Source organism: Schistocerca nitens, chromosome 2, assembly GCF_023898315.1.
Source record: "Schistocerca nitens isolate TAMUIC-IGC-003100 chromosome 2, iqSchNite1.1, whole genome shotgun sequence".
In the NCBI taxonomy this organism is placed as follows: domain Eukaryota; kingdom Metazoa; phylum Arthropoda; class Insecta; order Orthoptera; family Acrididae; genus Schistocerca; species Schistocerca nitens.
Genome location: NC_064615.1, coordinates 683,751,530 through 684,904,962, shown reverse-complemented (window position 1 = coordinate 684,904,962; position 1,153,433 = coordinate 683,751,530). Strand labels below are relative to the sequence as shown.

The window sequence follows — 1,153,433 nt, the reverse complement described above, 5'->3', positions numbered from 1 at the left end:
GAACGCCAGGTCTGATATCCATTTTATATCTTTCAGACAACACATTTCTTCCCCTTTCGTTTCGAGAAAAAGGGATATTTCCTCATGAACGGCAAAGAAAACATCAAGAACTTTTCCCCGACTCAGCCAACGAACTGTACTGTGGTAAGGTATATCCCCATACTCCGCTTCCGTATCTTTCAGGAATCCTTTGAATTGCCGATGATTCATACCGTGACGCTGCACAAAATTCACACACTTCACGACATCTTTCATTACGCCACCTAGCTCTACTGTTTCAGCACACAGTGCCTCTTGGTGAATAAAACTATGAAGAGTCAAAATGTCTTTCCCGAATTCGTCCCTGAGTTTATTTTTCAAACGAGAAGCAAAACCTTGGTGACGCCCGATCATTTGTGGTGCGCCGTCTGTCGCTACAGAATGGAGCTTATCCCACGGCAAATTCATATTGTCCACTGATTCACAAACAGCTTCAAAAATGTCATGTCCTGTTGCGGAGTAATCGAGTGGTACCACATCCAAGAGTTCTTCAGTTACTTGCAGCTCCATGCCGACACCACGCACAAAGACTGCAATTTGAACACAGTCCGATATGTCGGTACTTTCGTCAAGCGCTAGTGAAAATGCAGCGAAGCTCTCCGCCTTTTTCCCGAGCTGTGTCTCTAAATCCGCTGCCACGTCCATGATTCAACGAGACATTGTTTGCTTCGACAGGCAAACCCCTTCAATTGCCTGCACCTCCAATGGAAACAAACATTCTGCAACTGCTACCATGCACGATTTTACGAGTGGTCCTACCGAAAATGGCTTGCCACTTGTCGCAATGATGTGAGCGACCCTGTAGCTTGCTCGAATTGCAGATTCAGTAGTGTGTTCTCCGCTCTCATTCATCAGAAAATTATAAACGCATTACAGAACACGAACTATGTTGCACGTTTTGATATCCTCCGTATTACGAAACTGTTTTTGAACTTACGTCTCCTGCTATGTCGTTCTTAAGCCTGGCTACCAGTTCTCTGCGTGCAACGCCTTCTACCTGATCGTAGTGCGCTGCGTGAAGACGTGTATAATGTCGTTGTATATTGTACCTCTTCGCAGAATTGAATGCTTTATGACATACAAGACATTGCGGACGACCATCCCTCTCAATGAATAGAAAGGTATCCTCCAATAGAGGTACAGGGCTCCCGCGGCTAGTCGTAGCTGTCATATAACACGGATTATTGCGTCAGTTGCGGCTGCATGCGGCCAGGGGGCAGTGAGTTCGCGCTTTCCCCCTCCACGCTGGCTCCGAGCTGCCGCAGTGAGCGCTCCGGCTCCCTGGAACTCGGTTGGAACAGCTTGGCCCTAATCTATCTTTCCTGAACACCGCCTGAGACTTCATAAAAATTTCTGCAGAACTAATTTCAGGCTTTAGCCAGCTTTCTGTACCTATTTCAGCTTATGAGCTTTCTATTAGTGCTTGAAGCTCAGGGACTTTCCCAGCACAACTACAACAATTTACAACTACAATTCCGACTGTTCCTTGATCCAAGCACGTCCTGTATTTGCCATGCACCCTTTGAGATTGCAGCCCACCCCGTACTTTCCCGAGGCCTTCTAACCTAAAAAACCGCCCAGTCCTCGCATTCGGAGGAAAAAGTTGGTGACTGGAATTTCGTGAGAAGATTCCGTCACAACGAAAAACGCCTTTCTTTTAACGATTTCCAGCCCAAATCCTGTATCATTTCTGTGGTGTCACCGCCAGACACCACACTTGCTAGGTGGTAGCCTTTAAATCGGCCGCGGTCCGTTAGTATATGTCGGACCCACGTGTCGCCACTATCAGTGATTGCAGACCGAGAGCCGCCACACAGCAGGTCTAGAGAGTCTTCCTAGCACTCGCCCCAATTGTACAGCCGACTTTGCTAGCGATGGTTCACTGACAAATTACGCTCTCATTTGCCGAGATGATAGTTAGCATCGCCTTCAGCTACGTCATTTGCTACGACCTAGCAAGGCGCCATTACCAGTTACTATTAGTGCTGTAAACATTGTACCGTCAAGAGCAATGTTCACCAATTATGGATTAAAGTTAAGTATTCTACCAATTACCTCCTTTTTCTGAAGTCTCATTGCCTTGTCCTGTTCCAGACCTCACGCCAGCCTGCGTGAGCTTAAACGCGTGCCTATCGGCTTCCTCATAGTGGCTTGGCTGTCTTGCCAAGCCACAACAAGTGGCGACGAGGCCACTTCGCGTTCGTAACTATACTGCCCTGATTTACTCGTGTAATGGCTTCGCCACAATCTCCAGATGTACTGTCCGAATTTTATCGCTTACAGAATCAGCAGACGCAGGCCTTACTGGATGCCCTTGGACAGCTCGTCCAGGGTCAACATGCAATGCAAAACGATGCGGCAGCCGCCGCTCCACCGCTCACGCAGCCACAACACGCAGTTGCACCACCTTTTCGTCCTTTTGATGCGGCACTGGAAAGCTGGACGGAGTGGTCACGCCAATTTGGATTACATCTCGCCGCCTACAGAATTCAAGGTAATGAGCGGCAGCCTTATCTCCTTTCGTCCGTCGGCGTCCACACGTACCGTGTGATGGTCAAATTATTTCCCCGACGCGACGTAGCAACTCTGTCCTACAAAGAAATTTTGTCTGCATTAGATGCATATTTCAAAGAATCCGTCAATGTAGTTGCCAAACGGTATACCTTCTTTCGTACAAAACGTACGGCTGGTCAGACTAATAGAGAGTGGGTTGCAACCTTGCAAGGCCTTACTAGGGATTGTGCTTTTGAGTGTCAATGTGGACTCCCTTATTCAGACACTATGGTGCGTGATGCAATTGCACAGAACGTTTCTGATGTTCGTATAAGGGAACAGATTTTGAAAGTAGTCAATCCCTCCCTTCAACAAGTGATGGACATATTGGATCGGCAGGACACACTTGACTTTGCTCAGGAATCATTTGAAAATTCGCCACCCGTGTGTCAGGTTAACCGGCCCGCCGGGCGAGCTGCACGGAACAGTAAACAGTCCTCGCGCCTGGCCACACCAACGCCGCCTGGTTCTCAGCCACGTGTACCACGCCAGCAAGCAAATGCAGTGAAATCATGCCCGCGGTGTGCTACTAGACATTCGCGTGAGAATTGCCCGTCACGCCAGGCTATTTGCTTTTTCTGTAATAAAAATGGACATGTTCAAATTGTTTGCCAGAAAAAGCTCCGATCGGAAGCTCAAAACCATTCCAGGCCCTTTGCTTCGCGCCGGAACCGGAATCGACCCAAGGATATTCAGGCTCGCGACACTTCGCCCATGGAAATTCATGCAGTTCATTCCACTCCGCCCAGTGCTACTCTCTCTAACAGTGACTGTGTTCGTCCCACAAATAGTGTGCGCCGACATCGCAGGAACTCCCGTCAAGTCGCAAGTGATTCTGTTCCACTGTCAGTTCACGTTGCACGAGACAGTCGCTCTTGTCGTCAGCAGGACAATAAACTTTTTGTAGACTTGGACATTAACGGCCAAGTGATACCATTCCAGCTCGATACTGGAGCTGCAGTTTCACTGATCAATCACGACACGTACAAACAGCTGGGCAAACCTCCGTTGCGTGCCGCAAATGTTAAGTTACGTAGTTATTCATGACAAGCGATCCCTGTGTTAGGACAGTGCAGCCTTCTTGCAACATACAAAGGACAAACAAAACTTGTGTCATTTTACGTCCTGCGTTCTTCTTCTGCAGTGAACTTGTTTGGTTTCGATTTATTTCAGTTGTTTAACTTGTCTATAGTAAATCAGGTCCTATCAGTGAACCAGACTGTGCCTTCAGACAGTGTTTCTCGTCTATGTGGAGAATTTGCAGACATTTTTGCACCGGGCCTCGGTTGCGCTAAGAACTATAAAGCACATTTGGAACTGAAAGTAAACGCGCAACCGAAATTTTTCAGAGCGCGCAATGTTCCCCACGCTTTGCGTGATGAGGTCGCAAAAACATTACACGATTTGGAATCATAAGGTGTAATTGAACGTGTGCAGGCTTCTCTCTGGGCATCACCCTTAGTAATTTTGCAAAAACCTTCCGGAAAATTGAGACTTTGTGTGGACTTCAAGGCAACAGTGAATCCACAACTAGTGACTGCAACTTTTCCTTTACCTCGCCCGGAAGATCTTTTTGACAAACTGTGCCCGGGTAAATATTTTTCGAAGTTGGACCTAGCGGATGCGTACTTGCAAATACCGGTGGACGAAGAATCCCAGCGCGTTTTGGTGGTTAACACGCATCTTGGTTTGTACCGATTCAAACGACTGCCATTCGGGTGTGCATCCTCCCCTGCATTGTTTCAGCAATATCTACAAACTGTTTGTGCGTCGGTCCCTACTGCAGCAAACTATCTGGACGATATTGTGATCTCCGGAAAGACGGAAGAAGAACATTTAGCCAATCTCCGAACTTTATTTCAGGTCTTGCGACAAAATGGTCTTCGCTTGCGGAAGGACAATTGTGTGTTTTCTGCTCGTGATTTGCCATATCTGGGACATGTACTCAATGCCCAAGGCATATATCCCAGTCCAGAGCACCTCCGTGCCATACAAGACTTGCCTTCGCCGCAGAATTTGAAGCAGCTACATGTGTGCTGGGAAAAATCAACTATTACCATAAATATGTGCGCCACGCCTCTTCCATTTCAGCTCCGCTTCATCGCTTACGCCGTAAACGTGTTCCGTTCGTCTGGACGACGGAATGCGAACGCGCCTTTCGCCAGTTGAAATCGGCGTTGCTTCCCAATACTTGCCTTACCCCTTTCGATCCCCGGAAGCCCCTTTTGTTGATGGTGGATGCATCGGATTTCGGGATCGGTGCTGTGCTTGCGCACAAAGATGGATCGCCCGATCGCCCTATTGCCTTTGCGTCCAAATTGCTCTCGTCTGCGCAAAGACGTTATTCACAAATCGAGAAAGAAGCTTTGGCTCTCGTATTTGGTGTTACAAAGTTTCATGATTTCTTGTATGGTCGTCACTTTACCATCATCACAGACCGCAAACCTTTGACATCGCTTTTTCATCCGACCAAGCCTGTACCTCCACGTACAGCGCAGAAATTCATTCGCTGGTCTATTTTCCTCTCGCAGTACCGCTACGATATCTTGTATCGGTCCACTGCTAACCACGGAAACGCCGATGCGTTGTCCCGTTTGCCTGTTGCTGAGGATAGAGCATTCGATTCCTCCGAACTTGCTTGCATGTTCATTGATTCGGAAACCGATGACGTGGTCGAATCGTTTCCGATTGATTTTCGTCGTGTAGCTACAGCCACAGCTGCCGACCCTGTCCTTGCTACCGTTCTGCGTTTCGTTGCTACTCAATGGCCCTTGTCAAAGTCACGGATAGGGGATCCGTTGGTTCGCCGATTTTTTGCTCACAAGGAGAGACTTTTTGTACAACGTGGTGTTTTGCTGTTGCGTTCTGATAATGATCGTCCAGGGTCGTGGTCCCACGTTCGTTACAGTCCTCTGTCTTACGGCTTCTCCACCAAGGACATTGGGGTGTAGTGCGAACGAAAGAACTTGTTCGTCAGCACTGTACTTGGTTCGGAACCGATGCCGCGATTACGAATATGTGCTCTTCTTGCATGGTGTGTCCCGAACAACAATCGGCACCACCGCGGAAATTCTTTGCATGGGCAAACGCCACTTCCCCTTGGCAACGCTTACACATCGATTTTGCTGGTCCATTCTGGAATGCTCGATGGTTGGTTCTGGTCGATTCATTCAGTAATTTTCCTTTTGTTGTCCGCATGTCTTCCACGACGTCATCTGCCACCATCCAAGCGTTATCCGCTATCTTTTGCATTGAAGGTCTTCCACAGACTATTGTTTCCGACAATGGCCCACAATTCATGTCCGCAGAATTTCAGTCATTCTGCAAGGCCAATGGTATTCAACATCTGACGTCCGCGCCGTTTCCGCCACAGTGAAACGGTGCCGCTGAACGTTTGGTCAGGACTTTCAAGTCACAGATGTTGAAGTTGAAAGAGTCGCATTCTCGGGAGGACGCGTTATTGCTCTTTTTGTCCTCGTATCGCTCTCAGCCCCGAGATGGTCGCTCGCCGGCTGAGTTGCTTCACGGTCGCCCTCATCGCACCTTGATGTCTTTGCTACATCCGCCGCATCAGGTTCCTGTGCAGCGGCAGACACCTGCTTTTGCCCCAGGCGACGTTGTCTACCACCGCAACTATCGAGGTTCACGGCGTTGGCTCGAAGGGCGCATTCTTCGCTGCCTCGGCCGCGCTATGTACCTGGTTTTGGGGACCTCTGGTGAGGTGCGTCGGCATCTCAATCAGCTGCGCCTCTGTCGTCGCACGGGATCTGCCGCTCCCCGTCTGCTTTCAGCGACGGTGCCGTCCGGTCAGCGCCCTGGGGACCCAACTACTGGCTCGCCTCAGCCCCAGGTGTTACCGGCGCTGCCTTCCATTTTGCCCCATGGCGACGCGCCGCCGCCGCCGCCGCCTGTTCTCCCGCCGGCGACGCCCGCAGTGGACGCGTCGCTGCAACCGCCGGGCGCCTCACTGGGTCACGCGCCGCCGATCGCTTCCGTGACAAGTTGTCCTCCGCCATGGAACTCTTGCCCGTCGGGTGCCCCGGCCCGATGGAGGTCGACCCTTCGGCCCCTCCTGTCTCTCTACGGGCGCATACACCGCATGTTGGCGTGCACCCTGAAGCAGGTTTTCAGGCGTTTCCTAGCTCCCCTCGGTCCGAATGGCAGGGTGCGGGTGGCACAGCCTCGCCTGTTGTTAGGCTCCCCACCTCGTCGCATACGCCAACATGGGGTCCTCTCCACGGCGGGCGGAAGCCTTATGCCACAACCGGCCGCCGATTTGCGGGGGAGGAATGTGGTGTCACCGCTAGACACCACACTTGCTAGGTGGGAGCCTTTAAATCGGCCGCGGTCCGTTAGTATACGTCGGACCCGCGTGTCGCCAGTATCAGTGATTGCAGACCGAGCGCCGCCACATGGCTGGTCTAGAGAGTCTTCCTAGCACTCGCCCCAGTTGTACAGCCGACTTTGCTAGCGATGGTTCACTGACAAATTACGCTCTCATTTGCTGAGACGATAGTTAGCATAGCCTTCAGCTACGTCATTTGCTACGACCTAGCAAGACGCCATTACCATTTACTATTAGTGCTGTAAACATTGTACCGTCAAGAGCGATGTGCACCAATTATGGATTAAAGTTAAATATTCTACCAGTTACCTCCTTTTTCTGAAGTCGCATTGCCTTGTTCTGTTCCAGACCTCACGCCAGCCTGCGTGAGCTTAAACGCGTGCCTATCGGCTTCCTCATAGTGGCTTGGCTGTCTTGCCAAGCCACAACAATTTCTGTGACACTCTCTCCCATATTTCGTGATAATACAAAACGTGCTGCCTTTCTTTGAACTTTTATGATATACTCCGTCAGTCTATCTGGTAAGGATTCCACAACGCGCAGCAGTATTCTAAAAGAGGACGGACAAGCATAGTGTAGGCAGTCTCCTTAGTAGGTCTGTTACATTTTCTTAGTGTCCTGCCAATAAAACGCAGTCTTTGGTTAGCCTTCCCCACAACATTTTCTATGTGTTCCTTCCAATTTAAGTTGATCGTAATTGTAATACCTAGCTATTTACTTGAATTTACGGCTTTTAGATTAGACTGATTTATCGTGTAACCGAAGTTTAATGAGTTCCTTTTAGCACTCATGTGGATGACCTTACACTTTTCGTTATTCAGGGTCTGCTGCCATTTTTTGCACCATTCAGATATTTTTTCAAAATGGTTTTGCAGTTTGTTTTGATCTTCTGATGACTTTATTAGTCGATAAACAACAGCGTCATCTGCAAACAACCGAAGACGGCTGCTCAGATTGTCTCCCAAATCGTTTATATAGATAAGGAACAGCAAAGGGCCTATAAAACTGCCTTGGGGAACGCCAGAAATCACTTCTGTTTTACGCGATGACTTTTCGTCAACTACTACGAACTGTGACCTCTCTGACAGGAAATCACAAATCCAGTCACATAACTGAGACGATATTCCATAAGCACGGAATTTCAATACGAGCCACTTGTGTGGTACAGTGTCAAAAGCCTTCTGGAAATCCAGAAATACGGAATCGATCTGAAATGCCTTGTCAATAGCACTCAACAATTCATGTGAATAAAGTGCTAGTTGTGTTTCACAGGAACGATGTTTTCTAAACCCACGTTGACTGTGTGTCAACACACAATTTTCTTCGTGGTAATTCATAATGTTCGAACATAACATATGTTCCAAAATCCTGCTACATATCGACGTTAACGATATGGGCCTGTAATTTAGTGGATTACTCATACCACCTTTCTTGAATATTGGTGTGACCTGTGCAACTTTCCAGTCTTTGGGTACAGATTCATTTGGGTTTAGTTGAATTTACAGCCTTTAGATTTGTGTGCATATTATGTAACCGAAATTTAGCGATTACTTTTTATACTCATGTGGAAGACTTCATATTTTTCATTATTTATAGTCAATCGCCAATATTTGCACCATACAGATATGTTGTTTGTCATTTTGCAATTCGTTTTGATCGTGTGATTATAAACGACAGCATCATTTGCAAACAGCCTAGGAGATTTCCTATCAAATCGTTTACGTAGATCAGGAACAGAAGAGGGCTTATAAGACTTCCTTTGGGAACACCAGATATTACTTCTACTTTATGCGATGACTTTCTGTCATTTACTACGGACTGTGATCGTGCTGACAGGAAATTACGAATCCAGTCACACGAATGAGACGATACCCCACAGGCATGCAATTTCATTAGAAGTCACTTGTGAGGAACAGTGCCAAAAGCCTTCTGAAAATCTAAAAATGTGGAATCAACGTGACGTCCTGTGGCGATAGCATTCGTTATTTTGTGAGAATAAAGAGCTAGCTGTACTTCACAATAACGATATTTTCTGTAACTCTTGTTGGCTAATTGTAAATAAATCGTTTTCTTTCAGGTAAGTCAGAATGTTCAAGCTCTGTATATACTCCAATAACCTGCTGCAAATAAATTTTATTGATACGGGTCTGAAATTCAGTAGATTACTCCTATTTCCTTTCTTGGGTATTAGTGCGACTTGGGCATCTTCCCAGTATTTGCGTATGGATCTTTCTACAAGTAAGCAATCGTTGTTGTTGTTGTTGTGGTCTTCAGTCCTGAGACTGGTTTGATGCAGCTCTCAATGCTACTCTATCCTGTGCAAGCTTCCTCATCTCCCAGTAACTACTGCAACCTACATCCTTCTGAATCTGCTTCGTGTGTTCATCTCTCGGCCTCCCTCTACGATTTTTACCCTCCACGCTGCCCTCCAATAGTAAATTGGTGATCCCTTGATGCCTCAGAACATGTCCTACCATCCGATCCCTTCTTCTGGTCAAGTTGTGCCACAAATTTCTCTTCTCCCCAATCCTATTCAATACCTCCTCCTTAGTTATTTGATCTACCCATCTAATCTTTAGCATTCTTCTCTAGCACCACATTTCATTTATTTGATCTACCCATCTAATCTTCAGCATTCTTGTCTAGCACCACATTTCAAAAGCTTCTGTTCTCTTCTTATCCAAACTATTTATCGTCCATGTTTCACTTCCGTACATGGCTACACTCCATACAAATTTCTCTTCTTCAGAAACGCGTTCCTTGCCATTGCCAGTCTACGTTTTATATCCTCTCTACTCCGACCATCATCAGCTATTTTGCTCCCCAAATAGCAAAACTCCTTTACTACTTTAAGTGTCTTATTTCCTAATCTAATTCCCTCAGCATCACCCAACTTAATTCGACTACATTCCACTATCCTCGTTTTGCTTTTGTTGATGTTCATCTTATACCCTCCTTTCAAGACACTGTCCATTCCATTCAACTGCTCTTCCAAGTCCTTTCTGGCTCTGACAGAATCACAATGTCATCGGCGAACGCCGGCCGCGGTGGTCTAGCGGTTCTAGGCGCGCAGTCCGGAACCGCGCGACTGCTACGGTCGCAGGTTCGAATCCTGCCTCGGGCATGGATGTGTGTGATGTCCTTAGGTTAGTTAGGTTTAAGTAGTTCTAAGTTCTAGGGTACTAATGACCACTGATGTTAAGTCCCATAGTACTCAGAGCCATTTGAACCATTTTTTTTTTTTCATCGGCGAACCTCAAAGTTTTTATTTCTTCTCCATGAATTTTAGTACATACTCCGAACTTTTCTTTTGTTTCCTTCACTGCTTGCTTAATATACAGATTGAATAACATCGAGGAGAGGCTACAACCCTGTCTCACTCCCTTCCCAACCACTGCTTCCCTTTCATACCCCTCGACTCTTATAACTGCCATCTGCTTTCTGTACAAATTGTAAATAGCCTTTCGTTTCGTGTATTTTACACCTGCCACCTTCAGAATTTGAAAGAGAGTATTCCAGTCAACATTGTCAAAAGCTTTCTCTAAGTCTACAAATGCTAGAAATGTGGGTTTGCCTTTCCTTAATCTAGCTTCTAAGATAAGTCGTAGGGTCAGTATTGCCTCACGTGTTCCAATATTTCTACAGAATCCAAACTGATCTTCCCCGAGGTCGGCTTCTACTAGGTTTTCCATTCGTCTGTAAAGAATTCGCGTTAGTATTTTGCAGCTGTGACTTATTAAACTGTTCGGTAATTTTCACATCTGTCAACACCTGCTTTCTTTGGGATTGGAATTATTATATTCTTCTTGAAGTCTGAGGGTATTTCGCCTGTCTCATACATCTTGCTCACCAGATGGTAGAGTTTTGTCAGGGCTGGCTCTCCCCCAAGGCTGTCAGTAGTTCTAATGGAATGTTGTCTACTCCCGGGGCCTTGTTTCGACTCAGGTCTTTCAGTGCTCTGTAAAACTCTTCACGCAGTATCATATCTCCCATTTCATCTTCACCTATATCCTCTTCCATTGCCATAATATTGTCCTCAAGTACATCGCCCTTGTATAGGCCCTCTATATGCTCCTTCCACCTTTCTGATTTCCCTTCTTTGCTTAGAACTGGGTTTCCATCTGAGCTATTGATATTCATATTAATGGTTCTCTTTTCTCCAAAGGTCTCTTTAATTTTCCTGTAGGCAGTATCTATCTTACCCCTCGTGAGATAAGCCTCTACATCCTTACATTTGTCCTCTACTAGCCCTCGTCTTTTTACCTACTTGATCCTCTGCTGCCTTCACTACTTCAACCCTCAAAGCTACCCATTCTTCTTCCACTGTATTTCTTTCCCTCAGTCCTGTCAATTGTTCCCTTATGCTCTCCTTGAAACTCTGTACAACCTCTGGTTCTTTCAGTTTATCCAGGTCCCATCTCCTTATATTCCCACCTTTTTGCAGTTTCTTCAGTTTTAATCTACAGTTCATAACCAATAGATTGTGGTCAGAGTCCACATCTGCCCCTGGAAATGTCTTACAATTTAAAACTTGGTTCCTAAATTTCTGTCTTACCATTATATAATCTATCTGATACCTTTTAGTATCTTTGGGGTTCTTCCATGTATACAACCTTCTTTTATGATTCTTGAACCAAGTGTTAGCCATGATTAAGTTATGCTCTGTGCAAAATTCTACCAGACGGCTTCCTCTTTCATTTCTTACCCCCAATCCATATTCACCTACTATGTTTCCTTCTCTCCCTTTTCCTACTCTCGAATTCCAATCACCCTTGACTATTGAATTTTCGTTCCCCTTCACTACCTGAATAATTTCATTTATCTCATCATACATTTCATCAATTTCTTCATCATCTGCTGAGCTAGTTGCATATAAACTTGCACTACTATAGTAGGCATGGGCTTCGTGTCTATCTTGGCCACAATAATGCGTTCACTATGCTGTTTGTAGTAGCTTACCTGCACTCCTATTTTTTTATTCATTATTAAACCTAGTCCTGCATTACCCCTATTTGATTTCGTATTTATAATCAGGAGAAAGAAAACTGGCATTCTACGGATCGGAGCGTGGAATGTCAGATCCCTTAATCGGGCAGGTAGGTTAGAAAATTTAAAAAGGGAAATGGATAGGTTAAAGTTAGATATAGTGGGAATTAGTGAAGTTCGGTGGCAGGAGGAACAAGACTTATGGTCAGGTGATTACAGGGTTATAAATACAAAATCAAATAGGGGTAATGCAGGAGTAGGCTTAATAATGAATAAAAAAATAGGAATGCGGGTTAGCTACTACAAACAGCACAGTGAACGCATTATTGTGGCCAAGATAGACACAAAGCCCATGCCTACTACAGTAGTACAAGTTTATATGCCAACTAGCTCTGCAGATGATGAAGAAATTGATGAAATGTATGACGAGATAAAAGAAATTATTCAGGTAGTGAAGGGAGACGAAAATTTAATAGTCATGGGTTACTGGAATTCGTCAGTAGGAAAAGGGAGAGAAGGAAACATAGTAGGTGAATATGGATTGGGGGGAAGAAATGAAAGAGGAAGCCGCCTTGTAGAATTTTGCACAGAGCATAACTTAATCATAGCTAACACTTGGTTCAAGAATCATAAAAGAAGGTTGTATACCTGGAAGAATTCTGGAGATACTAATAGGTATCAGATAGATTATATAATGGTAAGACAGAGATTTAGGAACCAGGTTTTAAATTGTAAGACATTTCCAGGGGCAGATGTGGATTCTGACCACAATCTATTGGTTATGAACTGCAGATTGAAACTGAAGAAACTGCAAAAAGGTGGAAATTTAAGGAGATGGGACCTGGATAAACTGAAAGAACCAGAGGTTGTAGAGAGTTTCAGGGAGAGCATAAGGGAACAATTGACAGGAATGGGGGAAAGAAATACAGTAGAAGAAGAATGGGTAGCTCTGAGGGATGAAGTAGTGAAGGCAGCAGAGGATCAAGTAGGTAAAAAGACGAGGGCTAATAGAAATCCTTGGGTAACAGAAGAAATATTGAATTTAATTGATGAAAGGAGAAAATATAAAAATGCAGTAAATGAAGCAGGCAAAAGGGAATACAAACGTCTCAAAAATGAGATCGACAGGAAGTGCAAAATGGCTAAGCAGGGATGGCTAGAGGACAAATGTAAGGATGTAGAGGCTTGTCTCACTAGGGGTAAGATAGATACTGCCTACAGGAAAATTAAAGAGACCTTTGGAGAGAAGAGAACCATTTGTATGAATATCAAGAGCTCAGATGGCAACCCAGTTCTAAGCAAAGAAGGGAAGGCAGAAAGGTGGAAGGAGTATATAGAGGGTTTATACAAGGGCGATGTACTTGAGTACAATATTATGGAAATGCAAGAGGATGTAGATGAAGATGAAATGGGAGATAAGATACTGCGTGAAGAGTTTGACAGAGCACTGAAAGACCTGAGTCGAAACAAGGCCCCGGGAGTAGACGACATTCCATTAGAACTACTGATGGCCTTGGGAGAGCCAGTCATGACAAAACTCTACCATCTGGTGAGCAAGATGTATGAGACAGGCGAAATACCCAAAGACTTCAAGAAGAATATAATAATTCCAATACCAAAGAAAGCAGGTGTTGACAGATGTGAAAATTACCGAACTATCAGTTTAATAAGTCACAGCTGCAAAATACTAACGCGAATTCTCTACAGACGAATGGAAAAACTGGTAGAAGCGGATCTCGGGGAAGATCAGTTTGGATTCCGCAGAAATGTTGGAACACGTGAGGCAATACTAACCTTACGACTTATCTTAGAAGAAAGATTAAGAAAAGGCAAACCTACGTTTCTAGCATTTGTAGACTTAGAGAAAGCTTTTGACAACGTTAACTGGAATACTCTCTTTCAAATTCTGAAGGTGGCAGGGGTAAAATACAGGGAGCGAAAGGCTATTTACAATTTGTACAGAAACCAGATGGCAGTTATAAGAGTCGAGGGGCATGAAAGGGAAGCAGTGGTTGGGAAAGGAGTGAGACAGGGTTGTAGCCTCTCCCCGATGTTATTCAATCTGTATATTGAGCAAGCAGTAAAGGAAACAAAAGAAAAATTCGGAGTAGGTATTAAAATTCATGGAGAAGAAGTAAAAACTTTGAGGTTCGCCGATGACATTGTAATTCTGTCAGAGACAGCAAAGGACTTGGAAGAGCAGTTGAACGGAATGGACAGTGTCTTGAAAGGAGGATATAAGATGAACATCAACAAAAGCAAAACGAGGATAATGGAATGTAGTCAAATTAAATCGGGTGATGCTGAGGGGATTAGATTAGGAAATGAGACACTTAAAGTAGTAAAGGAGTTTTGCTATTTGGGGAGCAAAGTAACTGATGATGGTCGAAGTAGAGAGGATATAAAATGTAGACTGGCAATGGCAAGGAAATCGTTTCTGAAGAAGAGAAATTTGTTAACATCGAGTATAGATTTAAGTGTCAGGAAGTCGTTTCTGAAAGTATTTGTATGGAGTGTAGCCATGTATGGAAGTGAAACATGGACGATAACCAGTTTGGACAAGAAGAGAACAGAAGCTTTCGAAATGTGGTGCTACAGAAGAATGCTGAAGATAAGGTGGGTAGATCACGTAACTAATGAGGAAGTATTGAATAGGATTGGGGAGAAGAGAAGTTTGTGGCACAACTTGACTAGAAGAAGGGATCGGTTGGTAGGACATGTTTTGAGGCATCAAGGGATCACAAATTTAGCATTGGAGGGCAGCGTGGAAGGTAAAAATCGTAGAGGGAGACCAAGAGATCAATACACTAAGCAGATTCAGAAGGATGTAGGTTGCAGTAGGTACTGGGAGATGAAGAAGCTTGCACAGGATAGAGTAGCATGGAGAGCTGCATCAAACCAGTCTCAGGACTGAAGACCACAACAACAACAACAACCCTGTATTCACCTGACCAAAAGTCTTGTTCCTCCTGCCACCGAACTTCACTAATTCCTACTATATCTAACTTTAACCTATCCATTTCCCTTTTTAAATTTTCTAACCTACCTGCCCGATTAAGGGATCTGACATTCCACGCTCCGATCCGTAGAACGCCAGTTTTCTTTCTCCTGAAAACGACGTCCTCTTGAGTAGTCCCCGCCCGGAGATCCGAATGGGGGACTATTTTACCTCCGGAATATTTTACCCAAGAGGACGCCATCATCATTTAACCATACAGTAAAGCTACATGCCCTCGGGAAAAATTACGGCCGTAGTTTCCCCTTGCTTTCAGCCGTTCGCAGTACCAGCACAGCAGGGCTGTTTTGGTTAGTGTTACAAGGCCAGATCAGTCAATCATCCAGACTGTTGCCCCTGCAACTACAGAAAAGGATGCTGCCCCTCTTCTGGAACCACACGCATGTCTGGCGTCTCAACAGATACCCCTCCATTGTGGTTGCACCTACGGTACGGCTATCTGTATCGCTGAGGCACGCAAGCCTCCCCACCGACGGCAAGGTCCATGGTTCATTGTGATTGGTAAGTATGGAGCTATTGTATAAGCATACTCTGGAAAGAACCTGCCTGGTATACAATTTGGACAAGATCCTTTGCGTTTATTAAGTGTTTTAAACTGCTGCACTACACTGAGAATATTTACTTCTTACTTACCGATGTTGGTATTTTTTCTTGATTCGAATTCTAGAATATTTACTTCCTCTTTTGTGAAGGAATTTCGGTAAACTGTGTTCAGTAACTCTGCTTTAGTGGCACTATCATTAATAACATCATCATCATTGTTAGCGTGCAGTGAAGGTATTGACTGCATCTTGTCACTGGTGTACTTTACATATGACCACAATCTCTTTGGGTTTTCTGCCAGGTATCAAGAGAGAATTTCGTTGTGTAAACTATTGAAAGCATCTTGCATTGAAGTTCGTACTGAATTTCGACCACTGTAAAACTTTTCCAGTCCTGTGGACCTGTATTCTTTTAAATTTGGCATGCTTTTTTCGTTGCTTCTCCCACAGTATTCTGGCATGTTTTGTGTACCATGGGTTATCAGTACCAGCCATTCCTTATTAATGTATTTGGTGTACAGGGTGTTTACATTAAAGTGTGCAAAAATTTAACAGGATATAGAGGATGCTCCACTGAACAATTTGAGGTAGGGAACCTGGGGTCAGAAAAGCCAGCTTAAGGAGATAATGGGCATAAAATTTATTTTATTTACATTAGCTAACTGCAAATACCACCGTTGACACAATGAACTTACCGTTTGTACAGTATCTTACAAAATGTACTGACACTGACGGCCATCAACCTCAATGTAAGCATGACATTGAGTATCAGGATTGTGATGCACCCTGACAAATATCCCTGGTGTGTTTCGAATCACATCATAGGTAGCTACAATTCTGGAAACAAAGTCCATCTCCATATCCACTGGGGTTTCGTACGCAAGTGACTTTACATCCACCTATAGGAAATAATCAAGGGTATTCATGTCAGGTGACATTACAAGCCATGGAACAAGACATCCCCTTTCAATCCAGAGACCAGCAAATACTGTACTGGTACTGCTCCATCTTATTCTGCTGTACATCTCTGAATATCACGGAGTAATGAATGGATCTGTCGTTAATTCCTAGAACGTTCTGTCATGGGCCAATGTAAATATGATACAACAGAGTCATCTTATGGACGAGTTAAGAAAACAAAACCTGCATCATGACTTCCTGGTAATCAGGATCGTCCTCCTTATTTTCTTCCAGCAAATAAAGAATGTACATGTAAATAAACACCATAGTATGCTTAAACTTGCACACATGTTAGTTGTAAATAAGGCACTTCAGTCTGGATCCGCGTGACCGCTACGGTCGCAGGTTCGAATCCTGCCTCGGGCATGGATGTGTGTGATGTCCTTAGGTTAGTTAGCTTTAAGTAGTTCTAAGTTCTAGGGGACTGATGACCACAGACGTTAAGTCCCATAGTGCTCAGGGCCATTTGAACCATTTCTTTTGTAAATAAGCTGGAAAACATTAGTACTAGACAAAGCGGTAAACAAGTTTACTTCCATATCTCATTAAGCTGGCTTCTTCGACCCCAGGATCCCTATCTCACATTGTTTAGTGAAGCTTTATCTATGACCTGTTACATTTTTGCACGCTCTTACGGAAATACCCTGTATATATCTCTCAATTACCATCAATACTGTTTCTTTGAATTTAAACCACATCTAATTTTCAGCTGTTATACCAATTGCTACTGGCCTCTCACTATGTACCTCAATATTATTGTTGAAGATGATTTTTAAACTTTTACTTGCTGTAGCTCCCATGGAAACAAATTTTTCTTCAAACCAGGTACAGTATGGGGTTTCCATAAACTGTCTACTGTTGCAATTAACTTGACACATCCAATACTTTCAACGTAGATGACTGAGTTACCTCGTATCTGGGTAGGAACTTCTCTACTAGTTTAAATGATTTGCACGATTCAGTGAGTTATGTCATATATTTTGACGCAGCACAATCAGCAAGCCAAACATTATCGGGATTAGTGGACAAAATGTTTCCAGCTCTTGCACTCAGAGCTTGATATTTAGCTTATAGACTATTTTAACAGTCTTTCTTTGCACTCAGCCTAGTAATTACGTTCCTTGTGACAATAATAGCGCTCAATATTCTTCTTGTCCACGGAATTTTTGCTTAAATACCTTTCTGGACGATGACTTATATCATTTTGTGATAAACCTTAAGAGTGGCGAATGCAGTTGCTTTTCTTCAGTCTGTGGCTATCATTGCTCTTCTTTCAGTAACCTTAAAGTTAAATCATCGAAAGTCTGCCTGCTTTCAGCACAGGAGTCCCAAGCGGAACGACGAACCATATTTCACCTGCAACCCACCTAAAATTTTAGCAACCTTGTCTACGTCTCCCACTGGTCCACCAACATCTACAAAAGACTCTCCTGATGTTTCAACTTTACTAATCGTTGCGCAATATCACGGTGCGATATTTTGTAATTGAAGAATTGATGTTTCAGTGTACCTTTTTTATTGCAGATCGCTGTTCAGCAATGATCTTAACATGATTCCATACACCACATGACTTAATACTTCGTAGCTGGTCAAATTACATACTCGATGAAAAATAGAACAGTTCTCACCACAAAAGATAATTTCAATTGATATTTCCCCTGCTGAAAATCACCTCCGTCAAATTTCTGGACATGCGACTGAAATACTTTTTCGATGCGTCTTTTACCTTTTCACTTTCCAAGTGGAAATACCTTTGATGTAACTGAACCTTCCTGAGAGACTTGACTAACATGAAGAACAAAAACAAGACACTACCCCATATAATGAATAATTATCACCGGGCTCATAACCTGTTGGAAAGACGTTAAATCAAGTTATTACAGTTTGTGATGAATAAGTCTTATTAGTTGCATAAAAAGCAAAGATAGCACTTCAAACATAAGACACAGAACAGCTTCCATTAACATTGATATAAAATCATCTTGTCTACCTGCTTACAGATTTCACAAGATAAGAAGCACAACAAACCATTATACGTAAACAGATTCACTAAAGGTGCGAGATTAAACTGGAAATTTGTTGTTGCTGAAAACACATTAGTAAAACTGATGTAACATCATTAAACACTACCGAGCGAGGTGGCGCAGTGCTCATCATACTGGACGCACATTTTGGAGAATGACGGTTCAAACCTGCGTCCGGCCATCCTGATCTGGGTTTTCCCTGATTTCCCTAAACCGCTTCAGGCAAATGCCGAGGTGGTTCCTTTGAAAGGGCACAGCCGATGTCCTTCTACGTCCTTCCCTAATCCAATCTTATGTCGTCTCCCCCAAATCAACCAACCATTAAAAATGTTGTTAACCACTGAAAAGATTAAAATTAACAAAAAATTGTACATACTCCTACAAGCAACACTTCTCATTAACTGAACTAACAAGGGAACCTCCCCATCGCACCCCCCTCAGATTGAGTTATAATTTGGCACAGTGGATAGGCCTTGAAAAACTGAACACAGATCAATTGAGAAAACAGGAAGAAGTTGTGTGGAACTATGAAAAAAATAAGCAAAATATACAAACTGAGTAGTCCATGCACAAGATAGGCCACATCAAGGAGAGCTTAAGCTAAGGAGTGCCGCGGTCTCGTGGTTAGCGTGAGCAGCTGCGAACTGAGAGGTCCTTGGTTCTAGTCTTCCCTCGAGTGAAAAATTTATTGTCTATATTTTCGCAAAGTTATGATCTGTCCGTTCGTTCATTGACGTCTCTGTTCACTGTAATAAGTTTAGTGTCTGTGTTTTGCAACCGCACAGCAAAACCGTGCGATTAGTAGACGAAAGGACGTGCCTCTCCAATGGGAACCGAAAACATTTGGTCGCATGGTCGTAGGTCAACAGATTCGTCCACAGGAAAACATGTCTGATATATTCTATACGACACTGGTGGCGGCATGTGCGTCACATGATAGGAATATGTTATCGACCCACCTATCTTGTACACTTGGCGAATGGGTAAAATGATTCTTCTACCTCGCCCGATTTAGGTTTTCTTGTGGATGTGATAATCACTCCCAAAAAAGTGATGAAAGCATAAGAGTTTGTCACATAAACTGCAACAAATGAATGCAATAGTTTCACAGTCGCACAGTTTTCCCTGTGCTCTGTCAAAACATATGTTTTTATCGTCTTCAAATTTTTCTGTGTGAAGACCGTGAAATCCTGCATATGTCCAAGCAAATCTGAACATGTCCTGGAATTTTGGAGAGCGAAGTTGATTACGTGCGAGTGCCTGAACTTTGATAATTGTCTGAAAATAAAAAATAAAAGATTACACTCGAAGGAAGACCTGAACCAAGGACCTCTCGTTCCACAGCTGCTCACGCTAACCACGGGACCACGGCACTGCTGTGCTCAAGTAGTCCTTGATGTTGTATATCTTCCACATGGACTACTCAGTTTGTATATTTTGCTTTTTTTTTCATAATTCCACACAACTTCTTCCTGTTTTCTCGATTGGTCTGTGTTCAGTTTTTCAAGGCCTATCCACTGTGCCAACTTATAATTAAATGTGAGGGGGGTGTGATGGGGAGGTTCCCTTGTAAGTAATTAGGACTGAGGTCTAAAAGCAAGCGAATGTCACGCCATATGTTGCATCTAAACTTGTCGATGGCATGGGTACATTGTGACTAAATTCGTCTTTACAACTATTAAAATGTTAATTTATTTTACCTTAGGTATTTCGTTTCAGTCATGTAAAATGTCGTTAGCAGTAGAATTTTCTCTTAATTTATGCTTACACCTATAAGTGTCTCAGCATGGACATTTTTCTGGTATAACTACGTTTGGCACTGGTGTTTTCGGCCTGGTTTTATTTTGATTTGCAATACTTCACCTGGCGTGAAGCATATTGCACCACTAATATTTATGTTCCTCTCACTAAATGTGTGTCAGTTGTTCAGGTTTCCAATTTTCATCTCTCATAAGAAGAATATTACATTAAAAAGTTTATGAGATCAGATATAATGGTAAGGAGAAGACTGGCCTTTTGTGCAAAGAAACGTTTTACTGACTGGTCTGCTTCGTACATCCATTCCTTCTTGTTGTAGATGTTGACGTCGCGTTAAAGCTATGAAATAACTTTATCAACAAGCAGATTTCACAGAACCTGCTGTAGCACTATGCAGAACATTTTATTTATAATTTCAAGAATTATGAACTCTCACAAGTCCGTGTGAAGCATTCTCAGGCATCAGCAATTTGCATTTAAGTTTCTTGACTTGAAGCGCTAGAAAGTAATACTCATATTGATGACAGTTTGCTATGTTTGCCTCTGTAAGATAGTTAATTCTTACAGAATTTAATTTCGGTGACAAATGTAATAGTTTATTCTTAGTTGGTACAGTGCAAAATGTAACAGCCAACAAGAAAACTAATTTTCGTTCTATCGAATTCATCTATCGACACATACAAATATCGCTGCAACAAATGCTGATCGAGAGTGTACTACTGTGAGCTTGGAACAACGCTAGAAAAAGTGAAGAGTAGTAATGTCATAACATGTGTTTTAGAAGAGTCTGTGCGTGGCTGTACGCATCAGGGATTTAAAATAGCTCTCCATTTGTTGCTTCAATTAAGCCGATGGTTTCATTTTGGCAAAGATGTTCAAACGCGAACATACGGTGGTCACGAAAACAGTTTGAACGAGGTTATGGCGGGGTTTTTCACCTAGCGCTATTAATGCAAAAGAATGGTGCCTATGCGCGGCTCGAAGTTCAAATTTGAGGAGGGAGAAAAAGTGTTGTGCTATGAACCAGATCCAACAAAGGCGAGGGTGTTGTACGATTCCAAGGTAATTCCTACATTAAACACTAGCAGTCAACAGCAAGTTGTTGTTGACATAAAAAATGGCATTGCATTAGTTCACCAGTAAAAAGTTATGTAGATTTTCGTTAAGTGATGTCACTTTAGCTGGAATTAAAACTATTTAGCAGTTAACGCTTCGCAATGCAGAGCTTGGTTGACCTTCAGAAGACCATATTTGACAGTCCTGCGAAAAGGCAAACTGTGCGGAAGAAATATGTTTTTATGTGGCTTATTGAGGATATTTGTGAAGTTTTCTTACTGAAACTTGTACTTAATTTTAACCGTTTTGACAACTACGTACATGGTTTTAAAATAAGTTGTGTTGAATCAGTTAACTGAAAGTAATTTTATGGTTTACCCGGAAAAGGGCTTCCGTGCTTTTTATGCATCCTTCAATTTTTTTGTTAACAGCTATGAAGTTTAGTTTGTGTGACACACAGTATTTCTGAATTTATATACATTTATGATACGCACATCAGCGAAGATGACACGTCAATTTTGAACTACACTGGCGTACTCGGCGTCATTCCGTCGATCTAGAGTAATGTATAAATTAATGTTTAATAAGCTGTAATGTAGTCGTAATGTTCATGATCAGACGGAGACAGCCGTGTGAGCGCCACTGTCGACAAGCGGACATAGCTAGGTACCTCGGAATGCGGTGGAGGTAAAGCCCCCACGGACTTCAATGTTACGAGGATAGGCGGAAGGAATATATTTCGTCGATGCAGTTTGGTCAGTGTTCACATTTCTCCGTGTTGTGTTTTCTTGGCATATATATATTTATTTTTTTCTCAAGTGTGTATCGGACAATGTTGACGTAAGCGAATTATTCTTTGAAATTCTATGTGAAGTTAAATACTGGTGGTATACTAAGGCGAACTGAAGTGAATTGGGAGTGATTACCTTCGTTTTACAATAATACTTGCAGTTCTTATTAATAAGTTATGTGCGGGGGGCTGCAAAGCGGAAATGGCAGCAGCTTCAGAATTGGTGGATTCTCGTATGACACTTCTGTCGCGAGTGATTGTAGAGTGGAAGACTCATATAGAGTTTGGCGTTAATGATTAAGCATTAAGGATACAATTTTCACGGGAAGCATATTTCATTGTTCTTCACAATCCTTTAGGTGGCAGATGGAACTCTAGTTCGAAAAAAATGTTGATGCATTTGTTTCCTGGTATCGCACCGATTTCGAGATAGAAAATAACGGGAAGTGTATCCGTGATCAGTGTTACCATGCATTCGTAAAATCGAAACTCAAAAGTTGAGAGTAATTCTCACAATCACAGTAAAGGCACAAAAATTGTAATTTCATCGAAGTACCATGTGATGGACACGATTTTTATAATTAACACGATATTGCTGCGTTGGCTAAGCACAGTATCAGATTAATACGACTCTTAATTTATAGTGTTGTTTCCTTCACGGTTCTGTGTGGAAGCATATGCTGACAACTCGTTATTTCCGAAAGACTTTGGTTTTTGAAGTTGAATAATACAGTAGGTGCATTGCGATGTTTCATATATGAAATTTAGATGTCATTAAAAATAGAATTGGGGCTATTGGAAATCCCGAATACGCAAAAATTTTACGTATCATTTAACTGTGACTTGATAAGTAACAAACAAAGAATATGAAGAGAAGCAAATGTGCGACTGTAACTTGGAGCTATAGTTAGAGTAAATAAATTGATAGTGCTTCATTAATATCAGATTTGCTCATGTGTGAACCCTTACATTGTGTGGGCGCTTCAAAATATAGATTCAGAAATTATTTTCTGCGTGTAGGAGATGGTATTAATTTTTATCTTTTAATTTTCAGGCAATATCATTAATTGGCCAGTAGAATTTTTTAATGTGTTTGATAAGGGTATATCTGAAGTCAATATAGATAAAAGATGGGAATTCATTTTGTAAAAGCGTTCTTAGTCATTACTAACAGATTTTTTATTCCCTCCTGGAATGTAGTTAATCATTACACCAGTGTAACTCAATGTAGTTTCAAAACATGGTTAGTTGAGAGCCACTGTTTCACCATAAGCATTGATTCAGCTGCATAAATAATTGCATCAACATGTTTGTTGTTGTGGTCTTCAGTCCTGAGACTGGTTTGATGCAGCTCTCCATGCTACACTATCCTGTGTAAGCTTCTTCATCTCCCAGTACCTACTGCAACCTACATCCTTCTGAACCTGCTTAGTGTATTCATCTCTTGGTCTCCCTCTACGATTTTTACCCTCCACACTGCCCTCCAATACTAAATTGGTAATTCCACGATGCCTCAGAACATGTCCTACCAACCGATCCCTTCTTCTGGTCAAGTTGTGCCACAAACTTCTCTTCTCCCCAATCCTATTCAATACTTCCTCATTAGTTATGTGATCTACCCATCTAATCTTCAGCATTCTTCTGTAGCACCACATTTCAAAAGCTTCTATTCTCTTCTTGTCCAAACTATTTATCGTCCATGTTTCACTTCCATACATGGCTACACTCCATACAAACACTTTCAGAAATGACTTCCTGACATTTAAATCTATACTTGATGTTAGCAAATTTCTCTTCTTCAGAAACGCTTTCCTTGCCATTGCCAGTCTACATTTTATATCCTCTCTACTTCGACCATCATCAGTTATTTTGCTCCCCAAATAGCAAAACTCCTTTACTACATTAAGTGTCTCATTTCCTAATCTAATTCCCTCAGCATCGCCTGACGTACATTCCATTATCCTCGTTTTGCTTTTGTTGATCTTCATCTTGTATCCTCCTTTCAAGACACTATCCATTCCGTTCAACTGCTCTTCCAAGTCCTTTGCTGTCTCTGACAGAATTACAATGTCATCGGCGAGCCTCAAAGTTTTTATTTGTTCTCCATGGATTTTAATACCTACTCTGAATTTTTCTTTTGCTTCCTTCACTGCTTGCTCAATCTACAGATTGAATAACATCGGGGAGAGGCTACAACCCTGTCTCACTCCTTTCCCAACCACTGCTTCCCTTTCATACCCCTCGACTCTTATAACTGCCATCTGCTTTCTGTACAAATTGTAAATAGCCTTTCGCTTCCTGTATTTTACCCCTGCCACCTTCAGAATTTGAAAGAGAGTATTCCAGTCAACATTGTCAAAAGCTTTATCTAAGTTTACAAATGCTAGAAATGTAGGTTTGCACTTCCTTAATCTAGCTTCTAAGATAAGTCGTAGGGTCAGTATTGCCTCACGTGTTCCAACATTTCGACAGAATCCAAACTGATCTTCCCCAAGACGGCTTCTACTAGGTTTTCCATTCATCTGTAAAGAATTCGCGTTAGTATTTTGCAGCTGTGACTTATTACACTGATAGTTCGGTAATTTTCACATCTGTCAACACCTGCTTTCTTTGGGATTGGAATTATTATAGTCTTCTTGAAGTCTGAGGGTATTTCGCCTGTTTCATACATATAAACACAGTTTCAGTAAGAGGAATATAAAATACTGCAGTAACAGTTTACAGGATGATGTCCTTGCTCCCTTCGGCAATTTCTTGGTTGGTCATGACATCCTGAACCTAGAAAGCACTGGTACAGAGGAAACTCTATTTTATTGGGATAACATTATTTAACATTCTGTTGTTAACACAAACACAAAATTTACTTTGTTAAATCATTAAAGTAAGACATTGATGTTCCTGTATTTCTTGCTTTCAGGTGCTTGAAGTTAATGTGAACAGAGATAAAAAAGGACGTAGAGCTGTGGAATATCTTATTCATTTTCAGGTTAGTTCGCAATAATGTCAGCTCACTCTAGTATAGAGCAAATAGAAGGTTCTTAAAGGTTAATCACTTGAGAATCAAACAGACTTTTTTTCCACTTGTACCTTGGTTTCTTATATTGTGAAATGTTCAAATATCGAATGTTTCTTTCAACTACTGAAAATGCACATGCAATTTTTTTTGTGTAAAGTAATGTATAGCTGTTATCTCAGTAGTTGTTAACTTGTAAAGAGTAGCAATAAAATCATATTTGTGATTCGATCTTTGAAGTCCTGTCAGATGTTAATACATATCTGGGAGTGTGATATATGCATATAAATTGGGTTCATATTAAGTTTTGATACGTGATGACCATGAAAAGTCACATGATGGAACGAGATCGAAGTGTAGTAAATCCAGAAAATAATGTTTGAAGGGGGCAGAGTTGTGAAGTTAGTTTTGTGGCTGTTACAGTAATATACCAACAGTAGAGTTATTTCATCTCCTATCAAATGAAACCAGCCTTTCCCAACCTATCCCTTATTCCTGGCTCAAGATGGCATAGTTATTAGTTGGCCACTGAAAGATTAGGTTGCATTTTTTTCTACATAATTTGTACATATTAACAGAGCTAAGATATTGGCCACTTGAAGGAAAGTGCTGGATAGGCATTGTCTGCTTCCAATTTTAATTTTTTTCCATTAAAACTTCCATTCATTTAAAAGTTGTGTTAATTACATTACTCAGGTACTATATGTTTTTCCTATTAGTTTTGGAATATGACTGTTCCATGAATGATTGTTTCAAAGTAATTTAATTGCTTCAGTGTAATTGTGATAATATCTGTAACCTCATAACTCAAGGCCACACCTCTGCTCCTTACCCTACCCTCCTCCTCTCCCCACTTTTCCCTTTCCTCTCCCATCCCTTCCCTGTCTTCAGTAATGTTTTTTTAAAAGTAGAAATGGTTGTGATTTCAATTTAGTTTGCTTGTATCAGAACAAGTAAAATTTTATTTTACCTCAATTGTTGAAGTACAACCCTATGTTGTTTCTGAAGAGGCACAGAGTTGTATTAGATATGAACTAAGTTGAAAAAATAAACTGCACCAAAATTAATTTTTAATTCTTCAATATTTGGAGGGGACCACAACTTTTTGGTTTATTTTGAAGCTATAAGGCAAATCGAAGGGAAAAAAAGCTTTGCCATTTAGCCCTTAAGTTTTACCATTTGTATCATAAGCAGTCAGTTTCCAAATTACAGCCCAATATGGACAACAAGTGTTACACACTTAATATTAAAAGTAGGGATATGTTTTTTCGTTCAGTAGTTTTGGCTGTCCACAGTATTTGGCTTCTTCACAAATTTACTATGTTTATTGAGAAGAAAGTCACTTTGAAGATGCTGGAGGAAATTTGAGAAGAAAAATTATTTATCCAGTTCGAACACCTCCAGGTGTGTATATTAGAGAAAATGAACCAAAATCTCAACTGTTGCCATTTAGAATATAAAGGGAAGATTGCAAAATTATACTACATATTAGAGCATATTGGAATCCTGACACACTTGATCTGAAATATCATTCAGGTTGGCATATAGGAAAACAGTCTGATAATACAGGTTGTATCAAAAAGAATCATCAGATTTTAAAAATCATATCTATTATGTTATTTTAGATGTGTGTGAACAACATATTGTTGGAAAGAGCAAACTAGAGTTTTACATTGTTCCTGCTAGGTAGCAGCAGTGTGCACCCACTGGTGTCAGGACAACAGAAAGCATTTTGTGTTCTACGTTTCACACAGTTCTGGTCAGTAATAACTGTTAGTATGACATTTGTACTAAGGATGGTGTGTATCCTCCTGCAGCACAGAGCATTAGGCATTGGCACGAACAATTCCGAGAAACAGGTTGTTTGTGTAAATACAAATCACCAGGCCGTCCCCAAATGTCCAACACAGACTTCAGAATGCCTGCACCATAGTTTCACAAGAAGTACACAGAAATCAGTTCGCCGTGCAGCTTGACAGCTCAAGATGCTCCTCCCCCCCACACCATGTCTGTGTGATGTGTGTGTCGACGTTTACAAAAGAAACCATACAAAAGTCAGCCACTACATGCTCTTCGTGAAAGTGCAACCAGCAACGTGTGGGGTTCCGTAATTTCTTTCTTTCTTGGGAAGATGAAGGATGAAAGTTTTCTTCTACGCTTAGTGTTTAGGGACGAGGCAACATTCCATTTAAATGGAAAGGTGAGCTGTCATGTGAGGCTATGGGGTACAGAACAATGACATAAAGTTGTACATCATAAAAACAAAATTCATTGTATATGTTTGTTAGTTTCAGAAATACAGATGTGCCAAATTGAAGGATTCTTTGTGATACACCCAGTATATTGTTTATCTGTAAGTGATAATCTTATTCAATTTCTGGAAAGGGTAGGGACATTTAAAAATGTGTGTAGAATCTGTGCATTTGTGTGTTTTGTTCTTAATTTTACTGAAAATCCAAAGCTAAATAAGAACCATTACTGTTATACAATGTACAGGCCTAATGATGTATCTTTTTCAAGGGCTGGAATTCCTCTTGGGATCGCTATGTTAGTGAGGATCATATTTTGAAGCACACAGAAGAGAACTGGAAGCTTCAGAAAGAACTTGCAGAGAAAGCGCAGCTAAGGCCGTAAGAATTTTCTAATAATGTAATATAGTGCTAAAGTAACTAGTCTGCAGCAAATTTCTGAATTTATGTGGAACAATTTTTGTAATTCACCCGATATTGCACAGCCATCTAGATTTAATGAAAGTGCTGACATAATATAATACAAATTTTATTGTGCAGAAGTAAACTTGTTGTAAATTAGTGTCATAAAAATGTGCTGACAAAATGTACAGAAAGTTTTGCCTATGGGATCTATCACAATACCTTTTATTATGATATTCAAGATAATGCGGTGAAATGGGCCATTTATTTATGACACTGCTTTATGAACTATTGTGCTTTAATTCATAGAAAAATTTTGGCATGATGATCTGTTCAAAATCTTCATTCCAGTATAATAGATCCTAGTGACAGTTTGTTGACTCACACTATCCAGTATATTTTGAAACATACTCTTAGAAAATTCAGCCTTTCCCAATAAGTAGTAATGTCTTTCGAAAACAAATGTATGAGGGTGGTTTGACAAGACTGGTAAATTTCCATGAAAGAATGGAACATTTTTGTTGCAACTTCATGGTTGGTAAGCTTGGTTATTCCAAGGATCATATAAAAAATTTCAACAATGTACAGTTAATTGTTGACAGTAGCCGGAGTTAGTGTGTCAGTGGCGATGGTGTGTGTTGTTAATAAACATTTTCATTTGAAGGGTTTGGCTGCTGCACAAATCAAAACTGAGTTGTATGAAGTTTTTGTCTGTTCATCCTTTTGACTGGAGGTTCACTTTTCTAAGAAAATGAAAGTCTACAGCTGTCCTTTTGGTCTTATTGTGTAGCTACCAGTTTAGTTACTTCAATGCACCATTTTCAGGCCGTAGTTGATCAACGAAGGCTTGATGATGTCATGTGGACTCGCACCATCATTGAAAACAGTTTACCTTTGGTTAAATAATTAAAACATGATTGGACAAGCATTGAAGATGAAGTGTACTATGGCCATCCAGTTGAGGCCACCTAGAAGGAAACCATTGACAAAATCTCTCAACTGAGAGTTAGTGCATAATATCCTGCACCAAAAATTGCTCATGAAGTTGCTGTGTGTGATATGGGTGCTTAGGTTGCTCAGTCAACCTAAAGCGTATTGGGCACAACATTTCAACACCATGGATGGCAGTGTTTAAGTGCGATCTTCAAGACTTTTGTGCCAATTTGTGACTGTTGATGAACCTGGGTTTGGTTTTACCTAAACACCAGTTAAAACGGCAGTCGGAACAAGTGCACCGAAGAAGGCAGAGACCATTTTTATCAGCTGGTAAGTTGATGGCCAATGTTTCTTGATTCCCAAGGAATAATCCTCATAGATTCCTTTGGAAAAGGAAGAGCCCTAACTGAACTGTATTATGCTTCATTGGTGGATTGTTTGAAAATGAGAAAAGACTAAGGTTGGCATGGAAAAAAGTGCTCTTTCACCTCCGACACATCAGTGATAGCAATGCCAAAAGCGTATGAAAGGGATGTTTACTTGCTTCCTCATCTACCCATCCACCCAAGTGACATCTTTCTGTTCCATAACTTGAAACTTTGGCTTGCTGGGAAGAAGTTTTTGTCGGATCAGACATGATAGTTGTGGTCACAGAGTATTTCATAGGTTGACAGAACCTATTTTTCTGATAGGAGATTCTAGAGATATAAGGTAAATTGTTATGGAACAAACATTTTTTTTCTTTGCTTTTTTACCAGACTTACCGAACCACCCTCATAGTAATGTATTGTAACTGAAGTGATGCAGTGGTAGTTAGTTGGGAGCTCCAACGTTAGGTGCGTAATGAGGCCCCTTAGGAACATGGCTACCAAGGAAGGGAAGAAGCCACACTCCATGTGGATACCGGGGAGAATCATTCCAGATGTGGAAAGGGTGCTTCCGGATGACGTGAAGGGTACAGGGTGCAGCCAAGTGCAGGTGGTGACTCATGTCGGTACCAGTGACGTATGTCGCTTTGGATTGGAGGAGATCATCTCTGGTTTCGGATGGCAAATGGAAATGGTAAAGACTGCCAGACTTGCTTCAGAGATTAAGGCAGAGCTCACCATCTGCAACATCGACAGAACATCGGTGCAGAGCAGAGTGGAGGTTTCTGAATCAGAGGTTCAGGTAATCCTCTGACCGTGTAGAGTGTAGATTCCTTGACTTGCGCCATTGGGTCGTAGGTTTCCATGTTCTGCTTAATAGGTCAGGAGTCCACGGTGCACAGGAAGTGGTAACATGGGTTGCGGGGACTGTATGGAAGGGACTGGACGGGTTTTTAGGTTAGAGGGTCTCAGGGAACCACAGAAAGAGCATCTGTCTAAAGGGGGGGGGGGCATGTAAAAACACAGTAAGGTAGTTGTAGAAGCGATCAGTATTGTAGTTGTAAATTGTTGTAGCTGTGTTGGTTAGAACCAGAGCTCCAACTGTGCTCTAATAGAAAGCACTGAAGCTCAAATAGTTACAGGTACAGAAAGCTGTCTAAAGCTGGAAATAAGTTCAGCCGAAGTTTTTTCAAACGATCTAACAGTGTTCAGAAAGCATAGATTAAATAGTATTTATTACTGTCAGAAGTAGTTTGCCTTGTAGTGAAATTGAAGTAGATAGTTCCTGTGAGATATTATGGACAGAGTTTGTACCTGACAATTGGACTAAACTAGTAATTGGATCATTTTACCGCCCCCCTTAGGTCTAATTTCAAATAGGTACCCCACTCATCTAATTATAGTCAGTGTCGACTTCAGTCTACCCTTGATATGCTGGAAAAATTAAATGTTTAAAGCAGGTGTAAAAGTCATACAAAATTGTACGGAATGCTTCTGCAGAAAATTATTTTGAACAATTACAGGGTGTATACGATCCGGGAAAAACCCGGGAATTTGTTCGTCCGGGAGAAAACGGGGAAAAACCTGGGAATATTTTAGAATTCCGGGAATTTTTCATTGTTTTAGTTGCCAGTTAAATTTGTGTGATATTGACTGGTAAGAACCAATACTCTAACGAAGGATATTACTGTATTCCGCTTTTACAGAATAATACTGCAGCAACAAAACGTGAACGAGAGAAAAAAAAATGAAAATAAAACTTAAGTCGCAAAGGAAATCCGCCATATACAACAACAAAACACTGTGCTCATACAAGCGTCTGCCAACCAACGTGTGTCAAAGGTTTTAGGAAGAATATGCAGTGATTCATAAAAATAAATTGCCTCCGATGAGCGTGACGTGACAGCTATTTACATTAGATTCATTTGAGCAGTTGCGGGCGGGCTCTTGCGCGTGCGCAGTTGTCGCGTGTGAGTAGTACCTTCGCCCGCTTCTAGCTAAATTGCTCCGGTTCGTTGGATTGTTTGGGGAAGAGACCAAACAGTGAGGTCATCAGTCTCATCGGATTAGGGAAGGCCGGGGAAGGAAGTCGGCCATGCCCTTTCAAAGGAAGCCATTTAGGGAAATCACGGAAAACCTAAATCAGGATGGCCGGACGTGGGATTGATCCGTCGTCCTCCCGAATGAGAGTCCAGTGTGCTAACCACTGGCTCCAGTTCGGAAATGTCGTAAATCCGGGGCTGATGCTCAGAGCAGTCTGAGTTGCAGTGGGCAGGTGGGTAGTCTCCGCGTGACCTGGGTTTACGTTTAGTGGTTTTGCTGTTTCCTCTTCGGTTATTGCTCTCACATTAAATGAAAACAAAACGGATTTCTGTGGCCAGAGCTACCAAATGAATTAAAACCTAAACTATCTTGTTAGTTTCAGGTTTTATTTCCCCCTTTCTGACAGTCAAGCACTAATCATTGTGCAGAACAATGAAGTTACTTTTGTCTGTCTGCTAAAGAGATTTGGCTTTTATTTATCTTTTGCGCTGAAGCAGTCAATTTATTTGAAACGAAGTGTTGAATTTCACACTGTTGGCTAGTTTCAACTGTTTGCTGCATTTCAAGTGCACGTTTTCCATCTTCTTGCTCGTATTGCATAATGCCATAATAAAGAACCAAACAAGAGAGAATTCAGTACTGGTACTCAAGAAAATTTACATCCGAATCTGGACATACGATTGTGCACTTCAAGCCGAATTATGCATTTTAGTATGGTTCACGAAATTGCTCTTGAAGTATCAAAAAAATGTTCAAATGTGTGTGAAATCTTATGGGACATAACTGCTAAGATCATCAGTCCCAAAGCTTACACACTACTTAACTTAAAGTATCCTGAGGACAAACACGCACACACCCATGCCCGAGGGAGGACTCGAACCTCCGCCAGGACCAGCCGCACAGTCCACGACTGCAGCGCCTTACTCGGCTAATCCCGTGTGTTTTGATGTATCCTTTGTTGTAAGGTTTCTTTTATGACATAATGCAAGATCTTTTAATGTTTTACACGTACGAACATGCGGGTTTCGTGCGTCATCGTAGCTGTGCTGGCGCTCTCTGGCAACTGCTGAAACGAACAAATTTCTAGCATCTCGCAGGAAAATATTGCGAATGGTGGTTTGAAAAGTGTTACTTTCAAAGTAAATGTCCTTTTACGCAAAAGAACTATGTGCGAGAATGTAAGGTGAATTTCTTAAATCACAGAGCGTTTGACTCTCATTTTAAAATCAACTCTTTGAGGACGACCATCTAGAAGAATTTCGAGCCCAGAAGATCAGACATTTACGTCGTTATTAAAAATTTTACTGTCACTTTCTTGTGATGTATTAAAGTGTAACACGTGCAAAAAGATCAGTATTATATGTGGAAGCTTAGCTTCTCTTGCAGCGTATTTATCTCGGAGACCAATATTATTTGTGAAAGCTTTGTTTTTCTTGTAGCAACACTATTATATTAATTTCAACCATTAACTTTTCCTTTTTGTGTGTTTGCACTACTTAAGAGTGATGTTTTAATTGGTTGACTACATCACGTGTCCTATGCTGTCATCAGCTGGCAAGATCACGTGACATGAGCTATGGCTGGCTTACAAAAGCGCGTCGCAATCTCGATTTCATTGCTTCGGAAAGTAACATGCAGTGTTTGGTGGAATTCGAATTAATACCTCCGTAACACGAAAAAATGCAGCGTACGTGTTGCTGCACATCAAAGGTCTTTCCAAAACGTGTTCTCCCCCCCCCCCCCCCCCCCCCCCACCTTGGGTTTCGTTTTCTAAAGTGCCGGCAAATTCTACGTCTGTGTAGAAAACCATAAACTTTCCAAGGATTGATAAGTTTTACAGTGCCGAGGAAAAGTATACTGTCACTTAACACGGAAAAAGTGTATTCTCACCCGGGAGAAAGTGTATTTTCAACCGGGAAATCCGGGAAAAATCCGGGAATCTTTTTTTCCTTGTCCATGTATACACCCTGAATTAGTTCAAGCCTACTCGAAACGTAAATGGTTGCGAAAACATACTTGACCTCTTAGCACCAAACAATCTTGGAGAAATAATGCAGTGAAAGTGTATTAAAGTCATGGTATGAGCCTAGACAAAGATGATCACCCCTAGTTGATTTCAACACCCTCTTATTCAGACTTCATTGTCACTACTATCTACTCTACATCTACTTCTATACTCTGTAAACCACCGTGAGGTGCATGACAAAGGGTACGTCTCATTGTACCAGTATTTGTTTCTTCCCGCTCCATTCCCCACGGACTGTGGGAAGAATGATTATTTGAATGCCCTCGAGCATGCAGTCATTATTCTAATCTTGTCCTAAAGATACCTATGTGAGCAATATGTAGGGGTTTGTAGTATATCCTTAGATTAAAGACTCTTACAGTTCTTTTCCTTGAGTACCTCTGTGACACTTTCACCACAGATTAAACAAACCAGTGACCATTCATACTACCATTCTCTGTATGTGTTCAATATTTGCTGTTAGTCCTATCTGGTATGGGACCCACACACTCCAATAATATTCTAGAAACGGTCGCACAAGTGATTTGTAGGCAGTCTCCTTTGCAGATTGACTGCACTTCCCCAGTATTCTACCAATAAACCGGAGTCTACCACCTGCTTTACCCATGACTAAATCTTTGTGATCATTCCATTTCATATCCCTACAAAGTGTTACACCCAGGTATTTGTATGGGTTGGCGGATTCCAACAGTGACTCATAGATAGTATGGTCATAAGATACATTTTTTCATTTTATGAAGTGCAAAGTTTTACATTTCTGAACATTTAGAGCAGAGTTGCCAGTCTCTGCCCCCATGTTGAAATCGTATCTATATCTGAATGTATATTTATGCAGCTTCTTTCAGATAGTACTTTATTGTAGGTAACTGCATCATGTGCAAAAAGCCAGATTTCACTGTTAATACTGTCTGCAAGTTCATTAATATAAAACATGAACAGCCAGGGTCCCAACACACTTCCTGGGGCACACCCTAAGTTACTTCTACATCTGATGATTACTTTCATCCAAGACAACATGCTGTGTCATCCCTGTTTGAGAGTCCTCAATCGAGTCACAAATTTCACTTCATACCCCCATATGATCATACTTTTGACAAAAAGCGTAGGTCCGGTACTGAGTCAAATGCTGTTTGGAAATCAAGAAATATTGCGTCTACCTGGTTGCATTGATCCAATCGTGTGAGAAAAGAGTTTGGTTTAACATGTTAAATGTTTCTGAAATCCATGCTGGTTGGCATTGAGGAAGTCGTTCTGTTAAAGAGACATCATTATGTTTGAGCTCAGAATATGTTGTAAGATTCAACAAAAAATTGACGTCAAGGATATTGAACAGTAGTTTTATGGGTTGCTTCTACTACCCTTCTTGTAGATGGATGCCACCTGTGCCTTTTTCAAAGAATTGGGCACGGTTTTTTGTTGAAGACATCTACGATAGATTATAGTTAGAAGAGGGGTTAATTTGGCCACAAAGTCAGTATAGAATCTGACAGGGGTTCCATCGGGGTGTGGAGCTTTGTTTGATTTTAACGGTTTCAACTGTTTCTGAACACCACTGACAACATTACTTATTTCGTCCATCTTTTCAGTGGTGCAGTGATTAAATTGAGGCAATTTTTGTGCGTTCTCCTTTGTAAAGTAATATTTGAAAACGGAGTTAAGCATTTCAACTTTTGCTTTTTTACCATCAGTTTCATTTCCTGTCATTTGCTAAGGACTGGACAGTAACTTTGGTACCACTAACAGCCTTTACATATAACCAGAATGTCTTTGGGTTTTGTGAAAGATCATTTGACAATATTCTGCTGCATTAGTGATTCAAGGCATCACGCTGCACTCTCTTGACAGCCAGAAAATTTTCGTTTCAGCATGTCTCTATGTATAGCACTACCCTTTGTTTTACCCCTGCTATACAGTAATTTCTGTTTCTTTAGAAGTTTCTTTACAGTGACTGTATACCGTGGAGGTTCCCTCCCATTATGAACTCTGCTGGTTACACATCTAGCCATTGCATGGTCAACTATTCTTTTAAACTTGAGCCAAAGTTCCTCTGCATGCTCCTGCCCTATGCTGAAAGTTTGAAGTCCCTCACTGAGATATCATAGTACTGATTTTTTTATCTAGTTTTAGGAACATACATGTCTTTCTGCTTGTTTTAGTTGTCCTTTGTACATTGGTAATTGTTGCTACAACTGTGTCATGGTCACTGATACCAGTTTCAATGTGGACATCTCCAGAGAGGTCAGGTTTATTTGTTGCCATTAAATCCAGTGTATTTCGATCAAGCATGGGGTTTCTATCTATCTGTGCTAGGTAGTTTCCAGAGAAGGCATTTTGTAATGTTTCACAATATGTCTTATCACACCAACTGCTAACAAAATTGCAATTTTCCCAATTAATTGTCAGATGATTGAAGTCTCCATTGATGATTACATTATGAAACTTATGTAAAAGTGAATGGTGGTTTACTCTAAAGCTTTTGGTTATATCAGGAGATAAGTTTAGTGGGTGATAGAAGAATGCAATTATCATTTTATGCCCTCGCCTGATACTGAGCCTTGCCCAAACAGTCTCACATGCAGCTTCAGTTTCAATCTTGGTTGATTGGAGGTTCTTGTCTACTGTGACAAAGATGCCAATCCATTTCCCATTTGCCTATCCTTTTGATGTACACTTAAATTTTCCCCAAAAATCTCACTGGTACCAATTTCAGGTTTCAACCACCCTTCACTGCCTAGTATTATGTGAGCATCACTTCTTTTCATGAGCACTTCAAACTTTGTAGTGAATCCTTCGGCAGTTTACCATTAGGATTTTAATAATCTCATCTGTTGGTGATTTTTGTTTTCCCTTTTTTTTTCCTCTCAAATGTTACACAGATACTTAGGAGTTTCTTACAGCATCATTATATGGATTGGATGGAGAGTCGCCTAATCTAGAAAACCCTGTATGCACTCTCACATGGTCATCTACCTGAGTAGCAGCCTCTGCTGATGCTTAGTGCACATCTGACATATTTAGGGGAACCCTATAGTTCTGAGCCCTATGGTACAAGTCCAGGAAGTTGCACCCTAGCTTGTCACAGAATCTTTGAAGTCTCTGGTTCGGTCCTTCCACTTGACTTATAACTGAAGGGCCACACACAGTTCTGGAGACAATGCTGCAAATTGTGAACTGTGTTGAAACCCCGTGCTGGTCTTCTCAACCTTCTTTGCCAGTCACTAGAATGACCTCGAGGCCAGAGGAAGGGAATCATGTGTTCCAAAATGCACCACAATCTGCAGTTGGTTGCACCATGTTCCCTCAATGACTGCCGGACTAGTCTCTTCTAAATGCTGAATGAGGCCTCCAGGCAGACACACTGAATGCATCTTGTGTCCTTTCCTGTCCTTTGCTGCCATTTCCTGAAGGTGTACCATCATTCACCATACATTTGAGTTGCTGACTATTAATAGACCCCCTAACATTTTGTGTGTGCTGCCTCCTGGCACTGGAGAAAATGGGTTTCCACAAGTGAGTCCCACTAGCTCTGTTTTTCAGTGAAAGACAGCACCTCAAACTTTTTTTTTAAAAAAAGGGGGGACTGGTATAACACAGAGTCCTTGGTCCCAGTCCATCCTGTATAGGACACCTAGATCTACCATTAACATGCCACTCACAATGAAGTGGATGAGTAAAGACACATCCTGTACTTTCTGCAAAGGAGACAGGATCCAAAGGAGAGGATAGTTCTTTACTCTGGTATAGGTATCAAGGGTACATGACTCTTGGGAGCTCTTCAAACACACTGATTCACAGGAGCTGCCAAGCATTTGATAGTAGTCAGGGCAATTTACAAATGTCAACCAGCTCATCCCATAAATACTGTTCGTTGGACATTCTTTTCAGGTTCACATTACCGAGCGAGGTGGCGCAGTGGTTAGACACTGGACTCGCATTCGGGAGGACGACGGTTCAATCCCGCGTCTGGCCATCCTGATTTAGGTTTTCCGTGATTTCCCTAAATCGCTCCAGGCAAATGCCGGGATGGTTCCTTTCAAAGGGCACGGCCGACTTCCTTCCCCCTCCTTCCCTAATCCGATGAGACCGATGACCTCGATGTCTGGTCTCCTTCCCCAAAACAACCAACCATCAGGTTCACATTATGCACCACAAATTGCAACTTCATAAAACCTCTTTCCACTTCTCCAAAGTGCAATGGAAATTTTATTTGTGGCTGTCTAAGTTTTGTCTCAATCTTTCCTGATGTTGTTGGCTTCTGGGCAGCAGTGTGATCATGACAAATGAATAACTGAGCCCTCTGTCCTATCAGTGTGTTACTTTGACGAGTCTTGTACTTTGGCTACTGTAGTGGTTGATAAGGGTATGTCTATTTCAAACATTTTGAAGTTTGGTGGCCCTTACCTATTACTACCTGTGCATACCAGGCTGATAATTCAGCATAATGTGTGTCTGCCTTTTCCACTTAACAATAACATTGATAGGAACTGTGAAATTTGTGATGAGATGCGAGCTTTTGGGCCTGGACAGTTGTGACTCATTGAAATTTAGTCAATTCCTCCATTGACTTATTCATACAGAAAGCACATCCACAAACAGGCACATTATGCTTGATCTTATTATCCACTCAGATGTACATTATATCATGATATCATATGTAGAGCTCGTATAGGGTATCCGGAGTTTCCATAGACCCAGTTGCTACAGTAGAGCGACATAGTTTGTCTTACACATATTTTATGAACTCACATTCCATCTGGTGCCCGTGAACTAAATTCGAGAATAAATTTGATTTAAGTAACTGAGAAAGTAAAGGGAGATAAAAATTGAACATTGTTATAGTTTTTTTTTGGTAGTAAGTGTTTCTGGTTCTTATTCTGGTGTGAACGTGACACTTCCACTTTAACTTAGTTTTTCTTTGTGATAGTGTTTGGTTATTTTAACAATTCATTTTGTTGTGCAGTGGTGCAAATGTGAAAGTGATTCAGATAGGAAGTGAAAAGCAATTCATTTGTATTTAGATTACTATTTCTTCCGTAATTAAAATAAAAAATTTCTGTTTCATGAAGAACTGCATACCTGTATCGGCGAGATCACAAGGGGCCGAAAGGTAACGAGGTATCCTTCAAGAGAAATAACAAATCGGAACGTAGCACTGGTAATCGCACAGCATCTGCTACAACCTCCCGGGAAGGTAGCCCTGATTCTTGCAGTACTTACGACACTTCTTTGGACAAAGATGAAAGTAATAGGAGGAAACGTGTTACTGATCACAGAAAAAAGAGAGAAAAGAGTGTGATGGAAGATGAACACTTAAGCAATGCTTATGAAGATGACGATAGTGATGACTATGGTGTAAAACATGAAAGTGATAGTGATGATAGCAGAGAAGCACACAGTGATGATGAAGTGGATGATCATAATCAGTGTGGTGACGGTGATCTCGCTTGTGATCAAGACTCAGAAGATTTTGTTGATCATAACAACTCTGATAACAGTGAGTGTACCACTGAAGATGAAGCCAGTGGAGAAGATGCAGAGGATATTAGCCAGTCAGAGGAAGGGGCTCAAGACACTGCAGAAGAAAACTTCCCATTGGAATTTACTGCTGTTATGAGAGACATACTGGATTTGGATAATGAACTTATTAAAAATACAAATAAGGTAAGATAGCTACATTCTACATGAACTTTACTTTTTTAAACATAAATTGTTGCTTTTCTGATTCAGATAGGAAAACATTTGATATAGTTACATTTGCACACATGTGTTGATATAAATTTGTGTGGTGTTAACTTCTTTCTTGTCTGCTAGTTGATTTATAAGTGTTAATTACATTTTTCACATGGCAGTGTTTGCTGCTGCACCAGCTTTTGTCATTCGTAATGAATTTCGGTATCGTTATGTTCTTATTCAAAGACGGAGTACACACACAATTCTAGTCTTGACAGTGAGGGACTAAGTGAGGTCATCAGGTTCACACATAAGGTCCATTCTAATGCTATATTAATGTTGCGAAATGCTGCAAATTAAGGTTTAATGCTGGTATTTTGTTATGATTACGGAAAGTCATTTGTATACTTCCATGTAATAAATCACTACAAACATTCTAATGTTTCATCCAAGTTTCTCTGAGGTTTCCTCTGCTGGCACAGGCATGATGAAGTTCAAAACAAAGTTGATGGTGTAAAAAGCATTGACATGTAAAAATTGCTTACTACATTCCATACAAACTGATACTCAAATTTGTGAAATAGCAATAAGAAAAGTCACATGTTGTAGTAATTACAGAATTAGAAACACATCTTGACAGCAATCTTCCCACGTTCACCAAATTTCAACTCTTGGCCTAAATATGGCAGACGTTCTGAAAGGGTCCTGACAGTATCCACTCACAACATGGGTCTGTTGCAGTGTAATTTGAATGTTTATTAGCCTACTGAGGGTGTATACACCTCAGGACAACTGGAAAATCTGGAGAAAATCCTGTAATTTTTTTCTCTGAGAAAAACCGTGGAATTTTAGAATAACCTAAATTTTTCATGGTTCCAGTTTTCAGTTAAATTTTTGTGATTTTGACTGGTGAGAACCAATATTCTAACAAAGAATTTTACTTTAGCCCACTACTGCAGAAATGACTCATAAATAAGAGACTAACATGAAAATAAAATTCTTGTTTCAAAGAAAATGTGCCCTTTACAGCAACAAAACACGGTGCACACACAAGTGTCTGCCAACAACAAAATGTGTCGAAGGCTGTGCAATGTTTTGTAACTACAAACTTCTTTAGATGCACCTTTCTCATGCACCTCATTTTGATCAGCGTGAAGTCTCAACTGTTGACATTTCTAATAGGTCGCAGGGCAAATGTTGCAAATGGTGGTTTGGGAAGCGTTTCTTTTGAAGTAAATTTTCTTTTACGCAAGTTGAATTATCTTATGTGTGATAATGTGCAGTGAATTTCTTAAATTACGATGTGTTTGACTTTCATTCAAAACTTAACACTTCGAGGATCAGCCACTTCGAAGAACTTTGGGCCCAGAAGACCATCCATTTATGCCATTATTTAAAATTTTACTGGCACATTTGTGTTCGGTAAATCTTGAGTAACACACATTAAAGGAAGACAGTTTCAGGGCAATTTTTATTTTAGTTTTTCCATAGATTACAAATTAGGCAATAACAACGGCATAAAGTATGAGTATCCTTCAAAAAAAATTTGCAAAGTGAGGTCTTGAGCAATTGGCTTTCCTATGGAAAAGTCGAAGTTCTTGATGGAATGCTTGATGCACAGCAGTGACATTTAGAATTGCTTTTGTTAGAAATATTCAGCTGCCACTGCAATTTAAGCTGCGCTCTTAGGACTCTGCTTAACTACACCCTAAGTAAAGCACAGCAAAAAATTTTTTGATGACTAATATTATACGTGAAAGCATAGCTTTTCTTGCAGCTGTACTGTATGTATATTAATTTAAACTATTAACTTCACCGATTTGTCTGTTCACACTACTGAACAACGGTGTTGCTATTGGTCGACTAAATCATGGGTCTTGTGCTCTGAATATCTGCTGTCATTGGCTGGCAAGATCACCTGACGTGAGCTGTGACTGGGTGACAAAAGTGCATAACCAAACAATGGAAAATCCAGGATGAAATGTAACTACGAGAGCAGGAAAGTTGCTACTCACCATATAGCAGAGATGATGAGTCACGATAGGCTTTATCTTTCCAGTCTCCCACCACCTCCGAAAGTCCCATAGTCTGGCCCCTCATAACTCAGTACCATCTGGGACTGGAGCAACTGAATTACATTCTCCGCCAGGGTTTCGATTACCTCTCGTCGTGCCCTGAAATGAGAAATGCCCTACCCACTATCCTTCCCACCCCTCCTGCTGTGGTATTCCACCCTCCACCAAACCTACACAATATACTCGTCCGTCCTTCACAACCCGTGCTCCCAATCCCTTACCTCATGGCTCATACCCCTGTAATAGACCTAGATGCCTCACCTGTCCCATACATCCTCCTAAGACCACCTACTCCAGTCAGGTCACTGACATCACCTATCCCGTCAAAGGCAGGGCTACCTTTGAAACCAGTCATGTGATTTACAAGCTAAGCTGCAACCACTGTGCTGCATTCTATGTAGGCTTGACAACCAACAAGCTGTCTGTCCGCATGAACGGCCACCGACAAACTGTGGCCAAAAAAAAAGTGCACCACCCTGTAGCTGAACACGCTGCCAAACATGATACTCCCTCATCTCAATGACTGCTTCACAGCACGTACCATATGGATCCTTCCCACCAACACCAGCTTTTCTGAATTGCACAGGTGAGAACTTTCCCTGCAAAACATCCTACGATCTCGTAAGCCCCCTGGCCTCAACCTCCGTTGTCACTGTCCTCACCCATCCAGCCCCCCTCCCAGTTCCCATTCCAGCACTGCACAGCCGTCATTTCACCGCCACACCCAGTCTTTTAATTTATTTTTATTTCTCTCCTTTCTGCTACTTACCCCTCCCCCCTCAGCACCTTCTCTCCTACCCTCTGTCTAAACTGCAACACTTCACTGTCCGCCACTCCCACCATACCATCCCTCCCTGCTCCAGCCTCCTCCTTACCCCACCCAGTCGCCACTCCCATCATGTGCTGCTTGCAGTGTAGTTTCAGCTCTCTGAGACTGCAGACATGTGTGAAAGTTGTGCGTGCGTGCGTGCGTGCTGACAAAGGCTTTAATGGCTGAAAGCTATGATTTGTGTGAATCCTTTTATTGTGCCTATTGCGACTCAGCATCTCCGCTATATGGTGAGTAGCAGCTTTCCTTCTCTCGTATTGTTAAAGTGCATAACTGTCTAGATTTCAGTGCTTCGGAAACTACCATGGTGTATTTGGTGGAATTCCTGTTTATGCTTTCATAATATGGAAATGTGCTGATTACAAAAAAGTTCATAAAATGGGCATCTGCAGCTGAGTCAAACCTCTCTTGTGATTGCTTCACATCTTCATCTACACACATATTCAACAAATGCATGTTAAAGTACATGGCAGAGGGTACTTAGAATTTCCTACATTCCAATCACATATTACGTGTGGGAAGAATGATCACCTAAATGCCGCTGTGCACACTACATTTATTGTAGTCTTGTGTTAGTGATTCCTACAGGAGCCATATGGAAGGGGCTCAAGAATGTCCCTAGATATACTTGGGTCAATCTATATTGGATGAACCAAAGGTATGGACTTCAATGCATCAAATACTCGTTAGTTTTTGATTGCATGTATCCACAGGATAAACAAAGTACACACATGTATACTATTTCGAAAGCAAAAGGCATGTGATCATCAAATTTCAAGAAAAAATTCATTTTTCTGAGAGTGCTATGAAGCAACAATGTTAAACTTCGGTAGGAAGCTGTAACTGATCTTATAGAAAAGATTTTGGCCTAGGCTTTAATCCATAGCCTATATAGAGGGAAACATTCCACGTAGGAAAAATATATCTAAAAACAAAGATGTGACTTACCAAATGAAAGTGCTGGCAGGTCGACAGACACACAAACATACACACAAAATTCAAGCTTTCGCAACAAACTGTTGCCTCATCAGGAAAGAGGGAAGGAGAGGGAAAGACGAAAGGATGTGGGTTTTAAGGGAGAAGGTAAGGAGTCATTCCAATCCCGGGAGCGGAAAGACTTACCTTAGGGGGAAAAAAGGACGGGTATACACTCGCTCGCGCGCGCGCGCACACACACACACATATCCATCCACACATATACAGACACAAGCATACATCTCACAAGCAGACATACTTAAAGACAAAGAGTTTGGGCAGAGATGTCAGTCGAGGCAGAAGTGCAGAGGCAAAGATGTTGTTGAATGACAGGTGAGGTATGAGTGGCGGCAACTTGAAATTAGCGGAGATTGAGGCCTGGTGGATAACGGGAAGAGAGGATATATTGAAGAGCAAGTTCCCATCTCCGAAGTTCGGATAGGTTGGTGTTAGTGGGAAGTATCCAGATAACCCGGACGGTGTAACACTGTGCTAAGATGTGCTGGCCGTGCACCAAGGCATGTTTAGCCACAGGGTGATCCTCATTACCAACAAACACTGTCTGCCTGTGTCCATTCATGCAAATGGACAGTTTGTTGCTGGTCATTCCCACATAGAATGCGTCACAGTGTAGGCAGGTCAGTTGGTAGATCACGTGGGTGCTTTCACACGTGGCTCTGCCTTTGATCGTGTACACCTTCCGGGTTACAGGACTGGAGTAGGTGGTGGTGGGAGGGTGCATGAGACAGGTTTTACACCGGGGGCGGTTACAAGGGTAGGAGCCATAGGGTATGGAAGGTGGTTTGGGGATTTCATAGGGATGAACTAAGAGGTTACGAAGGTTAGGTGGACGGCGGAAAGACACTCTTGGTGGAGTGGGGAGGATTTCATGAAGGATGGATCTCATTTCAGGGCAGGATTTGAGGTAGTCGTATCCCTGCTGGAGAGCCACATTCAGAATCTGATCCAGTCCCGGAAAGTATCCTGTCACAAGTGGGGCACTTTTGTGGTTCTTCTGTGGGAGGTTCTGGGTTTGAGAGGAAGTGGCTCTGGTTATTTGCTTCTGTACCAGGTCGGGAGGGTAGTTGCGGGATGCGAAAGCTGTTGTCAGGTTGTTGGTGTAATGCTTCAGGGATTCCGGACTGGAGCAGATTCGTTTGCCACGAAGACCTAGGCTGTAGGGAAGGGACCGTTTGATGTGGAATGGATGGCAGCTGTCGTAATGGAGGTACTGTTGCTTGTTGGTGGGTTTGATGTGGACGGACGTGTGAAGCTGGCCATTGGACAGGTGGAGGTCAACATCAAGGAAAGTGGCATGGGATTTGGAGTAGGACCAGGTGAATCTGATGGAACCAAAGGAGTTGAGGTTGGAGAGGAAATTCTGGAGTTCTTCTTCACTGTGAGTCCCGATCATGAAGATGTCATCAATAAATCTGTACCAAACTTTGGGTTGGCAGGCCTGGGTAACCAAGAAGGCTTCCTCTAAGCGACCCATGGATAGGTTGGCGTACGAAGGGGCCATCCTGGTACCCATGGCTGTTCCCTTTAATTGTTGGTATGTCTGGTCTTCAAAAGTGAAGAAGTTGTGGGTCAGGATGAAGCTGGCTAAGGTAATGAGGAAAGAGGTTTTAGGTAGGGTGGCAGGTGATCGGCGTGAAAGGAAGTGCTCCATCGCAGCGAGGCCCTGGACGTGCGGGATATTTGTGTATAAGGAAGTGGCATCAATGGTTACGAGGATGGTTTCTGGGGGTAACGGATTGGTTAAGGGTTCCAGGCGCTCGAGAAAGTGGTTGGTGTCTTTGATGAAGGATGGGAGACTGCATGTAATGGGTTGAAGGTGTTGATCTACGTAGGCAGAGATGCGTTCTGTGGGGGCTTGGTAACCAGCTACAATGGGGCGGCCGGGATGATTGGGTTTGTGAATTTTAGGAAGAAGGTAGAAGGTAGGGGTGCGGGGTGTCGGTGGGGTCAGGAGGTTGATGGAGTCAGGTGAAAGGTTTTGTAGGGGGCCTAAGGTTCTGAGGATTCCTTGAAGCTCCGCCTGGACATCAGGAATGGGATTACCTTGGCAAACTTTGTATGTGGTGTTGTCTGAAAGCTGACGGAGTCCCTCAGCCGCGTACTCCCGACGATCAAGTACCACGGTCGTGGAACCCTTGTCGTCCGGAAGAATGACGATGGACCGGTCAGCCTTCAGATCATGGATAGCCTGGGCTTCAGCAGTGATGATGTTGGGAGTAGGATTAAGGTTTTTTAAGAAGGATTGAGAGGCAAGGCTGGAAGTCAGAAATTCATGGAAGGTTTGGAGAGGGTGATTTTGAGGAAGAGGAGGTGGGTCCCGCTGTGACGGAGGACGGAACTGTTCCAGGCAGGGTTCAATTTGGATAGTGTCTTGGGGAGTTGGATCATTAGGGGTAGGATTAGGATCATTTTTCTTCGTGGCAAAGTGATACTTTCAGCAGAGAGTAAGAGTGTAGGACAGTAAATCTTTGACTAGGGCTGTTCGGTTGAATCTGGGAGGGGGGCTGAAGGTGAGGCCTTTGGATAGGACAGAGGTTTCGGATTGGGAGAGAGGTTTGGAGGAAAGGTTAACTACTGAATTAGGGTGTTGTGGTACCAGATTGTGTTGATTGGAATTTTGAGGTTTTGGAGGGAGTGGAGCTGGAAGTGGGAGATTGAGTAGATGGGAGAGACTGGGTTTGTGTGCAATGAGAGGTGGTTGAGGTTTGCTAGAAAGGTTGTGAAGGGTGAGTGAGTTGCCTTTCCGGAGGTGGGAAACCAGGAGATTAGATAGTTTTTTGAGGTGAAGGGTGGCATGCTATTCTAATTTGCGGTTGGCCTGTAGGAGGATGCTCTGAATAGCTGGTGTGGATGTGGGAGAGGAAAGATTGAGGACTTTTATTAAGGATAGGAGTTGACGAGTGTGTTCATTGGCTGAGTTGATGTGTAGGTGAAGGATTAGGTGGGTGAGGGCAATGGATTGTTCAGTTTGGAACTGGTATAGGGACTGATGGAAAGAAGGGTTGCAGCCAGAGATGGGAACTTTAAGTGTGAGGCCTTCGGGGGTTATGCCAAATGTCAGACAAGCCTGAGAAAATAAAATATGCGAGCGTAATCTGGCTACGGTGAAGGCATGTTTGCGGAGGGAATGTAAATAAAACTTAATGGGGTCGTTGTGGGGGTGTTGTGAGGGAGACATGGTATTAGAAGGTGCAAAGTGTAACATGAGGTTGAAATGAAAATGAAAGATAAAAATATATGGGGAGAGATAAAGGTGAACTAGAAAGCAACTGGAGATCTGGTATGGAAAAAGGCGAAAAAGTGTTGGTTAAGTTGATCCTGTGGTGAACTAGGGTTGGTAGACAGCGATGTGCATAAAGGTTAGGTGGTTGTGTTGCCGCTAAAACACGTTAAAGGACGTAGAAATTTGGGAAAATTTCGAAAAAACGTGTAAATGTATTAAAAGGAGTGGTGTTGTGGTGAAAGATTACGAAAATGGGGCTAACAATTGTAAATAATGACGTTAAAACCTGTGGGGAGCGGCTAAAAATGATCAGTGATGTGCGAAAAACGGAAGTAGAAATATAGTGAAAGTTATTAGAACTAGCCGAAATGGTTGTTTTATACGCAGCTGTTATTGAACTAGAAACGGTGGATTTTATAGCAGCGGTGGTGTTGAAAGTGGAAAATAAAATTTTTTTGGTTATGGTTTGGAAGTGGGTTACGTATTATTGAGTATATATAGGCGGGATAAAATTGTATAGTAGATTACGGTAAAAAGGGGAAGGTGAGTACAAAGTGAGACTTCTGGTAAAAAACAGAAAGAGAAAATAAAGAGAAAATAAGACGACAGGAAAGGTTTCGAAATGCAACAGCAACAATAACAAACGTAATTGTTGGGTTCAAATTAATGATATGGTTATAATAGAGGGAAACATTCCACGTAGGAAAAATATATCTAAAAACAAAGATGATGTGACTTACCAAATGAAAGTGCTGGCAGGTCGACAGACACACAAACAAACACAAACATACACACAAAATTCAAGCTTTCGCAACATACAACGTTTGCCAAGGTAATCCCATTCCTGATGTCCAGGCGGAGCTTCAAGGAATCCTCAGAACCTTAGGCCCCCTACAAAACCTTTCACCTGACTCCATCAACCTCCTGACCCCACCGACACCCCGCACCCCTACCTTCTACCTTCTTTCTAAAATTCACAAACCCAATCATCCCGGCCGCCCCATTGTAGCTGGTTACCAAGCCCCCACAGAACGCATCTCTGCCTACGTAGATCAACACCTTCAACCCATTACATGCAGTCTCCCATCCTTCGTCAAAGACACCAACCACTTTCTCGAGCACCTGGAATCCTTACCCAATCCGTTACCCCAGAAACCATCCTTGTAACCATTGATGCCACTTCCTTATACACAAATATCCCGCACGTCCAGGGCCTCGCTGCGATGGAGCACTTCCTTTCACGCCGATCACCTGCCACCCTACCTAAAACCTCTTTCCTCATTACCTTAGCCAGCTTCATCCTGACCCACAACTTCTTCACTTTTGAAGACCAGACATACCAACAATTAAAGGGAACAGCCATGGGTACCAGGATGGCCCCTTCGTACGCCAACCTATCCATGGGTCGCTTAGAGGAAGCCTTCTTGGTTACCCAGGCCTGCCAACCCAAAGTTTGGTACAGATTTATTGATGACATCTTCATGATCGGGACTCACAGTGAAGAAGAACTCCAGAATTTCCTCTCCAACCTCAACTCCTTTGGTTCCATCAGATTCACCTGGTCCTACTCCAAATCCCATGCCACTTTCCTTGATGTTGACCTCCACCTGTCCAATGGCCAGCTTCACACGTCCGTCCACATCAAACCCACCAACAAGCAACAGTACCTCCATTACGACAGCTGCCACCCATTCCACATCAAACGGTCCCTTCCCTACAGCCTAGGTCTTCGTGGCAAACGAATCTGCTCCAGTCCGGAATCCCTGAAGCATTACACCAACAACCTGACAACAGCTTTCGCATCCCGCAACTACCCTCCCGACCTGGTACAGAAGCAAATAACCAGAGCCACTTCCTCTCAAACCCAGAACCTCCCACAGAAGAACCACAAAAGTGCCCCACTTGTGACAGGATTCTTTCCGGGACTGGATCAGATTCTGAATGTGGCTCTCCAGCAGGGATACGACTTCCTCAAATCCTGCCCTGAAATGAGATCCATCCTTCATGAAATCCTCCCCACTCCACCAAGAGCGTCTTTCCGCCGTCCACCTAACCTCCGTAACCTCTTAGTTCATCCCTATGAAATCCCCAAACCACCTTCCCTACCCTCTGGCTCTTAACCCTTGTAACCGCCCCCGGTGTAAAACCTGTCCCATGCACCCTCCCACCATCACCTACTCCAGTCCTGTAACCCGGAAGGTGTACACGATCAAAGGCAGAGCCACGTGTGTAAGCACCCACGTGATCTACCAACTGACCTGCCTACACTGTGACGCATTCTATGTGGGAATGACCAGCAACAAACTGTCCATTTGCATGAATGGACACAGGCAGACAGTGTTTGTTGGTAATGAGGATCACCCTGTGGCTAAACATGCCTTGGTGCAAGGCCAGCACATCTTGGCACAGTGTTACACCGTCCGGGTTATCTGGATACTTCCCACTAACACCAACCTATCCGAACTCCGGAGATGGGAACTTGCTCTTCAATATATCCTATCTTCCCGTTATCCACCAGGCCTCAATTTCCGCTAATTTCAAGTTGCCGCCACTCATACCTCACCTGTCATTCAACAACATCTTTGCCTCTGCACTTCTGCCTCGACTGACATCTCTGCCCAAACTCCTTGTCTTTAAATATGTCTGCTTGTGTCTCTATATGTGTGGATGGATATATGTGTGTGTGTGTGTGTGTGTGTGTGTGTGTGTGCGCGCGAGTGTATACCCGTCCTTTTTTCCCCTTAAGGTAAGTCTTTCCACTCCCGGGATTGGAATGACTCCTTACCCTCTCCCTTAAAACCCACATCCTTTCGTCTTTCCCTCTCCTTCCCTCTTTCCTGATGAGGCAACAGTTTGTTGCGAAAGCTTGAATTTTGTGTGTATGTTTGTGTGTCTGTCGACGTGCCAGCACTTTCATTTGGTAAGTCACATCATCTTTGTTTTTAGATATATTTTTCCTACGTGGAATGTTTCCCTCTATTATAACCATATCATTAATTTGAACCCATGTTTTGTAATGTTGTTGCAAAAAACTAGAAATTTTATTGACTGATTTACGTCCAGTTTTTACACAATACTGGAAGAAACAGACATAGCTATACATTTTTCAAACAACAGTATAAGTTTTCTGTTAAGGAGACTGTGAGAAAGAAAATGCTATCTTGTGAAAATCTGTGGTTTAGTTTCTTTCTTGCAGTTCTTTATTTTTAAATATGATAGGATGTTTCAGCCATCAGACAAATTGTGCCTTCCATACAAATTCATTCTCCTTACCTATAATTAACAGAAATTATATACCCAACAGTGTGCTATTTCCTCAGTAAGCCTGGCAGGAAACAGGAAAGTTGTTTTTATGGTATATCGGTTTGAAATACCTTTAAATCTGGATCATCCAAAACCTTGTAAACCTACCTGTTCGCAGAATAAAACTGTGAAATACTGTCATTGAAGCTACTATTCTCACATATCCAACAGGCAGTCCATTTCAATACAGGCAGGCTAGATAAAGATCTTACCTTTATAGTCTCGGATGTTATTGAATTTAGCGCATGTTAAAATGAAAGACTAAGTAAGGAAAACATATTTTTTTTAGTTTTCTCCAAAAAATTTCTGCTCAGAGATACAGCCCTTCAAAGATGACACTCAGGGCGTATACGACCTGGGACAACAAGGGAGATCCGGGAAAAACCCGGGAATTTTTTAGAATTCCGGGAATTTTTCTTTGTTTTAGTTTCCAGTTAAATTTTTGTAATTTTGACTGGTAAGAACAGATACTCTAACAAAGAATATTACTGTATCCTGCTACTGCAGAATAATACTGCAGCATTAAACCATGAACGAGATAGAAAAAAAAAAAAATAAATAAAACTTAAATTGCAAAGGAAATGCGCCGTATAAAATAACACAGTGCTCATACAAGCGCCTGCGAACAGCAGAGTGTGTCAAAGGCTTTAGGAAGACTATGCAATGCTTCAAAACAACAAATTGCCTCCGATGAGCGTGACGTCACAACTGTTTACATTAGACTCATTTAATCAGTTAAGAGTGGATGCACACGCGCAGTTGAGTCGCGTATCAATAGTGTCTTCTCCCGCTTCTGGCTACAGAAATGTGGCTGTTGGCAGTGTAAGCAGCAGTTGCAGCAACCAGCCACATGGTACTGGGAAAAATTTAACTGGTGCGCCCAAGCCACCAGATTCACGCGTGCGCAGCAGGCCCGGATCTAGTGGGGGCTGAACGCAAACCGGGGTAACTGAACCGGACGGCAATTTTGGTGGCAGGGGGCAAATTCATATTCTTGAGGAAAAAACCTTGTTTCACTAAGCACCTAGCATCCAGTGCATGTCGGTCTATCGATTATTCATACGATTTTGAAACGCACCCCTGCTGATTTTCGGACACATTCTAACTTGACTTCTGATTGAATTATAAGTCGATTTGTGAATGCATGCATAGTGCACGTGATGTCTCTGCCAGGGGAATCCCCGTCAAACTTTTCTGCAGACGACATGGGATGGGGCTATGTGAGCTGAGCGGAATAAAGCCGAACCGGTGAATGCCAACTGCTTCTTGTTTATGTGGCTGATTCGGTTTGCGAATGCTAAGCGTTGTTATAATTACTAGCGAAATCTGTAGATTCAGAGTACCAGAGTGGAAATAAACAACTAGTAGGAATAACAGGTAAGAAAGATTACATATTACCTTCTTGGTGTATCCAAGAAAGTGGAATTTTGACAGAAAATATTTGGCCAGATCGCTACACTAGACAGGGCCAGTTCTAGTCCCCGGCTAGCAGCCGCTTAAGTTCCATTCTGAGAGTAGTGTGGAAAACGCATTGTAAGAACACAAAGTTAACCGGAGAATGAGTTTTGATTGTGGTAGAAATAGTTACAAAATTAGTAATGACAAGACTTTGTTAGAACGAAGAAGACGAAACAGGGATATTACACACATTATGGAAGAATATGACGATTCCAAATTTATACAAAAATTCCGTCCTACTTTTCGGCCTCGTGCATGAGAAACTGGAGTGTATGAATGAAATGTGAAACTGTTTCCTAATGTAAAGCCTTTTGCTTGTAGTAGGCCAAACAGGTATTTCGTACTGGTACCAAGTGAATTATATTCTGTCGTATTATAAAAATTATCATTATTGCCAAAACAGTCCCACTTATTTGGTGTGTGTTGCAATTGGTGCAATATTAGAAAGGCTTATTTTGTTTTATCCAGCACACAGTGACAAAATAGATGTAACAGACCGAGAAACCACATCAGTCTTGGGTACTATTTGTATTAACAGCTTTTTCAGTATTAGACAACGACATAAAATCGCTAGAACCAAAGGATTGAAGAAATGTGTACTTTCTGGCCTTTCTCTTGTCTTTTAGGTATCCTATATTTAATTTTGTCACGCAGAAGAGAAAGTTATTAGTTAATAAGCAATAAAGACTCTAGTTTTTCTGAAGAGTTCTTGTTCTCCTGGTTACAAATAATCCTATCCAGCATTAATTGCAGGTTTTTTTATTATTAAAAAAAAAAGAGGGCAGGGTGTCAAACCGGCAGACTCGGAGCAGGAGAGGCACTACAGGAAATTTTAATTTCCATTGTCCTGAAATAGTTTGATGACATCCATTACAAAATATACACTTGTGAGTTCCACAGAGCGAAACACAGTGGCATACGGTATAAGAATGTTGTTTGAAGAGGTGTGGCACTGCACTGCACACTTAAGACAAAATAACGTGTCTTACATTTACTCGAAGATATGTTTTATGTATCAGACTCTTCATAAAGATGTGCGCTACAGAATGAACTTATTTTTTTTGAAAAGTTTTTTTTTTTTTTTTACATTCTGATGCGCAGAGCAGTCTGAGTTATAGTGGTGGGGTGGGGGTGGTCTCCACGTGACCCGTGTTTACGTTTAGTGATTTTTCTGTTTCCTCTTCCTGTACTGCTCTCACGTCAAATGAAAACAAGACGGATTTCTGAGGCTGGGATCTATCAAGTGAATTAAAATACATCCACTTAATTGCGGAATGCTAAAATAGATTACTAGTTTTAATTTTATTTCCACCTTTCTGACAGTCAAGCCTTGCAGAACACTGAGGTTATTTTTGTTGGTTTACTAAAGAAATTTGGCTTTCTGTAAGCTTTCCTGCTGAGGCACTCAATTTATTTGGAACAAAGTGTTTAATTCCACACTATTGGTTAGTTTCAACTGTTCGCTGTATTTCAAGTGCACGTTTTTATCTTCTAGCACGTATGGCATTATGCCATAATAAAGAACCAAACATGAGATAATACAGTACTGGCACTCCAAGAAAATTTACGTCCCGAAAACCGCACTGAAAGGCTTCATATCGGGTCGAGGCCTAAGTCATTGGGAATCTGGACATACAAATGTGCACTGTAATGTGAACTATGCATTTTAGTATGGTTCACGAAATTCTGACGCCCTTGTAGTATCCTCTGATGTCTAGTTTCTTTTATGACATAATGTAAGGTCTTTTAAGGTTTTACGCGTACGAACATACGGGCTTCCTACGTCACCGTAGTTGTGCAAGCGCGGTGACACCTCTTATCTGGCGCTCTCTGGCAACTGCTGAAATGAATCTATTTCTAACAGGTCGTGGGAAAATATTGCGAATTGTTGTTCGAAAAGCGTTATTTTAAAAGTAAATTTGGCTTTTACGCAAGATGAACTATGCGCGAGAATGTACGATGAATTTCTTAAACCACAGAGTGTTTTCTCTCTTTTACAAATAAATTCTTTTATGACGCATTTCGAGCCCAGAAGATCAGAGATTTCTGTCGGTATTAAAAATTTTACTGTCGTATTTGTGTGATGTATCTTAAAGTGTAACATGAGCTAAGCAGATCAACATCATATTGAAAGCTTAGCTTCTCTTGTAGCTTATTAATCTTAAAGACAAAAATTATATGCGAAAGCTTTTTTCTTGTAGCAACAGTATGCATATTAATTTAAACCATTAACTTTTCCTGTTGGTGGAATTCGAATTTATACTTTCGTAATACGAAAGTATGCAGCGTACATGTTACTGCACATCAAAGATCTTTCCAAAATGTGTTTCCCCCCCCCCCCCCCCCCCCCCCCTTGAGTTTCATTTTCTAAAGTGCTGGGAAATTGTACGCTGCTGTATAAAAGCATGACCATTCATAGGATAAGTTTTACAGTTCTGAGAGAAAGTATACTGTCACTTAACACGGAAAATGTATTTTTAACCGGTAGATCCGGGGAAAATCCGGGAATTTTTTTCCTTGTCTACATATACACCCTGACACTGTGCATACCATTTTGAATTGAAAATTTTGGAAATTTTACAATGCTGTATCTCTGGAACAGTTTTAGATATTTTGTTGGGGATTTTTAAATTTGAAAGATAATTGCTAAGATTACAACAAAATCCTCCATTTGGCCTTACCTGTCAAAAGTTCTTTTATTATAGCATTCTAAACTTTCGTATAATTTGTGGAATTTTTTTTTTTTTTCAAAAATACCAATCCATAAAGTTTTCTGTTGATTAGTACCATAAAGTTCTACATTCCCTGAAAAGGAGAACTTCCACTTTTAGGTAGAACAGGTTTTATAAACAATTGAAATATTTGCCATACATAAAACCTGTTTTATTACCACGTTATTGCATACCAGACTCACAAAAATCAAACTCTAGCCTTATTTAACATAATTTTATTTCTGAATGATGAGTAAGAGACTCATTTTGTTAAGCATTTTAAATGGTTTCAAAATGTGTGTGAAAGGTCCAAAGACTTAAAAGGTTTAAATTTATACAACTTCTGTGCACTCTGTTTTGTACTGAAAGTAGCCAGTCAGTGAATTGAAATGTTTCACTGCTTCAGTATCTTCTTTTGATGTAGAGTAATGCCTTCCCGTTGAACCAATAGGAACTGGAGCTGTTATAATCTGCGAAATGTTGTAAACAGGAAGTGATCACTGATGGTGGTGTTGCTGTCCTTCAGCTGGAGACCTATATCCAGCTGCTAGTCCATGTGGTAGCATAAAGTTCACTACAGTTTCGTTTAACTCATAACTGGTGTCTATAATCTCTGCAGTCCACCAGTCACAGTCACACACATGCCACAAACATCCCCCTTCTCAGGCTGTGAATCTGAATATTATGCTGCTGTTTCTGAGGTGTTGGCCGAACAAATGAAATTTCTTCTTTCTTGCTGCTCTTTAAAGTGTTTGCAATGCGAGTTCGCTCATCACTTAGTCCGAAAATGTCTTTTGAATTCCTTTCACAGTAGTAGTTTGTTTGGACCATTCTTTCTTTTGTGGTCATGGAATTCTTTGATTTCCTCTTTGGACAAAAGACTGAGGGCTGTGGATGTGTAAGATTTCAGGACTCTTGTAAAATACTCAGCATTCTGAATCTCAGCTGTATTTGGCCTGGGAAGATTGTTTTGTAGCATCGTGCTTCAGCAGGCTGCCTACACCATCACAAGGCTCCTTCCTGTGACCAGTAGCACTGTATACCCAGTCAGCTGGCACAAGCGACTTATTCCAAACAGCTAGTAATGATTTTTAAAATGGCTAGGAACACCATCAGAAATAAAGATCTTTTCTGCCCCCGTTCACAGTTGCAGAATTTTGCACATTGCTTATAACTAGAGGCACCAGTTTTTCGCAAAGCACAAAATTGCGAAATTTTCACGAAATTTTACACATTTTGCTGGAAACGCGAAACTATTTACTTTTAAACCAAATCATGAAATAATTGACGAAACTTTGCAAAATCTCGTCATTTGAACTTAACTGCGGAAATTTGATTGGGGTTATGGTAATACAATGTCGATATCGATTGTACACCAATTAGATATATATAATATATCGAGTATTCCCAAGACATTCTGCAATGTTCTCGCAGTGTATTCAGTATTGCGTGTTGGAAATCGTTGTGGATCGCCAGTGCATTGAGTGTGGTATTTTGTGTTTTGTTTTCGTGCTACAGATAATTAATATGGTAGTGACAGTTTTCAACCGAGAAAAGGTATTTTCGTCAGAAGGATTTCATGTTTTCGACAAAAGTAGGAAGATACTTATGTGCAAATACTGCAATGCGCGTATTGAGTGGCAGAGGAAAGACACGTGCCTGAAACACATTAATAACAGTTCTTCCCATAAGAAGAACAAGGAGAAGGCGCTAACAACTACTGGTATAAAAAGACAAGCTATGCTCACGGAAGTCACTGCAGCGACAAAACGAGCGAAAAATGATAAAGAAGAATTAATTTTATCGACTACTCGAGCTTTCATTGAGGCCAACATTCCGATGGAAAAAGTTGATCATCCGAAGCTGAGAGAATGGATGAACAAATACATACCAGGTTTGTGTAATAATTAATTTACCGTCTGCTAATCGCGGCAAAGATTAGGTAATCTCGATAGCCAGTAATTTTTGTTGGTCAGAATAGGCCTATATTAAAAAGAATTTTTCCTCGAGCACTCTCTTAAAGTCTCATAATTGGGTACTGTGGTAATTTAATTCGATACATAGTAATCTAATAGCAGTTCTGTTGACATTTTTAAGGTGCTGGAGACTTACCCTCAGCTGGAAGACTACGGGAAGGTTACATGCCTCGAATCATGAAAGAAGAAGAGGAAAGATTAAAAGGAGCAGTGAAAGGCGAAAGAATTTCAATTGTTTGTGATGAAATGACAGACAGAAAAGGGCAGTGCGTGTTCGTGGTTCTGATAAAAGTACTTAGTTGTGGCGATGGTGTAGTTCAGAAATTGTCGGGGGAGTGAAAGTTATTGAAAATGCAAATGCTACAGAATGTGTACAAGCAATTATGAGTGTAATACAGAAACTTGAAATTCAGTACAGAAATGTAGTTTCTGTAACTTCAGATTCAGCCCGTTATATGGGCAAGTGTATAAAAGCAGTTAGGGTTTTAGTTTCAGAAGGGCTCTTAAATTAAATTTGGTTGGCAATGTGTGGGTTGTGGAACTTTGTGATTTGAACCATTGTGTTTTGCAGACAAAACACATCTTCCTTAATACCCGAAAGAGAAAGCATGCATACATTCAGTTCTTTGCTCAGAAATATGTAGGTGTACACACAAAAGCTAAACTTTTCCCTATTCCTGTCATCACCAGGTGGAACTCGTGGTTTCAAAGTGTCGAGTACCTTGGAGAATATCTCTGTGATATAGTAGAATTTGTTGAAACTGTTGAAGATGAGTGTAGCTGTCAATTATTTTAAAGCTTTGACTTCTGCTGAAGCAAAAAAATTAAATGCCTAGCTATTTTTCTTCTTGAGCACTGCTCAAAATGTTGCTATTTGCTGCTGACATTAGAGGGCTCCAAGATCGCGTTAATTCATCTTCTGCAGTCTAAGCTTGATGACCTTGAAAAGAGCTTTAAGTTACTAGAGGATGGATTTTTTCAAGACAACCTCAGAAAAACTTCTTAACCTGCCAGAGCATATGCAATTACAGTTAACAATCACTCTTCCAGTCTGTAGGTAGAGCAAGTCTTACAAGACTTGAACCACTTGATGAAGTGTGATACAGGAAAAATTATCATTTATTCTATAGGTAAATTGTTTGATCCGAGAAACATAATAAAAGGCAATTTAGACAGTGCTGAAATATCTCAGCTGATAAAGAAAATTCCCATTCTACAAGAACTACCAACATCAGAATTTCTTGTACCATACACATTGTTTAGGTATTTAGTAGCCAGTTCTTGTAGAGAAGGTAAAAATGTTGATGTGATTGGTATTCTTCTTTCCCTGAAAGCAGAGCATGGACTTCTGTGTAAGCTGCAGTGAAGGCTTTGTGGATCCCAGTCAGTAATGTTGATAGTGAGAGATCATTTTCTAGATATTGCAATATAATGCCTGGCAGGAGAACAGCTCTGACTCCCAGTAATATGGAAGTCATGGTATCCTTGTCTTTCTCAGACTGACTTGTGTGTTGTGTACATAGACTAGGACAGGATAAATGTTTTCCAAACTTTCACGATTTGGTATTTGTGTTTTAATAAGATTTATAATTTTTATGCTTTTTCAATTTATGTAAAATAAGATTTTTCACTGCAAATGTGCCATAAATGTATTTCCTGTACCTTTTACTGCTGAAAAGTGGAAATAAAATTTGCGAAATTATTGACGAAATGGAAAAAAAAACTAGTGAAAAATATACCGAAATAACTTTTTAAAAATGACGAAATCGGGCAAAAGTTTTCACCACAACACTTGTGGTCGTGTTTTGAAAATATGTCACGCCTGTAAAATTTTAAACCTGGCCATTACTCCAGTGATACTCTTGTACTTCTCGTCGGAGAATTACAGATGAGTTCTGAGCAAAATCACAGTGAAGCACTATAGTTTTTCAGCCTGTACACACAGTTTTTCTCCAATGTGGTGTTATTGCAATTTCTTCAGATGCTGGTGTATTACTGCTTTCACTGAGCATTTACCAAGTTCACCCATGAAACTGTCAAAGGCAACAGTTTTCTTAATTAGTTTATTTTCCTCCCCTGTCGCATATGTAATTTCTGCAGAGTTATCTGCTACGTCTTCCAGGCAAAGTGTCTGTAAAGACAGTCCTACAGAATAAAAAATACAGTTTTGCTTTTTTGATGTATTCATGTTTGTGTTTACAAAATAGTGGTTTACATTTATTTGAGGAAAAAATGTTATAATTAAACTTTTTACAAAAAAAGCTACACAATTTTAGTAACAAACTGTGAAGTCTGCAGTTTTCTTCAGAAAGCACACTGTGGTATTAGGATTCTTAAAAACTGAATTACAGATCCATTAATTCTGTAGTGCAAAACAGAGGACATTTTTAAAAAGTAAAACTTAACTAAAAAAGCCTGTAATTAATGGATAAATCTTTGGAGAGTATGCATACTTCATGTACCATTCAGTACACACACTCAAATGAGAGTGCAGAAGGGGTGCTTAACATTTCCGGAATTACTAGATGTGGACAGTAACTGTATTTCATTTTGCTAGCATTTCTTGCTTTACACAGACGTCGTCGTTAAATGAGAGGAAATATAATAAAATATTTCTTTTTATTTTGTTGTCCTAATGTTGTGGGCTCTTCTCAAAATAATTGATAATTTTGGTTTTGATTTCTGAATGTAAATCAAATTGCTTTTTGTGAAATTGGTTGTTTAATAAAAGTTAGTTCTGAGCAAAATTATTAATCATACTAATAACTGTAACACACTGAATATTGAAACACGTTAAATTTAAGTTGAAAAATGAAATAAACTTTTCTATATTTTTGCCTGGGCTAAACTTTTCTGCTCAAGCATTATTTCTTACCACTTTTTTGTAATGCATTGTAGTAGAGTCATGGCTCTGGATCTCGGACGTTGAACTGAAAATGATAATCTTACAGCTGTCTTCTGTTGCCGTGTTTGTCGGCTGTGGAAAAAAATGCTTATTATAATTTATGCGGGCGAATTCTTCGCTTCCGCTAATTTTACAAATTAAGGTTGCCACAAAATGGCGTCTATGGCCGCAGCGGCAGCTGCAATTGTGGCGCTGAATATTACTTGAAATACAGGTATTTAAAGAAAGTGGACATGAGATAGGGCGCACCTCTTACAAATAAAAATGAATAGGCTATTAACATGAAACTATTATATTATGAAATTAAGATTAGAATTGATCTTACATTCAACAGCACTTGCCAATATGTCAGACTTCTCGCAGCGAAGATGAGAGAGAGAGAGAGAGAGAGAGAGAGAGAGAGAGAGAGAGATAAAAGAAAATTGAACAATCCTTTTTCATCTACATTGTCCATTATTGTCAGAGTGCATCTTTTTTTATTCTTTGCACTCAAAAGTCTCTAACAGAATTTTAAATGATGATGATTGAGAAAAATTATCTACCACCTGAGGGGTCAGTATTCACGCACAATACAATATTTAATATCGAGATAAAATCTCTCGTCCATTTTATTTGTTTTTTAAATATTTAATTAGTTTTTTGCAATATTCCCACTGGAGACGGCACACGTTATGTTGTTGTACATAATTAAAAATGGATTCCAGGAGTGGTTTCTTGAGTAAGATCGGACTGCCCCTGAGATGTCACATTTTCAATTTCATATGGCTTTTGTAAACTTGCTGTTATGGGAGGACATTCGCAAAATGGAAATACTTTAAAGAAGAAAAAAACAGTATAAAGTTTAAAGATTTCAGGACAATGTAGACTAACTTTGGCACAGTTGTTAAGAAGTTTTATGTCTACACAAAGGTTTACATGCTTATTGATTATATACATTTTTAATTATAAACAATAGAACTTTTTCAACAAGGTGAGTGCATATATTCATTTTTGAAAAATCTAAGAGAACAAAATAAATACATTAATGCATTTTTTATATGTTGCTATTGCAAATATCTGTTGAACAGAATTTTGATCTTTTGCTCAATTTTTGCAACTCTCCAAATATTTGTGAAAAAATGTACTAAATTTTTAGGGTTTTCTGTTACGTAAATGCCTTAGTACTGCATTAAATGAAAACTCCTTCCACGAAATATTTCACTATACTTCTGACTAGTTGCATGCCAAATTTGAGTACAGCCAGTAGTTCGTGAGGAAGAGGTAAATACAGTTTCCAGAAGGTAAGCTACGGGAAACCTGAATCAAAGATTTGATAGTGTTTGTACAAGGCCTTACCTTCTGTCAGTGAACTACTGCAAATGATACACATCCTCTTCATCCTCGAGCAGTGTTTGCTTAGCTTGACCTCTGTAGTTAACCTGATTTACAAACTGAGTAGCGATAATGCCAAGTGCAGCAATTCTCCTGTGATAGATTTCCTCCAATAATGACAGTATGGAAGGGGGATCAAATCCTAACCTTGGCAGAGTTTGTAGACTGCCTAAATTATTAGAGGGTAGTAATTACACTTCAGTGGAAAGAGGCATGCTGCAGATTGTAATAATAGGTCTGCATACAACTTAACTTCACTCCCTTGCAACCACTTGCAAACAAACATAATAAACGAAAGTGTTATCATTTTTATCACACTTTGAAGTGGAACTGAATGTAATGTTTCAGGAATTGAAATTTTAGTACCATGTAGTGAATGAAGAGCCAAAAAAAATTTTTTCGCAATTTTGGTCGCTCTCACGTGTCCCCCTGCCCGTCCTCCCTCCCGTCCTCCCTCCCTCCCGTCCTCCCTCCCTCCCTCCCTCCTCTTAAAGCATGTCTGACAGTGCTCCCAAGTACATTGCAAGTATTTTTACCATGTGCTGTTGCAAAATGTCATTCTGTATCAATATTGTAATCGCTCCCATGATGCCATGTGCCAAAATACTTGTGTAGCAGTTCCATATAAAATAGAACTTTTCTCTTATACTAGACAACTTTTTCCTTTGGTATTCTTATCAGCTTTGATTGAAAAGCATTAAATGCCACAGAATTGTACTGAGCAGCTGGAAATAGACAATTCAGGTGTTTTTCATTGTTACACTCTTAGTAACACAGCAAAGGGATACAGTGTGGCTTGGTCGGTGATGCAACTCTAGTTCATCCAGAAGCATGATAGAGCAGTTTCAGCAAAATCATGGTTTGTGGGTACAAGCCCCTCTTGTTAGTTACTTGATGTAATAAAAAGACAGACGCATTTCACTTTGTACACCAAATATGAACTATAAGCAGAAGCTGGGAATGTAAACAGGTGTCTGTATAGTTGTAGCCCTCTATTGAGGCATGGCACACACTGTTGGTGCCAGAGCTTAAAAGTTCATTTACCTGCTGGAGTCAGGGGCATGGAATTCCAAGCAGTGCCAGGAAGCTGCTGTTGGGGTTGTGCCAATGGGGATAGCTCTGTGGTGAATGATCCACAATGAAGAGAATCAGGCTTTTGTCATTGGCCCTAAAATCATTTTATCCAATAATAAGTATTGCCCTTCAGAAAGCTCTTCTCCTTTTGTCCATGCTTTTACCCTCCGTAATTACTTTTCTTATTTCAGAACCAGATTTATCTTGAAAGACCATCAGGTGGTGTCTGTAGATTGGTTCTTGTGGACATTTTTTGTGATAAAGTACACTCATTGCACCATTAGCACCTGTAGTAGTTCATACACGGACAACTATAGATTTTACCCTCTGTAACGTCTAGGGGTAGCATCTTTGATTAGTAATCAAAACATCCTTGGTCCTGGCTTCAAATCCCACCACTGCTTAAATTTTGATTAATAATCAGCGTTGGTGGCCAAGGACATTCATTCTGCCAATGGCCTGGTCAAGAGGACGGAGGAGTGGACAGAGGTTCAGGGCACTCTCTTGTCCTACGGGTGGGGAAACTGCCCCTAAAGGTGGAAGAATCAGCAATGATCAGTGGCATGAGAATGCAGAAGGCAATGGAAACTACTGCATTAAAGACACACAACGTGTATCCACAGGACATGTGGCCTGTAATTGAAAAACTGTCATGATGATCTCCCTATTGGCAAAAGATTCTGGAATAGTCTCATATTTGGATCTATGAGGGCACTGCCAAGAGGGGGGGGGGGTGTCCATGAGTAAAAGATTGCATAATCAACGAAAGGATAATGTTCTCCGAATTGGGCTGTGGAATTTCAGAAACTTGAACATGGTAGAGATGCTAGAAAATTTGAAAAGGGAAATACAAAGGCTGTATCTAGATACAGTATGGGTAAGTGAAGTGAAATGGGAAGAAGACAAGGACTTCTTGTCATATGAGTATAGGTAATATCAACAACAGAAAATAGTGTAATGGGAGTAGGATTTGTTATTGATAGGAAGGTAGGATAGAGTGTGTGTTACTACGAACAGTTCAGTGATAGTTATTCTTATCAGAATCAACAGTAAACCAACACTGAGAATGGTAGCTCAGGTATAGTGCCAACATCGCAAGCTGAAGAAGAAAAGATAAAGTATGAGGATATTGAAAAGGTAATACAGTATGTAAAGGGAAATGAAAATCATCATGGGAGACAGGAATGCAGTTGTAGGGGAAGGAGTAGAAGAAAAGTTCACAGGAGAATATGGGCTTGGGACAAGGAATGAGAGAGGACGACTGAGTTCTGTAACAAATTTCAGCGAGTAATAATGAGTCCTCTACTCAAGAATCACAAGACGGAATGGTATACTTGGAAAAGGCGAGGTGGAACAGGAAGATTTCACTTAGATTACACCATGATCAGACAGAAATTCTGAAATCAGATCCTGGATTGTAAGGTGTACTCAGGAGCAGATACAGTATCATGTCACAACATGTAATGTGTAATGTTATGTTTTATTCATCTCATAACGTACACAATTTAGGAACATATGCCTGATATACAAAAGACATGGCAAGGTTACAATTTGCTTATTTAAAATATTGTCACACTTACAATAATACTTTGCGGAGCATTTACTTACATGCAATTTGTCAGACTTACAGTATTTGCATTTATTATAACAATAATAAATTTTTATTCAATTTTAGGGATCCAGCTCAAAGTATCACTTCGTCCTTCATGAAATCTACCACAGAATAGTAGTAGCATCATTCAATTAGAAAATCATGTAACTTGCTTTTTAAAATATTTATCTTCATATTCATCATGTCGCACCCTTTTATTATGTTGTGAGTTTTCGTGGCGATATACTGAGGAGCCTGAGCACACAGTTTTAAGTGATGAGAGGTGAGCATAAAGTTCTGTGTGTCTTGTCATATGAGTGTTCAAAATTATTTCTTTTTGAATAGATCAGCTCTGCTGCATAGGTAAAGAACCACCTCAATGATGTATAAAGAGGGGACAGTTAATATATTTAGGTCTTTAAATAATGGTCGACATGATGCCCTCTGCTGTGCAGACCACAAATTGCGAATGATTCTTTTTTTGCAACTTTAAAATTGTGTAACATTTCCAGAGTTTCCCCAAAAAATTATTCCATAGCGAATAACCGATTCAAAGTAGCTATAATATGCTATTTCCCTGGTGGCCTTATCAGTGGCAAAGGCTAAAATTTCCATTGCAAATGCAAGACTGTTTAATTTATTTGCTAGATATTCTATATGAGAATTCCAACTCAGTTCTAAGTTTATTCCCAGGAACCTGACTGAGTAAAGTTCTTCCATTTTATGATTGTTGTGAGTGACAGATTTCTTCAGTTTTTGAATGTTTGGTTTTAAAACTCATCATGTGCGTTTTTGAAATGTTTAGCCTTAAGCCATTTTGACTGAACCATGTTTCCAGGTTACTTAATGTATTCATGACACTCTGTGGTATATTGTCAGAATCTTCATTTTCAATTATGGCATAAGTATCATCTGCAAACAAAGTTAAACGAGTATTTATATTGAGAGGCAAGTCATTTACATAGAACAGGAATAAAATGGGTCCAAGGATTGAGCTTTGAGGAACACCTTGGGACTTTTTTCCACTCAGAAGTGATCTGCTCCATTTGATGTGATTACTACCCTTTGTTTCCTCTCCAAGAGGTAAGATTCAAACCATTTCAAAGCACCATCCCTTTTTCCACACCTGTTGAGTTTGAAAAGCATCAGGGCATGGTTTACAGAGTCTAATGCTTTGTAAGATCACAGAATATTCCTGCGACCTTAGCTTTCCTATATAGTGATGAAGTAATTTTTTCGATAAACTCATTTATCGCATCTACTGTTTTTTTGCCTTGTTGGAAGCCAAATTGATTATGTGAAATGATACCATTCTGTGTGATGAAGCTTTGTTTCTGTAAAGCAGCAATTTTTTCAAATATTTTTGATATGACAGGGAGCATATGACAGGGAGCATATGACAGGGAGCATATGACAGGGAGATAATTCCCCATAGCATCTTTTGAACCTTTCTTAAACAATGGTTTTACTTCCGCGTATTTCAAGAGATCAGAGAAGTAACCTTCTTCAATGGATTTGTTTATTATGAGAGAGAGAGAGAGAGAGAGAGAGAGAGAGAGAGAGAGAGAGAGAGAGAGAGAGAGAGAGAGAGAGAATTTCGCTGACTGAGACCGTGTTGAATTTTTTGAGACGTCAACTGGTATTGCCTTTTAACCCAAAACTACTTACTTTCTGCTCATAATTTGCTATATCTAAATCAGATTTTACCACATTTATGAAGTACTCAGTGACGCACATAGTAGTGATGAAGAGCAGGCTGAAGTGTAAATGATTAGTCAGAAAGAATCAGTAGGCAAAGAAGTGGGATGCAGAAGTACTAAGGAATGGAGAGATGTGCTTGAAGTTCTCTAAGGCTATAGATACAGCAATAACTAATAGCTCAGTAGGCAGTACAGTTGAAGAAGAGTGAACATATCTTAAAATGATGTCACAGAAGTTGAAGAGAGAAACTAGGTACAAAGAAGGTAATTGCAAGGAAACCATGAGTAACAGAAGAAATACTTCAGTTGATCATGTGGAACTTAGGAATACAGAAATAAAAGTCGCTGAGAAGTGAAATAAACAGGAAGTGCAGGGAAGCTAAGATGAAATGGCTGCTTGAAAAATGTGAAGAAATCGAAAAAGAAATGATGGTCAGAAGGACATTCTCAACACACGGCAAAGTCAGAACAACCTTCTGTGACATTAAAAGCAAGGGTGGAAATATTAAGAGTGCAATGGGAGTTCAACTGCTAAATGCAAAGGAGAGAGCAGATAGGTGGAAAGAATACATCGAAAGCCTCTACGAAGGGGAAGATTTGTCTGATGTGATAGAAGAAGAAACAGGAGTCAATTTAGAAGAGATGGGGATCCAGTATTAGAATCAGTACTTAAAAGAACTTCGGAGGATTTAAAATCGAATAAGGCAGAAGGGACACACAACATTCCATTAGAATTTCTAAAATCATTGCACGAAGTGGCAACAAAATGACTATTGATGTTTGTGTGTAGAATGTACGAGTGTGCCGGCATGCCATCTGACGTTCGGAAAATGTCATCCACACAATTCTGAAGACTGCACGAGCTGAAAAGCGTGAGAATTAGCACACAATCAGCTTATCAGCTCATGCATCCAAGTTGCTGACAAGAATGATATACAGAAGAACGGGAAAGAAAACTCAGAATTTGTTGTATGATGATTGGTTTGGCTTCAGGAGAGGTAAAGCCACCAGAGAGGCAATTGTGACGTTGGGGTTGATAATAGAAGCAAAACTAAAGAAAAATAAAAACTTGTTCATAGGATTTGTCAACCTGGAAAAACCATTCGACAATGTAAAATGGTGCAAGATGTTCGAAATTCTGAGGAAAAATAGAGGTAAGCTATAGGGAGAGAGACGAGTAATGTGCACTATGTCCAAGAACTGAGAGGGAATAACAAGAATGGACAAACAGGAACAAAGTGCTTGGATTAAAAGGGGTGTAAGACGGGAATGCAGTCTTTTGCCCCTACCGTTCAATCTGTACATTGAAGAAACAATGATTGAAATAAAAGGAAGTTTCAGTGGGCCATGAGCATTGTCAGTCACAGCCAACTGAGGCACTGTAGAGCAACTATTGCTGATTTTGATCTGTGTTTCATTGAACCGTGACATTTCATTTCATTTTAGTGTGTCACATGGAACCAGTTCGGTCATTGATTTTTCAGTCTGTAGCTCCTGTGTCCTTCCTTCAAGCCAGTGGAGGTGATTTGCCCTCTTTGAGTGTGATCATTCCCTGACTAATTGTTGCAGTCCTCCTACACAATTACTTGACAGCTCGCAAGGCAATAGGCCCCTGTGATAGCCGATTGGTGTGCTTTCCACATGATCCTATTGATTGATAATATAATACTCCACAAATGAATATTCATACCTTAGTGAAAGATACATGGGGATGCAGGAAATGGCCAAGGCAATCAAAAGATTAAAAGTGGTCATGTCAGTGACATAAGATCATATGACAGTCCATATGGCAGGTTGTAGCAAAGGTAGTAGTTGCTTCAGTTGGTTGTTATTAGTTGGTACTGATTTATCTATATTGAAAGAGGAAATATCAAAAAGGGCTCCAGTTTCAAAGGGTACAGGGCAAAGAAACGAGAATCAACCAAGCAACAGTCGGTATTGTAGTTGTAAATTGTAGTAGCTGTGTTGGAAAAGTACCAGAGCTTCAAGCACCGATAGAAAGCACTGATAGAAAGCACTTGTAATGGTACTTGAATTACATAACCATTACGGCACCTCACCTCAATTTCTGTGGCAACATTCAGATTTGATTTCATTAATGTAGAGGTACTTTGATACATTGATATGTATATATTGCAATGATATTATTCTTATGTGTATTCTTTCTTTTGTCACTATGATCTTTGACATACTTGTAACTCTGATTTTTGGGCGCGTAAGCGGTTATTAGAGAGTCAAGCTTTGGTCGTCATGTTAAAACAATGCAAATTGTAGTCAGTTTATGAAATGTGAACTTTAACAGTGAGGAAGATATTTTCAAGTATATTGTGAAGTGATGTTTTGGTATGAGTTAAATGATATTGCAACAAAAGTAATAAAAAAGAAGTGTAACTTAAATTCGGAGTGCTGATTACTTTTTTACATCACCATTGTCCTAACCTGCAAAAGTTTAATCTTCAAGAATGGTTTATGAAACACGTGTATAAAACTTTTGAATATCGCAGAATAACACCTTGGCCTCTTTGCATCTGAGCTTGGAATCCTCACTACCTAGATTCTCGACGATTGAGCCATGAGTTCACAACGAGACCAGTGTGGGAAACACGAAAAGATGAGTGACTAGTTTATCCATTATTTCAAGAAATTACTTGATTAACTGTGCTCTAATGACACCTAACACATAATATAACTTTGTTGTTGCCCAAAAATGCAATATTTAGCAGTGTGAGCAACACTAAAATCATAATTAATTTTTGACCTTTGTTGTGGTAGGATTGTTTGACACTGAAGCTGTAATAGTTACAGGAACAGAAAGCTCGCTAAAGCTGGAGATAAATTCTGCCGAACTTCTTACACAGGTGCAAACAGTGTTCAGAAAGGACAGATTAAAAAATGTAGGGACAGATTAAAAAAATGTAGGTGGTGGTGTGTTTGTGTCTTTTGGTAGTAGTTTATCTTGTAGTGAAGTTGAAATAGATAGTTCCTCCGAATTACTATCAACAGCCGTACCAAAATAATAATTGGTCCCTTCTACCGATCCCCCGACTTAGATGATATAATAGCTGAACAGTTCAAAGAAAACTTTAATCTCGTTACAAATAAGTACCCCACTCATAGAGTTAAAATTGGTGGAGACTATCTACACGCGATTTGTTGGCGAAAATGTTCAAAGCTGGTGGAAGAGAGAAAACATCTTCCTAAATTGTGCTAAATGCTTTCTCTGAGAATTACTTTGAACAATTAGTTCATGGACCCACATGAATTGTAAATGGTTGTAAAAATGTTGTTGTCCTCTTGGCCACAAATAATCCTGATCTAATAGAGCGTCATGACGGATACAGGGATTAGTGAAACAAGGTCATTGTAGTGTGGCTCAAAACCATATCTACCAAAACCACTAACAATAAACGCAAAATACATCTATTTAAAACTACAGATAATTTGCTTGATGCCTTAAGTGTGTCTCCAGTCCTTCCTAGCTAATTATGTAAGTGTAGACCAGATATGGCTCAAATTCAAAGATAACAGTATCGACAGCAATAGATAGATTCATACCGCGTAAGTTAATAGGAGACAGGACTGATCCACCAAGGTACACAAAACTCATCAGAACACTGTTGCAGAAGCAACGAAAAAAGCATGCCGAATTCAGAAGAATGCAAAATCCCCAAGACTGTCTCAAGTTTCATGGAAGCTCGAAATTCAGCGCGGACGTGAATGCGAGATGCTTTAATAGTTTCCACAATGAAACGGTGTCTCAAAATATGGTAGAAAATGCAAGTAGATTCTGATAGTATGTAAAGTACACCAGTGGCAAAAAAACAGTCAATACCGTCACTGTGCGATAGCGGTGGAAATATTACAGATGACGGTGCCACTAGAGCGAAGTTACTACACTCAGTTGCCCACAATTCCTTCACGAAAGAAGACAAAGTAAGTATTTCAGAATTTGAAACTAGAACAGCTGTTAGCATGAGTGACATAAAAGTAGATATCTTAGGTGATGCAAAACAATTCAAGTCACTTACGAAAGGCAAGTTTTCCAGTCCAGATGGTATACTTATCGGGTTCCTTTCAGAGTATGCACACACAATAGTGCCTTTCTTAGCAATCATATACAACCACTCACTTGATGAAAGGTCTGTTCCTAAAGACTGGAAAGTAGCACAGGTCACACCAATAATTAAGAACGGAAATAGGAGTAACACATTGAATTACAGACCCATACCACTGACCTCAATTTGCAGTAGGATTTTGGAGCATATACTTTACTCAAACATTATGAATCACCTTGAAGAAAATGACTTGCTGATACATAACTAACACTGATTCAGAAAATATCGTTCTTGTGCAACACTGCTAGCTCTTTATTTCCATGAAGTAATGAGTGCTGACGACAAGGGATTTCAGACCGATTCCATATTCGTAGATTTCCAGAAGGCTTTTGACACTGTTCCTCACAAGCGACTATTAATCATATTGTGTGCATATGGAGTATCGTCTCAGTTGTGTGACTGGATTCGCAATTTCCTCTCGGAGAGGTCACAGTTCGTAGTGATAGACGGTAAAGCATCGAGTAGAACAGAAGTGCTATCTGGATTCTGCAAGGTAGTGTCATGGGCCCTCTGCTGTTCCTGCTTTACATAAATGATCTAGGTGATAATCTGAGCAGCCCCCTTAGATTGTTTGCAGATGACACTGTAATTTACTGTCTAGTACAATCATCAGACCATAAAGTCCAGTTACAAAATGATCTAGAGAAAATTTCTGTATGGTGCGAAGTGTCAATTGGCACTAAACAAAGAAAAGTGCAATGTCATCCAGATGAGCACTAAAAGAAATCTGATAAGTTTTGGGTATGTGATTAATCACACAAATCTAAGGGCTGTCAATTCGACTAAATACCTAGGAATTAAAATTATGAGCAACTTAAATTGGAAAGACCACATGGATAATATTGTGGGGAAGGCGAAACAAAGACTGCACTTTGTTGGCAGAACGCCTAGAAGATGCGACAAACCCACTAAAGAGACAGCCTACAATACACTTGTTCGTCCTCTGCTGGAATATTGCTGCATGCTAAGGGATCCTTACCAAGTAGGATTGTCGGAGGACATAGAAAAAATGCAAAGAAGGGCAGCCCGTTTCATGTTATTGCGCAATAGGGGTGAGAGTGTCACTGATATGATATGCGAATTGAGGTGGCAGTCACTGAAACAAATGCAGTTTTCTTTGCGGCGAGATCTAGTTATGAAATTTCAGTCACAAACTTTCTCTTCCGAATATGAAAATATTTTGTTGACACCCACCTACGTAGGGAGAAATGATCATAATAATAAAATAAGAGAAATCGGAGCTCGAACGGAAAGATTTAGGTGTTCCTTTTTCCCACGCACCATTAGTGTGTGGAATGGTAGAGTAGTATGAAAATGGTTCGATGAACCTTCTGCCAGGCACTTAAGTGTGAATTGCGTAGTAACCATGTAGATGTAATTATAGAGGAAAACCTGATAATATAAATTTCTCGCACAGTAACAGTGAAACTTGGTGCACCAGCTCCTAAGTGATAATGTTCTTTCACAAGCAATTTACACATCTCATTTGCATGTGCGTCATGTTTGGAATTCAAGGCATCGTCAGAACAAACAGTCCTGGGAAGTCACATTTTCAGAAGTCAGTGATAATACTTAATTCTTCTGGAACAATACCGTTTTCAGCAGGAACTGATACACCTTTTGTGAAACAATCTAACAGTCTGTTGTTTTACAGAATTCCAGACACTAACAAACATACGCAGAGTGTGTGGAATGCAGTCTCATGTCCTCCTCCTCAAGGAATGAGATTCATTTCTGCTCAACTATTACTTCATATTTGACTTCAACAGAGAGCATTATGTCCATGTTCAAATGCTGCAGAAAGATACACAATGTTTACATTTCTCTGACAAACAGGCTTCAGGCACCATCTGTCCCTGACAGCAATCCTGAAACAGATGTTGTCACTTGTCCTGTTTGAAAGGAAGAGGGTGGAATTACACTGGAGTTCCAATCTACTCCAGTGTTAGCACACCTAATTAGGTCCATTAAGGATATCTCAGCCACAGAGGGGAAGAAACCCAGTATCCACTTGGTGTGCCTACTGGGAGTCATTCCAGAAGTGGAAAGGGTGCTTCAGGACACCATGAAGGGCACAGGGTGCAGCCAACTGCAGGTTGTGGCTAATGTCCATACCAATGATGAGTGTTCTTCTAGAACAGAAGAGATTCTCTGCATTTGGTCAGCTATTTGAAGTGGCAAAGACTGCCAGACATGCACAGGAGCTGAAGGCAAAGCTCACCATCTGTAGCATCACCAAGGGGATGATTGATGGTCCTCAGTTACAGAACCGAGTGGAGGATCTTAAGTCAGAGGCTGACGGTTCTGCAACCATGTGGGGTGCAAATTCCTTTACTTGCACAATAGGGTGATGGGATATTGGGTTCCATTGAATTGGTCAGGTATTTTAATTCAACAGCAGATAGTTATACAGGTAATGGGGAATTGTGGTGTTGACTGGGCAGTTTGTTAGAGGGTCCTGGAAAAGTACAAAAATGGCTTCTGTCTCGAATGGTGTAGAGAAAACGCAGGACAAGGGTAGACACAGCAACAATTGGTATTTTAGTTGTAAATTGTTGTAGCTGTTTTGGGAAAGAACCAAGACTCGAAGTGATAAGAGATAGCACTAAAGTTGAAATTGTTGTTGGTACTAAAAACTGTCTGTCAGAGATAAGTTCAGCCAAAAAACTTCATAAAGGACATAAATGTTCGGAAAAAATAGATTAAATACGTTTTGTAGTAGCACGTTTGTTGCTGTTTGCAGTAGTTTGTCTTGTAGTGAAACTGAAGTGGGTAGTGTGAATTAGTTTGGATAGAGGTTATACTTGACAGTTGGATTAAGTTAATGACTCAGATGATAAACTTGCTGAGCAGTTCAAAGCAAACATGAACCTTATTTCAAGTAGATACTTAATTTATGCAATTAGAGGTGGTGTTGACTTAAACTACCCTCAATATGTGGGTGAAAATACATGTTTGAAGTTGATAGTAGGCACAAAACGCCATCCGAAATTGTACTGAATGCTGTCTCAGAAAATTATTTTCAACAGTTGCTTCAGGAACCCACTCTAAGCATAATCAGTTGGGCGGAAACATATTTGATCTCTTAGCAACAAATAATCCAAAGCAAATAGAGCATCACAGCAGATATTACACACAGCAGATATTACAATTTGTGACTGCAAGGTTGTTGATGAGAGACTGAAAGCGTAACATCCAAATCCATCGCTGGTAAACAAAAAAATATCGCTGTTTACAAAAAGCAGATAAAAATGCATTTGAAGTCTTCCTGAGAGGCAGTCTTCACTCCTTCCAATCTGAGTGTTGAAGTGTAATCAGAGGTGGTTTAAATTCAAAGAAGTTCTATTATCAATGGCAGTTCAGATATTCACATCTAATAAATTAATGAATTGGAGCTGATCCTCCTCCCCCTATTACACAGAATAGGTTAGAAAACTGTTGCAGAAACAACAAAAAGCATGCCAATTTTAAATGAGCCCAAAATCCCAGAGATAGGCAATGTTTTACTGGCACTTGAAAGTTGGTGTTGACTTCAATGAGAGATGCTTCCAAAAGGAGATGTCCCACTGGAAAGAGGCCCCACAAACATATATTTGCTAAAATTATGCTTAAATGCTTTGCATAAAAATCAGGAAAGGAAATGAAATGATCATGTCATACCTTGTCCATGGGGAAATAAAGGTGAATCATGAAATGTGCTCGAACTGACTGCCCTCGCCTTGTAAACACAATTGAACACGATGCTGCAGATTCTCAAATGGTGCTCCCAGAACCTCTGGTGTATTGCCTGAATTTTGTGGGTAATGTTGTCTCGTAAATCTTCCAAGTTGTGTGGTTTGTTGCTGTAGACCTTGCCTTTTAGGCCTCCTTGGAGGAAAAAGTCAGCTGGTGTTAAATTGAGTGACCTTGGGGGCCACTGTCCTTTCGAAACCACTCTGCCAGAGAAAAATGATTAGACCTCATCCATGGTCACTCGAGACGTGTGGCGCCATCCTGTTGGTCCCAGCTGAGGGTAAGTTTGTCCATCAGATTTACAAATTCCCGAAACATTTAAACGTAAACGGCACTTGTCACAGTAAATTCGAAAAAATTGGTCCGATGATGCGATGTGATGCAGTGCTATGTTATTGCACAGAACATGCCAATCTTTTGTGAAGGCAGGGGTTGCTTGACCAGTGCATGTGGAATTTCATTACACGACAGACAAGTATTCTGAGAGTCTATATAGCCAGGGTGGTGGAACCATGCCTCATCACTGAACCACATATTGCAATATTTCTGGCCTCTGAGTAATAAACTGCTGAAACCAGTTGCAAGATGTAATGCGCTTGTCTTTGTAATTGACATTCAGTTCTTGAACAACTGTCAACATGTATCAATACATGTTGGCTTTCTTCGCTGCTCTGTGACGTGCTCCATTACATTCCACATTTCTGAGACAAAAATCACTGACTTATCAGGCTGAAGGTGAAATAGATGTGTGAATGGCATATAGCACACCAGTCAGTCCCCTTCTCATTTATTAGTTGCCATAAAAGGGCACATAATGTGCCGTGCTACTGTATGTAATATTTCAAACAATGGAAACTCCAGGTAGGAATATCAGTAATGTAGGAAAAGACAGATGTTTACTGACCATACAGAAGATATGTCAAGCTGCAGACAGGCACAGTTAAGACTTTATAACCACAGCCTTCATCCGTAAATGTTTATCAACCAACTAATGAAACCCTGCATAGAGCAGATCCCTCTTACCACAACTCCTTCAGCCCTTCTTGTTACTGTAAAATTGTAATTCAAATAGTGTGCGATTGAATCTATGGTCATGAGCAACAGAAGTTGAAACATTGAAACAGCATCATCAAGCTAATGCAGAAAAACAGAGTATTTCGTTAGCTGTCGTTCTTTGCTATGTCTTCGTCTTGCCTGATCTTGGCCTGTTCTAAAAAGAAACAATTCTTGTTCGACCCTATAACTGCTGACGATTTGTAAGTAGGAATTTCAAATATTATATATGCTGACAAAAAGAAATTTATTTTGCCAGTTAGTGAACTTAAAATACTGTGACAGAAAACATTCGTATCTGTAACATAAGAGTTATTGAAAGTGGTTAGAGGTCACACAACCACATAGTGTCACAACTGCTTCAAGGAAAGAGCCTCCAGTGTGATAATCTTGTGATAATGTGTTAAAGAACTACATCTGGAGGCAGCACACATTTGATCTGTTGTTATGCAGAGCAGTCAGTGTTAGTTTGCAGTTACCTAAAATTTGCAATTGTTAGGTCTTTTACTTTGACAGTGGCATAATTCTTAGTAGCTTGATGTTTTTGCATCATTATTCAGCATATAAAATTGTTACTATAGTTTTTTAATTTGAGATACTCAAATGCATATTCTGTAATTGACAAAGAAAGGGTTTGACGCTTTCCTTTTCCACCAACAGCTCCTTGGTCAATAATAAGCATAAATTTTCACAAAATCCATTTCAGCTGCATATTTTTAAATAGTTGTAGTAGGGATATGGTCAAAGATGTGATCAGTCAAATATGAGAACTTCATGAGCACAAATTACTTTGAACTGTTTGTACAGGCATTGATCTTTGACTTCCTGTGTTACTAAATGACATCAGCTCTATTTTGTGGAAATTCAAGCCTTCACATTATGCAAAACTACTACTATTTTTAGTATCTAGAGATATTTTGTCATCTTTGTGCTGTCAGCAGTGGATGCTTTCATTCGGGTTATATGCCCTAGATCGTTAGGTTCTGTAGGGCCTTCTTTACCTTATTGAGCTTGCCATAGTTAGTAACCCCAACTCCTACAGACTTCGCTGAAATGGAGTGGTTTGCACACCTTGGTGCTGCAGGTAGCTATACCAAAGGTGCAACCACTGTGAAGCAAAATCTGTGGAGGAAACAGACAAACTTGTGATTCTTGAAGAGGGACAGCAGACTCTTCAGTAGTTGATGGGGCAACTATCTAGATAACTGACATGGCGTTGTAACATTTAGATAACATGGCCTTGGTTTGGTGGTACTGTTAACAGCTGAGAGCCAGGAGAAACTAAAGTGGGATTCCAGGGGCCGGAGTAGAATGTTAGGTCTCTTTAAGTGGTAGGCAGGGTAGAGTATTTAAGAATGGAAATTGGTAGATTGAAGTTGCATGTAGTTGGAGCTAATGAAGTGTGATGGCAGGAAGAACAGGACTTCTGTTCAGGTGAGTACAGGCTTGTAAATACAAAATCAAATAGAGGTAATGCAGGAGTAGGTCGAATAATAGGGAGGAAATTTGAATGAGAGTAAACTGCTGTAAATAACACAGTGAAGACATTATAGTAGTCAAGGTAAACATGACGCCCATGTCCATTGTAGTAATTACGACTACATGCCTGCTAGCTGTGCAATTGATAAGATTGAAACAATCTCTCAAGAAACAGAAGACGTAACTGAGGTAGCTACGGGAGACAAAAAAATATATGATTGTCCACTGTAATTGGATAGTAAAAAAGGAAGAAAGGGAAGATGATTTTGAGAACACGCGGTGGGGGAGGGAATGAAAGGAGAAGCAGCCTGCTAGAATTTTGTGCAGAGCATAATTTAATCATTGCAAACACTATAATAATCAGACTTCAGAAGCAGGTTTTAAACAGCAAAATATTTCCTAGAGCAGATACAGATTCTGTCCATAATTTGTTTATAAAATGTTGATCAAAACTTGATGAATTGCAGAGAGTAGGATATTAAGTGTGAATAAATTGAAAGAACCAAAAGATGTCTAGTTTCAGAGGGAGACTCGGGCAATGATTGACTGAAAAAAGGAAAAAGAACAAGATAACAAAGGAGTAGCCTAGAGAGATGAAACAGTGCAGGTGCTGGAGGCTCAAATAAAGAAAGACAAGTCTCAGCAGAAATCCTTGGATAACAAGGGAGATGTTGAATTTAATTGGTGAAAAGATAAAATATAAAAATGCAGCAAAAAAATGGTTCAAATGGCTCTGAGCACTATGGGACTTAACATCTGAGGTCATCAGTCCCCTAGAACTTAGAACTACTTAAACCTAACTAACCTAAGGACATCACACACATCCATGCCCGAGGCAGGATTCGAACCTGCGACCGCAGCGGTCGCGCGGTTCCAGACTGAAGCGCCTAGAACCGCTCGGCCACACTGGCCGGCCAAAAATATAGCAAATGAGGCAGACAAAGGGAATAGACATCAAAAAACATGAGATTGACAAAATGGGAAATAACTGAGCTGATATGGCTGTGGGAGAAATGAAATGCAGGAGAAGCATTCATGACGAGGGGAAAGGATTAATGCCAACTGTAGTAAAATTAGAGAGCTTTGGAGCAGAGAAAAGCAGCTCCATGAATATGAGAAGTCAGATGGCAGACCAGTATTGAGAATGGAAAGTTGAAAGCTGGACGCAACACTGGTCTATAGTCGGGCCATACAAGGGAAACAAACAAACTTGAAGACAATATCAGAGAATCAGAAGAGGTAAATGAAGAGGATATTGGAGAAAAGATATTGTGGAAAGAATTTGAGAGAACTGAAAGGTCAAAGCTGAAAAATGGCCCTGAAGTAGGAAACATTCCCTGAGAACTGCTGCTGTTTTTGGAAGGGCCAACAATGTAAAAACTATTTCACCTGGTATGCAAGATATTATACTTGTTACATACCCATGAACTTAAAGAAGAATTTAATGATTCCATAAAAGGCTGGTGCTGACAGGTCTTGATATTACCAGAGTATCAGTTCAGCAAGTCATGCACGGAAAAACTGACATGAATTATTTACAGAATAAAAGAAAAACTGATAGATGCTGCTCTTGGGAAGTTCAGTTTGGGTTCTGGAAAAATGTTGGAACATGCAAACCAGTACTGATATTTAAGGCTTATCTTTGAAGGTTGACTGTGGATTTAGGGAGAGCTTTTGACAATGTTGACTGGAATACTCTTTGAAATTCTGAAGGTAGCAGAAATAAAATACAGAGAATAAAAGGTAATCCACAGCTAGTGTAGAAACCAAACAGGTTGTAAGAGTTGAAGGACATGGAAGGGAAGCAATAGTTTGAAAGACAGTGAGAGTTGTAGTGAACCATCTATATTATTCATTTTGTACCTTGAGCAAGCAGTAGATGAAACCAAGGAGAAGTTTAAAATAGGATGTTCAAAAGAAGAAATAAAAATTTTTTGAGCTTTCTCATCTCTGACAACTAAAACGTCATCAACAAGATATTTAGCAGGGCAATTAAGTAGAACGGATAATGTCTTGGAAAGAGGTTATAAGATGAAGGAAAAAAGGTAGAGCAATGGTAATAGAATGTAGTTGAATTAAATTGGGCGATGCTGAGGATATTAGGTAAGGAAATGGAACTTGAAAGAAGTAGACGAATTTCACTATTTTAGGCAGCAACATAAATGATGTCTGAAATAGAGGACATAAAATGCAAACTGGCAATTGCAAGGAATGCAGTTCTGAAGAAGAGAAATTTAATATCCACTAAAATTGTTAATAAGTATTTCCTCTACATTTTTATGGAGTGTAGCCTCGTACAAAAATGAAAGGTGGATGATAAGCAGCTTGAACTAAAAGTTTTGAAATGTGGTACTACAGACAAATGCTGACGGTGAAATAACTGAAGAGGAAGTATCTAATTGAATTTGGGAAAAATTAATTGTAAACATGACTAAAGGAGACATCCTGAGTCACAAAGGAATAGTCAGTTTAGTAAATGGAGGTGGGGGGGATGAAAGTTGAACAGGAAGACTAAGACTGGGAACACAGTAACCAATACAGCGTGGCCAGCTGTGGCAGACGCGTTTGCAGTGATGACTCCCTTGCCCAGAATTCTGAAGGCCTCACAAAGGCCTTTGCAGACAGGTGATACCCCCACCCCCCACCCCCCGCCCTCCAACCTGGAATGACTGAACTACGTCCTTCGTCAGGGCTTTATCTATCATCATGCCCTGAAATGAGGGACATCCTACCCAAGATACTTCCATTCCTTCCCAGAGTGGTGTTACGCCACTCACCCAACCTCCATAACATCCTAGTCCATCCCTATGCCACTCACACCCCCAGTCCCCTACCACATGGATGATACTTTGTGGAAGACCCAGTGCACGACCTGCCCTATCCATCCACCCAGCACCTCCTATTCCAATCCCGTCACTGGCTTATCCTACCTGATCAGAGGCCAGACCACCTGTGAAAGCAGCCATGTTTATATACCAGCTCTACTGCAACCACTTCACAGCATTTTACATTGCTATGATAACCAGCCAGCTGTCATCCAGAATGAATGGCAACGTCAAACTGTGCCAAAAACTAGGTGGCACAACATACAGCAAAGCACAAGGAGATTTCAATGGCTGCTTAACTGATGCCATCTGGATCCTTACCCTTACACCCCCCCCCCCCCCCCCCCCGCGCACACACACACACACACACACACACACACACACACACACACACACACACACACACACACACACACTCTGCCACTGTGCTCCAGACAGAGAGTGAATGTGTACACTTTTCCATTACCCCACCCAATATGTGTCAGCTAGTTGTGTGCTGCCATTTCACGCCCTAATCTGTAAAATCGTGTGCTCAACCGTCTGCAACCTGCCCGCTCTACCTGCACCCCCAGCTTGCCCACGGTCGGCTCCCCACTCTCCCACGAGCCGCTAGATGCTTCCTCCCAGTCCCTTCCCTGCCTCCTGCCTCTCTCCATCTCTCATCCCACCTCAACTCACCCCATCCCACGTATGTTTCTCCTGCTGCTTGATAAAGGAATTCCATTCTGAAAGCTAGCAAAGCAAAGCTCTGTATTTCTTGTTTTTGTATCTGTCGACAACATAGCGTTTCTACTGCAAAATAATGCTGCAGCAATAAAACATAAATGAGGGACAGAAAACCAAAATAAACTTTGGTTGCAAAGGAAATGCGCCATTTCCAACAACAAAACGGATTGCACACACAAGCATCTGCCAACTTACAACAAGCAGCCAGACGCTAGCCAGAAAAATTCTTCCGGTGAGCCCAAGCTGACAGATTCGTGCATGCTCAAAGTAGTGTAAGTTGCAGTGGCGAGGGCAGTAGTTTCAACATGACCCGTGTTTTGCTGTTTCTTCTTCGTTTACAACTCGTGTCAGATGAAAACAAAACCGATTTCTGTGGCTGAGAGCTAGCAAGTGAATAAAAATACATTCACATACTTGTGGAAGGCAAAAATTTACGCTGCGGCAGTCAATTTATTTGAAACGAAGTGTTTCATTTCACAGAATTGGCTAGTGTCAAGTGTTTGCTGAATTAAAAGTGGCCATTTTTACCTTGTGGCACTTAACGGCGTTATGCCATAATAAAGAACCAAACATGAGATAATACAGTACTGGTACTACAAGAAAATTTGCAGTCCGAAAACCACAATGAAAAGCTTGATGTCAGGTTTGGTCTTACTTGTTTGTGAATCTGCACATACGGATGTGCGCTTTCATCTGAATTATGCATTTTAGTCTGGTTTATGAAATTCCAGTGCTCTTGGAGTACCCTCTGACGTTCTGTTTCGTTTAAGACATAATGTAACATCTCTTAATGCTAACAGGTGGTCTTCCTACGTCGTCATAGCTGCGCACGCACAGTAACCGTTTTCTGAGGCTGTCTGACAACTGCTGAAACAAATTCTAACAGGTCGCAGGAAAATATTGCGAATGGTGGTTGAAAAGGGGGGGAGGGGAAGGCGGGGCATTCATTTTCTAAAGTGCTGGGAAGTTCTATGCTGGTGTATAAAACCTTACTCATTCAAAGGATTGACAAGGTTTATGGTTCCAAGAGAAAGTTTTCACTTAACACGGAAAAAGTGTATTTTTACCTGGGAAAAAGTGTATTTTTAACCGGGACATCCGGGAATTTTTCTTCCTTGTCCACATATAAACCCTGAAGACACAAACATGGTTCATGTTTTTGATGAACCACTCTCACAAGTTACAGCAGCTCTGTGTTGTATTTGTAGGTCATTAATCAATAACTTATCAGAAAAGCTGTTATTTGAGAAGAGTCATTTACCTACGACCTGTATATTACTGCTATGTATATATGCTGAGATTTACTGATTGAGAATATTTATATAGGGCTCTCATTACTTGTGATGTGTTTCACTGTGCTGTAGGTTATCTGAGGCTGTTGGTTCTGGAAGAAACACTGATATACTTGAAATCTGCATCACGTCTTGTCTACATGTTTCTGTATAGTTGTAAAATATTTTTCAGTTGCAAATCAAGTGCAAATTTTATTTCAGCTTGTGATATTGCCAGCAAAGCCAAATGTTGTGACAATTCTGGAATCTTACGTCAGAGAATATGCCATTAATCAGATCTGTGGTACTCCAGATAACTTACGCCGAAAGTACAGGCGGCGTCACAATCACCAGAATGGACCACTTGATATAGAACGAATAAACAGAAGGTATGATTTTGTCCATATTATACACTCCTGTTATATTCTATTTTATGTAAATGAAATGCGCAGTTCTAAGTGTCTTCCCAGTGAGGCCAGTGGAATGTAATTATTACAGTATAATGTTAAACACGGGAAATAAATGTGTAAAAGTGTGCCCACAAGAATTGGAAAATTTTAATGAACAGAACAGCAGTTGTAGAGAGAGCCCTTGATTAACTCATGTGGAACAGATTTCCTTTAGTAAGATTTATATGTAGAGAGATCGTAGAAATGGCCATCTTTTTGCCAGGTAGTCATTGTTGCTAGACAGCTTCTTTGAATTTTGAAATAGAAAAGTGTTGCAGTTTGTGAGCAGTTTTTGTCACTTCAGGTGGTGTCTCAATGAAAACTTTTCAGTGTACGCACCTCCACTATGTTGCCTTTTGTAATCAACAGTGGACAGTGATAACTTTCCTCTACAACACTGGACTGTGATAATAGTTCTATTCAGGGATAAATTTTATTCATTCTGCACAACACTTTGTAGCATGGCAACATGGAACAACCCTCTCTACCCCACCCATGAAAGCAGTTTCCACTCCCACTATGCTTAAAGTAGACTAAAACAATCTTCCTCTTTGCTAATGTTGCTTTATTTTTCTGGGCATGTGTGCTATCTGCAGATGTCAGTATCTCTTATATGAAATATTGTTTACCAATTGAAGAAATTTTCAGTAGGGCGATTTCATCTCAATTCATACAGGTAAAGAGTGAATGTGTCTCATCACTATTTCAAACTTTGCTGAAAAAAAAATTATGTTTAAATTCCACATGACACCTCTCTAAAACTACCAATATTGGGATTTTGTGGTTTGCTAAAACTCTAAAGACCTCTCCAAATGAGAGCATTTGTGAAAATGTTGTAATGAAAAGGAAAATTGAAAATTTGTAATAAAGAAACCAAAATGATAAAGATCAGAATTTATTTCCAATAAATACTTTGTTCCCAATACTAAGATACATGATTAATATACGGGGTGAGGCAGCTAAGTCATAACACCCATTGTATCTCCCCACCTGTAATAGATACAAAGATGCTGTTTGGACAGTGAATTGCAGGGACAGGGGCTACTTGAATAAATCACATTTCGTGTTTGTGCTATTTTTTGTTAAGACATATGAGGCCATCTTTGGTTTTTTCAATAGAACCGTATGTAAAATTTTAGCGTAACATGATGGGCTTAAAAAGATGGTTTCAAATATGTGTGTATTACAATATTTAGGCGAATAGTTTTTGAGACACAGATACGGTCTTGTATTGTGTTCATCCTTTGAAGTGGTATTGTCCAATGCGACCTTTCCTGTCTACCACTGAGGAACTTATAAGGGAAGGCATTGTTTTCCTGCTTCTTGATAACGCCGCCAGGTGACGCACGAGGTAGCTGGAGAGAAGGATATAAATTTGCTGCTGGGGTAATGATATATCGCATCTCCTTCACAATTTCTTGGAGCAGACATGTACACCAATGAAGAAAAGTTAGATATACTTCTAGTGTATGGTGAAAGCAGGAGAAATGCTGTTAGAGCAGGTCTTCCCAACCTTTTCAGCTTGTGGACCCCTTTCTCAGTCGAAAATCCATGGTGGATCCCTAGTCAGTCAAGCGCACAGTAACTTTAAATTTCAGAGCGAAACCCATGGGAACTGAAAGTTTCTTAATGGAAGTGCCATGTTCCCAATGCCCCTCCCCCCCCCCCCCCCAAAAAAAAAAGTACCAATAGTCTTTGGTTTAGAGATGAATGAAAAATGAAAACAACTTGAAATTAACGACCCAATTTGAATTCCCACTGTACCTAGACACTTACTAGTGGATTTACTCCCTTTGTTCAACACACTATAGCCTGATTAAAATTACTTGGTAGTTGAAATTTCATACGATGGAGCTGTCTTCCTCCAAGAGCAATCAACGTCACGTCCAAACTGTTCGTTGTTGACAAGCTGCCACTTACGGTCTGTTCACTTCCACTGTTTGGCTACTGTTGTGTAAGGTGCATGCATATTTCATAACAGGCGCGCGCGCGCGCCCGTGTGTGTGTGTGTGTGTGTGTGTGTGTGTGTGTGTGTGTGTGTCCGGGGGGGGGGGGGTTTCGTGAAATCCGAAGAAAAATGTTCAAATGTATGTAAAGTCTTCCTTTGGTTGTCCTCCCTCCTCATTCATTTCAAGTGGAAACTTCCCTTGTTGTGAGGGCGATGGAGAAACTGCACCCTTCTTCGATGATCCTGACTTCAGCCACCGATCCATGTTAGAAGTAATAAACTGGTCAAAAATCGACTTATGAAATAGGTATTGCACTGACATAGCAAGTTCAACATTTAATGATGCCTGGGGCCGCATACGTGCCAGCGAGCGCTGTGATTGGTCGACAAAGCTGGCTCCGTGCATGCGTAAAAGGTTTCAACGCATCTAGCGCCGTGAGCGGGGGCACAAACGATCCCCGTATTGTTGCTAAACAGTTGATCAGAGAAGCCGCATTCTCCGGCGCTAAACTGCGTATAGGTTCTCACTTAGGAACCGCAAAGGCTGCTTGGGGATACGACTTGAAGTAAAAGTACACATGTTTCTCACACGAAAAAAAATAGTCACGAATTTGATTTTCACATTTGTATTCAATAATCTTACTCATTATTTTACATGATTTGGTGCAAGGTGGGCGCGGACCCCCTAGAAAGAGCCGGCAGACCCCTAAGGGGTCCGCGGACCACAGGTTGGGAAGCCCTGTGTTAGAGCATTAAAGTGATATAGAGAGCTGTATCCTGATCATGAGCATCGTATGTGCCAGCTTCTTGCACGTATTTGCAAGAAACTACTTGAATAGGGATCATGGAACGCCATACAGATAACAGGACAGAAAATTGCAACTGGAGAGATACATGAAGAGGGCGTTCTAGCGTTGGCGCATAATGACACTACTGTTTAATCGTGACCTATTGGCTCGGAATGTGGTATAAGTCAGGGAAGTGTTCTACGCATTTTGCACCGGCATAGATTTCACCCGTTTCACCTCTCATTAATTACATCAAGCCTTCTCTGGTGTTGATTTCGAACGGCGCCAAGAATTTTGCCGGTTTGCTCTGCAGTGCCTAAAAGATGATCCAATATTTTTTTCATCGGATGATTTTTACTGATGAAGCAACTTTCACTAACCACGGTAATGCATAATATGCATTACTGGCCAATAGAGAATCCTCATTGGCTTCGACAGGTATAGCATCAGCAACAGTGGAGTGTTAACACGTGGTGCGGCATCGTCAGAAATGTCATTGTGGGACCATACGTCAGTCTGGGAATACTAAATGGCAATAATTATGCACAGTTCCTGCGAAACATTCTGCCCATTTTGCTGGAAGAGGTACCGCTTACTACAAATCGGTGCATGTGGTTCCAACATGACGGCTGTCCTGCTCACTCTTCCGATGTGGCTACAGAGCTGTTACATGAAAAGTTCCGAGATTGTCGGATAGGACGACATGCTGAAGTGAAGTGGCCAGCCGGTCTCCTGATTTGACCCCTCCTCATTATTTTATATATACACTCTCGCAGCCATTCACAAATAATTCGAACGGCGACTACAAATGTGCATTGCAGCAGAGGGGAAGCATGTTTAGCCCATGCTACACTAAAGTTTTGTATCATGTACAGTATGTATTTCACGTCTTTGTGTGTATTTGCTTCATATTGTGATCAATAGTAAATATTTTCAAATAAAAAAAATACATACGAAATAATTGTGACCAATAAGGGCCTCTCTATTTACATTTGTTTTTCTGTTACTTAAAATGTATTAACATCTTGTAGTATTTTAATACTGTATGTTGTATACTATTTTGGTGTCACAGTTGTCAAATGACTGAATAATATTTGCGTGACATCATCAGTTAAGTATTGTACAAAATATTGCAGTATGTATTACTGTTGTCGGGTAAATGGACATGTTTGTGTAAGGACGGACTCGTGACGTTTACCTTGTACTCTACACAGCAGGAAAGGTCGCATTGGATGCTGCCGCTTCTAAGGATGAACACAATACGAGAACATATGTCTCTCAAAAACTATTCGCCTAAATATTATGGTGAACACACATTTGAAACAGCATTTTTTTTTAAGCCCATCATGTTGTGCTAAAATTTAACATAGGGTTCCATAAAAAAAAAGGCCTCATATCTCTGTCTCTTTAATAAAAAATAGTACAAACATGAAATGTGATTTATTCAAGTAGCCCCTGTCCCTGCAATTCACTGTCCAAAGGGCATCCTTGTATCTATTACGGTTGGGGAGATACAAGGGGTGCTGTCTCACCCTGTATACACACTTCTGAGTTTTTTTTTTTTTAATAAACTATGAAAATTTGTAACTATTTTAAATTTCAAATTTAAGTTTTAAAAATATGAATAGAATGTTAACTGTTTTACGAAATGATAAAGTTGAAGGACTGCTAACTGTTGGCTATGATACAAATGCATGAAATTCTTGAACTGTCAAAATATTGGTACATAAAGATAAAAGAATTTGAAACTTTTTGGTTCCTTACAAATTATTTTTTCCAAAACCCTCATCCTAAATTTTCTAGACATTTAATAGTATGTTAATTGGTCATAGTACTTGGGGACTGTACAAACCTACGTTTCTAGCATTTGTAGACTTAGAGAAAGCTTTTGACAATGTTGACTGGAATACTCTCTTTCAGATTCTGAAGGTGGCAGGGGTAAAATACAGGGAGCGACAGGCTATTTACAATTTGTACAGAAACCAGATGGCAGTTATAAGAGTCGAGGGGCATGAAAGGGAAGCAGTTGTTGGGAAGGGAGTAAGACAGGGTTGTAGCCTCTCCCCGATGTTATTCAATCTGTATATTGAGCAAGCAGTAAAGGAAACAAAAGAAAAATTCGGAGTAGGTATTAAAATCCATGGAGAAGAAATAAAAACTTTGAGGTTCGCCGATGACATTGTAATTCTGTCAGAGACAGCAAAGGACTTGGAAGAGCAGTTGAATGGAATGGACAGTGTCTTGAAAGGAGGATATAAGATGAAGATCAACAAAAGCAAAACGAGGATAATGGAATGTAGTCGAATTAAGTCGGGTGATGCTGAGGGAATTAGATTAGGAAATGAGACACTTAAAGTAGTAAAGGAGTTTTGCTATTTGGGGAGCAAAATAACTGATGATGGTCGAAGTAGAGAGGATATAAAATGTAGACTGACAATGGCAAGGAAAGCGTTTCTGAAGAAGAGAAATTTGTTAACATCGAGCATAGATTTAAGTGTCAGGAAGTCTTTTCTGAAAGTATTTGTATGGAGTGTAGCCATGTATGGAAGTGAAACATGGACGATAAATAGTTTGGACAAGAAGAGAATAGAAGCTTTCGAAATGTGGTGCTACAGAAGAATGCTGAAGATTAGATGGGTAGATCACATAACTAATGAGGAAGTATTGAATAGGATTGGGAAGAAGAGAAGTTTGTGGCACAACTTGACCAGAAGAAGGGATTGGTTGGTAGGACATGTTCTGAGGCATCAAGGGATCACCAATTTAGTATTGGAGGGCAGCATGGAGGGTAAAAATCGTAGAGGGAGACCAAGAGATGAATACACTAAGCAGATTCAGAAGGATGTAGGTTGCAGTAGGTACTGGGAGATGAAGAAGCTTACACAGGATAGAGTAGCATGGAGAGCTGCATCAAACCAGTCTCAGGACTGAAGACAACAACAACAACAACAACAACAACAACAACAATCAGAGTGGGCAATACTTGTCTGTACAAAATGTGAGAAATTTTTTACGTAGACGTAGCTCTACTCTCGAGGTCAGAAAATCGTGGACACTTAAATGTTTTAAATTAAGCTCCGATTTTAAGTAAATGTCATGCCTAACTGGTATTTTTGAATCAAAATAATTATTTAGAGCATTATAAGGGAGTGGGGAAACAATTTATAATGTTGTTTGAAAGCATTTTACAACAAAAATGAGATATATAATATTTATTTTTTATGATATTATTCACATACTATTACGGTCTTCTGTCACGATTTTACTACTTCGTGACTTTCCATGAATTAGTTGCCTACAATGTAACGATCAACACCGCACATTTGAAAGGAGGTTTTTTTCCATCTACTTCTCATTGAACTTGTATAGCCAAGATGAATTTGCACACGGACAAGGATGATCCAAGAAGAGCAGTTCTTGGGAAATGGGAACTGCAGACTGATCTTCTGATGATGGCCATTTGAAAGCATTAGCAGGAACTTGGGGTGTCATAAAGGAGACAGTTATATCTTGCAGCTCATGAGACACATTATCTGTCCCATCCACCACCGTTTGTCATACACACAAAAATGAAGTGGCTCAGTACAAAGTCGTTCAAAGTGTACTGTGGTCTCTGCATTTCATACACAGTAACAGGCTGCATTTCGTAGAAAACACATTCTTGCAATGTGTATGCCACTCCAGGATGCAACCCAGTAGTGACTTGATTCCTACCATGGGCTTCATAGCAGAACACTCTCCTCTCGTTTTTTAAATGGAATTCCCTTAAGGTACTTTAATTCAGAATTAAAGTGTTTAATGTCCATTACTAATGTTGATATGGTGTGCACAAATCCAGTAGCATCTCTTGTAACATCAACAACCTCATGCTGGAGGTTAAATCTTGTTGCAAAATGTTTACGGATACGTCCTACCCCATCACATGCGCCTTTTCCAGGACCTGTTGCTGAAAATACCTTCTTTGTGTCATAATTCCTGTACTACAGTGTTGACCACGCAAAGCTGAAAGCAGTTTCTAAAATGAGATGCTGCACCATCTGTCACATACATACGTTTAGGAAATGCATGGCCTCTAGATGCTATGTCATCAATCATCATGTTGACTGCATAGCACGCATGTGCACTGTCATGAATGAGATCATCACTGACATCAGCAAAACAGTGTGATGTTCCAAGGAAGTGAGCAACACATGTAAATGTTGATACTTGCGATGTGTGCCAGTGGTAACTTTGAATTTGATTGTAGAAAGCAACAGACCAGTTCTCAGCAAATTCGAAATGGAACTAATGTGTCAGTATTATGTGATGTGACCGATTTTACTTCTGCTGTGGCCTGTCTTTGAATCCCCGGGATATGATGGTGAGCTATTGCTTTCATGACACAATGCCGAACTTCTATTGCTCTACTGTCTTCTTCGCCAACTCTCCTCCCTCCCACAATGTGTAAGTTACGTCACTGTCAGTATCCTGAAGATGTTAGGCTTAAACAGTCATCCCTTCAGCACCTGGACACACAGCACACGCCTGCAACCAACATTTATCGTGCAGCTCTTGACATATATACACAAAAGCACCAGGTCCATCTCTGTGTACTTCTTTTCTGTGACGCTGCCGAAACAAACAAGTTTTAAATTAGTCCAGTAAATACATGTGCTTACTTCCTCCACTGGTTGGCATTTTACCCATTTTGGTCATAAGGAGTAGAATTTTGGTACCAATTTTTAAACTCGGGTTCTCCTTTTTCATTAGGAGATATGCTTTTCTTATTGATCTTGTCATATATCTTTTACCTTTTTCATCATTTTCACTAACAGAGATTACATCAGCCTAGTTAGGACTTTGCCTGCTGCAATGTTTGCCATCACATAGGTAATATTCCATAGCAACAGTAAACGTATCATCTTGCAATAGATGCCCACAGTAAGAATCTGGGCACGTCCAAATACTTTACTCATTCTTTATTTTACGAGATTTTGAAATCAAACAATTTGAGGAAGTAGGTTTGTATTTCTGTATCTGCTGCTTAGAGTAGCTACCTGGTATCAGTGTCAGTAACTGTACCTTCTCAGTATAAGTGGGTGTGCTGAGATAGTCGTATTTAGATTTTGAAACGACACGTAACATTTTGTGGATGTGTTGCTACCATCAGGTTCTGCACAAAGTGCATCTACATTATTCACTTCACAAAGTTTTGAAGATGTTGCTTGTGCAAAACTTGTTTCAATTTCTTCCACTTTCCTTTTTGCATACTGTTTTCTTCTTGTGCTTTTTACCTTTCCTGGATGTTTAAAAGGGGGATATAGTAGGGGTTACAGCAGAAATGCTAACATTCAACGCATTAACAAATTTACACCCAGGAATATAAACACCTCACTGTCTTCTGTGTTTTCACATTCCGGTGATGGTGATTGTTCAGGTGGTTTGTCACTAAATTTCTCCTTGCAGTGAGTGTAGCAATTTGTGTGCAATGGGTGTGATGTTAATGCTGTTACTTGGGGACCAGGATATTTCTCTGAGATACCTCTGACAGATTTCAAACAACTGTGGAATGTTTTTCACTTTTCTTCAAAGTCACCATATTTTGTCTCTCTCTTTCATGGTCCACACACCTCACTCTTCCACAGCTGTATTTCCTCACTGACATTGTATCTAACAAACAGTTCAAACTGAACACACAACTCGATGTAGAATGGCTTATGTGCAAATTCTCACTTATTTGTTATAAACTGAAGAGTGCTGGAAACAGTGTTGCCAACATGCATATTTTACGCGAGAAATTCAGTGATGTGAAAAAACTTCAAATTTTCATCTTAAATTTTATAAGTTAAAGGAAGCACCTAAGTGTGTGGTTGTAAATTAAATTTCAACACGCTAAGATGGAGCGTTCATGCAAAACATCTGCCAGGTCTCCAGTACTTTTGGTTTAGTAGTTATGCTTGTTTGTTCTCTGCTGTTTTAAGAGTTACTTACAAAATATATATTTTTCAAAGGACTGTACCATTTACAAAAATTAAGATGAAACGAAAATGCTTTATGGTGTACAGGTGTAATGCAAATTTTTTTTCTAGATGATTTCGTGACCCCAAGTTGATATGACCTGTATGCTTTGAGATGAAATCGTCCAGTAATTAAATGTGTTTTGCCCTCTTTCTTGCAGTATAAATATATGCAAAGAAGTTGCAGATGGTGTAAGAATTTATTTTGACTTCACTCTGAGTGGCCTGTTATTGTACAATGAAGAAAAAGACCAATATGAACAAACTCGGAATATGAATATTAAAAGGGAGACCGATCATTTGGGGTAAGTTGTGTTTGGTGTTCAAAGCATAGTAAAGTATTAAACACCTGCTTCAGTGATCTGATAATGTCCTTAAATGTTAAAAACTGGAATTTGCTAACAATGGTTTTTGCATGCTGTAAAAAGTAACTATTACTAACTTTGATAACGGCTGTTCGTTTAGTTTTGTGCATTTTCTTGAGGGTGTGGGGAAAATTGTGAAGGCAGAAAGATCACTGCTAATAGTAGTGACTCTGTGATACATGTTACTCTGTGATTGTGGGCTCCAACATGCTGACTACATTTGCCTGCAAATCAATTGCTAGAATGCAATGGATGCTCATAGTTTACTTTTCATGCTGAAACGGTTGCACTGAAACAATTCAAATCTTCCAGAATGTAAAAAAGGAAAACAAAGCAGGTACATTACAGCATTAAATGAAGTTTCTCTCTGTTCCAATTCACGGGATAATTGTCTACTTAATTGCTGTGTAGTTGGTTCCTCAGACCATCTGTATAGACTATCGAAGAGAGATTTATTGTTGAGGTAACATTTTTCTCTTTCTTTTTGTGTGTCAACTATTTCTGTCATCACAATTCTACAAAACAAGGGAAGTTAAATTGTGATCACCATGTGAAGAGATTTGTAGGCGATGGAAACAATCCATCCTTGAAGGGGGGGGGGGGGGGGGGGATTTCGTCTTAATTCTCAGGAGTGTCTGACTTCTAAAGTACCAGAGGTTTACAAAAATATTCCATGGAGATATGTTATTTATTCATTGATGTTGATCAGTCGAGCTGTTGGTAACTATGTGTAATGGTTCCTTCAGTAGGTGACATCAGTTGCAAAATATCCCTCCTCAGGCCTGTGACAGTTGTGGATTTAATTAAGAATGTGATGGTATGCACTGATACAGAGTCCTGAAACAGTCATTCTTGATTCTGTCTGCATGTGTTCAGGTTTCTGTTCACACTTAATCAAATAATCACTTGAAAAAGGAATTTCATACAGACTTCATAATTTGTTGTCTACATCAAAACGTGCATTATGCTTGCGTAGTTGTGGCGTGAGTATTGTTAATGCACTGTGTGTCAAACACAGCAAGGGTGCAGTTTTAATAAGCAGCAATGTAAAGGCTCAGTGTGTTTCCAGCATGAGATTTCACTCTGCAGTGGAGTGTGCACTTACGTGAAACTTCCTGGCAGATTAAAACTGTGTGCTGGACCAAGACTCTAACTCGGGACCTATGCCTTTCTGTGAGGACAAGTTGTGAGTCATGCTTAAGTAGCTCAGTCAGTGAGCACATGCCTGCGATAGGCAAAGGTCCCGACCTGAAGTCTCGGTCTGGCATACAGTTTTATTCTGGGAGGAAGTTTCAGATCAATGTGTTGTCCTGTTTTTTGTTTTAGCGCTTAGGATATAAAATTGTTGGTTTAAGCTTTCTGTTCTGCTCTCACAGCAAGCATTTATTTTAATTTGAAATGGCTTTTTGAATTTAATCCAAAGAAAATAGGTGGATGCAGAACACCTTCCATTTAGTCTTTTAGCATTTTGTTATATGGAACACTAACTTAATGTACTCTGGGTGGGTTAACATTTTTTGTGTTGGATAAATGTTAAGTGATCACAGATAACATTTGAATGTTGGTAGGAGTGCTACAGGTCATAGTGTTTCTTGCAAATCAACCTTCTGCATTTTCATATTGTCTGCGTAGCAGTAGTTAATTTATTGTCAGTTAATGTGTAGTTGTCAGTTCTGTTTGTCTTTGTGTGCAGCATCATCCCGGATGATAGTAAAATTGTGTGTGTGCATGTAGTTTTTTCCAATACTTACAGTTGTGTGCATACTTACAAGGGGAGGCCGCCAATTGTGAATTTCAGATTCGATTCATACTGCGCATAATAAAAGCTCATGGCCAGAGGTGTGATGTGGCAAAGCACCAAGATGCACTTCTCAGCCGTTGTCGAGAAAATCGACAGTTAAAAGAAACCGTTGCAGTGAAATACTCTCTACGATTAATAATATTCCATAGTGTCGTGGCGCAGCGGTAAGCGCTCGGGTTTGTAATCCGAAGGTCGCCGGATCGAATCTCGCACCATGCAACTTTTTTTTTTAGTATTTGTTTTTTGTAATATATATATATATCCCGGCAATCAGTTGCAACAATTATGCATATAATAAGTTGTTGAAAGTCGTTTGTCGTGGAAAAACTGGTGACTTCGAACATCATTATGTTTTCCGAAAACAAATTCCTATTTCACAAATGTTATTAATTGTCTTCATAATGTTAACCATGTATAGTTAACGGAAGACGTAGAAACGATATTCCGAAACGAATATGTATAACGTAAGTCAAACGTTCGAATTAGAATAGAGACCCTACGAACACAAATTCGCTGTGGCAGGTATGAAATATAAACTCCGTTACTCGCTCGTTACACTTGAAGGACAGATGTTGAATGGGCCGAAACGAGCCGCCGCATAACAGCGTAGTTGCCTGCTAACTTCGAAAGAAGGTAGATGCGGTCCCTAGCGCAACTTATAACATCGAACATCGTCGAAAATCAGTGCGGATGAGAGAGCTTTGGTACACCCTGTTAAAAAAACGGAAAAATGGAGGTGGTACAATTGGAGAGCGATCCGCCTTCACCAACATGCATAAGCAATTCATTAATAGTTTTTATATATTTGAAATACAAAAAACTAATAATAAAAAAATTTGCACGGCGCGAGATTCGATCCGGCGACCTTCGGATTACGAACCCGAGCGCTTACCGCTGCGCCACGACGCTATAGAAAACTATTAATCGTAGAGAGTACTTCACCGCAACGGTTTCTTTTAACTGTCGATTTTCTCGACAACGGCTGAGAAGTGCATCTTGGTACTTTGCCACATTACACCTCTGGCCATGAGCTTTTATTATGCGCAGTATGAATCGAATCTGAATTTCACAATTGGCGGCCTCCCCTTGTTAGTAATTACCATGGTCAGAACTGTAAGTACAGTGGATGTACCTTTGGTGAGACTTTGCATGGTTTTACTTTGGAATGAAAATATACTAGTAACTATTGCCAAAATTGTCACCACTCAGTGGATTTTGAATTCTGTCTACCGATAGGTATGAAAATAATATTATTGAGTTTCTGTATTATTCAAGCTGAAGCTTGCCAGATATTGCCATTTGTCGACAACTGTCAAAGAAATTTAGCCATGAAGGTGAAGACTTCAGCAACACACTATACTCGACCAGCTGAATATTTCATTACTGTTGCTGAGGCAAGAATAGATCATTTAAATGCACCAACAAGAGATTATTGACTTCCAGTAACATGAATGGGCCGCTTATCAGAACAAGCAGCCAGTTTATTTGCGAAATAAGTTCTTCCAAGTTCTATTAGATATTCTGACCCCCATTAGTTGCACACTTGGAAAAAACCACAGTTCTCAGAAATTTGTTACATAAAAATCTTGTTTGCCATTTCCTATGAAATGTTATACAGCATGTGCAATTTCCTTATACAATATGTATGCTTCTTCATCCTGAAATTTTAAATTTTGAAATTCAGATTCAGACAGCTGAAATGGTCTTTGTTTGATTAAAAAAAAAAGGAAGCTTTGCACTACTGTCATTAAAAACTCTGTTTTCACCTTGACATGTACCATCAGAATGGTGATAATCAGACATTTCGTTTAGGTGCCAATTTGTGGGTAGGAGGGGGCTATGTAGCCAAAAATATTCGAATGTTAAACCAAAAAGTGAAGTTTATTTTCCTAAAACGAACAATGTTGGAGAGATTGGCTTTCGAACTGTTACATTGAATGATTGTTGTGATAGAGCTGATACTTAGTGTAGATTGGAAACAATGAAGTGTGTCTGAATAATTATGTTTCCATGTTATTGAACTGGCACTTCAATGTTATATGTATGAATCTGCTATGAACTGGCACTTCAATGTTATATGTATGAATCTGCTAGTTCCATGGCAACAAGAGATGACTTTGCATGTGCACAAAATCTGTCCTCCTAAGTGGCATGTGTAATTTTCTGATGCAGTATATGGCTCTTAACTTTGTAATTGTTTCTCATCTGTAGAATTTGAATTCTTGAATTCCATCACTATTGCGTAATCAAAACAGCTTCAATGAAATTTGTAGCTTTCGCACCATCAGCATACATTTAAGTCATACCTGGTACAATATGTGGTTTGTAGATGGAGTTTTCTGTTAATTGTATAGCCCAGTTTTCCATTTAAAGAAACATTTGAAGTTTGTAGCTCTGCCTCCTTTTCCTCTCTCTGGCAGAAGTTATTTATTGTACTTTCGCAAAAGATAAAAGCTTTGCTCCTAAATGCTAATAACCATAACTTAACATAATTATTTTGCAGAGCTAAGTGAATAAAGAAACAGATGATAGATTTAAAGTTAGTTGAGAAACTGAATAATAAAAATAACATTCTTCCAGCATGGGATTGTTATGGACCAGGCAGGGTATGCCTGTTCATAGCCCAAGTTCTGTGTGCATGATGTGTTTGATCTTAACTCTTGGAAGGGGGCATCAGTCACTTACGGGTGAATTCTTCTGCAATGGAGAGAAAAACGATAGCAGTGATGCATAATTTATTAGAAAACCTTAGCCCTTCTGCATAAAAATTCTTGTATCAAAATTTGAACAAATTGTAATATCTTACACAGTTGTGTATTTATTAGGATATATGCTGCAGTTGATAAAGACGGAGAGAATGCCAAGTTCCGTCAGAGTAATGTCAGTCATTTGAGTGAACCAAGCACCAGCCATTTGGATGAAGTTTCATATGATAACAAATGTGGTTAGTATATACTTCAGAATAATCACTTTCCCATCATGTGTATGATCAGGATGTGTATACTAGTGTCATCGGAAATAAATAATTATGTTATAAGAAGTTAATAGCTCCAGATTTCATTGGAATGGTATTTCATCAGTACAGAAAAATAAGTTCTGCTGCTTATAGTTCAGTACTAATGTAACCATGAAAACATTCCATCTGCTGTTGGGTTGAACTTCAGCTCCTCATGTTTTCAATGATGGAAAGAATTAATGTGCGCACAAAAATCTATTTCATAAGTGCAGACTTCTGATTATCAAGGTGATGCCATTTCAGCTTTAAACTTATTATTGTCAGGTGTTTTTCTCACGTTTCAGCAGAATCACTTGATTTTGCGATTACCAGAATTTTGTATCAATGACGTGGAGCAACCGTTGAAGCAAGATATTTTTTCAGTAAAATTAAAACAATAGGCTATTTTTCTGTGTTAAACATATGGTTTATTCTGGTTGATTGTAACATCTAAATAGTATTTATTGTCAATATTCTCACAAAATGTTATTTTTATGTAATTGAAGCTGAAAAATCTTTAAATATCAAGATCTGGTCACATTATCGAAAACCCTCTGTTACTGGCTGATGCTCTGGTGATGTCACAGGCTATGAATAAGACGAAGCTATACTTGGGTTATAGTAGCGTTAGCTGAAGTTAGGGGGTTTTAACATACTTTTACTGCAAGCAGTTTATCTGTTAAGTGGTGGAAAATGCCGTTATAACTTTAAAGTAACAATAGAAATGAATTTTGTGAGCACTGATTGTGGAAACCTTGCCAAAGTTGATGTGTTTATGCTTCACCCATTTAGAGCGGTGATATGTGCAACAATGGACCTTCACCTGCTTCCTGCAACATTATTAAACTTGCTCAAAACTAAGGAATTGTAGAAGTTCCGCAAAAAGATCCATATATTATAACTAGATTGTTAAGTATAAGTCATGAGTTATGACCCAAAGCACAGCAGAATTATTCTTGGCAATATTTAGTGCTGATTTCCTGTATAGAAGATACTCAGATGAGTACTGCACATGTCACAAATTGCATAGCGCAACACATAGCATGTTTGACTCCAGTGTAAGAGGTCATATGTTCGAAACCTGGGAGGATCATATATTTCTAAAAGTTTATACACAAAACAAAAATAACATTAGCAAGAACTGGTTGTAGCAGCTGTTTAGGTCGTAGGCCGTATTATATATGGCTTTGCATTAGTCTGTCTGAGAAATGGGCAATAGAGGATAAATGCATTTACTTTATAAGAAAACAGTTCACTTCTTTGGAAAGCATTGCTGGTGGAGTGACGATATCACTATATGTCCACAGTACAACAAGGTAGACTACGAGGTCGAGGTGACACAGACGTAACGGCTGTGATGTTTGTGAGTGTAAACTAATGTTAGCATCTGAAGCAGACTTACTTCATCTTTATGTAAGATAATGAAACTGCCGAAGTTTAAACAGTAAGGATCATAGCTAGACAGTATGAAGATGCAAACGTTGTTTCTAATAAAGTAAAAAGTGTGTGGTCACTTTGACTAAAAAATATCTTTTTGAACTTGACTTGAGTGAACAGCTGTTGCAAATGTGAGCACATGTAAATAGCAAGGAAAACACAGTAATATTCTGTTTCTGTTGTGTGTGGTGAAGTTTAATTGTGATTTGGTTTTCATATGAAGGGACATTTTACAAATAAGTTAAAATGTTCTTTCATGTTACATTCAAACCAGTGATCTATGGACATTGTCTTATAAAATTCGATGGTTTACCTCTCTTAACAACTGAGCTACCGAATGACTGCAGTGTCATTAGCTAAAACGTCAATTTTCACTAAGTTTAATTTCCTTGAATGATGCTATTCTTTTTTTGTAACAGTGGGAGAGCATATCTTGGAGATAAGTTAACATTAACTTCACAGTGCAAGACATTTTTAATTAAGTTAGTGAACTTCTGCGTCAACATGGTGGCAATTTGCCAGTACAGTGCAACCACATTTTATGCATCTTCTCGTTCTATGGAACAATCGAAAACAACTTTTCAGGGATTCTTGTAGATGTATTTTTACAGTATGGTACTGAACACCATTTGTAACGTAAATTCCAAAACAAGACATCACTGTTAATTACCATTATGACATTAGGAGCAGTGATCTAGCCAGTGATGTCCCAGGCATCACATGATTCGAATGGAGTGTTTTAGTGATGTGTTAATTATTTTAATTTCATTTCCGTTTTTATAAAAGATAGTGAAATGCAAGAGGAAAAAACAGCATGTTGGGAGCATAAAATGGCATAATCAATCATGTAAGACAATTTTCAGAAAATTCAAATTCTGTATTACACCATAAAGAAATTCTTTATCTGTAAGTTAAGGAATTGGGGATAAAATTATAACATACATGTTTCAAACAGCTGTTCATTTCATCATACAGCTGACATGCAGTAAAAATTACTATACAAAATCCCAATGTAAGAAAGTTTTGGGGGTACAAGACCAAATGGATGCAGACTGGAATTGAGCTGTAAACTGTAGAAGAATGGTAACAGGACAGAGATACGTGTAACAGTTAAGTGTACTGTGTAGGGTAGTGAATTCACTGTCTCAAACAATGGAAACTCCAGTATGGAATATCAGCAATATTAGGTATAGGATAGATTGCTACTCATCATAAAGATGACCCCTTAAGCTGCAGATGGACATAATAAAAAATCTTAACACATGCAGCTATCAGCCGAAGCCTTCCTCATCAACGAAAACATACACACATTCACACAAGCAAACACACCTCGGACACACTTGGCCACCACGAGAGAGAGAGAGAGAGAGAGAGAGAGAGAGAGAGAGAGAGAGAGAGAGAGAGGGGGGGGGGGGGCTATAGATGTGCTTGCTTATGGGAATGCGCGTATGTTTTCTATGCTGAGGAAGGCTGTGTCCAATACCTACACCATGTGTAACAGTCTTATCATAGTGCTTGTCTGCAACTCAGTAGGTCATCTTTATGGTGAGTAGCGATTTATACTATTCCTGATATTGTTGAATTTGTTATGTTACCCACCTCAGAGTAGTGGCTTACATAGACTGCAGCACTTAGCAGCATTATGCTTGGTTATCGTGAGTACAAGTGCAGGTTGTTAGCAGTATAAAAGTTTTCAAACTGTGTTGCTCTGTTCACCAGTTGAAATTTATTTCACAGACAGCAACCATAGTACACAGAGACAGTGCACCCTCGAAAGATTGATTTTTCCCCCATTTTTGAAAGGAAATTTCCAAGGAAATCAGTGGTGAGCTAGGTGGCTTGTTTGGATAGAATGGTCACTCAAATACTATTTGAACTGGTGATTATTTAGTGGATGGACGTCACGAAATTGATGATAGTGATAACCATATCCATGACATTTTTATTTTAATTTACTTAGCACATAAACTGTGTTGCTGGATAATGCAGTGAATAATTGTTAAATTGGCTTTCTCAGTATTCAATAAAATCTTTTCATGAAATGACCATTGCAGGTGCTCCATCAGAACAAACTCCAGCAAGTTGACTCCATTGCCAATCAAACATTTCGATGATTTCTTTCACTTCTTTGAAAATATCTTCACCAATAGTAGTTCCTTTTAGTTGTAAGGCTAATAATTCTTCCATTATGTTAGCTTCACATCTGCACTCTGAACAAAAATGCTAATTGAGTTGTCTCACAAATGTCACATAGTGCAAAGTCATCACAAACTTTTTGCAATGTCATTTGCCATCATAACAATTCTGTGAAGGAATTTTTGTCTCAATAAACTTACTTGCTGGATTTTCTTTTTATTTATTTATTGGGACATTGTGTGTCTAGAATGTCAAAGGGGCCCTCAGTATAAAACGAGCTTTAACTAAACTGTCCTGCTGTGTCCAAATCTGGGAAACATTTGTTGTTGCTTTCCAAATTGGAAATTAATATTTTGATATTGTCTTTCTGCAATTGTACTGTAAGCTGTTGTTGAACAGTGTGTTTCATAGAAAAATGCCTCTTCACATTATATTGTTTCAAAACGGTTAGTGATTCACGAGACACAACAAGCAAACTGATTTATGTTTGTACATGTAAAGAAATAATGCTCTCTACATTTCCCTTGAAAGTGACAAGACTCAGCATTTACTTTTCTCTTGTTAATACTAGACATTTTGCGAATAAACTCAGCAAAAGTGCACAAAAGCACTTGTACAAAATTAACAAACTAGCACTCGCTTTAATGCATGAACTGACAGCAGATAACTAGTTTGGTCACCAAGTTATGGGCCCTGCTACCATTGTTCCAGTTGGCACATTTCATGAGTAGTCAGTAATTTTCTGTGCTTTGTTGCCTACTACCAACATTTAGTGATGTATCAATGTGTAGCACAGATGCAGGCAACAAGCTGTATGTTGTTAGCACTCATCCAGAGGTTAAAATGTCTCCAAGTACCCACTTCAATGTAGTGAGCTATCTCCCCCCCCCCCCCCCCCCCCCCCCTCAACCTCCGCATGTACGTGTCAACCCATCGACCATAACTTTGCACACAGACTGGAAATTGTTTCTCCTTGTTATAATCCCACATAGGTGAAATGGCATTGCGCATGCTTGGAGTAAGTAAAACTTTCATTGTTTTGTGTCAGGATCTGCAAAACTGAGGCTACTTGAGCATTAGCAGAAATAATACAAAAATGGGGTACAATGCAAGTGTCCTCCCATCTCCCGGACTGAAACCAATCACAGCCCAAGTCTGGCCCCGTACTTGGTTGTTATGTGAGAAAGGAATCTTCTGTTGTCTCAAAGAATGACACAAATTGAAGTACTGAAGCCATTTCTGTCTTTGTGTAACCTGTTAAGAATCAGAACTGTTGTCTGAATCTCACTGTAGGATGGTGTAAGTGGTATAAGGGGCAGTCAAATGAAAATCAGACAAATGGAAAAAAGTGAACGGTTCAGTATTTCAAAATAATCACCATGACTGTTAATACATTTAACCCACTATGAAACAAGATGAGCAATGTCTTCATGGAACTGTGATTGTACCCAGACAATCACCTCTTTGTTCGAAGCAAATTGATGGCTACGAATGTCTTTCTTCAGGGCATCAAAAATATGGAAATCGCAAGGAGAGAAATTGGGCCACTGGAGGATTTGCAAGGGCTTACCAGCAAAATATGAGCAGCTTATTGTGGACGGACACTACCCTGAAACAGAATGATACTGTCCATCAACATTCTTGGGCATTTGGACTTGATTGTTTTCTTTTGATTTTTGCAAAGTGTCCACATGAAGCACATCATCCTCTTCAGAGTCCCAATCTCTCCCCATGTGACTTCCACGTTTTTGAAGCCATGAGGAAAGACATATATGGCTGTTGATTCGCTTTGGACAAAGAGGTGCACACCTAGCTACAATCATGGTCCTATAGGCAGCAACAAATATTCTTGTATGAAGGCATAGATGGTTTTGTCTTACAGTTGGATAAATGTGTGAACAGTTACGGTGATTACTTTTGAAATAATAAAAAGTTTACTTATTTTTCCTTCTATTTAATTTTCATTTCACTGCCGCTTACACTCCTATCACTCTTTGTGTACAGTACTTCAGAGGATGAAAAATGATGGTGGATCACGGTTCCAGTATATAAACAGTTTGAAAGAGGTTGTAGCATTTTTCAATTGCTACAAGGGTGAGCCGGCCATTGTGAGGATGAGGAGGATGAAGAAAATTATAAATTTGCCAGTATGGGACAGTGGCCAGATGTTAGTTTAGTTATGCCTATGTGATGTTTATATTTCTAGTTTATTATATTACAAATCTCAGTGAATGAAGTAATCTTAATTGCAGTAATCACATTTAAGCACTTGATCAAAACAGTAGCTGTTGTGATGCACATTTCAGTCAGATCTTACATCACGATTGTCAGAAGATGAGATTACACCTTGTCCTCATCACAGAAAACCCACATTCATCAGCAGAAATATTTTAACTGAGGAATATCACATGTTAATATAATACAACTAGTTCTAATATTCTTCTAATATGAAAACACACACACACACACACACACACACACACACACACACACACACACACACACACACACACACACTTTATCTTTAAATTTTCATTTTCAGAATTTATTCTCAGCACTAGTAATTGTGTACTTTTCCATAATTTCAGTAGGTGCCAACAGTTTGAAAAGACATTCACGGAGCCATTGTCATACAGACATAGAGGCAAAAGATTTCATAACCACAGGTAGCACATCTAAGGTGGACGACAAAGAGTCAGAGAAACCTCTTATGAGAAACCCTGACTGTAGTGCCAATAATGGCAGTTTTTTTGTTCTGGTTGTACCAAAGAAAGAACCATTGTCGGAAGAACATGATAAATTGCCCAGGTAACTTTCTCAGTTTATGCTAATCTGATGTAAAAAGTTTTTGTCTTCCAGTTGTAATTTCATTGGAATCTTGATGCATGATATTTATTGTTCTTTCATGCCTGAATTTGCGGTGAATTTATCAGATTACTTCAAGTTTTAGTAGTACTCAGTAGAAAACACCACTTGTAAAGATGTTATATCCTAACATTTAGAACAACTTGGACTCGAGACCTTATGTTCAAATCTTTCACTCCTTAGCCTCATAACTTCACTATCTCACCAACCACTTAACTAAAGCAAAATTCACTTTTAGTGTTTACACTGTTACATTGAGATGTCGAAAAGTGTGGCATCTGTGTGTGACCAAATTGGTTTTATTAACTACGAGGGCTATCCACAAAGTACAGTACGTTTTGGAATTAAAAATAAATAAAGTATTGGAAATTTTTTTTATTATATACAGATGAAAGCCACACTTAAATACTACTTTTCTACATAGTTGCTATCTAAATTAAGGCACTTATCGTAGCGATGGATGAGCTTGGAAATTCCTTCGTCGTAAAATTTGGCCGCCTGCGCCTTCAACCATGTGGTTACCCCTTCTTGAAGCTGTGCGTCGTCATCAAAACGCTGCATAGCCAACCACTTCTTCATTGCTGGGAATAAGTGGAAGTCACTCGGTGCCAGGTCGGGACTGTACGGCGGATGAGGAAACAACTCCCACTTAAAAGATTCGAGAACTTCACGAGTGGCATTTGCCGTGTGGGCCTGGGCGTTGCCGTGACTCAGCAAGATCTTTGAGCCCAACTTTCCCTGCGCTTGTTTTGTATTGCTCTTCTGAGGTTGTGCAGAGTTTGGCAATACCTTTGAGAGTTTATTGTAGTGCCTCTTTCCAGGAAATCCACAAAAATCACACATTTTCTGTCCCAAAAGACAGTCATTACGTGGTTGAAGGCGCAGGCGGCTGAATTTTACGACGAAGGAATTTCCAAGCTCGTCCATCGCTATGATAAGTGCCTTAATTTAAATGGCAACTATGTAGAAAAGTAGTATTTAAGTGTGGCTTTCATCTGTATATAATAAAAAAAATTCCAATACTTTATTTATTTTTAATTCCAAAACGTAATGTACTTTGTAGATAGCCCTTGTACTACCGTATCGTCAGTCTTTCTGATGGAAGAAATAAAACTGAGATATTAGGTGTAAATATTTTAAATATGCATTTTTATTGCCCAAAAGGAAGTATTGCACATTTCAGCAAAAAATTCTGTATGGTTACACATATTATGTGTAACAGTGAATGATTTTGAATAACGTGCTTTACTAGATTTGGTCCTGTTGGAGGCAATGTGCTGTTGCCTGCCTCAGACTTTTGAACTATCTTGTGCTGTCTGACATAGAGGTTTAAAACTGGTTAATGTGATGAACTGTGATGATTCCACCATTGTGTGACATTTGCAAGCAATGCAGAAGGCTCACAAATAGTGTAAGGTACAGCATGCTCAAAGCCAAAGTAACAAAAATCAGCAAGTGGCCATACGTGCATCTCTCCTTGCTCATCAGCTGGCATGTGAACACCGACCATTCCTATTGTATACCGTTATTGGTGCCGAGAAATAATTTTTTTATGCTAACATAAGAAAAAGAAAGGAATGGTCGAGCCCAAACATAGCAGCAACTCCCCGTACGGAGACGTGCGTACATCAACAAATGATCATGTTACTTGTCTGGTGAAATGGCAACAGAGTGGTGTATTATGAACTGCTTTCCTGAGATGTAACCATCACTGCTGACTTACACTCAGGGACTGAGGACTCTTGCAGACGCAGTCCAAGAACAATGATCAAACACCTGCCTGCTTGCATTGTGCTGAGCTGACAAAAGATTTTATACATGAGTTGGAAAGTCACTCTGCACCCACGTTATTCACCTTATCTTGCACTCTCAGATCCAAACACAGCTTGACGAGTTCATTGCCCCAAAACCATATGATTTCTACAGTCACGGAATTGGAAAAATTACCCCAGCATTGGCAGACTGTTGTAAGTAGTGAATGAGAATATATCATTGATAACTAAAGTATCTTATGTGTCTGTGTTTGTTAAACTTTTGGAAAATGCTACAAACTTAGGCACCAACCCAGTATTTAAGAAATTCTGGAGGGAACTGATTAACTGATAAGTAGAGCAAGGAGATTCTAAATTCTGTAAACACAGTTACTTCCATATTAAACTTCCTGGCAGTTAAAATAGTGTGCCAGATTGGGACTTAAACCCAGGACTTGAGCATTTCGCTGACAAGTGCGCTAATGACTGAGATGTCAAAGCATGACTTAAAGCAGAGTGGAAGGAGGGGGGAATAATTGCATGTCTCTTCAAGAAGGGAAGCTGAAGGGACTTAAAAACTATTGCAAACATTTTTGAGAAGGTTCTGGAGAACAGTGGAAGCATGTGAGAGAACAGAATGGCTTTCGGCCAGGACAACTCACAATAGATCATCTATTTGCTGTGAGGCAGCTACAGGAATTCAACTACAAAGTGAAAATAGCGTAAGAGTTGGAAGTAGGAGAATGGGTAGGCAGAAAGCAGAGAAATTGTCAGTAACAAGGAAGTTGACCCTCTGTTATTTTTCATGGTGTTGAGGGATGACAAGTGAAGAGAGAGATGATTTGATTGGGTATAGGAATGAGAAGGAAGTACAGAAACAATTAAATGTTTGGAAAGAAAACATGACACTGTTGAGGAGCAGTTGGAAACTGTGAAAAGTTTCACGTATGTGAGAAGTCGTATGAGAGCAGTAATAAGGAACAAAGTTACTGAGAAAAATAAGAATGTGACACACTAGTCACATTACATAGCAATTATGTTGAATGTTGCAGAAATCTGGATCATGAATAAAAGGAAAAATAAGGTGCAAGCATGTTTTTGAGAAGTTAGATAGGTATAAAAAACAGAGAAAGGATGAGGGAGGTAACACATGAGGTACCCACGCTAGATAAAAGAATAAAGATCAAAATGTTAGAGCCATTTCAAAAGTGGATGAAAAGAGGAAGCCAAAGGAGGTAAACGAGATGAAGATTGAAAGCAGGAGATCTAAGGAACCCCAAGGGAAAGTAATTAAAAGGAGTAGAAGAAAGCATGTGCGAAAGAGGAGGCTAAGTTAGAGTACTGAGAGAGGTGATGGGAGGACTGGACAAAAGACTTGGATTCCAATCACTCTGCCAGTCTTGGGAAACTGTAAAAGATTGTGATGGTGAAAGGCAGTGTAACAGCTTGAGACATTTATAAATTGACAAGCTTGTCTTAAAAATGTCTTATTCTTGTCAACAAAAAAGGGCATTCTAGACATGTGCCTATCACTGACATTCCTCTTGTGGAATTTAAGAGTGACTACTTAAAGCAGCAAATAGAAATTGAATGTGCAGTTCTATTCACTACTTAAAGATTGTGCAGATAAAAAGATATTATTGTTGAGTACACAACACTTACTGTACACAAGAGTTAAGCACCACACCTGAGGGGAGTTTCCCTTGTTTCTAACATACAGCCTATTATTCAGTCTGGCAAATATTTTTCACTTAGAGCCCTCACACAAAGTAGAACTTTGAGGATTTTAGCAATCCACACATGGAACATTATTTCTCAGCTTTTTGAATGGAATGTTTGTTTTTAAAACTTCAACAGTTCTTTCCTTGAAATGGTGGTATCTTGTTTGCTTCTTTCAGCACTGGTTAAGCTTTCAACAACTTAAGATTGTGTGTTGAGAAGCAGCAGCTGTTTCTTGTAAGTGAAGATAATGCATATCAGATTTGAGGTGGTTTTTTACATTATCTTTTTCTGGCTTAGACTATTAAAGAAGGGTACTGAAAACAATTTTAAACTGTGGCATATAGTTTCTGAATAGTCCTCTCATATACATAAATTCATAATGTTACGACCCATGCCAACCAACACAACAGATGAAACTGAAGGTTGCACATTTGTTGTTCTGTACCAGTTCCTACAGCAGAATTCTATTATGTCATACGTGGTGTATATACTGTAGAGATCTCTCACCTGAAAGATATAGTTAGTAGCATCAGAGCGAAACTTAAAAGCACACTAATGTGTCATTTACTTCGTGCAGAGGTGCATCCCTTTTTTATGAAGTTTTCTTACATAACAAGTAACCCCATGGTTTAGGGGTGCCTCTTTGTTTAGTAATCAGAATTTTATTGGTCCAGGGTTCAAAATGTGCCACCGCTTAAATTTTGATCAATAATCAGTATTGATGGCTGATAACTTCAGGCATAAGAAGTCTCACTCAGTCTGCCAACAGCCTTGTCAGAGGGCAGAGGAGTGGATGGAAGTTCAGGGCTCTCTCTTGTCCTTGGGGGTGGGATGATGGTGATGGTGATGAAGTCCCATACTCCGTGACGAGCGTAGTGTAACGATGCAGGAGACTCGCACTTCCATGCTAGGCAAGGTCCTAGTGGAGGTGGTTTGCCATTCATTGCCTTCCTCCGACGGTAAAGGGGATGGATGGGTGGTGGTGGTGGTGGTGGTGGTGGTGGTGGTGGTGGTGGTGGTAGTGGTGGTGGTGGTGGTGAAGACAACACAATAATACCCAATCATCTCAAGGCAGGGAAAATCCCTGACCCCACTGGAAATTGAACCCGGGACCCTGTGCTCGGGAAGCGAGAACATGACCATGAGTAACGGACTTGGGGTGGGAAACTGCCCCTAAAGGTGGAAGAATCAGCAATGATTAGTGGCATGAGTGTGCAGAAGGCAGTGGAAACCACTGCATTAAAGACAGATAACATGTGTATCTACAAGACATGTTGCCTGTAAGTGAAAGTGTCATGATGATCTCCCCATTGGTAAAAGATTTCTGAATAGTCCCCCTTTTTAATCTCTGGAGGATACTGTCAAGGGGGAGATGACCATGAGATAAAGATACAATAACCAACAAAAAGATAATGTTCTAAGAATCAGGATGTAAAATGTCAGAAGCCGGAACGTGGTAGGTATGCTAGAAAATTTGAAAAGGGGAATGAAAGGCTCAAGCTAGATATAGTAGGGCCAGTGAAGTGAAATGGAAAGACATGGGTTTCTGGTCAGATGAATATAGTGTAATATCAACAGCAGCAGAAACTGGTATAACAGGAGTAGGATTTGTTATGAATAGGAAGCCAGGGCAGTGTGTGTGTTAACTGTGAACAGTTCAGTGATAGGGTTCTTCTTATCACAATCAACAGCAAACCAACACTGGCAATGATAGTTCAGGTATATATGCCGACAGACATCACAAGCTGAAGATTAGGAGGTAGAGAAAGTATATGAGGGTATTGAAAGGGTAACGCAGTATGCAAAGGAAGATGGAAATCTAATAGTCATGAGGGATTGATACAGTTGAAGGGGAAGGAGTAGAAGAAATGGTTACAGTAGAATATGGGCTTGGGACAAGGAATGAGAGAGGAGAAAGCCTAATTGAGTTCTGTAATAAATTTCAGCTAATAATAGTGAATACTCTGTTCAAGAATCAAAAGAGGAAGAGGTATACTTGGAAAAGGCTGCATGATACTGGAAGATTTCGGTTAGATTACGTCATGGTCAGACAGAGATTCCGAAATCAGATACTGGATTGTAAGGAGCAGATAGACTTAGATCTTACTGTAGTAGTGATGAAGAGTAGGCAGACGTTTAAGACATTAGTCATGAAGAATCAATGTGCAAAGAAGTGGGGCGCAGAAGTACTAAGGAATGATGAGATATGCTTGAAGTTCTCCTACAGCTATAGATACAGCAATAAGGAATAGTTCAGCACCCAGTACAGTTGAAGAGGAACGTACATCTCTAGAAAGAGCAATCACAGAGGTTCAAAAGAAAAACATAGATACAAAGAAGGTAACTGCAAGGAAACCATGGATAACAGAAGAAATACTTCAGCTGACCATATGAAACTTGGGAATACAGAAATAAAAATCGCTGAGGAATGAAATAAATAGGAAGTACAGGGAAGCTAAGACAAAATGGCTGCTTGAGAAATGTGAAGAAATCGAAAAAGAAATGATTTTCGGAAGGACTAACTCGGCATATAGGAAAGTCAAAACGACCTTCATTGAAATTAAAAGCAAGGGTAGTAACATTAAGAGAGCAACAGGAATTCCACTGTTAAATGCAGAGGAGAGAGCAGATGGGTGGAAAGAATACATTGAAAGCCTGATGTGATAGAAGAAGAAACAAGAGTCAATTTAAAAAAAAAGATGGGGATCCAGTATTAGAATCGGAATTTAAGAGAGCTTTGGAGGGCTTAAATCGAATAAGGCAGAAGCGATAGATAATATTGCATCAGAATTTGTAACATCATTCGGGGAAGTGGCAACAAACTGATGGTTAACATTGGTATGTAGAGTGTATGAGTCTGGTGACATACCATCAGATTTTCGAAAAAACAACACCACAATTCTGAAGACTGCAAGAGCTGACAAGTGCGAGAATTATTGCACAATCAGCTTAACAGCTCATGCATCCAAGTTCCTGACAAAAGTAATATACAGAAGAATGGAAAAGAAAATTGAGGATGTGTTACATGACAGTCAGTTTGGCTTCAGGAAAGGTAAAGGACCAGAGACACAATTATGACATTGCAGTTGATAATGGAAGCAAGACTAAAGAAAAATCAAGGCACGTTGATAGGATTTGTCGACCTGGAAAAAGTAAATGGTGCAGGATGTTCGAAATTCTGAGAAAAATAGGGGTAAACTATAGTGAGATACAGGTCATATACAATATGTACAACAGTCAAGAGGGAGTAATAAGACTGGACAACAAGAATGAAGTGCTTGGATTAAAAATGTTGTAAGACAGGGATGCAGTCTTTTGCCCCTACTGTTCAATCTGTACATTGAAGAAACAGTGATAGAAATAGAAGGTTCAGGAGTGGAATTAAAAGTCAAGGTGAAGGGATGTTAATGACAAGATTCACTGATGCCATTGCTGTCCTTAGTGAAAGTGAAGAAGAATTAAAAGATATGCTGAATGGAATGAACAGTCTAATGAGTACAGAATATGGGTTGAGAACAAATTGAGAAACACGAAAGTAATAAGTAGCACAAATGAGAACAGCGAGAAAGTTAACATCAGGTTTGAGGGTCACGAGGTAGATGAAATAAGGGAATTCTGCTATCTGGCCAGCAAGATAACCAATGATGGACAGAGCAAGGACAACATCAAAAACAGACTAGCACTGGCAAAAAGGACATTTCTGGCGAAGGGAAGTCTGCTAGTATTAGACACAGGCCTTAATTTGAGGAAGAAGTTTGAGAATATACATCTGGAGTACAGCATTGTATGGCAGTGAAACATGACTGTGGGAAAACCAGAATATAAGAGAACTGAAGCATTTGAGATGTGGGACAGACTAATGTTGAAAATTAGGTGGACTGGTAAGGTAAGGAATGAGAAGGTTGTGCGCAGAATCGAAGAGGAAAGGATTATGTGGAAAACACTGACAAGAAGAAGGGATAGGATGATAGGACATCTGTTAAGACAGGGGTCTCCAAACGTTTTAGTCTGCGGGCCACATTGACTCCTCCACGAAGTCATAAGGGCCAAGATCTACCTAGTGGGATTAAAGCCCCGTAGCACTCCATGATCACCGTAATGTAAGGCTAAAGGAAAGATGAAATCACAAAAATTTAAGGTTGTGGGAATAGCTAGCACTGAAACGAAGTATGATTTTTTTTTTTAATTACATAATTTCGATTGGTGGACGTACCTGACTGAAATTCTGGAGTATTTTATTCTGGCGAATTTCACCGACAAAAAAGTATGTCACTGCACATTCTTCATGAAAGTGTCCTGCAAAGTTAACAAAATCTCAGAATCATTGTTAGCAACACTATTACTGCAAGACGTAACAGAGGTAGAGTATGTCAACGCATTGTTATTTCAAGCGGCGCAACAATAAGTTGTCTTGTAGTCTTGTGGCGAGTAGTAGAGTTAGAGCATATATTTGATAGTTCTGTTGCGTGATTGTGTCTATTTTGCAAGTGTGTCCTGAGTTTTTTTAGTGTTTTATCATCTGTACTAGTAGGCGAGACGACGAAGTGTGTGACAATTCAAAGTTTGAATTTGACGAGACAAGGAAAATCTGAAAATCGAAATACGTATAGCACGACTTGAGTATTTTTTCACTGTATTTTTTAGTGGAACTAGCAGTGAAATTGTGAGTATTTAATTTAGTAATTAAAGTACCTTAAAAATAAAGTCATTGCATTTTGTTTAGGCAGACTACTCCCTAGTTTTATTAGTATTAAGTAGCACAATTTTATTTTCAGGTTACAATCTTTCGTGAAGTTCTGTACAAATATGGAAAAGAAACGAAAGGTTGACAGTGAATGTAGAATTTTTAAAGAGCAATGGGGATGTCAATATTTCGTGTTGGAGTCAAGCAACAAACAAATGTGTATTATTTGCAGTGAAGCAATATTAGTCTCCAAAGAATATAATATAAAACGTCATTATGAGACTAAGCACTCTCATAATTACTCCAAGTTTACAGGATGCGAACAATTAGAAATGTATGAGTCTCTGAAACGCCAGCTAAAAACCCAGCAGCCGCTGTTTTAAGAAAGTAAATGCTGAACAACATGCAGCAACTCGTGCTAGTTTTCATGTGGCTCATTTAGTAGCGAAACAGTGTAAGCCATTTACCGAAGGTGAATTAATTAAGAACTGCATTATTGCAACAGCAGAAGAAATGTGTCCAGAAAAAGTTAATTTATTTAAAAACATAAGTTTTTCGGCAAACACTGTGGCTCGAAGAATAGATGACATTGCACAAAATATATCAGCAGAACTGCGTGACAAAAATCAAGACTTAGACTGGTTATCTTCAGCTGTGGATGAGTCAACAGATGTATCAGATACTGCTCAAGTACTACTTTTTATTCGAGAGATTGACAAAAATTATGAAGTGTATGAAGAGCTCCTTGAAGTTGACAGTATTCACGGGATGACCACTGGCGAAGATATTTTTAAAGGAGTTGAAAGGGCAGTTCAGAAAAACAATCTTCAGTGGAAGAAATTAAAATGTATTACAACTGATGGTGGCAAAAACGTGTGGGGAAAAATAAAGGTGTTGTTGCTCTCCTTTCTGAGGCCATAGAAAATGACAGTGGCTCAAAACCATTAGTAGTGCATTGTATTATTCACCAACAGTCTTTGTGTGGAAAACATTTAGATATGTCAGAAGTTTTAAAGCCAGTTATTTCAGTTGTTAATTATATCAGATACCATGCACTCAGTGATCGCCAGTTCCGCGAGTTTCTTGAACATATTGAGGAAAGCAACTTGCCATATTATACTGCAGTCCACTGGCTTAGCTGCGGTAAAGTTCTGACCCATTTTTTTGAACTCCGAACAGTAATTGAATTTTTTTGAACGAAAGGAATCGCCCTCTGGCTGAGTTACGGAACAGTGAGTGGTTGTGGAAGCTAGCATTTTATACAGACTTAACTAAACACATGGATGACCTTAATTTAAAATTGCAAGGTGAAAACCAGCTTCTGCCTGATTTATACACGCATGTAAAGTCCTTTCGTTAAGATTGTTTTGTTTCAATCTCAGTTGAACAAAGTATGCTTCACACATTTTAATACATGCCAAACATTCAGTCAGCAAACTGAGATTCCGTTTCCTGTAACTTTCGCATTTGAAGCTTTGGGCACTTCAAAAATTAATTTTGTATCACGTTTTTCAGATATCGATGCAAATTCAAACGATATCAAGATATTTCAAAATCTCTTTGATGTCGATATAGAAGCGTTACCCACAGGACTTCAGTTTGAAATTAATGATTTAGCAATGTAGCAACTTTTTTAAAGAAAAACATTCAAAGTCAACATTACTGAAATTTTATAAGTGTCTTCCATCGACACAGTTTCCAAATTTACATAAATTTACCCGTGACTTTTTTCCGCTTTTGGCACTGCTTATTTGTGTGAAAAAACTTTCTCCAAAATGAAACATGCAAAAAGTATTTACAGATCAAAATTAAGTGATGAGCATTTAAAGTCGCTGATGATTATCTCTACCAGTAAACTTGATCCGCAACTGGAGGTAATTACGAAAGGAAAGTTACATCTACATAAAAGTCACTAATTATCACTAAGATGTTAAATTTCTTTACGTGAATACTCTTTAACACTGTAAGTTTTCAAGATATAAATTAATTAGTTATTTTTATACATCAGTTAAAACTAAAATATCCAATATCATTATGCACACCAGGTATTGTATTTTATTTAAATTGTCTTTAAATAAAAATATTTTATATGATTTACGTGCTATTTGTATTTTACAACTTAATCAAAAGAAAGTGAAACCTCGCTTAAAGAAGCATCTTCCATAATTATTGATTACTAACGCTAGTCGCCGAAGTGGCGTCCATTTGAAAGACTTGCACCAGACTCGTGAGTAGAATAAAATGCAAAGAATTTTTTTACTTAAAATGTTTTCGCCAAACTAGTCTGTTAACCATTCCTTTTTTTCACTATCACACGGAGAATGGTCTGTCTGTTTATCGTGGATAGCCACGAGTTTAACCATGACCTTCCGCTTTGTAAAGATAGAGCTCTGACAATGTTGCAGTGTATTGGTCGCGATAGGCCTCGAAGCTCAATTGTTGGTAGTATAGGTACCACCTCAAATATTTGGTGGGCCGGATACCGAGGATGTCCGGCCAGCTAATGCGGGCCGGTTTGCCGACGTAAAGTACCTTGGAGACCCCCTATGTTAAGACATCACGGAATGACTTCCATGGTACTAGAGAGAGCTATCGATGGCAAAAATTGGAGTGGAAGACAGAAACTGGAAGACATCCAGCAAATAATTTAGGACGTAGGTTGCAAGTGCTAGTCAGAGTTGAAGAGGTTGACACAGGAGAGGAATTTGTGATGGGCCACATCAAACCAGTCAGAAGACAGATGGGTCAAAAAGAAAAATGAGTAAATGTGTTGTCGATACATTATTTATGTTCAGCAAATAAAACTGTTTGAAACTAGTAATGGTTCATCTGGAGACAATTCAATACAAAGTAAGTTACTAGGCAATTGGTTTTTTACTTTTATGTGTGAAAATTGTAACTCTATTAACGTTTGTAGCAAAGGCAAATTTTTAATACAGAAAACCAATCGGAGACTTCAGTTTTAACCTCACAAGATACTTGCTCTTTGTTTTTGATAGTTCAGAAGAGGGCTGCTGCATTCAAGTATGGCCATGCAGTCATTAAATATGAACACACTGTACATCAAAGATTATATACAAATGATGAGTCATGATAAAAATTTAGAATTCTGTGCTCACTGATACCTGTAAGCATATGAGCTCATTGCTATTTCAAGATCCTTATGCTCATATGAATTGTTGCATAAGAATGTTTAGATTTGTTTGAAATATGCAGTTTTACTGACTTTATCAGCTGTTTTATAACAATAGCAGAAATGTGGACTCTAAATTGCATCCAAGAGACAGCAATTAAAACATGGGATTTGACACTTTGTCATTTGTCAAATTGAAAGAAACATTTTAGGCCAGCACTTCAGTACGGTGCAAGTTGGCAGGAACACAATAATTATGGTGGGGTGTCCCACACTACCTTTCTGTTTTCTACGTTTTGGTGAATTGTTTTGGTGAATATATATTTTCAGGGTTTCCTGTTGCTCAGTACTTTTCTTGGAAGTACACTTCATGGAAATATGATTGTTAAACAGTGCATGATTTAAAACATTAGGACAAGTAAAACAACAAATTTGCTTTAGATTTTTAATTTATGGATTACTAAAATAACAGGAGGTAATTACTTCTCTGTATTTTATCAGTAATAGCTGCAGTTGAACTCTGTTACTGTTCCTTTGAGGTGTAGAATAACAACCACTACCAGTGACAACAGAAGGTGCTGTTTAACACAAGTTAAGTTTCAGGCTTCTGCCCATATTCAGGTGGTTTACATTCATGTACATGTTAGCGTACTCAGTGTTTGGTGTAGCCTTATCGTTTCCATATTACATTTCCTTTTACAAGATTTTTTTTTTTTTACTTGTTAACTATTTATTAGTCACCATGCTAATTATTGGTGCTTCCATGTTATGTTTTTGATAAAGTAGTGGCACTTCAGATGTTCGTAACTTCAGAGGCACATCCACTCACAAAATCCAGTGTTTCATCTCTATTCATTCACGGATCATCATGATGAAGATAATGTAGATTTTCAACTGAATTACATATGAAAATATGTTTCAGTTATAAGAAATTGTGTATGAAATAAACTTTGAGTTCACTACTCATAGTTTCAATGTAGAGCAACTACTTCTCCCCATAATTCTATGGAGGGAGAAACTTTGCCGTATTTTAATTTTAAAAGATGTATTAGAAAGTAATGGTGTTCTTATGAAGTCCTGAATCAAATTTTAACCACATTCAGCCTGCTTGCATCTCAAGCAGACCTTGTTAGAGCACTCCAAACTAACTGGAACTGTTGACATGGATATCTCATTTTTCTCTTCAGACAAAGAGGACAAAAGGCACATGTATTTAGTTCTTCAAACAGTTCTTTCCATGTTTGGCACGTGTTCTTCTGATGCTGTCACTCAGCTCCTATTACAGACTCTCGCTAGAGTCTTCATGAAGATACGTCTCACCAATACTTTCGCCACTGGGTAAGCTTGATGCCACACGAAAGAATTCACAGCACAAACAACGTCCACTGACTTATGAATAAGTTGCATGCATTTGGTTGAGACATACCATACCATCTTTTGTTGTATTATATAACATGATGATCTCTGGTTTACGTGAGTCATGCTCATTGTTTACAGAGTGGCACACAGGAGAGACCAGTATTGCAGCTATAGACTTCTTGGGTGCAAAGAAAACCAGTGTCATGTCTGCAGTAAAATCATGAAGAGGTGTCTTCATGACTTGATTCTTATTGGGTAGAAATCACTGTGGAATCTCTCTTTTCAGCATACTGGCCTACGAGAGATGGTGTCTTAGGTTCATTGACTACTTTTAATGACTAGTACCAGTTTCACTGTGTATTTTTCTGTGTGTATTCACTATCTTATGTCAACTGTAAAACAGCATGTGTAGTAACACTGACTTTTCTTATGGTTTGAGAGGGTGTGACCATTGCTGCGTTTCGTGGAATAAATGTATGCATTATACAAGTAATCTGTACATTCATCAGCCAAGCACTGAATTTTCAAGACTTTTTTTGCCAGTTTGTCATATACATTCTAAACCCACACACTCTGTGGAAAGGTATAAGCATTTTATTGACACATGTTGCACCTACAGGGTAGCAAAGTTGATTCATTTCAGTGTGATTCAGAAATATCTGTGAAGTTGCTGGTGATTTGTATACTGTCTTCCCTCACAATTATCTAGATTGTAAAATAATAATCCAAATCATAGAAATAAAACTTACTGTCTTGCCCAACATACTAAGCATTTCACAGGTAAAATCAGCGTGTCCACTTTACACTGATGGCTGGTGGGTTGCCTATTTAGGATACTGACTAATGTGAAAAAGCGTAAACGTTGTGCTACATCATGTAGATGCCTCACAATGTGGAAACATTGCATTTCCAGGTGGGGGATTACTCTCAAAAATGACTTGTTTGCCATCAAGCACATCATAGTAAGAGTTTTCGATGTTCTAGTGATGCAGGTTGTGCTTAGTGTTCTGGTCTACTGAGCTATCAAAGTGCGAGTCATGCCGTACCCTAACTGCTCCACTTCTGTTAGCACATTGCCTCCTACTTTTCAAATGTAACAGAACCTTTTGTATGCCTTTCTTGACTAATGCTCGGTGATGAAAGGATATTGCGACAAAATGGCTTGGCAACACCTGCTAGGAAGAAATGTTGTGAAGGCAGCTTGGGACTTGAGTCTGTATAGCTCAGCTGGTAATGGGTATTCACTTTTGCCAACATTCATTGCAAGAGATGCCACAACTGAGTTGACATTTAAAATTTATTGTTTACATAGATCTGAAGATGATAGACGTTGGTTGTAACCATGATCTGCCAGAAATTCCACTGTTAGTAAAATTTCTTGCTTAGTTCTTAAGTATGTAATTTTTCTTCAAAACAATATAGTTATGCTTAGTGTGTCTGTTGATTCCAATACTGACGACAGGTACCAGGCATGTTGTTGTTGTTGTTGTTGTTGTTGTTGTTGTGGTCTTCAGTCCTGAGACTGGTTTGATGCAGCTCTCCATGCTACCCTATCCTCTGCAAGCTTCATCATCTCCCAGTACCTACTGCAGCCTACATCCTTCTGAATCTGCGTAGTGTATTCATCTCTTGGTCCCCCTCTATGATTTTTACCCTCCACACTGCCCTCCAGCACTAAATTGGTGATCCCTTGATGCCTCAGAACATGTCCTACCAACCGATCCCTTCTTCTAGTCAAGTTGTGCCACAAACTCCTCTTCTCCCCAATTCTATTCAATACCTCCTCATTAGTTACGTGATCTACCCACCTTATCTTCAGCATTCTTCTGTAGCACCACATTTTGAAAGCTTCTATTCTCTTCTTGTCCAAACTGGTTATCGTCCATGTTTCACTTCCATACATGGCTACACTTCATACAAATACTTTCAGAAACGACTTCCTGATACTTAAAAATCTATACTCGATGTTAACAAATTTCTCTTCTTCAGAAACGCTTTCCTTGCCATTGCCAGTCTACATTTTATATCTTCTCTACTTCGACCATCATCAGTTATTTTGCTCCCCAAATAGCAAAACTCCTTTACTACGTTAAGTGTCTCATTTCCTAATCTAATTCCCTCAGCATAACCCGACTTAATTCGACTACATTCCATTATCCTCGTTTTGCTTTTGTTGATGTTCATCTAATACCCTCCATTCAAGACACTGTCCATTCCGTTCAACTGATCTTCCAAGTCCTTTGCTGTCTCTGACAGAATTACAATGTCACCGGCGAACTTCAAAGTTTTTATTTCTTCTCCATAAATTTTAATTCCTACTCTGCATATGAACCTGTTAAAACTCTGAAAACTACAAAATTCTTGTATGTAAAATAACAAGTGCAGCTCTTTAGCTTGTGCTCAGACACCATCCGGTTCCTATCACAAGTGATCAGACACAGATAAAATTAAAACTGCTGTGGAATATAAATTTTATTCAGTTGGTACAGACAGTGTAAGGATTAGGATTTCAAGGCTTCTGTTTGCAGATTTTAAAAGTGAAAGTAAACTTCCATGGAACTGTGAAGATGAATAATGTGCAAGTCAGAAACCTTTGTTTCTATCTGTAATGTGTAAAAAATACTGATGTCTGTTGTAGATTATCAATCTAAACTTAGTTACTGTTTCAGAAGCGCTGTCTCGAGTGGTATTAAAGAACAAATATTGTTTTAAGAAAACAAACTGCACTGTCCAAAGTGTTGTTAGTAACAAACAGCAAATGACAAAATAGTCTACAGGGCTATCCAGAAAAGTCATGGTGTTTGTCAGGTGTTGATAGCTGCATACTAAGATGTATTATGAAGGAATTTTCTTGAGGAGGGAGGATCGGATTATCAGTGGATGAGTGCAGTGGGTCAGATTTGGAGTTACCATAGGTCATTAATCTGTGGTGATTTGCAAACACAGAAGTATCTCTTAGTTTGTCATGCAGTTTCGCTGGACTAAAACCGATAAACATTGCTAACCCACTGAGTTTACCATTGATACACTAATAATTATCAACTCGTGATCCAGAGAATACTGCACTGCCTGTTAGCATCTGCATGCTAAAATTTCAGAACTTTGAATCGATTGTAGAATTCTAATTGCAGTTGGTGCTATCAAATTTCTGATATTGTCCAGAAAGTTGTATAGTTAAACTGATTATAGATGCATCTACAGAACATCATTTATTTATGTTTTGTTACTGTTATATGTTAAATTTGAATCTAGCAGAAAGACATGAGGTTTTTATGTACTGAAGATACTCTTGAATATATTATTTGCCTTAACTTAAAATAGTTTTAACAAGTAATGCATGTGTGCATATGTGAGCATGAGCATGTGCTAAAGTTAAAACATTCTGTTCTTTATTGTATACTAAACCCTTGTGGTAATAAAAGTAGTTGCTAATTACAGTGTGAAGAACCATATCAGTGCCATAGCATATGTAGATTTAAGTGCATGTATTTAGGATAAATGGTTTTTAAATCACAATTAAGTATACAAGAGTTCTTTCTTGTAGAAGGCTATTTTCAGTTTCTTTCTTATCCCTTCATCAACCTCAGTCACTGCTCAGTCTGTAATGTCGTTTTTGTCAGTACTTTGGGTAGAAAATAAATCCTGTGATAGATGCTTTGATGTTACATTTGGTGGATTTAGGAAATCTACTTCCCTTTTGGAGTAGTGTATACATTCTTTTAGTTGTGGCAGATTGGCTTCTCCCTCAATTTTCTTCAGGTATTGGAGGTAATCATTAAATCTATATCAGACTCGATATCAATGAGGATTTTGCATAATAACTGTATTAACTGCAGATTAAGTGAAAATGCACTTGTGTACAAAAATATTTCTATTTCCATGAAACATTGACACACCTTTGCAGCATAGACAACGCACGCACACACACACACACACACACACACACACACACACACACACACACACACACACACGCGTGCGCGCCCACACACACACACACACACACACAAGGAGGGAGATAGGGTTGAGAGAGACTGGCTGACACACACACACACACACACACACACACACACACACACACACACACGTGCCCACACACACACACACACACACACACACAAGGAGGGAGATAGGGTTGAGAGAGACTGGCTGACTGTTATCTCTGGGCACCGTGGCCCAATTGGAGGGAGAGGTGATTTCAGTTGGGGGCAGAGGGTTCCAGAAGATGTGGGGAGTGGGAAGGAGGAGGGATAGCAGGATAGGTATGGGGGGAAGATGCTGTGGTGGTGTCTGGGAGCATGTGGGACCATGACAGGGACAGGACGATGGGCTGTTCATTGCAGCATCGGGAGGCTCTGCTGTTGTTGGAGTGGGAGAAGGGGATGAGGGTAGGGGGGGAAGCACTATGGAGGTGCACTGGAGGGATAAAATGTATGTGTGAGGGTGAAGTGGGAGCACAGAAAGGGATATGGGCATGTAGAAGACATGTGCTAGCAAGTGAAGCTGCACAGTTGGTATTCTACATCCATACTTTGCAACCCACCTGACAGTGTGTGGTAGACTGTACTTCTAGTGCCACTCTAATGCCCCCATCTTCCCTATTCAATTTGTGAATGGCACTTGAGAAGAATTATTGGCACTAAATCTCCGTATTAACTCTGTTTCTCGGACTTCCTTGTTATGGTCATTTCGTGAGATGTGTCGGAAGGAAATAATACGTTATCCAACTCTTCGTGGAATGTATTCTCTTGAAATTTCAGTATTAAACCTCTGTGATGCACAACACCAATCTTTTTGCCTCTGCCAGTAGTTTGCTTAGCATCTCCATAATGCTCCCTTGTAAACTAAGTCATCTAGTGACGTAATGCATTGCTGTTCATTGCACCTTGTCTATCTGTTCTGTTAATCCAAACTGGTAATGATCTTGGGTTAATGAGCATTGTTCAAGAACTAGCCAAACAAGTGTTCTGTAAGCCAGATCTTACTTGGAGGAACTAAATTTTTGTTCTGTAGTAGTGGAATGTAGGCCCATTTAAGGACCTCCACCATGTGTTGTCTTTTTGAGCCTTTATGCTTGCATTGCAAAACCCAACCTAGTTTTTAGGGGTTTAGAACATGGTCTTTCTAACAGAAATAGTTAAAATAGTTTGCAGAGGACTTGTTTGTGGAAGTTGGTTAAATATATCAATTTTTGACAAAGGTACAAAAAATGTCAACTTTGCCCTCAGTATGTAAACTATTGGAAAGCAGGAGGAGAATGGAACTTTATATTGTAAGCCTTCGTATTGGTAAACTTCGTATTGGTAAACTATCTGCAAAGTTTCAGGCTTATCCCACAATTACTTCTGGAGATATAGAAAAGCTAAACTTCACATTTTTTCCTAGTGTCTATTTTTTGACAGGATTTGCTTCAGATTATCCATATGAAAATTGCCAGGAAATTTTTTTTTTTTCAAAAAAATGGTTCAAATGGCTCTGACCACTATGGGACTTAACATCTGAGGTCATCAGTCCCCTAGACTTAGAACTACTTAAACCTAACTAACCTAAGGACATCACACACATCCATGCCCGAGGCAGGATTCGAACCTGCGACCGTAGTGAATCTTTTTTCATTATTTCACTAAAGTGAGCACAAAATGTTGTACAAGGTACCATAATTTTGTTTCTTTCAAGAAAATATTGCCGGAGATGATATGCTTCAAATTTGTAGAAAACTCATGGATGCACTGTTCATAGCTGCACTACGGGGTCAAACAAATGATTATATCTGCGGAAGTATTGAATTAGTGATTATGAAACTTTATCAATGTTTATTGGGAACATGTGCAAATGTTCATGCAAAATTTCATTGAAATCTTTGATAGTCATGTGGGAATTTCCCCTGAAATTAAATTATTGGCATGGAATGGCGTGTGTACAGTATGTGCAATATTTTACGTATATTTGCTTTCAGAGTCAACTGCCAGTGCCTCCACAATTTGTTAGTCCTGTGTAGGTTGTCTTGCAGTTTGCTACAATCTTCTAACATTGCTACCATCTTAAAGACAACTGCTTCATCTGCAGACAGCCTCATGGAACTTCTAATGTCGTCCACTAGATTTTATAGTAAGCCTATCATACTTCCTTGAGGTACTTCCAAAATTACCTTAACATTTGTCAGTTTTGTTCTGTTAAGAGTGGTGTGTTGAATTCTGTCTGCAAGGATGTCTTGAATCCAGTCAGAAATGTGGTCCAATGCCCGGTAAGTTCCTAGTTTCCTCACAGACATTGTGGAATTGTATGAAACGCGTTTATGAAATCTTGAAACGTGGCATCAACCTGAGGACAGATATCTATGGCACTCCGGATCTCAGGGATGAACAGAGCAAGCTGTGTTTTGCTCCAAGAATGACTTACGTGAGCATAAACATTTTCAAAAATTCTAAAACAGATTGACATCAATGATAACGACATATTATTATGTGCAGCTGTTGTACACCGCTTCTTGAGAATGGGTAAATCTTGTATTTTCTTTATTCCCAGTTAACTAGATCGGTAACCTTCCTTGCCCCAGTGACATACGATGCAGTAGAGTCTCTATTATCCGACCTAAAACTGCTGCGGCAAGGTCCGATAAGCGGGAAGTTTGGATAACACAGGAAATAATACAAAAAAAACACATAAGAAGAAAAACCTTGGTAGACGATGTTTCCTCCAGTTGCTCTACATATTTTAAAGCAGTTTCTAAGACCTTGTGTCCTTCGTTGTGAGAAATCTTGGGCGCAATTTCCTCATCTACATCTGCTTCTTCGTCTTCTTCTTTTTCGTTTACCGTGTTGACTTTCATCTGTCACTTCAAATTCTTCATCTTGGGCAATCCATTCATTTATGTCATCTTCTGTGGCGTCAGCACAACCTGGAACTTTTCGTAACAACGAAAGCAGGGTAGTATTTTCTGGTTTGGTCTGCTGCTGTAGATTTTCATCATCTGGAGAATTTTCTTGATTTTCCTGTAGCAAAATTTTCCAGGATTTTGATTTTGCAGTTATATTTGCTCCAACACTCTCCCAAGATTGGACCAAGTCATAAGTTACATCTTTCAGATTAATATGGCGCAACTGCTCTAGCATGTCTTCTCCCCTGTCCATAGCCTTAATTAAAGAGGAAAGCAAGTTTCTGCGGTAGTTTCTCTTCAGTGTCTCAAAGGTCCCTTGATCCATAGGCTGACATAAGGATGTGACATTTGGAGGCAAAAACATGGCCTTTATATCTTGATCTTGAAGTTTATCTTCATTAGGATGACAAGTGGCATTGTCTAGAAGCAACAGTGCTTTGTGGGGCAAGTTGTTGGCTTTCAAAAACTTTTCAGTTTGTAGCATAAACTCATTAAAAACCGTTCTTTAAAAATGTCTGAGCTCATCCAAGCATTTTTTTGGTTGTAATATTTCACTGGTAAAGCATTTTAAGATACATTTTTAAATGCTCTCGTTTTTTTGGCTTATCATAGACAGTTTCATTTTCAAATTTGCTGTGGCGTTACTGCATGCAAGAACTGTGACTCTTTCTTTGCTACGTTTGTAGCCTGGAGCTGCCTTTTCGGCTGTTGATGCTAATGTTTTTTTCCGGTAACATTTTGTAATTGAGACCAGTCTCGTCACAGTTAAAAATTTGATTGCTTGTTAAGTTTTCCTTGTCCAGTAACTTGTGAAGTTTATGCTAAACAATTGAACAGCTTCAGAATATGCTGAAAGGTTTTAACCATAGACAATAAGTTGCAAAATTCCATATCTTTTCTTCCACCTATCGAGCCAGCCTACACTAGCTGTGAAAAAAGGTTCACCTTCATTTAGTTCATTACGAAACTTTAAGGCTCTTTCCTGCAAAATAGGTCCCGACATGGGTACACCTTTATCTCTATGTTAAGTAAACCATAGGAACAAAGCTTCACTTAGTTTTTCATAATCACATTTTTTCATGGTTTTCTGATCTTCCAAAACAGCCGAGGTTGCTCGCTGAGAACACTACTTCCTAATTTCAATGCGGTTCCTTTTCCAGTCTCCAACTGTTGTTTTCGCGACGTTATAATCTTGCGCCTCTTTTAATAAAGTTCCACCATTTTTAAAGCTTTAAGTTTTTGTTCCTTTGAAACGACCACCTTTTTCCGTTTTGAAGCCATCACCACAAATTTTTACAATAAACAAAGTGCAACACGTCCAGTCGACTACAGATCGAAAGGGTCGGTTAACATAGGTCAGACACCGAAGATCGGATAATCGAGAGTAAATGGCCGCTACAAGGATAGCAGTTTCTTTCACATAATCTCTGTTATCTTACATTTTACAAATCTACTCCAGATGGCTTTCCACTGCTAAGCAATCACACTGAAGTTTCTGTTCCATGATCACTCATCTCAATATCTGTCATTCCAGCATTGGTGCAGTAATTGAAATGAGAGACCATACTGCAATCTTCCAAGGTGAAACCGTTCAGAAGACTGAATTCAGTATTTTGGCCTTCTTCCATCTTCTTCCATTCCAGTGACTAAATGGTCTCTGAGTACTGAATAGATAATGTTCATCTCCTTACTGACTTTACATAAGAGCAAAAGTACTTAGTTTTTGGTCAGATTGATTGGCAAGATTTACTTTGTGTCATTAAGTGCTGCTGTCATTGTTCTCCTTAAGCTGATTCTCACTTTGTTTATCTTTTGTCACTAAGGTTTCGACTTCTCTTAGGAAGAATTGAGATATATCTCACTCAGTTACACACTCTCTCTCTCTCTCTCTCTCTCTCTCTCTCTCTCTCTCTCGTGTGTGTGTGTGTGTGTGTGTGTGTGTGTGTGTGTGTGGGCACGCGCGCGCGCGTGTGCGTGTCCGTTGTCAGATGGCTAAATAGCACAGTCTTTCAAAAATGTCTTCCCTTTGCTTAACATCTAATCTATGTGGTCAGTAGCAATCTGTCATTATACGTATTAACAAAGAAATGATTTCAGCAAAAGAGTCATCATTCATACATGGTGTAAAACTGCTTCTGCCCCCCCCCCCCCCCCCCACGTTTGAGGCTTTAATGAAACAAATCTGTTACACATGTATCAAAGTATTTTCCATCACTGGCCAGTACTTTCGCCCAGCTTTCGTGCAGTGTACGAATGCCGCCTCACAAAGTTGTTCATCTTTCGAAGCGATCCACGAATCGATCCAATTTGTGACTTCTAATGAGATTGGAAGTGTTGGTCAGCCAGGCCGTGCACCATTGATCTAAACAGGTGATAGTCAGAGGGAGCAATGTCTGGAGAATACGGTGGATGGGGTAGGACTTTCCATTTTAACGTTTCCAAATACATTTTGACCTCTTTTTGCAACGTGGGGTCGAGTGTTGTCATGCTGCAAAATCACTTTATCATGCCTCTCGCTGTATTGCGGCCGTTTGTCTTTTAATGCTCTGCTCACACACATTAATTGCATTTGTTAACGTGGTTTTAACACTTCATAGTACACGACGCTGAGCTGGTCCCACCAAATGCAGAGCATGATCTTGGAGCCGTGAATGTTCGGTTTGGCCATAGGCGTGGGAGCATGGCCGGGATATCCCCATGATTTTTTGCATTTATGGTTATCGTAATGAACCTATTTTTCGTCCCCGGTCACAGTGCAATGCAGAAATCCCTTCCGTTTTTGCCTCTGAAGCAACTGTTCACAAACACGCAAACACCGTTCAACGTCTCTTGGTTTCAGCTCACACAGGACCCAAGTTCCTTCTTTCAGAATCCTACCCATAGCCTTGAGACGTTTTGAAATGGCTTACTGTGTCACTCCCACTAGTCGTGTCAATTCTTCTAGAGTTCGACGTGAGTCTTCACTCAGCAATGTCTTCAATTCTGCATCTACGAAAACATTCTCTCTTCCACCGCTATGCTGGTCTAAGATGTTAAAATCACCATTCTTGAAGCGTTGGAACCACTTCAGTCATGTTCTTTCACTAACAGTGTCCTTACCATATGGACTTGATAGCATTCAATGAGACTCGGCCACTGTTTTCTTCATATTGAAACAAAACAGTAACACCTTCCGCAAATGATGAGAATTAGGCTCGTAAACAGACATTTTCAATCAAGAACAACTTTATGATGAAGACGCAAATCGACTAGTGTTTGAATGATGTTATGTTGACCGAGGTCCGAGCCAACTGCCTGACGTCTGATATCTGTGTCTTTTGACTGCTGCTTACAGTTGTCGCCACCTAGCGGCAAACGGCAGAAGCAAAGTTTACACCTTGTAGTTTAAGTACATTAGCCATTTATCTGAGGGCCATTCAAATGCCATGCAATCCCTGGCAGACAAAGACTACCACTTGTGTGAAAATTTAAGGCATCCACTGCCGCCTCCACTCACACATATTGTACCATTGAAGAACCTGAAAAAAGTAATTACCACATATTAGTAAACCAACTGCTCCTATACTGTTGAACTCTGTGAAGACTTGATTTTATACGATTGAGGCCTCCTATATTAGCATTTGTTGTTTGTGCCATGTGGGCTTTCCTACACATTTCACTGTTTGCAAATTTATCCCTTCACTTTCTCAGTTCTTCAATAGGCTTCTTTCATTCTTTGTTTCTTCCTCTTCATCTTCCTTTTTTTTCCTTGGCTTCGCAGATATTTATATGAACGGTTTTTATATTCTGAAGATCTAATGTTCTCTGATTTCTTGCTTTCAGCACCATAAACAGCTCCTTGAAATGTAAAACTTCTGGTTCGGTGCCAAGTGTATCATCTGTAGAAGATATGTTACGCTCCAGGGGTTGTCCACCTGCAGCTCTGAAGTTTCTTTCATCTCAAGTTTTGGAGTGGCATTTAGTTCCCGAGTCAATGTATACAGAGAAACCATCACCACCTTCTCTTGTTTATGGAGCAGTGCATTTGGCAAGACTATTTGGTAAGTTATAATGGGCAAACGTTCAGAATGAAGGTATGTCATTATATTTATATCAGTCGTTCGACAGATTATATGAAGTGAATTATTTTCCAGTTAAATTACCAGGCCTCCTCCATAACACAGACATGCAGGCAAGAAAACTTAAGCTTGTGTTGAGACACTTGCAGCTAATTCTAAAGTAAGTACTTAATTCTTTTTTCTTTATTAATCACATCTTGAGACATTACAGCATCAGACCCCCAAGTGGTAATGAAAAAGCTTCAGTTATGGGTCTGTAAAGAAATAATGAAATGCAATATTTAAGCCTGTTAGTATAATTTTCACTGTAAATTTTTAAACCGCAGCTGTTGATTTCCTTTAGTTTAACTATAGCCTGATTAAAATTACTTGTGGATTGACACTTGAAACACTGGAGGAGGTTTCCTCCAATCAGAACACTTAACATGATGATCGAACTGTTTGCTGTTGTCAAACTGCCACAACAATTGGCCAGTTCATGTAAGCTTCCTTGACTGGATTTCTTTCTTGATGTGCTTGGAATTTTGGACCCCAATTCCAGGGCCTGCCCCTTTTACTTGGGATTTCATCAGATGTGGTAACACCCAAAAAATGCTAATGAAAAGTGCACCTTAGTGGATCCTTTCACACAAGACGCGATTCAGTGTCACATATATTACTCAGTTGACAAAGTCTTCAACTCAAAGGAATTATCCAACTGGGACAGAAATTGGTAGATGTGGTGTACATGTACAGAGAACCAGATGATGGCAATGTCAGGAAAAAATGGATGATTTATTGAAGAGAAAGAGCTTCACAAACTGATCAAGCCGGTAATGCGTTGAGTCACCTCTTGCCCTTTTGCAAGCAGTCACTTGGTATGGCATTGATTGAAACAGTTGTTGGATATCCAAATTCTATCCAATTGGCACATTTGATCATCCAAATCTTGATCTGGTTGGAGGGCGCATCCCATAATGTCCCTAATGTTCTCAGCTGGGGATAGATCTGGTGATCTTGCTGGCCGAAGTAGGGTTGAAGCTCTTAAGATCCGCTGTAGAAACTCCCACCATGTACGGGTGGGCATTATCTTGCTGAAATATAAGCCCAGGTGACTTGCCATGGAGGGCAACAAAACACAGCATAGATTTTCATTGACATATCACTGAACTCTAAGGGGTCCTGCTATGAAAAGAAATGGCATCCCAGGGCCATCACTCCTGCCTGTTGGGCCATATGGTGGGCAACAGTCAGTTGGTATCCCACCACTGTCAGGGGCATCTCCAGATGGAGTAAAATTGTCTTCGGTGATGAGCCCCACTTCAAATTTAACCCCAATGACCAATGAAGACGTGTCTAGACTATCCCCAGACATTGGTGGAATACCAGGTGACTGAGCAACCTACCTGTCACCTGACATATGGCCCGAAGTTAACACTTTGATAGACAAAGCATTTCTGGAAAGCTAGCGCTCCCTCCCTCCCTCCCTCCCTCCCTCCACCAGTGCTACCACACAATCAAAGATGACAGACCTCAGAAGTTATTGATAGTGAATACTTTATATAACCAATGGGTGATGTAGGATTAACTCTGTCCCTCTGGTGGTTTTTTTTTTTTTTTCACACACACACACACACACACACACACACACACACAGGGAGAGAGCAGGATTCAGTGTAGAATTTAAGCAAGAACCTCCTATGACTATTTATAAGGTCACTTCCTAATTTAATTTTGACTGCTTCCTTAGTAACATTATTCTACAGTATCACCTATGCCGAGCCAATATTCTGAAATAGTATATTTTCTTGGCTGCTACAGGAGTGTGTGATGCTGATGTGCAGTATATAAGTCCTAATGGTCTGATCAATATATGAGATGCCACAACTGTGAGGAGTAAGATATACATCCGCCATAGACAAACAAATACCATCCTTTATGGATCCTTAAAGGATCCTAATCTTAGGTGGTGGACGAAAAACACATTTTGCATCATATTTATGCAAAATATGACCTGTCCTGTTGGAAATGCTTCCTGTTTAATGTGAAAAGGCTTTTAGTGTTACCTTGGTGTTGTCATCACTCACCCAGCACATGGTTGGTCCGCAGACCAAAATCCTGCATGGCGGCCCGCTGTGCAGTACTGTTGCCATATGGGGTTGTCAGGGCCACTCTGTGGCTTAATTGTCTCATCTGACGTGCCAGCACTGCCAGCTTCTAACAACAGGCAGCTCAGTATGCTGCAGCTCACTGCTACAGACAGGCTGGGCTGCCTATCAAATATACATCTTGCACTGTGAACCAAGCTCTACCACTGTAGACATGCCGTTACCTCACTGTTGATATTTCCCAAAATACCATGAAAAGCATTTAACATAAAACTGATGGGGCAGAAATATTTTTCTTTGCTAAAAGAAATGTCATTTTACACAATGCATGCAAAGCAAGTGCTCTGAATATATTTGATATAATTTTCTAATATGCCTTTTTTTGGTAAAATGTGCACAGGTAGTTTACTAATATAGTAGAAGTCCCGTATACTGAAGAGCCAAAGAAACTGGTACACCTTTGTAACATCGTGTAGGGCCCCCGGGAGCACGCAGAAGTGCCGCAACAAGATGTGGCATGGGCTTGACTAATGTCTGAAATAGTGCTGGAGGGAATTGACACTTTGAATCCTGCAGATGTGTCCATAAATTCGTATGAGGGGGTGGAAATCTCTTTTGACCAGCACATTGCAAGGCATCCAAGATATGTTCAGTAATGTTCATGTCTGGGGAGTCTGGTGGTCAGCAGAAGTGTTTAAACTCAGAACATAGTGAGTAAAAGAAAAAGTGTGCCATCACCGCTAGTTCACAGATTCCACCGCGAGATGTCAGTTGTTCCACTTGTGACCCACGGAAATACAAGTTATTACGCCAAACGTTGCATGCGAACTTATTCATTCATAAAATTTATGTAATCATATGAAAAGTAGATGGATTTAATTAACTTACATCAGTAGACATTATTTGTCAGCTAGTTTGGATAGTTTCGAAGCAGTCTTGGAAGTTTTTGAAGACTTCCAACTCCTCCTGAATTTGTTTAATGCCAGTGAAAAACTGGCATTTTGTATAATGAAGAATCAGCTTGGGAACGATGTCCATCACATGATCTTCGCAGCATCCAGTGTTAGATATTTCAACAGTTATGTAATTCAAACTATTGAGGCAATCGTAAAAACAAAATGTCACCCCATAAACTGTCCTCACAGAGTTTTACCACGACTATATTTTCCACCTGCACAAGAACATAGAAGACGCCTTTCGATGGATATGTGAGCAGTGTCTTTTCTGTAGAAGATCTGTTATCTCTGATAGATGTAAGTAAAGAGAATGGGATGTCAGACGAATATCCACTTAGAAGCACAAACACTTGTGGCATTTTACGGCTCTTGCTTGATGCACCACGTAACATACCAGACGATAAACTAAACATTCCTTTCCTGTGGTGCTTTTAAGACTCTCAGGAATATGTTGTGGATTGGGATGAGCCTCTGTGAAGTTGTGTGGAACACAGTGTTTTTTTAATTACGTCTTCCATTTCCAGAACTCCGTCTCTGTTCTTTTGCTGCAAATGTCTGGCTAACGTCCACATTTGGCATACATATGACGTCAATGAAAATTCACATTTATGTTCGCAGTTTCTGCCAGAAGATAGGGCTAGTTTTATAGGAATGTAAACACACTGTAACATGTGCAAGCTCAAGAAGTCTATTAATGATGGGTGATCATTGCAACTCTGAGACCTTACGATACTGAAATGATGATGAAGTGGGTCCTGATTAAATTTCGCAGTCAAGACATAGTTGAAATCTTTGTCCCACAAATATTCAGATATCTCCAATGTACTTTCAGTGGTTACTCTTAGAGACTGGAGAGTTCTTTTGGAAGCAAAGCTGTTTTTTATGTTCATTAATGTTTTGTGAGCCTCTGAGTTGTTGTACAATGCATCCTTAGGAAACGAAGAATTAAGTGCGTCCACTACATTGTTCATACATCTTGTGAATGATTCCATTGATTCACTGCCTTCAGATCCTGTTGCTTTAATTTTCCTGAAGAATTTTATGCTGTTGGCTACTGAGTTACTGAATAACTGCAGGGCTGATCTTAACATTCATTCGTTCAAATGACATCGGGTTCAAGTGGGTGGAAGTTAACTTGTGGCAAACTTGCGAGGTGCCGGGGCTAGCAGTGTACTTAACACTAAATTCTTCTAGAATCTACATATGTAAATGATGCTCTAAGCCCCCCCCTATTCTAACTCCGACTTTTGCTGTTGCACATGGATTAAAAAGATACGCGAACTGACTGTAATCAACCCTGCAAGTGGAGTAGAAAAGAGTTTGGCACCTGCAATAATTTAATTTGATAAATAAGTTAAATAAAGGAAGGTTTCATTAACGTAGTGGGAAATGATAGGGTTGCTCTACCGATTAACAGAATGAAAGTTCTGTCCAAAATAACAATATGATTTATTAAGACTAAACACAAAATAATAAACAAAAACACATGAAACATTTACAATACATCAAATTGGCACAAACTGGATACTCAAACAAATGCTGTGAAGGTGAAGTTGTCCCTAAACTAGATTGTGACGTTTATGACGAAGTGGTATGTGGAGCCAATTCCTTGCAACTCAAATCTTAAGAGAGACACACAGCTAACCCAACATTAATTGCTGCTACATTAGAACTCAGGCAATGAACGCCCAAGATAGAACAAAGTTAGAAAAGACGAACAGGCGCGCTCTGCTGAACTCTGATTATCACCTAGCAAAAATGCCTGCTTTCCCTGTGCTGCGGACGTACATTACCAAGCTCTGTCTTCTTAGCTGCAAGGACACGATCTGGCGTACTGGAAGCGATGGCTGGTTGCTTCGACGTCCCATCGTGGTGATGATAATGTCGCGAGTATAGCCCGAAACAAATTGTCCTGGTCTGGTTGTTCCAGACTAAAGACTTCCTATCAATACAAATGCGCCTCTGAGGGAGACGAAGAAGGCTCGCCACACAACCACTGACGGTACAGTGATTGATTTTCACAAGCGAAGTCACACAGTAACTCCGATACAGTCAACTTTAGCCAAAACTGCACAAGACATACAACATAGGCCGCTTGTACGCAGAACGCTCAATTGCCAACTGTACTCGGAAAGTTACGTTGAAGTCGAAACTTCAACAACTTCGTTAAACAGTTACAATCAAATAAAAGTATATTAGACATCCAACGGAAGGCAGGCTGTCCAGAGCAGCGAGTGCTCAGTGTTGTAACCTACTCCGACTGAAAGGCGAGAGCCGACTCCCCACAAGAGCACCCGTACAAACCGAACACAGTACATTCCCGCCCCCACGACAGTGGCCGTGGTTAACCGTTCCAATCAGCAACTCGAAAACCGGCGGAAAATTCCACTCTATTGCCGGAGCACTACCATTCCACCAGTGGAGATTCTTGGCGCCAATTTCTGCGCCGATTTTGCTACGTCACAGAGCTATGCCCTGAGCAAGCCAATCACAGTTACTATACTGCAGAAAACGCGGGAAGTTGCGCGCCAAGGCTGCTTGGGAACACAAGTCATTCCCACGCCTCGGTGGTAGCCCGCCAGAAAGTGTTTTCGCTAAGTTTCTGCGAAGTAACGGAACCTCTAGCCCAGCCGCTACTTCAGGCCCCTCCGGGCGTGTCTTTGGACAATGTCGGCGTCTGGAAAGCATTCACTTGACTCCCTCACATCCGTCGGCTTACCCTTTCAAGATCAGCAGAGCCCGCCTGTCACCGGACCACCTGGGTGACGAGAGACGCTGTGTGGGAAGTCCGCTTGTGAAGGAATAGCAACTTTTCACCGCATGCAATTAGAGAGGAAAATCGTAAGATAGAAATATATATGAGAGGGGGCTCATGCCACCTCTCAAACTTTTAATCTGGAAAATCCTGGGAAATTATCTTCTTGATAGACTCTGCAATAAAAATTATAGTTGACAATCTCATTGTTAAAAAGTACTTCAGTTTTATCACAGAAAGTATTTTTTTTATACACACTTTGTGTGATCAGCATCTGAAAATGATCACTCTTCTGGTTTTGTCAACAGGATTTGATATAGAGCAAGTTACTTTTTTTCCCCCACTAATTCCAAGACCTTTTTATTCGATTGACTGACATCACAAGTGAAGGCAATAATTCTTGTTCTGGCTTGTTCCAGCTGGATAATCACTTGAATTAATATCTGCAAGATGATGTCGCCTGGAGTTGCGTTGCGACTTGCATACGCAGCAACAGGTTGGATCCAGTTATGCAACAGAGGAGCAAACATGAACAGGAGAGCATGATTGGCAAGTTTATTCTTACAGTTGTCTGGAGTATACTCTTCTAAATCGACGAAACCATCAGCTTTCAGGGAATTGTTATTAAATTGCAATTCTTTTTGGAGCTTAATTTCATCAAAAATCAGCACACCTAAGTGTTTGGTTTTCATCTTGTTCTTCCCGAAAATAATTCTTAATGGCCTCCACAGCACGTGTATTGATTCCATATGAGCATTTGAGACCCTTTACTAAATTTTGAAGATGTGTTTCTGAAGGAAGTGACAACAAACCATGCTTCATGTCTGTATCCATTGGGCGACTTAATTTTTAAGAGCACACTGTCCAGAAGAAACTCTTCTTCATACCGCATTCCCTTAGTGCTTTTTAATCGGCATTTCTTTATCATAGTGTCTACTATCATTTTCTGTTTCTTACTCAGTTCGGAATGATCTAGGAAATATGATTGAGCTGTCTTATGATTTTCGTCTGAGAGCTGCTTTCGCAGTAGATGGATTTCTGCATTCCCTGTTCTTAGTTTATTACGTAATCGCACAACTTCCAGCTTCTTACACTTTAATGTTCTGTTTAGTGAAATGAGCGCTGCTTCTGGTACCTTCTGTACATTTTCCTCGACAGATGAAACACTGGGAAACATCGGAACTTCTTGTTGAACGTTTTCTTTACAGCAGCTACTCTTTTGCGAGTGTTTTACTGGCAGTGGTTTTCTTTTGTGTAATATTGTTGATAGATATTTCGGTACATTTTGAAATAAATGAGGAACTGCCCCTGATTTTAGAGACCACCTTTGTCTTGGAATTTTAACTTGTTTACCCTCGATGATAAACACTTCGAAGTTCCCCACAGAAATGTGAATCACACATGAAACAATTGTGAGTTAGAATTCTGTCTCTCCGAGGAATTGCTCTGACCCATTTTGCAAATTCTACTTCATCTTTTGGAGGCTTAAAAAAATGTTTACCTTTACTTTCTCGGTAGCCAGATCTGCACGCTGGAACGAAACAAGTCGGCATTTTTTATCCTTCTTCAAATGTGAGTAACTATATCCCTAAACACCACTTATTCACCACAGACTTCAACTCTTCAACGTTCACTCACAACACCATAAATATACTCCCAAAATAAGCACAGGCAGTAGGGAAAAACACCTTCGGATAAAGCAAAACCATGCGAACTTGAGTCTCAAGCGACAGTGCTGCTCGTAGTTCACCGGCACGCCACCCGTCCTATGCTGCCTGTGTTAACAGGTGGGGAGTCAGTACACTTTCTCTTCTACTCACTATGCTCAGAAGAGTGTTCCAGAAGCCATACTGTAGCAATTGTGGATGTGTGGGTGTCACATTGTCCTGCTGCCATTGTCAAAGTCTGTCAGAATGCACAATGGACATGAATGGATGCAGGTGATCAGACAGGATACTTATGCACTTGTCTCTGGTCAGAGTCGTATGTAGTCATATAAGAGGGTGGGGGGGGGGGGGGGGGCGGCGGCGGCATATCACTCGAACTGCACATGCCACACCATTACAGGGCCTCCATCCACCAGCTTGAACAGTCACCAGCTTACATGCAGGGTCCATGGATTCATGAAAGTGTTTCCATACACGTACATGTCCATTTGCTCAATACAATTTGAAACGAGACTCGTCCAGCCAGGCAACAGGTTTTCAGTCATCAACAGTCCAGTGTTGGTGTTGGTGGGTCCAGGCGAGGCATTATATCCAAATCCGCAGTATATCGGGCTTCTATGCACATCTGATTAGATGCTTTCATTTACACTTTGAATATCTTCATTTTAAGTGAAATAAAGGGTTGTTTTTGTAGAGATTTCTCTGCCATTATGCTTGTAAGTTAGGTTTTGACACACAATCAAATTTGATAAAAATTAGAACCAACTTTTCAGTGTTGCTGCAGCTGCATATGGTAGGTGCTGCATATCTGATTTGCCAATTAAGTGGGTTATTGTCATGTCAAACCATTTTTGTTACATTCCAAAGAACAGTTAAGTATGGTATTACTCTGGGCTGACAGTACTATTTTGTGCTGGTGAATTATTAACGAACTGTTTTTGTGTTAAAATGATTTTCACTGTACCTTGGGCGAGATAAAACTGCCAGCATGTCTACTGTGGCATTCGCTGTGTTATTCAGCGGTTTGGTATTTAACAAATTTGTAAATGGAAATGATAATCTTATTTTATTACATTGAGTAGTTACTAAATAATTCTTCTCCCGGCTAAAGATTTGATCAAGTTGCTAAAGACCTCCAAGTTAACGTCGTGTTAAAGTGTTGTCTGTAAGTTGTGTAAGTGTCACTAAATCGCAGTTCATACAACAGATTCTATACAACTATTGATTAAGATGGAAGCAGTTATTTTCAGCAAAATGATAATTAAAACCACCGAATATCAGCCGCGCACAACACCGACGTATGTTACCTGAAACAATATTCTTCGCAACTCGTGCGTAATTAATTTCGGCTCCATACATCAGCTAGAAAAGTTTGTTATAACGATCATGCTATGAGCACTGATTTTAAAGAACCAGTCTGATTAGAATTATTTTCATTGAAATGAGTTCGGAACCACCGGTGCACATTTATTTTTACACATTTGTATTACGTTCAGTACTTACGTCTGCAGAGTTGCGTACTTTAAATTTGAATTTGCCACTGAGGTAATAGTTAAGATGGCGGCAGACAATTGATAGAGACTTTCTATTGTTAGAGCAAATAAGTAAATATTTAAAATGGTTATTAAACGCTATAAAATCTACTTTCGTATTGTGCACTATTTAGACTTCATCAAGCAAACATTTGATTTGTTTCTAAGGAAAACACAGACCTACACGCGATACAAATCGCTATCATCAATGGCTGCGCTTGTTGCAGCGGAAAGAAATAATTGACACAGATAATGCTTACTGAGAGAGGAATTAGAGTTACAAATAATTAATCACTCATATTTATAATAATAATGAACTCTATTTTCAAGTAATAATTAACAAATAATTACAATTTCTTAACAGACCTCAGTTTGATATGCGTCCGCAATCTACAAAAGCCAACCAACAAAAGGTAAAAACAAAGGAATACAAACGCGGATCATAAAAGGAAATTACAATTATCATTGTCTTTGTATGATACACATCGATATGTCCAATTATATCATAAAATATTATATAAATAATTAATATTTATAAGTTTTCACTGTTTTGCATACGTCGAATACATAATGTTTATAACTGTTAGAGGCATAATTTCCTCTCATCGCACTGTAGCCAAAAATTTATCACGTGGATGTTACACTACACAGGGTGTATACGACCTGGGACAACTGGAAAAAGCCCAGGAATTTTTTCATCCGGGAGAAAACTGGGAAAAACTCGGAAATTTTGTAGAATTACAGGAATTTTCATTGTTTTTGTTTTCTGTTAAATTTTCGTGATTTTTGACTTAAAAACCAGTACTGTAACTAAAGGTATTATTGTATCCCACTAAGCAGAATAATACTACTGCAACAAAACATGAAAGAGAAAAAAAACGAAAATAAAACTTAAATTAAGGAAATATGCCATATACACTCCTGGAAATTGAAATAAGAACACCATGAATTCATTGTCCCAGGAAGGGGAAACTTTATTGACACATTCCTGGGCTCAGATACATCACATGATCACACTGACAGAACCACAGGCACATAGACACAGGCAACAGGGCATGCACAATGTCGGCACTAGTACAGTGTATATCCACCTTTCGCAGCAATGCAGGCTGCTATTCTCCCATGGAGACGATCGTAGAGATGCTGGATGTAGTCCTGTGGAACGGCTTGCCATGCCATTTCCACCTGGCGCTTCAGTTGGACCAGCGTTCGTGCTGGACGTGCAGACCGCGTGAGACGACGCTTCATCCAGTCCCAAACATGCTCAATGGGGGACAGATCCGGAGATCTTGCTGGCCAGGGTAGTTGACTTACACCTTCTAGAGCACGTTGGGTGGCACGGGATACATGCGGACGTGCATTGTCCTGTTGGAACAGCAAGTTCCCTTGCTGGTCTAGGAATGGTAGAACGATGGGTTCGATGACGGTTTGGATGTACCGTGCACTATTCAGTGTCCCCTCGACGATCACCAGTGGTGTACGGCCAGTGTAGGAGATCGCTCCCCACACCATGATGCCGGGTGTTGGCCCTGTGTGCCTCGGTCGTATGCAGTCCTGATTGTGGCGCTCACCTGCACGGCGCCAAACACGCATACGACCATCATTGGCACCAAGGCAGAAGCGACTCTCATCGCTGAAGACGACACGTCTCCATTCGTCCCTCCATTCACGCCTGTCGCGACACCACTGGAGGCGGGCTGCACGATGTTGGGGTGTGAGCGGAAGACGGCCTAACGGTGTGCGGGACCGTAGCCCAGCTTCATGGAGACGGTTGCGAATGGTCCTCGCCGATACCCCAGGAGCAACAGTGTCCCTAATTTGCTGGGAAGTGACAGTGCGGTCCCCTACGGCACTGCGTAGGATCCTACGGTCTTGGCGTGCATCCGTGCGTCGCTGCGGTCCGGTCCCAGGTCGACGGGCACGTGCGACAACATCGATGTACTGGGGAGACCTCACGCCCCATGTGTTGAGCAATTCGGCGGTACGTCCACCCGGCCTCCCGCATGCCCACTATACGCCCTCGCTCAAAGTCCGTCAACTGCACATACGGTTCACGTCCACGCTGTCGCGGCATGCTACCAGTGTTAAAGACTGCGATGGAGCTCCGTATGCCACGGCAAACTGGCTGACACTGACGGCGGCGGTGCACAAATGCTGCGCAGCTAGCGCCATTCGACGGCCAACACCGCGGTTCCTGGTGTGTCCGCTGCGCCGTGCGTGTGATCATTGCTTGTACAGCCCTCTCGCAGTGTCCGGAGCAAGTATGGTGGGTCTGACACACCGGTGTCACACACAGCTAGAATTACATTTGCTTGTATTTTTCTTAATTGAGTTGTATATGTGCTAATAATTCATTAAATTTTGCCCTGCAGCTCAGATATTGTCAAACTATCTGTTCTGATGGCACATGACAGTCTCGGGAGCAACAATATATTACTTATTGTTGTAGGCAGCATCACTGAAATCCGACAAACACCTACACAAAGCATAGATACCCAGAAAGTCAACATTATTCTCCGTTTGTCACTGCATATTTCAGTTTGTCTACACTCTACGAACACACACAACCTCAAAACTCTTGCAACTAGTGTTGCCAAAGTGTTTAGTTTCACTGACGATTTGCGCAAACGCACGGCGCACATGCGCAGTGGTCGGTAGTGCAGTTGCCTGCAACCTAGTGTTGTCGTATAAACTAGGCTAAATTCATTTGAGTAGTTGCGGGTGGGCTCTTGCGCATTCGCAGTTGAGTCGCGTATGAGTAGTACATTCTCCTGCGTCTGGCTACAGATGTGTGGCTTGGCGCCACTGTCTAGTATTGTCCCAGTTCGGAAATATCGTAGATCCGGGGCTGATGTACAGAGCTGCCTGAGTTGTAGTGGGGAGGTGGGTAGTCTCCACGTGACCTGTGTTTAGTGATTTTGCTGTTCCCTCATTCATCGCTCTCACACCAAATGAAAACAAAACGGATTTCTGTGGTCGGGAGCTATCAAATGAATTCAGATACGTTCGCATAATTATGGAAGGCTACAATATGTTATTAGTTTCAGATTTTATTTCCACTTTTCTGACAGTTAAGCATTAATCACCTTGCAGAACAATGAAGTTATTTTTGTTGGTTTGCTAAAGAGATTTGGCTTTTATCAATCTTTTCTGCTGAGGCAGTCAATTTACTTGAAACGAAGTGTTTAATTTCACACTATTGGCCAGTTTAAACTGTTCTCTGCATTTAAAGTGCACGTTTTCCATCTTCTAGCATGTATGGTATTATGTTATAATAAAGAACCAAACATGAGATATTACAGTACTGGTACTCCAAGAAAATTTACATCCGAATCTGGACATACGAATCTGCGCTTCAAGCCGAATTATGAATTTTATTATGGTTCACGAAATTCCAATGTTTTTAAAGTATCCTCTGAGGTCTTGTTCAAAGGACGTAATGTAAGGTCTTTTAATGTTTTACACGTACGAACATACGGGCTTCCTGCGTCATCGTAGCTGCGCAAGCGCGGTGACTCCTGTTATCTGGCACACTCTGGCAACTGCTGGAAGAAACCTGTTTCTGACAGGTTGTGGGAAAATATTGCGAATGGTGGTTTGTAGAGAGTTACTTTCAAAGTAAATATCCTTTTCCGCAAGATGAACTATGTGCGAGAATTTACGATGAATTTCTTAAATTACAGAGCGTTAAACTCGCATTTAAAAGTCAACTCTTTCAGGATGACCATTTAGAAGAATTTCGAGCGCAGATGATCAGACATTTGTGTTGTTATTAAGAATTTTACTGGCACATTTGTGTGATGTATCTTAAAGTGTAACATGCGCAAGAAAGATCAACATTATGTGTGGAAGCTTAGCTTCTCTTGCAGCAACACTATGTATATTAATTTAAACCATTAACTTCTTTTATTTGTGTGTTCGTGTTACTCAAGAGTGATTTTGCTATTGGTTGACTTCATCACGTATCCTATGCTGTCATCAGCTGGCGAGATCACGTGACATGAGCTATGACTGGCATACAAAAGCACATCACAATCTTGATTTCAATGCTTCGGAAAGTAGCAAGTGGTGTTTGGTGGAATTCGAATTTATTCCTTTGTAGCATGAAAATATGCCAGTGTACGTGTTGCTACACATCAAAGATCTTTCCAAAACAGGTTATTTCCCCTGAGTTTCACTTACTAAAGTGCCAGGAAATTCTATGTTGGTGTTTAAAACCGTAAACATTTAAAGGATTGACGAGCTTTACAGTGCCAAGGGAAAGTATACTGTCTCTTAACAAGGAAAAAGTGTATTTTCACCCAGGAGAAAGTGTGTTTTTATCCGGGAAAAAGCCGAGAATATTTTTTCCTTGTCCATGTATACACCCTGCTACAGTTCACTAATAACCCGCAAAGAAATGTGTTTGTTTATTTGGCTGCAATGAATCGACACTAATTTAAGGATATTTGCATAAATAGAAGCTATGAGGTACAGATACAATAATCAAAAACCAATTTAGAGAGAATATAAAATGTGGTGTGAAAAAATATCAAAAATGTATTCCTGCACTCATTGTCTTTGATATTGGAGTTCCTGTGAAGAAAGAGAAGCATGTCAACATTGTGCAGGTGACACAGAAAGTCATGCAGTTAGAATGAGACCTGCAGTGCTAAAATTTCTCTCTGTTGCAGAGCTTAATGTGACTGTATGTACAAAATTTTTCTGGGGATATTCTGAAGCTGGGAAAATTTTTCCCATTTTCTTCCCAATAAGAAGCCATATTTTGGACCGGTGTATAATTCTGGTTTAAGTACCTATTTAACTCATCTGTGGGTGTCAGATTGTCAACTTCATCTACCCACAAAGCAAGCTTTAGTACTTCTGTTGGTGATGATACTTGATGATGATCTGTTGAGTAAATAGTTTCTTCCGTTTTGCACTTACCTCTTCCACTGTAAGGTTTTTTGCCTGTTGGTCTGAGAGGAGGAGGAGAAGGAGGGGGGGAAGACTTTTAATATACCAAATGTAAAAGTACCACTAAAAACAAAAACAAATGTTCCATTCTTAAAAATATTTAAATTATTTACCAGCATTTAGGACATAGCCAGCGTCACTCTCATATTCTACCTGGACAATCTGACACACAGTTCACTTGTATTTCGCTATTATTTAGGCGAGACTATACCTGAGGTGACCATCATTCCTGCAACCGAATTTAGTTTTCTGTGGTAGACTGCAGTTGTAGACTGCAGTTGAGGAGGCCGTGTCCTTTTGTGACTGGTCACTCGAAATTATCTGTGTAGTAGGTAGTGGATTGTGCGTGTTTACCTCTCCCATGACTTCATGCCTCTGAGATAGACACCATTGTAAGGTAGTGAAATGATGCCCACACGAAAGTAGCTAGCCCCTGAATAACTAACTTCCGTCCATACACTTTTTCAGGTGGATTTGCAAAAGGTTTATATCGGAGACTTTTCTGTCTTGAGGTTCTTCACTTGAGTGTTTAAATGAGCATCGTCTTCCGTTGTAACACGGGCTGCAGTATAGGTGACTTCTTTGTTTCTAGTTTTTTAGATCTTGAAGGGCTGTAAGAAAAAACCCTGCTTTAAAATTCCTGAACTAAATTACTTGCTTACATATAACAATAGCATACTTACTGTCAGAAGAGAAATCAGTCCGTCAAAGTGATGTCAGTACCTTCTATTCTGTCCTCTACCTTTCTCAGAAAGCTTTTCACATAATGCCTAATACTGCCTTTTGATTCGTTCAAGTGTGGTCAATTGTTTGTTCCAGTGAGTTTCATTGGACGACTCCAGTGTTCTATCAAGACTATGAGCAAGACAACTTTGTTTTAAACGTCACAAGCTCCTTCACCACAGTCAGAACAGAATGAGGCTGGAGACAAAATGAGGACATGTACTGTAGATTAAATGCATTTTTTAGTGCTGTGTTCAGTCTATGACAGGAAGTGGCAGTGATAATTTTGGCACCTTGATCAGTCATAAAAGGCTCAGCTTTGAGACTATTCTTGCGAATACCAAGAAAATTAAATCTTCTCAACAATTCCTTTCTAATTTTTTGCTTTTATGGAAATCAGGCCACCAACAAGACTAATGATCTGAGATTCGAATTAACAAAATAAGAAACAGTTCATCAGGTAATGATTTCTCCTTGTCCTACATGTTCACATATGCCCCGGTAGCTGAGTGGTCAGCGTGACAGACTGTCAGTCCTAAGGGCCCGGGTTCGATTCCCGGCTGGGTCAGAGATTTTCTCCACTCAGGGACTGGGTGTTGTGTTGTCCTAATCATCATCATTTCATCCCCATCGACGCGCAGGTCGCTGAAGTGGCGTCAAATCGAAAGACCTGCACCAGGCAAACGGTCTCCCCGACGGGAGGCCCTAGCCACTTAAAAAAAAAACCTCTGTTCACATAGTAAATTACCCTGGCCATAATTTTATTGCTAAGGTTTTGAAGGAAAGACAGATGCCAGCCGCAATCTGTCATCGGAATAATTTGATAATGAATCTTGAAAATTGGTGCCAGACAGGGACTGTAAACCCAGATCTCCCAAGTAATGCAAGGAGCTGCCTTAACCACCTTGGCCATCCAGACAACTTCCTGTCCTACCCAAATTCTCAACTTGTCACATGCATCCATTGTCCAGTCATGTCCAACACATGCATTTCTAACGCTTTTTACTTTTTCTGGGCAGTGTTGTGAGACAGTTGCTGGTGAGGTATAATAGCTTTTTCAGATACTTCTCCATAAGTAGCTGCAATGTCAACTAAAGTCTGAGCCAGATCCAAAAGTCCTTCATCTCCAAGAGCTTCATAAGGTGCAAAGTCTCGTGCACACATGGCCACACATTTGACACTAACCTTGTAGTGAGTAGATTTGGGAAATTAATGCACTCATCTCCTCTAGTAACAAAAATGCGTGTCTGTTACGTAAGATCAGTATTTCCTCATCACTTATTTTGACAGATAATAGGACATAGTACCCTTGCAAAACATTAAATACTGAAGGTGCCACAGTGTTGTACAATTACAGCCATACTGATTATAAAAATTAAAAAAAGTGTAAACAGTGTGTATGGAAATGGCTGAGGTGACCAGTGTCGGTAGAAAGGCAATAAAGTAGCCAGTGTGAGGAAAAACAGCAGTGAACTAAGTAGCAGTATGCTACAAAATGCCTTTTTTTTATAAGCACTTCTGCAAAGACTAGTAAAAAATCTGTGTAGTCTCATAGATTAAACTCTAAAGTGAAAATCGAAGATTTCTGATAAGAGGTCCAGTGTGTGCTGTAATTATTTCCACTAGAAGAAAATTAGTTCCAATTATGACCACCAAGTGTATATCTGGTGCTGTACAGAATCTTGAAGTCATCTCATGTGCCCATATTGAAAAAATTCTGTAAGTGTGGTTAATAATAAAATAAATATTATGCCTTTCTTGCTTGTCTGACCTTTTCTGTCTACATCCTGTTCTAACCCTTTACAAATGGAAACATTTCTGTGTTTTTTGCATTCACAGCAGTAGACTTGAACCTGGTGGCCAAAATTTGAAATATTTTTTAGCAGCATACATCAGTTCTACCTTACTCATAAGAATATCTACCTAGTTCATATGATAATTACAGCCCACTCTGGATCTGGTTCAGTAGCTGCACTTTAATTATAACCATCCGTTATGTTTGTGGGTAACAACAGAGATTGTGATATATTGAGAATGAAGTCTCTGTGTGATTGTGATGTAGGCTGCACACGAAATAGTAAGGGTATATAGGGATATAGGGTGTTTCAAAAAGGACTGCATAATTTTTAATATTGATAGAAACTTATTCATTCGACGTAATTAATCGTGGTGTCTTCTCCCCACCCTTACCAGCTTACGTTCCAGAACTCGGGGCTAGAATGAACTTTGCAATTGAATGAGTCACGCCTGACTTGGTGCAGCAAGTTTGGCAAGAGATAGTGTTCAGATGGAATTTTCGTAACAAAACCAATGAAAGCCATTTTTAACTGTTTGGGTGTTTAGGTACATGGTAAAAGACAAACCCTTGATGTATTTTGCTATAAATTGATCCAAAACTGTCTCTGTAGAACAAGTGAGTGAATCAGTTATCAAAGTTTTAAAGTCCTTTTCGATAAACCCAAAGGAAAATAGCCTTTGAAAAAGATAACGAAGTAGAGAAAAGAGAGTGAACGTGTTATTGTATGATTGGGGTACATGGAAGTAATAAAAGCATTTTGTTATTGAATGAGGGCTGCAGATGCATCTAGTGAAATTTAAAATAATTCTGTGCTGTGGTAGGAACATACGTGAACAAACAACCAAGTATGTTTGTCGATATTTTGACACAGTCGTTAATAAATACAATGTCCTCTGATGAATACAGACACACATATTATGCAGACTCCCTCAGTTAGCAAATGAAACCAAAATAAAATCTTTGACACTGTCACCAGTAGCGAATTACTCTATATATTTCACTGATGTAACATATTTACCTTTTCTTTATTTTTAAACAAACAATTTTTTCAATGTATACAAATTCGACTTCATTTAAAAATAATCTGGGCCAACAGATGTGGCCAGATTACCTTTGTTTCACATTCCATGCAGTACTTCACACGCTGCATATTTTATTACATATTAACACTCCTTACATAGTGAGGTAAACCATTTTTTGTTTTGCCATAATGCATACAGCATTGGAGAAAGAATTGTTATTTAAAGTTGTTTGCACACATCTGGCAAGATCTCAAACTTTTGTCAGCAGAAGCAAATATTTGGCGAGTCCATGACAACACACACCAGCAATGAGAAAGTGAAATATTTCTCACATTAGGATTGTTTGCAATAGACTTACTCATATTGCAACTTTTCACACTAAAAAAATGATACTTAATTTCAGAAACATTGGCATGCTAAAATTAACTTAATAATCTAGTAGATAATTATAATAAAAATTAAATTAAGCCTTACAAAATGGCAGTGCCATGTAGATGCTCCAGTTACAACCCTGAGCTACATGTGTTGACTGAAACATTCTTCCCGATGTAGCTCTGATTATACTATGTGTGGCTATGCCCACAGCATGTAGTTCTGATGACGTCATTAGAGTACAACTACATATATGAAATAGAGGTACATGAATTAATGAGAAAATGAAGTATGTTTTCCAGTTCTGGGAATAAAAACAAAAGTTATTGCAAACAGTATTAAAATGGTTGTACCGAGTGTATATGCCTCAGGACAACTAGGAAATACAGTAGAAAAACAGAAATTTTTGCATCTGTGAAAAATCCAGGAAAAACCTGGGAAGTTTTTAAAATTCTGTGAATTTTTCATCGTTTTAGTTATTCAGTTAAAATTTTTGTAAGGACTGATACTCTAACATAGCATTTTTTTGCTGTAGCCCACTATTGCAGAATATTACTGCAGCAATAAAATATGAAACAGAGAATAACACCAAAATAAAACTTTAGTTGTGAAGAAAATGCACTATTTACTATGGGGAAAAGTAGTGCACACAAAAGCGCCTGCTGACAGCAAAATGTCCAGGATTACGCAATACTTCATAACAATAGACTGCTTTTGACGTGTCTTTCTCGTGGGCCTCATTTTGATTAGCATTGCTATTGGCTTTTGCACTACTTAATTATGATGATGCTATTGGCTGACGTCACCACATGTCATATGCGCTGAATATTTGCTGTCTATAGTGGCGAGGTCACATGGCAAGAGTTAAGATTGGCTGACAAAAGCACATTGCAATCTTGATGTCAGTGCTTCGGAAGCTGCCGTGCCGTAGCATATTTGCTGGAATTTGTGTTTATAGTTTTTTATTATGAAAGTATTCATTGTTAAATTGGTATGCATTGAGGATCTTTCCAGAAACTTCTTTTTTTTTCTCCAGGGGTCAGTTTCCTAAAGTGCCAGGAAGTTCTGTGCTGGTATAAAACATTCATTATTCAATGAATTAATGTACTGCTCTAAGGGAAAGTATGTCATTCAACAGGGGAAAAAACGTGCTTTCCCCAGGGGTACAGTTTTTTTTTACTATGAAAAAAGTATTTCTTACCTAGGAAAAGATTTTTCACCCAGGGAAAAAAGTGTATTTTTAACCTGAAATAGGAGATAAGTCTGCGATTATTCCCCCCCCCCCCCCCCTTTCATATACACCTTGTTGTAGAGATGTGCGGCGCATGCCCTCTTCTGTAGTGTGTGGAGCAGTCCATCCTGCATGGTGACATCGTGGATTTGTTTAGCTAGAGATTACTGAAACTTGGTGCAGAGCAGTGCAGTGCCCGCCTATCAGATGGTCTGCTTTGCAGTTATCTGCGTAGATACAGCTCTTCAGTTACAGCATGTAACTTCATCAGAAGCCCTTGAGCTCTGTTAATACTCCTGTGATCAAAAGTTTGTGATTATTGACAGACTTCCCTGTGGATGTAGGCTGGATGATCTACCATTGTTCCAGAACAAGCCTCTCAGAAAGAATGCAGTATGTTGCATAATTATTAAAAAGTTAAATGAAAGAATATGCAATGGGTTTGTAGGAATCAGCTTCTGTCACTATGTGTAATGATGGAAATTATTTTGAGTGTGAAAAACTTAGCTTGTGCTAAAGCCCATTGTTGAAATAGATACATAACATGGATAGAGAAAGTCGTACCATCCACAAGCAAACAAGAAACTTCCAGTTAAATTTTTGTTTTTGTGAAAGTGAACAGCAATCATTGTAGTGAGTGGCAGTAGGTGGTGGACTATCAATCTAGCCCAGTTAGTATACAGGAATAAATAACGGATAAGTGATGCACCTAAAAAAATTACAATTACTGCTATCATTTTTATGACAATAATAACTTGAAAATTTTAATTTTACAGGTACCTTGAACAAAATAAAAGCTGGTTCGGTGAAGAGTTCTACGAAAGTAGTTTGGTACAGAAAATGGAATGACACACATGAGTGTTTCACATAAAGTTGGTACTTTGTTACACTAGTACAAAAATTATTCTGTAATTTTTAAAGGACAAAAACGTTTACATTTTTATCAAACTAACATTGTTCAGCAAACGAGACAGCATGTGTAAGGTTCTTTGTATTATACTGCTAAGAAGTTTTCATTTACTCAAAATTTTGATAAGAGCATGATACTTTTTGCCGTTACAGAGAACATTGCAACGAAGGTTTTGTGTCTGAAACTTGCTAAGTTTTTCTACATGGGCATTGTTAGTGGTGTTTCAGTGCAGTGCTTCATATCTCAAGCCTGTACAGTGCATGCTTTGTAAAACATAATTGTATTTATTTTATGTTTGATATTTTTTTTCTTGTTCCTTGAGTGCAGAAAAGGAATGAAAAACACGGAATACCCTGGTGGTATGTACACTTGTGTTTTTATTCAGATTTATTTCAAAATTAGCCTCTTTTGAACCTGAGGTGGTTGTTTTTTGTATGTTTTCTATCTGTTACAAACATTAACTGAAATAAATTATGAAAACTGAGATGTACTACCCTTCATTACAGTGTGACAAATTACTGCTTAGTGTGTAGCTTTGTGGCAAATTCAACACAAAGGTAAGATTTTGATAGGTGTTCCTTTGACCGTAGAATCAGTTACTGGAGATTGCACAAAAAAGTGAAACTGCCAATTATACTGAGTGCGGTATATTATGCAGAATGCCTTTGGGGTTCCCTCAGTGCGCTTTGGCATTAAAATCCAGCTTAGAATATGGGCTGTGCTGACACTGATAAGCAGGATGAGCTACGGTTATTTTGCTTAATTATCACTATTGTGCAAACCTGCAAGGGCAGTTAACCAAAAAACAAGGAACTTAAAAAAAAAACTAATTATGCTAAGAGACAAAGATGATGCTGTTGGTTGTATTGTTCATTGCTATAGACCTATTTCAGCATGATCACCATCTTCAGGTTATATTGGGTGGTCTTGATATCCACATGACATTGACATCTCAGTATGCTATCACATTACAGTAGAAGTTAGTACCTTTGATGTTGTTGGAGCTGTAATATGTGTTTAACCACCACTGACTCAACTGTTAGTACAGCTGGCGTGTAACATCATTATGAAATAAACTTTCGTAATTCGTCAACTTCGCAATGAACTGCTCCAGTGAAAGTTGAACACCTACTATAGCTTTGCCAACATAAAAGGAGCAAACTTATACAGTAGGGTGACAGCAGTGAGACATCAATGTCATATGGATATCAGTACCAGCAGATATAACCTGAAGATGGCAGTCATGCCCAAATAGGCATTGTTTAATTAACAATGCAGTTGAACACAGTAGCGCCATGGTCTCGCAGCATAATGTGTAATGTTCTTATGATGTATACAGTACAATGGCAGGAGAGCACAAGTAAAATATTTGCTTTTAAACTGCTCTCAATTATACCTTTGTCCAATCAGTGAGTCCATTGTCGGAAATACTTTTAATCAATGTCATTTCATGATGTCTGTCTTCATGGGTGGAAAAATGTCCGAAGGGGCCAGGTCTGGAGAGCAGGGAGGATGAGGCAGCACAGTGGTTTTGTTGTTCGCGCAATAGTTAAGCAACAACAGAGATGAATACGCGGTTGCATTATTGTGATGCAAGAGCTATAGATTGTATCACCATATTTCAGGCCACTTTCTTCTCACATTTTCTCGCAGATGTTGCAACACATCCCAGTAGTATCATTGGTTAATAGTTTGTTCCTTTGGCATGAATTCATGAACTAATTCTTCAAAGTCAAAGAGAGGAGTCGTGAATGAGGGTCATCTTTAACTTCTGTCTGGCCATTTTTAAACCATGTGAATCATCTGTAACAGAGTACGGTTTACGCACACATCACCAAAGGCTTCTTACATCATTTGGTGTGTGCATACGTGCAAAGGTTTTATTTAGTTTCGTGCAAAATGTAATGTAGAGGCGTTGCTCCTCTAACTGTGCCACAGTGACAGACAACAATGAAGCCTGCAGCAGCTACACATTAAAAAGAGGTATGTACAGGGATTCCAATCACATTTCGCTCCAACACACCATTGGCCTGAAATTACGAATGTTCCAGAATTTTTTGAGCATACCTCATATGTGAGAAAAAGTTTAGAAAAGGTTAGAAATTATGCTTAAAATTTGTTGGAAATCGCATGTGCTCTGTTTCAGATAGTAAATGAAATATAGTTCAGCTATTTGTGCACCCTGTGTTACACTCTTGAGTCGTGTACAGTTTCTGTTATACAGAGTCTACCAGAAAAATGTGTACACACTTTAAGGAATAAAAAGTATTACTTGTTTGTTTATTCTACATTTAATGATTGATCATACATGTTGTACAACCTTCAGTTTAGCACATGGTTATTTTAAATGTTCAGAATTTTCACCATTGGCAGCTATACACATAACAGGACAACAAGCTGTCGCAGTAACTATGTCAGTCAATGTTGCAGTGGAGATCGCTGCACATGTTGCTGTAATCTCCTGGCGAAGTTCCACCATTGTGCAGATGCATGGCTTACTTCGATAGACATTATCTTTCACAATTCCCCACTAGTAAAAGTCCATAGTGTTAGATCTGGCGACGATGGAGGGAACTCAATGGGCCCTCTTCGTCCAATCCAATGCCCCGGCAAATTGTCATCCTGGAAAGCTCATATGACTAGGTAGGTGATAGTGTGGTGGCGTCACATCCTGTTGGTAGAAGACCTCTGCATCAACTCCATAAAGCGCACGTATACCTGGCAAAATTGATGTGTGTAACATTTACAGGTACACTTCTCCAGTGACAGTAGCATTAAAGAAATTGTGTCCTACTAAACCCCTAGATGATTGCCCACACCACACATGGCCCCCTGGTAGATCGACTGCTTTATCCACAAACATGCAGATTTTACGGTGCCCAGTACACACTGTTACACTGATTTATGGTTCCATTAATTTTAAATTGTATCTCGTCACTTCACACTACCTTCATCACAAATTGTTCATTACCATTTGCTGATACCATATGCAAAATTGTATTCTGCGATCAGTATCGTCATTATTAATCGTGTGCAGTAATCGTGGTATGTAAACTTCCACTTTTCACTTTGCAGCTTTCAGAATTCTTCGTACACTTGTACTGCTAATCCCCATTTCATGTGCACATTGCATAGCAGGCTTCTGTGGAGAATTAACAAACGTTTCCAACACGAGAGCTGATGAAGCAGGACTTGTAGCTGTACACTGTCTTCCTGATCTTCCTTTGTGAATATCACAAACCATTCCATGCCATTCAAACTTGTCAATGATGTGTTTAATTGTTAGGCGGGTTGGTGGTTCTGTCTCAAACTTCTGCCTCCAGTGACGTTGCACTTCAATGGCATTATCAAACTTGAAAAACCACTCCACAATACATTTCGTTGCTCGAATGTCAAGCTTGCTCCAGCCATCTTGTTTTCTCAATACCTAGATGAAAGTACTAACATCTGTTGAGCCAAAGACCATAGAACAACATACTCGTAACTCAAATTGAATGACATCTTGATAGAGCCTGACAAAGAGTGTGTATATTTTCTGACGGACTCTGTACTTGTCTACTTACTGAACTTTTAATGTAAGATTATAACTCTTAATGAGTCAATTATACAGCATTTTAAATTTGTAAATTGTCAATAATTGTGGAAGATATTGGAAATCAAACTTTTGTTGCCTCTGGAATCAGTTAGATGGGCAGCCTACAACTATAATCTGCTTCAAGGACAGCAGTTAAGTAATACAGATAGTGGGATAAGGGAAATGGCCACTTTTGGCTAAAAATTGGCACGCTGAGCTGGCTATGTAAGCAGCAGCAGCAGCAGCAGCAGCAATACTGTCGTGTGTCGGGGACTCTGTATGTGATACAGCAGCTGCAGTTCAAAAATATTTGTCAGACCCATTTTGGACATGTAGTCGATTACCAGTGGCATCTGATGCAGAGGCTAAGTAAACAAATATATGCTCATTCATATTGGTAACACAAAACTTTTTCTATATACACTATAGTCCGATCCATGAATGATGTGGATGTTTGTGCAGTTCGAGAAACAGGCGGGGACTGCATTGTTGCCAGTTCAAAGTATGGCAGTTGCAGTAAGTGCATAAAAGTGCTTTGCACCTGATGGCAGTGTGCATTCTGCAAATCGTCTCTCACATCCTTGTGTAGAAATTGTCACTTACCACCATCATCAGCCGTGACAACTCACAACAGATGGAATAAAAATTCACTAAACTTGCTACGGTCGTGCATAATGCTCGCCTTGCGTACAATATTCACAACAGAGCCCTCAGAGCACTACTGAATGGTCCTTGGCTGTCGAAGAATGAGTTACATAGGTGCGCAAAAAGAGCCTAAACTCGCTGTCATTCGTGACTTCAGCTATAGTAGAAACATAATATTACTTACGTATTGTGCACATCTGCTCTACATCCGTTGATGGGCTACTCAGGTACAAAATCTTTTTGCTGGTTAAAAATGATTTGTATCAAGAAACAAGAATCCTGGTAATGTTTAAAATGTAATTATAACCCTGAACATAACCACATCTACATGACCATTGTAGGGTTAATTATTTCTGTGGACACAATTGTCATGTGTACACGTCACTGTGAAATGCTAAATGGCCAAACTTCCTAATCATATCAGACAATATTGTTGTTGTAAGAATACGTGAAACAAGTTGCCAGGGAAAACTGTCCCTCATTACAGGACACATTTTACCTCTGATGACTAGAGAGATGTCGCCTATATGCACTATGTACGGTGTGACAATTATTGAACTATATGAAAAAAAATACATAAATTAATTACAAACTATGGTGTGAACACACTATTCATCATGTAAACATCACTATAGGTATTCGGATTTAGGTTGACATGTTTGATACGCCTGCCACCATTGGCGATGATGGGGTGCAGACGAATAGCAAAATTCTGCATGACATCTGAATGGCTGTTTCCAGTTCGGCAATGGTTTTTTGGGTTATTGCTGTACATCTTGTCTTTAATACACAAAAAGGAGTCACGTGTTCTGGTCCAGAGAATATGGAAGCTAGTCGAGGTCCCTGGCCAGTGGCCTGTGGCTACCTCAGATTGCAGTCCCCAAATTGCACCTCCAGGACGTGAAACATTCTCCTCCTTTGATGGGGTCGAGTTCCGTCATACATGAACCACATCTTGCTGAAATCAGGGTCACTTTGGATAATGGGGCTGAAATCATTTTTCCAAGACATTCATGTACCACTCTTGTAGTCACCGTGCTATCCCTATTATTCCACGACTGGACATTGCACATCACACAATCACCCGTTGAGGGTGAAGAGACTTCTCAATCGCGAAATGCGTTTTCTCAGTCCCCCAAATGCACCAATTTAGCTTATTGATGAACCCATACAAATGAAAGTGGCCTTCATCGCTAAACCAAATCATATTCACATCAAAGTTCTGTTTGTCAATTCTGTGGGCAGTAGCATTGGTGGTCCCAGTTGATTCCCACCTGTTTTGCTGCTCGTTTGATTCCTGGGGTTGGTTTGAAACACAGTGTGTGTCTTCTCGATGTTACAGGCATCTTCACACTTTTTGGATGACCGACATTGCCAGTGCTGTCATTACAAACACTACCCATTCTCTCAAACTTGCAAATCAAATTCTCGATTGTTAGCACACTTGGACTGATTATCTTCGGCATGGACTCAGACACAAACTTCCCTTGAGCTGCAGTTGGGCTGTTATTGCTTGCATAGTGTGCCTTCACAAGTGCTGTATGCTCAGGCATTGTGATGTTTTCATGTGCAACTGGCTTACAACAACAACAACAACAACAACAATAATGTGCATGCACATGCACGTACTAATTCTCCTCATGCCCCATGGCCAACTGTGCAGTTTGAATGTCCTAACGCAAATCGTTCAGAAGTTATGACACTTGTATTTCATATAGTTCAATAATTGTCACCCTGTATATTGATTACTCTGAATGCAGATCAACAAACAGTGGTCTTGCTCTCTTCCAAGCATCACAGCACGACAATTCATTATGACCAAATATTTAATCACTTTTCCACAATGCCAATCGATAAACACTTGCTGAAGCCAAGGGCTGGCAGCTGCTTCGCATTTGATTGTTTGCATGATATCAATAAATATTTGGACTGAAGTTGAACAGTGAAATTTGTGTCCTTATTGAATGGATACAGAAGGCCTCCTATACAAAATCCTGCACATTTTCAGTAACATGACTTTTCAACAAAATGCTGGTTTCTATGACACACTTTACTTTTCAGTTCACTTCTTCTTAAAGTGAAAGCTGCAAATCGAAGATGTACACCTACTCAGTCACTTTTGTAAGCTATGACTGGTAAGATTAATATTAATAGTATACTATCCCAATGACTCAATAAAGTAAATCACTTAAGTAATCTTGAACCCCCCCCCCACTTCAGTGGCCGAGGATGAGCAAAAAGCATCTTACCACAGACATTTTTGAAGTCCAGTGAAAAGTGCTATGTGAAAGTTGGGATGGTGAATAAGTGCAGTCTCAAGACACTCGAGGCATTTCTCTCTTGAATGCACACTCACTTTTCATGTCACAATTCCACATTCTGATGCACCCGTCAGGCTCAGGGTTGCTGAACAGGCAGTCATAAACAGTCCAGAAGATCTGGGTGAAGGAAAAAGGACCCTACCCTTCTGCTCGCAAGATGTTGGCTAGTCGAAAGCCCTATGTTTTACCATCAACCACTTATAGTACCATTCTTGGTTGTGGTATGTCTCGCTCCATGAAGGACATGACCATGCAGACTTGAGACCTCAATTGCCCAATATCATGGTAGCATCCCTGTCTTCTTTTCCTACAGCTGTGCAACAAGCCACCAAATCCCCTCCCCCCTCCCGCAAAATCACAGGAATACTCCTGCGAAGACTTTTTACATCTCTCCAGGCAAGAAACATCTGAGTCAGTCTTCATCTGCCAATCGCAAAGGCTGTAAGAAATCGAACAAAGGCAAAGGGTAATCTTCATCTTTTTCAATGGTGTCGCTGCATGCTATTTCCAACTGGCTGACCTATATTTCGCTGGTGCACATTGCGTACCATTTTTTTGTCCTGGAATCCCCATGCTGACCCAGGGAGAATGCAGACACCTCCACAGATTTCATGGAACAGGATCCTCTACCCTCTGTACCCTGTAGCAGTGAGGCTCCTGAGGATGGCACTCCAGTTGCCTAGGTGTCTTCCATTCATTTATTCCGTCCTCCGGTTGTTTTCTGCCTGCAAGAAACAAAATTGGGCTCGTGACCATTTGGACCTTCAGCGTTTCCTTCCTGTCCACTTTGCCCCCCCCCCCCCCCTCCCCACCCTCTGCCAAGGATTGTATTCCATCTCATGGGGGAGTCATTCTGCTCCTCTGGGATGACACCCAGATAAAACCATCCCATTGAACATACACCTGCAAACTGTTGCATTCGCATGTTTCTTCCTCATTTCACCTTTTCTCTTTGTAACATCTACATTCCTCCATCATTCTGTCACCAGGGCTGATCACTCGAGCTTACTGGGCAGCTCACTCCATGCATACCTGTTCCTATTTGGACCTCTCATTCTGCACTTCCAAGCTTGCCTTTCTTCTTGAGTGGTCTGTTCTCTCTGATATGTATTCAAGTGACCATTTCGATTGTGCTGTCCATTTGCTGACTTCTACCTCACTTGCATGTAAAGCCAGCTGACAGCTTTCTAAGGCCAACTGGAGGCATTACTCATCACTGTCAACCTTCGACGAACAACATTTCCCGTCTGTAATGACCAGGTGGAGTATATAGCCATCTTTATTCACATAGTGAACAGTACAGAAAAGTAGGTTAAGTACAGTTTGGGTTTACAAATTCACATATAATATAAATAAGACAAGGACAAGAAAGAAATACCCTATGAACGACGGAATTATGCCTGAAAAGAGTGCCAGGCGGGAGCGCAACACAAAGATGGGAGAATCCACCCAGTGGCAGTCCAGGGCTTTGTGCTACAAGCAGTCATTGTCTCAAATTGCCTCGCTGCCATCAGGGTGCCCAGGAGGATATGTGTCGCCATCATTGCCAATTGGGCCTTGCTGAAGCCCAATACCCGAAGAGCCGTAGCAGGTTCTGGTGGCTGAAGTTGTGATGATATGCTGAATGGTGGTGATGGATGTTTGCAGCTCCATATGGGCAGCCTCCCTGTCATAGAGTGCGACTTTCTTCCAGTAACACTGGTCGAGACTTCTTGGTCGCCGACAACTGGGTCACTGACGAAACCTGCAGTGCAGCTGTGGACCACAATGATAACCGGCTTCCGGAGTCCTTCGGTTGTTCAGAGGTGTGGCTCTCTATAGACTTCAAACCCTCTTCACTTCAGGCCCTGTGCCACATACTCAGCCAAGGCTGATGTGGACCTCATGACTCCGAGAGCATACCTGTACCACATGATTGGTGCAGCATTGCAAATTGCCTGTCACCTTATGTCACCATTGCGCGCGTGCTGAGTCCTCGTCCCAGTAGGGAGGGCATTGATGCGGACACACAGGAAGTTGATGTAGCCACGGCCACTAACAAATGATTGGTTGTTAGACACCCAGTCATGCTGCCCTGGTGTAAGGGCCAATGCCTTCAAGGCAGCACCGTCCACAGATACATGGAGCTGCTCTGTCCAGCAGTGCCTCTGCTGGTGATTGTTCTTGATAATCCTGTCACCATCCCACTGCAACTGTCCGCTGAAGACTGTTGTGTGCGAACTCATCACCTGTCACACCAAGTGCCTGAAGGCCCGCCAGGTGCCTTTTACACAGAAGAGGACCCAGCCAGCGGGTTGGCACCATGTTATCCTTACTGCTCCAGAACATTCCGTATCTCACAGTATTTTGCAGTGCTGTGTCCTTGTTCCCTGGTGGACTGAGGCATGCCGCAACAAGATTCGCGCATGGAGAGGTGCTCTCCTTCTTTTTAACTGTCATCCTAAGATTGCGAACTGTGTTTGTTATAAACAGATGCATGCACAACATCTTTGCTTTCTTTAAGATAGCAAAAAAGCTAGCTGAAATTCATTTACTAGTTCTTTTAACAGTTTCACACCCGCTTCCGTTGTGTGGGACAACCTCAGTCATCTCTCTGGGACCAAAGTCTAATTGCCAATTTATGGCCTGACCGTAGCAGTTGATGTCATTGTTGACACTGTTGCTGCATTAACCACCTCGGTCCACTATTTTATGGAAATTTCGAGCTCCCCCACTATCACCCTGCCTTCCTCCCCCAGAAACAAGTGCAGACGGTTCGGGTGATTTCGTTTTCCTCTCAGAATCATGAATATTACAATGCCGCCTTTATTATGAGGGAGCTTGACCATGCTCTTACCTCATCCCAATCTTCTACCCCAGGGCCAGACGATGTTAACATTCAGATGTTGCAGCACCTTTCCTTGCGGGCGAGCACTTTCTCCTTCACATGTAAAATCGCATTTGGGCAGATGGCACACTTCCCATGTGCCGGCGTGAAGCCACTGTCATACACATACCTAAGCTTGGTGAGGACAAATATGTTCCATGTAGCTACCATCTCATTTCTCTCACCAACTATTTTTGCAAAGTGACGGAACGTATGATTCCTAGCCGGCTAGTATGGTGGCTAGAGTCTTGCAAACTACTAACCACTGCACAATGTGAATTTCGAGCATGCCTTTCTGCAGTTGACCATCTTGTCACTTTTCCAGCTCGAGCCATGAATGGTTTTCTGTGGAGATACCAGACTGTGGCCGTGTTTTTTAATATGGAGAAAGGCTACAACACGTGTTTGTGGGCTAGTATCCTCAGAACTGTATACATGTGGTGCTTCTGGGGCGGCCTCCCAATTTCCTTTAGGGATTTTTTAAAGAGAGAGTTTTCGAGGTACATGTTTGTTCAGCCTTGTCGGATACCTTTATCCAGGAGAACAGGCTGCCTCAAGTCTCCATCCTTAGCATTGTCCTCTTTGCTATTACCGTTAATCTATTATGGACTGTCTCCGGCCCCATTTCCATCGACGACTTTGTAATTAATTGCAGTTCTCTATGGACTTGTCTCCATTAGCATCATCTTCTGCAATGTCTCGATCATCTTTACTCATGGAACATCAACAGTGGCTATTGCTTTTCCACTGTCAAAACTGTTCGTATGAATTTCTGGTAGCACAATGGGTTTCTTCCATTGTCTTTATATCTGGGGTCTGTTGCTGTTCCATTCGCCGAAACTACGAAATTCTTGGGGTTCATGCTTGATAGAGAACTTTCTTGGTCCTACCACATGTATTACTTGCCCCCTCAGTGTTGTACATGTCCTAAGCAATAATTCCTGGGAAGTGAATCGGACCACCATCCTCCATCTTATGCCATTTAAATACAATCCACCATCGTGGAATACGTTTATCCACTGGCGTCTTTTATACTAGCCTGATTGAGTCTCTCTATGTAGAAGCTGCCGAACTACCACTGTCATACTGGCATGATGTCCTCCTCAGTAGACACACATGCTGTTGGTTTGCCATGCCTGGCCACCCAAACTATGATCTTTTTTGGTGACTCCCTTGACTGCCAGTGTGCTATGTGCCCATCTTCTGTTACCTTCCGGAGTTCTCTTTCGGCTACTGCTCTGGCAGCTTATCTTCATGCTACTTGCCACTTTCCCAGTGAGTGTGAACCCTTCACCACCTTGGCTTTGTGTGACAGTCTGTGTTCATCTTGGACTTCAATCGCTTCCTGAAGACAGTACTCCAGATTCGATCTATTGCTGCAAGTTTCTCGATCTACCCACCCATCTTAGCACCTCCATGTATACTGATGGCTCTAAGACAAACTATGGTGTTGGGTGTGCCTTCGTCATTGGCACTGACCATTTACAGTGTTAGCTTCCACAACTCTGCTCGACTTTTATAACAGAGCTCTTCAGCCTTTATCAGACTATCCAATACATCTGGCGACATAGGCTTTTTGATTGTGTCACATGCTCCGATCCTCTCAGTGCTCTTCAGAGCCTCTGTGGCTCTAGGCAGTTCACCCGTTAGTGCAATGGGTCCAAGAAAGCTTCCAGTAGATCTCTGTTGAGGGAGCGACCGTGATGGTTCAAATGGCTCTGAGCACTATGGGACTTAACATCTATGGTCATCAGTCCCATAGAACTTAGAACTACTTAAACCTAACTAACCTAAGGACATCACACAACACCCAGTCATCACAAGGCAGAGAAAATCCCTGACTCTGCCGGGAATCGAACCTGGGAACCCGGGTGCGGAACCGTGATGTTCGTGTGGGTTCCTGGTCTCTTGCTCTTCCATTCCTTCGGATGATCTCCATGTTACCTCTGTTGGCAGGTGGGTCCCTTTGGCTTATTCACTGGTCTTATCTTCATGGGAACACGCTCTGGGGAATTAAACCACTTCCAATGGCTTAGCCGACCTCCTCTCTGCCCTCTCGTCACGAGATCATTTTAGCCATTTTGTGCTCATTGTCATCAATCTTCGACAGTTCGCCATTTGCTGGTCCAACGCCTTTCTTTTAACCAGTTACATTCCATTGTAGCTTGCTGTCTTGAGTTATGTGACATTTTAGCAAATGACGCACAGGCTATCGACTGCATTTTACTTTTTCCTTCCATCAATTGGGCTTAACAAATAGTCGCTTTTAACTTCTTTCACTTCTTGATGTTCTAAGACCATGGCATGGGCACTTATGACTTCAGCTGTTTTTGCGTCCTAAAACAAAACAAAAAAGCAGTTTACAATTAGTGCTATTACGCCAATTAGTTTCGAGTAGACAATATAAAGTTCACTAGACCATACTCTATTAGGTCTGCAGGGGGTACAAACATGAAGTTTTTTGAAGTATATTTCGTTCTAAATCTACGTACTTGGTACACAAGAGATAGTTGTTTTTACAGTGTTGTCAGGATGACTGCTAGGGCTGAGTAGAGGACAAGTAGCCAGAAGATAACAAGCAAGGTGGATCTGCAGCAGCAGGAATTTTGCACGTTGGACGAAGTGCCACACCCAAAGTTTTGTTCCAAACCTGTTGGGTTGATCCTTGTCCTGTCTTTCACCTTGGCGGTTTATTTTTGGGTGTATATTTATATAGTATAAATCGTGACTCGATAGGCCATAGTCACTTGTAGAGGTAAAAAGTAGTATATATATATATATATATATATATATATATATATATATATATATATATATATATATATATTGTGGTGTCACCGCCAGACACCACACTTGCTAGGTGGTAGCTTAAATCGGCCGCGGTCCATTAGTACATGTCGGACCCGCGTGTCGCCACTGTCAGGATCGCAGACAGAGCGCCACCACAAGGCAGGTCTCGAGAGACTGACTAGCACTCGCCCAGTTGTACGACGACGTTGCTAGCGACTACACTGACGAAGCCTTTCTCTCATTTGCCGAGAGACAGTTAGAATAGCCTTCAGCTAAGTCCATGGCTACGACCTAGCAAGGCGCCATTAGTTACTTCATGAATCTAAAGAGTCTCACTTGTATCATCAAGAATGCTGTACACCAAAGGACGATATAAAAGTTAAGTGTTCTAGTAGCTACGTTCTTTTCTTTATCACATTCATCACGTATCCTGTTCCAGACTTAACGCCAGACGGCGTGAGTTGACGCGTGCCCTTTCGGCTACTTCACTGTGGACTGGCTGCCTTAACAGTCCACTACATATATCCATTTTAGGCAGTTTAAATAAGCAACAGTTACAGAGTGTGGTTAGATTGAACCTAATGGGGATACTAGGGCGCATGCACATACCATATGCCAAGATTAAGAGGGGCTAAGTCTTTTAAAGGACTTCCGGGGGGGGGGGGGGGGCGGAGGAGGGACTGATAGGCATCAGAGAAAGAACACAGCAAGCTACTATTACGAACAACTAATAGGGTATTTTAAAGACTTGGGGAGTCGGTTGAGAATTTTGTGGATCACATCCGCAAGATTAGTATTGCTACTTACAAACCCATGGAAAATAAGGGCAATTTGGCTACCTTACAGGAAGCCGAGCAAAGTGCTCATGATGTATTCTTATGGGGCTTACAGCCTGAAATGAAATGTCAAGGAAGGTGCGAATGGAGTTTCTGCGGGTGTTCTGCTAAGCGATGGAAATCGCTTGGGGAAAAAGGAGTTAAAAGCACCAACTGATTTTGGTGAGGGTAGTGTGAGGTCACTCGGATTAGGGATGTTGAATTTCTGAGTGGGAGAAGTTAACTTCCAGGTTAATCCAGAAATTCTTTCAATAGTTGACAGTAGCTACAATGTCATTCTCGAATTAGATTTCCAGGTTGCAAATCACGCCAAAGTTGACTTGGAACGGCGAACGATGGAACTAGATGGAACATAGTTTCATCTATGGTCTATGGCTGGAATACCATTGCTGTTGCAGGATTCATCCGTAAACCTGGGAAAAATGGCTAAACAGCATACAATGTCCCTTAAAGTCAACTCGCGGGATTTTGTACTGAAAGGTGCGCGGAAAATAATCTGGGCTGATGTGGGCACTGATCTACCAGTAAATTCTGTATGTGTCGCCAAACCATTGTCTGAGAACGAAAAACTGGATGCAGTCAAATGTTTTGTGTGGTGTGATGTGTTCTGTGTTCATGACAGTTTGGCTCCAAAGAGTACAAGTTATCACTGGGTAGCCTGAGAGCAAGTTTATAAGTTCAGAGAAGGAGGAGATGGACAGCCATTTTACACTTAGTTACACAACGCTTGGAGTCTTAACTGGATTGCACTAAAAGATAAGGTAGCGTATCTGGAGGGTCAAAACAGGGAGGCAATGGAGAAGCTTTTGGAAGAGTACTTTTGAGTTTTTTAATCCTTCACGTCTGTTGCCTGCTGTGCCACTAGTACATCACCATATTCCCAATGGGAATGAAGCTCCATTTATAAGAAGCCGTATGGAGACACAATATTTACAGCTGGTTATGTAGGATTTTTATCAATCAGCAGTTTTGGGACGGAATAATAGTAACAAGTAACAGTCTGTGGCCTGCCCCGGTAGTTGTTGTGGAGGAAAAGTGTATTGGTTTTGTTGTGACTACGGCTTCTTGAACCAGCAGCCGGTGTTGGATGCATACCCAATGCCAAACCGTACAGAAACGTTAGATAATCTTGGTCAATGGCATTTTAAGACTGTAGATTTGTGAAGTGGTTACCATCAGTTATAAGTGATATCTGAAATCCATCCAAAAACTGTTTTCGATGTCAACCAGGCATTTCCAATATTATTATATGTCCTTTTTGGCTTAAGAACGCCCACTGCAAATTTTTAGCATTTGTTGCATGGTGTATTGCGAGGGTTAAAGCTGAAGCACTGCATGGAATATCTGGATGATATAATCATGTATTGCAGGGATGTCCTGGAGCATATTGTACAGTTATATGAGGTTTTAGATCGTGTAAGTGCTGCACAGTTAACGCTGAGCTAGGAGAAGTGCCATTTTGTGGTAAAAGAGGTCCAATACATGGGTCATGTTATAAGCTGAAAAGGTGTTTGCACTGACCTGCGGCTGGTAGATGATGTAAAAATATTCCGACGCCCACTACAGTGAAGTAGTTGCAATAGTATTTGGGCCTCGAGAAGTTCTAGCGGCAGTACTTGCCTAAGTTCGCATAGATTTCAAGGCCTTGGGGTGAAGTTCCATTGGACGCCGGAATGCGAAGCAGTATTTGAAAAACTAAAAAGTATGTTAACATCTAATCCGAGTCGGGCTTTTCCAGAAACAGATCGCGTGACTCAAGCAACTTCGCATTAGGTGTATTGAGTCAAGAAGTAGGTGGTCAGGAGCACACCACAGTTTATGCTTCATGGTAACTGAATGGGGCAGAAAGAAATTGCTCAACGACAGAGAAGGAAACCTATGCATTAATTTTCTTAATTTATTTCTGGTGTTACTTGTACGGTTGACGTTGTAAGATGATAACCGACCACGCAGCACTGAAATGGCAATTTGGACTCAAAGACCGACAAATAGGATAACAAGGTGGGAGTGAATGCGAATCTGAAATAATATATCGGCTAGGAAGATCACATGCAAACGGTGATGGGCTCAGATGCAAGGCACGTGCTGTGGAATGTGCTGGTGTAGACAAGCATGATTGGAGGCAGCACAAATCACTGATTCGGATTGTCAATAGTTTTTACCAAGCAGCTGCAGTTGTGCACAATTTATGGAGCGTTTTATAGGACAACAAGGAATGGTCCACTCTCGGTAGTGCTGGAGAGGTTATGAAACAAGGTGTTGAGGCTGGCCCACGACTGTTTTGGCAGGATATTCAGGGTGAATGAGTGGAGAGTAGCACAAAATTACTGATGGATGACGCACAGACAGGATGTTGACCATTACGTGAGGGACTGCATTTCATGCGCGCAGAGAGTAGAACTCTGCATCCAGAAAGTGATTGGATATTTTGATGCCCCTAGCACAAACGCCGGCAGGAACTGTTACGTGTTGACAATAATAGGTCATCTTTCGCCCTTCATTTCTATGACAGGCCACAACAGTGGCTCAGGCAATGGTGAATTAATGGATACTCAGGTTTGGGACACAGGAGATCATAATAACAGAGCAAGTATCGAATTTTATGTCAGAGTTGATGCAGCAGTTGTGTAAGTTGTTGCATATTAAGAACTGCGAAAGAGTGCTATGCATCTGCAGGTCAATGGTCAAACTGAATGGGTTCACAGAATGATTGAGAAAATGTTAAGTTGTTATATTAATTCCCAGCACAAAAATTTGGAGAAACTACTGGCTTGCATCACAGCCACTTATAATTAAAAAGTCCTTAAAAACACAAGTTTGTACCCATACTATGTGATTTTTGATTGCAAAATGCCGTCACTGTTTGAATTTTGTAAACTACTGCCTGAGGGTAACATTTCGTCAGTAAAGGACTTTGCCAGAATGCTGAAAACTACTTCTAGGCAAGTGGCGAGGATTGATACTAAAGCTTTGGGGTGGCAAGATAGGACTCAAATAATAAAGCAGTATTGCCTAAATATCATGTGGGTCAGTGGTGGTGATGACCGATCCTTACATACCGAAGTGCAAAAAAGTTTCGCGATGTCATGGACCTTCCAGGTGATGAAGATGTCACTTGTTAATGTCAAGTTGCAGCACCCGAATCACCCAACAGTAATTCATGAGAGTCGAATTCAGCCATTTGAGGGTAATATTAGGGAGATGCCTCCTGTTTCGGCAGAATCTTCGAAATGGGGGAGGGAAGAGTCGGAGAAAGAAAGAAAAAAGAAAAACTTAAGGCAGAGGAAACAAGATAATTCTGTAGCTAGCATGAATAATTGTTATGCACTTAGACCTTCAGCAGGAATTAAAAACAGCAGGTTTTCCTTCTCCTGGGCACGATATTCTACCCACTTTCTTAAGTATTGCCATGGACTCGACCCTAATCGCCTCGCAGCGTATCTGAATCACCAGGAACATCTTTTGACACACACACACACACACACACACACACAGAAGGAATTACCAGCACGAACAGAAGTAGCGAGAGATCCCCATTGGATGTTCTAGTCAAGAGAAAAGTTGCCTAAATCTCGCACCTGCCGCCCTTCAACCTACTGATTCGGACCAGTAGAAACGGCACCAACCAAAAAGGCAATGAAAACAATGAGTAGAGCTCATAAGGAAGAGCCGAATGTTAGACTTAATACAGCCACATTGTACCCCGATGCATGATGTACAAAGTGTACACTCCCTGTGGATTCGTGAAAAAATGTAGTGAAGAACATAGTACCATAATACAAGGATCAAAATGGTTCAAATGGCTCTGAGCACTATGGGACTCAACTGCTGAGGTCATTAGTCCCCTAGAACTTAGAACTAGTTAAACCTAACTAACCTAAGGACATCACAAACATCCATGCCCGAGGCAGGATTCGAACCTGCGACCTCAGCGGTCTTGCGGTTCCAGACTGCAGCGCCTTTAACCGCACGGCCACTTCGGCCGGCTAATATAAGGATCATAAAAGTGAATAGCCTAGCAATTTTAGATAAAGGTAGTGGATCTTGTGCTTCCGGTAATAGTAGAATTCAGGAGCGAATTCTTGTATGAAGAGGAATGGTCATTAAATTGCTTAAAAACACTGAAAAGGTCTGAAGAAGTACTGTGACTTCTGTTAGCGGCTCAGGAGAACAAGGATGTGTCGTAAGTAAGCTGAGTAAGACAACAGGATAGTGAAATGAGGGCAACAATAAATGGGTTACAGGATGGTGAAACCAAGATGACAAGTGGGTTATATAACGGTCGTCGGCGTGCTTCACACCGAAGTGACGGCATGGGTTCCATTAATTGTGCATCAATTACATCAGCCAGGCATTGGCCCATGCTAAAGCGTTCCATCGTTCTACTGACCAGAGGAAAACAGCAGACATCAGTGATGGAGCAGCATATTTAGCGATTGCTGGCCAGCCCATGAACGAATGCAGCTGGGCAGTCGAGTGACTCACCATCTGTGTCATCCAGCGCAACCGCCAGACTCTGGCCTGTCCACCTACCAGACAATTATCATCGAGGGGATGGTCTGGGGGGAGGGGGGGAGCACAGACCTGCTCATAGCCATCGACGTTATGCCTCGCTGGTGCTGGGTACGATACCCGCGCCATGCCTCCAACACAGCCAGTGTCCACAAAAAGCCAATTCCCACTGCATCGCTGCCAGTGGCGCATACCACTGCTGCCATATAAGCAACACACCGCTGTTCTATGCTCCTCAGTGCCTATCGTTAGCTGCTGTTTCCACAGGTGTATTACGAGGAGATAAAAATTCATCCTGAGGGCCATACAGCAATTGCAATAACTTGTTACTAAAATAAAGGCTTTGTATTTGCTGTCAGGAGTTGCCTGCAGTCCACGCCCTCCCACCTCTTGTCAGAGAGCCTGTGATCCCAACATTCACAATACACGCTGCCACCTTTTACAGGAAATCTTTGACAGATTGTTTCTGAATATCATTTCATTGTTCAGTGGAGCTCCTATAGACATTTCTGATGGACTGATTTCCCTATGCAATTCCTGTTAAGTCTGCTGGGAAAAGGAATTGGTTAACGCTAGATTTAAAGAGGGCAGCGTGACGGGTGTATTCTCTTCCAGTGATATTTTGTGAGTCACAGAAAACAGAAACAAAAAAATTAAGTTTCTGCTGCTGCTTTGTCGCTGGCCGACACTGACAACCGAAAATTCGCAGATAGCACTGATTAGTTTTGAGTAGACAATATGTTCATCAGACCATAAGCTATTAAGTCTGTAGCAGGTACAAACATGAGGAAGTGTTTATGAATATTATTTCCTTCTAAATTACATACAGAACACACACAAGATATTCAGTTCCTTTTCTGTCGTTTTGTCAGGAAGCAAGCAAACCAGGAGTATCTGAGAAGCCATTGTTTGCAAACGAAAATCTCTTTGAAAGAACTGGGAGCATGTAATCTTCTGTTGGTGCCCACATGGATTGCTACAATCGTTCTGTACAGAAGCTATCAATATGAGCTCGCATATCGTCAGACATCGCATCTAGTACTGCAAGTTGCTGTATTCACTATAAAGTCACTAGAGTCTGAAGTAATATGGGATGGACTAGTATCGACAGAAGATATTTGCAAATGGTTCAGGACACTTCCTGGATAAGAAATTCAATAAAGAGAACTGTTTTATACCCCCCCCACCCCAATCTGGTTTATTTTTATTGCGATTGCAACACAGAACTTATTGCATTAAACACTTCTCTCCCAAAAGCTGAAGTTCAGTCACTTGGGGGTAATATCACCCCCCCCTCTCTCTCTCTCTCTCTCTCTCTCTGTGTGTGTGTACGTATGTTTTTGGATAGGGTCCACCTTTAGCAAAACAAAAGTTTGTTTATTAATCCAAAAATGTTTCACTGCAGTTGCAGCATCTTCAGTGGGCTTTTATTTTTCATCTGTTAAAGATAAAGAATGTTTTTTTACTGTTTCTTGTATCCCACTTGGAAGGCAGCCCATGGATCTGCTCCTGCAAACTGATGGGTAGGCCGAATGAAGAAAGCGAGTAGGAGCAGGAGGGGACAAGCACTTTGGTACTGCGATTAAAATGTTACATGTTTATTATAGGTAAAAACAAGTTGTGAAATGGTTACATAACTTTGTGTACATCCTGTCGTGAAAAGTACAATGTCTCAATAGCAAGTCAACTCACACTAGTTTAAGCGATGTTCCAGGCTGTCTGCGCTCGATGAAATGGGGCTGAATCTGGAGCAGAACTCGTAGATCTGGACAGCACCGACTAGAGGGCGCTGTCGTCTGTGTCTGTTGTAGTGCCAACCTAACAACTTTAATATGCCGTGGCATCATTGCTATCGATACCACATCCCTCCCCCCTGAAACGATGCACCGTCGTTGAGTACGGCTTCCGACAGCGGGTGGAGGGACCCAGGGGCGGTGCAACTGAGGGGGCAGACAGTGGAACTGCCGGGGCACGCTGCCCACCCGCTACCCCGAATTGCTCGTGAGGGGGCGAGGAAAACGCCCTGTGGAAAACCTGGCCAGGCCGCGCACCGCCACTGGGTATGCTCGGATGAGGAGGCGGAGCAACGGCCTCCATGGGCGGCGGCGGTGTAAAAGCAGCCTCAGCGTCCATCGGTTCCGGCATCACGGAGGAACATGGCGGCGGCGGCGGCGGCGGCGGCGGCGGCCGGAGGTGGGGCCGTGGCGGCGACGAGAGGCGCCCGTCCGGTGCAGGTGACAGCACCGGCAGCGGCGGCGATGGCAGGCGCGCCCGCGGCGGAGGTGGAGGCGTGAGCGGCGGAGGCGCTATTGGTGTAGTCGTGATCTGAGGCGGCGGAAGCCGCGAAGCCTCCAATTCTGCCGGAAAACAACCAGCGGCAGAAAACCGAGGACAGCGCAAATGGATCTGGTTCCAATGTTGCTTGACAGTGCCGGAGAGACCAGAAATGACAAATAAGGCGCGGCCAAGCTGGCGAGGAATGCGCCCCTGCTCCCAGTGCTGCCTGCCAGAGAAAACGCGGTGCAACACCAAAGCAGAACGAGGCGAAGCAGCGGGAGCACGCGGCGGCAGGTGCAATAGGTGCAGGAGCGACCGATGGGTGCAGCCATGTTGCAATTCCGCTGGGGAACGGGTGCCGCGCGGCTGAGAGCGATAGGAAGCAAGGAAAGTCCAGAGCACACACTCGCTAGAGTGCGTGGCACGCAACTTGCTCATGTGCGACTTAAATGTACGCACAAAGCATTCAGCCTCACCGTTCGACTGGGGGTGGAACGGGGCTGAGGTCAGATGGCGAATGCCATTAGCAACACAGAATGCTACAACCTCTGAGGACACAAATTGGGGGCCATTGTCGGAGGCCCTCAGTGCAAAAAATAGACGTCAAAGCCTGAATAGTATTCGCAGATGTAGTAGAGGACATACGTACAACAAAAGGGGAGTTGCTGTACGTATCAATAGCTATCAACCATCGGGTATCCCAAAAAGTACCCGCAAAATCAATATGAACGCGCTGTCAAGGTGCAGTAGGAGTCGGCCACGCAAGGAAGCGCTGTCGGGGAGCAGATTGACGCTCCACGCAAGAGCGACAGTTAGCAAGCAAAGTCTCAATTTGTTTATCAATGCCAACCCAAGTGCAGTGACGACGCGCTAATTGCTTCATCCGCACTATACCCCAATGACCAGCGTGGAGCAAGCGGAGAATTTCCGACTGCAACGAACGAGGTACTACAACCACACAAGACTGATCATTGTCAGTTCGTAACAAGATAACACTGGTGTACAGACAAGTTGTGATGTTGCGCGAAGTAACGTTAAACGAGTGGATCACGAATCTGCGTAGCAGATGGAGGCCATTGAGTACAAATATACTGCAAAAGAATCTGCAAAGAAGCATTGGCGGTTGTCGCGGAAGCAACGCGACGAAAATCCACTGGAAAACCATCAGCTAATTCCTTATCTTGCGAATCAATAAACATGCAGGACTGTTCGCAAGAGTCAAACACTTCGTCAGGACCGACAGGCAGACGAGACAAAGCGTCAGCATTGACGTGCTGAGCCATAGGCCGAAACAAGATTTCGTTATTGTGTTTAGAGAAAAACAAAGACCAATGTTGCAACTTTTGTGCAGTATGGGCCGGAATGGGCTTTGACGGGTGGAACAAAGATGTCAAAGGCTTATGGTCGGTGACCAAATAGAAATTGCGACCGTACAAAAAAAATTATGAAACTTAGTCAATAGCTAAAGCTTCTTTCTCGATTTGAGAATAGTTTTGCTGGACAGAACTGAGCAACTTAGAAGCAAAGGCGATCGGGCGATCTACAGAATTAATGCGGTGCGAGAGAACCGCTCCGATGCCGCGAGAAGATGCATTGACAGCCAAAACAACTGATTTGGAGGGATCGAAAGGAATCAAACAGCGATCACTCAACAAAGCAGATTTGAGCTTGTGGAAAGCAGCGTCACATTCAGAAGACCAAACAAAAGAAACATTCTTACGCCGAAGGTTATGCAAAGACGCTGCAATCTGCGCTGCATTTGGTATAAACCGAATATAAGTGATTTTGGCCAACACAGACTGAAGTTCTTTCAAGTTCCTGGGCGCTGGCAAGTCTCTAGTTGCACTGAGATGTGATGGCGAGGGGTGAATACCCTGTCCGTAAATCATATGTCCTAAATACTGAATCTCAGTTTGAAAAAAATTTCACTTGTCTGTTACACTTTAGTCCTGCACGCAAAAGTACGGTAAATAAGGCACGCAAATTCTGCAAATGTTCGTCAGTGGTACGGCCGGATACAACTATATCGTCCAGATAATTGGAACAACCAGGGACAGTGGCACACAACTCCTGCAAGACTGAAAAATAGCAGGAGCTGAAGCGCAACCGAACGGAAGGCGGCGAAATTTGAACAATCCAAGGTGGGTGTTGATCACAAAATAGCGCTGCGACTGTTCATCGGGCGGAATCTGAAAGTATGCGTCCCGAAATTCAATCGTGGAAAAGAATTTTCCCGCGCCAAGCTTATCAAAAATGTCTTAAGGACGCGGTAAGGGAAACCCAACTACCACTGTCCGGGGATTTACTGTAGACTTAGTCAGCACAAATACGGAGACGACCGTTTGGTTTTTTCACACACACTATAGGCGAAGCCCATGGCGAAGAAGAAACAGGTTCAATGACACCAATGTCTTGCAAATGCTAACGTTCAGAAGCTACGGCGTCGCGCAGTGCATGCGGTACTGGCCGTGCACGCCGAAAAACAGGTATCCCAGAAAGGACCCGCAAAATCAATTCGAACGCGCTGTCAAGGTGCAGTAGGAGTCTTTAACTACAACATGCGCTACAAAGTCTGTGGCACAACCAAGGCCATCAGAAAAGAGTTCAGCAAAATCATCGCATCGTGCGGCAACACTGTCTGCATGGCAACTATCATTGATACCAAGTACTTTGTCCTGAATTGAGAGGCCAAAAAGTTCAAATGCGTCCATGCCAAAAATGTTTGTAGCATCACTAGAGCGGAGGACATGGAAAGACACTGTACGGGACGTTGCATCATACGTGGCTTGCAAACTACACACGCCGAGCACTGAGATTTCCTGTCCAGTAAATGCAGTCAGCGTGGCATGCAAACGACGAAGCGGGGGCGAACCAAGCAAGTCATACGTTGATTTGTTCAGTAAAGAAACAGACGCACCACGCACCAGTGTCCAGCTGCATGCGAACAGAACGTCCACAAATGTTCAAAGTAACAAAAAGTTTCCTCGTATCGCGCTGAATGTGAGAGGAAGCGTCTGGCAAAACTTGATTCACACGACGAGCTGTAGAAGCACGTGAAGCTGAAGGCTGTGAATAAATGGCATTAGCATCCATAGGCTGATGTGAATCGTGATCATGGCGGTTGCCGTTGCGGTGACGTCCACGCGAGTCACGCGAACGGGAGACAAGTTCGGATTTAGAGTTTCTCTTACTGCACACAGCTTGCACATGCCCTTTCTTATTACAAAAATAACACTGTGCTTGACGGGATGGGCAACTGTCCCGTGGGTGGGCACGAAAGCGGTTCGGACATGATTTCAGTTTCTTAGAGGGTGGCTGGTTTGAACCATGTTTACATGCGCGCGAGCGGCGCGGCGCGGCGTGGCTGTGCTGGCAGGCGGGAGGGAGGGCACGTGTTGCGCCGCGCTAACAGTACATACACCCGGAGTCACGTAGAACGCAGAAGTAGCCATGTCTAATGTATCTTGTCTGTCTAGCAAGTCCACTACTTCCTGCAAAGACGGCTTTTTAAATCTGAGGATTTGTTCGTGGATGCGGTGATCCGCCACATTCTGCGCAATAGCGTCTCTAATCTTTATATCCGCATATGAGCGTCCACATGAGCAATTAAAGTCACAATCAGGTGTCAGTCCCTGAATGTCCGCTAACCAAGATTTATTTGACTGATTAGGGCCATGCCGGAGACGAAAGAATTTGTAGCGTGCAGATACCACATTTACACTGTCACAGAAGTGGGAGTTCAAAGCATCAATCACTTCGACGTACGTTTTAGTTTCTGGGTGGGTGGTGGGAAACAACTTGACGATCACACGGTATAACACAACACCTGTGTTGGCAATGAAAAAGGCAAGCCGCTCTGTACCTGGTATGTTGTAAGCTGTGAAATGTGCCTCGAGCTGGGCGATGTATTCTGGCCAGCGTTCAACGTCAGGGTTGAAGGCACGAAATGACAGGCGGTGGCGTCGGAGGCGTCAAAGTAGCTGCAGTTTGTAGGGTGACCAGTCCATTTATGGCAGCAAGCAGCGGCGTCATTTGCTGAGTCTGAAAACGTACGAGATCGGACAGCGAAGCCTGTTCCCGTGGCGAAGCCATGGTTTACACAATTGAAACTCTTAAACTGAGGCTAGCACGAAAAGAAAGCAGTACCGAGCAAAAAAGGAAATGATAGGAGAGGAAAAAAATTAGCCTCGTCGCCAAAACTTCTTGTATCCTGCCTGGAAAGCGGCGCGTGGATCTGCTCCTGCAAACTGATGGGTAGGCCGAATGAAGAAAGTGAGTAGGAGCTGGGGGGGACAAGCACTTTGGTACTGCGATTAAAATATTAGATGTTTACTATAGGCGAAGTTGAGAAATGGCTACATAACTTTGCGTGCATCCCGTCATGAGTAGTACAACGTCTCAATAGCAAGTCAACACACACACTAGTTTAAGCGATGTTCCAGGCCGTCTGTTCTCGATGAAATGGGGCTGAAGCTGGAGCGGAGCACGTAGATCTGGACAGCACCGATTAGAGGGCGCTGTCGTCGGTGTCTGTCGTAGTGCCAACCTAATAACTTTAATACGCCGTGGCATCGTTGCTATCGATACCACACTGTTTGTATACATGTAACTATTAGTTTTTAAATCGTAATTACAGATATTTGAAAAACACAAATTATGAATTCATACCTTTTTACCACATGGTGTGGTTTTTCTGATGTGTTGTGTTTCTACAGTGACTGCTTTGTTCCACAGTTTGTCATGTGCAACCACTTACACCTTAAAGTAGATAAATTGTTTAAGCCAAAATTACGATTTGAAAATTATTTCTATGCCTGAAGTTAATTAATTCTGAAATATTCAAAGCAACCGCCACGAACACCTTCAACTGTTCCACTGTCAGTCATGTTTGTTTTTATAGCTGGTGAACAGTGAAACATAGTGACAGTCGCAACTCAATATATAGTGTTTGACAGTGATGAAGATGAGGAAAAAGAAAGTGTAGTGAAACCTAATGTAAATACACACACACACACACACACACACACACACACACACACACACACACACACAGAATTAATTAATTTCAGGCATAGAAATAACAATTTCCAAATCGTAATTTTGGCTTAAACAATTTATCTACTTTAAGGTGTAAGTGTTTGCAGATGACAACCTGTGGAACAAAACTGTCACCTACTGTGGGCCAGACAGCACAAAAACTGGAGTGTAGATAACTCACAACATGTAATGGCGCCTGACGAGTCATGCATGTGCCTTCTTGAAAATTCTTGTATATTCTAGATCAAAGGAAAAGAGTACTCTGTTAGCCCTCCTCTCCCTCCAATATTTAATAACATTTGCCCTTTGGGATGTTAATTAAGGTTAACTGTAATGCTCGCATTAAATATTTTTTAATGTTCTGAGTGTTCAAGTAGTAAGGCACTGAGAGTTCTGGTAGAAAATGCTGACTCATTATCCGTCAGTAATTGCATGTCCTATTTCGCTAACATCAGCATCAGAACTTCCTTATCTCCGAAGTCATTCCAGGAACTGACATCCTGCCAGCCGGAGTGGCCATGCGGTTCTAGGCGCTACAGTCTGGAGCCGAGCGACCGCTCCGGTCGCAGGTTCGAATCCTGCCTCAGGCATGGATGTGTGTGATGTCCTTAGGTTAGTTAGGTTTAATTAGTTCTAAGTTCTAGGCGACTGATGACCTTAGAAGTTAAGTTGCATAGTGCTCAGAGCCATTTGAACCATTTGAACTGACATCCTGTGCCACATGCCAACGTTAAGGAGGAAAGGGCCTCCCCATCTCCTTGCGCTTCTACAAATTTTTACATGAAATAACCTCCCACCCCTAGCGTCCTCCCGCATTCATGGGAGTGAGACTCGACTGCAGTTCAGATCAATGCCATATTTCGCTGATGTCAACATCCGCACACTCTGTGCTTCTGGAGATTTAGATGAAGCACCCCATGCCCCACATGCCTCCACGCCTGTGTGTGAAGTGTAAACATGTACAGGGTTATTACAAATGACTGAAGCGATTTCACAGCTCTACAATAACTTTATTATTTGAGATATTTTCACAATGCTTTGCACACACATACAAAAACTCAAAAAGTTTTTTTAGGCATTCACAAATGTTCGATATGTGCCCCTTTAGTGATTCGGCAGACATCAAGCCGATAATCAAGTTCCTTCCACACTCGGCGCAGCATGTCCCCATCAATGAGTTCGAAAGCATCGTTGATGCGAGCTCGCAGTTCTGGCAAGTTTCTTGGTAGAGGAGGTTTAAACACTGAATCTTTCACATAACCCCACAGAAAGAAATCGCATGGGGTTAAGTCGGGAGAGCGTGGAGGCCATGACATGAATTGCTGACCATGATCTCCACCGCGACCGATCCATCGGTTTTCCAATCTCCTGTTTAAGAAATGCCGAACATCATGATGGAAGTGCGGTGGAGCGCCATCCTGTTGAAAGATGAAGTCGGCGCTGTCGGTCTCCAGTTGTGGCATGAGCCAATTTTCCAGCATGTCCAGATCAGATACACGTGTCCTGTACGTTTTTTTTTCGCAGAAGAAAAAGAGGCTGTAAACTTTAAACTGTGAGATTGCACAAAACACGTTAACTTTTGGTGAATTGCGAATTTGCTGCACGAACGCGTGAGGATTCTCTACCGCCCAGATTTGCACATTGTGTCTGTTCACTTCACCATTAAGAAAAAATGTTGCTTCATCACTGAAAACAAGTTTCGCACTGAAAGCATCCTCTTCCATGAGCTGTTGCAACCGCGCCGAAAATTCAAAGCGTTTGACTTTGTCATCGGGTGTCAGGGCTTGTAGCAATTGTAAACGGTAAGGCTTCTGCTTTAGCCTTTTCCGTAAGATTTTCCAAACCGTCGGCTGTGGTACGTTTAGCTCCCTGCTTGCTTTATTCGTCGACTTCCGCGGGCTACGTGTGAAACTTTCCCGCACGCGTTCAACCGTTTCTTCGCTCACTGCAGGCCGACCCGTTGATTTCCCCTTACAGAGGCATCCAGAAGCTTTAAACTGCGCATACCATCGCCGAATGGAGTTAGCAGTTCGTGGATCTTTGTTGAACTTCGTCCTGAAGTGTCGTTGCACTGTTATGACTGACTGATGTGAGTGCATTTCAAGCACGACATACGCTTTCTCGGCTCCTGTCGCCATTTTGTCTCACTGCGCTCTCGAGAGCTCTGGTGGCAGAAACCTGAAGTGCGGCTTCAGCCGAACAAAACTTTATGAGTTTTTCTACGTATCTGTAGTGTATCGTGACCATATGTCAATGAATGGAGCTACAGTGAATTTATGAAATCACTTCAATCATTTGTAATAGCTCTGTAAGTATTGATCTATCTAATATTGTAATTATGTTTTGTTACTCATCAGGCTTTAGGCTTTTTTAAAAAATCGATTCATAACACACACTTGTTGCCTTTGTGTCTTGACAATGAGTGATGAAGATTTGTGTGATGGTGATGGTTATGGCGGTGATGATCATCATCATAATAGAGATTGCAAAAAATGTATTTACAGTGATTGGTAAATCGTTCCCCCACTTACGAGAGATATGTCGAGGATAAGGATGTGGAGACGTACTATATCTGCACTTCCTGCTGTGAGGCAGTGTAATTATTAACGCGAATGCCGATGAAAAGAAAAAGCAAATAAGCTTAATTAACTGCGTGTTTTCCTTCCAGGCGGCGTGTATTCGTTGCAGCAGCAGGTACGTGATGTGAACATAATCAGTTTAGTTAAACCTACCATTTGAACACCAGTGGGTGTAATCATGTCAGTGTTCGTATGATGGCGCACAGGGAGTTCTACCTAGTGATAGTATTTGAAAACCCTCGATTTAGTGACGTCAAATTAATATTATCCATGGATGGATGATTTCGACTACGAAATGTGTCAATGCAGATTTCGGCTGTGTTCCATGGAAATGCTTCCTCTCCCTTGGTGATACTGGCTGAACATACAATCTCTGTATGCAACTTCCCTGATACAGTTAAAATATTTAACAGCAGAGAGTGCATACATGTGCAGGAGCCGACTTTTAAGAGTTAAATGAATTCTAGTTATGCCATACAAGATCAGCTAGTGCATCACCCCCTATTGCTAGGGGGGGGGGTGCTGGTTAGTGTCAACAAAGTTGCGGTCATATGTCTACCAATTCTATGAGACATTGTGGAGTACTCCACTGGAGGTAGCTCGCCAAACACTCTGCCCATCGTAAGAAACCGGAGCTCAACTCTACGGTGCACGCTGCGCATTAGTGGAGGTGGATGTGTATGATTCAACATTACCATATGTGGGCACTGGACTACGATCTATTTTAAGTTCGTTTTAATACCCAGCTATATGTAAGAGTTTATAAAAGCCACTGTGTTACTATGTAAACAGACAGGTACGATCACACATGGCTACTAATGAAAGGCTCTGAGGCGGAGACACTCCAAAATATTCATTAAAATAAATTTCTGAACGTGTTACAGATTTACATCATCAGGACGCATTTCGTATATTTCCCACAGGGATTCCAATAATGCCGGTCAACGTTTTTGAAATTGTTAATATGTGATATCAAGCGATGTTTTTCAAACAGGCAGTAGCTAGTCTGAAGGCTGCGCCTTGAAATACGGCTTAGCTGTATGTAGTAGATGCTTTGGGGCGGCGGCCGTAGTGGCCGAGCGGTTCTAGGCGCTACAGTCTGGAACCGCGCGACCGCTGCGGTCGCAAGTTCGAATCCTGCCTCGGGCATGGATGTTTGTGATGTCCTTAGGTTAGTTAGGTTTAAGTAGTTCTTAGTTCTAGGGGACTGATGACCTCACAAGTTAAGTCCCATAGTGCTCAGAGCCATTTGAACCATTTTGCTTTGGGACGTGGCTTCGATTGAGTACAGCTCTTATAGCCGGCCTGTAGTTGCTGGTCGTGCAGTATTAGCGTGTCCTATCAACGTCCACACAATTTTCACGATCCTCTGCTTGTACCAAAAGAGAATTAACAGATCTGCTGAAACTTCGCTGTCGAACCGCTGTGTCTGTATATCACTGTTATGCTTTGATGCGACATTCATCGACGTTCAGTATTATTGTTTTGAAAGCGCTTTGGATAGTTGTATTTGTTTTTCCATAGGCTATTCTTTCCACTGTTAAAATGAATTTGAAAATCTCTCACCAGAGTGCACCAGGATATGGTAAGACAGGTATCAACATATAGCGAGAGTTTCGCGAACAATTAGTAGAACAAAGCGCGCGGAATGTGGTCCGTTACTTTATTTGCCTTCTGACCGTGTTCGCGGGTGATGTGCGTTATATTTGTGATTTTTTTCGTTGTGAGGGTATTGTGTCTGACTGAAGTGAGCTATACTATCTACCGAGTAACTGCAGCGTACCATGAGTTCAAAAACAGCACAATATGAATTCAGTATGTAATTTATCAGGTAAAAATTTTGACCATACCGATAGGATAAAAGTGAAGGAACATGGGGCGCCCAGACCAGACGTGAAAATCAGTCAAGAACAAAGATAGTGTAAATGCAGGCAAGGATATACACGAAGTTTTAACAGAACAATGTACAACGAACCTGACTTGTTTTGTGGTTGTCTAGTGAAAAATGCATTTTTCTGTTTGACCTGTCTTGTGACAAACATTAGTGATACAGCCTGGACTGAGGATGGTATAGCAGGCTTAAAAAGTTTCCACGCAAAGGTGAAAAAACACAGTTCGAGTGAAAAACATTTATGTGGTTTTATTGAATTTTCAATGTGGACACTACGTGCCAACTAGACAGTACTTAACCCCTTAACATAAAGACATAAAATGAAAATGTCTCAAAAACCGGTAAATCTTGAGTAAACAGATTATGTTTTGCGGCAAATTCGAGCTGGACATAAGGGGCCATGACGAAACGGAAAATTCCAAAAACCTAGGAATTTTTCGAGGATTAGTTGACGTGATGGCAGAACTTGATGTCTTGAAGCAGCACATCGAAAAATAGGAAAACCGGATTTTCTTAGGCCTTTCGAAAACAGTTCAAAATGAACTGTTAGAATCAATTTACGAGGTATGCCTTAATCTGATCAGGAATGAACTGTCAAAGACAAATTTGCTTGCTGTCGAAGTTGACGAAGCCACTGAATGTGCAAATTTGTCACTACTGGTCTTAGTAATTCACTATGAGCTGCTGGGGATACTTATCGAAAGATTTAGTTCCTTTGTACGACCAAAAAGTCACACTGCAGATGATGTAACGGCAGCTGTTCTCAGCGGGGTAGAGAAAATGAACATAAATGAAACACCTGTGAAACTGATAGCTTAGTCTTGCCACGGTGCTCCCGTTGTGAGTGGAGTTCAAATCAGAATTAAAGAGGTGAATAAAAATGCTCACTTCATCCACTGTTATGCACATCAGTTAAATTTAATTGTTGAACGTCGTATGACAGGCAATAAGCAAGTGCGGATCTTTTTTAGCAACTTGGAAGGAATTTGTACGTTTTTTCCCTAGTCGCCTAAACGCACAGCCATTCTTGATGAGATAGTGAAGAAACGCATTCCTACTTGTCCTCAGTCCATCAGATGGAATTTCAATTCACAGAGCGTAACAACTATGCACAAATACCAGAAGGAAATTGCTGAGAGCGTGGAGAAAATTCAAATAACTTACGGGTTTGCTAGCCGGCCGAAGTGGCCGTGCGGTTCTAGGCGCTGCAGTCTGGAACCGCGAGACCGCTACGGTCGCAGGTTCGAATCCTGCCTCGGGCATGGATGTGTGTGATGTCCTTAGGTTAGTTAGGTTTAAGTAGTTCTAAGTTCTAGGGGACTGATGACCTCAGAAGTTGAGTCTCATAGTACTCAGAGCCATTTGAACGGGTTTGCTGCCGCGTGACGTCGTCGACCACCGCCGATATTTCGACAGGAGCACACCCTGCCATTGTCAAGGCATAGAAATATCGGCGGTGGTCGACGTCGTCACCCGGCAGCAAACCCCTAAGTTACTTGAACATTAAATCCGCTGGGAAAAGTTAAGGTCTCACATGGAGAAAATCATTGATGATGATGATGATGATGATGGTAATGATTACAAGACAATAAACAAGGCTATGGGACTCAAGGGTTTCCTGCATCTACCTTTACATCTACATACATACTCCGCAATCCACCATACGGTGCGTGGCGGAGGGTACCTCGTACCACAACTAGCATCTTCTCTCCCTGTTCCACTCCCAAACAGAACGAGGGAAAAATGACTGCCTATATGCCTCTGTACGAGCCCTAATCTCTCTTAACTTATCTTTGTGGTCTTTCCGCCAAATATAAGTTAGCGGCAGTAAAATTGTACTGCAGTCAGCCTCAAATGGTGGTTCTCTAAATTTCCTCGGTAGCGATTCACGAAAAGATCGCCTCCTTTCCTCCAGAGACTCCCACTCGAGTTCCTGAAACATTTCCGCAATACTCGTGTGATGATCAAACCTACCAGTAACAAATCTAGCAGCCCGCCTCTGAATTGCTTCTATGTCCTCCCTCAATTCGACCTGATAGGGATCCCAAACGCTCGAGCAGTACTCAAGAATAGGTCGTATTGGTGTTTTATAAGCGGTCTCCTTTACAGATGAATCACATCTTCCCAAAATTCTACCAATGAACCGAAGACGACTATCCACCTTCCCCACAACTGCCATTACATGCTTGTCCCACTTCATATCGCTCTGCAATGTTACGCCCAAATATTTAATCGACGTGACTGCGTCAAGCGCTACACTACCAATGGAGTATTCAAATATTATGGGATTCTTTTTCCTATTCATCCGCATTAATTTACATTTATCTATATTTAGAGTTAGCTGCAGTTCTTTACACCAATCACAAATCCTGTCGAAAGTCATCTTATATCCTCCTACAGTCACTCAACGTCGACACCTTCCTGTACACCACAGCATCATCAGCAAACAGCCGCACATTGCTATCCACCCTATCCAAAAGATCATTTATGTAGATAGAAAACAACAGCGGACCTACCACACTTCCCTGGGGCACTCCAGATGATACCCTCACCTCTGATGAATACTCACCATCGAGGCCAACGTATTGGGTTTTATTACTTAACCCTAGGACTCACTCTGGGGTCATAGGTGACCCCAATCATCTTTACTATGGATAAAATAATATTTCTATTTCTTGTAAAAATCCAGAATTTTATGAATTTTACCACACAGTATTGTAGTTCTCTCACAAAAATTTTTAGAGCGCTTGACACAACATTTAAGTCAATAATTAACAAAAAAACTACTGTTGGGGTCAATTATGACCCCAGATAGATTATATGTAACATTCATAGAATGTATAGATTATCAACTAACAATCTCTTTCTTAGGTATTTTGAGTTGGTAACACTGAATTCAGGTGTTATTCAGGTGTTACTCAGAACTAACCTCAAACGGGACGTTCGTTTGTACGTTTGTTGTTGCAGTGTAATTTCAGCATGGATGGAATACGTTTTGCTCCTGGCTATAGTGTAGAACAAGCTACGGAAGACTTATTTCGTAGCAGTAGTGATTCAGGAGGTAGTGACGCCGAAGACACAGGTAGACCAAAGTGATGAAATTTGTTTACATGAATTAGAAGAAAATGATATTCTTGCTGAAAATGATGACAGTGGAGAAGATGAAAGTGCAGTACCGGTAAGCAGGGATCGGGTTAGAATTATGTTTCCTGTTGAGTTGTTCATCACATTTTCTGTAAATTTCAAGCCATTGTGAAACATTTATGAGTGAAACAAATTATGACTTAGAGTAATATTGTAACTTCTGATATGTAATTACTCTGTCATATGTAATTTAATTCTACTACGTACATACCTGTTAAAAAAGCTGTGAAATGTGTCTAAATAATAAATAAAATGTAAACAAACAGTATTAAACGACAGTACGTTGTTCTCTGAATGATTAGTACACACAGTCAATTATATATTGATTGGGGTCATGTATGACCCCAGATGGAGTACTAAGGAAATTTTAGCAGAGTGAGTCCTAGGGTTAAGAAGTCTTCGAGCTACTCTCATATTTGGGAACCAATCCCATATGCTCGTACCTTAGTTAGGAGTCTCCAATGGGGCACCAAGTCAAACCCTTTCCGGAAGTCAAGGAATATGGCATCCGTCTGACACCCTTCATCCATGGTTCGCAAGATATCATGTGAAAAAAGGGTGAGTTTCGTTTCGCAGGAGCGATGCTTTCTAAAGCCGTGCTGATGCATGGACAGCAACTTCTCTGTCTCAAGGAAATTCATTATATTTGAACTAAGAATATGTTCGAGAATCCTGCAACAAACCGATGTTAAGGATATTGGTCTTTAATTTTGAGGATCCGTCCTTCTACCCTTCTTATATACAGGTGTCACCTGCGCTTTTTTCCAGTCGCTCGGGACTTTACGTTGGGCAAGAGATTCGCGATAAATGCAAGCTAAGTAAGGAGCCAATGCAGTAGAGTACTCTCTGTAAAACCGAATTGGAATCCCATCAGGACCTGGCTATTTATTTACTTTCAACCCATTCAGCTGCTTCACAACCCCCAGGGATGTCTACCACTATGTCCTCCATACGGGAATCTGTACGAGACTCAAACGGCGGTATGTTTGTACGATCCTTCTGCTTAAAAGATTTAACAAATGCTGAATTTAAAATTTCAGCTTTCGTTTTGCTGTCTTCCGTTGCCAGGCCAGATTGATTAGTGAGTGTCTGGATGGAAGCCTTCGACCCACTTACCGATTTCACGTAAGACTGGAGTTTCCTTGGGTTTTCAGCAAGATCTTTTGCTAAGGTATGACGGTGGTAGTGGTTGAATGCTTCGCGCATCGCTCTTTTTACAGCAGCACGAATCTCTACTAACTTTTGCCTGTCCTCATTCTCCCGATCTTTCTTGTACCGCGAGTGCAACTGTCTTTGCTTCCTGAGCATTCTCCGAATTGCGCTGTTAAACCCTGCTTCGCATGTCGCTTCTGGCTTGCAATGGAAATTACCCAGAAGATGCATCTCAAACACATGAAACTACATCCATATATACATAAAACATGCATACGAAATACCTAATGTCTGTAAGGATTATAACTTTGAAGGCATCTCATTCCCTATAACAGCCCCACATTGAACAAAATTCGAGATGCAGAATCCTGTTTACTCGGTTCAAGTTTACAGTTTACTTGTAAATGAGCGGAAAAGAAAGCCAGAAAATGTAAAGTGTAAGGTAGTTGAACGCCTCTACTTTTCCAGAGATAAATAGGTCGAAGTATTGCTATTCTCCAAAGGCGAGAAGCAACACTACCTTTTCATCAAAAACATGTCCTACCTACTTTTCGTCCAAATGAGTAAAAATAAGGGACAAGACATTTTTGCTACAGATGCCTTCAACCCTTTTGCTAAATGTGAGGATTTAGAAAGGTATCTGATTGATTGCTCGAGCCAGGAACCGGTTATGCCCACCACCAGGACTGATGCCCCATTGTCGTATACACTGACTCTGTGTGTTTACTAGCTTCAGTGGCATGTTGTGAAGATGATCCCAACAACTCTCACTACTTTCACGCTCGCCGTGGTGGCCGAGCGGTTATAGGCGCTACAGTCTGGAACCGCGAGACCGCTACGGTCCTCCCTCGGGCATGGATGTGTGTAATGTCCTTAGGTTAGTTAGGTTTAAGTAGTTCTAAGTTCTAGGGGACTGATGACCTCAGAAGTTAAGTCCCATAGTGCTCAGAGCCATTTGAGCCACTACTTTCCCGAAATGACATGTACAGTATGCGCCAGCGAATCAGGTCATATGGTCGTATGACTCCAGTCGCAACAAATTTGACTCATATGTCAGGAATAATGCTGCAGAGTTCGAAAAACTTGAAAGGAATGTTGATGGCCTTAATAGCAGAAACATTCTAATGACCAACTCACAGGAGAATGGTGCCTTATACAAGCAGTCAGTTAAATGTCATACACTCCTGGAAATGGAAAAAAGAACACATTGACACCGGTGTGTCAGACCCACCATACTTGCTCCGGACACTGCGAGAGGGCTGTACAAGCAATGTTCACACGCACGGCACAGCGGACACGCCAGGAACCGCGGTGTTGGCCGTCGAATGGCGCTAGCTGCGCAGCATTTGTGCACCGCCGCCGTCAGTGTCAGCCAGTTTGCCGTGGCATACGGAGCTCCATCGCAGGCTTTAACACTGGTAGCATGCCGCGACAGCGTGGACGTGAACCGTATGTGCAGTTGACGGACTTTGAGCGAGGGCGTATAGTGGGCATGCGGGAGGCCGGGTAGACGTACCGCCGAATTGCTCAACACGTGGGGCGTGAGGCCTCCACAGTACATCGATGTTGTCGCCAGTGGTCGGCGGAAGGTGCACGTGCCCGTCGACCTGGGACCGGACCGCAGCGACGCACGGATGCACGCCAAGACCGTAGGATCCTACGCAGTGCCGTAGGGGACCGCACCGCCACTTCCCAGCAAATTAGGGACGCTGTTGCTCCTGGGGTATCGGCGAGGACCATTCGCAACCGTCTCCATGAAGCTGGGCTACGGTCCCGCACACCGTTAGGCCGTCTTCCGCTCACGCCCCAACATCGTGCAGCCCGCCTCCAGTGGTGTCGCGACAGGCGTGAGTGGAGGGACGAATGGAGACGTGTCGTCTTCAGCGATGAGAGTCGCTTCTGCCTTGGTGCCAATGATGGTCGTATGCGTGTTTGGCGCCGTGCAGGTGAGCGCCACAATCAGGACTGCATACGACCGAGGCACACAGGGCCAACACCCGGCATCATGGTGTGGGGAGCGATCTCCTACACTGGCCGTACACCACTGGTGATCGTCGAGGGGACACTGAATAGTGCACGGTACATCCAAACCGTCATCGAACCCATCGTTCTATCATTCCTAGACCGGCAAGGGAACCTGCTGTTCCAACAGGACAATGCACGTCCGCATGTATCCCGTGCCACCCAACGTGCTCTATAAGGTGTAAGTCAACTACCCTGGCCAGCAAGATCTCCGGATCTGTTCCCCATTGAGCATGTTTGGGACTGGATGAAGCGTCGTCTCACGCGGTCTGCACGTCCAGCACGAACGCTGGTCCAACTGAGGCGCCAGGTGGAAATGGCATGGCAAGCCGTTCCACAGGACTACATCCAGCATCTCTACGATCGTCTCCATGGGAGAATAGCAGCCTGCATTGCTGCGAAAGGTGGATATACACTGTACTAGTGCCGTCATTGTGCATGCTCTGTTGCCTGTGTCTATGTGCCTGTGGTTCTGTCAGTGTGATCATGTGATGTATCTGACCCCAGGAATGTGTCAATAAAGTTTCCCCTTCCTGGGACAATGAATTCACAGTGTTCTTATTTCAATTTCCAGGAGTGTATTTGCGACCTGCATTTGGATAGAAAGGCAGAAACTCCATGTAGAGACCCCTGTCATCTAAAGGGGAAGTTCTATGGTGCAGCTTACAACAGACTGAAGTACAAACGCCACAACAAATACCTGTCTTCTTATCTAATTTGAGCAGGTATAATTCCGACTTCCTTGTTGAGCACTTCGGTGCTTTAGGGTTAGAGAATGGTGAGTATCATACTATCACTATGATTTATGCAGACACTTCTTCAGAAACTTACTGGGACTAGGGATTGAGAGGACATCCTTATCACTTGATCTGAATTTCCCAGTGATTTGAAGTTTTAGCTTGTAACGAAGAAGGAGGTCTTTCTACACAAACAACTGCATACAATGGAGAGACTCCACAGAACCATTTGCCCAAAATAACTGCACTGCCGTAACGGATGCAGAGTATAGGCACACAGTGAGTGCTTGGCGGGAGTTCAACACACTTGATTTAGAGAGTTATGCTGAATTGTACATGGAGACAAATGTGTTGCTGCTTGTAGATGTTTTTGAGAAATTCAGGGTAGATGTATTTGGATCCTGCATTCTGTTACACCATGCTGGGGCTTTCACGGGATGTAATTTAAAAAAATACATGAATGAACCGCAGACTGTTGACTGATGTGGATATGTTGCTGTTTTTGAAGGTGGGAGTCGCAGGGGACTTTGCCAGTGCATTCACAGGTATGCCAAAGTGAATACCTCATGACTGAGTAGGGGGATTACAGACCATCTGACGATCTGAGTTACATACTTAACATGGATGTGAACGATCTCTACAGACAGGTCATGCAAAAGGTTCTGATAGCTGTCCAAAGGAAAAAGCGTCAGTGTGAAGGATAGGATTCTGTTAGGGGATATGTCCTGGAGGCAGACCTGGAATATCTCACTGATTTGCATGATACACACAGTGACCTGCTATTGTGTCCTGAGTGCCCAATCTCACAAAATGGTTCCATCCCCAAGCTGATGACTATCATGGGGAGTAAGCAGAGATGCATTCTACACTATGGAAACCTCCAGCCATGTCTGAGACTGGGGATGCGACTTCTTAGAATTACCTATGGCATCTACAAGCAGTGTCCCTTGTTGAAGGAGTATATTGATTTGAACATTAAACAGAGAGTGCTCGTGACATATATTTTGAAAATAATTTTTGTAAACTGATGTGTAATTCAGTTTTTGGCAAAACCATGGAGAATGTTAGAAACTGTCATAATATTCATTTAGTCCACTGTTGGGATGGGCCTTATGGTGCAAAAGATTACGTTACTAGGCCAAATTTTAAGCAGGTCACAATCTTCAATGAAGGACTATCCGCTGTGGAGATGGTGAAGGTTTTGGTATAGATGATGAAGCCTGTCTATATTGATACGTGTGTTCTTGATATCACCAAACTTCACATGTACCAATTCGATTTTAATTTTGTGAAACCGAACTTCACTGACGTCAAGTTACATTATATGGATCCACTGGGTCATAGGTTGCGATCCATATGAAGTAATTAGGTGCAGTCCAGAGTAATTCGGCATGTACAGATTTATGGCCGGTAATCCTTATGGCATAACACCTCAGAACAAGAAGGTTATCAGCCTGATGAAGGATGAATCGAGTGACTTGCAAATTGTGGAGCCTGTGGGTCTCAGGTCGAAGACGTATGCATACTATGTACATGCAGCCTCACAGGGGGTCACGATTGAAGACTACGAGGAGTGTCTGTTTTCTGATGATGAATCTCCTTACGTGATGCAGCACATGGTCTTTTGCCCACGGGCCACATGGTACTTACTGCACTGCAACTGAAAGTCAGTCTGCCATGTCATAATGACAAATGACTCATGTGTGTGGATGGGATCAGTTCACTCCCATTCTCACACTACTCGCTCAAGCGATTTTTGTATGTGTGAGATGGGGGGAGGTTCTTCACCTGCCGCTGCTAATCTTTATTCACTGTAAATACTGAACTGCTAGTTCATTCGTTGCTGTTACATAAATAAAATCATTCTGCATCTAGGCAATATCTTTTTTTGAAAAACTTTTATCATTGCTATAATGTAACTCTGCTGTTGTAAAAATTAATGTATAGTTGATCAGTAGCTGTTGTGTAAAGAAAATTTTTCTGCATTTATGCATTTCCTTTTTGAAAAAATATATTGTTTCTAATAATAAACAATGAGTTAATTCGCCATATATGTGTTTTTATTATTTGTGCCTTTCTCAATTAGCAGTTATTGTAGGATGGAAGTAAATAAGAACACTTTTATAGAATATTTCTTTTATTTTACATACCATCATTCATATTTACAGAAAGAGCCAAATAACTGTTTTTATACCCTTTGAATTCAGACTGAATCGTATTCAGGCCTAAATGTGCAATGTCATATATGGCCATTCAGCTTCCACAGATTTTACAGTTGCACACTTTGGTGCAGGAGGAATACAGGTATTGATGATGCACTGCTCCACTTATCAATATATAAAACTGCTGTTGCACCAATACTCAACAAATTCATGGTATGTTCCTCTCACCAATGACACAGACTCTCAGTGGCAATTGATAATGCATAATACAGTCTTTCAGTTTGATAACACTTGGACGTTTTAGTCATATTTTCGTGTCCCATGAGGTTAACTCTGGCATTCCCGAAACGTACTTGGTTAGCAATCTTTTTGCTGTCGCCTATCTGCGACTCAACATCTCAACTATATGGTGAGTATCAAGCTATCCTTTTCATAATATTGTTAATAATAATAGTAATTAGAGAAGAATTGATACAGGACATACCATTATTCTCCTTCTTCATCTCAGCTGATCGCTGCTGATGGCAGTATTTCATTCTGGACAGCTAATGATGATGCACAACCAATTGTCTTACTATAAAAATGCTCAGGGGGTAGGGAGATGAATATGCATGGCATTGGCTGCAGATCGAGGGGCAGGGGGTGCTCAGCGTCGAGGGGGGGGGGGGGTTCTTCATGCGAAATTTGCAGAAGTGCAGGGGGTGTGGAGACCCTCCCCTCCTTGATCTTGGCACGTGGTGTAAGATGCCATGATTCCTGGAACGACCTTGGAGTTAAGGAAGTGCTCATGCTGATGTCCCCTAAAATGACATGCACAATTGTCTCAGCTGTAATATGACACTGAATAAAAGAAGTGCTGATACATAATGAGTTAGCATTTTCAGCAAGAACCCGCTGTGACCTACGAATCGCCTAAAACTTGCGCCACAAATATTGCGGTAATGGAAAGTGCTATCGACGTACAGTTTTCACAGAATGGATTGATAATCAGGGACATGTATTGCTAGCCAATCAACAGATCACAATAGTAGCTAAAAAGTGTATTTTCTGTTCAAACAAATGTAACAATGCCAACTGAATTAACAGACTAAAAGTACAGTAAATTAGAACATCGACAGTGTTTGCTGCAGGCGTTTAGTGCGAGTCATTTACAAGATATCCTATTTTGAAAATTTCCCACTCCGGAACTTGTACGCTACCTGTGGTAGCACACACTAAAGAACAAGTGCATACGTTAGTTGTGAAGATTCTGACCTATAACGAGATAGTTGACAATCAGGTTGTATTCAAAATTACGACCAACAGCGGCAACGCACACTTCCAGTCTGATATGGAACGACATTAGCACGCGTCCTATCATTTCAGCAGAGATGTCTGAGCAGGCTGCAGTTTATGTCATATCATCGGTGTAGTTGGTATGTCCTTGTAGTCAGTCTTTCAGCATTTCCCACACAGAAAAATCTACAGGCTTCAAATCTGGGGAACAGGGCAGCCAAGGTCCAGGTTCTCTGCATCAAATGCAACAATTTGGAAACAATATTTGAAGACATACTGAAGTACATCATGTCTTCTATCATCCGTGGAAGATGGCCTGTTAGGAGGCAGTGATACTTGTGCACCTTCATTGTCCCATCTATGAAAAATGGGACTATGAGCTGATGGTTCATTATCTCATATCACATGTTTACATTCCATGGTTGCTGACATTCCACCTGACGAAGCCAACAGGGTTTGTCAACAGACAAATAGTGCATGTTTCGGTGGCTTACCTGGTCATGATTGGTAAATGTGGCTTCATCACTGAATGAGCAAAATCTACAACTACATCTATACTCTACAAACCACTGTGAAATACATGGCACAATGTACATCCCACTATACCAGTTATTAGAGTTTCTTCTTGTTCTATTCACGTGTGGAGCGGGGGAAGAATGATTATCTGAATGCTTCTGTGTGTGCGGTAGTTATTCTGATCTTATCCTCACAATCTGTATGTGAGTAATACATTGGGGATTATAGTATATTTCTAGAGAACTCATTTATAGCCGGTTCTTGAAACTTTATTAATAAACTTTCTCGGGATAGTTTATGTCTATCTTCAATAATCTTCCAGTTCAGTTCCTTAAGTATCTCTGTGACACTCTCCCACGGATTAAACAAACCTGTGACCATTCGTGCTGCCCTTCTCTATATTCGTTCAATATCTGCTGCTAGTCCTACCTAGTATGGGCCCCATGCACTTGAGAAATATTCTAGAACAGGTCGCACGAGTGATTTGTAAAAATCTCCTTTTTAGACTGATTGCACTTCCCAAGTATTCTACCAATAAACCAAAGTCTACCACCTGCTTTGCCCACGACTGAGCCTATGTGATCATTCCACTTCATATCCCTCCAAAGTGTTACACCCAGGTATTTGTATGAGCTGGCCAATTACAGCAGTGACTTACTGGTGTTACAGTCATAGGATACTATTTTTTTCGTTTTGTGAAGTGCACAGTTTTACATTTCTGAACATTTAAAGGAAGTTGCCAATTTTTGCACCACGTTGAAATCTAATTAAGAGCTGACTGAATATTTATGCAGCTTCATTCAGACAGTACTTCACTGTAGATAATTGCAGCATCTGCAAAAATGTCCGAAGTTACTACTAATATTGTCTACAACGTCATTAATATACAACACGAACAGCAACCATCCTATCACTCTTCCCTGGGGCACATCGGCAGTTTTTTCTACATCAAATGACTCTACATCCAAGATAACATGCTGCGTCCTTCCTACCAAAAGGTGCTCAGTCCACTCTCAAATTTCACCTGACTCATGCCACATCCACATGTTCGTACTTTTGACGATACTCGCCCCAGTTGTACAGCCGACTTTGCTAGCGATGGTTCACTGACAAATTACGCTCTCATTTGCTGAGACGATAGTTAGCGTAGCCTTCAGCTACGTTATTTGCTACGACCTAGCAAGGTGCCATTAACATTTGCTATTTATCTTGTGATGCATGTACCGTCAGACCGATGTTTACCAATTATGGATTAAAGTTAAGTATTCCAGAAGCTACGTACTTTTTTTACTAGAGTCAACTCCTTTAACTGTTCCAGACCTCACGCCAGCCTGCGTGAGCTTAAACGCGTGCCTTTCGGCTATCTCATAGTGGCTTGGATGTCTTGCCAAGTCACAACATATCATTTCATTAGTCATCTGAATATTAACCAGTGATGAAATGTCCACTCTATTTGAATCCAACGAAAATAGGAACCTTCTCACAAAGGAATGTGAGGTGGTATCAAAATTTATCCAACATACAAAAATTAACTGCAGGGCATTCATGTATGCAGTAGTAGCACACAAGGAAATATTATGTCTTGCAAGCGTATATTTCATTTCCTCTTCTCATATTAACGCCCTTGTTTTAGTATGAAGTGAGAAAATAAACGCGAAAAAACTAAAGTTCCTGAGAAGCATATAAGCCATTACCTCTTCTCAATCATAACTTTTGTTTTAGTATGAAGTAAAAAAATAAATAGTTTAGGGTTCTGAAGCATAATATGACGCCAGATTCTTATCGTAGGCGCTATCGGAAACGCAAAAACAGGGAGCTGTCCATTGTTTTGTCCAACAGTCTGTTCCCTTTCATGCATTACCCTGGCTAGGAGACTCTTATTTAAGGACTTGTGGGCATCAAGTTCTTCAGCAGAATAAGCCTTATGTTATTGTGCTAATTACGGTATGGAAAAAATGCAACAAAGACGAGTTCCCCTAAAGCAGTGAGGATATTTGCACATGTCTGTATTCAGCAATGACTGCCAGCTGCCACAATACTTCACAGAATCCATGCGGCAGGCAACACAACTGTGCGTGCGCTTCAGACTTCATACAGTAAGACGTCAAGAGATGGATGGAAATGTCAAATTAACATCGCTTTCCGAGTCGTATTCAATCCAGGGAATGAGGTGTTATTAAGGTAGTTGAGCGTTCTAGCAATTACACTTTTATAGTTCCAATATGAGTATTCCAATAGCCAAAAGAACCCATTAGTGTGAAACCATCTGGAATTGCATTAATATCAAACTGCAAAAACTTGAGACAATACATGGGCTCTTCTCCTAGCGGGGTGACCTATTACTGTTATTTAGGATTCTCTCCGTCCTAGTAGTAATACAAATGGAACTTCAGAGGCGCTTTCCGCTTTTCTTGACAAACATCAGCAACTTGTAATCACTGCGAGTTACAACTGCGTGATGATAATAGTTCAGGTTGTCAGTAGGTTTGATTCCCTTTCATGCCCCTCAACTCTTATAACTGCGATTTGGTTTCTATACAAATTGTAAATAGCCTTTCGCTCCCTATATTTTACCCCTGCCACCTTCAGAATTTGAAAGAGAGTATTCCAGTCAACATTGTCAAAAGCTTTCTCTAAGTCTACAAATGCCAGAAACGTAGGTTTGCCTTTTCTTAATATAGCTTCTAAGAGAAGTCGTATGGTCAGAATTGCCTCACGTATTCCAATATTTCTACTGAATCCAAACTGATCTTCCCCTAGGCCGGCTTCTACTAGTTTTTCCATTCGTCTGTAAAGAATTCTCGTTAGTATTTTGCAGCTGTGACTTATTAAACTGACAGTTCGGTAAGTTTCACATCTGTCAACACCTGCTTTTTTTTGGGATTGGAATTATTATAGTTTTCTTGAAGTCTGAGGGAATTTCGCCTGTCTCATATATCTTGCTCATCAGATGGCAGAGTTTTGTCAGGACTGACTCTCCCAAGGCCATCAGTAGTTCTAATGGAATGTTGTCTACTGCCGGGGCCTTTTTTCGACTCAGGTTTTTCAGTGCTCTGTCAAACTCTTCACGCAGTATCATATCTCCCATTTCATCTTCATCTACATCCTCTTCCATTTCCATAATATTGTCCTCAAGTACATCGCCCTTGTATAGACCCTCCATATACTCCTTCCACCTTTCTGCTTTCCCTTCTTTGCTTAGAACTGGGTTGCCATCTGAGCTCTTAATATTCATACAAGTGGTTCTCTTTTCTCCAAATGTCTCTTTAATTTTCCTGTAGGCAGCATCTATCTTACCCCTAGTGAGATAAGCCTCTACATCCTTACATTTGTCCTCTAGCCATCCCTGCTTAGCCATTTTGTACTTCCTGTCGTTCTCATTTTTGAGATGTTTGTGTTTCTTTTTGCCTGCTTCATTTACTGCATTTTTATATTTTCTCCTTTCATCAATTAAATTTTATATTTCTTCTGTTACCCAAGGATTTCTACTAGCCCTCGTCTTTTTACCTACTTGATCCTCTGCTGCCTTCACTACTTCATCCCTCAAAGCTCCCCATTCTTCTTCTACTGTATTTCTTTCCCCCATTCCTGCCATTTGTTCCCTTACGCTCTCCTTGAAACTATGTACAACCTCTGGTTTAGTCATTTTATCCAGGTCCCATCTCCTTAAAATCCCACCTTTTTGCAGTTTCTTCGGTTTTAATCTACAGCTCATAACCAATAGATTGTGGTCAGAGTCCACATCTGCCCCTGGAAATGTCTTACAATTTAAAACCTGGTTCCTAAATCTCTGTCTTACCATTATATAATCTATCTGAATCCTGTCAGTATCTCCAGACTTCTTCCATGTATGCAACCTTCTTTTATGATTCTTGAACCAAGTGTTAGCTATGATTAAGTTGTGCTCTGTCCAAAATTCTACCAGGCGGCTTCCTCTTTCATTTCTTAGCCCCAATCCATATTCACCTACTACGTTTCCTTCTCTCCCTTTTCCTACTACCAAATTCCAGTCACCCATGACTATTAAATTTTCGTCTCCCTTCACTATCTGAATTATTTCTTTTATTTCGTCATATATTTCTTCAATTTATTCGTCATCTGCAGAGCTAGTTGGCATATAAACTTGTACTACTGTAGTAGGCGTGGGCTTCGTGTCTATCTTGGCCACAATAATGCGTTCACTATGCTGTTTGTTGTAGCTTACCCGCATTCCCATTTTTTTATTCATTATTAAACCTACTCCTGCATTACCCCTATTTGACTTTGTATTTATAACCCTGTATTCGCCTGACCAAAAGTCTTGTTCCTCCTGCCACTGAACTTCACTAATTCCCACTATATCTAACTTTAACCTATCCATTTCACTTTTTAAATTTTCTAACCTACCTGCCCGATTAAGGGATCTGACATTCCACACTCCGATCCGTAGAACGCCAGTTTTCTTTCACCTGATAATGACGTCCTCTTGAGTAGTCCCCGCCCGGAGATCCGAATGGGGGACTATTTTACCTCCGGAATATTTTACCCAAGAGGACGTCATCATCATTAACCATACAGTAAAGCTGCATGTCCTCGGGTAAAATTACGGCTGTAGTTTCCCCTTGCTTTCAACCGTTCGCAGTACCAGCACAGCAAGGCTGTTTTGGTTAGTGTTACAAGGCCAGATCAGTCAATCATCCAGACTGTTGCCCCTGCAACTACTGAAAAGGCTGCTGCCCCTCTTCAGGAACCACGTGTTTATCTGGCCTCTCAACAGATACCCCTCCGTTGTGGTTGCACCTACGGTAGGGCTATCTGTATCGCTGAGGCACGCAAGCCTCCCCATCAACGGCAAGGTCCATGGTTCATGTGGGGGGTCCAAAGAGATAAGGTCCGGGAACCTTGAAGGCCAAGAAAAGTGAACATATCTAGTGGTCCATCTTCCGGGAAATGTTAGGTTTGGATACTGTGTCACATGACGGCTAGAATGTGCAGGAGCCCCGTCATGCTGGAGGAACATACGCATCCTTGTAGCCAAATGAACCTCTTCCAATAATGCTGGAAGCTCATTTTCAAGGAAGTGTAGACAACTGGGTGCCGTAAGGAGCAACATACGAAACGAAAATGCGTTGAACCCAGCTATATGTACGCAATAAAAATCGGAAAAATGTTATATGGCATTTTTTCTGCAATTTGTTTATACTACCACCTCCTACAATATTTAGTATTCCTCCTGAAACATCCTGCATGATTATTTAGGTCTCGACGGATAATCGAAAGTTATCAGTGCTAGACGCACGACATCGTCCGAACCCTCGCGGGAATACAGTGTGGCCGCGAGCGAGTGGAGTAATTGCCGGGGGGGGGGGGGGGGGGCGGGGCCGGCCGAAGTGGCCAAGCGGTTCTAGGCGCTACAGTCTGGAACCGCGCGACCGCTACGGTCGCAGGTTCGAATCCTGCCTCAGGCATGGTTGTGTGTGATGTCCTTAGGTTAGTTAGGTTTAAGTAGTTCTAAGTTCTAGGGGACTGATGACCTCAGAAGTTAAGTCCCATAGTGCTCAGAGCCATTTTTTGGGGGGGGAGGGGGATGCGAGGGGTACCGCGCATGTGGTACGCGGTAAAGATGGGAATTCGCGTCCGACGAGAAGCGTGTGTGTGTATGTGTATGTGTATGTGTGTGTGTGTGTGTGTGTGTGTGTGTGTGTGTGTGTGTTGTCCATAGCGTAAGTTAGTTTAAGTTGGATTAAGTAGTGTGTAAGCTCAGGGACAGATGACCTAAGCAGCTTGGTCTCATGAGTTCTTACCACAAATTTACAAAATGTTAAATCCAAAATACTGCATCTCGGTACTTACAATAGTGGAATAGGTATGCACTGGTTAGATGTAACTGAAGAGAAACTCCCACTCGGACTGTGGTTAAGGGCGAATCCCAAGCGCATTGCCACGAACAATTGGGAGTGGAAACTTAATGTCATCGGAACCTTGTTGAAATACCATGACTTGCGATCGTTAGACCGGCTGCAGAAAGTTCAGTCTATAAATACATACATACTTAGCAATATATATCATGTCGCAGCAGTCTTACCGATACCGCAGGTCACTGCACATAAAATATTAACTGTACGCTCTTGGTATGTGTGGAAGCAAAATATCTTCAAAGTATCCTTCCACACTGCAACATGGCAGAGACAAACCGGAGGACTTGGAATTAAAGACGTGCTTTTAAACAAATACATGCCACTAAGACAGACATCACGAAACTTCTGTTCCTCTCGTTAGATCCTGGGGATAGGAACGCTCCTGTTACTGTAGAATGCAAGAATAGATATCGTCCGAAAGTACTATGGCGATTGGAGCTGTATAAGACTTTCACCAGAACAAACCAACACTAGTACCGTCTGTGATTATTATATTACCAGACATCGTCTTCACAAACCAATTCCGGTAAATTAACCTACAAAAAACTGGAGGAACGTCAGGAAAAATATCAACAATAAAATTCTACCAACTAGAGTCAGTGCCGTATGGTGCGACGTTGTAAACGAAACTATACGATCAGCGGAACGATTATGGAAAATCAGATTGAGACCATCTCCATACTGCGACAATCGTCGCCTTGTAGATACTGTAGCGCACATCTTCTTATGTGAAAATAGAATCAGAATTTGGAACTGGACTAGGAAGAAATTAGCACTATCAACAGAGCCGCAGAAAGTCATATACCGATTACTGAAGCTTTACAACCCGACTGGAAATGTTACCCGCCCACAAAGAAAAATAGTTATTCGTGGCTTCTGCGACCGTTTGTGTTTTACGTCGTAACAAGCAAAACTTAGAAGAGTACAGGGTTATTACAAATGATTGAAGCGATTTCACAGCTCTACAATAACTTTATTATTTGAGATATTTTCACAATGTTTTGCACACACATACAAAAACTCAAAAAGTTTTTTTAGGCATTTACAAATGTTCGATATGTGCCCCTTTAGTGATTCGGCAGACATCAAGCCGAAAATCAAGTTCCTCCCACACTCGGCGCAGCATGTCCCCATCAATGAGTTCAAAAGCATCGTTGATGCGAGCTCGCAGTTCTGGCACGTTTCTTGGTAGAGGAGGTTTAAACACTGAATCTAGCACATAACCCCACAGAAAGAAATTGTATGGGGTTAAGTCGGGAGAGTGTGGAGGCCATGACATGAATTGCTGATCATGATCTCCACCACGACCGATCCATCGGTTTTCCAATCTCCTGTTTAAGAAATGCCGAACATCATGATGGAAGTGCGGTGGAGCACCATCCTGTTGAAAGATGAAGTCGGCGCTGTCGGTCTCCAGTTGTGGCATGAGCCAATTTTCCAGCATGTCCAGATACACGTGTCCTGTAACGTTTTTTTTTCGCAGAAGAAAAAGGGGCCGTAAACTTTAAACCGTGAGATTGCACAAAACACGTTAACTTTTGGTGAATTGCGAATTTGCTGCACGAATGCGTGAGGATTCTCTACCGCCCAGATTCGCTCATTGTGTCTGTTCACTTCACCATTAAGAAAAAATGTTGCTTCATCACTGAAAACAAGTTTCGCACTGAACGCATCCTCTTCCATGAGCTGTTGCAACCGCGCCGAAAATTCAAAGCGTTTGACTTTGTCATCGGGTGTCAGGGCTTGTAGCAATTGTAAACGGTAAGGCTTCTGCTTTAGCCTTTTCGGAAAGATTTTCCAAACCGTCGGCTGTGGTACGTTTAGCTCCCTGCTTGCTTTATTCGTCGACTTCCGTGGGCTACGCGTGAAACTTGCCCGCACGCGTTCAACCGTTTCTTCGCTCACTGCAGGCCGACCCGTTGATTTCCCCTTACAGAGGCATCCAGAAGCTTTAAACTGCGCATACCATCGTCGAATGGAGTTAGCAGTTGGTGGATCTTTGTTGAACTTCGTACTGAAGTGTCGTGGCACTGTTATGACTGACTGATGTGAGTGCATTTCAAGCACGACATACGCTTTCTCGGCTCCTGTCGCCATTTTGTCTCACTGCGCTCTCGAGCGCTCTGCCGGCAGAAACCTGAAGTGCGGCTTCAGCCGAACAAAACTTTATGAGTTTTTCTACGTATCTGTAGTGTATCGTGACCATATGTCAATGAATGGAGCTACAGTGAATTTATGAAATCGCTTCAATCATTTGTAATAGCCCTGTACATGTTTTACATTGTAGAACATTTTAAGCTGAAGAAGAATAAGAAATATAAGGAATGGTTTCAAATTTTTTTGCCTATTGCTTTATGTGGGCTACAAAGAGGTGGACAGTTTCTTTTATTAGAAGCAGAATACTATTCTTTCACTTTTTTATTCCTGGCATATTTTTCTACGTTGGTTCTAAAATCAGAACTGTTCTAATTTGGCAAAACCCCTCAGCCTCCGTAATTTTTTTTCATTTGTTGAAAAATATATGGCTTCGTTACAGACCTAATATGCATCTAGTGCATAATAACCTAAATTGTGAATATATTTCTGAATGACATGTTTGTTATGTTTTTTGCTGTCACCCTTTTCACTGTTATAAGTTATGTTCTACAAGGAACGCACGCCATTGGAGGCGGCAACTGTGATTTATTTTACATTAATTACTACTTAAAATTAAAGGAATATAATGGTGCAAACATGGAATACATGGGAATAATGCAGCTGCTCAGAGACAGGTATGGAGGAAGCATTGTGGCGAGGCCTCGGATCTTCGACCCCTCCCATCTTTTCCTTTGCCTTCCTGGTGCTGAAACTCTTCTCAAACTTAAAAAAAAAGTAATAATAGTGCAGTGATCAGCACGTCTGCCTAGTAACCACTAGGTCGAGGTTTGAAGCCCAGTTGTTACAAATTTTCATCTGCCGTCGTTGCTCTAATTCAACGCGTTGTGACAGTGTTGACGTCGATCCTTCGATATTTAAGATGCAATTGTTTTTTTAAGGAAACAGAGTAGATTTGCGAACATTTGTCTTGCCATCAATGTAACGGAACTTCAACGGCATCAAACCCTTAGTCATTGCTTTGTGCCGGGGCTAACCCATGTCATATATATGCGAATCAGATTGTAGTTCATATTTAGTCAAATAACGAATGGTCAGTATACAAGTAACCGCCAAGGTGGCCGAGCGGTTCTAGGCTCTACAGTCTGGAACCGCGTGACCGCTACGGTCGCAGGTTCGAATCCTGTCTCGGGCATGGATGTGTCTGATGTCCTTAGGTTAGTTAGGTTTAAGTATTTCTAAGTTCTAGCGGACTGATGACCTCAGAAGTTAAGTCCCATAGTGCTCAGAGCCATTTGAACCATTTTTGAAGTATACAAGTATTTACGAACAGTAGAAGCAGGATTGCAGCGAAATAATCACTTAACCAAATGCAACATAGAGTACCTGTTCAATGAGTAATTCCAGCTGCATAGAGGAGGGTAATATCTGTTAAGCAATTTGAAACGTCCCCTTAGAAAAATTGTACAGGACTGTGCTTAAACTGACACACAATATTTTTAGCGCAACGCAATCTGACTTTCAAAAATCACTACAAAAGAATGGCCCTGACTAACATTAACCTATACCTTTCACAAATCACTTACCTCACCAAAAATCTTCATTACTCGAACTACTGCAATACAGCGAGCGCCACTACTGCCAGCTAAATAAAAGATTCAAACTACGGAAGGCACTAACTACTGATAGGCATAGTTAGCAAATGAAATATTTTAATAGAGAACAAACAATGTATTTACCTTAATAGTCATAAAATATATAGCAGTTCATGACATCCAGTCTTACAAATTTCAAAACTCTGCCATCTCTCTCCCCACATCCACCACTGCTGGCGGCTCACCTCCAACTGCGCAACGCTATGCGCTGTTAACATCCAGCTGCCGCTGCCCAACACTACAATGGCAGACAACAATGCAAACTAGCCACAGACTGCGCACAGCACAGCCAATGATTTTCATACAGAGCGCTACGTAACGTTGCCAATAAGAAAATATAAACAGCCTACTTACATAGCCCCCATGCTCCCCACAAAAAATTTTACAAATTGTTTTGGGCACTGGCCAATACAGATTTGAAATTTTTTTTTATAATTACAGTAAGAAAGATATCAAATGCACACACTTATTAATAAAATGTTGGTCAAAAGCTAAAATTTTCTCACAGTCCATAAAGACAGTCCTGATCATTTATCACAGTAAAATTGCAGTGTTTTTCTCAAAGGCTGAGCAGTAAAAGAAAATGCACACCGAAGTAGTGGATTTCCATGCAATCTTGAAGAAGTAGTGTTGTCCTTCCAACGGAAAGACAGTGCTGACTCTTGACATGCAGACATGTATTGGTCGACAACAGAGCAAACCCACAGCAGAGTCAGTCGAAATTTTGAAGAGTATTGGTAGGTAGGTCATCACAGAGCAGACCCACAGTAGTCCTGTTAGAGATTATGGTATTGGTGGGCTACCAGAGGAGCAGACCCACTGCAGTCCTTGTAGAAATAATGGTATTGGTGGATCATCAAAGATGCAGACCCACTGTAGTCCTTGTAGAGACAGCCAGCAACCATCTGTTGCGACTGTGCAGGTGCACAATCATCGTCGAAGAGTCCTGCGGACAATATAGCAAGTCCATAAACCACCACTTGTGCACTCACAAAAAAATTTTTTTTTCCTTAGAACCAGCAATGCTGTTATCCAGTCCCTTGCTGAATTATTAACACACGTGCAAACACTAACAGTCCCTACTTCTCACATATTGTCCATATACTATGACCAACAGAAACGTGTGCAGTGAAATGGAACTTACAAGTTACTTAATTTGATGACCTGGTGTCAATTACAATTTTATAACATAAGAATACAATTACAAAGGTACAAAATACATCATTAAAGAACATAACAATACAGAGAACATTTGTAGTACAGGCTTTACAAAAGAATCGAAATAACATATACGTCAGTGTTACAGGAATTATGACATGAGTACATACATAAAAGATCAGAATAACTTTCGGAAAATCAACTTCACACATGAGCATTAAAACAAAACAGAATAAATAATGTCTAAACAACTTTACAAAGAAAATAACATAGTATTTGAAAAATTCTACAACATATCTCTTATCAGATAAACACATAAAGACAGGATAAACACAAATACACAAGAGTGCACAAACACATACCAGAATAACACAGGAGGAAAGGACAGGGTTTGTTTTCAGTGTAACATTTGGTACTGCAGTCCAACCCAAAACTTCATTCCATAGATCTTTCGTCTTATTTCAACATTTGTTTCCACCAAAAAAATCCTGTCCAAGCATGTTTTCAGTATTTATATGTTCACATATTTCTTACCTCATTATTTATTTCCAAGAAAATCCTACCTAAACCTGTTGTTGTGTTGTTGTTGTGGTCTTCAGTCCTGAGACTGGTTTGATGCAGCTCTCCATGCTACTCTATCCTGTGCAAGCTTCTTCATCTCCCAGTACCTACTGCAACCTACATCCTTCTGAATCTGCTTAGTGTATTGATCTCTTGGTCTCCCTCTACGATTTTTACCCTCCACGCTGCCCTCCAATGCTAAATTTGTGATCCCTTGATCCCTCAAAACATGTCCTACCAACCGATCCCTTCTTCTAGTCAAGTTGTGCCACAAACTTCTCTTCTCCCCAATTCTATTCAATACCTCCTCATTAGTTACGTGATCTACCCACCTTATCTTCAGCATTCTTCTGTAGCACCACATTTCGAAAGCTTCTATTCTCTTCTTGTCCAAACTAGTTATCGTCCATGTCTCACTTCCATACATGGCTACACTCCATACAAATACTTTCAGAAACGACTTCCTGACACCTAAATCTATACTCGATGTTAACAAATTTCTCTTCTTCAGAAACGCTTTCCTTGCCATTGCCAGTCTACATTTTATGTCCTCTCTACTTCGACCATCATCGGTTATTTTACTCCCTAAATAGCAAAACTCCTTTACTACTTTAAGTATCTCATTTCCTAATCTAATTCCCTCAGCATCACCCGCCTTAATTTGACTACATTCCATTATCCTCGTTTTGCTTTTGTTGATGTTCATCTTATATCCTCCTTTCAAGACACTGTCCATTCCGTTCAACTGCTCTTCCAAGTCCTTTGCTGTCTCTGAAAGAATTACAATGTCATCGGCGAACCTCAAAGTTTTTACTTCTTCTCCATGAATTTTAATACCTACTCCGAATTTTTCTTTTGTTTCCTTTACTGCTTGCTCAATATACAGATTGAATAACATCGGGGAGAGGCTACAACCCTGTCTCACTCCTTTCCCAACCACTGCTTCCCTTTCATGTCCCTCGACTCTTATAACTGCCATCTGGTTTCTGTACAAATTGTAAATAGCCTTTCGCTCCCTGTATTTTACCCCTGCCACCTTCAGAATTTGAAAGAGAGTATTCCAGTCAACATTGTCAAAAGCTTTCTCTAAGTCTACAAATGCCAGAAACGTAGGTTTGCCTTTTCTTAATCTTTCTTCCAAGATAAGTCGTAAGGTCAGTATTGCCTCACGTGTTCCAACATTTCTACGGAATCCAAACTGATCTTCTCCGAGGTCGGCTTCTACCAGTTTTTCCATTCGTCTGTAAAGAATTCGCGTTAGTATTTTGCAGCTGTGACTTATTAAACTGACTGTTCGGTAATTTTCACATCTGTCAACACCTGCTTTCTTTGGGATTGGAATTATTATATTCTTCTTGAAGTCTGAGGGTATTTCGCCTGTCTCATACATCTTGGTCACCAGATGGTAGAGTTTTGTCATGACTGGCTCTCCCGAGGCCATCAGTAGTTCTAGTGGAATGTTGTCTACTCCCGGGGCCTTGTTTCGACTCAGGTCTTTCAGTGCTCTGTCAAACTCTTCACGCAGTATCTTATCTCCCATTTCGTCTTCATCTACATCCTCTTCCATTTCCATAATATTGTCCTCAAGTACATCTCCCTTGTATAAACCCTCTATATACTCCTTCCACCTTTCTGCCTTCCCTTCTTTGCTTAGAACTGGGTTTCCATCTGAGCTCTTGATATTCATACATGTGGTTCTCTTCTCTCCAAAGGTCTCTTTAATTTTCCTGTAGGCAGTATCTATCTTACCCCTAGTGAGACAAGCCTCTACATCCTTACATTTGTCCTCTAGCCATCCCTGCTTAGCCATTTTGCACTTCCTGTCGATTTCATTTTTGAGACGTTTGTATTCCTTTTTGCCTGCTTCATTTACTGCATTTTTATATTTTCTTCTTTCATCAATTAAATTCAATATTTCTTCTGTTACCCAAGGATTTCTATTAGCCCTCGTCTTTTTACCTACTTGATCATCTGCTGCCTTCACCACTTCATCCCTCAGAGCTACCCATTCTTCTTCTACTGTATTTATTTCACCCATTCCTGTCAATTGTTCCCTTATGCTCTCCCTGAAACTCTCTACAACCTCTGGTTCTTTCAGTTTATCCAGGTCCCATCTCCTTAAATTCCCACCTTTTTGCAGTTTCTTCAGTTTCAATCTGCAGTTCATAACCAATAGATTGTGGTCAGAATCCACATCTGCCCCTGGAAATGTCTTACAATTTAAAACCTGGTTCCTAAATCTCTGTCTTACCATTATATAATCTATCTGAAACCTGTCAGTATCTCCAGGCTTCTTCCATGTATACAGCCTCCTTTCATGATTCTTGAACCAAGTGTTAGCTATGATTAAGTTATGCTCTGTGCAAAATTCTACAAGGCGGCTTCCTCTTTCATTCCTTCCCCCCAATCCATATTCACCTACTATGTTTCCTTCTCTCCCTTTTCCTACTGACGAATTCCAGTCACCCATGACTATTAAATTTTCGTCTCCCTTCACTACCTGAATAATTTCTTTTATCTCGTCATACATTTCATCTATTTCTTCATCATCTGCAGAGCTAGTTGGCATATAAACTTGTACTACTGTAGTAGGCATGGGCTTTGTGTCTATCTTGGCCACAATAATGCGTTCACTATGCTGTTTGTAGTAGCTAACCCGCACTCCTATTTTTTTACTCATTATTAAACCTACTCCTGCATTACCCCTATTTGATTTTGTATTTATAACCCTGTAATCTCCTGACCAAAAGTCTTGTTCCTCCTGCCACCGAACTTCACTAATTCCCACTATATCTAACTTTAACCTATCCATTTCCCTTTTCAAATTTTCTAACCTACCTGCCCGATTAAGTGATCTGACATTCCACGCTCCGATCCGTAGAACGCCAGTTTTCTTTCTCCTGATAACGACGTCCTCTTGAGTAGTCCCCGCCCGGAGATCCGAATGGGGGACTATTTTACCTCCGGAATATTTTACCCAAGAGGACGCCATCATCATTTAATCATACAGTAGAGCTGCATGTCCTCGGGAAAAATTACGGCTGTAGTTTCCCCTTGCTTTCAGCCGTTCGCAGTACCAGCACAGCAAGGCCGTTTTGGTTAATGTTACAAGGCCAGATCAGTCAATCATCCAGACTGTTGCCCCTGCAACTACTGAAAAGGCTGCTGCCCCTCTTCAGGAACCACATGTTTGTCTGGCCTCTCAACAGATACCCCTCCGTTGTGGTTGCACCTACGGTACGGCCATCTGTATCGCTGAGGCACGCAAGCCTCCCCACCAACGGCAAGGTCCATGGTTCATGGGGGGACCTATTGTCCCTAAACCCTACTTTTGTGGTTCATATTCTCTTTCAAAATACTTTTTTTGGCCAAACCATTTTCTTACAGCTTCTCAATGCATTTCTTCCAATTCATCACAACTCGTTCTCTCATATAGCCTACCCCATCTTAAGCTAACTTAAATCTACTGAGCTCAGATGCTACACTAAGGGACGAGGCAATGCAGCAGTACAAAACAATTAACACAAACAGCAATGACAAAATATTCAAATTGGGCAAGCAAGCGCAATATTACAACAAATATTACGCAATGAGCAGCAAACAAGAAAAATAAATCAGTAGTAAAACTGGCTTAACAGAGTAATGTAAAGTGAAATTTAGTAGTACTATGCCTGGCAAACAGCAGAAGCAAATGCAATAAATTATATCTAAACATGACAGAGCTCAAGCAGAAAAATATTACAGTAAAGACAACAATGCAGATAAGGGAAATGTCTATTCACAGCTTAATATCTATGTCATTAAAGTGGTGCACCACAACTTATTCTACAAAATAAATTACCAAGTACTTGATAAGAAAATTATGAATGCAGTTCCTGTGAAGGTAAATGTCTTTTTGTGCTCCCTCATTTTCTTGAAAAAATTATTATTTACTCGATCTGTAAACAGAAAATATTTATATTAGTACATCTATAAAATTTTATTTTAACCAATGCTGCAGTGCAGCTAGAAACTAGATATTAAACAAAATGAGTAAATAAATACATAAAGCAAGCCATATGGCATTTCTCTCAATTAGCAAGACAATAGCCGTGAAATGTTTCTCGTCATTTCATTAGGCATTTTAGTAAATATCATAAATTAAGAGCTCCACAGTATAATCATATGTTTTCAAGTTCGACCGTGTCGTTTTTTGCGATGCTTTCTACAAAGGAATGTCAATAGCGAGGATAATGACCTATTTTTTTTTTCACCTGTGCCTCTGAAAGGCACTCACTAATGAGGCGACTGTCGCCCATCTGGGTGCCCACGACGCATTATGTGCAGGTGGTCACTTAACTTTCTTACGGAAATATTTATGACAGCAGTTTCCGCTACAGTGACAGTCTCATATAAAAATATTTAACAGGTCAAGAATTTGCGTTACAAGTGTGTAGAAACAAAATCCTATTGATATAACAGAGTCCAAAAAATTTTCGTCGGCATTGTAATACATTCACGCATTTACATACATTTCATAACTCTTAAAGTACGATTCTTGGTTTCCAACAACCTGTTTCACAAACCAGAGTCCCTAACCACTACTCATTATTCCTTACCTTATTCATCGACACTTCTTCAATATTTCATCATAACAGATACGTAGCATACTCAAATAACTCATATAGCATCAGCTTATTGATCATAAACATACCGCAACAGCATAATACACATAGTCATCGTAATAATAACATCATAACACCTCAGTCAACTCTCAAAATCGTCGTAGCTTCCTCCAATAATTTCAAAACCTAAAAAAAATTCTCTGCTCATGTCAAAAGTGTCATCTGCCTCAAACGTACTTTAAAAATCGTGATCCCATACCAAATATATCATTCAAAGCTCTCATAATATCACAATGGGTCCGAAAAAATATGAACAGTTCACAAAGTACAGACAAAATACAATTTCGTAAGTATGAAGTTACCCAACTGTGTAATTGCGTAAACATGTGTCACTGATGTAGTAAAAAAAAAGTTTATCTCTCAGTTAAATGATCAGATAGCTGTGTAATTTGTGTGTTAGAGAAATATGGTACCGATGTGTAAAGTTGTATAAGCAAATACCATATTAGCTAGGGCTCCTTGTGCTTGCCAAACACATGGTACACAAAGTAAGCGTGTACCCCCCTGAGGATTAATGTAATTATACCCTCAGGTGTTACAGATTACAGCAATGGAATGAAATGTATCACGGAAAGCCTTTGTAATTCAAAAATCTTGAAAAATAAATGGTTCAAGTACAAAATTAATCACTCAAATGTGTGACCTGTAGCGCTAAATGTGCGTCTTGTTGTAAGATTATTCTGTGGAAGTGTCGTAGTTATCGTCCTCCGAAAGCTAAGTTCTGCAGAAGTCAATGTACTTACCTCATCATAAACAAAAGTGAAATGCTTTGCGTATAGATATCTTAGTTATTACGCTTATTGCCGTGATGAAGAAAGTACTGTGCTGTAACGTATTGTTGTGCTACGGAAAAGGCTGTCTCATTGTAGCTATACCACAAAAGTTACTACTAAAACATGTTTTACTTTCCAGAATAATTCAGAAAAAACTGTGCAGATATAAAACAGATACACCGCAAAAGCAACATTGTAAATTGTCACTCATTAGTAGCGTCGTGATAAAATCGTGTAGCTGTCACAGAAACCAAATACTAAGTCATCTTTAATCTCACACAAACTACTTCAAATAAGGAATGTCTTTTCAAGTAAACCAAAATGTTGCATTAAAATCTCATTAGCAGTATATGTTCTAAGTATGTAAGCCTTAAAGTCGTTACGTAATTGAGCAACTAACAAGCAAGAATGTACACACACAATAACACTGTGTCGTCTGTTCACAATAACAATGTATTCGTAATTTCTGTTTAAAAATGTTCCCTAGGTTCTAGACTGGATATTTAACTTCAAACATTGTTGCATGTTAACAGTTTCTTAAGTCTGACAAAGCATACTAGAAATGTGAAGTGAAAAGTTTTATGGCAAAGACAAAGTTAAAAAGCAGATTATCTTTCAATAAACGGATTTACATGTGAAATGTGGTGTAAACCTTTACTCTTCCTAGTATGCAGAGTTTCAACTTCAACGCAATTATCATGTGGTATACGTCAGTAAAGAATACTGGAATTTTTCTCAAGGTTAGCGTGTATGCTATTTTTCCCTGAGCCAGCCGGCGCAGGTGGATGCCTGCGATGCGAGTCATTGTCTGTTTCTTTGTTGGCGTGCGTCGTTATTGGGCTTTGGAGACCTAACTTCTACAAATTCACCTTGTCGAGAGGACCCTGCTCTGTTTGAATCCCACCAGTTCTGATGCACTTCAGGTCTGTCGTTACGATCATATCGTCTGTCGTCATGTCGGTAGATTCCATAGTTTCTTTCTTGTCGGTTACGTGGTGGAGAATTTCTCCCTGAATCGTAACTGCGCGCTGGACCGTTGCATCTAAAGTTATTCTGTCTCCCTTGATAATAATTATTTTGGTTCCCAAATTGTCTGTTTCTCTGATTGTCTCTGTGATATTCATTACTGCGGAAATGCGATCTTTCTCTGTAACTATTACTCTGCCAGTGGTTGTCATACGGGTGGTGTCTGTTTTGGTCACGATATGTGTTGTGGGAATAGCCTTGTTGTGTCCAGTTATTATTTCTTTCATCGTGGAATTGTGACAGATGTGACCTGTAATTGTTGTGCTCCTGTTTTCGCGTTCTGCGATTGTCAGTGTCAATTTCCAGTTCTTGTAACAGTCCCTGAAAAGCTTCAATGTCGTCTTTGCAACGTCCTGCTAAAATAATATGTCATAAATGTTCAGGCAATTTGATTAAGCAAATGCGGATGAGTTCTGAGGGGCTGTATGGGTTTGAAAGATACTGATTCTTATGCAACATGTCTTCAAAATATTTGACAAGACTGGAAAATTCAGATTGTTCAAAGTGTTTCATCATCATGATGCTATGTTTTACTCGGTCTTGTGTAGCTTGAGACCAACATGCTGAGAGGAAGGCATGGTAAAATTCTCCTTCACTGTGACAATCGTGAATGACCGATCGCATTCTTACAGCTGGTTCATTCTCTAAATAGCCACACATAAATTCTAATCTGTGTTCTAACGACCAGTTGGGAGGAAAACAATGAGAGAATTCATGGAGCCATGCTTGTGGATGAATGTCGTTGCCAGAATTCTTAAATGTTTTGAATTTACATGTAGTAATGAACAGCTTATAGTCAAAGTCATCATGTCGGCGAGTCGCATATCGGTCATTGTTACGTCGTTTCGGCGGTTCCATTTCAAAATTCGGTGCACCTTGCCAATTTCTTTCATAATTTCCGAAATGCGCTGTGTTATTATTTTGTGGCTGTTCCGTATTTCTATGTCCCTCTTCCCATATTGGGGCGCGAGTGTCCTCTGAAATACGTAATTCTTGTATTACTTGTGCCAACTGATCTTGCACTTCCCGGATTTCTCTTTTGTACTGTGTATTGATTTGATTTTGATTTTGTTTGAATTTTCTAATTTCTTCATACTCTTCAGTGTCAGTGAAGGCTACAGGTGTTGTGTCATTCAGATCATCATCTACCTTTGTAGATAAGTTAGTGAACTGATCTGAAAGTTCGGCTACTTTATCCGATAGTGAAATTATTTCCTCTGTATGTTTTTCTGAACCAAGTTTCAGAGTGTCCATTTGTGTTGAAATCGTATCTACTGTGTCATTTAAGTTTTCCTGAGTTTTTGCAAGTTGCGTAACCGTATCGGTAGATGCAAGTGAGTCAATTTTAGCTTGCAAGATCTCATGATTTTCATGAACAATAATTTGCAGTTCTTTTATGGCTGCTTCGTGATTCTGTAATGCATTTTCATGCCACGAAAAAATAGGTTGAAAATGCTTACAAATTTGTGTTTTTACGTCATTACAGGCTTTTTGACATTTCGATTCAATGTTATGTAACTCAGTAGTTAAATCTTCACGTGTTTGTTCAAGAGTTTGTTCCAATGAGTGTAACTTTTGAAGCTGTTGCTGTGTTTGTCTCTGGTGTTGTTCCATTGTGTCTAACTTTTGAAGATTTTGTTCCATTGTGTCTAACTGTTGCTGTGTTTGTCTCTGGTGTTGTTCCATTGTGTCTAACTGTTGCTGTGTTTGTCTCTGATTTTGTTTCATTTGCTGCATTAATTGCAATAATAATGTATTAGTGTTTGGAATCTGTTCCTCTATGCTTTTCGGCAGTGCATTTGCACCGGCAACATTTACATTTTGACGAGCAGAAAATGTGTCTTGACTTATTTGAGAAAACGGTGGGGACCCAAAACCTGAGTCTACAGTATTTGCAATATTGTGTTCTGTCATTTCGGATTCCTGAGGCGAGCTGTTGCCGACCGATCGATCGATAATGCTTCCCTGTTCACTAATTGTTCCACTGTCTACGCCATTATTTGCCGCCCGCTCCATTTCCCTATGCACAATTACCAAATTACCACTTTGAATGTCTGTTAATTCATTACACAGTGGTGCTGATAAACTACACTCGTCGTCACTATTATTTCTCAGTTTACTTTGTAGCCTAGTGTTACGCTTTTCACACGCCATTATTGTCACAATATTTCACACGATAACACAGAAAAGCACAATTTGAAGAGCAAAAATAAGAGAACACATTAACATAGCACTGAAAATAATATCTAGTTAATTGCAGCTGCGAAATACTTGGTGCAAATCTACATGCATGCCACACCTGTTTTACTGTACAACAATGGAAGACTGCAACTACAAAGGAGATTCTCTCTACAATTACGCGCTAGCAATAAACAAAATCTACACTAATTACACAAATTACAAGAAAAAATCAGAAGATTCCAGTGAGGTATCCTCGGCTAAGGGTCGACATATGAAACGTCCCCTTTGAACAGTTGTACAGGACTGTGCTTAAACTGACACACAATATTTTTAGCGCAACGCAATCTGACTTTCAAAAATCACTACAAAAGAATGGCCCTGACTAACATTAACCTATACCTATCACAAATCACTTACATCACCAAAAATCTTCGTTAGTCGAACTACTGCAATACAGCGAGCGCCACTACTGCCAGCTAAATAAAAGATTCAAACTACGGAAGGCAGTAACTACTAATAGGCATAGTTAGCAAATGAAAGATTTTAATAGAGAACAAACAATGTATTTACCTTAATAGTCATAATATATATAGCAGTTCATGACATCCAGTCTTACAAATTTCAAAACTCCGCCATCTCTCTCCCCACATCCACCACTACTGGCGGCTCACCTCCAACTGCGCAACGCTACGCGCTGTTAACATCCAGCTGCCGCTGCCCAACACTACAATGGCAGACAACAATGCAAACTAGCCACAGACTGCACACAGCACAGCCAGTGATTTTCATACAGAGCGCTACATAACGTTGCCAATAACAAAACATAAACAGCCTACTTACAAATTCATTGCAGAATTAATGTAATACCCGCACGTTGATCTCTGTAGTCATACTGTATTATTAGCAGCTCGCGAATGGTGTACTTTGTTCGTAAAATTGTATTACTCAAGCTGAGGCCAAATAAAGAGAAGCGACGACGCCACAACACTATCTTTACTTAAGTAGGTAGTCAGTGATAAATTATGTGCGCCACAATTAACGTTACTGTAAGCAGTTTGACAGCATAACACCGCCAAAACTACTGACAACCTGAACTATTATCATCACGCAGTTGTAACTCGCAGTGATTACAAGTTGCTGATGTTTGTCAAGAATAGCGGAAAGCGCCTCTGAAGTTCCATTTGTATTACTACTAGGACGGAGAGAATCCTAAATAACAGTAATAGGTCACCCCGCTAAGAGAAGAGTCCATGTATTGTCTCAAGTTTTTGCAGTTTGATATTAATGCAATTCCAGATGGTTTCACACTAACGGGTTCTTTTGGCATATGGAATACTCACGTTGGAACTATAAAAGTGTAATTGCTAGAACGCTCAACTACCTTAATAACACCTCATTCCCTGGATTGAATACGACTCGGAAAGCGATGTTAATTTGACATTCCATCCATCTCTTGACGTCTTACTGTATGAAGTCTGAAGCGCACGCACAGTTGTGTTGCCTGCCGCATGGATTCTGTGAAGTATTGTGGCAGCTGGCAGTCATTGCTGAATACAGACATGTGCAAATATCCTCACTGCTTTAGGGGAACTCGTCTTTGTTGCATTTTTTCCATACCGTAATTAGCACAATAACATAAGGCTTATTCTGCTGAAGAACTTGATGCCCACAAGTCCTTAAATAAGAGTCTCCTAGCCAGGGTAATGCATGAAAGGGAACAGACTGTTGGACAAAACAATGGACAGCTCCCTGTTTTTGCGTTTGCGATAGCGCCTACGATAAGAATCTGGTGTCATATTATGCTTCAGAACCCTAAACTATTTATTTTTTTACTTCATACTAAAACAAAAGTTATGATTGAGAAGAGGTAATGGCTTATATACGTCTCAGGAACTTTAGTTTTTCGCGTTTATTTTCTCACTTCATACTAAAACAAGGGCGTTAATATGAGAAGAGGAAATGAAATATACGCTTGCAAGACATAATATTTCCTTGTGTGCTACAACTGCATACATGAAAGCCCTGCAGTTAATTTTTGTATGTTGGATAAATTTTGATACCACCTCACATTCCTTTGTGAGAAGGTTCCTATTTTCGTGGGATTCAAATAGAGTGGACATTTCATCACTGGTTAATATTCAGATGACTAATGAAATGATACCCTTTGCAATTGCTCAATGGCACCTGTGAGTAGAGTCTCACGTTGGTTACTATAAGAACACGCAGGCAGTGATATTCGCTCACTGCAGTCAGAGCCAACGTGATTTCTTTCTGTCTATGGCGAAGCGTCTGCTGCAGTGTCCACGCTCAGCCAACATAAACAAAGCGCGGCGGCATTGGGAACTGCTAATCGCTGTACTTGTCGTGAGCCTCGACAACTAGAGCGCACTGTCTCTGCTAACGATGCTATGCAGTTAATACATCTTACTTAACGTAATACGCATGACGTGGGTTGGGTAAATATTCAGTTTGTAACTTCCCATCGCATTAAAATACTTTACTGTAATATTTGATGCAATATTTATTGTTGGTTGTCTCTCTAATGTTAGCAGTGTTGATTCAGATTGTGCGTGAACACGAAAACACACACACACACACACACACACACACATACATCACACACACACACACACACACACACACACACACACACACACGCACACAACACACAACACACACACACACACACACACACACACGGACGCACAAACAGCCATTGATTCCAGTGAGGGTGACAACTACTGTGTGTTGAACAACACATGCACCAGTCAATTCCTCAGTTGGCGTCGAGTGTATGAGATTTTTCAATTACCTTGCATTGCAAGAATTGTAAGGAGGAGACTGAAAGTAAATGGACTTTTATGCTAAAGAGCTGCGACAAAGCGAAGCTTGGCCGATTATCAGATAATTGTCCACATGGGTTTTGTGGACGAGTATACTCTTAGTAACCAACCCACCAACGATCATTACGTAAGATTTCTCGCAGGCGTAGGGGCATTGATTTCATTAAGTTGTCGACAGTGTAGTGTGATGGTTTACTTCCAACCATACGTTTTCTAGATTCGTCCAAAGGTCGCTTGCATTTGTAGGTTCACATGGCAATGAGCTTGTTGCTTCTGCCCACATATTCTCTATGTGGCTGATCTTCGGTGATCGTGGAACAAACGGCAACAGCTTTATCCTCTCTTGGCCCTGAAACCAATCTCGCACTGCTCTGCTATGATGGATGGGGCTTTGCTCCTGTAAATAAACTGTTATCTTGTTAGTTCATGTATTTATATTTAAATAACGTGTTTGTAATAAGCACATTGGATTATTATTTTCAACAATGTTTAAGAATATAGTCCCTGTCATAGATAAGTGATCTAGATTGATCAGTCCGGTTAAGAATGTGGTTTACCCAGCCTATCATATGATGAGAGTCGTAGTCGGATATCCACATTAAGACTGACTGGCTGAATCCGATTAGAACGATCAGGTATCGAAATGGAATTACAAAAGTCGTATAATTTGAACGACTGTATTGCAACAATGCTGCGCACATAAATTCCTATGATGGAGTAACAGGTAGCAACTGTCTAAGATAAAGTGAGAAATATGTCTAATAGCAGCAATGTAATGTAATTATAGCGCATAGTTATGTGATGGACATACTGAATCGAACAATACACATCTATTTCAGTGGTTCGAAGATACACCATATCGAATTTGCTAATAACATAATGACAATAATAGTCCCGTGTGGCGAATAGGGGAAACCCTCCCCCATATGTGGGGGGGGGGGGGGGGGTGTTACCGAGGAAACCAAATACTTGGGGTGAACCAAATACTAACACAATCCTGAACGGCTACTCAATCCGTTGAACCCAAAATCCAGACACGTCTGAGAGAAAATCACCGGTACTCTGGTCACCGTCTGTTAGCTCAGTGAGCTCGGCTGAAAATATTTGGTTGCAAAGGCTTCAACGCCCTGTCCGATCCTGGAATCACCCAGGCCAAACCAATGAGACACAAGCAAACATGAACTATGCAGGAAAAGTCAACTTTACCCCTGGTGGTACACAACCCGCCTGTCGACATGCGGCAGTTGGATTTTCGGATTCTGGGGAGTCCAGGTTAGCATGGCAGAGAATATCGAAGATCTGTGGTAAATTTCCCTACAAGCAGAAACCTTGCATTACGGAACCCATTGAATCTTCAAGAGCAAAATACAACAAAAGGTAGCGAAAGGCGTACCTATCTTCGGCATTGCATTTCTCGAACACAGATCTATCATCAACTCTGTCAAAGAAATCACACCCATCAACAATCAAATGGTTCAAACAGTTCTGAGCACTATGGGACTTAACAGTGGAGGTCATCAGTCCCCTAGACTTAGAACTATTTAAACCTAACTAACCTAAGGACGCCACACACATCCATGCCCGAGGCAGGATTCGAACCTGCGACCGTAGCAGTCGCGCGGTTCCGGACTGAAGCGCCTAGAACCGCTCGGCCACCGCGGCCGACCCATCAACAACTGACTTACGACTATGCTCATTCAGAGCCCCAGTAACAAATATACACTCATCAATGCACATGCCCCCACCAACACCGAAAATAAGAAAAACACCGAAAATGTCGAAAAATTCTGGAACACACTCGAAAATACTATGAGCAAAATTCACCAAGATGACGTGAAAATACTAATGGGAGACTTCAACTCTGTATTTGGGACAGAAAAAACCTGTAGAAAAATCATTGGTACAAATTCAACCCACCGAAACGCTTAGACCAATGGCACACGTCTGACTGACATTTGCCAACAATTCAACCTCAAAAGGAAGTCTCCCCACTTTAAAAAAAAACTAGTTCCCAGGTAAAAAGCTTGGCTACCAGGTTCAAGCTGCTTTCGTTTGCCTTTCGAGACTCGCTGAAAGCCAGATTTTTAAATCTTTTGTAGTAGAGCTACAAGCAGGCAGATACAAACTCAATAAGGGAAGCGTAAGACAGCACTCCAGCAAAATTCGTCTTGCTACTTTCAGTAACCCTTAGTGTCGGAACGAAAACCTTACGGTACTGTCAAATTCATAATGCCACTTTTGTTTTCTGCCGACATATTTTTTGTTGTTGTAAATACATAATTTTATCTATGAAATGACACGTTTTCATAATAATTGCGAATGATACACGAAATGAAGTAAATACAGACCTTTTCAAAGTCAAATGTCGGTAATATCCTACTAGTTCGTGTTAAAATAGGCTCAGTCGTCTTATAGACACTTAATGTTTTATTAAGATAGACTGCCGTCGTGATGTTACTGTAGTAAGCTGAATTTAATTTGTATTAGTACAGTGAATATTTTAATTGCATTTTCCATTAGTTTACTAAACGCATCAGTAATCGTCAAAGAAAAATTAATCAGGAGCAGAATTTTCTTTCACGACATCTAAAACAGTCTGACAGTGCTAATGTTGTTTAAAAATTCTACGCCCGTAGAAACCCACTGGTTCTAACAATGTCATTAAACCAGTGTAGTTTTAAGAGTATTTTCGTCTAGAAATGAATTGCCTTGACGGTTGATCGATCAAGAGCGGGAAAGGTAAATTTTTACGAATATATGACGAGAGGGACAAGTGCTTGAGAGAACACTTCCCTATGAATACAAATGCCTGAGAGACGACTTTCCTACCAATCTCCTGGATAGTTTTGTTTCTCAAATCAACAGAGTGCGTTATCATGCAGTAACATAGGTGATGTAGTTTTGTTGCTCGATTTTCTTACAGTGCGACCGAAAGGTCTCTCAGTTGTTGGCAACAAATTCCAGCTGTGTGGCACACACCCCTTGGGGCAGAATTCGTAGCCCAAAACACACTTTTGGAGCTATCAGATGTAAAATATTATGTCCACACTACTCTTTGATCGAGTTTACGTCTTTTGGTGGGGCCCAGCCTTTAATTTCTTGTGAGGAAAGGCATCATAACACGTCACCAATAACAGTACTGCCTACGCATGCTCAATGAGCGACCTGATGACGTTCAATAATAGTCACTCCATGATTTTTGTTGTTTCGAATTAGACCATGCAGTACTCCTACGCCAGACTTCTGAACTTTGCCTGTTGAATGAAAATGTCGCATGATGGTGAAATGGTAATCTATCACATATATCAGTAGTCGAGACTTGCTTAATGTGGAAAATCATTCATGCCAGAACGATCTTTGTTGAAACAAGAATATCTTTATTCTTGCGTATTTTTCCCAAAAGCACTCGCTCCACACACAGTTGCATAACTGCAAAATGATAACTAGAACTTAAAATTCGAAAATGACAGTTAATACATACACTGACAAGCGCCGCGTTCACGTGGGCGGCGCCGGATTTCAGGCGGCAGGTGGCGTCTGGCCGTGGCCGGTAGCCGCTGCAGTGCGAGGAAACGCTAGAGCGTAAGCTGTTATGATCGCGACGCAGCCACGAACTGTCCTGCGGAATTGTTTCTGGAATACTTGTTATTGCTGGGGGGTAGAATGTCGAGCGAATTATGTTTGATGTTCAATCAGACTCATAACTTTAGACGAAATGTAATAAAAAAAAAAAAAAGAAATGCAGGTGGACGCGAACAGGCGACTATAAGTTTAGAATGCACGACGATTACCACTAGACCACGGACTCAGACAACCCGAGTACACCTCGGAAGTAGTTAACACTTCCTCCTAACACTTCCGCATCTTACAGTGTTGCCAGATTGTGCAGATGACCGGAGTTGTCAGGGGCGGCCAGTTTTATTGGCCACCTTAAGTGAATGACTCGGACTTAGTCCCTGTGGCGGCCGGCTGGCGGTCAGTTTTTATGTCTAAGACTGTACAATCTGCCATGCAACGGTCACACAGCGATCATGAGGATAAGGTTTGAACAGTTACAGCACAATCATTTGTTCCATGTTCCAAGTATTGGGGCAAGGGCAGTACAAGCACACTCTGTATTGTTGCCAGATGTATCCAAGATGGCGGCGATGACGTCATCCAAGATGGCGTCATGTAGACTTGGCAACAGTGCAAAATGTCATCCAAGATGGCGGCGATGACGTCATTCAAGATGGTCGGTTTTGGTGGGAAATTAGAATTTTGGCAGGAAAGTGCTATGCCCCCTCCCACAGAAAAAAATGGCAGGAAGTTCAAATTCCAGCAGGCTAAAGCACCACACCACTGTTGTCTCTACTAAGCAAAGAAAATCGTGGGAATATAGCTCACTTGGTCTACCTCCACTAACCTAAGTCACCCGTCTGCCACCTCCTCCTATGAACTGGTGCCAAGTTAAAATGAATCACACCAAGGCTATCTCTACAAAGCAAGGAAAATCGCGGGAAGATAGCTCACTTGGCCTACCTCCACTGACATAAGTCACTCGACCACCACTTCCTCCTATGAACTGGCACCAAGTTTGAATTGTGGCAGTAAACAAAGGTCACTTGGGGTTTCGTTGCTAAGCCAATATAATGGCGTGAAAGAAAGGACACTTGTACTAACCTCAGTCGCCTGAACACCACCTCCTCCTAAGTATTCTTGTTATTCAGTGATCAAATGAGAAGTTTGAGGTTTTCCTACTAGGAGCGCAGTGTTCATTCATTCATGACATAGCACCCCCCCCCCCCCCCACTCCTAGAATGCTGCACTCCTATTGGCTACTGCAGTAGTGACGTGATTCGACGTCATAGAACCTATATAAACCAAACCACAACCCACCTCGCCCTCACTCTGCTTCTGTACTTGCTTCAGTGCATTTAACGTTACCATATTTTCTGTTTCACCATGAAGCGATGAGGACCCACCAGCAGCAGCGACAGTGGCAGCAGCAGCAAACTCTGCCGAGTAGATGAAGTTAAATTCAAATATCTGTTTTGGCCACAGTCCACTGACTGATGCGTCCTTTAACTGATTGTATGCTTGTTATATCTGTTTTTGGACCGCACTCTATACAGATTGCTGAGCCTTTTAACCGATTTTAGGTTTGTGTTATGTGTTATATCTGTTTTGGACCGCATTCTACCCAGAATGCTGCGTCCTTTAACGGATTTTGTGTTTGTGTTATATCTGTTTTGGACTGCATTCTACCCAGAATGCTGAGCCCTTTAACGGATTTTATGTCTGTGTGTGTTCAGTATCTCTGTGTTCGATGTCTCTATGTTATATCTGTTTTTGGACCGTATTCTACCCAGAATGCTGCGTCCTTTAACGGATTTTGTGTTTGTAAAATATCTGTTCTGGACCACGCTCTGTACAGAATGCTGCGTTCTTTAACGGAATTTATGTCTGTGTTATGTGTTATATCTGTTTTTGGACCGCACTCTATACAGATTGCTGAGCTCTTTAACGGATTTTATGTCTATGTTATGTGTTATATCTGTTTTTGGACCGCATTCTACCCAGATTTCTGAGCCCTTTAACGGATTCAATGTCTCTATGTTATATCTGTTTTTGACCGCATTCTGTACAGATTGCTGAGCCCTTTAACGGATTTTATGTCTGTGTGCGTTCAATGTCTCTATGTTATATCTGTTTTTGGACCACAGGCTGCTGCACCTTTTAACTCTGTGAGTTTTGCTACAGAGATTTTTATCCATACTCGATATTATACTCGGTCTTCTCCATCTTTCTAGAATACATCCCGCAAATGCTGACTGAGTTAGACCAGCAGCTAGAGGTCGAGAGGGCTCAAGCATAGCGCGAATGTAAGTACATTAGTAAAAAATATAGTTATTAGATGAAATAATTTCCTGTAATATATATAATGGTTTTCCAAGTGTCTAGATTGAGCTTTCTTAGACATATTCTTTTCTTTTCTTTCTAGATGATTCCACACGCAGGGAGGGGGGGGCACCGAGGACGGCGTGCAAGGCTGGGGTGAAATCCCTAACTGGGTACATGAGATGGTGGCCACTGCAGAACAACAACAACAACAAGAAGAATCTCAAAGGCGTCATATTATGGCCCTTTTAGAGGAAGAGGTCAATATTCCCGAGTGGGTGGGAGACCTCAGTGAATGTGCCGCCGGCCGTTGTGGCCGAGCGGTTCTAGGCGCTGCAGTCTGGAACCGCGAGACCGCTACGGTCGCAGGTTTGAATCCTGCATCGGGCATGGATGTGTGTGTTGTCCTTAGGCTAGTTAGGTTTAAGTAGTTCTAAGTTCTAGGGGACTGATGACTTCAGAAGTTAAGTCCCATAGTGCTCAGAGCCATTTGAATGTGCCGATGAGTTGCACAAGCCATGGAGCCAGAAAGGAGAAGGTTAATATTTTTGAACTTTATCATTATAGATGATAATTACCATTATTTAGTCTCCTTATTTATTGCTCTTTTAAATCTAGATCATTAAACTTATCTTTTTTCTCTAATTTATGTTACACGTAAATAACACGGCGTGTTCCATATACCTGGAGCGGTGGTTGCAGGGGCGGGAATTGGGGGCCCACAACCACAGAGGCATACTGCGCCGTATGTAGCCCCCATCAGAGCTGCGCGAGATACGGCCGCAGTGCCTCCCCCCATGCCACCGCAAATCCTCTGGCGCCCATGGGCAACTCAGTCTTTGGAAGAACAAGAACAATAGTTTCATCAGTCTCCCACGCCACAGGTCAGTAATGGGAACATCCCACCCCGAGGGCCATCGCCGCAGCCCAGTTGCTCCAGCTGTCAATCACCGCCTCCTCAACCAGCTCACCCCTGCCGCCAATACAAGGTGTGTGTACCCATCCATACAGATGATGTGCCATCACCAGCCCTATCTTCGACGGGCTGCACACCTAGCTGTAGTACTAATAGTAATAGTGATTATCCTCTGGCTAGCGGTAGTGCTCTCCCGCGTCCTATTGATAGTGAAGTGGATCAGAATAATGGTGTAATGATCTCCCCCCCTCCCCCTCCCCCCCTCCCCCTCCCCCCCTAGAATACTGAGCTGTTGCTAGGGCTTTTGAGGGGCGCATCTCTTTCACAAGGATTGAGAATCCGGGATGGTGGTACCGCGACCCTATCGGGTTTTAAGAGGCGTGCCTCCCTGTCGTGGAGACTGAGCTCCTCAAAGTCCTAGACCAGGGACGGGCAGGAATCCTGGACGTGCGGTGCACTTGCTCGTGTGCAGTTAAACAGGTGTTCTGCGTAGAGATGGGGGATCCGCTCCTGAACTGTTTTATAGAGTTGAATCTTTCAAAGGAGTGAACAATCAGTGATTCAGAAAAAAAGAACGGTAGCTCCAAACGTTTCCCACAGCAGAGAGAGAGAGAGAGAGAGAGAGAGAGAGAGAGAGAGAGACGGAGCATATCAGCGGGGCCTCTGCTGGTCAGAGCACACTGCCAGCGCACACACCGTCTGCGACAGCAGTACGTAATCGCCGACCAGTCATAAGCCGACTAATCAGAGGCCGTCCACAGGCTATAAAAGAGCTACCACAGCAGCAGTGAAGACAATCAGTTGCTTCTGACGATGACGATGGAGGTAATCGTCGAATGCTTGAGATTTTATACAGAACTGACGCGGCAAGAAAACCGAGAATGTTTCACATTCAAGTGACGTCGCGAAAAACTTTCCTAACTGTGATATAGTTACATTAGTAAGACCGAATGCCTTAGCTCGATATGGGCGGATCGGAATAAGTGTGGAAGATGGACGAAGCGCGGCCTTGTATGCTCCACCGCGGAGGTACGCACTAGCGAGTTACAGACACTAGTCATCAGCAAAGAGATACAGTTACACACGCGCCGCCTTTGGCGAAGGCGTACAGTCGTTCGATTCACTTATCGATGTACGTTCGGCGGCGATGACACCATGGCGATTCCTCTGCAATTTCATGATCCAAAGAGCCGGATCCCATTCTTTGTCCAAATTAAATCGATTATCTCTATTTATTAAAATGATACAGGACATTCCATGAACTACAGTGATGTGAAGATTCTAACATCCACCTTTTAGGATTCTGTCTTTAAGGAGGTATAGAGATTAGATCAGTTAATAATTTAATAACACACGGACATCTAAATGCACACTCCCGTGGGCACAGTAAGACTGGTTGTTGAAAGAGGAACGGTATTAAGAAAAGGATAGATTGCTACTCATCATAAAGATGACACATTCATATTCAGGCAGGCACAACAAAAAGACTGTTACACATGTACTTTTCGGCCGCAGCATTCTTCAGATAACCGCACATGCACCCCCACACACAGCCACCCACCCATACACACACACACACACACACACACACACACACACACACACACAAGCAAGTACTCCTCAGACACACTTGACTGCCATCTCCGGTATTCTGGCCCGAGATACTTGAAATGGTAGTCATATGTGCTTAAGGTGTGCTTGCTTTCGTGAATGTGTGTGTGTGTGTGCATGTGTGTGTGTGTGTGTGTGTGTGTGTGTGTGTGTGTGCGTTCTCGCGTTTCTCTAAAGAAGGCTCTGGCTGAAAGCAAATAGGTAACAGGCTTTTTGTTGTGCCTGTCTGAAACTCAGCATGTCATCTTTACAGTCAGTGACAGTCCATTCTTTACCTGACATTGTTGATATTCCAACATGGAGTTTCCATTCTTCGATTATTGAAAGAAATTCCCTGGGATGCAGTAGATAGGGAGGGGTAGACTGAGGCAGATCCTTAGACAGATGACTCAGTGGCTGCACAAGATGACGACAGTAGATGTTAGAGCATATAAGAAATACAGATAGAGGAAGAAGGGTGGAGGAGTGAGTATAGGAAGGTCAAGATGAAGAGGGGACATAGAGGTGAAGAGAAAGGAAGAAGGGGGGGGGGGGAAGGAAGGAAGGAGAGGATATCCACTTGGTGATTTGGGAGGGGGGGAGGAGGAGGGAAGCGTGTTGGTAGAAGACAGTACACAATTTGGTTGGGTAAGGGATGGTTTGGACAGAAGAAGGGAAAAGGTAAGATGAGGCAGTGGGAAACAGGTTATTGGAGGTTTTGGCCAGGGCGACTGCAAGAGTGTGAGATGTACTGAAGAGACTATTCCCACCTGGATAGTTCAGAGAAATTTGTGCTACAGTGGAGTATGTTGTGTGAATACTGTTTCATGTTACCTGTTTCTTTTGCTCCACACATCAGTCCACTACAGGTGAGCGGTTGCCTTTCCCTTATTTTATGATATTATCAACAGATGATAAAAGACAAATGGGTTATCATTGAAGTTTTAAGAAGGCTCAGGAAACACAGTTTTTCTTCTCCAGAAGCGATAAAAATAGAATTCCAAAACAACTGAAGATAAGAAGTAGAAAGTGTTGCATTTTTGGGGGATTACAACCTTAATTAAAAAACCACCTTCCTAGAATTAATGAAGCACCTTCGTTGAGCTGGCTTTGAAATACGGGTGAGTACTGCTACAGTTGATTTAAAAATGAGGGGACTAGTTTATTCTGTGGATTTTCATCAATAATATAGGTAAGATAGTCCCCCATTCGGATCTCCGGGCGGGGACTGCTCAGGAGGACTTTGTTATCAGGAGAAAGAAAACTGGCGTTCTACGGATCAGAGAGTGGAATGTCAGATCCCTTAATCGAGCAGGTAGGTTAGAAAATTTAAAAATGGAAATGGATAGGTTAAAGGTAGATATAGTGGGAATTAGTGAAGTTCGGTGGCAGGAGGAACAAGACTTTTGGCCAGGTGAATACAGGGTTATAAATACAAAATCAAATTGGGGTAATGCAGGAGTAGGTTTAATAATGAATAAAAAATAGGAGTGCGGGTAAGCTACTACAAACAGCATAGTGAAAGCATTATTGTGGCCAAGATAGACACGAAGCCCACGCCTACTTCAGTAGTACAAGTTTATATGCCAACTAGCTCTGCAGATGATGAAGAAATTGATGAAATGCATGATGAGATAAAAGAAATTATTCAGGTAGTGAAGGTAGATGAAAATTTAATAGTCATTGGTGACTGGAATTCGACAGTAGGAAAAGGAAGAGAAGGAAACGTAGTAGTGAATATGGATTGGGGCTAAGAAATGAAAGAGGAAGCTGCCTGGTAGAATTTTGCACAGAGCATAACTTAATCATAGCCAACACTTGGTTCAAGAATAATGAAAGAAGGTTGTATACATGGAAGAACCCTGGAGATACTAAAAGGTTTCTGATAGATTATATAATGGTAAGACATAGATTTAGGAACCAGGTTTCAGATTGTAAGACATTTCCAGTGGCAGATGTGGACTCTGACCACAATCTATTGGTTATGAACTGTAGATTAAAACTGAAGAAACTGCAAAAAGGTGGGAATTTAAGGAGATGGGACCTCGATAAACTGACTAAACCAGAGGTTGTACAGAGTTTCAGGGAGAGCATAAGGGAACAATTGAAAAGAATGGGGGAAAGAAATACAGTAGAAGAAGAATGGGTAGCTTTGAGGGAAGAAGTAGTGAAGGCAGCAGAGCATCAAGTAGGTAAAAAGAAGAGGGCTAGTAGAAAACCTTGGTAACACAAGAGATACTAAATGTAATTGATGAAAGGAGAAAATACAAAAATGCAGTAACTGAATCAGGCAAAAAGGAATACAAACGTCTCAAAAATGAGAACGACAGGAAGTGCAAAATGGCTAAGCAGGGATGGCTAGAGGAAAATGTAAGGATGTAGAGGCTTATCTCACCAGGGGTAAGATAGATACTGCCTACAGGAAAATTAAAGAGACCTTTGGAGAAAAGAGAACCACTTGCATGAATATCAAGAGCTCAGATGTGTAAGTAGGCTGTTTAGGTTTTTTTGGTAACGCCACCTCTGTATGAAAATCACTGGCTGTGCTGTGTGCAGTCTGTGGCTGCTTTGCATTGTTGTAATACTCGCCATTGTAGTGTTAGGCAGCTGGCTGGGAACAGCGCGTAGCGTTGCGCAGTTGGAGGTGAGCCGCCAGCAGTGGTGGATGTGGGGAGAGAGATGGCGGAGTTTTGAAATTTGTCATGAACTGCTATATTTATATATGATGATATCAAGGTAAATACATTGTTTGTTCTCTATTAATATCTTTCATTTGCTAACTATCGCTATCAGTAGTTAGTGCCTTCCATAGTTTGAATCTTTTATTTAGCTGGCAGTAGTGGCGTTCGCTGTATTGCAGTAGCTTGAGTAGCGAAAATTTTTGTGAGGTAAGTGATTTGTGAAAGGTATAGTTTAATGTTATTCAGGGCCATTCTTTTGTAGGGAATTTTGAAAGTCAGATTGCGTTGCGCTGAAAATATTGTGTGTCAGTTTAAGGACAGTCGTGTATAATTGTTGAAAGGGGACGTTTCATATGTCGACCCTTAGCCGAGGATACCTCACTGGAATCTTCTGATTTTTTCTTGTAGTTTGTGTAATTAGCGTAGAGATTGTTTATTGCTAGCGCGTAATTGTAGAGAGAATCTCCTTTGTAGTTGCAGTCTTTCATTGTTGTACAGTAAAACAGTTGTAGCATGCATGTAGATTTGCACCAAGTATTTCGCAGCTGCAATTAACTAGATATTACTTTCAGTGCTATGTTAATATGTTATTTTATTTTTGCTCTTCAAATTGTGCTTTTCTGTGTTGTCCTGTGAAGTATTGTGACAATAATGGCGTGTGAAAAACGTAATACTAGGCTCCAAAGTAAACTGAGAAATGACAGTGAAGACGAAAGCAGTGTGTTAGCGCCGCAGAGTAATGAATTAACTAATGTTCAAAGTAGTAATTTGGTAATTGTGCATAGGGAAATGGAGCGGGCGGCAAACAATGGCGTAGACAGTGAAACAATTAGTGAAGAGGGAAGCATTATCGATCGATCGGTCGGCAACAGCTCGCCTCAGGAATCCGAAATGACAGAACACGATATTGCAAATACTGTAGACTCAGGTTTTGGGTTCTCACCGTTTTCTCAAATGAGTCAAGACACATTTTCTGCTTGTCAAAATGTGAATGTTGCCAGTGCAACTTCACTGCCTAAAAGTACTGAGGAACATGTTTCAGACACCAGTGCATTGTTATTACAATTAATGCAACAAATGGGACAAAGGCTACAAAAGTTAGACACAATGGAACAAAATCTTCAAAAGTTAGACACAATGGAACAAAATCTTCAAAAGTTGGACACAATGGAACAACACCAGAGACAAACACAGCAACAGTTAGACACAATGGAACAAAATCTTCACACCACGCTTGAACAAACACGTGAAGATTTAACTACTGAGTTACATAACATCGAATCGAAATGTCAAAAAGTCTGTAATGACGTAAAAACACAAATTTGTGAGCCTTTTCAACATATTTTTTCGCGGCATGAAAATGCATTACAGAATCACGAAGCAGCCATAAAAGAACTGCAAACCATTGTTCATGAAAATCATGAGACCTTGTCGGCTAAAATTGACTCAGTTGCATCTACCGATTCGGTTACGCAACTTGCAAAAACTCAAGAAAACTTAAAGGACACAGTAGATTCGATTTCAACACAAATGGACACTCTGAAACTTGGTTCAGAAAAACACACTGAGGAAATGTGTTCACTATCGGAGAAAGTAGCCGAACTTTCGGATCAGTTCACTAATTTATCTACGAAGGTAGATGATAATCTGAATGACACAAAACCGGTAGTCTTTAATGACACAGAAGAGAGCGAACAAATTAGGAAACTGAAACAAAATCTGAATCAAATTAATACGCAACACCAAAGAGAAATCCGCGAAGTACAAGATCAGCTGTCATAGGTAATACAAGAATTACGTATTTCAGAGGACACTCGCGCCCCAGTACGTGAAGAGGGACTTAGAAATACCGAAAAGCCGCAAAATAATAACACAGGGCATTTCGGAAGTTATGAAAGAAACTGGCAATGTACACCGAATTTTGAGATGGAACGGCCGACACGACCTAACAATGTCCGATATGCGACTCGCCGACATGATGATTTTGACTATAAGCTGTTCATTACTACACGTAAATTCAAAACATTTAAGAATTCTGGCAACGACATTCATCCACAAGCATGGCTCCATCAATTCTCTCATTGTTTTCCTCCCAACTGGCCATTGCAGCACAGATTAGAATTTATGTGTGGCTACTTGGAGAATGAACCAGCTGTAAGAATGCGATCGGTCATTCACGATTGCCACAGTGAAGGAGAATTTTACCATGCCTTCCTCTCAGCATATTGGTGTCAAGCCACACAAGACCGAGTAAAACATGGCATCATAATGATGAAACATTTCGAACAATCTGAATTCTCCAGTCTTGTGAAATATTTTGAAGACATGTTGCACAAGAATCAGTATCTTTCAAACCCATACAGCCCCTCAGAACTCATCCGCATTTGCTTACTCAAATTGCCTGAACATTTACGACATATTATTTTAGCAGGACGTTGCAAAGACGACATTGAAGCTTTCCAGGGACTCCTACAAGAATTAGAAATTGACACGGACAGTCGCCGGTTGCGAAAACAGGAAAACAAACACTACAGGTCACATACGTCACAATTCCGTGACGACAGAAACAATAACTGGACACGACAAGGCTATTCTTACAACGCAAATCGTGACCAAAACAGACATCACCCGTATGCCAACCGTTGGCAGAATAATAGTTACAGAGAAAGATCGCATTTCCGTAGTAATGAATATGACAGAGATAACCACATAAACAGACAATATGGGAACCAAAACAATTATTATCAAGGGAGACAGAATAACTTCAGACGCAACAGTTCGGCGCACAGTTACGATTCAGGGAGAAATCCTCCACAACGTGACGGACAAGAAAGAAATTATGAAATCTATCGACATGAAGACAGACGAGATAATCATAACGACAGACCTGAATTTCATCAGAACTGGCGGGATTCAAACAGAGCAGGGCACTTTCGACAACGTGAATTTGTAGAAGCTAGGTCTCCTAATCCCAATAACGGCGCGCGCCAACAAAGAGACAGACAATGACTCGCACAGCAGGCAGCCGCGTGCGCCCGCTGGCTCAGGGAAAAATAACATAGACGCTAACCTTGAGAAAAATTCCAGTATTCTTTACCGACGTATACCACTTGACAATTGCGTTAAAGTTGAAACTCTGCGTACTAGGAAGAGCAAAGGGTTACACCATATTTCACATGTAAAACCGTTTATTGAAAAATAATCTGCTTTTTAACTTTGTCTTTGCCATAAAACTTTTCACTTCACATTTCTAGTATGCTTTGTCAGACTTAAGAAACTGTTAACATGCAACAATGTTTTGAAGTTAAATATCCAGTCAAGAATCAAGAGAACTTATTTAAACAGAAATTAAGAATGCATTGTTATTGTGAACAGACGACACAGTGTTATTGTGTGTGTGCATTCTTGCTTGTTTGTCGCACGATTGCGTAACGACTATAAGGCTCACATACTTAGAACATTTACTAGTACTGCTAATGAGATTTTAATGCAACATTTTGGTTTATTTGAAAATACATTCTGAATTTAAAGTGCTTTCTGAGAGATACTAGATGACACAGTGGTTAGTTTATGTGACAGCTACACGACTATATCACGACGCTACTAATGTGTGACACAATTTACATTGTTGCTTTTGCGGTGTATCTGTTTTATATCTGCACAGTTTTTCTGAATTCTTCTGTAAAGTAAAACATGTTTTAGTAGTAACTTTTGTGGTATAGCTACAATGAGACAGCCTTTTCTGTAGCACAACAATACGTTACAGTACAGTACTTTCTTCATCACAACAATAAGCGTAATAACTACGATATCTATACACAAAGCATTTCACTTTTGTTTATCATGAGGTAAGTACATTGACTTCTGCAGAACTTAGCTTTCGGAGGACGATAAATACGAGACTTCCACGGAAATTATCTTACAACATGACGCACAGTTTAGCGCTACGGTACACGTATTTGAGTGATTAATTTCGCACTACATTTTTTTAAAGATATTTGAAGTACAATGATACAAGGGTTTTCCGTGATATATTTCATTCCATTGCTGTAATCTGTAACACCTGAGGGTATAATTACATTAATCCTCAGGGGGGTACACGCTTACTTTGTGTACCATGTGTTTGGCGAGCACAAGGAGCCCTAGCTAATATGGTATTTGCTTATACAACTTTACACATCGGTGCCATATTTCTCTAACACAGAATTACACAGCTATCTGATTATTTGACAGAGATAAACATTTTTTTTACTACATCAGTGACACATGTTTACGCAATTACACAGTTGGATAACTTCACACTTATGAAATTGTATTTTGTCTGTACTTTGTGAACTGTTCATATTTTTTCGGAACCATTGTGATACTATGAGAGCTTTGAATGATGTATTTGGTAAGGGAGCATGATTTTAAAGTACGTTTGAGGTAGATGACACTATTGAAATGAGCAGAGAATTTTTTTAGGTTTTGAAATTATTGCAGAAAGCTACGACGATTTTGAGATTTGGCTGAGGTTTTATGATGTTATGATGACGATGTGTATTACGCTGTTGCGGTATGTTTATGATAAATAAGCTGATACTATATGAGGAATTTGATTATGCTGTGTAGTTATTATGATCAAATATTGAAGACGTGTCGATGAATATGTATATGTGTAATAAGGTAAGGAATAATGAGTAGTGGCTAGGGACTCTGATTTGTGGAAAAGGATGTTGGAAACCAAGAATCGTACTTTAAGAGTTATGAAATGTGTGTAAATGCGTGAATGTATCACAATGCCGACGAAAACTTTTTGAACACTGTTATATTCATAGGATTTTTGTTTCTACACATTTGCAACGTAAATTCTTGGCCTGTGAAATTTTTTATATGAGACTGTCACTGTAGCGGAAACTGGTGTCGTAAATATTTCGGTAAGAAAGTTCAGTGACCACCTGCACGTAATGCGTCGTGGGCACCCAGCTGAGCGGCCAGGTGTGCCAGACGTCTGGAGAAAAAGCCATTATTGCGAGCCCTTTTCAGTGGCACAGGTAGAAAAAAAAGGGGAGGCCATTATCCTCGCTATTGACGTTTCTTTGTAGAGAGCATCGCAAAAACGACACGGTCGAACTTGAAAACATATGTTGACACTGTGGAGCTCTTAATTTATGATATTTACAGAAATGCCTAATGAAATGATGAGAAATATTTTTACATCTGCACACCTGATTATGACAAGCGTCTTTCTACGAGAGTTGAGAGATTTTCTGTACTACCTTATGAAATGCCCTATGGCTAATGAATGATGTTTCATGCCTTCCTTTGTACATATTTACTCATTTTGTTTAATATCTAGTTTCTAGCTGCACTGCAGCATTGGTTAAAATAAAATTTTATAGATGTACTAATATAAATATTTTCTGTCTACAGATCGAGTAAATAATAATTTTTTCAAAAAAAATGAGGGAGCACAAAAAGACATTTACCTTCACAGGAACTGCAATCATAGTTTTCTTTTCAAGTACTTGTTAATTTCTTTTGTAGAATAAATTGTGATGCATCACTCTAGTGTTAAGATGTGACATAGGTATTAGACATGGCCATTTTTAGTGTAATACTTTTTCTGCTTGAACTTTGTCATGTTTAGGTATAAGTTATGCTGTTTGCCAGGCATAGTGCTACTGAATTTTAATTTGTGTTACTCTGCTAAGCCAGATTTATTTTTCTTGTTTGCTGCACATTGCCTTATATTAGTCGTAATATTGCAATTGCTTCGCTAATCCTAAAATGCTGCTTCCTTTGCAAATCTGCACTTTTTTGTCATTGCTGTTTGCGTTAATTGTTTTATGTGCTGCTGCATTGCCTCGTCCCTTAGTTTAGCATCTGAGCTCAGTAGATTTAAGTTAGCTTAAGAGGCGGTAGACTATATAAGTAACAAGTTGTGATGAATGGAAAGAAATCCATTGAAGGTATATGAAAACGTTTTGGGCCAAAATGAGTATTGTACAATGATCCGTAATTATTTTGAAAGAAATATGAACAGAGTAGAGAAAGCAGGTATTGATAGGACTTTTTGGAAATAATGAGGAACGAAGGGAGATCTCCGAGAAGTAAAGAAAGTTTTATTTGCTAAATACCGCAGTAAAAGAAACCCTGTCCTTTCCTTGTGTTTTCCCACTATATGTTTGTGTACCATTGTGTGTTTGTTTTCTTCCTGTCTCTGTGTAGTTTCATAGAATTTTTTTTCTAATACTATTCACTATGATGAGGAATACTGTTATCCTCAAATATAATTTGCATTAATAATATGTTATTTTCTTTGTAAAGATGTTTAGACATTATTTATTCTGTTTTGTTTTAATGCTCATGTGTGAAGTTGATGTTTCGAAAGTTATTCTGAACTTTTATGTATCTACTTATCTCATAATTCCTGTAACATTGATGTATATGTTTATTTCTATTCTGTTGTAAAGCCTGTACTACAAATGTTATCTGTATTGTTATGTTCTTTAATGATGTATTTTGTACCTTTGTAATTGTATTCTTATGTTATAAAATTGTAATTGACACCAGGTCATCAAATTAAGTAACTTGTAAGTTCCATTTCACTGCAGACGTTTCTGTTGGTCATAGTATATGGACAATATGTGAGAAGTAGGGACTGTTAGTGTTTGCATGTGTGTTAATAATTCAGCAAGGGACTGGATAACAGCATTGCTGGTTCTAAGGACAATTTCAAAAACTTTGTGAGTGCACAAGTGGTGGTTTATGGAATTGCTATATTATCCGCAAGACTCTTCAATGGTGATTGTGCACCTGCACAGTCACAACAGATGGCTGCTGGCCATCTCTACAAGGACTACAGTGGGTCTGCATCTTTGATGACCCACCAGTACCATTATCTCTACAAGGACTACAGTGGGTCTACACCTTTGCTGACTCACCAATGCCATTATTTCTACAAGGACTGCAGTGGGTCTGCACCTCTGGTGGCCCACCAGTACCGTAATCTCTACCAGGACTACAGTGGGTCTGCTCTGTGATGACCTACCTACCAATACTCTTCAAAACTTCGACTGACTCTGCTGTGGGTTTCCTCTGTTGTGGCCCATTACCTGTCAGCATGTCAAGAGTCAGCACTGTCTTTCCGTTGGAAGGACAACACTACTTCTACAAGACTGCATGGAAATCCACTACTTCTGTGTGCAATTTCTTTTAGTAATGAGACTTTGTGAAAAAAAACTATAATTACTATTATGATGAATGATCAGGACTATCTTTATGGACTGTGAGAAAATTTTAGCTTTTGACCAACATTGTATCAATAAGTGTGTGAATTTGATTTCTTTGTTATTGTAATTACGATTATGAAAAATTTTAACAAATATGTATTGCCCAGTGCCCAAACCAATTTGTAAAATTTTTTGTGGGGAGCATGGGGGCTATGTAAGTAGGCTGTTTAGGTTTTTTTGGTAACGCCACCTCTGTATGAAAATCACTGGCTGTGCTGTGTGCAGTCTGTGGCTGCTTTGCATTGTTGTAATACTCGCCATTGTAGTGTTAGGCAGCTGGCTGGGAACAGCGCGTAGCGTTGCGCAGTTGGAGGTGAGCCGCCAGCAGTGGTGGATGTGGGGAGAGAGATGGCGGAGTTTTGAAATTTGTCATGAACTGCTATATTTATATATGATGATATCAAGGTAAATACATTGTTTGTTCTCTATTAATATCTTTCATTTGCTAACTATCGCTATCAGTAGTTAGTGCCTTCCATAGTTTGAATCTTTTATTTAGCTGGCAGTAGTGGCGTTCGCTGTATTGCAGTAGCTTGAGTAGCGAAAATTTTTGTGAGGTAAGTGATTTGTGAAAGGTATAGTTTAATGTTATTCAGGGCCATTCTTTTGTAGGGAATTTTGAAAGTCAGATTGCGTTGCGCTAAAAATATTGTGTGTCAGTTTAAGGACAGTCGTGTATAATTGTTGAAAGGGGACGTTTCAGATGGAAACCCAGTTCTAAGTAAAGAAGGGAAAGCAGAAAGGTGGAAGGAGTATATAGAGGGTCTATGCAGGGGCGATGTTCTTGAGGACAATATCATGGAAATGGAAGAGGATGTAGATGAAGACGAAATTGGAGATAAGATACTGCGTGAAGACAGAGCACTGAAAGATCTAAGTCGAAACAAGGCCCTGGGAGTAGAAAACATTCCATTAGAACTTCTGACAGCTTTGGGAGAGCCAGTCCTGACGAAACTCTACCATCTGGTGAGCAAGATGTATGAGACAGGCGAAATTCCCTCAGACTTCAAGAAGAATATAATAATTCCAATCCCAAAGAAAGCAGGCGTTGACAAATGTGAAAATTACTGAACTATCAGTTTAATAAGTCACAGCTGCAAAATACTAACGCGAATTCTTTACAGACGAATGGAAAAACTGGTAGAAGCCGACCTCGGGGAAGATCAGTTTGGATTCCGTAGAAATGTTGGAACACTTGACTCAATACTGCCCCTACGACTTATCTTAGAAAAAAGAGTAAGGAAAGGCAAACCTACGTTTCTAGCATGTGTAGACTTAGAGAAAGCTTTTGACAATGTTGACTGGAATACTCTCTTTCAAATTCTGAAGGTGGCAGTGGTAAAATACAGGGAGCGAAAGGCTATTTACAATTTGTACAGAAACCAGATGGCAGTTATAAGAGTCGAGGGGTATGAAAGGGAAGCAGTGGTTGGCAAGGGAGTGAGACAGGGTTGTAGCCTTTCCCCGATGCTATTCAATCTGTATATTGAGCAAGCAGTAAAGGAAACAAAAGAAAAGTTCGGAGTAGGTATTAAAACCCATGCAAAATAAATAAAAACTTTGAGGTTCACCGATGACATTGTAATTCTGTCAGAAACAGCTAAGGACTTGGAGGAGCAGTTGAACGGAATGGACACTGTCTTGAAAGGAGGGTATAAGATGAACATCAACAAAAGCAAAACAAGGATAATGGAATGTAGTCGAATTAAGTCGGGTGATGCTGAGGGAATTAGATTAGGAAATGAGACACTTAAAGTAGTAAAGGAGTTTTGCTATTTGGGGAGCAAAATAACTGATGATGGTCGATGTAGAGAGGATATAAAATGTAGACTGGCAATGGCAAAGTAAGCGTTTCTGAAGAAGAGAAATTTGTTAACATCGAGTATAGATTTAAGTGTCAGGAAGTCGTTTCTGAAAGTATTTGTATGGAGTGTAACCAAGTATGGAAGTGAAACATGGACGATGAATAGTTTGGACAAGAAGAGAATAGAGCTTTCGAAATGTGTTGCTACAGAAGAATGCTGAAGATTAGATGGGTAGATCACATAACTAATGCGGAGGTATTGAATAGAATTGGGGAGAAGAGGAGTTTGTGGCACAAATTGACTAGAAGAAGGGATCGGTTGGTAGGACATGATCTGAGGCATCAAGGGATCACCAATTTAGTACTGGAGGGCAGCATGGAGGCTAAAAATCGTAGAGGGAGACCAAGAGATGAGTACACTAAGCAGATTCAGAAGGATGTAGGCTGCAGTAGGTACTGGGAGATGAAGTAGCTTGCACAGGATAGAGTAGCATGGAGAGCTGCATCAAACGAGTCTCAGGACTGAAACCACCACAACAACAACATGCTGTGGAACAATATTCTGGGGAACCACACACACACACACACACACACACACACACACACACACACACACAAATCTGTTCATGAAGTCTTTGAGACTGGATTAAGAAAAAAGAAGAGAAACATTAAAGTGACTTAGGACCTAAAACAACCTCTATGAAGAATTCAAGGGGTTAACATAAGTACAAACAGGAGTCAGATACCTGAGCAATCATGAATTCAACAACCTACCAGACTATGTTAAATGCCATTCAGATGACATGTGGAATTCAAGACTGAATTAAACAACATTCTGCCTGGCAACTCTTTCTAGTCTACTGAAGAATATCTTCATGGAAATTCTTACATTTAATGCATTACGTTTTTTGTAATTATAATTGGCACTGGTATACAATAGTTTTTAGTAATTTTAAGTCATTTCACTACATCCCACCTTAATTAAGTTTTATGTACATCATTGACTATAAACCACAACTCAGATATCACTCTACTCGATCTATGAAAGAAAACTAACGTAATAGCATCATCAAACGCTATTTTTACGGGAAAAACTAAAATCATATAAGATTTTCATAAGGTGGCAATATCAGTAACATGTTCGGTAAAATATTGTGAATTTCTGTTCCTTGCCAAGTCCAATTTTTGTTTTCTTCTGGCTGACATAGAGATCAAATTGGAGAGGCTGTGTAGGCATTTGAAACCCAGTCCTCCCTTGTGGACACTGTTGTTATACACTACCAGTCTAAACTTTTCGAGCACCTGTGAAAAAAGTTCTCTTTTCTATTCATATATCCTATGCACAGTTTAGGGACATGTCTGGGATTATTGTCCTGCTGCAGAACAAACCCAGGACTAATAAGTCCCTCGACACATGGAACTGCTTTGTTGATCAGTATCCTGTGATGACCTTCCTTCTTTAATATTCAATTACACTACTGACCATTGAAATTGCAACACCACGAAGATGTGCTACAGACACGAAATTTAACTGACAGGAAGAAGATGCTGTGATATGCAAATGTTTAGCTTTTCAGAGCATCCACAAAAGGTTGGCGCCGGTGGCGACACCTACAACGTGCTGACATGAGGAAATTTTCCAACCGATTTCTCATACACAAACAGCAGTTGACCAGCGTTGCCTGGTGAAACGTTGTTGTGATGTCTCGTGTAAGGAGGAGAAATGCGTACCATCACGTTTCCGACTTTGATAAATGTCGGATTGTAGCCTATCGCGATTGCGGTTTATCGTATCGCGACATTGCTGCTCGCGTTGATAGAGATCCAATAACTCTTAGCAGAATATGGAACCGATGGGTTCAGGAGGGTAATACGGAACACCGTGCTGGATCCCAACGGTCTCTTATCACTAGCAGTCGAGATGACAGGCATCTTATCCGCATGGCTGTAACGGATTGTGCAGCCTCGTTTAGATCCCTGAGTCAACAGATGGGGACGTTTGCAAGACAACAACCATCTGCACGAACAGTTCGACGACGTTTGCAGCAGCATGGACTATCAGCTCGGAGACCATGGCTGCGGTTACCCTTGACGCTGAATCACGGGCAGGAGCGCCTGCGATGGTGAACTCAACGACGAACCTGGGTGCACGAATGGCAAAACGTAATTTTTTCGGGTGAATCCAGGTTCTGTTTACAGCATCATGATGGTCGCATCCGTGTTTGGCGACATCGCGGTGAACGGACATTGGAAGCGTGTATTCGTCATCTCCATACTGGCGTATCACCCGGCGTGATGGTATGGGGTGCCATTGGTAACACGTCTCGGTCACCTCTTTTTTGCATTGACGCCACTTTGAACAGTGGATGTTATATTTCAGATGTGTTACGATCCGTGTCTTCATTCGATCCCTGCTAAACCCTACATTTCAGCAGGATAATGTACGACCGCATGCTGCAGGTCCTGGCCTGCACATTCTCCAGATCTCCCACCAATTGATAACATCTGTTCAATGGTGGCCGAGCAACTGGCTCGTCACGATACGCCAGTCACTCACTACTCTTGATGAACTGTGGTATCGTGTTGAAGCTGCATAGGCAGTTGTACCTGTACACGCCATCCAAGCTCTGTCTGACTCAATGCCCAGGCGTATCAAGGCCGTAATGACGGCCAGAGGTGATTGTTCTGGGTACTGATTTCCCAGGATCTATGCACCCAAATTGCGTGAAAATGTAATCACATGTCAGTTCTAGTATAATATATCTGTCCAATGAATACCCGTTTATCATCTGCATTTCTTCTTGGTGTAGCAATTTTTATGGCCAAGAGTGTAGAATAGCACTGCTAGATGCACAGAGTGTGGTGTAAAGTAACGCAAACTGATTGCTACACAGGCAGCTGGTGGAAAGAGGCATATTCGAGCGGAACCATCTCAGGTAAAGGCACGTCAGTATTGTTGTGGATGCTCATCAGTGCCCCTCTATGCGAACTACCGAACACATAACCGTCGCTTGGCTTTCACATGTTTACACTCATTCTATCATTGAAAAGGAATGTGGTGGAATATTCAAAACTAAAACCTTATTTTAAGTAGAAATCCATAGCTGTGACAGGTGATCGAAAGCTTTTGACCAGTAGAGTATCTCACGCGGAATTTCAGGATCTGAGTAATTCATGTTCTCAGCGTGAAATTGCATGCAGATTTATAATGACTAAAATGTATTCTTTTTGTAAGACACACACACACACGTAGGCGCAAAGTCAAGGTAAGATGATAAAGCTGAAACACCAACAATAGATTTATTTTTCAGTATCTCACATACGCCACAATATACAATTATTGTGAAAGTCTGTGGGTAAAGGTAGAACCTGAAGACACAACACTGTATCAGCGCAATCAGTCCAGCTGCATGCACAGCATGCTTCTGTAAGGGGTTGATGCAACTCGAGAGCTGGTTACTTGTCTGCAGACAGCCTGCCGTAGTGAAGGTGTGAGGCTTCCTCGTCCTTGTCTCCCTCGGGGTCCGGCGGCTTGCGGACTGGTTTCTCGTCGTTGCTGCATTGCACCACGAACTTCAGCTCAGATGTCAGTGCTTCCCAAGGTGTTATCTGGAAGTAATAAATGAGAAGTCAGAGAGGTAAGCATGTGATAATCACTGTTGTTCACATTTAACACACGGCAAGATGCAGCAGTGTGGATTCCTGAGCAAGGTGGATCTCGTCCTGCCAATGGAACACCTTTCTATCAGTGCAGTTTCGTATTAAGTTAATGTTCTTTTCCTAATGTTTTCTTTTTTTCAGTTGAGTACCGGGTGATCAAAAAGTCATTATAAATTTGAAAACTGAATAAATCACGGAATAATGTAGATAGAGAGGTACAATTTGACACACATGCTTGGAATGACATGGGGTTTTATTGGAACCAAAAAATGACCGGCAGATGGCGCTTCATCTGATCAGAATAGCAATAATTAGCATAACAAAGTAAGACAAAGCAAAGATGATGTTCTTTATAGGAAATGCTCAATATGTCCACCATCATTCCTCAACAATAGCTGTAGTCGAGGAACAATGTTGTGAACAGAACTGTAAAGCATGTCCGGAGTTACGGTGAGGCACTGGCGTCGGATGTTGTCTTTCAGCATCCCTTGAGGAGTCGGTCGATCACGATACACTTGCGACTTCAGGTAACCCCAAAGCCAATAATTGCCCGGACTGAGGTCTGGGGACCTGGGAGGCGAAGCATGACGAAAGTGGCGGCTGAGCTCACGATCATCACCAAACGACGCGCGCCAGAGATCTTTCACGCTTCTAGAAATATGGGGTGGAGCGCCATCCTGCATAAACATCGTACGTTCCAGCACGTGTTTATCAGCCAGGCTGCGAATGATGCGATTCTGTAACATATTGGCGTTCCTCTCACCCGTCACGGTAGCAGTTTTGCTGTCCAGCGCTATCTGTCGGACATTTTGTGAACTTTTTTTTTTTGTTCTAATAAAACCCCATGTCATTCTAAGCATGTGTGTCAATTTTTACCTCTCTATCTACGTTATTCCGTGGTTTATTAAGTTTTCAGATTTATACTGACTTTTTGATCACCCTGTACATTAAAACCGTGGAGTGCAATTCTGGAAGTTCACAGGTGTACCTTTCTTAATCTGCCGTTACACGCCCCTTTTCAAACCACAGATTTCTGTTAACATGGGAACAGGTGGAATGCAGAGAGAAATGAGCCGTTGAACAATGTATATTTTCCAACAATTCGTTCTTCAGATCCCTCGGGGTACGATATGGCCAAAGCAATTTTGTTGGCAGATGTGTTGTCATGATACCTAAATGCTTTTCTTTTCAGTCCCTACCTCTTCTACACCATTTTTTTGTCTAGTGGGTCCATCAAACTTTCATACTATTCGTCAGTTACATTTTGCCCTTTGTAAAGTAATCAGTAACACAGCCCATAATCTTTCAGTCAGATGAACTAAGCTTCACTAATTCAGCGCGGGGTAACTGGCTTCCATCTATAGTAACAAATTGGCACACGAGATTGGCGAATTTGTTTTAAAACCGTTCAAAGACTGTTGGGAATTTTGCTTTTGTATTAGGTTTTGGTCAGCTTTCAACGAATATGGTTACAATCTTGGACATCATGCCTGCCTCTTTTATAGGCCAGTTTATAGAGGTACGTGGGTCTGTGATTTTGTTCCAGCAAAATATTTTGTGGTGATTAGACATCTCTGTCACACATAACAGAGAAATTGGTGATGGGAACAGAGGGTATGTAAAAATTACTATGTAATGCTTGGAGCAATATGTACACAAAGGACTTGCTAACTTAAGAAAGGCTACTGTAAGGATAAGGCACTCCTAAATTCTTTAAGGACTGGAGGAGGGTGACCAGGGATGACATATAAAAGTAATTACTAATATTACCGTTGGATTAACAATTCTGCAGTAAAAAAAATCACCGCAAAGGTACATCACGTTAGTTTCGTATAACACCACACAGCCTTCATAAGGGCTTTATATCCGTGAGGACTGGGTGTTGCGTGATGTCCTTAGGTTAGTTAGCTTTAAGTAGTTCTAAGTTCTAGGGAACTGATGACCATAGATGTTAAGTCCCATAGTGCTCAGAGCCATTTATATCCGTGAGGAAGAGAATCGACAACTTTCTTTAGGTATGCAGTCTCCTGCTAACGCCAATAATTGATGATATACAGTGGATCCTGTATAGCTATCAGACTTCTGCCATGCTGATTGGCATGTGTCACTCAATTTTCATCATGCAGATGTAAAAGAAAATGCAGCACTTGTTCACGGAGAGTGTTGAAATAGAATGAGATTTATGTTCAGAGTAACTTGAATGAGTTGGGCCAAGAAATGGTACTAAAAACACCTGCAAAACGTCACAGAACCACCTCTGGCCTGGACTAACTCCCCTGAAACTGCGATTTTACGGCCGTCTGTGCTGTCGACATTTTGTGTCATATGAAAAGAGACTAAACTGTGACTCGTCAGAGCAGACTACACACCTCCAGTTAGTGACGGTCCCATTTCAGTGTTGTGAGCCCATTGAAGACACGTAGCCTTATGTGCCACCGTGAGCAATGGCCTTTTGCATGGTAACCGACTCCATATGTCCACTGCATTTAGTTCCGTTCACAATGTTTGCTCGGAAACTGGTTGAGATGTCATGTCCGAAATGGATTCTCATTAACCAGGTGGGATACTTGTCTCCGGTCCCTTTTATGACCACTGTTCTCTCGCCGAGATACATTACTGCGAATAACACTCCATTCCTTGTACACATTTTACAGTACGCGTTGATACACCAAGAAATCGGGCAACTTTATTATTCTCGGTGTACTCATGAATATGACGAGACACGATAATACCTTTCTGTCAAGTCTCCACGTTATCTTACTGTGCGGATTCCGTATAACCGACTGGGTGACATGAGTGCCTGGTACCAATTCTACGCTGTCTGCAGGTCTCTGGAGTGACTTGTGCGGCGTTTTAAGGTGGTGACTAATATTTAGTTTTCAAGTTCTCTAGACTGACCAGTGACAGTCCAGAGATGACCCTTAGTCGAATAAAATTAGCTATGGGAGGGCCAGTCCTGACAAAACTCTACCATCTGGTGAGCAAGATGTATGAGACAGGCGAAATACCCTCAGACTTCAAGAAGAATATAATAATTCCAATCCCAAAGAAAGCAGGCGTTGACAGATGTGAAAATTACCGAACTATCAGTTTAATAAGCCACGGCTGCAAAATACTGACACGAATTCTTTACAGACGAATGGAAAAACTGGTAGAAGCTGAAGATCAGTTTGGATTCCGTACAAATATTGGAACACGTGAGTCAATACTGACCCTACGACGTATCTTAGAAGCTAGATTAAGAAAAGGCAAACCTACGTTTCTAGCATGTGTAGACTTAGAGAAAGCTTTTGACAATGTTGACTGGAATACTCTCTTTCAAATTCTGAAGGTGGCAGGGATAAAATACAGGGAGCGAAAGGCTATTTACAATTTGTACAGAAACCAGATGGCAGTTATAAGAGTCGAGGAACATGCAAGCGAAGCAGTGGTTGGGAAGGGAGTGAGACAAGGTTGCAGCCTCTCCCCGATGTTATTCAATCTGTATATTGAGCAAGCAGTAAAGGAAACAAAAGAAAAATTCGGAGTAGGTATTAAAATCCGTGTAGATGAAATAAAACCTTGAGGTTCGCCGATGACATTGTAATTCTGTCAGAGACAGCAAAGGACCTGGAAGAGCAGCTGAACGGAATGGACAGTGTCTTGAAAGGAGGATATAAGGTGAACATCAACAAAAGCAAAAGGAGGACAATGGAATGTAGTCGAATTAAGTCGGGTGATGCTGAGGGAATTAGATTAGGAAATGAGACACTTAAAGTAGTAAAGGAGTTTTGCTATTTGGGGAGCAAAATAACTGATAATGCCCACATCTCGTGGTCGTGCGGTAGCGTTCTCGCTTCCCACGCCCGGGTTCCCGGGTTCGATTCCCGGCGGGGTCAGGGATTTTCTCTGCCTCGTGATGGCTGGGTGTTGTGTGATGTCCTTAGGTTAGTTAGGTTTAAGTAGTTCTAAGTTCTAGGGGACTGATGACCATAGATGTTAAGTCCCATAGTGCTCAGAGCCATTTTTTGAACTGATAATGGTCGAAGTAGAGAGGATATAAAAGCGTTTCTAAAGAAGAGAAATTTGTTAAGATCGAGTATAGATTTATGTGTCAGGAAGTCGTTTCTGAAAGTACGATGTGTGGCTAGAAAAAAACCGGACTAGTACTGGTGAAACAATAAAACGAATGCAATAAGGCTGAAAGTCGCGTGGCCTGTCACGTGACTCTCGCTCCGCCTACTGCTCGAGTTTCATCTGCCTCCTGCACTCAGTCTGCCCGTGGCGTCTGTTTTAAGTAGTTGACGTTTTGTCCGTGCGTCGGAAAATGTTGAGTGTGCAGAAAGAACAGCGTGTTAACATCAAATTTTGTTTCAAACTAGGAAAATCTGCAAGTGAAACGTTTGTAATGTTACAACAAGTGTATGGCGATGACTGTTTATCGCGAACACAAGTGTTTGAGTGGTTTAAACGATTTAAAGATGGCCGCGAAGACACCAGTGATGACACTTGCACTGGCAGACCATTGTCAGCAAAAACTGATGCAAACATTGAAAAAATCGCTAAACTTGTTCGACACTTTCCTTGTCAACTCCTGTTAACTCAGACACTGCTCTGATTGTTAAACGGCGATCTTGTCGAACAAGGTTACCGATTTTTTCAATGTTTGCACAGGATAGAGTAGCATGGAGAGCTTCCATTTACAATAGATCTTACAGGCCGAAGAATTGCGTGATGTTTCATTATTTCAGTTCGTCTGTTTGAAGGAAATACTGCTACTGTCGAAAACCCTCAAACAAAATTTCGTTCCTGTCAACGCCATCTCGATGCGGGGCCAAGCAATTTTTTTCATGCTACCGTATTCTGAAAAATAAATTACTTCTTCGATACACAATAGTACTTTAAGCTGTGTGCTGCTATTTTATGTAACATGTTATAGTAACACAATAGTAACGAGTTATCAATAATTTGGTGAAAAATGGTCTTGAGTAGCTTCGACTGGCTGGGAAGTGCGTATGTATGGGGACTCAAATGTATAGTGATAACTATTTCCAGTAACGTATCAACTATTGCACCATTAACAAAAAAACATGCACGATGTACAGATTATTAGTTTTAACTGAGGACATTAAAATATCTCAAAAACAACACGTCAGATTAAATAAAGTTATAATCCCAATATGTTTGTCTCGGAGGGGGACATCCACCGATACCACACTCGACCAGCTGCCCAATCCTGTGAGTGGGTAATTGTGTGTGTGTGTGTGGGGGGGGGGGGGGGGGTAACGTTGAAATCTTCAATGGGAATCCCCATTTTTTATTGCAGATTACGATTCTACGGAAAAATCTACATACGTTTTGTCTGAAGCATTTTCTTCGTTTCGCCACAGATGGCGGTATAATCGGAGGAACAGAGAGGGGTAAACAATCGTAATTTACGACATGCTGCTCAATGGCCTTTGAATATCCAGTGGCACGTGGGAACTCACCTCCATGTTACAAGGGTAGGACAGGTCAGTATTTCATAACTTCTAATTGGAAACCCCATTCGCAACGTTGTATTCCTCCGACACACCGAACGCGTCACCGTGGCCTTGTAGCAAACTGCGACGTATCATAAGAGGCAATACAGTGCGACTGGAGCTCCCGTATCATGCAAATGTAGAACAGATAGCGGCTCTAAACATTACTGTACTTGCGCTGTGTTTATTGCGTGCACACGTACCTATTATTTGGAGAATAGACATGCAAGTGGACGATGAATTTGCAAGCGCAAAAAACTGAAATGATCCTGATTTACGGAGAAAATAGGAGAAATGTTGAGGCTGCTGTTGTCTTCTTTGCTGAGCGTTTTCCAGAGAAAGCTCGCTCTCGTTCGTTCTCTTACAAGGTTGCGAATGCCTCCATGTCTGATGGCAGCGTACAGACCGGCATAAGGAAACTAAGCAAACGTGTTAGAGGTTAAGCTAATGAAGTAGCCCAACTAGCGGCATTGCACCATAACCCAAGCAGTTACACCGGATTCCTGTGTACCTGTAGGTAGTATTGCCACAATACTGCATCGTTATAGGTCCTACCCATACTACATGTCACTCCATCAAGAACGTCATAGCGCCGATTTCAGTAACCGGGTGGTGTTTTGTGACTCGGCATGTCAACAAGGTACCTCCTTCCGTGGTACTATTTTCCGACGAGTCAACTTTCACAAATCATGATAGCGTTGACGGTATAACATGCATTACTGGAGTGTAGACAATCCCTACTGGTTATGGCAAGCTGACCGTCAACGTCCCGGGTCGGTTAACATATGGTGTGGACTAATAGGCAGCAAACTCATGGGTCCGCATTTTATCGACGGCACGTTGAATGGATGCAAATGTCGAACGTCTTTGGAACAGGAACTACCAGTACTACTGCAAAATGTTGCCCTGGGCATTCAACAGTTTGTGTACTTTCAGTATGACAGTTGCCCAGCGCATTATGCAACTGAAACACGGGAGATATTAGACCGTGTTCACACTAGTCAGTGGATCGGTACAGGTGGCCCTATTAATTGGCCTGCTAGTTCGCCGGATTTGACGTCGCCGGATTTTTCTCCGTGGGGATATTTAAAAGACAGGGTGTACTAGAAAGTGCCAACAGACTTGAAAACATGGTCGACTGCATCAGAAACGCCTGTGCTTCTGTCCTGTGAACATATATTACCCATTTCTATTCCTCCGTTTACAGAGCCATCTGTCGCGAAATGGAGAAAATGCTCCAGTAAAGAGATATGTAGATTTTGCCGTAGAAACGTAATACGAAATAAAAAAAAGTTGCCCATCGCTATCCACGCACGGGGTGGGGTACGGGGGTCGAGTGTGGTATTATTGGATGTCCCCCTCCGAGCCGCGCGGGATTAGCCGAGCGGTCTCGGGCGCTGCAGTCATGGTTCAAATGGCTCTGAGCACTACGGGATTTAACATCTGAGGTCATCAGTCCCCTAGAACTTAGAACTACTTAAACCTAACTAACCTAAGGACATCACACACATCCATGCCCGAGGCAGAATTCGAACCTGCGACCGTAGCGGTCGCGCGGTTCCAGACTGAAGCGCCTAGAACCGCTCGGCCGCACCGGCTGGCGCTGCAGTCATGGACTGTGGGGCTGGTCCCGGCGGAGGTTCGAGTCCTCCCTCGGGCATGGCTGTGTGTGTGTGTTTGTCCTTAGGATAATTTAGGTTAACTAGTGTTTAAGCTTCGAGACTGATGACCTTAGCAGTTAAGTCCCATAAGATTTCACACACATTTGAACATTTGAACATGTCCCCCTCCGAGACAAACAAATTGGAATTATAACTTTTTTTTGTTCCAACGTGTAGTTTTCGAGGTATTTCAGTCAAAATGAACACCCTGTATACGAAAGCGTCTTTTTCGTTCAACATTCAAAACCACAGTATTATTGCACAATATTATTGACCGCCTTGGCGCCACTTTAAGCTCATGGGCCGCCTCGTCACGTAATGTGGCAGTAGCGCTCCTAGCGCACAAGGCATAACTGTATGGAGTTGTGATGACTATCGACAGTGAACTGAACAGCTTCCACTATAGAAACGAAGATCTTTGCCTTTAGCCCGGTTTTTTGCTAAGGAGTGTTGATACGATCATGCTCGTTTTTAGCGTTTTTGTGAGATAAATAAATAATGTGTTACGTTTTGTGTTTACCTCCACCGAATTTAGTACTAGAAACCTACAGTGTCCATGTAAACCTTCAGGCGAAACTCTCCTTATGTGCCGCCTACAAATCGATGTTCGTGGTACAGCCGAACTTCAGGTCCAGCTTACGCAGGGAATTGAGTTTACTTGGACATTCCACGTAGCTGGCGTCGACGAACCAGCCCTTCGGTCGATTTCCTCAAGCATTTCGGCCTATTCCCGGGTCTAAAGACGTATCCTTACTGCACCATGCTACTAGCACTCACACTCTGTTTTCTTTAGGTCCTTCTGCCCTCGCCCCTTCTCAAAATAGTGGAACACTTCTGCTCACCCTCTACGAGTGCTCTACAAAATGTCGCCTGCTCTATTCACACTCTGCCGTCTCTCCGGCTTGCGGGCGACGCACGCTACAGACAAAACTCCTGCAGCCGACACGCCCCCACTGGGGCCTCAACATCAGCACCTTAAAGTTAGTGACATTCAGTTTCCCAGTGTATCGTATGATTGTGCTCACGTCCCATGCTAGGAAACCTGTGTTAATTTTTCGTGTGCACGAGATCTACAATTAAACGTCATCACTAATGGCACCTGCCACAGTATAGCAACAACAGAAGACCCTCGTGTGTGCCCCAAGGCTCGCAGCCTCGCACCTAAATGTGGGTACTGTACGCCCCTGACAATAACTGCTCTTCACCCATTCAACTTTGCCTACGAAAGACAGTTCGTTACGGTTGTGTCGTGACTATTAGAAACTATATGCTCACAACTATCCTATTCCCCACATCCAGGACTTCACTCAACTGCTTAATGGGATAAAAGTGTTCAGTACTCTTGAGTGCTAGAAAGTGTACTTTCAGATCCCTATGTTCAAAGATGGCATCACTAAATCGACAATCATTAAACCATTCGGCCTATTTGAGTTCTACTGTATGCGTTACAGCCTAAAAAGCGCTGCTCAGACATGGCAAAGGCCTGTCGACTCTCCCTTGTTCAATCTGTCGTTGCTACGCCATCTTCGACGATATCCTCATGTTCTCCCTCTGTAAAGGAACATGAACACCACCTGGCCCAGGTTCGGGCTGCCCTAAGCGACAACGGCATGGAAATCAGCCACAACAAATTCCAATGAAGCCGTGCAAGTGTAAGCTTTCTCTGTCACACAGTCAACGCTGACGTCATCCGCCCGACTTCTGATCACGCCGAATTCATCAGCGATATCGTCCTACCCACGACTTACTGTGATTTGTGTCATTTTCTTGGCATGATAAACTTCTACTGCACATATTTGTCCTGCTCTATTCAGGCATCTCTCACAGACGCTTTGGCTAGAAGAAACACCTGTGGGCTATGTGGGGTACAGTGGTCAGATGAAATGATTGAATTCTAAAGATTACACTTTAGAAAGCTATCACGCTAGCGCACCCAGTCACAGCTAAAGTGAGGGACCCTTCTATTGGTGCTGTCAGTCAGCAGTACGTCGGTGATACAACCCAACCACTCTGGTTCTCCTTGAAGAAAGTCAGGGCTGCCCAACGCAAGTGGTCAGCATTTGACGATGAGTTACACGTGGTTTACGATTTTCATAGATGATAAGCCACTTGCCGATGTCATTCGCAATATTAGGGCAAGGGGGCTCTACACCAAAGTACAGTCATCCAAGATGGCGGCCATGATGTCATCCAATATGGCGGCCGTGACGTCATCAAAGATGGCGGATTTTGGCGAGAATTTTGAATTTTAGCGGGAAGATAGGTCAATTGGGCTACCTCCACTAACCTAACTCCCCTCTCCTCCCCAAGAAAAATGGCGAGAAGTTCAAATTCCAACAGGATAATGCATCACACCACAGTTATTTCTACTAACCTAAGAAAATGGCGGGAAGATAGGTCACTTGGGCTATCTCCACTAACCTAAATCATCTGACCGCCACCTCGTCCTATGTGCTGGTGCCAAGTTTAAATTTTGGCAGTGAAATAGGTCAATTGGGGTATCCCTACTAACCTAAGAAAATCGCGGGGAGATAGGTCGTTTGGACCACCTCCACTAACCTAAGTCACACGACCGCCACCTCTTCCTAGGAACTGGTGGGGAGTTTGAATTTTGGCGGGAAAGTAGATCAATTGGCAATCTCTACTAACCTAAGAAAATGGTTGCAAAGAAAGGACACTTGGGCTGCCTCCACTAACCTAAGTCATCCGACCGCCGCCTCGTCCTAGAAATTGCTGGGAAGTTTGAATTTTGGAGGGAAGTGAGCCATGGCTGGCTCATGTTATGCGTTGGTTTAAACCTTGGTTGTTATTCTGTGTTTAGTTTCCCGCATGTATCGCGATTATGCCGTTATCCTCTCTCTCAGTGAGTGTGTATCGATATTCGCAACTTGCACTATCTTTGGCCTGGTGCTTATAGCTTCCGGCTGTGCTGAGTGCGGGCAGTTGGTCGGCTGGCTTGGAGCAGCGAGGAAATCTCCGTGGCGCGTAGTTTGGCCGAGGTCGCTGGTGGTGTCCATGCGCGGTCGGAGTGTGTGGTGCTGTTCCCATAGCTACGAGGCCTGTGGCTCACCGACCCTGGACACGAAAGTTGAGTGTTGACTTAATCTACCAGCAAGTCACGACTGTTCGCATTGTGTTGTTTGGATTTCGTTGTTGACTGTGGAGACATTCACGTGAGCAACGCGTGCTTTTCAAGTTGGCAAATTTTAGCCATGCTCCAGTGGAGTTTAACTGTATTTGGTGATTTTGAATTGAACTGCACCAGCGGAATCTTCTGCCTTGTGGCCGTTAACGTTCTGGTTACCTACCCTGGCTGTTGACGTAAATCCAGGCTGTGTATTTTACTCATCGTATTGTCGCTGTCCAGCACGGTGTGTAGTTTGACAGCTCAATGTATAATTGGTTGTGGGCGCCAATACCTTCTACGTTGTTCCATTGAACTCCCTGTTGTGTGCTGGTCGGGTGGATTGGAAGCATCTTGTCGGTGGGTCCGTTGACTGTCTGTCAGTTGGGTTGTCGTCGGAATGGGAATGTTTGGGCCGACTGCCTGTCTCACCTAAACGAGCGTCAGTGTTTGAATTCCAGATGGACCCTTGGAAACTTCTGAGCGCCATTGCGTGCACTGCCTTTTCTTATTCGTTCTTGCTGTTTGTATTTGTATGGATTTTAGCCGATTTTTAAATTAAGGTTGTTTTGCCTTGAAGGCGTAAGATTATTTGGGCCTTCAGCCTAATTAAAGAACTGTTTTAAGATAAGGCCTTCTGCCTTTTAAATTTCTGAAGTTCATCGCCAGGGTGATTATGTTGAGAAATAAATATGCAGAGATAAAGAACAAAGACGTAGAATGGCAATAAAGTTTGTTTTATTTAAAAAGCTTTAAGAGTTTTCACATAAAAATTTAGGAGGCGTTACTTTCCAGCACGCCCTTGTATTGTTCCTGTACAATCTGTATGTGTGGATGCGCACCCCTTCGTAATGTTTGATTCAAGTTTAGGGCAGCCATTGCCCACAGCTTGGTGCTAACATAAAAGCACTGAACATGGTTCTGGTAGTCCAGCGATGTACTCTTTACTAAACGCTGTAACAAACTTCTGGTATTTGTATTTTATTATTGTGTTGCGCAATGTCTTACGGAGCAATTACCTTGTTGCTTGCAAGAAAATGGTTCAAATGACTCTGAGCATTATGGGACTTAACATCTGAGGTCATCAGTCCCCTAGAACTACTTAAACCTAACTAACCTAAGGACATCACACACATCCATGCCCGAGGCAGGATTCGAACCTGCGACCGTAGCGGTCGCGCGGTTTCAGACTGAAGCGGCTAAAACCGCTCGGCGACACCGGCCGGCCGCTTAAAAGACACGAACCCTTCTCGTACAAGTAGGAAAAGAAATCCACATTGCCTGTGCAAGATAGAAATTATTTAATCATATTCGTTGTGTGTGAATTAATTTCACTTGCACAACCTCTTCACCAGTTAGCACCACCTGATCGAGTCCTTATACCTTCGCCATACTGCATGTGATTAGAGGCCTTGGCTGCGAGCGTGATTTCGGGTGACGCCACGAAGTTCTGAGGCAATGGCAATAGAAGTAGCTCACAAACACAAAAAGGGATGTTGTGTTTTTCCACCTCATCGGTGGAGCGGTCCAGTGGTCTAAGCCCTCCTCCACCCTGATGAGTCGCAGTAGACAGTAGAATTTTTCGTGGCTTTCAGAATCAAAGGACTTCCTACGAGTTATGTTACAATAGAGACAAGTCCAGTCTATTTTATGAATTTCAGACAACTGTTGCTACTGGGTAAAAATATTTAGCCTGTTTCTAAACACAATTCAACTGCAAGAATTACTTTTGACAAAATGGAATACGTTGTTAAAATGTATTTATTTCCGTAAGTTTCCTATTCAAAATCATACCTGCTGCATCCCATCAACAATCCTCACAGTGTGATATGAGAACTGGAAACACACTGTGCAATGATTGAATACTGCAGGGGTGCCAAGAGGAGACACCTGTAAATTGTCAGTATGGTGTTGTGGAACCTGTAGAGTGTTTTTCAGCGCTAATAAAACATGATTAGCACGTTACCATTTATTCGTTCGGATCTGCAATCTCTCGTGTTATGGTCAGCCTTGGCTGACGCCTCGTGCCAGTGACACGGTGGAATTCCACTGACTCCTGTGTCAGCTGACCGGTCATCACCAAGGCAGCTACACCAGCAGTTTGGTCAATCTTGTGGGCTACCGTCTGGTAGTCTGCATGTGAATCCGTAGGATGAATACGCACCCCAAACTGTATTAGAGCGCCCTGAGTCCCTTTCCAGAAAATTATGATGACCCATTGGCAGGTACTGCACCATCTGAAGTCGTGTAGTCGACTGACCCTGACCCCACTGAATGTGTAAGCCCTGGCACCTGGAAGTGCTTGCAGCAATGATCAGGAACAGAGGCCGAGATGACTTTCTCACCCAGCAGTGACGGCGATGTTAGTGCTTTAAGCACTGGTGTTGGATAATCACTGGTGTTGAAAGACCCTCAGTCTCCCCATCAGCTGTGTGATAGGTTGTAGCCGATTCAAACTTACATGGAAGCATCTCGGGAACAGCAAGGAGCGTGTTTACGAGAAGTGCTGGAATATCTAATACATCTTCGGTTTGAACGCTATCAATCCTAATGACCAATTGAACTCAGAGTTCGAGAACTGCGGTATTTACTGAGATTGGCAGGAGATAATGATGTTAGACTCTGTAATCGCAGAATGTGACCCGCTTCTTTAATAGTGGTCAGCGGTCCTTTAATGTTGATCAGTGGTCCTCATTCCGATATGTTTGCTCAACAACTTGTACAAGCTCTCAGCTGCACTGTCAAGTCTCTGAAAGGTGTCATTGTATCAGAGGTAAAGGTTGTTCTTTTGTTTCTTCATATAACAAGAGCAAACGAATAAATTTCTGTCTCTCTCTCTCTCTCCCAGTTGACATTTTGCTGAATGTGTAACTTGTGCCTGGCCATTTGGTGCTGATGTAGCAACATGCGCTTGTTTACATAACTGGCTTACAGTGTTGATAGTTTCTTTCTGCTGCATAACTATGTCACCGCCTCTGTCTGGTGTCACCTGTGGCTACGCTACTATGAAATTAAGAAAAATTTAATTTCTTCCTCTTTTATGCTCTGTCGCAGTGGTAACACCGGTTTCCGTCAGATCACCGAAGTTAAGCGCTGTCGGGCTGGGCTAGCACTTGGTGTGCCGAGCGTTGTTGGCGAGCGGCGTGCACTCAGCCCTTGTGAGGCAAACTGAGGAGCTACTCGACTGAGAAGTAGCGGCTCCGGTGTCGTAAACTGACATTCGGCTGGGAGAGCGGTGTGCTGACCACATGCCCCTCCATATCCGCATCCGGTGACGCCTGTGGTTTAGGATGACACGGCGGCCGGTCGGTACCGTTGGGCCTTCCAAGGCCTGTTCGGTCGTTAGAGTTTATGTTCTGTGGCTTAATAATAATGTATCTACACCGTGTCACACACAGTGGACAAATATTTTGGGACATGGTTCAAATGGCTCTGAGCACTATGGGACTCAACTGCTGTGGTCTTCAGTCCCCTAGAACTTAGAACTAATTAAACCTAACTAACCTAAGGACATCACACACATCCATGCCCGAGGCAGGATTCACACCTGCGACCGTAGCGGTCGTGCGGTTCCAGACTGTAGCGCCTTTAACCGCTCGGCCACTTGGCCGGCCTTTTGGGACATCCTTTCAAAGTGTATAAGGAGCAATAACATGAGTAGTTGTTTAGTGTCAGTTCAAAGACAATGTATTGTTGCTAGATTCAACCATCCCTTCCGTTCACGGAGCGTTACCAACTTTACGACAGAAGAATGTAAGACGGAAAAAACAGCCTAATTGCGCTATGTAAATTGATGGAGAAACCAAATTTTGTTGAGAAAATACATAAACCTAAAATGCAAGAAATCTCAGTAGGTTACTTGTGCTAAGTTAAATAGTGGGAAAAGGGTTAATATGATGAAACTAGAACAGAACGTAAATGGCCAAAAACTGAATTTTTTCCAGAAAGACACTTAAGCTGTCTGAAGTAGGCCACTTACCATGTTACTAAAACTAGCATTGTTCTTGCAGAGGGGAGATGTTATCCTCCACCACGTTTCAACATGTAAATTACCCCCACCCCATAATCTGCAGGCAGAATGTTCCTGGAGGTTGGGCGGGGGTGGTGGGGGGGAGGGGGCGGCAGCGAGAGAGTTACAGCATTCAACATATTAACTTTTCTCAACAAGTCTAGTAAAATATATGGAAAGTATAGCTCAGACGTAAGGTAATTCGTAAAAACTTGATTAAAAATGTGTTTGTTAAGATTTTCATTGATGGTCTGCTTATAATATAGTATCGTAAAAAATCGGTAGTAATAATATTCTTCTCTTTTCCTATCAGTTCATCGCAGTAGCTGTAATTCCCACACTTTTTGTCAGTACATGGTTAAAGCTTATTATTTTTTTTAAAATCTACCGGGCATGAGAGGATGGGATAACGACAAGGTTTTCATAAATATTAACGGAGAAAGAGAACAACGAATATGTTTCCTTCATTCAGTAGCAAATGTGGGATTCAAAAATACAGATTCACGGTTGTCAGCCTGCATTGTTTTTTTGTGTGACAGCAAATGCAGACACACACACACGCACACACACACACACACACACACACACACACACAAACAAACAAACAAACAAACAAACACACACACATACTAATAATAAGTTACTGATCTCTATTATAAAACATGATTATCGAAAATTTCCACAATCTTCTTCATTTCACACCATTTATGTCAGTCATACCCGTAATGACCATATCCTTAGAACGAAACTCAATCCAGTCTTTCTCTGTTTATGATTTTACTAACGTCAGTTGCACAATGTTCACTCTATCAACTGTGTATGCCCATCCATCCTCTCTCTCTCTCTCTCTCTCTCTCTCTCTCTCCCGCTCTCTGCCTCGACGTTAATAACACTCCACTTGCCACATTACAGGCTCACGCACACATTACATACAAATACGCTCTACGAAAGTAATAAATAATGCGACCAAGAAAGAATTGTGATTTCGATGACAGAAATGAATGATTTATCACAATTATGAGTCAGAGAGGTTGTTGACTAGACCATTTCACTCGAGACGGCCCGTCCGCACATATGGGGCGTCGTCTTCTACGTCATGTATTCTTCCAGCACACATTACATACAAATACGCTCTACGAAAGTAATAAATAATGCGACCAAGAAAGAGTTGTGATTTCGATGACAGTGAGGCACTCCACCCCGTGTTGCACCCGTCACTATGCGATAATATATTTCATCTGACACCCATTTGTCTCTTCTTTCATAAGGCCAAAAACATCATTGGCGGTTATTAAGCCACAACGATTATTGGGAGCATATCCACACTTATCAAACTCGTCAGCGAGGGTTTTTATCACTTTATATGAATCACAGCTCTTCAACCAGCGTATGAAAATATCGGTGTCTATATAAAGCAACTTTATTTTTTAAATAAGTGTTTGCAATGTCAAAGTGAAAATATTGATTTGGAATGGTATCGTCCCATGAAATATCATGATGATATGCAGTTAACCATCGAACACTGCATGGTGATTCGACTTTTCGGGGACGGTTTCTGAGAAGCTACTATTGCGTGCAATGGCATTATAAAATTTTGTATGCGTTGACTATAAACAAGGTAACATCACTGAACAAGAAACGATAATGTTTGTAACGAAATTTCTGTTACTCGAGAATGATTAATTCACAACTTGAACTGATGTCATGGTCTTTATTTGTATCATACGGTGAACAGTCACCATCAGAGGCGTGTAATTAAATATTGTCTCATACAAAATGTTTACATCTGCCGGTGTGTCGTATGGAAAAGTCAATAATTTTGTAAACTCAAATGGTGCATCAATTGAGTTCGTTTAATGGCTGTATTCTGTTTGGAACGATCTATGACAACAATGGATGCTACTTCTTTAGACTGTTTAAGAATTTAACAGAATTAACATACACTTGAAACACTTTCTTGTTCACAGTACGAGGCTGCACATGTCTTATAACGATGAGAATACATTTCAGTTACGCGAATATTGTAGATTTTCGGGCGTATAAGAGAAAATCCTTGACATTCATAACATGGTAAAGCTCAAACATCTGTAATCTCGACTCATTATTATTGGTTCAGTCATCCCAACACCACGAATGTGAAACACAAGGAAGAGATTGAACATTATGAATACTCTGACATATATTCTGACATTAGTCAAACAACTATTTAGTTCATACAGTCATATCGTATCCCAAAATTACGGTATAAGAGGAAATCTGCGGAACGAAACTCAATCCAGTCTTTCTCTGTTTATGATTTTACTAACGTCAGTTGCACAATGTTCACTCTATCAACTGTGTATGCCCATCCATCCTCTCTCTCTCTCTCTCTCTCTCTCTCTCTCTCTCTCTCCCGCGGTTCAAATCGCCGTCTGGCCGTCTAGGTAAACATTACTCTTCTTGCCTTCATTTGGAACAGACGGAGGAATAAGGGTAACAGTTCTTTGCGTGGACAACTGAAAAAGAAGGGCTCGTCTGACAAGCCGGAGTACATTTTCTTTCCATCTCCTTTCAAATCATTCATCTTCAATATCTTAACTACTATTCTGTCTACCGAGTGGGCTCCTTTTCCATGTGGACAGGGCAAGCCGTTGCAGAACTTTAGGTTATTTCAGACGAATCCCGGCAATCTGAAGGGTCCTCAGTTGAGAAGATACAACAGGTGAAGGCTTGCGGAACATGAGTATGTAAACTGACGAGCCGAAACATTATAACCACCTGCTTAATAAGCTGATTGTCCATCTTTCGAACGAAACAAACCACTCATTCTGCGTATCAGGGACCGACAGTCTGTTGGTTGTTCTCGGGTTTCCAACCGCGTCAATTGCTTAGAACTACACGAGCTTTCGACCTAGCACTCCTTGGCCATTGTCAATGGCCGGAAGCTCATGTAGTTTTAGGCAACTGACGCGGTTGGAAACCTGGGAACATTTTATTCAATGTTGTCGCCGCGAGACTCTACATTCATACAGTATGTTGGTTGGTTTGTGGCATTAGATGTCTACGCACAGGCCATGTGGATCACGTAAATAACGGGCTGCTGATTTGCGTAAGCTGTGATGGCGCCTGATAGCGACCCAGATGGATTCCATAGGATTTACATCAGGCGAATTCGGTCGCTGAGACATCAGTGTGAGTTCACTACAATGGTCCTCAAACCACTGCAACACGGTATTGGCTCCGAGACACAGACAATTACTAAAAGACTAAAAGACGACATCGCCATCGGGGAAGACATCAAGCATGAAGGGATGTAGATGGTTCGAGATGTCAGTGCGTCTTCGATTACTCGACAGGTCCTATGCAAGCGCAGAAGAACGTGTCCCATAGTACAGGGTGTACATAAAGTCCGGGAACACTTTCAATAATTTGTTGAAGAAGAACCAAACATTGAACAGATGTCACACATACGTCATTTTGAAGAGAAACCCTGTAAGATTTTTTCATGTATATCGCCACAGCGTAATTTGGTAATTTGCGGATAGTCAGCGCTAGTCGCAAACATTGTGAGTTCAGGTGCAGAGCGAGCTTTCTGTGTGTTGGAGTCCGACAAAAACAAATGTGCTACAGCTGTTAAACGGATGTTTAGAACCAAGTAAGAAGCCACCAACAAGGAAGGCCACTTACCACTGGCACAACAAATTCGTTACGACGGGTTACTTTTACCCAGCAAAGAGAAGCGAACGTCCCAGTGTGAGTGAAGTGAATGTGGAGCGCGTACGAGAGACTTGCTTAAGGAGTCCAAAGAAATGGGTGCGTCGTGGATCGCGTGAACTCGAAATTGCTCCAATGACAGTGTGGAAAGTCCTGTGACAGAAGCCGTCTATGAAACCATTCAAATTGGACCTAGTACAAAAGCTCAATGACGACAACAAAGACAAGCGTTTTGAGTTTTGTTCGCAGTTGCAACAATTGAATGAGGATAGCATTGTTCATCGCTTAGTTTTTAGCGACGAAGCCACTTTTCACACTAATGGGAGCCGGCCGGTGTGGCCGAGCGGTTCTAGGCGCTTCAGTGTGGAACCACGCGACCGCTACGGTCGCAGGTTCGAATCCTGCCTCGGGCATTGATGTATGTGATGTTCTTAGGTTAGTTAGGTTTAAGTAGTTCTAAGTTCTAGGGGACTGATGACCTCAGATGTTAAGTCCCATAGTGCTCAGAGCCGTTTGAACCATTTGAGCACTAATGAGAAAGTGAACACGCATAACTGTCGAATCTGGGGTACAAAGCATCCACACGAATGCATTGAATTTGAGTGAGATTACCCAAAGGTAAATGTTTCTTGTGCCGTGTCACGTCGAAAACAGTACGGGCCATTCTTCTTCGCCGAGTGCACTGTCACTGGATATTCCTACTTGGACATGTTGCAGCAACGGCAGATGCCTCAAATGCAGTCGGACTCTCCGTTCATCTTTCAGCAGGATCATCTTTTCATCGTGAAGTTCGTGGGTACCTGAACACGGAGCTGCCGCATCGATGGATCGGCCGTGCTACAGAAGAGGACAGCTGTTTCATGAACGGTCCCAGGTTCGAATCCTGCCTCGGGCATGGATGTGTGTAATGTCCTTAGGTTAGTTAGGTTTAAGTAGTTCCAAGTTCTAGGGGACTGATGACCTCAGTAGTTAAGTCCCATAGTGCTCAGAGCCATTTGAACCATTTTGTTTCATGAAATGGCCTCCCCGATCACCAGATATTACTCTGTGGGGACACATTAAAGGTCTGGTGTATGTACCGCCTCCATCACATGATGTAGCAGAGCTCCGTGAGACGGGAAGCGACTGCCACAGTCGATGATGCCATGCTGGGCATATGGCAAGAATTCGATTACCGTATTGACGTTCCCGGGTCACTTATGGTTCGCATATCGAATGTTTGTAAAAAAAACGTTTAGAGTTTCTCTTCAAAATGCAATATGTATGACATCTGTACAATGTTTGATTCTTGTTCAGTAATACTTTATGTACACCCTGTATAATAGTGCTCCCACCAGGCTGCGTTCGTGACATGCTGCACGTTTCGAGGCGCCATTTACCTCGACGACCGCCTTTGTGGACATGACCATCGACCTAGTGTAGCAAAAATGTGATTCATTCGAATGGCCAATATGTTTCCATTGACCGAAGGTCGAATCCTGATGGTCCTGAGCCCAATGCAATCTTAATTGACGGTGCCGTTGGGTCAGCATGTGAATACGTGGGATGAACTACTGCTCAGCTCCCTGTTCAACAGTCTACTGTGAACGGTTTGCTCTGAACACTTGTGCGTGCACCAACATTGCGCTCTTTCCGCAGAGATACCATAGATCACCATCTATCGTACTTTACAGACCAGACAAGCCTCCGAACTCACGTCCTGTAAAGAGTCGTGGACATCCAACCATTCAGCGCTTGGTGGTAGCTTCACTGCCGTACCGCTTTCTGTGGAAGCTCACGACAGTAGCAAGCGAACATTCGACTGGCTCTGCCGTTTTCGGGAGACTCGTCCCCAGGCTCTGCTTAACAATAATATGCCCTTTTTCAAAGTCAGTTATCTCGGAGGATTTCCCCATTTGCAGCCCATATCTTCTCTAGGTTATTCTCTGTCCGTGTCTGCTGCGTTTACATACCTTTGTTAACGCTTGACGTGTCCACAACGCCACCAGGAGGCATCAAACGTTGCGATGGCCAGTGGTCATTATGTTTTGGCTGATCAGAGTATGTAGAAAGCTAATTTTATCCATAGCTTTGAATTACACCGGAGACTTTTCCTTGAATATTTCTTGTTATGAGTAACATGTGAATGTCACACTCAAGCTTCAACATTAGTGGGAGGTGAAACACATGTGCGAAATGAGCCCTGGGAATCATGCCAGTTTTATTCTATGTGTTTAGCTGTCTATATGTGGTATTTTTAAGGCAGAGTGGGAGAGACAGCCGGCCAACTACGTAGATGGTGTTAGGGAACGCCAATCAGGACCTGGCGGTTGTATTAACTTAGGCGGCAGATTGAAACTAACAAGGCGACTGAGTGCATCTTGAGACATTACAGACAGGTGCGGCTGAACGCACTCTGGTTTGATGGGTGACGGCAGCGCGGGTGAGTGTGGGTTCCTGATCCATCGAGCATGGTTTGACGAACGGTCTGTCGATCGCGGCCTAAGTTACTGAAGTTTCGGGTGAGGGTTTCATGGAAATATAAACTTTTGTGCAGGAGTCTGGAAACAGAAAGGTTTCGACAGCTAGCTCGGTGAACTCTTTAGTTTTGAGAACAGCATCGTGTTAGGACTTGCAAACTTTTCGACAGTTGGGTTTATGGGTTCTAAACTTTGAGCCGTAACGCGTTGGACTTGGGTGAAATTTTCCACCTATCTCCGTGAGCTTTCAATAGTAACATAGTGTGCTTGATTTAGGACTTTCGCGATCTAGCTAGTGACTGTGTCTAGCTAGTGACTCTGTCTGTTGTTGTTATTTTCTCGAAATTAAACAAAGATTTAATAAACATTTTTATATCTAAACATTAATCAGTTTACAGCACTGATCATAATCATTCCCGCAGTTGATAAAATTATTAAAAGTTTATAGAACAATGTACATGGTAATGTTACAGATGTTTGACCGTATGCGAGATATGAACAACCCTTTGAGTAGCGAGAAAGCGTAAGAAGAATTACAGGCAAGTACCCCGCCGTTTGGGTCTATCACACTGAGAGGGTAAAGGATATAAACTATTTTACTAAGCGAAATGAGCAGAGATAAGACTCTACGGTAAATTTTAGCACCTGGAAATGCTGTTGCGAGCGCCGTCCAAGTTGCAGCGTAGAGTGGTGCTGGAAACCGTATATGGGACGTCCACCAGGCCAGGCACCAAATCCCACGGTTTCGCAAACAAGATTATGTTGAACTTCCAAGGGAGCGAAAATTGTACGAATCAGTGTCTGCTGCCACTGAGGTTTGGGAAGAATTCCGGTAATCTAGGCCAGATATTGGGCAAAGCACCATTCCCTTGTTCACAAGTTCAGGAACGCACCGAATATTTTGAACGAGGATTTCTTCCTGAGATGGCACTGTAGACAATTGGGTTCCCGATATGGCGTCTTAGTGTGGCCACTTAACAAGCCACGGTAAGACTTAGGTAGGCAGTGATCACTAACAGACTAAGGTAGGCATTACTTTAATGCCATGTTTCCGCACAATATATGCCAAAGCAGTTAATATGTAAGAAAAGAAGCTGATCCTGATGCGAACTGCTTGTACACATGCAGCACAGATCAATAAATGACAAATAAAAATTGATTCTAATGCAGCACCTGATGTTTGAAGCAATTAACCTGTGATTATGTCTAAGCCAACGCCAGGGAGCGATTCTGATATGTTGAAATAGTATTAGTATTTCAACAGGACTCTCACTGTCTGGCATAACGCATTACAGGAGTCAATAACTGTCGGGTTGCTTGCTGTTTCGGACATCGACTCTTGGAATTGGCAGTCTGATAAGGTACGTTAAAAAGAAAAAAAGCGACTATCCGTGGCGTGGATTCGACTAGGACCTGTGAATGATTCCGGAGGTGTGTAGAACCAGATACTATGAGAAGATCGTGCAGTCCCCATAAATTATGTTGGACGTCGAGCTGGCACCCGATAGCATCCCAAATGTATTCCATTGTGTTCTGATCATGCAGGTTTGGTTGCCAAGACAACAAACAGAGTTCGCTCTCATGCTCATCAAACCACTGTACCACGATTCTAGCCTTTTGACACGTACAGTTATCCAGCCGACCAGCAAATCATCAACCATGAAGGAATCCGGATGGTCCAGTATTCTTCCGTAGCACAACATTTCAAAAGCTTCTATCCCCTTCTTATCGGAACTGTTTCCTGACCAAGTTTCACTTTGCCGTGACGCTACACTCCAGACAAACACCTTTAGAAAAAACTTCATAACACTAAAAGAAGTCTGAATATGTGCCGCCAGCCTCGTTTGGCCCGCGAGACCTGGTTAAACTTACTCCTACTGCAAAATCAACAACAAAAAGCCCTGGTACTATTTAACTAGTTTCACTAAGATTCCGAGACCATCGGACTGGGAAATGCCAGCGCTAATAGCTAATATACCCCCTCCAGCTGGCTCCAAGCAGCTTCCACCGATATCTCCACAACAACAAAAGAGGATACAATTTAAACTCAATAGGATAAAGGTCACACAAAAACACCACACTCAAATTTCCAAAACATGGAATTTATCGGCGGCTTCAGTTATACGCCACCAAGTCCGTCACTTTCTCAACCACTCCAGTACGCTAATGGCTCCGCGAACTGGCACCGGCGCCCTGTCGATCGATCACGTGCTCGCTCATAAAGCTGCTACACTCGCCCAAAAAAACTGGAAAACACCTCAGCCAAATTCCACCGCCCCGTATTTTCGAATATTAATAGGTTCCTATGCTGGAAAAATCACGTCACTAATAAAGAATGATTACTAACTTCCACTTTAAAACACAACCTATTTGGTCAGATTTTAGAGATACCGACCCATCATCTCCAGGAAGGTCCAAAATGTCTGTCCCCTCAGATAATACCGGAAATTACCTTGCATCCACAATAGCGGACACGACGAGCACACAGGCGCGACCGGAAATGATACACTGACGAGCCAAAACATTATCACCAGCTCGTACCGTGAGGCCACAAAAGGAACGGAGACAAAAGAGGAATCATTCCAGTTGAGATATGAGCCACAAATGGGGAAACCACGGGCAGGAGCGACTCTGACACTGGCCAGATTGATATGGGCCGGTGCCTGGGAACGAGCATCCGAGAAAGGATGATACTTATTGGCTCTTTATGTACTACTGTCATGATCATCTATGAAAAGTGGTTGAAGGATTATGAAACCATGCGTAGGCAATAAGGTGTTGGACGTCCCCCACCGTGATAAAAATAGTAGAGGGAAACCAAGAGGCGAGTAGAGTAAGCAGCTTCAGAAGGATGTACACTGTGGTATTTACTCGGAGATGAAGAGACTTGAAAAGGATAGCGTAGCGTGGACATCTACATCAAACCAGTCTTGGGACTGATAACCACAACAACAACAACGCACTGCAGATAATTAATCTGCGTCGGCCTAAAATCGTTTCCAAGTACATCGGCGGAGCAATACGTCGCATAAATTGTCTCGCGTGCCATACGTCGGTGAAGAGTGTGGTTTCTGATCGCAGCACCAACTGGAAGAGTGCGCGTCATCTCGAAATCTCCGAGGACAGACGAAAGGAACGTTTCAGCAACACCTGGGAATCTTCTGTTACAACTTTCATCAGTTTCTTATTTTTTCAGTTTTGATCTTCGGGAGGTTGATGGACTTCTGTAAGGTTCAGAAGTGTACCTTTGTGAATGGCCAATTCCAGGTTAAGTAAATACATAAATACACCTGGTCCAATCCGTTAAGGAACATAAAATCAATTATTGACTATGTAATAATGGAGAGGCAGCGGGTAATTAAGGTGCAAGATGTAAGGGTAAAAAGAGAAATAGAGTGTGGTTCCGATCATTTTTTAGTTACTTCAAAACTAGCTTTTGCGATTGAGACAAAGAGGAAACAGGAGGAGAAAGAGGATGATGATGATAGTAGAACTATAAAGGATCCAAAATATAGGTTGCGTCTGCTACAAGAAGAAAGTGAGAAAACTTCAAGTATCAAAGATTAAATCTACGATTGGATACTGTGGAGGAAGACTGAGGTGCTAATGACCTATACAGTTACCTGGAACAGCCAATTAAGGAAGCAGCGGAGGAGGGAGAGAAGAGTATGAACTGAATGGATGATCACCGAGTTGTTGGAGATGGTTGAGGGAAAGAAGAAACTGTATCATACACGGTTAAGCTCTGCGAGTGAAGGGTACTGGAATAGGCACACGGTATATGAAATGAGGGCAAAAAAATTTACAACAAGATGTAAGGAAGAAGAATGGGAAAGAATATGTTCGGCAATAGAGCATTCACTTGGATATAGGATATCGGCAGAAGAATGGAGGATGATAAATAAGATGAAAATGGCTAACAATCCCGCGCCCACAATACAGCCTATATCTATTGGACAGTGGAAAAAGCTCTTTGAAGAACTTTTAGTAAAAAAAGAAGAGACCACGTGATAGAAGTTTACAACAGAAGCAGTACATTAGGTAATATAGAACCTATACTAGAGAAAGAGGTAAAAGAGATGCTAAAAAAGGCAAAAGTGATAAGGTAAGTTGACCGGGAGGAGTTGTGATGGAATTGTGGGAATATGGACCCTCTCAGTGGTGAGACTTACATGCAAATTGTTCAGTCATACTGTGGAGGGAGAGGAAATACCAAAAGAGTGATGCGTATCATACACATCTGCTATCTACAAAACAGGAAACAAGAAGCACCCAAATAATTGAAGGGGAATTAGTGTTATGACATATATCAACAAACTTTTTAGCACTGGACTGAAAAACTCGTTGAAGAATGAGACCGTGGTAAAGATGCAAGAAGAACAGGTAGGCTTTACATTTCGATGGTCTTGTATGGATCATATTTGTAGCCTTAGACAAATAAGTGAGAAGGTGTGTTCTAAGAGTCAGGAAGTATACCTAGTACATGTGGATTTATAAAAAGCGTAAGATTCTGTACCCATCCATAGACTATGTGAAGTGATTGAGTATACAGATGTAGAAGCACGACAAAAATTTCCCTAATTCAAAGAATACCACCAATCGTACGCAGCAGTTAAAACAGGGAGAAAGCTGAGTGAGACTTCGAAATATCGAAAGGACTTAGACAGGGCTGCAGTATGTCGCCGACGCTGCTTAAACTACATATCCAGTACATACTGGAAGGATGGGGTTTCCTTTCCAGCATGGTACTACCTACTCATTATTATTTGCCGATGATCAGTCGCTGATAGTATAGAGAGGATGTCAAGTTTATGATAAAGAAGTTAACGGAACCATCTGAACGAGGCGGGCTTAGAATAAATATGAGCAAAACAGAACGTCTAGCCGTGGGAGGAAATGGAAGGGATATAAGCTGATGAGTCAGAACATTATGACCACCTACTTAATACCTTGTTTGTCTGTCTTTGGAACGAAATAAATCACTGATTCCGGGGTATCACGGAGCCGCCGTTCACCTCGATGACGGCGTTTGTGGAGACGACCATCGACCTAGTGTAGCAAAAACGTGATTCACCCGAACAGCTGACACGTTTCAATTGACCGACGGTCGAGTATCGGTGGTCTCGTGCCCACTGCAATCGTAATTGACGATGTCGTTGGGTTTAGGTCAACATGTGAACATGCAGGGGTAGTCTGCTGCGGAACTCCTTGTTCAACGATCTGCTATGAACGGTGTGCTCCGAAACACTTGTGCTTGTGTCAGTATTGTGCTCTTTTCACAGAGATGCTACAGATCACCATTCACTCTTCTTTACAGAGCAGACAAGCCTCCAAACCCCACATTCTGCGAAGAGTCGTGGATGTACAACCATTCACTGCTTAGTAATAGTTTCACCACTCTTCTACCTCTTTCCGCAGATGCTCACGACAGTAACATGTGAACATTCAACCATCTTCGCCGTTTTCAATATATTCGTTCACAGCACTCCGTCTTCAGGTCACAAATGGCCCATCGGGACCATCCGACCGCCGCGTCATCCTCAGCTGAGGATGGGGATAGGAGGGGCGTGTGGTCAGCACACCACTCTCCCAGTCGTTATGATGGTTTTCTTTGACCGGAGCCGCTGCTATGCGGTCGAGTAGCTCCTCAATTGGCATCACGAGGCTCAGTGCACCCCGAAAAATGGCAACAGCGCATGACGGCTCGGATGGTCATCAATCCAAGTGCCGACCACGCACGAAAGCGGTTAGCTTCGGTGATATGACGGGAACCGATGTTTCCACTGCGGGAAGGGCGTTGCCATTCATTCACAGGATTTTCGTAACAATAATCTGTCCTTTGAAAAAGACGCTTATCTCAGCGGATTTCCCCATCTGCAGACCATATCTTCGATAGGGTGATCCCCTATCCGTCTCTGCTGCACTTACATACTTTTCATGGTGCGTTAACTGCCCGCAACGACAAGGCAGCGTCCAACGACACGGTGGGCAGAGGTCACAATGTTTTGCCTGATGAGTGTAGTACTGCTACAAGGAATGATTAAAGCTACAAAACAGTTTAAATACTTAGATCGATTATCCATTCCTCGGGAATCAGATTTGGAATGCAGGATCCAGCAGGCAAGAGGAGCAAATTAAAATGTTAAATGGAGTTCAGTGGAACTAAGCAACATCAAAAGAAACAAGGAAGAGGATTCTGCAAACAGTAGTGGAAAGAATACTGACATACGGTGCAGAAGGATGGGTCCTAGGGGAGCGGCAGAGAAGCAGAATACGGGCAATAGAGATGGCTGGAAGAAGGAGGTCAGTGAGGATACCCAGGTAAGAGCGGAGAAAAAGTGAGGAGGTAATGGATATGGAACAACCAGTCGTGCAAAGGGCTGAGACTAGAGCTCTTCAATTGTATGGCCATTTACGGCGAATGGAGCAAGAACGATCGCCAAAAGCAGTCCTGATGGCCGAGATTAACGTGGATGGCACTAGTACTTGGAATGACGATGAAGAGAGATATGAAAGACGAAGACTGCCACGATCGCGAAAGCTGGCGAATAGGAACGCAGGGCAGCTGCTGAAGAGTGGAGAACCTCTTAAAAGTGAAGTACAGTTTTGTATTTTGCAGAACTGCAAGGTTTCGTGGAACATACTTGCAAAAACGCTGGCGTTTGTGCGATTGGATACTATCCAGGGTTGGCCAACGAGTCGTTGCGGATTCCGACGGAGTCGCCCGCGGCGCATTTTCTTGCATCACCGAAAGCAGAACCCTTGGCGCTTCGCCAGTCCGCCGGCTTAGGTCCTAAATAAAGAACACAGTGCGTTTCGCGGCTGAATTTCGTCTCACACCCTACTGGGAGTCCAATTTAAATTGATTATTCGGCTTTAGTTCAATACTTAAGATCCCGGGACGAAATCTGTAAGGAAAGATTGCACTTATCTGTGCTGTTATCGACGCATTTTTACAGGAAAAAAGTTATTATGTAATTGTATTAATTAAAAAAAGAGTAGAATCCCAGTAATGAAAACAATCTGAGCAAACAAGACACCTAAAAGAAACCTGTACGAATTAGCAACGAAGTTATAGAACAAGATAATGAGCTTCGGTGTATAGGGTAGTTGAAGACAACAACTGGGTTGCCAGCAAGAGAAGTTAATGGAAGAGTAAAAAGTGAGCAGAAGCGTTTGTGGTAAACTAAATGAGATTTTCAAAACTAAGCTTTCAGTGTACAAAATATTTTGTGTGAGCTGTAGTCGACAGCTCCAGTATATTTAAATACACAGAATACGTAGAAGTTAACACAACCAGAAGGTTTTTACCAAACATGTCGTCATTGTCATATATACTCACGAAACAAAGTTTACAAGGCGAAATTCGTGGAGTAAAAAAATGTAAACTTATTGCTGTTACAATGAATTAAACACTAAAAAAAAAATCGACAACTTCCGTGACATTCTCATCGCATTGTAAGACCACCTACTGGTTCTTTACGATTTTACCCGACTGAAAGTGCCGTCCCTGATTCTTGATCGTCTCTATATTATTTACTGCTTTTAATACGGTTTCAAAATATATTTTGCTGGCTGAGCCGTGACCAATGTAGTCCCGTTTTCCCTACTACGGGAATCCAAGTATGTTGTGAGCATTGTGAGAGATAGTGTGGCATGTGGAGGTCTGGATCGGTCCAGGGAGCGTGCATTGATAGCCAAATGGTTTAAGGCGACCGCTCGCAAAAGTCGGGAAATCCGGGTTCGAGTCCCCCACCGCCACGAATTTTCACGTGCGCTGTATGTAATACAGCTGATGTCAAAGAATTCGCAATCGGCGAATAAATTTCGTGAAGTTTAAGACTGTGTTGTCAATAGAGAGCAGACAGAGCCAATCGAGATATATAAAACCCAGCCTGTCATTTATTACTGGTTCTCTCTATCCGCATATTGTTTTCTTGTATTTAAATCATGACATAGTTCTGTCATTCCCTTCTCTCTTTTCAATGTGCAATATGTGTTAAAGTTGTAGTTGAATTTTACTGATATACAAATATACAATGCGATTTTATAAGTGGTCATACTAATGCCAGCTAACATCCTCATCATGTAAATGAAGGGCTGGGGCTTTTGGTCCTTTCCATCCCCTTGAAAACTGGTCAACCCATCTCTTCATCGGGCTTCCTAAAGAGATTTTACCTCCTGGTTTACATTCTTTAATTGTTTTTGTGATTGTTGCATGTGACATATGGTATTTTGTTACTGTGGCAGTTACGTTTTGCGAATTCATTTCAGCTCGAAGGTAATTATTTCTTTTTTTATTCCTAAAAGTATATCCAGCGATACATCTAGGAAAGTACATCTCACATATTTCTCTTATCGTTTCGTCTCTCTTCTTAAGAGTCCAGTTTTCGCATACACAGAGCAGCACAGGTATAGCCAAACATTAGAGAACTTCAGTAGGCTACCCTTGCGAACTTTTTTTCCTAACACCCTGTGTGTGGTTGGATACAAATAGTTAAGTAGGTCCATCTTATTTTGTATTTAATTATTTGCCCTATATGTAATAATGCACCCTAAATATTTAAATGTATTCACTTGCTCTATGATCTGTTGAAATCAGAGACCATGTTTGTTATACACTTGCATATCAACTACAATGTGAAGGCATGATTAGTAACTGTATTTTGTATTTTAACCAGACAAGGAGATGTGACTGAAACTGATTTTACTGCTGTACTTTTATATTAAGTTTCACTGGATTCTTACATTATTACAACTTTAATTAGAAGATGAGACCATTTTACGACAAGAAGCTATGTCAGTATATTATTTTGTAAATAAGTGTATTTCAACTAAATTTCAAGGAACAACTGGAAATTCGTTCACCATTGTACTGTAATATAAGGGTTGACTAAAAGTGATCTTTTATACTGTACTTTCAAACAAGATACAATGTTATACACAATCTGTAACTGTAATATGAGGAAGTCAGCCTATGTATTGCTGTGTAATTTGTATCATTTCAATCGAATCTCCCAGGGGTTGACTAGTGCATCTAATAATATTCCGTTGGTTAAAAATCCTGTCACATGAGAGGTGGCATGCCAATCTCTCACTTTAACTGCACTGTTGGTCAGATAAATATTCATATTTTAGGTCATGATCTCGGTGTTTCTCAGTAGAGCATTTGGTATGTGTGGTTTACGACTCTTTTACATCAGGAAATTGCAGGCAGAATGTTCATGTAACTGAATATGTAGGCTGTAGAGAGCTTGTACCCGAGGAGCTGTAGCGGAGGTGACAGGGAACAACGAGAAAGATAGATTGTGGGCCACAAATGTTGTGTCCGGCGACCTGGCTGTGCGAGTGATTCGGAGAAGAAGCGCTCCGTGAATTATATCTGAAAAGGGACTTCGGGCTATAGCACTCCACTGTTCCCACTTAGGGTCGAAGCAGGAGGGAGCCAGTTAGCAAAACATTCTTCCTGGACCGGGTGACAGACCATCGCAAAGACGGCCAGTTGGCGGAAAGTGGGTGGAGGAAGCCATTTAAGAGAGATTGGTGTAAACTGAACTTTTGTGTAACTGGTGGGATGGTCATAAAATACAAGCATTCCCATATATGAACAGAGCGGCTGGTGCACATGTTTAGTCGAGGCAAGACTGTAACTCCCCTGACACCAGGAAGTCGCGAGGTTCGTTTAGTGAGCAGCAAAAACAAATGTTTCATGGCCATAACTGTCTGGGAAGCTTAACAGCCTCCTTTCAGAAACTGGAAATGGTTGGCCTGGAAATATGACACCTCTCCATAAAAGAGGGACTTTGGTCCTGTACAGGTAGACGTTTTTTGCCGAAATATGGCTATGCTTACCGTGAGAATGACGGCATCGTGGTCTAAAATCTGTTTTCAGAAAAGAGAGATTTCGAACAGCTGATTGGCTCCTCTAAGGACATGCAAACTAGAGCCTTGCTCCCCCAGCGTGGAAACCGTAGTGCCACCAGGCCAGCAGAACAGTCAAGAGGTGAGATTCAATGACTAGAGGATAGTTTGGTTTGTACAATGTGGAGGCGGGTTTTTTCTGCTAATTCGGCTCCAGTACTGGGGCTTGGTGGAAAGTGATTGTGATTCTTTACCTTCTTCATCTTCTGGTCCTCCTCTGGTGGAGAATTTCAGGTCTTTCCCTAGTGGGTAAGACTTGTGGTGGTTTAAGTGCAATGGCAGTTTCTAACTATACCGACAGTGGAACTGCATATCATCTCAGACATATTATGTGTCACGAGGCTAAACTTATTCGTCCTGAGTTGGCCATCTGACGTTCGACAATTCTGGCCTATACTGCCGGGTCTGTGAGTCAAACTGGTTTGGCCAAACCAGCGAACACCCCAAAGAATACTTTACCAATCAAACACCATTCATTTTCTGATTTGCGTTTGTCATTTTTTTGTAAGATTTATCAGCTCATTGTAAGTATGAAATGAATAATAAAAACTTATTTTTGTAAACTGATGTGGAAATTCTTCTGACTGTCATATAATCAAACTACAGTGAATGCCAAACTGGATCTTGAGTCTCGCCTTTCATCTACCACGAGATTTTTCACCAAGGTTCCACCATTCTTCAAACGATCCGATCAGACTGCACTCAAATTTCATAGGAAAGCATAGCCGACAGATAACAGACTAATCAAGGTGTTGGGTGGTTTTATTTATCACAACCCCAGAACTAAGAGGCCTGACCTGCTATGCAGAAGGTAACTGTATTGAAAATAAATAAATAAAACTAGCTCTAAAGATATAATGCATACCAAAAATGAAGACAATACATACTACACTTACAGGTATAGGTAGGAAAATCCCAAAAGGTAAATGGACCTTGACATCGCACAAGACATGATGTTCTGTGATGTGAGGAAGTCATGAGAGGTGGCATCGTAACTGCCGTCTGCTTCACGTCTGCTGTGCAGCGAGCTACGTTAATTTAAGTATTAACTGTATTTTTCTTACTTGTCACTTCTTCTTCCGTGTGTTTTTGCTTTTAGGAAGCTTTAATTGTCGAGTGCTAGTAATAGTGTTTCATAGATTTCGTGTTTGTTTTGAATACAGTCAGAGAGAGTCCCTTTAGTCAACCATAGTGCCAGTAGTGCTAGTGTTTGTTTTCAATACAGTCCAGAGACAGGTAGTGCTATTTTCATTGTTTTCTACAAGAAGTGGCTAGCATCCACAGTTTAGTCAATAAACAGCCGCCTTTAGTGAATTAGCAGTCTAGTTAAAGGTTGATTAACTCTCTACAGTAAATTTGATTTCTTAGGATGGATAGGATGTGTGACTGCTGTGTACGGACGCAGGAGGAGCTGGCCACTGTTCGCGAACAGCTGAACATGTTGATGGCCGCGGTCAGCCGTCTTCAGGCTGCTGCCTCGGAGTGTAGCGGCAGTGGGGAGTCTGGTGCGTCGCATGGTACACCCAAGGTGTTACATGATTCACCCACTGTCCCTGCCGTCGAGACATCTTCGCGAGTACCGGGCGCGGTTGGGCCACCCTTTCCCCAAGGGGAGTGGCGGGTTCAGCGGCGTTCGCGGCGCACAAGGCGGAGGGTCAATGTGGAAGCTGGCCGTGTGGCATCACCCGCTCTGCCTGTGAGTGGACATGATGTGGCCTCTCCTTCAGCAAGGTCCGAGCAGGCACACGGGGGGAGGGGTTTATTAGTTATTGGGAGCTCCAACGTTAGGCGGGTGATGGAGCCCCTTAGGGAAATAGCGGAAAGGTCGGGGAAGACGGCCAGTGTTCACTCTGTCTGCTTGCCGGGGGGTCTCATCCGAGATGTGGAGGAGGCCCTGCCGGCGGCGATAGAGAGCACTGGATGCACCCGACTGCAAATTGTTGCTCATGTCAGCACCAATGACTCCTGCCGTCTGGGTTCAGAGGTCATCCTCAGTTCGTACAGGCGGTTGGCGGAATTGGTGAAGGCGGAAAGCCTCACTCGCGGGGTGGAATCTGAGCTAACTATTTGTAGTATCGTTCCCAGAACAGATCGCGGTCCTCTGGTTTTGAGCCGAGTGGAAGGCTGAAACCAGAGACTCAGATGATTCTGCGGAGATCTGGTGTGCAAATTTCTCGACTTCCGCTATCGGGTGGAGAAATGTAGGGTCCCCCTGAATAGGTCAGGCGTGTACTACACGCCGGAAGCGGCTACAAGGGTAGCGGAGTACGTGTGGAGTGCACATGTGGGTTTTTTACGTAAGAGAATTCCCTCCCTAGGTCCGACAAGACGCCTCCTGAGATGCGGCAAGGCAGAAGTAGGGAAAATGCAACAGGGAATAACAATATTAATGTGCTAATAGTAAACTGCAGGAACGTCTATAGAAAGGTCCCAGAACTGCTCCCATTAATAAACGGTCACAATGCCCATATAGTACTAGGGACAGAAAGTTGGCTGAAACCAGACGTAAACAGTAATGAAATCCTAAACTCAGATTGGAATGTATACCGCAGAGACGGGCTGGACAGTGAAGGAGGAGGCGTGTTTATAGCGATAAGAAGTGCAATAGTATCGAAGGAAATTCACGGAGAACCGAAATGTGAAATAATTCGGGTGAAGGTCACGGTTAAATCAGGCTCAGGCATGGTAATTGGATGCCTCTATAGGCCCCCTGGCTCAGCAGCTGTTGTGGCTGAGCACCTGAAGGATAATTTGGAAAATATAATCTCGACAGCAGGGACAGTGGGTGAATCATGTAACACCTGGGGTGTACCATGCGACGCACCAGACTCCCCACTGCCGCTACACTCCGAGGCAGCAGATTTCCCCACCATGTTATAATTCTGGGTGGAGATTTTAATTTGCCGGATATAGACTGGGAGACTCAAACGTTCATAACGGGTGACAGGGACAAAGAATCCAGTGAAATTTTTTTAAGTGCTTTATCTGAAAACTACCTTGAGCAGTTAAGCAGAGGACCGACTCGTGGCGATAATATACTAGACCTTCTGGTGACAAACAGACCCGAACTATTTGAAACAGTTAACGCAGAACAGGGAATCAGCGATCATAAAGCGGTTACTGCATCGATGATTTCAGCCGTAAATAGAAATATTAAAAAAGGTAGGAAGATTTTTCTGTTTAGCAAAAGTGACAAAAAGCAGATTACAGAGTACCTGACGGCTCAACACGAAAGTTTTGTCTCAAGTACAGATAGTGTTGAGGATCAGTGGACAAAGTTCAAAACCATCGTACAATATGCGTTAGATGAGTATGTGCCAAGCAAGATCGTAAGAGATGGAAAAGAGCCACCGTGGTACAACAACGGAGTTAGAAAAATGCTGCGGAAGCAAAGGGAACTTCACAGCAAACATAAACATAGCCAAAGCCTTGCAGACAAACAAAAATTACGCGAAGCGAAATGTAGTGTGAGGAGGGCTATGCGAGAGGCGTTCAATGAATTCGAAAGTAAAGTTCTATGTACTGACTTGGCAGAAAATCCTAAGAAATTTTGGTCTTATGTCAAAGCGGTAGGTGGATCAAAACAAAATGTCCAGACACTCTGTGACCAAAATGGTACTGAAACAGAGGATGACAGACTAAAGGCCGAAATACTAAATGTCTTTTTCCAAAGCTGTTTCACAGAGGAAGACTGCACTGTAGTTCCTTTTCCAGATTGTCGCACAGATGACAAAATGGTAGATATCGACATAGACGACAGAGGGATAGAGAAACAATTTAAATCGCTCAAAAGAGGAAAGGTCGCTGGACCTGATGGAATACCAGTTCGATTTTACACAGAGTACGCGAAGGAACTTGCCCCCCTACTTGCAGCGGTGTACCGTAGGTCTCTAGAAGAGCGTAGCGTTCCAAAGGATTGGAAAAGGGCACAGGTCATCCCCGTTTTCAAGAAGGGATGTCGAACAGATGTGCAGAACTATAGACCTATATCTCTAACGTCGATCAGTTGTAGAATTTTGGAACAAGTATTGTGTTCGAGTATAATGACTTTTCTGGAAACTAGAAATCTGCTCTGTAGGAATCAGCATGGGTTTCGAAAAAGACGGTCGTGTGAAACTCAGCTCGCGCTATTCGTCCACGAGACTCAGAGAGCCATGGACACGGGTTCACAGGTAGATGCTGTGTTTCTTGACTTCCGCGAGGCGTTCGATACAGTTCCCCACAGTCGTTTAATGAACAAAGTAAGAGCATATGGACTACCAGACCAATTGTGTGATTGGATTGAAGAGTTCCTAGATAACAGAACGCAGCATGTAATTCTCAATGGAGAGAAGTCTTCCGAAGTAAGAGTGATTTCAGGTGTGCCGCAGGGGAGTGTCGTAGGACCGTTGCTATTCACAATATACATAAATGACCTTGTGGATGACATCGGAAGTTCACTGAGGCTTTTTGCGGATGATGCTGTGGTATACCGAGAGGGTGTAACAATGGAAAATTGTACTGAAATGCAGGAGGATCTGCAGCAAATTGACGCATGGTGCAGGGAATGGCAATTGAATCTCAATGTAGATAAACGTAATGTGCTGCGAATACATAGAAAGATAGATCCCTTATCATTTAGCTACAAAATAGCAGGTCAGCAACTGGAAGCAGTTAATTCCATAAATTATCTGGGAGTACGCATTAGGAGTGATTTAAAATGGAATGATCATATAAAGTTGATCGTTGGTAAAGCAGATGCCAGACTGAGATTCATTGGAAGAATCCTAAGGAAATGCAATCCGAGAACAAAGGAAGTAGGTTACAGTACGCTTGTTCGCCCACTGCTTGAATACTGCTCAGCAGTGTGGGATACGTACCAGATAGGGTTGATAGAAGAGATAGAGAAGATCCAACGGAGAGCAGCGCGCTTCATTACAGGATCATTTAGTAATCGCGAAAGCGTTACGGAGATGATAGATAAACTCCAGTGGAAGACTCTGCGGGAGAGACGCCCAGTAGCTCGGTACGGGCTTTTGTTGAAGTTTCGAGAACATACCTTCACCGAAGAGTCAAGCAGAATATTGCTCACTCCTACGTATTTCTCGCGAAGAGACCACGAGGATAAAATCAGAGAGATTAGAGCCCACACAGAAGCATACCGACAATCCTTCTTTCCACGAACAATACGAGACTGGAATAGAAGGGAGAACCGATAGATGTACTCAAGGTACCCTCCGCCACACACCGTCAGGTGGCTTGCGGAGTATGGATGTAGATGTAGATATAGTCATATGGGTTGTTGCAACTGGTGCTCAAGTGGCAGCATTAATACCTAATGCAAGCAGTAATGTTAAGACGTAGACCAAGAGATGTGACAAGGTTTTCTCATTATAACAGAAAGATTTTCATATTTTTTCATTTGAGGGAGTGCGCGTTGTAAGCTTCACTGATAAAGCAAAGCTTCTTGAGTATTTATGGTAAGATAAATGGTGACGTTTGTTAAAACCTTCTGGCTATTATAATCATATGTATTCTGTATATACTATGGCGTGGATGCATGCAGTACTTCGGTTTGAAAGCGTGTCATATAATAATGGTACCATCTCCTGAGGCAAGCTGGCCCACAACTGTTGCAACTGATCCTTTATATCCTGGACACTGGCTCTGGAACAGGGTTGTCGACGAGATTGGGTCACACATGTTCTATCAGAGACCGATATAGGGCTCTTGCTGGGCACAGGAGTACCTCAACATCACGCAGGCAGTTCAAGCAGACACGTTACATGCACAGACGAGCATTTTCCTGTCGAAAAACGTCACCACGAGAGGTTACACATGAGGAAACTCGATTCATTGCTGAACACAATGCGATGTCAGTCATCAGTTGTCCACGCTTCCCAGTTATGGCACCAGACTAAGAGCGCCCGTTTGTGATGTGGTGTTACCGACAGCCCGCTCATGGGATGGTAATTCCCTGCTCCAGCTTGCTGCTAGTCTTTGACCAATGATGCGGGTTGACACAGAAAGTTGCAAGGAGTCTATTACTTGAATTTTTAGTGCGGAAAAGCATTCAGAAACTAGATTTGCTCGATGAGCAATAGAGAGACACACGCTGAGTGTCGGTAGAAAATACGCGAAAGAAAACAAATGGATCAGAGAATAGACTGGAGGGTACGACGTACTTATGCTGAAGTGACAATGAAATGACAGACAGTGGGCATCAGAAGTAGGCAGAGGGAGGGAGGGTGGGTGCACCATCGAAGTTCTTTGCTGGATTTAAGAGGTAAGAAAAGAGAGAGAAGCCAACACAATTGAAGCTGGGTCGATGGCTTTAGGAAAAAATGTGGGAGCTAAATGGTCGCGTGCAAATGAAGGCCATGCATGGGATTTAGATGAGGTCTTTATCAAGTAGTGGACATCAAGTGACAATTGGTGATGTTGACGATAGTGACGTTGATAATTTTCTTTTGTTCAGTATCTTGAAAACGGCGATTGAATTCAGGATATCCACAACTATAGTAATTATTTCGAACCGTATTATAGCACCAGCTGCAATTTTATTTTCTTAACATCACGATCAGTTTCAGCAGACTGTGTACATGCACGACCATCTGCAAAAGGCCTTGATGGCTGAAACGCACCATTGTGTTAAAAAAATTCCATCTGGTGCTGTAGCTTGATTCTAATGTTGATAATTCTTTACATCATTCTTGTTTATATTGCTACAGAGATAAATCAATATCCATGATTCAAAGTTCGCCACATGATCATTGTTGCTTCAGAACAGCTACAAGAGTGTTACTGTCGTGTCTCCAGTAATGTATGTGCGATTTATTTCGGCAAAGAGCCGTGTACTTTGATATGTGATTAAACCGCCGAATGGAGAACGAGGGATAAGAAGCCATAGGGTTCTTCCCAGGGTAAAAGGCTACGGAAACATGATCTGTAGATGTCTGTTTGAGGACGCAAACTTGTCACAACCATCTTTGACTCCTAGCACCCTTGCCACCAGCCAGTCTGCACGTAAAACGCAGCTCTGTGGTTGATAGTAGCCAATTCATCTTCCCATACTTCGCTCCTGTCACGCCACACCACCAGAAGTCGCCAACAAACTACATGGTCCTACCAATGTGATGACTGACGAATGGGGGGATGTGTGGTGCTGCTCCCTGCAGCCAATAGCTGTGCCACACTCATTGGCACACCCATGTGCATGGTCCCTAGAACCTCCCGCACGCTGCATCACACAGTAACAAGCAACAACTCCCATCCACCTCCTTGAATAGAGAATACACTGTGTGTCTTGAGTGCCAGTGTGGCACTCAGCATCAGCATGTGAAGTCTTGCTCTGTACAATCAAATATTAGGTCTATGACATACAAACCTGTGCCATGTCGAGATTGTTGGCATTGTCTTCCGCAACCGATAGTTTGTTTCAAAGATTTATGTCACGTACTTCTTGCAACATTTTCATGTAATTGTTTCTTTTAATCGTACATACACTCCTGGAAATTGAAATAAGAACACCGTGAATTCATTGTCTCAGGAAGGGGAAACTTTATTGACACATTCCTGGGGTCAGATACATCACATGATCACACTGACAGAACCACAGGCACATAGACACAGGCAACAGAGCATGCACAATGTCGGCACTAGTACAGTGTATATCCACCTTTCGCAGCAATGCAGGCTGCTATTCTCCCATGGAGACGATCGTAGAGATGCTGGATGTAGTCCTGTGGAACGGCTTGCCATGCCATTTCCACCTGGCGCCTCAGTTGGACCAGCGTTCGTGCCGGACGTGCAGACCGCGTGAGACGACGCTTCATCCAGTCCCAAACATGCTCAATGGGGGACAGATCCGGAGATCTTGCTGGCCAGGGTAGTTGACTTACACCTTCTAGAGCACGTTGGGTGGCACGGGATACATGCGGACGTGCATTGTCCTGTTGGAACAGCAAGTTCCCTTGCCGGTCTAGGAATGGTAGAACGATGGGTTCGATGACGGTTTGGATGTACCGTGCACTATTCAGTGTCCCCTCGACGATCACCAGTGGTGTACGGCCAGTGTAGGAGATCGCTCCCCACACCATGATGCCGGGTGTTGGCCCTGTGTGCCTCGGTCGTATGCAGTCCTGATTGTGGCGCTCACCTGCACGGCGCCAAACACGCATACGACCATCATTGGCACCAAGGCAGAAGCGACTCTCATCGCTGAAGACGACACGTCTCCATTCGTCCCTCCATTCACGCCTGTCGCGACACCACTGGAGGCGGGCTGCACGATGTTGGGGCGTGAGCGGAAGACGGCCTAACGGTGTGCGGGACCGTAGCCCAGCTTCATGGAGACGGTTGCGAATGGTCCTCGCCGATACCCCAGGAGCAACAGTGTTCCTAATTTGCTGGGAAGTGGCGGTGCGGTCCCCTACGGCACTGCGTAGGATCCTACGGTCTTGGCGTGCATCCGTGCGTCGCTGCGGTCCGGTCCCAGGTCGACGGGCACGTGCACCTTCCGCCGACCACTGGCGACAATATCGATGTACTGTGGAGACCTCACGCCCCACGTGTTGAGCAATTCGGCGGTACGTCCACCCGGCCTCCCGCATGCCCACTATACGCCCTCGCTCAAAGTCCGTCAACTGCACATACGGTTCACGTCCACGCTGTCCCGGCATGCTACCAGTGTTAAAGACTGCGATGGAGCTCCGTATGCCACGGCAAACTGGCTGACACTGACGGCGGCGGTGCACAAATGCTGCGCAGCTAGCGCCATTCGACGGCCAACACCGCGGTTCCTGGTGTGTCCGCTGTGCCGTGCGTGTGATCATTGCTTGTACAGCCCTCTCGCAGTGTCCGGAGCAAGTATGGTGGGTCTGACACACCGGTGTCAATGTGTTCTTTTTTCCATTTCCAGGAGTGTATTTGTCTTGCTTATGTTATTCAGTAGTGTATGTCTTATTGGACATATGACAATCCTCTGTGACACATAAATCCAACGCTTCTCTGGTGACATTTGTCTTCCTTTTTGTTTTGTCTGTGTGATTTCACTGTAGCCTGATAAACATACATAAACAAAGATACATTCACGTGTTCACTTCGTCATAATTGTACATTTTCAACACTTTCAATCTTGTAGAAATTCTCGCACAAATACCTTGGGATTTCATGTTGTTGCTTTCAGCATAGATATTTATTGTTGTCATGATGTACATCATCTGAACAGTCTAATTACTCGTTTGGTAATGTGTTTCGCCATTTTCCATAGTGACTTTTATTTGTTCTGATTGTATCACTTGTGTTTACTTATGGTTTGTAAAATGTTGCATTGCATGTCATGTACAGTAACACTGATGACATCTTCTAAATGTGTTTGAGTGCAGAATGTATGTCTCCTCTCACATGTTTTAAGAGTGAAAGTCAACTTAATGGATCTTACGTCATGTCAACATTTCGTCTCACCGTTGTTATTTTTGCTCATGTACATGGAATGTACGAAGTTACTAGGTATTTTTTAAAGATAAATCGTTGTAATGCATTACTTTACTTTTGGATTGTATGGTTGTGTTTGTACTGGACCTAAGTCTCTGTTTTCGGCTGTCTGATATATGAGTCAGGGATGATTGCAAGGACTGTGTGAATTTCCACTAAAATAGACAAAGTCCAATTTAATTTAGTTTTATGAGCAAAATCGGTATAGTTTTTTACGTTCGACTGAGAAACTTATCATATCTGTGAAGACATTTACGTGGAAATTCGAGAAAGTAAATAGAGGAAAGTGATATTTCCACTCGCGAATACTGATGTCGGTGATGTAATAGATTCCAAATCACCCGTATAATTTAGAAAGTCAAATAAGGTGTTTTTCATATCTAGAAAACCAGCAAACATGTCTTCCACCTGCTAGATGCTAGATGCACGCACCACAATCGATCTTCTCTCAACTAAATAAAGACGTCAAATACGATGAAGCAGATTAATTAATTGATCAATTTAATTAAGTAGTCAATCAAACTGATAAGAGTGAGATGGGCTGTTCCAATAACTCAGACCTAAAAGCAGCGAGGGGGAGGGGGTGAGTTGGAGGTTTCCTGAGGGGAGAGGGGAGTGGGAGGAGGTGAGGGAACGAAGGGTTATGTGCCTGTCAATCAAAAGGAAGGATCCTTTTAGCAGAACAATAGGTTAAGTACCTGTTAATCAAAGGAGAACAACAGGTTTGCCCCTGAGTATATACTTGCCCCTGATGTAGGCAACCTGCACTAACAAAATGAATTGGCGACCGCTTTGACCCACTATTGACGAGGTCATCAATACCCTTTCTTTAAATAAATACAGATGATTCTGGTAAAAATCTATTGAAAAATGACAATGAATTTCGAACCATGTCGTATCCACAAACACTTATTGAAAATACGAATTTGCAATTGTGAGATTCATAAAAGAGCAACCATAAAAGTCAGACAAAACACAGCAGAACAACTAAATACAACCAAGGACAAAAAATCAGTAGAGGCGAAGTTAAAGATGACTATGGCTGGATGACTAATTAGAAATAATAGGTGACTGAGCCACTCTGCGACATTTAAAAATCTCAGAGACAATATTTCGGGAAGAAGTCCTGACATCATATAAAACCTTAAAACACGAACTACATTCTCCTCAGTATTAAAAAAGAGGGTGTGTCCTGTGGCAGGCCCAGACCTGCCCTCATCTTATCATGTAGAACACACTAAATTAAAATATGTCTCATTGACAAGATGCTTCACCAATAAAAGAAGCGAAACGCATATGGCAAAAAACAAACTGACTTCAGTTAATTGCATAGACAGAACACATTTCCACGAACATGAGAAATTGTTTAAGAGAGTGTTAAATAATAATAATAAGATGCATAGAATGTGGTTGTAACTCGCTCCTAGAGATCCAAATGATGAAGTAGCGTACTTCCCTATATCATACATCAACGATTTGCTTCATAAACACAATTTTTTTTAAAAAAAAACGCCTTCTCGAGAGCCCGTGGTAAGTGCAGCTATAGATGTCCGTAGTAGTTTATAGCATGCAGCTGATAAATTAAAATGTTTCATATATGTTGGTACAGTCTGAAAATATTATGGCGGGAATCTTTCATCTCTGTTAAAGATTCGATGGTAGATAAATACTTGTGGCAACTAGAGTATAAAAACGATTGCTGCTAGTTACATTCGCAGTAATTTAAGTTGTGCTCTTAGATTCCTATCTGACCACACTCTCGGAAATCGCAACGTATTCAGAAAAAAACGTGAATTTTGTGAGAAGAAAAAGTATAATTGTCACTGTCATTTCTTAAACGTATGGAATCACGAAATTGAAGTTGCTTGTTACTGAGAAAGCGCACTCTTATGTGTAAATAACAACTAACGTCTCAGAAAAATGCTTAACTTTGACGATTAACGAAGTCTCAGAATGTGTTACAAACATGAAGAGGAATATATATATACAGGGTGATTCAAAAAGAATACCACAACTTTAGGAATTTAAAACTCTGCAACGACAAAAGGCAGAGCTAAGCACTATCTGTCGGCGAATTAAGGGAGCTATAAAGTTTCATTTAGTTGCACATTTGTTCGCTTGAGGCGCTGTTGACTAGGCGTCAGCGTCAGTTGATGCTAAGATGGCGACCGCTCAACAGAGCACTTCATCACTGGCCTCCAAGAAGCCCTGATCTTACCCCCTGCGATTTTTTCTTATGGGGGTATGTTAAGGATATGGTGTTTCGGCCACCTCTCCCAGCCACCATTGATGATTTGAAACGAGAAATAACAGCAGCTATCCAAACTGTTACGCCTGATATGCTACAGAGAGTGTGGAACGAGTTGGAGTATCGGGTTGATATTGCTCGAGTGTCTGAACTTGTTTTTGAGTGAAAAAAAACCTTTTTAAATACTCTTTGTAATGAGTATAACAGAAGGTTATATTATGTTTCTTTCATTAAATACACATTTTTAAAGTTGTGGTATTCTTTTTGAATCACCCTATATATATATATATATATATATATATATATATATATATATATATATATATCGCAAGCGCTCAACGCTCTATTTCATGTAACACTCCAGAAAGATGCAGACTGACTTGGTTGCCGAATGATGCGGGCGTGAGAGGTAAATGCTTGAAATTTTGGAAGGTTTCCTCTAATAGGCTTCACAAAATTCCTTTGCATTGTTACTTAAAGGTTTTAAACGCATTTCAATAATTAATAAGTAAACCATTTGCGAAAAACGTACGCGAAGTCACTAGTAATTTCAGCTAACACTCAAGTGATATACATAAATAGAGCCGATCTTTTGAAATTTAATGATTTTTTAAACTCTTACTTACGTAAAAGTAACAAGTAATTTGTGAGGATATTGACCGAAACTGTTTTTTATGTTATAAACATTCACAGTGACACAATACAAACCATATTTCTAACAAAGGAAAATAGTCTATTATGAACTCACTTTTCACCTGGACATGTCCTGGTGATTCTTCAGTAACACTGTCACTAAACCCGAAGCTAAAACCGCTCAATATGTTTAAAATAACAAATTCTAGGTGTAAATAAATCACACCGAAACCGACGAGAGGCCCATACCGAAATCCAAAACCTCTCGCTGCAACTGTCCAAAAATCGGCAGGAGGACCGATCGGTAACACGTCTCAGAAGCTTACTGAATAGGAACTTCAGATAAAGAGCATAAAATGACGTCACTACCGAGGCTAACATACTGCACCGATCGGTATGAACGATATAGAATAGGTCCCCTGTCTAGCACAAATTTTCAACTTCCCCATTGATATATTTAAATGTCCAATGGCAACTAATGTCTTTCTTTCTTTTGTATCATGATCAAATGGGTTGCACGATCAAAAATGGTGTCTGTTCTTTCGGAGACGACTGAAAGAACTGTAGTATTTATCACTGGACCACCCTGTTTGTTTTGTTGCCTGTAGCGGCGTGCTACGGTACTGTGGCATAGGTGTGTGCCAGGACCATAGAAATGTATGTGATTTTTTTTTATATTGTTGTCTCCAGATGGTAATTTAGACTTCTTGACAACCCCTCAAAAAGCGTTTTCAGATGCATTACTATAATATACTTTCTTTTTCCATGCGTGGCAGATGTGCCCCATCCCTTTGCTACACCCCTCCGTTACACTCTATACGTTCCTCAGCAAGCCATCAGCTCAAGGTGAGAAGCTAACAGCAGAGTCTCCACAGTGTTCTCACTGACCTTCTCCTCGACGGCGATCTTACGGCAGTTCCACAGCAGCTCCAGGATGGCGACGAAGAAGGCCCCCAGCGTTCCGAAGGCGAGCACGAGGAAGACGCCGCCCACGTTGAGGATGCCCAGCTCCGCGCTGTCGACCGTGTTCACGTCAGAGGGGCACTCCTTGCCCTCGGGCGCCTTCCACCAGCGCGTCTTGAGCGCGCTCAGGTTGCCGCGCTCCTGCAGCTGCAGCACAGCGCCGCTCACCGCCGTCCGGAACGGCGAGTCTGCACACCAGGAAGGGCAGGTCAGCGCGTGATGCCTACAGGCCGTGCGACGTAAATTTATGTCTCGTAGGTACGATGAGAGTAAATGAGAGAGAACTACAGACTCATGTGGCTTGGCGCAAGCAGTTTCCTATTTGGCTTCGATATGTGCCTAAAGTGAACGCTTGTATATTGCCCAGATAGCAATGTTGATTGCAGAAGATATCAATGTTATCATGTCACAGTGGATGAAGAGCAGACAACAATGGACAGGAGGCTCTTCTGATGAATGACTTTGTGCTGCCACTTAGAGGCCTGAGTGCCCATCTAAGCCATGTCAGGGGGTGAGAGACATTCCGGAGGGCTGAACGGAAGGCCTCTCCAGTTTGTCTGACGAACCGGTTTCAGGCTCTGTCTCAGGCTGATACTGATCTTCGGCCTGACATGGCTGCTTGTCCTGTTCCAGAGGTTGCCCCTCAGTCTGCAAGATCCGGGCGGTCGCAGAGGGTGAGCTTACTGGTAGTTGGGAGCTCCAACGTCAGGCGCGTAATGGGGCCCCTTAGGGATATGGCAGCAAGAGAGGGGAAGAAAACCAATGTGCACTCCGTGTGCATACCGGGCGGAGTCATTCCAGATGTGGAAAGGGTCCTTCCGGATGCCATGAAGGGTACAGGGTGCACCCATCTGCAGGTGGTCGCTCGTGTCGGCACCAATGATGTGTGTCGCTATGGATCGGAGGAAATCCTCTCTGGCTTTCGGCGGCTATCTGATTTGGTGAAGACTGCCAGTCTCGCTAGCGGGATGAAAGCAGAGCTCACCATCTGCAGCATCGTCGACAGGACTGACTGCGGACCTTTTGTACAGAGCCGAGTACAGGGTCTGAATCAGAGGCAGAGACGGTTCTGCGACCGTGTGGGCTGCAGATTCCTCGACTTGCGCCATAGGGTGGTGGGGTTTCGGGTTCCGCTGGATAGGTCAGGAGTCCACTACACGCAACAAGCGGCTACACGGGTAGCAGGGGTTGTGTGGCGTGGGCTGGGCGGTTTTTTAGGTTAGATGGCCTTGGGCAAGTACAGAAAGGGCAACAGCCTCAACAGGTGCGGGGCAAAGTCAGGACATGCGGGGACCAAGCAGCAATCGGTATTGTAACTGTAAACTGTCGAAGCTGCGTTGGTAAAGTACCGGAACTTCAAGCGCTGATAGAAAGCACCGAAGCTGAAATCGTTATAGGTGTTTAGAAAGGATAGATTGCATGCAACCGGTGGTGGAGTGTTCGTCGCTGTTAGTAGTAGTTTATCCTGTAGTGAAGTAGAAGTGGATAGTTCCTGTGAATTATTATGGGTGGAGGTTACACTCAACAACCGAGCTAGGTTAATAATTGGCTCCTTTTACCGACCTCCCAACTCAGCAGCATTAGTGGCAGAACAACTGAGAGAAAATTTGGAATACATTTACGTAAATTTTCTCAGCATGTTATAGTCTTAGGTGGAGATTTCAATTTACCAGATATAGACTGGGATACTTAGATGTTTAGGACGGGTGGTAGGGACAGAGCATCGAGTGACATTATACTGAGTGCACTATCCGAAAATTACCTCGAGCAATTAAACAGAGAACCGACTCGTGGAGATAACATCTTGGACCTACTGATAACAAACAGACCCGAACTTTTCGACTCTGTATGTGCAGAACAGGGAATCAGTGATCATAAGGCCGTTGCAGCATCCCTGAATATGGAAGTTAATAGGAATATAAAAAAAGGGAGGAAGGTTTATCTGTTTAGCAAGAGTAATAGAAGGCAGATTTCAGACTACCTAACAGACCAAAACGAAAATTTCTGTTCCGACACTGACAATGTTGAGTGTTTATGGAAAAAGTTCAAGGCAATCGTAAAATGCGTTTTAGACAGGTATGTGCCGAGCAAAACTGTCAGGGACGGGAAAAACCCACCGTGGTACAACAACAAAGTTAGGAAACTACTGCGAAAGCAAAGAGAGCTTCACTCCAAGTTTAAACGCAGCCAAAACCTCTCAGACAAACAGAAGCTAAACGATGTCAAAGTTAGCGCAAGGAGGGCTATGCGTGAAGCGTTCAGTGAATTCGAAAGAAAAATTCTATGTACCGACTTGACAGAAAATCATAGGAAGTTCTGGTCTTACGTTAAATCAGTAAGTGGCTCGAAACAGCATATCCAGACACTCCGGGATGATGAAGGCATTGAAACAGAGGATGACACGCGTAAAGCTGAAATACTAAAAACCTTTTTCCAAAGCTGTTTCACAGAGGAAGACCGCACTGCAGTTCCTTCTCTAAATCCTCGCACAAACGAAAAAATGGCTGACATCGAAATAAGTGTCCAAGAAATAGAAAAGCAACAGGAATCACTCAACAGAGGAAAGTCCACTGGAGCTGACGGGATACCAATTCGATTCTACACAGAGTACGCGAAAGAACTTGCCCCCCTTCTAACAGCCGTGTACCACAAGTCTCTAGAGGAACGGAAGGTTCCAAATGATTGGAAAAGAGCACAGGTAGTCCCAGTCTTCAAGAAGGGTCGTCGAGCAGATGCGCAAAACTATAGACCTATATCTCTGACGTCGATCTGTTGTAGAATTTTAGAACATGTTTTTTGCTCGAGTATCATGTCGTTTTTGGAAACCCAGAATCTACTATGTAGGAATCAACATGGATTCCGGAAACAGCGATCGTGTGAGACCAAACTCGCTTTATTTGTTCATGAGACCCAGAAAATATTAGATACAGGCTCCCAGGTAGATGCTGTTTTTCTTGACTTCCGGAAGGCGTTCGATACAGTTCCGCATTCCGCACTGTCGCCTGATAAACAAAGTAAGAGCCTACGGAATATCAGACCAGCTGTGTGGCTGGATTGAAGAGTTTTTAGCAAACAGAACACAGCATGTTGTTATCAATGGAGAGACGTCTATAGACGTTAAAGTAACCTCTGGGGTGCCACAGGGGAGTGTTATGGGACCATTGCTTTTCACAATATATATAAATGACCAAGTAGATAGTGTCTTAAGTTTCACGCGGCTTTTCGCGGATGATGCTGCAGTATACAGAGAAGTTGCAGCATTAGAAAATAGTAGCGAAATGCAGGAAGATCTGCAGCGGATAGGCACTTGGTGCAGGGAGTGGCAACTGTCCCTTAACATAGACAAATGTAATGTATTGCGAATACATAGAAAGAAGGATCCTTTATTGTATGATTATATGATAGCGGAACAAACACTGGTAGCAGTTACTTCTGTAAAATATCTGAGAGTATGCGTGCGGAACGATTTGAAGTGGAATGATCATATAAAATTAATTGTTGGTAAGGCGGGTACCAGGTTGAGATTCATTGGGAGAGTCCTTAGAAAATGTAGTCCATCAACAAAGGAGGTGGCTTACAGAACACTCGTTCGACCTATACTTGAGTATTGCTCATCAGTGTGGGATCCGTACCAGATCGGGTTGACGGAGGAGATAGAGAAGATCCAAAGAAGAGCGGCGCGTTTCGTCACAGGGTTATTTGGTAACCGTGATAGCGTTACGGAGATGTTTAACAAACTCAAGTGGCAGACTCTGCAAGAGAGGCGCTCTGCATCGCGGTGTAGCTTGCTCGCCAGGTTTCGCGAGGGTGCGAGGAGGTCACGAATGTAAAATTAGAGAGATTAGAGCGCGCACAGAGGCTTTCAGACAGTCGTTCTTCCCGCGAACCATACGCGACTGGAACAGGAAAGGGAGGTAATGACAGTGGCACGTAAAGTGCCCTCCGCCACACACCGTTGGGTGGCTTGCGGAGTATAAATATAGATGTAGATGTAGATGTAAGCAGCGACTGGAAGCTCCACAGTCATATCATCGCCAGGTGGAGGCTGTACACATCATCAGCATTACATGCTACTGGAAACTGGGTACCTGCCATGGAACTGGACTACAGACTAGTCAGTTTTGTTTTGATAACGACTTCGTGAGGACTTTACGACTTTCTGAGTAATGGAACTATACCTGTTCTACTCCAGATGAATATCAGGGGCCACTTGACTCAAGATAATGCCAAGACCTGATACTCTTCTGGCTGCACATGGGGTCTGGACCCCTCCACCGTCCTCCACACCTATAAATCTCTCATACGCCCTATACTCTGTTATGCCCATCCCTCCCGGATCGCCGCCCCTCCTACCTTCTAAAAATTGTTCAAATGTGTGTGAAATCTTGTGGGACTTAACTGCTAAGGTCATCAGTCCCTAAGCTTCCACACTACTTAACCTAAATTATCCTAAGGACACCCATGCCCGAGGGAGGACTCGAACCTCCGCCGGGATCCTACCTCCTCTCTTCCTCCCCCACCCCCCTCCCTGGGCTTCCACACTCCCCCCTGCTCTCTCCCTTTCCCCTCCCTTCTTCTCTCCCACTGGAATCTACCACCTCCCCCTCTCCTCCTCCCTAATCTCGTCCCTCTGGCAAGCCCCCGCCGGCTTTTTGGTGTGAATGGTCCATCTTCGTGTGCTGGAGATCGTTGCCAGTGCTCGTGTTTGTCTTCGCGTCGGTGCTTCAGTGTCTCTCCGTTCGTGCTCCTCCGTTCATGTGTGTAAACTCTGTCTTCTCCAGTGTGTACAGTGATGAACGTTTTTCATCCAAACAGTGTGCCCGTGTATGGCTTCATTTATTTTACTATGTCTCTCTCCCGTTTTTATCCGCCATGTTTGTTTGTTTCTCGGTCTTTCTGTTTACTGTATGTATTCTCTATGGCAGAAGAGCGGTGTAGATAGGCCGCTGCCGGCCTACCTTTATTGTAAAGGTATGAAAATAACAATAAAGGAAACAAATCTGATACTCCGCTCATGCCTGTCGAACAATTGTGTGTGGTACGCTCAAGCTCTGTCTTGTGACAGCCAGAGCGAGAGCACCAGCAGCAGCGAGTACTGTTTGTATAAAGCGTTTATTTTGCATTTTGATTACGACCTTCCACTAAGGAAGGGATTCTATTTGTGTTTATCTGCTCTGCATAGAAACTAACAGTTCTTGATCGTTAGGAGAGAAATTTATTTTGTACTTATTTGCTGCGCTTAGCTTTTAAATAGTTTTTCTGGGAAAACCTAGCGTAGTTTTCGCGTCTCGTATTTCAGTGAGTGTTTCTTGATTATCAGAGTAGCTCATCAGAAGATTATCTTGGGAATTTGTCACCGTATAGAGTAGGGTAAACATAGTCATGTGTAGGGACTGTGGTTGTTGTGAGCGGACGCAAGGAGAATTGGCCACTCTTCGGGGGCAGGTGGAGGCTTTGTCTGTTAGGCTCATCGAGCTCGAGGCGCAGGCGTCGGCTCGTAGTGGCGTTGGGGCAACTGTGGTGAGACCTATGCCTACTTCGGTGGCCTTGGAATCACATGGAACCCCTGATGTCGCTGCGTCTTCCGGCAGTGAGCATCTTACCGGTCAGCCATCACTCCAGGGTGAATGGCGGACAGTGGTGGGCTCGCGTGTGCCTGGCCGAAAGGCGAAGGTGGGATCTGGCCGCGTGGCAGCTGCCTTACCCCTTTCCAACAGGTACGGGGTGCTTCCTAGTGGTGATGACATCGTTTCCGAGCCACCACAGGATGCCTCGCCTGTTGGGCCAGTGGCCGATTCTCCGGCAAGGTCCCGACAGTCACAGAGGGCGGGCCTATTAGTTATAGGGAGCTCCAACGTTAGGCGGGTTATGGAGCCCCTCAGGAAAATAGCGGGTAGGTCGGGGAAGAATGCCAGTGTGCACTCGGTGTGCTTGCCGGGGGGTCTCGTCCGTAATGTGGAGGAGGCCCTTCCGGCAGCTATTGAACGCACTGGGTGTGACCGGCTGCAGATAGTAGCACATGTCGGAACGAATGACGCCTGCCGCTTGGGTTCTGAGGCCATCCTTGGTTCCTTCCGGCGGCTGGCTGATTTGGTGAAGACAACCAGCATCGCACGCGGAGTGCAAGCTGAGCTTAATATCTGCAGCATAGTGCCCAGAGTCGATCGCGGTCCTCTGGTTTGGAGCCGTGTGGAGGGTCTAAACCAGAGGCTCAGACGACTCTGCGACTATAATGGTTGCAAATTCATCGACCTCCGTTATTGGGTGGAGAACTGTAGGGCCCCCCTAGACAGGTCAGGCGTGCACTACACACCGGAAGCAGCTACTAGGGTAGCAGAGTACGTGTGGCGTGCACACGGGGGTTTTTTAGGTTAGAGGGACCCCCCCCCCCCCCTTGGGCGAAACGATAAAATACCTGACGGCTTACCAGAGGGAACATCAGCATGGTTGATAAAGAACGTCCGTCCTCAGAGACCAAAAACAGGAAAAGTTAACGTAATATTGGTAAACTGCAGGAGTATCCAGGGCAAGGTTCCTGAATTAGTATCGCTTATTGAAGGAAATAGTGCGCATATAGTATTAGGAACGGAAAGTTGGTTAAAACCGGAAGTGAACAGTAACGAAATCCTAGACACAGAATGGAATATATACCGCAAGGATAGGATAAACGCCAATGGTGGAGGAGTATTTATAGCAGTAAAGAATTCAATAATATCCAGTGAAGTTATTAGCGAATGCGAATGTGAAATAATCTGGGTTAAGTTAAGTATCAAAGGTGGGTCAGATATGATAGTCGGATGCTTCTATAGACCACCTGCATTAGCAACCGTAGTAGTTGAGCGCCTCAGAGAGAACCTGCAGAACGTCGTGAAGAAGTTTCGTGATCATACTATTGTAATAGGGGGAGACTTCAATCTACCAGGTATAGAATGGGATAGTCACACAATCAGAACTGGAGCCAGGGACAGAGACTCTTGTGACATTATCCTGACTGCCTTGTCCGAGAATTACTTCGAGCAGATAGTTAGAGAACCAACTCGTGAAGCTAACGTTTTAGACCTCATAGCAACAAATAGACCGGAACTTTTCGACTCCGTGAATGTAGAAGAGGGTATCAGTGATCATAAGTCAGTGGTTGCATCAATGACTACAAGTGTAATAAGAAATGCCAAGAAAGGAAGGAAAATATATTTGCTTAACAAGAGTGATAGGGCACAAATCGCAGAATATCTGAGTGACCACCATCAAACGTTCATTTCTGAGGAAGAGGATGTGGAACAAAAATGGAAAAAATTCAGAAACATCGTCCAGTACGCCTTAGATAAGTTCGTACCGACTAAGGTCCAAAGCGAGGGGAAAGATCCACCGTGGTATAACAATCATGTACGAAAGGTACTACGGAAACAAAGAAAGCTTCATCATAGGTTTAAGAGTAGTCGAATCATAGCTGATAAGGAAAAGCTGAACGAAGCGAAAAAGAGCGTAAAGAGAGAAATGAGAGAAGCATTCAACGAATTCGAACATAAAACATTGGCAAACAATCTAAACAAGAACCCTAAAAAGTTTTGGTCATATGTAAAATCGGTAAGCGGATCTAAATCCCCTATTCAGTCACTCGTTGACCACGATGGCACCGAAACAGTGGACGACCGAAGAAAGGCAGAAATACTGAATTCAGTGTTCCGAAACTGTTTCACTGCGGAAAATCGTAACACGGTCCCTGACTTCAGCCGTCGCACGGACGCCAAAATGGAAAATATTGAAATAAACGATATCGGAATTGAAAAACAACTGCTATCACTTAGTAGCGGAAAAGCATCCGGACCAGACGAGATACCCGTAAGAGTCTACAGTGATTATGCTAAAGAACTTGCCCCCTTTCTATCAGCAATTTATCGTAGATCTCTGGAAGAACGTAAAGTACCTAGCGACTGGAAGAAAGCGCAGGTCGTTCCCATTTTCAAGAAGGGTCATAAATCAGATGCGAATAATTATAGGCCTATTTCGCTTACGTCAATCTGTTGTAGAATAATGGAACATGTTTTATGTTCTCGTATTATGACGTTCTTAGATAATACAAATCTCCTTCATCATAACCAACATGGATTCCGCAAACAGAGATCATGTGAAACTCAGCTCGCCCTATTTGTCCAAGAAATTCACAGTGCCGTAGACACTGGCGAGCAGATTGATGCCGTATTCCTGGACTTCAGGAAGGCATTTGATACGGTTCCGCACTTACGTTTAGTGAAAAAAATACGAGCTTACGGAATATCGGACCAGGTTTGTGATTGGATTCAGGATTTCCTAGAAGAAAGAACACAACATGTCATTCTTAACGGTTCAAAATCTGCAGATGTAGAGGTAATTTCGGGAGTACCGCAAGGAAGCGTGATAGGACCTTTATTGTTTACAATATACATAAATGACTTAGTTGACAACATCGGTAGCTCCGTGAGGCTATTTGCAGATGACACGGTTGTCTACAAGAAAGTAGCAACATCAGAAGACTCGTACGTACTCCAGGAAGACCTGCAGAGGATTAATGAATGGTGCGACAGCTGGCAGCTTTCCCTAAACGTAGATAAATGTAATATAATGCGCATACATAGAGGCAGAAATCCATTCCAGTACGATTATGCCATAGGTGGTAAATCATTGGAAGCGGTAACGACCGTAAAATACTTAGGAGTTACTATCCGGAGCGATCTGAAGTGGAATGATCACATAAAACAAATAGTGGGAAAAGCAGGCGCCAGGTTGAGATTCATAGGAAGAATTCTAAGAAAATGTGACTCATCGACGAAAGAAGTAGCTTACAAAACGCTTGTTCGTCCGATTCTTGAGTATTGCTCATCAGTATGGGACCCTTACCAGGTTGGATTAATAGAAGAGATAGACATGATCCAGCGAAAAGCAGCGCGATTCGTCATGGGGACATTTAGTCAGCGCGAGAGCGTTACGGAGATGCTGAACAAGCTCCAGTGGCGGACACTTCAAGAAAGGCGTTACGCAATACGGAGAGGTTTATTATCGAAATTACGAGAGAGCACATTCCGGGAAGAGATGGGCAACATATTACTACCGCCCACATATATCTCGCGTAATGATCACAACGAAAAGATCCGAGAAATTAGAGCAAATACGGAGACTTACAAGCAGTCGTTCTTCCCACGCACAATTCGTGAATGGAACAGGGAAGGGGGGATCAGATAGTGGTACAATAAGTACCCTCCGCCACACACCGTAAGGTGGCTCGCGGAGTATAGATGTAGATGTAGATGTAACCTGATATGAGTCCCTTACCCCACCCCCACTCCCCCTTCAGCAACTTATATCTGTAAGGGACTTATTTGTGAGCATTGTACCTCATTGATACTGCACTTCGTAAAATACTTCTCGATTAGTTAGATGGTGCCATACTGTAATACAACTAATGGTGGACAGCATGAAATTACCATATAGAGGAGGTGGAATAAGTCTGACACAATGCATGTACACGCATACCTTACAATGTATCATCCACTTGCTAACAGGTTCATTATTGTCTCAGCAATGCTGTACCAGATCTTACGCCATGTGTTTCTTGCTCGTTTCTGTCTGATGGCTTTTCCCATTTTCTACGTAAAATAACACAATTTCAAAGCAATGGAAATTTCACGAATAAAAATTACTCATTTTTTCAAAAATGATTATTAATAAACCAAAAATTTTAGCACTACTGCTATGATTAGTTGATATTTTGTACTTTTACCCAGTTGTTAGTAAAAAAAAGACACCTTTTGTAAGCGATACCAAACAAAAACTGACAAATATTCAGAGCTAAAATATTGGTATCGGTTTTAAGAGATAGGTTTTTCCCATTCCTAGATGGAGTCCCGTATTTAATATTTCCATAGACTGTGTGAATCTCGCCATAAGTCCGCAGCTTGTGGTCGTGCGGCAGCGTTCTCACTTCCCACGCCCGGGTTCCCGGGTTCGATTCCTGGCGGGGTCAGGGATTTTCTCTGCCTCGTGATGACTGGGTGTTGTGTGATGTCCTTAGGTTAGTTAGGTTTAAGTAGTTCTAAGTTCTAGGGGACTGATGACCATAGATGTTAAGTCCCATAGTGCTCAGAGCCATTTGAACCATATTTTGAATCTCGCCATAGCACGCCGCTGTGCGGTGGCTCGGGGCTGTTGTTGCTGAGACGATCCGATGCTGTCAGATACAACCAGCCGCCTCTCCACAGGTTGAAGGCTGATGAAGTACCACCGAGAACTTCGCAGCTCATGCAGGTATTTGCAACCGACAGCACTCAATACGCGTTAACTGCTAGAAACTGGCGGAAACATCCTGCGTATTTGATAAATGAGTGAAACAAAGAGAGAGAGAGAGTGGGGGGGGGGGGGGGAGAAAGAGAGGAGAGGAAGAGAAGAAGAGAAAGAGAAAGAAAGAGGAAGAGAGGAACCGAAGAAGAAGACTAAGAAGAAAGAGAGAGAGAGAGAGAGAGAGAGAGAGAGAGTAGTCGCTCTCTGTCTAGCTTCTGAGACAGTCAGTGGTCAAGATAACTCCCACCTCTGGCCACGATAAGACCAACAGACCGTATCCTGTTGATGGGTGAAGCTGCAGGGGGACACAGAATGCAGCCAGTCTTAAAAAAAAGCGATCTAAGAATATTTGTATTATACGAGAGTAAAAATGTTCAAATTTTGGTGAATTCCTATGGGACCAAACTGCTGAGGCCATCGGTCCCTAGACTTACACTCTACTTAAACTAACGTAAGCTAACAAGGGGAGGACGCCAATTGTGAAATTCAGATTCGATTCATATTGCGCATAATAAAAGCTCATGGCCAGAGGTGTAATGTGGCAAAGCACCAAGATGCACTTCTCAGCCTTTGTCGAGAAAATCGACAGTTAAAAGAAACCGTTGCGGTGAAATACTCTCTACGATTAATAACTTTCTACAGCGTCGTGGTGCAGCGGTAAGCGCTCGGGTTCGTAAACCGAAAGTCGCCGTATCGAATCTCGCGCCACGCAACCTTTTTTTTTAGTATTTGTTTTTTGTAATTCAAATATATATATATATATATATATATATATATATATATATATATATATATATATATATATATATATATATATATATATTTCCCGGCAATCAGTTGCAACAATTATGCATATAACAAGTTGTTGAAAGTCGTTTGTCGTGGAAAAACTGGCGACTTCGAACATCATTATGTTTTCCGTAAACAAAGTTGTATTTCACAAATGTTATGAATTGTCTTCATAATGTTAACCACGTATAGTTAACGGAAGACGTAGAAACGATATTCCGAAACGAATACGTATAGCGTAAGTCAAACGTTAGAATTGGAATAGAAACCCCACTAACACAAATTTGCTGTGGCAGGTATGAAATATGAACTCCGTTACTCGCTCGTTACACTTGAAGGACAGATGTTGAATGGGCCGAAACGAGCCGCCGCATAACTAGCGTAGTTGCCTGCTAACTTCGAAAGAAGGTAGATGCGGTCCCTAGCGCCACTTATAACATCGTCGAAAATCAGTGCGGACGGGAGAGCTTTGGTACATCCTGTTAAACAAACGGAAAAATGGAGGCGGTACAATTGGAGAGCGATCCGCCTTCACCAACATGCATAAGCAATTCATTAATAGTATAGTATTAACATAATGATATTTATATCTGCAAAACATAACTGCAATTGGGGAATGTTCACATATTATTTTCTTTCTTTTTTTTATAATTAGTTTTTTGTAATTCAAATATATATATAAAAATTGCATTCCGCGAGATTCGATCCGGCGACCTTTGGATTACGAACCCGAGCGCTGACCGCTGCGCCACGACGCTGGAGAAAATTATTAATCGTAGAGATATTTCACCTGAACGGCTTCTTTTAACTGTCGATTTTCTCGACAACGGCTGAGAAGTGCATCTTGGTGCTTTGCCACATTACACCTCTGGCCATGAGCTTTTATTATGCGCAGTATGAATCGAATCTGAATTTCACAATTGGCGGCCTCCCCTTGTAAGAACAATACACACACCCATGCCCAAGGGAGGACTCGAACCTCCGGCGGGAGGGGCCGTGCAATCCGTGGCATGGTGCCTCCCACCCTGCGCGGCACATGAGAATATTTCCAATAATAAGTCGTAATTAAAATCATGACATCACAAGGTGGCAACCGTCTATCAGTGTACCAGTCAAAAATGGTTCAAATGGCTCTGAGCACTATGGGACTCAACTGCTGAGGTCATTAGTCCCCTAGAACTTAGAACTAGTTAAACCTAACTAACCTAAGGACATCACAAACATCCATGCCCGAGGCAGGATTCGAACCTGCGACCGTAGCGGTCTTGCGGTTCCAGACTGCAGCGCCTTTAACCGCACGGCCACTTCGGCCGGCAGTGTACCAGTCCCTCATTATTTTCATAAAAAGTCATTCCACAATTACGAAACTGGTGGGTAGCTACGAATTGCACATGACATTGAAGAATGGCTATAGATTCTCCTCCAACGCTGAAGACGAATGTACAGCCCAATAAAAAAAAAGGACGCACCACGAAGAAATTACGACGGTCACTCCAAAAGAAATGCACACTATTTTTGTAAAAATACAGTTTTCATTCTGCATGTGTTTAAGTTTTACAGTGTGTAGATACATCCTTCGCACTTGTTTTCAAACTTAGTTCAACCTGTTCCCGTGAGTGGCGCCGTCACAGCATGTCTTCAAGATGGCTGCTACACTTGCCGTTCGTCAGAAGCAACGTGCTGTCATAGAATTTATGTGCTGTGGAAACGAGACAGTGGGAAAGCATCCACAAGAGGTTGTAAAAGGTGTATGGAGATGCTGCTGTCGATCGCAGTACAGTTAGTCGGTGGGCAAGCAGGTTACATGATGAAAGCGGGCAGGGCAATATTGAGGATTGTCCTCTCGGCGGTAGGCCTCGTACTGCACACACTCCAGACAATGTGCAGAGAGTTAACGAATTGGTGATTGCTGACAGACGCATCACAGTGAACGAATTGTCACGCTACATTGGGATAGGGGAAGGAAGTGTTTGCAGAATACTGAAAGTGTTGGCGTTAAAAAAGGTTTCTGCCAGGTGGGTTCCCAGGATGGTGACAGTGGCTCACAAAGAAACAAGACAAACGGTATGCAGCGAACTTTTGAAACAGTATGGGAATGGTGGAGATGAATTTCTTGGAATAACTGTGACAGGTGATGAAACATGGCTCCATCATTTTTCACCAGAGACGAAGAGGCAAGCAATGGAGTGGCATCATGCAAATTCACCCAATAAAAAAAAAATTCAAAACCACACCTTCTGCTGGAAAAGTTATTGCTACGGTGATTTTCGATTTTGAAGGACTCTTGCTTGTGGACATCAGCCAAGTGGACCCACCATAAATTCTGATGCATATGTCACGACACTGAAGAAACTTCAAGCTCGACTGAGTCGTGTTCGACCACATCGGCAAAAGTAGTATGTTTTGCTGTTGCACGACAATGCACGGCTACATGTCAGTCAAAAAACCATGGAAGCGGTCACAAAACTCGGATGGACAACACTGAAACACCCGCCTTACAGTCCTGACCTGGCTCCGTGTGACTGTCATCTCTTTGGGAAACTGAAAGACTGTCTCCGTGGAACAAGGTTTGAAGATGATGACTCCCTTGTGCACGCTGCCAAACTGTGGCTCCAACGGGTTGGTCCAGAATTTTACTGTGCGGGTATACAGGCGCTGGTTCCAAGATGGCGTAAGGCAGTTGAGAGGGATGGAAATTGTGTGGAGAAATGAAAATATTGTTCCTAAAGGATGTATCTACACACTGTAAAACATGTAGAATAAAAGATGGATTAAAAAAAATAGTGTGCATTTCTTTTGGAGTGACCCTCGTATCTGAATGGGACGGAAATCTGTAGGCAAGCAAATGATGCGATTCCGGAAAAATTGGATGATTTATTCAAGAGAGAGAGCTTCACCATCCGAGCAAGTAAATAATGCGTTGGTCCATCTCTGGCCCTTATGAAAGCAGCTATGCTGCTTGGCATTGATTGATAGAGCTGTTGGATGCCCTCCCGAGAGATATCGCGCCAAATTCTGTCCAATTGGCGCGTTAGATCGTTACAAGCCTGAGATGGTTGGAGGGTATTGCCTATAATAATCCAAACGTTCTCAGTTGGGAAGCGATCTGGCGACCTTGCTGACCAAGGTAGTGTTTGCCAAGCACAAAGAGAAGCAGTAGAAACTGTTGCCGTGTGCGGGCGGGCATTATCTTGCCATGAAGGGCAACAAAAAGGAGAGAGGAGTATTGTTGACGTACCGCCATGCTGTAAAGGTGCAGCTGAAGACAGCCAGAGGGGTCCTGCTACGAAACGAAATAGCAGCCCAGACTATAACTCCTGGTTGTCGGGCCGAGTGGAAGGTTGGTGGTATCCCACTGGTGTCCAGGGCGTCTCCAGACACGTCTTCACTGGTCATCAGGACTCATTAGAAGAAGGACTCATCACTGAAGTCAGTCTTAATCCAGTCGATGAGATTCTAGGCCGACGACGTGTCTGGAGGCGCCCCAAATAGTGGTGGGATACCAACGTCATTGTATGGATTAACGTTCCTAAAGTGATGACGAACAGTTACTTTCTGACATCGACTGGTCCTTACTAACAGATTTCTCGCCATACTGGGAACATACTGGTCACTGGCCTATGCAACAAGAATTGCAGCAAATACTTTATTTAAAATAAATATCATCTTCTCGAAAACGAAAGATGAAAAAAATTTTCAAGTAGCTAGATGCGAACCCACGACCTTTCACAAGGCTGTCGACTACGCTACGGTTTTAACACGCTAAAGCGCCTGAGTTATATGGTATACATTCTATAACGGCTGTATCTGCAAATGTTATTATTCGGTATTTAGCTATGACAAACTGTACCAAAAAGATGGGCTTTTGATATATCATCAACGTGACACAGAATTGAAACGCCATACTTTCATAGCACCCTTGTTATAATAGTAAAATCATGAATATGGGAAGCTTTTAACTACCGGTATGTAGTTTCATTTTATTATAACAAATCGCACCTAAAACGATGCGTTTTCGAGACCTCCTAAATGTTCTGATGGCTTGAAACAGCCTGTATTCATATCACCTACTCTATAATAAAAAACCAAATACGGAGTTATTTGTAAACAATATGGCGTCTTCTAAGCTATGCTAGTGACATAAAATCGATGCTGCGTCTAATTGGCCACATTCCTCTTGACGCGACGGAAGTCTAACAGCCAGATTCTTCATCCCAGGCTTCACATGTTGTTGTTGTTGTGGTCTTCAGTCCTGAGACTGGTTTGATGCAGCTCTCCATGCTACTCTATCCTGTGCAAGCTTCTTCATCTCCCAGTACCTACTGCAACCTACATCCTTCTGAATCTGCTTAGTGTATTGATCTCTTGGTCTCCCTCTACGATTTTTACCCTCCACGCTGCCCTCCAATGCTAAATTTGTGATCCCTTGATGCCTCAAAACATGTCCTACCAACCGATCCTTTCTTCTAGTCAAGTTGTGCCACAAACTTCTCTTCTCTCCAATCCTATTCAATACCTCCTCATTAGTTACGTGATCTACCCACCTTATCTTCAGCATTCTTCTGTAGCACCACATTTCGAAAGCTTCTATTCTCTTCTTGTCCAAACTAGTTATCGTCCATGTCTCACTTCCATACATGGCTACACTCCATACAAATACTTTCAGAAACGACTTCCTGACACCTAAATCTATACTCGATGTTAACAAATTTCTCTTCTTGAGAAACGCTTTCCTTGCCATTGCCAGTCTACATTTTATATCCTCTCTACTTCTACCATCATCGGTTATTTTACTCCCTAAATAGCAAAACTCCTTTACTACTTTAAGTGTCTCATTTCCTAATCTAATTCCCTCAGCATCACCCGACTTAATTTGACTACATTCCATTATCCTCGTTTTGCTTTTGTTGATGTTCATCTTATATCCTCCTTTCAAGACACTGTCCATTCCGTTCAACTGCTCTTCCAAGTCCTTTGCTGTCTCTGACAGAATTACAATGTCATCGGCGAACCTCAAAGTTTTTACTTCTTCTCCATGAATTTTAATACCTACTCCGAATTTTTCTTTTGTTTCCTTTACTGCTTGCTCAATATACAGATTGAATAACATCGGGGAGAGGCTACAACCTTGTCTCACTCCTTTCCCAACCACAGCTTCCCTTTCATGCCCCTCGACTCTTATAACTGCCATCTGGTTTCTGTACAAATTGTAAATAGCCTTTCGCTCCCTGTATTTTACCCCTGCCACCTTCAGAATTTGAAAGAGAGTATTCCAGTCAACATTGTCAAAAGCTTTCTCTAAGTCTACAAATGCTAGAAACGTAGGTTTGCCTTTTCTTAATCTTTCTTCCAAGATAAGTCGTAAGGTCAGTATTGCCTCACGTGTTCCAACATTCCTACGGAATCCAAACTGATCTTCCCCGAGGTCAGCTTCTACCAGTTTTTCCATTCGTCTGTAAAGAATTCGCGTTAGTATTTTGCAGCTGTGACTTATTAAACTGATAGTTCGGTAATTTTCACATTTGTCAACACCTGCTTTCTTTGGGATTGGAATTATTATATTCTTCTTGAAGTCTGAGGGTATTTCGCCTGTCTCATACATCGTGCTCACCAGATGGTAGAGTTTTGTCATGACTGGCTCTCCCGAGGCCCTCAGTAGTTCTAGTGGAATGTTGTCTACTCCCGGGGCCTTGTTTCGACTCAGGTCTTTCAGTGCTCTGTCAAACTCTTCACGCAGTATCTTATCTCCCATTTCGTCTTCATCTACATCCTCTTCCATTTCCATAATATTGTCCTCAAGTACATCTCCCTTGTATAAACCCTCTATATACTCCTTCCACCTTTCTGCCTTCCCTTCTTTGCTTAGAACTGGGTTTCCATCTGAGCTCTTGATATTCATACATGTGGTTCTCTTCTCTCCAAAGGTCTCTTTAATTTTCCTGTAGGCAGTATCTATCTTACCCCTAGTGATACAAGCCTCTACATCCTTACATTTGTCCTTTAGCCATCCCTGCTTAGCCATTTTGCACTTCCTGTCGATCTCATTTTTGAGACGTTTGTATTCCTTTTTGCCTGCTTCATTTACTGCATTTTTATATTTTCTCCTTTCATCAATTAAATTCAATATTTCTTCTGTTACCCAAGGATTTCTATTAGCCCTCGTCTTTTTACCTACTTGATCGTCTGCTGCCTTCACCACTTCATCCCTCAGAGCTACGTACGTTTTCACGTCCTGTGAGATGGTTCAAATGGCTCTGAACACTATGGCACTTAACTTCTGAGGTCATCAGAACTACTTAAACCTAACTAACTTAAGGCCATCACACACATCCATTCCCGAGGCATGATTCGAACCTGCGACCGTAGCGGTTGCACGGTTCCAGACTGTAGCGGCCAGAACCGCTCGGCCAACCCGGCTGGCTGTCCTGTGAGAGTACGGCTTTAGTGAAAACGGTACGAAAACAGGGAAGCAGTTCATGAGATGAGCCTGAAAATACGGACAGAAACCGCGTCTGTGGACTTCAACTTCTAATATGTATTGAAGAAGGCCGGCCGGAGTGGCTGTGCGGTTATAGGCGCTACAGTCTGGAGCCGAGCGATCGCTACGGTCGCAGGTTCGAATCCTGCCTCGGCCATGGATGTGTGTGATGTCCTTAGGTTAGTTAGGTTTAATTAGTTCTAAGTTCTAGGCGACTGATGACCTCAGAAGTTAAGTCGCATAGTCCTCAGAGCCAACAGAAAACGACAATAGGTCGGACGAGAGTGACAATGGTGTCTCGGAGCGAGCGGAGAACTGCCGCAGGTAGCAGCCAAGATGAAACGAACGCTCTCGATCATGCAGCAACAGGGCACGCTGCGAGAGACGCCGTAATAATGAAAGTGAAGACAACTGACGCGATGGCAGCCACCCGCATCGTCCTGCAAATGGACGGTGGGGCAGCGGCGCAAAAACAGATAAACGCAGAGGAAGAATGTATAATCTGCATGGATAGTTTCAAGGAGATGAAATTCACTGCTAGATGGTGGTGGCAGATGCTTCGACTTTGTCTGCTATCGCCCCTATTGCAAATACTGGTAAGACTGGAGGGAAGTCTCCAGAGGATAAAATGGTGGTGCCAGTCATAGAGCTATTGTTGTTCCGCAAATCTCGCATTGTTCTGTGTAACGCTCCTACAGATATTTTATGAGACATTGGAACCTCATCCCAAATAATGAACGTGCAGTCTTGGATCAGTTTACCAGTACTGTACTACTTTGCTCTGAAATGTTACAGACGCTGAAGGAGACGTCAGCATAAAATTTCAGGTGAAGATTGAACGTAGAATGAACAGTTCATAAAGGAACTGTGATACTTGCTCCTGCCCGGCAGCCTCATCCAGCGGCTAAGTCCCGTTCAAGGTCACCCACCTAGCGTGCAACCAAGAGCGGCACGGCCACTAAAACAAAATGTGAATACATTTTTTGAATAAAAAAAATGGAGGAAGATGAGGAAAAGAGATAAGGAAAGGAGAGAATACACTTTATTGTCTATAATAAATCATACAATCACCGATTGCCACTAGATGGCGGAGACATCGTTTTCACAGCGGCAGGGGACTTTTAATTCACCGTGGTTCAGTCAGTTAGCACGAAATATTGGTAAATTATATGCACAAACCTTCCTCGTAAATCAGTGTACCTATTAGGAAAACAGCGTCAAAAGTCCCACATTACTTTCGTAAACTGGACCGAACATGTATGCAGCAGCGATCAAGGGACTTCAGCTTATGTATGTAGCGGTAGACGAAGAAGAATAAGAAGACAGATAAATGTAGAAGACGTTACTCCTACTGACATTGTGCGATTGCGCTGAAATGGTAATCATTCACCCAGGCATTTAGTAATGACAGTTTGACATTTGTTGCATGCCACCTTTATGGTACAGCATTTTTAATTGCGAACAATGCATGTGACGTAACACCCGTTGCCGCTCACCTCTGGGCAGCGCTATCCCGTAGCCTTTGGAGTCGAGCAGTCCGCCAATTTTGCGCAGGTCGCAGTTGAGCGCTGTCTGGTACTCGATGCTGGTGGACTCCATGAAGAAGGCGTAGTTGCCCTTTTCTTTCTTCACTCGCTCCACGCCCTCCTGGTTGTCCGCGGTGAACACGTCGGGTCGCGCTTGCTTCATCACTAGCCACATCCGCTGGTACAGGGAATCGTTGGAATTCTGCGAAAAAGGGGTTTCTTTACAATGCTCGAATGGTAATTACTGCCTTACACACAAGATTCTTGCCATATACTATTACAGAATAAATACCAAAAACAGACACAGATGAAAAGTGTGAGGCGCGTTCAATAAGTAATGCAACAATTTTTTGTTCTCGGCCAGTTACGATAAAAAATGCGGAATTTGTTGTGGGACATCGTGGAATATTCCCGTTTCAGCTCCTAAAGTTTCATGAAGATCCGATAGGTGACAGCGCTATACGTAGCCTTCAAACTGGCATCTGTACGTACCGAGCAGTGCGCTGCCATAAAGTTTCTTTTAGCGGCAAACCAGAGCATCGCAGAGATTCATAGGTGTTTGCAGGATGTGTACGGAGACCCGATAGTGAACAAAAGCACGATGAGTCGCTGCGCGAGGCGTCTGTCATCATTGCAACGAGATTCCACAAACCTGTCCAGTCTGCTGTATGCCGGTCGGCCGCACACAGTTGTGATTCCTGCAATATTGAACGTGCGGACACTCTCATTCTAAAGTGATCGACGGATCACAATCAAACGCCTCGCTGAACAACTGGAGGTCTCTGTTGGTAGTGGCGACAAACTCTTCCACCAGTTGGGATACTCAAAGGCGTGTGCGTGCTGGGTTCCTCGCTGCCTAGCACAAGACCATAAGAAGCAACGAGTTTGGTCCAATGAGGGATACACTCCATGGAAGCAGTACGTGGTTAATGGAAAGGTTACTGATGCAGCAAGAGATTGGTTCCGACGTCGATCAGCAGAGTGGTACAACGCGGGCGAAAAGGCCCTCCCTACGGTGGGGTAAGGTTGTAGTGTTGAAAAATTGGATTTTGTAGCCAAAAGAACGTGAAATATTATGGTGTGTTGGAATCCTAGATAAAACCAGCCCGCTTTCAGAAAAAGCCCTTCGTACATGATAATGGAATCAAAAACATTCCCATAAACACGGGTTCGCTAAACCAGCTGTTTGTGAGATAATTGCGAATTTGTGATTACGAGCACCCACTGACTTCAGTACGGAATATTGTCCTAGTTAGTACAAGTGTATTGGAAGTGACATATCTGTCTTGGCCTGTATTGGCGAGTTAGCTGTCATGTTACATCAGCACCATCATACGTGTATCGTATTTTCCAACGTCACGCAAGGTTCAAAAATGGCTCAAAGCACTATGGGACTTAACATCTGAGGTCATCAGTCCCCTAGACTTAGAACTATTTAAACCTAAGGACATCACACACATCCGTGTCTGAGGCAGGATTCGAATCTGCGACTGTAGAAACAGTGCGGTTCCGGGCTGAAGCGCCAGGGGAACGTCATCCAACAATTGTGAAAGTCTTCACTGCAGAAATGGAAAGTATTCTTGTCCATCAAGTTTTCTAGGATAACGTGTGGCCCAATGAGACGGTAACTAGCATAGTGGGTGGGTGCCAGGAGGTGCCGTATTAAAACTCGTCTGAGCTTTTCGAATGATTTATTTGCTTCCACTACAGTGCTTCATTCACCTCGGTCCACGCCACAGGCCCTGCATTGCTGAGGAAGTACCCCCAGCGGCCTGTGCAACGCAACGCTGTGTTGTGCCGGCCTTGTTCGCCAGCTGTAGAGTTCTCATTACATCAGGATGGTGGCCACCGTCCCATTTGTCTCCGCACTGCTCCGCCGGGAGCCGCAGGCCGGCCCCGCTGCTGCTTCTTCCTCGGCTGACGTAGCTGGGAACGCGGCGGCAACGACCGACCCCGTTCCGGCATCCGAACCTGTCGCCCTTGACTTGTTAATCTCCGGCGTGTGTCGGGAGACGAGGAGACTACCCACGGTAGCGACCCGAAGAGTGGCCCTGGCTGGCTGCGGACCCTGAGTCGGCCTCAGAGGGTCGAACCAACGACTCGTCGTAGACTGGGACGCTATCACCCCATCTGCTCTGCATGCAGCCTGGCGATGTGACACGCCTCGCCATCCAGGAGAGATGCCACACTTGAATGAATCTCGTTAGAAAACAACACCCATTTATACTCGGCTGCGCACCTCTGTTTTGCTAACGCAGCGTTCCGAGTCACGTACACCCCACATCCCGGTTGCGCCAGTGGGCTCCTTCTTCCTGTGGCTTGCGACATGCGAACCGCTGCATTTACTCTTTTCAGCGATTTGACGGCCCTGTGGCCTCCATTCCACTTCGCAACCGCTGGTCAGCGGAACTTACTGCAATCCGGCCCGCACCTAGCTGTAACTTGTGCTCAGAATATCGCACAGAACTAACTTTCCCTATCTTAAACAGTGGTGCCGCTACACCGGACATTCAGTGTTGTTATGTGACTCACGAACAGCAATTGGGTTTAAACCAGATTTGAGCGCTGTTAGATGGGCACGTAATCGTAATGTTTACATTAGAAATACTGTTGTACCAAATTATATACTGAAGCCAGTGGCGGCTCGTAATCACACAATTGCAATTGTCTTGTAAATGGCTCGTTTGCTATAATACACTGAAAGCCGTGTCTCTTTTCGCTATTAATTATTATACATCCTACGTACAGTGATAAGCGCGCGACTTATCAGAAACTGAACAGGTGGAGTCTTGGGGAAGAGAAGCCGCACTGCTGCTATCTTTCTACCAGGGCCAGGCAGGGCAGGAAAAAGGAAGGCGCCAGGTTAACTGATTCTTTCTTTCTGATTAAAAGTGATAGAAACTCTGTTCTTCTGCATGAGAACGGCTTACTCTGCAGACACAAGAGAGAACCGACAAATGAGCAATATTATCTATCCTATACCTACATCAATAATCAGCAGGCCAACTGACGGCGAGTGGCGGAGGGTACTTCTGGTACCACTAACTGATCCCCCCTTCCTTATTCCATTCGCGAATGGCACGTGAGAAGAATGATAGTCGGTTAGCCTCTATATTTCCTCTAATTTCGTGAATTTTCTCGTTGTGGTCATTTCACGAGGCGTATGTAAAAGTAATATGATGTCCGAATCTTCCCCGAAAGTACTCTCTCGAAATTTTAATAGTGGACCTGTCCGCGGTGCACAACGCCTCTCTTCCAGTGTCTACAACTGGAGTTTTTTGAGCAAGTCTGTAAAGCTCTGGCGCCGATTAAACAATCCGATGACGATACGCGCCGTGCTTCGTTGGACCTTCTTTATCTTTTTATCAGTCTCCTACCTCGTAACGGTCCCAGATTAGCGAACAGTACTCAAGAATAGGTCGAGCAAGCGCCCTGCAAGCCACTTCTATCGTGCATGAATGACATTTGCTGAAGATCCTTCCTGTGAATCTCGGCCTATCTACTTTTCCTGCTATTTGTTTTCTGTAGTCGTCGCTCTGGATAGGATCCTCTGCAAGCCTCTTCGTTCCTGAATAACTGTTGCAATCTACATCAACTTCAACTTGCTTATTGTAGGCAAACCTCAGTCCCCCTTTGCAGTTTTAACCTCCACACTGTCCTCTATTACTGAATTAATTATCCATTGATGCATTAGGATGTGTCTTATTGACGTGTCCCATCTTAGTCAAGTTGTACAGTTTCCCCTAAGGCGATCCAGTACCTACTTGTTAGTTATTTGATCTATCCATCTAATCTTAAGCATTCTTCTACAGCACCACATTTCAAAAGCTTATGTACTTTCAGATAAATACTTTCAGGAAAGACTTACTAACATTTATATTTGCATTAGATGTTAAATATCTACCTTTATCGGAAACGCTGTTCTTGTTTTTGCAAGTCTGCATGTTGTATCTTCTTTGCTTCTGCCATTATCTGCTATTTTTCTCTGCAAGTTGCAATACTACTTCCAATATTTCATCTCCTAATCCCAGTTCGTCGGCATCACCAGAGGTATTTCGACTACTTTCCACTACCCTTGTCTCACTTTTGTTGAGGTACATCGTATAACTTCTTTTCAGCACACTATCCATTTCGTTTAACTGATCTTCCAGATCCGTTGCTTCTCTTCTCTCTTAAATTTTTTACTTCCCTTTCGAAATTTCCCTTTGATTTACTTTGATGCTTCCTGAGTGTACACATTACCAGCTCCAGATCTACGATATTTCCGAACCAGAGCAAAAAAACTAAATAATGGCGCTCCCCGCCCCACCCCGCCCCGCCCCTCCAACGTTTGAGATAAGACGTCAAAGATTTAAAAAAAATGATTTTTCAAAAATATGTTCACTTTGTAGCACACGTCTTTCTGAAGAGTTTGACATATAAAAAATATATGTTCTAGAAAATGTAAGACATGTTATTTGGTCTAAGTGTGACAAAGTGCAGTGCCACATCTCTTCCCACAGCATTCTTCTATCGCTCGTCACTGTATTTCGCTCTTTGAAATTCAACCATCTATATTTTTTAATGGAAGCCATCAAACCTCTATTCAGGACAGTGGAAATTAAAATGTCGTGTGGCGCCTCTCCTGCTCCCACTCGGCAGGTTAGACATTCTATCACCCTTAAAAAAATCTCACAAAAATACGGGGTGGGATTATTTGTAATCCGGATAATAAGAACTCTTCAGAAAATTTTCTCTATTGTGTAACATAAAATACAGCAAACATAAAACCAGTAAAGAAAAGAAACAAACACGACAGTACACATTTCTTCAATCTTAAGGTCCCAGCATTTTTTACTCTCTAATCTTGCTACAGCGTTACACGGCATGCTTTCCTTTTTGCGAAAGAATCTATTACCTCATCAGAGACTGTCAAACGTTTCACCAGTTGCGACATAGTAGCGAATATGAACAGTGATCCAATACTGTCAAATGTTTTTTTATTCCAGGCTTTGATCACAATATAAAGTTATATCGTGATCAACGTTGTCAAACGTTTTGCTACATGAAAAATCAAAACGTCGCTGTCTAATACTGAATAAGGTGTTAATATGGATATTATCTAATACTGGTCTGGTTCCGCGATTTGATTTCGTTTATTTTGTCACTGTCTGCTAGATAAAACGAAATAGGTGTTTCTATAATACTGCAGCAATTGTAACGCACGACAAATAAGTGAGAATGTTTTGGCACAAAGGCTCATTTTTATCTACCTCATTTACATAAATAACAAGACGGAATATGATTCACGACGTACCGATATCAAACGTCTGTTAGGCCTACTACAATCAAAAAGTTTTATGTTAGGAAATAGTTTCACATTTCATTCATATGCTCCAGTTTGTCAAGAGATCGAAAAGCAGTTGTACGAAATTTTTATATAAATTTGGAATCGTCATAATCTTCCACATAATTTGTGTGACGACTCCGTTTCTTTTCCTTCTTCGTTCTAACAAACGATCATATCGTCACTAATTTGTAACTATGCCTGCCATTGTCAAAACGTAATCTCGAGTTAACTTCACTAAAACCTGCCAGAATCACCGGTTGAGTTATCCTGCGTTTATTCTCCGGTTAGGTGTTATTACGTGTTCGTACAACGCGTTTTCCGCGCTATTCCGAGAATAAAACTTGGCGGCTTCTAACCGGGAATGTATAAGTGGTCCTAATTAGTGTAGCGAGCTGCCAAAAATTTTCTGTCAATTTCTTCTTGGATACACCGAGAAGATAATATATAATCTTTCTTACCTGGTATTCCTGTTAGTCGTTTATTTGCACTATGATAGTCAGAATCTAATACACACATCAAAAGAAAGTTTTGCATCACCTCAGTTCCGAGAGTTCCGGAACCTGTACAGAAAACTGGAACAGATCAACATAAACATCATTTCCGCCCTTTTTATTGCTCACTGAAAACCACACATTGCATGTTGTACCACCATAAAGCGAGACTTCCAGAGGTGGTGGTCCAGATTGCTGTACATGCCGGTACCTCTAATACCTCTTGCATTGATGCATGCATGTATTCGTCGTGGCTTACTATCCACAAATTAATTAAGACACTGTTGGTCCAGATTGTCCCACTCCTCAATGGCGATATGGCTTAGATCCCTCAGAGTGGTTGGTGAGTCACGTCGTCCATAAACAGCCCTTTTCAATCTATCGCAGGCATATTCGATAGGGTTCATGTCTGGAGAACATGCTGGCCACTCTAGTCGAGCGATGTCGTTATCCTGAAGGAAGTCATTCACAAGATGTGCACGATGGGGGCGCGATTTGTCGTCCATGAAGACGAATGCTTCGCCAATATGCTGCCAATATGGTTGCACTATCGGTCGGAAGAAGGCATTCACGTATCGTACAGCCGTTACGGAGCCTTCCATGACCACCAGCGTCGTACGTCGGTCCCACATAATGCCACCCAAAACATCAGGGAACCTCCACCTTGCTGCACTCGCTGGACAGTGTGTCTAAGGCATTCAGCCTGACCGGGTTGCCCCCAAACACGTCTCCGATGATTGTCTGGTTGAAGGCATGTGCGACGCTCATCGGTGAAGAGAACATGATACCAATTCTGAGCGGTCCATTCGGCATGCTGTTGGGCCCGTCTGTACCGCGCTGCATTGTGTCGTGGTTGCCAAGATAGACCTCACCATGGACGTCGGGAGTGAAGTTGCGCATCATGCAACCTATTGCGCACAGTTTGAGTCGTAACATGACGTCCTGTGGCTGCACGAAAAGCATTATTCAACATTGTGGCGTTGCTGTCAGGGTTCCTCCGAGCCGTAATCCTTAGGTACCGGTCATGCGCTGTAGTAGTAGCCTTTGGGCGGCCTGAGCGAGGCATGTAATCGACAGTTTTTGTCTCTCTGTATCTCCTCCATGTCCGAACAACATCGCTTTGGTTCTCTCCGAGACGCCTGGACACTTTCCTCGTTGAGAGTCCTTCCTGGCACAAAGTAACAATGCCTACGCGATCGAACCGCGGTATTGACCGTCTAGGCATGGTTGAACTACAGACGACACGAGCCGTGTACCTCCTTCCTGGTGGAATGACTGGAACTGCTCGGCTTTCGGACCCCCTCCGTCTAATGGGCACTGCTCATGCATGGTGGTTTTCGTCTTTGCGTGGGTTGAGTGACACCTCTGAACAATCAAAGGGACTGTGTCTGTGATACAGTATCCACAGTTAATGTCTATCTTCTGGTGTTGTGGGAGCTGGGGTGATGCAAAACTTTTTTTGATGTATGTTTTTCAAGCAGTACAAGGAGAAGAATATTGCACAAAGTCAACAGTTTTCGTTGCAATAAACTCATTTTACATGGTGGTCCACGTTCACATTTTCGCGGAATTTCTCTAACTGTAGTTTCCACTTCAACCATGTAAAAGAATATTTCGACATTGCAGACTGACATCTGACTCACAGAGGCCTTACACTTGTATTGTATTGTATGGAACTGGGGACGATGAGGTTTCTTCCACGCCGTAGCCCGCAGTGGTTCACAGCCCCACAACATCCTACAGCAGTCCACTCACTCCACCGCTGCCCCACACCGAATCCAGGGTTATTGTGCGGTTCGGTCCCCAGTGGAGCCCTCCCCCCCCCCCCCCCCCCCCCACCCCCACCCGGGACCGTCTCACACTAGACAACTAGACGAGTGTAACTCCAATGTGTGCGTGGTTGACTAATAATTAACTATGGTGTAAGCGTACGTGGAGAAAGTATTTGCGCAGCAATCGCCGACATAGTGTAACTGTGGCAGAATAAGGGGAACCAGCCCGCACTCGCCGAGACATATGGAAAACCGCCCTAAAACCCATCTACAGACTGGACCTCGACACTAATCTGCTGCCCTGGGCCGGCACGCCTTCCCTCCCGAAAACACTGCGTTAGACCGCACGGCTAGCAGGGCTGGCGACTTTACATTTAGTCGCCAACCACAAATTCTAACTCTGTGAAACGCCAGTTTCAGTAAACTGACGTGGCGAACACTGTTTACCATTGCTCTTTCTCACCGGAAAATACGCCATTGACTTACTGGGCTCTATAACTATACTGCAACAGTAATTTAGTGTGTTAGCAATGCATACGAATTGCAGAATTATAAGTGTATTCCTAAGCTAAACTGGCGCTGCATAATTTCAGGCCCCAGGTACTGTAACGTCATACCGATATCAATAGTGTAAGCGTACTGCCAACTTCGTTGTTCATTTGATTTGATTTTGTAATCATTGAAATAGTTCACATGACCTCCCAACATGAGAGGTTTAATTTTGTTCCTCCATTCCTTCCGGGAAATAAGTTTTTTCCCAAGCAAGCTTTTTTCCTTCTCGAAATGCGGCAAAATGCAGCCAGTAATTGCTTCACTAACAGCTATTTAGTGCTGTTCAGATTCCTTTTAACCTAGGCGTAGGTGAAGGAATTTAGTTTAATCTTAAAACATCTTAAGCAGCAACGTTCACAATTTCACAGAATAAATAAAGCTTATTATCTAGGTAGTCTTCACAGTCTGGGACAAGTCGGCCTCTTTATCTCATAGCACTGGATTATAGTTTGACTACAACGTATCACACGTTGTGTTCCTGTAGATGTGTAAATAATTAGTTGAAACAGAGTTTAAAGTGTGAGAGTATGGTACTGTTAAAAATAAGAAACAATTATCAACAGAAGGTTGCATTCATCCTCAAACTGATGTGCATTTAGAATGGGGAAATCAGGGGAGACCGATTGTCCTCGCCTTACTCCGGTCAGCATTGGAGCCATATATACAAATTTTTACAGTACTATGAATAACTTGAACGTTACAATTGACGTTGTCCTCCTGAACTAACAATTATTTGTTTACAACGAACTGAAATTTGTAAAAGCCGATAAAAAGAGGTTACAAACTCAATGCTTTACCAACTTCACAATCCTCCCACATGTATGAAGCGCTGTTACAGACTTCTGTGGAGTGTGTAAGGTAAAACAGCTGAAAAAAAAGACAGCTGGAGCAACATGAGCTGCATCAGAAAGTGAATCTAACTTTTATCTTTAGTCTCTGAAAACGATGTCATTATTATTACTAGGTATGATGTTTAGAGACAAAATACATTTCGCGATACTCTAAGCAATATACACAAGGAACTAATTTATTAAATATTTTTTCAAACATGTAATCGGGAATAAATTTGACTTGTGAGGCGAAGGAAGTACTCTAAACTTTGCTTCGCAGTTCGTTTCCTCCTGGCTTGTCAGCAGGTCCTTACTTGAGAAATGTCACAGCTCAAAGAATTTGATAAACGTCACATTCTTGCCCTTTGTGAAGATGGATACTGTGTCAGCCCATCTCCCGTGCCCTTGGATACAAAAGATCTGCCGGCCTCAGTGGACGAGCGGTTCTAGGCTCTTCAGTCTGGAACCGCGCGACCGCTACGGTCGCAAGTTCGAACTCTGCCTCGGACATGGATGTGTGTCATGTCGTTAGGTTAGCTAGGTTTAAGTAGTTCTAAGTTCTAGGGGACTGATGACCTCAGATGTTAAGTCCCATAGTGCTCAGAGCCATTTGAACAAAAGATCTGCGACACATCTCTAGGTGAAGAAGATGGTAGAAGAGGGCCACGTCAACCGTCATCGTTGCCCTGGGCGTCCACGGACAGACACGGAGGGCCAAGACAATAATATACCCCACTTCTGTGATGAAGACCCTTTCACGACTTGAACAGAAAATAGGAACATCCTCCAGATAAGTGTGAGCAGGTCGACCATTCGTCACTGTCTCAACGAGAAAGAAGGTATGGATGAAAATTAATGATTAAGGAAATGTTCAAGAAGCAACATGATTCTGCCAGATTAAACTTCACACTGGCGTACTGAAGGAAAAAAATCTTTCGAACAGGGAGCAAGTTATATTTACGGTGGAGAAGGTGTTTTCAACTGTACCAGATATTTCAGTCCACGTATATCGACCAAGTGGAGCGAGATTCGACAGCAAATATGTCCATCAGAGGCAAAGGTGTGGCCGGAATGCTTTCGCAGTTTTCGGATGGATATCAACAAGTATTTGCGGCGTTCTGTGGCAACTAGACAGTCCGATCGTAGTCAATACTACTGGGAAGTACTGGAGAACGTAATGCTTTCTTCTGTTCGTCTAAGATTTTCAGGAGGCAGAATACAATGTTCCAACATGACTATTCTCCTGCCCACGCAGCGAACTGTGTAAAACACTGGTTTCAATTGAACGGAGATGCTGAGCTGTTGAACTGGCCTGCTAAAAGTGTTGACCGCAGTCCCATATTAGCACATATGAACAGTGATTGAGAAAACTGTTAAGTGTAGAAGACCAACTCCGACAACCAAGACAGCACTATCTGAAGCAGTTCATAATGCATGGGGAGAGTTGTCATGGAGTAACAGATTCATCCGGAAACTTGTTGCCTCTATTCCCCGGCGGCTAATTGCAGTGGTAGAGGAAGACGGAAACAGGACACCTTACTGAATCACTGCTATTAGGTAGAAAATTTTGTTTATGACAAATGAACGCTTTGTTTTCCCTCGCAGGAGGGGAAATTTTTTGTCTTATCTCTCTCTCTCTCTTTAAGGAGAAAACGAGAAGCAAAGCTATCTATTTCACTCTTTTCAGTAGTTAAACAGACTCTTGACTTTAAATTATTTTACGACCATGGGTCGAAAAGACAAACAAACACGTAATTTTTTGTCACATGCCAATGAAGTGCCGATGAAGGCACCAAAGAGAAAGTATTTAGTGTTTTTTACATCGAGAAAAAGAATCAAATTAATTTGTTTTCTCTTTGTTCACATGAAGTCAGGACGTCAATTTTGGCAGAGGCCAAGCAGAAATCACAATACACAAAGAGGAATACAGGTGCAAGAACGGCGGTGTAGACGAAATGGAGCGTTTCAGTACACTACATCATCAGCTATATACTAATGAATTTTTTTAGAGTTATGAATACCTCATAATTCTCATTGTTCTCCTAAAGTAGTAACTCTTACCACGGATTAAAATTCACAGATATGACAGGACTCGAACCCTCTCTACCTGAAGCTTAGAAACTGACTGTCTTAACGACTAAGCCACTCTATCAATCCGGTATGCTGTACTTACAAAAGGGCATGATACGGCCTGTGATGCCACACCTTTTCTATGAAAAAGAAGTGATACACCGAGTGAAAGCGGCGCAATGCGACTTCGATGGAAACGTAGACAGTGGAAGTCCACCTGGCTTTGAGTACCATTAACGGTGTTATGAAGAATATCAACTAATTGAAAGTGATGCAGTAGATATTCTGCTAAGTTTTATCAGATCTGCTTGTTTTGAAGCCGCCGCGTGTGGTAGAATGTGAGAATTTAATAGCTTACGCAAGTGTCATTAAATTTCGGCACAGTAATGGAAAAGTTGCTTATGCGGCAATTGCTGTGGAAGAAAATGGCTTGCGAATCTTTGAAGCATACATTCTGTCACTATGATTGAAATGTATCAGGAAATGGTTCAAATGGCTCTGAGCACTATGGGACTTAACTTCTAAGGTCATCAGTCCCCTAGGACTTAGAACTACTTAAACCTAACTAACCTAAGGACATCACACACATTCATGCCCGGGGCAGGATTCGAACCTGCGACCGTAGCGGTCGCGCGGTTCCAGACTGTAGCGCCTAGAACCGCTCGGCCACCCCGGCCGGCATCAGGAAATGCATTTGAGTTGTGCACTTATCATATCTATCTTATGACGAATGTAATAAAAGAAAACGGTTTGTTTCAGTCACAGTTTTGAAATGATATTTGCAATAAAAATTCATATCTTCTGATGCAATTACCGAAAGTAAGATATGAAAAAGCTTGCCATTCTGCTATTCAATACGTTTTTCATCTCGAGATTTACCTCAGAATGTTCATTGCTTCCGTAAAGTAGGTAACAGTTAATGATTCCATAAAGACAAGCAACACACAGTTTACTGTAATTAATGGTCCCTTTGAGCTTTTTCTGAGCCATTCTTGTGAAGTAAGCCAGTATTTCGAAAACAGACACTTCAGGTCACTGCTAAAATGTATTGAATGGAGGTTGTGAGATGGCTTATGATGCAGGGCTCATCATTTAGTTACGGAATTTCGTTCTGGCCATTTGTAGATCGAACAAAGAAAACGAGAGAAAGACTTCCGAAACGTGGAGTTTTCCCATTGAGATCGGAGCCGATTTATATGTCAACCAGTGCTTAGGAAATCAAGCGTGTTACCACTATGCCAACATGATACTGCTGTGGTACTGCTTTTATCACTACGTACATATTTTCTAATGTAGATTGCTCGGAACGTGACAGTAAAGAGAAATTGTAGCTTAGGTGCCAAATGTCAAATCTGGGTTCAAACAATGAGTTTTACTTGCTCAGTGTCACATCTTAATTGAAAGCCATTCAGAATATTTCATTGAGATTACATGGAAGTTCAGTATTAGATCCTGCACTTTCTGCCGGCACAGTGACGTAGTCGGAGTTGTTCACTTAAGGTGGGCAATATTCCCGACCACACCTAATAATTCTAAGTCTGGGCACATGCACGATCTGGCAACACTGTAGAATGCAGGAGTGTATGTAGGAAAGTGTGTCAGTCTTTTCGAGCTGTTGCGAAAAAGTATCTGCCTGGGGTCAAGTGGTAAGGTTTTTGCTCTGTAAACATAATGTCGCATGTTTGAATCCACTCCTTTCCCCAGTTTCATAAATAGCATATCAGATACCTGATTCAGTTATCGGCCTGGCAGAACCTCAAGCATAATTAGTAAAAACTTCCAGAGACATTTCCGCCAAACAGCTGATGGTTGTGTGAAGATCAGAATACTTCATGCTCGAGGGTTTTCTCGCCCCACAGCAGCTACCGGCTATGGGCCATACACCTCCCACTGCCAACGTCATACGACTCCAAGCAGGTGAATGTCGCACAGCGCTATAAGTGTATTTATCAACGGTCATTTTCTTATTTGAAATTCTCGTATTTATCTCGCATTTATGACTTGGATTTCGCAGGCCTGAAACTTATGAACGTAGTTCAAGTGTGATGAAATACAGTCACAAGCGGAAAAATGTCTAACATTTGTGACACGTTGTTCGATTTGGGTTTAGTAAAGGGGTGAGGGCAGCAGAGGCAGTTCTGAACATTTGTATTAAGTGTGGGGAGAGTGCTTTTGGGAAAAGCAGAAGATTTTTTGCTTCACGAAAGGTCGTACTGGCACAAATGATTTTACACATTCAGGGAGCCTCTATAACAGATACATTTGATGAAGTGCGACCATTTAAGAGTCGTGTGTCATTTGCATTCAATAGCCAAAATTCAGGAGTAGGAAGCAGTAGCACAGCATGCTCTAATTTAAAACAACAAACTATTAATGCAGTTTTGCTTGATCGTCCTCGGCCGCGCGGGGTAGCCGCGCGGTCTTGGGCGCTTTGTCACGGTCCGTACGGCTCACCCCGTCGGAGGTTCCAGTCCTCCCTCGGACATGGATGTGTGTGTTGTCCATAATGTAAGTTAGTTTAAGTTAGATTAAGTTGTGAGTAGGCTTAGGTACCGATGACCTCAGCAGTTTGGTCCCATGAGACTTTACCACAAATTTCCAATTGATCGTCATTAGTTGGCTTAATGAGAATTCCAATGCAGTATTCCTACTGGTGACTAGTTATGATGTCTTTATATTAACTTGTTAAGAAGAATTAATGGCTGAGCCCTAACAAAAGACATATACTCGAGCAAAGGACAGTGTGAACGGAATATTTTCCCTCTGGTGACTCAAAAAGTGCGTTGTGAATTACGAAAATCTCCTCATGGTAGAATATACTCAGATGGTATTTTTTGCCAACAGCTAAGATACATATCGGTTGCAGCGTAAGAAAAATGACCTACAAAACTTCATCAAGTATTGATACTACATGATAACACACTCTGCCAATTTCACTAACAAAACTATCCAGGAATTTGAAAAGTCATTCCTCACGCACTTATTCTTCTGATCTTACCCCCTCAAATGTTTACCTTTCAAGCTCCTTATCGAAAAACAGTCAAGAAAATTCCTCTATGGTCGAAAATACCCATCAAACCCGGTTTGACAACACCTTTAACTCAGACACAGAAGTTTTCTAAAGGTGTGGAATCGGTACTCTACATGTGCGTTGTCGCACTTTTTTATGTAATGTGAGAGAATATACTGTTGATGATTGATTTCTCTCTGATGTGTACTGTTGTGCTCAATAAAATAATGGACAACGCTATTAAAATATGCACTGTCCTGATTCAAATGAAATACAAATTACCACAATATCCTTACAATTAATGTCTGTTTTAATAAAACATAAAGTATCTGTAACAAGACGAGTGTATATCAGCACAAATTAGATATTACTCATTCTGGACTTCCAAATGGTCTGTATTTACTTGTTATCCTGCGTTGAAATGAAATAATATGGAAATGTTGCATTTTTGAAATAAAATAAATAAAACTTCCTTATTGATTTTCTATCTGACTGCTTGTAGATCTGTCACGAAACACATATAAATCTACCCTTCAATGAGACTGGAGCCGCGGAACAAAGCAGCCCCTGTTTTACAATTGACCATGCTACCCCACAAGCGGCGGAATAATGCAGCGCTCGCTCTGTATTATTGCTTCAGTGCTGGCTTGGACAGATAAGCTCGCAATGTAAGACCAGATTAAGTGCAGTTCCATGTCGAATGACTTTCCTGGACTCACAAACATACATTAATAACTTCATTTCACACTTTATGTGAAAATTACTCTGATTACTTAATGGAAATGATACGAACATAACAAGTGAATTCTGTAGGCTAATTCTGTATCGTCCAGGAAGTAACTCGGCGGTCACAGGAGTTGCCAAACATATCATATATTGTTGCCAATCTTCAGTTATACTTCTAGCAGGAAGAACACCAGCCTTGAGAGGTTTAGGAAGTGACTGTAGTTGGTGTCTCAAAGACGTGGCGGTCGAGTGCCGAAATATCCAAAGCGTATGTCAATGAGTTTTATTTGCATTTCTGTAACTGGGTTTAGGGGTTAGTATTGTCACTAGTAATACTCAGATTCGCTGACTGCAAGCAACACAAATCATTAACTGTCAAAATTATTTGTGTTTTTCTGTCTTAAGTGTACTGAAACTAAAAAGCTCATCACCAGTCATGTTTCACATTTTTAAAATATCTCCAGAAGTAGGAAATGCATCTTTTTCATAATAATAGGCTTGGAAACATTTTTCTTGAGATCCATGTCAATGGCATTTTCCATGTAAGACAAGCGTACAAATGAAGAAAGCATTAATTTCAAAATGTAACATCGATAGGGAGACTTCGTAAGCTGCGAATAATATGAAGTTCCAAATCAAGAAAGGCTTCTATGTAGGAAACCATAAGAAATGACAGAAAATTCAGATTCAAAATTCCGTTGAAAATAAAACTAGCGAATATATGTAGCGCAAATTCGATTCCACCTTTTGCTAATACGAAAGGAAAAGCTGTTGTTATCAGAAAGTACAACAAGGAATACAAAAGCATGATAGTATAATGTCTAAAATAAATCATCGTTGAGCAAAACTGTCATAGAGGCCATAAATACTAAAATATAGATACATATCGTTAAAGTGTATCGGCTGCTGATGCTTTGTCAATAAAAGCGAAAAGTGCCAATGTTAAAGAGCTTTTCTTCGCGCAGTATGCTTAATACAGAGAGAACCCGAATTAGCAACAGGTTCCTCATACCACTGAGCTTCTGTGCATCGATTGCGCAGAGTGTTATCAATTTAGCCCCTAACATTTTCATATTAACGACACCTGTATGTTATCACAATAGTCATAAGAATCGTAGAGTTATATTGCGCGGCACGGATGGGCAGACGGTTCTACAATTTGCATTGATTCTCCATATGCTGCTGAGTCATAACACCAGACTATCACTACATAATATGATAGGCTATACCTAATTTTTACCTGTGAAGTTATTGCTCAACAGAGATTGAATAGCTTCAACACCACTGACTGTCTGTTACAGTTTACAGAAACTGGTGTTTGACAGAGTTAGAAAATCTGGGTTGGCCGCTGAGTGTAAGGCCTCTTAGTTGGATGTCCGTTTAAGTTGTGTCTGTTGCGCCAGTTTTAGCATTTTGCAAGCGTCGTAGCTAAGCGCAAGTAAATGAAGTTGAGCAACGCAATTTCTGATGTGAAGTAACGGACTTCAGCAGTTAATTTAGTTTTCATGTAATTTACGAATAATTGGAGTTGTCCGATATTAACGTGAAAAGTATTTCTTAGACACTGAAAGAACTAAACAACTACTTGTTGCGGTCCACTTTCCACAGAACGCCGCAACCGTTTGCTGTGAACCGAATATTTACCAGTTTTTGAGCAACTACTTCAAAAATGACAAAGAAGAATTAAATGTTTCCTTCAGGCACACGTGTTGCAGTAGCAGATTTAAAGTATTATTACCGATAGCGGCAGTACTTGGTAACGTCAAACTTTGCAATGGTATTTCTCGATCTGACAAATATCTTGAAACAGTGAAAATTTCAAAACTGCTTCGAATAGAGACTGTAATGGCTAAAAGCGTCTTTACATCTCGCTGACATGAGACGAGCATAATTTCCACGTCAGAAACCTGCTGATAACAGTTACTAGAGAGTTGAATTTTTTCCACAGTATCTAATTTGTAAGCTAAGTGCATCATACGTTACGACACAGTTACGTCTAGTAATGCCAAGTGGAAAACGTCAGGTTGCTCTATAGTCCAGAATGCGCATGATAAACATCGTATCCCTTCGTTACCAAATGGCACAGGGCAGGTTTAGGATAATAACAGGCAGAAGTCGCGACAAATAGAAGCTCTGTCGCCAATGAGGTTCCTTACACTAGAAACTTTATTTTATTTCATGAGTCAATGGTCACTTCAGGACAAAGGGCCCTTACTTTATCAGAACTCCAGACGTTAAAAAATTTGATGCTGGACTGGGATTCGAATTTGGATCTCCTCTTTGTGACATCTGACCCACACGGTACGATGTAGTTCGATCATTTCGTTGTTTTCCCCAAGATTGCAAACTACTCTAGGTCTCCAAGCAAGTCACGTATGTGAGTTGGAATCCTGGTACAGCACAAAAATATACATGGTTTCATTTCAAGCCCTAGCATATGTACATAGAACTACAAGTGATAAATAATTTTCATTTTTAATGTCTCTCCATGTGTTTTTAACAATAACAATAGCTGTCATGTTGTCTAATCAGACATGTACGCACCTCACTACTGGTGAGCAAAGAGTTCGTGGACAGAACACAATAGTCGTTGGTGTTAGGGTCGATTCTCGATGAGCCAAAGAAATAGTATCCTAATTCCAAATCCGAATATCCCGCTGCTGGTGAAAATTTCGCTGACAAACATTTGATTTTACTTAGTTGACGATCTGATTACATATTGGGTTCGGGTCTCCCCCAAGCGTCAGGAACACCTGGCCACGAACAAAATCCAAAATAGCATGCCGAACCCACCCGTGTAGAGACAGGATAAGTTCAGGCAGAAGAAGAAGACAAGGACACACACATCCTATCGTACCAGCAGCTATCCTACTATAAAATCAGTGGCCTATAAAAGTTTATGTCGGTTATACTCGCAAGTAGACTGCGCAACGCTTATTACATGGAGAAGGGTAGCACGCTAACAGGATTAAACATTAAGGTCAAATGATAAAACGATATCTATAATTAATGTTTAGCAATGTGCAAGGTGCGACGACAACCCGTATCACGACTTTGACATCCTGATTTTAAGGAAATATTCTGCAGAAACCTTTGAAAGAAAGGTGTAACACAGGCAACATGTCAAGAACACGACAGGCTACAGTAATAAAATGCAATCATGATGGGCATCTAAATTCTTAATCCATGGAATGAAAATTACGAGAAGCGATTGCAGCAGACGAAAGTTCAAACCAGCTACTACGCTATCGTTAGAGCTCCAGCGTATCAGAGAGGTTAATGTTCTTTACAAAATTGTCTTGTCTGCAGATGCCAATACAATACTTGCGGTTGCGGATAGGCACTTGCGGATGCGATGCGGATAGCATTTTTGTTGTCCGCACAGACCTCTAGCTACGAGATACGCTGCAGGCTGGATGGGAAGGCTCCGTATGCCAATGGCACTAATCAAAGCATTACAGAGTCCCAAGTCCATCGAACTGCTGTCCATGAAGGAGAAGAGACTGTGAGATAAGAGAGGGAGTGAGAGAGAAGGGAGTGTGAGAACGTGAGATAGTATTAGAGAGTGTGAGAGAAGAGAGAGTGTGAGGAAGAGTGAGAACATGACGTAGTTTGAGAGCGCGTGAGGGGTAGAGAGAACTGGAGAGTGGAGAGCGAGAAAATGTGAGAATGAGTGAAAGTCTGAGAGTGAGAGAGAAGGAGAAAATGAAAGAGATGGAGAACGAGATCTCAATGTTACTTATTTTCTGTAGTGCAGCGTATTTTATCTGATTGTACTTTCAGTGGGCGTCATTTACCTTGAAAAAGCCTGCGGTGGAACCGCCACCGTAGGTGCCGTACTTGATCTTGGTCTGTTTGGCCAGGTCTTCGACGCCCTCGATCGGCGCGTCCAGCTTACTGTTGGTGAGGAACGCCGCCAGGTTGGCCGTGTAAGAGGCGATCATGATGAGAGTGAAGAACCACCACATTCCCGCTATCAACCTCGTCGACACAGCCCTGCAACACCGGATATGGTGATCAGACGCAGAGGTGCTGATAGACGAGCGAACTGATTCTCTCCCCTTTGTGATAGGCAGATTCCTAGCCTTGATCAAATTTTATTTTCTTCAATTTAGGTAAAATCGACCTGAACAGGTCCTCATGTTTCAAGGCGCACCGTATTTAATTTCGACAAGAAAATGTAATATGTCGAGGTAGAGTATCTGCAATTTTGGTTTTAGAAACGAATGAAAGAAGTTGGTGTATTTTTAGGGTTTGCAGTCGAATCCTAACATCAGATTCTGAATGTCCTCGTATTCGACCCAGTTCCCCTCACTTAAACAATGCTCGGCTGCAGCGGAATTTTCCGGTTGTTGAAGTCTTTTGTGGCGAATTTACCACAAAATGCAGAATTTTATACACGTCGGGCAACGTTAGTCGCAAATCATCCTTCTGATATCCAAGGAGCGCTTTTATCTTGGATGGTACACAATGAGTTTAGAGCAATTTCTCAAACAAGAACTAAACTAATTAACTATTAATGATCCAGAAATTACTAATTTAATTGGATTTCTCAGTACATCGATTTCTTTGTGATAAGGATAACAGTCAACTTACTTGGGCAGAAGATCACATCCTTGGCCCATAAGTGAACCAGTGGAGAACCAAAAGATGTTGATCATGTTGAATGTGTTCTCCAGCTCCGTGGGGTCTGGATCGCAAGGGTGGCTCTTGTCCCACTCACCAGGAGCCATCCTAAAAACAGATAATGGCGCCGTCAGAACCCATCAAAAATTTCAAAATTTATCTCTATCATACCTGGCGGTTTTCATCTTTATTCATTAAAACGAGAGAATTTTGAAATCTTGGATTGGGATTGTTTCTTCTTGGTTTAGATCTGTAACTTTTTGTTTAATGGTTTTAACATTTTTCTGAGTAGTCTATAGAAGCAAGATGGACGCGTATGCCGATTCAAAACATTTTCTACTCGACTAGCACCTATGGAGAGACACGCCGGTTGCCTGCTTCCAGGGATAATGATGTCACACGCCATGCCACTTATCTATGAAGCTGACCCGGCGAACTCTGTTCCGCCTTAAAGCCAATAAATAATCAGATTTTGGATGTTAAGTTCAATTTTTTATTAGGAAATACAAATAAAAAAATTAAGTATTTTAATGATTCTTTATTCTTTATGTTTTTTGGTGCATAGCTTCCACTCTTCAATTAAGTACCTTGTGATACATGACATTTTTTGTTTTATTATCAGGTGCAAGAACAAACAACGCAGATGGTCTTCCGACGAGTGAACATGCCACATATAACTGACCATGTGAAAAACATGGATATTCCAGACTTAAACCACAAACTTTCAAGGATTGGCCTTGTGATTTGTTAATGGTCATGGCGAATGCAAGACGAATCGGAAATTGAAGTCTTTTAAACCCAAACGGCATATCGGTTGGGACCATCGCGGTCCTCGGAATGAGAACTTCCTCACCTTCGAATTTTCCTTTGAGTATCGTCGTGTAAATAACATTGTTCATCAATTTACTTACCACCAAACGCGTACCGTTGCACAGTTTTGTTTGATTTATGTTTCGAAGCATGATAACTAAGGAGACAACTTTTAGGCGTAAATTGTGCGGTGGTAAGCCAAGCACATACAAGGAGTTTAAAAATTCAGTTGGATAGTTGGTGGCTTCATCTTCATTTGTTACACAGTCGATAGATTTGAATGAATGCATTTTACCAATGATCTCATTCTGAATTATGTAGTTTAGGTCATCTACATCTTTATTCTTAGCCGCTAAAATTGCTCGCTCACTCAACCATTCATTACTTTTGTAGTTAGTAATGATGTTTGGGAATACTTTGTTGACAAGTTCGTCTTTCGATGAGACAAAGTTACAGAAATTATGAGGAAATGAAATCAATCCGCTCTATTCTTCGACAGGTACACGACCATTACCGATAGTCAGCAATTGCTCAGAGATATCTTCAGCAGATGTATCATTAAGCAATGCAACTCTCATCTTTGTTGTCAGCTGAAGTTTTTTCACATAGCGCCATAGATTCGATGCAAACATTTTCCAACCGAGCTGTTTCACGGGCTGCCTCACTTTGCTCTTGTGACTGAGAAGCACGAAGTCGAGCCATTCTAACGCGGCGCTCTTCACAGGCAATGTGTTGCTCTTCTTCAGTCATTTCATTCGTAATGTTTTGTATCCTTCTTGCATTAAGGCTTTGTCGAGAAATGTTCGATCGTCTTGGTCGCGGAATTGTTAATGATGATTCGAAGAAAATACAAATTATTTCTTTAAATTTTTAATTAATGATATATACTGATACTTAACCACAGACGCTTAGCTGTCATCTGCTTTTTGTGATTCCATGTCAGATGCGTTTTTGTTATACCACGTTTTATAGTGACGTTTAGCTGACATTTGCGTTTTGTTATTCCATGGCAGATGTGTTTTTGTTATACCACGTTTTATAGTGGTCGAACGGGATAAAAAGTATCCTATGTCCGTCCACCAATTTTCAGCCAAATCGGTCCAGTCGTTCTTGAGTTATAAATAGTGTAACTAACACGACTTTCTTTTATACATACATCCTCACATGACACATCACACCTCCTTTTAGTGGTGTCATCACGACCATCCCTATCACCCATCGCCCATTCCCTTCCCCTCACCCCGACCCCTCCTAATCTCCACCCGTCTCCTCTCCTCCAATCAGAGGCTAGTATTTTACCTGCCATTAGAATGAAACAATTGATCACAGTGTAGTATTTAGGGGCCATTAAAATGAAACAGCCAATCGCAGTATAGCCTGTCTATGCTCAAAAATATCAGAATTCTTTGTGCCATAAATATTTATCGAAAAAATTAAATGAAGGATGTAATGTAACTTGCAGTATTTACAAATGTAAAATACATCAGCAGAAAATACATACACACACACACACACACACACACACACACACACACACACACTGTTTACATCAAGTATTACAACGCTATCTCCATGTCTAAAACACGTAACGGGTGTTGGCAATTTCATCTGAGGCTATGTTATTGGTGGTTCATAGAAAGAACTGACATCGCCGGAGTGTTTATAAGTTTATCAGCAATGTTTCATTTTAGCAAGCAACAATTATTTAACACTAGAAAAATGCATTCGATGATACTGACTGGCAATTATTGATTTATACTGCAAATGATACAGACCTCCCAGAAACTAGAAACTCTGTAAAACAAGCAACTTTCGAGGAAAGCGTTATTTATCTAAGTACTTCATTTCTCTAAATAAGTCTTCAGCTTCAATTACAGCCTCCGTAGATGGAGGCTGAAATGCCTTGCTAAGGAACTGCTGCTATTAACTGCAGTAGTTTTACAGATAAAAACTCATGTTTGTTCAGCTAAAACCGACATCAAAGTCGACCAGTATAGGGACCCCTTGCTAGGGTATTAACTTTATGTTGCAGTATGGAACGTTTGTCATCTTCTGATGCTGATGTTAAATCATACTGTCACACAGTGCAAACTACGTGACACTTCAATGAAATTAAGTAGTGGAGAGTAGTAATACACATTCATGTAGGTAAGAAACGACGGTAGCTATGCTTTCAACTACCTGTTTTCCAAGTCTTCCAGATATTATAGCGATCCCGTGTTGAGGGTATAAACTTATAAACAGTGGAAATTACAATGCCAAGCACACAGTTAGTAATAGCAGACACAAAAAATAAGCATTCAGGACTGAAATAGTATTCTAAAACCAGAAGCTGACAGCGTATCTGCAGTAACTTGACAGTGTATGCGCCATAACTTAGATCCTAAAACCATATTGTAACACAAGAGCGACAGTGTATATGTGCAGTGGGTGTCACCTACTGGGGGAGGGAGATTAGCTAATGTGGGGGGGGGGGGGGGGTGGCAGCTACAGGGTCTGGTGATGTACGCTACAGGACAGGGTAGGTGTACTGTTATATTAAGGATATGGTATCTATACTGTACAAAATTTGCCGACTAAATGAAATTCACTGTCATTTCGATTTTATTAAAGCAGATACTGCTGTAAAAAACTTGGTTATCTAATGGAGATATCTCAAACATTAGAGTAAAATGTAACAACCTACTGTTTACAGAAGGTGATTTAAAAAAAAATTTAAGATTGGGCACAATGTGTATTAATTCGAACGTTTCCGCTGTGCGATAGGATAATATGTTAAACTTAACTGTGATTTTAATGAGTGTGTGACAGCGTGATTTAATGTATGACGATGTAAAAAATACGTTACATATATATCATATATATCTATAGTTTCTTGTTTTTTGATTCCTTCTTTAATATATTTTATTATTGTTGCGTCCTTAAACATTAGAGAGAGAGAGAGAGAGAGAGAGGGGGGGGGGGTGGGTGGGTAGTATAATATTTCACACAAGAATTTTTATGGTGTGTAAATCAGAGAGATGAAGTTTGCTGATTATGTAATGGCTCTGATCACTAAGGGACTTAACTTTTGAGGTCATCAGTCTCCTAGAACTTAGCCTACTTAAACCTAACTAACCTAAGGACATCACACATATCCATGCCCGAGGCAGGATTCGAACCTGCGACCGTAGCGGTCGCGCGGTTCCAGGCTGTAGCGCCTAGAACCGCCCCGCCACTCTGGCCGGCTACTGATTATGGTGGTGTGATACTGAGACAGATGCGAAAATGTTGTACACCACATTTAGGTGTTGTGTGCACACAAGTGAGAATAAATTTAAAGATAAGGTAGTACAATAGTGACAGAAACATAGAGATATAGAGATAGATAAAATACAGAGGTCGAACATTATGCAGTGTGTGTGTGTGTGTGTGTGTGTGTGTGTATGATACAACCAGTTTATGTAATGTTTACACAGTTTTTACATAATTCAAGTGAAGCTTACGTAATATCACAGCTACAATGTGATTGGCTTCCTTGTATTAATGCCTGCAAAAATTCTAGATTTTGATTGGCTGCTTAATTTAAACAGACGCTAAAATACCAAGCTGACATTATTAAAAAGAGGCGTGGGATGTCATATTACGATGATGATGTAGATAGGATGGTGCGGCTCGTGGCTTCATTACCCCCGTAGGTAGGCAACTGACGTGCCTCCTCCCGGATTCTAGTCATATGAGAAGTGTTTTCGAATTAGCATAGCCTTCGTACTGAAGTAGGTTATATTATGAAGGCCATTAATGTATCTGTATTGGTGAGTAAACTTTTCAAAATTTTTATTTTACATCGGATGTTATACAGGATGTATCGGGAATAACTATATGTATTTTTATATGTGGTACATTAATATGTGCACACATACACTGATGAGCCAAAACATTATGATGATCTGATTAGTAGCTTGTTTTTCTAACTTTGGAACGAAATGCATCACTGATTCTACGTATCAAGGATCCCACAGTTAGTTCGTAGGTTGTGGAGGTGGCATTAGATCTCTAGGCATAGATCATGAAATACGCGTACGTAACGGACCGCTGATTTGCGTTCGCAGTGATGGCGTCCGATAGCGACCCAGATGAGCTCCATAGGATTTACATCAGGCGAATTTACTCACTGAGACAATGGGAGCAGACTCAATGGAAGCTCACTATAATGCTCCTCAAACCATTATAGCACGGCTATGGCTCCGAGACGCGGACAGTTGTACTGCTGAAAGATAGTCGGGGAAGATATAAAGCACGAACTGATGCAGGTTATTCGCAGCTGTCAGCATATTTGCATTACTACCACAGATCCCACGAAAATGGAGGAGAATGTCTCCCATAGCACAATACTGCTCACACTATCCTGCATCCGTGGCGCGATGCACATTTCGAGACGCCGTTTACTTCGTTGACGGCGTTTGTGGAGACGATACGTTTCCGTTGATCAACGGTCGAAGCCCAATGGTCCTATTCCCACTCCAACTCTAATTTACGATGTCGTTGGGTCAACATGTGGGGGTGGTCTACTGCGGAGCTTCATGTTCAACAATTTAAGACGAACGGTGTGCTCCAAAACACTTGTGCGTGCACCAGCATTATGCTCCTTCGGCAGAGACGCCACAGATCACCATCTGTCATGCTTCACAGAGCAGAAAATTCTTCGAACACACGTTCTGTGAAGAGTCGTGGACGGCCAACCATTTAGAGCCTGGTGGTAGTTTCACAGTCCTTCTATCTCTTCCCGTAGATACTCACGACAGTAGCACATGGACATTCGACCAGATTCGCCGTTTTTGAGATACTCGTTCACTGTCTCTGAGTAACAAGTATCTTCCCTTTGCCAAAGTAGCATATCTCAATGGATTTCCCCATTTGCAGCGCATCCTTTCTTGCTGCGCCGTGCCCACAGTTCGACCAGCGGCATCCAACGTCGCGGTGGGCAGCAGTCATAATGTTTTGGCTTCACATAAACACGTAAGCAGGCCGCGGTGACCGAGCGGTTCTAGACGCTCCAGTGCGGAAACGTGATGCTGCTACGGTCGCAGGTTCGAATCCTGCCTCGGGCATGGATGTGTGTGATGTCCTTAGGATTAATTAGTTCCAAATCTAGGGGACTGATGACCTCAGATGTTGAGTTCCGTAGTACTCAGAGCCATTTGAACCATAAACACGTCACAAACTCTACAACCCGATATTTTCTGGATGGTCGTACTGCACCAGTAAGTGGACTACGACTGACACTATAGACTAACTGTACTGCACACACACGTCCACTCTTCAACACCCGACCTGCTGTCCAGGGGGAAATAATCATTAATGTCTTGCTTTTGCCGCATGACCTTGGAGAGACTAATCATCCTAAAATGATACGACTTGTAATTGATATATTATTAGTCCGAAAATGACGTAAGTATTGATATAATGTTGTTCAGGACGTCGTCCTCAACCAGCAATAGAAATATCTGCACGTGTACAACGCACACCGTGTTCTATCTATCTATCGCTTACGCCTTGTCCCGCGGTTACGCAGGGTCGGCCATCGTTAATCGGATTTGGCATGTTAATGGTTAAGGGGTGGCCGGATGCCCTTCCTGCCGCCACCCCGTACCCCCCAGGACGGAATTAGTGTACCCCAACTGTCTGTGTCTAGTGGAATCCATGAAATAGTGCGAATGTGTTCAGATGTCTGCGAGCTGTGTAACTGAGGCAGAACGTGGGGACCAGCCCGGTATTCACCTAACGGGATGTGGAAAACCGCCTAAAAACAACATCCAGGCTGGCCAGCACACCGGCTCTCGTCGTTAATCCGCTGGGCGGATTCGATCCGGGGCCGGCGCGCGTACCCGAGTCCAGGAAGCAGCGCGTTAGCGCTCTCGGCTACCCTGGTCGGTACCAGTCACACCGTGTATGTATATTTTTTTGGGATATTGAACAGAATTTTACATGAGCAGTTGTTTGTCTTAGTATCTCTTATGAAGCGAATCCTCAAGAAGACTTAAGCTGATGAACCAAAACATTATCTGTTTAATAGTATGTTGGTCCACTTTTGGAACGCAATGCAGGACCGATTTTGCATGTAATGGTTTCGGTAAGCCCTTGATAGGTTTCTGGGTGTATGTGGCACCAAGTGTCTATGGACAAGTCTTTCCGTAAATTACGGTCCGGTGGTTTGTGGGTGTCAGATTGCGCCCCACATGTGTTCCACTGAGTTTCAATAACGCGAATTTGGTGCCGAAGACATCAGTGTGAGTTCACTATCACGCTCCTCAAACCATTGTAGCAGGATTCTGTCCTTGTGAAATGGACAGTTATACGGCTGCAAAATGGCATCGTCGCTGCGAAAGACATCAGCCATGAAGGGATGAAGGTAGTCCGTGATAATGTTCACTTGGTACAGAACTTCCATGTTGCCTTTAAGTACTATCACAAGTCCCACGGAAGCCCAGATCAATGTCCCTTATAGCATAATACTGCCCCCAAGCGGCCTACGCCTATGACGAAGTGCTTGTTCCGAGCAGCAGTTCGCGAGAATGACGCCGTATCCCGACACGACCATCGACCTTGTGTAACAAGAAATTTAATTAAGAAGAAATGTAATCAGACGAGGCTACACGTTTCCATTGATTCGAGGTCCAATCGCAATGATCCCGTGCCTGGTGCAATCGTAATTGATTATATCATCGAGTCAACATGGGAACACGTAGGGGTGGTCTGCTGCAGAGCGCCATGTTCAGTGTGCCCGGAATGGTGTGCTCAAAAATACTTCTGCCCGCACTAATATTGTACTGTGTCGTCGGATCTGCCATAGATCGCGCCTGTCCTGCTTTAAAGATCGCGCAAGCCTTCGCGACCTCCACGCCACCTGGAGGGGCTAGTCGTGGTTCCAGTGTCGTTTCCTTAGACGCTCACGACTGCAGCAACCTGACGGCTCACCTGCTTCGCTGTTTACCGGATGCTCTTTCCCTGGCCCCGGGCCACGACAATCTACCGTTTGTTAAGGTTGCTAATATCAGTGGATTTCCCTCTCTGTGGCCCGTATCTCCACCAGAATAACTTCCAGTTCGCCTTTGCTCCTCTTGCATATTTTCCTTACCGCGAGCGCGCCTACGACGCCCCAAGGAGGCATTCAGTCTCGTGGTGGGCAGTGGCAGCTCTTTGTATGATGTACACAATTCTGTCTTTCATTCACGTACCAACATAAATTAAAAAATGGTTCAAATGGCTCTGAGCACTATAGGACTTAACATCTGAGGTCATCAATCCCCTAGAATTTAGAACTACTTAAACCTAACTAACCTAAGGACATCACACACATCCATGCCCGAGCCAGGATTCGAACCGGCGACCGTAGCGGTCGCGCGGTTCCAGACTGAAGCGCCTAGAACCGCTCGGCCACAACGGCCGGCTCATAAAATAAAAACATATAGTTTCGAATGGCGTTAATTGTTGTCAATATGTAGATGTTTACTTGGCAGATATCATACACTGTCCTCTTTTCATCTATTGACAGTCTGCCGGCAGGTGTGGCCGAGCGGCTCTAGGCGTTTCAGTGTGGAACCGCGCCACCGCAACGGTCGCATGTTCGAATCCTGCCTCGGGCATGGATGTATGTGATGTCCTTAGGTTAGTTAGGTTTAAGTAGTTCTAAGTTCTAGGGGGCTGATGACCTCAGATGTTAAGTGCCATAGTGCTCAGAGCCATTTGAACCATTTTATTGACAGTCTGAAGATATCCACTTGTTGGTCATAGTGAAACGCCCATGTCATTGTGTCATACATAATATATAAAAATACACTCCTGGAAATTGAAATAAGAACACCGTGAATTCATTGTCCCAGGAAGGGGAAACTTTATTGACACATTCCTGGGGTCAGATACATCACATGATCACACTGACAGAACCACAGGCACATAGACACAGGCAACAGAGCATGCACAATGTCGGCACTAGTACAGTGTATATCCACCTTTCGCAGCAATGCAGGCTGCTATTCTCCCATGGAGACGATCGTAGAGATGCTGGATGTAGTCCTGTGGAACGGCTTGCCATGCCATTTCCACCTGGCGCCTCAGTTGGACCAGCGTTCGTGCTGGACGTGCAGACCGCGTGAGACGACGCTTCATCCAGTCCCAAACATGCTCAATGGGGGACAGATCCGGAGATCTTGCTGGCCAGGGTAGTTGACTTACACCTTCTAGAGCACGTTGGGTGGCACGGGATACATGCGGACGTGCATTGTCCTGTTGGAACAGCAAGTTCCCTTGCCGGTCTAGGAATGGTAGAACGATGGGTTCGATGACGGTTTGGATGTACCGTGCACTATTCAGTGTCCCCCCGACGATCACCAGTGGTGTACGGCCAGTGTAGGAGATCGCTCCCCACACCATGATGCCGGGTGTTGGCCCTGTGTGCCTCGGTCGTATGCAGTCCTGATTGTGGCGCTCACCTGCACGGCGCCAAACACGCATACGACCATCATTGGCACCAAGGCAGAAGCGACTCTCATCGCTGAAGACGACACGTCTCCATTCGTCCCTCCATTCACGCCTGTCGCGACACCACTGGAGGCGGGCTGCACGATGTTGGAGCGTGAGCGGAAGACGGCCTAACGGTGTGCGGGACCGTAGCCCAGCTTCATGGAGACGGTTGCGAATGGTCCTCGCCGATACCCCAGGAGCAACAGTGTCCCTAATTTGCTGGGAAGTGGCGGTGCGGTCCCCTACGGCACTGCGTAGGATCCTACGGTCTTGGCGTGCATCCGTGCGTCGCTGCGGTCCGGTGCCAGGTCGACGGGCACGTGCACCTTCCGCCGACCACTGGCGACATCATCGATGTACTGTGGAGACCTCACGCCCCACGTGTTGAGCAATTCGGCGGTACGTCCACCCGGCCTCCCGCATGCCCACTACACGCCCTCGCTCAAAGTCCGTCAACTGCACATACGGTTCACGTCCACGCTGTCGCGGCATGCTACCAGTGTTAAAGACTGCGATGGAGCTTCGTATGCCACGGCAAACTGACTGACACTGACGGCGGCGGTGCACAAATGCTGCGCAGCTAGCGCCATTCGACGGCCAACACCGCGGTTCCTGGTGTGTCCGCTGTGCCGTGCGTGTGATCATTGCTTGTACAGCCCTCTCGCAGTGTCCGGAGCAAGTATGGTGGGTCTGACACACCGGTGTCAATGTGTTCTTTTTTCCATTTCCAGGAGTGTATAAGAACGTAATGAATCATTTAACAGCTATGGATAGTATGCTGCTTTTTTTCACAGAGTATAAAACATCTGGAAACTCGAGAGCTTTTCGTCAAACGTAGTCAAGTTTTTCGAAATAGAGCTTAGTATTTTTTTCCAAAAAGTTAATGAAAAAATCTGTGGTGAATTTTATAGACTCAACCATAAAATACAGGAAGTTTATTTATGCATTTCAAAGTTTTTTCAGAATTTGCTAACAAGGCTGATGTTTGGTAAAACTTCCCGTGGTACATTCATTATCCTTTGTATAGTGCAAAAATTGTTTGTGTACTAACCTTGCCAATATGAAGAATATAACCGAGACTCCAAGATACGCTGTTGCCATGTAGATCCAAACGTCTATCGTGAAAGGATCCAGGAAGGAAAACAGATTAGGATCGGCCTTTTCTGGTTGCTTGTAGAGAATGCTTATTCCTGAAACATTGAGATGAGAGTGGAACACCGACTGAAGGAAAATCTATTCAAGTGCCACATCCAATAAACAATTAAAATGAAGAAAATCTCTTTATTGGCGCTGTCTCTGCGATAATATTAATCCACCATAACAGTTTAAAATTTGTGCCAGACCTCATTCGAACTGGGATCTCTTGCTTGTCGCGAGCGGTAACCTTAAAAGATTATGTAATTGCAATATGCTCCTGGACCGATTTAACACTGTCGCTGACGTATCCTACTGTGAATAATGTGAGGGCCGGCCGAAGTGGCCGTGCGGTTAAAGGCGCTACAGTCTGGAACCGCAAGACCGCTACGGTCGCGGGTTCGAATCCTGCCTCGGGCATGGATGTTTGTGATGTCCTTAGGTTAGTTAGGTTTAACTAGTTCTAAGTTCTAGGGGACTAATGACCTCAGCAGTTGAGTACCATAGTGCTCAGAGCCATTTGAACCATTTGAAGCCAATAAAGTGAGAAAAACAACACTGAAGGAACGATTTTTATGGAGGCGTCGCGCTGTATCACAGACCACGGGATGTAACATCCATGAAAACACTCAAAACAGTGAAGCCATTTCAATTCAGTTTCACACTTTTCTTTGAGTTCAGTGTTTTCACGAATATTAACGTCCTCGGGTCTTTGGTACAACCGGTGCCTACGCTGTATCCATTCCCTCGGTGGCGCTCTTCCTACATACCCGGTAGGAGAAACGCTAGCGTCAGTGCTCTGAAGTAAGGGAACAAAAAATCAGTCACTGCAATCATAAATCATTTGTAGAACGTGCTCGAAAGGGTTAATAGATTAAAGCAGTTGCTTACAACAAGCAGTGTCCAGATTCCGGTCTGGCGCAAACTGTAGTCTCGATAGATAAAGTACTGATGTGCACAAGATAGTGACATAAATTAATGATTTTTCATAACATTTTACAATGAATTTTTTATACACCAGGGTAGAGTAATATACGAGTATGTTAGATTCGTGTCACCGGCTGGCAATGAAAAAATAGGTACGTTATTATGAGCATTTGTCTCATCTTGCTTCGTTTAGGAGCTATTGTGTGTGTTTGCTTTTATCTAAGGGATGCTAAAATTTGAAAAAAATTGTCTAATACAGGGTGGTCCATTGATAGTGACCGGGCCAAATATCTCATGAAATAAGCATCAAACGAAAAAACTACAAAGAACGAAACTCGTCTAGCTTGAAGGGGGAAACCAGATGGCGCTATGGTTTGCCCGCTAGATGGCGCAGCCATAGGTCAAACGGATATCAACTGCGTTTTCTTAAAAATAGGAACCTCCATTTTTATTACATATTCATGTAGTACGTAAAGCAATATGAATGTTTTAGTTGGACCACTTTTTTCGCTTTGTGATAGATGGCGCTGTAATAGTCACAAACGTATATGTACGTGGTATCACGTAACATTCCGCCAGTGCGGACGGTATTTGCTTCGAGATACATTACCCGTGTTAAAATGGACCGTTTACCAATTGCGGAAATGGTCGATATCGCGTTGATATATGGCTATTGTGATCAAAATGCCCAAAGGGCATGCTGCTCGATATCCTGGACGACATCATCCAAGTGTCCGGACCGTTCGCCGGATAGTTACGTTATTTAAGGAAAAGAAGTGTTCAGCCACATGTGAAACGTCAACCACGACCTGCAACAAATAATGATGACCAAGTGGGTATTTATCTGCTGTCACGGCTAATCCGCACATCGGTAGCAGACAAATTGCACGAGAATCGGGAATCTCAAAAACGTCGGTGTTGAGAATTCTATATCAACATCGATTGCACCAGTACCGTATTACTATGCACCAGGAATTGCATTGCGACGACTTTGAACGTCGTGTGCAGTTCTGCCACTTGGCACAAGAGAAATTACGGGACGATGTCAGATTTTTTGCAGGCGTTCTGTTTAGCGACGAATCGTCATTCACCAACAGCGGTAACGTAAACCGGCATAATATGCACTATTGGGCAACGGAAAATCCACGATGGCTGCGACAAGTGGAACATCAGCGACCTTGGCGGGTTAATGTATGGTGCGGCATTAAGGGAGGAAGGATAATTGGCACCCATTTTATCGATCTCTATCTAAATGGTGCAGTGTATGCTGATTTCCTACGTAATGTTCTACCGATGTTACTACAAGATGTTTCATTGCATGACTGAATGGCGATGTACTTCCAACATGATGGATATCCGCCACATAGCTCGCGTGCGGTTGAAGCGGTACTGAATAGCATATTTCATGACAGGTGGATTGGTCGTGGACGGCCCGCACGCTCACCGGATCTGACGTCCCCGGATTTCTTTCTGTGGGGAAAGTTGAAAGATATTTGCTGCCGTGGTCCACCGACAACGCCTGACATCATGCGTCAGCGAATTGTCAATGCATGTGCGAACATTAAGGAAGGCGAACTACTCGCTCTTGAGAGGAATGTCGTTACACGTATTGCCAAATGCACTGAGGTTGACGGACATCATTTTGAGCATTTATTGCATTAATGTGGTATTTACAGGTAATCACGCTGTAACAGCATGCCTTCTCAGAAATGATAAGCTCACAAAGGTACCTGTATCACATTGGAACAACCGATGTAAAATGTTCAAACGTACCTACGTTCTACATTTTAATTTAAAAAAACCTACCTGTTACCAACTGTTCGTCTAAAATTATGAGCCATATGTTTGTGACTATTACAGCGCCACCTATCACAAAGCGAACAAAGTGGCCCAACTAAAACATTCATATTTATTTACGTACTACACGAATATGTAATAAATATGGGGATTCCTATTTAAAAAAACGCAGTTGATATCCGTTTGACCTATGGCAGCTCCATCTAGCGGGCAGTCAGTAGGCCACTGACTGTGCACGACCGCAGAGCCAAAGATACTGCTTCTGGTGTGAGATTATAGTGTTGGAGTAAGAGAGCGCTTGGCGCATAGTTGTAGGCAGCTGTCTGTTAGCGAAAGACGATGGAGTAGGCAGTTTTTGTGGTGTTAGATTAATGTAGGGATTACGAGAATATGTAAGCAGTAGTCTTCCCAGAAGCATGGTAAATATGTTAAATAATTATGATTTTTGTCTTGCCAGCGCGTTAGTGTAGATGAGTTGGCTGATAATTTGTAATTGTTGAGTAACCCCAGAATATATGTAAACTGATTTGATAAAAGGGCTAGTTAGATATTTCATTTTTTAAATGTTTCTAAGATTTGTTAACAGAACTATATGTAATTTGATGATGGTGCATTTATGCTGGTTTTAGTGAGATTAGATAATACTGTGTACATCTCATTTTTTATGGATCAATTAATTAACAGGATATAGTATTCTAACCACTCTAACTTCAGTTAAAGATGTTTTCGAAAAGACATACTTAACTTGCAATATAATTTTGCTAAAAGAATTCAGTGTTAGTAATTCACCACAATCAGCACCGTGTCCCTGTCCAGGTCAGACGTTTTTGAAAGAAGTTGGATTTTTCATAAATGATTTCATTAATTACCCAAAACTATTTCATGTGCATTTCAAAGTATTACAGCCACCATTGCACACCGCAGAGCCTGGAGGTAGCACATTTATATTTTTTTGAGAGACCAGAATATATCGCGTTCTACCTTTGCTGTTATAAAGGTAAGATAAATTATTTTAATTGTTATGTGCACATGGACGAAAGTTATCAGTATTGAACAGAGCCAGAGGATTCAGTGCCTAAGGGGCTGAATGTATTTTGCAGTGATTGTATTTCTTTATTGGTATTTGGAGTTACATTACCCAAACTGTTCGTATAAAGTTTTTGCTAACAATGACACAGAGTAAGCACACCACTTGCACTTACAACACGCTACACGATAATTTGAGTTTAGTATCCATTCCACAGTTCAGACATTCATTCAATGTAATCGTAAAGTTTTCTTTTTTAAAGAACGTTACACTAAAACAGAATATTATTGTGCGCGATGTAGTAAGTTCTGATTGTTGTCTGGCTTTATGTCACGCCACAGAAGTTCGGTCTCTTTCCAGGCGTCGTCTTTGCTCTGCTCTCTGGCGATGTCTTTTAACGATGCTGAAATATAATTTTCGAAAGTTACCTGTTTAATGTAGAGAAGGCTGAAATTAGTTTGACAGAAATTAGCGGCGATTTCTTGCTAGTTACTGCACAGTGAGCGTGGAAGTGCTTCTGCTACAGTATTCTGGGTTCCTGGGATGTGGACAGTCATAAAATCAAATTCCTGCAAATAAAGTTTCCAGCGACTAAGTCTGTCATGTGTGAATTTAGCTGATAAAAGAAATTGAATAGCTCTGTGTATCTGTGTGTGCTGTTGTGTGTCTGCCGTAGAGAAAGTGACGAAAGTTAGTGGTTCAAAATGGTTCAAATGGCTCTGAACACTATGCGACTTAACATCTGTGGTCATAGAACTTAGAACTACTTAAACCTAACTAACCTAAGGACATCACACACATCCATGCCCGAGGCAGGATTCGAGCCTGCGACCGTAGCAGTCGCGCGGGAAAGTTAGTGAAAGCTCAAACAACACTAACGTTTCGAGTTCAGTGATAGGATAATTTCTTTCACCCGAGTAGCAAAGGCGATGTTTTTCTTCATAGTTGTACCATTTTCCTCTATTTCCTGAAGTACATAGACACCAAGAGGAGTCTTGGAGCTGTCTGTAGCAATCGAAAAATTCTTTGTCGTGTCAGGATGTGATAGAAATGGAGCGTTAAGTAAAGCATTTTTTAGACTGAGAAACTCGGACTGTGCTTGGTCATCCCACGACCAGATAGAACTTTTACCAGTAAGATGACAATCTAGGCGTATCTAGTGCAAAGTGGTGTATGAAACGGCGAAGAAATTGATCGAGCCGAGAAAGAAAAAAATGTTCAAATGTGTGTGAAATCTTATGGGACTTAACTGCTAAGGTCATCAGTCCCTAAGCTTACACGCTAATTAAAGTAAATTATCCTAAGGACAAACACACACACACCCATGCCCGAGGGAGGAGTCGAATCTCCGCCGGGACCAGCCACACAGTCCAGAACTGCAGCGCCCTAGATCGCTCGGGTTTAGCCGAAGAAGATGCGACGTTGTTTTTTGGTAGGCGGAATTGTAACGTCACGGATGGCTTGTAGTTTGTAGGGTCGGGCGTAATGCCGTCAGATGAAATTACGTGACCTAGAAATTTAATGGAAGCCTTGCCAAAATGAGAGTTCACGATAACACCTTCTGTAAGAAAAGTTTGCCGTAGCATGCGAAGAACAGAATTCTGATCCGACCAAGAAGATTATGCAGTTAGAATGTCGTCAATGTATGTGGTGATTCTGTCTTTTAATTCATTTGGGAGAATAGTATTCATCGCACGGATGAATGCAGCGGAGCTAATTGTTAACCCAAAAGACAATTTACAAAATTGGTGGCAGATGCCAAAACAAAGGAAAGCAGTGTATTTTCGGCAATTAGGATGCAGTTGAATTTGCCAGAATCCAAATTTTAGTTCCAAATGGATTGACGTCCCGTGAAATTTTTGCAAGTGTTCTTCCAGCGTTTGCGGACGATCGGTTTCGGCAATGATGATGTTGATCTGACGTGAATCCAGCACAAGACAAATTGAGCCATCTTTCTTGTTAACAACGTGAAGAGGGTTAAACAAAACTGGACATCGTTCCTGGTACATTATTAAATATTTCTGAGTGCTGTATAAGAATCTCCTGCAACTGTCGGCGCTCTTCGTCCTTCGAAGCTTTACTTTCATTCACCTTGCTGTTGATCGTCTGCACAACGTCATAATCAAATACGGAAATACGTGTCCGTAAAGAGCGTTGTATGCCAATTGGTATTCTTTGATGTTGAAATGACCTCTACTCTGTAATTATCTTGCTCCTCAGCTGACAAAATATTCTGAAAAGTGACAGATAGTTGTTGCGTATCGGATTTCAGTATAAGCAATAACTTCTTAAAGTTGATAACAGCATCTTGCTCGACAAGGAAATCTATTCCAAGTATGACGTCTGTTGTTAAGAGTGGAACGATCCAGAAATTAGCATGAAAAGTGTGATCAGCAAGTATAAAAGATGGGTGGTTTTGCAGTTTCACATCTACTCCCTTGTTGAGACTGCGCCTCGAACTTTCGTTTTACCAAGTGGAAAGGTAGGACAGATATTGTAGGCGTTACATTTTTGAAATGCTGTTTAAAGGTGAACCAGAGTCGATCACCTCAGAAAATAAATATAAGCCAATATTAATTTCAACTATGGGATGAGAAACATTCTTTTTAGTCTGGTGTCTCTCTTGTAATAGTGTATACCTAATATTGTCGGAAGCTATGACGTTTTGCTGAACGGTATCATGAGTAGCAGAATAACATTGTACATTTTCCGATTGAACTGCGTCGGTAGTTTCTAGTCATACACTACTAGCTGGCTGATTGGAGGCTGAAGATTGCTGTGGTAGGTCCATTATTTGTACTGTACGATGGTTTTGGTCTGCAGAATGCTGCAGTGGATGGAAACGAATATTAGGTTTATTAAGAATGACCTGAGGCTAATTCTGATGAAAGTTGCTGTTGCCGAAATTACTCTTAAATTGGTGGTTATTCCCTTTATGTTTGTTGTGAAAATTACTTTCCTGTTGATCATTTCGATGTGACTGCGACCACTGGTTTTTGAGGGAGAAATTAGATTGGGCTGTACTGACAAAGCTTGGCGGCGGCACATTGACCTTCGGTTGAGCTTGTAGACCGTACTGTTGGTGAATATTTCCGGGCTGCTGCGGCTGCGGCAAGAACTGCAGCTGGAAACTGTGACTGACGGCGTCGAAATTCTGTATGTATTATTGCTGCTGCTGAATATGATGGTTGCCAGAATGGTGTCTCTTATTAAAATGTCTATCAAAATCGTTATCGGAACTAAATCTTTTATTTCTTTTGTTACGGAGTGAGCGGGCTTGCTCATTGTAACCGAATAAGTTATTCCCTTGATTGCCGTTATTAAAGTTCTTATGGACAAATGAGTAGTCCGAGTGCTGAATTTCTAATAATTGTAATAAGTCCCTGATGCTGATATTCCTGAGAGTCAGTAAACGGAATGGGAGCTGTGTCGTCTGATTTATTTTCAGTTTGGTTTTCAGATGTTTCTAATCTTGCTGATAGCTCATCACATCTTTCCGTAAGCGTAAGAATGTGTGTGGAATTGTTTGAATCTAAAGCATCGACTTGCTTCTGTAGTTTGCGTGTAGATTTGTTCATATTTTTTAAAATCTGCTTTAATTGTCTCAGTGTCCTGCAACAGCTCTGTTTATTCAAGACGGAAACTTTACGACTCAATGTCACCTGTGCTCTTTTCTTGTACATTTTGGGTTCATGTGACAACAGTGGTTCTGAAAAACAGTTACATCTGTATTTGGTTCTGTGATTGTTTTACTCTGTTAACCTCGTCTGTAATGGAGTTTATACTAGCATCAACATGGGTTGTAAGATTATTAAGCAACTGTTGCTCTACTTCCTGTCTTTTTACTGCTAATGACTGTAAAAACTGATTGTTTTCCTCTGTGTGTTTACGGAGAAAGTCTTTGTGTAGCGTTTCTGAGGTCACAGTGTGAACTTTCTGCTCATTGCCTGGCTATAGCTTCAATTTTATCTCAGAGACGTTTTTCACTGACCTTAATATCTGTATCTACTTGTTTAAAACGCTTATCAGTTGTTTCTGTGTATGATTTAAGCTCGTTATGTATGCTGGAAAAATGATCATCGTTTTTATTAAATCGTTCATTGAACTGAGTGGTGCTGTCAACTTGTTTTTCTCGTATTTCTTGTAACTGAGTGGTGGTGTCAACACGTAGTTCTCGGAACTGAGCCATGGTGTTAACTTGTAGTTCTCCTAACTGAGTATTCTGTTTAATCATCATTTGCATCAGATTTTGAAGCAGCGATACTGTATTCTTTTCAAGTGTTGCGTCGTGTGTCACCTGTGTAGTTTTTTGTGGTGTGGAGACATCTACAACCATGAATGCCTCGTATGTTGCATTATCTGCATAATTACCGTTAATGAAATGTGATGGATTTTTAAAAATAGCCTGAGTACTTTGCACTACGGTGTCCTGACACTATATTGGCATTCTGATAGACAGTACAAGAATTGGGAAGTTCTGTAAAATTTTTTTATTTATTTATAGACGCAGTCACATTCTTATGAGACAGTCATAACCGGTTTCGGCCATAAAATGACCATCTTCAGATTCTAAAGGCGTAATACACTGAACACAGGTTCATGCGTGGGTTTGACAACGCATGAACCTGTGTTATGTGTATACCGCCTATAGAATCTGAAGATGGTCACTGTATGGCGGAAAACGGTTATGACTGTGTCTATAAATGAACAAAAAATTTTTACAAAATAATGAGTCACTCACTCTATTGACGAAATGCGTTAGCAGAATATGGAATCGGTGGGTTCAGGAGGGTAATACGGAATGCCGTGCTGGATCCCAACGGCTTCGTATCACTAGCAGTCGAGATGACAGGCATCTTATCCGCATGGCTGTAACGGATCGTGCAGCGACGTCTCGATCCTGAGTCAACAGATGGGGACGTTTGCAAGACAACAACCATCTGCACGAACAGTTCGACGACGTTTGCAGCAGCATGGACTATCAGCTCGGAGACCATGGCTGCGGTTACCCTTGACGCTGCATCACAGACAGGAGCGCCTGCGATGATGTACTCAACGACGAACCTGGGTGCACGAATGGCAAAACGTCATTTTTTCAGGTGAATCCAGGTTCTGTTTTCAGCATCATGATGGTCGCATCTGTGTTTGGCGACATCGCGATGAACGTACATTGGAAGCGTGTATTCGTCATCGCCATACTGGCGTATCACCCGGCGTGATGGTATGGGGTGCCATTGGTTACACGTTTCGGTCACCTCTTTTTTGCATTGACGCCACTTTGAACAGTGGATGTTATATTTCAGATGTGTTACGATCCGTGTCTTCATTCGATCCCTGCCAAACCCTACATTTCAGCAGGATAATGCACGACCGCATGTTGCACGTCCTGTATGGGCCTTTGTGGATACAGAAAATGTTCGACTGCTGCCCTGGCCAGCACATTCTCTAGATCTCTCACCAATTGAAAACGTCTGGTCGATGGTGGCCGAGCAACTGGCTCATAACAATACGCCAGTCACTACTCTTGATAAACTGTGGTATCGTGTTGAAGCTACATGGGCAGCTGTACCTGTACACGCCATCCAAGCTCTGTTTGGCTCAATGCCCAGGCGTATCAAGGCCGTTATTACGGCCAGAGGTGGTTGTTCTGGGTACTGATTTCTCAGGATCTATGCACCAAAATTGCGTGAAAATGTAATCACATGTCAGTTCTAGTATAATATATCTCTCCAATGAATACCCGTTTATCATCTGCATTTCTTCTTGGTGTAGCAATTTTAATGGCCAGTAGTGTAGGTGAAATCATGTTGTTAGTAAACTGTGCATTACTCTGGGAAGCGGAACACACGTTTTCTGTAGTGCTTTGCATCTGTTGCACAGCAGAGTGGTTACTAGCATCCTCAACATTGTTGTCAATAATCGGAAAATCATCTATTTCGGTATCTCTAACTGTCAGATTACGCGCCGGAAACTTAACATTTTTGCGCGGCATCGTAAATCACATACAGGGTGCAAGTCCAAGGTAAAAAATATTGAACAATTAAATCAATGGAAACCAAGGGGGGCATAAGAATGCCGATGAACTGTGCAAAAATTTTGTAGCTAGTTGCGCCAAAAAAATTAACTACCATTATCGCTACAGAGTGACTGAGAGGACAGAATATATGTACCTATTTCAATATCAAAGATTTCACAAAGCGATGAAAACTTTATGATTACGTTGAATGAATGTCTGAACTGTGGAATGGATACTAAACACGAATTATCGGGTAGCGTGTTGTAAGTGCAAGTGGTATGCTTACTCTGTTTTATTGTTAGCAAAATCTTTATACTAACAGTGTGGGTAATGTAACTCCCAATACCAATAGAGAGCCGGCCGTGGTGGTCTAGCGGTTCTAGGCGCTCAGTCCGGAACCGCGCGACTGCTACGGTCGCAGGTTCGAATCCTGCCTCGGGCATGGATGTGTGTGATGTCCTTAGGTTAGTTAGGTTTAAGTAGTTGTAAGTTCTAGGGGACTGATGACCACAGATGTTAAGTCCCATAGTGCTCAGAGCCATTTGAACCATTTGAACCAATAGAGAAATACAGTCACTGCAAAATACATTCAGCCGCTTAGGAACTGAGTCCCCTGATCCTGTTCAGTGCTGATGACTTTGGTCCCTGTGCACATAACAAATAAATTAAATTATCTTACCTCTCAAGCAGCAACGGTGGAACGCAATATATTCTGATATTTCACAAAATATATAAATTGATAGCTCCAGGCTCTGCGGTGTGCAATGGTGGCTGTAATACTTTGAAATGCACATGACATTGTTTTGGGTGATAAATGAAAACATTTATGAAAAACCCAACTTCTTTGAAAAATAGATGACCTGGACAGGGGCACGGTGCTGATTGTGGTGAATTACTAACACTGAATTTTTTTAGCAAAATTGTATTGCAAATTAAGTTTGTCTTTTCAAAAACATCTACAACTGAAGTTACATTGGTTAGAATAATATATCATATTTACTAATTGATCCACAAAAAATGAGTTGTATACAACAAGTATTGTCTAACCTAACTAAATCAGTATAAATGCAAATCATCCAATTGCATACAGCTCTGTTAACAAATCTTAGAAACATTAAAAAATGAAATATCTAACTACCCTTTTTTATCAAATCAGTTTACATATATTCTGGGGTTACTTAACAATTACAAATTATCAGCCAACTCATCTATACTAGCACGCTGGAAAAACAAAAATCAAAATTATATAACATCCTTACCTTGCTTATGGGAAGACTTCTGCTTACATGTTCACGTAATCCCTACATTAATCTAACACTTGGTAGCTTCATACAGCACACCACAAAAACTGCCTACTCCGTCGTCTTTCGATCCAGACAGCTACCTACAACTGTGTGCCATGCGCTCTTACTCCAACACTACAATCTCAGACCAGAAGCAGTATCTTTGGATCTGCGGTCGAGCACATCCAGCGGTCCACTTCATAAAGCCTATCAGAGACATACCTCTTTTATAATATCATAGCTTCAGTTTAGTTTACATTAATATTCTTATCGCATTCTGGTGCCACATACAAGTGTGTCCCAGTAGACTCCTTTCACAATCACCAATTTTCTTCTCCGAATGCGAAAATATTTTGTTCATAGCGACCTACACAGGGCGGATCGAGCATCATAATAAAATACGGGAAATCTGAGCTCGCACGGAAAGATATAGGTGTTCCTTTATTCCCCTCACTGTAAGAGATTGGAGTAACAGAGAATTATTGTGAATTTGATTCGATGAACCTTTTGGCAAGCACTTAAATGTGACTTGCAGAGTATCCAAGTAGATGTAGATGTAGATGTAGATGCACACTTAAAGACCAACGCCCACAATATGCTCAGACATACACGGCTGGCCATTCAAATTGCTACACCACGAAGATGACGTGCTACAGATGCAAAATTTAACCGACAGGAAGAAGATGCTGTGTTATGCAAATGAATAGCTTTTCAGAGCATTCACACAAGGTTGGTGCCGGTGACGACACCTAAAACGTGCCTACAAGAGGAAAGTTTCCAACCGATTTCTCATACACAAACAGCAGTTGACCGGCTTTGCCTGGTGAAACGTTGTTGTGATGCCTCGTGTAAGGAGGAGAAATGCATACCATCACGTTTCCGACTTTGATAAAGGTCGGATTGTAGCCTATCGCGATTGCGGTTTATTGTATCGCGACTTGCTGCTCTCGTTGGTCGAGATCCAATGACTGTTAGCACAATATGGATTCGGTGGGTTCAGGAGGGTAATACGGAACGCCGTGGTGGATCCCAACGGCTTCGTATCACTAGCAGTCGAGATGACAGGCATCTTATCCGCATGGCTGTAACGGATCGTGCAGCCACGTCTCGATCCATGAGTCAACACATGGGGACGTTTGCAAGACAAAAACCGTCTGCACGAACAGTTCGACGACGTTTGCAACAGCATGGACTATCAGCTCGGAGACCCTGGCTTCGGTTACCCTTGACGCTGCATCACAGACAGGAGCGCCTGCGATGGTGTACTCAACGACGGACCTGGATGCATGAATGGCAAAACGTCATTTTTTCGGTTGAATCCAGGTTCGGTTTACAGCATCATGATGGTCGCATCCGTGTTTGGCGACATCACGGTGAACGCACATTGGAAGCGTGTATTCGCCATCGCCATACTGACATATCACCCGGCGTGATGGTATGGGGTGCCATTGGTTACACATCTCGGTCACCCCTTGTTTGCATTGACGGCACTTTGAACAGTGGACGTTACATTTCAGATGTATCTATGGACCCAAATTGCGTGAAAATGTAATCACATATTAGTTCCAGTATAATATATTTGTCCAATGAAAACCCGTTCATCACCTGCATTTCATCTTGGTGTAGCAATTTTAATGGCCAGTAGTGTATGACAAAGAAAATTTCTTCTTCATGGAAATGCCAATTCACATGCTGGAAACCGAGTGAAGTAAACCCCAAAGGGAACAGATATCGCCCCTTCCAATTATCCGATTACTATTTGTTTCGATCCATGCAGCATGGCCTTGCTGAACAACACTACACATCTTTTAATGAACTCGAAAACTGTCTCCATGAGCGGATCACAACAAAAGAACCTGAATTGTTTGTATCACAGAATCCATTTGTCATCGGAAAAGTTGGAAAAGGTTGTAGCCTCAAATTAATATGTCTTTTCCGTCCAACAAACAGTGAAAATAAATTCAAGTACCCAAGAGTTACACACTATCTCGTTAATATGATCACTTGTCACAAGCCTGAATAAACACTTTTTACAACACAGGCGTGCAGAAAGAGTCAGTGAGGTTCTGCAAGACTTCTGATGTGAGACCATGTCGACCCCAGTGCCGTGACCACCTACGCAGCCGCCCGGAATTAGCCGGGCGGTCTAGGGGCGCTGCAGTCATGGACTGTGCGGCTGGTCCCGGCGGAGGTTCGAGTCCTCCCTCGGGCATGGGTGTGTGTGTTTATCCTTAGGATAGGTTAAGTAGTGTGTAAGCTTAGGGACTGATGACCTTAGCAGTTAAGTCCCATAAAATTACACACACATTTGAACATTTTTTGAACCACCTACGCTACGTTTCTTACTTGCGGGTCCATGGCGCGAACAGTCCGATCGAGGTGCTCTCACAGACTGTCGACTGCGTTTAAATCCGGGAATCTGGTGGCCAGGGGAGTACGGTAAACTCATTCTGGTGGTTTTCGAACCACGAAAGTGCACTGTCAGCTGTGTGACACGTTGCATTGCCCTGCTGCTTGATACCATGGTGCTGACGAAAAGTGAACTTCATGTAGCGGAGGACATGGTCCCTAGGCATAAATGCATACTTGTGTTGATTCATTGTGTCTTCCAGAATGACTAGATCACACGGAATGCCACGAAAACATTCCCAAGATCATAACGCTCTCTCCTCCAGCCTCGACCATTCTGGCTATCGTTGCAGGGTGTTTACGTTTTAGACGTTTCAAGCCGTACACGGCAATGGTCATCTTTCGGATGGAGCACAAAATGTAATTCATCTGAAAAGACCACCTGTCGCCTCTCAATGAACGTCGAGTTGCGGTATTGGCGTGCAAAATTCGAACCCTCGTCGCTGATGAACAGCAGTCAGCGTGTTTGAATGAACCAGGCACCTACTGCGAAGGCCCAAGCACAATTACGTTCGCTGAGCGGTCGTAGAGGACACATTGTTGGCATCCTCTTGGTACGTCTGGGGGATCAGCTGCTCAACAGTTACACCTGTATTTACTATCAAAAACAGTCTTCATCACAATTTATTTATTACGGTGACCGGATTCGACCGCTACTGTGGTCATCTTCAGACCTACAAGTCGTGTACAAAGCTTTAATTAAAGATAATACATAAATTTATAAAGCTATAAAACGATGAATTACTAATGAGTAAGAATCTCCTTCTGGTGGTAAATAACTATTGGAGAAACCACTGCACGTCTTACTATACAGGGTGGTCCATTGATAGTGACCGGGCCAAATATCTCACGAAATAAGGATCGAACTAAAACAAAATCTACCAAGAACGAAACTCGTCTTGCTTGAAGGGGGAAACCGGATGGCGTTATGATTGGCCCGCTAGATGGCGCTGCCATAGGCCAATCGGATATCAACTGCGGTTTTTTTTAAAAGTAGGAACCCCCATTTTTTATCACATATTCGTGTAGTACGTAAAGAAATATGGATGTTTTACATGGATGAATATTTAATAAAAATGGGGGTTCCTATTTTAAAAAAACGCAATTGATATCCGTTTGACCTATGGAAGCGCCATCTAGCGAGCCAACCATAGCGCCATCTGTTTTCCCCCTTCAAGCTAGACAAGTTTCGGACTTTGTAATTTTTTCGTTTGACGCTTATTTCCTGAGATATTTGGCCCAGTCACGATCAATGGAACACCCTGTATATAATGGAGGCTCCTCCCACTTCTGACGCAATGATGTCATTACTAACCAATGGGTTATAGGTCGAATAACAATGTAAAATTTCTTATTTAAAAGAACATTGTGAAGAAAGGAAAATAAACACACACTACACTTAGCTTGTTCAACAGCTATTATCAATTTAGAAGTGTTAAAAATATTTAAACATGTGGGATAAATGAACTTCGTGTTGACAGTACATGGCTTGCCCTCTCAAGGCCTGATAGTGAACCGTTTGGAACCACTGGTTGCCATGGCGAAGTTGGACGCCGTTCCAAAGATGTGGCAGCAGGCTTCTTTCCACTGAAGTTGTTAAGTCGATAGGCAAACTAGTGGTTGCATGGTGAGGATAAACTACAGTCCAAAGATGTGGTTGGTTGGTTGGTTTGGGGAAGGAGACCAGACAGCGAGGTCATCGGTCTCATCGGATTAGGGAAGGATGGGGAAGGAAGTCGGCCGTGCCCTTTGAAAGGAATCATCCCGGCATTTGCCTGGAGTGATTTAGGGAAATCACGGAAAACCTAAATCAGGGTGGCCGGACGCGGGATTGAACCGTCGTCCTCCCGAATGCGAGTCCAGTGTCTAACCACTGCGCCACCTCGCTCGGTCCAAAGATGTGGCAGCAGGCTTCTTTCTAACAAAGTTGCTGCGAAAGTGGAATGGCAAAAACTGTCACGTCAGACAATGTACTATTAAGCAGCAATGTGTCTTTATTGAAACGATTTTCAATGAGTAGGCTGCAATAATCGCTAACTGACATGTGTAGTACATGCTGCACAGATACGATTTAATGGTGTAATAAAAGACTTCCATTTACATAGATTACATAATAATTCTTACAGATCAATACCAAGGAAAAAAAAAGAATCGAGAGGGCACAGTAGTTGTGCATATTTATGAAATATTGTCTATGAAGTTCATATGTAGATACCATTTTTTTTTACATGTGAGAATTTTTAAAAGGCATTACTATGTCTTATGTTGCATGCCAGTCTTATAAACAAATAAAAACAATGAAAATGGAAGGAATTTAAAATTATAATACTACGAGCTGTAGTGTCAAACGTAAAGGGATGTGAATTAGCAATATGCAGTCTTCAAGCATATAAGCAAACATTCTAAAAACATATAGTCAGTCATAAAATAATGTTTGGCGAAATAAAATTACAAAGTAAATATAAAATATTTCCTAAAGGTATTGATAATTTTAAAAACGAAGGACAGACGAGTGAGCATTCTAAAGCAGATCGTCAAAAAACTCAGAGAAATGTTTGTCTTTGAATTCAAGTTGCTCATTTAAAACAGATAACGGTTTACTTTTGCGAAGTGAATAGATTTCAGTTTCTTGTAAAGTATTTAGCAGTAGTCCTTTTGGCACAGTCTGTAATATTTTCAAATTGTTAGAAATGCAACCCTCAGAATGATTGTATCCATCAAGATGTTGACCAAATGTTGGTTTCGTACGTGCAGTACCAGTAATGTGTTCCTTAAAACGTGTTAGAAAGTTACGGCCAGTTTGCCCATTTGACCAGTATACTGTTTCTCACAGTCATTACATAGTATTTTGTAAACATCTGACTTTTGGTATATATTTGATTCCCCATTTGTGCGTTTGAGTTTCATCTGTAGTGGGTTATTGGCTTTGAATGCTATTGTCACACTTGTATTCTTAAATTATTTATTTATTTTATCTGAATTAGGTCACTTGTGCATCATTTTAGTAAATCTCTTCTTGGAACTTATAACAGAATCATTTGTTTGTTGTAATTTTTGATATGACAGATCAGCCTGATGGGTATTATAATTGTTAGCAACTGCTATCATTTTTAAGGTATGAATTTCCATCTTGACTGCATGTGGTTGAAGAGGTAATTTCAATATCCTATGTATCATTGTTTTAAAAAAAATGCCATTTTGTATTTTAATGGATGGCACGATGTAGCATTTATTATTACGTCGTTTGATGAGGGTTTTCTATAAACATAAGCATTATGTTTTCCATTCCTGTTTGCAGTTGTGAGGTCTAAAGATGACCACAGTAGTGGTCGAAACCGGCCACCGTAATAAATAAATTGTGATCAAGATTGTTTTTTGATAGTAAATATTTGTAACACATTGATCATTGTTCATTTCCACAGTGTATTCAAAAGTAATTAGTTACACCTGTATTCGCCTGTACGCATCTCCGCAGCTGCCGTTCACCATTGTCATCTATGGTCTGTGGTGCAGCGCAGTTGCCTAGACGCTGGATTTGGATAGTGCAGCCGGCCGCGGTGGTCTCGCGGTTCTAGGCGCGCAGTCCGGAACCGTGCGACTGCCACGGTCGCAGGTTCGAATCCTGCCTCGGGCATGGATGTGTGTGATGTCCTTAGGTTAGTTAGGTTTAAGTAGTTCTAAGTTCTAGGGGACTGATAACCACAGCAGTTGAGTCCCATAGTGCTCAGAGCCATTTTTTTGGATAGTGCATTTCGCCTTGGATAATATACTTTAGACACGTGGCACGCGAACAGATTGCAAACTTACCCATTTCGTAAATATTTCCACCCTTGGCCCAAAAACAAATAATCATGCCCTTTTGGACGCCATCTAAACCGCTCCATTTCTATCTTACTAAAGCGATTGCACTATTTTCCGCATCCCCGACGCACGTTATACACTCCTGGAAATTGAAATAAGAACACCGTGAATTCATTGTCCCAGGAAGGGGAAACTTTATTGACACATTCCTGGGGTCAGATACATCACATGATCACACTGACAGAACCACAGGCACATAGACACAGGCAACAGAGCATGCATAATGTCGGCACTAGTACAGTGTATATCCACCTTTCGCAGCAATGCAGGCTGCTATTCTCCCATGGAGACGATCGTAGAGATGCTGGATGTAGTCCTGTGGAACGGCTTGCCATGCCATTTCCACCTGGCGCCTCAGTTGGACCAGCGTTCGTGCTGGACGTGCAGACCGCGTGAGACGACGCTTCATCCAGTCCCAAACATGCTCAATGGGGGACAGATCCGGAGATCTTGCTGGCCAGGGTAGTTGACTTACACCTTCTAGAGCACGTTGGGTGGCACGGGATACATGCGGACGTGCATTGTCCTGTTGGAACAGCAAGTTCCCTTGCCGGTCTAGGAATGGTAGAACGATGGGTTCGATGACGGTTTGGATGTACCGTGCACTATTCAGTGTCCCCTCGACGATCACCAGTGGTGTACGGCCAGTGTAGGAGATCGCTCCCCACACCATGATGCCGGGTGTTGGCCCTGTGTGCCTCGGTCGTATGCAGTCCTGATTGTGGCGCTCACCTGCACGGCGCCAAACACGCATACGACCATCATTGGCACCAAGGCAGAAGCGACTCTCATCGCTGAAGACGACACGTCTCCATTCGTCCCTCCATTCACGCCTGTCGCGACACCACTGGAGGCGGGCTGCACGATGTTGGGGCGTGAGCGGAAGATGGCCTAACGGTGTGCGGGACCGTAGCCCAGCTTCATGGAGACGGTTGCGAATGGTCCTCGCCGATACCCCAGGAGCAACAGTGTCCCTAATTTGCTGGGAAGTGGCGGTGCGGTCCCCTACGGCACTGCGTAGGATCCTACGGTCTCGGCGTGCATCCGTGCGTCGCTGCGGTCCGGTCCCAGGTCGACCGGCACGTGCACCTTCCGCCGACCACTGGCGACAACATCGATGTACTGTGGAGACCTCACGCCCCACGTGTTGAGCAATTCGGCGGTACGTCCACCCGGCCTCCCGCATGCCCACTATACGCCCTCGCTCAAAGTCCGTCAACTGCACATACGGTTCACGTCCACGCTGTCGCGGCATGCTACCAGTGTTAAAGACTGCGATGGAGCTCCGTATGCCACGGCAAACTGGCTGACACTGACGGCGGCGGTGCACAAATGCTGCGCAGCTAGCGCCATTCGACGGCCAACACCGCGGGTCCTGGTGTGTCCGCTGTGCCGTTCGTGTGATCATTGCTTGTACAGCCCTCTCGCAGTGTCCGGAGCAAGTATGGTGGGTCTGACACATCGGTGTCATTGTGTTCTTTTTTCCATTTCCAGGAGTGTATATCGTCCACTGTGTGTGCTAGCACCTGCCTTCTGTGAGTGGGTACTATGCATTTACGTCGAACTAGGTGGTAGTCACATTAATAGGAGTGGACCGTGTATTTGTTGAGCGACGCCTTCTATGTGCTGACGAACTTCTCCGACAGTGGAATGGATTCTGAATAAAACCTTTATTTGAAATGGTGTCAGAAAAAAGGTCGCAGCTGGTTTACATGTGTCTACTTCACAAAAAAGGCCCAGGATGCGGACTGTATTATTGTGCTTTAGCCAGAACTGTAATGTTCTGAGAATATTTGGAATTGAGAGTAGCTGGAAAACAAAATGCAATGCATCCAATCTTTGTGTACGCTTTCCTGTATGTTTTAGTGTCTTTTACCCTTTAGTGTCTTTTACCCTTTAGTGACGTTGGTCCCATGTACTGTGGGTGGTTTGCAGCTTGCTGCCTATTTGTTTACCTCCGGACTTGCTTTTCCTGGAGGAGAAGAGGCCGCACACACGATTTGCTATTGCTGTGACACTACCAGAGTTCACAATCTGCTAAAGAACGGTCGCTGGTGCACTTGATTTTAAGAAGAGGACGCGGTTACAAGGTAGGTAATCACAAAATTTTTGTTGACTTTTATGTGGATATGTTTTACATTGATATAATGACACTTGTCATTTTTCTTTGCTTCTTCTTTCTTTCTTTCATGGGTGAACTTTTTTCAATAGTCCCTATACAATGCAGAGTCTTCTGTGAAGATTCTGACGTGGGAAGCATGTTTCTTCGAAACGCATAAAAATGAATACTTCGCATTGTGTGTGGCTGAGACTGTATTTGAGCTTCCAAATTTAGCACAACCGCGGCTTCACATCCATTATCGGTAGAGCCTGTTCTTAAATTCCTTAGAAATGTCCTGGTTGGATGAGATTTGAAAATTGTAACTACTGATATTCAGGGGCCTACAATACCGGCGGCACAGATACAATACAAAACTACAGACTGACCTTCAATATAGCATTGATTTAAAATTGTTGATTCCTAGGAGGTTCTGCAAATGCCCCTTAACAAATGGCCCAGTGTTGCTTTCACTAGCGGAAGATCATTATACAGTAGAACACTGTCATACTTATGAAACAGAAGACTATTTTCTAGCTAAATGTTCGATATTTAATTAGAATAACTAACTAAATAAAAAAGTGTGGTGTTACTTGCCTGAGACTGCAGTCGTGTGTGTGAGTTGCGTTTACGATGTGTGTGTGTGTGTGTGTGTGTGTGTGTATGCGTGTGCGTATGTGTGTCTATTCTTGACAAAGGCCTTAATGGCCAAAAGCTTTAACTGTGAAAGTCTTTTTGTTATGCCTAACTGCGAGTCTGCATCTCTGCTGTGTGGTGAGCAGCAACGTTCCTTCTCATAAGATTGTTACATTCCATCCTGGATTTTCCATTGTTTGATTAAATAAATAAGGAAACAGTTAGGGTTGTGTAGGGTTCTAGCGAGCATTTCAGGTAAATTCCATAGTGAAATAATTTCGTTATGTTGTAGATTCCTATGTTAAGGTCACATAACCAAATGTCTACTCACCAAGGGTCATGAAAGGCATCGTGAAGTCCACAGCAGACTGTCTCTCTTGGGTGATGGTCAGGTCGCAGATAGCCAGGTCTGCTCTCTGAAAAGAAATTGACGTCGACACCTTGAATAAAGAGAGGTAATTATGAGGAAAATAGCAGCTTCCACAACAGCAAAAGAAGAAAATGGCACCGACTTTATGTACAGCTTGACACTACCATGAATCGCTCTCATAGTAGATATCTATCAGTGTGAGATATCCGTACACAAATGAACATACCGAACAAACATAAGGCGTTCTCAGGAGCCAGCAATATAACCCCGTACTGACACTGCCTCTCGGCTTGACAAAGACCTCAAAACAGTGAAGAAGAGCACAAGTTTCTTCACATGTCCATGATTTATAGGACGAGTCAATGTGTGACAGGGTGCCCGAGTGCATCAACTGCAGAACTCACGTGTGCAGCCCTATGAATTCGGCTGTTGTTATTTTGGAAGATTGGAGTGCCCACAGCATATCCAATTTACTTTCTACTTAATTTCAGTTCAATTTACTTTTCTGTCTTTCCTCCTCCACTCCATTTCCCCTTTCCCCTTCCTTCCTTTCTCTTTATCCTTTCCCCTTCCTCCTTTTCCCCCTTACCCCTTTCCCCTTCCTCTCTCCCCCATAGTCCTTTCACCTTCTTCCCTTCTCCCTTCCTCCCTTTCACCCTTCCCAATTCCTCCCCTCTCTCTTTCCTCTTCCTCCATTTCCCCCTACCCCATCCCCTTCCTTCCTTTCCCCTTACCCCTTCCCCTTCTTCCCTTTCCCCCTTGCCCCTTCCCCCTTCTTTCTCCTCCACTGCCCCTTTCCCTTCTTGCCTTCCCCTTTTCCCCCTTTCTGTTTCCTCCATTTCCCCCTTAGTGCTTCCACTTCCTCCTTTCTCCCTCTTCCATTCCTTCCTCCCCCTCTTCCTTTTTCCTCTTCCTCCTTCACCTTCCCCCCTTTCTTCTTTCACCTTCTCATTTCCCTTCCCTTCCTTGGGCAACAGTGGATGTACAACAGAGTGCGTGAATCTTCTTCAGCCCTATAACTTAAGTGCACAGCCATCCGATCATGGCTGGAAGATGGGACTGTTTGCAGTGTACTCAACATGGAAATGTAGAAGAATGGCATACACTTGGATATAAACTTCCTCGTTCATGTTCATGGTAAGCCAAATGAACGGGCCCAATTATGGTGCCAGAAACATGCCAGAAACACCAGAACCACCTGCAGCCTGAACTACACATTCCACGCAGTGCAGGTTAAACGCCGTTGTATAGGCATACATATTAAAATACAGAGATATGTAAACAGGCAGAATACTGCGCTGTGGTCGTCAACGCCTATATCAGACAACAAGTTCTGACGCAATTGTTACATCGGTTACTGATGCTACAGTGGCAGGTCATCAAGAGGTAAGCGAGTTTGAGCGTGGTGTTACAGTGGGCGCAGGAGCGATGGACGCAGCATCTTCCAGGCAGCGATGAAGTGGCGCTTTTCCCGTGCGACCATTTCACGAGTGTACCGTGAATATCAGGAATCTGGTAAAACGTCAGATCTCCGACATCGCTGAGGCAGGAAAAAGATACTGCAAGAACGGCGCAAATGGCTCAAATGGCTCTGAGCACTATGCGACTTAACATCTGAGGTCATCAGTCGCCTAGAATTTAGAACTAATTAAACCTAACTAACCTAAGGACATCACACACATCCATGCCGGAGGCAGGATTCGAACCTGCGACCGTAGCGGTCGCTCGCTTCCAGACTGTAGCGCCTAGAACCGCACAGCCACTACGGCCGGCGCAAGAACGGCACCAACGACGACTGAAGAGAATCGTTCAACGTCACAAAAGTACAAACCTTCCGCAAATTGCTGCATATTTCAATGCTGGGCCATCAGCAAGTGTCAGCGTGCGAATCATTCAACGAAACATTATCGATATGAGCTTCCAGACCGAATGGGCCAATCGTGTACCCTTGACGATCGCACAATGCAGGGCTTTACGCCCCGCCTGGGCCCGTCAACACCGACATTGCACTGTTGATAACTGGAAACATGTCCTGGTCGGACGAGTCTCGTTTAAAATTGTATCGAGCGGATGGACGTGTACAGTATGGAGACAACCTCATGAATCCATGGGCCCTGCATGTCAGCAGGGGACCGTTCAAGCTGGTGGAGGCTCTCTAATGGAGTGGGGCGTGTGCAGTTGGAGTGACATGGGACCCCTGTTACGTCTAGGTACGACTCTGACGGGTGACACGTACGTAACCATTCTATCTGATCACTTGCATCCGTTCATGTCCATTCTGCATTCCGACGTTGGGCAATTCCAGCAGGACCAAGCGACACTCCACACGTCCATAATTGCTACAGAGTGGCTCCAGGAACACTCTTCTGAGTTTAAACACTTCTGCTGGCCACCAAATTCCCCAGATATGAACATTATTGAGCATATCAGGGATGCCTTGCAACGTGCTGTTCAGAAGAGGTCTCCACTGCCTCGTACTCTTACGAATTTATGGACAGCCCTGCAGGATTAATGGTGTCAACTCCCTCCAGCACTACTTCAGACATTAGTGGAGTCCATGCCACGTCGTGTTGCGGCACTTGTGCTTGCTCGCGGGGCTAGGCAGGTGTACCCGTTTCTTTGGGTCTTCAGTGTACTTTACACATATGTTTACAGTCATTACAGTTAACATGCACTCAATACAGTGACTTATACTACAACAGTTACACTTGAGATAATTTGCACTCAAGCTGTTGACATATCGTCACCTAGGAAGTCTTGCATAAGCTCATGAGCCAACGAATAAATAAATAAATATTTAAGAACTTTATAAAGTAACTGATTACATCCATTAGATATTTGAAGCAAAGCATCTTGAGCCTTCAGCTGTGCATGTGCATCCTTATTTATCAACCGGTTTCACTTATTACAAGCATCATCACTGGAGGACAAGTAGTACAGTGAGAAATCGAAATGTCAATATCAATTTGGGCGTGATTACATGTTCATATAAATAAAAGTCATGGTGAAGTACATACAAACAATAAAACTCACTACAATGCGATTCACTCCTACAGGTACCGTCATGAATAGAAGATAACAAATATTATGCATATAACAGCAAACAATAACAGGTATATATCATATATTATCAATTTATCTGTTTAATAATTTGCATCTGACACTTGGGCTTCAGAGCCTAACGCAGCCTTCATAACACCTCAGCTCATACCTCAACGTCATCTCCAGGAGTGTCTGAGTACCGAAAGCCGCTACCACCACGTACAGAAGGGCTTAGATATAAGCTGTTTCTAAAAAAAGTGATACCAGTTATTACTGGCCACGTCGTCGTTTGAGCCGATGATCCTCCCTGAAATTTGTTGCTCTCAAGGAAACTATAGCGATGACTCCTGTCATAACCAGGTTTTCTTTATCATTTTTGTGAATTGAAAGTTGAGACCAGTATCCAGACTCTCGGACTGTACAAGGCAGTCGAAATCTCCCGCTGCACCATTGAAATACCCACACTGAAAACTGATGCAACACAAATATTTACAAAGCTAGCTAGGTCGTCAAAACCGTTACTGTTTTAAGAGCTAAATGAAAAATGTAAGTAATTCCATTGCAAGTTGTTGGGACTACCTAAGGAATTACCGACCGCTGGATGTTTCTCAGATATCGTAGGATGGCAGCACGAGGGTTCACATATTTGGCACAACACTTACCTGGCGATCAATCACGAATTTCAAAACCAGAACCATACTTATCCTTCAAGGAGCTACTTCGTTGTCTTGAAGTAAAGGTCGTCAAGTTTCCTATTTTCGTCAGGTAAGAATCTTATCAAAATATAGCTTCAGGTTGATGGTGTTACTCGCATGGTACCTGAGATGATTTCCTTGCTGAAGTTTGCCGAGGAATCCCGTATTCTCACACAGTTTTCCAAATGTCCTCACGAAGCTAAGTGAGCTCCGTTACAATTTTCCAACAAAGGGAAAATCGCTGGTGCTTCCGCGAATAAAATTTCTAAAACTACTGTTACTAAAACTACTGCTAACTGCTGTCGTCATGAACGTGCCATAGCGCTCTCTCTCTCTCTCTCTCTCTCTCTCTGTATATATATATATATATATATATATATATATATATATATATATATATATGTGTGTGTGTGTGTGAAGAACTATGAGTTTTCACATTTTTGTAATCTAATCGTAGTGGAGCACAATTCAGATGAATTCGAGAGACCAAATGAACTACGACAAAGCTCCGAGTCTTTCGATTTGATGCCATTTCGACGTGTTTCGGTTTCGCTTCTTATTTATTCTAGAAGCTCACATTTTTGGCCTCAAGAAGGTGACCTGATGGCGTTCCAGTCCTTTCCACCATATAAAAATCGGAGTTGCTCACCTGCTATCAAGTCCTTGATCGTTAAGTTAGTAAACAACATTACTAACCTCTAGACTATTTATTGCTTTCCTCAAGAAGACATTTGGTGCCGTGTCTGACGGAAGTAGCTGCTTCGGTAGTTGATTCAGTCGATACCGACAGCTTTCTCGGCGCTGCCAACCTTGTCAACCTTAGCTATAACAGACGACACTGTTTTCAGTGCGTCTAGGTAGTTTGTAAACGATGTCATATTACTAGTTTCAAATTCTGGGAAGTGGATATTCCGTGTATATTGGTCAGAAATAGAGGGTGAAGTTAAGACGGACTTAATATTCGTATGTTTACAAAATGTCCGTGTACTAGTACAAGTATTAAGCGTCACAATACACAATACCAAGGGTGGGCGAGAGGAGAGGGGGGGGGGCGCATTTGCCTACCTTTTGAAGATATCGTAATTTAGTGATGTACTTTATATTTTAAAATTTTGAAAAAAAATTAAAGCTTTTAATGAATTCTTATACCAGATTCCCTAATCGTTTTAAATTTTTCAGTAAAACTTAGCCCAAAATTTAAGTCTTATAAGTTGAGAATGTGACTTTTCACGACAAATGTCATATCATGTGTTCAGATTCAGGACCTATTCTTACCCACAGATACACACACGCACACACACACACACACACACACACATGCGAATAAAAGTCAACGACAATTTTAAATTTCTTTTGGTTGGTCATAAAGTTCCCTTCCAAATGGTGTACACATAAAGGATAAAGATTTGGTATTGCAATGATCGTGAAAAAAGGATATCTTCACTTTTCGGACGCTGCTTGTACATCAGTATTTATTTAAAAGTACGTTGCTCATAAAGTTAACGGCATGTAACGAAATTTATTTATTTTCTAATTTCTTTTGTGTTGGGCTTAAAGTACCCCTCCCTACCCTCCTCTCTCCTTTCCTTCCTGCCAAGTGGGATTAGCCGAGCGGTCTAGGGCGTTGCAGTCATGGCATGTGCGGCTGGTCCCGGCGGCGGTCCTAGCCCTCCCTCGGGCATGTGTGTGTGTGTTTGTCCTTAGGTTAATTTAAGTTAAGTAGTGTGTAAGCTTAGGGACTGATGCCCTGAGCAGTTAAGTCCCATAAGATTTCACACACCTTTGAACATTTTTCCCTTCCTTTCTCCTAGGTAGTACACGTTACGGAAAATTGGGATATACGTTGGTACTGAACGAATAATACGCAAACGGAATTGAAAAAATAATCTCTTCATGCAGTCGTATCAGAAATAATTGAAAACGGGAATTAGGGCAGAAAGACTGGCAATAAAAATACATCACTTCTGATGGCAGTCCGGTGGCTTGACGGATGTAAGTTTGTATGCCTACCTGTAGCCGACAACACTGCTTTTTATGTTGTCCGAATATCGTTGTCGTCTCTCGCAGCTTTCCGTTAATTACAAATATATTTTGTGATTATTTGTAAGCAAATGCTATTGTGCAGTCAAATAAAATCGAGTAGTTTTTGTATCTTGTGTCTCTCTGTTTCTAAATGGTAGCTTCGTCAGTATACCAGATTAGACTTGCTTCAGGATGGCATTACCCCTGCCATCAGCTCGCCGACGAGGCCGTTCCAGTTCCCCGTCTTCTCGTCTACGCCGCCGTACTTCCCATCGGGCGCCAGCTTGAACTCGAACGTGAAGTTGAGAATCTCGGCGATCTGCGCAATCAGGTCCATCGAGTAGCCCTCGTACCGGTCGTTGCCGACACGCGGGGGGCTGGTCGGCAGCTTCTCCCTCAGGTACGGCGGGCCCTGCGACAAAATTCCATTCGGTAAAGGCCAGATAGTAGGGTGGGGACTAAATTCGGTATGGAGCAGGTGCGGTAGGTTACAGGTGATAAAACAGGTAGATCTCAAGGATTTATCTCAGGGTATAACGAAAAAGAGCAGTTAGATTTTCCAGGGAAAGGATGAGGAGTATTTGGGAATGAAGAGAAGGGTGGATACTGAAATTATAAATAAATTAGCCTCTCGCTGCAACGATGTTTCTTAATATTTTTTGGCATAGTCGATTACAGGACTACCAGCACTGCCTTCATATGCACCTATTCGCAAAACAAATTTTTTCACAAATTACGTCACGGCAGTGCATATACACTGAGGAGACAAACGTCAGATGCATCTGCAAACATCGTGTCAGACACCCTTTTTTTTTTGCGTGGCGTAGTTTAGCAACATGACACAGCATGGACTCAATAAGTCGTTGTAACTCCCCTGCAGAAATATTGAGCCATGCTGCCTGCATCTATAGCCGTCCATAACTGCGAAAGCGTTGCTTGTGCAGGATGTTATTAAAAAACTGACCTCTGGATTATGTCTCATAAATGTTCGATAGAATTCATATCGGGTGATCTGGGTGGACAAATCATTCGCTCGAATTGTCCAGACAGTTCTTCAAACCAGTTGCGAACAATAGTGGCCTGCTGACAAGAAATCATTGTTTGATAACACTAAATCCATGAATGGCTGCCAATGATTACCAACTAGTAAGCCAATGATCGGTTCAGTAGGACCAGGGGACCCAGTCCATGCCATGTAAACACAGCTCACACCATTATGGAGCCCACTATATCCATGAATGGCTGCGAATGATTACCAAGTAGTCAGTCAATGATCGGTTCAGTTGGACCAGGGGACCCAGTCCATGCCATGTAAACACAGCTCACACCTTTATGGAGCCCACTAAATTCACGAATGGCTGCGAATATTACCAAGTAGTCAGTCAATGATGGGTTCAGTTAGAGCAGGGGACCCAGTCCATGCCATGTAAACACAGCTCACACCATTATGGAGCCCACTAAATCCATGAATGGCTGCGAATGATTACCAACTAGTCAGTCAATGATCGGTTCAGTGGGACCAGGGGACCCAGTCCATGCCATGTAAACACAGCTCACACCATTATGGAGCCCACTATATCCATGAATGGCTGCGAATGATTACCAAGTAGTCAGTCAATGATCGGTTCAGTTGGACCAGGGGACCGAGTACATGCCATGTAAACACAGCTCACACCTTTATGGAGCCCACTAAATCCATGAATGGCAGCGAATGATTACCAACTAGTCAGTCAAACATCGGTTCAGTGAGACCAGGGGACCCAGTCCATGCCATGCAAACACAGCTCACACCATTATGGAGCCCACTATATCCACGAATGGCTGCGAATGATTACCAAGTAGTCAGTCAATGATCAGTTCAGTTGGAACAGGGGACCGAGTCCATGCCACATAAACACAGCTCACGCCTTTATGGAGCCCACTAAATTCACGAATGGCTGCGAATATTACCAAGTAGTCAGTCAATGATCGGTTCAGTTAGAGCAGGGGACCCAGTCCATGCCATGTAAACACAGCTCACACCATTATGGAGCCCACTATATCCATGAATGGCTGCGAATGATTACCAAGTAGTCAGTCAATGATCGGTTCAGTTGGACCAGGGGACCCAGTCCATGCCATGTAAACACAGCTCACACCTTTATGGAGCCCACTAAATTCACGAATGGTTGCGAATATTACCAAGTAGTCAGTCAATGATGGGTTCAGTTAGAGCAGGGGACCCAGTCCATGCCATGTAAACACAGCTCACACCATTATGGAGCCCACTAAATCCATGAATGGCTGCGAATGATTACCAACTAGTCAGTCAATGATCGGTTCAGTGGGACCAGGGGACCCAGTCCATGCCATGTAAACACAGCTCACACCATTATGGAGCCCACTATATCCATGAATGGCTGCGAATGATTACCAAGTAGTCAGTCAATGATCGGTTCAGTTGGACCAGGGGACCGAGTACATGCCATGTAAACACAGCTCACACCTTTATGGAGCCCACTAAATCCATGAATGGCAGCGAATGATTACCAACTAGTCAGTCAAACATCGGTTCAGTGAGACCAGGGGACCCAGTCCATGCCATGTAAACACAGCTCACACCATTATGGAGCCCACTATATCCATGAATGGCTGCGAATGATTACCAAGTAGTCAGTCAATGATCAGTTCAGTTGGACCAGGGGACCGAGTCCATGCCATGTAAACACAGCTCACGCCTTTATGGAGCCCACTAAATTCACGAATGGCTGCGAATATTACCAAGTAGTCAGTCAATGATCGGTTCAGTTAGAGCAGGGGACCCAGTCCATGCCATGTAAACACAGCTCACACCATTATGGAGCGCACTAAATCCATGAATGTCTGCGAATGATTACCAAGTAGTCAGTCAATGATCGGTTCAGTGGGACCAGGGGACCCAGTCCATGGACATGTAAACACAGCTCACACCATTATGGAGCCCACTATATCCATGAATGGCTGCGACTGATTACCAAGTAGTCCGTCAATGATCGGTTCAGTTGAACTAGGGGACCCAGTCCATGCTATGTAAGCACATCTCACACCATTATGGAGCCCACTAAATCCATGAATGGCTGCGAATGATTGTCAACTAGTCAGTCAATGATCGGTTCAGTGAGACGAGGGGACCCAGTCCATGCCATGTAAACACAGCTCACACCATTATGGAGCCCACTAAATCCATGAATGGCTGCGAATGATTACCAATTAGTCAGTCAATGATCGGTTCAGTTGGACCAGGGGACCCAGTCCATGCATAACACAGCTCACACCTTTATGGAGCCCACAAAATTCACGAATTGCTGCGAATATTACCAAGTAGTCAGTCAATGATCGGTTCAGTTAGAGGAGGGGGACCCAGTCGATACCATGTAAACGCAGTCACACCATTATGGAGCCCACTATATCCATGAATGGCTGCGAATGATTACCAAGTAGTCAGTCAATGATCGGTTCAGTTGGACCAGGGGACCGAGTACATGCCATGTAAACACAGCTCACACCTTTATGGAGCCCACTAAATCCATGAATGGCTGCGAATGATTACCAACTAGTCAGTCAAACATCGGTTCAGTGAGACCAGGGGACCCAGTCCATGCCATGTAAACACAGCTCACACCATTATGGAGCCCACTATATCCATGAATGGCTGCGAATGATTACCAAGTAGTCAGTCAATGATCAGTTCAGTTGGACCAGGGGACCCAGTCCATGCATGTAAACGCAGCTCACACCTTTATGGAGGCCACAAAATTCACGAATGGCTGCGAATATTACCAAGTAGTCAGTCAATGATCGGTTCAGTTAGAGCAGGGGGACCCAGTCGATACCATGTAAACACAGCTCACAGCATTATGGAGCCCACTATATCCATGAATGGCTGCGAATGATTACCAACTAGTCAGTCAATGATCGGTTCAGTTAGAGCAGGGGACCCAGTCCATGCCATGTAAACACAGCTCACACCATTATGGAGCCGCTACCACCACACCACCACGAGCTTGCACATTCCATGGCTTCGTGGGGCTGCGCCACGCTCGAACCCTACCATCAGCTCTTACCAACAGAAATCGGGACTCTTAGACCAGGCCACGGTTTTCCAGTCGTTTAAGATCCAACCGATTCGGTCACGAGCCCACGAGAGGCACTGCAGGTGATGTCGTGCTGTGAGCAAAGGCAGTCGCGTCGGTTGCCTGCTGTCATACCCATTAACGCCAGATTTCGCCCCACTATCCTAACGAATAAATTCGTCGTACGTCTCACATTGATTTCTGCGGTTATTTCAATATAGCAAATATACTCAAATATACACAAATATACTCAAACACCTCTGCATTCGGTTGTTGAGTGAAGGCTGTTAGAAACTGCATTGTCTGTGGTGAAAGGTAGTGCCTGAAATTTGGTATTCTCGAAACACTCTTGACACTGTCGATCTCAGAATGGAATGTCCATGCCTCTAGTGCCAACTACCATTCCGCGTTCAAAATTCCCATCGTGCAGCCATAATCATGTCGGAAACCTTTTCACACGAGTCACCTGAAAACAAACGACAGCTCTGCCAATGCTGTGTCCGTCTATACCTTGTGTACTATCGCCATCTGTAAATGTGTTTGTGAAACCCAGCTCGCGCTATTCGTCCACGAGACTCAGAGGGCCATAGACACGGGTTCCCAGGTAGATGCCGTGTTTCTTGACTTCCGCGTTCGATACAGTTTCCCACAGTCGTTTAATGAACAAAGTAAGAGCATATGGACTACCAGACCAATTGTGTGATTGGATTGAAGAGTTCCTATATAACAGAACGCAGCATGTCATTCTCAATGGAGAGAAGTCTTCCGAAGTAAGAGTGATTACAGGTGTGCCGCAGGGGAGTGTCGTAGGACCGTTGCTATTCACAATATATATAAATGACCTTGTGGATAACATCGGAAGTTCACTTGAGGCTTTTTGCGGATGATGCTGTAGTATATCGAGAGGTTGTATCATTGGAAAATTGTACTGATATGCATGAGGATCTGCAAAGAATTGACGCACGGTGCAGGGAATGGCAATTGAGTATCATTGTAGACAAGTGTAATGTGCTGCGAATACATAGAAAGAAAGATCCTTTATCATTTAGGTACAATATAGCAGATCAGCAACTGGAAGCAGTTAATTCCATAAATTATCTGGGAGTAGGCATTAGGAGTGATTTAAAATGGAATGACCATATAAAATCAATCGTCGGTATAGCAGATGCCAGACTGAGATTCATTGGAAGAATCCTAAGGAAATGCAGTCCGAAAATAAGGGAAATAGATTACAGTACACTTATTCGCCCAGTGCTTGAATACTGCTCACCGGTGTGGGATCCATGACAGATGGGATTGATAGAGGAGATAGAGAAGATCCAACGGAGAGCAGCGCGCTTGGGTTACTGGGTCATTCAGTAATCGCGAAAGCGTTACGGAGATGATAGAAAAACTCCAGTGGAAGACTCTGCAAGAGAGACGCTCAGTAGCTCTGTACGGGCTTTTGTTGAAGTTTCGAAAACATACCTTCACCGAGGAGTCAAGCAGTATATTGCTCCCTCCTACGTATATCTCGCGAAGAGACCATGAGGATAAAATCAGAGAGATCAGAGCCCACACAGAGGAATACCGACAATATTTCTTTCCACGAACAATACGAGACTGGAATAGGAAGGAGAACCGATAGAGGTACTCAAGGTGCCCTCCGCCACACACCGTCAGGTGGCTTGCGGAGTATGGATGTAGATGTAGATGTGCGTATCGCTATCCCACGACTTTCCTCACCTCACTGTACAACGTAACAGCATTATGGAGGAGCGGAGCAGGTTGCGCTATTTTGTTCTTCTTGATTTTTTCCAGCTTTGCTTCTGTTGATTTTCTTATGTGGAAACACTGGTACATAGTTTCAGCACCTTTAAAACTAAGTAGTTAAGGCTTCTCACTATTTGTCTATTTATGAAAAAAATATTTAGTCCAGTAATACCACATGGCCTAAGCTGCCCCATTCAAGGGGCAAGTTAGCCCATCAGTGAGAGCAAGTTGGTCCATTTAATTTTATCATTGAATTTAACTGAAAATATATAGGCTTTAAAACTTACTCTTTATTTTAATACAAATTCCTGCAAATGCACGACAAACTTTACAGTCTTTAATTTGTATTATCATTGTTATAATAAAAGTTAGAATAATATGTCCAGATCTTTCATCGGTTTTCGTCTCAATGCTCGATAGATGTCTTCACAGCTCAAACATCCATAAAAATGTTATTTCATGTAATTTTTAACAAATGAGAGATGAGCACACAACTTGTGCATTGAATCCATTCTTGGATTGCTTTGAGAAAATTGTTTAAGAAATCTAAGGCACAGGGCATCCTCGTCCTCATCTCCTTCATCTTGAAGAACGTTCTTACGAATGCCTAATTTCTTTCTGTCCTTTCTTTGAGAAGTTTTACCATATGATTTGTCTTAACTATGACGACCAATTCCTTTTACACGGAATATTCATATTTCTCCTTAAAATGTTTTCTTTTCTGTCTGTGGAGGCTTGTTGTTCGTGCTGTAATACGTCTTTCACTGGAGTGTCTGTCAGTACTGCTCAAGTTCTTTTTCGTTCGTTGATTGTCTTTCTTCTCTATTGAGATTTCTAAAATGGCCTGACTTCTTCAGGCGTTGGAAAGCACGGTTCGTCGGCTGCTGTGACGTCTAATTTAACGAGCGCGCTTGCTGACAGCATAGGCCTGCCATTGTATTCGTGAACAGTCAATTAAACCACAACCAATGGCATTAGGATTCGGCGTATCTGTTATGTACGAGTATGAAGGCAGGAAGTCACTATCATTGATAATGTTCCTGTTTAAGGGGGAGATGTCTGCATTTTGAATCTAGTCAATGTATTTCTGGGTGCAAATGCGTTTGGCAGTGCAATTTTCACAATGCCTGGAAGGTCGTACATTATCATTCGTCGCTTGCTTGCTGCCACCCATGCATCACACACTGAGTTTACAAAATTTTTAAAGGGGCCATAAGCAGTTCTCTCTATGGACTGTAGTTTGTTGCTACAGTGATGTCGAAAAGACAAAACTGTAACACAATTTTCCTTTCAAAAATCTAATACTTCAGCCGATAAATGGGAACTATGGTTGTCAATTAATACCAAGAAAGGAAAGTCTTCTGAGCAGTGATCATGTGATACAAAATGTTGTATATTTTTCAAGAAGCTAGTTTCTGTCATCCACTCTCAGTCTCAGGGGGATGGCTTGACAGTCTTTGATGCACGCCGAGTGCGCGTATTTCCGTTGTTCTCCTCGTACAGTTTGTAACACGGGAGGACTTCGTTTCGTCCCTCAACCGGGGCTGCAGAACGGAGAAGAAATAGTTAATACACCTATTTTGTGTATGTGATACGGGCGATTTCGACCAGAAACTTTCAGCAGAATGATGATATTGCTGCAAGCTGCGGGCATTCGGGTTCTATTCATACACTGATTTTCAGAATTGAAGCAACAAACGGAAATTTTGCAAGGTTGCGTTTATTTTGCCCGAAACAGTACAAAGAGGTGATAAAGTAGGACCAGGGTACAGAACACAGAACGTAATCAACTGCACATGCATAAGTATAGGCAAAGAGTTCTTCGTTTCTTTTTTTTTTTTTTTTTTTTTTTCAAACTAAACGCGTCTGCACACACATTCAGACTACTGTTAATGTGCTCAGTATGAAGCGTGACCGCCTCTAGCATCCACACAGATTTGCCAACGATGAGTCTGCTGCGAATGATGTCATGAATCTCATGTTGAGGCAATAACGCCCATTCTTTGCGCATAGTTGCTAGGGAGTGTTTGAGAGTGGATGGTGGATGCTGACGTAATGCAATCCGCCTCCCTAGTGCGTCCCAGACATGCCTTATATGATTACAATCGAGAGAGCGAGCAGACCACCCCATGCCTGCACTATCTTCCGTTTCCAAGAACACGCCAACCATCCTTGCTCTGTGAGGTCGAGAATTATCTTCCAGCAGTACGAAGTCTGGGCCCACAGCATCTAGTAACAGCCTCGTATGAGGTCCCAAGATCTCGTCACGATACCTGACAGTAGGTAAACCCTGTCAGTTCACCCATACAATTTCATGAAGAGGTTTTCGGTTGGTCAACACAATCCCTGTCCACATCATTAGGGATCCTAATGGGTCCCTTCCCACAATGTCTGGGTCCCCAAATCGTATTCCAGGTTCCGTTCAGATGCGAATCCGTCGAAAGCACTCTCCAGGCCAAATCGGGATTAATCTGTGAAAATAACATTGGTCCACCGTCCGACCGCCCATGTCACATGTTAACGACTCCAGTCTAAATCGTCCCTTCTGTGAAGACGCATCAGAGCTACAGATACAACAGGTCTCCAACAATAAAGGCCAGTCAGCTGAAGTCTTCTGTATACACTCTGCCTCGATGCACCAAGTCCAGTGGATACTGCTGGGTCAGATGCCAGTTGCCGTGCAGTATTCAGGCGATACCCTCGTGCCCTTACAGCCGACGGTACTCTATTTCTGATGTCCACGTGGTCGGCCCTGCTGTGGTCTTCGGGATACAGTTCCGGTTTCTATAAACTGTCACCACATCCGAGAAACAACAGAACGATTCACGTTAAGCCATCGGGCCCCATCAACTGTCCTGCTTCCATTCTTCCTATAGCCCCTCGCCTCAGGGAGTCTGGTGGGAGTCTTCTCTGTGCGCCGTCTTTGACTATGTACACAGTGACTGTGGATATTGGACTACCCAGCAAACACTATCCCGTTCGATAGGTGCCCTCACGTCATCGTTGGTATGTTTGTCCGTTGACCGGCATGCCATCTTCCGTGCACAATACGGTTGTACAGACGTCTGTTCACAGTTCGTATGATTATATCGAGAATTAGACATAGGAATGGGAAATGGTGGTGTGTTGCTTTAACTTTGGTTACCAGTGTATTATAAGAAAACTGGGATAGTGTTGAAATTACGTAAAATCGTGTCCTTTCGCGTCACTTTATGTGCATTGGACTTGCGTTTGTTGGTGTTGTGCTGCTTTCAATTGCTTGAGAACTCGTGGTGGTGGGTAAATATCTCCTGGTTAACCATCCGTCAAGTCAAGTGACTTACCAGCAGTTTCTCTCACTTGCTAATCTTTTTCTAAACTACTTATAAAATTCTTTTTACTAGGGAGGGATGTTAGATGTTGTGATTTGATGTTGTCCTAAAATATAACTGTTGACTTGTTCATCACGTATGTTCATGTATTTTTTTCATAAATTTGAGTTTCTCGAATTCATTGTCTTACACCTTCTTTGTTCACAAATTATACCACGCGTACCGCAATTCTATGTTTGAATACATAATATCTGCATCATACAAGATGTGCACCATTTACTTCTACTCCAATCTGATCAAGACTGGTGCAACGCATCATTGCAGTGCGTTATTCATTTTTTTTGCAAGAATTTTCAGTAAGTCCATGTAAGGCATCTGTAAAGAAGTTTGAGGAGTTACACAACTGCGGAGACGGCACCATAGTAAACTTTCGCCTTCACCAAACAAGTTCACTACACTGAGTTGATAAGTCATGGGATACCTCCCAATATCACGTCGGACCTCCTTTTTCCCGGCATACTGCAGCTACTCGACGTGGCATGGACTCCGTAAGTCGTTGGAACCTCCCTGCAGAAATATTGAGCCACACTACCCCTACAGCCTCCAAAACTGCGAAAGCGTTGCTGGTGCAGGATGTTGTGCAAAAACTGACATCCCGAGTATGTCCCATAAACTTTTTTGGAATTCAAGTCGGGCTATCTGGGTGGACACATCATTCGTTCGAAATGTCCAGAGTATTTTTCAAATCAGTTGAGAATAGTTGTGGCCTGGTGACATGAAAACATTGTTTGGGAACATGAAATCCATGATTTGGTGCAAATAGTCTTCAGGTTGCCGAACATTACCATTTCCAGTCAATGATCAATTCAGTTGGACCATGCTATGTAAACACAGTCCACACATTTATGGAGCTACTGCCATCTTGAACAGTGCATGGCTTCGAGGGGTCTGCGCCACAGTCGATCCCTACCATCAGTTCTTACCAACTGAAATCGGAACTCATTTGAGCAGGCCACGGTTTTCCAGTCATCTAGGGTACAACCAATATGGTCACGAGCCGAGGAGACGCGCAGCAAGGGATGCCGTGCTGTTAGCAAAGGCATTGGTGTTGATAGTCTGCTGCCATACCCCATTAACGTCAAATTTCATAGCACTGTCCTAACGGATACGCTCGTCATACATCCCACATTGATTTCTGTGGTTATTTCACACAGTTTTCCTTGTTTCTCAGCACTGACAGCTCTACGGAAACGCCGCTGTCCTCGGTCCTTAATTGAAGGGCATGGGCCTCTGCGTTGTCCGTGGTGAGAGATAATGTCTGAAATTTGATATTCTCGGCACACTCTTGACATTGTGGATCGCGGAATATTGAATCCTTTAACGATTTCCGAAATGACGTCTAGCTACAACTACTACTCCGTGTAGAGAGCCTGTTAATACCCGTCGCGCGGCCATAATCTCGTCGGAAACCTTTTCAGATGAATCACCTGAGTACAAATGACGGTTCCGCCAATGCACTGACCTTTTGTAACTTGTATACGCGATACTGTCGCCATCTGTATACGAGATGCCTATAGCTATCCCACGACTTGTGTGGCCTCAATGTATTTTCAGGCTAGTGAGTAGTGTATGCAACAGACGAATCGAGCTTATCAGACAATATTTTAAGTCACCTGTGGTTGTGTGATACGAGGTTAACGGTTAATGATGTAACTGAAAACCCAATTGTGCTACTTTAGAACCCCCCGTCCTCTTCCTTTCGTTGCCCTTTGTGCAATCGTTGCCGTATGCATGATGCATGCTCAATTTTATGTCAGATCACGCTAGTAATTGTTCATATCCAGTGTCTGGGCTTGTATCTCAGGGTATTAACAGGCTTCATGATCTTGTATGGACACTCAGGCAGAGTTGCAAAGGAATGGCATATATATATATATATATATATATATATATATATATATATATATATATATATATATATATATGGTACTGATCAAAACAAATATATATATATATATATATATATATATATATATATAAGTGAATAACTTTTTTAGTTTTATTTTCTTTTGATCAGTACCAGACCTTGTAACAATATGGGTAGCTTTTTTGTGCAGTCTGTACAACCTAGATATAGCTTCACATGGATAATTATACAAATTACAGATTTTTTATGAAAACAATTCTCGAGAACTGTGACCAACACAGGACTGCAGATATTGCTTAAGGTTACAGTAGGGCAGTAGTCCTACACGTGCGGGCGGTGCCCCAGTACTGACCAGTCTAGAGGAGACGATGAGGTGCCGGCCCTGGATGATGTTCTGCGTCTCCTCCAGCGTCTGCGTCTCCGTCCTGGTACCCAGGAAGCCCTCCTCCGGCGTCCAGGTGCCGACCCTCTTGAAGCCAGCCGCTGACAGCTCCAGCACCTCCAGCTCGAAGCCCATTCGCCGACCTCTCGCGTCGAACTTAATTTCTCCAGAAATGCCTTCGTGCCGCATCTGCTCAGATAGAGTAAGACACAAGATGAACCTTTTCCAGACTACAGACAGTGACAGCGTAAGGTCAAATTTTGTATAACCTCATAAGTTTATCATAACAAACCTTATGTCAACTGATATGCACTACTGGTCATTAAAATTGTTACACCAAGAAGAAATACAGATGATAAACGGGTATTCATTGGAGAAATATATTATACTAGAACTGACATGTGGTTACATTTTCACGCAATTTGGGTGCATAGATCCAGAGAAAGCAGTACCCAGCACAAACACTTCTCGCCGTAATAACGGCCTTGATACGCCGAGGCATTGAGTGAAACAGAGCTTGGATGGCGTGTACATGTACAGCTGCCCATGACACCACAGGTCATCAAGAGTAGTGACTGGTGTATTGTGACGAGCCAGTTGTTCGGCCACCATTGACCAGACGTTTTCAATTGGTGAGAGATCTGGAGAATGTGCTGGCCAGGGCAGCAGTCGAACATTTTCTGCATCCACAAAGGCCCGTACAGGACCTGCAAAATGCGGTCGTGCATTATCCTGCTGAAACGTAGGGTTTCGCAGGGATCGAATTAAGGGTAGAGCCACGGGTCGTAACACATCTGAAATGTAACGTTCACTGTTCAAAGTGCCGTCAATGCGAACAAGAGGCGACCGAGACGTGTAACACAAATGGCACGCCATATTATCACGCCGGCTGATACGCCAGTATGGCGATAACGAATACACGCTCCCAATGTGCGTTCACCACGATGTCGTCAAACACGGATGCGACCATCATGATGCTGTAAACAGAACCTGGATTCATTCGAAAAAACGACGTTTTGCCATTCGTGCACCCAGGTTCGTCGTTGAGTAAACCATCGCAGGCGCTCCTGTCTGTGATGCAGCGTCAAGGGTAACCGCAGCCACGGTCTCCGAGCTGATAGTCCATGCTGTTGCAAACGTTGTCGAACTGTTCGTGGAGATGGTTGTTGTCTTGCAAACGTCCCCATCTGTTGACTCAGGGATCGAGACGTGGCTGCAGGATTCGTTACAGTCATGCGGATAAGATGCCTGTCATCTCGACTGCTAGTGATACGAGGCCGTTGGGATCCAGCACGGCGTTCCGTATTACCCTCCTGAACCCACCTATTCCACATTCTGCTAACAGTCATTGGATCTCGACCAACGCGAGCAGCAATGTCGCGATACGATAAACCGCAATCGCGATAGGCTACAATCCGACGTTAATCAAAGTCGGAAACGTGGTGGTACGCATTTCTCCTCCTTACACGAGGCATCACAACAACGTTTCACCAGGCAACGCCGGTCAACTGCTGTTTGTGTATGAGAAATCGGTTGGAAACTTTCCTCATGTAAGCACGTTTTAGGTGTCGCCACCGGCGCCAACCTTGTGTGAATGCTCTGAAAAGTTAATCATTTGCATATCACAGCATCTTCTTCCTGTCGGTTAAATTTCGCGTCTGTAGCACGTCATCTTCGTGGTGTAGCTATTTTGATGGCCAGTAGTGTATAAGGGGCGATGAAATAGTTTCCGTTTCAGGACGTTGCTGCATGGTAAATGCAACATAGCGCGACTCGGATGCAGGGATATAAGCAACGAAATGTAGGCAAGGGGTTAGTGTGACTTTCGTGTGTTTACGATGTGCGTGCGATAAATGCTGATACGTGAACTACGACGACGATAATGACAGAAGCTGAAGAAATGAGTTAAAATTTATGCTACCGCTGGGACTTGAAACTGTGTCTTCTGCTTAGTAGGCAGATGTGCTAGCCACTACACCCAGCTTGGCCGTACCTCAGTTACAGGCAGGATTTCTCCATTGCAAAGGGGGGGGGGTGCTATTCCAATAACGGAGAGCCTCGGCAAGATTGACGATTTAAGAAGTGGAAAATGGGTTGACAAAGTGATTTGTAGTTTGTGTTAGGGAGGGAAATGGACTAGTGTAGTCCGTGCAGGTGCGTTAGCTATACTGTTACAGTAGGGTAATATCTAGCACATGTGCCTAGTTAAGCAGGAGACCCAGGTTTGACTCCTGGTGGTGGCACAACTTTTAATTCATTTCTTGAACGTCTGTCAGTGTAGGAGATAAAGTTAAGACTCATGTGTCAGAACGAAAATTTAATTCCATCATATCAATACGGCGACTTTATTAGTAAATGTGTCCAAACCGGACCGATGTCTATTATTCTTTTCTTATCTGCCGAAGGATAAATACCGGTAGGCATCCATTGGAGAATGAGGAATACCTGTGTGAAATATTGCGAAAAGAGGTGTCACTGCTTCATGATAACGCACGTCCCCATATTGCAAATATTGTAATTTTGTAACACGACGTTACGCCAACACAACTGGGAGACTCTCGAACATGCACCCTATAGTTCTGATCTCTCCCCATGCGATTGTGATGCCTCCAGTTCCTTCAAAAAGGCCTTGAAGGGACGAGGACGTACATCAGGCTACTTCACGCGGCAGGACACGGACATCTTCAACCTTGTGCGTCGTTGGAATGATTGCCTTAATGGTCACAGCAATTTGACCTTGTTGGCATACCGATTTTGGACCGTACGGCCTTCGAAAAGAAACTTTTTGATCGACCGTTCTAGACAGAACGAACGTGGAGGACTTGCCTTAGATATCACTCTTCGGAGGTCTGTTGTTAAATGAATCCTTATCAAAACATTTGAAGACGTGGAAAGTATAATGTGGTACTCCCTCTATCTGTTCATAAACGATGTTAACTCAGTGAGTAGTTTCCACGTTCGCAAAGTGTGTGTAACGCCTCTGCTATGGCCGCATTTTTCAAAAGCTTTTCTAACTTAATATTGTGCACCATCGCTAAGGGAAACAATGATGGATGTGGTCGAGTCTTCTGCACAGTACACTCATATAAAAGAAGTAACGTCCTATTGGTGGAAAAACTGGGAGTCATATTCAAACTGCAAGACTTTGTTTATTGTATTAAATATTTACCGTGTTGGTAATTATAAGTAAAAAGCTAAAGCTCCGCCTACTAGCCTGTTGGGCCATTCAGCACCGACTGGCCGCCATGTTATCGTCATGCAAATGGCGCGGAGGGACGTGGGTTTGGCACAGTGCAGTCCTGACCGTTGTCAGCTTCCCAGATCTTGGGGCCGTTACTTCTCAGTTGGTATCACAAGGTTGAGCGCACCCCGTTCTTGTCCTCCCAGCAAGGAAAATCGCTAGCAATACTGGGATTTGAAAGCGAGTCCTCCGCATAGGTGCCAGACACGCAGACTACATAGTTACGGAGATAAACATGGCTGTAAATAGGTAAGGCCTCAGAAGCTGGTACCTGGTAGTCGGTCTGTGGTTCTCAATTTTGCACACACAATCGTTGGGCAGAGAACTCATTATAACCCTGTAGCCAAGGTTGACAATATCTCACATGTTATGGTGGCGGCACATTCTGTCTGAAGTGTGGACCGTTAGGGAGTGGAGGCTTGGGTGCGGTTACAGTGGACTGACAAGAAAAACCGAAGAGTCTTTACACGCCTGGCTGCTCTTCTTGTACCAAGGTATATGCATTGCGTGAGAATTCTGTAGAAGCTGGTAACGTCTTCTGCGGATGCATCAAGATGTTGCATGAAAGTGCAATCTTGTAGGATATCTATTTAAAATCGTTTTACTATTGAGTCTTGGACTAATTTTCAGTGTTTTTGCTTGCAGTTCATGAGGCCTTTCAAGTATGGTGTTGCTTTAATATCTAGATTATTATTGTTTAAATTAAGAAAATGTGTGTCTCGTATTGTTTTGATGTTTATTCAGTATACTGGAAAATTTAATGTACGCAGTTAAGGGATTCTGGTAGGTGACTTTTTTTTACTGACCACGTGGATGCAGTCAGAGTCTGTCGATTTTCTGACACGAACTGATCGATAATGTAGGCAATAAATGATACAAAACTGTTCTTTTCTATGAAACCCAGGGAAGTGGCATAGTGGTCAGTAAAGTGAACTCACTTTTGGGAGGATGACAGTTCAAATCCAGGAGTGGGAGTGATTAGTAGATCTAGTACTTAATTTAGTGCAAACATATGAAAGCCAAGTTAAATATTCTATTGTCATTTTGTAAACTGTTAGTTTTCTTGTTGTTGCCCCCAGTGTTAATTGTTTTATTATTGTGCTGAAAAAATTGTAATTAATTTATTGTGTAGTTCTAATGCTCCTGCTTCAGAAACTATAACTAAGCCATATATTTAAATTCTGTTTGTCAGATTGTTATTTTTTTAACTGTCAAGGCAGATGTTTATGGCTTGATAAAACGCAACCACCAGCCCAAACCCGACTCTACCAAATCCTACACTACAGCTGGTAGAAGAGCATGCTTGTGTATTGTGCGGGGATGGTGCCCATAGGCTGCTAGTTTTGGATTGTACACAGGAGACTGTGTCTTGCAACCCTGTGTGGTGTTGCAGATATGGTCACTAGGGAAGCGCCAGCTTTAGTGTGGCAGTTCGAGACGGAGCTGTCTTATGAAACAACTATTTGTGAGCGTGCACCTGTGAATACGGTGGCAGAGCGATCAAGCAGGTTATGGACGAACCAGAGCCATTGACTTTGTGACAGCAGATGGACATGAATAATCAATTAAATAGTAACTGATTGGCCATCGTGGGGTCGATTTAGTGTTACAATTTCTCCAACTTGAGTCACCTTCCCAAGGTCTGGTGCATAGGCGGCAAGCAAGGGCAATCCATTAAGCACGTAGAATTAATTATTTGTTGGCAGTAACTGATGGGGCAATTAGGACTCTGTTGAATGAGTTACCCAAGGAAATGGCAAGGATAAAAGTCATATTTAGAGATTTGTTAGCAGCGTCTTCCTTGCAGGGTAGCTGGATGTTTTAAACTTCGTGTGAGCACATGAGGTTAAACAAGTGGATAAAATAGAGGTGTCAGAACAGTAGGGTAGTGCATGGCAAACGCAATTCACCGTGATACCCCATTTGTTAGTAGGTATGTTCAATAAAAAGAAATTTTCGATGGATTTAATTACCAATACAGGCAAGTGTTTCTGTAGTATGATATTAACGATGGGACAGGAGCAAGTGTTCGCCGTGAGAGATGTGGAAGCCTTGCAGCTGATGTATCCTCATGTTGGAGGTAGACTGGCAAGCAGGACTGCGAGAGCCGTAGTTGTCAGAGATACTGTAGCAACTTCCTGCCAACAGTTAAGTAAATGGATAGTTCCTGCAAGGGCAATGTAGAAATTGATTGGCCTATATTACAGATGTGAACTGTGAAAAAACGAACCTTTTCAGTGATAACTGGGTTCACACAGCTGCATGCGTATTTTGTCTTCCAGCCACAGAAGTTGAGGTAGTGGTTGGTATTGTGGAAAGCTAATCATTTTGTGATCGAAACCCTTTCCTTGTCCACATTTGCTGACTAAAATGTATAATAAATAATAAAAAATATATAAGAAATGTGGTTCTGCCTTGAGCAAAAGCATTTTTTGTTGTTTTACTACACATACATGTATCAGAGAAGTTTCTCCATCTTCAATAAGTTTTATTTATTATATATCGAACAGTATACAAATATTTTATGCATTATGATATTTATCAGTTTCTTGAGATTATAGTATTTCCATGACAGAAATATTGAAATGAAAAATAAATATGTACCTTATTATTCATTCATTCATTCATTTCATTGTTGCCCTTATGGACAGTGTTTGAACTCGAAAATCACATGATGACACAATTTTCACTTCTTTCCTCTCTTCCTCTTCTCTTCCCAAAATCTCTTCATCCTTTGGCTGTGCTCCTGTTTCCTTTGCTCTGTCCATAATGTTCCTGTCTTCTTTCTCTCCTTTACAATAAATTTTGCACTCCTAACTTTGTTTCTGAAGTATTTCCTGTCTCCTATCATTTGCCTGTTGATCCCTATCTGCCTTAAGTCTTCGTCTATTTCATGATACCAATTTGTTTTCTTGCTTGAGCTGTTTACTACATCAAAAATTTTCTTTGTAAGTCGGTTGTTGTCCATTCTCTGTATGTGCCCATAGAAAGTTAATCTGCGTTTTCTGATCGCGTCTGTTAGTCTGTCAGTGTGCTGGTACAGCTCTTTGGTAGGTCGCTTCATCCATATGCCATCTCTGTGAATTGGTCCAAATATTTTTCTGAGAATTTTGCGTTCTATTTTTTCTGTGTCTATGATGCCTGATGCTCCAATTGTGGTTGTTTCTGACGCGTACAATGCTTCTGGTAATACAACTGTTTTGTAGTGCCTAAGTTTGGCCTGCCTCGATATGCTTTTCTTATTATAATGTGACCATGTGAGTTTGTATGCCTTCTGGAGTTTCTTCGTTCGTTCCATGTTAGCCGCCTTGTTTGATCCTCCCATTTGTATGTACTCCCCTAAATACTTAAATTTTTCGACTCTTTCTACGGATCCATATACAGTATGCATGGTGTGTACATTGTTGGTCTGTCGTTCCATATATTGTGTCTTCTCGTAAGATACCTGCAGACCTGTTTTGGCAGCTATTTCATGCAAGCATTCCAGTGCTTCCTTTGCCTCCTGTGTATTATTGCTGAGTATGGCTATATCATCTGCAAATGCCAGACATTTTATGATTGTTTTGGTTTCACGTGTTCTTCCCAGCTGTATTCCTTTAACTTGTTCCTCCCACTGCTTGATAATTTTGTCTAACACCATGTTGAACAGGATTGGTGAGAGCCCGTCTCCTTGTCGGACACCTGTGTGTATGTGGAAGGGTTCCGAAATTTCTCCCATGAACTTAATCTTGGAGGTAGTGTCTGTAAGCGTCTGTTGTATAAGTGTCCTGGTTTTTCTGTCGATACCATATTCTTCCAGTACGTCAAAGAGTGTCTGTCTGTCTATGGAATCATATGCTTTTTTAAAGTCCACAAAGGTAACTACAGTGTTTCTTGCCTGTCTGACTTTCAAAAGTGTTCTCAGGTTCCATATCTGTTCGATGCATGATCTCCCTTTTCTGAAGCCCGCCTGGTATTCCCCAATTTGCAGATCTGCTTGTGGTTCTAGTCTGTTTAATAGCACCTTAGAGAAAATTTTGTATGTAACTGGTACTAGCGAAATGCCTCTGTAATTGTTTGGATCTGACTTATCACCCTTTTTATGTAACGGATGGATCAATGCACATTTCCATTCCTCTGGCACTTTCTCTGTGATCCAAATTTCGGAGATAATCTTATGGATTTTTTTGGTGATGTTTTCATCTTGGAGTTTCCAGATCTCGGCGATAATACCATCTTCTCCGGCAGCTCTGTTATTTTTCATTTGTTTTATGATTTCCTCTATCTCTTCTATTGTGGGTGGATCAGAATCGGCATTAGATGTGGTCTTTTGGAATGTTAATTTTCCTGTAGGTTTTTTGCAATTAAGAAGTTTATCAAAGTAATGTTTGAGAATTTTACAGTTTTCTTTTGTGTTTGTTTCCATGGATCCATCTTTTCTTCGGAAGCAGAGGCTAGGGGGTTGATAGCCCTTAATATTTTCTTTGAAAGTTCTGTAAAAATTTCTTGTGTTATTTCTTTTGAAATCTTCCTCAATTTCTTTTAGTCTGTTATTGTCATATGCTCGTTTTTCCCTTCTGATTTCCTTCGATGCTAGTTTCTGAACTTCGTGAAATTCTTTCCATGTTTCTGAATTTCTGTAGCTACTGAACTTGTCCCATGCTTGCTTTCTTCTCTCAATGGCTTCATCACAATTTGCGTTCCACCACCTATGTTTGCGTTTTCTAGGTGGTTGTCCCCAGCACATAGTCTTCTGAACTGCCTTCGCCAGATCTGTCCATGTGTCTATTGAATGCCTATTAATTTCTTCAACGATTTTATCCCTGTTTATCTTCAAGTATTCCGGATCAGGTTTGACTATTTTGTTTTGCGCTGTCTGTTTCAGTCTTGGGATTGGCCTAATCTTAACTTGTAGCAAATAATGATCAGACTCGAAGACTCCTTTACGTGTTCTGACATTTAGAATTTCCCGCGAATTTTTCTTGGATATGGCCACATGATCAATCTGAAATTCTCCCCACACTGTGTTGGGTGCTTTCCATGTTGTAAGTTTTCGTCTTGGTTTTTGAAATTGTGTTGACATGATTTTGAGGTTAAAGTTTTGACAATATTTTATGAGATGTTCCCCATTTCTGTTCGTGCGAATATGTGCTGAGTATGGGCCTGTTATTTCTCTGAATTTTCTCTCCTTACCAAGCTGCGCATTGAAATCACCCATTAAAATTTTCACATGTCTTTCTGGTACGTTGTTAGTTACTTCCTCCTTGTCTTCCCAGAAGTCTTCAATTTCTTGTGGCTTCTTTCTGTTATGGTCATTTGTAGGTGCATGTGCGTTGATAATTGTGTATGCTTTATTACCTGATTTGAAGGACAGTGTCGAGATACGTTCTGATATTGAATTGAAGTCTATGATGTTATCCATGACTGATTTGTGTACTGCAAACCCTGTACCAAACAATAATGGTGTTCCTCTTCTGACCGCAGGTTTACCTTTGTAAATCCTGTAATGTTCTGTGTCGAAATGGTTTTCATCTACGAAGCGCGTCTCTTGAATGGCAAGAATTTTGATGTGAAATTTATCTAGCATGTCTGTCAGTTGTTTTAGTTTTCCAAGTTTGAACAGAGTGTTTGCATTGAGAGTGCCAAGGTAGTGCTTGCGAAGAGGTTTTGAGAAGCTCCGACTCTTCTCCTCATGATGTTCCTGGTCCCCCAGAATCCGATGACCAGGAAAGTCCAGTCCGTTGACTGGGGCCTGGGGTAGCGGATTTCTTTCCATTTGTTCCATCATGATTACTTCAAGTTGAAGTTGGTTGTGGTGACCTTTAACAAGATCACGGTAATTGCAGACTTGATTATTACCTTATTACCTTATTATTACATATATTTTGTTACGCAATGTATCACATTTTTAGGCCTAATATGATTTTATAGATTTTTTTCTCTCTATGCACTGCTATCGTTATACGACCTTACTTTGTAAAGAAAGATTCGTTATTTTACTCCGTGACTAGCGTTTTTTGGATTACGATACTATTTTTCGAAAAATGTATTGAAATGTCTGCTGATTGTGTTTAGGCTTTATGAAATGTTGATCGGGGAGGGGGAGCAAACTATATATATAAATGTGCATATTTACCTTCAACACCTTAAACCCTCCTTAGAAGCACGAAAACGCGAGATCTACAGAAAGTAAGCTCACACATTTACGTACATAGTCTGCTCCCCCTCTTTAATAAACATTACGTAAAGCCTAAACACAATCAGCAAACATTTCAACAGATTTTTTGAAAAATAGTACTGTAACTTTCAAAAAACGCTAGTCAAAGATAAAATAGCGAATTTTTATTTACAGAGCAAGATAATATAGTGACAGTAGTGCATAGAAAGGAAAGAAACCGATAAAATCATATTAGGCGCAAAAAGTGATAAATTACGTTTCAAAAAATTGTCAAACATTTATTAATTGGAGAAGACATACTGGAATGCAATAATTGCTGCTGTGCTACAAATACCACACAGACTTGTGGACACCAGTATGTAATAATAAGATATATATGTATTCTTCATAATAATATTTCTGGCAATACTTATAGTAGTGTAAATACTATAATCACAAAAAACAGATAAACATCGTAATGCATAAAAATTTGTGTACTGTTCAACTGAAGATGAAAATGCTTCTCTGAAACATGTGCTTGATCAAGGTAGAAACACATTTCCTTATTACATATCACGGAAAACATTAAACCAGCTGATAGTTCGTGTGTGGTGGTCACAGCCCCTTTGTACCTCCAAAGATTCAGAAGAACATTTATGCTGTCGTAGGCATGGATGCCTTTTCAAGGTTCTGCTGGTTGTTTCTTAATAGACTAGGGATCGCACAGTGTGACGTACGCCGGTTGAGGAGGGTTTCTGGTATCTCTGGTCCTTGCCGCGTGTCTTCAGAGTCTTCGAGGAGTTTGTTTGTGTATTAGGAATCAGGCATTCTACTACCACGCCGTGTTACCCAAACCTATCGCTCACAGAGAGACTGAACCTTGATTTGAAGACTGTCTTGTTGCTTATCATCATTTCGACCACACAATTTGGGGTATTTAATGAATGTCTTTAAAGCAGGCAGGCACGAAACACTGAAACAGAAACCGCCAGCTTTAATATTTGCATTTAGAACTGATTCCTCATTGGCTAACATGTGGTCAGTCGAGGATTTATTAGCCTAGTAAGATGTTACCTAAGACGTGTTGTAGGTCCCGAGAAAATATACTGGTGGACCATGAACTATTGGCTCGCAGCACCCAAATTCGTTAGAATGGGGGACCAGGTGGATGTCAGGAGTTTTGGTACTCTTGAGTAGTGGAGATGAAGCTGAGAAAGCTCCTGCCACACTTTAAGGGACCTGTTGAATCTATTCGCTTTGTGACCACGACGTTCATATTAATTAAGGATGTTTCTGTGACAAGGGAATGCATGATGGACATTCCACAACTTATGCCAACAAGTTTTGTTGTGACATGTGCGACCTTGTCACAGTGTTGCCAACTGTATTGTTTATTGTATGAGGGGCATTCAGTAAGTAGCGAAACACATTTTTTCGGGTAATTTCGGTTGAAAAAATGAGAGATTTGTTGCGGAATAGTCCAACTCCAGTCCCTGCAGTTTCATGAAGTTCTAAAAGTTGGCGGCGCCAACCGTAGGATCTAAAATGGCGTTTGTAGCGGAGGCAAGTTCCAAGTAGGAAGCTGTCGTTGTGTTTCTTTTCGTGGAGAATTAGAGCGTCGCAGATATTCATAGGCGTTTGCAGGATGTCTACGAATATCTGACAGCGAACAAAAGCACAGTGAGTCGTTGGGTGAAGCGTCTGTCATTATCGCACGAAAAGGTGGCACAAACCTGCCCAGTCTCCTGCGTGCCGGTCTGTCGCACACAGCTGTGACCCTGCAATGTTGGAACGTACGGACACTGTCGTTAGACGTGATCGACAGATCGTAATCAAACACCCCGCTGCACAGCTGGACGTCACTGTTGGCAGTGCTGACACCTTAGTCCATCAATTGGGGAGTTCAAAGGTATGTGTCCACTGGATTTCTCGTTGCCTAACAGAAGACCGTAAACAACAACGAAGGACCATCTGTGCGGAATTGCTTGTGAGTTACGAGACTGACCTAGGTTTCGTCGCGGATAACCACGCCTTCTTCGGAACACACTAAAACTACAAACTGCCTAAAGAGGCATGGTCCAGCATTCGTACAGAACTCCCAGAAGGGCAAAAGACTAGCATAAAATGTAAAATAAACGGTAGATGTGTACCATGTCAATAGCTGTACTTAGCTCAAACGTCAGAAGCGTGCTTCCTCACTTCAGCCAACGTTCGGTGGGCCGCGGGCTCCCAGGTAAACTGAGGTGGCGCCGGCAGCTAGGCTGTGAGAATGTCGGAAAGGAACGCGCATGGGCAAATTGAGAAATCGTCTTCTTTCATGTGATTGGCATAGAATGTGTTACGAAAGTGACCCGATGACCGGGTCAAAGGCGCAGGAAGTTAATGCGTGTTTATGTATAATGTCCTAGCTCTAGAACGATTTTATAGAACTATAGAACGTGGATAGGCTGAAACTATATATGTGGGATAGCAGATTCCACGGATGGTCAAAACGCATGCACGCAGGACAGACAAAATAACACCAGCTAGACCCATGCTGAAAATATGGGGGATGAATAACGGTCATCGGATCACTTCCGTAACACATTCTATGCCAATCACACGGAAGAAGACGATTTCTCAATTTGCCCATGCGCGTTCCTTTCCGACATTCTCACGGCATAGCTGCCGGCGCCACCTCAGTTTACCTGAGAGCCCGCGACCCACCGAACGTTGGATGGAGTGAGGAAGCACGCTTCTGACATTTGAGATAAGTACAGCTATTGACATGGTACACACCTACCGTTTATTTTACGTTTTATGTTAGTCTCTTGCCCTTTTGGGAGTTCTGTACTAAAGTTGGGCCATGCCTCTTTAGGCAGTTTGTAGTTTTAGTGTGTTCCGAAGAAGGTGTGGTTATCCGCACCGAAACCTAGGACAACATCCGGTTTCTATTTGCAATCGAGGCGGATTATTTATAATCATTACCTTCTTCATGATTGCTGACGCGCTGCAATGTCAAAAGTTCTCAAGTTACGAGACTGTTCGTGATAATGTTTTGTCAAACATCGTCGCAGCCGGTGAAACATGGATTCATCGCTTCAAACCGGAAACAATACTGCACTCCATGGACCGACGCTACACCACCTCTCCTCGGAACAGAAAGTTCAAAGCTACACTCCCAGCAGGTAATGTCATGGCGATGGTTCAAAATGGTTCAAATGGCTCTGAGCACTATGGGACTTAACATCTATGGTCATCAGTCCCCTAGAACTTAGAACTACTTAAACCTAACTAACCTAAGGACATCACACAACACCCAGTCATCACGAGGCAGAGAAAATCCCTGACCCGCCGGGAATCGAACCCGGGAACCCGGGCGTGGGAAGCGAGAACGCTACCGCACGACCACGAGCTGCGGACGTCATGGCGATGGTCTTTGGTATTCTGAAGGGGTTATTTTGTTTCATGTCCTCCCTCATGACGCAACTATAAACTCGGAAGCGTACTGTGCTACCGCTCAGAAAACTGAAGAAACGACGTCAGTATGTTTGTCGCCATGAAAATGCAAACGAACTTCCCCTTCTCCATGACAGCACAAGGCGTCAAACAACTCTGCATAAACATCCCATAAAACCTCACTCATCTACGCTACAGCCCGGATCTCACACCTTCCAGCTTCCATATTTTTAATCCAATGAACGATGCACTCCGCGGGACGCCGTACGTGGTTGATGTGGAGGCTACTCACGCGGCAATATGTTGGTTCCAACGTCGACCATTGAGTGGTACCATGCAAGCACAGCAGCCCTTCCAATGAAGAGGCTTAAAATCGTGGTACTGAATTGAGATTGTGTAGCCAAAAGAATGGGGAATAATATGCTGTACTGAAATCCTGAAAAAAACCAACGTGCTTTCAGAAAAGATGTGTTGCTTTACTTATTTAATGCCCCTCGTATTTCAGTATGTTGGTGGCTCCTTCAACCAGCTGGCGGTGGAGGAGTCAAGAGATTCTGTGTGGGGAAGATTGTGCTGTGTCAAGTGGCACGTTTGTTTCACCTGCTGTCAGGGAGATTCTGATGGCTTTTCGCGGTGGAGGGGTGCCAGTAGAGGGAGGGATATCCGTGTGCCACGCTGGAAACCATGTGGCGTGGCGCAGCTCAGCACGCATTTTTGTAACTTCAGATGTTTAAATGGGACCGCGCAAATCGCGACGTGACGCGATTCAAACTCCAAACGCGCATGTGCCATGTCGCGCGGAGTTGTGGTTGTGGCACAGTTTCTCGCGCCACGCGTCGCGCGTGCCTCGTTAGCACCTTGGGACATTTGAGGCGGGCAGCGGAAAAGTAGCCCGGCCATATGCTCACATCGGCACGGCGCATATAAGCAGTGATAGTATTGCCCATACGACAAATATTGCCTTACTGTATACTAAATTTTATTGCCTTTGTGTAGTGTTTCATTTTCGCCATTTAAACGCTGCAGCATTTTTCGTTAGTACATTATACTTTTTTGTTATTTGTATCTGTATAGTTGTGCTTTGTTTTGTTTTTCTTCTGTCAAGAAAAATGCATACTTCATTAGCTGGTCAGCCATTGGCCGCTGGAATTCTGTCATATGCCTCCGCAATGTTTTCAGATCGCAAGAAGGGACAGAGGGTAGAGAATAAGGAAGCAAGGAATATTATACAATCATGTGATTAAGAAGCAAGGCAGGAACGTAAAACAAGGTTATCTTCTCGCTGCCTAGTGTGCTGGCGTATCTGTACGATCTGTCACAAAAATTTGGAAAGGGATAATCTCCACAGGTGTGACCTCTTTGTGCTCCTGATAAAAAGCATCCAAGACCTGAAGTATAGAAGTCTCACTGTGATTACTTGGATATGGATGTAATAATGTAATACGACACACTGTACTACATGCATGTGAATATCATATTTCCACTGCAAGCTAGAAACAGTCGAAAAGCAGTCACAAATAATGTTTTAATTGGTTCGTCGTGATGAGAAAAAGCTTTTCAATTGTTGCATGCACATTATCAGCATTAATAAACTAATTATACAACAGGCTACACAAATGAAGAAAATGGTCGGTATTATTAACAAATTAGGAATATCCTAAAAGAGTATCATGATTAGATATATTTAATTTGTTGAAATGTATGCTGACAAAGGTGGATCTACTTTCATGACAATGTTTTTCGAACTCCAACTCATAAGACACACATGGCTAGCTTGTGCATTCCTGTCACGCGCATTATCCTCCGCTGCTGACAATACACTGACCATTGTGTTGCGCGACAGACCAATTGTTTATTTTTCTCAATAACAACTATTTTATTCGCGAACACACAGTGTCAGTTTGGCAAACCGTAGGTGAGTAACCAGTATCTGGCATGTGCCTATCATTCCACCTGAAGGAACGCTCTTCATTATTTTAATACTGCTCAGATCAAGAGAAGGAATAAAATCCTTTGGTAAGTTTCCATTCCAGTCGCTCAGTGTTAAAAATACGATGGGTTACGGGGATTTCACCAAAATTCCAAAAGAATTGTCAATCTATTTTTGTGCGAGTTGTTAACCTTTTCTCATTCGAAGAAGCATCACCATTTATGAGTAACGGCCACATTTCTCTAGGTGACAGGTTTAATTGTACTTCCTTTGTCACAGTGTAATTTGCCAAACTCATCTCACAGCAGCCATTGCGACAGAATTCCGAAACAGAGTGCCTCATTAAACAAGTAATTGGCTATCACAGAGCTCAATAGCTTACGAAAAACCTCATAGTGTCGGTTTGCAGTAAAATAAAAGAAGAAATTTCATGTTTATTTTCATACTAGGAAGCTCTTGTTTCGCTAGCTGTCGATAACCCTTAAAAAATTACAGTCACTGGAGTGAAATAAATAGAAAGGGAAGTATAAGTACTGATATATCACCATAGATAAGAAAGTTCCGTGTGTTTAAGAATTGGCAAAACACTCTCCTCCTTGTATGCAATCATTCGGCAAACTTTCGTTTCGATGTCGCGATCGGTTTAGGAGATATGAGAGATGTTGCGAGTATTTCATTCTCGCGGGCGTGAGATCGGAAGTGAGCGCGCTACATAGGATCCATTTTCTCGAGATCGGAGGCAGATCGAGACCTCTTCCCAAGTCTAAACAAAAATTCAACATGTTACCTAAATTTCATACGCAGCAACATATGGTGTAATACGCACCAAACGCAAAATCATAGCGACCCCTAATTTTGGTTGCAAACTTCTTGCGTTTTGCATAGTGTCTTACTAAAATGTGTGCATCACAATAAAATTGGTCATTAGCGAGATGATGGGCACTTCGCCACGATATCGTTACGCGCCCAGGAGAGACGCCGCAGGCGATGTACTGTTAGCTGACATATAACGCTACAAATAAGGCAAAAATCAAATATTTTCAGTAAATAGTTTCTGTAAAATCGTTTGAGAAAGATAACAGGTTGCGCGCGCTTCGGTTCTGTCAGCGCAGAGCGTCGCCAGTGGCGCGTGCGAAATTTGGTGTACGCGTCGCAATATGCGCTGCACCCGCGCGACTCGTGCGGAACGTGCGTGTCGCGCTGTAGTCTAGTGTCACGTCACACGTGCTATACGCGTCTCAATTTGCTCCTAGCCTAGCAAAGGCACTCGCGTCGGTTGCCGGGTGCCATGGGCCGTTAACGCCAAATTTCGCCGCACTCTTCTAATGGATACGTTCATCGTACGTCTCACATTGGTTTCAGTGGTTATTTCACCCAGTGTCGTTTGTCTGTTAGCACTGACAACTGTGTGTAAAGACTGCTACTCTCGTTCGTTAAATGAAGGCCGTCGGCCCCTGTGTTGTCAGTGGTGAGAGGTAATGCGTGAAATCTGGCACTCTCGGCACGCTCTCAGAATAGTGAATTCCCAAAATTTCCGAAATGGAACCATCTCATGACTTTTGTCTCTTCAGTATACAACCTACTGGCAGATGCATACAACCTCACTGACATCACTTACATCAGCGGCAGAGGTTTAATATGACAGCTTGGTACCAGTTATATATAGCACTAAACTGTGCACTTTGAAGGAGTGACTACTATTTCGTCGAGATGGCTTACTTTACCATGAATATAATGGACTGGGAATGTGCGTTTCAGCCATCTGGAGCGGCCAACACGTGATAAAGCCGTCCTTGTCGTGTCAGTGTGGACGCCTCGGCACTCACGTCTTTGATGAACTCGCGGACACTGATGCCGCGGTCCCAGACGGCGGTGTCGTCTGAGCAATTGAGCGGCTGCTCCTGCACCCAGTTCATGGTGCTCGTCTTGAACAGCGCCTCCGCCAGCACACGCACCGCGTCGTACATCAGCGCTGTCTCCGTCTGAAACGAGACCAACCGGAAACAGGTTTGGCGTAGTTCCAAGTTTTGCTGTACCTAAAGAAACACTCAGGTGAAGGTAAGTGTGCTATATTCAGAGTGATTCGGCGCAGTGGTGTTCATTATTTCAGAAATTAACATTGCGAAATAACTTTTTGCTTTTTGTGTAAACAGATGCCTTACAGTGGGTAGACCATCAGGAAGGGAAATTAGGGATTAACGTCCCATCGACATCGAGGTCATTAGAGAAGGAGCAAAAGCTCTGATTCCTTTAGGATGGGGAAAGAAATCGGCCGTGCCCTTTCAAAGGAACCATTCTGCCATTTGCCTGGTGCGATCTAGGGAAATCACGGAAAACGTAAATTGGGATCCCCGGACGTGGATTTGAACTGTCGTCCTCCCGAATGCGAATCCAATGTGCTAGCCTGTGGGCCACATAGCTCAGTGACCGTCGGAGAGCGAGGTACGCTTGTAGTTGAGACAGTCTAATATACATTGCCGGAAAAAATTGCAAAAACAAGAAATAGTTAATGTTGTTGTTGTGGTCTTCAGTCTAGAGACTGGTTTGACGCAGCTCTCCATGCTACTCTATCTTGTGCAAGCTTCTTCATCTCTCAGTACCTACTGCAGCCTACATCCTCTGAATTTGCTTAGTGTATTCATCTCTTGGTCTCCCTCTACGATTTTTACCCTCAACGCTGCCCTACAATACTAAATTGGTGATCCTTTGATGCCTCAGAATATGCCCTACCAACCGATCCCTTCTCCTAGTCAAGTTGTGCCACAAATTTCTCTTCTCTCCAATTCTATGCAGTACCTCCTCATTAGTTATGTGATCTACCCATCTAATCTTCAGCATTCTTCTGTAGCACCACATTTCGAAAGCTTCTATTCTCTTCTTGTATAAACTATTTATCTTCCACGTTTCACTTCCATACATGGCTACACTCCATACAAATACTTACAGAAACGACTTCCTGACACTTAAATCTATATTCGATGTTAACAAATTTCTCTTCTTCAGAAACGCTTTCCTTGCCATTGTCAGTCTACATTTTATATCCTCTCTACTTCGACCATTATCAGTTATTTTGCTCCCCACATAGCAAAACTAAAACTCATTTACTACTTTAAGTGTCTCATTTCTTAATCTAATTCCCTCAGCATCACCCGATTTAATTCGGCTACATTCCATGATCCTCGTTTTGCTTTTGTTGATGTTCACCTTATATCCTCCTTTTAAGACACTGTCCATTCCGTTCAGCTGCTCTTCCTGGTCCTTTGCTGTCTCTGACAGAATTACAATGTCATCGGCAAACCTCAAAGTTTTCATTTCTTCTCCATGGATTTTAATTCCTACTCCGGAGTTTTCTTTTGTTTCGTTTACTGCTTGCTCAATATACAGATCGAATAACATCGGGGAGAGGCTACAACCCTGTCTCACTCCCTTCCCAACCACTGCTTCCCTTTCATGCCCCTCGACTCTTATAACTGCCATATGGTTTCTGCACAAATTGTAAATAGCCTTTCGCTCCCTGTATTTTACCCCTGCCACCTTCAGAATTTGAAAGAGAGTATTCCAGTCAACATTGTCAAAAGCTTTCTCTAAGTCTACAAATGCTAGAAACATAGGTTTGCCTTTCCTTAACCTATATTGTAACCCCTCTAGGGTTAGTATTGCGTCACGTGTTCCAACATTTCTACGGAATCCAAACTGATCTTCCCCGAGGTCGGCATAGTTAATATAGAGTAATGAAATTTCGGGAATACATTTGTCTAGATAACATTTTTAAGTGATTAACATTGGAAGATCACAGGTTAATGTAAAAACGAGCCCTTACAAATGTGATATGCTGGTACATTAATAATCGTGTAACCGTCAGAATGTTGACTGCAAGTATGCAAACGTGTATGTATTGTGTAGTACAGGTGTCAGATGTCAGTTTGTGGGATGGAGTTCCATGCCTGTTGCGTTTGGTCAGTGAATAGAGGGACAGTTAATGCCATTCATGGATGACGCTGAAGTTTTCGCCCTATGACATACCATATGTGCTCGATTGGAGTCAGATCTGGTAATCGAGCAGGCCAAGGCAACATGTCGACACTCTGTAGAGCAAGTTGGGTTACAACAGCGGCATGTAGAGGAGCGTTATCCTACTAGAAAACACCCCTTAGAATGCCGTTCAGCCGGTCTGGGTGGCCAAGCGCTTCTAGGCGGTACAGTCTGGAACTGCGCGACCGCTACGGTCGCAGGTTCGAATCTTGCCTCGGGCATGGATGTGTGTGATGTCGTTAGGTTATTTAGGTTTAAGTAGTTCTAAGTTCTAGGGGAGTGATGACCTCAGATGTTAAGGCCCATAGTGCTCAGACCCATTTGAACCATTTTTAATGCCGTTCATGAATGGCAGCACAAAAGTTAGAATCACCAGATTTACGTGCAAATTTACAGTTAGGATGCGTGAGATAATCACAAGAGTGCTCCTGGTGTCATACGAAATCCCGCTCCAGACCTTTAATCCAAATGTAGGTCTAATGTGTCTAGCAAGCTGACAGGTTGGTTGCAGGCCCTCAACTGGCCTCCTTCTAACGAACACACAGCCACCGCTGGCACAGAGGCAGAACCAGCTTTCATCACAAAACAGAACAGACCACCACCGTGCCTTCCAGTGTGCTCACGCTTGACACGTGGTGGTGTTTTGGAATTAGTGGAATGTACGATACAGGGCGTCTGGCTCGGAGCTATCCTTGCAGCAACCGATTTGTAACAGTTCATTGTGTGACGCGGTGCCAACTCCTGCTCAAATTGCCGCTGCAGACGCAGTACGAGCCGCGCGGAGTGACCGCGGGGTTTGAGGTGACATGTCACGGATTGCGCGGTCCCTCCCGCAGGAGGTTCGAGTCCTCCCTCGGGCATGGGCGTGTGTTGTTCTTAGCATAACTTAGTTTAAGTTACTTTAAACTAGTGTGTAAGTAAAGGGAGCGATGGCCTCTACAGTTTGGTCCCATAAGAATTCACGCGGTACCATGCGCCAGAGCCATACTCCCAACAGGATGGTCTTCCGTATCGGTAGCGCCACCTGGCCGTCCGGAGTCCTGTCTTCTTGCGACCGTACATTCTCGTGAGCACCGCTGCCAGCAGTCATATACAGTGGCCACATTCCTGCCACGTCCTTCTGCAGTACCGCAGAAGAAACATGTAGCTTCTCGTAGCCCTATTACGCGACCTCGTTCAAACTCGGTGAGGTGTTGATAATGGTGTGTCTGTCACCTCGAAGGCGTTCTTGACTAATATCAACTCATCACGTCCAATCGCAAAGTTAACTACCGCTCACGATCGCTACAGCGTGTATTTAAACACAATCTGATTTGTGTCCTTCTGCGACTAGAATAGATGTTATCTTTCGGATGTAAAAATACGACACCAATTTTCGTTTATGTCGCACAACTCCTTCTTGGTGTTGTGATTTTTTCCCGTCAGTGTATAAAAATGAATATTTGTTGGTCTTCTATGCGTTTTATATGATTCATGTGATTACAACGACTCTTTGGTGAGTTACTATGTACGCACCCGCGAAGGTTTCTGTGAAGGTGAAAACCATCTATCACCCTTAGGGACGGGGTTGAAACTGTGGTGACTGAGAACCTTAACCCCTGAATGTCTGAAGCAATTTCAGTCAAGTTTTGTACACACATCAAATAAAGTTTAGCATCACCCCGGTTCCCAGAACTCTGGAAGATAGTCGTTGACTGTGGATATTGTATCACAGACACAGTCCATCTAACTGTTCAGAGATGTCACTAAACCCACCCACAGATGTAAACAACCATATATGAGCAGCGCCTAATAGGGGGAGGGGGTCTGACAGCCGATCAGTTACAGTCATTCCACAAGAGAGGAGGTACACGGCTCGTGTTGTCTGTAGTTCAACCCTGCCCAGACGGTCAATACCGCGTTTCGATCGCGTCCGCATTGTTACTTTGTGCCAGGAAGGGCTCTCAGCAAGGTAAGTGTCTAGGCGCCCCAGAGTGAACCAATGCGATGTTGTTCCGACGTGGAGGAGATACAGAAAGACAGGAACTGTCGATGACATGCCTGCTCAGGCTGCCCAAGGACTACTACTGCAGTGAATGACCGCTACCTACGGATTACGGCTCGGAGGAACCCTGACAGCAACGCCACCATGTTCAGTAATGATTTATGTGCAGCCACAGGACGTCGTGTTACGACTCAAACTGTGTGCAATAGGCTGCATGATGCGCAACTTCACTCCCGACGTCCATGGCGAGATCCATCTTTGCAACCACGACACCATGCAGCGCGGTACAGGTAGGCCTGTGAGGTAACAGGCGAGACCCTAGACAACGAAACTAGCCAAAGCTCTGAGTCGGAGGGTACGTAGTTGAGGGCCAGCACTCGTCACATTCTTCTGTTTTGAAAGCCCGCAGGCCCAACAACATGCCGAATGGACCGCTCATGATTGGCATAACGTTCTCTTCACCAATGAGTGTTGCTTATGACTTCAACTAGACAATCGTCGGATACGTATTTGAAGGCAACCCGGTCATGCTGAACGCCTTAGACTCGCTGCTGTCCATCGAGTGCAGCAAGTTGGAGGTTTCCTGCTGTTTTGGGGTGGCATTATGTGGGGCCGACGTACGTTGCTAGTGGTTATGGAGTGCGCCGTAACGGCTGTACGGTACCTGAATGACATCCTCCGACTGCAACCATATCGACAGCATATTGGCAAGGCATTCGCCTTCATGGACGACACTTCGCGCCTACATTGTGCACATCTTGTGAATGACTTCCTTCAGGATAACGACATCGCTCGACTAGAGTGGCCAGCATGTTCTCCAGACATGAACCCTATCGAACATGCCTGGTATAGATTGAAAAGGGCTGTTTATGGTCGACGTGACCCACCAACCACTCTGAGGGATCTACACCGAATCGCCATTGAGGAGTGGGACAATGTGGACCAACAGTGCTTTGATGAACTTGTGGATAGTATGCGACGAAGAGTACAGGCATGCATCATTGCAAGAGGACTTGCTACTGGGTATTAGAGGTACCGATGTGTACAGCAATCTGGACCACCACCTCTGAAGGTCTCACTGTATGGTGGTACAACATGTTAATGTGTGGTCTCCATGAGAAATAAAAAGGGCGGAAATGATGTTAATGTTGATCTCTAATGCAATTTTCTGTACAGGTTCCGGTACCCTCGGGACCGAAGTGATGCAAACCTTTTTTTGATGTGTATATATACATGGCTCATTATTTGTCCAACTATTTGTATAAAAATGTTGTGAGGGTAAAATATTCCTATCATGTCTAAGGGTGGAGGCTGGGGTGGAAATGCGTGACATGTAAAAATGTTAGACGACGTCTGATTTTACTGTCAAGTCCTTAGTTTTGTGGGTCAATGATTATTGATGACAGTGGCAATGATTTTTCAGTGCTAATGTTTTGGGGAACTGAGAGGGGGAGGGGGGAGTGTAAAGACAGATGTAGCATCTACAGAAAAAAAGCCAAGCCTTGTGAGGAAATAGTAACGGATAGATTGCGGATAACCACAAGGCCGGTAATGACGTGGCGCCAGGCGCCAGTCTATCGTGAGGTTATACATAAGCTGTAAACAAGGTCATTACAGTGCACCGTTAACGGACATAGCTCCAGCTGAAGTTGACACTCGGTACGTATGACTAGGCAGAGAACGTGGGAAGGTGGAAGGAGAATGGCAGTGTTTGGGAGAAACGCTTACACTGATGAACCAAACATTATGACCTCCTGCTTAATAGCTTGTTTGTTTGTTTTTGGAACAAAATACGTGGCTGATTCTGCGTATCACGGATCCGACAGTTTGTTAGTAAGTTTGTGGAAGTATGTGGCATTGGATGTCTATGCACATACCTCGCTGCTGAAAGACGACATTGCCGTCCGGGAAGACATCAAACGTGGAGGGATGCAAATAGTTCGCAGCTGTCAGCGTGTTTTCGATTACTACCACAGGTCCCATGTGAGCGCCGGAGAATGGCTCTCACAGCATAATACTGCTCCCACCAGCCTGTGTCCGTGGCGCGCTGCACGTTTCCAGCCACCGGTCCCCTAGATGACGGCGTTTGTGGAGACGACCGGCGATCAAGTGTAGCAAATATGTGATTCATCCGAAGAGCCGAAGCGCTCTTTCGGGAGAGATGCCACGGATCACTATTTATGCTACTTTACAGAGAAGACAAGACTCCGAACCCCAAGTTCAGTGAAGAGTCGTGAACGTCCAACTACCTGGTGGTAGTTTCGCTGCCTTACATATCTCAGTACCACGTGAACACTCAACCAGCTTTCCCGTTTACCAGATGGTCGTTCACAGGCTTTGCGTAATAATCTACTCTTTGTCAAAATCACTTATCTCAATGGATTTCCCCATTTGCAGCCCATATCTTTGCTACAGTGATCATCTGTCCGTGTCTGCTTCGCTTACATACTTTTGCTATCGCGTCACGTGCCCGCAACACCACAGCATACTGTTGTGTCACGAGACATCTTTTCCCATTCACAGGGCAGAATTTCATTGAAATATGTTTTATTTCGGCATTATCTCCGTCTAACTTATATGTCTATTGAGGAAATTTGATAATATTTTTGTTTTGTCTGTCTCAGTTGCCTGAATATACAATTTGTGCTGCAGTAACTGAGACAGACAAAGTAAATAAGTACCAAATTTGTTCAATACTATAGAACTGTGGACCTACCATCCAGAAGCAGCATGAGTGGAATCAGCATATACCTCTTTTACCTTCCACACACAGTCTATCGATTATATCTGGATTTTATCTTGGCCACTTCAGAATGTTTAGCTGTTTCTTTCTAAGATATTCTTGCTCATACACTGTACGATACTTGGGATCCTTGTTGCTTTGAAAGACCTAGTTTTGTGGCATATGTTTTTTAGCAAATGGTAGCATTGGTTTGTCCAAAATGTCCTTATCATCAGACTTTTCAAGATACCCTCTGAGCACTCTGAAGGACCCATACCTTTGGCGGAGAAGCATTATCATACCATAATTTTTTCTCCTCCACGCATCATGGTTGGAATCCAGTTTCATGGACTGCATCTGCACGTGAAGAATGTAGAACGCAATGAATCCCATCGGAAGACATAAAATTAAATTTACTTTTGTTGCTCCATAACGCACTGGGCCAATGATTTACTGTTCGCTTCCAATATTTTAAAGTAAAGGCAACTCTCTTCTTCTGCTGCACAGACGAAGGGTTTCTCGCAAGGACGGTGGCCTGACAAGCCATGATCGCGAAGTCGACGTTTTACTGTGGAAACATCAACTTATACGTCACAACTTTTGTTTGGATCGTCAGTTATTTATCGCGCTATTTTACAAGAGTGTGCTACAGAGTAATAATTCTATCTACATTGATCGTGGTTGGCCTTGTTGTGGTATGTTGCTAATATGACCATGGATTCTATAAATTTTATTCCAAAAAGACACCAGCTGTCTAGGCACTCCAAAAGTACGACCATCATCAGCCCGTGTTTTATCTTGTTTCAAAGCATGCAACTTCCTCCTTCACATGTGTGGACTATTCTTTAAGCTTCGGTGGTGACATAATTTTGTATTACTGACTTTGGATTAGTCTGGAAAGAATAATGATCCAGAATTAGGGAAAGGAGCCTTTAAAATGATACGTCAAAACTGATTTGACCTGTAGTTGCTATATCCACACACGTAACTACCCGTGTCGACTCTGCGGTATCGTGGAACGAACACTGAGTCCTGTGTACCCTTACAGTACTTCAACTTGGCCAGTCTGCTTGCTTAGTGCCAACTTTATCGAACAAATACACTGTACCAAAATGCTTTCGAGGAGTACTGCATCTCAAAACAGGTAATATGGAAATTAGCTATGGCATTGTTGGCCGGGGCCCATTCGGGAAAGTTCGGTCACCGAGTGCCGGTTCAAAACAGGTTATTCACTCCGACTGTAAACTTTCCATTCCAGAGGCATTGGAAGCTCAGCTTAGAAAACTCTAACAGGTGTTCAATGTCAGTATTAGGGCTTAGGTTTATGCATTACTCGACAGTATCTTATCGTTTTTTTTACCGATGAACGTGAATGGTAGCCGAACAGTAGTAAAATTCTTACTCTACTAACTAAAAAAAACGCAACAAATAAACGTAACAATAAATTTATCAAACATCTTTAAAACTTGTATTCCTGCCGAGGAGGCCCAACTTCTTAACGGGCCCTGTTGCCGGGATGGTTCCTTTGAAAGGGCACGGCCGATTTCCTTCCCAATCCTTCCCTAACCCGAGCTTGCGCTCCGTCTCTAATGACCTCGTTGTCGACGGGACGTTAAACACTGACCACCACTGACCACCACCGGGCCCTGAAATCCGCGTCTGCATCTAAAGTTACATACCAATGCTCATGGACAGCTCCGTTTTCTTTCCTTGTTCAGTTAGCCGAATAACTTAAATTTCACACTGGACCCGCATTCGGGAGGACGACGGTTCAAACCCGCGTCCGTCCATCCTGATTTAGGTTTTCCGTGATTTCCCTAAATTGCTTCAGGAAAATGCTAGGATGGTTCCTTTGCAAGGGCACTACTGACTACCTTCCCCATCCTTCCCTAATTCGATGAGACCTATGACCACGCTCTTTGACCCACTTCCCCCCCCCCCCCCCCCAAAATCAACCAATCGACCACTTTAAATTTTAAAATACAATTAAAAATACTGCCCATTGTTGTGAAAGTGAACCACATCGGTGTTGGTATTGTAATGTACAGAATGTCCTGTAGGTGACAAAAAAAGAAGGTGTTGTTGCAGACAGTTTTTTAAAAAATAAATGAAAAAGATAATATTGAATCTTTACAGTACGCTCCAACTAGCTAAGCCGAAGATGTGATATCTGTATACAGCTACTTCACTAGAGTATATTACTTTTATTATCCAGAGATTCATATTTTTTTGATCTAGCTCAGATAAATGACTCTCAGAGAAATCTGCTATCACTGAAAAGTATTGAGTGATGTATTTGATACATTGTTCCTCACTTATTATCTGCGTCAGACAGTATATGGTTCAAATGGCTCTGAGCACAATGCGACTTAACTTCTGAGGTCATCAGTCCCCTAGAACTTAGAACTATTTAAACCTAGCTAACCTAAGGACATCACAAACATCCATGCCCGAAGCAGGATTCGAACCTGCGACCGTAGCGGCCGCGTGGTTCCAGACTGTAGCGCCTAGAAGCGCTCGGCCACTCCGGCCGGCCAGACAGTATATGTTTGTGACGGTTAATAGTACTAATTTGACAGAACTCATTCCTTACCCGTATCGTCTGCGGTGTTATCGTATCGGCCACTTCAGTTCCTGGGTACTCGAAATCCTGTATCGTCTTCATAACCGCTTCGCTTTCCGGCTGGATGAGCCTCAAGATGGTAATGTTGGTGCCACTGAGGCGGAACTGCGTGAAGTCCATTGTATGGGCGTCCTGCACAAGTAGTTGTTCATATGCACAAACAGAAGTTGTTGTTCTAAAGGTTAGAGTACGGAGTATTTCAAATGGTTCAAATGGCTCTTAGCACTATAGGACTTAACATCTGAGGTCATCTGTCCCCTAGAACTTAGAACTACTTAAACCTAACTAACCTAAGGACATCACACACATCCATTCCCGAGGCAGGATTCGTACCTGCGACCGTAGCTGTCGCGCGGTTCCAGACTGTAGCGCCTAGAACCGCTTGGCCACTCCGGCCGGCTATGGAGTCTTTGTAAGTGGTTATTTGTTCCTGTAGTTGCAGCCATCGCCTTGTGAACTGTCTATACTGGATGTACCGGGTACGAGTTTGGTTATTTTGGTATGTACACTCACCAATGTGTTGGGTTTTTCTCCACGTCAAACAGTCTTCCTACAAACGCGTCACAAACTGTACGAACTGATGTTTTCTGCACGGTTGTAACTGCACTACTGAGTGGCCCACTGCTGTCTGTGTATACTACCCGTTTCGCGTCCACTTCAGCATCTGACCTGCTGCCCACGGGACAATAGGCATTAATGGCTTGCTCTTGCCGCATGCACTTGGAGGTACTAACCAACCTAAGGTTCCTAATAGCTATAATCGTTAGACTGGAAATGACGTAAATACTGATGTCATGTTGTTCAGGATAGCATCTTGAGACTACAATACACATTTCTGCACTTACACCCATTTCACTCCATATACTGAAGTCAGAGGAAAACGGTTTCATTAATGAATATCTACTACATTAAGTGGAGCTTAGTCTAGACAGAAAATACAGTAACCTTAACTTAATGAACAAGTGCAGATTAATAAATAATCATGATTAAAATGAATTTCATCTTATTTGGAATGTGTGGGACCGTATTTTCAATTAAACTCGACTTGCAGTATACGAGATTCGAACGGCCACGATTTCAATCTAATTTCAGGAAAATTACAGTAACAGTAGTATATGGTAGTATGTAGTTCCCAGAACAGATGGGAAACATTTTATAATACCGGAAGTCATTTCTTCTTATTTCCTCTTGTGCCTAAGCATTGTCCTGCGTCACCACGGGGTCGGCGTGTTATTCTGGATTTGGCAATAGCTGTGATAGGGGTACAGTGACCCCACCTCTTCCATTGTTAGAAACGATACAAAGTAGTATACGTTGTATCCAAGACAAGAAGGTTCAGGACCTGGTTATCGATGGCGTATCAATAGAAAAAGGATGTTGCACCACGCTGAATGTAGTTTTGGCTCGTAATTCCAAAAATTAAAGTTTAATATGCACATGACAGAAACTTTCAGCACAGTCTAGCCGTACTGTTACATAACGCTGTTCTCAACATTATCTCTACAACGTATACAGGAACCTAGAAGACCTAGCACAATATTACGTTTCACAAAACAAAAATTCTGTGCTGCGCCTCCTTCTGCCGGGACACATTTACTAAAAATTTCGCCGAAATCATAATGCTCATCAGACACTACTGCAGAGACAGTGGCTATGCACTGAGCAATGCAATCGGTGTTCGTTTCCGAGAGGTCGCATACCAGTATGTCGATCAGTCTGCAATCACTAAGGAAGCAATAATAATCAAAAGATCAGCTTCGAGCTTACGCAATGGGTTGGTATTCGGGAGAGCCTAAATTAAAATCCCAGCGTAGTGCCTTAGTGCCTTATGTGGTGCCTGGTTATCCTAATTCATTACAGAGGTTTCCCGGTCTAATTCCCAAAAAACGCTACGGAAATTTCCTTCACCTCCACTTCCATATTTTAACCAAATTTTCTGGTTATTTAGTCAATGAACCATTTATATATAAATGAAGGAGTAGTATATGTGTTTAGGCTTTGGACACTGACAATGACGGAACCTTTGCTATGGAAATACAGTAACAAGTGAAAAATGTTCGTTCTGCAAAATCTACTGTGTTCATAATGTCGCTTCACATACAAGATTATCCCACCTATCTTCCATTAGATAATCTCAGATTTATAAACATGGGGCGAAAGGCTGTCTAATTAAACACACTCTGTTCTATGCGAAGATCTTCGATGAATGTTACCACCAGAGAGGACCTGTAAGGTATAATGCTGTCGCCATTCCGAAATAACACACAAACTGTCATTCGGTAAGATACACGACTCGGTTAGTCCGTTATAGGAACACTGGTATGACTCCTTTTCAGTCTCCTCCTCCAGAGATATTCCGAAGACCATTCCGTAAATAGACGGTATGGGAATAAAAATGAACGGTTGCATTATACGTTTAGTCCTCTGTCCCTAATTCAAAATAAGCAATAATAGGTGCAAGTCCTCTTTCTGGGAAGCCCGCCATGTCTCTAAACGTCAAAGAAGATGCTACATACGTCGCCGGGTGTACATCGGTGCTTATGCAAGGTAAGAATACTGCATGGTGCCATGGGAACAATGGGCTGCGCACGAAAATCTTCAGTGGGAGAGATTCCTTATACGGAAGATAATCTGACAGAGACACTAGATTTACACACACAATATCTCTCTGGACGTCAGCAGTGCCTTTTATAGTAATTACACTACCTGAAAAAAAGTAAAGCAACAGGAAGGCATTATCAGATGTCACTGTAACTTGGTACACGCACGCACCATCGTCAGATGTGTAAATGATTACACTGTACAACAAAAAAAAAAGTTTTTTTGCAGATATAGGGATAAACCATGGTGGACCTAATTAATTTGGATTTGTTGAATCTGAAAATGCAGTTAGATTTTCGCCATCACCCTCCAACTTTTTGTTACGGCGGTTTTTATATGCCTATATCTAAAGACAGAGACTGGGGTGGCCTACACTAAATTTAGACAATATTTAACATACTGAATGCCATAAAACTATCCTACTCTAGTGGCCTGGGCCTAATATACATATTTATAAGAAAAATTGCAACATTCATTTGCTCGATGATGGGTGGAGGGTTGAGTCTTTTTGATGACAACTTCCTTCTGTGGGATATATATATATATATATATATATATATATATATATATATATATATATATATATCCCTCACGCTTCAAAAACCAAAAGTAGTCACTTAACATTGAAGGGTTCCATCTACCTTTAAAGCAGCTTTCAATTCGAAAAATGTCCTGATCGAACCTTTCTCTGTGTTCGTCACTAACCACTCCCAAATTGGTAGAGAAGAAATCTAAATGAGAATGAAGGAAGTGCATTTTTACTGACAATCTGCATTTTATAGTTCTCTAAAAGAGTTCCCACTAATAAGTTGTAAGGGGTCCGCAGGCCCTTACTACTAAGTTTGCGCTCACACAGGTCGACAGGGCAACTATCGAGTAGTGTGTGCAGGGCGCGAGAGTTAGAGGGGATTCACCGGAGTGCCGAGTGCTGCTTGGGTAGATTCCCGCGAGGCGGGAAGAACTGGGCGGAGAGAGTTAGTGTGGAGAGTGCGGAGTCAGGGTGTGGTAGGTTCCCGCGAGGCGGGCAGAGCTGTGCAGAAGCCAGCAGTTGAATTAATGCAAATTATCGACAAAGGGAGTGGCCATCGCCGCAGTTTAACCCCTTTGTGTTAGTATTATACGGGAAAGTGAGAAAGTTTAATTACAGAGTGATTTCAGTGGTATTAAGTGCCGTTATTGAACTTCCGCGTCTACCGCGCCGGCATTACTTGGATTACAGTGATTGGATGTTGCGTGTGACGATTAAGAATAACTAGAGAAACCTGTGCTGAGATTAGCCGTCATTGTATTGACGAAGGCAGTGGCTGTCTCCTTATTTTGTGCTTTTGCTAAGAATATAGATCTTGTTTGTGAAACTGTGTTGTGTCCTTTCTTACCACCAAACAGTACTTATTACAGTATTTGCGAAGGACAATACGGAATGTAACATCCCCTGAGCAGTCCAATCCGATTGCCAGCCCATTAGGTACACGGTCACATTAATCAATTATCTAATTTTGGGCTGCTATTCAGATCCGCGAACGAGCGGATACAAAAAAAATAAATAAAAGGGCGTGTTACACCCTTGGCTTACCGTGAAAGGACAAGTACAATCTTCGGACGAGTCGTAATGAACAATAGATAATTTACCGTGCTTAAAGCAAGAAAATATTTTGCAACGTTAAAATCGCGATAAGGAACAGTGCATTTTTGAACAATACGAAGTAATAATATCTCACGATTGTGACTAAACTGTTTTTGTGGCCATATTAAACTGTGTTGTAAAGTGCAAACGCGAAAATCCGGGCGAAAAACTGTGAAAAGTGGACGCTAAAGAAAGACACGTGTGAACAGTAAAATAGTGAGACGAGCCAAGATTTCGTCATACAAGTTGTTAGAAAGGTGTTTTGTGGTAAAATGTTGACCGAAATTGCTTTTTGAAAAGTGAAAATCGGACGATTTCGTGGGGACCCGTGAACTGTTATGCTGACGACAAGGTATTGTGGCGACGCAATTAGTGAATGACGTCACGCAGCCGCGTAGCAGTTGCACCAAAGAGCTTCGATCCGCGAGGTGATTTCACACAGCATCACGGCGAGCGACGCGACTTCGAGATACCGAGCGCAGTCCCGGCATCTAGCGGCTGAACTACAAACTACGCCCGCCTGCAGCACCACGGAGCGGCCGACGGGGAACTACGTCGCCTTGCAGCTGATCTTCAACTTCACGCGAGCTCCAGCGGCGGAACAGCCACACCCACCTCAAACGTCAAAACATCGCGACTCGCGGTAACGTCGGTTGGTGAGTGAAGACGACGGGTTAAAATAACAGTAAATTGCAGTGTGCAATATTCGCGATGAATAAACAGTTTTTAACTGGTATTTACATTAGGAAAAGTGCTCAATTGCAGTAATTTCCGAAAAGTTTGTGAAACGCACTCTGAAATATAGCATGCTTACTTATGCACACTGCACTGTATAAATGGTAATTGTTTTGGTAATTTGCATTTATAGATTTTGTGAGAGTTATGATTATCTTGTTTAAAACATTTTTACATAAACTGTGTATGTGGAAATTGTTACTGAAAATTTAGGTTTTTGAGGGCTGTTATGTTCAGTACTCATGCATATAGTATCATTTTGGGAATTAACTGAAAGGATTGCAGATACTGTTTGATTAGTTTCATGGTAATTAGGAGTGGTTTGGGTTATTGGAGGTTATTTTGTATTGCTTGCCGGGGCATTAAATGTAAACCAAAAATGTCTACTGAAGATAAGCAGGTCTGTGAGGTAGTAGTTGAAAGAAAAGGAATAGGACAGAAAGATAGAGATGATTCGGGATTCAGTGATTGTGGATTGTCATTAGGAAGCCCATCAGCACATTCAACTAGTTATCCCGAGACACCAGGACAAACGACGAGAAATAAGTCAGTTTTAGAGGATGAAGATAAGTGGTCGATGTTGATAGACTTGATAAAGAAGAGTTCGCAAGAAATAAGAGAATCATTTAAGAAAGATTTACAGGAATCATTAAAGAAGAGTTCACAAGAACTCAGAGAAGCAATAGAGAAGAGTTCACGAGAATTCAGAGAATCACTAAAGGAAGATTTACAGGAGATCAAAACATCGTACACAAAGATGGAAGATAATCTGAGGAAGGAAATACAGGAGTTACCAAAACGATTGAAGATGAACGTCGACGGAAGAAAAAATAAGCTACAGACAAATATAGATCAGGTCCAGGGAGACGTGGAGAAGGTGGAAGAAAAGTTAACAGAGAAGATAGAAGACGATGTTGAAGAAGCTAGAACCGAATTGGGAGAAAAGATCACCGAGGTGACGCAGATGCAGAAACAACGCAACGATGTGGTTAAGGAGATAGGAGATAGGCAAAACCAACTAGCTGTCAATCTGAGAAATGCTATAGCCGTGCAACGAGAAGAGGATAACAAGAGGGTTGAAATGGAGGTCAAGCAGTTGCAACAAGGAGTGCAGCAATTGGAAAGCAAGACAGAAGAAATTGATAGACGAATTAGCAATGCCACCTTAGCCGTTGGGGGAGGTAAGGTCGTTACATTGATGAGCAGTGATAATCGGTGCATCCAAAGTAATACAGGGCAGAAATTTAGACCGAAAGGAGGGTTGCACCCAATGATATTTATGAAATGGCTAAAAGGAGTTTTCCCAGCACATCTTAAGGACTCAGACAAGATTAAATTTGCAATAGATAGAATGGAAGATGAGGCCTTCACTTGTGGAATCAAAAGGAAGAAAGGGAATACTAATTATGATCAGTTTGGAGGAGGATTATTGGAGAAATGCTGGCTCAAAAGTCGTCAGTGTGCAGCACTTGAGGACCCACTACGATGCAGACCACTTAGTAATTGGAAAGGAACGTCGGAAGAATTTGGCAAACATTTGTGGAAATGGAACGAGATTTTGGAACAACCCCTGAATGATAAAATCATGGTACCTGTGATAAAAAGAAGATCGAATCAGAAAAGGTAAGGAACTGTGTCTAGAAGCCTAATCAAAGGTAGAGAGGCCTTAATGAAGATACTGGAGCAATTGGAGTCTATTAGATCACAGAAATACAAGCAAGCTAATGATCAAAACAGAGAAGGGAGTAATGACCCAAGGATTCATATTAATCATTCGTCTGATTTCCGAGGAAGAGGCGGAGGAATCGAAAAACCGAAGGATACTCCAGGTGAGGTCCGGTCAAAAGTGAGGGCTATAAGGACCCGAATAAACCTGCTAAGACATGGTTAGGACATTTAGCTGTAAAATGGACTTTTGAAAGAGGTAAGTGTTTAATTACATTGTGTTTTGTGATGTATTACAATTAGAGTTGCATATTTCATGTCGAAGATTGTCTCAGAATGAATATAAAACCTGTAATAACTAAAATGGTAGAGTAATAATTCATATATTCTGTGTTTAGGTAATAATATTTGAGTGTATATGTTGTGTGTTGTCATCTGATATTGGACCAGAGGGGACTATTGCTGGTTGAGATAAAAAAAATTGTAAATTTTGGACAATACCATTTACGTAATGTAATAACCTTTTGTAGAAATTGTTGTGGAGGCAGCCCACTACCGGAGTCCAGGACTATTTTGTAAATTGTAAATTCATTAATTATTTGTATTGTATGTTCTGTTCAAATGTAGCAATGTTTTTAAATCCCTTGCCGATTCTTTTTCGCCTGCGGTTCAAAAGAAGTTTTTGAGGGCGGGAATGTAAGGGGTCCGCAGGCCCTTACTACTAAGTTTGCGCTCACACAGGTCGACAGGGCAACTATCGAGTAGTGTGTGCAGGGCGCGAGAGTTAGAGGGGATTCACCGGAGTGCCGAGTGCTGCTTGGGTAGATTCCCGCGAGGCGGGAAGAACTGGGCGGAGAGAGTTAGTGTGGAGAGTGCGGAGTCAGGGTGTGGTAGGATCCCGCGAGGCGGGCAGAGCTGTGCAGAAGCCAGCAGCTGAATTAATGCAAATTATCGACAAAGGGAGCGGCCATCGCCGCGGTTTAACCCCTTTGTGTTAGTATTATACGGGAAAGTGAGAAAGTTCAATTACAGAGTGATTTCAGTGATATTAAGTGCCGTTATTGAACTTCCGCGTCTACCGCGCCGGCATTACTTGGATTACAGTGATTGGATGTTGCGTGTGACGATTAAGAATAACTAGAGAAACCTGTGCTGAGATTAGCCGTCATTGTATTGACGAAGGCAGTGGCTGTCTCCTTATTTTGTGCTTTTGCTAAGAATATAGATCTTGTTTGTGAAACTGTGTTGTGTCCTTTCTTACCACCAAACAGTACTTATTACAGTATTTGCGAAGGACAATACGGAATGTAACATCCCCTGAGCAGTCCAATCCGATTGCCAGCCCATTAGGTACACGGTCACATTAATCAATTATCTAATTTTGGGCTGCTATTCAGATCCGCGAACGAGCGGATACAAAAAAAAAATCAATAAAAGGGCGTGTTACAAAGTCACTGTTTTCTGCTTTTCTATTCCCTAGGAAACCTTCAAAGACATCCTTAAAAGATCGCCAGGCTGGAAGTTCTAACTGACTTAATTTTTCTTCGAAGTTCTTATCATGCATTAACTTCCTAATTTGTGGCCCAGTAAAAACCCCCTCTTTCAATTTGGCGTCACTTAATTTTGGGAACACTTGACGTAGATATATGAAACCACTAGCATTGACAAAATTCTTCATAAGGCCGACCTTAATATGCAGTCGGAGAAGGAAAACATTTTCAGAATCCACTAAAGGTACATATTTCACATTTCTCTCCCTGGAGCCAATTTATCTCGTGGTGGTAACTGTATAATGTTTATCTGTTGCACGGCTGTCCCAAAGAGAAAGGAAACAGCCATACTTTGTAAACCACTTTGTAGACCAGTTAGTAAACCAATCACCTTAAGATCACCTCATATTTTCCAATTTTCTTCATTATACTTAATAGCTTCAAGTATCTCTGACAAATTTACGTAGTTCTCTTTCGTAGTCACACAGTACCCTACAGCTACAGATGGTGTTGGAACCGTCAATAAACAAGCGTCACTTAGCAGCATCGTATGGTATGTTTGACTGCTTTATTAATCCTGCTACATCACTTCAAGCACAAGCGTTGCCCTCCATACGGTAATATGTCATCAGATCTTTATTACGTTGCTTAAAGTGAGTAATTCTTGTTTCTTCATGAAGTAAGTTCCATTCCTTACGACGTGAAGATAAAATTTCTGTACGCTGCTTGGATAAGTATAAACCACGAACTAGATCATTCAAGTCTGCTTCTGTAATTAAATGTGGTCTTTGTTCTGGAAAGTGCTCCTCTTCACTTGATTGACATTGTGCTTCCTCAGAGTTTGTAGATTCGCGATCAGAATTAGGAACTTCTTCCCACACTAGTGGAGGAGTTGGATCTGGCAGGTCTTCACGGTTGCGAATAGGTCTAATTGCTGAGGACGGGTTAGGGTACTTAATGTTCTTCTTATTCTTTGCTGAAAAGCCAGTTACATTAGTCAAACAGAAGTAGCAATCATCAACATGATTTTGAGGCACTCGGCAGATAATTGGTATGCCAAATGGTAAGTGCTCCTTTTTCCTTTTAGACATTTTGTTAATTTACGAAGGTTGGAACTTAAATAGTGGCAACTATTTATTCACAATCGATACAAAAGAGTTACATGTTTGCACCTGTTACTGTCCTTCAAAGTAGTCACCAGCGTTGTGTAGAACCCGTTGCCAGCGATGTGCAAGGCGCAGTATACCGTTACTAGAGCCTGTTCTGTTGATATTGCGAATGGAGCGGTCTATTGCCCGGCTAATCTCTGGAAAAGTTCAGAAGTAAATGCCACGAAGTGGTTCGTTCATCTTCGGAATCAAATCAAAGTCACTAGGACTTAAGTCCGAGGAGTATGGTGGATGGTATAGTATTCCCCAGTCCCATCGACCGAACAGAGCAGCCACAGCATGCACTGTATGCGCCCGCGCATTGTCGTGCAAAATGATGGTTGGGTTGCGAAGAAAGTGTCGCCGCTTCTTTCGCAAAGCTGGTCGCAGGTGATGCGAACAATAATACGACTTAAGTCCTCGTGTCAGACAGCGTTATCACCAGTTGGCAGAGTTTGAGAGGGTCACCACCGTAGGGCTCTATTTCGCCGTCTGGCGGAATCACGCATTTTCCAGAAATGTGGGGCATTCACTTTTGACATTGGCCCGATGTTGGACTGTGTTGGAAAGCGACGGCAGTCTAACTTGCTGTCAAATTTCCGGTGGACCATTTCTCATCACCACAAGGGAGAACGACGTATTGTGCATCAAGAACACCCTAACCACTTCAAATCCGCGCCTGCGATCCGAGAACACATAGTGGACTCCCTGCAACGTTCTGTGTCGTCCTGGACCACTGGTTGGAGACAAGCAACAGCCAGATTAGGGACTTACCATCCCTTGTAGAGGCAGCTGCGAACATCATAGCACAAATGGCTGCGTTTGCAGTGCAACGGTGAGCAGCAAATATACACTTCTGATGAATGGCGTCGTGTTGTGTTCAGTGATGGATCTCGATTCTGCACTCCACCAGATGACAATCATCGATCAGTATAACAGCGGCTGGGGCAGATGTCCCATTCTTTCAATGTCCTGTGGGGGACAGCGATTTTACCCAAGGCATCATGATGTGGGAGAGCCAGTGCATATGACGTCAGGTCACAGCCCCTGACTGAGGGGTACATTACAGACATCCTGCATCCTCATGTGTCACCTTACTGCGACTGTATGGTGCCATTTTTCAACAGGACAATAGTCGTCCACATATGAGACGTGTTCATACAGGAAATCAACATGATGCAAAGGTGTTCTCATGAGTAGAAAGATTCCGAGATCTCTCCCCTACAGAGCAGATGTGGGTGCGGCATAGCTGTTAACTATGTCCCAGTGACAATATCTAGATATTAAGGACCATTATAACAGTCGTTGCCTCAGAAGAGTGCACAACGGCTTTATGATGTCCTTTTCAACAGACTCAATGAATGCACCCAGACCAGAGGAGATGCAATGTCTTACTGATTAGTGGACTCATACTATTAAGTTCTTTGGAAGTTTGATACGATTTTGAAATCATTGAAATAAAATCACATACCCTCTCAACCCATGAAGTTGCTTTGCTTCCTTCTTCCCTTCCGGTTGCTTCGCTTTTGCAGCATGGTAATTATAGCTATTACAAGTCGTATGTTTTTAGAATGGTTAGTACCATTAAGTACATGTGACAAGGGCAAGCCATTAAGGCATTCTTTCCCTGTGCAGCAGGTCAGGTGCTGAAGTGTGGACACTTGGACACGAAACCGATAGTCTCTTCTGACAGATGCTGTCCATTTAATGGTGCAGTTACGACCGTGCAGAAAACACCAGGCTGTAAAGTTTCCGACATGTTTGTGGGAAGATTGTTCGATGCAGAGAAAAAACAACCAACACATTGATGTATGTTCATATTAAGGTACCACATATAGAAGTGTCAGCGCTTATATCCGTTACACCACGTGTATGTACGAGGGTCACTGCAAAAGAAATGCACATTATTTTTGTAAAAATACAGTTTTCATTCTGCATGTGTGAAAGTTTTACAGTGTTTAGATACATGCTTCCCGCTTGTTTTCAAACTTAAATGGTTCAAATGGCTCTGAGCACTATGGGACTTAACTTTTGAGGTCTTCAGTCCCCGAGAACTTAGAACTACTTAAACCTAACTAACCTAAGAACATCACACACATCCATGCCGAGGCAGGATTCGAACCTGCGACCGTAGCGGACGCGTGGTTCCAGGCTGAGGCGCCTAGAACCGCTCGGCCACTCCGGCCGGCTTTCAAACTTAGTTCAACCTGTTCCCGCGAGTGGCGCCGTCACAGCATGTCTTCAAGATGTCTGCTACACTTGACGTTCGTTAGAAGCAATGTGTTGTCATAGAATTTATGTGCTGTGAAAACGAGACAGTGGGAAACATTCACAAGAGGTTGAAAAAGGTGTACGGAGATGCTGCTGTCGATCGCAGTACAGTTAGTCGGTGGGCAAGCAGGTTACGTGATGAAAGCGGGCACGGCAATATTAAGGATTGTCCTCGCAGCGGCAGGCCTCGTACTGCACACACTCCAGACAAGGTGCAGAGAGTTAACGAATTGATGACTGCTGACAGACGCATCACAGTGAACGTATTGTCACGCTACGTTGGGATAGGGGAAGGAAGTGTCTGCAGAATACTGAAAGTGTTAGCGTTAAAAAAGTTTTGTTCCAGGTGGGTTCCCAGGATGTTGACAGTGGCTCACAAAGAAACAAGAAAAACGGTATGCAGCGAACTTTTGGAACAGAACGAGAATGGTGGAGATGTATTTCTTGGAAGAATTGAGACAGGTGATGAAACATGGCTCCATCATTTTTCACCGGAGACGAAGAGGCAATCAATGGAGTGGCATCATGCAAAGTCACCGAAGAAAAAAAATTCAAAAGCACGCGGTCTGCTGGAAAAGTTATGGCTACGGTGTTTTTGGATTCCGAAGGACTCTTGCTTGTGTATATCATGCCAAGTGGAACTACCATAAATTCTGATACATATGTGACGACACTGAGGAAACTTGAAGCTCGTCTGAGTCGTATTCGACCACATCGGCAAAAGCAGGATGTTTTGCTGTTGCACGACAATGCACGGCCACATGTCAGTCAAAAAACGATGGAAGCGATCACAAAACTCGGATGGACAACACTGAAACACCCGCCTTATAGTCCTGATCTAGCTCCATGTGACTATCATCTCTTTGGGAAACTGAAAGGCTCTCTTCGTGGAACAAGGTTTGAAGATGTGCACGCTGCCAAACAGTGGCTCCAACAGGTTGGTCCAGAATTTTACCGTGCGGGTATACTGGTGCTGGTTCCAAGATGGCGTAAGGCAGTTGAGAGGGATGGAAATTATGTGGAGAAATGAAAATATTGTTCCTAAAGGATGTATCTACACACTGCAAAGCTTTCACACATGTAGAATAAAAGATGGGTTTTAAAAAAAAGTGCGCATTTCTTCTGGGGTGACCCTCGTATGTTAGAGGGAGAGAGAGATGACTTCCAGAGCAGACGAGTAGTAAGGTTATATTGATAAGTGGGTGAATACTGCCAAGTTCTTTGTAATCACTGAAATAACATCACATATCCCCTTCTCTCTTCTCATTTCGTTTCTCCTCCTCTTCTGGATACTACACTTTTTTTGTTAGGCTGTGTATGTAAACGTGGCCAGGGGATACATTATAGAGCCACCTTCAGATTTACAAGCAACAAACTTGGGGACAAGATGTTCTATGTCACCTCATGAAACAACTGGACCTAGCAGACTGAATAGTAGGCCATTGATCACATGTGACAGTGCGCCACACATTACAGAAACAATTTCAGAACCTGTCGCATAGGGCTAGAGCGCCGTGAGCTGGCCTACCAGAGAGGTGAGCAGGTAGGACTGGTAGACCTCGGTCAGCTTGATGTCGGCGGCCTGGCGCAGCACGGGCATGATGAGGTCCGTGTCGCAGTCCAGCACCAGCCGCGACTCCGCCGCCTGCTTGATCTCCTTCAGCAGTGGCCTGCAACAGACGACGGACAACAGGCGCTAGGCGTCTCCCAGTTTGAGGGCGTATTCGTGTGTGGGGGAGGGGGGGTTTGAAATGTGATAACTGTGTTTGCCGAGCAGCGGGTTATCGATGGTTTCTTGCGTATCGGTATACCCACCTTTACGAACTATGAAGGTCTGTGCCCGCCCGAGGCCAGAGGAGTTTTGAGGAGAGCGGGACTTTGGAACGGGGAGGTGCCGGGCAGCGCCGCTGCGGCTGGGCTGATGAGCGCTGGCGGTGGCAGTCGACGTCTGGACGACACGGAGTGGAGGCGCGTGTAGTTCTGTTAGCACTGACAGAACCTGGGGCGAGGCCGGGCTGTTCACTAACACACTCGCGAAGTTTCAAGCCTTATGAGAAGCTCACTTTTGGAAATACTTAAATGTAAAGACCACGGGTTTCGCTCGTCTTCTTCTTCACCGACAGTTCACATTAGTGAGGACTGCCTAGTGTACGTGTGTCTACCAATTCATTACTCGAGTGTGTATGGTCAGATATTCTGAGATAAGATTATGTGCAACTAGTACTCATCAGTCTAGATGAGTGAATCTTAGCTCGTGAATAGTACCAGTCATTTCCAGTACATAATTAAGTTGTATTGTGTTTTGACCTTGTAGACGTTTCTTGATTACTGTTTAGTGTTGAAATATTTTGTGGCCGTGTCTAACTGTCGTTGTAAGTTTCAGGTAACGTTTAATTTACATTAAATGTATTCGCAGTTGCGTATATGGACAACTATCAGCTGGAGAATGGAACGATGACAATGAAAATTTATGCCGGACTGGGAATCAACCCCGATTTCCCACTTATCACGAGCGGTCGCCCTACCATTTAGCTATCCGTGAGCGACTCAGGGCCAGATCCAAACCTCCGTACGTCGTCAACCACGCATCCACAACCTGCACTCGTACATTCATTACGCATATTCCCGTACAGGTCAGACATTTTACTTGAAAGCCGCTTGTGTGGTATCGGCGGCTAAATATGGTAGTTAGTTAGTTAGTTGCGTATTGGTTCAAATGGCTCTGAGCACTATAGGACTCAACTGCTGAGGTCATAAGGTCATAAGTCCCCTAGAACTTAGCACTACTTAAACCTAACTAACCTAAGGACATCACACACATCCTTGCCCGAGGCAGGATTCGAACCTGCGATCGTAGCGGTCGCGCGGTTCCAGGCTGTAGCGCCTAGAACCGCTCGGTCACTCTGGCCGGCAGAGTTACGTATTCCATTGATCAATCGCACGGTACGGTAGCCGTTATGATGTGGAACGTGTCAAGTGCACAAGAAATGCACATACGAAACAAATTTTTTTAAATATACATTTACATTACAATACAGAGTTAAAGATTAATATTTCTGTTATTTACCCCTTACTGATGATGGTCGAAGTAGAGAGGATATAAAATGTAGACTGGCAATTGCAAGGAAAGCGTTTCTCAAGAAGAGAAATTTGTTAATATCGAGTATAGATTTAAGTGTAAGTAAGTCATTTCTGAAAGTATTTGTATGGAGTGTAGCCATGTATGGAAGTGAAACATGGACGATAAATAGTTCGGACAAGAAGAGATGGTTCAAATGGCTCTGAGCACTATGGGACTTAACAGCTATGATCATCAGTCCCCTAGAACTTAGAACTACTTAAACCTAACTAACCTAAGGACATCACACAACACCCAGTCATCACGAGGCAGAGAAAATCCCTGACCCCGCCGGGAATCGAACCCGGGACCCCGTGCTCGGGAAGCGAGAACGCTACCGCTAGACCACGAGCTGCGGACGACAAGAAGAGAATAGAAGCTTTCGAAATGTGGTGCTACAGAAGAATCCTGAAGACTAAATGGGTAGATCACATAACTAATGAGGAGGTATTGAATAGGATTGGGGAGAAGAGGAGTTTGTGGCACATCTTGACAAGAAGAAGTGATCGGTTGGTAGGACATGTTCTGAGACATGGGGGGATCACAAATTTAGCATTGGAGGGCAGCGTGGAGGGTAAAAATCGTAGAGGGAGACCAAGAGATGAATACACTAAACAGATTCAGAAGGATGTAGGTTGCAGTAGGTACTGGGAGATGAGGAGGCTTGCACAGGATAGAGTAGCATGGAGAGCTGCATCAAACCAGTGTCAGGACTGAAGACCACAACAACAACAACAATTTACCCCATTCCCTTAAATTAAACAAAATGCATATACTATATTTATAGATTTATATATTCCTATTCAAGAATTCATCTATGGTATAGTACCAGTTGTCAAGGAGATATGATTTCAATTTATTTTTGAAGCTATTATTGCTGTCTGCCACACACCTTTTTTCACCTGGTAATTTGTGGAAATTTTTTTTAGCAGCATATTTTACCCCTTTCTGTGCCAAAGATAGGTTGAGCAAAGGATAGTGTAAATCTTTCTTTTTTCTGGTATTATAATCATGAATGTCACTGTTGGTTTTAAACTGATCCATGTTGCCGAGAACAAATTTCATTAGTGAGTAGACGTGTTGTGAGGCTGTTGTAAGAATTTCCAATCTTTTAAAAAGATACCTACAAGATGTGCGACTATGAACCCCACACATTATTCTAACCACTTTCTTTTGAGCAGTGAATACTTTTTGTATAAATGTTGAGTTACCCCAAAATATTATTCCGTATGACATCAGAGAGTGAAAGTATGGAAAGTATGTTAGCTAATTAGTTTCTATATCCTCAAAATTGGCAATTATTCTGATCACAAAAGTTGCTGAACCTAGTCGCTTTAGGAGATACAAAATATGAATTCTCCATTTAAGATTCTCATCTATATGTACACCCAAAAACTTGGTATGCTCTACCCTGTCTACTGACTTCTGTTGATGTGTTATATTTATTGAAGAAACTATACTTTTTGCAACAGAAAATTGGATGTACTGTGTTTTTTCAAAGTTTAGACTAGAGCAATCCCATTTGCAGAAAACAAATTAATGACTTTTCCAAAGACCTTATTTGTATCATTTTCAATTGGACTTTCTTTTACTGGATTAATAATAATGCTTGTATCATCAGCAAACAGTGTCAGTTTAGCTTTCTGTTTCAGATAGGAACGGAGGTCGTTCACATATATCAAGAAGAGAGGGGGACCCATGATTGAACCCCATGGAACACCTATGTAATTTCACCTCGGTTAGATGAAGTGGAAAACTTATTTAAATCACTTTACACATATAACGAAATTTATTGCTTCCTGTTCTGTAGGTATGACATAAACCACTCGTATGCTATTCCATTTATACCATGGAATTGTAATTTCTGTAACATAATGTCATGGTTCACACAGTCAAATGCGTTGGACAAGTCACAGAAAATTCCTATTGGTGACATTTTACTATTTAAAGACTCTGTTATGTGGACAGTGAAACTGTATATTGCTGTCTCAGTGGAACAGCATTTTTGAAATCCGAACTGTGATTTACTAAGTATCCCATTAGTGTTGAGATTGCTAACCACTCTTGAGTATATTACTTTCTCGAAGGTTTTTGAGAATGCTGTAAGCAAGGATGCTGGCCGATAATTATTGACATCTGTGGTATCCCCTTTTTTGTAGAGAGGCCTGACAATGGCATATTTTAACCTGTCTATGAAAATACCTTGAGTTAGTGATGCATTACATATATGACTCAGAACATCAGCTGTAATTGCTCCACATTGTTTTAATATCTTATTAGAGATGTCATCTACTCCAACACAACATTTATTTTTTAGACACTTAATAATTTTACTTATTTCACAAGATGTTGTTAGGTGAAGCTTAATCTGACTATTTTTTTTCAAAACAGACTCTTCCATGTACTGCCTAGCTTTTTCTTTTGAACTGTTCTCACCAATTTTTTCTTCTACACTTAAGAAATGATTGCTAAACACATTAGCTACTTGCTACTTTTGGTTAGGATGGTCTCGTTCTCTTCAACAGTAATACTACCTACACCAGTATTGCAGTGCAGCTGGATCCTAGCCTCAACGAGCCACTACACAAGCACCTTAATTACAGTTATCAGTACCAGTGACAAGAGAACACATCGCACTGCAAAGCAGAATGACGCGGACGATGCACAAATCTGAACTGACTCAACGACCAACCGTTGCCTGGGCTTAAGTTACACTAAAGAGCCAAAGAAACTGGTACATCTGCCTAATACCGTGTAGCGCCCACACGATCACGCAGAAGTGGCTCAACACGACGTTTTATGGATTCGACTAATGTCTGAAATAGTGCTGGACGGAATTGACACCATGAATTCTGCAGGGCTGTCAACAAATCCTTAAGAGTACGACGAGGTGGGGATCTCATCTGAACAGCATGTTGCAAATAATGTTCATGTCTGGGGAGTTTGGTGGCCAGCGGGAATGTTTAAACTCAGAAGAGTATTCCTGGAGCCACTCTGTAGAAATTCGGGACGTGTGGGGTGGCACATTGTCCATCTGGAATCGCCCAAGTCCGTAGGAATGCACAACAGACATGAATGGATACAGGTGATCAGACAGTATGCTACGTACGTGTCACCTGTCGAGTCGTATCTACACGTATCACGAGTTCCACATCACTCCACCTGCACTCGCCCCACACCATTACAGAGCCTCCAGAAGCTTGAACAGTCTCCTGCTGATATACAGGGTCCATGGATTCACGAAATTGTCTCTGTGCCCTTACACACCCATCCGCTCGATACAATTTGAAACGAGACTCGTCCGACCAGGCAACATGTTTCCAGTCATCAATAGTCCAGTGTTAGTGTTGACAGGCCCAGGCGAGGGGTAAAGCCTTGTGTCGTGCGGTCATCAAGGCTACACCACTGGTCCTTCGGCTCCGAAAGCCCAAACCGATGACGTTTCGTTGAATGGGTCGCACGTTGACATTTGTTGATGGCCCAGCATTGAAATCTGCAGCAATTTTCGGAAGGATTGCACTTCTGTCACGTTGAACGATTCTCTTCAGTCGTCGTTGGTCCCGTTCTTGCAGGATCTCTTTCCGCAGCAGTGATGTCGCGGATTCGATGTTTTATCGGATTCCTCATATTTAAGGTACACTCGCGAAATAGTCATACGGGAAAATCCCCACTTCATCGTAACCTCGGAGACATTGTGTCCCATCGCTCGTGTGCTGACTATAACACCACGTTCAAACTCACTTAAATCTTGATAACCTGCCATTGTAGCAGCACTAACCGATCTAACAACTGTGCCAGACACTTATCGTCTTTTGTTCTTGTCGACCATTGCGCCTCATTCTGCCATTTACACAACTCTGTATTTGAATATGCGTTATCATGAGGATTAAATATCTTGCTTTAAGGCTAATTAATATCAAAATGGTTTAAATGGCTCTGAGCACTATGGGACTTAACTGCTCTGGTGATCATTCCCCTAGAACTTAGAACTACTTAAACCTAACTAACCTAAGGACATCACACACATCCATGCCCGAGGCAGGATTCGAACCTGCGACCGTAGCGGTCACGCGGCTCCAGACTGTAGCGCCTAGAACCGCACGACCACCCCGTGCGACTAATTAATATCAATTCGGCAGTAGGAGATGTATCACCTCAGTTAAAACTTACGCCTTAATCAATAGCTTTTCGGATATTTGATTTCAATACTGAAGTAATTGGTATTAAGCCTCTATTACTAAGGCTCCCGTTTGGAATGGTGATTATTCGAAAACTTTGAAAGAGTGCTTTGATGTTTGCACTGTATTTGTCATTTGGTGCCGCGTGCCTCACACATAGCCATGGCTGGTTTCTCGTTGCATCCCACTGAGGCGCGAGCGGTGTTGTATTGTTTTACACGTCAATCAGAGGCATAAATTTTTTAATAAGAATGGGGAGGGAAGACCTGCTCCCTTTAATGGCGCCGCAGTTTATGCCCAGTTAATGTGTAATTTGAGTTCATTTTAACTGAAGGTGCTGTGTTTCCTTAAACCCTTGGGTGACTTATGTCACGGCAAGACTATGTTATGCCTTTTAATTCTGGTTTTATTTTCTTAAAACTGGCATGCGTCACGCTCCTGTTTCTTAAGAGTGACATATCTCGCGTTTGACTGCTTGGTAGTTTTGATCCAGTTTAGGTAAAATCTTGTCTTTCTACAAACCCATACGCCACGGTTTGACAAACTATTAAACTAAACGCATATTTTGCTTAAGGGTTTTGATGGAGTTAGAATAAATGCCCATTTTGTTTAGGGGATACAGGTGTTTTGGAGTATTTGTTTCTAGTAATGTCGATCAATTTAAGTCATTGACCTAGGCTAGTTTGACTAATGTTTTGGTTAAATAAATATTTTAATGATTTTATAAACTTTTTCTACCAAAGAAAAAATTGTACAAAAGGAATATTTAAAAAATCTGGAAATCGTTTAAATAAAATAATTGTTCGTTTTTACCAGTACCTTTCCACTCACCTCACCTGCTGCCCTGCCATTTCACTGTACACTCTTCGGGAAATGTAAGGTATCATCCACATTCGTGTATCAATCTCCTACGCTGTATGTGGGCGAAATTACCTATAGAGGGCACTAGGGAGTTGTCTGTTCTGGCGGTATACGCAACAACGCTATCAGATCTGACTTATCAAGGAAAACCTGCATCAGTTTCAGACGAGGCCTTAGGACACTAAGCTGAAGCAGCCTGTAAAGCTTTGTCTGTGTAAATACGCAAAGGAAGGGACAATTATAAGGCTTGAACTGGTTCGATATGTCACCGCCGTAGCGTACAAGGATATGAGATGCAACATGTGTGGTTTCACGGATGAATAACGCTGCTGTTATTTGAGGAACATCACGTCCATGAGTAGTGGAGGTCGTGGAACTTGTGTGATATGTATAAAAGATCGATATGTAGCTCATGTGAGCGACGTTCCTGCACATACCTTTGTGAGCCAAAACATTGTGACAATTACCCATCGCGAGACTGAGTGTCACCTGGTGGCTTTGCGGGCACGTGAGGAGGTAAGGAAAGCATATAACTGAAGCAGAGACTGTTGCAACGATTAAGTGAATCGGGGGAATTGGTACCGTACTAACCTCAGCTGCGAAGCTTCGCTTGTATCGCTCTGTGGTGCTACCGTTGCTCACCTTCGGGCCTTCGGCCTGGGCCACCACCAGCCCTGCTAGGACGCGGACTCTCCAACGCCTCCAGAATAAGGCGCTTCGTTGGAGCCGGCGCGCCCCTCCAGACACTCGGCATAGCGCAGACAAAAAGTGCCAAGTTTTCTTATAGGGAGGCTTGTAAAACTAAACAACTGTGGAAGAATTGAGAGTGCTTAAAAAGATGTTCGCTGGATAGTAAGGAGGATGCTTATAGATCACGAACGCCAGCAGATTCTTAGACGAGGCAGAAACATCGTACTGTACAGGTCTCATGTAGAGACAGCTGTTACAAAGAAGTGTTGTGTGGCAGCTTTCAGAGCAATCCAGGATTGCAGGAAAACATCGGAACAATATTCGACCAACGCTGAGAACGGTTTTGACAGTGAAAACGTAACAAAGACCCCAGTATCCGTCACACGCCAGCCAACTCAAGACAGAAAATTTCCACCCTGCCCAGGAATGCTTCGTCATGGAACGGCGACCAGTCATTGGTCGGCATTGCAAAGTCAGTCCGCCACTGACAACACCGAGAGCAGGAAATATTCGATAAGTCGGCGAGCTTAGAATCAGCAATGAGAGGTGAAAAGACAGTCGGGGAGACAGCGCGGAAGCAAGAGGACGTAGGAGCTTTTCCATCGCTGGCCCACATTCGCCTCCCGACACCGTGATATCGCAGCTTCGGCCACACAACCCACAACAAGCTGTCAACGTGGACACCGTACCTGGGCCTCGCCGTAAAGGCCGCGGGTCGCCGATGAGAACTGACGACTCGCCGCCAATGCTACGAGGGACGCAATCCCCCTCCACGTCTACCGCCATCATCACCGCTCGGTGAAATGGTGAGATGATTCATTCTCCCCTCCTTCCCCTTAATAACCGAGTCGTGTCCGTGTCCAGTCCAATCGGCTCTGAGATCTGTAATTTTTTTATGTAAAACATGTTGCAACAAAAGCAAACAGTTAACTAATCTGTTCCATTCGTACCTCAGCCCCCTATTCTAATAATATTTTGTGTTTTTTGATTTCACTTACACTACTGGCCATTAAAATTGCTACATCAAGAAGAAATGCAGATGATAAACGGGTATGCATTGGACAAACATATTATACTAGAACTGACATGTGATTACATTTTCACGCTACTTGGGTGCATAGATCCAGAGAAATCAGTACCCAGAACAACCACCTCTGGCCGTAATAACGGCCTTGATACACCTGGGCATTGAGTCAAACGGAGCTTGGATGGCGTGTACAGGTACAGCTGCCCATGTAGCTTCAACACGATACCACAGTTCAGCAAGAGTAGTGACTGGCGTATTTTGACCAGTCAGTTGCTCGGCCACCATTGACCACACGTTTTCAATTGCTGAGAGATCTGGAGAATGTGCTGGCCAGGGTAGCAATCCAACATTTTCTGTATCCAGAAAGGCCCGTACAGGACCTGATCAAATGAAGGGTAGAGCCACGGGTCGTAACACATCTGAAATGTAACGTCCACTGTTCAAAGTGCCGTCAATGCGAACGAGAGGTGACCGAGACGTGTAACCAATGGCACCCCATACGATCTCGCCTGGTGATACGTCAGTATGGCGATGACGAATACACGCTTCCAATGTGCGTTCACAGCGATGTCGCCAAACACGGATGCGACCATCATGATGCTGTAAACAGAACCTGGATTCACCTGAAAAAATGATATTTTGCCATTCGTGCACCCAGGTTCGTCGTTGAGTACACCATCGCAGGCGCTCCTGTCTGTGATGCAGCGTCAAGGGTAACCGCAGCCATGGTCTCCGAGCTGATAGTCCATGCTGCTGCAAACGTCGTCGAACTGTTCGTGCAGATGGTTGTTGTCTTGCAAACGTCTCCATCTGTTGACTCAGGGATCGAGACGTGGCTGCACGATCCGTTACAGCCATGCGGATAAGATGCCTGTCATCTCGACTGCTAGTGATACGAGGCCGTTGGGATCCAGCACGGCGTTCCGTATTACCCTCCTGAACCCACCGAATCCATATTGTGCTAACAGTCATTGGATCTCGACCAACGCGAGCAGCAATGTCGCGATACGATAAACCGCAATCGCGATAGGCTACAATCCGACCTTCATCAAAGTCGGAAATGTAATGGTACGCATTTCTCCTCCTTACACGAGGCATCACAACAACGTTTCACCAGGCAACGCGGGCCAACTGCTGTTTGTGTATGAGAAATCGGTTGGAAACTGTCCCCAAGTCAGCACGTTGTAGGTGTCGCCACCGGTGCCAACCTTGTGTGAATGCTCTGAAAAGCTAATCATTTGCATATCACAGCATCTTCTTCCTGTCGGTTAAATTTCGCGTCTTTTGCACGTCATCTTCGTGGTGTAACAATTTTAATGGCCAGTAGTGTAAGATTGGAAAATAATAGCCAACCAGCAGGAGAATTAAAAGCTTGCTAACCCTTTACCATGGTTTCGACAATGATAAATTTGTGTTCTTCAGAAGGTAAATGGACTTGTTTAATAAATTGTTATAAATAATTAATGAAACTAAAATGAATCGCAAGCCATCTGCAGTTGTTTATTTCTTTGAGATGAAAACCGTTTTCGCTGCTTTAAAACAGCATTCTCGAGTGAACTACATAGAAAGGTAAAGATCCCATGTAATACATATGTTCTAAATACTATAAGAATCTTTTAAAAAAATTTTAAGAAATTTTAAATATTTCAAGAATTTTAAGAAAAATCTTTTTAATATTTTTATGAATCCTTTGTAAAGTATTTAAACACATAGAAAAAAATCTAAATTAAGACGTACTTATTACGGTGTCGGATTAGCACACCAAGGCGCCCCCGACGTTCGTAGTCAAAAATCAAAATCCTGAAGAGGGTAAGTCGTCAAGATAAATGAAACAGGACATCGGGGCAAATAGTACGGTGGCAGACTCCCAGAGACAAACCATATATAAGTACAATGAGTGAAAACGAAAGACATAAATAAGGAAAGATCATGAACCTTCTGGCAGATTAAAACTGTGAGCCGGTCCGAGACTCGAACTTGGGAACGTGCCAAAGGTCCTGAGCTCGATTCTCGGTCCTGCACACAGTTTTAGTCTGCCAGGAAATTTCATATCAGCGCACACTCCGCTGCAGAGTCAAAATTCCATCCTGGAAACATCCCCCAGGCTATGGCAAAGCCATGTCTCCGCATTATCCTTTCTTCCAGGTTTGCTAGTTCTGCAAGGTTCACAGGAGAGCTTCTGTGAAGTCTGGAAGGTAGCAGACGAGGTACTGGCAGAACTGAGGCTGTGAGGACGGATCCAGGGTCGTGCTTGGGTTGCTCAGATGGTAGAGCACTTTCCTTGGAAAGACAAACGTCCCGAGTTCGAGTCTCGGTCCAGCACACAGTTTTAATGTGCCAGGAAGTTTCATATCTGCCCACATTTCGCTGTAGAGTGAAAATTTCGATCATTAAGGAAAATCATTAAGGAAAATCATTAAGGAAAAAAGGGCCTGCAGCGAGATAAATAACAAACACCTTGCCCCCCGACGCTTGACATTTGTTCATAATGACGTGAGGGTGAGTGATGGGGAGAGCGTGTGATAAAGAGTCGAGGGAGGGGGAGTTGGTTATTTAATTCGCTGGAGGCCCCAATTATGATTTGTCCTTATTTACGTCTTTCGTTTTCGCTCACTGTACTTATATATGGTTTTTTCTCGTAGTGTGCCACCGCACTATTCTCCCAGACGTCCTGTTTTATTTATTTTGAAGACTTTCCCTCTTCAGGGGCTTTATTTTTGACTATGACTGCTGGGGGGCGTCTTGGTGCGCTCCTGTGACGCTGTTGTAAGTACTTTTTAATTTTGATCTTTTCTTCCTGTTCATATACTTTACGTATGACCTATAAAATATTTTTAAAAATTTTCTTAAAATTATCAAAAAATTAAAAGCTTGTTATAGTATTTCGATCATATATGTTACACGGTATCTTTTCCTTTTTATGTAGTTTACCCGAGGATGTTGTTTTAATGCAGCGAAACCGGCAGTGACAATAAAGATATCACCAGTTACAGGTGGCTTGCGATTGACTTTACTTCCATTCATTATGATGTTTAACGTCTGTGGCTGCCCGCATTACAAAGTTCTGTATTACAGAATAGTTAGAAATGCGAACCAGAAAAGGAATTAAAATCGATAAACAGTACATTTCAATTTTCCCTATGGTATAGAACTTTATCGTAAAACTTTGTAAAATAAAACACACGTGTCATTGGTTTCAGCTGACGTTTAGTGTGGCACATACATGGCTAGTGACATGAGCCAACAGACTAAGATGTGCAGGCACCGGCAATAGTAAAACTATGGTAGGACGCAGTCCCTCTAAAAATGGTTCAAATGGCTCTGAGCACTATGGGACTTAACATCTATGGTCATCAGTCCCCTAGAACTTAGAACTACTTAAACCTAACTAACCCAAGGACAGCACACAACACCCAGTCATCACGAGCAGTCCCTCTGCGAACGAGTGTGCGCACAACCACACTGAGGAGGCAATGCCTGATTCAGTAAAAGAAATTGTTAATAGTTAAAAACAGAATAAGACTAATAAAATAAGAAAAAGGAGGCAGAGAGGCGTTAAAGTCATATGACAAGTAAAGAGCAAATCGGCTCAGGTTAACAGTGATAATTATATGCATATGTGTGCATAAAGCAGCGTGAGAACAACTTGTAAATAATGTATTATAAAAGTTTTACGACGAAGCCCTACAATATTGGACTACCACCATCAGTCATGCATCCAATTGCTGATAGTTGTGGTGTCATGTGCATTCTACTAGACAAGAGTCTTTCGGCTCCAATGACTGTTTTGTTTATATATGATTCTACGAGTGAGTAAGTTCTTCTAAAAAAATTGTAATTTATTGTTTACCAGTATTGGTTTCTTTTCTGGTTGCCACTTTTAACTATTTTGTAATAACTTGTTCAATAGGTCCATTTCCCGTCTGAAGAAGACAAATTTATATTTGTCAAAACCATGGTAAAATTTTTAATCTTTAATCATTTTTCGATTATATCAAGTTTCTACTTCCCTGTTACTTTCTTTACTGTATGATTAAATGATGATGGCGTCCTCTTGGGTAAAATATTCCGGAGGTAAAATAATCCCCCATTCGGATCTCCGGGCGGGGACTACTCAAGAGGACGTCGTTATCAGGAGAAAGAAAACTGGCGTTCTACGGGTCGGAGCGTGGAATGTCATGTCCCTTATTCGGGCAGGTAGGTTAGAAAATTTAAAAAGGGAAATGGATAGGTTAAAGTTAGATATAGTGGGAATTAGTGAAGTTCGGTGGCAGGAGGAACAAGACTTTTGGTCAGGTGAATACAGGGTTATAAATACAAAATCAAATAGGGGTAATGCAGAAGTAGGTTTAATAATGAATAAAAAAAATAGGAGTGCGGGTAAGCTACTACAAACAGCATAGTGAACGCATTATTGTGGCCAAGATAAAGCCCATGCCTACTACAGTAGTACAAGTTTATATGCCAACTAGCTCTGCAGGTGATGAAGAAATTGATGAAATGTATGATCAGATAAAAGAAATTATCCAGGTAGTGAAGGGCGACGAAAATTTAATAGTCATGGGTGACTGGAATTCGAGAGTAGGAAAAGGGAGAGAAGGAAACATAGTAGGTGAATATGGATTTGGGGGAAGAAATGAAAGAGGAAGCCGTCTGGTAGAATTTTGCACAGAGCATAACTTAATCATAGCTAACACTTGGTTCAAGAATCATAAAAGAAGGTTGTATACATGGAAGAATCCTGGAGATACTAGAAGGTATCAGATAGATTATATAATGGTAAGACAGGGATTTAGGAACCAGGTTTTAAATTGTAAGACATTTCCAGGGGCAGATGTGGACTCTGACCACAATCTATTGGTTATGAGCTGTAGTTTAAAACTGAAGAAACTACAAAAAGGTGCTAATTTAAGGAGATGGGACCTAGATAAACTGACTAAACCAGAGGTTGTAGAGAGTTTCAGGGAGAGCATAAGGGAACAATTGACAGGAATGGGGGAAAGTAATACAGTAGAAGAAGAATGGGTAGCTCTGAGGGATGAAGTAGTGAAGGCAGCAGAGGATCAAGTAGGTAAAAAGACGAGGGCTAATAGAAATCCTTGGGTAACAGAAGAAATATTGAATTTAATTGATGAAAGGAGAAAATATAAAAATGCAGTAGATGAAGCAAGCAAAAAGGAATACAAACGTCTCAAAAATGAGATCGACAGGAAGTGCAAAATGGCTAAGCAGGGATGGCTAGAGGACAAATGTAAGGATGTAGAGGCGCATATCACTAGGGGTAAGATAGATACTGCCTACAGGAAAATTAAAGAGACCTTTGGAGAGAAGAGAACCACTTGTATGAATATCAAGAGCTCAGATGGAAACCCAGTTCTAAGCAAAGAAGGGAAGGCAGAAAGGTGGAAGGAGTATATAGAGGGTTTATATAAGGGCGATGTACTTGAGGACAATATTATGGGAGTGGAAGAGGATGTAGATGAAGACGAAATGGGAGATAAGATACTGCGTGAAGAGTTTGACAGAGCACTGAAAGACCTAAGTCGAAACAAGGCCCCGGGAGTAGACAACATTCGATTAGAACTACTGACGGCCTTTGGAGAGCCAGTCATAACAAAACTCTACCATCTGGTGAGCAAGATGTATGAGACAGGCGAAATACCCTCAGACTTCAAGAAGAATATAATAATTCCAATCCCAAAGAAAGCAGGTGTTGACAGATATGAAAATTACCGAACTATCAGTTTAATACGCCACAGCTGCAAAATACTAACACGAATTCTTTTCAGACGAATGGAAAAACTGGTAGACGCGGACCTCGGGGAAGATCAGTTTGGATTCCGTAGAAATGTTGGAACATGTGAGGCAATACTAACCTTACGACTTATCTTAGAAGAAAGATTAAGAAAAGGCAAACCTTCGTTTCTAGCATTTGTAGGGATGACCCGTGGTCTAGGACCCGTGGTCTTCGGTCCCGGGTTCGATCCCCGCCACTGCCTAAATTTTGATAAATAATCAGCATTGGCGGCCGAAGACTTCCGGCATAAGAAGTCAGCCTCATTCTGCCAACGGCCTTGTCAAAGAGGGCGGAGGAGCGGATAGAGGTTCAGGGCACTCTCTTGTCCTAGGGGTGGGAAATTGCCCCTAAAGGCGGAAGAATCAGCAATGATCAACGACATGAGGATGCAGAAGGCAATGGAAACCACTGCATTAAAGACACGTAACGTGTATCCACAGGACATGTGGCCTGTAATTGAAGAAGTGTCATGATGATCTCTCCATTGGCAAAAGATTCCGGAATAGTCCCCCATTCGGATCTCCGGGAGGGGACTGCCAAGGGGGAGGTTACCATGAGAAAAAGTTTGAATAATCAACGAAACGATAACATTCTACGAGTCGGGGCGTGGAATGTCAGAAGCTTGAACGTGGTAGTGAAACTAGAAAATCTGAAAAGGGAAATGCAAAGGCTCAATCTAGATATAGTAGGGGTCAGTGAAGTGAAGTGGAAGTAAGACAAGGATTTCTGGTCAGATGAGTATCGGGTAATATCAACAGCAGCAGAAAATAGTATGACTGGTGTAGGGTTCGTTATGAATAGGAAGGTAGGGCAGAGGGTGTGTTACTGTGAACAGTTCAGTGACCGGGTTCTTCTAATCAGAATCGACAGCAGGCCAACACCGACAACGATAGTTCAGGTATACATGCCGACGTCGCAAGCTGAAGATGAACAGATAGAGAAAGTGTATGAGGATATTGAAAGGATAATGCAGTATGTAAAGGGGGACGAAAATCTAATAGTCATGGGCGGCTGGAATGCAGTTGTAGGGGAAGGAGTAGAAGAAAAGGTTACAGGAGAATATGGGCTTGGGACAAGGAATGAAAGACGAGAAAGACTAATTGAGTTCTGTAACAAGTTTCAGCTAGTAATAGCGAATACCCTGTTCAAGAATCACAAGAGGAGGAGGTATACTTGGAAAAGGCCGGGAGATACGGGAAGATTTCAAGTAGATTACATCATGGTCAGACAGAGATTCCGAAATCAGATACTGGATTGTAAGGCGTACCCAGGAGCAGATATAGACTCAGATCACAATATAGTAGTGATGAAGAGTAGGCTGAAGTTCAAGACATTAGTCAGGAAGAATCAATAAGCAAAGAAGTGGGATACGGAAGTACTAAGGAATGACGAGATACGTTTGAAGTTCTCTAACGCAATAGATACAGCAATAAGGAATAGCGCAGTAGGCAGTACAGTTGAAGAGGAATGGACATCTCTAAAAAGGACCATCACAGAAGTTGGGAAGGAAAACATAGGTACAAAGAAGGTAGCTGCGAAGAAACCATGGGTAACAGAAGAAATACTTCAGTTGATTGATGAAAGGAGGAAGTACAAACATGTTTCGGAAAAATCAGGAATACAGAAATACAAGTCTCTGAAGAATGAAATAAATAGGAAGTGCAGGGAAGCTAAGACGAAATGGCTGCAGGAAAAATGTGAAGACATCGAAAAAGATATGATTGTCGGAAGGACAGACTCAGCATACAGGAAAGTCAAAACAATCTTTGGTGAAATTAAAAGCAACGGTGGTAACATTAAGAGTGCAACAGGAATTCCACTGTTAAATGCAGAGGAGAGAGCAGATAGGTGGAAAGAATACACTGAAAGCCTCTATGAGCGTGAAGATTTGTCTGATGTAATAAAAGAATAAACAGGAGTCGATTTAGAAGAGATAGGGGATTCAGTATTAGAATCGGAATTTAAAACAGCTTTGGAGGACTTACGGTCAAATAAGGCAGAAGGGATAGATAACATTCCATCAGAATTTCTAAAATCATTGGGGGAAGTGGCAACAAAACGACTATTCACGTTGGTGTGTAGAATATATGAGTCTGGCGATATACCATCTGACTTTCGGAAAAGCATCATCCACACAATTCCGAAGACGGCAAGAGCTGACAAGTGCGAGAATTATCGCAGAATCAGCTTAACAGCTCATGCATCTAAGCTGCTTACAAGAATAATATACAGAAGAATGGAAAAGAAAATTGAGAATGCGCTACGTGACGATCAGTTTGGCTTTAGGAAAAGTAAAGGGACGAGAGAGGCAATTCTGACGTTACGGCTAATAATGGAAGCAAGGCTAAAGAAAAATCAAGACACTTTCATATGATTTGTCGACCTGGAAAAGGCGTTCGACAATATAAAATGGTGCAAGCTGTTCGAGATTCTGAAAAAAGTAGGGGTAAGCTATAGGGAGAGACGGGTCATATACAATATGTACAACAACCAAGAGGGAATAGTAAGAGTGGACGATCAAGAACGAAGTCCTCGTATTAAGAAGGGTGTAAGACAAGGCTGTAGCCTTTCGCCCCTACTCTTCAATCTGTACATCGAGGAAGCAATGATGGAAATAAAAGAAAGGTTCAGGAGTGGAATTAAAATACAAGGTGAAAGGATATCAATGATACGATTCGCTGATGACATTGCTATTCTGAGTGAAAGTGAAGAAGAATTAAATGATCTGCTGAACGGAATAAACAGTCTAATGAGTACACAGTATGGTTTGAGAGTAAATCGGAGAAAGACGAAGGTAATGAGAAGTAGTAGAAATGAGAACAGCGAGAAACTTAACATCAGGATTGATGGTCACGAAGTCAATGAAGTTAAGGAATTCTGTTACCTAGGCAGTAAAATAACCAATGACGGACGGAGCAAGGAGGACATCAAAAGCAGACTCGCTATGGCAAAAAAGGCATTTCTGGCCAAGAGAAGTCTACTAATATCAAATAACGGCCTTAATTTGAGGAAGAAATTTCAGAGGATGTACGTCTGGAGTATAGCATTGTATGGTAGTGAAACATGGACTGTGGGAAAACCGGAACAGAAGAGAATCGAAGCATTTGAGATGTGGTGCTATAGACGAATGTTTAATATTTGGTGGACTGATAAGGTAAGGCATGAGGAGGTTCTACGCAGAATCGGAGAGGAAAGGAATATGTGGAAAACACTGATAAGGAGAAGGGACAGGATGATAGGACATCTGCTAAGACATGAGGGAATGACTTCCATGGTACTAGAGGGAGCTGTAGAGGGCAAAAACTGTAGAGGAAGACAGAGATTGGAATACGTCAAGCAAATAATTGAGGACGTAGGTTGCAAGTGCTACTCTGAGAAATTTGACAATGTTAACTGGAATACTCTCTTTCAAATTCTGCAGGTGGCAGGGGTAAAATACAGGGAGCGGAAGGCTATTTACAATTTGTACAGAAACTAGAAGGCAGTTATAAGAGTCGAGGGGCATGAAAGGGAAACAGTGGTTGGGAAGGGAGTGAGACAGGGTTGTAGCCTCTCCCCGATGTTATTCGATCTGTATATTGAGCAAGCAGTAAAGGAAACAAAAGAAAAATTCGGAGTAGGTATTAAAATCCATGGAGAAGAAATAAAAACTTTGAGGTTCGCCGATGACATTGTAATTCTGTCAGAGACAGCAAAGGACTTGGAAGAGCAGTTGAACGGAATGTACAGTGTCTTGAAAGGAGGATATAAGATAAACATCAACAAAAGCAAAACGAGGATAATGGAATGTAGTCGAATTAAGTCGGGTGATGCTGAGGGAATTAGATTAGGAAATGAGACACTTAAAGTAGTAAAGGAGTTTTGCTATTTAGGGAGTAAAATAACTGATGATGGTCGAAGTAGAGAGGATGTAAAATGTAGACTGGCAATGGGAAGGAAAGCGTTTCTGAATAAGAGAAATTTGTTAACATTGAGTATAGATTTAAGTGTCAGGAAGTCGTTTCTGAAAGTATTTGTATGGAGTGTAGCTATGTATGGAAGTGAAACATGGACGATAAATAGTTTGGACAAGAAGAGAAAAGAAGCTTTCGAAATGTGTTGCTACAGAAGAATGCTGAAGATTAGATGGGTAGATCACATAACTAACGAGGAGGTATTGAATAGAAATGGGGAGAAAAGGAGTTTGTGGCACAACTTGACAAAAAGAAGGGACCTGTTGGTAGGACATGTTTTGAGGCATCAAGGGATCACAAATTTAGTATTGGAGGGCAGCGTGGAGGGTAAAAATCGTAGAGGGAGACCAAGAGATGAATACACTAAGCAGATTCAGAAGGATGTATGTTGCAGTAAGTACTGGGAGATGAAGAAGCTTGCACAGGATAGAGTAGCATGGAGAACTGCATCAAACCAGTCTCAGGACTGAAGACCACAACAAAAACATTACTTTTTTTCAGAAAATTCACAGTTGATGATTATACAATAAATTTTGTTCCTCCCATAGATTGCGTATATTTCCTATGTTAGATGTATGTCCTGGTGGAGCTCAAGCAAAAGAACGTGACACTGACACAGAAACGCATTCTCGTCTCAAACGTTGGGCGAGTAGATTCCGTTGTTCCGAAGGGCCTTGGTTGCCTGACTGAGATTCACTGGAAGAATCCTATGTAAATGCAATCCGAAAACAAAGGGAGTACGTTACAGTACACTTGTTCGCCCGCTACTTGAATAGTGTTCACCGGTGTGGGATCCATGACAGATGGGGTTGGTAGAGGAGACAGAGAAGATCAAACGGAGAGCAGCGCGCTTCGTTACAGGATCATTTAGTAATCGCGAAAGCGTTACGGAGATGATAGATAAACTCCAGTGGAAGACTCTGCAGGAGAGACGCTCAGTAGCTCGGTACGGGCTTTTGTTAAAGTTTCGAGAACATACCTTCACCGAAGAGTCAAGCAGTATATTGCTCCCTCCTACGTATATCTCGCGAAGAGACCATGAGGATAAAATCAGAGAGATTAGAGCCCACACAGAGGCATACCGACTATCCTTCTTTCCACGAACAATACGAGACTGGAATAGAAGGGACAACCGATAGAGGTACTGAAAGTACCCTCCGCCACACACTGTAAGGTGGCTTGCGGAGTATGGGTGTAGATGTAGATGTAGATAAATGTTCTTTATTTTACCATGCCAGTATCGTAAAAAACGACATTGTCCGTAAAGCTACATTTTTTAACCCTCTTATTTTATGACATTTCCTTTTGGCAGTGCTTGGTCAGTCTTGTTTTGGAAGATCCTTTGTTTGTGTAACTTGCTTTTTCGGTACTATAGTGAGAAAGCCAGAAACTATTGACTTCGAACGTCTAATGTGAAATTCCATGATGATGATACAAAGTTTCAGAGATGTATCAATTTGAAGTGAGAGACCCTAGTCCGGAAACGAACGAGTCGAAAGGCACTGCTGAAGTTCCGGCTTAGACTCTCCCCGCGTTCATACTAAGGGCCCCATCTTTCGAACCCTGATCACGACGTACAGAATGCCCTCTGAATACTACCCAGTATCCTCAGACATTTTCCCCTGTTGATGGACTAGTAGCGGCGTGTGTTAGTTGATGTCAAAGATACCAGAATTTATCCGTGGTGTCGTTTGAACATTGTCGCAGGCAGCGAGACTTCTTGCCAGGAGATCCTGTTCACTCTCGAGAGGCGTCTCGTACAAAAAAATTCTCACGTGGCTCGCAATAAGAAATGACCTTGCGTGAGATCAGGCGGACGTCCCTGCGACGAAGCATGACCTTTTCTGCCTAACCGCTTTTCAGAAAATGCCTGATCCAAGTGCCGTCAGACTTCAATCCAAAGTGAGATTGGGCTTCATCATGTTCCACTATATCCGTTGATGAATAACATATGGAATATGTCCAAGAAACCTATGTAATAGATCTCTGACAAACACTGTCTACACTGGTGCATTTAAGTGGGCAGGAAGAAGAAACAGGTCTAGTATGTAATCATTGACTACGCCTGCCCAGACGTTGACTGACAATCTGTGCTGATAGCTCTTCACAGCTGTAGCTTGTGGATCCTCATCGACCCAAATATGAGTATTCCTGTCTCTGGTGAAACAGGCTTCGTACACTAGAAAGGGGATCTACTGTCAGGTTCTGCAAGCAACATTGGCGGAATACTACACGAAGTCCGATGTCAACAGGAGTGAAAGCTTGCACTTTATGTGTATGGTGGGGGTTGTAGTAAATCGAAAATTCTTTGTGATATAATGTATCATGCAAATAACCAAGGAGATCGCCCCGAGTTGGGCGCCAGGAAAGTAGTGAATTGGGAATTCTTTGAGCTCTTTCCGAAATTGACATTCAGATTACTAATTATTTTGCTGGCCGTTAAAATTGCTACACCACGAAGATGACGTGCTACAGACACGGAATTTAACCAACAGGAAGAAGAAGCTGTGATATGCAAATGATTAGCGTTTCAGAGCATTCACACAAGGCTGGCGCCGGTGGCGGCAGCTACATCGTGCTGACATGAGGAAAGTTTCCAACCGATTTCTCATACACAAGCAGCAGTTGACCGGCGTCACTACTCTTGATGAACTGTGTTATCGTGTTGAAGCTACATGGGCAGCTGTACCTGTACACGTCAACCAAGCTCTGCTTGACTCAATGCCCAGGCGTATCAAGGCCGTTATTAAGGCCAGAGATGTTTGCTCTGGGTACTGAATTCTCAGGACCTATGCACCCAAATTGCGTGAAAATGCAGTCACATGCCAGTTCTAGTATAATATATTTGTCCAATGAATACCCGTTTATCATCTGCATTTCTTCTCGGTGTAGCAATTTTAATGGCCAGTAGTGTATTTTTCAGGATGGCGCCGGTCGCCCGCAGCACCTGTTGTCGCCGTCTTCGTCGAGCTGGCGCACGGCGATGGGCGGGTCGCGGGGCTCGCGCTCCTGCAGCACGCCGCGCAGGCGCACCAGCGACTCGTCGCCCTGGTACAGCACCGTGTAGGAGCGCCACTTCAGCTCGTGCAGCACGTCCACCAGCGCCTGCGCAACACGCAGCTCCGTGTCAGCGTGAACGTCGTGAGGTAACACAACATCTACACTCTGCAAACCCTTTTTAAGTGCATAGCAACGAGTATTTTACATTGCACAACTTACTTAATGACTGCTTCAGTTCCATTCAAGTACGGAGCGCGGCAAGATTGATTGCCTAAACGCCTCTTTGCACGCTGCACTTAATCTTGTCTTCGAAATTCCGATGGAAGCAATACTTAGGAGGTTCCACTGCGTTCCTATAAAGTGTCTGCAATTTCAGATTTTTCACCATCTCAGTGACGCTCTTCAAAGTGTCGAACAAACCTATGACCACCCGTGCTGCCATTGTGTACGCTCAGTATTACCTGTTAGTCCGATATGATACAAACTTGAGAAATATTCTAGGGTGAGATACACTTAACTATGGGCATATATCGGTGATACCATTTTACAGAAATGTGGAACACGTTTTGTGACCGCGTATCTAATTTCCTAACTAGGGGAAGGCCTAGACACGGCGAACCAATTCGGCCAATTTGGCATATCACTTGTGTACAACTGAAAATGAAGGACTCTAAGATATCTTGGCTCGCCCTCCACCCCGTACCCCCATGTTGAGAAAACCACCCCCCAAAGTTCATTACGCACAATCGTCAGAAGCGATAGATAATTGACAACTGACAATTTTTCATCATCTTATATGGGGTCGACAAAGGTATATTTTCCTATATATTAAGAAACTTTTACGACTGCCCCTTATGTTCTCGTAAGGTAAACACCCTTCAAAAATGGTTCAAATGGCTCTGGGCACTATGGGACTTAACATTGGAGATCATCAGTCCACTAGAACTTAGAACCACATAAACCTAACTAACCTAAGGGTAGCACACACATCCATCCTCGAAGCAGGATTCGAACCTGCGACCGTAGCAGTCGCGCGGTTCCGGACTGAAGCGCCTAGAACAGCTCGGCCACCGCGGCCGGCTAAGCACCGCACCCTTCAGGATAAGCGGTGCTGGCGTAGAGACCAAGGCATCTGGCAGCGGAGTCGAGAAAACGTTTTAGATTCCCAGACGCATTCAGCATTACACAAGCGTCAATCGTAATAGTTTGTTTTCTCGGTTCCTAGGAAAATATTCGTTCATGCACCCCATATACGATGATGAAAAATGCTCGGATTTCAATTATCTATCGATTACGCCAATTTTGAGTCGATTAAGCGTCATGAAATTTAGGGGTCGTTTTCTCAAAAACGGAATGGTGTTGAGCCAAAACTTCAGCACCATACATGACGTTTTAATTTATGACTTCTTTACTGCCGCCTCTATTCGCAACACAGTTAGTAGACAGTATCCACATGTAGCAATGAATGTAGCAGCAAAATTATATCATTGTACGTCACATAGTTCGGGAGATACGACATCTTAGACATTCTCATGTGTGAAAACTAGCTTCTGCTTGCAATGGAGAGCGGTAAAACATCAATATCAGGCATGACGTTTTAATTTATTAGTTCTTTACTACTACCTCTATTCGCAACAAACATTGCAGACACATCTACATATACCGATGAATGTATCTGCAAAATTATATTATTGTACGACATAGGAGATTTGACGTCATAAGCATTGAAATGCGTGAACAACTATCTTTTTCTTAAAATGGAGCGCCAATTACCCAGACTATATCAGCCAATGCTTCATAACGAGAACACTTAGCAACTTCCAACAAAATTAAGAAATTTTTAACCATTTTGCAATTTTTTTCTTTCTTATACGCTTAAGATAAAACGTTTAACACGTTAACTTCGTTCAAATGGCTCTGAGCAGTATGGGACTTAACTTCTAAGGTCATCAGTCCCCTAGAACTTAGAACTACTTAAACCTAACTAACCTAAGGATATCACACACATCCATGCCCGAGACAGGATTCGAACCTGCGACCGTAGCGGCCGCGCGGTTCCAGACTGTAGCGCCTTTAACCGCTTGGCCACCACGGCCGGCACACGTTAACTAATTTGCAAATAGTAATCAGACTTTTCAGGCTGTTTTATACAAGTGAGGTTTACTAGTTATTTCCTAACTTGAGAACGAAAATATAAAAATTAATGTGGTTCGAGCAGACAAGGATCTTGCGAAATTCAGCTCGATCTGATCGTCCGTGAGACCTAGAACGCTGTAGAAAACTGCTCCCAGATTGATTCCGTGATTCTAGAATGATGGAAGGCATTCGATACAGTTCTGCGCTGTCGCTTAGTGGATAAAACACGAACTTACCGTCTATCGGACTAGATTTGTTATTGGTTTCAGGACTTATTTCCAGGTATAACGTTTTAACGTGATGAAATCTACAAATTTTGAGATAATTGTTGGTGTAACCAAGGAAGAGTTACAGAGCCGTTATTACTTACAATTAATTCAATAACCTTCTGGATAATGTCGGGACTTTCTCGAGGCTTTGAACAACTAAAGTGGAAATTAGGGGAAACAAGCGCTTTCGATAGCTAGTGACACGAATAAGTACAGGCGTGGGTTTGGGGAACTCTTTTTTGTGCAGCTATGGCAGGAAGACAGTAGTAGGCACATCGGAATGTTCATAGTTTGCAAAGGAGTTCGCGAGGCAGATACACGACACCGCTCGCAGGCTAGAAGGCAGGGCAGCTCAGGGCAGCGACGTGCTGTGAAGAACCCATACGTTGCACTTACTACAGCGCCTAGTGACCTGTGTGTAGGGGCCGAAGTGGCCTGACGAAAGCTGACGTTTCAATTACCAAAAAGCACTCCATTTGTCTTCTCCCGAGAAACTACGTCAGAGATGTAAGGAAAAGACGCATAAATAAGAGAGCCCGGAGGCTCAAAGCGAGCACTCCAATCGCCATTTTGTATGCGTCTAGAACCGGAGAGAATGGCGATTGTTTAAATTGCAGCCCAACCACGAAGACCTCTTGGTGATGGATATCGGCCGCCAATCGGCCCGCTGAAGCTACCTCCAACATCCGCTGCACGGGAGCGTCATTACTGTGGCGCGCCGCGTCGCACCTTGGAGCTACACCAGCACGAGGAGCGAGAGGGCTGCCACCTTCTTTTCCTTTGGTGGCTTCGTCCGGTGGACTGCAAGCTGCCGTCTGCAGAAGCGGGGTCGGGGCGCGAACTAGCGGCCTCCCGGATGCAGAGCTGTCTGCGGGAACTGAACTGAGCTGCCCTGGGCTGATGGCCGGAGCTGCTGAGACTCACTACAACGACGGCGGTCTGCCGCTACACTTCGGCGCTCTACATGGGGTCCACGATGTAATAAAGTCTGTGACACACTTGCCTGTGTTTTTCTGCACGCTTCGGCGTTAGCCATCCTTCGAGTGCTCTCCCTACCACTGAACTACAAACTCAAATCTAATGAGGGATCCTGCATGTTCTTGCAGCAGCCATAATGTTATATAACTGCTTATACAAAATTTTGATATTTTTATAGTTATGTAATTTGTTAATAAAATGTTGTAGCAATATATAATCCATAACCCAGAATTTGAACATTATCAGATAATCAGTTTCTTCAACAAATGTTTTTACAAGGCTTTACAATCTCGTAAATTTAAATATATTGAGTTAATATTGATAGAGTGCATATTTTGGTATAAAAAAGATAATGCAGAAGTATTCTGTAAAGTTCTATAATTTTCGAATGTTTGAAGGAAATATAATTTTGGCTAAGATTTCATTTAGAGAATGATTCTGATGTGCCACGATTCAAAAGAATGATCTCACCGAAAAGGGTACAGCGACGACAGAGCGGACAGTTCAAAGGTTAAAGACTACTTAAAATTAGATATCCAAAATTGCACCAATTACATTTATGAAGATACGGAATAAAAATTAAATTAAATGTTCCTGTAACAAGTGTAACGTGGCGAGTCAAACCGCAATAGCATTTTACTGCAGTAAGCTACCTTGCAGTACGGGCTCGTAGCTTTGGAGTCGGTGGCAGTGACAGCCGCTTGTATCTTGGCGTGATCCACTCGCACCTTTCGCTAGCACGACCGTGGGAAGCGCTTACTTGTGTCAGTTCCAGGGACAGAATATTCAAACCCTTAAGAATCTAAATAAACTATTCTAAATCTTATTAAATTTCGAAAAAACTTTATATTTAGCCTTTTGTTATAAAAAAAAGCTGCAGGCCGGAGTGGCCGAGCGGTTCTAAGCGCTCCAGTCTGGAACCGCGCGACCGCTACGGCCGCAGGTTCGAATCCTGCCTCGGGCATGGATATTTGTGATGTCCTTAGGTTAGTTAGGTTTAAGTAGTTCTAAGTTGTAGGGGACTGATGACCTCAGATGTTAAGTCCCATAGTGCTCAGAGCCATTTTTATAAAAAACGCTGGTTGCAAAATCTCATCTTTCTCGCTGGGATAGTTTCAAAGTTAGAGAAAATTACCAAAAATACAAAAAACCGATGTTAGTAAGATTAAAGTCAGTTCAGATGCATAACAGTTTGTCCTTTGCTATCAGGTGGAATCATTACTGAAGTCCACAAAATGTTAGGTCAGTATGTTTGAATTTTTATACTTAAATAACGTTCACTATTTTTCGTTTTCTTAATAGAGAATTCAGTAAGAATTAATATTCATTTAATAACTATTTGTTTTGTTGTGTAAATAAATGAGAGTAAATGAGAGTGCGTATGCAGGACATACGTAAAGATTCAATATTATCTCCTCTTAAACATTATGTAACTTTATCATGGGAAAGTATGCAACAAGCTGTTGCAACGAAAGCTGTAATTCCCCTTACATGCTATTGAAGAGTGTCCAAGTGTGCTTGTTTTTGTAAGAAGGCAGTCAAAATAGTTATTTGTAGAGTAATGTTTTTCTAAAGTTATTTCAAGATTAGTTTTCGTTTGGTTTGGTTTGGTGGAACATTTTATTAATATTTGCAGCATAGCATGATGTAAATGCATCTGCGAATGTTGATTGGTGTAAAACAGTTTAGGCGCGAATATAATCTTGAAAGATTGATCTGATAGGCTGTCATTTGATCAACCAATCAGAGTGAAGTCCTTCCCGCGCTCTAGCAAGTAGTATACGCGCTGTGAGCAACGGCATTGAGGCAGTCGTAGTCTCGTTGTCGGACGCGCAGGCCATGTTGAACGTGTCCGAAAAAGTTATATGTAAAATGAAGAATGTACTGTTGTTTCACGTTCGGTTTATATCGCCATGAAAGCAGATGCATTTACGGACAGATTGTGAAAATCTGACCTTTGTGAAGGAATTAGTTGGAGAGATAAACGCGTGTGAACTCTGTGCCTTTGCCAAGAATTCCGCGTGGCATATTTCGTAATTGTTTACGGAATAGTTGGCGAGCAACGTCTTTTAAAGAAATCCACTCAAAAGGACCGAATGTAAAACTCATGTTGTAGCTGAGTATAAACTGTGAAAATTGCGTAACAATTCGGGTTGAACTTCGGTACATTTCTGGCTGTCTTGCATGTGTACCACATGGTATGACCTGTGAGATGAGGACAGTGATATTAGCTGTCAATTTTAAATGCGGGCTGATGGCACCTATTTGATTTGGCACCTAAAGCAAATAAAGAACTATTTGCCGAATTTTGACATTTTTCTTAGAAATGAAACAATCGCCCTCCACCCTAAAATTTTTATAAGATATTTACATGACATTTAGCTACAGAGTTAATACAGACTGTGATAACGTAAGTACTGGCGATGTTTTTCTTCAACGCTGTGTGCCGAGAGGCCGCTTTTAGGGCGCAGATGGAGGTGCACTGGCAGTTCAGTTGGGGTCGTTCTGTTACGAGGTCTGCACCGGATCGCACCGAAGCTATATATGCAGTTCCGCCGCTCATTGTCATTTTGTCAATTGTGTATGTGCCGCAGTCGAACTCTGTGCCAGACTCTCAGTGGACTACGTAATGCAGTTAGTAGGAATTGCAAAACTCAGCCTTGGAAGGTTGTTTGTCGAGAAACATTAACGTTGCACTTGATTCGAATTGATTAAAATTCAACTTTAGTGTGATTTGCAAGTTGTTAATTGCTTCATCATTTTCGGTCTGTCAGGTTTTTGTGCGCTGCCCAGCCTTGCGGACATAGCGCTCCTACTCGCGCCACGGCAAGTGGTCGCCGCATGCGTTAGCTGCCCGGTACACCGCTGACTGCTCCCTCAGGCGCGATTCGTGGACCCCGTGTAGAGAGCCGAAGTGTAGCGGCAGACCGCCGTCGTTGTAGTGAGCCTCAGCAGCTGCGGCCATCAGCCCAGGGCAGCTCAGTTCAGTTCCCGCAGACAGCTCTGCATCCGGGAGGCCGCTAGTTCGCGCCCCGACCCCGCTTCTGCAGACGGCAGCTTGCAGTCCACCGGACGAAGCCACCAAAGGAAAAGAAGATGGCAGCCCTCTCGCTCCTCGTGCTGGTGTAGCTCCAAGGTGCGACGCGGCGCGCCACAGTAATGACGCTCCCGTGCAGCGGATGTTGGAGGTATTCTGAATCCGTGTCGTGAGTGGAGCATTAAGACTTTTCACTTTTAGGAGAGCTAATCTGTGTGTTGAATTACCTGTACATTTTGTTGCAGAAGAGGAATTTTTAAATCGTGGAGATTTGAGAAGATTTAGATTCTGAACTGTGTAGGTTCTCTGGAGAGTATTAAAATTTATGTGGTCTGTTTACAAGCTGTGTGGGTGTGAAACCACAGATTTTTGAATAAAAGTACTTAACACAAACAGTAAACATTAAATTTTTGTAGTTACATCATCAGTCCCTCAATGTAATCAGTAGAAGTTTATTTTTCAGCCACGGTGAGATAAAATGTGGCAAATTGCGAGTAACTCGGTTCAGGCTATTTTCACGTTGCTCATGTCACCATTTTACAGGGCCTTGTGGTTTGGATGAACACCATGCTAAGAGCGAATATAGAATGACAACACGAAACAATTTGTAGGAAAACAAAATGCCACGCTGAAATTCATTCGGATAGTTAGAAGTAAATAATGGCTTAAAAAGCACCCACTCGACCAACTGCTGACTATTATTGAACGAATATTTCTTGAACGCGACTGCCAACAGCTGTTAGGTATTTTATGAAATTCATGACAGGCAGCTATGTATATGCCCTTTATTATCACTACCGGTTTTAGTTAATGACCATCATCGCAGCATTAAAGTTTATGTATTATGTACTTACCATGCCGTGTGCTATCAGTATGGCAGTGTTATTAATACAAATCCATCAGAAGTGCTGCACATCAAAAGAACAAACAGGTATCTGTACTCAAGACGTGGTATTTTCTGTAAAGGACAATTATAATTTTCATGTATCTGTATTAATAACATTGCCATATAAATATGACAAAGCAAAAATATACACTGTATGATCTACAATAGTGTGATGATGCTTGTTATCCGAAAGTGATAGTGATGATAAAGCATGTATAGATAGCTATGTGCCATGAATGCCAAAAAATACACTGAGGTGACAAAAGTCATGTGGTACTAATAATATCTCGTCGTACCACCTTTCGCCCTGCGTAGTGCATCCACTCAGCAAGTCGATGTAAGTCCCCTGCAAAAATATTGAGCCATGCTGCCGCTATAGCCGTTGATAATTGAGAAAGTGTTGCCGATGCAGGATTTTGTACACGAAATGACCTCTCAATTATGTCCCATAAATATTCGATGGGATTCATGTCAGGAGATCTGAGTGGCCAAATCATTAGCTCGAATTGTCCAGAATGTTCTTCAAGCGGGTGACATGGCCCATTGTCATGCATGAAAATTACATCGTTGTCTGGCAGCAGGTGGTTCAAAAAATGGATCAAATGGCTCTAAGCACTATGGGACTTACCATCTGCGGTCATCAGTGCCCTAGAATTAGAACTAAATTGTTGTTGTTGTGGTCTTCAGTCATGAGACTGGTTTGATGCAGTTCTCCATCCTACTCTATCCTGTGCAAGCTGCTTCATGTTCCAGTACGTACCGCAGCCTACATCCTTCTGAATCTGCTTAGTGTATTCATCTCTTGGTCTACGATTTTTACCATCCACGCTGTCCTCCAATACCGAACTGGTGATCCCTTGATGCGCCAGAACATGTCCTACCAACCGATCCCTTCTTCTAGTCAGGTTGTGCCACAAACTCCTCTTCTCCCCAATTCTATTCAATACGTCCTCATTAGCTATGTGATCTACCCATGTAATCTTCAGCATTCTTCTGTAGCACCACATTTCGAAAGCTACTATTCTCTTCCTGACCAAACTATTTATCGTCCATGTTTCACTTCCATACATGGCTACACTCCGTACAAATACTTTCAGAAACGACTTCCTGACACTTAAATCTATAATCGATGTTAATAAATTTCTCTTCTTCAGAAACTCTTTCCTTGGCATTGCAAGTCTACATTTTATATCCTCTCTACTTCGACCATCATCAGTTATTTTGCTCCCCAAACAGCAAAACTCATTTACTACTTTAAACGTCTCATTTCCTAATCTAATTCCCGCAGCATCAGCCGATTTAATTCGGCTACATTCCATTATCCTCGTTTTGCTTTTGTTGATGTTCATCTTATATCCTCCTTTCAAGACGCTATCCATTCCATTCAACTGCTCTTCCAAGTCCTTTGCTGTCTCTGACAGAGTTAGAATGTCATCGGCGAACCTCAAAGTTTTTATTTCTTCTCCATGGATTTTAATACCTACTCCGAATTTTTCTTTTGTTTCCTTTACTGCTTGATCAGTATACAGATTGAACTACGTAAACCTAACTAACCTACGGACACCACACACATCCATGCCCAAGGCAGGATTCGAACCTGCGACTGTAGCAGCAGGGCGGTTCCGGACCAGCAGGTGGTATCCAAGTAGCCGAACACGACTATTCTTAGTCAATGATCGGTTCAGCTGGACCAGAGGACTCCATTCCATATGAACACAGCCCATCACCATTATGGAGCTACCACCATCTTGCACAGTGTCTTGTTGACAACATAGGTAAACGGCTTCGTGGGGTCTGGATCATTCTCGAATCCTACTCTCAGCTCTTATCAACTAAATTGGGATATCTGACCACGACACAGTCTTCCAGTCATCTAGTGTCCAAGTGATATGGTCACGAACCCAGCACAGGCGCTGCAGGCGATGTCGTGCTGTTATCAAAGGCACTCGCGTCGATCTTCTGTTGCCTTAGCCCATTAACCCCAAATTTCGCCTCACTGCGCTATAGGATACGTTCGTTGTAGGTCTCACATTGATTTCTGCCGTTATTTCACCCAGTGTTACTTGTGTGTTAGCGCTGATATCTCTATGCAAACGCCGCTGCTTTCGGTTGTTAAGTGAAGGCCGTCGGGCACTGTGTTGTCCCTGGGGAGAGGCAATAGAAGAAATTTGATATTCTCAGCAGCTATTGACACTGTGAATCTCGGAATATTGAATTCCCTTAAGATTTCCAAAATGAATGTCCTAAGGGTGTAGCTCCAACTACCGTTTTGCGTTGAGATCTGTTTATTCCCGTCGTGCGGTTATAATTGCGTCGGGCACCTTTTCACCTGAGTACACATGGCTGCTCTGCCAGTAGACTGCCGTTTTGCACCTTGTGTGTGCCGTACTGCCGGCATCTGTGAGCCGACCGATGTGGCCGAGCGGTTCTAGGCACTGCAGTCCGGAACCGCGCGGCTGCTACGGCCGCAGGTTCGAATCCTGCCTCGGGCGTGGATGTGTGTGCTGTCCTTAGTTAGGCTTAGTAGTTTCTAAGTCTAGGGGACTGATGACCTCAATGTGACGTCCCATAGTGCTCAGAGCCATTTGAACCATTTTGAGCCATCTGTATGTGTGCGTATCGCTATCCCATGACCTGTCACCTCAGTGTACCATTCATCAGTCTGGGACTCTTACGAGGGTGGATTAATAGAACAGCGGCGCGTTTCGTCGCAGTATCGTTTAACAAGTGATAGAGCGTTACTAAGATGCTCACGAACTCCAATGGAGTACTGTGTAACAGAGGCGTTGTTCATCACAGAGAGGTTTTCTGTTTGAATTCCGAGATCGCGCATTGCAAGTCAGTATTACTCCCTCCAATATACGTGTCGTCAACTGAACACAACGAGAAAATCAGAGATACACTCCTGGAAATGGAAAAAAGGACACATTGACACCGGTGTGTCAGACCCACCATACTTGCTCCGGACACTGCGAGAGGGCTGTACAAGCAATGATCACACGCACGGCACAGCGGACACACCAGGAACCGCGGTGTTGGCCGTCGAATGGCGCTAGCTGCGCAGCATTTGTGCACCGCCGCCGTCAGTGTCAGCCAGTTTGCCGTGGCATACGGAGCTCCATCGCAGTCTTTAACACTGGTAGCATGCCGCGACAGCGTGGACGTGAACCGTATGTGCAGTTGACGGACTTTGAGCGAGGGCGTATAGTGGGCATGCGGGAGGCCGGGTGGACGTACCGCCGAAGTGCTCAACACGTGGGGCGTGAGGTCTCCACAGTACATCGATGTTGTCGCCAGTGGTCGGCGGAAGGTGCACGTGCCCGTCGACCTGGGACCGGACCGCAGCGACGCACGGATGCACGCCAAGACCGTAGGATCCTACGCAGTGCCGTAGGGGACCGCACCGCCACTTCCCAGCAAATTAGGGACACTGTTGCTCCTGGGGTATCGGCGAGGACCATTCGCAACCGTCTCCATGAAGCTGGGCTACAGTCCCGCACACCGTTAGGCCGTCTTCCGCTCACGCCCCAACATCGTGCAGCCCGCCTCCAGTGGTGTCGCGACAGGCGTGAATGGAGGGACGAATGGAGACGTGTCGTCTTCAGCGATGAGAGTCGCTTCTGCCTTGGTGCCAATGATGGTCGTATGCGTGTTTGGCGCCGTGCAGGTGAGCGCCACAATCAGGACTGCATACGACCGAGGCACACAGGGTCAACACCCGGCATCATGGTGTGGGGAGCGATCTCCTACACTGGCCGTACACCACTGGTGATCGTCGAGGGGACACTGAATAGTGCACGGTACATCCAAACCGTCATCGAACCCATCGTTCTACCATTCCTAGACCGGCAAGGGAACTTGCTGTTCCAACAGGACAATGCACGTCCGCATGTATCCCGTGCCACCCAACGTGCTCTAGAAGGTGTAAGTCAACTACCCTGGCCAGCAAGATGTCCGGATCTGTCCCCCATTGAGCATGTTTGGGACTGGATGAAGCGTCGTCTCACGCGGTCTGCACGTCCAGCACGAACGCTGGTCCAACTGAAGCGCCAGGTGGAAATGGCATGGCAAGCCGTTCCACAGGACTACATCCAGCATCTCTACGATCGTCTCCATGGGAGAATAGCAGCCTGCATTGCTGCGAAAGGTGGATATACACTGTACTAGTGCCGACATTGTGCATGCTCTGTTGCCTGTGTCTATGTGCCTGTGGTTCTGTCAGTGTGATCATGTGATGTATCTGACCCCAGGAAAAAATGGTTCAAATGGCTCTGATCACTATGGGACTCAACTGCTGTGGTCATAAGTCCCCTAGAACTTAGAACTACTTAAACCTAACTAACCTAAGGACAGCACACAACACCCAGCCATCACGAGGCAGAGAAAATCCCTGACCCCGCCGGGAATCGAACCCGGGAACCCGGGCGTGGGAAGCGAGAACGCTACCGCACGACCACGAGATGCGGGCTGACCCCAGGAATGTGTCAATAAAGTTTCCCCTTCCTGGGACAATGAATTCACGGTGTTCTTATTTCAATTTCCAGGAGTGTATTTACCGACAGACATTCGTCCATAGTACCGTACGTCAATAACACGGAAAGAGGCGGGGGTGGTTATGATACTAGTATCAGAAGTACTCTTGCGCTATGCACCTTGGAGTGGTTTGCGGAGTACAGATGTAGATTTAACAACACTTATAAGTAAAATTGTGGTCAGAATTCCTGAGGATATAACATTATTACATGAAAAAATACTACACACTAAAACTTTTTACCAGAGGGGACGATTTCCATTTATTTTGTAATTACAATATTATGTATTTTCATCTTGTGCTATCTGATTAAAAGTAAATGGTATACAGGACGGTGCACCTAATATTTCCTAAGTCGCTGATAATGTCGTAACCGTGTTGTTACCCAGGCGAATTGTACTAAAGTCCTCGCTATACAATATATCCTCATGTCGAAGTAAAATTAATTAAAGATGTAATTTTCAAATGAAACCACAGTAATTTACGATACTACTATCATAGATACAGAAACGAATGCAAAGGCTTTCCATTCTCAACAATTCGATAAGTAGTTTAAAAAAAGCTAAAGGATTTATAACTTACGATTTTTCTGTTTAGAATATCAAACGGTTTGCTGTCTTACGCAGAACTCTGTGATTTACTTCTCAGATACTGAAATACGTCTGACAGGATGAGGAAAAAAACCATATTCTGTCCCGCTGCAATATGGATGTAAAGACGCAGAGAGGAAATGCAGTTTTGTATTGTGTCTGTCCACTATTTCGAGTTAGTTATCATCTCCACTGAAGGGTCCACTCTCCTCAGTCAGCTTCAGAAAACAGATTTTTCATTTTATGTATTTTTTTGAAGCTCCACGTGTGTAGATTGTCATATCAAAATCCCAAGCACAGATCTCAAGTAGGAACAAAGTTACGCGTTGTTTGGTTCGGGCGCAAAGGGTCCCTGTGGCGCGCCGGAGAGCAGATACGAATGCGGGCGCGCTCTGCACTCTGTGAACTATTTGATAGCACACGTGGACGTCAGTTTGCGGATCGAGAACCAATAAATATCGTGATTTATGGCAGCTTCGATTTTCAATGAAGGTTTCAAGTCCATCTGGAAACTGCTACAAATCGTGGAAGTCGAAGTTGGATACCATGCAGAAAAATTTGCCGCCGATCGCGACCATTATTGACTCTACGACACTCGCCGCGGCGCGCTATACGATTCAGGCGAAGCGCGGCGGTCGGGAAACATGCGACAGGAGAATTGTGGAGCAGAAGGATTTTCAGTTCGTGTCAGGTGCCGGTATAGCAGATTAGCGGGGAGTATGAAAATTTTTACCCAAATCCGTTTTCAATCTGACATAAATCATACTTTCATGCTCAGGCGCGCGTTTCTTGGTACTGTGTTTTTCAGGCTGCCAGAACAGATTACGGGCACTCTAATAAAGATATCTTTCTGAACTTTGGCTGGATTACTCCTCGGACATGTCCGCAAGCAGTAAGAAGCTAATTTTTTGTATTTTAATACACTCATTAGTTATTGCAATGGGCGTGACCAAACAAGCAGGACAAAACTACATTTTGGTTTCAAGCCTCTGCCACTTTTTTCAGATTTCATAATACTGTGCTACTAATTCATGCACAATATCCTATAGATTAAGAAAATAGTTGTTTACTGATTTCATAAGATTTGTAGACTGCAGGACTTCCGTCGTGGGCACACCTCATTTTGGACAGACCAAATTTAGCTCCTCGAATGTGGGGCTTAACGATGACTTCAACTCTTTAAAAAAATCAGAAAATGTTTCGCAAGAATCAATAAGTAATATACAAAAAGATTCACGTAGATTGCCTTATTAGTTTTTCTCAAAAGAAAATCGTAAGAATCGCTTATTTCATAGGCTGACTGGGGAGAATGGACCCTTAAATGCATCAGTGGGGTGCGACAGTTCCGCATGACAACATGAATATGAAATACGCCACTAACTGGTTTGATACTCCCTGCAGCAAAATACCAAAGTCTAAATTCTGTAATTTGTTTGAAACTACTTATCGGATTTATGAGAGTGAATCACTTTGCAATTTGTCTTTTTTATGTCCACCACATTAGCAGCAGAAGTTACTGTGATTCTCTGTATGTCCATGTTTTCACAGATGGTTGTGGGAGCTCGGCTGTTCAGTACAGAATGAAGAATCAAAACGCCTCTCAGTCGTTTAAATTTTCAAATTGTTATTTTATTGGGCTATCAGTTTCGGCGATACATTACGCCGTCTTCATGCCACTCGACTGGCTTACTTGTAGGGAACTTCTACATCTACATCTATACTCCGAAAGCCACCTGACAGTGTGTGGCGGAGGGTACTTTGAATACCCCTATCGGTTGTCCCTTCTGTTCCAGTCTCGTATTGTTCGTGGAAAAATTTCCAGCTTTCCACCTGTGATCCAGTCGAAATAGGGGGCAGTATCCGTAGATTTTTGAGACAGTGATCACTCTGAACATCACCTGCCGATGCATGGTCCCTATCTGGACTGGAGCAAAGGTGAGAATCTCCCTGAAAGTCTGTTAAGGGGCCTAAGGACGGCGTGATTATCGGCGAAACGGTAGCCAATAAAATAACAATTTGGAACTTTAGACGGCTGAAAGGTGTTCGATTTGACATTCTGTACTGTGATTCTGTCGAAGAAAGACTTTGATGCTGATACGCCTAATTAATGACTAATTAATATTTGCATGGCAATGGACTATACGTCGATTACAGTGTGATTTTTTTCACTCCGGCTATATGATAATAGTATTAGGATGCCTTGTAGGATGCAATGTAGTGCAGAGAGGTAGTGGCTGACCTGTGAGATGAAGTCAGCGTGAGGATGCAGGTTGAACTGGTAGGAGGCGATGGGCGGCGGGTAGGGGTCCCAGTTGACGATGATCTGCGGGATCTCCAGCCGGTCGCACATGGAGCGCACCACGTCCGTGGAGGCGCTCTGCCGGGGACCCACCACGCCCGCCACGCCCTCCTCCACCAGGCTGCAGGCTGTGCGGGGTACAGTAGTCAGCGAGGCGATCACCACTCATTATACATCACAGTGTCTCGTACTGTGGCAGAAAGTCACGGCCTACTTCAGTAAAAATGTGTTGTTAGGAAACAGTTAATAGATTACAATTTAAGAAAACTTGTTATGTATACAGGGTGGTCCACTGATCGTGACCGGGCCAAATATCTCACGAAATAAGCGTCAAACGAAGAAACTACAAAGAATGATACTTGTCTAGCTTGAAGGGGGAAACCAGATGGCGCTATGGTTGGCCCTCTAGATGGCGGTGCCATAGGTCAAACGGATATAAACTGCGTTTATTTTAATAGGAACCCCAATTTTTTATTACATGTTCGTGTAGTACGTAAAGAAATATGAATGTTTTAGTTGGACCACTTTGTGATAGATGGCGCTGTAATAGTCACAAACATATAGCTCAAAATTTTAGACGAACAGTAGGTTTTTTAAATTAAAATACAGAACGTAGGTACATTTGAACATTTATTTCGGTTCTTCCAATGTGACACGTGTACCTTTGTGAACTTATCATTTCTGAGAACGCATGCTGTTACAGCGTGATTACCTGTAAATACCACATTAATACAATAAATGCTCAAAATGATGTCCGTCAACCTCAATGCATTTGGCAATACGTGTAACGACATTCCTCTCAACAGCGAGTAGTCCGCCTTCCGTAATGTTCGCACATGCATTGACAATGCGTTGACGCATGTTGTCAGGCGTTGTCGGTGGATCACGATAGCAAATATCCTTCAACGTTCCCCACAGAAAGAAATCCGGGAACGTCAGATCCGGTGAACGTGCGCGCCATGGTATGGTGCTTCGGCGACCAATCCACGTGTCATGAAATATGCTATTCAATACCGCTTCAACCGCACGCGAGCTATCTGCCGGACATCCATCATGTTGGAAGTACATACCCATTCTCTCATGCAATGAAACATCTTGTAGTAACATCGGTAGAACATCACGTAGGAAATCAGCGTACACTGCACCATTTAGATTGCCATCGATAAAATAGCGGCCAATTATCTTTCCTCCCATAATGCCGTACCATACATAAGGTCGCTGATGTTCCACGTGTCGCAGCCATCGTGGATTTTCCGTTGTCCAGTAGTGCATATTATGCCGGTTTACGTTACCGCTGTTGGTGAATAACGCTTCGTCGCTAAATAGAACGCGTGCAAAAAATCTGTCATCGTCCCGTAATTTCTCTTGTTCGAAATCGTTCAAATGGCTCTGAGCACTATGGGACTTAACATCTGAGGTCATCAGTCGCCTAGAACGTAGAACTACTTAAACCTAACTAACCTAAGGACATAACACACATCCATGCCCGAGGCAGGATTGGAGCCTGCGATCGTACCGGTCGCGCGGTTCCCGGCTGTAGCGCCTAGAACCGCTCGGCCACCCCGGCCAGCAATTCTCTTGTGCCCAGTGGCAGAAATGTACACGACGTTCACAGTTGTCGCCATGCAGTTCCTGGTACGGGTGCAATCGATGTTGATGTAGCATTCTCAACACCGCCGTTTTTCAGATTACCGATTCTGGCGCAATTTGTCTGGTACCGATGTGCGGATTAGTCGCGACAGCAGCTAAAACACCTACTTCGGCATCATCATTTGTTGCAGGTCGTGGTTGAAGTTTCACTTGTGGCTGAACAGTTCCTGTTTCCTTAAATAACGCTACTATCCGGCGAACGGTCCGGACACTTGGGTGATGTCGTCCAGGATACCGGGCAGCATACATAGCACACGCCCGTTGGGCATTTTGATCACAATAGCCATACATCAACACGATATCGACCGTTTCCGCAATTGGTAAACGGTCCATTTTATCACGGGTAATGTATCACGAAGCAAATACCGTCCGCACTGGTGGAATGTTACGTGATACCACGTACTTATAAGTTTGTGGCTATTACAGCGCCATCTATCACAAAGCGAAAAAGTGGTCCAACTAAAACATTCATATTTCTTGACGTACTACACGAATATGTAATAAAAAATGGGAGTTCCTATTAAGAAAAACGCAGTTGATATCCGTTTGACCTATGGCAACGCCGGCCGCGGTGGTCTCGCGGTTCTAGGCGCGCAGTCTGGAACCGTGGGACTGCTCCGGTCGCAGGTTCGAATCCTGCCTCGGGCATGGATGTGTGTGATGTCCTTGGGTTAGTTAGGTTTAAGTAGTTCTAAGTTCTAGGGGACTGATGACCTCAGAAGTTAAGTCCCATAGTGCTCAGAGCCATCTGAACCTATGGCAGCGCCATTTAGCGGGCCAACCATAGCGCCATCTGGTTTCCCACTTGAAGCTAGACGAGTGTCGTTCTTTGTAGTTTTTTCGTTTGAAGCTTATTTCCTGCGATATTTGGCCCGGTCACTATCAATGGACCTCCCTGTATTCGGAATTCTTTTTAACGTGATGAGAAAAATAAAAAAAAGACATAAAAATGAAAAAAGTGTTATGTTATTCTGATCTTCAGTTCTAAGATTGCTTGATGCAGCGTACTACGATACTCAATCTTGGACCACTCTTTTCATCTGTGATTACTACTAACAACCCAAATTCATCTGAACCTGCTCGCTATATTCAAGTCTCCCTATATAATTTTTATCCTCTTGCCACCACACCCATAGTTTCTTCTGTGACGAAAATGATGACGATTCGTTGATGACTCAGAACGTGTGAAGTCAACCGATCTCCTCCTTTAGTCAGATTTTTCCATAAGTGTCATTCTTTTCACAATTCTGTTCATTACTTCCTCATTATTTATTCGAACTACCCATCTAATCTTCATCATTCTTTTATAGCACCGTTGCTCAATAGGTTCCACTTTCGTACAAGGCTTCACTCGAGACAAATACATTCAGTAATTTTCTTACAGTTGCCAGTCTACATTTTATATTCTCCCTGCTTCGTCCGTCATCAGTTATTTTGTTGCCCAAATAGCAAAACTTATCTACTCTCTTTGGTGTCTCAATTCGTAATCTATTCTGCCTGAAAAACTAAACAAAAATAAAAAAGTTCCAGAAAGAGAGGAGGAGACGAGATGAAACTTCTTGAATTTAGGGGCATGCGAGTTTATTTCAGTGATTACAAAACTGGCAGATTTACAAAGAACATTACAGTGTGAGCCCACTGATCAGCATGAAGTTGCACCTCCGTCTGGCATGGACGCATGTACTGACTCGGTTGGGAAGGGTGTCGTAAAGCTGTTGTGCGATCTCGTGAGGCAAGCTGACACATAACTGTTGTAATGGGTCCTTGATGTCCCGGTTACTGGTTCTGGGTCAGAGCGCACATCCGAGCTGCTTCCACACATGTTCTATTGAGGACTGATTTGAGGATCTTGCTGACCAAGAGAGTGCCTCAACATCATGCGGACAGTTCGTACACACTCTTTTCATGTGCAGACGGGAATTGTCCTGCTGAAAAATGGCACGAAGACACTCTCACTTGAGAGGGAGCACATGAGGACGCAAGATTTACCTCGATCACTACCAGCCGTGAGCTGAAGTTATACCCAATGTCTCCCCACGCCATGGGTTCAGCAGTAACACTGCTGTACCTATCCAAAACGTTGGAAAAATGGGACCTCTTACCACGCCTTTCCATACTCGACTCGATATCATCCAGGGTAGTGCAAACCGTGATTTATCGCTGAACACAGTGCGACGCCATTTATCAGCAGTCCATACTTCCCGGACAAGGCACGACTGCAAATGCGTTGTGGTATTAATAACAACCTAAGAATGGGATGGTAATTCCCTAGTCCGGTTGCTACTACCAGTGGCCCAGGATGATACAGTATGTTCCAGAAAGTCTATACGTGCTCTACGGTGACAGACGCTGATGTCAAAGGTATTATGATGTATTCGGTGCACAATTCGACGTTCCTCCATTGTGGTTGTCAGACGTGGGCGACGGTAGTGGAGCAACAAGGACGTCCCAACAAAGTAGGCCACCCCAGACAAGGACGTAGCCCCAAATCCAAGATAGCGACCGTGACGCAAGTATGTGACCTCACGTGACGTCAGCTGATGACGCGATTGACGTCATTCACGATGGCGGTAAGATAGGTCAATTGCGCTACCTCTACTAACCTATGAAAGTGCCACGCCCCATGGTGGCAAGTTTGAATTTTGGAGGGAAGATAGCTCAATTGGGCTACCTCTACTAAGCTAAGAAAATTGCGGGAAAGAAAGGGCTACCACCACTAACCTCTTCCTAGGAACTGGACATAAGTCTTTATTTAAACAATTACAAGCAGTACCACCATCAATTCTGTTAGCCACTCTCTAGGAAAATTTATTAGCAGAGTTGGTATGGTGTCGCCCTACTAGAGGCTGCTCGTTTAATTCGAATATAATTTCTATAAATTTGTATAAATTTCTTTAACTTTCTTTAAACGTCTATAAATTTGATTAAATTTATTATCTACCTACAGCATTAGTGTTGTATTACCACCACAAGAGGTTGAGATATCAGTTTCCCAGTCTTTTTAATATCTTTATTACATGCACTCATTCAGCTCTGGACATAAGTCTTTATTTAAACAATTACAAACAGTACAGCCATAAAGTGTGTTCGCCATCCCCCTCGAATTTCGAATTTTTTGCTGTAATAGCTTACATTCAATTCGAATATAATTTTTATAAATTTCTTTAAATTTGTTTAAATTTCTTTACATGTCTGTAAATTTGTTTAAATTTATTATCTACCGACAGCATTAGTTTCGTGTCACCACCACAAGAGGCTGAGATATCGATAGCCGTTCACTGAGAGGCTAAACCAGTGTTCAAAACTTATTTCAATGCCACCCCTTCTCATAAAACTAAAACTGAGTATTTATTATGTACATTCGTTTAATAAATTATTGTTAATCGTTTCTCAAGGAGCTGCCAGCATTATTCGAGTTGTAGTGTATCATTCCCCTTTGACCAGATAGCTGCAGCGTGCTAGAACGCCACCTCTACACAAGCATCTACAGGGTGTTTAAAAAATGACCGGTATATTTGAAACGGCAATAAAAACTAAACGAGCAGCGATAGAAATACACCGTTTGTTGCAATATGGTTGGGACAACAGTACATTTTCAGGCAGACAAACTTTCGAAATTACAGTAGTTACAATTTTCAACAACAGATGGCGCTGCGGTCTGGGAAACGCTATAGTACGATATTTTCCACATATCCACCATGCGTAGCAATAATATGGCGTAGTCTCTGAATGAAATTACCTGAAACCTTTGACAACGTGTCTGGCGGAATGGCTTCACATGCTGATGAGATGTACTGCTTCAGCTGTTCAATTGTTTCTGGATTCTGGCGTTACACCTGGTCTTTCAAGTGTCCCCACAGAAAGAAGTCACAGGGGTTCATGTCTGGCGAATAGGGAGGCCAATCCACGCCGCCTCCTGTATGTTTCGGATAGCCCAAAGCAATCACACGATCATCGAAATATTCATTCAGGAAATTAAAGACGTCGGCCGTGCGATGTGGCAGGGCACCATCTTGCATAAACCACGAGGTGTTCGCAGTGTCGTCTAAGGCAGTTTGTACCGCCACAAATTCACGAAGAATGTCCAGATAGCGTGATGCAGTAATCGTTTCGGATCTGAAAAATGGGCCAATGATTCCTTTGGAAGACATGGCGGCCCAGACCAGTACTTTTTGAGGATGCAGGGACGATGGGACTGCAACATGGGGCTTTTCGGTTCCCCATATGCGCCAGTTCTGTTTATTGACGAAGCCGTCCAGGTAAAAATAAGCTTCGTCAGTAAACCAAATGCTGCCCACATGCATATCGCCGTCATCAATCCTGTGCACTATATCGTTAGCGAATGTCTCTCGTGCAGCAATGGTAGCGGCGCTGAGGGGTTGCCGCGTTTGAATTTTGTATGGATAGAGGTGTAAACTCTGGCGCATGAGACGATACGTGGACGTTGGCGTCATTTGGACCGCAGCTGCAACACGGCGAACGGAAACCCGAGGCCGCTGTTGGATCACCTGCTGCACTAGCTGCACGTTGCCCTCTGTGGTTGCCGTACGCGGTCGCCCTACCTTTCCAGCACGTTCATCCGTCACGTTCCCAGTCCGTTGAAATTTTTCAAACAGATCCTTTATTGTATCGCTTTTCGGTCCTTTGGTTACATTAAACCTCCGTTGAAAACTTCGTCTTGTTGCAACAACACTGTGTTCTAGGCGGTGGAATTCCAACACCAGAAAAATCCTCTGTTCTAAGGAATAAACCATGTTGTCTACAGCACACTTGCACGTTCTGAACAGCACACGCTTACAGCAGAAAGACGACGTACAGAATGGCGCACCCACAGACTGCGTTGTCTTCTATATCTTTCACATCACTTGCAGCGCCATCTGTTGTTGAAAAATGTAACTACTGTAAGTTCGAAAGTTTGTCCGCCTGAAAATGTACTGTTGTCCCAAGTATATTGCAACAAACGGTGTATTTCTATCGCTGCTCGTTTAGTTTTTATTGCCGTTTCAAATATACCGGTCATTTTTGAAACACCCTGTACTTTCAGTGGTTTGCAGTTCACTTCCTGCAACCTTTATGTTAGGCGTCAAACTTACCTGTTTAATGCAACAGCCAATTATGTAAATTAGCACTTCAGCTTGGAGCCGGAATCCAAACACACTACAAGTTGCAAACTTTCTTTATGTAAACTAGGTTTATGGTTAAGGAAACAGTTTGTGGGGATCAAATACATGAGATAAAGAAACCATTTTCAGTTATAGAAAAGTGCATTAAGAAAACGAAATAAAAGAAGAGCGGCCAAAGAAGAGCGGCGCGTTTCGTCACTGGGTTATTTGGTAAGCGTGATAGCGTTGCGGAGATGTTTAGCAAACTCAAGTGGCAGACTCTGCAAGAGAGGCGCCCTACATCGCGGTGTAGCTTGCTGTCCAGGTTTCGACCACACCGGTTGGCGGTTCTTAAGGTATGCATTTTAGAGTCCGTGTTAACTAGTCTTTTTTTCGACTCTTGATATTGACAATTGCTCCTGGGACAATCTGACACACGAATTAAAATTTTTGAAAGCTTAATTTACATAAAGTAATCACTGTAATTCCACAAACTGAGCTGTATGTTGAGATGAAACAAGAACCATGTAGATTTTATATACAACAATAAGAAAATTACCTAGAATACGAGTTTCTGTCAGAGAATCTAATTACAAAATAAGTTACTCATATAAATTTTTAAAAAATATATTGAATCAGACTCACGTAATATCAACTGAATCTTTAAGAGCTCTATATTTTACAACGTAACCAGTTTAGGGAGAACATACAGTACTGGCTATTAAAATAACTTGGTACAGACGCGAAATTTAACCGACAGGAAGAAGATGCTGTGATATGCAAATGATTAGCTTTTCAGAGCATTCACACAAGGTTGGCGCCGGCGGCGACACCTACAACGTGCTGACATGAGGAAAGTTTCCAACCGATTTCTCATACACAAACAGCAGTTGACCGGCGTTGCCTGGTGAAACGTTGTTGTTGTGATGCCTCGTGTAAGGAGGATAAATGCGTACCATCACGTTTCCGACTTTGATAAAGGTCGGATTGTACCCTATCGCGATTGCGGTTTATCGTATTGCGACACTGCTGCTCGCGTTGGTCGAGATCCAATGACTGTTAGCAGAACATGGAATCGGTGGGTGCAGGAGGGTAATACGGAACGCCGTGCTGGATCCCACCGGCCTCGTATCACTAGCAGTCGAGATGACAGGCATCTTATCAGCATGGCTGTAATGGATCGTGCAGTCACGTGTCGATCCTTGAGTCAACAGATGGGGACGTTTGCAAGACAACAACCATCTCCACGAACAGTTCGACGACGTTTGCAACAGCATGGACTATCAGCTCGGAGACCGTGGCTGCGGTTACCCTTGACGCTACATCACAGACAAGAGCGCCTGCGATGGTGTACTCAACGACGAACCTGGGTGCACGAATGGCAAAACGTCATTTTTTCGGATGAACCCAGATTCTGTTTACAGCATCATGATGGTCGCATCCGTGTTTGGCGTCATCGCGGTGAACGCACATTGGAAGCGTGTATTCGTCACCGCCATACTGGCGTATCACCCGGCGTGATCGTATGGGGTGCCATTGGTTGCACGTCTCGGCCACCTCTCGTTCGCATTGACGGCACTTTGAACAGTGGACGTTACATTTCAGATGTGTTACGATCCGTGGCTCTACCCTTCATTTGATCAGGTCCTGTACGGGCCTTTCTGGATACAGAAAATGTTCGATTGCTACCCTGGCCAGCACACGACACCAATTGAAAACATCTGGTCAATGGTGGCCGAGCAACTGGCTCGTCACAATACGCCAGTCACTACTCTTGCTGAACTGTGGTATCGTGTTGAAGCTGCATGGGCAGCTGTACCTGTACACGCCATCCAAGCTCTGTTTGACTCAATGCCCAGGCGTATCAAGGCCGTTATTACGGCCAGTGGTGGTTGTTCTGGGTACTGATTTCTCAGGATCTATGTACCCAAATTGCGCGAAAATGTAATCACATTTCAGTTCTAGTATAATATATTTGTCCAATGAATACCCGTTTATCATCTGCATATCTTCTTGGTGTAGCAATTTTAATGGCCGGTAGTGTATTTCGACAAGGAAGTGAGGTATCTCTTTAACTTGATAACAAACCAATCACATACACCACAACATTTGGATTAGAGGTAAGTATGCATAAGTTACACAATAAAAGAGTGCACTACATGTGTTTAAGTCGCAGGATCCCTCATTATCTCTACTGAGAGTGCAAGAAAAACGCTGGAATCTCCTACTACTTTTAGCAGACACTGCAAGGTGCTCATATTTTTTGGAGACATTTGTGGGTTGTAGAAGAGGACCTAATAGCCACTAGAAGAGGACTGAATGGTGCTGTTAATGCAGTCAGCTGCAGTAAAAGGAATGAGTCGTACCCCTGCGCTTGGCGCTGTAGCTGTCGGCCGCGTTGAGCACCTCGACGTGCGAGCGCAGCAGCGGGCGGTGGCCGGCGTTGCCCAGCACGAACTCCATCGTCGTCTGGCGGTTGACCGCCTCCACCGCCGACAGGAAGGCGTGCTGCAGCGCCGGCGGGTCGGTCTCCTCGAAGATGCCGGCTGCGAGCACCACAGTTCTCGCTCTACACCGTTCTACCCACTGCAACTCAAATACTCGCTTGAAATTTCTGGAGCAGAGGAAGCGTCCAAAGGCTTGAATAGCGGAGTGAAACCTTGTACCCGTTACTGAGTGCAGTGGCAACGTAACTCATCCCATGTGACTGTCTATTCACTGCTGGCTCATGGTGATGAGCCGAAACATTATGATCATTGGCTAGCTTGAGGCTGAAAGCCACCTGGTGACGTAGCAGGCACGTGATGCAGTAATACAGTTGTAAAACTGCCGTAGGTTACCGTAGACTACCGTAAGAAATGGCAGACTACGGGAGCTTTGGTTTGTTAAGGTCCTACATGCACTACGTATTCGTTAGGAGTGTTGCATGCGCGTCCGAAAGAATATACGCTATACACATATAATTACGGCGATCACAAGCCAAGGATCATACGCTCGAACTCATGCTGGAATGGGCTTTACCACGAGCTTTGAGATTAATCGGCAGGGAGCACTACTTTCGTAGTGTGTGGAGTAAGTTGAGAATTAAGAATGTGGGTCTGCTGGGAGGGGTGGGGGGGGGGGGGAAGGGGTGCTTCAGATAAGTCCGCGCAACCACGCTAATTGCTGTGACCTCGGTGGCTTAGGCGTTCGCCGGCACGGTAGCTCAGCGTGTTCAGTCAGAGGGTTAGCTGCCCTCTGTAATAAAAAACCGAGTTATTGGATCAACGATGAACTTGAACAAGCGTCATGGGACGTCCGTCCCAAACAAATACAGCGAACAGTGACAAACAAAATGAGATAACAATAAAACGTGGGGTAGAGCTCCTGCCTAGTAAGTAGGAGATCTCTAGTTCGAATTCCGATTGGGCACACATTTTCCACTCTCCCGTAGGATGCCATTCGACCGGTACTTTTATGGTCGTTTACATGCGAAAATACATGCTTATGTTGCTGCCAGAGAGGGGTACATTGTGTGTACATGGGACTACTTCGACACCTTTTACTGTTATGAACTATCTGTCACCTCAAATATCAAAAAAATGATCTTGTTCTTGAGTGTGTTGCATTTTTTTGACGGTAGTGTAGTTGTGCTGGACACAGGCTCTGACGCTTGGAAGGACTCAGGTGTCATATGTCTCGCCAAACTCTTACTGCCGTGGTTGTCGGAAGCCTTACTTCCGCCTTGCTGGTACAGACTCAAGAGAGTGCTTAAAATTTCACCGATGGTTACAGGAACACTCGAATACGCGATAGTTTGCTTACCAGTTTCTCGAATTACCAGTTTCTCGAACTCTAGTAAGTTTTCCATCTTTCTCTGTATACCTACTTCAGATAACAATGAAAGATATGTGTTACATGTTCTAACCGTGTCTCTACTACTCCACCACCAAGATGTACTACTCCACTACCGAGGTAGCTATTTTTGGATGCCTTTACAAATACCTTCCGAACACTAGCCTCCTTCTAGTAGAAGTTTTCCATGTTTTCATTACCTCGTTCATTATTCTTAACGCTGTTCGAAAGCCCGTGGCTACTTCTACTTCTTTGCTTTTTACACGGTCCACGTCTCAGGTCTAAACGATGTTAAGTTCCAGACATACAGCTGCGAAAACATGTTCTTCAATTCCTTTCCAGTCTTTAAAGGCAGTAGATCGCTTTTTTCTTCATTAAAAAATGGTTCAAATGGCTCTGAGCACTATGGGACTTAACTTCTGAGGTCATCACTTCCCTAGAACTTACAACTACTTAAACCTAACTAACCTAAGGACATCACACACATCCATGCCCGAGGCAGGATTCGCAGCTGCGACCGTAGCGGTCGCGCGGTTCCAGACTGTAGCGCCTAGAACTGCTCGGCCACCTCGGCCGGCTTTCTTTATTAAACCAGCGTCAATTTGATAATGGTGCCTCCCTTTTTTCGACCACTGTTGTATAATGTTGTTTTGAAAATAACATAATTTTTTCACATCTGAACTCTATAATATTGTACCCTGCCCGCGACGTAATAACATACTATTTTCTTTTTCTATCGAAGTATTAAGATTTAACGATATAATTTATAGACTAAGTCAATGAACTGCGCTGGAAGTCAGCGAATATGTACGCCCAGAATAATGTGGGCAGCGTATCATTATTCTCTGTGTTTTGTTCTATATAAGAATGTGTGCCCGTCTTTTCTTGCTCTTCTGCTTCTTCTTTCATCGCGCGCCTTTCCGACAGCATCTTACGATAACAAGACTCCTATTTCGTGCCATTTTGTTCAAATGAACTAAGCTTGTATTCCTGTTAGGAATTTATTTAATCATTCCATTATTGTCGCCAACTGCGTCTACTGATAGGATCTTATTATGAATACTTTATTATTTCCCTCCAGAGTTGAGCTAAGATTATTGTAATTTCCAAATATTTCGCCGAAATACGGCACAATTCTTGGTTATGTTCAAAACTGTGAGAATTATTCACAAAATGTTAGATTTCAGTAAAAAACTTATTTTGTTAAATAATAATTGTTTAATTTAACATTTCTACTTTCATTTCGTAGTAGCAATCACATTTTTTCTTACGATGCCAACGCGATACTCACGAGGTTAAATTAGATCATTCTGAATCTCTTGCGAGGTGAGAAGCTAGTTAGAAATTTCCTTGAGATTACAAAAACACCAATTAAATGCTTTTCAGCACGCTACAAGTCTACTGACCTGCACTTCAAGCAATAAAAGGTAAAAAAAAGAGTAGAATAAACTAAGAAGTGAAGTGATCATCTTATGCATTCGATTGTATTGTGTACATTTTCTGATAAAAATAATTTTTGTTCTAAAAACTAAAAAGTGGCGTGTGTAAAATACTTAATTCATTTAGTTTTAGTTAATGATAAGAAGTGATTCCTCTAATTAATCCATTTACTAATAGTTGTGTGTGATATTTAAGTAATAAAATAACCAATCTCATCCTCATATTTAAAAATAAAGAATCAAGAATAATTAGGATATATTAAGTTGAAGAAATTCTGCTTAATAATCACAAAAATGATAATTTTTACGAATTACGATAAGAACATGAGATTTCGTCAGTCTGCTATTTCGAGACATAATTAGTTTAAAATATTTATTCAGTTGCTGAATTATTGCAAATATATAAATATACTTAAGCTTATTTTACATCCATTACAATTTCCGCTAGCCGAAGCATAAGTTTCCATAATTGCGTAATCATATCCACTCATATTTATAAAATACCGTAGTTAAAGCTTTAGTTCGACTCTAATCATTAGATTCATTTCTCCTACTACTGAACACTTTAGGTTATGATCTATTTATCCATAAATCAGATTCTTTGCTATCAAGTGTGACGAAAATGTAAGACTCTTTTGTTGGGAGCTTCGTTTCCTTCTGCCTGTCTGGTGTTTGTTATGTTAAATACCCCATGGACACTGCTCGCTGATTACTGCACTTTAGTAAGATTAGAATTGGTGCGTGGGAGCAGTGTACTGCTAAAAGCACAGGGAACGCAGCTGTTCTAGGACATTCGCGGTTGTTACGAAACGAGTGGATCGTGTCTCCCTTTATTTATAGAGCCGTCCACTGGTTCGTGTCCCCAGCTGCAGTGTACTGCATTAAGGGATCAGACTGATATGCCCTGAGGCGTTGTCTGTCCGGTAAACAACATCTTCGCTACCGTTGCAAAAAGCTAAGGCTAGCGCGTGGTGATATATGTACGAAATCCACCATTCACTCCGCAAGACGACCTCTAAAGCGCCTGAACTCAGTCACAAAGCAACCACATTACACACGTTGAAAGAGTCAGAGACTGTGCTGTACAGTACCATCTCCGTGGTCACCCTAAACGCTAGCCCACACTCTCTCTGCAGTTTCCGCTCCACCCATCTCCTTCCAAGCTGTATGCTGGTGCTTGAGGCTACTACTGAGTTCGAGGAGAGGAGGAGGATATTGGTGTTTAACGTCCCGTCGACAACGAAGTCATTAGAGACGGAGCGCAAGCTCGGATTACGGAAGGATGGGGAAGGAATGCGGCCGTGCCCTTTCAAAGGAACCATCCCGGCATTCGCCTGGAGTGATCTAGGAAAATCACGGAAGACCTAAATCAGGATGGCCGGACGCGGGATTGAACCGTCGTCCTCCCGAATGCGAGCTACTGAGTTCGATGCCCCTGCGCCTGCAGATCTTTTTTTTTTTTTTTTTTTTTTTTTTTAATCAGAGTTCGCTTTGGCGTGAATAAGAGGTTGATGAATTTTCAAAAACGTTCATTCACGAACAAGGGAACAAACAGCTTAACGCTATTAAAAATGCACGTTGATCATAAAGTCAAATTGACAAACCAGGGACTCCTAAGATACGACTCGGCAAACGAATGGTAACGAGATGGGGAGCTATTAATATCAATGGGGGCTACACTGGGAAGAAGGGAGAGCTGGCAGAGGCTGTAAGTAAGATGGGGATGGACGTTTTAGCTATTAGTGATATTCGGGTAAGGGGTGAGAAAGAAGAAGAAGTGGGAGAATACAAGGTCTACCTGTCAGGAGTCAAAGCGGGAATAGCACAATGGGGTGTAGGGCTTTACATCAGGAAATAAATGGAACCCAGCGTAGTTGCAATAAGGTATGTAAACGAACGACTGATGTGGATAGATTTGACAGTGTCTAGCAAGAAAATTAGGATTGTGTTAGTATATTTGCATTGTGAAGGGACAGATCAAGATAAGATGGATAGTTTTTATGACGCACTCAATGATGTACTTGTTAGAGTAAAGGACAAGGAGAGTGTTCTGCTCATGGGTGATTTTAATGCCAGGATCCGAAATCGAACAGAAGGGTATGAAAAGGTTATGGGTAAATCTGGAGAGGATATGGAGTCTCCGGGCGGGGACTACTCAAGAGGAAGTCGTTATCAGGAGAAAGAAAACTGGCGTTCTACGGATCGGAGCGTGGAATGTCAGATCCCTTAATCGGGTAGGTAGGTTAGAAAATTTAAAAAGGGAAATGGATAAGTTAAAGTTAGATATAGTGGGAATTAGTGACGTTCGGTGGCAGGAGGAACAAGACTTCTGGTCAGGTGACTACAGGGTTATAAACACAAAATCAAATAGGGGTAATGCAGGAGCAGGTTTAATAATGAATAGGAAAATAGGAATGCGGATAAGCTACTACAAACAGCATAGTGAATGCATTATTGTGGCCAAGATAGATGCGAAGCCCACACCTACTACAGTAGTACAAGATTATATGCCAACTAGCTCTGCAGAGGACGAAGAAATTGAAGAAATGTATGATGAAATAAAAGAAATTATTCAGATAGTGAAGGGTGACGAAAATTTAATAGTCATGGGTGACTGGAATTCGGTAGTAGGAAAAGAGAGAGACGGAAACGTAGTAGGTGAATATGGATTGGGACTAAGAAATGAAAGAGGAAGCCGCCTCGTAGAATTTAGCACAGAGCACAACTTAATCATAGCTAACACTTGGTTTAAGAATCATGAAAGAAGGTTGTATACATGGAAGAACCTGGAGATACTAATAGGTATCAGATAGATTATATAATGGTAAGACAGAGATTTAGGAACCAGGTTTTAAATTGTAAGACATTTCCAGGGGCACAATCTATTGGTTATGAGCTGTAGATTAAAACTGAAGAAACTACAAAAAGGTGCTAATTTAAGGAGATGGGACCTGGATAAACTGAAAGAACCAGAGGTTGTACAGAGTTTCAGGGAGAGCATAAGGGAACAATTGACAGGAGTTGGGGAAAGAAATAAAGTAGAACAAGAATGAGTAGCTTTGAGGGATGAAGTAGTGAAGGCAGCAGAGGATCAAGTAGGTAAAAAGACGAGGGCTAGTAGAAAACCTTGGGTAACAGAAGAAATATTGAATTTAATTGATGAAAGAAGAAAATATAAAAATGCAGTAAATGAAGCAGGCAAAAAGGAAAACAAACGTCTCAAAAATGAGATCGACAGGAAGTGCAAAATGGCTAAGCAGGCATGGCTAGAGGACAAATGTAAGGATGTAGAGGCTTATCTCACTGGGGGTAAGGTAGATACTGCCTACAGGAAAATTAAAGAGACCTTTGGAGATAAGAAAATCACTTGCATGAACATCAAGAGCTCAGATGGAAACCCAGTTCTAAGCAAAGAAGGGAAAGCAGAAAGGTGGAAGGAGTATATAGAGGGTCTATACAAGGGCGATGTACTTGAGGACAATAGTATGGAAATGGAAATGTAGATGAAGATGAAATGGGAGATATGATACTGCGTGAAGAGTTTGACAGAGCACTGAAAGACCTGAGTCGAAACAAGGGCCCGGGAGTAGACAACATTCCATTAGAACTACTGACGGCCCTGAAGAGCCAGTCCTGACAAAACTCTACCATCTGGTGAGCAAGATGTATGAGACAGGCGCAATACCCTCAGCCTTCAAGAAGAATATAATAATTCCAATCCCAAAGAAATCAGGTGTTGACAGATGTGAAAATTACCGAACAATCAGTTTAATAAGCCACAGCTGCAAAATACTAACACAAATTCTCTACAGACGAATGGAAAAACTAGTAGAAGCCGACCTTGGGGAAGATCAGTTTGGATTCCGTAGAAATACTGGAACACGTGAGGCAATACTAACCTTACGACTTATCTTAGAAGAAAGATTAAGGATAGGCAAACCTACGTTTCTTGCATTTGTAGACGTAGAGAAAGCTTTTGACAATGCTGACTGGAATACTCTCTTTCAAATTTTAAAGGTGGCAGGGGTAAACTACAGGGAGCGAAAGGCTATTTACAATTTGTACAGAAAGCAGATGGCAGTTATAAGAGTCGAGGGACATGAAAGGGAAGCAGTTGTTGGGAAGGGAGTAAGACAGGGTTTTAACCTCTCCCCCATGTTATTCAATCTGTATATTGAGCAAGCAGTAAAGGAATCAAAAGAAAAATTCGGAGTAGGTATTAAAATCCACGGAGAAGAAATAAAAACTTTTAGGTTCGCCGATGACATTCTAATTCTGTCAGAGACAGCAAAGGACTTGGAAGAGCAGTTGCATGGAATGGATAGCGTTTTGAAAGGAGGATATAAGATGAACATCAACAAAAGCAAAACTAGGATAATGGAATGTAGTCGAATTAAGTCGGGTGATGCTGAGGGAATTAGATTAGGAAATGAGACACTTAAAGGAGTAAAGGAGTTTTGCTATTTGGGGAGCAAAATAACTGATGATGGTCGAAGTAGAGAGGATATAAAATGTAGACTGGCTATGGCAAGGAAAGCGTTTCTCAATAAGAGAAATTTGTTAACATCGAGTATAGATTTAAGTGTCAGGAAGTCATTTCTGAAAGTATTTGTATGGAGTGTAGCCATGTATGGAAGTGAAACATGGACAATAAATAGTTTGGACAATAGAGAATAGAAGCTTTCGAAATGTGGTGCTACAGAAGAATGCTGAAGATTAGATGGTTAGATCACATAACTAATGAGGAAGTATTGAATAGGATTGGGGAGAAGAGGAGTTTGTGGCACAATTTGACTAGAAGAAGGGATAGGTTGGTAGGACATGTTCTGAGGCATCAAGGGATCACCAATTTAGTATTGGAGGGCAGCGTGGAGGGTACAAATGTAGAGGGAGACCAAGAGATGAATACACTAAGCAGATTCAGAAGGATGTAGGTTGGAGTAGCTACTGGGAGATGAAGAAGCTTGCACAGGATAGAGTAGCATGGAGAGCTGCTTCAAACAAGTCTCAGGACTGAAGACCACAACAACAACAACAACAATGTAGGCCAACAGGAACGGGAAACAACTCTTGGATTTCTGTGCCAGTATGGGCTTAGTAATCACAAACTCCTTTTTTTAGACATAAGAAAATTCACCGGTATACTTGGGAAGGCAGGGGAACCAGATCTGTCATTGACTATGTAATAACAGATCAGAAATTCAGGAAGGCTGTGAGAGACACACGTGTATTCAGGGGATTTTTTGATGACACTGATCACTATTTAACCTGCAGTGAAATTGGTATTGTGAGGCCGAAAGTGCAGGAGGTCAGGTCCATATGTAGGAGGATAAGAGTGGAGAAACTTCAGGATAAGGAAATCAGGCACAAGTACATAACAGTGATCTCAGAATGGTACCAGTTAATTGAGTGCAGTCAATTACAGTCATTGGAAAAGGTATGGACAAGGTACAGGGACACAGTGCTAGAAGTGGCTAAAGAATGTCTTGGAACAGTAGTGTGTAAAGGTAGGATGAAGCAAACAGCTTGGTGGAATGACACAGTCAATGCAGCCTATAAAAGGGAAAAAAAGGCGTACCAAAAATGGCTACATACTAGAACTCAGGTAGACAGAGAAAGTTATGTTGAAGAAAGAAACAAAGCCAAACAGATAATTGCAGCATCCAAGATGAAATCTTGGGAAGACTTTAGAAACAGGTTGGAGACTTTGTGTCAAGCTGCTGGAAAACCATTCTGGAGTGTAATTAGCAGTCTTCGAAAGGGAGGTAAGAAGGAAATGACAAGTATTTTGGACAGGTCAGGGAAACAGCTGGTGAATCCTTTGGATGCCTTGGGCAGATGGAGGGAATATTTTGAAGAGTTGCTCAATGCAGGTGAAAATACGATCAGTAATGTTTCAGATTTCGATGTAAAATTGGATAGGAATGATGATGGAAATAGGATCAGTTTTGAGGAAGTGGAGAAAATGGTCAATAGATTGCAGTGCAATAAAGCGGCTGGGGTGGATGAAATTAAGTCGGAACTCATCAAACACAGTGGAATGTCAGGTCTTCAATGGCTACACAGGATAATTGAAATGGCGTGGGAGTCGGGACATGTTCCATCAGACTGGACGAAAGCAGTAATCACACCAAGCTTTAAACATGGAAACAGAAAAGATTGTAACAACTACAGTGGTGTTTCTTTAATCAGTGTTGTGGGTAAAATCTTCTCAGGTATTGTTGAAAGGAAAGTGCGAGTATTAGTTGAGGACAAATTGGATGAAAATCAGTGTGGGTTTAGGCCTCTTAGAGGTTGTCAGGACCAGATCTTTAGCTTACGGCAAATAATGGAGAAGTGATACGAGTGGAACAGGGAATTGTATCTATGCTTTATAGATCTAGAAAAGGCATATGACCGGGTTCCTAGGAGGAAGTTATTGTCTGTTCTACGAGATTATGGAATAGGAGGCAAACTTTTGCAAGCAATTAAAGGTCTTTACATAGATAGTCAGGCAGCAGTTAGAGTTGACGGTAAACTGAGTTCATGGTTCAGAGTAGTTTCAGGGGTAAGACAAGGCTACAACCTGTCTCCACTGTTGTTCATATTATTTATGGATCATATGTTGAAAACAATAGACTGGCTGGGTGAGATTAAGATATGTGAACACAAAATAAGCAGTCTCGCATATGCGGATGACATAGTTGTGATGGAAGATTCGATTGAAAGTTTGCAAAGTAATATTTCAGAGCTAGATCAGAAATGTAAGGACTATGGTATGAAGATTAGCATCTCCAAAACGAAAGTAATGTCAGTGGGAAAGAGATATAAACGAATTGAGTGCCAAATAGGAGGAACAAAGTTAGAACAGGTGGACGGTTTCAAGTACTTATGATGCATATTCTCACAGGTTGGCAACATAGTGAAAGAACTGGAAGCGAGGTGTAGCAAAGCTAATGCAGTGAGCGCTCAGCTACGATCTACTCTCTTCTGTAAGAAGGAAGTCGGTACCAAGAGTAAGTTATATGTGCACCGTTCAATCTTTCGACCAACTTTGTTGTATGGGAGCGAAAGCTGGGTGGATTCAGGTTAACTTATCAATAAGGTTGAGGTTACGGATATGAAAGTAGGATAGTAGCTAGGATGATTGCAGGTACTAGTAGATGGGAACAATGGCAGAAGGATGTCCACAATGAGGAAATCAAAGAAAAACTGGTAACGAACTCTATAGATGTAGCAGTCAGGGTGAACAGGCGTAGATGATGGGGTCTTGTTACACGCATGGGAGAAGCAAGGTTACCCAAGAGACTCATGGGTTCAGCAGTAGAGGGTAGGAGAAGTCGGGGTAGACAAGGAGAAGGTACCTGGATTCGGTTAAGAATGATTTTGAAGTAATAGGCTTAACATCAGAAGAGGCACCAATGTTAGCACTGAATAGGGGATCATGAAGGAATTTTATAAGGGGGACTATGCTCCAGACTGAACGCTGAAAGGCATAATCACTCTTAAATGATGATGATGATTATCATAAAGTCTTCATCGATTTCAAAGTAATAGTGGAGGCACTTACCTAATACATAACTATAAATCATTTTGTGATAATGTGAGATTATTCTTTTTTATCAGGATAATCAAGAAGAATGCTTACGATAAAAGTCGTTAGCCCGCAACTGTCCGGTTTATCTATCTGTAGATATAACAGGATTTCTCTCGGAAATTTAACAAGCCTGCACCAGCAAGAGCAAGCATCTGTTACTTGTCAATAAAACGCAAAGATCTGGAAACATTGCTGATGAATCCTGCTGCGGGAGACCTCCTGTACGAGAAGAGACTGTTGTTAGATACCCGATCGGGAGTTTCCCAAAGGTGGCAGATACATATCGGTGGTGAAGGGGAAATGAAGTTCAAAATGGTTCAAATGGCTCTGAGCACTATGGGACTCAACATCTTAGGTCATAAGTCCCCTAGAACTTAGAACTACTTAAACCTAACTAACCTAAAGACATCACATACAACCATGCCCGAGGCAGGATTCGAACCTGCGACCGTAGCAGCCCCGCGGTTCCGGACTGCAGCGCCAGAACCGTATGGCCACCGCGGCCGGCGAAATGAAGTAGCCAAGGGAGACTAAACACTAACATAAATTTAACCTATTAGTGTTAGCTCTGGCATCCAGTGGTTAGTGATCGGCGTCTGTTCACAAATTAGTGCGGCTGCTGCAAATCTTTGATCTTCTTGCAGGAAACGCAAATATATGCGGTGGAACGCAACTTGTGATCAGGCCATTGAACGAAGAATTCAGACATGGAGGAAATTTAGCAGTAACAGAAAAACAGAAAAATGGCAGGATATTCACAAAGTTCAGAAGCAGTACTAGAAAGGTATTAGAAGAGTAGACTACATAAATCTGGAAAGACTTATGAAAAATAGCGTGAGAAATTTCTACTGAATATTCATGGAAAATATAAAAGGTTGTAGACATAACTGAGTAGGCTTCCGCAGCCGGTATCGTGCTGATTCAAATTCTTTTGGGTGTTGTACCGCGTCATGTGTTGACAGATGTGAAAATTACGGAACTATCAGTTTAATAAGTCACAGCTGCAAAATACTAACACGAATTCTTTACAGACGAATGGAAAAACTGGTAGAAGCCGACGTCGGGGAAGATCAGTTTGGATTCCGTAGAAATATTGGAACACGTGAGGCAATACTGACCTTACGACTTATCTTAGAAGAAAGATTAAGGAAAGGCAAACCTACGTTTCTAGCATTTGTAAATTTAGAGAAAGCTTTTGACAATGTTGACTGGAATACTCTCAAATTCTAAAGATAGCAAGGGTAAAATACAGGGAGCGAATGGCTATTTACAATTTGTACAGAAAGCAGATGGCAGTTATAAGAGTCGAGGGGCATGAAAGGGAAGCAGTGGTTGGGAAGGGAGTGAGATAGGGTTGTAGCCTCTCCCCAATGTTATTCAATCTGTATATTGTGCAAGCAGTAAAGGAAACTGTGGTGTCACCGCCAGACACCACACTTGCTAGGTGGTAGCCTTTAAATCGGCCGCGGTCCGCTAGTATACGCCGGACCCGCGTGTCGCCACTGTCAGTGATTGCAGACCGAGCGCCACCACACGGCAGGTCTAGAGAGACTTCCTAGCACTCGCCCCAGTTGTACAGCCGACGTTGCTAGCCATGGTTCACTGACAAATTACGCTCTCATTTGCCGAGACGATAGTTAGCATAGCCTTCAGCTACGTCATTTGCTACGACCTAGCAAGGCGCCATTATCAATAGATATTTAACTTGTGATGCCTGTACCGTCAGACCGATGTTCTACAATTATGGATTAAAGTTAAGTATTACATCAACTACGTACTTTATTTGCTACTAAAAATTCCCTTAACTGTTCCAGACCTCACGCCAGTCTGCGTGTAATTAAACGCGTGCATTTGGGCCTCCTCTAGCAACACGGTGTTGGCTCTTCTACCAACACAGCAGAAACAAAAGAAAAATTCGGAGTAGGTATTAAAATCCATGGAGAAGAAATAAAAACTTTGAGGTTCGCCGATGACATTGTAATTCTGTCAGAGACAAGGACTTGGAAGAGCAGTTGAACGGAATGGACAGTGTTTTGAAAGGAGGATATAAGATGAACATCAACAAAAGCAAAACGAGGATAATGGAATTTAGCCGAATTAAATCGGCTGATGCTGCGGGAATTAGATTAGGAAATGAGACGTTTAAAGTAGTAAATGAGTTTTGCTGTTTGGGGAGCAAAATAACTGATGATGGTCGAAGAGAGAGGATATAAAATGTAGACTGGCAATGGCAAGGAAAGAGTTTCTGAAGAAGAGAAATTTATTAACATCGAGTATAGATTTAAGTGTCAGGAAGTCGTTTCTGAAAGTATTTGTACGGAATGTAGCCATGTATGGAAGTGAAACATGGACGATAAATAGTTTGGTCAGGAAGAGAATAGTAGTTTTCGAAATGTGGTGCTACAGAAGAATGCTGAAGATTAGATGGGTAGATCACATAACTAATGAGGAATTGGGAAGAAGAGGAGTTTGTGGCACAACTTGACGAGAAGAAGGGACCGGTTGGTAGGACATGTTCTGAGGCATCAAGGGATCACACATTTAGCATTGGAGGGCAGCGCGTGGTGGGTAAAAATCGTAGAGGGAGACCAAGAGATTAATACACTAAGCAGATTCAGAAGGATGTAGGCTGGAGTAGGTACTGGGAGATGAAGAAGCTTGCACAGGATAGGGTAGCATGGAGAGCTGTATCAAACCAGTCTCAGGACTGAAGACCACAACAACAACAACAACAACCGCGTCATTGTATGAAATATTTTTATTATAAGCTACAAAACCGACGTTTCGACCGTATTACAACAGCCTTCCTAGAGGGCAAGACTTGGTAACACGATCGAAACGTCGATTTTACAGTTTATAACTGAAGTATTTTATACAGTGACGCGGTACGAGACAGATAAGAATTTTAAGCATCATAAAGGATTATAAGCCCCCAATAATCTGTTTCAAAAGAACAAATAGATCTCTAGACACAAATACTGATGTAAGCTGCAAAATTCTCAATAGTTTGATAAACTCTTCAGCTGTGAAAAATCTAAAAAAAAAAAAAATAAACTTCACAAATCCAGGTTCGAAGCTGCCCGCTGTCACAGAGGTAGGGGAGATTAAAAAAACAACAAAGCCCCAGGAGAAGGTAGCATATTTTGGAGATCTGGAAACTCAAAGACCAAAATATCACAAAAAATTGTCACTTAAGTCTGGATTACAGAAAAATCCCACATGGACAGTAATGAGCGTCGATGCACCCATTCGATGCACCCATTGTACTGAAAGGGCAACAAGACAGAGCCTAATAATTACAGATATGTCTCATAGTTATCGGTCACTTACAAAATTCCAAGGGATTACTCAGCAGACTAGAACCACAAACTGAAATACAGATAAGTGAATATCGAGCAGGCCCCAGAAAGGAAAGATCAGGCATTGAAAATATTTGGAAAATGCGGAAACACCTGAAGGTGTGACTGTAGTCACATTTGTTGACTTTATGACCGTAGACAGGCAGACTCTCTTTCACACAATACAAGAATGGAACAGATAGAAAAACTAGGGCACACATAAAACAGACACTCACAGACACCATATAATAAAAGTTATTGGAGAAGCCCCAGAACCACCGATGTGCACATAGCGAACAGACAAGGAGTGAGCTCTCCCTCTTTTATCCAAAATGGTCTTGGACAAAATTATCAAACAATGGGACGAAAAGTTAAACTGATTCTGTTAGGAAGAACAAGTGTGAATAAAACAACCATAAAATACCCGACATTTGCAGATGACCTAGCAATACTCAGCAACAATACACAAGCAGAAGAAGCAATTGAACACTCACATGGAGTCTTTGCAAAACGGATCTACTTATGAGAAACACAATAGATGGAGAGAAAGAACAACAAAACACAAGAGTTGTATACAAAATACGAAAAGTTAAAAGATTGGAAAAATATGAGAATCTGGGGGAATATAAAGAAATAGAACATTCAAACAAGGCCTCAAACCTAGAAAGAACAGAAAAACAAAGATGTCACTTGTAATGGATGAAAATCTACAGTTTTACGTCGAATAATATGGCCTGTTTGTCCATCAAAGGAAATATAAGAAAGTATGCCCGCACAGATGTTTGATGGATGATAAGGGGATTGGTCTCTGCACCATTCGGACCCTGTGTGTAGTCTCTTTACAAATGAGCTTCGCACCAAAAAGAAACAGGTGTGTACTCTCTTTGCTAATTGAACTGAGACTCACTTGTTAAGAGAACGGTTGTCCATTGATCTGTAGACTAGTGTACTTATTTGTGAGCATACTAGAGACGTATTGTTAGTTTCTTCATGTTCGTAGAGTGCTGTTATTCCGCAAATGTATATACAATTAATGAAAGGCCGCTCCAGTTGCTAATACACATTAACTTACGTCCAAGTCGTTTCCTAGTGGAGCTGAAAATCGTGCTGTTGCTTCGCAAACATCCTCTCAGTAGCTTGGTTTAAATGGCTCTGAGCACTATGGGACTCAACATCTGACGTCATCAGTCCCCTAGAACTTAGAACTACTTAAACCTAACTAATCTCAGGACATCACACACATCCATGCCCGAGGCAGGATTCGAACCTGCGACCGTAGCGGCCTCGCGGTTCCAGATTGTAGCGACTAGAACCGCATGGCCACACTGGCCGGCTCTCAGTAGCTGCAGCAGAGAGGGACGGTTGCTGTGAATGAATTAATCTATGTTTCTTCCAAAGCAGCAAAAATTAGAAATCGGCGTGCGTTTTAGTCCATGGTGTACATTATGGACAGTACATTATGGACAGTACATTATGGACAGACACTGTTGCCAATATCTATGAGCAACAGAGGAGCGAAGTGCCAGCCATCTGTACACACGTATATTTTCATTTGCCTCCTATTTTTCATCCCATTTCGTCCAATAAGCCTCACTAAGGCAAGAAAGAAAAATGAAGATGTAACGCCCGTTAACAACGAAGTCATTCTGTTAAGCCGGGAACAGTCGCTAATACGGCACGAATTTTCGGCGACAAGGTTTACTGCAATCTTCACATGACTACTGATGATTGATTTGTCCGTCGGTGCATGCCTTTATACAGGTACCCTGCCGCCCCCCCCTACCCCACCCCTTCCGGTGTGGGCCCGCGGTGGGGTAAGGTGGCTGGCGGGCTCTGACGGCTCAGTTGCAGCTTTCCTGCCTTTGGGTTCATGTCCTGCCTCCACGCTCCTCCCTCAGTTTGTCGAGCGTCGTGTCCCTAGCCTTGCTGAGACGAAAGCCGCTGTCTTTAGTTATCAAGTTCGAATCAGTCATCAGTAGTCAGCTGAAGATGGCAGTAAGTCTTGTTGCGGAAATTCTTACGTAAGGATTTAAATTACACATTAACAGAGAAAATCCCCAATCGTATAATTAGAGCATTAAAGAAGAAACACAGACTTACATAGGACAAGGATGCGAAAAGAAACTGGGAGAGTCCTTTGCAAACGAACCATGCTGACGTTAAGTTTAATTGATTTTGGAAACCCACGAGAATCTTGATCTGGGTGGCTGGACGGTGAGTTGATTATCGCTCCTTCCGAATGCGGATCCACTGCGTTAACCACATCACCACCTCCCTCGGTAAGAAATAAATATCGCTTGTCTCAAATAGGAATCCAGTGTCCTTACTAATCGTTTCATGGCCATTTCTGCTTGAGAGAATGGAAAGTTACATTTCAATATCCCTTCGACTTCGAGGTTATCAGTGAAGGAGTACTACACTGTCCAGTCACAATAATGCCACCACCTGTCAAAAGCCTGAGTATCCACCTTTGGCAGCGCTGGCCGCTGTGAGATGTGCAGGAAGAGAATCAACGAGGCTCTCCAAGGTACCGAGAGGGATGTCGAACCATGCTAACTCCAATACCGTGGACAGCTGCACCAAGTTTCTCGGTTGAGAAAGCCCGTTCGAGATGCCCTACAGAGTCTCGATTCTGCGTAAATCCGGGGAGTTTGGTGGGCAAGAGAGTACGGTAAACCCATCCCGGTGCTCTTCGAACCACGAATGTACACTGCGAGCTGTGTGACACGTTGCATTGTCCTGCTGGTAGATTTCATCGTGCCAAACTACATGCAGGGGTGGATGGGGTCCCCAAGGATAGACGCATACTTGTGTTGAGCGAGTGTGCCTATAATGACGAGATGATCCACGGAATGCCACGCAAACATTCCCCACACCATTGCCCTGGCCTTGACCCTTCTGACGATCGTTGCAGGGTATTTGCTGTCAGTCCGATGGATCATAAAACGTGATTCATCTGAAAAGGCCACCAGTCGCCTTTCAGTGGACGTACATTTGCGGTACTGGCGTGCAAATTACAGTTTTCGTCGCCGATGAGTAGTAGTCAGCGTGGGTGCGTGAACCAGTTAGTTGCTTCAGAAGCCTATACGCAGCAACGTTCGCTGAATGGTCGTTAAGCAGACACTGCCGGTAGACTCTTCGTTCATTTTCACAGTCAGTTGGCCGACATTTGCACCTCTGTTCGCCTGCAAACAACTCCGCAACTGTCGTTCACACCTGTCTTATGACTCGTGGTGCACGATGTTCGGACATAGATTTGTACCTTGGAGGTCCATAAATTTCGGTACTGAGGAAAACAGATGTGGGTGATGATACTCTTCACACAGCCTTAATGAGACGAGAAGGAGCAGCAGCCGATGGCGGTACTCACCGATGCGGACACTGTAGGTCGGGTTGTTGCTGGCGTGCGCGCCCAGGAGGCAGCTGGCCGCCACCACCACCAACCACGGCAGCAGCCTCAGCCTATGCCTCAGGCCACCCGCCATGTTGGCGCCTGCGGTAACGCCACCACCTGTCAAGTACACCGTCACCACTATACAGTGCGTCGCGATGCGTACAGGGTTTAGACAATTCCGTACGAACACGCACTTAACGTCGTATTGAACGATGCTTGATATTCTAAATAGCTTTAATCCTGATGCTGAGTTTATAGCCGTGAAAGTTACATTGCAGTATCTTGAACTAGCATAGGTCAAGCGCTAACTTGTAACCTCGTCCATTAATCGTTCAAAAGAAACTCCGCAACAGACTACTGAAACTACTAACCAGCAAAACATAAATACCTCGACTATCGTTCACGCCTACAAGTCACATCCTTACCTCAGCAAATATTGCTTGGATCTCTGTCCCTCCCAAGTTTCAGCAGTCGTCCGAAATCCTTGAATGTCCTGATCTCCAATTAGCTTCCTGCATTCGTTTACCCTCCCCTATCCGTATCCTGTACCGGCATATAAAGATACAGCACATCTCCTCAAATCCTTCGCGGTCGTACGCTTCCAGCAAAATCGAATGCCAACACCCCATTGCTTCCTCTGTTCTTGAGAAGCCTGATCTCCTATCGTCCTACTTTCCTAATATCTCCACACTCTCCATGTCCTTTCCTTCAATAATTTCAACTGTCTCCCTCTCCCAGGTGTGAATTCATTCCGGAGGCATTCTGCTAACTGCAACATACGGCAATTCTTCCATTCCATATGCTGAAAAATATTCTTTCTTTGCACGAATGCAATGCAACCCACCTCCTACAAAGTGCACGCCTTCCATTTACCCTTCTTAAAACTCATCCCATACCCTTTATCATTTCCTTTTTAATCCTCTCTGCATCCAAATCCCCCTGGTAGAAAATGCTACCTTGTAGAATTTAAGACTGCGGACATCACTTCATTAACCTTACAAACATAGTTTTTGTTTCTACCTATATATTTTTATGTTTCTTACTTCTTTGTTGCATGGGTCGTTTGTGCAATTAATCGCAATGATTTTGAACGAGTCATTACACAATCGTATTACACAATCATATATGAAAATGGCTTTATGCTGACAATTTTGCCTGCCGGTGTCGCCGAGCGGTTCTAGGTGCTACAGTCTGAAACCGCGCGACCACTACGGTCGCAGGCTCGAATCCTGCCTCCAGCATGGATGTGTGTGATCTCCTTAGGTTAGTTAGGTTTAAGTAGTTCTAAGTTCTAGGGGACTGATGACCCCGTAAGTTAAGTCCCATAGTGCTCAGAGCCATTTGAACCATTTGTTGACAATTTACAGTTTCTTTTTAAATATGAAAATGAATTAGGAAGTCCTGTCAACCACATTACCACATAAACAGAAATTCTTGTATCTGGTACAAGTAATTACCAGTGAAAACTTTTCTAGTTTGTTTACAGATTAAATTTTCCTATCTGTGAAGCATTTAACATCAATGTTTGAGTGATCAAAGAGTTTAGTGACGGCGCTGGTGCACCCCTTTTTGTGCTAAAGGCAATCTTAATGCGGAACAATGGATGTCATTTTCTTCTTATGGTATAATAATTATGCACGCTGTTGTTTTTGTTGAAGTACAGTGGTTTAGGTGTTGTGTGATATAACTATTATAGCCCGGTTTTATGGGTATGCAGTTGCTGTGACTGAGCTGTTGTGTATGCCCTACTATAGTTCTTATATGACTGTTAGCCTGTAACCTCGGCACATTTTCTTTTTATATATATGAAGATGGCAATACATAAGCTGAAACCAGTAATCCAATAATTGTGTTAACATAGCGATCTTGGCAAATAAATTGGTTTTCACAAGAAGGCTACAGTTCCAATTTATATGATAGAGTCCTTACTGAATGATTATGTCAGGTAGCCATGACGGAAACATATTAATCTTCTTCTTTCTTGCAGTACGTTATACGCAGAGTATTAGGGTGAGTCACTGGAAGATATTGTAATTCTAGGCGAGGGAATTACATAAAATATACTCTGCACCATCTTATAATGTGTTTGGGCTCAGATTTGAGAGAAACAGGGAGTGGAAGAATAAGCATCATGAAACTTTAGTGTGACATGTCAGAAGAAACGGCAGGCAATTCCATTCGTCTAATTCCAACATCTTGTAGGAATGCATGAAATTTAGTCACAGTTGCGAATACAGACAAACATCTGCTGTGTAATGGAATGACGACGATGAAAATTTGTTCTGGACTGGGACTCGAACCTGCATTTTCCACTTAACACACGCTGCCGCATTAGCATTAGGCTATCCGAACAAGCCTCACGGCCAGATGCAAACTTCCGTATGTTGTCAATCATGTGCCGTCAGGCGTGCTCGGGAAGCCTAATGGTAAGGCGACCGCATGCGATAAGCGGGAAATCCGGGTTCAAGTCCCAGTCCGGCACAAATTTTCATGTTCGCCTTTCCATTACACGCGTGATAGTTATCCACATTCGCAGCTGCGAATACATTTCATGTATTTCATAAGGGCTGTAATCGCCGCAGTGCCTGTTCCTTCGGACATGCATGCATGTATTTGCATCGTATTGCACTGCATCGTATTTATGAACAACATGAGCACTGCAATGTTCTATCGTGTAGGAAGTTGTTCGTTAGGTGGGTAGGTGGGTGCAGTGTGCTCCTGAATTATTCTCTTGAAGGGCGAAACTATCACCGAAGTGTTGACTGTAGCTGCAATAGCAATGGGCAGTTATACGTTTGAGAGAGTTGAACATTTCAAGTACCTGGGCTGGACAGTTACGCATCTAAATTATACCTCCAATGAAATTAAGCAGAGATTAATACTAGCCAATAGAGCCTATTTTGCCCTAACAAGACTTCTATCCTCAAGGTTCCTAACTTGTACCACAAAATTAACTATCTATAAATCACTTATACCACCAATGCTTACATATGCCTCTGAAGCCTGGACATCAACAACTAAAGATATTGAAACACTGGATGCATTTGAAAGAAAGGTAGTCAGACGAATTGTGGGCCCAATCTGTGGAAGAGTAAGATGGAGGAGGAGATACAACCATGAGTTGTATATCATATATGAAGACCAACCCATCAGAAGGAAAGTGCAATCATCCATACTGAGTTGGGCGGGACATGTGGCTCGCATGAATGATACAGAAGTACCAAAATATTACAAGGAAAGCCAGGAGGGCAGGGAGGACGTGGTCGACCAAGAGCCAGATGGGAAGATGGAGTAAAAAAATGTGTGCGAAGTCTTACGGGACTTAACTGCTAAGGTCATCAGTCCCTAAGCTTACACACTACTTAACCTAAATTATTCTAAGGACAAACACACACACCCATGTCCGATGGAGGACTCGAACCTCCCCCGGGACCAGCCGGAAGATGGAGTAATCGAAGATCTTAGGAAGCTGAGCTGTAGAAACTGGAGAATATTGGCAAAGGACCGAGAAAAATGGAAGAAAATTGTAGAAGAGGCCAAGGCTCATCATGAGCTGTAGAGTCAATAAAGAAGAAGAAGAAGCTGACTGTAGCGCTGAATAAAAGGTTGGAGGAACCTATTCTGGCACTGCAGAGCCCACAAATTACTATCGACTTGCGATGAGAGTTGTTCGATTTAATACATGATACTGGTCCATTCATAACTGGAGACACAGAAATCTGTGCTGTGCTGGACTGTACTCAGAACGCAATTTTACTTTCACCTTGTAGTATATGACGGACTGACTTATGACACGCAACGTTGACACTTAAAAATATTTTTTGTTGACCATATACAGCTACGTTTACACCACTAGTTCTTTTATTTATTGTTTATTTATTGGTCTACAGGTACCCATTCTCTGAAAAAATGAGGCTCTATTGTATTAAGACTGGCTGTTCAAACACTATAAAACTTGTCGTAATACAGCTGTTGATTTTCGCGATGCTTAGCAACAAGGGATGATGTTTACTAGCTCCAGGTAGAATTGCAAAACTACCGTAGGCTACTGCAGATTATCATAAGTAAGCGTAGCATAACGTAATCTTCCTAGTAGCTTTTGGTCAGTGAAAATCGTAACAGTGTTACCTGTGAGTTAGGTATCTTGCGTACCTATAGGGCGTCGCCTCATTTCGATCACTTTGTTTCCGTGTGCGATCTGTGTCTTTCCAGATTCCAATAGAAACCGGCAGCGGTAAACTGTCTACAGAATGAGTGTTTAGCAGGGTGTTTCGCAATTCATGTTACACACATCTAGAGATCGTGGAGCGGACTTAGTGGATCAAGTTATACATAGGAACGCGTGTCTGGAAATGTCACCCAACGAGCAGCAAAGATGCAGCGCAGGCCGCTGGAACGAGCCGCTGTACCACATCGCGGCAGCTGAATTTAATGATTTGTGCATTGTTAAAAGGGGCTTAACGTTCTTCATTTAGCCATGTTAATGGTCAACATGACTTTATACGGTTTAATGGCAGTGCAATTGTGACTAGAGGCGAGTACGGAGAGATCCGTGAGTGCGTGGCACTCTGTAACGCGTCATGTTGTAAAGGTACTGTTTCTGGAAGTTCAGCCTGAACGGTGAATTAATGGCGGTATTCGTATTTCAGTCATCGTAAATAGGGAGTCTGTTAAACTCTTACTGCGGTTCCGTAGTGCCACAGTGTGACTTGTGGCAGGAGACTCATTATACAGGGAGTAAGGTCAGGTTAGACCTCGTGCAGCTTTGTACATAAAAGAGATTTTAGATGGAGAATGGTTTTATTACGAGCCACCTGTTGAACACTACTGGCCATTAACATTGCTACACCACGAAGATGATGTGCTACAGACGCGAAATTTAACCGACAACAAGAAGACGCTGTGATATGCAAATGATTAGCTTTTCAGAGCATTCACACAAGGTTGGCACCGGTGGTGACACCTGCAACGTGCTGACATGAGGAAAGTTTCCAACCGATTTCTCAAACACAAACAGCAGTTGACCGGCGTTGCCTGGTGAAACGTTGTTGTGAGGCCGCGTGTAAGGAGGAGAAATGCGTACCATCACGTTTCTGACTTTGATAAAGGTCAGATTGTAACCTATAGCGATTGCGGTTTATCGTATCGCGACATTGCTGCTTGCGTTGGTCGAGATCCAATGACTGTTGTGAGCGGCGTGGGTGCTATTCTGTCATTCTGCGCAACGGATTAATCTGAGATGTACCCTTTACCCTGTGGCTCCTGCAAGACGCAATTTCTACCCCCACACTACTACAGAAGTCAGACAGACGCTCCTAACGTTCTAAAGAGAAATGCCTGAAAAACTTTCAGCAATAAATATCTTCTGGAGTCGTCCGCTGTAAGAAAATGACACAAAAATTCACAAAATTTCTTACGTAACTACTGGGATACTTGGGTACTGGAGTAGTGCTAGTTAGTGTAAGAAAAACATGAAACTAGCGAAAATTATTATTTATTTTGCAAAAATTCTGAGAAATCGCAATGGCACTTTAGTTATGAAATGAACAAGTTATTTCCGGTTTTTTTTTCGGAATGTGAAGTTACCTCTTAAGGATAGGATTCGCTAATGAAATTTCGATAGAAAGTTTAAGATTGTTATTGACTTGGCAGAATGGCTGAGAGCCGCACCTACTCAACTTGAATAATTATCCGTTAGAATGTTGCTAGGTACGGTCGAGGCTGTCGCGTGTGAAATACAGTGAAGTGTACTGTTATGGAGGAAATATGGGGCTCGCAAGAGCTGTAGCGCACAATACTGTAAGCTGCGATGACTGCTGTCTGCTCCACTCGCTGCTGACAAGTAAGACAACTCTCGTTCTATCTGGATTGACCTACGCCTTGAAGAAGTCAACGACTCCTATTCGCCCCTAGTCTAACTATTGGCGTGGTTCACCGTTCAGATAACCAGTCCACTGCGATGCCAGTCAAAAATTCGCTCGCAGGCGTTTAACTATAACTCTGTCCGTTCACACCGCACAATAAGTGTGTCGGCCAACACAGTGAACAACGCTTAATCGCAAGGACTCAATATAGAGTCGCACTCAGATTCGCTCTCGACAGAGGCGCTCTCCCAGTGAAATACTGAGGAGAGACTTGTTCCTCGATCTTTGAGTACACGTACGAGGGCACACGCTGTCGTTACGTGTTCTCGCACCAAGAGCGATAACAGAACGGCCCCTGTCCATGCCAGATGTGAAGGGGTATATCTTTCGGTCTCTTCCATTGCTCCTTCAGCTCAAGGTGTCAGGAATATCGTCTGCCAATCAGCATTGCTCTTCTAAAACGGGAGAATGACGTTTCGTTTAAGGCGATCAGTCTGGAAACTGTAGCATCGGCGTTTGGCGTTTGTTGTCTCCCTGTGAAAACCTCTAAACTGCGTGGTATGTTTGTAAAGAATGCATAGGCTGGGCGCTCCCACACAATGTAGCGGAATTTGTTTTTAAGCCGAAACTGGGGTCGTTCTGCCTTTCAAAATGGTTCAAATGGCTCTGAGCACTATGCGACTTAACTTCTAAGGTCATCAGTTGCCTAGAACTTAGAACTAATTAAACCTAACTAACCTAGGGACATCACACACATCCATGCCCGAGGCAGGATTCGAACCTGCGACCGTAGCGGTCGCCCGGTTCCAGACTGTAGCGCCCAGAACCGCACGGCCACTCCGGCCGGCCGTTCTGCCTTTCACTCGGGCAAACACTGTCTGCTCTACGGGCGGTCGAGGCTGACTCGTCGTCTGAAGGAACCAGCCTCCCAGCCAGCCTCCCAGCCAGCCAGCCTCTCTCGAACTAAAAGCTCCTGTGGCCGTCGTGTCTGGAATGTATGTGTACGCCAGCCTCGAGTATTTCAATCTCGGTGTGCATTTGCGATTTACTAGTTATTTGCCTATCGTTTACATGAATTCATACAACATTGACTTTATCTTATCGAGTTTGGGTTCGAATGAAGCGTCTTGATGTGTGGAATGTGATTGTGAGGGCGGAATATATAAGCAATGAAGGTCAGGAGACCACGACGTCTTACATTGTTAGCAGAATATGGAATCGGTGGGTTCAAGAGGGTAATACGGAACGCCGTGCTGGATCCCAACGGCCTCGTATCATTAGCAGTCGAGATGCCAGGCATCTTATCCGCATGGCTGTAACGTATCGTGCAGCCACGTCTCGATCCATGAGTCAACAGATGGGGACGTTTGCAAGACAACAACCATCTGCACGAACAGTTCGACGACGTTTGCAGCAGCATGGACTATCAGCTCAGAGACCGTGGTTGCGGTTACCCTTGACGCTGCAACACAGACAGGAGCGCCTGCAATGGTGTACTCAGCGACGAACCTGGGTGCACGAATGGGAAAACGTCATTTTTTTCGGATGAATCTAGGTTCTGTTTACAGCATCATGATAGTCGCATGCTAGTTCGGCGACATCGCAGTGAACGCAGATTGGAAGCGTGTATTCGTCATTGCCATACTGGCGTATCACCCGGCGTGATGGTATGCGGTGCTATTGGTTACACATCTCGGTCACCTCTTGTTCGCATTGACGGCACTTTGAACAGTGGACGTTACATTTCAGATGTGTTACGACCCGTGGCTTACCTTTCATTCGATTCATACGAAACCCTACATTTCAGCAGGACAATGCACGACCGCATGTTGCAGGTCCTGTACGGGCCTTTCTAGATACAGAAAATGTTCGACTGCTGCCCTGGCCAGCACATTCTCCAGATCTCTCACCAATTGAAAACGACTGGTCAATGGTGGCCAAGCAACTGGCTCGTCACAATACGCCAGTCACTACTCATGACGAACTGTGGTATTTTGTTGAAACTGCATGGGCAGCTGTACCTGTACACGCCATCCAAGCTCTGTTTGACTCAATACCCAGGCGTATCAAGGCAGTTATGATGGCCAGAGGCGGTTGTTCTGGGTAGTGATGTCTCAGGATCTATGCACCCAAATTGCGTGAAAATACAATCACACGTCAGTTCTAGTATAATATATTTGTCCAATGAATACCCGTTTATCATCTGCATTTCTTCTTGGTGTAGCAATTTCAATGGCCAGTAGTATATATGAAAGAGATTTTAGATGGAGAATGGTCTATTACAAGCCACCTGTTGTATTGATTGATGGCTATTTGAAATAGGTATGATTATCGATTCTGTTAAAGTTTTCAGAACTAGTCACCTGTTGCGAAGGCGCTGTAGGGAGAGCTGCTTCGATTTATTGATGAATGTGGTATGTGGTAACCGTCAGATCGAAAGACTACTAATTGTGCTGAATTTGATAAGCAGGCACTATATAAATTTTGCTGGAACTGTTTGACTTCATAATACCGCAGTCTTAGCCCACTAGTAAAGAAGATCTTAGACCGTTGTTGTTGTGGTCTTCAGTCCTGAGACTGGTTTGATGCAGCTCTCCATGCTACTCTATCCTGTGCAAGCTTCTTCATCTCCCAGTACCTACTGCAACCTACATCCTTCTGAATCTGCTTAGTGTATTCATCTCTTGGTCTCCCCCTACGATTTTCACCCTCCACGCTGCCCTCCAATACTAAATTGGTGATCCCTTGATGCCACAGAACATGTCCTACCAACCGATCCCTTCTTCTGGTCAAGTTGTGCCACAAACTCCTCTTCTCCCCAATCCTATTCAGTACCTCCTCATTAGTTATGTGATCTAACCATCTAATCTTCAGCATTCTTCTGTAGCACCACATTTCGAAAGCTTCTATTCTCTTCTTGTCCAAACTATTACCCGTCCATGTTTCGCTTCCACACATGGCTACACTCCATACAAATACTTTCAGAAATGACTTCCTGACACTTAAATCTATACTCGATGTTAACAAATTTCTCTTCTTCAGAAACGCTTTCCTTGCCATTGCCAGTCTACATTTGATATCCTCTCTACTTCGACCATCATCAGTTATTTTGCTCCCCAAATAGCAAAACTTCTTTACTACTTTAAGTGTCTCATTTCCTAATCTAATACCCTCAGCATCAACCGACTTAATTCGACTACATTCCATTATCCTCGTTTTGCTTTTGTTGATGTTCATCTTATATCCTCCCTTCAAGACACCATCCATTCCGTTCAACTGCTCTTCCAAGTCCTTTGCTGTCTCTGACAGAATTACAATGTCATCGGCGAACCTCAAAGTTTTTATTTCTTCTCCATGGATTTTAATACCTACTCCGAATTTTTCTTTTGTTTCCTTTACTGCTTGCTCAATATACAGATTGAATAACATCGGGGAGAGGCTACAACCCTGTCTTACTCCCTTCCCAACCACTGCTTCCCTTTCATGTCCCTCGACTCTTATAACTGCCATCTGGTTTCTGTACAAATTGTAAATAGCCTTTCGCTCCCTGTTTTCACCCCTGCCACCTTTAGAATTTGAAAGAGAGTATTCCAGTCAACATTGTCAAAAGCTTTCTCTAAGTCTACAAATGCTAGAAACGTAGGTTTGCCTTTCCTTAATCTTTCTTCTAAGATAAGTCGTAAGGTCAGTATTGCCTCACGTGTTCCAATATTTCTGCGGAATCCAAACTGATCTTCCCCGAGGTCGGCTTCTACTAGTATTTCCATTCGTCTGTAAAGAATTCGTGTTAGTATTTTGCAGCTGTGGCTTATTAAACTGATTGTTCGGTAATTCTGACATCTGTCAACACCTGCTTTCTTTGGGATTGGAATTATTATATTCTTCTTGAAGTCTGAGGGTATTTCGCCTGTTTCATACATCTTGATCACCAGATGGTAGAGTTTTGTCAGGACTGGCTCTCCCAAGGCCGTCAGTAGTTCCAATGGAATGTTGTCTACTCCGGGGGCCTTGTTTCGACTCAGGTCTTTCAGTGCTCTGTCAAACTCTTCATGCAGTATCGTATCTCCCATTTCATTTTCATCTACATCCTCTTCCATTTCCATAATATTGTCCTCAAGTACATCGCCCTTGTACAGACCCTCTATATACTCCTTCTACCTTTCTGCTTTCCCTTCTTTGCTTAGAACTGGGTTTCCATCTGAGCTCTTGATGTTCATACAAGTGGTTCTCTTTTCTCCAAAGGTCTCTTTAATTTTCCTGTAGGCAGTATCTATCTTACCCCTAGTGAGATAAGCCTCTACATCCTTACATTTGTCCTGTAGCCATCCCTGCTTAGCCATTTTGCACTTCCTGTCGATCTCATTTTTGAGACGTTTGTATTCCTTTTTGCCTGCTTCATTTACTGCATTTTTATATTTTCTCCTTTCATCAATTAAATTCAATATTTGCTCTGTTACCCAAGGATTTCTATTAGCCCTCGTCTTTTTACCTACTTGATCGTCTGCTGCCTTCACTACTTCATCCCTCAAAGCTACCCATTCTTGTTGTACTGTATTTCTTTCCCCCATTCCTGTCAATTGTTCCCTTATGCTCTCCCTGAAACTCTGTACAACCTCTGGTTCTTTCAGTTTATCCAGGTCCCATCTCCTTAAATTCCCACCTTTTTGCAGTTTTAATCTACAGGTCATAACCAATAGATTGTGGTCAGAGTCCACATCTGCCCCTAGAAATGTCTTACAATTTAAAACTTAGTTCCTAAATCTCTGTCTTACCATTATATAATCTATCTGATACCTTTTAGTATCTCCAGGGTTCTTCCATGTATACAACCTTCTATCATGATTCTTAAACCAAGTGTTAGCTATGATAAAGTTAACTGAGTAAAATTGTACCTAAAGGAACTTTTAACCCGTGCGACGAATGGTGTTAGTACCCACGTACACAATATCAGCGGCAGATACTCATATATACGTATCAACTGGGGGAAACGACTGTTGACGCAAACGCCTGAAGAGGCTCAGCTTTAATTAACCCTGTTTCATTTAGTGTCAAAGTGGAATCGGAAAATTAGTATTTAGTTTTTCTATTTTTTGCTTGGTGATAAATAGGCCTGCTGACTAATAATTTAGGTGAAACGCGAGCACTCGCACGCAGCGACACTTTATCAATACGTGACTATTTTTTTCAAATAGATCGCATCTGATGTGGATGTGAACAAAAGAAGGGGAACTGCTCGTAATTTTCTAAATGTTGTTTAAATGAGGGATAGAAAGTAAATTTTCATGCGAATTTGCTTGCTTTTGAATGTAAAATCAACTTGGGCTTTTGACCCCTGGTGATTAAAGGTTACTAGTGAATAAAATGTTATCAGGCTTCTAACCATGACAAGTAGTTAAAATTCCACGAACTGTCGAGCAAGCTCTTCTTGGCCATTGCTAAGTGGTATGACTGCCAGTGGGCAACTGGCACGCCCTTATGCACACTAGGTGCCGGCTTTGACGTCACTAGTGAAACCTCCCCTTAGAAAAATTATTGAATTACTGTGTTGATAAACCTCTACGTCAATTGATTTTCAAACAGCTGAGCAAAACTGAACGTACTCAGACATTACTCTCTTTACTTATTCTGCTCAGTACTAAACTGACACACAATAGTTTTAGCGCAACGCAGTCTGACTTTCAATAATCCTTACAAAACAAAGGCCCTGACTAACAACAACCTATACCTTTCATGAATCACTTACCTCACAAAAATCTTCGTTACTCGAACTACTGCAAAACAGCGAGCGCCAATACTGCCAGCTAAATAAAAGATTCTAACTACTGAAGGTGCGAACTACTGAAATGCATACTTAGCAAATGATAGATTTTATAGAGAACAAACAATGTATTTACCTTAATAGTGTTCAAAAGTCATAATATATATATCAGGTCATGACATCCAGTCTTACAAATTTACTCTTTCTGATGGACACACGTCCAGATCGTCCGCTTTCAAAATTGCCATCTCTCTCCCACATCCACAACTGCTGGCGGCTCACCTCCAACTGCGCAACGCTACGCGCTCTTCACATCCAACTGCCCAACACTACAATAGCGAATATTCCAACAATGCAAACCAGCCACTGACTTCACACAGCACAGTCAGTGATTTTCATATAGAGCGCTACGTGGCGTTACCAACATAAAAAGCTAAACAGCCTACTTGCACTAGTGCTCGACGAACCGCTGACTTGGAGTTCGATGATCCTGCTTTAACTTCGCGATCGCTGGAGCCCACCCCGCGATGAGCTGCAGACCGCCGTTTCTAATAAGACTGTAATCGGAGAGATTTATTTCGGTGACTTCTTTAATTACACAGTCCCAGAAGCCGCCAGTATGTACAGGGTAACAGTTATTGAACTACACTCCTGGAAATGGAAAAAAGAACACATTGAAACCGGTGTGTCAGACCCACCATACTTGCTCCGGACACTGCGAGAGGGCTGTACAAGCAATGATCACACGCACGGCACAGCGGACACACCAGGACCCGCGGTGTTGGCCGTCGAATGGCGCTAGCTGCGCAGCATTTGTGCACCGCCGCCGTCAGTGTCAGCCAGTTTGCCGTGGCATACGGAGCTCCATCGCAGTCTTTAACACTGGTAGCATGCCGCGACAGCGTGGACGTGAACCGTATGTGCAGTTGACGGACTTTGAGCGAGGGCGTATAGTGGGCATGCGGGAGGCCGGGTGGACGTACCGCCGAATTGCTCAACACGTAGGGCGTGAGGTCTCCACAGTACATAGATGTTGTCGCCAGTGGTCGGCGGAAGGTGCACGTGCCCGTCGACCTGGGACCGGACCGCAGCGACGCACGGATGCACGCCAAGACCGTAGGATCCTACGCAGTGCCGTAGGGGACCGCACCGCCACTTCCCAGCAAATTAGGGACACTGTTGCTCCTGGGGTATCGGCGAGGACCATTCGCAACCGTCTCCATGAAGCTGGGCTACGATCCCGCACACCGTTTGGCCGTCTTCCGCTCACGCCCCAACATCGTGCAGCCCGCCTCCAGTGGTGTCGCGACAGGCGTGAATGGAGGGACGAATGGAGACGTGTCGTCTTCAGCGATGAGAGTCGCATCTGCCTTGGTGCCAATGATGGTCGTATGCGTGTTTGGCGCCGTGCAGGTGAGCGCCACAATCAGGACTGCATACGACCGAGGCACACAGGGCCAACACCCGGCATCATGGTGTGGGGAGCGATCTCCTACACTGGCCGTACACCACTGGTGATCGTCGAGGGGACACTGAATAGTGCACGGTACATCCAAACCGTCATCGAACCCATCGTTCTACCATTCCTAGACCGGCAAGGGAACTTGCTGTTCCAACAGGACAATGCACGTCCGCATGTATCCCGTGCCACCCAACGTGCTCTAGAAGGTGTAAGTCAACTACCCTGGCCAGCAAGATCTCCGGATCTGTCCCCCATTGAGCATGTTTGGGACTGGATGAAGCGTCGTCTCACGCGGTCTGCACGTCCAGCACGAACGCTGGTCCAACTGAGGCGCCAGGTGGAAATGGCATGGCAAGCCGTTCCACAGGACTACATCCAGCATCTCTACGATCGTCTCCATGGGAGAATAGCAGCCTGCATTGCTGCGAAAGGTGGATATACACTGTACTAGTGCCGACATTGTGCATGCTCTGTTGCCTGTGTCTATGTGCCTGTGGTTCTGTCAGTGTGATCATGTGATGTATCTGACCCCAGGAATGTGTCAATAAAGTTTCCCCTTCCTGGGACAATGAATTCACGGTGTTCTTATTTCAATTTCCAGGAGTGTATATGAATTAAAACCGCCATAACTTTTGAATGGTTTGCGTTAGGACGTTCAAGCTTCACGGTTTGCCCCGGGGCATGATGGGAACTGCTATGCGCATGTGCGGTCTGGTTTAGCGACGAACCCCACTTTCATTTGAATGGGTTCGTCAATAAGCAAAATTGATGCATTTGGGGGACTGAAAATCGACATTTCGCTATCGAGAAGTCTCTTCACCCTAAACGGGTGACTATGTGGTGTGCAATGTCCAGTCACGGAATAATCGGTGTGACATTCCTCCATGGCACGGTGACTATCGAAAGATATGTGAAAGCGGTCTGTAGAGCGGAAACAGCTAGAGGTTCTGAAAGTGAAAATTCAAATGGATTTCAAACGCAATTTCTGTTTGATAATTGACGTACTCAAACGGGAACTGGGCACAACAAATGATAGTAATACTGGATGAGCTTCTTTGACGATGTGTCGTTAACTATGCAAATTTTGAGGATTGACGGGAAGTTGATGACAAAAAGCAAGTCAGTCTTGCAGACTATGTCAAGTGTATGTACCATTTATTGAGAAATTTAAAACGTACTGGATGAATGTCCCCATATTGTATGTAAATTTATGCCCATGGTACGCCATGTCGACTTCGGTCCACATATTTTTAAGCACGGTAGAAGTAGAGAGGATACAAAATGTAGACTGGCAATGGCAAGGAAAGCGTTTCTGAAGAAGAGAAATTTGTTAACTTCGAGTATAGATTTAAATGCCAGGAATTCGTTTCTGAAAGTATTTGTATGGAAGTGAAACATGGACGCTAAATAGTTTGGACAAGAAGAGAATAGAAGCTTTCGAAATGTGGTGCTACAGAAGAATGCTGAAGATTAGATGGGTAGATCACATAACTAATGAGGAGGTATTGAATAGAATTGGGGAGAAGAGGAGTTTGTGACACAACATGACAAGAAGAAGGGACCGGTTGGTAGGACATGTTCTGAGGCATCAGGGGATCACATATTTAGCACTGGTGGGCAGCGTGGAGGGTAAAAATTGTGGAGGGAGACCAAGAAATGAATACAGTAAGCAGATTCAGAAGGATGTAGGTTGCAATAAGTACTGGGAGATGAAGAAGCTTGCACAGGATAGAGCAGGATGGAGAGCTGCATCAAACCAATCTCAGTACTGAAGACCACCACAACAACAACATGCCATAATTGAAACTGTTCCGTTGCCGATTGGTCCACTATCTGAAGATGCGCAGGAAGCTCGACGCAAGGATGTCCGCCATCACCAAAATACTTTACACACAAATATTCGCATGAGAAAACGACACACGACGCATGCTATCGGCATCTGGAATTTTCAGATCCATCCATCTTTAGCTTCCGGAAAATAACAGCTGAAGAATATAAAGAGATGCCACCTGAGGTAAGAGATCTGCCTTTCGAACTGTCTTTCAGTGGACAATTCGGCAGCGTCCCTTGTGGTAGCAATAATGACGCAAGCACCAAACTTGAGTACTATTCCGGTTGAACAATATAAACTATCGAATAAAACACCTCAATATGGGAATTTTCAAATTCGTTATCAACGACCTCAAAATACCTTGCACCCAAAGTCTTTCACGAATCATCTAAATTTATAATAATCTGATTCGCGTAACTGGGTCCGCCATTTTGAATTTTGTAATTCCGATACATGATTCGTAATCAGCGACTCTAAAAATTTAAAAATAACACAGTTTCCTATGATTTTATATCTATTTTTCTATTACATCCGGTTTTGAAGCGATTTGGCCCACTGCGCGACGGCAGGATAAGGGGGTTGGTATTGAAATCATATCTACGCCGGCTTAAAAATACAATTGTTACTTAGTTTACTAGACCGGGACTTCTGTTTGGGACTTCAGTGGTTATGTGTTGTTTCAAACGATTGTGGATTCTGTCCATTAGTATTGATCTGACTTCGCTTTACTTGGGTTCGTAGCGTTCGCTCTCTATTAACTTTCGACATTCGATTTAGCTTTGATATTGATTTCCACACACTACGTTGTTCGCTGCGGAGATCTGCCTCGTTTAGTGTCAGGGTATGACACGAAAGGATGGGGATTTGAACATCGCCTCTCCCGAAAGTTAACCTGTAAATCACTGAAGGACAGCATGTCATTAACGGGTGACACTATCTAGGGCCGTGCAAACTTGTTTGACGTAGGGATAGTAAATTATACACACAAACTTTGCTCGTGACTCAGTTTATCTGTTAGAGAAAACCATATCAATATCTCTACAGTATTGCCTGAGATTTGCTTTCACATATGAACAACGCTACGGAGGGCTTTAACTTATAATTTGTATTGTAGATATAGATACACCAATGCACGAAATTATTATGGGCATTGTCCGGTCGCGAGGTCGAATGCCGACTGATGGTGTTTCGGGCAGCTGAAAAAGATTGCAATGAAACATTCGTTTTCCTACTCAAAAGAAGCTGTCATCTTCCAACCTAACCTAGACATCGGGTTAAGTTGCAGATCAATATGTCCCCACAAACTTCACAGAAACTTAACAATACTAGCATTTTGTTGTAACACATTCTTTGGCTTCGCCTACATAGAAAATATTACCACCTTCGAACGTAACCAAAATTTTGAGCTACGCTACAGTTCAACTTGTCACGGCAGCCTAAAAAAAGAACATATAGGTCTATTGAAGAAGGCGACTTAAGCCACCTCTCTCAAGAAATAAACGAAATAATATCAATAAGCCGTACGACAGACATCTTCATCTGATACACACAAACAAAATCTTACCAGACGCTATGTGTGTCACTTATGACGTCACACTTCAAAGAATATAACGATAGCTCGCGTTTTAAATGCACCTTCCCTCTCTCATAAGACTCATCTTAAATATGTGGTTTTCATATTTATCTCTCTCAGCACCGAGCGAAGTGGTGCAGTGGTTAGACACTGGACTCGCATTCGGGAGGACGACGGTTCAATCCCGCGTCCGGCCATCCTGATTTAGGTTTTCCGTGATTTCCCTAAATCACTCCAGGCAAATGCCGGGATGGTTCCTTTCAAAGGGCACGGCCGACTTCCTTCCCCGTCCTTCCCTAATCCGATGAGACCGATGACCTCGCTGTCTGGTATCCTTCCCCAAAAACAACCAACCAACAACCATCTCTCAGCATCTCAGCAGTAATGATCTGTACATTTAATTGCTTTCATGTTTTGAACTCATTTTACCGTATAAACACAAAAGCGAACGGAAGGAAGCCCGAAGACTGTACCGCAATGAAGCATTTCACCGACTGACAAGGATATTAAGGATATTGTCAATTTTGACCATAGACGGCACAATATTTCTATTAGTGCAGTATATTTCATAAGTTTTTGGTCTTCTCAGTTTATCACAGTCGGTTATTGCACAACGTCTCAACTTAACTAGCACAGGACAAATGTAATTCCCATTCGGAATTAATGGGCAATACTGCCCCCACAATCAACCATAACAGTCGGTTACCCACAGCGATAGCAGCGCCCGAAGCGGCCTGCAAGCGACACTTCTGAACACGATAGCGGATCAGTGCGAATTGATTTGTAACATAGTATTTATAATAGGGAGTGTATGTAGTGCCATAAAAATCGACAATAACTATAAAATGACACCACATTTGTCATTCTTTACTTTTCTAAGGACCCTGGGAGGTACGAAACGCTACATTGCAGGACAGTTTAGTTACGATTGTTTTATAATGTACAATATTGGCTGAATCATGTTGTTTTCCTTTAATAACTAAAAATTGCTAGTAAACACCAGACGACTTGATCTTTTGCAGAAAGACGTCTTATATCTGCTCAACAAAGTGAAGCTTCGTTTGCTACACTTTCAGCCTAATCTGTCAATGTTGAACGCAGGTAACCTTTGTGGATCATAATACCTACAGCATTTAACGTACCAAATAAGCCGCCACACCTGCAGCTTAAGGGAGAACCACGCGAACGTGATAATAAATCGTCAAAAGTAATAAAACTGTTCCTAACACAGAAGCAACCAACTCCACAATTGTTGCTGAATCTGAGCCACATATGGCAAGAATCTTCAACACATTCGCTTTTGAAGCAAAAGTAATTAGATTTTCAAAAATATTCGTGTGTTATACAGTCGACTGAAGTGTTAGAATGGGTGAATCATTAGTCTCCATAAAAAAATCTTTAACTGTCAGGGAAAGCGCTTATGATAATAACAACAGTAGTACATGCTTCTCATGCATGAAATACGAGGGCTATCCACAAAGTTTTCGTTTGTGTCCGTTAGGGGTGGGGCTAGCGCGGCCATCTTGGTGTCATGGCATTTCGCCGCTCAGTCGGCATCCTGCCGTGCTAGTGAGAGGTTCGTGCGGTACTCCGTTGAGTTACTGTGACAGTTTGAAATGTCAGCGTTAATTGAAAATGCCGCGAAGTGTGAAGTGCATGCTGTAATAAGCTTTCTGACTGTAAAAAACTGTACACCGATAGAAATCTATCAGCAGCTTTGTGAAGTGTATGGGGACAACATAATCACTAAAGGTGGAGTGCGTCAATGGGACATAAAATTTAAAAATGGCCGAACTAACGTTCACGACGAAGAGCGAAGTGGAAGACCCAGCATAGTGACTGCCGAACTTGTCGAAAAAGTCGATGCCGCGGTCAGTGAAAACCGTAATTTCACAATAACGGAACTCTCTATGAGTTTTCCACAAGTTTCACTAAGTTTGTTGCACGAAATCATTACCGAAAAGCTTGGTTACCACAAGTTTTGTGCAAGATGGATACCAAAAATCTTGACAGAGATTCACAAAAATCAGCGAATGGCTGCAGCGTTAACGTTTTTGGACGCTTACGAGAAAGATGGCGACTCATTACTCGATCGCATCGTTACTGGTGACGAAACATGGGTTAAGCATGTGAACTGCGAGACAAAATTGCAGTCAGTGCAGTGGGGGCACACAAATTCCCCCCCAAAACCCAAGAAATGCATGCAGACAATGTCGGCAAGGAAGGTGATGGCGACTGCCTTTTGGGACAGAAAAGGTGTGATTTTTGTGGATTTCCTGGAAAGAGGCACTACAATAAACTCTCAAAGGTATTGCCAAACTCTGCACAACCTCAGAAGAGTAATACAAAACAAGCGCAGGGGAAAGTTGGGCTCAAAGATCTTGCTGATTCACGACAACGCCCGGGCCCACACGGCAAATGCCACTCGTGAAGTTCTCGAATCTTTTAAGTGGGAGTTGTTTCCTCATCCGCCGTACAGTCCCGACCTGGTACCGAGCGACTTCCACTTATTCCCAGCAATGAAGAAGTGGTTGGCTATGCAGCGTTTTGATGACGGCGCACAGTTTCAAGAAGAGGTAACCACGTGGTTGAGGGGAAAGTTGGGCTCAAAGATCTTGCTGATTCACGACAACGCCCGGGCCCACACGGCAAATGCCACTCGTGAAGTTCTCGAATCTTTTAAGTGGGAGTTGTTTCCTCATCCGCCGTACAGTCCCGACCTGGTACCGAGCGACTTCCACTTATTCCCAGCAATGAAGAAGTGGTTGGCTATGCAGCGTTTTGATGACGGCGCACAGTTTCAAGAAGAGGTAACCACGTGGTTGAAGGCGCAGGCGGCCGAATTTTACGACGAAGGAATTTCCAAGCTCGTCCATCGCTACGATAAGTGCCTTAATTTAAATGGCAACTATGTAGAAAAGTAGTATTTAAGTGTGGCTTTCATCTGCGTATAATAAAAAAAATTTCCAATACTTTATTTATTTTTAATTCCAAAACGTAATGTACTATGTGGATAGCCCTCGTATGTGTTTAAATTCTCTTGCTTTCAGCGGACTAAGCTGTAAATATTCACATAATCGAAATTATTTCTTCAGGAATAGCCGGCCAGTGTGGCCGTGCGGTTCTAAGCGCTTCAGTTTGGAACCGCGTGACCGCTACGGTCGCAGGTTCGAATCCTGCTTCGGGCACGGATGTGTGTGATGTCCTTAGGTTAGTTAGGTTTAAGTAGTTCTAAGTTCTAGGGGACTGATGACCTCCGAAGTTAAGTCCCATAGTGCTCCGAGCCATTTGAACCATTTTTTTCTTCAGGAATAAGTTGTACCTTATGCCATTGAATGTGTGTGATTCGGCTGTTTAGGATCTGTTTCACGATAATTCATATCGCTTAGTAACTCATAAACGTATCAACGCAAATATATAGCAACTATTTCATTAATTAAGTATAAATAATTAAAAACAAACATCATTATGACGCATGTGACTGTCTGCATTTTCACTGCTCTGAGTGTCGTTTCAGCTATCAAACGCCAACAACTTTCTCACCAGAGAGTGTCGTAACTGTATTAGACGGTGATAGTAATGTTTATCTAGAAGCCGCTATAATTTCTAAAGACAGATGAAGATGCAAATGAATGTATTCAGTTGACAGTCGGAGGTTCACATGAGCAGCGGGAAGAAATTTCGCTTTTATGTCTACATCTACATGATTACTCTGCAATTCACATTTAAGTGCTTGGCAGAGGGTTCATCGAACCACAATCATACTATCTCCCTACCATTCCACTCCCGAACAGCGCGCGGGAAAAACGAACACCTAAACCTTTCTGTTCGAGCTCTGATTTCTCTTATTTTATTTTGATGATCATTCCTACCTATGTAGGTTGGACTCAACAAAATATTTTCGCATTCGCAAGAGAAAGTTGGTGACTGAAATTTCGTAAATAGATCTCGCCGCGACGAAAAATGTCTTTGCTTTAATGACTTCCATCCCAAATCGCGTATCATATCTGCCACACTCTCTCCACTATTACGTGATAATACAAAACGAGCTGCCCTTTTTTGCACCCTCTCGATGTCTTCCGTCAATCCCACCTAGTAAGGATCCCACACCGCGCAGCAATTTTTTAACAGAGGACGAACGAGTGTAGTGTAAGCTGTCTCTTTAGTGGACTTGTTGCATCTTCTAATGTCCTGCTAATGAAACGCAACCTTTGGCTCGCATTCCCCACAATATTATCTATGTGGTCTTTCCAACTGAAGTTGTTCATAATTTTAACACCCAGGTACTTAGTTGAATTGACAGCCTTAAGAATTGTACTATTTATCGAGTAATCGAATTCCAACGGATTTCTTTTGGAACTCATGTGGATCACCTCACACTTTTCGTTATATAGCGTCAACTGCCACCTGCCACACCATACAGCAATCTTTTCTAAATCACTTTGCAACAGATTCTGGTCTTCGGATGACCTTACTAGACGGTAAATTACAGCATCATCTGCGAACAACCTAAGAGAACTGCTCAGATTGTCACCCAGGTCATTTATATAGATCAGGAACAGCAGAGTCCCAGGACGCTTCCCTGGGGAACACCTGATATCACTTCAGTTTTACTCGATGATTTGCCGTCTATTACTACGAACTGCGACCTTCCTGACAGGAAATCACGAATCCAGTCGCACAACTGAGACGATACCCCATAGGCCCGCAGCTTGATTGGAAGTCGCTTGTGAGGAACGGTGTCAAAAGCTTTCCGGAAATCTAGAAATGCGGAATCAACTTGTGATCCCCTGTCGATAGCGGCCATTACTTCGTGCGAATAAAGAGCTAGCTGCGTTGCACAAGAACGATGTTCTCTGAAACCATGCTGATTACGTATCAATAGATCGTTCCCTTCGAGGTGATTCATAATGTTTGAATACAGTATATACTCCAAAACCATACTGCAAACCGACGTCAATGATATAGATCTGTAGTTCGATGGATTACTCCTACTACCCTTCCTAAACACTGGTGCGACCTGCGCAATTTTCCAATCTGTAGGTACAGATCTATCGGTGAGCGAGCGGTTGTATATGATTGCTAAGTAGGGAGCTATTGTATCAGCGTAATGTGAAAGGAACCTAATCGGTGTACAATCTGGACCTGAAGACTTGGCCGTATCAAGCGATTTGAGTTGCTTCGCAACCCCTAAGGTATCTACTTCTAAGAAACTCATGCTAGCAGCTGTTCGTGTTTCAAATTCTGGAATATTCCACTCGTCTTCCCTGGTGAAGGAATTTCGGAAAACTGCGTTCAATAACTCCTCTTTAGCGGCAGAGTCGTCGGTAACAGTACCATCGTCACTGCGCAGCGAAGGTATTGACTGCGTCTTGCCGCTTGTGTACTTTACATATGACCAGAATTTCTTCGGATTTTCTACCAAAGTTCGAGACAATGTTTCGTTGTGGAACCTATTAAAGGCATCTCGCATTGAAGTCCGTGCCAAATTTCGCGCGTCTGTAAATTTTAGCCAATCTTCGGGATTTCGCGTTCTTCTGAACTTTGCATGCTTTTTCCGTAGCCTCTGCAACAGCGTTCGGACTTGTTTGGTGTACCATAGGGGATCAGTTCCATCTCTTACCAGTTTATGGGGTATGAATCTCTCAATTGCTGTTGCAACTATATCTTTGAATTTGAGCCACATCTCGTCTACATTTGCATAGTCAGTTCGGAAAGAATGGAGATTGTCTCTTAGGAAGGCTTCTAGTGACACTTTATCCGCTTTTTTAAATAAAATTATTTTGCGTTTGTTTCTGGTGGATTTGGAAGAAACGGTATTGAGCCTAGCTACAACGACCTTGTGATCACTAATCCCTGTATCAGTCATGATGTTCTCTATTTGCTCTGGATTGTTTGTGGCTAAGAGGTCAAGTGTGTTTTCGCAACCATTTACAATTCGCGTGGGTTCATGGACTAACTGCTCGAAATAGTTTTCGGAGAAAGCATTTAGGGCAAACTCGGAAGATGTTTTCTGCCTACCACCGGTTTTGGACAAGTATTTTTGCCAACATATCGAGGGAAGGTTGAAGTCCCCACCAACTATAACCGTATTAGTGGGGTATTTATTTGTTACGAGACTCAAATTTTCTTTGAACTGTTCAGCAACTATATCATCGGAGTCTGGGGGTTGGTAGAAGGAGCCAATTATTAACTTAATTCGGGTGTTAAGTATAACCTCCACCCATAACAATTCGCACGGAATATCTAATTCGACTTCACTACAAGATAAACCACTAGTGACAGACACAAACACTCCACCACCAATTCTGCCTAATCTATCTTTCCTGAACACCGTCTGAGACTTTGTAAAAAGTTCTGCAGAACTTATTTCAGGCTTTATCCAGCTTTCTGTACCTATAACGATTTCAGCTTCTGTGCTTTCTATTAGCGCTTGAAGCTCAGGGACTTTCCCAGCACAACTACAACAATTTACAACTACAATTCCGACTGTTCCTTGATCCAAGCACGTCCTGTATTTGCCATGCACCCTTTGAGATTGCAAAAAAATGGTTCAAATGGCTCTGAGCGCTATGGGACTTAACATCTGTGGTCATCAGTCCCCTAGAACTTAGAACTACTTAAACCTAACTAACCTAAGGACATCACACACATCCATGCCCGAGGCAGGATTCGAACCTGCGACCGTAGCACTTTGAGATTGCAGCCCACCCCGTACTTTCCCGAGGCCTTCTAACCTAAAAAACCGCCCAGTCCACGCCACACAGCCTCTGCTACCCGTGTAGCTATCAGGTGAGTGTAGTGAAATCCTGACCTATTCAGCGGAACCAGAAACCCCACCACTCCGTTGCGCAAGTCAAGCAATCTGCAGCCAACACGGTCGCAAAACCGCCTGAGCCTCTGATTCAGACCCTCCACCAGGCTCTGCACCAAAGGTCCGCAGTCGGTTCTGTCAACGATGCTGCAGATGGTGAACTCTGCCTTCATCTCGTAAGCAAGACCGGCAGCCTTCACCAAATCAGATAGCCGCTGGAATCCAGAGAGAATTTCTTCAGATCCAAAGCGACACACGTCATTAGTGCCGACATGTGCCACCACCTGCAGCTGGCCACACCCTGTGCTCTTCATGGCATCCGGAAGGACCCTTTCCACATTAGGAATGACTCCACCCGGAATGCACACGGAGTGCACACTGGATTTCTTCCCCTCCTTTGCCACCATACCCCTAAGGGGCCCCATTACGCGCCTAACATTGGAGCTCTCAAGTACCAACAAGCCCACCCTCTGTGATTGCCCGGACTTTGAAGGCTGAGAATCATTCTATAAACAGGGCAGGCAGCTGCATCTGGCTCAGCCAGAGACAGTACCTTAAACCTGTTTGTCAGACACACTGGGGAGGCTTTCTGATCAGCCTCCTGGGACGTCCTTCGCTGCTTGCCACGCCTTGGAACGACCTCCCAATCGGCTCAGCCCCACTGCGGACAGCAACTGGGGCAACCACAGAGGCAGACCAATCTGGGGACAGACGGGACGAGGTTGACATCTCCGTGATACCCAAGTCCGGCTCCCCACAGTGGTGCCCGTTGGCAACAGCCTCAAGCTGCGCGACCGAAGTCAGCGCCGCCTGCAGCTGTGAGTGAAGGGATGCCAACTCAGCCCTTATCCAAACACAGAAATCACAGTCCCTGTCCATTCTAATCGATGTTGAACAATAGTTACTGAAACACGAGTCCGTGCCTAGATAAATCAAAGGGAAACATGCAAAGAATGTATGAATTAACCTGTACAGATGCCTAACGGCTGCGCTACAATCTGCCTGAATTTACGATTACAGTAACTAAAACTCGAAATTACACCTCCTATACGAAACTTACACGCAGTTTAAGTAAGAATCTACGAAGTAAACACAGAAAAGAAGCTATATACGTATCTTTCTGCGCTGTCGATGTGTACCAACTGGGAGCTCAGGCCACGTTTATTACTTGAATGGCACAAAATCAGCAAAATTACGAGAGAAGATGCATTTTTAGTGTAAGTACATTTAAAACTTACTGTTATGGAAAAATTGCAACCATTCATTGTCGTAGCAGAGTTACTTGGTTGTTCCTATTTATTTTGTCCTCTACTGAATAAACTGAACGTGCCGAATCTTAGGTACTATATTATGTATAGAAGTTCCCATCTTATCTTCAGCCAGTTACATCCAAAGGTCTTCGCAAATCGAGAGTCAGCTAAGAGAAATGCATTGTCTCTGAGCTGAAAGGTTGGAAATTCTGTGGACGAATATTACTCAGTTAAAAATATAGGAAATTTTAGTTCTTACAGAAAAGCATGCATCTGTGCATAATTTTTGTATGCAGACTGTGAACTGAACATAAGACGTGTTGTTTCTCTTTCTTGCACCCATCAGTGATACAATAGGAATATTTGAAAATTAGTCCGTATTGAGGTAGTCAGGTAATAATCAGCACATTTATTAACGAAGTTAGCATACTACAATTAACATATGAAAAGCTCATCACTTTCAAATCAGTCGTTTCAAGTTTTCAGTTTTGCTACAAATTTAACGTACACTGAGGTGACAAATGTCATGGAATAGCATTATGCACATATACAAATGGCGGTAGTATCGCATACACAAGGTATAATAGCTGAGCCCCACAAGCGCATGGCCTATCCATGTGGCCCGCACGAGCCTGCAGTGTGTGGATGAGAATGAGAGTACGCTTCACGATTGTTGGCGGAAGCTGCCGAAGATTACCGATGGGAATTTTCAGCCGCTTGTGCGGATGTACCCGAACACTATGACACGCAGCCGGCTCAGCCGCGTGAGGCTTGTTCGAAGCCAACCGGATTTCACGCGCTTGCACTCACTTTCGAATGGGCCGCGAATCTTCAGTGTGCGCATGTGCAATGAGCTTCGCTTACCACTAGACTTGGGCAAAATTTATGAGAATGACGAGTAACGTATACAGATATAAATTATTATTCGTTATTTGTGAATAACAAATATTATTAGAAACATCATTCGCTTACACGAATAAAAACTCTTATTCGTTACCTGTAGAACAAAAAGTGTTAAGAATATTAGACAAATTTGAAATCCAATGCCATTTATTGCTTCAATCCTTTGTCATTTATCAAACGAATGTACCTTTTTTATAAATTAGTTTTCAGAATAATTCTTTTTTTCGAACATATGATCATAAACATTGTTTGATTTTCGGAAATTTACCGTTGTGATACTATAGAAAATACGTTCTACACATGTAATTCACTCCTGAATTCGTGTTTAATTGTGCTAATGATGTATGACTTCCAACTCACAATCTTCTTCGGCAAAATTGATAAATCATCTATTCTGCTGTAGTTTTTGGCAAATAATTCGTTGTGATTCCACATTAACTTCACCTGTCAAATCACAGTCCAAATAAAATCTTCTTATTACATCATAATATCATTCTAAACTAGTGACTCGTTTTCTTTGTTCAAATGGTTCAAATGGCTCTGAGCACTATGGGACTTAACATCTGTGGTCATCAGTCCCCTAGAACTTAGAACTACTTAAACCTAACTAACCTAAGGACATCACACACATCCATGCCCGAGGCAGGATTCGAACCTGCGACCGTAGCAGTCGCGCGGTTCCGGATTGAGCGCCTAGAACCGCTGGACCACCGCGGCCGGCTTTTCTTTGTTGTGGCAGTTATATCTCTGTAGGTTCTTGTAAGCCTACCTTGTTCATGGGTAACGATATGGTTGCTGTAGAAAGGCGAAAATCGTCTTCCAATCGTTCTTGACACTTTCACTATACAAAAGTTTCAAATGTGCTGCAATGTTATGAATTCATTTATGGACCCGAACCCAGCCTCTCATCAGAAGTTTTTGAATTTCCCATGGCTGCATGTCGGATCGAAAAACTATTCCACGTTCTAACGGCACGCTTACTCAGAGTTTATCCTAAAACACTATGCATGACTGGAAGTCCAGCAGCATCCAATAAATGTTTTTAGGAGCTATTACATTAGAAGTCTGGTGGTGTTAGTGGTTAGGAACCACTGAGTTCTTGAATGGGTCACTCACTTTGTAGCACTACAAACACGAAAGAATTGGATAATTGTGTTAAGGAGACACACATACCAGATAGTGTTAGCAATCGAAGAAAGGTGATGAAGATAAAGAGTTTTGTCGGCTGCAGTCTCACCGTCAGAGTTCTTGCACATGCTGGCAGTTGGAGGGGAGACGTAGAGTCAGCACAGGATACGGTGGCCGATGCACAGTACCAATTTGCGTCCAAAGCGCTGGGCGAGTTTATCCGTATGTTCAGAAGAGGACGCCGACAGTGGTAGCTACCTTTCGGCCGGTCGGCGACGACAGATTCGATGCGCACGCCCTGCAGTCTTTCTCAAACAACTATTCGATAAAAAAATATCATTTTTGCGTTACTTATAGTTTTATATGTCAGGTTCATGATGATGTGTCGATCATTTCGTTAATGGTCATAGTTACTGTGATATTTAAATGGAAGTAAGACATTGCAAGAAATTTGAAAAAGTTTGCAATGAAAAATAGGATCGCTATGATTCTGCGTTTGGTGTATATTACTCAATATGAAATTTAGCTAACACACTGAATTTTTCTTTAGACTTGGGTGAAAGTCGCAGTCTGTCACCTGTCTCGAGAAAACTGATTTGATGTGCCACACTCATTTGCGATCGCGCTGCAGTAGCGATAAAACCAGAGTGAAATATCAACAACATTCTTCATATTTCATAAACGAATTGAGATATCGAAAGGGGATTCTGGTAAACGATAACATGCAAAGAAGAGAGTACTTTGCCATATGTTTATTACGCAAAACGTCTTTATCTATCATGCTGTTCCATTAACTATGGGCGTTTTTAATCAAAGAATTTAATTTTTAAGACCATCGATAGCTGGTGAAATGAGAAATGCTGTGGGTGTTCGGGAAATCGCAATTGAAAACATTACACAAATATTTTGTACTGAGGATATGTTTTTTCATAAGTTACTGATCTTACATTTCCTCAGTTCCTCACTTAATAAAACCACTTTTTCAGAATTCTCCCGCAAGCGTGTTTGCGCAGCATGTTAGTGAGATGACATTTGGTAAACTACGGTTTGTTTTGTTAAAAGAAGCAAATTTTAACATACACTACTGGCCATTAAAATTGCTACACCACGAAGATGACGTGCTACAGACGCGAAATTTTACCCACAGGAAGAAGATGTTGTGATATGCAAATGATTAGCTATTCAGAGCATTCACACAAGCTTGGCGCCGGTGGCGACACCTACAACGTGCTGACATGAGGAAAGTTTCCAACCGATTTCTTATACACAAACAGCAGTTGACCGGCGTTGCCTGGTGAAACGTTGTTGTGATGCCTCGTGTAAGGAGGAGAAATGCGTACCATCACGTTTCCGACTTTGATAAAGGTCGGATTGTAGCCTATCGCGATTGCGGTTTATTGTATCGCGACACTGCTGCTCGCGTTGGTCGAGATCCAATGACTGTTAGCAGAATATGGAATAAGTGGGTTCAGGAGGGTAATACGGAATGCCGTGCTGGATCCCAACGGCATCGCATCACTAGCAGTCGAGATGACAGGCATCTTATCTGCATGGCTGTAACGGATCGTGCATCCACGTCTCGATCCCTGAGCCAACAGATGGGGACGTTTGCAAGACAACAACCATCTGCACGATCAGTACGACGACGTTTGCAGCAGCATGGACTATCAGCTCGGAGACCATGGCTGTGGTTACCCTTGACGCTGCATCACAGACAGGAGCGCGTGCGATGGTGTTGAAACGTCCCCTTAGAAAAATTATTGAATTACTGTGCTGATAAATCTCTTACATTATTTGATTTTCAAACAGCTGAGCAAAACTGAACGTACTCAGACATTTCGCTCTTTACCTATTCTGATCAACACTAAACTGACACACAATATTTTTTAGCGCAACGCAATCTGACTTAATAATTCCTACAAAAGAATGTCTCTGACTAACAATAACCTATACCTTTCATGAATTCTTACCTCACAAAAATCTTCGTTACTCGAACTACTGCAATACAGCGAGCACCACTACTGCAACCTAAATAAAAGATTCAAACTACTGAAGGCACTAACTACTGATAGGCATTGTTAGCAAATGAAAGATTTTGACAGAGAACAATGTATTTACCTTGATAGTGTTCAAAAGTCATAATATATATAGCAGTTCATGACATCCATTCTTACAAATGTACTGTTTCTCATGGACACACGTCCAGATCATCCGCTCTAAAAAATCCGCCATCTCACTTCCCCACATCCACCACTGCTGGCGGCTCACCTCCAACTGCGCAACGCTATGTGCTGTTAACAGCCAACTGCAACTGCCCAACACTACAATGGCGAATATTGCAACAATGCCGACCAGCCTCAGACTGCACACAGCACAGTCAGTGATTTTCGTATAGAGCGCTACATGTCGTTACCAATATAAAAACCTCAACAGCCTACTTACATAGCCCCCATGTTCCCCACAAAAATTTTTACAAATTGTTTTGGGCAGTGGCCAATACAGATTTGAAAAATTTTTTCGTAATTACAATAACAAAGATATGAAATGCACACACTTATTGATACAATGTTCGTCAAAAGCTAAAATTTTCTCACAGTCCATAAAGACAGTCCTGATCATCCATCATAGTAAAATTGCAGTTTTTTTTCTCAAAGTCTGAGCAGTAAAAGAAAATGCACACGGAAGTAGTGGATTCCATGCAGGCTTGAAGAAGTAGTGTTTTCCTTCCAACGGAAAGGCAGTGCTGACTCTTGACATGCAGACAGATAATAGGCCACAACAGAGCAAACCCACCGCAGAGTCAGTCGAAGTTTTGAAGAATGTTGGTAGGTAGGTCATCAAAGAGCAGACCCACTGTGGTCCTGGTAGAGATTACGGTTTTGGTGGGCCACCAGAGGTGCAGACCCACTGCAGTCCTTGTAGAAATAATGGTATTGGTGAGTCATCAAACGTGTAGACCCACTGTAGTCCTTGTAGAGATGGCTAGCAGCCATCTGTTGCGACTGTGCAGGTGCACAGTCACCAGCGAAGAGTCTTGTGGACAATATAGCAAGTCCATAAACCACCACTTGAGCACTCACAAACCTTTTGGTGTGTCCTTAGAACCAGCAATGCTGTTAACCAGTTCCTTGGTGAATTATTAACACACGTCCAAACACTAACAGTCCTCTTCCTTTTTTTTTTTTTTTTTTACATATTGTGCATATACTATGACCAACAGAAATATGTGCAGTGAAATGAATACTTACAAGTTACTTAATTTGAACTGGTGTCAATTACAATTTTATAACATAAGAATACAATAACAAAGGTAAAAAATACATCATTAAAGAACATAACAATACAGATGACATTTGTAGTGATACAGGCTTTACAAAAGGATAGAAATAGACATATACATCAGTGTTACAGGAATTATGACATAAGTAAATACATAAAAGATCAGAATAACTTTTGAAACACCAACTTCACACATGAGCATTAAAACAAAACAGAATAAATAATGTCTAAACATCTTTACAAAGTAAATAACATATTATTAATGCAAATTATATTTGAGGATAACAGTATTCCTCATCATAGTGAATGTAGCATAGTACTAGAAAAATTCTACAACATAAACCTTATTAACTAAGCACATAAAGATAGGAAAAACACAAATACACAAGAGTACACAAACACATAGCAGAATAACACAGGAGGAAAGGACAGGGTTTGTTTTCAGTGTAACATTTGGTACTGCAGTCCAACACAAAACTTCATTCCATAGATCTTTCGTTTTATTTCAACATTTGTTTCCACCAAAAAAATCCTATCCAAGCATGCTTTCTGTATTTATTTATTTATTTATTTATTTTTTTTTTTTGGTTATCAGTCTACTGACGGGTTTGATGCGGCCCGCCACGAATTCCTCTCCTGTGCTAACCTCTGCATCTCAGAGTAGCACTTGCAAGCTACGTCCTCAATTATTTGCTTGCTGTATTCCAATCTCTGTCTTCCTCTACAGTTTTTGACCTCTACAGCTCCCTCTAGTACCATGGAAGTCATTCCCTCATGTCTTAGCAGATGTCCTATCATCCTGTCCCTTCTCCTTATCAGTGCCGGCTGCGGTGGTCTTGCGGTTCTAGGCGCGCAGTCCGGAACCGTGCGACTGCTACGTTCACAGGTTCGAATCCTGCCTCGGGCATGGATGTGTGTGATGTCCTTAGGTTAGTTAGGTTTAAGTAGTTCTAAGTTCTAGGGGACTGATGACCACAGCAGTTGAGTCCCATAGTGCTCAGAGCCATTTGAACCATTTTCTCCTTATCAGTGTTTTCCACATATTCCTTTCCTCTCCGATTCTGCGTAGAACCTCCTCATTCCTTACCTTATCAGTCCACCTAATTTTCAACATTCGACTATAGCACCACATCTCAAATGCTTCGATTTTCTTCTGTTCCGGTTCCCCCACAAATTAAGGCCAGTATTTGATATTAGTAGACTTCTCTTGGCCAGAAATGCCTTTTTTGCCATAGCAAGTCTGCTTTTGATGTCCTCATTGCTCTGTCCGTCATTGGTTATTTTACTGCTTAGGTAGCAGAATTCCTTAACTTCATTGACTTCGTGACCATCAATCCTGATGTTAAGTTTCTCGCTGTTCTCATTTCTACTACTCCTCATTACCTTCGTCTTTCTCCGATTTACTCTCAAACCATACTGTGTACTCATTAGACTGTTCATTCCGTTCAGCAGATCATTTCATTCTTCTTCACTTTCACTCAGGATAGCAATGTCATCAGCGAATCGTATCATTGATATCCTTTCACCTTGTATTTTAATTCCACTCCTGAACCTTTCTTTTATTTGCATCATTGCTTCCGCGATGTACAGATTGAAGAGTAGGGGCGAAAGGCTACAGCCTTGTCTTATACCCTTCTTAATACGAGCACTTCGTTCTTGATCGTCCACTCTTATTATTCCCTCTTGGTTGTTGTACATATTGTATATGACCCGTCTCTCCCTATAGCTTACCCCTACTTTTTTTCAGAAACTCGAACAGCTTGCACTATTTCATATTGTCAAACGCTTTTTCCAGGTCGACAAATCCTATGAAAGTGTCTTGATTTTTCTTTAGCCTTGCTTCCATTATTAGCCGTAACGTCAGAATTGCCTCTCTCTTCCCTTTACTTTTCCTAAAGACAAACTGATCGTCATGTAGCGAATTCTCAATTTTCTTTTCCATTCTTCTGTATATTATTCTTGTAAGCAGCTTCGATGCATGAGCTGTTAAGCTGATTGTGCGATAATTCTCGCACTTGTCAGCTCTTGCCGTCTTCGGAATTGTGTGGATGATGCTTTTCCGAAAGTCAGATGGTATATCGCCAGACTCATATATTCTACACACCAACGTGAATAGTCGTTTTGTTGCCACTCCCCCTATGATTTTATATGTTCACATACACTCCTGGAAATGGAAAAAAGAACACATTGACACCAGTGTGTCAGACCCACCATACTTGCTCCGGACACTGCGAGAGGGCTGTACAAGCAATGATCACACGCACGGCACAGCGGACACACCAGGAACCGCGGGGTTGGCCGTCGAATGGCGCTAGCTGCGCAGCATTTGTGCACCGCCGCCGTCAGTGTCAGCCAGTTTGCCGTGTCATACGGAGCTCCATCGCAGGCTTTAACACTGGTAGCATGCCGCGACAGCGTGGACGTCAACCGTATGTGTAGTTGACGGACTTTGAGCGAGAGCGTATAGTGGGCACGCGGGAGGCCGGGTGGACGTACCGCCGAATTGCTCAACACGTGGGGCGTGAGGTCTCCACAGTACATCGATGTTGTCGCCAGTGGTTGGCGGAAGGTGCACGTGCCCGTCGACCTGGGACCGGACCGCAGCGACGCACGGATGCACGCCAAGACCGTAGGATCCTACGCAGTGCCGTAGGGGACCGCACCGCCACTTCCCAGCAAATTAGGGACACTGTTGCTCCTGGGTATCGGCGAGGACCATTCGCAACCGTCTCCATGAAGCTGGGCTACGGTCCCGCACACCGTTAGGCCGTCTTCCGCTCACGCCCCAACATCGTGCAGCCCGCCTCCAGTGGTGTCGCGACAGGCGTGAATGGAGGGACGAATGGAGACGTGTCGTCTTCAGCGGTGAGAGTCGCTTCTGCCTTGGTGCCAATGATGGTCGTATGCGTGTTTGGCGCCGTGCAGGTGAGCGCCACAATCAGGACTGCATACGACCGAGGCACACAGGGCCAACACCCGGCATCATGGTGTGGGGAGCGATCTCCTACACTGGCCGTACACCACTGGTGATCGTCGAGGGGACACTGAATAGTGCACGGTACATCCAAACCGTCATCGAACCCATCGTTCTACCATTCCTAGACCGGCAAGGGAACTTGCTGTTCCAACAGGACAATGCACGTCCGCATGTATCCCGTGCCACCCAACGTGCTCTAGAAGGTGTAAGTCAACTACCCTGGCCAGCAAGATCTCCGGATCTGTCCCCCATTGAGCATGTTTGGGACTGGATGAAGCGTCGTCTCACGCGGTCTGCACGTCCAGCACGAACGCTGGTCCAACTGAGGCGCCAGTTGGAAATGGCATGGCAAGCCGTTCCACAGGACTACATCCAGCATCTCTACGATCGTCTCCATGGGAGAATAGCAGCCTGCATTTCTGCGAAAGGTGGATATACACTGTACTAGTGCCGACATTGTGCATGCTCTGTTGCCTGTGTCTATGTGCCTGTGGTTCTGTCAGTGTGATCATGTGATGTATCTGACCCCAGGAATGTGTCAATAAAGTTTCCCCTTCCTGGGACAATGAATTCACGGTGTTCTTATTTCAATTTCCAGGAGTGTATTTCTTACCTCATAATTTATTTTCCATTATCTTACCTCATCATTTATTTCCAAGAAAATCCTACCTAAACCTGTTGTCTCTAAACCCTACTTTTTGGTTCATATCCTATTTCAAAATACTTTTTTGGCCAAACCATTTTCTTATAGCTTCTCAATGCATTCCTTCCAATTCATCGCAACTCGTTCTCATATATAGCCTACCCCATCTTAAGCTAACTTAAATCTACTGAGCTCAGATGCATAAACCTAGGGACGAGGCAATGCAGTAGCACAAAACAATTAATACAAACAGTAATGAAAAAAAATGCAAATGGGCAAAGCAAGCAGCAGTATATCTAAATTAGCAAAGGAAATGCAAAATTACAGCTAATATGAGCCAATGTGCAGCAACAAGAAAAATAAATCAGTAGGAAAACTGGCTTAACAGAGTAATACAAAGTGAAATTCAGTAGCACTATGCCTGGCACACAGCAGCAGCAAATGCAATAACTTATACCCAAACATGACAAAGCTCAAACAGAAAAAATAGTACACTAAAGACAACAATGCAGATAAGGGAAATGTCTATTTACATTTTAATGTTTATGTCATTAAAGTGGTGCACCACAACTTATTGTACTATAAAAATTACCAAGTACTTGAAAAGAAAATTATGTATGCAGTTACTGTTATTAGTCCCTTCTTATTGTTCTTTCCTTTCCAAGTGCTCCTTTTTCGAAGAATGTGGATCATAAAATTATTATTTAATAGATCTGTTGACAGAAAGTGTACACATTAGCAAATGCATTTAATTTTATTTTATAAAACCAATGCTGTAACACAGCTGGAAACAAGATGTCAAATGAAATAAGCAACTATCTAAAGCGAAGCATAAAAATATCATTTAATAGTCATGTGGCATTTCATAAGTTAGTAGAAATTCTCTCAATTCTCGTAGAAAGACACTTGTCATAATCAGGTGTGCAGATGTAAGAATATTTCCCATCAGTTCATAAGCATTTCAGTAAGTAGCACAAAGTACAATATGTTTCCAAGTAATGAGCGTGTCGTATTTGCGATGCTTTCTACAAAGGAATGTCCATAGCGAGGATAATGGTCTCTCTTTTTTTTTTTCTCCACCTAATGGCTTTTTCTCCAGGCAGGTCGCACAGCTGGGCGTCCACGACGCATTACGTGAAGGTCACTTAACTTTCTTACCGAAATATTTATGACAGCAGTGACAGTCTCATATAAAAAAAATTCACAGGTCGAGAATTTGCGTTATGAATGTGCAGAAACAAAATCCTATAAATATAACAGTGTCCAAAAAATTTTCGCCGGCATTGTGATACATTCACGCATTTCCACACATTTCATAATTCTTGGGTTCCAACATCCTGTTTCACAGGTCAGAGTCCCTAACCACTACTCACTATTACTTACCTCATTACACATATACATATTCGTCGACACTTCTTCAATATTTCATCATAATAAAGATTCCTCAACAGCATAATACACATCGTCGTCATAATAATAACATTATAATACCTCAGTCAAATCTCAACAACGTCATAGCTTTCTGCAATAATTTCAAAACCTTAAAAAATTCTCTGCTCATTTCAATAGTGCCATCTACCTCAAACGTACTTAAAAATCATGATCCCATACCAAATACATCATTCAAAGCTCTCATAGTATCACAATGGTTCCGAAAAAGTATGAACAGTTCACACAGTGCAGAAAAAATACAATTTCATAAGTGTGAAGATATCCAACTGTGTAATTGCGTAAACATGTGTCACTGACGTAGTAAAAGGATGTTTGTTTCTCTGTCAAATAATCAGGTAGCTGTGTAATTCTGTGTTAGAGAAATAAGGTACCGGTGTGTAAAGTTGAATAAGCAAATACCATATTAGCTAGGGCTCCTTGTGCTTGCCACACACATGGTACACAAAGTAACCGTGCACACCCCTGAGGATTAATGTATTTATACCCTCAGGTGTTACAGATTACAGCAATGGAATGAAATGTATCATGGAAAACTTTCTTTGTAATTCAAAAATCTTTAAAAATAAATGTTTTAAGTACAAAATTAATCACTCAAATGCGTGTCCTGTAGCGCTAAATGTGCGTCTTGCTGTAAAATAATTCTGTGGAAGTGTCGTAGTTATCTTCCACTGTAAGCAAAGTTCTGCTGAAGTCAATGTACTCACCTCATCATAAACAAAAGTGAAGTGCTTTGCGTATAGATATTGTAGTTATCATGCTTATTGCCGTGATGAAGAAAGTACTTTACTGTAACGTATTGTTGTGCTACGGAAAAGGTTGTCTCATTGTAGCTATACCACAAAAGTTACTACTAAAACATGTTTTACTTTCCAGAATAATACATAAAAACTGTCCAGATAAAAAACAGATACACCGCAAAAGCAACAATGTAAATTGTGTCACACATTAGTAGCGTCATGATATAATCGTGTAGCTGTAAAAGAAACCAAATACTAAGTCATCTTTAATCTCACAGAAAGTACTTCAAATAAAGAATGTCTTTTCAACTAAACCAAAATGTTGCATTAAAATCTCATTAGCAGTATATGTTCTAAGTATGTAAGCCTTATAGTCGTTACGTTATCGTGCAATTAACAAGCAAGAATGTACACACACAATAACACCGTGTCCTCTGTTCACTATAACAATGCATTCGTAATTTCTGTTTAAATAAGTTGTCCTGGTTCTTGACTGGATATTTAACTTCAAACATTGTTGCATGTTAACAGATTCTAAGTCTAACAAAGCATAATAGTAATGTAAAGTGAAAATTTTTATAGCAAAGACTAAGTTAAAAAAACAGATTATCTCTCAACAAACGGTTTTACATGTGAAATGTGGTGCAATCTTTTACTCTTCATAGTACTCCGAGTTTCAACTTGAACGCAATTATCATGCGGTATACGTCGGTAAAGAATACTGGAATTTTTCTCAGGGTTACAGTCTATGTTATTTTTCTCTGAGCCAGCCGGCGCACGTGGCTGCCTGCGGTGCGAGTCATTGTCTGCTATCTCTTTGTTGGCGTTCGTTGTTATTGGGATTAGGAGACCTAACTTCTACAAATTCACCTTGCCGAGAGGGCCCAGCCCTGTTTGAATCACGCCAGTTCTGATGAAATTCAGGTCTGTCGTTATGATTATATCGTCTGTCGTCATGTCGGTAGTTCCTGTAGTTTCTTTCTTGTCGGTTAAGTGGTGGAGAATTTCTCCCTCAATTATCACTGCACGGTGGACCGTTGCGTCTGAAGTTATTCTGTCTCCCGTGATAATAATAGTTCTGGTTGCCATATTGTCTGTTTCTCTGGTTGTCTCTGTGATAGTCATTACTGCGGAGAGGTGATCTTTCCCTGTAATTATTACTACTCTGCCAACGGTTGTCATACGGGTGGTGTCTGTTTTGGTCAGATTTACGTTGTAAGAATAGCCTTGTCGTGTCCATTTATTATTTCTGTCATCGCGGAATTGTGACGGATGTGACCTGTAATTGTTGCACTCCTGTTTTCGCGTTCCGCGATTGTCAGCGTCAATTTCCAATTCTTGTAACAGCCCCTGAAAAGCTTCAATGTCGTCTTTGCAACGTCCTGCCAAAATAATATGTCGTAAATGTTCAGGCAATTTGATTAAGCAAATGCAGATGAGTTCTGAGGGGCTGTATGGGTTTGACAGGTACTGATTCTTGTGCAACATGTCTTCAAAATATTTCACAAGACTGGAAAATTCAGATTGTTCGAAATGTTTCATCATTATGATGCTATATTTTACTCGGTCTTGTGTGGCTTGAGACCAATATGCTGAGAGGAAGGCATCGTAAAATTCTCCTTCACTGTGGCAATCGTGAATGACAGATCGCTTTCTTACAGCTGGTTCATTCTCTAAATAGCCACACATAACTTCTAATCTGTGCTCTAATGACCAGTTGGGAGGAAAACAATGAGAGAATTGATGAATTCACGCTTGTGGATGAATGTCGTTGCCGGAATTCTTAAATGTTTTGAATTTACATGTTGTAATAAACAGCTTATAGTCAAAATCGTCATGTCGGCGAGTCGCATGTCGGTCACTGTTACGTCGTTTCGTCGGTTCCATCTCAAGATTCGGTGTACCTTGCCAATTTCTTTCATAATTTCCGAAGTGCCCTGAATTATTATTTAGTGGCTGTTCCGTATTTCTATGTCCCTCTTCCCGTATTGGAGCGCGAGTGTCCTCTGAAATACGTAATTCTTGTATTACCTGTGTCAGCTGATCTTGTACTTCCAGGATTTCTCTTTGGTGTTGCGTATTAATTTGATTCTGATTTTGTTTGAATTTACTAATTTGTTCGCACTCTTCTGTGTCATTAAAGACTACTGGTTTTGCGTCATTCAGATTATCATCTACCTTTGTAGATAAATTATTTAGCTGATCCAAAAGTTCAACTACTTTCTCTGATAATGAACTAATTTCCTCCATGTGTCTTTCTGAACCAATTTTCATAGTATCTACTGTGTCCTTTAAGTTTTCCTGAGTTTTTGCAAGTTGCGTAACCGAATCGGTAGATGCAACTGAGTCAATTTTAGCTTGCAAGGTCTAATGATTTTCATGAACAATAGTTTGCAGTTCTTTTATGGCCGCTTCGAGATTCTGTAATGTATTTTCATGCCGCGAAAAAATAGGTTGGAATGCTCACAAATTTGTGTTTTTACGTCATTACAGACTTTTTGACATTTAGATTCGATTTTATGTAACTCAGTAGTTAAATCTTCACGTGTTTGTTCAAGCGTGGTGTCTAACCTTTGAAGATTTTGTTCCATTGTGTCTAACTTTCGAAGATTTTGTTCCATTGTGTCTAACTTTTGAAGCTTTTGCTATGTTTGTCCCATTTGTTGTATTAATTGTAATAACAATGCACTGGTGTCTGAAACATGTTCTCAGTGCTTTTCGGCAGTGAATTTGCACCGGTAACATTCACATTTTGACAAGCAGAAAATGTGTCTTGACTTATTTGAGAAAACGGTGAGGACCCAAGACCTGAATCTACAGTATTTGCGAGATTGTGTCCTGTCATTTCGGATTCCTGAGGCGAGCTGTTGCCGACCGATCCATCGATAATGCTTCCCTGTTCACTAATTGTTTCACTGTCTACGCCATTATTTGCCGCCCGCTCCATTTCGCTATGCACAATTACCAAATTACTACTTTGAAGCCCGCATCTCGTGGTCGTGCGGTAGCGTTCTCGCTTCCCACGCCCGGGTTCCCGGGTTCGATTCCCGGCGGGGTCAGGGATTTTCTCTGCCTCGTGACGGCTGGGTGTTGTGTGCTGTCCTTAGGTTAGTTAGGTTTAAGTAGTTCTAAGTTCTAGGGGACTTATGACCACAGCAGTTGAGTCCCATAGTGCTCAGAGCCATTTGAACCATTTTGAACTACTTTGAATGTCTGTTAATTCAGCCGGCCGCGGTGGTCTCGCGGTTCTAGGCGTGCAGTCCGGAACCGTGCGACTGCTACGGTTGCAGGTTCGAATCCTGCCTCGGGCATGGATTTGTGTGATGTCCTTAGGTTAGTTAGGTTTAAGTAGTTCTGAGTTCTAGGGGACTTATGACCACAGCAGTTGAGTCCCATAGTGCTCAGAGCCATTTTTGTTAATTCATTACACAGTGGTGCTGATAAGCTACGCTCGTCGTCACTATTATTTCTCAGTTTACTTTGGAGTCTAGTGTTACGTTTTTCACATGCCATTATTGTCACAATATTTCACATGATAACACAGAAAAGCACAATTTGAAGAGCAAAATAAGAAAACACATTAACATAGCACTGAAAATAATATCTAGTTAATTGAAAGCGCAGCTGCGAAATACTTGGTGCAAATCTACATGCATGCCGCAACTGTTTTACTGTACAACAACGAAAAACTACAACTACAAAGGAAATTCTCTCTATGATTACGTGCTAGCAATAAACAATAGCTACACTAATTACACAAACTACAAGAAAAAAATCAGAAGATTCCAGTGAGGTATCCTCAGCTAAGGGTCGACATATGAAACGTCCCCTTAGAAAAATTATTGAATTACTGTGCTGATAAATCTCTTACATTATTTGATTTTCAAACAGCTGAGCAAAACTGAACGTATTCAGACATTTCGCTCTTTACCTATTCTGATCAACATTAAACTGACACACAATATTTTTTAGCGCAACGCAATCTGACTTAATAATCCCTACAAAAGAATGGCCCTGACTAACAATAACCTATACCTTTCATGAATTCCTACCTCACAAAAATCTTCGTTACTCGAACTACTGCAATACAGCAAGCGCCACTACTGCCAGCTAAATAAAACTGCAACTGCCCAACACTACAATGGCGAATATTGCAACAATGCCGACCAGCCTCAGACTGCACACAGCACAGTCAGTGATTTTCATATAGAGCGCTACATGTCGTTACCAATATAAAAACCTAAACAGCCTACTTACAGTGTACTCAACGACGGACCTGGGTGCACAAATGGCAAAACGTCATTTTTTCGGATGAATCCAGGTTCTGTTTACAGCATCGTGATGGTCGCATCCGTGTTTGGTGACACCGCGGTGAATGACGACACGTTGAACAGTGGACGCTACATTTCAGATGTATCAATGCACCCTACATTTCAGCAGGATAATGCACGACCGCATGTTGCAGGTCCTGTATGGGCCTCTCTGGATGCAGAAAATGTTCGACTGCTGCCTTGGCTAGCACATTCTCCAGATCTCTCACCAATTGAAAACATCTTGTCAATGGTGGCCGAGCAACTGGCTCGTCACAATACGCCAGTCACTACTCTTGATGAACTGTGGTATCGTGTTGAAGCTGCATGGGCAGCTGTACCTGAACACGACATCCTAGCTCTGTTTGACTCCATGGCCAGGAGTATCACCGTTATTACGGCCAGAGGTGGTTGTTTTGAGTACTTATTTCTCAGGATCTATGCGCCCAAATTGCGTGAAAATGTAATCACATGTCAGTTCTAGTATAAAATATTTGTCCAATGAATACCCGGTTATCATCTTCATTTCTTCTTGGTGTAGCAATTTTAATGGGCAGTAGTGTAGAAACAACAGAAATGTGTAGGCTTTACTCAAATTTCGCCACTCATGACGCTGGTCTGAAAGTTACAAATGGTTAACAACCAAGCGAAAATAAATCGCTGTATTTTCAGCGGAATTCTTTTTAGATGCTAACCAAAGCATAGGTGACAGATCTTTCTGAGTGGTTGCCATGCAATTGTGGACGTGGAGGGGCTCCTCTTAATATTTACAAAAAAGTATTTACAAAAAAATTTGGAATGGAACTTCCATCCAGCGCTCGGCATTTCCCCTAGGGCGCCTGCCCATAACCCGCACCACTACCACTCTCCCCATACATGTCCTGTCAACTGCACATCTACAGGCCATGGCATTTTGCTCCGACTCTACTGGCAGGTGCAGAGACAGATGAACGGGGCCGACTCACTAACGTAATAGGGCTGTAACGCACTCGACAGCTCCTCTGCGACGGCCAGCCTACGGAAAACAATGAAGGTTCTTTGCAGCCCCTCACGCACTGAGCAGTTTTGATATACCAGCTGCGGAAGACTTGAGAAAACGTCGTCAGACTGCACGCCTTTAGCGTCCGTACATTTGTCAAAACAAGCAGGTCTTGCTTGCATCATTCAACAAAATCGCGATGACTTTCGACAGCTTGTAGAGCCTGGAGGAATTTCCAGTCCTGGAGGGATGTACAGTATGTCTTCAAATTTATAGCCATCTCTTTCTGGCACATAATTATGTAAGACGCAGCATCCTTTTATTGCGGCAAATGAAAGTTCTTCCTGAATATCCCTTGGGCGATGAAAAGTACTCCATTTGAGATCTCAGTTCCTCAAAAATGGTTCAAATGGCTCTGAGCACTATGGGACTTAACAGCTGAGGTCATCAGTCCCCCAGAACTTAGAACTACTTAAACCTAACTAACCTAAGGACATCACACACATCCATGCCCGAGGCAGGATTCGAACCTTACAGACTGACGCGCCTAGAACCGCTCGGACACTCCGGCCGGCCTCAGTTTCTCCTGGCGTACACATTCTTCAAATAACTTACGGGAATGCAGCCGGATAACGTGTTGACAACTGCCGATACACTCTGTTATTTTCCAGGCAAAACTTTAGCAAGGTAGCGATGTACAAACGAATTTAAAACCTCGGTTTTCACAGAAACTCCATTAAGATAACACACACACACACACACACACACACACACAGACTTACACAGTAAACAGTAGCGCCATCACAAACTAAAGATGACCAACGTCAGAAATTATCATTAGTGAAACTAGTAATCAACAAGTGGGCTAGCATAAAAACTGTCCCTCTGTGAGTGAGAGAGCAGGATTCCATGCTTAGTTCAAACAAAAACCACCATCTCCGTTTATAAGGTTACTGGCTAATTTAATTTCAACAGCTTCCTTAATAACACTATACCGATAGCTGGGAGTGCGTACCAGAATCTCCCTGTTGTTATTTGTTTTTAAATTTTACACGTCTAGTTCCGTAGGACCAAATTGAGAGCAAATCTCCAAGGTTGTGGTACGTGTCAGTATACCAAATTACAACATGAAAGTAATAACGGGTAACATAAAATGTTTATAAACCCAAAAAAGGCAAGCCATTAGTTTAAGTAAACGCAATCAACAATATAACATACGAATCAGCTTAATTTTTCAAGGAACCACTCGACAGAGTATAAGGAGTGACCAATGAGGCAACTCTGCAGTTTCGATTTGAAAGTGTGTGGCTTACTGCTAAGACTTTTGAATTCTTGTGGTAGCTTATTGAAAATTGATGCACCAGTATACTGCACACATTTCTACACAAGAGTCAAATAAGTGCGATCCAAATGCAGATTGGATTTCTGCCTAGTATTAACGGAGTGAAAAGTGCTAATTCTGGGAAATAATCTGATATTGTTAATAAGAAACGACAGTAAAGAATATATAAACTTAGAGGCACAAAAAGAAGTCAGAATACCCAGACTAGTGAACAAGGGTCGACAAGATGTTAATGAACATACACCGCTTATTTCCCGAACTGCCCGTTTCTGGGCCAAAAATATCCTTTGAGAATGGGAAGAGTTACCCAAAATATAATTCCGTATATCATAAGCGAATGAAAATATTCAAAGTAGACTAATTTTGGTGTCGAACGATCACTTTCTTCAGATACAGTTCGAAAGGTAAAAATAAGTCTTTGAACAAGATCCTGAACGCGAGCTTTCCACGACAGTTTACTAAGTATATGAACAAGTAGAAATTTAAACTGTTCAGTTTCACTACTCATTTGTCCATTCTGTGAAATTAAAACGTCTGGTTCTGTTGAATTGTATGTTAGAAACTATAAAAATTGAGCCTTACTGTGATTTAGCGTTAGTTTATTTTCTACAAGCCATGAACGTATGTCATGAACTGCACTATTTGAAACAGAGCCGTTGTTGCACTCCACATCCTTTACTACCAAGCTAGTGTCATCAGCAAACAGAAATATTTTAGAATTACCTCAAATACTAGAGAGCATGAGCAATATTTTGTGATCTACAAGCGTCTTAGTTAAATAAAAAAAAATATGCCTCGCGTTCGAAACCTTTTGTTTAATCCATGCAGTACCTCACAAAGAAAAAAGAATACAGCATTTTCAGTTGTTAAACCATTTCTAAAGCCGAGCTGTACAATTGATAGCAAATTATGCGATAAATGAACAATTATTCTTAATACACAGCCTTTTCAATAACTTTAGTAAACACTGATGGCATAGAAATAGGTCTAAAATTGTCTACATTATCACTTTCTCCCTTTTTATAAAACGTCTTTACTACTGAGCACTTTAATCGTTCAGGAAACTGACCATTCTTAACGGAAAAATTACAAATATGCTTAAGTACAGGGCTAAAACGTGCAGCACAATACTTTAATATTCTGCTAGGCACTCTGTCATATCCATGAGAGTCCTTAGTCTTCAGTGATTTAATTATTGACTCAATCTCCCCCTTGTCAGTATCTCAGAGGAGTATTTCTGAAATCAGTCTCCGAAAGGTATTTTCCCAGAGAGTTACGTAATTCCCTGTGGAAACTAAGTTTCTATTTAATACACCAGCAATACTCAGAAAACGATTGTTAAATACTGTACATGTATCTGAATCATCAGTAACAGAAATACTTTTACTACGAAACGATTTTCTATCGTCGACTTTGTGCAGCTGACCAGACACTTCATTCATAACGGACCATATGCTTTTAATTTTATCCTGTGAATTAACTATTCTATTTGCGTGCCGCATACTCTTTGCCTTCCTAATAAAATTTTTAAGCACCTTTCAATACTGTTTGTAAGGTATGTGTGTGTGTGTGTGTGTGTGTGTGTGTGTGTGTGTGTGTGTTTGTGTGTGTGTGTGTGTGTTTATGGCTTATGCTCAGTACATCGGTCCTTCACAGTTCTGATAGCCTGACCAATGTCTGACATGCTACAGCTGCAGGGGATGCGGTAGACACCCGCCTTACACAAACCGACATCATCCTTTGCGGAACCTAAAACGAGATCATCCTTTGAGGAACCTAAAATAACGCTGAACTTAGGTGGTGGTCGAAAAACAATCTTCACATCATATTTCCGCAAAATACGACCAATTCTGGTCAAAATATCTCCTGCATAAGGCAAAAAGGCCGTAGACTTCGATGGCATCTCGGTTTCATCATCAGTCACCTGTTACACAGTTGGGCGAAAGCGCAGCACGCGTCTAATCTGTCTTTCAGAACGGTTGCAGTGAAAGAACTCAATTTATTTGCCAGAATGAATTCTATAAACCGCCTAGTCCGAGACAGTTGGTAGCTAAAGATTCTTTTGTTGTTTTTAAGCTCCTTCCTCCACAAGGGTGCACTAAATTTACAGATAAACAATATGCTTCGTCTCCAACTTTGACGTCCAGCATCAGTACTCCGTTGTATGAGAATTTTCTCAAATATTCGTAAACTATTATTAAACGAGTTTTTCATACAAAAATTGATTGCTTCAAAATAGATGAGACTCTTACAATCCGCATCACAGGAAGCAGCTAAAATGACGGAAAAAATAATTTTTATAATTATAGTAAAGTACACCTGGATAATGCGACTTTGCCTTTCTTATGAGAAAAAGGCGTAAAGTATTTCACATCCACCTCGCTTGGCTGAACGGTCATATCTGGGCGTCAGCTGTGTGCTCAACATAGCGGTTGTCCCAGCCAGGCTGCCTAGTGCAGTGTATCTCTTTAACTGGTAAGGCCTTTCGCCTATAAGTATTTTCATGTTTCGTTTGTTACGCTGTAAGTCAACTAAAGCCGTGCTTAATATGAAGGCTGGATTGAACATTGCAGTGTTTTACTATGCGTAGTGGTTTGCCGTTGACTTCCTCCTGCATCCGAACAGGCTTATACAACCAATTAGAAGGGGCTTGTTCCGGCATAACAACGAGCGCCGGCACGAAGATGAAGAACGCAGGAGCAGAGAAGGCTTTAAGACAACGTCAGCCAGTAGCCCGCTGACTAGGACGGCACCACGGTAGGAGCGGCCTCTATACGAAGAGAATATAAACACCGTTCCTGCCAGCCTCGGCGGTCAATAGCAGACAGACATAGCAGAGAGCCCTAGATGAGCAGTGACTTATGAGCGAGTGTGAAAGCTTACATGAAAATTGTATGTAGTGAAGGACACTGACTGCATGCTGCCCATCGCTTGCGACGACTCGTTGTAAATCCAAAGTTCAGTATTGTCAATCTTCTTTATTATATTAAAACTATTAATATGATTTGCTTGAATTGTTGCATAGCTATCCGAGAAAGCAGCCTCCTTTAGTCACCCTGTAAGAGACGAGTGGACAGGACCCCACAGGATCTAAATTTCAACATGTACTCCGTAATACAGTGCAACTTGACTTGGCACGATTGTCATTATTATAGGTGAAAGCAGCTGTTTTGTTTCATCCGCGCATGTGTCAGCCAGCTGGGTTGGGGCGCGCTGAGCACACGTATCTGCATGCCGGAGAGATCGGAAACTACCCAGTGTCCTACTTACGGATCACGATACTAAATACCACCGACTGTCCTTTGATATTCGATACCCGGGAAACCATCTCTGCTCTCTCTCAAGCGGCCACTTCCTGATACCACAAACCAGTAGATGAAGGTCACAAAACTACCAACCAGAGGGACCTCCATTTGTTTTCGCAACCGTCAAACTAAAAATCACGTGGCAGAAATCCTTTCATTGGGAAATTCCAGACTTACTTCCTCTCTCTGTCTCTCCCAAGTGGTTACTTTCTGTTTGTATGAACTCACGCACGAACCAACGTGTCCAAACATACAGACGGAGATTTTCATCCCTCCTCAGAATATTGTGTTCCTACTAGCTGATGCTGAGGAGGGCCGGCCGAAGTGGCCCTGCGGTTCTAGGCGCTGCAGTCTGGGACCACGAGACTGCTACGGTCGCAGGTTCGAATCCTGCCTCGGGCATGGATGTGTGTGATGTCCTTAGGTTAGTTAGGTTTAAGTAGTTCTAAGTTCTAGGGGACTAATGACCTCAGAAGTTGAGTCCCATAGTGCTCAGAGCCATTTTTTTGATGCTGAGGAGAGCTGACACATAAAAATGGTTCAAATGGCTCTGAGCACTATGGTACTTAACATCTACGGTCATCAGTCCCCTAGAAATTAGAACTACTTAAACCTAACTAACCTAAGGACATCACACAACACCCAGCCATCATGAGGCAGGGAAAATCCCTGACCCCGCCGGGAATCGAATCCGGGAACCCGGGCGTGGGAAGCGAGAACGCTACCGCACGACCACGACATGCGGGCAGAGCTGACACAACTGCGATGTCAAAAACAGTGGGAAATAGTCCATTTACGCTACCCTATCACATTAATTGTTCAAAGATTTACAGAAGTTAAGTAGATCACTTAAAACACTCGCCACCACCTTACAATGATCCTTTTACGTAATGAAACATACAGTAATTTCAATATTCGAGGATCAGGCTCAAACATTTTGCAAATCAGGTAGTTAAATTTCGGCCACAAATAGATCGTAGCACTAAATATATCTGAGGTCTTGTGTGGAACAACGTTTGGGAGCACAAGCACTAAACGTATCTGGTGGAAGAAACCTCGTGACTGCACACACATGTGATCACAAAGCGTGTGTCATCTGCTGACTGCTGAGGAGCCACATCCGCAGCCGCGTTGACCACACTGTCAGTTTTGTGTTAGTATCCAGGTATCCACATGCAGACCGCACTAAGCGCTCAGAGGCCAGAGAGACTGTCTCCCTGACTACACAGCCGTCAGATGATAAATTTACACAGGGGGGGGGGGGGGGGATAATCGTCCAGCACAAAGACTCGCCATATTGAATCTTCTAACACAATACACATCCAACTTTTGTCACCGCTCAACCAGCATACTGGTTACTTCACTATTCAGCCATCCAGACGGCCGCAAGCACCGCCGGCTGGACTTATCCCCACGGCTAAGGGTAAGAGCCGACGCGTTGTAGCGTTCTTTGAACCTGCCAGTCGCATGAGGCTAAGCTACGGCTTCTGCCATGCTGAAACGTCGTGCCCACTCGTACGACACACTGCAAGACAAGCAGGTGTGGCTTCGACATACACTTATAATTGCAATTCCATCCCTGATATAGACTCCCCACTTAGAAACAAATCCACTTTACCCAATCCGAACGGGAATGTTGTTGTCCATGTACCTCGAATTTCTTTTGGTTGGTTGTTGGTTGGCTGGAGGGAGGGTACCAAACAGCGAAGTTATCAGTCCCTTCGCATGAGCGAACGAAGTCGGCCGTGCTTTTTCAAAGGAACCATTCCTGAATTTGCCTGAAGCGATTTAGGGAAATCACGGAAAACCCAAATCAGGATGGCCGGACGCGGGTTTGAACTGACGTCCTCCTGAATGCGAGTCCAGTGTGATAACCACTGCGCCATCTCGCTCGGGCGAATTTCTGACGCGAAATGTAGATTCCTCCCTTTTATACGAGCTATTTTCGAAGACAGAAGAAATTGGAGCATACACGCATTTTCACACCACTAAAGTATCGTTTCTTGTTGTGAAAATCCTGTACAATAGTATGGCATAGGCTAAATTTCCTCTAAGTATTCTCATATCAGCTAAAAACCATCTGTTGTTATCAGATTAATATCTCTTACCTCCTGCATCACAGGACCAGAATACTAAACTACTTATAAGCTCATGACGTAGTGCTAAGAGATCACTCTACCTCTGTCATAGGATGCGTCCTCATTTTCGACCTCTCTTAAAGTAGCCAAATGCCTCGTCACTTACGAAGACTCTTTAATGTAGCAGCACAGAGGAGTTGTGAATACCAGGTTACTACTACGTATCACTTTATGAATTCGGTAATATAGCTGATTTTATTACGATGGTTACCTCTCTCTGTGTGTATGGTCTCGCGTGACAACGTGATTTATTATTTTTTACACGAATTATGCATTGATATTGATGGAGTATTGTTGTCGTAACGTGGTGGGCTTTGCTGAAAATAATTGATAATTATTTATATATTATATAAATATATATATTTATTGTAATATAAATAAAGAGGCAGCATTGCTCAGTTTTTGTGCCGGGGCTTCCAAAGACTTGTAAAGTCCATGTCACGTTGAGTTGCTACACTATGCTGGGGAAAAGGAGGTTCGACATGATATTAGGAGGTATCGCATGACTTTTGTCACCTCAGTGTAAGTACACCAGGACAGTTTTCCTTTAGAAATGATACATACAGTATATCAGTCTTTTTGATAAGTCCTTTTACCTACTGCTATGATAACAGTCAATATCAGACTTAGCTGTATTCTTAACTAATCTGAAATGTAAAAATTATTTTAATAATTATGTAGTTTCTATGCTGGGAGTTTCGTCAGCTTCTGGTTATATTGGTCTGGCATCAGCAGGACTGTCTCCGCTGAGAAAGTCTCAAGGATTTGCAACTACGTGAATTCAATCTGGCGGTGTACAAGTGCACATACCAAAAGTTTACACAGTTTGATTACTGCAAATTACATTTCAGGGTAAGCTATGACATGCGATGGTATTACTTATATGGCAGCTGCCACTAGTTCCCGTCAATCACACAACAATAGGCCTACTTCTAGGAATTTTATGGGTATTGTTTATCGGCAGTGGTGTTAGTGGTGGTTTGACGGAGGCGGGCGGATGGAGGGTTGGGTAGCATTACCAAGTCCCTCTTAAATCTTGAATCTAAGAAGCTGTAAGTTTTTTCTCCAGGTGTTAATGACACGGTACTGACATATGATTCGTACAATGTAGCCCAGTTACTCCTTGCATGCCGTTTCTGCACATTTTCTTCCATTATTGCGCTTCTGCTCGTGGAATATTTTGACACCAGACCGTAAAACGGATCCCACCGCAATACCTTACTTTCCTGACTATGCAGCTGCCTGAAGAATTTTCATTTAGTTCTTTTTCTCGGAATTTACAGTTTTCAGAGAGGTAGCTGCAATGAAATCTGTATTTGTATTGGGGGTTTCCTTCCAGATTAGTTATGTATAAAACTATTTTTTTGTTTTTTTTTTTTTGTTTCGCAGAGGTTTTAGATAAGAACTGCAACTAATAACAGCCATCACAAATTTCCATGACGATAGACAAGTAACATTGTCGCGAATTCGTAGCCTATACTTGCCGTGTCAAGCTTTGCTAAACTAATAAATATTGCTGAGATCCTAGGACATAGCTTCAGATTGTCTCGCCGAAGCTTCTGAGTATTTCGGCGAATGACCTGCCTCTCATCTTGACACGATGATATGGACGAGTGCGCATGCGCCAAGTAACGATGTGGCGCCTTAATAACAGCGCATTATCTAGAAAAGCGGCGAAATTAGGGCAACAGATTGGCTGCCGAATTCGAAGGCGGAAAAGTAGTGGCTTATCAGTTCTCTCGAGGCAGCGTCCGCTGCAGCCAACATGATTTCATGAAGACAAACGTGGGCGATGAAGGACTACCGAGCCTATATCTCGTGTCTCTATTATTTATGTTGTATCTTGTGCCGTTGTTGACAGTGTATTAGACAACACAATCCCAGAAAGTGAAAGCAGTAACTAAGATCGTGGTGTAATTATTGTCCGTCTTGTATTCAGACGGTGCCTTACAATCACAATTTTTTCCAATTGCTGTAACAACATGTGAGCCCCATGTTCGTCGCAGCTATCTTTAGTAGAGTAGGACTTTTGACCAATATAATAATATTTCCCACAGTTGCACGGAACTCATGAACATCTTACTGCCTCGACAGAACCAAATAGAGGAATACACGTGAAAGGACGAACAGCGCGTTTCATTTTGTATACTTAAGGATGATACAAACTGCGTCGACGTGAGATTGGAGGATTAGCGTTTTCGATTTTTTGTTTCTTTCGTTTGTTCCGCTTGCAAGTCGAAATATGCACCATGTCTGTTATCCGGAATTACCTATTCTGGCGAGATATCATCCTTAGGTGCGTGAAATTTCTTGTTAAGTATCCGAAATGGCTCGAACTTCGTGGATGGACGTGCCAGAGGCAAAATTCAATTACATAAGCTTAGCACTTGTCATTGACGGTAAAAGGAGATTTCACCCAAAACACGTACTTTTCTGTGCTGTTTTGTACCACAGTGATGAAATACGGCTACGTGATTCACGTCTTATTCTACAACGAAAGATGTAATCCCTTTCCTGTTGGTGTTAGCGCGATCTGGAGCTGTTTCCTCACACCAGTAGCCGCTTTAGCGAAAAACTCTGATTAGTGTTAGGGGAGATGTTTTGATTTTGTTCTGCAGGGTGTTATCCGACTTTCATTGCTGGATTCACAAAAGATGATACTTTGCTCATCTACGATCCGCATCTTGTATCTATGTTCAGACGTCTTCATTGGGTGGGAGGAATGTTGCATACACCATTTATCCGTCACTGTAGTGTAAGCTTCTGTGGATATTTGAGAGTTTTAACTGTCTGTGTGACGTACTGTTGCTGAGTGGGTAATTACACTAACAGACAGGGGAAACCGCCACCAAATTAAATCAGTGATACTAAACCGTGCACCTGACTGACGGCCGTTAATGTGGCTCCCGTCTTTCATACGGTCCGAGACGTTGCTGTAATCTGTGACACTAATTGTTGTCAGGGACAGCATACTTCCTTTACGATGAATCCACGGTAGATGCGCTAAGATATCAGAAATGCATTTTCTGAAATGTACGTGAAAATCATAGGAGTTGAGAGTGAGTGACCATGCTCCTAGAGACAAGCCAACAGCGTGCGTCACAGCGCAAACACCAAATGTCAGAAACACACTGCACGGAGATGGCCCAGGTCAGCGCGCTCAGTGTGACTGTTAAGTGAAAATGGTCGCTACGCCACGGCAATGCTCTTTATGTGTCGTACAGTAAGCGAAACTTTCGAGTGTCATAGAGATCCAGTGAGCTTTCAGACATCGGTACAACGTTATCGGCCTATTGTTTTTTGCGGGGAGACTTGCTCGTCCTGTTGTTTACCTTCAAATGATCGACTAGTTTGTGGTCCCTCAATTACAGCTGGTTGGGCTACTGGAGACCATTAACTATCAACGGGACGGTGCTACACCGCATTTGGCTCTCATAGTGCGGGAACAATTAAACCTGCTACTCAACGGTAATGGTGGACCTATCCCATGGCCTCCTAACAGCCACGACCTAAGGCCTACAGACTTTTCTGTGTGGGACTAGGTTAAGTCAACAGTGTATGTACAAAAATTACAGAATCTGGCTGACATGGACGCGAGATATTATATGTGCCACATTCTCAATGGATGTTGAGTACTAACGTGCTGTGACACAAACTTCAGACACAAACTCCAGGCTCTCCCACACAAGTAGGTAACGTTAACAAGTAGCAAATATGCATAGTTTGTTACACATAGTGTTTTACTTTACTGATATCTCAAACGGGTCACTCTGTACAGTATATCTGATGACTGTACCCCGAATACTTAGACTGTAGCTCGTTTCCTGCTGGACAACGGTCTGGATGATCCGCCTGGCAACAGCACAACTATTGTGGCCCCGAAGTGTGGCGGGAACCGCTGCCAGCTGACGCAAATACTTCGCAGTGCCATGCAGCGACCGTCGCACCGGCTATAAATTTCCTTCGCCATCATAACTGAGAGCCGTAGAGGTTCGCATTCCGACAGATGCGGAGTTTTTAGTTGTATTATGAAACTGAAAATAATTGCCTATAGTGGACAAGGCAGCCGCGGCTGTTCAACAGACTAACAATGAATTGTTTATTATCAGTATAATTCCGACATCAAGAAAATGGATATGACATTTTCTGAAGTAGTCCCTTCGAGTTATGACATCTAGCTCTGCTAAGAAACTATAAGGAGCAGTCAAATGACAACCAAACGCCCGCCACAACGGGGACACGGAATGGTTCCACTCAAAGGTAACCATCACACGCAGTAAGAATTTATCCCGCTGCGAAACGACGCGATCAGTTCTTATTTCGTCGAAAGCAGCCGGCCGCTGACGGATCCGCTAACCGCACCCACTCTTGCACTTCCTCGTCCGACTGAAACCGACGTCCACGCATATCTTTCCGCAGCGCGCCAGAAATGTGAAAATCAAATGATGAAAGATGCGGGCGGCACGGAGAACGTTGCAGTATTTCCCAACCAGCTCTCTGAAGCGTAGTTTTCGTGCGATTGGCAGTGTCTGGGCGGGCGTTATCGTGTGCTCGGATGATTCCGACCGACAGAAGTCCTGGGAGTTTTGACTTTATGGCACGTCGAAGCTTCTGCAAGGCGTCTTCACAGCGGTGCGAACTGACTGTGGTTCCACGCTCGAGGAACTCGATGAGTAGAGGACCCCTGCAGTCGAAGAAAAAGGTCATCTTCACCTTAATGGAACTTGTCTGAACAGCTGTGTATCTCTTTGGCTTACCGTTTGCCCAGTGGGCTGTCGGAGTGTTTTGTGCCGGAATCATCTTTCATTTTTGTATTCTTATATTAACATATACACTGAAGCGCCAAAGAAACTGGTATAGGCCTGCGTATTCAAATACAATGGAAACAGGTAGAATACGGCTCTGCGGTGGCCAACGCCTGCGTAAGACAACAAGTGTCTGCCGCAGTTGTTAGATCGGTTACTGCTGCGACAATGCCAGGTTATCAAGATTTAAGTGAGTTTGAACTGGGTTAATAGTCGGCGCACGAGTGATGGGACACAGTATCTCCGAGGTAGCGATGAAACGGGGATTTTCCCGTACGACCATTTCTCGAGTGTACCGTGAATAACAAGAATCCGGTAAAACACCAAATCTACGACATCGCCACGACCGGAAAAAGATCCTGCAAGAACGGAACCAACGACGACTGAATAGAATCGTTCAACGTGACAGAACTGCAAATTATATCGAGCGGATGAACGTGTACGGGCATGTAGACAGCCTCATGAATCCATGGACCCTGCATGTCAGCACGGGACTCATCCAGCTGGTGCAGGCTCTGAAACGGTGTGGGGCGTGTGCAGTTGGGGTGACATGAGACTCCTGATACGTCGAGACACGACTGTGACAGTTGATAACTACGTAACCATCTTGTCTTATCACCTGTCCATTGTGCATTCCGTCGCGTGGGGACGATTCTTGCAGGGCAATGCGACACCTCAGATGTCCAGAATTGCTACGCAGTGGCTCCAGGAACACTGTTCTGAGTTTAAACACTTCCGCTGGCCACCAAACTCCCCAGATACTAACATTATTGAGCATATCTGAGATGCCTTGTAAAGTGCTGTTCAGAAGAGATCTCCACTCGCTCGTACTCTTACGGGTTTATGGACAGCCCTGCAGGCTTCATGGTGTCAGCTCCCTCCAGCACTACTTCAGACATTAGCCGAGTCCATGTCACGTCGTGTTATGGCACTTCTGTGTGCTCGCGGGGGCCTAACACGGACAGGCAGGTGTACCAGCTTCTTTGGCTCTTCACTGTAATAACATATAAAACAGGCAGTTTATGGGCAAATACGTTAATCGAAACTGGAGTTAACATGAACGCAGAGAAACGAAACAATATAAAGTCATAGTATTTGCAGAAAATAGCAGCTGTTTGTTTGGCGATAAACTTTACACTTAACTTTGAATGGACTACTGATTTATTTCTGTTCTTACATTAAGATGATCTGCAATATTATTAAAGGCGGATTCTGTTCACTGCAGCTCAAGATAATATTTGTGCTGATTTATTTTTTACAGTAGAAGGCTTGAACACTTACACAAATAGTAAAGGATTTATTCTGTGGTAGGATATTTACGTTGACATCACTTTAGTTCGTATGTGAACAGAGGATAGAGGGGTAGGGAGCATTGGGCGGGGTGGAGGTCAAAACATCTAATCAGATAACCAAGCTGCTCCCCTCCCTCCCTGCCCTCATGTCTCTTTACATACTCACGACATGGATTTCATCATAAATATTACAAGCAATACAGTTTGAAATAGCCTTATAACCTCCTGTAAAACGTCTGAAAATGAGCCTGGAAAAGTTGGAAAACCGGTTTATGAAATAAATAATTATTTCAAAAAAAGTGACTGGTTACAGTTTTCTGTATTATGTTGCTATTATTGTTATTAGCGACAACTATTATTTTCATTATTACTATCATTGTCAGTTATTATTATCGCTGTTAGTGTCAGTTATCATTATTTTATTATTATCGCTATTGTTATTATTCCTGTGAATGTTTGTGTAATATCTTTGATATGCATTGTTCTTGGTCGGATGTAATAGAGGGTTTTAAGGACCTAATCTGGTCAGGCTAAATAAGCAATAAATAAATAAATAAATAAATAAATAGCTATTCATCCAGACTTTGAGAATGAGAGCGTTTAGTGACTTGCAACGAAATTAACACATAACCCTATACCAAACTCTTCTGTCACTCTCCACAAAATGAAGGAAGGAAAAAAGTTTATCGCTTGTTTCATTCAGCTGTTCATGCAGTAAAACTGTTTCTTTACCATTAACTGTACTCACAACACATTTTGTCGATAGTATATACTTGTATCACGGAATGTACGCGCAAATTTGTGTCATTGGATAGGACATAGATCAGGAGATATGACATCACAAAGTGGAAACCATCTTTTGCGGAAGCCACTCAGACTATACTCGTTAAGTGTTTGAGAATGAGAGAACCATTCAGCTTATGCCAGCAGTTTCAGCAAAAAGTCTCGTGCAAAAATGCATGATAATTATGAAATTGAAGATACTTGTTACATTGGCAAACCAAACTAATACACTGAATTTCATTTACTGAATGCTGTACGATTAAATTAGCCGCTGATTTTCACTGTGAAACAGTAGCCCGTCTAAATAGTGAAAGAAAACTGGATGTACGTGCTTACCTCGACATCGTAGTAGAATGCTGAAGGTAAGTTTTGCATCACTTGCATGTCTGGAAGCCGGTTTCTAAGAGCTTCGGCATGCCAGTCCAAAGCCACTCTTTGTCGCATTTAACCAGGCCTTTTCTTTTTTTTATAAATGGAACCGTAGTGACCTGTACCCTTTCAGAGGATTTCCTTGGGAGTAGCCCCTGACTAGTACACCAAAGTTAAAATCGATTGGTTTGCAGGATCTAACCTTTCCTTGACAGATTCACGAGGAGCAGGGAATGAAATTATAAGCCTTATGAAACTACTTACATAAACAAAAGAATGACTGAAATAAAGGAAAATCTGTGTAGCTTTTACGCACTACACGCGTGTCTGGATCATACATGGCTTACCCTCCACAGGGTAATCAAGACATTGTTGTCCAAGTTTGTTCCACCCTTAGATGGCGACTTACCAGAGGTGTGTGAGGAGGGTTCCAGTGATGACGCACTGCAGGGTCGAAATGTTCGCAGGCATACTCAATCGGGTTCATACTTAAGGTATCATTTGGTTGATTTCTGCCTCATTTCGATAAATGTTCACGAGTTGGACGCTTTATGCTCGTACGTAAATGCTACCCCATTGCAGACTGCACGTGAGTCGGATGTGCGGGATGCTTGCGAGCACATTTCATTTAGTATTGCGGGGTGAATTTTTTCGGTCGCCACAACTCTTCTTCATTTCGGCTGAATAACGGTGTTAGCGCTATTGACTCTTCACTGTTTGTTCGTGAAATGAAGGACGTTCACAGCTCCATTGGCTGTTTGCACAAAAAGAGGCAGTCTAGTGAAATATCATCACAAGCCTTTAGAAATGAACGGGAATGACAGAAGAGAGGGATGATAATTTTCAGTGTCTATAAGACAGTCGCATAATCCAGAGGTACTGCAAATTTGCTATGAAACGACACTGTAATATTATGCAGAAAGAATTTAAACATTTAATTGATAATGAAAGAGCAAAATCACACCTATCGACAGTTACAACTCTTTGATCTGTACATCAAGAAGCACTTTGTGCTAAATTTTCAGCCATAGAGCACTTGAAGAAACTGGTGGTACGAACTGTAAAATTTGTGAAGTCGCATGCATTATTCCACTCTCAGTTGCAAAAATTTTCGATAGGATTTAACGAAGAGTATGGAGACTATATATTACTGGAAAGTACGTTGGTTAAGTCAAGGGGCATACCTGGAACTATTTTTCGGTTTTAAACACCTTATTGTTGAGTTTATGAAGGGGAAAGGCGTGCAGGAACGAACATTAGAATATCCGGAGGGGATTTCAGATCTAGCATTTTAAGTAAGCTTGTCTGCACATTGTCGACAGTAAGACGTTAAAACTAAAACACTAAACTCCGTCCAAACAGGCCTTGGTAGGCCCAACGGGACCCACCGGCCACCTAGTCATCCTCAGCATACAGGCATCACTGGATACGGATATGGAGGGGCATGTGGCCAGCACACCGCTCTCCCAGCCGTATGTCGGTTTACGAGACTGGAGCCGCTACTTCTCATTCAAACGGCTCCTCATTTTGCCTCACGAGGACTGAGTGCATCCCACTTGCCAACAGCGCTTGACAGACCGGATGGTGACCCATCCAAGTGCTACCCCAGCCAGACAGCTCTTAACTTCGGTAATTTGACGGGAACCTTGCGGCAAGGCCGTTGGCCACAGTAAGACATTACAAAGTGAGAAACAACTTATTTCTGATCTGGTGGGGATGCAATTAAAAAGGAAATCGAAATAACTAATTCACCTGTAGTGTAATTCAGTTGTAAAGAAAAATTATTTTACGTTAAATTTGTGCAGGACGACTACATTGTTCTCCTTAGGCAGAGTTTCGAAGTCTCCAAAAGAAGGTTGAAGAAGCGCTACAATACATCAATCAACATATGTGTGCAGAAGACCTTTTATCGATTGTGGAACTAAATAAGTCATGACTACATGGCAGTGTGAGTGCGAAAATCTGTGTAAGTGTCGGCATTTGTCTGTATGCCAACAGTCTGCGACAGATAAAATTTAAGTCATGTCTTCAGCGTACCAAAAATAATTAAATAACACTGAAAATTTGTTTCATTTGTGATCTGTGTAGTTCAGAAATATAAAATGTGACACCAAGTGTTATGCAGTGCAGTTGCATTGCCATCTAAATATGACGTGTTCCTAGTTTCCACCTCCTCCCTCTCTTTCCATTCAGACAGAGTAGCGTAGTGATGGGGGAATTGTGCAGGCAGGCTGAGCGCTAAAGCGCGCGGACCAGAGCAGGGCTCGCGAGAAGTAGCGATGTGCGTCGTCCGACATCCGTACGTTCGCCACCTTATTTGTGGAGCACACTTGTTCATAATGGGTGCCTAGAGGTAAAATTAATGGTGTGAAGACAGTTGTGTACTACCTGGGGCGACACAACTCTCCCAGTTTTCTCCAAACAGGCAGTGTACTGTTCTGTAGCTCCCTGCTCGGGGTGTCCACGAGCCATAATTTGCAGATAGCCGTCATCAGCTGGAATTGCTGACCGCGGAAGTGCACCGCGAGGAAGACATTCAGTGCTTTGTGTCACAACTGTGGTTGAATGTTCTAATGACGCCGCTGTCGTCTATATCAACTTGACGGGCAACTTCCCGTGCTGGGAACTCATCTTAGGTAGTAACAGTTCGTGGGACGTAAGCTTGAAATGATGCTGCAAGGCATGTTGACGAAGTGATTTGTAGACACTGTGCACTCTACTGGTGTATACTGAGAATGCCTGTTAACTTTTACCTTCATTACACTAAGCTGTACGAAACGATTTCCTGTGGTCAAAAGAGAATTGAGAAAGAGGTTTCCGTAGAAAGAGTGTACAACACGAGTGTAATGCAAAACTTCCTATGAGCAGTTTATTTTATTTGCTCGTTACCTGTTACGTATTTGTTTTTCCTTTTTCACATTTATACATTATTGGCCTACATGTTTCCTGCGTGTAATTTGTTACCGTAAGTTGTGTTTCCACTGCAGCATCTCAGACGACTGCTGCTTTTGCTCACTTCTGTTTCAGTTCACACTAATATATGTTCCAGATATTCATCAGTCACGATCTTAGGCTAATAATCGCTAAAGATGTCGTGGTGGTTAAAAAAATAATGCAGTGAAATACATCGTAAAAAAAATTATTCTTCAGAGATAAGAGTTCTGCTAATCATTCACATGGGATGGTCAGTGACAGGATTATAAACAGAACTAATTATATTAAATTTGTGGTTAAACTACAAAAAGAATCCCTTATTAATGGATTTATCTTACTAAGTTAGCAAACCAATGCTAGATACCACCTTGTTTCGATAAACATACCTTGGATGGGGACCAGTTATCTTATAAATGCTCTATCAGATTTATCCGACCTGATTTTTAACCCATCAACTTTAGTGTAGAGGGCGAAAACACGCTGCTGCAAGTTTCTGAGTTTTTTGCATACTTGTTAGCTACAACATAAACAAATGAATGTAGCTAGAGTTGGTTATATCAAATTTGCTAAGCGACACAAGCAATAGCTTTGAAATTCAACAGTGTACTCATTAAAACATAGCTCTGTTCTAGCAGCACTAGTTATCTCAGAAACTCTAACAGGTACCCAAATCCGTGAAAAGCAGGCTCAGAGTGTCCCTTGAAACTCACGAATAGCTGGTCAAACTGTAAATTCCACAATGTGTACCATAAATCTTCCGTATGAAAACTTTAGTGTTCCTCTATAGTCTGACTCACAGAAAAATTTTCGATAGGAAAAAGTTTCGATAGGAAGTAATCAAAGTCCCAGCAGTTGCACTGCTCGGCCACTTGCCATCCACAAATCAAATCACATAAACCTGACAAATTCGCGTCCTGTAGACCGAGCTCCCCACCCATTCGAATTTAAAAACAAAGTGCACTTTGTTTCTGACGGCCGAGATCAGTTTATTATGCATTTCTTCTCTTAGCTCGCTTCCTTTTGGTTGCCACTATCGTCTCTTCCCTGCTGTGCCGCTCCATCCTAGTGACGCGAATTGCGTTATACGAGGGTTGTTCGGAAAGCAAGGTCCGATCGGTCGTGAGATGGCAACCACAGTGAAAATAAAAAAAAAATTATTTGCTATAGTTAGGTACACCTTCCAGCTACTTCTCTACATAGTCGCCGCTCCGACTGAGAAATTTGTGGTAGCCTGGTACTAATATTCCAACACTCATGTCAAAGAAGGCTGCCACTTGTGCTTTCCGGCAGTTCTCTACACTCGTCCGCTATTAGTTGTCTGTGCCAAAATGTTGTCCTCAAAGCTAGCGTTTCATGTTAGCAGAGATGAAACTAAGGGGAGCCAATTACGGGCTGTGTGGTGGGTGATCGACACTTCCCATCGAAATGGCTGCGGGTGCGTCTTTGTTACCCTTGAAGAGTGCGGCCGAGAACCGCCATGAAGAAGGAAACGCATGACAGTTACATTATGTGGGCTGCATAGCTTGTGGCGAAACCTCTCCGCAGGCACCTACTCTTGGCGGGAGACACAGTTTTCAAGGTATCTTTCGGTGCTGATTGTGCGCTCAGGCCTGAAAAGAGCGACTGGATGCGATCGACGGGCATAGTAGAGACACTGACCAACACATCTGTGCTAAGGTTCATCGGATCTTAAAAGTGGTTTCCATTTCGCGCCACATCGGACCTTACTTTCTGAATAGCCCTCGTATTTTAATATAGATTTTGAACCAAATATAGCTTTTGGGCCAATTGGCGAACATTCAAAAATAGCCTCACAATAAATCACACTCAAAAGAGGGACAAAATGACATCAAACACTATATGCTTGGAAGAATAGCTACTCATAAAATATTATGTTAAAAACAATTTTCCATTGCTAAGCAATGACGTAAATAATTTCCACATTTTTAATATTAAGTAATGGTGTGGACGTTTTGAAAATAATGTGATCTTGTTTCGCATGCTGTCGGTAGGTAGTGGGGGACTTTTGGTGAAATTTCTACCTCAGTCACTCGCGGCGAGAGTTCTATCACCACACAATTGATCACCGCTGGTGCCTCCTGACTAAGCCCCATGGGCCAACCAGCGTGGCTGCTCGTGTACCTGCTGCACCCAAAAATGGTTCAAATGGCTCTGAGCACCATGGGACTTAGCATCTGAGGTCATCAGTCCCCTAGAACTTAGAACTACTTAAACCTAACTAACCTAAGGACACCACACACATCCATGCCCGAGGCAGGATTCGAACCTGCGACCGTAGCGGTCGCGCGTTTCCAGACTGAAGCGCCTAGAACCGCTCGGCCACAGTGACCGGCCCTGCTGCACCCCTCCAGTATCCTGACGACTCTAAAAGGCACAGCAGAGCGCATTCGGTACAACAGCATCTCTCTCAGCTTTCCAAACTGGAAATACGTAGGTCTCATTTACACAGAGATACGTCCTGACCTGCAGTGTTTTCAAAGGAACTGCCACCAAAGTCTTCTACGCTGAGCTTCGAGCTCACGGCTTAAAATTCGACCTCTTGAGTGCTCTACATTCAGCACTTGCATCCCACACTTAGGAGCTCCCTAGTAATCGACTGCGTGGCTTGGAACGTCTCGCGAAGTTATTAGAAGCTCGTTCTCAACATTGTAAGTACATGTCCGTTCAGAGCAAAATACAGGGATGCACTAATCTCTGAATATTGCCATGTGTTTGAAGTGAAAGAATAGTGGTCGTTAAAAATTCTGTCTGATCTGCAACAGACGTGTTACTCAAAGAGATGTGTTATTTCTGTGAGATTTATTTTGCGAAATTTCTGAAGAAAGTGCGTTTTTGATGTTTTGTTACGAATTTTAAATCAGCTGTAGAGATGTAAGCTTGGCTTCTGTTATATCGTACAAAAATGAAAAAGAAGTGTGGAGTACCTCAGTCAACTTTTGGGAGATAGCGTCAAAGCTGCAAAGCCACCATTTTGAGATTTATGTCTAATTACGCGTGCTAGCGTTACGATTTAGTCATGTTATTCCAATGTAATTTCGCTTATTTTACTTTATTGTTTCATTAACTAAATAGCTGCACGCAATTATTGACACTCAAACAACTATCGTGTGAAACCCAGCTCGCTCTGTTCGTCCACGAGACCCAGAAGACAGTAGATACCGGCGCCTGGGTGACGCCGTGTTCCTTCACTTCCGTAAGGCATTCGATAGAGTGCAGCACTGCTGCCTGAAGAAGAAAACAAGAGAGTACAGAATATCAGACCAGCTCTTTCACTGGATTCATTGAGGAGTTTCCTGCAAACAGAATACAGCAAGGAGAGAAATCTTCAAAAGTACAAATAACTTCGGGTATACCCCTAAAGGATTGCTGTATGCCCATTACTTTTCATATACATGAGCTTGTGAACTAGGAAGACTAAGGGGCAGAAAATCAGAGAGGGTACAGGAAATGGCGTTCATTTGCCAAACAGACTGTGAATCTTCAATGTGTTCTCCCTTACCGAAAACGTGGAAGTAAAAAGTTCGTAGTGACCTTCGTAGATTTCAAAACGGGCTTATGATTCACTTGACCGAATAACTCTTCTCAAAATTCTCAAGGGATTCGTCTCAGAAAACAACACAACAACACAGACTCTTACTGACACCAACTGAAAAACGAAGCTCGTGGGAGAAATTTCAGATGTTTTGTTATCAGGCCGGGAGTCAGGCAAGGAGATGGACTTTTTAGTTGTGTACTTGACAAGGTGGCAGAAAGGAATGAGTGACAAAGGTGTTGTAGATGGCATCGGGCTTGGCTCTAGCAACATTCATTTGATTGTTTGTAAGAGGTGCATGACTAAGGAATTTATTGCTAGCGGACTGGAGCAGATGTAGCTTCGATGGACTGCTCACGCGCTGCCTGCGATATGTAAGCTACAATAGAATCGCAGACCAGAGAGCTGTGTCAGCTGCAGTAGTGGTAGTCGCTCGCAGTCGGGCGGTTGGGTCAGGTCGCTCGTAGAAAGCAGTTGTCAAGTTGTATACCTCACAGAGAGCACTTGTGTCTTGTATGGAATTACGAAGGCCGTTCGTGGAGAACGATGGCGGTGTCTGAGCGATGTAGTATAAGGTAAAACCAAAAATTACTATTTATAGCAGCGCGCATATGTAATTTGTAACAACTGATTTTGTACTATTGTTATATCAAGTCCCATGTAAATGTTTTAAGAAATCTTTTAATAATAATCTTTCTTATAACAATAACTTTTGACAATCATTCATCTGAATTTAAAGATTTTACTAATTTCTCCTATCCATGGTCATCCAGATTATCGTAAATAAAAATCAGTTGTTTCCTTTTATAAATGACAAATCTAGCGGCCAGTATTGCACTGGGCTGCGCCAGAAAAATTTCTTACAGGAGCAGATATATACGCGTTATCCGGCGACTTCATTGAGGTAAGAATTTTCAATTTATTCAGAATTATTTTTCAGGGCCATGACGCAGCATTGCTGACGTCCCGATTTACCAGTTTAGGTTCACAGTCACCTAATTATTGAAAGGTTATGTATGAGTCACATTTTCATTGGGAGGTTAGTCAGATTTTTATTCCGAGGTTACGGAAGGAATTTATCTGTTGGGAGGTTACATGTTGACTACCTGGTATTTGAGATGACCTCTTCATTTTTTCCTAATTCGCTAGATACGGACGCAGAACATATCAATGAACTGAAGAGAGATTCAGCAAAGGCGGAACTGCAGGTCTCCTTCTACAAAACTGTATTTGTTACAAACATCAAGTCACCGCCCAGAAGACTAGAGATAGAAGAAGGAGAAATTAAACAGAAGAGTGAAGAGAGCCAAACTGCTCTGGAAAAGAAGCCTCGCATCAGAAAAATGGAAACAGCAAGACGTCAATACCACTTAATGTCAAGATACGACTTCACTGCACAGTAATATGACTAGAGGCCCTACATGACGTAGAGTGCCTTGCTATGAGCAGAAAAGCTCTGATATATAAATTAGAAGTAAGAGAAAGACAGGTCTTGAGGAAAAATCTACTCCCGATATAAGGAAAGGACGAATTCAGGCGACAACACAACCTTGAACTTCATAAATGTGGAGAAATGATGGCAGACCAATTCGTAGGAGGAGGACTGCTATCTATGGTCACACTGCCAGAGTGCGATCGAATCTACTGTTACTTTCTCAACAAGGAAACCAAGGAGACGCCGTTCATCGAGATAGAACATGACCTACAAGAAGTGGGAACAACGTTACAGAATATCCATAAATCATTCCGCTTAAGAATAAACCCCAAGAGCACCCGAGCTTCCAAGAAGGCCAAAACTGAAAACTTGCAAAATACGGACTGAAGCGAAGAAGGGACAGGACAGGGAACGAATGGGAACGCTGGGAAAAGTGCAGTTGAAGTAGCGTAGTCCAGATATGGTCGCTACGAAAAGAAGACGAAGAAGAAGAGAACTTAGTGGTGAACGTCGGATGTTGCATGAAGTTTTTCGCAGATGACGCTTGAAAATTGTACCGAAATGCGGGAAGAATTGACACTTGATATACGGATTGGCAGTTGATCTTCAGTATACACAGATCGAACGTGTTGCGGATAAACAGGCAGGAAATGGTTCAAATGGCTCTGAGCACTATGGGACTTAACATCTGTGGTCATCAGTCCCCTAGAACTTAGAACTACTTAAACCTAACTAACCTAAGGACATCACACACATCCATGCCCGAGGCAGGATTCGAACCTGCGACCGCAGCAGTCGCGCGGCTCCGGACTGAGCGCCTAGAACCGCTAGACCACCGCGGCCGGCAAAACAGGCAGAAAAACTTATTATTGTGTGGCTACATGATTGTAGAACAGTCACTGAAAAAGCCATGTTCATAAAATACTTAGGAGTAGGCGAACGGGGCGACGTCAAGTGGAACGACAACATTAAACTAATCGCAGATGAGGGAGGTACCAGACTAAGATGTGTCGAAAGAATCCTCATGAGGTGAAGTCCACCCACCCTCGTTAGATCAATTCTCGAATATTATTCGTCAGTCTAGGATCAGCACCACACAGGATTGATGATGGAATAGAGAAGATCCAAAGAAGAGCAACCTGTTTCGTTACAGGCTCATTTAGTAAGCGCGAAAAGGTCGCAGAGATGCTCAACCAACTCCAGCGGCAAACGCTGCAAGAGAGGCGGTCTGCATGACGTAGTACTCTACTGTTGAAAGAAGAGTGTCTTCCTAGAAGAGTCAATCAATATATTTCTTCCTCCTACGGAAAGAGTATGAAGGTAAACTTAGAGCTCTGACGGAGGCTTACCAACAATCGTTCTTTCTGCGTACCGCTCACGACTGGAATGTGAACAGGGTTAAGTGACGGTGGTATACGAAGCGTGAGGTGGTTTGTAGAATATAGATGTACATGTAGATGTATGTATGTATAGCTACGATACAGTACAGACTTGTTAAAACTGCAATAGCAGAAAACGAGAAACGGAAATATATAAACACATGACGTTCAAAAATGGTTCAAATGGCTCTGAGCACTATGGGGACTTAACATCTATGGCCATCAGTCCCCTAGAACTTAGAACTACTTAAACCTAACTAACCTAAGGACATCACACAACATCCAGTCATCATGAGGCAGAGAAACACATGACGTAGGAACACTATATTCGCATGGGACATTGAGAGAGGTGTTGGAAGCAATGACTGAATATCGTGGTAACACTGACCACGTAACGAGCTTAATTATGATTTGCTGAAATGGTTATCTCTTACACCACGTACTGTAATGTTATAGACCTAACAGGACGTAACGATTTGCCAGCAAGTTAGTATGACGAGCGGTGTTGTCGCGAGGTGCGAAACATGAGTCAGTATTGGTACCGGTACTCCAAGGAATTTACACTTAGTGTTTGTTTAGGCCGTAAACAATGCAGTTCGTTTGATGGAGTTCTCCATCCATTACCCTAAATGGTATTTTTATACCATATCAGCTACAGGTAAAGAATCTGTTGGCAATCTTCGTATTAGGCAAAATGTAACTTGCAGTTAAAGATATGTTACGTCAGACAGTCATTGTACAGCAATTTCAGTAGAAGTCAAAGCTGCAGAAGCACGCTCAAGTGTACACCTAAATTAAACTGTCATATAGTGTTTCAGAAGAGATACTACTCCGTCTTCAAGCCACGAGTGGCCTACGGGACCATCCGACCGCCGTGTCATCCTCAGTGGAGGACGCGGATAGGAGGGACGTGGGGTCAGCACACCGCTCTCCCGGTCGTTATGATGGTATTCTTGACCGAACACGCTACTATTCGGTCGAGTAGCTTCTCAATTGGCATCACGAGGCTCAGTGCACCCCGAAAAATGGCAAAAGTGCATGGCGACCTGGATGGTCACCCATCCAAGTGCCGACGACGCCCGACAGCGCTGAACTTCGGTGATCTCACGGGAACCGGTGTAACCACTGCGGCAAGTCCGTTGCCAGGAAAGATACTTCACTGACGGAAAAAATAATTAAGGCAGAGTAATGAAATTTCGGGAACACAATTGTCTAGGTAACATATTTAAGTGATTACATTGCAATATCGCAGCGAGGTAAGCCATTGCAAATGTGAAGTGGTGGCACGTTAGTAAATGGGCTAACGGCCAGAATGTTGAATGCAAGCATGCAAACTTGCTTGCATTGTGTCGTACAGTTGCCGGATGTCAGTTTGTGAAATGGAGCTCCACGGCTGTTGCACTTGGTCGGTCAATACAGAGACAGATAATGCTCTTTGCGCATGGCACCGGAATTCTCGTCCGATGATGTCCCATATGTGCTCGATTGGAGACAGATCTGGCGATCGAGCAGGCCAAGGCAACATGTCGACTCTACGTAGAGCATTTTGTGTGAGAAGAGCAGTATGTGGGCGGGCGTTGTACTATTGGAAAACACCCCCTGTAATGCTGTTCACAAATGACAACACAACAGGTCGAGTCAGCAGACTGACGTACAAATTTGCAGTCAGGGTGCGTGAGATAACCACGGGAATGCTCCTGTTGTCATACGACGTCGCACCCCAGGTCATTACTCAGGTCGAGCGTGTCTAGCACGCAGACAGGTTGGTTGCATGCCCTCAACTGGCCTCCATCTAACCAACACACAGCCACCGCTGGCACAGAGGCACAACCAGCTTTTGTTAGAAAACAGAGCAGGCCTCCACCTTACCCTCCAGTGGGCTCCCGCTTGACACCACTGAAGTAGCAAATAACGGTGGTTTGCGGTCACTGGAATGCACGCTACAGGGAGTCTGGCTCGGAGCTACCGTTGAAGTAACCGATTTATAACGGTTCGTTGTGTGACTATGGTGCCGTCTGCTGCTCAAATTGCTGCTGCAGGTGCACTGCCTTGCGACGGAGCCATACGCCGATCACGATGGCTTTGTTTCTCGTTAGTGCCATGTGGCCTTCTGTAACCCAGTCTTCTAGCGACATTACATTCTCGTGACCGCCGCTGCCAGCAGTCTTGTACAGTGGCTACATTCCTACCAAGTCTGTCTGCAGTATCGCGGAAGGAACATCCAGCTTCATCTGGCCCTATTATTACCTCGTTCCAACACTATGAGGTGTTGATAATGGCGTCTTTGTCTTCACTAACATCCACACCAACCTATTATTTTCTGTCTGAAAGGTAACTAACGCTCACAGCCGTCATAGCATTTTTTTCCGCAAATGTAGAAAATTATACTAAAAAAAGGGAACTTCATATACAAAAATAAATAAATCGAAACGACAATGTGGAAATTTTGTTAGGTTGTTTCCAAGTTATTTTTATATATTCATAAATGATGAGCCGTGGCGACATTGAGTTAGCAGACTGACCTGTCTGGCACCAATGTCTCAGGTGTAGTATCGACTATCCCTCTTACGGTCCCATTGCCAAAATCTATGAGGAAGAGTTGGTATCTGCGGGTTGTGTCCTTGGAAGGTCTTTACTTGCCGATATACCAGGTGATCACAAAGTCAGTATAAATTTGAAAACTTAATAAACCACGGAATAATGTAAATAGAGAGGTAAAAATTGACACACATGCTTGGAATGAAATGGGGTTTTATAAGAACAAAAAAAAAAAAATCCTAGACGCTTGAAAGATCTCTTGCGCGCGTCGTTTGGTGATGATCGTGTGCTCAGCCGCCACTTTCGTCATGCTTGGCCTCCCAGGTCCCCAGACCTCAGTCCGTGCGATTATTGGCTTTCGGATTACCTGAAGTCGCAAGTGTATCGTGATCGACCGACATCTCTAGGGATGCTGAAAGACAACATCCGACGCCAATGCTTCACCATAACTCCGGACACGCTTAACAGTGCTGTTCACAACATTATTCCTCGACTACAGCTATTGTTGAGGAATGATGGAGGACATATTGAGCATTTCTTGTAAGGAACATCATCTTTGCTTTGTCTTACTTTGTTATGCTAATTATTGCTATTCTGATCAGATGAAGCGCCATCTGTCGGACATTTTTTGAACTTTTGTATTTTTTGGTTCTAATAAAACCCCATGTCATTTCAAGCATGTGTGTCAATTTGTACCTCTCTATCTACATTATTCCGTGATTTATTCAGTTTTCAAATTTATACTGACTTTTTGATCACCCGGTATATGCGGGGTTCGCTGGCCCGAGAGGTAGGCACGAAGTTTTGGGGTTGGCGGTAGCGTCGCGACAAGACATGGTCATGTGGTCCAAGCGGCCGAAGCCACGAGTTGCGGAAGGAGGGCCTGCACAGAGTGAAGATACCGGAGTACTTCACCGGGGTCAGCGTCGACTACAAGCAGCAGGCCGACATCCCGTCGGTTGGTTGCCAACGTTCGTGTCGGACGACCGCTCGTGGCCTGGCTGCCCCCTTCTACCTGGCTTCCATCGGCGCCACTCAGTAACCGCTGCGACGCACCGTGGATCCGTGGAACCACTTGCTGATAAAGGGGAGTAACATTCTGTAACGCTCGTGGCGATTTGTTTCAGTGTCTACCTGCCCTCCTTATTATTTTCTGGTTTGTACCCGACCCTCAGAGTTTTACACGGTCGGCTCTTTGGTCGTAAATATAGGCAGTAGTATTGTATTAAGACACTAGCTGTCGTTTGAAAATTTGTCCCGGTATTACATTGCCTTTCCTTTCTGGTTTGTATACGATCATTAATGTTGTAGTTAATCAGCTCTTGGTCGTAAATACAGCCGGAACAATTGTACTAACGCACAGGTTGTCGTTAAACAAAATAGGGAGCTTGTGGTTAGATTTAACTGTTAACCGGTTCAATTCTTTGACTGTAATTGAATTTCTCAGTCATTACTTATAATCTGAACAACTTGTTGTACTAAGCTGTTCGTTTCTGTGTTTGAAAGACCGGGTTATTATTTGTGTATTTTACCTGGGTCTTGTGGTTTCGCCGAGTGAGTTCTCTTGTAATAAGTGTTCACAAGTAATGTTTTAAGACGTTCCTGCAGAGTGATCTGAATAACTGACAGTCAGTTTAACTTTGAAAATATTAACAACCAACTGCTTTAGTTAAAATGAAATTGTCAGAAGGGACGATTTGGGATCCAGTCACAACTTGGCTGCCGATTGAAATTAAGAGGTTGTTTGCTTTGAAGTAAGCGTTATCATTGTCACATTGTTTCTTAATCTGTTCAACCCTAAAGCACAGGTGTGCATCTTAACTCCGAATCTTTCGACACACAGCTCTCAAATTAAAAGTTAAGTCATTTGTTTTGAGTAACTGAATCATTGTTGTCGTCATTCGTGCTTATATTGTTTTCATGTGTTGCAGAAGGGCATTTAATAAGACAGACTGTGTGCAGGGCGGTAGCAAACACCGCTGTTTCACCCGATAACGGGCGGGATGGAGGTCCGGCCGTTTGGTAATCATTGCCATATTGCCTGTGCTCTGCAATACAGCAATTCAGATTTCTTTTGCAAAGATTAAAAGCTTATTCGACCTACGGATTAAAGTCAAAAGAACTTTGCAACTTTGTTCATTTTGTTAAGGAAAATTTTTATGGTTAAATGCTTCGATTATCTGTAAAACACAGTATATATATTGTTAAATAAACAGGTTGTGTGAAAAGAAAGTCATATTGGTGGGTCCTCCCTTCCACGTTTTCCTTAATTCCAGTAAGTGTCACTTATCAAGTAATATAGTGGATATATATATATATCGAATACGGGAAATAATTGCATTTCTATACTGATAAGCCAAGAGATTCCATAGTTTCAGATGAGGAAAGGAATTGAGAAACCTGTTATTGGGCCATTCAGGACAAAGTGCAAGTATAATATTGAGCTGTATTCCTTGGTGAAGATCACATATTTGGTGCCGAAACCCGGGAGACATTTTCCACGACTGCCGTTGTGAAACACGAATTCTGGACGTACGTCACGCGGCAATGCTACGAGGGGGGCTCACTGTAGCGATTTGTTACACCACGCAACAAGCTCTTCGACGACAACCGCTTGCATACACAGCTAAGTTCAATTGAATTATCACGCAACATGTTTTGTAGTGTCATTTGTAAAGGCAACTGATTACATTATTGCCGCTGTGTACTGCCATTGTAGCTATTCGATTAGCGCTTTAACGAATTAGCAGATCCTACGCTACGCCTGTAGATTGTTTATGACTAGGCCATAAATTGAACTACTTCGACTACCGATCCAAAGATAACGCCCTACTAGGACCAACTGATCGCTGGCCGACACTGCTTTAAACTTTGGAGTATTCGGACGGAATGGACATGCCAGACCACAAACCAGAAGCACAGTTACACTCTCTAATGAGAAAACGTATGAGGGAAAGAGCAAACATTACGCGACTCGTTGCGGAAGTTACAAGGTTGTCCGACACATCGGAAATCGCGGATTATAAATATTACAATGACAGATTGGGAAGCGTTCTGAACCGCCTCGTTAAATTAGATGAGGATATTCGCGAGTTGTTAGACGATGACGAATACGAAGAAGATGTCCTTAAATGCGAAGATTATATAGACACCGCGAAACTCACAATTTCTCGATTGTCTCACGAAATAGACAAACAGCTTGCGAAATCGGTAGCAGACATAAAGATTCCCGATAATCCGCCGGTACAATCTGTAACAATGAGTGTTCCCACAGCTTCAGTAAAACTTCCCCCGATCAAGCTTGAGCCTTTTTCAGGCGACCTCGAGACATGGGCACGATTCTGGGAGCAGTTTGAGCAGTCGGTTGACAACGATCCGACGGTAACTACAATTAATAAACACATCTTTCTTCGCGGCTATCTCTCGGGAGAACCAAATCATTTAGTGGACGGTATTGCGGTGACGGCCGAGACGTACGCAGAAACGAAGAGGATTCTCCGAGCGCGATGTGGCAACAAGGATCGAATAATTCAAGCCCACTTAGATTATCTCGAAGCCATAAAACCAATTAAGCTGTCCACCCCAGAGGAACTTAATTCAACATTCATTGAATGCCAGCGACGTGTTCAAACTCTCCGGGCACTTGAGGAAGACGTGAACGGATACGGTCGAGTCCTCGCGCCGAAAATTTTACGCGCTTTTCCGGATGACATATGCCGCCGCTGGATAATTCACGCCAAGCGTACAGGAATATCCGAAGGGGACATTTTGCAACTGATGGAGTTTCTGAACGCGGAAGTCGACGGGGCGCTGACCATGCAGAAGATACGCGGTGAATTTTCCAGCAGTAACTTTCCCACAGCGTCCACACTTCACGCACACGCGAAATCTAAGAGATCGACTCCGAAGGATACCAGCGTAAAGGAACCATTCTGCGTCTTATGCGAATCTTGCGGTCATTGGGCGCAAGACTGTAAGAAGATCGTACGCGTTAATGATCGAATAGATAAATTGAAACTAGCAAACAAATGCCGGCCGCGGTGGTCTAGCGGTTCTAGGCGCGCAGTCCGGAACCGCGCGACTGCTACGGTCGCAGGTTCGAATCCTGCCTCGGGCATGGATGTGTGTGATGTCCTTAGGTTAGTTAGGTTTAAGTAGTTCTAAGTTCTAGGGGACTGATGACCACAGATGTTAAGTCCCATAGTGCTCAGAACCATTTGAACCATTTTTTTTAGCAAACAAATGCTTTCTTTGTCTTCAACGTGGGCACAAAGTGTCAAATTGCAAAAAGAAAGAAAAGGCTCGGTGTGTTAACTGTAAAAGACTGCATCATAAGTCCATTTGTGAGGAACGAAAGGATATTATGGGTTTTGCGGGTCAGACAAACGTTACTTCCGTGGGAAAGGTATCTGTCGTTCCCCACGGATACACGTACCTTCAGACAGCCCAAGTATGCGTCTCAGGACCTACAGGATTGAGCAGGACAACGCGATGTCCACTGTACGCAGGTAGTCAGTCCAGCTTCATAGCAAAATCGCTGATTGATGATCTCAAACTGCAAACGGTAGACCGACAAGAATTAACCGTTTGTTCCTTTGAATCAAACCCTACACGCCCACGCCATCGCAGACTTGTTCAGTTTAATATGAAGGGGCTTTGGCAGAATTCTTCAGTGCCACTTACTGCCTTCGAAAGTACTCACGTTATTTCTCACCAGCCTTCGATTCCACAACATATAACGAATTTACCAGATGCCCGTAAGATTACGCTAGCAGATCCGAAAACCTATTCAACAGAGGATCTTCCCGTGGAGATTCTTGTAGACGGCGATTTTTATTGGAAGATAGTGAAGCACAATTCGCCCATGCGCATCTCTGAAACCTTAGTGTTAGTTCCTTCTCTGTTTGGCTGGATACTTAGTGGTGACAAGTCACAAGCCTGTGTGCATGCAACCGTGGTAAATTTTGCTCAGACTGACCGATCTCCTCTGCACTCGGACAATGACTTCAGACGTTTTTGGGACTTGGATACTATAGGGATTACTGCCGATCAGGATCTACCTGTGAACAACAAGGATACGAGACTTCTTGAAGAGTTAAGAGCATCTTTATCTATAAAGGATCATCGAGCAGTGGTTACACTTCCCAAAAGGCAACATACAGTGCTTTCGAGTAACCGACCGATCGCGGAAAAACGATTCAAGCACCTTAGGGAAAGATTTCAACGTCAAGAGACCTTTAAGCAAATGTATTTCGATCTTATGCTAGACTACATTACGAAGGGGCAAGTAGAGGTCGCTCCCACCCCACTCTCAGCAAAGGAGCTATTTTATCTCCCTCATCATGCAGTGAGGAAGGAGAAATACGGAACCACTAAGTGGAGAATAGTCTTTGACGCTTCATCTCATGAAAACAACGCACCTTCTCTGAATGAGGTATTAGAAGTAGGACCGAACCTATTACCAGAAATTCTGGAAATTTTACTGCATTTCAGACTATATCCTACGGCTATCGTCGCGGACATCACACAAGCTTTCCTACAATTAACCTTAAACGAAAAGGACAAAGACTTGACCAGATTTTTCTGGTTCAAAATTAGCCAGGATCAAACAGGAACTCTTCAAACGACGGACGAACTGACAGAATACCGTTTTAACAGACTCCCATTCGGCCTGACCTGCAGCCCATTTTTACTTTCTGCAACACTAAAAGAACTTGCCGACAAGTGTATGACAGCATTTCCCACCGTAGCGCCACTTATAAACAAGACTGCATACATGGACGACTTTGTGATCTCAGTAGAAGGTGATAATTTGGTGATAACTATATACTATGAACTTGTAACCCTAATGAAATTGATCAGTCTCCCCTTATCAAAATGGGCTACCAACTGTGAACAACTCCACACTATCTGGAGGGCAGAAGGGCGAGAACTCCACACCCAGACTCAAGTTTTAGGTGTAGACTGGAACACCGCAGGTGACTACTTCTGTATCGATCCTTGCGAAATCATTAGAAGGTCGTCAGAAGAGCCAGCCACCAAACGACTCCTTTTACAATGTACGGCTAAATTCTATGACCCACTCGGACTGTTTTCCCCTGTTTCTCTTGTTGGGAAATTGCTATTCCAGGACATATGGTGCCGAGGAATTGGCTGGGATGAACTTATGCCCTGGGACTTAGGGGAACGATGGCGCACTTGGATATCTAGCTTACCTTCATTGTCACATATACGTGTCCCTAGATAGATAGCTACAGCTCATGGAAGAGACTCTCAGCTGCACGTATTCTGTGACGCCTCAGAAAAGGCTTATGGAGCAGCTTTGTACATTCGTACCGTCTTAGATGATGACGTTGTAACCCACTTAGTCTGTAGCAAGAACAGACTTGCTCCTATTAAGAAGGTGACTTTGCCTCGACTCGAACTTTTAGCGGCAGTAGTTGGGACCAGACTACTGTGTTACTTTTGCCGCGCAACAGACTTGAAGATTGCCCATGCGATATTGTGGACGGATTATACAATAACACTAAGTTGGATTCGCTGTGATCCTAACAGATGGAAGTCCTTCGTTTGTAATCGTGTAACTGAGATACAAACACACACGACTCCTACGAAATGGAAACACTGCTCAGGACCAGGCAATCCTGCTGACCACCTCTCACGTGGACTCCTCGGCTACCAAATGAATTCTCTGGATATTTGGTGGCAAGGGTCGCCTTGGCTTACACGCCCTCCGGAATGATGGCCAAACGATACTCCAACGATGGTACGACTTCCTCACGAAGAAAAGAGGAAGAAAACCCAGAGCCAAGTTTTGTCGATATCTACGCCAACCAGCCTTCTGGACTTACTTAAATTCAGCTCATACTGGAAGCTCATTCGTATCACAGCATGGGCTCTCCGCTTCCTACACAACATTCGTCAGAAGAATAAATCTTCAGGAGAACTTACAACCACCGAATTATCAGCTGCCAAAATATATTGGATTCGAGTGGGCCAGAGAGAGTCCTTCCCCAGCGAATTAAATGCACTTCAGAATAACTTACCACTGCCAAAAGAGTCAAAAATCGCACGATACAATCCTAGAAGATGGACTGATACGTCTAGGGGGTCGACTGCAATGCACTAGCCTCAATATGGGACAAAAACATCCTGTACTCCTTGACGGTTCCCACCACTTCACACAATTGATTATTCGAGAGACACACATCCGCCTTCATCACTTTGGTGTTCGTTCTGTACTATCCGAACTGCGAACCGAATTTTGGATCCTTAGAGCTCGTCAGGCCATCAAAAGAATCCTACACTCATGCCTCGCATGCAAGATCTTGAAGAATCCACGAGGGCAACAGATCGAAGCACCGCTGCCACCTGAACGAGTTTCACCTACCAAACCATTTGCTGTAACCGGAATAGACTTTGCTGGCCCACTATTCATCGAAGTGGGGAAGGAAACGCACAAGTCATATATCACTCTTTTCACATGTGCCACCACACGAGCTGTACACCTCGAACTCTGTACAGACTTGTCAACGGACAAGTTTCTTATGGCACTTCAGCGATTCGCCGGAAGACGCGGACTACCCCACACGATATATACAGATAACGCGGAAACATTCCACGCCACGAATGTGGAACTAGCCCAACTTTGGAAGGCATTAACCACCACAAAAACGTATCACTTCCTCGCCCACCATGGTATTACTTGGAAATTCATTGTCTCCTGGGCGGCTTGGTGGGGTGGAGGGTGGGAAAGAATGGTGGGCACTATAAAGCGTTGCCTACGGAAGGTATTGGGACTCGGAAAGCTCACTGAGGAACAACTGAACACCACTTTGATCAGTATTGAAGCCACGGTGAACTCCAGGCCCATCGCACAAGGAGATGATTGTGATGCACTCACACCATCCCATTTTCTGACGGGAGAAAAACTTACGACTATACCGACGGGACCAGAGCCTTCAGCGAACACCAATTTAACAAAGGAATTCCGACTGAGACAGCAACTCTGTGACAGTTTTTGGAACCGTTGGATTAAGGAATACCTATTGGAGCTCCGGAACTACCATGAAGTTAAACGCCCATCGGGACGAGTCGTCCCCTTTCGCCCTGGCGACATCGTGCTGATCCAAGAGGACCTTCGTACGCGACATATGTGGAAGAAGACCAGGATAGAAAAGGTACTACCAGGAAGAGACGGCAGGGTAAGGACGATAATACTCCGGACACCAGAAGGTCACATCATTAGTCGTCCTGTGAAGCTGGCCGTACCTTTGGAGGTCGACCAGGGTGGGGAGGATGTCACAGAGTGATGTACTTCGAGCAAGTGAGAGACTGTTTGTTTACTCTTAGGACAATGTGTCTTTGACTTGCTGTATTGTATGTTCTGTGACTATGTAATAAAGTGGTGTTAGACGGCTAACCACTGCTCTATTGTGATTCACGACAACATATAGGCCACACCATTCTACGCCTGTCCGTTGCCGTAGCTTAGTGATCAGCGTTGTTGATTGCCATGTGCGAAGCGCAGGTTCGATTCTCGGAACTGGCAGAGAATTTTCCTTGTTGAGAGAACTGAAACGGGTTCCATTAGAGCCGCTACTTGACCAAGTGGTAACGGCACCAGGTCCGTTAACCCGGCAACGGCCGCAGAGAGTTTTGCTGACACCACACACGTCCTTACCGCATCTCGGTAACGCCATTGACTGGTGACGACACGGCAGTCAGTCAGACGGGATTGGCCTGTGTGTGACCAGAACAGCGGGGCATTCGATGCCTGTTCCATCTGTTTGCTCAAACCTGCGAGAGCTCTATCTGGACCAGTCTTAAATTGCGAATTACGTTCTACACATGATTGACACGCGACAGGTCAGTGTGAAGTGCTGGCCGGAAAAAATTATAATCAACATCGTTTACATTAACGCCAGAAGCGAAATATCTGCATTCTGTGGTGCAGTGCAATAAACCATACCCTGTCAGCCCAAAAGAGTTTCGAGCCTAACAAAATGTAGAGAGAAGTTAAGATTGTAGTTTTAATACTGTAGTTGTCGCGAATGTAAGAAATATTCCAACCGATTTATTAATTCAGTTTAAGAAAAAGTTCTTGAATGCGAGGCAGCCGAGCACTGCGCTGACTCCGGAAGAGGCGAGCTAATATTTGAACTCGGTAACGAGCCTAGGACACGCAACAGCGGCATGTGACCAGCCTCTCGGCTGCAGACTGCAAAGACGTAAGGCAGTAAAATACCAAGCGGACCATATATAGAGGGCATCACACGTCACCCGCGTGATAAGCCACGCTCAGGGCACAGGACAGAGTCATCGAACGTTCTAGTAGTAGTGCTGAGTGCAAATGAAGCCATATAAATAGAACCCTCCTGTACTACTGGGGAGAGCGGGACGAGTTATGGGCAGACACCGTCTGCATATTGGGCTTAGGAAATGTCGCATTAGGGCATCGTAGTTATGGACTTGCATATAGACAAATATACCAGAGGTACTTGCATGCAATCTCATCGATAGTTGGCCACTTCTCCCCTTCTCCGTGTGCAGTCCTACCGAGTTCCGTACTCTGCATCACTCAAAGCTTGCTTTTCAGCTGAGGTCGGGAAATCATCAGGAAGCCCACCACCAGTTCCACTTAGCGAACTCCACAGCACGAGATAAGCTCTTCTGTCGCGCTTACAGCAGTCCTTCTTACTCTTTCTCAGAACGTGACACAGGTCTTCTGCACAGTCTCCTCCACCTTGACTACAGCGCAAAGAACGTTCATCCAAATATGCGAAACCATCAGAAAAGTCCTTGACGAAATAAAAATTCGAACGTCGGCTGCAATTAGGAATTCAAATGAATCAAATGGCGACAAGTGAAAATTTGTCCAAGCCTGGGAGTCGAACCCGGACTTCCCGCCTATTGCGAGAGGTCGCCTTAACAACTTCAGCTATTCGAGCACGCTTCCCGTCCAACCTAAATTCCCATATGCCACACACTACATACGTAGTGTCCCCTGTCCATTATCCTCATTGCCCGCAGCCTCACCTCATTCCCACAAGAGGTCGAAGAGCGCGTTCTCACTGAAGGTATCATTATTTGCCATCAAGGCTCATATACAAACTTCTAGGACTTGTAGAAGGAAGTGAGTAGATGATATTTTGAACTGAAAACAATCTCCGGAAATATATCGTTTCCGTGTTACAGCCATTTGAAAACATGTTGGTAACGCGACCGCTTTAAAAGTAATTGATTAGGCGTGGCGCAGTACATCACTTATTTTACAGTTCCACTCATTAATAGCAAAAGAAATTGCTAGTGTACTCGTTGACAGTTTCTTTTCAACGCGATGCAGTACGGTCTCTTCGAACTCGGGTGTGCGTCGTCTCCCTGGAACATCTGAGTCACACCTGCTGACGGTGAAGGTGCCGTTTCTCGACGCCGTTGCTTAATTGTGGCGGAAAGAGTATGCGATGAATTAGGACGTTGTGGAGAAAAATCTTGATAAAGGCGACGAGCAGCTCTTCCATTCCATGAGCTTCGGTATTCAGAAGGAACATGTCGGTGTATTCTGCGAACGGGTGCTCAACCGTGTTGCTCTAACACTCACAGGCAGGTGAATGAGGCTCGAACCAGTCAGAGAGGTAGGACATCCACCGATCCGACGTAAACACCCTCCATCATGACTACCCTTTTGCACACCTATCTAGCACAAATGTTTTCAAACGTTTGTAGCACGAAAACAGTACGTTTCTGGACATGGGTTCCTATTCAAAATATTATGTGCTCCCTCCCCTCTACAAGTCCTAGAAGTTTCTAACTGAAATTTCCGAACACCCTGCATTTATAGGTGTGTTGTCTGTTCTTTCGGACCTCTTATGGAGATCTGGTGAGACTGCGAGCAATGAGGACAATCTCCGAAAGAACAGACACCACACATTTAAAGAAAAGTCTTCTTTGGGAAGTTGTTCAGCTCGTGTGTCATATTGGCTCGAATGTCAGTTATGTTATTAAAAGCTTTGACCCTTCACATGCAGTTCTGCACATTGTCGCTTTGCAGTAGATTCGTGCTGACGACAAGTTTCATCACCTGTGACCTTTTTTAAGAAAAGAATTGTCCGCCTAGTGCATCAAGTCGCGGTAGGCGATCACGCATCGTTGTTTTGGTCTCGGTTCAAGATGTGCGGGATGAACTTTGCACACAGCTTTTGCCTCTAAAAACATTCCGGAGGGTGTCTCGAACACTCTATTTTAGAGATGTTGTTTCAATGATTTGTAACACAACAACACTGACTGACTACGGTGGTACGTCCACTGTTTAACACGGCCTGCTCACAACTGAACTTTCGAATGCACGTTTGTTGTTTACAGTTGTTTGTTCAACATGCCACTGCAGTCACTGCTCTGACGTCGCTTGTACGCCTGGGATAAGTTAACTTAGCGGAACTTTTTGTACGGACGGTGTAAGGCTGTAAAATATTAGGCACGGACAGCTATATCCCTAGTAATGTGTAATTAACATTTGCCACACAGTAGAAGAGCTTTATCAGGGCAATGAAAACGCAATTTCACCATCCATCTGTTATGCATGTCTAACAGTCTGATAAAGCTCCGAATCGTCGTCGAAGGTGGTCATAGTCAGAAACTTTTCTTAAGAGCAGTCATCCTGTTCGTTAACTAGGGAAACTTGTTTTGTACAAGAACAGAAGGTTGAGGTTTAACGTCCCGTGGACCACATGGTCATTGAAGACGGAGCATTAGTTCTGATTGGGGAAAGATGAGGAAGGAAATCGGCACTGTCATTTCTAAGGGACCACCCCAGAATATGCCTTACGCGGTTTAAGAAAACCACGGGAAACATGTATCTTAGCATCACGCCACGTCGCTCGGTAGTTATTAGATTTATAAATGTTTTTCGAGCGCATCTAATTTTGACCACCCTCTTACAACTGATTCAAAATCTTTTATTCTATGCAGTCTACACACACACACACACACACACACACACACACACACACACACACACACACACACACACACACACAATGTACGTATTTCTGGAGTCACAACTACGGATGTCAAAACAACGGACGCACGTTGTGGTGGCATATTTTATAAATCCACCTCCATGTCGAGTGGGGACACTGATCTGTAAGACATTCTGTTGGCACCCACCTACTTAGGGGAAAAGATCATCACGATAAAATAAGAGAAATCAGGGCTCGCACAGAAAAATTTAAGTGCTCGTTTTTCCCGCGTGCCGCTCGAGAGTGGAACGGTAGAGAGACAGCATGAAGGTGGTTCATTGTACCCTCTGCCAGGCACTTTGTTGTGAATAGTAGAGTAATCACGTAGATGTAGATGAAGAAAAATTTAATAATGATGTGTGGAGGGTAAGATTACACCATGAATTAGTTTAGTTATTTGCATGTTTCCTTGATATTTTCTAAGTGAACAACGGACTAGCGCAACTCACAAAACTCAACTTTGCGAGACAGTGACGCAGCCAGCCCCGACATCACAAAGACCTTCCTTTTACTTTTTATGCCTCACTTGCGAAACGCTGTCATTTGACTACAGGCTCAGTTTCATTGAGCGGTATCATTCCGAATATCTGATGATTACACATTTAGTCAATATGAGTACAAGATGGGTATGTTCTTCCTTCGTAAACCCATTGCCAGTGACCAACTGTTTGCTCGTGTTGAAAAATTAGAGTGACTTTTTCCCGCGGTCGATGCTGGGCAGAGATGGTTATGCGGTATGTCGCTGCTGTCTTCATCGTTTGTTCCTCGTTGTTTGCCTTTCTGGCAAGCGGCTGTGTTACGTGGAAATTATCGAACGAATATGATTACATTCACTTCTCCGAGCGACAGTCGTCAGGAGGAACTATCAAGCAGTTCCAGGGCTCACGTTCTTTATCCTATTACAAACGTTCAGTGAGACTTCCGTTGGTATGGAGAGCGAAAGATGTAGAGCACTGTCCCAGGTGGAATGCGGCACAGTAACGGCAGTTAGTGTTGGACTTCAGCCAAACTGGATATGGTTTAATGCCGACCTCCAGTTCTGAAATAGGCAAAAGCCAGGTGGATTCTCCACCTCTTCTTAGAAATACAAGCCGCGCGGTATTAGCCGAGCGGTCTGGGCGCTGCAGTCATGGACTGTGCGGCTGGTCCCGGCGGAGATTCGAGTCCTCCCTCGGGCATGGGTGTGTGTGTTTGTCCTTAGGATAATTTAGGTTACGTAGTGTGTAATCTTAGGGACTGATGACCTTAGCAGTTAAGTGCCATAAGATTTTACACACATTTTGAAATACAATACGAGGGCTAATCAAGAGACTGAGACTGTTTTCTTCCGCAGTTATTTGTTAAAAAATAGTTCAAATGGCTCCGAGCACTATGGGCCTTAACTTCTGAGGTCATCAGTCCCATAGAACTTAGAACTAGTTAAACCTAACTAACCTAAGGACATCACACACATCCATGCCCGAGGCAGGATTCGAACCTGAGACCGTAGCGGTCGCGCGGTTCCAGAATGCAGCGCCTAGAACCGTTATTTGTTACTCCATTTCTCTGTTTACATGATCTTTTCACAGTATTCACCTTGTATGCACATTTTATAGTGTCTCTGCCAGTCCTCGAAGACATGACGCAAGCCATTCTTTGTCAGGTCCTTGAGAATCGCCTCACTTTTGTTAATCACTGCTTCTGAGTTCCCCAATCGAATGCTCCAAGTTTTGACTTTAGTGGTTGGAATAATAAAAATCAAAAGGTGAATGAGCGGGGCTATAAGGGGGACGCGGTACACAAGTAACGTTGAATTGTGCCGGAAACTGCATGACTTGATTTGCGACGTGCGATGTTGTCATGATGAAGCCGTCACACGGCCTGAGAAAGTTGTGGTCATTTCCTTGCAATGTATTTTCTCAGTTTAACCGATGCTGACCTTAGTATGCTGCTGTAACAGTACTGTGAGTGGAAAATGCATGCTGATAAATCATTCCATGACAGTCACAAAATCTGATCGCCAACACTTTCCCTGCAGATGAAACAACTTTCGCCTCTTTTGGTGATGGAGAACCTAGCAATTTCCACACTGTGCTTGCTAGTCTTCCTTCGGGATCATGCAGCCATGACTCATCACCGATGATAAACAATTCGAGAAGCGCGATCCCTCCATCAGCAAAGAGGCAAAGCATCTCCATTCGCACTGTCCTTCAACTGTGTTGAAGTCGACTTTTGACACAGCATTAGCTGAGACACCAGGCCCGACTTACTAGACACAGACAAGTGAAGTTCTTTAATAACGTAAACACTGTCGCAATAGGTAGTGCATCTTCACCATACACTTGCTGCAGCTTTTCGTGTTTCAGTGGCTGTATGGTTTAAACGAACACAAACTTCTCTTGCGCAGTACTGTCCTGTCGCGTCGCCTCCATTATTTGGCATGCGAAATGCAAAGAGTGCTAACCTTCCGATACACAGTACTGCCACCCATGGATATTATACATAAAAACCAGCTGTTTTCAAATATTCATGGTGCAGATAGGAAACTATCACGGAAGCTACAGAAAAAAATTAGTTTCGGTCTTTGTTGATGAGCCCTCGTGCGAAGAGGTTCAATCACGAAGGCATATAGAAAACATTTTAAATGATCCACAGACAGGTGGCGTACATGACATTCTTTCCTGTAGATTAATGTAACAGTGTGACATCAGAGGCGGCATGCAGCCAAGGAAACATGTGCCAGATTCACATATAAACTGCAATTCTGCATAACGTCATGAAGAAAAGAGAAGTATGGGATCTCTAAGGTGGTTTGCGAACCGTCGCTCTCGTGTCAACTGACGTGATGGTGTAGTTGTAGGAAACACTCGCCTTAGCAGCGAGCTAGTTGCTTATTATCTCACGTTCACACTTGTTTTTATGTAGGTGAATATACCTCTGCTTATAAAATTCCCGGCTCCACATCATATCATAATTATTGTTTGGAAAATATTCGCGTTTTGTACAAAACATCATTTCACCGATTAACATTGAACAGTCAACGGTAACCATTTCAACGAAAATAGCTTCTACCAATGAAACAAAATGGTCGTTTAATTCGCCAATGGGTAAAAGCGTTCCGAAGATATGGTCCCACATGAAAGAAAATTTATTCAAGCATTTTGCTGAATGGATATTGTCAGAAACAGTGTCATGGACAATTATTTCTGATCCTCGTATAACATTCTTCAGTTATAATTTAGTTCTGCAGTCTTGCATAGACACAATATCACGGGAGATTTAAGCGTCATTTAAGGTAAGAACAGGCTGTTTGCATCTTTGGTCGCAACCGATCAATGAATGTAGCCGATAACGCAGCCGAGACTGAACGTCCGTCACGTAAATGACATGTAGATCGAGTGACAACTTTGGTGATAATGCTGGCCATGTGAAATGACTAACATATTGGAAAGCGCTTTCGTTAACAGAGAATGTGCGTACACGACAACTTTTCTGATATAAAAGTATATCTCACTGCCATTGTAGAAACGGTAACGAAATGAGAGGGGCAGTGATCTGGAAGAAAGTAATCTGAGTAAGCTAACGATTTAACTTCCTGTCGATGATGAAGTCTTTAGAGGAAGACAACCTTAGAGTGCCGGCAGTCAGTCAGTATGAAAGCGACAGCGATCCAATATTATGAAATTTTTGTAACTATCACAACAGTATCTGACTGAAAAAGTCTTTATAATCATTTTCAGATTGACGTGAAAAGAGAAAATGTGCATATTTATGAAATAACGTAGGCAGTGTTAGGTTGATGCAAAAGTTCACAAAACTGGTTCAAATGGCTCTGAGCACTATGGGACTTAACATCTGAGGTCATGAGTCCCATAGAACTTAGAACCATTTAAACCTAACTAACGTAAGGACATCACACACATCCATGCCCGAGGCAAGATTCGAACCTGCGACCGTAGCAGTTGTGCGGTTCCGGACTGAAGCGCCTTTAACCGCACGGCCACACCGGCCGGCTGATTGTCTTTTTTATTTGTAGTTCACTGTTGTTAGATGAGTTTAAATACTGTCATTTTGTCATTTGGAGACAGTGAATGTAGCTGTGGACGCTAGAAAATGAAGTGCCAAGAGGAGAAGACGGAACATTTCCAAAATATTCTTGTGTTTGAGTTCAGTAGAGGGGTGACGGCAGCGGAGGCAACCAGATACATTTGTGTCGTGTATGGGGATAATGCCAATGGACAGAGAACGACAACAAAATGGTTTTCTCGTTTTAAGGAGGATCGTTTTGACAATAGTATCACTCCACTTTCTGGAAGATCTTCGGGGTTTGATGAAGATCGCTTAATCTCATTAATCCGCAATGATCTACGTCAGTATACACGAGAACTGGCATATGTGATGAACTGTGACCATTCCACCATCGTGCGACATTTACATGCAATGGGGAAGGTTAAAACATCGGGTGCATGGGTACCGCGTACTCTAAGCTAAAATCACAAAAATCGGCAGGTGGCCACACGCGCATCTCTGCTTGTTTATCATCAATTGGCTCGTGAACAACACCGACCATTCTTATCCTGTATCGTTATTGGTTCTTATCTTGTTTCGTTCCTGGTGGCGAGAAATAGTGTCTTTATGCTATCATAAGGAAAAGAAAGGAATGGTTGAGTCCAAACAAAGCAGTAACTTCCCGTACAATTGCTTCCCTGAGGTGTAACTATCGCTACAGACATTTATTGTCAACATCTGAGGCATTCTGCAGACGCAGTGCAAGAACAACTATCAGGAAGATTGCGTGAAGTGATACCACTCCATGAAAACGCCAGTCCGCAGTCTTCTAGACTGACTAAAAACACTATACAGGAATTGGGTTGTGAAGTCCTTCCGCACCTGCCTTATTCACCTGATCTTGCGCCCTCAGATTTTAACCTTTTCCGCTCTCTGTCAAACAACCTGCAAGGAATTTCCTTTCCGGATGAAAATGTGCTCCGAACATGACTCGATGAGTTCTTCGCCTCAAAAGCTCGTGGTTTCTACCGTCGCGCAATTTAAAAGATACCCCAGCGTTAGCTAACTGTTATGAATAGTGAAGGAGAATATATTATTAATGACTAAAGTCTCTATTGTGTGTATATGTAGTGTTTATTATACTTATGGAAAAACGCTACCAATTTATGCACCAATCCAATAGTAGACTGTCAAGTATTACAAGATACACTTAGTCTGAAATGTAAGCAAATTACCTGTCTTCAAGATGTTGACAGAGTAACCATACAAAATATATAGCCGTAAGTGACACCATCACATGGAGTAAAATCATGATAAAATGGTCAGCATGTATTACCCGTAATGTCGGGTCGTCGCTGGTGTACTATGCCTACAACCCCCCCTACGGTGCAAACAGCTGAGGAGGTAAGGCCGCTAGATGTCGCTGACGGAACGCGTTATGCAATGATAAAAAGTCAGAAATTTGATCTTAGACATTCTTCATAAAACTAAACGGGATACATTAAAATGCACTTTAAGAAAGAGCTAGAGTTTTAACATGGGTCCAAAGAGAAATATTAGGTTGAATCATAAAATGCAACTTCAAATAAGTGTCTGTGAAATATGCAGTAAAATAAAGTTAACTGACAGCAGCATGTCAAAAGATAAAAAATCACGTGCACAGCGAGCATACCAAGTGCGGTTCCAAGACGCAATGAAAATGTACGGTATCAGAAATACAATCGATAAAAGCTCTAAAGTTTAACTAAAGGTATCGTAATGGCATTTCATTTTATGAAAGCTGATTGTTAGTGGTTGCCTGTGAAGTATTACGCTAATGGAAAGCAGCATATCAAAACACGATAATGGACCTTTCTAAAAGTCCTTATTTATAGCTGACTTTCCTCCCGTGGACTGGAGTTAACACGTAGTCGTTTTTAGTTCCATTTTTGTCTTCGTGTTCTACGCTTCTGACATGGGCGCGTCTGACCCTAGTTGTTTTTGCTCCTAAAGCAAAACAAAACAAACGATAAAAAGGCTGAGGGCACAGTGGGATATTCGAATCCAAGACAAGGCAACGTGAGCAGCACATGGCCGGTGGATAAACAGAGCTCCACCGGTATATAACAATAACAGTCTACCACATAATGAAACATAGGCGTTGGGTGCAAATTCATTCTGTTCATTAAGAAGTTTAGAAGGGTGGCGTTTCCTGTTTACATACTCGTAAATGTCTATTTCTTCCAAAGGATCCAAGCGTCCCTTAGGCGCAGTGTGTACAACCTGTGTCAGTTACGGTGTGCTTGTGCGCAGTCAAGAGCTGTCAAAATGCAGTTCTGTTTCGTGGATGTGTGTGTTTCTTGAACGTAATGTTAAAATCGCTGCCCATGTGTCCAAGATAAAACTTCTCACAATTACTGCATTGTATTGTACAAACACCCGAGTTCAAAAGTTTATTACGTTTTGTCACCTACACTATCTCTAAGCTGCGATTTTGGAGTGATATTTATTTGAAATACGCATCTGACGATTGTGTTCTTTAATTTCTTCTCTAAACGCTGAGTGATTTGTCCGAAGTATGTCACCCGGACAAATTTCTTCTTACTGTTTACTGTTTTCTGTGGTCCTGAGTGTTTGTATTGCTCTTTTTTTATTTTGTTGTCTGGACGTGTGACAAAGCTTTCTTTCTACGCTTTTGCCTCTGCTGTTTTTTTTTTTTTAGTATACTTAGTTCCTTAAGAACTCTTTATTATCTGACGGCAGGCGGATAGGTCGGTAAACTACGGACATAAGGAACGATCTCTTGCATCACACTAGGTGGGGAGATTTACCGTGAATAATGTTCTCTATACATGTAGTTTTTCTAGAAATACCGAACGTGTGCCTACTGTTAGTTTTAAAGTTTATTAAGTCCAACAAGCTAACAGAAATATTCTCCTCTATATCAGTGGTGAAGTTTATTTGTGGGTGAACAGAACATATCCGTAGTGCGAAGACGCCATTTAACATCACGAAGACATCATCTATGTAACGTTTGTAGGAGATGACTTGATCTTTATAGTCTGGAAATTAAAAAAAATTCAAATCATTAACAAAGTAATAGCTAAAGCCATGCTGTTTAGAAAATGTTACTGGAGACGATTAGTAAGTGTGTGTAAAATTTATTTTAATATTTTTCCAAGTCATTAAAAAATAATAGCTGAAGGTAAACTGTTTATAAAATTTTACTGGAGACGATCAACAACAATACGGATCATTTATTCTGATATTCATAAGACAGCTTTTTTTGTAGCAAAAGGACTGGACTTAGAAGTATGAACAAGAGTAATATTGGTTTAATAAATTCCTTTCTGGTTTTAGATCCACATTCAGCACCTGCCGACATATCTCTGAGCTTAGTTGCCCATGCTACTCGACTTGAGAGTTCAGCCGCTCACCGTTACGTCCGTTGTCAACTCTCCATCTCTTCTGTCTCCGGATTTCGAGGGGTTTTATGTTTCCACAATTTAGTGTATACCAAAAATGGCCATTGTTACAGAAAGTAAATTCGAACGTTTTAAACTCGCAACTTAAGAAAATCTTTGTTGTTCGTTTTTAGCGTTGTTGCCAGGTCATGTGAGGTATATAAGGGGCATGAACAGCTTCAGATGTTGAGTGATCACAGGACATGCAGACGCCTCGTCCTCGTATGAGACAGCGTTATCAGCACCTGACAAACAACAAACACAACACAACACATTAACATGCCTAATATGGTGTAGTATTCAAAACAGCTTGCAGACTTCTCGGAAAGGAAAAATAAAGGTCCTGAATGGTTTCCTATGAAATCTTATACCATTCTTCTTGTAAAATAGCGGCAAGTTCAGGTAATGATGATGGAGGCGGATGGAGATTACGCACCCTTCTCTCCAAAGCAGACCACAAAGGCTCAGTAATATTGAGGTCTGGTAATTGTGGTGGCCAAGGTGAGATGTGACAGTTCATTCTCACGCTTACAAAACCAGTCCTGGACGATGAAAGCTGTGCGAATAGGGGTCTTTTCGTCTTGGAACACAACATCACCACTGGGGAACTGACATTATGCTATAGGATGAAACTGATCGGCCAAAATGGTCACATAACCTTTGGCAGTAATGCGAACTTGCAGAGTATCCATGGGGCCCATGGAATGCCACGACAAAGCTTACCAAATCGCTGTCGATCCCACGCCATGTTTCTTGACATAACTCTGTCACAAGTTGGAAAAAGTGTGAAACAAGAGTTATCCGACCAAATAACATTCTTCTGTTGCACCACAGTCCAGGTATTATGGTTACTATACGAAGTTTCCCTGTTAAGGGCGCTTGGATCACTAATTAATGGTTTTGGAATTTCAGTTCGACCTGGAATTTCCTGCTTCTGGAACCCCATTCAGGTTCGCGAGTACGACATTTAGTTCTGCAGAGACGTTTGCAGCTATCGTCGTTTTACTTTTTGTCAAAATCCTCTTTATATGTCACGATCACTCAACAAACACTTTCGTCCGCGTTGTGACTTTTTCGTTTGCCCTATACTCTGTATAAATCTTCGATACGGTATCTCTTGAAACACCAAACACATCGGTCTCCACTGTTACGCAAGTTCCCTCAATACGAGCACCAACAATTTGCTCATCTTCGAGTTCACTTAGGCACGGCGTAAAGCACTCACGACTACACAGAACACCGTTATGACCACGACTGACACGTGCAATGTATTGAGGACATCGCACAAATGCCGTTCCTGGTCAAATGCAAGAGCGCAACCTGCAGGCTTGCCTAGCATCTGCCTTTATGTGCAAGCATGCATTTGTCTCGGTATTGCCACATTTTTGTCCAAATCCTGCAGAACAATACAAGAAGGTAAGCAGTATTGTTTATAAAATAAAAAGACAAGCAGTGCTGTTGACAATGATTTTGTAAGGTAAATAGTTACTGCCTTACGACCACCATCTTTTGGGAGTTAATTTTGGAAAAGTTTGGATGCTTATACTTCCAATAACTGGGAACTGAGGTGAAACTTCGCCGCTGACAACCAGGTGTTCATAACTTGGCCTTACAACCATAAACAGCGATATTGTTCATATAGTGAGCGTATCTCCAGTACTAACTGTAACCCTCTTACGAGGGCAAGCTGAATTTTTTTATGTGAAATATCTAACATCTTTTTAAACAATAGAAACTTTATTAACATTCTCAGCTTTAGAATTGCCAGGTCTGACAGTTTATAAAACTATAATCGTCCACAGCAGGAAACATTAAACATTTAGTAGTCTAAAATGGTTGGGATATAAAACTTACTTCTATTTTTGTCTTTCTTGAAGGATAAGATAACACAGTAGACACTACAGTTTTCCTTTTTTCTTGTCTCCATAGTGTAAAACGGCTACAGTAGGCCGTAGAGGTTCGTATACGCTGTGCAACAGGCTGTTTACCAGTGGGCTTACAGCTTACACGATGGTAAGAGTCACCTTAATAGCAGTAGGATAGGTATGACGAGGGAATCATAGACAACACATGTGCAACTGCGTGTGTGCGGCATTGATAGAACCCAACGATGCCGTACTATAAAATACGAATTCTTGTCTATTCTTTCCATGATGCGACGGTACCAATGAAGCGCTCGATTCTTATCACTAAGGAGTGACGGAAGATATCAGAGGCCAGCCGCTGTGACCGAGCAGTTCTAGGCGCTTCTGTCCGGAACCGCGCTGCTGCTACGGTCGCAGGTTCGAATCTGCCTCGGGCATGGATGTGTGTGATGTTCTTAGGTTAGTTAGGTTCAAGTAGTTCTAAGTCTAGGGGACTGATGATGACCTCAGATGTTAAGTCCCACAGTGCTCAGAGCCATTTGAACCACTTTGAAGATATCAGAGTGTGGGTCGTTCCTCACTCACCTGTAGTCCACTAGCAGTCGCGGATCATGCACTGCTGAGTCAGCTGGTTTGTTGCAGGCCCTGGGTGTAGGCAGCCAGAGAACGGCATGCACTCGCTGACAGGCCGCAGCCGCGCCACTGTCACAGGCGCCTGCCCTGTCGCTATTCATAGAGGCCGGCGAGTGGACCCAATGCGCACGCGTTCGCCTCTCCTAATAGCGCCCACCTGGCAAACCAACTCTTGTGTCACACTCCGCGTCGTCATCACTCACCGCACTGCACCTTGCAGGTAACTCTAAAGTGCCCAAAACCAGGCTGTCATACGGTGACCCACGTGGGTGGCGAAGAAAACATTCCACGAAGTTGAGAAACGGCAGGACGTCTAATGTGCTAGCGCTAGTGCTTCATTATTTTGTAAAATAAATAGTAAATTTTGATGTCTATTGTAAATTGCCACCTTTGTGGAGACGGCGATTTAAGTGGCAAAAGTGAGCAACTGTGATTGTCAAATGCTCTGCCTGACTTAAAACCGAAACACCTGCCTGACGTAAAAGTGAAACACCGAGAAGATACGGTCACACGCCAATGTACCTTCATGCTTATACATATCATCGGTGGGCATGTAAATGACTACAGCTTCGATTCTCTGTGACAGGTAGTACGGCCATAAAGATGCATCTTTGTTGTTCGTGGTGTGAGGTATATAAGGGGCACAAACAGCGTCAGATGTTGAGTGATCACAGGGCACGCAGACACCGCGTCCTCGTGTGAGACAGCGTTATCAGCACCTGACAGAGTTTGAAAGGGGCCTCGCTCAGAGTCTCCATTTGGCCGGCTGACCGAATCGTGCAGTATCGAGGTTTGGTGGACATTCGGATGAGACAGTGGCCACACGCTGGACTGCATAGGAACATGAGGGCTGGAACGGTTACGGTCGTCGAATTTTCGGTCGATCGCGTCTGACAACTCAAGGGAATATCGCCGTATTATTCCCCAAGCCTATCATTATCTCCTTCCCAACCGCTCCTGCCGTGCGAGAGCATGCAACAGAACGTTCTGTGTCGTCCCATAATAGTGGTCGGAGTCCGCCCCCGGTAGCTGAGTGGTCAGCGCGATAGAATATCAATCCTAAGGACCCGGGTTCGATTCTCGGCTGGAGATTTTCTCGGCTCAGGGACTGGGTGTTGTGTTGTCCTGCTCATCATTTCATCCCCATCGACGCGCAAGTAGCCGAAGTGGCGTCAAATCGACAAATCGAAAGACTTGCACCCGGCGAACGGTCTACCCGACGGGAAGCCGTCGTCACACGATATTATTATATAGTGGCAGGAGATAAGCAGCAGCTGGAGAAGGGAACTACCGTTGCTTAGACTGCTGTTAACAACACAACACAAACGGCTGCGTTTGGAGTGATGCCGTAGCCGGGAATCATTAACTGGTAATGAATGGTGTGGCACTGTCTCTATCTCTGATTCCTGGTTCTTTACTGTCCCAAATAACCATCGTCAGTGAGAATAGCAGCGATCTGGAGAGAAGTAACTTTCTTCCTATGTTTTGGCGAGGCGGGTGGTGTTATTATTAGGGAGTGGCGTGGGGGTCATTAGGTGTGACCTGAACTCACGTATGGTAGTGATTGAAGGAGTTGTAACACGAACGTTCTGCGTCCTCAACTACTACCTCTAATTCGATAGCATCGTGGTGCCAATTTCCAACAGGACAATGTTCGTCCACACATGGCACCTGTTTCTATGAACTGTCTGCGTTCCTTGCCTCAGCATAAGATATAACTTTTTGACACATTTACCAACGGAATCAGTGCGTGTGTCTAGGCCAGAGTGCGTGAAATGTCACACTGGAAAATGGGGTCCTGCTGCCAAGTTCTCTGTAAATTTCATTCGATTTTGTAAATGATGAAAGATTCTTCAATTTTTCTTTTTTTCTTTTTGTCTTTTTTTTGTTGGGCAGTATATGTCATGGTAGGCCGAATAAAAAAGAAGCCACGTTTGTGACTTGAAGGCAAGTTCAGCATCCGCGGAAGGATAACAACTGGGGCGAAAGATAGCGTGTAGTTTTTGTGTTAGGATACTCTGCTTGATGAAGCTGTGCCTTACTTGTTCATTCTTGGAAAACGAAGTATGATTTGTCTGTAAAAGACTGCCTCTAACAGGAGTAGATTTGGGACATCACTAAATGTAGAAAAATAGATTTATAGAGGAATGTTAACGCCACAATAGCTCAAGGAGGCTATAGAAGCCCCCAGCCACACACAAGGAAAGGAGAACGAAGATGACACTCCGCGATGAGACTCATCCGCGTTACGACGCCCCACACTGCTGTCACTGTCTCAGGCCCGCCGCTTTCACATTGGACAAGAGGGGATTTACACAACTGGATTCTGACGCGGTTTCTGACTTCACTACTGGCTTGTGAGAAACTTGTTTGCACTCGTGCATACCATTATTTGCTTACCGTCTTGATAGCCGAGTGGCTAGAACATGTTTGCTTGGGTGCATTCTGGCTGTTTCTTACGTGTTTTAGAGACGGAAACTCTTGTGGCAAAAACTGATTGAAAGAAAACCTTGACGATGGTGTAAGAACTCCCTCCTCATTCAGAACCGCGGTGGCGTGAGCACTTTTTAAAATAGTCTTTGTGCTGTCAGTTAACTGCCCACAGCTCACTCTGATGGTCTCCGCTAGGTCACCAAACTCGTAAATACACTTACGAGACATATGTTTGGTTGTGCCAAATAAATGTTTGGATTGGATACCAACATGCAAGCCATTTTTCACCTATTTGTACTCATTTGGGTAGCTTTACCTGCTTACGCACACGCCCGCCACAAATTTCTTCCTCCCGGCATTTGATAAATGAGGAAGAAAAAATTGAGACTGGCGCTGAAAAGCGGTGGAGCTAATACTGTATCTGTTCATGCTAATCGCTGATGGGTCACTAGTTTTACAGGTACCCAAGGTTCAGTTGGTTGATTTGGGGGAGGGGAGCAAACAGCAAAGTCAGCGGTCCCATCGGATTAGGGAAGGAAGTCTGTCGTGCCCTTTCAAAGAAACCATCGCGGCATTTGCCTGAAGCGATAGAGGGAAATCACGGAAAACCTAAATCAGGATGACCGGACGCGGGTTTGAACCGTAGTCCTCCAGAATGTGAGTCCAGTGTGCTAACCACTGCGCCATTTCGCTCGGTGTGAGTTGGGTAAGTGGGAGAGTACTTTGCAGCTTGAGCTCAGGAAGCGACACGTGCATGTACTTAGATTTCATTTCTGAAGCCCAGATGTGCAGGACAACCAAGTGAGAACAGCACCATGCTCTCACAAGCACGGAAATATCAAAAGATGACCATAGAATAAAGACTAATGACGGATGAAGCACAGGTTGGGACTCTGAGCCAGAAATCGACTGGAAGTTAGTACTGGGTTATCTCAACTCCCGGCGTGAATAACTGATTACTGTGCAGACGCGAAGGTGAAAGGAAATGATGACATGCAGTAAAATATCTCGTCATTCTTAAAAAGATAAGGAAAGATTAACAGTATTGATTAAGATACCTCTGTACTCATCCTTAAAGAGTGGTTTAGACTTCTGTTTATGTAGTGTACTATGAACAGCAGTGTAAAGGCTACTTCTGGAGTAGGTAAAATTGTACAGCAGTCGTTTTAGGTAACAGATGTCTGCCCTTTCGCTTCACTTGCTCATGTGTGAAAAAATCTAAGCGTAGTGCTTACACAGCGTTCTTTTACGTTTTTGTGCTTGAATGTGGGTTTGGAATGAACAGACAGCAGAGAGTGGTACCCGATACACATTACATTAAGAATAACTCGCGTTGAACAATCGTGTTTACCTCTTAGCAAAAAAAGTTGAGTACAAAATACATTTACTAGTGATATGTGGAAGGAGTAATCAGTATTATGGCCTAGAGACGATGATTTTATATACGTTGGAAACTTTAATTCGCCTAATTCGTAGATGCTTACCCAGGCGGCTGCACAAGCCTTTCCGGATGATTATTACATACAATATGCTGAGTCATGTGCAGGAATATCACGCACTTATGAATTTCGAATTCTGTTGTGCAAGGAAAGCATCCTTCAAGGTGCTATGTGTGTACACTCTTGCTAGCAGTGAATTATTGAATTTGATAATGTTATTTGCAGCCACGTTGTTCCAGAGACATTTGCATCACCAACGGTTTCCTTGTAAGGTACGTTAATTTTTATCAGCAGTTTCTCCGTGATTACTTGAAGTTTATTTATTAGCAGCATAACAAACTTTGTTTCCGATTCAGATAATTATTAGATACGCTGGAAAATAAATGTCCAGTGCTGATAGAGAGAACTTCCGCATCTGCAGCTTCTATGTGTCCGACTTCTTTGTCTAAGAATAGCTCACACAAGTCGACTGCCAAGCGCTAGCTTTTAATTTACGACTTCTCTCGAAGCGTATTACAGGCGAGGGGCACTGCCGTGCTTCACGCAATCCGCAAATCAGTTTTACAATTACTGCTTTCTTGATTTTTTATTTTCAGTCTTGTAGATTAGTGGCATGAGTGTCCAAAACGGAATCACTTTTAAAATTTAAAATAATATATTTGTAAATAATTATTCCTATTTATTTTGAATGTTCGATGATTAAGTTGTATCTTGTGAGAGGTTGCACAATGATAATAACGTCCGTCCTCTGTATGAGAAGGAATTCTGATGATGTTACTGAAACAGCATTCTTCTTTTTGTACATCTTCTTACATTAAAACAATTCTTGTTGATACTCAAGTTTGAAATGGAAACGCTAATTAAAACATTTCTCAATGTTCAAATGGCTCTGAGCACTATGGGACTTAACATCTGAGGTCATCAGTCCCCTAGAACTTAGAACTACTTAAACCTAACTAACCTAAGGACATCACACACGTCCATGCCCGAGGCAGGATTCGAACCTGCGACCGTAGCGGCCTCGCGGTTCCAGACTGTAGCGCCTAGAACCACTCGGCCACCCCAGCCGGCTTTCTCAATGTTGCTACTTCGTTTGCTTCACGAATAGAATGCCTTTCCCCAGTCAACTTGCTGTAAATTTCCCTTTTTTCCTGATAATTTTTGTCTATCTTGCCTTTTGACCAGCTTTCACTTCCAGGCGTAACCTTTCTTATCTGCGTGCTCATATGGTCGCTTGCTAATAAAATTTATTTGTTCTGGAAAACTCATTTAGAATGAGAAACTCTTCTTATAATTTCTGAGTTACACATCTTATCTTCAGAAATAATGGTTCCTAAGTAACAAAATTATTTCACATTACCCACTTTTTAGCTAGCTAGTTTTACATTTGCAGTTGTTTTTTGGGTTTTGTTTAAAAGGACCATTGCTTTCTTCCTATTCCGCGGTTCGTGGTATGGCTCTGAGCGCTATGGGACTTAACATCTGTGGTCATCAGTCCCCTAGAACTTAGAACTACTTAAACCTGACTAACCTAAGGCCATCACACACATCCATGCCTGAGGCAGGATTCGAACCTGCGGTTCCAGACTGAAGCGCCTAGAACCGCACGGCCACGCCGGCCGGCATCGTGATATGTGTCTGGAAGTTACGTAAGGAGATGCACAGCTTTATCTATGAGCATTCCGCAGTGTAATAGCTGACACCTGTGTTTACAAACATGCTGATTTTCTGTTTAACAGGCTCTTACTATTATCGAGCCTATGGTTAATACGGCTTTAGTGGTCCTACTATCTCTCCGTATTGAACAGATCCTTGACTGGTTCACATTCTAGTGTATAGTGTTGATCTCACATCAATAGCTGGTACAAGTAACTCCTCAGTTGACTTCACTTGAGCGGATAGATTACAGCCCAGGCAAATTTGATCGTATAAATTTTCGCGTAGTTGCCAAGAATTTAATCCGGAACCACCACGTTAGCTACTCCGAAGTCGGCAACGAGCGATGTTAACGAATAGTCCACAGAATCAGTGCTCGTGCAAAGGTATTTTCTCCAACAAGACAACGCATTTCGCCAATCAGCTTTTATTTTTTCAGACTTAAAATAATGTATATACAAAATTTTTCATTTTTTACATTAAATATAATTTTTTAAGAAGTAATATAGAACAATAATTCTTAAATCACTAAATTATAAAATATTATTTGCCATTTTTCTGTAACTATAGACATGATTCTACCAAGTTCTGGATCTATAAGCTACCTCACGGAGTCTAATAAGATTAGAGTCAACATGTGTGTTACAGTTGTGGATGTGGTATTGTATTTTATACAAATACGACGAAATTTGTTTGGTTTATGACTTTGTACCATTTTTACACATGCTGACTCGGTGTGATTACAATATTGTGTGTATTCAGATATGTGACAGTGTCTTTTATGCTTAACTTGGTTTCTGATGCCTCGCTTTGTAAATTTATTTTAATTTGTACAAGATCCTCTTTGTTTTGTAAGTCTGAAGATGGTTATTACGGACCGAAATTAATAATATGGTATAAAAAATTTTGTTATCCTTAACTAGAAATTATATGTTACTTCTTGATAATTGCGTACTTAAAAATATTCAGAGGCAGTGATGAATCTAAGTAAGTCAGGAAATGCAAATAATGTTCGTAGTCCGTCAATTTGTGTCTTGCTTATGAAGAAGAAGTTCTTCAAAAAAAGTTATTATGCAGTGTTAACAGTCTTTTTACGGTAAATGCACGTATTGTTTCAGTTGCTTAATGCAGTCTGTGTGGTATGTTTGAGGCGAGTACTACTGAGGCAGAGGACGAATAACCTCCAACGCTATGTTGACGGGTAATAACTGATGCTGTAAGTGGAAAATTCAGGTATGGTCTACAGAACAGCGTTTCTTCCAGCAGTAGAATATTACGCTTAGAATAATTATACAAAGACGATAGTTATTCTCCCCAACAACTTTTTTATAGCCCTTGTTGAAAAACGTTATTTTGTAACACTTCTTGCCGTCGGGTCAATAAACGGAAAATAACATAGAAATACTTCATTTCAGAGCAAGAGGTGAAAAGTGAAATGCATTTTGCTTTTTATTTCCATTAGCGTATATATTCTATCAAACATGATTTTCGCAGAGCGTTTTTTCTCCTCTGCCCACTAGGCGCGAAGAGGTAAAGATGCACAGTAACACGAGGTACAAGGCAAATAAAGACGCAACTCTAATAAAAATGTGACAGTTGTTACAACGCCTCCTCGACAAACGTTTTTCTATTGCCTTTGCGTGATCCACCGTGCACCAGATCTCAATTGCTCCGCTACTGAGATCAAAAGTTTGATGAAAATGGTTGTGTTCAATTCAAAACATGTTAACAATTAGAGGATGGTGGGGAAGTGAAAGCTGTCCCTTCTCTGAGTTCCAAAATGCTGATGAACACGGCAATCTAAACAAATTTTCCTCCACCCGGCGGATTAACGACGAGGGCTGGTGTACTGGCCAGCCTGGATGTAGTTTGTGGACGGTTTCCCACATACGGCTAGGTGAATATCGGGCTGGTACCCGGTCCCGTCTCAATTACAAGATTTGCAAGCATTTCAAAAACGCAGACTGATGCAGTACACAAAATCCGTCTCGGGAGGATAGGGTGACAACAAGAACGGCACCCGGTCACCCTTTACCACTAACATAGCCAAATACAGATTAACACGCCGACCCCGTGAAGACTCGGGATAAGAGAAGGGAAAAGAAGGAGAATCGAAACGGATTTTGCGCGATTCATGCTAGTCCTACTCTAAGTGACCTTCACTTGTTTACAGAGTTGAAGACTCTCGAAAATGTCTCTGAAGATCAAGAGATTGATGTAAAGTATTTGAAATAGCACGTGAAATCTTTTCTTTAGTCGAAATTAGAAATGCTCGTTTCAGGATTCACAAAATATGCGAGCTATGGAGTCATGGGATAAAATTCTCCGCTGTTGGGGCTACTGAGTGGTCTTCGTCAGGATTATCAACGTATTGGTAATTTTATGGCACTATAGCTATCTTTATCCTGCTGCGTCGCATTGCTTCTTGATGACAATGGTGTCAAAGAACTCGTATTGTGGCTGTATGATGCAAACACGGGAGAAGGAGACTGCTTAATTCGAAATAATTTTCATGATTGTTGTCACAAGGTAAAAAAAAAAAAAAAATATCTGCCGCGATGCTGCGCCACTCATCCCGATATAAAAAATGAAAAATAAAACTCGTAGTTTTTACACGGACCAATTTCGTTAAGTGACCACTGCCTATGTTCGAAGTCAAGACTGATATCAGGTGTGCCGCAGGGGAGTGTCGTAGGACTGTTGCTAAATATACATAAATGACCTTGTGGATAACATCGGAAGTTCACTGAGGCTTTTTGCAGATGATGCTGTAGTATATCGAGAGGTTGTAACAATGGAAAATTGTACTGAAATGCAGCAGGATCTGCAACGAATTGACGCATGGTGCAGGGAATGGCAATTGGATCTCAATGTAGACAAGTGTAATGTGCTGCGAATACATAGAAAGAAAGATGCTTTATTATTTAGCTACAATATAGCAGGTCAGCAACTGGAAGCAGTTAATTCCATAAATTATCTGGGAGTAGGCATTAGGAGTGATTTAAAATGGAATGATCATATAAAGTTGATCGACGGTAAAGCAGATGCCAGACTGAGATTCATTGGAAGAATCCTGAGGAAATGCAATCCGAAAACTAAGGAAGTAGGTTACAGTACACTTGTTCGCCCACTGCTTGAATATTGCTTACCAGCGTGGGATCCGTACCAGGTAGGGTTGATAGAGGAAATAGAGAAAATCCAACGGAGAGCAGCGCGCATCGTTTTAGGATCATTTAGTAATGGCGAAAGCGTTACAGAGATGATAGATAAACTCCAGTGGACGACTCTGCAGGAGAGACGCTCAGTAGCTCGGTACGGGCTTTTGTTGAAGTTTCGGTAACATACCTTCACCGAGAAGTCAAGCAGTATATTGCTCCCTCGTACGTATATCTCGCGAAGAGACCATGAGGATAAAATCAGAGAGAAGCCCACACAGAGGCATACCGACAATCTTTCTTTCCACGAACAATACGAGACTGGAATAGAAGGGAGAACTCAAAGTACCCTTCACCACACACCGTGAGGTGGCTTGCGGAGTATGGATGTAGATGTAGATGTAGATGTAGAACCTGCAATAACCTCTCACAGAGGGCAAGTGACAGCACTGCCAGCGGAGCGTCTATAAAACGTGTAACGGGACGCGGTAACAGTACAGTCGTTGTCATAATGCGGAAACGGTGAGATTTATCTGACGTCCAAAGGTGCATAATTATTGGCTTTCGGGCCAAGGGTAGAAACATTTTCGAAATGGCAGAGTTTGTAAACTGTTCTCGTACCGCTGTGGTTAAAGTATTTTGCATGGCAAAATACCGCTATCCAAAACCGGCGCCTAGGCTAATTTGGGGAACCATACACCATAGATGACAGGTATGGTCGATGGCTGCGGATATGTGTACGGGCGAGTAGGCATGCAACTCTTGAGCAACTGTCCACCCAGTTGAAAAAAGGCGTACCAACAGTGTCTCCTCAAAGACCGTTCAGCGAAGTTGCTGCATATGGGTCTCTGCAGCAGGCGCCGGTTCACGCACCATGCTGACTGCTGTTCATCAGTGATGAATGCTGAAATCCAATACCGCAGCTGGACGTCCACCGAGTCGCGACAGGTGGCCTTTCCAGAAGAACCTCGTTTTATGCTACATCGGGCACGAAACTTCTGACAGAAAACACCCTGCAACAATTGTCGGAAGTCCAGGACGGAGGAGAGAGTGTTATTGTCTATGGTATATTTTCGTGGGATCCCCTGGGTGATTTCGTAATACTGGAAGGTACAGTTTATCAACCACGTACGCATCTATCCTTGGGGACCATGTCCACCCTACATTTTTTCTCGGAATGATGACATCTACCAGCAGGACGAAGCAATGCGTTACACAGTACGTGCGTGGTTCGAAGAGCACCAGGGTGAGTTTACCATACTTACATGGCCACCAAACCCCCGGATTTAAACCCAATTGAGAATCTGTGTGACCACCTCGATCGATCTCTTTGCGCCTCAACCGAGATATCTAGCGCTGCTGGACACGGCACTGGAGACGGCATGACTTCCCAGTCGATGCCCTCTAGAACCTGATCGACTCTCTTCCTGGACATCGCCCAGTGATCCGCGCTGCCGTCGGCAGTTACAACTAGTAGGTACGCGGTTGCAGTCAACCGATAGGCTATTGTCGGCAGAGAAGATGGTGAAAGATTGTTGAGGAGGTGTGTATTAATAGGATCTTTAATTATTTCAACCGTGTCTCTTATCTTTCCCTTAACAACGAGTGGCTCCTTAGCAAGAATATAAGTCTACAAGAACTATTTTTTATGTTCTGTCACACTCGAATCGTTATGCCGTCCAAACCCTATCATACACTCGTAGTACTTTCAAACTCGGTGCTAAACTCCATCAGTGAATATGTAAAAATACCACAGTGTTGCAATCTAGGCGCATGTGACCTGTCCTTGCCTTGCTCCAACTTTTTATAAAGCGTCCAGTGCGTGCGAGGGGTAGCATCAAGTTTCAATTATAACCTTGAAAAAAAGTTACATAATTAATTCTTTGTTTGAGCCATAGTATCGTAGCAGTGGTTGGGAAGGGAGTGAGACAGGATTGTAGCCTCTCCCCGATGCTATTCAATCTGTATATTGAGCAAGCAGTGAAGGAATCAAAAGAAAAATTCGGAATAGGAATTAAAAGCCATGGAGAAGAAATAAAAACTTCGAGGTTTCTCTATGACATTGTAATTCTGTCAGAGACAGCAAAGGACTTGGAAGAGCAGTTGAACGGAATGGACAGTGTCTTGAAAGGAGGATATAAGATGAACATCAACAAAAGCAAACCGATGATAATAGAATGTAGTCGAATTAAGTCGGGTGATGCTGAGGGAATTAGATTAGGAAATGAGACACTTAAAGTAGTAAAGGAGTTTTGCTATTTGGGGAGCAAAATAACTGACGATGGTCGAATTAGAGAAGACATAAAATGTAGACTGGCAATGTCAAGGAAAGCGTTTTTGATAAGAGATATTTGTTAACATCGAGTATAGATTTAAGTGTCAGGAAGTCACTTCTGAAAGTATTTGTATGGAGTGTAGCCATGTATGGAAGTGAAACATGGACGAAAGAGAATAGAAGCTTTCGAAATGTGGTGCTACAGAAGAATGCTGAAGATTAGATGGGTAGATCACGTAACTAATGAGGAGGTATTGAATAGGATCGGGGAGAAGAGAAGTTTGTGGCACAACTTGACTATAAGAAGGGATCGATTGGTAGGACATGTTCTGAGGCATCAAGGGATCACCAATTTAGTATTGGAGGGCAGCGTGGAGGGTAAAAATCGTAGAGGGAGAACAAGAGATGAATACACTAAGCAGATTCAAAAGGATGTAGGTTGCAGTAGGTACTGGGAGATGAAGAAGCTTGCACAGGATAGAGTAGCATGGATAGCTGCATCAAACCAGTTTCAGGACTGAAGACCACAACAACAACAACAACATCGCAGCACGCCCTACATGAGCCAAAACAGAGTGGTACAGTCCACTGATAAAGTGAAATGCCGCGCGCGAAGTCGTCTTCAACAGCATCTCTCTCGGTCTAGTCCAGATGGCCGAAGAAGTCAGGTGGGCTGGCCAAACACAATTGGAACTCGGTACGTAGTACATGTCGAGCGAATTATTTGGCTGAAAAGTCGCTGACGGAACACAACCCGAACAGTTAGCTCTACCTACGCAATGAAAAATATTAAAAACAATACTTCAAGAAAGAACCTCACGGCGCACTTTCATAACCAGAAGAATTTTATTGTAACTGACTACACCCATAAAAGCTTATGACCGAAGGTGAAGGAATGTTGCAAGCACATAAAAAGTTGCTCTCGAAACGTCCAGAGTGCCTCAAAAACATTTTTTTTAGGTTCGTATTTGTGTCTTCCGGCTAAGACTCACAGTATATTGTAATTAGATGGATAACACAGAACCTGAAATTCAAACATGTTTCTGTTTCAGTGTAATGTTTCACGTGCCACGATAGTAACCCAACACTAATGTACGTTCTTGAATCTTACGATACATGCTGGTGATTTAACCGCGATGAACAAAAATTCTGAGTGGTATGCTCGGGCAGGGCTTCACAGGAGACAGAGTTCATCCATTTAGTGGAAAATCCCACGAAACCACATAGCCCAAGCAGCAGTAAATTATAAAAGTGGTAGCGCCACCGAACTGCCGCCTTTGCGCTGGGAGGCGTCTAGCGGCTGCCGTAACGTAGCCCTTCCACGTCCTCGCCGTCAACGTCCGCGTCGTTGTCGCCGCCGCCACCAGCGTCTGCGTCGTGCGTCTTGCGCACAGGCTTCTCGTCGTTGCTGCAGTTCATCGCGAATTTCAGCTCCGACGTCAGCGCCTCCCACTGCGTTATCTGCAAACATAGTGTAGCGTTAAGGGCAACATCTGAGCTGGTGACACCTATAGGAAATAGCTTACAGTGACTCGTCTTTCAAGAATTTCTAATTGAGATGTTTGGTTGCTGCTAATTTCGACTCTGTGAATCCACTAACCAACCTTTTGAATACTTTTCTCATAGGTTTCTACAAGAATAAGTACTCCTGAAATACACACTAGTAAGCTCAAGCTTTTTTCAAATGTTATCGGTACTGTAGAACTCTTAATTGATTATGAAATGGTGCTAAGAGAACTGAATTGCAATAATATTGGAGGGGTACAGTTACATACATTTTTTTATTCCCCCTAAAGTATTAATATACACATTGGTAGATAATGAACCTTAATGCTTTATGATTGGAGGGAGGAGGGCGAAAAGTGGGAAAAATGGTTTAATTAAGTTCAGCACAAATCTCTTGCATTTATACGGCAAAGAACAGCTGAGCCGCCAAGCAGCATTGCGTTCCGCGGATTTATGAGGATGCTGCTGAGGAGCTGAAGAGTTGCCATGGAACTAGAAGCAATACATAACCAAGCAATGGATTTGTTTTAAATAGAAACACTTAAAGTTTGATCGTGAAATAGCCGGTTCCTGTTTGTAATCGTCTTAGACTAACGTGTTTGGAAGTTTTACTAGGCCAATGCTATTAGAGTTATTTTTAAGATTGTGAAAGCTTATTTCTACGAGCCTCAGTGCTTGTAATTTTACTGGAAAAATGTAAGAGTCTTACATCAGTTGTCAGTTGTTTGCAGTTTTCACAACTCACTATTAGTTACAGAAATTTATTCCGGAAATGTCCGCCCCCGGTAACTGAGTGATCAGCCCGACAGAATGTCAATCCTAAGGGCCCGGGTTCGATTCCCGGCTGGGTCGGAGATTTTCTCCACTCAGGGACTGGGTGTTGTGTTGTCCTAATCAACATCATTTCATCCCCATCGACGAGCAAGTCGCCGAAGTTGCGTCAAATCGAAAGACTTGCACCCGGCGAACGGTCTACCTAACGGGAGGCCCTAGTCACACGACATTTACATTCCGGAAAGTAAAGTTGTGTGTTCAGTTGTTTAGTTATGGGCCCAAAACACCCAATATTTACCGGCCGACCGATCAACAGAGGGTACGTGTGTAGGCTTGCTGCTACCGACACACCGGTATTCCTTGGTGGCCAGTTTGTTGGGAGTGACCACCCGACAGTCACCTCCCCCCCCCCCTCTCCTATCCCGCCACCAGCCACGGCCTCTTCCCCTCACCGCCGCCACTTCTCCTAACAATTTGTGCCGAGTGTACCGCTGTCTTGCCAACCGCCCAATGAAAATTTGTCTTGTCACTGCGAGCAGGATAAACGGTTTTGAAATATGGATGACAGGATGACAGGATGTGGGTAGGACGGAACTTTGATATTAATAGACACCCATAATACAGCTTTAAATATAGACGTATGACCACATCCTTACATATGTCACTTACTCACTGACGCCCGTCCCTCAAGCCAGTTACCCATTCACCACATCCGTGTCCCCATAGTTGTTTTCCCTATAATCCCTATTCCCCAATACTCGAACCACTACTCTATTCCTCTCCCTCTCCTCCCACACACGTCTCTACTGAGCATATAAGAAATCTTCACTAATTTACACACCCACACTGCTACACTTACGCTCGCACACACACACACACACACACACACACACACACACACACACACACACACACACACACACAAATAAATGAAATAAAAATACGCATTCAGAGGTTGGCAACACTCACAGCCTTCACGGAAAATCAAACGAATAAACATTAACAATCTGCTGAGCGCGAAACAAATGTAATTGCAATTTCTTTCTGTTAAGAAGTTCTAGAAAGTTAAGCGAAGTGGAAATAACGCCAATGTAGCGTAAGGAAAAGTGGTTTCAAAAAAGGCGAAAAATTGCGAGGAGTTAATGAACAACCAATAGTCTTTCGACGGCAACATCCGCTATCAACGATGGAAAAAGAAATAGTTTGCAGAATATGTAAACAGGAGGCAGGAACTGCACGACAACTTTGTAAAGAAATAATGTCTTTAATCTATAAAAATCAAAAAGGGCAAACATGATATTCACGTATACAGGTGGCGGTAGTATCGCGTATAGGAGGTATAAAAGGGCAGTGCATTGGCGAAGCTGTCATTTGTACTCAGGTGACTCATGTGAGAAGGTTTCCTACTTGATTGTGGCCGCACGACGGGAATGAACAGACTTTGGACGTGGAATGGTAGTTCGTGCTAGAGGCATGAGACATTACATTTCGCAAATCATTAGAGAATTCAACATTCCGAGATTGACGAGTGTGTAGAGTGGGCCCAGAATTCCAAATTTCTGGCACATCCTCTCACCACCGACAACACAGTGGCCGACGGTGTTCACTTAATGACCGAGAACAGCGGCTTTTATATAGAGTTGTCAGTGCCAACAGACAAGCAAAACTGTCTAAAATAACCGTAGAAATCAGTGTGGACCTTACACGAACGTATTCGTTCTAACGCTGTGTGTGTGTGTGTGTGTGTGTGTGTGTGTGTGTGTGTGTGTGAGAGAGAGAGAGAGAGAGAGAGAGAGAGGAATTTGACAATGATGAGCTATGGCAGCAGACGACGGACGCTAGCAGCATGGTGTCATGGTGTCTCCTGCAGCGCCTCTCCTGGTCTCGTGATCATATCGGTTGTACCCTAGACGACCGCAAACCCTGGTCTGATCAGACGAGCCCCGATTTCAGTCGGTAAGAGCTGACGCTAGGACTGGAATGTGACGCCATGGATCCAGGTTGTCAACAAGCCACTGTGGTGGCTCGATAATGGTGTGGGCCGTGGTTACATGGAATGGGCTGGGTCCTCTAGTCCAACTTAACCTATCGTTTACTCGAAATGATTATGTTCGACTACGGGGAGACCATTTGGAGCTATTCATGGACTTCATGTCCCCAAACAACAATGGATCTTTTATGGATGACATGCTGCGTGTCACTGGGCCACAATTGTTCGCAAATGACTTGAAGAACATTCCAAACAGTTCTAGCGACTGGCTTGTACAGTCAGATCGCCTGACATGAATCCCATCGAACATTTATGGGGTATAATCGAGACGGTCAGTTCGTGCACAAAATCCAGCACCGGCGACATTTTGGCAATTGTGGACGGCTATACAGGCGGTGTGGCTCAGTATGTATGCAGCGGATACCTAACGACTTGTTGAGTCCATGCCACGATAGTAACCCAATACTAATGTAAGTTCTTGAAACTTACGATACATGCTGATGATTTAACCGCGATGAACAAAAATTCTGAGTGGTATGCTCGGGCAGAGCTTCACAGGACACAGAGTTCATCCATTTAGTGGAAAATCGCACGAAACCACATAGCCCATTAGGAGTTATCCCCTGACTATGGATCAGTAATTTCTAGAATGACCATAGAACATGCTTAACAAATAAAAGCGGAATACGTCTGGTGTAAAATACTCTTTAATTAGTTACAATAAGCTTAAGACGGAAAAAACCAATAATAATTGCTGCTGCGGAAGAAGGCATGCGAACAAAGATATTTTGAAGATACACTTTCTGGAGAAGTTTAAAGATTGCAGATGTTTGTGCGACACAATGTCCGAGAGTACGCCAATTGAAACCCAGAAAATGAAGCACTTGTTTAATTTTTTAAGGAATGTGCAAAGTTTTTAAGTGGCCCACAGAGACAATAAAAGATATATATTAAATAAATAAAAGTTCGCCCACTGTATTTCGGTTTTTAAATTTAATTCCGATAGGTGGTGGAAATAAAAGTACAAAAAAAATACAAACAGTCGACAGTCTCTTATTCGTAAAATATTCTTGCTTCATTGCTGGAAGTATAAAAGAACACCTACCGTCACGGCTACTGCTATGAAGAACAAAGTGTCGAATTTTGATACAGCTCAAACAGTTGCTAAATGTTTCATTTCTAATGTATGTGTGGCCACGAACATTTGTAGTCTTTCCACATCCAATCTGTAATGAGCCCCTTAAGCTTATAGGTGACATCTTTTATGCTACAAATATAAGTAAATATATATAATATTTACATGAACACCATTTGTTGTTATTTGATATTTATTTCTTCGGCAAATAACGTTGTCGGTTTCAGGAATAATTTCACATAATAACTGTGGAGATATAGCTGGAGTGAACTAAAGATCTTGATAAGTTCTGTCAGTACCGGAGCTAAGAACATTGACACAGTTAGAGCCTCTCCTCAAAGCTTATAGCTTTTCTCAACACACTAATGGTATTCGTTTTCGTCGAAAGCGGCTTGACGATTTTAGCAGCCCAGAAAACTATTTCTTATCCATTCTAAAAAAAAAAAAATTCGGAAATCGTCGAATCCCAGATCCTTCACTAATGAAGGCTCAAATGGTTCAAATGGCTCTGAGCACTATGGGACTCAACTGCTGTGGTCATAGGTCCCCTAGAACTTAGAACTACTTAAACCTAACTAACCTAAGGACAGCACGCAACACCCAGCCATCACGAGGCAGAGAAAAGCCCTGACCCCGCCGGGAATCGAACCCGGGAACCCGGGCGTGGGAAGCGTCACTAATGAAGCGTGGGTGAATTTCTTTGTTTAAGGAAGCAATTTCTTTTCCTATAGCTTTCTCTGACATTTACAGACCTTCTCAGTTCTAAAACAACCAAGGAAAAGGCAAGTTTTTGTGTCTTTGTTGCACTGAGCAGCACCTCGAGCAATGTGATGTCAGCAAACCTAACGTAAACAACAAGCAGCCAGCGGCAGGGACAGGGCGATGCGGCGATCACTGCGTTCTGTTTGTCGGTCCGAGTAGAGGCTGCCACCAAGTTGCTCGGTTGGTCGGTCGCCGGTTTAGCGGTGCCGGAGTGGCTGCTGTCTGATGCTAATCTAGAGCTACAGTTATTGTTTTTATACTGGTAACATAACGTTTCAATGGGATTTTTATTTAGGCCACATAATGCGGTGCTGCCACCAAGATGTTCAGTTGGTTGGTCGCCCGATAAATCATTGCGGCCGGCCGGAGTGGCCGTGCGGTTCTAGGCGCTACAGTCTGGAGCCGAGCGACCGCTACGGTCGCAGGTTCGAATCCTGCCTCGGGCATGGATGTTTGTGATGTCCATAGGTTAGTTAGGTTTAATTAGTTCTAAGTTCTAGGCGACTGATAACTTCAGAAGTTAAGTCGCATAGTGCTCAGAGCCATTTGAACCAAATCATTGCGTGCGTTTAGCGGTGCCAGAGTGGCACAAAAATATTAATTGCTGTCTGATGTCAATCTAGAGCCGAAATTATGGTTTTTGTACTGGTAACATTCCTAGTTTACGGGATTTTGATTTAGGCCTCTTAATGCGGTGGTTCAAAAATGGTTCAAATGGCTCTGAGCACTATGGGACTCAACTTCTGAGGTCATCAGTCCCCAACTACTTAAACCTAACTAACCTAAGGACATCACACACATCCATGCCCGAGGCAGGATTCGAACCTGCGACCATAGCGGTCGCGCGTTTCCAGACTGTAGCGCCTAGAACCGCTCGGTCACTCCGGCCGGCGCGGTGGTTCACTCGAGCATAGTTATACAAGCAACTTAAGTCTAGGCTGAACTTAAGACTAGGCTGAATTTAAATTTCGTCATGCTTCCTTCGCCGAATGGTAGGACATGTGGTTCTGGGTCGCAATGGGCGAGTGCTGGCCTGCATGAAGGCGAATGAGGAGACAGCCGGTCGATTAAAGCCTGGCTGCTTGAAATGCGAGTTTCGTGGAACGAGGGAAAACACGCGAAGAAGTTTGTGTGCATTCTCTTGTTCCACGTAACTCGCACCAGTGACAATAAGAGCTAGTGATCAGAGCTTGAGTTTCTTAGGAAAACATTAATGACCAATGACTATGATAACTTTTCTATAAATAGGGCGTTCAGGTGAAGAGGAATAATAATAATAATAATAATAATAATAATAATAATGCAAACAAGACTAGACTAGACTAAGGGACCACATAAGCAGAACCTTTGGAGGAATGGTATACGTACTACATTTTCAGTCAAAAAAACACAAAAGAATTCTTCCGACCTATGACGCACATGCCTGAGCTCCTCGACGCTGTGTGAGTATATAGGATGATTTTGTTAAAATGGGGGGGGGGGGGGAGGGGGGGACTTAGAAAACGGTCCTGAGACGATAAGGAGCAAAAACGTTTCTATGAATGTATGGCTGGAAATGCTTCCAAAGGGAGGTACATCCACTCGAAAGTGAAGATCTTTGACGGTGACTCCGGTATCAATGCTGGATAGGTGGCCTGCCATTATGTGGGTAAGCCAGAAAACCGCACGGAACATTCCCCCTAAACAGGAGCCTTCCTACCCTCGCACTTGCCTTCGCAGCGACGATGTTTTCACTGGTTCGTTGCACAGGCTACCACAGTACTGGGATATCTGTCATCCACCCTATCCACACATGAGCCTACCTATTCGAGGAGCAGTGTCATCAATCATTACAACACCCATCTCTGGGCTATGGAGGATCACCGTGGTACGGTGGCAGCGAACCATCAGCACCCATTCAGCCTCAGTGAGTGGACGAGGATTATTGGCCATCTCCTCGTGGGACAAGTCATCGTACCACATCGCCTGGCCACATCGCTTCACAGGTGATGCATATAAGAAATTCCTGTGGTTGACCTTTCCTCCATTGTTGGAAGACATGCCTTTATTGATACAAAGGGTAATGTGGATACACATTAAAAAAAGTTTTGCATTGCCTCGGTTCCGAGAGTCCCGGAACCTGTACAGAAAATTGGAATAGAGAGCAACATAAACATCATATCCGTCCTTTTTATTACTCATGAAAACCACACATTGCATATTGTACCACAACAAAGAGAGACCTTCAGAGGTGGTGGTCCAGATTGCTGTACACACCGGTACCTCTAATACCCAGCAGCACATCCTCCTGCATTGATGCATGCCTGTATTCGTCGTCGCATACTACCTGCAAATTCATCAGGGCACTGTTGGTCTAGATTGTCCCATTCCTCAACAGTGATTCGGCGTAGATCTCTCACAGTGGTTTGTGGGTCATGTCGTCAATAAACCGCCCTTTTCAATCAATCCCAGGCATGTTCGATAGGGTTTATGTTTGGAGAACATGCTGGCCACTCTAGTCGAGCGATGTCGTTATCCTGAAGGAAGTCATTCACAAGATGTGCACGATGGGGGCGCGAATTGTCGTCCATGATGACGAACTCCTCGCCAATATGCTGCCGATATAGCTTCACTATCGGTTGGGGGATGGCATTCACGTATTGTACAGCCGTTACGGCGCCTTCCATGACCACCGGCGGCGTACGTCGGCTCCACACAATGCCAACTCACTGGACAGTGTGTTTAAGGCGTTGAGCCTGACCGGGTTGCTTCCAAACATGTCTCCGACGATTGTCTGGTTGAAGGCATATGCGACACTCAGTAGTGAAGAGAACGTGATGCCAATCCTGAGCGGTCCATTCGGCATGTAGTTGGGTCCATCTGTACCGCGCTGCATGGTGTCGTGGTTGCAAAGATGGATCTCACCATGGACGTCGGGACTGAAGTTGCCCATCACGCAGCCTATTGCGTTGTAACATGGCGTCCTGTGGCTGCACGAAAAGCATTATTCAACATGGTGGCGTTGCTGTCCTCCGAGCCATAATCCGCAGGTAGCGGTCATCCATTGCAGCAGTAGCCCTTGAGCGGCCTGACTTAGGCATGTCATCGACAGTTCCTGTCTTCCTGTATCTCCTCCATGTCCGAACAACATCGCTTTGGTTCACTCCGAAATACCTGGACACTTCCCTTGTTGAGAGCCCTTCCTTGTACAAAGTAACAATGCGGACGCGATCGAACCGCGGTATTGACCGTCTAGGAATGGTTGAACTACAGACAACATGAGTTATGTAGCTCCTTCACGGTGGAATGACTGGAACTGATCGGCTGTCGGACCCCCTCCATCTAATAGGCACTGCTCATGCATGGTTGTTTACATCTTTGGGCGAGTTTTATGACATCCCTGTAGAGTCAAAGGGACTGTGTCTGTGATACAGTATCCACAGTTAACGTCTTTCTTCAGGAGTTATGGGAACCGGGGTGATGCAAAACTTTTTTGATGTGTGTATATGACGGTGCTCCTGCTCACTGTCGTCTTGAATGTGGAGCCAAAATACTAATATAGGCAGAACAACTTCAATTCACCTGCACGTTTTCATGTGTGCTTTCAATCGTTGAAACCTACACCGTCAAGTATTTTTTATCTCCGCCTTAAAGAGCGTGTACTTTCCTTGGAATGCATTTCAGACGATATGTCCATTTGATCCTGCAGCTGGTCCCCATTTGTCAGAATAGCTCTGTATGAAGTGACGTGCGTTCGTGGCAAAGTATACCTGGGGGGAAACTCTAAGTGCAGTAAAAGATCAAGTTAAAGTGCACGATCGCCATTAACGTTTAAGGAAAATATTAAAATCAATGACAGCGGAGCGCCGAGGAGGATCTAATGAGGTTACAAAAGTTGCGGCATTGCTGCAGATTAAAATAGCAATCCAGGAAGTGTAGAATATATTACTTTTATTGTTGCCAGTGATCACAAAACTTTTGATCATTAGATTACCGGTTTCGGTCAACAATGACAATCTTCAGATCTGTTTCACAATATGTCTTAATATAATGCCACTACGGCTTTATTTCATTAGGGCACGTTTTAAAACAGATCTCTAGGTGGTCATTGCTGACCGAAACCGGTGGTCTAAGGGCCAAAAGTTTTGTGATCACTGGCGGGAATAAAAGAAATACATTCTAATCAGATTATACAAGACAGAAAAGCATGTGAAGGTGTTACAGGGGAGACCGTGCTGAGAATAAAAAAAAAAATAGATACATTGCACCGTTCCAAATTATTTAGCATTGATGTTAGTCAATCAGGCCGTCGCCCAGGCAAACTGAAGCACTTGCATGCGCTAAATTGCCGTAATAAAAGGCTGTGGGTCCGTGGGTTACTACTTGTTCAAGTGTTCATTACCAGTTAAAACGTACCTTTTCGAAAGTTACAGATTGAAGCTATGTGAACCAAAGAAAGACCACGTTTGTCGACACTGTCTAGAGCAGGCTCCTTGAATTTGCATCCAACGACCTAATTGGCTAATTTCATTGCTGAATAACTCGGAAATGGCACAAAGTATGGATTTTTTTGTTAACAATTACTTCTCAGTACAACCTTCCCTGCAACATCCTTACAAGCTCTTCAGACTGTTTCTGACCACACTGTGGATTGTGACAACATACTAGTGCTATACAGATAAAGTGATGTTCAAAGTATGAGAAGCAGTTACAATATCGAAAAATAAATACAATTTCAACAGAGGTACGACCATAAGCTCCTGTTTTCGTGGCTACCCGCTCACATGCAAATGACACGGGGAACGAGGAACTACCAGGAAACAACCGAGATGAGACAACATTAATATTTTAGATTTTTCCCGTCCTTTAGTATGTGCTTTCAGTGTTTACCCAGTGATGACGTATCACCAATAACTAAACGCCGTCCGAACAGGTCTCGGCAGACACTAACGGGGCTGACCGAAAGCCGTGTCAAAAAATGGTTCAAATGGCTCTGAGCACTATGGGACTTAACTTCTGAGGTCATCAGTCCCCTAGAACTTAGAGCTACTTAAACCTAACATCTAACATAAGAACATCACACACATCCGTGTCCAAGGCAGGATTCGAACCTGCGACCGTAGCGGTCGCGCGGTTCCAGACTGAAGCGCCTAGAACCGCTCGGCCACTCCGGCCGGCGAACGCCGTGTCATCCTTATGCTTTAGGCGTCACTGGATGCGGATTTGGATGGGCGTGAGGTGAGCACACCGCTCTCCCGGCTGTTGTCAGCTTTTGTGACCGAAGCAGCTACTTCGAAATCAGGTAGCTTCTGGATCTGCCTCAAAAGGACTGAGTGCATCCCGCGTACCAATAGCGCTCGCAAGACTGGACGGTCACCTATCCAAGAGCTAGCCAATGCCGCAGTGCATAATTTCGCTGATTTGAGGGGAACCCGTGTTACCACTGAGGGAGAGCTGTTACTTACCAGCAATAGCACCTGAAAAATTTTACCGAGTACACTCACTTCTCCAGGAAAGTAAGGGAAAACAGCCTTCTATGGGTAAAGGCGAGTCTGTCTTTCGACAGTGATCAGTCGTGCAGGGACACCAGAGAAATTCTGAAGAATATCCCAGCGCAGGGAGCGAAACGTAGACCTTTAAAGAAGTTTGAAGAGGAGCGTATGCGAGCTAATGAGTCAGAAGATTTTACCATTAAATGACTTACTGTTAGTTATCGAGTGCAGTCGGCCGGAGTGGCCAAGCAGTTCTAGGTGCTACAGTCTGGAACCGCGCGACCGCTACGGTCACAGGTTCGAATCCTGCCTCGGACACGGATGTGTGTGATGTTCTTATGTTAGATGTTAGATTTAAGTAGTTCTAAGTTCTAGGGGGCTGATGACCTCAGAAGTTAAGTCCCATAGTATTCGGAGCCATTTGAACCATTTTTTTTTTTTTTAATCGAGTGCATCTACCTCTAATGCGTAATCATGTATAGCTACAGTATTCAACACTTTAATCCTAGTCATATTTTTTTCTTCTAATTGGACTTTCAGTGATTGCTGGAATCACGCTGAGCTTTTCACTACAAAAATATTGTCAGGAGGTAGGTGAGTGCGCCAATCGGTGAAGAGTGGCTGACCTTCTCTTCGACGGCGATGGTGCGGCAGTTCCACAGCAGCTCGAGAACTGCGACGAAGAAGGCGGCCAGGGTGCCGAAGAAGAGCACGAGGAAGACGCCGCCCACGTTGAGGATGCCCAGCTCCGCGCTGTCGACCGTGTCCACGTCGGAGGGGCACTCCTTGCCCTCGGGCGCCTTCCACCAGCGCGTCTTGAGCGCGCTCAGGTTGCCGCGCTCCTGCAGCGTCAGCACGGCGCTGCTCACCGCCGTCCGGAACGGCGAGTCTGCGCCCACAAAGTACACGGCTTAGCTTACAGCAAAATGTCGACCTCAAGTTCGTAAGAGGCGGAGCTTATAAGGAAAGCGGGCGTCGCCTTACAGGACCTTACATGAAATGCATTCGCAGTTGCGAATATGGACAACCATCAGCTGTATAATTGAGCGACGACAATGAAAATTTGTACCGGATCGGGACTCGAACCCAGAGCGGTCACGTTACCATTAGGTATGTGTCACGGCCAGACCCAAACTTCCATATTTCGTCAACCTTGCATGTCCGAAGGAACACTGCTTTGTACTTCGAACAACACAGACACTACAATATGGAATTCTTCCGTGAAGCCTGAGATGATCAGGGGGAGACGGCAGTCTACATGCGGTTTGTAGGAAGCAGATCCTATTTTATTGGCATTTGACTCACACGTATGATCTGTCTTTTATTCTGTTATTTACATTCATTAGCACTATTTTCACGTTTTTATCAACTGACTTTCACATGTGCTCTGTCACTTACATATGGCACGTTTCCAGTTAGCTATATAGGGTGGTCCATTGATAGTGACCGGGCCAAATATCTCACGAAATAAGCGTCAAATGAAAAAACTACAAAGAACGAAACTTGTCCAGCTTGAAGGGGGAAACCAGATGGTGCTATGGTTGGCCGGCTACATGCCGCTGTCATAGGTCAAACGGATATCAACTGCGTTTTTTTAAAATAGGAACCCCCATTTTTTATTACATGTTCGTGTAGTACGTAAAGAAATATGAAAGTTTTAGTTGGACTACTTTTTTCGCTTTGTGACAGATGGCGCTGTAATAGTCACAAACGTAGAAGTACGTGGTAGCACGTAACATTCCGCCAGTGCGGACGATATTTGTTTCGTGATACATTACCCATGTTAAAATGGACCGTTTACCAATTGCGGGAAAGGTCGATATTGTGTTGATGTATGGCTATTGTGATCAAAATGCCCAAGTGACGTGTGGTATGTATACAGCACGGTATCCTGGACGACATCATCCAAGTGTCCGGAGTGTTCGTCGGATAGTTACGTTATTTAAGGAACAGCAAGTATTCAGCCACATGTGAAACATCAATCACGATGTGCAACAAATGATGATGCCCAAGTAGGTGTTTTAGCTGCTGTCGCGGCTAATCCGCAGATCAGTAGCAGACAAACTGCGCGAGAATCGGGAATCTCTAAAACGCCGGTGATGAGAATGCTACATCAACATCGATTGCACCCGTACCATATTTCTATGCACCAGGAATTGCATGGCGACCACTTTGAACGTCGTGTACCGTTCTGCCACTGGGAACAAGAGAAATTACGGGACAATGACAGATTTTTTTCACGCGTTCTATTTAGCGACGAAGCGTCATTCACCAACAGCGGTAACGTAAACCAGCATAATATGCACTATTGGGCAACGGAAAATCCACGATGGCTGCGACAAGTGGAACATCAGCGACCTTGGCGGGTTAATGTATGGTGCGGCATTATGGGAGGAACGATAAATGGCTCCCATTTTATCGATGGCAATCTATATGGTGCAATGTATGCTGATTTCCTACGTAATGTTCTACCGATGTTACTACAAGATGTTTAACTGCATGAGAGAATGGCGATGTACTTCCAACATGATGGATGTCCGGCACATAGCTCGCGTGCGGTTGAAGCGGTATTGAATAGCACATTTCATGACAGGTGGATTGGTCGTCGAAGCACCATACCATGGCCCGCACGTTCACCGGATCTGACGTCACCGGATTTCTTTCTGTGGGGAAGTTGAAAGATATTTGCTATCGTGATCGACCGGCAACGCCTGACAACATGCGTCAGCGCATTGTCAATGCATGTGCGAACATTACGGAAGGCGAACTACCCGCTGTTGAGAGGAATGTAGTTACATGTATTGCCAAATCCATTCAGGTTGACGGACATCATTTTGAGCAATTATTGCATTAATGTGATATTTACAGTTAATCACGCTGTAACAGCATGCATTCTCAGAAATGATAAGTTCACCAAGGTACATGTATCACATTGGAACAACCGAAATAAAATGTTCAAACGTACCTACGTTCTGCATTTTAATTTACAAAACCTATCTGTTACCAACTGTTCGTCTAAAATTGTGATCCATATGTTTGTGACTATTACACCGCAATCTACCACAAAGCGAAAAAGTGGTCCAACTAAAACATTCATATTTCTTTACGTAATACACGAATATGTAATAAAAATGGGGGTTCCTATTTTAAAAAACGCAGTTGATATCCGTTTGACCTATGGCAGCGCCATCTAGCGAGCCAACCATAACGCCATCTGGTTTCACCCTTGAAGCTAGAAAGTTTCGTTCTTTGTAGTTTTTTCGTTTGACGCTTATTTCGTGAGTATTTGGCCAGGTCACGATCAATGGACCACCCTGTATAAGGCAGATTCCTTTCTTGTACTTATAACTTATAGTTTCAAAATTAGCTGGAGGAAGGCACAAGCTTCTAGGATTTTATTCATAAATTAATACCAGTTACATAGGATGTGCTTCGTACAAACGGCATGTTAACCAGTGCAGGACGTAATACAGACCTCTGCCTTGTAATTTTAACTTTATGCCATTAGTATCTTTATATCTTAAAAACTGGTTTTTGAGATTTCTGGTGTACAATGCTTTCGACAAGTCTGCAAACTTGCTTGCTCGCGGTGACGTTTTCAACTCCTTACTGCTATTGTTTTGGTAATTACGAAAGCATGTTGTTTCATGATTACAGCTGTCGATGCTTTCCTATGCTTATTCACCGCATTTTATATTTTCAGTGATACGTTACTGATATACATTAAAGTTACCGCGTAAAGTCAAGCACCGGCACGCCAGTCGGGAACGACTGTGCAGAGAAGGCTGTGAGAAGTCAGCCAGTCGCACGCTGAGTGGACCTCCCTGTCACAGACTGCGCAGCCCCTCACGCCGGAGGCTCGAGTCCTCCCTCGGGCATGAGTGTATATGTTTTTCTTAGCATAAGTTAGTTTAAGTAGCGTGTAAGTCTAGGGAGCGATGATCTAAGCAGTTTGGTTCCTTAGGAATTGACACACATTTGAACATATTAAGTATTGTAATTTTCTTTTTGTAATAAAACTCATTAATACGACTGGTTTGATTCTTTGTCTTGCAATCCGAGTTTGCAGGCTACCTAGACACTACAATTAATGTCGTTTATACCACACTGTTATATGGCTTTGTCGAATGTTCACTTTTATATTTAGAACTGGCTCCCCCTTATTTTTGTTCCGGCGTTGTACTATATTTCTGTTTTCTACTTGATTGTACATAGTTTTCTTAGGCTGTGTTTCCTTCATGTATTACGGATCTGAAGATTGTTGCAGATAGCAACCGAAACTACAGTGAGGAGCCAAAGAAACTGGTACACCTGCCTAATATCGTGTAGGGCCCCCGCGAGCGCGCAGAAGTGCTGCAACACCACGTGGCATGGACTCGACTAAGGTCTGAAGCAGTACTGAATTGACACCATTAATCCTGCAGGGCTGTCCATAAAGAGTACGACGGGGTGGAGATCTCTTCTGAACAGCACGTTGCAAGTCATCCCTGATATGCTCAATAATGTTCATGTCTGGGGAGTTTGGTGGCCAGAAGAGTGTTCCTGGAGCCACTCTGTTGCGATTCTAGACGTGTTGGGTGTCGCATTGCCCTGTGGAATTGCCCAAGTCCATCGTAAAGCAAAATGGACATGAATGGATGCAAGTGGTCAGACAGGATGCTTACCTACGTGTTACCTGTCAGAGTCGTATCTAGACGTACCAGGGATCCCATTACACTCCAGGGATATGCACACATCCCACACCATTACAGAGCCTCGACCAGCTTGAACAGTCCCCTGCTGACATGGAGGTTCCATGGATTCGTGACGTTGTCTCCATACCCGTACACGTCCATCCGCTCGATACAATTTGAAGCGAGACTCGTCCGATCAGGCAACATGTTTCCATCATCAACAGTCCAATGTCGGTGTTGACGTGCCCGGATGAGGCGTAAAGCTTTGTGTCGTGCAGTCATCAAGGGCTCGAAAGCCCACATCGATTATGTTTCGTTGAATGGTTCGCAGGCTTACAGTTGATGATGGGCCAGCATTGAAATCTGCAGCTGGCAAGTGTGGCCGATCGGTTCTAGGCGCTACAGTCTGGAACCGCGCGACCGCTACGGTTGCAGGTTCAAATCCTGCCTCGGGCATGGATGTGTGTGATGTCCTTAGGTTAGTTGGGTTTAAGTAATTCTAAGTCTAGGGGACTGATGACCTCAGAAGTTAAGTCCCATAGTGCTCAGAGCCACTTGAACCATTTTTTGAAATCTGCAGCAATTTGCGGAAGGATTGCACTTCTGTCACACTGAACGATTCCCTTTAGTCGTCGTTGGTCCCGTTCTTGCAGGATCTTTATTCGTCCGTAGTGATGTCAGAGATTTGATAATTTTGCCGGATTCCTGATACACTCGTGAAGTGGTCGTACGGGAAAATCCTCACTTCATCGCTACCTCGGAGATGCTGTTTCCTATCGCTCGTGTGCCGTTTATAACACCACGTTTAAACTCACTTAAATCTTGATAACCTGCCACCGTAGCAGCAGTAACCGATCTAGCAAATGCACAGACACTTGGTGTCTTATATAGGCGTTGTCGACCGCAGCGCCGTATTCTGCATGTTTACAATATCTCTGTATTTGAATAGGCTTGCCTATACCAGCTTCTATTGCGCTTCATTGTAGTTATCGAACTTTAATTGTGATAGGAAAATTGCGGACTAAGCCTTAAAAATTTTACTTTTAAAAAGACTTATTTACTTTGCAAACGGTATTTTTCGGCTGACATGGGGCAAGCGACTTTCAATTGAAATGTGTCTCTTGTACAGAAATATACAGGGTGTTACAAAAAGGTACGGCCGAACTTACAGGAAACATTCCTCACACGCAAAGAAAGAAAATATGTTATGTGGACAAGTGTCCGGAAACGCTTACTTTCCATGTTAGAGCTCATTTTATTACTTCTCTTCAAATCACATTAATCATGGAATGGAAACACACAGCAACAGAACGTACCAGCGTGACTTCAAACACTTTGTTACAGGAAATGTTCAAAATGTCCTCCGTTAGCGGGGATACATGCATCCACCCTCCGTCGCATGGAATCCCTGATGCGCTGATGCAGCCCTGGAGAATGGCGTAATGTATCTCAGCCGTCTACAATACGAGCACGAAGAGTCTCTACATTTGGTCCCGGGGTTGCGTTGACAAGAGCTTTCAAATGCCCCCATAAATGAAAGTCAAGAGGGTTGAGGTCAGGAGAGCGTGGAGGCCATGGAATTGGTCCGCCTCTACCAATCCATCGGTCACCGAATCTGTTGTTGAGAAGCGTACGAACACTTCGACTGAAATGTGCAGGAGCTCCATCGTACATGAACCACATGTTGTGTCGTACTTGTAAAGGCACATGTTCTAGCAGCACAGGTAGAGTATCCCGTATGAAATCATGATAACGTGCTCCACTGAGAGTAGGTGCAAGAACATGGAGCCCAATCAAGACATCACCAACAATGCCTGCCCAAACGTTCACAGAAAATCTGTGTTGATGACGCGATTGCACAATTGCGTGCGGATTCTCGTCAGCCCACGCATGTTGACTGTGAAAATTATAATTTGATCACGTTGGAATGAAGCCTCATCCGTAAAGAGAACATTTGCACTGAAATGAGGATTGACACATTGTTGGATGAACCATTCGCAGAAGTGTACCCGTGGAGGCCAATCAGCTGCTGATAGTGCCTGCACACGCTATACATGGTACGGAAACAACTGGTTCTCCCGTAGCACTCTCCATACAGTGACGTGGTCAACGTTACCTTGTACAGCAGCAATTTCTCTGACGCTGACATTAGGGTTATCGTCAACTGCACGAAGAATTGCCTCGTCTATTGCAGGTGTCCTCGTCGTTCTAGGTCTTCCCCAGTCGCGAGTCATAGGCTGGAATGTTCCGTGCTCCCTAAGACGCCGATCAATTGCTCCGAACGTCTTCCTGTCGGGACACCTTCGTTCTGGAAATCTGTCTCGTTACAAACGTACCGCGCCACGGCTATTGCCCCGTGCTAATCCATACATCAAATGGGCATCTGCCAACTCCGCATTTGTAAACATTGCACTGACTGCAAAACCACGTTCGTGATGAACACTAACCTGTTGATGCTACGTACTGATGTGCTTGATGTACTGTAGAGCAATGAGTCGCATGTCAACACAAGCACCGAAGTCAACATTACCTTCCTTCAATTGGGCCAACTGGCGGTGAATCGAGGAAGTACAGTACATACTGACGAAACTAAAATGAGCTCTAACATGGAAATTAAGCTTTTCCGGACACATGTCCACATAACATCTTTTCTTTCTTTGTGTGTGAGGAATGTTTCCTGAAAGTTTGGCCGTACCTTTTTGTAACACCCTGAATATCGATGAATCAAAACATTATGACCACTTAATAGCTTTTTTGTCCCTTTTTGCAACGAAACACATCAGGGATCCGACAGTTTTTTGGTAGGTTTGTAGAGGCATGTGTAATTAGATGTCTACGCACAGGTCATGTAATTCGCGTAACTAAAGAGCCGCCGATTTGCGTAGGCGGTGATGGCTCCGGATAGCGGCCCCAATGGGTTCCATAGGATTTACATCAGGCGAATTATTTGCCGAGTCATCAACGTGAGTTCATTATAATGCACCTCAAATCACTTAGCACGTTTATGTTTCCGAGAAACGGGCAATGCTGAAAGATGACATTGCCGTCGGGGAAGACATCAAGCATGAACGGATGCGAGTGGTTCGCTGCTGTCAGTGTGTCTTCAGTTACCACCAGAGGTCCCATGCAAACGCAGGAGAATGTGTCCCACAGCATAATACGTCTTCCTCCATCCTGCGTCTGTGGCGCGCTGCAGATTTCGGGCCGCCGTTCACCTCGATGGCGGCGTTGTGAGGGGTCCACTTGTACGTGGAGCACGATTTTGTAATATATTTCGTGAGAAATGACATGAAATGGTTATCACATGTAGAAGAGAGTGTATCTTTGACACGATTGAACCAAAGATGCTGCCTGAGGGGCAGTATCGATTGTAAGTACGGGCGCGCGGACCGAAGAGTCAGTAGCCGTTGCACTCTGTTAAAGGTAGGCTGTAAGACTTAAAGCTAGTGGCTAGCTGTGAGGATTAAGCTGTTGGCCTATGGACGTAGCATAATATAGTTTTGTAAGGTGATGAAATTTTGTATATTTAGTTTTAAGTATGCAGCAACGCAATGTGGCTTTTGCTAATTTTACAGTACTGACCCTTGAATGTAGGAATGTATTTGCCATCAGATTTAATGTATAGGTTGATTAGGTATACCCGATTTGTAATATTTTGTGTGTTTTGTAATCCTGATACAGACAAGTTAAATTTTGGAATCTATTTTGTTAAACGATGTTAGATTTTTTGTCATGTAACAATCCAAGTGTCTTTAATTACGCCAGTAGGTGAGAATTGTAGAACAATTAAGAAGTTAACTGATTTTGAAGTTAATGTAAAATGTTTCATATTTAATTTTGTGAAGGAGGAACTTTATTTTGAATACAATTTTCGAACTGAAGCATTCGGTATTAGCATATCCCGTTATCAGTACGTCATCCTCTTCCACATCGTGTTTATTTAAATACAATGAATATTTTTTAAAAGAAATGATTTTTCATTCAGAGTCAGAAAAATACACTCCTGGAAATTGAAATAAGAACACCGTGAATTCATTGTCCCAGGAAGGGGAAACTTTATTGACACATTCCTGGGGTCAGATACATCACATGATCACACTGACAGAACCACAGGCACATAGACACAGGCAACAGAGCATGCACAATGTCGGCACTAGTACAGTGTATATCCATATTTCGCAGCAATGCAGGCTGCTATTCTCCCATGGAGACGATCGTAGAGATGCTGGATGTAGTCCTGTGGAACGGCTTGCCATGCCATTTCCACCTGGCGCCTCAGTTGGACCAGCGTTCGTGCTGGACGTGCAGACCGCGTGAGACGACGCTTCATCCAGTCCCAAACATGCTCAATGGGGGACCGATCCGGAGATCTTGCTGGCCAGGATAGTTGACTTACACCTTCTAGAGCACGTTGGGTGGCACGGGATACATGCGGACGTGCATTGTCCTGTTGGAACAGCAAGTTCCCTTGCCGGTCTAGGAATGGTAGAACGATGGGTTCGATGACGGTTTGGATGTACCGTGCACTATTCAGTGTCCCCTCGACGATCACCAGTGGTGTACGGCCAGTGTAGGAGATCGCTCCCCACACCATGATGCCGGGTGTTGGCCCTGTGTGCCTCGGTCGTATGCAGTCCTGATTGTGGCGCTCACCTGCACGGCGCCAAACACGCATACGACCATCATTGGCACCAAGGCAGAAGCGACTCTCATCGCTGAAGACGACACGTCTCCATTCGTCCCTCCATTCACGCCTGTCGCGACACCACTGGAGGCGGGCTGCACGATGTTGGGGCGTGAGCGGAAGACGGCCTAACGGTGTGCGGGACCGTAGCCCAGCTTCATGGAGACGGTTGCGAATGGTCCTCGCCGATACCCCAGGAGCAACAGTGTCCCTAATTTGCTGGGAAGTGGCGATGCGGTCCCCTACGGCACTGCGTAGGATCCTACGGTCTTGGCGTGCATCCGTGCGTCGCTGCGGTCCGGTCCCAGGTCGACGGGCACGTGCACCTTCCGCCGACCACTGGCGATAACATCGATGTACTGTGGAGACCTCACGCCCCACGTGTTGAGCAATTCGGCGGTACGTCCACCCGGCCTCCCGCATGCCCACTATACGCCCTCGCTCAAAGTCCGTCAACTGCACATACGGTTCACGTCCACGCTGTCGCGGCATGCTACCAGTGTTAAAGACTGCGATGGAGCTCCGTATGCCACGGCAAACTGGCTGACACTGACGGCGGCGGTGCACAAATGCTGCGCAGCTAGCGCCATTCGACGGCCAACACCGCGGTTCCTGGTGTGTCCGCTGTGCCGTGCGTGTGATCATTGCTTGTACAGCCCTCTCGCAGTGTCCGGAGCAAGTATGGTGGGTCTGACACACCGGTGTGAATGTGTTCTTTTTTCCATTTCCAGGAGTGTATTAATGTGGCAGAATGAGAAAAGTATTAATGTTTGTAACAGCTTTAATGCGGGCAGCATTTGCAAGGTTATTCATTTATCAACTAATCTACGGACATTATTTGTATGAAGCTATTTTACGGCCGTCATTACACTTCGCTGAGCCAAGATTGAATATTTTGTATGCCTGTTGTGAAGAGAATATCAAGATTACATCCGTTGCGACTCAAGAGCTAAGGAAAATTTATTTCAATGTTTATTTGCATAGGGAATTTTATAAGTTTACTGCACAGGGCCATAGAATTCGGTGCTAATGAGACTGAGTAAATTTCAGAGGCATTGATTTCATTATAGGCATTGCATACTCGTTTTCCAGATCAATTTGTTTAATTTTTCTTTGCATTAGAGTAAAGATTAAGCACACCATATGCTCAACAACACATTACACAGTAAATTTCCGTAAGAGAAATATCACGCATTGCATATCCATTGTTGTTGTTGTCGTGGTCTTCAGTCCTGAGACTGGTTTGACGCAGCTCTTCATGCTAATCTAACCTGTGCAAGCTCTTTCATCTCCCAGTACCTACTGCAACCTACATCCTTCTGAATCTGCTTAGTGTATTGATCTCTTGCTCTCCCTCTACGATTTTTACTCTCCACGCTGCCCTCCATTGCTAAATTTGTGATCCCTTGATGCATCAGGACATGTCCTACCAACCGATCCCTTCTTCTAGTCAAGTTGTGCCATAATCGTCTCTTCTCCCCAATCCCATTCAATACCTCCTCATTAGTTACGTGATCTACCCACCTAATCTTCAACATTCTTCTGTAGCACCACATTTCGAAAGCTATTCTCTTCTTGTCCAGACTATTTGTTGTCCATGTTTCACTTCCATACATGGCTACACTCCATACAAATACTTTCAGAAACGACTTCCTGTCACTTAAATCTATAATCGATGTTAACAAATTTCTCTTCTTCAGAAACGCTTTCCTTGCCATTGCCAGTCTACATTTTATATCCTCTCTACTTCGACCATCATCTGTTATTTTGCCCCCCCCCCCCCCAAATAGCAAAACTCCTTTACTTGAAACCAGGTAAACAGCTGATCACCCGCAAAGGTTCAGACCAATTCCTCTTTTGAGCTGTACTAATAAACTCTTGGAGAGGCTCATCTATAACAGAATTAGCGGCTTCATTCTGGAACATATTCCAGCTGAGCAAGCGGGTTTCCGGCCACAGAGAAGTTGCTGCGACCTGGTACTTTGCCCTAACAGCTATCATAGAGGCTGGTTTCCAAGAAAACGTGAAGACATCTGTCGCGTTCGTAGACCTAACTGCGGCATATAACAGTCTGGAGAGAAGCGATGGTATACAAATTACTAAAAACAATTGGATGCCAAAAAACTGTAACTTTAATCAATACCATGATAAACAATAGATATTCCCGTGTTTACTTGGAAGAAAATGTGAGCAAGGAGAACAAATTAAGTAATGGACTACCATAGGGCTCCATCTTAGCCTCCCTATTATTCAACGTATATATCTCCGACCTTCCCAAATACCAGGTCTACAAACTTCTGCTACGCGGAGGATATCGCTCTTGCCTGTAAAACCAAGGACCTAGGACGAGCGGAGACAATTCATACAGAATATCTAGTCGTCATGAGCGCCTATTTTAGCAAGTGGCGACTTAAACCCAGTACAAGTAAAACTGAAGCATTTACATTCCATCTGAGAAACAAACAAGCTTATGCGGAGCTCAGAGTGAAACTTAACGGAAACACTGTTTGCCATAACAAGCACCCCAAGTACCTTGGTGTCACCCTTGACCCTACCCTTTCATATAGAAAACATCTTGAAAATACTGCTGCCAAGATAAAAACTAGTAACAATATTATTCAAAAATTGTGTGGAATGATGTGGGGAGCTTCAGCAGATACCTTTCGCACATCATCCATTGCGCTGCTCTTCTCAGCAGCTGAGTATTGTGTCCCGGTGTGGCTAAGCAGCTGCCACACTAACTTGATCGACGTCCAGTTGAACCACATTATGCGGTTAATAACAGGGGCAATCCGACCAACACCGATTTATTGGCTTCCTCTGCTCACTAACATCCATCCCCCCGCAATCCGCAGGAGGGACGCCTTGCTTAGGGCATACCGCAAGATAAAGGTGAGCCAAGAATTTCCCATACGGGAAGACATACGAAGTTTAAGACGAAATAGACTCCGTTCAAGAAGCCCACCATTACGGCAAGCAGAAGAGGTAGATGCCAGTAATTCTGGTGTGAGAGACCTGTTATATATAGTATTACTAATGTTATATACCTGTAATTTTAACTGCATGTGAGCCATAAGAATAAATACACTACTGACCATTAAAATTGCTACACCACGAAGATGACGTGCTAAAGACGCAAAAATTTAACCGACAGGAAAAAGATGCTGTGATATGCAAATGATTAGCTTTTCAGAGCATTCACACAAGGTTGGCGCCGTTGGCGACACCTAGAACATGCTGACATGAGGAAAGTTTCCAACCGACTTCTCATACACAAACAGCAGTTGACCGGCGTTTCCTGGTGAAACGTTGTTATGATGCCTCATGTAAGGAGGAGAAATGCGTATCATCACGTTTCCGACTTTGATAAAGGTCGGATTGTAGCCTACCGCGATTACGGTTTATCGTATCGCGACATTGCTGCTCGATTTGGTCGAGATCCAATGACTATTAGCAGAATATGGAATCGGTGGGTTCAGGAGGGTAATACGGAACGCCGTGCTGGATCCCAACGGCCTCGTATCACTAGCAGTCGAGATGACAGGCATCTTATCCGCATGGCTGTAACGAATCGTGCAGCCACGTCTAGATCCCTGAGTCAACAGATGGGGACGTTTGCAAGACAACAACATCTGCACGAACAGTTCGACGACGTTTGCAGCAGCATGGACTATCAGCTCGGAGACTATGACTGCGGCTACCCTTGACGCTGCATCACAGACAGAAGCGCCTGCGATGGTGTACTCAACAACGAACCTGGGTGCACGAACGGCAAAACGTCATTTTTTCGAATGAATCCAGGTTCTGTTCACAGCATCATGATGGTCGTATCCGTGTTTGGCGACATCGCGGTGAACGCTCATTGGAAGCGTGTATTCGTCATCCCCGTACTGGCGTATCACCCGGCGTGATGGTATGAGGTGCTATTGGTTACACATCTCGGTCACCTCTTGTTCGCATTGACGGCACTTTGAGCAGTGGACGTAACATTTCAGATGTGTTACGACCCGTGGCTGTACCCTTAATTCGATCCCTGCGAAACCCTACATTTCAGCAAGATAACGCACGACCGCATGTTGTAGGCCCAGTACGGGCCTTTTCTGGATACAGAAAATGTTCGACTGCTGCCCTGGCCAGCACATTCTCCAGATCTCTCACTAATTGAAAACGTCTGGTCAATGGTGGCCGAGCAACTGGCTCGTCACAATACGGCAGTCACTACTATCGATGAACTGTGGTATCGTGTTGAAGCTGCATGGGCAGCTGTACCTGTAAACGCCATACAAGCTCTATTTTTTGACTCAATGGCCAGGCGTATCAAGGCCGTTATTACGGCCAGAGGTGGTTGTTCTGGGTACTGATTTCTCAGGATCTCTGCACCCAAATTGCGTGAAAATGTAATCACATGTCAGTTCTGGTATAATATATTTGTCCAATGAATACCCGTTTATCATCTGCATTTCTTCTTGGTGTAGCAATTTTAATGACCAGTATAGTGTAAAATAAACAAGTAAACATATCTCGCGTCGTGCAGGACTTGTATTGTGGGCACAAGGATGAAACGTTGCATCTCCCCTGGCCACCGTCGTCAGCAGATCTCAATATTATTGAAGCTTTGTGGCATGCTTTGGAGAAAAGTTGCGTGATCGCTATCCAATTCCATCATTGTTACCTGAAATTTCCATTTCTTTTGCAGAGTGAATCGTGCAAGATACCCTTAAAATAACACAGGAAATATTCATCTATTATAAGCTGTTTGGAACTCCAGCGGTTCTCATACATCGTATTAGACATGGTAATGTGCTGTGGTTTTGCTGTTTCCACATGTCTGTCCACCTCCTGTACGCGCAAATAACCTCAGTTTTGAATGGTGGTCAGTTGTTCAGAACATTACGGTGACAAAAAGCCTGGAATTGCATCAATGTAAATTAGGATACGCCCCGTCCTCGGTGGCAAAATTTCTCTAGACGGTGCAGCTGGTATCAGAGTTGATAGTGGACGGCACCTCGTAAGGTAAGCTCGCCTCCGCCACCAGCAGCCACCTTGATCCCTGAAATGTCTCAGCAAGCTCGACGTGGACCCTCTCCCGTAGATGGTTAGCCTGGGATCGTGTTGACAAACGCTGCGCAGGGGCGATCTGTTTTAAGCGAGCAAACACGGAAAGGGGTGGTGTCTGCGTTCAGTGCCAGCACTGATGCAAGGCCAGTAAAAGTGCTGCTGAGCCGCAACATATTGCAAAGCTTGAAGAAGCTCGAGGATGCGGGGCTTGAATGGTGGTGGAGTGAGGACCCAGTATTCAGAATCCTTCGTGGCCAAGGTTAAGACACCTTCGTTTCGTTGAGTGAGTAATGAAACGCGAAATAATTACGAAAAACTGAATCGGTCTGTCGGGAAACATGCTCTGGAGCCCCTTTCTGTGCTGCAAACAAAACTTTCTTCAGGACTGGGTCGCGTGACGACGACATGAATACCTCATGCGCAGTTAGAGGGAATTCGTCTAGGGTTTGTTGGAGATGTTAGTCCAGGGCGAGAGTGTTTTCCGGCAATCGAATTTCGCGTTGGGGTCAAGAGGAAGGTGGGTCGGGCGTCGGAACTAAAGTTTTGGTTTGCAGGGCACATCGATTTTCTTCATCCCTTAAATGATTGCTAAAACCACCGTCTCAATTCGAGAAAAATTAACCTGCAGAAGCAACCTTGAAAGTTTGAAAAATTTTAAGCACTTCACCAAGACTAGGGTCACATTCGGCGAAAGCTTTTGCTGAGACCTTCCCGCCATTGGCTGGTTGCATGATTTTGGGGAGGGGATCAAACAGCGAAGTCATGGGCCCATCGGATTAGGGAAGGATGTGGAAGTAAATCGGCCGTGCCCTTTCAAAAGAACCATCCCGGTATTGGCTTGAAGCTATTTAGGGAAGTCACGGAAAACCTAAATCAGGATGGCAGGACGTGGGTTTGAACCGTGGTCTTCCCGAATGCGAGTCCAGTGGCTAACCATTGCTCCACCGCGCTCTGTCCCGCCATTGGCTGGCCAAGTTGTTTATAACACTGATTAAACTGTAGCATAACTGCGACAAGGTGTGCCTACTGACCGTAGTATACGGTTAACAGAGCACAGAAATCATCGAAAGACAAATCAATAGATCCTGAGAGTGCCTGCAATTTCTGCACCACTTCCTATAAACGACTACTAGAAGACAAAAGAAATGCGGTTTGCTGCATATCGGAAATGCCACTAGTCGAACAGTATAGTTCAATACGGCTTGACGAAGGCAACGGACAGCCGTGGGGGTGTAGCCACCGCGACTGGCTAACGTTGTTGTTGCTGCTGAGACACCAGCCGAATGTTGTTGGTGGTACTGTTCTTCTTGAGCTGCAAACTGTTGTTCCTTGAATTCCTGTTGTTGCAGTGACTGTTGCTGCCAAATTCCCAGAAACTTGAGATCCTTGACCCTGGAACTGGGTGCTGACGTGTTACCGAAAACGCGATAACGGAAAACCTTGTTGCTACTTTTATTTCCACTCTCGATACGGAGACGTACTTCGCGAACAAAGCCAAATTTGTCGTTAGCTGAATACTGAACAAATGGCAGTAATGATAAACAGAGAGCCAATGCCTACAGCAGGGCCCGTATCAGGGAAGCAGTGAAGTGACAGGTGGTCTGTGTCTGTCCCAGTAGCTGTGAGAGGCTGGGCACATATGACCTGCCGCTCGCACCTGCGGTGGCGCTCGTGAATCGTGAAACGATGAGCCTCTGAGCGACTATCGAATCCAGTTGCTGCCAGGGGTATAATATTGAGGATAAGTCCACACGGCTTGCATTGCTCAAACGGCAAGAGATGAACATCACTTTAGTCCAAAGCCAACCCTTATTCTGCATCACCACAGAGACTAAGCAGCCTTAGACGGTTTGAGACGACTGTGCTAGTATTACCTCCAGAATGCGCCTCAAACTAAAACAAGTTCCCACTTTGAGGGTCTCATGCACGTTTTATAGCCACTCTGGCAATTTGTGTTTCACATGTGTTGTTCGTTATTCTATCTGTTACTCTGTTCGTCCATGAAGTAAAAAGTAAAGAAATTACAATCCATGATCGAATGATAAATATTTGTAAAACTAATTGGAAATATTACAAGGAGGCAAGGGCTGCAAGGTCGTTTCACGTGGAGAGTAACAAAGTACTATCAATTGTCAGCGCAGGTGTGTGGTTTCTATGTGGAATGGAGAGTGAAAAAAATGAAAAACGTGGAAGTAATACAGTAACAGCTGGTTACAGCTCTAACGCTAATAGATTAAATTAACCCTCTGGCTGAAAATAAGGGATGTCTAGGACAACTATTAAATGAAATGAAGAAGAGCCTACTTTTCTGCTAAAAAATAATCAAAACTAATATAAAATTCTGAGCAGTTTCAGGAACAATGATAGCAGTCAGCTGATTTTTATGGTAGATATTATTGACGACTAGGAATTCTGGTAACAAGAAACAAAATTAGACAAGACAAGCGAAACAGAGAAGAAGACGAAGAAGAAACAGAGGGCTACAGGGAAAAGATACAGTCTTAGACAAATGAAATATACTTGGCATATGATTGAGGATGAACTTTCTATAACTTTATGTGTGAAGGCTAGCACCATGTGGAAGCAAACCAAAGAGCAAAAAATCGATAAGAACAGGATGGTAAAAACGAACATCTTTGTAACGCTCCCCCTCTCCGTTTCACGGCAATTTCACTCGTAGCCACGGCCAGAATTCATGCACTTTTAGCTACGTGCGGCGCGCGACACAAATTATGCGAAAATTACGCGGTACAGATTTACTCGAATACCTTTATTGGAGGAACCGAATTAATCCTCTGCACTGCTACACATGTACGATCAGTATAAATAAGGGTCGTCCATAAGACACATTTAAAACAGCCATTCGTTTGATTAGTAAATTCTCTGTAGCTATCCAACTACTTTCAGCAAACTTCCCAGATTCGACCACTTCATTGGAAAAAGTAAACTCCAGACAGTCAGGACACCATTTCTATAAATAAAACAGGATAGTACTGTAAAGTAAAAAAAGATGAACAGTACACACAAAAACACTCCACTACTAGTTTCCAATGGAACAAACAAAATTTGCTGTCTGCAATTGTCTTGCAGAGTACATATATAAATGAAGATAGAGAAAGGGAGAAAAATGTGCTCAAACCAAAGGAAGACTCTTAACTTACTAAGTAAATAAATACAATACCAAATGGTGGTTACTAAAAACATAACCCAGTCACTACGTTGGAGGATTCACTAACAAAAATTACAAGTCTGAGAAGTACGCTGTTATAGGTAAAGGACTTTTCTTGTGTATATGATCCGACTATCATCATGTCTCTTGCATCACTCCCTAGTCCGTTTGCAACGCTATCACAATCTGTCTACAGTAGTGATATACTATTCAGATTTCCTTACACTTGTTTCTTGGGTTATAGTTCACTTTAAATCTTTTTTGTGCACGTTGCGTAGATGCTGACTACTCACATAAGTGCATATTTTGTTTCTATCTTAGACTATAATAATAATAACAGAATGGATGTGAATCTTGCCATAAAAGTACCATGGAGAGACAATATATAGTGGGGCTACCATGTAAAGCATTCGTCAGTAGGACAAACATGATGTAAAAGGTAGAGGAGACTGTTGTAGTTTGAAACACTTTTTATCTAGCCAGATCTGTGATGGAAGTTTAATATATTTTTTTTATTGTGTTTTGAAATGATGGCACTGAACTTTATCTGTGCTGCAGTCATTTTCTGAATTTCAAAAACCACTGTAGAAAACTGAGGTTCTTCCAAATGTGAGAAACTGTTCCAAGGTAGATCATGACATATACATATGAACAAATATTCTACTCAAATTTAAGTGTGGCAGTCGAGAAAATCTTGTCATTACTACATTTAACAGTTTATGTGTTGCATTATTATTCTACTACAACCAATAATTAATCAGTAAAAGAAATCAAATTAAGAAGAAGTATTACTCAAGTTCAATTACAAGTTAAAAACATTTTGAAGTATCAACTAACACAAATTTCGAGACGAGAAAATTCTCAAGAGATACTAGCAGATCAGAAATTCACCTTTGGAATAGGAATTGGCACATACAAGCTATTTCAATCTGTTTTTAAAACTTTCATGCCTGCCAGTACCTTTAATTTACAAGAAATGTGGCCAAATATCTTATGGTCGCATATTGTACTCATTTCTGTGCTGGAATAAGAATAAGATGTGAATAGCAGAGTCTATTTTTGTTCCTAACATTATATTTATGAATACTGCTATTGCTTTCAGAAGTGTCTGTTTCTTCACAACAACTCTCATAAGAGAGTAAATGTGTTGTGAGACTGTTGTTAGTATGTCATATTTTTGAAAAAAGTTTCTACATGAAGTTTGAGGACATGCAACAGATATTATTCGTACAGTTCGTTCCTGTGCAGTAAATACTTTGTTTCTATGTGTGGAGCTAGCCCACAAAATTATTCTAGACAATATCACTGAAAAGAAGTATTCAAAGTCGGCAAATTTTCAGATGATTTCAATACAAAATGTAGCTGATATCAAACATTTTGAGATTATCAATAACCTGTGATTTCGAATTCAAGTTATGATCAACATGCACATTCAGGGTTTTGAACACACAGTTTTACATATTTCCTTTTCTTCATGGTGTACTGCTAATGCTGAAGATATATCTTGTCTTATACAGAACTGAATGAACTGTGTTTTTATTAAGTCGCAGATCATTTACTGAGAATCAATCAACTATACTTTTGAACGTTTCATTTACTGCTCGTTCTGCTGTAGTAGCTCTGTTGGGCTTGATTGTGATGCTAAATGCCAGTAAATGGCACAATTTATTCTTTATCAGTGTAAGATCGAAGGTTGTACTTACATAGATAGAACAACAAAAAAATGGCTCTGAGCACTATGGGACTCAACTGCTGTGGTCATAAGTCCCCGCTAGAACAACAGTGGTGCCAAAATTGAACCCAGTGGAAGACCAGTAGCAATTTGTTGGTTGGTTGGTTTTTGGGGAAGGAGACCAGACAGCGTGGTCATCGGTCTCATCGGATTAGGGAAGGATGGGGAAGGAAGTCGGCCGTGCCCTTTCAGAGGAACCATCCTGGCATTTGCCTGGAGTGATTTAGGGAAATCACGGAAAACCTAAATCAGGATGGCCGGACGCGGGATTGAACCGTCGTCCTCCCGAATAGCAATTTGTCTCCATTCAGAAAAAGGTTCGTCATGAGAGCCACATGAGCTGCCTAGAATGACCCTTTGCTTCCTATCAGCCAAATATGAACAGCTTCTGTATGTACCTTAAAGTCATAAGCTTTAAGTTTCTCTCAAAGAATGTTGTGAACTTCATAGTCACAAGTCTTAAATGGATCACAAATAACCTCAGTAAGTGAAGCCTCCTCATTCAGAGATTGTAATACATGGCCAGTTAAATAGCAGATGCAAGTTCAGTGGAGTGGTGCTAGTGGAATCCAATTTGGGATTGACTATTAATATATTATTTACAGATATCCTCGATCATTGGTTTATATCAAATGAAAGAACAAGTTTATCTTCATCAGTCACTATGTATTTCCAAAACGCTGTTCGAATGTTTACTTTTTTCATCATTTGGATTTAAATATATTAATATGAGATTATATACCATGTTATGACTATCACATACCTCTGACACGATCTAGTAAGAAAAAATAAAACACTACTTAGGAACATGGCTCTGCAAAGGTCTTTGACTGGAGATTGAACGTAAATGTAAATGTAAAAGTAAAATATCTAAACCACAATATCTCTAGCAGTCACAGCTTCCTTTCTGTGTTGTGGTACATCATATATGAACCATCACACAATAGGAGAACAAAGATAGCATGTAGAAATAAACAAATGTAAAGAACATATGAAAAACACAGTAACACCATCTCACAATGCAAAGAACATATAGCAAAACAAAACCACTATAATCAAAAGTCTTAAAATATTGTGGAGATCTTTGAAGTGTGTACACCCACCATTTCAAATAAGTTAGCCATTCACACCTTCCGAAGATACTTTCTATATAAGCAATGGAGTAGCATGACTCACAGAATCTGATAGACTCAACAACACACCAACAGTTTGTACCCCATGTCATCTTGAGTGAAAATCTCTCTTCATACTATAAAGAGTGTACCTATCTCCACATATCTTTTAAATCATATTCAGTGTACTATTGCATATTTTTCTTATTACATGTAACAGATGTAATCTGAACAATGGACTGCTGTGGAAAAATTAATACTTTGTTCTCCTCCTGTTACTCCTTTCACTGTATCTTTGAATAACCCCCTCCCCTCCCCACACACACACGTGTCCATGCTCGCCTTCATATTTGCTAATGTAATGGGACACCCATTTCTAACATTACCATTTTTATAGGAACAACAGATACAATTTATACTATCGATTCTTGTATAGGTGAACGTTAACTAAAAGGATACAACATATTAAATTTCAGCCTAAAAGGTATAAAAAGAAATTAATTTGGTAGTACTATTTTCATGCAGTTAAAATTACTCTTCCATTAAAAATATATTAAATTACGAAATTTCTGGTATACATAAAATTCCTATTATTAATTCTACAATTTTTTGTTGATAATTATAACATTTAATTCTGGACTCATTTACAAAAAAATGATATATTTAGCGAAGATTCTTCTTTTGTCAAGAAAGTTTGTAAACTCTTTTGCTTTGTAAACTCTTTGGAATATTCTGAGTACTGCAGAACGTAGGGGCTAGCCGGCATGCCTCTGATGGAAATGCATGTGTTTTTTTTAATTTGTCCTGAAAAATGCAATTGATGGTTGTATGAATATGGAGATTGTGAAGTCAATGTGATATAGAAGAATGGGATGAAATAAAAGAAAATCCTAGCAACAGATAGTTCTTCATCAGTTATTTAGTCATCAGGAATCCACAATGTTAAATCAAAATTTCAGCCACAATAATGTACCCCTAGATGCAAGAAGTGGAGCCAACAACAACAAGTGAAAATGAAGATAAGTAAATAGTTCGTCTTTTGTATGTGTTACACCTCTCTAAGCTTTTAAAACTAACGTGGATACTAAGAAAAATTTAATAGTGGTGTGTGGGAAGGTAAGATTTCACCACGAATTAGTTTACTTATTTGCATGTTTCCTCGATATTTTTTAAATGAACAGTGGACAATCCCAACTCATAAAACCCAATAGATCCACCCATAAATCACCAGTTTGTACCCTGTGTCCATCTAAGAGTAAATATATCTGTTTCTGTTATTAACAGTATATCTATCTGCACATTTTCGGTTTCTTATAATGTGTTACTTCAACAATAACGTTAACTGAAATAATCTTAGGCTTAAAAGACGGTTTTATAACATTTTATTCCATGGTCGATTTAGTGACTTCACATCTCATCATCAGATCTACCTGTGGTCATGGTAAAACTATTTCCCAAAATTACTTAACTTTTATAGTCACGACATATAGTATTTCTCATAAAGTATACATTATAGGTATTCAGTCTTAGGGTTAGGTTAGAGTTCTTGTACTTAAGTTTTTATGTAGAAGGCTTATAATTAGTAATAGTAAAAACCAACTATTATAAATTGTTGTTAATCAGTTTTCAATTGAATTGAACCTAGTTAAAGTGGGAGTGTATACCCACTCTCCATGAGTGAAAACATTTTGGCATTGATACCAAACTTTATACTGAATATGACTGAACATTACTTTGACACTCAAAACGTGAGATTACGTTATTATCCACCAGTGGGAACATCATATCATAAAGAAGAGTTGATACATCACTATATTTATCTATGTTGATTCATAGTGTCATCATTCAGAGTCAAAATAAAAATATTAATACAAGGACATTTTTTACCTTAGTGGATACACATTCTGAAGTAATGTTAGCATCCACCTTTCCATTTAAAGTAAAAAGACATTTAAAGTGGCAATGTTTGTAAAGGCATGCAATTGACACCAGTACAAAAGAGTTGGGAGGAATCATGACATCATAAAGCAATAATGTAGGCCACATAAATCATATACTCAAGGAATACAATGGTGAGAATGTCAACGATAATCTAAATAAAAAACTGATATGCATTCATAAAGCCCAATAGATTCATGGAAAATAACATTTTGTACCCTCTGTCAGCGTGAGAGTATATATATCTGTTTGTTTATTTTATGAAAATTGTATACACTTGCATATTTTAAATCATAACCAACGTATTACTTCAGCCTTTACTTAGTTACAACACGTAATGTGTACATCGACATCTATATGATTACTCTGCAATTCATAATTAAGTGCATGACAGAGTGCTCATCGAACCACCTTCAAGCTGTTTCTCTACCATTCCACTCCTGAACAATGCAGCTGAAAAACTAACACTTAAATCTTTCTATGTGAGCTTTGATAGCTCTTATTTCTTTATTATAATCATTCCTTTACATGTAGGTGGATGCCAAAAAGTATTTTCACACTCTGAGGAGAAACTTGGTGATTGAAATTTCATGAGGCGATCCTCCTGCAGTGGGAAACGCCTATGTTTTAATGCCTGCCACCCCAATTGGCGTATCATATCCGTGGCACTCTATTTCGCGATCTCTCTCTCTCTCTCTCTCTCTCTCACACACACACACACACACACACACAGACACACACAGAGAGAGAGAGAGAGAGAGAGAGAGAGAGGACGTACAGAGGGACAGACAAGCACACACAAACTAATGTAACATAATAATAATAATAAGTAAAATATTATTTTTGTATAAATTTTGCTTCTTTTGGCAATATAATTACTACACATAATGTTTTCGACATGTGTAAAAAGTAATAGGTATGTGCACTTAATAGAAAATAGTTTATGTACCACCAGAGATATTTACACTAACATACCTCCTTATCTACACAATAATAGATCTCCACAATGCCTTAAGACTTGCTCTGAAATAGTGTTTTTCATGTATGTTCTTCGCTATGTGTTCTTTGCGCTGTGAGATAGTGTTTGTCTTACGTTCTTTGAATTTATATATTCATTTCTAGACACCATCTTTATTCTCCAAGTGTTTACAGAGCGTGATCGTTTATATGTGATGTATCACGATAGGAAAAGCAGCCTGTGGCCACTGGAGGTACTCTATTTTAATTATTTTACTTACATACTTACATTTACGTACAATATTTAGTGAAAAGCCTCCACAGGGTCATCTTCTGAAATAAGGTTTTATGGTTCTCTACCAGAAAGTGCCACTGGTTACCTCAAATTCGTAGCAAAACACAAGCATGCCATATTAAAAGACATAAATTCCCCTGATGATGGAGGTTTAAATGTTAGAAATGCGTTGTGAAAATAAATAAAAAGTGACTGGTAACAGAAAGCTTGTCGTTTCAATCAACAATAGTCACAGTAAAGCTGTGATATTCGCTATTTTTGACTTCATTAAAACAGCAAATACGAGTAGTTAATACTTTCAGCCGGAAGGCAAATACTTGTTTATAAATAATGATTAATGTATAATGAGGTGTCGCTTGGCGACGGTGGAATTTTCTAAATAATGTAATTCGTCGTCTTTGGGCGGCAATATAAACAGAAAAATACGGATAGATATGCGATCCTTCACTATTTTGTTCGCTGGAGAACAAATGAGGCCTTGAGCGCTAAAAAGACTTGTACTGTTTTTCTCAAGTAAAACGGACGCAGATTTGTGGCAGTCTGATCTAATTTTTACTAAATGTATAAAAACGTGTTATGTCTAAGTTTGAGTGAAATGTAAAGAACTGTTATAACATACCGTGACGACGCACGAGCGACTCAAAGAAGACAATGGCTATATAAAAGAGCGCTCAATGGACATGATACGGACATAAAAATCTACCGTCATTGTAGTACTAAGCTTAAGGTACGATATATGTTTTAGTTATAATAAATATTTGTTCTGGGAATACTGAATCATTTAGCAGTGCTCATTCCTATTATCTCCTCAGTATTATTTTCACTTTAATTATGCATTTTGCTAATATTACAGACACAAAGATCAGCAGTCCAATGTGCGTGTTACATTGATAAAAAGAAAACGGTTTTATCGTCTTCTTGCATCAGCTTTAATATTGAATTTCCCTTTTGTGTGATGTTACAGTTGTTTTTGCGCCCTTAACAACTTTCTGGTCCCTTAGGAAATTGTTTTGTCATAACAATAACTTCCCAACCGGGTATGATCGTATCTACGATCATGAAGTAATTAGAAAGACGATAATGCAATTTCTTAATCAATAGCACGCTAGTTGTGACTGCCTCAAGCCACGCGAAACTGCAAGTAAAAACTATTCACATCTCATAATGCAATATTTTATGACAATGGTCAATCCATGATTCTTACGCCAATTGTGATTGATAAAACAGTAAGCTAAATCTCAATTTCCAACTTTCCATTGAATAACATCACTTTTATTTTGTAACATCACACTTGGCGCCCGAACAGGGACTTGACCAAAAATTAGTTCAAATTCTTGGAAAATTTTCTATGTGCTTGTGTTAATAAATGTTCTGTCGTCTCATGTACACATCATCTCTGTGAGAATGACGGAAAATATGCTGGTCGATAACGCGGTTTAATTACAGAGTGGAAGGAAAAGAAAAGAGACGCGAATTTGCTGAGACAACATAGCGGTAACCAAGCCATCAAAAAGTAAGTCAGAATTTTGCATACGCAGTGTAGTGCTTCAGTAGCAACGTTGCTTTTCCAAGTCGATCCATATCCTTTCTATCTCCTTCCCGCTATAGAAAATCTGCTTTATTTTATCTTTCAAAGTAAAATTCTTCGTAGTCTGATAATAGAAATTATTTCTCCCCATTGTTAGTATAGCTGTATTACATTTTCAACATGGTGGATATTGTGTGCAATTTGCAGTGAAGAGCATCTTCATTCATTTGTCTGAAACGCTTAGGTTCCATCTTGTCTTCTCGCCAGATAGAATTTCATTTGTTGCTCACGCGAGAGTGGTGCTGTTAGCGAACTCACCACGTCACTGACAAACGACGAAAGCCTTGCGCAGCACGTGATTTACCGACGAAAATGGCAGATAGTAAACAGAGACAGGTGACAACAGGAGACGGGAGTGAAGACGTTAACAGTATTCCATACCCTTTACGATCGCGAACGGTAGGTTCCCGTGTGGAAACTGAACTAACCACGTCTGTAACAGGGGAAAGTGACCCTAAAGTCGAAACTCTTCCCGCTGCAGCTACAAATGACCTCGATGCGTTAATGGAAATGCTGAAACAACAGTTTGACGCAGTAAATGAGACTATAAAAACACAAAATGAGACTGTTAACGCCCGATTAGATGCTGTAAGCGAATCAGTAAAAACACAAAATGAGACTGTTAACGCCCGATTAGATGCTGTAAGCGAATCATTAAAAACACAGCTAGGCACAATCAAAACAGATCTGCATAAAGAAATTACGGCTGAATTAAATACCTATTTGGGTGAGGTGCAAACTAAGATCAGTGATCAAATTCAGAAAATGCAGAAACAGGTGAAAAGTGAAATAGCTGAAGTATCTGGAACATTAAACACAAAAATTCAGGCAGCTACCAAAGAAATAAACTCAGTTAGAAATGCAGTATCTGACACTGAAGGTGTAGTGGAGGATCTGTCGAGGCAGATAGACTCAATCAATATTGAAGAACAGGTTAAGAGCACCGTGAAAGCACACGCGGAGGCATTGTCGGAACACTACGGTGAATGGATAAAGGGTAAAGATATTTTTATCGAAAAGAAGGTCAGGGAGGAGCTTAGGGAGACTGTCAAGGATGTAACTTATGAAATCTTAGCTGCTCCTGGTAAGTCGGGAGACACAGTGGTTTCTGAATTGGGACAGATTCGGAGGACACTTACACGGGATCTTCCCGAGTGGAAGCAGCAAGTAGTGGACGAAGTCAGAATGCTGAGAAACTGGGTAGAAAATCCGCACACGCATACGAAAACTATAGGGAACAACTCTTTAGACGGTGACGAATGTCAGTCAACTCCTTATCATTCACCGCCTGATTACATGCAAAACAACAGTCCTGTTGAGTCCCGAGTAGGGAAAATAAATGATCCGCCCACAATTGTGAGTTTAATGCAAGAGGAAAGTGTGATTAAGCATCGCACTTTTCCTGTTTTTCATCCGCAGAAGCGAGAAATACACCCCATCGTGTTCCTAAATAATTTTTCCGGCATATTTCCCAGGAGCTGGACAGACAGACAGCGTATTCAGTTCGTCACTGGCTGTATTTCTGGTGATGCAGCATTATGGGGAACGGAAATGGTAGACACGTGTAGGAATTATGAAGAGTTTGAGAAAATGTTCTTGGCAAAATTTTGGAGTAATGGGGTACAGCAAAGTTTAAGGAAGGAGGTGTATGGTGCGGAAATTTTCAATGAGAAGCATGGAAGTCTCTGGCGATACTTAGAGAAGTATCTAGCAAAAATTAAATTCTGGGATTCTCCGATTTCTTCCAAGGACGTAATTATGATTGTCAAAAGCAAACTCCCTGTGTCTATTAGAGAGAAACTAGTAAATGTGTCCGAAGAAGACACGGATGTATTGCTTTCTGTGCTGGATTCCTTAGATTTAATTAGCGAGGATGTGCGCTCCAAGGTTGGCAGCGGCAAATTCTTCCCTGGCAGCCAGCAGAATGCATCGCACGCGGACAACAATGCGCCGAAGGAGAGAGTGCGCTACTGTGATCGCGGGTACCAACCTGCCAGCCGTTATGAAAACGCAAACGGCAATAACTTTAAACGGAAGCAGAAAACCAATTAAAATAATCAGCAGAGATACCACCCAATTTACAACCACCAGGTACAACATCAGTACGGAAACCCATCCTTTAATTCTGCGCCTGAGCAGTATGGAAATTCTCCACAAACGATTGGTAATTTATCAAATGGGCCAGTGTACAATCAAAGTTATAGGTCGAAAAATAGCAAGTGGCATGGGCAAGGCGGAGGCCACCCAGCACAACATCAGAACAACTTTTCACAGGATAGAGGACCGCGGAACAATTTTCAAACGGCACCAAATGCGAACTTTCCTTCACAAGGAAATGGTTTTGCCGGCAACCAAAAGATCGGGCGACAGCAGCCGTCTCAAGTATTCTATTCACAAGTGAATGCACCCAGTGGATTTTACCCCTTTACACCGGCATTTGTACCACATAACCAGCACCAATATGAAACGGAACAAACACTTAAGGCCATGAATGACAAACAGGTTAAACATCCTGCGGAAAATTAGAGGCAGCGCCTTTCAGCCTCCTAGAGGTCGCTGCCGGTTCCAGTGGGGGTACTAACGAATACTCTGATTCTGAGTATGTTAATGCGATACGGTACGACCATGAGACCGACTTACGAGATGACCTTGCACCTGACATAGAAGTTCAAGACATTAATGACATTTATGATGAACAGGTCCAGGCTTCGATTAAGATTTCTATTGCCAACATTCCTGTCACAACCATTGCTGATACAGGAGCAAACATCAATGTGATGTCATCATGTCTCTTCAGACAGGTGTCTTCTGTTTCAAAAGTTTTATCTTTGCCGATTCAGGGCTGCTCCATATCGGGAGCGATTGGTCCATTGAAACAGAGTTAGTTTACAGACACAGCCTCAACTGCAGATAGAATCTGTTTTGGTTTCTTGCCTCTTGCGTACTGGAAATTTCCTTGTGTGAACTGTTAATGATAAGTATTGTGTTGAACAGCGCACTGACTACATGGTAACGGCTACTACATGTAAACTTTAAGTATTAAATGCTATGTATGGAAAAATTGTTTATAGTGATGGACATGAACTGATATTTCTTCAACAAGCTGAAGCAGGAAATTAAGGTTGCAGAAAGAATTTCAATTTAGCTTTAAGTTAGTATAACAAAAATGTGCTTGCGAGGTGATTGCCAGGATCTATATAAATATGTAAAGGTGAGAAATGGAGGAGGATGCGTAAATAAGCACTTCTCTCAAGGTACAAGAAGATTTATAGATTTATTTTTAGTAATGTAAGTACTTGAAGTTCTGTTGTAAAAGCCCAAATTACCTGCTTAAAAAAAAGGTACATGTTCAAACAGTCCATACAGTGGACAGGAGTAGAAGAAATAGCTTAAAGTTCAGTTAAAGCGTGCTGTTAAATGGAAAAACAAGTGGTAACCCACATGTGTTCACGCAAGGAGACAATAAGCTGTAGTAAACTAAGTGAGGTGAAATACAGTACAAATAGAGGCAAACCATGAAGCATCAATAATGTAGCGTAAGTACTCCACGAGGCCATTAATTGCTATGAAAGTAAACTATTTCCCTGTGATCTGAGCCCAATGTAAAGAGTATATGAGAAATGTTAGCTGACGAATTGATTTCAGTAGAATCAAGGTACTAAATAACCACATAGCAAGCCCCCTGTATCATAAATAAGTCCAAGTAAAGATCTTCAGAAGATTTGTAGTGTAATCTAGCGACCATTCAATACCCTAATTGAAGGCTAATCTAAAGAACAAGCAATGCAGTGATATTTAAATTTAATACTGACTATAACCAGAGTAAGACGTAGAAGTTGCAAAGCATGCTGTAATGAAAGAGGTTGAAATTTATATATGTGCCTATGTTTATTATGATAATTTTATTTACATGCAGATTTTATTGCAAAAATGTCTCCTAAGACACTCCTCTTATGAAATCCATTTTCCTTGTGCCCGTTCCTTTTGATCCTGGTTCATTAACCCAGACCAAGGGTCGACTTGTAAAAGGCTCGTGTGCTTCGAGGCAAAGCAGTGCTTATGAGAAATGAGACACGTAGCGTGATGAACTTCGCTAGCTTTGGTAATGTTTGTTATAGACCGGTTGCGTAAACCCAGTGAACTGTCGGTAATTCCATTCATGCGAAAAATAGTAGACACGCGTTACCCTACTTTTTAACAGAGAACGATTGCTGAGAACATGAAGCGAAGAGGGAGACATATTGTTATACAGTCTGCCCTAAAAAAAAAAATAAAAAAAAAAATAAAAAAATTCAGCGTTAAATGCGTACTCGTTAAGTAGTAGATACGCTGCGTGGCAGTAGAAAATGATCTTGGGTGCACTAAAGAATAAATGCAACGAGTGTTGCGAAACCTGTAGTTTTCATAATGAGGAGATGAGCCCTTAAAAGAAAGTTTGAAAGAATATTTTTAGCTTCACTAGTGAAAGTAAACCTTGAGATATAAAGAGTCCATTCATAAAGCAGTTGTTCACTGGACTTAACAAAAGGAGTGACCATTAATTGTAAATATTAGCTCGTAAGTGATCTTTTGTAAATAGTAGAATATAAGTCTTTCTGTACCAATGGAGGAAACCTGCAAAATTGATTGTTTTGTAAATGAACTCTATCGGCGAAGGAACTAAGCACGAATGCTGTGTGAAGATGCACACTAAAGTGCGACGTGCATAATAAAAATAGCTGTTCACTGTATATTAGTGGTAGTGTTGTACTGCAAGTGTAAAAAGAAGTCAAGGCTACGACAACAGGTGCAACGCAAAGTTCAGTGTTGTCCTAAGTGCAGCGACAGCTAAAACATTCGTCGTCACTTACCTGTGAGCCTCATGGGAGGCAGTTGACAGAGAAGTATGGAGGCAGCTTCAGTGTCCGGCTCCTCGGATGGAAAACGCGCGCGAGGTGTTTGTATCGATGCACTCGTGTGATACGAAGTTAAAAAAAAAAAAAAGGAGCAATCGACGACCAGCAGCTCTGTTACAGCCTGAGCGCGAACGGATACTGAGTGTTGGAGCTCACGCAACACTGTGCAGCCGCTGTGAGTGGCTGACGTGTGGGTGACGAAACAATCCAAACTTCCATCGTACATACTGGAGGAAAGACATTTGTACACTTGTGTGACTACATTTTCATACGTAAATTAAGCAATTTTCTTGAAGTTAAGATGAGTGAGAAGTAGATTGTTAGATTACTCAGGCCTTAAAGTCATTAATACCGGCACTCCTGAACACTGCTAAAATGAATTATAATCCTGTCTCTTGATCGACAAAGAAAATGAATGTGCACTATAGGAAGACCCTAAACTCCAGACCAGTCCCGATCCTTAACAAATGTATCCAATAGGTTGTAAGTTATACTAATAATTTTCCACTTCTTCTGTTTCATATTGTAAATAAAAACCCGGGAAGCCACTTGAATTCCTGGCACCACAGTGGAAAGGACAGATGTACTGCATGATGAACGCCGGAGACAGCTAACACAGAAAGTGAGAGCATCACGAAGTGTAGTGCTACGTTATTAAACTGTAATTGAACCACAATGAGTCAACAGATGCTCGAACATTGTCCACCCTAGTTTAGTGAAAATAAGCACTCACTGTACTCATGTATTAGTTGTTAAGCTCAAGAGAATGTAATTTCTGAATTCTATCCCCTGAAGTGCGAAATGAACGTTCACTTATTGTTATAAGCAAATATGGACCAAACTTAAATATGCACATAAATGTTAATCTTGGTATTATGGAATGAAGTGACTGATGAACAAAGAATGAAAAACTTTATTTTGAAAAATGATAAATATCTGATATATGTTTATAAATGTAATTTCAATTTGTGTACATAGTACGCCAGTAACATTATGTAAATGTCACACCAAAAATCACGAATATCTCATGAGGACATGAGGATCGAGGTAATCCTTCGGCATTCCCTCTCTCCTCATGGGAGGCAATGTAATATTCGCTATTTTTGACTTCATTAAAACAGCAAATACGAGTAGTTAATACTTTCAGCCAGAAGGCAAATACTTGTTTATAAATAATGATTAATGTATAATGAGATGTCGCTTGGCGACGGTGGAATGTTCTAAATAATGTAATTCGTCGTCTTTGGGCGGAAATATAAACAGAAAAATACGGATAGATATGCGATCCTTCACTATTTTGTTCGCTGGAGAAGAAATGAAGCCTTGAGCGCTAAAAAGACTTGTACTGTTTTTCTCAAGTAAGACGGACGCAGATTTGTGGTAGTCTGATCTAATTTTTACTAAATGTATAAAAACGTGTTATGTCTAAGTTTGAGTGAAGTGTAAAGAACTGTTACAACATACCGTGACGACGCACGAGCGACTCAAAGAAGACAATGGCTATATAAAAGAGCGCTCAATGGACATGATACGGACATAAAAATCTACCGTCATTGTAGTACTAAGCTTAAGGTACGATATATGTTTTAGTTATAATAAATATTTGTTCTGGGAATACTGAATCATTTAGCAGTGCTCATTCCTATTATCTCCTCAGTATTATTTTCATTTTAATTGTGCATTTTGCTAATATTACAGACACCAAGATCAGCAGTCCAATGTGCGTGTTACATTGATAAAAAGAAAACTGTTTTATCGTCTTCTTGCATCAGCTTTAATATTGAATTTCCCTTTTGTGTGATGTTACAGTTGTTTTTGCGCCCTTAAGAACTTTCTGGTCCCTTAGGAAATTGTTTTGTCATAACAATAACTTCCCAACCGAGTATGATCGTATCTACGGTCATGAAGTAATCAGAAAGACGATAATGCAATTTCTTAATCAATAGCACGCTAGTTGTGACTGCCTCAAGCCACGCGAAACTGCAAGTAAAAACTATTCACATCTCATAATGCAATATTTTATGACAATGGTCAATCCATGATTCTTACGCCAATTGTGATTGATAAAACAGTAAGCTAAATCTCAATTTCCAACTTTCCATTGAATAACAACATCACTTTTATTTTGTAACATCACAAAGCCTAGCCTAAAAATGTTCGCATTCTTTAATGAGTTACCATTTCCAACTCTTTTGAGAAGGAAGTTAATAGTGTAATCAGTTGTTAGTTATTAATATCGGTCCTACTACCTTTCTTAAAGAGGGGGATCTGACAGTGGCGTACTTAAGCCTGTCTGAAAAAGTATCTTGTGAAACTGATGTATTAAATTTATGGAAAAGTACAAAAGCTATAACAGAAGACTATGATTTAATATTTTGCTTGAAATTTTGTCAGGATCATTTTTGATGTCAAGAGAATTACTCGTTTTCCTGCTTCCAGTGAAGAAATTGAACTAGTTTCGAGTCACTGCTTGTGGTGTTGTCGCATATACTAGATTTCTTCTTATGTTGAACTGACTGTACATTATACTTTTATGTAATTTGCTGTACCTGGTTTCTTTGATACCCAAGTGGCGCCGTATTTCGCAGTTGTCTTTAGTAAACACCTGTCAAAGTCAGAGATAAACTTATTTAGGAATGCATTAAAATTATCATTTACATCCACTGCCTCGTGTATGTAATTCCAACTCATGCTGTACCTGTTCCTTCTACAGGTTTCTATTGCGAGTTCTAATGGTTCTTCTGCTTGATATGTGATTTAGATTTGCCATACTATCTATTACAGTTGACCCACCAGGTCAGCCGAGAGTGCTAATGCGCTGCTTCCTGGACTCGGGGAGGCCCGGATTGAATCAGCCCACCTCAGTAACGAAGAGGGCCAGTGTGCCAGCAAGCCTGGATGTGATTTTTAGGCGGTTTTCCACATCCCACTAGGTGAATACCAGGCTGGTCCCCACTTCCCGTCTCAGTTACACGCCTCACAGACATTTAAAAAACGTTCACACTATTTCATGGTTTATACTAGATGCAGACAGCTGCGGTACACTCATATTGTCGCAGGAGGTGTGGGGTGGCGACAGGGAGGGCATCCAGCTACCCATTAAAATTAACCATGCCAAATCCGACCTTAACCGCGCCGACCCTGCGCAAAATGAGGGACAAAGGCACTAGCACAAGAAGTCTGATAACTCTTTTGATTATAACGTTGTTCATCATGTCCTCATTTACAAAAATGTTTTCTTCTGAGATGCTATTGTCCTGTACAATTCCAGTGAGAAAGTTTACAAGAAGTTTTGCTGTCAGTACTAAGTAAAAATTTTGTGTAATTGTTTTTCGTCAGACTCTCAAAAAATGATATTTAAACCATGAAAATTTATAATTTGCCTTGCTTAGCCAGGCAGGTGATATTAGAGTATCAAATATTTCTACGAATTTCTGAAAATTTCTCACAAGGATCTATAAAGTGTAATAATTACAATTGTGATGTTAGGCACTATGATTTCACATGCAAATACTTCCATTTATTGTTCTGAGCGAAAACTGTGTTGTGTCTATAGTTCTGAATTTGCAATTTTTTTCACACAGACGACAAGTCCTCTTTTCTCCGGTTTGCTCCTATAGTAAGAAGCTGATAATTTATAATTTTCAACATTTAATACCTCTATTCTTGTATATTATTGTGTTGAGATAGACGACAAGTACATCAGTTAAATTTCCGGTTCCTTGTTCTCTTAAGAAAGTGAGATTATTTATTTCTGAAGCTTCTAATAGCTTGGTGCATGCTTAGATGTGCTTCCCATTTTCTCTAATCCTGCAGTACCTGGAGGGAGTAATTTTTGATTATGCTTGTCTGTATAAAGAGGTTACCCTACAAAAGGAGCCCCTGTCACACACCAGTAATTACGGAAACATCGCGATGCCGCCTGTGCTGCACTCACCTAGCTGCAGTGCTATGCCGTAGCCTTTGGAGTCGAGTTGCCCGCCGACTTTTCGCAGGTCGCAGTTGAGCGCCGTCATGTACTCGATGCTGGTGGATTCCATGAAGAAGGCGTAGTTGCCCTTCTCCTTCTTGACGCGCTCCACGCCCTCTGCATTGCCGTCTGTAAAGACGTCGGGTCTCGCCTGCCTCATCACCGTGTACATCCGAGAGAACAGCGAATCATTCGAGTTCTGCGGACAGGAAACGTTCATGCGGTACTGAATATACATGGGGACTCGCAGCTAGAGCTTTACGAAATTTATAAGTTACCTTGTGCAAAGTAGCAGGCAAAAATTACAGGAAAAACTTTAAGTATTGGGGTTACTGACGACACTGATCGTTCGAAATCATATTCATATTTCTAACGTAGGGTATCCTAATAACCGAGGACGTATCTTTCGTGGATTTGGAAGAGTCTTTGGTTAAGCAGTGCACTGATATATGATGAAGAAAATGTGTTCTTATGAGACATGCGACTACATTTTTTAATGGGATGAGACTTTATTGACGGGCAGATTACAGCACATTGTGTGCTACACGCTGACTACATTTTTAACGAAACAGAATGGGAGTGAATCTTGTCATAAAAACATCTTGGAGGAACAGTACTTGGGGATATGAAGTGGGGTTATCATGAAAGCTCGGTCGTCGGTAGCACAAACGTATTGTTAAAGGTAGGAGAAAGAGTTGTTTGGAACACTTTTTAGACTTACATATCTAGCCCTGTAATGGAAGATTATTATATTTTCTTATTTTGTTTTGAAATGCTAGCACTCACTGTATCAGTACATCAGTCGTTTTCGGAAATTACAAAAATCACTTTGTAAAAGTAAGGTTCTTCCAAATGTGAAAAACTCTTACAAGGTACAACTTGACACGTAGCTAGGAATAAATATTCAATTTAAATTTAGAAGTGTGATGGTCGAAAAAATCTTGCACTACTGTGTTTAATAGTCTACGTGTTAAATAATACACACCAGTAATCAGTAAGTGAAGTCAAATTAAGTAGAAGTATTATCCAAAATGAGTTACAAGTTAAAAACGATTGAAGTAGAAGCTGTTGGCAACTAACACAATTTTCCATTTTTGAGAGAGGGAAAATTGTTAAGACATTAAAGAAACTCAGTTCATTTGAAAATATCATATGTTACTTAGTAAAGAGACCTTCTGTTCCATGATACAAGATGGTGCACGGCTGACAACGGTCCACATGCTATGTAACTAGTTTTAAAAATTTACAGGATTTTACTCATCATAAAAGTCTGCAACAGATGAATTAACAATATCCTTAAAATGGCTTTAATATATTGTACAACACTTAAATATGCAGAACTCTTGATATCTACAAACGCTGCTCAAAACACAGCCTCGTGGTCTCGAAACAACAAAAATAGTAAAAAATGCCGGAAAATGCTTATAATGGCCTCTAGTACGCGTTCGTTCACGTCATTCTAAAATCGATCATTAGACTGAAACACCGACCAGGAAGCTTCAGGTGTTCCTAGGTATGATACTCTTCTAGGTACAACACCCTCCCCTATTGCCAAAATTCAATTCGTGTACGAAACAGAGTGCTTATAAAACTTTTCTGCGTCATATGCTGGAATACTGCTCAGATATGTGTGGCCATGTTAGGTAAAGTAAGCGGAAACATCTGCCACAAACAGAAAAGATTGGTGAATTGTAACAATAATGCTAATAATATCTCAAACAAGGGACCCGTGAAGAAGCAGAACAGTTGTTTCGCAAAAAATTCTTCCTTCGAAAGGTCCAAAATCAGTTTTTCAGGATCCAGTTTTCTAGACCTCATATTATTTCTGTAGACTGTAAAGGCAGAATAGTGCTCGCACAGAAACATACACGTATAATCAGGTATTCGTTTCATGCTCCATCCTTGTAGAGGATAGGATAAAACCTCGTGCTTGACACAGTAAAATGTTCTCTCTTCCACGCACCTTATAACGATTTCCAAATTTTATATGCAGAAACTCTACCTGAAGTACTAAAGATTGCGCCTCTGTATAACTTCATCCGAACAGACAAAAAAGTTAACTGTAAATATTTTCACTTTCTGGCAAATAGCATCTGTTAAAAATGATTCGGATTCGGAAAACATTACGTATGTCGAATGCTGCTCGTACTCGTCAGGCACGAAATTCTCTAAGCTCTAGAGCAAGTGAAGTTATTGTTCGTAAAGCATTGGTCGTTCACTATCGGCTGTTTGCAGACGCGCAAAAATGTCTAAATTGCCACATAAAAGATCAATGATGTTGTTTAGTTCTCAGGTATTGTAAACTGCACGGCAGTTAGACTGAGCAACACTGTGATTTTTCGCTGCCTTTGTTTTTGAAGTCTGAAGATATTTTTATCGAAAACAATAAGCAAATAACTGTGATCATCTAAGAACCGTTTTCTCGTCGTAGTCTAGAGTATAAATGAAAAGCAACACCTGTAAACGTTGGGAAGACCCAAATCATTACCGACTTATCAGTTTGTGAACACTATCGTTTGGATCAGATCAGTAACCATGTGAATTACACGAAGTAAAAACTGTGATATCAAAGCAGAGAATATACGTCCAATGTCGGTCACAGACCGTGACTAATTACTACTCCTGAAGGATGCAGCCAATTGAGAGATCGCCACATTATTTTATCAGGCGCTCGTAGCTTTCTCTGTGTCAAAAACCGGCAAACCCTTTCAACTGCCTACTAGGCTCGTTTCTCTCTGCCTACTGACTGACTGACTAGTTCCATCGCAATGCAACGACGACCTCTGCTTTGACTTGTTGTCGGCATCATGTGGTCTCGTTGATGAATTGATAGCTTAGCAAGGTGGTTGCAGTTCAGTGATCACTCCGAGAGGTATTTAAGCATTTAATTCCTTGGGACGGGCCTCTCAAAAAGAAACATCTGCTCACTCTGAAGAAGGCCGCTGTGGAACCGCTTTCGTAAGTGCCGTATTTGATCTTGGTTTGCTTCGCCAGGTCTTCTACGCCATTGATGGGAGACTCCATTCTGCTGTTGGTGAGGAACGCCGCCAGATTGGCCGTGTAGGAGGCGATCATTATGAGCGTGAAGAACCACCACATGCCAGCTATCAGCCGCGTCGAGACGGCCCTGCAACAACACCAATCACACACTTCAAGCTCTGCTATCGACAAGACAATGGAGTGAAGGAAGTGAACGACTGCACTATAAGCGCTATGCGACTCCTCCCCTCCCCCCAGAAAAGCACAATACACACACACACACACTCAGAGAGAGAGAGAGAGAGAGAGAGAGAGAGAGAGAGAGACAGAGACAGAGAAGAGGAAGGAGAGATAGAGAGAAAGAGAGGGAAGGAGGTGACAGAGAGGGTGAAGGACAAAGGGAGAAAGGAAGGGAGAGAGAGATTGTAGCCAGGAAGGGAGGAGGCTCAAGAGAGATGGATAGAGAGAGACAGAGGAGCTGACTGGAAGCATAGTCAAGCTTAAGAAGACTTGAAATGATTTTTGGTGCTGGAATGTGAATTACATAATATAGTGCCGAAAATAAAGAAAATAATTATTTTTTGTAGTTGAAGAATGACAAGGGAAGTAATTGACGTTGCAATAAAATTTTCTCAAACGTCCAGCCGCTTCAAGTGGCTAAATATCCATAATCTTTTGAAGGAGCACACGTTGGCCATTATCAAGTGGTGACAGTTCTGTGTGTGTTTTCCTTTTATCTCACTTTTCATTCTTTAGGTACAGTGGGCTGTTCGAGTAAAGATCCAATGTATAGTTAGCGAGTTTTCAGTCATATACCAGGCGAGATGGTAGCGAGGCATAGGGAGTCACGATTGGGAATATTTGTGAGGGGAGGGGGGATTTCCAGTCTGAGCATTTGCCTTACAACCAAGGGAATGCTCCTGAAAACCTTGGTCAGAATCGGTGGGTGGCTACTATATTTATTTTTGTTCTTGTACCATTAGTCCCAGACGAAATGTATGAAAACCTGGTTTATGTGCACATTTACTGTTTATTCAATGTAAGGTCAATGACTTGTTTGAAGTATACACTTTACTTACGCTTCCGTGGACATTTACGTGTCATGTGATTTTTATGTATTATCTTTATACTTCCACCTCTAGGAGGGAAACGACGGGTTGCTTGAGAGCATTTTCTTGCTATAGTTAGCGAGAAGCTTTCAAAAACCTAGGTATTTTATTACACTTACAATTTACAATAAAACTTCATTCATTTTTAGTGAAATAAAAATTTAAATTTAACACTTCTGATTTGATAGTTAAATCACTTCTGTCTATTTGTTTACAGTGTCCATTGCTTTGTTCGGTAGCTGGTTGCTACATGTTGCTTGTGCTCACAATCTATGCTTGTAGCATGCACTAAGGCTCTGTGCAGTTAATGGCTATTAAAAAGTTTCTCATACTTATGGCCTAAAGTATTAGTGGCACTGTCTACTGCTCTGTGCAGTGGATGATTGCCACAATGTTTACTCTAGCTTATTTTATTTTATTTTATTGTCTTCCATCTAAATGTAGTGGGATCTCCGCGTTTTCGTTAAGAGGCAGTATTCTGAGTACTAGTTTTAGACTATTTCTCTTGTGTTTTGCACTGTTGTTCGATTAGGATGTATGTATTTTTGCTTATGTTTTTGTGGTTTGCTTGCCTGATTACCGATTTTGAAGCATGTGTTCACCATGTCTTGCCTGAAGAGTAACACTGTTCACAGTTCCCAAGAAATCTATCAAAATGTTCGACACTGCGGTACTCGAATTTTATTTCTTTCCTGCCATCTAGCTTTTCTAATCAAAGAGCTATAGGTATGATAGTACTGTGAAAAATGTTACGCCTTTTTTCACCCAATGAGAAAAATTTATCTATGGATTCGTTGCCAGGTTTGGAGATTGCTGTGAAAGCTTTCACCTCAAGGATATCACTATCATGTACACTAGATATGAAAGTAGTTTTATTTTACCGATTTTATTGTTTGACCGCTATACAATCTCATCTAAAATGTCTTGAGTAAAAGCTAGACCTCATACTTCCTCAAATATGGATTCTTACCAAAGGCATTAATTCTTAGTCGCAGACCAGGAATCTGTAACATAATGTTGTATCGTCTTGTTCTGCATTAGTTGCTGGTTGTGCTTTTCTCCATTTGAAACAGTTTCCATGGCTACAAAAGTAGGACTCATCGCAGTGTGGCTGTTTTCTACTTAAAACATCTGCAACTCTTCGTTTGTCCTAGGTTCCATCATCATCGTCATCAACATCATGGCCATGCACGTCCTGTTTTGAATTTGTATCGTCTTCACTTTCTGTTTCGTAATCTGGATCAATATCACTGTCGTCGAAAACTTCATTCGTCATTTCTTCCAAATGCATTGTAAACTTTGGTTCATTTCCTCTCAGGACTCACCGGGAGTAGCCAGCCCGTTCAGGCTGCTTTTGATTGTAAGCTGGGCCTGCTAGAGGCTCCGTATTACGCGGTTTAATTATGAGACAGTGTCAGTAATAGCGCTACTATAATACACCATAATTATCGCTATAAACTCGAAATGTTGATACACACGTCTGATAAAAATAATAACGCAACTGGTACCATACATCTGCCAGATATTGAGGCCACCGGCCACTGAAAGTCGAGTAGTGAAAACGGTACCACCCCCCCCCCCCCACCCCCTCCTTTCCCAATTCACAGCAAGGAGGACACGTGGGGAAATGATGAAAAACTTCAGAAGAGAAGGAATTGATCTGTGCATTCACAGAAATGTGGCGAAATAGTGTGATTACCCGTCTCAACAGTGTTTAGGTCATGTGAGAGTGCGAGGCAAAGGTTAAATTTTAATGCCAGAATACTTAGGATATCCAGAAAAACTACTAAAACAGAATGCCCACACTACGACTGTCAGTTGTCTTTCAGGGTATTTCTGCGTGGTATGGAATCGTTACTCGTTACCAGATGGACGTGATGACTTCTTGGAAAAGGATATGAGCTACTTACCTACCCAGCCTTATCTTATCCGCACTGGTGCGCCCTTTGCTGTTTATAATAGATAACGTTTTATGCTTTTTAACATTTTACCAGCCGATGCTACTCTCTATACGATGAGTGCACCGAAAAGCAGATGTGTAACACCCACATGCCACCTTACGACGTGTGATGGGGAGTACATGTGGCACCTCTGTCATTTAATACCCTCCTTACTCCATTCGTGAATGGCATATGGAAGGCATGATTATTTATAAACCTTTGTATTAGGTCTAATTTCTAAAATTTTCTCTTTTTTGTTCTGTTGGGAGACGTATGTGAAAGAAAGTAATATGTTGTTCAGCTCTTCCCTGAACATAATCTCTTGGATTTCCAACAGTACACCTCTCCGTAATGAATAGCCTCTTTCTTGTAGTGTCTACCACTGGAGTTTGCTTAGCATTTTCATAGTGATATCATGCTTGCTACATTTTGTGTTATGTGGTCATTTCCCCTTAGGTCTCTCCAGATGCTTACTTCCAGGTAATTTACGAATATTGTTTTATGTAGTCATTCCACTTTAGGTCGCTCTGGATGATTGATGCCAAGTATTTTACGATTGCTACTGTTTCTATTGATTTGACCTGATAGTGTAATCGTAGAGTACTGGTTTTCACGACCTATTTATGCACACTATGTTACATTTACTAACATTCAGTGGTAATTTTCAGTCCCTGTACCAGTCATCGATCCTCTGCTGGTCTCCATGCAGTTCCTTAGCATTTGGCCTTGGTGTCTTTTTATAGACAACCGCATCATCTACAACCTGCCTTATGGAGCTTCTGATGTTATCCAATCGTTCGTTTGTACTGATATGGCTGCTTTGTGGATATGCCACAACCAGTCAATCATATAATGTGATTTTATCAGTGGTATTAATGTGGGACCCATGTGTATTTCTGACTCCTATAGAAAAACTAACAATAGCAGCACCACATGTGTCTTGACTTGAAATAATATGTGCATTCATTAATAATAATACAGACCATTCTATTTTGACACAGTATCGATTTTTTGTTCATGGTCTGCAGTCCGCGTGTGTTTCTTACATATACGAGGGGCGTTTCAAAAGTCTTTGCAAAAATAAAAACTACTTACGTGTTTGGGGTAAACCTTTTTTATTTTTTGACATAGTATCCTTTTAGACTTATACAATTCGTCCAACGCTTTTCTAATTTGTTGATCCCTTTCAAATAATAGGAATTGTCCAAGTCTGCAAAATAGCTATTAGTTGCTGCAATCACCTCCTCGTTCGAATAAAATCTTAGGCCCGCCAACCATTTCTTCAAATTGGGGAACAAATAGTACTCCAAGGAGTCAATTCAGGAGAATGGGGGGGGGGGGGGGATGTGAAACGAGTTGGAATTATATTTCCATTAATTTTGCGACCACAACTGCTGAGGTGTGTGCCGGTGCATTGTCGTGATGGAAAAGGACTTTTTTGTGGCCCAATCGCTGGCGTTTTTCTTGCAGCTCGGTTTTCAAACGGTCCAATAACGATGAATAATATGCACGTGTAATAGTTATACTCTTTTCCAGATAGTCGATGAGCATTATCCTTTGCGAATTCCAAAAGACAGTCGCCATAACCTTCCCATCCGAAGGAATGGTCTTCGCCTTTTTTGGTGCAGGTTCTCCCTCGGTAACCCATTGTTTAGATTGTTGTTTGGTCTCAGGAGAATAGTAATGTATCCATGTTTCATCCACAGCGACGTAACGACGCTTAAAGTCCTGCGGATTCTTCCTGAACAGCTGCAGACCATCCTTGCAACACTTCACACGATTCCGTTTTTGCTCAAGCGTGAGCAATCGCGGAACACATCTTGCGGATAGCTTTCTCATGTCCAAATCTTCATGCAAAAAATTATGTACCCATTCATTCGAGGTGCCCACAGCACTAGCAATCCCACGCACCTTAACTCCTCTGTCATCCATCACCATATCATGAATTTTATCAATGATTTCTGGAGTCGTAACCTCCACAGGGCGTCCAGAACGTTCAGCATCACTTGTGCCCATACTGCCACTCAGAAAATTTTGAAACCACTTATAAACAGTTCGAATCGAAGGTGCAGAGTCACAGTAATGTTTATCAAGCTTCTCTTTAGTCTCCTGAGGCGTTTTGCCTTTCATAAAGTAATGTTTAATCACCACACGAAATTCTTTTTCGTCCATTTTTTAACAATCACCCGACTTCCTTGATTCACACGAATGCCAAACACAAAGAAATAGACCAATATGGCTGAAACTTGCTGTGCGTTCTTTCCAAAGATGCTGCTAACTAAACGTGACCTCGATACGCGCCGGTGGTGCCAGCTCTCGGACTTTGCACGGACTTGTCAAACGCCCGTTGTAGTCTTACTCTCAAAACAAAACACCTACTTAGGGATGAAATTTAGCAGTGTGTGTTTATTGTTTATTAAGCTGACGTCATCTCACTCCCCCCCCCCCTCAACTTACATTGTAGCTTGACAGCTACAGTGCATCCTTGCACTAAGTTGTATGGTTGTGCATGTTGTGGGTACCACCAGGATCCAGGATATTGGTTCAAATGGCTCTGAGCACTATGGGACTCAACTGCTGAGGTCATTAGTCCCCTAGAACTTAGAACTAGTTAAACCTAACTAACCTAAGGACATCACAAATATCCATGCCCGAGGCAGGATTCGAACCTGCGACCGTAGCGGTCTTGCGGTTCCAGACTGCAGCGCCTGTAACCGCACGGCCACTTCGGCCGGCGATCCAGGATATTGTTCGGAGGTGTATCCATCTCGTTAGGTCCAAAGAGAGGTTCAGACGGATATCTGAGACCGGCTATTAAGTGTGTCTGGACAAATAAGGAGCATATTTCTTTTACTCACAGCATAAAATGTATAATTATATAAATAATTGACGTAGGTGAAGCGTCTGCTGATGGTGAAAACTGCAAACATTCATCCAACTATTTTTTAAATGTTATTAAAATTGTATAATACACCATTACGTAACAATGTCAACAATATAGGTGAAGAACATTAACAAGACAAGAAGAAAAAAAGAACTATGAACAACCAATAGTCAGCAGCTACACATCCCAAAAAACGAAACCATTTACACAGTCAAGGATCTGTTATATCAAATGTGGTGGATGTGAAAGTCTTTACTGAGGTAAAGAGACACGGGTTTATCCACCAGATTAAGCGAGCACGCAAACTAAGCAAGAACTACAAATCTTCGTTTAGTGTACATCTACGAAACTACACTCATAATACCAGCAGCATCGAGGAATCTTTAAGGGTACTAGATAAGATAGAGAAAGGCAGATTAATGGACGCTCTAGAATCAATTGAAATTTATTGCGCCTTCAAAGAACATCCTCAACACATACTCACTTGAAAAGTAGACCTCAGAACTAAAAGTTTCCGCGATTTTCTTAGGTATTTACTCTAATGTATTGTAAGTGCACACTTTTAGCGTTAACCTGTTGTGATATATACAGTCCATTGCAGTATATGAAATGGAATATCGACTGATTAGTTCTTCTTTGATGTGCACATTATGTTGTTATCTCTGCCTAACGTAAATCCATATATCAAAATCTTGTAAGTATATTAACGTCAACAAACTACAAAATCGGTTACAGTACTATTAATCATATTTTACATTGTGATTCTTCAGTTTCTCCCGGCGTATTTCTTGCTCGAACAGTCCACGGGTGTACTGTCGGTCCACAGTGTCCAACGCGCACAATATTTCGGCGATCAGACATGTCGCCATCGTCAGGTGCGCTGACGAACTGAGCTCCTGAGCTTGTGCCCGTTGCACACTATGGACTGGCAGTACACTCGGGGACTGTTCGAGCATATTTTACATTGTTCTGATTAAGTTGTATTATGTTTTAAAGATGTTTGAAACGGCATAATCTCAGAACTGCAATTGTACAATCAACACTAGCAGATGAAATCAAGATGACATCATTAGAAATTTTTTGAAGTTGTGAACCAATTTACAAGAAATTAATAGACGCGCTACCCTGCCAGGTTAGAACATATCAACGTACTCAAGAAAAACTGATGCCGGCCGGAGTGGCCGTGCGGTTCTAAGCGTTACAGTCTGGAGCCGAGCGACCGCTACGGTCGCAGGTACGAATCCTGCCTCGGGCATGTATGTGTGTGATGTCCTTAGGTTAGTTAGGTTTCATCAGTTCTAAGTTCTAGGCGACTGATGACCTCAGAAATTACGTCGCATAGTGCTCAGAGCCATTTGAACCAAAAACTGATGAAACTCGTAGAAGGTGTTAGATTCAATAAACGATGTCTGAAGGGCAAATATGTTTATGTTAGGATAAATTCGAAATATAATGTTGAAAACCATGTTAAATCACGTAGTGCACGACTATGGATAAAATGTGATATACGTGTTTAGTTTGAACACAAACTGTTAGCAATCAGTGAGGACAGGATATACTATACATTGTAGGTAACGCAAATGTCGCTCTAGATATGGCCCAGTCACCAGTCCGTGAAAGAAACAGAATTACTAACAAAGCTGTTAAGGTTACTGCAGAACAAATAAAATGCCTGGAACAGAGGGGTGATACTCGTAATAAGACGCAAGACAATCTTGCTGTACATGCAGTTAACAGGAAGTTAACAATAAAGTGGCTATTATGCTGAAAGAAGATATGAGTGTTGCTGTTGTTCATGTAGTTGCTATAAATGAGAAAGATTGTATTAGTAAGATACAAGACTTCATTGCTGCTAATAATACGACGATGCTGAATAGAGGACCTAAATGGGTTCAAATGGCTCTGAACACTATGGAACTTAACTTCTAAGGTCATCAGTCCCCTAGAATTTAGAACTACTTAAACCTAACTAACCTAAGGACATCACACACATCCATGCCCGAGGCAGGATTCGAACCTGCGACCGTAGCGCTCGCGCGGTTCCAGAATGTAGCGCCTAGAACCGCTCTGTCACCCCGGCCGGCTGGAGAACCTACAAAAAGACTTAATGCTTTAGTCAGGAAGGCTTTAAAGAAGTGAAAATTCAGCCTGACAGAGATGTAAGTCAATGAATGTTTGATCATGAACATACGACCACCCACACTCCGCACTCATATGCTCCTAATAAAAAAAAATTACACTTTTGAAACAGATTATACAGTTCAAAATGTCATTGTTGTAGCTATCCAGATTAAAGATGTATCCATATCTATAGAAGGAAAATTCGTCTCATTTGATATAGTAAATCTGTTAACTAATGTGCTAATAATTAAAATAATTGATATCATAAAAATAACGTACTCAAACGTAAAAAATGAAAATGGGCGAAAATTTCGAGTTGCTACAGTTGATATTATCTTTCAGTTATTTTAAATTCCGAAATGAGATATACTGATAACCAGATGGTGTTGCAATGAAGTAGGTTGCTAGCACACTGGAGATGTTTCCATAAATCATAATGAGAACCAATTCTTAGAAAAATTTACTGATTACACCAGTAAGATTTTGTATTACAAGAGGTTACTAAACGACAATCTTGTTCTCTTCGCTGGCACAACTGCTGAAATCGAAAGTATGCTTTCACAACTCAGCAGTGTACGTTCAAAAATTATATTTATTGTGGAATTGGGAAAACAAAAAAAATGGCTCTGAGCACTATGCAACTTAACTTCTGAGGTCACCAGTCGCCTAGAACTTAGGTTAGCTCTGAGGGATGAAGTAGTGAAGGCAGCAAACGATCAAGTAGGTAAAAAGACGAGGGCTAATAGAAATCCTTGGGTAACAGAAGAAATATTGAATTTAATTGATGAAAGGAGAAAATATAAAAATGAAGTAAATAAAGCAGGCAAAAAGGAATACAAAAGTCTCAAAAATGAGATCGACAGGAAGTGTAAAATGGCTAAGCAGGGATGGCTAGAGGACAAATGTAAGGATGTAGAGGCTTATCTCACTAGGGGTAAGATAGATACTGCCTACAGGAAAATTAAAGAGACCTTTGGAGAAAAGAGAACCACCTGTATGAATATCAAGAGCTCAGATGGAAACCCAGTTCTAAGCAAAGAAGGGAAAGCAGAAAGGTGCAAGGAGTATGTAGAGGGTCTATACAAGGGCGATGTACTTGAGGACAATATTATGGAAATGGAAGAGGATGTAGATGAAGATGAAATGGGAGATACGATACTGCGTGAAGAGTTTGACAGAGCACTGAAAGACCTGAGTCGAAACAAGACCCCCGGAGTAGACAACATTCCATTGGAACTACTGTCGGCCTTGGGAGAGCCAGTCCTGACAAAACTCTACCATCTGGTGAGCAAGATGTAAGACACAGGCGAAATACCCTCAGACTTCAAGAAGAATATAATAATTCCAATCCCAAAGAAAGCAGGTGTTGACAGATGTGAGAATTACCGAACAATCAGTTTAATAAGCCACAGCTGCAAAATACTAACACGAATTCTTTACAGACGAATGGAAAAACTAGTAGAAGCCGACCTCGGGGAAGATCAGTTTGGATTCCGTAGAAATACTGGAACACGTGAGGCAATACTGACCTTACGACTTATCTTAGAAGCAAGATTAAGGAAAGGCAAACCTACGTTTCTAGCATTTGTAGACTAGAGAAAGCTTTTGACAATGTTGACTGGAATACTCATTTTCAAATTCTAAAGGTGGCAGGGGTAAAATACAGGGAGCGAAAGGCTATTTACAATTTGTACAGAAACCATATGGCAGTTATAAGAGTCGAGGGACATGAAAGGGAAGCAGTGGTTGGGAAGGGAGTAAGACAGGGTTGTAGCCTCTCCCCGATGTCATTCAATCTGTATATTGAGCAAGCTGTAAAGGAAACAAAAGAAAAATTCGGAGTAGGTATTAAAATCCATGGAGAACAAACAAAAACTTTGAGGTTCGCCGATGTCATTGTAATTCTGTCAGAGACAGCAAAGGACTTGGAAGAGCAGTAAAACGGAATGGATGGTGTCTTGAAGGGAGGATATAAGATGAACATCAACAAAAGCAAAACGAGGATAATGGAATGTAGTCGAATTAAGTCGGGTGATGCTGAGGGAATTAGATTAGGAAATGAGACACTTAAAGTAGTAAAGGAGTGTTGCTATTTGGCGAGCAAAATGTCTGATGATTGTCGAGGTAGAGAAGATATAAAATGTAGACTGGCAATGGCAAGGATAGCGTTTTTGAAAAAGAGAAATTTATTAACATCGAGTATAGATTTAAGTGTCAGGAAGTCGTTTCTGAAAGTATTTGTATGGAGTGTAGCCATGTATGGAAGTGAAACATGGACGATAAATAGTTCGGACAAGAAGAGAATAGAAGCTTTCGAAATGTGGTGCTACAGAAGAATGCTGAAGTTTAAATGGGTAGATCACATAACTAATGAGGAGGTATTGAATAGAATTGGGAAGAAGACGAGTTTCTGGCGTAACTTGACAAAAAGAAGGGACCGGTTAGTAGGACACGTTCTGAGGCATCAAGGGATGACAAATTTAGCAATGGAGGGCAGTGTGGAGGGTAAAAATTGTAGAGGAAGACCAAAAGATCAATACACTAAGCAGATTCAGAAGGATGTAGGTTGCAGTAAGTACTGGGAGATGAAGAAGCTTGCACAGGATAGGGTAGCATGGAGAGCTGCATCCAACCATTCTCAGGACTGAAGGCCACAACAACAACAACAAGAGAAGCAAAAGAAAAAACAAGAAATACACTGCCTTACCTTATTATAGTGCCAAATAATACAGAACAGCTGATAAATTTCGTGGAACCAATGTACGAATCGGATTCTGCATGAACAACAAACTAGGCACACTTACAGTCGGATACACCAGTCACAAAACAAAACCATTTACACCTTTTTAAAATCATTTGTGGTGAATATGAAAATTTTTCTGTGGAGCATGTAGGTAGATGTTTCTCCAGCACATTAGGAAAACAAACAATCTAAGTGAGAATTATAAATCTTCATTTAGTGAGCATCTGTGAAACTACAATCATAACACAAGCAGCGGCGAGGAATTCTCAGAGGTACTACATGGTGTAGAGAAAGGCAGATTAATGGACGCCCTAGAGGAAACTGAAATTTATAGCGCCTTCACGGAGGAACCACAATACATATTCAGTGAACAAGCATACCTCAGAAATAAAAAAAATTCTCGATTGTTTTGGATATTTGCACTTTCATTGTCAACCTTTTGTGGTGTACAGAATCCACTGCAGTACACAAAATGGATTGTTAGCTGATTTCGCTGATTATTTGTTCTATGATACGTATATGAAGTTGTTATCTCCGCCTTATGTAAACCTATATGTCAAAATCTTTTAAGTTTATAAATTTCAATAAACTACAAAATTGGGTATAAGCAGTGTTAATACAACTACACACAGTTCTCAGTACGCTGGATTGCGTTTTGAAAACGCCTGAAAATGGCATATTTCTAACAGTAACAGCTGGAGGGAATCTGACTTCATTTAAAATTTTTGTAGATGCTGTGGAACCATATCACAAGATATTAATTCTTCCAATAATTTGCTCACGTTAAAAAGAATCTAGTATGTTCGTCGAAATAGCATGAGACTTCTGCCAATAAATATATTTCTGTTATTCTTGGAAAATACAGTAATGTATTTCATTCGCGTAGCTGGGAAGAAAGGGAATCTTCTCATAGTTCACGCAATGACTGTAATACCTTTTTTTTATTTCGTTTGTTTTCGAGGTCTAGTAGTGAGCATAGTGATGAAAGTGAATACTAACATTTTTTTCTTTTTTTGTAGAGTTCTGTGTTTCAGCTTTGGGAGTATATTTATTAAAGATTAAAACTGCGGTTTTGCCGGAGCTGTGAGCTTATGCCAAAAATTATAATTTATTTTCTCACCATCACTAGCCATTTTCAAGTGATACCAACGAACAACAATTAATTTTCGCAGTGATGAGAGAGAGGACACAGTATAGTGCTGCCAAATATCTCAGGTGTCACACTAGTATGAGTGAAGGACATGCAATATGGAAACGACAGTACAACTTATTTGCGTTTTCTGTTACAATTTTTCCGCTTCAGTATGTATTGACATACAGAGTAAGCATGTCAACTTACTTGGGTAACAGGTCGCAGCCTTGTCCCATGAGGGAGCCCATGGAGAACCAGAAGATGTTGATCATGTTGAACGTGTTTTCCAGCTCCGTTGGTTCCGGGTCGCAGGGGTGGCCCTTGTCCCACTCGCCAGGGGCCATCCTGGAATATCACAGACCAGTATCGTATCATGTAGTGCAAAGAAGAAATGAAGACCTAAAGAACTCACAAAACACATTTTTTAATAACATCTACTTGATTTGCCTTGTAAAGAGGTGTGGAAAGGAGTCCAAATAGCAGAACTGTCACGTGGAATAATAATGAGCAGAGGAACTAGCGAGCAGGACCGCTCTACGAGATCTTTCCGGTCTCAGAGTTCCACGTTTGGCAAGCTGTTATGTAGGGGTATCAAGATAAAGTCCCAAAAATAGCCCTTCCCTTTTCAACAGACTGCCTGTAAGCACTACCGGTCCGTTTATCTGCTTTGCTCATTTTAATATTCTCAGCAGTGGCAGGGACAGTTTTGAAAGTATTCGCTTTCAACGGTATGTTTCGGAAGCACAAGAGGAAAAGGAGAGACTGTCTTTATCGCAGAACGAAAACTGCAATTATTAAGTAGCAATTCGCAATTCACAGCCACATGCCCCGCAATTAACTTCCTGTGTGCGTTTCTGTAGTATGTCAACCTATAAAGATGGAGGTAAGATATCATTAGACTTGCGATAGTGCTGTAATTCTAGACTTCGGAAAAAATGTACAAGAATTCGTAAAGTGTCGCAACTAGTACTAAATACTAGAGTACTCTTCCAGAGAAATTCACATCTGAAACGCAATTTTTAGGTGACCCAGACTGAAATTTCCATTAGGGTGTGAGATGGTGCAGGGGCAAAACAGTAAAATCACAGCCTGAACGACGGCGGTTGTAATCATAGTCAACACATTCCGATTAAGGATCTCCGGTGTACCTGTAAACCGGTTAACGAAAATGCTACAGTCGTTTCTTTATAAAGGACTCGACCTACTCTCTTCTCAATTCTTCTTCAGTTCGAGCAAGAATTCAGTCTCTAATGACGTCAATCTTGCCGATGGGACGCTAAGCAGAAATCTTTTTGCTATCTTGCCGAAAATAATTTTGAGAAAAATGGCTGCAATAGAGTTACGAGGGTAAGTCAATTATTATCCGCAATTTAGTTACGTTTGTTTATTTCGTTATTACTGTCGTTTTACGTTGATAACGCATGCTTTGTTTATTTGTTGTTATATCTTTGCAATTTGTAAGCTGCTATGTTATTTTCGTTACGCAGATGTGCTGTTAATCATGGTTGTCCCGCTGTCTATTTCCACCAAAGAAGAGCAATGTTCAGTGATCCGTCTTTTGTGGTTGGCAGGCGTATCAGGGGCCGAAATTCATTAGAGACTTTCGGTACAGTCTGAGGACAGTATTTTGCCACAACGGAGTGTCTACGAATGGATTGAAAAATTCTGAAATGGTCGCACAAGTGTTACGCACGATGAGGGAGCCGGACGACCGTTTACCGCCACAAATGAAGAAACCATTGAGCGTTCACGTGAAATGATTCTTTTGGACAGACGATTAACTATTGACGAAGTGGAACATCGTCTGAAAATTAGTCACGGTTTTGCCTACGAAATCATCCACAGCAGACTTGGGTTTCATAGTTTGTGCAAGATGGGTCCCAAAACAACTCACACAGTTGCATAAACAAACGCGCTTGGACATCTGCAAAAAACATTTGGATCGTTATGGTAACGAAGGGGCCAACTTCTCAGACAGGATCATTAATGGTGACGAAACATGTATTCATTACGAGCCGGAGAGTAAACGGCAGAGTTCAAGACCCAACTGTCTGCAGGAAAACTGATACTTACGGTATTTTGGGACGCACAAGGTCCAGTAGTGGAACATAATGGGGAAAGGGGCACAACAATAAACAGTGTACGTTACAGTGAGAAGCTTACTGCCAGGCTAAAGCCTACAGTTCGAAGCAAACGCCGAAGTTGCTGTCAAAAGGTGTTGTGTTGTTGCTCGACAATGCCCATCCGCATACTGCTGCCCACACTGCTGAAACGGTCCAGAAACTCAAATTCGAAGTACTGGATCATCCTCAACATAGTCCCGATCTTCCCCCTTCTGACTATAACTTGTTTGGTCCGCTCAAACAGACATTAAGGGTCCGTCGATTTGCCTCGAACGAAGCAGTGAAAGAAGCGGTGCATCCCTGGCTCGCAGCTCAAACGAGAACCTTCTTTTATGAGGGCATCAGGAAGCTTGTACAACGGTGGGAGAAGTGCGTTGAAACGCAAGAAGACTATGTCGAAAAATGATGTTCTTGTAAGTTTCCTATTTGATTACAATGAAATTTTATAACTACTTTGCGGATAATAATTGATTTACCCTCGTATAAGTATTATAACTTGAATATAACAACCTGACACAAGTATAAACATCAATATGGTGTGTGTGCACTGCTTATGTGGTGCACAATTCAACAATTATCGATTTAATATTCACAATTCCCACCCCATGAACCATGGACCTTGCCGTTGGTGGGGAGGCTTGCGTGCCTCAGCGATACAGATGGCCGTACCGTAGGTGCAACCACGACGGAGGGGTATCTGTTGAGAGGCCAGACAAACATGTGGTTCCTGAAGAGGGGCAGCAGCCTTTTCAGTAGTTGCAGGGGCAACAGTCTGGATGATTGACTGATCTGGCCTTGTAACATTAACCAAAACGGCCTTGCTGTGCTGGTACTGCGAACGGCTGAAAGCAAGGGGAAACTACAGCCGTAATTTTTCCCGAGGACATGCAGCTCTACTGTATGATTAAATGATGATGGCGTCCTCATGGGTAAAATATTCCGGAGGTAAAATAGTCCCCCATTCGGATCTCCGGGCGGGGACTACTCAAGAGGATGTCGTTATCAGGAGAAAGAAAACTGGCGTTCTACGGATCGGAGCGTGGAATGTCAGATCACTTAATCGGGCAGGTAGGTTAGAAAATTTGAAAAGGGAAATGGATAGGTTAAAGTTAGATATAGTGGGAATTAGTGAAGTTCGGTGGCAGGAGGAACAAGACTTTTGGTCAGGTGATTACAGGGTTATAAATACAAAATCAAATAGGGGTAATGCAGGAGTAGGTTTAATAATGAATAAAAAAATAGGAGTGCGGGTTAGCTACTACAAACAGCATAGTGAACGCATTATTGTGGCCACGATAGACACAAAGCCCATGCCTACTACAGTAGTACAAGTTTATATGCCAACTAGCTCTGCAGATGATGAAGAAATTGATGAAATGTATGACGAGATAAAAGAAATTATTGAGGTAGTGAAGGGAGACGAAAATTTAATAGTCATGGGTGACTGGAATTCATCAGTAGGAAAAGGGAGAGAAGGAAACATAGTAGGTGAATATGGATTGGGGGGAAGGAATGAAAGAGGAAGCCGCCTTGTAGAATTTTGCACAGAGCATAGCTTAATCATAGCTAACACTTGGTTCAAGAATCATGAAAGGAGGCTGTATACATGGAAGAAGCCTGGAGATACTGACAGGTTTCAGATAGATTATATAATGGTAAGACAGAGATTTAGGAACCAGGTTTTAAATTGTAAGACATTTCCTGGGGCAGATGTGGACTCTGACCACAATCTATTGGTTATGAACTGTAGATTGAAACTGAAGAAACTGCAAAAAGGTGGGAATTTAAGGAGATGGGACCTGGATAAACTGAAAGAACCAGAGGTTGTAGAGAGTTTCAGGGAGAGCATAAGGAAACAATTTACAGGAATGGGGGAAAGAAATACAGTAGAAGAAGAATGGGTAGCTCTGAGGGATGAAGTGGTGAAGGCAGCAGACGATCAAGTAGGTAAAAAGACGAGGGCTAATAGAAATCCTTGGGTAACAGAAGAAATATTGAATTTAATTGATGAAAGGAGAAAATGTAAAAATGCAGTAAATGAAGCAGGCAAAAAGGAATACAAACGTCTCAAAAATGAAATCGACAGGAAGTGCAAAATGGCTAAGCAGGGATGGCTAGAGGACAAATGTAAGGATGTAGAGGCTTATCTCACTAGGGGTAAGATAGATACTGCCTACAGGAAAATTAAAGAGACCTTTGGAGAGAAGAGAACCACTTGTATGAATATCAAGAGCTCAAATGGCAACCCAGTTCTAAGCAAAGAAGGGAAGGCAGAAAGGTGGAAGGAGTATATAGAGGGTTTATACAAGGGCGATGTACTTGAGGACAATATTATGGAAATGGAAGAGGATGTAGATGAAGACGAAATGGGAGATAAGATACTGCGTGAAGAGTTTGACAGAGCACTGAAAGACCTGAGTCGAAACAAGGCCCCGGGAGTAGACAACATTCCATTAGAACTACTGATAGCCTCGGGAGAGCCAGTCATGACAAAACTCTACCATCTGGTGAGCACGATGTATGAGACAGGCGAAATACCCTCAGACTTCAAGAAGAATATAATAATTCCAATCCCAAAGAAAGCAGGTGTTGACAGATGTGAAAATTACCGAACTATCAGTTTAATAAGTCACAGCTGCAAAATACTAACGCGAATTCTTTACAGACGAATGGAAAAACTGGTAGAAGCCGACCTAGGGGAAGATCAGTTTGGATTCCGTAGAAATGTTGGAACACGAGAGGCAATACTGACCTTACGACTTATCTTGGAAGAAAGATTAAGAAAAGGCAAACCTACGTTTCTAGCATTTGTAGACTTAGAGAAAGCTTTTGACAATGTGGACTGGAATACTCTCTTTCAAATTCTGAAGGTGGCAGGGGTAAAATACAGGGAGCGAAAGGCTATTTACAATTTGTACAGAAACCAGATAGCAGTTATAAGAGTCGAGGGGCATGAAAGGGAAGCAGTGGTTGGGAAAGGAGTGAGACAGGGTTGTAGCCTCTCCCCGATGTTATTCAATCTGTATATTGAGCAAGCAGTAAAGGAAACAAAAGAAAAATTCGGAGTAGGTATTAAAATTCATGGAGAAGAAGTAAAAACTTTGAGGTTCGCCGATGACGTTGTAATTCTGTCAGAGACAGCAAAGGACTTGGAAGAGCAGTTGAACGGAATGGACAGTGTCTTGAAAGGAGGATATAAGATGAACATCAACAAAAGCAAAACAAGGATAATGGAATGTGGTCGAATTAAGTCGGGTGATGCTGAGGGAATTAGATTAGGAAATGAGACACTTAAAGTAGTAAAGGAGTTTTGCTATTTAGGGAGTAAAATAACCGATGATGGTCGAAGTAGAGAGGATATAAAATGTAGACTGGCAATGGCAAGGAAAGCGTTTCTCAAGAAGAGAAATTTATTAACATCGAGTATAGATTTAGGTGTCAGGAAGTCGTTTCTGAAAGTGTTTGTATGGAGTGTAGCCATGTATGGAAGTGAGACATGGACGATAACAAGTTTGGACAAGAAGAGAATAGAAGCTTTCGAAATGTGGTGCTACAGGAGAATGCTGAAGATAAGGTGGGTAGATCACGTAACTAATGAGGAGGTATTGAATAGGATTGGGGAGAAGAGAAGTTTGTGGCACAACTTGACTAGAAGAAGGGATCGGTTGGTAGGACATGTTTTGAGGCATCAAGGGATCACAAATTTAGCATTGGAGGGCAGCGTGGAGGGTAAAAATCGTAGGGGGAGACCAAGAGATGAATACACTAAGCAGATTCAGAAGGATGTAGGTTGCAGTAGGTACTGGGAGATGAAGAAGCTTGCACAGGATAGAGTAGCATGGAGAGCTGCATCAAACCAGTCTCAGGACTGAAGACCACAACAACAACATTCACAATTCAATGTTTTAGGGTAGCACACAGTACGATCAATATTCACAAAACGTAGCCCACCTTCACGTTGGTAACGAAAGCAAGAACATTAAGTCCAAATTGAATTTTCTCATTTTGAGAGAACTGAAGGGCGATCTGTTTAATTGTTAGAAACCATTCACAAACCAAGACCGCGTAAAACAGTTTGTTTATTTAAGACAACCAGTTTCAACAGACTATGCTGTCATCTTTAGGTCCTCAAACCTTTTGTTGTAAAACACCTTAATTTTACGCTGGCGTCACGCTCAAGATGTCAAGTTGATAAAAATAACACATTATTAAAGGTTTGTCATCGGTACAATATTTAAAAACATTATCTCGTTGTGCCACAGGCTATGTCCATGTACATATTGCTCATAGTTGCTTGTCCAGTATGTGTAAACACGTTTTGCTTTTTCATTGTCCGGGGAGGGAGGGAGGCCCCGGGAATCACGCAAAAGCAAACCGTGTTTTGTTTGATGCAACAAGCAACTGTGCCCAATTATATATATATATATATATATATATATATATATATATATATATATATATATATATATATATATATATATCCGGTTACACAAGGTGCTTTGTGTTTTTAAATATTTTAGCGACGACAAATCTGTTATAATGTGCTATTTTTATCTACTTGACATCTTGTGCGTGAGGCCAGCGTAAAGTGAACATCTTTTAGAATAAAATATTTTAAGACCTGAAAACGACAGCATGGCATGTTGAAACTGGTTGTCTTAACTTACAAAAAAATGCGATCTTGGCTATTGAATGCTTTTTAACAATTAATTCCAAAGACGGTAAAGGGGCAAAGACATTAAGTTACAGACCTCGTGTGAAATACAGAATCATAAATAAAATAAACCTTTGATTAAACGATGAAACTGACAATTAAGGTTGAATAAATGAGCGGCAGTCTTATTGGACTATTTGTTGAAATTTACATTTGCAGTCTCGAGCAAAAATGAAACAATGATGTGAATTTAGTACAATGAAAAAATAAGGAGAAAGTGACAAAAACACATGATTGGAATGGGGTGGAACGTAATTTTTATTTAGTGTCGTGTTAATACAGTCGATTTTAACTGCAAATGATGATAAGTATGAGTAAATGCAGGAAACAGGGCAAGCAATGTATTTATCAGAAAAAGGAAAACGATTCGAAAGAAACATTTGCAGTTGAAGATAAAGGACATAAAGAAGAGCGATGAAAAATTAGGGTGTAAATGATATATGAAGTGCTCAGGGAGAAACAGGAGAGCGTTCTGAAAAGTAATGTCTCCATAATTTTTAAGTGAAAAAGCGATTTAAATAGAACAAACGTTATTAACATTGTTTATCTTTATTCTTCATGATTACATATTTGGAGACGTCTGTTCCGCGAGATGGCTCTGAATTTCAGTGTTTAATGTGGCGATGTATAACAGAACTATGTCGGTGCGTGAGAAACAGCGTGCTGTAATCGAGTTTCGAATTCGTAGAGTTCGTCCACACATGGTGAACCCGCTCCTTCAGCGCGACAATTCCAAACCACACACGAGTGCTGTGACGTCTGTAACAACCCGACACTTTGGTTTCGCTGTCATCGATCATCCTCCATACAGATCCTACTTGGGTCCATCGATATTTATCTTTTTCCAAAACTTAAAGACCACCTTCGAGGACTTCACTCTGATAGTGATGAAGCGGTGCAGGCAGAGGTGAGGTTGCGACTACGTCAACAAAGTCAGATTCTCCATTGTGGCGGAGTCAAAAAAAACTAGTCTCTCGTTGAGAGGAATGTGTTCGTCATCAGGGTGCCTATGTCGAGAAATAAATATGTAGACATAAAGAATAAAGATATAGGATGTTAACAACGTTTGCTTTGTTAAAAAAGAAACTTTAAGGGATTTCACGCAAAAAATTCGGAGGCATTACTTTCCAGGACGCCCTCGTACAAAGACAGGAAACTGAGGAAATAGCTTCGTTGTACTTGTTGCACAACTGGAGCAGGTCTAGACGTGTTCGGAGTGAAGTCACCGGGGATAGTTTGTCAAATCATTGCCGCATTTTCCGAAATTTTAACCAAATTTTATAATTTAATATACCACCGGCAGTGAGTTTACTAGACAGTGATGAACAGAAAAGAAATCTGTTTCATCAAATAGGTTTGAAATCTCTATGCCGAAGTAGTACGACAGTGCTGAAGGGCTTACTAACCTTGCCAGTGCGAAGAAAGTTAAAGATACTCCAAGATATGCCGTAGCCATGTAAATCCAAACGTCAACGGTGAATGGATCCAGGAAAGAAAAAAGGTTCGGATCCGCTTTCTCGGACTTACTGTACAAGATGCTAATACCTGGAACATAAAAATTGTGACTTGATACTGTAAACTGAAATTCATTCCGAGCGATCACAAGAAAACTTCAATTGTTAATGGAGAAAGAACTCCTGATTTTCAAATCTGAACGTGTTGTCAGGTGTTCCTTAAAGTAATAACACGATTCTGTTTCGAAGCGTTTAGTGTTCCTCCGTATCTATGTACAAATTTTTATCTAAATCTTCATTATTTATTGCTGTGTATCTATTTCACATGCAACAGATGGAGAACTAACCACAGTTTTATTGCTTATGTATATTACTGCAAAAAGGTGTATGCATTTGCATACATTCACGTCTATGCATCTACGTAAACTTAATAATATAACGTAGTTTTAATTTTCATAACGAACTCAATTTGTTTCGTTCCAGTAGAGTAGTACAGTATAGTAGAAACAAGGGCGAGTGGAAACTGAGTGGAACTCTCTCACAGCAGTTTACAGGTCACTCATCATTACTATCACTACCTCATTTCATTGGGCGAACAGACGCCAAATTCTCGCACTTGTATTTGCTACAATGAAATACATCTTTTATATTAATGTTTATTCGTGTCTATACAAGTCTGAATAGCCTTCGTAAAAAATTATTTGACTTGGTGAGGGAAAGAGAACATTGTGTATGTAAATATTAACCTTAAGTTTTTTTAAAAAAAGTTATTTATCTGAAGAAGATTTTATGTTTTGAGGGAAAAGTATTCCGAGTATGTTTAAGAATTAATATGTGTCATACGATTTCATTTACACTTCGCCATTCAGTCACTTCAGAAGTACAGTACTGCAATGTTAAAATTCTGTGAGACGAATTTTGTGGCCTGCGTTATAGAAATCATATGAAAAATCGAGAAATTTGACTTTTGTCTGCTGCTTGGTATCTTCAGGAGTAACACGGAAAACATACGTTACTAAATGACTGGCATGTTCGATCCCTTTGAATTTTTAATCTCGCGTTGTGGATGAAATAATTCGTATTTTTCTTCTAAACCTAATCAGTTTTCCTAGATATTTTTCTTATCTTAGTAAAAGTAAAGAAGCCGGGACCTGGAGGACTTCGAGATACAGAATTTGGAATGCTTTCTTTGAAAACGAGGCAAATGGATGTCAGGCTAAACTTTCAGCTGCTCAGAATACATCCACCAGAGATAGAAATGTATGTTATACTGAAGGGTTGGTTAAGGAAAAACGTAATATTCGAAACTGATATTACTAATGCCTTGCAAATATCAGGCAGTGTGTGCTTAATCATTTTCGAACAGTTCGGTTGCGAAAGACTTTCCCACGCTGGGTGATAAGGAAACTCAAAAAACCTCATAAAGTCATTAGGAAGAGGCAGTGACTCGATACGATTTCAATCAGAATCGTATTATTACAGGGGATGGACTGTCACGAGACAACAGATACGTGGAAGATATCCATGGTATCGGGGCAAGGTGCAAACTGTCGGAATGGCACAGACGTGGTGTTGGAAACACAGATATTTGTTTCGCTTTTGCAGGTACTTGCAGCACAATAGCACACATCAAGTGTCAACTTGATCAGCAGATGAGATTAGTTTATACGGTTTAGTGTCTTTAATGAAACTGCATAAACTGGGAATCTGTGCAGTCATAAAAATTTCTTTTGTTCCACCGCCAATGGAAATTTATCAAAAGATGGAGAAGATTGATAAGGAAACTACTTCATCGTATTAAAAGAAATAAGCATCTGGCTTCAAACGTGGCTGTACTTCTCATTAACATAATCTACGCGATTGATGTCCTAAATTCACAACCACAAATGAGAACATCGGGAAAAACGAGAGCATGGTGTTGGACCATTCAGGATTAAAGATACACTGACCAGCCAAAACGTTAAGAACACTCTTTATTGGCGTTTGGGTCCACCTCTGGAGCGCAATACAACAGATAGGTCGTGTAGTATGGATTCGAGGAGTTCATGGTAAGTTTCTGGAGGGATGTGGCACAAGATATCTACGCACAGGTCAGGCAGTTTGCATAAATTGAGGACTGGTGAGGTAGCGCTCGACATCGCCTCAGATGTGTTCCACCGGTTTCAGACCAGGCGAATCCGGTGACCAAGACACCAACATGAGTTCACTATCATGATTCGCAAACGGCTGTAGCACAATTATGGTCTTGTGACACGAAAAGTTATCCTGCTGGAAAAGGACATTGTCGTCGGAGATGGATTCACACCGGCCTGTGCCGGCAACGCAGATCAGGTTTAGAGAAACTATTCACCCGAATTATTATGTATCAACACATGAACGTCGACCTGGTGTAGTAAGAAATGTGATTTATTCGACCAGGCGACGTGTTTCCACCGATCTACAGTCCCTCTCGTTGAACCCGTCTCCACTGAAATCGTAATTGACAATGTCGTTAGGTCAACGTGGGAACCCGTAGGAGTCGTCTGCTATAGAGACCATGTTCAACGATGTGCAGCGAACTGTGTGCATTGCCACCACTAGCATTGTACAATCTTCATCAGGACAAAGTTACTTTGGCTGTAGGAAGATGGAGGGATTTATATTACGAATTGTGGAAACATCCATTATTTTCACCAGATCTGACATCATCTGAATTCAACCTGTTCTCAAGTATCAGAAATTTGTAGCTGGAAAATGTTATTAGAGCGATGGAGAGGTTATGGCATCTCTACATGGGAACTTTGCAGATTTTGGCGAATCACACTTCCATGACAGTATCTACTCATTGGAAAAACTTCAGGCAGAGGACACTGATCAAAAAGAGAACTACTTTGAAAAATAAGAAGGTTTTGATCTAAGAAGAAAATCGCTAAAAGCTAAATCTAGACATTATCGCCCTTAGTTGTATGAAAACGTGGATAGTTTCTATACAAATTGCTACATACAGATTTCGTTAGGACAGCTTCAATGAACTACAATTAATCTTGTAAATTTAGACTTATTTGCTATTGCTGTATATGACATGATCTCCTGATTCTCACACGGGAGATAAAACTTGTAAATAACAACAATGACTTGTCGATCTAGTGGCAGAAGGCTTTGCAAGAGAATGGTCATAAGACATATGAGTCTGGTGAAGACTCAGCAGTTGAACAGCAAAGCGAGTTGGGGTCGAGAAAGTTATTGAAGGACATTAGTCTTCTCGTTCAGACGAAGGATTAACAAGGACGATCTCACATTGTTAGGAGCTTCGCCAAGACTCATTTCGTGACGAGAGGCAGTGCTCCACCTTGGGATCTATCAATTATCACCATATTTACGGCTTTGACAAAGATGGACAGTGCCTCTTCGTATTTCTACCTTAGGATGTGTCCATAATTTCTCTTTTCATTTTCTGATTTTTTTTGTGTTGCAAATTCGTGTCTACTGCCGACAACTTATCCAGCCACTGTATCACATAGAAAGGTTGTTACATAGTAAAAAGTGACAGTTTGTTTGTGATATATGCCACATAAACACTTTTGCTGAGTATATGTGTAAATAAGACTCTCTGGATTCCAAAGATTATACTGCTGAGAAGTGGTTAGTCTGCTTGAACAAGACTGCGGTGTGGAGCACTGGCCGAAGTAATGTATGTACTGGTGAGGTGGCCTCAGTTCGGAATGCTGTTGCCGCTACTTGGTATACATTAAAGGGGCAATGTGAAGCGTGCTCTAGCTTTGCAGGAAATTAGGATGTCGTGCTTAAAGAACCTTTGCAGTTCTGGGTAGCAAATTTCGTAACTTGCATTGTTTGACTATTTGGTACTGTTGTTTCAAGTAGTGCAGAATGCGCATATAATCAAGAAAGACCCACATCAATCTTTACCCATTTTTCCTTCAATGCAGTGAATGTAAATTTGTTTAAAGAATTAATTTTCACGAAAGTTCTGTGTTGAGTGTTTGTAAACTTACTGTTTATTTTTAAAGTATAATAATTTGGCAATAAGAATGTCCAATTATGTAGGTATGTTCATATCATTCAGTTTCTACTAATGAATACAAAACTGAAATGCAATTAGTTTTCAAATTATTCAACATTGAGCCTACATATTATATTCACATTTTTTTAAAAAATAGCAATGCGGTCTTGCATTGCAGCCTGCGAATACACTTGCATTGCACTCTGCAAGTTTTATTCTTAGTAATGGGGAAAACAGCGTGATTTCTTTCAGCATATTTCAGAGAAATGCAATTGCATTGCAACTGCCTGTTTATCCGAGTTCGCACAAGTTAGCCAGAACTAAACGTTATCTTGTGCACTTAGAGAACTGTGATTACCTGTTCAGATTACCTTCAGTGAAACAATAACTGGTTCGATATTTATTTTCATATTATTTAGTTTAGTGGCTGTGTGTTTTTGTTGAAGATTTAAATACTGAGATTATGGTTCAAATGGCTCTGAGCACTATGCGACTTAACTTCTGAGGTCATCAGTCGCCTAGAACTTAGAACTAATTAAACCTAACTAACCTAAGGACATCACACACATCCATGCCCGAGGCAGGATTCGAACCTGTGACCGGAGCGGTCGCTCGGCTCCAGACTGTAGCGCCTAGAACCACACGGCCACTCTGGCGGGCACTGAGATTATGTATAAGGTGTATACAGCAGTATGGTTATTCATATGCGGTAGGTCAGATGGGTATTGTTCATAACGATTACACATAATAAATGCAATTATGCATGTACGTACCTTAAACATAGTCGCTTCATAGGTATTAAAACTAATGGTTACATATAGCCAATAGTCAACATAAAGTTACTTCTTGTACACAGTCAGGTTAAAGTCTACAAGTTTCACTGAGACGTAAAACTAAAAACTCTCCTTTGAAAAGTTAGCACAAGCATGTAACACTGGATAACGCAGTTCAAGAGTTGCACTAGTGGAATATTAAGGTTGAAAAGTTACACTGGGGGAGTGAAAGCATAAAAGTTACAGCATGGCTTTCAAATAATACGAGTACTCACCGAGGTTCATGAAGGGCATGGTGAAATCAACGGCCGATTGCCGCTCCTCCGTAATGGTCAGGTCACAGATGGCCAGGTCTGCCCTCTGGAACAGAAGCAAATGGAATGCAAGAGTGAGTACACGAAAATTTCGCCGAGTTATTCTTCATTTAGCGCCTTACGTGAAAGTAACTTTAATGTGCCGGTGTTGGCAATAAAGTACCCGAGAGGAGCACACATTAACTTACACCGTACCGGCTGTAATAACGTGTATCAGTCAGCTTGTCGGGGCGAAATTTGCATAGTACCCGTGTGCTAAGCAGGCGTCTGTAAATGATAACAATTGTTCGGTAATTGCCCATGCGGCTGTACAATTAAATCATCAGAATTGTCTACAATGAGTGCTAACAACGTTACGTAGGAGGTACCGCCATCAGTGCTCGTGACTCTTATGTATCAGTTACCAATGTATCAGTTACCAGTTTATCAGAATGATAACGTAAGCTGACGGATTATATACGTTGTATTCGTACTTGCATTGTTTATCTGTATTTAGTTTCGCGTGAAGTCTATGATACAACGCCGTGCAGAAGAAGTGACTCTCAAGTTCAATATTAAATGATAAAAAGAAAATGTCGTATGTTAATCTGGTAGTTTTCTAAATTTGAAATTTTATTTATAAATAATTCTTCGTTTATGTATATATGAAAATTATGTGTTAGTTGTTGTGGTCTCCAGTCCAAAGACCAGTTTGATGCAGCTCTCCATGCTTGTCTATCCTGTGCAAGTCTCTTCGTCTCTGCAAAACTATTGCAGTCAACGTCAATTTGAATGTGCTTACTGTTTTCGAGTCTTGGTTTCCCTCTCCAATTTTAGCTCTCCACTATCTGACTGATGATTCCTTGACGTCCTATCAACTGATTCCTTCTTTTAATCAAGTTGTACCATGACTTTTTTTCTCCAGTTATTCGATCTACCCATTTAATCTGCGGCATTCTTCTGTAGCACCACATTTCAAAAGCTTCTATTCCAGTCTTATCTGAAGTGTTCATTGTCCACGTTTCACTTCCATGCAAGGCTAAACTCCATTCAGAAACCTTGCACACAAAATTTCCTAAAGTTTAAATTTATATTCGATGTTGACAAATGTATCTTTTTCAGAAATGATTTTTTTTAATAATTCCCAGTCTGAAATTTATATCCTGACTACTTCAGCCATCGTCACTTATATTATTACCCAAATAACAAAACTCATCTGCTACTTTCAGTGTCTCATTTCTTCAATTCTCTCAGCATCGATTGACTGATTCGACTAGATTCAGTTACTGTTGTTTTACTTCCGTTGACACACCATTTTATACTCTCTTTTAAAGCTGCTCGTTGTTCCGTTCGACTTCCGTTTCACGTCCTCTGTCGTCTCTGAGAGAATTAAAATGCTATCGACAAACCAGAAAGTCTTTAGTTCTTCTCCCTGAACTTCATTTTCCTTTAAAATTTCAACTTGGTTTTGTTCTCTGCTTGGTTACCATAGAGACTGAATAACATCGGGATTAGACTACAACCCAGTCTCACTTCCTTCTCAATTACCGTTTTTCTTTCATGTACTTCTACTCTTGTAACCTCAGTCTGGTTTTTTTTACCATATGTGAATAACTTTTCACCTCCTGAATTTTATGTCTGCTATCTTCAGTATTTCAAAGACGGTATTCCAGTGAACATTGTCAAAATCTTTCTCTACATCTAAAAATGCTGTGAATGTAGGTTTTCCTTATTTTAAACTTTCTTCTAAAATAGGTTAAGAGTGCCTAATGTGTTCCTGTATTTTACGGAAACCAAACTAATCTTTCCCGAGGTCGGCTTCTGTTTGTTTCTCCATTCTTCTGTAAATAACTGGGGTCAGTATTTTACAATCATGACTTAGTAGTTAGGCAATGTATGTTCCGGACAAAGTTTTGCAAGATTCTCTTATGTAAACAAACCGGCCACTTGCCCCATCCTAATTTAATAACCAGTAATCAAACAAACTGCAAATTTTGACATTTGCTTTGTTTATTTAGGATGTAATAAATGACCTGTAACTTCAATATAATAACCATAATTGGTGACCCAAGATGGCTGCAGAGTGTCCCATGTTTATCCCTGTGTCCAGCTGCTTCTAGCCTAATCTTAATTATCATATTTTATTTCCCAAAATGGCGTCCTACTCTCCCATCTAGTGCAGTGTACTCCTATTGTTCCTTCTCCACCAGCCCACACACCACCTCCAATCTTATAATGCCGAGAATCTGAGACTCGACTTGCCATTTGGGCTCTGCACCTCGCTTGAGCAACAGTAGCGTCAGCAGAGACAAATTCAGGTGATATCTCCAACTTCGTTCTCTTTCAATTTCTAACAGAATAGTTTCTGTGCTGTATGCCACTATTCACAGTTCCGAGGTTTGTTTTCAGTTTTCAGCCGAGCACCGCTGCCAGTGGTATTTTTTGCAATGTATGACGTTGTCATAGTCCTGGGGCTATTTTGCTGATCTGCTCCCACGCTTCAAGAATACACACATAATTACGGGATTGTAAATGTTTAGCAGCAAGCACCACCATACATGCCCAGCAACAACACGAGCATATGACGTTATTTGCAGTTTTTAGGTAATTCATTCGAATTTTGACGATTTTTCCTAGTATTCCACAAATTCCCACGACTTAAACTCCATCGAGCACGTGCACTGTGCGTAATGCAGTACGTCATAAGCACCAATGACCATCCAGTAGTTTTCAGTCGCGCTGGTGATGGATTCGAACGCCCTACCACAACATCTCCACGCCTCCTTTGTGGCCAACAAGGGAGTTTGCTGGAGAGCTGCATTGCCGTACGTGGTGGTCACAGACGCTATTAAGAACCATATCCTGCCTTTTGTAATGTCCAGGAGAATATCCCGAATCACGGTGACTTCAGTTTAATTATTTTCTTTGAATAAAAGTGTCATTTCGGTTCGTCTCAATACGTATTTATTTCCTCTGACTTGCAATTTCGTTTATCATTGTGCATCTGGAGTCATCCCACACAAATACTATTCGTCAGGTCTCTCATGTGACACACGTTTTCGACGAAAAGCGTCGGTTTGTTTCCCGTTACAAGCAAAATGAGTTTTAAAGCGGAATTTCAGGTGTTCATTCGATAGAACGGTCCAAAATTAGTCTAGTTCAATATTTGTTTTATCGATGAGTATTAACATGGACAGTAGAACACGGAGAATAATCAGTACTCCAATAGCTACTGAGAAGCGCTGCTGCTTGGCGGTAGCAGCCACCAGAGGCCAGGGCGGTGCTGTCAGAACGTAACGCACAAGATCGAAAGTGAAATACAGAAATGAGGGCAAAATTAGGATTAAAATCTCTAAATAAAGAAAATATAAGAACACAGAAGGAAATGGAAAGAGCACATCAGTAAGATGGAGTATGACAGACTGCCAAATATACCATACACATACAAAGTAAAAGGATGAAGAAACGTAGGGAGAGCCAGGATCAAATGGAAGGACTTGGACTAATTGCTATATGTAGGCGTAACAAGCGAAGCCTAATACGTGCAGGAGATGATGATGGGGATGATGATAATGATGATATAGTCATTCGTTACCCCTGCGATCAGCTCGCCAACAAGCCCGTTCCAGGTGCCTGTCTTCTCGTTTCTATTGCCGTATTGCCCATCGGGCGCCAGCTTGAACTCGAACGTGAAGTTGAGAATCTCTGCGATCTGTGTGATCAGGTCCATCGAGTAGCCCTCGTATCTGTCGTTGCCGACACGTGGCGGCGTCGTATGCTCCTTCTCCATCAAGTACGGGGCTCCCTGAAACATAATACATGTATCTTTTTTTCATTCCAATGGGTGAGAAATGGAAATTGTAATGAATATGTCAAGACGCTATGCCAACGTCAGACAGTAAATGGGACAGGCGGGACGCCTACAGCCAAGTCAGAATATGATGTACGAAATCATAGGCCGGGAATGCCACTACACAAGGCTATGAAGTACCATTTTTTGAAGAGAAGGAACGGATGCGCGCTCATTCCATGGGTAAGCCAGCTGCTGGCATGCATATATTCACACAAAAACAAAGATTTTCAAAGTCAACGCAGACAAAAGGAGAGGTCTGCTGGACATCAGGTGTCTGTAGGTACTGAGAGAAACACAACTTGTCTTAACGAAGGAATGGTTTTAGAGATAAACTCTTCAAGCAAGTATGTATCCTTTAGAGTAAGGAAAGTGGGGTTTACGCAAAAGCTACTAGAGTCGTTATTGAAGAATTTGACTGTAGAAGCCGGCCGCTGTGACCGAGCGGTTGTAGGCGCTTCAGTCTGGAACCACACGACTGCTACGGTCGCAGGTTCGATTCCTGCCTCGGGCATGGATGTGTGTGATGTCCTTAGGTTAGATAGGTTTACGTGGTTCTGAGTCTAGAGGACATGACCTCAAATGTTAAGTCTCATAGCGCTTAGAGCCATTTTAACCATTTGACTGTAGAAAAGAAGAATTTGAGTTGCTCAGTCAGATGGTAAGGTTATGCCCTTTGAAAACTGTTGAACGTTAGGGATGTGATAGTCCCAGAGTAGCAGCTTGCTGCTAGACCTCGGAGTAGAAACATCGATACGAGTTGGTCATACTTCGCTACAGATCGGAAGTCACTCAAGTGTTTGCTTCAGAGCAGTTAGTGGGAGTCGCTACCGCTAAAGGAGCCGCTAAACGATCAAACAGATAGACAAATATCACCAGTTTTGTCATATATATAGCAGTATGCGGCTTATTTAACGTTTTGTCAAATATAAATTGTGTTTGGTGTGCCTGACAATGAGAGTAATTTTGGTTGACGGTCAATTTGACAAGATGGCGGATGTTGTTCGTGTTGATGTTTCGCCGCGAAAATTTTGCGAGAAAGAGTTTCTGTTACAATTTACATCACTGCATTGTGAGTTCCTACAATTGTCGAAAATATGACCAGGGATAAAAACAAAAGAACACTGGCAATTACCAAAACGGCAGAGATGTTGCGTCTTTCCTAGCAGTATATTATGCAGGAAGACGTTGAAAAGAAAATGACAATAGAGGATAGGTGCCTAATATGAGACACACTTTTGTAAACCAATTTGAAAGACCTAAAACTAAGTGCAGTTGTATTTTTTATGCTGGTAATAATATCTTGCATTATTTAATTTTATCATACAATTATCGTATTTGCAATAATAAACAATCTTTCAGAGTAGTTATTAAATCTTCACAAACAAGGCATTTCATAGAAATGAGATCAAGGTTTCCGAATATGAGACAGTAATAATATTTTCTTTAATTATTTTATTACAGAATAATGACATATGAATATACAATTTTTACATGTTGCATTCATTTTTGTTATCCTTCACTCATTTTTTCCACTACTTAGGTTTATATTTACGACATCCGGGACAAACAAAATTGTATTCTGTGACACCGCAATCTTCATGAGCCCAGCGATAACATTTCATGCACTGCGCCCATTTGTCCCCGTGTTTGTCTTCAGAAAAGCGCCCAGTACAGAACAGACACTCTGCGTCATCGCATCACTGCTGTCTCAATCCACACTGTCATCAAGATGGGCATCGGATGCCGAGTCACTAGACGATTCTTCTGCCTTAGGTCTACGATTTGAAGATTTTCCACTCTTCTCCCCAAATAACTGTCTGGCTGCTTTCTTAGCTTCAGCCTCTGTTTTCTTCTGTTTAGATTCTTGCAATAGCTTTGCATAAGAAGTTGAAGTTAGTAACGCAGCAGAGCACGAACGCAATGTTTCACCTATTTGACTTATCTCCAGGTGGTTTTGCGATGTGTGGGAGAGGTCTGATGTCTGAAGGGCTGGCAGCTTGACCATCACCATCAGTAGTTTCAATTTCGTTTTGGCATCTCTTTCTTGAAGAGCGTCAACATGGCAATGAACTGAAAATTCATGTTCCCTAAAGACGCTTCTGTTTCATGGGATGAGACCTGTTTCTCTGAAGGCATTCACAGATTCTTCCCTTGTTGCTGCTCAGTTGTAAACTGCCCCAAATAACCTGGCTATTAATAATGGGGAGATAACACGACCTGGGTTACTTGCCAACCACGTTTCTATCTCTTGGGCATAGTAGGTTTTCAAAGGCCCCATAAATCCGATGTCAAGTGGCTGCTTTTTATGCGTTGAGTTTGGTGGCAAACATACAATATGAACATTGTTTTCACGTGCTTTATCTAATACATCGAGATTCTTTGTGGGGGAATAATGCCCATCAAGAATCAAACTGACAGGGTCATTTGAAGATAGCTTTACATCAGTCACAAATTGATCAAACCACTGAGTAAAAATGTGAGTTCGTATCCATCCACTTGGATGAAAAGCTGATATTGATCCTGCAGGTGCACCGTCCGTCAATTCCTGCTTCATATTCTTCCTTGGGAAGACGATTAGTGGTGGAACATAAGTGCCAGCTGCGTTCAAACACGTTACAACTGTGATGAGATTTCCCCTTTCTGCTGAAGTCAAGGCAGCAACTTGTCTCTTCCCTTTCATAGCAATAATCTTGCTGTGTTTGTGCTGCACAGACGTCACTCCAGTTTCGTCAACATTGAAGACTCGATGCAGGTTATGGTTGATTCGTAAATATCAAAAAATCTCCGCACATTTTCTGGAGTGAAAGCTTTCACTCTTGCTGCTGCAAGACCCTGAGGGGTTCTCATTGATAAAATTTGGTGTCTCTTAAGGAAAGCTCGGAGTCATTTCTTTAAAATACACATAACAAATCGTGAGAGAACGAGTTCCTCGAAAGTTCCCCGAATATGCGAAAGGTATCGTAATATGCGACACTGACGCGTATTTGGATCCCCATACTATCGCATATTAGGAATTTCGCCGTCTTACACAAAGAATCACGCACTTGCTAACAACGTTCGTTGGAAAATGAATCTAACTGTGAATAATTATAGGTAATACCGTCACAAATAACAACAATAAAAGAGTGCAGTAATATCCACTCACTTTTAAGCTGAAATATTGTCTTAACACCGATGTCGCAAAAACTCCAAACACAAGAAATTTTGTATCAACCTCTACGTACTGTGTCCGGCTCAGCTATGGCGTCCTACTCGCTGTGTCGTCGTCTGGCACGCAGTAGACGTGTTTAAGAAACTCTCCACCAGAGTGCAGCCCCTAACATAAGCACAATTGGGGTGTCTCATATTAGGGAACTATCGCATAATAGGCACCTTTCCTCTACTACAAGCGACATGCAAGCGGATATGCAATAAAAAAAAAATCGAAGCTCGCCAGTTCCTCTATGGACGATGTATTAGTTCCCAAAGGGCAATATTTTAATGAATTTTCACCAGAGATCTAGGTAGAAGATAATAGATTTTTGTGTAATTGTGACTCTTTTTTTCTATGTGAGTGCGAAGTAATTCTAATAAGTTACTTAAAGGAGTGACTGCCGTTCGGATACATTTGACGCAGTCATCAAATGCTGAGTTTAATATTCCCTTTAGGAGATTTTCATAGGCGTGTTTATTTCCCAGTTTAAGCCATTCCATGGACCAGAATCTTGCTTCCTTTCTTTTTCATATTTTTACACAGTGACAAAGTCAGTGCGAGAAATGTTCTTTCTGTACTGGTAGCTATTGCCACTAGTATCAAAATACTTCACAACACTATATCCACTGCGTGACAGCTGCTTCAAAAGCAAGGTTAAATTTGACAAACTTTGTTAGTACTTTTGTGCGCTTGTTTGACACATTCGTAAACAGTAAATAGCGAATTTGACTGACAAGCTTGATCATAATACTGGAGATCTGCCCCAGCCTGTGCCGTAAACACACGACCGCAAACCCCTAGGAAACCTTCGCTCCCTGTCGATTACGATGCAGAGCCAAACAGCACACTGCCTACAGTCCAATGATCGCCCAGTAAATGACGGCCACTATAGCATTCCGTACCAAGTCAGCCTGCCAACGTTCCGCTTGTCTCTGAGTGTCAACTGCAAAAAACTCGCGAAATGAATCAGAGACATTTCAATTAATTTAATACACATATTATAATTTTATTGCTTCAGTAATAGTGATGGAAAGATGTTAGTTGTCTTGCATTTGTGTTTAGCAAAGCGTACTGAAATTTAACACCTGTGGTCCAAACAAACCATTTTATGAAAGTAAGTGATCATAACTTAATCTACACTGTGCAACTGAATTACTGGATCACTTTTCCGAAATCTCGTAATTCCCACGGGACCGACGACTCTTCAAACACAAGGCATCGGCACTTGCGAAAAAAAGACCACGGCTCAGAAGTTCAAGTGACGTGTAAGGTACATTAATGATATCACATTGGCATCAAATTTCACCACAATTCTACCCAAAGCCTCCGTGGACTTGTCACACCATCAGAATGTCGTAACATCCCCTCTTTCGCACATTTCGCTCCTCCTTTTGACGCCTCTGCGATGAAGACCAGAATCGAGACGCTCATCGTTTAGATCACGCGGTTTTCTCATGAGTGGCCGCGGAAAACATTCCATACACGCCTCCGTTCAGAATTTGCACGAAATGGCCGCAAGGGGTGGCATAAACGGCTTCAGTGAAACCACCCCGTTTCCTGGTGCGTTGATTCCAACTCCTTTCACGGACGAAAACGATATTTTGCAGTGCAGGGAGCAACATGAAGACGTTCTTAACAACCTTTGACACTTCTAACACCCTCGGGCGTTTCGGCCGTTCTCTAAGGACATTGTGGGATTGCATTACCACTGAAGCTGATCGCACCCATTTGGAGTATAGCGCGGCAATAAGTTTTGCTCTCGTGTACAGGTAGGAAACTGTAGGGACCGTTCAAAACCATTCCACGAAATTTGAAAGTGATCCGGAGTAGCTAAGGGTGCTTACGCTTTTTCAACTTAACTGTGGCGTGATCAGGGAGGGATGAGAATTTGACACGTGCGTGAATAAAACGGCAAAACGTCTCGCTACGAGCCCCCAACCCAAATTCGGCTTAAACCTCAGTGGTACCCGCCAGTTTTTATTGAGAATTTAAAAATGTACCTCTACAGACAGAGTCCGTGACAAGACTACCAGACTCCTTCAGGCAGACTACATTGCTACTCTTTCATCGCCACAACACTGCCCTTGTGTCTGATAGCAGGCTATACAGAATCAAGGGTATTGCCGGTCTCCAAGGGAGTAGGACGTCTTCATGTGTTCCGTCTGCAAGGACACATTTTTAAAATTCTCAATGAAGGTGGGTGGGTGCCACGGACAGATTTGCCGAACTGGAGGTTGTAAAGCCACTTCCTTTGGACGAAAAATGAAGAATATAAAAATAGTACCCCAAAGCCCAAATGTCCCAAAAATCAAGTTGCAAATTTCATTAAAAAAAAGACAAAGTCCCTTTTTGGAATAATGTTGCTTGAATAGTAGCACGTAGATAGAAAAGAAATTTAGTACCAAATAGCTTAGTGTTTTGAAAAAGAAAGAAAGAAAAAAGAATCCCATTAGTTTCAAAATAAAATCATAGTAGATAGCAAAGTACCGTAATTAGAAATCACGGAGTAGGGCGAACGATCTCAAAGAATACTCCTTATGAGTACTCCTTGAGAATCGTGTGTAATACCTAAGAAAGAGCCATGCATTGTTACTATGTTACGAGAGTTTGCCGGAGCAAGTCGTACCTCAGCATGTGCTCGTATACGTGGGCGCGACGAGATTGTTTTTTGAACGCTAAAGATTTGTGATCTACTACTAAGCACTGAACTTGTAAGAAGTAAATCAGTAACTTCAAATAGGATATCACGTAGAATCCAGATAGTGAAAGATTCGAAATTGTCTTAAATTGAATATTTTCAATAAAAGACTGGAAATTACCCAAAGTTAGAAACTATTAATGATGGACCGATATAGAAACTAAACTTTGAAACCGAATTATGAGAAAAGAATTAACTTTCGTAAAATCAGTTAATGGACCCTGGAACTTGCGTAATATTTTGGACTGAAGTATACGTCTTTAATTCCACCCAGATAGGAAAAGCTACTTCCTTACGGCAATGTTAGGATGTGAAAATAGTGCAATTAACCAGCATTCAGTGTTATTACTGCTTTAATAACTTCTGCCAATCCATTCAGTATTGTGTACTCAGTAAATAATTATTGGACGATGACATTGATTGTCCAAGGAACGCAGCGTGCATAAGTACTATTTGCCGCATTAACTAATTATTACGAACTATTAGGCTCTAGTAAACTGAAAAACTTTAGTGGAGATATTGGTGTTGTCTATGTAATGAAGCCATGATTAATACCGGAATAGGAACTGATATATCCCTACGTGTAGCTGTGTTTAAATTCGCCGGGGAGCACGTAATTGCTTGACTTGATCGAGACTCGGTGGGATTTCAGCGCAGCCCAAATAGATTTTTTATATAACGTCAGTATATACAGCTCTACCGCTAGTTAACCGGACTGCGACGTTATAAGGTCTTAGATGGATTCTATGCTCTTTTATTCAAGCATGAGCGAATGTCGTATCCACCCGCTATCACGCCACAGGAAGACACAAAGTAGGAGCGCTGCTTCGTATAAATATCGTATTTCGTTGGATGGTTTTGAATGGTCCCTAGTGTATCCAGGCTGTACACGGAGCAAAAATTGTCACGCATCGCTCCAAATGAGTGCGATCACGTTCGATACGGAAGCAGTCCCACAACGTCTTTAGAGAAGGGTTGAAACGTTCCAGGGTGTCAGCAGTGTCAAAGGTTGTGAAGCATGTCTTCCTGTTGCACATCTCACTGTGAACTGTCGTTTTCGACCACACAATTTGTGGAATACAACCCCCAAGAAAAGGGATGGCTTCACTGACGGCCTTTATGCAACATATTGAGGCGTTTTGCGCCGATTCTGCACGGCAGTGTCTGGGTTCCCTCTGGCACTCACAAGGAAACTGCGTGATTTCAACGCTGAGTGTCGCGATTCTCACCTCCATCGCATTGCAAAACTGCAACAAATTCTCCCAAACTGTCAGAAAAAACCTCAAACTGTAACAAATTGCCTCCGAACTGCAACAAAACACTCCATGTTTCAGAAAAATCCGATAAAAAAATACTTTATGTGACACTGAATTTATAACAATGTGCACCTACATCTACATCTACATGGTTGCTCTGCAATTCATACTCAAGCGCCCGGCTGAGAGTTCATCGAACCGTTTTCATCCTACTTCTCTACCATTCCACTCTCGAACGGCGCGCGGGAAAAAGGAACACCTAAATCTTTCCGTTCGAACTCTGATTTCTCTTATTTTCTAATGAGGATCATTTATCTCTACGTAGGTGGGTGTCAGCAAAATATTTTAGATTTCGGAAGAGAAAGTTGGTGATTGAAATTTCGTAAATAGATCTCGCCGCAAAGAAGACCGCCTTTGTTTTAGTGACTGCCACCCCAACTCGCGTATCATATCAGTGAAACTCTCACCCCTATTTCGCTATAATACGAAACGAACTGCCCTTCTTTGCACTTTTTCGATGTCTTCCGTCAATCCTACCTGGCAAGGATCTCACACCGCGCAGCAATATTCTAGCAGAGGACGGACAAGTGTAATGTAGGCTGTCTCTTTAGTGGGTTTGTCACATCTTCTAAGTGTTCTGCGAACAAAGCGCAGTCTTTGTATCGCCTTCCCCGCAATATTATCTATGCAGTCTTTCACATTTTAAGTTGCTCGTTATTGTAATTCCTAGGTATTTAGTCGAATTGACAGCCCTTAGATTTGTGAGATTCATCGTATACCCAAAATTTATCGGATTTCTTTTAATACTCATGCGGATGACCTCTCACTTTTCTTTGTTTATTGCCAATTGCCACTTTTCGCACCATACAGAAATTCTCTCTAGATCGTTTTGTTGTTGGAATTGATTGATCGTCTGATGATTTTACTAGACGGTAAATTACAGCGTCATCTGCAAACAATCTAAGGGGGCTGCTCAGATTATCACCTAGATCATTTATGTAAATAAGGAACAGCAGAGGGCCTATGACACTACCATGCGAACACCAATATCACTTCTGTTCTTCTCGATGATTTACCGTGTATCACCACGAACTGTGACCTCTCTGAGAGGAAATCACGAATCCAGTCACACAACTGAGACGACACTCCACGTACACGCAATCTGATTAATAGTCGCTTGTGAGGAACGGTATCAAAAGCCTTCTGGAAATCTAGAAATATGGAATCGATCTGAGATCTCTTGTCGACAGCACTCATTACTTCATGCAAATAAAAAGCTAGTTGCGTTGCACAAGAACGATATTTTCTGAATCCGTGTTGGTTATGTATTAATTAGTCATTTTCTTCAAGGTGATTCATAATGTTCGAGTACAGCATATGCTCCAAAATCCTACTGCAAATTGAGGTGCGTGATATGGGTCTGTAATTCAATGGCTTACTCCTATTTCCTTTCTTGAATATTGGTGTGCCTGTGCTACTTTCTATTCTTTAGGAACAGACCTTTCGTCAAGTGAGCGGTTGTATATGATTGCTAAGAAAGGCTCTACTGTGTCTGCGAACTCTGAAAGGAACCTGATGGGTATACCATCTGGACCGGAAGACGACTTTCTTAAGTGATTTTAGTTGTTTCGCAACAACTAAGGTATCTACGCTGTCACTCACGCTGATAACTGTTCTGGTTTCGAATTCTGGAATATTTACTTCGTCTTCATTCGTGAAGGAATTACGGAAAACTGTATATACACTCCTGGAAATGGAAAAAAGAACACATTGACACCGGTGTGTCACACCCACCATACTTGCTCCGGACACTGCGAGAGGGCTGTACAAGCAATGATCACACGCACGGCACAGCGGACACACCAGGAACCGCGGTGTTGGCCGTCGAATGGCGCTAGCTGCGCAGCATTTGTGCACCGCCGCCGTCAGTGTCAGCCAGTTTGCCGTGGCATACGGAGCTCCCTCGCAGTCTTTAACACTGGTAGCATGCCGCGACAGCGTGGACGTGAACCGTATGTGCAGTTGACGGACTTTGAGCGAGGGCGTATAGTGGGCATGCGGGAGGCCGGGTGGACGTACCGCCGAATTGCTCAACACGTGGGGCGTGAGGTCTCCACAGTACATTGATGTTGTCGCCAGTGGTCGGCGGAAGGTGCACGTGCCCGTCGACCTGGGACCGGACCGCAGCGACGCACGGATGCACGCCAAGACCGTAGGATCCTACGCAGTGCCGTAGGGGACCGCACCGCCACTTCCCAGCAAATTAGGGACACTGTTGCTCCTGGGGTATCGGCGAGGACCATTCGCAACCGTCTCCATGAAGCTGGGCTACGGTCCCGCACACCGTTAGGCCGTCTTCCGCTCACGCCCCAACATCGTGCAGCCCGCCTCCAGTGGTGTCGCGACAGGCGTGAATGGAGGGACGAATGGAGACGTGTCGTCTTCAGCGATGAGAGTCGCTTCTGCCTTGGTGCCAATGATGGTCGTATGCGTGTTTGGCGCTGTGCAGGTGAGCGCCACAATCAGGACTGCATACGACCGAGGCACACAGGGCCAACACCCGGCATCATGGTGTGGGGAGCGATCTCCTACACTGGCCGTACACCACTGGTGATCGTCGAGGGGACACTGAATAGTGCACGGTACATCCAAACCGTCATCGAACCCATCGTTCTACCATTCCTAGACCGGCAAGGGAACTTGCTGTTCCAACAGGACAATGCACGTCCGCATGTATCCCGTGCCACCCAACGTGCTCTAGAAGGTGTAAGTCAACTACCCTGGCCAGCAAGATCTCCGGATCTGTCCCCCATTGAGCATGTTTGGGACTGGATGAAGCGTCGTCTCACGCGGTCTGCACGTCCAGCACGAACGCTGGTCCAACTGAGGCGCCAGGTGGAAATGGCATGGCAAGCCGTTCCACAGGACTACATCCAGCGTCTCTACGATCGTCTCCATGGGAGAATAGCAGCCTGCATTGCTGCGAAAGGTGGATATACACTGTACTAGTGCCGACATTGTGCATGCTCTGTTGCCTGTGTCTATGTGCCTGTGGTTCTGTCAGTGTGATCATGTGATAATCTGACCCCAGGAATGTGTCAATAAAGTTTCCCCTTCCTGGGACAATGAATTCACGGTGTTCTTATTTCAATTTCCAGGAGTGTAGTAACTCCGCTTTAGTGGCACCATCATCTGTAATATTTCCATCGCTATCGCGCAGTGACAGTATTGACTGTTTCTGCCACTGGTATACTTTACAAACGACCAGATTCTCTTAGGGTTTTCTACCATATTTTGAGACAATGTTTCACTGTGGAAACTATTAAAAGCATCTTGCACTGACGTCCGCACTAAATTTCGAGCTCCCGTGAAACTTAGTCTTGGGGATTTTGTGTTCTTCTGAATTTGGCAGGCTTCTTTCGTTCCTTCTGCAACAGTGTTCTGATGTGTTTTGTGTACCATGGTGGATCAGTCCCGTCTCTTATTAAGTTACGCGATATGAATCTATCTAGTGCTGTCGATATTGTATCGTTGAATTTGGGCCATATCTGGTCTACACTTACATAATTAGCTTGGAAGGAATGGAGACTCTCTCTTAGGAAGGCATCAAGAAAATTTTTGTCTGCTGTTTCAAATAGATATATTTTGCGTTTATTTTTAGTGGTTTTGGTTGATATGGTATTAAGCCTCGCTACAATGACCTTGTGTTCACTATTCCGTGTATCCGTCATGACGCTATTAGATCAGGATTATTTGTGACTAAGAGATCAAGTGTGTTTTCCCAAACATTTACAATTCGTGTTGGCTCATGAACTAATTGTTCAAAATAATTCTCAGAGGAAGCATTTAGTACAATATCGGAAGATGTCTTCTGTTTACCACCCGCTTTGAACATGTATTTTGGCCAACAAATCGAGGGTAGATTGAAGTGTCCACCAATTACAACCGTATGACTGGGGTACTTATTTATAATGAGATTCAAGTTTTCTTTGAACCGTTCAGCTATTATATCATCTGAGTCGGGGGGTCGGTAGAAGGAGCCAGTTATTATTTTGGTACGGCTGTTGAGTATAACCTCTACCCATAGTAATTCGCAGGAACTATCTATTTTAACTTCACTGCAAGATAAACTACTACAAACAGACACAAACACATTACCACCTACATTATTTAATCTATCCTTTCTGAACACTGTTTGCGACTCTGCAAGAATTTCAGCAGAATTTATCTCCCGCTTTAGCCAGCTTTCTGTTCCTGTACCGATTTTAGCTTCAGTGCTTTCTGTTAGCGCTTGAAGCTCTGATAGTTTCCCAACACAGCTACGACAATTTGTAAACTACAATACCGACTGTTCCTTGGTCGAGTCTAGTCGTTTCTTTGTCCTGTACCCTTTGAGAATTGAGCCTTTTTGACCTTTCCCGAGACTATCTAACCTAAAAAACCGCCCACTCCACGCCACACAGCCCCTGATAACCGTGTAGCCTCCTCCTGCGTGTAGTGGACACCTGACCTATTTAGTGGAACCCGAAAGCCCACCACCCTATGGCACAAGTCGAGGAATCTGCAGTACACACGGTCGCAGATCCGTCTGAACCTCTGATTGAGACCCTCCATTCGGCTCTGTACCAAAGGTCCGCAATCGGTCCTGTCGACGATGCTGCAAATGGTGAGCTCTGCCTTCATCTCGGTAGCAAGACTGGCAGTCTTCACCAACTCAGATGCCGCCGGAAACCAGAGACAGACTCTTCCGATCCATAGCGACACACGTCATTAGTGCCGACACGAGCCACCACCTGCAGTTGGCTGCAACCTGTACCCTTCATGGCATCCGGAAAGACCCTTTCCACATCTTGGATGATTCCCCCCGGTATGCACACGGAGTGCACATTGGCTTTTTTCCCGTCCTTAGCTGCCATATCCCTAAGGGGCTGCACAAGCCTCTTAAAACTGGAGCTCCCAATGACAAGCACTTGTCCGGACCTCTCAGGAAGACCGGCCATTGCCGCAACAGGCTAAGCCGCCCTTGCTGGCTCGGAAATACACTACTGGCCATTAAAATTGCTACACCACGAAGATGACGTGCTACAGACGCGAAATTTAACCGACAGGAAGAAGATTCTGTGATATGCAAATGATTAGCTTTTCAGAGCATTCACACAAGGATGGCGCCGGTGGCGACACCTACAACGTGCTGGCATGAGAAAAGTTTTCAATCGATTTCTCATACACAAACAGCAGCTGACCGGCGTTGTTGTGATGCGTCGTGCAAGGAGGAGAAATGCGTTCCATCATGTTTTCGACTTTGGTAAAGGTCGGATTGTAGCCTATCGCGATTGCGGTTTATCGTATCGCGACATTGCTGCTCGCGTTGGTCGAGATCCAATGACTGTTAGCAGAATATGGAATCAGTGGGTTCAGGGGGGTAATACGTAACGCCGTGCTGGATCCCAACGGCCTCGCATCACTAGTAGTCGAGATGACAGGTATCTTATCCGCATGGCCGTAACAGATCGTGCAGCCACGTCTCGATCTCTGAGTCAACAGATGGGGACGTTTGCAAGACAACAACCATCTCGACGAACAATTTGACTACGTTTGCAGCAGCATGGACTATCAGCTCGGAGACCATGGCTGTGGTTACTCTTGACGCTGCATCACAGACAAGGGGCGCCTGCGATGGGGTACTGAGCAACGAACCTGGGTGCACGAATGGCAAAACGACATTTTTTCGTATGAATCCAGGTTCTGTTTACAGCATCATGATGGTCGCATCCTTGTTTGGCGACATCGCGGTGAACGCACATTGGAAGCGTGTATTCGTCATCGCCATACTGGCGTATCACCCAGCGTGATGGTATGGGGTGCCATTGGTTACACGTCTCGATCACTTCTTGTTCGTATTGACGGCACTTTGAACAGTGGACGTTACATTTCAGATGTGTTCCGACCCGGGGCTCTACCTTTCCTTCGATCCCTGCGAAACCCTACATTTGAGCAGGATAATACACGACCGCATGTTGAAGGTCCTGTACGGGCCTTTCTGGATACAGAAAATGTTCGACTGCAGCCCTGGCCAGCACATTCTCCAGATCTCTCACCAATTGAAAACGTCTGGTCAATGGTGGCCGAGCAACTGGTTCGTCACAATACGCCAGTCACTACTCTTGATGAACTATGGTATCGTGTTGAGCTGCGTGGGCAGCTGTACCTGTACACGCCATCCAAGCCCTGTTTGACTGAATGCCCAGGCGTATCAAGGTCGTTAGTACGGCCAGAGGTGGTTGTTCTGGGGAGTGATTTCTCAGGATCGATGCATCCAAACTGCGTGAAAATGTAATCACATGTCAGTTCTAGTATAATATATTTGTCTAATGATATCCGCTTATCATCTGCATTACTTCTTGGTGTTTTTGTGGCCAGTAGTGTACTTTCAGCAGTGGGCAGTACCTCAGACCTGTTACGGAGGTGCAAGGGTACAGCCTTGCGGCCAGCACCTCAGTATACATAAATTTTTTATAGATTTATATACAGAAGTCTCAGAACTGACTATTGTCAGTATGTGTAACTCCAATGTGCAACTCTCTCACGCTGCTAGTGTTGGCTGGCTCTGAGCACTATGGGACTTAACATATATCGTCATCAGTCCCCTAGAACTTAGAACTACTTAAACCTAACTAACCTAAGGACAGCACACAACACCCAGCCATCACGAGGCAGAGAAAATCCCTGACCCCGCCGGGAATCGAACCCGGGAACCCGGGCGTGGGAAGCGAGAACGCTACCGCACGACCACGAGATGCGGGCGCTGCTAGTGTTCCTGGATTACTAAACATTGTGTATGGAGGTCTATCCCAGACATTTGGAAATATTCAGAAATGAGATTATGTCTTACTTTCTTTCTGCAAAAAGACCTACTCCTGGGAAATTCAAAATAATAGCACTGGGCAACAAAAAAATTAATTTTTGAATGTTTCCAGCACTTCATGAGGCAATTCCTACTAATTTTGGGTTGAGAAAAACAAATATGACAGTGAAAAAATTTTATTCAATGTAGTTTCTATGATATAAACAAGGTGTAACTGTTACATATTAACCGATTGAGAGAAAAGGATACATTTTAATTGCACACATTTAAGGAGATGGGACCTGGATAAACTGACTAAACCAGAGGTTGTACAGAGTTTCAGGGAGAGCATAAGGGAACAATTGACAGGAATGGGGGAAATAAATACAGTAGAAGAAGACTGGGGAGCTCTGAGAGATGAAGTAGTGAAGGCAGCAGAGGATTAAATTGGTAAAAAGACGAGGGCTAATAGAAATCCTTGGGTAACAGAAGAAATATTGAATTTAATTGATGAAAGGAGAATACAAACGTCTCAAAAATGAGGTCGACAGGAAATGCAAAATGGCTAAGCAGGGATGGCTAGAGGACAAATGTAAGGATGTAGAGGTTTATGTCACTAGGGGTAAGATAGATACTGCCTACAGGAAAATTAAAGAGACCTTTGGAGAAAAGAGAGCCACTAGTACGAATGTCAAGAGCTCAGATGGAAACCCAGTTCTAAGCAAAGAAGGGAAATCAGAAAGGTGGAAGGAGTATATAGAGGGTCTATACAAGGGCGATGTACACGAGGACAATATTATGGAAATGGAAGAGGATGCAGATGAAGATGAAATGGGAGATACGATACTGCGTGAAGAGTTTGACAGAGCACTGAAAGACCTGAGTCGAAACAAGGCCCCGGGAGTAGACAACATTCCATTAGAACTACTGACAGCCTTGGGAGAGCCAGTCCTGACAAAACTCTACCATCTGGTGAGCAAGATGTATGAGACAGGCAAAATACCCTCAGACTTCAAGAAGACTATAATAATTCCAATCCCAAAGAAAGCAGGCGTTGACAGATGTGAAAATTACCGAACTGTTAGTTTAATAAGTCACAGCTGCAAAATACTAACGCGAATTCCTTAGAGACGAATGGAAAAACTGGTAGAAGCCGACCTCGGCGAAGGTCAGTTTGGATTCCGCAGAAATGATGGAACACGTGAGGCAATACTGACCCTACGACTTATCTTAGAAAATAGGTTAAGGAAAGGCAAACCTACATTACTAGCATTTGTAGACTTAGAGAAAGCTTTTGACAATGTTGACTGGAATACTCTCTTTCAAATTCTAAAGGTGGCAGGAGTGAAATACAGGGAGCGAAAGGCTATTTACAATTTGTACAGAAACCAGATGGCAGTTATAAGAGTCGAGGGACATGAAAGGGAAGCAGTGGTTGGGAAGGGAGTGAGACAGGGTTGTAGCCTCTCGCCGAAGTTATTCAATCTGTATATTATGCAGGCAGTAAAGGTAACAAAAGAAAAATTCGGAGTAGGTATTGAAGTCTATGGAGAAGAAATAAAAACATTGAGGTTCGCCGATGACATTGTAATTGTGTCAAAGACAGCAAAGGACTTGGAAGAGCAGTTGAACGGAATGGACAGTGTCTTAAAATGAGGATATAAGATGAAATCAACAAAAGCAAAACGAGGATAATGGAATGTAGTAGAATTAAGTCGGGTGATGCTGAGGGAATTAGATTAGGAAATGAGACACTTAAAGTAGTAAAGGAGGTTTGCTATTTGGGGAGCAAAATAACTGATGATGGTCGAAGTAGAGAGGATATAAAATGTAGACTGGCAATAGCAAGGAAAGCGTTTTTGAAGAAGAGAAATTTGTTAACATCGAGTATAGATTTAAATGTCAGGAAGTCATTTCTGAAAGTATTTGTATGGAGTGTAGCCATGTATGGAAGTGAAACATGGACGATAAATAGTTTGGACAAGAAGAGAATAGAAGCTTTCGAAATGTGGTGCTACAGAAGAATGCTGAAGATTAGATGGGTAGATCACATAACTAATGAGGAGGTATTGAATAGAATTGGGGAGAAGAGGAGTTTGTGGCACAACTTGCAAGAAGAAGGGACCGGTTGGTAGGACATGTTCTGAGGCATCAAGGGATCACAAATTTAGCATTGGAGGGCAGCGTGGAGGGTAAAAATCGTAGAGGGAGACCAAGAGATCAATCTACTAAGCAGATTCAGAAGAATGTAGGTTGCAGTAAGTACTGGGAGATGAAGAAGCTTGCACAGGATAGAGTAGCATGGAGAGCTGCATTAAACTAGTCTCAGGACTGAAGACAACAACAACAACATGCTAACAACAATGAAAGTGCATTTGATTTTTTAAACTCGTAATTACATGCTAAGAGTTCTAAATTGATGGAAAATTTTTTCGCAGGTGGTCGTGTCTGTAGAGAATCATGTGGTGGCTTATTGACTTCGTCGTCTTTTACCTTGCCTCTTGTAATGGAGTTCCGCAGCATCCGTACACAAAGACCAGCAGTAATCCGCAAGCATTATTTCGTTCCAATGGTCCTGATATCTTTGTTCCGTAACAGAAATGTCCTGATGGAATCTCTCACCATGTTCATCACTAACAGCTCCACAACTAGGAGGGGAAAAGTCTAGGTGGGAGTGGAGAAAATGGATCTTAAGGGACCTGTTGCATCCAAAGTTACGGTATTTTTGCAGGAGCACTGTCACCAAATGCTTTTAGTTGTCATCTCTCTTGTTGCCTAAAAATCCATGAACAACACCCTTGAAGGCTTCCCAAGCTTCCTTCTCTTTCCCCTCCAAAACTTGGTCTAATGCAGGAACCTTTACAAGTTCTCTTACTTGTGGTCCGACAAAAATGCCTTCCTTAACTTTTGCATCACTTAATTTCGAAAATTTCTCTCTTATGTACTTAAAGGCCGGACCTTCTCGGTTCATAGCTTTGACAAAGTTTTTCATCAAACCCAGCTTGATATGCAGGGGTGGAAGAAGAACGTCTTTTGGGTCCACAAGACGCTTGGCAACGACATTTTTCTCGCTAGGGTGAAGATTTCTTGGAGGCCAGTCTACTTAAATGTAATACAATTTCCTATCTCTACTGTCCCACATACATAAGATTCAGCAATGTTTTGTGTAACCCAGTTGCATTCCTAAGAGTAGGCAATGATTTTTACATCATCACAGATTTTCCATTTGTGTTCATGATATGGAAATGCGTCCAAGAGAGCTGTCATATTTGCATATGTCTCCTTCATGTGAACAGCATGACCAACAGGAATAGATGAAAGAAGGTTCCCGTTGTGAAGTAACACAGCTTTCAAACTAAGCTTGGAGGAGTCTATGAATAGCCTCTATTCAGTTGGATCATGGTTCAAATCCAAAGATTTCATCAAGCCATTAATGTCGCAGCAAACAACAAGATTATTTTTCTTCTCAAAAAAGGGAATCAGTTCCATGTGACGTTTTCTGTACTTTGAGATTCTCACATCAGTTTGGAGAAGATTCATTGCTGTAGTCGGGATCCAAGAATTTCTGCATTTTCCTTTGACAAGGATCACTCAATTCCGCTTCACTCAGTCTGTGCGGTTTATCACCTTTTCCCTCAAAATCAGGGTCATGGGATGTGGAAGGCTTGTTTGGTTCTTCTTGTTCCACACTGTCTTCATTTTATACTTCAAACACACAATTTTCGAGTGGATTAGGAACTGGTAAACAATCCGAATGTGGAACAGGTCGAATAGCAGATGGAAGATTCGGATACTGAACTCTTCTTCTTTTATTCATAGACAATCCTGCCTTTATAGGTGGAGTCAGGCAGAAATAGCAGTCATCTGCATGGTTTGTAGGCTCCCGCCAAATCATAGGCACAGCGAAAGCCATAGATCGTTTCTTCTTTTTCAGCCACTCTCGCAGTGTAACTGAACACGCGTTGCAAAATATATGTGGAGCCCAGGACTTATCCTGGTCCCCTACTTTCATACCGAAATAATACTGATAGGCAGTCTTTACAAGAGGCGTCAGAGTGCGTTTCTGTGAGGAAAATGTTATTTCACCACAAATGTTACAAAAGTTATTCACCATCTTTACACATTTTCATGGTATTTTTTCAAATTTTACACCAAAAAGGCATTCGCGAACCAGAAATTTTGTATTAATTTGAGTAGTAACTACATGTAATTCACAGGTACAACAACAGTATCTATGTTTATGACTTACAAATAGTTGAAGAGCATTTGTGTTTTGTTATTTGACAGGTGTGCCAACTCCAAAAAAAAAAATTCCCCCAAATTTAAAATCTTCACTCAAAAAAATGATATGTCACTATCTTCAAAAGAAGAGCTAATCTGTCATTTTTAAGGTGGTTTTTGAATTCAGTAGATGGAAATACATGTAAATTTACTATTTTTAAGCCCGAAACATTTTCATTGTGACCCAATGTAGTCCACCCATCCACACACTCCATCACAATCAATCGACAGGCCTGAGCAAGCTCCAACTCGTCCACTCTGGGCTGCCTGGTTTCAACTTGGTAGCCCTTCTCACCATTCCAGATTGATGGGGACTATCATAACTAGTAAACGGCGAAAGTGGTGGGGACGGGCTGTGTGTACACCCTAGTGTGCACCTAGTCATCAAAGTGATGTTTCTCTTCACAAAGAAGTTTCATCCGACCTCATGTAGTTCGATATCCATTCAAGTTGGAATAGTACCAGACATCGAGTTTGTCACTATAATTGAATTAGAAACTGTACAACATTGTAGAAATGTTCAGCGCAATCAGACAGAATGGAGGTGCTTGTGATAAAATCTGTCATACATTAAAATACAGTCTACCAGGGGACACCAACATGTTCTCCAGCAGAGACATCAATACCAGAAGCAGCAGCAGCTGTCTGTTAAGGCTTCAATAGTAACAGCATTCAGTGGTAAAGTATTGAGAACACTGGATTATGAGACTACATGTGCATATGTTAAAAAAAAAAAAACAACGAGTTTCAAACATCTGAACTGTATATGATGATGTGTATACTAACATTATCACACACACACACTGATTTTAAGTCGGAAAAAACCCATAATTACTTGCTAAATATTTCCACGTGGTGAAATGTTGTGGTGAAAGAGGAATAATCTTGTGTTACTGAATTTGTGTATTGTGAGTAATAACATTAATTTTGTCTTATGAAAAGTTACAACACATATTTAATTTCCGACCATGCATATTACTATATTTTCATGGATTACCTTTATACAGAGTGGTCCATTGATAGTGACAGGGCCAAATATCTCACGAAATATGCATCAAACGAAAAAACTACAAAGAACGAAACCCGTCTAGCTTGAAGGGGCAAACCAGATGGCGCTATGGTTGGCCCGCTGGATGGCGCTGCCATAGGTCAAACGGATATCAACTGCGTTTTTTTTAAAATAGGAATCCCCATTTTTATTACATATTCGTGTAGTACGTAAAGAAATACGAATGTTTTAGTTGGACCAATTTTTTCGCTTTGTGATAATGGCGCAGTAATAGTCACAAACGTATAAGTACGTGGTATCACGTAACATTACGCCAGTGCGGACGGTATTGGCTTCGTGATACGTTACCCGTGTTAAAACGGAGTGTTTAACAATTGCGAAAATGTCGATATCGAGTTGATGTATGACTATTGTGATCAAAATGCCCAACGGGCGTGTGCTATGTATGCTGCTCGGTATCCTGGACGACATCATCCAAGTGCCCGGGCCGTTCCCCGGATAGTTACGTTATTTAAGGAAACTTTCTCTGCCTCGTGATGACTGGGTGTTGTGTGCTGTCCTTAGCTTAGTTAGGTTTAAGTAGTTCTAAGTTCTAGGGGACTGATGACCATAGATGTTAAGTTCCATAGTGCTCAGAGCCATTTAAGGAAACAGGAAGTGGTCAGCCAGATGTGAAACGTCAACCACGACCTGCAACAAATGATGATGCCAAAGTAAGTGTTTTAGCTGCAGTCGCAGCTAATCCGCACATCAGTAGCAGACAAATTGCGTGAGAATCGGGAATCTCATAAACGTCGGTGTTGAGAATGCTACATCAACATCGATTGCACCCGTGCCATATTTCTACGCACCAGGAATTGCATGGCGACGACTTTAAACGTCGTGTACAGTTCTGCCACTGCGCACAAGTGAAATTACGGGACGATGACAGATATTTTGCACGCGTTCTATTTAGCGACGATGCGTCATTCACCAACAGCGGTAACGTAAACCGGCATAATATGCACTATTGGGCAACGGAAAATCCACGATGGCAGCGACAAGTGGAACATCAGCGACCTTGGCGGATTAATGTACGGTGCGGCATTATGGGAGGACGGATAATTGGCCCCCATTTTATCGATGGCAATCTAAATGGTGCACAGTATGCTGATTTCCTACGTAATGTTCTACCGATGTTACTACAAGATGTTTCACTGCATGACAGAATGGCGATGTACTTTCAACATGATGTACGTTCGGGACATACCTCGCGTGCGGTTGAAGCGGTACTGAATAGGATATTTCGTGACAGGTGGATTGGTCGTCGAAGCACCATACCATGGCCCGCACGTTCACCGGATCTGATGTCCCCGGATTACTTTCTGTGGGGAAAGTTGAAAGATATTTGCCATCGTGATCCACCGACAATGCTTGACGACATGTGTCAGCGCATTGTCAATGCATGTGCGAACATTGCGGAAGGCGAACTACTCGCTGTTGAGAGGGATGTCGTTACACGTATTGCCAAATGCATTGAGGTTGACGGACATCATTTTGAGCATATATTGCATTAATGTGTGATTTACAGGTAATCACGCTATAACAGCATGCGTTATCAGAAATGATAAGTTCACAAAGGTACATGTATCACATTGGATAAACCTAATAAAGTGTTCAAACTTACCTACGTTCTGTATTTTAATTTAAAAAACCTACCTGTTAGCAACTGTTCGCCTAAAATTGTGAGCCATATGTTTGTGACTATTACAGCGCCATCTATCACAAAGCGAAAAAAGTTGTCCAACTAAAACATTCATATTCGTTTACGTACTACAAGAATATATGATAAAAATGGGGGTTCCTATTTTAAAAAGATTCAGTTGATATTCGTTTGACCTATGACAGCGCCATTAGAGGGGCAACCATAGCGCCATCTGGTTTCCCCCTTCAAGCTAGACAAGTTTCGTTCTTTGTCGTTTTTTCGTTTGACGCTTATTTCGTGACATATTTGGCCCAGTCACGATCACTGGACCACCCTATATATATATATATATATATATATATATATATATATATATATATATATATATCCTGGAAATTGAAATAAGAACACCGTGAATTCATTGTCCCAGGAAGGGGAAACTTTATTGACACATTCCTGGGGTCAGATACATCACATGATCACACTGACAGAACCACAGGCACATAGACACAGGCAACAGAGCATGCACAATGTCGGCACTAGTACAGTGTATATCCACCTTTCGCAGCAATGCAGGCTGCTATTCTCCCATGGAGACGATCGTAGAGATGCTGGATGTAGTCCTGTGGAACGGCTTGCCATGCCATTTCCACCTGGCGCCTCAGTTGGACCAGCGTTCGTGCTGGACGTGCAGACCGCGTGAGACGACGCTTCATCCAGTCCCAAACATGCTCAATGGGGGACAGATCCGGAGATCTTGCTGGCCAGGGTAGTTGACTTACACCTTCTAGAGCACGTTGGGTGGCACGGGATACATGCGGACGTGCATTGTCCTGTTGGAACAGCAAGTTCCCTTGCCGGTCTAGGAATGGTAGAACGATGGGTTCGATGACGGTTTGGATGTACCGTGCACTATTCAGTGTCCCCTCGACGATCACCAGTGGTGTACGGCCAGTGTAGGAGATCGCTCCCCACACCATGATGCCGGGTGTTGGCCCTGTGTGCCTCGGTCGTATGCAGTCCTGATTGTGGCGCTCACCTGCACGGCGCCAAACACGCATACGACCATCATTGGCACCAAGGCAGAAGCGATTCTCATCGCTGAAGACGACACGTCTCCATTCGTCCCTCCATTCACGCCTGTCGCGACACCACTGGAGGCGGGCTGCACGATGTTGGGGCGTGAGCGGAAGACGGCCTAACGGTGTGCGGGACCGTAGCCCAGCTTCATGGAGACGGTTGCGAATGGTCCTCGCCGATACCCCAGGAGCAACAGTGTCCCTAATTTGCTGGGAAGTGGCGGTGCGGTCCCGTACGGCACTGCGTAGGATCCTACGGTCTTGGCGTGCATCCGTGCGTCGCTGCGGTCCGGTCCCAGGTCGACGGGCACGTGCACCTTCCGCCGACCACTGGCGACAACATCGATGTACTGTGGAGACCTCACGCCCCACGTGTTGAGCAATTCGGCGGTACGTCCACCCGGCCTCCCGCATGCCCACTATACGCCCTCGCTCAAAGTCCGTCAACTGCACACACGGTTCACGTCCACGCTGTCGCGGCATGCTACCAGTGTTAAAGACTGCGATGGAGCTCCGTATGCCACGGCAAACTGGCTGACACTGACGGCGGCGGTGCACAAATGCTGCGCAGCTAGCGCCATTCGACGGCCAACACCGCGGTTCCTGGTGTGTCCGCTGTGCCGCGCGTGTGATCATTGCTTGTACCGCCCTCTCGCAGTGTCCGGAGCAAGTATGGTGGGTCTGACACACCGGTGTCAATGTGTTCTTTTTTCCATTTCCAGGAATATATATATATATATATATATATATATATATATATATATATATATATATATATATATATATATATATATATATTGAAGATTATTAAGGTAAATACACTGTTTGTTCTCTACCAAAATCTTTGATTTGCTAACTATATGCCTATCAGTAGTTAGTGCCTTCAGTACCCACCTCCCCTCCCCCTCCCCCTCCGTTTTTCTTCTCCTTCCCCCCCCACTTTCTTTTCCCATCATCTGTCCAGTTTCCCCCCACCTGCTCTTGGGTGTGGTCTGTCGTATTTTCCAACTTTTTAGTGCAGTGTTCAAGGGAATGTTCCGTCTTGTTCGTCTTTCCAAAGTGTTGCGAACAGGAACCATGCTGTCGCCGTGATTTTTGAATTATCTGTCTATTATTTTACCTATCTGCTTTATATGCATTTTATTAGCATTATCATCCCTGTGTTCTATGTTTTAAGTTCCACGATTTTTTTTTCGCCATGTTACCATTTACGTCTCCGATTTTATCACCTGTTTTTATTCTTTATTTTCTACATCTTTTTAAAACAATGTATGTATGCTGAAGAGCGGCGTACTAAGCTACTGCCAGCCCGCCCCCTTCGGGGGGAATCGAAACTCAATAAAGGAAAAAAAAGAAAGTGGCTTCAGTACTTAGAATCTGAATTGGCTCTCACTGTCTTGCAGTAGTTCGAGTGACGAAGATTTTTGTGAGGTAAGTGATTCATGAAGGGTATAGGTTATTGTTAGGCAGGGCTATTCTTTTGTAGGGATTATTAAAAGTAAGATTGTGTGGCGCTAAAACATTGTGTATCAATTTAGAAATGATCAGAATAAGTAAAGAGAAAACAATCTCAGTACTCTGGAGTTTGAAAATCAAGTAACGTAGAAGTTTTTCCAGCACAGTCATTCTTTACATTCAAAGGGGACATTTCATCAGTACCGCCGTCCGGTAGGTTGCCTACACTTCCTACGCACCACCAAATGGATCGTCAGGCACACGTGTCCCATGGAGCAGTAGTGGAACAGCCTATGTGATGAATTCTGGGCAATTATACAAACACCGTTTCACTTAAAATACGGCCGGTTTTTGAGAGTAACAGGTCATATTTATTTAAGCGAAACGGCATTATTTGAAACTTTGATTGACTGAGATGTACGGTGTCCATTTATTCAGTGGGTGTGCTGAAAAGTAATGTCTCCGAATGTTTTGATTCTGTTCTCAGTATTGATTATTATATGTAAAGTATGTTACTCCGTCGACTTACCGCTTCGCAGATGCAAACTGCAATCCTATGCCGCTAGAGTGCTCCGAATTGTCACATGTAACATGGCAGTGTAACTATGTCGCTGCTCGAGAAGCAACGTGCTGTAATCGAGTTTCGAATTCGAAGGGTTCATCCACACATGGAGCACTCTCTCCTTCAGCTGACAATGTCAGACCACACACGAGCGCTGTAGCATCTGCAACAACCCGACGCTTTGAGTTCACTGTTATCGATCATTACGCATGCAGTACCGATTGGCCCCATCTTATTTTCATCTGTTTCTGAAAATTAAGGAACATCTACTAGGTATAGCCGTACCGTAGGTGCAACCACAACGGAGGGGTATCTGTTGAGAGGCCAGACAAACGTATGGTCCCTGAAGAGGGGCAGCAGCCTTTTCGGTAGTTGCAGGGGCAACAGTCTGGATGATTGACTGATCTGGCCTTGTAACATTAACCAAAACGGCCTTGCTGTGCTGGTACTGCGAACGGCTGAAAGCAAGGGGAAACTACGGCCGTAATTTTTCCTGAGGGCATGCAGCTTTACTGTATGGATAAATGATGATGGCGCCCTTTTGGGAAATGTATAGGTTAAAGTTAGATATAGTGGGAATTAGTGAAGTTCGGTAGCAGGAGGAACAAGACTTTTGGTCACGTGAATGCAGGGTTATAAGTACAAAATCAACTAGGGGTAATGCAAGTGTAGGATTAATAATGAATAAAAAAATAGGAGTTGCGGGTAAGCTACTACAAACAACATAGTGAACGCATTATTGTGGCCAAGATAGACACGAAGCCCACGCCTGCTACAGTAGTACAAGTTTATATGCCAACTAGCTCTGCAGATGACCAAGAAATTGATGAAATGTATGATGAGATAAAAGAAATTATTCAGGTAGTGAAGGGAGACGAAAATTTAATAGTCATGGGCGACTGGAATTCGACAGTAGAAAAAGGGAGAGAAGGAAACATAGTAGGTGAATATGGATTGGGGCTAAGAAATGAAAGAGGAAGCCGCCTTGTAGAATTTTGCGCAGAGCATAACTTAATCATAGCTAACACTTGGTTCAAGAATCATGAAAGAAGGTTGTATATTATGGAAGAACCCTGGAGATACTAAAAGATATCAGATAAATTATATAATGGTAAGACAGAGATTTAGGAACCAGGTTTTAAATTGTAAGACATTTCCAGGGGCAGATGTGGACTCTGATCACAATCTATTGGTTATGAACTGTAGATTAAAACTGAAGAAACTGCAAAAAGGTGGGAATTTGAGAAGATGGGACCTGGATAAAGTGAAGGAACCAGAGGTTGCAGAGAGTTTCAGGAAGAGCATAAAGGAAAAATTGACAAGAATGGGGGAAAGAAATACAGTAGAAGAAGAATGGATAGCTTTGAGCGATGAAGTGGTGAAGGCAGCAAGGGATCAAGTAGGTAAAAAGACGAGGGCTAGTAGAATTCCTTGGGTGACAGAAGAAATACTGAATTTAATTGATGAAAGGAGAAAATATAAAAATCCAGTAAATGGAGCAGGCAAAAAGGAATACAAACGTCTCAAAAATGAGATCGACTGGAAGTGCAAAATGGCTAAATAGGCATGGCTAGAGGACAAATGTAAGGATGTAGAGGCTTACCTCACTAGGAGTAAGATAGATACCGCCTACAGGAAAATTAAAGAGACCTTTGGAGAAAAGAGAACCACTTGTATGAATATCAAGGGCTCAGATGGAAACCCAGTTCTAAGCAAAGAAGGGAAATCAGAAAGGTGGAAGGAGTATATAGAGGGACTATACAAGGCGATGTTCTTGAGGACAATATTATGGAAATGGAAGAGGATGTAGATGAAGATGAAGTGGGAGATATGATACTGCGTGAAGAATCTGATAGAGCACTGAAAGACCAAAGTCGAAACAAGGCCCCGGGAGTAGACAACATTCCATTAGAACTACTGACAGCCTTGGGAGAGCCAGTCCTGACAAAACTCTACCATCTGGTGAGCAAAATGTATGAGACAGGCGAAATACCCTCAGACTTCAAGAAGACTATAATAATTCCAATCACAAAGAAAGCAGGCGTTGACAGATGTGAAAATTAGCGAACTGTCAGTTTAATAAGTACGGCTGCAAAATACTTACGCTAATTCTGTACAGACGAATGGAAAAACTGGTAGAAGCCGACCACGGGGAAGATCAGTTTGGATTCCGCAGAAATATAGGAACACGTGAGGCAATACTGACCCTACGGCTTATCTTAGAACCTAGATTAAGGAAAGGCAAACCTACGTTTCTAGCATTTGTAGACTTAGAGAAAGCTTTTGACAATGTTGACTGGAATACACTCTTTCAAATTCTAAAGGTGGCAGGAGTGAAATACAGGGAGCGAAAGGCTATTTACAGTTTGTACAGAAACCAGATGGCAGTTATAAGAGTCGAGGGGCATGAAAGGGAAGTAGTGGTTGGGAAGGGAGTGAGACAGGGTCGTAGCCTCTCCCCGATGTTATTCAATCTGTATATTGAGCAAGCAGTAAAGGAAACAAAAGAAAAATTCGGAGTAGGTATTAAAATTCATGGAGAAGAAATAAAAATTTTACGGTTCGCCGATGACATTGTAATTGTATCAGAGACAGCAAAGGACCTGGAAGAGAAGTTGAACGGAATGGACAGTGTCTTGAAATGAGGATATAAGATGAACATCAACAAAAGCAAAACGAGGATAATGGAATGTAGTCGAATTAAGTCGGGTGATGCTGAGGGAATTAGATTAGGAAATGAGACACTTAAAGTAGTAAAGGAGTTTTGCTATTTTGGGAGCAAAGTAACTGATGATGGTCGAAGTAGAGAGGATATAAAATGTAGAGTGGCAATGGCAAGGAAAGCGTTTCTGAAGAAGAGAAGTTTGTTAACATCGAGTATAGAATTAAATGTCAGGAAGTCGTTTCTGAAAGTATTTGTATGGAGTGTAGCCATGTATGGAAGTGAAACATGGACGATAAATAGTTTGGACAAGAAGAGAATAGAAGCCTTTGAAATGTGGTGCTACAGAAGAATTCTGAAGATTAGATGGGTAGATCACGTAACTAATGAGGAAGTATTGAATAGGATTAGGGAGAAGAGGAGTTTGTGGCACAACTTGACAAGAAGAAGGGATCGGTTGGTACGACATGTTCTGAGGCATAAAGGGATAACCAATTTGGTATTGGAGGGCAGCGTGGAGGGTAAAAATCGTAGAGGGAGACCAAGAGATGAATACACTAAACAGATTCAGAATGATGTAGGCTGCAGTACGTATTGAAGAGGCTTGCACAGGATAGAGTGGCATGGAGAGCTGCATCAAACCAGTCTCAGGACTGAAGACCACAACACCAACAACAACTAGGTATTCGCTCTGATACTGATGAAGTGGTGCAAGGAGGCGAGATTGTTGCCCTATCAACAAAGTAAAACATTCTACAGTGACGGTATCAAAAAACTGGTCTCTCGTTAGGACCAACTTTTTCATAGCCAGTGTGACTAAGTTGAGAAACAAATATATAGACATGAAGAATAAAGATGTTTTATTTAAATAGCTTTCAGAGTTTTCACAAAAAACTCGGAGGCATTTGTCATGAACAAATAATAGTTTTTAACAGTCCTTTAAAGTACTTGGAAGGTTATTTAAATAGGCCAATAACACGAGTGCAGTCTACGTCAAAGTTTATAGGCCTCCAAAATTGGTATTACGTCAATGTAAGTTTAGTTTCGTATGTTTGGGACAGACGAAGATTAGACTCAGTCCATCTGAAATCATCAAGTAGATTACTTACTATTCTGGACGAAACGATGAGGTGGCGACCTTGGAGAATGCTCTGCTTCTCCTCCAGCGTCTCGGTCTCAGTCTTGCTGCTGACGAAGCCTTCCTCCGGTGTCCATTTGGCTACGGGTCTGAAGCCCGCCGCAGACAGTTCCAGCACTTCCAGTGAGAATCCCACGCGACGTCCTTCCGCGTCGAACATGATGTTGCCAGACAGGCCTTCGTGCCGCATCTGCGACCAGACACGCACAAGTGAAAACACCAAAGTGCATGGTCAGTGAACTGTATATGCAATAGGCGGTCAAGGTGATGCACTTACTGTACGACAGAAACTTATGTAGGGAAGACAATGAGGTTGTAGAAAGAATATATACTGCCTAGAATGTAACTTTATCATGCCTACCTACAAAAATTCGTACAAAATAATGTTGGCACTACTGTACATCAATGATGTGTAGCCGGCTGGAGCACCAGGTTTTAACTACGCCACTATTCCTGATATCGTCATGACTGAAGCAAGAACAGACCACAAAAATCCAGGAAAAAAAAATTGTTATTAGAAAAATGGAACTGAAATTCAGCGTTAATTGTAAGTAGTTGCCGAACACTATGATTCTCGATAATCATGGTTGACCTACCGCAAGAGAAGAGCAAGAGGATACAATGAACATCTAATTGAACCTGTTTCATAATTAGAGAAACACTGTCAAGTCAACGTCTGTAATATGGCTATGATAAGCAAATGCTTCAATACTAAGAGCAGAGTTCTACATTCGGGGAGGAGATGTTTAGGACACGAAACGTAGGAGGGCAGATCAAGTGCAAACCTTAAAAGTATAATCAAAAATCGATATTTCACGTCATTATTCTTTAAGTTGGCAGTACTTTTACCAATGATGTAAGAAATGTCCTACACGTGTTGGCATACTACAGACAAGCGAAACCCGGTCACAATACTCGTTCAAAAGGCTGCCATGCTTGCGACGTGCACCAAGGAAGAATAACGGCCTGTAACACGCTTTATGAGCAGTGCATGGTGTGAAACCTATTCAAATGCACCGGCGAATGAAGGTGCAGCCTAATGATGTATATTTGTCACTGCAGAAAGTGTATGAGTGTTGTAGAACGTTCGGAAATGGAAAAATGTGTGGTAAGTTCTATGGAACCATACTGCTGAGGTCATCGGTCGCTAGGCTTACACACTACTTAATCTAACTTAAGCTAACTTACGCTAAGGACAACACACAGCCATTCCCGAGGGAGGACACGAACATCCGACGAGTTGAGCAGCGCGAACCGTGTCAAGGCGCTTCAGTCCGCACGGCTACCCCGCGCGGCTGTTCGGAAATGTCGTGACTTCAGTGACGGACGCTCAGCGCCCGGGTCAGCTGCACCGCATTGTGGCATCAGAGTCTGCTGCAGCAACTGAAGCCATTGTGATGGAAAATCGCCGCAGAACTAATCATTAGTTACGGCTCAGCACACTTCAACATTCGTGAAGTGCTTAAGTTTCATGAAGTGTCTACAACATAAATGCTATAGCAGCTCTCTGCAGAACTCAAAGAGCGATGCGTTGACGTTTGTGAAGTACATCTGTGGCGTTTTGAAGCATAAGATGACTGCTTCCTCAAGTGGATCGTTAGAGGAGACGAAACCTTTGTACACTAGGACCAACGCGAAACAAAGAGAGCAAGCAAGTCATCAAAACCCAAGAAAAGTTTTTTGAAATTATTGCAACCAGTCCCCTTTCGTTTTGTTCAATTTTTTCCTTACTCCATAACCGGTTTCGAACCGCCTAGCGATTCATCATACGATGACACATACTTATTAATTTTCTGGAGCAGTGTGGGAGCCGTGTAGCTGTGGTAAGACGTTTTTTTTCCTTTATTGTTATTTTTATACCTGTACAATCAGGCAGGCTGGCAGCGGCATGCTACGCCGCTCTTCAGCCTTAGCGTTGACAATGATAGAACACAGAAAGAAGATCCAGAATATACATAGTGACGGGCAAAAAATAGTGGGCACAGAAACACAAAAAAACACGGAGCCGTTCACACTCGACGATAACGACACTGAAAACATGTTGACACGGCGCGCATAACACTGATGAATTCGACGGCACGGGTGAACGCATGAGCGTGACAGCGGACACTAAAAAACACAAAACGACGGCACACACACGCGAAACTGATGGCGATGATCTCCGGCGCGCGAATCTCCACATAGATTGTACGGGGACCTGCCAAGAGGGGAAGAAGGGGGGGTGGGAGGGAGAGGGGATGCCAATGGCGGAGGAGATGGTAGTAGGAACGGAGGAGGGGCTGGAGGGGAAGTGCGGGGGAGGAGTGGGGAGAAAGGGAGGAGGGAGGGAAGGGGAAGAGAAGGGAGAGAGGGTGCCCATAGGAACAAACACAGGAAGAGGGAGGGAGGATCAAAGTTGGTTGGAGGGGTAGATGGAGGGGAGGAGGGCATCATCAGGAAGGGGGAGCTGGCGGAAGCCACCTTGGGAGAGGGTGTGGAGAGTGGAGAGATGGAGAGCAGGTAGGACATGGAAGTACAGGCGCGGCAGCAGATGGGGGTGGGAGAGGATGGGAGACACCAGCGGGTGAGGAGGATCGAGTTTGCGGGAGGTGTAGAGGATCCGTATCCGTTCGAGGAAAAGGAGGAGGTGGGGGAAGGGAATTAGGTCATACAGGATCCACGTGGGGGAGGGGAGACGGATGCGATAGGCGAGGCGAAGAGCATGGCGTTCCAGGATCTGAAGGGATTTGTAAAAGGTAGGGGGAGCGGATATCCAGGCAGTGTGGGCGTAGCAAAGGATAGGGAGAATGAGGGATTTATAGGTGTGGAGGATGGTAGAGAGGTCCAGACCCCAAGTTCGGCCGGAGAGGAGTTTGTGCTGACAGAGGCGGGAGCGTGCCTCGGCTTGGATCGTCCAGAGGTGGGGGGCCCAGGAGAGTCGACGGTCGAGGGTGACACCAAGGTACTTAAGGGTGGGGGTGAGGGCGATAGGACGGCCATAGATGGTGATGTAGAAGTCGAGGAGGCGGAAGGAAGGAGTGGTTTTGCCTACTATGATCGCCTGGGATTTGGCAGGATTGTGGTAAGACGGATAAACGAAACATTTAAGCACTGACTGTGGCGAGAGTTATTCACGTTATGAGATCGATTTTATTGCTTTAGTTACAGTGATTAGTATCAGTTGGTTTGATGTTGGTGTACACAGTATTCTGGAAAACATCCAACCAACTGATACTAATCACTGTAAATAAAGCAACAATATCGATCTCGTAATGTGAATAATTCTCGCCACATTGAGTGCTTACATGTTTCGTTTGTACCTGTTGCCATAGCTCCACGACTCTCACACTGCTGCAGACAATTAATAAATATGTACCATCGGATTATGAATCACTAGGCGGTTCGAAAGCGGTAAATGAATACAAAAATTGAAAAACAAAAGAAAAGGGGACTGGTTCCAGTAATTTCAAGAAGCCTTTATTCATCACAGTCGTAGTGTTCCTCATCCATAGTGGATAAAAGTTTAAAACTCGAAAAGTTGTGGACACAGCCACTTGCAGGGAAGATATTTCGCAACTCTCTTTTGGAATGAACGAGGCGTTGTCTCGGAACACTACTGACTAGAGGAAACACCATCACCAGTGCATAATATTCAAATATGTTTTAAAAAATGATTCAGCCGGCAATAAGATCAAAACAATGTGGACTTCTCACTACAGATGTCATTTCGCAACATGAGAATGCTCGGCCTCATAGTGCCCGTGCAACACTTGCAGCCATCTGTGACCTGCGCTTTCATACTCTTGTCTCTTCCGCCATCGCAGCGAGGGATTACCACATGTTTGGGTCACTCACAGAAACGATGGGAGAAAAGAAATTTCGTTTCATTGAAGAGGTGGAGCAAGTGGTTGTAACCTTACGCGTATGTAGGCGAGGAACTTGGCCGCCTGGAGGTGATACGAGGGGAGCAGGGCGCTAGCGGGACCATGACGGAGGGTGCGCTGCGGCAGCTCCATATAGGCGGCCAGTACTCGTGAGTCCAGGTGCAAAGACGAGCAGCGTCGCTGAAAATGGGTAAATCCCAAAGCTAAGAATTTGGACGGCTTTTAATCACATTGCCTTCGTGCAGGAAACGCAGCAAAAATAGCGGAGCGTCAGACAAGTTGAAAGGTGACTTCTTACAGCTCCTTGAGAATCTATAATAATCTACAGTCATGTGTTAAAGAAAATCTTAATATATTTGCGATCTCATAAAAATGAGGCACGTCCAGTGACACAACACTATTTTCAATATATTTAAAACTACAGAAGTTAATATTTTACAATGAATAAACGTTTTCGCAATGAACCTGTGAATTAACAACTTTTAAGCGTTTCATGCGATTTCAACACACAGTGTCTCAGATGATAGCATTACATGATAGCTATCATCTCTCAAAGCCACTCATCTGTTTCTGTTTTATTTACTGGCTTATGACATGTTTAACATCTTGTTATTATGCAAATGTTTATCAGAACACCGTATCTTCCACAATTACACAGCAAATGAATACCTCATATTTTGTCATACTTGTGTATTTACTTAGTGAAAAGTTTATTATTTGGCAAGTAACTCTATTTAAACATTAATTACAATTGATAATACAAAATCATAGTAATTTAATAAATAGTCAATTGCATGTGTTAGCTGACACTACCTTTGTAAAAGGGTGTCAAAAGACGTTTCTGAAAAGCTATTTATTTATGGCCATACCTTTGTTCTATATATTGTGAATGGTATGAGTGAGACCAAATGTTTATAAGATTTATTTACTTAAATATTGTTGTAATATACAGGATGGGGCAAATAAAAGTGGCCTGGGCCATTAGTCGCGGCATTAACAGAGGAGAAAAAGACTTACAATTACTTTCAACAGGATGGAGCAACTGGCCATACAGTCAGCAGAACCTTGGAGCACATTTACACAGTCTTCACGTCTGACAAAGTTGTTAGCAGAGGTCAGTCTGGTCGCAGCCCTAGCTGGCCAATCAGGTCACTTGATCTGTCAGTGTGCGATTACTCTATGAGGGGAACACCCAAGTGTGAGATGTATCACAACAATCCTCATAGCCCTCAGAATTGCAGAAGAACATTTCGGATGAGATTGTAGCAACAGCAACTGTCCAGCTTCGATCCGCTTTCTGCAAATTGTTGACCTGGGCCCGAAATTTCCAAGATATGAATGATGGTCGCTCTCAACACCCGCTACACCCAGTTTAGTACTCCATTTCCTTTCCTCTGCTGTTTGTCTTTGTACCCTGGAGCTCTGCTCTCTGGCCACTTGTATTTGCCCCACCCTGTGTTAGTTTAGTCTGGGACCCGTAGAGCTTAAAAACGATGTATTTTTGGCGGGGACATCCTTCAGCCAACGGAAATCCAGACAGTATTGGAACACTATGGGAGTCAAGTGAAGACTGGGACTTTATGAATAAAAAGCTCAAGGGAGTGATTCTCGACACTCTAACGTTTGTGCTTGAAGGAAGCAGACCTGCCTGTGGTAAGGAGAGGTGTTCGACTGGGCACGTGATTAATACTGGGCAGTGAATGGCCACTACCATACGTTAACTTCTGAAGGAAATGTTATTTCAAAAGGTTTGTCAGTATAGGACTAACTTTTTCCACTTGTATTATGAATTTAGGATAGACACAGTATGAGTTACTGTTCTTTGTATCACAAATGTCAATTTGTGAATCATCATGTTGAACTCTGAATGTTTTTGAGCTGTAGAATATTTCATGTATTGTAATCACGAAAAGGTTGCATGGGGGCTTAATTAAAATAGAATGCAAATAATTTTAATTTTTTTGCTTTAGTAGCTGTCTGTCCGATTACGAAGTCTCGTAAACGGTTGGCCCTGACTAGTATTATTACGCTATCTGACTGCATAGAACAACAACAAAGAATGAATCTATTTCAATTGCTCACGAAGAATGCAGTGTAATAACTGTCAATGGTCTAAACCTAATGTTGGTGTGTCATGTCGTTAGCTTCCTTCCTATTAGCATAAATTTATACAGCTTCCATAAAACCTCCAGCTCATGTCACTTCAATGAAGTTTCTTGTACTAATGTCGTTCGGCGAATTACTGCAGTTCATTTTCTTATCTTAAAAATGTAAGGCACTGAGCATAAGCAAAACAAGCAATAGCGAGTAAATATACCAGTAGAGAACAGAATGTCAACAAGTGGATGCAACACAATTCCTACAACAAGGCTCTGCCAAGCGTACAATCTATAATTAATACCATAATGTGACCTAAACTCCATGTTCGCACACCGTACATCAGCATTGCTATATTCTAACTTGAAGAGTAGTTATGACAACAAAACAGAAATGTGTAAATATGCAATCCATACGCACAGCAGCAATCATATATCTTACGTAATAAACAAGTCATTAGCATCATATCAGCATAAGCAAATAAATGTTCGTGTGTCATCTTAATAAGTAAACATGAAGGCGCAAGCAGATAAATCACAAAGTGTAACCTACGTACATAACCACATCAGCACAATTAATCAGGTGACAATTATAATTTAAATAAATAAGCACAGCAGGTACATAATTAAAAAATATGACATCAGTGAAAAAGCCTAGCAGCCAAGCGATGCATAATATACACAAGTAACAACACTGTTCATTAATCAATAACTGTCAAAATCAGCAAATGTACACAAGCACGTCGCTTCACACGTAAATTCATAGAACATGAAATTTAGCACAGCGTATGAGTCACGTAATCCCAAGCAGCAAATTACGTCTAAAGTACGTACCTAGGTGGAATTATGTTACCTGAAAAATAAATTCAATTAACAGTTACCTTTTTCAGTTTATTACTTTTTTCTTCGAAATTACATTCCTCCTGAAATTTTCTCCATAGTAAGTCGTCTTAACGTCGGACATGCACAGAATTTACCTGAAGGTCTTAAATATTTTATACAACCGTATCCTGAAAAATACTGAACGTTAATAACATAATTTATAAAGTCACCATAGCTTTATACAGAATTTAGTCGGAGAAATTAGACTGTGTATTTGTTTACGTCTGTCAGTGCATTTGCACTGAGCGCTCGATCACCTGTAGACGCGTGACGTAGAAGGTGATTGTTTGCGGTCAACGACAGCCTTGTGCGGTGCGCAGACTTCACTGTTGCTTTGAGTACGCGCCGCCGCCAGAACACAGCGCGGTATCCTTGCATTCTCCGCATGTTTACGTATAACTGTTGGTTTCTCAAAAGTATGCCATTCCACAAAAATTTTTACGTTCGATATATGATGTATTCCCTTAGAGCGCCGAGATTTAAGAGTTTCTACTTCAACAGTGTTATCATGAATAATTTTGCGAATTCTATATGGACCGTTATAAAGCAGAAAAAATTTGCGACATAAGCCTTTTCCTTTATGAGACAAACGATGAGACTTAATTAGCACCTTTTGACCAACTGACAAAATTTTTAAACGACCAGGGCGTTTAGCTGATTTCTTCCTTCTTGCAGCCGCAGACGCAATATTTCGTAGAGCCAGGTTGACAACTTCAGAATGCCGCAGTTTCCGTGAAGGCGGAAAAGGAACAATTTCAGAAATGCGATTTGACGGTGCTTTGTTTTTTAATATCAATAGAGGCAGGCAGTAAAGAAGTTGAGTCATTAGGAAGTTCATTCAGAATGTTTTGAAAAATATGAAGATATTGATCCCAAGTTCTGTGATTCTGATGACAATAAAGACGGCACAATTTATTGATTTCCTTCATCCATCTCTCTGAAGCATTAGATTGAGGGTGAAAAAGTGAAATAAAAAAATTGGTTCAATCTTTCGACGCCGTAGAGTACGAAGCCAAATTTTAGAGCGAAACTGTGATCCATTATCTGATATAACCTTATCAACATAACCAACTTCTTTAAGAAAATGTTTGGTGAAAGCGTTAGATACTGAACGAGCTGTTGCCTTGCGTAAAGGTGTAAAACACACATATTTTGATGTCAATTCCACTGCTACGAAAATGTACGCAAAACCATTAGTAGAACGAACCACTGGACCGAACAAATCGACTGCAGCCATCTCCTTTAATTTCGCTGGACTGATAGGAAACAACGGTGCTCTGTGAGAAACAATTGGCGGCTTAGCCTGTTGACATAATTTGCATTTGGCAAGAACAGATCGAATACGTTTTTCCATATTACTGAAGTAGCAATTTTCTCGCAATTTATGAAAGCATTTTCTGGGACCAAAGTGCGCATAACTGAAATGTGTGTACCAAATCAATTTATTGACCCACTCATCAGGAATACAAACTAACCAAACAGAGTTGTCGACCGATTTTCGTTTAAAAAGAATATCATTGCGAACTAAATAATACTGTCTGATCGCTACGCTTTCCTTTCTCCTCCACTTCTCCTTAATGTCCTTCCAGATTGGATCCTTATTTTGCTCCTTAGCGATGTCCTGGAGCGAAGACGAAATAAAGTTCTCAAACGCAACACCTTGAATGTACATCAAACAATAATGGTTTTCTTTGCAGTCCTCTTCAGCACTTTGTTTCAAACCCATAGGTGCACGTGATAAAGCATCAGCAACAATGTTTGAAGATCCCTGCCGGCCGAAGTGGCCGTGCGGTTAAAGGCGCTGCAGTCTGGAACCGCAGGACCACTACGGTCGCAGGTTCGAATCCTGCCTCGGGCATGGATGTTTGTGATGTCCTTAGGTTAGTTAGGTTTAACTAGTTCTAAGTTCTAGGGGACTAATGACCTCAGCAGTTGAGTCCCATAGCGCTCAGAGCCATTTGAACCATTTTTTGAAGATCCCTGTATGTAAACAATACTAAAATCAAATTCCTGTAGGTACAACGCCCATCGTGACAATCTGCCATGAGTTAATTTTGTTGACATAAGAAATTCCAAAGCTCGATGATCAGTGTAAACCTTAGTATGTCTACCAAACAAAAATGTGCGAAATTTTGTGAAAGCCCAAACAACAGCCAAAGCTTCAAGTTCCGTAATCGAATAATTCTTTTCGGATTTAGAGAGAACACGACTTCCAAATGCAATAGTCTTCTGTACTACAACGCCGTTTTCTTCTATCTCTTGAAATAAATGTGCACCTAGGCCTTTGTATGATGAGTCCGTCGCCAAACAAAAATCTTTAGATAAATCCGGATGTGAAAGAAGTCGAGCAGCAACTAAAGCATCACGAAGTTGTTCAAATTCTGACTGAGCTTCCTCATCCCAACACCAATTAGAATTTTTTCCAGATAGTTCACATAAACGAGGTGTGGCCAAATTGTCCAATCTAACAAAGCGTCTAAGAAAATTACAGACACCAAGGAAACTACGAACATCACGTTTTGTGGTAGCAACAGCATAATTACGAATAGCGTCTAGTTTCTCTGGATCAGGGAGAATACCTTCTGTAGAAATAATGTGACCGAGAAATTTCACCTGAGAACGACCAAATTCAGATTTTTCCAAGTTCACTGTCATGCCAACTCGTGAAAAATACGTAATAATGAATCCAAAATTTTGTTATGCTCACTCCAAGAACGTTTAGCAATAAGAATATCGTCAACATATGAAGTAATATTGTCACGAAGATAAACAGGTAAAATTTCATTTAAACTACGAATGAATGCTGCAGAAGATACAGTAAGTCCAAACGGTAATTTCCGAAACTGGTAACAGTTACCAAAGGCTAAAAAGGGAGTATATTTTCTACAATCAGGTTCTACAATCAGGTTCTATTTGCCAAAAACTTGCGCGCATATCAATCGTGGATAAAACTTTAATTCCATGGAAATGTTGAAGAAGTTCATCTAAATTTTGTGGACGGTCAGTTTCAGGAATAATAATATTATTTATCTGTCTGGAATCCAGAACCAAACGAATTGACCCATCCTTTTTAAGAACAACGTGTAATGGGCTGGTATAAGGGCTGACTGCTGGCTCAATAATGCCCTGATCTAACATGTATTGAAGTTCATTCTTAACCTTGTCTCTGTAAGCCAAAGGAATAGCGTACGTTTTTCCGTGAAATGGTGTGTGTTCTTTTACTTTAAATAAATATTGTAAGCCTTGTATAGTTCCTGTGTGATGACTAAACACTGTAGCATGTAAAGTCAAAATATGGTGCAGCTCTTCTCTTGCAACGTCATCTGGCACTTCAGCTTTTTTAACCTTTTCATTAATTAATTCTTCGCTACTAATTATATCCTCCATCGCGTCTCTGTATCTATTGTCATTGTCATGAATAAACACACTGTCGTCATAATGCTCAACGAAAACATCAGAAGTAAGAAACCTTAAACATTTTGTATCTGATTCAGATCTTGCTAAACACTCGAAAAATTTCAAACATTTCGGCATTCCGGCAACAGTCAAATTCACACTTCCTTCTTTAAAGTTCAAAATTGCCTTATGTGTGTTAAGAAACTCCATACCTAATATAATCTGTGTACTGAGTAATGGAACAATAATAAAATTAGCAGACAATTCGTATCCTTGACAAATGAAATTTAGGTTGGTCTGTTGTTTGACTTCCACACCTTTTCCAGAAATCGCTCCTCGAATTGTAGTTTTAGAAATAGGTAACACAGGACAGGCAATAGTTCTTTCACATATACGAAAAACTGATTCACTAATGACGTTCAATGGGCTCCCAGAATCTAAAACTGCAGTGAACTTATTCTTACCCACACATACTTCAATAACAGGATGTAAAAATGCGTCTACATTATTTTCCTTTTCGCCTAGCAAAATGTCTCTCATATCTTCCAGGTGTACGTAGTGTAGAGTTGTAGTGTCATTACTTTCTGAACCGTCTATATTGCTGCCAGAAGCCGAAGCTGCAAGTCATGGTCGATTGTTTGCGTCACGTCTTTGATTATTCCCGCCATTTCGCGGATCAATTTCTACTATTTCCACTTGTCTCTCTGAATTTCTGTCACGCGGAGGATGCCAATTAGGTCCTTCCTGTCTGTTAGATGCAAATTCTTGGTTGTGTCTGTTATTAAAATTTCTGTTTTCCTGTCTGTCTGCATAACTACTTCTTGTATAATTTCGACTGTCACTTCTGAAATTACTGTTAGACCTACTACCCTGGTTATTTCTGTAGTAAGATTTTATATTATTGTATGAATAATTTCTGTCTTGATGATACCGATTACTGTTTCCGTATGATTGATCATTCCGGTAAGAATTACCGTTATTATAATTGTCTGTGTAATTTCTGTTAGAACGTCTGTTATTGTCATAAGGCTGGTATCTATTGTCCTGTCTGTTACGTCTGTTATTCTCAAAGTTACCCATATAACGCCCGTTCCGATCACTATCCCTTTTCTCTGAAAATCTATCGTAATTACTGTTACTGAAAAAGTTACAAGAAGTCCCGTCGTCGTTGTCATACTCAAGTTCTTGTAACAAAGTCTTAAAAGTCTCAATGTCGTCTTTACATCTTCCAGCTAAAGCAATTTGTCTTATGGATTGTGGCAGCTTAGTTAAACAAATGCGAATTCATTCAGTCGGGCTATAAGGGTTGGACAGGAACTGATTCTTTCGAATCATGTCTTCAAAGTATTCTGCCGGCGTGCGGAACTCAGACTGTTTAAAATTACGCTGCATAATCAGACTATGTTTGACTCTGTCTTGTGTGTTTTCGGACCAATATGCCGATAGAAATGCATGATAAAAATCATTCAGATTATTACAATCTCTAATGAGTGCGCGCATCCGCGTCGCCGGTTCGTTTTCTAAATATCCACACATAAATTCCAGTTTGTGACTTAGTGGCCAATTTGGTGGGAGTGCATACATAAATTGATCTAACCATGCACATGGATGTATGTCATTCTTAGAATTGCGGAAGATCTTAAATTTCCGAACAGTCAAAAAGTGTTTATAGTCAAAGTTTTCGCCTCGTGGCGACAAAGACCTACCGCGTCTGTCCCAGTTTGAATGTCGATTATTGTCAAGTTCGCGCGCCTGGCGCTCTCTTGTTGCATCCCGTAAATGAAACAAATTATTTTCTTCAAACCCTTCTGCTATCTGTGATTCCAAATTTCTTTTGCTGTCTTTTCCTACAATTTCCCCTTCAATTTGTTTGACTTGCTTTCGTAATGCCTCAACTTCCCTTTTAACACGTTCATTAAATTTTCCCTGATTTTCAACATGCTTATTTATGTTCTGGTACTCTTCGGTTTCTGCAAATGGTAATGGAGCTGTATCATCCGACTCTCTGTCCCCATGTAAACTAAGCTTTGGCAATTTATCTGAAATCTCCTCAACTCTTTCCGATAAGTCACCTATTTTTTCTTTCTGTTTATTTACGTCTTCCGTAAGTGTCGCGACTCGGGTTTCAGTATTAACACATTTGGTAGTTAACTGTTCATATTGTTGTGTTAGGTTATTTATTCTGTCATTTGGTACGGATTCCTCGATTCTCTCAAATATTTCTTCCTTATCGTGTGCACGTTGTAAATTTAACTCTGAAAATTTCTGTACTATCACGCGATCTCTTTCTTCCTGTTCTCTATCCTGTTCCCTTTGTCTAATCTCTACTGCAATTAATCTATTATTGTGAGAATTCAAAATCGGTTGTACTTCTTCTCTAATTTCTTTCTTTAATTCATCCTTCATATTTTTGAAACATGTCCCTATTCGTGAGTCTAACCGTGTTTCCATTGTTTCCATCTCTGTTTCTAGCCGTGTTGCCACCGTTTTCAATTCAGATCCTAACTGTGATCCCAATGAGTCTAACCGTGTTTCCATTGTTTCCCTATTTGTTTCTAACCGTGTTGCCAAAGTTCCCATCTCTGTTTTAATTGTTCCCATCTCAGTTTTTAATTCAGATCCTTGTGAGTCTAACCGTGTTTTTAATTCAGATCCCAAATTTAATATTATACCCATCAACTGCTCCATATGAACTAGTTCCAAATTCCTTTCGCCCCTAACATTTCCCATAAAACCAGCTTCCTTCGTCATAGCTGTAAGGCTATCTGTATTCAATACTATTCCAGAATCTTCTGTCGTTAATCTCGAATTCTGAAAATTTTCTGATTGAGAAAAATTTTGAAATGGTTCCGGACTATTTTCCCGACTTATTAAATTGTTTTCCGCTTCATTATTCATCATCCTGTTCTGCTGTGTTGGCGAGTTCGCCATGTCAACAATTTCGTTATTCTGACTATCCATCATTTTTGCCTTTTTCATCGATCGCGTAATCATTTACAAAACATACAAAACTCGTCACTATATGAACATTACACACAATGACACTTTATCTCCAACAATACCATTCACGCGAAATGTTTCCCTCAAACACGATTAATCGAACAATTGAAATAATAGCACTAATTGTCAAACCCGTAGACAAGACAACAGAAATGAAATTTTGCAAAATAAATACCATTAGAAGAATGACAATTACCAAATCTACACATGCAAAATAGACTACAATTACTAAACTACAAATTACTACAACAATACTACTGTCTACTATTTTTTACAATCAGAAGAATTCCAAGGGACGATCCGAAGCAGCGGTCGCCACGTGCATGGGGGCTTAATTAAAATAGAATGCAAATAATTTTAATTTTTTTGCTTTAGTAGCTGTCTGTCCGATTACGAAGTCTCGTAAACGGTTGGCCCTGACTAGTATTATTACGCTATCTGACTGCATAGAACAACAACAAAGAATGAAATGGAAATTTTCATTAACACAATTAATTAATTAAGTCCCCAGCAACTATAAAACCTACGAAACCAAAGCACAAGTGTAACTGTTCTGTGTGTGGAAGTATGACTCAACGTACGCATCTGGCACGGTTCTTCTTCAATAACACAAGAAATTTTAAATATCATTTATACTGAAGTAATTAAAGAAAATAGAAATACCATAATTACTCAAGAAAACCAGAATTACACTCTAATACAAGAACACAAGCCAGATGCTTTGTTGACTGAACCTGTAATGACGCATTATTTAAGACACTGAAATAATGAAAAAAAAACACGGAATATTTTACCTTCATATATATTGACGAAAAGCACTCTGATCATTACAGTATTTCCATTCGAACCATCTGCTGTCTAGCCCATCAAACAACTGCATAAAACATGGAACAACATCTCGACAAACACTGCCCACTAGCACATCTCAACACACACTGACTACTACGAGTCCTCGACAAGCACTGCCCACTACGACATCTCAATAATCACTGCCAGTGGAGGCGGCGGAACAATACTCTCTAGCGCGATCTCTGGCGCTGTGGCTCAGTGTAGCCACCTTTCAAGGTCTCAGTTTCCTTGTATCTTTAATGACTATTTAGGTATTGGATTTTATTACCGTTCTCGTACCGCTCTCAACGAAACTTACTGAATTTGATAAGATTATTTCCTTTCTGTGTTTTAACTGAATATCGTAGGATCACTTTCCATGTATTTGACATGTTATTTCTTGAATAAACGTTATTCACCATAATTCTCTATCGTCTACATCGATTAAAGAGACTACAATGGAACGCTAGTTACTAAATTATTCAACTTTTAATTTGTATTTTGTGTATTTTATTAACTCGCAGTTTTAACTGAGGCAAAAACTAGTTGACTGCATAAAAACAGCTACAAGTTACTATTTGCAGTGAATTAGCTGTGAGACATGAAAGCAGACATGCACAGCTCGACCTTATGACTACATCGAGCTATTCTTTTTAAACAGAGCAATGCATAGCCCATGTACCTAAAGTACGAGTAACGGCAGGTAAAGATGGAACTTGTTTGCTCACACGGGGTGCTGTTTGGAAGAGCAACTACACTAAAATTAATCCTTAGGTGGCTGTGCACGCGACCAAAAGAATTTTTTTTTTCAGAGAAATCTGTACACTTCCTGTGCACCGGAGGAATTGTGTTGAATGACAGGAGGCCTATGTCGAAAAATGACAGACTTGTGTTCCACTTTTGTTCAACAAAAAAATTTAAAAGATTAAAGGTTTTCGTGTGACTGCCCCTCGTACATTACTTACAGCAACCAAAAAGGAATGTGAAGTGGTAGTTGTCTATCGCTTTATTCCTGATAGCAACAATATTTTAGGTGTAAAAGGAGGGTAACGTACAAGACAGCTTCATTCTCACCACACCGTGTGAAGAGGGAACAGTGATTATTTTGTACGGTTACCCGATGGCATCGCTAATACATTGATCATATTCTTACACGATATGCTCCAATAACAGACGAAAGTAATAAAAAGAGCGCTTCAACGAGATACGACTAGTTTCAGTCATTGCACTATTAGCACAGTTCACAACATCCCGTGGCATGAGAAAAGTCTTCTATGGAAATTTTGTTCAGCTGATGGACACTACTCTCACGGTTGTCTCTTATAGCGTGAAAAATGAAGGGAAAATAGAAAAGTAATGATAAATCTCGTGAATAAAGAAATTTCTGCATTTCGTTACCTATTTGTGAAACAGAAACTGATGATTCGTTCTTTGTGTTTCAAATGGGGAACAGCGCATCGAAAGCGAAAAATAAACATTTAATGTTCAGGGAAAAGCTGTCAAAAACTCGCTGACTATGGGTAGCAAAAGTGTTGTAAAACACACTCAAATTTTACTATGTTCTTAGCATATTCGGGGCTGATAAGAATTGATAAATCGATGGTATGCAGGTGGTACTGTGGTGCCTCCTTGCGTGGAGCTGTCATAGATGGTGGTGTAAGTCCAGGGTGGGTGGAGCTCTATGTCTTAGGCGGGCACTGTGACTTTGGCCGCAGTGGTGCGCTGTGATATGGCTCCTAGCGGGGTCCTGCGGACGGGCTGTGGCGTACTTATCGACATGTCTGGTGCCCATGAGCTTCACGACTGCCGAAAAGGGAGCACTCCTTGTTAAGGTATTAGTTACAATAAAAACATAAGTATTCCTATTACTGGACTTTAACTTAGGAGAATAAGGGCGGTGGTATGCGGGAGTGTCAGAAGGCCCTTTCCACCCTGCTGTTTGTTTAAATATACTCCTGGAAATTGAAATAAGAACACCGTGAATTCATTGTCCCAGGAAGGGGAAACTTTATTGACACATTCCTGGGGTCAGATACATCACATGATCACACTGACAGAACCACAGGCACATAGACACAGGCAACAGAGCATGCACAATGTCGGCACTAGTACAGTGTATATCCACCTTTCGCAGCAATGCAGGCTGCTATTCTCCCATGGAGACGATCGTAGAGATGCTGGATGTAGTCCTGTGGAACGGCTTGCCATGCCATTTCCACCTGGCGCCTCAGTTGGACCAGCGTTCGTGCTGGACGTGCAGACCGCGTGAGACGACGCTTCATCCAGTCCCAAACATGCTCAATGGGGGACAGATCCGGAGATCTTGCTGGCCAGGGTAGTTGACTTACACCTTCTAGAGCACGTTGGGTGGCACGGGATACATGCGGACGTGCATTGTCCTGTTGGAACAGCAAGTTCCCTTGCCGGTCTAGGAATGGTAGAACGATGGGTTCGATGACGGTTTGGATGTACCGTGCACTATTCAGTGTCCCCTCGACGATCACCAGTGGTGTACGGCCAGTGTAGGAGATCGCTCCCCACACCATGATGCCGGGTGTTGGCCCTGTGTGCCTCGGTCGTATGCAGTCCTGATTGTGGCGCTCACCTGCACGGCGCCAAACGCGCATACGACCATCATTGGCACCAAGGCAGAAGCGACTCTCATCGCTGAAGACGACACGTCTCCATTCGTCCCTCCATTCACGCCTGTCGCGACACCACTGGAGGCGGGCTGCACGATGTTGGGGCGTGAGCGGAAGACGGCCTAACGGTGTGCGGGACCGTAGCCCAGCTTCATGGAGACGGTTGCGAATGTTCCTCGCCGATACCCCAGGAGCAACAGTGTCCGTAATTTGCTGGGACGTGGCGGTGCGGTCCCCTACGGCACTGCGTAGGATCCTACGGTCTTGGCGTGCATCCGTGCGTCGCTGCGGTCCGGTCCCAGGTCGACGGGCACCTTCCGCCGACCACTGGCGACAACATCGATGTACTGTGGAGACCTCACGCCCCACGTGTTGAGCAATTCGGCGGTACGTCCACCCGGCCTCCCGCATGCCCACTATAAGCCCTCGCTCAAAGTCCGTCAACTGCACATACGGTTCACGTCCACGCTGTCGCGGCATGCTACCAGTGTTAAAGACTGCGATGGAGCTCCGTATGCCACGGCAAACTGGCTGTCACTGACGGCGGCGGTGCACAAATGCTGCGCAGCTAGCGCCATTCGACGACCAACACCGCGGTTCCTGGTGTGTCCGCTGTGCCGTGCGTGTGATCATTGCTTGTACAGCCCTCTCGCAGTGTCGGGAGCAAGTATGGTGGGTCTGACACACCGGTGTCAATGTGTTTTTTTTTTTCCATTTCCAGGAGTGTAAAAACCCATCCAAACTTAGAGTATGCCGTGACCATACACCTCTGAGTGAATAGTAGCTTGAGTCAAAAACATAGCAATTAGGTCAACGGACAGGCCCGGAGATACACAAACATTCTTTGTCCCTGACGTCATTGTGCCAGTATTCCAGAACTCAGACTCTCACGACATACAGCCTGTCCCAGTATGGTCTGGTCGCCGCTTTCGATTGTCACCTTGTATTCCAGGTTACCAACTTGGGTTTCTGACCTCATAGTAGAGCCATGACATTATCTCAAGATAATGGGACAGAATGTCAGGATTCCACACTTTTATAACAGCCCGACGAGTATGAGCTGTATTTTGACGTCATAAAGGTGTGCCACTATGCCACAGTCGCCATGATCGATCGCTATCTTACATTCCAGGTCAGCCATCTTGGATTATGACGTCACTGGTCCTTGTATTTCAGGTTTTTGATTGTGACATAGAGCCAGGACCAGATTCCAAGTCAGCCAGGATGACAATGTATCATCTTGGATTTCCCGCCAATTCATATTTAGGATAACAATCTTCCTTCCAAAGAAAACACACTATTGCAATTGGACTATGTTTTGAATGTCACGCGAAGTTTTTAATTTCCTGCCAGAATCTGAATTCCCGACATTTGATATTTAGGGCAATCGGCCTCTGTCAGATGGGGGAGGCGTAAGGGGTGGGTAAATCCCTTGACTCATCAATAAAAATGCTCTAAGCACTATGGGACTTAATATTTGAGGTCATCAGTCCCCTAGACTTAGAACTACTTAAACGTAACTAACCTGGACATCACACACATCCATGCCCGAGGCAGGATTCGAACCTGCGACCGCACCAGCAGCGCGGTTCGAGACTGAAGCGCCTAGGACCGCTCCGCCACAGTGGCCGGCCTCGTCGGTAACATCATCGTTGTCACCGTCAACACTTCGGGCCAGAACTGTTCTTGTTATACCACTTTCAGTCTCGTGGAGGACAGTTGTCATAATGTTTTGCTTCATACACGTATTTGAACACAATGACTAACTAATTTTCATCAGATTAAATAGTTTTCATCAGATTCACTCGCTGATCAATAATGCTTCACGTTTTTTTCATTTTCTTACATTTTATTTTTCTTTGTTACCTGAAAGGATCGTGAAATTACTGAATTCGAGTTTCTGAAATTTGTCGTAAAACCGAGATGCCACAATTACGTCTTCTCTGTAAAGGCTAACAAAAGTCTAGGCTTCTCCATCGTTTGTATCGTTTATTTGTGGGCTTTGTCAGAGATCCACCGCAATTGTGTACTTATTCATAGCTGTTATGCTGCTCTAAAACCTTGGGTATAGCTTTTCCTGAAGGTCCAATGTCTTTATAGCGAGAAGTCAACGTTATAACATAGTTGCATTGGTATTCGTGAACTTTACTGCATGTTCGTCATAGAACAACACACTGCAGCAGCGTTAATGACAAAACATTTATTTCTCAATTCGGCCCAGAACCACACCACACGAAAAGGCTGCAACTACGTAGACATCTGTTTGTGAAAATTGCGGCACCAAGAAGGAGACGTATGATTACACTGAAATTCATTCCACAGATTAGGGACAAGACAATAAACAAATGATTAGAGTTACGGAACTGTGCATGCACTTTCACCGTGAGAATTCAGTACGGTGTGAAGCTGTACCATGCTGCAATCAGAGCAGAGTGAGGTGTTGGTGGTTTTTGGTCACGCTACGTTGTGGCGTAGAATGAAAGAGAGCCTGGATATGCGGCTGGCGAACAGAATACCACTGTGTAGGAGTGTCCAGAAGCACTGACAGTGGTTGCAGGCGGACGAAGACGAAAAAGTTATCATCAGATCATATCCCAGACAAGTTCGATGCCGCGCGGGATTAGCCGAGCGGTCAGGGGCGCTGCAGTCATGGACTGTCCGGCTGGTCACAGCGGAGGTTCGAGTCCTCCCTCGGGCATGGGTGTGTTCGTTTGTCCTTAGGATAGTTTAGGTGAAGTAGTGTGTAAGCCTAGGGAGTGATGACCTTAGCAGTTAAGTCCCATAAGATTTCACACACATTTGAACAAGTTCGATGGGCGACATGTCGGGCGAACGTGCAGACCAGGGAAGCAGTGTTACCAGTCATTCTTCGAAGGAATCTTGTATATTCCACATCACATATGACCGGTCATTATTCCGCTGAAATGAGACACGTGCCTGCAGTGGGGATAGAGTCTCGAGTTCTAAAGCCTCCTTGATGTAGCAGTTACTATTCAGATTGCCTTCAATAGGTGCGAGACGAGATCGCTTGCTATAGCCAATGGTGCCCCAAAACATCACATTTGACGTTTGTCCACTATGCCGCTCAGCAATGCTGTTACCCCTATTGTCTTCTTCACGGTAGCATCTAACACGTACAGAGCCATCACAGTTTGAACTATTGATGTGGGTGGGACTCGTCCGAGAACACTACATTTTCTCACTGAGCACGCCAGCGACGGTGTTTACCTGTCCACCGCAGTGTGAGGTGTTGGTGGTTTTTGGTCAACGGCATGCGTACCACCAGTCCAGCCCACAGCCAATGGCATCGAATCGTCGACTCAGACATGTCCACGGCAGCTGTAGTACCGCGACGTTGAGCCAACACTGTGGGGGAAGCTGCTCTGTCGGTACGGCCATGGGGCAAGATGACGGTAATCCGCACTGGGATCATATTTTGTGGCCCAGTAGTCACTGGTCGCTGTGTCTGTCTCCTTCCACTGGCTCCACACACGCACCACTATCGCACCTGTGTGCCCTGTATCTACTGCAATGTCTCAGTACGACAAACACGTTACCTGGAGACCAGTCACTCTGCTCCATAAGGGCTCAGCCCCATGCTGATATTGGGACCCTTGACACTGACGATGAGTACTGGTATCTGCTCTGCACGTTTCCACTTAGTTTGAGGGATCTGCAATGACTGAGGGTCACACTGCGAGGTACGGTGTCACGAAGGAGGGCGCTGCAGGGCCTACATGCACGTTATCTCTCTGCAATCTCAGTCACTTGTTATGGTTTCACTGATCGGATACTGTGTTTCAATAAATACATAGCACAAATACGTACAACCAGGGGTACTGGCGAACTACATGGCATTGACATACAGCACCTGCCCTCCCATGGAGACGTACAAAGGCCAATAATTCAGCCATATCTGAGCGTAGCGTCTCCTCGGGACATTCCGTCGATTATACTGGCACGAAAATCTTATCCATGATGAAATCCTTCAAGGATTCGATTATTAATGGATCTGTGAACATTTTTTTGGTGGAAGATACAAAGCTTCAATTTTTTCACAGACACTCAATTTCACGCCTAGTGTAAAGTCAAGCAACAGCTAATTTTAGTGATTTTACCACCTACTTTTATCTCCGCATGCACCTGCGCATTACAGATGAGCAGCATTCAACAGAGTGCACTAAATCCAACAGATGTCAGTCACGTATATGGGCCACTGCTCAACCTTGTGGTATAAACATAGTGGTTCGCGTCAGAAATCAGCAGTTGTAAAATTTATCTGATGATAGCTGTCTGGCTCTAGCCGAAATATCGTGGTTAGGAATTGGCATCATCCGGTTGCAATTCCGAAATCTCATAGAATGCGTCTCATACAGCTCGCTAAATTATCTTTCTTTGGTATCTTGGCAGCAGCACGAAGTCCTGTAGCCGTTTGATGTTCTGGTGTTTTGTCTTCAATGCATGAGTTTTCCGTGTCCTCGGGATGAACACTATTCAAACAACTTACGAGAATGTAGATTCGTAAATTCTAATACAACCGCCAATATTTCGATAGGTGAACACCCCGTCATTTTCAAGGCACCAATGCCATGGCAGAGTGCTATGCAAGGACATTTAAAGCATCGGTATTCGGGGCTACGCCGACGAAGAACCAAGAACGTCGTGTACAGAAAGACAACACACACACACTGGCGCCAACACACAGTCAAGAATGACCAACGTCATAAGCTATCGATAGTGAATATTAATTACTAACTGGTGTCTAAGTAATATTAAAACTCTCCCGTTGCTGTGTGATCAGGCAGAGAGATGTATTCTAAACAGAATTTAAGTAAGAACCTCCGTCTCTGAGTATAAAATTACCTGCTAATTTAATCTTAATTGCTTCCTTAGCGAACTCTTCAAATAGCTGTAAGTGGACGTCAGAATCTCTGTGTTGTTATAGTGCATACGATGGCGGGTACCAAGGGAGTATTCTTCAACAACAAATTTGCTCGGCTCTTGCAAGTGTGTGTGTGACGCTTATGCTCTATGCACTGGTCCTCCACGGTCCTGATGGTCTGACGAATGCACGAAAAGCCACAACTGCAAGGAATTCGGCAAACAGACTGTGGTGTCACCGCCAGACACCACACTTGCTAGGTGGTAGCCTTTAAATCGGCCGCGGTCCGTTAGTGTACGTCGGACCCGCGTGTCGCCACTATCAGTGATTGCAGACCGAGCGCCGTCACACGGCAGGTCTAGTCTAGAAAGACTCCCAAGCACTCGCCCCAGGTGTACAGCCGACTTTGTTAGCGATGGTTCACTGACCACATACGCTCTCATTTGCCGAGATGACAGTTTAGCACAGCCTTCAGCTACGTCATTTGCTACGACCTAGCAAGGAACCATATTCAGTTACTATTGATATTAATATTGTGACTCATGTACCGTCAAGAGCGACGTTCATCATTAATGGATTAAAGTTAAGCACCAAACTAGCTACGTCCGCTTTCTGAATTCTAATTCCTTGTTATGTTCCAGACCTCACGTCAGTATAGTTCTTCCCTCCTCGCGCCAGCCTGCGTGAGCTAAAACGCGTACATTTCGGCCTCCTCTAGTGACACGGTGTTGGCTCTTCGGCCAACACTTCACGGACCTCTAAACCAAGATTATACTTTATAGACAATATACGGTAGTCGAAAGACATAATTCACGTGCGTTTCCGCAGAATTCGACCAACCTTGTTGGAAATGCTACCTGCGTAAGGCAAAAATGCCGTTGAAATATGTACACCTCGTTATTTTCACCATTTACACGATTCACGGTAGGTGGATTGCGCAACGTGTGTCTCAGCACTCTTTTCACTATAATTGTTCTGGCGAAGGGTTACTTCGAGGCTGAAATTGATGGTCTCAGATGACGTGGGCAAGGTACGGAGTAACCCTTCTCAATGAGTCGGATGGTGACAGTTATGGTGCTGGATGCGCTCTCCCGTTGCATTATGCCCCAAAAATGAGGGAGTGCTCATTATCGGCGGTTGTCTAAGACATCATCCGGGTACATTCCCGTAAGCTCCTTGAACATTTTATATGCCCAGAGACTCACGTTTCAGGATGCATGGTACTTGTGACGCTGGCGCCTACTCACGTCGCGGATGAAGTCCCTCACGCTGATGCCGTGGTCCCAGACGGCCTCCTCGTCCAGGCAGCTGAGCGGCCAGGTTCGCAGGCGACCGATGGTGCTGGTCTGGAACAGCGCCGCGGCCAGCACGCGGACGGCGTCGTACGTCAGCGCTGACTCCACCTGCAACCCAACCGTGGGGAAAGCTCTGCTTTGATCAAGATGAGCCATCATTGATGTGGATGTGGGGCTGCGGCTGGTCATAAAATTGAAGGAGTAAGAAATACCAGCAGTGGTGCTTTTTATGAAATTCCCAAAGAAAACGGGTGTTGACAGATGTGAAAATTACCGAACTATCAGTTTAATAAGAAACGGCTGCAAAATACGAACACGAAATCTTTATAGACGAATGGAAAAACTGGTAGAAGCCGACCTCGGGGAAGATCAGTTTGGATTCCGTAGAAATGTTGGAACACGTGAGGCAATACTGACCCTACGACTTATCAAAATAGATTAAGGAACGGCAAACATTACGTTTCTAGCATTTGTAGACTTAGAGAAAGCTTTTGACAAAGTTGACTGGAATACTCTCGAATTCTGAAGGGGGCAGGGGTAAAATACAGGGAGCGAAAGGCTATTTACAATTTGTACAGAAACCAGATGACTGTTATAAGAGCCGAGGGGCATGAAAGGGAAGCAGTGGTTGGGAAGGGAGTGAGACAGAGTTGTAGCCTATCCTCGATGTTATTCAGTCTGTATTTTGAGCAAACAGTAAAGGAAAAGAAAAATTCGGAGTAGGAATTAAAATCCATGGAGAAGAAATAAAAACTTTGAGATTCGCCGATGACATTGTAATTCTATTTGAGACAGCAAAGGACCTGGAGGAGCAGCTGAATGGACAATATTTTGAAAGGAGGATATGAACATCAACAAAAGCAAAACAAGGATAATGGAATGTAGCCGAATTAAATCGGCTGATGCTGCGGGAATTAGATTGGAAATGAGACGCTTAAAGCAGTAAATGAGTATTGCTATTTGGGGAGCAAAATAACTGATGATGGTCGAAGTAGAGAGGATATAAAATGTAGACTGGCAATGGCAAGGAAAGCGTTTCTGAAGAAGAGAAATTTGTTAACATCAAGTATAGATTTAAGTGTCAGGAATTCGTATCTGAAAGTATTTGTATGGAGTGTAGCCATGTATACGGACGTGCTTCATGTGGAAGGTGGTTGGAGTAACTAACCACCTTCTACATGGAGCACGTCCTTATCTCACCACTGACTTCTAGTATCAGCCGCACGCAGTTGACGTCAGCAAGTGTATGGGCCTGAAGATGACATTGTTACAACGTTGAAACTAGTTGCCAAAATAAAATCGACACCTTAAATACAGCTGGAGGAATTTCTTCATTTTTAATATAAATTATTAATTTTGTGTGGCAATTAATTATGAGCACTTCGCGGGCAGTGGGCACGCGGTTTAATCATTTGTCAGCCATTATCTTCTGTAAGTTGTCTCCCTTCGATACACCGGAGTGCCGTGAAATTAAATGACTTATAGTATTTTGAAGAAGGAACGGGAGCATATAAATCCCCTACGAAGATTTATAAGTCACTCACCGAATGAAAACGTAAAGTGTTCCTTTCCGAATTTTGACAACAGTAGTCTCTCTGCAGAGACCATGATTTATCTTCTTCCTTCGTTACATTTTATTATTAATCCATAACAAATCAATATAACATTTGACATGCCCTGTCTGTGCTACACACAGCACTGTAATATCCTTAACACGTCACACGAAATGGCTACATGAATAGAGTGACAAGACATAACAGTGTGACTTGAAACATTGTTATCTTCGATGACTAATATATCTGTTTTCACCTAAAGGGGAAGAAACTGAATAGAAGCAAGGTTAAAATACTGGTAAATCCTGAGATTAAAGAATATTGTGCTACGAAGAGAGAGTATCTAACTCAAAGGACGACCTGTAGTCAACAGATGAAGCATCATTCTCATCAGTGTTATCGAAACAACAAAATGGTAATCCCAACGAATTAAAAATAAAAACAGAAAAAGAATATCCTTAATTAGACACCCCTTTTGCAAACCATCTGAATATTTGGATTCAAGGATTGAAAAATTCTGTTAGCTACATGGCAAACAGTAGTTTTTATTGTAAAGTTGCCTTACAACTGACGTTGTGTTGTAAGAAGGACAGTATATTAACAAATTTAGCCAATTACGTTCTTTGAAAAATACCCATGTAAGCAAGTTGAAAGGGAAGCAGTGGTTGGGAAAGGAGTGAGACAGGGTTGTAGCCTCTCCCCGATGTTATTCAATCTGTATATTGAGCAAGCAGTAAAGGAAACAAGAAAAATTCGGAGTAGGTATTAAAATTCATGGAGAAGAAGCAAAAACTTTGAGGTTCGCCGATGACATTGTAATTCTGTCAGAGACAGCAAAGGACTTGGAAGAGCAGTTGAACGGAATGGACAGTGTCTTGAAAGGAGGATATAAGATGAACATCAACAAAAGCAAAACGAGGATAATGGAATGTAGTCAAATTAAATCGGGTGATGCTGAGGGGATTAGATTAGGAAATGAGACACTTAAAGTAGTAAAGGAGTTTTGCTATTTAGGGAGCAAAATAACTGATGATGGTCGAAGTAGAGAGGATATAAAATGTAGACTGGCAATGGCAAGGAAATCGTTTCTGAAGAAGAGAAATTTGTTAACATCGAGTATAGATTTAAGTGTCAGGAAGTCGTTTCTGAAAGTATTTGTATGGAGTGTAGCCATGTATGGAAGTGAAACATGGACGATAACCAGTTTGGACAAGAAGAGAATAGAAGCTTTGGAAATGTGGTGCTACAGAATAATGCTGAAGATAAGGTGGGTAGATCACGTAACTAATGAGGAGGTATTGAATAGGATTGGGGAGAAGAGAAGTTTGTGGCACAACTTGACTAGAAGAAGGGATCGGTTGGTTGGACATGTTTTGAGGCATCAAGGGATCACAAATTTAGCATTGGAGGGCAGCGTGGAGGGTAAAAATCGTAGAGGGAGACCAAGAGATCAATACACTAAGCAGATTCAGAAGGATGTAGGTTGCAGTAGGTACTGGGAGATGAAGAAGCTTGCACAGGATAGAGTAGCATGGAGAGCTGCATCAAACCAGTCTCAGGACTGAAGACCACAACAACAACAATAAGCAAGTTGACATCAAGGTACCAATAGGTCAACAACAACTCTTTAATACGACTGAGACAAAACCAGTTTTTATTAAAGTAGCACATTTCTCCCTCATTTTCGAGGTAAGCTTTACCTGGCAGAAGCACAAATATCATTAGGCAGTATAGTGATAGTTTTTGATAATACAGCATAAAGATTGTAGTACGATTTTTTTAAAATGATTTGCTTGTATTTTGTAAATGTATACTTTAACTAGTTCCGCATGCCTGAAGGTTATTCTTCTTGATGGAATCTTCAGAACACGATACATGAACGAATTTCAGTAACCTCTGTCGTACAGGACATGGTCTCAGCACCATTTACGTCGTGTAACACTTTCTTGGAGTAAACAGAAATTCAGAGTAGTCAACTTTCCACAAGCATTTAGCTTTTCATTGAAGAAGCAAGTTGCTCAAGCGGATGAATGAACTGTCTCATGACTCGTGTCGGATTACCTACTCAGCAGTTAACGATATCACTCAATGAGTAGTGAGTTTCGTGTATTAATACTCACTGCTAACAGACTCTTGGTTGGAAAAATGGATGCCGTAATTACTTTAGACTATATGGTCTTCAGTGTCACCCTTCGAAGGACATAATTCGAGTATCCATGCTATGAAAGGATAGGTATCAGACCAGGACAACAAGGATGGAGATACGATGGAGTACAGTTCCTGTATACCAACCTACGCGCCAATATTATGAGTTAAATCAATAGGTCTCAACGACTTCCGACGGAATGAGGGTAAGACACTATTGTCCGTTGGTCGTCTGCGGCCCCTTGGTGCTAACCCACGAGCAAGTTATGTATCAGAACCAGGCTACACCCTGTGTCTTCATTTCAGTTACGTAATAACTGTTAGCCACAGACACAAAACGACTATATACACTCCTGGAAATTGAAATAAGAACACCGTGAATTCATTGTCCCAGGAAGGGGAAACTTTATTGACACATTCCTGGGGTCAGATACATCACATGATCACACTGACAGAACCACAGGCACATAGACACAGGCAACAGAGCATGCACAATGTCGGCACTAGTACAGTGTATATCCACCTTTCGCAGCAATGCAGGCTGCTATTCTCCCATGGAGACGATCGTAGAGATGCTGGATGTAGTCCTGTGGAACGGCTTGCCATGCCATTTCCACCTGGCGCCTCAGTTGGACCAGCGTTCGTGCTGGACGTGCAGACTGCGTGAGACGACGCTTCATCCAGTCCCAAACATGCTCAATGGGGGACAGATCCGGAGATCTTGGTGGCCAGGGTAGTTGACTTACACCTTCTAGAGCACGTTGGGTGGCACGGGATACATGCGGACGTGCATTGTCCTGTTGGAACAGCAAGTTCCCTTGCCGGTCTAGGAATGGTAGAACGATGGGTTCGATGACGGTTTGGATGTACCGTGCACTATTCAGTGTCCCCTCGACGATCACCAGTGGTGTACGGCCAGTGTAGGAGATCGCTCCCCACACCATGATGCCGGGTGTTGGCCCTGTGTGCCTCGGTCGTATGCAGTCCTGATTGTGGCGCTCACCTGCACGGCGCCAAACACGCATACGGCCATCATTGGCACCAAGGCAGAAGCGACTCTCATCGCTGAAGACGACACGTCTCCATTCGTCCCTCCATTCACGCCTGTCGCGACACCACTGGAGGCGGGCTGCACGATGTTGGGGCGTGAGCGGAAGACGGCCTAACGGTGTGCGGGACCGTAGCCCAGCTTCATGGAGACGGTTGCGAATGTTCCTCGCCGATACCCTAGGAGCAACAGTGTCCGTAATTTGCTAGGAAGTGGCGGTGCGGTCCCCTACGGCACTGCGTAGGATCCTACGGTCTTGGCGTGCATCCGTGCGTCGCTGCGGTCCGGTCCCAGGTCGACGGGCACGTGCACCTTCCGCCGACCACTGGCGACAATATCGATGTACTGTGGAGACCTCACGCCCCACGTGTTGAGCAATTCGGCGGTACGTCCACCCGGCCTCCCGCATGCCCACTATACGCCCTCGCTCAAAGTCCGTCAACTGCACATACGGTTCACGTCCACGCTGTCGCGGCATGCTACCAGTGTTAAAGACTGCGATGGAGCTCCGTATGCCACGGCAAACTGGCTGACACTGACGGCGGCGGTGCACAAATGCTGCGCAGCTAGCGCCATTCGACGGCCAACACCGCGGTTCCTGGTGTGTCCGCTGTGGCGTGCGTGTGATCATTGCTTGTACAGCCCTCTCGCAGTGTCGGGAGCAAGTATGGTGGGTCTAACACACCGGTGTCAATGTGTTCTTTTTTCCATTTCCAGGAGTGTATTCCACAAACACTCATAACAACTGTCCGCATAATACAGCTTCACAGCTGTTGTATAATTCACAAGTAGGAAGGGGGCAATAACAAACTATCTCTACTACGAAATCATCTGGGAAGCGCTGTATCCTGCCTCACATTCTAATCACGCTCAGCGACGGACACTAATACTCAAAAAACCATATCTGATCGACAAGGTACACCGATCCAGTAACAAACATCTGTCATAGAGCAGGGACGAGTTATGTTACCACAGCTTTAAAACTGCAGGTACCGAAACACAGATTGTTACCCTTATACTGATTACCACATACATGTACTGCATAACACTCAAAATTTAGTTTTTGCAATGCGGTTCAGCAGTATCATGCCATCGTTCCTAACTAAATTTACTTGTGGAAGCAAGAATACGACACTGAGATTAACTACAATGAATGTGGCTTCAAGGCAGAAATTTGTTAGATTATTATCGGCAACTTCCATACATCACTTAATTTAAATTGCTGTTCGTTCTATTAATGAAATAGAATAAACAGACAACGATGCTTAACTGAGGAGTTCAGCAAGGATCAAACATACCCGCATCGTATGCGGAGTGATTGTGACAGGAGTTTTATTCCAACGGTATTCGAAGTCTTGCATCGTCTTCAGAACGGCTTCGCTGTCAGGCTGGATGAGTCGCAGTGTTGTGATGTTGGTACCACTGAGACGAAACTGAGTCAAATCCAAAGTGTGCGCATCCTGTCAACATAAAATCATAACATCTTGCGTATTTATAAGGAAAATATATGAGGGCTATTTGTCTGTTTCAAAGAGACATTAACGTTTCAAAACATCGAACTATGGATATATAGCCCTGACAGAAATTTAAAGTGATCTTGTAGAAAATAATATTGTAGTTAGCAGAATCTGGTTTTCTTGAATTTTATAATTTTGTTATCTTAATTTTTAGTGGAAAACAGTAAAGAAGGAACTAATGAACAATTAACTTTATATCAAGCAAATCTGTGAAGTATGTAAAGTTCGTATTACCAACTACTTTCAGTTTCAACTACAAAAATTTCGAGAGAACTACAAATTAGCACCGGATACACATACTAACTGTAAGGTTTGTATTCGACTTATATCTTCTAGAATATGAACTGAAATGTGAATAAGGACGTGTGCCTTTGAGTTCTTGTACCGTAGAAGGGCAAAAATCTTTCGTTTATTGTTGCACAAAGTTAAAAAAAAACTGATCGGAGTTTCTACATAGTAGTACCAAGGGTAAATGAAATACGTAGTCCAAAACACACGGTTGGCTATGCTATCAGAAATAACAGAAATCATCATGTTAGTAGAATTTGTAGAGAATAACGAAAACTGAATGCACGTGGATAAAACGGTAAATTCGCATATGGTCTCATAGATAGAATCAAGTCATAAAAAGGAGTTTATAGCAACTGTTTAGTTCCTTGTAGTTTTCACAGACACAAAGAACTTTCTGGTGCTATTAATTTCACTCCATTTCACTAAGAACTTGGCAACTAGTGGTAACAATTCATGCTTTTAAGTGTCTCTGATTACTGATTCTCTGATTATTATTAGCAGTATTGAATAACAAAGATATTTCTGATACTGCACAAATGCTTTCCAGAGAGCACTAAATTATGAAGGAATTATGTTGGTTGGAGTCTGTTGGTAAAACGGCGATAGAATCCTACAAAATGGTTTTGTTCGCGATGATAATTTTGTGGTTAAAAGCAGTAACTAACTCTCATTGGTCACTGAAAGGAATGAACAAATACATGACAAATTCTTCCTATACACAACACACTTCTATTAGTTTAATATTCTTGAAGCACCATTTAGATGACCAAGCTATGAAGGTGAACGGAAAGAATATGTATATTCTGTACAATGACAATAATTTTCAGAACTTTAGAAACCAAAGGAAGGTTAAAGTATTTGGTAAAGGAATCAAACAAAGTCAAACGAGATACAGTAGAGGTATCGGAAATTCGATGAAAAGAAGAAAATCAAACACAGTTTCACACGAGGATATTTGTTTCATTAAAAAGGATAGTCAGCTATGGTCTTAGTCGTAAACTAGACGATAAAAACTATATTAAAGGCATCTCTATCAGAAAAATAATATTCTGAAATGTGTAAGTCAGATGTTCGGCTGGTACGTTTCATCTTTCTCTGTTATTGCTCCGAATTACATAAATCTGTATGAGGCTGTCAAGGGTAATGATGTCCACCTGGATAGTTATGTGTGTAAAAGATCCACTTCTGGTACAAGTACAGTGAGTCCAGAAAGTATTCGTCTAGTTGTAATTAAAAAAAAAAACTAAGTATATGTCACGTGAAAGGAAGGGAACATAAAATGTGAACATCCAGTCATATGCAACGAACTTTGGTAAGTCATTTTTATTGATGGACAAGGAAATAAATACAGCCACAGCGATAACAAATTCGACAAAATGGAGAATTTATTTAAGGGCTACTTCAAAAAGTATTCGTCTACTCATTTTTTTAATTTACAATCTGAAAATATGATTTCAGTTACAAAAATTAATATTTATTGGGGTTTCCCTTTGCAGCTATCACTGCTTGTAGTCTTCTGGGCATCGACTTGACCAAGTTTGCCGTCAGAGAGGCTGGAATTTTGTCCCATTCGTCTTGAAGTGCTTCTTTTAAGAAATGTGTCTTTTCCTGATACTATCTTCCAGTACTTTCCAAAGGATTAATGTCTGGGCTCTGAGGAGGGGTGTTCAGTTATTTTGGGGTATTGCACAGGAGCCACAGCCTTGTATATAGAGCCATATGCTTTGGGTCGTTATCTTGTTGAAAAATGTAATTTCCTTGCAGATCCAATTTTTTGACGCTAGGATTCAGGTGGTCCTTTAAAATGTTGATATACATATGGTGATCCATTGTACCTTCTAAGAAATGTAATTTTCCAACACCTGCAGCACTCATACAGCCCCTCACCACCAGGGAGCCACCACTGTGTTTAACCGTTGGCACAAGATTGCGTGGAAACATCTCCGCATTGTTCTTACGCCACACCATTCGACTGCCACCCGACCCGAATACGTTACATTTACTCTCATAAGAAAATATTACTCTATTTCAGAAGTCTTCCTTTTTGAATCTGTGTTACATCGCAAAATGAAGACGTTTCTTTCGGTTCTGTTCACTGACCCAAAATTTCTTGTGCGTTACCCATACATTTTGAAGGTATTTCTGATTGTGTTGGGATATATCTTCTTTCCCCTAGACTCTAACTTCCCAGCCAACTTAGAAGCGCTGATTTTAGGTTTCTTCTTCATTCCCCTCATGATAAGTCTCACGTCTGCGTCAGTCAAAGTGTGAGGTCGTCCGGTACGTGGTTGGTTTCTTAATGATTTTGTTGCGCAAAATCGATCTATTATCACTGAACCGTCGATCTAGGTCTACCGACTACTTTAGCAATCTCGTAAGAAGATTTGTACTCATTATGTAAGCACAGAATAAGTTTCCTTTCGATCAGCATCGTCTCACTACCTTTACGACCCATGGCGCTAACTGCACTGCATCGGCGCCGTTCAGAATCACTCTATTGTGACTCTATTGTGTGCCGTGGATCAGCGTTGCAGTTTAATCACTGCGAGTAGAATTTCGGCATATTCAGATGATGGACGAATACTTTATGAACTAACTCTTGTATTATATTTTCTATTTTGTTAAACTTGCTGTCGATTTGGATGTATGTCTTTCCTTGCCTTGCTTTTCAACAAAAATGACTTGCCGAGGTACTTCTTACATGACTGGCTCTTTAGAGTTTGTATACATTTCTTTTCATGTTACACAGACTTTGTTTCCTTAAGATATGCAGCTAGACGAATACTTTTTGGACTCACTGTAGGTGCACTGGCACTGGATGGAATCCGCCCGGCAGATTAACGACGAGGGTCGGTGTGGCAGCCAGCATGGATGTGGTTTTTAAGCGGTTTTCCACTTACCACTACGTGAATAGCGGGCTGGTACCCAAGCTCCACCTCAGTTACACGATTCGCAAAACAATTAGATAACCTTCGCTCACTTTCACATGTATAAGACAACACCCAAATAGTCGGGGTACACACGTCCCAGTGAGTAATGGGAAGGCGACAGGAAGGGCATCTGGCCACCACTTCAACTAACTATCCGAAATACAAAAATTACCTTGCTGACCCTGCTAAAAGAACATCTCGGGGATGCGTTTTTCGCTGAAAACCCTTCCAAAAAACTTTGACGGAGACGTGCTGGGCAAAATATAGCTACTCACCACTTTCACACCGGGAAGGTGTGTGGCAATTACTGTTAAAGATGTTTTTAATTTTTGTGAGTGCCATCTGCTTGCAAGATCTCATGGACACAAACGTTTTCTCTCCCTCAACGCAGAAAAGAACCTAACTTAGTGGCTTAAAAATATCTGGTAAATGAGATGTTGTCCGTTTTTTAACATTTAGTTGGTAATCACTGGCTGAGATTTCTCATTGTTCAGGGAAGATTTGTGTGGACTTTTTGCGGGAAAACTTTGGAACCGAGAGTCAAATCAACATTTTTTTTAAACACTTGGATTTCAACGATGAACTGATTAACTTAACAGAGCAAGTCTGTCAGCAGGCCAGAAAATCAGTACTGCAATAACGTATAATCAACACGATGAAAATAAAATAAAACAATTAACAACAAAGTCACAGAAAGATAGCTGGACGGAAAGCAAAATAAATGAATATAATGATGAACAAAGTTTTATGAATTTATTTGTAAAAGTATAGACAGTAGAAAATAAAATGTCCTGTGGTGCCTCTCCTGCTCCAAGTCGGCCCGTTTGACGTCCTATCCCCCTTAAAGAAGAGAGCATCTGGTTACTATATCGGAAAAGGCTTGAAGAGTAGCCTACATAAATTAAATTTAAAAGTGTATAACATAACCAGGAAAGGAATAATATAAAGGAAGTAATAACTGAAGTAGCAACAGAAACACTTGGTACAAGAAAGAAAAGGAAGCTTCTTTTAATGGGTCTGTGATTCTGTTGAAATATGTAGTCTAATTGGAGATTAGCAACAAGTCTGATTAAAAATATGTTACAGGAAACAAAATAGTAAAAAAGAAGGAACCCATATTGTTACAGTGACCATTGAAGATGCTTAGAATAAAACGAAATGCGTTTGGTCGTATTAAGACTTTCATTACAATTGCAAAAGATGGTAACTAACCTATACAACTTGTATATCTCCAACTGCAGAAAAAAGAGACCGAAAAACAAAGAAGACAACAAGAAAATTCTTGAATTTCCAGATGAACAAGATAAGAGATTGAATCACAAAAGAAAATTAGCAGTAGTGGAAAGGGCACTCAGGTAAGTGAAAACCATAATTGGAAAATATATATTACAGGTAATGAACACGAAGTAATAAGAAGACAAGACAAAGCACACAAAAATCATGAAACATTCAAATAGAGAAGGTATGGATAATCTAGAAATAAACACTATCTATGAAAGTAATTGGTTACAAAACCCTCTGCTGAGACGCACAAGATACATAAATTATTTTTGGTGAAGCACACAGGAATATAGACTTAGTGACGCTGAAAGAACTGCAAGACGCACTAATGTACAGCAAGAACAGGAAGACTCCAAGATGTAACAAGATTCACATAGCACTGATAAAATATGCTCCAAATATTGCAAAAATAAGAGTACTCGATTTTAGGAATATGTGCTGGTAAAGTGGCTATACACCTGACGAATGGAATATAGCTCAAATATGACCAATTTATAAGAAAAGAAGCAGATATGAATTTCAGAACTAATTATATGTAATAATTATGTGCTAGAAATTTAACAACTGTATCCTATCGCTGAAACGATATTAGATGCTCACCATAGCTTCTGCAAAGGAAAACCTACCTCAGGCTGTCTCTTCACTATGACACAGCCAATAGAAAAATACCATGAACTGAGTTCACTAGCTTCTCTTGCCTTTTACTGACTACGAAAAGGTATTTGATAAAATGAACCGAAATAAACTGTGAGAAATTTTAAGAAACTGGGGGATCCTATTTCATCTTAAAAGAGACATCCAGTGTTTATACACTGATAAGCCAAAACATTATGACCACTGCCCATTTTGAAGGAGGCAGAATGGACCCAAATGCCAAGTTAGGGATGTAGATGATGATGATGATGATGATTATGAAACAATTACACTGGGACAGGTAGCATCATGAGAGCTGGACAAGGCTGCATCCAACCATGCCAGGAACAGCTACACTCGAGGATGGTTCTTCATGTCGCAGTTATCCGTGTAGGCTAAGTTGAAAACAGTGACATGTAGTATTCTGAGAAATGTAATTATGGCGGAGAAAACTAAGAGCAGAAGTAAATGGTTATTATCATAACCAAACCTAGTGTAAGAAAATTAAATTCATCTGTCTGATACAGTCCACATTCCTCTGTAGGACAAGAGAGACCTGTGAGATGGCAAACAACTAAAGTATAACAGAAAATACGTGCGTGAATACAAAAATCTGCAATGATTACACAACAACATTAAGAAGTTACTTAGGCAGTATATACAGAAACATGTGTATAAAAAAGTTAAATGAAATCAGTACAATATAAAGGCTGGTAGTCCTCTAGCCACTTGGCCAGCTGTGAAGAATTGCATATTGACACATCTGTCATATGTCTAAAAATATGCTTTACTAATACAAACCAAAGCTACAGGTGTTTTCGTTATTAGTTCTTCAGTAAAAATTTTACTTATGCATAAAAAGTTACAAAACGACTATTACTGAATTTCCCTGTTATGCAGTGCTGCTCTTTAGATTTTAAGAAAACCATTCGATTAAGAAATGCAATTCTTTTGCATCTTACAGTCTGAAGTCGCAGTCTGTTAATGAACTGGCTCTCTTTTCATTGTTGCTCATATTTATTATGATATATTGTTGTCACTGACTATTTTAGATTTGATGGGTTTTAGATTATACATTGCTGCAGACGAAATACAACTAACAAGGATACCTACATCTCTTTCTAGTCTTGAGTAAATAAGTGATATTTGTATATATATATTGACAGCTGGCACTACAGGCTATGGTACACCACATCTGAGGCAATGGCCATGAAATAAATATTCTTGACATATGATGTATCCGTTATATTGGAGAGGCATAGTGTATCAAGAGGTAAAACCCTGTTTTATAATTTTGTAACAAAGTGATTTCAGAATTTCTGAGGCACTGAACCATGTGCCAATGGTTGATCATAGTAACGTTTTGTAGCAGAATACTAGAACACAATAACCTTCCTGTAACTTGTAGACAGCTCAGCTACTCTACAAATAAACAACTAGTTCTTCTGTAACTCAAGGAGGAATAGGATTAATAGTCCTATTGAACTTCCTAATATATGTAAGAAATAGGAACTGCTATGCTTTCAACCACTTTGCAAGATCTTGCTATAATTTCAGCTAACCATTTTTAAATACTTTTTTAAGGTCACCATCAAGTAAATGGTAATAAAATACCAATGCCACCATCCATTTCCGATATCTAGGAGGCAAGGTGGGCTAAACTCGTTATCTAGGAATGAGGTGGGGGGGGGGAGAGGGTTGGTGACCTTGACTTTGAGAAGGTGAGGGGAGCTCTGGCATCGCTGCATGGGGGATGGGGTGACCTATATAGGAGGGGGAAACTCTAGCAACAATGCAGCTTGCACTGTTTTATGCCTTTGCCTATTACTGCTGTTCGTCTATGGTGTACCCAGACCCAAGCACTGACCTGGCGTAACAAAGAATATGATTTATCTGACCAGGGAACACATTTCCTTTAGTCAATGACCCAATCATGATGACCCCTGTCCACAGCAATCGTAACTGACGCTGCCATTAGGGCGACATGGGAACACACACGGTTCAACTACTGTGGAAACCTTTGTTCACGAATGTGCACTGAACAATGTACACAAGAACACATATATCTGCACTAGCACTGTACTCTGTCATCAGATCTATCTCAGGCAGCTACCTATCTTGCTTTACAGAACGAGCAAGTGCACCACCTCCACGTTCTGTGATGGGTGAGGACATCCAACTACTTTTCGCCTACTTGTTGTCTCAGCTGCATGGGGGATGGGGTGACCTATATAGGAGGGGGAAACTCTAGCAACAATGCAGCATGCACTGTTTTATGCCTTTGCCTATTACTGCTGTTCGTCTATGGTGTATCCAGACCCAAGCACTGACCTGGCGTAACAAAGAATATGATGTATCTGACCAGGGAACACATTTCCTTTAGTCAATGACCCAATCATGATGACCCCTGTCCACAGCAATCGTAACTGACGCTGCCATTAGGGCGACATGGGAACACACACGGTTCAACTGCTGTGGAAACCTATGTTCACGAATGTGCACTGAACAATGTACACAAGAACACATATATCTGCACTAGCACTGTACTCTGTCATCAGATCTATCACAGGCAGCTACCTATCTTGCTTTACAGAACGAGCAAGTGCACCACCTCCACGTTCTGTGATGGGTGAGGACATCCAACTACTTTTCGCCTACTTGTTGTCTCAGCTGCATGGGGGATGGGGTGACCTATATAGGAGGGGGAAACTCTAGCAACAATGCAGCATGCACTGGTTTATGCCTTTGCCTATTACTGCTGTTCGTCTATGGTGTATCCAGACCCAAGCACTGACCTGGCGTAACAAAGAATATGGTGTATCTGACCAGGGAACACATTTCCTTTAGTCAATGACCCAATCATGATGACCCCTGTCCACAGCAATCGTAACTGACGCTGCCATTAGGGCGACATGGGAACACACACGGTTCAACTGCTGTGGAAACCTATGTTCACGAATGTGCACTGAACAATGTACACAAGAACACATATATCTGCACTAGCACTGTACTCTGTCATCAGATCTATCTCAGGCAGCTACCTATCTTGCTTTACAGAACGAGCAAGTGCACCACCTCCACGTTCTGTGATGGGTGAGGACATCCAACTACTTTTCGCCTACTTGTTGTCTCAGCTGCATGGGGGATGGGGTGACCTATATAGGAGGGGGAAACTCTAGCAACAATGCAGCATGCACTGGTTTATGCCTTTGCCTATTACTGCTGTTCGTCTATGGTGTATCCAGACCCAAGCACTGACCTAGCGTAGCAAAGAATATGATGTATCTGACCAGGGAACACATTTCCTTTGGTCAATGACCCAATCATGATGACCCCTGTCCACAGCAATCGTAACTGACGCTGCCATTAGGGCGACATGGGAACACACACGGTTCAACTGCTGTGGAAACCTATGTTCACGAATGTGCACTGAACAATGTACACAAGAACACATATATCTGCACTAGCACTGTACTCTGTCATCAGATCTATCTCAGGCAGCTACCTACCTTGCTTTACAGAACGAGCAAGTGCACCACCTCCACGTTATGTGATGGGTGAGGACATCCAACTACTTTTCGCCTACTTGTTGTCTCAGCTGCATGGGGGATGGGGTGACTTATATAGGAGGGGGAAACTCTAGCAACAATGCAGCATGCACTGGTTTAAGCCTTTGCCTATTACTGCTGTTCGTCTATGGTGTATCCAGACCCAAGCACTGACCTGGCGTAACAAAGAATATGGTGTATCTGACCAGGGAACACATTTCCTTTGGTCAATGACCCAATCATGATGACCCCTGTCCACAGCAATAGTAACTGACGCTGCCATTAGGGCGACATGGGAACACACACGGTTCAACTGCTGTGGAAACTTATGTTCACGAATGTGCACTGAACAATGTACACAAGAACACATATATCTGCACTAGCACTGTACTCTGTCATCAGATCTATCTCAGGCAGCTACCTATCTTGCTTTACAGAACGAGCAAGTGCACCACCTCCACGTTCTGTGATGGGTGAGGACATCCAACTACTTTTCGCCTACTTGTTGTCTCAGCTGCATGGGGGATGGGGTGACCTATATAGGAGGGGGAAACTCCAGCAACAATGCAGCATGCACTGGTTTATGCCTTTGCCTATTACTGCTGTTCGTCTATGGTGTATCCAGACCCAAGCACTGACCTGGCGTAACAAAGAATATGATGTATCTGACCAGGGAACACATTTCCTTTAGTCAATGACCCAATCATGATGACCCCTGTCCACAGCAATCGTAACTGACGCTGCCATTAAGGCGACATGGGAACACACACGGTTCAACTGCTGTGGAAACCTATGTTCACGAATGTGCACTGAACAATGTACACAAGAACACATATATCTGCACTAGCACTGTACTCTGTCATCAGATCTATCTCAGGCAGCTACCTATCTTGCTTTACAGAACGAGCAAGTGCACCACCTCCACGTTCTGTGATGGGTGAGGACATCCAACTACTTTTCGCCTACTTGTTGTCTCAGCTGCATGGGGGATGGGGTGACCTATATAGGAGGGGGAAACTCTAGCAACAATGCAGCATGCACTGGTTTATGCCTTTGCCTATTACTGCTGTTCGTCTATGGTGTATCCAGACCCAAGCACTGACCTGGCGTAACAAAGAATATGATGTATCTGACCAGGGAACACATTTCCTTTAGTCAATGACCCAATCATGATGACCCCTGTCCACAGCAATCGTAACTGACGCTGCCATTAGGGCGACATGGGAACACACACGGTTCAACTGCTGTGGAAACCTATATTCACGAATGTGCACTGAACAATGTACACAAGAACACATATATCTGCACTAGCACTGTACTCTGTCATCAGATCTATCTCAGGCAGCTACCTATCTTGCTTTACAGAACGAGCAAGTGCACCACCTCCACGTTCTGTGATGGGTGAGGACATCCAACTACTTTTCGCCTACTTGTTGTCTCAGCTGCATGGGGGATGGGGTGACCTATATAGGAGGGGGAAACTCTAGCAACAATGCAAAAAAATGGTTCAAATGGCTCTGAGCACTATGGGACTCAACTGCTAAGGTCATTAGTCCCCTAGAACTTAGAACTAGTTAAACCTAACGACATCACAAACATCCATGCCCGAGGCAGGATTCGAACCTGCGACCGTAGCGGTCTTGCGGTTCCAGACTGCAGCGCCTTTAACCGCACGGCCACTTCGGCCGGCAGCAACAATGCAGCATGCACTGGTTTATGCCTTTGCCTATTACTGCTGTTCGTCTATGGGGTATCCATACCCAAGCACTGACCTGGCGTAACAAAGAATATGATGTATCTGACCACGGAACACATTTCCTTTAGTCAATGACCCAATCATGATGACCCCTGTCCACAGCAATAGTAACTGACGCTGCCATTAGGGCGACATGGGAACACACACGGTTCAACTGCTGTGGAAACCTATGTTCACGAATGTGCACTGAACAATGTACACAAGAACACATATATCTGCACTAGCACTGTACTCTGTCATCAGATCTATCTCAGGCAGCTACCTATCTTGCTTTACAGAACGAGCAAGTGCACCACCTCCACGTTCTGTGATGGGTGAGGACATCCAACTACTTTTCGCCTACTTGTTGTCTCAGCTGCATGGGGGATGGGGTGACCTATATAGGAGGGGGAAACTCTAGCAACAATGCAGCATGCACTGGTTTATGCCTTTGCCTATTACTGCTGTTCGTCTATGGTGTATCCAGACCCAAGCACTGACCTGGCGTAACAAAGAATATGATGTATCTGACCAGGGAACACATTTCCTTTAGTCAATGACCCAATCATGATGACCCCTGTCCACAGCAATCGTAACTGACGCTGCCATTAGGGCGACATGGGAACACACACGGTTCAACTGCTGTGGAAACCTATGTTCACGAATGTGCACTGAACAATGTACACAAGAACACATATATCTGCACTAACACTGTACTCTGTCATCAGATCTATCTCAGGCAGCTACCTATCTTGCTTTACAGAACGAGCAAGTGCACCACCTCCACGTTATGTGATGGGTGAGGACATCCAACTACTTTTCGCCTACTTGTTGTCTCAGCTGCATGGGGGATGGGGTGACCTATATAGGAGGGGGAAACTCTAGCAACAATGCAGCATGCACTGGTTTATGCCTTTGCCTATTACTGCTGTTCGTCTATGGTGTATCCAGACCCAAGCACTGACCTGGCGTAACAAAGAATATGATGTATCTGACCAGGGAACACATTTCCTTTAGTCAATGACCCAATCATGATGACCCCTGTCCACAGCAATCGTAACTGACGCTGCCATTAGGGCGACATGGGAACACACACGGTTCAACTGCTGTGGAAACCTATGTTCACGAATGTGCACTGAACAATGTACACAAGAACACATATATCTGCACTAGCACTGTACTCTGTCATCAGATCTATCTCAGGCAACTACCTATCTTGCTTTACAGAACGAGCAAGTGCACCACCTCCACGTTCTGTGATGGGTGAGGACATCCAACTACTTTTCGCCTACTTGTTGTCTCAGCTGCATGGGGGATGGGGTGACCTATATAGGAGGGGGAAACTCTAGCAACAATGCAGCATGCACTGGTTTATGCCTTTGCCTATTACTGCTGTTCATCTATGGTGTATCCAGACCCAAGCACCGACCTGGCGTAACAAAGAATATGGTGTATCTGACCAGGGAACACATTTCCTTTAGTCAATGACCCAATCATGATGACCCCTGTCCACAGCAATAGTAACTGACGCTGCCATTAGGGCGACATGGGAACACACACGGTTCAACTGCTGTGGAAACCTATGTTCACGAATGTGCACTGAACAATGTACACAAGAACACATATATCTGCACTAGCACTGTACTCTGTCATCAGATCTATCTCAGGCAGCTACCTATCTTGCTTTACAGAACGAGCAAGTGCACCACCTCCACGTTCTGTGATGGGTGAGGACATCCAACTACTTTTCGCCTACTTGTTGTCTCAGCTGCATGGGGGATGGGGTGACCTATATAGGAGGGGGAAACTCTAGCAACAATGCAGCATGCACTGGTTTATGCCTTTGCCTATTACTGCTGTTCGTCTATGGTGTATCCAGACCCAAGCACCGACCTGGCGTAACAAAGAATATGGTGTATCTGACCAGGGAACACATTTCCTTTAGTCAATGACCCAATCATGATGACCCCTGTCCACAGCAATCGTAACTGACGCTGCCATTAGGGCGACATGGGAACACACACGGTTCAACTGCTGTGGAAACCTATGTTCACGAATGTTCACTGAACAATGTACACAAGAACACATATATCTGCACTAGCACTGTACTCTGTCATCAGATCTATCTCAGGCAGCTACCTATCTTGCTTTACAGAACGAGCAAGTGCACCACCTCCACGTTCTGTGATGGGTGAGGACATCCAACTACTTTACGCCTACTTGTTGTCTCAGCGTCCTTCACCCAATTACATGGATACTCATGACAGTAGCACGAGAAAATTTACAAGCTTCACCATTTGTGAGACGATCGTTGCGAGATGCCGGCCCATAGCCATCTCCCCTTTGTCAAAGTTGCTTATATCAGTGGATTTCCTCATTTTAGGCCCTTATCCTCCGTAGAATGTTTCACTGTTCGTTGATGCTCCGTTTATATGCTTTCCTTCCACGTCATATGCCCGCAGTGGCACCAGATGGCATTCAATTTCTCGGTGTGCAGTGGTCGTAATGTTTTGGTCAGTCAGTGTAGTTCATAGTTTGGTGAAGAGCTCACGGAGTTTGAAACGCACCAGGGAGGTGAGTAAGTATGACTGGTAGACCTCCGTCAGCTTCACCTCGGCAGCCTGTCGCAGCACTGGCAGGATCATGTCTGTGTCACAGTCCAGCACCAACCGCGACTCTGACGACTGCTTGATGGCCTTCAGCATTGGTCTGCAACAAACCCAAATCCAAATTCAGTGAATGTTAAATAAATGTATGTGTTGCTAAGCACTACAGCTGTCTAATATGACCCAAGAAAACCGAACAGACGCATTGGCAAAATCGAAGTGCTGTTACTATCATCCTGACGCGTGGAGCCATATAGTACAGGTGACTATTATAGTTGTTTTTAAAGAGTAAGGCTGTTCTGTGGCAGACGGTGACTCTCCATGCAGCAACTTTGTAGTCTACTAAACCTGACAAGCAGCAAAGCAGTCGTTGAATGTGATGTCACTATCCAGTGAACGAATAATGCGAGAGTATTATGCCTCAACACACTCAGATAATATTAATCAATTTATTTATAGCTGTTATAGATTAAACATGCAGTATTTTGCCCAAGTCAGGTTGTATAATACAAATTATAATTCTGGACATAATTAAAACAATGTGTTCATACAGCTACTATGCAATGCTGAATACATTGTTAGAGCTAGAATACGTATTTTGAGAGAGACCATGTACACCATTAAAACTAAATGAATCTTTACTAATTGCAACATTAAATACATTTCTAAATTTACTTAGCAGTTAATTCCTGTCATTCGTGCAGGTACTTGTTCTCCAGAACTCAGAGTCCACACTCCGTTACTGAAATATAACAAAGTATGACTACCTACCATGACTAGACACTGTATTACGACAATGTGACTACTACTGGTGTACCCTATCCAATGTTACATTACCCAATCCACTGGGAGTCTTTCAAGCACAAAACCGGTGTGTTTCTATGGGTTGAGACTACCACTGTGTCATCAGGAAAAGTTTCCTGATATCATTTTGGTAGCACTACAAACGAAGAGTGACTCTGCGCCAGAAGCCAACACCGCTTCAGCATCACTCTCACCAAGAGTCATTTCTCTTCCAATGTCCAAGGAGGAAACGGCAACGGACACCCGTCCCCGCCTCCTTAGTGAAACTAAAAAAAAAAAAAATATTATTTTAGTAGTTATTTTGCCTCTGTCTTCGGTACGGTAAACTTGTGGGATAGTGGGAACAGCCACGTCTTGAGCTGGCCTCTAGTCCGTGTGATATTACTCCTCCTGTAGCAGCCGCTAAAACTGGGCTGGTCTTTCATTCAAAATGAACTAATATGACTGCTGTCGACTTCACTTTCCTGCTGGAGACTTCTGGAATTTTGATATTCACCTAATTTGTCGTTGGATATGTTATTCACAAGAATATCGAGTGCTACCATTTGTCCCCATTACGGATTATTGCTTATACCTATTTATCATTGAGTATGTCGTTCACTAGAGTATCAAGCACTGCCACTGGACTTGGCTTACGCATACGAGATCTTCTGTCTACAACCTGTTTAAAGCCGGTATATTTGTCACATCCAACAAAGTATGTTCAGGCACGCCTATCAGTTCTACTGTTGTACGTCTGTGACGTAATATTGGTAATATGATACGGACCATGAGTCATAACAAGCTCCTACATAACGTACTTTGAGGTCCATGCATTGAATGTCTAATCAGACCAGGAGTGCGTCGACAAGTGTTGTACTAAAACCACCCGTCATATTCCTGTCTGGGTATGACGCTGACTGCGACATATTCACATCGCCATTGTGGTTCACATACAGTTGTTGCGAAGTCGACTGATGTTATCAAACTAACACATACTTTATAATATAAACACTTATTTTCGTAACAGGTGTTTGTACTGAGGCACCACACGAAGTTTGGTATTGTGTCTAAGGCACGTAAGCCTCCTCGGCCACCTCTTGCGACAGACTTTTCTCTCCGCAGGATCCAAATCAAAAAATTACTCATAGAATATTAAAATCAGTGGCAGGCTGTATGCAGAATCATTCAATCGGGAGAGGTCAGTGATTTAGAACGTGGACAAGTCATTAGATTCACTTGAGTAATACATCCATTAGTGATATTTCACCTTTTCTGAAGCTGCCAAAGTCGATTGTTGGTGATGTAATTACGAAGTGGAAACGCGAAGGAACAACCAAAGCTAAACCAGGACCAGACGGACTTCATACAGTGATGGGCAGGGACCGTTGAACATGGTGGACAGTGGTTGTAAAAAATCTCATGAAATCATCGTAAGGAACCATTCGTCAGTTATAATGTGCCACCAGCAGTTGAGAGTTAAAAGGAATGGGATAAGTGCTTGATCAGCTCCTCATAAGCCACATACTTCCGTAGCCAATCTCAAACGACGCTTTAGGCGGTGTAAAGAGGGATACCACTGCTCAGTGGATGACTGTGCACCCTGTGTCAATCCGATGGAAGAGATGGCTTTGGCAAATCCCTGGAGAACGTTACTTGCCATCATGTGTAGTGCCAAGAGTGAAGTGGGGAATTATGGGGGTGTTTTCTTGGTTAGCCTGTGATCCCCTTACTGCATTTAAGAAAACGTTAAGTGTGGACGGTTATGGACAAATTTCATAGTATTGTATACTGTGTACAGTAGGGGAACTGTTTGGAGACGATGACTGTTTTTCTTAGCATAGTAATGCACCCTGTCACAAATCAGCATCTGAGATGGAGTAGTTTGTGGACAAAAACATTAATGAAAGGTAGAGGCTTTACCACAGTTTCCATCTGGACCTAATGAAACAGTTTTGGGATGAGTTAGAAAGTCGACTTCACTCCGGACCGCGCCATCCAAGTATCTCCTCTGATTTCGGCTCTTGAGGAAGAATGGGCTGCTATTCCTCCACAGATATTCAGACGCCTAATTGATAGTGTCCCCAGCAGAGTTCAAGCCATCATAAAGGCGAAATGTGGACTTATTCCATAATATACCGGTACATCTCCGCTAACAGGTGTCCTGGTACATTTATTTAGATATGCTACTGGTGATGAGTCGTTACCTTCTTAGGCCCTTTGTATTATGCCCCAAATGTGTATGTGTACTGTACGGTGACAATGTTTGTGTGTTCAATGTGGAGTAGTCTTCTTTTATATTGCTGTAGATGGTTACGAATATGGAAGCCCACTGCTCCCAAGTAACAGCAAGGATGACGCTAGCCTAAATGTCCCCAACTGACAGACGGATCACCAGCAGCGTAGCAGGATTTCACTTAACGACACACTCCAGCGAATGAAAAAAGCCAGACAACATTTTCTGAGCACATAATACAGAATGGTAATCGGCCATCAAACATGGAACACGACACTATAATTATTACAGACTACAACTACAGCAGAAACCTGCCAACCTTGCAGGAAAGTTACCATACACAAATGCGCATTTAGAAGGGAAGTACTGAGTGGCCAAATGAAATAATTAGCAATGCTTTGATTGTATTAGTCATCAACATAGTTGAAACACTGACAAATGAAGATCCAGATTAGAGCTCTGTTAAACGATAAATAGTCTATTCCTGTCATCTTCCAGAGCCCTCCTACCCATATAGAAAAGCACCCACATAAATTATGATAAAAACTAATACTGTTGATTTTCGCATCCCAAATTTTCCCACTTCTTCTAGTACCTTAGTTGCCCTTCACAAACACACACACACACAAACACACACACACACACACACACACACACACACATACATACATACGCTTGTGTCGTATGCACACGCCTGCACAGCAAAAAGTGAAAACTGAAATACATGCAGCCACCTAACAGTCACAAGAGTGGAGTGGGGAACGAATCGTGACAGTTGGCAATATTACAACCTTTAAACTCGTAGAGTAAACACGCGCAAAAATACTTTTGTAAATGCGAAGTATGAGTAGCGAAATGTGCTCATGAATGTCAACAACAGCACCTGTTGGACTGTACAGGACAGCTAAATATAGTTCCATCGAGACACATATGGGAATAACGTACGACACAAAATCGTATGTGAGTCCAGAAATTGCTAATACCTTTGTTAGCTTGAGCACCAAAAAAGTTGTATTTAAACTAAAAACTGAACACTTACGATAAGAACTGTAATACAGCAACACGTTCACAAATGCTTTATTACGTACTTGTTTAAAAACACCGTACAGAAAGTAGAATGATACGTATTACCCTACACTAATGATATTTCAGAAACAAAAGAAGAGAAATAGAAAGCAGAACAAAGAGCTTGGCTAGTTGAGGCTATTGTCAACATTATTCATTTTATGAAATCATTGCCAGCTACACCCTATTCGCTAAACACACTGTGCATCTTAGAATTGCAAAACCAGCGGGGATATCAAAAAACTGAAAGCTTCGTAGGTATCGTAGAAAGAATAATATGGACGTAACCTGAGTGTACACAGAGCGCGAAATTCAATACATAAAGCTGCTACCTCTGGTAGCAACGATGCCAACAACTAAGCTTGGATGACAAATATGGTTACGTCATTCCATGCTGCTTCAACTTTATTCCAGAATTCATCAATCGTAACAGCTGGTCAGTGCTGAGCTGCCAGTCTCCGGAGGACCTATGACTAGATGTCTCCAACAGATGATATAATTGGATAACATGCTGGCCAGAGCAACACTAGAATACCTTTTGTACCGAGACAGGCCAGGACTACATGGGCAACAATCGGTACTGCATTATCTTTTTGAGAAATTACGTCACCGGCACCTCCAAGGGAGGGCGCAGTCAATAGCATTAATATGTGAGAAATGTAACTGCTGTTGTCCAAATACTGCTCGTGAAAGTCAAAAATGACACCCAACGGCACCAAATAACATCATGCCAGCTGCTGGCCCCATACGACGATGGAGAATGCAGTCTGGCGACGTTCATCGAGCCTGCAGACACGATTGCGTCCATCGTGTTGCTGCACGCAGAACTGGGGCTTGCCTAAAGAGACGACGTGGTGTCCAATGTTTTCAAGGGACGCACCACTATTGGCACACCTCCCTCTGCTGCCGTATCAAAGGTAGCAGGAACATTAGCGCCATTTCCGAGAGTCCATGGAACTCTACACACCACCACACTGACTGTGTTAATATTTTCTTGCTGCAAAGCTCATTTCCTATCTCAATGTTTGTGTCTTCGCTCTATGATCATGCATAGCTGGCCAGATACACCATCCTGTCACATTAATGTGATCACCGCCTGTTCCACATTATAAGACGTCATGGTCTCCTGACCTTCATTGCTTACATATTCCGCCCTCACAATCATATTCTGCACATCAAGACGCTTCATATGAAACCCAAACTCGATAAGATAAAGTCAATGTTGTATGAATTCATGTAAACGATATCCAAATAACTAGTAAATCGCAAATGCGCTCCGAGATTGAAATACTCGAGGCTAGCGTACACACACACATTCCAGACACGACGGTCGCAGGGACTTTTAGTTCGGGAGAGCAACCATACGCCAGGAGGCCAGTCCCAACCTATCTACGTCGGCCGGTGACCGCCCATAGAGCAAACAGCATTCGCCCGAGCGAAAGGACTACCCCGTGATCGGCTTAAAAGCAAATTCTGCTACACTGTGTGGGAGCGTCCAGCCTACGCATTCTTTACAAATATAGCAAGCAGTTTCAGAGATTTTCACAGGGAGACAGCAAACGCCAAACGCCGATGCTACAGATTTACGGATTGGTCGCCTTAAACGAAACGTCATTCTCCCGCTTTAGAAGAGCAATGCTGATTGACAGACGATATTTCTGACCCCTTGAGCTGAAGAAGTAATGGAAGAGACCGAAAGATATTCCCCTTCACGTCTGGCGTGGAGAGGGGCCATTCCGTTGTCGCTCTTGGAGCGAGAATATGTAACAAGACCGTGCGCACTCGTACGTGTACTCAAAGAGCGAGGAACAAGTCTCTCCTCAGTACTTCACTGGGAGAGCACCTCTGTCGAGAGTGAATCGGAGTGCGACTCTATATTGAGTCCTTGCGATTAAGCGTTGTTCACTGTGTTGGCCGCCACTCTTATTGTGCAGTGTGAATGGACAGAGTTATAGTTAAATGCCTGCGAGCGAATTTTTGAGGGGCATCTCAGTGGACTGGTTACCTGACCGGTGTACCACGCCAGTAGTTAGACTAGGGGTGAATAGGAGTCCTTGACTTCATCAAGGCATAGGGAGAGTTTGATTGGCGAAGGTCAATCCAGATAGAACGAGAGTTATCTTATTTGTCAGCAACGAGCGGCACAGACAGCAGTCATCGCAGCTCACGGTATTGTGTGCTACAGCTCTTGTGAGCCCCATATTTCCTCCACAACAGTACACTTCACTGCATTTCACACGCGACAGCCTCAACCATACCTAGCAACATTCTAACAGATTATTATTCAAGTTGATTAGGTGCGGCTCTCAGCCATTCTGCCAAGTCAATAACAATCTTAAACTATGTATAGAAATTTCATTAGCGAATCTTATCCCTAAGAGGTAACTTCACATTCCAAAAAGAACCCGGAAATAACTTATTCAGTTCATAACTAAAAGTGCCGTTGTGATTTTCTCAGAATTTTAGCAAAATAAATAATAATTTTCGCTAGTTTCATGTTTTTCTTACACTAACTAGCACTACTCCAGTACCCAAGTATCCCACTAGTTACGTAAGAAATTTTGTGAATTTTTGTGTCATTTCCTTACAGCAGACGACTCCAGAAGATATTTATTGCTGATAGTTTTTCAGGCATTTCTCTTTAGAACGTTAGGAGCGTCTGTTTGACTTCTGTAGTAGTGTGGGGGTGGAAATTGCATCTTGCAGGAGCCACAGGGTAAAGGGTACATCTCAGATTAATCCGTTGTGCAGAATGACAGAATAGCACCCCGCCGCTCACAACGTCAACGTGTAATAACCACTCAAATAGGGCAGATGGCAGCAATAGCAGTGGAGGATACAGCAAACGTGTCGGCGGGACACGGAAGACAGTGCAGTCATTTTCGTAATGTGGGAACAGAGCGATTTATCTGACGACCAACAGGGCATGATCGTTGGCTTTTGGGACAAGGGTGCAAGCATTTCCGAAATGGGTAACTTTGTTCGGGTCTCGTGTGGTTACAGTATATCGCGCATGGCAAAATGGCGCTATCCAAAACGGGCGCCGAGGCAACTGTGATGCACAACGGACCATAGATGAGAAGATTGCACGACAGCTGAACAGAAGTGCGGACGAACAGACGTGAAAATGTTGAGAAACTGACCGCCCAGATGAATCAAGGTGCTACCAACAGTGTCTCCTCAACGACCGTTCAGCAAACGTTGTTGCAGATGGTCCTCCGCAGCTTGCACTCGTGCTGACTGCTGTTCATCGGTGACGTAGGCTGGAATTTGGACGCCAGTACCGCATCTGGACGTCCACTGAGCGGGGACAGGTGGCCTTTTCATGTGAATTACGTTTTACAGTCTGTCGGATGGATGGCCTTTGGCGTCTACGGCGTTAAAAGTCCGAAAGCAAACTCCCAGCAACAATCGTCTGAAGGGTCCAGGCCAGAGGAGAAAGCAGTATGGACCGGGGAGTGTTTTTGTGGCATTCCCTGGGTGAACTTGTCATCCTGGAGGGCACAATGGATCAATACCAGTACGTATCTGTTTTTGGGGACCATGTCCACCCCTGCACGCACTGTGTTTCTCCTCGGCACGATGGCATCTACCTGCAGCACAGTTTGCAGTTTACAGGTGTGGTTCGAAGAGCACTAGGATGAGTTCACCGTACTCCCATGGCCACCAAACTCCTCGGATTTAAACCCAATCGAGAATCAGCGAGACCATCTCGATTGGGATTGGACTGATCGCTCCACGAATGTTCAGCCGAGAAACCTAGCACAGATGGCCAAGGCACTGGAGTCGACATGGCTCCACATCCCTGTCGGAACCTTCGAGAACGTAATTGACTCTCACATTGCTAGTGTCGCGGCGCTCCGCGTTGCAAAATGTTGATTAATCAGGCTTTTAACTGGTGGTCACATTAACGTGAATGGACAGTGTAATATGTCTGTCTTTTGAACGGTAGTAGCCTGGAGCCATTGAGATTCTCCATGGGCGTCCCAAACCTATCGATTCCATATTCGAAGACGGTCGTCGGATCCCGGACAAGTCGAGCAATTATACTGTGGAACGACATGCTGCTGTCTCGATAGCCCACCATCTTGTGACTGTCCGGTACTTGTTTTGAGACGATTCATTTTCTTAAACGAGGCATAACACCGTTCTCTCACCAACAAAGAACATCCTCAGCCACGATTTTGCACTCAGAAACCCGCTGCGAAAGTTTCGTCATATACAGAATGTGGTGGATGCTACTCCTTCCTACCTTGTGCGGTTGCGCTGAAATGCTAGTCATTTACGTGCCGATGCATGTAGTACACCTCATGCCAGTTTGACAGTTGTTGCACTTCCCAGCAATTTACTTTTAATCTGGGAAGTTGAGGTACTACCTGCACGCTTCGCATCAATTTGAACAGAACGCAAGCATAGTACACTGTATAGCCATATTGATGTAACAACCTGTTAAAAACCTGAATAACCACCTTTTGCAGCGCGGACCGCTGAGACGTGAAGGAAGAAAGTCAGTGAGGTTCTGGAAGGTACCGACAGGGATGCACAGGCTTTAAGAATCCAGTGCCGTGACCAGATGCACTACGTTTCTCGGTTAAGGATCCGTGGCGCAAACAGCACGATCGAGGTGGTCCCACAGATTCTCATTTGGGTTTAAATCAGGGGAGTTTGGTGGGCAGAAAAGTACGGTAATCTTATTCTGCTCCTCTTTGAATCGTGTACGACACACTGAGAGCTCTGTGCCGTGTTACATTGTCCTGGTGGAAGATGTCATCTTGCCGAGGAAATACAAACTGCCTATAGGGGTGGACATGATCCTCAAGGATTGCTATATATTTGTGGTGATCCATTGTCATTATAGAATGACGAGATCACCCGGGGAGTGCCACAAAAACATTCTCCAGATCATAAAGCTACCTCCTCCAGCCTGGACACTTCTGTCGATTGTTCCAGAGTGTCTGCTTTTAGTGTGATGGAGCTTAGAAAAGAGCACCTGTCGATATTCCGTGGAAGTCGAGTTGCGGTACTGGCGTGCAAATTCCAGCCTTCGTCGACGTTGAATAGCAGTTGGCATGGGTGCATGAAACAGGCATCTGCTGTGGAGTCAACGGTTGTTGAGGATACACTGCTGGCAGCCCTTTGGTTCATCCGGGCTACCAGATTCTCAGCTCATTCTGCTCAAAAGTTGCACATCTACGCGCCCGTACACATCCCCACAGCAGGCATTCACCCCTGACATCAATAGCTCGTGGTGCACAATTGCTTCAACTCCAGTTTTGGATAGCGCCATTTCGCCATGCACAGTATGCTTTAAAGACGGCATCACCGAAACAGTTTACAAACTTAAGCGTTCCAGAAAAGTTTCCACCCTTGACTTGAAGGCCAATGATCGTGCCCTCTTGGACGTGTTTCCGCAACACGATGACGAATGCACCTTTTCCGCGTCTCCCTCCCTCTGACGCGCTTTATAAACCCTCCACTGATAGTCCTGTCACCTGCCGTCTGTGGATGGATATTGAACGTTGACGTCGAATGTAGGCGATGGTCACATTACTCTGACTGGAATATGCATGTTACTATAAGGAACTGCCGCCAGGATCACTAGCTTCTGATGATGTAAACGACGCTTTACGACAATGAAACGTGGTACAGCTGCCTTGTCAAGTACTCTAATAACTTCTTAGGTGTAGAGGTTACAGTTTACACACCTGTAGTCGCCGCTTTCGTCGAGCTGCCGGACCGCGACGGGCGGGTCCCTGCGGTCTCGCTCCTGCAGTACGCTGCGCAGGCGCACCAGCGACTCGTCGCCCTGGTACAGCACCGTGTAGGAGCGCCACTGCAACTCGTGCAGCACGTCCACCAGCGCCTGCGACACCAACGTCAAAGTATCAAATGGGTGAACGTAACAGAAACTGATCACCTACTCTGCACTTTGATAGAAATAATAAAGATGTCTGTGGTGAGCGGGGTTTCCGGCTCGTACACAACAGGTCACGTGCTCTAGCGATCGAGAGATGCACGCGCACAAAAACCAAGTTTCCCGCCCAGCCCACTGTACATATAAGAAAGTGTCGGCCTGTCTCCACTGGCTCCATCCTTCCTCCTGGGGCCTGCGTCGTTTGATAAGCCACGGGCAACACAGTGAGCATGTGGAACGCAGGATATAGCTGTGAGTGGCTACCAAACAGCCTCTACCGCTCGACTCAAACGTCAACGGAAACATTATTTTAGTCGTGGTATAAACGCTGGAACTGGAGTGACCGCTGTCTGAAATTCTGATTCCGTTGATTCTAAGTGTGAATTTAAAACTGTGTGCTGGACCAGAACGAGAACCTGGATGTCTGTCTTTAGGGAACAGTGGTCTACCAATTGAGCCCAACATTCTTGATAGACTTACTCACAGTTTCAATCTGCCACGGGTCCTCTTAATGAAGGGACAGTTCATACGATGCGTTGGGTGGCTCAACTGGTAGAGCAATGTCCATGAACGCAAGTAAATGAATTCGAGCCCTAGAATGCAACTGATGGGGATTTCGCTCTGTATTAATAAATTCTGATTCTCGGCCAGCTGTACGCTTTTCTTATTTTTCTTTTTCCTTTATGCCAGATCGAGTCGGGATCGGCTAGTTAAATTTCGGATTTGGAAATTTTAACTGCAGATACTGGCTGAATGCCTGTCCTGTCGCCATCCCTTTACCTTCTGAGACGGAAATAAAGCAACCCAGCTATCTGTGTCTAGTATTATCCACGTAAAAGTGTGCGAATCGTCAGGCAGGATGTGGGTATCACCTGGAATTCACATAGTAGGCTGTTGGAAACCGCCTACAACCCATATCCAAGCTGACAGTCACAGTGACCCTAGTCGTTAATGCGCCGGGTGGATTCCATCTGAAGCCGGCGCGTCTTCCCGATCACGGAAGCGGAGTACTAACACACGCGGCTATCTGGACGGGTTGGCCAACTACACCATCAAATAAAAAGTGTATCACACCGTTTAATCGATATTAATATGGGTGGTGTCCATCCAGCACTACTGGCGACACTTTCAGTTAGGTAACTGGATGTCTAGGGATTGAAATAAATGGTTGCAGCTCCGTCATAAGTTGCACTGAGAAGTGCCTTTTTTATTTCTTGATGGTGTCGCACTGTTTCGGCACCTGTGTCCGTTTTCAAACCATCCATATCATAAGTGTGACGGTACAGGCTATAGCTTAAGAACAAAAACTGCAGCTGCAGTGATGATCAATGCGGCACTATGACCGACTCAACAACAGTAAGCCTGCCGGTGTGGCCGGGCGGTTCTAGGTGCTTCAGTCTGGAACCGCGCGACCGCTACGGACGCAGGTTTGAATCCTGCCTCGGGCATGGATGTGTGTGATGTCCTTAGCTTAGTTAGGTTTAAGTAGTTCTAAGTTCTAGGGGACTGATGACCTCAGATGTTAAATCCCATAGTGCACAGAGCCATTTTTTTTGTTAAGTCCCATAGTGCTCAGAGCTGTCTGACCATTTGAACAACAGTAAACACACCACACAGGGCGGAAATTAGCAGCATGCTGCAACTTCGTCGCTTGTCTGTGGAAGTTGGTTTTGAAGCGAAGTCAGCCTTCTAACTCATCTTCAAAGTGTTCCATTTGGTTCAGGACGGGACGCTGGGTAAGCCATCCATTTCAAGCAAGTTTTTGTCCACAAACCATTCCATCACGGATGTTACTTTGTGCCAGGGTGCATTATCATGGTGATACAACCAGTGATCATCACTGAAGAGTTGTTCTACAATTGTACAATAAGGGGACCTCACCCTGACCACATCATACACCCACATACCACAACACAACCTCCTCCGTTCTTCACTGTTGGCACTACACTTGATGGCAGGTAACTTCCTCCAGGCATTCACCAAACCTAAACCCTCTCATCGGATTGCCACAGGATAAGGCGCGATTCATCACACAAAATCACTTGTTTCCGGTCCTACACTGTGCAATAGCTTCGCTCTTTACACCACCTGAAACGTCGCTTAGCAGTGACTACAGAAGTTTGTGACTTACGAGGAACCACTCGATCACTGTACTCCATTCTTTTTAACTCCACACGCGCAGTCACTGCACTACCTGGACTTCTGACTGCACATTGGAACTAACGAGTGAGTCCATCCGCTGATTTAATGCAATTTTTTACAAGCAACATCCGCAATGCGGCTCTGTCCCTGTCCATCATTCCTTGAGTTAAACCCAGTCTTTTTTTTACCTGTGGTTGTTTCTTCGCGTTTCCACTTCACAACGACATAACCAACAGTCTACTTGGGCATCTAGCTTTACAAAGTGTGAGATGTCACTAATAGATTGGTTGCCCAGTTGATATCCAATGACCAGTCCACTTTTGAAGTCAGTGAGCTTCTCTGGTCGAACCGTTCTGCTCTTACTGCTATTCTCCCAGCCTCCTTTTATTCTGGCGATACTTTCTCTCGTGACATGTAGTGGTCTGTTCCGCATTATGTAGGGGTACCCGAATAGTTTTGATCACATAGTGTATGTAGCATTGCTAACAAAATTCTCCACACGAAATTGCTAAGGGTCAGTGAGAAGGGGAACAAACAACGCAAGAGTCAAACAAATGCCGAGTATATAAATATTTTGCGACTATGTGAATGTTCCCATATGTATTGCAACCACTGTTTGTCTTCCTGTTGCTCGTACAATTCCTTCTGTCATACGTCACCTGGCGGCGTTGCTTTAACAAAATGTAATGGGATATAAATACTGTGGCTTGTAACGTGGCCAGGTATGCAGACGACTCGTCATTTGCATTTCAAAATGGGATCGACAAAGGATATCCAGAAGGAAATGATGATTGTTTATGGAGACGATCTATTTGCGTATGAGACTGTGAAAAAGTGGAATAGGTTGTTTCAGTATTGCCACATAGACTCTTTTTTTTTTTTTTTTTTTTTTTTTTTTGGAAGCACCAAGGATCTTCATAAAGTAGGTGATCTGCTTAGTGCATTATCATGCAGACAGTCGTCAGAGAGGATGATGATAGTGTAGGATCAGCGTACGAGCTTCTGCGTGATGCGCTGGACGTTACAAAAGAGTTCCTTGTTTGTTAGCGGGCATTCAGAAGGAGCATCGTACGATATCTGCTGCGGAAACGTAGAAAAACCGCAAGAAAATGAAGACGGGTTTTTCATCCAGTTAATCATAACGGAAGATTTTTGGGTTCTTTAATAAAGCCCACAAACAGAATCTACGTCTACATCTACATCACTACTATGCAGTTCATAATTAAGTGCTCCGCAGGGTGTTCATAGAACCACTTTCTCTTATTTTATTACGTTGGTCATTTCTCCCTGCACCGAGCGAGGTGGCGCAGTGGTTAGCACACTGGACTCGCATTCGGGAGGATGACGGTTCAATCCCGCGTCCGGCCATCCTGATTTAGGTTTTCCGTGATTTCCCTAAATCGCTCCAAGCGAATGCCGGGATGGTTCCTTTGAAAGGGCACGGCCGACTTCCTTCCCCGTCCTTCCCTAATCCGACGAGACCGATGACCTCGCAGTTTGGTCTCTTCCCCCCCCCCCCCCCCCAAACCACCCAACCATTTCTCCCTGCGTAGGTGGGAGTCACCAAAATGTATTCGCATTCGGTAGAGAAAGTTGGTGATTTTGTGAAATGGCCTCTCTGCACGAAAAACGCCTTTGTTTTAATGATGGTCACTCCAACGCACTTATCACATCTGCGACACTCTCTCCCCTATTTCCCGATGGTACAAAACAAGATACCTTCCCCGAACTTTTTCGACGTCTTTCTTCAATTCTATTTGGTAAGGATCCCATACCGCGCAGTAACGCTCTAGTTCAGGACGGACGCGTAACAGAGGCATTCTCTTTAGCAGATTTGTCGCATCTTCTAAGTGCTCTGCCAATAAAATGTAGTCTTTGGTTCGTCTTTGCCATGACGTTTTTTGTGTGATGATTGCAATTAAGTTATTCGTAGTTGTTATCCCTAGGCTTTAAGTAGTATTGAAAACCTTTACATTTCTATTATTTATCTTGTAACCGAAATGTAACGGATTTCTTTTCGTACTCATGCGGAGGACCCGAACTATTTATTGGTCTTGTCACCTGCCACTAGTCGCGCTGTACAGATGTCTTGTCTAAATCATTTCGTAATTTGTATTGATTTTCTTTTGACTTTACTAGACGGTAAATCACAGCATCATCGACACAATCTTAAAGGATTATTGACATTGTCTCCCAAACCTTTTATAAATATATGGAACAGCAGAGAGCGTATAACACTTCCTTGGGCAACGCCAGATATCACTTCTGGTATGATTGATGATTGTCAGTCATTTACTACAAATTGTGACCTACGTGATAGAAAATCACGAACCCAGTAGCACAACTGAGACGGTACTCCGTAGCCACGCGATTTATAGCCACTTCTGAGAAACAGTGTCAAAAGCATTATGGATATCTAGAAATATGGGTTCAACACGAAATACCATTTATATCAGCAGTCAGTACTCGTGTGAATAAGGAGCCAGAAATGGAAGCACACACCTTCCCCTCCACCAAAGAAGACGCTGGAGCAATCCTATTGTGGGAGGATTACACTGTCTGTCTTTTAGGAGTAATCGAGAGTCTTCCTCACGGACTACGCAAAAAAAGGGAACAGATCATTTTGGCACAGGATTACCAAAATCTTCTCACCGATTTGTGGCTTGATATCAAGTAGAAGTGGCGAGGAATGATTGTGAAAAGTATGACATCTGCATGACATTGCACACTCTCATACCTCTTACATAACTACGCCGGTTTTTTCACTCGGCTACAAAATCTTAACAGATCCACATTATCCGCCAAATCTGGCACCTAACGATTTCTTCCTCTTGCGAAAATTGAAGAAACCAATCAATAGGCAACATTTTGCCAGTGATGACGAGGTAGTTGCTGAGGTGGAAGACCGTTTTCCCAGCCAGTCACTTCATCCGACAGATTGTACACGATTTAAAAATGATAACAGCATAATAAAACGTTTTAATAGCTTCAACAACATCATAATTTATACAATTCGAAATCGAAGTGTGGGCTCTTTATTATCATTATTTCAGTCACCAGTACGTCTGGGAACTCAGATATGCAGATCACGCATACGACGGTCTGAATGCTGTATCTTTTAGTCGCTTCTGCTTACGTCCGGGAAGTCAGTTTCCTGTTATTTTATTCTCAGAGGAGAGCCATTGTCTCTCTGTATTGCTTTACTGATATTTCAGTGGTTTGCAGAGCGTATCCATGGACTCACGAGCCATGTAAAGTTTTTTGTTGACAGTAGGGTCTGTCAATGTACGCCTTTTCCTAGCTGTAATACTGACGCTCAAATCGCAAGCCAATCCAAATGGTCTGGTCCTGACACTAGAACTGAAAAATTATGTGTTAAACATGGTTCGTGACTTCTAGAATTCCTTGTCATTTTCGAGAATCTTAGCTTTGTTGCTACTTTAGTCACCGAAAGCTGAGAAATTTGTGAATGTTAATGCTTGTCACAGTGGTAAAACCGGTTCCCATGAGATCGTCGAAGTTAAGCGCTGTCGGCCATTGATGGATGACCATTTGGGTCTACCGAGCGCTGTTGGCAAGCAATGTAAACCCAAAACTGATTAACTATTTGACTGAGAAAAGTGGATCCGGTCTCGTAAAATGACAAAGGCTGTGAGAGCGGTGTGCTGACCAGATGCTACGTAACCGCATCCATTCTGTATTTTTTTATTTTTTTGAGGTGTTGGTGTGTGTGCAATGACCTTCAGCACCACCCCTTGGATGCCCGGTGCAACGGCTAATTCTCCCTTACTAGTTTTCTAAGGGAATAGTAGCTGTTCTTTATCTTCTTGTAGCTGTAACTTCGTGAGCAATAAATTGCTGAGCAATGCAGTCAGAGAACATCTCAGAATGTGAAACTTTCTGGCAGTTTAAAACAGTGTACCGGACCGGAACTTGAACGTGGCTGTGCTATGGCTTAGCCATATCCACACAATATCCTTTCATCCAGACGTGCTAGTAGGCAGGAGAACCTCTGTGAAGCTTGGAAGGCAGCAGATGACGTACTGGTGGAAATAAGGCTGTGAAGGTAGGTCGTAAGTCGTGCCTGGATATTTCGGCGCCGGCAATGTTCACTCATTAGACTGCCCACCCTCTGTAATAAAAAGGAGAGTGCAGTTATCATCGATGGACTCTGAGAGATGTCACGCGATTAAGAGAAAATAATGTCAATAGATCACTTGATAGAGAAACGCAAAGGATCCAGTTTCGAGTTCCGTCAAGCACACAGTTGTAATCGTCAGGAACTTTCAGGTAAGCGCACATTCTGCTGGACAGTGAAAATTACTTCTGTAATCTCAGAATTTATTCTAGGTTAGTCAATCTGAAGTAGGTGGCGGCAGGAAAGGCCACCTTCTGCAACTAACACAGCCAAATCAATAGTAACCAGGCCGACCACGCATTGCAGCGGGAATAAGGCCTCAAGAAAATGATGAATCAATGTGAAGCATGGATGGCGGTTAACGCTGAAACAGACGATTTCCTGTTATATCGGTTTTTTTACCACGCCATTTTAACCTGACTGTTAAAACATCCCAAAATAGCCGGTTTCTGAAACAGCCTATTTTCAGTCTTTTATTCCTGTTATTTCCTTTCATAAACGTGGACATCGAGCACGGATTTAAAATTAACTCTCTCTCAGTTTTAAGATACGTGAAACCAAACATCCAATTAAATAGTCAAATAAAAGAAATTTAGTTCGTCCACCGTTCGCTGCTTTTCTCGAAAAGTGATAAGTGGTTGTATACTACAAATAATCACCATTATTCTCCTATTGATTCTAACAAAAACACCTGCTCAAAAGTCATAGTTGGGGATCATACCACTTTTTGAGCATTATGAGTAGTCAGTGCTAAAGAGTGAAAAGTGAGATTAAAGAACTCTACTTTTCGCGTTAATTTGTCCCTTTTCTAAAACTGCAAGCAGATAAAGGCATATTATGTAAATACAGGCAACAGATCAACTAGTTTCTATTTCTATTGTAAACTGTAAATGAATTGTTAAGTTTTCAATTTATTGCCGTTGCCATAATTCCTTCCTCATTTTTATTTCGTAGACAGGGCAGATAAGTATTTAATATTTTAAGCAGGTGAAGCATTGCATTTCACTGCTACGTCACTTCGTAAAAATGTTTACAATCTAGGGTTGATCCCATTCAGCAGTACAACGGAAGTCCGGCGACGACAGCGATAAACTATTATACAGATCAGTTGGGGAGGGGGGGGGGGGTAAGTCTTGCACACTCCACATACACACATACCTTAAGCTACGACACACGGCAACATGGACAATTATTGTCTCAGCACTGCTGTACTAATTCTTGTGCTTTGTTTTTGTCGCTCGTTTCTATCGGTGTAATTAAAATATCATTGATTGTTTTTTCCCATTTTCTATACTAACCCAACATTTCAAACCAATGTTTTTTTAAAAAAAATTATTTACTAACGAAAAATGTTAGCATTGTTTCTACGGCTAGTTGATATTTTGGTTTATTCATCGGAAATTAATAACAAAATAAAAAGAACACATGTTATAACTAAGAGCAGACAAATACCGAAAAATACCAGTGGCTCAGAACCAAAATGCCGATATCGGTTTTTAAGACGTCGGTTTTTCACATCCCTACTTTGAAGTGTCACAATTTCGCAGCATTATTTAATGTAGTCTCAGTCGTCGGTTGCCCCCACCTGTGCAAGGAATTCGGCGTCTGGGTGCAGGTTGAACTGGTAGCGGCGCGAAGGCGGCGGCTTGGGATCCCAGTTGACGACGATCTGCGGGATCTCCAGGCGGTCGCAGACCGAGCGCACGATGTCCGTGGAGGCGCTCTGCCGAGGTCCCACCACGCCGGCCACGCCTTCCAGCGTCAGGTTGCACACTAGCGCAAAAGAACCTCACTATACTGGGCACGGCATTTACTACAACCTAGCGACAAAATACACACACCAGCCACGCAAATCATAACAAATATACAGGTTGTTTCACAATGCATGTTACACAATTCTGGATGTTGTTGAGGGATTTAGCAGATGACATTATACACAGGAACCCATGTCCAGAAATGTCATCCAACGACGCTACAGAGCTTCAAAGTTATAGGGGTCGGCGCCTGTAAATGTATGTATATGCAAAGTGATTCAATGATGATGTTACAAATTTTATAGGTTGATGGAGAAGGATAAATGTATGAACTTAAGGTAAGGGTCCTTGTACCGGAAACAAACGACTTGAAAGCTATCAGCAAAAACCGTTGTGATACCTCTGATAGTGGTATGCGTGTACTTGTACAGTTGTTGTTAGGGTTGGATGGAAGGAAACTTTCGGAGATGGTAGTATGGACAGAAACAAGAAGAACTGTCAGCTAAACATGGGCTCTAAAATGCATACCTTAACACCTATGGACACTTGTCCAGTAGAGGAGATGTGTTTCACAGTATGTATGGTAATATCGAGAAACGGGAGATAGAGTGTCACGCGCATGGCACAGAATTTGGGGTGAACATAATTAAAACAAGCGTGTTTCTCGTTGCGGCGGAATATTCTCACGAAATTTAAATCACAAATTTTCTCCTCCGAGTGCGAAAATATTTTGTTGACGCTGACCTACATAGAGAGAAACGATCATCATAATAAAATAAGGGAAATCAGACAGCTATTGACCAACCTTCTATCTTAATAGCTGTCCCTTCTTGTACCTCACTATCATCAAACCTCCCCCCTCCCCCACCACTTCACCCCCCACCCCCCAGTTTGTCCTCAGAGTTCTCTAATGAAATTCTATTATTTCCTAGCACCAATTGTCACTTTCATTTGAATCCTCTCCTCTTTCATTAACCCTTCCACTTTTTCTAATACTAAAACAGGCTTCAAAAGTGTTCAGATAACCAGTATCATTGTTAATGCTTCCATAAATATATTATTATTACCATTATTATTATTAGTGTTACTATTATTATTATTATTGCAAATTATTACTTTTTGTTAATAATGCGAATTATTATTGTTGAATTTTTTATGTAATATCTAATCGATATCATTCTCATTTCCTCCTTTATTTTATCATGGTCGTTGTTATTGTGATTGAAAATTATTACTATTGCATTTGCTGTGTAACATTTTTTATTTATTGTTCCTGGCCAGATGTAACAGAAGGCCTTAAGGCCCTAATAGCGTCAGAGTAAATGAGCAATAAATATATAAATATAGCGTTGCAATTTGTTGTTTAACCCAAGTCTTGAATTACTGTGTCTTGTGCAACATGTTTGTACAGTGAAATCTGGCTTACACATGGTTTAATACCTAACAATGAACGTGTGATATCCAAAAGTTACTTGGTGTCGTTATTTATCAAAGAATATTTAGTTCCTTCTCATATGACTCTTGGTACGACATTTTACAACATGCAGCATTGTCAGCGCCACGAACCAACGACCTGCGCTATCTACTGCGACGGAGGGACGAACGTCTATAGAAGATTCCAGGTAGGATCGTACGTAGAGACACTACATGCAAATGTGACGGACTTGCACGTTTCCAGACACAACCTCTCGTGTGCAGTCAGTCTAGCAACAATAGACACCCTAGCACATCTCACAAACGTGAGGCGTGGGTTGCAAGTTTCATCTTCCAAACTAGCAAATTTTCTCGTCTTTTCCACTATAATATTCTGAGCTGATCCTGTTCATTAAGTTAAATGTACGCAACACATTGTGTACAAATTATTGGGTGATAAGTACCGGGTGACCTATGCGAAACAGTCGTTTTCGGATTGACTAATACACTGCTGGCGATGGTGGGAGAGTGGGGGCACATGCTCATTCACTTCGAGCTGTTTTGCCGTTTCAGTAGCAATGGAACACTGGGCGGTATATGAAGCAAAATCTTCTGAGTCCTGTTCAGTTTGCTAAGCGTACACAACACACCCCTATCATCTTATTAGATCATTTCGTGTTTTCATTAAAATCGATAATAATATTCATGTGCTGACCATCATCTCAAGGTGTGAATTTTGAAACGCAGAGTGACCTACGGAAAACAAAAGTTTTTAGATTGGCTAGTACACCACTTTTAGTGGTGAGAGGGAGGCGGCGCATACGTCATTCACTTTGAGGCTATCCGCCATTTCGGAAGCAATGAAACAGCGGACGAAAGAGCATCTCGCGCTCTTGTACTATACCTTTGTCCTAAATGCTGAATCTAACACTGCAACATGGCGGATACTTCGGAACCTTTTTAACTGCACGGCTCCAAGTCATATCACGGTCCTAAGATGAGTTACATCTATCAGTAAAACATGAATCATTCTTAAGAAGAAGCCGCCAGGTTGTGATAAAGAAGCAAGGACACAAAACGTTACCATTGTGATAGAGCCAGTCATCAGGAGTCCGAGAAGGTCCGCACGTCAGTTGTCTGCAGATGTGTCTGTGAAAAATAAAAAAGGAAAAAAAGAAACGTTGCGTTTGGATCTAAACTTCCATGTGAATAAAACATTTGTCGGTCAGCAGATCAAAGATAGGGGCTTCGAACAACGAGAAGACTTCGTTGTATGTAAGTAAAGTGATCTCTCAAGACGATCGAAATACAATAGTGTTTACGAGTGATGAGGTGGATTTTCATTAAAGACCTCTACATTCCCCCATCTACGGCAGTATGGTGTGCCGTGGCTGCTGTTGCTGTAATCGGGCATTTTTTAAATTAAGAAAAAAATGAGGAAGACGTAACAGTGACAGCAAACTCAGAACGTTACATACACTTGCTGAACACATTCTTTCTGCGAGGATTGTGGACACGACAGATATACGTAATGAATGTTTATTCGCAACAGGCAAGTGCAACATCTCACACCGCAAATTTATCCCATGCAATTATGAGAACTAGTTTCTCGTTTTGGTGACGTGCTGTAGCCATCAAGATCACCTGGCTTGGTCTGCTTCTGACATTTTAATTTTGGTGAGGGGAATCTAAGATATCATGTTTATGCTATAAAACCGTAAAGTTAAATGTACTCAAAAGTTGCCATTAAAGAACAGGTGCGTTTGAATGACAAATGCCAGAGTTGTGACAAACTTTTGGCAGACAGTAAAAATTGTATTCAAGAGAATGACCACCATCTGAATAGCATAATTTTTCTTAAGTGAACATGCAAATGAAACAGACGATGTTAATCTTTATTTTATATGAAAAATATTTATTTCTTAAAAACAACATAATATTGTTCATTTGGAAACCATTCATTTTCGTAGGTCACACTGTACTTGTATCGATCATAGCTTCCAAGAGACTTACTTGCATTACATGACAGACGTCCAGGTGTTGTCAGTCCTTTTCTCGCCAACCTATCTCGACCAGGCTTGGAGTGATGCTTTCTAGCTGAGTGGGTTAACTATCTGCCACAATGTCAGTGGAAATGGAGGAATGCAAACTTTCTACTTAAGGAATCCCCACAATTATAATTCATAGAGTATGACAACTGGTAAGCGAAACAATCCTTTGTGGATGTGGTTGTGTGCATTCGACACTTGATTAGTGTTAACGTAAATACTTTCGGATATTTGTATGGCGCAGGGTTGGTGGTATGACATTTTGGAAAATGATCCATTGCGTCTCCTACTCCGTGAGTTCTGTAATTACGGAATACCGCTGCTTGTACGGGAACATATGTCCTCTAATGGATTTTGTTGCTATGTAAGTTGTCCCTTTCTGTAAAATCTGCATCGTGGTTCGTCTACGGTGCTGTCAGAAAAGTCAGCGTTGGTTTGCTGATGTGTTCAATGTTACTGACGCGGACAGTACATGATGTGTTTCCTGAGATCTAAGAAGAGCATTAGACAGAAGTCTATACTGACCCGGGCGTTGCTACAAGAGCACAATTGTAATTATTCTGCTTGTACGATCTATAATGTCTATCACTCTCCGTGATCTTGACTATATTAACAGTCGCATAAAGCGTTTTGTTTCTTTTTGAATGATTTGAAGGAGTTTCATATTACAATGGTAAATTTGTTAAATATCACTTTTTGCAGTTTTGGCGTAGATTTATCATGCGTTGAAATTACCGCACATGGGTTTACTAGTAGCTTTGTGCGATTATTCCACTCGTTTGTCCAGCTGGCGACAGTATTGTATTCTAAATACTGTTTAAGAAGATCTGAGGTTTTCCTCCGTTGTATGTATAATATTTTATTGTACTTACAATTTAGACTTGTGAAGTTGGTTTTTCGCAATCGGTTGGGAGGGGGGGGGGGCGGGGAGAAGATGGGGAGTTTCTCACATGTCTCTAAGGAAGTTTTCAAATTCGATGGTCTAACTGCCGGCACATCCGACGGTGAAATTAATAAGACCATTCGAGCTACTGTATTGTAGAAGCACAAGTTTCATGCCTTTCACTGCACAGATCTATCGTCTTGCAAGTTAGTACACGCGTGCATTAAATGATAACTTCACAATAGAAGATGAGAACACTAGACCTCACAGGACTCAGACCTTGAGCTTGGAGGAATGGCTTTAACAGCGACCAATTCAGTACTCGGGACGGATGATTCGAATATTGATACACACTCGGGAAGCATTTTGCTATTTGCAGTGCTCCTCTCCAGATCATTATGAGAGCAGATCTACATGATTGTCATTCCTTTCCTGTGGATCTCACAGAAAGAATGACGCAACTGATATAATTATATATGCTTCCACGGCCGATGTCACATTCATTAAAATCCTTGTGGCTGTATTGCTGGTTTACCAACGGTGTTTCTCGAAGTGTTGATTAATTTGGCTGAGGAGGGAGCGGGCATTGGAAGCTTCTGTGTAGTGAAGTCATATGGCCACAGACGCGTCTTCTAAGATTTCAGTGGCCGTATGATGTCTCTCGTAGACGATAGAAAAGAAGGAGCGGTGTACGGAAAACTATTCGTGAATTACGTGACACGCTGGTAATTGGTAACCTACTGTGATTCAAGAACATTCATGTGGTAGCAGTGTACAGAATCTTCCCGGTGTAACTACCGCATCAAACTGTGTTAAAACTCGAGCTTTCTGAGATAAGCACCATCTTCTTCTTCAGGAGATGATTGTCTTTTAGCGCCGAAATCTGCCTCCTTTAAAGTAGCAATTAAGTTTGTCATTAGTCGTTACCTATAGAGCGCGATTCGCATGCGCAAATGCGAGAAATAGGGCCACGGTTGAGGGCGGAAGGGGAACGGTGACCACCCCCAACATCACCCTGTCACCTTAAGAATTGCGTTTATAGCTTTTATTTCTTTGAATACGCTACGTCTCAAGAGATAGTCTCCAGGTACCTCTGAGGCTTATCTCCGTTCCAGTAAGTGTGCTCCCTGCCGCCGTTGGATAAGCAGCTGCAGCAGCAAGTCGTATACTCCTAGCTCACTCATTTGTTACATAGTTTAATTCTTAATTTCTTTGCGTGTTTTTGGTACTTGCATTGTTTAATTCATAAATTTCGAGCGTATTATAGTATTTGAGAGTTGTAGGATCGCGTTTTAGTACCTGAATAGTGTAAATTCGCGTAGTCGTCTGTCTTCTGTTTTTGTTTTGAACGGCCAGTGTCGGTTGGTCACAGTCAGTGTGCTCCCTGCCGCCGTTGGATAAGCAGCTGCAGCAGCAAGTCGTATACTCCTAGCTCACTCATTTGTTACATAGTTTAATTCTTAATTTCTTTGCGTGTTTTTGGTACTTGCATTGTTTGATACATAAATTTCGGGCGCATTATAGTATTTGAGAGTTGTAGCATCGCGTTTTAGTACCTGAATAGTGTAAAATCGCGTAGTCTCCTTCCGCTGTCGAGCAGTGTGTCAGCAGTGCGCAAGTAGCAGTATTACTGCATTTACTAGGCAATCTTGTATTTTAATAACCGTTTAAATTTTGTCGATTTGTTTGCGCTCTCTGTAGATTAGTTCAGACGTTCTTTGCAAAACAGTTTTTAGCATGGATAGGGACTGCAACTGCTGTGTTCGGATGCAGGCTGAGTTGGCATCCCTTCGCTCCCAGCTTCAGGCAGTGTTGGCTTCGGTCACACAGCTTGAGGCTGTTGCCAATGGGCATCACTGTGGGGGTCCGGATGGGGGTTTGTCGGGGACGGCCAGCTCGTCCCACGCATCCCCCGATCGGACTACGACTGTGGTTGCCCGGGATACTGCCCGCATTGAGGCTGATCCCTCACCTGTGGTAGAGTGGGAGGTCGCCTCAAGGTGTGGCAGGGGGCGAAAGACATTCCGGAGGGCTGAACGGAAGGCCTCTCCAGTTTGTCTGACGAACCAGTTTCAGGCTCTGTCTCAGGCTGATACTGATCTTCGGCCTGACATGGCTGCTTGTCCTGTTCCAGAGGTTGCCCCTCAGTCTGCAAGATCCGGGCGGTCGCAGAGGGTGGGCTTACTGGTAGTTGGGAGCTCCAACGTCAGGCGCGTAATGGGGCCCCTTAGGGAAATGGCAGCAAGAGAGGGGAAGAAAACCAATGTGCACTCCGTGTGCATACCGGGGGGAGTCATTCCAGATGTGGAAAGGGTCCTTCCGGATGCCATGAAGGGTACAGGGTGCACCCATCTGCAGGTGGTCGGCACCAATGATGTGTGTCGCTATGGATCGGAGGAAATCCTCTCTGGCTTCCGGCGGCTATCTGATTTGGTGAAGACTGCCAGTCTCGCTAGCGGGATGAAAGCAGAGCTCACCATCTGCAGCATTGTCGACAGGACTGACTGCGGACCTTTGGTACAGAGCCGAGTGGAGGGTCTGAATCAGAGGCTGAGACGGTTCTGCGACCATGTGGGCTGCAGATTCCTCGACTTGCGCCATAGGGTGGTGGGGTTTCGGGTTCCGCTGGATAGGTCAGGAGTCCACTACACGCAACAAGCGGCTAAACGGGTAGCAGGGGTTGTGTGGCGTGGGCTGGGCGGTTTTTTAGGTTAGATGGCCTTGGGCAAGTACAGAAAGGGCAACAGCCTCAACGGGTGCGGGGCAAAGTCAGGACATGCGCGGACCAAGCAGCAATCGGTATTGTAATTGTCAACTGTCGAAGCTGCGTGGGTAAAGTACCGGAACTTCAAGCGCTGATAGAAAGCACCGAAGCTGAAATCGTTATAGGTACAGAAAGCTGGCTTAAGCCAGAGATAAATTCTGCCGAAATTTTTACAAACGTACAGACGGTGTTTAGGAAGGATAGATTGCATGCAACCTGTGGTGGAGTGTTCGTCGCTGTTAGTAGTAGTTTATCCTGTAGTGAAGTAGAAGTGGATAGTTCCTGTGAATTATTATGGGTGGAGGTTACACTCAACAACCGAGCTAGGTTAATAATTGGCTCCTTTTACCGACCTCCCGACTCAGCAGCATTAGTGGCAGAACAACTGAGAGAAAATTTGGAACACATTTCACATAAATTTTCTCAGCATGTTATAGTCTTAGGTGGAGGTTTCAATTCACCAGATATAGACTGGGACACTCAGACGTTTAGGACGGGTGGTAGGGACAGAGCATCGAGTGACATACTGAGTGCACTATCCGAAAATTACCTCGAGCAATTAAACAGAGAACCGACTCGTGGAGATAACATCTTGGACCTACTAATAACAAACAGACCCGAACTTTTCGACTCTGTATGTGCAGAACAGGGAATCAGTGATCATAAGGCCGTTGCAGCATCCCTGAATATGGAAGTTAATAGGAATATAAAAAAAGGGAGGAAGGTTTATCTGTTTAGCAAGAGTAATAGAAGGCTGATTTCAGACTACCTAACAGATCAAAACGAAAATTTCTGTTCCGACACTGACAATGTTGATTGTTTATGGAAAAAGTTCAAGGCAATCGTAAAATGCGTTTTAGACAGGTACGTGCCGAGTAAAACTGTGAGGGACGGGAAAAACCCACCGTGGTACAACAACAAAGTTAGGAAACTACTGCGAAAGCAAAGAGAGCTTCACTCCAAGTTTAAACGCAGCCAAAACCACTCAGACAAACAGAAGCTAAACAATGTCAAAGTTAGCGTAATGAGGGCTATGCGTGAAGCGTTCAATGAATTCGAAAGTAAAATTCTATGAACCGACTTGACAGAAAATCCTAGGAAGTTCTGGTCTTACGTTAAATCAGTAAGTGGCTCGAAACAGCATATCCAGACACTCCGGGATGATGATGGCATTGAAACAGAGGATGACACGCGTAAAGCTGAAATACTAAACACCTTTTTCCAAAGCTGTTTCACAGTGGAAGACCGCACTGCAGTTCCTTCTCTAAATCCTCGCACAAACGCAAAAATGGCTGACATCGAAATAAGTGTCCAAGGAATAGAAAAGCAACTGGAATCACTCAACGGAGGAAAGTCCACTGGACCTGACGGGATACCAATTCGATTCTACACAGAGTACGCGAAAGAACTTGCCCCCCTTCTAACAGCCGTGTACCGCAAGTCTCTAGAGGAACGGAAGGTTCCAAACGATTGGAAAAGAGCACAGGTAGTCCCAGTCTTCAAGAAGGGTCGTCGAGCAGATGCGCAAAACTATAGACCTATATCTCTGACGTCGATCTGTTGTAGAATTTTAGAACATGTTTTTTGCTCGAGTATCATGTCGTTTTTGGAAACCCAGAATCTACTCTGTAGGAATCAACATGGATTCCGGAAACAGCGATCGTGTGAAACCCAACTCGCTTTATTTGTTCATGAGACCCAGAAAATATTAGATACAGGCTCCCAGGTAGATGCTATTTTTCTTGACTTCCGGAAGGCATTCGATACAGTTCCGCACTGTCGCCTGATAAACAAAGTAAGAGCCTACGGAATATCAGACCAGCTGTGTGGCTGGATTGAAGAGTTTTTAGCAAACAGAACACAGTATGTTGTTATCAATGGACAGACGTCTACAGACATTAAAGTAACCTCTGGCGTGCCACAGGGGAGTGTTATGGGACCATTGCTTTTCACAATATATATAAATGACCTAGTAGATAGTGTCGGAAGTTCCATGCGGCTTTTCGCGGATGATGCTGTAGTATACAGAGAAGTTGCAGCATTAGAAAATTGTAGCGAAATGCAGGAAGATCTGCAGCGGATAGGCACTTGGTGCAGGGAGTGGCAACTGACCCTTAACATAGACAAATGTAATGTATTGCGAATACATAGAAAGAAGGATCCTTTATTGTATGATTATGTGATAGCGGAACAAACACTGGTAGCAGTTACTTCTGTAAAATATCTGGGAGTATGCGTGCGAAACGATTTGAAGTGGAATGATCATATAAAATTAATTGTTGGTAAGGCGGGTACCAGGTTGAGATTCATTGGGAGAGTCCTTAGAAAATGTAGTCCATCAACAAAGGAGGTGGCTTACAAAACACTCGTTCGACCTATACTTGAGTATTGCTCATCAGTGTGGGACCCGTACCAGATCGGGTTGACGGAGGAGATAGAGAAGATCCAAAGAAGAGCGGCGCGTTTCGTCACAGGGTTATTTGGTAACCGTGATAGCGTTGCGGAGATGTTTAACAAACTCAAGTGGCAGACTCTGCAAGAGAGGCGCTCTGCATCGCGGTGTAGCTTGCTCGCCAGGTTTCGAGAGGGTGCGTTTCTGGATGAGGTATCGAATATATTGCTTCCCCCTACTTATACCTCCCGAGGAGATCACGAATGTAAAATTAGAGAGATTAGAGCGCGCACGGAGGCTTTCAGACAGTCGTTCTTCCCGCGAACCATACGCGACTGGAACAGGAAAGGGAGGTAATGAAAGTGGCACGTAAAGTGCCCTCTGTCACACACCGTTGGGTGGCTTGCGGAGTATAAATGTAGATGTAGATGTAGATGAAGTCGATGCCTGGGACAGGATCTTATATTCTAACAATTTATCTTTTGCCCTACCGTAAAGGTGTGTTGCGCTATCGCTGATTTTTCAAAGTTTTTATGCTGGGCGCGTCATATATGTTCAGAGTAGCGCTCGGCTACGCTGAGGATTACACTCTCTACATAATTTCCGCTATTTTCACAAAGCACATTCTTGACAAAAGGCACTTTCTGGTCAACACTGCTTTTGACTGGACGCAGCAACTCCTTAGCCGGCCGCTGGTGGCCGAGCGGTTCTGGCGCTACAGTCTGGAACCGCGCGACCGCTACGGTCGCAGGTTCGAATCCTGCCTCGGGCATGGATGTGTGTGTTGTCCTTAGGTTAGTTAGGTTTAAGTAGTTCTAAGTTCTAGGGGACTTATGACCTCAGCAGTTGAGTCCCATAGTGCTCAGAGTCATTTGAACCAACTCCTTAATTTTCCGCGGAGGTTGGAATACTGGTCTAACACCATATTTACCTAATACGCGCCCAATCTTGGTAGAGGTCCCTTCGCAGGATGGAAGCAGTGCTGTGGGTTTATCTTCTTTCACTGGAAGGATGCGTTTAAACTTCCACTTAGCAGTGAATGCACCTCTTATTTACTGTTGTTTGTATCCGTTTCTCCTGAACAAGTTATCAATGCGTTTTGAGTCAGATCGGGTGACCACGATCTAAAATTGTCCACGCTCTGTATAACAAAGTAGTCAGGACACAATGCTTCTGTGCTGAATGTTGGAAAGTGCGCTCTTTTAAATGCGAGGGGTGTTCCATAAGAAATGCAACACATTTTTCTTAAACCAGTGAGCCGTGGTGCGCCTTTTCTGGCGCACCAGCTCTTTGGCACGACTATCGACTACCCGGCTGTACTACCATCTTTGCTCCTGTTGCGGGCTGCCGGCGGGTATTTGGGGTAGGGAGGTTGGTCGTCGCACTTGCTACGAGGCGCTAGGACGTGCTTGAGGGGACGACGGAGCAAACACGGGGCTCGGTCTACCTTGCAAGACGGTCGCGTGTTTGTGGTGGACCTGTCTGATGTCAACTTCGGGCGCTGCTCGTCGCAATATTTTTAGCCCTGTTTTCTCGGAAAGACCCATCCCTCGAGACAATCTCGAACAACGCTCTCCATCGTACGTGTAAGTGGTTTTGGTGCCCTCGTTCCGTCAAACAATTTGCGTTGCAGCGAGTGTATTTGTTAGTTACTTGTTTCTAATGTTCGTGTTGTCGAAGTAAGAGCAGCCAGCAGAGTCTGTGTGACTGTATGCAAACCAGCAGTTACTATTTGCTTTAAAATCCGCTGGTTGTTTTACTATTAAAAGGCAGATTAGGAAGAAGGCGTGCCTGTGACTTTGAGTTATTGCCATCAAGCGACGTCCCGGGTATATCGCTCTCTACTTGTAACACACCTCCGTTACATGCGCCATTTTTAACGCTACATATAGCGTCCCCAACTTCCTAAAGTTCATGTCCTATAGGAGCTGAAGCGGGAATATCCCACGATATTCCACAACAAATTATGCATTTTTTTCGATCGAAACTGGCCGAGAAAAAATGTGAACCCCTCCCTCCTCGTAAATTTCTGTATGCGTCTGGTTTCTTTAGACTCAACGACACAATCTTCATCTAACTGCCGTGGGACCAACAAGTTCAAGAACAGCAACTTACCTTCCGTTTCTACTAACAGAGAAAATCCAAATTTTGACTGCATGGGATTCATATGGTCCAAGACCTGATGCAGTGTAACCACTCCGTAAGGGCAGATTAAAATCGTGTTGCCCAGATACCATCTCCTGAAGAAAAAGTTGTTGCTTATCTTCGAAAGGCTGAGTTGTAGCTCAGACATGACGCTGTCTGTACACCAAGAGAACTTTGTACAAGGACTCTGCCAAGAAATACTTGGTGTAGGAGCCGTGTTTTCGTGCTGTTAATCGCGGAAAACCGACAGCAGTTCTACATCTATATGGTTACTCTACAAATTACGCTTAACTGCCTGGCAGAGGGTTCATCGAACCACCTTCATGCGAATTCAACTCTTAAACAGCGCGCGGAGGAAACGAACATCTGTATCTTTCCGTGTGAACTCTGATTTCCTTTATTTTATTATGATGATCGTTTCTCCGTATGTAGGTCGGTGCCAACAAATTATTTTCGCGTTCAGAGGAGGAACTGGGTGACTGAAATTTTGTGAGAAGATCCCTCCGCAGCAACGAGAAACGGCAATGTTTTAATGAAGTCCACGCCAAATCATTTATCACTTACGTGACACTCTCTCCCCTATTTCTCGATAACACCGAAAGCGCTATCCTTCTTTGAACTTTCTCGATGTACTCCATTAATCCTACATGGTAAGTATTCCACACTGCGCAGCAGTACTCCAAAAGAGGACGGACAAGCGTAGCCTAGGCAGTCTCTTTAGCAGACATGTTGCATCTTCTAAGTGTTCTGCTAATAAAACGCAGTCTTTGGTTCGATTTCCCCCCAATGTTTTCTCCGTGTTCTTACCAATTTCAGTTGTCCGTAATTGTAATCCTATCTCGATAGCACTCAACACGTGTGAGTAAAGAGCTACTTGTGTTTCACAAGAACGATGTTTTCTAAATCCGTGTTGACAGTGTGTCAACAGACGGTTCTCTTAAAGGTAGTTCATACTGTTCGAACACAATATATGTTCCAAAATCATGCTGCATACCGACGTTAATGAAACGGGCATGTAATTTATTGGGTTACTCCTATTCCCTTTCTTGTTGGTGTGACACGTGTGACTTCCCAGCCTCTGAGTACGGATGTTTGTTTCTTTCAGTCTAATCTAAAAGCCGTAAATTCAATTAAATACCTAGGTATTACAATTACGAACAACTTAAATTGGAAAGAACACATAGAAAATGTTGTGGGGAAAGCTAATCAAAGGCTGCGTTTTATTGGCAGGACACTTAGAAAATGTAACAGACCTACTAAGGAGGCTGCCTACACTACGCTTGTCCGTCCTCTTTTCGAATACTGCTGCGCGGTGTGGGATCCTTAGCAGGTAGGACTGACGGAGTACATCGAAAAAGTTCAAAGAAAGGGAGGACGTTTTGTATTATCGTGAAATATGGGAGAGAGTGTCACAGAAATTATACAGGATTTGGGCTGGAAATCATTAAAAGAAAGGCGTTTTTCGTTGCGACGGAATCTTCTCACGAAATTCCAATCACCAATTTTCTCCTCCAAACGCGAAAATATTTTGTTGACACCGACCTACACAGGGTGGAACGATCACCACGATAAAATAAGGGAAATCAGAGCTCGTACGGAAAGATTCTTTCCGCGCGCTATACGAGATTGGAATAATAGAGAATTGTGAAGGTGGTTCGATGAATCCTGTGCCAGGCACTTAAATAATGTGCAGAGTAACCATGTAGATGTAGATGTAGAAGCGTGCAGTGGTATATCATTGTTAGGTATGGACCTATTGCATCAGTTCAAAAATGCCTCTGAGCACTATTGGACTTAACATTGAGGTCATCAGTCCCCGAGATTTAGAACTACTTAAACCTAACTAACCTAAGGACATCACACACATCCATGCCCGAGGCAGGATTCGAACCTGCGACCGTAGCAGCAGCGCGGTTCCGGACTCAAGCGCCTAGAACCGCTAGGTCACAAGGCCCGGCTATTGCATCAGCATACTCTGAAAAGAACCTAGTTGGTATACAATCTGGGCCGAAAAACCTACTTTTATTTAGTTATTTAAGTTACTTCACTACCCCGATGATACCTACTTCTAAGTTACTCATGTTGGCAACTGATCTTGGTTCGAATTCCACGTGTACTGTTTGTTTTTAGTTGGTCGTGGCAGTGTCCGGTGATGTGTTGTCGCGACTTGGTGGTCCAAGTCGCCCCACTTTATTGGGACGGCTGACAGACTTGCGCCAGGAGGCTACAGCCGTCCAGTTGTGGATATTGTTAGGTTGGTCGAGGATTTCAGCTGCCTTTCCCGTTTTGCGCGTGCGCATCCATGACCATTTCAGAAACACTCGGGCTTCATTTAAATTTATAGGCTGCTCACAATCGCAATGATGCTCCTCTAGCGCCCGACGTAATATGAGCCAAATACGTTGTTTTCTGTGTACCCAGTTTACGCTACTTGCGGTAAACCATTATAGCACATGTTTATTCTACACTACTGGCGATTAAAATTGCTACACCAAGAAGAAATGCAGATGATAAACGGGTATTCATTGGACAAATATATTATACTAGAACTGACATGTGATTACATTTTCACGTAATGTGGGTGCCTAGATCCTGAGAAATCAGTACCCAGAACAACCACCTCTGGCCGTAATGACAGCCTTGATACGCCTGGGTATTGAGTCAAACAGAGCTTGGATGGGGTGTACAGGTACAGCTGCCCATGCAGCTTCCATATGATACCACAGTTCATCAAGAGTAGTGACTGGCCTATTGTGACGAGCCAGTTGCTCGGCCACCATTGACCAGACGTTTTCAATTGGTGAGAGATCTGAAGAACGTGCTGGCCAGGACAGTAGTCGAACATTTTCTCTATCCAGAAAGGACCGTACAGGACCTGCAACATGCTGTCGTGCATTATCCTGCTGAAATGTAGGGTTTCACAGGGATCGAATGAAGGGTAGAGCCACGGCTCGTAAAACATCTGAAATGTAACATCCACTGTTCAAAGTGCCGTCAATGCGAACAAGGGGTGACTGAGACGAGTAACCAATGGCACCCCATACCACCACGCCGGGTGATAACGCCAGTTTGACGATGACGAATACACGGTTCCAATGTGCGATCACCGTGATGTCTCCAAACACGGATGCGACCATCATGATGCTGTAAACAAAACCTGGATTCATCCGAAAAATGACGTTTTGCCATTCGTGCACCCAGGTTCGTCGCTGAGCACACCATCGCAGGCGCTCCTGTCTGTAATTCAGCGTCAAGGGTAACCGCACCCGTGGTGTCCGAGCTGATAGTCCATGCTGCTGCAAACGTCATCGAACTGTTCGTGCAGATGGTTGTTGTATTGGAAACGTCCCCATCTGTTGACTGAGGAATCGAGACGTGGCCGCACGACCCGTTACAGCCATGCGGATAAGATGCCTGTCATCTCGACTGCTAGTGATACGAGGCCGTTGGGATCCAGCACGGCGTTCCGTATTACCCTCCTGAAGCCACCGATTCCATATTCTGCTAACAGTCATTGGATCTCGACCAACACGAGCAGCAATGTCGCGATACGATAAACCGCAATCGCGATAGGCTACAATCCCACCATTATCAAAGTCGGAAACATGATGGTACGCATTTCTCCTCCTTACACGAGGCATCACAACAACGTTTCACCAGACAACGCCGGTCAACTGCTGTTTGTGTATGTGAAATCGGTTGGAAACTTTCCTCATGTCAGCACGTTGTAGGTGTCGCCACCGGCGCCAGCCTAGCGTGAATGCTCTGAAAAGCTAATCATTTACATATCACAGCATCTTCTTCCTGTCGCTTAAATTTGGCGTCTGTACGACGTCAGCTTCGTGGTGTAGCAATTTTAATGGCCAGTAGTGTATCTTCTAACTTAAACCACTTGCCTGAAAGTACGTTTTCTTGTGTTACGCGGTATCAGTAAGTATCTTCACATTCGCTACAAAATATTTTGAACATGTCTAAAAGAACATACACCACAAGGAATCAGCAGCTTTGATACATGTCATATATTGTAGGTGGAGTTGGGAGAGAGGAAAGGAAAGTGAAGGGACTGTTGATCTCAGCTGCATTAGGACTGTAGGCGGAATCAGCGGCGACGAGTGAAGACGTGTGCCAGACTGGAAGTCGAACCTGGGATCTCCTGCTTACTAGGCAGTTGTGTTAACCATTGTTCCACCCAGACACAGTGTTACCGCAATTGCGTGGACTGTCATGGTACGCCTCTCCGTCGACCCACATTCCCACCCGGCGCCACGTATCCACAGTCCCCCTCCATGTCCTTCATGGTCGCTACTGTGACATCCCGGCAGGAGGTCGAACCTAACTGTGCATCCGCACTGAAGGTGGTGGATTCCTTCCGGTTCTAGGTATATCAGTTACATGAATGCGTAGTGTCTGTTGTTTCGGACGTGTCCTCAATGCACGTTCTACCTCCGACGGGAAACTCAAAGTAACGAGCATGGAGGACAAGGGTGGGGATTGCGTATAGGTGGCGCTGGGTGGAAACGTGGGGCGGTCGGCAGGCCTACCGAGGCAGTCGTCGCTATTGGGACAAACATTGTGTCCAGCATGCGCAGTAGTTAACGCAACTACGTAGTAAACAGGTGAGCCCTGGTTCGGGTCTCCGGCGTACATTTCGGTTGTCGACACACTGATTCCGCAAAAGGTCCCGGTGCAGCTGACACCAATAGTACCTTCCCTTTCTTTTCCTTCCTACCACCTCCCCCTCCCACCAACAATTTACATAATATATGTAATACATTCTCGGTATTCTATCCGCGTCAGTTCTGGATAAAATCTCGAGCTTCCGACGGTTACCTCCATCGTCATCGTCAGGAGCTGACTGTCTTCACTGCTGCTGTGGTAGCCTTATTTATATCCCGTGGACGGCTTCTGATTGCTCGGCTTATGATTGGTCGGCGATTACGTACTGCTGTCGCAAACGATATCACAGTGTGCACCGGTGGCTTCACCGCTTCCGTTGGAATGTAAACCTTGGAAGGAACGTCTCTGCTGCTTCTCTGCAGCTCGTTTCCATGCACAGCTCAGATGGTATCCGCTATCGCGGTTACAGTTATTTTGGCTCATTCTTATTTCAACAGCCTCCTTAATAACAGTATCCTAGTACGTGGAGGTATGGGACAGAATTTTTTGTTTCGTCGAAAAATATTTTATGTATGTTCGTGAGGCTGTGCTCCGCAATTGCCGATTTCTCCAGTTCTCTATTATTAATATGACGTTGACGTTCTGCACAGCGGTCGGAAACGGTACGAATCGTCTGACCTATATAATTGCTTCCAGACTCACAGGGTATATTATAAACTCTAGGGACCTTGAGGCCGAGATTGTCCTTAACAGGGCGCATTTTCTTACAAGGGAACCTCCCTATCGCACCCCCCTCAGATTTAGTTATAAGTTGGCAAAGTGGATAGGCCTTGAAAAACTGAACATAGATCAATCGAGAAAACAGGAAGAAGTTATGTGGAACTATGAAAAAAATAAGAAAAATATACAAACTGAGTAGTCCATGCACACATATGCAACATCAATGATAACACAAGCTCAGGAGCGCCGTGGTGCCGTGGTTAGCGTGAGCAGCTGCGGAGTAAGAGGTCCGTGGTTCAAGTCTTCCCTCGGATGAAAATTTTAATTTTCTTATTTTCTGCCAATTGTCTCTCCGTCCGTCCGGTATATTTGCTGGATTAATATTGCCCACGGAATACATCTCTCGTCCAAAGTAGCGAACAGTCAACTGCCAGCCAGGGAGCCTCGTTAGGAGGAATACTCTCTTTTCCGTGCGTTGTAGTCGACTGACGTCGTGTGTTTCGAAGTTTGTTTAGGTGTAGCATCCCCATACTACGGCGCAGTTACCTCGCATCGGACGGACAGATAATAATTGTCTGAAAATAAAAAAATTAAAATTTTCACGCGAGGGAGACTTCAACCAAAGACCTCTCATTCCGCAGCTGCTCACGCTAACCACGGGACCACGGCCCTCGTGAGATCACTTGCTCCTTAAAATTGCCTATGTTGTGCATGAACTACTCAGTTCGTATATTTTGCTTATTTTTTTCATAGTTCCACACAACTTCTTCCTGTTTTCTCGATAGATCTGTGTTCAGTTTTTCAAGGCCTATCAGCTGTGCCAACTTATAACTACATCTGAGCGGGGTGCGATGGGGAGGTTCCCTTGTTAGGAGGACGAAAAATCGGTCAGCTCCTGACGATGAGGATGGAGGTAATCGTCGAAAGCTCGAGATTTTATCCAGAACTGACGCGGCAAGAATACCGAGAATGTTTTACATATAAGTACCGTCGCGAAAAACTTCGTTCCCAATTCATATAATATGTTATTCCTATTTCTTTCCTTAATTTATTGTAACCAGTTTAGATGAAAAAGGTGTCTAGCGTAGTTAGCGTGCTCTGTGCATGCTCCCTGGGAGTTATCGCCGGCAAGAGAAGCGGAAGACTCACTCTTCCTGCCGGTGCCGAAGCTGTCGAGCGCGCTGACGGTGACCTCCTGGGCGTCGAGTAGGGGCCGGCGGTCGAGGCGGCCCAGGATGGCGTCTGCCCGCGTCTGCATGTTGATGGCCGCCACCGCAGACCGGAACGCCTGCACCAGCGCCGGCGGCCCCGACTCGTCGAACACGCCAGCTGGGCAAACAGTTGAATAAAGTGCGTATTACGAGTGCCTCGTACAGCTGGTAAATGTCTATTCAGACTGTTACACCACGAGGTTGGGAAACTTTACGCGTTAATGAGAAATTATTACTTACTTCCGTTGTCCCTCTTTGGCCACTTTTGCCCTGAATTTTTCTCATATTTTCACAATAATAAATAGTTTGTGCAGACTTGTCTCTTTAGAAGATACAGACTCTGTGTACTGTTGCATCTCACTATCCGTAGATGACAACGAAAGCAGGCTTGATTATCTAACTTGTCAATAGAAAAATTTGGAAATTTGTGGTAAGGTCTTATGGGACCAAACTGCTGAGGTCATCGGTCCGTAAGCCTACACACTACTTAATCCAACTTAAACTAACTTATGCCCGCATCTCGTGGTCGTGCGGTAGCGTTCTCGCTTCCCACGCCCGGGTTCCCTGGTTCGATTCCCGGCGGGGTCAGGGATTTTCTCTGCCTCGTGATGGCTGGGTGTTGTGTGCTGTCCTTAGGTTAGTTAGGTTTAAGTAGTTCTAAGTTCTAGGGGACTGATGACCATAGATGTTAAGTCCCATAGTGCTCAGAGCCATTTAAACTAACTTACGCTATGGACAACACACACACCCGAACTTCCGGCGGGGGAGAGTCGCCTCCGCTGCTTCCATTTGGTTGCCTATGCACGAAAATCGTGTCTGCAAGTTCCGTCAGGGGTACAACTCTCCTTGTTCAGGGCTGATCGACATTAGTACTTCCTTAAAGCGTTTATTAATGATTATATAAACAGTTGCAATATTTATTAGACTTGGTAACAGGTAGGTTTGTATTGTGGCATTCATCGTGCAAACATTTATAGAGCATATGTTGCCACTCAACGTTTATTATTAAGACCAGGCACTGTCAGTGCAGCCTCAGTAGGGCAGGCCTCAAAATGAACTTGTAAGAATCGAAACTAGTGGCCTAACAAATACTGCAACTGTTGACAGAACCGTTAATAACTGTTTTAAGGAATTTAAATTAAGTTGCTGTTCCCTTTCAACGAAATGTTGAAGCTGAAGTATTAATTCTTCCACTTGTAAATGCAGACTGCAGTTTGCTACAGTACAGACACTGCACGCCAGGATTGCTCATGTCAGTACACAGCTCGCTAACTATACTGTATTAGTTGAGTAATCATCCCAGCCTCTATATCTCGTTGTGATTGCCTAACCTACAGTACAGTCCTAGCAATGACAGTCTCGCTACATGTATTCAACTGTCAGAGGTGTCAGAACGATTTTGACTTCCAACTCGGCCGTTCCGGGGCCGGGGGTCCCTTACCTCTAATTGATACACTTACCCTTCTACAGCATCGCTGAAAGTTTGTAACAAGGTCAACGAATCACCCTCTATATCTGGGCGACCGAATGAACACATAAATATTTCCAGAATGCGAATATATTGCTTTAACCTCCATGCCCCCTTTGTCTGAAAGACATGGGAAAGAGCTACAAAGGCAAATGTATTCTCGTCCATCCCGCTTCAGTTTAACTGGCCGTTAATAACGTATCATGAAATTTTTGTTCGTTTTGTGCTCTTACCAGCGGCTGATCTTTCGCAGTTGTGCAATGCGTTGTGCGTGACTGCCATATCTAACATCATCCAAGGCAGTGAAACGAAAATGGTCTCATTTCTCAAGTTCCCACCAAGATATTATGGAGTTTTCCCTTCATTACCAGGCAATTTCCGGAACTTAAAAGGCTCTCCCAAATATCCTCAGTTGGGAAATCTTTTGCTCCACTCCTACTCCCAGTCCACCAGAATATGGCTGAATTGGAACCGAGATCTACAATGGACTGACTTCCGGGCCACTAACAAGAAAAAAGAAACTATTACAATTCACTCACGCATACATACTTCTTATTTTTATCCGAAACAAAGTTCTTCCAGAAACAAGCTGAAATAGGTGCAATACCGAAGTTCTGGCTAATCGTTTTGGGAGTTTTTCCACGGTTATCAGGCAAATTCCAGATTGGCAGTCCCCTTCCAGGCATTCACAGTGAGCAACATCTTCAATGAAATTTGACTGAAAAGGCTCAAGACTTGTACCATCTCCTGTCCTGTAAACTTCAGTAGGGAATGAATAATTAAAAATGAAAATAAATGCCAATACGGTAGTAAAACAAAACTGTGGGAAAACTGGAACAGAAGAGAACCAAAGCATTTTACATATGATCCTACAGAAGAATGCTGAAAATTAGGTGGCCCGGTAAGATAAGGAATGAGGAGGTCCTCCGCAGGGAAAGGAATGTATGGGAAACACTGACAAGAAGAAGGGACGTCTGTTAAGACGTCGTGAATAACTTCAACTGTAGAATAGAGGACAGCAGAGGCTAAAAACTGTAATTCGTGGCCAAGTTATTAACAGAAACAGGAACATTTCCACCCAGAACCAATGATCAATTCGCAACAATTCTGTAGCAATAGTCATAGTTACATTTTTGGTATTTGAGGTCCGCCAGTTATGCAAAACACCGTTTTCCTCAGTACCCAAACATGTTTCGGCACCACTGTCCATCATCTGTGGGTTATCACTTTTATTTATTCTGCAATGTGAACATTTTTGTTACATGATTATAAAATTATCTGCATTTTTAGTTCAAACAACAGATCGTTTCTTTTTGTAAATATCTTTACATTTGGTGAACATGAATTTTCTGGACCACTTTTGTGATAATTATTACAGGTAGCTCGTCACCTGCAACCAAACGATGTTGATGAGAAAGTATTTTTTTTTTCTGTGAGTTAACCTACCTTCTAGAGTGGCGCGCCGCGTCAAACCAGTCAAAAGACTGATGAGTCACAAAAAAAAAAAAAAAAAAAAGTTAGCTGGGGTTGACAACAGTGTTCTCTCAATGGCCCAGGTACCTACGGACATTCCTAGGCAGAGACTCACCGATGCGAATACTATAAACTGGTCTGCGCGCGGCGTGCGTTTCCAGAAGACATCCGACCAGCAGCGTCCACAGCCACGCCCACGTGCAGAGCGGGTGAGCGGTGCAGAGCCGCCACATACTGCCCGAAGCTCTCACCAGCTTCTAGCGAGACTCATTGCATGGTGGCCTGGCGGCATGGCGCCACTGCAGCTTCAGGAGGGTAAAGAGGCCAGCTACCTGCAAAAAGACACAAAGAGTGCTTCACGATCATGTCTGCACTGTATTCTTTTTAATGAACAGGTTCTAGGCGCTTCAGTCTGGAACCGCGCGACCGTTACGGTCGCAGGTTCGAATCCTGCCTCGGGCATGGATGTATGTGACGTCCTTAGGTTAGTTAGGTTTAACTACTTCTAAGTTCTAGGGGACTGATGACCTCAGAAGTTAAGTCCCATAGTGTTCAGAGTCATTTTTTAATGAACAGGAACCTGCACGAGACTGTGGGAAACGATAGATTTTAGTGTACTATCGATATTATTAGACACAGAGCACAGGCTCGATCTGAACAAGAGGAAGAAGGAGATCGCATGTCGAGATAGTTTAAGGAACCAGCACAGTATTCACCTCAAAAAATTCTGGAAACATAGGAAAACACAATTCAGGGTAATGTGTCCTCAGTTTTCTGGTTGTGTCGCTTTTGAAGAAGAACTCGAGCTTTCGATGACTTCCTTCAGTGTGACCGTTAGGAGCAAAGGGCTGTGGCCCCTTCCGATACGAAAAGCACCGACCGCGGCATCGCCAAAAAATACACTTGTCGCGGTGCTTCTCTCGATCGGGACCAGAAACTTAGGGTCATCGAGCGCCACAGCCTGACCTGCAGTGCCCTACAACGACGATCACTTCAGGCCGTACTTCATCCCATCAAATCCTAGGCAATAATCACAGAACGGACTTCCCGTTGCTTCCGTCTCCCCGCTTTCTATCTATCCATTCACAGCCATCCCGTCCATCTTACTAACACACTAAATTATCATGACTAAGTATTAACCGCAAATTAACTTGGCACCCGGTCTACTAACCATCCAACAAAAAGCCTACAACAGACTGTACTTAATATGTAGGGATTACACTCATCCACACCTACAGAAGCCTTACTTGACCCAGCCTTACCTTTGCCAATACAACCTGGATCTCCATAACCTCAAAATTAAACCACCCCTTAGAAGTTCTTGGACGTTATGCACACCATCTACCTTCTCCTCATGCACACCCCATAATCCTCAGAGTCTTGGTACATTTTTGTTAATCCTAAGCATTCCGTAAACTCGAATATCAAAACCCTGGGTTTTTCTCCACCTCCACAACCTCCACATCATACAGAAAGGAAACTTCAACAAGACCCCTCTTCCCGACTTGGAAATCAGTCGACATCTGCTCATCCTACCAACAGCAGCCACATCCGTCATGCCGTTTCCTTATATAGAGACGTCAGTATCTCGACCAATTTCGTGAACGTCATAAACCTATCCTCGTTCCTTCCTGTTACAGCCTCCACTTACATATTCCACTTCTGAGATCAACATCATCCCCACCCCTCCCCGATCCCACACATACGTTCCATCTATCTGAATTGCCTGTTGTCGTTCATCTCTTCATAATTTCTTCGAACGCATACTGGGAGCTGACCTGGAGGGAGTTGCCAGAAGCAGCATCCTAATTATCTTAGCATCAACCACACAGCCTTAAGAAGTCATTTTATTGCACATTAATCCATTATTTTACATCAACATCTGCAAGCCACCTAACCGGGCGTAGAGGAGGATACTTCTGGAGCCACTGATTGACCTCTCCTACCCTGTACCACTCGCGACTGGCGCCTGTGAAGAATGATTGTCGGTAAGTCCCTGTAATATCTCTAATTACTCGAATTTTCTTGTTGTGGTCATTTCTCGAAATGTGTGTGGGAGGAAGTAGTATGTTGTTCGACTCTTCCCGCAAAGTGATATCTCGAAATTTCAATAGTAAACCTCGCCAATATGCACAACGCCTCCCTTGTAGCGTCTGCCACTGGATTTTGCTGAGTATTTACTCTTTGTATCATAAGAAAACTAGATATCCATAATTTTAACATCATTTGGTTGAAGAGCACCAATAGGGCTGTTGCTAGCCGTCCCCATATGGACAGAATGAAATGAGCAATGAAGAAATGGATCCAGTTTTGTTCCTCCAACCAGATGCTACTTGGATGCCACCAGCAACCTATTCTTAGTATGACTGTTGCTACAGAATTGTTGCGAATTGATCATTGGTCCTGCGTGGAAATGTTCCTATATTCTGTTAATAACTTGGCTATTCGACGTTTATCTGTACGAGTACAGTTTTATCAATGCTTAAAGCGAATTCTGTCTTGTGTTCGATAAATTGTGTTACGCAGACACTGCTACAGTACAGTTGATTACTGTATGGTGGTTGCTAACGTATTAGCCTTGTATCCAATAGCTGGTCGACCAATCCAAGTCATGCCGAAATGAATGAACTTGCATATGCTGCCAAAGGTTACGTCGGTGTCTGTGATGGGGGATCGCTACTAACTTTATCACTCGCGAACATAATTAAATAACTTAGTGTACTTCTACGTAGACCATTGGTGCCTAAAGCCCGCTACTGTGCATAGCTAAATTTGTTTCCGTTTTCTGAGGCTCAGTTTTACGTTATGATCACGACGGTCTTCTTGATGTCACAATTTCACAATAGGCCGGGTCAAAGGGCAAGATTTTTGATTCTTCAAGTGTAATTTAACGCTTGTTGTGAGGCTGTTCTCAACAACTACCGATCTGTCCTCTTGTGCTATCTCATACCCCACTGGTGTTGCTCACAGCATTCTGAAACTGTACACATAACTCACTGACATTCACAAGGAATAATATAAATTCCAAGGACTCTTCATTGAAACATGACTGCTACTGAATGTAGCCCTTCTTTTATCGTGTTGTGTGTTCGGAACTTACAACTTGTGCTTGCACCACTTGTCTGCACCGGTGTTGCTGTTCCAACTTTTACTTCAGTCTTATTCATTACGGGTGAGAAAGATGAAGCAAAAGCAGATGAGTTTAATGACGAGTATGTTCTTCTCTTCATAGTAAGGTATCCTCTTTGTGATTGCATCCTCCTTTGTTCTGGGAAAAAAAGGCAGTCACGGCTCACTACAGATGCTCATGATAATTGTCTATGTTTTCAGAATACTAAGACTGCGCGACGCGAAACGTCTTTCCTATTGAGCCTCCCTCAGAGAATTAATGAGCGTTTGTGCGACAGCCCCACGCTGACTAAACAATTTATGACGAATTGTGTATCTTTTCATTGAATTTTCGTATCTCTACCTTCATCCCAGTTATTAAATTGGGAGTCAAATTTTGTTCCGTGTAACAAGCCAAACCGGAGTTGCCAGGTTTCTTCTAAACAAGATCGGAAATGTTTTACAGACCTGATGCTTCTAAACTTCATAAATGCGGGATTCTTTTCCGAAGCTGATATATCTAAAGCTCATTAGGTCGAAGCTCAAATAAACGCCCAACAATAACTCGTTTATTACTTTCAATCGTTAAATAGTTGCAGCCATATGGATCATGAGCGCAGGGTTGCAAAGACAGCTCTCTTCGGACTAAAAGCTGAATTTTTAACTTTGGTTATGTTTACAAGACTGCATTTAATTTAAGAGAACATACTACATTATGTGAACTATTATCCGTGTTTGTGTAATCCCAAAAAGTTTTAACGGGGAGTCGGTGGACATCCTAGAGAGGCTCATGTTGCTTAATACGCCAGGGAAGGGGGGAGGAGAGAGTATATATTCACACTTCCGCTACTCTGAGTCAGGATTCTCCAAAGTTTTACTAGAGTGCCTGAGACAGATGTCGGAATGAGCCTCTGAACAAAGCTGCGGCCGATTTCTTACGCCACATTAGTAAATTTTTTTTTCTTGTCAGCATTTTATTTTGTTAATAGCTTTTTAAAAGGATAAATCGGCTTAACACAAGGGATATATATGGCAGAGCAACATTCACTCCGCCATGACACGGGTAGTCTTTGTAGATGGTCTAAGGGTTTTGGAATACGTGCATCAGCGGCTTGGTGGATCATATATATATATCACTAACTCCGTCTACAGGCCGCAAGCGACCCATCGGGACCATCCGACCGCCGTATCATCCTCAGGTGAGGATGCGGATAGGAGGGGCATGGGGTCAGCACACCGCTCTCCCGGTCGTTAAGACGGTTGTCTTTGACCGGAGCCGCTACTATTCGGTCGAGTAGCTCCTCAATTGGCATCACGAGGCTGAGTGCACCCCGAAAAATGGCAACAGCACGTGGCGGCGGGACGGTGACCCATCCAAGCGCCGGCCACGCCCGACAGCGCTTAACTTCGGTGATCGCACGGGAACCGGTGTATCCACTGTGGCAAGGCCGTTGCCTATCATATATATATATATATATATATATATATATATATATATATATATATAAAGAACTTCTCGGTTGCAGAGGACATGTCGCCTTTTGAACAATTTTTCCTTTCTTGCCTCCTGTTTCGCCACACAGAACTGTATCACATTTAAAACATCTTTCCTTGGTTTGTGTTTCCAAATTGTATCGATTGCAAGTAACGGGGCTGATTGCGGGGATTCCTTAGATGGATGCAGCGTGTTGACACATGTTTTCCTGTGATTGGCGTCCCATGAAATTCGATACTGTTCCTCTTCAATACAGGACAAGCATTCCGAGTATGTAGAATCTCGGTTCCCAATGATTTATATGGCTGTATGTATGACCATCCATAGAACTTCGTTGTGTACGGTACTTGGCTACTGCTTGCTGTCAGGCCGCATTGGTTCCCAAACGTTTAAATAGCGTGCGTTCGTCCTATCAGTGGTAGTTACTTGCTGGTTGAGAAAATGTCACACGTCCTGCGTTGGTCCACAAACCGGTGCACTAGCGAGAGTAAGTTTCCGCGTTCGCGCCAGGCGGCTGTTGCACTGATGTATATTCTGTATAGTTTGTCGCTCATAGGGATTTTGTCATTAAGAATCAGATACCAGTGTCAATCAGTCCGTGGAGGCAGGAATGTCTGGTGAATATTTCTCCACAGTACTACCCAGTTCACCCGCGGTTCCCTTTCTTCAAGGGGGTTTCCTGGTGCGGTCTTTGTTATGATTTTGTATAGTGTCTTCTTAAGAAGCTGCGAGGTGCTTGGATATACTGGTGCGCACATCACTAAATTCAAGAGCGTATTTCCGGATATGCTGGTGTTCTGGTGGAATCGTCACTACGTGTTTTGGTGGCACTAGGCTTGTTGGTGTCACGGTTGTTAAAAACCTACGAAGAAGGCATTGTCCTGAGGCTGTAATTCTTTTGTCATTGTGTTCATGAGGAACATGACACATATACTACTGGTCATTAAAATTGCTACACCACGAAGCTGACGTGCTACAGACGCGAAATTTAACCGATAGGAAGAAGATGCTGTGATGTGCAAATGATTAGCTTTTCAGAGCATTCGCACAAGGTTGGCGGCGGTGGCGACACCTACACCGACCTGACATGAGGAAAGTGTGGTGTCACTGCCAGACACCACACTTGCTAGGTGGTAGCTTAAATCGGCCGCGGTCCATTAGTACATGTCGGACCCGCGTGTCGCCACTGTGTGATCGCAGACCGAGCGCCACCACACGGCAGGTCTCGAGAGACGTACGAGAACTCGCCCCAGTTGTACGACGACGTTGCTAGCGACTATACTGACGAAGCCTATACTGACGAAGCCTTTGCTCTCATTTGCCGAGAGACAGTTAGAATAGCCTTCAGCTAAGTTAATGGCTACGACTTAGCAAGGCGCCAAATTGTATCAGTGCATGTATCTTACGAGTCTCATTTGTATAGTCAAGAGAGATGTATCACAAGGATTGATTAAAAGTCAAGTATATTCCAAAGATACGTATTTTCTTTATAGTATTCAATACGTATCCTGTTCCAGACTTGACGCCAGTCGGCGTGTGTGTACGCATGCCTTTCGGCTTCCTCCTCAGTGAGGCGTGACTAGCTTGTTACGCCACAACAGATTGACGACGAGGATTACAGGATCGTGTTCTTTCTACTTGCTTTGCTCTGAATTATTTGTGTCATGGCTTCGCCGCAATCTCCAGATGTACTGTCCAAATTTTATCGGTTGCAGAATCAGCTGACACAGGCGTTATTGGATGCCCTTGGACAGCTCGTCCAGGGTCAACGTGCGCTGCAACACGATGCGGCCGCCGCCGCTTCATCGCTACCGCAGCCACAACACGCCGTTGCACCATCCTTCCGTAATTTTGATTCCACGCAAGAAACGTGGCCAGAATGGTCACGCCAGTTTGGATTCCATCTAGCCGCCTACAGAATTCAAGGTAATGAGCGGCAGCCGTTTTTGCTTTCTTGTGTCGGTGTGTCCACCTACCGTGTGATAGTGAAATTGTTTCCCCGACGCGACATAGCAACTCTGTCCTACAAAGAACTTTTGTCTGCTTTAGATGCCTATTTCAAAGAAACAGTTAATGTAGTTGCAAAAAGGTATACGTTCTTTCGTACCAAACGTACGGCCGGTCAGACTAATAGGGAGTGGGTTGCAACATTGCAAGGACTTACTCGGGATTGTGATTTTGCATGTGAATGTGGACTTCCGTATTCAGATACTATGGTGCGTGATGCAATAGCACAGAACGTTTCTGATGTTCGCATACGGGAACAGATTTTGAAACTAGTTAATCCCTCCCTTCAACAAGTGATAGACATATTGGATAGGCAAGACACACTTGACTTTGCTCAGGAATCATTTGAAACTTCGCCAGCAGTGTGTCGCATTGACCGGCCCGCCCGGCGCGCAGCACGGGATGCTAAACGGCCCTCGCTCACGTCCGCGCAGCTGCAGCCTAGCTCGCAAACACGTGTGCCGCGTAAGCATGCCAATGCAGTTCTAAAATCATGCCTGCGGTGTGCAACTAGACATTCGCGTGACAATTGCCCGTCACGCCAAGCTATTTGCTTTTACTGTCATAAGAAAGGACATGTTCAAAGTGTTTGCCAGAAAAAGCTAAGATCAGACAATCAAAACCATTCCAGGCCCTTTGCTTCGCGCCGGAATCGAACCAGGGACAATCAGGCTCGTGGACCTTCGCCCATGGACATTCATGTCGTTAATTCCACCCCGTCCAATGCCACTTTATCTAACAGTGACTGTGTTCGTCCCACAAAAAGTGTGTGTCGACGTCGCCGGAACTCCCGTAAAGTCGCAAGTGCTTCTGTCCCTGTATCAGTTCACATTGCACGTGAAAGTCGCTCTTGTCGTCAGCAGGACAATAAACTTTTTGTAGACTTAGACTTTGGAGGCAAAGTGATACCATTCCAGCTCGATACCGGAGCTGCAGTTTCATTGCTCAATCAAGACACGTACAAACAACTGGGCGAACCTCCGTTGCGTGCCGCAAATGTTCGGCTCAATAGTTATTTAGGACAGCAGATACCTGTGTTCGGACAGTGCAGCCTTCTTGCCACATACAAGGGACAAACAAAACTTGTGTCATTTTACGTTCTTCGTTCTTCTACGGCCGTGAACTTGTTTGGTTTAGATTTCTTTCAGTTGTTTAACTTGTCAATAGTAAATCAGGTCCTCTCAGTGAATCAGACTGTGCCTTCCGCCAGTGTTTCTAATCTATGTGAGGAATTTGCAGACATTTTTGCACCGGGCCTTGGTTGCGCTAAGAACTATGAAGCACATTTGGAACTCAAAGTGGACGCGCAACCGAAATTTTTCAGAGCGTGCAATGTTCCCCACGCATTGTGTGATGAGGTCGCAAGAACATTACACGGTTTAGAATCTCAAGGTGTAATTGAAAGTGTGCAGGCTTCTCTCTGGGCCTCACCCTTAGTAATTTTGCAAAAACCTTCCGGAAAATTGAGACTTTGCGTGGACTTCAAGGCAACTGTGAATCCACAACTTGTGACTGCAACTTTTCCTTTGCCCCGCCCGGAAGATCTTTTTGACAAACTGTGCCCGGGAAAATATTTTTCAAAGTTGGACCTAGCAGATGCGTACTTGCAAATACCTGTGGACGCAGAATCCCAGCGCGTCTTGGTGGTTAACACGCATCTTGGATTGTACGGATTCAAAAGACTGCCATTCGGGTGTGAATCCGCCCCTGCATTGTTTCAGCAATATTTACAAACTGTTTGTGCGTCGGTCCCTACTGTTGCGAACTATCTGGACGATATTGTGATCTCCGGAAAGACAGAAGACGAACATTTAGCCAACCTACGAACGTTATTGCAGGTCTTGCGACAAAATGGTCTTCGCTTGAGGAAGGACAAATGTGTGTTTTTTGCTCGTGACTTACCATATCTGGGCCATGTCATAAATGCCCAAGGCATACATCCGAATCCAGAGCACCTCCGTGCCATACAGGAGTTGCCTTCGCCACAGAACTTGAAACAGCTACAGAGTGTGTTGGGAAAAATTAACTACTATGCCAGGTTTGTGCCGCGCGCTTCTTCCATTTCAGCTCCGCTTCATCGCTTACGCCGTAAAGGTGTTCCGTTCGTCTGGACGGCGGAATGCGAACGCGCCTTTCGCCAGTTGAAATCGGCGTTGCTTTCTCATACTTGCCTTACGCCATTCGATCCATGGAAGCCCCTTTTGTTGATGGTAGATGCATCGGATTTCGGGATCGGTGCTGTGCTTGAGCACAAAGATGGATCGCATGATCGTCCTATTGCCTTTGCTTCAAAATTGCTCTCGTCTGCGCAATGCAATTATTCCCAGATAGAGAAAGAAGCTTTAGCTCTCGTGTTTGGTGTTACTAAGTTCCATGATTTCTTGTATGGTCGTCACTTTACCATCATCACAGACCACAAACCTTTGACATCGCTTTTTCATCCGAACAAGCCTGTACCTCCACGTACAGCGCAGAAATTCATTCGCTGGTCTCTTTTCCTCTTGCAGTACCGCTACGATATCTTGTATCGGTCCACTGCTAAGTACGGAAACGCTGATGCGTTGTCCCGTTTGCCTGTTGCTGAGGATAAAGCATTCGATTCTTCCGAACTTGCTTGCATGTTCATTGATTCGGAAACCGATGACGTGGTCGAATCGTTTCCGATTGATTTTCGTCGTGTCGCTACAGCCACAGCTGCGGACCCTGTCCTTGCTACTGTTTTGCGTTTTGTTGCTACGCAATGGCCCTTGTCAAAGTCATGGATCGAGGATCCATTGGTTCGCCGATTTTTTGCTCACAAGGAGAGACTTTTTGTACGACGTGGTGTTTTGTTGTTGCGTTCGGATAATGATCAATCCAGAGTCGTGGTCCCACGTTCGTTACAGTCCTCTGTCTTACGGCTTCTTCACCAAGGACATTGGGGTATAGTGCGTACGAAACAACTTGCTCGTCAGCACTGTACTTGGTTCGGAATCGATGCTGCGATTACGACTATGTGCTCTTCTTGCATGGCGTGTGCCGAACAACAATCCGCCCCGCCGCGGAAATTCTTTGCATGGCCGACAGCCACTTCCCCTTGGCAACGCTTGCACATCGATTTTGCTGGTCCATTCTGGAATGCTCGATGGTTGGTTGTGGTGGATTCCTTCAGTAATTTTCCTTTTGTTGTCCGGATGTCTTCCACGACGTCATCTGCCACCATCCAAGCGTTGTCCGCTATTTTTTGCATTGAAGGTCTTCCCCAGACTATTGTTTCCGACAATGGCCCACAATTCATGTCCGCAGAATTTCAGTCATTCTGCAAGGCCAATGGTATTCAACATCTGACATCCGCGCCGTTTTCGCCTCAGTCAAACGGTGCCGCTGAACGGTTGGTCCGGACTTTCAAGTCACAGATTTTGAAGTTGAAAGAGTCGCATTCTAGGGAGGACGCATTGTTGCTCTTTTTGTCTTCGTATCGCTCTCAGCCCCGCGATGGTCGCTCGCCGGCTGAGTTGCTCCATGGTCGTCCTCATCGAACCTTGATGTCTTTGCTGCATCCGCCGCATCAGGTTCCAGTGCAGCGGCAGACTACTGCTTTTGCTCCTGGCGACGTTGTTTTCTATCGCAACTATCGCGGTTCATGGCGTTGGCTCGCAGGGCGCATTCTTCGCTGCCTCGGCCGCGCGATGTATTTGGTTTTGGGGGCCTCTGGTGAGGTGCGTCGGCATCTCAATCAGCTGCGCCTCTGTCGTCGCCTGGGTTCTGCCGCTCCCCGTCTGCTTTCAGCGACGGTGCCGTCCGATCAGCGCCCTGGGGACCCATCTACTGGCTCGCCTCATCCCCAGGTGTTACCGACGCTGCCTTCCATTTTGCCTCATGGCGACGCGCCGCCGCCGCCGCCTGTTCTCCCGCCGGCGCCGCCCGCAGTGGACGCTTCGCTGCAGCCGCCTGGCGCCTCCCTGGGTCACGCGCCGCCGCTCGCTTCCCGTGACCAGCTGTCCTCCACCATGGAACTTTTGCCCGCTCCGGACCAGATGTCGTCTTCGCCCGTCGGGTGCCCCGACCACATGGAGGTCGACCCTTCGGCCCCTCCTGTTTCTCTACGGGCGCATACACCGCATGTTGACGTGCACCCTGGACTAGGTTTTCTGGCGTTTCCTAGCTCCCCTCGGACCGAATGGCCGGGTGCGGGTGGCACAGCCTCGCCTGTTGTTAGGCTCCCCACCTCATCGCATACGTCAACATGGGGTTCTCCCCACGGCGGGCGGAAGCCTTATAACACGACCGTTCGCCGATTTGCAGGGGAGAAATGTGGTGTCACTGCCAGACACCACACTTGCTAGGTGGTACCTTAAATCGGCCGCGGTCCATTAGTACATGTCGGACCCGCGTGTCGCCACTGTGTGATCGCAGACCGAGCGCCACCACACGGCAGGTCTCGAGAGACGTACGAGAACTCGCCCCAGTTGTACGACGACGTTGCTAGCGACTATACTGACGAAGCCTTTGCTCTCATTTGCCGAGAGACAGTTAGAATAGCCTTCAGCTAAGTTAATGGCTACGACTTAGCAAGGCGCCAAATTGTATCAGTGCATGTATCTTACGAGTCTCATTTGTATAGTCAAGAGAGATGTATCACAAGGATTGATTAAAAGTCAAGTATATTTCAAAGATACGTATTTTCTTTATAGTATTCAATACGTATCCTGTTCCAGACTTGACGCCAGTCGGCGTGTGTGTACGCGTGCCTTTCGGCTTCCTCCTCAGTGTGGCGTGACTAGCTTGTTACGCCACAACAGAAAGTTTCCAACCGATTTCTCATACACAAACAGCAGTTGACCGGCGTTGCCTGCTGAAACGTTTTTGTGATGCCTCATGTAAGGAGGAGAAATGCATACCATCACGTTTCCAACTTTGATAAAGGTCGGATAGTTCCCTATCGCGATTGCTGTTTATCGTATCGCGACATTGCTGCTCGTGTTGGTCGAGATCCAATGACTGTTAGCAGAATATGGAATCGGTGAGTTCAGGAGGGTAATACGGAACGCCGTGCTGGATCCCAACGGCATCGTATCACTAACAGTCGAGATGACAGGCATCTTATCCGCATTGCTGTAACGGATCGTGCGGCCACGTCTCGATCCCTGAGTCAACAGATGGGGACGTTTGCAATACAACAACCATCTGCACGAACAGTTGGATGACGTTTGCAGCAGCATGGACTATCAGCTCGGAGACCATGGCTGCGGTTACCCTTGACGCTGCTTCACAGACAGGAGCGCCTGCGATGGTGTACTCAACGACGAACCTGTGTGCACGAATGGCAAATCGTCATTTTTTCGGATGAATCCAGATACTGTTTCCAGCATCATGATGGTCGCATCCGTGTTTGGGGACATAGCGGTGAACGCACATTGGAAGCGTGTATTCGTCATCGCCATACTGGCGTATCACCCGATGTGATGGTATGGGGTGCCATTGGTTACACGTCTCGGTCACCTCTTGTTCGCATTGACGGCATTTTGAACAGTGGACGTTGCATTTCAGAGGTGTTACGACCCGTGGCTCTACCCTTAATTCGATCCCTGCGAAACCCTACATTTCAGCAGGATAATGCACTACCGAATGTTGCAGGTCCTGTACGGGCCTTTCTGGATAGAGAAAATGATCGACTGTTGCCCTGGCCAGCACATTGTCCAGATCTCTCACGAATTGAAAACCTCTGGTCAATGGTGGCCGAGCAATTGGCTCGTCACAATACGCCAGTCACTACTCTTAATGAACTGTGGTATCGTGTTGAAGCTGCATGGGCAGCTGTACCTGTACACGGCATCCAAGCTCTGTTTGATTCAATGCCCAGGCGTATCAAGGCCGTTATTACGGCCAGAGGTAGTTGTTCTGGGTACTGATTTCTCAGGATCTATGCACTCAAACTGCGTGAAAATGTAATCACAAGTCAGTTGTAGTGTAATATATTTGTCGAATGATTACCCGTTTATCATCTACATTTCTTCTTGGTGTAGCAATTTTAATGGCCAGTAGTGTATGTGTCGAACGCTGAAAGTCCAAGGTAAGGAGGGAACCGTGGATGCCTTGAAACGTGCTTTAAAAATATTACTGCGAAGAAGAAACCATTTGAATGATATCTGAATATTCAGACGAAGCTTCATGGAGGGGAAGTTGTGGGACATGTAGTACAGTCTGTTTACAAAGTATACATGAATTATTTGTCTTTTTGCAGGAGCTTCAGGTGTCTGTTGGACAGCAAATTCAGTGTGGCCCTGATGCGGTTCAGGAGGTCCGCCCAGTTCTTAGTTATCATGGGGCCATATAGCCTACTAGTAGACGGCCAGAAGACGACGCGAGATCTGTTGTTCAGCTCATGTCACAGGTTTCGCCAAAGCCCCCATTAAAGAGAAGTTCCGTCGTTTTCGTGCCTGTTGACCTAATCTCCAAATGCCTTCACGTAGATTTTAAGTTCATCGTCCAAGATGCCGAAGTCTTGTTGGTAAGACATAACAAAAGATACGTCGCCTGCGTGCGCTGTGAAGCAGACCCACTGGTTCAGAAGTATTAATTCTCTAATAATGCTTTCAGTGAGATGCTACAGTGGTTCAGTGGGTGTGGGCTACAGGACTATCGGTAGCGGGCGTCCTTGGCGGATAGATCAACCGATACGGAATGGTTTTATGAGGTGACCATTGATTAAAATTCGAGAAGAAACATTCAATAATATTCCATGGAACAGTTGTGACCCGGGTGTAATGACATCGGCGTTGATAGGGCGTTAAAGTCTTGCCTTCCTTTCCTGATTTCCTCCTGCCTTAGCATCCACATCGGAACGATAATCTAACTATTAAGAATGGAGTAATGTTACCTTTTAAGCCTTCAACAGCCTGTCGCCGGATTTAACGTGTTGCGGCTTGTTTGGCTTCCCGATCTTAGTGGTTGTGACTGTTTTTTAGATTAGTTACAGCAACCACTTGTCTCTTGTTCCTACATGGTTAACGAACTGAAGGAAGCGTGTCGTGTAGAGATTAACGCAATGCAGAATGTGTTAAGTAAAATTTCGGATTAAGAGAGCAGGTTCAATATTCAACTGATTAGATCTGGAAACTGTTAGTGAGTGTTCTGTTGTGCCTGTGAATGACAACAAGCCTATTATTAGACCAGAGCTGTGATTAAAAGTCACTGTTTATTGAACTATAAACTTTTTCTGTCTTGAAAATTCTAACAAACACACCCTAAGACAAAAAATCGACGCACCATGGAGGAATTATCCGACTGGGACGGTAGTCGGCATTTATGCTGTACGTTACAAACAGACAAATGATAATTTCAGAAAAATACGACGATTTATTAGAGAGAAAGAGCTTCACAAAATGTGCACGTCTGCCTAGAATCCCGTGATTAGAGTAGACCTGTCTTCAGTGATGAGTGCCGCTTCGAACTGAGCCCCGATGACCAGCGAAAAGCCGGCCGGTGTGGCCGAGTGGTTCTAGGCGCTTCAGTCTGGAACCGCGCGACCGCTACGGTCGCAGGTTCGAATCCTGCCTCGGGCATGGATGTGTGTGATGTCCTTAGGTTAGTTAGGCTTAAGTAGTTCTAAGTTCTAGAGGACTGATGACCTCAGATGTTCAGTCCGATGGTACTCAGAGATATTTGAACCATTTGAACCAGCGAAAACGTGTCTGGAGACACCCCGGGCGGCTGTGGGATACCAATCTGACAGTCGTCCGCCATGTGGCTCGACAACCATAAGTGATGGTCTGGGGTGCCACTTATTTTTATGTCAGGACACCTTTGGTTGTCATCACAAATGGTTCAAATGGCTCTGAGCACTTTGGGACTTAATATCTAAGGTCATCAGTCCCCTCGAACTTAGAACTACTTAAACCTAAGTAACCTAAGGACATCACACACATCCATGCCCGAGGCAGGATTCGAACCTGCGACCGTAGCAGTAGCGCGGTTCCAGACTGTAGCGCCTAGAACCGCTCGGCCACACCGGCCGGCTTGTCATCCGCAGCACCCTTACAGCACAGCAATATCACGATAATATTCTACGTTCCGTTCTGTTGCCTTTGATGTCAAGGCGTACATTTCAGCAAGATAATGCCTACCCGCCCATTTAGGATTTTTCTACTGGTTGTCTTCGTGTCTGTTGGACCGTAGCTTGTCCAGCAAGGTCGGGAGATCTCTCCCCAATTAAGAATGTTTGGAGTATTAAGGGCAGGACCTTCCCATCAGCTTGGAATTTTGACGATTTAATGTACCTATTAGACAGAATTTGGCACGAGATCCCTCAGGAGATCATCCAACAACTCTGTCAATCTGGCTTGCGTAAGGGCCAGACGGGTACAATAGAGTTACTGGCTCCTCAATTTGTCATGCTGTATCTCTTGAATAAATCATCTACTTTTTCCTAAACTGTAATCATTTATTTGTCTGTACATGTAAATCACATCTACCAATTTCCGTCTAATTCGGACAATTCTTTCGTGATGCGTCCTTTTTTCTTCTTAGATCGTATTTTTAACTGTCTTTACAATCTATCCAAAATGCTGTGGTCTATGTTCTCCTTCGGCTGTGTCGTATCTGAAGTCATAGTACAGGGTGATTCAAAAAGAATACCACAACTTTAGGAATTTAAAACTCTGCAACGACAAAAGGCAGAGCTAAGCACTATCTGTCGGCGAATTAAGGGAGCTATAAAGTTTCATTTAGTTGTACATTTGTTCGCTTGAGGCGCTGTTGACCAGGCGTCAGCGTCAGTTGATGCTAAGATGGCGAGCGCTCAACAGAAAGCTTTTTATGTTATTGAGTACGGCAGAAGTGAATCGACGACAGTTGTTCAGCGTGCATTTCGAACGAAGTATGGTGTTAAACCTCCTGATAGGTGGTGTATTAAACGTTGGTATAAACAGTTTACAGAGAATGGGTGTTTGTGCAAAGGGAAAAGTTCTGGACGGCCGAGAACGAGTGATGAAAATGTAGCACACATCCAGCAAGCATTTGTTCGCAGCCCAGGAAAATCGACTCGCAGAGCTAGCAGAGAGCTGCAAATTCCACAGTCAACTGTATGGAGAGTCCTACGAAAAAGGTTAGTTAAGAAACCTTATCGTCTGAAATTGGTTCAAGCACTGTCTGCAGCTGATAAGATTAAAAGAATCGATTTCTGTGATTTTATCCTTGTTCAAATGGAAACAGATGAATCTTTCGTTTCAAAGATTGTGTTTAGTGATGAAGCAACTTTCCACACTAACGGGAAAGTCAACCGTCACAATGTCTGTATATGGGGCATTGAGAATCCGTGGGAAACAACTCAGTATGAACGTGACTCGCGTAAGGTGAACATTTTCTGTGCCATTTCAGCCAATAAAGTTTTTGGTCCCTTTTTCTTCGAAGGTGCTACTGTAACTGGACTACAGTATCTGGAGATGTTAGAGAATTGGCTGTTCCCTCAGCTCGAACAAGAAGCACAACAATTCATATTTCAGCAGGATGGAGCGCCACCACATTGGCACTTATCTGTCCGTAACTACCTGAACGTCAACTACCCGAGGCGATGGATCGGCCGCCAGGCAGCCCGTGACAGAGCACTTCATCACTGGCCTCCAAGAAGCCTTGATCTTACCCCCTGCGATTTTTTCTTATGGGGGTATGTTAAGGATATGGTGTTTCGGCCACCTCTCCCAGCCACCATTGATGATTTGAAACGAGAAATAACAGCAGCTATCCAAACTGTTACGCCTGATATGCTACAGAGAGTGTGGAACGAGTTGGAGTATCGGGTTGATATTGCTCGAGTGTCTGGAGGGGGCCATATTGAACACCTCTGAACTTGTTTTTGAGTGAAAAAAAACCTTTTTAAATACTCTTTGTAATTATGTATAACAGAAGGTTATATTATGTTTCTTTCATTAAATACACATTTTTAAAGTTGTGGTATTCTTTTTGAATCACCCTGTACAATGGAATGTTGTATGGGGTTCAAAGATGGTGCGTGAAGACACTGTTGTCTTGCCTAGTGGAAGAAGAGTCACCGCCCGTTTCTTGGGAAACTAGAAGGACGCAGCGGGTGAGTGAGAGAGAGAGAGAGGGGGGTGGGGATATGTGGAGGGAAGAGTGAGAGGGAAAGCGAGAGTGCGGCCAGGGCGGTCCGGCCGTTTGTGCGGTTGCCAGGAGGCGGCGCGCCAGACGCGGTCTCACTGGTGCGTCGCCGCCCACACCCGCCTTTGCCTTGTCTCTACACTCAGCCGCCACAATAACTGCGCACTTGCAACACACTGGCGGGCAACGGCGGAAAGTCGTACAGAGTGCTACTACGCTCGTGATTCGTAATGCACAGTGATAAATGAGAGTGCGGCACTGAGATGAATTCAGATGTAATTATCGTATGAAGTGCTTTTATATAGATATTAATTTTAATAATCAACAGACTCAGTTGCACCGTTTACCTAGAATTTACCAAGATTTCAGTCGGGACAACCCAACCTTCTTCAGAATAACAGTAACTACCGTTTGTCCGTAGTGGACATCGTCAAGCTATAACTACAAATCCATAAATTATCGTCAGACTATAAAACTTATCTGGAACTGTCTCGGCCCCACTTCGCGACCGCGATGCGGCAGCCACGAGTGCTGTACTGGAACTATGTCCACTATGGACAAACGGTAGTTACTGTTGTTCTGAAGAAGGTTGGTTCAAAAAATGGTTCAAATGGCTCTGAGCACTATGGGACTCAACTGCTGAGGTCATTAGTCCCCTAGAACTTAGAACTAGTTAAACCTAACTAACCTAAGGACATCACACACATCCATGCCCGAGGCAGGATTCGAACCTGCGACCGTAGCGGTCTCGCAGCTCCAGACTGCAGCGCCAGAACCGCGCGGCCACTTCGGCCGGCAAGAAGGTTGGGTTATCCCGACTGAAACCTAGGTACATTCTAGGTAAACGGTGCAACTGAGGCTGTTGATTATTAAAATTAAAATTAATATTTATACAGTTGATGACAGGGCCGCGAAATGTTGAAGATATTTTATATAGATGCCTGGAAACACTATTTTCTTATGCAACTGACATTAAATGATGTAAATGTAGCGGCCCTGAGTATGCTATCCTCTGAACAAGAATGAATATGCATTGATGCACTACGTAGTGAACTATTACTTCATAGTGTTACCATAGGGCAAATCGCGATCGTAAGTAAATAAATAAATATTGAATAACTGTTGAGCCGGATGATGTTGTCATTTTTGAGATCCAAAACAGAGAAATCCAATAACAGCAGTCTAATAATAAATTAAGAAATCAGCTTCTGGCATTAGATATGGATTCCTGAAAAAGGAAGGTAGGGACAACTAGTTTATCAAGAAAACAAACAGTAACAGGAAAATCTACCGGTTCGAGAAGTGAGCAGATAACATTATTAGGGCACAGATATGGTACTTTGAAAAAGAGCAACTTAAAATTATCGAAGAACACTTAAAAAAATACACGAATCTATTACAAAACATTCAAGAACGGTTTGTTTGGATGTATTCTTCATTAGTTACACTTCAGGAAATGAAATGGAAAACTCGCACTTTACACTGAAGGAAACTTTAAATTACTGACAGCATATTATGAAAAACTGTGACAGACCGATCAAAGAACTGGAATTCCATGATAATATTCCAAATGAAAACTGAAAACCACCAAGCGTCGATATCATGAAAAATCACTTCAAACACTTAAAACATACCAAAGGCCCATGTGAAGCTGGCCTCACTGCAGAGATTCTAAAAGCCAATGGATATCTAGGTGCGTCCGCCTGCTTAGGTGAGTGGTGGCGTGTTTGCCTACCATGCCACAGGCAAGGGTTCGATTCCCGGCCGGGTCGGACATTTTCTCCGCTCGTGGACTGGGTGTTGTATTGTTCTCATCATCCTTTCATCACCACCGTCACGCACGCCGCCCAATGTGCTGTCATCTGAATTAAGACTTGCAACCCGGCGCCCGAACTTCCCCGGTTGGGACCTCCCGGCCACCAGTGCCACACGATCTTTTCATTTCATCTAGGTGACACAATTTCAAAAGAAAAACTAAATAAGGTCTGCGACACCCAAACAATACCACAAAAGTGGAAGGTTGCATTAATTCACGTGCTTCATAAAAAAGGGAGCAAAACATCTCAGTGATTACACATGTACACTCCTGGAAACGGAAAAAAGAACACATTGACACCGGTGTGTCAGACCCACCATACTTGCTCCGGACACTGCGAGAGGGCTGTACAAGCAATGATCACACGCACGGCACAGCGGACACACCACGAACCGCAGTGTTGGCCGTCGAATGGCGCTAGCTGCGCAGCATTCGTGCACCGCCGCCGTCAGTGTCAGCCAGTTTGCCGTGGCATACGGAGCTCCATCGCAGTCTTTAACACTGGTAGCATGCCGCGACAGCGTGGACGTGAACCGTATGTGCAGTTGACGGACTTTGAGCGAGGGCGTATAGTGGGCATGCGGGAGGCCGGGTGGACGTACCGCCGAATTGATCAACACGTGGGGCGTGAGGTCTCCACAGTACATCGATGTTGTCGCCAGTGGTCGGCGGAAGGTGCACGTGCCCGTCGACCTGGGACCGGACCGCAGCGACGCACGGATGCACGCCAAGACCGTAGGATCCTACGCAGTGCCGTAGGGGACCGCACCGCCACTTCCCAGCAAATTAGGGACACTGTTGCTCCTGGGGTATCGGCGAGGACCATTCGCAACCGTCTCCATGAAGCTGGACTACGGTCCCGCACACCGTTAGGCCGTCTTCCGCTCATGCCCCAACATCGTGCAGCCCGCCTCCAGTGGTGTCGCGACAGGCGTGAATGGAGGGACGAATGGAGACGTGTCGTCTTCAGCGATGAGAGTCGCTTCTGCCTTGGTGCCAATGATGGTCGTATGCGTGTTTGGCGCCGTGCAGGTGAGCGCCACAATCAGGACTGCATACGACCGAGGCACACAGGGCCAACACCCGGCATCATGGTGTGGGGAGCGATCTCCTACACTGGCCGTACACCACTGGTGATCGTCGAGGGGACACTGAATAGTGCACGGTACATCCAAACCGTCATCGAACCCATCGTTCTACCATTCCTAGACCGGCAAGGGAACTTGCTGTTCCAACAGGACAATGCACGTCCGCATGTATCCCGTGCCACCCAACGTGCTCTAGAAGGTGTAAGTCAACTACCCTGGCCAGCAAGATCTCCGGATCTGTTCCCCATTGAGCATGTTTGGGACTGGATGAAGCGTCGTCTCACGCGGTCTGCACGTCCAGCACGAACGCTGGTCCAACTGAGGCGCCAGGTGGAAATGGCATGGCAAGCCGTTCCACAGGACTACATCCAGCATCTCTACGATCGTCTCCATGGGAGAATAGCAGCCTGCATTGCTGCGAAAGGTGGATATACACTGCACTGTACTAGTGCCGAAATTGTGCATGCTCTGTTGCCTGTGTCTATGTGCCTGTGGTTCTGTCAGTGTGATCATGTGATGTATCTGACCCCAGGAATGTGTCAATAAAGTTTCCCCTTCCTGGGACAATGAATTCACGGTATTCTTATTTCAATTTCCAGGAGTGTATTTCACTACTACCCTGTGGATACAAAAACCTGTCGAAAGCTCTTCTAGACAAAATCAAGTCTTCCATTAGATAAACAAATTGGACAGCATTAAGTTCGTCTTAGGTAACTTAAAAAAAAAAAAAAAAAAAAAAAAAAAAAAAAAAAAAAAACTTCCGAATGAGATAACTGAAAGGTAGGGCTACAAATATCGTTTGAAAAGACGCAATACATGACGAATGAATGTAACTCAACGATTTTAAAAACCAATTATCGCAACATCACGAAAACAGACAACCTTAAATTCAGACTAAACATCAAGAAAATCAAAGGTTTCCAGGAACGTAAAACAAACTGTAAAACAGTTGTTGTCAAATGGTCATAGGAGAGAGAAGTCCCCGGCCGCTGTGGCCGAGCGGTTCTAGGCACTTCAGTCCGGAACCACGCCGCTGCTACGGTCGCAGGTTCGAATCCTGGGTCGGGCATGGATGTGTGTGATGTCCTTAGGTTAGTTAGTTTTAAGTAGTTCTAAGTTCTAGGGGACTGATGACCTCAGCAGTGTGAAATTTGGCTCATAGGTGTCTACAGCCTTCCCCTGCAATGGTGCAAAAGCGTGGCAGCGTCGGGCTCGGCGACGCTTCAGATAACAACATGATGCCAAGGTGACATCATTAATACATCTTACACCTCACATGATCTTCTGAGCTCTGACCTTTTTTCCGCATGTGTCGACGCCTTGCTGTTTGTAGCGTCGCCGAACCCACTGATGACTTTGCAGGGCGCCAGGATTTCGCCCCATTACAGAGGAATTTGTAGTCACCTTTCAGCCAAATGTTACACTTCTGCATCAATGGAGGAAAATTGCGGGGTTTCAAAAAAGTAACCCTTTCATTCTTTTGCGCAGTGTTTTACGGAAAGATAAGAAGTACCCAGCTGGTAGCTGCGTGAACTATGGAAATGTATCTTTATGGCTAAAAAAATAATTATAGTAATTGTTTTTATTCCATATTGTTATTGTTAAGTACTAAGTACGTCATTGACCGGATTTCTGTGGTAATTGGTTGCGCAGAAAGGAGAATAGATGTGCCGGTTTTCGTCAGAACGAAGTATCTAGGAAAGCGTTAACCAGTTGACAAGGATGGTGTGTCAGTGCTATAGTCCAAAAAGATATAAGTATGGATACAATAGGCATTAAAGGATAAATTGTCAACGTTTCGTGAACTACAGCGGTTCTTTAGGGCTGAAATTGTCGTACTATGGGAGGTTGCCTGATCACTTTGCCAAGCTCACCACAATTTGGATCTTTATGACCAAAATTGTAAAGTAAGTGGAAGCTGCTGTAGCATGATGATCGCTCGAAAGTTAGACGTGACCATTTTATTCCTCCCACTGGCCCACTCCGAGCGTGGGATTCCTAATCACGAACGGGACATTGAATTTCAATGCTATTATTACGATGCTATTACGAAGGAATCGAGGTGGTGTTACTGGCTTTGAATCAGCAGGTGGCGATCGTGATTCAGATACCTCATGGCTCTTTAAATAAACAAGCAAACCACCACCTACACCGGTAAAACTACACTCTTGCTCATAAATTAAGGATAATGCTGATACATGGTGAAACAACGCTCTGGTGGGCGATTTGAGAGTTTAAATCACCTCGGGGTATGACCATGCGGTGCATTGGACCCGCGGTCGTCGCACAGTGGCGCTGGCAGCAGTCCACATAAGCAGAGGTGTTTTGGTCAGAGTACGGTACAGCGAGTAAGGGTGCAGACGTTTCCAAGCGTGCTAATGGTGACTGTGTGTTGAAAATGGCTCAAAGAACACATATTGATGACGTTATGAGGAGTAGAACACTAGGGCGACTGCAGGCTGGTCAAACACAGAAGGTCGTAGCACGGGCCCTCTTTATGCCACAAAGTGTGATCTCAAGATTATGGCAACGATTCCAGCAGACAGGAAACGTGTCCAGGCGCTACAGTACGGGACGTCCACAGTGTACAACACCACAAGAAGACCGATATCTCACCATCAGTGCCCCCAGACGGCCACGGAGTACTACAGGTAGCCTTGTTCGGGACCTTACCACAGCCACTGGAACAGTTGTCTCCAGACACACAGTCTTCAGACGAGTGAACAGACATGGTTTATTCGCCCGGAGACCTGCAAGGTGCATTCCACTGACCCATGGTCACAATAGAGCCTGTAAAGCCTGGTGTCAAGAACACCGTACATGGTCATTGGAACAGTGGTCCCAGGTTATGTTCATAGACGAGTCCAGGTATAGTATGAACGGTAATTCTCGCCGGGTTTTCATCTAGCGTGAACCAGGAACCAGACACCAACCTCTTAACGTCCTTGAAAGGGACCTGCATGGAGGTCGTGGTTTGATGGTGTGGGGTGGGATTATGATTGGTGGACGTACACCCCTGCACACTCCTGCATGTCTTTGACAGAGGAACTGTAACAAGTCAGGTGTAAAGGGATGTCATTTTGGACCAGTATGTCTCCCTTTTCAGGGGTGCAGTGGCTCCCACCTTCCTCCCGATGGATGATAATGCACGGCCCCACCGAATTGCCATCGTGGAGGAGTACCTTTAAACAGAAGATATCAGGCGAATGGAGTGGCCTGTCTGTTCTCCAAACCCAAACCCCATCGAGCACGTCTGGGAAGCCCTCGGTCGACGTATCGCTGCACGTCTTCAAACCCCTACGACACTTCAGGAGCTCCGACAGGCACCGGTGCAAAAATGTGAGGCTGCTCTACCACCTGATCCAGAGTATGCCAACCCGTTGTGCGGCCTGTGTACGTGTGAATGATGATCATATTCCATATTGATGTCGGGGTACATGCGCAGGAAACAGTGGTGTTTTGTAGCACATATGTTTCGGGACGGTTTTCTCAACTTATCACCAATGCGGTGGACTTACAGAACTGTGTCGTGTGTGTTCCCTATGTGCCTATGCTATTAGCGCCAGTTTCGTGTAGTGCCACGTTGTGTGGCACCACATTCGGCATTTATCCTTAATTTATGAGCATGAGTGTATTTTCATGATGGATCACCAAATAAAGATTTGAAACTGCGGCCGAGGGATAGAACATTTACCTGAACCCAGAACTTTGCTATATTGTTCATTCCATTTGTATCACGTGCGAGTCACCCTACAAAATCCTATATGTTCGAAGGGTGATGCGTCGGGTAAATGAGCAGGTCAGAAAGAAGCGAAATATGTAAAGCAGGGAAAAGGTACTGATCATTGTTTTTAACACGTAATTTAGCAGTTTCTCATTCGATTACAGTAACAAATATTAGGTATGTACCACTGAGATAGGACAAATAATTTTACACATATTTACTCTTGCTTCAGTTTTTGGGTCCTAACGACACTTGCTGCCAAGAGTAGCATCGCTGTGCCTCCTAAAGACAATGGAAGAATGAATTCTCTCTGCAGGTCGCCGCCACACTCGCTGACGATGATCGTCCAGTGTAGTATAGAACTGCGATTCATCGCTGAACACAGTATGAAGCCGTTTGTTAACAGTCCATGCTTCCCGGTCACGGCTCCACTGCAAACATAGCCATTTGTATTGTGGTGTTAACGCACCCTATTCTTGGGACGAGTCCCTAGTCTGGCTGCTTCTAGTCTCTGACCAATGGAGCTAGATGACACAGTTTGTTGCAGAGAGTCTTTCGCTTGTTCTCGAATGACAGATGCAGATGTGAAGGAGTTACGATGTGCAGTACGATGGTCCTCTCTTGTGGTGGTCAGACGTGGTCAGCGGGAACATTGATGTGAGTATGCCTGCCCACATGTTCCCATCCACTATTCGACCAGCTCGCCAAATGGAGACCCACAATGAGGCATCTTTCAAACTCTGTCACGTGCTGATAACTGTCTCACAGGAGTAGGAAACATCTCCATGTCCTCCACTCATCTGATGTCCAAGTACGAGTTACACTGATGTCCCACTGAAACGCGAGAAGCATTTTTGCATGAAAATCTCATCAATAATTAGAATATATTTGTTATTCTGAAGACGACCACAGGGAAAATCTATTAAAAAATGTTCAAATGTGTGTGAATTCCTAAAGGAGCAAACTGCTGAGGTCTTCGGTCCCTAGAATTACACACTACTTAAACTACGTTATGCTAAGAACAACACACACACTCTTGGCCGAGGGAGGACTTGAACCTCCTGTGGGAGGTGCCGCGTAATTCGTGACATGGCTCCTCAAACAGCGCGGCCACTCCACGCGGCTAAAATCTATATAAAAAATGTTCTGTATATTATAAAGCGTGGTCACTGGCGGTAAGGTGCTCTCTTTAATTTGCATGTATCTCTTAATTAACTCGATAACAGTTTTAATGATTCTGTTGTGTGTGCGAATGCGCAGAGAAGTGGACATGACACAGAGCAACAGGAAACACTTCGGCCAAGCAGACGGGTGACCGATGGATGGGCCTGTGGCCTGGGCGATATAAGATCCTTGGAAGTGAGGTTGGCCCAGAACCCACAGAGGCCGGCAAGCTTTATCTTCACAGATAACTGCTTGTGGCCAAAGCCACCGATTCACTGGCTGTAGAATCTGCCAGTCCTCCTGCTGAGCAGATCGCTGACCTGTCTGACTGTCTGTGGGTACACTGCGACTGCGTGTCAGACCCTACTTGTACCCAGTTGCATGGTAGACTTCACCTTGGCAAAACAGAAGGGAAAAGGACATAGTGTGGGGGTGTCACATAGAGGTAGGGCCTAGCAGGTAACAGTGTACAGGTGCAGCCGACACACCTGGGCCCTGGTGGAACCGACCACTATAAAATCGTACAACACAAAAGAAAACGTGTCAGGGGAGAGACCCGCTCGGCTGGGTCATTGAATGACCAGTCGAACTACACTGACAAAAGTATCCGGACACCCCAAAAAACATACGTTTTCCATATTTGGTGCATCGTGCTGCCACCTATCGCCAGGTACTCTATATCAGCGACCCCAGTAGTCATTAGACATCGTGCGAGAGCAGAATGGGGGGCCCCGCGGAACTCACTGACTTCGAACGTTGTCAGTTGATTGTGTGTGGATTGCGTCATAAGTCTGTACGCAAGATTTCCACACTCCTAAACTTCCGTAGGTCCACTGTTTCCCATGTGATAGTGAAGTAGAAACGTGAAGGGACACGTACAATACAAAAGCGTAAAGGCCGACCTCGTCTGTTGACTGATGGAAACCGCCGACAGTTGAAGAGGGTCGTAATCTATCCAGACCACCACACACGAATTTCAATGACAGTTAGGCGGTAGGTGAGAAAACTTGAATTTCACGGTCGAGCGGCTGCTCATAAGCCACACATTACGCCGGAAAATACCAAACGACGCCTCGCTTGGTGTAAGGAGCGTAAACATTGGACGGTTGAACAGCGGGAAAACGTTGTGTGGAGTGACAAATCACGGTTCACAATGTGGCCATCCGACAATAACATCCCTGTATTGGACTGGCCCGCACATAGTCCTGACCTGAATCCTATAGAACACCTTTGAGGTGTTTTTGGAACGCCGACTTCGTGCCAGGCATCACCGACCGACGTCGATACCTCTCCTCAGTGCAGCACTCCGTGAAGAATGGGCTGCCATTCCCCAAGAAACCTTCCAGCACCTGATTGAACGTATGCCTGCGAAAGTGGAAGCTGTCATCAAGGCTAATGGTGGGCCAACACCATATTGAATTCCAGCATTGCCGATGGGGCGCGCCACGAACTTGTAAGTCATTTATCAGCCAGGTGTCCGGATACTTTTATCACATAGTGTACGAGTGTGTGGCATAAGGATTGGCCTGGTTTGGTATGGCGGCTTTCAGCGTTTCCTGACTCCTACTGTAGATTAGCATCGGCGACTTGTAGAAGGCGCAGGCCGCATGAAACAACCTCTAGTCTCGTAGAAGTCGACTCCGAATTCCTTTAATTCAGTTGCAAGGCTATGAAAATTGGCTGGAGAACGTGCAGTAGGCGTAAAGATATGTGATGCCAGATTGCAGCGTTGAAATGTATGCTTTTGGTAGTATACGACTGTTTGATGTAGTCACTGGAGGCTACAAAAGAGGCACTATTTTTTAGCGGGATTTTTGGAGGGAATTCTCGAGATTGGGCCATAGTGGTTCCTAATTTTGCGATTGGTGACTGGCAAATTTTGGTAGCAAGGAACATGCAGGACATAAGTAAATGTCGCCGGCCGAAGTGGCCGTGCGGTTAAAGGCGCTGCAGTCTGGAACCGCAAGACCGCTACGGTCGCAGGTTCGAATCCTGCCTCGGGCATGGATGTTTGTGATGTCCTTAGGTTAGTTAGGTTTAACTAGTTCTAAGTTCTAGGGGACTAAGGACCTCAGCAGTTGAGTCCCATAGTGCTCAGAGCCATTTGAACCATAAGTAAATGTCGCAGGGGAATCACTCGGCAGTAGGACGTGAGAGTCTCCAGTTCGACATTCCGGTAGGATGCGCTGGTGTCCTGATCGACGTGGTGTAGCAGAGCAGTGCAGGCTGCCACATTTTGGAAACTCACAAAGATGCCGAGCATTCCGTCTTCGTGAAGAAACCAGCACGCCTGCAGGGCACAGCTCGGCACAGCCCAGTCATAGTTAGAGTGAGCGTAATTCGCAGCACTGGCAGAGTTGTTCAATTCGATTTCACACTTGTGGAATCCAGGACGATAGTTTGCCTCATCTCCCTTTGCACTGGTAATGAAAGTGTGGGCTTCCGGATTTTAGTCACCAATTTACAGTCACTGTTTCGATCGAGAAATGCAGGATTAAATAGTTGTCAGTTATTGTGAACATCGAGAGAGAGTAAATTTTTAAAAGGGAACGAAGTGACTTAACTTACAGGAAAGTGACACTGCTTTCCTCTTAATCTTCACGCAACTTAGGACAGATATAGCTATCACAAGTTTCTGATTATTCGTTTTCTATGTTGACCCCATAACTTTGTATATAAATAAATTGGAGTATTGAATTTAAGAATAGATTCTGTTCGACCCCTTCACGTACTTTGAGTTGTAGTCTTGATATTTTTTATATGAACTATTATTGGATGTGAGGAACTAGCGGCAAGAGACAGAAAAAATCCCAGGCTTGGACCCTACGATTTTCTGTCTATCACCACTTGAGCACAGACGTTGTTAAATGCAGCAATATTTTTGGAGTATAGAGCTAGATCACTGGAAGCTCAGCTGGTTAAAAACCTTCGTACACATACTATACAGTAAGGAAACTCTGGATATGGCTCTGAGAGATACCTTTGTGGATTTCCTCGCTACAACTTTTAGCCTCATCTAGACTAATGACTTTGCTGTACCGAAAAAATAAGATCAGGATTTTCAAACAGGGAAGAGGCTGTCGCTTCGATGGAGGATGTCTCCTACCTTGTCCCTTTTTGCTACCTAAGTTCTTGAGGCCCAGCTCGAAATGTAGGTGGTTACAAACGCTGTGCGGAATTGAACGACTGGTGTGAGCGTGCCTGGGAGACGGTAAGTCTGAGTCCTGAAAAGATACTGGCTGACGAGAGACGGAAAACCCAACGACTGGTCCAACGAAATAAGTTGTAGAAACATCAGCTGACATTTATACCGTTTATAGATTTAGGAAAAGCTTTTAATAGTGTTGACTATAATACATTTCTCGAACTAATGAACGTAGCAAGGCTAAAAACCAGACAGCAAATGCTACCCGCATATTGAACAGAAAGCAAACTAAAGTTAATCGTCGAAGCACATGAAACAGGCAACGTAATTGAGATTGAAGTGATACAGGCGGAGGGGAGTACTGTGTCAGCAGAGAAGCAGTAAGAGCACAATCGGTCCGTCAGGAGAGCTCAGTGATTTCGAGTATAGGCTATTCATTAGATATCACCTGAGTAACAACCCCATCTCGTCGACTGACCAGGTGGACCTCATATACTGGAGGACAAGGACAATCTTGAAGAGGGTAGATTTATAAAATCGCATGAAATCAGCGGAAGAAGTCACTGGTGAGTTCCAAAGTGCTACCAGCAGCCCATATAGCACAATACAGTGAGTTCTGAGTTAAAAAGAACGGCGCACATATTTCTATAGCCAAAGCTAAGCGACGTTTGTGATGGTGTAAATAGCGACACCACTAGACGTCTGTAAACAAGTGATTATCGGTGATGAATTACACTGTATCCTGTGGAAGTCCGATGGAACGGTTTGACTTCGCCGAATTCCTGAAAAACGTATAGTGCCAAAAGTGAAGTATGGAGAACGTAGTATACTGGTACTGGGTGTTTGTCATAGTTATCATGCGGTTCACTTATTGAGCTTAAGAAATGTGGAAGGATATCAACATAATCTACAACATTGTGCAAAGGGTACAGTAGAGGAACAGTTCGGGCACGATGACTGCATCAGCATAAGGATGCACCCTATCATGAAGCAGCATCTTCGAGGCAATGGTTTGTGGACAACATTCCTGAAATGGGTTATCTTACCAAGAGTCGTAATCTGATTGCAATGGAACTCATTTGGGATGAGTTAGAACGCTGACATCGCTCCAGACCCCAGAATCCAACATCACTATCTTGTCTGATAAGGGTCTTGATAAAGATATGGCTGCCATTGCTTCACAGACATTCATACACCTCAATGGAAGTGTTACCAGCAGAGTTCAAGTCGTTATAAAGGCGAAGGGTCGACAAAACCCTATATTAATGGCCACTGATAAAAGCACTACGTCTTCAGGCCACAATTGGCCCATCGGGACCATCCGACCGCCGTGTCATCCTCATGTGAGGATGTGGATAGGAGGGGCGTGTGGTCAGCACACCACTCTCCCGGTCGTTATGATGGTTTTCTGTGACCGGAGCCGCTACTATTCGGTTGAGCAGCTCCTCAGCTGGCATCACGAGGCTCAGTGCAGCCCGAAAAATGGCAACAGCGCACAGCGGCCCAGATGGTCACCCATCCAATGCCGGCCACGCCCGACAGCGCTTATCTTCGGTGATCTGACGAGAACCGGTGTATCCACTGCGGCAAGGCCGTTGCCACAATGTCCACTAATAGGTATCCGGCTAAAACTGAACGATAAACAGCACCGACAAGACATCAAAACTTTTGGGATGAAATGTTACAAAAGAAGACCGAAGATTATATCAATTTATGAAGTGACTAATGAAGAGATACTGCTTCAGACTGGGGAGAAAAAAATTGTGTAGCACAATACGACGAGAAGAAAAAATGGACTGATACGAGATGTTCTGGGCATCAAAGAGTAATCAATTTGAAAGTGGAGGCGTAAGGTGTAAAATTTGTAGAGGAACACCAAAGCTTTTTTTAAAAATTTATTGGCCTTTGGGACGTGTCCATTCAGCTATGTCAATAGTAGAATGTCATATTCATCATTTTGATTTGCAGCTCCTTCTGTTGGCCGTGTTTGCAGTTAAAATTGTTGGATGTGAGGTCTGCCAGTTATGTGTATTGAGAGAAAAAAAGGTGTTTTGCATAAGTGGCGGACCTCACATCCCACGAGTACGTCAGTTATGACGATATGAAAGTAAGGACAACAGAACAGCCAATCCCCGAGAGGAGAAAATCTCCGAGCCGGCTGGGAATCAAAAGCGGGCCCGTTCGCTTGGCAATCCACTGCGCTGACCTCACAGCTACCGAGGCTGGCCAACTGCAACGCTTGGATATAGTCGGTATGATCTAGCGGTAGTACAATGTAATAGCTGCACTAAGATAAACAGATTTACAGAGGATAGACTATCGGGGAGAACTCCATCACATTAGTCTTCAGATTGTACGCAGCAACAAAGAAATAGACGCTATATAACTGTCCAGTGTACTTTTGTTAAACGTATTGTTACAGTGTGTAAACATCAAAGCCTTGAGCAATACATTGTAATTAAGTTTTGGGAAACGAGGGAGAAATACATCTCTGTTGTAAGGGGAAGTATCTTTTGCTTTATAACAGTTCTTTTCACAGTCACTTACGTTATCTACGAACAGATTCGCTCTGGCTGAGAAACTTTCTGAATGACAACCAACAGATCATGCATGATATTCATTTCGAGAGCTGCTGCTCGGTACAATACGTCAAAACATAGCATGTGTATGTTTGTAGAACGTGTGGTCGGTAAAGCGGGTCTTCTCTAAGAAATACTTGATGACTAGTCTGATTCCAATGGAAATTCCATAGCTGAGAATGGTATGGAAGGCCGACTACGTAGCAAATCGGAGAAAACTGCGTATACATTAGTTACAGTCATAGGATTACGAACTTTGACATAGTCTCCCGAGAAAAGCTATATACTATTAGTATTATTTCCTGATAGAGTAAGAACAAGGGCCGGGATCTTACGTTCACTACGAACTGATTACAAAGTAAGCCTGGTACTAGCAAAATGGCTAAATGTCTTTACCTGGAAAAGATCAACCAAAGAAAATTACAGATACTGTAGAGAAGCTCTTGCTATCACCATCACGAAATGGTTATCAATCACCTAAACAATGCATGTTTCTCAGAATTGCACAAAAACGAAAACTGAACATCCACATTCGAATGACCGTGTAAAATGTCGATAGAAATCTAGCCAATGGCCTCTTCGTGATGGAATAATGGGAACTGGGTAAACAAAAATAACTCAATGATTTCAGCTTCATATTAATACGACAATCGTGTAAAAAGGTAGAAAATCTTCAATAAGACATCAGTTGCGTCCATGATCAGTGAGATGTTTTATGCGTTACCGACGTGTTAGACGCTGCACTCTGCAGCCCCAAATCAACAGTCAACTAACCTGTCACCGTAGTCGAGGTTTTCAACACACGTCTGTAACATGGCAGTTCTTGGCGGTACAGTCAGGTCCACAATAAAAGTGTACGCCATAATTTTAAAACATCTCTGGTACTGGCCTAGAATCTGCAATCAATGCGCTTTTGCACAGTGTATAGATAAACAGTGTGAGAGTTGAATGTCTTGTTTTGTCGTTACACTTTAAAATGAGTCCAAAATATCTGAAGCCTCATGAGGCAGTGATCCTTGTGAATCATCCAAAGGGGCCAAAGCTTTCATATGGAGCTGCTGTTAAAATTCGTAGAAAGTCAAAGACATTCGTTGCGAAGTGGATCATCACTAGTAAGGCGGTGCGGGTCTCCCGCATCGTTCCCCTACGCTCTGTAAAGAAGCATGGGACTTCATTTCCATTTTCAATTGTGCAGTTAGTAAGAAAATGTATTTTCATGTAAACATATATTTGTAATAGTGTTTTTTATTTCATACAGATAACGGCGTACACTATCTTGTGGAAGTGACTGTAGCCGTTTCGAATAGTGGATGAGGTATCGAATATATTGCTTCCCCCTACTTATACCTCCCAAGGAGATCACGAATGTAAAATTAGAGAGATTAGAGCGCGCACGGAGGATTTCAGACAGTCGTTCTTCCCGCGAACCATACGCGACTGGAACAGGAAAGGGAGGTAATGACAGTGGCACGTAAAGTGCCCTCCGCCACACACCGTTGGGTGGCTTGCGGAGTATAAATGTAGATGTAGATGTAGATCAGTGAATGATTTACCGGAGAGAGGGCTAAGGTATGAAGCTAAAATGGATAATGACGAAGATTGGATTAACTATCAAGTAATTGTTCGTGGTCTCGCGGTAGCGTTCTCGCTTCCCGAGCACGGGGTCCCGGGTTCGATTCCCGGCGGGGTCAGGGATTTTTCCTGCCTCGAGATGACTGGGTGTTGTTGTGTCGTCTTCATCATCATCATTCATCCCCATTACGGTCGGAGGAAGGCAACGGCAAACCACCTCCATTAGGACCTTGCCTAGTAAGGCGGTGCGGGTCTCCCGCATCGTTCCCCTACGCTCTGTAAAGAAGCATGGGACTTCATTTCCATTTTCAATTGTGCAGTTAGTAAGAAAATGTATTTTCATGTAAACATATATTTGTAATAGTGTTTTTTTATTTCATACAGATAACGGCGTACGCTATCTTGTGGAAGTGACTGTAGCCGTTTCGAATAGTGGTGCTGGAACAAATTTCGCCGTCGGCGTATCCTGCGTTAGATTCCAAACATCTTCTACTGCTGCTCACGCAATGAGGGCATGTGACACTGTTGATGGTAATCCGTCCGTCAGATGAGGGTGTTAAGCTTGGCGGAAGGAGTAGGCATGCATCATTACTGTATGGTTAAACGATGGTGGCGTCCTCTTGGGTAAAATACTGCGGAGGTAAAACAGTCCTCCATTCGGATCTCCGGGCGGGCATTATTCAGGAGGACGTCGTTATCAGCAGAAAGAAAACTGGCGTTCTACGGATAGGAGCGTGGAATGTTAGATACCTTAATCGGTCACGTAGGTTAGAAAATTTAAAACGGCAAATGGATAGGTTAAAGTTCGATATAGTGGGAATTAGTGATGTTCGATGGCAGAAGGAAGAAGACTTCTGGTTGGGTGACTTCAGGGTTATAAATACAAAATCAAATAGGGGTAATGCAGGGGTAGGTTTAATAATGAGAAAAAAAATATGAGTGCGGATAAGCTACTACAAACAGCATAGTGAACGCATTATTGTGGCCAAGATAGACACGAAACCCACGCCTACCACAGTAGTACAAGTTTATATGCCAACTAGCTCCGCAGATGACGAAGAGAGTGATGAAATGTATGATGAGATAAAATAAATTATTCAGATAGTGAAGGGAGACGAAAATTTAATAGTCATGGGTAACTGGAATTCGATAGCAGGAAAACGAAGAGAAGGAAACTTAGTAGGTGAATATGAAATGGGGGTAAGGAATGAAAGAGGAAGCCGCCTGGTAGAATTCTGCTCAGAGAATAACTTAATCATAGCTAACACTTGGTTTAAGGAAAGAAGGTTGTATACTTGGAAGAGGCCTGAAGACACTGGAAAGTTTCAGATTGATTATATAGTGGTAAGACAGAGATTTAGGAACCAGGTTTTAAACTGTAAAACATTTCCAGGGGCAGACGTGGACTCTGACCACAATTTATTGGTTATGAAATGTAGATTAAAACTGAAGAAACTGCAAAAAGAAGGGAATTTAAGCCGGCCGCGGTGGTCTCGCGGTTCTAGGCGCGCAGTCAGGAACCGTGCGACTGCGACGGTCGCAGGTTCGAATCCTGCCTCGGGCATGGATGTGTGTGATGTCCTTAGGTTAGTTAGGTTTAAGTAGTTCTAAGTTCTAGGGGACTAATGACCACAGCAGTTGAGTCCCATAGTGCTCAGAGCCAAGGGAATTTAAGGAGATGAGACCAGAGGCTGTAGAGAGTTTCAGAGAGAGCATTAGGGAACGATTGACAATAACAGGGGAAAGACATACAATAGAAGAAGAATGGGTAGCTTTGAGAGATGAAATAGTGAAGGCAACAGAGGAACAAGTATGTAAAAAGACGAGGGCTAGTAGAAATCCGTGGGTAGCAGAAGAGATATTGAATTTAATAGATGAAAGGAGAAAATATAAAAATGCAGTAAATGAAGCTGGCGTAAAGGATACAAACCTCTCAAAAATGAGATCGACACGAAGTGCAAAATTGCTAAGCAGCAATGGCTAGAGGGCAAATGTAAGGCTGCAGAACCATGAATCACTAGGGGTAAGATAGATACTGTCTACAGGACAATTAAAGAGACTTTTAGAGAAAAGAGACCCACTCGTATGAATATAGAGAGCTCAGATGGAAAACCAACCTAAGCAAAGAAGGGAATGCAGGAAGGTAGAAGGAGCATATAGAGGATCTATACAATTGCAAGGCACTTGAGGACAATATTATGCAAATGGAAGAAGACGTAGATGAAGATGATAATGGGAGATATGATACTGCTTGAAGAATTCGACAGAGCACTGTAAGACCTAAGTCGAAACAAGGCCCCGGGCGTAGACAACATTCCATTAGAACTACGGCAGCATTGGGAGAGCCAGCCATGACAAAACTCTTCTATCTGGTGAGCAAGATGTATGAGACAGGTGAAATATCCTCAGACTTCAAGAAGTATATATTAATTCCAGTCCCAAAGAAAGCAGGTGCTGACAGGTGTGAAAATTACTGAACTATCAGTTTAATAAGTTACCGTTGCAAAATACTAACAGGAATTCTTTATAGACGAATGGAACGACTGGTAGAAGCCGACCTCGAGGAAGATGAGTTTGGATTCCGTGGTGACAATACTGACCCTACGACGTATCTTAGAGGACAGATTAAGGAAAGACAAACCTACGTTAATAGCTTTTGTAGACTTAGACAAAGCTTTTTCCAATATTGACTGGAATAGTCTCTTTCAAATTCTGAAGGTGGTAGGGGTAAAACACAGTGAGCGAAAGGCTGTTTACAATTTGTACAGAAACCAGAAGCCAGTTATGCGAGTCGAGGAGTACGAAAGGGAATTGGTGTTGGATAAGGGAGTGAGATAGTGTTGTAGCATATTCCCGATGTTATTCAGTCTGTATACTGAGCAATCAATAAAGAAAACAAAAGAAAAATTTGAAGTAGGAGTTAAAGTTCATGGAGAAGAAATAAAAACTTTGAGGTTTGCCGACGACACTGTAATTCTGTCAGAGACAACAAAGGACCGGACATAGCAGCTGAACGGAATGAACAGTGTTTAGAAAGGAGGATATAAGATGAACATTAACAAAAGCAAAACGAGGATAATGGAACTACTCGAATTAAGTCGGGGGGATGCTGAGGGAATTTGATTAGGAAATGAGACACTTAAAGTAGTACAAGAGTTTTGCTATTTGGGAAGCAAAATAACTGATGACTGTTGAGATAGGGAGGAAATAAAATGTACACTGGTTATGGCAAGGAAAGTGTTTCTGTAGAAGAGAAATTTGTTAACAATGAATATAGATTTATATGTCAGAAAGCCTTGTCTGAAAGTATTTGTATGGAGTGTAGCCATGTATGGAAGTGCAACATGGACGATAACTAGTTTAGACAAGAAGAGAATAGAAGCTTTAGAAATGTGCTATAGAAGAATGCTGATGGGTAGATCACGTAACTAATGATGACGTATTGAATAGAATTGGGGAGAAGAGGTATTTGTGGCACAGCTTGATTAGAAGAAGGGGTCGGTTGGTAGGACACGTTCTGAGGCATCAAGGGATCAGCAATTTAGTATTGGGGGGAAACGTGGAGGGTAAAAATCGTAGAGGGAGACCAACAGATGAATACACTAAGCAGATTAAGAAGGATGTAGGTTACAGTAGTTATTCGGAGATGAAGAGGCTTGCATAGAACAGAGTAGCTTGGGGATCTGAATCAAACCAGTCTCTTGACTGAGGACCATAACAACAACAACACCGAACCGTACACCGACCCATTACAGTCATCTTCTGTCAACAGATACGGTTAAGACACAATTAACTCTCATGCATCATAATGGTTGCCATTTCTCAGGAATCGTGATCTCAGTTGTTATAACGAATATACAAACACTGTCTGAATCACAGTTTTTTATATTAAGGATTATAGATGTTTATCTGTGCAGGTGATCAGCTCTGAAAGACAAAGTTTCTCACCTGTGGTACTGAAACGTGTAAGGCTGGAGCCCGTCCGCTGGTTTCATTTTTTTCAAGAGTATTAATGACTCAACAAGAGACAGTGAGATTCGTTCTCCTTTGTTTGTGTTAGTATAATTCGGGTTTGGATATGCAAACGAATCTTACATGATACTTGCAGCGATTAAAATTTCCCTCTAATAAAATATTTTCCATTAATTGCGTACTGGTTTGCATGTCGGGTCTGGCTAGCACTTCTTCTAAGTCTTGGCGTGGCCGTCGGAGGCCGTTGGTAGCAAAGAGATCACTTAGTGCAGTGTGTGTCTGCACAACAAATACCCCTGCCCTCAGATAAGTGTCCCCCCCCCCCCCCAAGCAGAATGGGTGGTCGGCCCACCCCCATGCTCCAGTTCCGAGCACTCTCGGTGGACGCTGACTATTCGCAGTGCTATCGCGTATAGCGCTGAGCACAGAATGTGTCCAGAGGTTCTGGGTAGTTGTACTGGATGCAAATAAAATCTTGCAGAGGCTGTAGGAGGGTAACTACCTAAACATTATGCTCGCTTTGCACTTACACTAGCCCGGCGAGCCGAGAGGTCACTTCTCGGTAGTTTGGGCAGTAGCTTGGAATGAAGATAACATCTAGTGGAGAACGTGGAGCACTGTCTCACACATTAGACCAACTCCTGAATTTCACCACAGCCACTGCCAACTTGGGCGTTATGGACCCGAGCTTTGATGCAGGAAATAGAACACTCGTAAGTTGAATGATATCTTAAAATTAGCCGGAGTGATAGAACTGGCGACGACTGTCGTAGGAGCGGAAGTGTGAGTTTTCTCGCATTGACCAGAGCTTCCACAGTTTCTCTGGATGGGGATCTAGCACCAAATCATCGTGAATTCGTATAAATTGAAAAATTAAGAGAGTGGTACAAGTAATAACAAACATTTTAGAAGAGAGGAAAATTTTAGTTGCGGCCCTCTAGCATTCTGTCTTATTGGACAACCGGCAATTGGAGAACGCAGAGGAACGTCGCTTTTGAAGTATTATCAGTTGAGAAGCGAAGCTCAAAAGATCACTTTGCGTGGAGGAGAGAAAAACTCTTAGTCCGAACGCCAGCTAGGGAAGTTCTCCTGGTGGGGACACGAAGCAGTAAAGTACTCTTAGTATGGACGGAAGCAGAACTGTCCTCTTTGTTGCGACCGAGGTGGAACAGTTCTCGTCGGCTGGACTGTGAACGAGGCGAGAAATTCAAACTCTGTGTAGGCAGCACTCAATTGCAGATACCTTCTGCAGGTGCTGATGCAGCAGCCTGTCTCTTCGACTCTTAAGCTTCTACGTTCTGGCAGCATAGTGAGCGAGAAGTTAGTGATGAGACAGGAGTAGGCGCACTTTCATGTGAAGCATTGATGGTGTCGTTTTAAATCAGGCTGTGGTAGCCAATGGCTTAACAAGCGAATAGCTTCTTAATCCTACCAGAACGACGTAATAAACATGTACTATGGAAAACTGTGTATTTAATTTACCCGAATGACTCCGTAAGTTAGTTATCAGACTATTTTCTTTCCTTCCCCATGGACTTTTCCGCTCAGTTTCTGTCAAATGTTAAATATATGTATTTCATATTACAATTTCCACTCATCTCGAAAGTGTGAGAGTCTTAACTATTACATTAATTTGTGATCTGCTGTTCCTCCTGTAAAACATTTTGTGGTAAACGATGGTCCATCTTACCGATCTTTGAGTTCAGTATTTAGAGATGAACCTCTTGCTCAAACTCACCAGCAACTCATTTGTCAGAGCCAACCCCTTTTCCTTCCGTTTCGATTGCACCCAGTTCATTAAATGCATCTGACTCGTAGAGGCCTACCTGCAAATCGAACAGTTTCTTTAGGTTCAAATTGTGTTCAGCCTTAGCCTAGTCGCAGCTTCCAGTATGAATGGCATGAAACTAACGATTTATAGTTTTACATCATTCATATCACTGTTGAGAAACTGCACCTTTCGAGGCCAGGTCTGAAGATTATCTGCTGGGTACATCGAAAGTCACAATGGAGAACGTCTTTAGGTGGTGACACCTGTTAATACTAACACAATCATAAAAATTTCACAACACTGTGTTATTTATTTCATGTTTTTTGTAGTAATATTCTCTACGTTCCAAGCATCTTACGAGATTACGAAATCAGTCATCACAACGCAAAATGTCGTATGAAAGGTGGGCACATTGTCATCCTCTGTCTTGGAGGAATTCTCAGTCGCATAAATTTGCTGCTGTTTCAGCTTCAGCTCTAGGAACAAGTCAAAGTCACATGGCGAGTCATCATTATAAGGAGAGCAATTCTCCTACATCTACATCGACACTCTTTAAACCACATGGCAAGGGCTACATCCTACTGTACCGTTTGTAAGGCCTTTTTCCCGTCCCATTCGCGTAAGGAGTGCGGGATGAATGACTGTTTAAATGCCTTTGTACATGCTACAATTAATCTAATCTTTCCTCCTGATCCCTATGGGAGAGATAGGTAAGGGGTTGAAGTATATTCCTAGCGTCATCAGTTAAAACCGTTACTTGAAACCTTGTAAGTAGGCTTTATGGGTATAGTTTACGTTTAACTTGAAGAGTCTGCCAGTTCAGTTTTTCCAGCATCCCTGAGATACTCTTCCGCCGATCAAACAAACCTGTGACAATTCGTGCCGCGCTCCTCTGTATACGCTGATCAGCCAGAACATTATGACCACTACCCAAGAGCCGCTATAACCACATTTGGTACGGGTAACAGCAGCGACGCGAAGTGGCAAGCAAACAATGAGGCCTTGGTAGGTCGTTGGAGGAAGTTGGTACTACATCTGCTCACACAAGTCACCTAATTCCCGTAAATTCCGGGTGAGGACGATGAGCACTGACGCCATGTTCAATCACATCCCAGATGTGTTCCATCTGGTTCAGATACGGCGAGTTGAGGGTCCAGCACATAAATTGGAACTCGCCGCTGTGTTCCTCGAAGCACTCCAACACACTCTCAGCTTATGCCACTGCCGTCGGGAAGCATGATCGTCATGAAGGGATGTACGTGGTCTGCAACCAGTGTTCGATACTCCTTGTCCGTCGTTGTGCCTCGCACGAGCTCAAATGGACCCATGGACGCCCACGTGAATTTTCCCCGGGGTATAATAGTGCATAATGAGCAGTAACACAAGCGTCAAGGAGCTGTTCCCTGGAAAAAGACGGATTAGCGCCCTCGCATTGGCATGATGGAGAAGATGCCGGGATTCGTCAGACCATGCAACGCTCTGTCACTGCGCCAACTTCCATTGCCGATGGCAGCGTGCCCCTGTCAGTCGTAGTTGCTTATGTCGTGGTGTTAACATTGACACACGCATGGCCCGCATCTCGTGGTCGTGCGGTAGCGTTCTCGCTTCCCACGCCCGGGTTCCCGGGTTCGATTCCCGGCGGGGTCAGGGATTTTCTCTGCCTCGTGATGGCTGGATGTTGTGTGCTGTCCTTAGGTTAGTTAGGTTTAAGTAGTTCTAAGTTCTAGGGGACTTATGACCACAGCAGTTGAGTCCCATAGTGCTCTGAGCCATTTGAACCATTTTTGACACACGCATGGGTCGTCGGCTGCGGAAGCCCACCTTTGGGAATGTTCAAGGCACTTTGTATTCAGACACATTTGTAATCTGCCCAGCATTAAAGTCTGACTTTAGTTCACCACATTTCGCTGCCCATGCACTATTACCGGTCTTCCCAACCTACAACGTCCGACATCTGCAATAAGGGGTGGCCGCCCAAACGCACAACGTCTGGCCATGGTTTTACCTTGGTTTCGCCACGTGTTGAAGACACTCGTCACAGCACTCCTCGGGTACCCGACAAGTCGTTCAGTTTCCGAAATGATCGTGACGAGCCTCCGGACCATCAAAATCTGTCCTCAATCAAACTCAGGTAGAAAGCGCGTCTTCCGCATTCTACACACGGTCCACACTCTCACTGGTACTACATGCCCCGTGCGTGTGTCTGACCAGCAGTTATTTTTCGCCAGGAGACGCTGATATCACCTGGACTGATTTATATCGATAGTAGGTCGGTGGTCACAGTGTTCTGGTTGATAAATGTATGATCAATATCTCCTGTTTGTCCCGTCCGTTACGGGTATTACACACTTGAACAATATTCTAGGATGGATCGCATGAATGATTTGTAACCAATCGCCTTTGTAACCTGACTGCACTTCCCTTATACTCTACCAATGAACCATAGGACACTACCTGCGGGCCGGCCGCGGTGGTCTCGCGGTTCTAGGCGCGCAGTCCGGAACCGTGCCACTGCTGCGGTCGCAGGTTCGAATCCTGCCTCGGGCATGGATGTGTGTGATGTCCTTAGGTTAGTTAGGTTTAAGTAGTTCTAAGTTCTAGGGGACTGATGACCACAGCAGTTGAGTCCCATAGTGCTCAGAGCCATTTGAACCATTTTTTTTTTGACACTACCTGCTTTACCTACGGCTGACCCTGTGTTAACGTTCCGTTTCATGTCCCTATTAAGTGTTAAACCAAGGTGTTTGTATGACTTTATCAATTTTACCGATTCCAGCTGTGACTCACTGATATTGTAGTCACATGGTATCACGCTTTGCCCCATTTTGATTGAAATCTTATCGATATCTGACTGAATATTTCTGCAGTTTCTTTCAGACTGTACTTCATTATAGATAACAGCATCAGCTGCGAAAAGTCCGAAGCTACTATTAATACTGTTCACAAGGTCACCACCATACAACACGAACAGCAAGGAACTCAACACACTTGCCTGGAATCCAGTTGAAGTTACTTCTACACTCGTCAATGATTCTCCATTCAAGATAACTTGCCGCTTTGCCGCATCCTCATTACCAAAAAAAAATCCCCAAACCAGTCAAAAATTTCGCATGATCGTACGATCGTACTTTTGATAATAAGCGTAGGTGTGGTACTGAGTAAAGTGCTTTAAGGAAATCAAGAAATACTGCATCTACCAGACTGCCTTGTTCCAAAGCTTGCAGTGTCATGTGAGAAAAGTGAGAGTGGGTTTCACGTGAATGATGAAGGAGGTCATTCTGTTCGAGATACTTTGTTATATCTGAGCACAGAATACCATATGTTCTAAGATTCTACAGCAAATGGATGTCAAGAATACTGGCGATGGTTTTGTGGATCTTTCAACTACTGGGAACGGTTTTTTGTTCTAGGGATCAATGACAGATTATAGCTAACATTAGTTGCTAGTACAACATACTTGTTATTATGACATTTTGTGACCAGAACTTCCTTCTTTCTAGAAAATCTGAACTAAAAAATCCGCTCCCTTTTGTTTCATTACATTATCAGGTGATAAAGGACACTTGCTTGTTCTGTTTTCTCTTATGGTTCAAAAATGGTTCAAATGGCTCTGAGCACTATAGGACTTAACTTCTGAGGTCATCAGTCCCCTAGAACTTAGAACTACTTAAACCTAACTAACCTGAAGACATCACACACATCCATGCCCGAGGCAGGATTCGAACCTGCGACCGTAGCGGTCTCGCGGTTCCAAACTGTATCGCCTAGAACCGCTCGGCCACTCCGGCCGGCTTTCTCTTATGGTTCCACTTATATGGAATCATAGTTCCTTCAGTTGGACGAGCAGGTTGTGACTCGTAATCGTCAAAAAATACTTAGTGACTGTTTGGCTCATCAATAATCGATAGCATTTTCAAAAGACTTTTGGAATCCAGTGGTAACTCTTCATTGTCATCCTTCTGGTACTTCTCGCAGCAGAGTAAGAAGGTGTAACAGTAGCCGTCAGTATCACATAAGGCCCATACTTTGTATCCAAAGCGTATGGGCTTGCGTCTTATAAATTACTTTATAGGATTTCATCAACTGCTACATTTTCCTGAAAGGCTCCCCATCTTTGATAATTTTGTACCAGAGCCTCTGCTAATGGTATTATTTTGAAAGATTTGTTACTTTTGTCATCATTGGCCTTTTTATTGTCACTGAAATGTAACACAGATTTTAGTTCAAGATACCTGCTATGACTGATGGCATCTTTCACTGTCTGAACACCAAGATCATCATCCTCAGATCAAGAATTTCTTCCAGTGGACAATTTACGATAACCAGTAAAGATCAAGAACCCAAGAAATACAAGAGTTTCCTCAGGTACATCTGAAAAAGTTATTTCGTTCTTACACTTCCTAGCGTACCTTTCAGTTTAGAGTTCTTCTAAAAATTGTATGGGAGTGAGGTCATACGACGTTTCTTTGAAATCAACCGACAGACCAGAAGCTTTCGTCCCTAAATCTGATCAATCTATTTAACTTCCTCTTTACAGGATCTTTTGAAAGAAGCATGAGAAATGTATTCGTTGTCTCTTGCATGTAAAATTTCATAAGTACCTGTAATATTGCTTACATAGGTTTTTCCTAACAAGGCATCTTCAATATTTTCGTCTTATGTCTGCTCATCTACATCTGGAGGTAGAGCTACCATATCTGATTCTATGTTTTCCAACGTAAGTGTTCCTGCCTCTACAGCTGTCTTTAAAACACTGACGAGCCATGAGATATCTATTACGAGAACAGAAATTTTCATACCAGTTTTATCATTTCTCTGAAAGGTTATCGTCGTTAAAAGATTCGAGAATAGCATTAATTTACGATAAATGCAGGCAGTATACATTCCAGAAAACTAAAGTGACTTTTCTACGGAATTGTTCATGAATTACGAGGGACTAAATTACGAAAATTTTTACAAAATTCCGAAAATTCTCAAATATATACCTTTTTCATGTAAATGTATGATGAAAGTAGGTTAATTTTGGTCTGAATAAGGATACTGTGGCCAAAAATTTCTCAAAAGCAAAGGTTAACTTTAAAACTGACGATGCAATGCTACTCAGTATACATGCATCTGGAAAGTACAGGTCATGTTTGCCGTTGAAGATGTATTACTATACACTACTCGTATATCACGACACTGGCACGAATTTCAGTAAAATAAACACGGAAAACATGTTTCAATTTTACGTCACGTTTTTGAACCCAAGTTTTCGAAATGATTTTACTGTCGCTCTTGATTTTAGTCGGAGATCACAGAAATACCTTAATCTGGCTTACATACGTAAGTAAAAGTAAATAAATGTGTGATTTGCACTCTTTTTTACAATTAGCAGATTCCACGTCACTAACGTGCCAAAGAGGAACGCGGCAGAGACAGTATATCTCACAAAATAGGAGAAACACAACACACGTCGCCCGCTTGTGGCCGCTAACCTTCAAGCCAAGGTAGTCAACAGAAATTAATGAACGATATGCTGGAGAATTCCCATAACGATATAGGTATATTCAATTGTTGGGGTTTGCTCAGTCACTGGTGCTGAAGTAAGACACCAAGGGGCCGTACTAAGTTTGGATTTTCTACGAGATCCGTCCTTCGGAGCCTAAAAGAATTTGGCCACTGTCAAAGGGAATGTTTGTGCATTGCAGCCTTCAGCAGCGACAAGCGTTATGTCGCGACAAGTACAAGGAGTCCCAGAAATTGACTCACAAAATGGTAGAAACGGCGGCGGGCTACGTTCCCTGTTCATTCTTAGTGCATATGATGACTCCATAAAGGTGTAAGAAAACAGAACTATAACAAAGCACTCAGCTCGTAATGCCAATTTATCAGTCATTATTCGTGGAGTACACGTTTTACGACTTACGAGTATTTCTCGCGTTTGCGGCGAGATATCATTTCGGTCTGTCTAGGAAGTTTTCCAACTGTAGACTCTTCAAAATCAGCGTGGCAAGATTAAAGGCGTTACGTGGAACAACAGTGCACGTCTAGACTCAGTGCGCCACTTTGAAGAACAGCTGTGACGTGCGAGTAACATTCCACAGACTGCGAGAAGCTCGGCAGACTAAGACTGTTGTGAGGGAGCACCTGCCCACCGTCCGTCGTGTGTCCAGACGCAACATGAACCACGTACGTGCGCATCTGCTGCGTCAGCTGCAATTGGAGAATGTGCCTCTGCATACCATTTCCAATCTGTGTGGTACAATACTACAACGACTGCATCGTCTGACGACCCTACTCGTCTTGTTGACAATTTGCATTTTCTCATTGTTGTGATGTGACGGCGGACGATCCCCTGTGGGTGCAGCGATATCCATGAAAATGACTGTCAGTGAACTAGAGGAACGTATGTGCCTAAAAGAGGGACATGAATCACAGATACCATCTGAAGCCTTTTGTTTATTGTGACGTGCAATTGAATGGAAACAAAGATCTTGGACACCTCTGAAATTCAAATTAGGTCTTACACCTCTACCTAATGAATTCAAAAATATGTCCTATTAACGGGGTCATTGTTTATAGAACCAATGTCAGGAATATTGACAAGATATGGGGTATAAGGTAGAAACAGAAAGTACGTAGTTTTATCTTACATATCAAAATGTTAAGATTTTGGTTAAAATCTACGCATACACACGCAGAAAGAGAGAGAGAGAGAGAGAGAGAGAGAGAGAGAGAGAGGTGGGGGGGGGGGGGGGAGCGAGGGAGGGAGAGACTGGCAGGGAAAGAGACAGAGACAGGGATTCTCTATTTTATAACAACTATGAAAGAAACGACACAAGGAAAGAGAAGCAATTGAAATGCTACAGAATATACGTGTAACTGACAATCTAGAACATAGAATAGCATTAGACATATACCAAATAAAAAATGTAGTACAGGCACCACGTCGCCAGCTAAAACAAACGTCAGGGTAGCAAGTCGCTTTATATTATAAAATCCACTCTCCTAGTATGTGTTGTACTGAAATACGTGTGCTACAAGCACCACAAACAGATACGTCAGTGAATACTGTCCTGAAGTGAGGCGTCTGAAATGTAATCCACTACGTCTCAGCGGGCGGTACGACGATCACCTCCCCGCTGAAACTCTCAGTTGTGATCTCACATCTGACCATTGTTCCTGCCGATGCTACAATATGCCTTCCAGGCACATTCTTCTCAGACAACTCCATTTTCTTCCGAGGAAATTATTTTTGTTTCGTAGAAAATAGCTTTTCCACAACAGCGACTTACTTGTTAATTTATTTTCTCACAATTAGTTTCAAGGATAAAGTCTCATTATTAAATGATGTTCGTGCTCATTGAAACCAGACATAAATTGTTGTCATATACGAGTCATACATCAGACGTGATGTGACTCCTCTCATAAACATTCCACGTGGGAAAAATATATATAAAAACAAAGATGCTGTAACTTACCAAACGAGAAAACGTTGGTATGTTGATAGAGACAATAAAAAACACACAAACACACACACAAATTTCAAGCTTTCGCAACGCAAGGTTGCTTCATCAGGAAGCAGGGAAGGAGAGGGAAAGACGAAAGGATGTGCGTTTTAAGGGAGAGGGTAAGGAGTCATTACAATCCCAGAAGCAGGAAGACTTACCTTAGGGAGAAAAAAGGACAGGTATACATTCGCACACACACACACATATACATCCGCACATTTTTCCCCCTAAGGTAAGTCTTTCCGCTCCCGGGATTGGAATGACTCCTTACCCTCTCCCTTAAAACCCACATCCTTTCGTCTTTCCCTCTCTTTCCCTCCTTCCTGATGTAGCAACCTTGGGTTGCGAAAGCTTGAAATTTGTGTGTGTGTTTGTGAGTTTTTTATTGTCTCTATCAACATACCAATGCTTTCTCGTTTGGTAAGTTACAGCACCTTTGTATATACAGTCTGTGTTGTTGCACCGGATGATGATTACACGAATATTTTGTCAGGATTTGTAAGCGGTGGGTCCTTGAGGTACGGCAATGCGCGAACATGAGAGGTTCAAAAATGGCTCTGAGCACTATGGGACTTAACTTCTGAGGTCATCAGTCCCCTAGAACTTAGAACTACTTAAACCTAACTAACCTGAAGACATCACACACATCCATGCCCGAGGCAGGATTCGAACCTGTGACCGGAGCGGTCGCGCTGTTCCAGACTGTAGCGCCTAGAACCGCTCGACCACCCCGGCACGAGAGGTAAGTTTAAACAGTTTTATTAACAAAGGCGGATAATAAAACACGCACGCTACGCTCACCCATCATCACTGTGTCTGACATCCTAATTACGGTAGCTAAGAAAAGTGACATATTCGCGCCCGAGGCCGCGCTAGTTAATACTGCCCGCTACGGACGGCGGCCAGAAGCGTACTCTCCGTCGCAGTGCGGCATGACGCGCGTCTGTTGACCAAGCAGATTGTCAGCATTCCAGACAGGTCGGCTGGCGAGCGCGTGTTAACGCACCGTACGGCTGCGCGCAATCCGTACACTAAGAGTGATGAAATAGCTTTAGATACCTCTAACACCTAATCGGCTGACTTATTTTCTTCCTACAGGAGGTCGGACGTAACTGTGCATCCAGACTGAAGGTGATGGATTCACTACCCATCGAGGTGAATCAGTTATATGAATCCATAGTGTCTATTCTTTCTGACATCTTTAAAAGAACAGACAACACGCTTTCAATAATTTCTGTCTTCCAGATACATGTGCTACAGGCGGTACGTTGTAATTGTAGCCCGGCCGAGCACGGCAGGACAGCAATGAGCCGTATTGTGATTGGTAGGAAAAGAAAATCCTGTACCGACAATGAGAAACGAAACACTGATTAAATTCTTTTCCATTTCCTACAAATTCAACTCTCTAAGTAAAGAATCCAGTGAAAAAAGAAATACAAATGCCGTTGGTACATTGCACCTTTATATCTTTCCGAAATACATGCTGTCCGTCGAGGCACTCTCTTCGTTTGGTCGAATGATAACATCGTAAATGGCCTTGCAGATAAATCTTCTCTGATGCCACAGTGGAGTAATGAAAACAGCAGATGGCACGTTGAAAAAGAACCCCCCTCACAAGGCGCACGTGCGCACTCTGCGCTGTTTACAGACGCTGCATGCAACCACCGGGCGGAGTTCTTACCGTGTGCCGCTGGGTGTGTAGCAGCGCGCGGGCGGCAGCGTCTTGAGACTGGTGCAGCGACGCCGCTGTCAGAGGCTGAGCACACGACCTGCTATACATAGCAGCGCGCTCGGCGCGGCGCGCACGCGTATTCTGATATCGCCAGCCTGGTTTACACTAGTTGCGACCACCGCTCCACGGCGTCCGCCTATTTCTGTTTGTTTGTGTCTGACGGCGTTATTGCCTCTCTGTTTCCCCCGCAGCTTGCCGCCACCGGCTCGCTGTGGTGCTATCTCGTTAGAACAACTGTGATGTACCATGAAAGCGTCATACGAAAGCTTTTTTTTTCTTTATTGAGTTTCGATTCCCCCCGAAGGGGGCGGACTGGCAGCAGCTTAGTATGCAGCTCTTTAGTCTACAGAATTTGTTTTAAAAAATGAAGATAATAAATAATAAAAGCAGACGATAAAATTGGTGACTTAAATGGTAAAATGGCGGACAATTGTGGAACTTAAAACATAAACAAAGACTTGGTGATGCTAATAAAATACACAGGAAGCAGACAGATAAAATAATAGACAGACAATTAAAAAACATGGCGACAGTCTGGTTTCTGTTCGCAAGAGATATAAAAATCGTGCACAGCGACAGCATGATTTCTGTTCGCAACACTTTGGAAAGACGCACAACACTGAACACTCACTTGAACACTGCACTAAAAAGTTGGCACAAATATGACACACCACAGCCAATAGCAGACGGGGGGAACCTGGACAGATGATGGGAAAAAAAGGGGAAGGAGAGGAAAAATGAAGTGGGGGGGAGGGGCGGAAGGAGCCGACGGAGGACGAGGACTCATAAGAGGGGGGGGGGGGCGGCGTGAGAGGGAGTGGGGAAAGACATAGGAGGGAAATGCAAAAGGACTCGGGGGCGAGGGGGGAGGAGGGAGGCAGAGTGAGGGTAGGGGGGGGGGAAGAGGGAGCCCAGGGATAGGACAGAGGAAAGGAGGGGCATATGAGGATCAGAGTTGATAGAAGGGATAAATGGAGGGAGAGAGGGAATCATCCAGGACAGGGAGTTGACGGGAGCCACCTTGGGAAAGGAGATGAAGGGTGTAGAGATGGAGGGTAGGGGGGAAACAACAGTGAAGGCGCAGCAGAGGGCGGGGGTTGGAGAGAAGAGGAGCAACCAGGGGATGAGGGGCATCAAGGCGGTGGGAGGTGTAGAGTATGTGGATATGTTCGAGGAATAGGAGCAGATGGGGGAAAGGAATGAGGTTGTAGAGGATCCGTGTGGGGATGGGAGGCGTATACGGAAGGTGAGGCAGAGAGCATGATGCTCGAGGATCTGGAGGGACTTATAGAATTCGGGGGGGGGGGGGGGGGGGCGGACATCCAGGTGGGAGGTGGGACTGGCATAACAGAGGATGTGACGGATTAAGGATTTGTAGGTGTGGAGGATGGTAGGGGGTTTCAACCCCCGTGTCTGGCCAGAGAGGAGTTTGAGGAGTACATCCACAGTGATTTTTACTCAGATAAACCATTGTTTTAAAATATTTCTAGAGTAACGACAAATTGTTAAAATCTTAAATTCTATCCAAAATTTTATCTTAAAAATACATCAGTTGGCACTTAACAATGTTTACTTACAAACTCAGTGCACATTACATAAGTCACCATTGACTTACTATTGATTATTTGGTATGCGAGTTAACGAAACAATATTGTGAAACCTCTCAAAAATACAAATTGTTTCAATTTATGATACTAAGATTTCCATTGCCAAGTTTTAAAATAATGAAATATAAGAACCTGAAAAAGTAAGTTATGATATTAAGGATGTCCCTTAACATATCTGCCACGACTGTCACGTAAACTCCAGTAAACAATGGTACTGAACACAACTTAGCACTCTTTGCTTGCTTAGAGAATTATTCATATTTAACAGATTAGCAACAGCCTTTGAAGTGCGTTTGTGTTCAGTTATATATTCAGGACCTTTATCCATGTCACTATCGGATTTTTAACTATTGTCCCTGAAAAGCATCTCCTCTGGCACGAAAGCTGCACACGTTACTACAACTGGCAGCCACTGGAACTTACCACTACATTAATGCACACATCCTGACAAAGCTGCCATTAGTGAGAATCTGAAATCGGAGATTTGTTGATTCAGCGAGAAACTATTAAATAATTTGAGTAAACCACATCGTATAACATGTTTCACACGCAATAACTCTGTTTCTTACCGACTTTCGCTTGTCGTTGTTTACTTTCGACGTTGTTTACTTTCGAGATCTTCATATATTTCCTCACTGATATGAAGTGTATTGTAGTCAAGTTCAGGGGTTCAGAGGTCTTTCCATATTCTTATAATAGGTAAGCTTATCCAATAAAAAAGTTAAAATTTTTTATTTCACAGTATAAAAGTTTTTTATATGTACCCATCAAAAGTTTATTGGTCTTCCGCGATTAATATCTTATTTTCTTTATGTTAAAACAATTTTATAAAACTTTTTTAAAAAACTGTTACTCCAGAATCTGTTCACGTTAGAGTTTTCCGTGTGTAAGTGACGTCGTATGTTGATTTGCGGTAGCTGTGGCAATATGAGATGTTTCTTTGTTTAAAAATAAATAATTGCACTTGATTATGTGCTAACCTGGTAATCTGTTCATTGTAATATTAAAAGTCGCTCAGTAGTATAGAAAGACAATATGTATGTACTGCAGTAACAGACACAAAGACACATTGGTGTATAACCACACGATTGCAGAATCACAACTGGAAGCAGTCACATCCATTAAATATCTGGAAGTACATTTAGGAAGAAGAGATTTAAAGTGCAACGACTACGTAAAACAAATCACTGGTAAGGCAAGTGTCAGACTGCGATTCAGTGGAAGAAGCGTCTGGACGTGTAGTCCATCCACGGACGTGGCTTACAAAACCCTGGTTCAGTCAATATCTGAATATTGCTCATCAGTCTGGGATCCGTACCAGATAGGATTGATAGGGGAATTAGAGAAGATCCAGTAAGGAGCGGAGAGTTTCGTCGTATGCTGCTTTAGTAAGTGGAAAAGCGTGACGGGTATGCTCATCCAACTCCAGTGGAAAACGCTGCAAGCGAGGCCTTGTTCCTCAGGGTGTGGTTTATAATTAGAGTTCCGGTAGCGTACGTTATTGGAAGAATCAGTCGTTATATTTCTTCCTCCTACGTATACGTCGCGCAAAGAAAATGAGGGTAAACGCAAAGGTTCGAGCTCACACGGAAGCTTACCAACAATCATTCTTCTGGCGGACCATACGTGACTGGAACAGGAAAAGCCACCCCGATAAGGTGGCTTGCGGAGTTTAGAAGTAGATCTAGATAGGTCCAGTTGTAAGTAGTGAGAACGTCGATCAGTTCCGCTGTTTTGGAGCTCACTAATTAATTAGAACGAATCTTCCACACTGTAATGGAATGTACACTTTCATAGCAAGACTTGTTGCTAGTCTAAATCTATGGAACCTACAAATACTCAAGCTTTTCTTCATCAATGTTTTGATCGACTGTGCTATGTACTCACGCCTCAGAACATCCATTAAAAGATCGGTCTACCAATAGCACCTACATACGTTGCTAGCGCCACAGAAATTGTCACGCGAGTAGCTATAAAATAGCCTCAGAGCATCACTTGCGAAATGAAGAGGCACAGTATCTACTCCTGGTCACAAGACGATTTTACTTTGTCAATTAAGTTTCACTACTTGATTACATGTGAAGTAATTCGAGATAGCAGCCTTGTGCAAAAACAGTATCCTCATAGCCAAAAATATTTTAGTACTGCAGTACTTCAGGGTCCAGTCACATTAATGTGACCACCTGTCAAAAGTTTGAATAACCACCTTTTGCAGCGCAGACAGCTGCGAAACGTGCAGGAAGAGCGTCAGTGAGTTTCTGAAAGGTGCTGACAGGGATGTGGAGGCATGCCGATTCTAGTGTCGTGGCCTGCTGCGCCGGGTTCATCAGTTGAGGATCCATGGCGCGAACAGCCGATCGAGGTGGTCCCACAGGTTCTCGATTTTGTTTGAATCAGGGAAGTTTGATGACCTGCGGCCTGCAGCGAATTTATCCTTGTACTGTGTCAAACACGCACGCACATTGCAAGGTGTGTGAGAAGATGCACTGTGCTGTTGGTAGATGTCATCATGGCGAAGAAAAAACAAACTGCATGTAGGATACGGCCCCCACGCATACCTTTGTTGATCCATTGTACTTTCCAGAATGTCTAGATCACCCAGGGAATGCCACGAAAACGAAAATATTTCGCACCCTCTGCTCTGGCCTGGACGGTTCTAGCGATTGTTGCAGGGCCGTACACGCCACGTCAACGGTCATCTGTCCGATTGAGCATAAAACATGATTCGTCTGAGAAGACACCTGCTGCCCCTCAGTGGACGTCCAGTCCTGGTACCAGCATGAAAATTCCAACCTTTGTCGCCAATGAACAGCAGGCGGTATGGATGCATGTACCAGGCGTCTGCTGCGGAGGCCCATCCTCAGCAACCTTTGCTGAATGGCAACCCCTTGGTTCATCTGGGCGGTCAGTTGCTTTTCGCCCACACACATCTCCGTCCTCTTTTTTTTTCTTTATTGAGTTTCGGTTCCCCCCGAAGGGGGCGGGCTGGCAGCAGCTTAGTACGCCGCTCTTCAGCCTACAGAAGTTGTTTTAAAAAGATGAAGAGAATAAATAATAAAAGCAGGCGATAAAATCGGTGACTTAAATGGTAAAATGGCGGAAAATCGTGGAACTTAAAACATAAAACAAAAGGTTGATGATGCTAATAAAATACTTATGAAGCAGACAGGTAAAAGAATAGACATACAATTAAAAGAAGTCTGGTTTCTGTTTGCAAGAGATATAAAATTTACACCCGGTGACGGCATGGTTTCTGTTCGCAACACTTTGGAAAGACGAACAACACTGAACATTCACTTGAACACTGCACTATAAAAATTGGCACAAATATGACATAACACAGCCGAGGGCAGATGGGGGGGGACCTGGACAGATGATGGGAAAGGAAAGGCGGGAACGAGAGGAAAAAACGAAGTGGGGGCGAGGGGGAAGATGCCGATGGAGGATGAGGACCCAGGTGCTGGGCAGATGTGACAGGGAGTGGGGAAAGGCAGAGGAGGGGTATACAAAAGGACTTGTGTGGGGGGTGAGAGGGGAGGCAGAGAGAGGTTAGGTGGGGAGAAAACAGGGTGGAAGGGGGGGAAGAGGGAGCCTGGGGAAAGGATAGGAAAGGAGGGGGGGGGTGCGGATCAGGGTTGATAGGATGGATAAATGGAAGGAGAGAGGGCATCAACCAGGAGGGAGAGTTGATGGAAGCCACCTTGCGAAAGGAGATGAAGCGCGTAGAGATGGAGGGTAGGGGGGACACAACAGTAAAAATGTGGCAGAGGGTGGGTATTGGAGAGGAGAGGAGAGGAGAGGAGCTACCAGGGGGTGAGGGGGATCAAAGCGGCGGGAGGTGTAGAGTATGTGGGTATGTTCGAGGAATAGGAGAAGATGGGGGAAAGGAATGAGGTCATAGAGGATCCGCGGTCGCCGTTCAACCCTGTCGTCTATATGACCTGTGGTGCACCACAGTTGCCTCAGAGCCGGTTTTGGATAGCGCCATTTTGCCGAGCACAGTGTACTGCGATGCACCAACATTTTACGAACTTTCGGAAATGCTTCTACCTGTGGCCCTAAAGCCAATGATTATGCCCTTTGGACGTCAGATAAGTAGCCACATATCGGCATTACGACAACAACTGCACTATTTCCCATGTCCCCCTTCCCCCCCCCCCCAACACGGTTTATATAGTCGCCTCTGCTAGTGCTGCCACCTGCCGTGTGTGAGTGATTATTACACGTTGACATCGAATATGTTACTGGATCGTGTACAATCAGCGAACTCTTTTATTTGTTCAATAGGTAGGTTTACACACAGATTGCGATATGGGCGTATTAGCTACTTTTTGCACATTTTCGAATTCATACTTTAGTTCCATATTTGGTTGTTTACATAACTTTCCACCTTGCTTTTAGCAAATATTTTCTTTTTATATAGTTAGTCAGCTACTGCTAAAATGCGATACTTGCACATTTTCTGTGAAGCGGAAATTAGGCCTAAACTAGGGACACTGTAACGTTGTTTTTTATGTTTTTCGTAACATAGTGTTCGTTGTTTGTGACTTATTCTTTCCTCAGTCGATTTACCGCAAACGTATGTAGTTTCACAGTCGAAAACTGTTCACCAGAGCGTCTGCTTGCGAGTAATAAACCTACAATTCAAGGCTGAATCTATGTAAGCGTGTGATCGAGAACTGCTGTATACTATGTTGTTTTCTTAATGTGGTTTTCTAATCTTGCTTTCTACGTGCGTAGCTGGTGTTTTCAAATACACTCCTGGAAATTGAAATAAGAACACCGTGAATTAATTGTCCCAGGAAGGGGAAATTTTATTGACACATTCCTGGGGTCAGATACATCACATGATCACACTGACAGAACCACAGGCACATAGACACAGGCAACAGAGCATGCACAATGTCGGCACTAGTACAGTGTATATCCACCTTTCGCAGCAATGCAGGCTGCTATTCTCCCATGGAGACGATCGTACAGATGCTGGATGTAGTCCTGTGGAACGGCTTGCCATGCCATTTCCACCTGGCGCCTCAGTTGGACCAGCGTTCGTGCTGGACATGCAGACCGCGTGAGACGACGCTTCATCCAGTCCCAAACATGCTCAATGGGGGACAGATCCGGAGATCTTGCTGGCCAGGGTAGTTGACTTACACCTTCTAGAGCACGTTGGGTGGCACGGGATACATGCGGACGTGCATTGTCCTGTTGGAACAGCAAGTTCCCTTGCCGGTCTAGGAATGGTAGAACGATGGGTTCGATGACGGTTTGGATGTACCGTGCACTATTCAGTGTCCCCTCGACGATCACCAGTGGTGTACGGCCAGTGTAGGAGATCGCTCCCCACACCATGATGCCGGGTGTTGGCCCTGTGTGCCTCGGTCGTATGCAGTCCTGATTGTGGCGCTCACCTGCACGGCGCCAAACACGCATACGACCATCATTGGCACCAAGGCAGAAGCGACTCTCATCGCTGAAGACGACACGTCTCCATTCGTCCCTCCATTCACGCCTGTCGCGACACCACTGGAGGCGGGCTGCACGATGTTGGGGCGTGAGCGGAAGACGGCCTAACGGTGTGTGGGACCGTAGCCCAGCTTCATGGAGACGGTTGCGAATGGTCCTCGCCGATACCCCAGGAGCAACAGTGTCCCTAATTTGCTGGGAAGTGGCGGTGCGGTCCCCTACGGCACTGCGTAGGATCCTACGGTCTTGGCGTGCATCCGTGCGTCGCTGCGGTCCGGTCCCAGGTCGAGGGCACGTGCACCTTCCGCCGACCACTGGTGACAACATCGATGTACTGTGGAGACCTCACGCCCCACGTGTTGAGCAATTCGGCGGTACGTCCACCCGGCCTCCCGCATGCCCGCTATACGCCCTCGCTCAAAGTCCGTCAACTGCACATACGGTTCACGTCCACGCTGTCGCGGCATGCTACCAGTGTTAAAGACTGCGATGGAGCTCCGTATGCCACGGCAAACTGGCTGACACTGACGGCGGCGGTGCACAAATGCTGCGCAGCTAGCGCCATTCGACGGCCAACACCGCGGTTCCTGGTGTGTCCGCTGTGCCGTGCGTGTGATCATTGCTTGTACAGCCCTCTCGCAGTGTCCGGAGCAAGTATGGTGGGTCTGACACACCGGTGTCAATGTGTTCTTTTTTCCATTTCCAGGAGTGTATTTTACCTGTGCAAAATGAGTGTTTTTGCACATTGTCCAACCTGGAGAGTTCACATTATAATAACAGAAGACGCTCCAGTAGTTCAACAATTGCCGGCCGCGGTGGTCTCGCGGTTCTAGGCGCGCAGTCCGGAACCGTGCGAGTGCTACGGTCGCAGGTTCGAATCCTGCCTCGGGCATGGATGTGTGTGATGTCCTTAGGTTAGTTAGGTTTAAGTAGTTCTAAGTTCTAGGGGACTAATGACCACATCAGTTGATTCCCATAGTGCTCAGAGCCATTTGAACCAAGTTCAACAATTTCTGTTTGAAGTTCGGCTATATGTGACAAACTCTTTATATGGATGCATGAAGCTGACGCAGCACACATTGTTTTCTTTCTATTTTTCTCTGCTGTTTCATGTAGTGTCGGGAAACGTCAGGTAGAGTTGATTTCAGCAACTGTTTATGTGTCATACAGTCGGTTTGGCACCATACTTGTAGGGTCGAAACACAGTGGACATAAATATTCTAACAGGTGTTTAGTGGTCACGGTGGGTAAGAAGTTCCTGTGTCTATCAGTGCAGCATTTTCTTCGCATTGAAGGACTCATGCAAAATATGTATTGTTGTGTAAGATAAATTGAGGAAATGAGTTTTTACTCACTTTTGATTAACATTTTTTTTTCTCCATCTGACAGATGTGTCTCTTAGTTCCACAATTGCACCCACGGAGTCTGTGGAAATTCCTGTGACATTATATGCACACAGTTACTCTTCTACCAATCATGATAATAGTACACATTTAGGAGCGGTACTAACTGTGAAAGATTCTACTTGTGCATGCACGTAGAATTATCTGCCAGGACTGAAATCACGTGATCTGGTTTTCCTTATTTTAGAAGAAGGGGAATTATTCTCAAACAGATTCACATTTTATACTGGTTCTACTTCGATTTTAGCTATACTACATGGAGATACACTACCCAGTGTACTGCCGTTAATCAAAAGGCTCTTGCCAGAGCCGGTCGCTGTGGTCGAGCGGCCCTAGGCGCTTCAGTCCGGCGCCGCGCGGCTGCTACGGTCGCAGGTTCGAATCCTTCCTTGGGCATGGATGTGTATGCAGTCCTTAGGTTAGGTTTAAATAGTTTTAAGTCTAGGGGACTGATGACCTCAGATGTTGAGTCTCATAGTGCTTAGAGCCATTTGAACCATTTTTGCTCTTGCAGGAAGTTACTAACTTCCTGATGTTATACTGTCGGTGTCATGTGTGTCCGTCTCTCGCCACCGGTCAGCCTCTAAGCATATAACCACATCTTCTATAGTATCCATACGCTTATTGAAGGTATGAAATATGAATCATCGACTGCCATGAAGCTTGATCACGTCACGTGCTTTTGATATCGGCAGTTGTTCTGCATCAGTGGGTACGAAGGCAGAATAAAGCTCATCTCAGATATTCGCGTTGTGCATCATGCAACAACATCTGTCCGTATTTGTTCCTCTCTTATCCTGCCGCCAGTGTGAAAACTGGCATAATAAATCTGGAGCTTTGTTGTTAGCTGCAGCGGGTTGTGATACAGTGTCTATTACACACTTATATTACAGTACTTGTTTTACGTCTTCTGCATCCAACATATAATTTTTGGTTACTTTAAGATGTGCGCTCTTCTCGCAATACTGTATGTGAATTAGTAACACAGATATCTGGAAGCAGCCCGAATAAACTTCACTCTATGTATTATAATACTTGTAAAGTGAATCATGATGTTTATCTAAATTTTCTGAACTTTGTATCATCCTTTTTGTTTCAAATATAGTGAGGAGAATTTGTAGTGCCACTGGCCGAAAAGAATATAGTAAACATTTCTGCACACATTTTAAAAGAGAGTTCCACAAGAGCGAAACTGGTAGTTAGTGTCGCAAGATGATGTTAAGAGTCAAAGATCCGTGATATACAAGACGTAAATGTTAAAGCAATTAACGATGATTCTGTTTCTGCCTGTGGATGATAGAGCTCCTGGAGAGATATGGAACGTGTTACCATAGACTATAAACCACGTAGATCGATTCTGCAGTAGTCTTGTAACGAAGAATATTTTTTCGAAAGAACAACACTTAAATCGAGCTGGAGACTATAGTTGTTGATTCATGTGACAGTAATTTATTGTCCAACACAACTAATTTATAACTAAATAATTGGTTTCGTCCGGCATCGGCCATCCTCAGATCTACACTACTGGCCATTAAAATTGCTACACCACGAAGATGACGTGCTACAGACACGAAATTTAACCGACAGGAAGAAGATGCTGTGATATGCAAATGATTAGCTTTTCAGAGCATTCACACAAGGCTGGCGCCGGTAGCGACACCTACAACTTGCTGACATGAGGAAAGTTTCAACCGATTTCTCATACACAAACATCAGTTGACCCGCGTTGCCTGGTGAAACGTTGTTGTGATGCCTCGTGTAAGGAGGATAAATGCGTACCATCACTTTGATAAAGGTCGGATTGTAGCCTATCGCGATTCTGGTTTATCGTATCGCGACATTGTTGCTCGGGTTGGTCGAGATCCAATGACTGTTAGCAGAATATGGAATCGGTGGGTTCAGGAGGGTAATATGGAACGCCGTGATGGATCCCAACGGCCTCGTATCACTAGCAGTCGAGATGACAGGCATCTTATCCGCATGGCTGTAACGGATCGTGCAGCCACGTCTCGGTCCGTAAGTCAACAAATGGGGACGTTTGCAAGATAACAACCATCTGCACGAACAGTTCGACGACGTTTGCAGCAGCGTGGACTATCACCTTGACGCTGCATCACAGACAGGAGCGCCTGCGATGGTGTACTCAACGACGAACCTGGGTGCACGAATGGCAAAACGTCATTTTTTCGGATGAATTCAGGTTCTGTTTACAGCATCACGATGGTCGCATCCGTGTTTGGCGACATCGCGGTGAACGCATATTGGAAGCGTGTATTCGTCATCGCCATACTGGCGTATCACCCGGTGAGATGTTATGGGGTGCCATTGGTTAGACGTTTCGGTCACCCCTTGTTCGCTAGACGGCACTTTGACCAGTGGACGTTACATTTAAGATGTGTTACGACCCGTGGCTCTACCCTTCATTCGATCTCTGCGAAACCCTACATTTCAGCAAGATAATGCACGACCGCATGTTGCAGGTCCTGTACGAGCCTTTCTGGACACAGAAAATGTTCGACTGCTGCCCTGGCCAGCACATTCTCCAGATCTCTCACCAACTGAAAACGTCTGGTCAATGGTGGCAGAGCAACTGGCTCGTCACAATAAGCCAGCCACTACTCTTGATGAAATGTGGTATCGTGTTGGAGCTGCATGAGCAGCTGTACCTGTACACGCCATTCACGCTGTGTTTGACTCAATGCCCAAACGTATCAAGGCCGTAATCACGGCCAGAGGTGGTTGTTCTGGATACTGATTTCTGAGGATCTATGCACCCAAATTGCGTGAAAATGTAATCACATGTCAGTTCTAGTATAATATTTGTCCAATGAATACCCGTTATCATCTACATTTCTTCTTGGTGTATCAATTTCAATGGCAATTAGTGTACAAGGCAAATAAGTTTAAAAATTAAAAGAGATGTTGTGAATAGTGCGTCAAAACTAAAGCACAGAAAAGATGTAATACTGTGAAATTCATGCTGTTGTTCAGTCTCACCACCGCGGAAAAGACATTGTCAATGAATATTCATGAGATGGATCATGTATATAAAAGTAAATTACCTGGCGGACTACTGGCTAGTTGTTTGATGTTGATGTGTTTCAGCAAAATGTTTTTAATGAAAATTGTAAAAGAGCATATAAAAGTGCTTAACTCAATAAAATTCCTCTTCTTTTCCCTGGCCTGCTACCGTATCTGTGCAAGGTGGGCATTTTAATCTGGATTTGACAATATTAGTGGTAGAGGTTGTCTAGATAACAATTTTTTTGATAACAATATGTTTTTCTTTACTAATCTTAAGGCTGATTTGTTGTCCTTGTATGTACGTTGCTTGAAACGGACATCGAAGGACGTGCCGGTCTGCCTTCTTTTAAATCAGGTCTGGCCAAACAGCGCTCCGCGATAGCGAGCGTTCCTGCCACGCTCCTACCTGGTCCTCTGAGCGCAGAGCCGTGTGTGGCTGAGGGACGAGGAAGAAAAGGAGGATGAAGGCTGCAGCGGGACGTCGCTAGAGCAAAGCAGGCGCCTTGTCAGACTCCAAGCAGTTTGCACACAATATTGCACTACAATTAGATTTACATTCTGCATTAGAAATACTACGGCATGTATGCACTTTGCCACAAAAAATGGGCATTTATATTCCTTTTATTTTACACACATCAAATAAAGTTTTGCATCACCCCGGTTTCCAGACTTCCTGAAGATAGACGACTGTGGATATTGGATCACAGACACAGTTCGTTTGACTGTTTAGAGATGTAACTAAATTCGCCCAAAGATGTAAACAACCATGCGTGATCAGCGCCCATTAGACGATCAATTCCAGTCATTCCACCAGGAAGAAGGTATACGGCTCGTGTTGTCTGTAGTTCAACCATGCCTAGACGGTCAATACCGCGGTTCGATCGCGTCCGCATTGTTACTTTGTGCCAGGAAGGGCTCTCAACAATGGATGTGTCCAGGCGTCTCGGAGTGAAACAAAACGATGTTGTTCGGACATGGAGATACAGACAAACAGGAACTGGCGATGACACGCCTCACTCAGGCCGCTCAAGGGCTACTACTGCAGTGGATAACCGCTACCTACGGGTTATGGCTCGGAGGAACCCTGATAACAACGCCACAATATTGAATAATGCTTTTAGTGCAGCCACAGACGTCGTGTTATGACTCAAACTGCATGCAATAGGCTGTATGATGCGCAACTTCACTCCCGACGTCCATGGCGAGTTCCATCTTTGCAACCACGATACCATGCAGCGCAGTAAAGATGGGGCCGACAACATGCCGAATGGACCGCTTAGGATTGGCATCACGTTCTCTTCACCGATGAGTGTCGCACATGCCTTCAACCAGACAATCGTCGGAGACGTGTTTGGAGGCAACCCCGTCAGACTGAACACCGTAGACACACAGTCCAGCGAGTGCAGCAAGGTGGAGGTTACCTGCTATTTTGGGGTGGCATTATGTGGGGCCGACGTACGCCGCTGGTGGTCATGGAAGGCACCGTAACGGCTGTACGATACGTGAATGCCATCCTCCGACCGATAGAGCAACCATATCGGCAGTACACTGACGAAGCATTCGTCTTCATGGACGACAATTCGCACCCCCATCGCGCACATCTTGTGAATGACTTCCTTAAGGATAACGACATCGCATGACTAGAGTGCTCAGCATGTTCTCCAGATATTAACCCTGTCGAACACGCCTGGGATAGATTGAAAAGGGCTGTTTATGGACGACGTGACCCACTAACCACTCTGAGGGATGTACGCCGAATCGCTGTTGAGGAGTGGGACAATCTGGACCAACAGTGCTTTGATGAACCTGTGGATAGTATGGCACGATGAATACAGGCATGCATCAATGCAAGAGGACTTGCTGATGGGTATTAGAGGTACCGGTGTGTACAGCAATCTGCACCACCACCCTGAAGGTCCCGCTGTATGGTGGTACGACATGCAATGTGTGGTTTTCATGAGCATCAAAAATGGTGGAAATGGTGTTTATGTTTATCTCTATTCCAATTTTCTATACAGGTTCCGGAACACTCGGAACCGAGGTGATGCAAAACCTTTTTGATGTGTGTAGTTTGTAGGCCACACAAAGTGCTTAATCTGCCTTCTCACTATTGTGAGCTGGAAAAACACTCAATGGATGGTCATTACAACACCAGCCATAGAGACGAGATGAGGCACTTGTCTTCTGATACACGACAATGAATACTGGCTGAACTGAAAGCGGCCATTAGGGAAAAATCTGTATTAGGGTAAGTAGAATGGCGACAAAATATTTTATGGTCGACATCACCTATTATTTGAATTCTTTAAGTTTCTTAGTGCAAGGGGAATAGCATCTGGTAACAAATGTGGCGGGAAAGAGTGATACTATAAAACAATAATTAATTCTAAGGAAAAATCGGACTCTAGTTCATGGCATGGAGCACTTCCCGGAATTCAAGGCAGACATTTGTGGACCAGACATGACTGACAACGTTTCAGAGATAGACACACTTCATCATGAGTTCCCAAAGATATTCCAACTGATTTCGATTTATTTGTCGGGCCGTTCTCAGTCTTTGGCTCCTGATACACGTCATTAATTTCAACTTGAGCTGTAGACGTACAGCTTAGCACTCACTCGACTGCACAGATAAGCCGCTAAAGTTGTTTCAATGTTTGATTCAACGCAAGTATGTGTCCGAAAGTTTCTTTTCAGTTATGAGATTGACGAAGTCCCACCAAAGTTTGAGTTAACAGATTTTAACCTGCGTAATTCCATGCGTTAAACTGGATATCACGAACAATATGTTACAGTTTGTAAAATCGAAATGAGCATGAATTTATAAACGTCACAACTTAATGCTAAATATTGTATGTAGAACTTTTTGTAGCTCTTATCACCACGTTAGCACTAACATACTCATTTCATTAAGCAAAAATACGTTATTGCTTTGGCAGAAAAGTAAAAAGTTGAAAATGAACACGCGATAAAATCGTACTTGTAAAAGTATGCTGCATTATTCGCCTGTTAGAAGTAGTGGCACTGTGCTGCAAATACGGCTTCATAAGTTTCGGACATGTGCAGCCTTCTTCATACAGCCATTTCAATAATACCTGCTCGGAACAGCACAGTGATATGGAAAACAGGAGCGTTGAGTAGACTCGATTGCACTCACGAAGTGCGGGCGCGCTTCGGGAGCCCAAACGTTGGCCAGGCATGTTTTAGGTGCTGTTATCAAGAAATACACTCCTGGAAATGGAAAAAAGAACACATTGACACCGGTGTGTCAGACCCACCATACTTGCTCCGGACACTGCGAGAGGGCTGTACAAGCAATGATCACACGCACGGCACAGCGGACACACCAGGAACCGCGGTGTTGGCCGTCGAATGGCGCTAGCTGCGCAACATTTGTGCACCGCCGCCGTCAGTGTCAGCCAGTTTGCCGTGGCATACGGAGCTCCATCGCAGTCTTTAACACTGGTAGCATGCCGCGACAGCGTGGACGTGAACCGTATGTGCAGTTGACGGACTTTGAGCGAGGGCGTATAGTGGGCATGCGGGAGGCCGGGTGGACGTACCGCCGAATTGCTCAACACGTGGGGCGTGAGGTCTCCACAGTACATCGATGTTGTCGCCAGTGGTCGGCGGAAGGTGCACGTGCCCGTCGACCTGGGACCGGACCGCAGCGACGCACGGATGCACGCCAAGACCGTAGGATCCTACGCAGTGCCGTAGGGGACCGCACCGCCACTTCCCAGCAAATTAGGGACACTGTTGCTCCTGGGGTATCGGCGAGGACCATTCGCAACCGTCTCCATGAAGCTGGGCTACGGTCCCGCACACCGTTAGGCCGTCTTCCGCTCACGCCCCAACATCGTGCAGCCCGCCTCCAGTGGTGTCGCGACAAGCGTGAATGGAGGGACGAATGGAGACGTGTCGTCTTCAGCGATGAGAGTCACTTCTGCCTTGGTGCCAATGATGGTCGTATGCGTGTTTGGCGCTGTGCAGGTGAGCGCCACAATCAGGACTGCATACGACCGAGGCACACAGGGCCAACACCCGGCATCATGGTGTGGGGAGCGATCTCCTACACTGGCCGTACACCACTGGTGATCGTCGAGGGGACACTGAATAGTGCACGGTACATCCAAACCGTCATCGAACCCATCGTTTTACCATTCCTAGACCGGCAAGGGAACGTGCTGTTCCAACAGGACAATGCACGTCCGCATGTATCCCGTGCCACCCAACGTGCTCTAGAAGGTGTAAGTCAACTACCCTGGCCAGCAAGATCTCCGGATCTGTCCCCCATTGAGCATGTTTGGGACTGGATGAAGCGTCGTCTCACGCGGTCTGCACGTCCAGCATGAACGCTGGTCCAACTGAGGCGCCAGGTGGAAATGGCATGGCAAGCCGTTCCACAGGACTACATCCAGCATCTCTACGATCGTCTCCATGGGAGAATAGCAGCCTGCATTGCTGCGAAAGGTGGATATACACTGTACTAGTGCCGACATTGTGCATGCTCTGTTGCCTGTGTCTATGTGCCTGTGGTTCTGTCAGTGTGATCATGTGATGTATCTGACCCCAGGAATGTGTCAATAAAGTTTCCCCTTCCTGGGACAATGATTTCACGGTGTTCTTATTTCAATTTCCAGGAGTGTATAAGGAAGCACCCACAGGAAGTCATTCATTCATCAGCACCGCCTGAAGATGGCACCAAAATAGCGAATGTTGCACCATCTGGACGACGCCATCTGGCGGACTACACAGGAACAGTTGAAAATCCCTTTACTCTAATAACTATGAAACAAAAAGTGAACAGTTCTTTTGGTCTGCATTAAAAAAAAAAAAAATGTCATCTTGCCGCCAGCAATAAGCGTTGGTACTCTTCCTATAGCCAAACGCAAGAGAATCATTAAAACGTCTGTCAGTGCAAGAACACAACACGCAATCCAGCAGGTACTTTGATATTTAACGGAAGTAGGATCTATAAAATTATTTTTGAAGGTATTCAACGTAAGCCAAAAAACTGTAAAATTGCCTGATACTTACGAACATCTGTATACTGCGACATCTTGATGCACCATCAAGAGATTAGGTAACTTACTTTAACTGAATCGTAATGGCGCGTTGTTCGATGAAAATAAAGTATTGGCGTTTTCATCAAAATGAAGCACAAAACTATTGTAATACGTAACATCTGATGGCTAAGGAGATCATTAAGCACTGAACGCCATAGTTTAAGTGCGCTTGTAAATACGAATATTTTTGCGTGCTTGTACCAACACTACAAACACGCGTAACACATACAACAGATTTCTTCCTTTTACCTTCAGTCTTAATGTATTCATACCTTAAATGTTTACAATGTAAAAAGTACTGGCAAATTTGCTATTGAACTATTATGTCATTATGATAGTGTGAGCAAGTTTAAAATATGTACACTAATGGTGCAGCCAGTCACACACCCCTTTTATTGTAGTTCATCTTCGCTAACAACTGTAAGTGTTTGAGTTCCATCTTGCAAGTACTGCAATGTCTGAAATGTTTGCATGTATATCGCAAATTATTATATAAGTGAAGATAAGAAGAAAGAGGTTTATGCGCTTCCTTCGTTGGGATTCTAAAGTAGACATATTTTCCGCGAGATGCTTGTTCGCTTTTAACTGACTTCAAAATCAAGTTTTAAACATATTCTCTCGCCTTATGTAATTACCAACATAAAACGAAATAACATCGTTAGAAGGAGATGTGAAATTTGCAGCGGTCAAGTTGGCTAAGACTGTTGCCAGCTTGTGAGGCAGCTCCCGTGGTGAGCTGGAAACTGGTTTGGACCTGGCCATGCTGGTTTCTGAACTGGATACCTCTTCTTCGTGGTCTGTTGTGTACGCGCCAAGCAACAGACAGGCTGGCGGTGCCGAAGACTGTGAAGGTGAACGCCGTCTTCTGAATTCGCTCTTAAGTTATCGCCAGGCGTGTCACAACTACAGCCAATTAACTAGGCATGTGTGCAGACGTCTGAGGAAACCAAATATTAGTCTTAATTCCGCTAGTACGGACTTATCCAGAATGATTCATAATCATGTTGGCGCTACATTATAGTCGCTGCCACAGTTCAAACCATGCAGCATAATTCCATATGCGCGAAACAATTACGCTTCACAGAAGATTTGCAGAGGTTTTTTACACTTTATGGGAAACGTATCTAACGTTTCAGACAGGGCGTGTTTTCCATATAGTGGTGTAAAGAACGACTGATGTTGTCACTTTAAAATAAAACTTTTTTTAGTCCCTTTCGGCTTGTTGTGCTATTGAGTTATTAACAACTTACCGTCTTTAATTCACTTTCCGCGTGGTCAGGGCGTCGCATTGTAAAACTTTTAGTTCTCTTCAGCCAAATCCCAGCGAGCTGGGGCGAAAAGTTAACCAAATGTCAAACTTTTTAGTGGGATTTCCAGCTCTGCCATTCACCTTAAAACATGGGAACCTCTCGAAAATCTCGTTTGTAATCGGAGCATTGGAACTACCTTTAATCTGTTGCTGGGAGGCCGTGCGGTGTTAGGCGCTACAGTCTGGAACTGCGCGACCGCTACGGTTGCAGGTTCGAATCCTGCCTCGGACATGGATGTGTGTGATGTCCTTAGGTTAATTAGGTTTAATTAGTTCTAAGTTCTAGGCGCCTGATGACCTCACAAGTTAAGTCGCATAGTGCTCAGATCCATTTGAACCATTTTTTGTTGCTGGTACAATACTGTCGGCTTAGCGTCTGTACATGCCGCTGTTTGTATGTGTCGAAGCATAAAGTCGATGATATGTTCGGCATGCAATGAAAAAACTGTTTCCTTTTCTAAACCTTTTACTCGTAGGGATATTAATATTGAAAGTTAATGGCTAATGAGTGCGGCTGTTATTTGAAAGGTACTCAGTGCGATTCCAGATCTTTTCTAGTATTTATTTTACGCTTAATGTAACTTCTTCCACTTGTGTCGGTTCTTTGAAAATGAAAGAACCGGTACTTCGGTCCATGACTTACAATCAACGTTATAGTGCAGGCAGTCATATAATATCTGACTGCAGAAAAATATCACCTCTAATAAGACGATCTCTAGCAAAGTGCTGCCACGAAGAAATCAGCTTTCGAACTGAAGACTGCTACTCCATTACTGTTATCGCAGGAATGAAATAAAACGTGAAATTATTCACTGGGTTACGCCGGTAAAGCAGGTCCCGATTGCCTGATTGAAAACATTTTCACTACGTGCATGTAGACTTCTTCGCGGAATGTGCGTTTCATGTCCACACAGTAAGGTCCTAGTTTTTGTGACCGCTGTGAAAGCGTGTTTAGCGCATTCGTTTACTTGTGTTGTGCCAGCACACAGACTGTTACTTTGAAACAACATCAAGGTGCCTTAGACCTTGACGACATCATCGAGTGAATGGATCGTCCTCAGAGACTTCACATTCCCTCCCTCCGTAAAGAAGGGGAAAGATTAGGTTTTAACATTCCGTCGATGCTTGTATGATTAGAGACGTAGCAAAATCCGAGATACCGGAATATTGATAGGAGAGTGACCTTTTAGAAGGTACCATACCAGCCTTTTAGAAAGTGCCGATGCCACCGTTAGCAGTATTCGAATTAGCGAAACTCAGATAGTCACTTGACAGCTGAGCAGGGTTTTCAGTTGCGCTCGTCCTGAATTCGAAGCATGTGCCTTATCTTCTGGGCCAATCCAAAGAGTCTTACGCCCTAAAACAATTCATAGAGGATAGCGGACAATAAACACACACACACACACACACACACACACACACACACACGGGCGCGCCCGCGCGCGCGTACTCTAGCGAGCAGGAACTTCAAGCCACAGTTTCTGCTTCACTGTCGGGCCAAATGTCAGTGATGTAAATATTTCTACCATCAGGATTACATCTTTTTACCTTGAGATCAAACTGCTCAGATGTGCTGTTCGCTATCGGGTTGGCTACTAAAAGTGTATAGTTGCTACGGGAAGTTTCTTACGGCGAATTCTATAGTCAAAGAAGAAGCTGAAGAGCACAGTCGCCGTAGTGTAGTGGTTATGACCGTAGACTGTCGCATGGAGGGTCGTGAGTTCAAAACTCACCTCAACTGTAGAATGTTAATTTCTATTTTCTGGTCGAGTACGTTCTAGAAGTATCCACAAATTGCAAGAATCATTGTATTGGAATGTTCTGTACTGTATGTGTTCTGGCCGGAGGCAGTTCGCTCCGCACTCTTGTATATGCAAGCGCTGAATAAACCATCGTTAAGAGAAGTTAGCGTTCGTCATTCATCTAATTACACCTTCCTCTACGTGACGATATTTTCTCGGTAAAAATGTCGCAATCCTCTATCGTATTAACCTTGCAGACATGTTTGAGGTCAAACCAAATCGTTGGTATCCTCCGAGATCTGTGCTATGAAATGCTATGGTTCGTCGTCACGCCGAAAGCTGTCTAACTACTGAGTGGCATGGCTGGCTTCCATACATTGAAGTTAAAGTCTCACTGCAGCCACCAAAATTCAGGTTTGCCGTGATTTCCTGAAGTCATTTACAGGGTGACCCGAAAGTCCGTTTGCACCTGAAAATTCAATACTTCACGGAATAGCGTAGGTAGAGAGGTAAAAATTGACACATCTGTTTGAAATGACATGGGTTTATTGAAACCAAAAAGTGCGCAAAACGGACAACAGATGGCGCTTCATGTGACACAAAAGCAATAATTAGCATAACAATTAATTTTTAGCAAAGACGATGCTCTATATAACAAATTCTCAACACCCTCACTTGCGACTTCAGGTAAACTCACAACCAGTAATCATACGAATTGATGTCTGGTGACCTCGGAAGCCAAGTAAGACGGAAGTGGCAACTCAGCACACGAATCTCCCCGAACGATGTGCGGAAAAGATCATATACACATGAAGCAATTAAGCTGGAGCGCCATCCTGCACAAATGTCCTACCTTCCAGCAGGTATGTATTTAACTTGGTGATCTTTTTCTTCACAGCCATGCCTTTCACAGGACATTCACAAGTTCGAAAACCCTTCTTATGGTGATAGGATCGTAAAGCTGCAATGGCGGGTTCCTCATTCATACAGCAAAGCTTCACTAACAGTGGGTTTTCTAGGGAAGTCAACATGCCCGATTGTTGCCACATCTGACTCCCTCTCCCACTACAACTCATTTGATGCACGATTCTCATGCGGTGTCACTGGCGAGTAGCTTCTCATTGGTTCCAATAAAATCCAATGTCCTTTCAGTCATGTATCTCAAGGATTACCTTCTCTACCTACATTATTCCATGAATCAGTGCGTTTTCAAAAGTTTTATGACCCTCCACTTTTAAGTAAATGATCACCCATTTCCTCACCAACAGTCTCCAACTGATGATATTCGTGAGGATGGAAGATTAAATCATAGTCTCCCTCCCTTTGCCACAATCCTCCGCTGTAAATAACTTTGCTTTGTCGCAGTTTCGAGTTACAAGTTGGCGACATCTACTGTTATGTTAGGAGTGATAAAATTGTTAGAACACCAATTTCAAAGCTGCCAACTCTTATTTACTTTGGACAGTTGCTTATCACATGGAAAAGTTATTACGTAGAAACGCCATAAACAATGACAATGAAAGCCACAGTGAATACAAATCGATGGTAGAAAAATATGCTTTCCTTCCTGTCGGATTAGGATAGATTCATGTGTTGAACGTATAAAAACTGATTCTACATTAAGATGATAGTATTCTATATTATCAAAACGGCTATACCAAGCAAGTTTCTCAATAACTTTGGAACTTAAGGTCGTTCAAAGCAAACCAAAACCCTTGTAATCTTTTCAGTAAGTATTACTTTGCTCCAACATTTCCTAAGTGTGCCTTCATTGCACTTAAACAATTGAGTAGAATATACTAATTCCCAGAATAAATAAAGCACACAAAATAGATATTTAGAAACTTTTCACCAAGCTTTAATATCATGTGAAAATTTAATGACACAAATAAAAGAATTTTAAGGATAATTTGAAATAAATGAACAAAGTGTTTTCTAGTTGTCTGATGGGCGAATTCTACGGTGGATATGGAATGATATCTCAGCACCTGTTGGCGAATCAACGTTTTCGACTATAGCCTGCTGCACAATATTTACTGCAAATAGACTTCTGAATTTTAAAGTCTTGAACATGGCAGCACTTAGCAACTGTACATTTATGGATGCAACGTGAATCCTACAGAGAACAGTTGAACGTCAAAAAGTTTATTCAAACCTTTACCTAGGTTTCGGCAGATATGAACCTGTCTTCCTCATAAGAAATAATAACACCTAAATATAGGGTATAGTACAACCATTACATGCAATTCATAAGTGTAGCAAAACGAAACATCAAAAGTTACATATATGTGAACTATAAAGTAAACTTCCGTGTTACGTATTGTGTGAACAGAGAAACGAAGTGATAAGACCCAGTCAACAGGAAAATGATCCACATAATTCAATGGCATAGCCATAAGGCTTAGTCAACATTAACATGATCCATGTAAAATCTAAGGCAGACGTGCATTACACACACAGACAACTAACAGAACAAAACGGATAAGCCATCAGGAAAGTTACGTCCATAAGAAGCGCTGCCAACCACAAAAAACACTTGACATGTTAACAAAATTGCGTTAAAATAACTTTACAGAAACATAACACAACAAAAATTATGAAAAACTATAAAAAAGTATGTATAAACCTGTGCAAATGGTGACCAAAACTACGACGCACATTGACGCAAGATAATAACTAACTGCGTCTTTGAGGAAAATAAAATCGGGAAACAGCACGGAAAATACGATGCAGATGCTGTGTCAATCTACAAAACGCCGAAAGCTATCACAAATGTTTCTGTTTTTAAGCTGTAATTAAACCTTAAGAATGAAGCCCCTATAACTGAAACTGTACTTAAAAAATTTGAAATTGCTCCAGGAAGCCCACTCTAAAACCCTTCTCTCCTCTATGCACAGTAAGCTCGTCTTACAATTTAACGGGGGAGTGTGCACATTGTATGAGACGCTCGGCGTCGGTAGAGCCACAGACATTACCACCTCCTTTACCCAATAAATGTCCTTTGAATCTAGCTTTCATGCTCTTTCGCTCTGCCCTGTATAGAAACAATCATTACATTTTATTTTATAGGCTCCACTATGGAACATTTTTAGCGGTTTCATTATCCAATAGTCGGTGTACTAATTATAGTTCGTAGCCATCATTATCGGTTACAGCTTCAATAAGATACACTATGTGACCAAAAGTAAGCGGAAACCTTGCTGAAAATGACGTACACGATCGTGGCGCCTTCCATCGATAATGCTGGAATTTAATATGGTGTTGGCCCACCCTTAGCCTTGATGACAGCTTCCACTCTCGCAGGCATACATTCAATAAGGTGCTGGAAGGTTTCTTGGGGAATGGCTCTGAGCACTATGGGACTTAACTGCTGTGGTCATCAGTCCCCTAGAGCTTAGAACTACTTAAACCTAACTAACCTAAGGACATCACAAACACCCATGCCCGAGGCAGGATTCGAACCTGCAACCGCAGCGGTCGCGTGGTTCCAGACTGTAGCGCCTAGAACCGCTCGGCCACTCCGGCCGGCACTTTCTTGGTGAATGGCAGACCATTCTTCACGGAGTGCTGCACTGAGGCGAGGTATCGATGTCGGTCGGTGTGGCCTGGCACGAATCCGGCGTTCCAAAACATTCCAGAGGTGTTCTATAGGATTCAGAGCAGGACTCTGTGCAGGCCAGTCCGTTACAGATGTTACTGTCGTGCAACCACTCCGCCACAGGCCGTGCATTATGAACACGTGCTCGATCGTGTTGAAAGATGCAATCGCCATGCCCGAATTGCTCTTCAACAGTGGGAAGCAAGAAGGTGCTTAAAACAACAATGTAGACCTATGCTGTGATAGTGGCACGGAAAAGAACAAGGGGTGCAAGCCTCCTCCATGAAAAACGACCACACCATAACACCACCGCCTCCGAATTTTACTGTTGGCACTACACACACTGGCACATAACGTTCAACGGGCATTCGCCATACCCACACCCTGCTATCAGATCGCCACATTGTGTACCGTGATTCGTCACTTCACACTTCGTTTTTCCACTGTTCAGTCGTCCAATGTTTACGCTCTTTACACCAAGCGAGGTGTCGTTTGGCATTTACCGACTTGATGTGTGGCTTATGAGCAGCCGCGCGACCATGAAATCCAAGTTTTCTCACCTCCCACCTAACTGTCACAGTACTTGCAATGGATCCTGATGCAGTTTGGAATTCCTGTGTGATGGTCTGTATAGATACCTGCCTATTACACATTACGATCATCTTCAACAGTTGGCGGTCTTTGTCAGTCAACAGACGAGGTCGGCTTGTACGCTGTTGTGCTGTACATGTCCCTTCACGTTTCCACCTCACTATCACGTCGGAAACAGTGGACCTAGTGATGTTTAGGAGTGTGGAAATCTCGCGTACAGACGTACGACACAAATGACACCAAATCAGCTGACCACGTTCGAAGTCCATGAGTTCCGCGGATCGCCCCATTCTGCTCTCTCACGATGTCTAATGACTACTGAGGTCGCTCATATGGAGTACCTGGCAGTAGATGGTAGAACAATGCACCTAATATGAAAAACGTATGTTTTGGAGGTGTCCGGATACTTTTGATCACATAGTGTATATGTCTTCCCGAAAATTATCCGGGAATAACGGAGTACCCAAAGCACGATGAATATCAGAATCGATAAGGCCAGTTTGTGTGCCTGGAGGTTAGCCGAATCAACTGGGATAACTTTATTTGAAAAGTTTTCTAACGAAGGATTCTGATGTCAGTTTAATCGTTTTTTAAACCCAAAGTAAGATCAAGGAAATTCAATTCACTATTGCCGTTTTGCAGTTCCTTAGATAACATTCCATTAAATTTTTGAAGTTTCTTTTTGTTGCACATATGACTTCCACATACTGGTTGTAATATAAGCCATTTTAGGTGTTATTACCTCCTTTCAGGAAGACAGGTATATCTATCGAAACCTAGGTAAACTCTTGAATAAACTTCCGATGTGCAACAACTTGTTACCGGTGAGATTTCCACCGTGTCCATAATTCTAATAATGTCTGAGTGCTGACATGTTCAAGATCTTAAAGTTTGCACCTGCCCATGTATCTAAAGGTCCTGCCAAGTACATGGACATTTCTTTCAAAATTTTAGAAACAGACATAGCAATTGACAGCCCTGGATCTACGATATTTTTGAACCGTGCAAAACCTTGAGCGTTTGATATAGGAAATCAAAAATTTTTTAAAAATCGACTTTTCAAAAACATGTTACATGAAGAGTCTGATGGATAAAACATATATGTTCGAGGAAATGTAAGACATGTGACAAAGTTCAGTTCCACGCCTCTCCACACAGCGTTCTTCTACATCACGTCACTGTATTTAGCCCTGCAGAATTCAAACGTGTATGTTTTGCATAGGAAGCCGTTGAACCTATTTTCAGGACAGTGGAATTTAAAATGTCCCGTTGCACCTCTCCCGCTCCCAGTCGGCCGTTTTGACACCTTGACCCCCTTAAAAAACACAATTAATATTGGGTTGGATTATTTGTTAGTAGGAGATTAAGAAGTCTTCAGAAAATTTGCACTCTTTATTGCGTATTAGCTAATTACTCTCTGTTTTGTGTGACATAAAATTAAATATAGGAAACATAAAGCCAGTAAAGACAAGAGACAAGCAAGACAGTAGGCATTTCTTCAATTCGTACGTCTCAGCATTTTTTTCTCTCTAATCTTGCCACGGATTTACTCGGCGTCCTTTCCTTCCTGCGAAAGAAACTGTTACCTCATCAAAGTTCGTCAAACGCTTTGCTACATGACAAATCAAAATGTAGTTGTCTAATACTGAAAAAGCTGTTAATACGAATAGTACCTAAGACTGGTGTGACCTCTCGATTTGATTATCGTCTGTTTTGTCACTGTCTGCTAGTAAAACGAAACTAGCCTTTCTAACATTGTGACAACTGTAACATACGCCAAATAAGCGAGACCGTTTTGGCACAAATGGTACTTTTAACTACCTCATTTACGTAAACAACACAAGAGAATACAATTCACGAAATACCAATATCAAATGCTTATTAGGCCTTCTGCAAGCAAAACGTTTAATGTTAGGAAATAGTGTCGCATTTCATTCATATGCTCCAGTTTCTCAGGCATGAGATGGAAAAGTAGTAGCAGTACGAAATTGTTATATAAATTTGGAATCTTCATATTCTTCCGTATAATTTGTGTGATGTCCCCTTTTCTGCTCCTTTCTCGTTCTAACAAACAATATCGTCATCACTAATTCTGCAACTATTCCTGCCATTGTCAAAACTTAGTCTCTGGTTAACTTCACTAACCTTACCAGAATCGCGGATTCGTTTACGAGGTGTTATTTTCCGGTTACGCGTTATTACGTGTTCGTAAAACACATTTTCCGCGGTATTCCGAGAATATAACTTAGCGACTGCTAAACGTGGACTGTATAACTGGCCCTTAGTAGCGTAGCGATGTGGCAAATATTTTCTGTAAAAGTTTTATTTTCTTGGATATACCGGGAAGGTAATATGTAATCTTTCTTCCCCGTTATTCCTGTTCGTTGTTTATTTCCACTCTGTTAGTTTGAATCTGTGGACTTCGGCAACAGTTATAATAACGCTTATCACCCGCACACCCAATCAACCACACAAACAATCAGCGATTACCATTCACCCGTTCGGGTTTATTCGGCTCAGCTCATATAGCCCCGTCCCTTTTCGTCTGCAGGAAAGTTTTTTATTTCTAGACGCGACGGGGTTCCCCTTGTAGAGACATGACGTACAATACGCATGCATTCAAGAATTAACTTACGATCCCTCAGAAATTAACTTAGAATGTGTTCAAAAATGTTCAGAAACCAACAGATATGCGTCTCAAGATCATGTGAATAATCGATAGTCCAAAGTGCGTTGTAAGTTAAGCGCTTTGTGAAACAAGGGTTTTTTCTTCAAGGATATAAATTTGGCGCCCCCTGAAATTTCCGCCCGGGGCAGATACCCCGCTTTGCCCCCCATGGATCCTGGCCTGGCAATTGCTTTTAATAAACAGTGTAAGAAACGTTTTTTGATACCCGATTTTGTAAAAGTATATATCAATGTTAAACAGTGTAGCAAAGCTCAGTCAGCTATAAAAGATGTAATACCAATTATCTCTAGCAGAGTAGTGAAACTCTATGATGACAAAGATAAGTTGAACGAGAAGCGTAAATGTCTTATTTATTTTAACTAAAGCTTTCAAAGACAAGTTTAATTTTCCAATAGACAATGTCTGGTGTTGTGTCAATGATTGGTAATATAACCGGAAATGTGAAATTACTGACAGATGCGAAAATAAATTAGCAAAATCATTAATAAAACTGCTATGTGACTAATAACGCTGTGTAACTCCTAGTAATCAGCATGAGCACTGATTCTATGATAGGAGCCGGCCGCGGTGGTCTCGCGGTTCTAGGCGCGCAGTCCGGAACCGTGCGACTGCTACGGTCGCAGGTTCGAATCCTGCCTCGGGCATGGATGTGTGTGATGTCCGTAGGTTAGTTAGGTTTAAGTAGTTCTAAGTTCTAGGGGACTAATGACCACAGCAGTTGAGTCCCATAGTGCTCAGAGCCATTTCTATGATAGGATGGTAAATAAGACTGATAGTAGTTTGACACGGGAAGAAAAAGATGTCTTATGTAAATTTCTTAAATATAATATGAAGTCTAAACTTACTGATCCTAATGTTATTGAAAACGTTATTGTAGATCTTAAAATTGGTCTTGACAGTTCCAAAATATAGAGATATCAACAGTTTAGGATTGCTCATGAGTGTTGTAATGTGTTGGAAAAAATGCTCTTCCAAATACAGCGTGTTTCCAGTAGCGCAGACGCATACTTACTAGTGTGAACCGCAAACTCAAGAACGGTTGTACTTTAGTAAATAACTCAGATAAAGGGAGCGAATACCAGTACATAGCTAAAACTAACACATTTTTCTGAGGAAAATAACATCGTAGATATTGACGTGAACCCGACTGCTAGTTTACAGAAAGAAATTGGGAACGGTTTAAAAAATACTAAAAAATTGCTTGGAGATTTCCACAAAAAAGGTTCATTAATATCATTCCAAACCACCAGTCCTGAGGAGCCAGTTTAAGGTCACATAAACATGGACACACAATTAGTCCAGCTGCCGACAGCACTAGCAGTGCTCACCATAACTTAGCCAGGTTTCTACATACAAAGCTTAAAGAAGCATATGAGTCTGAAGAGAGTTTTTCCGTTAAAATTCAGTATATCTGATTAGTAGGTTGGAAAATATCACATGTTCGCCACAAGCCATGCTAGATTCCTTTGACATCACTAGCTTATATACCAATGTCGCAGACGACACTACTTTGGAGACTGTTCAAAATACTTTGCGTCTTCACAAAAAGTTAACAGATCCTGAAGTTAAACAAGAACTTATACGTGTAGCCTTTTGGCTTGGCCATGGGATTTCTTTCAGAGTAATTCTGAGCAAACAACGAACATTTGCTTGTATGTTCGGTATGCTGACGACTTAATTTTTGTATTCCAAGACATTGAATTAGATCAGTTGTTTCATACTTTCATTCAGTTTCATGAGATAACAGTGTTCGCTAAAGAACTGCCGTACGAAAATAGTGAGTTGAATTTCCTTGCTCTTACTCTGAGTATAAAACGATAAAACTGGCTACAGAAAATTACAAATAACATTATCCGTATTGATCGGCTCACCCCCAAGCACACAGATTGGCCTTTATCGATTCTGATATTCATCTTGCTTTGGTTACTCTGTTATCCAGGGAGAATTTTCAGGTAGAGATATATTTGATTAAAGCTATAGCTGGTAATAACGACCACGAACCATCGTTAGAAGACCGAATATTGGTTAATAAAATCGCTAAAAATGTTCCATTATGCAGTCTACAAATAAGTTTTAGTATTTGTTTCTGTTTCCATACAGCGCAGAGGGAAAGAGCAGTAAAAGTTGGATTCACAGCTCATCATCGTCGTCATCATGGTCATCAACATCGTCATCATCATCGGTGTTCTGCCCTAGGGCAGACCTTCACGTACAGCTCTCCATGCAGTCCTGTCATTTTCTACCCTCTTCGTTTTTTCATAATTGTTTCCCTGTAGTTATACCATCCACCACTTGGTATCTTCTGCGTCTTCTTCTTCTTCTTCTTCTTCTTCCATTTACTGTTCCTTCCGTAGCATCCACCAATAAACAGTCTCTTCTCATTCAGAGCGCTAGCCAATTGTGATTTCTCCTTCTTACTACCTTTAAACTTTCACTCCCTTCCCCCGCTCTTCTCAAGACTTCATTTCTTACTTTGTCAACCCGTTTTATCCATTCTATCCTCCTCCAAATCCACATCTCAAATGCTTCCTTCTTTCTTCCTCTTTCCTCAGTGTCCATGTCTCAGCTTCGTATAATGCCACACTCCATGTAAAGCATGTCGCCAGTCTCTTCTTCGGGTCCCTGTTCACGTACATACATAGAAGCCTCCTCTCTTCTTATTAAATGCCTCCTTGGAAATTGCTATACGTGTTCGCACGTCCTTTTTACATACCATGTCGTCCGTAAAATGTTTGGTTCAAATGGCTCTGAGCACTATGGGACTTAACATCTATGGTCATCAGTCCCCTAGAACGTAGAACTACTTAAACCTAACTAAACTAAGGACATCACACAACACCCAGTCATCACGAGGCAGAGAAAATCCATGACAGTAAAATGTTTCCCAGACATCTGAAAGCACTAACTTGTTCTATATCTTCCTGTCCTATCTTTAGGTCGTTCTTACTTTTCTTGCACTTAACACCATACTTTTGTCTTTTTCTTATTAATTCTCATTCCGAATCCCTCACAGATCTCATTGTTTTAAAGACGCGCGCGGCAGCCGCGTGGTCTAAGGGACCTTGTTACGGTCCGTGTTGTAGCCCCCGTCGGTGGTTCGAATCTTCCTTTGGGCATGTGTGTGTGTGTGTGTGTGTGTGTGTGTGTGTGTGTGTGTGTGTGTGTGTGTGCTGTCCTTAGCGTAAGTTAGTTTAAGTTATATTAAGTAGTGCGTAAGCTTAGAGATCGATAGCCTTAGCAGTTTGGTCCCAAAAGACCTTACCACGAATTTCCAATTATTTTAACATTCCAGTCATAGTTCTTTCGCTCTCTGCATAACACCATATCATCCTCAAATCGAACACATTCTATCCGCCTACCACCAACCCGCACTTCTCTATTTTGTTTCAAACATTTCTGAATAATATGCTCCAAATATATGTTAAACAGCATTGAGGAGAGACAGCAGCCATGCCTCACTTGCCTTCCAATAGTGCTTTCCGCTACCATTTCGTTCTCTATCTGTACTCCTATTTTCTGCTGTAGGTATAAGTTTTTTTTTCAGCCTTCGATCCCTCAAGTCGACACCATTCTTCCTTGGAATGTCCATTAAGTTACACCACTGTACTATAACAAAGACTTTCTCTAAGTCAATGAAAACAGTATAAACTTCTCTCCCTCTTTCAATGTATCTCTCACCAATAATTCTCAGCAGTCCAATTGCATCTCTTGTACCTTTCTCTCTTCTAAATCCATAATGTTCCTCTGCAATACTTTCTTCCAGTCTTCCTTTAAGTCTCCTGTTTATCACCGTTAATAAAACTTTTGATGCATGAGAAATCAAACTTATAGTTCTAAAATCCTCACATTTCTTGGTATTCCTTTCATTCTCAATCGGTATTATTACTGCCGAGAGCAAGTCATCCGGCCATTCACCATTTTCATATATCTTGTTACATAGATGTGTTAACTCTTTCACGCCAGTATTCCCGAGGCTCTTAAACAACTCTGCAGGTAATCCATCACTTCCACTTGCTTTATGATTCTTCATCTTTCTTAAAACCCTTCCTACTTCTCCTTCCAATACGGAGCAACCTTTACCCTCTTCAATAACTCTCCTCTCCTCTTCTAATTCTATGTCTTTTGGTTTTTGATCAGCCTCATATAAGACACTCCACATAGTCTTACCACTTATCCAACACTTACTCTGGTTTACGTACCATAGTACCGTCACTTCTGTCTGTTCCCATACTGGCCCTGCTTCTTTTGCTTCAAAGACTAGACCTGCAGCTAATCCTCACATCATTTCATATTTTCATTCCTTTACTACTTTCTCTATTTCTTTGCATCTCTCTTTCATCTACGTGTTCCTTGTCTCTTCTGTTTCTCTCCTTAATTCATTATTCAGCTTTTTGTACATTCTTCTTTCTTATTCAGTCCCTACTGTTTTCTATTTTCTTCTTTCTTCCATCTTACCCTGTATTGTCCTTGTTACCAGTCCTTTCCTTATTCTTTCGAACTTCCTCACCCCTACAACTTTTCCTGCAGATTCGTTGTGAATTTGTGTCATCCTCTGCCATTTCTCATTCACACTCTATTCATCGGGCCCTCTATCCCGTTTTGACATATAAGCGTTTTCCAGCTCAGCACCGTTACCCTCTTCCTTCAGTCCCTCTGAGTCAAATTTCTCTCTTGGCTTTCTTCCTCTGTTCAGTTTTATTTGCAAGTCCGTTAACCAAGTTGTGTTACGAATCTACGTCTGCTCCAGGTTATGCTCTGGTGTTCTTTAGGCAGTTCTTGTGCCTATTCTGAATTATGATATAATCAGTTTGGTATCTGTCATTATTCAACCTAGATATCGATGTAGATCTTCGTCTTCTGTGGTTTTCAAACAATGTGTTTACAATCAGAAGAGAATTTTCTCTGCAGAAATGAACCAGCCTTTCATCCCTGCCATTCCTATTTCTCAATCCAAATCTTCCACTCACTGCCTCTTCTTTTCCCTCTCCTGCCATTGCACTAAAATCTCCCATTACGATGATACAGCTCTTTCTCTTTTTCCATAATTTCTTCAGTCTTTTCATAATATTCCTCTACTTCCCCATCAGTGTGTTGACTTGTTGGCATATGTATTTCTAGTGAAACGACATCCTTCTTCTCACTTTTCAATCTCATCATCATCAGTCTTTCGTTATGTACTCCACTTTTAATACGTATTTTGTCAGCCTCTTTCCTATCATAACTGCCACACCACGGCTGCCAATATTCTCCCATCCTGAGTAAAACAGTTTGTACTCTGCACTATTAAACTCTCCCTTACTCCTCCACCTGATTTCACAAACAACTAATACACAAAAGTTTCTTCTTCTTCGTTTCCTATTTGGCATTTTCCAACTATCCAGCCTGCAATAGTGTGAGCACATTTCATGTTCCAATCCTTAATTTCCCTTCCTTCTTTCTGTTCCATTTCCTCTTTCCTTCTTCATCCTCCTCCAGCGACTCTGTATTTAATTTCGATGCAATATTTCCCAGAGATCCGATGGAGGGGAAGTTTTGCCTCCGGATTCTTTTACAAAGAGATCCATACGATGTGTTTACTGGGGAAAAAATAGTGTGGTAGTATCCCGTTCCTTTCCACGTAGGCAGATGGTTGCCCATCCGGATTCAGCTGCTCAATATGAGTCAGACGTTGTTTTTACCCGCCTCTTTAAGAACAGAGGCTACAGAATATTTATTGGGATAAGAAGGCGGTGACGTTCACGGCTCTGCTTACACAGGGCATCTCATTCAATCTGCACATTCCCCTATTAAATTGTAAGACATGGTTATTTTGTATAGGGAAGAGAAAGGGTTTAGACTGGACTTGCTGGAGGTATTTCAAACTTGTAAGTTCGAATCTGTAAGCACAGTTTCAATGATAGGCGTTTATTCTTAAGAATTAATTACAGCTTAAAAACAGAAACTTTTTGATAGCTCTCGGCCTGTTCTTAAATTGACATAGCAGCTGTATCAGGTTTTCCATGCTGTTTTGAGATGTTATTTTTCGCAAAGACGCCGCCTGTCATCATCTTACTTTAATGTGCGTCATAGTTTTGTTTACCATTTGCATAGGTTTATACAGTTTTTTAAAACATTCATAATATTTGCTATGTTACCGTTTCTGTAAAGTTATTTTAACGTAATGTTATTAACGTACCAGGTGTCTTCTGTGGTTGGCAGCGCTCCTTTTTTGAGACACTTCGGCGTACGTTTCCCTCCGGCTTGTCCGTTTTGTACTGTTAGTTATATGTTTGTGTGTACGAGGCTCGTCAGACTTACACTACTGGCCATTAAAATAGCTACACCAAGAAGAAATGCAGATGATTAACGGGTATTCATTGGACAAATATATTTTACTAGAACTAACATGTGATTACATTTTCACGCAATTTAAGTGCATGGAGAAATCAGTATCCAGAACAACCACCTCTGGCCATAAAACGGCCTTGATACGCCTGGGCATTGAGTCAAACAGAGCTTGGATGGCGTGTACAGGTACAGCTGCCCATGCAACTTCAACACGATACCACAGTTCATCAAGAGTAGTGACTGGCGTATTGTGACGAGCCAGTTGCTCGGCCACCATTGACCAGACGTTTTCAATTGGTGAGAGATCTGGAGAATGTGCTGGCCAGGGCAGCAGTCGAACATTTTCTGTATCCAGAAAGGCCCGTACAGGACCTGCACCATGCGGTCGTGCATTATCCTGATGAAATGTAAGGTTTCGCAGGGAGAATGAAGGGTAGAGCCCCGGGTCGTAACACATCTGAAATGTAACGTCCACTGTTCAAAGTGCAGTCAATGCGAACAAGAGGTGACCGAGACGTGTAACCAATGGCACCCCATACCATCACGCCCGGTGATACGCCAGGATGGCGATGACGAATACACGCTTCCAATGTGCGTTCACCGCAGTGTCGCCAAACACGGATGCGACCATCATGATGCTGTAAACAATGATGTTTTGCCATTCGTGCACCCAGGTTCGTCGTTGAGCACACCATCGCAGGCGCTCCTGTCTGTGATGCAGAGTCAAGGGCAACCGCAGCCAAGGTCTCCGAGCTGATAGTCCATGCTGCTGCAAACGTCGTCGAACTGTTCGTGCAGATAGATGGTTGTTGTCTTGCAAACGTTCCCATGTGTTGACTCAGGGATCGAGACGTGGCTGCACGATCCGTTACAGCCATGTTGATAAGATGCCTGTCATCTCGACTGCTAGTGATACGACTCCGTTGGGATCCAGTACGGCGTTCCGTATTAACGCTACTGAAGCCACCGATTCCATATTCTGCTAACAGTTATTGGATCTCGACCAACGCGAGCAGCAATGTCGCGATACGATAAACCGCAATCGAGATAGGCTACAATTCGACCTTTATGAAAGTCGGAAACGTGATGGTACGCATTTCTCGTCCTTACACGAGGCATCACAACAACGTTTCACCAGGCAACGCCGGTCACCTGCAGTTTGTGTATGAGAAATCGGTTGGAAACTTTCCTCATGTCAGCACGTTGTAGGTGTCGCCACTGGCGCCAACCTTGTGTGAATGCTCTGAAAAGCTAATCATTTGCATATCACAGCATCTTCTTCCCGTCGGTTAAATTTCGCGTCTGTAGCACGTCATCTTCGTGGTGTAGCAACTTTAATGGCCAATAGTATACATTTTACGTAGATCATTTTTACTGCTGACTAAGCCGTAGGGCTATTCCACAGCATTATGTGTATCATTTTCCTGTTGACTAAGCCTTATCACTTCGTTTCTCTGTTCACAGAACGTGTAACACGGAAGTTTATTTTAGATTTCCATTATAGGTAGTTTTTAATGTTTCTTTTCGTTGCACATGTGACTTGCATCTACTGATTGTAATGTATCCTAAGTTTAGGTGTTATTACTACTTCTGAGGAACACAAGATTGTATCTGCCGAAACATAGGCAAAGATTTGAATAAACTTTTGACATGCAACTGCATGTCTGTATCATTCTCACTGCATCCAGACTTCTGAATGCCGTGTGTTCACATTCCCGTTTGCTCATTCTGGTTTAGGGAGTTCGTGGGTAACCTAAACGGGACGAATTGTGGAATGGTTCCTTCAATACATTCCCACAGGTTCAAATGGCTCTGAGCACTATGGGACTTAACATCTATGGTCATCAGTCCCCTAGAACTTAGAACTACTTAAAGCTAACTAACCGAAGGACAGCACACAACACCCAGCCATCACGAGGCAGAGAAAATCCCTGACCCCGCCGGGAATCGAACCCGGGAACCCGCGCGTGGGAAGCGAGAACGCTACCGCACGACCACGAGATGCGGGCCCCCACAGGTTAATTTTCAATCTTTATTCGCCAGAATGTAATACGTCGACGATATGTTAGAGCTCTCCCTTCGGTAGCTCTACACACAGAGTACATTCCAGTACCGATGATTATGGCATCGCAGGAGGTATTGAGTCGCATTCTGTTGGAAAGACGTAGGCCTTCAAAGCAAGCCATGGTAGTGAGGCAATGGTGTAATGATGACGTCCGCAAGTTGTACTTTAAGAATACTACCCTTTATTTATAAAGAGTATTTCAATCAGTCCATCAGCAGTGGGGCCAGTTTTTCATGCCCAGCATGAAGCGCCGAGACTGAACTTGGATTCGGCACTAAACACGATGTGTCATGGAGCGACTTGCTGCTTCACGAGACCATAAATATGTGTGGTGTCTATACAGGGCTATTACAAATGATTGAAGCGATTTCATAAATTCACTGTAGCTCCATTCATTGACATATGGTCTCGACACACTACAGATACGTAGAAAAACTCATAAAGTTTTGTTCGGCTGAAGCCGCACTTCAGGTTTTTGCCGTCAGAGCGCTCGAGAACGCAGTGAGACAAAATGGCGACAGGAGCCGAGAAAGCGAATGTCGTGCTTGAAATGCACTCACATCAGTCAGTCATAACAGTGCAACGACACTTCAGGACGAAGTTCAACAAAGATCCACCAACTGCTAAATCCATTCGGCGATGGTATGCGCAATTTAAAGCTTCTGGATGCCTCTGTAAGAGGAAATCAACGGGTCGGCTTGCAGTGAGCGAAGAAACGGTTAAACGCGTGCGGGAAAGTTTCACACGTAGCCCGCGGAAGTCGACGAATAAAGCAAGCAGGGAGCTAAACGTACCACAGCCAACGGTTTGGAAAATCTTACGGAAAAGGCTAAAGCAGAAGCCTTACCGTTTACAATTGCTACAAGCCCTGACACCCGATGACAAAGTCAAACGCTTTGAATTTTCGGCGCGGTTGCAACAGCTCATGGAAGAGGATCCGTTCAGTGCGAAACTTGTTTTCAGTGATGAAGCAACTTTTTTTCTTAATGGTGAAGTGAACAGACACAATGTGCGAATCTGGGCGGTAGAGAATCCTCACGCATTCGTGCAGCAAATTCGCAATTCACGAAAAGTTAACGTGTTTTGTGCAATCTCACGGTTTAAAGATTACGGCCCCTTTTTCTTCTGCGAAAAAAACGTTACAGGACACGTGTATCTGGACATGCTGGAAAATTGGCTCATGCCACAACTGGAGACCGACAGCGCCGACTTCATCTTTCAACAGGATGGTGCTCCACCGCACTTCCATCATGATGTTCGGCATTTCTTGAACAGGAGATTGAAAAACCGATGGATCGGTCGTGGTGGAGATCATGATCAGCAATTCATGTCATGGCCTCCACGCTCTCCCGACTTAACCCCATGCGATTTCTTTCTGTGGGGTTATGTGAAAGATTCAGTGTTTAAACCTCCTCTACCAAGAAACGTATATACATGTGCGCCTGACGGCGGATAATGATACCTTCAGTGCGGATGCACAATATGTTCGAACTCTTGCGGGAATAAGGTAAAGCTGTGATCAGGGAGGATAGTGGACAGTGGAAGCTGCATGTGTAGCGTGCGAAACGTTGAGAATCTGGGCTAGACAAAAAGCGTGCTCGGATAACCGCAGTAGTTAAGGTGACCGCTCGCATAAGGACTGATCCGGGACAAATTTTCAACGGTCGCCACTGGATTTATTTCAGTGCCCGATTGCGGCTGAGGTCTGAATTTCTCTTACATCAAGCAATGTGTGAGCATCAGTTTCTATGGATATAATAACCGCCGGGACCAAATGCTCTCCAGTCATGTGTCTGAAAGTTGTGAGCGTAAACATATCTGCATATGACTTTTCTTTGTAAGTCAGTCAACGAGTCTAAATCACTAATACTTTTCAACAATCAGATGCTCTTCAGTCCGGGTTTCTATCGCATACACTCTGAACTTATTTGTAGACGCGGGTACTATAATGTATTCATTGGATCATCAGGTATGAACAGTCTGATACGAAAGACCTCGGTGTTAATAAGCGAATAAGCCACTGTCCGCCCTTTACGTAATTGAATGCCCAATTACGTAGCCAAGCAACTACTTCTACTTGGTTTAAGGGTACCTTTTTTAAATCTCACATTGGGGGTCAATATGTACCCTGTATGAGGTTGAATTGCCATGCTTCTGAACATTACTGGTTACCACAGTGCCATTAAGAACGCAGGGCGCCGACGAGAAAAGGTCTTGAGTTTCTTACTGAATCCAATTCCACGTTGAGGGAACTAGATTAATTTAATTGTTAGCAGTAATTCACAAATTTTTGCATTAAGGCGGCCCAGTATCCACATACCACAGATCGCTAAGAAACAACGCCGATTACAACACAGCGTATTCAAGTACTACTACTGAAACCGATGTAAACCACGAGTCTATAGAATAAAAAATACAAAAAACAAAAATATCATAGAACTCATTCACTCATGCAAGCAGGCCAAAACAGTCACTCATCATTCATACTTACACACACACGCATACACACACACACACACACACACACACACACACATATACATACATACATACATACACACTCGCACATAGGGGATACACTGTCCACAGTCACAGGTCAAAACAGATCTGATAAAAAAATTTCATGAACTTTTAATCTGCGAATTTGATAAACTGACGAGGGATTTTTGGTTTGGGGCACTCAATATCTGCGTTATTAGCGTCTGATCAGTGTGAAATAAACTGCGCTTGAACGCCATCTTCCGTCCCTGCCTCACTTAAGTATTATACGGTACTTGGAGGTTCGAACTTAGGTGAAAATAAAGAAGTTAAGGAGCCAGCATGTACTTTTCGCTTATGGCTTAGTTGAAAATAGCCACTAATTGTTCTTCATATTGAATTTGTTTTGTGAGCTTGCGTCATGTACATTATATTTTAAGAGTACTGAATTGTCATTCGAAATGAAGTGCAAACAGAAGTCCAATACACTCAGTGACATCGCAATTTACCAAATTCTTCTTCTCTCTCTTCACAGGATGATCACAGCAGTCATATAAAGAAGCAATAATACCTGTGTAAACGTGTTAAACGTTTTAGTAATACTAGTACAACCTGATGATGTGGTATTACCTCAAAACATTTCTCTAAATAAATTAACTTTTTAATATTTTTGATACAGTCACATTCGATTAATAGTCAATACGGCTTCAAATTAAAAAAGCTAGTACTTGGTAGATATTGTAATCCACTTTTTCCCTGTGTGTCAGATAATAATAGAATAGAAAGGGCAAAGTACATGTTAAATTCAGCCCGTAGTGAACTTAGAGAGCAACAGACTTATGGAACTAAGAAATTATTCTATTACGAAATGTGGCACTGGGGCCAGGAATGCAGATAGATAATGAACCTACAGACTAGAAAGGAGACACTGAAACACATGAACCGCCATTTCATATGACTTAGAAGCGTCATAAGGACAAAAAAGCCGGCCGCGGTGGTCTCGCGGTTCTAGGCGCGCAGTCCGGAACCGTGCGACTGAAATCCTATAAAGTAATTTATAATACGCAAGCCCATACGCTTTGGATACAAAGTATGGGCCTTATGTGATACTGACGGCTACTGTTACAACTTCTTACTCTGCTGTGTGAAGTACCAGAAGGATGACAATGAAGAGTTACCACTGGATTCCAAAAGTCTTTTGAAAATGCTATCGATTATTGATGAGCCAAACAGTCACAAAGTATTTTTTGACGATTACGAGTCACAACCTGCTCGTCCAACTGAAGGAACTATGATTCCATATAAGTGGAACCATAAGAGAAAGCCGGCCGGAGTGGCCGAGCGGTTCTAGGCGATACAGTTTGGAACCGCGAGACCGCTACGGTCGCCGGTTCGAATCCTGCCTCGGGCATGGATGTGTGTGATGTCCTTAGGTTAGTTAGGTTTAAGTAGTTCTAAGTTCTAGGGGACTGATGACCACAGCAGTTGAGTCCCATAGTGCTCAGAGCCATTTGAACCATTTTTTGAAGGACAAAAAAAAAAACATGTTTCAAACAAAAGAACCATTTGATCCAATTGCAAAGGCGAATGCCATTTCCCTCTCTGTGATAGTTACAACACTATAAGGAATGAAACTCGGGTTATGAACCACAGTTTCAACTTCCTCGCTCTAAATAGAATAAGGTGTTGTTTCTTGTGTTATGTTAAAGTACTCCTTATCAAAGAAATGTGCGTTAGACTCAAGATCAAGAAGCAGTATTACATAAATACAGCCATGTGTATCCGATATCAACGAATATCTACTATAATTTGACAGTCTTTATCGCGATAATCACTTTTTGTTAGTGATTTTGTCTTCTAACTATCCAGAATTAGATCCATTTCTATACCAATGTTTCAATCAATCTTTTAGTCTTAGCTACAACTTGCGTCCTGATAATCTCACGCAGACCAACGCAATAAGGTCGCACTTTTTATCACTGCTATCGCAGTTGCCACCATGGAGGAACCTTTGATAAGTTTCAAGACAAGCAACGGCCCTTCCACGACCACATTATGCCTAGTAGCCTCAACAAAACAATATTATTTACAAAGTAATCTGACTCATTTTTCCGTAGTTCGAACGCGGCACAAATAATGATTCTAACGAGAGTATGATTATAGGTGAGCTGCGTGTAGTATTGGCACAGGTTTCTTGCAAGTACCCTCCTACAGTGACTTCATAGAGACACGCTGCTTCAGTACAGCGACAGCATTCGCATTACTCTCTAGCAAGTAGGTCGGTTCTGTCAAAAGAAAGTAAATGAAGAAATAAGGCCACAAGTTGGTTACAGTACAGCTAATTTCTATTACTGTAGTAGCACAGAAACGTTAGTTCTTTTCACGTTCAGAAAGAAACGAAGTATTAGCTTCATAATTCTGTAAAATAAAAGCCTTTTATTGATGTTTTCAGAAATCTGATTTTTATAAACTGAAATTGAGCAATGTGCTAGCAGTCTATTGATAACTGATGCTGATTGATCATTATCTGGAACAAGCTTCAGTATGACAGGGAAAGCCTAAAATTTTATGGTTAGCACCATGGCTTCGATAAACGCATAAGTTGGCTTGGTACTGGTGTAGAGATAGGTTTAACAATGGCAACCGCATCCGCTGAATCTGCTCCTGCTAAGAGGTCATCTTCCCTGCGAATTTCCCACGCCCGGGTTCCCGGGTTCGATTCCCGGGGGGGTCAGGGATTTTCTCTGCCTCGTGATGGCTGGGTGTTGTGTGCTGTCCTTAGGTTAGTTAGGTTTAAGTAGTTCTAAGTTCTAGGGGACTGATGACCATAGCTGTTAAGTCCCATAGTGCTCAGAGCCATTTGAACCATTTGAACCCTGCGAGTAGCCCACTTGCGAGTGTCAGCGTGGTACTTCGTATGTTCAAGAATGTGTCATATTCGATAACCTAACGGATTCAATTTTTTTTACAAAAATACCCGAGTATTTTCAGTTTTATTCTTTGGCGTGGAAACATTGAATGTACTTAATTGGCGAATGAATCGGGCTGCGTCGGAGAGTTGTGTGTCACTTCTGCGTCATAATTCTGACAGAAATTGCGTCGTGTCAGTCATGGTGGTGTGCGTTCAAGCTACAAGCCTCTCTGAAGACTCACACACTAGTGTGTCCTGCAGGTCGCTAATTTCGCCAGTAGACCGTAGAATACGCTATCTCGAACAAAGGCAAATAAACAAGCAATAGCCACAGCGCTACATTCAAGTTGGCACTTCGTTAGAATATTTTAGCTTTTGTGTAATACATTTATCGCGGTGGCAGAAACTCATCAACATACTATGGCCACTTATCACGTAACTATAGAATGCTTGAGCGCACTACTAAATTACAAACTGTTGTCTGCTGTACAAGTCTCGTAATCACAGTAAGCAACAAAGAAGATTAGTGTTGCGGTAACTTATTGCTTCCGAGTTCAGAGTCTCGGTACTGCAAGATCTAAGTCGCTTGAAGTGTCATCGTCAGTATGTAATACTTTTCAATTTTCTCGCACTCTTACTTCCATGATTTGCTCCCAGGATTCTGCACCAAATTTTATGAAATATCAGTACAGAAGAGGACTGAATTTAATACGATAAACAGTGCTTTATTTCAGTTACAGCCAGTATTTTACATTCATTTACGAATTTAATAGCTTTAAATAGAAAATACATAGAAGACGTTATCGTCAAAACGATAAACATTTGTTGCTTCAAACAACAACATAAAATTCAAATGCAGTGTGTTTATTTAATTTATACCAACTTGCAATAACAGATAAAAATACAAATGTAAAAGTAGTTTAATTAAAAATTCAAGGAAGCTTGCTGGTACAAATCTGCTGGTGTGTTCACTACAAATGTAAGTAAAATATTTACACAGCGAATCTCAATAAATATAAGAAACGTATCAGAGGTAGATTCACTGCAAATTAGAGTAGAAAAACAGGTACATGTTTAGAGGTAGATTCAGAGCAATAATAAGAATTGTATTATCTCAAATATTTTGCTGTCTGTCGGCCGAAACACAGTCGTGTGTTATTCGTAGATAATGTTTCGGCAATTTCATAGACATAAACACGGTACAGAATATTTTCCATAAGAAAGACCTCATTTTGCATATGACCATTATATAATTTACAAATATCAGCGCAAAGAAAAAAATGTGATGGAAAGTATTCGTGATTTTATAGAACTTCATGAGAAATAGCGTAGAGTAAAGGAGGGAAAATAAAAACAGGAAAATATAATGAAAAATAAGAAATTATTCAGAAACTCCAGATACGCAACAGAACGGTAGTAAATTATCTAGAATGACTAGTAACACTGATTGCATGTGAGTCTTTGCCATATACGGGCAATTAAATATCGTAAAAGCAGGTGTCTCACAAATTAATTGACACTTCATTAATTATCTCTTCTTCGATGACAGAAGATACGAAAACCAAGTAGAATGGGAAAAAATGAAAGTATGTATTTATTTTATATATACTATGCCGGCACCAGGATAAAGTGCTTCGAAAATGTTAGTCTAAAGCGAACAGAATAGAACTCATATCGCTGGTTTGATTTATTGTACATTACTGACAGATGAAGACAACTGAGGAGACATAATGTTTGCTACGGTGTATGATGTTCTGAATGTTTTCTAATTTTGCGAGCTTTAAATAAAAAGCTGGAACTCATATTGACGAAATTTTCATTTATTTTGAAGTTTAACTAAGCATTCTCAAAACAAAATGGGATAACTTATGAAGAACGCACTTACAGTTTGACACTGTGCAGTTTCTGTAAAACAATGTAAATTTCCTATCGAGAAACCGATCGATTTCGTGTTTTGGAATGGGGTGGGCTTGCTAGACGCAAGACGTAACAGCCCACGTACTATGCAGGAACGTTAACCCAAAGTACAATAAAACTATATTATTAATGTAACTTGTCAAGCCAACTGAAAATTTTCTGAAGGAAAGTTTGATATTAATAAGCGACTGCAGTTTCATGTGCAGTGTACCACGTCAAAAATCGTATACTTTCAAAAGTATGTCGAAAATATGTCTCCTGCTAACCTCAGTAATTATATTCGTCAACGATGCAGCATATTTCTGTCAACTAAATGAAATGCCACGATAAGTGTTCACCAGCGGATTGACAGTTGTCTTCATTCATCCTAACAGTAATAATGTAAGTATTTAATGCGAGAAAAATAAATATGGGTTTAAGGACCAAGAATGAAGAAAAATAGTGGTTTCCCTACACTGCACTTTCTATACACTGCATTAATTCTAAATTAAGCTACCCTCAAGTCAGTTTTGTGCTGCTGGTGGATTTTAATACTTGCGAAATTATTTCAGAATGAGAATATTTTCTCTATCTGGTTCCTCATGAGCCTGAATTTTTTAATAAAATATCACGTTAAGTTGCCATTAGAACACTACTGTTACATCCCTAATGGACATTGTATTAATCACACAAGGAAAAAATTACATAGGAGGAGTGAGAAGTGTAAGGAATGAACTAAATTAAAATAACAAAAATTTACCTCGTCGTTTCATATAATTAATGACATGAAGATGTGGCTAATGTGTCTGCCTCATTGACTTCAGTTTTCTAAAACACGCAGAACGGGTAACACAATTTTAAAAAATAAGAATGATAGAAATAAATTAGGTTTCCTTTGTCAAGCAGCATAATTCATTCAGAGTTCCAGAGGAGACCATCCTATTCAGGAACAATACAAAATTACTTTTCGCATTGTGGCCAGACTTTTATGGTACCTCTAATCAAATTGCGAGATCACCAAAGATATACCCATTTCCTCCAAAGTACCGTCAGTCTGAAATATTACTATAGGCTTTCATCCCGGACTTACAAAATTTCTTACTGGTGGTGACTTCAATGACGATTAAGGCTGCAGGAAATAAGTATTCAGTGGACAACGTGATTCTCATGAGAACAATAATAAAATATACATCTCAATGACTTCGTCAACAGTCTTTTCGTAAGCTTTGTCTAAAGACAACGTTCGCAAGTTGATGTTTTCTGTACTGCTTCACCAAAATCCTATGCAATGAAAGGAGAATTTAATTACGTATTAGGTTTCCTAACAGTTTTTGTAAAATCAACTGTAGTCCTTTGGAAAGAGCGGCTTTTCGATGCATATGGAAACGTTACCTGCAGAAAGTACAGACTACCTACAGACGAAAATTCTTCTACCATTTAATTTGTTTGTCTAATTGTTTAGTCAATAATTAATACATAAAGTTTCTATTTATGGGCACCATTTTCGGAAAGCGCCTGTGACTGAAACAGGCAGACCCATGTGGCTGTTGGACAATCAACCGTACTGGAGTCCTCCATGCCAATGTTGACAACATCTGGCTGACAAACAGTGTGTTAAAGAAGTATTCCATGTTTCGAGGGGTGTTAGTATGAATCAAAACAAGAAAAAACGTTGTTCATGGATACAGCATGTAGTAAAACTTTGTTAGTGTTGTTACTGTAAACCGTATTCTCAGTTCTGAGTAAGTGCAGCACATACATTAGTTCTACATTAGTATTTGGATGTCTTTAAAATTCTTTTGCATTGTAGTTTTATCTTTGGGCCTACCAGAGCAATGGAAGCCTATTATTCCACACGGAAAAAGGCGAGCATGATTCGACGGTTGTTTCCATTTTCCGTACGATAAAATGAAATGATCATGTGGCATTGCTGGCAAGTGCAAGTGCAAGTCTTACGAGTATTTCAGTGGACGCCACAATGGGCGACTTGCGTGCCTGTGATGGGGTTGAAATGATGATAAGGACAACAGAACACGCAGTCCACGAGCGGAGAGAATCTCCAACCCGGCCAGGAATCAAACCCGGGCCCGCTGCGTAGGAGGCAAGCATGTTACCACCCAGCTAAGCAGGCGGGCTTTCCGGACGGTAAGAGAAGATTACGTCCGCCAATTTCCGTGTGGAATAATAGACTTCCATTATGCTGATAAGTGCACATATAAAACTACAATGTAAAAGCGTTTCACAGATTTGTCATAACAAAGAGTGGTTCCATTACAACTAATTTATACGCTGCACTTAGCCAGCAGCGTAAATACGGTTTAAAGTAACAACACTAACAGATTTTTACTACATGCTGTATCCATGGACAATAAGAGAGAAATTTGTCCTCGTTTGTTTGCTGCGTTCTGTAGGTCGTTCGTAGTAGCAACGAGCTTGCTATAGAAGAGATATTTTTGACAGGAGCGAAGACGAACAGGTGCTCATAGCTCTTCAAGTACGCATTTCAGAGTCCATGATTAGTGGACAATTTTTCTTGTTTCGATCATACTGCCAGTCGTCAGTATACGGAATACTTTTTGACACCCTGTTTGGTAGACAGTGTACACGAAATTCACCCGACTGTGTTCGCCAAGTAGCCCTGCTTGCGAAGCCAGGAAAAAATACACAACTTCCAAAGTCATAACCCTGTTTGCCTTGTTCACTACATCAACATTTTCTGAATATTACAAGTAGCATCGTTCATTTAGACAAAGCAGCTCCCACAAATATTTATAACGTGTTCATTTTACGTATTAATTAGTTAGTTTTATGTTCTTCTAACTTGGTGTTTATGAGCGTCAGAATGTTAGATTCAGCGTGAAAAGCAGTCTATCATTTAGACTCCATGTAGCATTATCTATACGTTATTTGGTTTTCCGTTTTCCGTAAATATCGAAAAGTCACCCTTTAGAGCTACATTGAGAGCCATTAACTGGGTTACTAAAACAATTACAGTAAATGTTAACACAAAAATGTGTAACATTTGCTGGACAGTAGTTGATACAAATTACAAGGAAAGTGAAAGAAAGTGTCGGGCCACATGTGAGACTGAATTCAGGACTTCCTCGCAGATAGAATGCAACACGTCGTTCATAACTGAACAAAACCGACAGATGTAAAGGTTATTTCAGGAGTACAGCTTGAAGTGTAACAGGATTGTTATTGTTTGCAAAATAGGTAAATGATCTAGCGGAGACTGTTTGCAGATGGGGTTGTCTGTATGATGGTAGGAACGCCAGAAGCCTTTAGCGAACTGCAAAGCATTTATGATTGATGCAGGGGCTGGTAAGTAGCCTTGAACGAAAATAAATGGAACATATTGCGCAGGAACAGGCGAATAAATCCAATACTTTACGGTTATATTATTGGTGTCAAGTCACTGGAAACAAAAACTACTGTTAAATACCTAGGAGTGACCATCTGGGGTGACCTAAAGCGGAATAATCTCATAAAACAAATAGCAGGAGAAGCAGATGACAGAGTGAGATTCACAGAAAGAGTTTGATAGAAATGTAAAACATACCAGGTTGGATTAATGGAAGACATAGACAAGACTCAACCAAGAGCGTTGCGTTTCGTCACTGGATGGTTGTAGGCTCGTGCCACCAAGATGAATGACAAACTCCAATGGCACATGGTACAAGGGAGGCGATGAGCGTCACTGAGAGATTAACTATTGAAATTCGGAATTATATTGAGCAAGCGATCGGTCGTATATTGCTATGTGAAGGGTTTATTTCAATAGTGGTACAAGTCCATTTTTGTTCATTCTGAGATACAGAGTCCTAAAGTTAAAAGAGCGCTGAAAAATCTGCAGTTGAGATCTCAGAAATATTCAAATAAAGTTAAAACAGAGCTGAAAAATTTGCAGTTGAGATACCAGAAATATTCAAGTATATATACCGGGTGATCAAAAAGTCAGTATAAATTTGAAAACTTAATCCAATACTTTACGGTTATATTATTGGTGTCAAGTCACTGGAAACAAAAACTACTGTTAAATACCTAGGAGTGACCATCTGGGGTGACCTAAAGCGGAATAATCTCATAAAACAAATAGCAGGAGAAGCAGATGACAGAGTGAGATTCACAGAAAGAGTTTGATAGAAATGTAAAACATACCAGGTTGGATTAATGGAAGACATAGACAAGACTCAACCAAGAGCGTTGCGTTTCGTCACTGGATGGTTGTAGGCTCGTGCCACCAAGATGAATGACAAACTCCAATGGCACATGGTACAAGGGAGGCGATGAGCGTCACTGAGAGATTAACTATTGAAATTCGGAATTATATTGAGCAAGCGATCGGTCGTATATTGCTATGTGAAGGGTTTATTTCAATAGTGGTACAAGTCCATTTTTGTTCATTCTGAGATACAGAGTCCTAAAGTTAAAAGAGCGCTGAAAAATCCGCAGTTGAGATCTCAGAAATATTCAAATAAAGTTAAAACAGAGCTGAAAAATTTGCAGTTGAGATACCAGAAATATTCAAGTATATATACCGGGTGATCAAAAAGTCAGTATAAATTTGAAAACTTAATAAACCACGGAATAATGTAGATAGAGAGGTAAAACTTGACACACATGCTTGGAATGACATGGGGTTTTATTAGAACCAAAAAGAAAAAAGTTCACGAAATGTCCGACAGATCTCTTGCGCGCGTCGTTTGGTGATGATCGTGTGCTCAACAGCGACTTTCGTCATGCTTGGCCTCCCTGGTCCCCAGACCTCAGTCCGTGTGATTATTGGCTTTGGGGTTACCTGAAGTCGCAAGTGTATCGTGATCGACCGACATCTCTAGGGATGCTGAAAGACAACATCCGACGCCAATGCCTCACCATAACTCCGGACACGCTTTACAGTGCTGTTCACAACATTATTCCTCGACTACAGCTATTGTTGAGGAATGATGGTGGACATATTGAACATCATCTTTGCTTTGTCTTACTTTGTTATGCTGATTATTGCTATTCTGATCAGATGAAGCGCCATCTGTCGGACATTTTTTGAACTTTTGTATTTTTTTGGTTCTAATACAACCCCATGTCATTCCAAGCATGTGTGTCAATTTGTACCTCTCTATCTACATTATTCCGTGATTTATTTAGTTTTGAAATTTATACTGACTTTTTGATCACCCGGTACATGAATATTTCTGGTATCTCAACTGCAGATTTTTCAGCGCTCTTTTAACTTTAGGACTCTGTATCTCAGAATGAACAAAAATGAACTTGTACCACTACTGAAATAAGCCCTTCATGTGCTTGATATTACCCGACGACAAATATCCCGAGAAATGACCACAGTGGGAAAATCCGAAAAATTAGAGCTAATACGGAGGTTTACCTACAGTCATTCTGCGCACACGCCATCCGCGAATGGAAGAGGGAAAGGGTAACAGTTGATTATACGAGAAATACGCACCTCCACACACATTAAGTTGGCTTCCGGGGTATAAATGTGGATGTAGGTGTGTAAGCCTGGAGACTGCAGAAACCTATTATGTGCTTACAACGAGAATCGTTTTTAAAGCGCTTCGGATCTAATGCCAGTAACCACAGACTTGACTGATTGTGAGCACTTGCACTAACAATGCGTTCATCTGGTCGCACACCACCGCGCTCCTCGTGCGTCTACCCGCACACGTCCGGCGGCTGCGGTCCTTCCAGCTGCGGCAGGTGGCTCTTGCGGACAGGCTTGACGTCGCTGCAGAGGCGCGACACCAGTTTCAGCTCAGACACGAACGCGTCCCAGTGCGAGATCTGAAACATGCGGTCAGTGCTTTTTTGAATAAAAGGCTGTCGCTGACTTGTAGACAGGTGGATCTCGCTGGTTCGGAGGATCTCGAAGGTCTGCTATCAAAATGGTATCAATAGCTGGTGCGCTCATACCTGGGCATCGTTATGAAGTGAACACTTGAACAACGTCTTAAAAAAAACTGTTGTCCCTGCGCTGTTGTAGCAGAAGTTGCAATGTAATTAACTTGGTGAAAGATCTGTAAACCTAGAGCAGTGCCCTGAAAACTAGCGTTATACAGGGTGCGTCAAAAAATGTATACACACTTTGAACTGTCATAGACAATTTATTTCCCGTACTACAAGGTTAAATATCTGTGAGAAAGTAATGTTATGTTTCTTCAACAGGTGGCAGCAGTGGCAAGGAAGTAACTGCAACATGGCGGACGTGCGTTTGAGCTTTGAAGCGTGGAAGCAGATAATTAAGTGGTACTGGAAGTTTGAGAATGTAGCTGCGGTTCGAAGACAGTGGAGAAGTGAGTATGGTACAGAACCACTTTCAAGGTTAACAATTACACTTCTACGAGACAAATTCGAAATTCATGAAACACTATGTGATGTGCATAAAGGTCGATCAGGGCGACCTCGTACAGCTACAAGTGATGATTCCATAACTGCGGTCTTGGAACTGTTTCACCGTTCGCCTCAAAAATCTTAATGGTAAGCGGCACGTGAGAGTAATGTAAGTGCTAGTAGTGTACTACGCATTCTGAAGAAAGGCAAGTTTCGTGTGTACATTCCAAGGCTGGTGCAACAGCTAAGTGACGACGATCCAGATCGAAGGTTAGAATTCTGTGAATGGGTTCAGTAGATGGTGAGACGTGAACTGGGTTTTATGGGTAGCATAATTTGGTCGGATGGAACCCAATTCAAACTCAATAGAACTGTCAATAGGTACAGTTGTGTGTACTGGGCTGAAGGTAATCCTCACATTACAGTTGAAAAGGCTGTGAATTTGCCTGGTGCAAATGTGTGGTGTGGTTTGCCTGCAAGGGGACTCATTGGGCCTTTCCTCTTTGAAGGTACTGTTACTGGAGAAACGTACCTAACAATGCTTTCTGACTCCATATTCCCTGCCATTCGTGTATTATACGGTAATGATGAGTTTTATTTCCAACAAGATGGCGTCCCGCCACACTATCATAGGGACGTATGAGCATACCTGGATCACTATGTGCCAGGCCAGTGGATAGGACGCAGGGGACCAATCGAGTTTCCTGCGCGCTCTCCAGACCTCACGCCGCTGGATTTCTTCTTATGGGACACAGTAAAAGATGAGGTGTACAGACGTAAACCACGTAACCTGGACACACTTTGGAATGAGATTCAGGCGGTGTGCGCAGAAATCTCATTGGACACTTTGGTACGATGTACGGAATCAGTGGAGACTCGTACTCAGAAATGTATTGATGCTGAAGGCCACCAGTTTGAACATTAATCACATTTGCAATGTATATTTATTTTTCCAATTGGACTTTAAGCTTTCCATTTCCAGAAATTTAACACTGTAGAACGGGAAATAAATTTTCTATGGCGCTTCAAAGTGTGTATACATTTTTTTGACGCACCCTGTATTATGAACCTCTACAAGAGTTAGTCATAAAGTTCTAGTTATCACCTCGAAAAAATGAAGTTACGATCACGAAACTTGATGATGGTGTTACCCATTCCGCGTTCAAAGCAAAACTTTTTCCGAACGATGGATGACTTGATGGACACCTTGGTTGCAGAAGTCTGCGTTTTGACTCTTTGGGAAATGTTCCACCTCGGAAACCACCTCGCGTGTTTGGGGAAATGCCTGCCACACAATGGTTTTCAGGGAGAGAAGTATCTGGGTGCCATGTCAGGAGAGTGCGGACTGTGAGGCAACATTTGATAGCCCAGAATGGCAGGATATCTGACTTTTGCAGGTCTGCATCTGACGTTTATGCTCGCTAGAACTGCTCGGTGAAAGTAGTTCCGCGTAACTCCGGCAGGTGTCAATACAATCGCTTTTGACGTGGCTAGCAACTGGACTCGACTTCCTCGAAGTTCGTTCGAGCACCATATGCTCGAATTGCCTCACCGTCTCCTAGTTACCAGAGCGCCGTTGAGTCACCCGCTGTTGTATCTTGGCGCTTGAACGTGAGAAGAAGGAGAGTGTGAAAGCGAAACTTGATTCGAAGGAATATGTCCTGAGTGCGAAGGAAGATAACATAACAATGTTTGAGAGAGATTTTCCTTAGTGACTGACAAAGATGTCGGCTAGGTGTGCTGTGGCAAGTGCTCTGCTCTCCTGTCTCACAGATCCGCCACCACACGTATGAAGACACATGTCTGCAGGACACGAGAAAGCTAAGACAATCAAACGCGCGTAGAAATGCATGCCAGAGATCTTCGGCTATTACATCAATACTAGGTGTTGGATTTCACGCTTTTTGTCAGGAGCCTGAAAAGCGTCAAAGCTTATAGTTAAAGAAGATAATTGCTTTTAAAATCAGTCATTAGTTTATTGCAATATATGAAGTGTGATGGAGGTGAATTATTGCGTCGGTAAAGGGCTATGATTCTTCTCTTTGAAAACTTGGTACGCTTTGTGCATGAAAGGAATTCTTCTGATGCGTTCCTAGCTGGGAAGCCCGGCGACCAGGTGGACACAGGTAGTGCCCACGGGCGTGTGGCAGTCGCGCGCCTATGTCGGCACGCTTCACAGAGGGCAGGCCACCAGAGGATTAGCGACAGGCGAAGACGCTGCATACATCAACACGCTTCCAAGGGAAGCCGTGGACATTCGCATGTCTGCCCGAGGCAGCGGAAACTACAAATTTAGAGCAAAAAACAGTTTTGTCACGATTCTAGGTAACGCGGACAGAGCGGCGAGTTGAATAGCAACAGCATGACTTGGGTGTCCAAGAATCTCAAGTGGCCCGCGGAATTTTGACCGTTTCCCGCGAGCAAAACACCTGGGAACGTAGCGGCAATACTCAAAGGGAGAAGTCTTGGTTTATTTGTATACTCTGTCACACACAGAGTGTGGCTCTCTTTTCCTCGCGGAATGCGACGGCAAGGTGGGGGGAAATTTTGAAAGGGACTTCTTTATTGGCAAGAATGTAACGTTGGCTTTGAAAAATAGTGAGAGCTACGTAATTTGCGGAAGGGCGGAGACAAGACGTTGGAGGGGAGCGGCTCTCTCTCTCCAGGTGCAAGGAGCGCTCTAGTATTGGGATTCTGAATATTGCATCTGATGAGGCAGGAGTTCACTCTTGACTGCTTCCGATAAGTCGCAAGGATTCTCTTATCGCTTGTCATGAGACGATGCACTTTGCATTCGTCGCAAACAGCGTAGGGAGCAAAGTCTGTTAGATCCAAGTAAGCGAGCTTCACTCACTGTGCGCGTTATCAAGACCTTAACTCAGGATCACATTTTGATTTACTACAAGTCCGATGACGGTAGTACTGTTAGAACAGTTTTGAGCTTTGTTTAATGCAGTTTCACGTAGGTTTGCACTTGCAGATGGCCGCATACCGTCGTCCAGTAATGATAACTTCCAGTAGCAGGTTTCGGTCACTATTTTCAGCGTAGGGCATGTTAGACGCTATCAACTACGTCGCCGGCAGAGTCTTGATGCAGCCGCACGCAATCAGCCGACTCCACCGCCACGCCGACTACGCTATGAACACGGTAATACAGAAAACGCCCACTTTCCTAGCTGTGCATTCTTCTTTCGCTTTCTTCAATTTCCTTGCAATGTGTTAGATGCTCATAAAGACGGAAGGCACGGTATTCACCGTTTGCCCGCTAAGAGAGCTGGTTTTTTTAATTTTTTTTTTATTTTATTCCTTCCTCATTTAATACGCCAGGTCAACCCGTCTCGCGTAATTTATTTATATGTTAAATTAGAATGAAGTCATACAATGCTCATGTTAAAAGGCAAATACCAGGGTAAGCACCTTATATAATTCACTTGTTGTGAGCTCTTGGTGCCAAGTCAATTCTATTTGTTGTTTTTTTTAATTTAATACTTTCTACAGTATCTGGCGACCCAATTTTTTTTTATTTTTCTTTATCATTGTTTGAATAATTTGTGGGTGATTGTTAAATGAATTTGATAAAATTTCAATCATTATTGAATGTGCCGTTTAATGCAGTTTAACTGAATAAACCACTTATATGTTGAACAGCACTCCTTGCATTTCATATATAGAATTTAAATAAAATTCACACCTCTTTCTCCCTCCCACACGAGGTAGCTTGCAAGCTTGTAGACATCGGTTCAGAACTGCGACATGTAGACGTCTCTAATATTTAGCCTCATCCTACGACAGGAGCGCGAAACGCTGAAAGACAAGCCGATCTAATACTGGCGCGTATGGTCCCCAGCATTATAAAGGCCATAGACGGAAAGCATGTGGACATACAAGTATACGGACCGATACATATCGGAAAAGTGTTACCTATCAGGTACTGTGCACTTTGCTTATCAAGATTTAGCAATGCGAAATGTAGTATTGGTGACAACTTACTTTTGTGACAGGAAAAAACTGGGGTATTTATTAAGAACTAATTGAAGAAAACGTTGTTTAACTTTAAGGAGTAAATCATCAGAATTTTAATAATATTTCATTCGTCACAAACCAAGGCGCAGAGATATGCAAGGAATTGCGATCTTTCCAGCATTATGCAAACATTACACTAGTTTTGAACACAGTCCTGAAACAGATTTTCGATGACGATTGTTTGGTAAATGAGGTTCCAGTGGTTTATTCCATGACTTGTGCTACCAAAGACACTGTCCGTTTCATGAAGAAAAGTGGTGACATGAATTGAGTACAGATAAGCTTGGAGCAAGAAACGGAGTGTAGGTGTGGAACAGGTTGGTCAGAGTGTTACAGTACTTGACAAATTATTCTTCCTAACTTGGGCCACACTTGTTACACATGGTCCTTCCCAGAGTTAAATTTCTCAATTTCCTCCTTGCGATGTGACACTTTTGTCAGTTTGCTGAACATATAAATCCTTCTACTAGCTTTACTTGTTCATTGCACTTTGGAGATCCCAAAATTTCCACGTGATAACTGACACCAGTTTCAACCTGAATATACTCAGAGAGGTCAGGTCTGCCTCTTTCCATTAGACACAATACATCACCATCACGAGTGGGCTTTCTAACTGTCTGTTTTAGGTATTTAATGTAGATTCGCAGGCTCTTTTTTCATGCCCACGACCTACAAAACTGTAATTGACTCAACAGATCATTTGGTGGTTCAAGTCTCCTCCTCCTATGGCACTTTGGTTGGAGTACATAATTACTAGCGAGCTGAAGTTTTCTCTACAGTTTTTTGTTACACGTGGAGGTGCGTCCAGTAGTCGATAGAGATATGCAGTTATAAGTTAATGTCCGCTCTTTACATTGAGTTTTGCCCAAACAGTCTCACATGTAGGTTTAATTTCTAGCTATCTCGGTGTATATGAGTCGCCGGTCTACTCCTCCATTTCCCATTAAGAAGTTTTAGATCACTGACAGACTACAGAAGTTTTTCATGCATGTAAGACAATACCTCCAAGGAAACCTGGAGTTTAAATTGTATGAAACGCTACAAGGACTCCAACAATCTCGCTATTCCCCAAAAATGTTATCAAAAATTTTGGATGAATACATTCGCTGATCTATCGCAGGTATCTAACCATTTATAACCAAGTGCTTGTTTGTAAACCAAAAAGTTCAACCACTGGCAGTGTGTAAACAATAATGTTTAAGTCATCCTAGTCCAGTTTAATAAATGCAGTTAAAGTAACTGTAGGATGAAATCAATTAAAAAAATAAAAGAAAGAAAAAATATCCAGGAAGCTACCTTCAGTTTTCAAACGGTCTTTCTACAGCACTTTCTATCTCTTAGATAATGATAATGAACATCACACAACAGAAGTGGAAAGTAACTAGCATAAAAATTTAATACACAAAGGCATTTGCATTAATTTTAATAACAAGTTGAGGCCTTCTAACCAAAGTTACTTGCAGCTCTCTAATACTTATAGAGAAATATGGACTCTATGAGTTGTAGTTGATGTATTTAAGGTCTAATGAAACTAATAGTGTGGAAATAAGTAGAAAGTGTGATTCCTATTGAATTATTATATTATTCATAATAAAACAGTGTTGTAAATACGCTGAACATGTCTTGTATACTCGATTTGGAAATATATATATATATATATATATATATATATATATATATATATATACATATATACTCCTGGAAATGGAAAAAAGAACACATTGACACCGGTGTGTCAGACCCACCATACTTGCTCCGGACACTGCGAGAGGGCTGTACAAGCAATGATCACACGCACGGCACAGCGGACACACCAGGAACCGCAGTGTTGGCCGTCGAATGGCGCCAGCTGCGCAGCATTTGTGCACCGCCGCCGTCAGTGTCAGCCAGTTTGCCGTGGCATACGGAGCTCCATCGCAGTCTTTAACACTGGTAGCATGCCGCGACAGCGTGGACGTGAACCGTATGTGCAGTTGACGGACTTTGAGCGAGGGCGTATAGTGGGCATGCGGGAGGCCGGGTGGACGTACCGCCGAATTGCTCAACACGTGGGGCGTGAGGTCTCCACAGTACATCGAAGTTGTCGCCAGTGGTCGGCGGAAGGTGCACGTGCCCGTCGACCTGGGACCGGACCGCAGCGACGCACGGATGCACACCAAGACCGTAGGATCCTACGCAGTGCCGTAGGGGACCGCACCGCCACTTCCCAGCAAATTAGGGACACTGTTGCTCCTGGGGTATCGGCGAGGACCATTCGCAACCGTCTCCATGAAGCTGGGCTACGGTCCCGCACACCGTTAGGCCGTCTTCCGCTCACGCCCCAACATCGTGCAGCCCGCCTCCAGTGGTGTCGCGACAGGCGTGAATGGAGGGACGAATGGAGACGTGTCGTCTTCAGCGATGAGAGTCGCTTCTGCCTTGGTGCCAATGATGGTCGTATGCGTGTTTGGCGCCGTGCAGGTGAGCGCCACAATCAGGACTGCATACGACCGAGGCACACAGGGCCAACACCCGGCATCATGGTATGGGGAGCGATCTCCTACACTGGCCGTACACCACTGGTGATCGTCGAGGGGACACTGAATAGTGCACGGTACATCCAAACCGTCATCGAACCCATCGTTCTACCATTCCTAGACCGGCAAGGGAACTTGCTGTTCCAACAGGACAATGCACGTCCGCATGTATCCCGTGCCACCCAACGTGCTCTAGAAGGTGTAAGTCAACTACCCTGGCCAGCAAGATCTCCGGATCTGTCCCCCATTGAGCATGTTTGGGACTGGATGAAGCGTCGTCTCACGCGGTCTGCACGTCCAGCACGAACGCTGGTCCAACTGAGGCGCCAGGTGGAAATGGCATGGCAAGCCGTTCCACAGGACTACATCCAGCATCTCTACGATCGTCTCCATGGGAGAATAGCAGCCTGCATTGCTGCGAAAGGTGGATATACACTGTACTAGTGCCGACAATGTGCATGCTCTGTTGCCTGTGTCTATGTGCCTGTGGTTCTGTCAGTGTGATCATGTGATGTATCTGACCCCAGGAATGTGTCAATAAAGTTTCCCCTTCCTGGGACAATGAATTCACGGTGTTCTTATGTCAATTTCCACGAGTATATATATATATATATATATATATATATATATATATATATATATATATATATACAATAAAAGAATTTCTGTATTTGTTAATATTTCGTTAATCATATTCCAAAAGCCAAACAATACAAAATTGTATAATACATTACACCGATGTGAAGCGTGAGCGTTTCTGTTTGTACAAAAGTTGCAAGTAATATTTTTTGTTGTTGGTTTAGTTATGTATTTTCATCAGAATGTCAAAGCTGTGATATTACTTTTCTACTATCAATGACATAGATGAAGATGAGATGTGAGATACAATGCTGTGAGAAGCATTTGACAGAGCACTGAAAGACAAGGCTCCAGGAATACACGACATTCAGTCAGAACTACTGGCAACCTTGGGAGAGCCAGCTATGACAAAACTTCTTCCATCTAGAGTGCAAGACGTACAGTATGAGACAGACGCTATACTCTAAGACTTAAAGAAGAATGTAATGATAACACTTCCAAAGAAAGCAGTTGCTGACAGGTATGAAAATACCGAACCATGAGTTTAGTAAGTCGTGGTTTCAAAATACTAACATGAATGCCTTACAGAAGAATGGAATTACTGGTAGAAGCCGACATCAGGGAAGATCAGTTTGGATTCCATGGAATTGTAGGAACACTTGAGGTAATACTGACCACACGACTAATCTTACTTCGTAGGATAAGGAAAGACAAACCTACACTGCTGGCCACCGTAAATGCAACACCCTGAAGGAAGCATCCGAATCAAGTGAACAACAGCGAACATCGTTTGATCAAGTATCCGAGTTCGACAGAGGAAGGATAGTGGCTTACCGAGATTGTGGATTATCATACAGAGAAATCGCTAGTCGTGTTGGACGAAAGCAAACAACTGTAATGCGGATATGTGACCGTTGGATGCAGGAGGGTACGACGGACCGACGTGGTCGATCGCAGTCACCTCGGTGCACCACTGCACGTGCTGACAGGCAAATTGTGCGCATGGCAGTGACGGATCGCTCAGTGACATCCCGAACCATAGCACAGCACATTGCGTCTGTAACGCATCATCCAGTGTCTGCGCGTACCATTCGACGCCGTTTACTGCAGAGTGGTCTGTCCGCAAGACGTCCATTGCTTCGTCTACCATTGACGCAGAACCACAGACGTCTCCGTCGCCAATGGTGTGATGACAGACGGATGTGGACGGCAGAATGGAATGACGTTGTCTTTACTGACGAGGCACGCTTCTGTCTGCAGCACCACGATGGTCGGATTCGAGTATAGAGACACCGTGGAGAGAGGATGATGGACAGATGCATTATGCACCGCCACACTGGTCTTGCACCGGGTATTATGGTATGGAGCGGTATTGGATATTACTCTCGCACGCCTCTAGTACGCATTGCCGGTACTTTAAATAGCCGGCGCTACATATCCGAGGTGCTGGAGCCAGATGTCCTTCCTTACCTTCAGGGCTCGGCCACAGCCATATTTCAACAGGATAATGCGCGACCACACGTGGCACGCATTGTCCAAAGGTTCTTCGTGAATAACCAGATTGAAGTGCTTCCCTGGCCGGCTCGCTCTTCGGATCTTTCGCCGATAGAAAACATGTGGTCCATGGTTGCTCAACGAGTGACCCCGATTACATCCCCAGCTGCCACACCAGATGATCTTTGGCAACGTGTGGAAGCTGCTTGGGCTGCTGTACCCCAGGAACACATCCAACGTCTCTTTGACTCAATGCCGAGACGTGTGGCAGCGGTTATCTCCAACAATGGCGGCTACTCTGGCTACTGATTCTGGCAGGAACCACATGTCACAGACGTCTGTAAACGTAATCATTTGATACTTGGTCAACATGTTATCTACAAAATAAATTTCGTTCTGCTACCTCTTGTCTTTCTTGGTGTTGCATTTACGGTGGCCAGCAGTGTACATATATAGCACTTGTAGGCTTAGAGAAAGCTTTTGACATTGTTGACTGGAATACTCTCGTTGCAATTGTAAAGGTAACAGAAGTAACATGCAGGGAGCGAAAGGCTAATTACAACTTTTACAGAAACCAGATGGCAGTTATAAGGCTCGAAGGGCACGAAGGGAAGCAGTGGTCGAGAATGGAGTGAGACAGGGTTGTAGCCTATCCCCTATGTTATTCAATGTGTACATTGAGAAGCAGTAAAGGAAATTAAAGAAAAATTTGGAGAAGGAATTTAAGTTCAAGGAGAAGAATCAAAAACTTTGAGGTTCGCCGATGACATTGTAATTCTGTCAGAGATAGCAAAGTATTTGGAAGAGCAGTTGAATGGAATGGACAGTGTCTTGAAAGGATGATACAAGACGAACATCACCGAAAGCAAAACAAGTGTCATGGAATGTAGTCGAATTAGATCAGGTGGTCTTAAGGACATTAGATTAGGAAATTAGGCAGTTAAATTAATAGATGAGTTTTGCTATTTGGGCAGCAAAATAACTGATGATGACGAAGCAGAGAAGATATAAAATGTAGGCTGGTAATGGCAAGAAAAGCGTTTCTGAAAAAGAGAAATTTGTTAACATCGATTATAAATTTAAGCGTTAGGAAGTACTTTCAGAAGACATTTGTCCGGAAAGTGGACATGTACGGTAGTGAAACATGGACAATAAACAGTTTAGACAAGAAGAGATTAGAAGCTTTTGTAATCTGGTGCTACATAAGAATGCTGAAGATTAGAAGGGTAGATCAAGTAACTAATGAGAAGGCAAGGAACAGCATTGGGTAGAAAAGAAATTTGTGCACAATTTGACTAGAAGAAACGATCTGTCGGTAGGGAACATTCTGAGACTCAAGGGATCACGAATTTGGTCTGGAGGCACGTATGTCTCTGGGGGGAAGGGGGGCGGAGGGTAAATATCGTAGACGGAGACCAAGAGGTGGATACAGTAAGCAGATTCAGAAGGTTGTAGATTGCAGTAGCTACTCGCAGATGAAGAGGATTTCACAGGACAGAGTAGCATGGAGAGCTGCATCAAACAAGTCTCCAGATTGAAGACCCCAACAACCTCTGTAGCTTGAGGAGAAAAACCATTTTGTTATCACTTATTTAAAAAGACATTTAATTACTTTGTGATTTTATACTGAATTGTAAAATAACAGCCGAACTGAAAAAAATTTCTTATATAGTATCTTCCACCAATTGATATCCAGGAATACATAGTATGGAAGTACGTAGCAGCCTTTAATTTTCAGTATTTGTCAACATATCTTGATCTGTACGATGGTTCAGTGCACAAATCTAATCACACTTTATCAAATTGATACAAGTATTTGGATACATTCACAATTCCTGTTAAGAATTAAACATAGTTGTAGTTGCTATTTCAAATCTGTACTGCCTGAAAAAGAAGTGAAGCACCCACAAGACATGGTCGGATGACAGTGTAACTTCACACACGTACACACCATCGGCAGGTATGCAAATGTTTAGAGTTGCAATCCTCTGTGAGGGTTAGAACGGGCAGCACAGTGCATTAGTGTTCTACATCGATGCGACTGGTCTGGAATTCACACTTAAGTGCGTGGCAGAAGTTTCTGCGAACCACCTTCAGACTATTTCCGTGCCAATTCACTCTCTAAAAGAGTTAGGGAAAAAGGATCACTTAAAATGGTTCAAATGGTTCTGAGCACAATGGGAGTTAACATCTGAGGTCATCAGTCCCCTAGAACTTAGAACTACTTAAACCTAACTAACCTAAGGACATCACACACATCCATGCCCGAAGCAGGATTCGAACCTGCGACCGTAGCGGTCGCGCGGTTTCAGACTGAAGCTCCTAGAACCGCTTGGCCACACCAGCCGGCAATGAACACTTAAGTCTTTCTGTACGAGCTCTAATTCCTCTTATTTTATAACGATGAGTATTCTCCCTACATAGGTTGGCGACAATAAAATATTTTTACATTCAAAGGGTGAAGTTGGAGATTGAAATTTCGTGTAAAGATCTTCCGCAACGAAACACGCCTTTGTCTTAACGACTGCCACCCCAACTCGCTTATCCGTGACACTCTGTCCCCTGTTTAGCGATAACAGAAAAGGAGCTGCCCTTCTTTGGACTTTTTCAATGTCCACTGTCAATTCTATCTGATGCGTATCCGACACTGCATAACAGTGCTCTAGCAGACGACGGAAAAGCGTTGTGTATGCAGTCTCTTTAGTAGGCCTGTTGCATTTTCTCAGTGTTCTGCCAATAAAACGCAGTCATTGGTTTGCCTTCCCTACAATATTACCTATGTGATACTTCCAATTTTAATTGTTTGTAATTGTAATTCCTAGGCATTTAGTTGAAATAACAGCCTTTAGATTTGTGCGATTTATCGTGCAGCCGAAATTTAGCGGATGGCTTTTCGTACTCATGTGAATGATCTCACATTTTTCCTTATTCAGAGACAACTGTCACTTTTCGCATCGTACAGATATCGTGTCTAAGTCTTTTTTCAATTCGTTTTGATCTTATGATGACTTTACTAGAAGGTAAATGACAGCATCATCTGCAAACAATCTAAGAAGATTAGGAACAGCAAAGCGCGTGTAACGGTTCCTTGGGGAACGCCAGATATCACTTTTGTTTGATCGATGATTTACCATCGAGTATGTAATGTGACCTTTCTGGCAGGAAATCACGTATCCAGTCGCAGAACTAAAGCAATACGTCATAGCATGCAATCAGATTAGAAGTCTGTCGTAGGGAAAGATGTCAAAAGCATCTGGTAATCTAGAAATATGGAATCAAATCGAACTCCTCTGTCGACAGCACTCATTATCTTGTATGACCAAAGAGCCAGTTGTATTTCACAAGAACGACAATTCCTGAATCTCTGTTGACTACGAGCCAATAGACCGTTTTCTTCGAGGCAATTCATAATGTTCGAATACAGTGTTTGTTTCAAAAACCTACTGCAAACAAACGTTAGGGATATGGGTCAATAATTAATCGGATTACTCCTATTTCCTTCCTTGAGTATTAATGTGACCTGTGCGAATTCCCGGTCTTAGGTACGGATCTTACGTCGAGCGAGCGGTTGTATATGATACCTCAGTATGGGGCTCTTGTATCGGCATACAGTATTGATATACCATTTGAAACCAAAGACTTGCCTTTGTTAAGATACTTCGCAGCACGGAGGGTATCTACTTCTAAGCTATTCATGTTGGCAGTTCTTCTTGATTCGAGTTCTGGAATATTTACTTTGTCATTTTGGTGAAGGAATTTCGGAAAACTGTGTTTAATAACGCCGCTTTAATGACGACGTCATCGGTAATATTCCTTCTGGTGTCACACAGTGAAGGTATTGATTGTGTCTTGCCTTGTGAGGCTACAACGCAGTCCTTGCTATGAATATTTTCGCTTACTTAACACAAAAATGGCTCTGAGCACTATGGGTCATCAGTCCCCTAGAACTTAGAACTACTTAAACCTAACTAACCTAAGGACGTCACACACATCCATGCCAGGGGCAAGATTCGAACCTGCGACTGTAGCGGTCGCGCGGTTCCAGACTGTAGCGCCTACAACCGCTCGGCCACCACGGCCGGCTACTTAACACATGAAACTGTTTGTATACGATGTATTGTCTAGTGTAAATATGTATTGTAAATACTATATTTAAATTATGTAATATTTAACACTGGCAAGTCAGGGCATATTTAGTTAACTTTGAAGCAGAGAGATTGTTTTGTCGTGCCGCTGGGCGCGGGAGCGCGCCAGCGGGTAGTAGTAGCAGTGACGCCGTGCTCGGAGTAAGACGTACAGTCGAGTGCTGCTATTCTTAGCTGTGTTAGATATAACGGCTAGTGTGTGGATCTAAGTACGACGGGAAAATAATGGTCGGCATATCTGGAAGCATGGCCGGGCAAGTTATTATGGATTAATGGGCATAGTGCTGAAGAAACGAGGACTTAAATGTGAAGCGCACTGTGGGCCCAAGTCGCAAAAGTAAAAGCCCGCTGCCACATTGTGTCGCTGCCGTGGAATTCCGTCGATCCACCGACAACGAGGGAAGCAAGATCTACGTAATTTTCATGAGATAAAATTGTAGAAGGCTTGCCAGTGACTGTGCTTTTCTCTGAAGTTGAACAATTAATAACAAGCACTTTATAATCGAAGTGTTGCAGTTACATTCCACCCGACAATAACACCAAGTAGGTTCCTTCCGATCCTTACCTTATTGAACCGAGTGTGTCACGCCATTATCAAGAGAAAATATGTTAATTATCAAATTATTTGCATAGATGGTGAAGGGTAAATTTCATACTGGTTATCGTAGTTACTTGTTGCACTTAATAAGCTTACACCAACCGTAGTGACTGAAGTAATAAATTTGATTATTAAAATTTATTTCAATGCATATTCAGCTGAAGTTAGTTCAAGGATATTTCATGAAACTATAAAGCTTATTCCACCTGACAATCCCCCAATTAATGAATTATTATCATTCAAAACATAGTTAATCAATTATTGGCAATATATTTCATTATCAGTAGATTAAACTGTACAAAGTACCTAATTTTAAAGACGCAATGACAGTCCATTACTCAAAATCTAGATATATAATTATCTGTGTTGTCAGCATTGCACTTAGCTGACAAATTATGAACAAAATTATCATCAAAATACTTATTGAAAGTTAGCGATTAATGTTTAAGTGTAGATAGGTTGTTATGACATTGGTTTATGTGACTACTGAGCCTGACACAGCACTTACGTAAAAGTTCCTGCGCTACAAGCAGGTAAACTTTATTTTTGACACAATTATTCACGTACTTAACAGTACTGTCGCTTATCAGTTGAGCTGGCGACCGATTTTTTTAATTGCTTTTACAACTTTTTCTTTCGGCAAAATTTCCACTGGCAAAATTTATTTCCAAATTATTTCCATTATTTTATTTCATTTACCGATAGTTATTGAATGAAATTACTCATTCAATAACGATCAAGTTATAACGTCTCCTGTTTCCCGCAGAATAATCATTATTTACTTCGGATTCTGATGCTTTATCCCGACGCGGGTCAAAATTCATAATTCACGTCATTGTCAACTAGTAATTTCGCAAATTCCGGGAAGCAGGGGGGTGTTATAGCCTCTGGTGCACTTAACATACGACGAGAAGCTCTTTGGATTTTCTGGCAGATTTCAAGACGGAGTTTCGTTGCGAAAACTATCATATGTGTCTCGCATTGAATTCCGCTCTAAGTTTCGAGCTTCAGTAAAATGTCCCCAATCGTGGAAATTTTGAGTTGTATTTCTCGTTTTTAGTATTGTTACCAGGCCTGGTAGAGTATATAATGGGCTTGCACAGCATAAGATGTTGAGTAATCACTGTGAAGGACACGGAGATGTCGCGTGCCTGCACCTGACAGAGTTTGGAAGTGGCCTCATTGTGTACCTCGATTTGGCTGGCTGGTGGAATCATGTATGAGCTGCATTCAAGTTCTAAGGCCTCCGATTTTTTTTCTCCAGACTGGAAAGAGACAGAAACATGCGCATTGTTTTAAAATGAGGCCGCGTTTATTGTCAATACGTCCCAGAGATGGCAGCACCGTACGGCAGATGGAATTTTACCGCCAGCGGCGAGAATGAGAACTGTTTTAAATACTTAAAATGGCGATGTTTTCCTTACTTGAACAGCGCGCAATCATTCGTTTTCTGAATTTGCGTGGTGTGAAACCAATTGAAATTCATCGACAGTTGAAGGAGACATGTGGTGATGGAGTTATGGATGTGTCGAAAGTGCGTTCGTGGGTGCGACAGTTTAATGAAGGCAGAACATCGTGTGACAACAAACCGAAACAACCTCGGGCTCGCACAAGCCGGTCTGACGACATGAACGAGAAAGTGGAGAGAATTGTTTTGGGGGATCACCGAATGACTGTTGAACAGATCGCCTCCAGAGTTGGCATTTCTGTGGGTTCTGTGCACACAATCCTGCATGACGACCTGAAAATGCGAAAAGTGTCATCCAGGTGGGTGCCACGAATGCTCATGGACGACCACAAGGCTTCCCATGCGGCATGTTGCCAAGCAATGTTGACGCGCAACGACAGCACGAATGGGACTTTCTTTTCGTTGGTTGTGACAATGGATGAGACATGGATGCAATTTTTCAATTCAGAAACAAGGCGCCAGTCAGCTCAATGGAAGCACACAGATTCACCGCCACCAAAAAAGTTTCGGGTAACCGCCAGTGCTGAAAAAATGATGGTGTCCATGTTCTGGGACAGCTAGGGCGTAATCCTTACCCATTGCGTTCCAAAGGGCACTGCGGTAACAGGTGCATCCTACGAAAATGTTTTGAAGAACAAATTCCTTCCTGCACTGCAACAAAAACGTCCGGGAAGGGCTGCGCGTGTGCTGTTTCACCAAGACAACGCACGCGCACATCGAGCTAACGTTACGCAACAGTTTCTTCGTGATAACAACTTTGAAGTGATTCCTCATGCTCCCTACTCACCTGACCTGGCTCCTAGTGACTTTTGGCTTTTTCCAACAATGAAAGACACTCTCCATGGCCGCACATTCACCAGCCGTGCTGCTATTGCCTCAGAGATTTTCCAGTGGTCAAAACATACTCCTAAAGAAGCCTTCGCCGCTGCCATGGAATCATGGCGTCAGTGTTGTGAAAAATGTGTGCGTCTGCAGGGCGATTACGTCGAGAAGTAACGCCAGTTTCATCTATTTCGGGTGAGTAGTTAATTAGAAAAAAGATCGGAGGCCTTAGAACTTGAATGCACCTCGTAATATCCAGACTCGTGGGTCATTCGGATGTGACAGTGGAACTACATGGGAACTTGACGGGAGGCATACTCCTCGTCAAGTTTCCGGTTGTGTATGCAATCAGGCCTGAGAAGACGCAACGTCATACTGATGAGTGGGCTGATACTGCCAATTTCTTAGCAGATTTGACTCGATTTCGTAATCACAGAAATAAATCACATGCCCTTTCAACCCATCGAGTTTCATTTCTTTTCTTTCTCCTGTCGTGAGTGCTTCACTTTTACTGCCAGACAGTGTATACGGATTTATAGTAATACGAAACACAAGGGAGGATCACGATATTGTGCAACTGCTGATGAATGGTGTGGCACTGCGTTTAGCGATCAATCTCTGTTCTGCACTAACGTGGTTGACTACCGTTGGCGAGTATGGTGGCGCCCTGTGGAGGGGTTCCACTCTTCCTATGTTTTGGAGAGACACAGCGGTGTTACTCCTGGCATCATGGTGAATGGAGCAATTGGGTATGACTTCGGGTCACGGCTAATAGTGACTGAGAGAAGTCTGACAGTACAACGATATGTCTGCGTTCCCATGTGTTACCTCTCGTGTGACAGTATTATGGTGCCATTTTCCAACAGGATACTGCTCATGCATACGTGGTACGTATCTCTATGAGCTGTCTGCATGATGCAGAAGTACTCCTGCCGTCAGCAAGATTCCCGGATCTATCCCTAATGGAACAAATATGGGAACCAGCTCGGACGTCAGATCCGTCCTATTACCAGTATCCAGGATATCAAGGACAAGTTACAGCAGTTGTGGCCCAGCTTGCCCCATCTGACGATACCACGACTTGTTGGCACCCTTGCCAACCGAATCAGTGTATGCAATCAGGCCTGAGAAGACGCAACGTCATACTGATGAGTGGGCTGATACTGCCAATTTCTTAGCAGATTTGACGCGATTTCGTAATCACAGAAATAAATCACATGCCCTTTCAACCCATCGAGTTTCATTTCTTTTCTTTCTCCTGTCCTGAGTGCTTCACTTTTACTGCCAGACAGTGTATACGGATTTATAGTAATACGAAACACAAGAAACGACTCTTAAGAAGGAAAGGAAATTAATGAATCAGTGCAGTATTACAGGCACCTAATTCAAAGTTAATTTCAAGAATATAACCATTCAACAAAATGAACAGTTAACAATGAAGAAGAGCATTGGAGTCTCAGTAGCTCGCATCCGTTAATTATAGGTATTTTTTCAGCTGACTCTACCCATTAAATGAAACAAGTCTGACTACTACAGTACATTCAGAGACTCCAGTATCATATTATGATGCATGAAATTTACTGGTTGGCTGTAAGTGGAGAGTATCTCAGCCAGGAATAGAGGGTCTACATTTGTCGAGCCGAAGGTTACTGAAAATCTTTTAGGGTAAAATTATGGAGTATGATTTAGCAATTCATATTCACATTTACCTCAAATTTTAGGATTTGTAGAGGCTAGCTTCTCTAGCAGAGCTGTGGACAAGCGAACTATCAGAGATAGTTGTAACATAGTCACATTTTATGGGCAAAATACGATTTGTTTGTCCAACGCCTACAGAAATATTTCTTCGCTCGTCGAAATTTCAGAGCTAAATTGTGTTTCAGCGATCACTTGCGACAGGATTTCATCTATTCCAGCGCAAACGTATCAGCTGCCCACATTAATAAACGGCGTTGAAAAGGTGTCAGCTAACGGTCGTTCTACCCCGAGCAGCCTGTTTTAAAAAAAAATTCTTTTTCTACCAGCTAACAAGGAAGAAAAAGTTTTTTGGCGTCTTTGTAACATTATCCGCTTCAAGAATCAGAAATCTGATGTCTGAAGTTGATAAGTAATGGCAGCACGAATATTTACGTTTGCAGCTATACTTGCAGGAATAGAAGTGCACAAAGCCAACAACACTTGTTCAAGACGAACGTGTACACATGTTGTCCACATACACTTCACCGCATTAAGGGAGCTGTCAGCTAAACTCATCCTAGTGATCCTCGCCGATGTCGTCTTCAAAAGCAAGGTGTTGGATAAGCAGTTAAACATCAAAACTACGACTCTGAAACCATCAGATTAAAACTTCTAGAAGAATGGCTGCAGTCAAGATAGAACTGAAGTTATATGAAATAAAACAGGGTGATCTTTTCCGCCGCGTATAAACTCTACCGATTGATCGATGAGAGGATGCGGAACAAAAAATGTGCAATGAACTTATTTGCGGAAATGCATAAGTTCCATGCTAGAGACCATTTTTCAGTCATAGATTGTCACAGAAACTGCGATCTAACACGCACTGTACCAAGCAGCCACATTTACAGTATGTGTTGAAAATAGTTTCCATGTGCCTCAACATGTGCGTGTTCGCGCCGTAGCATGTTCTGTCTCACACGTTCACGTCGGCCGTTCTTCATCCAAACAGTGTCAAAGGCAGCAGGAATTCTCTGCCACAGTGTCTCCACATCTGGAATGGGGTCTACATACATGATACTTTTGAGATGGCACCCTAACCAGAAATCGTACGGATTGAGGTCCGGTGAACGAGCAGGCCATGCAACTGGACCACCTCGTCCGATCCATCCACCACAGAAGACACGATTGTGATGCATCCGGACGTTAACGGCGAAGTGGGCTGGAGCACCACCATATAGCTGCAACATAACCCTCCGAATCACCAATGGAACTTCTTCCAGCTGTGGAGGCAAAGCCACCCGTAAGAAATGCTGATAGTTTCAGCCTGTTAGGCGACGTGGAACGAAGACTGGTCCCAAAATACGGTCGCCAATAATCCCGGCCAACATATACCGGTTGCACCAATGCTGATGATTCGCTGTCACCATACCATGGGGGTTCTGCACACTGTCCCACAGATGACCGTTATGAAAGTTGAAGATACCACTCCGCATAAAGGTGGCCTATTCTGTGAATAGAAAGGATGACACAAATCCCAGAATCATGGTTGCCTTGTGAAGAATCCAGTGACAAAACTGCACCCGATGTGGAAAATCTATCGCTAGTAAGCACTGCACATGCTGTAAGTGATAAGGGTAGTAACAATTGTCATGGAGAATGTTCCACACGATCGTCTGGCTTATCCTGTACTGGAGAGTCAACTGCCTGGTACTGACACAGCGGTCGCCTTCCACAGTGTTGATCACATTTTCCTCCAAGTCTGGTGTCTGAACATTTCGTGTACGTCCTTCACGATTTCCTGCATCCTGAAACGACCCTGTCTCAGACAAACGGCGAAACACTGTTGCAAACATCGAATGCTGTGGGTTTTGTCGGAGGAGATAGGTCTCCTGCTGTAACATTGCTGCCTGCCGCCCGTTGCCATTTGCTTTTCCGTAAGTTAACACCACGTCGATAAGCTCTCGATTCAAATACGGAATCATTGCGTACAGCGCTGCATCACATCCACTACAAGGTGAGTCAGCAAGAGAAATGAATCGGACACAACATTACCAATTACTAAGGTAGGAACGGCGCTACAGCATGACGTATGAGGAACAGTATGATCCTCTTGGAGGAAATGCATACTGTAACTGTGGCTGCATGGTAGTGCACTTATAAGACCCAGACTCTGTAACAAAGTATGATTGAATAAATGGTCTCTAGCATGGAAACCATGCATTTCCGTACGTAAGTTCATGACATCTTTTTTGTTCCGTATCCTCTCATCTATCAGAGTTTGAATTCGGTGGAAAAAGTCACCCTGTATAAACCAACACCACCTGTTCAAACACGAAGGCATAGACGCAGTTCTGGTCAGCGTGTTCATATCATTCAAAAGAGACAACATGCTCTGTTTGTCTGTCGTATTTGACGTCTTTATTGCACTTTATTTGTTCTAAGGCCGATGCACAAGTTGTCGTGAACGTTGCAGCTGTATCAGTCTATCTGTGCCCAATGTAATGAAGAACTCAACACCATGCAACGTCTTGTAGACAGTTCGTTGGAAAGAGAGCAACGATGTTCACTGAAGTGATTACTTCACGGCCTCTTCATATTGAAAGCATAATGTCCAAATAATCCTTAAAAGTGAAAGTATCTAACCAAAATTGTTTCCTTTTCAATTAGTCGAAGTATCAAAGATAAAACTGTTCCAAAATAATTATTCAACAAACCTGCTCTGACTGCGTCTGCGAACTTGCTTCGTGCATTCCTCCATTTTGCCAGCAATGAAACATGTATTTGACTCAGCAATCAAGTTTAAGAGAATAATGCCGTTTGTGCAGTGGCATTAAGATGGTACTGAAAAATTAACTTTTGGCTCTGATGTTTACTTAATGAAATTATATCTTGACTTGAATAATGCCAGTTGTCCAATGGCATAAAAGTAGTTATTTGAAATAGCTTAGCTCTCATAACTTAAGTTATACCAAAATCTATTTCGAACCATGAACTGCACATATATATTGCATAGAGGCCTCATTTTCTTTACGTTGTTTCATTTGGTGGGTAACTTTACTTTACTACTCATTTTCATATCCCGTACAAGCAAAGGATGTGGATTATGATTCGGGCTGTTAGATTTAAACACAATGTTGATAAAAATTTAAGTCATATACTAAAACTACCATTTCCAAAATTTTTGCGGCACGAATCACTCTTACAAAAAATTTTACAAAATACCTACTGCGTCAAAACTTGGACACACAAATCCTTACTCTGAACATTATCTAACAAAAACCATTTTTGAAATAGTTTTATAGCTTCTCCCATAAACGTGCTAAAGTTTGCTCAGTGTACAACCTGAAAAATGCGTAGCTCGATTCCCATCTTAAAGCTGTCACCACACGTCTGCTTCCTCCGGGCACTTAGCCGAGACTACTGAGTTTTTTACTGTATGCGCCCGGCTCTCTTAACCATCAGAGATCCTCCCACGCAAAGATATTATACTCACTTCATCTTGCGGTTGGCAACAATCGACTTTATTTTCTGGGTCTACCCTGATCAGACCTTAGCACATACCTTTCAATATCTCACTGACGAAGCAGGGTTCGAAATACGTCTGTGCGTTTTCGTGATAACGGCTACGGAGGCATAGTGTACACTCATGTGAAATAATTATACTCACATATATTTTAAATCCATCTGTTGTGTTTACTTTCACACATTTGATGCACGTGAGTGGTGATTGTATTGTAGCCCACCTCCAGAATAAAAGAAAATGTTATTGGTGTAGCAGCACATGTAACATTTGTTAGGCCTTTAGCAATAAGCTGCCTAGTTACACAAATATTGTTGTAGCTCCACGCACCTGTTCCTCAACGGCGATAGTCCGGCAATTCCAGAGGAACTCCAGGACGTTGATGATTATGGCGAGGATCATGCCGCAGCCCAGCACGAGGAAGACGCCCCCCACATCGAGGATGCCCAGCTCGGCATTGCTGCTGGAAGGCCCCTCCTCCTCGGCAGGACACTCTTTGCCCTCGGGCGCCTTCCACCAGAGCTCCTTGAGGGCGGTCAGGTTGCCTCGCTCCTGCAGCGTCAGCACTGCCCCGCTGATGGCTGTCCGGTAGGGTGAGTCTGTACCAACATAAGAAGAGCCTTCCTGGAGAAATATCCGTTACGACTGCTCCGCATCTATATCTGCAACTACACTCTGCAAGCCACCTTGGCATCGCTGTTATTCCCTCCCTTCTGTGTTCCATTCGCACATGAGAACGACTGAGGGAAACCTCTGTGTTAGCTCTAACTTCACTCATTTTCTCGTCTACTTACGAGAGATATCTAGATGCCTGAGTCTTCTTGAAGTACTCTCTCTCTAAACTTCAACAGCAGAGCTCTCCGTTACGCAGAACGCTTCAGTTGTAGCGTCTACTATTGGAGTTTGGTAACTATTACAACGTTTTTGCGTCGAGTAAGCAGTCCCGTAACAAAACGACTCACACTTTGTTGGATCCACTTCATCTTTTCTATTAATCCAAACTTATAAGGCTCCTAGACTGATGACCAATATTTAAGAATCGGTCCAGTAAGTCTCATTGAACCCACTTCTTTCGTGGATGGATTGATTTCCTTACTTTCGAATAACTCTCAGCCCCACACCTGCTTTTCATATACTAGCTGGGTGTTTTAATTAAAGCGGAGCTATCACAGAGGTCCAGTGTGGGTTGTAATTAACGTATGGCAGCGAAAATTAGTAGATATTATAATGTGTTAATGTGGAGCTGATTTACGCTGGAAAAAATTAAGTCCAATTTTGGCCACCATATGGTGTTGTAAATGTGAGAAAGACGTATAGAAATGTCTCCATATGTAATGGATTAGGAATGGGGCGTGGGCAGAAAAGGTCAAACAAATGAGAAATGCGTAATGTTGATTTTGTGTTACCCGTCGCTTACATTTTTTATTCAATATGAGCAATGGAGAATCGAGGGGGCGCTATACAGCACCATATTTGCACATTTTTGAAGGACATCATGTTCACCAGTGACTGTTAAACTTTTTATTTCCACTATTGCAATTTCGGCCTTAGGCCATTATCAAGTGCAGATGTTCTGGCTTTAATCCATGTCAACTTTATACAAGCTGACACATTTATAAGTCGTTGTCATTTGCTGTTATATACATTCGTAACGCTGCTAAGTAGTGCGAGCACACATGTCCATACATCGTAAAACAGCACAGTCTGTACATACACATGTTTGTTCCACCAGCACTAGTAACTTTTGCACTAAAACACAGCAGCGAACGACTGTTTACAGGCTACTGCTGATTTTTTTTTCAGGAGATAATTGAAAGTATTGCTAACCCTGTTATACTACCATTAACACGGCACAGTCTTCCATTGAGTGCAGAGACTTTCTAAGACTCGTTTACACTGATCAGCAACATTATGACCACCTACCTACTATCGATATAAACCAGTCCAGGCGATAGAAGCGTCACCTGGCGAGGAATGACTGCTAGTCAGACAAACTCACACTGCATGTAGTATCAGTGAGCGTGCTGTCTGCGTTTAGTATGGGAAAGACTCACGATCAATCTGATTTTGACTGAGGGCAGTTTGTCGTGGCTTGGAGATTCGGCACGAGCGTTTCGGAAATTGCACGACTTGTCGGGTGTTCGAGGAGCACTGTGGTGAGTGTCTTCAACAGGTGTCGAAACCAAGTGGACATCCAGACGTCATGGGGTTGGGCGACCACTCCTCTTTACAAATGTCGAACGTCGTAGGATGTTGATCGTCGTAGGCTGGGAAGACTGGTAAAACAGGACAGGAGGCACACTGTGACATTAAACTCTAATGATGGGCAGAGTACAAGTGTGTCTGAACACACAGTGCACCGAACACTCCTAACGATGGGTCTGCGCAGCCAATGACCCATACATGTGCCAAGTTAACACCACGACATCGACAACAACGATTGAAATGGGCACATGAACATCGGCACTGGACGTTGGTGCAGTGACAGAGCGTTGTGTGGTCTGATGAATCACGATATCTTCTTCGTCAATCCGATGAGAGGGCAAGAACCGCCATGTTCCTGTGAACAGCTCATTGACACATGTACTGCGGGACGGAGAGAAGCTGGCGGCTGCTTCGTTATGCTCTGGAGAACGTTCATGTGCGCATCAGCTGTCCCACTGGGGCTCGTGCAAGGCACCATGATGGCCAAGGACTACCGTACACTGCCGGCCGAAGTGGCCGAGCGGTTCTAGGCACTACATCCCTCAAGCGTGGATGTGTGTGATGTTCTTAGGTTAGTTAGGTTTAAGTAGTTCCTAGTTCTAGGGGACTGATGACCTCAGAAGTTAAGGCCCGTAGTGCTCAGAGCCATCTGAACCATTTAATACCGTACACTGATTGCAGGCCACGTACACCCCTTCACGACGATCGTGTTTACCGACGGCAGTGGCGCTTTTCAACAAGTTAGTGCGCCTTGTCACAAGGTCAGGAATGTGATCGCGGGATCTGAACCCTATCGATCACATCTGAGATATGACTGAACGTGGCGTCGGAGGTCATCACCCCTCCCCTCCAAGGAATTTACGATAGTGAGGTGACTTGCGTGTGCAGATGTGGTGCCAACTCCCTCCAGCGATCTACCTCATTGCTTCCATGTGACGAAGCGTCGCCACTGTTATCCGTGCCGAAGGTGGACATACCGACTGTTAGGTAACTGGTCATTATGTGCTGGCTGATCAGGGTATAAGCGCTTGCAGTGGAGTAAATGTATTGTTTTTGTGATTTGTTCCTTCCTCTTAACCGATTTTAACAGTGCTCTGGAGCTGTTTCAAATATTTCTGACGGTGACCTTGCATCCCTTTATCATCTCTCCCATTAGATATGTACCTATGACTAATGTTTGCCTAAAATGTGATTAAATAAATATTCATCTAACAGATACGTACAGTTCACCAGTAGTCCTATAAGTAAATAAGAGTAAACGAGGATTTTCGAGAATGATTAGAGGGGCAAGGGGATCTTTTACAGATCTTTCATATCTGTTCTGGGTGAATAATTGTGAAACTGAACCTTATTAAGAGCTTAACATTTTGATATATAATGAAGGATGTAGAAAATTACGTGGAGAGAATGGAAAAAGAGCACAAGATTATCGATCGTCAGATGAAGCAAGATATTAAGCGTTTACTGCCTGACGGTACTAAAAAGTCCTATCCACTTCCTACAGTCATGAAACAGTACGTAATAGAATTCAAATACTGGCGTCGTCTCGGGACGTCTGTGTGCTGCTGATGTAGAGCAGGACACTCTTTAGCTATGATACTTTAATATCTTTGCCCACAGAGATAATAACCAGCTGACTGTCGTACCTTTGTGTTGTTCATTTCGTCAAGTGATTTTACGGGTCCTGCTGACTCGAAGAACATTATTGTGGGTGTTTTGATTTTTATAACCTGGTTTAGTATTGTTTTAGTTAATGTTAAGTGATATTACTAATGCAATAAATAAATAACCCGACCAGATACGATGAATCATAGTACTCTCTTTATAGTTACTTCGGTAATATTCTCCTCAAATACTAAATTCTTTGTTACAGTTTTCATAGTTTGTGCACAGAAGGGTAAGGAAGAACTAATCTACTCCACCTGCCCCACGAGTGACGAAGAAATAAATTTTCAATGTGCGGAATTTGAATTGTATGTAGTGCTCATCCACTTCACCGCATTAAGATGGCCGCAGACGGGAACTACAGCACTGATTGGCGTTCGAATTTATTGAGATTACAAAGAAAGCTTTTGGAGTTAATTACACAAAACAGTTATCTATCATTTTACCATGGAAACAGATAGATTCCGAACGTATCCTCGTATATAAAACGGCTCTTTAGGAGTGATTAAAAGAAATTGTGGGATTCAAATTAGGAAGGAAAGGACATTATTTCTTGAAAATTCTGGGTGTATGCGCCTTTTGAATAACTAAAATGACATATTGCTGACTTTGTCTTGTTTATCTAACTTATCAAGTAGGTTTAGAGTCTTCATGGCCTGATCATATGCATTAGTTACAGTTACTACGATTAACGAGCTGATTTGTACAGCCTTTGATGATCGTATGTATTCCTGGATACGCCGACCACGATGTTGCCCGTTCTTACAGTGTGGGGTAAAAGGACCCGAAAATAACGTCAGAGCAGGGTAAGGCATGTCGAATCGTGTAAAACTTCCCACATAACCACAGGAAGAAAAACTACCGTTGAGTAGCTACAGCCACAAAATGTCACCCAAATACTTCCTCTCCCATACACTCGTCACTGATTGGCTGCCGTTTTATGACATTGCTCCTCAATGGCGCATCTCCGACAAGCGTTAGTTACAAAATTTAGCTCGATTCGATGCCCCCCACCCCGCTCTGATTAATTATTAGGATGTCTTTTTCCACCCTGTTGAGCCTTCCATACTGAACTGTTACGTTGTCACAAACGGCCCCTGTCAGGAAGATTACACTCAAGACACCCCTGTGTACCATAGAACATACACAAGCACTTGCAGGCGCAACCAAGAGGAAAACAATTCTTCGAAACAAACAGAACTTGCTAGAGACTAATGCGAACCTGCAGAGGTCGCCTCACAGATGCAGGGAAAGTTGGAGTACTCCGCCGGCCTCCTCCGGCTTTATAAGGCCAGCGCAGCAGCAGTACAGCCTATGTCTTTCGGCTGAAGAGCAGCGCCTATGCTGCTGCCAGCCCGCCCCGATGGGGAATTGAAATACAATAAAGGAAAAAAAAAAGCGGTACAGCCAGTTCCTCGCCGAGCTAGGACCAGCTCCGACGGACCTCACCGACGCTCTTGATGAATGGTCGTCTACTAGTTATTTGTTTTTTTTTTTTTTGTGAGTGTATATTGTGATTGTTCAAGAAGTGTAGTTCAGTTTCAATAAACGACATTATACTGAGTGTTCTACAATACTGAGTATCCTTCATGAACCATCCACGGATAACTTGTAATAAATCGTTTTTGCGCTGGTGTTGTTGCGTCTTCTATTTGTTTTGGGTGGTTCCATTGTTCTCTCGAAACTTCCCGTCAGAGGGTTTCCTGTGCAGAGAATGGAAGGCTATTTGGGCGCGTGCGCGTTGCCGTTTGATAGACTTGGATTCCAGCGCTGGGGCTGTGTGGTGGCTCCCCACGTGGTGCTGCGAGTGGCGCGGAGTGTGGCAGGGGCCGGAGCAGTGGGCTGTGGTGTGTTCGATGTCGCTGTTACTTGAGTAATGGCATGGACCGCTTTGCGACTGCTAGAGGCACGTGTGTTTGTAAGAGCTCTTTCAGCATCCTAAAGTATTAATCAAGGTGCTGCATGATGTTCTAGAAACGCGGGCAGCGTAGTCTTGTGCAGGCCGAAATGAGATGATGACATTGTGGGAGTCTTGTCAACTCTTCTTCACCCTGGTAGCCTGTGCCCCGAAGTTGTTTCTAGTTGGTCTTCAAAGCTAAGCTACGACGCGGTAGCCCGCCCGGCTAGCCGCACGGTCTAACGCGCTGCTTCCCGAGCGGAAAGGCAGACCGGTCGCCGGCACGAATCCGCCCGGCGGATTAATGTCGACGTCTGGTGTGCTCGCCAGTCTGTGGATGGTTTTTAAGGCGGTTTTCCATCTGCCTCGGCGAATGCGCGCTGATTTCCCTTATTTCGCCTCAGTTACACTGTGTCGGCGACTGCTGCGCAAACACTGTCTCCACGTAGGTGTACACCATAATTACTCTACCACGCAAACTTTGGGGCTACACTCGTCTGGTATGAGACGTTCCCGGGGGTCCACTGGGAGCCCAACCGTACAATAACCTGGGTCTGTTGTGGGGCGGCGGTGGGGTGAGTGGACTGCTGTAGCCTGTTGTGTGGTTGTGTACTACCGAGGGCTACGGCGGGGATGAAGCCTCTCCGTCGTTTCTAGGTTCCCAGTTCAATACACAATATGACGCGGTGGCTTTCTTCTTCCGGGATCTCCAGAAATCGGAGAGGTTATAGCGCTTATTATACTGTTCCCGCACCCTAGTTACATCTAAAAACCGAGTAATGTTTCTCTTATCACGTTTGGAACAGTATCGTGACCTCAAGTTGGTCCCGTTTTGTAACGTTTTAAATCAGTATCGATTGTGTGCAACAGATAACCGTAATTCCGTCCCTGTTTAGTGTGTAAGTGCCTTCTACAGGGTGTCCAGAAAAGGGCTCCCTGATTTCAAAATTAAACATCTCGAAAACAAATATCGATAGAGGAATGCAGTAAACGGTATATTTATTGTGAAAGCTGCAAGAAGTTTATACAGCAGTTCGAAATAATAGTTACAAAAGCTGCTAACAGATGGCGCTGGACGCTGTACAGCTCATATCAGCATACATAAGTGAAATAATCGTATGAAAACAATCTTTGCAAACAATCACATCACAATGTTTTCAAAATGTTCACCATTGGCACTACAGAGGTGGCGCAAACGAAGAATGAAATTCTCCATCATTTTTCGTACTGTCTAAACCGAAATGGATTCACATGCCACAGAGATCGCCGATTCAAGCTCGTCCAGTGTGGCGGGATGCTTCGGGTAGACCATGTCTTTCACTGTGCCCCACAAAAAAAAGTCACAGGGAGTCAAATCCGGCAAATATGGAGGCCAATCCATGCCTGCACCAGTAAATTTGGGATATTCCAAAACAATGACTCGATTCCCGAAGTATTCCTCAAGAAAGCGAAACACTTGTTCGGTCTGATGTGGTCGGGCACCATCTTGCATAAACCATTCAGTACCTGGTCGATCCTCTAACGCTTGCTGTGTGGCGACAAATTGTACCAAAATTGCAACGTAAAGTGCACCAGTGGCCGTTTCTCGAATGAAAAAAGGGCCAATAATGCCACTGCTGCATACTGCAGCCCACACTGTAACTTTAGGAGAATACAGGGGTTTCGCTTCACACCAATATGGCTTTTCGGAACCCCAAAATCGCCAGTTCTGCTTATTCACGTATCTATTCAGGTGGAAGGGTGCTTCATCTGTAAACTAGATACAGCCAACATCAAATCTTTCACTATCAATCATTATGAGCACCTGATTAGCAAAGGCAACCCTTTGTTGCACAGCTCGTACGGGTATGGCCTGGTGCGTTTGAATTTTGAAAGGAAACATGTGTAGGCTCTTTCTCAGTGTTTTATGCGTGCTGGAACGATTCAAACCAGTCTCAGATGCAACTCTACATGACATTGGATTTCGCTGAATAATTCCAGAAACCGTGGCGATATTTTCAGGCGTAACTGCGGTTTGCTTGCGGCCAACGTGCCCCAATAGATCATCAGTTACGCTGCCTGTTCGTTAAAATTTTGCTAAGAGCGTACGAATGGTTTTCGCATCGGGTCGTTTTGGAACATTAAATCGTGCTTTAAGACTTCGACTTGTTGCCGTAGGACTCTCTTCTAACCTGTGGTACTCTAGCACCAGAAAAATGCGTTGTTCAATGGAGTACATGGTTTTAATCTCTTCCTTCGGTACGCTAACCTCCTTTCATGTTTCAATAGTGGAACTGATCGCTCTGGGCTTCGGATCACTATTTATACTAGGCATTACGTATGGCGATTACAGCGCCATCTGTTAGCAGCTTTTGTAACTATTATTTCAAACTGCTGTATAAACTTCTTACAGCTTTCACAATAAACACACCGTTTACTGCATTCCTCTATCGAACTTTGTTTTCGGGATATTTAATTTTGAAATCAGGGAGTCCTTTTCTGGACAACCTGTATAAGGATTTACATATGTGAGTTACTAGTGGCAGCAAATTTATGTTTCTGGTGTTTCTATCCAAATGTTTTGCACTGCTTAATGTACTGTAAAGGCCACATTGGTGACTGATGTTTTAGAAAAACTCACGGAACAGCCATTTGACAGTGGGGCTTTACCTGTGTATATTTGGAAATATAAATCCTATTGTAAGTTATTCCGTTGTAGTTATTACTTAGCTGTTCAAGTTCTGTGTACTGTGGGGACTGTTAGTTATGGAAATTTTCTAGTTGCTTCCAAGTTGTCAGTACTGTCTTTTTAACAGTCTGGTTGAACTGAGCGTCTTGTAATGCAGTAAATCGGCTCCTATAGATAGATGCTAGTTTGGAAAGTCTGTGTGCCTGTGATAAATGTTATTTCGTATTTGTGTACACGGGCTTTAAATTACAAGAGTTGTTCACTAACTGAAGTTATGTAATTACTGTTTTCTTTAAATCTGTTTACTGAATTTAACTTTGGCGTAGCGCCATTTACAAGGTTTAATAATTTACATTATAGCTGAAAGGTCATATTAGCTTAACCAGGTGGAAATGTTGTAACTGGTTAAGTCAAAATTTAATAAGCACAGTGACATTGGGGGAGAGAAGAAAATTGAAAAACAAGAACACTGAAGATGCAAGAAAGATATACCGAAGGCTAAATAATGGACCGCGAAGAGAAACAGAGCAGGCTTGGAAAAAATGGCTAAAAGAGGAATGTGATGAAATTGAAGAACTGGACAGGAAGGGAAGATACGACTTACTATACAACAGAGTAAAGACTATGACATGGGAACAAAACAGAGCAGGAAGTGCTACTATGGAAATTTTGAATAAAGACGAAGATGTAGTGTACAAAGATCGTGACGATGTTCTCCAGAGATGGGAAGAATATATAAAAGAGCTATATGACACAAATAGCAAACCAGAAACTCTGGAACTTGAATCACACAACAGTGTAAGTGATGACGAGTAAGGACCGACCATCATAATGGAAGAAGTAATGTCTGCCATAGCTGCAATGAAAAATGGCAAAGCGGTAGGTACAGATACAACACCGGGAGAAATACTAAAATGCTTGAACCACGATGGAATAAGAGAAATACTGAGGTTATGTAATAAAATATATGATAGTGGTGAATGGCCTGAGGACTTTCTGACAACAGTAATGATTCCATTACCGAAAAAACAAGGAACCAAGAAATGCAGCAAGCACAGGACAATCAGCCTCATTTCACATGCAGCCAAAGTGATGCTAAGAATAATTAATAAAAGACTTGAAAAAGTAATGGAGGAGAATCTTGGCGAGGAGCAGTTTGGATTTAGACGGAATACGGGCACCAGAGATGCAATAGGGCTCCTACGAATCTTGGGGGAAAGGTTTATTGAAATAGGAAGAGACCTATATATGTGCTTCATCTATCTAGAAAAGGCATTTGACAATGTGGTTTGGGACAAGCTGGCGACTATAATGAGTGAAAAGAGAGTGGACTGGAAAACCAGAAGACTTATAAACTCATATATCTTAATCAAAAAGTTTCAGTTAAAGTGACAGGAGAAAGTGCAAACTGGATCAGACTAGGAAAAGGAGTTAAGACAAGGATGCTGTTTATCACATACTCTTTTCAACCTCTACTTGGAAAATATGATTGACCAATGCCCATTTGATGACAAAGGACTAGAAATTGGAGGAAGAAGAGTAGGGTGTTTGAGATTTGCTGATGACATGGTCCTTCTAGCCACAGGGGAAAAAGAATTACAGGATTTGGTGGACACCATTGCAACTAACGGAAGAAAATATGGAATGAAAATTAACACAAATAAAACAAAAGTATTGGCACTAGGAGGAAATAAGGAAATAAAAATTATGCTGAATGGAGAAATACTAGAACAGGTGCAAAATTTTAAGTATCTTGGAAGCAGGATAGACACCGACTGGAAGTGCACCACAGAAATTAAAACAAGGATAGCAATGGCAAAAGAAGCGTTTTATAAGAAAAGGAGAATATTCTGCAGCGGTCTGGACAGAGAACTCAGAAAGAGATTCATAAAATGTCTTGTATGGAGTGCTCTTCTATATGGCGCTGAAACATGGGCTATGAGGAAAAAAAGACAGAGAAAGGCTGGAGGCTTTTGAGATCTGGACATGGCGGAAGATGGAAAGAATAAGTTGGATGGACAGAGTAAAAAATGAAGAGGTACTGAGAAGAGTGGGAGAGAAAAGACAGTTACTAGATGTAATAAAGAGAACAAAAAGAAATTGGATTGTGCATATATTAAGAAAGAATGACGGACTGATAAAAACAGTTTTAGAAGGTTATGTAGAAGGGAAAAGGAAGCGAGGAAGGAAGAGATTCCAGATACTGGATGACATGATGGACGGTACAACATACAGCAGCCTTAAGAAGGAAGCAATGGATCGCAGAAAATGGAGAGGCAAAGGACCTCCTAATATAGCAAATAACTGATGACATTGCTCAACTCAATGTTTAACTTTTATATCAAGTGAATGCGTCATTTTATAGTTGTTATCTGAAGTCTTTGAAAGTCATTTGAGTTTTGACACCTTCTCCTTTCCAGAGCTATAGTCTGTGTGTAAAATTTGTTGTTGCTGTTTGGTTTCATGGGGATCACCATCAGGCTGTTAAACTGTTATTTCTTGTTGCATGATGTTATTAGAAATTGTAATATTAAGTACAGAGCATGTGTTATTCTGTGAAAGGTAAAACAAAGTTTGAATTTCTGTGTAATAAATTACTTTAAGCAAAATGCTCCTTCTACTTCACATACGATAATACAGGGTGTCCGAAAAGACTTTCCCTGATTACATAAATTGATAGCTCAGGCTAGAAGTAAGACACAAATATGAAACTTGTGTCGAATTGTTTACAACTATCAAAGTTTTTTTTTCTGTTTTAGGTTCGCAGTACGTAAGTAATGGATGAGGTGCAGTGCCCAAAAAGCCATGTCAACCAATCAGGAGAAGGCAGAGTGTGTCCTGTGGTACCATGAGACATGATCACCAACAACAGTGCAGAGACACTTCCAGACGACATTTGGAAGGAATCCACCTGATGTAAAGAGCATTAAAGCCTAGTATGAGAGGTTCAAGAATACAGGATCGGTTGCTGACCTTCTGGTCGCCCAAGAACCTCAGCAGACAGGGTGGAAGCTGTAAGGCAGTCTTTTCTGCGAAGTCCGAAGAAATCGGTGCGCAGGGCCTCACGTGAATTACAGATGCCAAAAAGCTCTCTCCATGACATTTTACATAAACGTTTATTGTTTCGTGCATACAAAGTGCAAATCGTTCAGGCTTTGTTGCCCAATGACAGTACACGTCGATATGACTTTGTGATCGAAATGCTATCACGTAGCCGGCCGCTGGTGGCCGAGCGGTTCTGGCGCTACAGTCTGGAACCGCGCGGCCGCTCCGGTCGCAGGTTCGAATCCTGCCTCGGGCATGGATGTGTGTGTTGTCCTTCGGTTAGTTAGGTTTAAGTAGTTCTAAGTTCTAGGGGACTTGTAACGTCAGCAGTTGAGTCCCATAGTGCTCAGAGCCATTTGAACCATTTTTTTGCTATCACGTATTGAGGACGATGATGGTTATCTCAGACGAATTTCATTTTCCGACGAAGCTACCTTTTTTGTCAGTGGAGTAGTGAATCGCCATAATGTGCACATTTGGGCTTCACAACCCCCTGGCGAGGTCATGGAGTGCACCAGAGGCAGACCAAAGGTGAATGTTTGGTGCGCGCTATTGCACGATCGAATTATCGGCCCATTCTTCTTCGCTGAGGCTACCATCACATCTGCAGTGTATCTGGACATGTTGCAACTGTTTGCTGTTCCTCAGTTGCTTCAGTATCACCCCGATGCCTTGTTTCAGTAAGACGGTGCTCCGTCTCATTGGGGTTTGGACGACCGAGCCTATCTCGATATGACCTTACCTGGGCGATGGATTGGTCGTGATGGGCCAACGGTTTGGCTTCCACGCTTTCCTCACATAACCCCATTAGACTTCTTTTTATGGGGTTATGCCAAGGACGAGGCCTACCGAACACGTGTACCAGATCTTGAAACCCTGCGGCAACGGATAATCACAGTCGTTGAATCGATCCCTCCAGTAATATTGGCTAGTGTGTGGACGGAAATTGAATATCGGTTAGATGTGCTACGTGCTACCAAGGGTGCTCATGTGGAAGTTTACTGATGTGTGAAAAAAACTTTGATAGTTTTTAAACAATGAGACACCAATTTCAGCCAGAGTTATCAATTTATGTAATCAGGGAAAGACTTTTTGGACACCCTGTAGATCGCTAGCAGCAGCTGGGGAGTTCAGTGGGCTGCCTCACCTCTGGGCAGCGCTATGCCGTAGCCTTTGGAGTCGAGCAGCCCGCCGACTTTGCGCAGATTGCAGTCGAGCGCCGTGATGTACTCGATGCTGGTGGACTCCATGAAGAAGGCGTACTTGCCCTTCTCCTTCCTGACGCGCTCCACGCCCTCGTCGTTGCCATGGGTGAACACGTTCGGACGTGCTTGCTTCATGATGGTCCACATCCGCTGGTACAGGCTGTCGTTCGAGTTCTGTTGGCACATTTAGCATACGACAAAATCTAAGACATACTTCCAGAATGAGATTTTCACTCTGCAGCGGAGTGTGCGCTTATATGAAACTTCCTTGCAGATTAAAACTGTGCCCGACCGAGACTCGACTCGGGACCTTTGCCTTTTGCGGGCAAGTGCTCTACCATACAAAAATCTGCATAATCTGTATCCTTTTCAGAATTACTTTAGGATTGACACTTTGACTGTATGCCCGATGCGCCAGCTACGTAATCGTTTTGCGGCATTTTTGCATCTATACTTCGATGCTGCCATAGTTCTCACATTAAATCAACAGTGGACTTTTAGACCTTTTGGATCCCTTACGATGCGAACTTTCCTCTGACTTCCATCCTGTGTAATTCAGAGCATATTTACTAGTCACATGAGACGACTTCAGCCATTAATTTGTAACATCAAAACAAATATTGTGTGACAAACACGTATAAACTTAAATGTACTTTATCTATAGTGGATGCTGTCGAACTCCGTGAGTGTTCCTTTATATGGTGCAGAAAAATATCCGCTACCAGTCACAGTAAAAGGTTATTTATTTGTCACACGACCGGTTTCGGGCTTTCGCCTATCCTCAGGTGTTTATGCATTCATGTACATTTGTATACTGTTGGAGATCACTGCATAAATACAAAAAAATTATTTGCTGGTCACTACACAGATACAAGTGATGTTGCTCATACAGAAACTTGTAGGTTATGGTCAAAGAACATAGCCACAGGAAGTGCAAGAGTGTTGCATTTATAGAGATTTAAAAAGCTATTATAGACTGCGACGCTTCTTGATACACATTATGAAATTTTTTTGATTCACATTTTTGTCGCAGAACTTGCAGTTACAACTTGTGTTTACAATATGACCAATACAAATTACGATAATGACACTTGGACTGTTGTATGACTGCTACATCGAATTCCCATGGAATATTACTTTGGTATTATATCAGAGGATAATTAGTTTCTGTTTCTGAATATTTCATGAAATATGTAAAGATAGGATTTGTTTGCAAGCTCCACTTGTTCGTTGAGAACAAGGTCTGGTGAGTTAGAGCTGTCATTTTTAATTTGTAATAGCTTTGAGTAATTTCATATATATATATATATATATATATATATATATATATATATATATATATATATATAAATAACATCATTGCACTTCCTAGATCTAATGTGAATCAAAAAATGGACGCGAAAATGACAATAAATGTGTAACTAAGTGGCAAAACTATCACCACAGCATAACTGTAATAATGGTGCTTCATCTTTATGTAAGTACAGCTATATTTTCGTCAAATGCTGCGTTGCCACTTACAATTGTCACACTTGTATCTGTGTAGTCACCAGCAAATATTTTTTTTTTTTTTTTGTATTTATACAGTGATCTCCAACAGTATAAACATGTACATGAATGTATAAACACCTGAGGTTGGGTGCAAGCTCGAAAACGGTCGTGTGACAAACAAATAACCTTTTGTTGTGACTGGTAGCGGATATTTTTCTACACCCTATAAAGGAACAGACACGGATTTCGACAGCATCCACTATGGATAAAGTTCATTTAATGTTACCTACCCAGGTATTACGAACTGTCAATGCATTCAAAACATGTAAATTAAAGATGATGAAGATCATTCAAGCAATGAAATTCAACGTAAAGTGCCTTTTGTCTAAAGTAATACCGAACTACATTAAAATTAATGTTAGGAGCCACACTAAGTCAGCCAATATAGCAAAGTCAAAATGTAAAACTGTCTGGTTAAAAACCGAAATCCAATCATTATACAAGCGTAAAGACGCCCTTAACAAACAAATAATAATAATGGCGTGTGACGAGGGCCTCCCGTCGGGTAGACCGCTCGCATGGTGCAAGTCTTTCGATTTAACGCCACTTCGGCGACTTGCGCGTCGATGGGGATGAAATGATGATGGTTACTCAAACTACACTTGGCACTAAGCAACTCCTTGACTCATATGCAATTTATGTGTAAGTTAGATAAAATTAGTGACTAAGTGTGCAAAGACAACTAGTAGTGTTAACTGGACATAATCAGAAATTACTTGCTCTTAACCCTAAGAAACTGCAACAACTACAATCTCCTTTCACATCAGAACAAAGGTTTTAGGACAAGGTGATTAATTCAACCACCATCTCATTTGACAAAAATGAAACTGAATTACTTGAGAAGGGCCTCAAATATGATATGCCACCTGTACTCACTGATAACAATATGAAAAATTAATTGTCTGCTCTAAAATGGCATTTGACTCAGCTAAAATAAATATTAATGAAAAGATTGGTATTGGGCTGCAAGTTAACAATATCATACACAAAAAATTACAAAATCAAAAAACAAATAACTGCGACTCCAAACTGCTCAGAAATATTAATAGAAACTCTCTGAAAACAAAGCTCTGGTAGTCAAATCTGATAAAGGGAACTCAGCTGTTGTAATGTATGAATCTGAATATATCAACAAATAAGAATAATAACATACATGAAATACACAATGACCGCACACCCAAATTTCAGGCCTAGCTTAAGAAAATACTGCAATCTTCTGACTTCCTTCTATCTGACTCTGATGTTCTAAAATGCCTTGTCATGAACCCATCTGCACCAAGACTACGGTGCAAAATGGTCCAAATCTTATATCTCTGACAGGAAACAAAGGGTGTTATTAGGAAAGAGGCACGTATCAAGCTATCAGGCATCATCCAACTGGGAATTAATTACATGTGGGGTCCCACAAGGTTCCATTTTCGGGCCCTTACTTTTTCTTGTGTATATCAATGACCTTTCATCAGTAACATTACCAGATGCCAAGTTTGTTTTGTTTGCTGATGATACAAACATTGCAATAAATAGAAAATCAAGTGTAGTCATAGAAAGATCAGCCAATAATATATTTGTGGACATTAATCACTGGTTCCTAGCCAATTCTTTGTCACTAAACTTTGAAAAAACACACTACATGCAGTTCAGAACTTGTAAGGGGTGTCCCAAGAGTATATGTCTAACATACGATGACAAGAAGATAGAAGAAGTGGACAGTGTTAAATTCTTGGGATTACAGCTTGATAATAAATTCAACTGGGAGGAGCACACCACAGAACTGCTGAAGCGTCTTAACAAATCTCTGTTTGCAATGCGAATTTTGTCAGACATAGGGGATATAAAAATGAAAAAGCTGGCATACTATGCTTACTTTCATTCCATAATGTCATATGGGATTATTTTTTTGGGGTCATTCATCAAGCCAAGCTAAAGTTTTCCGGCCACAAAAACGTGCAGTAAGAGTTATATGTGGTGTGAACTTAAGAACATGCTGCAGAAGCCTGTTTAGGGAACTAGGGATACTAACTACTGCTTCCCAATATATTTATTCCTTAATGAAATTTGTCATTAAAAATATATCACTTTTTCAAACCAACAGCTCAATTCATGGAATCAATACTAGAAATAAGAATAATCTTCACAAGGATTTAAAGTCACTTAGTCTTGTACAAAAAGGTGTGCATTATTCAGGAACACACATTTTCAATAACTTGCCAGCAGCCATAAAAAGCTTAACAACGAATGAAATTCAGTTTAAGAGAAGCCTAAAGGATTTATTGGTGGCCAACTCCTTCTACTCCATTGATGAATTTCTTAGTAAAACCAACTGATTTGTATATAAGTACAACATAACTTCTGCACAATTTCAGTGCAGTACTGTGTTCATTGAAAATTTGTGTGCCTGTGTGTGCGTGTGTGTGTGTGTGTGTGTGTGTGTGTGTGTGTAAGTATAATCTAACTTCTGCACAATTTCAGTGCAGTAATGTGTTCATTGTAAATAAGTATTACAGTAGTTGTATTACATGTTTATTACCTTATAAATAAATAAAAAACTTTTTTATTTTAAATTCAGTGCATTAGTATTTGTAAAATGACTCTTAGTGTTCATTAAAAAAAAGGCCATCACTCCACTTGGGACCTGTGGAATGGTACATTAGCTTATTTGTTTTAGTTGTAAATATTCGTCAAGTATTGTTGTTTTTCTGACATGTTCCACATCCTGGAGGACCTCCTCACTACGGATCAATTGTAATAAAAGTAAATCTAATCTAATCTACGTTTGCAACCATAGATTCATAAGGAAAGTTGCCCTATATGCCCCACAGTCAACTTAAGAAACAGTCCGGCATATTTTATCAGCAAGAAACTTAAAGACATTCTTAGTAACTTTTATACCTATGAAAACAATTTTTCAGTTAAGAATAGCTATGAACTTATTGAGCATATCCAAGACTTACCAGTACCAGAGAGCGCCAAATTTGCTTCAATGGACATAGTAAACCTTTACACCAACATTCCTGTGCATGACACTAATCACATAATTACAAACAACCTATTAAACACAAAAAGCTATCCATGGCTGAGATATGTGAACTCATTGATCTGCTAGAACTAGTCTATCACACAATTATTTTACTTTTAATAACAAAATTTATAGTAGTTTGGCAGGAATAGTTGCAGATATTTACATTAACCACATAGAAAATAAATTTTCCAGATCAGGTAGTTCACTTGAAAATAAAATAACATACTACAAAAGGTATGTGGATGATACTACACTCCTGGAAATTGAAATAAGAACACCGTGAATTCATTGTCCCAGGAAGGGGAAACTTTATTGACACATTCCTGGGGTCAGATACATCACATGATCACACTGACAGAACCACAGGCACATAGACACAGGCAACAGAGCATGCACAATGTCGGCACTAGTACAGTGTATATCTACCTTTCGCAGCAATGCAGGCTGCTATTCTCCCATGGAGACGATCGTAGAGATGCTGGATGTAGTCCTGTGGAATGGCTTGCCATGCCATTTCCACCTGGCGCCTCAGTTGGACCAGCGTTCGTGCTGGACGTGCAGACCGCGTGAGACGACGCTTCATCCAGTCCCAAACATGCTCAATGGGGGACAGATCCGGAGATCTTGCTGGCCAGAGTAGTTGACTTACACCTTCTAGAGCACGTTGGGTGGCACGGGATACATGCGGACGTGCATTGTCCTGTTGGAACAGCAAGTTCCCTTGCCGGTCTAGGAATGGTAGAACGATGGGTTCGATGACGGTTTGGATGTACCGTGCACTATTCAGTGTCCCCTCGACGATCACCAGTGGTGTACGGCCAGTGTAGGAGATCGCTCCCCACACCATGATGCCGGGTGTTGGCCCTGTGTGCCTCGGTCGTATGCAGTCCTGATTGTGGCGCTCACCTGCACGGCGCCAAACACGCATACGACCATCATTGGCACCAAGACAGAAGCGACTCTCATCGCTGAAGACGACACGTCTCCATTCGTCCCTCCATTCACGCCTGTCGCGACACCACTGGAGGCGGGCTGCACGATGTTGGGGCGTGAGCGGAAGACGGCCTAACGGTGTGCGGGACCGTAGCCCAGCTTCATGGAGACGGTTGCGAATGGTCCTCGCCGATACCCCAGGAGCAACAGTGTCCCTAATTTGCTGGGAAGTGGCGGTGCGGTCCCCTACGGCACTGCGTAGGATCCTACGGTCTTGGCGTGCATCCGTGCGTCGCTGCGGTCCGGTCCCAGGTCGACGGGCACGTGCACCTTCCGCCGACCACTGGCGACAACATCGATGTACTGTGGAGACCTCACGCCCCACGTGTTGAGCAATTCGGCGGTACGTCCACCCGGCCTCCCGCATGCCCACTATACGCCCTCGCTCAAAGTCCGTCAACTGCACATACGGTTCACGTCCACGCTGTCGCGGCATGCTACCAGTGTTAAAGACTGCGATGGAGCTCCGTATGCCACGGCAAACTGGCTGACACTGACGGCGGCGGTGCACAAATGCTGCGCAGCTAGCGCCATTCGACGGCCAACACCGCGGTTCCTGGTGTGTCCGCTGTGCCGTGCGTGTGATCATTGCTTGTACAGCCCTCTCGCAGTGTCCGGAGCAAGTATGGTGGGTCTGACACACCGGTGTCAATGTGTTCTTTTTTCCATTTCCAGGAGTGTATTATCTTGTACAATGGTACAACTGAGGAAATTGAGAAACTTGCTAAAGGCCTCAGCAGCATGCACAACAACATCGAATTCACTGTAGAACGTCACATAGATAAAGGCATCAATTTTCTTGACCTTACACTATCTAATGTAAACAACAAACATGCCTTCCAGATTTACAGAAAACCTACCAATAGTGACATTGTCATTAACAACTCCTCATGTCATCCAGCACAACACAAAATTGGCATTCTTCAGATCCACACTTAATTGTATACATAAAATCCCACTCAGACCCCATAATGAACAAAAAGAATTTAACATTGTAAAAGAAATTGCATGGAGAAATGGATACAACCCAGATGTAATTGATAAACTTAACAAAATCAAAAAGGAACACTGTACACCTACTAGATCAGATTCACAAGAAGGTAAAAACACATTCGCCTGCATACTAATTATAGGTAAAAATTCATACCAAATTGCCATCCTCTTTCAGAAAACTGGTATTCAAATTTCTTTCAGCATTAACTACAAGCTACAACAGCACATCATCCACAACAGTAAGACAAACAACCAATGCCACCACAAATCAGGTATTTAAAAACTTTTATGTGACAATTGCCCACAGTTCTACATAGGCCAAACTGGACGGAGTTTCACTATAAGATACTGTGAGCATATGAATGTCTTCTGGCTAAATAGTTTTGCTAACTCCACCTTTGCAATGCACCTAAAAGACCATGGTCACTCAGCCACAGCTCTTACAGGGAACTACAAATACTACACACTGTGAACAGAGGAAAGAAAATGAATCTGCTTGAAGAGCTAGAATATATATCCACAGCTCTAACTCACCAGACCTTGTTCTCAACGAACAAGTGGAGCTTGCAAATAAATCTTATTTTCACATATTTCATGAAATATTCAAAAATGAAACTAATTATCCTTTGATATAATAACAAAGTAATATTCTATGGAAATTCGATGTAGCAGTCATACAACAGTCCAAGTGTCATTATCATAATTTGTAATAGTCATACTGTAAACACAAGCTGTAACTGTCATTATATAATGTGTAATAGCTTTCAAAATTTCATGTGTGTGACATTATCGCACCTCCTAGATCTAAGTTCGCTACCAACAGAGTGGCTCAAAACAGTTCTCGCTGTCATTTTTCATGTGAATCAAAAATTTTGTAATGTGTATCAAGAAATGTCGCAGTCTGTAATAGCTTTTTTAAATTTCTATATATGCAACACCCTTGCACATCCTGTGGCTAAGTTCTTTGACCATAACATACAAGTTTCTGTATGAGCAACATCTTTACATCTGCTACATCTAAGTTCTTTGACTACAGCCCACATGTCTGTATGTAAACATAGTGTATTTCACAAGTGCACATCATAATAGTGGAATATGAAGCTATACTTGGTAAAACTGAAATATTGACTTGAAAATGACAATAAGTGTGTAACTAAGTGGCACAACTATCACCACAGCATAACTATAATAATGGTGCCTCATCTTTATGCAAGTACAGATATATTTTCGTCAAATGCTGATTTACCACTTACAATTGTCCCACTTGTACCTGTGGAGTCACCAGCAAATAATTTTTTTGTATTTATACAGTGATCTCCAACAGTATAAACATGTGCATGAATTAAGAAACACCTGAGGATGGGCGCAAGCCCGAAACCGGTCGTGTGACAAATAAATAACATTTTATTGTGACTGGTAGTGGATATTTTTCTACGTATAAACTTGATCCATACGTTGTGGGCTCTACAACTGTTTACGCATTACTAGTCTCGTTGTTACTAGCGACGCAAATCTGACGGTATTTTGTCACACAGAAATGCCAGATAGATGAGCGAATTCACGTTTTCACGTTAAAAATTTATCAACTGGTGTAATACCCATTGTTTTTCACTTGTGTGAGGTGATGGCACATGTAACCAAGCGCATTCATCACAGCACTGGCAGGAAACAAAATTTATTTCGTACACCAGTTCTGTTTTACGTATTATATTAGGTTTTTAAGAACATTTTATGGATATATCAGAAGGAGTTTTACGAACACCGTTTGCCTCCGCTCCCCTTCTTCTAGCCCGCGAACTTTTATACGTCTCCCTGCGTCACCTGAGGGTGAACCCCCAACGTCCGCTTGAGAAGCTATGGGCCATATGAAAGTGGTTTTATACAAAGCATGTTTTTTTTTCTTTTCTTTTCTTTTTTTTTTTTTTTTTTTTTTACACACACATCATTGTACTTACGCCCTTACCTTGAAGAAGCCAGCGGTGGAACCCGAACCGTAGAGGCCGTACTTGATCTTGCTCTGCTTGGCCAGGTCGTTGACGCTGTTGATGGAAGACTCCATCCTGCTGCTGGTGAGGAACGCCGCCAGGTTAGCCGTGTAGGAGGCGAGCATGATCAGCTTAAAGAAGGCCCACATGCCCGCCATAATCCGCGTCGATACGGCTCTGCCAGCGAGAACAGCACATTCATAGGCTGATAGCGTAAAAATTATGCAGAAGCAAGGTTCTGAGCATGCTGCTCCCATAAATTGATTCAACAGCGTGTCTAAAAATGATACTGACAAAAACTACGATGTAATTGAAAGTTTTTTTTAAATAGCGTCCCTTGAATGTCTACAAGATAACCCCAACAAAGTAACAGAGCACTAAAAAGACACAGAAACCAGTAGCCGCTAGATCAGAGCTCTCTCCCACCTTCATCACTGGGCATTGTGGCAATCAGTAGGGGTACACAAGAAGCAATAGAAGCTAGAACGTAACTCGTCTATTCGTCGGGAAAAGTACAAAATGCAGGCTTGAAAGACAACCCACTTTTATATTAATGTTAATAGAAAACTGAAAAGTGTACGAACTGTGTGTTCCCAAAAATGTAATACTTATACACTGAAGAGCCAAAGAAACTGGTACGCCTGCCTTATATCGTGTAGGGCTCCCGCGAGCACGCAGAAGTGCCGCAACACGACGTCGCATGGACACGACTATCTGAAGTGGTGTTGTAGGGAACTGACATCATGAATCCTGCAGGGCTGTCCATAAATCCGTAAGACTACGACAGGGTGGAGATCTTTCTTGAACAGCACGTTGCAAGACGTCCCAGATACGCTGAATAATGAACTCTGTAGCAATTCTGGACATGTGGGGTGTCGCTTTGTCCTGCTGTAATTGCCCAAGTCCGTCGGAATGCACAATGTACATGAATGGATGCAAGTGATCAGACATGATGTTTACGTACGTGTCACCTGTCAGAGTCGTATCTAGACGTATCACGGGTCTCATATCACTCCAACTTCACACACCCAACACCGTTACAGAACCTCCATCAGCTTTAACAGTCCCCTCCTGATATACAGTGTCCATCAATTCATGAGGTTGTCTCCATATCCGTACACGTCCATCCGCTCGATAGAATTTGAAACGAGACTCGTCCGACGTGACGACATGTTTCCAGTCATCAAAATCCCAATGTCGGTGTTGACGGCCCCAGGCGAGGCGTAAAGCTTTGTGTCGTTTAGTCATCAAGGGTACACGAGTGGATCATCAACTCCGAAAGGCCCTATCGATGATGCTTCGTTGAATGGTTCGCACGCTGACACTTGTTGCTGGCCCAGCATCGAAATCTGCAGCAGTTTGCGGAAAGGCTGCACTTCTGTCACGTTGAACGATTCTCTTCAGTCATCGTTCATACCGTTCTTGCGGAATCTTTTTGCGGCCGCAGCGATGTCGGAGATTTGATGTTTTGCCCGATTCCTGGTATTCAAGGTACACTCGTGAAATGGTCGTACGGGAAAAACCCCATTTCATCGCTACCTCGGAGATGCTGTGTCCCATCGCTCGTGCGCCGACTATAACACCACGTTTAAACTCACTTAAATTTTGATAACCTGCCATTGTAGCAGCAGTAACCGATCTAACAACGGCGCCAGACACTTGTTGTCTTATATAGGCGTTGCTGACAGCAGCGCCGTATTCTGCCTGTTTACATATCTCAGTATTTGAATATGCATGCCTATGCCAGTTTCTTTGGCACTTCAGTTTATATCGATTACAGCATGTAACGGGTTATGCGTAGTATAGGACAAACATTTTAACACGAGGCATGTGTTCTGACAATGAATACCTGCCTCCCAACCACATTCTTCAAATATACCGGTGAGTTTATGTAAGCGACGATCGATACGATCCTGTAGCGTCTTTGGATGAAATTTCTAGTCACGTATTGATTCGACGTCATTTTAAAGCATCTGTATACAACGTTAAGAAAAATATCCTAGTTAATGTATGATGAATCAACAATATTTTCCAAAACAGCCTTAGATCAGGAACGCATCGCTATAAAGCTATGACCATAATACGACATCGAATCAGCGACGAACATGGAGAAGTCTGCCCGCAAGCGGAAGTGTTCGGTTGTGTCTCGCAGTGCAGTTTTGTGCTGTAAAACAAGATCAAAGAGCGCCGTTTAACGGCGTTGTCACAGCGTATATGCAACGTAGCGAGACTCCGGGGTACGGGTATGTTAGCACCGATACGTAGGTAAGAATTACTGTGGCATTCGTTCTTTCCGACGTGTGTGCGGTAGAGACGGAAGCGTGAACTATGGATATGTTATTACCACATGCTTTCAGAAAGGGCCTTTTCTTGTCTACCGAATGACAAACCCCGGTAGACATCCATCGAAGGATAAAGAATTTATATGTGGCTGCATATTTGTCGAAAACCACCGTTTTGGAATGGTGCGCCAAGTTCCATGCAGGTCGCGATTCGACTCGAGAAGCCAGTCGATCTGGGAGGCCAGCCACACGGAAGTTACCCCGGTTCAAGTGGGAGACAGCCGACCACCCGCCCTATAGCTCTGATCTCTCCCCATGCGATTATCACGTCTTCCGTCCCTTGAAAAAGGCTTTGAAGGGTCGACGATTCTTCTCGAATGAGGATGTGCAGCAGGTAGTTATGGACTTCTTCACTCAGCAGGACACGGTGTTTTATCAAACGGCTGTCTTTCAAACTGGGTGGTTGCGACACTTGTGAGGAGCGACAGTTGTGAGGAGCGACATTTGTGAGGAGACCCGGCCGAACAGGTAGTGGGAGGTCTACAGGGACACCAAACAGGTAGCGCACCGCAGTTCAGGACTGCATCGTCACATCACTGCAGTCACACAGGAGTGCAAAACGATCGCTGCAGCGCATCAGGCAAAAAGTATGGGATCTACACAAGATCCGACTGATGCTGCAGGAATATTTCTGCAAGAACATCATTTGCTAATGAGTGACAGGAGCAAATTTTTACTTGCAGATGACGACAGAGGACCAAAAGATAGGACATTGGTGTTCGCAAGCGAAAGGGGAAAATCCTGTTTAACAGACTGCAATTCGTTCTTTGTCGATGGTACGTTCAAAAGCTCCAGCAAGCAGTTTGGTCAGTTATTTATTGTTCATGCCGATATTTCTAGTTCTGACACAAACACAGTTCCAACCGTGTACGACTTGCTACCCAGTAAAAAGCGAGAAACGTACGATCGATTTATCACAGCTGTTAAGAGCAACGTACTTGGACGGAATCCTATAGCTATCATGATGGATTTTGAAGCAGCAATCATCCAATCAGTAACACGTTTGTTTCCTGATGCAAAGATTAATGGCTGCAACTACAATTTTAATCAGTGCTTCTGGAGGCAAGTGCAGAATTGCGGCCTTGTTGCTGCCTACAAGGAAAACGAAGAAACTCATTTTCGCATAAGATTGTGTTCCGCTTTGGCTCACATTCCCCTGGACATGTTAGATGATGGGTGACTATGCATTCAGGAGAGCACGCCAGATAATGAAAAACTGCAGGATTTTTACGACTATTTTGTTGAACAATGGCTGGATAATGAACACATGCCAAGAGATATATGGAACTGCGCAGGAAGGCGTCACCGCACCAACAATGTTTCAGAAGGATGGAATCGGAGGATGAATACATTAATTTCGAAGGTTCATCCAAATTTATACTCCTTAGTAAAAATTCTAAGAGAAGACGCAGAATATCATGAGCATCAATTTGACCTACTAGTTTTAAAACTAGGTGGGAAAAGAAGAAAGAAGTCCACAATTAAGACAGATGAGATAGTTTCTAAGACCCTTAAAATACTCCAAGTCGACGGCAATATAAAATCATTTCTTAGTTGCATGGCCTTTGAACAGAAATTACAATGAAAAGGAAATGGCTGAAGCTACAGCAACACTTGTAAATATTGGAAAGGGGTTCAGTTCACGCCGATAGTCCTATTGTAAAAATTGTAAATAAATAATCAAACTGTAAGTATTGTAAATAAATATAATGCGGGACGAAGAAAGACTACCTCCTCGTAGTGTTCCCTGGAAACGACACAAAGTCGGCTAAATGTCTCTTGCAAATTGTAAAAGATTCACTAATGAAGTCTGAAAAGTCATAGCTTTTCTAACAATGACAATCAGCATTTTTGTGTAGAGAATTTTAGAAACAATGTCTGTTTGAGTGGACGATGAATACATCTTGTTTCAATACATAAATTGCATTTCTTAACGCTAATTGCTAGCAGGACTCACATTAGATCTCAGTACACTTCCCTGCACGGTACGAGAAAATTGAGGTTTATTTCGAAATAATTAAAGAAAAAGTTTCTACCGAGAACCAAATTCTTTAGTTGGCTCCTCTTAGTATATGATAAAAGGTTGCCGCTCCTATTATATCAAATTTTGCGTGAGGTGTTGAAAGATGGAAAACATTTTCGGTTTCTATAGTTTCTGTAAAATACATCGTTAAGTATGAGGTTGAGCGAAAACTATGCCCTATGTAAGATTAATCAGAACAAAAATTCCAATGAAAAAGGTCTTAGCCATAACTATGCTGAAACTAATGGTTGACATGATATCGTGGGGGCAAAATCAGCTCCGATTTCTAACTTCACTAAGGCTACTCTTCCTTGCCCAAAAAAATTCTGAAATAATGTAACCTGGCTGCACTGGAGGAGTGAGAATGTCCCTCGGCAGCTGCCCGGGACGGCACAAGCCGAGCGCTCAGTCACACTAAGCAGCAGGAGGTAGTGGTCGACCAGGTAGTGGCGCAGCATTTGCGACACACCCTGTGCCGGTCCCTCAGCATCCCGGGTTTCTCACAAGTGTCGCCACATTCCAGTTTCTCACAAGTTTCGCTTCTCACAAGTGTCTACAACTCCGACCTGGTGCGTCGGCAGGATGACTCCCTCACTGCGCACGCCGATTTTGCCTAACAGGCACATCGATTCTGGGCTGTACGGCCTTCGAACGGAAACTTCTTGATCCACTGTTTTACTGAGCTGCTGCTGTATTATGCTGCAATGGTGGCGGCGAGAATATTGAGAGATTTTGCAGTAAAAAAGATTTGATTTGAAAAAAAAAATGTTTTAAAGTTACTTTGCTTTTTCTTTTTCGCCTTCGTAGTAGTTCACACTTCGTGATCTACTTTAGTGTTAGAATAAACGTCCATCCATTGTCTCTACAGATTAGCAAAAATTAGAACATGTAGCCATTAGGTTTCATTATTAACAGCATTGCACCTTAGAGTGCCACTTGTGACCTATCTTGCTGCACTGCTTTTTCTGCAGCACAGCTTGTTAGCTTAACAAGTTGGTGGAATTACGGTACCTTTTAGCGTAGTTAATTTAACAGCCAAACTTCACCCAGTAAATATCACAGAAAATCGGCGTTTATCGATAAGGATTTAAAGTTTGCTCTGTTTTGACTGTTCGGCTGATACTATTATGTACAGCTAACTTGATTAGTAACTGCGCTGTTTAGTATACCAGATATTACATGGAACAAGTTAGCTCACATTCACGTCGCTTATTGGCTGTCGTTTTATGGCCGTAGCTCCACAACAAAGGAGTTATGTGGAAAATTTTGCTCGAGTCTACGTTCCCTGCGCTCCTCTAACTATATTATATCATCGTGTTTCTCCAACCTCGGTAGTGATACCTGTGTAATATCTGTGGACGTATGACTGAAAGTTTTCAAATTGCACCGCCAGATACACAAAAATGGAAGTCAAGAGTACAAGAAATGTCTTTACAGTGTGATTCAGCACAGAAATATTTGGACAAATGCTCTTTCACTGACTGGAATGTTGCAGGGAAACAGTCCTATTGTACTGTAGGTGAACAGGACGGATAGCTTTAAATAATAACGCCTGAATATAAAATTTGTAACGAGGTTGATTCGCCTTATAAATTTCCAACTTACGGAGTAGTGAATTTATAGCATAGACGGTCTGAGTGATGTCCTCTGGAAAATGGAATGACACACAATGCGCTGTTTTATTGGCGATTACGTGCTTCTCATATGTCACAGCAGCAGCCCCTGGAATAAAGTACTCAGCGAAACACAAAAAAGGACTGTTTTTTTGAAAGGTCGTAATTGTCTGCCATTACGGCGCAAACATTTCAAATTTGTCTCAAATGTGCCTACAGCTTTCCTCTGTAATGGTGCAAAAACGTGACGCCCTGTGATATCACTATCGGTCTCGGCAGCTCTTCAAACAGCAACGTGTCCACACATATGAAAAGAAAAGCGAGAGCTCAGATGGTCATGTGAGGTGTAAAATGTGTTAAGGATATCAGATTGACACCACATTTCACGACAGTTCTGACAAACGCCACCGTGGACGCGTCACACGATGGGAAGATCGTCACACATTTCACGCCTTCTTCTGACGCCTCTGCGATGGAGTCCAGAACGCGACATCCAGCGTTGAAATCAGGCGGTTTTCTTATGGGTGGCCGAAAACATTTCAGTTCAGACCCACCGCCACTCAGAATCGACACGGAAAGGGCTGGGAGGGGGGGGGGGCATAAAGGGTATCAGTTGGACTGTCCCATTTCTTAGGGTGTTGATTCCCTCATGTTTGGCGGTCGAAAACGGCAGTAGAGGAAGGAGCCACCTGGAACCGTTGGAAACCATTCGACTTAATTTGACCGTGATCCAAAGCAGGAACAGCTGCATATGCTGTTTCAGCCCTCTTGCTTGGCGCCCTCCTGTGGCGTGATCACGCCGGGGTAGGACACTGACACATGAGTGACGCAATCGGAAAAAGGTCGCTCAAAGACTTCCCCCCCCCCCCCCCCCGCCCCCTCCCGGGGTCGCGTCGGCAACATCCTGCCTTCCTTCGTTGAGCACTTTAAAATAGTCCTGTATAGAGAGAAACTTCGACGAAAGTTACAGGTGGCTGCAGGCAGGCAACCTCTTGTCATAAGAGCAACAGCAGGTGAGAATAATCTGGAAGCCTGTATTGTATGATCGACTTAGTGGTAGAACACCGAATGTGTTGGTTTTGGTTCCTATAGGATAAAACAAAGTTGTCTGCAAAAGATCAGAAGAGCGACTGCTGCATCTGGAGATTTAAGAAAATGGTTCAAATGGCTCTGAGCACAATGGGACTTAACATCTGAGGTCATCAGTCCCCTAGAACTTAGAACTACTTAAACATGACCAACCTAAGGACATCACACACATCCATTCCCGAAGCAGGATTCGAACCTGCGACCATAGCAGTCTCGCGGTTCCGGACTGAAGCGCCTAGAACCGCTTGGCCACCGCGGCCGGCGGAGATTTTAGAACTCGAGGCACTGTGCTTCCTACAATTACGGCTACTATTGCTCTGCTGGCCGGCTCATTTGCCTGGCGTGTCGTATACTGAGCACATCTGGGATACGGGTTATCATTAACCATGTCGCCATGGCTCTCCAGCATCTTTTGTTGGCGGTTAATAGACTCGTATACAAACCACACGGAGACACATCAGCATATCCAGCTCATCATTGATTTCAGGGCATGACGTCTGGAGATTCTGATTGGAGCACGTGAGGCTTCGTCAGTAAAACTACATTCTCAAGGTCAGAGTTCATATTCAGCTGTATATTCATAATCATTGACGTACTCTCATGTTCATAATATGTCTTCTCACGTACTTGTAGCCTTCTATGTCTTCAATCTTCCGAGAGATTTTGTATTTTTTCGAATTTTTTGTAACACAGTAGTGAGTAAACACTCACTTGGGCATCTCCTCACCGCCACCTCCCAGAAGCGCGCTGCCGGTGAACCACAGGATGTTGGACATGCTGAACTGGTTCTCCAGCTCGTTGCAGTTGGGATCGCGAGGATTTGCCTTCTGCCACTCCATTGGCGCCGCCCTGAAACACCAAGCAACACGTCATATATACATATATAGCCGTACCAGAAACCAGCACCACAACAAGTGCGAGTCAAATGACAACTATAACTTTTGGTGTTTTCTTCCTCATATTCAGTTAACCTTCTCTCCAGATACACATTTGTTCGATAGTCTATTAAAACAGTATTGAGCGAAAAATATCTACTAATAACTTTACGTTCAAACGTGCCTCACCACCAAAAGATTCTCAGGTAACGTATTAAGTTATTAGTACGTAGGGGGCAACAATATATAAGAGTTGTTTTAACTTTCGATTGACTTATATATAACTGAAAGATAATCTATTAAAATGCTCTAAGCCACTTGGCGAAACAAACTAGAGATTAATACGTTTCTCCCTCCTGTTACGTCTCTATACTATAAATCATAGACTATTAGCTTTTCAGTAATCTCGATTAACTAGAGTGTGTTTTGGAAAAACAAAATCTTAATGGATTCACCACTAAATCATGGTTCTTGGATAGTTAAATTGTATACTTACTTTGATAACTTGTTTTGATGGCAACAGAGACTATGCACACACCGGTAACTAGCCAAAACTGTTCTGTTATACACATATTGCTAACCAGGCAAACCGATGCTATTATAAACCTAGTATATCTCAATTTTTTATCACCGTTTTAAAAACGTGCACAAGTCGTCGATCTCTGAATAACAACCTACTGATTATTTATTTATTTTTCCTCACAGTGCACGTAACGCAAAAGCCCTCCATTTCCACAATTAACGAGCTTTTTAATGTTAGGAGGTATAGTTTACGTCGATGCCAGCGACATAGTCGTAGCCTCCGACTTCCCTTTCATCTATAAGTCATAACTGTTACAAGAACTACTAGTATCAGTCACTGTGCCTATGCTGATAACATAATGGCTTCTTATTATTAGCTGCAGATGTAAAAAACCTAGTAAAATTATCTCATCGAAATTGACATTTCTAAAGCAAAGAACACATGATATTTTTCGGGAAAATCTAACGTTCGACAACTACTAGTATCTTTTCTTTAATAAAATGTTCATTTCTCTAGGTTTCATTATTTTTCAGTTTCTGATATTCTTTCTCTTTTTCTTTATTTTTGTTTACCTTTCAAGTTACAAGCTGTTTCTTTTCTACTCTTGGAGACTTGAAACAAAAAGCCTATATTCCACCATCACTTTAGCTCATAACTTATAATATGCAAATAAATTTTAGCCTCTGCAGGTGTTAACTCCACACGGACCCATTGTCGTTCTCTACATTTATTGCCCACTCGTCACTTACAACTGGAAGTAATAATATAACAGGATTACTGTTCAGTAGTTAGATTTCGTAGGTTCTGGACCACTCGTTAACACTCGCAATTTTTTATTTTCCATAAGATTGATCTAATGATCCAGAACCTACAAAATCTAACTACTATCCCTTTTACCTAATAATATAATATAATAATAACTATAATAAAAGATCATTCATTTTGCATACATTTCCCATAGGTGAATGTAATGTAAATAAATAAATTACGTAATTAACTATTTTTTTAAAAAAGGACTTTTATAACATTTTCTTAGCCCCAAAAAATGTCCTATTTTCAACTTTTGTGAAAAACGTGTTTTTTAAAAATTATATTAAAGAATAAGTATATATAATTATTTACTTTCCACTTCAACAGCCATAAGATTATTATGAAACATTGTTTGTAAAAGATTTTTGAAGGAAAACTTATTTACAGTTCTACCACATTTACAAGTAACTTTAATTTTATTGCATTCCTTACAGTATTCTATACATACATATTTATATCCACCTGTTCGATTAATATCTTTATACAATTCGTCAATACTTTTTTTAATCATACATTCACTACACTGTCTTGATTGTGGCTTGGTACAGCCTAAAGGCTGCTTTAGCTGATGCTTAGTGTTGTCCACTTAAATAAAATAAAATAAATGAGAAAAATAATTTTTTTAAAATTTCACATTGTGAATTTTATATCATGAATTTCATTATTTCAATATGTAAGTTTCGTCATTCCTTTATATTTCAATTTCATTTGTCCTTTTTTAATTATTTCAAGTTCCTAAGAATCAATTACTTTGTAATATCTATCTGGTAAAATAACTTTAGAATCATTATTAAGTTCCATACATATTTTTTCTCCATGTTTAGTTTTTAAATATTCACAGTCAGTAACATTATATATAACATTAATCTCTAGTTCAGTTTTTTTAATCCCTTTTGAGACACTAACATCATTAAGCTTCTTGATTTTAGTCTCCATTTATATAGAATCAATTTTATCAGATTTATATATAATAATTATTTATTAGATTTTCAATAATGAGTAGTGACCATATGGTAATGTATCTATTCTACTTTCTAAAACATATCTTTTATTATCATGAGAACTTAGTGTTGTTTTGTTTACTTGAATAGTATATATTTCATGTTTTTCACTTTTAATTAAATTAAATTTTCTATATTGTTCTGTATTGTTAAATAAACAATCTTTATAATCTTCAAAACTTATTTTGTTATTAATGACACATTTCTTAATTCCTTTAGATTTCTTTTCTATTTTGTCACCAAATTTATAAGCATACATCTTTGCTCTTAAACCACAAAATTCTTTTATTATTTTTCCATTACATTCATATTTCATTTTACCAACAACTTTCTTGTTTACTTGTGGAATATTAAATATATTATCTTTGGTTTTAATATTGTAAATATAACTGTCTTTATTGTGATAACATAATTCAATATTTTCACCATATTTAGTTTTCATAACTCTATAGTGAAAATCGTACATCAATTCTTTAGATAAATCAAGTATACTTAATCCAATATAAATAGGTTTATTAAATATCATTTTAGTTTTATTCATATGAATAGCAGCTAGATTTTCAGTAAATATAGTTCTATGTTTAATGTTTGGGATAGCTACAAGTTTGTCACAAACTTTCCTATCTGAAACTAATTTTAAATATCTTGTCTATTTCTTATATTTTCCATTGTTTTACCAAATACAAAATTATTCATTAATTTATAGAAATCTTTTTCAAAATCATTTTTGGCTTTTATTCTTACCTGTGTGTTTAGATCCATATACTTCTTTAACCAATTAGATTGTTTAAATTTTAAAACGTTCTTTATTTTTGGAAGTTTCATTTCTAAAGATAAATATTGCTTAAGAGTTCTATAATGTACTACATAGTTATGTTTTTTATCTAAAGTATTTATTAATTTCCTTTCATTTGTACCTGGAACAAGTTTTGATTCAGGAGCTAATGGTATATCTTTATGTAAAACATGTAATTCTTTTAGATATTCTAGCTCTACTTCAAATATATAACCATCTTGACTATTGTTTGACATTTCACTTATTTTTGTAGAATTAAAATTATTTGGTACATCCTATTTAAATCCGCCATATGGGAATTATTGGTTCATAGCATAACCATATAAATTATTTGCATCTGGACACTTTATATAATTTGATATTTCTTTATTATTATAATCTTTTAAATATTTATTATTTCCTTTTACATATCTTTTACAACATTGTGAAATTCCACCTCTTATTCCTTTTTAACCATTAGAAGCATATAATTCAAGTTTTTCATTAGTAATTTTTAACATTGCATCCCAAGTTATACCTGGTGCTATAAAATATGGAGATCTATCTAAATAATATGTATTTATTCATGTTTTTCTAAAATTTTCAAAAACGACACATAACAATAATACATTAGATTCAAGATATAAATCATGATATTCACTAAAATTTATAATATTGAATTTTTTCCCAAACTAATTTTGCATGTTCATAATCTTCATCACTTATGTCATAATCGTTTAACTCACTACAAAATTTATCTTTTGTTGGTAATTGTGTTTCTTCAAATTTTATCCAAGAATCCATGTAACCATATGGATAAACACCTTTTCTAATTACTAAGTTAAACAATTCGGGAGACGCATACATTTTAATATTTTTAATTGAATTTTCTTTAAATTTGATGAAAGTGTATCAAGTGAAGAAGCCATGAATCTAAATGTATCAACAAATCTCATTTTTACCTTTTTTGTATGTTTACCAAAACTAATATATTTATTAGTTTTGTTATTTGGTTATTTGGTATTAGTTCTATTTCTTTATCATCATAACCAAGTTCTTGTACAAAAAGATGAGAATCATAACCAGGTAAATTATGTAAATAAATAGGTACAAAATCAGGTTGTTTATTTTTAAATTTCTATTATAACATTCTGGAGCAGTATATTTTCCAGTTAAATGATCGTGATGATGGACTTTTTCATTCTTTTATGTATCAGGACATTTACATAGTGTACAAATTGTTGATTTATGAAACAATTTATATTCACCAAGTGTAACTGGTTTCATTTCTTCAATTTCAGAATAAATTCTTCCAATTGCTTCAACATCTATAAATGTTTTATAACAATTCAGTCCTCTATAAACAACAGGATCTTTATAATTTCCATATATATATTTAATATATTAACAAAATCCACTTGGTTCATATTTTTGATATTTCATTGTATATGGTGTTTCTGGATTTGGTTCACAATTCTCCATCTTTAAAAGTAAACTTTCAAAATCAGCATAAATAACAAGTAGAACCTTTTGTGTAAATTGATAATTTTTAAAATTTACAGATTCTCCTTCACTTGCCATTTGAACTGTTAATGGTTTATTAGTTAAAAAATTTTTTGTCTGTTCATCTAATTTTTCTTTACTATTAAAATGTAGTATACTTAAATCACAAATAAATTTTACTGTTTCATGTTTAGTCATTTGACTTGATACAAGTCTAGATAAATTTTTACACATCTATAATGTGAATTATTATCTTTCTTAAAATAAAGTAGATTCACATCTTTCATCTTCATCATAAAGTTAATAAACATTAATAGATATATTACTTTTCTATTCCTGGAATATGATCAACTAGTACAGGAAATTCAATATTTTCAAGTTTTTAACAAGATCAAGACTGACATTTTTATATGTTGTTATTCTATCAGAATGATTATTAGCAGGAAACAAATCTGATTTTATAGCCCACAGAAAACACTTTTAAACATTATTTTTTACATTAATCTATGCTTTCTTATTTTTAATTTTATCTGGTAACTAAATACAAGATGATCCTCTTAGTGGAACATAGTTGTTAACTGCTAATTGTAAGCCAGTTATTCTATTTAATGACCATCCAGATCCCTGTGTTTGAAAATTAGATATATTATCTAAAATATTTCTTTTACCATATTTGAATTTTTTATTAAACTCTTTTTCTGTTAAAATAGTATAGTTTGGTGTATGTTGTCCAAATTCTAGAACTTTTCCATTTGTTTCAGTAGTTTGTGGTTTATATTCACAATATAAATTTTTTGTCTGTTCATCTAATTTTTCTTTACTATTAAAAACGATAAAATACCTGACGGCTTACCAGAGAGAACATCAGCATCGTTGATAAAGAACGTCCGTCCTCAGAGACCAAAAACAGGAAAAGTTAACGTAATATTGGTAAACTGCAGGAGTATCCAGGGCAAGGTTCCTGAATTAGTATCGCTTATTGAAGGAAATAGTGTGCATATAGTATTAGGAACGGAAAGTGGGTATAAACCGGAAGTGAACAGTAACGAGATCCTGGACACAGAATGGAATATATACCGCAAGGATAGGATAAACGCCAATGGTGGAGGAGTATTTATAGCAGTAAAGAATTCAATAATATCCAGTGAAGTTATTAGCGAATGCGAATGTGAAATAATCTGGGTTAAGTTAAGTATCAAAGGTGGGTCAGATATGATAGTCGGATGCTTCTATAGACCACCTGCATCAGCAACCGTAGTAGTTGAGCGCCTCAGAGAGAACCTGCAGAACGTCGTCAAGAAGTTTCGTGATCATACTATTGTAATAGGGGGAGACTTCAATCTACCAGGTATAGAATGGGATAGTCACACAATCAGAACTGGTGCCAGGGACAGAGACTCTTGTGACATTATCCTGACTGCCTTGTCCGAGAATTACTTCGAGCAGATAGTTAGAGAACCAACTCGTGAAGCTAACGTTTTAGACCTCATAGCAACAAATAGACCGGAACTTTTCGACTCCGTGAATGTAGAAGAGGGTATCAGTGATCATAAGTCAGTGGTTGCATCAATGACTACAAGTGTAATAGGAAATGCCAAGAAAGGAAGGAAAATATATTTGCTTAACAAGAGTGATAGGGCACAAATCGCAGAATATCTGAGTGACCACCATCAAACGTTCATTTCTGAGGAAGAGGATGTGGAACAAAAATGGAAAAAATTCAGAAACATCGTCCAGTACGCCTTAGATAAGTTCGTACCGACTAAGGTCCAAAGCGAGGGGAAAGATCCACCGTGGTATAACAATCATGTACGAAAGGTACTACGGAAACAAAGAAAGCTTCATCATAGGTTTAAGAGTAGTCGAATCATAGCTGATAAGGAAAAGCTGAACGAAGCGAAAAAGAGCGTAAAGAGAGCAATGAGAGAAGCATTCAACGAATTCGAACATAAAACATTGGCAAACAATCTAAACAAGAACCCTAAAAAGTTTTGGTCATATGTAAAATCGGTAAGCGGATCTAAATCCCCTATTCAGTCACTCGTTGACCACGATGGCACCGAAACAGAGGACGACCGAAGAAAGGCAGAAATACTGAATTCAGTGTTCCGAAACTGTTTCACTGCGGAAAATCGTAACATGGTCCCAGACTTCAGCCGTCGCACGGACGCCAAAATGGAAAATATTGAAATAAACGATATCGGAATTGAAAAACAACTGCTATCACTTAGTAGCGGAAAAGCATCCGGACCAGACGAGATACCCGTAAGATTCTACAGTGATTATGCTAAAGAACTTGCCCCCTTTCTATCAGCAATTTATCGTAGATCTCTGGAAGAACGTAAAGTACCTAGCGACTGGAAGAAAGCGCAGGTCGTTCCCATTTTCAAGAAGGGTCATAAATCAGATGCGAATAATTATAGGCCTATTTCGCTTACGTCAATCTGTTGTAGAATAATGGAACATGTTTTATGTTCTCGTATTATGACGTTCTTAGATAATACAAATCTCCTTCATCATAACCAACATGGATTCCGCAAACAGAGATCATGTGAAACTCAGCTCGCCCTATTTGTCCAAGAAATTCACAGTGCCGTAGACACTGGCGAGCAGATTGATGCCGTATTCCTGGACTTCAGGAAGGCATTTGATACGGTTCCGCACTTACGTTTAGTGAAAAAAATACGAGCTTACGGAATATCGGACCAGGTTTGTGATTGGATTCAGGATTTCCTAGAAGAAAGAACACAACATGTCATTCTTAACGGTTCAAAATCTGCAGATGTAGAGGTAATTTCGGGAGTACCGCAAGGAAGCGTGATAGGACCTTTATTGTTTACAATATACATAAATGACTTAGTTGACAACATCGGTAGCTCCGTGAGGCTATTTGCAGATGACACGGTTGTCTACAAGAAAGTAGTAACATCAGAAGACTCGTACGTACTCCAGGAAGACCTGCAGAGGATTAATGAATGGTGCGACAGCTGGCAGCTTTCCCTAAACGTAAATAAATGTAATATAATGCGCATACATAGGGGCAGAAATCCATTCCAGTACGATTATGCCATAGGTGGTAAATCATTGGAAGCGGTAACGACCGTAAAATACTTAGGAGTTACTATCCGGAGCAATCTGAAGTGGAATGATCACATAAAACAAATAGTGGGAAAAGCAGGCGCCAGGTTGAGATTCATAGGAAGAATTCTAAGAAAATGTGACTCATCGACGAAAGAAGTAGCTTACAAAACGCTTGTTCGTCCGATTCTTGAGTATTGCTCATCAGTATGGGACCCTTACCAGGTTGGATTAATAGAAGAGATAGACATGATCCAGCGAAAAGCAGCGCAATTCGTCATGGGGACATTTAGTCAGCGCGAGAGCGTTACAGAGATGCTGAACAAGCTCCAGTGGCGGACACTTCAAGAAAGGCGTTACGCAATACGGAGAGGTTTATTATCGAAATTACGAGAGAGCACATTCCGGGAAGAGATGGGCAACATATTACTACCGCCCACATATATCTCGCGTAATGATCACAACAAAAAGATCCGAGAAATTAGAGCAAATACGGAGACTTACAAGCAGTCGTTCTTCCCACGCACAATTCGTGAATGGAACAGGGAAGGGGGGATCAGATAGTGGTACAATAAGTACCCTCTGCCACACACCGTAAGGTGGCTCGCGGAGTATAGATGTAGATGTAGATGTAGATAAATTAAAATTTATCTTTACACCATGATGTACTTTCAAATAGTCTTAAACAATCTTAAGAATTTTTGTTTTTACCACATTTAAAGATTAGCGTCAAGTGTATCCATCTTATTTTTTAAATTTATAGTTTGTAATCTGTTTCCAAATGCCTTTTCAACTAAGTGATCGTTAATTGTTTTTCTATCTTTTGGTATTACCAATATATTTGTAGCAAATGGAAATATTCCTCTGAATGGTTTATCTTCTTTAAATAGAAAAACATCATAAATATCATAAAATAGTAACTTTTACCAAAGATTATCACTAGGTTCAGCTTTATTATTTTAAAAATATTTGCTTGATTATCACTTACTTCTTCAGTGACAGCTGTCACAGTCTTAGAACTGTGTGCAGATATATAAATACTAACGATATTTTTATATTTTTTTACTTACTTCAGCTAAATAATTTTTATGATTTTCACTTGTTTCAGAATAATAAATCTAATTGAATCAGCTTTACATAAACTTGAATATCCTCATAAATTATTTATTCTACAAAATTCACAAAGTCTTACAACAGGAAATTGTTGTAGTTGGTTAACAAGCTGTTGTAGTTGAGCAGCAATGTTACTTCCCATAATGCTCTTCTATTTATTAGATTTGAAAAAATAATTTTTTAAATAAAATGATAATTATTTAATAGATGGATGGATAAATAATCATAAAGGATTATTATTTAAAGTTAAAGTTTTCTTATTTTTAATATATTCTAAAGTACATTTCTTACATTTATTATTATGTTTATCTTAAGTCTTTAATTTTTTGACAAATTTTACATTTGTGTTTTTCTTCACTTATAACTTCTTCATTATTCATTGCAGATTTAGATTTTCCTTCATTTTCCATTTTTGTATTTCGTCTTAAATGTTCTTTGAAATAATATTTAGCAACACTTTTTCCACATACACAAGGAATTCGATTTTTATTATAATTTTCTTCATGATATTTATTTAAACATGGTCTACATATAGTTCTATAACCATCTGTTGTATACTTTTGTGAAGTGAAATTATCAAATGATTTCTCTGTATTACAATATTTACAAAATTTAGTTTTTGGGGAATAATCTTGTTGAACTTGAACTTGATCCATTTGTACAGAAAAAACTGTATTAGAACTGTAAAAAAGTAATTTTTTTATATTTTAAATTATTCATATAAATGATTTTAAAACTAATCATCACCAATAATCATTGTCACAATCATCATCAGATTCATATCCCGATTTCTAAATTGTCGATTTCTATCAAATAAACGATCAAAAGAGCTTGTAGTTATTGTTAAAGAATCAAGTGCAGCTAATATATCTTTTAATGTTGGTTCTTTAGTTTTAATAATACTTCTACAAAGTGGACAATTTTCTTTTTCCTTTAACCATTCATGAATACATTCTTAAGAAAAATATGCTTGCAGCTTGTTTTAACAAATTGATTATTATTTTCATCACTTAAACAAATAGGAAAATCAATATATTTTTCACATACCTCAATTACTTCATAAGTATCTTTTATCTTTAGATTGCATTTCGTTTTGGTTCTCCATTTTTAAGAAATAATTTTTAATAGATTTATATAAAAGTTTAATTTTATAATTTAATTTAAGTGCAAACTACAAATTTCACATAATGTTTATTTTTTGCAAAACTAATAAAAAATATTTCTCTTAAATGGAGTCAATTGTGGATATCATCAACAATAAGCTTACTTACAACAATAAGCAAGGTTTTATGATTATTGATTAAGAAAATAATCCGTGGTTTAATGCAAATCAAGTTGCTGATCTGTTAGGATACGTTAGACCTAGAAATGCTGTTAAAGAGAATGCTAAACAAAAATACTGAAAAAAATACCCGAATTTAGGTAGCACTATTTCAGTGCTACCAAAATATATACAAATTTCAACAAAAATTATCAATGAATCTGGTCTATTCTCTAGTTATGAATTCGAAAACGACTTTTGCAGAAGATTTTCAAGATTGGATTTATGAAGAAGTTTTCCCATCAATTAGAAAACATGGTGCATATAAGATTAGAAAAGAGTTGATTGATGCATATAAATATTAAATAGAATCTTTATATGAAATACATAAATTGGATAAAAAGAGCGAAAATTCAAGAGAAACAGTTAATATTGCTTCGGGAAGAATAGGTAAAAGAAATGAAGAAATAAATAATTTATTACCACATGTAGTTCTTAAAACAATTAATGAAACTTAAGACCAACATTCATTCTTTTAAAATTATTTGATGATGATTGTGAATATGATTATTATGTCATTAGAACACAACAAAAACATTTACAGAAAAAACTATATAAAATCGAAGATAGATATCCACATTGTGAAGAAAAGTTAAGATCGAAGTATAATCCTAATTCAATAAATCTGTATCAAAGAATGAAAGAAAATTTAAGGATTGACTGTCATATAAATTATTTCAATATTTTGAATAACTATACTCAAGAACAATTGATTCATGATATAATTAGTCTTGTCACAGTCAAAGACTGCTTTAGCAGTCACTAATCCAACTGAACTACTATAAAATTACTTAATCTTTATTTACCCAACTATTGTGTGAATTATCAAAACCTAAACTTTAACATAAACTTTACCTCCTTTCTTACTTAAAACTTTTTCAACTAAGTATACATCTGGATATTTCGTTTTCTGCAGTTCTTGTTCATAAAAATTTCCCTTTATATCTTTTAATTTAGATGTGACTGTATTAGAATAAACAACCTCTTCAATTTCAAATATTTCTGTTGACCAGTTAGCTGTATATCCTTTTTCAAAAAGACTTTTAAGTTTGCTAATTCCTACTTTATCACCTTTTTCAAATTTATCATCACCTTCAGTGGAGACAATGTTAGTTATTTTCAATTTTTTTATTTACTTCTATTGGCATCATTTTTATTGTAGAATGTATTGTGTCATTATATTCATCAATTAGATCTTTAACTAAATTTATCCATTTATAATTTCCTAGTAAAGAAAATTTCTTCCACATCTTTTCTTTAAATGTTCAGGTAAAACGTTCAAAAAGAGATGCTTTTAATTCTGAAAACGTAGAATAATAATTAATGTTATATTTCTCCATTAATTCCTTAAATTCTGTGTTATAGAATTTTTTACCATTACCTGTCTGTAAATTATTTGGTCGTCTATCTATAAAAAAATTTTAACACATGAACTATATTTTTAGCTGTTTTATAGGAACAGCCCAAGCAAATTTCGAAAAGACATAAATAAGAGTCAATAAATATTAATTTCCTTTATTTATTTTAGAAATACCTTTTAAATTACCTGAATCCATTTCAACTAAATCAACTTGCCATAAATCATCTATACTAAAAGAAACAAAATTTATTTTTTTAAAATTTGTTCTCATTGGTTTATGCAATTCATTAATTATATTTTCACGAACATTATTATTATTTAAACCTTCACCATCTATTGCTTCTGCAGTCTTAGAACTCTGTTCATCCACAAAATATTTTTAACAAATTTACTCTTTTTAGATTTACAAGCTGTACAAAAACCTTCAATTCTTTATCTTTCATTTTTAGTTGTTACTCTATGTGGATTATGTGTGTCAGTAAACCTGTTACACTTTAAACAATAAATATGATAATTATGTGATGTATGATTTTCCATTTATATGGATAAAAATTTGTTAAATTTTAAATTTTAAATTATTTCACCAAATACAGTTATTTATATTTACTCTACAGGAACATAATCTTTCAATATTACATTTATAAAATTTGATTTATGTACAATTATTGATTGAATATTATTATTTATTTTATATAGATTATCAGCTACACTGACTGTTATATCAAAATCATCGAAGTTTAAATCTCTCTTTACATTTTTACCAACAATAATAATTCCTTTAAGTTTGAAATCATATTCAAAATAATACATTTTTTCTTCACCACCCATCATAATTGTAAATTCAATAATTTGTTTATCATATACTTTTTGTTTAAGATTGCGTAACTGTTCTAAGTATAGAGTTAAATCTGTTTTTGTGAATTAATCTAAAAACCTTTTCCTATTTCTATTTTGGTAAAATTATAATTAAATTGTGTTAAAATATTTGTGTATTCAGTTTTTGTAACATAACCTTTTCCAAGTATTGTTTGTCAACTACAACTTTTGTATCGATTTTATCATTTACATTAGCAAGTCTTCTGCCTTTAAAACCAATATATCCTTTAGTTACTTTAAAAATAACGTTAAATTCTTTACGAAATTGTTTAATTGCATTAGCTATCTTTGGATCTATTGATGATTGTAGTTGTTTAAGAGTATTTTCGATATTTTCTATATTTTCTAAATTAAATGTAGTTGTCTTAAATACTTGTTCTTTTTGTTTAATTAGATGAATCTTATTTCAAAAAATGTCCATTTATTAAACCTAAAATATCATTAAAATTATAATTATCACATAGTAATTTTAAAATGAATAAACATAAATGAACACATATTACTTCATCTAAATTTTGTATTCTTTCTGTATTGTAATATAATTCGCTTTTTCCTAAATAGTTAAGTAATTGTTTTGGAATTTTACCACCAAATAAATCAGAAACAACTTTTTTATCTTTATTTTTATAATAACCAATCCAGTATGTACCAGAATTATCAGATGTATCTAAATTTACTATATCACATTCAATGTTAAATGGCTTATTTGGTTATTCATCAATCATATATACACCATGAAAGTTTTTAATTTTCAATTGTTTAGTAAGTTCCTCTACATCAAAATTATTTAATGCATTAGGATATTTATTAATTACTTTTCGAATTTTTTTTGTTTTCTTTATTCTAGTTCCTGTTTTCTTTTCCATTTCCAGAGTTATGTCTTTCTTGTTCTTCTAATTCTTTATCAGCTTTCTTTTCGTTTATTACTCCATTTGTAATTGTGGAAGATCCACCAGCTAAACAAGCAATTGTTGCTAAAAATGGTAATGCAGCTAATAATAATGGTAAAAATCCGCCTTCATGCTGTGTTAGTCCTTTACCATCTATCCTTTTTGTTAAATATCAAATAATTTTATTAACAACAGGAATACCTAATATAATAAGTAAATTTCCACCAACTTTCTTTTCTTTTTTCCTTTTTTGAACCACTGTTAAATATGGTTCAATTGCATTTAACTGTTCATTACTTAACTTTAATTTAATTGATTTTGGTTTAGTCTTACCACTAGCTAGCAAAGTATAATTAATTGTAAAGTTACTCATTTCTATAGTTAAAAATTAAATAAAGGTTTTTATATTACTATTCTACATTACTCCATAAAAGCTACATTCAGCAGCTTTTCTTTACTTCGTTTTATTTGCATTCTAAGTTTATTTCTATTTTTCTCATTTTCACCCATTCTGGATCTTGCTTATGTTTATGATAATCTCTTCTAACTATGGAATTTTTCTCTTTATCTCTTGTCTCTTCACGATTGTAAGCGTATGCTAAAAGTACTTTTAATATAATCGACTTATAATATTTTCCTATTTCATTCTGCTCTTCTATTCTGAGTTCTTTTCTTGATGTAACTACAACTGATTTTACATATTCAATTCGAAAATTTTCAATACCTAAATTTCTCATATGAACTGAAATAGGTTTTGGATTTCCATTTCTTGCAACACATCGATGTCCTGTCAGTCTTAAACATAATTTTGTTGTTGTGCTTCCAATGTATATTTTATTGTCAATGCTGTTTGTAATCTTGTAAATTGTACCATGTAGTACATTAATTTAGATGCAGGAAATTTTATTAGAGAAAAATAATAACAAACATCTCATAAACCTGAACCATTTTCATCAACATCAATTCCCATACCTAGTTTCTGTTTACCATACATAATGCCTCTAAATGCTGTTGGAGCAATTTTCTTTTTAAAACTAGCATCACTTGCATGCATTCTTTCTTTTGCAGCTAACTGAAGTTGTTTATCTGCTTCATGCCTAGTTTGTAAATCTTTATGATCTCTGCATGCTATATCACGTTGTTTACAAGCCTCATCTAATGGATTTATTCCTGGATCTCCACATGGTAGTTTTTCTTCATGTTTAGTAAATGGTCCACAATAATTATATCCATCGTAGATGCATCTCAGGCATTGGAACATTATTTAAAACCCAATTTATTAATCCTTTTCCATATTTATCACTTTTCCCAAATGTATTTTGAAGATTATTCAAAAATCTAATTAAATATGGAATTATCAATTATAAAGTCACTAAATTTATTTGTAACATTTGTGCAATACTAACTTTTTCATTACGATAATTCTTGTTTCCAGCTAGTTCTTCACCATGAATAACTGCTAACCTATCAATTAATTGTCTAATGTCATTCATCCAAACATATACAATTGATTTATCTGTATATTTTTTAATTAAACCTTCACCTATTTTTTCAGGAGAACTTGGTTCTGAATCATATATAGTCTGTCTTCTTAAGTTTGTAAAATAATCATCAACAATTGATTTTATCAAATATTTATATTTATTACCTTTACTTGATCTTATTTTATTTGGATTATTATCAGAATACAATGCACCTGAATTATATACTATATCTGCATAATTTGATAAATCTAGACCATCGAATTTTGCATTCATATAATCTATAGTAATTTGTTTTTCAGTTAAAAGTCTCATTAATCCATCTGTACCTTCATATGTTTTTCCACCAATTTTTAATTTATCTCCACTGTATTCTACAGATAAATTACCAATATATTTAAACATGCCAACAAGTTTTAAGGGGAGCTGGAGGTGCCTATGCTGCCCATGTTAAAATCACTAAGTTTGAGGAACATTTATGAATAAGCTACGAAATAGAAAAATTTGAATTTTTTTACATATAGAGTGGTTTAGTATTGCAGTTATGACAGAGGGATTTTGGAGTATCTTTTGTAGTTTCCTTCCAATTATTTTTTTATTAATGACCCAAATTTTTTTACAAATAATTGCTTTATAATTAAACTGAAATGAAACTACTGAACATATTGCCAAATGGTTGTGTTACAATGTAAGTTTGACCACTAGGAGTGCTGTATAAAAATTTCATCTTTCTAGCTTGGGTGGATTTTGAGAAAATGTTCCTTATATTCGAAAAATTCTAATTTACAGGAAATGGCTGTCAAAGTTTCTCAATACATTCCTGCACTATAGGATGGATTATCAGGGTCTTCTTTTTCATCCTCCAAAAGCTTCCTCTTCTGTCTTTTTTTCTGGCCTGTTGTTCCATCATACTTCATATGCCTTTCTCTTCTTTCTGCTCCTCTTATCCTTTCTCTGCCAATATTTCTTAGTGATTGTACAGTGTTCACCCCAGCTGTAAAACCTAATGCCTTCAGAACTTCACACTTCACACTGTTTCCTTGGTTGTAGGTTGCTATTGCATCATAATTGCCAAAGTGCAGTGTTTTTATGCTTACAAACACCCTTTTGGGAATCACTTTCCAAATCAAATTGTTTACGCTCTCATTAGGATTCTGCATTATATTTGCACCAGGAATCTTTTGGGCACAGGCTGTGTTGAGGGTATTATTGGAAGAGGCAGTATGAAGGAACAATGCCCACACTGCTTTTCGCATGTCACTAACATTACTAGTATTTTGCCTTATAGCATACCCATAGTAGCTCTGTAGACGTTCAATCACCTCATCAGTAAGCCTGCCTCTCCCTCCTATTGTCTTTCCATCACTGAGGTTACTTGAACCCAAAGTTTGTTTGTGCCTTCGAAGCCGTGCACCCATACGCTTTTCACATGCCCAATGCATTCCAACTTTTCAACTACAAGTTCATTTCCATATGGTTTCAGTTCCCCTGTAGTACTGAAACCTTTGGAGTCACAATCCCCAAGATAGTATTTGCTGGAAGATGTCACAGGGCTATGGCCGGCCATGTGTTGCTTAGCAGAAGAACGCACTGTTTCAGTAATTGTAGTATCGTAACTTGGTATTAGTGTTAATTTTCTTTTCCCTATGTTCTTCCTCTTCTTATATACACGGTTACTAAAACGTCGCATCACAACCAGAACAATGCTTTACACAAGAAGTATAATACTACCAACAACAGACGCAACACTGAATTAATTCGAAACGGTAAACAGCAAAGAGACGATGTTCCGCGCTCTTAGCGCTTCATTTGTCACAGAAAACAATGTAGCCAACCCTTGCACACTCGCTGTACGCGTAACATAAGGCGCTGTATGCGTAACAGGCCGACAAAATCCGAAGCAGTTCGCCAGGAAGTCACGAGAGAGTGTTAGATGCTTTCAGCGGCCGCCCATTTCCTCTGCAGGCATGGGGGAAAATGGTAATAACTCCACTTCTAGGGCGAGTAGAACAATAATTCAAATTTTACATTAAAGAGGAATGTTCCAATTAATTTTCGGTAGCAAAAAAAAATCGTAATTTTTTGGATTGGTCCACCTCTGGCTCCCCTTAAACCAAAAATTTTATCTTCACTATGATTAATGTACTTTAACATTCTTTCACTTACATTTATCTTTTTAGTTTCATATATCTTATTTTCATTTTGATGACTACTTCATTATTTTTCTTCTTGGTATTTATTTAATACATCTTGTATTTCTGATTCACTTAATGTATAATCATATTTTCCAGGAATATCATCAGACCAATCTTTTAATGGTTTAATTGGCAATAAATCTGCAAAATCTTCTATATGATGATATGGAATCATTTGTTTTTCAACTTCTCTATTTCTTCAATTGCTCTGAGAACATTATCTCCTAATCCTTCGATTTCCTGTTTAACTTGTTCAGTTGCATCAATAACAGGTTGATCTTCCTTTTTATATTTTTCATATTCTATTCTTGGTTGTTTTTTCCAAAGTTTGAATTGTTCTTTTAATTCTTTGGCTTTCTTTTTATTTTGTTTAGCTTGTTTAACAACTTTTTCATCATACTTTGTAAACATTTATTAAGGGAGAAAAAACAGCAGTTATATTTAACATTTATGTTTATGTTCACGTTTATGTTTATGTTTATGTTAAAGTTTATGTTTATGTTTAATGTTTATGTTGTTAAGAAATATTGTATTTTATTTCTAAACTTACCTTCATTTGGTTTTCTAGACATATCTATTGTGAAAAATCCAAACTCATCATTCCAACATTTACTACACATTTCTTTAAAATTATCAAACTTTAAATCTCCACCTACAAATTCACGATAAATATGATTTAAATTAGTACCATCTTGTCAACAGATATTTAAAAAATTTTGATTGTCTCTAACTAACTGTTTAGGAATTTTCGAATAAGTTTGAGCTAAATAAAAGCAATCTAAACCTTTGTGTCTGCCGCTAGTAAAATATTCTCTCACAATATTTTGATTTTCTAAAATGAAATCATCGAATACCACAATTGAATTATCTTCACATTCATCTAAAGGAATAATTTCACCGTTATTTTCAATTAAACTAACAATATTTTCATAATTTTATCTTCAATTTTTTTACATTGTTTTATAAATTCTTGATACTTTGGCTGATCTAAGCTTTTTGAATAAGCACATAAATGCTTAATTTCATTCCAATTTAATCTTCCTGGAGCTAAAATATAATTATCAATCATTAATATTGTTTTTCCACACTCACTTGGTCCAATTATCGCACATCTAGTAGAATTTGGTAAAAGTTTACCATGTTTGTTTTTTAACCTATTTTCTGGGATTCTTACTTTAGGTTCCCAATCTGTTTTATTCATTTATTTAATAACTTTTTCAGTAGTAAATGAGCAGATTATTTCAACTTAGTGATAAATCTTCAATACTTAGAAAACATTAACAGTTCCAATATGTGATAGTTATACTAATGTTTCACTAGTTGGTTTTTATTCAACTTTCTTAACACCAAATATTGCAACAAAAAATAATAAACTTTATTGTGGTGGAGAAACGATAGAAATTTCTATAGATCAATATAGTTTTAAAAATTTAAAAAAATTTATTCATTCGAAAAAGCTAAATACATATTAAAACAGATGAAATTTTAAACAAAATTGTGTAGATGTAGCAGATAGTATTGGAAGTTTACTTGGTTTTAGTAATCAAATTATTTTACCTAATGAAAAAACTGTTGCTAAAGATGTTTCTAAAATTAATATTAATATTAATAAATTAATAAATTAATATTAATTAATATAAATGTTAATCTTGCTGATGGAATGTATGTAAAACATAATGATCATTTTCATAAAGAAACAAATATTATTGCTTCATTTAAACATAATGCAGAATTTGGTAGACCAAAATTTATGAACCAAAATATCCTGTAAATGTTCCTATTTTTAATACAATTCAAGATTTAGAAGTTAATATAACTGATGAAAATGATAATTTAATTGACTTTGATGGTGCAACTGCAACAGTTGTTTTAGAAATATCTTAGTCACAGACTAAAGTCTGCTTTGCTAACTCTAATAGAATTTTTCCTTAATAAATAAGGAACTGCTAAAACAATCTTAGACTGCATCATGAATAAAATTGAAAGTTATCAATTCTATTCATTCCCTGTGAATGGGAAAACTAAAAATAATTTAAATGTTCCTAACAAAAATACAGAAATTGAAATAAATATTGGTGATGGTTGACTTCATCCAAATCATGCACAATTATATTTGAATTTAATATTATTGGAAATGATGGCACATATTATCCAACTTATGATGGAAAATCAAACAAAAAATTAATTAATTATATAGCAAAACTGCTTGATTTTATAACGATAAAGAAAGGAAATAATATTTTATCTACAATTGAACATCCTTTTATTTCTTCATCTGTTTTACTTCATCTAACTTCATCTGTTATTGACAAAATAGGTTTAGAAGGACATATATAAGTAATCTGGGAAAAATAAATAGTAATAGAAATGAAGTACTTAATCCATTATCATTACTTGGTGGATTTTTTTAAAGATTATAATGAAATTATGTGGGAAGAAATTTAACTGTAATTTTTACACGCTGTTCATCTTCTGGAGATGTAATTTTTCGTTGGTCTGCTAAAAATGATGCTGAAATTGAAATAAAAGGTACCCTTCCAAAGGAAGGAAAAATATTTATAGAATCTATGGAAATTCTTGTACCAGTTGTTAAATACAAACGAAATTAAGAACTTGAACAATGTGAAATTATTCATAAAAATCCGAAAATTCCAATTTCTTTTTATAAAATTCAAACACAAGAAGTTGCTAGTTTATCTGGTTAAAACAGTTTTGAACTAGATATTACAAATTACTATAACTCTACAGAATTTGATATGCCATACTTCGTATTTGTTACATTTCAAACAAATCGTAAAAATAATCAATTAGTTGATTCGTCATTATTTGATCATGTTAAACTACAGAATATTTATTTAAAAATTGTAGAAATGATGTTTTTCCTCAAGAAATGTGGAATATTAATCCGCCCAATAATTTTCTTAAATCATATGATGCATTTCTTGATTTTAAAAGAATTATTTTACTAAAATCAGATATTGATATTAGTCCATTTAGTTTTATAAATAATTATCCAATTTATGTAATCAATATGACACATAGAAAGAATGTTGTAGGTACACAGAAAACTACTATGAAACGTTGTGCAACTTTTAATGATAAAATTCAAATGATACACTTGCTTATGTAATTATGTATGGTAAAAGAATCTTACATATGATGCACAACATAGATAACTTACTGAAAATTTTTAATTATTAACATTTGCTTCTATACAAATGAATGAGAAACTTAAAAAATTCATAAAAGTGTTAACTTCTAGCTTATATACATTTCTGAAACATTTGATGAAAGATAGAAAAAATAAAAACTGAAAATTTTAATATGTTACTTATTAAATGATTTCCGAATTATTTTATTATATTTTTGCTAGGTAGCTCTTTTTATGTAGATTATGTTAGCACTTTGAATTTTTAAAATTGGTTAATATTTGACCGAGAAACTAACAAAAAGTATTTTGCCCCTTGCCCCTATGAGTTATACATCCAGACTTACTTCCATGTATTGCGAGTAGCAAACTTTTAGCGGAAAAGGGCCTATCCAAAAATGCAATCAGAATTCCAATATCTTTAAAAATAGAAAAGTTACAGTAAAAACGAATTTTCATAGTCTTGAGATTAAACAGAAAATCAAAAGTCCAAAAATGCTGAGTCATGGTAGATAGATTTTGCATGTATGAAACTGTACTTCATTTTGTTTGTATCAAACTGTACCTAGAGCGACATCTATGAGCATTAGTCTGAACTAACTGGATTCTAACTTCTGTCAACAGATGACGCTGAAGTAAGTTCCATTTACTTTAATGTGGGAACATACTTTACTTTAGATATAATTTTCTCTATATTTGTTTTTAATTTTGATGTTCAAAATCGCATTCATCAATTGTTCACACTTGTTCTCCAATTTGAAAATGGAATAATGTTAAGAAAATAATGAATTTGAGCCTCAAATAAATTGAAGAAAAAGTTGATTTTTAGAAGATACTTTGTTAGTAGAACTCCAACTATATATACATTCTTCATGCTCCTTTACTTCAGCCAAACTTCACACATTCGTTGACCAATGAGAGTGCGCATATCAAAGGTCTTATAATGTATTTGTGGAAGAGTGCTAGCCATTTGGCTAACATATCCAACACACTCGCGTATGTACTTAATAACAGCCCGGATAAAAGAAGCGGTTCTGTTAATTGAGAACTTAGTCTTCGTGTAACGCTGTGTACATAGGGTCAGAGGAGTCCGAAACACTGAAAATGTGTGTAGGACATTGTGAGGATGTTTTGCAGTATACAGATAGTGAAAAAAATTTATATTCTTTAAATGGACAACACTAAGCGTTAGCTAAAGCAGACTTTAGGCTGTGTACAAGCCACAATTAAGACAGTGTAGTGAATGTATGATTAAAAAAAGTATTGACAAATTTTATAAAGATAAATATCGAACAGGTGGATATAAATATGTATGTAAAGAATGTTGTAAGGAACGTAATAAAATTAAAGTTACTTGTAAATGTGGTAGAACTGTAAGTAAATCTTCCTTCAAAAAACATTTACAAACAACAGTTCATAATAATCTTATGGCTGCTAAAGCGGAAAGTAAATAATTATATATACTTATTCTTTAATATAATTTTTAAAAAACATGTTTTTCACAAAAGTCGAAAATAGGGCTTTTTGGTGCTAAGAAAATGTTATAAAAATGCTTTTTTAAAAAATAATAGATGATTACGTAATTTATTTATTTACATTACATTCACCTATGGGAAATGTATGCAATATAAATGATTTTTTTATTATAGTTATTATTATAATATATTATTATTAGGAAAATAAAAAATTGTGAGTGTTAACAAGTAATTTTTTATATTTTATAAGATTGGTCTAGTGGTCCAGAACCTACAAAATCTAACTACTCTGTTCGTTTTTGGAACATCACCTGCGACCAGCTTTGCGAAAGAATCGGCGACACTTTCTGCGCAACCCACCCATTATTTTGCATGACAATGAGCGGGCGCATACAGCGCAAGCTGTGGCTTTTCTGTTCGGTCGACTGGGAAGTACTGTACCATCCACCATACTCCACGGACTTATGTCATTGTGACTGATTTGATTCCGAAGATGAAGGAACCACTTCGTGGCATTCGCTACAGAAATGTTCCAGATCTTCGATGGGCAGTAGACCGCTCCATTCGCACCATCAATAGAACAGGCTCTGCTAATGGTATGCTACGCCTTCCACATCGCTGGCAACGGTTTCTACACAACGGTGGTGACTACTTTGAAGGACAGTAACAGGTGCAAACATGTAACTCTTTTGTATCGGTTGTGAATAAATATTTGCCACTATTTAAGTTCCAACCCTCGTATATTTCTTTTTTTTCCCATGCTGTGTCGGGCACCTCTCCAGGCAATGTATTGGGGAAAGGATCCCAGATGCAGGTGGCGCCAAGGAAATACAATACCTGGGGCGTATCAAAACCAGAAACATCTGTAGCATCTGTATTCCAGTGGAGTGACGTGCTGAAGGCTCTGTACCCCATGTTAGGGGCGGCCTGGAAAATTAGATCGCCAATCTGTTCTGAAGCAAACGTGGCGAATTTACTTTAAACCAATAAGTCTTATATGATGAGTAATGCTAACCAAAAAATTCCGGATTAGTCCCTCTATTATTGGACCTAATGTTGATACTGCCAGACATCTGCATGTCTGTGCATATAACTGCCGATCACTTGCAGGTGAGCATAGACCAAGTCAAACTGAGGACGAGTTGAAGGAAAAAAACTGTCAGTTGTTGATCTGAATAAAGTACGCCATACCGGGAAGCAGTGTCTAACAGTTTAACATTACGGTCAGAAAACATTTTGTGCCACTCCGGAGAACCAGACAGAAGAATAAATGATGTGGGTTGCATAGTAAATAAGAGCGTAATTGATAAGATACAGGAAAAGGCTTGTGAAATAGGGTAGCACGGATTGTTATAAAAATATGAAAGAGATACAAATTACAAGTAGTACAACTATACACTCTTCCTTCAAGCCATTGTGACGATGAATTAGAAGCATTTAATGACGAAGTAAAATAGGTACACGATGAAAGACGGGACTGTCACTTTAAGCTGGATAACTGGAGATTTAAATGCCAATGTTGGTATTTAAAAAAAAAAAAGATGTTTATGAAATTGCAATGAAATCGATGAAAGGAATGAAAGAGGAGGAACACTTGTTCAGGTTGCCAAACACTTTTTTTTAAGAAGAATCCAACAGAAAACGGACATGAAGAAGTCCACATCATGAAAGTCTAAATGAAGTAGATTTTACAGTCGCAAACCAAAACAAAATAATCAAAGACGTTTCAGTTGTAAACCAATTTAATACTGATAGCGACCATGGATTGCTAAGAGCTAAAGTAGACGTAAACATCCAACAAGTGAGACGGGGAGTAAGATCAGTGAAAAAAAAACTATCAACATGTATAAATCGACCATATACACGTCCTACATATGGCAATTAGTCGAGTAAATGAATATGAAAGGTTACTACCTATAGATTTTATAGTCGTCCAATAGGCTTTTAATTCTATCAGTCACACTGCAGTTATGCAGGCACTGACCGTACAATATGTGGAACAAAGTACGAAAACATATTACGTTACAACTTTGATACCACGATAGATTCTTTTAGCATAGGAATTTTCCGTTAAAAGAACAGTAAAGTAGGGTGACTTTATATCCCCGAAACTATTTATAACAGTCCTTCATGTGTCTATTCGGAAAATTAATTGAAAAAGTGTGAATTAGAATAAATGAGAAAAAACTTAATAACTTGAGATTTGTAGACTATGAAACACTCCAGGCAACAATGCAAATACCATGCGAAAGAAGTGGTTAACATTTTGTTTTTCTATTTTTTAGTCATCCGTCTTCTGACTACCACGGCTCCTCCGACCGTCAAGGGTTATTTCGCTGTTTGGGAAGTAGAATTCCTTAACTTCATCTACTTTATGACCATCAGTCCTGATGTTAAGTTACTTGCTGTTCTCATTTCTGCTACTTCTAATTATTTTCGTCTTTCTACGATTTACTCTCAATACATGTTCTGTACTCATTAGACTGTTCATTCCATTCAGTATGTCCAGTAGTTCTTCACTTTAAACTGTGGACAGAAATATTGTCAGCGAATCTTATCGTTAATATCCATTCATCATGATTCTTGATCCCACTCTTGAACTTTTCTTTCACTTCCCTATTGCTTCTACGATGTGTAGGTTGAACAATAGGGCTGTAAGAATACACCCCCGCCTTACCCCATTTTTTATCCAAGCAATTCGTTCTCGGTCTTCCAGTCTTGTCGTTCCCTCTTCGTTCTCGTAAATGTTGTGTATTACCTATTTCCCCTATAGCTTATCCCTATTGTTCTCAGAATTTCGAACTTTTTGTACAATTTCCATCGTCGAACGCTTTGTTCAGGTCGACAAATCCTATAAAGGTGTCTTGATTTTTCTTCAGTCTTTCTTCCATTATCAACTGCAACGTCAGAATTACCCCTCTGGTACTTTACCTTTCCTAAAGCCAAACTGATCGTCATCTAACATACCCTCAATCTCCTTTTCCATTCTTCTGTATATTACTCTGGCCAGCAACTTAGATGCATGAGCAGCTAAGCTGATTGTGCGATAATTCTCACACTTGTCGGCTCTTGCAGTCTTCGGAATTCTGTGAACGATATTTTTTTCGAAAGTGAGATGGTATATCGCCAGACTCATATATTCTACACACCAACGTAAATAATGGTTATGTTATCATTTCCCTCAATGATTTTAGAAATTTTGATGCAGTGTTGTCCATCCCTTCTACTGTATTCGATCGTAGGTCTTCCAAAGCTCTTTTAAATTCTGATTCTAAAACTGGATTCCCTATATCTTCTATATCGACACTGTCGATTCTCCTGTCACGTCATTCGACAAGTCATCCCCCTCACAGACGCCTTCAGTGTACTCCCTCCACCTATCTGCTCTCTCCTCTGCATTTAACAGTGGTATTACCATTACATTCTTAATGTTACCGGCTTTACTTTTAATTTCACCAGAGATTCTTATAACTTCTCCTTATGTTGAGTCAGTTCTTCTGACAATCATTTCTTTTTCATTTCCTTTCACATTTCTCATAGAGCCATTTTGCCTTAGGTTCCCTGCACTGCATACTTATTTAATTCCTAAGTGATTTGTATTTCTGTATCCTGAATTTTACTGAACATTTTTGAACTACCGTCTTTCGTCGATCAACTGAAGTACTTCTTCTGTTACCCTCGGTTTCTTCGCAGTTACCTTTCTTGTACGTACGGTTTTCTTTCCAACGTCCGTGATTACCCTTTTTATAGATGACCACTCCTCTTCAACTGACCTGTCTACAAAGCTATTCATTATGGCAGTATCTATAGCCTCAGAGTTCTTCAAGCGTAAGTCGTCATTCCTTAGTACTTCCGTATCCCCCTACTTGGCGCATTGATTTTTCCTGACTAATCTCCTAAACGTCCCTCTGCTCTTCATCACCACTAAGTTGTGGTGTGAGCTTAAATCTGCTCCTAGGTATACCTTACTATCCAATATCTGATTTTGAAATCTCTGCCTAACTGAAATCTTCCCGTATCTCCTGGCCTTTCGCATGTTTACCTCCTCCTCTTCTCACTCTTGAATACAGTATTCGCTGTTACTGGCTGAAATTTGTTGCGGAAATGAGTTATTCTCCTCTTTCATTCCTAGTACTAAGACCACATTCTCCTGGAAACTTCTCTTCTATCCGTCCCCTTACAACCGCATTTCAATACCCCATGAGTGTTAGGTTTTCGTCTCCCTCTACGTAATGAATTATCCGTTCAATATCCTCGTATACTTTCTCTATCTCTTCATCTTCGGCTTGCTACTTCGGCATGTATATCTGAACTATTGTTGTCGGTGTTGGACTACTGTATATTCTGACGAGAACAATCCTATCATTGAACTGTTCACAGTAACTCACTCTCTGATCTACCTTCCTATTCATAACTCCACTCCCGTTACACCATTTCCCGCTGCTGACCATAAATCCTTGTCTTCTTCCCACTTCACTAAGTTACATTGTATCTGGTTTGAGCATACAAATTTATCTATTCAGATTTTCTAGTTTCCTTACCACTTTCAAACTTCTGACATTCCACCCTCCGACTCATAGAACGTTACTCTTTCGTTGGTTCTTCAGTATTTTTCTCATGGTTACCTCCCCCTCGGCAAACCCCTTCCAGAGATCCAGATAGGGGACCATTCCAGAATCTTTTGCCAATGGAGAGCTTATCATGACACTTTTTCAATAACAGGTCGTATATCCTGTGGATACAAGTTATGTGTTTTTAATGCAGTGGTTTCCATTGCCTTTTGCGTCCTCATGCCGTTGGTCCTTGCCTTTTCTTCCGCCTTTAGGGGCAGTTTCCCACTTCAAGGGCAAGAGACTGCTCTTAATCTCTACCCGCTCCTTCACTCACTTTGCCAAGGTCGTTGGCAGAATGAGGCTACTTATTATCCCGCAAGTTTTCGACCGCCACTGCTGATGATTTTTATTCAAAATCTCAGCGGTGGCGGGGTTCGAAACCTGGACCATGACGTTTTGATTAATAATCAAAGACGCTACGTGGGCAACTATAGGACAAAAACTATTGAAGAATAACTATCTAAAAGTGTTAACGAATGTGTTTGTCTGTGTTAGTTAACTGATATCCAAGGAAACTTAAAACTAGAAAATTCTCACCGTATCAAGTTAGGTTGAAGGGCTTATGGAAGAAACGCCACCTATCCGCTGTTGCGTAGGCAGGTCTTGTGGCCCATGACATCGATGCTCTGTTGCCTGGGTGGATGGCGATTTCGGACAAGGGTTTCTGTCAGAAGTTTATTTTTCTCCTGTACACCGAAAACATCGAAAATTTTAGAGGGTTCCAGGAGAAAAATGAATTGCGGATGGAGACCGGCAGCCACGAGGCGATAGAGCATCGCATACATAGCAGACGAGGCCTGTCTACGCAGCCGCTAGCTCCATCTACTCCATTGGCGATTTCCAGTGGCAATCGGTCGCGATCACAGAATAACAAACAACATTGCGAGACGTTCCGCCTACGGTCCGTTAGCGTACGAAGTCACGTTTACTGCCGAAACCGTGACCGCGTGGCAGACGCCAGCGCGTATAACTCCGGCGTTCTATAGCGCCGTTGGATGACATTTTCGGATGTGGGTTCCTGCCCTCTATTTCTTCCTCAAGACATCATCTGCAACCCCTCGAATTTCATCGCAACATTTCTGGAACAAGCTGTATGTTACTGATCTGAATTAAGGAAGGTGATGATTTATTTGTAGCCCGTTGCCAATCAAACTAATTCCATCCACGTAAAAAATTAACTGGATCTATCTTACTAGGCGCACGCACCTTGCCACTATGTAGAAAATGAGGGAGACGCCGAGGAAGGCTGTTGCCACGAAGATCCATACGTCAACGATGAAAGGGTCCATGAATGAGAAAAGACTGCGTTCCATCTTCTCAGCCTTCTTGTACAGGATGCTGATACCTACACAAGACACATTTGTCACATTAGTGCTCAGCACGTACCCAGAATTCCTTAAATTAATCATATGTTCACAGAACAAGAACGCCAAGGTTGCATAAGAAGAGAGTTTTGCTGTGTTTGGGATATGCATGGCATGGCACATTTTCCCAAATAAACAAACTTGACTGTTCCGGTAACGCTAAAGTCAGTATGATAACTTTAATAGTAGAATCTGAGAGAACTTGCTGCTCAGTTACGGAAAAAATATTAGAGAGAGTGTGGTTTTCAGACTTTGGCGCAAAATAAGGTGCGAGGAACGTTTGGAGTAGATCCGTGTTTGAGTCGGTTCGGAACACGAACCCACATCCTTGGACTCTGTAGCAGAGCGTGACAACTGCACACCTAACAGGGCTATTCATAGCTTAAATCTGTGATTTGTTATTCTCCAGGCTATACAGAGCATTTCCTGCTGTGCTGATGACCTGCCGGCAAAGGAGGAAAAAAGTGCGGAGATGGCTCAGATGGCTCTAAGCAGTATGGGACTTAATATCTGAGGTCATCGGTCCCCTAGACTTAGAACTACTTAAACCTAGCTAACCTAAGGACATCACACACATCCATGCCCGAGGCAGGATTCGAACCTGCGACCGTAGCAGCAGCGCGGTACCGAACTAAAGCGCCTAGAACCGCTCGGCCACAGGGGCCGTCAGACTCGGAGAGTTCGACTTAACCACAGCCTCATGGACATAAGTGAAACAGCTTTTTTCCCTCCTCATTACATAATCAAACAAAAACAAGTTGTAAAAGTTGTACTATTACAGAAAATTGACGAGAGCTTATACAGTGCTTGACAAAAATGTGAAGCACCCAGAAGACCTGGTTAAATATCAGTCTACACACATACACACGTAACAAGCTACTCGAGTAGCCAGTTGCAATAATGACTGTGTGGCCAATTCTACACCTTATTTTAGATCTATGTACGATGCTGTGCTGACTGTATTTATATATTTTGACGATGCCATTATGGCCTTATCACTTTATGACATGGTGTAAAAAAGATCTGAGGATGGTCATTACGGACTGAAACAGGTCATCGTCAAAAGAATTGATATTGTGATCAAAGACAGGAATAAAAAACATTTGTAAAGATATGTCACGGACATGCTACGACGTCACGTGTTATCTCTCATGTGACAGTATCGTGGTACCATTTTTCAACAGGACTATGGTCTTAACCACATGAAACGTGTCTCTGTGAACTGTCTGTACGAAGTTGAAGTATTCCCGTGGGCAGTAAGGTCCCAAAATCTGTCCCCAATAGAACACGTGTGGTAACCGAAGGGATATCATCTCAGGCTCAGTGCCAGTATCCAAGATGTCAAAGACCATTTGGAGCAGATGTGAGCCAGGTTTCGTAGGGAGAGGATACAGTGGCTGTTAGAGACCTTCAGAACCCAATCATGGCAGAGATGGTTCATTGTCTTAACAATAAGTGGACTCATACTGCCAAGTTCTTTGTAAGCTTTACTCCAGGCTTTTCACTTTGTCACGCAGTCTAATATAGTTGAGCATATTTCTCTCTCTCTCTCTTTCTCTCTCTGTCTCTCTCTCTCTCTCTCTCTCTCTCTCTCTCTCCCCTATGCATTTAACAGCGGAATTCCCATTTCAATCTTAATGTTACCACCCTTGCTTTTAATTTCACCTTAGGTTCTTTTAACTTTTCCACAATACTGATTCAGTCCTTTCGACAATCATTTCTTTTTCATTTTCTTCACGTTTCTCATACAGATGTTTCGTCTTAGCTTCTCTGCACTTCCTACTTATTTCGTTCCTAAGTGAGCTGTATTTCTGTATTCCTGAGTTTCACTGAACATTTTTTGAACTTACTTCCTTCACTGATTTCTTCTGTTATCCACGGTTTCTTCGCGGTTACCTTCCTTGTACCTACGGTTTTCTTTCCGACGTCCGTGATTGCCCTTTTTATAGATCTCCTGTCCTCTTCAACTGAACTGTCTACTGAGATATTCATTACGGCAGAATCTACGGTCTCAGAGAACTTCAAGCGGGTGTCCTCATTCCTTAGTACTTCTGTATCCCACTTCCTTGCGCAGTGACCGGTCCTGATTACTCTCTTAAACTTCAGCCTACTCTTCATCGCTACTAAGCTGTGATCTGAGTCTATATCTGCTCCTGAGTAGGCCTTACAATCTAGTATCTGATTTCGGTGTCTCTTCCCAACCATGACGTAATCTAACTGAAATCTTCACATATCTCCGGCCATTCCCAAGTATACTTCCTCCTCTTCATATTCTTGAATACTCGCTATTATTAGCTTAAATTTATTGCAGAATTCAATTAGTCTTTCTCCTCTTTCATTGCTAGTACCAAAACCATATTTTCCCGTAACCCTTTCTTCTACTCCTTCTCCTACAACCGCGTTCCAATCCCCTACGACTATTATATTTTTACCTTCTTTTACGAACTGAGTTACCTGTTCAATATCCTCATATACTTTCTCTATCTTTTCATCTCCAGATTGCGACGTCGGCGTCTACATCTGAACTTTTGTTGTAGGCGTTGGCTTATTGTCGATTCTGATGAAAACAACCCTGTCACTGAACTGTTTACAGTATCTCATTCTCTGCCCTACCTTCCTAATCATAACGAATACTACTCCTGTTATACTATTTTCTGTTGCTCTTGATATTACCCAACACTCATCAGATCAGAATCCTTGTCCTCTTTCCATTTCACTCCACTTACCACCATTGTATCTATATTGTGCTTATGGAAATATAAATCTTACCTCGATAGCGACTAAGTAAATTAACCGTTTGGAGATCTGGGAGGATTCATCTGAGAGACTTAGAACTGTGTACCGCGAAGGTGATCGACTTCTATTTGTTTTGTGGCCGAAGATATGAATAGGTTCACGGCATTTATACCTCCATGGTTCACCATGGTGACAGAAAATGAAATGAGCCTATGGCTCAGGAGGCCCTATCCGGGGAAGTTCGGCCGCCGAGGGCAAGTCTTATTTCGGTCGACGCCACATTGGGCGACTTGCACTCCGGTAATGAGGATCAAATAATGATGAGGACAACACAACACGCAGTCCCCGAGTGGAGAAAATCTCCGACCCTGCCGGAAATCGAACCCGAGCCCGTTTTTATGGGAGGCGAGCACGCTACCTCCCAGCTAAGCAATGATGACACTTCCCTGTGATGTCAGTCTGGCGTTCTCGGACCTAATTTCGGCTGTTCGAGATATCTATTGAGTTTTGTAGTCATATCCCAAATAGCATCTGGTGCTGTGATCGTCTGGTGACGTAATTTTTTCATTAAAAATGCCAGCTTTCTTCGTTTACTGGGGTACTAATCGATCCGATCGTATATGGAGCCGTTCAAGCAATATTTTCTTGTTTGTACATGAACTGTGGTTGCGCTATTTACTTTACTCTTTCTTGTGTTTTTCATTGTCTTTCAAACCGCGAACGCTCCGACATCCGAGCCATCCTGTATCAACGGCCTCGTCCTCACAGAATACACGGCTGCGTGACCGCTCTGGTTGCTGGTGCAGCATCTCATGCCCTAAATTCCTTCAGCCGATAGTTACTCAATGTTCGCACTCCTCCCTCTTTAAAAACAGATTGTGGCTAGAACAGCCGGAGACAGCGGTCATGTGTGTATGAGTTTCATTTCTATGTTTGTATGAACGTGTGCGTGTGCTTTGCTTCCTTTCGGAAGAAGGCTTTGGCCAATAGCCTATATGAACACGCTTTCCGTCGTGTCTGACCGCTGTTCGGCGTGTGAGTAGCAGACTAACCGTTGGAAATAATCCACTGCACTCCAGCAGGAACAATGACGTTCATTACACCACATTAAGGTTGTCTGTAGCACAAACAGGGGTTCATAATGCTGCAACCGAAAGTTTTGGCCCGTATTCAGTGATATAAAATGCCTGAAAGACAGCAAAGTAAAATTTGAAACTTAACTCAAAACGTTTCTCTTTGTAAATTCCTCCTATTCCGCAGAAGACTATTTATTATTGTAGAGTATAAGTGGCGATGACCAGCAATTATTGACTAACATCTGTCTATAATTGAAAAACAACAAACTAATAAACGATCAGCATGGAGCCAATTTTTAAAAAAAAAATAATATAAAATTACTCTTCCCACGTCATTAAGATTTATTGTATAAATGATACGTGGAACATGAAATTAACTAACTTCTGGTATATCACAACGGATAGTACAGCCTACACTTTGAAAGCTTCAAAACGAAATTCAGAAGTAAAATGAAACAGATGATCAAAACAGATGTACATTCCAATTGTGATATGGTTGTTTACTCCTGAAAAACTGACAGAGTTATTGGCGAGAAACGTTCCATGAAAAGAAGCTATTAGGCTACTATTGGAAAGTTGGGCCTAATATGTTACACAGGCTAGGCTATCATTACTAAAATATAACTTACATACATTTTAAAGTAAAATATCCATTTTACGTGGTCTAAGCGTTTGAGACCATCCCCTCAAACACATTTATAGCATTTCGCAGTGCTGGAACGTGCTTAAAAATTATATCTTTTTTTATCCTGTAAATTGCTATCATTGGTCACAGACTGAATGCGGCATCATAGGTAAGATTTAAAATAGAGAAGATGTGTAAACTACAGTGAAACTAATGTACTGATAATCTAATAAAACAAGAGCTCTATTCCGCATAGAGGTACACCTCCACACTGTTCTGTTTCTTTGACATTTCAACAATCGTTCAGCTAGTTGACACGCAGAAGAAACAATATCATGCCTTCCATTTTTCCTTACTGCACAGGTTTACAGACTAGCAAAGAACACGTAGACAAGTTTTTTTTTTTTTTTTTTTCCAAACGTGAACGTTAGAAATGTTTCGCGTACTTGTTGAAAGCTGAAAATGTAACGAACAAGAAGCAGTACCAGTAAGCAAACAAGCATTGGTTTTCGGAGTGCCAGCTTCATTTGCTATTTGCTATCGATACAAACACAGTAAACGTAGAATGAAATGGATTACGACAGCATGATTTTCACATCACTTCCTTCTCTTCTTGATTATTCGAAATATATCAACAGAAAATAAATTGCAGTAACGAAGCCAAATGTGTCGTATTACTAGAGCAAATGCATATTTAAGAACATAAAAACGCTCGAAGCTGTCTTCCTGACACTATGTTATTCATTTAAGACTTGTAATATTTCATATTTAAGACAACTGTCGCGTGCTCACAACAGAAATAATGACCAAGAAGCAGTCGTAAGCAGTAGTCTGCCAATGCTACTTAAGATGGCGGCAGGCCCCGCCCACTCTGGCTTCAAAACAATATACGGTGTAAGTTTCTAGTGCCATCTCTCTTCTTTTTCCACCTCCATGATCAAAACTGAAGTGACACAATACATACAAATTCCATCAGTAACACAGGTTATACGTTATTGTAACTAAAAAATTTATGACATGTGAAGTAATGGCAGCGAAGGGCAGGGCGACGTAGTTTAAATTTTTTCATTTAAAAGCAGTCTTTGAACGACCACCTCTGTAGCCGAATTACTTAGTGGTGGATGGAGACTCCTCCCCAAGAAAAAGGTTAGCGTCGCTTCCTTCGGAGCGGAAGGACCAGATTGGATTTCCGGTATCTCCCCAGACTTTTGTCTCTGGTGGGATGGCCTGTAACGGTGTCCTCTGTTCTCTCAGTCTAGTGAGGCCAAAGGAGGAGCTGGGTTCGGCATCACCTGGATTCTTCTATTGACAATAACGGCTAGAGGGAATGGCGACTTCCTGATCACATGTCCTGAAATCATAAATACCTTCTCGTACTTTCTTGTAGGCAGCAATTAGTCAGTCGCCTGAGACCTAATCCGAGGGTCTGGATTGTGTTTACGTTAAAACAGTCTTTGATCGCGGCAATGTTCTTTCTCTTTTATTTTATGACTTGTTGTGATTTGTGTGATCACCATCAGCTATGTCTCTCTTCCTAAACTTGTATATGTCCAAAATATCAAAAACTTGGGCCTAATTAGGCTACAACTTTTTTAACGTTTTGTATACTATAATAAGAAAGATACACTGGATGATCACAGGTTGAAACCGATCATAAACTGAAGGGAAAAAAAAATTTGCCATCAAAGACTGTTTCAAATTTTAAACAATTTATTATTATTATTAGCTTCATTATACGACAACATTCTTTGTATTTTATTATTAGCATAATTATTATTAAACTTTTACATTCTTCGAAACGTTAATAATGGACTGATGGAAAGCCCTATTTGAGTGGAGGACCAGCAAAGGGCTAGCAATAGACTGGGACCCTCCCAGAACTGAAAGCTGTCTCCGTGCCTTCGACCGTAGGTCTGTACATTGTCAGTTGTGGCAGTATCCACCATCCTCCCAGAGTTCATTCTCCACCTGTGGCTCAAAAATGACGCTATCTGTTTGCTGGTTCCGCTCCATCACGTCACCGAGGCGTCTGAGCACCCTCCGAACGACTCCGGTGCGCACTGCGCACGCTGCTGGGGAAGTATTCACGCTGGCCGAAACTGATAGGACACACTGGGGCTCACTTCGGGTGGCGCGAGTTCCCTAGTGTGGTCTTCCCTGTGGAGTCATCAGCAAGGAAACGTCACCTGCCATCACACTGACGGTGAGTGTGTTTAGTACCACGTGCCTCGACCTGGTAGGAAATTGGACTCATCAGCTGGATGCGACCTTGGGTCGATATCAGCTCAATTCGGCTTGTATAAAATGGAGATAAATTGCACCAAATGAAATGGTGTATTCCTCGTTTTCTAGGAATCCTTTGTGCAGCTATGGACTTGAATTTCGGACAGCACAGAAACTGTGTTAATGTGTGGCTGCAGTAACCCAACTGTATTCTCTACGATGATGCATGCTTGTGCAGGTGCTGTTAGCAAGCTCACATTCAGTTGCGCCGTTTTTTAATTTGTACAAAAGTTTCTCTGTTCATTATTGATGAATAGAATAGACTTCATGTTGGTTCACATTGTTGACAGAATGGCAGTTGTTGTGGTTTTCATCATGGCCATATGATAATTGGTAGCCATCTTTAATGCTAATGTTTGGGATATTTAGAGTGGCTCATTATAGACAAAATAGTGTTTCCTCAAATCTCTGGTCATTACGGCTTGGGACTGATTATTTGGACCTGTCTGGACTTTCAAATCATAATAGTCTGAGTGTTTGGTGTACCAAAGGTTATGTGGTGTTCTAACAGCTGTTAGACATGTCTACATCTACATCTACATCCATACTCCGCAAACCACCTGACGGTGTGTGGCGGAGGGTACCTTGAGTACCCCTATCGGTTTTCCCTTCTATTCCAGTCTCGTATTGTTCGTGGAAAGAAGGATTGTCGGTATGCCTCTGTGTGGGCTCTAATCCCTCTGATTTTATCCTCATGGTCTCTTCGCGAGATATACGTAGGAGGGAGCAATATACTGCTTGACTCCTCGGTGAAGGTATGTTCTCGAAACTTCAACAAAAGCCCATACCGAGCTACTGAGCGTCTCTCCTGCAGAGTCTTCCACTGGAGTTTATCTATCATCTCCGTAACACTTTCGAGATTACTAAATGATCCTGTAACGAAGCGCGCTGCTCTCCGTTGGATCTTCTCTATCTCTTCTATCAACCCTATCTGGTACGGATCCCACACTGCTGAGCAGTATTCAAGCAGTGGGCGAACAAGCTACTGTAACCTACTTCCTTTGTTTTCGGACTGCATTTCCTTAGGATTCTTCCAATGAATCTCAGTCTGGCATCTGCTTTACCGACGATCAACTTTATATGATCATTCCATTTTCTACATCTACATCTACATTTATACTCCGCAAGCCACCCAACGGTGTGTGGCAGAGGGCACTTCACGTGCCACTGTCATTACCTCCCTTTCCTGTTCCAGTCGCGTATGGTTCGCGGGAAGAACGACTGTCTGAAAGCCTCCGTGCGCGCTCTAATCTCTCTAATTTTACATTCGTGATCTCCTCGGGAGGTATAAGTAGAGGGAAGCAATATATTCGATACCTCATCCAGAAACGCACCCTCTCGAAACCTGGCGAGCAAGCTACACCGCGATGCAGAGCGCCTCTCTTGCAGAGTCTGCCACTTGAGTTTATTAAACATCTCCGTAACGCTATCACGGTTACCAAATAACCCTGTGACGAAACGCGCCGCTCTTCTTTGGATCTTCTCTATCTCCTCCGTCAACCCGATCTGGTACGGGTCCCACACTGATGAGCAATACTCAAGTATAGGTCGAACGAGTGGTTTGTAAGCCACCTCCTTTGTTGATGGACTACATTTTCTATGGACTCTCCCAATGAATCTCAACCTGGTACCCGCCTTACCGCCGGCCGCGGTGGTCTAGCGGTTCTGGCGCTGCAGTCCGGATCCGCGGGACTGCTACGGTCGCAGGTTCGAATCCTGCTTCGGGCATGGGTGTGTGTGATGTCCTTAGGTTAGTTAGGTTTAAGTAGTTCTAAGTTCTAGGGGACTTATGACCTAAGATGTTGAGTCCCATAGTGCTCAGAGCCAGCCCGCCTTACCAACAATTAATTTTATATGATCATTCCACTTCAAATCGTTCCGCACGCATACTCCCAGATATTTTACAGAAGTAACTGCTACCAGTGTTTGTTCCGCTATCATATAATCATACAATAAAGGATCCTTCTTTCTATGTATTCGCAATACATTACATTTGTCTATGTTAAGGGACAGTTGCCACTCCCTGCACCAAGTGCCTATCCGCTGCAGATCTTCCTGCATTTCGCTACAATTTTCTAATGCTGCAACTTGTCTGTATACTACAGCATCATCCGCGAAAAGCCGCATGGAACTTCCGAAACTATCTACTAGTTATTTTATATATATTGTGAAAAGCAATGGTCCCATAACACTCCCCTGTGGCACGCCAGAGGTTACTTTAACGTCTGTAGACGTCTCTCCATTGATAACAACATGCTGTGTTCTGTTTGCTAAAAACTCTTCAATCCAGCCTCAGCTGGTCTGATATTCCGTAGGCTCTTACTTTGTTTATGTGATTATTCTAAGAAAATGTAAAGGTCTGAGACACTCATGGCGTTTCTTTTATTTGTGACCTTGGCAACCAGGCACTCTTGAGAGTTACATTTTATAAATTTCTATGGAAGTGACACTGTCCTGTATTTTGTTTTTTAGTGGCAGTATATTGGGGTTATAAGTCGTGCTAATGAATTGTAAATATGAACTGATAGTCTGCCTCTTGATTTTGATGGCTTTTACGTTGTTAATAAAGATATTATCTAAGATGATGCACATCTCTCAACCAGCACCACCATTTCTAACTACCACCGTACACTGGTAGCAGAGAGTGGTTATGGAGGTGGAGAGTGGCATGCACAACTGAAAAATTTTCGGAGTTTTAATGAGGAGATTTGCTTTGAATTAGCCTGGTCTAACGGACGGTATTTTTAGCTAATTGTGTTCCAGAATGTCTGCAAGTGAGGTGCCTGGTATCGCAGAACTGCGGAAGAGTGATATCATGTATGAACTATGCATTGGAGGTTGCGACTTTTCCAGGAGTATGGTCGAGTTGGTGTGTGAGTGAGAGAGGCAATCAACTACACTCCTGGAAATGGAAAAAAGAACACATTGACACCGGTGTGTCAGACCCACCATACTTGCTCCGGACACTGCGAGAGGGCTGTACAAGCAATGATCACACGCACGGCACAGCGGACACACCAGGAACCGCGGTGTTGGCCGTCGAATGGCGCTAGCTGCGCAGCATTTGTGCACCGCCGCCGTCAGTGTCAGCCAGTTTGCCGTGGCATACGGAGCTCCATCGCAGTCTTTAACACTGGTAGCATGCCGCGACAGCGTGGACGTGAACCGTATGTGCAGTTGACGGACTTTGAGCGAGGGCGTATAGTGGGCATGCGGGAGGCCGGGTGGACGTACCGCCGAATTGCTCAACACGTGGGGCGTGAGGTCTCCACAGTACATCGATGTTGTCGCCAGTGGTCGGCGGAAGGTGCACGTGCCCGTCGACCTGGGACCGGACCGCAGCGACGCACGGATGCACGCCAAGACCGTAGGATCCCACGCAGTGCCGTAGGGGACCGCACCGCCACTTCCCAGCAAATTAGGGACACTGTTGCTCCTGGGGTATCGGCGAGGACCATTCGCAACCGTCTCCATGAAGCTGGGCTACGGTCCCGCACACCGTTAGGCCGTCTTCCGCTCACGCCCCAACATCGTGCAGCCCGCCTCCAGTGGTGTCGCGACAGGCGTGAATGGAGGGACGAATGGAGACGTGTCGTCTTCAGCGATGAGAGTCGCTTCTGCCTTGGTGCCAATGATGGTCGTATGAGTGTTTGGCGCCGTGCAGGTGAGCGCCACAATCAGGACTGCATACGACCGAGGCACACAGGGCCAACACCCGGCATCATGGTGTGGGGAGCGATCTCCTACACTGGCCGTACACCACTGGTGATCGTCGAGGGGACACTGAATAGTGCACGGTACATCCAAACCGTCATCGAACCCATCGTTCTACCATTCCTAGACTGGCAAGGGAACTTGCTGTTCCAACAGGACAATGCACGTCCGCATGTATCCCGTGCCACCCAACGTGCTCTAGAAGGTGTAAGTCAACTACCCTGGCCAGCAAGATCTCCGGATCTGTCCCCCATTGAGCATGTTTGGGACTGGATGAAGCATCGTCTCACGCGGTCTGCACGTCCAGCACGAACGCTGGTCCAACTGAGGCGCCAGGTGGAAATGGCATGGCAAGCCGTTCCACAGGACTACATCCAGCATCTCTACGATCGTCTCCATGGGAGAATAGCAGCCTGCATTGCTGCGAAAGGTGGATATACACTGTACTAGTGCCGACATTGTGCATGCTCTGTTGCCTGTGTCTATGTGCCTGTGGTTCTGTCAGTGTGATCATGTGATGTATCTGACCCCAGGAATGTGTCAATAAAGTTTCACCTTCCTGGGACAATGAATTCACGGTGTTCTTATTTCAATTTCCAGGAGTGTATATCATGGCCACACAAAACCTGAACTCAACTGAGGTGGGAGATGCCGTCACCAACATTCAGTGTGCGCTAGAGGGGCTTATATTGTTAGCGTCTTTTTTCAAAACTACTGAACTACCACACTCACAAATTATTTGAATCAGGACATTAGTGGTGCAGTATGCTAACAGGGCTTGAGAATTGTGTAGTGTCAGCACAACAGATACGCGCAATAAACAGCTACAGGAGCGAGCTGACGAATTACTCAGGAGAACACAGACGGTGATCAATTGTACCGCTAAATCCACGATGGAGTGGGCAGCTATATCTATGAAACCAACGCATAGTGAGCGAACGAGCCAAAAAATGGCTAACCATTTACTGGGTCTGCCACGGAAAGGGGAGTATTGTCTGTGACATGTACTGAGGAGATCGAATGGTCACTTTAATTTCTCTTGGATTTACAGGACTGTGCTGAAGAGTTCTGTGCAAGTTACAAGCAGTGTTACCGACTTCTATTTCCAATGGTCACTAGGCGTTTGGAACAATCTTTAAAGCAGGCAATATGGAATAATTTATACTTTTCGGAATTTAGGCAGTCAACACGTATAGCTATGTGTCTGCACAGGTGTGCCATCACTCAATAAAAAAAGAGTTATTTCTATGTACAGTGGCATGATGAGCTATTGGAGAAGTGCATAAAGAGAATGAAAGAAACTATCAGAAATATATGCTCAGATTTTCACAAGAGATTCCTTGTAATATTTTAGAGGCACTTTGTCCCAGCGACCGGTCTAAAGCCGATTTAGTGAGCAACCTAGGAGCTTCAAACAACTGGAAAGATTTATTTCAGAGGTGAAGACCATGTGTCATGCCGATGGAACACGTGCAGAGAGTGAGTCGAAGGGTCAGCAGCTGTATGTGTGGATGGTTCCAGATAACAGATCATGCTTATCAGACATCAGGTGTTACGGGTGCCGGGTTAAGGGCCCATTCGTGTGTGGGAGCGTCAACGAAGAACCTGTGTGTGCACTTTCATTCCGGAAGTTTTCTGAGGTTGATTAGTGATGATTGGTATATGGCACAGAGTGCAGTAAGCAAACTTCCCACTCTCACTGCTGGGACAGACTTGCAGGGTAGCAAATTCTGGGAAAATGCTATTATGGGAGGAATTTCCCGTTACGAACAGGATTCAAAATTTTGCCTTCGTGATTAAAACTAACATGGCACGGAATTTATCGGAATTTATCGATTCCCGCTATTCTGGGGGCGATTTTTATACGACTATTTGGCCTTATTCCGGTAAGATTTTTTTTATCGTAAGCAGTGGCAGGAGAGGCCCGAAATCAAACGTGAATGACGGATGCTTGTAAGGCAGAGGATTGATATCTCCCGAACAGGGTCGTCGGCTCGGTCACCTGTGTAGTCCATTTAGCTATGTCTTCTCTGAATTAAAAGGCGAAGAATATAAAAAAGAGCTTACAGCCAATGGCTCTGCAAGACACTTGTCACATCGGTCGTCTTCACCTCACTTTAAGCAGCTTAAGGCAAGTATCGATGAAGTGTTGAAACAGGGGGTTATTGAGCCGTCTAAATCACCCTATTCTTCTTAGAACTTTGTTATACCTAAGGTGCAGGACGGGGCGCGCCCCAAAGCGGATTATCAAGCCTTAAAGAAAAAAGTTGCTCTTCCCCCAGTACCACTGCCTGATCTGCACATGTTTACGGCTGGATTCAGACGGTGGACATTTTTACTACTCTCTACATTTGTGTACTGTTTATTTAAGGGCTCTAAGTAATTTCTCAATTTCATATGGCCTATATAGGCGTTTTTGCAGCAGTATTTAAAAGCATTGCATTCCTCATAGAGAGAAGTTTTCTCGGTATGCCTATCGAATAGAAAACGCTTCCTGCTATATTTTCTAAGTGTTTCTTTCTGACGTGAGGAAATATTCCTTACATAACGGTCACCCTCATGTCCAGCTAAGGAAATAATACTGATACTGGGACGGAATTAGCAAAAGCTTCTCTATAAACCTCTGTTAAAGACGAATTGTTATTCACATGAAATAGCTACGATTTTTATATTAACAATAACGTAAACCGAAAATGTTTGTAAGCACGTTTAAAACGATCGTTGTCCATTGACTGGACAAAATATCGTACACCAAATGTTTATAACGTTCTTGAAACATGCCTGACAGAGGCAACATGAGATGTCTTCTTCAACGAACACAATGCATTAAGTAATAGCACGATGAGTGAAATTGGAATATTATCAAACTCACTGATTCGTCAAACCTTTCGTAAGTTAAATATTTTTCTATTGAGAGTTTCTTAGCATAAAATATATGCGAATAGCTTTTAACCTTACCCAAATTCATAAAAGGCATGGTGAAGTCCACAACCGATTGTCTTAGCTCTGTAATCGTAAGGTCACATATAGCCAGCTCTGCCCTCTGCAACAAAACAGGCAATCAGCAACGTACGTATGCGAAGTAAAGAGCGTGGTTCGATGCCTACAATCAGTTATGAGAGAGAGTCGGTAAGCGGCAAACTTGCAGACAGGTATGAGAATAAGACAAATACTTTGAAAGGTCCAGGAATACAAAAGAGGCAAACACATTTGTCTTCCTTCATTACCAATACATTTACAAAGAATTTAATTCTAAATTACCACTATTTTATTAACAATTAACCTGAATTGATGTGGTGTATCGATCTAAATATAAATTATAGAACGTGCCAATGTTTATCTGAAAGCTCTATTTATTTGCTCCAAACGCTGTTGTGATAACAGTTGCCCACAATTTCACAGTTTATATCTATTTTACCTAAACAAAAATGACCTGTAATCACACTGTGCAACGTCACTAGTCTATGCCTTGGTGTCTCAAGCAGCGACAGGCTTGAAGTTACTGGGGGAATCCATATCTACTTGCTCAGTACAGTAATAAAACGAAAAGACGATTTGGCAGGTGACTGAAGGTTTAACAGCAGTATTTGACGCGGCTGTGGTAATGTAATTATGGTGTAAGTCGTCTAATAATCAGCAACTTATGCTCATATCAAAAATATCCACATCTACGGCTCCGTAACAGATTCTTCTAAAGCGACCATATGTGACCTCGTTTACTGGCTGTTCCATCAGAGAGACATTCACGTATCAAGAAGCCAAATCGTGAAGTTCTAGGATTAGAAAGTTCAGTTCTCCAAATCAGGTGCAGCTCGTAACTGTTCTCCTTATAGTAAAGTGTGCTGCCGACATAAGCCGTTCTACGACACGAAGATGGAGGCCTCGTTACGAATATGGTACCGAATACTGGGTATCGAATACTGGACAGCCGTTCCCTGAGAACACATTAGAACTGAGAACTTCCCGTTTCTCTGCTCTCGTCTTACCCATCACCACTCTCGCCTGACATGGTGACTTTAGTGTTCACCTTCTTTGTGAAACGTGATGGTCCCTTGTCAGCAGCCGTCAGACAGAACGCACTTGTGTGCGGTGCCAGGCCCAGTGATCATAGCACGGTGGCGTAGCACTCGTTTTCAGTCTGCTAGTCCAGGTTCTGTAATCTGCGCTAGTTTACACTGTGTAAGTACTTGATATTACATATAGCTTTGTATGTGATGTATTAGCACTCGGTCCTGCACATACAGTGCTTGTGCGATCTGTGGACGTATTGACACTGCATTGGTCAACACTGCGTTCTGGAACAGTGGCTACTGTTCTGATGATTTTCTAAATCCCCGCCTCATGTTGTAACCTAGAGCAAAAAAACTATTCGAAACGGAGTCATAGAGTTCACCCGTACACATAATTTCCCTTAAAAATCAACTACGACCACCGAAGTGATACTTGTTCACAAACCTTTTGTATGGTTTATTTTGGATAAATTAAAAAGACACTATCGTCACTAAAGTGACATTTGTCTCAACTGTTCTTAGCGGACGAGGTGCATCTTCATTATCTGAAAGCGTCAATGTCTCTCGTAAAATGAACAGAAACGACCTCAGTTAACCTGATGATATAGTAGGTGCAATCCATAGTATTAGCTGTTCAATGGTTTATTAACTCTGAATTTAAAGGATTTTTTTTCCTTTTACTGTATTAACATTATTTTATCCTTAATGTAGCTTTGCTAGAGTTAACAGTTATCAGTTGTGCAAAAATGTGTAGCATGATACTCCTATCACACAAATTAGGTAAAATTATGTGTCGTATCTAGTTCAGCTTTCGAAAAGGCAGTGTATGAAGAGGTAACACTGTTTGCATTTTCAGTGAGAAAATCGTCCACTGTCACTGTAATTAATGCTTATTATACTTCAACTAGTCTCCCAATATTTAAGTTTCTTTCATGGTGTAGATATTTGTATAGGGTCTTTTGACCATTTTCAACTGGTACTGCAAAAGGTTCTGCTTCAGTACGTGTCATACTTTAGATTTCTCCAAGATGTATACATGTTATCGTCAAAAATAAGGCTTATCACTGTAGAAATAAAGCAACATAAACAAGTGCGAAGCTCTATACATCGTGAAAGGATGTAAATTACGTGAAATATGACCAATATTAAAATCCTTCACATAAATCGTTAGAAATCGATGTCCTAACACATTGTTTATATGTGAGAAAACGCGATTCTTTTTATCTCCTCTAACAACTCAACAAAATTTTAGTCCATTCATTTGGTATGCTGATATTGAGGTTTCTGACGTCAGGATGCGGATAGTAGTGCCACAGCTTGCCCATAAACTGTCGTACATGCAAATAGTCCGTGACATATTAACCTCAGATTTCTAAATCCTCGAAAAATTTACGATTGCATTACGGTATGAAACAGGACATTTTATGCTTAATTTGGTATGCAATATACCGTTGTAATTAACTAATGCATAACCATAATTTACAACTTCCTATTTACAGAGACACCCTCCTCTAGCATTACTTTTCCTCAACAGAACTAGTCGATACCAAAAATAATTACAACTTTTTAAATAGGTTAATATTATCTCAGGTGTTTTTCTAAAAGAATTCCGTGTGATTTTGTACACTATGTGGTATATTTCAGCCTATAATCCATAAAAAGAAATTACTTTATTTTCGTTGTTACAATCGATGTGTACTAGCACTGTATGTACAGTCAAAATTACTTTTTTTTTTAGAAATATTTGGAATTACGAAATATCCGGCACACTTCAAATTCCTATTATTAACTGCGCACTCTGACGATATTTACTAGTATTATGTTTACTTCTGGATACATTTATAAAATAATGATATAAATTGGTGGAGATTCATTTGTCAAGAAAATCTGTAAACTCTTTGGAATATTGTTAGTACCGCAGAATGGATTAATAGTGGTATGCGGGTGTTGTGATCGGACGTGTTTTTATTTTTTGCAATAACGATGTAATTTTCGGTTTTGAAGTGGAAATTGTAAAGACAGTGTGATATAGAAAAATGAGAGAGAATAAAATAAACTACTCATGCAATACTTCAGTATTATTTACGTCAATTGGAACCATGAGAACCTGCAATGTCAAAAATTTCAGCTTTAAGAATCAGCCTCTAGACGCGAAGAACTGGAGCTAACTACGAGAAAACAAGATAAGTAAAAAGTTTACTGTAAATTTTACTCCTCTCGGAACTTATTAAAAGAGTTAATTATGAAGTCAGTGACAATGAACAAATTATGTGAGGGGTGGGTAGATTACACTTTGAGTGAAATGTGGAGTAGTAAATTTTACAATAGCTTAGTAGCAAACATTTTCCTCTCCTTTAATATTTAAGGGTTAATTGAAATAAGTTCACCTCCGAAATGCATATTGGGAAGAATAATAAATGTGATTTGTTACAGTGGTTCGTATTTCCGATTGACGAACGAATGTGAATAGTTGTTTTAAATACGATGTAATTTCTTTCTTTCATTGGATCCTAGGGCGAAGATAGCATTCACTTCCTTTCTAAGATTTAATTCCTCTTCTTATCTGGCCCTTATTAATATTGATGAAATAACACATATAGCGATGGAATGCTGTAGTTAATAGTTGGAAAGTAAAAGTTTGGAACGACTTGCTACAGTCGTTGGGACCAGGACAGGTACGATGTGGCATTACTTAGCCTGATTATGCGTGCTCGCACACCACTGCCCTCCTGGTCAGGTGTGGGACTATGGCGGAGAGCGGTCGGATACCCACCCCCGCGAGGAGGTCGCCGACGAGTCCATCCCAGGCGCCGGTCTTTTCGTTAAGGTTGCCGTACTCGCCATCTTTGGCGAGCTGGAACTCGAACGTGAATTGGAGCTGCTCGGCGATTTTCGTGATCAGGTCCATCGAGTAGCCCTCGTAGCGGTCGTTGCCAACCCGCGGGGGCGTCGTAGGTTTCTTCATCATCAGGTACGGCGCGCCCTGTAACGACGACAATACATTGGTATATCGGTCAAAAGTACTCCTTAGAATATGTATAATAAGCTTGTTGTAATCTGTTACTGGTTAACATTGCTCTCTCTCTCTCTCTCTCTCTTTCTCCCTCTCTTTCACACTCATACAGACAAAGTGTTATATAGGGTGAAACAGAACTCCATCGGCAAGTTTTCAGAGGTTGATCAGGGATACCTTCTAAATATTTTGGAGTTAGGGACCCTGGGTCTCCGGCCGCTTGTTGCAGAGTTATTGCATTTCGTTTGACAACAAAGAGTTTGTCTCAGTTCTCCCGTTTTGGGAGCTCTGTCATCAGCTGTAACACCAACGGACTGCTTCGTCTGAGGCCATGTGAAGAGCCTAGTTTACGAGACTCCGGTCGATACACGCACGGACATGGTGGTGGAATTAGCACACCCAACTGTTGGAGTTCTTGAGCATGTAAGGCAGTCTACGATGCCTCTCTGTGCACCTTGCTGTGATCATGGCGGACTAACTTTTGCACAACACCTGTAAAGGAACGGTCAGCATTTGTTACGTGCTGTACTGTACACTGGCATAACAGACTTGACAAAATGTGATTAAAATGTACATGTTTCGTCTGATGGCTGTTGCATTTCTCTTTGTTGTGTGTTAGTCTTGTACGTTATGCTTATGGCATATCATAATTACATATTAACCAGACAATGGGTCACTTATACCAAAATATTCAGAAGGTATCCCTGAACAAAGAATGAAAGTCGGTCGGTGGAGTTCTCATTCACCCTGTATCGGCCCGTGCCCGACAGTGAACTGTACCAGTATATTCTAAAATGCCTCGCACGAGAATGCGTTTTTAATGGGGCCCTATCTCAGTATCTATTGATCACAGAGATAAAGAGACAAGTGTTTACATAGCCCTTGGCCTAACGACCCGTACAGTGTCCAAATAAATATTTAAAAGTGCCTCTAGCACAGGTAAATTGAGCAAATCGTTTGCTTCCTATGCATTAGGTATGATGTAGGGTGGGTCTTCGGCGGCTTAAGAAAGCACCACTTGTTCATGGTCAATTCCTAAGTAAAATGCGAAAAATCATGATTTTTGGGAACCAAAAGTACCAGTTGTGGTGATGGCCACATCTATAATTCCTATTCATGGCAAATCGTCGAAATTTTAATAATTTGTCCTTAAGATGATGTTGTCTGGGAGCCTTTAAATTTTTTTTATAGTATTTTCCTTTACCGAAATCCAGAAGTTCAAATTTATCGTACTTGTGCATGTAAAATACGCACGATATATCCAGTCTGAGGCACAGATGTAGTTTTAACAGGCATGTGAATACATGGAAAAGATTATTAGGTTATCCCAAGGGTTCTGAGGTCACAAGACTATATTTCTAGTCAACATTTTTTCACCAATAGAACTTTATGACACGCAGTCACTGTATAATGAGCACTTCACGCTTGTACAGGTAATCTGAAAGTGATACTTCCATGACCAAAACGGCCTCAGAAGGTCTTAATATGCTAGAAAAGAACGTAAAATAACTGTCAGAAATTATTTAAAACTGGGAAGACTGTGAAATCAGTAAAATATTTTAATATACAAATCACGAACCGGCCGTTTTCGGTGAATTGAGGCCGATGAGGAAAGTATCCAGAAAAGAGTGTGAAACAAACGATTTTGTGTTTATCTTAAATTATGCTTACTTGTTTGTTTTTTATGTCGAATTATATAAATAAGCTGTCAAACTTCACTGACCTATATACAATCCGTTTTATATAAGCGGTCTACGCTGAAGTAGCAGGAAATTGGGAAACAGCGGAAAAATGCTACTGTCGGAGCACAAAAAAGGTGAATACACTCCCCTTTAAAAGACTCTGACAGAAAAGTGGGAAATCAGTTGCTTGAATCATCAATTTCGCCTTCCTCAAAGAAAATTGTGGCATGCGAACACATTCACGCATTCTTGTGCTTAAAGAGCGCAGCAGTGAGGCAGTGAGAGTGGAACACAGGAGAGACGGTGGAAGTGGGAGAGAAAGAGAGAGGAGGCGCTAACAGTGGGAGAGGAAGAGAGATAAACCAGTTCTGTTGGGAGCGAGAGAGAGGCAGTGAACAGAAAGAGAGATGGATGAAGGCAATATAAGTGAGAGCCAAAGAGAGAGGGGATATCGATGGCCTTGAGAGACACTGGCAGTAAAAGAGAAAGAGAGGTGGATGGAGACAAGAGAGAGGAGACAGTGGATATGAAAATATAGTTGAGTGCAGTTCATACTTAGGCCTTCTAGGTCTGGACCCACCCATACCAGAGAACCTTAACATGTAGGTACAGGAGATAAAGTAAGTTGGACCCGATAGAATTTTTCAGCTGTCGAGATAGGATGGAGACAGTGGCAGAGGGAAAGAAAGCAAAAGGAGACGGTGTAAGTGAGAGAAGAAACAGAGGCACTGGACTATAATGTAAACCAGGACTTCACAACATATGGTGCACGAACGCTTTAGGGGTCCCCCCGCTTTTTCTAGGCGATCCGTGGCCACGTTTGACCAAAATTTGTAAAAATAATGAGAAAAATTACTAATTAAAATGCCTAAAGGAAATTCATCAGTATTATCTTTTTATCGTTTGAAAAGTATGTGTACATGTACGTCAGGTCGCGTTCCCAATCAGCGGTTCTGTTCCCAGGCGGGGACTCGCACGTAGTTTAGTGCCGATGGACGCGGCCTTCCTGCTCGACTGTTTCTGCAACACGCCGGGGTTCGTGAGGTTCGATGAGCAGAAAACTTTCGTACATGATATTCCGAAATGGAACGAGATCATTCGATCAATTAGAGCGCTCGCTGGCGCATATGCGGTCCGAGACATCATTCAATATTAAACTACTTTCGTGAGTGCACTAACTTTTTGGCCGGTTTATTAGTTCAAACATGTATCGATGGTTGAAGTCGGGGTCACTGAAGAAGCGAGTACTTTTTCCATCGCCTTCACAACAAGGAAAGCCCCGGGTTGATAATTAATAAGGAGGCAGGACGGCCAAATGAAGAACCATCGTAGGAAGCGCCACAGCCGGATTTATTATGCTACAACTGTGCAAGTGCTCCATTACTTGGAATACCCTGTGGAAGTGGAATAATTGAAATGCATAAGTACCACGACTGCTATTTAGAAATGGTCTTTATTGAGACAGAGGAGACTAAAACTCAGTGTGTAATTTGCGCGCGAGTCCTTCCAAATAGTTCGATGGTTCCAGTTAAAGTTTGCCGTCGTTTTGAGAGTACTCACTTGGACTTCCTTTTCCAAGAGGAAGGGCACTAAATTAGCTGCTTCTCAATACTGCATGAAAACTCATGCAAAAAATTAATGAAAACTCATTAAAAGCTTCTTTCTTGGTAAGTTATCGAGCGGCAAAGACAGGTAAAGCACATACCATTGCGAATGTTGGTGTTGTCTTCAGTCCTGATACTGGTTTGATGCAGCTCTCCATGCTACTCTATCCTGTGAAGCTTCTTCATCTCCCAGTACTTATTGCAACCTACATCCTTCTGAATCTGCTTAGTGTATTCATCTCTCGGTCTCCCTCTGCGATTTTTACCCTCCACAATGCCCTCCAATGCTAAATTTGTGATCCCTTGATGCCTCAGAACATGTCCTACCAACCGGTCCCTTCTTCTAGTCAAGTTGTGCCACAAACTCCTCTTCTCCCCAATTCTATTCAATATCTCCTCATTAGTTATGTGATCTACCCATCTAATCTTCAGCATTCTTCTATAACACCACATTTCGAAACCTTCTATTCTCTTCTTGTCCAAACTATTTATCGTCCATGTTTCACTTCCATACATGGCTACACTCCATACAAATACTTTCAGAAACAACTTCCTAACACTTAAATCTATACTCGATGTTAACAAATTTCTCTTCTTCAGAAACGCTTTCCTTGCCATTGCCAGTCTACATTTTATATCCTCTCTACTTCGACCATCATCAGTTATTTTGCTCCCCAAAGAGCAAAACTCCTTTACTACTTTAAGTGCCTTATTTCCTAATCTAATTCCCTCAGCATCACCCGACTTAATTCGACTACACTCCATGATCCTCGTTTTGCTTTTCTTGATGTTCATCTGATATCCTCCTTTCAAGACACTCTCCATTCCGTTCAACTGCTCTTCCAAGTCCTTTGCTGTCTCTGACAGAATTACAATGTCATCGGCGAACCTCAATGTTTTTGTTTTTCCTCCATGGAATTTAATACCTACTCCGAATTTTTCTTTTGTTTCCTTTACTGCTTGCTCAATATACAGATTGAATAACATCGGGGAGAGGCTACACCCCTGTCTCACTCCCTTCCAAACCGCTGCTTCCCTTTCATGCCCCTCGACTGTTATAACTGCCATCTGGTTTCTGTACAAATTGTAAATAGCCTTTCGCTCCCTGTATTTTACCCCTGCCACCTTTAGAATTTGAAAGAGAGTATTCCAGTCAACATTGTCAAAAGCTTTCTCTAAGTCTACAAAAGCTAGAAATGTAGGTTTGCCTTTCCTTAATCTATTTTCTAAGATAAGTCGTAGGGTCAGTATTGCCTCACGTGTTCCAACATTTCTGCGGAATCCAAACTGATCTTCGCCGAGGTCGGCTTCTACCAGTTTTTCCATTCGTCTGTAAAGAACTCGCGTTAGTATTTTGCAGCTGTGACTTATTAAACTGATAGTTCGGTAATTTTCGCATCTGTCAGCACCTGCTTTCTTTGAGGTTGGAATTATTATATTCTTCTTGAAGTCTGGGGGTATTTCGCCTGTCTCACACATCTTGCTCACCAGATGGTAGACTTTTGTCAGGACTGGCACTCCCAAGTCCGTCAGTAGTTCTAATGGAATGTTGTCTACTCCCGGGGCCTTGCTTCGACTCAGGTCTTTCAGTGCTCTGTCAAACTCTTCACGCAGTATCGTTTCTCCCATTTCATCTTCATCTACCTCCTCTTCCATTTCCATAATATTGTCCTCAAGTACATCGCCCTTGTATAGACCCTCTATATACTCCTTCCACTTTTCTGCTTTCCCTTCTTTGCTTAGAACTGGGTTTCCATCTGAGCTCTTGATATTCATGCAAGTGGTTCTCTGTTCTCCAAAGGTCTGTATAATTTTCCTGTAGGCAGTATCTATCTTACCCCTAGTGGGATAAGCCTCTACATCCCTACATTTGTCCTCTAGCCATCCCTGCTTAGCCATATTGCACTTCCTGTCGATCTCATTTTTGAGACGCTTGTATTCCTTTTTGCCTGATTCATTTACTGCGTTTTTATATTTTGTCCTTTCATCAATTAAATTCAATATTTCTTCTGTTACCCAAGGATTTCTACTAGCCCTCGTCTTTTTACCTACTTGATGCTCTGCTGCCTTCACTACTTCATCCCTCAAAGCTACCCATTCTTCTTCTACTGTATTTCTTTCCCCCATGCCTGTCAATTGATCCCTTATGCTGTCCCTGAAACTCTGTACAACCTCTGGTTTAGTCAGTTTATCCAGGTCCCATCTCCTTAAATTCCCACCTTTTTGCACTTTCTTCAGTTTTAATCTACAGTTCATAACCAATAGATTGTGGTCAGAGTCCACATCTGCCCCTGGAAATGTCTTACAATTTAAAACCTGGTTCCTAAATCTCTGTCTTACCATTATATAATCTATCTGATACCTTCTAATATCTCCAGGATTCTTCAATGTATACAGCCTTCTTTTATGATTCTTGAACAAAGTGTTAGCTATGATTAAGTTATGCTCTGTTCAAAATTCCACTAGACGGCTTCCTCTTTCATTTCTCTCCCCCAGTCCATATTCACCCAATATGTTTCCTTCTCTCCCTTTTCCTACTCTCGAATTCCAATCACCCATGACTATTAAATTTTCGTCTCCCTTCACTACCTGAATAATTTCTTTTATCTCATAATACATTTCATCAACTTCTTCATCATCTGCAGAGCTAGTTGGCATATAAACTTTTACTACTGTAGTAGGCGTGGGCTTTGTGTCTATCTTGGCCACAATAATGCGTTCACTATGCTGTTGGTAGTAGCTTACCCGCACTCCTATTTTTTTTATTCATTATTAAACCTACTCCTGCATTACCCCTGTTTGATTTTGTATTTATAACCCTGTATTCACATGACCAAAAGTCTTGTTCCTCCTGCCACCGAACTTCACTAACTCCCACTATATCTAACTTCAACCTATCCATTTCCCTTTTTAAATTTTCTAACCTACCTGCCCGATTAAGGGATCTGACATTCCACGCTCCGATCCGTAGAACGCCAGTTTTCTTTCTCCTGATAACGACGTCCTCTTGAGTAGTCCCCGCCCGGAGATCCGAATGGGGGACTATTTTACCTCTAGAATATTTTACCCAAGAGGACGCCATCATCATTTAACTATACAGTAAAGCTTGCGAAAGCCATCATAAAACCGAGTGTTAGCGATATTGCTTCTTGTGTGCTAGACGAAAAGGCAGTAAAACCTCTATCTTCGGTGCCACTATCAAACAGTACTGTCAAGAGAGGAATACTTGACAAGTCAAGTGATGTGAAAGAATCACTGGTTTCTCGCATCACACAATTCATTTTCTCTCCGTACAGTTGAATCTACTGACGTTGCGGGATTATCGATTTTATTGGCTTTTGTCCGTTTAGAATACTCGGGATGTTTCGAGGAAGACCTCTTATTGTGCAAACCAGTACCTGCCAATACAAAAGGTGCTGAAATATTCCATTTGTTGGACGATTTTTTAATGTGTGCACAGTTGGCGGGAAAGCTACGACGGGTCCAACCGTCGGAGCGCTAACTAAAAAAAAGGAGAGCTCGAAGAATTGCAGCAGTAGTCATTGTGCTCTCCACAGATATGCTTTAGCTACGAAACAAATGCCTGCTTCCTTCAAGAGAGCTTTAGATGAATCCATCCAAATTATTAATTACATGAAATCACGGCCGTTGAAGTCAAGACTTTCCACAACACCGTGTGGAGACATGGGAAGCCTTCATCGCTTCCTGCCTCTCTGCACAGAAGTGAGGTGACTCTCACGTGGGAATACGTTCTCTCGATTATAAGAATTACTTTACTTTTAGACCATAACACCAAATTAGCTGACCTTATTAATTACGAACATTGGCAATGTATAGTTGCTTGTTTGGCAGTCATTTTCTCCGAAATGAATGAAATTAGTATTTCACTGCCAACGACTAAGTTCGAGTGGTCAAGAGGAAAATCAAATTTCGGGCACAGAGTGCTGAGGAGGGGGAGGGGGAATGTTTTCTTCTTCTCAACGACTTTTTGAAAGACAAGACATTGTAGCTTGAGAACAATTTTTTTCATGATATCCTCTATTAATCTCCAAGGCATGACGTCATCGTTGGAGTATTACTTACCAACAGCTCATGATAAAAAGCTGCAGACACGAATGGGTGGGCAACCCATTCGCTGTATCCAAGAAGCTGAACATTTTATCGTAGAATGAATATGAGTTGTTGATAGAAATTGCCACCTACTCAGCCTTGAAATCTACTTTCGATACTGACGGTTACTCACACTTTTGGATCCATTTGGAAAACGAGAAATTCTACGCCCTTATTCAAAAAGCAAAACGTTTTCTTTTTCCATTTGCCACAACGTACACCTGCGATCCGTATTCTCGACCTATACTGCCAACAAAACTAAGAACCGAAGCTATCTAGATGCTGAAACAGACATCCATCTCCATTTGTCAAGTACTGAACCTGACATTTCAAAATTCAGTCAGCAGAAGCACCCTCAACCTTCATATTAAGATCCAGTTATTATTATTACAGACTCATCCCTAGTAAAGAAAAACGTACTTTGCTTCGTTGATAAGCAGTGAACGTTCCTGGACTGTAACTTTTATCTGTATTTTGTTTGAGTTTTCCATCAGTTAATTAATATTTAATTGAATTCTGTTGGCATCGATATTTTTGCTCCGAAAATTAAAATTATGTCCAACGAATGTTGTTTTCCTTTGCAATGTATTCCCCTTCACACAGTTAGAAATTTGGCCTGCCTACCTTGTTGAACAGTGGTAGTAAACTCAACAGCAATTATCTGGATATAGTAGGATTTCAAACAAATGGAAACGTCGTTAGTTTCAAGTTGTTTCTATTCATATTTAAACGAAAGACTCTCAATTCGTTGTGGGTTTAGTGAAAATGGTACTTGCATTGCGAAGTTTTTAATTCCAAAGGGCTTCGCGCTAAACTTCAACAGTTAGTATGCGCTTGACTAACAAGGGGTCCGTCGCGAAATTTCTCCTGAAAAAGAGATCTACCATCCAAAGAGGATGGGAATCCCTGCTGTAAATTAATGGGAGAAAAAGGTGACAGTTGGAGAGAGACTTATACATGCAGTCGCTATGAGAGGGAGATGCTAAGTGTGAAGGCCTAACTAAAAAAAAAAAAAAAAAACCTCTGTAAAAGAATTAAGAATGTTTTGTGTTGTGCCAAAACTTTTTGTTAGGAAGGCGGAATGAGGATTTAGGTGCTGGTTTCCCACTCTTCTGCCATTCTTTTAAGGAAGAATATATTGGTCTTTTTCGTGCTCCATCAGGAAAAAGTTTCAGATGGTTATACATAAGACTTGCATTTCATGTATCATTCAGTTGGATCTTAATCTAAAGGTATATGTCAACTCGGTACCCGCTATTCTTTAAATAAAGGGGAATGGTGGACATATGCTATGGACGGTGGCAGAATCTCAGAAGCAGGGAAAACAAAATTTAGCTAGATAATAGTTTCCACTGAAAGAGAGCTGCATGTGTATATTGTACAGCGACACCGTGAAATGGCAAGCCGCGCTTAATTATGCGTTCAGGTACAAGAGCCTAGGTAACACCAGACACAGCGAAGTAAACCCGCCCAGAGTAATGTTTGCTATGAAACCCTTGCGATACCTGCAGTAGTTATGGAACCATAGTGCTTCCAGGAACTCCGAGGCTGATTGTTAACACCAAACGGATCTGCGATGTTAATTGAGAAGTCTTTCTTTCCTATTAAAAATTAATATTTGTTATTTTTGGACGACAGCTCTACTGGAAAATTCACCTGGGAGGACGTAGCAGGGCACTGTTTCAAAGATGTATATGAGTTAACTGCTCGAAAGAGAAAAAAGGCTTGAAGTGTATCAGGGTACGGGAGAATGTGGGGAGCGCTAGTTGTCTATGTAGGCTGGTGTAGATGGCCCAAGTTTGAGTATCGAATGCGGAGTGTGGTGGGAGATTATAGAGGCAGTAAGTAGTCAGTTAGCGACACAACTGCGGTCAGTTAACGGTGATTGCGGAGGAGGGGGGGGGGGAAGCGGAGGTATTAAAAGCAGCTTAAAGTAACTATGTTTGTTTATATTGCTAAGTCAACAAAGTGGTACGTGACAGTATGTGTTTCCATGACAGACCCAACGCGAACAATCACGGAAAATTATCTCTCTATCCATATTCTTCCAAAAACTTAGAGAGACTTCAAAACCAACAAATATTAAAATATGGACAATAACGCTTCGTCTTCCCTATCCTTCTAAAAACATAAAGAGCAGTATGAGAACGAAACCTTTCGTGAAGGCAATATTGTACACACATCAAAAAAGGTTTGCATCACCTCGGTTCCGAGAGTTCCGGAAACTGCACAAAAAATTGGAATTGAGATCTTTTCCGCCTTTTTCATGAAAACCACACATTGCTTGTTGTACCACCTTCAGAGATGGTGGTCCAGATTCTGTACACACCGGTACCTCTAATACCCAGTAACAAGTCCTCTTGCATTGATGCAAGCCTGTATTCGTCGTGCCACACTATCCACAAGTTCATCAAGGCACTGTTGGTCTACATTGTCCCACTCCCCAAAGGCCTTTCGGCTGGATCCCTCAGAGTAGTTGGTGGGTCACGTCGTCCATAAACAGCCCTTTTCAATGTATCTTAGGCATGATCGGTATGGTTCATGTCTGGAGAACATCATGGCCATTCTAGCCGAGCGATGTCGTTATGCCGGCCGGAGTAGCCGAGTGGTTCTCACATACCTCAACTGCTCAGTTTCGGAATCCACCTGGTCTTCGCCAAAAACAGAGCTCGTCCGTTGAGTTTTTTGATGACATCCTCTGGTAGACAAGAATTCTTCAGGAGCTCCACCGTTTTTCTGCTGTATAACAGAGTTGAGTGCCACTAATCATTTGAAGTATGTGTTCAGAAAGAACGTCTTTGGATCACGTGGCATGAGGTCAGAGATCTGCAAGAAAAGCAACCGTAAAAATGTTGAACATTCATGTGATAAGCCAATGATTGCATTCGTTCCTTTCTGTGGCACTATGTCCAGCAAAATAGGCAAAGGCCTGGGAAGACGGGGTAACAGATCTATTTTCCGACCTCTTAAGACGATAAAGAAGACACTGCGCCCTGTTAAGGATAACCTAGGCTCAGGATCTCTGGGATTTATAACATCCCTTGTGAGTGCAGAAGGAATGAAATCGGTCAGTCCATCCGCACCGTTTCCGACAGCTGTGCAGAACATCAACGGCACACTAAAAACCGAGAGCTGGAGAATTCTGCAGTTACTGAGCACAGCCTCATAAACAAACATAAAATACTATTTGACGCAACTGAATTTTTGTCCAACACTTCTACAATCTGAGATTCTGTAATTAAAGAGGCTGTAGAAATAGGGATGCGTAAGAAGATCTTCAACAGTGCCAGTGGATGTAATCTCAGTGACGCATGGAAGCTAGCTCTCGATGCAGAGAATATCCAGGGACATTCGTCGCAATGTTTACGCTACGGTCGGAGTGGTGGCGCCACCAGCGCAGATGTTGACACCATCTGCAGTGGCGCTGCGTGATTACCGGCCAATCAAAAACCGTTTATGGGCTGTACAAGGCCAACACAGTTGCACTTGCTCCTGACGAAGACGATGGGAATAATCGCCGATAGCTCGAAGTTTTACCCTGAACGGACGAACAAGAAGTCTGAGAATGTTTTATATGTACAGAGGAGCAACAGACACTGTGCAAGGACATTAAATTTATTTTAAAGCCTTTGCCTTCACCGAAACCTACTGTGTTGTTCAAATTCAAATTTGTGTGAAATCGTATGGGACTCAACTGCTAAGGTTATGAGTCCCTAACCTTACACACTACTTAAACTAAATTATCCTAAGGACAAACACACACACCCATTCCCGAAGGAGGACTCGAACCTCCGCCGGGACCAGCCACACAAAATGGTTCAAATGGCTCTGAGCACTATGGGACTCAACTTCTGAGGTCATTAGTCCCCTAGAACTTAGAACTACTTAAACCTAACTAACCTAAGGACATCACAAACATCCATGCCCGAGGCAGGATTCGAACCTGCGACCGTAGCGGTCTTGCGGTTCCAGACTGCAGCGCCTTTAACCGCACGGCCACTTCGGCCGGCCCAGCCGCACAGTCTATGACTGCAGCGCCGTAGACCACTCGGCTAATCCCGCGCGGCTACTGTGTTGTTGATCACTAATTATCATACTGCGCTGGTCATGGACATAGCAATACCATTAAGGATAGAAAGTAACGGAATTTCATTGATTGTGCAGATTCAGTATAGTAGGAGAATATATGATTAATTTGTAGGTGACTTGTAACTATTTAGTAGTAAACAGTGCCACTTCTGGCAGCAACAGTTGCTCTAACATGAATGGATATCCAGTCGAACTGAACTTACATGCCAGATATGGGTATGTCATCGAATGTTGTTTTAATTCTGTGCCAGAGATCATCAGTAAGCCGGCCGGAGTGGCCGTACGGTTCTAGGCGCTACAGTCTGGAACCGAGCGATCGCTACGGTCGCAGGTTCGAGTCCTGCCTCGGGCATGGATGTGTGTGATGTCCTTAGGTTAGGTTTAATTCGTTCTAAGTTCTAGGCGACTGGTGACCTCACAAGTTAAGTCGCATAGTGCTCAGAGCCATTTGAACCATTTGATCAGCAGTACTAGTGGCTGGCGAATGATGGCATGCCAGCTATCGGCAGTCCATGACAAGTTGTTTTCAAACTGGTAATAAATCTAGAGAATGTGCTGTTCAAGGCGACTGTTCAAGGTGACAGTCGTACGCCCTCCGTAGATCAGGACAGCATGGGTAACACGCGATCGTGTATCTTCCTGTTGAACGTCACGAATACCTCGAAGATAGTAAACATCCGTCCTCCTTACCACTTAGGAAACGTAACATCTGTGTCCAACCTATGCAAGGCACAGTGTCTGTGTTGTGTACCCGCTGGCACCTGATACCACCACGCCAGTTGCTAAACCAGTATGACGATGTAGTCAGAGGGGCGAATCTTGGCCTGGAGGACACAGTAGAAAAGTGTTGACAGTAAATAATGACATTATTTAACTCTAATAGATGACGCATTGCTGCTCAGCGAGGCAAACACGCCTTACTCTGGGTTGTCCGTATCCGACACAGACATATGGGGGACCTGCGATGCTGGCGGCAGGCCTGTGGTAGGTTGGCGACCTAAGGAGGCCACGGTCATTGAAGTCGGCAGGGCGCTGCTTTCCTTGGCAGCGTGGAACATCAGTGGTCCCTTGCTCCACATGCTTCACTGTGTGTGTATGGGGGGGGGGGGGCACTGAGAGGATGTGTGTGGGATTAGACTTCTGCCCTCTGGCAGTAGTCAGATGATGGCTGACGCTGAGGCGCCAAGTCCCATTAGTAACACAGCAGGCTCGGATGGCAGGAGGGTGGGGCTGTGCGACCAAGTTCCGTGGAGGGCCTAGTACTCTGGGGGATGGCGCAGCCTGGACTCGAACCCATAGCTGCTGCTGGCGATGCGTAGCCGTCTCACTGTGCAGCATAGCTCTGTGGTGCTGGTCACCGGCGACGAGACGAGCCCCTACCTCAAAATTCGCCGCTATTTATATGCCTCTGGTGCCCATTTCTTTCACAAACACCCGGTACTTAGTCACTTCGTTCACAGCATGAGGCATGCCCTGATGTGGTGACTTCGACCCGCTTGTCATGGGCTGCCGATAGCGGTCATGCCATCATTCGCCAACCACTAGGATTGATGGTCTCTGCCACATAATTAAAGTAATATATGACATACTCATATCTGATATCCAAGCTCAATTCGACTCTATGTCCATTAACGTTAGAACATCGGTTGCTGCCAGGGGTGGCACTGTGAGATGCAGTTTTTGGCTGCACTCGGCTATCCTCGTCTCATGGTCCCCTTGATTGTCTGTTATTCTGACCCACATGGCGTCACACTGGCCCCCTACTAGCTGCTGTTGCTGCGTCTTTCTCAGTACTTCTTATTATTTCTGCTAAAGATTTATTACTTTTGCGCAAAGACTGGGTAGCGACACAGCAGTGCTGATAAATGCAACCTGGTAACGTTAATTCTCCTCGGCTCGTCCACACATGGATGTGTCGATCGTGATGCTACTATATGCAGAACTGGGACACGTCTGCCAAGACAAAGTGGACCACTCCTGTGCCCGATTACTGTAGTCAGGCGCACCACTAACAGCGCGCCTCTCTGCTGTTGTGTCAGTGGAAGCCATGGCTTACAATCCGTGATGCCCCAGACTTCGTCGGACTGTCCGCACTCGTCTTGCTGCAAATGAGACTCAAGGGTCGTGATGTGCCTGTACATTTCTTTTTGTTAGTTCAAACAGTTTGTCTATCCTCTCGTTTTCTAGTCACGTGGGGCTCTGCTTGGTGTTGAGCATGGCATTCCTTAGTCCATCGATTCCTTTCTCACGTGTGCGTCGTGAGATCCTGAGCAAAGCGACCAGCAGTATCACGGTCTCTAGAGGCCACTATCGAGTTCTGACATGTGCTGGTAGACGTTTCTACTTCTTATAAGAGGCACAGCACGATATTGTTAGAAATAAAACGTTTCTGAGCAAAAAATCCGCAGAGTAATATTTCGTCTGTTATAGAATTAGGAATTAAAATCCATGAAGAAGAAATAAAAACTTTGAGGTTCGCCGATGACATCGTAATCCTGTCAGAGACAGCAAAGAACCTGGAAGAGCAGCTGAACGGAATGGACAGTGTCTTGAAAGGAGGATATAAGATGAACATCAAAAAAAGCAAAACGACGATAATGGAATGTAGTCGAATGAAATCGTTTGATGCTGAGGGAATTAGATTAGGAAATGAGACGCTTAAAGTAGTAAAGGAGTTTCGCTATTTGGGGAGCAAAATAATTCAAGATGGTAGAAGTAGAGAGGATATAAAATGTAGACTGATAATGGCAAGGAAAGCGTTTCTGAAGAAGAGAAATTTGTTAACATCGAGTATAGATTTAAGTGTCAGGAAGTCGTTTCTGAAAGTATTTGTATGGAGTGTAGCCATGTATGGAAGTGAAACATGGACGATAAATAGTTTGGACGAGAAGAGAATAGAAGCTTTCGAAATGTGGTGCTACAGAAGAATGCTGAAGATTAGATGGGTGGATCGCATAACTAATGACGAGGTATTGAACAGAATTGGGGAGAAGAGAAATTTGTGGCACAACTTAACTAGAAGAAGGGATCGCTTGGTAGGACACGTTCTGAGGCATCAAGGGATCACCAATTTAGTACTGGAGGGTAGCGTGGAGGGGAAAAATCGTAAAGGGAGATCAAAAGATGAATACACTAAACAGATTCAGATGGATGTAGGTTGCAGTAGGTACTGGGAGATGAAGAAGTTTGCACAGGATAGAGTAGCATGGAGAGCTGCATCAAACCAGTCTCTGGACTGAAGACAACAACAAAGAACGTGCAACCTCCTCTACCTTCGCACATGTAATGTTAAGTATCTACAGCAGGATGACTTATCTGGCGTAGTGGAAATAAATTATATGAAAAACATTCCTTGGGAATCACTTTATCTATTAATGAAAATTACATCAAAATCCCTGCAGTAGTTCCTGAGATCAGCGTTCAAAACAGGCAGAAAACCATGGCGGCTTGTGTCGGCCACAGTGGAAGTCAGCACCGACACAAACAAAGAAGGAGAGAAGTTGCGATGGCCAGTGGCAGGAATCCAAAATTATTTGCACAAATCACTTTCCAATTAATAAAAACTTTATTTCTATTAAGGGAAAAAACAATACTTGACTTCCCATGCTTCCTGTGCCTCTTACATGCAATTACAATGAGAATCTATAACTACTCACAGAACACAGGCTAAGTGATAGCTTCCTATTACCGTACTCAAGGCTGGACCGAACAGCTATGGGCGGCAGCTTAAATCGGCATTGACAGGGAGTGCTGAATTCTTGGTGTGGCGCTGCCCGCTCTTTCCATTGGCGCGTGGGTCAGTGCCTTCTTGATGCCGTTTCGCGGCGCTGCGCTGGTCTGTGTGCATTCGATGCTTTAGGATTGGAAAGGCGGGTCTTTATAATACTGTATACAGATAGAAGATAGATTATATAGATTCCACTCAAACACCGTTGCTCTCTCTCTGTACACTGAACTCACGATCCCGAGGACGATGGTTCAAATCCACTTACGGCAATTCAGACTTAGGTTTCCCACGATTTCCCTTAATAGGTTACTACAAATGCCGAGACGTCTCCATTGAAAGAGCACGGCCGATTTTCTTCACCCTCCTTCCTTTGTTGTCGATGGGACATTGAACACTTATCTTCCATACTTCCTGTTTGTTGCTTTCTGGAGTTGGAGCAGCTTCTTACATTACTGTTTTTCCCGCCAGATACGGAATCCTCTGTAGCTGAGCAGCACGTAGCTCCCGTCGTTGCCACGAGATGTCACCCCAAACGCCAATTAAATATGTGACACTGAATGTTATCCATAATGGATATGAGGTCAGGTTTGTAAAACCAATAATAAAATGTCGGCTCAACCACCTATTCACAGTTTCGTATGTTAGACCAGCAATACACTGCTATTTAAGCGAAGAAACAATTTACAACATGAAATCGGGTAATACGAGAGGACTGTTATCTACAAAATACAACACCAGTAATGCGTCCTTCACACCTCCAGCAAGCTCGATCCCCCACACCCGCTTGTCTCTCCCATCCTCTCCCACCCCAGCCCGCTGCTGCACCTGTATTCTTGAATCCCCCCGCTCTCCAACTTCACACCCTCCATACCCTTTCCCAAGGTAACTGGTGGCTTCCACCAATTCCCCCCCCCCCTGATGATGCCCTTGTCCCATCCATATATCCCTCCTACCAGCTTTGACTCTCCCCTCCCATTCCCCCTTTTCCCCCCAGGGCTCCCTCTCTCCTTCCTCACCTTCCTTTTCCCCCCTCCTCTCTCCCACGTCTCCCACTTCCACCCCTCTCCCCGGGCTTCCAACCCCTCCCCTCTCTCCTCCCCCTCCACTCTCGTTTCTTTCTCCCACTGGCTCCACCCCCTCCTTCCCGCCCTCCTACCTCTCCCTTTGACCCAGAGGGAGGCCCCCCCCCCACATCATCAGTGTGAGTGCTTCGCCGATGATCGTCACCAGTGTTTTCCGTGTGTCTGTGTCTCTCCGTTTGTTTACAGTGTTTTCATCAGTTTTTTCTTCTACGTTCACGTCTCTGCCTGGATGTCTTCATCTCTTCCACTGGTGCCACCCTTCGTTTACAGTGCCTTCCGTCGAACGACTTCTATTTTATTGTGCATTGTTCCTCCTATGTGCACCGTGCTTTTTATGTTTTCTCTGTCTGCCGTGTATATATGTTGTACAACTTGGCCGAAGAGCGGCATATGTAGGCCGCTACTGGCCCGCCTCAGCTAGGGCATGAAATAACAATAAAGGAAAAAAAATAGTAATTCAAGCTATTTAGGACATACGGATGGTGGTTATCGCTGAAATGACCGGTTTTCAGTTACACCGGTTCTATTCGTCACCAGTTTAATCTGACTATTAAAACCGCTCAAAATAACCAGTTTCTGGAAGTTTTCAGTTTTGAATTGCTATTACGTCCAGTAATAAACGTACATTGACAAATTCTAATGGGGGTGAAGGAGTAGGAAATCACAATCGATATGGGGTTGAGGCTGTGGCAGAAATCCGTCTCATTGTCTCCAGCAAAGGTTGCGAAAGTAAAGAAGACGGGCGCGACGGCAGCGAGAGCGAAAGGTCACAGGTTGGAGACATCCCTGCATTGTCACTTTTGGATGCTGTCAATTTTATACCCTGAAACAACCGCAAAATTAAGGGTCCAGTTATTAGCCTAAATCACAGCACGTCAACAAAATTATAGGTATGTTAATCAAGTTTGCCTTCTCTTTTAAGGAACTATGCGGATGTTTTCGCCTTAAACGATGTAGCAAGTTTGTTGTGCCTCCTCCCGTTTTTAATGTTTGTAAAGAAAATGGAGTATTGTATTTCATTGCTACCACACCTAGTAAAATATTTCCAAACTAGTGATGGTACTATTCTGCAGTACAACCCTTGTCTGAGGACGACAAACTACCGTATAGATCAGGTGGGTGCAAGTTTTGCACTCTGCTAGTAAAGTACAAACAACGTTTTCTTATTTGTGGTCCAACAAATATACCCTCTTTCAGCTTTGCCTCACTTAATTTGGGAAACTTTTCTTTTAAGTGATTTAAGGCCTCACCTTCTTTATCCAGAGCTTTTACAAAGTTCTTGGTAAGGCCCAATTTGCTATGAAGGGGAGGCAAAATGATTTTATCGGGTTTAAACGTATGACTTCCTTATAGGCCATTCCTTGACTGTATAGTGGTTCTTGGTGTCACGGCGGTCCCAAAGGCACAAAAAGGTGCAGTATTTCGTGAATACAGCCTGTAAACAACTTTTAAATCACAGCAAAGCTGCTATTCATGATCCTTATATTTGATTGCCTCTAGCAGCAAAGCCATGGTTTCAAAAGTTTCTTTCATGTCTACTGCGTAAGCCAAAGGTACCAATGGAAATACATTGCCATTATGCAGAGGTGCTGTTTTCAAGCTGGTTTCACTGGAGTAATCAATAGTCGCCAATCCTGTGGATTATATTGTACACCTAGCTGCATCATCAGACCATTGACATCTTTACATACACACATGGAATTCTGCATATCGAAATACTGAGCGAAGGAAGCACCTCTTGACAGGAAATTTTTGCCCCTGGAGCTAGAAGGTTCCGTTGTTGCAGTCTCGACCCCCTTGCTGTTTCGCCGGCCAGAGTGGCCGAGCGGTTCTAGGCGCTACAGTCTGGAACCGCGCGACCGCTACGGTCGCAGGTTCGAATCCTGCCTCGGGCATGGATGTGTGTGATGTCCTTAGGTTAGTTAGGTTTAAGTAGTTCTAAGTTCTAGGGGACTGATGACCTCAGAAGTTGAGTCCCATAGTGCTCAGAGCCATTTTTGAACCTTGCTGTTTCGGAAGTTTTAGATTGCGAACCAAATCGTTCAATTCCTTTTGAGTAAAGTTCTGAGGCGAAGTGTCATGATATTGCAGGCAGTGCTCTTCTATATGTTCGATACTTTCTGATTCACTTGACATGGTGTCTGGTTTCGTGGCATTCTAGTTTCAGGCGGGAACAGGCAACCCCTCATCATGGGTCACAGGCAACTGCACTGAAGATACGTTTGGATACTTTATTTTATGTCTAGTTTTGCTTGAATGTCCCGAAATATTTGTAAGACAGAAGTAACATTCTGAATAATGGTCATTAGGCTCACTCCACACCATCGGAACAGCGAGTGGCATGGATCCTTTCAACCACTCGGTTAAGGTTGTAGTACAGGTTATGCAGGCAATGTGAGGTGCAAAATTTTTATCTTGATCACCATCAGGACAATTAAAATACAATTTATATGCCTTCTTAACCAAATCAGTGATTGGTTTTCTTTGGGCTTTTGCAGTGAATTTCCCACACACATAACAAAAGTAGTCGGGGTGGTTTGGACAGCAACGATATTTACTAGTTGCCATTTTTCTTAGTGTAAGTTTTAAACACAAAAAGTTTGCACCATCTTTCACAGGAAACAATCACTGAGGATCTCTTTCACGCCACTGGATTACCACACCAACCATTTACTGACGATTTGTAGATATTTTTGTTCTCCCCTTCAAATCAAAAACAAACAATTAAACATCAAAACAGAAGAACAGCAAAAACCAAAATACTGAATACGAAAAAAAATCCTGTAAAAACTCAAAAATGGTACTTGGTAGAACATTTTGAACGGTATATTCGGATTCTACACACCAAAATACATTCTAGCTGATGTTTTACATCCCAGATGCAAAATGGCTGTTGACTAATGTTATTGTCTCTGCAACACTGCACCGTTTCTTATGCCATGTGTTTGTCGCTAGTTTCTAACTGCAGGCGTTGTTATTAAAATAGTGCTGTTCGCTTTTCCAATTTCTATCATAATCAAATATTTAAAAACAACGGAATTTTATACAAACAAGGAACACTCCTTTTTTAAAAAAAGCATTTGAAAACTAAAAATTTTAGCCCTGCTACTGTGCCAAATTGATAAGCCAGTTTTTAATCCGGTGATAAGCAAAAAATTAAAAAAGCTGTTGTAACCGAGACCACACAAATACAGAAAAATACCTACCATTGAGAACTAAAATACCAGTATCGGTTTAACCGGTCTTTTTTTCCATCCCTAGGACAAATTGGTAGGTCATTTAAGTTAAGGCGCAAAAAACAAACGGGCGTTTTTCTGCTTAACAATTTCGAGAATTCAGCCACGCATATTCATGAATCCAGTCACCCAGTGCAATTAAAGGCAATAAACTGGATCGACTAAAACAGCTGGAGATTACTATACACTGCCTGGGAAGTCATGATACATTAGATGAACAGGTTACAGGTGACACAAATAACTTTTTCAGAAACTATTCAGATCTTTTTTAATATCCACTAATTATTGACTTCACAGCTTTCAGTTCATAACGAGATTTGTGTAATACGTAGTTGTACATCTTTCTTTCTCCGATATTGTCTTTGGCGTGTTCATCAGCGTTAGTTCTCTGTTTACCTGCGGGATGTGGCGTTCAGGAAGATATATGCATACGGCTGTTACTGTGACGCTGCGCTTGTCCAGGATAACATATGGAATTCCATTTAAATCTATTTTATCGGTTGACTGTGATGTGGGTGTACACATGAAAAGGACACGGGTGCAAGGGAAGTAGCCACATTTTATTAAGATTCCATTGTTCTTGTTTATTTTTTATACTGGACACTTTTAAGAGATTCTTGTACGATTATTCTGATGATGAAGGTTCGACGTTCGAAACGCGTAAATTCTCGTGTTTGTGCATTATAAATAGATAGTTCAGCTGGCATTTTAAGATAAAATATGGAACAGATAACAATACGTATATTATATACTCATCATTACTGTACTGTCAGCCCCCGGTAGCTGAGTGATGCCGGCACGGTAGCTTAGCGTGTACCGTCAGAGGGTTAGCTGCCCTCTGTAATAAAAAAAAAACTGAGTTAATAGATCAACAACGAATTTAAACGGATGTCTTACGACGTCCGCCCCGAGCAGATACAACGAACGAAAGCGAACAAAAAAAATGAGATTAAAAAAAAAATGATCAGCGTGACAGAATGTCAATCCTAAGGGCCTGGGTTCGATTCCCGACTAGTTCGGAGATTTTCTCCGCTCAGGGACAGGGTGTTGTGTTGTCCTAATCATCATCATTTCATCCCCATCGACGCGCAAGTCGCCGAAGTGGCGTCAAATCGAAAGACTTGCACCAGGCGAACGCTCTACCCGACGGGAGGCCCTCGTCACACGACATTATTATTATTATTATTATTATTATTACTGTACTTACAGATTATATACAGAAACCCTCCTCGTGAAGCAGTCTATCTATTGGTGAAAACCCTGGGAAAGTCCCTGCAGTACTTTCTGAGATTTTGCTGCATAGACAGAGAGAAATATGTATATTGCGGGGTACCCTACTTATAGCGTCCAGTTGGATGGCGAACATTGTATACGTTTCGATGATGTAGACAATCACCAGCGAGGTGATCTTTATTTAAATTAATAACAAATCTGGTTCTTCATTTTGTTGCATCCTGTGCAGTGGATCTGATTTTGTCAAGCAAGCACTAATGCAAGTAGCGAGATTCCTGAACAAAACAGCTGAGATAAACAATTCGATTGAACAGTATCGAGACCTCATTTAGTAAACGACCAGTTCATGATATGTGACTATTAGTCTACAGTTATTGGGAGTCATAAATCAAGAAAACCACCTGTGGACTGCTGCTGTTGCTGTGATGGTGCAGGCAAGACCTCCAATTCTACTAAAGGTGTTTTGCTCTGCTGAAAACAAGACAAAACGTAAGTATAACCGAATATGTTAATAACAATATTATTGTTATTAACTGATAAATAAATACTTACTGCCAGTGTTCTTCTGCTTTTTATTCTGGCTTGAGGAAGCAAGTGATCCCTGCAGGTATCATTCCATTATGATCCTCTCACTACAGAGTACAGACCTAGAATGATTGCTATCCGCCAAGAGCAAAATGGAGGAAGGAGAAGAGAGGGTTGGTGGTGGTGGTGGTGGGGGGGGGGGGGGGGAGATAGGTGAAGGCGAGGGTAAAGCGTGACCTTCAATATAATAAACTTAATTGTGTCAGCTTTAATCTGACACAGCCGAAAGTGCTGACTTTGCTGTCACCCGAACTGGCAGTTCTAAACTACTCACACCTGAAACTTAGCTATGAGTGGGCAGCACGTCACTTGTGCGTACTCACAATCCTGGACGAGACGATGAGGTGCCGCCCCTGCAGGATGCTCCGCGTATCCTCCATGTCCTCTTTGTTGGTCCTGGTGCTGGAGAAGCCCTGGGCCGGCGTCCAGGTGCCGACGCGCCGAAATCCAGCAGCAGACAGCTGGAGCACTTCCAGCGAGAAGCCCACGCGTCGCCCCAGGTCGTCGAATGCGATGCTTCCAGAGATTCCCTCGTGCTGTACCTACGATCCATCAACAAAATTCGCAATCATTGAACTCTAATATTCACCACATTATACGAGATGTCCTGCAGAAGTTCCAGAAACTTGAATTTTGCCCGCAAATGGTTACGTGAGCAGCGAGTTACCGCCATGTGTCTCGCCGTTCAAGAGTTCTTGAATCTGTGTGACAGGTGGCTGCAAGCTGAGCGGTTTGGTCAATTAGCGGTAAGCGTATTTCAGTTGCTGTCTTTAAGTAATTTTGTGCTTTTGCTGTGGTTAGCCTGGAAGAGCGGTGTTTCTGTACGAAATTTTGTTATGTACTTGAGTAAACCGCTGAAGAAACGCATTAAATATTGAAGCAAGATATGGAGGACAACTCATTACGTCAGAGATAGGCTTACGACTGATATAAGCGTCTCACCAAAGTGTGAACATCGAATGATCATGATAATCGTTCGGGTCGGCCGTCAACTGGCGACACATCAGCAAATGTTCAGAAAGTGGGGGACCTGAGTCTCCTTGACTGTAGACATAACATATAAAACCTCTGCATCATATTGGGAATAAATTGTGGTACCTGTGAAAGTATTCTCTCAGAAGAACTGAGAAGGATTCCAGCGAAGTTTGTGTCACTACTGTTTCAAGACGACCAGATGCAGCTTCACGTCGAAGGCTGCAGGGAGCTTCTATAATACTTTCAGGAGAAGTAAGAATGCATGGGTATTTCAGACCAAATTTGAGTTTTGACCATGACCGTCCTCCTCCCCTTCCCTCTCTCCTCACCTCCCTCGCCCACCCCTTACTGTTCCCCACCCTAAGCCTCGCTCCCCTCCCCCTTCCCGCTCCCCTCTGCCATTCATAAGCCACACCCCTTTTCCTACCATCCCCTTTCCTAAGCCAAACTTCCAAACCAGCTGTATTACACACATTTAGTTGTCCCAATAACCCCTCAGCTGAGTTACATTTCCATAAAACATCTACAATCAGTGTCTTACATTTACATAATCATTATGTAACTACTACATGTAGGTTACAATTTCAGTACATTACTTTAACATCACATGCAGCTTACAGTTTTAGTTTACGTCTTTTCTACGTCTACAACACATAGGTTACAATTTCAGTTCATTACATTCACAAAAAGTACTTTACTGGTAAGTCAATAGTAAATCACTTTCTGTTGCACATACAAGTGATGACTAGGCATGTCTTCCAGAAAATGATACCATGCTATACTGCACACTTCAAGGTGTTTACCACCTTTTGCTAATAACGCCAATTATTTCACTTTGCAGTGGTAACTCTATGTAACTTTGATCAAGATATACTGAACAGCCGATTTATCAAGTTATTTAACAAACATTCTCAGCAGTTACCAATGACTAATTCCTCGGCTAATGAGTATTTCGCACCCTTTGTGCCCCACCTTACGTGTTGTGTTTCAGTTTTAAGAGTGTATATTTTTTCTCTCTGTTCTGAGAATTGTGTAATAATTCATCCTTCATTAAACTTAATTTCTTTTGATGGATGCATGGGATGTTATAAATGTTATCATTGGGGTAAACCGAATTGTCAGAACAACTGTGCACATAACTTTTTAAGTAATAATAAATATTTGAGGTAGTTCCATGATGAATTAAACTATACATATCTGAGTAAAACATATTTACACTTCTTGCTTCAAATTTCTTCAACATATACCCGTCAGTGTCTTAGAAATATCTACACTAGCCATTCCTATAGGTAGAGGTTTTGTTTTTGCTTACTTCAGTAGCAACCAGATTTTGCTTAAACACGACACTGCTCTAAATTCAGTATTGCAGACAGAGCAACAGGTCAATGTCTATGTTCTCGATGTGTTACCGGTTTCAAATCACTCATTTTTTCCACATTCTGCATAGTTTTTCCACTATTCACTAATTTAAAAGAAATTTTTTCAGAACTACTTTTTGCATTCATACGTTTCTCAGCATTAATATTGATGCAGCCAGATTGACGGAATGATAATATCCGGTGAATTTTGTTTCTTAAAAGATTATTGTTCAGAGACTGTTTTATATTTCTATAGTGAATTACCTAATTTTTTATTGGATAATATTGAAATCAGCTTGTTTGGAACTCCTGGCTTTATCATTTTCTCTGTGCATAATGATACAACAGAGCGAAATTCATGGATGTTTTCAGGATACACAAGGTCTACTTCTAACTGTAGCCTATGTCTGGATCATTATAGTTTACTCTTGTTTGGATAGTACGCACACCGGCGTGGTGATTTCTGCAGACTCCAGAGGCAATAAAGTAGCGTAATTATCTGCCTTTCGGGGTGTAACAGGCAGGCCGACATGCAAAGCTCAGCTGATTCTCGTTGGTGAGATATGACACACACACACACACACACACACACACACACACACACACACACAGACATAGTAGCTGACTGTCATTTACATAATGCACAAGTGCACTTATTAACCTCTCAGACACATGTATATATTGTGATGGATTCGTAGTATCAGTTCCAGACGTCTATCTGTATGTACAAAACCGAATACGATCATTCTCTACCTGTTACCAAGCTCCAAAGCATGCAGTTCATTATCAGAAATCTCATGGGAAAATTTCACCTTTCGAATTTACAAATCTCACATTTTGTGGCTGAATTTCTACTGACAAAATTTTTTCCCATTCTGCAACTGAGTATTCACTTCATTTGCTGCATCCTACTTAAATTTTGAGCAACAATGGCCACTTTTCAAGGTTCCTCTATAATGTATATTATTTCATTATCCTGTCAACTGCTTTCATTGCTAGCAAGAAAAATAATCTCTATACCAATTCACTTCGGTTATTCGAATGGACATAGTCGATCTGTACTGACGATTTGTTGGAGTCCATGTCTAATCTTTAACTATAGGTTTATTTTTGTTCTCTCTGTGTCTGTAAATTCTCCTGCTGATATCTATTTCAAATTATTGCTCAAAACTATAAAATTTCAGACATAAAATATTTCTACGTATGCTCATAGAAGCTTGGTCAGTTTGATTGATATTAGACGCTTGTACCCCAGATAATGATTTAAAAATTAGACGTGTATCTCGTATACAAACTGTTGTCGTAATTAAACTTTGAGAGATAAATGAATACAATTTCTAATTCTGCTTCACCTAATGTCACTCATTTTTATAAATATAGAGTAATGTTCTCAAGCACTGGTGGAACTGCTACACGTTTGCTTCCTATTCTCCACAAGCAACGTAAAATGGTGGTTTTAATGCGTTATGTGTTCCACATAGACCCACCCTACTTGAGTACAACGCACGGAACATTCATGAAACCATGCGAAACAGTCACAAAAATCCTTCTTTGCGATGATGTTGAACTCGCACGTCACATCGGCTTCAATGTCGGTTATGTAGTCAGTGTTGATCCTTGATGTGAACTTTTGCACAATTTCGTTCTGAGGTGAGTTCGTTTTGCTAACTCCAGCTCTCGTCATTAGTGATGGTCTTTCTCAGAAAAGAACAGAAAAGAATTGTTTGCGTTTCACATTTCAATCAGGTCGCTGCAGGAGTCCACGGTCGTTGTTTTTGTTCAGGAGTCGTGGTATGCGAGGCATACTTTGAAAATACTTCTCTCTTCTTCAAAACATTTGGAAAATTTCTTGAACGCATCATTTACAGATATTACTCCATTCTGATTTAGGATTCAACAACGTTGACGCACTACAGCCACACGTCCACGACTCCAAGTGCTCGTACTTAACACTAACTGCTTGTATTTGGCTGCACATTTGTTGTTAACAGTTGTTAGTTCAAACAGTCACTTCAAACAGTCACCAAAGTTACGGCCCTCATGTCACTTACATACTGTTGTAACAGAAATCATGGGGTATCTCGTAATGTCGTGTCGAATCTCTTTTTATCTGGCGTAGGGCAGCAGCTGAACGATGTGTGCACTCAACAAGTCGTTGGATGCCCCTGGAGAAACATTGAGCCGTGCTGCGTCTATAGCCATCCATAATTGCGAAAGTGTTGCCGATGCAGGATTTTGTGCATGAACTGATCTCTATGTTATGTCCCACAAATGTTCGATTGGATTCATGTCGGGTGGTCTGGGTGGCCAAAACGTTCGCACTGTTGTCCGGAATGATCTTCAAAGCAATTGCGAACAATTGTGGCTCAGTGACATGGAGCATTGTCATCCGTAAAAATTCCATCGTTGTTTGGGAATATGAAGTACACGAATAGCTGCAAATGGTGTAATGGTCTTCAAGTAGCAGTTGAACCAGAGGGCTCAGTTCTTTTCATGTAAAAACAACTCATACCAGTATAGAATTACCAACAGCTTGCACAGTGCCTTGCAGGAACTTGGGTGCATTGCCTCGTGGAATCTGCGCCACACTCGAACACCACCACGAGCTGTTACCAAATGAAATTGGGACTCCTCTGACCAGGCCACGGTTCTCCAGTATTCTAGGGTCCAACCAATACGGTCACGAGCCAAGGAGAAGCGTTGCAGGCAATGTCGTGCCCCTAGAAAAGGCACTCCCTTCGGTCGTCTGCTGGCATAGCCTATTAACACCAAATTTCGCCGTGCTGTCCTAATCGATACGTTCGTCGTACGTCCAACATTGATTTCTGTGGTTGTTTTACGCACTGTTGGTTTCCTGTTAGTACTGACAACTCTACGCAAACGGTGCTGCTGTCGGTCGTTAGGTGAAGGCCCTCGGCCACTGCGTTGTCTGTGGTGAGAGGTACTGCCTGAAATTTAGTATCGCCGGCTCACCCTTGACATTGTGGATCTCGGAATATTGAAAAACTCAACGATTTTCGAAATGTCCCATGCGTCTGGTTTTAACTACCACTCCGCATTCAATTCCCATGGTGCGGCCATGATCACGTCGGAAACTTTTAACATGAACCAGTTGATTGCAAATGGCAGCTTCGCCAATACGCCACTCTTTTATGCCTTGCTTAAACGGTACCACCGCCATCGGTATATGTGAACATCGCTGTCCCATGACTTTTGTCGCCTCAGTATACCAGGGAATAAAATCAGTCTCGGAAACTTTTGGGCGGTCAGTGTATAATTACTAGAAGGATGGGTATGCATTTTATTTTGTATAGCTTAACACGCTACATCCATTTCGGCTGTTGAGACTTTAACGTTTTGGTCTTCTGTTCAAATCTCATGTGGTGATGTGCTATAGGCACATTTTAAAATGAACTAAAGCTCTGAAATGGTCAGTTACGATAAATAAAGTACATAGGCCTATTTTGTCCAAACAGCGTGGTGGAAATGATGAATACTTTCTAAGAATTTGTCAGGGTTCTGGTGTCCACCAAGAAGAAATCAAAGAGACGTGTCTTAGATAAAACAATATAGTAAATGTGTGAAACTATTGAATTCCTAAGTAGTTTCACAAAATTGCAAGCAATTAACCGAAGCTTTAACATGTAAAATTATTTCTGAACGGACACAGTCATCGGGAGAAATACGGCTGCAAGCCATGCAGAAGGGAGTCGTATGGTCCTTGGCACCATGACCGCGATAGCTTCCCTGTGGAAGACCGGACATTTTTTTGTGGTAGCAAATAAAGCAAACCTATTTCGAGAAGCAGCGCCTCGCTGCTTCTCCGCCGCCAGGAGTAGAGTGGCATCAGAGCGCTATCCACAGTCCAGTCCGACTACTTGATGCGAAAACGGACAGAGGTTGTCTCGTCAGAAGAATGCGAAGAAACACGCACGGGAAAAATGACGCAATACTATTTTTGTAAAAGTAAGAACATCCACCTCAAATCAGCGACGTTCGAAACTGTCCCTTCTTCTACTCAGCGTTTTCCATACCTTCACGTTTTCGGCGACTTTGCAGAGAAACTCCTCATTCCTTATCTTTTCAGTGCACTTAATTTTCGATTTCCATCCTTAGCACCACATCTCAGACGTTCATTTCCGTTTTTTCTGATTTTTCATGATTCATTGTCAATATAACACTGTTATCCAAAAGTTATAAAAAATATCTTCCTCAAATGAAGGCCTATATATGATATTACTGGAGTTCTTTTAGCCAGGAACGCCCTCTTTACCTGCCATAGTCCACCTTTTATCTCCTCCTCGCGTCGTCCGTCATGTGTCATTTTGCTTCCAAACTAGACGTGTTCCTTCAGTTCGCCCACTTCGTTTTCAGCAATTTAGTACTAACTTTATAGCTAATCTCGTTTCTGATACTCCTCTTTACTTTCATCCATATTGTGTACTCATTAATTAGATTGTTCTTTCCATTCAGCAGGTTCTGTAATTTTCTTCGCTTCCATTGAGGACAGCAAATATCATTATTGATATTCTTTCACCCTGAATTTTGAACCCACTTTTGAATCTTTCCTGTACTTCGGTCATTGCAACTTCGACATATTGTTTGAACAGCAGAGGTAATAGACTGAAACCTTGTCTTACACCCTTTTTAATCCGAGCCCTTCGTTTTTGGTCTTCCATTCTTTTTGTTCAGTCTTGGTAGTTGTACACACACTACCTGATCAAAAGTATCCCGACACTTGATACTGGATGAGGGCTTGGTCTCTGCTGGATCATCTTAATGAGACGTCTGAAAGCCTGTGGAGGAATTCAGCCCATTCACACTCAATAACCGAAAGCAAAGAGGAAAATAATGTTGGGAACTCGGGTCTGGAGCGACGTTGACGTTGTAAATGATTCGAAAGTGTGATCCAAAGAGTTCGGATTGAGACTGTTGCCACGTCAGTCCATTTCAAGATTGTTACTGTCCACAAACTATTGCCTCACAGATGATTCTTCATGATAAGTTGCGTTGGCATGTTAATACCAACAGTCATCGTCTCCGAACTGTTCCTCTACTGTACACTGTACATAAGTTGTGAAATGTGTTTGTATTCTTCAGCATTTAGCGTTTTTTTTATCTCAATTAGGGGACCGCACCTTAAATACTTCTTTGTTGACACTACACGGAAGGGTATATCACGTTCCCGTTACCAAACCAAACCCTTCCGTTGTACCGGGTGATCAAAAAGTGAGTATAAATTTGAAAACTTAATAAACCACGGAATAATGTAGATAGAGAGGTAAAAATTGACACACCTGTGTGGAATGACATGGGGTTTTATTAGAACCAAAAAATAAACAAAGTTCACAAAATGTCCGACAGAAGGTGCTGTACAGCAAAACGTCAGTGACTGCGCATGACAATCGTGTATGAAAGGAGTTGTAATGAGAGAGAGAATCAGATGCGCCAGCAGTCGCAGCATGTTGACGTTACCTGAAAAAGCGCTTTTAGTGAAGCTGTAGTATCAGAATGGGGAATGTGCTAGTTCAGCGTTGCGATCCTAACGCCATAGGAAGGGGATTCGAACTGGCAAAGGTCCGTTGACAAATGCAGCTGTGGCGAGAATGATTTCGAAGTTCGAAGCCACGGGTTGTTTAGACGATAGATCCCGTAGTGGCTGACCGAGCACAAGGCGTAATGCTGCTGAGACAGTTCAGGAAGAAATGGAGACTATAGCGGGTTCGTCTACGCACGGGGAAGTCAGCGCTCGTGCAGTCGTACGTCGCACCGGCATTCCATAAACTACTGTTTGGTTGGAACTTAGGCGTACCCTCCGATGCTATCCGTACAAAATCCATCGGCATCATGAACTGTTACCTGGCAATTTAGTGAAGCGGAGGGCATTTGCGGTGTGGGCGTTTCAAAAGATGGCGGAAGATGACGATTGGTTGAGTAACGATTTGTGGACCGACGAAGCCCATTTCACGTTCCGAGGGTCTGTCAGCGCCCACAACTGCAGAATTTGGGCTACCGAAAATCCTAGAACTGTCGTGGAAACTCCATTGCACGACGAAAAAGTCACGGTATGGGTTGGATTTATCACATCTACCGTTATCGGGCCTTTTTTCTACGAGGAAATACGTGATTCTAGTTTTGTAACCGCTACCGTGACGGGTGAGAGGTATGTTACAGAATCACATCGTCCCCATCCTGGCTGATAAACACCTGCTGGAACGTACGATGTTTATGCAAGATGGCGCTCCACCCCATATTGCTAGACGCGTGAAAGATCTCTTGCGCGCTTCGTTTGGTGATGATCGTGTGCTCTTTCGTCAAGCTTTGCCTCCGAGGTCCCCAGACCTCAGTCCATGCGATTATTGGCTTTGGGGTTAACTGAAGTCGCAAGTGTATCGTGATCGACCGACATCTCTAGGGATGCGGAAAGACAACATGTGACGCCAATGCCTCACCATAACTCCGTACATGCTTTACAGCGCTGTTCTCAACATTATTCCTCGACAACAGCTATTGTTGAGGAATGATGGTGGACATATTGAGCATTGCCTGTAAAGACCATCATCTTTGCTTTGTCCTACTTTGTTACTTTAATTATTGCTATTCTTTTCAGATGAAGCGCCATCTGTCGGACAATTTTTCAACTTTTTTTTTGTTCTAATAAAACCCCATGCCATTCCAGGCATGTTTGTCAATTTGTACCTCTCTATCTACATTATTCCGTGGTTTATTCAGTTTTCAAATTTATACTGACTTTATGATCACCCGGTATTTTCATAGGGTACTGCTTGATTCGTTACTCCAAATCGCTCGTTTGCAGTCATCTACCGTCCAGTGACGTCACTCGTTATACCATGCCAAGCGTCGTTTTGCAGCGACATGAGAAATGAGTGGCTGATGAGAAGCTGCTCGGCCATTGCATCCCATTCTTTTTTACTCCCTAGTGTACCGTGTACTAGCTGGACTGCTGGTAGCTCACTGCCACGCACAACTGATTTTTTCCGCTTATTTCATGCAGCTTTCTACAACAGCTCTCCGCAGTGTTCGACGGTCCCTGTCTGTCAGCACGTGACGCCTGCCTGGCTTTGGTTTAGTTGTACCTGTCGCTTCTCCTTTCCACTACTTCACAATCACATCAACAGTCGCCTGGTCACCTTTCGAAGGGTTTAAATGCTCCTAATGGCGTATGGCCTTGTAGCTCAGTTGACAACCAGTGACTAGTCCATGTTCGAAGTCACTGATGTTTCCTGATAGACCCAATCTACAGTCTCTTTTTCTCTACTGACGATACAATACTCCCCGCCTCCTTTTACACTGGCGGGTCCCCCTGTCGTGACATTTGGTGGTTAATTCCACTTTACTTAGGGGTGTCTCGATATTTTTGATCAGATAGTGTACTGTTTATTTACCCGCCTTTCCGTATAGCTTACCCCCATTTTCGTGAGAATTTCCTGTTTCTCGCCCCATTTTACACTGTCGAATGCATTTTTAGTCTATAAACGAGTTTTTATTTTTCTTAAGTTTTCAGTTACAACGTCACAACAGCTTCTCTGTTGCTTTTACCCTTTATGAAGCCAAACTATCGTCTAACACATATTTAATTTTATGTGCTATGCAACTTCGATGCATGAGTTGTTAACCTGATTGTGCGATAGTTCCTGCACTTATTTTCTGTTTCTATCCTCAGAATCACATGAATGATATTTTTCTGAAAGTCTGATGGTATGCCTGCAATCTCGAGGATTTTACAACTAACTTTAATAGTTTCCCCAATGACTTTAGAAATTCTGAAGGAATGTTACCTCTCCCTTCTGCCTTGTTTAATCGCGTGTCTTCCAAAGCTAGCATAAACTCTGACCCTAATTCTAGATACCCTACGTCTTCTATAACGACTTGCATTTCTTCTTCTGTCACATTATCGCATCAGTCCTTCCCCCTCGTAAAACCTTCAAACCACTCTTTCCACCTATCTGCCCTCTCCTCTACGTTTAACAGTTCCATTCGCAGTGTACTCTTAACATTGTCGATTTTTTTTTTTTCAATTGACCTTGTTCAGACTGTTCATATGCTGAGTCAAACCTTCCGAAGAGAATTAACTATTCGATTTCTTCTCATTTTTTCTATATGTATTTCATCTTGTCTCCTCCACACTCCCGATTTATTTATTTCCTAAGTGACTTACGCTGATGCGCCAAAACATTTTGACCACTGCCCAACGCGAGGTTGTATGCTGCTTGGTAGTGCTGAGGGCACGTGACGCGGTAAGAGAAGCGTATCAGCGGAGCAGAGACAAATGGGGAATCATTCTAGCGCAGATAAGTTGCGCAAATGCGGAAATCCGCCGACTTCAGCGACTTTGACAAGAGCTAGATTGTTGTGACCCAAAACCTGGGAGCGAGCATCTCGGAAGCGGCGAAGTTGGTCGGCTGTTCGAGTGCTACTGTCGTGAGCGTCAATGCAAACTGGGTGAAGAATGCTGAAACCACGATCAGGCGACAAGAAGTTGGGCGTCCATATCTCATCAGAGAACATAGGAATCAGAGGCTTTCCAGCTCTCTAAAGCAGGATAGGCGGCCATCTGTGGCACATCTGACAACAGAGTACAGTGCTAGCGCTCGTGCAAGTGTTGTGGAGAACACCGTTCAGCGGCCACTGTTGAATACGGTGTTCCGCAACGGGGAACCCCTACATGTTCTCATGTTGACACAACAACATCCTCAATTATGACTACAGTGGGAACGAGATCATTGAGATTGGACACCCGATCGATGGAATCGTGTCGCATGGTGGTCTAAATCCAGTTTTTTTTTTTTTTTTTTTTGTTAAACTATGTCGATGGTCGTGTCCAGATAAGCCGTCAGCCAGGGGAAGGGCTACTGGAACGTGCAACGCGCCATTGACGCAGGCCGGCGGAAGCGGTATTATATTATGGTGGATATTAAGATGGACTTCCATGGGACATACGGTAGTAATGAAAGGCACCACGACAGTTGTGGATCACCTGTAACCCATTATGCTTGATGTCTCCCTCAGCAGTGGTGGCATCTTCCACCAGGGTAACTGTCCGTGTCACGAGGCCAGAATAGGGCAGCAATTGTTTGAGGAGCATGATAGTGAACTCATGTTGATGTCTTGGCCTTCAAATTCGGCTCATCTGAATCCGGTGAAACCCAATTAGGACGTTATCGGGAGCCAGCTCCGCGCCCGCAAACCGACCGCCCGTAAATTACGGTAAACGTGATCTGTGCCTAGGCATCTGCTGCCACAAACCTCCGGAAACCTCTCAAGTACTTGTAGAATCATGGCACACGGAATAACCGCTGAATTGCGTCCCAGAAGTGGACCAACACAGTTTTAAGTATGTGGTCAGCATGTTTTGGCTCATCACTGTGTATTCCGGTCTTTTTCTGAACATATTTATACTTTCTTCTTTCGTCGATCAATTGAAATATTTCTTCTTTTACCCGAGGTTTTTTCTGTGCGACCTTCCTTGTGCCTATTACTTCTGCGTCCAGCTTCCGCGACTTCCCTTTTTGGAGATGTCCATATCTCTCCAACTGAAATACCTACTGTAGTATTCATTATCGCAGCATCCACAGCCCTGTAAACTACAAACGCGCTTTATTTCTGATTGACTCTTGCAGACGATTCTGTTGAACTTCACTCTGCTCTTCATCATTACTAAATTGTGATCCGAGTCTATATCTGCTTCTAGCTAAGCTTCACTATCAAACATCGTATTTCGGAATCTCTGTCTGACCTAATCTACCTAGAAACTTTCTTTGTCTGCAGGCCTTTTCCAAGTATACCTTCTTCTCTTGTCATTTTTAATAGTGTGTGCGCTATTACTAGTCGAAATTTATTGCAAAACTCAATTAGACTTTCTCCTCTCTCATTTCTATTACTAATTCCTTACTGCCCTTTAACTTGCTCTTCTATTCTTTCTCCTACTACCTCATTCCTATCCCCTATCGTTATTAGATTATCACCTCACTTTACATACTGAAATACTCGTTCAACATCTTCACAGATTTTCTGCTTGTGATGTCAGCACTTGTACCTTAACTGTTGTTGCTGCCGATGGTTTGCTGTCAGTTCAGGAGAGAAGAATCTTATCACTGAACTGTTGACAGTAACTCACTCTGTCCTACTTTCCTACTCATAACGAATCCTACTCCTGTTACACCATTTTCTTCTTTGTTTGTCTGACTACAAATCATTGCCTTCTTTCCATTTCACCTTACGTTCCCCACCATGTCTAGACTGAGTCTTTGTATTTACATTTCAAGAGCTTCTAGCTTCCCTACCATGTCAAAATTTCCAAACTTCGACTTGTAGGAAGTTACCCTTTCGTCTCACGTTCACCCCCTTTAATACGAATGGATGGGTGATGTCAGCTGGACGTTTATCTGAGAATTATATGTACAAATGCGACTACATCGACAGTGTTAATTTTGGCTAGACATTTCCACCTTCAGATCCTTGCACAGGTAGTTTAAGCTGTATGAAATGTATGCGGAGCATAAATCAGGATTTTAACCTCTAATCACTTCAGAGGATGTGATGAGCTACTTCTCTATTTAATGAAATGTACATTATGCTTCAGTTACACAGCTACCTTACAAACATCCCGACATACTTTTATAAAACAAAAAGAGGGAGAAATGCTGGCAAGAAAAGATAATATTCATGATACTTAGCACTGCTACTAAATAAAAAATAGGCAAAGGGAATCGTTATGCAAATTGCACGTGGAAACGATTATACCCCCCAGTCAAAAAATTTGTAGTCTGGTTTAATAAATAAAAATAGAGAAACGTTAAAATGCTGGTTTTAATGCTTCAGGTGTCTTACACGATCACCCTGCACTTGAGTGCAGCGCACAGAAAGTCCATACAGCCGTGTGAAACTGCAAGACTTTTAGATGTACAACTCGTGCATCACATTCGCACCTTATTCGTTCTTGAAGAGCCGTCAGAGATCCATTCTCTGTTTGTCGTTCTGTGGTATATTCTTATTGATAACAGCAGGTCTCGTCACCCGTAATGATCGTTTACAGAAAATAATTGTCCATATTTTTTCATTTCAATTAAGTTGGAGCAGGCATCTATACGTCCTTTTTTCTTCTGGAGCCAAGGTGTGTGAGACAGACTTTGCACTTGTATTTTTCCAAAAAATTCTCGAGAATATCTTGGACACTTGATTTAGAGGTGATCATTCGTTGCTTTATTTCGATTTTTGACACAACACACCATGGTCGCCTTTCCATTACTTAACACCGCCTGCTCACAACTGACTCGTTTAATGTAGAGCTGTCTTTTACAGTTGTTAGTTCAATATGCCACTATAGCTCCTGCGCTGACGTCGCTTCTACCCCTAGAATAAAAACAGTCTTGATACTTTTAGGGCAGATTGTGTATATGGAGCCAGCACCATCCACACAGATTTCAGCACATTTCTGTTACCTTGTACATGAGCGGGACAGATCAGATAGTTCAAGTATTGTAGCGCGCTGTAAAACCAGCCTAGCGACAACAGTGACTAGCATTTCTGAGTTGCAGAAACTGGGTGACAGGTAAAACTCTGTTAAGCTGATTGTGCGATAATTCTCGCACTTTCCGGCTCTTGCAGTCTTCGGAGAACTTTTTCCAAAGTTAACATGGTATATCGTCAGACTCATATATTCTACAAACCGATTGAATAGCCATTTTGTTGAACTTTCGCCCCAATGATTTTACAAATTCAGATGGAATCTTATCTATTCCTTCTGCCTTATTTGATGTTAAGTTTTCCAAAGCTCTTTTAAATTCTGATTCTACTATTGCATCCCCTATTTCTTCTATATCAACTCATCTTTCTCCTTTTATCGGATCAGATAAATTTCCCCCCTCATAGAGGCCTTCAGTGTACTATTTCCACTTATCCGCTCTATCCTCTGCATTTAACAGTGGAATCCCATTGCACTCATAATGTTACCACTCTTACTTTTAATTCCAGTGAAGGTTGTTTTGACCTTCCTATGTGCTGAGTCAGTCCTCCCGACAATCCGATTTCTTCACTCTTTTCATGCAGCCATTTCGTCTTAGCTTCCCTGCACTTCCTGTTTATTTCATTACACAGCGACTTGTACTTCTGTATTCCTGAATTTTTCTGAACATTTTTGTACTTCCTTCTTTCATCGATCAATTGAAGTATTTCTTCTGTTACCCATGGTTTCTTCGCAGATACCTTCTTTGCACCTATGTTTTTCTGTCCGACTTCAGTGACTGCCCTTTCTAAAGATGTCCATTCCTCTTCAACTCTACTGCCTATTTAGCTATTCCTTATTGTAGTATCTACAGTCTTAGAGAACTTCAACCATATGTCTTCATTCCTTGGTACTTCCTCACCCCACTTATTTGCGTTTTGATTTTTCATGACTAATATCTTGAACTTCCGCCTACTCTTCATCACTACTGTATTGTGATCTGAGTATATCTGCTCCTGGGTACGCCTGAAAATCCAGTATCTGATTTCGGATCCTCTGCCCTACCACGATGACTCTTTCCGTATCTCTCAGCCTTTTCAAAGCATACCTCGTTCTCTTGTGTTTCTTGAATAGAGTACCCACTATTACTAGATGAATGTATTACAGAACTCATTAATCTTTCTTCTCTCTCAGTCCTAGTACCAAGGCCATATTCTCCTGTAACCCTTTCTTCTATTCCTTCGCACATAGCTGAATTCCAGTCCCCTATGACATTTACATTTGCAACTCCCGTTACATACTGAATTACTCGTTCAACTTCCTCATATACTTTCTCTGTCTCTACATCTTCAGCTAGCGACGTCGGCGTTTGTACCTGAACTACCATTATCTGTGTTGTTTTGCTGTCTATTCTGAAGAGGACAACCCTAACTGTTCACCCTAACACACTCTCTCCCCTACCTTCCTGTTCATAATGGATCCTACTCACGTTATACCACCTTCTGCTGCTGTTGATATTACCCTATACTCATCTGACCAGAAATCCCTGTTTTCTTTTCATTTAACTTCACTGAGAGCCACTATATCTAGATTGAGCCTTAGCATTTCCCTTTTCAATTTTTTAGCTTTCCTATCACGTTCGAGCTTGTGATATTCCACGCCGCGTCTCGTAGAACGTTATCCTTTCGCTGGTTATTCAATCTCTTTCTCATGGTCACGTCTGCCTTGACAGTCCCCTCCTGGGGGGGAGGCATTAAAGTCACATTAATGTGTATCCACAGCTTATGTGCTCTGTAACTGAAAAAGTGTCATGATGATCTCTCCATTGGCAATAGATTCCATAGTAGTCCCCATTCGGATCTCCGGGTGTTTACTTCCAAGTCTAAGGTGACTATAAGAAAAAGACTGAATAACCAAGCAAAGTGTAACGTCCTGTGTGTCGGGGCGTGGAATGCCCAGACCCTGAACGTGGCAGCGAAGCTAAAAAATCTGAAAATGGAAATGCTGAAGCTCCATCTAGATATAGTGGAGGCCAGTGAAGTGAAACGAAAAGAAGACAAGGATTTCTGGTCAAACTAGTATAGTTAAATATCAGCAGCAGTGGAAATTTGCATAACGGGAGTAGGATTCGTTATAAATAAGAAGATAGGGGAGAGAGTGAGTTACTGTAAGCAGTTCAGAGGCAGTGCTATTCTCATCAGAATCGACAAGAAACCAACACCGACAACAGTAGTTCAAGTATACATCGCGACGAGCCAAGCAGAAGATGATGAGATAGAGAAAGTATATGAGAATGTTCAACGGGAAGTTCAGTACGCAACGGAGGACGAAAATCTAATAGTCACAGGGGACTGGAATGCGGTTTTAGGGGAGGGAGCAGAAAGTAGCAAGTAGAGGATATGGGCTTGGTAGTAGGAGGAACGAGAGAAGAGAAAGACTAATTGAGTGCTGCAATTTATTTCAGATGGCAACAGCGAATACTAATTCAAGAATCACAAGAGAAGAGGTATAACTGGAAAAGGATAGGAGACACAGGAAGATTCCAGTTAGAATGCATCATGGTCAGGCAGAGATTCCGAAATCTGATATTAGAATGTGAGGCGTACCCGAAGCAGATATAGATTCAGATCACAATATAGTAATGATGGAGAGTAGATTGAAGTTTAACGGACTACTGAAGAATGATCAGTGCCAAAGAAGTTGGATACGGAAGTACTAAGCAATGAAGAAATACGCTTGAAGTTCTCTGAGACTATAGATACTTTGATATTGAGTAGCTCAGTAGGCAGTTAAGCCGAAGTTGGGTGGACATCTTAAAAGACTCCTATTCTCTTGTCTCTCTTGATTATCTTTCTTAGTCTATGCTAGTGTGTGTTATGTGCATATATTTCGATTGGAATGTTGTTTACGTCACTGTCTTCTGTGATTCAATGATTCATTTAAAGGGGGCGGCCCTATACATTAATTAGTTAATTCATAATGATAAGAAGAATATTTCATATCACACACTAATATGGTCTACATACTACGATTTAAATCATTTTTAAACACTGGATGGCTAGTTACAATGAGAATGGAATTACTCTATTCAGGAAATCAGGAAGTCAGTGGAAAAAGTGAGATTTCAGATTATTACGCGAAACGCAATGGATAATTACTTTTGCACAATTAATTTTATAGGAAAATTTATCATTTCTCTAAACATAGGACAAGAGCAAAATTATGACAAACTTGTAATAGTGAGATCTGAACGAACACTTTTGTCTAGCGTTGAGGGCACCCAGTTTGTTAAATTAGTGGTCTCTTGGTTATTGACCAAATATCCAGATGTGTGTGAATTGCTAAGTGACACAACTGCTGAGGTCATCGGTCCTTAGACTTACACAGAAATTAACCCAAAGTAACTGAAGCTGAGGACAACAAACACACACCCATGCCCGAGGGAGGACTCGAACTTCCGGCGGGAGAGGCTTCGCAGTTCGTAACATGACGCCTCAAACCTCGTGGCAACTCCGCACGGCCTCTCTTCGTTATTCTGTGCTCAGTGGAGGGGGAAGGAATTATATGGCTAGCATAATGAACCCTGTGCTGGAGCATGATCTTTAGTGATATTTCTTATTCATTCGTTTTTAGCAATCCTTGCAACCAGGGAATTGGCTATCAATAATATCACTTTAAATCACGATACGAAATGGAATGGCAGAAAACTGGGGTAGGCAGATACGAACATGGACGTACATGCATAAAGAAAATTAAATTAATATATCCTAGAAATTTCGTCACACGATTTCATTTAATCTCATCAAGAACGTGCTATTCAGTGTTGACTGTGCAGTCATCTCCTTTCACAGGCAGACGCAAGTCATTAAGTTCACTCATCTTAATTATTTACACGGGGTTGGATAATAGTAAAGTTCCTCACACGATTCATACACAAGTAACCTCGACTTAGCTATCCTCAAGTACGATCTGTAAGCTCATTGATTGTGCGGTACGTCACCACGTGAATAATCGAAACCAATGGCATAAATTATTACTCCTCGCGTTGATCATCTTGGATTTTCATCTGTGCCAAAATTCACACGCTTTTCGTATTCATTAAACTACGTTAGGAAGTAATGCTCTGGTCTCCCGCAGTAAATCCATGTGAGGCAGTACAGAGACAAAGACCAAATGGTTCAAATGGCTCTGAGCACTATGGGACTTAACTTCAGAGGTCATCAGTCCCCTAGAACTTAGAAATACTTAAACCTAACTAACCTAAGGACACCACACACATCCATGCCCGAGGCAGGATTCGAAATTGCGACCGTAGCGGTCGTGCGGTTCCAGACTGTAGCGCCTAGTACCGCTCAGCCACTACGGCCGGCCGACAAAGATCAACCGTATATATTCAAGAAATTTCAACAAATAACTTCACACGCTTTCAGCATTAAATACTTCACACTTAACACACGCATGACCTGTTTGATTTCACCCAATATGACTATCTTCTGTAACTGTGGTAACGACCGCATTGTTCATTACCTACTTCGGTGAGGCCCGCATTACAAAGGAAAATAGACAGAAATTACTCAGAACACTAAACGTTAACTTTATTAATCATGTTAAATGAATTGCAAAGCTATTCCTATTCATGTGTGCTTAAGGCACCGAAAGATTACGTTGAAACTAATGAATGGAGTGAGTCTGCATGCTTTCATCTGAAAGCAAAATTCTGTCCGTAAAACTATCAAAATTACTGCAAAAAGTTGTCGTAACGTCATTCTAACTATAAGTCGCCTGAAAGAGAACAGATTGGTCACATTCATTAAAGTATACTTCGTCCCAGAAATAATATCTTCTTGCCAAGACGGACTCCTTCATAGGTTCCGTGTGATCTCTCTGAAGTGCAGACCATGAATTCAATCAAACGGCAACGACACATTGATCACCCAGCTCTTCTTTCTGAAGCGGAGGGGGAACCTGTTGCCAATTCCCGTTTTCCCGGATCAAACAGGTGCATCTTTGCTGACTGTTCTCTAACATTTAAGTTGTCACCAGATATTCAATGAACTACCTGTCTCTGAATTAATACATCTAGAAGACGAACTACCATTTATCAGATCCAAATAACGCGTAGCCACACAGTAGGAGACTTAAAAGGGAGTGTATTATGGAGTTCAATAAATAAACACTGGTTGTCCATTTCTTCACTATAGCCTCAAGGTCTTACATTAATCAGTTTATCAAACGAAAATTAATTCTTTACGAAATGAGCCACTGAATATCACGTAAAATTATAATGAGGAGGGAACAATCTGTCCCCTCCTAACCTCTAAAAGGACAGTCACAGAAGATGGAAACAAAAACGTCGGTACAAGGAAGGTAACCGCGAAGAAACCATGGATAACAGAATAAATCCTTCAGTTGATCAACGAAAGCAGGAAGTACAAAAATGTGCACGGAAATTCAGGATAGTATTAAGAGTGCAATGGGAATCCCCTTTTAAGTGCAGAGGAGAGAGTGAATACGTGGAAAGGGCACACTGAAGGCCTCTATGAGGGTTAGAACTCGTCTGATGACTCGATAGAAGAAGAAAAAGGAGTCGACAGGAAAGAGATAGGAGAACCAGTATTATAATCAGAATTTAAAAGAGCTTTGGAAGATCTAAGATCAAATGAGACAGAAGGAATGGGTAACATTCCATTGGAATTTCTAAAATCATTGTGGAAAGTGGGAACAAAACGATTATTGATGTTGGTGAGTATAATGTATGAGACTGGTGCCATACCATTAGAATTTAGGAAGAACAAAATCTAAACATTTCCGACCCAAAAAAGTGTTCGATAGTGTAAAGTGGTTCAAGACGTTCTAAATTCTGAGAAAAACAGGGGTAAGCTATAGCGAAAGATGGCTAATATACAAGAACGAAGAGGAAACAACAAGAAAGACAAAGAACGAAATGCTCGGATTGAGAAGGGTGTAAGGGACGGTTATAGTCTTTCGCCCTTACTATTCAGTTTATTCGCCGGAGAAACGATAACGGAAATAAACCAAAGGTTCAAGAGTGAGATTAAAATTCAGGGTGAAAGGATATCAATGACAAGGTTCGCTGATGCCATTATTCTCAGAGAAAGTGAAGAAGAATTACAGATATGTTAAATGGAATGAACAGTCTAATGAGTACAGAATATGGTGGTTGGTTCAAATGGCTCTGAGCACTATGGGACTTAACATCTATGGCCATCAGTCCCCTAGAACTTAGAACTACTTAAACCTAACTAACCTAAGGACAGCACACAACACCCAGCCATCACGAGGCAGAGAAAATCCCTGACCCCGCTGGGAATCGAACCCGACAGAATATGGATTGAGGGTAAATCGAAGAAAGACGAATGTGTTGAGAAGTAGCAGAAATGAGAACAACGAGAAACTTAACATCTGGATTGATGATCACGAAGTAGAAAAAATAAATTTTGATACCTAGGCAGCAAAATATCCATGACGAACGGAGCAAGGAGGACATAAAAAATAAACTAGCACTGGAAAAAAGGGCTTGTCTGGCCAAGAGAAGTCTAGTAGTATCAAACATAGACGTTAACTTCAGGAAGAAATGTCTGAGGATGTACGTTTAGAATCCAGCATTGTACGGCAGTGAGACGTGGATTGTGGGAAAACCGGAACAGAAGAGATTCGAAGCATTTGAGGTGAAGTGTAGCAAAACAACGTAGAAAATTAGGTGGATTGATGAGGTAAGACACGAGGAGGTTCTTCAAATGATCGGCGGAGAAAGGAATAGGTGAAAAACTCTGACAAGGAGGAGGGACAGGATGATAGGATATCACTTAAGACAACTTCCATAGTACTAGAAGAAAATGCAGAGGGTGAAAACTGTAGAGGGAGACAGAGATCGTAATACACCGAGGAAATAATTGGGGATGTAGGCTGCAAATGTTACTCTAAAATGAAAAGCTTGGCATTGGATAGGAACTGGTGGCGGGGCGCATCAAAATGAAACGAGTCAAAATATTGATGACTCAGAAAAAGTATTCACTCAGAACTTTCATCATCTCCACTACTGGTGAGTGTAGTGGCTGTTGGTCTGTTGTTGGTTGGCAGGGTTGAAGCCTTCTCCGTAGATCCTATTTTCCATTTTAAGGAAAAATTTGTTTGGCTCCTTTGGGTACTGTACGCTGCAGATGTTAGTTTGTGCTCAACATATAGCAGAAACACAAGTGAAGTGGTGACATCAGATTCGCAGCTAAGAGTAACCTAACTCCCCGGAGTTTCGACGATGACCTGAAGTGTTAGAGTAGTCTAGCGAACCGTGCCGTCCAGGGGTACCAGGATCGAAGTTATTCCTACGCCTCTATACCTGGACTGCGTTAGTAATGGGATGATGTACACCTTCTACCTTTCCAGTCTTCTTTATTTTCTCGTCTCACAATCAGTTTTCACTGTTAATTTAGTACCTTTCCTACCTGTCATTTAGTATAAGTTTCAGGGTTTTCATGAAACCCTGTAAAAACTAATAGTTCTATGATATAAATGAGAAATTAACTGTGAATTATTATGTGGCAATTGAAGAGCTGTTGTGCAGTCTAGCTGACAGAGAAAAATTATACCAATAAATAAGGAAATATGGCTGCCGTAGTTTAGATAAATGAACAGTGTGAAACAACAGCCAGAGAGAGAGAGAGAGAGAGAGAGAGAAAGAGTGAGAGAGAGTAGCAGGTGTCAGTACTAACGTGGTGCAGGGCCTGGCGAACGCCTTGGCCGCGCTTCCAGGCTGGGCCGTCGCACTTGAGGCTCTCAGCGCGCAGGGGTCGCTGAGAGTCCTGATGGAACAGAGCCTCGGACAACACGTCCACCGCGTCCTGCATCAGCGCCTCACCCGTCTGCAACACGCCACCACTCCTGCACTCTTCCGTAACTGAGTAGAGGCAGAATCATTTCTCTTGCTACACAGTGTGTTCTCAACGCTAACAAACGAGTAACTAGTTATACCTGAAACAGAATAAGCCTCAGTTTACCCTCTCGAAATATATTTTTTATGTATTAACTACCTCTCAAAGCTTCACCATGCTTTCACCTGCTCCTCGTATTTGCAGCAGACTACAGCAAGCAGATGGTCGTAAATTTGCTCGTGCTGATGGAAAAAATATCTTTAACTACTTCTTTAAAAAGAAAGCAGAATATTTATCATTACTTACGTGCCGCTTTTTTTTCCTTTATTGAGTTTCGGTTCCCCCCGAAGGGGGCGGGCTGGCAGCAGCTTAGTACGCCGCTCTTCAGCATACAGAATGTGTTTTAAAAATGAAGATAATAAATTATAAAAGTAGGCGATAAAATCGTTGACTTAAATGGTAAAATGGCGGAAAATTGTGGAACTTAAAACATAAAACAAAGGGTTGGTGATGTTAATAAAATACACAGGAAGCAGACAGGTAAAATAATAGACAGACAATTAAAAGACACAGTGACAGTCTGGTTTCTGTTCACAAGAGATATAAAAATCACACCCTGCGACAGCATGATTTCTGTTCACGACACTTTGGAAAGCGCACAACACTGACCCCTCACTTGAACACTGCACTAAGAAGTTGGCACAAATATGACACACCACAGTCGGGGGCAGATGGGGGGAACCTGAACAGATGATGGGAAAGAAAAGGGGGGAAGGAGAGGAAAAACGAAGTGGGAGGAAGGAGCTGATGGAGGAGGAGGACTCATAAGAGGGGGGGGGGGCTGAATAGACATGAGAGGGAGTGTGGAAAGGCAGAGGAGAGGAATGCAAAAGGACTCGGAGGGGGGGGGGGGAAGGGAAGCAGAGAGAGGGTAGGCGGGGAAAAAACAGGATGGATGGGGGGAGAGGGAGCCCGGGGAAAGGACAGAAGAAAGGAGGGGGAGATGAGGATCAGAGTTGATACGATGGATAAATGGAGGGAGAGAGGGCATTATCCAGGAGGGGGAGTTGATGGAAGCCACCTTGGGAAAGGAGATGAAGGGCTGGGCAGACATGAGAGGGAGTGGGGAAAGGCAGAGGAGAGGAATGCAAAAGGACTCAGGGGGGGGGGGGAAGGGAAGCAGAGATAGGGTAGGCAGGGAAAAACAGGATGGAAGGGGGGGGAGAGGGAGCCCGGGGAAAGGACAGGAGAAAGGAGGGGGAGATGAGGATCAGAGGTGATACGAGGGATAAATGGAGGGAGAGAGGGCATCATCCAGGAGGGGGAGTTGACGGAAGCCACCTTGGGGAAGGAGATGAAGGGTGTAGAGATGGAGGGTAGGGGGGACACAACAGTGAAGGCACGGCAGAGGGCGGAGGTTGAAGAGGAGAGGAGCAACCAGTGGTGAGGGGGATCAAGGCGGCGGGAGATGTAGAGTATGCGGATATGTTCGAGGTATAGGAGCAGATGGGGGAAAGGAATCAGGTAGTAGAGGATCCGCGTAGGGGACCAGAGGCATATACGGAAAGTGAAGCGGAGTGCATGGCACTCAAGGATCTGGAGGGACTTATAGAATTTGGGGGGGGGGGGCGTCACGTGCCGTAGAAGACATACAATTTTGATGATTAAAATTTGTCAGTTGATGTGACTAAGTCTTGTGGCTGACTTAAGATTCAAGGAAGTAAACGAAAGGAACAGGAGCTCTGATCAGAGGAAGGAGCTTAGAGGTGTGTTAGTTCTGTTGAACTATGTGAGTTTAGTAAACATAGAGTATACGCCTACTGAAATTGTGTCGGGAACTTGTCTTCAGAGTGTGTGAATGGATCGAGTCAGGGCGATGCGTTGAAATTAGAGCTGCACGGCGCCAGGGTTGGAGACAAGACGCAGCGTGATGACGTTTCGAGTGTTACGTTTATGACAGGTACTCGAAACATATTTGGTGTGTGGTGCGCAAATGACAACGACCGGGAGTAAATGCATGAATTTAAGTTGGACTATTGGTGGGCTTGTTACTAGAAGTTACGGAATGCAATTGATTTTGCCCCCCTGCACTCGACTTTGTTGGTTGCACATGCTGGCTTAATGTGGCGAATATGTTGCACTGTTTACACTTGGTCATTGTCATTGTGGTTCGTACGCTGATGGCAGATTACGCTTGGGGCCTGAAGATGACGCTTTTTCGCCTTGAAATTGGTACCACGTTTTGAATAAAAGTCGTTTGATTTGCAGTACAGCTGTTGGTTTCAATTTTCGTTATTCAAGTACATATGCTGGAGGCCAGCGCCTGCGCTACGGTGTAAGCGGATGGCAGTCATGCGGAAACTCGGCAGGGGGCCATGCATGGTGCGACAGTCGAGATTAGCTGACTGGCAGGCTGCGAATGGAGGTGTTGGGGTTAGGAAGAGGCCGCTGTACGGAGAGGAAGCAGAGACTCTAACTTAATGAACAAACAGTTTCACCTACTAGATATATATACAAAATTTCGACAGTTTTTTAACCGAATAATTTCGGTCCTGCATGTAAAATTGTCTAATTTGATGTGATGTGTTCGATCATTTTGCAGCTTTAAATCTCTTGTATATTCTATCTTCATGTAGCAGTTGTTAAAAAATTGTAGGTGAAATTTGTGAAAAGTTCCTATGGGACCAAACTGCTGAGGTCATCGGTATTTAGACTTACACACGACTTAATCTAACTTAAACTAACTTAGGCTAAGGACAAGTCAGACACCCATGCCCGACGGAGGACTCGAACCTCCGACGGGTGGAGCCGCGTGAACCGATGCAAGGCGCCCTAGACCGCACGGCTACCCCGTCCGGGGCAAAATTGTAATTTACATACATTAATGCATGTCCCGAATAATAATAAATATGATCTTAGAAATAACAAAAGAGAGATAACGTAGAGTATTTGACCTGTTAACGTTGTCAAGGAATGTCACTCCCTAAGAATTGACAGCAATAATATACATGACAACCTTATATGTTACAGAACAGATTTCATCTACTATAGTGTCACTCCTATAGAGGCAAATAATGTGAGGAGACATATGTTACTGCTACTAAATGCAGTTGTCATTTTGTATAAATCCTAGTATACAGAGTGGTCCATTGATCGTGACTGGACCAAATATCTCACTAAATATGCGTAAAACGAAAAAACTACATAGAACGAAACTTATCTAGCTGAAAGGGGAAACCAGATGGCGCTATGGTTGGCCTGCTAGATGGCGCTGCCATAGGTCAAACGGATATCAACTGCGTTTTTAAAAATAGGAACCCCCATTTTTGTTACATATTCGTGTAGTACGTAAAGAAATATGAATGTTTTAGTTGGACGTCTTTTTTCGCTTTGTGATAGATGGCGCTGTAATAGTCACAAACATATGGCTCGCAATTTTAGACGAACAGTTCCTAACAGGTAGGTTTTTTAAATTAAAATACAGAACGTAGCTACGTTCGATCACTTTATTTCGGTTGTTCCAGTGTGATACATGTACCTTTGTGAACTTATCATTTCTGAGAAAAAAAAATGGTTCAAATAGCTCTGAGCACTATGGGACTCAACTTCTGAGGTCATTAGTCCCCTAGAACTTATAACTACTTAAACCTAACCTAAGGACATCACACACATCCATGCCCGAGGCAGGATTCGAACCTGCGACCGTAGCGGTCGCGCGGTGCCAGACTGTAGCGCCTAGAACCGCTCGGCCAATCCGGCCGGACATTTCTGAGAACGCAAGCTGTTACAACGTGATTACCTGTAAATACCACATTAATGCAATAAATGCTCAAAATGATGTCTGTCAACCTCAATATGTGTAACGACATTCCTTTTAACAGCAAGTAGTTCACCTTCCGTAATGTTCGCACATGCATTGACAATGCTCTGACTCATGTTGTCAGGCGTTGTCGGTGGATCACGATAGCAAATATCCTTCAACATTCCCCACGGAAAGAAATCCGGGGACGATCAATCCACCTGTCATGAAATATGCTATTCAATTCCGCTTCAATCGCACGCGAGCTATGTGCCGGACATCCATCATGTTGGAAGTACATCGTTATTCTGTCATGCAGTGAAACATCTTGTAGTAACATCGGTAGAACATTACGTAGGAAATCAGCATACATTGCACCATTTAGATTGCCATCGATAAAATGGGGGCCAATTATCCTTCCTCCCATAATGCCGCACCATACATTAACCCGCCAAGGTCGCTGATGTTCCACTTGTCGCAGACATCGTGGATTTTCCGTTGCCCAATAGTCCATATCATGCCGGTTTACGTTGCCGTTGTTGGTCAATGACGCTTCGTCGCTAAATAGAAAGCGTGCAAAAAATCTGTCATCGTCCCGTAATTTCTCTTGTGCCCAGTGGCAGAACTGTACATGACGTTCAGAGTCGTCGCCATGCAATTCCTGGTGCATAGAAATATGGTACGGGTGCAATCGATGTTGATCTAGCATTCTCAACACCGACGTTTTTGAGATTCCTGATACTCGCGCCATTTGTCTGCTACTGATGTGCGGATTAGCCGAGACAGCAGCTAAAACACCTACTTGGGTATCATCATTTGTTGCAGGTTGTGGTTGACGTTTCACATGTGGCTGAACACTTCCTGTTTCCTTAAATAACGTAACTATCCGGCGAACGGTCCGGACACTTGGATGATGTCGTCCACGATACCGAGCAGCATACATAGCACACACCCGTTGGGCATTTTGATCACAATAGACATACATCAACACGATATCGACCTTTTCCGCAATTGGTAAACGGTCCAGTTTAGCGTGGGTAATGTATCACGAAGCAAATACCGTCCGCACTGACGGAATGTTACGTGATACCACGTACTTATACGTTTGTCACTATTAAAGCGGCATCTATCACAAAGCGAAAAAAGTGGTCCAACTAAAACATTTATATTTCTTTACGTACTACACGAATATGTAATAAAAATGGGGGTTCCTATTTTTAAAAAAACGCTGTTGATATTGATATCCGTTTGACCTATGGCAGAACCATCTAGCGGGCCAACCATAGCGCCATCAGGTTTCCCCCTTCAAGCTTGACGAGTTTCGTTCTTTGTAGTTTTTTTGTTTGATGCTTATTTCGTGATATATTTGGCCCGGTCACTATCAATGGACCACCCTGTATACAGTTGGTTTCCTTTCCCTCTGTATCAGATGCTACTAACAATGGATTACTAACCTGAAAGTAAATTTGGCAAATAAACCATTCTAGTGCAGCTAAAGGTGTATACGAGGTGGTCTTTATATCTGAATGCCGCGGAGCACCAAGCGTTCAAGATTTGCATTAGTATTTAACTTCCTTTCGACGACCAGTTCATTAGAGACGGAGCAGAAGCCCGGACAGGGGAAGGACGAGGAAGAAAATCGGCTGCTCCCTTTCAATGGAAATATCCCGGCATTAGCCTTTTGTGATTTAGGCAAATCACGAAAAATATGAGTATGGGTGCCATAAGAGAATTAAAACCGTCGTCCTCCAATAAGAAACAGTGACACCAACGGCATGTAACGACGTAAAAAAGTTTTACTCCTAGGTAGTGAGCTGCATATAATCATTCTGAATGGTGAGGTCAAATCCGTGGGAATGGAAGTTGCTACGTCCTGTAATCTGCACTAGTTTTCGAGAGAGCGAAAAGGGTAACAGTTGAGTGAAAGTGAAGGTACGGCTGTTAATTTTGACAAAATGGTTTTGTGACGGCGGCCCAGCTGCATTACGAACGCCTTACCTCAAGGCACCGTGCAGTAGAAAGATTCGATATGCAATTTATTACGTACCATATTGTTTCGACTTCGTTTTTAGTTCTGTCAGGCAGACAGTACGTGTAGCTTGGTCCTCTTCCGAATCGTTAGGCAAGCACAGCGAAGTATGACCTTGCCCAACAACATATGTATATTGGAATCTATGTAGTCATGCACAGTTTCTCAAAATGTGCATCTTAAACTGTATGTTGTATGGAACAGTAGTTGTATGAAGCATAACAAATCCGCAAAAGAAGCTGGAAAAATTTGAAAAGCGGTGCTGCAGAATTTTGCTAATTAGTATGCTGAGTAAGTTCATAATGAAGTAGTACCAAAATGAACAGACGTGGATAGAAGCCTCCGAGTAACCCTTATCAAAAAGGGTGAACATTTTTGTGGGGCATTTTGTGCATTACTTTCGTTTTATATTAGTGCTCAAGTTGTTGTGGTTCGAACATGGACATTTTGAGCAGCAGAGAAGAGTGGAGATAAGATCTATAGACAAAATACTTACGCAGTGCTATCAGACGAAAAGATCAACCTGACACAAGACGACTTAAGAAGAAACTAAATTCCTTCAGCTACGACAATGTTTAAAGAAATCGTCTAAACGGCACTAAATCGTCGTTTGTAAATCGTTTACCGGCCGTACTCCGCCGCATTTCGCTGGTTGGAAGTCAAAAAGCTTACTGACAAATTTCACAGAAGGAAAAGGGGGACGAAATGTCTCTCACTGGAAGGTCATGTTGTTTTATTTAAATGATTACAAAATCAAGTAAAACGAACAGTGAGGTTGTCAGTATAAGCACATTACTGTTGTCAGTATGATGTTGCAATGCCCAGGGTCTGCAATGATAAAGCGCCCGTATAGGTGGTGGTGGTTGTTGGGATGTGTAAGGGGGACTAAACAGCGAAGGTCATCAGTCCCCCGCCTGTATAGGTCAGGCATATTGTATACAGAAGTGGAAGAGAGAGAACCACTAAATTCTACAATCCGTATGCATTGCATATACACAGGAATTACTGTTACAGTGTACTTATGGAGCCCAATGAGTGAATTGAGTATTTTCCGGTGAGAAAGAGCACTTGAAAACAGTCTTCGCTACATTAGGTTACTTAAACTGGTGTCACTCTGAGCTAAAATTTATGGTCAGCGACTAAGTGGAAGGTCAATGAGTCGGATGCGGGTTTTACAACTGTGAAATACTTTCCTACATTATAGAAGCGAATATTAAATTTGAACTAATTTTGCGAAAATTTTGAACTTGGATAGCTTAGAATGAAAATCTTACTGTTTATTGCAAAGGAAAACAATTGATTTTCTAAAACATTCTCTGTCATACACAACTTGAAACAAATCACGTCGATCAAATCATATGGAAGAACTGACAGCGATATATTTCGGAAGTCAGTAAGGTCCCTTGGCTTTTGATTTGGCAGTATTCGACAGCCATTTCTAGGCGCAAGTAACTGAAGAAAGCCAGCGCGTTTTTGTTATCAAGTAACGTCTTCATCAATTACTTTAGTTTTAATGTAATCTACGAGTAATTACTGATGTTTGATATCAACATGAAAAGAATTCCGTAGACAGGGAAAGAACCTGTTCTTGTTCTTGACCAAAAGGCATTAAATGATCTTCAAGTACATGTGCTCCAGCAGTGGTAGAAGAAAATGATAGTAATAATGACGGTAATAATCGAATTATCCGGTAACTTCACACTTCACAGTGGACTTTCTCGAACTAAGAAATTTGCTGAATTAGTGAAAATTTGAAAATGGCTTCACATCGAGGCTATGATGCCTAGAAGAGTCATTACATCCTGCTGACATGAGAATAGCATAATCTCTGCGTCAGAAGTTTGCTTCTACTTAACCATTTAATAGACTCGCATTTTTTCCACCGTGACTAATTTTGTAAGCTAAGCATATCATCCGTTACTGCACTCTCCTGGGGCTGGGAAATGTGGCCACTAAGGTCTGGTGGAACAAACTATCACAGGTGAAATGCGTGGGTTCAGGTATTTACTTTTAGGAGGCACAAACAGATTTACTTTACCTCTGGTAGCCTCAAGAGAAAGACGTTATAATCCAGAATCCGCATCAAACATCACGTTCCTTCATTACCAACTGGGCAGAGCCGGTTTACGTTCGGAAATGACATAGGCGGAAGTCATGGTAAACAGAAATACTTAGTTACATTAGAAAATTTTATTTTATTTCATGAACCGATAGCCATTTAAAGGAATAGGGCTCTTATTTTACTTGTGCTTGATTGAACTAGAGACGTTGAAAAATTTGGTGCTGGATTGTGATTCGAATTCTTATCTCCTCTTCCGAGGATCTGAGTCTCTCCGAACAGTATAGTTCAATCATTTCGTTCCTTTTCACAAGACTGCAATCTTCTCTAGGTCTCCTCCAAAGTTAAGTATGTGTGATCCAGTACAAAAACATTCATAATTTCATTTCAAGTCCTATCACATGCACACCGGCCTGCTAGTGAAAATTAACGTGCATTTTTAATGTCTGTTTATGTGTTGCCAACAATCGCAATAGATGTCGTTATTTCTGGTCAAACACGCACACATCTTACTGTTGGTGAGTAAGCATTTGATACTTAAGCTATATTCGTGGATGATAAAGAAGGACGGTAGGTGTGCCGTTCGATTGTCGCTCAGGCACAAAAATTTGTATCCTTATTTCAGATTCAAACACCTAGCAGCTGGTAAGAAAAACCGATAAGTAACATTTGATTTTACTTAGTTAACAATCCGATTACGTGTTGGGTTCGTATCTCCGTTACAGAACTTCACATCATGCGCTTCGTCCTTAAATGCATGCTCACTTTGTTACTTCTGAATGGAGGCATATCAGACATCTTTTGTGTTTAGTTAACAGGGACGATAAGGTCTTGATAGGAGTCCCGGCTTATTACAAAAACTGTCGTCCTTTATTTTCAAGTTTAGATTTGGTTACTGATATTGCCGAAAATTGAGTAACTCATGACTTTTCACGGCTAGTCAGCGATATGATATGATTAGATTAGATCATATTAAATTAATACTTGTTCCATAGATCATGAATACGACATTTCGTAATGACGTGGAACGTATCATTTTAATGAGAGATTTCTTTACATACCATGATTCAATTTCTTTACAACAATTTATACCTTCTCTCTCATTCTTTTTTATTTATCTCTCTCTCTCTCTCTCTCTCTCTCTCTCTCTCTCTCTCTCTTCTCTTTCTCTCACACACACATATTCGTTTTTTATTTTTATTTGTTTGTTTGCCGTAGCAGCCGTGTCTTTGAGATGCCAGCTATGGTCACTTCCCAGCCTGCTGTAGGATCACATCGGTTCATCTTCTTCCTGTTGGTACTGTAACTGAGATTTGGCAAGAAGGCAAGGTATGTTTGGCAACTCTGTGATCGACGAGTTACTTCCTGGTGTGCACGGAATTAAGCCTCAAAGTTCACTTGATTTTTCTTGTCATTTCCATTGAATAATCTGAGTTATTGTCACTTGAGGTGTAACAAAAGATTGTAATTTACGGTTTTCAGCCAAGGAAAGTCGTTACACGTGGAAATCGCAACTAATCTCGTCCTTTAAATAGCGGTTTACGAGATCTAGCAACAATTGGCCTCGTAAGAGGAAGCCAAGAGACATACCTCTTCGCGAACTCTGTGGTAAAGTGCTGACCTGTGAAAAAGCGTCTGTTACGGTTCGAAGTTCCAGTCTCGCTGACTGTAGTGTTTTTATCCCTTCTGTGAAAGAGCTACAAGCAGTCAGATCAAACATATAGGAAATCAGAATAAAATACTGTCGCCTCATAGTGCAATGGTGAAAAACTAACGATGCTGCACAACAGGTAACACCTCGTTCCGCTGCTGACAAGCAAATTTTTGGTTTGTAGGAATACATAACTTTAGTAATGAAATGCCACATTTGCATACCTCTTGAGTATAACACAGCATACCAATTAAACACAGACCAAATCGAAATCTAGTATTTTACTAATTCGTGCCAATAGAGGCACGCTTGTGTACAGATACTCAGTTTTATTAAAACAGACTTTCGTCGTAAGGTTATCGTGGGTAGTTTTATTTCATTTCTTGTAATACATTGCTCAGTTTTCGTAAGGTTACTTTTAGTGTTATTAAAACAATAGTAAACATGAGAGAGAAATTAATCATCAACAATATATGCGAATTCACTGATGTTATCTATAATAGTCTGACAATGCATATGCAGTTTATTGATTACAAGCATGTCGAAAACTTGTTCTGAGTTAAAGCTGTCAAACAAGGTTTGAAGGCGAATAAAACGCCACTACCACACGACAGATAATGTAGATAAATACTTTTCTGACGTATTTTGGCATGATGCGCTCTCCCCATACATAATACAAAAGTTTCGAGATGCATCTGCTGCCTGGCCGTCTATTAAACCTGAAAAGAACGAACTGTCACAGAAGTTAGCCCTTTTTCCACATGCGACTATTTTGGTTTGAGAAGTGAAGGGAATTATGTTCAAAGTTCCATTAGATTGATAACTTCAGCAGACAGCAGAATTGCGTTTTAAAATATGTATCAGTAAATGTACTCAATCCCACGACGTCTTATCTATGGTGCGCATCGCTTACTGTTATGCTACTAGCTGACACGTAGCTACAGCCGCTCCAGAAGTCAACAACACTTCCTCCAGAACTTCCACATTCCACAGTGCTCTTAGATAATGCATATGGCCGGATCTAGACTTCTGAGAGACAAACAGTTACAGCTTTTCTTTTGCACTGCACAACGTTTTCAATGAACAGATAGCCCAGTAGAGTAGCTCAAGTGGAAAGGAACACTTCCTACTTAAATTTCTGCATACTCCACTGTTGGCAGTTCTGTGTAGGTGGCAGTTACGTGATTTTATTTCGGTGATCACAAAATAGAGATGAATGTATGCACTGGGTAGCTGAGGCAGCTAGTTCATGGATATTCAGTCAACCAAGTAAATGAATGTACTGAACATGCTGCAAACCATTACAGGGAGCCTGTGTGTCAGAATTCTCATACAGTTACAACAGAAAAATGAGTCACAGAGAAGAGAATTTGGTGGTCTGTTGGATTGATGATAGGTTCATATACTTATGGTCTGGGTTCGATTCCAACTTCTGCCAATGACTTTTGATAGGGAGAGACAGATTCTATTCTCTTCTGGATACGCCAAGTAAAGAAGGTACAATGGCATTGTGGTCCGAAATTCACATTAAAATGATATTCCTTCTCTACCAAGTAGACGTTATGTTGAACCACAATAAAGCCAGGAGTATCGACATGTAGAAACTCTATCACCAGTAATCTTTCTTATACTAGTTATTTATTTCTAGTGACGAAACAAAAGCTATGTAGGGTCACAGGACACATAACATCTTTTATTTGAGCTTCTGTATGTCGATAAAATTGGTTCTCAACTGGGATTGCAACTCAGACGCCCTTAACGCGGAATTTTATCCCTTCGTGACAATACAGCTCGACTACAATTTGTTGTTTGTTGAAAACTACAGGTTCCTCAACATCTCCACATATTGCCCGTGAATGGGTTCGAATCCTGGCCCGGCACTAAGGTTTACATTATGTATTATCAAGCTCTACCATGAGAACACCTATCTGCTGGTGGATAATAATTTTGTTTTTTAATGTATATTCATTCGTTGCAACACTAACGATATCTGACGTTTTTGTACAGACCGCTGTGGCCGAGTGGTTCTAGGCGCTTCAGTCTGGAACTGCGCGACCGCAACGGTCGCAGGTTCGAATCCTGCCTCGGGCATGGGTGTGTGTGATGTCCTTAGGTTAGTTAGGTTTAAGTAGTTCTAAGTTCTAGGGGACTGATGATCTCAGAAGTTAAGTCCCATAGTGCTCAGAGCCATTTGAACCATTTTTGACGTTTTTTACTCCCAGTGAGACACAGAACTATTTGCGAGATCACTGTAAGTTCAAGCATGTTATTCCGAGCTGCTGGTGGAGAAAAATTCGGTAGCTGACATCTCTTTGTGTGTAGTCAACAACGATATGTGTGGGGTTCGATTCCTAGTCAGCACTGAACTCTTCGTCATATTATTTCTAGTTCAAACATGCTCACATGTCGCTGCTGGTGTAACAAACCCATATTTAACGTCCGTTTTCTCTAGAATATAACAGCGACAGGTGATGAATTGAAGTCCTGGGAAGTAAAAAATGAATGTTTCGTCTCGTCATTTAGGTTAAAACATCTAGCTACTGCCTAGAAAATCCTATATGTCACAATTGATTGTCCTTCGATATCAATCCGATTAGGATCTGGGTTCGAATCCCTGTCCAAAACAAATATTTACCTCACGGCATTTGAAGTAAGTTACTTGTGAAGAAGCAATATTTAACATCTCTCATAGTTCGTTAACAGGGACAATAGATACTGGGTAGGAATTCACGTCCGTTAAAAATGTTTACATTATGTAATTTAAAGTTTATATTTTCGAACTGATACTGTCTCAAATCGAGGTATATCACTCTCTGTCTGCCTAGTCAGGAATGACTGTTAGTTTCTGTCAGTCACGAAATCTTTGCTTAGTCTGCATGACCTGGGTTTGAATCCATATGCAGAACGAGGCGGTTCGTCGTGTCATTTGAAGTTCATACGTATTCTCAACTAGCTGCTCGTGAATAACTTAAATTTTTAATGTCATTTTGTGTTAAATAATAAGTATGGTATATTAATTTGAAGAGGAAATCATGAATACGACCAAGTTACTACGTGCATTACCTATCTGACGTAATAATGAGAGTGGTAACATTTCGTGTATGTCATTTATTGTAATAAAAGTGAACTTACAAGCCTTAAAGACAGTCTTATCGGTGATAAGGTGTTCCCTGATATTTGTAGTATCGTGGTATTACTTTACATCTTGAGTTATTGCGATACAGAGCAGTGTTTTCTAGTGGTGACTTGTTGGAACCATTTTCAGTGGTCAAATGACTGTACCGAGGAGCGATTATAGGACCTGCTAGACAGCTGCGTTATGCGGGTTGCAATCGAATCAGGCAGAATGCAATTCAGGTCGTTCGGATACTTTTGAGCACGACTGTACTTCCGGAGCACAGCACTGTTTGACAGTGAAATATTGACTATTGGAAAACCGGAACAGAAGAGAGTCGAAGCATTTGAGATGTGGTGCTACAGAAGAATGTTGAAAATTAGATGCACAAATAAAATAAGGAGTGAGGAGGTCCTTTGCAGAATCGGCGAATAAAGACATATGGAAAACATTGACAATAAGAAGGGATAGGATGATAGAAAATAACCTCCATGGTACTAGAAAGAGCTGCAGAGGCTAAAAACTGTAGAGGAAGACAGAGACTGGTATACATCCAACAAATAACTGAGGACTTACGGCGCAAGTACTACTCTGACATGAAGAGTTTAGCGCAGGAAGAGTGCAACATGAAGGGGAGTGTCAGCAGCAGCTTACCGTGCGGCTGGAGCGCAGCTCTGCTGGAGAGTCGTGTAGCAGGCGCTCCCGCTGGACCATCCTGAGCAGCGTGAAGTTGGCGCCGGCGCCGCTGCCGCGTAGGCGCGACAGGTCCAGAGTCAGGGCGTCCTGCAACGGCACACGAGGCGTCACATCGACAATTCGACGTTGTTCACGATCTATATACGATTTAAGAGAAAATCTGAGCAGCCCTCTTAGATTGTTTGCAGATCATTCTCTCATTTACCGTGCTGTAAAGGCGCCAGATGATCCAAAATAATTGCAAAATGATCTAGACAAAATATCTGTACGGTATAAAAAATGGCAATGCGCTCTAAAAAATGAAAAGGGTGAAGTCATCCACATGAGTACTAAAACGATTCGCTAAATTTCAGTTACACGATAAGTCACACAAATATGAAGGCTGTAAACTCAGCTAAATATTTAGCGATTACAATTGCGAATAACTTAAATTGGACCGATCACATAGATAATGTTGTGGGGAAAGCAAACCAAAGACTCCGATTTATTGTTGAAACTCTTAGAAAATGTAAAAGGCTTACTAAAGAAACTTCTTACACTACAACCGACCCATGTGGCCGAGCGGTTCTAGGCGCTTCAGTCTGCAATCGCGCGACTGCTACGGTCACAGGTTCGAATCCTCTCTCAGGCATGGATGCGTGTGATGTCCTTAGGTTAGTTAAGTTTAAATAGTTCTAAGTTCTAGGGGACTGATGTGTGTGATGTCCTTAGGTTAGTTAAGTTTAAATAGTTCTACGTTCTAGGGGACTGATGACCTCAGATGTTAAATCCCAGCCGGCCGGAGTGGCCGAGCTGTTCTAGGCGCTGCAGTCTGTAACCGCGCGACCGCTACTGTCGCAGGTTCGAATCCTGACTCGGGCATGGATGTGTGTGATGTCCTTAGATTAGTTAGGTTTAAGTAGTTCTAAGTTCTAGGGGACTGATAATCTCAGAAGTTACGTCCCATAGTGCTCAGAGCCATTTGAACCATTTTTTTGTTAAGTCCCAAAGTGCTCAGAGCCATTCGAACCATTACATCAAACTTGTCCGCCCTCTTTTGGAGTACTGCTGTGTATTGTAGGATCCGCTTCAGGTATGACTGATACCGAAAAAGTTCAGAGAAAGGCAGCACGTATTGTATTATCGCGAAACAAGGGAGAGAGTGCCACGAATATAATACGCGAATTAGAGTGACAGATATTACACTGAAGGTTTTTCTGGCTGCGGCAGGACCTTATGAAATTTCAATCACCAGCTTCCTCCTCAGAGTGTGAAAAAATTTCCTTAGTGGCAACCTACATTGGGATCGTCGTAATAAAGCAAGGGAAATCAGAGATCACACGCGAACATTTAAGTGTTCGTTTCTCCTGCGCGCTGTTCGAGAGTGGAGCGGTGGAGAAACAGCTTGAAGGTGGTTCGATGAATCCTCTGCCAAGCACTTAATTGTGAATTGTAGAGTAATTATGTATATGTTGCTAACTGCCTCACGACGCACCCTAGCATTTCCACCGATCCTCGAATAAAGCATGACTCATAAAACATTCCCTGTATGGATAGTGGTCCAGTTTATGGGAAACAAACTTACCGGACAAAATCAAGACAACACTCGTCAAGCGCTATAGATGATTTAATAGTGGTACCACGTAATCACGTGACTTTCCACCGCTGACGAGAGTCATGAGAGTAGAGCGGTGTAAATGTGGAACCAGCACCGTTAAGAGGGGTCGACTTGACGACGTGGCAAAATGACTGTCGTATTTCGGACGAGTCCATCACCAGACTATGAATGTAGGAGCCTGATTTTTTGGTGTACCACGTAGACTATCTACAAGGAATGGTGTACCACTTGCAGCCATGTTGCACAGCCTAAGAATTGTGGTGGTAAGAAGGTCTTAACCAACAGTGCGACCTTTATTGTTTAGCCTTATCGTCCGCATTGAAAACACTCACCTTTGGCGAAACGTTTAAAAAAAAATATCCTCTGCCCTGATGCGACATGTAATGTTTCTCAGCTGAGAATTACTGGATAAAATTAGCTGTACTACACACGTGAATGGGGTGCAGAATGAGTTAAATTTATCAGGTCTGTCTTTAACTACAAATGAAGAAAAGTCCTTGCAGAAACATTGTGTTCGATATTGTGGTGCAACGTCAGCACGCCTCAACGTGGTGCACTCTGGGTAACGCTAAGAACCAGACAACACTGGTTGCCAGACAATCTTCGGATCTCCTTGCTAAAGCATGCGATAGCACATGATGCCTGACACTATAGCGAATGTAAAATGGCCCTCGCCTTCCAACAATGTATCACGGACCGTATATACTGATCTCTCAACGCTGTACGAAAGGATATGCAGGACCAAATACTAGGTTCAAATGGCCCTGAGGTCATCAGTCCCCAAGAACTACTTAAACCTGACGAACCTAAGGGCATCACACACATCCATGCACGAGGCAGGATTCGAACCTGCAACCGCAGCGATCGCGCGGTTCCAGACTGTAGCGCCTACGACCGCTTGGCCACTCCGGCCGGCTCAAATACTACGTCCTCCATACAAGTCTCGTAGATAACGGTATCGACACCCCTTTATCCAGGTAACCCTTATTGACAGTAAAGACCACTTAACCAGTAGATTGGAAATACCAGAATGTGACTTGTTACGAACCACTTTTCATCGTACCTAAGGAGTCGCTACAAATGTGCGCTCCTCCGTGTAACGTACTTAGAAGGTTAAGACATCCTTCACCAACAACACTCACGAAGTCGTCGTCAAAATAATAGAAATAATTATCAGTAACATATACGTAAACACCCCGCCACCGAACGGACACCTGAAATCCTGCATTTACTGTCCCATGTGCCGGCCGCGGTGGCAGAGCGGTTGTAGGCACTTGAGTCCGGAATCGCGTGACTGCTACGCCGCAGGTTCGAATCCTGACTCGGGGGTATCCTTAGGTTAGTTAGGTTTAAGCAGTTCTAAGTTCTAGAGGACTAATGACCTCAGATGTTAAGTCCCATAGTGCTCAGAGCAATTTGAACCATTTACTGTCCCACCCAGCAGGATATGTGTGGGACTTAAGGAGTCACCAGACGCACGACAGCAGCAGTGAACCACTAGCAAGCTGGGTCGATGATAAAAATCTATTTCTACTATTTTATGTAAAAGAGAAGGGATCTTTTAAATCAGCAGCTTGGAACCTACAATACAACTCTGATTCGTGCTTCGTAAAAAAAGACGATGAGTTCACACTGCTGCAAGGGACCCGCTGAGTACTTCAAGACCTTCCACACATTCAACATCGACCACCCATAATCGAAAGAGCGTTCCTCTGATCAGATCCTGTCCTCGTCCAAGATGTAATTTTAAGAAGGCGGGCTGGAAAAAGTTCCCCAACCACCTTGAAAAATGTTGAGGCTGGATTCCACCTACTATCGAAAGTTGCCAAAGGTTCACAAGAGTAGTGACTGAAGTAGCAAAGACGACCAGCCCTAGAGGATTCCACAAGAAATATCTATCAGGATGGAATGCTCAATGTGTAAAACTATACAAGGAGTTCCTCCAAGGAGAGGTAGCGGGTCACCTCCTACTCACACTTGACATGGCTAGACGTCTGAAATGGACTTTTAAAGAATTAGGTGTAAGTCCTAAGCATGCAAGAGGTTCAAATGTCTCTGAGCACTATGGGACTTAACTTCTGAGGTTATCAGTCCCCTAGAGCTTAGAACTACTTAAACTAACTAACCTAAGGACATCACACACATCCATGCCCGAGGCAGGATTCGAACCTATGTCCGAAGCGGTCGCGCGGTTCCAGACTGTAGAGCCTAGAACCGCTTGGCCACTCCGTCCGGCGATACAAGAGGGGAAGTGGTTTCTCACCCAGACAGGACTGCAAATCACGTTGTGACTACTTCAAGAAATCCACAGGATAAAGCTAGCACCACTCACATCAAACATTAATTTACGAGTCTGAAACATCTAAGCCCGACTACACCGTATTTTCCCAATCATTTAGAGTCGAGGAAATAACAATGTCACTCAAAGAAGTTAAAGCCGGAAAGGCACCAGGGCCTGATGGAATTCATCCTGAATTCCTCCTGAACGGTGGTAAATGTACCTAATAATGGGTTGCAGAGTTCTTTACTGATATCATGATGAGGAGGAGAATACAGAAGTGAATGAAAGGTCTGACGTCATCGCTACCCTTAAGCCAAGAAAACCAAGCAACGAGCCGGAAAGCTACCGCACAATACACCTTCCTAGCTAAGTATACAAAATTCTTGAAAGAGCTATTTATAAAAGAATCTCGACTATAACATTTGAGAAAATTCCGATTGAACAAGATGGTTTTCGCCCTGACAGAAGCCGTATGGAGCAGATAATGTCACTCGCCACCTACTTAGAAGCAGACTTTCAAAATAATTTAAGAACATCAACTGCATTTATCGATCTATCTGCAGCTTATGACATAGTATGGAGACACAGTCTTCTCTACAAACTCGTTCAAAGAATCCCATGCAAGAAAACAATCCAACTTATTAATAGCATGCTTACTGGAACGTCATTCCTGGTCGTACTGTGCAACAGGACAAGCCCTTCGAAGACCTTAAATGATGGACTACCCAGGGATCTGTCCTTGCCCCACTACTATTTAATCTGTACCTCTCTGACATGCCTAAAACTAGCTCTCGTAAGTTTGGATGTGCTGATGACCGGATGTTGGCAGTGGGACATCGAAATTTTTAAGAATCGGAAGCCATCTTTAACAGCCGATCTGGTGATATTGCGAACATACGTTCGGAGATGGAGACGGAGTCCAAACCCGACCGAGACAGAGATGGCTTGCTTTCACTTGCGCAACAGGGTGCCAGTCAGGTAGCTCCAGGTCTGCATGGTTACAGACTACTTCACCACAATCAGCACCCAAAATATCTAGATATTACACTGGACCAGATAAATCCTATAAGAAGCATCTGGTAAACATCACTGTGAAGATAAAAACTAGGAACACTATCCTATATAAATTGTGCAAAACAACACAATGATAATTATCAGTGATCCACTAAGATCAACCCCTGTGGAATGGCTGTCCACATTGAGCCACGTTCCGCCCCCCCCCCCCCCCCCACCCTTGGACTTCAACGAAAAGCAGGTCCACTATGTCAGTTTAAAAGCATACAACGCAACCCCCAACTCCCTATCCATCAAGATGAGGTTGTCCGCCCTGATAGCTGAGTGGTCAGCATGATGGATTGCCGTCCTATGGGCCCAGGGTCGATTCCCGGCTGGGTCGGAGATTTTCTCCGCTCAGGTACTGGGTGTTGTACTGTCTTCATCATCATTTCATCCCCATCCGGCCCGCAGGTCGCCCAATGTGGCGTCGAATGTAATAAGACCTGCACCAAGGCACCGGACCTACCCCGCACGGGGCCTCCTGTCCAATGACGAAAAACACTCATTTCCATTCATATCCAAGATGAGGTTATCCTAAAAGTAACTGGCTTCGATCAAGAAAAAACATCATGAATACAGCCATGGAACTGCACACATCTCAGGTCAACCTATAAGGCTCACGAGAACGACTCTGGACAGAGGCTTGTCCTCCACTTGGCCAGAACTTGCTCTGCATCAGAAAGAAACCCCTTACCTTTGACCAATCGCGCAGTATATGGACAATGTTTAACAGAATACGCTCTGATAAAGGCAGATGCATAGACTCGCTTCCTAGATGGGGTAAAAAACTCCAAATTGTGACTGTGGAGCAGCCAGTTCGTCATATAATTACAGAATGTCCCACAGGGTCTATCCTGATACTTCTGATTTCCTGTAGCGGTTATAAGCTAAGTACTGACAAACTTATTTGTGCTCTATAATACAGTTATTAAATTTACAGCGGTGTAGCGTGCCGTTTGTGGCGAAATAACGACTTAATAAACTTTTGTAATCGTTCGCTCGCTGTGTTTTAGAGAGTTTTCAGTGTGTTGAAGCCGTTAGTAATCTTCGTGCTTTAGTTTTCAACTGTCGTTTATTATTCTTTCTAGTGAAATATTTCAGTAAGATTTTCATATAGTGTTTTAACTTCGCTTAGTGTTACAGTGGTAGTTTTAATTTTTTGGTTGTAGCTAATAATTTTGTGAAGTTTTGCTGGTATTGGTATCGGCTGTGTTGTAGCAGTATTAATACAAGTAGCTGCTTTCTTAGTAGGCAGAGAATTTCGAGACCATTATTGTTAGTTCTTAAATAGTTGTACTGGTGTAACTGAACTTTGGTAACGTAGACGAATAGTTTTTTTTTCAGTAATTGTAAAATTTACCATGAGTGAAAAGTGTGGGCTCTGTCGTAGGTTTGTGAGTAGTGGATTACGGTGTGGGATTTGTTCAAAGTATTTTCATTGGGGGGGAATGCAGTGGGGAAGCCAGTGGTCATTTTAGGGAGATCCTCTCCTGGGAATGTAGAATCTATAGTAGAAACAAGTTAATAGAGGAGCAGGAGCGTAAGATCTGTGCCCTTCAGGTGCAGTTACAATGCGCAAAGGAGGAACTAGATAGGTTGACGAGGGTGAAGGGTGGTGGGGAATGGGAACTGGCAGTTGGCAAGAAGGTAGCTAGGAAGAGGAGGTACTCAGACAGTTTTACTTTGCATACATGCAATAGATACGACCAACTGTCAGAGTTGAGTGGAGAGCAGCCTCGTGTAGCCGTAGATGTAGGTAACTTGCAGCAGTCCTCAGCAATTAGGAGGCCTAGGTTAGTTGCAAAGTCTAGCAGAAAGAAGGTTCTGCTGCTAGGTAGTTCCCACGGTAGAGGTGTGGGCCAGCAGTTGCAGGAAGTGTCGGGGAGTGAGTACCAGGTCACCAGCATTGTGAAGCCTAGTGCAGGGTTAGCTCAGGTGTCTGAAAGCGTAGGGGAGTTATGTCAGAATTTTACGAAAGAGGATCAGGTAGTGATAGTAGGTGGAGCAGGGAACAGTCTCGATAGGGACGGGGAATACGATGTCAGTGGTGACTTGGTTGAGATAGCTACTCAAACTGGTAGTACTAATCTGCATTTCGTGCAACTGATTCAGCGTCATGATCGGCCTCACCTTAATGCGGCTGTTGGGCGCGTTAATGTGGGTCTGGGGAGGGCACTGATGGCGGAGGGCATGGATCACATCTCAGTGGTGCCAGTTGGGTCTATCAGTAGATGAGGTTTCACTAGGCATGGCCTAGTGGTCTAGGGGCAGCGTCTTTGATTCATAATCAAAACGTCTTCGGTCCCGGGTTCGATCCTCGCCACTGCCTAAATTTTGATAAATAATCAGCATTGGCGGCCGAAGACTTCCGGCATAAGAAGTCAGCCTCATTCTGCCAACGGTCTTGTCAAAGAGGGCGGAGGAGCGGATAGAGATTTAGGGCACTCTCTTGTCCTAGGGGTGGGAAATTGCCCCTAAAGGCGGAAGAATCAGCAATGATCAACGACATGAGGATGCAGAAGGCAATGGAAACCACTGCATTAAAGACACGTAACGTGTATCCAGAGGACATGTGGCCTGTAATTGAAGAAGTGTCATGATGATCTCTCCATTGGCAAAAGATTCCGGAATAGTCCCCCATTCGGATCTCCGGGAGGGGACTGCCAAGGGGGAGGTTACCATGAGAAAAAGATTGAATAATCAACGAAAGGATAACGTTCTACGAGTCGGGGCGTGGAAGTGTATGAGGATATTGAAAGGGTAATGCAGGATGTAAAGGGGGACGAAAATCTAATAGTCATGGGCGACTGGAATGCAATTGTAGGGGAAGGAGTAGAAGAAAAGGTTACAGGAGAATATGGGCTTGGGACAAGGAATGAAAGAGGAGAAAGACTAATTGAGTTCTGTAAAAAGTTTCAGCTAGTAATAGTGAATACCCTGTTCAAGAATCACAAGAGGAGGAGGTATACTTGGAAAAGGCCGGGAGATACGGGAAGATTTCAATTAGATTACATCATGGTCAGACAGAGATTCCGAAATCAGATACTGGATTGTAAGGTGTACCCAGGAGCAGATATAGCCTCAGATCACAAAATAGTAGTGATGAAGAGTAGGCTGAAGTTCAAGACATTAGTCAGGAAGAATCAATACGCAAAGAAGTGGGATACGGAAGTACTAAGGAATGACGAGATACGTTTGAAGTTCTCTAACGCTATAGATACAGCAATAAGGAATAGCGCAGTAGGCAGTACAGTTGAAGAGGAATGGACATCTCTAAAAAGGGCCATCACAGAAGTTGGGAAGGAAAACATAGGTACAAAGAAGGTAGCTGCGAAGAAACCATGGGTAACAGAAGAAATACTTCAGTTGATTGATGAAAGGAGGAAGTACAAACATGTTCCGGGAAAATCAGGAATACAGAAATACAAGTCGCTGAGGAATGAAATAAATAGGAAGTGCAGGGAAGCTAAGACGAAATGGCTGCAGGAAAAATGTGAAGACGTCGAAAAAGATATGATTGTCGGAAGGACAGACTCAGCATACAGGAAAATCAAAACAACCTTTGGTGACATTAAAAGCAAAGGTGGTAACATTAAGAGTGCAACGGGAATTCCACTGTTAAATGCAGAGGAGAGAGCAGATAGGTGGAAAGAATACATTGAAAGCCTATATGAGGGTGAAGATTTGTCTGATGTGATAGAAGAAGAAACAGGAGTCGATTTAGAAGAGAAAGGGGATCCAGTATTAGAATCGGAATTTAAAAGAGCTTCGGAGGACTTACGGTCAAATAAGGCAGAAGGGATAGATAACATTCCATCAGAATTTCTAAAATCATTGGGGGAAGTGGCAACAAAACGACTATTCACGTTGGTGTGTAGAATATATGAGTCTGGCGATATACCATCCACACAATTCCGAAGACGGCAAGAGCTGACAAGTGCGAGAATTATCGCACAATCAGCTTAACAGCTCATGCATCGAAGCTGCTTACAAGAATAATATACAGAACAATGGAAAAGAAAATTGAGAATGCGCTACGTGACGATCAGTTTTGCTTTAGGAAAAGTAAAGGGACGAGAGAGGCAATTCTGACGTTACGGCTAATAATGGAAGCAAGGCTAAAAAAAATCAAGACACTTTCATAGGATTTGTCGACCTGGAAAAAGCGTTCGACAATATAAAATGGTGCAAGCTGTTCGAGATTCTGAAAAAAGTAGGGGTAAGCTATAGGGAGAGACGGGTTATATACAATATGTACAACAACCAAGAGGGAATAATAAGATTGGACGATCAAGAACGAAGTGCTCGTATTAAGAAGGGTGTAAGACAAGGCTGTAACCTTTCGCCCCTACTCTTCAATCTGTACATCGAGGAAGCAATGATGGAAATAAAAGAAAGGTTCAGGAGTGGAATTAAAATACAAGGTGAAAGGATATCAATGATACGATTCGCTGATGACATTGCTATCCTGAGTGAAAGTGAAGAAGAATTAAATGATCTGCTGAACGGAATGAACAGTCTAATGAGTACACAGTATGGTTTGAGAGTAAATCGGAGAAAGACGAAGGTAATGAGAAGTAGTAGAAATGAGAACAGCGAGAAATTTAACATCAGGATTGATGGTCACGAAGTCAATGAAGTTAAGGAATTCTGCTACCTAGGCAGTAAAATAACCAATGACGGACGGAGCAAGGAGGACATCAAAAGCAGACTCGCTATGGCAAAAAGGCATTTCTGGCCAAGAGAAGTCTACTAATATCAAATACCGGCCTTAATTTGAGGAAGAAATTTCTGAGGATGTACGTCTGATGTACAGCATTGTATGGTAGTGAAACATGGACTGTGGGAAAACTGGAACAGAAGAGAATCGAAGCATTTGAGATGTGGTGCTATAGACGAATGTTGAAAATTAGGTGCACTGATAAGGTAAGGAATGACGAGGTTCTACGCAGAATCGGAGAGGAAAGGAATATGTGGAAAACACTGATAAGGAGAAGGGACAGGATGATAGGACATCTGCTAAGACATGAGGGAATGACTTCCATGGTACTAGAGGGAGCTGTAGAGGGCAAAAACTGTAGAGGAAGACAGAGATTGGAATACGTCAAGCAAATAATTGAGGATGTAGGTTGCAAGTGCTACTCTGAGATGAAGAGGTTAGCACAGGAAAGGAATGCGTGGCGGGCCGCATCAAACCAGTCAGTAGACTGATGACCAAAAAAAGAAAAAAGGCCTGCACCTCGGTAGGTATGGGAAGGGGAGGCTGGCTAAGCTTATAGGTGACAGTGTAGTGGGTGGTGGTGGTGATGGTAGTGGTATCACTCATGGAAAAATTCCTATAGTAGTCGGTGTTAGAGCTGCACCTTTTTAGACTGAAGTCAGCTGATAGGTATACCTGCTTAAAGGAAGTGCCTCTAACTAAGGGCTCACCTCCAAAGGATGCAATGTTTCCAAGTAGAGAAGGAATTAGCATATTTCATCAAAATATAAGAGGTATTAAAGTTAGTGAACTGCTAATAGATTCTAACTCTGAAATTATTGGTATATCAGAGCACCACTTAAATAATTTGATAATTCAGAGGCTTCCTTTACCATGCTACAGATTAGCTGGCTGTTTCTCAAGGAGTTCCCTGCGGGGTGGGGGAGTGGCTCTGTACGTAAAAAACAGTATTTCGTTTGAGTCCATAGACGTATCACGACACTGCACTGAACAGATATTTGAAAGTTGTGCAGCATTAGTTGAATTTAGTGAAACTAAACTTCTAATTGCTGTTGTTTATAGGTCCCCTAACTCCGACTTCGGAGCATTTTTGCTTAAGCTAGAGAGGGTTCTTGATTCACTTTGTGGGAAGTACCAGAAAGAAGTTCTATGTGGTGACTTCAATATTAATTTTGTACATGATTGTGCAAGAAAAAGGATGTTGGTAGATCTCCTATATTCATATGATCTGATGCAAACTGTGTTTTTTTCAACTAGGGTGCAGGGGAACAGTAGCTCAGTCATAGACAATATTTTTATTCATTCTTCATTACTAGATGGGCATTCTGTTAGTAAAAGGGTGAATGGCCTTTCAGACCATGATGCACAAATTTTAACACTAAAAGGTTTTTGTACTCTAACCAATGTCGTATTTAATTACAAACTACGTAGGAAAGTTAATCCAACAGCAATAGAGAGTTTTTCAAAACTAGTCAAGGAACAAGAGTGGCAAGATGTTTATAGTGCCGATAATATTGATGATAAATACAATGCTTTCCATAACACATTTCTCATGCTCTTTGAGAGTTACTTTCCATTAGAACATTCTAAACGGGGTACTAGCAGTAATGGACAGCCCAGTTGGCTGACTAGTGGTATAAGGATATAATGTAGAACAAAGCGGGAATTATATCAAAATGTTAGAAGTAGTCACAATCAAGCTACAGTAGCCCATTACAAACAGTACTGTAAGGTGCTTAAAAATGTTATTAGCAAGGCAAAAAGTATGTGGTATGCAAATAGAATAGCTAATTCACAGGATAAAATTGAAGCCATATGGTCAGTTGTGAAGGAAGTGTCTGGTCAGCAGCATAAGGTTGACGATATAAAGTCAGTTTGCAGTAATAATATTTCTGTTACTGATAAATCAGATATATGTACAGTATTTAACAACCATTTTCTGAACATTGCTGGTGAATTAAATAAAAATTTAGTATCTACAGGAAATCATATAAATTTCTTAGCAAATGCCTTTCCGAGATTGACGTCTGAAATACTCCTCTGTGATACAGACAACAGGGAGATTGAGACAATAATCAAATCGCTGAAGACTAAGGACTCTCATGGTTATGATGGAGTGTCTAATAGAATATTAAAGTACTGTGCTGCACATGTTAGCCCTGTATTTAGCCATATTTGTAATTTTTCCTTTAGGAATGGTCAATTTCCTGAGCGATTAAAGTACTCAGTAGTAAAGCCGCTTTATAAAAAGGGAGAAAGGGATAATGTTGATAATTTTAGACCTATTTCTATGCCATCAGTGTTTGCAAAAGTTATTGAAAAGGCTGTGTATGTAAGGTTAATTGATCATTTTATATCACACGATTTGCTATCAAATGTACAGTTCCGCTTTAGAAGTCGTTTGACAACTCAAAATGCTATATTCTCTTTTCTCTGTGAGGTACTGGATGGGATAAACAAAAAGTTTCGAACGCTTGGTGTATTTTTTGATTTAACAAAGGCATTTGACTGTGTTGATCACACAATGTTGCTCCAGAAGTTGGACCATTACGGAATAAGGGGAGTAGCTCACAATTGGTTCACCTCGTACGTTAGCAACAGGCAGCAAAAGGTCATTATTCACAATGTTGATGTGGGATCTGAGTGGGATACTGTCAAGTGGGGGGTGCCCCAGGGACCAGTGTTGGGGCCGCTCCTGTTCCTTATTTATATAAATGATATGCCCTCTAGTATTATGGGTAACTCTACAATATTTCTGTTTGCTGATGACACTAGCTTGGTAGTAAAGGAGGTTGTGTGCAACATTGACTCGGTTTCAAGTAGAGCAGTACATGACCTCAGTTCATGGCTTGTAGAAAATAAACTAACGTTAAATCACAGTAAGCTCAGTTTTTACAGTTCCTAACACACAATTCAACAAAACCTGACGTTTTAATCTCACAGAACGGGCATATGATTAGTGAAACTGAACAGTTCCAATGCCTAGGTGTTCAGATAGATAGTAAGCTGTCGTGGAAAGCCCACGTTCAGGATCTTGTTCAAAGACTTAATACTGCCATTTCCACTATTCGAACGGTATCGAAAGTGAGTGATATTTCGACACGTAAATTAGCCTACTTTCCTTATTTTCATTCACTTATGTCGTATGGTATTATGTTTTGGGGTAACTCTTCCCATTCTAGAAGGATATTTTTGGCTGAGAAACGGGCGGTTCGGGCAATAAGTGGTGTGAGTTCACGAACCTCTAGTCGACCTCTTTTCACGAGTCTGGGTATTTTGACATTGGCCTCTCAATATGTATATTCCTTATTGTCGTTTCTTGTTACCAATATTAGTTTATTTCCAACAATAAGCAGCTTTCACTCGGTTAATACTCGGCAGAAATCAAACCTCCATTTGGATCGGACTTCCTTAACTCTTGTGCAAAAAGGTGTGCAGTATACTGCTGCATCCATTTTCAATAAGCTGCCACTCGAATTCAAAAATCTTAGCAGAAATCCAGGCGCTTTCAAATCGAAACTGAAGAGTTTCCTCATGGGTCACTCCTTCTATTGTGTCGAGGAGTTCCTTGAAAAATTAAGATGATTCTCATTGTATTGCTGACAGCGTTTGCTTAAACTTATGGACTGATTTTCTTTCAGGTTCATGAACATTTATTTTTATCTGTTATTACTTTTTATGTTGGAAGCTCATGTACTGACACGTTCCATGACCTTGGAGATTTGCTCCTCAATTTGGTCCTGCGGAACTTGACATTTAAATAAATAAATAAATAAATGATGCAATTGATTATATTAATTTTGTAAATTACGTGGTCTATTGTTTGCATTATATTTAACGCTGTGCTGAAAAACCCACACGATCAATAAATAGATAAATCCGTTCTATATTGCCACGGTTTTGTGTATGCGTTTGTTACAAAGTCTGTTCCAGCATTCAGATCCAGAAATGAAGAAACGAAGCTGAGAACAGCTTGTATTCAACGTTTCATACTTGCAGCATAATCTCAGTCTCTCGTAGACCGTTCACGGTTCTCACTCCTTCCTGTTACACAAAGAATAGTACTTTCAGTGATTTATGAATGGTCTGTGAATACTCGCAGTGTTTGACAGTTTTGAATGCTCGCTCAGATACTATGAAAATCGTTCCATTTCTACTTAGGAAGTTCACAGATAAGACTGGCAGCACGCCAAGCGGAAATTTTACCCTCCAAAAGAAAGTATCGACTCCTGCAGAAAAAGTTCGAAATTTCCACGAACGGAAACCTTTCCTGATAAATAACAAACTCCAAAAATTCGCTATTACTTAGACATAACAAAACTGTAAACCGCTCTGGGCTACATGATCTATCATCAAAAGAGCTGACCACCAACTAGAGCCCTGCAACCGCGTGGGGCATCCGCGTGGCCGGCACACGCCGGCGGTGTGCGATTGAGAGCGCGGATACGCTTCGTGAACGTCGGCGGAAGTTGCCGAAAATTACCTATGCTAATGACGAGCGTGGACGCAGGTACACGGCCACGTAGCTGCCACAAACGCGTGAGGGTTGGATTAATAGAAGAGATAGACATGATCCAGCGAAAAGCAGCGCGATTCGTCATGGGGACATTTAGTCAGCGCGAGAGCGTTACGGAGATGCTGAACAAGCTCCAGTGGCGGACACTTCAAGAAAGGCGTTACGCAATACGGAGAGGTTTATTATCGAAATTACGAGAGAGCACATTCCGGGAAGAGATGGGCAACATATTACTACCGCCCACATATATCTCGCGTAATGATCACAACGAAAAGATCCGAGAAATTAGAGCAAATACGGAGACTTACAAGCAGTCGTTCTTCCCACGCACAATTCGTGAATGGAACAGGGAATGGGGGATCAGATAGTGGTACAATAAGTACCCTCCGCCACACACCGTAAGGTGGCTCGCGGAGTATAGATGTAGATGTAGATGTAGGGCTTGTCTGTAGCCACGCGGATTTCACGCGCCTGCACTCACTTACATACAGGTTGCGAATTTGCAGTGTGCACATGTACAATGTACTTCACCTAGCACCGGACTTGAGCGAAATTTATGCGAATGATGATTAACGGTTAGAGATATAAATTACTATTCGTTGCTTATGAATTACAAATCTTCAGTATACACATGTGCAAAGTTCTTTGCTTAGCAACAGACTTGGGCGAAACTTATGCAAATGACGAATAACGAAAAGAGATGCAAATTACTATTCGTTATTCGTGAAATAAATAAGAATTATTCGAAACATTATTCATGTATACAAATAAAAATTCTTATTCGTCATCTGTGTATAAAAAGTGTTGGAATAATACATAAATCTGAAATCCAACTGCAATTAATGCTCCAGTTGTTTGTCATTTTTTAAACGAATATACATTTTGTTTCTTTTAAACGAGTTTTCAGAACATCTCTTTTTTTTAATGTCTCAGCAGAAACTTTACTTGATACACTGATATTTTCCATTGTGGCACTAAAGAAAATACATTCTACACATACAGTGCACTCCTAACGTGACTTCGATGTATGACTTTCAGCTCACAATCTTCTTCAGCAAAAACTAAGGATCTACATCTACATCTATACTCCGCAAGCCACCCAACGGTGTGTGGCGAAGGGCACTTTACGTGCCACTGTCATTACCTCCCTTTTGTTCCAGTCGCGTATGGTTCGCGGGAAGAACGACTGTCTGAAAGCCTCCGTGCGCGCTCGAATCTCTCTAATTTTACATCCGTAATCTCCTCGGGAGGTATAAGTAGGGGGAAGCAATATATTCGATACCTCATCCAGAAACGTACCCTCTCGAAACCTGGCGAGCAAGCTACACCGCGATGCAGAGCGCCTCTCTTGCAGAGTCTGCCACTTGAGTTTGCTAAACATCTCCGTAACGCTATCACGGTTACCAAATAACCCTGTGACGAAGCGCGCCGCTCTTCTTTGCATCTTCCTTATCTCCTCCGTCAACCCGATCTGGTACGGATCCCACACTGATGAGCAATACTCAAGTATAGGTCGAACGAGTGTTTTGTAAGCCACCTCCTTTGTTGATGGACTACATGGCAGTTTTCGGCAAATAATTCGTTGTGATCCCACTTATCTTCACCTCTCAAATCACATTCTAAATAAAATCATTTTACTTCATGTCATTCGAAACTAGTGACCCAATTTCTTTGTCATTTCTATGGCTGTTACATGTCTGAAGTTTGTTATACAAATTAACCTCCCTCAGTCATGGACAGCAATAGAGGTGAACCACTTGTTTTTAAATCGAGGGTAAGATTTTATTGCAATACTTGCAATTGGTATAGGAAGGTGAAAAACGTTATACTTGAACCCAGCGTCTGTTCAGAAATTTTTGAATCTCAAATCTCTACATAATGGCATAAACGATATGTCGGATAGGAAAACTATTCCACATTCTAATGGCGAACTTACTCATACCTAATCCTAAAATTCTTGGGATGACTTTTGACCCCCAACATTATTCCATAAACGTTTTATCAGAGTAGATAAGAAGTATGGTGATGTTAATCGTTAGAAATCATTGAGTTATTGCTTGGTTCACTCATTTTGTAGCGCTACCGTCACGAATCGCGTAATTTTATGAAAGAGACGTGCATATCCGATAGTGTTAGCAATTTAAGAAAGGCGATGAAAATTGAGAGTTTTTGCCAGCTGCATTCTCATTTTTGGCTGCTTACGTATAATTCTTGCGCCATATTAGCATTGGGAGGGGAGACGTATTGTCAGGTGTAGGGATAGTTGAAGGTGGCCGAGTCGGTAGTGTAATGACTGTAAAGCTGTAGGCAGGCTGACTGCGGCAGCCAATAAGAAAATGACATGCGTTGTAACCTACGCATTGGGCCGCTGTGATTTCGCGGCTGCACACTGCTTGTTGTGAGCAGGCTGTATCGTGACAATACATGTGGCTATCTTCAGTCCCCGAGCAGTTGTCGAAGCAGCTAGACATTGCTTGCATCCTGAAACAAATTTCATGATGACTTTAGACAACTTATAGGACCAGGGGGAATTTCCAGTTCTGGAGGGATGCAGAATTTATACCAATCTTTTCTTGGCACATTATTTTGTAAAACACGGCATCCATTTATTATGGCAACTGCTAATTCTTCTTGAACATCAACTGTGCGACGAAAAATTCCACGTGCACCATTTATTTTCCAGAATGCCAAAAATGCATTCTATAAAACGCCTAGTCCGAGACAGTCGATTTTTAAAGGTTCTTTTATCTTTTGTTAAATTCTTCTCCCCGAAAGGATTCATTAAATTTTCCGGTACACCAAATGCCTCATCTCCGTCAATGACGCACGACATCGGTACTCCGTTAATTGATGTGATACTTCTCTCCCACATTCATAAATTTTTGTTAATGAGATTTTCATGCAAAAGTGAGTGCGTAAAAATAGACGAGTCACTATATTTTTTGTGTGTTCTAACATGCACGCAAGTGAATTTATAATCTGCAGATCATAAAGGAAGTAAAAAGACGGAAAAATAATTTTTGTAATTATAGTAAAGTACGTTTGTTAGGAGAAAATAGCAGAACATATTTCACGTGCACCTCACTCGGCTGATGGGTCACGACTGATTGTCATCTCGCTGACTGAATTGGCTTTCAGCATTGCGGCTGCCTTGTGCGTTATAGCCCAAACTGCTGAGGCTGTCCCTCTGTAAGCAGTTTTATGTTTCATTTGTTACACCGTAAATCAAGTAAAGCTGTGCTCAACTTGAAGGATGATTTCAGCACTGCAGTCCTGTACTAGGCATGGTGGTGTGCCCTTGAATTCTTTCCACCTCTGATCAGACTTATGCAGCCAGTTAAAAGGAGGTCTGCATTTCAACATGCACTCCGAAACACGATGGAATTTGGCTTTCCACTGCCACTGATGTCACTGCTATGGCTGAAAGAAGCGATAACAACAGAGAAAATCGTAGGACCAACAGGGACTCGAGTCCTATGCCTAAGTTTTGTAATCTGGAATTTAAGCGGCTGAGCCATAACGGCACATTTCTGGGCAAACCATTAATAAATTATTTATCAAATAGGAAGTGCTCCGAGCCAAGTGAAAAAATAATGAGTCTGTACAAGAAGCAAACAAAGAAAATACGGTGGCATTTTGTTTCAGCGATCCGCCTGCACACATAATAATCCAGATAAGTTTGTATTTAAATAATACCCATCTCTTTTCATCACTACGTCTACGATTCCTTTCTTTTCCTGTTCATATTATCGAATGTCCTACTATTTAATTTGCTCTATTTATTCGCGAAAGCCTACGGTGTAGCTAGATTGAAGTTTTCTGTTAATTATAAATTAATTTGACAATTATAGTCTTTTGTCACACTCTTAAAAGTAAATCTTTTTAATTTGTTGGTTGGTTGGTTCATTGATTTGGGAGAGTGTACCAAACAGCCATGTCATCGCTCTCATTGGATTAGGGAAAGAAGTCGGCCGTGCCCTTTCAAAGGAACCATCCCTGGATTTGCCTGAAGGGATTTAGGGAAATCACGGATGGCCGGACGCATGTTTGAAGTGTCGTCCTCCCGAACGGGAGTCCGGTGTGCTAACCACTGCGCTACCTCACTCCGTTTTAATTTGTTCTGTTCAAACTATGTCTAAATGTCAGTACGATTTTAGCACTTGACGGAAAACAAGCACTAATTCATCAGCTATTATTTTACAGAAATATACAGGTCCATAGAAAACATGGAAAATCGACAGCGGAAAAGAAATTCTAATCCTAAATGCATCTAAACGTCTGCCGGGCCCATTAGTGTCGAAGCTGCATAGACCGTAGAGTCTACGTTTGCTTACCCGCGTGGCGAGGGCACGCGGCTGCTGCCCGTCACTCTCTACGTCAGCGCCACGTCATAGCGAGTGAGTGAACGTACAGCGAGTGATGTAGACGAACGCGTATTCGCCACGCTCATGCAGTGCTCTACCACCAGCCTTCCTAAACCACGCGTGAATAGCCACACCCAGCACCAAAAAGCGCGAAAGCTGTGGTCCCTGATTGGCCAAATACCACCAACCAGCTTTCTATTTCTGCAATGAAATCCATACTATTAACTGCTTACAGGCGTTGATAAATACGAGTATCAATGGAGACATTTGATAATGTGTGCCCCGAGCAGGAATCGAAACCGGAATCTCCTCCTTACATGGCAGACGCTCTATCCGATTGAGCCATTTTTTTTACGTTTTCCAACGTAAGATTTTAATCTTTCTATTTTTATACATATGTAAATGCTTACATACAAATTACATAGCAACATTAAAAGCAAGGAAAGAGTTAGCAAAATTAATGAACTAGTTGGTTTATTTTTACAGAGAGAACATAGTTGCTGATTGCTGTTCAGTCAACTTGCCATAAATTGACTGTCACATTCTTTCGACAGTTTTAAATTAAATTCATGAGAAACAAACGTACAAGATTCATAAACCACAAATACATTTACACTGTCAATGTAAATGTGCATTCAAACTATTTATGTACACTAACATCAACTTGTCGAAGAATGCAACGTACGCAGTAATTCTCTATACATCCAGTATTTCAAGGTCTTGGAAAAAATTACTACTATCTACAATGCACAAGTTTCTGATTTACGTATATTTTGGCAAAGCTTTGAGGTAACATTTTAGAATCAGTCAAAACAAAAATGGTGCCAACAGCTATAAATAAACAATAAAATTAAAATGTTAAATAAGTTGCATAGTACTATTTCAGTAAGACATAAGCTTTCCAAAACAAGGTCACTGGTTATTTTCATGCGAATATGAAAAAAAACACAATTCTGAAATGACAAGAAAAGTTGGTCGAACAAACTCATGATGATTCATATCGCCATCTCTCGTTAGCTACAATCAAATACCTGAAATACTGCACAAACTAATAACACAAAGAAACGAGAATGCTTAACGACTAAATAACTGACAGGCAAGAACCCCCCTACACTACACACTGTGTACGGCAGGTACCCAAATTATAGATACCTCACCCTGACTTCTGTTTTGCCAACTTAACTGGCAATTCACGCAGCACGAGTAGCAAATCAACTCTTTTTATTTCTTAATTATGAGCTTTATCGATCGAAGGTACATAACCATCACACAACAGCAAGAATAAACCTGTCATTCGTAAAATATATTTTATGTATTACAGTAAAGTCCCTGCAAACTCATGGTAAAAACGACTGCATTTATATCCTAACAGTAGGGCACGAAAATGTGCTTCGATGTTCAGTACTGCATATTTTAAAGTAGACTGCTGTTAGCACCATTTATGCCAAACAATCAGGTGATTTCGGTTACCTGAAATTCCCAGAAATTTGATACCTGTTAAGCCATCGAGGACACAGAGGGTACTATGACTGCAGGGACTTATCTCTGGCACGCTCCCCATGACACACACATTTCCAACTTACTGTCCATACACTACATTTGTAGTGCCCATGCCCACTATACTCATTACTCGCAGCAGTCAATCTGTAGATTCCCGTAAGAGTTTGAGCAATGTGTGTGCATCCGCACTGAAGAAGATAGTTGAGCTAAGCCCTATTTATACGAAGATGCCATCTTCATATGGCTTTCTATTTTGGTTTATATAACCCGACACTTTTCCTCTCTCTCCTTAGACCAGAGGTTATCAAACTACGGCTCGCAGGCAAAACCGGCCCGCGAACATCATCAATCCGGCCCACGGTGACACGTCAGACATGCAAGGTATGCAATCTGCCGCAATTTTATTTTTATTTTTTTAAATACAGTCGAGCTTTACCTATCGAGCGCTTCCCATAACGGGTTATTCGAAAAACGAGTAGAAGAAAATGAAAACACAGACTCGCTTAGCGAATGATGTTTTGCATAGTATGTTAACCGTTATTTTTTTTAAGTCTTTAATAACCATCTGAAACCTACTTTCTGGTCTGGGTCTGTTTCTTTGGCCACCATAAATGAACACTACGTCACGCGTTCACCTATAAACTACCGCTCTGTGAAGTGGAAACTCCGTGAACGATACATTCAGTCAGCAGAACTGATCGCAAAGCGCCTCGGGCCGCAGTTATCGTCACCCGTACCGCCCGCGACGGAGCCGTATATTCTCTGCAACGATGTTGCAAGATGATTTCTTCGCCGGCGTCTGGTAACCCTTCCCCTTGCAGTGTCTGTTTATGAATTCCAATTCTGTTTCGTCATCGGTAACTACACGTATTCATTACAGACAACCATAACGCAATAGCTATGCACGCCAAGATTTTAATTAACGATAATACTATCTATCTTCCAGTAAATTTTGAAACATGGGCATAAACAAACATCTTCAGACATCTTTGTTGTAAAACAGGATTTACTGTACTAAAAATAAAATATTACATTACTATATCGTAAACCTACTTTCCTACTGTTTCGGAACGGAACGATTTGACTTATTCTAAATTGATTCCTACAGAAAAAGTGTTTCACTTAACGAAAGCTAATTACGAGGAAAAATCAGGGATCAACCACGCTCATTAACCGAAGTGACTCTGGACTGTGTAAAATTTACAACACAAATAAATCATACAAAATACGTACAATAACCAGTTGCTTCTATTATAAGATCAATTAAGATACACATTAACAGACATACACATAATGCAACTGGACATTTCAACTGTAATTTATTATTCGAGATTTCCTGAAAATTTACCTTACTTCAGTGAGACACATAGCCTACTCAGATAATGAAACTAAGCACCGTAATAATGATTAGTGAGATTTATTTTGCTATAACTTCCCACTCAACAACTATATGAAGTTGTGAATCAAGTTTACTGATCGAAATTATCAGCAGCGACTTCAAATGCTAGCCAGTTAGTTTATCTCTGTAAATATTTTTGTGTACTTCATTTTGGAGAATTTTTTTCTCACAGAGATAAGTAGTGCCGAAAGTGGAAAAGAAAGCAAGAGTAAACTTAAGCAACTGATCCAAATGTGTGATAGGAATTTAAATATTTATCTTTATAAAAATCATTGCTTTGTAAATCGGCCATTTGAATTTGAAATTGTCAGGCAACACTGAACGTATCGGCATTAAAAGGATTTTGAAAAATCTTGATATCGTTTGCAGTTGCATCAAAATCTGAAACATGATTTATTTTCGCGAGTACTCAAAGTTTCAGTTGCGAAATCTGTCAGACATGGATTCTCTGATTGTTTACTGAATGTTCAGCATGTATTAAAATCCTTTAAACATTTCTGGATCAAATGAGACTGAAACAAAATTTTTTTGTGGCAGGATTTAATATGAGTGCACAAATCAGTCAGTCGCTGGTTTTCTCTTCGTATTTATAAATTAAGGTTGTTAATACACATCAAAAAAATTTTGTATCACCTCGGTTCCGAGAGTTCCGGACCCTGTATAGAAAACTGGAATAGATATCATTTCCACCTTTTTTATTGCTCATGAAAACCACACATTTCATGTTGTACCACCTTCAGAGATGGTAGTCCAGATTGTTTTACACACCAGTACCTCTAACACCGAGTAGCACGTCCTCTTGCATTGATGCATGCCTGTATTCGTCCCGCCATACTATCCACAAGTTCATCAAGGAACTGTTGGTGTAGATTATCCCACTTCCCAATGGCCTTTCGGCGTATATTCCTCAGAGTGATTGGTGGGTCACGTCGTCCATAAACAGCCCTTTTCAATCTATCCGAGGCATGTTCGATAGGGTTCATGTCTGGAGAAAATGCTGGACACTCTAGTCGGGCGATGTCGTTATCCTGAAGGAAGTTCAAATGGTTCAAATGGCTCTGAGCACTATGGGACTTAACACCTGAGGTCATCAGTCCCGTAGAACTTAGAACTACTTAAACCTAACTAACCTAAGGACATCACACACATCCATGCCCGAGGCAGGATTCGAACCTGCGACCGCAGCGGTCGCGCGGTTCCAGACTGTAGCGCCTACAACCGCTGGGCCACTCCGGCCGGCGCTGAAGGAAGTCATTCACAAGATGTGCACGATCGGGGCGCGAATTGTCATCCATGAAGACGAATGCCTCGCCAATACGTTGCCAATATGGTAGCACTTTCGGTCGGAGGATGGCATTCACGTATCGTACAGCCGTTACGGCGCCTTTCATGACCACCAGCGCCGTAACGTCGGCCCCACATAATGCCACCCCAAAACATCAGGGAACCTCCACCTTGCTGCACTCACTGGACAGTGTGTCTAAGGCGTTCAGCCTGACCGGGTTGCCTCTAAACACGTCTCCGACGATTGTCTGGTTAAAAGCATATGCGACACTCATCGGTGAAGAGAAAGTGATGCCAATCCTGAGCGGTCCATTCGGCATGTTGTTGAGTTCATCTGTACCGCGCTGCATGGTGTCGTGATTGCAAAGATGGACCTCGCCACGGACGTCTGGAGTGAAGTTGCGTATCATGCAGCCTATTGCGCACAGTTTGAGTCGTAACATGACGTCCTGTGGCTGCACTAAAAGCATTATTCAATTTGGTAGTGTTGCTGTCAGGGTTCCTCCGAGCCATAATCCGAAGGTAGCAGTCATCCGCTGCAGTAGTAGGCCTTGGGCGGCCTGAGCGAGGCATGTCATCGCTAGTTCCTGTCTCTCTGTATCTCCTCCATGTCCGAACAACATCGCTTCGGTTCTCTCTGAGACGTCTCGACATTTTCCTTGTTGAGGGCCCTTCCTGGCGCAAAGTAACAATGCGGACACAGTCGAACCGCGGTATTGACCGTCTAGGCATGATTGAACTACAGACAACACTAGCCGTGTACCTCCTTCTTGGTGGAATGACTGGAACTGATCGGCTGTCGGACACCCTCCGTCTAATAGGCGCTGCTCAAACATGGTTGTTTACACCTTTGGGCAGGTTTAGTGATATCTCTGAACAGCCAAAGGGACTGTGTCTGTGATATAATATCCACGGTCAACGTCTATCTTCAGGAGTTCTGGGAAGCGGGGTGATGCATCACTTTTTTTGGTGTGTGTAGTATTAACCGGAAGGTTTCTGAGCACTGAATTGCATCGGATTCGTCTTTAAGGCAATTTTAATTAAATTAAATACTCACTGTTAAAAAGAAGTAATCTTCCAGAATGAGATTTTCACTCTGCAGCGGAGTGTGCGCTGATATGAAACTTCATGGCAAATTAAAACTGTATGCCGGACCGAGAATCGAACGAGCATTTGCCCGCGAAACGCAAGGTACCGAGTTCGAGTCTCGGTCCAGCACACAGTTTTAATCTGCCAGGAAGTTTCAGATGTAATCTTCGCTAAGGAACTGTATTCACAAAACACACTAATGCCACTATATTCTGCTTTTCAGATCTAACATATAGAATGATCGCACAGGGAACGAAATTAGCGATTCCCACTAATTCAGTTGCTTATAAGTGCAGCAGTGACACTGTTTTTAAAGAAAGAGTTTGTTTTACACTTACCATCACTACTGCACACAGCATATAGCGACAAAGCTGTTATTGTTTCTAATGCCTTGCTGTCAGTAGTGTAATCGTGAAGTACTGAATTTATATTCTTATGATGTATCTTGTCAGCACTAAATGTTTCATGGCAGTAGCTTGACAGCTATATTGTATCCTTGCGCTGTAAAGCGATACACACTGCAAAACCTCACCCAGTGTATTTGAGACGTTTTTAATGGCTATGATCCAAATCATAAATCTTTAATGATACTCGTGCATTATGATAAGCGACCTGCTCTTGTATAAATAACATCTGTTCTTCTCCTACACGAGCGTGTCGGTATGCTGCAACACGTGGAACTGTCATGGCATACTATTTGTTTACATACATAAATGTTTCTGTTCCATTCTATCCTACAATATGCACACAGCCAAATTGCTTAAACATTAAAAGACTCGAATTTGTGGTAATCTACGTGTGTCTTTGGATGATTCTGCTGCAAATTAGTTCTGATTATTTTGCCCGGGTAAGCACAAGTTCCTTACAGCAGTTACGTTCTTTTTAAGATCCTTATTTATAATTAACAATGCTAAAAATTTATATTACCTCAGTAACTGTTAATTATCCTATATTTCGTGCTATTTTATACTTATCATAGTGGTGGCGATGCCTGTAAAATGTTTTTGACCATTTTTTGCAATCATCTTTTGACTGCGTTGTCATATTGTATCATAAGTTATATTAATTAATATATGGACCTCTGATAACTTGTAAAAATATCCGGGGGCTATACTGGATATAAATTATTGCGATGAGGACTCCTGGGTAAGCTAATTAGGTAATAAATTACATCAATAAAGATAAGGGTGACATAAATACAGCAGTGGTCATTGTCGCTAATAAATTACAGCGGTAACGATAAGGGTGATGTAAATATCGAGATAAGGATAATTAGTTAGTTAATAAATTAAATCTTCAATAAATATATTTATTACGATAATACCCAGGATTCTAAACTAGGTCTTAAATAAACACAGAATAAGAGCCCATGCGGACGGGATGGCTAGAGGAAGGCGGGGTTGGATGACAAGTGCGGTTTGATTATATAAAAGTCGTAAATCGCTGCTGGTTGAGAAGTATCTCAAAGTCTATATCCACTTTTAGCACTTTATAATGCCTTATTTCTGATACTTCTTGTCCAGTATCTGCTCCTACACACACTGTCAAGTGCTAGTCTCATTCGAGATTAATGAGATAATTTAGTCAGTAAAACAAGAGACTTGATTTTTTTTAAAAATGTGAAATTTGGCGCTCCATTACTGTCAGAACTGTAGAAGTCGGATGCAGGGAACAGTATGTCATTGTTCTGTGTCGAGAAAAAATTACTGACTAAATAGAAAGATGACGCATGGACTCTAGTATTCGCAAGTAGTTGATAAAAGTGCAGACTGCGAGCAACTGAGATCTGCACTAGGCGCACATGAGAAAGAGCATGTAATGTCCCCACAGCAAATACGCTCTACCACGCACCAATTAATCATTTTCAATCAAACCATCCACATTCATTCACTATGGAAAAGTTATCTGATCTGATTTTCTCGTAATATATGCGGCGACAGCTTGTCGACGCTAAAGTATTTTCTAGAGCATTTATTCTTTGAAATAACAGAGAGGCATATATGCATTCTCCAAGGTTGTTAGAGTGGTAACTAGGACAGCTTCTGGAGTATCTGTTGAGGGATTGACGTGTTTCTGAGAGATACATATACTGCTTTTCTTCTCGCTAAAGCGAGCCAGTTAACATTTGTGCCGCTAGTGGTTTGTTTTGAAGAGAAAGAGATTGTAAAAGGAAAATAATTAAGGCGTGGAATCACCGGAGATCTGCACATGTAATGGAGATGGATTTAATACACGATTTCCTCCATAAATAAGGTTTGTGACATTTTTTTTCTGGAGTGAATGAACGAATGAGTTTTTTTCTGAATCATTTGTTGATCACGTTGGCCCTGTATTTAGTGAGGAAGTTTCAGCTGTGTCGAAGACAGCCTGCAATCACTGAGTCTGTGTTAAATCGTCCAAAAAGGCTTCGTACACATCTGGAATTCGCAATCTTTCGTAAAAGGAACAAATTGTCCAAACGATTGATTCTCGTAACTGACTGCAGTGTTTAACGGTAATAATAAATGTAAAGATCTCTTACAGCAAGCCAGCTGCTGATTACCAAGACGAAGGACTCCACCAAAGAATCTATTTGGCTGATTCTTTTTATCACTATATTACGTAATGAAATCTTATATTAAAAACTATACATAGATAAAGGAGAGAAAGAGAGAGGGCGAATGAAAATAGAGATAATACTAATAATCCTCCATTAGTCTAATTTTTCGCCTGTCTTGTCACGGACAGGCCAAGAACTGGGAGGGCCTTACTTTACTGTACAGACTTATGTGTGAAGGTGAAGGGATCTTAAAGACAACAGATACACGTCTATACAGACATTACACAGAGATAGCGGCTAGCTGCATTGATCATCAATTCTTAGATTAAAGAGACGGCAACTTATTATCCGAACATTAAAGTGTTAAAAGCACTAGAGAAACTACAGTATCACAGTTCAATAATCGTAAAATCAGTTCGGCGGGACTGTAAATCTGGATATTATTTCAAGAACTTGTGGCAACGTCCTGAACATGCCTACCAGTGAGGTGATGAAGAAAGATTGGTAAAGGCCCATGAGGTTGACTTCATTGGCCTGCCACAGCACCTCTGCGATCAGCTCTGTGTCCACGTCCAGCACCAGGCGAGTCTCTCCCGCTAGCCGAATCTCCTTCAGCAAAGACCTGCAAGTGAAAGCACACAGTAGAAGAAGTATTTATATGTCTTCCCATCATTTCAGAAAACTGAATAGGATGTATCGATTTATGCAGATACATAAAGTCAAACTCCAAACACAATTTCACTATAGTTATATAACATTATTATTGTAATTTACACTCAAGAAAAGCAAACATATACAATCCTGGAAATGGAAAAAAGAACACATTTACACCGGTGTGTCAGACCCACCATACTTGCTCCGGACACTGCGAGAGGGCTGTACAAGCAATGATCACACGCACGGCACAGCGGACACACCAGGAACCGCAGTGTTGGCCGTCGAATGGCGCTAGCTGCGCAGCATTTGTGCACCGCCGCCGTCAGTGTCAGCCAGTTTGCCGTGGCATACGGAGCTCCATCGCAGTCTTTAACACTGGTAGCATGCCGCGACAGCGTGGACGTGAACCGTATGTGCAGTTGACGGACTTTGAGCGAGGGCGTATAGTGGGCATGCGGGAGGCCGGGTGGACGTACCGCCGAATTGCTCAACACGTGGGGCGTGAGGTCTCCACAGTACATCGATGTTGTCGCCAGTGGTCGGCGGAAGGTGCACGTGCCCGTCGACCTGGGACCGGACCGCAGCGACGCACGGATGCACGCCAAGACCGTAGGATCCTACGCAGTGCCGTAGGGGACCGCACCGCCACTTCCCAGCAAATTAGGGACACTGTGGCTCCTGGGGTATCGGCGAGGACCATTCGCAACCGTCTCCATGAAGCTGGGCTACGGTCCCGCACACCGTTAGGCCGTCTTCCGCTCACGCCCCAACATCGTGCAGCCCGCCTCCAGTGGTGTCGTGACAGGCGTGAATGGAGGGACGAATGGAGACGTGTCGTCTTCAGCGATGAGAGTCGCTTCTGCCTTGGTGCCAATGATGGTCGTATGCGTGTTTGGCGCCGTGCAGGTGAGCGCCACAATCAGGACTGCATACGACCGAGGCACACAGGGCCAACACCCGGCATCATGGTGTGGGGAGCGATCTCCTACACTGGCCGTACACCACTGGTGATCGTCGAGGGGACACTGAATAGTGCACGGTACATCCAAACCGTCATCGAACCCATCGTTCTACCATTCCTAGACCGGCAAGGGAACTTGCTGTTCCAACAGGACAATGCACGTCCGCATGTATCCCGTGCCACCCAACGTGCTCTAGAAGGTGTAAGCCAACTACCCTGGCCAGCAAGATCTCCGGATCTGTCCCCCATTGAGCATGTTTGGGACTGGATGAAGCGTCGTCTCACACGGTCTGCACGTCCAGCACGAACGCTGGTCCCACTGAGGCGCCAGGTGGAAATGGCATGGCAAGCCGTTCCACAGGACTACATCCAGCATCTCTACGATCGTCTCCATGGGAGAATAGCAGCCTGCATTGCTGCGAAAGGTGGATATACAATGTACTAGTGCCGACATTGTGCATGCTCTGTTGCCTGTGTCTATGTGCCTGTGGTTCTGTCAGTGTGATCATGTGATGTATCTGACCCCAGGAATGTGTCAATAAAGTTTCCCCTTCCTGGGACAATGAATTCACGCTGTTCTTATTTCAATTTCCAGGAGTGTATTTGCATGTCATCTAGTTCACACTGCTTAACTCTCATCACGTTACTCCCTACAATACTCACACCATGTCGCTGACTCTACTTCGCTCAACAACACACTTACTTCACTTCAATCACTACACTTCACTCACTTCGCTCACTCTACATCACTAACTCCCCTTCCCTCACTCTGCTTCACTCATTCCACTATACTCACTTCCCATCAGTCACAAATTCATTCACACCCCGTCAGTCACAAATTCATTCACACTCCATCAGCTACTCCTATTTTGTCACTCTACTTTATTTACTCTAATTGATTCACTCTACTTCACACACCCTTCTTCACTAACTTCATTCCATTCTGGTCATTTTACTTGGCTCCCTCTACTTCATTCACACAGCTTCACTCCCTCTACTTCATTCATTCCACTCCAATGTACTCCCACTCAGTTTCTCTACCTCACTCACTCAGTTACACTCCCTGTACTGCATTCACTCTACTTCATGCACTCTACTTCATGCACTCTACTTCATGCTCTCTACCTCATGCACACTACTTCATGCACTCTACTTCAATAATTCCAAGTTTTTGTACCATATTGATAAGCTAGGATAAGGTAATATTATTATTTATTTTTCAGTGGTCGTTTTTTCTGAGATTTTTATTTAGTGAGGTTCTTTGTTATACAGAATACACATAATCTACATGGTATTATTTTTGGAAGTGTGATGTCTATTGGGAAAAATTATCCAGGTTTTATATTTTTGCGTCTTTTACACTCAGTCACACAATCAGACTCACAATCACAGAAACTGTGACTGCATCTAAAAGAAATAAAAATGTATGTATTTTTGGCATCGATTCCAGTTAATAAGAATAGTTTCACTTCAAAATATGAATCACCCTCATTTTGCGTATTGCATTTTATGTGAGTAATTTTCAAAGATACATAGCGAGAGTACAGTCAGTTTAACTGTTTCTCTGAATTAGTCTCTGCAGAAACTTGTTAGGGGCTTCAGATATCCTTCCTCAATAGCTTTAATAAACTTTGCACATGTCTATTTGCTACATTTTTCTGTATTATACTGTAGTAAGGCAAGCATAGATAGATTAGGCTGTAGTAAGTTAATAAAAGTGTATCTGCATTTACTAACACAGGTATATCTACCTTTATGAATATGTTATCTGAAGAAAACGATCTACTGACACATAGTCAACACGGATTTAGAAAATATTGTTCCTGTTAAACACAACTAGCTCGTCAGTCACACGAAGTAACGACTGCTATCGACAGGGTATCTCCAATTGTTTCCATGCCTCTAGATTTTCCGGATGGCTTTTGACACCGTTCCTCACAAGAGACTTCTAATTAAACTGCATTTTATGGAGTATCGTCTCAGTAGTGTGACTGGATTCGCGATTTCTTGTCAGAAAAGTCACAGTAACTGACAGGAAGTCATCGAGTAAAACAGAACTGATAACTCGCATATCCTAGGGAAGTATTATAAGCCCTTTGCTGTTCCTAGTCTATATAAACGATTTAGGTGACAGTCTGAGTACCTCCCTTAGACTGTCTGGTAAAGTCATTAGAAGATCAAAACCAACTGTAAAGTGACTTAGACATAATGTCTGTATAATGTGAAAATTGGCAATTGACACGAAATGAGGAACAGCTGAATAACTATGAACTACAATTACGAACAACTTAAATTGGAAAGAACACGTAGAAAATGTGGGGAGGGCAAACCAGAGTCTGCTTTTTATTGGCAGAACACTTAGAAGTTGCAACAGGCCTACTAAAGAGACTGCCTACATTACGCTTGTCTGTCCTCTGCTAGAGTACTGCTGTGCAGTATGGGATCTGTACCAGATAGGATTGAAGGACATCGAAAATTTTCAGAGAAGGGCAGCTCGTTATGTGCTATCCGCGAAATAGCGGAGATAGTGTCACACATATGTAAGCGAGTTGGGGTGGCAGTCATTAAAACAAAGGCACTTTTTGTTGCTTTGATATCTTTTCACGAAATTTAAATCACTAGCTTCCTCCTCTGAACGCACAAGTATTTCATTGAAGCCAATCCACATAGAAAGAAATAAGCATTAAAATAAAATAAGAGATATCGCAGATCGTACGGAAAGAATTAAGTGTTCACTTTTCCCACCCAATGTTCGATGGTGGAACAGTAGATAAATGGTATGAAGTTGGTTCCCTGAACCCTCTGCCAGGGACTTAAGTGTTAACCACAGAGTAATCTTACAGATATAGGCGTAAATAGGTGATTATTTTACACTAAATTACAGAGAACAAATTTCGTTAAGCATTTGTTTCATTAAAAACACAGAGAACTGCAAAATTATTAGTGTCGATTCATAATAATAGTGTGTAATGCTGAATTTTCTGTCTTTTATTGTTCCTATTAATTGAGAAAAACATGAAGGTCGTTCAGTCATGCATTGTTCTGACACATTTCTCAAATTTATTGAAGTATAGGAAATCAGTTCCCGTATAAATGATTAAAAATTTACTGTTTATACTGGTAGTGAATGAAGTGTTCCTGTTTCCTTAAATTTCGTTGAGAAATGCGTGATTCAGTTTGAAAACAGTTTTAACTTTTCATTCCATAGTTTCTTTAACATCTTAAAAAGTAAAAAGCTTTCAGATGGAGTGTCTAATGACGAGTGCTAGCACCTGTCTTAGCCTGTGTGTACTGCATTGCCACAAAAGTCTGCTGATGTTAAAGGATGCTAAGTAGGCAAGAAACAATTTAAAAATTTAACGGTCATTGTTCAATGTGTCAGTGTGTCTTTGGGCATCGATTGCCTGACTATTGATTTTCGAGTGTAAGAGGTCACGATATAGATCGTGCTGTAACTCAGCGGAGGCCAAGATTTCGGCTTGCAGCCCTTGCCCAGGCACGAGTACCAAAGCGCTCGGCCTCGCTGCACATTTCTTCAACCGGCACGCCGGCACGCATGCTGTCTGAGCGTGAGAAGGGGGAAGAGGGGAAAACAGGGGCACTCGCACTACCTACGGCTTAGTTTTATATTTCTCAACAAGTAGATCACAAGCAAAAGGAACTTTCAATATTATTTAATTATTTTTGCCTTTATGAAGAGCCGGCTGGTGTGGCCGTGCGGTTCTAGGCGCGTGATCGCTACGTTCGCAGGTTCGAATCCTGCCTCGGGCATGGATGTGTGTGATGTCCTTAGGTTAGTTAGGTTTAAGTAGTTCTAAGTTCTAGGGGACTGATGACCACAGATGTTAAGTCCCATAGTGCTCAGAGCCATTTGAACCATTTTGAACCTTTCTGAAGAAATAATATAATTTTTACTTGGCACGTCTTGTCGCCATACGGGCAGACGTAGGCAATTTCAGTGTTTTGCACTCAAGTTCCTACGTAATCCTGATTTATTTAGTTTCATAATCCCAGAAACGTCTTTCACACAAATACTGTGATAGTAGTATTTTTGCAACTTCATTATGGAGACGTAGAAACACTACCTGAGAAAGCAAGAAAAACAGTTGAGATTGCAATTATCTTGTAGGTCAATCACTTATGTCTGTACACGCACAGGGCTTTCAACTGAAATGGCAAACTGTCAGGAAAACAGCTCCAGAACAAATGTAAGATTGACGCTGTCCTGCAAACCTTTATACAACTATCCTCGTAATTCTTTCAAGGCCACAATGAATTCTTCAGACCTCGCATTTTCTTTAACAGCAGTGAGCTTAGGGAACTGGACTGTCTTTGTCAGAATGTGCCCCCTTTCAAACGCATCCTCATAAAATCAAAAAGAAGTTACTGTGTGGTGTCTTGTTGAGGGAAGTGGGCGGTCAAGTCCACTTAAGACGCGAAGTTCAAATGGTTCAGATGGCTCTGAGCACTATGGGACTTAACTTCTGAGGTCATCAGTCCCCTTGAATTTAGAACTACTTAAACCTAACTAACCTAACGACATCACATACATCCATGCACGAGGCAGGATTCGATCCTGCGACCGTAGAGGTCGCTCGGCTCCAGACTGTAGCGCCTAGAACCGCACGGCCACTCCGGCTGGCAAGACGCGATGTCTGCAATCCATTCCGCATGGTATAATGTTCGTTCCTGCACTCCTTTTTCCTTCAGAAATTCGACAATAGCGGTTTTTAAATCGAAAGATCGTTCCAGGCATGCCCCTTGTCATAACCAATGTACTTAGCAGTAATACATGAAGTCTCCTTATCGTTCAGATCCATTGAAAACTGTAGCAACTGACAGGGAAGAAATGCCTGCAACTTGAGAAATTTTGCTGTTCGTACCTCCAATTTTTCACCTGCTCCATGTCTGCAAATCTAGAAAAAAAGTGCTTCTTGATGTACAGAACAATGAATCCCGTCTGTCGATCGTTATAACATGTTGTTCTTTCATTGATCAACTAAATCTTTAAATTTCGGAGAGGATGGACACTACCAACGAAGGACAGAACGAACGACAACAAGATCGAAACAACGGAGTCACAAGAAAACCTAACAACCACGTCCACTCGTAAACAGAACAAGGAAGTAAAAAGCTGTCTAAGGCGAGGCAATGTGTCCAGAGACGTACGCAAGGTTAGACTGACTAGCTGAGCTTTTTTTTTTTTCCTTTATTGATTTTCAATTCCCCCCGAAGGGGGCGGGCTGGCAGTAGCCTAGTACGCTGCTCTACAGCCTACAGACTTTTATTTTAAAAACAGAAGAAGAAAAGAAACAAGAAAAACAGGCGATGAAACGGTGACATAAAGTGTAAAATGGCGGAAAAATGCGGAAAGTTAAAACAGAAAGCAAAAGGGGTTGACAATGTTAATAAAAGACACAGGAATCAGACACGTAACAGAGTACACACACAATTAAAAAACACGGCGACAGTCTGGTTTCTGTTCGCAAGAGATAAAAGGCACACCCAGCGACAGTATGATGGCCGTTCGCAACACTTCCCAAAAAACACTACACCGAACCCTCACTGTAGAACACTCACTGTAGAACACTGTACGAAAGTGGCGGCACAAAGATGACACTCCCGAGCCAAGGGCAGATGGGGGGGGGGGACCTGGAGGAGGGGGAAGAACAAGGAGAGAGGAAGGAAAAAAACGAAAAAGGGGGAAGGGAACCAAGGAGGGAGAGGACTAATAAAGGGGGAGAAGGGCAGACGCGAGAGGGAATGAGAGGAGGCAGAGGAGGGAAGTGTAAAAGGACTCGGGGGAGAGAAGGGGGCAAAGAGAGGGGAGGTGGGGAAGAAAGAGGATGGAAGGGGGGAGAGGGAGCCCGGGAAAAGGACAGAGGAAAGGAGGGGGAGTGAGGATCAGAGTTGATAGGAGGGATAAATGGAGGGAGAGAGGGCATCATCCGGGAGGGGGAGTTGATGGAAGCCACCTTGGGAAAGGAGATGTAGGGTGTAGAGATGGAGGGTAGGGGGGACTAGCTGAGCGAGAGGCAGGCGCTTAAGTACTCTGTCGGGGGGGCCGCTATTGGCCGCTGGAACCACGTGTTCCACTGTGGCACCCTCACACTAAATGCAGGCCAGTAGGTGGGCGCCGCCACATCTTACAGCGCGATGGTACAGAGACCTCTAGGGATCTTCGACTTCGATGATGTCAGGCGGGGATTCAAATTCCGCGGCGCGCGGTACCAGAACGTGAACATTGGACAGTGTTTAGTATGCACATAAACGCCCGCCCGCTAGCTGTGCGGTCTAACGTACTGCTTCCCGAGCGGGAAGGCGTGTCGGTCTCCGGCACGAATCTGCCCGGTGGATAAGTGTCGAGGTCCGGTGTGCCGGCCAACCTGTGGATGGTTTTTAAGGCGGTTTTCCATTTGCCTCGGCTAATGCGGGCTGGTTTCCTTTATTCCGCCTCAGTTAGACTATGTCGGCGATTGCTGCGCAAACACTGTCTCCACTTACACATACACCATACTTACTCTACCACGAAAATATTGGGGTTACAGTCGTCTGGAATGAGAAATTCCCGGGGGGAGGCACTGGGGGCCGAACCGCACAGTAACCCTTGATTCGGTGTGGGGCGGTGGTGGGGTGAATGGACTGCTGTAGCCTGTTGTGCGGTTGTGTACCACTGAGGGCTACGGCGAGGACGAAGACTCTCCGTTGTTTTCTAGGTCCCCAGATCAATACATACAAACATGCACATAAACTGTTTTTGGTCTGGACGAAAGGGCCACGTACAAAAAGATTACAAACAGCAACGTTGCAGGCATTGCAAGAAATTTACTCACTCAGATCGGCAACGCCATAACAGAGATCAGCAACAACAGGAGTTTTAATCACAGGGTAGATCTTGCGAACAGCAGTTAAACGGCGTATGTGGCGGGGTGTCCACTGTGCTATGCTCCCAATAAGAGTTAGCGCATGTGAGAAACCAGTGGCAGACTTTTTCTGACCAGCTATGTGGCGTATAAATTATGTAAAATGTTGTTGGATACCGGTTCTCAGATATCGGTTGCAAGCAAAGAAGTATTTGGGTCAAACAGGTCAAATGCATTCACTGGACGTTAAGTGACGTAGGCGGAGAGCGTGTAAATTCACTCGGTGCTGGAATGTTGAAGTTCCTTCGGTCTTTACCGGCAGGTACGACGTGATTTCAGACTTGATTTCCTGGTTCCACATCGCGCCATAATTGACCTGGAACGGCATACGGTAGGAAATGGAACTTTGGTTCAACTAGGCTCTGTAGGCGGATTACCTTCACTGTCGCAAGGTCCACCTCATGGCCAGGAGAAACCAACTGAACTGCGCAGAAGGTCCTTTAAGATCAGTTCGCTGGATTGCAGACAGAAAGGTACAGCAAAGGTAGCCTGGATTGATGTTGGTACTGACCTGCCAGAGAACGCGTTGTGCATCATCAAATCTTTGGCGGATAATGAAGTACTGGGAGCAGTTAGTTGTTTTATATGACGTAGCGTGTCCTGCGTTCAGGAGGCAGGCCACACTAGAGTGGTGCCTGTCGGTATTGATAATTTTGGCCCCTCGGAAGTAAAGTTGTCGCAGGATACCCTGCTTGTGAATTTAAAAGATGAGGATGAACTAGACCGTGGTTTTATAGCAAGTTACACAATTCTGGGAGGGTTTGACGATTGGTCAGCGCTAAGGAGTAAGGTAGCACATGTTGAAGATCAGGATAGAGCATTAGTACGTGGAATTATTTAATCTGTCGGGCCACTTATCCGCAACATCGCCTTGTAAGTACTGAATTCCTATTGGAAGCTAAGCACCCAGGCATTTACAGCCTATTATGGGAGAGTTTATAGATTAGCAACTTTGAGACTGCATCATAAAACCTAGTTGCAGCCCCTAGTCTGCTCCCATTGCAATTGTAGGCCAAAAATCACCAGATGGTGGCAGAGCATATTGTGCCTGTTCTGATTACCGTTTCCTCAACCAGAAAACGGTGTCGCATGCGTTACATATGCCTAATATAACAGAGACAGTGGATAGCTTGTGTCAGTGTTGGTACTTCACAACATTGGATTTGCATAGTGGTTACCACCAGTTGTAAGAGACGGAGGAGGACCGGCCGTAAACAGCGTTCTCAACGCTGGCTAGGCACTTTCAGTTTCACCGCGTGCCTTTTGGACTTAAAAACGCGGCGGCAACCTTTCAGCGTTTGCTGGGTAGTGTGTCCCACAGATTAAAACCAAAACAGTGCATGGTAAAGCTGTACGACATAATGGTGTAGCATGGTTCACGTTGAGTTTACAGAAATACACTTACGCTCATTAATTAAGAATAACTGCAGAATATGGTGCCACACAACGTGGCACTACACAAAACTTGCGCTAATAGCATAGGCACATAGGGAACACACACGACACAGATCTGTAAGTCCACGGTATTGGTGATAATTTGAGAAAACCGTCCCGAAACACATGTACTACAAAACGCCACTGTTTCCTGCGCATATACCTCGACATCAATATGGAATATGATCACCATGCACACGTACACCGGCCGTACAACTGGTTGGCATACTTTGGATCAGGTGGTCGAGCAGATGCTGGGGTATAGGCTCCAATTCTTGCACCAGAGCCTGTCGGAGCTCCTGAAGTGTCTTAGGTGTTTGAAGACGTCCAGCGATACGTCGACCGAGAGCATCCCAGACGTGCTCGATGGAGTTTAGGACTGGAGAACAGGCAGGCCACTCCATTCGCCTCATACCTTCTGTTTCAAGGTACTCCTCCACGATGGCAGCTCAGTGGGGCCGTGCGTTATCATCCATCAGGCGGAAGGTGGGACACACTGCACCCCTGAAAGGCGGACGTACTGGTGCAAAATGACGTCCCGATACACCTGACCTGTTACAGTTCCTCTGGCAAAGTCATGCAGGGGTGTCGGTGCACCAATCATAATTCCACCCCATACCATCAAACCTCCACCTCCGTACAGGTCCCTTTCAAGGACATTAAGGGGTTGGTATCTGGTTCCTGGTCACGCCAGATGAAAACCCGGCGAGAATCACTGTTCAGACAATACCTGAACTCGTCCGTGAACATAACCTGGGACCACTGTTCCAATGACCATGTACTGTGTTCTTAACACCAGGCTTTACGGTCTCTCCTGTGACCAGGGGTCAGTGGAATGCACCTTGCAGGTCTCCGGGTGAATAAACCATGTCTGTTCAGTCGTCTATAGGCTGTGCGTCTGGAGACAACTGTTCCCGTGGCTGCGGTAAGGTGCCGAGCAAGGCTACCTGCAGTACTCCGTGGCCGTCTGTGGGCACTGATAGACATCGGTCATCTTGTGGTGTTGTACACTGTGGACGTCTAGTACTGTAGCGCGTGGACACGTTTCCTGTCTGCTGGAATCGTTGCCATAATCTTGAGATCACACTTTGTGGTACACGAAGGGCCTGTGCTACGACCTGCTGTGTTTGACCAGCCTCCAATCGCCCTAGTATTCTACCCCTCAGAACGTCAGCAATACGTGTTCTTTGAGCCATTTTCAACACAGTCACCAGTAGCACGTCTGAAAACGTCTGCACGCTTACTCGCTGCACCGTACTCTGACATGCACCAACACACCTCTGTGTATGTGGACTGCTGCCAGCGCCACCGTCCAACGACCGCAGGTCATACCCCGAGGTGATTTAAACCCGCAAATCGCACACCAGAGCGTTGTTGCGCCATGTATCAGCATTATCCTTGATTTATGAGCATGAGTGTATCATTCTGTAACGCAAGAAGTTCGACTTTGGGTCACATTATAGGGCAGGATGGAATTCATACCAAGCCAAAACTGGTTGAGGCTGTTCAAAATTATCCAACGCCCACCAAGCTAAGGGAACTGCAATCTTATTCGGGGTTCGCGAATTTCTACCGTAGATATGTTCCAAAATCTGCAGAAATTGCTATGGAAAGGAGTAAAGTTTCGTTGAACAGCTGAGTATCAAGTGGCGTTCATGAAGTTAAAAGATCTATTGACATCCAGTCTCGTTTCGGTCTATGTGGTTTTTGAAAAACCGTTTATTCTTTCTTGTGATTTGAGCGATTTTTCACTAGGAGCTATTTGGAGTCGGGAAATAGATGTACAGCAGCACCCTGTTGTGTACGCTTCATGGCAGGTCAATAATGCTGAACGAAATTCTCCTGTACAAGGAAGGAAGTGCTCTTAGTGATTTTTGAAATTGGGTGCTTCCGTTGTTACCCGTATGGTAAATGATTTAAAGTGTGATTGATCATGCAACGCTTAAGTGGCTTTTAAGACTTAAAGATCCAAAGAGTAGATTGTGGTTCAGCAAATTCGATTACGAGGTAGTACATCGGCCAGGAAGGTCGTACGCTAACGTGGACAGACTCAGTTGTAAGGCACATGCAAAGGAATGCACAGGCATTGACGTACGTGGCTGGAGAACAGCACAAAGTGCTGACCCAGACTGTCAGCTGTTTGCTAAACAACAGCAGTTGTGCACGAAAGATGGAGTACTGCATCGCATGACACGAAATGGGCCACAGTTAGTGGTACCACAGAACTTGCGCGACGAAGTGTTGAGACAAGCGCATGATTCCATTTCAGCGGGACATTCGTGTCGAAGAGCAGTGGAGAGGAGGTTACTGCAGAGCTACTGGTGGATGATGTGTAAACAGCACATGGACCAATTCGTGAAAAAACATGTTCCCTCTGCTCAAAGAGCAGAACTTAACCACCAGAAAGTTAAATTATAGAAGTTACCAGAAGCTGGTAAATCCTTTCAAATGGACAGAAAAATTGTATTCTCAAGCCAACTGCCGCACGGAACAAGTCCACAGGTCAATTGCGAAAATATTGAGTTTTTATATAAATTCCTAGCATAACAATTTGGTCGTCCTATTGGCCTACGTCATCGCTGCATACCACTGAAAGTTCACCAAAGCACAGGGTTATCTCCATACGAAATAATTTTTGGGCGCAAGATTCCTTCACCCTTTGAGTTTTGCAAAGCCCCCTCGCAAGGAGACACCTCGACAGTGAAGGATTTCGCTAGGACAATGAAAGTTATCTGGAGACAAGTACAAAAAATGAATACGAATGCTTTGTTGTTGTTGTTGTTGTTGTTTTTGTTGTTGTCTTCAGTCCTGAGACTGGTTTGATGCAGCTCTCCATGCTACTCTATCCTGTGCAAGCTTCTTCATCTCCCAGCACTTACTGCAACCTACATCATTCTGAAACTGCTTAGTGTATTCATCTCTTGGTCTCCCTCTATGATTTTTACTCTCCACGCTGCCCTCCAATGCTAAATTTTTGATCCCTTGATGCCTCAGAACATGTCCTACCAACCGGTCCCTTCTTCTTGTCAAGTTGTGCCACAAACTCCTCTTCTCCCCAATTCTATTCAATACCTCCTGATTAGTTATGTGATCTACCCATCTAATCTTCAGCATTCTTCTGTAGCACCACATTTCGAAAGCTTCTATTCTCTTCCTGTCCAAACTATTTATCGTCCACGTTTCACTTCCATACATGGCTACACTCCATACAAATACTTTCAGAAACGACTTCCTGACAAGTAAATCTCTAACTCGATGTTAACAAATTTCACTTCTTCAGAAACGCTTTCCTTGCCATTGCCAGTCTACATTTTATATCTTCTCTACTTCGACAATCATCAGTTATTTTACTCCCCAAATAGCAAAACTCCTTTACTGCTTTAAGTGTCTCATTTCCTAATCTAATTCCTTCAGCTTTAGGGAAACAGGAAAGGGTGCATGATGTAACAAGACTTTACCCAAGTACCATGTGGGTCAGTGGGTTATGTTAACGAATCCTTGTGTGCCGAATGGGAAATGAAGTAGTTTGTGACATGGTATAATGGCTCTTATCAGGTAATATCAAGTGAGCTGAATTCGGCAGTTGAAACGGATGTGGGCAATTTGCCTCGTGTGACGTCAGTTTCCATAGAAGGGGAGGCGGGGGTGGGGGACTGGGAGAAACGACGAGCGAGGAGGAGGAAAAGGAAAAAAGCAATGCGCAGGAAACAGGATAATATGGCGAATCATAGGCATATGCTAAGATCTAGAGCATGGATGTGGGACGGGTATTATGATTTTCTTTCCCTGCAGAACGCACGTTCTAACCCCGGGCCGGGAGAGAATGGAAGCAGTATCCGGGAAAACATTCGGTCATGGAGAAGGGATGAAGCACGGAGTCTTACCGTGTTAGGCCCACTGTACTACAGGTATGCAGCCGCATCAATTAAGGCATGTTCTGTGTCAGGAGAAGTCGTGTTTTCCGAGAAGAGGGACTTGATTATGTCGGATCACCAGTGGATACTAAAGGTAAACTGCAAAATTTGGGCACACGGGAACGAGATTCGGAGACTGGAAGAAACGTTATAAAATTGCACAGCATGATGAGTAATAAGTCAGGGTATAACGTTACACAAGGAGAGTATCGTCTGATATGACTGGAGTTTTCAAAGCTACAAGAGCAACTACTGCATCTCTGACAGACTACGGAGTCGAGCCCGCGGATTAGAGGAAGAAATGTGTGGTTGGACGCAGGAGGTGGTAGCATCTTAAAGACAGTGTTTGGCACAGCCGATGCAGATGACATATCTAACTTCAATAAGGCATTACAGAAGTATCGGGAATAGGCGGAAAAGTACCAGGAGACAGAGAAATTGCACGCAACTCAGCTCGCCACTATCCAAAGCTCTGTGCTGAAAAACACTCGGCAGCATCGTAAGTTAACCGCTACTTTAATGTCACATATTAGATCATCTCCTAAAACTACCAATAGGAATTTCCGTATTATTGGTGATCGCTTGAACAATACTGATGCACAGTTAATTATTGCCACATTATTATAGAATCTTGCTGACATCTTTATGGATGGCCGTGTTGAAACTGCGGAGGCACCTTACGCCACTTCTACTACCACTGGAACGATTGCTCACGTCTTTCAAAGAAACCCAGATTGTTGTGCCAGCGCCTATGGAACTTAAAACCGGCTAGGGAGGAGTACTTATGTACTATCGCTTGGCTACCGGTACAAGCCAGTAGAGAGTGACTCATCTGGAAGTTTGCGTACAAATACCACTAACTTGTAGAAACTGATGTGTGCAGTGCTATGCAGTACACGCACACCCAGTAGCATGGGACTCTTTGCGGAAGTGCGTCTGACTAAAAGTACAGGAGAACTTAGCAGTGGTACCAGTCAGACACAGTCACGTCTTAATGTCTTCACAAGATTTGTTACGCTGCCACACTGGACTGGTTACCATCTGCTCTTCTAAGTTAATGCATACAGTGCCAAAGCCTTGCAAGTTCGTGTAGTTTCATTTTGAGAAGGGGGCCACAGAATCTCCTAAGGAAGTATTGTCAGAGGAGGGGGTAGGACACCACTCGTTACATTCAGTGCCAGAGTCGCCAGTCGCTATCAGTACTTGTTTTGAGCAGGGCTGGGTAGATAGCACACAAAGGTTGGTTCTGCAGGGTCAAGGGCTAAAAATGGAACTCGTTGTGAGATATCTGGACCCACTTTCCGCTTACCAGCTACAATCTACATCTACATCTACATTTATACTTCGCAAGCCACCCAACGGTGTGTGGCGGAGGGCACTTTACGTGCCACTGTCATTACCTCCCTTTCCTGTTCCAGTCGCGTATGGTTCGCGGGAAGAACGACTGTCTGAAAGCCTCCGTGCGCGCTCTAATCTCTCTAACTTTACATTCGTGATCTCCTCGGGAGGTATAAGTAGGGGGAAGCAATATATTCGATACCTCATCCAGAAACGCACCCTCTCGAAAACTGGCGAGCAAGCTACACCGCGATGCAGAGCGCCTCTCTTGCAGAGTCAGCCACTTGAGTTTGTTAAACATCTCCGTAACGCTATCACGGTTACCAAATAACCCTGTGACGAAACGCGCCGCTCTTCTTTTTATCTTCTCTATCTCCTCCGTCAACCCGATCTGGTACGGATCCCACACTGATGAGCAATACTCAAGTATAGGTCGAACGAGTGTTTTGTAAGCCACCTCCTTTGTTGATGGACTTCATTTTCTAAGAACTCTCCCAATGAATCTCAACCTGGTACCCGCCTTACCAACAATTAATTTTATCTGATCATTCCACTTCAAATCGTTCCGCACGCATACTCCCAGATATTTTACAGAAGTAACTGCTACCAGTGTTTGTTCCGCTATCATATAATCATACAATAAAGGATCCTTCTTTCTATGTATTCGCAATACATTACATTTGTCTATGTTAAGGGTCAGTTGCCACTCCCTGCACCAAGTGCCTATCCGCTGCAGATCTTCCTGCATTTCGCTACAATTTTCTAATGCTGCAACTTCTCTGTATACTACAGCATCATCCGCGAAAAGCCGCATGGAACTTCCGAAACTACCTACTAGGTCATTTATATATATTGTGAAAAGCAATGGTCCCATAACACTCCCCTGTGGCACGCCAGAGGTTACTTTAACGTCTGTAGACGTCTCTCCATTGATAACAACATGCTTTGTTCTGTTTGCTAAAAACTCTTCAATCCAGCCACACAGCTGGTCTGATATTCCGTAGGCTCTTAGTTTGTTTATCAGGCGACAGTGCGGAACTGTATCGAACGCCTTCCGGAAGTCAAGAAAAATAGCATCTACCTGGGAGCCTGTATCTAATATTTTCTGGGTCTCATGAACAAATAAAGCGAGTTGGGTCTCACACGATCGCTGTTTCCGGAATCCATGTTGATTCCTACATAGCAGATTCTGGGTTTCCAAAAACGACATGATACTCGAGCATAAAACATGTTCTAAACTTCTACAACAGATCGACGTCAGAGATATAGGTCTATAGTCTTGCGCATCTGCTCGACTACCCTTCTTGAAGACTGGGACTACCTGTGCTCTTTTCCAATCATTTGGAACCGTCCGTTCCTCTAGAGACTTGCGGTACACGGCTGTTAGAAGGGGGGCACGTTCTTTCGCGTACTCTGTGTAGAATCGAATTGGTATCCCGTCAGGTCCAGTGGACTTTCCTCTGTTGAGTGATTCCAGTTGCTTTTGGATAATGGGATCCATAGTCGTCAGTATGGTCCATCCTTAATTTATATGCCTGACCTACTTTCCTCAGTTTTGGCCACCCCTTTCTTACCGATACCATTGATGAGGACCTGATCACCTCTGTGCATCAGATGACCACCACACAAAATGACTGTGTTACCATGGAGCAATTCTTAGCGCACGTGAAAAGCTACAGAAGTAAGCAGCAGTATAATGAGTGAACATTGTGAGGTAACGCGCGCGCCCTGAAAATATTCTAATCCGGAGTTGGCGTGACCGCACGGGCTGCTCGGCTAGCCGGTGCTCGGCAGGTAAGCAGCGTGGTGCCGGACGTTGGCCGTTGCAAGAAGGGTAGCCGTAACACGTGTTCCATCAACCACATGGCTGGGAATTCCTTGGTGACGCTATGTCGATGAAAGAGACTTGTAAGTGGGGAGTGCCAAAGATGGCGGACTTTGTGAAACCTTAATGGCAGATATTTCACAGTTCATATAGAAATTAATAGTAGCCAGAGGAATCATGATACCTCAAAAAGAAACATGTACATTACCATTATTTGCACGACGATTCTGATGGTGTAATCAGATTTTCAATATCTGACTGTTCAGTATCTGACTGTAAATTATACAAGTAACACCCAGTAAGGAATTTCCAAAATCTTAACGCTTCATCCGATTTCGTCGATCTACGTCTCTTGAGAAAGCTATTAGTGTTAACTGAAATTGGTGTAAATTACAGGCATGTAGCTTGAATAGTACATGAGATATTGAAGGTCAAAGTGGCCGATTGCTATCGACCACGTCAGGCCATAAATACTTCACAGTCATTAAAAAAAGATAGCAGCATGCTTATAAATATATTGATTCATCTAAGTCTTTGTTTATATCCGATATATACTATTCATGAAGAAATTGGTTAAATATTTACTGTGTTTTAGAAAGCACAGAGACTTTAGGCTAGTGGCCTACCTTTTGTTCTATTCCTTTAATATATGTTTATTTAATTTGTTTATGTATCTAATAATGTGTGTTAGAGCGTGTTTAAGGTCCAGCCGTAGGAATATTTATTTAATTTCAAGTCATTTAAATGCAAATCCAGTATTTCCAATGTACTTCATTATGTTTGTGTGGGTGCGTTGGCTTGAAGACATGGCGCGAGTGCTCTAGCCAATCACTGCACTCGTGAATGGGGAGACTGGATGGCAGCGGAAGAAGAGTTCTGGGCAGTACGGCACAGAACACGGACAGTCGCGAGAGACACTTTGAGAGTGCGGAGCGGTTTGCGCGTGGTCGCGGGTGATAGAAGTACTTCGGAGTGCCGACTTGTGAACTTGCGGTGGTTGCTACAGTGAAGACGTAGTGAATATCTCACGAGCTATGTTGTTGCTCATAACTCTTTACGTGAAGTAAGATTCGATTGTTTCCCTGTTATTCAGCATATGTTTTATTTAATTGCTGGACCATCGACACCAATAAGTGTTTTGCAGAAATACACCGCATTCTCAAAAGTACTTCTACCATTGTACTCAACATGTAAAGTCGTTAGCCGGCCGCGGTGGTCTCGCGGTTCTAGGCGCGCAGTCCGGAACCGTGAGACTGCTACGGTCGCAGGTTCGAATCCTGCCTCGGGCATGGATGTTTGTGATGTCCTTAGGTTAGTTAGGTTTAAGTAGTTCTAAGTTCTAGGGGACTAATGACCACAGCAGTTGAGTCCCATAGTGCTCAGAGCCATTTGAACCATTTTTTTGTAAAGTCGTTAAGATAGTACCTGCAGATTTTATTTAATTGCAGTCTTTCATTTATAAATTTCTACGTCACATTCGCAATTGCTGAGTGATAGGAACCTTCGACCATTCGATTCATGTGTATATTCATATTGTATACTGTAGACTCAGCAGTATTTGGCTTGTTCAAAAATGGTTCAAATGGCTCTGAGCACTATGGGACTTAACATCTATGGTCATCAGTCCCCTAGAACTACTTAAACCTAACTAACCTAAGGACATCACACAACACCCAGTCATTACGAGGCAGAGAAAATCCCTGACCCCGCCGGGATCGAACCCGGGAACCCGGGCGTGGGAAGCGAGAACGCTACCGCACGACCACGAGCTGCGGAATATTTGGCTTGTAATGCGGCAACTGCGTATCCCAGCGCCCAGACATCAAAACCAGCCAAAACTTTTGAATTGCAACTCTGAGTCAGTGGGTACGTAGTTGAGGGCCACATCACACCATCTCATTTATTTAAATAGAAAGCTCGCACAGTTATGAAGGTAATTGAGCAATGGTGTATAAGAGCAATAACTGTGATGTAATTAGTGGTGACAAGCCACCATATATTATTTGAAAGGAAGTGAGTCAAGGAAATACAAGTACAAGTAAAGTATTCGAAGGTAGCAGTTTTACAGTAATGAAATTAGTTACAAGGTGAAGGAATATTGGCAGCCAGAAGTCGTATGTGTGTTGACATACCGTTGCGCAGCTCAGTAGCATGGCACCATGGCACAAGTGAGTCTGCTGAGCAACAGAAAGGAGAGCACCGTGTCACTGACCAGGGGTGGACGTGACAAGGAGTAGCTCACCACATGCCAGAGTGTCAACATCGAGGGCAATAACCAAGTCTGTTACGCTGGCCGAGCAACAACAGAATATTCTACTGACCTACTGGGCAGGAGGATCCGCAAACATCAGCGGCAAAATGGTTCAAATGGCTCTGAGCACTATGGGACTTAACATCTTAGGTCATCAGTCCCCTAGAACTTAGAACTAGTTAAACCTAACCAACCTAAGGACATCACACACATCCATGACCGAGGCAGGATTCGAACCTGCGACCGTAGCAGTCCCGCGGTTCCGGACTGCGCGCCTAGAACCGCGAGACCACCGCGGCCGGCCCATCAGCGGCAGAAATCTATATTTATCCCTGGAGCGGACGCACAAGTGATCACACGGCGTAATTTGTACACACGTAAAGAATAGCTGTCTTTATGTTACCATGGTAAACAAGTCTGGGCAAAATCACAGTTTAATATTGGTTTAATAATAATAAAATAAACTATAACTGTTTAATTGAACAATAACAAAATAAACTTTCATTATATCGCTGTGTTGATGTATAGAAGTGTTCCCGGCAGTAATGAACCCCACCGGGCCAAAAACAGTGTAGTTTCATCAGATTTCTGTCAAAGGCTTATTGAGCTATTAATTACCTAGTGGACAACTGCCTCGTTGTGGGAGTGTGCTGCTCGCTCGGAATTGGGTCATTTTCTTGCACAGATCACAATTTTCTTCTCACCTAGCTCGCTGATTATTTTGTATTATTGCTGCTTGCTTGGACGTATGATGATACAAACTGTTGCTATGCTAGTTGAAGCCATAATGAAAGAATAGGTATGTGCTTGAAACTGCAAAACAATGATAGAACAGTACGAGAGAATATCATCTGTGGTTGGCGCACTTTATACATAGGGGCGCCCAATCGAAGGTTAAGGACGGGCAACCAGCTCATCATCGACGGTCTTGAGGCACTGGAATGACGAAAGAACCTGCGCCACTCATCGCCGCCACCAGTTCAGAGTCAGTTTCCAGTTAAACACAGGGCAGATACAGTCGCAGCAGTGGACGCACTTTAGAGCGCCCGCCGGCTGCCTTCATCGCCGCCGAGAATATTACGCGTGGAAGTAAACCTTGCCCAGGGGGGCAACAATCAATGTACTGCAGTTAATCAATAAATGTTGTTATTCTGTCATCAGCAGCCATTCGTCGACACGCGCCCACTGTCCTCTCCCTCACGCCCAACAGAGAACCGACGTTCAAATACGGCGATGGCAGTGGAGTCCCGTGCTTATTTACAAAATAAATATTGTTAATCGCATGTTAGATTATACAATTTGTTTGGATGTGTATCTTCCACGTCATTTTGTCTTGTTAGATGTAAGTTGGAGCTTAAGTGCAGATCTTGGTTTTTAGAGACTGAAGAGAGTGTAAACCATTTTCTATATCTTTCACCTCATGCATTTGTGTTAATACGAATTGCTCTAAGGTTACAGATAATAATTCCCATATTTTTGCTGTATGTGTCACACGGATTCCAGTTAAGCGACAAAGGAATGAGAAATCAACAAATGTTTATCACATAGCAATATAAAACAAAATAAAAGTTTGATTGATAGAAGGTAACATTAACATCAGATACAGGATAAACTAACAAAATATATCTTACAGGCAGATACACTGTCGTGGTGAGCAATTTGGACACTGGCATAAGATGTTAAGTACTTATATGTCAGCCGGCCGCGGTGGTCTTGCGGTTCTAGGCGCTGCAGTCCGGAACCGCGGGACTGCTACGGTCGCAGGTTCGAATCCTGCCTCGGGCATGGATGTGTGTGATGTCCTTAGGTTAGTTAGGTTTAAGTAGTTCTAAGTTCTAGGGGACTGATGACCTAAGATGTTAAGTCCCGTAGTGCTCAGAGCCACTTAAATGTCAATCAGACATTCTTCGGACGAGTTCGGCATGTTATGTAGCTGATCGAAGGGGATTTCTTATTTTCCGCAGTCACCACTGAGACAGAATAATGCAATGTAAATTATATGAGTAGAGAGTCACGAGAAACCTTAGGCACATATATAAGATGGAGGATATTGAGATTATTGATATTTTTTTTCTTTCGTAGTCGACCTGACGGTTTTGTGATTTTCGGAAGTTATGTGACTTTATCATTACGTGGATATTTTTTGAGGAATTATGTTTTACATAGCTTGGAATTAGAGACTGTGAGGGACTATGTGATGATTTGCTTGTAGTGCACGCTTTCAGTTATTATGGTTTAGCGATTTTTGTCTAATGGGGATTTCTTTTGAACTGAGATACGGTGTTGTTGGGATTATATGCTACTTGATTTGCCCTACTGTGACGAGAGATCTTTTTGTCTGTAAGCGCTTTTCAGTACACTCTGGTTCTTCATATTTGTGGTAGATAACAACTATGTTCATGTTCTCTGTTTTACGTTTGTATTTCTCTTTCGTGTTCTAATAACTTTTTTTTTCCAGTCAACAGGCCAATGACGCATTATTTAACTATGGTCAGTATACATAAGCTTAACAGGTTAAACGTATTCAGTAGTAATTTGATACACTAATTCTTTATCTTTTTGTGTATATCTGTAAGGTGTGTCTATTTTACAACATTATCTTGATGTGTGTGGGATAAATTCAGCATATTGTTCTTAGATGATAATTATTACTAGGCACGAGCAGAGACTAAGCAGCCTGAGAATTCGGTAGGAAGTATACTCTGATTTATGATTGTTATTGATATGTTTTATCCAATGTAGGTCAGTATTACACTCACGAATATTGATTTAATATATCATGATGCATTAATTTTTCTATTCCCATTTAATGTGTAGTATGGAAACAATATTTTGTTCATGATTTCTTACCTAGATTATTTTGTTCCACTGATGTGAATAATTTCATTTACACTTCACTATGCAATGTTTATGGTTTTCCGTCATTTGGTTTGCATTAGGATTTTCAACTTTAGCTTTGTGCTGTGAATTGGGTTTGACTGCCTCCTCCAAACTTATTCTTTTGTGCAAACTTCCCTTAGCTATTAGTGTATTACAATACTGTAACATATATCTTTCAGTCTTAATATTAGCTTACGTATTCAATCTTTCATAACATGGACACTTTCACAACAAAAATAGGCTAGCTCTCTTCAGTTGGATTTATGAGAAGGTTACTATCAACCACCAGATACTTGATGAACTGAAACTACGTTTTCGTCTTAATACGTAACTTTAGACCTGGCAGTAAGGTTGTGAGACACATTGGCTTCGACTTGTCAGCGGAGAATTTTTGGACAGATACTGCATCCTTTGAGTCTGGCCTTAGCCTATTCACAAATGAAGTCATCTACTCATGCAACATCTGTCGAGGCCATGGGATATAACACAGTGTTTATCTTGCCCTTAGTCTTCGACAAAATGTTTATTTCGAGACACTCTTCTACGACGAAATACTGTTGTACTGCGTACGATCATGTTGACACTAATTCTCCTTGCACGTCTATCAACGACAGCGACACCTTTTACGCAGGGCTATACAAATATGACATTTCAGTGAAGTGCTGTCTCCATCTTTGTGATGAAATAAATTTATTGCAGCAGTCTCACATACAATGTGCAGTGCGTATCCATCAACCACCTTTTATGTACACAAAATAGTGACATACAAAACAGGGACGAGTACCACGAGTAATAGTGTTACACCATTTGAATACTATACTGAATTACACGCCTAGTTCACATTGATGTTGCTTATTCTATTTGTGCGCCTGTCCACAATGATTTAATGCATTTGCCACTATTGTAAAACAAGTTACTTTTCTATGCTCACGGTTTTGTTATTCCATTGTTTCAGCTTATGTACTTTTCTACTCTATTGTACAACTTCGATACACAATTTTCCCGACTAATCTATGTCACTTACAAACCTAACTGCAAAATTGTGGCGGGAGAGGCCGAGTGGTAATGAAAGGTGTGTGTATATATTTTATAGGCAATTTTCTTGTTTCGGATGTCTTAGAACACGCATGAAACATTTGTATCGTTTAGTTACGCTACCGTAGCCTCGTCAGAAACGCTGTGCTGCTCAGCGATTAGTTAGGTGATCTTCGCAAGGGTGCTAACTCCTGATCATGAGGAGAAGAGACAGGGAGTTGTAGCGGGTTGTCGCGGTACTGAGCTTGTACATGAAAACACAGAACATGGTGCTCTTGCAAATTCATTTATTGATCTGATGGGAGATATCATTATTACAAATGGAATATTATCGTATGTATTGAATGAGATTGGTTTATTAAGTTGTTGTTGTCTTCAGTACAGAGACTAGTTCGATGCAGCTCACCATGCTACTCTATCCTGTGCAAGCCTCTTCATCTCCCAGTACCTACTGCAACCTACATCCTTCTGAATCTGTTTAGTGTATTCATATCTTGGTCTCCCTCTACGATTTTTACCCTCCGCGCTGCCCTCCAATACTAAATTGGTGATCCCTTGATGCCTGAGAATATGTCCTACCAACCGATCTCTTATTCTAGTCAAGTTTTGCCACAAATTTCTCTTCTCCCCAATTCTATTCAATACCTCTTCATTAGTCATGTGATCTACCTATCTAATCTTCAGCATTCTTCTGTAGCACCACATTTCGAAAACTTCGATTCTCTTGTTGTCTAAACTATTTATCGATCGTCAACGTTCCACTTCCATACATCGCTACACTCTTTCAGAAAAGACTTCCTGACACTTAAATATATACTCGATGTTAACAAATTTCTCTTCTTCAGAAACTAAGATACATACTATTTTGAGAAGTTTGGGATTTAAGGTGACGAATGAACATGTTTTACTTTATTGCGGCAGCATTTAATTAGGCATTCTTGGTTCAACACAGACATCCAAATCAGGAATTTCTTACTACTTTTATAAGGTTTTGTCACAGTCAGTGATAAAGGATTTGAGAAGACGGAAAGAATTTAATCATTAGTGTAAGCGCTTTTGCGTTAGAATAAATCTTCATTTTGAGGTACAGTTTTGTATTTGTTGAGTGTTGACCTTACGTATTTGTAATTTGTAATTAAATATCCCTTATTGCTTGCCAAGCTTTCAATGGTGAAATTCTGTAAATGAAATAGTGCCAAGAAATTTTTGAGGTTTTTTTTATCTTTCAATAGTTTCTTGAGAAGAATTTTTTCTCTCAAAAGTAACTCAGATTATTCTAAGTCATTATGCAGATCCCATTACCTGATGAAAATTCTTCTTTGTGAGAGATAATTAATTTTATGAGAACCTAGTTCGCATTGCATTTATTCAGGAGCCCGCATTGCGATGCTACGATCCTCTGTATTAGTAGCAGCTCAGAAACAGAGACACGCCTTTTCTTCTTTTTCTAGAAGAGCAGTTGCACGTCGTTTTCCGTTGCAACAACACAGTTGAGCCAAACACTTAACACACAAGTTTTCATTTTCACCGGGTCAATTAACAGTGCTGAGGTAATTATTCTTGATAAAGATGATCAAAGTCTTTTTTTTCCAACAGACAGCCGGCCGGAGTGGCCGAGCGGTTCTAGGCGCTACATTCTGGAACCGCACGACCATGCTTCGGGCATGGGTGTGTGTGATGTCTTTAGGTTAGTTAGGTTTAAGTAGTTCTAAGTTCTATGGGACTGATGACCTCAGAAGTTAAGTCCCATAGTGCTCACAGCCATTTGAACCATTTTCCAACAGACAGTTTTGATTCAGACAGGCAACTTCATTACACTCTTGCAGTCAGATTTGCTTCTCATTATCGCAAACAGACTTAGTCCTTAACAGTAAATGTGAGGTTAACTTATGCCCACATTTATTTTCTGTGAGTGGAATTTTTTGGTACGCAACAGCTTACATTTATAAAAAACATTACATTCAGGAAGAAACAATCCAGAAGTAAAGCAAATCTTCTCAACCTCTCTTATTTATTAAGATAACTTTCAAACGACAAAATGATTGTCATGAATATGAGGTAACCGATGCAGGTGTACCTGTGGTCGCCGTCTGGGCTCAGCTGCCGGACGGCGACGGGCGGGTCCCGGGGCTCCCTCTCCTGCAGCACACTGCGCAGGCGCACCAGCGACTCGTCGCCCTGGTACAGCACCGTGTACGACCTCCACTTTAGCTCGCGCAGCACGTCCACCAGCGCCTGCACAGGCCGCCCAGCTCATACCAGCTTCAGTCCACGATCACCGCAACGAGCTATTCTACACTACTGGCCATTAAAATTGCTACACCAAGAAGAAATGCAGATGATAAACGGGTATTCATTGGACAAATATATTATACTAGAACTGACATGTGATTACATTTTCACGCACTTTGGGAGCAGAGATCCTGAGAAATCAATACCCAGAACAACCACCTCTGGCCGTAATAACGGCCTTGACACGCCTGGGCATTGAGTCAAACAGAGCTCGGATGGAGTGAACAGGTACAGTTTTGCTCATGCAGCTTCAACACGATACCACAGTTCATCAAGAGTAGTGACTGACGTATTGTGACGAGGCAGTTGCTCGGTCACCATTGACCAGGCGTTTTCAATTGGTGAGAGATCTGGAGAATGTGCTGGCCGGGGCAGGAGTCGAACATTTTGTGTATCGAGAAAGATCCGTACAGGACCTGCAACATGCGGTCGTGCATTATCCTGCTCAAATGTAGGTTTTCGCAGGGATCGAATGAATGGTAGAGGCACAGGTCGTAACATATCTGAAATGTAACGTCCACTGTTCAAAGTGCCGTCAATGCGAACTAGAGGTGACCGAGACGTGTAACCCCATACAATCACGCCGGGTGATACGCCAGTATGACGATGACGGATACACGCTTCCAAAATGCGTTCACCGCGATGTCGCCAAACACGGATGCAACGATCATGATGCTGTAAACAGAACCTGGATTCATCCGAAAAAACGACGTTTTGCCATTCGTGCACCCAGGTCCGTGGTTGAGTGCCCCATCGCAGGCGCTCCTATCTGTGATGCAGCGTCAAGGGTAACCACAGCCATGGTCTCCGAGCTGATAGTCCATGCTGCTGCAAACGTCGTCGAACAGTTCGTGCAGATGGTTGTTGTCTTGCAAACGTCCCCATCTGTTGACTAGGGGATCGAGACGTGGCTGCACGATCCGTTACAGCCATGCGGATAAGATGCCTGTCATCTCGACTGCTAGTGATACGAGTCCGTTGTGATCCAGCACGGCGTTCCGTATTACCCACCGATTCCAAATTCTGCTAACAGTCATTGGATCTCGACCAACGCGAGCAGCAATGTCGCGATACGATAAACCGCAATCGCGATAGGCTACAATCCGACCTAAATGTGGTGTCACCGCCAGACACCACACTTGCTAGGTGGTAGCCTTTAAATCGGTCGCGGTCCGTAGTATACGTCGGACCCGCGTGTCGCCACTATCAGTGATTGCAGACCGAGCGCCGCCACACGCCAGGTCTAGTCCAGAGAGACTCCCTAGCACTCGCCCCAGTTGTACTGCCGACTTTGCTAGCGATGGTTCACAGTATACAGACGCTCTCATTTGCAGAGACGACAGTTTAGCATAGCCTTCAGCTACGTCATTTGCTACGACCTAGCAAGGCGCCATATTCAGTAATTAGAATGAATTCTGAACAGACAATATTGTGAATCATGTACCGTCAAGAGCGACGTTCATCATTAATGGATTTCTCCTCCTTACACGAGGCATCACAACAACGTTTCACCAGGCAACGCCGGTCAACTGCTGTTTGTGTATGAGAAATCGGTTGGAAACTTTCCTCATGTCAGCACGTTGTAGGTGTCGCCACCGGCGCCAACCTTGTGTGAATTCTCTGACAGTATGAGTCCACTAGGCAGTATGTCCCAGATGAATGGACTGATGCGGTTGGACACAGTGTCATAAAATCACTGTATCTTCTCCTGAGGCAATCTGTCCCACGAATGTCGTAACTGGTTGTTGATATCACGGATATTGGAACTGGAAAGGATTTAACATCCAATTTGGTCCCACAGATGTTGCATCCGAGAGAGATCCGAGGATATTGTTGGCTGAGTGAGTACCTCAACATCACGGAGACAGTTCATAGAGACGTTTGCAATGTGTGGAACAGCATTGTCCTATTGAGAAATGGCACCACGGTAGTACAGCGTAAGAAGTAACACAGGAGGACGCAGGATCCTGATGTAGTTTGTGTTATCAGAGTTTCCACAATCACTACCAGCTATGACCTGAAGTCATACCCAATGGCTTCCCATATCACGAAGCCAGGAGTAACACCGATGTGTCTCTACAAAACATTTGATGAATGGGATCTCTTCCCAGATTGCCACCCTCCTCACCGAGGAGGGTCCTCTCACATCGCTGACCATAATGTGGCGCCCTTCATCAGGTCCATGCTTACCCGTCAAGGCACCACTTCAAACGAAGCCTTTTGTATTTTTAATGTCAGTCTATGTATGAGATGGTAAAACCCTAATCCGAGTACTGCCAGCTCCCACCATTGGGGCGGGATGACACAGTTTATTGCAGGGTGTCCAGTACTTGATCTCATATGCTTCGATGCTTCGTGCACAGTTCGCCGATCTTCCCTTGCTGTGGTCAGACATGGTCAACTACAACTTTGACGACGAGTATGCCAGCCCTCACGTTCACATGCTGTCCAACGTGGGTCCACGCTTGCATCTGGATTGCTCTCAAATTTGGATACTGCGCGATTCGACCAGCCACCCAACGGAGACCCACAGTGAGTCCCCCTCTGAAACCGTCAGGTGCTGATAAAGATGTCTCATACGAGTACGGGCCACCTCTGTCTGCTTCAGAGTGATCACTCAAGATCTGACACTGTACACGTCACTTATATGCCATACCAGGGCTGACAACAACGCTAAACAATTTTGCCTATTGCACTATTGCAGGCATTCTACATACCAGAGAACTGCAACTCTTATCACTTATACCATCTAAACCGCGATGGAGTGCACGTGTACGAAGTTACATTGACATCCGATCGTGTTTTCGTTTCTATCTGTCAGAGTATAGTATTTTCCAAACTTTCTAACTGACATTCAGATAATGCTTTATCGTGACAACTAAGAGTCTCGATAATGGCAAGTAATTCTAAGAAATTACAACCTTCGTTTAACAGAAGGTACTTTTCAGTTGCCGTTGTGAGTGTCAGCCCAAGTGGATTTTTTTGCGGGGTTTCCGGCTGTAGAAAATGTTCCAACCAGGAAAGGGCGCCCACTCACGGGATCTGCCAATACCTGTTGCCAACAAGAAACCTGGTACTGTGCGTGAGTCCACAGGTGGAACCGGGAAACGCCAAGAAGTTGACAGAAAGCAAGACATAAAGAGAAAGATAAAATAACAGAAAGATTGGCCTCCCCGAACGTAGATGGAAACGACAGTAAGACCCCCCCTCCCATTTATACGGTAGCATAGTCATATTCTACAAACCTGTGCTCACTGTCCTAGATCAAAGTGAAATACTGAAAGTGGTGGCAGCACTCTTTGATTTTGTAACGTGCATTTTAGGAAGTTTTCAAAGATATTAAAGTTTACTGCTGTAATGGTTCTTAAAACAATTGCACGACGCAGGTACTACTCAAATTTTCAGCCAAATGATTTTCACAGAATGTATTCATCTGAATTTCAATTTCATGATAGGTATGCTGAAGCGATCTACTAAATACTTACGACAACAAATGACATTAAATGTTTTCATACAATAATAACAAAATACAGATATAATTTTTAAAATATTAGGCGTCTGCGACTCGTTAAAAGTGAGGGAGGCGCTAAGTTATATTTGGGAGACAGGGACGGTGGCAGGAACAAACTATGATCTCCCCAGTCTCCAAGAACCGAAGTCTGAATGCACGCCTGAATCTCATAATTGTAAACAAACAAAAACCATAATAGATACATGAAAGTCTCTTCGGGTTTGCTGCCGGATCCTAAAATCGACTTGACTCGATATTCCGGCGATCCAACTGGTCAACATCGCCATGGAGAATGCTGCTTCTGCTGATGAGTCCCGCTGAGAACTGACGCCAGGCTGCAAATCGACGTCCTATATAGGCAGGCGTTCAGTGCACGGCGCGTGCGCCGCCCATCACGATTGCTGCCCTCCAAGACATGGAGGTGGCGCCGCCCTTAGTAGAACACTGGTGGCAACGATATATCGCACTCAGGGCCACACCGAAGAGCGTTCGATTTTGATGCGAGATAGTACAGGATTCCACGTCCTGCTAAGAAGAAACATATTGTCTCTGTTGATTAAATTATCAGCCAACCTAATTTCGATCGCCTCTTTATAGACACTGTTCCAAAAACCGGAAATTTTGGTAACTACCACAGTTTCATCAAATTTCATACCGTGTCCCTCATTTAAGCAGTGTTCTGCTACTGCCGATTTTTCCGGCTGTTGTAGTCTCGTATGACGGCGATGTTCCACACACCTGTCATGAACTGTGCGAATCGAACGGCCAATGTTAGCCTTCCCACACTGACACGGAATTTTGTATACACGGGGTTTCCTAAGCCCCAAGTCATCTTTCACAGAGCCGAGTGGTGCCCTAATCTTGGAAGGTGGACGGAACACACTCATAATGTTAAGTTCCTCAAAATTCGTCCAATCTCAAATGATAGGCCTCCAGCATAAGGAAGAAAGGCCACCGATCTATGTTCCTCTACATGCACCTCTAGACATGGTCCAAACTCCATAGTCCGACGAATCTGCTTCACGGAGTATCCATTTTCCTTAACAACAGCCATCAAATGCGCAAGTTCTTGGGTGAAGCTAAATGTAAATGTGGTGTGACTAGGGCCTCCCGTCGGGTAGACCGTTCGCCGGGTGCAAGTCTCTCGATTTGACGCCACTTCGGCGACTTGCGTGTCGATGGGGATGAAATGATGATGATTAGGACAACACAACACCCAGTCCCTGAGAGGAGAAAATCTCCGACCCAGAAGCTGTCCGCGTCAGAAACGGCATATGCTCTGCGTGCCAACGTCCTAAGGACGCCACTGCGTTGGTGTGGTGGATAACAACTTTTAGAATGCAGATACCGATCTGTGTGAGTCGGCTTTAGGTGAACACTGTGTCCCAAAGTACCATCTGGTTTTTTATAAACCATAACGTCTAAAAATGGAAGCACCCCATCATTTTCAACCTCCATAACAAATTTGATGAGGGGATGAAGACAGTTGAAGTGGTCCAAAAACCTATTAAGAGCATCACGTCCATGGGGCCAGACGAAAATGGTATCATCCACGTATCTCCAGAAGCACGTTGGTTGCAAAGCTGAAGTCCTCAGTGCCATATCCTCGAAGTCCTCCATAAATAAATTAAACTGGCGACTATTGGTGATAAAGCGGTCAGGCGTCAGTTCTCAGCGGAACTCATCAGCAGAAGCAGCACTCTCCTTGAAGATGGCGACCAGTTGGATCGCCGAAATATCGAGTCAAATTGGTTTTAGGATCCGGCAGCAAACCTGAAGAGACTTTCAAGACTTAATATGCCGGGAAAGCCTACAAAGTCATAATAGATACAGTTTGCATGGAAATGTATAGTGCCTTCCTTGTGAGCTACACGTACTACTACAGTACCCTCCTGGCAATACCCACTGAGCGTTTTGAAAGTACTGCGCCTCTAACCTGTCCCACTCTCCTACGGCGGCTTCCCTTGCTGATGTGTACCGTGTGGGGCTGGTTTCCGAGGCGTCATTCTGCACATTTCAGAATGACTGAAATAAAATACATTCGATTCTTATCTCGAGATATCATATACCATTCTGTTCTGTTACAATTAACGTCTAAGAACTCAGAGCAGCACTTCAAGGCAGTCTCAGAGTTTACATTGTGTAGCAGGGTTGAATAAAGTGTGGCTACAGAGAGAGTGGGATGCTACTAACAAACATGATATACTGTGTAAGACACTAAAGACTGCAAGAAGGGAGCAAAACAGTTTAAGCCTGTTACTCTGGACATTTTCAGTGAAGACGAAAATATAGTGTACAAATATAGCGAAGAAGTTCCCCAGGCATGTGAAGGCTATTGGAAAGAACTATGTGACAGAGATTACAAACCAACTGCTGCCGAACTTTATTCGTTGAATGACGTGGATGATGGTGAGAAAGGATCACCAATTATAATGGAAGAAGTAAAGAGTGCAATACCTGTAATGAAAAAATGGGCAAGCAGTAGGTACAGATACAAATACGAGGACAAATACTTGAGTGTCAGGCTAACGTAGGAATAAAATGAATATCGAGGCTAAAGAACAAGAACTAAAACATTGGTGAGTGGCCAGAAGACCTTTCAACGACGGTATTGATTCCAGTAACAAAGGAACAGTAAACCAAGAAATGCATTGAACACTGGACAATGAGCCTCATTCACATGCAGCCAAAGTTTTGGTAAGAATTGTGAAAAAAAGACAGGAAAAAGCAATGGTGGAGAACAATTTTAAATCCAGGTACATGAAATGCAATGCGACATTTGGGAAGGCGTTTTCGGCGACGCAGGATGACTTGTGAGATTTGGCTTGGTTCAAATGTCTCTGAGCACTATGGGACTGAACAGCTGAGGTCATCAGTCCCCTAGAACGTAGAACTACTAAACCTAACTAACCTAAGGACATCATACACATCCATTCCCGAGGTAGGATTCGAACCTGCGACCGTAGCGGTCGCGCGGTTTCAGACTCAAGCGGCCCCCAGGGGCTCAGCATTCATTTGCTGGGTACGGGCTTGGCGACCCCGGGGTTCCTGAGCTGGGGACTGGTAAGCGCCGCCAGTCCCCTGTCACCGTAACCTCTGAGCATACTTCAGCGACCACCGTGTGGCGCGGCGGTGGAATGTTGTGTGTCTCAGGGAATGGGGATCTTGGCTTGACCGCCTGGATCGCGAGGGTGGAATAAACCTCTATAAACAACCCCTCAATCTTACGGTGTGCTGCGCGCTGATGAGATGCATGGCTGTTGAGGTGGAACAGTCGTTAGCGGGCAACCTCTGGGGAACCTTCCGCACCTCAGTTGTATAAGGCTTACCTAGGCACGCGGGGCTCTGTCTAGGTGGACTCCTAGTTCCCTAGCTGCTCGTGGGACCGAGATGGAACCCTCGAACTTTTCTTCTTCTCCTCCCAGCGGAAACGGTGGGCCGGTGGTAGGTTCTAACACCCAATCTAACAAGAGGGCTCGTGTAGCCAGTCCTCCTGATTCAGGTAGTAGTAACAGAACGCATGCTGCTTCGCAGAATGTGTTTCTTATAATTAAAAGAAAAGATGGGAGTTTCGAAAAAGTTTCACCATTTTATATCCAGAAGGGCTTAGAAGGTATTGCTGGCACATTAAAATCAGTAAAGCGCTTGAGGAATGGCACCTTGTTGGTTGAAACATCTAGCTTCCAGCAAGTTCAGAACCTTCAGAAGGCACAATTTCTTGGGGAGTTTGCGATAGAGTCTGAATCTCACAACACCTTGAACTACAGCAAGGGTGTAGAGATCTCGTTGACATTCCCCAAGACCAACTGAAGGCTGAATGGTCCCGGGAAGGAATTGTCGACGTGCAACACGTTATGAAACGAGTGGATGGTGCTCTCATGAAATCTGACTCATTTATCCTTACGTTTAACAGCACCGAATTTCCAGAGCATGTGAAGGCAGGTTTCCTACGTCTCAGTGTACGGCCTTATTACCCCAACCCCATGCGGTGTTTTAAATGCCAACACTTTGGACACACTACTCTCGGCTGTAAAGGTGAAGCCACTTGCGGGAAATGTGGTAAAGACGCCCATGAGGGATTTGGTTGCTCCTCTCCTCCCAAGTGTGTCAACTACTCTGGGGATCACCCTGTGTGGAGTAGGGAATGCAGAGTTTTCCTTGAGGATCGGAAGATCCATGAACTTAAAACCACTAAACGCATCCCGTATGGTGAGGCAAAGAAAATCTACAAGTCCATGCAGCCGCCAACGTTCGCTGCCTCCTTTTCTTCCGTTCTGAAACAGCCAGTCTTGAAAACCGATCGCTACACAAACGGAGGTTGCTACTGTCAGCAATAGCACCTGCGTTTGTCAATGTACGTGTGCTGCTGCCATTCCTGTGAAGCCTGCTGCTCCCCCCCAGCCTTCTGACCAGGCCTTGGTAACTGACATTATGGAACTTCCCGTCCCTTCCCGGAACCAGTCTTGTGCACTGCCCAGCGCTGCTACACCCCCTACTGCTTCTAAGGTTTTGGCTCCAATGCCACCTCAGGCCAGAAAATCTAAGCCAAAGCCAAAGGTAAAGACTCGCCCGCTAAAGGAGACTGAAGTTATACAGTCTGCTGATGTTGATGTCATTCTCTCTGACGTCTCTTTCGACTCCTCTTCAGAGGCGATGGAGGTTAATGTCAGACTGGGGCAATCATCTCGCCCCAAAACTGAGCCTCCACCTGTCGTGGGCTCTCCTCCCCAACAGAAAGTGAGAATGAAGGTACTCCCACCCTGATAGATGGCTCCCATTATACAGTGGAACATGAATGGATTCCGAGCACATGTGGAGGAACTGAACCTCCTAGCACGGCAACGTCCTCTGTGCTTGTGTTTACAAGAAACGCATTTAAAACCATCTTATGCTCCTGTACTAAGGGGCTATACGTTGTATCGCAAAGATGACCTGACTGGAGAAAGGGCCAAAGGCGGAGTTGCCATGTTTGTCAATAATGACCACCGCTCCTCTGCTCTCCCCCTGGATACTGACCTGCAAGCAGTTGCAGTTGAAATTCATTCACGTCGGAGCCTTACCGTTTGCTCCCTTTATTTACCCCCTCTGGATGCAATGACCTTAGACGCTCTCACAGATCTTATCGACCAACTTCCCCGCCCATTTCTCCTCCTGGGAGACTTCAATGCCCATCATGTCCTGTGGGGCTCCACTTCTCTTTGCACTCGAGGTCGAATTTTGGAGAGCCTCCTAACATCTCAAGTGTTGTGCATCCTCAACACAGGTACTCCGACTCATTTCTCTACTGCTACTGGTCATTCTCAGCCATTGACCTATCTTTCTGCTCTCCAACCCTCACTGACTCTGTTCACTGGGAGGTCATTGACGACCTTCATTCCAGCGATCACTTCCCCATCCGCATTCATCTCCTGTATGGTGTATTGCTGGAGCAGAGGCCGCCATCGTGGATGATTGGCAGGGCTAACTGGCCACTGTTCACTCGGTTGGCTGTCTTTGAACGCCACAAAAGCGTACAGGAATGGGTGGATCACATCACACTTGTGATCCATCATGCTGCTGACCTGTTCATACCACAGTCTTCTGGCCCTCTTAAGCGGCGCCTTGTGCCTTGGTGGACAGAAGAGTGCCGTTCAGCCATCCGGGACAGGCGTGCGGCTCTTCGCCGATTTAAATGCCGCCCAACAGTGGTCAATCTTACCGCCTTTCGAATCGCGAGAGCCAGGGGACGCCGTGTCATTAAAGAGAGCAAGAAAAGGTCATGTCAGGAGTTCCTGGACTCCATCAACCGTTCCACTTGTTCCACAAAAGTATGGGAAGCCATCTGGAGGATTTCCGGTAAAAGCAGCCGTTTACCAATAGCTGCAGTCCTGAACCAGGGATGCCTCCAAACGACACCCAGAGCCATTGCTCAGATGCTGGCAGAGCATTTTGCCACTGTAACTCAGGATCCAGCGTTTCGTCGCTACCGTGCGACTGTCGAAAGAGCGAACTTGGACTTCCGGTCGAACAGTTCTGAGGCCTACAACTCCCCTTTCTCCATGTGGGAACTTGAATCGGCACTTACTGAGACTTCTGACACTGCACCAGGTTACGACCGCATCCGGTACTCCACGCTTCGACATCTGCCAGCGGCGTCAAAGGAAATCCTCCTCGAATGTTTTAATCTCATATGGCAGACAGGAGTGTTCCTCACCTCGTGGAGGGAGGCAATCCTCATCCCCCTCCTCAAACTAGGAAAGGACCGCACATGTCGCAGTAGTTATCGTAGTATCGCCTTGACAAGCTGTGTCGGCAAGACCCTGGAACGGATGGTTAACCGTCGTCTGGTCTGGCTGTTGGAGACCAGACAGCTCCTTAGCCGCTTTCAGTGTGGCTTCCGAAAATTTCGGTCCACAGTCGACAACCTGACCCTCCTAGAGGCGGCTATTCAGCAGGCTCTCCTCCGTCAGCATCACTTTATCGGTATCTTCTGTGATATCAGTAAGGCATATGATACCACTTGGAGACACTGTATTCCTGCACAACTGCATCAATGGGGCTTCCGTGGCCGCCTCCCCATTTTCATTCGGTCTTTCCTGTCTCAGCGGTTTTTTCGGAGCCGAGTTGGTAACACACTGTCTGATCGCTTTGAGCAAGAGAACGGTGTCCCCCAGGGAAGTGTTTTAAACGTTACCCTCTTTGCCATAGCCATCAACAGTATAACGTCTACAGTGAGGAGTCCTGTACAGTGCTCCTTGTTTGTGGACGACTTTGCTGTTTTCTGTTCCTCCTCCAGTGTTGCAACCGTGAGCCGTCAGTTGCAGCTAACAGTGCGGCGGTTAGAGGAGTGGGCTGCAAAGACGGGTTTTCGGTTTTCTGCCGATAAGTGTGTTTGTGTTCAATTTAATCGTTCTCGTCGTCTTTTTACTTTGCCTGCCTTGCATATCGGGGATACTATCCTACATTTTAGAGACACAGTGCGGTTTCTGGGCCTAATTTTTGACTCCAGGTTGTCATGGCTGCCACACCTACGTGACTTGAAAGCCAGAACGCTGAAGGCACTGAACATCCTCAAGTGCCTCAGCCACAGGTCTTGGGGAGCGGACAGGGCGCGTCTCCTTCAGTTTTATCGAGCTTTTGTGCGTTCACGGCTGGACTATGGGTGCACAGTATATGGGTCAGCAAGGCCGTCTTATTTGCAGATCCTTGACGCTGTTCACCATGCTGGGATCCGACTGGCCACGGGTGCTTATCGGACCAGTCCCGTACCCAGCCTCTGTGCTGAGTCTGGCGAACCGCCACTTACCATCCGGCGGCAGTTCCTGCTGGTACGCCAGGCTTGTAAGTTTCTTACAGCTCCCAGCTCGCCTGCTCACCATATTGTTGCCCATCCACCTCTGGACCACCTTTTTTCCCACCGTCCCCGGGCTACGTTGCCGTTTGGGATCCGTGTGCAACGTGTGCTAGAGTCGCTCGGTGTGGAGTCTGTACAACCCCAAATCCAGGGTTTGAACCGCCTGCCACCCTGGTTACTGAAGAGGCCCGGAGTGATTTTAGATTTATTGCAGTACAAGAGAGATTGCACTCCTGTCACCGTTTTTAATGCAGCATTTTCTGCCATTTTATCTGAGCACCACGACTATGTATCTGTTTTTACGGATGGGTCGAAACAACGGGATTCCGTTGGTTGCTCAGTTGTTTTTCCGGATCGTGTCCTCAAGGTCCGACTGCCTCAGACTTTTACTGTCTTTGATGCACAATTGTCTGCGATCTTGCTGGCACTGGAGCAGATGAGACATTCTTCCTCTCCTAAATTTCTTGTCTGTTCCGATTCACTCAGTGCCCTTCACTCATTGCAACGTTTGTATCCGGCAGACAAAATAGTCCAGACCATCCAGGATGCCCTTCTCCGACTACAGCGACTGGGGAAGGTTGTAGCTTTCTGCTGGGTTCTGGGGCATGTCGGCATTGCTGGGAATGAAAGGGCAGATCTCGCAGCGAAGGAGGTGTGTCTCGATCCACAAGTATCTCAGTGTGCTGTCCCCTTGCACGCACTCACCTCGCTGTTGAGCTCACGAGTCATGCGTCGGTGGGAGGATGAGTGGCTGGAAGTGACTGACAATAAGCTCCGTATAGTCAAGCCCACAACGCGTGTGTGGTGTACTTCCTTTCAGCCCCGTCGACGGGACGAGGTTCTCCTCACTCGGCTTCGAATAGGCCACAGCCCTATGACGCATGGCTTCCTGCTCCGGCGAGAGGACCCTCCAATATGTGGTGCTTGCGGCGTCCAGGTCACTGTGCTCCACGTTTTATTGGATTGCGTTTTATTTTCTGACGAGCGGGCCGCGACTGACTTGCCAGCGGACCTGTCATCTCTTTTAGGCAACATTCGGACGAATGTGGTTAAAGTTTTAAAGTTCTGTGCCATGTCAAATGTTTTTACGAAGATTTTAGGGAGAGGATTTTCATTTGCTCACTGTGTGACAAGCTCGCCCATGTTTTATGTAAGTGGCCAGCCAATGACAATTTCCTGTGGCATTCTTGTTGCTACGTTTCCCCTTTCCTTAGGTTTAATTTCTTATGTAGCATTTTCCTTCTTTTCCTGCTTTCTTTGAGTGTGTGCTTCAGTTTTATTATGTCTGTCCACATTCGTTCCTTTTAATGTGTGTCAGGGCGCTGATGACCTCGATGTTGAGCGCCCATAAGCCCCAACACACACACACACACACACACACACACACACACACACACACACACACACACACACAGAGTGGACTGGAAAAACCAAGTCGGCCGCTGTGGCCGAGCGGTTCTAGGCGCTTCAGTCCGGAACCGCGCTGCTGCTACGGTCGCAGTTTCGAATCCTGCCTCGGGCATCGATGTGTGTGATGTCCTTAGGTTAGTTAGGTTTAGGTAGTTCCAAGTCCAGGGGACTGATGCCCTCAGATGTTATGTCCCATAGTGCTTCGACCTTAGACCCATTTTTCGGAAAAACCAAGCGTTTTATAAACACCTTATATTTAAACTGCAAGTGCGACGGCAGAAAGCACTAACTGTACTACATTAGGAAAAGGAACAAGACAAGGCGAGTGCGTGTCTCCTAACCTTCATAATCTTCCTTTGAAGAATATGATTGAAGATTGGGCACTAGATAACAAGGGCGTAAGAATTGGAGCAAGAAGAATTCGATGTTTGCGGACGGGATAATGCTTCTAGAAGTGGATAAAAGTATGAACAGAAACATTGTAGGACATTCATACTAAAGGGGGGAGCCACAAAATGAAGATCAATTTGAAGAAAACAAAACTAATTTAGTAGGAGAGGACAGTAAGGAAAAGATAATGCTGAGTGACGAAATATTAGAATATGTGCAAAGGTGTTTTGTATTGCGGCACATTTGAACTTCCCCCAGTTGGAGCCGAGTTTCCTTGTGGTTCGCAGAGGTACGCGCCACAAGAGGCCACTTTAGAATGTGGGAATCGGTGCGAGCACCGCTCTGGCCGGCGTCACGAGACGTAGCAGAGCAGGCTGGCAGTTCGTGGACGACAACGAAGCATGGAAGACAAACCCTGGGAAGGAGAGCGCCGTGGAACTGACAGCAGAGCGAAAACAGCAGCAGTATACAGCAACGGCCAGCACAGCTTGTAGCCTGCTGTGAGAGACGAAAGAACAGGGAGAAACTGGTTACTACAAGACAGAGCAGAGCACCAAGTGACTCGTGTTTTTGTGGACCATATTTGATACTAGCAAGCAATGGTCGTTGCCAGAATGTAGCCGACTGGATCACAGTGCGGCGGTGTGCATTGAGGTAGATGAGGTCAGATTGCTTCGTTTTTCTGTGTGAAATCACGCGAGGCTAAGAGGAATTGGATTGTGCCGTAACTGTTGTCAAGTCTTTTGCACTCTGAGGCCGTGATGGCATCTGTATTTTGCATGAATATAACAAAGTTCTGTCAGAGTTGGCAATTGGTGGAGTTGAAACTTCCTGGCAGATTAAAACTGTGTGCCCGACCGAGACTCAAACTCGGGACCTTTGCCTTTCGCGGGCAAGTGCTCTACCATCTGAGCTACCGAAGCACGACTCACGCCCGGCCTCACAGCTTTACTTCTGCCAGTATCTCGTCTCAAACAGAGTGAAAATCTCATTCTGGAAACATCCCCCAGGCTGTGGCTAAGCCATGTCTCCGCAATATCCTTTCTTTCAGGAGTGCTAGTTCTGCAAGGTTCGCAGGAGAGCTTCTGTAAAGTTTGGAAGGTAGGAGACGAGATACTGGCAGAAGTAAAGCTGTGAGGCCGGGCGTGAGTCGTGCTTCGGTAGCTCAGTTGGTAGAGCACTTGTACGCGAAAGGCAAAGGTCCCGAGTTCGAGTCTCAGTCTCGCACACAGTTTTAATCTGCCAGGAAGTTTCATATCAGCGCACACTCCGTTGCAGAGTGAAAATCTCAATTGGTGGAGTTGGCTATTGCTGGGTGTTTTAAAATTTAAGTGGGCCTACAACTATCTGGACGATGTGGTTATTTACAGCAAAATCTTCAGTGAACACCTGGATAATATAGGGCATGTCCTTCAATTTCTTTGGGAAGCTGGGCTGACCATAAAACTTGCCAAGGTCAGTCTGGCCCATTCCTTGGGCATGTTGTGTCCAGTGTCCATTCACAGGGATTATGAATTCTTTCCACAAAATCATTCCAAACTTAACGGAGCTGGATGGCGCTTTAACCAACTGCAGAGGAAGGTTGAGAATTTTCAGTGGGGTGATACTCAACAGGCATCTTTCGGGACACTGAAGATGGTATTGGTTAGTGCACCAGTCCTCGGCGTATCAGATTTTGACGGAGAGTTTGTCCTGCAGGCAGACGCCTCAAATTGAGGTGTCGCGGCTGTCATATTCCAAGAAAAGGAGGGAGAGAGAAAGGCTATCGGCTGTGACCCACGAGCTTGTCCCTCTGACGTTTAAGTGCTTTCATCATTCTTTTTGTTTCATCTGTGGCGGAGAGCAAATACTCTGTATACGAACTAGAAGACCTAGTTGTATTGTTTAGATTGGAACAGTTCCGGTTTTATCTTGAACATTAGCCATTACGCCTAGAGACCGACAACCAAGCCTTGACATGGATGCTAGCTAGGCCGAAGAAGACGGAGGGAACAGCCCAGTGGGCTGTGAGGGTATCCGCCTTCCGTTTTAATATTCATAATATAATGAGTACACATAACTGCGTGGCTGTCGCCCTTAGTTGAATGTTTCTACACGAATGTGAGGCAGCAGATGTCTAGCAAAGCGAGGAAGCAGTGGCTTGTGTGTAACAGTCCTTGGGCTGTTTGGGGGGTTAGCCAGAAAACAGTACGCTGGTCCTCGATTACTGAAAATAGAACAGCTTAAAGAAGGGGAAGAGGTACCATGGTATTCGCTTATCTAGGGATTGCTTTCCTTCCATACCTACTATGATGGAAAGGCTAAGATCTGACCGTCCTAGGTGCAGGTCCATCTGGTGTTATGCACTTTCATCATTCCTTGTGTGGAGGATACCTGAGCCTATATAAGACCTTTTTGAGTGTTAAAGGGCACCTGGCTAGGTCGATGTTAAATGGAATCGTCCACGAATTAGTGTTCCAGTGCAACAAATGCTTGAAAGCAAAACTCCAATATTCCATGCATCTCAATGTCTGTATTTTGTGTGTGGTGAGTCTTGGCCTTATTCATAAGTCATCAGTGCTCTCATTAATAAACAGACTATTTTACAATTTTAAAGAGTTTAACTGTTCCTGGTAATAAGCTACTGTTTGAGTATACTGAGCCGTGCATGGGTCCTGTTCCCGCCATTATGTATTTTACACCCTGTTTTTAACGTACTTCCACCTCACCACATTAATGTAAATTACTACTGTTACTGGCTTTGCCTGACCGTCAGCGGCGATAGCACCGCGAATCGATATATCCCCTCTCGTAGTATCTTTGCTCGACTGCTATTACTTCCCGGTCGTTGTCTGTCGTAAGGGAGTTTGCGTCGCGAGTTCGGGTTGCGAGTTCGGGTCTGCTAGTCACTGGGAACGCGTATGGAGCGCAACCCGGACCTACCAGTCGCGGAGTTGCAATGCGGCACTCTCTGCAATCGGGTTGGAGCAGCAGTGAGGTCTGCGTCGACATGGCTCGCCCGACCATTGCCGCCACGCATCACTTGAGCCGGGCCATGGTCTTGGTGGATCGTCGGTCGGTCGTCCTACCGGACGACGCGCTTTGGCTCGCCGATCCTTCATTACGGCTGTGTGTGTGTGTGTGTGTGTGTGTGTGTGTGTGTGTACACACATCGGCTCCCGATTTGTCTTCGTGTGTGCTTACTTACTGTTGGGTATTATTCAGGTCTTCGTGCAAGTGTTTGTCAGGTTGTGCGTGTACTTGGCGTTATTTCCACTGACGACTATTTTAGATGTTGTCGGCATTCTGCGGAGTCGGTCGGTTGCTGCGGACCAGGGAAGTTACCTCAGCGCGGTGAAGTCGACTGGGTCCAAAAAAATGGTTCAAATGGCTCTGAGCACTATGGGACTTAACATCTATGGTCATCAGTCCCCTATAACTTAGAACTACTTAAACCTAACTGACCTAAGGACATCACAAACATCCATGCCCGAGGCAGGATTCGAACCTGCGACCGTTGCGGTCACGCGGTTCCAGCCTGAAGCGCCTAGAACCAAACGGCCACACCGGCCGGCTCGACTGGGTCCGCTGGCGGTCCCTGCGCAGTGTCGGAGCGTGTATGGAGCTGTCCGATCGCTACGAGCTTCGTGGTTTACTGACCTAGGACATTAAAGTTGAGCAGTGGTTTCAACTAGGCAAGCCACGTCCATTCATGTTGTGTGGTTTGTTTCGGTGGTTCGCTGTTGGGGAGGTTTTCCTGTGAGCAACACTGAGTGTTTCTATTGCTGAAATTTAGCCGCCATACGGTGCAATTGGTTGGCTACAATTCGAGTACACTAGCGGAGTTTCCTGACTTGTGGCCATTAATGTTCCGGCTACTTGCCCTGGCCACTAACGTAATTTCAGGCAGCGTCCTTTCCTCACCTGTTGTCGCTGTCCAACATAGTGTGTAGTTTTGGCAGCTAATACATATTTCATTGTGGATAATCACGTTCGTAACCTATTGTGTTTGAGTTCTCGTGTACTGATTGGTGGCAAGCAAATCGTTGTGTCGGTCGCTCTGTGGCTGTCCCCTGGTTGGGTTCCGATGGATCAAGTGTAGTTGGGCTCACCACCTGTCTCACCTAAGTGCAGACCGAAATCCCTGGAGGCTTCTGAGTGCCGCTTTCTTTACTGTCCTACTCAAAGGTGTTTAATTGTCTGTTTATAATCTATCATAGTCAACGATTTAAAACTTGTAGTTTTACTGGATTTTATGTATTTTTTTAATTTTGGAAAATTAATTGTGGGCCTTAAGCCGCTTAAAACCTTTTTCTTGAAACTGCCAGTTATCAAAAACATTGCGGCCTTCTGCCTTAAAAGATTATGGTAATATATTTTAAAATTTTAAAATTTAATTGTGGCCTCAGGCGCTTGTATTGCACCTTGCATATGTTTGTTCTATCTACTTTTGCCTTGAGGCTTTCCAGCCTAGCTGTGATACCATATGTATTTTAATTATTTTATTTGCTATTTTAGCTGCATTTTTTAATTTTTGTTGACTTTCAAGATTTCGTGTTTGGAGGCCTTCAGCCATGAAATAATTGTCTTTTTGAAACTCGTAGTCCTAAAGGTTCGGCTATGTGCCGTTTTGGTTTCAAGGTGTTATTAAATTACAATAAATTACAATTTTGAGTGAACCTGACCGACACCTTATTTCGCCCTTTCCACAAACCTAAACACCTGTTCTGCCCTGCGTCTCATATACTTTATTCTGTGGTCCCAAGCTTTCCACTAGCCAGCCAGCTCCTTTCCACTTCATTCAGTTTGGGCAAGGATGAGAAGAGAAATCAGATGTGGCCCTTTCTGAAGGACCCTCGACTGAATTCATGTTAATTGATATCGGCAACCACAATACAACAAAGTTCGGATACCCAGACGTGGATTTGAATCATACTAGTTTGGAATAAAAGTCGAGTGTGCAGAGCACCAACGACGTGAACATTATTACTCAGAGCACAGGTATTGAAAATATTCGGCAGTTAGTCACCAGATACTAAGTTCTAATGAAGAAATTAACATGTGGATGTATAAACTTATGATCTTAGGTTACCAAACTGCATGCATGAGCTAATGTTACGAAAAATTATGTGTCCCTTTATAAAACAGGTTTAGAATAGAATATATTTCGAAGCCTAAAAATGAATTTACATATCCCAATAGAGGAGTTAATTCTCAGTAATCTGTAATTAACACAAAGCTTTGCCCATGTACTGCTATCAGAGATAAAGGCTTATTCGTAAGTAACTTTGGGGTTTCGAAAGACAACTGCGTGAAAACTTCAAGACATATCGAAAAATGAGAGTTATCAGTGGACAGAACATCTCCCCAAGTTTGTAACTTGCGACGTGGCAAATGTCAGTACGGATGGAAGAGCACGTGGGTGCAGTTCCTTTACCTGCTTCGGAAATCTGTTCAGTGGGTTGCACGAACTAATTCAGTAGGAAAATGTGGAGCAGATGATTTGTCCACGTGTTGTGACGCGCCTGCACCATAATTGCGCGCTCTTTGTCCATACATTATGAATCGAAGCTCCGAGAGACGCTCTATGTACTGTTAAGTGTAATTTTTGTGAATGCCCGTAGTTTTCGCGCTGTCATCTTCTGGCAGCCTGGAGATACTTATAGATAGTCCCTCGTGTACTGGGGGGGGGGGGGGAGGGGGGGTGGAAGTCTTCGCAGTCTCAACGAAACCGCCCTCAGAATAAATATGGGCAACAAGACGATTTTCACAGATGGCGATATTTTAAAAATGCAGCAGAACATATTGCTCATATCTTATGATGCGGGGGGACACCTGGTCGAAATGGAATACTGCTCATTTACTGCCGTCACTCGGAAAAGTCTTCAAAATATTCGTAATGGATATAATAGTAACATGGAATACAGAACCGTTAACCGATGTATGCTACATGATATCACATTTTCTGCTCTTCCTCACTATAAAGCTTTGAACATGGCTGCGTGACCAGCGACCGTTTACAAAGTAAAGCCACATAAAAGGCAGAGTCTGATGCTATCGTAGCTCGACGCATTTGAGCAGCCCATAGTGGCTTGCGTTTTATGTGTTCTGTTTTACAAATTTGGTGACTAAAACTTTTATCGTTTGATTTTTAGTTTAATATGTGACATGACCAGTTGAGAGTTTTATCACTGATGGAGACACTCATTGCAGTGCCGAAACCTTAGCCAAAGGAATCCTTTTTTGCGACCGAGGGCTGCTATTGCTATTAATTTTACTTGCTCACTATCTTTGCATACTCATGAGGAACTCAGTCACACCATTCCTACTGCGTCCTGGAACATCTTCCATCTTTTTGATAACTGCGACCCGTAGTAACATGGACACCACAACACAGTAATGGATGGAGATCCGTCCTCATCCGTGATAGTTCAGCTGACCCGCAGAACTGACGAAAGTAAGTCGTCACTGGGATGCGGGCATCTCACTCGATGGCATTACAGAGGTCCTCTTAGAGTAGAGATCAGGTAACACGGGAACTACATAAGCACAAGCTGAACATTGGAGTCGGCTGCGAGGGACCATAATCGAACAAACGGATGCACATGATCAGACTTTCGATCAGTAACCGGTGACAGACTATGACAAGTATATCTGGGGCCACGCTTAATCGCATGTAATCTTCATGCTCGCGAGAATCCCTACAGCACCTGCCTGAACGTACGTCTGTTATGCTAAGGCGGTTATCGGCGTGTTAGAACCGTGCCAAGGACATTTCCTAATGAGTACCACTACTCATCATTCCGTATAGTCTTTTTCCTCTCCAATAGCGTTCTTCCTGAGTCTGAACTATCTTTGATCGCTGTTTCTCGGACTGCAAATTTAAAAATGTGACGCCTTTGCTACCTAGAACATCCATTATGTAACATACCAGTTAGGAATAAAGTCTACGTCATCTTTATTCTAGATGCACTTGGTATTATAACTTTAAGTATGAAGTCGACCAGCCTTTTACACTTTTACCACTAAGTCGTTTGATGAATAATTGAACTCGAACTCAGATTTGTCAGTTTTGGTGGGTTACACTATATAAGCTACTGAAGATGGTTTCATAGTCTAAAGAGTGCGGTAATGAAAACAAAATAAAAGGGAAATTTTTATCCATCCATTGGCAGTCAATGTGGCGAATACACGCTGCGTAGTCTGATGGACTGTATACCAATTAGGTTCCTTCCGTAGTATACCATTTAGGTTCCTTTCGGAGTATACCAATTAGGTTCCTTTCGGAGCATGCTGGTGCATTAGCTCCATACTTAACAATCATATACAACCGTTCGCTCGACGAAAGATCCGTACCCAAATACTGGAAAGTTGCACAGGTCACACCAATATTCAAGAAAGATAGTAGGAGTAATCCACTAAATTACAGGCCCATATCGTTAAAGTCGATATGCAGCAGGATTTCAGAACATATATTGTGTTCGAACGTAATGAATTACCTCGAAGAAAACGCTCTATTGAGACACAGTCAACATGGGTTTAGAAGACATCGTTCTTGTGAAACAAAACTAGCTCTTTATTCGAATGAAGTTCTGAATGCTATTGACAAGGGATTTCAGATCCATTCCGTATTTCTGGATTTCCGGAAGGCTTTTGACACTGTACCACACAAGCAGCTCGTAGTGAAATTGCGTGCTTATGGAATATCGTCTCAGTTATGCGACTGAATCTGTGATATCCTGTCAGATAGGTCACAGGTCGTTGTAACTGACGGAAAGTCATCGAGTAAAACAGAAGTGATTTAAGGCGTTCCCCAAGGTAGTGTTATAGGCCCTTTGCTGTTCCTTATCTATATAAACGATTTGGGAGACAATCTGAGCAGCCGTCTTCGGTTGTTTGCAGATGACGCTGTCGTTTATCGACTAATAAAGTCATCAGAAGATCAGAACAAACTGCAAAACGATTTAGAAAAAATATCTGAATGGTGCGAAAAGTGGCAGTTGTCCCTAAATAAAGAAAAGTGTGAGGTCATCCACATGAGTGCGAGAAGGAACTCGTTAAACTTCGGTTACACGATAAATCAGTCTAATCTAAAAGACGTAAATTCAACTAAATACCTAGGAATTACAATTACGAACAATTCAAATTGGAAGGAACACATAGAAAATGTTGTGGGGAAGGCTAACCAAAGACTGCGTTTCATTGACAGGACACTTAGAAAATGTAACAGACCTACTAAGGAGACTGCCTACACTACGCTTGTCTGTCCTCTTGTAGAATACTGTTGCGCGGTGTATGATCTTTACCAGATAGGACTGACTGAATACGTCGAAAAAGTTCAAAAAAGGCAGCACGTTTTGTATTATCGTGAAATATGGGAGAGAGTATCACAGAAATAATACAGGATTTGGGATGGACATCATTAAAAGAAAGGCGTTTTTCGTTGCGACGGAATCTTCTCACGAAATTCCAATCACCAACTTTCTCCTCCGAATGCGAAAATTTTTTGTTGACACCGACTTACATAGGGAGGAACGATCACTAAGATAAAATAAGGGAAATCAGAGCTCGTACGGAAAGATATAGGTGTTCATTCTTTCCGCGCGCTATACGAGATTCGTATAATAGAGAACTGTGAAGGTGGTTCGATGAACCCACTGCCAGGCACTTAAATGTGATTTGCAGAGTATCCATGTAGATGTACACTCCTGGAAATGGAAAAAAGAACACATTAACACCGGTGTGTCAGACCCACCATACTTGCTCCGGACACTGCGAGAGGGCTGTACAAGCAATGATCACATGCACGGCACAGCGGACACACCAGGAACCGCGGTGTTGGCCGTCGAATGGCGCTAGCTGCGCAGCATTTGTGCACCGCCGCCGTCAGTGTCAGCTAGTTTGCCGTGGCATACGGAGCTCCATCGCAGTCTTTAACACTGGTAGCATGCCGCGACAGCGTGGACGTGAACCGTATGTGCAGTTGACGGACTTTGAGCGAGGGCGTATAGTGGGCATGCGGGAGGCCGGGTGGACGTACCGCCGAATTGCTCAACACGTGGGGCGTGAGGTCTCCACAGTACATCGATGTTTTCGCCAGTGGTCGGCGGAAGGTGCACGTGCTCGTCGACCTGGGACCGGACCGCAGCGACGCACAGATGCACGCCAGGACCGTAGGATCCTACGCAGTGCCGTAGGGGACCGCACCGCCACTTCCCAGCAAATTAGGGACACTGTTGCTCCTGGGGTATCGGCGAGGACCATTCGCAACCGTCTCCATGAAGCTGGGCTACGGTCCCGCACACCGATAGGCCGTCTTCCGCTCACGCCCCAACATCGTGCAGCCCGCCTCCAGTGGTGTCGCGACAGGCGTGAATGGAGGGACGAATGGAGACGTGTCGTCTTCAGCGATGAGAGTCGCTTCTGCCTTGGTGCCAATGATGGTCGTATGCGTGTTTGGCGCCGTGCAGGTGAGCGCCACAATCAGGACTGCATACGACCGAGGCACACAGGGCCAACACCCGGCATCATGGTGTGGGGAGCGATCTCCTACACTGGCCGTACACCACTGGTGATCGTCGAGGGGACACTGAATAGTGCACGGCACATCCAAACCGTCATCGAACCCATCGTTCTACCATTCCTAGACCGGCAAGGGAACTTGCTGTTCCAACAGGACAATGCACGTCCGCATGTATCCCGTGCCACCCAACGTGCTCTAGAAGGTGTAAGTCAACTACCCTGGCCAGCAATATCTCCGGATCTGTCCCCCATTGAGCATGTTTGGGACTGGATGAAGCGTCGTTTCACGCGGTCTGCACGTCCAGCACGAACGCTGGTCCAACTGAGGCGCCAGGTGGAAATGGCATGGCAAGCCGTTCCACAGGACTACATCCAGCATCTCTACGATCGTCTCCATCGGAGAATAGCAGCCTGCATTGCTGCGAAAGGTGGATATACACTGTACTAGTGCCGACATTGTGCATGCTCAGTTGCCTGTGTCTATGTGCCTGTGGTTCTGTCAGTGTGATCATGTGATGTATCTGACCCCAGGAATGTGTCAATAAGGTTTCCCCTTCCTGGGACAATGAATTCACGGTGTTCTTATTTCAATTTCCAGGAGTGTAGATATCAGGAAATATTTGCATGAATAAACGAATAAATAAGATGTTGGCGAGCGGCTGCTGGAGCAAACTTAGTGCTACATTCTAAAATGAAAACGACGCACCACAAAGGAATTGTCCGAATGGAACAGAAATAGGTAAATATAAAGTACATGGACATAGAAACGAATTATTACAATCACAGAAAAACAGGTGATCTATTCAAGATAAAGAGCTTAACAAACTGAGCAAGTCAGTAATGCGCTGGTCCACCTCTGACCCTTATGCAAGCAGTTATTCAGTTTGTAATTAGTTCAGAGAGTTGCTGGATGTCCTCCTGATGTATATTGTGCCACATTCTGTCCAATTGGCGCGTTAGATCGTAAAAATCTTGAGATGGTTAAAGGGCCCAACCAATAAAGTTCCGAACGTTCTCAACTGATGAGACATCGCGAAATTTTTCTGACCTACGCAGGGTTTGGCAAACACTAAGACAAGCAGCAGAAGGCATTATGTTACTGAAATGTAAGCGCAGGAGGGCTTCACAAAAACGCAATAAAACGGAATAGAATATCATCGACGTACCGCTGCGCCGCAAGGGTGTAGGGGATGACAACCAAAAAGGACCTGCTATAAGAAGAAGTGGACCACAGACCATCACTCCTGGTTGTTGGGCCGCATGGCGGGCTACAGTCAGGCTGGTATCCCAGTGTTATCACTACTGTCTGGTGCGACTCCAGACACGTCTTCGCTGGTCATGGAGCCTCATTTCGAAGAGTGACTGACTCATCATTACAGACAATTCCACTCGAGTCGCTGCTGACAGGGGTGGAATACCAACCTGACTTTCGCCCGTCATACGCCCAACAACCACCAATGATGGTCTGGGGTGTCACTTCTTTTCACAGCAGGGCCACTTTAGTTGTCATCCCCTACACCCTTAGAGCGCAGCAGTACATCGACGATATTTTACGCCCCGTTTAGTTGCCCGTTATGTCAAGCCATTCTGGGTTTACCGCCTGCACATGGTGAGAATTTCTGCTGCTTGTCTTCGTGCCTGCCAAACCCTACATTGACTAACAAGGTATATTTTTTACATAGATTGTTTGATACCGATAACTGTACATCATTTTTCTTACTGAGTGACTTGAATGAATACCTGTTCACATGAGTACTGGTGGCTCACCTGTGACAGCAGATGAGACTCAGGGTGCAGGTTGAGCTGGTAGGAGGCTGCGGTCGGCGGACTGGGGTCCCAGTTGAGCACCAACTGGGGGACGTGCAGCCGGTCGCAGATGGAGCGCACGATGTCTGTGGAGGCGCTCTGCGAGGGGCCGATGATGCCCGCCACACCCTGCCCCATCAGCCTGCACACTGCCGACAGGACTTCACCTTCTTCATCCTCTAACAATGAAGTTCACTTCGAGCATTTCAGAAATAAATAATACACTACTGCCCACTAAAATTGACACACCACGAAGATGACGTCCTACAGACGCGAAATTTAACCGACAGGACGAAGATGCTGTGATATGCAAATGATTAGCTTTTCAGAGCCTTCAAACAAGGTTGGCGCCGGTGGCGACACCTACAACGTGCTGACATGAGGAAAGTTTCCAACCGATTTCTCATACACAAACAGCAGTTGACCGGCGTTGCCTGGTGAAACGTTGTTGCGATGCCTCGTGTAAGGAAGAGAAATGGGTACCATCACGTTTCCGACTTTGATAAAGGTCGGATTGTAGCCTATCGCGATTGCAGTTTATCCTATCGCGACATTGCTGCTCGCGTTGGTCGAAATCCAATGACTGTTAGCACAATATGGAATCGGTGGGTTCAGGAGGGTAATACGGAACGCCGTGCTGGATCCCAACGGCCTGGTATCACTAGCAGTCGAGATGACAAGCATCTTATCCGCATGGCTGTAACGAATCGTGCAACTACGTCTCGATCCCTGAGTCAACAGATGGGGACGTTTGCAAGACAACAACCATCTGCACGAACAGTTCGACGACGTTTGCTGCAGCATGGACTATCAGCTCGGAGACCATGGCTGCGGTTACCCTTGACGCTGCATCACACACAGGAGCGCCTGCGATGGTGTAATCAACGACGAACCTGTGTGCACGAATGGCAAAACGTCATTTTTTTCGGATGAATCCAGGTTCTGTTTACAGCATTATGATGGTCGCATCCGTGTTTGGCGATATCGCGGTGAACGCACGTTGGAAGCGTGTATTCGTCATCGTCATACTGACGTATCACCTGGCGTGATGTTATGGGGTATCGTTGGTTACACGTCTCGGTCACCTCTTGTTCGCATTGACGGCACTTTGAACAGTGGACGTTACATTTCAGATGTGTTACGACCCGTGGCTCTACCCTTCATTCGATCCCTGCGAAACACCATGCGCAGCATATTCGTATCGCTTCAGACTAAAAGACACGAAGTTGCACTGTACTCAGAGTTGAAGAAATTCTCTACTAGTTGACTAGTTGAATTTTTAGAGTCCTGACTAGCATGAACGCCTGTATTTCAGCTGTTGACATTTGTTATTACTTACCTTGAAAAACACAAGTTATCAATTGTAAATAAATTCTAGGCGATTGAGGTAATTTTGACGTATATTCGAATAAAAAACCAGTATTGTAGACATTATTCCTCGAATTTTATAGCCTATTTTTAAAAGTTACAAATTTGTCAATTTAGGCACTCGCAAGCAAACTGTTCTTTTTTTAGATCCTGCAGTATATCAGGGAAGGAATAGGTGTGTTGTCGCTCGTTAGGTTGGTGGAGAGACTGACTGATGAATGTTTCATTATCGCCTCCTCTAGTGGTACCACTAAGTAAGGTGAACCGACTGGATAAGAAGACCAAAGAAAGGCTTGCAGTTGACTGTGTTTCAATTATTGTTCTCTGCAACGAGTTTATGGGGCGAGGAGCTCCTTCTGAGTCAGTTCAAGAAAGTGCTCCCATTGGTTATTTTTTTCATTTCCTTGATATTATTGTAGTAACTGGATGGCTGCAGCATAGGGGGGCTGTGGCTCTCTTGGTGTACCCGAAAAGAAAGCGAGGCCACTTCGCCAGTTAAAAGATGAAACAGATGATGCCAAGTGCAAAATGAACAAATATGTAAGTGAGAGAAAGAAGGAAAATGTTGTGCAGATGCTGAATACGCAAAGAAGATGAAAATAGGGCATGTATCGAAGTCGATTCCCTGAAACGTTGGTCGTGAAGACAATGTTGGACGCTGGCCAGTTGTGTTTGACAAGGGAGGTAGATGCAAGATGTCGAACTGCAAGGGAGGTCCATCAGTTATCTGCCAGAAGCGTAATATTATTTTCTGCATCGATAAGAAAAGGAACTGTTTTCTGGACTTCCTCAAAGAACAAAAACTGTGAAGGTCAAAAGGTTCAAATCCTTAAATATTTTAATGTGTCACGATAGTATATATGTAATTATTTTCAAGCCAAAAGTTAATCCTTAAATGCCTAAGGTAACAAATATATAACGCTGAAAATATAATATATAAACATAACTTAATGCATTTTTATTAATATATTTTTATTGTGGCCCTAAAGTAACTCATATATAGCACTTAGAATTTTTTTTTTCTTTATTGCTTCACAATTCTGTCCATACAGGGTTGTCACATACTGCTAGCTGAGCAACCTTCGGTATTTAACGATTTTCGCTTTAACTATCCATGTTTCACTGCCATATGTAAAAATGAATAATACACATTGATTGTGAACTTTTCCTAACTGATCAGAAACTCTTTGGAAAACTTTGTTAAGATCTGCAGTTCAGGCGGCCTCCGCCTGTCGCCACTGCCACAACCACCTGCATTACCACTTTGTCATTGATACCATCATCAGTGACAACCCACGTCCTCTTATCTATGACGTCATTTTCAATACATCACTTCTTTTGGAACGGTAACAGCCATTGAAACGAAGAGGTCAATCATAATATACTTCTCACGATGTTCACCATCTACAAACGTCTCTAAACGATATGAATCTATTGTGCAATGTTCAAAAGCATTATCAAAACGTTACGTATAAGGTGGAAGTTCTAGTATTTCTACACCTAAAACACATCAGCTTCGTCATTACCAAAAACACTTAGTCACACACACACACACACACACACACACACACACACACATACATACATACATGCACACACACATACAATGTTTATATGAATTTAAAGGTTAAATAGCACTCGTGAACTTATACAATTCAATCACTGTACTATACTTTGTGTAACTCAACTAAATGTTTCCACATCTAAATTGTTTCACGTACCACATGATGTCCGCCAAGTGTCACAACGTTAATTCATGCCTGCAAAAATACATAAACTTCATCAGCAACACAACATTTATGTCAATGTTATACCCACACGTAAAATATCCAAATTCAAGCCTAAAACTTTACTGAAACTATGAACTTAAATGCCAGGGTGCCTTCTCCACGCCTGAATTGTCATAAAATACATATGGGTGGAAATAATAATAATAAATGCCGAATAGGTCGTCGTCGTTTCATTTTAGGCGTAAATGAGGCTACGTTAAAAAACACACATGACCAAGCCTATAACTGCACAAAACACATGCTCGGTAAAATACTAGCAAGCAGTGTTACCTGACACAAACAAGTAGGCAGTTTGAATTAGTGTCAGCACTGGAAGAATGCAGTTATTTCATCTCAGACTAGCACTTGCAACCTACGTCCTCAATTATTTGCTGGGTGTATTCCAATCTCTGTGTTCCTCTACTGTGTTTTCCCTCTACAGCTCCCTCTAGTACCATGGAAGTCATTCCCTCACGTCTTAACAGATATCATTCTGTCCCTTCTCCTTATCAGTGTTTTCAATATATTCCTTTCCGATTCTGCGCAGAACACCTTCATTCCTTGCCTTATCAGTCCATCTGATTTTCAACATTCTTCTGTAGCACCACATCTCAAATGCTTCGATTCTCTTCTGTTCCAGTTTTCCCACAGTGTTTCACTGTGCTCCAAACCTACATTCTCAGAAATTTTTTCCTCAAATTAAGGACTATATTTGATACTAGTAGACTTCTCTTGGCCAGGAATGCCCTTTTTGCCATTGCTAGTCGGCTTTTGATGTCCTCCTTGCTCATTCCGCCATTGTTTACTTTGCTGCCCAGGTAGTAGAATTCTTCCTGGCCATCAATCCTGATGGTAAATTCCTCGCTGTTTTCATTTCTGCTCCTTCTCATTACGTTCGTATTTCTTCGATTTACTCTCAGATCATATTCTGTACTCATTAGCCTGTTTATTCCGTTCAGCTGATCATTTAATTCCTCTTCACTGTCAGTCAGGATAGAAATGCCATCAGCAAATTGTATCATTGATATCCTTTCACCTTGAATTTTAATTCCACTCCTGAATCTTTCTCTTATTTTCATCACTGCTTCTTCAATGTACGTATTGAATAGTAGGGGCAAAAGACTACATCACTATCTTACACCCTTTTTCATCTGAGTACTTTGTCCCTGGTCGTCCATTCTTATTAAATCCCTCTTGGCTCTCCCTATAGCTTAACCCTACTTTTCTCAGAATTTCGAACATGTTGCACCATTTTACATTGTCGAACGCTTTTTCCAGGTCGATAAACCTTATTAATGTGTCTCAATTTTTCTTTAGTCTTTCTTCCATTATCAACCGCAACTTCAGAATTGCCTCTCTCGTGCCTCTATTTTTCCTACAGTCAAAGACATTGGCATGTAACGTATCCTCAGTTTTATTTTCTATTCCTCTGTATATTATTCTTGTCAGCAACTTAGACGCATGAGCTGATAAGCTGATTGTGCGATAATTCTTGCACTTTTCAGCTCTAGCAGTCTTCAGAATTATGTGGATGATATTTTTCCGAAAGTCAGATGGTATGTCGCCAGACTCATACATTCTATACACCAACGTGAATAGTCGTTTTGTTGCCACTTCCCACGACGATTTTAGCAATTCTGATGGAATGTTATCCATCCCTTCTGCCTTATTTGATCTTAAGTCCTTCAAAGCTCTTTTAAATTCAGATTCTCATACTGTATCTCCTATCTCTTCTAAATCGACTCCTGTTTCTTATTCTATCACATCACACAAATTATTCCCCTCGTAGAGGCCTTCAGTGTTCTCTTTCCACCTATCCGCTCTCTCCTCTGCATTCAACAGTGAAATTCCCGTTGCACTCTTCATGTTCCCACCCTTGCTTTTCATTTAAGTTATTTTGACTTTCCTTTAAGCCGAGTCAGTCCTTCCGACAATAATTTCTTTTTAGATTTCCACACATTTTCGATGCGCCCATTTCGTCTTAGCTTCCCTGCACTTCCTATATATTTCATTCCTCAGTGACTTGTATTCTGTATTCCTGATTTTACATCAACATTTTTGTACTTCCTTCGTTCATCGATCAACTGAAGTATTTCTTCTGTTACCCATAGTTACTTTCTATGTACCGATATTTTATTTCCAACTTCCGTGATCGCTTATTTTTGAGATGTCCGTTTCCCTTCAATTGTTCTGCCTACTGAGCAAATCCTTAGTGCAGTATCTACAGCCTCAGAGAACTTCAAGCGTATCTCATCATTCCTTAGTACTTCCGTATCCACTTCTTTGCGTATTGATTTTTCCTGACTAATTTCTTAAACTTCACCCTACTCTTCATCACTACTGCATTGTGATCGGAATCTATATCTGCTCCTGGGTACGCCTTACAATCCACTATCCACTATCTGATTTCGGAATTTCTGCCTGATCATGATGCAATCTAACTGAAATCTCCCCGTATCACCCGACCTTTTACAAGTGTACCTGCTCCTCGTGATTCTTGAACAGACTATTGGCTGAATGAGAGTTTCACTCTGCAGCGGAGTGTGCGCTGATATGAAACTCCCTGGCAGATTAAAACTGTGTGCCGGACCGAGACTCGAACTCGGGACCTTTGCCTTTCGCGTGCAAGTGCTCTACCAACTGAGCTACCCAAGCACGACTCACGCCCCGTCCTCACAGCTTTACTTCTGCCAGTACCTCGCCTCCTACCTTCCAAACTTTACAGAAGCTCTCCTGCGAATCTTGCAGAACTAGCACTCCTGAAAGAAAGGATATTGCGGAGACATGGCTTAGCCACAGCCTAGGGGATGTTTCCAGAATGAGATTTTCATTCTGCAGCGGAGTGTGCGCTGATATGAAACATCCCCTGAGCTGTGGCTAAGCCATGTCCAGAATGAGATTTTCACTCTGCAGCGGAGTGTGCGTTGATATGAAACATCCCCTAGGCTGTGGCTAAGCCATGTCTCCGCAATATCCTTTCTTTCTGGAGTGCTAGTTCTGCAAGGTTCGCAGGAGAGCTTCTGTAAAGTTTGGAAGGTAGGAGGCGAGGTACTGGCAGAAGTAAAACTGTGAGGACGGGGCGTGAGTCGTGCTTGGGTAACTCAGTTGGTAGAGCACTTGCCCGCGAAATGCAATGGTCCCGAGTTCGAGTCTCGGTCCTACACACAGTTTTAATCTGCCAGGAAGTTTCAGACTATTGGCTATTAATAGCTGAAATTTATTACAGAGCTCAATTAGTCTTTCTCCTCTGTCATTCCTTGTCCCAAGCCCATATTCTTCTGTGACCTTTTGTTCAGCTCCCTCCTCTGCAACTGCATTCCAGCCCCCCATGACTATTAGATTTTCATCTCCCTTTACGTATTGTATTACCCTTTCAATATCCTCATTTACTTTCTCTATCTCTTCATCTTCAGCTTGCGACGTCAGCATATATATCTGAACTATAGTTGTTCATGTTGGCTTGCTGTCTGTTATGATGAAAACAGCGCTATCACTGAACTGTTCACGGTAACACACTCTCTGCCCCTTTTTCCTATTCATTACAAATCCTATTCCCGTTATACCATTTTATACTGCTGCTGATATTACCCTTTACCCATCTGTCCATAAATCCTTATCTTCTTTCCATTTCACTTCACTTACTCCTATTATATCTAGTCTGAAGCTTTGAATTTCCCATTTCAGATTTTCTAGCTTCCCTATCACGTTCAAGCTTCTGATTTTCTACGACCCGACTTGTAGAACGTTATTCACCCATTGGTTATTCAATCTTTTTCTCATGGTCATCTCCCCTTTGGCAGTCCCCTACCGGGGATCAGAACAGGGGACTATTTCGGAATCTTTTGCTAATGGAGAGCTCGTCATGACACTTCCTCAGTTATAGGCCACATGTCCTGCGGATATACGTCTTGCAACCTCTTGCCGTTAATCATTGCTGATTCTTTCGCCATTAGGGGCAGTTTCTCATCCCAAAGACAAGAGAGTGCTCTGAACCTCTGTCCGCTCCTCCGCCCTCTTGGACAAGGCCGTTGGCAGAATGAGGGAGTGTGACTTCCTACGCCGGAAGTCTTCGGTGGCCATTCTTGATTATTGATCAAAATTTAAGCGGAGGTGGGCTTTTAACCCTGGACCGAGGTCGCTTTGATTACTATTAGTAACTGATTGCCACATGTCTAATTCTACATCTAAATTGGTCTATAACTGTACAAAACGCTCATAGCATGCTAAGTAGGCAGCTGGCGTTTCATCGTAGTCCCTAAATGAAGTATCAACGAAAACAATGCTGAACAAGCAACTTTTTAAGGGGAGAAGAGCATACTAACATGCCCAAAGTTTATGTCAAACGCCACAACGCAATTTTCATGTTTGAGATACCCGTCAAAATGGTATAACTTACAGTATTTTCAAGTATTGCAGGGAAGTTACAGCAAAAATTCCCCAAAACAAATGTAACACATGTAAATAATGTTGCACTAAATACAACGATGTCACTTCAAACCACAGAGAATGAAGTCAGTAAAACAATTCAAAAACTACAAAACAAAAAGTCAGTAGGCTTAGATGAAGTACCAATGTGTGTACTGAAATAATGCACAGGGATTATACAAGGCCCCTTAAAAAATATAACAAATGAATCTTTCACATCAAGGACATTTCCAGAGCAGTTCAAACAGGCAAGAGTTGTACCTTTGCTTAAGAAAGGTAATGCAGAAGACATAGAAAATTACCGGCTCATTTCCCTGCTGTCAGCATTCTCAAAAATAATACAAGCAATTATGAAAGACAGATTAATGAATTACCTGATTAAATTCAATCTTTTAAGCGAATCACAATTTGTTTTCCGAAGTGGCAAAAATATGGAGTCAGCCATAGTAGAATTAACAAAAGTTGTACTTGATGCTCTTGATAAAGATGAGTGTGTCACAGGCACATTTTTGGATCTATCTAAGGAGTTTGATACAGTCGACCACAAGACTCTATTAAATAAATTAGAAGCATTAGGAATAAGAGGAGTAGCTAGTGACTGGTTTCGATCATACCTAACAGATAGGGTACAAAGAGTAGAGATAACACATACTTCAAATAGGTCCAAACATTTAGTAAAACACTTATCAGAAACAAAATACATTACTATAGGGGTTCCGCAAGGTAGCATATTAGGACCGATACTGTGCCTGATATACATCAATGATTTTCCCAGTAGTGCTACTAAGCCATAAGAGGCAGGCTGGCAGACAAAATGATTAATGAACTACAGCAATATTATGGGGTGCCCATTAGAAATAATACTGAGGATTTGTTGGAAATGAAGCAGGCAGTATGGGCTACCTTCTTCCACAGACTGTTAACTGGTGAAAAAGCAGTACACCACCTTTGCCCTCCTGTACCTGATTCATGGTGCAATTACCGCAATGCCCAGTACTCAAAGAGTTCATACAGCCATAAACATTCCATCCTAGCACCAGTCATGGATATCACAAAAACTATTTACAGAGACATTGCAAATCCTGAATTACTGAAGAAGTGTCTACATGGTCTGACTCAAAATCCCAATAAGTCGTACAGTAATCTTATATGGACTCGCTTACCAAAAAATGTTGTTGTTGGAATGAAGACACTGAAGTGGGGGTCAGACATGCTGTTATTGATTTTAATTATGCCAACATTGGTAGGGTGAAAGTGCTACAGCGTGTGGGAATTAATCCTGGAGCAAACTTCCTCAGAGAACTTGAACGGATGGACAAGGTTCGCATTGATAAAGCAGAGTATGCAGCACAGTTCGCCACTAAGGAGTCCAGAAAGAATAAAAGAAGAAAAAACTTGGAAAAAGTCAAGAGAATGATATGCAGTATGGTGCATGGTGCTTCTGAGTGACTAAAAATAAAAAAAGCATATATTAAGTGAGTTATAGAAGCCGTTCCTGAAAATTTACATTTTCTGTTGCATTTTCCCCTAAATCCAAAAAACCACTTCGAGTAGCGTATTCAGATTTTCAGGGAGTAATAATATACATATCCTGAGTCTACGGAACTAAAAGAAGAACATAATGTAATGTATAGTTAAAATTACTTAGGAAAACGTACAAAAAATGTACAGAAAATTTTAACTGTGTAATTAAAAGTTGTATTTCCGAAAGCAGTGGCTGAAATGCAATTACTGTAGTTCAGTAGACTCATAACATACAGTTTAATGTTCTGTAAAAGTTTCATGTCAATGGCTACAGTGGTTCCTGAAATACAGGGAAGCCAAGTCATTAAATTTAACATTGTCGGGATAGGGTTGTTCCAACTCCCATTTATTGGGCAGGTAGATTAGAAAACTTAAAAAGGGAAATGGATAGGTTGAAGTCAGATGTAGTGGGAATTAGTGAAGTTTGCTGGCAAGAGGAACAGTGATTCTGGTCGGATGAATTCAGGGTAATAAATGGAAAATCAAATGGGGGTAATGCAGAAGTGGCTTTCATTACGAATAAAAAAAATAGGAATTCGGGTAACTTACCATGAACAGCATAGTGAACGCATTATCGTAACGAAGATAGGCACGAAACCCATGCCTACTACAGTAGTACAAGTTTATATGCCAACTAGCTCCTCAGTTGATGAAGAGATTGAAGAAATGTATGATGAAATGAAAGAAATTATTCAGATAGTTGAATGAGACGAAAATTTAATTGTGATGGGAGACTGTAATTCGACAGTAAGAAAAGGAAGAGAAGGAAAACTAGCAGGTGAATATGGATTCGGGGAATGGAATGAAAGAGGGAGCCACCTGATAGAATTTTGCACAGAGTATAATTTAATCATCGCTAGCACTTGGTTTAAGAATCATAAAAGAAGGTTACGTACATGGAACAGACCTGGTTACACCGGACGGTTTCAGATTGGTTCTATAATGGTAATACAGAGATTTAGAAACCAGATTTTAAATTTTAAGAAGTTTCAAGGCGGAGATACGAATTCTGACCCAATTTATTGTTTATAAAATGTAGATTAAAACTGGAGAAACTGCAAAAATCTAGGAAATTGAAGAGGTTGCACCTGGAACCAGGGGTTATTGAGAGTTTCTAATGGGGCTCTACACAACGGTTGGCTAAACAGGGTAAAGGAATGGGTAGCTTTAAGAGATGAAAAAGTGACGGCAGCAGTGGATCAAATAAGTAAAAGGACAAGGTCAAATAGAAATCCTTGGATAACACAATATTCCGTTTACTCGATGAAAGGACAAAATATAAAAATACAGCAAATGAAGCAAGCGAAAGGGAATACAAACATTAAAAAAATAGATTTACAAGGAGTGCAAAGGAGTATGTATAGGGCTTACACAAGGGAGATGTAGTCAAAGTCAATTTAATTGAAAGGGAAGTGAACGTAGATAAAGATCAAATGGGAGATACGATACTGCGAGAAGAATTTGACAGAGCTTTGAATGGGCTAAGTCGAAACAAGGCTTGTAGCCTATCCCCGGTATTATTCAGTCTGTACATTGGACAAACAGTAAAGAAAACCAAATAAAGAATTGGGATGGGAATTAAAGCCCAGGGAGTAGAAATAAAAACTCCGACGTCTGCCGATGACATTGTAGTTCTGTCAGAAATACCAAAGGACTTCGAAGAGCTGTTGAACGAATGGACAGTTTCTTGAAAGGAGGATATTAGCTTAATATCAATAAAAGCGAAACATATATAATCGAATGTAGTCGAATTAAATCAGGAAACAAGACCCTTAAAGTAGTAGATCAGTGTTTTTTCTTTTTTCTTTTTTTATGTTTTTGTTATTCGGGTAGCAAAATAACTGATGATGACCGAAATAGGGAAGACACAAAATCTAGACTAGCAACGGCAAAAAAAGCATTTATGAAGAAGAGAAATTTGTTAACAAAGAATATAGATTTAAGTGTTAAAAAGACTTTTCTGGAGGTATTTGTATAGGAAGTGCAGGCATGTATGGACGTGAAACATGGACGATAAATTTTCTAGACAAAATGATAATAGAAGCTTTCAAAATGTGGTGCTACACAATATTTTTGAAGAGTAGATGGATAGATCACGTAGCTAACGAGGAGGAACTGAATGGAACTTGGAAGACAAGAAATTTGCGGCACAATTTGATCAAAAGAAGGGATCGGTTGATAGGAAACTTATTGAGGCATCAAGAGATCACCAATTCAGTATTGGAGGAAAACGTTGCGGATAAAAATCATAGGAGGTGACCAAGAGATGAATACAGGAACCAGATTCAGTAGGATTTAGGTTGCAGTAGTTATTCGGAGATGAAGAGCCTCGCAAGGGATACAGTAGCATCGAAAACGGCATCAAACCAGTCTTTGGACTGAAGACTACAATAACAACATGGATCCTTACCACACAGGATTGACAGAGGACACAGAAAAAGTCCAAAGAAGGGCAGCAGGTTTTGTACTATGGCGAAATAGGGGAGAGAGTCTCACGGGTGTGACAAGCGAACTGGGGTGGCAGTCATGAAAACAAAGACTTTTTGATGCAGGGAGATCTTTTCACGAAATTTCAATCAGAAATTTTCCGCTCTGAATGCGAAATACTTGATGCCAATCTTCACACGAAGAAATGATCATCACAATAAAGTAAGAGAAATCAGAGCTCATACGGAAAGATTTAAGTGTTCATATTTCCCACGTACTCTTCGAGAATGGTATGGTGGAGATGTAGTCTGAAAATGATTTGAAGAACCCTCTGCCAGGCACTCATGTGTGAACGGAGGAGTAGTCATTTAGATGTAGGTGATGTAGACATAGTAAATTAATCTTTCATTCTTGGGAAATAAAGCTAAGAATCGTGACTTCTTTAAGAATTATTTTCTAATAAATTAAGAACTGCAAGTAACTGAAAATTACTTCAAGGAATGAAGCAATTAGTCATATGCAAGTAGCGAATTGTGTAGACATGCAACCAGTACAGGTCATAGCACTGTAATACCGTGATTGGTAAAATGCTAAGAGCCCGCGACTGTGGGCTGGTATTTGGGGCCAGTCTTCTTTTGGGTGGTTTACCGCACATTGAGGTGATTACCACAACGATTCCCCGGAAAGAAATATGGAATTAAATTTGAAAACATGCGTCAGAGAATTTACACAGTTACCAGAATTATGTTTTAGTTTGAAGTGGCATTATGGCGTGATTGAGACAATTACGCTTCAGGGATGTCAGAACATAACGACGGAATTCACAGAAAGTGTGGAGTTTGCAAAGTGTGGTGTGCGTACTGTAAGACCTTCAGTACACACACCATCAGCTTATTTGACTTGTCGCTCTAACGATGTAGGCGAGTGTCAGCAATATGTCTCGTGGTCTTACTGTGGCGTGTTTATCTTCTGCCGTTAGGTCAGATGATAGAAATGCCACTTGCACGCTTAGAGTAGCAGATTGACGGTGACCAATTAACTTGGTTCTGGATGCTATTTACAATTGACAGTCTGAAGTTCCTTTGGTATTGTTAAGTTAATCTCATTCTCACATATCTGCAGACTGGTAGACTGGTGCAGACAAATGCAGACTGACTAATCAGAGGTCTGTACACTCGTTATAATACCTCGCGCGTTCATGTATCACTGCGCGAGTGTGATCCGCGAGGAGAAAAGGTTCTACGTTAGCATTGGGTGCGTTACATATTAATACGCGGATCGGCAGAAGCAGAATTTGGTCCGTCTCTATGGCAGCGCCATCTCGTAGTGCAGAGACGGACGAGCGCTGCGCCTGCGCTGTTGTGATTAGCGGGGCGCGCTCTAGTGGGAAAGTTGTGTACGCGCTGACTACGCGGAAGTATGTACACAACACAAAGTGGGTAAGCTTCAGGAAGTAAAACAAAGTAGTGTGGTTATGATTAACTTTTTTGGCACTGATTGATTTGCAACACTTACTGCTCCTTTTGTATCTTAGACACAAGTATTCTTAACAGTTTAAAGAAGGTGGTTCTGAGATTTGTTTCACGGCGTATTAAAAACAGAAAATGCTACTTCCCAGTACATTTACAGCATAATGAATTCTCCATTTAAAATATATCTCCTTTTCAAGCCAACAATACAGTTCATGAAATCGGCACCAGAAGTATGAATGACTTTCACAAAGATTTAAAATCAGTTACTATGGTCCAGAAAGGCTTCTGTCATTCAGATACAGTGATTTCCACCAACAGCCATAAAGAGTTTAATACAAAAAAGTTTAGTTTATAGGAGCCTAAAAGATTTATTGGTGGCCATCTCCTTCTAATCTATTGGTGAATTTCTTAATTATATCTAATAATTCTAGTATTACTTAGAATTCGACTTCTGTACAAATTCAGTGCAGAAATACAACCATTGTAAATAAGTGTTGTGAAATGATTTTTCTGTATGATAATGCATGGCCACTGAAATGGTAGTAGAATCGGGATGGGATGTGGAACGTGCTGGAGATAGCAATGAAAATATCACTTTGAAAGAAATTAATGAATAGCAACCAAATCTAGAGTTCTACACCTCACTCCAAAAGACACTTTACAATAATCAACACAACGACAGGAATGAGTATTCGAAGCAAACATGTGTAGTAAACGTGCATTCATCTTGTTCAATGTGAAACAAGTCTGTTCTACCGAACAAGTGCTCATAGATCTTAAGGTACGCATTTTAGTGCCCATGTTTGCTAGACAATTTTTTCTTGTCTCGGTCCATACTACCTCCTGCCAAAATATGGAAAGCAAAGAGCTTGTAGTAGAAGAGGGTTGTTTCACAGTACCGATCACAGATTTTACGGTATGCATTGCGAGGCGCATGTTTACTAGATTATTTTGATTCGAATGATCATTACTGTCAAATCCTTGAGTATTGTTCACTGTCCTGGGACAGCCTGTAGAGTAAACGTGAAAGCGGCTGGACAGCTTACCGATCCTGGCGGTCCTGAAGCCGTCGTGTCGCGGCACGGTGGCGTTGAGCGGCGCCAGGATGGGCCTGGTGAAGCCGCTGGCGCGAACCCGGTAGCCGGCCGTCTGTAGGTTGACGGCCTCCACAGCCGCGAGGTACGCCGACCACAGATGCGGCGGGTCCGCTTCGTCAAACACGGCAGCTGCAAGAGCAATACATCTCTCACTGCACGCAAGCTCCCACTTAGACATGGAGATGAACATCAAAGGAAAAAGTTTTAGCATTTTTCCCCTTTTCTCATTTTAAATCGTCTTCAGTTCGTACAATCGAATCTGAGCTATGCGTGACTCGTGTTCCCGCTATTATGTATTTTACACCTTGTTTTTAACGTACTTCCACCTCACTATGTTAATTTAAATTACTACTGTCACTGAGTTGCTGCTTTGCCTGACCGTGTGCGGCGTTAGCAGCTCCTACCGATATGTTCCCTCTCGTAGTATCTTTGCTTGTCTGCTGTTACTTCCCGGTCGCTGTCTGTCGTAGGAGAGTTCACGTCGCGAGTTCGTGTTGCGATTTCGGGCTGCCAGTCGGTTGGGGACGCGTCGGGAGCGCAGTCTGACCTGCCAGTCGGGGAGTTGCAATGCGGCACTAGTGCAGTCGGGTTGGAGCAGCAGTGAGGTCTCCATCGACATGGCTCGCCCGACCATTGCCGCCACGCATCACTTGAGCCAGCCACGGTCTTGGTGGATCGTCGGTCGGTCGTCCAACCGGACGACGCGTTTTGGCTCGCCGATCGTTCATGAGTCGGCTCTGTGTGTGTGTGTGTGTGTGTGTGTGTGTGTGTGTGTGTGTGTGCGTGTGCGCGCGGAGGACTTCCCGCGTCTGCAACAACCGACCGACTCCCGTCAAATTGCCGACAACATCTAAAATCGTCTTCAGTAGACGTAACGCGAACTACACACAACCTGACAAACACTTTCACGAAGAGCTGAACGATACACAACAGCAACTAAGCATGCACGAGGACAAATCGGGACGTGGTTACCATCGTCGCTGGCGGCGCAGCATTCCTGTCTATCGTGCTTTGAAGGCGATTGATATTGATCTTTCTGGACAGTTCAATAAACAACAATTAATCGGAGGTCCAAACGTACTTCGTGGACTCCGTTTGAACTTTACATGTGATGTACAAGCCGTGTTTGGAGGTAGTACATGGCTCACACTTGCTGTAGTATGGGGCAACCATTGTGATTATGGTGGCCTTGAAGCTTTTCCAGATGCAAATATTCTTACATGGAAGACATGGAGTATAGCTGAGACAACAGGACTCTTAGCTAAAGTTCCATATGGTACACTTGTTCCCAGTATGCCATTTGTGTTGAGTACTAGAAGGAAGAAGAAACTAAATGCCGATGAGTATCTTTTTATATGGGCTAAAGTTGGTAATGGAAATTGTAAAATAAAGATAAATGGTGGCTGTATACAGACAATAAAGTTTGTCCTACCCGAGAACCATCCTTATCCATCCCGTGAGATTTTTTTTTTAAATTCAAAACAATATTCACTTATAATTTGGTGGCCGTGCGAGTCTTGGTTGCTCGCTAGGCGGGTGACCTTGAAGCGGACTTAGCCGCTTCGCTCGCTGCCGCGCGGCTTGTGATTGGCTGGGTAGTCTGTGGCGCGCGATTCAAACGGCCTGGGCAACACGCTCCCTAGTATTACTAGGAGCGTGTTGCTGGAAAACTCACTTCCGGTCTCTTGCGCAACACTCTGATAAGGCGCGCTGGCGCCGAACTGGCGCGCATGGACCGGACGTTCACGTCGACTCCCGATTTGTCCTCGTGCGTGCTTCGTTGCTGTTGTGTATCGTTCAGCTCTTCGTGAAAGTGTTTGTCACGTTGTGTGTAGTTCGCGTTATGTCTACTGAAGACGATTTTAGATGTTGTCGGCAATTCGACTGGAGTCGGTCGGTTGTTGCAGACGAGGGAAGTCCTCCGCGCGTTGCAGTCGACTGGGGTCGCTGGCACCCCCTGCAGTGTGTCGGGGTGTGTGTGAAGCTGCCCGATCGCTACGAGCTTCGTGGTTCGCCGACTCAGGACGTCAAAGTTGAGTAGTGGTTTCAACTACCCAAGCCACGTCTATTCATGTTGTGGTGGTTCGCTTCGGTGGTTTTCTGTTGGGGAGGTTTTCCGGTGAGCAACACCGAGTGGCTCTACTGCTGAGATTTAGCCGCCATGCGGTGCAATTAACTATTTTGTTAGACTACAATTTGAGTGCAACAGTGGAATTTTCTGTCTTTTGGCCGTTAGTGTTCTGGTTACCTGCCCTGGCCACTAACGTAATTTCAGGCAGCGCCGTTTCCTCACCTGTTGTCGCTGTCCAACAGGTGTGTAATTTTGACAGCTAATACTTGCTCCATTGTGGTTTATCACAGTTTATAACATTGCCGGTTGGGTTCTCATGTACTGATTGACGGGAAGCAAGTAGTTGTGTCGGTCGGTCCGTGGCTGCCCCCAGGTTGGGTTGCGACAGATCAAGTACAGCTGGGCTCACCACCTGTCTCACCTAAGAGAATGAGGGCAGACCGACCTCCCTAGAGGCCTTCTGAGTGCCACCGGTGTTTAATTATCCGTTGTCAGCTATTTTAAATTTTAGGCTTGTAGTTATTGTTGTTTCTTAAAATTTTGCAAAACTAATTTTTAAATTTATCTTTCAAGCTTAAGCACTGCGGCCTTCAGCCTTTAAAGATTATGGTAATATATTTTGAAATTTGATTGTGGCCCTCAGCCATTGCTATTGCACCTTGCGTATGTTGTTTCTTTAAATTATTTTATTGCTATCTTAATTGGATTTTTATCTTGTTGATTTTTTAAAGATTTCTTGTTGGTTTTCTGCCTTTAAAGGTCTATGGTAATATATTCTAAAATTTTGGAAATTGTGGCCCTCAGCCATTTGTATTGCACTTTGTGTATGTTGTTTTTTTGAATTATTTTATTGCTATCTTAATTGGATTTTTATCTCGTTAAGATTTCTTGTTGGAGGCCTTCAGCCGTGAAAGAGTTGCTAAATTACAATAAATTACAATTAGAAGCAGAGACTGACCTCAACCCTTGGCCCTTTCCACAATCCTATTACCTGTTCTGCCCAGTGGGTTTAGTGGGCGTCTCAGAAGCGTTTGCCTTACTAAAGCCGTCGGCACACGGACCGTGCTGTCGGACGTCAACGTTGAGCGTGCCAAGTTCAACGTGCTGCTGAACGCTCAGGAACGATGCGACTTGTGCATGCGGTACGTGGGCCACAAAGTGGTAAACGCGATCGCAAAGCCCTCCAGCGCCAGTTGAGGGATGTTTCTAGTTCGTAAATCACACTGTTCACTCATCGGGCGCGCGTAAAATTCCCACGTTAGCTCTATTAAAACGCACATTTCCTCCTTCGTCCATGAAAAGGAAAGTACCATGTCCAGTCAATAAGGATACAGGGTTATAAAACTTCCATTACAAACAGTGCGGTACAAATTTGGAATGCTTCTCTGCATAAGATAAACATTATCTCATCATTCCCACATATTAGTAAAATCACGTCTTACTTGATAACTGTTCCTACCCAGTAGCAGAATCTTTGCAACATGTGAATTACGAAGCATAAAAGAAAAAGGAGCAAAATATATTTATGCAAGTAGCGCAAGCTGTCCTGTAGATTAAGCCAATCGAAAAAAGTAACCCCTCAAAAAAAGAACCTTATATGTACATAGCATCACAGATTATAGTATATACTTACATCAAACTAATAATAAAGTGTCAGAACCTAATAAAAACGCGAATGTTAAGAAAAAAAAATTGGGAGTGTCAAGTTGCCAACCACCGCCGTCAATGCAATTATTATTATTGGACAGTGATGCTACTCATTACGCTAAACGAACAACACATGCAGTGCATCTAATCACATTATCTTAGCCCATGCTGAAAACCTTAATCGTAGACATCTTACTAATTGAAATTTAATTAATACAAATTATACCAAGAACAATGCGTTTTGGGTGGATCTTCAGTGTGTCGCTGCCTTCAAATAGCCTACTCTCATAATACCCAAGTTACTACAATTGTTTAGCTACGAAAATGATGTTTCTCATTATTTTATTGGAACGAATCACACAGTTAACAACGGGTTTTCCAGTATTCTTAATTTGCTGGTGCTCAGAAACGGCATATAAACATATAGGCTTAAAATGAATCCCAATATGGCGCCTCACAACTCTGTACTGAAGGGAGACGGCGTGCTTGTGACATAGGTGGTGTTATGACATCTCATTGGTCAACGCTCAGACGCACGCTCAGAATATCTGACATGCCAGATATTGCTCTGCACTTTCGGAAAGACCCTCGAACGTGCTATTCCACGGTATGACGTCAGAAACTCGGCACGCTCAACGCTCAACGTTCGGATGCACGGTCCGTGTGCCGACGGCTTTACTCTTGCCCACGTCTTAAATGTATCAGTGTCCTTTTGTCTTTGAACATGCTACCTGTTTTGCCTACCTGAGAGAGAGGGTGTTAAAATGAAACTTTTCTGCGTATGGTACTGCGTCATACCGTAAAAAAATAAATGAAAATAATTAAAAAATATAACCCTCCATTTACTGAAACCAATACTACACCAATAGATCCAAAAGAGGGCCGCTGTAACAATGGCCGAAATGTTGGTTTCATTAGTGACAGGTTGTTTTTAATTTTGTTTTATGACGCGCCACCGCACCCATAGGATTTTCATGTTATCTGGCTCTGGTTGCGGAAGCAGACGCAAATATTCAGGGTGCCCTCGGAGGAATGATCAATATTCAGTGACATCACAGGAAAGATCGTTTGAAGTAAAACAACTCCACATAGACATATGTGCTATTCCGAAAGATTTCCGAGAAAAAACGCATTTAACGTACATTGTTATTAAACTTTCTCTGTTATTCAATAAATCGTCAATTTTACACATACACACGTTTACAACAGTTCGTGAACGTTATAACATGCGTTTTAAAAAGTATCGATTGAAAAATATGTATTTTTAACACATTCACCTCTAAGCATTATAGTACAAGTCACATTATAGCTGTTGTACATTTCACAATAAATGTTGGAAAATCCCACAGTCAGATTCGGTGCATTTGTGGGCCCTCGGGAGAACATGATGTGTTGTTGCTTGTCTGACTGTCTCTGCACCTTCCCTAATGAGGGCAGCAGCGACCATGATGCCACATATGAGAATTTTTCTTGTTTACTTTACGAGCTGTTTCGATCTACGAAGTAATCATCAGGTACGTCTGTAGTCCTAACAAAAAAAAAAAAAAAAAAGAAGAACCGCTGTCAAGATTGGTAAAAAATTAATAAAACTACGATCGAACGCTTTAACCTGTAGTGTCGGAACGCCGTTGACTGTAATTGTGACTGATTTGTTGAACAATTCCGATGTATCGTTCAAGCATGCCACACCTATTTACAAACGGTGGTTGTGTGGTTGATCAGGGGAAGGGGCCATCGGATTAGGGAAGGATGGGCAAGGACGTCAGGAAGTCGACCATGCTCTTTCAGAGGAAGCATTACGTGAAGCGATTTATGAAAAGCACGGAAAATCTAAATTAGGATGGCCGGGCGAGGTTTTGAAACGTCGGCCCAGCGAAAGAGAAGCCACTTACAAATACTGAGTATGCCGAACTGGTATTTATGTGCGGGTTCTGTAACGGAAAAGTTAAGGCTGCCAATAGATAATACGTTAGGCGATTTTCTAACAGCAGAGTGCAGTGTCCAGCAGACACGTGTCATCTGCACGTGCAGATTAACAGAGTGTGGATCACGCAGGCGACATTATTCAGTTGGTAGAACGTAGTCATCCGAGGAGCACACACAAAATTCCTAGACATATCGGTGTTCCACATAAAAGACTATGGCGGACAATATGTACGCACTGACTCTACCCTTATCATTTACACTGATTCAGCCCTTTTAAGAACAGCAAAAATGGCCCTGAGCACTTTGGGACTTAACATCTGTGGTCATCAGTCCCCTAGAACTTAGAACTACTTAAACCTAACTAACCTAAGGACATCACACACATCCATGCCCGAGGTAGGATTCGAACCTGCGACCGTGGCGGTCACGCGTTTCCAGACTAAAGCGCCTAGAACCGCACAGCCACACCGGCCGGCTGAGAACAACATAAGGGTCAACTGTTTGTCATTGACTAGTTGTATATCGCTCAAAAAACCCATTAATTCTGTTTACTGATGAACCCACTTTCATCCGTGACGATATTAGTAAAACCCGTAAATCACATGGGTGGTCCAACGAAAAACTACATTTTTTTAGGGAGACACAGTACCAAGGACGCTTTTCTGTAAATGTGAGTGTGGAATCGTATAGAAACAGTTGACCCATTCGTCTCAAAGGACCCCGTGATCTACACTCTCCTGAAAAGGAACTCCGTCATTATTGGAGGTGTTTCCTTTTGTTACATGGATAGGTATGGTCTCCCAACATGGCGAGATCCTGCGCATTCTCGTCGTCAGGTGAGACATCAACTAACCCAACATTCCCCTGAAGATGGACCGGGAGAAATGATTACAGTTCTCCGCAACAAAGGTCCTCGTCCCTTAACGTTAGGTTTTTCTATGTTCGTGAGGTAGAAGGCAACGTCTACAAAGACGAAGTTAAAACAAGAGATAAATCGATCCTTAGTGCAGACTGGCGCAAAATAGATGTTACAATGTTCTTGGCTACTACGACATAATATGGGTTGATAGTTTCTTATTATCTTATTTATGCTATAGCAGACAATCTTAAATTTAGTAGAAAAGGTTTTCAAAGTGCTTTCCTTCTGCAGTAACGTGTGTGCTGAGTAGTCTCGAAATGTTCAGATGTGTGTGAATTCCTAAGGGACCAAACTGCTGAGGTCATCGGTCCCTAGACTTACAAACTACTTAAACTAGAGTACGCTAAGAACAACACACACACCCATGTCCGAGGGAGGACTCGAACCTCCGGCGGGAGGGGCCGCGCAGTCCGTGACATGGCGCCTCGAACTGCGCGGCCACTCCGCGCGGCTGCCTTGAAATGAATCCTGTGATGAATTACTGAAGTTCGCTACTTTCGATAGTATGAATGTTTCTGGAAATTGGAGCACGAAGGACATGGAGTGCTGCAGCTGCATCTTCGAAGACTCTGTCCTTTAGATAATCCCAACAGAAATAACTGTACTGATAGAGATCGGTACTATAATGGGGCTATTCCACAACATGCCAGGCAGCCTGGATGTGTGCATCCACAGTACCCCAGTAAGGAGTAAAAGTGTGCCTCATCGCTTAACCTGATCGCTAAGGACTGTTCCATTTTCAAATACCTCGACCATCTCTCTTGCTAAAAAAAATCACTGCTCCATGTCACTGTCGTTCAAAGGCTGTCACAGTAGTATTTTGTAAGGGGAAGGGTTCAACTCCCGTTTCATTATCCTCAGTGACAGTCGTGAAATCCCGAGTTGATGTGCTCAATGTCTTTTTGATGTAGTGGTCTCCTCACTGAATAGAAGTCGCACTCGTTCGACATTCTCCAGAGTTCCAGCCAAGGGCAGTCGTCTTGAGTGGCCCTTCCTTGAGTCATGTAGGGATCGAGTCTTTTCAAAACGTCTCATCAGCCTCTACAGAAACGGGGAAAGCAATACTCAAAATTCGCACCTAAGAATGCTTAAATTTTGTCATCACAGTTGGACTTCCTTTCACCACTGTAATCTCAAATGGCTCTGAGCACTATGGGACTTAACATCTTAGATCATCAGTCCCCTAGAATTTAGAACTACTTAAACCTAACTAACCTAAGGACATCACACACATCCATGCCCAAGGCAGGATTCGAACCTGCGACCGTAGCAGTCCCGCGGTTCCGGACTGCAGCCCCTAGAACCGCCACTGTAATCTCATGGAGGACCTAGAATTAAACGTTCTGGTGAATGCGCGTCTCACCATAACAATATATCTGGAATTCTTGTAAAATGCCTTAACGATTAACTAACGCTATTCCGACGTTCGTGCTTTCATCCTGAATAGCGGACGGAGAGACTGTTGAGTGAGCTACAGAATTTTCAGATATACACTACAACAATATCAGAAGCAGATTCATTTGCGGCACACAATTAAACCACTGCTGCCCTCATAAAAAATGTCAGAACGGACCTCAAAAGAGCCACTCGTGGTACTGTCAAAAGACTTCGAAAATGCATGACGTCGATGGCGGAAGTCACGAAAAAACAATTCTGAACTTAATTGTTTGCATCCAGTTAAGAACACTGAGCCGTGGCTGGCTCATGCTACGCGTTTGATTAAACCTTGGTTGCTATTCTGTGTTTAGTCTCCCGCGGTTATAGCGATTATGCTGTTATCCTCTCTTTCCGCGGGTGACAGCAGCGGTGTGTATCGATATTCGCACCTTGGACTGTCTTTGACCTGGCGCTTATAGTATCCGGCTCGGCTATGTGCGGTCAGTTGGTCGGTTGGCGTGGAGCAGCGAGGAAATCGCCGCGGTGCGTAGTTGGCCGGGCCCTCTGGCGGCCTCTATGCGGTGTCGAAGTGAGTGGTGCTGTTCCCATTGCTACGAGGTTCGTGGCTCACCGATCCCGGACATGAAAGTTGAGTTTTGACTTAATCCACCACCAAGTCACGACTGTTCACATTGTGTCGTTTGGAGTTCGTTGTCGGCTGTTGAGATATTCCCGCGAGCAACGTGTGGCCGGCCGCGGTGACCGAGCGGGTGTAGGCGCTTCAGTCTGGAACCGCGCGGCCGCTACGGTCGCAGTTTCGAATCCTGCATCGGGCATGGATGTGTCTGATGTCCTTAGTTTAGTTAGGTTGAAGTAGTTCTAAGTTCTAGGGGACTGATGACCCCAGATGTTAAGTCCCATAGTGCTCAGAGCCATTTGAACCATTTGAACCAACAACGTGTGTTTTGAAGTTGGCAAATTTTAGCCACCCTCCGGTGGAGTTCAACTGTACTTGGTTATTTGAATTGAAGTGCACCAGCGGAATCTTCTGCCTTTTGGCCGTTAACGTTCCGGTTACCTGCTCTGGCCGTTGGCGTAAATTCAGGCAGTGTATTTTCCTCATGTGTTGTCGCTGTCCAGCACGGTGTGTAGTTTGACAGCTCAGTGTATAATTGGTTGTGGGCGCCAATACCTTCTACGTTATTCCATTGAACTCCCTGTTGTGTGCTGGTCGGGTGAAGCGAAGGTTATCTTGTCGGTGGGTCCGTTGAATGTCTGTCGGTTGAGTTGTCGGATCGACAATGATTGGGCCGACTGCCAGTCTCTCCTAAGCGAGCGTTAGTGTTTGAATTCCAGGCCGACCCTTGGAACTTCTGAGTGCCCTTGGGTGTACTCCCTTTTCTTGTTTGTTCTTGCTGTTTGTACTTGTATGGCTTCTAGCCGTTTTTTAGATTAAGGTTGTTATGCCCTTAAGGCGTCAGATGGTTTGGGCCTTCAGCTTAATTGAAGAACTGTTTTACTTAAAGCCTTTGGCATTTTTAAAATTAATGTTATTGAGTCTTAAGTGTTGGGCTTTCAGCCGATTTTGAACTAAAGTTGTTCTGCTCTTAAGCTGTCAGATGGTTTGGGCCTTCAGCCTAATTTAAGAACTGTTTTACGTAAAGCCTTTGGCATTTTTTTTAATTAATGTTATTTAGTCTTAAGTGTTGGGCCTTCAGCCGATTTTGAATTTAAGTTGTTTTGCTCTTAATATGTCAGATTCTTGGGGCCTTCAGCTGATTTCGAATTAAAGTTGTTCTGCTCTTACGGTGTTAGATGGTTTGGGCGTTCAACCTAATTTAAGAACTGTTTTACGTAAAGCCTTTGGCATTTTTAAAATTAATATTGTTGAGTCTTATGTGTTGGGCCTTCAGAAGATTTGGAACTTAAGTTCTTTGCTGTTAAAGTGTCAGATTATTTGGGTCTTCAGCCTAATTAAGGAACTGTTTTAAGATAAGGCTTTGCCTTTTAAATTTCTGATTTTGGTTGAGCTTTAAGTTATTGGCTTTCAGCCGTTTTTAATTAAAGTGGCCTTGCCCTTAAGGCACGAGATTGTACGGTGCATTCAGCAGCTAATTAATTTCCAAAACTAAAGTTGTGTTTTTTTTTTTAAATTCTTGGCTCTTGTATTGTTTGATCAAATAAAAGGTTTTATGTTCGAGTGTAACTGACAGCTGCTTATTTTGGCCCCTTTTCACAACTTAAACTACCTGTCGTGTCCTGCGAGCTTAGAAGAGCATCTCAAACACCTTCTGTGATTAATTGTTTCGCTTTAACCAATAGACACTGATGGCCAAACAATTATGACCACCCGCTTAATAGCTTGTTGAGCCATCTTTGCAACGCTTAATAGCTTGTTGAGCCATCTTTGCAACGCATACAGGACAGTATCTTCGTATCATCGATTGTTCAGTTTGTTGGTAGCTTTGTAAACGTATGTGGCGCCAGATGTCTATGCCCAAGTCATGCAATTCCCATAGATAACTAGCCGCTGATTTGTGTACGCTGTGATGGCGTCCGACACCGATTCAGATGGGTCCCATTGGATTCACATGAGGCGAATTTGGTGAACAAGATATCAACGTGAGTTCACAATCATACGGCTCAAACCACTGTAGCACAATTCTGTCTTAGAGGCACGGACTATTATACTGCTGAAATATATCGCCGTCGGTGAAGACATCAGGCGTGAAGCGACGCAGCTTCCCATCAGCCGTCAGCTTGTCTTTGATTGCTACAACATGTACCGTTGCCTGGTGAAACGTTGTTGTGATGCCTTGTGTTAGGAGGAGAAAAGCGTACCATCACGTTTCCGACTTTGATAAAGGTCGGATTGTAGCCTATCGCGATTGCGGTTTATCGTATCGCGACATTGGTGCTCGCGTTGGTCATGATCCGATGACTGTTAGCGGAACATGGAATCCGTGGGTTCAGGAGGGTAATACGGAACACCGTGCTGGATCCCAACGGCCTCGTATCACTAGCAGTCGAGATGACAGGCATCTTATCCGCATGGCTCTAACGGATCTTGTAGCCACGTCTCGATCCCTGAGTCAACAGATGGGAACGTTTGCAAGACAACAACCATCTGCACGAACAGTTCGACGACGTTTGCAGCAGCATGGACTATCAGCTCGGAGACCATGGCTGCGGTTACCCTTGACGCTGCATCACACACAGAAGCGCCTGCGATGGTGTAATCAACGACGAACCTGTGTCCACGAATGGCAAAACGTCATTTTTTCGGATGAATCCAGGTTCTTTTTACAGCATCATGATGGTCGCATCCGTGTTTGGCGATATCGCGGTGAACGCGCATTGGAAGCGTGTATTCGTCATCGTCATACTGGCGTATCACCTGGCGTGATGTTATGGGGTGCCACTCGTTGCACGTCTCGGTCACCTCTTGTTCGCATTGACGGCTTTTTGAACAGTGGACGTTACATTTCAGATGTGTTACGACCCGTGGCTCTACCCTTCATTCGATCCCTGCGAAGCCCTACATTTCAGCAGGATAATGAACGACCGTATGTTGTAGGTCCTGACGGGCCTTTCTGGATACAGAAAATGTTCGACTGCTGCCCTGGCCAGCACATTCTCCAGATCTCTCACCAATTGAAAACGTCTGGTCAATGGTGGCCGAACAACTGGCTCGTCAGAATACGCCAGTCACTACTCTTGATGAACTGTGGTACCGTGTTGAAGCTGCATGGGCAGCTGTACCTGTACACGCTATCAAAGCTCTGTTTGACTCAATTCCCAGGTGTATCAAGGCCGTTATTACGGCCAGAGGTGGAGGTTCTGGGTACTGAAATGGTTCAAATGGCTCTGAGCACTATGGGACTCAACTGCTGAGGTCATTAGTCCCCTAGAACTTAGAACTAGTTAAACCTAACTAACCTAAGGACATCACAAACATCCATGCCCGAGGCAGGATTCGAACCTGCGACCGTAGCGGTCTTGCGGTTCTAGACTGCAGCGCCTTTAACCGCACGGCCACTTCGGCCGGCTCTGGGTACTGATTTCTCAGGATCTCTGCACCCAAATTGCGTGAAAATGTAATCACATGTCAGTTCTTCTTGGTGTAGCAATTTTAATGGCCAGTAGTGTACTTTCCTTACCGCGTCACGTTCCGCAGCACCACCAGGTCCCATCCAACTTCTCAGTGGGCAGTGGTCATAATGATTTTGCTTATCAGTGTAAACAGAGCATATGTTATATGGATCGTTTTACTCATATTTGTTTACACTACTGCCTCCTAAAATATTTGCTGTTCGGTTCGAAACACTTTGCTTCACCATGTCCGCATTATTCAAATACAATAATATTGGCATGAAACGTGCAGCAAGCTTGGACACGAAAATGATTAGCGTTTTAGTGCAGCCGCAATGCCTAGGTAGGAGTAATACCATCCACTAGTCTCTGCACTTGCAAACCCTTAATCTGACGAGTCATCTATTACGCTAACGTCGCCTGAATTTTCCGCCCTCCAAAATTTTATGACTCGCTGCTCACAACTTATTCAGCCATTCCAAATCCTTACCAAAGCTTTCTTCCTCCAACAGATCTTTTCCATACTGCTAATCCCTGTTGTGGTCTTCAGTCCGAAGAATGGCCTTATACAGCTCTCCACGCTACTTTATGCCGTGCAAGTCTCTTCGTACTCAAATACCTACTCCAACCAACATCCATTTGAATACCAAACTGACTGTTCCTTCATGTCTCAGGGTGTAGCACCACGTTTCAAAAACTTCTATTCTCTTCTCGTGTGAACTGCTTATCGTCCAGGTTTCACTGACGTACAGGTCTACATTACATACAAATACCTTCAGAAAAAAAAGCCACAGAATAAACTGTTGCCTTAACGCGTCACAATTAAATCGCGACTTAACAATAATATTGCTGCAGGCATTCTCAATATAATATTTTTGTACGGCTCGCTGAAATCAGTAGGGGTTGGTCATGCACCATCACTTTTAAGCCCAAATTCTAACACAAATTTAAACCTGAAAACTTTTTACAAGTACACACATTAGCGAAATTATCAAGAAATGAGCAGTAAATAAATATTTTCAAATTTATAAAAAAAATCACAAAAATCTTTTAATGCTTGTATCATCTTTATAACAAAATTAAAATATGATGACTATCTAGTTTCGACCGTAAGTAATAACCATCTATAGATCACGTTCATATTAAATGCAGGTTGAACACAAACCAGACGTACCAGTAATAATAATCATGCAGTTGCATGTATTTGTGAGAACAAAACATGAATAACAAATTTACAGCTAACAGCAACAACAAAACTAAGCCTGCCTGTACACCATACTCGTACAGGCTGAATAAACAAGTTCACCATCAAAAATCACATCAGTCATTAACGTGCAAATCTCTGAATTCTTTATATGTTTCAACAAAGCACATAAACATCCGTTTCTCCATTCTGAGAATGTTAGACATTACTAATAAATAATTAAAGGGGAAAGAACAATCTCATAGGATAATGATGTTGTCTAATCCAGTTTTTTTCGAACTTAAGTAAACGTTTTTTTTTATACAAGCACACAGATATGTGTGAATGGTGTCCCCACATCAAATTAATAAGTCAGCTGAACAACATTCTAAGTAGCAAGGTAAATAAGTAGCGTAAACAGAGCATTTACAGGCAGTAGCATGCGTGGAAAAAGTGCATAGAGTAACGCTTAATTATACGAAGAACCAATAGGAAAACCTAAAAACGTTTGACACCGAGAAATCTCACTAACATTCAAAGCGACATCTAAGGTTCATTATCATCAAGATTATTGCGACCTCATATGGGATAATTTCGTCACACTAACGAAATCATAAAATGCAGAAAAGTCACTATAGTTCACAGCTGATTATAAACAGATGAATAATAATAAAGTTCGGGTGGCTGCAAAAGAACCAAACACTGAAAGTGACTTGAAAATTTCCAAGTCCACACTGAAAGTGACTTGAAAATTTCCAAGTCCCGACTGAATTGAGAGTCCGGAAATATTTCCAAGTGTTCAGTTCGTGTCAACAAAATATCCCAAGTCCCATTAACACAATCTGAGGCCCCGTGACACTCTGGCCTCCCAACCTCTACGATCGTACCTCACTAAAAAACACCTAACAAAGAAAAGGGAGATCTGCTGTGAGGGCTTGTTTAAAGATTCACTCATATGACCACTGTTCTACTCAACACACTTGCTTACAACGTAGCCACCATTCAGGGCATTTAATCTTAAGTACAACATATATATGAATCTGAACATATGGTAAATACTTTCGGTCCATTTATGACCTTGTAACAGAACACTGCACTCTTGGTTGTGGAATAATGAGTAACTTTTCTAAATTCTCGCCACATCCGATGATACAGAGCGATTCAAGTTGATAAATTCACTGTACATACGTTACAACATCAAATTATGGTTAACGACACATAGGAATTACTATGAACTAGGATATTCTCAAATTAAAAAGTGTACACATGAGGACAGATTTGTAGTTATGGCACTTTATGCATGTGACTAAATAAGTTATCTGTAATTAAATGAAATTCTTTTAACATTACGTATAACTTGTCGTCGTAATTGCTGACATAATTAACCTTGTTTCAGCGTAATGTGAGTGTGAATTAAAAATATGCACCCAATTTAATTAATTTGGATTTCATGACAAATAAATGGAACATGAACAGTATACATATCGAAGCAAAGAGAAGTCCCAAGTTCTGTTTTGTTAACCACTGTTTCCGTGAACAACCGCTAGGGCTGTGATAGTTGAGTAAACGGCTGCTAGGGTAACGTGTCAGTAGGCAGAGGTAGAGAGCTTATACAGGATGAAGAAAAAATGCCGCACTTGAAGGTCGCCAATGTGATTCCTTATCCAGATTCAAGACAAAAGTTTATAAATCAAAATTAGATGAAGTGCATTTTGAAAATACATGTACGAAAACGAGAAACTAACAGCAGTGTCAAATCGTGCAGAGAATCAGAATGTACACAAGGATGTGTATCAGTCCGCCCTACTCAACCAGGCGTTGTAGCACAATCAGTAGGCTATTGGGACATAAAACCCACTTGCTTTGGTTCGAATCCTCCTCAGGTTTCTTATTCTTTAGGCACCGATTCACTAGTACTCGATGTTTAAAAGCAGTACAATGACAATAGCCTATCAAATGACAGTGGAATCTATTAAACTAGCTGTATGTGTCTACTAACCGACCCGCCAGGATAGCCGAGAGCCCTAACGCTCTGCTTCCTGGATCGGGTAGGTGCGCTGGCCCCGGATCGAATCCGCCAGGCGGATTAACGACGACGGCCGGTGTGCCGGCCAGCCTGGATGTGGTTTTTAGGCGGTTTCCCACATCCTACTAGGTGAATACCGGGCTGGTCCCCAAGTCCCGCCTCAGTTACACGACTCGCAGACATTTGAAACACATTCATATTATTTCACGATTTACACTAGACGCAGACAGGTGGGGTACACTAATGCCGTCCTGGGGGTACGGGGTGGCGGCAGGAAGGGCATCTGGCCACCGCTTAACTTAACCATGCCAAATCCGTACCTAACCATGCCGACCCTGTGCACAATGCGGGATTAAGGCAGTAGCGAAAGAAAGAAAGAAAGAAATGTGTCAACTAACCCCGCAGTGCTCAGCCATAAATAGCCTTATCAGTTTTATATAGGGCAGCTTCCTGATGGAGTACACGAACGATGAATGCGTCGATATGCTTTTGGTGCCGGCTGCTTACGATAACAAAGCTGTTGCTGCTGGTTGTACATACACCTCAAAGGCACCGTCCCGATAGGAATGTTTTTCGTCGCCTGGACCAACGCCTTCAGGAAACTGCCAATATTCGTCCGCAACTAATTGACAGAGGTCGTCCAAGGAGCAGAAGTGCTCCGTAAGCAGAGGACGCGGTTCTTGAAACCGTTCACCAATCGCCTCAGCGAAGTACCCGTGATATTGCAAGGCAGATCCAGATATCTCAAAGACTGGTTGTTGAAGTGTTGCACGATGAAGAACTGCATCTATGTAAACTCAACACAAGCGACCTGAAGGCAGCATTCGATAAGCACAGTTTTGTGAATGGCATTTGCTCCAAGTGGAAGATAACGAACGCTTTATAAGTAACGTAAAATGAACTGACAGATCGAGCTTCGCTCTTGATGGTATTTTCAACCTCCACAACAGCCATTATTGGTCAGAACACAACCCACGTATCACTTGTAAAATAGCTTTCGGGCACGCTTTCACATAAACCAGCGGGCTAGAATCGTCAGACGAGTGGCGCGGCGAGTTGAATGCGACCCTGTAACGTAAGTTTCTGTACAATACTTCTCCTGACATTCCACTTGATGTTCGACGACAGATATGGGTTCAGCATGATGGTACAACGCCACACTTCGGAGTGAATGTGTGCAACTACTTAAATGAAGAGTTTCCAGGGAAATGGATTGGCCGTGAAGTTCCTCCACGTTCGCCGGGCCTTAATCCACCAGATTTTTATTTGTGGGTACACTTATAGGAACAAGTTCACAGTACTCCACCCGCGGATGTATACGACCTAATAGGTACGTGCAAGGTACTATGGCAATGGTGGATGCAGGTGTGTTGCATATGGTCCATCAAAGTGTGATCCAACGACTGGCGAAATGTTTGCAAGTGCAAGAAGGTCACTCTGAACATCGTCTCTAAACCGAGCATTGCTGGTACGAGTGCGTATTGGATCTGTGAATCACTAGTGAGGTACAAAAGCACAACAGGTACGGTACATTGGGTTGCATATTATGCTACTTTTATCTTGAGTTTGGATGATGGGCCACATGCCAGCAGCCAAGTGCAGCATTTTTTCTTCATCCTATATATACAGTGTGTTCCAGAAACGTTGCGACAAACTTCAAGGGGTTGTAGAGGGTGTATTGACGAACAAATGGAGGATAGGTACCTGTTTCTGGAAACGTCATCCGACGACTCTAAAGATAGTCGAAGTTACAGGCACTGGCGCCTGTTTCTAGACCAACCCTTCAGCAGCAAACGTGACTTTGTGCGCTGACGCATGTTATTTTTCTCCTGCATACCGAAAAACACTGGACATTTTAAGGGTTCCAGGAGAAAAATAAATCATGGATGCAAACCCCTTTACCAAACAATCAGCGCATTCATAGGAGACAAGACCTGTGTATGTATCAGCAATTCCATCTTCCCACTTGGCGATCGTGACAAACAGTCGCTGTCACTGAATCACAAACAACAATGTGAGACGTTGTGTCTACGGTTTGTCAGTGCATAAGTCACGTTTGGTACCGAAGGGGTGGCACTTAAAACCTTGGCGCTCTGTAGCGTCACTGAGTGATGTTTGTGGACATTGGTTCTTATCCTCGTTTTGTTCCTCAAGATCCCTGTACAAACACTCGAAGTTGGTTGCAACATTTCTGGGACACCCTACACATTCAGTTTTGAGTCCTACTGGATCACGCATTGTACAGCAAGACGCATTTTCCGAGTTTAGTTTTAGCTTTTCTTTGTGCTCCTGTTACTGTCACACTCTCAGAATGAGCTTTTTTCCGCTCGTTAGACCAAGTTGTCGAGGTCCTCTTGTCTTTCGCTGCTGGTTCAACTGTCCAGTCGTCAATTTTCCTGTCTCTTGCATCCATTTCTGCTTCTTTGAGGTCTTCTTTTGCTGCGCCGATCCATTTCAGTGTTTCAGCCCAGCTTTACTGTAGATTTCATAGAATACCACAACCTGTCTAATTCACCTGGTTGGTTCCATTCTTCTACTATGCTCTTAGAATTTTAGCCAGCCTTTTCCCAAATCCGAATTAAAGTTGATACACTTTCCATCATTTCTATTTTCTCTTAGTATGTATGTTTCTTCTTCAGTACAATTAGTACCTAGATTTTTCTGATTAATTTTCGTTCTTTTTTTTATTTCTTGAAAGTTCCTCTTCCTGTTTAAAATGAGCATTTCAAACCCAAAAAGACACTCCTGTTTCACGACTGTGTTGTAGTACCTCAGTTTAACATATTCTGAGGTGCATTTTTTGTTATAGACGTCTTTAACGAGCCTGACAATTATTTCCAAATGTGATTACCTATTCAGTCTTTCCCAGGAGAGTTTCCTGAATGGTTTCGCTTAAATATTTGAACTGGGAATCTCTCTTTATTTTCCCGTATTTAGATTGTAGAACAGACGGTGTCAGATAGTTGTTAGACATACTTTGTTTTCTTAAATAATATTTGAAGCCCTACTTTTTCTGCTGTTTCATTAACACTTTCTATTGGTTTTTGTGCTTATTTATTACCTTCATATATAATCTTCAGGTCATCTCAAAAGCTAATCAGTCTGTTCTAATACCAGTTCTTCCTAGTTTGTTTCAACAATTTTTAACTTTTGATTTCAGTTTTCGCCACTCTTGGATTATTTTTACTAAGACGCAGTTGATTAGTAATGGAGAGAGACCATGATCTCACTCATTGCTATTTCAGTTTCAAAATTTTCTAAAATATCTACCGTGAACTTTACATTTTGTACCATTTGGTGTTTCGCTCATAAATGCACTGGTTTTGAAGTTCAGACCTTGTTCTTCCAGACTTTGGAAGAGAACCATTAGCTACTTAAAATCTGCAAAGGCACTAACTACTTTCTAATCACAAATTTTTTAAGACCATGAGAATTAGTTTCAGAACTAAAATTTGTTCTAGGCAAGATCTGTTTCCTCTAAAACCTGATTGAAATCCAATGTTTCACATTCAAGTTGTTGTTGTGTTCGATCCAGGAGTACTGGGACAGAATTTTGTGTAGCACAGTAAGAACTATTAATATCCATTGTGTCTTCGTTTTACGTAGTGGCAGTAACTATGCCGTTTTCCAATCATCAAGAATTTTCTCAGTTTAACAGGTTTGCATGATCAGTATAATTTCTTGTAAAGTTTTTCGGCTATCTGCATTAATTCTTCCTTCAATGGATACTTTGCTATTTTTTAACCTTAATAAAAGCTGGTCCTGATCCTCCCCTAGTATATAAAACAGGTCAGAACATTGCTGCAGAAGCAACGGAAACAGCATGCCACATTAAAAAAAAAAACTCAAAATCTCCAAGACTGGCGACGTGTGACCGAAGCTCGAAAGTTAACATGGAATTCAATGTGAGATGCTTTTAATAGCTTTCACAACAAAACTGCCTCGAAATCTGGCATAAAATCCAAAGAGATTCTGATCATATGTGACTTACAGCAGCAGCAAGACACAATCAACGTCTTCACTTCACGTTACCAATGGTAATATTACCGATTGCAGTGAAAATAAAGCGGAGTTACTGTACACAGTTTTCTGAAATTTCTTCACCAAAGAAAACGAATTAAATGTTCCAGAAATTCAATCAATAACAACTTCCAATATGAGTAACTTAGAAGAAGATATCCTCGGTATAGCGAAGCAGCTTAATTATTTTAAAAATGACTAGTCTTGCGGTCCAGATTCTGTACCACTTACGTTCCTTTCAAAGTATACTGATAGAATAGCTCCGTGTTGAGCAGACATGTACAACTGCTTGGTCGACGAAAGATCCGTACCAACTGAATGAAAAGTTTCATTGGTCACACAAAAACACCATATCACTGACGTCGATTTGCAGTAGAATTTTGGAACACGTACTATGTCTGAACATTTTGAATTACCCCGAAGAAAACAATTTATCACCATGTAGTCAGCACAGATTAATAAAATTTCGTTATTGTGAAACACAGCTCTATATTCGCTCTAAGTAATGATTGGTATCGATAGGGGATCTCAAATTGGTTCCAGATTTTTAGATTTCCAGTATGCTTTTGCACTGTCCCTCACAAGAGACTTCTAAGCAAATTACATGCGCATGGAGTGTCGTCGCAGTTATTCGACTGGATTCGTAATGTCCTGTCAGAAAGCTAAGTTCATAGTAATTGACGGAAAGACATCAAGTAAAACAGAAGTGTGTATGACGTTCCCCAAGAAAGTAGGCCCTCTGCTGTTCCTAATCTATATAAACGATTTAGGAGATAATAAGAGCAGCTCTCTTAGATTGTTTCCCTATCAGGCTGTCATTTACCGTCTTATAAAGTCATCAGTTGACAAAAAAATTGCAAAACGATTTAGATAAGGTGTCCGTTTAATGGCAGTTGACGCTAAATAATGAAAAGTATGAAGTCATCCACAAGAGTCTTGAAAAGAAGCCGCTAAATTTCGGCTACAGGATAAAACACACAAATCTGAAGGCTGTAAGTTAGATTAATTACTTAGTGATTACAATTACGAATAACTTAAATTTGAACGATCACATAGATAATATTGCGAGCAAATCAAATCAAATACCGCAGTTTATTAGCAAAACACTTAGAAAATGCAACAGGAATATTAAAGAGACTGCTTACACTACGTTTGTCCGCCGTGTTCTGGAGTATTGCTGCGTGTTGTCGGTTCATATCAGTTAGGATAGACGGAACACATCGAAAAGTCCAAAGAAGGATAGCTCGTTTTGTCTTATCGCGAAACTGGAGAGTGCCACGGATATGATAAGCGAGTGGAGGTGACAATCATTAAGACAAAGGCGGTTTTTGTTGCAGCGAAATTTCAGTCACTAACTTTCTCCTCTGACTCCTAAAATGTTTCACTGTAGCCATCCCACATAGTAAGAAATGATCATGACAACAAATTAAGAGAAGCGAGAGCGCATTCAGAAAGATATAAGTATTCATTTTCCCACAGACTCTTCGAGAGTGGCATGGCAGAGAAATAATCTGAAGGTAATTCGATCAATCCTCAACCAGGCACCTAAGTGTGAATTGCAGAGTAATCATGTAGATGTAGATGTCTAGAAGTTTCCCCTTCAGTTGGTTCTTATGAAAATTGATTGTTTTTAGGGGAATTTCTGGCATATACACCATGTGTTCAAAAGTATCCGGACACCTGGCTGAAAATGACTTACGAGTTCGTGGCGCCCTCCATCAATAATGCTGGAATTCAGTATGGTGTTGGCCCACCTTTAGCCTTGATGACAGCTTCCACTCTCGCAGGCATACGTTCAATCAGGTTGCGGAAGGTTTTTCGGGAATGGCAGCCCATTCTTCACGGAGTGCTGCACTGAGGAGAGGAATCAATGTCGGTCGGTGGGGCCTGGCGCGAAGTCGGCATTCCAAACCATCCCAAAGGTGTTCTTTAGGATTTAGGTCGGGACTCTGTGCAGGCCAGCCCATTACAGGGATGTTATTGTCGTGTAACCACTCCCCACGGGCCGTGCGTTATGAACAGGTGCTCGATCGTGTTGAAAGATGCAATCGCCATCCCCGAATTGCTCTTCAACAGTGGGAAGCACGAAGGTACGTGAAACATCAATGTAGGCCTGTGCTGTGATACTGCCATGCAAAACAACAAAGATGCAAGCCCCCTCCATGAAAAATACGACCACACCAAAACACCACCGCCTCCGAATATTACTGTTGGTGCTACACATGCTGGCAGATGTCGTTCACCGGGTTTTCTCCATACCCACACCCTGCCATCGGATCGCCACATTGTGTACCGTGATTCGTCACTTCACACAACGTTCTTCCATTTTTCAATGTTCACGCTCCTTACACCAAGCGAGGCATCGTTTGACATTTACCGGCTTCATTTGTGGCTTATGAGCAGCCGCTCGACCATGAAATCCATGTTTTCTCACCTCCTCCTGTCATAGTACTTGCACCGGATCCTGATGCAGTTTAGAATTCCTGTGTGATGGTGTGGATAGATGTCTGCCTATTACACATTACGACCCTCTTCAACTGTCGGCGGCCTCTGTCAGTCAACAGACGAGGTCTGCCTGTACGCTTTTGTGCTGTACGTGACCCTTCACGTTTCCACTTCACTATAACATCGGAAACAGTGGACCTAGTGATGTTTAGGAGTGTGGAAATCTCGCGTACAGACGTATGACACAAGTGACACCCAATCACCTGACCACTTTCGAAGTCCGTGAGTTCCGCAGAGCGCCCCATTCTGCTCTCGCGATATTTATGGACTACTGAGGTGGCAGCACAATGCATCTGATATGAAAAACGTATGTCTCTGGGGGTGTTCGGATACTTTTGATCACATAGTGTATATTTCTGTGGGTTCAAGGCAATTGGTAAGCTTTTTAAAATGTCTGCCTAGGAAAATTATGGATATTTCTCGGGTATTCAGCCGGGTGGCGTCGCCCAGAAGGCGTGACATTTCGGCAAGCCGACATCACGCCATCTTCAGGCGCTCCTGATGATGAATCATCAAGAACACCCGAAGATGGCATGAAGTCGGCTTGCCGAAATATTACGTCTTCTAGACTACACAACTCTTCTGAGTACCCTGAGTACCAGAGAAATATTCAAAATTTGCAACGTTCTCTGTAGTTTTGTTGGTTGTTAATTGCCAATTCTGTTTTCCTTCTTAAATCAGAAATTTTGAGGCTGGTATCAATTTAGATATCTTATAAATTTTATAAAAAGTCCTGGTGTTGATTTTTGGATCTCTTCCTCGATTTCATGGAGTTACTATTCTTATATCGTGTTTTTGTTTGTTTAAATAATTCTGAAACTTTTTCGTACTTGCTAGGAATCTAGTGCTTTTTCTGATTTCTTGTTATTCTATGTTTGGAATGCGTAGTAAGGAGATATTACTGCTTTTTCATAATCGCCATTCCTCCTAGGGTAGTTTTCCATCTTTATAGAGAAATTTGGTTTTGAGCAGTTTTTACAAACTGGTGTTTGAGTAATTCTCAGTTTCAAGCTTGCATTTTGTCGAATGCGTTTGCTAGTAGCAGTGATTGGATTTCAGTACTATCAAATTTCATTATTGGCATCCTCCTGCTGAATTTTTATGACATTAAATTTAGTTTCACTCGATTAGGTAGAAGTCTGTGTCAGTATTAGCTGCTTTGGGTACTTGAACATTTAAAATATGCTTGTGATGTGGCGCGCGCGTCAGCCGCGTGGTCTTAGGCGCTTTGTCACGGTCCGTACTGCTCCCCCCGTCGGAGGTTCGAGTCCTCCCTCGGGTATGGGTGTGTGTGTGTTGTCCATGGCGAAAGTTAGTTTAAGTTAGATTAAGTAGTGTGTAAATTTAGGGACCGATGACCTAAGTAGTTTGGTCCCATAAGACCTTACCACAGATTTCCTGTATTTTTTCCTTGTGATGTAGATACATGATCGCGGTACTATCAACTAGGAATTCACCTATATTCTTGTTGGATGATCACCATGTTTTTTGTTTTGAGGGTTTTTCCATAAAACAGGTTGAAATTTCTGCACAGGTCTGCAGGTGTCTTTTCGTTTTGATTACTCCTTTCGCGCGCGGTTAATTCATCAACTAGTTCAAATGGTTCAAATGGCTCTGAGCACTATGGGACTCAACTGCTGTGGTTATCAGTCCCCTAGAACTTAGAACTACTTAAACCTAACTAACCTAAGGACATCCATGCCCGAGGCAGGATTCGAACCTGCGACCGTAGCAGTCCCACGGTTCCGGACTGCGCGCCTAGAACCGCGAGACCACCGCGGCCGGCCCATCAACTAGTTCCCTCAATATTTTCTCTTTCCCCAAATGTGCATTAAACTCGCTCATTAAAATTTTTAGATGATTTTTTGGCATCTTGGGAGCTGCATTTTCTACAACCTTCCATCATTCTTGGATTTGTTTTACATTTTTGTTGGTCATCATACGTGTATTAGTTACTTTGTACATTTTATTTGTACGTTTCAAGGAAACTGACATTAATCTGTTGCTCACAGGTTTTATCCGATTACAAATCTCAGAATTTATTCTGAAACAGCGGATGCAATCCCCAGATAGGATGTATTTTTAAGCATTCTTTCGTCTGCTTTGCTTTCAAATGGTGTTCTCACCTGGCAGTCTTGCTTCTTCCTTGTATAAAATTATAATTGTATAATTATAATTGTAGAGACTTCCTGGCGCTACGAGTGAATTAATGTTGATTGTGCCAAAGAAAGTTTGAATATGGGCTCGATTTGGCTAGAGAGCTCCGATTCTTATTATTTGATATTTGATATACAAGCTTGGAGGAGTTCTACATGCTGTCTTGAGGAACAGATTTAGTATAGCAGGTCATGTCCGAATAGTCATACAACGCTATGAGGGAAATGCCTACTGCTAGATCACCTTTCGACAGCAAACGTGGGTTTTCACGGTGACGAACGCAAGTGGAACTCTCAGCAGTTAGCTTGATGCTATTTGGGACTTTAAAAATTGCTGAACGCGTTTTTTCCTGTCTCAGCAACTTTTTAGAGAATACAAACTCAAGTTTGGATACAAAAATGAACGGACTGAATTTCGAAGGAACGTTGATTTATGTAAAGACCATGCGACCTCATGGGAAAGCAAGCGAGCGATGAGTTGATCGAGCGTAGCAAAATGGGCGGCGCCACTGAACTTATCTGCTATGCGTTCTCGTTCGGTACGTATCTGCCTGCCCCGCACCGTTCTATCGTCTCCCTACGCGGCGCTATCATCTCTCAGTAGCATCGAGTTACAGGTTGCCTCTTCTAAAGATCGGACACAAGTGGAGCTGCAGCACTGGTGGCCAGAGCTTAAAAAAGACGGGGAGTGGGCGTCACAGGAAAGGAGCTCTAAGTGTCGTCGCCAGTCTGCTCAGAGATCACAAAACGTTTTCCCCGGAGAAGTCAACGGACCAACAAAGAAGGCACGCTTTATCTTATGGAGGCCAAATCTGTACTGCTCCCAGCCAAAATTGTTCTCAAGAATGCATCCGTCCACAAAAAAAAGTAAGAGAAAGCCGTTCAAAAAAATTAAAATACTCTTCATTAAATGGTGACTGGCTGTCCATGAAATGAGGATATAAGGAAAGGATTTAGGAATATTAATCTAAACGAAAAACTAAAGGAAAGTTGAGAAATGGAAGAAACAGGTAGACCGTATGGGTGGAGAAACACTCCCAGTAAAGGCTCTCTAGTAATGCCACCCGAATAACTGCTTGTGTAAGGCTCAGAAGTGGACCAGCGCATTGTTGACTTGCTGAGTTTGTGGAGCTCTTTCTCTTGAATAAATCATTCAAATTGTCTGAAATGGTAGTTTTCTCTTTTTTTTAAAAAAAAAAAGTGCATCAGAGTGAGCGTGGCAGGGTGATGTTTGTGGCTGAAGTGGAACTATTTATTGTAGGTGAGGGTCATATATGCCTGTGGTATGCAGTATCGGCTTTATGTTGAGAAGCAGCAGGGAGAAACCTGTTTTGACACACGCCTCTCCAGCACCGCTATCCGGTCTTTCACCAACATTGACACATAACCTTCCACCAATGTTGTCACATATGCAGACCTCCACGAGAGTCCGTAGACAGTCCTGCGGTTTGGACCAGCATACTGGAAATCTGTGATGATCCTGGTGGTGGAAATGTCTTCCGTAATCTGTGTCCCGAATAACTACCTCCTGCACAGATGCCGCGGTGCCAGCGCGCGTCAGCGGTCTCGGCTGCGCAGGTGGATTCTGGGACGTGTCGTGTGTACACACAATGTGCACCGCGAGACGCAGGGGCTGGGCCGCCGTGGCGCCAGCTACAGAACGCCGTTAATCGCTTGTGGCGGCAGCTGGCGCGCCGGCCAAGTGTGCCCGGCAGGCGTGCACGAGGGAAGGCTGGTTTATTCATCACACCGATTTACGTCTCGCGGGAGAAAATAGCGCTGGTAGGCGGCCACCACACATTTAGCCAACTCTGCCCGATGGGAGCGATATGAAAAGTATACAGTGGCCAGGCACGTTTTCATCCTTTGTGCCGTCCAGGTGATTTACGGCGCTGAAGGCACACTGCGAAAATGCAGCTCAGGCGCGTACACAAAATGGAGCTTGCTTAAGAGAGGAGCGAAGCACTAAGAGGATGAAAATAGAAAAAGGTGCAAAAAGTCGACTGTTTATAAGAATTGCTAAATACAGACTTCTTTGTACCTGTCCTACCAGTACAGCTTAACGCAAAGTGTGCTAACTTGCCGGACAGGGAAGTGAGTCGGATCCAGAGAGAATTTGCGTGCACGATTGTCGACTGTTGGTTTGGCAGAGCCCTTTTCCGACGTCCACCTGCGCAAGTGCTCGGCTGGTACTCAATTTCCGGCCGGCCGCGGTGGTCTAGCGGTTCTAGGCGCTCAGTCCGGAACCGCGCGACTGCTACGGTCGCAGGTTCGAATCCAGCCTCGGGCATGGATGTGTGTGATGTCCTTAGGTTAGTTAGGTTTAAGTAGTTCTAAGTTCTAGGGGACTGATGACCACAGATGTTAAGTCCCATAGTGCTCAGAGCCGTTTGAACCATTTTTTGAACTCAATCTCCCCCTTGTTGTTTTTTTTTTTTGTGTGGTCTTCAGTCCTGAGACTGGTTTGATGCAGCTCTCCATGCTACTCTATCCTGTGCAAACTTCTTCATCTCCCAGTACTTACTGCAACCTACATCCTTCTGAATCTGCTTAGTGTATTCATCTCTTGGTCTCCCTCTACGATTTTTACCCTCCACGCTGCCCTCCAGTACTAAATTGGTGATCCCTTGATGCCTCAGAACATGTCCTACCAACCGATCCCTTCTTCTAGTCAAGTTGTGCCACAAACTCCTCTTCTCCCCAATTCTATTCAATACCTCCTCATTAGTTATGTGATCTACTCATCTAATCTTCAGCATTCTTCTGTAGCACCACATTTCGAAAGCTTCTATTCTTGTCCAAACTATTTATCGTCCATGTTTCACTTCCATACATGGCTACACTCCATACAAATACTTTCAGAAACCACTTCCCGACACTTAAATCAATACTCGATGTTAACAAATTTCTCTTCTTCAGAAAAGCTTTCCTTGCCATTGTCAGTCTACATTTTATATCCTCTCTACTTCGACCATCATCAGTTATTTTGCTCCCCAAATAGCAAAACTCCTTTACTACTTTAAGTGTCTCATTTCCTAATGTAATTCCGTCAGCATCACCCGGCTTAATTCGACTACATTCCATTATCCTCGTTTTGCTTTTGTTGATGTTCATCTCATATCCTCCTTTCAAGACACTGTCCATTCCGGTCAACTGCTCTTCCACGTCCTTTGCTGTCTCTGACAGAATTACAATGTCATCGGCGAACCTCAAAGTTTTTATTTCTTCTCCATGGATTTTAATACCTACTCCGAACTTTTCTTTTGTTTCCTTTACTCTTGCTCAATATACAGATTGAATAGCATCGGGGAGAGGCTACAACCCTGTCTCACTCCCTTCCCAACCACTGCTTCCCTTTCATGTCCCTCGACTCTTATAACTGCCATCTGCTTTCTGTACTTAGAAAACACAATACAAATGTGCGACAGGGAAACGTGATAGGACCACTGTTATTTTCTATGCACATAAATGATCGGGCGGAGAGGGCGGGCAACAGTCTACTGTTGTTCGCTGATAATGCTTGTGTCGAAGTTGATAACTTAGACAAAATTTCTAGTTGGTGTGATGAATGACAGTTAGTTTTCAGTGCAGGAAAATGTTGGTTAATGTGGATGGATAAGAAATCCAAGACCATAATTTCCGGCTACAGCTTCAGCAGTGTCCTGCTTGACATAGTCACGTCGTTTAAATATCTGGGCATAACGTTGCAAAACGATATGAAATGCAACGAACATTGAAAATTATGGCAGGGATGGCGAATGGTCGACGTCCGTTTATTGGAAGAATTTTGGGAAAGTATGGTTCATCTATAAAGGAAACCGCATATAGGAGACGCTTGTGCAACCTGTTCTTGAGTACTGTTCGAGTGTTTGGTATACATAGCAGTTCGGATTAAAGGAAGACATCGAAGCGGTTCAGAGGCGGGCTGCAAAATTTGTTACCGGTAGGCTCGAACAACACGCAAGTGTTGCGGAGATGCTTCGGGAACAAATTGCCTACTGTAGAAAACAGTAGATTCTGCACTTTAAGGCCACAAGAATTTTCAGATGGGTAGTGCCTCGCCAAATTAACGTACACCAAGGCGGCGTCTTTCAACAGCTATTTTGAGGCAAAAAACAATTTGTGATTTACCTCAAGGTGATCCACAGCCATCAGCTCCTGTTGATGCCCATGGTATGGCTCATAGGTACCCCGAGTAGAATCCAAAAGAACTCTGCGATGCCTTTTTAGAGGCAACTAAAAGTATTGTGCCGACACAGACAGTACGCAACCGTCTACACCTGATCAATTTGATCTCTAGGCCCCCATTACGAAGGAAGGTACAAACTTCCCAGCGAAGAAGTTTAGCAGTGGAACACCTGGAATTGAATATAGGTCGTGGCATCGGGTTCTCTCCACTGGCGAGTTCAGGATTTGTCTGACCCCAGATGATCATCGTAGAAGTGTGTAAGGACTGCCAGGCACCAACCCACGTCTCAGACATGTAGTCGAATGGATCCAAGTCGGAAGTAGGTGCGCCATGTTTCGAGCAGCTATCCGGACGCATCTCATAATTGTCGAGTGTAAAGTGAGGGCTACGCAGTACCGAGCCAGGGTCCTACAGTTTAATGTCCACCAGTGTAGTCAGTTTATCGGGGATGGCTTCGTTGTTAAAGACGATAACGCACAACTCTCAGGAAATCAATACAGGAATCCTTTTCACACACCGGACGTCCTCACAATGGCCGCCATCGAAGGTATAACGCGTTATATGTTCTGTATTTTTTAGTCGGTTAACATAAATTCCTTTGCAAATAATGCGGATGGTTTCCGCCTGTAGTGATATTGCTGTCTACAGTATGTAAAATCTTAGACTTTCAATCTTCTTTTCAGTGATCCAATAATCTTTTTTGTGTCAAAATAATGTAAAGGTTCATAATATTCCTTGCTGTCTTGTTTCCTCACCTTCTGTAACGCGAAAATTGCCAGAATTCTTAAGTAACACCTGGGCCGTGCTCTCTCCCAACTATGCCTTTTCGTGAACTTCGCTGTCTATCAGTGTTTGGTTTCCCGCACTTGCCGCGGTTACGTCGTGGTTCTTCTTCCTTCTACGTGTGGCAGCAGAGATGTGTATCGATATTTGCGCCGTGTACCATCTTTGGTTTCCGGCAAGGGGGTCTGGAGTGAGTCGGTCGGTTGTTGCGGACGAGGGACGTTCTTCGCGCGGTGCAGTCGGATGGAGCCGCTGGCAGTCCCTGCGCAGTGTCGGAGCGTGTGTGGAGCTGTCCGATCGCTACGAGCTTCGTGGTTCGCTGACTCAGGACGTCAAGGTTGAGTAGTGGTTTCAACTACCCAAGCCACGTCCATTCATGTTGTGGTGGTTCGCTTCGGTGGTTTGCTGTTGGGGAGGTTTTCCGGTGAGCAACACCGAGTGGTTCTACTGCTGAGTTTTAGCCGCCATGCGGTGTAATCATTTGGTCAACTACGATTTGATTGCACCAGTGGAATTTTCTGTATTGTGGCCGTTAGTGTTCTGGTTACCTGCCCTGGGCACTGACGTACAGACAGTGTTCTTTTGAGCGAGTTAACTATTACCGTGTTTCAAATTCAAGTGTACCAGCGGAATTTTCTGCCTAGTGGCCGTTAGTGTTCCGGTTACCTGCCCTGCCATTAACGTAATTTCAGGCAGCGTCCTTTCCTCACCTGTTATCGCTATCCAACATGGTGTGTAATTTTGACAGCTAATACGTACTCCACTGTGAATTATCGCGTTTGTAACTTTGACAGTTGGAGTTCTCATGTACTGATTGACGGGAAGCAAGTTGTTGTGTCGGTCGGTCCGTGGCTGCACCCTGGTTGGGTTCCGACGGATCAAGTATAGTTGGGCTCACCACCTGTCTAACTTAAGTGAACGAGGGCAGACCGACCTCCCTGGAGACCTTCTGAGTGCCACCGGTGTTTAATTATCTGTTCTCAGCTATTTTAAATTTTAGGCTTGTGGTTATTGTTTGTTTCTTAAAATTTTGCAAAATTAATTTTTTAAATTTATCTTTCAAGTCTAAACACTGCAGCCTTCAGCCTTTAAAGATTATGGTAATATATTTTGAAATTTTGAAGTCTGATTGTCTCCCTCAGCCATTTGTGTTGCACCTTGATTATGTTGCCTTTTGGGTTTTAAATTATTTTATTACTATCTTAATTGAATTTTTGATTTTTTTAAGATCCATAGCCTACATGTCGATGCTTATACACTGAAGTGCCAAAGAAAGTAGTATAGGCATGCGTGTTCAAATACAGAGATACGTAAACAGGCAAAATACGGCGCTGCGATCGGCAACGCCTATATAAGACAAGAAGTGTCTGGCGCAGTTGTTAGATCGGTTACTGCTGCTATAATGGCACGTTATCAAGATTTAAGTGAGTTTGGACGTGGTATTATAGTCGGCGCACGAGCGGTGGGACACAGCACCTACGAGTTAGCGATGAAGTGGGCACTTTCCCGTACCACCATTTCACGAGCGTACCGCGAATATCAAGAATCCGGTAAAACATTAAATCTCCGACATCGCTGCGTCCGGAAAAAGATCCTGAAACAACGGGACTAACCACGACTAAAGAGAATCGTTCAACGTGACATAAGTGCAACCCTTTCGCAAACTGCTGCGGATTTCAATGCTAGGCAATCAACTAGTGTCAGAGTGCAAACCATTGAACAAAACATCGTCAATATGGGCTTTCGGTGCCGAAGGCCGACTTGTGTTCACTGGATGACTGCACAACACAAAGCATTACGCCTTGCCTGCGCCCGTCAACATCGACATTTGACTGTTGATGATAGGAAACATGTTGCTTGGTTGGACGAGCCTCGTTTCAAATTGTATCGAGCAGATGGACGTGTACGGGTATGGAGACAACCTCGGGAAGCAATGGACCCTGCATTTCAGCAGGGGACTGTTCAAGCTGGTGGAGGCTCTGCAATGGTGTGGGACGTGTGTATTCCGACGGACTTGGGCAATTCCAGCAGGGCAACACGTCCAGAATTGCTACAGAGTGGCTCCAGGAACACTCTTCTAACACTTCCGCTGGCACCCAATTCCCCAGAAATGAACACTATTGAGCATATCTGGGAGCCTTGCAACGTGCTGTTCAGAAGAGATCTCCACCCCCTCGTACTCTTACGGATTTATGGACAACCCTGCAGGATTCACGGTATCAGCTCCCTCCAGCACTACTTCACACATTAATCGAGTCCATCCCACGTCGTGTTGCGGCACTTCTGCGTGCTCGAGGGGGCCCTACGCGATATTAAGCAGGTGCACCAGTTTCTTTGGCCCTTCAGCGTATAACCGCATCGGAGTCGCACCGCGTTGCATGTGCCCTGCAGCAACGCCCTCAGACGGAAACCTTTTGATAGCCCATTATTTGTCGGTATTTATTTTTCTGTTAAATAGCTATACCAGATAAAGGCCGATTTTCCTTGGTTATTTCACTATAAAACATGACAATTTTTCAGTTCTATATATCCTTTTAATTTCTGTTTTGTCTTTGAAATTATTTTCATGGCATTTTCATATTGGCATGTTTATGATATAATTAATTTTCTTTCGGGTTCAAGCCTCTCATATCCAAGTTACTCAGGTCATTCAACCATCCATACTAAATTATTTTTCCTTCCTCAATTCATCTGTTCCTGTATGAATTTAGAGTGTGAGGGATTATCTTCTGTTCATTTTTGGGAACTAGACATAACAAACCGAGCAAAACCTGGGGAACAGGAACAGTGTCTCGAGGTTTCCAGCGATTAGAGGAGCTAGGAGTTATCTTAACTGCCTCTAACTTATCATCCCTATTCCCGTTTCTTTTTGAGTTCATTCTCCCAGGACTGGTTTACCTCACCTGATTTCCTTGCCCTTCATTACGGGCTGCAATTGTCCTGGATCCTACCACTTGACGTGCTGGCTAAAAGTGACTCTACCAGGAGTTTACACGCTCCCGCCAGCAAAGCTTTCAGGGGCATAAAGGGGAACGCAGGGCTCACAACCAGTGGCAGCTACCGGAGAATACGTTTTGGATTCGAATTTTGGAACTTCTTGTAGTGGAGTAAATGGAAGAGATTAAACCGGAAATTTTTTAAGTAGGGTCATGCAGAATAATGGTTGTCCTGTTTAACTGCAGCTTGCAGAAAGAAAAATGAATCTAAGAGATTAAATAAGGATTATGAAGAGTTACATTCTAAAAAAAAAAAAAAAAAGGAATCAGCTGATGAAACAATATTAAAAAAAAAAAGGAATCAGCTGATGAAACAATATTAAGGCGAGCAGTACAGGAACAGGAAAACTAGAATAAGTAGAGCTCCTTACTTGGAAGGCACAAAGCAGCGCTCTGGAGTGCCTCGGTCTGCAGTGTGAGGGGAAGGGGTAGGACTGCGACGCACTTAGTACGTGCCCGCCGGTGACAAACATTCATATAACTGTCAGCCGTGCGCCTGGGAGCTTACGTCCCTGCGGCACGTGGCCTGCAGCTTTCTGCCAAAATGATCCTACCAGGCTCGCTGCGTTATTTTCAGAAGCAGTTTTCACTTTCTTTGGCTGCAGTGACCGATACTGTAGCCACTACGAAGACTAGGAAATTGCAATTATCAATTGGATACTTACCACAGAACTTAAATAACACCACAAATAAAGTAAGTGGGAAACAAAAACACACTTCATGAACAGAGTACAAGTAAGTGCTCGAGAGTCTACTGTGCAACGCTATTTAATACAAAGAAACCTAATTAATGTAATAGTTTAAGTACTTGCGAAAACTATTAATAATGAATAACTTTCATGTTACCAGCTTGCAGCTTCTTTCTTGTTACATTATTACATGCAGCGTTATTTCTATCGTTTTTTTTTTTTTTTTGTAGTGTGTGTTTTCGAAACATTTCATTCAGTCAGCACGTTGGTCCCACAAACCGTTATTTTCTGGTGCAATATTCCCTGTATCGCAGGATAATAAAAACCGTATTGGAAGAAAATAAAACTGTCGCTCCAAAAAATACAGGAAAAATGATTAGATCGTTTAGGAATGCATCCCTGGATCTTGAGGTTTGTGGTGTTGCGTTTACCCAGCTCTTACTTTTCTTTCGTCTCCAACTTTCCCTTATAGACTTCCTTTCTCTCGCAGATGATCGCCGGCTCGGCCTGGCTTCCCTTCCATGTGACTGATTTTCCTATTACAAAGGAAGTTAAATTTCGTGCTCTGTGATATTAAAGTATGCTCCTTCCTTAATATGATGGTCTTCTTCTGTAATGAAACGTCTTCTTTGTAACTAAAAAGTTTTTGTCGCCTTTCTTCTTAAAGTGTTTTTTTTTTTTTTACTGCAAGGATTCTTCCTACATAAATCTGAATTTAAACTGTATTTCTTAAAAAAATACATTAATTAGTAAATAACAAGTTTAAAAGAAACGTCTGTAAATCAGAGCGCCCTTCTCCTGCATAACAACTTCTTCTTCCGTCGTAATGTGTATGAAAGTAATACAGGGCCCTTCTTTGTGGTAGTACCATGTAAACAATCTACTTTGATGCAAGATTTATTACCATGACACTGTCACACTTTCTGTGATTAGACAGTCAGAAATATGTCATATGATGGCAAACGACTATATCCTGTGAAGTCTGACGAGCAATTATCTTTCTTTCGTAACTTTAACATCGGCGCTAAATATTGGGTGATTCAAAACGGAAGAACAAAAAAATGTTCAAATGTGTTTGAAATCTTATGGGCCTTAACTGCTAAGGTCATCAGTCCCGAAGCTTACACACTACTTAACCTAAATTATCCTAAGGACAAACACCAACCTGACACCTGTTCCATCTGATAGTTTCAATACCACTCCTAGTAATTCCGTAATTTGTAACACTTACAGTACGTCTCTGTATCTGGATAGTGAAAAGAATTTTCTCTCGGTCACCATGCGCAACATATTCGTATCGCTTCAGACTAAAAGACACGAAGTTGCACTTTACGTAGATTTGAATATATTCTCTAGTAGCATGGACGCCTGTATTTCAGCTGTTGATATTTATTATTACTTATCTTGAAAAACACAAGTTATATATTGTAAATAAATGCTAGGCGATTGAGGTAATTTTGAGGTATATATGGATTTAAAAAAAAACATAATTCTAGACATTATTCCTCGAATTTGTTAGTCTTTTTTAAACGTTACAAATTTGTCAATTTAGGCGCTCGCAAGCAAACTGTTCTTGTTTTAGATCCTGCAGTATATCACGGAAAGGATAGGTGTGTTGTCGCTTGTTAGGCTGGCGGGGAGACTGACTGATGAGTGTTTCACTATCGCCTCCTTTAGTGATACCACTAAGTAAGGTGAACCGACTAGATAAGAAGGCCAAAGAAAGGCTTGAAGTTGACTATGTATCAATTATTTTTCTCCAATGGACAAACACACACACCCATGCCCAAGGGAGGACTTGAACCTCCGCCGGGACCAGCCGCACCGTCCATGACTGCAACGCCATAGACCGCTCGGCTAATCGCGCACGGCAAGGAAGAACAGATTTCAGTTGTTTATTGCAAACTATAAACGACAGAAACACATTGCGCATGTCAGTGAATAGAGGAAAGATCAAATTTTACCACAGCTGCCCTTTTGTTTTTAGCAAAATGGCAACTACACCACAAGAGAAATTATTTTGTTTGTTGGATTTTTAGATTTGTGATTGGCATATAAAAAATCCTTGGTAGATGGTCGCATATGCAGTGGGAAGAGCACTGATCGCCTACGGAATTCTGATGAATATGTCGAGCGTATTCGAGATGCGTCCTCACGGGGCTTCGGATGTACACAGGACGGGCAGCCAGAAGCTGTAACATCCACGAGATGAATTTTTGGCTACAGTGCGACGAGAGGAAATTATGCCTCTAACAGTTATAAACATTATCTATTCAACGTATGGAAAAACAGTGAAAACTTATAAATATTAATTATTTATATAATATTCTATGATGTAACTGGACATATCGATGTGTATCATACAAAGACAATGATAATTGTAAATTCCTTTTATGATCTGCGTTTGTCTTCCTTTGTTTTTACCTTTTGTTGGTTGGCTTTTGTAGGTTGCGGACGCATATCGAACAGAGGTCTGTTAAGAAACTGTAATTATTTGTTAATTATTACTTGAAAATAGAGATCATTATTATTATAAACATGAGTGAATAATTATTTGCAACTTTAATTCCTCTCTCAGTAAACATTATCTGTGTTAATTATTTCTTTCCGCTGCAACGAGCGCAGCCATTGATGATAGCGATTTGTACCGCGTTTTTGTCTGTGTTTTCCTTAGATACAAATCAAATGTTTGCTTGATGAAGTCTAAAAAGTGCACAATACGAAAGTATAGTTTCTGTAAAGTTTAATAAGCATTTAAAATACGTATTTGCTCTAACAATAGAAAGTCTCTATCAATTGTCTGCCGCCATTTTAACAATTGTCTCAGCGGCAAATTCAAATTACGCAACTCTGCAGACATAAATGCCGAACGTAATACAAATGTGTAAAAATAAATGTGCACCGATGGTTCCGAACTCATTTTAATGAAAATAAATCGATTCATATGGGTTCTTTAAAAACTGTGCTCATAGCACGATCGTTATAACAAAGTTATCTAGCTGATGTATGGAGCCGAAATTAATTACGCACGAGTTGCGAAGAATATTGTTTCAGGTAACATACGTCAGTGTTGTGCGCGGCTGATATTCGGTGGTTTTAATGATCATTTTGCTGAAGATAACTGCTTCCATCTTCATCAATAGTTGTAAGGAATCTTTTGTATGAACTTTGATTTAGTGACACTTACACAACTTACAGACAACACTTTAACACGACGTTAACTTGGAGTTCTTTAGCAACTAGATCAAATCTTTAGCCGGGAGAAAATTTATTTAGTAATTACTTAATGTAATAAAATAAGATTATCATTAACATTTACAAATTAGTTAAATACCAAACCACTGAATAAAACAGCGAACGCCACACTGGCGCCCAACGTGGGGCCACCAATGCACATTTATTTATTTTAATAATTGACATTGTGATCTATTTCAGGTACGGAGTACCAAAACAAACTATTAATCATTGTTTATTTACTTGTTTCATGAGCATTGACATCTTCATACCGAACTGCTGTACAAACCTGTATCTGCGCTGGTGCGTGTCGCAGGGGTAACTTCATGTGAGTAGTGCAGTTCACCACCCTCTCACAAGTAGGAACAGATGTTCATGTTCTGTGATTACATAGCAGCACTCAAACAACATTCGCTGCCGCTGCGAATGCAGTTATAAATTCAAATCAGTACCTGCAGCGATAAGTAGTAATAATTGAATATTCGGGCTGCGAGAATAATATTTTTGAGTGTTATTTGTGTATATGTGTTAGTTATAATATTATTTTGTGTCAATTGGTGCTTGTCAGTGATTTATATATTTGTTGTGCTATATTGGTGATAGAATGGTTAAACAATAGAAAAATAAACCGAATGAGCATACTGATGCAGAGATGACATCAGAGTCTCAGGTAGAACAATCTACACATATTTCTGTCGAATTGTTAGAAAATTTAATTATGAATGATAATTTAGAAACTGATGTCCCGAGTGATAGTAAAACCGAGGAGTTGCCAAAACACACTGACACTCCTGCATTCAACCAGTTAGGAATTAATGACAATATTTGTTCTGAGCAAGGGGCAGAAGTTAGTAATGCTCAAGCTACGTCGATACAGGATATGCTAACAGCATTTTTTGAAAAGTTTACTATTAAAAAGCAGGAGCGTGAAAGACAACGTCAGCAGGAAAAGGAAAAACGTAGACAGGAAATGCTTATAGAAAAACAGCAACAGGAGCTCAAGGACCAAGAAAAGGAAAAGAAAATCATGGAAGATATAAACAATATTTTTCGTGAAAGAGATAAAGAAATTGTCCGTAGGATAAATCAAGTGTTGGTCGATCGTGATAATGCTGTTACTACCCATTTTAAACAGGAGATCGATACAGTAAAAACCACTGTTGAATCGTTAAGGGGCTCCGGAACGCCCTATACTTGCAATGTTAAAATAACGCTTATAAATTACATGTTTCCTCACAAAGTATTTGAGGTAGGAAGTTGAACTTTTTATAGATTACTTATTGGAATATGGGCTACAACTTAACACAGGGATTTTACAAAATTTTTGTTCAGTTATTAAATATGATTTTTTTTCAATTGTAATGAAAATTCACAACATTTTTTGGCAATTTTTTATTTATATATTCAAAAATATACAGTTTTTTGGAAAAAGGCTGTGTTACATTATGCAGAAGGTACTGTGTAACATTTACTGAAAGTTTGAAACAAATATGTTTGGAAGATCCTTAGAAAACATGTAATTAGCATGAGAAAATAAAAGTTTTGGGAATCGAGCGACAAAGATTGGATTAACTTTTTAGTGCATTCCAGGTCCATAGGATGGATTATCTTCATCCTCTGCAAACTCCTCCTCCAGCTTCCTCTTGTTCCTCCTCCTGTTTACTCTTGCTTGTATTTCTAGACTCTTTACAGCCCTGTCTGCAGCCCGAAGGCGTTCCTTGTCTAAAGCAAGCATCGCTCGTTGTTGTATTCGTAGATTTTGCTACCATTTTCTTCAGTCGCAGTTACTGCAACACTGTTCCAAAAGGTGGTCATGTATGAACACTTATCACATTTCAGTTGTATTTCACTAGCAAGTCCTACGTGCTTTATTATGGAGAGTTCCAGACCAACTTCACTACAATGAATACATCTTACACAGTTTGAAAAAATTCCTTTGAGAACCGACATATCAAATATTTCATTCACATCCGATTCGCCCATAAAACATTCATAGTTTTCACTCATTGAACCAAGCTTCTTCTGTGAAGTATTTTCTTTCCCACTTTGACTGCTATGGGCAGGTGTACTTGAGAGGTTAGGTTCACTCACTTGGTTATCGTCTTTATTGTTTACAGTAATAACACATACCTTTGGCTTTCCAACATTTCTCCTTTTCTTAAAAGCCTTCAGAAGATTTCTAATAACTTTACTTTTACTCATTATTATACTTCAACAAAACAGACTCAAGAAACAGAATTAATTACGAATATTTTCGAGATAACGACAGAGTAAATAAATATGAAACAATCGACAATCACACCAGCGATATATATTGAACCATCACAGGTTAGCCACAACACATACTTTATCTCACATCACTAAAATGTACCTGATGAACACGGACGTTAATAATAACACCATTTGACAGCAGTTTAACAGCGCCACAGTGGGTCACGCCCATGTAGAACACATTTCAAAAAAAATTTAAAAGTAGTTGTAGTCTTCGGAATTGAATAAATTATATATCTATTAAAAGGTAATAGTCTGCATATTCAGAAAACGCAAAAAAGTTAAAATTGAACTTTTCATGATTTTGAGCCTTTCCGGAGCCCCTTAACAAACATTCCAGTTCAGGTCAATAGTCTTGAAACTGAAGTATTCAGTTTCAAGACTATTGACCTGAACTGGAATGTTTGTGGGAGACTAGTCAACCAATTCAAAGCCTTGGCTACCGCTGTGGAAACAATGCAGGAGGACATTCCCTCGGAAATCCGAAAGCAAGTCCGAACAGAAGTAGCCAAGGTGCTGAGCTCTGAAAATCAAAAGTTTGAAAATCTGACAGTATGCAGTAATGACAACACTGGTACTGACAGGTATAAGATCGCAGATAATCTAACGGCGAATTTTAATGCACCAGCAGGAAGACCAAATTTTGGTAATCAACCGATATTACCAGAGCAATATGTGACACCAAGGAACAATAATACTGGAATAGAATGTACTTGTAATCAAGTAACCACACCACCTGCGAATGATAGCAATTCCATGCACTTAACTACTTTGATGCATGAAGAAAGCTTAATTAAGCATAGACAGTTTCAAATATTTAACGAAGAAAGCAAGAAAAACATACATCCAGTAGTTTTCATTCGAAACTTCAAAAGTGTGCTTCCAAAATCATCGTCGGAAGAACAGAAAATACAGTTTGTGGTTTCACATATTTCTGGTGATGCGTCACTCTGGGCATTAAATGCACCAGAAACTTGCAAGACTTTCCACGACTTTCACAAGGCGTTCCTTGAGCAATTCTGGTTAGCGTCTACTCAAGAGCGACTCCGTAAAATTGTTTACAATGTAGAAGTGTACAATCCGAAGTCAGGTTCCTTAAGAAAGTACTTTGAAAAATATATTAACATGACCCGGTACTGGGACGAGCCAGTAACCACCAGAGACTTATTACGAGTGTTAAAAGCTAGATTACCCATACATATTAGAGAAAAATTATTTAATGTTACAGACACCGATCTGAAAGAATTTCTGTCTGTAATTGATTCTCTGTATCTAGTGCAAGGAGACGACAGAAAAAATTCTGACGTGATCAGCAATAATAATAGTCCTAATAGAAAAAATTCATGGAATGGAAATAATGGAAATAGGGGCGAAGGTAGTCCATAGAAAAATAAAAGTAAAGCTTATAGTAACGGAAAATACAATAATAATAATAGTAGTAGGAATCCCTACAACCAAAATTTTGGTTATCCTAATAATAATAATAACAGTAATTATCAAAAGGCCGAAGAACACCAACAACCGAATGGTAATCAGAGGCCATACCACAATGAAAACCCAAACAATAACAATAGCAACCGAAAGAGACGAAATTACAACAGGTCAGACAGTCCATATAAAGACAAGCCTAAAAATATGGGGGGGGGGGGGGGGGGACAGTGAATATTGGCGACAGCCAGGGCCAAATCATTGGCAGCCGCAGCAAAAATCTATCAATTCAGGTCAGCCAATAAATTATGTACAGGCCATACCTATACCAAGCAATCAATATCCACCGTGGTGGGATCCAACCAGGCCTCCTCCCACTGAAAACTCACAAAATGTTACAACAGTGGAGGTACCTTCGGAAACAAAACAAAACACTCAGAAGCCAACAAACTAATTTCTGTCCCTGTACGCCTTCGCCAGGTGACCGAGGCCAACAATGAAGGCAATAGGTCGACAGAACAAAAAAAAACATGATACGGTATCAGGATGGCAACAGGATCGAAGATGAGCTATATCAGGAACCTGCTGTCTCTGATAAGCCACAAAGGGAAAATATCCAAGCAAGTGTCACCGAAGCTGTAAATGGTGTAACAACTACTATTCTGCTTGACACAGGTGCGAATGTATCAGTTATGAACACGCAGTTTATCAAGAACGTATCGGAGATAAGGAGATTGCCGATTTTGCCGGTTGCAAATTGTAAGGTTATAGGGGCATTGGGAAAAAAAGGCGCAGAGTATAAAATACCAGACACAGGTGGAAGTTTCCTTGGAAATGATCGCTTATTATGCACGTTCCTACTAATGGATAACTTGTCAGTACCGGTGCTTCTGGCTCTTGACTCCCTTCGGGAAAGAGAAGCTGTAATTGATCTCGCCCGTGGGACATGTGCACTTAAGTACCAACAGCGACCCATAACATTAATGCTGAATCGGGAGTCCGTTGCGAACCTTCTGCTGATGAGAAAAATGAATCTTTCTGTCAGCAAACAGAAGTTGTTAGAGTTGGATCATAAGCACCCACAGATGTGTCACAAAAATCGAAATAACGATGTACCCAGCAACATGAGTGACATCGTCACAACAATAGAAGAGAAAGTACAGGAGGCAACTTGCATTAATGCTTCAGAGGCTAGACAATTAACAGAATTATTATCCGGATACCTCGAAGTATTCACCGAACGCCCTGGAATCATAAAAGATTACCAGTATAATATGAAAGTATATCCGCACAAGACCTATTGCAGAGCATCTTACTCGGTCCCCTGGACTAAGAAATACAAAGGAACAATCAGAAGTGCAACTGCACTACCCCATAACTGTAAATACAATGTTTATAGTAAAATAATTAGCATTAATAATTTGATAATATTATGTATTTATTAGTTTATAAGCTTTTATGTCAAGTATTACACTGCAATGTTGTTGAATTATTTGAACAAGGAGTAGAGAATCCCCATAATAAATGTATTTTTACTCTAAAAGGGATAAATAACTTGATAAACACTTGAGTGTTGTTGCATTAGACGTGAGGAATTTTACCTTTCTATACGTAGGATAGAAATAATTAAAATGCTTAAATAATATTTTTGTTCGTGTGTAAGAATGGATATAACAAAAATATTTTCATAAGTTTAAGTCACGTAGTCGCACACACGTAGCAAGTGTTTGTGGTGTGTGAGCTGTGTGACTGAAAAAATAAATAAATAAATAAAAAATAAAATAAACTGCTTTCACCACTAGCCAAGCGAAATCTGAATGTGTACTGATTTACGTACACGGTTTCATTACGAAGTCATTTAAAATGCTCTTATGAGTAACATTCCGGTTAGATAAACGGAACATGAACATCTGTCCCAAAAACATGGTAAATAACAATCCCAATAAAAAAAGTAAAAAATAGAAATATATAAATATATGTATCTGTAATAAAAATGGAAATGTACTGTTATCTGGACTGTTCAGTAATGATCTCATGGTCAAGATAATGTAGCAGATTCTGAAAGTTTTATATTGACTCATGTCCATGTCACAGTGTGAAATTTTAAATTTTGTTATTCAGTCATGGTAACATGAACTTATGTGCAAGTGTAGCAGACCTCATTACTTGAAAAGTGTGATTTGGATATATATTGTCTATGAAGTACTGTGGAAAACTACTGACAGCAATCAGAACAGTGAAACGTGTTTCGCAGGAACTAGTGACGCGTGAAGAACTGTGATTTACATTGTGAATAATGATGAACAGTGATAAAAACTGTGATCACGTAACCTTATGAACGCTCTGAACGTTGAGTACTGTTGACTGTATTAATAATTAATTTGAACTGATGACCTTTAGTAGTTTGATATGAAGCGCCTCTGTGTGCCAAATTTAATGTGACAGACTGTACAGCCAGCCGCGCCGCAAAACAATAATGCAACGTTGGCTACCCAGCGCGTCGCGAAAATATTTACATTCCGCTTAAGTAAACGAAGCACACTACGGATACTTTTATGATTAACGGTGCAGTGTTCAAAATGTGCATACTGTGATAAACTTACATGTGAATCACTACGTTGTGTTGAACAGTGTCAAAATACAGAACATACTCCAAAAACAGTCTAATTCCATTCGTGTGAATGCAAGTGAAATGGACACTAACAGACTTTTCCACAGGATGAGAATAGTAATTATCTTGTCACTGATGCTTATATTTTGACATTTCATGTACCCGTCTCAAAATGAGGGACGTGGGAAAGGAGAAACAAGACCTGCTGCAGCGTGACTTCTAGCCAGTAGCAGATCCAAACCACGATGCAACCGACGGCAGCCGACGCCGCACCGACTCGGACGGGGGCGGTCCAGCCACTACCTGTCTGCGGTCCAACGGCTCGACACGGGGGCGGTCTTACGACGACAGCAGCAAATTCTTATGACATTCGATAATTGAGTGATTTTGGAAATTATGATATACCACATTCGATAAATTTTATGATATACCACCATGAAAAAACATTCATTACCTCCGATGCTTACAACAGAGTCATAAATTTGGTTTTCCACCATATTATATTACAATCATATCAAGCCTGACTGTTAAAAGTAGGTGTCTGCATTTTCTTGAAGACCCTTGGGCGGTTTTATTCCCAGTGTATAATGCCACGTTGGCTACCCAGCGCGTCGCGAAAATATTTACATTCCGCTTAAGTAAACGAAGCACACTACGGACATTTGTATGATTAACGGTGCAGTGTTCAAAATGTGCATATTGTGATAAACTTACATGTGAATCACTACATTGTGTTGAACAGTGTCAAAATACAGAACATACTCCAAAAACAGTCTAATTCCATCCGTGTGAATGCAAGTGAAATGGACACTAATAGACTTTTCCACAGGATGAGAATAGTAATTATCTTGTCACTGATGCTTATATTTTGACATTTCCTTCCTTCTACCCAGTGACATGCGCAAGGTGTTTCTAATTTTCAGTTTTTCTGTAATAAACAGCTGAAATCTATTCTTTCTCTTCGAATCAGCTTGTATAAAAAGTCACCTTATGCTTACTCCACCAATTACAAACACGAGGCGAACTTCTACCATGTTGGCCGGCCGGTGTGGCCGAGCGGTTCTAGGCGCTTCAGTCCGGAACCGCGCGACTGCTACGGTCGCAGGTTCGAATCCTGCCTCGGGCATGGATGTGTGTGATGTCCTTAGGTTAGTTAGGTTTAAGTAGTTCTAAGTTCTAGGGGACTGATGACCTCAGATGTTAAGTCCCATAGTGCTCAGAGCCATTTGAACCATTTTTTTCTACCATGTTGCTCAACATTGTTAGAACGATTTTCAATAATATTTTGTTTTTATTTACAGTGAATTTAGAAGAGTAGCAGTATTTTTTAATTCTGAACGTGAACCATATGACATTTTTCATGTTTTTGAAACGTTGAATGCATGCCAACATGTTTCCACGTATCTCTGGAACTCACCTTTGGGAATACGATGGTGTCGCCTGCATGTACTGACAAGTGAGGCGCCCGGTGTAACTAGATGTGAGAAGTAGTTTCGGTTGCATATTTCACGGTCGTTGTACAGCGGTACGACCAAAAGAAGGAAGATTAGGACCCAACATAGCGTCAGCGACCAGGTCGTTCGAAGTGATGCTCAGCGTAGGTTTGGAGAAGGCTAGGGAAGGACATCAGGCGTGTTCTTTTCTACTTTTTATTGAGCAGTTTAGGGAAACAACAGAAAAACTAAATCTGGATTACCGGTACGCGATTTGAACCAGATCCTCTCAAATACAAGACCATTACATAACCAATGCGACACGTCGCTCACTATATAATCACTGCAGCTTTCCCTCATGCTATTTTAAACAGAAAGTTAATAAATCAATAAGAAACTGAGTCAAAATAAATGTCACCGTGCGACAGGAAATTTAATTCTGTGGCTCAGCTGCTTCATCAACGAAATCGGCATCGATCTTGTAAACTTGGAGAAAGTGTTCGCTGTGTAAAATGTAAACGAATATTGGTAAATCTTAAACTAACAACTACGCGTTAAGTAGCAGAAAACGGACCCCTCGTCATGAAAGCACATTTCACACTTTTCCTACAGCATGTCCAAATAGCAGCACAACACCTCGGCGATTTCATGTTCATCCAGCAGCTGCTGTGCAACGAGTGTATTTTTAATGTCTTTTTTGATCATTAAACAACCTCACACCAATGTAATGTCAAGATGAAACGTATAGTAAATTTATGTAGATATATTAACTCAGCATTGAAGCATTTTGCGACAAACCGAATCAGACTAAAGCGGCTTGGCATTTTGAGATAATACTGGTTAGAAGTGTTCAATTGCATCCTGTCTGGGCATCGGTGTACTGATTATCTGCGACACTACTTGAATTCTTACTACTGCTTCATTATACATTGTGAGGTGAGAGTATTATGCTTGGATATGTTGGGCAGCTACAGTAGGACCTGTTCCGGCTTTCACCAAAACATTTCAAATTTATTATCATTTCAGATAATCATCTTAATTCGTTCAGCACATCAAAGTGGTAGGTAATTTAGTTAGGGTCGTTCCAGCCGCCCCTTCTTTTGATATTGTTCCTTCCCACTCTCTCAACACAGTCACAGCGAAATGGAAAATGATGAAACTCAGGCACGAATTTTAGTTAATGTAGATCATGAAGACAAAGGAAAACGATAAAGTGAATTGCCGAGCGAGGTGGCGCAATGGTTAGCACATTGGACTCGCATTCTGGAGGACGAAGGTTCAATCCCGCCTCCGGCCATCCTGATTTAGGTTTTCCGTGATTTCCCTAAACCGCTCCAGGCAAATGCCGGGATGGTTCCTTTGAAAGGGCATGGCCGACTTCCTTCCCCGTCCTTCCCTAATCCGATGAGACCGATGACCTCGCTGAGTGGTCTCCCCCCCCCCCCCCCCCCCCCAAACAACTCAACCCATAAAGTGAATTCATCGAATTAAACTGAAAAGTAGCAAATATGGTTATTTCACGTCCTATTTAAAGAGCTCTGCAACTACTCTGAGAAATTCTTCCAGTACTTTTAAATGGGTAGAAAAATTTGAGCAAATACTGTGAGGAACACGATATGAGATTAGTTTTTAAATATTTAATTCATCGATGATAATAGTGGCTAAGTTCCGCGGCTGCGGATTCAATTACTTGTCACATTTGATGTGGGCTTACGTATGCAAAGACTCGTTCCGCGTTTATATCCACCTTCAGTTGATGAATACCATACTACGATTTTGTCGACTATATCTTGAATGCAACAGCTACCTTTGCACCTCTCGTTCTTTTTTTCTCATCTATACACATATAACACTCTTTTAGCTTCACAAACGCACTGATGCAAGGCAGCATCGGCTAAAAGTCTTTGTCTGTGCTCCTCATATAAATGGGAAAAATGGCACGGAAGACAGGATTATACGTCTCTCTACTCCAGAGTCAATAGTTGCAGCCTTGTCGCTATCTATTTACTTCCAGTAAAATTCTGAGATCCGAGCACTGGACTGAAAAACGCCACCCCTAACATTTCAGTGCACCACATCCAAGTGACTACTAGAAATTTCCGCCGGTTAATTTCTACAACAACTAAAATTCACACAACCACACTACGTCCAAATTTTCACGGGAACAAATGTAATTTATTGGCTTCAGTTAAACCTTGTCAAATTGACGTCGTTCACCGAACAGCGCCTCCAGCAAGTTACTGAGTCCACCACCTGGTGTACAAGGCCCCCGCTCACAAAGCAGCAGCACTCGAATTGTAGTGCAAAGTCGCAAAGAGCCATGCGAACATGATACAATAACTCAGAACACTTATTGTGTCGATGCTAAATGTGCCTCCTCAAATAAATTGATCAATTTTTGTTCAAAACTTTTTGCTTAAAAATATTTCAACAACAACTAACCAGTTTGTTTCAAGCGACACGTTTGGGCACTGACGTAATAGGTGCTCCGAAAAGTAACACTCTCCTTGTCGATTGAAAGCGACTCTGTCCCCGCACAATGGAGACGTACTTTCAAACTGTTTCGACCTTTCCATTAAGAAAAATTAAATAGCCTGATCGCCAAGGTCATCTGATTACCCCCTTGTAATACGGAAAACTCTTAAAACGTAACTTTTGAGCCACAGGCCCCATGACTCGTCTCCTACTCTCGCGAGGGCTGCCGCAAGCTCCAAACCTGCTCCACGAAACTGTCATGAAACATTCAGGTCGCTCTGACAACCACCTTCAGGACTCGAATGCATGCATCTGATCGGCCACATCCTACTACTACCAAAAGTACTCTCTATAAAGTCCTGCTTCCTACCAGGACTCGCAGATGATTTCTTCCAATGAGTGTTGGAAAACACGAACCGCTTACCGTTCGGGTAACTTACAACCCCTCAAGGCAGCCTGGTAGACCTGGAACACAACCCATGTAGAAGGAATGCAGGGGTTTTAAAATTTTATATTTGTGGTCCACTGCTTGGACGTGTATTGAGAATGAAAACGTGGTCGAAGTAGGCTGCATACTTTTTATTATCCGTCCAATTGGCCAGTTTCAACCGTGAATCATCTTCAAGCATGTATCTAAACTTAATACAGAAATTACCAGGTCATAATCTCATGGCTTCCCCCACGGTTATTATAAGCCAGCACTGGCGTCCACAGTAAGGCATAGGACGAGCCTATGGGCGTTACCAGGAAAGATACGAGGTACGTTCAAGAAGTAAAGGAACTTTTTCTTAAAGAACCTTTATTTACTTAGCACCATCAACTTTGTCCCCCTTAAAGTAATCCCCACAGATGTAATACACTTGTGCCGTCGGTTTTTCCAATATGGAGAGCGCTTCTGGAACTTACATTGCTTTATGGCGTTCAGTTCCTTCTGTGATTATGTTTTTACCTCATCAGTGGTGTCAAAACGACGTTCTTTCGTGGTTCTCTTCAGCCTTGGGAACAGAAGGAAATAGCAAGAGGCCATGTCCAGCGAGTACCGTAGTTGAGACACCAGAGCACTTTTGTTTCTTTGCCAAAAAATCACGAACAGCCATTGAGATCTGAGCGGTAGTATTACCGTGGTAGAATTTCCACGAGTGGTTTTGCCACAGTTCTAGAAATTTTCTTCGGACTGCTTCACGCAGACGGCGCATAACTTCCAGTCAGTATTACTTATTGACTTTACGACCATAAGGAAGGTACTCATGATGCACTATCCCATTGTAATGAAAGAAAATAATGAGAAGAACCTTTACATGTGACTGAAGTTGTCGAATTTTTTTGGTCTTCGCTCATCAGGTAGCTTCCACTGAACGACTAGGCATTGGTTTCGATGCCATACCCGTATACCCTGTTTCGTCACCTATTACAACGTTCCTTAGAAGTACTAGATCTTTGCCGACTTCAGTCTGCAGTTCCTGAGTTATGTCTACGCGATGTGGTTTTTATCTGAAATGCAACAATTTCGAAACAAACTTTGCTGCTACACGTTTCATGCCCAAAAGACCCGAAAAAATTGTCTTGGCACGAGCCAAATGAGATGCCGATGTCATTAGGAGCCTCTCCGATGGTGACTCGGTGATTTTCTGAACCATTTTCCCTACTCTTTCCACATAGTCGTCGGTAATTGATGTGCTAGGGCGTCCAGGGCATCTTCTCGACCCTCTCTGAAACGTTTATACCACTCGTAAACTCTTGTCTTACTCACAGTAGATTCACCAAAAGCCACAGTCAACATTTCGAATACGGTGCTGCACTTTATTCCATTTTTCAAGTAAAATTTAATGCAAGTTATTTTATCCACCTTTTTCGAAAGTAAAAATTCGGCGAGCACTTGAAAACACGAATAACCTTTTCGAATGTCAACAATAAACTAAATATTCAAAAGAGCTGAATATGAAAACATACATCAGTAACACATGTACCAAAAACGCAAAAAAAAATTGAAAATATGATGTATAAAGCCCGCGAAATCAAAATATTCCCGTTACTTTTTGATCACATCTCATATGTTGCACTTTGTGTGTGGCACGGCAGGCAGCTGCTGCAGTGGAAGCTTCTATCAGGTCCACAGGGCCACGGCTGTCTGGTAACTGGTGGGCACCACCAACCCTTCATGTGTGAATGTGAAAGTCGCCATACAGCTTCCCGCACCGCGGCTACTTACACAGTGCCGTTTACATGGCTGCCGGGAATGTGTTAAGTGATGTAATACAGTGTAGACCATATGTACACTGAGGTGACGAAAGTGGAGGAGAAGGAGATTAATGTTTAGCGTCCTGTCGACGGTCATTGGAGATGGAGTACAGTCTCCGATTAGGGAAGGATGGGGAAGGAAATCGGCCGTGCCGTTTCAAAGGAATTATCCCGGAATTCGCCTGGAGCTATTTCAGAAAATCACGGAAAACGCAAATCAGGGCTGCCGAACTCGGGTTTGAACCCAGCCGAATGCAAGTCCAGTGTGCTTACCACTGCGCCACCTCTCTCGGTTGTGGCAAAAGTTATGGGATATCTGTAATCTTCTATTCCCCAGAAACTCGACGTGGCATGAATTCAACAAGTAGTTGGAAGACCCCAGAAAAATGCTGAGCAGTGCTGCCTCTATACCCGTGTATAATTGCGAAAGTGTTGCCGGTCCAAGATTTTGTGCACCAACTCACCCCCCAACTATGACCCATAAATGTTCGATGAGATTCGTGTCGGGCGATCTGGGTGGCCAAATCATTCGCTCGAATTGTTCAGAATGTCTTCAAACCAATCGCAAACGTCTGTGTCCCAGTGACATGGCGTCTTGTCATGAATAAAATTCCATAGTAGCTTGGGAATATGAAGTCCATCAATGGCTGAAAATGATCAATGCTCGGTTCATTGGACCAGAGGACCCAGCCCATTCCATGCAAACACAGACCACGCCATTATGAAGCCACCGCCAGGTCGCGCAGAGCCTTCTGGACAACTTGTGTCGACGGCTTCGTGAGGTCTGCGTCACACCCGATCCCTACCACCAACTCTTACCAACTGATATGAGGACTTATCTGACCAGGTCACGGTTTTCCTGTCATCTTGGGTACATTCGATATATTCCCGAGCCTGGGAGAGGCGCTGCAGGCGATGTGCTGTTAGCAATGGCACTCATGTCGGTCGCCTGGCCTCGTAGCCCATCAACGCTAGATTTCACCAGACTGTTCTAACGGATAAGTTCGTCGTATGCGCCACATTGACTTCTGCTGTTATGTCAAGAAGTGTTGCTTGTCTGTTAATACTGACACCTCTACGCAAACACCGCTGCTACCGATCATTGAGAGAAAGCCGTCGGCCACTGGGTTCTCCGTGGTAAGAGTTAATGCCCGAAATTTGGTATTCTCGACACACTCTTGACAATGCGGATCTTGCAATATTGAATTCTCTAACGATTTCCGAAATGGAATATCCCATGCGTCTAGCTGCAACTGGCATTCTTTTTTCTAAGTCTAAAAATTCTTGCCTCGTGATGACTAGGTGTTGTGTGATGTCCTTAGGTTAGTTAGGTTTAAGTAGTTCTAAGTTCTAGGGGACTGATGACCTCAGAAGTTAAGTCCCATAGTGCTCAGAGCCATTTGAACCAGTTTCTAAAAATTCTCGTCGTTCCTCCATAATCACGCTGGAGCCTTTCTCAAGTGAATCACTTGAGTAAACTTAGCGGCTCTGCCAGTTCACTGTTCTTTTATACCCTGTACGCGTTACTAGCGCTACCTTTATATGTACATTCTGAGCTACTACGGACGAGAAATACCCATTTACGAGCTGCGCTGGGTCGAGAAAACCATTTGCGACGTGCTACGGTTTCTCTCTATGCGGGAGATCGGAAGAAACACACTGGTTGCACTGGGTGGTCACAATAATTTTAGTTCAATATCAGTTATCTAGTAAAACTAGATGACTCGAGCTCCCACGTGCTTCTGCGCGATAAAACAAAATAAAAAACAATTATCACCCAGGCACCTACATAGCATGCATCTCCTTGGAGTTCCGTAAAATGTGGTTGGACTTCTTTACTAAATTGGCTACGATAGGTCTGAGGGATGCCAGCCACATCCGCTGCACTATCCCCAGTAATTTTAAATTAATTTCAAGTTCATAAAAACAAATGTTAGCATGGAGGAATAATTTTTAGTGAACAACCACAGCCTTAACTAACTGGAGTTTATTTTAACTTGTTCAGGACAGCTTTGACTGAAATACTGTTAAGTGTTCTTGATTTGACCTTAGATATTTACCGAGTTAGTTCAACAGCGCCACTCAAATATTAATCACAATCATTCAGCAGTTATTCACTTATCGTTTCTTTTAAAATAGCTGAAACTCCAAGAAGAACAAAGTTCCGAGCGGAGAATACTTCTAGAAAAATAACAATAAACCAAACACAATCCGAAGTCAAACCGCAAGCTGAAATCATTATGCCCCACAGCGGTTGTTCAGAGTTAAAGTTCGACACGACTTCGCGGTACGAAAATATTGTAAGTTCAACTCGCGGGTGGAATTTTCACAAGTCTCACAAACGCACCAGAGAGAATTCTTCACAGTCCAGCAGCACCCAACTCGCGAAAATCACAAGTTCCACGCGACCTCGCGGTCGCAAAATATTCTAACAAGTAAGTCCAATTCGTGTACGGACTTTTGCCAGTTACACGTGCTACCCCTTTCAACTCAATTGAATGACTGCCCCCTACCACAGAAAATGGCTGCCATTAAAAGCCCTCGGTTTGAACACTTTGAAGTCAAATCAAGTTTGTTTGCACACAAAATTTACTTTTACATTTAATATAGATACAATAAAATGTATGCAACACTTCTATTCAGACGGAAATTTTCCGCTGAATTCAGATTGATCATCAAAATGTCTGTACGGGACCTTATTCTCATATTATTAAAAATTATGTGTTCTTCATATAGAACTTTACATTATTTAAAATATACTTTCAATGCTTAAATAGCTGATATTATTATTGTATTGCCTATTTCCTTCTGTCTACTTTTCCATACTGCCGCTATCTTTATAGTTCTTATTTTTTTGTTATCAAAATTCTGCATTTTTAATCGCGAAAACAGCATTCCGGCTCCTCATTTGAATTTTTAAAACTTGTAAAGAAAGTTACATAGATACCTTAAGACTACTCATTCAGACCTTTCATTTGACACCTCGTTCGTAAAATTTTGTCAGAGCGTCTCCAAGATGTCCAATTCCCAATCTTACTTAGTTATTAAAATACTCGATTTATTATAATTCAAAACTACCAAAGGAAACGCAGGCGCGTTTATGTGAGCACAACCGGCTAATTTTCCGCTTTAAAATGAGTCTACAAGCTCCTTTGTGCCACATTGGGATCAGTTTATATTTATTTCTGGATCATACATTTACTTTAGCTCTATGCTAAAAACGGCTCCGAGAAAGCCCGCCATGAGCCTCCGTGCCGGCCGTGGAGTTTCCCCGTCACGTGGCTGGACGCCAAACTGACCGTATTCTTTTTATTTAAAGTACCGCCATCTGTTGGTCAGTGCTGAAACTAGGACGATTCTGCTGCTGTCAAGACACGCCAGATTCTTGACTGCCACTTTGCCGCGATTTTTACCACAGAAACTGCGGTCTTCACATCCGCCCGGAAAGTCTGTCACCTCACAACATATCTCTACCCCGTGACTTTTGTGACCTCAGTGTAATTGGTGGTTGTGCAACTGTGTGGGCGCCACTGACCTATGCGTAGACCACCTCCAGCCGCTCCTACTAGCACCACGAGCACCATCAGCAGGGACGCGGGCCCCCACATGGTGCTTCCTTCCTTCTTCGCTCTTCCTTCTTCTGCAGCCGTGCTGGACCACGGTCCTTCACCTTCGCCCCGATGTAAGCCCCTGAAACTGTACAATTCGTGTGCTCGACAGTCTCCAAAAGCTATGACATTCGTCCATATAAAATTGAAATGGATCGACTGATAACACTCTGCTATTTGCGTGTTATGAAAAACTGGCGAAAAAAACATACACCAAAAATATAAATCAATTTATACGAAAGTTTTCTTCTTCCCACATAAAACCAACATATTCAAACGGCTAGCACTGAAATCTACACTGTGTAGCCCAGTTAAAGGATTACTTCCTCGAAACGCTATAGTTCTCTTCCACAGTTTTAACAAAATGTCAGTTTGGTTTCCAGAACGGTTTTTCACCGTAAAATGCTATATACTGTATATTTTCACTAATGAAAGAGTAACCGGAAGTCACCCGTTGGGATTTCTTGTGATCTCTCAAAGGCTTTTGATTGTGTAAATCATGGAATACTTATAGATAAGCTCAAGTACTGTGGTATGAATGGGACAGCGCTCAAATGGTTTAAATCATACCTAACTGGAAGAGTGCAGAAAGTTGAAATAAGCAGTTCACATAATATGCAAAAAACTGCTGATTTCTCAAACTGGGGAACAATCATGAACGGGGTGCCGCAAAGTTCGGTCTTGGGTCCTCTGCTGTTCTTAATATATATTAATGACTTTCCATTCTATATTCACGAAGATGCAAAGCTGGTACTTTTTGCCGATGATACAAGTATAGCTATCACACCCAACAGACGAGAATTAACTGATGAAATTGTAAACTATGTTTTTCAGAAAATCGTTAAGTGGTTCTCTGCAAATGAGCTCTCATTAAACTTTGACAAAACACAGTATATACAGTTCCACACAGTAAATGGAATGATACCATTAATAAATATAGACTTCGATCAGAAAGCGGTAGCTAAGGTAGAATATTCAAAATTTCTAGGTGTATGCATTGAGTTCAGCTACTTATGCTATTAGGGTCATTGCAAATTTTGGCGATATACATCTCAGTAAATTAGCTTACCACGCCTATTTTCATTCTCTGTTTTCGTATGGCATCATGTTCTGAGGTAACTCATCATTGAGTAAAAGAGTCTTCATTGCACAAAAGCGTGTAATCAGAATAATTGCTGGAGCTCATCCAGGATCATCCTGCAGACCCTTATGAAGTTTGTTCTTAACAATCCGAACGAATTCAAAAGTAATAGCAGTATACATGGCTACAACACTAGGAGAAAGGATGATCTTCACTACTAAAGGTTAAATCTAACTTTGGCTCAGAAGGGGGTAAATTATGCTGCCACAAAAGTCTTTGGTCACTTACCTAATAGTATCAAAAGTCTGACAGATAGTCATTTAGCATTTAAAAGGAAATTAAAAGAATTTCTGAATGGCAACTCCTTCTACTCATTAGATGAATTTTTGGATATAGTAAGTGGGTAATTTCCCTACGCCCCACTAAAAAAATTAATAATATTAAGTTTCATGTAATATTTTCTGTAATGTAATATCTTGTATAGACACCTTTTATTAACCTGACACATTCCACATCATTACGAAGTGTCGTATTCATGATCTGTGGAACAAGTACTAATCTAGTCTAATCACGACGAAGACGTTTGACTTTTGGCTCAAACATGCCAGTAACCAACCTCTGTAATGGTACAAATGCATGACGCCCTGCGCGGGCTGAAGAAAACATAAGCGCCCTTTCCTAATTCGGGTGGCGCTCGGATTTCGTCGAATGGGTTTGAACAGCACCTTGTGGTTCCACCGTGTACACTGGATCAAAATCTGCATTTACAGTGCGCTCGCCGGCCGGTGTGGCCGTGCGGTCTACGCGCTTCAGTCTGGAGCCGCGTGACCGCTCCGGTCGCAGGTTCGAATCCTGCCTCGGGCATGGATGTGTGTGATGTCCTTAGGTTGGTTAGGTTTAAGTAGTTCTAAGTTCTAGGGGACTGATGACCACAGATGTTAAGTCCCATAGTGCTCAGAGCCAGCCACAGTGCGCTCCAAAGGGGTGCCCTCACATTCCCTGGGATTTACGGCCCACTGTGTCCTTAGAGAAGGGTTGAGTCGGCTGGAGGGTGTCAGCAGTGTCAGAGGTTGTCACGAACGTCGTCCTGCTGCTCACCACACTGGAATCTTTCGTTTTAGAGCGCGAAATGTCTGGGAATCAACGCTCGGAGGAAATTGGTGCTTTCATTGACGCCCTTTATGCCACCCCCTACGGCCTTTTCATGTCGATTCTCAGCGGCGATGAGCCTGAAATATTTTTCTCAGCCACTCGTAAGGAAACCGCTTGACTGCAACCGCAAGCGTTGCAGTTCTGACCTCCATCAGAGAAGCGTCAAAACCAGGGTTCGAATGTGGCTAAGAAGTGGTGTTACGACCTCCCTATCGTATGACACGTCTACGGTGACGCTTAGTAGAATTTTGGCGAAATTTGGAGCTAATGTGGCATCATTTACCCATATTTTACCTCACATCAACTTCCGAACTCTGGCCTTTTTCTCTCATGTGTCGATACCATCCTGTTTGAAGCGTCGGTCGAATCCGAGGGTGACGTTGCAGCGCGCCTCGCCTTTCCACAATTACAAAGGCAGGCAGTACGCACGTTTGAAACAAATTACAAACTTCTGCGTCACAATGGGAGACAATCACGGCGTTTCAAGAAAGTTGTTTCCGCAGTACACATGCCGAAAGATCTGAAACTGAGTGTGTGTGTTACCGCCTACATGTTCTAAGAGTAAAGTAATGGAGGGGGCAATGCAAAATGTCTTCTGGACGAGGGGAGGAGGCTTAGGCATTAATATCAAACAGAAATACAATTCGTTGAAAAACGTATTTAGAAATAACATCCAACTCTCGGCACATAACTAAGAGTAGGCGTTTTGAGTATAACACCACATTTTACTAAAATTGTAGCTCATCCAAACGTTTTCAGCATAAAATAAATGTATTTTAAACCGTTTGCATTATTTTCTACAACTAAATATTCTGGAACTGTCCAAGAGTTGACGTTTTAGTACAGCTTTTGTAATATTCTCTTAATTGTTCTTCTATAACCACTTATAAGTAACTGTAATGAAAATAATAACGGAAACATTAAACTAAAAATTTTAAAATAAATATTTGTAATTAAATTTTAAGAAAAACTCTATTTTTAAGAGGTGTCACGTTTAAGATCGCTGCCTCCCCCATAAACAAACCCTGCTGAGGTGGAGTGCCTTGGTGTGCCTCTACTGTATAGATGCGGCCAGAACGGAAGGCTATCTATGACGGACCAGCGTCATCCATAAGAATTCCACTGTCGTTTGGGAACATGACGTTGATGAATGGCTACAAATGGTCTCCAAATGGCAGCTGGGCCAGAGGACCCAGTCCACTCCATGTGAACACAGCCCGCACTATTATCAAGCCACCACCTGCTCGCACACTGCCTCGTTGACAACTTGGGTCCGTGGCTTCATGGGGTCTGCACCACACTCGAACCCTACCATCGGGTCTTACCAACTGAAACCGGAACTCATTTTACCAGGCAACGGTTTTCCAGTCGTCTAGGATCCAACCGATACGGTCACGAGTACGGGAGACGGGAGAGGCGCAGCGGGCGATGTCGTGCTGTTAGCAAAGGCGTCGATCGCCTCTTGCCGCAGCCCATTAACGCCAAATTTCGCCCCACTGCCCCAACGGATACGTTCGTCGTACGTCCCTTATTTATCTTCGCGTTTATTTCAAGCAGTGTTGCTTGTCTGTTAGCACTGACAATTGTGCGCAAACGCAACTGCTCTCGGTCCATAAGCGAAGGCAGTCAGCCACAGGATTGTCCGTAGTGAGAGGTAACGCCTGAAATTTGGTATAGTCGGCACACTCTTGACAGTGTGGATATCGGAATACTGAATTCCCTAAGGATTTCCTAAATGGAATGTCCCATGCACCTATCTCTAACTACCATTCCGCGTTCAAAATATGTTAATTCCTGTTGTGCGGTGATAATCACGTCGGAAACGTTCTACATCTACATCTACAGCTACATGGATACTCTGCAAATCAACTTAAGTGCGTTGCAGAGGGCTCATCGAACCACCTTCACAATTCTCGAATATTCCAATCTCGTATAGCGCGCGGAAAGAATGAACACCTATATCTTTCCGTACTAGCTCTGATTTTACTTATTTTATCGTGGTGATCGTTTCTCCATATGTAGGTCGGTGTTAGCAAAATATTTTCGCATTCGGAGGAGAAAGGTGGTGATGGTAATTTCGTGAGAAGATTCCGTCGCAACGAAAAACGGTTTTCTTTTAATGATTTCCAGCCCAAATCCTGCATCATTTCTGTGACACGCTCTCCCATATTTCGCGATAATACAAAACGCGCTGCCTTTCTTTGTACCTTTTCAAAGTACTCCGTCAGTCCTATCTGGTGAGGATCCCACACCGCGCAGCAGTATTCTAAAAGAGGACGGACAAGCGTAGTGTAGGCAGTCTCCTTAGTGGATTTCTTACACTTTCTAAGTGTCCTGCCAATAAAACGCAGCCTTTGGTTATCCTTCCCCACAACATTTTCTATGTGTTCTTTCCAATTTAAGTTGTTCATAATTGTAATACCTAGGTATTTAGTTTAATTTACAGCTTTTAGATTAGACTGATTTATCGTGTAACCGAAGTTTTACGAGTTCCTTCCAGGTATACGGAATCGATCTGAAATCCCTTGTCAATAGCACTCAGCACTTCATGTGAGTAAAGAGCTAGTTGTGTTTCACAGGAACGATGTTTACTAAACCCATGTTGACTGTGTGTCAATAGACCGTTTCCTTCGAGGTAATTCATAATGTTCGCACACAATATATGTTCTAAAATCCTGCTGCATATCGACGATAACGATATGGGCCTGTAATTTATTCTTGAATATTGGTGTGCCCTGTGCAACTTTCGTCGAGCGAATGGTTGTATATGATTGTTAAGTATGGAGCTAATGCATCAGCATACTAGGAAAGGAACCTAATTGGTATACAGTCTGGACCAGAAGCCTTGCTTTTATTAATTGATTTGAGTTGCTTCACTACTCCGAGGGTATTTACTCCTACGTTACTCATCTTGGCACCTGTTCTCCCATGAATCACCTTAGTACAATTGATAGCTCTGCCAATAAACTGCCTGTTTACATCTCGCGTACGCAATACCACCGCCATCTGTATACGTATATACATATCGGTATGCCGTGACTTGTATCACCTCAGTGTATTTTAACCTACTGAACAAATAATAATTTAATATATTCTTTTATTAGCATACTTACTTCATTATTTTCGTTGTCATCTTCATCGCAAGACTCTTTGGCCTCCCCATAGAACTCTCGGTATTCTTCTGATGGCGTAGCAAAATATCTCTGTAGTTTCTTTACAGTCCGCAGCTCGTGGTCGTGCCGTAGCGTCCTCGCTTCCCGCGGCCGGGTTCCCGGGTTCGATTCCCGGCGGGGTCAGGGATTTTCTCTGCCTCGTGATGACTGGGTGTTGTGTGATATCCTTAGGTTAGTTAGGATTAAGTAGTTCCAAGTTCTAGGAAACTGATGGCCATAGATGTTAAGTCCCATAGTGCTCAGAGCCATTTTTTAGTTTCTTTACATCGTCAGCTCCTTGACGCTCACATCGTGTCTATATTTTTTACGGATGATTCATCAATGTCGTTGAAAATATCTATGTTGATTTTCTGCATTTCAACAATGATCGGAGGGGAAAAGCATGTTGATTCGACTTTGCAGATGGCATTATCTTTGTTTCTTTGTATATAAAGAACTCTGGCTTCAGATATTTTGAATGGTAGCTGCCCATTTATTAATCTGTTACCACTGGTCCCGAAATCGTACACATGCCAGTCCTTGCCCAGAACAATACAGGTACAATGGTGGCTCAAAACCTGACGATAGCGTAACGGTAATGTTGTGGTTTCAAGTTTCGTCAATGCTTTTTTCGTGGTATCTAATACCCTACCAGGGGGCCATTTAAGTGTGACACCTGATTTGGAGGTAGTGAGCTACTTCGCCCAAACTAAAATGTCTACCACAAGCAATAGATGTACATATTTGGCAGAGCTCGTATTTTGTACCTGTCGAGTTTAGAAAAATTTCGCAGTTCTGTGGACAAGATTAAACAGGCAAATATTATGTTGTCATAAAAATCCTTGAACTACAGTGGGTACATCTCATTTTGAAGTGCACGAATACATATACATATACAGGGTGGTCCATTGATCTTGGCCGGGCTAAATATCTCACGAAATAGGCGTCAAACGAAAAAACTACAAAGAACGGAACTTGTCTAGCTTGAAGGGGGAAACCAGATGGCGCTATGGTTGGCACGCTAGATGGCGCTGCCATAGGTCAAACGGATATCAACTGCGTTTTTTAACAATAGGAACCCCATTATTATTACATATTTGTGTAGTACATAAAGAAATACGAGAGCAGTTCAATAAGTAATGTAACACATTTTTTTCTCGGCCAATTTTGGTTGAAAAAATCGGAAATTTCTTGTGGAATATTTTCAAACATTCCCGCTTCGTCTCGTATAGTTTCATTGACTTCCGACAGGTGGCAGCGCTGTGCGGAGCTGTTAAAATGGCGTCTGTAACGGATGAGCGTTGCAAACAACGGGCAGTGATCGAGTTTCTTTTGGCAGAAAACCAGGGCATCTCAGATATTCATAGGCGCTTGCAGAATGTCTACGGTGATCTGGCAGTGGACAAAAGCACGGTGAGTCGTTGGGCAAAGCGTGTGTCATCATCGCCGCAAGGTCAAGCAAGACTGTCTGATCTCCCGCGTGCGGGCCGGCCGTGCACAGCTGTGACTCCTGCAATGTCGGAGCGTGCGAACACACTCGTTCGAGATGATCGACGGATCACCATCAAACAACTCAGTGCTCAACTTGACATCTCTGTTGGTAGTGCTGTCACAATTGTTCACCAGTTGGGATATTCAAAGGTTTGTTCCCGCTGGGTCCCTCGTTTTCTAACCGAACACCATAAAGAGCAAAGGAGAACCATCTGTGCGGAATTGCTTGCTCGTCATGTGGCTGAGGGTGACAATTTCTTGTCAAAGATTGTTACAGGCGATGAAACATGGGTTCATCACTTCGAACCTGAAACAAAACGGCAATCAATGGAGTGGCGCCACACCCACTCCCCTACCAAGAAAAAGTTTAAAGCCCTACCCTCAGCCGGTAAAGTCATGGTTACAGTCTTCTGGGACGCTGAAGGGGTTATTCTGTTCGATGTCCTTCCCCATGGTCAAACGATCAACTCTGAAGTGTATTGTGCTACTCTTCAGAAATTGAAGAAACGACTTCAGCGTGTTCGTAGGCACAAAAATCTGAACGAACTTCTCCTTCTTCATGACAACGCAAGACCTCACACAAGTCTTCGCACCCGAGAGGAGCTCACAAAACTTCAGTGGACTGTTCTTCCTCATGCTCCCTACAGCCCCGATCTCGCACCGTCGGATTTCCGTATGTTTGGCCTAATGAAGGACGCAATCCGTGGGAGGCACTACGCGGATGATGAAGAAGTTATTGATGCAGTACGACGTTGGCTCCGACATCGACCAGTGGAATGGTACCGTGCAGGCATACAGGCCCTCATTTCAAGGTGGCGTAAGGCCGTAGCATTGAATGGAGATTACGTTGAAGTGTAGCTAAAAGATTGGGGAATAACCTGGTGTATTTCAATGCTGAATAAAATAACCCCTGTTTCAGAAAAAAATGTGTTGCATTACTTATTAAACTGCCCTCGTATGAATGTTTTAGTTGGACCTCTTTTTTCGCTTTGTGATAGATGGCGCTGTAATAGTCACAAACATATGGCTCACAATTTTAGACGAACAGTTGGTAACATGTAGGTTTTTTAAATTAAAATACAGAACGTAGGTACGTTTGAACATTTTATTTCGGTTGTTCCAATGTGATACATGTACCTGTGTCAAATTATCTTTTCTGAGAACGGATGCTGTTACAGCGTGATTACCTTTAAATATCACATTAATGCAATAAATACTCAAAATGATGTCCGTCAACCTCAATGCACTTGGCAATACGTGTAACGACATTCCTCTCAACAGCGAGTAGTTCGCCTTCCGTAATGTTTGCACATGCATTGACAATGCGCTGACGCATGTTGTCAGTCGTTATCGGTAGATGACGGTAGCAAATATCCTTCAACTTTCCCCACAGAAAGAAATCCGGGGACGTCAGATCCGTTGAACGTGGGGACCATGGTATGGTGCTTCGACGACCAATTCACCTGTCATGAAATATGCTATTCAATACCGCTTCAATCGCACGCGAACTGTGTGCCGTACATCCATCATGTTGGAGGTACTTTTCTGCCACGCAGTGAAACATCTTGTAGTAACATCGGTAGAACATTACGTAGGAAATCAGCATACATCGCACCATTTAGAGTGCCATCGATAAAATGGGGGCCAATTATCCTTCCTCCCATAATGCCGCACCATACATAACCCGCCAAGTCCCTGATGTTCCACTTGTCGTAGCCATCGTGGATTTTCCGTTGCCCAATAGTGCATATTATGCCAGTTTACGTTACCGCTGTTGGTGAATGACGCTTCGTCGCTAAATAGAACGCGTGCAAGAAGTCTGTCATCGTCCCGTAATTTCTCTTGTGCCCAGTGGCAGAACGGTACATGACTTTCAAAGTCGTCACCATGCAATTCCTGGTGCATAGAAATATGGTGCTGGTGCAATCGATGTTGATGTAGCATCCTCAACACCAACGTTTTTGAGATTCCCGATTCTCGTGCAATTTGTCTGCTACTGATGTGCGGATTAGCCGCGACACCAGCTAAAGTACCTACTTGGGCATCATCATTTATTGTAGGTCGTGGTAGACGTTTCACATGTAGCTAAACATTTCCTGTTTCCTTAAATAACGTAACTATCCGGCAAACGGTCCGGACACTTGGATGATGTCGTCCAGGATACCGAGCAGCATACATATCACACGCCCGTTGGGCATTTTGATCACAATAGCCATACATCAACACGATATAGACCTTTTCCGCAATTGGTAAACGGTCCATTTTAACACGGGTAATGTATCACGAAGCAAATACCGTCCGCAGTGGCGGAATGTTACGGAGGAGGAGGAGGAAATTAGTGTTTAACGTCCCGTCGACAACGAGGTCATTAGAGACGGAGCGCAAGCTCGGGTGAGGGAAGGATGGGGAAGGAAATCGGCCGTGCCCTTTCAAAGGAACCATCCCGGCATTTGCCAGAAGCGATTTAGGGAAATCACGGAAAACCTAAATCAGGATGGCCGGAGACGGGATTGAACCGTCGTCCTCCCGAATGCGGTAATGTTACGTGATATCACGTACTTACGCGTTTGTGACTATTACAGCGCCATCTACCACAAAGCGAAAAAAAGTGGTCCAACTACAACATTCATATTTCTTTAATTACTACACGAATATGTAATAAAAATGGGGGTTCCTATTTAAAAAACGTAGTTGATATCCGTTTGACCTATGGCAGCGCCATCCAGCGGGCCAACCATAGCGCAATCTGTTTTCCCCCTTCAAACTAGACGAGTTTCGTTCTTTGTAGTTTTATCGTTTGATGCTTATTTCGTGAGATATTTGGCCCGGTATCTATTAATGGACCACCCCATATAATGTGTGTGTGTGTATAACACATTTTTGCAAATTTTGTAGATGTTGAGTTTTGTGAAAAAGGTCCTCATTAATGTGAACACCTCCTACGAAATACTCCCAGCTACCTTGTGATAACAGTACAGAGCAAAGCACAATACGCAAAGTTTGTTCATACCAGACTCGATAGGGTTGAAGACCTCGTTGAATATGTATATCCATGGTGGTCCAGCTGAGATAATAGTGCTGTCGATTGGGCATCTGTCTGCTCACGAAAATACCAACTGTTTATCTGCTTCGAAACTCATTCTAAAGCACCTATCCAGTGCGGAGAATAAATCGACGTCGAAAAGTAAACAGTTTGTGGGGCCTCAGTATGTAATAGTCGCTATCGCCCGAGGGTCATGCTTCGATGAGGCCACCAAGAAGTGAGTAACATGCACCAGCCTGGGAAGAAACAGTAGTGCCCAGTGAGTCAACGCTTAGTGCGTTATTTACTCAGATAATAATAATTACGTGTGGCTCAATGGCCTCGCGTAAGTCTTTCACTTGGGCGTCACTCCGGCGACTTGCGATTCGCTACTCTACTTCAGTTATCCAACCTGAGGAGACGACCTACAGTTTAACGTCGAACCCGAACCATGTGTCATTTTTGGCGACTCCTCACATCGTTGAGAGGTGAGGGCTAGGTTAAAACGCAGTCTGAAAGATCCGTGGTCCGACCGGAAATCGATCACGTGACTCCTCGGTTTCCAAGCATCACTTTCCCACTAGACCAGCAGGCCCAGAAACAGTTCAGATAATTGACTTTAATATGAGGAATTCCAATTTCTATAAAATAATTCCATCTAAATAAAGATCATTTTGTTGCTCTTTCTCAATAATTGAAAGAAGTACACTAACTGCTACTATTTCAAAAACTGACCATTAGCACACTTTCTTTTTAGTATAGTAGCTATACTATTATCTGTTTGTGTGTGTGTGTGTGTGTGTGTGTGAGTGTGTGTGGATACGGTCTTTTTTAAGTCTGGTGAATATCTTTCGCCGTTGCTGCTTTCGGCGTTGCTAATCAGTTAGTGAACTCGAGCAGTACTGTTTCAAACATTATCCACAACAAATTAGTTTACTCAACTAAGTAATGATAGTTAGCTATTCCTGGAGACTGCATGAGGGCTTGAGTTTACGCAGGAAACACGTCGTGAATGCTAAGCTGTCACTGATATAGAAAGTGACAAGCCTGTTGGCCAGAGGCGGGGGAGGGGGGAGGGTTCAGGTAAGGACAGTCCATAAAATGGTGTCGGTAGATTTCCGATCGTGTGGTTTGTGAGCCATGACGTCAACATGGTGTTTCTGACCACAAATATTTTAGCCATTGATTTTCCGAACGTCGAATGAAGCCACAACATTGGAGAAGCCTGTGCTAACAATTTCGTAACAAGAACATTTCACATTTTATCCAGGCTGAGAACTGGGTATGCACATAGTTCATAGACATGTTCAAATGTTTTATTTTTTATTTCGCTTTTTTATTTATATATTTTTTCTTTCGAAAGCATTACTGCAGCAAATTATCACGTGTCTTGTCTGATTTTATGAACAATTTTTCACCCATTCTTTTGTAAGAAAGCCAAAGATTGTAAACATCTTCTTAAACCCCCTTAGCCGTTGTATATATTTTTATAATGTCTTTCAGCCTTTTGTCAAGATCCATGTACCTTTTATTCTTTTTTGATGAGGCATGCCAACGGAATTTTCTTTAATGTCAAATATAGCATTCACTCTTCCCCCTTCAGCTTGTTTATCAGAAGGTATACGTTTCGATGTTTTTGATTTATTGAGGATTTTAGTTTCCTGTGCCAAGCTTCGGTAGCATTTGAAAACATTTCAACATGTTTACTAGGATTTTCCATCCATTGATTATCGATATAGTCAGTGATTTTCATGACCTTTTCTCTATCGGGCATTTCCTCCATTATTACCAATGAAAAAGTCATCAACATTGTTCGGTGTACGATGTGCCACTTCAGCACACATGTGACAAAACAGTTGGACATCTTCTTTATCCCTGTGTTCGTCCGTTAATCCCCACTCTTTTATCTTCTTACATGAGCATTGGTTGAACTGCAAAGTTCTACCGGAAAGGGATGTTCTGAGGAACACTGTTTCCATAGCTCTAATTGTAGCCATTTCGAAGTCTTACACAGTAGTTTTCAATGACCATCCAGGCATCTCATTTTTCAATCCAGAAAACAGTTTTTCATATGTGTTTTGAATTTTGTCTGCGAGAAAAACAAATAAAACAGAATATACATTCGTCCCCTCTTCTTGGCTCCCGAAATCAACTGTATGGTGTACAGCTATTTGAATTGTTTCGAACGATTGTCAGATGTACCGTCCATATGACGTCCCCTTTTCACACACGATTTTCTCCGTTTCTTTTCAACCTCTCAGCCAAACACCAGGATTCTTTTGTCAGGAACAGACCCATCGACAGTTTTCAAAAAACTGTTACCTTCAGTTTGAAGCCATTTTGACTATTTTCGGACCGTGATTGTCTCAAGTAATATGAAAAGGTTTTTTGAAATCACCGCTACCAGTCAAAAACTTTGTCAACCATTGCATTACTTATTTATTTATCGACATGTTTCGAGGGAATACCTCATCTTTAGGCTAAATGGCATTACAAAACAACTTTACAATAAGGTCATACTGATGTTACATAGTCTTTTCGTAAATGCTGTGGTCACCCTGTGGAAGAGGAGAAAACTTAGTAAGAGGCGAAGTCACTTTGGAACCTTGACTGATGTTTGCACGAAACCATTACAAAACATTTTCGTGCAAACATCAATCCAGTTTCCAAAGTGACATCGCCTCTTACTAAGTTTTCTTTTCTTCCACAGGATGACCACAACATTTACGAAAAGACTATGTACCATCACGCCGGGTAATACGCCAGTATGGCGATGACGAATACACGCTTCCAATGTGCGTTCACCGCGATGTCGCCAAACACGGATGCGACCATCATGATGCTGTAAACAGAACGTGGATTCATCCGAAAAAATTACGTTTTGCCATTGGTGCACCCAGGTTCGTCGTTGAGTACACCATCGCAGGCGCTCCTGTCTGTGATGCAGCGTCAAGGGTAACCGCAGGCACGGTCTCCGAGCTGATAGTCCATGCTGCTGCAAACGTCGTCGAACTGTTCCTGCAGATGGTTGTTGTCTTGCAAACGTCCCCATCTGTTGAGTCAGGGATCGAGACGTGGTTGCACGATCCGTTACAGCCATGCGGATAAGATGCCTGTCATCTCGACTGCTAGTGATACGAGGCCGTTGGGATCCAGCACGGCGTTCCATGTTACCCTCCTGAACCCACCGATTCCATGTTCTGCTAAAAGTCATTGGCTCTCGACCAACGCGAGCAGCAATGTCGCGATACGATAAACCGCAATCGCGATTGGCTACAATCCGACCTTTATCAAAGTCGGAAACATGATGGTACTCATCACAACAACGTTTCACCAGGCATCGCCGGTCAACTGCTGTTTGTGTATGAGAAATCGGTTGGAAACTTTCCTCATGTCAGCACGTTGTAGTTGTCGCCACCGGCGCCAACCTTGTGTGAATGCTCTGAAAAGCTAATCATTTGCATATCACAGCATCTCCTTCCTGTCGGTTAAATTTCGCGTCTGTAGCACATCATCTTCGTGGTGTAGCAATTTTAATGGCGAGTAGTGTAATATGTCGCATGCAGCTGTTTGGCAAAAAATGTCAAGCTCTGACAAACATTACATACAGAGGTCAGAGATACGCTTCCGCAAGTGTCGTAATCCGCATTTGCATCCATTGATATTAAATTTCTTAGTCGTTTAAACCTGTTCTGTACTTCGGAGCTCTTTTCATTGAAACTCCCCTAGCCTAAAGTTTTGTCTTCCCAAGACATAGCTTGTAATTTACATTCTACGGATTAAAAACATAGAGACCGATGATGACCGTATTGTAGTACAATATAACCTGTCATATTCTTGATACGTTCCACAACTTGCAACTTTCTGGGGTTATTAGGATTACTGTGAAATGTTCTTCGGAACAATTGGCCAGTCGAATGGGGCTAGAAGTTGTTGTCACTTACTGCATACTGTTTAATGTCAGATGTACTTCAATTCAACAGCATGAAATCATGTTAACATAATATACTTGTCAATGTAATAGATTTTGAATTTTGTATTTGTATATATATGTAAGAGGGTCGTTGGTATATTTTGTGCTGCGCATTATTTGTGACGTTAGTGGTACATAAAAAAAATGTTAGACCATGAAGCGAAGTTTACAGTGCATATAGTGCCCTAGAAGACCCTTGAGGCAGCTTTGTGGCAGCTTATCCTAATTGCGTACGGTACCTGTTACACTGTAGACGAAACAGGAGTCAATCAGAAGTAAGGCAGCTGCAATACACCGGAATCAGGGTTTGCATGTAAGTATGGGGACAAACAGGAAGAAGGGCATGTCGGCACCTTTAGCCATTGCAGATGACAACAAAGCATCTACCCTCTTTACAACAGTGTGCGTCAAAACCAACATAGTGACACATCATCTCAAATGGGTAACAATAGTGACTTAAAAATTATCATTATCATCCTCATATAACACAAATGGACAAAATTCTTAGTACTGATACTGTCTTCTAGGCCTACAAAGATGTTTTTATAGCTAATATTTGAAGATTTACAAGAAAATGTGCATAAAAGGGCAGGATTTTATTCGCAAAGTAGTTATTAAAGCTGATATCCATGGCCGTATCTGTGCAGACCTCCAGTTATCTGAAAATATCCCTCTTTTTCAGGGTATTCCAAATATATCATTCTAATCACAAAGCTACATACTTGCTTCAAGGTCTTACTTCAGGAAAAAGCTACAAGCATTTAAGTGAAGCAAAACAATTCACTCCCCCCCCCCCCCCCCCACTTATCCCCCTGGGCGCGCGAGGTAGCCACGCGGTCTCAGGCGCCTTTTACCACCGTTCGCGCGGCTCCACCCGTCCGAGGGTCGAGTCCTGCTTCGGGCGTCGATTTGTGTTTTGTCCTTGGCGTAAGTTAATTTAAGTTAGATTAAGTAGTGTGTAAGTCGAGGGACCGATGACCTCAGCGGTTTGGTCAAATAGGAACTTACCACAAATTTCCAATTCCCCCCCCCCCGCCAAATTTAATTTTCCCAAACTGTACATTGTTACTCAACGAAAACCTTGTATTGATATCTTTGCAGCGTTTGTGAAATGTTAGGCATATGCACGCCGCATGAAAACTTAGTGGGCAAGAACTAATAGCAGAGTGAACAATGAACGTTGTGAAATTCCATTGGCCACTTTCCCCACATCAGATGCGCTGCCTCAATAATCTGGCTTATTCCATGTTACTCCTCGATTTCTTTTCGTCAGTAACAATGGGAACCGCTACGTGTAAGCGTCAGGTCAAACAGTGAGAATTGTGCTCTTGTGTTTGAAGTGGGCTTTACATTTTTCTGCTAAGCCACACTTTCAGAACTGAGTGTCAATGCAAGCTTCCAGAAATGTTACATGAAAATCTCAAAGATCTTGGACCTACATCGTTCCATTCACAAAACAAAACACAGATATTAAAGCAATACTCCCTCTTTTTCAGAACTGGACATTTGTAAAATGTTGGACAGATCTACGCCCCTTCGTAAACTTGGTGTGTGAGGAACAGTAACGGACCAAACATTGAGCCTTGTGGAATTCCATCGAAAATTTCTCTAGTGTCATCTATCTTCTCGCAAATTATCTGATTTATTTCAACTAACTGTCCACAGTTTTTAGTCTACAACGGAGAGACACGGTCGCTTCGTGGAACACACAACTGAAAAACAGTCTTTTCTAAATAAATGTTGTCATTTACACAGTGAATCGTCACACAGAATGGCACTGTTCGATTGATGGACAGGGTATTTCATTAGTGTAGAGGGGTTTACAAGAGAGAGACAACAAGTGGCAGTTGCAGTACCTGGTGGGAGACGCGACTGCCAGATACCGTAGCAAGCAGCAGGCACCAGGCTGTAAACACCAGGCAGCGCAGGTGAGCTGCGTCAGCGATGGCACTGGGACACACACCGACTGCCCGCCTCCTTACGCACGCCGTTCCAAATGCGCTATTATTAGCACGCGCCACACGCCCTCTGGCCGTATCACAAAAAAAGGGAACGCCAGTCTGGGGTAAGCAAAGAGAAAAGGCGCAGTCAGCTGGGCCTGGAGAGAAAAACATTGCAGCTATACCCACTTGTATGACGCACACGTGGTGTGATACCGGATGAACACTTACTGTAACTGTCTGCCATAAAGTCTATAAACTGAATCGTGT

General features: G+C 42.4%; 4 protein-coding genes across 6 annotated transcripts; 1 reads left to right on the top strand and 3 right to left on the bottom strand.

The window, feature by feature from the left end:
* The first annotated feature begins 20,934 nt into the window (after window positions 1–20,934).
* LOC126236826 (male-specific lethal 3 homolog) lies at window positions 20,935–144,046 on the top strand. Of its 2 annotated transcripts, XM_049946427.1 has the most exons (11): window positions 20,935–21,285; window positions 24,987–25,055; window positions 27,603–27,712; window positions 38,173–38,767; window positions 79,412–79,578; window positions 88,532–88,675; window positions 93,362–93,480; window positions 99,693–99,912; window positions 123,318–123,535; window positions 123,629–123,713; window positions 143,429–144,046. In XM_049946427.1, the coding sequence occupies exons 1-11, from the start codon at window positions 21,184–21,186 to the stop codon at window positions 143,499–143,501; spliced, it is 1,902 nt and encodes a 633-aa protein (XP_049802384.1). In that variant the 5' UTR covers window positions 20,935–21,183; the 3' UTR covers window positions 143,502–144,046. The 2 variants fall into 2 exon arrangements, with proteins under 2 accessions (XP_049802384.1, XP_049802385.1); XM_049946428.1 differs by lacking the exons at window positions 93,362–93,480; window positions 99,693–99,912.
* An 86,130-nt stretch (window positions 144,047–230,176) lies between these two features.
* Window positions 230,177–551,022, bottom strand: LOC126236825 (glutamate receptor ionotropic, kainate 2-like). Of its 2 annotated transcripts, XM_049946425.1 has the most exons (17): window positions 550,897–551,022; window positions 462,143–462,283; window positions 444,952–445,131; window positions 435,774–435,961; window positions 421,055–421,212; window positions 400,012–400,153; window positions 386,920–387,081; window positions 377,415–377,570; window positions 360,814–361,032; window positions 349,583–349,792; window positions 343,583–343,667; window positions 323,115–323,253; window positions 312,722–312,859; window positions 311,923–312,121; window positions 293,316–293,547; window positions 274,167–274,429; window positions 230,177–230,504 (listed from the first exon to the last, which is right to left on the bottom strand). In XM_049946425.1, exons 2-17 carry the CDS (start codon window positions 462,255–462,257, stop codon window positions 230,352–230,354), a joined length of 2,739 nt encoding a protein of 912 aa, XP_049802382.1. In that variant the 5' UTR covers window positions 462,258–462,283; window positions 550,897–551,022; the 3' UTR covers window positions 230,177–230,351. The 2 variants fall into 2 exon arrangements, with proteins under 2 accessions (XP_049802382.1, XP_049802383.1); XM_049946426.1 differs by lacking the exon at window positions 377,415–377,570.
* Window positions 551,023–556,901: 5,879 nt separating this feature from the next.
* On the bottom strand, window positions 556,902–795,686 carry LOC126236824 (glutamate receptor ionotropic, kainate 2-like). The gene is made up of 17 exons (XM_049946424.1): window positions 795,638–795,686; window positions 749,043–749,259; window positions 745,925–746,104; window positions 727,625–727,812; window positions 719,551–719,708; window positions 709,723–709,864; window positions 696,519–696,680; window positions 690,427–690,582; window positions 667,562–667,780; window positions 639,472–639,681; window positions 635,859–635,943; window positions 630,763–630,901; window positions 622,727–622,864; window positions 610,540–610,738; window positions 607,579–607,810; window positions 574,167–574,429; window positions 556,902–563,363 (listed from the first exon to the last, which is right to left on the bottom strand). The coding sequence occupies exons 2-17, from the start codon at window positions 749,158–749,160 to the stop codon at window positions 563,196–563,198; spliced, it is 2,757 nt and encodes a 918-aa protein (XP_049802381.1). The 5' UTR covers window positions 749,161–749,259; window positions 795,638–795,686; the 3' UTR covers window positions 556,902–563,195.
* A 47,764-nt stretch (window positions 795,687–843,450) lies between these two features.
* LOC126235248 (glutamate receptor ionotropic, kainate 2-like) lies at window positions 843,451–1,153,175 on the bottom strand. Its single transcript, XM_049943979.1, has 17 exons — window positions 1,153,080–1,153,175; window positions 1,137,280–1,137,440; window positions 1,085,425–1,085,604; window positions 1,071,355–1,071,572; window positions 1,047,228–1,047,385; window positions 1,022,413–1,022,554; window positions 995,546–995,674; window positions 982,080–982,229; window positions 960,876–961,094; window positions 938,965–939,174; window positions 935,140–935,224; window positions 921,590–921,728; window positions 894,058–894,195; window positions 886,258–886,456; window positions 877,681–877,912; window positions 865,384–865,652; window positions 843,451–843,665 (listed from the first exon to the last, which is right to left on the bottom strand). The coding sequence occupies exons 2-17, from the start codon at window positions 1,137,350–1,137,352 to the stop codon at window positions 843,537–843,539; spliced, it is 2,670 nt and encodes an 889-aa protein (XP_049799936.1). The 5' UTR covers window positions 1,137,353–1,137,440; window positions 1,153,080–1,153,175; the 3' UTR covers window positions 843,451–843,536.
* Between the last annotated feature and the right edge of the window lie 258 nt (window positions 1,153,176–1,153,433).

Bases quoted from the DNA above. Each gene is read 5' to 3' on its own strand.
- LOC126236826 (XM_049946427.1), top strand. From the start codon at position 21,184: ATGGTGCCTATGCGCGGCTCGAAGTTCAAATTTGAGGAGGGAGAAAAA. The intron at 25,056-27,602 runs GTTAGTTCGCAA...ATCTTTTTCAAG, and splicing joins AATATCTTATTCATTTTCAG to GGCTGGAATTCCTCTTGGGA. The intron at 93,481-99,692 runs GTTAGTATATAC...CCATAATTTCAG, and splicing joins TTCATATGATAACAAATGTG to TAGGTGCCAACAGTTTGAAA.
- LOC126236824 (XM_049946424.1), bottom strand. From the start codon at position 749,160: ATGTGGCGGCTCTGCACCGCTCACCCGCTCTGCACGTGGGCGTGGCTG. The intron at 696,681-709,722 runs GTGCGTTTCAAA...TTATGTTGACAG, and splicing joins CATACTTACTCACCTCCCTG to GATGCGCACACTTTGGATTT. The intron at 630,902-635,858 runs GTGAGTACTCGT...TTTATGTTCCAG, and splicing joins CATGCCCTTCATGAACCTCG to GTATTAGCATCTTGTACAGT.
- LOC126235248 (XM_049943979.1), bottom strand. From the start codon at position 1,137,352: ATGTGGGGGCCCGCGTCCCTGCTGATGGTGCTCGTGGTGCTAGTAGGA. The intron at 921,729-935,139 runs GTAAGGTTAAAA...TGTCTTGTGTAG, and splicing joins CATGCCTTTTATGAATTTGG to GTATCAGCATCCTGTACAAG. The intron at 877,913-886,257 runs GTAAGGGCGTAA...ATGTGCCAACAG, and splicing joins CCACCGCTGGCTTCTTCAAG to AACTCGAACGACAGCCTGTA.
- LOC126236825 (XM_049946425.1), bottom strand. From the start codon at position 462,257: ATGGCGGGTGGCCTGAGGCATAGGCTGAGGCTGCTGCCGTGGTTGGTG. The intron at 421,213-435,773 runs GTCAGCCACTAC...CGTGTTGCGCAG, and splicing joins ACGCTGACTTCATCTCACAG to GCGCTGGTGGACGTGCTGCA. The intron at 400,154-421,054 runs GTGCTGCGGGCG...CGTCTGTTGCAG, and splicing joins GACGAAGACGGCGACAACAG to GCCACTGCTGAAGGAGATCA.